This window comes from Bubalus kerabau, chromosome 1 (assembly GCF_029407905.1).
Source record: "Bubalus kerabau isolate K-KA32 ecotype Philippines breed swamp buffalo chromosome 1, PCC_UOA_SB_1v2, whole genome shotgun sequence".
Lineage (NCBI taxonomy): Eukaryota > Metazoa > Chordata > Mammalia > Artiodactyla > Bovidae > Bubalus > Bubalus kerabau.
In genome coordinates, this window is record NC_073624.1 from 23,248,421 (window position 1) to 24,401,853 (window position 1,153,433).

The following is a 1,153,433-nucleotide window of genomic DNA, read 5'->3' on the forward strand; positions in this document are numbered from 1 at the left end:
TTCTTCTTCACCCCTATCATGGAAGTGTTAGTCAGTCAGTCGTGTCTGACTCTGTGACCCCATGGACTGAGACCCACCAGGCTCCTCTGTCCATGGAATTCTGCAGCCGAGAATACTGGAGTGGGTTGCCGCTTCCTTCTCCAGGTGATTTTCTGGACCCAAGGATCAAACGTGGGTCTCTCTGCATTGCAGAGAGATTCTTTACTGTCCGACCTACCTTCATTTTTTTCTAAGGTTTTAGCCTACTTATAAAAATCTAATATTCTTCAGTGAAAGTGCCATTGCCTTTTCCGTATATAATATACACAAAATATTTACTGCTTTTGAATTTAAGGTGATTCTCCTTTCCTAACAACACTTCTAATTACTCTCTATTGACTATGAAGTAAGAATGAATGATGAAATATTATCTATCCCAAACATACATCAGTTCAGTTCACTTCAGTCGCTCAGTCGTGTCCAACTCTTTGCGACCCCAAGGACCGCAGCACGCCAGGTTTCCCTGTCCATCATCAACTCCCAGAGCTTACTCAAACTCATGTCCATCGAGTTGGTGATGCCATCCAACCATCTCATCTTCTGTTATCCCCTTCTCCTTCTGCCTTCGATATTTCCTGGCATCGGGGTCTTTTCAAATGAGTCAGCTCTTCCCATCAGGTGGCCAAAGTATTAGAGTTTCAGTTTCAGCATCAGTCCTTCCAATGAATATTCAGGACTGATTTTCTTTAGGATGGACTGGTTGGATATCCTTGAAGTCCAAGGGAATCTCAGGAGTCTTCTCCAACACCCCAGTTCAGAAGTATCAATTCTTCAGTGCTCAGCTTTCTTTATAGTCCAAATCTGACATCCATACATCCTCAGTGTGTAATTTAAAATTCAGAGTCATTACCATCCAAACAATGGATGTATGTGAAAAACACAATGCTTCATCATCCTGATCAATTGCACAATATTTTGTAAAATTATATTGCTTACCTGAAAAATCTTAGTTAATGGTAAAGTAAACACCATTTTCTTAAACACACACACAAATACACTTTTTGTGATAAGCTTTGGTGAAAAACTTTTCTAAGTAAACCTGTGGGTATTACTCAATGACGTACAGAATTAAGAAAGGAGTAGAAAGTATAAAATGTCACAGACTCCATCCACTCATTTTTTGCTAGAAGACACATGATGCCCATCTATTTCCTATCTTTCAGCCAGCACCCCAGCTGCCACAGAAACAACAGAAAGGCCTGTGTTAACTTTCTGTTTCCCCAAATCAGGATAAATGAGTGGACTGAAGGATAGATGACTTCAACTGTTGGGAAAAGCAAAAGAAATGGTTCCTCATGCAGTTTTTTAGGCCTCCAGATTGATATGATTAGAACCAGAAAGTAAAAGGCAAATAGCAAGAGAAAGGAGATGACAGTTTGCATGGCTTTTATATGGACCTTCGTACAGGGATCTTGGAATCCTTTGCCATTGAGCTGCATCTTCATGAGATGTTTCCACAGGGAAAAGATTGGTAGCAGAAAAGATATTAAGGACATAGTAAAGGGTGTGAGGTTTCCTAGAATGAGCAGGGTCACATGTGAAAGCCATAAAATATCCCTCAGTTTGGTCTTCCGTGTGAAGTTTCCTTCAAATTCACTTCTCTGCATAGTCCCACTTACACTTATAACTACAACTTGTAAAACCAAAATGAATGAAGTTCCCAGAAGCATCATGAGAACTACACTTTTAACTCTCCACTTCAGGTGAAGAAAAGTTAGGCTGGAGAAATTGGCTATCTTCAACAAATAAAATATACTGAGGCTAGTAGCAAGCCAGGTGCTATAATGATTGCTTATTGTCCAGGCAACATGAACAATAGTTCTTACTTTTAAACTATATAAAGCTGGATGAAGCAAAATATAATACCAATGTATTAACATTACACAGAGCAAAACAATTCTGGAGACTGCCATAGCAGTGACAATCGCATCAGTTGAGGAGATCTTTTGTCTCTTGACCCAAGCAATGCAGTTCACCAGGGCTATGAAGCCACTGGCAAAATTTCCCAGAACAAATTGTATTATTACTAGGATGGAAAAAACGGTTGATAGTAGAGTTATCATGTCTAGAAAAAAAAAGCCAAGTCTAATATCACTGTAGTGATTCCTTCAATATTCTGACCTTAAATTCTTTGGGCAGTTGATTTGGGGATGTGCAGTGAAGTTCTTGCTTCTTTTAACTTCTGTGACCAATGTCAAGCAGGAAAGTACCAGCATATGTAAATGAAAGAGCTCAGTCCTGTCTTGATGTAATAATTGCTATTACCTAACAGCTCATATTGACTTCTCTTCATGCACTCTGTGTCCTTGCACTCACATTTGTGGGATGGGTTATCTCTCACCTGATGTTGAAACAAAATAAGAATTCTCATTTGCCAGCATGCAAATAAAAACATATTGTGTTGCAACTTTTCCCTATTTAACCTCCCCATAATTTGTGTTCAACAAATTTAGTTGCTGGTGAGTAAAATTTTTAAACCCAATCACATGCCAAATTTACAAAGAAAGAATTCATGATTTTCTTATCAAAAACATTTCCTTGGGGACCCCAGGAAAACCAACACACAATAAAAATTGGTTGCTGATAACCAATACAAAAATAAGACCGGGAGCTGACTGTGACTCAGATAATGAATTCCTTATTGCCGAATTCAGACTTAATTTGAAGAAAGTAAGGAAAACCACTAGACCATTCAGGTATGATCTAAATCAAATCCCTTACAATTATACAGTGGAAGTGAGAATAGATTCAAGGGATTAGATCAGATGACAGAGTGCCTGAAGAACTATGGACGGAGGTTCATGCCATTGTACAGGAGGTAGTGATCAAGAAAAGAAATGCAAAAGAAAAGAAAAGAAATGCAAAAAGGCAAAATGGTTGTCTGAGGAGGCCTTAAAAATAACTGAGAAAAGAAAGGATGCAAAGAGAAAAATAGAAAAGGAAAAATATACCCATTTGAATGCAGAGTTCCGAAGAAAAGCAGGAGAGATAAGAAAGCTTTCCTCAGTGATCAATGCAAAGAAATAGAGGAAGACAATGGAATGGGAAAGACTAAAGATCACTTCAAGAGAACTAGAGATACCAAGAGAACATTTCATGCAAAGATGGGCACAATAAAGGATAGAAATGGTATGGACCTAACAGAAGCAGAAGATATTAAAAAGAGGTGGCAACAATACATAGAAGAACTATACAAAAAAAGATCTTCATGACCCAGATAACCATGATGGTGTGACCTGGAGCCAGACATCCTGGAATGTGAAGTCAAGGGGGTCTTAGGAAGCATCACTATGAACAAAACTAGTGGACGTGATGGAATTCCAGTGCAGCTATTTAAAATTCTAAAAGATGATGCTGTGAAAGTGCTGCAATCAATATGCCAGCAAATTTGGAAAACTCAGCAGTGGCCACAGGACCGGTAAAGGTCGGTTTTCATTTTGTTCCCAAAGAAAGGCAATGCCAAAGAATGCTCAAACTACTATAACTGCACTCATCTCACACGCTAGTAAAGTAATGCTCAAGATTCCCCAAGCCAGGCTTCAACAGTACGTGAACTGTGAACTTCCAGATGTTCAAGCTGGATTTAGAAAAGGCAGAGGAAACAGAGATCAAATTGTCAACATCCACTGGATCATCAAAAAAGCAGGAGAGTTCCAGAAAAACATCTACTTCTGCTTTATTGACTATGCCAAAGCCTTTGACTGTGTGGATCAAAATAAACTGTGGGAAATTCTTCAAGAGATGGCAATACCAGACCATCTGACCTGCCTCTTGAGAAATTTGTATACAGGTCAAGAAGCAACAGTTAGAACTGGACATGGAACAACAGACTGGTTCCAAATAGGTAAAGGAGTACGTCAAGGCTGTATCTGGTCACCCTGCTTATTTAACTTATATGCAGAGTACATCATGAGAAATTCTGGGCTGGATGAAGCACAAGCTGGAATCAAGATTGCCAAGAGAAATATCAGTAACCTCAGATATGCAGATGACACCACCCTTACAGCAGAAAGCAAAGAAGAATTAAGAACCTCTTGATGAAAGTGAAAGAGGAGAGTGAAAAAGTTGGCTTAAAGCTCAACATTAAGAAAACTAAGATCATGGCATCTGGCCCCATCAGTTCATCTCTAATAGACGGGGAAACAATGGAAACAGTGACAGACTTTATTTTGGGGTGCTCCAAAATCACTGCAGATGGTGACTGCAGCCATGAAATTAACAGACACTTGCTCCTTGAAAGAAAAGTTATGACCAACCTATTAAAAAACAGAGACATTACTTTGCTGACAAAGGCCCATCTAGTTAAAGCTATGGTTTTTCCAGTAATCATATATGGATGTGAGAGTTGGACTATAAAGAATGCTTTGAGCAAGCTCTGGAGTTTGGTTATGGACAGGGAAGCCTGGCATGCTGTAGTCCATGGGTTTGCAAAGAGTCGGACTTGACTGAGGGACTAAATGAACTGAGCTGCACTCCTGTACAATGTTATGAACCTCTGTTCATAGTTCTTCAGGCACTCTATCAGATCTAATCCCTTGAATCTATTTGTCACTTCACCTTTATAATCATAAGGGATATGATTTAGGTCATACTTGAATGGTCTAGTGGTTTTCCCTACTTTCTTCAATTTAAGTCTGAATTTGGCAATAAGGAGTTCATGATCTGAGCCACAGTCAGCTCCCAGTCTTGTTTTTGCTGACCATATAGAGCTTCTCCATCTTTGGCTGCAAAGAATATAATCAATATGATTTTGGTATTGATCATCTGGTGATGTCCATGTGTAGAGTTGTCTCTTGTGTTGTTGGAAGAGGGTGTTTGCTATGACCAATGGGTTCTCTTTGTAAAACTCTGTTAGCCTTTGCCCTGCTTCATTTTGTACTCCAAGTTCAAACTTGCCCATTACTCCAGGTATCTTTTGACTTCCTACTTTTGCATTCTAATCCCCTATGATGAAAAGAATATCTTTTTGGCATGTTAGTTCTAGAAGGTCTTGTAAGTCTTCATAGAACCATTCAACTTCAGCTTCTTCAGCATTAATGGTTGGGGCATAGACTTGGATTGCTCAGCTATTGAATGGTTTGCCTTGGAAACAAAGAGATCATTTTGTTGCTTTTGAGATTGCAGCCAAGTATGGCATTTCAGACTCTTCTGTTGACTATGAAGGGTACTTCATTTTTCCTAAGGAATTCTTACCCACATTAATAGATATAATGGTCATCTACATTAAATTCGCCCATTCTGGTCCATTTTCGTTCACTGATTTCTAAAATGTCGATGTTCACTCTTTCCATCTCCTGTTTGACCATTTGCAATTTACCTTGATTCATGGACCTAACATTCCAGGTTCCTATATAATCTTGTTCTTTACAGCAATGGACTTGAGTTTCATCACCAGACACATCCACAACTGGGCATTGTTTTCACTTTGGCTCATCCTCTTCATTCTTTCTGGAGCTATTTCTCCACTCTGGTAGCATACAGATGTGGAAAAAGCCCCACTGTAAATTACCCACAGTTGAATGAATTTGGCCACAGCCAAGCAAAAAAGGATGAAATCTGCTGATGAGATGTTCCCATTCTTGATCCACTTGCAGTTTACAGTTTAATGGTCCAGTGAGACCATTTCTCAGCACTCCTAACCCAAGTTGCCACTGCCAGAAAGAGACCTTAATTCCAATTGACATTTTGATGAAATTGTGATATTGTGCTTCACTGAAAACTTTATGATCAAACAGCTGCAGACTGAAATCCATTTATGATGCCTTCTTTAAAGTGTTCATCATAATTCCAGAAAGTACAGCCAAAATTCTGCTTTGATATAGTTTCAGATCTTCACTAAAAGAGTAGCTTATTCTACTTATATTGAAATTTCAGTGTTAAACCAAATAATTCTGTAACAGATACAAAGCTTCATGAATATCTTTCTTATGACTTACACTCAGTTACAATATAATTTCTACAGTAAACATTAATAACGTCCACTTATCCTTGACACCAGTGCAGTTTCCCATTTCTGAAAATGACTAAAACGGTGAAGTCAGTGTGTAAACACGCAAAAATGAGACAAACTGGTTTCCACTAATTTGTACTTTCGTCTCCTCTGAGCCACATGTGCTGAGTGCATGCTAAGTCACTTCAGTCATGTCCAACTCTTTGCAAACTAATGGACTGTAGCCCACCAAGTTCCTCTGTAAGTGGAATTCTCCAGGCAAGAATACTGGAGTAGGATGCCATGCTCTCTTCCAGGGGATCTTCCTGACCCAGAGACTGAATCCACGTCTTTATGTCTCCTCCATTGGCAGACGGGTTCTTTACCACTAGCACCACCTGGGAAGCCCTGTGAGCCACATATTTGAATGCAAATATTTTAGATTTTGAATAGGAATTGCTAGAAAAAATTATATGACTCAGCCTTTATTTGTCACTCATCAATAAGATCCTTCTACCTAAAAAAGTATTTTGTTGATTTAATTTCATTTATAGAAATAATGTGGTGGTTCAAACAGTAAAGAATCTACCTGCAATGCAGGAGACTTGGATTCAATTCCTGGGTTGGGAAGATCCCCTAGAGAAGGAAATGGCAACCCACTCCAATATTCTTGCTGGGAAGTCCCACTGACAGAGGAGGCTGGTGGGTTACAGTCCATGGGGTCACAAAGAGTCATACACAACTGAGTGACTAACACACACACACATAGAAATAATGTAAGGAAGTTATTTACAGTTCAAATTGCACACCCAAGTGCCAGGAAATATAGCTAGAAATATTAGTACAGAATATCATAGTAGTATCAAGTCAAAAACTGTAAGCAAGTTAGGCTGGAAATATACATTAGGAGGCTACAAGTACTATAGTACAGAGTCAGTTATGACTTTATGAAGATATGAAGCGTGAACTTGAATTCTTTGGAATTTGTGAAGAAATAGAAAAAAACTCAAGACTGATGTAAGTGTGTGTGCATATTATCAAAATGACATGAAGAAGATACATCATGCTTCTAAAGGGAGGAACTTCTTTCCTTTTACAGTAACTTGTTGCTATTTCAAGTGAAATGTGACTAAAGGCTCTCCCATTTCCATGTCCTCAATTCCATGTTCTTCTCTTATTTCTGGGCTAGAGAGTGAGCACATTTCCCAGCCTCCCTTACCTTTGGTTGTGGCAAGGTGATCAAAACCTGAACAATGTTATTTAAGTGAACATGTGCAGTATTTTAGGCCCTTCCCCAATACTCTCCTCAGGGACTGTCCTCCCTATGTTTTTTTCTCCCAGCTTTCTTGAATGGAGAAAACTCCACCCAATCGTCCAGATCCACATGTTAAATATGACCAACTTCTGATCAGCCTGATTCCTTGGATAACTACCTAGAGAAGTGTGCTCAGACATATAAGTACCCTTAAAGAACAATATTAAATGTACACTGAATTGGAGTCACTTTATGCTTTGGAACCTATTTGTCTACTCTAATGCAGAAACTGGAATTGAGATTGTGTAGATTTGTGTAGAAGCAATTAAATGTTGAGGAAACAAAACTAGAAAATCCATGTGACCTGCAGATTTTGTGAAGAGTTTCATTTTCATTGGTTTCCAGCTTTCATGTAGTTGTTTTTTATCCAAATAATCATTAGAATATCTTTCATATAAACTCTCCTGTAGACTGATTTTAAGTCCTGGAAAGTTAGCATAAAATAGGATAAGCATGATCCTCACATGATAAGGCTTATATTCCACTAAGCAGACAGATGATCAAAAATAGTAATTCAGATGTGGAAATGATTTACCTTAACATTTAGATCATGTTGTTACACTATCATAATACCAAGAATTAATAGAGTCATAGAAATTCAGTTGTTGAACAAGGTTATAAATTTATTTCCTATAGTGAAACTTGCTATCAATCCTGCTATATGTCAACACACTTTCTATTTCATCATTTTCCACAAGATTGTAATAAAACAGATCTTCAAGACATTTCCTATAATTATGACATAGACATCATAGACACCATTCTAATACATGCAGAAAGATCACTGAATTAAGCATCATAAATTTTTTTACTATTCTTACACTGAATGTATTTTTAAGATTGGGAAGACCTAAGTCTTTTGTCTGAAGTTTAAAATGAATTTTTAGGTAGCAAAATAGAGGAGAAGATTGACAATTCAGAGGCCCAATTTTGGTTTAGGGGAAAACTGAGCAATTAAAAAAAGATATTTATTTGGCTGCACTGGGTGTTAGTTGCAGCATGCGGGATCTTCAGATCTTCCTTGATCATGTGAAACCTTTAGTTGTGGTTTGAGTGCTCTTAGTTGTGGCAGGCTAGATGTAGTTCATTGACCAGAAATGGAACCCAGGCCCTCTGTTTTGGGATCACAGAGTCCTAGTCACTGGACCACTAGGGAAGTCCTGAAAACTGAACTTGAATTTGACACCAGATCTCAACTTGAAAAGAGGTCTTCTTAATTTGAAACTTCTAAGAAATAATTTTCCTAACTGCATGTGAAATATAGCAGCTATGAAGACATCATGATTATTTTTTCTTCTTCATCCTGACTGTAGTATTTGATTTTTTCTAAGTTTTTTTTTTTTAAGTTTACATAATTGTATTAGTTTTGCCAAATATCAAAATGAATCCGCCACAGGTATACATGTGTTCCCCACTAGTAAAAATCACATATTCTTAATACAGTTAATTATACACATATATAAACTTTAATCTAAAAATATTTGTTACATTTGAATTTTATTGCGGGCGTCTTTGCTAAGCACATTGTGATACTAATTTCAATGGAAAATAGCAATAATGTCCTGAGATAAGCTCAATTCTTAAAAAGATATAAATACAGATTATAAATACTTCATTTGAAGATAATAGCATAGAATATACATGTGAAATACACATTGCTTCATAACCCTGAAATTATACATCATTTTGTAAAATTAGATTGCTTATCTGAAAAATATTGGTTAGTGGTATCATAATCTTATCATCAGTTTTATAGCATTCATAAACACTCACATATATACTTTTCATCATAAGCTTGAGTAAAAGACTTTGCATGTTAACCTTTGGAAATTACTCAGTTATATTCACATTAGAAAAAGCAGCAGAAAGTATAAAATTTTACAAACACCATCAGCTTATTTTTTTGCTGGAAGACACATGATGTCCACCTATTTCTTTTCTCTCAGTCAGCACCTTAGCTGCCACAGAAATGACAGAAATGCCTTTGTTAACTTCCTGTTTCCCCAAATCAGGATACATGAGTGGTTTGAAGGACAGAGGAATCCAAGAGCCTCAAAGAACAAAAAGACAGTTTCCTTCTGCTGCCTTTTAAAACTCCAAATGGATCCCATTAGAGCCAGGAAATGAATGGCAAACAGCAAAAGAAAGGATATCAGAGTTTACATGGCTTTTATATGGACTTTGGTGCTAGAATCTGGAGATCCTTTACCACTGAGCTGCATCTTCTTGAGATGTTTCCACAGGGAAACAGTTAATAGCAGAAAACATGTCAGGGACATAGTAAAGCATATGAGATTTCCTAGCATAAGCAGAGTCACATGTGGAAGCCATAAACTGCCCCTCAATATGGTCTTCTGAGGAATGTTTCCTTTGTATTCATTTGTCTGGATAGCCTCATCATTGTATATCACTGCAACATGAAAAACCAAGGAGAATGAAGTTCCCAGAAGTATTATGTGCATGACACTTTTAACTCCACTTCAGGTGAATAAAAATTAGGCTGGAGAAATGGCTATCTTCAACAAGTAAAATATGCTGAGACTAGTAGCAAGCCAGGTGCTATAATGGCTGCTTACTATCCAGGCAATATGAACAATAATTCTTACTTTTAAACTATATAGAACTGGATTCAACACAACTAAGTACCAATTCATTAACATTACCCAGAGCAAAACAATTCTGCAGACTGCCAGAGCAGTGAGAATCCCATCAGCTGAGGAGATCTTTTGTCTCTTGACCCAATCAATGCAGTTCACCAGTGCTGTGAGGCCATGGGCAAAATTTCCTAGAACAAATTCTGTTAATACTAGGATGGAAAAAATGGTCCATAATAAAGTTATCATGTCTAGAAAAAAAGCCTATTCTAATATCACGGTTGTGATTCCTTCAAGTCTGACCTTAAATTCTTTGTGCAGCTGATTTCTGAATGCGCAGTGAAGTTCTCCTTTCTTTTAACTTCTGTGACCAATGTCAAGCAGGAAAATACTAGCATATGCTAATAGAAGAGCTCACCGCTATCTTGATGAAATAACTGCTATTCCCTAACAACTCAAATTGACTCCTCTTTATGCACTCTGTGTCCTTGCCATGGGATGGATTACTTCATAATTTTAATGGAGAAATTAAATGTCATTTGCCAGCATGGAAATAAGGACATATTGTGTTGCAACTTTTCCCTTTTTAACCTCTCCATAATTTGTACTTAACAAATTTAGTTGTTAGTGAGCAAAATTTTAAAAATCAACACATAGAATGTACAGAGAAAGCCTAAACTATTAGATGGAGCTCGATCATAACCTGGATCATCATTCCAATGGATTTTTTTTCTAATACTGGATTTATGTAGAAATAATTCAAGCTTTTCTTATCAAAACTATCAAAGATTTTCTTGGGGACCCCAAGAAGACCAAAACACCCTATAAGCTGGTTATATATAACTTTATTGCTTATAAGCCTATGAACACATTAACTCAACCAAATGCACATTCATCTCACTGATGAAATTATTTTCCTATAATTTCCAAAACTGAAGTGAGTCTTGGGGAGGTCACCTGGTTGTAATCTCTTTTCCAGTAGGCTTTTCCTTCCACCATTTAAAGCTGTCAAAAATAACTCTCATGCTTAGGTCTTTAATAAAGTTAACTATTTAATTTAGTTAATATTTAAATATTAATTTTTAAATAAAGTATTAATTTTGTCAATATTTCTTGGGCACTTCAAAAGAATATGTGTTTTCCATTGCACATTCAAAACTTTTCCATATATGAATATTCAGTCTTATTTTTCTCATTTAATTCATTTTTGACTGTTGAAATTTTTTTTTAAGAAGAACAGATGTTGAAATCAGGTATACTTTTGGATTCTCTTGTTTCATTTTTTATAGTAGAAGTTTTTAAGGAGAGGATCTTGGAACCAGACTGACAGGATGGAAAATCCAGATTTCCTGCTACCAATCTCTGATCTTTTACTCTGTTTTAAAACTACTGTCTGCTTCAGTATACTCCTCAGCAAAATGCAGATAATAATGATATCCTCTTCCAAAGATTGTTACTTATTCAGTTGATCCTGTGTCATTTGATACTTCACAGTTAACCTGTTAGAACTTCCACTTATGAGTTGAAGATAGCAAGTGCAAAAAGGCAAGATTTTCTCCTACAATGACCAGGATAAGGGGAATAAATTTCCAAATTACATTTTAAATTGATAAGAGAGCTGTTCAAGGAAAGAGGACAACTGAACTAAAATCTGGAGTGAGGAGACTCTTTCCAGGTCAAGAGATTATCTATATATTCAGGACAATCTCTATCAAATCCCACAAATCCTTGCAGAAAGCTGAAAAACTATTCTTAAAATGTATATGGAAATACAAAGCTCCCAGAAGAGACAAGGAAGTTTTTTTTTAAAAGGAACATAATTAGACGATTGCAGTTCCTGATATCAAAGCTAACCATTGCTGCTGCTAAGTTGCTTCAGTCGTGTCCGACTCTGTGCGACCCCATAGACGGCAGCCCATCAGGCTCCTCCGTCCCTGGGATTCTCCCCACTAAACGGCATCAATGAAAATAGAGTAGTACTTTCATGAAGACAGACATATATAATAGTTAAGCACAATTGAGAATCCATCTTAACATTTACATTCATGGGCAATTGATTTCAAAAAAGGTATCAAGGCAGTCAAGGGAGAAATAGCCTTTATTTTTCCAACAAATGAAGCTAGGACTTTATTAGATACCCACCTTCGTAAAGATGAATTTATACCATAATTTCTTACCACATAAAGATTAAGTCTAAATTGATCTTAGACCTAAGTACAAATGCTCAAACTACAAACTTTAACAAAAAAAAAAAAAAAAAAAAAAATGGCGGAGAACTTCTGCAAACTTGAGTTAGACCTTTTAGATATAACACCAAGAATATGACTCAGAAAATTCTAAACTAACCAATTAGAATGCACCAAAATTGAAAACACATTCCACATGATTACTGCTCCCTGATTGTCATACCCTATATAATTCCCTCCACCTCAGTGTGGTGGCTCAGATGGTAAAGAATCTCCCTGCAGTGTAGGAGACCCGGGTTCAATCCCTGGGTTGAGAGGATCCCTTGGAGAAGGAACTGGCAACTCATTCCAGTATTCTTGCCTGGAGAATCCCATGACAGAGGAGCCTGGTGGGATTGAGTTCATGGGATCACAAAAAGTGAGACTTAGTGACTAACATACACACACACACACAATGTGAAACAGACCTGCGACTTATAATTCTTGCCCCTTCAGTGTGACAAAGACCTTTTAAGCTGCAGTATTTGGCAAGAATGAAGGGATTTTTTCAGTTAAGTTCCATTCAGTCGCTCAGTCGTATCCGACTCTTTGCCACCCCATGTACTACAGCATGCCAGGCCTCCCTGTCCATCACCAACTCCCAGAGTTTACTCAAACTTATGTCCGTTGAGGTGGTGATGCCATCCAACCATCTCATCCTCTGTCGACCCCTTCTCCTCCTGCCTTCAATCTTTCCCAGCATCAGGGTCTTTTCCAATGAGTCAGATCTTCTCATCAGGTGGCCAACTACTGGAATTTCAGCGTCAACATCAGTCCTTCCAATGAATAATCAGGACTGATTTTCTTTAGGATGGACTGGTTGGTTCTCCTTGCAATCCAAGGGACTCTCAAGAATCTTCTCCAATACCACAGTTCAAAAGCATCAATTATTTGGTACTTAGTTTTCTTTATAGTCCAACTCTTACATCCATGGATGACTAGTGGAAAAACCATAGCCTTGACTAGACAGACCTTTGTTGGCAAAGTAATGTCTCTGCTTTTCAACATGCTTTTGAGGTTTGTCATAACTTTTCTTCCAAGGAGTAAGCGTCACCATCACTGCAGTCACCATCTGCAGTGATTTTGGAGCCCAGAAAAATAAAGTCTGACACTGTTTCCACTGTTTCTCTATTTGCCATGAAGTGATGGGAACAGATGCCATGATTTTAGTTTTCTGAGTGTTGAGCTTTAAGCCAACTTTTTCACTCTCCTCTTTCACTTTCATCAAGAGACTCTTTAGTTCTTCTTCACTTTCTGCCATAAGACTGGTGTCATCTGCATATCTGAGGTTATTGATATTTCTCCTGGCAATCTTGATTCCAGCTTGTGCTTCATCCAGGCCAGCATTTCTCATGATGTACTCTGCATATAAGTTAAATAAGCAGGGTGACAATATACAGCATTGACGTACTCCTTTTCCTATTTGGAACCAGTCTGTTGTTCCATGTCCAGTTCTAACTGTTGCTTCCTGACCTGCATACAGATTTCTCAAGAGGCAGGTCAGGTGGTCTGGTATTCCCATCTCTTGAAGAATTTTCCACAGTTTATTGTGATCCACACAGTCAAAGGCTTTGGCATAGTCAATAAAGCAGAAAAAGATGTTTTTCTGGAACTCTCTTGCTTTTCTGATAATCCAGTGGATGTTGGCAATTTGATCTCTGGTTCCTCTGCCTTTTCTAAAGCCAGCTTGAACATCTGAAAGTTCGCGGTTCACATATTGCTGAAGCCTGGCTTGGAGAGTTTTGAGCATTACTTTACTAGCATGTGAGATGAGTACAATTGTGTGGTAGTTTGAGCATTCTTTGGCATTGCCTTTTTGGGATTGAAATGAAAACTGACCTTTTCCAGTCCTTTGGCCACTGCTGAGTTTTCCAAATTTGCTGGCACATTATGTGCAGCACTTTCATAGCATCATCTTTCAGGATTTGAAATAGCTCAACTAGAATTTCATCACCTCCACTAGCTTTGTTCATAGTGATGCTTCCTAAGGACCCCTTGACTTCACATTCCAGGATGTCTGGCTGGAGGTCAGTGATCACACCATCGTGATTATCTGGGTCATAAAGATCTTTTTTGTACAGTTCTTCTGTGTATTCTTGCCAGCTCTTCTTAATATCATCTGCTTTTGTTAGGTCCATACCATTTCTATCCTTTATTGAGCCCATCTTTGCATGAAATATTCCCTTGGTATCTCTTTCTTGAAGAGATCTCTAGTCTTTCCCATTCTATTGTTTTCCTCTATTTCTTTGCATTGATCATTGAGGAAGGCTTTCTGATCTCTCCTTGCTATTCTTTGGAACTCTGCATCCAAACAGGAATATCTTTCCTTTTCTCCTTTGCTTTTCACTTCTCTTCTTTCCACAGCTATTTTTAAGGCCCCCTCAGACAGCCATTTTGCTTTTTTGTATTTCTTTTTCTTGGTGATGGTCTTGATTCTTGTTCCTGTACAGTGTCACAAACCTCCGTCCATAGTTCATCAGGCACTCTGTCTATCAGATCTAGTCCCTTATCTATAGCTCACTTCCACTGTATAATCATAAGGGATTTGATTTAGGTCATACCTGAATGGTCTAGTGATTTTCCCTACTTTCCTCAATTTAAGTCTGAATTTGGCAATAAGGAGTTCATGATCTGAGCCACAGTCAGTTCCTGGTTTTGTTTTGCTGACTGTATAGAGCTTCTCCATCTTTGGCTGCAAAAAATATAAGCAATCTGATTTCGGTGTTGGCCATCTGATGATGTCCATGTGTAAAGTCTTCTCTTGTGTTGTTGGAAGAGGGTATTTGTGCTGACCAGTGAGTTCTGGTCAACTGCTTGAACAGTTGGCAAAACTCTGTTAGCCTTTGCCCTGCCTCATTCTGTACTCCAAGACAAATTTTGCCTGTTACTCCAGGTGTTTCTTGACTTCCTACTTTTGCATTCCAGTCTCCTATAATGAGAAGGACATCTTTTTTGGGTGTTAGTTCTAAAAGGTCTTGTAGGTCTTCATAGAACCATTCAACTTCAGCTTTTTCAGTGTTACTCATCAGGGCATAGACTTGGATTACCGTGATATTGAATGGTTTGCCTTGGAAATGAACAGAGATCATTCTGTCATTTTTGAGATTGCATCCAAGTACTGCATTGCAGACTCTTTTGTTGACTACAATGGCTATTCCATCTCTCCTAAGGGATTCCTTCCCACAGTAGTAGATATAATGGTCATCTGAGTTAAATTCACCCATTCCAGTCCATTTTAGTTCGCTGATTCCTAGAATGTCAATGTTGACCCTTGCCATCTCCTGTTTGACCACTTCTAATTTGCCTTGATTCATGGACCTAACATTCCAGGTTCCTATGCAGTATTGCTCTTTACAGCATCGGACCTTGCTTCTATCACCAGTCCCATCCACAACTGGGTGTTGTTTTTGCTTTGGCTCCATCCCTTGATTCTTTCTGAAGTTATTTCTCCACTGATCTCCAGTAGCATATTGGGCACCTATTGACCTGAGGAGTTCATCTTTCAGTGTCCTATCTTTTTGCCTTTTCATACTGTTCATGGTTTACTCAACATAGTATAGAAAGTCCTAGCAATAGCAATTAGGCAAGATAAAAAATAAAAAGTGCCCATATTGAGAAGGAAGAAGCAAAACTGTCTTTATATGCAAATCACATGTTAAAAAAAAAAAAACCCTAAAAACTCCACACACGAAACAAAAACTGCTAGAACTAATAAATTCAGGAAACTTACAAGATATAAAATCAATATCCAAAATTCAGTTGCATTTCTATACATTAACAACGAAATATCAGAAAGACAGATTAGAAAAACAATCTCATTTATAACTGCATCAAAAGAATAAAACACCTCAGAATAAATTTAACTAATTAGGTGGAAGATCTGTGCACTGAAACCTGCAAGACATTCAAAGAAACTGAAAAAGGTGAAGAAAATAATAAGTAGAAAGCTATTCTATACTCATGGATTGGAAGAATTAATATTGTTAAAATATCAATACCACCCCGAGAGCTGTAGATTGAATGCAAGTTCCATAAAAATTATGAGTTTAATTAAAACATTAATTAAATTAATTTAGAAGTATTAAGTATTATAAATTTATAATTTAAAAATTATAATTTTATGTATTTTTCACATAAATAGAAAAACCTCAAAAGACCGTGGACAGCTAAAGTAATCTTGAGAAAGAACAAAGCTGGGAGCATCACACATTCTGGTTTCAAACTATAGTTCAAGCTTTAATAATCAGAACAGATGGTATTGGCATAAAAAACAGACACAGTTCAATGGAACAGAATAGAGAGCCCAGAAACAAACATAATTTGATGTTGCAGCTAATGATTTCCTTCTGTATGACATATATTTGATACTTGAATGTGCAGTCTTAATTCAGAAATTGCAGTTTTATTATGGGATCTAATCATTGGTATCAGTTATTACAATTTTTTTTCCTTTTAACGAGTTTACTACCTACATAACAGTAGTAACTAAACTTCAGTTCCTGATGTGACACCTGCAGAAAGACTAAACTCAATTTGTCAGCCTGCAAACGTGAGACTTTAATCGAGTTGTAATTTTTCTCTTGTGTTTAGGGTTGGATCATTTGATTCAATCCTTGCATTCTGAATGTATTTCTTACAAAATAGAACACTTACACTAGCAAATTCCTTAAAAAAAGGAGTTGAGAATTTGCCAATATGGTAATTTTCAGACCCATAATTACCAATTACCAATATGGTAAATTTGGTACCAATTGCCAATATGGTAAATTTCAGACCCAAAATTTACCAATATGGTAAATTTCAGACCCGTAATTACAGCTTACCTTTAAACTTTCAAGCTGCATTAAACTTAACAAGCCATTAAAAAGTACTAAACTTCCAGGCTTCCCTTATAGCTCAGTTGGTAAAGAATCTGCCTAAAATGCAGGAGACCCAGGTTTGATTCCTGGGTTGGGAAGATCCCCTGGAGAAGGAAATGGCAATCCACTCCAGCATTCTTGCCTGGAAAATCCCATGGACAGAGTAGCCTGGCAGGCTACAGTCCATGGGGTCGCAAGAGTCTGACAAGACTTGTCAACTGAACCACCACCAAATTGGCAATTTTAGGGTCAACAATAGGAATATAAGATTTAGAAAGGAAGGGCAAGTTAAAGGGTCAATGAAATATTGTCTTCAGAAATGGATTGATACATGTTGATAACTCACTTATATGTGCCTACTTGGCAACAAGTGTGGATCTGTCATTCAAGTCTAAGTATCAAGGGACAGAATAAAAACCACAGTCACGTAAAATATTGATCCTATCCCACTCTCCAGTCACTTTCACACGACAGAAATCTTTCAACAGCTCTACAGTATTAAGGATAGGAGTTGGCGCTTAGTAACTACTCTTTTTTTTGCCTGTGTGTGCTTAGTCACTCAGTCATGACTGCGACTCCATGGACTGTAGCCAGCCAGGCTCCTCTGTCCATGGGGATTCTCCAGGCAAGAATACTGGAGTGGATTGCCATGCCCTTCTCCAGGGGATCTTCCCAACCCAGGGATTGAAACCAGTTCTCCCACATGGCAGATTCTTTACCATCAGAGCCACCAGGGAATCCCTATTCCTTTCCAATTAGAACAGGAAATCTGTTACTTATGACAGCCATTGTAAGTAAACGGCTGCTATTTTCCTGGGGGTTTCCAATGGAAGACCTGGTTTTCATGGAATTAATCAAAGCTAGGGGTGAAGGGAGTGAAGAGCAGAATGGTAGAAGAGGATGAGTCCACATTGTTTTAGGTAGTTGGAAGAGGAAGATTCAGGGACTTAATGATTTGTGTGGCACTAATACCCACAAATTGTACTTCTATACCAAAAATTTACATCTTCTCTTGGTTCTGAATTGTCATTATCTTACACTTCTCTTCAGTCTCCAAATCAGTATTTCATAAATTGCTCTAAGTGAGCAGTAATCAGTTCCTTTAGGTGCTGTCTAGTTGATGGGTTGGTACTGGTCTAACAAAGCAGCAAAAGAAACTAGTTGGGGATACACAATTCAGCTTTACAAATTGCACAATGGCATGTTATTTGTACCAGTCTTATCATCAGTAGGCTGTACAAAAAAACAGAGGTCCTTCAGGATACATAAATTGTGCTTTGAACAGTTGCTACAATTATTCAGTGCAGGGTGAATCCTGAGATATTGAAAGAACGCTTTTCGGAACTAGACCATAATCTGAGTTATAATCAGTAACATGTCTGAATAAGTCACGAATGTAGAGGTTGTCTATGAGGAAAAATACAGTGCTTACTAGTTAAAATAGATCATAGAAGTTAATGAAATGGGCATCACTTAAACACCACAAGAATACGGACGATCCATTAAGATGTTACCTTACGGGTATTCGGGGCTTGGAAGTAATGTCAGTAACATTCTAAGCCTTCCCCGCCTAACCACATCAGGTGCCCATGAAGAAATGATAGAAGCCTTCATACCTAATCTGAACGTTTCATGGGTTTACATGAGGGAAAATTTGATATTTGCATGTAATATGTACCTCAAAAAATAATAATTAATCTGTGTTTGCTTTACATGTGTTAATTTCCGGCACTTGCAACTGAAATAGTCCTAATAGGAAATTCATTGCCTGAGATTGTGGCCCTTTAAGTTTTAATAGTATGTTGTGAATACAGAGACTCTGCCCTAACTGGCTTATTTAAAGAGATTAATGTTATGAAATCGAACGGGAACAGTCCAGAGCAGACTAACCCGAGTTTTAACGCGAGCGTTGGACGGGGCTCTAGGGCAAATTACAGAATTTTACTTAGTTTCCTTTCTTCATTTTAAAGTGAAACGAGTATCTGTAAGGCTGTTTGTAATTGCTATATAAAATAACTGTGTGGCATATATGTAAATAAGTAACCCGTTCCGGAACTACCAAGAGTTAAACTCTAAACGCTGAATGTCATTTTAAGCAGCAGACAGGAAGGGGAGGAGCGCCAGCCGCAGCCCCAGCCTCACCGCCGCTCGGAAAGAAGTGGCGTCTGCGTGAGGCGGGAGTGCTATCCCGGAGGCCGCTAAGCCCCCGGCCCCTCCAGGTCATCGCCATCAGTTGGGGGTCCGTGGGGTCTGCGGTCACCCTCGGTTCCAGGCACCGCACCGGGCTAGCGGCAACATCGCGTCCATGGCCACCACGGCAGCTCCGTCATCTTTGGCCCTCAGGGCCTCGAGCCCGGCCGCGACCCCCAGCTCGTACGGGGTCTTCTGCAAGGGGCTTTCCCGCACCCTGCTCGCCTTCTTCGAGCTGGCCTGGCAGCTGCGCATGAACTTCCCGTATTTCTACATCGCGGGCTCCGTAGTTCTCAACATCCGCTTACAGGTACATTTTTAGAGCCCTGGGGATGCCGCCGGCGTTCCGGGCCTGCATTATGGCCGACTCCCAGGAGGCGCCGCGGCACCGTGGAGCTTGGGGCGAGCAGTCCCGCTGTCTCGCGAGAGTGCTTGGTCTCCCTCCACCGCTGCGCTCTTTCCTCTCCGCCGTCTGCTCTCCTCCGATTCCCTGAACTGGCACCGAGACCTCCTGAGTGTCGGAAGAGGAAATACGCGATTCCGGGAACCGAGAACTTCGATTAAAACCCACTACAATATTTAAGAAGCTGTGCATCCTTAAAAACGGGACGAACAGGATGTATTATAACAAGGGAAGGCTGTCAGAACTTTCAGGACAGAAATGTACAAGCTCATGGCCCGTGTTCATAAATAGTAAATTTCGGGAAGATGAGACTGGATTATAAACAGGATAAGTCAGAAGCTGAAGATCTTAAGGATATGCAGTGGAAGGCAAACATCTCTTCATTCCACAAGAGAAAACTATGACGATCAGAAACTTTTAAGTGAAAAAAAAAAAAACAACGTTGTAAGAGGAACACATCTTTCAGATAACCAAACAGTGTAAAATACTGCAGGGTTTTGACCGAGGGTTGGAATGTAAGAAGGTGGACTCAATTTCAGTGTCTCTGTAAATTAGCATTGTGGTTCAGAATCTTGGAGCCAAAGAAAAGGAAATCCAATCATAGCACAAAGCTTGGTGGTTTATTGAATAACATTTAAATAATCATAATGTAAGTGCTGTTTATGGTTTTCATCTTTTTAAGAGAATGCTTAATTACGGTTACAGAGTTGAGTGTCAATATTATCAGCCTTGATGGCGTAAAAGTGCAGTTTACAAGGTAGGATGGCAGGGCGGGTGCCTGGAAAAGTAATGGTGTCTTTTAAAGTGGGAAGTTGACAGGTAGAGTCTGTTGTCGATGGGGAAAGAGGTCATTTTATTTTACTTAAAGAGTGATGATAAAGTTGCTAAAATATAACCATATAACAGAAGAAGGGAGAACAGCATGAGGTCAACAAGAAATGCCTAAAGATGATAGTTCAGGTGGAATGTCTTAGAAAGGAAAACGGATACATTGTCCTGTGTTTATAAATACAGGGTCAAGAGGTTTTTAGGTGTTAGAGAGTTTGGAGACGAATTAGAGGTCTGCATATTTTTTTTCTAATTAAGGAAGCAAAATTGAGGCAATTATGAGCCGCAGGAAAAATAAAAGTTTTCAGAAATTACACTGCATTAAGTCAACTGTGAATAATGTTAGTCATCATATAAAGTCAGTCATATTTATCTAAACACTGAATACAAATAATAACAAATTATTAGGTAAGCCTAGGATAATTGGAAAGGAGTATATATGTAATGGAGAATACATCAAGATCTGATACAGAAATGTCGGTTTAAAATAAAGCAGTATAACTTGTCACTTAGAAAGAAGTACAGTAACAAATAGCTGAAGAGTTAAAATTGGTAGTCTCTGGTGAAGGAAAATCAGGGATGGGCAGAGAAAAAGTGGAGAATTGCTGTTTTTTACTACTGGTCTAACAGTAACAGTGTTTTTTTCTTAGCCCTGTGTGTATATGTATATCAGACACACCTCTGTTAAAATACAAACTAATTTTGTGGTCCAGATGAGCCCAACAGTCTGCCTAAATCCCTGTTTTCTCAAACCTATTAAATGAGAATAAACATACCCAATGGATAGATCAGTCTGAGAGTTAAAAATAAGCCTGCCTTAGTGCTTGATATATACACAATAAAAGTGTTTGTTTTTATAGAATATCTCATTAACTTGTGAATAAACCTTAAAACTCTGGAGTGCTTGCTTTACCCGTGGAAGGTTTTAGTACTGAAAGATATTTGTAGATTACTGACAGTAAGGGTAGCGGGAAGCCCTTCCAGAAAGATACTGGTGAGACATTTGAGCAGAAAGGGACAGTCATTCGTCAAGGTAAAGATTGAAACTGTAATGTTCTGTATTCCACATTTCACTAATTGTGTCCAATAGGTGTACTCTAGAGTTGTAAAATAAGTGCCTCCTTCAGCAACATGTCTGGCTTTGAGTAATTGTTCTTCCTACCCTTCATTCCTTGTCTCCAGCTGAACTGGAGCACAACTTCCTCTCTCTTCTTACAGTTTCTTCTGCCTTCTGTACCTGTGGGGTTTTTGTTTGTTTGTTTGTTTGTTTTGTCTGTGGTTACTCTGTGTTTCAAGGCCAAACTTGGACATCACTTTTTCCACTAAGTTTTTCCCAAATGCTCCTAATCAGATTAGAGTTCATTTCTTTTAGTCCATCTAAAAGGCTGTGTTAGTATCAACCTATACCAGTATCATAGGCTTCTTTATTCATTCTTAATTGTGCATTAATTAGTGTATTTAGGTTTTTTTTTTTTAATATTCAAGAAGACAGACTTCCTATACTATAATCTCTTCCCTTGGTAATTATATGTTGCTATGAAAGTACAGGGACTAGAACATCCTAGTCTAAACTATGAGAAATGTAATTAGATCAATGAAATAATTCAGTAATGCCAATGAGCTGGCAAATGGTGGGCATCACTTTCATAGAGGCACTAATATCCCAGTTTGTAACACAAAAGAATGTGACTGCCATTAGCCCTGGGATGGTGACATACAGGAATACTCCACTTGGGTGGTTCATGAACATATGCTTTCCTCAGCCTTTTCTCTTCTGTTCGTCTTCTGCTACACTGAAGAAGGGCTTCCCAGGTGGTTCAGTGGTAAGGAATACGCCTGGCAATGGAGACACAGGTTCAATCCCTGGGACTGTCCCCTGAAAAAGGAAATGGCAACTCACTCCAGTATCCTTGCCTGGGAAATCCCATGGACAGAGGAGCCTGTCAGTAGCAAAAGTTGGACACAACTTAGTGACTAAACAACAACACTGAAGACAGTAAGGCGCTTGAGCAGATTTATTAGTATATCATCCAACTAGATTAGAAGCTCTGTGAGGGAAGATACTATATCCTATCAAATTTTACAGCCTATACTGTCAGCAGGTATAGAGTAGGAACTGAATGAAAGCTCTGTGATTTACCACTTATTCTTTTTTAAATTTATTTTTAATTAAAGGATATTTGCTTTACAGTACTGTATTGGTTTCCACCAAACATCAACATGAATCAGTCATAGGTCTCCACTTATTCTTAACAATTGCTTTTAAAATCAGATGTCTATTTTTCTTCCTACATATTACAGCTCAGTGAAGTTTCCCAAAGAAGGAAACAAGATTTTTGCCCTCACTGCTTCTTGTTAACCACTTACTATTCCACTTTACAAGTAATTTTATTCTTTCCGTTATCCATGAAGCCAAAGATTTTGTCTGTTGCTCTGTTTCCAGCCTAGAGCTTTGCCTAATGTGATATTAGGTAAATATTTTTGAATGAATGCCGTATTTGTTGATTTTCCTATACCTAGTCAGCAGTCAAAACAAGAAATGAGAATATATTTGTCCCTGATACTAAAGGCATCTACTTTATTGTCCATAAATCAAGTTTTTACAGGCCATGGTGAATATTAATTTGCCCAGAGAGCTCTCAAACTGGAAGAAGCAACAAGGTGGCATAATTCTGATCAAGAAAGGAAAAAACTTGTTTATGCAGTGTAGCTGAAAAAAATTCTAGGAAGTAGAGACTATTAAAATTTACCTATAAAGGGAGATACAATGATCATAGTAAACACATAACCCAAGTGATTACTTGGCAAAAAAACATAGCTTTGCTATCAATAGTTTTTAAAGTTATTAACATTTTTTAAAATTTTATTGAGCTTTTAATATCAGGAACTATGAAAACTTATTTACTTATATGGTCATAATCCTTGTGTGTACCCTATGAGGAAGATACTTTCACCATCATTTTTCAGATAAGGAAACTAGGATTTCATGAGGTTGAGTATGTTTCCAAGGTCATAGTAACTGGCCAAACCACAAGTGAATCTCAGGTTTATTCCTAAAGATACATTTGATAAGGAATTCAATTTTTTTTGACTATAGGTAATTCTGAATATAAGTAACTATAGGTAATTATTTTCATTGGAAAAGACCCTGATGCTGAGAAAGACTGAGAGCAGGAGTAGGGACAGCAGAGAATGAGGTGGTTGGATAGCATTACTGGCTCAGTGGACATGAGTTTGAGCAAACGGAGATTGTGAAAGATAGGGGAGCCTGGTGTGCTGCAGTCCATGGGGCGGCCAAGAGTTGGACATGACTTACTGACTGAAAAACAACAACAGCAATTCTGAATAATCCCATTGCTTTTCTCAGATTCTCAAACAAAAGTATTACCTATGTAATACTTTTTTAGGTAAGTCTTACCTATGTAATACTTCAGGACATCTTTTTTAAAATATAATTATTGAGGGCCTTTTGTATTAGAATATATTTAACATTATTTGAGAGCTTTCCTTGAGGCTCAGCTGGTAAAGAATCTGCCTGCAATGTGAGAGACATCGGTTCGATCCCCAGGTTGGGAAGATACCCTAGAGAAGGGGAAGGTTACCCACTCCAGTATTCTGGCCTGGATAATTCCATGGACTGTGTAGTTCATGGGGTCATAAAGAGTTGGACATGATTGAGCGACTTTCACTAACAATATTTGATTGGCTCAGATGGTAAAGAATATGCCTGCAATGTGGGAGACCCAGGTTCGATCCCTGCTCGGGAAGATCCCTTAGAGAAGGGAATGGCAACCCACTTCAGTATTCTTGCCTGGAAAAACGGGGTCACAAATAGTTGGACACAATTTAGCAACTGAACAGTAACAACAATTCTGAATAATCCAATTGCTTTTCTCAGATTCTCAAACAAAAGTATAACCCAAATATTATTTGAGGATATCTTTTTAAAATATAATTATTGAGGGTATTTTGTATTAGAATATATTTAACATTATTTGATAGGGCCTCCGTGCTGGCTCAGGTGTTAAAAAATCTGCCTGCAATGTGGGAGACCCGGGTTTGATCCCTGGGTCAGGAAAAATCCCCTAGAGAAGGAAATGGCAACCCACTCCAGTATTCTTGCCTGGGAAATCCCATGGAGAGAGGAGTCTGATGGGCTACAGTCCATGGGGTCACAAAGAGTCAGGCATGACTGAAGGACTAACACTTTGACTTTTTAACATTATTTGATTTGTAAATTCAAGTGTTTTATACTCTGATTCCTAAAGCCATTTGGCCTATTTGTGGAGAAGCGGGGGGAAGATGATGGAAGAGACAGAGGAAAGGACATTTCCCCTAGGATGGAAAGAAAACACTTTCCTTCCCATGATGTAGTAGAGAGCAGTTACAAACATAAATTTTGAAGCTGAATCATCAGTGTCCTAAGGAGACCTAACTAAATTTCCTGTTAAAATTTCTGCAGTCCTGTTTTAATGGGGACTTTTCCAGGTGCATCAGCAGTATTTGATAGAGTCAAGAAAAAAATAGGACTTACACATGGAGACATACAGGGATGGCAGAACAGAAAGCTTATGAGTATAGGAACAAAAGAAGGAGAGGGAAGTCCTAATGCCTGGAAGGTAGTCTGGGGAGTAGATTTGAAATGTTCCAAACAACTGGACCAAGAAAAAAACTGCAAGAACTGTCAGAATTTTCAACACTTGGGCTGGATTGAGCCACATCAAGTCTACTTTTTGAACTACCCTGAGTGTCAGAACTACCTGGAAATTTCAACAAGAGCCCTGGATGTTTCCCAGCAGGGTTTCTACCAGGTCAGGTCATGAATCTTTTCGCAGCTGAAGCCAACTCCTCCCCACTTCTGCTTCTCAGCATTGCTCTTAGAGGAGCTGAAAGGCCAAAGGACATTCCTGAGTGCCTACAACTAATGACGAAACAATAGAATTCTTAGTAAAGTACATCAGAGGGCACTCCTGCCAGTTTCTGTTCTAGTTAGGGATCTACAGTGAGCATTAGAAATTCCTGGTCATCCTTAAGGGCTTTCAAGCACCAAGTGGGTTTATTCACAGCAAGGTGGGTGAAGTGCCATCAATGAACAATAAGGAGGAATAGAGGCCTTCCATATATTGAGTGAGGGAGAGTGGATATACTTTTTCATGCAAATCAAAATAAGGAAAAAAAAATCATCACACCACCAAAAAGCAAAAACCACAAAGGAAATGCTGTACTATACTTAGAGCATCTGACTCTGAAATCATTGGCGCAGTAGTATAGATTGTGTCCAGCAGATAAAGAAACAAGATGTTTAAAAAAAAAGCTGTTTTTTAAAAGTCTATTTTAGCTTTTTAACTGATAAGAAAAAACATCTCAAACCGCAAAGAGGAATACAATTAATAGAAGCCTTAAAATTTAGAGGTTAAGCTAAATCTGTATAGAAGGAAAAGAAGATATTTTAGAACTCATTTAAACATGGGACTAAGAAATAGAGGTACTAATATACAAGTTAAGATAGTGTCTTAGTCTTCTGAAACAGAAAACTATGTATCTAGTTATCTATGTTGGTATCCCTCCAAAATTGAAAATAACCCATCTGTCACCTGTGCTTTTTTCCCTCCAAAAAATGTATATTGTCTAAATTGACCAAACCAACCACCTGATCCATTTTATAAATGAAGGTTTGTTACGGGCAATCCAGCCCAAAGCATAGATCTCTATATAGAGCACTAACCAAGGTCAAAGTGGGTGGACTGTGGAAGAATGGGTTTTTCAGGTGTCCCTCTGGCTTCTGTATTTCAGCTTGAAAGTTATAAAAGTCTCTGGCTCAGAGGACCTGAGGTTTAACCAACAGCAGTGGACAAAATACCTGAACAATCGAAATTCAGCATTCTGTATTAATCTGTGCAGATTTCTGCTGGGATCTCTCCTTTCAGTAAAGTTCAAGGCAGCACGGCTTGAACACTAAAATATCTTTACAGTTTAAGTTCTAGCCTGTTTTGACATTGGGGGCTTCCCTGGTAACTCAGCTGATAAAGAATCTGCCTGCAATGCAGGAGACCCCTGTTCAATTCCTGAGTCGGGGAGATCCTCTGGAGAAGGCATCGGCTACCCACTCCAGTATTCTTGGGCTTCCCTGGTGGCTCAGCTGGTAAAAAATCCACCTGCAGTGTGGGAGACCTGGGTTCGATCCCTGGGTTGGGAAGATCCACTGGAGAAGGGAATGGCTACCCACTTCAGTATTCTGGTCTGGAGAATTCCTGGACTGTATAGTCCATGGGGTGGCAAAGAGTCGGGACACCACTGAGCAACTTTCACTTTCACTTGACATCAGAAACAGCTTATTTGCAACACTCCTGATCTTAGGTGTGGGCAAACTGAAAAAACAAAGAAACAAACAAAATTCTCTACACCGAGACTATAAAAAGTTTATTTTGGAGGGAAGTGATCAGCAGGCAAACATTGACGATCGTTTTATTTTCCCAATAATTTGGTTCCAGTATAGAATCCAGCACTCTCCAGATTGCATGAGGCCAGCTATGAATGTGATACTAGCAGCTTTTCTTGGGTCAAGACTGGGGTCTCTAACACAGGCTGTGCTATGGTAAGGAGAGGCACAGAGTTGTGTTGTGTTTTGTTTTTAATTTTTTGGACTATAATTGGTTTACAGCATTGTGTTAGTTTCTGCTATACAACAAAGTTATATAGTCTCTCTTTTTAAAATTTCCTTCCCCTTTTTAGGTGTCCTTTCCTTCATTGATATATAGGTTGCCACAGAGCATTTACTAGAGTTCCCTGTGATATCCCATAGGTTCTTGTTATCTGTTTTATAAGTGTGTGTGTACTAGTCTCTCAGTCGTGTCTGACTCTTTGCGACCGCATGGACTGTAGCCCTCCAGGCTCTTCTGTCCTTGAAATTCCTCAAACAAGAATACTGGAGTGGGTTGCCATTCCCTTCTCCAGAGGATCTTTCCAACCCAGGGATGGAATCCAGGTCTCCTGCATTGCATGTGGATTCTTTTACCATCTGAACCATCAGGGAAGTCCATTTTATACATAACAGTGTGTATATGTGAATCCCAATCTTCCAGTACATCCCACCCTGCTTCCCCCCCACCCCTTGATATCCATTTGGTGTTCTCTACATTGAGAGGCACAGAGTTTAATCTCTAAATGCCAGTTTAATAGGGAGAAGACACAAAATACATTGGTAGCCACTGTCTGACCTATTCTCCAGGCTCCATCTTTTATAGTCATTTTTCTGTGTGCCTGTCTAGCCAAGGCTATGGTTTTTCCTGTGGTCATGTATGGATGTGAGAGTTGGACTGTGAAGAAGGCTGAGCGCCAAAGAATTGATGCTTTTGAACTGTGGTGTTGGAGAAGATTCTTGAGAGTCCCTTGGACTGCAAGGAGATCCAACCAGTCCATTCTGAAGGAGATCAGCCCTGGGATTTCTTTGGAGGGAATGATGCTGAAGCTGAAACTCCAGTACTTTGGCCACCTCATGCAAAGAGTTGACTCATTGGAAAAGACTCTGATGCTGGGAGGGATTGGGGGCAAGAGGACAAGGGGATGACAGAGGATGAGATGGCTGGATGGCATCACTGACTCGATGGACGTGAGTCTGAGTGAACTCCGGGAGTTGGTGAGGAACAGGGAGGCCTGGCGTGCTGCGATTCACGGGGTCACAAAGAGTCGGACACGACTGAGCGACTGATCTGATCTGATCTGATTATTTGAAATAGGTTCCTACTTCTTACAGCTTATCTCTCCAAGATTAGTACATGAGAAGGAAGGATTTAATCCTAATGAGACATTTGCTGCTAAATCGCCTCATAAGCATCAAGGGCTATGCATAGTTGCTTGAATCTATTTTTTAATCTTAGTCATTAAAGAAAAGTTTAGTAACACTGAAATGCAAATCTAAAAAACTAAAATTGTGCTTCTTGTAAGTACAAAGGAATTTTTAGCTTTTTTTACTGAAAGGGATTCTAAATCAAATTATCCTCCATATTGAATTTAAATATAACCAGTATAATTAGAATTTCACCTTTCCTAAAACAAGGTAATTCCAGTGACAATCATTAGGAAATTCAAGTTTTCTTTCACTTTTATTGAAATATTCTTGACATAGCACTCGATAAGTTTAAGGTATACATATAACAATCTAACTTACATATATTGCAAAATGATTACCACAATAAGTTTAGTTAACATCCATCATCTAGTAAGAATACAAAAAAAAAAAGAGATATTTTCTCCTGTGATAAGAACTTTTGTAATCTACTCTCTAAGCAGCTTTCAAATTTACCATGCAACAGTGTTAATTATAGTCATCATTTTATACATTACTTTGCTACCACTTATTTATCTTACAACTGGAAGTTTGTACGTTTTCACCATCTTAATCTACTTCACCCACCCAAGAAACTTCTTATATAGTGTCCAACATAATGAATACAGCTAAGAAATCTAAATCTTTATGCTGCTGCTGCTGCTGCTAAATTGCTTCAGTCTTGTCCGACTCTTTGCAACCCCATAGACGGCAGCCCACCAGGCTCCACCCTCCCTAGAATTCTCCAGGCAAGAACACTGGAGTGGGTTGCCATTTCCTTCTCCAGTGCATGAAAGTGAAAAAATAAAGTGAAGTCGTTCAGTCGTGTCCGACTCCTAGCAACCCCATGGACTGCAGCCTACCAGGCCCCTCCATCCATGGGATTTTCCAGGCAAGAGTACTGGAGTGGGTTGCCATTGCCTTCTCCGCTAAATCTTTATAGACCTGCATATACATGTATCATCATCTCCTCATCATCCTTAACATCAGAGCACACCATAGCTCAGTTCCCTGGAGTAAGGGTACACTTAACAAAGCCCTTACGCTTCTTACACTCTTCCTAGTGTCAGACCTGACCTACTGCTCCATCAAAATCAACTTATAACCACATATTTTCATATATTTCATAAATATTTTCAACATTTATTTTCTAGTTTGCTGGGTGAGTGTTTGTTTTTTTGCTTCTACCATTGAAAAATTATGGCAATTCTAGCAAAGATTTCTTCATTTTTTATGGTGTTTTTTTTGGGGGGTGGGGGGGAGGGGGAGCTTCCCAGGTGGCCCAGTGGTAAAGGATCTGGCAGCCAGTGCAGCAGATGCAGGAGACTTGGGTTCAATCCTTGAGTCAGGAAGACTCTATGGAGTAGGAAATGGCAGCCCACTCCAATATTCTTGCCTGGAAAATTCCGTGGACAGAGGAAACTGGTGGGTTATAGTCCATAGAGCCTCAAAGAGTCAGACACCACTGAGCAACTGAGCACCGCCACCAATGTCATTAGCAAGCACAAATTTGCCACATGCTGGTCTTAAGATGCACATACATTTTCAGCTGCTTTTATTTTATTTTAATTATTATAAACATCAACTCAGCACTACACATACACAACATACACACACACACACACCCATAAACATGTCCGAAAATTCTACAAATAGATGACATTCTCCTGTAAATTTCCCTTTCTGTTTTTACCCCTAGTGAATTGTTTTTGTTCTCTTTGACAAGCGACATTATTGTTCATACAATTCTTACACACACACACACACACACACCACACAAATTTGATATCAAAGTATGATTTTGATCCATGTAAAGTAGACAGAAAAATATTAAGTAGACATAAAAGTATCATTATACACTTAGGATAATTATACAGTCTCTTTTTATAGGTTCAGTTAATTTTTTTCTTATTCTACAAAGTACTGGCTAGTCTAGCTTGGATTCCTAATATTAGTCTGCTCCTTTTTCTAAAAGATATGTTGGCCAAGTCAGCTACGAAATGCCACTTGCCATCTATCTCCATAAGGATCAAATCATCTACTGTTGCAGCTGCTGATTTTCGAGATTGCCTAAAGGAGTTCAGGGTAGAGAACAGAAATAAGGTACTCTGAGCTCAGGGAAAAACTGGCAGAACAGGTCTTCAGATAGTTAGATATTTTCAGGAGACAACTTTATGAGAGCCTAGTTCTTGTATCTCCTCATATCTAAAAAACACTAAAATCCTTCATGGTGACGACTGCTCTTTGTGACTAGCAGAAACATTCTGCAAAAAAACCCTGCTTGATTGCATATATTCCCCCTTTACCAAAATCACCTCTACACTGACCTTCTCCCCTGCCGCTTTGGAGCAGTCTCTCAGAGCTACCTGAGGTGCTGAATCGAGGGCTACTGTCCTCATTTTGCCCTAAGAAAAACCTAACTTGCAAAATTCACACTGTGCATTTTTTTAAGTCGACAGCCATTTTAAGGTTCTGTGCTTTCAACATTTTTAGCCCTTCATTTATCTATTTTTTATAATTTAACTTCTTTATTTTTCATTTGGGGCTTTCTCGGTGTTCATTGCTGTGCAGGCTTTGCTCTAGATGCAGAGAGTGGGCTTCTCATTGTGGTGGCTTCCCTTGTTGCAGAACACGGGCTCTAGGGTGCACAGGGGTTCAGAAGTTGTGGCTTCCAGGCTCCAGAACACAGGCTCAGTAGTTGTGTGCAAGGGCCCAGTTGCTCCATGACATGTGGGACCTTCCCGTGTCAGGGACTGAACCCATGTCTCCTGCATTGGCAGGCAGACTCTCCACCACTGAGCCACCAGGGAAGCCCCCTTGATTTATTTATAGCTTAATATTATACAAATATTTAACCTGCTCTACCTTGCAAGGGATGGGCATGTCCAAATGGTTGTGTATTTGTCCTTATATATTCAGTGGTAAACATACACCAATTTTTTGATTAGTAGAACTGTTAAGATGACCATGGTGCTTGCTTTGTAAAAAATCAATTCACCTCTGTGAATAGGTTGTTAGTTTATAGGCCATTCTAGGGAAAGTTTCTGATGCTCAGTGGAATTTACCAATACAATATTGTAAAGTTAAAAAATAAAATAGAAAAAAATTTTTTTAAAAAAGGAATCCAGTGAGAAAAACAGAAGTTAAAAATGCATCTTTACTGTATCTTGATTAATTCAATGCTCTTGGAATATAGAAAATTCTGGATAAATCTATGAAGCTAAAGATTTCACTCTTTTTGGGTGGCAGTTAAGATACCACAGTAGTCCTAAGGCATTCTGTCTCAGCTTGCTAATTCCCAAAATTAGGATAAAGGAGTGGCTTGAAGGAAAAACAGTCGAAGTTAATACAACCACCAATTTGGCCAGACATCCCTGCAGTTTAAGGAAAACCCAAGCTGTTAATAGGATGGAAGAAACATGAATGACGAAGAGGAAGAGGAAAGACATCACCATTTTCATGGCTCTTTTATGGGCCTCTGTGCTGAGATCCTTTGAGCTGGAGTTGAGCTGCAAATTCTTGATGTGTCTCATCAAGGAGAGAACTAAGAGGAGCAGTGAGGTCAGGGACAGAAGAAAGGGGATTAAGTTGATGAAGTTAAAAACAATCAACTGGTGAAGATAATGAGTTTCACTTACATCTGAGGACCACGTTGAGTTTCTTGTGTATATTTTGTAGCTGTTAGTTGAGATATGACTAAATGTATATATTGATTCAGAATTCAAAAACAGTAAGGACAAAGACCCCAAGAGAAGCACCAGTACCACACTACGAATTTGCCACCACAGCCAAGTGAAGCAGGGGTGGGAGAAGTTGGCTACTTTAAAGAAGTAGAAAACACTTAGACAGGTGGCAAACCAGGTAGCTAGGTGATTGGACAATATCCAAAAAATACTAACAACTTTTGTTAGTTTATCAATGGCATATAAGTGTGGCCATAGTACCAATAAAAATGAGTCGCATAGTATTACCCAAAGTTGACTGATTCTGGAGATAGCCAGGCCTGTGAGGATGCAGTCAGCTGATGAGAGCTTTTGTCTCTTCACCAAGTCAATGCAGTTAACTAGTACAATGAACGCATTCCCCAACATTCCAATCAGGAATCCTCCTATTGTTGCTGCTAGAAAAGTATTTTCAATTCCAGATGGCATTTCTGTAGAAAGAATCCAGAAAGCTAATACTATTCTTCACTGATTTTTTTCTTGCTGTTGTTGCTGTCCAAGTGTTGTAGAACGATACCCAGTTTGATCTTTTTCAAAAATGCTTAATGAAACTCAGATACTATCGCTCATATCTTCATAAAGATCTTTCTCTTTTATTCCAGCCATAGTTCTGAAATTTATGCAAGGAGATCCACTCCCATAGCTCTAAATGGAAAACTTGAATTTTGCTTTCAATCAGGTACTGATTTCCAGATTAAGCAGTGAATGTGCCCACTCATCATTGGTGCTGGCATCAATTTTCTACTTGTGGAAACATCTGGAAAAGGAAAATCAGGGATGCAAACATGCAAATATGAGACAGATTTCTTTACACTCATTTGCACTTCCTTTCTCAACTCATGTTTCTCAGTTTTAACAGTAGTCTCAGAAAATAACCTCCGAAATAAAAGCATTGTTCATTGATTTCATTTAATAATATCCATAACATTTCAGATACTGTTACAGATGAAAGAAACATAATAAAGATAAGTAATATATAGGATATCACAGAGTTACGGAAGAAATAACTTTAAATAAACTATTACTGTTGTATATGACAAGAACTTGACCAAAACGCAGTTGTAACACCAAGAATGGTGTTACAAAATCTATAGTTGATAGTTAATTCTCGTTTCCTAAGGACAAAGACAACTGGCTTAGGGTTTGAAGCTATTTAAGGTTTCTTGAAGAAATAGATTAAAAGGGAAGTGATCTTTCAAATAATGTGCAAAGGTACCAAAATCACACCTCTATCTGAGCTCCTACTGTGAATTTTTGAACTTTGTTTACAAGGAGCTACTGCCTATTTGATTCTGAATTAGCTATCATCAACTGAGAGGAAAAAATACTAAGAAAAAAGCCAAAAAAAGCAAGTGATGGATGAATAGGAGATAGGTTCTTGCTGGGGTCCAGCCCCGGCTGATCCAGGGTATTCGAAGGAGAGACGGCGTAGGCGAGGGTCAGGAAACAACTGCTTAATTAAACGTTAATTAAGGATATAAAGAGTAATAGAATGAGGATAGCTCAGTAGGAAAATTCAGTGGAGAAAAGAGGCTGAGTAGCTTGGTTTATGCGGGAGACCAATAAAACTTCAAGACAAGAAGTTTGCACCACTTACGTAGGCCGCAGGCGTCCTTCCGTTCTCCCGAAGGAGAGGAGACACTGAGGCCTCCCCGGTCGGATCTTAGAAGCCCAGGCATAATTAGCAAGCATGGTGGGTTCCGCGTTCCAGATGGAGACTCAGTCAGAATTTGAGAGAGAGAGCGACATGGGGAGACCAAGTTTCGATGAACAAGGCCCACACTTTATTTTCCAAAGTAGTTTTTATACCTTAAATTATGCATAGAGGATAATGGGGGAAGGGGTAGAGTCATGCAGTAAGCCAGGCTTTCTTCCTGCAGACTTATCATATGCAAAAGTTTAGGTGATTTGCATCATCTTCTGGCCCAGAGGCCTGTTAACATTTTAAGACCCTTTCTTCAGAAAACTTATTTTTCTCTAAAGGTGATTAGTCAGGCGCCACCCTCCAAAAGCATTAAAGTTGCATTCCTATAGGGCAAAGGTGTGGTGGGCTGTAACAAGAAAAAGAATTAACTCAAGGGTCCCAGGTTACAAACATTAAAGCTACTACTTACACCAATTATATTAATCAATACACTGTCAGGGACACAGCAGGTAAGGGATATGGAAACTTAGCAGCAAACATTGGCCCAACAAGTGAAAATCCCTTCACCAATACAATTTCTAATCAATCTTTTAACTGCTCAAAGGAATCTGTGTTTAGGCAGTTTAGAACATCTCATGCCTTTCACAGTTGGGAGGCTCTGAGCAATCACATGTGGCCGGAAAAACCTATTCAGGCAGGCTAGAGGACTTCCAAAGGAGTTCGTAGGTTGAAACACTGTCACACCCAGGAATTATTAACTGGAGCTGTAAGCTAACTCTTTTTTCAGAGAGAGGTAGTGGGGGACAGCCCCCCGTAAAGTCAGAGGTGTAGGTGAAAGCACAAAGCAGAAAGTAGGCAGACTCTGGTTTTGGGGGTAGATGCTCAAGAATTTCCAGGGGGACTCCTGAGGCTCGATCCCGCCTTTGCGTATGCCGAGCCTCCTTCCTCATGACCTTTGCCACGGGAGGAGTTCCTCACGCTGGCTCCTGGCAGTGATAGACTTTCAGTTGAGCTATTCCAGACCCTGAAAGATGATGCTGTGGAAAGTGCTGCACTCAATATGCAATATGCACTCAGTATGCAATATGCCGGCTCCCGGCAGGTTCTCCTTTTCATTAATTCTGCTTTTGATAAAATTCTTCATCTCATAAAAAACTGATTTATAAGTAAACTGTATTTTCACTTCAACAAACAACTAACTCTAATACAATGGTTTACAACCTTGACTGTAAACTGGAGCCTCTCTCCCACTGCCCACCCCCAACTCATCCCTCTAGTTCATCACAGAACCCCGAGCCCATTGAGCCAACTGTGATTGTGGTTGAGAAACAACCTACTTCATGTCCATCTCATCCTCTCTGTGTGATGCAAGGCATTCGCCTGGGCTGAAACTACCTGTGGGAGTCCTCACAGACATTTCCCCACCAGCCAGTGTTGCCTCCGGACTGGCTGTTTTGGTTCTTATTATGATTTCAAGACCCACCTCAGTAGCAACCATCACAGATCCAGAGGGTACATGACACATCCAGGGCCATACAGTGAAGTCATGAGGAGAGAGGAAGAAAGCACCTGGGACTTGCCTTTCAAGGGTTGAGGGTAGGGTGCCTAGGGTTTCACAAGTTCACTCTTTAATGGTGAAATTAAAATGTAAGAGAGGGAATTAGGGCTCTTTAGGGGAGGAATGGAGTCCCTTGAGTGAATGGTCTGTTATCTGGTTTACCTGGCATTTTCTAAAGGGGAAACTTCATGGGCTGGGGGCAACCTGGCATCTTATCTAGGTGTTGATTAGTACTTATAGACAGCTGGCAATACGTCCTGTCAAGATGGAGGCCTTTAGGACCTCCTTGGTGGTCCAACAGTTTCACTGCCGAGGGAGTGGTTTCAATCCCTGGTTAGAGAACTAAGATCCCACAAACCACATAGCCCAGCCAATAAAAGTAAAAGACAGAGGTCCTAGAGATGGATGCCTCGGCAATCAAAAGCTTACTGTCAGGCACTTATATTATATGACCTTAGCCACCTTGGCAGTCACCTACACTCCATGATGAAAGGAACTATTTTCTGTCATCCACTGATATCTTTCCAATTCCTAGAATAAGGAGGGCCCGGCAAATAGAAGGCCCTCAATAACTATTTGTCAAGTGAATGAATGCTAACTCGGTTGGTATTCTTATTGAGAACACAGAAAAAGAGAAAATGAGTTAAGGCTTGATGGTGAAACTAGTATTAGAGCAAGAAAAGATGGAAACCCTTTAAAGCTAGAGACAGTTTTGTAACATATGAACTCATGAGAGATTTCTGTACTCACCTGAAATAACCAACACTGCTCTTTAGTCTTCTGGTTCAAATCAGAAGTCATACTGAATCATCAAGGTCATTGTACACATCTGGCAACCAAGATGTGGGAGTCTTTGAAAGAGAACTACTTTAAGCCCAAAGATTTGAAAATGGGTAGAAAACTCTAGATTTTGTGGCAGGGGAGCAAGAAGGCCTAGAGATCACTAATGTTTTCAGAAATGCTCTGACCTGGTATAGAAGGCTACCTGAGAAGCAGACTTCATTGATAGGTGTGGCTTAGCAGTGACAAAAAACAGATAGCAAATCAGCCAATAGGTGCTCAGTCATTAAAAAACACTTGAGTTCATAGTTATACGCTTTACACTAAAGGAGAAACTCAGTCTAAAGGATATAATAACAAATTTAAAATCACAAGTGCCATACGCTATAAGTTAAATTCAAAGTCCAAGGTAACAATCACAGTTTTAAAAAATCTACATAACTGCAGAACTATCTCAGTTCCTGGGGAACTGCCTTTATATCCTTTATTCTTACAATGATTGATTTATACATGCAAAAGAAAGTGCTATGGTATGTTTAAATGAAAAGCATATTGTTGCAAAAATTTTAGGTAGATAATGATTCATTAAATTTATGTATATGCTATAATAACAATCCAAACTAATCAGTCTAAACTTACCATAATGACTATAATTGAAGTCAGTAAATTTGTGAACATTGATTTTCTAATTGTCAATAGGAAGAATCACATTTCATCCAAGAAATAGTGAGAAACACATTGAGAGAAGCTAAAGCAGATGATATGAGGGAAGACCTGTAGGGAAGGTCCCGTGGCCGTCTGCTCAGTTATATTTCCCTTCCCTAAGCCCACACATTTAGATTTCCCAATAGTCTCAGACATGAGGCAGAATTAGAGGAGAATAAAGTTTATTAGAGTGGGAGATGCTGTTAGAACAGTGGGCCAGCTCAAGGAAGAACCAACAAAGAGTCCGACAGTTGCAAAGGGTTGGACACGCCTGAGTGACTGAACTGAATAGTCTCAGAGAAGCCAGCAAATGCTCCCCTAGTTGTGATGCTCTCTGATCCTGTTAATAGAAAGATGTCCCATTTATTTTCAAGCAAAGAAATAGCCTCCTAATTCTTTTTGAATCACAACTTAGAGCTTCCACACATTGACCTTAACAACAACTTCTTTTCTAGTCACTAAATGAAAGCACTAGCCTTTGTGTTTTTCAGGTAAAAGGGATCTTCAATGTTTCTTTGCCTTCAGTGTTTCTAGGACAAGAAGCAGTCAACTGGGACCAGGGCCACAGCTTGAAGGGACAAAGATTTAATCATTCATACCTGAAGGATATTTGCTCAGCTTAATCACTACTATGGTGCTTCCAAGGTGGCACAGTGGTAAAGAATCCACCTGCCAATGCAGAAGAATCAGGAGATGCAGGTTCAATCCCTGGGTTGGGAAGATCCCCTAGAAAAGGAAATGGCAACTCACTCCAGTATTCTTGTCTGAGAAATTCCATGGACAGAGGAACCTGGAGGGCTACAGCCCATAGTGTTGCAAAGAGTCAGACACAACTGAGCACAGGGCACAAGCACACAATCCCTGCTGTCTGTGAACATCTCTTGTTTCCTGGTACATTTTTGTTTCACTTAGAATTCTTTTCATTTTTGTAACTGAGGTTACAAAATTAGGTTTTGCTATTAGGTTTCTTTTCTCCCCAAAATCTTTTAAGGGCAAATATATCCCCTGATTCCTCCTCATGGCAAAACTAAGACAATCTAACTTAATAAATTCCCACACTGGTAACCATTAGTATCTCAAACTCAAAGTAAGAATGCTATGCTATGCTATGCTAAGTCACTTCAGTCGTGTCCGACTCTGTGCGACCCCATAGATGGCAGCCCACCAGGCTGCCCCATCCCTGGGATTCTCCAGGCAAGAACACTGGAGTGGGCTGCCATTTCCTTCTCCAATGCATGAAAGTGAAAAGTGAAAGTGAAGTCGCTCAGTCGTGTCCGACTCTTAGCGACCCCGTGGATTGCAGCCTAACAGGCTCCTCCATCCATGGGATTTTCCAAGCAAGAGTACTGGAGTGGGGTGCCATTGCTTTCTCCTCAAAGTAAGAATAGTTGTGCTTTTTTTTTTTTTTTTTTTTTTTTAGTTTTCTGAGGTTGCATTTATACTGGTGTCCAAGGAGATAAAAAAGGCTCCCCTACATATGTTCCTCGAATAAATCAAAAAAATCTTTCAAATCAATTTGTTTTTGTAATGATTGGTCTTAAGGTCCTTAATAGAACATAGATTACTCTAGACAACATATCCAGTGTCTTATATGACAGAATTGAGAATGACTGTGTGATAAGCAAGCACCTCTTCAAAGGATGTCAGGATCCTGCTAGGAGAAGCCACCTATTGAGAGAGAACAGATAAATGACATGAGACATTAGGAAATCTGCACACCTCTTTCTCAGACATCAGTGAAGTTATGTGTTTCTGTCTGATCTGCACATTCAGCAGGGTTCAAGAAAACATGCCCTGATGTGCTTGATTTATGTCTTATCAGATGGGCTGCCCAGGTGGTGCTAGTGGTGAAGAATCCACCTGCAATGCAGGAGACTTCAGATATTTAGTTGGATCACTGGGTGGGGAAGATCCCCTGGAGAAGAAAATGGCAATCCACTCCAGTATTCTTGCCTGGAGAATCCCCGTGGACAGAGGAGCCTGGAGGGCTACAGTCCATGGGGTTGCAAAGAGTCAGACATGACTAAAGCAACTAAAAATGAACTGACTTCAGCACTAGTCTTACAGATCAATGATAACACTCTTCCATCCATAAAAAGTTTATTTTTCCCCTCCTACAAGTTGCCTGAGTGAACAAACTGAAATGAAAATGATTACACCCAGATTCTTATAATGAACATTTATTTGGTGGATGAGAAAAGGGTGGTTAGTGAGAAATCAGTGTTAATCTCCCTCTTATCCCAACATTTTTTGTCCCAGGGTAGGTTATTATCTGGAGAAGGAAATGGCAACACAGTCCAGTATTCTTGCCTAGAGAGTCCCGTGAACAGAGGAGCCTGGTGGGCTGCTGTCCATAGGGTCGCACAGAGTCGGACATGATTGAAGCAACTTAGCAGCAGCAGCAGCAGGTTATTATCATTCAGTCTTTCTTCTCCAGATTGCATGGGACCAGCAACATACATATTGGGAGTGGCTGTTCTTGTATTGTGGCTTGTCTGCCACTTAGTCACCCACAGAGGCTCTTTTCACAGGGCTGCCAAGCTTGATCTCCTCTGCTATGCAAGTATACTGCTTATAATATCTATACATCAATTGTAATTACTCTAGCCTATGGCCTGGTCTTTTATTAGTCCTTTGGTATACTTCTTTTACAAAAATAGGGCTCTGTTCCTTATAATTCCATCTTCCTAAGGTTGCTGCAGAAGTATGGGCTTACTCCTAGTTAGACATTTACACTGAAGGTTCACTTATTAGAAGCAAAGTTTGCTTATTATTTTATATACTTTACCAAAGAGAAATTTAGTAACTAAAAAAAACAAAGGTAAAACTTAGATGTTACTTTTGGTTATTATCTTATAAAGAGTGCAAGATTATCTTTAAGTAGTTTATATGAAAGACTATCCAAGACAAAACAAACTCAACTAAATGTATTCAGCTTGATTTGTACATTACTTTTTACCAATCCAAGATAACTACAATGATAATCTTTGGTAAAATACTAAGTTAGTGTCCAAAACAATATATGTACATTTTATTTTGTAAAATGAAAGTTACTTTTTATAACAGACACTCTATTTTTTTTTAACTTTTTATTTTGTTAGAGTATAGTCTATTAATGTTGTGATAGTTTCAGGCAGACAGCAAAGTAACTCAGCCATACATATACATGTATCCATTTTCCCCCAAACTTTCCTCCTATCCAGTCCGCTATATAGCATTGAGCAAGACACTCTATTTCTTATCATTAAAACCATCATCAGAATCATTATTGTAACTGATACACAAAAGCACCACAGAGTCTAGGTGTGCTAGCCGTTTCGGTTCATTTCAGTTCAGTTCAGCTGCTCAGTCGTGTCCGACTCTTTGCAACCTCATGGACCTCAGCACGCCAGGCCTCCATGTCCATCACCAATTCCCAGAGCTTACTCAAATTCATGTCCATTGAGTCGGTGAGGCCATCCAACCATCTCATCCTCTGTCATCCCCTTCTCCTCCTGCCCTGAATCCTTCCCAGCATCAGGGTCTTTTCAAATGAGTCAACTCTTCACATCAGGTGGCCAAAATATTGGAATTTCAGCTTCAACATCAGTCCTTCCAAAGAACACTCAGGACTGATCTCCTTTAGGATGGACTGGTTGGATCTCCTTGCAGTCCTAGGGACTCTCAAGAGTCTTCTCCAACACCACAGTTCAAAAGCATCAATTATTAGGTGCTCAGCTTTCTTTATAGTCCAACTCTCACATCCATACATGACCACTGGAAAAACCATAGCCTTGACTAGATGGACCTTTTTTGGCAAAATAATGTCTCTGCTAGCAATGTCTCTGTTGGCAAAGTAATGTCTCTGTTTAGTTTCCTACATATGATGTTTGAGGGTGGACATAAATATTACTAATTCTAACATCATTCCTAGCTTCAGGGAACAGCCCTAAAGCAGTGCCCTTTCTTATGGCTTTATTAAGATTAACTTATAGGTCACATATTTATCACCATCTAATTGCAGCTTTTTGTTTCTTTACTCTAATACAATCTGAAGATTATATCAAAGGTAAACCTTAACAAGGATTATTTCTAATAATTTCCATTATATATACAAGTATAGGATCTGTGCAATATTAAAATTCATACCATCATTTTGAAATTTTATAGTAAACTTTCTTATCCTTAACCTTATTTACAATTTGTAGTCACCTTATATAAATTCAGATAATTTTAGTCAAAACAACACTATACACATGCATGACCACAATTTACACTAAACAGGTAATGTTCTAATAAAAAATTTCTGTGTCTTTACTATTGACCTGTTTCCACCTGTTTCTCTAAGAACTCCACTGATCAGATTACAAGAAAATGTATCTGCACAGACAAAAATATATTCTCAAACTGTAATTATGATATTTTTGTAAAAGCAGTAGGGTGATTTTGAATTAAGGATAATTCTTCCATATATGTTTACTTCTATTACATAACATGATAGAAATATTGACTTATACCACTCTGAAAATACATACCCCTTATTCTGGAATTCAGCAAAATTAGTAAGTGCCCAGATACATCATTTATGATTTGGGGTTTCAAATTAAGATTAATATTATAAGCATGTTTTGAGCTTCTACTTAAATATAATTTATTTTATTTTGTACTATGAATACAATTCTTTTTTCCAAGGGAAATAAAAGCAATTTATTTGGATAGATGTCAAAAAGACTTCTGATAAAATTTCACCCTCAATCCAGATATAACCATTAATAGGCTTGGTCTAGGAGAACACTTCTTTACTGTGATAAAAACTATTGAAACCTCAAGATGGAGATGCCTGGTAACCTTGCTGTTTTTCAGTAGTGTTCTTATAACACTGATTGATGTAGGCATAAAGGATAAGAAATATGGTAATTGATACAACATTGTAATATAAAAACAAATGAATATGGGAAAGGAAGAGGTCTTTTTCATGTTTTTGCAGATAACGTCTATATTGGCAGCAGCACTATGAATATCACTCTTATTCTGAAACATCTCATTCTTTTGTTATCAGTAAGACTCCCAATAACAATGCAAAGCCTTTTTTTTCTTTTTAAGACTTTTGAGCTATGAGGTTATGTTTTTCCCACCTATGACTTTAGCTGCTTAGTTAACTTTTCTATCAATATTTTATAGATCTTCTACTTAGTCAAGTTTAGGATTTATCTTAATTTCTAAAGAGTTACAAGCCTCTTCTCCCATATACAAGTTGAAATTACACACATCTTTTTCAGAAATCTAATTTAACTCTCTTTAAAAGAATATTTGAAACTTTTAAATATTGGTAACCAATGAACATGTGTGAATTATCATCAAAAGCTACCTGTTCTAGGGAAAATTTCAGTTATGCTCAACAATACCTAAAGGAACCCAAGAGGAAAAACAAAATAGTAGAAGTGAAAATTAACCCTCAAAATCTCCTCCTAAAGTTTTCATCTTTGAAAAGACTCTGAAAGTGTTTCTATAAAGCCAATGGATTTTGTCTTTTCAAGGAGCTTTTAAGATGCTTCAGTACCTTCAAGGCTATCTGTCTTAACTGGCTATTTCCCAGAATCAACATGAACGAGTGGCCTGAAGGAAAGACATATAGTGCTAACATGATGAACTTTGTGAACTTATTGTCCAAAAACCTATGAAACATCCAATTTGCCAATTGTGTAAAAAGAAAATGAACCATGATAAGGAGGAGGAATGATGTCACCATTTTCATGGCTCTTTTATGGGCCTTTGTGCTGAAGTCCCTGGAACCCATAAAATTGAGCTGCAAATTTCTGGTGTGTTTCACCAAGGACCAAAATAAAATAAACAATGAGAGCAGGGACAGAACAATAGGAATGAAATAGGAGAAACTAAGAAGACTCTCACTTTTAATATAATGAGTTTTACTTTCAACTAAAGTCCAATTGTCTTCATTTATTAAATTCCAGAAGAGATCATTAAATGTTTCTAGCAAAAGAATATCCAAAATCAGAAAGACCAAAGAAAATGCAAGCATCGCAAGAATGACTCTGTTCATTCTCCACTTCAGCCAGAAAAAAAGAGAATGGGAGAAATGAGCTATCTTAAGGAGATAGAAAATACTTAGACAGGTGACGAGCCAGGTAGTCAAATGATTAGATATTCTCCAAAGTAAAGTAATGGGTTTTGCTAGTTTAAAAATGGCAAATACCTGTGAATCTAGTCCCATCACAAGTGACTCCACAAAAAACACCAACAGTTGACTGATTCTGGAGATAGCCAAGCCAGTGAGAATGAAGTCAAATAAAGAGGTCTTTTGGTTCTTAACGCATTCAGAGCAGAGTACCAGTCCAATGAACACATTGCCTAGAATTCCGATTAAGAATTCCACTCCTGATAGTATCAGAAAGACTGTACTCAACCCAGGGAACATTTCCACTGGAAGAAATCCAGATTTCTAATACTACGTCTCAATGAAAAAATTAGAATGAGGCTACAGCAGAATAGGATCCATTTCTGATCCTTATCTTCAGTGCTTTTATTGCAGTTCCAGTCTGAAGAAGAATTCTTGCTGTTGGATACAGTCTCATACCTAGAAAAACCTTTCTGCTTTGATTGTAATGCCAATATCAATCCAGAAAGATTTGCTAAGTTTTACAGTCTTAAGTACTTTCATGGAAATGGTTTTATTTCTTTGAGAGAGCTACTAATTTTCAAGCCAAATAATTTGTGTGTCCATTTATCATGGGCAGAGACTGAAATTTTCCACTTGTGGTGGTGATGAAGATGTTAAAGGCAAATATGCATGCAAATATAGAGAGGTTCTTTTTCACTGACTGTACTTTCCTCCTCACCAGAAGTCCTATATACCATTTGGATCAAAATATCTTAGCTTGCTTTAGAAATAAGCTAAGTAATTTAGGTATTATTCAATGATTATATTTTATGAGTGCCTACTTTGTGTCAGAGTTTTTTCCAAATACAGAATAGATTAATACAAAAAAGAACAAAGAAAGCATTAGGAAATCTATAAAATAGTCAAAACACAAAGAAATAACAATATAGAAGTAAAAATAAAATGTAATGTGAACATGGAAAAGGTAACTACAAACATTATTGTCAGGAGAGAAAAGGAGGTGATATTTGCCTTGGATTTTTAAGATATTTAGAATTTCATGAGGAAACTGGCAAGTAATTTGGACTGGTTGAACAATTACAAAAAGACACCAAAACTCACACTTTTCTGAAATAAAAGTCTAACTGAAAGTTTACTTTTAGTAACATGCACAATTAAATAGTAGGCAGAGAACAGGTATAAAACTGTTTTAGTTTAAATAAGAAAATAATGAACAAATGTATCTGTTCTATATTCTAGGAACAATAATTTTGACCAAAGCCATTAATGCATTAGAATAAGCTTTACAACCTTTGTATCTTGGTGTGTTTGCAGGTATTCTATTGTTAGTATTAATTATTCAAGCATTTAAGTGTTGCGAGATAACATCCCCCCAGAATGAATAAAATCATTAAAAAATTCAACCTTTTCAATGCTGCTGTCACATGCCTCAGTTAAATTCTACTAATTTTTAAAGTGTATTTTTGAAGAACAATGATGTGTAATGAACTGTTGGTAAGTTATTTTGTACAAAAAATATTTTTATTTAGGACAAATATTTAAAATTATAAGAAGAAAGAAAGAATGGAAGAAAAGGGGAAGGAAAAAACAGGAAGGAAGAAGGGAAGGGAAAAAAAAGGAAGGAATTTATTGGCTAGAGCAAGAAATTTGATTCTGTTTTCAAGAGGAGAATGGTACATACAACTATTAATAAATTAATGTCTAGAGATAGAGAGAAATTCACAACAATGAGAAACATCCAGGAAGTAGAATCAGTAAGACTTGGTGATGGATTTGGGGGTTATAAAAAGGAAGAGAAACCAACAATGACAGCAAGCTTGTTTTGCACCTGAATGACCTGAGGGAATCGTTGGAGAAATAACAGGTTTAGGAGCCATTAGGGTAGAAAAACGGAGAAGGCAATGGCAACCCACTCCAGTACTCTTGCCTGGAAAATCCCATGGACGGAGGAGCCTGGTGGGCTGCAGTCCAAGGGGTCGCAAAGAGTCGGACACGACTGAGCGATTTCACTTTCATGCATTGGAGAAGGAAATGGCAACCCACTCCAGTGTTCTTGCCTGGGAAACGCCATGGACAGAGGAGCCTGGAAGGCTATGGTCCATAGGGTTACAAAGAATCAGATGTGATTGAGTGAGAACACACCCTTTAACCAACACTGTCCCCACTGAGATCAAAATTTATAATATGCCAAATAATGACCGTTCACTTTTATCTTTCTGCTCTCATATTGTTCCAGTGAACACAGAAACAGATACATTTTCAAAGGTAGTACTAATCATTTTACCTTTTATTTACCATTACCTAGCCTCATAAAAACCACTAAAATCAAAATCTATTCATTCATATCAGCAAATATTTATTGAATGCCTACTGTGTTCCTACCATGGAGAGGAAATGGTAACCCACTCCAGTATTCTTGCCTGGAGAATTTGCAGACAGTGGAGCCTGACGGGCTATGGTCCATTGAATCACAGAGTCAGACACGACTGAAGTGACTTAGCACACCCGTAACATGTGTTAAATGTTATGCTAAATCTGAGGCCTCTTTTCCTAACACTTTTATTTTGATTAGCTCTGTTTTTTTTGTTGTTTTTTTGTTTTTTGTTTTTTTTTTCAAAAAATTGCACATGTGGTATTTCTGGATCCTGGCATTTCCATAAAGGACTTGGTTTTACCTTCACACTAGAGTAATAGCATCGCTGACAACATAAAGGTCACAACTCTTTCTCTTTGGAGATCTGTAAATACTACTTCCTTGTCTTCTAACTGGAAACCATCCAGCTATCTTCCCTTGGTAGGCAACCTTTGTTTTCATCCAGAAGCATGTGTGGTTTTTCTCTTTATCTTTGGAACATAGTACATTTGCTAGGATGCATGAAAAAGTATGTTTATTTATTTTTTCAGTGTGCTTATCCAGGGCTCAATAGTCCTTTTGAATTGAAAATCAGTCTTTCTTTCCACTCAGGAATACTTTTTCTACTTCTTTGATTATCCTCTATCATTTATATTATCTCCATTTTGATCATTTCTTTTCATTCCCCACATCAGAATAAATGGCTAAGCTGAGGGATAAATAACCACCTAGCACAGCTATGTTCCTCTTGATTGCAAAGTAGCTAAAGATGTTAGAAAAATTTCCAAATAAAAGAAAAAGAAGAGAAAGCAATCAAAATGCTCATGGTCTCTCATTGGCCTCTGTCCTTTGAGCCAGATATCTGCTGTTTTCTCCACAGAGGGTTAACTGACAAGGAACACAAGATTTGAGAAATCCTAAGTGAATAGACTTCAGGTTAACAAGAATCTGATCAACAGAAAACTGGGTTTCACTCACAATGACCTTCCAATTAGAAGGTCATTTAAAAGGTGCAGTTAGAAGAGAATACAATTCTCTTGTATTTCATTTTGATGACAAATCAAAATGAGAATGGAGTAATCACAGTTCAAGCATACACCAAGGGTGTAAAATGACCATTGAGTATCTAGTCTCAGACACCTCTGTCTCACTGAAAACTGGAACTTTCTTTGAACTGTACCAGATCCAAGATTATCACCAGTGGTATTCAGAACACCTGCCAGCTACAACCTTATGGTCTCACCATTAATAAGGAATGTGCAAAAGATTCAGAATACTTTGGAAGTGGTTTATGAATTGAAGCAGTGTATATGTTTACCATGAGTTATTCAGATAAATATTTTCCAGCGTTTATCTGAGTTTAAGGAAATACATTGGAGAAGGCAATGGCACCCCACTCCAGTACTCTTGCCTGGAAAATCCCATGGATGGAGGAGCCTGGTAGGGTGCAGTCCATGGGGTCGCAAAGAGTCGGATACGACTGAGCAACTTCACTTTCACTTTTCACTTTCATGCATTGGAGAAGGAAATGGCAACCCACTCCAGTGTTCTTGCCTGGAGAATCCCAGGGACAGGGGAGCCTGGTGGGCTGCCATCTGTGGGGTCGCACAGAGTCGGACACGACTGAAGTGACTTAGCAGTAGCAGCAAGGAAATATATATTTATTTTGAAAATTTAGATCAAATGCCTACCAGGTACAAGGCACAGTACTGGGTGTGGTTCAAAGCCTCATATAAAGAAAACCATATTCTGTCAGTTCTAAGCATAATATTTCAGCCTGAAGTCCTGAAAATAATACTTAATCATTATTATCATTAAAATGCTTTCCCATGTGTAAAAGCAATATCTTAAGAGTATGAGAAAAAATTACTTTACATGATTAATTATAATGGTTGTCACATTTTAAAGCTTCTATCCAGTAATAGCTACAGGCAAATATCTCATATACCCTGTATGTGCATGCCACATAAGAAGAGGATGGGAACTATCTGCTCCCATAAAGCGTGTTAGTCACTCAGTTGTGTCCGACTCTTTACGGCCCCACGGACTCCGCAGTCCATGAAATTCTCTCCAGGCCAGAATACTGGAGTAGGTAGCTTTTCCCATCTCCAGAGAATCTTCCCAACCCAGGAATCAAACCCAGGTCTCCCACATTGCAGGTGGATTTTTTACCAGCTGAGCCACAAGAGAAGCCCAAGAATACTAGAGTGGATATCCTACCCCTTCTCCAGTGATCTTCCTGACCCAGGAATTGAACCGGGGTCTCCTGTATTGCAGGCAGATTCTTTACCAACTGAGATATCAGCTCCCATGAAAGGAGTATTTTATTGCTGAATTATAAGTGCATGAAGATCATAAAAAGTGGACTGACTTTTAGTTCATTGTATTACAGTTTTTAAATTCTCTAAAATCAGCCTTTTATTTTTTGTAGTAAGGACACTCAACTCTCATCCCTCCACACCCAATACTGTGATGCCCTCTACCTTAGGTCCTCCACAAAACTAAAGCTTATTTTATGTCTCCATTGTACATAGAGGCAGCAGTAAAGTATAGGAAAGTCATTAGGGTTGCTGATGTAATTTCACTGCATGATCTGAATAAAATTATCCCCCTGAAAGCAGTAAGAATACAAATAAGAGCTGACATCTACTGGGCTCTTGTTCTGTCTAATCACTGTCTTCACTGTTTAATTATTTTACTTGTCTCAGTTCAGTCGCTCAGTTGTGTCCGACTCTTTGCGACCCCATGAACCACAGAACACCAGGCATCCCTGTCCATCACCAACTCCCAGAGCCTATCCAAACTCATGTCCATTGAGTCGGTGATGCCATCCAACCATCTCATCCTCTGTCCTCCCCTTCTCCTCCTGCCCTGAATCTTGCCCAGCATCAGGGTCTTTTCAAATGAGTCAGCTCTTTGCCTCAGGTGGCCAAAGTATTGCAGTTTCAGCTTTAGCATCAGTCGTTTCAATGAACACTCAGGACTGATCTCCTTTAGGATGGATTGGTTGGATCTCCTTGCAGTCCAAGGGACTCTCAAGAATCTTCTCCAACACCACAGTTCAAAAGCATCAATTCTTTGGTGCTCAGCTTTTTTCACAGTCCAACTCTCACATCCATACATGACCACTGGAAAAACCATAGCCTTGACTAGACAGACCTATATTGGCAAAGTAATGTCTCTGCTTTTTAATATGCTGTCTAGATTGGTCCTAACTTTCCTTCCAAGGAGTAAGTGTCTTTTAATTTCATGACTGCAATCACCATCCGCAGTGATTTTGGAACCCCAAAAAATTAAGTCAGCCACTCTTGAGAGTCCCTTGGACTGCAAGGAGATCCAACCAGTCCATTCTGGAGGAGATCAGCCTTGGGATTTCTTTGGAAGGAATGATGCTAAAGCTGAAACTCCAGTACTTTGGCCACCTCATGCAAAGAGTTGACTCATTGGAAAAGACTCTGATGCTGGGAGGGATTGGGGGCAGGAGGAGAAGAGGATAACAGAGGATGAGATGGCTGGATGGCATCACTGACTCGATGGACATGAGTCTGAGTGAACTCTGGGAGTTGGCGATGGACAGGGAGGCCTGGCGTGCTGCGATTCATGGGGTCGCAAAGAGTTGGACTGAACTGAACTGAACTGAATGACTGAGCGACTGAACTGAACTGTTTCCACTGTTTTCTCATCTATTTCCCATGAAGTGATGGGACCAGATGCCATGAACTTAGCTTTCTGAATGTTGAACTTTAAGCCAACTTTTTCACTCTCCTCTTTCACTTTCATCAAGAGGCTTTTTAGTTGCTCTTCACTTTCTGCCATAAGGGTGGTGTCATCTGCATATCTGAGGTTATTGATATTTCTCCCAGCAACCTCGATTCCAGCTTGTGCTTCTTCAAGTCCAGTGTTTCTCATGATGTACTCTGCATATAAGTTGAATAAGCAGGGTGACAATATACAGCCTTGACGTACTCCTTTTCCTATTTGGAACCAGTCTGTTGTTCCATGTTCAGTTCTAGCTGTTGCTTCCTGACCTGCGTACAGGTTTCTCAAGAGGCAGGTCAGGTGGTCTGGTATTCCCATCTCTTTCAGAATTTTCCACAGTTTCTTGTGATCCACACAGTCAAAGGCTTTGGCATAGTCAATAAAGCAGAAATAGATGTTTTTCTGGAACTCTCTTGCTTTTTTTGATGATCCAGTGGATGTTGGCAATTTGATCTCTGGTTTCTCTGCCTTTTCTAAAACCAGCTTGAACATCTGGAAGTTCACGATTCACGTATTGCTGAAGCCTGACTTGGAGAATTTTGAGCATTAAAAAATGGCACTTAATTTGATGTGCTTTCCTGACTATTTACATATTAACAAAATAGGAGGTAAATTTAAATTTTTAAATTACAATCAGAAGCACATATAATGGAGAAAAAAGGCAGAGAAGTTGTAGCATACTAGGGAGATTGGTTTTAGGAGAAAGCAATTTGAATTCATGCTTTTTATAACAGCTCCTTACTACAACCCTACTTGTTCTAGGTGCTCAATTGTGTCCAACTCTTTGTGACCCCCATGGACTATAGCCTACCGGCTCCACACTTGATGGAAGCAAGAATACTGGAGTAAGTTACCATTCTCTTCTCCAGGGGATCTTCTCGACCCTGGGTTCAAACCCAGGTCTCATGCGTTGCAGATAGATTCTTTACCATCTAACCCAACTTAAGATAGTAAGTCAGGAGACAATGCTTTTTAAGCTACAAACCATAGTGATAAAGCGAATTGGAAGTGAGACAAAATTTGGAGGCAATAAAACAGACAAAGATGTAGTAAGGGCTGTGATTTAGCAAATGAAAAATGTAGAAAACCAGCTATAAGGAAAGCTGAGAAGCAACCTGATTTGTATTATAGAATATGATGAGGATGAAGGTGAGGTCAGAAACTGATTGGTTGAAAGACACATTGGGGTAATTTGATTTGGAAAGCCCCTTCAGGTTTCCACACAGCTGTGCAGCTAGCCCTCCCTTTGCAACCAGACTTTCCTTCTCTGGAGAGGTCACTTGTCAGGACTGGGGATTGGACACACTGTAGACAGAGAAAGAGTTCTGAAAACTGCAGATTCATTCAGTGTTAATGTCCTCAAAGCTGAAACAGAAATCTCTTTTCCTCCCAATCCCCCAAAATATTAGAGCCAGGTTATTCCCTCCAGACGGATTGGAAATGTCTTCTTTAGGGATCCTGAGTGGATGTTTTAAAATACCTAAAGATACTTTGTTTATATGCCAATGATAAGTTTCAAAATACAATTTTAAAAAAATACACACTACAGCAACAATCAAAACTATCAAAAATATCCAGGAATTGGTTAAGAATTTACAGAATTGATTTGTAACAATACTTTAAAAGTCTACATGTAGGGCAAGTTCTTAATTAATAAAATGACTTGCCTTGTTTCTTTTTAAAAAGACTAAACATTGTAAAGATGTTAGGCCAAAATCAATTGAGAAATATAATATCAATACATTGTTTTTATTAAAGATATTTTTAAATTATCATGATGTTCAACTGAAAAACTAAATAAGAGTAGCAGGAAAAAGTCTGAAACATAAAATCAATGGAAGCACAAATGCTATTTCACACACTGAAAGATGACAAGTATGCTGTAAACAGAAAAATTTGGCTTTGATAGAGTAAACCAACAATACAAGAATGGAAAGTACAGATGGAAGAATATGTAAGAACTTATATGATAAAAGTGAATTTCCTAGTCAGTAGGAAAAAGATAAATGATTAAGTAGAGTAACAAATGACCAGTCATGTACTCAAAATTGAAGTTAGATTGATACATATTTTTTGATTCGGGTATAATTGATCTATAATGTTGTGTTAGTTTCAGGTGTACAGCAAAGTGAATCTGTTATACATAAACATATATCCATAGATTGATATGTTTCTGTAACATAGAAGCTGTCCAATAGTAGGTTTTAAATTTCAAAGCAAACTATTCTAAAGCATACTGGAAGAAAAAATTAAATATATACAGATAAATTGCATGTAGATAAATTATGTACATATATTAAAAATATATAGATATCTTAGACCAGAAAGTCTTGTTACAAGCATGCAATCAAATCAGAAGCCATAGAGAAGAAAATTCATAGATCGAATACATAATCAAATTTTATTTTAAATGGCACTGAAACATGTATAATATCATATATGAAATGAATCGCCAGTCCAGGTTCAATGCATGATACAGGATGCTTGGGGCTGGTGCACTGGGATGACCCAGAGGGATGGTACGGGGAGGGAGGTGGGAGGGGGGTTCAGGATGGGGAACACGTGTATACCCGTGGCAGATTCATGTTGATGTATGGCAAAACCAATACAATATTGTAAAGTAATTAGCCTCCAATTAAAATAAATAAATTTATATTAAAAAAATAAAATAACAAAGCTAACATTTATTCAGCCTGCATTATATGCTGAGTATGATGTTATTTCATTTATTCTTCACACCAGTGTTATGTTATATATTCTATTATTTCCATTTTTCAAAAAAAGACACTGAGGTTCATCAAAGAAAGTGATCTGACCAAGGTCCTATAACCTTCAAGTGGTGCATGAAGCCAAATCCTACGCTGATTATTCCTAACTGGTCATCCATGGGTTCTCTAGCCAGGGACTGACAGTCGGACGCCCTCATTACTCCAAGATCAGGAGGTGGAGGGAAGTAATTTTTGACAACTTCAGAAGTGATAGGTTCTTCAGGCACAGGCAACTGAGGCTCAGGGATCTTCGATGGGAAGGGGAAACCCTGACATCCAGGTGACACAGGGTGCAGGCTAAAGTCTGAATGAAGTAGATCTGAAGTCTTCACTGGTGACAAGACCCTACACGATCTGCCTACCACCTGCACCCAGCCCCCTCATAGCTGGAAGATCTGCCCCATACTCACATTTTTATTGTTGCACTGCCCTCCAGCTGTTCCTCCAACACTCCAGGCTCCTCCAGCTTCACAGTCTTGAGGGACGGTCCCTCTGCCTGAAATCCACATGTTTCACTGCTAAGTACCACATGTCTTTCTACAAAAGTTCCCTGAGGCCTCCCATGTCTACCCAACCTGATCAACCATCTCCTCCTTCCCCAGTGTTTTTCCCTCCTTAGCACTTATTGCTATCAAACATAGATTAGATTGGTTTTGGTTTTGTCTGTTGTCCTTCTTGCCCCTAAAAGGCAAATCCCATGAGAGCAGGAGTTTTCTCTATTTTGCTCACTTCTGTATTCCTGTGCTGTGCTTAGTTGCTCATTCATGTCCAACTATTTGTGACCCTGTGGACTGTAGCCAGCCAGGCTCCTCTGTCCACGGGGATTCTTCAGGAAAGAATACTGAAGTGGGTTGCCATGACCTCCTCCAGGGGATCTTCCCAACCCAGAAATCGAACCAAGGTCTCCCATGTTGTAGGTGGATTCTTTACCAGCTGAGCCATAAGGGAAGCCCAAGAATACTGGAGTGGGTAGGCAATCCCTCTCCAACATAACTTCTAGACCCAGGAATTGAACTGGGGGGCTCCTGCATTGTTGGCAGATTCTTTACCATCTGAGCCACTAGGTCCTAACACTTAGAATATTCCTGAGAAATAAATTAATAACATGTTTTTTTTTAAAGGGGTCACTTCCCCAAACTGCAAATATTAGTGACTCTCTCTTTGAATTTTTTAAAAGTCTTGCATAAAAACCAACTGAGAAACAAGAAAACAAAAGGTGCTTAAAAAATTGTTTTTTATTTTATTCTTTGGCTGTGCCAGGTCTTGGTTGTGGCAGGTAAAAATCTTCACTGCAGCAGGATCTTTAGTTGCAGCATGCAGGGTCTTGAGTTGTGGCACGTGGGCAGGATCAGTTCTCTGACCAGTTATCAAACCGGGCTCCTGCACTGGGAGCTAGGAGTCATAGCCCCTTGGTCACCAGGGAAGTCCCTAAAAGCTACTTCTGATCAGACTAAGATGTCCAAAACATCCAGCCAATAATCACCAAAATGAGTAGAGGACCAATATAAGAAAAGCAGCTGAAACACGGATTTTGCCCACTTCAGGTACAGCTGAGTGTGAGGGTCCTAAATGAGGTCTGAAGGGGTGGAAGCTGTCTGTCACAAACACCCCTACAGCTCCCTTACAAACAGAGCCCTACAGTGAGCAGAAACTGCCAAAGTAATCAAAATTGAGCAGAATAGAGATTAAAACAGACAAAGAGAGACAATCCAGACAAAAATGTAGGATAAGAACATGGCCAGGAAATGTCACAAAACAAACCATTACAGTTTTTAAAATGATTTCTGTGTTAGATTTCAATACATGGTATTTAATGTTATTGACTGACTGATTTTGGCTGTGCTGGGTCTTCTTTTCTCTAGTTGCAGTGTGCGGGCACAAAACAAACCATTACAATTTTTAAAATGATTTCTCATTTATTTTATTTTTTTTTTAACTTTTATTTCTGTGTTAGATTTCAATACATGGTATTTAATGTTATTGACTGATCGATTTTGGCTGTGCTGGGTGTTCCTTTCTCTAGTTGCAGTGTGCGGGCACAAAACAAACCATTACAATTTTTAAAATGATTTCTGTGTTAGATTTCAATACATGGTATTTAATGTTATTGACTGATTGATTTTGGCTGTGCTGGGTCTTCTTTTCTCTAGTTGCAGTGTGCGGGCTTCTCTTGTTGCAGAGCACGGGCTCTAGGCTCCTGGGCTTCAGTAGGTGTGGCTTGTGGGCTCAACAGTTGCAGTTCCCAGGCTCTAGAGCGCAGGCTCAGTAGTTGTGGTTCACGAGCTTAGATGCTCCATGAAATGTGGGATTTTCCTGGACCAGGGATGGAACCCGTGTCTCCTTCATTGGCAGGCAGGTTCTTTACTACTGAGCCAACAGGGAAGCCTCTACAATTTTTAATAACATGAGAAGAGTTAAGCTTTGTGAAGATAGGAAAGTTGTCTATCTGACCCATGCTTCCCTATAAAAGTTTAAGTATAGGGATGGTATGGGGAGGGAGGAGGGTTCAGGGTGGGGAACACATGTATACCTGTGGCGGATTCATTTTGATATTTGGCAAAACTAATACAATTATGTAAAGTTTAAAAATAAAATTTTAAAAAAAGTTTAAGTATATATAAAAGTGATTTCATGTACCAATTTTTAACGCTAAAGAATGTAAGTCAAATCTCCTACAAAATTTTAATGAGGAAAAATGAGAACAATAAAAAGAATAACATCCCTAGGGATAATGAAAATACTTCAAAAAGATGAACACAGAAAAGATACAATAAAAAACAAAAACTCCAGAACCTTCTAATAGAAATGAGATAACAGGACTCAGGGAAGAATTAGAAATAAAAGAAAAAAAAATCAAACACTTCCTAGACAAAGTCTGAAATGGAAAGAAAATGAAAATAATGCATACGACAAAAGCTCCTAAAAGAAATAAGAGCTGAAAAGGAAAAAAAAAAAACTTAAAAGGAATGAAGAGATTAATTAATTAAAAAAGGGATTTTAGAGAAAGTAAAAATTATTGAGAACTAGCCAAAGAAGAGCCAACCTACAGTTACTAGGAGGCCTTAAAGAAGGAAAATACAGCAAGGTAATAGAATAAATTCTAAGAACACTAACTCAAGAAATGTTTCTGAAATTTCTTTTTAAAAGTTTTTTTTTAATTAAATTTATTTATTTTAATTAGAGGCTAATTACTTTACAATATTGTATTGGTTTTGCCATACATCAACATGAATCCGCCATGGGTGTACATGTGTCCCCAATCCTGAACTCCCCACCCACCTCCCTCCCCATACCATCCCTCTGGGTCATCCCAGTGCACCAGCCCCAAGCTTCCTGTATTGTGCATCGAACCTGGACTGGCAATTCGTTTCTTATATGATATTATACATGTTTCAATGCCATTCTCCCAAATCATCCCCCACCTCCCTCTCCTACAGAGTCCAAAAGACTGTTCTACACATCTGTGCCTCTTTTGCTGTCTCCCATATAGGGTTATCATTACCATCTTTCTAAATTCCATATATATGCATTAGTATACTGTATTGGTGTTTTTCTTTCTGGCTTACTTCACTCTGTATAATAGGCTCCGGTTTCATCCACCTCATTAGAACTGATTCAAATGTATTCTTTTTAATGGCTGAGTAATATTCCATTGTGTATATGTACCACGGCTTAAATTAGAAGTTGAAAGAACAAATTTGCCAACTGAGAATGCTGACCCAGAACAACTAACATGAAGCCATGTCTTAATATGATAATTGGACTTTAAATAAAAAGAGAAAATTCCTTGGACATCTATAAAAAACTGCTAATGACTTACAACAGGAATAAAAATAGATTATTCTAAGAGTTCTTCACAGTAACACTCTTTGATAAAAGAAAGTGGAGTAACCTATTAAAGATGTGGAGAGAAAGCAAGTGTGATGTTTCTATATGAAAAAATAACACTTCAGTAAAAGTGTATAAACAGTTGTTAACTAAGGGACTGTTATTCTTATGAGTCTTTCTTAAAAAATTTACTGGAGAATGAGTCTCAGACAACCAAAATGCCTAGGAAAAATCAATATAAATATTGGTAGAGCATAAAACATACAGTTACTTTTAGAACTAAAACAAATGAAAGTTAAAAGAGAGAAAATAATGGCTACATGATCTGACAATCCAGTTAAATGGGAAACCCAATTAAAAATAGGATAGGGAAATGGAGAGAGCATATGCAAAAAAATAAATAAATAAAATTTAATACTGTCCAGGTTCGATGCACGATACTGGATGCTTGGGGCTGGTGCACTGGGACGACCCAGAGGGATGGAATGGGGAGGGAGGAGGGAGGAGGGTTCAGGATGGGGAACACATGTAAACCTGTGGCGGATTCATTTTGATATTTGGCAAATCTAATACAGTTATGTAAAGTTTAAAAATAAAATAAAATTAAAAAAAAAAAAATTTAATACTGTCAAAAATTGTGCAGCTGGTGGTAGTATTAAAATTGTTATTCTGAGGCTGCTTATGTAATGTGACAATATTCATTATCCATGGTTTCCCTAACTTTTTTAGTAAGTCAAGAATTCATATATTCTCAGACATTATTTTTAAAAGACTCCCTTGCAAGGTAAAATTCATATGGTAACATCTAATGTTGTGTAATATTTCTTTGAGTAGAGAACAGAGCAATGACAAAAGAGTCGGAATGACTGAAATGTCCACCTCATTACTTATTTTAAAAGAACAGTCTTTGCTATCTGTTTTTTAATAGGCTCCAAAGACATCACAGTTGTCATATGATTTAATTTGAGGCCATTAACAATCTCAATATCTAGGACACTTAAGGCATGGGATCAGACATTCATTTCTCTTGGCCTTGGCTATTTGATAATCTTCCAAGGTGTAACGCCATCTTTCCCCAACAAGGAAAGGTCATGCTTTGGAACACTCTTGTTTCTCATGGCTGACTGACCATCGTTGGCAGAATGACTTTCCCCTGATCTGCTGTAACATTTAAGCAGGCATGTCCAAGCTTGAGAAACAACCATTACTTCTGTTCTCAATTCAATAGCAAGATTGAGCATTTCATTTAAGAGATTCCATCATTCAGGAAATTTATACTCTGAGATGTTGCTGCTGTTGTTCCATTGCTAAGTCATGCCTGACTCTTTTTTGACCCAATGGACAGTAGGCTGCCAGGCTCCTCTGTCTATGGGATTTCTCAGGCAAGAATACTGGAGTGAATTACCATTTCTTTCCCCAGGGGATCGTCCTGACCCAGGGATCGAACCCCCATCTCCTGAACTGTCAAGCAGATCCTTTACCACTGAGCCACTAGGGAAGCCCCAAAATCTAAGATATGAGTCTTTAAAAATTATTGTCCATGCCCTTCTCTTTATTGATTCTTTCCTATAAATTACTAGGAAATTAATCTCTTTAGGAAACTCTGTCAAGGCTTCAGTTCCCTTCCCAAATCTTCTGACAACACTCACTATCTTCTCAGGATTACTAAAAAAAATTGGTTAAGTGTCCTTTCAGGTTGTCATGTACCATCCTCTGATTATCACTAAAGGAAAAATGACTATTGCATTTTCACACTCATTTCTGTACATCTATTATGTGCTTGTTTCAGACCATTTTCCCCAAATTTTATGATCATTGTCTGCAAACAGCTGCAATTTTCTCTAGACCTATAATCTTAGATGTCTAGAGACTTTGCTGACTGTTAGATGTTAGAACAGAAAAAACATTCAGTGTTTTAACCAAGAGATGAGTGCACTAGAGTTCTCTCTTTAGTATTGTTAGGAGAGACAGAGTGTTGAAGATGCGGGCTCTCAATGCAGGTTATCTCAATTAACCATTGCAACATTTCCTTGAAGTCCACCTCCTACTCCTGATATCCACTCAACTTCAATACTGAGCCATTCTCACCTTCTTAACTGTCTCCTCTTGCATGTACTTTTAACTCTGAGGGTTTCCTTCTACTTCTCTCCATTAATCTACAGCTTATGCTACCTTCAGGAAGTCTTTATAAATTTCTAATTCTCAGTTAATAGTCTCAGCTAATGATCTCTGTTAATATTTTCAGTTAATGCTGTTAATATTATGAAATTATTTTTTTGAAAGTATTTTCTATCATTTCAGAGAATTTGGTTCAAAAGGAAATGTAAATATGTGTTCTATTTCATTTTCTTGATCAACTCTCATGACAAAGATATATATATATTTATATGGGCTTCCCTGGTAGCTCAGCTGGTAAAGAATCCGCTTGCAATGCAGAAGACCTGGTTCCACTCCTAGGTTGGGAAGTTCCCCTGGAGAAGGGATCAGCTACCCACTCCAGTATTCTTAGGCTTCCCTAGTGGCTCAGATGGTAAAGAATCTGCCTGCAATGCAGGATAACTGGGTTCAATCCCTGGGTTGGGATGATCCCCTGGAGGAGGGATGGCTACCCACTCCAATATTCTTGCCTAGAGACAAAGGAGCCTGGTGGGCTACAGTCCATGGGGTCGCAAAGAGTGGAACACAACTGAGTGACTAAGTATGTGTGTATATATATATATACACACACATATATATATAGCCACACCACTTGGCTTGTGGGATCTTAGTTCCCTAACTAGGGATAGAACCCAGGCCCCCTGCTGAGCCCTAACCACTGGTGTGTGTGTGTGTGTGTGCATGTGCACGCTCAGTCGCTCAATCATGTCCTACTCTTTGCAATCCCATAGACTGTAGCCTGCCAGGCTCCTCTGAATGTGGGATTCTCCAGGCAAGAACACTGGAGTGGGTTGCCATTTCCTTCTCCAGGAGATCTTCCCCATCTAGGGATTGAACCCGAGTCTCTTGCATCTCCTGCATTAGCAGGCGAGTTCTTTACTTCTAGGGCCACCTGGGTAGCCCCTCGCACCCCTAACCACTGGACCATGGGGGGCTTTCCTCATGACAATGATTTTCATGGTTACATTAAATGATTGAAGAGCAGCAAGATTGTTCTCAATGTTTTTATTACTTTAAAAAAACTTAAAGGAATTTATAAGCATATATATCTGTTCATTTTTTGTTATGTAACTGTTACTTCATGAGAAACACTGGGCTGGAAGAAGGACAAGCTGGAATCAAGATTGCCGAGAGAAATATCAATAACCTCAGATATGCAGATGACACCACCCTTATGGCAGAAAGTGAAGAGGAACTAGAAAGCCAGATCACAGCATCTGGTCCCATCACTTCATGGGAAATAGATGGGGAAACAGTGGAAACAGTGGCTGACTTTATTTTTGGGGGCTCCAAAATCACTGCAGATGTTGATTGCAGCCATGAAATTAAAAGACACTTACTCCTTGGAAGGAAAGTTATGACCAACCTAGATAGCATATTTAAAAGCAGAGACGTTACTTTGTCAACAAAGGTTAGTCTAGTCAAGGCTATGGTTTTTCCAGGGGTCATGTATGGATGTGAGAGTTGAACTGTGAAGAAAACTGAGTGCCGAAAAATTGATGCTTTTGAACTGTGGTGTCGAAGAAGACTCTTGAGAGTCCCTTGGACTGCAAGGAGATCCAACTAGTCCATTCTAAAGGAGGTCAGTCCTGGGTGTTCTTTGGAAGGACTGATGCTAAAGCTGAAACTCCAATACTTTGGCCACCTGTTGCTAAGAGTTGACTCATTGGAAAACACTCTGATGCTGGGAGGGATTGGGGGGAAGAGCAGAAGGGGATAACAGAGGATGAGATGGCTGGGTGGCATCACTGACTCGATGGACATGAGTTTGAGTGAACTCCGGGAGTTGGTGATGCACAGGGAGGCCTGGCATGCTGCAATTCATGGGGTAGCAAAGAGTCAGACATGACTGAGAGACTGAACTGAACTGTTACTTAGATATTTCTGCTTATACAGAATATTTTATTGTCAAAATAGTGATAGCTTAATGAAAATAAGTGGAATTTTCCTTTTTCTCTATGTTGTAGAGTAGTTTAAATAGCACAGTTGTCTATTCCTGTAGATTTAAAAGAACTAACATTTAAAATGATATTGAACTGTCCTTTTTTTAGTTAATTAATTAATTGGCTAATAATAATGATCAGCCAATTTAAAAAATATCTACTTTATTTATTGATTTAGCTGTGTCAAGGCTTAGCTGTGGCACATGGCATCTTCGTTGCATCATGCAGGATCTTTGTTGTGCTGAATGGTCTCTCTAGTTGTGTCCAGGCTCAGTAGTTCAAGGTGTGAGCTCAGGTGCCCTGCAGTATGTGCTATCCTAGTTTCACAACCAGAGATCAAACCCACGTCCTCTGCATTGAAAGGTGGGTTCCTACCACCAGATCACCAGAGAGTTCCTGAACTGTCCTTTTTTAACAGGGGTAACTTTTTAATACTTTTGGGGCTTCCCTGGTGTTTCAGATGGTAAAGAATCTGCCTGCAATGTGGGAGACCTGGGTTCGATCCCTAGGTTGGGAGGGTCTCCTTAAGGAGGGCATGCAACCCACTCCAGCATTCTTGCCTGGAGAATCCCCATAGACAGAGGAGCCTGGCAGGCTACAGTCCATAGGGTCACAAAGAGTTGGATATGACTAAGTATAGCAGAGCACAAAACTTTTTAATAACTTTCTCAATCTCATCTGTTGATATTGGTCTATTCATATAATCCTGACTTAATTGTATTCATTTATACTTATTGATAGTCTTTTTTATTCAGAATTTAAAATCAGTTGGCATAGAGTTGTACCATAAATTTTTAAACTGATTTCATTTAATCTTTCATGGGTTCTTTTATAATTGACTTAGCTTACTGTTTTGCTTATTTACTGCAAATAACAGTCTTGGATTCATATAAAATTCTGTTTTCATTCTAATTTTAGCTTTATATTTTTGTCTCTTCTATTGGGTTTATGTCTTTGTGTTCCCTTTTTCTGTTTTCTTGAATTTAATATTTATTTCACTTATTTCCCTAATATCTTGTTTAGTAGTAAAAGTATTGAATTCCATGAAGTTTTACAAATAAAATGTTGCTTGAATTTTTAACATGTAGGTTTTAGCTTAAAATTCTAGACTTATTCCTAACAGATTTCCCTTAAAATCAAGTAGGGAAGGGTTGTTCATGATAAAGGATATTAGTCAATACATTTCTAATGAAGAAAATGTAAAATCAAAAAAGGCAGATTTTCACTTAGAATAAAACTTGAAGGACTGTTTGGAAGTCTCAACAAAGATTAAAGAGCTTATGCTTCTCCAAGCAATTAATTGTTCTCTACTTTCCTTCAACCTTAAACCTCATCCTTGGTGGGAGGTTTACATACCTCCTCTTCTGGTGTGTTTTTTTGTTTTGTTTTATTTCATCTAGGGATACAGTTTCTGATATTTATTCTGTTGTGGTACATTGATAACTTCTATTCACTCTCATTTCTTACAAAGTTGGGAAAATTTCCTGAGTTGAATGACATTTTTACAATGGGGATAACAAAACCAGTATTTAAAAGGAAACCTGACATTGGGATTGTTGACATCATGTAGAAAGTAAACATTTGGATTTCATTGAGCATTTCCATCTATCTTCAAATCACGTACAATGATGAGACTCTGTCCTGGTATATCTCTACAATGTCACTAAGCCCATTCATGAACTTATCTGAAAAAGACTGACAAACCTCATGGATGGAGAAAAGAAAATCTGAGGAACATTCCTCCAGAGCCAGATTCATGCTAACTCCAACTCTGCTCACCATACTTCTATTAATGAATATTGAGTATGATTTTATTTTCTTACCTACTAGATGACACTAGATTTTGCATAAACTGTTACTTGAGTAATTCACTTTTAAATCTAATAAAGAACTTCACACACAGTTGATTGTATCTTTGAACTTGGAGTATTCCCAAACTTGATTTCAGTATCTACCAAATGTGATAGAACCCTCAGCTTTATGTCCTCAAATTAGTAAATACTCTAATTCTTCTCAAAATAGACATGTACTTCATTTAATTTTAGCAAGTATTAATAAGAACTTCTGGAAATTGTATTTGTTCTACCAGCTCTAACTAGAAAAGCTTACATTGTTCTCACTGCTAATGGCATAAAGCTAGAAGTATCTACATAAAGGCAGTTTGGAAAAAAATGACATGGAATATCTACTCTCTCTTCTACCTAACCCCCCACCCCCACCCCAGAACAGCTCACCAACCAAAGGGAAGCCTACCTTCGAGCAGGACCACTCCTTCCAAGCCCCTACTCAAGTTGGCTGCCACTTCCCTCTCATCCTTACCTCTGATTTTTTCCCACCAGAAAGTTCTACCAAAAGTCACCAATCAGGACTCATCTTGTCCCCTTTCCTTTCCAAATTGTTGTCTGAGGAACCCAGAAACAGTCATCCCAATACCATAAGGGTACCTGTTTTTCCCAGGAAACTACTCCTTTTCTCCCACGAAGCCCAGCTGGAACCATGTGCGTCATCAACTAGCTACATAGCTTTCCCACATTGCCAAATGTGGATACAGTCCCCATTCTGAAATAAATCCCTTATTATGCCAGGAAAAGAAACCAATCTGCCCAGTCACCCTGCAAGGGCACAGTTATCTGTAGAAAACTCCAATTATCAGGAAGCCTTCCTGTAACATTATCTGCAACCCATCAGAAAGTCCCAGACTTGTAAGCATTGCAAGGGACCTACCCATCCACACTGGTCAAGGGACCTGTTCTTTGGGATTTCCAGTTCGATATATATATATATGGCTTTCCCTCACATACCCCAAGCACACCATCATAAAATTTCACTAGGTGGCCAGAGCTTTAAATGAACCTGTTTCTGCCAGTACAGGAAACATAAGAGAGGCAGGTTCAATCCCTGGGTGAGGAAGATCCCCTGGAGGAGGGCATGGCAACCCACTCCAGTATTCTTGCCTGGAGAATCCCATGGACAGAGGAGTTTGGTGGGCTACAGTTCATAGGATCAAAAAGAGTCAGACATGACTGAAGTGACTGAGCACACACACAAAAATTGAACAATATAAATGCTACACTAGTTCTGAAATAAGTGGCAGGTGACAATATTGATGAATCTCATTCTAAAATAAAAGGACAAGCAGATAACTATTCAACATAATAGAATACTCAACTGAAAAGAAGAATGCAGATAATTTTTTTTTAATTTGGAAATACAGTACTTCTGAAATACAAGCAACAAGATAGTGAAGAGGAGAAAGGCCTGATTTAGATGATCAAATACAGGAATTTCTCCAAAATGCATAGGAAAATGCTAGATATAAGAGGAAAAACAAAACAAGGAGAATTGATTCCAGATAAAATATCAACAAATAAGACTCAGATAGAGAATGGGGAGATATAAGTGCAAGAATACTGCACGGAAAAAATACTTTGTTGGAGAACAAAATGAGAAAATAGACTCTAGTGTGGAAACTAATTGCAAAATAGAAGATTCATGACATGCAACTGAGGCTTTAAAGTGGGTATCAGACTATCTTGCTGGAGTACACAATTGCAACCACTAAATTATCAGGGGTAGGGGGTTAAAAATACTTTCTAGAAAAAATAAAACCTAACCAGAATCTTACAAAAGATCATAGAAAAGGGAAGTGGCTTGGAAGAACTCTTAGAGACATAAAATGACATGATCCATGACCCATTCTAGGAGCTATGTATTTATTCTTTTCTTCTGCAGGAGACCCTGGTTCGATTCCTGGGTCAGGAAGATCCACTGGAGAAGGGATAGGCTACCCACTCCAGTATTATTGGGCTTCCCTGTGGCTCAGCTGGTAAAGAATACATCTGCATTGCAGGAGACCTGGGTTCAATTCCTGGGTTGGGTAGATCCCCTAGAGAAGGGAAAGACAACCCACACTAGTATTCTAGACTGGAGAACTTCACGGACTGTATAATCCATGGGGTCGGAAAGAGTTGAACATGACTGAATGACTTTCACTCTTAGACTCTGTCCTAAAAACTCTATGGTGGATTTCCTATCTATATTTGTATTTAGTAAATACAACTTTCAAGAATTTTAATAAGAATAGAAAGCCTTAAGTTACATTTTTTTTTCTACAACATAAAGATTTCCCAATTAGAGCCAGGGAATCTTGGATGATGGTTGGGGCCTTGAGTAGGTTGAGGGCCACCCTTCTGCCATGCATGTGAGTCCAAGTATGAGTTTTCCAAGTATCTCTCAAAGTTAAACCAAAATGATCTCTATCATAAACATGTTTTGCTACATATCAGGTGGCACTAGTGGTACAGAACCCACTTGCCAATGTAGAAGACATAAGAGACGGGGATACATGAATGATGGTGCTTCAGCCATAAAAATAGCCAGAAGTATTGATCAGTTCCATTATGGGCAATAGGATCATTGCCAACACACACACACAAATACACATACATCTATACCCCATTCATGAGAAACACTGGGCTGGAAGAAGCACAAGCTGGAATCAAGATTGCTGGGAGAAATATCAATAATCTCAGATATGCAGATGACACCACCCTTGTGGCAGAAAGTGAAGAAGAACTAAAAAGTCTCTTGGTGAAAGTGAAAGAAAAGAGTGAAAAAATTGGCTTAAAGCTCAATGTTCAGAAAACTAATATCATGGCATCTGGTCCCATGACTTCATGGGAAATAGATGAGGAAACAGTGGAAACAGTGGCAGACTTTATTTTGGGGGGCTCCAAAATCACTGCAGGTGGTGACTGCAGCTATGAAATTAAAAGACGCTTACTCCTTGGAAGGAAAGTTATGGCCAACCTAGACAGCATATTAAAAAGTAGAGACATTACTTTGTCAACAAAGGTCCATCTAGTCAATGCTATGGTTTTTCTAGTAGTCATGTATGGATGTGAGAGTTGGACTATAAAGAAAGCTGAGCGCTGAAGAATTGATGCTTTTGAACTGTGGTGTTGGAGAAGACTCTTGAGAGTCCCTTGGACTGCAAGGAGATCCAACCAGTCCATCCTAAAGGAGATCAGTCCTGGGTATTTATTGGAAGGACTGATGTTGAAGCTGAAACTCCAATACTTTGGCCAACTGATGCAAAGAGCTGACTCATTGGAAAAGACCCTGAAGCTGGGAAAGATTCAGAGCAGGAGGAGAAGGGGATGACAGAGGATGAGATGGTTGGATGGCATCACTGACTCAATGAACATGGGTTTGGGTAAACTCCGGGAATTGGTGATGGACAGGGAGGCCTGTGTGCTGAGGTTCATGGGGTCGCAAAGAGTCGGACAAGACTGAGTGACTGAACTGAACTGTACTGAACTGAATATACCCCACACATATAAAAAACACTTTGGTAGAACAGAGAAACAGACCACTAAACAGACTGAAAATCACATGATGACAGAATAATTCTAATATCTGCTCTGATTGCTTGGATAGCCTTCCTTCAAAATCTTTGCCCAAGTCACATCCTGTACCTTTAAGAAATGACACACTGATAACACCTAACCTCTCAATCCTGTTGGGCTAAATCCCAACTCTAACCGTGTCTATACAGCGACAAGTTCTGCCCAGTGTGAAACTCAAAAGATAACATTGTTCTGGTCCCCTTTATAAAGGAAGCTGCCTGGTTTCTCCTAGCCCAGAACTGAGAACATTCCAGAGCTTCCTCCAAGATGCTGCTGATCCTGCTCTCAGTGACCTTGCTGGCCCTGAGCTCAGCTCAAAGCCTGTTTGATGGTAAGAGAAAGAAAGGGGAGAGTGCTGAGACTCTGCTTGGGGCTTAAAGGGATGGCACTGCAGTGAGGAAGATAGTAAGAGAGGACAAAAATGAAAGATGAGGTACAGAGTTCTTAAGGCAAGGATAAAGCCCTTCACATCCTCATTGACACCAAGGCCTCATACTTTATTTAAAGTGCAATTCCAACCCAATCCAGAATTTTAACCAGAGGAATGACAAGGTAAGTTTTTAACAAAGTTCTCTCTATGTGTTATGAAGGATGCATTGGAAAAAAAAGAAAGACTGGAACAGAGATGTTTCTTCGTGAAGATGTTATGGTAATCAAAGTAGGCAGTAGATGAGGGTGACCTTGCTAGGAGGTGCCAGATGGATGGAGGAGGTAAAGCCCATTCAGAGCTATTTCAGAGAAAGAGACTAGGATAATCTCTCTCTCTCTCTCTCTCTCTCTCTCTCTCTCTCTCTCTCTCTCTCTCTCTCTCCATGTAGATACAGAGATCCCAGGAACCAGTGGTCTCATTTTACCCCCATCCATATTTAATATTTCAGTACATTGTTCCCAATATGGGCAAGCTTGTATCCACTTGTTTACTGCTGGTTGCCCCACCTTGAGAAATATAAGTAAAGGATTTCATGAATGGATATCTTAGAATTCTCATAGGATATAAGTCAATATAAGTAAAGGATTTCATGAATTGAGAGGGCAGAAGTCCACTAAAATATGACATTAAAATATCCCAGCACTTCACCTAAATTAGCATTACGGTTTGAGGGATCCTAGGCTTCCCTTGTAGCTCAGTCAGTAAAAAGTCTGCCTGCAAGGCCGGAGACCCAGGTTCAGTTCCAGGCTCAGGAAGATTCCCCTGGAGAAGGAAATGGCAACCCACTCCAGTATTCCTGCCTGGAGAATCCCAAGGACAGAGGAGCCTGGCAGGCTATAGTCTATAGGGTTGCAAGAGTCAGACACAACAGAACAACTAAGCTACACACACACAGGGAGGACAAAACTGCCTTTTCTCTTAGAGTTTGTGATTGATCCTCAGCACAGGAGCAACCCTGCCATTGCTTCATGTCTTCCTCCCTTTGCAATAGCATCACAGACAGTGATGGACAAGTTAACTTCAGGGATATAGAGATGTAGTTGAAAAGTCCCATTCCCTGTACAACAGCTGCGAGCCCTGAACTTACTTTACACTTCATCTTCTGCTTCTTTCCCTAGAAGGCATCCCTGAAGACTTCCCTGCCCCATATATGGCAAGACTTGATTAATTCTCATTCAACCTTTTTTTTTCCATTAGCCGCTTTTCATTTTTCCGGTGTCCTACTGTCATCTTTGTCTTGTCAAGGACTGATTAATGCTAGAAACCCTTCCCAGGTGGCTCAGAGGCCAAGAATCTAGCTGCAACACAGGAGACGAGGGTTCAATCCCTTGGTTGGGAAGATTCTTTGGAGAAAGAACTCCATTCCATTCCATTCCATTGTTCCTGCCTGGGAAATCCCATGGACAGAAGAACCTAGCAGCCAAAAGTCCGTGGGGTTGCAAAAGACTCAGATACAATTAAACAACAACAGCAATTAGCTTGGATGACACAGGAGAATTCTGCCTATATACCCTCTGACCAGAAATGACTGTTTAGTACCAACCACTCAACTTGGTCCTTCTTCCCTAATATTCCTCTCTCTAAATATATGGTTTAAGAAGACATGTAAAGAAATGGAATCTGGGTCCCTTTGTCCCTGTAATTAATTTTGCTCACTGTTATTTAGTCACCCTTAGGCAAACCATTATTTATGTTTCTCTCTATCTCTCTTTATTGTTGCTTATCAGGTCTTAGAAGAAGTGAATTCCACATATGCATTCAACTGGCCAGACTTGAAGTCACAGATGTCAGTTCACATCACTGACCCAAAATATAACCAGCAACATAACTGACATTGATAATCCATTTGCTTTCTTTTGTCTTTGGAAGCATCCTCTGAGAATTCTAAGATATCCAATAACTTCATTTTTGCCAAATTGAGGACACCTGTTTGTCTCAAGAACACAAAATTACTATTCAATATCACTAGTATGTGGGTGAACAGGAACCCTGCAAAATGAAGCTGAGGGTAAGAGGGAAATTGGTAGTTCACAAGCAGGTCCTAGGAGAAAGGGAATGATAAGGTGACCAGAGATCAAAATAAGAGGGGTGCCTTCCATCACCAAGTTCTTCTATTCCTGTGCTGTATCCTACAGATGCAGAGAATCCAGACCAGGGCTCCCCTGAGCACTTTCAGAGATCTACTGAGGGACCTGAAACACCACCACCTGGAGCCCCTTCTAATGGTGAAAACCTAGAAGGTGAATCTCAGCTAGGTCCAGCCCCACAAGATGGTGAACCTCAGCAAGGACCACCCCCACAAGGTGATGGACCTCGGCAGAGACCACGTCCACAAGGTGATGGATCTCAGCAAAGACCACCTCCACGAGATGGTGAACCTCTGCAGAGACCACCCCCACCAAAGCAACGTTGTCATCACCATCCTCCCCCACTTTCTCCTGAAAGGCATCACAGACCACCACCCCTAAGACGTGGACCACAAAGATCTCCCCAAGGCCCACCAACCCAGTAATCTGGAATTCAATGACAGGTATGACTCAAGCTCACTTTCCATAAAGGTCCTAACCACTACAAGTTCCACACTTTATTATGTCATTGAACCAACTGAAAATATGTGGAAATTGCCTACTCCTGGATTCCAGTCCAAATATTTCTGTTCAGATATTCTGGAATAAAGTAGCAAGACTTTGTATTTATTACATGCTATCCGAGGTGATTCTGATTTTAAGAAAGATGGACCATAGATTGCCTTTTCCCTGATGACTACCTGTCGTAAAGTGGGTTGGTGATGAGAAAGTAGAGCTGTGTTCTCCCTTGTCCCCTCCTCTCCTCCTCCTCAGGCTCAATGACTTCCCTTCTCAAGTTTTCACCTGCCAGGCCTCCCAGGTCCCGTGTGCCTGATAAATGATACTTTAATTTTTATGCCTGTAATGTTACCCAGTTTTTAAAATATTGACTTTTGATTTAATATATGCTCAAAGTAAGAAAAAAAGAAAACAAGACAAAAGTATGAGGTTAATTCTTAACAGCATATTACATCCTACCTTCCCATTTCCTTCCCCAAAGGCCACCACAATTAGCTCCTTTGAACACCCCCTTGGGAATATCTAGACTTCCCAGGTAGCTCAAATGGTAAAGAATCTGGCTGCAATGTGGGAGACCTGGGTTCGATCTCTGAATCAGGAAGATCCCCTGGAGAAGGGCATAGCAACCCACTCCAGTATTCTTGGCTGGAGAATTCCATGGACAGCGGAGCCAGGTGGGCTACAGTCCATGGGGTTTCAAAGAGTCAGACACAACTGAGTGACTAAAACACACACACACAAACATATGCTATCTTTTCATTTTCAAATACTATACTATTTTATTTACATATCTATAAGTTCTTATTTCAAATAACATATTTTGGGGGATCTTTTATTTTTATTGAAACACAGTTGATGTACAATATTATACTAGTTTCAGATGTACTACTTAGTGATTCAACATTTATATGCATTATAAATTGATCACTACCAGAAGTCTAGTAAGCATTTGTTAAATAACTTATTTCTTAGAAAAATTCCATATCATTTTATAGAGCTATATGGATCTGTTTGCTCCTGGTTTTATTTTCATTTTAACTGTATTCTATTCCTTTGTCTGACTGTGCCATGATTTCTTTAACTAAAGCTCTATCAATGGACACTTAGGCTACCCTCAGTTTTTTGCTATTATAGGATATACTGCAGTAACCATCTTTGTAAATATAATGTATGTTTGAACATTATAAATAGCAGCCTAGAGACAAACAGCCTAAGAAAAAACTTTCTTCATCTTGCAAGCAACAATTTAGAACTCATTGTCTGTTACATGCATTCTAATCATAAACAAGAACATTTAGAAGATTACAGGACATGGAGGAAGAAGAGAAAGTGAGAAGTTGGGCTCTCATCAACTTCCTTTCAGTTACCAGCAGGGCTATGAACTCAGTTTCCAATACTCTCTGAACTTCCCTTTTTTTCATTTCAGAAAATATGAAGATATGTGTCCTTCAGAAAGCCATGGAAGAAGGCAGTCTATCTTCCATTTATCAATAAAACAATCAGCATCTAATTTCTAGGTGTCATGTCTCATTCTGGGTGTTTGTGAGTCTGAAATTTGAGGGCCGTGAACCCAGCATAGGAGCATCAAAGACCCGTTCTCATCGATAGGTCCGGATGGCTTCCTCTGGGGCCACCTTCCTAGGAAACATTTTCCCTTCATTCTTTGCTTGAGGACAGAAGTGTGTATCTCCTTTCAACCTGCTTTTGCCTCCTCCTTCCCCCTAGAACCATTACTCATAAGCCATATACCTCTTCCTCTCCCTCCATGGCTTCTACGGCATTAGGCCATATTTTATTTTCTTTACACTTTTAACTAAGACTCTAGTAATGTTAGGGAAATAAGGAAAATATTGCAAACGTAAGAAGTTGCACAGAATGGAAATTCTTAAAATTTCCGAAATAATTGATGCTATTGCTAGGGAAATGAGTGGTTCTAGGTCCTTACTCTCTGGAGTCTACTATATCCCACCTCCATATTTTTTTTAAACATTTCTCAGTTTTCTCCCTCCTTAGATCCCCGGCCTTTCTTTAACAAAACCTGAGTATATTTCATAAAGGAAGTGGTATGCTCCAAAGGAATTTGGAGTTCTTCAGACTTGAGTTTAAATCCTATCTCTTTATGTTAGCTCTGGACTCTTAGCAAGCTGCTTCAGGCTTCAGAGCCTTTGTTTATTCATCCATACAGTGAGGATAATAATAATATCTACCCTAGAGGATGAATATAATGAGTTAACATACATAAAGAAAACCATTTACATCAACAAGTTAACGTTATGGGGAGAAAGGATGTCCTTCTCTAGATTAAAAATGAAACAACTGAATGTGGGAAGGAGCCAGATTTTAAGGAGCCAAAAGCTTATATAATTTAGATTGCTCTCTGTAAGGTAAACAGTTGTTGTACAGTTGCTAAGCTGTATCTTACTCTATGAGACCCCATGGACTGTAGGACACCAGGCTTCTCTGTCCTCCACTATCTCCCAGAGTTTGCTCTAACTAATGTCCACTGAGTCAGTTTTGCTAGCCATTTCATCTTCTGAAACTCCCTTCTCCTTTTGCCTTCAATCTTTCCCAGCATCAGGATCTTTACCAATGTATTGGCTCTTCTCAACAGGTGGACAAAGTATTGGATCTTCAGCTTCAGCATCACTCCTTCCAATGCATAGTCAGGGTTGACTTCCTTTAGGATCCACTGGTTGATCTCCTTGCTGTCCAAAGGAATCTCAAGAGTCTTCTCCAGCACCACAATTTGAACATCAGTTCTCTGATGCTCAGTCTTCTTTATAGACCAACTCTCACATAATACATGACTAGTACAGTAAACAGGAAAACAGTACAAAATAATGAATACAAAATTCCCAGGCTTCTCCCAGGGCATTAAAAGAGGCCTGTGAAATAGGGGATCCCAAATTTTAAGTTGCATCAGCTTTGTAGAAAATGTAAATCTGACCAAATATAACACATAAACATTGTTCAAGTCCTCATTTAAATAAACCAGTATTTGTTGGACAAAAATGTACATTTTTCATATAGCCAGAATATTGTGAGTATAGACTAGTTTAGCTAGAAAACAAAGAAATTTAGTGAAAATTTAAGAAAAATACAAACTTTTTATTTCCCTTAACATAAAGTTGAGTTTCCATCTAGATTAGTTTACTAAAAAGACAAATAGAATTCCTATAATGTTAAGAGGTTCATTTTAACAGTTCTCAGGACTGTTAAGTGTTAGGTTTGAAACTATGGAAATTTGCAGTAGAAAGCTATATTTGTTAAGTTAAACAGAAAACAGGGCTAGTACACTCAAAATTATTATTTCTATGTTCGAAAAATATGTTATTTACTCATCAATCTTGTGAAGATTATCCATTTGATTTTGAACTCACAGTCATGTTATATTTGATGCAGCCAGTAAAAAAGCACTGTGCAGATTCTTCTAAAATTATGAACATAGCTAACAGTTGTTTGCCTAGGAAAATAACTTAAAAGTGCAAAAAAGACAAAACAAACAAAAAACAACGGAGCAGCAAAGGGTGATTTATACAAGTTCTTTTAATCTATCAAGGAATTTGCCCTTTTAACCTAATGATATTGGAATATTGGATATTGGAATGCTATCAGAATGTTAAGCCAGGAAGTTACAGGATCAGACTAGACATTAAAAAGATCATTAAGTTTTTAATTTAAATTTAGTACATTGGACACCTATATTTATTTATGTTTTTACCAATGCCCAAATAAAACTATAATAATGAAATTTTAAAGTAATTAATGGCCAAGGATAAGAAGAATGTGAGAGAAGATGACAGCAAACAAAAAAGATGAACAAAATTCTGGAATTGGAATGACTAGATGAAAGTTAACATGGAAGTGAGGAGAGCAGCGCAAATCAAAGTACTTCAGAACCCCTGAGATATTGCCTCTTTTAGAATATTGCATTTCCCTCTCCAGAAGTTCATGTTTATCCACATTTAGTGAAGAACTTGTATTTCTAGTTGTTTAATCCTATAAATTTTGATTTGTTCTTGTAAGTAAGGCTGTTCTCTCTTTCATTCTCTGTCCATTGAATCTCCTACTAATTTTGATACTTACAAAGTACATGGTGTGGGAAAGTCACTCAATCAGATTATGCCTTTATTCTTTCATCTAAACGTGAACATGATGCCAAAAATCAAAGGGCTCTTGTGAAAAGTTTCAGCTATATATATGAAGCACTTATGGCTCTGCTGGACACAAAGGAATGATCAATAGACATGTAGCTATACAGCTGTTCATGTAAAGAAGCCTAATGTGGGAAAAGGTTAACTTGTCAACCTGCATCTCTGATGCTGTTGAAAGGAGGAAGACATGAAGGGATGGCAGGGTTGCTCCTGTGCTGAAAATTAACCACAAACTCAAAAGAGAAGAGGTCCTTTTGTCCTCCCTATGATCCCTCAAACACTAATGGTTAAGTGCTGGAGCAGTTCAGTGTCATATTTTTGTGTCCTTCTGCCCTCTTTCTTCATGAAATATTTTACTTATATTAACATCCTCTCTCAGGGTAGTGGGACCAGAAGTAAATACATGGATACAATCTGGCCTATATTCGGCAGAGCACATAGAAATATTAAATGTGGGTGTGAGTAATATAAAACAAATGAGCCCCAGAATCTGTATATCTCCATGTAGAGAGAGAGGGGTTTATTACTGCAGTCTTTGTCTCTGAATTACCCCTGAGTGGCCATCCAGCCATTGATATCCCCTAACAAGGTCACTGCCTACTTTGATTACCATAAGTCTTCATGAGGGAACTTATCTGTCACAGTCAGAGAGGCTTTTGTAAAAACACAAATTTTACTTTGTCATACCTCTCAAATTGCACTTTAAATAAAATGTGAGGACTTGGTATCAATATAATGTTAAGGGCCCTATCTTTGTCTTAGGAACTCTGCAGATCATCTTTCCTCTCATTTATGTATGCCAGCAAATTTGGAAGACTCAGCAGTGACCACAGGACTGGAAAAGGTCAATTTTCATTCCAATCCCAAAGAAAGGCAATGCCAAAGAATGTTCAAACTACTGTACAATTGAACTCATCTCACATGGTAGTGAAGTAATGCTCAAAATTCTCCAAGCCAAGCTTCAATATTATGTGAACCATGAAATTCCAGATGTTCAAGTGGGATTTAGAAAAGGCAGAGGAACCAGAGATCAAAGGCCAACAACAGTTGGGTCATTGAAAAAGCAAGAGAGTTCCAGAAAAACATCTATTTCTGCTTCGCTGACTATACCAAAGCCTTTGACTGTGTGTATCACAACAAACTGTGGAATATTCTGAAAGAGATAGGAATACCAGACCACCTGACCTGCCGCCTGAGAAATCAGTATGCAGGTCAGAAGCAACAGATAGAACTGGACATGGTACAACAGACTAGTTCCAAATCGGGAAAGGTGAATGTCAAGGCTGTATATCGTCACCCTGCTTATTTAACTTATATGCAGAGTACATAATGCAAAATGCCAGGCTTGGTGAAACAAAATCTTGAATCAAGATTACTGGGAGAAATATCAATAACCTAAGATATGCTGATGACACCACCCTATAGCAGAAAGTGAAGAAGAACTACAAAACCTCTTGATGAAAGTGAAAAAGGAGAGTGAAAAATTTGGCTTAAAACTCAACATGCAGAAAATTAAGATAATGGCATCTGGGCCCATCACTTCATGCAAATAGATGGGGAAACAATGGAAATAGGGACAGATTTTATTTTCTGGGCTCGAAAATCACTGTAGATGGTGACTGCAGCCATGAAATTAAAAGACACTTGCTCCTTGGTAGAAAAGTTTTGACCAACCTAAACAGCATATTAAAAAGCAGAGACACTACTTTGCCAACAAAGGTCCATGTAGTCAAATCTATGGTTTTCCCAGTAGTCATGTATGGATGTGAGAGTTGAATGCTAAGGAAAGCTGAGCACCAAAGCACTGATGCTTTTGAACTGTGGTGTTGGAGAAACTCTTGAGAGCCCCTTGGACTGTTAAGAGATCAAATCTGTCAATCCTAAAGGAAATCATTCCTGAATATTCATTGGAAGGACTGATGCTGAAGCTGAAGCTCCAATATTTTGGCCACCTGATGTGAAGAACTGACTCATTGCAAAAGACCCTGATGCTGGGAAAGAATGAAAGCAAGGGGAGAAGGGGACAATGGAAGAAGAGATGGTTGGATGGCATCACTGACTCAGTGGACATGAGTTTGAACAAACTCCAGGAGTTAGTGAAGGACTGGGAAACCTGGCATGCTGCAGTCCATGGGGTGGCAGAGTTGGACACAACTGAGCAACTGAAATGAAGTGATGTCCCTTTACCAGCTTTCTCGCTGCAATGTGATCTCCCAAGTCCAAAACAGAGTCTCAGCATCATCCCCCTTCATTCTTAGCAGATAATGGGCCTTGAACTGAGCTAAGGGCCAGCAAGGCCTCTTAGAGCAGGACCAGCAGCTTCTTGGAGGATGCTCTGGAATGTTCTCAACTCTGTGCTGGGAGAAACCAGGCAGCCTCCTCTATAAAGGGAACAAGAACAATGGAATCTTTGAGTTCTATACTGAACAGTCCTCATCATGGGTTATAGTTGGGACTTAGCCCAGCAGGATGGAGTGGGTAGGCTCCGCCTAGTGTCTCATTTTGAAAATGTTCAGCGTGTGAGTTGTGCAAGGTTTTTAAAGGACCAGTGTCCAAGCAGTCAGCACAGATGCTAGAATTATTCTGTCATATTTGTATGTTCCGTGTGTTCCCTGAGACTCTTTCTCTGTCTCCCCTCTGTGTTTTTCATGTGTTTATGTGTGTATGTATGTTTATGTGTTGGCAGTGATCCTACAACCCAATGTGAAGTTGATCAATATCTCTGGCCATCATTATGACCAAACTCCCATCATTCATGGTATTTGGGTACCTATCTATATGATACATAGCAGAACATTCTGATGATGTAGAGATTATTTCATTTATCTTTGAAGTGTGTGTGGAAAACCCATGCTTGTGCACACATGGAAGGCAGAAGGTTGACCTTCAGTCAGCTCAGGCCGCCAGAGGTCATCTAAGATTCCTTGGTTCTAAAACCAATCCTTGGCATTGTTGAACAAAGATAACCTAAGACTTTCTATTCTTATTAATAGTCTTGGGATTTATAATATTAAGGAAAATAAAAATAGATACAAATACAACCATAGGATATTTAGAACAGAACAAGATGAATACACAGTTATTTGAATGTGTGTGCTGAGTCGCTCAGTTGTGTCCGATTCTTTGCAACGCCATGGACTGTATGTAGCTCACAAGGCTCCTCTCTCGATGGAGGTTCTCCAGGCAAGAATACTGGAGTGGGTTGTCATGCCTTCCTCCAGGGGATCTTCCCAAATCAGGGATTGAACCCAGGTCTCCTGCAGTGCAGGCTGATTCTTTACTATCTGAGCCTCCAGGGAAGCCCAGTTTTTTGGATAGTTCATATTATTTTATGTCTCTAATACTTTTTCCATGCTCTTTCCCTTTTTTTGAAATCTGGGAGGTTCTAATTGGCTTTATTTCTGCTAGGAAATATTTTTAACCTCCCCTGTCCTGGCCCCCGCTGATAATTTAGTGGCCACAATTATGATTCCAACAAAACAGCCTGATACTTCCTTCAAAACCTCAAATGCATTGTCTTGCTTGATGTGTTGTTTTCTGTCAGTCTGCATGTTAGAAAATATTTTTTCAGGTTGTTATTCAACACAGGGAAATCTCTCTATAATATTCTGACACTCATTTCTCCCCATTCTCCGTCTGAAGCTTTTTTGCTGCTATTTCCTGGTAAATCAATTCTTCTCCTGTTTATTAATTTTTTATGTGTAGCTGTTTTGCTATGCATTTGGGGCAAATTTTTACCTAATGACTTAATGAGGATCTATTCTATTCTTCACTATTCTTTTACATTTACTTCAAAAATTCAGCACAAGCTATTGTGTTTCCAAAATACTTTTAAATAAACTTTATTTTTTATCATTTATGTATTTTCCTGTATCAGATCTTAGTAGCAGCATGTGGGATCTAGTTCCCTGCTGAGGAACTGAACCTGGGCTCCCTGAATTGGGAGCTCGGAGTCTCAGCATCTGGACCACCTGAGAAGTCCCCCAGATATTTTTTGATTACCTGAAATCCACTTTTCAGTTGCTGGTTATTCTATAGTGTTTAGTATTTAACTTCTCATCCTGTTTTTTTCTTTTTTAATAATTAAGATTAGTTAATATGATCAGCTGGAAGTTATTTCAGAACTAGTATAGAGTTTATGTTCTTGTTCATATTTTGACTTTCAGTTCAGTTCAGTTCAGTCACTCAGTCGTGGCCGACTCTTTGCGACCCCATGAATCGCAGCACGCCAGGCCTCCCTGTCCATCACCAACTCCTGGAGTTCACTCAGACTCACATCCATCGAGTCAGTGATGCCATCCAGCCATCTCATCCTCTGTCATCCCCTTCTCCTGCTGCTGGTAATTTTGAGGGACTCAATTTTTCAGTTCACTTCAGTCACTCAGTCCTGTCTGACTCTTTGAGACCCTATGAACCACAGCATGCCAGGCCTCCATGCCCATCTCCAACTTCCAGAGTTCACCCAAACTCATGTCCATTGAGTCAGTGATGCCATCCAACCATCTCACCCTCTGTCGTCCCCTTCTCCTCCTGCTCTGAATCTTTCCCAGCATCAGGGTCTTTTCAAATGAGTCAGCTCTTTGCATCACGTGGCCAAAGTATTAGACTTTCAGCTTCAACATCAGTCCTTCCAATGAACACCCAGGACTGATCTCCTTAGGATGGATTGGTTGGATCTCCTTTCAGTCCAAGGGACTCTCAGGAGTCTTCTCCAACACCACAGTTCAAAAGCATCAATTCTTCAGTGCTCAGCTTTCTTTATAGTCCAACTCTCAAATCCTACTTGACTACTGGAAGAACCGTAGCCTTAACTAGATGGACCTTTGTTGGCAAAGTAATGTCTCTGCTTTTGAATATGCTATCTAGGTTGGTCATAACTTTCCTTCCAAGGAGTAAGCGTCTTTTAATTTCATGGCTACAGTCACCATTTGTAGTGATTTTGGAGCCCCCCAAAATAAAGTCAGCCACTGTTTCCACTGTTTTCCCATCTATTTATCATGAAATGATGGGACCGAATGCCATGATCTTAGTTTTCTGAATGTTGAGCTTTAAGCCAACTTTTTCACTCTCCTCTTTCACTTTCATCAAGAGGCTCTTCAGTTCTTCTTCACTTTCTGCCATAAGTGTGGTGTCATCTGCATATCTGAGGTTATTGATATTTCTCCCGGCAATCTTGATTCCAGCTTGTGCTTCTTCCAGCCCAGCGTTTCTCATGATGTACTCTGCATATAAGTTAAACAAGCAAGGTGACAATATACAGCCTTGATGTACTCCTTTCCCATTTGGAACCAGTCTGTTGTTACATGTCCAGTTCTAACTGTTGCTGCCTGACCTGCATATAGGTTTCTCAAGAGGCAGGTCAGGTGGTCTGGCATTCTCATCTCTTTTAGAATTCTCCACAGTTTATTGTGATCCACACAGTCAAAGGCTTTGGTATAATCAATAAAGCAGAAATAGATGTTTTTCTGGAACTCTCTTGCTTTTTTGATGACCCAACTGTTGTTGGCAATTTGATCTCTGGTTCCTCTGCCTTTTCTAAAACCAGCTTGAACATCTGGAAGTTCACTGTTCATGTAGTGCTGAAGTCTGGCTTGGAAAATTTTGAGCATTACTTTACTAGCATTTGAGATGAGTGCAATTGTGCGGTATTTTGAGCATTCTTTGGCATTGCCTTTCTTTGGGATTGGAATGAAAACTGACCTTTTCCAGTTCTGTGGCCACTGATGAGTTTTCCAAACTTGCTGGCATATTGAGTGCAGCACTTTCACAGCATCATCTTTCAGGATTTGAAATAGCTAAACTGGAATTCCATCATCTCCACTAGCTTTGTTCTTAGTGATACTTCCTAATGCCCACTTGACTTCACATTCCAGGATGTCTGGCTCTAGGTGAGTGATCACACCATCGTGATTATCTGGGTCGTGAAGCTCTTTTTTTGTACAGTTCTTCTGTGTATTCTTGCCACCTCTTCTTAATATCTTCAGCTTCTGTTAGATCCATACCATTTCTGTCCTTTATCGAGCCCATCTTTGCATGAAATGTTCCCTTGGTATGTCTAATTCTCTAATTTTCTTAAAGAGATCCCTAGTCTTTGCCAGTCTGTTGTTTTCCTCTATTTCTTTGCATTGGTTGCTAAGGAAGGCGTTCTTATCTCTCCTTGCTATTCTTTGGAACTCTGCGTTCAGATGCTTATATCTTTTCTTTTCTACTTTGCTTTTTACTTCTCTTCTTTTCACAGCTCAGGTCCCCTCAGACAGCCATTTTGCTTTTTTGCACTTCTTTTTCTTCGGGATGGCCTTGAATCTGGTCTCCTGTACAATGTCACGAACCTCCATCTATAGTTCATCAGGCACTCTATCAGATATAGTCTCTTAAATCTACTTCTCACTTCCACTGTATAATCATAAGGGATTTGGTTTGGGTCATCCCTGAATGCTCTAGTGGTTTTCTCCACTTTCTTCAATTTAAGTCTGAATTTGGCAATAAGTTCATGATCTGAGCCACAGTCAGCTCCTAGTCTTGTTTTTGCTGACTGTATAGAGCTTCTCCATCTTTGGCTACAAAGAATATAATCAATCTGATTTCAGTGTTGGCCATCTGGTGATGTCTATGTGTAAAGTCTTGTGTTGTTGGAAGAGGATGTTTGCTATGACCAGTGCATTTTCTTGACAAAGCTCTATTAGCCTTTGCCCTGCTTCATTCTGTACTCCAAGGCCAAATTTGCCTGTTACTCCAGGTGTTTCTTGACTTCTTACTTTTGCATTCTAATCCCCTATTTTGAAAAGGACATCTTTTTTGGATGTTAGTTTTAAAAGGTCTTGTAGGTCTTCATAGAACCATTCAACTTCAGCTTCTTTGCATTACTGGTCAGGGCATAGACTTGGATTGCTATGATATTGAATGGTTTGCCTTGGAAATGAACAGAAATCATTCTGTCGTTTTTGAGATTTCATCCAAGTACTGCATTTTGGACTCTTTTGTTGACTATGAGGGCTACTCCATTTCTTCCAAGAAATTCTTGCCCACAGTAGTAGATATAGTGGTCATCTGAGTTAAATTCACCCATTCCAGTCCATTTTCGTTCTCTGACTCCTAGAATGTCGACGTTCACCTCTTGCCATCTCCTGTTTGACCACTTCCAATTTGCCTTGATTCATGGACCTGACATTCCAGGTTCCTATGCAATATTGCTCTTTACAGCACTGGGCCTTGCTTCTATCACCAGTCCCATCCACAACTAGGTGTTGTTTTTTCCTTTGTCTCCATCCCTTCATTCTTTCTGGTGTCATTTCTCCACTGAGCTCCAGTTGCATATTGGGTACCTACCAACCTGGGGAGTTCATCTTTCAGTGTCCTATCTTTTTGCCTTTTCATACTGTTCATGGGGTTCTCAAGGCAAGAATACTGAAGTGGTTTGCCATTCCCTTCTCCAGTGGACCACATTCTGTCAGACCTCTCCACCATGACCCATCCATCTTGGGTGGCCCCATACAGCATGGCTTAATTTCATTGAGTTAGACAAGGCTGTGGTCCATGTGATCAGATTGACTAGTTTTCTGTGATTGTGGTTTCAGTTTGCCTGCCCTCTGATGCCCTCTATCAGTGCCTACTGACTTACTCAGATTTCTCTTACTTGGATGTAGGGTATCTCTTCACAGCTGCTCCAGCAAAGCGCAGCCAAAGCTCCTGACCTTGAAAGTGGGATAGCTCCTCTCGGCCACATTTTTAGGTAGGTTGATAAGAAGTCCAGGATCCCTGAGGAGAGAGGGGTCTGGGGTTTTAGAGGAGGAGATAGGAGTCTGGAATTCTCAAGGAGGGGGAAAGGACGAACTTTTTTTTTCTCTCCATTCCTTAGTCTTAGTCACATAAAACTTTTTCTTTCTTCTCTCTTCTTCTTTTTTAAGCCTGGAACTGATGATTACACAACAAGCAACTCAGTTTAAACTCTGTTTATAGGGATTATATAACAACAATGTATCCTGCTTGAGGACAGTTTCTCCTTCCTGAAAACCTTCTGACTGATCCTGAAATTCTTAGTGTATATTATGGGAGTATGTCTGGTACGATCTTTCTATTGTTAACTTCTAATCCTGTTATCCTAAAATAGAAATTGTGGGAGTGGGTCTGGTAAAATTTTTACAACCTTGAGACATTCTTTTGATTTATTGTAATAACCAATTAAAAAAAGTATATAACTCCCTTGCTTAGACTCATAAGGGGGCACTCTCCATCCGCCTTTTGATGTCTATGTCAAAAGCTTTCTCTGTCCCTTTTCTTACTTTAATAAAACTCTGCTACACAAAAGCTCTTGAGTGATCATGTCTGGTTCCAAAGCCAAAGCTTCTTCAGAGATCATGAATCCAACATTTTTTACTGTAAGCTATCATCTTGGGGGCTCATTCAGGATCTTCAGGACAGGACACTCAGAGCTCTAGACTCTCTGCTTTCTTAGTATACACATTTTCTGCTTTACTTTACTAACTCTTCAGTGTGCTTGTGTGAATGAATGACACACCCTGCATGAAGCAAGTTATGAGCCTTGCTCTGTGGTTTGCAGTGCCTCATAAGGACTGAAGGCAGCCCCCAAAAGGGGAACCTTTATGTCAGGGGTTTATACCGACCTGCCAATGCCAAGGACACCCAAGGTCCCTGTGAGCAAAGCGACCAGAAATGGGCAAAGCATGTGGGCTGAACTTTCCTTTCTTGGTCATCTTTTCCTGCTCTCTTTGACCATTTCATAATTCTGTGGGAATATAGAACTACCAACCTCATCTGTCAGATCATAGACTTTTAATGGACTCGTGATTCATGCTGTTACTATATACTTTTACTTAGACCCCAAGCTTGGTAGTTATGGAACCCAGACTTGCTAGGAGCATGTTTAGGAACTAACTGGAACTAGTGAGTCTTTGTCATAGCTGTTCATCCAGACTGGATGGAAGCTCTCCTAGAAAGCATGAGGTTTCTAAGAAAATACGTTTGAAATCCAGTTTGGGAGTACCATGGGCTTCTTCCTTTGGTAGCACTAGCTCTTAGTGTATTAGATAAAGCTCTGCAGTGGCTTACTGATGTGGCAGTGATTCATCACTTTTACTGCAGTCAGGACTGTACTCAGGAATGTGAACGGACACATGGAAGACGGATGCTTCCCCTAGTAGTACTAGCTTGGGAAACATTCAGTAAACTACTCTGCCAAATCAAACAAAGGTTGTGGTGGTATGGAAGTAGAAATCAATTCGGGATGCCATCAGGTCTACCCCAGGTGCATCTCCACACTGCCTCAGGTGGTAGAACCGGAAGGGACTAGTAAGGCGCTTGGGTCAGTAAGGGACTGACTAAGTCCAGCCAGGGAAGGGAAGCTTCAGTGGAAACTCTGTCTACACCCCCATCTAGAGCAGGGAGGGGCACCACCAATGGAAGGAAGCAAAGGCGCTGGTCGCCGCTTTTTTCTCTCTTACAGATGAGAGCTACTCAAAGTTCCAGACTCACACCCTTGGATTGTGTCCTGAAAAATGGATAAGTTTGACCCCCAGAGTTTAAAGAAGACATGCCTGAACTTTCTTTTGCAAATCTGCGTGGCCACATCATCCATTGGGAGGGCAGCAGACAATGGCCAATTGAAGGCTGTCTTAATTATGATACTGTTTTACAACTAGACTGGTTCTGAAGAAGACAAGGGAAATGGGTAGAAGTGCCATTTGCGTTACCCTTTTTTCTTCTGCAAGATATGCCTGACTTATGTCCTAAGGCTACAGATTTGGATGTAAAGACTTCAGATCCCTCCTGTCTTCTTACACTGCCTCTGCCTCTATATCCATGTCTCACAACTGGGCAAGCTGAAGGTCACGGAATCCCTCCAGGAAGGGGTGCTGCTGTCTCAATAGAAGTTCAAACAACCCCAGGTCCAATGCAGCCTCAGACTACTTTGGTGTCAATAGGAACTCAGACAGTCAAAGTAGAGGAGGTGCAGACAACCAAAAATAAGGATGAGACATAGGATGAGAAAGAGGATGAGGAAAAGCAGATTTCTCTAATCTATCCCTGGGAACATATGCGAAGGGTAGCCAGAAGGGCCACACAACTTACCACCTCTTCAGGAGACTCCCCCCAGGAAAAATAACTAATCCGTAAAAATCCATAAGCCCTTTTCTTACCTTCAGGTACAACAAATAAAGATAAATCTGGGAGACTATCTAGAGGATCCTGAAAAATACATAGACACCTTTACAGAACTAACTTTACTTTATGAGCTTACTTAGAGAGACTTAATGTATGTATGTATTGGGACACATGCTTACTCCTGACTCGAGAGCTCCAGTTTTGGGGGAATCTACTGCCTTTGGAGATGGATGGCTTGAGTGTGAGGCAAGGGGAAAGAGGGACCCTCCTCCCTACAGGGAGCCAAGCAGTTCCCATAGCAGAGCCAGATTGGGATTTTCACAAAGAGAAAGATAATTTTCATGAAGAGAAGACAGCATACATAAAGGACTTATTTTGGGATAAAGCATGGAGCTCTGGAAGAATAGAAAGTGTTTCAAAGGATGGAACATGGGGGAAATGGGAGAGGGATTAAGACATAATTTCAATATGTATTGAGATGAAGTTCTGTATCCAAAAGCCTTTAGAACTAACTTCTAGTAACCAGGTAATGCAGAGGATAGAGAGTATGAAGTGAAATAACCACATAGCTTTCCCATATTGCCAATGTGGATACAGCCCCCTTTCTAGAATACATCCATTTTGTGCCAGGAAAAGAAAGCAATCTGCTCAGTCACCTTGCAAGGGCACAGTTATCTGTAGAAAACCACAATTATCAGGAAGCCTTCCTGTAACGTTATCTGCAACCCATCAGAAAGTCCCAGACTTACATGCATAACAAGGGACCTACTCATCCCCACTGGTCAAGGGACCTGTTCTGTGGGATTTCCAGCTCACTACATACATGGCTTTCCCTCAGATACCCCAAGCACACCATCATAACATTTCCCTAGGTGGCCAGAGCGTTAAATGAACCTGTTTCTGCCAGTACAGGAAACATAAGAGATGTGGGTTCAATCCCTGGGTGAGGAAGATCCCCTGGAGGAGGGCATAGCAAACCACTCCAGTATTCTTGCCTGGAGAATCACATGGACAGAGGAGCTTGGCAAGCTACAGCCCATAGGGTCACAAAGAATCAGACACGACTGAAGTGACTGAGCACACACACACAAATTGAACAATTATATAAAGGCTACACTAGTTCTGAAATAAGTGGCAGCTGATTATATTGATGAATCTCATTCTAAAATAAAAGGACAAGCAGATAACTATTCAACATAATAGAAAACTGAAAAGAAGAATGCAGATAATTTTTAAAAATTTGGAAGCACAGTACTTGTGAAATAAAAGAAACATAATAGTGAAGAGGAGAAAGGCCTGATTCAGATGATCAAAGAAAGGAATTCCTCCAAAATGCATAGCAAAACAAGCTAGATAAGAGAGGGGGAAAAAAACAAAAGCAAACAGAGAATTCATTCCAGATAAAATATCAACAAATAAGGTCAGATAGAGAATGGGGAGATATGAGTATCAAAATATTGCACAGAAAATATGCTTTGTTGAAGAACAAAATGAGAAAACAAACTCTAGCGTAGAAACTAACTGAAAAATAGAAGATTCATGGCATGCAATTGAGGCTTTAAAGGGGCTATCAGACTATCTTATTGGAGTATGTGATTGCAGCCATTAAATTATCCAGGGGTGGGAGTTAAAAATACTTTCTAGAAAAAATAAAATCCAACCAGATTCTTAGAAAAGATTCTAGAAAAGAGGAGTGGCATGTTAGAATTTTTAGAGACATAAAATGACATGATCCATGCGTCATTCTAGGAACTATGTATTTATTCATTTCTTCTGTCCTAGAGTCTATGGTGGATTTCCTATCTACATTTGCATTTACTCTGGGACTTCCCTGGTGGCTTAGACGGTAAAGCGTCTGTCTACAATGTGGGAGACCTGGGTTCGATCCCTGAGTCGGGAAATCCCTTGGAGAAGGAAATGGCAATCCACTCCAGTACTATTGCCTGGAAAATCCCATGGACAGAGGAACCTGGTAGACTACAGTCCATGGGGTCGCAAAGAGTCAGACACAACTGAGCGACTTCACTTTCACTTTCCTTTCCTTTTCTCAATATCATATCTTGCAAGAATATTATTATGTATAGAAAGTGGTTCAGTTCAGTTCAGTTGCTCAGTCATGTCCGACTCTTTGAGACCCCATGAATCACAGCATGCCAGGCCTCCCTGCCCATGACCACCTCCCAGAGTTCACTCAAACTCATGTCCATCGAGTCGGTGATGCCAGCCAGCCATCTCATCCTCTGTCCTCCCCTTCTCCTCCTGCCCCCAATCCCTCCCAGCATCAGAGTCTTTTCCAATGAGTCAACTCTTCGCATCAGGTGGCCAAAGTATTGGAGTTTCACCTTTAGCATCAGTCCTTCTAAAGAACACCCAGGACTGATCTCCTTTAGAATGGATTTGTTGGATCTCCTTGCAAGGGACTCTCAAGACTCTTCTCCAGCACCACAGTTCAAAAGCATCAATTCTTCAGTGCTCAGCTTTCTTCACAGTCCAACTCTCACATCCATACATGACCACTGGAAAAACCATAGCCTTGACTACATGGACCTTTTTTGACAAAGTAACGTCTCTGCTTTTGAATATGCTATCTAGGTTGGTCATAACTTTACTTCCAAGGAGTAAGTGTCTTTTAATTTCATGGCTGCAATCACCATCTGCAGTGATTTTGGAACCCCCAAAAAATAAAGTCTGACACTGTTTCCACTGTTTCCCGATCTATTTCCCATGAAGTGATGGGACCAGATGCCGTGATCTTCATTTTCTGAATGTTGAGCTTTAAGCCAACTTTTTCACTATCCACTTTCATTTTCATCAAGAGGCTTTTTAGTTCCTCTTCCCTTTCTGCCATAAGGGTGGTGTCATCTGCATATCTGAGGTTATTGATATTTTTCCCAGCAATCTTGATTCCAGATAAAGTCTGACACTGTTTCCACTGTTTTTCCAGTGCTTCTTCCAGCCCAGTGTTTCTCATGATGTACTCTGCATATAAGTTAAATAAGCAGGGTGACAATATACAGCCTTGACATACTCCTTTTCCTATTTGGAACCAGTCTGTTGTTCTATGTCCAGTTCTACCTGTTGCTTCCTGACCTGCATAGAGGTTTCTGAAGAGGCAGGTCAGGTGGTCTGGTATTCCCATCTCTTTCAGAATTTTCCACAGTTTATTGTGATCCACACAGTCAAAGGCTTTGGCATAGTCAATAAAGCAGAAATAGATGTTTTTCTGGAACTCTGTTCCTTTTTCCATGATCCAGTGCATGTTGGCGATTTGATCTCTGGTTCCTCTGCCTTTCCTAAAACCAGCTTGAACATCTGGAAGTTCACGATTCATGTATTGCTGAAGCCTGGCTTGGAGAAAAGCAGTAGGTCACGTTTTTTTTTTACACCATAAAGATTTCCCAATTAGAACCAGGGACTCATGGATGATGGTTGGGGTCTTCAGTAGGTTGAGGGTCACCCTTCTGCCATCCATGTGTGCCCAAGTATGAGTTCTCCATGTATCTTTCAAAGTTAATCTGAGATGATTTCTATCATAAACATGTTTTGCTATGTATCATATACTAGGTATGGGGCTTCCCAGGTGGGGCTAGCGGTAAGGGACCCAGATGCAAATTTAGGAAGATTAAGAGACACAGGTAAACAAATAAATGATGGCATTTTGGCCACAAAAATGGCCAAAAATATTGATGAATTTCACTGTGGACAATAGAACCATTGCCAACACACACACAAATACACATACACATATACCCCATACATATGAACAACACTTTGGTAGGACAGAGAAACAGACCACTAAAAAGACTGAAAATCACATGGTGACAGGACAATTCTAATATCAGCTCTGATTGCTAGGATATTGTTCCTTCAAAATCTTTGCCCAAGTCACATCCTGTGCCTTTAAGAAATGACACCCTGATCACACCTAACCTCTCAGTCCTGTTGGGCTAAGTCCCAACTCTAACCGTGTCTATACAGTGACGAGTTCTGCCCCATGTGAAACTCAAAGATAACATTGTTCTGATCCCTTTATAAAGGAAGCTGCCTGGTTTCTTCTAGCCCAGAGCTGAGAACATTTTCAGAGCAGTTTCCGAGACCTCTGAGGGACCTGGAACACCACTTACAAGACCTCATCATAATGGTGCAGACCTAGATGGTGAACCTCAGCTAATTCCACCCGCACAAGATGGTGGACCTCAGCAAAGTCCACCCCCACGAGATGATGGACCTCAGCAAAGTCCACCCCCACGAGATGATGGACCTCAGCAGGGACCACCTCCACCGGATAGTGAACCTCCATAGAGTCCAGCCCGCCCCAGCACTGTCCTCATCACTATCCTCTCCCACCCCCTGCTGAGAGGCATCACAGACCACCACCCCCAAGGAATGATCCACAAAGACCTCCCCAAGGCCCACCATCCCAGGAATCTGGAAGTCAGTGAGTGGTATGACTCAAGCTCCCTCTCCAGCAAAGTCCTAACCCCTACAGTTCTCACCCTTTAGTGTGTCACTGAATCAGCAGAAAATATGTGGAAATTGCATAGTCTTGGGCCCTAGTTCTAAAGGTGTTTATTCAGATATTCTGAAATCAATAGCAATACCTTTTGTTTATTACATGCAATCCAAAGTGATTCTGATTTTAAGAAACACCGACCATAAACTCTCTTTTCCCTGATGACTACCTGTCATAAAGTGGGTTGGAAATAGAGCTGTGTTCTCCCTTGTCCTTTCCTCTCCACTTCCTGGGCTCAATGACTTCCCTTCTCAAGTTTCCACCTGACCAGGCTTTTCAGGCCACTTGTGCCTGACAAATGACACCTTAATTTTTATGCTTCTAATGTTAGCAAGTTTTTAAAATATTGACTTTGGAATTAATGTAAGCTCAAGATAAAAAACAGAAAAAAAGAAAACAAGAGAAAAGTATGAGGCTACTTCTTAATGGAATATCATATCTAGCCTTCCTACTTCCTTCCCCAACGGCCACCACAATTAGCTCCTTTGAACATATCCTTGGGAATACTTAAACCTCCTGGGTACCTCAAATGGTAAAGAATCGGCTTGCAATGTGGGAAACCTGGGTTCGATCCCTGGGTCAGGAAGACCCCCTGGAGAAGGGCATAGCAACCTACTCCACTCTTCTTGTCTGGAGAATTCCATGGTCAAGGTGCCTGGCAAGCTACAGACCATGGGGTCGCGAAGAGTCGGACACGATTGAGCGACTAACACAAACATATATAATCTTTTTCTTTGCAAATGATATAGTATTTTATATACAGATCTATAAGTTGCTTATTCCAAATAACATAATTTTGGGATCTTTATTTTTATTGAAATGCAGTTGATGTACAATATTATACTAGTTTCAGGTTTCTACTTAATGATTTGACATTTATATACATTACAACTGTATTTATATATATTATACTACATTTATATGCATTATAACTATTATATACATTTATATACATCATAGCTTATAATAATAAGTTATAATTATTATAAATTTATAACTAATAACTAATATAGCTAAAGTTATATTATAAACTTATAACTTCACTGTCAGAAGTCTAGTAAGCATTTGTCAAGTAACTTATATCTAAGAAATCTTCCATATCATTTCATAAAGCTATATTGATCTGTTTGCTCCTGGTTTTATTTGCATTTTAACTGTATTCTATTTCTTTGCCTGACTGTGCCTGTGTCAGTGGACACTTAGGCTGGCCTCAGGTTTTTGCTATTATAGGGTATACTGCAGTAACCATCTTTGTAAATATAATGTATGCTTGAACATTATATATTTATAATGAGATAAACAACATAAGAAAGTTCTATTTCATCTTGCAAGCAACAACTTAGAACTCACTGTGTTACATGCATAATAATCATAAACAAGAAGATTAGAAGGTCCAGGACAAGGAGGAAGAAGAGAAAGTGAGAGGCTGGGCTCTCATTGACTTCTTTCCAGTTACCAGCAGGGCTATGAAACCAGTTGCCAAAACTCTCTGAACTGCCTTTTTTGTTTTTTTCAGAAAATATGAATTTATGGGTCTTTCAAAAAGCCATGGAAGATGGCAATCTATCTTCCATTTACCAATAAAGCAATCAGCATCTAATTTATAAGTGTCATGTTTCATTCTGGATATTTTTGAATCTGAAATTTGAGGGCCATGAACCCAGCATAGGAGAATCCAAGGCCAGTTCTCATTGATATGTACAGATGGCTTCCTCTGGGGCCACCTTCCTGGGAAAGATTTTCCCTTTGTCCTTTGTTTGAGGACAGGAATGTGTATCTCTTTTCAACCTGATGCTGCCTCCTCCTTCACCCTGGATTCTTTATTCATAAGCCAGGCACTTGTTTTTCTCCTTCCCTGGTTTATATAGCACTAAGACTATGTTTTATTTTATTTTATTTTATACTTTTCACTAAGACTCTAGCAATGCTGAGAAATGAGGGAAAATATTGCAAATGTAAGAAGTTGCACAGGATGGAAATTCTTTAAATTTCCAAAATAATTGATGCTAGGGAAATGAACGCGGTTCTAAGTCCTTACTCTTAGAGTCCACCATATCCCAGCTACATATTTTTTTTAAACCTTTCTCCTTTTTCTCCCTCATTACATACCCTGCCTTTCTTTAACACAACCTGAGTGTATTTCATAAAGGAGGTGGTATGCTATATTTTAAACAGTAAGGAATTTGGAGTCCTTCAGACATGAGTTTAAATCCCATCTCTTTTTGTTAGCTCTGGACTCTTGGGAAGCTGCTTCAGGCCTCAAAACCTTTGTTTACTCATCCATACGGTGAGGATAATAATAATATCTACCCTAGAGCATGAAGAGTAATGAGTTAACATACCTAAAAACCATTTATATCAATAAGTTAATGTCATGGGGAAAAGGAGAACTTCCTTCTCTTTAGATTAAGAAATGAAACAAGTGAATGTGGGAAGGAGCCAAATTTTAAGGAGCAAAAATCTTATATAATATGGATTGCTCTCTTTAAGGTAAACAGTGTTGTTCAGTTTCTAAGTCATAAGTCATGTCTTACTCTTTGAGGACCCATGGACTGTAGCACATCAGGCTTCTCTGTCCTCCACTATCTCCCAGAGTTTGCTCTAATTCATGTCCATTGAGTCAGTTATGCTAACCATTTCATCTTCTGCCACCCCCTTCTTCTTTTGCCCTCAATCGTTCCCAGATTCAGGATCTTTACCAATGTGTCGGCTCTTCTCAATGGGTAACCAGAGTATTGGACCTTTACCTTCAGCATCAGTCCTTTCAATGAATATTCAAGGTTGATTTCCCTTAAGATTGACTGGTTCGATCTCCCTGCTGTCCAAGGGACTCTCAAGAGTCTTCTCCAGCACCACAATTGAAAGCATCAGTTCTCTGATGCCCAGCCTTCTTTATGGTCCAACTCGCACATCCATACATGACTAGTACGGTAAACAGGAAAACAGTACAAAGTGATGAATACAAAATTCCCAGTCTTCTCCCAGGGCCTTCAAAGAGGCCTGTGCAAATAGGGGATCCCAAATTTTAAGTTGCATCAGCTTTGTAGAAAATGTAAATCTGACCAAATGTAACAGGTAAATCTTGTTCAGGTCCTCAACAAGCATTTAAATAAACCAGCATTTGTTGCACAAAAATGTACAAACACTTTTTATTACAGTCAGGAAATTTTGAGCATAGACTAGATTTAGCTAGAAAACAAAGAAATTTCATGAAAATTTGAGAAAAATCCAAGCATTTTCTATCTTTTAACATAAACTTGAGTTTTTATTGAGATTTGTTTACTATAAAGACAAACAGATTTCCTAAAATGTTGAGAGGTTTATTTTAGCAATTCTCAGGACAGTTAAGTGGTAGGCTTGAGACTATAGGACTATATTTCTTAACTGTTAAATAGAAAACAGGGTTGATACATTTAAAATTGTTGTTCCTATACTTGAAAAATATGTTATGTATTCATCAATCTTATGAAAAGTACCCAACTGATTATGAATTCACACTCATGGTTTGTTTGATGGAGCAAGTAAAAAAGCACTGTGCAGATTCTTCTTCTAAAATTATGAACATAGCTAACTGTTGTTTGCCTAGGAAAATAAGTCAAAAGTGCAAAAAGACAAATAAATTTAAAAAAATAATGGAGCAGCAAAGGCTGATTTATATAAGTTCTTTTAATCTATCAAGGAATTTGTCTTTTTAACCTAAAGATATTGGAATGCTATCAGAATGTTAAGCCAGGAAATTACAGGATCAGACTGGACATTAAAAAGATAATTAAGTTTTCACTTGAAACGTAGTACATTGGAAACATATATTTATTTATGTTTTTACCAACATCCAAATAAAACTATAATAATGAAGTTTTAAAGTAATTAATGGCCAAGGATAAGAAAAATGTGAGAGGAAATGACAGCAAACAAGAAAGATGAAAAAATTCTGAAATTGGAATGACTAAATGAAAGTTAACAGAGGTAGTGATATGTGCAGAGGATGAAACCAGACATGGAAGTGAGAAGAGCAGTGCAAATCAAAGTACTTTCGAACTCCCGAGATATTGCCTCTTTTAGAATATTGCATTTTCCTCTCCAGAAGTTCACATTTATCCACATTTATTGCAAAACCTGCATTTCTAGTTCTTTGATCCTAGAATTTTTTATTTGTTCTTGTAAGTAAGGTTGTTCTCTCTTTCATTCTCTGTCCATTGAATCTCCTACTAATTTTGATACTTACAAAGTGTATGAATGTGGGAAAGACACTCAATCAGATTATGCCTTTATTCTTTCATCTGAAACGTGAATATGATGCCAAAAATCAAAGGGCTCTTGTGAAAAGTTTCAGCTATATATATGAAACACTTATGGCTCTGCTGGACACAAAGGAATGATCAATAGACATGTAGCTATACAGCTGTTCATGTAAAGAAGCTTAATATGGGGAAAAGGTAACTTGTCAACCAGCATCTCTGATACTGTTGCAAAGGGAGAAAGACATGAAGGAATGGCAGTGTGGCTCCTGTGCTGACGATCAACCACAAACTCAAAAGAGAAGAGGTCCTTTTGTCCTCCTTCAGTTCAGTTCAGTCTCTCAGTCGTGTCTGACTCTCTGTGACCCCATGAATCACAGCACACCAGGCCTCCCTGTCCATCACCAACTCCCGGAGTTCACTCAGACTCACGTCCATCGAGTCAGTGATGCCATCCAGCCATCTCATCCTCTGTTGTCCCCTTCTCCTCCTGTCCCCAATCCCTCCCAGCATCAGAGTCTTTTCCAATGAGTCAACTCTTCGCATGAGGTGGCCAAAGTACTGGAGTTTCAGCTTTAGCATCATTCCTTCCAAAGAAATCCCAGGGCTGATCTAGGATCCCTCAAACCCTAATGGTTAAGTGCTGGGGCAGTTCAGTGTCATTTTTTAGTGTCCTCTTGCCCTCTTTCTTCATGAAATATTTTACTTATATTAACATACTTTCTCAGGGTAGTGGGACCAGAAGTAAATATGTAGATACAATCTTGTCCATATTTGGCACATAGAAATATTAAACATGGGTGGGAATAAAATGAAAAAAACTGGGCTCTGGAATCTCTGTATCTCCATATATAGAGAGAGGGATTTATTTCCATAGTCTCTGTCACTGAAAGAGCCCTAAATGAGCATCGCCTCCTCCAGCCACTGGTATCCCCTAACAAGGCCACCCTCACCCACTGCCTATTTTGATTACCATCAGTCTTCATGAGGGAACTTCTCCATTCCTGTCTTGTCACTGTCAGAGAGGCTTTTATAGAAACACATTTACTTTGTCATTCCTCTGGTTATAGTAGTGTACTGGGCATAAATTGCATTGTAAATAAAATGTGAGGACTTGGTATGAACATCATGTTAAGGGCTTTATCCTTGTCCTAAGAAATCTGTAGCTCATCTTTCCTCTCATTTATGTATGCCAGCAAATTTAGAAAACTCAGCAGTGGCCACAGGGCTGGAAAAGGTCAGTTTTCATTCCAAGCCCAAAGAAAGACAATGCCAAAGAATGTTCAAACTACTACACAATTGCACTCATCTCACATGCTAGCAAAGTAATGCTCAAAATTCTCCAAGCCAGGCTTCAGCAGTATGTACACCATGAAATTCCAGATGTTCAAGCTGGATTTAGAAAAGGCAGAGGAACCAGAGATCAAAATGCCAACATCCCTGGATCATCAAAAAAGCAAGAGAGTTCCAGAAAAATATCTACCTCTGCCTCACTGACTAGGCCAAAACCTTTGACTGGTGGATCATAGCACACTGTAGAAAATTTTTAAGAGATGGGAATACCAGATATGTTACCTGCCTCCTGAGAAATCTGTATGGATGTTTAGAAGCAACAGTTAGAACTTGACATGGAACAACAGAGTGGTTACAAATTAGGAAAGCATTATGTCAGGGTAATACTTTGTCATCCTGCCTACTTAATTTCTATGAAAGTACATCATGTGAAATGCCGGGCTGGATGAAGCACAAGCTGGAATCAAGATTTCTGGGAGAAATATTAATAACCTCAGACATGCAGATGATACCACCCTGATGGCAGAAAGCAAAAAAGAACTGAAGAGCCTCTTGAAGAAAGTGAAAGAGGAGAGTAAAAACATTGCCTTAAAACTCAACATTCAGAAAACTAAGATTATGGCATCTAGTCCCATCCCTTCATGGCAAATAGATGTGGAAACAATGGAAACAGTGACAGACTTTATATTTGGGGGCTCCAAAATCACTGTAGATGGTGACTGCAGCCATGAAATTAAAAGACGCTTGCTCTTTGGAAGAAAACCTATAACCAACCTCGGCAGCATATTAGAAAGCAGAGACATTACTTTGCCAATGAAGGTCCATCTAGTCAAAGCTATGGTTTTTCCAGTAGTCATGTATGGATGTTAATGTTGGACTAAAAATGAAACTGATGTCAAAGAATTCATGTATTTGAACTGTGGTGTTGAAGAAGATGCTTGAGAGTCCCTTGGACTGCAAGGAAATCAGACCAGTCAACCCTAAAGGAAGTCAGTCTTGAATACTCATTGAAAGAACTGATGCTGAAGCTGAAACTCCAATACTTTGGTCACCTGATGCAAAGAACTGACTCACTGGAAAAGACCCTGATGCTGGGAAAGATTGAAGGCAGTAGGAGAAATAGCGGACAGAGAATGAGATGATTGGATGGCATCACCAACTCGATGGACATGAGTTTCAGCAAGCTCTGGAGGTTGGTGATGGAAGGGAAACCTGGTGTGCCGCAATCCGTGGAGTCTCAAAGGGTCGGACACTACTGACCAACTGAACTGAACTGATGACCCTTCTTTACCAGCTTCCACACTGCAATGTGATCTCCCAAGTCCCAAGCAGAGTCTCAGCATCCTCCTCCTTCATTCTTACCAGAAAATGGGCCTTGAACTGAGCTAAGGGCCAGCAAGGCCACTGAGAGCAGAACCAGCAGCTTCTTGGAGGATGCTCTGGAATGTTTTCAATTCTGTGCTGGGATAAATCAAGCAGCTTCCTTTACAAAGGGGACAAGAACAATAGAATCTTTGAGTCCTATACTGAACAGTCCTCATCACTGGATAGACATGGCTTATAGTTGGGACTTAGCCCAGCAGGATGGAGTGGATAGGCTCTGCCTAGTGTCTCATTTTGAAAAGGTTCAGCATGTGACTTGTGCAAGGTTTTTGAAGGAACATTGTCCAAGCAGTCAGCACAGATATTAGAATTATTGTCATATTTGTATGTTCTGTGTGTTCCCTGAAACTCTTTCTCTGTCTCCCCTCTGTGTTCTTCATGTGTTTATGTGTGTATGTATGTTTATGTGTTGGCAGTGATCCTACAACCCAATGTGAAGTTGATCAATATCTCTGGCTATTATTATGACAGAACTCCATCATTCATGGTATTTGGGTACCTATCTATATGATATGTAGCAGAACATTTTGATGATGTAGCAATTATTTATGTTTCTCTTTGAAGTGCGTGTGGAGAACCTATGCTTGTATGCACATGGAAGGCAGAAGATTGACATTCAGTCAGTTCAGGCCCCCAGAGGTCATCTAAGATTCCTTGGTTCTAAAACCGAAGCTTGTCATTGTTGAACAAAGATAACCTAAGACTTTCTATTCTTATTAGTATTCTTGGGATTTATAATATTTAGGAAAATAGCTACAAAAACAACTGTAGGGTTTATAGAACAGAACCAGATGAATCCATAGTTCTTTGAATGTGTGTGCTGATTCACTCAGTCGTGTCCGACTCTTTGCAACCCCATGGACTGTATGTAGCCCACCAGGCTCCTCTGTCCATGGAATTCTCCAGGCAAGAATACTAGAGTGGGTTGCCATTCCCTCCTCCAGGGGATCATCCCATACCAGGGATTGAACCCACGTCTCCTGTAGTGCAGGCTGATTCTTTACCATCTTAGTCTCCAGGAAAGCCCAGTTCTTTGGATAGTTCATATAATTTTATGTCTCTAAGACTTCTTCCATGTTCTTTCCCTTTTTTGAAATCTTCTGTAAGATTCTCTTTGGCTTTATTTCTGCTAGGAAATATTTTTAACCTCCCCCTGACCCTGGCCCCCACTGATAATTTAGTGCCACAAATATGCACCCAACACAACATCTGATATCTCTTCAAAAATCCCAAATGCATTGGCTTGATAAGCCCTTTTTCTGTCAGTTTGAATGTTGCCAAATCTTTTCAGGTCATTATTCAACACAGGGGAATTTTCTCTACAATATTCTGACACTCTTTTCTCCCCATTTTCTGTCGGAAATTTTTTTCCTGTTTTTCCTGGTAAATCAATTCTTTTTGTGTTTATTTTAATTCTTATATGTAGCTGTTTTGCTATGCCTTCAGGGAAATTTTTACTTAATGACTTAATTAGAGTTTATTCTATTCTTCACTAGGGTTTTTTACATTTATTTGAAAAATTCAGCTCAAGCTATTATGTTTCCAAAATATTTTTAAATAACATTTATTTTTTTTTATCATTTATTCATTTGGCTGTACCAGGTCTTAGTTGCAGCATGTGGAATCTAGTTCCCTATCCAGGGGGTCGAATCTGAGCCCCTAGCATTGGCAGCTCGGAGTCTCAGCCCCTGGACCACCAGGGAAGTTCTCCCAAATATTTTTTGATTACCTGCATTCCACTTCTCAGTTGCTTCTTATTCTACTGTACTTACTAGTTTTCTACTCATCCTTTTTTTTAATATAATTAAGATTAGTTAAGATAATCAGCTGGAAGTTATATCAGAACTAGTATAATGTTCTTGTTCATATTTTGACCGGGGCTAGTGTTAATGTTAGAATGGTATGCTTGGGGTTTCAGAAGGTGAAAGTGAAGGTGAAATTCGCTCAGCTGTGTCCAACTTTTTGTGACTCCATGGACTGTAGTCCATGGAATTCTCCAGGCCAGAATACTGGAGTGGGTAGCCTTTCCCTTCTTCAGTTGATCTTCCCAACTCAGGAATTGAACCAGGGTCTCCTGCACTGCAGGCAGATTCTTTACCAACTGAGCTAGAAGGAGGGCCACATAACTGGAAGTCCTAAACACAGTACCCTTGATCAGTGTGGAGGAGGGGCTCCTTGCTCTACATATGAGCATCTTCATCTGTGCCTTTGTGAAACTTGCAGATAATTAGCAAAGGAAGGCTTCCTGATATTTACAATGGGTTTTTCTACCTTGCCCTTGCAGAGTGACAGTGCAGATTGGTTTCTTTCCCTAGCATAATAAAGGATGTATTTCAGAAAGGGGACTGCATCTGCAGTTAAAGGAAAGCTATGTGGCTATGTTGTGAGGCAGAATGCTTCCAACTGAGTTTGGTGGGAGAAAAGGAGATAACAGGCCCCCTTTATTGTATTGGGATGACTGTTTCTGGTTTCCTCAGACAGTAATTTGGAAAGGAATGGGGAGAAGAACAGTCCTGACCAGGTGACATTTGGTAGACCTCCCAGTGGGAAAGGAGGGTCAGAGATAAGGAAGAGAGCAAAATTGCAGTCAACTTGAATGGGGGGTGGGAAGGAGCAGTCCTGCTTGAAGCCAGGCTTCCCTTTGTCTTTTGAGGACTGGAAAAGGGCAGGTGATTCTTCAAAATATCACTCAGTTCAGAACATTTTACTGACCTTCTACAATGTCAACAACACAGGGAAGAGATTAGTGTGCTGTGACAGAAAAAATATCAGCCTTGAAATCACCAAACACAACAAAAACAGATGAAATGGAAGAGACGAAAGAGAAGGCTGCCATGCAGGAAGGATGGGGAGGACTCAAAGAGCATGATTGCAGCAGAAGCTTGGGTACCTGAAAAGGAATGGAGGGAACCAAGCAATGCAGTTGCCTAATATGGACTCTTAATTTAACATGTCCCCAGGAGAATTCCTAATTTTTTTCCCTAAAACCTGCTCTTCTACAATCTTTTCTCAGTTAAAAAGAGCTGTTTCATCCATTTGTTTAAAACTTGGGGATTCATTCTTAACTATTCATCCCCAATACTTGCCAATCAGCAAGTCCACCTGGCTGGACCATCAAAATATAGTCCGAGTATGAGGCCATCCTTAATCTCCACCACAGGAATCTGGTGCAGAAAATGTTCCTTTCTCTCCTGGAGCGGTATAACAGTATCAAAGTTGGTCTCACTAGCATTCTTGCCCTCCACCTCATCCCATATAAGTTATCCACCCAACAACCAGAATGATCTTTGAAAAAAATGTAAACAAGATTATATCACATTCTTGCTTAAGATCCCCTAATTTTTCCCTTACATATGTACTCAGCTATACATTTCCTTGTAGCTCAGTTGGTAAAGAATCTGCCTGCAGTGCAGGAGACCCGGGTTCGATCCCTGAGTTAGGAAGATCCCCTGGAGGAGGAAATGGCAACCCACTCCAGTATCCTTGCCTGGAAAATCTCATGGACAGAGGAGCCTGGTGGTCTGCAGTCCATGTGGTTGCAAAGAGTCAGGCACAACTGAGCAACTAATACTTACTTATACGTTTCCTACCTCAGCTTTCAACAACTGTATTGATCTGTGACAGAAAAAGAAGCTCCAAAAGGGGCAGAATATGACTCTTGTTGCATTGAATCCTCCACCTCTAAAAAGTCCAGCTAACAGATTGGACGTGAGTCTGGGTGAACTCCAGGAGTTGGTGATGGACAGGGAGGCCTGGCATGCTGCGATTCATGGGGTCGCAAAGAGTCGGACACGACTGAGCAACTGAACTGAACTGAAATGAACAGATTTGAAAGAACTATCCTTGGTTGTTTCACAAAATACCAGCTTTTTATAGGTAAGTCAAATACCCATTGATTTTTGCAGAACTATTTCATTTTTCTGAGATATTTTGTATACTGCAAATAGCACTCTTTTTTTCCCACCAAGATCATTTTAGTTTCAAATGCAAGAAACCCAGCTACATTTACCTTTAGGAGAAAAGGAAATTTTAATATGAAAATAACAGGGACCTCAAATGAGTGGATCAGTGGCTCAAAAATGTTACCAAAAGCCTTCTATCCAAGGTTCTCCAAACTTGGACTTTGGACCAGTACTGGAGTACTGGTGTGTACTTTGTGTGTTAGGAACCACACTATACAGCAGTAGCTGAGTGGCGGGCAAGTGAGTAAAGCGTCATCCGTATTTACAGCAACTCCTCATTCCTCGCATTACCGCTTAAGCCTCATCTCCCATCAGATGGGCTGCAGCATTATATTCTCATAGGAGGGAGAACCCTACTGTGAAATGCAGATGGGAAGGCTCTAGATTGCATGTTCCTTATGAGAATCTAATGTCTGGTGATCTGAGGTGGACCTGAGGCAGTGATGCTGACACTGGGAAGTGACTGCCACTGTCTCCCATCATCCCCAGATGGGACTGTCCAGTCGCAGGAAAACAAACTTGGGGCCCTCACTGGTTCTGCAATATAGTGCATTGTATAATATTTTATTATATGTTAAAATGTAATAATAATAGAAATAAAGTGCACAATAAATGTAATGTGCCTGAATCATCCCCAGAACATCCCACCCCACACTGGGCTGTGGAAAAGATGTTTTCCAGGAAAACAATCCCTGGTGCCAAAAGGATTCTGGACTGCTGCTTTGATCAATTACTATCTTTTACTATGTGGCTGCCCATGGCTCCATACCTCTTCTTCTCATCTTAGGAACTCATTCCTCTATTTTCCTATGGAAATATTTCCTATGATTAAATCTCTCTCTCATTCTTTCTTTCACTTTCCACTGTATTTCCTAAGTATGCTCATACTCCTGTTTCTTATCTGTGCTGATGCTCATTAAGTGTAGGGGTTTGTGAAAGTCACTGATCTTATTATGCTCAGATTCCCTCATATGAAAAGTGAACATGATGCAAACAAATCAGGAGCGATTATGAAACTAAAGAGCTAATGAATTTTTAGGATTTGTGTCTGTGCTGGGCACAGAGGAATGATCATGGGCATTTAGTTATACAACAGCACATGTAAAAATTGTGTTATGTGACAAAGATGCAATTCAAGTCAAGGACAGAGATCGAGTTATTCCATAGAGTTTAAGAATGATTAACTATCCAATTATTTTTAAACACTAATTTTAGAGCATTACCACACAGCAATCACATTAAAAAGTTTTGAATGCATTAAAGACGTATATGTGATTTTTTTTGGCCTCAAAAAAAATGTGTATGTATTTATGCTGTTGAGGTGGATAAGTAGGAAGGTAATGTTTATAATAGTAAGGTGGAAGGTGAAGTAAGGACACTTAACGGTATAAGAGGAGAAAAAAGTCTGAAATAGTACACAAAATCCATAGACATAAAAGAAAAGATAAAGGTGCTTTAAAACTTTAAAGATTTTATAATAAAAAATACCCATGAATAAAATTAAAGACATTGAAGAAATTAGAAGCAAATATTTATCCAATATGTTGTACAAGGATTGATATCCATAATATACAATAAATCCACATGATAAGAAAATGTAAAAAATAGATAAAAATGAACGAATACAATTACAGACCATGCACTCAACCCTGCTACAGGAGACTGTCAGTGTGATTTTCAAAGGCATCCATGCCCTCAGATACTGTTTCAAGTCTAGAGCTCTATGTGTAGGAATGGGTTGACTAGGCTAGACTAGGCTGAGAAGCTAAAGGTAACAACTGTGATCATGCCTGGATCCATGCTGCTGTACTCTGTAGTCATCCCCACCACGGAAGCTATAGTACAACTCTATTTTTATTTGGCTACACTGTGCAGCATGCAGGATCTCAGTTCCCAGATCGGGGATGGAACCCATGCCCCCTGCACTAGGAGCCCAGTCTTAACCACTGGACAACCAGGAAAGTCCCTACTACAGCTATTTTTGAGAGAAGTTTATATTAATTGTTTACTAACTGCAGACATTTTGCCAGAATTTCATTTTTTGGTATGCGCTGGTTATATACAGGGCATTCTCCACAAAACACACAAGCATGAGATTAGAGTCTTTGGACATTGCTGGCACTACCATATAAACACTTCAATTTTCACTATATTTCACTGAACCTAAGGTGCTACAGATGATCAAATACACCAAGAAAGAAAAAGCTTAGCCTATTAAGACACTACACACTATCAGTTGTAGGATTCATCCTATTCCAGTTACCACTGAGTAGAACAAGTCAACCCAAAACTTAGTGACATAGAAGAGCTTTTTTTATTACATGCATGGGTTCTGTGGGTCAGAAATCAAAAAGGCCCAGAGGCACTGCTTCTCTCTGTTACACATTGATAGGACTTTAACTCCAACAGCTCGAAGGCTGGCACTGACACAACTACTGAGACAGAACTACCTGGGCCATCCTTACTCACACACCTAGAAATTTGAGCTGCTCCTTATGGGAACCTCCACTGAGTTCTCAGCCAGAGCACACACCAGTGGCCTCACTCTGTGGTCTCTTTTCTCAAGCCACTTTTGGCTTGCTCACAACATGCAGTCAGGTTTCTAAGAAAACAAACTGGGCTTGCATGGGATTTTTATGAGCTGGGCTCAAGAGTCACAAAACAGCAAGTCTAACATACTATGTTGGTCAAGGGACTTAAAAAGTTCCACTCAGTTTCAAAGGAAAGACACACACCACATCCCTAGAAAATAGAAATCCAAACCTCAGAGTGGGCAGTTGATTTTAAGACTTTCCTGGTGGCTCAGATGGTAAAACATCTGCCTACAGTGTGGGAGACCTGGGTTCAACCCCTGGGTCAGGAATATCCTCTGGAGAAGGAAATGGCAACCCACTGCAGTATTCTTGCCTGTAAAATCCCATGGACAGAGGAGCCTGGTAGTATATAACCTGATATAACCAAGACATGATAGTAGTTGAGGGTAATATGAATGTTCATAAGCAGAAGGAACAAAGTCTCTGTTCTGAAAGAAATTCCCTGTTCTGAAAGAAAGTCCATCTGGAGGAAAAGTGAGTCATTCATTAACCACCTGAACAAAATCCTTCTTTTAAGGATATCTGCTTCCTTGCTTTCTGCATGTCTTCATAAAACCAGGAGGGAGATATGTGTTACTTAGATCCCATAAAAAAGAAGTTGTAGTTGTATTTCTCTATGTTTCAGAGGCAGAGGAATGAATTTCCAGCCTCCATTATTTTGCTGACTCAAGTGAGCTGAGTCTGCAGACACTTGGACACAAAAATGTTGAGAACGTTTGTCATGGCCCTGATCACTGAGGAAGTGGCATCAGCTCTGGAGCCCAGAACCTGGGAAACACTCTCAGGCAAATGACTGAAAGCAGTGTAGGAGATATATAAATGCACACTTTGATAGACAACCCTTTGCCAGTCTTTCTCTCTGGGCTTTCTAAATTTTTAGAGTTATTAGGACTAAAAAATGAAAGCTTAGCCCAACTAAATGAGGCATCCACAACTGTATCCAACACTACTATGCCTCCCCAGAGAAATTCATATCATTGTGCTCAAATGAGTACATGCATGACCTTCATTCCTGTAGTGTTTGTAATACAATCAAAAAAATTAATTTATACAAACATCTTCATATGAAAGGGATAAGAATAAGACTAGAAACCTGTGTTAATTGCTGATATTAAAAACAAACGTAACTATATGGGAGAATAACTTTTTCTCAACTCACCTATTAAGATTACAGGAAAAATTCAGCAACTGAAAAGAGGAACGCAAATAGCCAAAAGGTTTCAAAACACAATATCTTGTGGTGAGATTGTTAAAAATCAACACAGCTAGTGAAAGGTTAAAAGACCCTAATCAAATAGTCAAATAAAATTACCCCAAAATGCATAGAAATAAAAGTACATATCAAAGTTAAAAATAGGGAGGATTAATTTAACAGAGAAAATATCAACACATAAGATTCAGATAAACAATGGAGAGAAATGAGTGTCAGAATATGTTAGACATTATTCCCTGTGTTAAAAAATAAGCAGATACCCAGAGGGATGGTATGGGGAGGGAGGTGGGAGGGGGGTTCAGGATGGGGAACATGTGTACACCTGTGGCGGATGCATGTTGATGTATGGCAAAACCAATACAATATTGTAAAGTAATAATAATAATAATAATTTTTTTTAATTTAAAAATGTGGAAAAAATAAATAAATAAACTAAATAGTGGTTCCAGCCAAAAAAATAAATAAATAATAAGCGGATAAAACATTTTGTACCATGGGAAATGAAGATAAAGGCAATGAAGCTTTGAAGGGACTGTCAGATTGCCTTTCTGGAGTGCATAACTGTGGCCATGAAATTATCAGTAGACTACTGATTTAAAATATTTAACTAGGTTAAAAATATTTCCTAGGAATACATAAAACAGAATCTCATAATCATTCTAGAAAAGGGATGCTACATGGGACAAGTCATAGAGATAAAAGATAACATCACTTATTCAAAGAAATATGTATTCATTTCATTCTGTCCTGGAAACCTCATTCTGGATTCTGTGTCCATCTTTCATATGACTAAATATCATACTCTTAAGAATATTCATAAGAATAGAAAATCTTAGGTCAGCTTGTAGGAAAATACCAAAACATTCCTATTAGAGCCAGAGAGACTTGGATGATGAATGGTGGCCTGAGCAGGCCAGGGGTCAACGTTTTGTCATATATGCTTGACCAAGCGTGAGTTTTCCACATAAAATTCAAAGATAAACAGAGATGACTTCTATCATCAAAATGTTTTGCTGTGTATCCTATTCACAGGTACACAAATACCATGAGAGATGGGATTTGGACCATAATGACCAGAGATATTGACCAAGTTCATTTGCAGGTACAGGATCATGGCCAACATACTCGCAAACACATGAAGAGCACATTAGAAGGACAGAGATACAGTCTCACCAAAAAGACTGAACATCAAATTATGACAGGCAATTCTAATATGGTCTAATAGGTACTGACTGCTTGGACATGCTCTTCAAAAAGATTTGCCCAAGTCACATGTTGTATCTTTTAGAACTGACACTCTACCCAAACTAAATGACACTCTAATAGCATTCTACCCACTCCATCCTGCTGGGATAAGATCCAACCATATTCGTATCGATTTGGTGATGAGGTCGGCCCACTATAGAACTCAAAGATACCATTGTTCTGGTCCCCTTTACAAAGAAAGCTGCCTGGTTCCTCCCTGCAGAGCTGAGAGCAAGTACAGAGCTTCCTCCGAAATGCTGCTGATCCTGCTCTCAGTGGCCTTGCTGGCCCTGAGCTCAGCTCAAGACCCAGTTTCTGGCAAAAATAAAGGGGGAGGGTTCTGAGCCTCTGCCTGGGGCTTGGGAGATCACACCACAGTAAGGAAGCTGGTAAAGAGGGGATGTAAATGAAAGGAAAGATGAGCTGCAGAATTCTCAAGACAAGGATAAGGCCCTTCACACCCTCATTGATGCTAAGGTCTCACATTTTACTTAAAGTGAAATTGAGGTGTATACAGAACTCTGAGCAAAGAATGAAAAAGCATATTGAGATTTTTAACAAAACCCTCTCTGGGTTATGAAGGATGCATTGCAAAATGGCAAGACTGGAACAGAGAAGTTCTTTCATGAAGATTTATGGTAATGGAAAGAGGCAGTGCATGAAGGTGGCCATGTGAGGGGTTGCCAGATGGATGGAGGAGGTGAAGCCCATTCAGAAATATTTCAGAGATGGACATGAGGATAATATTTCTCTCTCTCTACATGGAGATAAAGAGATTCCAGGACCCAGGGGTCTCATTTGACTCACACTCACATTTAATATATCTATGTGCTGTCCCCTGTCGGGTCAAGATTGTATTCACATGTTTATTCCTGGTTGCCCCCAACTTGAGAAAACATGCTAATATAAGTAAAGTATTTCATGAAGATAGAGAGCAGAAGGACATTAGAATATGACACTGAAATACCCCAGCACTTAAATTAGCATTAGGGTTCGACAGATCCTAGAGAGGACAAAAATGTCTTATGTCCTTTGAGTTTGTGATTGTCCTCAACACAGGAACCATCCTGCACCCCTTCACATCCTCTTCCCTTTACAACAGGATTGCACATTGGGGTTGAAAAGTTAATTTAGGGGATATACAGATTGTGGTTGGAAGTGTACCGTTCCTGGTAGACTAGTTGTTAGCCTTAATGGATTCGGAACTTCCTTGACACTTCAACTTCTGCTTGTTTCCTAGACAGAAACAGGGAAGAATTTCTCAGCAACATACCAGTTAAGGCTCAACTAACTGTCCATCAACTTTCTTTCCTATCTTTAGCAACTTCTCACTTCTCTGATTTTCTTCATCATCATTCTCTTATAAAGAATTAATTAGTGTTAAAACCCCTAAAGATATAGACAGTCCTTTGGGAACCATGATTCTGGGGACCATGAACAGGACCCTAACTTGAAAAACAAAGATGTCTACTGTGGATAACCAGAGAGTATGCTGCCTATTCCCTTGGGCCAGAAATGATTGCTGAAAGAGGACAGTATAGGGAAGTAATCTTAAGTCTGACATCTGCTTACCAAGAACCAAATCTTCAGCTGTTTCCATTTCCCCCGTTATTCCTCTCTCTAAATATGTGGTTTAGGAAAAATGCAAAGAAACTAGATCAGGTTCCATTTTCTCCGTTTTTCACTGTTCAATATGTCCCCCATACCTTATTAAATTTTGTAAAAGTTATTTAGTGACCGCATCGGGGCCATCACTTTGTCTCTCTCTCAACTACCAGGGCTCCACTTAGTCTTAGAGCCAGAGAGTTCCACATATGCATTCAGCCAGCCAGACTCAGAGTCACAATTGACAGGTTATTTCAGAGACGCAAACCATAACTGGCAACGTAACTGACATGCAAAATCCCTTTGCTTATCTTCTGTCCTTGGAGACATCCCCTGGTGATGCTAAGATATCCAGCATTTTCATTTTTTTTTTCCAAACTGAAGACACTCTTTTTCTCAAGAGCAAAGAACTAAGACTCAACATCACTAGTATATGGGTGAACAGAAGCACCACACAAGGAAGGAGGGAGTAGGAAGGAACTTGGGTAGTTAAGAGACAGGTTCTGGAGGAAAGGAGTCTGATAAGGTCATGAGAGATCAAAATGAGAGGGGAGCCTTCCATCACCTACTGCCTCTCTTCTTGTACCATATACTGCAGATGCAAACAACTCAAACTCAGTTGAGGACTTTCAAAGACCACCCCTACAAGGTGATGAAGCTGAGCAAGAAACACCCCTAGAAGATGGTAAACATCACCACATACTACCACCAAAGGAATGGTAAACCTCATCACAGACCACCCGCACAAGGTGATGAAGCTGAGCAAGAACCACCCACACAAGGTGATGACGATGAGCAAGGAACACCCCCAGAACATGGTAAACATCACCACAGACCACCACCAAAGGATGGTAAACCTCATCACAGACCACCCCCACAAGGTGATGAAGCTCAGCCAGGACAACCCCCACAAGATGGTGAGCCTGAACAGGTACCATCCTCACAAAATGGTGAACCTCAGCAGGGAAGACTCCCAGGTAGGGGTCTTCGTAATCGTCGTTCTTCCCCACCTCCTCCTGAGAGGAATCACGGACCACCCCCACAGGATGGTCAACGTCGACAGGGACCACCCCCACCAAGAAGTCCTCATAATCATCATTTTCCCCTGCCTCTCCTGGAAAGAATCAGGGACCACGCCCACAAGAAGATCAACCTCAACAGGGAACACCCCTAGAAGACAGTGAACAGCAACAGGGACCATCTTCACAAGAAGATCAACCTCAACAGGAACCATCCTCACAAGATGGTAAACCACAACAGGAACCCCACCCTACCCCACCCCCACATAAGATGGTGATCAACAACAGGGATCCACCTCACAAGATGGGGAACAACAGCAGGGACCATCCCCTCCAAGAAGGTCAACCTCAGCAGAGACCACCTCCACCAAGAGGTCCTCCTAATGGTTGTTCTCCTCCACTTCCTCCTGGGAGGAGTCAGATACCTCCACTCCCAGGGCATGGACCACAAAGACCTCCCCAAGGCTCACCACCCCAGTAATCTGGAATTCAGTGATAGATATGACTCAAGCTCATTCTCCATCAACAATGAGCTCTATATGTCTCAAACTTTGTGAGTCACTGAATCACCTGGAAACATGTTGAAATTTCATGGTGCTGAACCCTAGTTCTATAGATTCCTATTCAGATATATGCAAGAGGGCAGCAAGAGCTTTTACTTTTAATGAGCTCTCCAAGGTGATTCTGATTGTGAGAAACATGGACCATAAATTGTCTTTTCCCGGATGATCACACGCCCTAAATGGGCTGATAATGAGGAAGTAGAGCCACGTTCTTTCCTCTCCTCCTCCTCAGGCAAAATGACTACCCTTTTCAAGTTTCTACCCAACCAGGCCTCTCAGGTCCAGTGTCCCTGTAAATGATACTTTAACTTTATGCTGCTAAATTTATCTAGCTAAAATATTTCCTTTTAAATATCAAAATTTCCTTTAGTGTATGCTCAAGGTAAGAAAAAAAAAATGACTGAACAGCAAATCGTGAGGCTAATTCTTAAAGACATCCTACCATCCTACCTCCCCACTTTCTTCTCTAAAAGCCACAAGTATCCCTTTTCAACATGCTTTTGGAAACATTGATGACTACATAAACATAGGGAATGTTTTTTCACCCACAAATTATATTATACTTTACATGAAGATCCATAGACTGCTCATTTCAAATAACATCTTGTAAAACTTTCATACAGCTATAAGAATGTTTGATCCTCGTCTTGTTTTCTTTTTAATTTATACTCTACCATTCTCTGACTAGTGCCCTGATTTCTTTAACCAACTCTTTATCAATGGACATTTAGGCTGGTTTCAGTTTTTTACTAGTGAAAAATTGGTTGCAGTAACCATCTTTGTAAATATATATTTAAACACTTTACATAGCAACTAAGAGATAATAAACCTAAGAATAATTTTTTTTAACCTTTCAAGCAACATTTTAAAGTCCATTATTTGTTAGGTATATGAAAAGAGTAGACCAAAGAGATTTGGAAGGAAACAGGAGAGGGCAGAAGAAGAGAGGGGGAAATGTGGACTCTAAGCTACTTCCTTTCACTGCTTTCTGCAAGGATTATAAGCCACCTCTGCACCTTCTACCGCACAACTGCACTCATCTCACGTGCTAATAAAGTAATGCTCAAAATTCTTCAAGGCAGGCTTCAGTAATACGTGAACCGTGAACTTTCAGATGTTCAAGCTGGTTTTAGAAAACGCAGATGAACCAGAGATCAAATTGCCAACATCCACTTGGATCATGGAAAAGTAAGACAGCTCCAGAAAAACATATATTTCTGCTTTATTGACTATGCCAAAGCCTTTGACTGTGTGGATCACAAGAAACTATGGAAAATTCTGAAAGAGATGGGAATACCAGACCACCTGACCTGCCTCTTGAGAAACCTCTATGCAGGTCAGGAAGCAACAGTTAGAACTGGACATGGAACAACAGACTGGTTCCAAATAGGAAAAGGAGTACGTCAAGGCTGTATATTGTCACCCTGCTTATTTAACTTATATGCAGAGTATATCATGAGAAATGCTGGGCTGGAAGAAGCACAAGCTGGAATCAAGATTGCTGGGAGAAATATCAATAACCTCAGATATGCAGATGACACCACCCTTATGGTGTGAAGGGTGAAGTGAAGAGGAACTAAAAAGCCTCTTGATGAAAGTGAAAGAGGAGAGTGAAAATGTTGGCTTAAAGCTCAGCTTTCAGAAAACGAAGATCATGGCATCTGGTCCCATCACTTCATGGGAAATAGATGGGGAAACAGTGGAAACAGTGTCAGACTTTGTTTTTTTGGGCTCCAAAATCACTGCAGATGGTGATTGCAGCCATGAAATTAAAAGACGCTTACTCCTTGGAAAGAAAGTTAAGACCAACCTAGATAGCATATTGAAAAGCAGAGTTGATGTATGGCAAAACCAATACAATATTGTAAAGTAATTAGCCTCTAATTAAAATAAATAAATTTAAATTTAAAGAAAAAAAATGAAAAGCAGAGATATTACTTTGCCAACAAAGGTCCATCTAGTCAAGGCTATGGTTTTTCCAGTAGTCATGTATGGATGTGAGAGTTGGACTATAAAGAAAGCTGAGCACCGAAGAATTGATGCTTTTGAACTGTGGTGTTGGAGAAGACTCTTGAGAGTCCCTTGGACTGCAAGGAGATCCAACCAGTCCATTCTGAAGGAGATCAGTCCTGGGTGTTCTTTGGAAGGACTGATGCTGAAGCTGAAACTCCAATACTTTGGCCACCTCATGCGAAGAGTTGACTCATTGGAAAAGACTCTGATGCTGGGAGGGATTGGGGGCAGGAGGAGAAGGGGACAACAGAGGATGAGATGGCTGGACAGCATCACTGACTCGATGGACATGAGTCTGACTGAACTCCGGGAGCTGGTGATGGACAGGGAGGCCTGGCATGCTGTGATTCATGGGGTGGCAAAGAGTCAGACATGACTGAGCGACTGAACTGAACTGAACTGAATTGTGCACCTTCTATGAGCTTCTTTTATCTTTTTTTTTTTTTCCCAGAGCATTAGTATGAAGATACCAGTCCTTCAGAAAGCCATGACGTTGAAAGAAGTCAGTCTGTATTCAATTTACCAATAAAATAATCAGCATCCAATTTCTATTGAACATGTTGAAAAGGGATACTTGTGGCTTTTATGCATGTCAATTTCTAATGACATGAGATAATGTCATGTCTCATTCTGGGTGTTCATGAATCTGAAATTTGAGGGCCATGAACCCAGCATAGAAACATTCAGGACCCCTTCTTGTTGATGCTTCCATCAGGCTTCCTCCTGGACCACTTTCCTGGGAAACATTTTCTCCTTGTTCTTTGCTTGGGGGCAGAAAGATATCTCTTTTTTTTCTCCCTGCTATTGCATCCCCTCTACACTTCTCGCCCAGTTTCAGAAGCCAGCTTCATGTTCCTCTCCTTCCCTGATTTCTACCACACTAATACAATTTTTTTATTACTTTCACCCCTTTCACCAAGATTCTAATAATTTTAGGGAAATAAAGAAAGTATTGCAAATGTGAAGAAGTGGCACAATCTGAGGGAATCTTTATAACTTCCAAAATAACTGACACTGGTTTCTAGCAAAATAAATGTGGTTCTGGGTCCCTGCTCCCTCGAGCCCACTATGCCCCATTCATCCTTTTTTAAATAATTTCTCAGTTTTCTTCCTCCCTTAATGCCACACCTTTGTTTAACAAAATCTGAGTTAATTTCATAAAGGAGGTGGCATGCTATCTTCTAATTGGAGTCCTTCAGACATGAGTTTAATCTTATCTCTTGTGTTGGCTCTAGACTTCTAGTAAGCTACTGCTGCTGCTAAGTCGCTTCAGTTGTGTCTGACTCTGTGCGACCCCACAGATGGCAGCCCACCAGGCTCCGCCGTCCCTGGGATTCTCCAGGCAAGAACACTGGAGTGGGTTGCCATTTCCTTCTCCAATGCATGAAAGTGAAAAGTGAAAGTGAAGTTGCTCAGTAAGTGTCCGACGCTTCGTGACCCCATGGACTACAGCCTACCAGGCTCCTCCATCCATGGGATTTTCCAGGCAAGAGTACTGGAGTGGGTTTCTAGTAAGCTAGTTTAACTCAAAGCCCTAGTTTCCTCATCTGTATAATGAGGATAATATTAATACCTACCCTAGTGCATAAAGAGTAACAATTGTCATGCATAAAAACCTAGCAGAGATTGCCTTCACCATTTCCCAATAGTTATTATAGAGAACAGTACACATTAAATTGCAAGAAATTAAGAATTCCCCCAAATAAAACTGTTCAGAATGCTTTGTCAAAATATCAAATTACAACATTCTCTGACAATGCAGCTTCCAAATTTTAAAAAGAAGTGAAAAATTCACTCTGTCTATTTTTTGGTGGCACTTTCTGGTGTCTTTTCATTTGGAGGATACTGTTTCTGATACTGATTTTTGTCATGGTAACTTGATAACTTCCACTCAGCTCCATTTCTTGCAAAGCTGGGAAATGTTTTTTGGTTAAAAGACACTTTTAACAATGGGATAACAAAATCAGTATTTAAAAATAAACCTAAAGGACTTCCCTGGCAGCACAGTAGTTAAGACTCTTGTCCTTCCAATGCAGGGGATGTGAGTTCCATCCCTGGTCTCGGAACTAAGATCCCAAGTGCCTAATGGTGCTGACAAAGGAAAACAAACAAACAAACAAAAAATTTAACAACAGAAACACCTGACGTTGAGTTTGTTGACTTGAAATGAAAAACAGAAAGTTTGGATTCCATCAAGGGTTTCCCATACCTTGAACTCACATTGAGTTAATGAAAACCTCTCCAGGGATATCTCTAGCATGAAAAGGAGCCCATTCTTGAACATCTCTGGTGAAGATGGACAAACCTTATCCACTGGAAAGGGGAATCTGAGGAACATTCCTTCAGAGCCAGATTCATCCTGACTCCAGGTCTACTCACTATATTTCTGTTACTGAATACTGAATATGATTTTATTTTCTTACTTACCAGCACACATTGTTCACTCACACTGAACCAGCAGTTACCTGAAACAGATTTTGCTAAAATTTCATGAGTTACTGATGTTTAAATCTAATAGATAACTTCATATACAGTGGATTGCAGCTTTGAACTGAGAGTATTTCCAATCCTGATTTTGGTATCAACTAAAAGTAATAGAACATTTAGCCTCCTGTCTGCACAATGGTAACTATATTCTCTGTTTTTTCTCAAAATAGACATGCATTTCATTTATTTGGCAAGTTTTTTTTTATGTCTAATTTTAAAAAAATACATTTGGCAGTGAAGATGAGAGAATTCCAGCTATTTGAGCTATTTCAAATCCTAAAAGATGATGCTGTTAAAGTGCTACACTCAGTATGTTAGCAAATTTGGAAAACTCAGCAATGGCCACAGGACTGGAACAGGTCAGTTTTCATTCCAATCCCAAAGAAGGGCAACAACAAAGAATGTTCAAATTGTTGTGCAGTTGCACTCATTTCACATGCTAGCAAGGTTATGCTCAACATCCCTCAAGCTTGACTTCAGCAGTACGTGAACTGAGAACTTCCAGATTTACAAGCTGGTTCAACAAGGCAGAGGAACCAGAGATCAAATTACCAACATTCGTTGGATCATGGAGAAAGCAAGTGAGTTCCAGAAAAACATCCAGTTCTGTTTCATTGACTGCACTAAAGCCTTTGACTCTGGGTGCCACAATAAACTGTAGGGAATTCTTAAAGAGATGGGAGTACCAGACCACCTAACCTGTCTCCTAAGAAACCTGTATGCAGGTCAAGAAGCAACAGTTAGAATAAGACATGGGACAATGGACTGGTTTAAAATAGAGAAAGGATCATGACAAAGCTGTATAATGTCACCCTGCTTATTTAATTTCTATGCGAATATACATTATGGGAAATGGCTAGGCTGGATGTAGGACAAGCTGAAATCAATATTGCCAGGAGAAATATCAACAACCTCAGATATGCAGATGGTACCACTCTCATGGCAGAAAGTGAGAGGAACTATAAAGCGCCTCTTCATGTGGGTCAAAGAAGAGAGTGAAAAGGCTGGCTTGAAACTCAGCATTAAAAAAAACTGAGATCATGGCATCACATCCAATCAGTTCATGGCATCCTATCCCATCAGTTCATGGCAAATAGGAGGGGGAAAAGTGGAAGCAGTGACTGATTTTATTTTCTTGGCCTCCAAAATCACTGTGGACAGTAACTGCAGCCATGAAATTAAAAGACGCTTACTCTTTGGAAGGAAAGCTATGACAAACTTAGGCAGCATATTAAAATGGAGAGACATCACCTGCCAACAAACACTTATTGAAATGCCCACAATATTCCAGGTACTGAGAATACAAAGTCAGGACAGATGCAAAAACTCATGCACTTGAAAATTTCAGAGATGTTCTTTATCCTTCAGTAAGTAACCATGACATTTCTTCTCCTTTATGTTTCCCTACCTCTCCCGCTTAATCCTTGGAAGGAAAGCTATGACAACCCTAGACTGCATATTCAAAAGCAGAGACATCACTTTGCCAACAAAGGTCCGTATAGTCAAAGCTATGGATTTTCCAGCAGTCATATATGGGTATGAGAGTTAGACCATAAAGAAGGCTGAGTGCCAGAGAACTGATGCTTTCAAATTGTGGTGCTGGAGAAGACTCTTGAGAGTCCCTTGGACTACAAGAAGATCAAACCAGTCAATCCTAAAAGAAATCAACCCTGAATGTTCATTGGAAGGACTGATGCTAAAGTTCCAGTACTTTGGCCACCTGATGCAAAGAGCAGACTCATTGCAAAAGACCCTAATACTGAGAAAGAGTGAAGGCAAAAGGAGAAGGGAGTGGCAGAGGATGAGATAATTAGATAGCATCAGCAACTCAATGGACATGGATTTGAGCAAACTCCGGGAGATAGCGGAAGACAGAGAGGCCTGGCACGCTGCATTCCAGGGGTCTCACAGAATCAGTCACAACTTTGGGACTGAACAACAACAACCCTGAACTGACTAAAAGCAAATATAGTTAGAACAAGAGAAATTAAGTTGAACTAGAGAAAAAGAAAGTGAGAGCTTTCACAGGCTTGGGCTCATAGTCTTTGAGTTTCACACCCACCACAAAGTCAAAAAAAAAAAGTTAGCAGCAGCAGATGACAGAGATATAGAAGGGGCTAAGGGACCACAGAGCATTAAGATCTTCTTGCCATTGAATGGCAAGAAGGCCAGAAGGAGGAACATCTAAATTAAGACTGGAAGGATGGACAGAATTTTAACAACAAAACCCATGGAAAGAATTTCCTTGCAGAGAAGACACCATATATAAAGGACTTTGGTGGGGATAAAGCAAGGAGCTCTGGAAAAATAGAAAGTGTTTCAAACTGGGTAGAACATGGGGGAAATGGGGGAGGGATTGAGATATAATTCCAATATGTATTAAGCTGAAGTTCTATAACCAAAAGCCTTTAGAACTAACTTCTATTTACCAGGAAATGCAGGGGATAGAGAGTAAGAAGTCAAATGATACAGCCACTGTATCAGAATGGTGGACAGTCCTAAGAACATATGACCTACTTATATCTATAAGTTAACATCATTGAGAAAAAGAAGAGAGAATGTCCTTCTCTAGATTAAGAAATAAAACAACTGAAGGTGGGAATGAACTAGATTTTAATGAGCCAGAAGCTTATGTAGTTTGAATTGCTCCCTTTAAGGAAAATAGTACAAAATTCATGCGCTTTTCCCAGGGCCTTAGAAGGAGCCTGTGCAAGTGGGGAATCCCAAAACTTAAGGTGCATTAGCTTTGTAGAAAATGCAAATCTGACCAAATGTAACAGGTAAACCTTGTTTGGACTGTCATTTAAATAAACTAGCATTTGTTGGATGAAATGTACAAAGACTTTTGATACAGTCAGGAAATTTTGAGTATAGATTAGGTTTAGCTAGAAAACAAATTTTGGTGAAATTTTAAGAAAAATCTAAAATCTTTCTGTACATTAGTCTAGAACTGGAGTTTATAGATTTGTTTATTAAAAAGAACAAGAAGTTTTCCTATAATTTTAGCAGTTCTCAGGACAGTTAAGTGGTAGACTTGAAACCATAGACTTTTGTTGTAGGAAACTGTATTTATTACATTATTATAGTAGAAAACAGGGGGTTTGCTCTTAAAATTATTGTTCCTACAGCTTCCTTGGTGGCTCAGCTGGTAAAGAATCTTCCTGCAATGGAAGAGACCGTGGTTCGATCCCTGGGTTGGGAAGATCCACTGGAGAAGGAATAGGCTGCCCTCTCCAGTATTCTGGCCTGAAGAATCACAAGGACTGTATAGTCCATGGGGTCGCAGAGTCGGACACAGCTGAGAAATTTTCACTTCACTTATTCACAGTTGAAAAATAGGTTTTTTACCTACCAGTCTTGTGAAAATTAACCAACTGATTATGAATTCACAGTCATGTTTTCTTTGATGCACCTGGTAAAAAAGCACTGTTCAGATTCTTCTCCTAAAATTAAGAACACAGCTACCAGGCATCTGCCTTGGAAAGTAACTTGAAAAACCCCAAAAAAGGATAAAAAGGAGCAGCAGTGGGTGATTTATATTAGTTCTTTTAAACCCCATCAAGGAATTTGTCCTTTTAACCTAAAGATATGAGAATACAATCAGAATATTAAGCCAGGAAGTTACAGGATCAGACTGAACATTAAAAAGACCATTAATTTTTTAATTTAAATGTGGTACATTGGACACATGTGTTTATTTCTATTTTCCCCAATGTGTAAATAAAACTCTAATAATGAAATTTTTAAATAATTAATCCCCAAGGATAAGAACAGGAGAAGAGATGACAGAAAAAAATAAGAGTGAACAAAATCGTGGAATTAGAATGACTAGAAGAAAATTAACAGAGTTGATGAATTTGCAGTGGCTGAAACCAGACATGGAAGTGAGAATAGCAGTGCAAATCAACTTATCCCAGAATCCCTGAAATTTTGGCTTTTTTAGAATACTGTTTCCTTCTTCAGAAATTCATATTTATCCACATTTAGTGTAGAACGTGCATTTCTAGTTATTTAATCCTATGTATGCTCATTGTGACCCTATAACTGTAGCCTTCTTCTCTGTTCATGGGATTTTCCTGACAAGAATACTGGAATGGGTTGCCATTTCCTCCTCCAGGGAATCTTCCGCACCCAGGGATGGAACCTGTGTCTCCTGCATTGCAGGCAGATTCTTTACCACTGTGCCACCTGGGAAGCCCAAATATTATTATTTTTTATTTGATCCTAGAAATTTTAAGTTGTTCTTATGAATAAGTTTGTTCTTTGTCTCATTCTCTCTCTGTTTCCACTGAATTTCCTAATTATGCTGATACTTATAAAGTATATGGGCTTCTCTGGTGGCTCAGATGGTAAAGAATTTGCCTGCAAGTGGGCTTTATCCCAGGGATGCAAGGATTCTTCAATATCCGCAAATCAATCAATGTAATACACCACATTAACAAATTGAAAAATAAAAACCATATGATTATCTCAATAGATGCAGAGAAAGCCTTTGACAAAATTCAACATCCATTTATGATAAAAACTCTCCAGAAAGCAGGAATAGAAGGAACATACCTCAACATAATCAAAGCTATATATGACAAACCCACAGCAAACATTATCCTCAATGGTGAAAAATTGAAAGCATTTCCTCTAAAGTCAGGAACAAGACAAGGGTGCCCACTTTCACCATTACTATTCAACATAGTTTTGGAAGTTTTGGCCACAGCAATCAGAACAGAAAAAGAAATAAAAGGAATCCAAATTGGAAAAGAAGAAGTCAAGCTCTCACTGTTTGCAGATGACATGATCCTCTACATAGAAAACCCTAAAGACTCCACCAGAAAATTACTAGAACTAATCAATGACTATAGTAACGTTGCAGGATATAAAATCAACACACAGAAATCCCTTGCATTCCTATACACTAATAATGAGAAAACAGAAAGAGAAATTAAGGAAACAATTCCATTCACCATTGCAACGGAAAGAATAAAATACTTAGGAATATATCTACCTAAAGAATCTAAAGACCTATATATAGAAAACTATAAAACACTGGTGAAAGAAATCAAAGAGGACACTAACAGATGGAGAAATATACCATGTTCATGGATTGGAAGAATCAATGTAGTGAAAATGAGTATACTACCCAAAGCAATCTATAGATTCAATGCAATCCCTATCAAGCTACCAACAGCATTCTTCACAGAGCTAGAACAAATAATTTCACAATTTGTATGGAAAAACAAAAAACCTCGACTAGCCAAAGCGATCTTGAGAAAGAAGAATGGAACTGGAGGAATCAACCTACCTGACTTCAGGCTCTACTACAAAGCCACAGTTATCAAGACAGTATGGTACTGGCACAAAGACAGAAATATAGATCAATGGAACAAAATAGAAAGCCCAGAGATAAATCCACGCACATATGGACACCTTATCTTCGACAAAGGAGGCAAGAATATACAATGGATTAAAGACAATCTCTTTAACAAGTGGTGCTGGGAAATCTGGTCAACCACTTGTAAAAGAATGAAACTAGAACACTTTCTAACACCATACACAAAAATAAACTCAAAATGGATTAAAGATCTAAACGTAAGACCAGAAACTGTAAAACTCCTAGAGGAGAACATAGGCAAAACACTCTCTGACATACATCACAGCAGGATCCTCTATGACCCACCTCCCAGAATATTGGAAATAAAAGCAAAAATAAACAAATGGGACCTAATTAACCTTAAAAGCTTCTGCACATCAAAGGAAACTATTAGCAAGGTGAAAAGACAGCCTTCAGAATGGGAGAAGATAATAGCAAATGAAGCAACTGACAAACAACTAATCTCGAGAATATACAAGCAACTCCTACAGCTCAACTCCAGAAAAATAAATGACCCAATCAAAAAATGGGCCAAAGAACTAAATAGACATTTCTCCAAAGAAGACATCCAGATGGCTAACAAACACATGAAAAGATGCTCAACATCACTCATTATCAGAGAAATGCAAATCAAAACCACTATGAGGTACCATTTCACACCAGTCAGAATGGCTGCGATCCAAAAGTCTACAAGTAATAAATGCTGGAGAGAGTGTGGAGAAAAGGGAACCCTCTTACACTGTTGGTGGGAATGCAAACTAGTACAGCCACTATGGAGAACAGTGTGGAGATTCCTTAAAAAACTGGAAATAGAACTGCCTTATGACCCAGCAATCCCACTGCTGGGCATACACACTGAGGAAACCAGAAGGGAAAGAGACACGTGTACCCCAATGTTCATCGCAGCACTGTTTATAATAGCCAGGACATGGAAGCAACCTAGATGTCCATCAGCAGATGAATGGATAAGAAAGCTATGGTACATATACACAATGGAGTATTATTCAGCCTTTAAAAAGAATACATTTGAATCAGTTCTAATGAGGTGGATGAAACTGGAGCCTATTATACAGAGTGAAGTAAGCCAGAAAGAAAAACACCAATACAGTATACTAATGCATATATATGGAATTTAGAAAGATGGTAACAATAACCCTGTGTACGAGACAGCAAAAGAGACACTGATGTATAGAACAGTCTTATGGACTCTGTGGGAGAGGGAGAGGGTGGGAAGATTGGGGAGAATGGCATTGAAACATGTAAAATATCATGTATGAAATGAGTTGCCAGTCCAGGTTCGATGCACGATACTGGATGCTTGGGGCTGGTGCACTGGGACGACCCAGAGGGATGGAATGGGGAGGGAGGAGGGAGGAGGGTTCAGGATGGGGAACACATGTATACCTGTGGCGGATTAATTTTGATATTTGGCAAATCTAATACAGTTATGTAAAGTTTAAAAATAAAATAAAATTAAAAATAAAATAAAATAAAATAAAATAAGAAAAAAAAAAAAAGAACCAAGGAGAAAAAAAAAAAAAAAAAAGAATTTGCCTGCAATGCAGGAGACCAGTGTTTGATCCTTGGGTAGGGAAGATCCCCTGGAGAAAGGAATGGCAACCCACTCCAGTATTCTTGCCTGGAGAATTTCATGGACAGATGAGCCTGGCAGGCTATAGTCCATGGGGTCCCAAAGAGTCAGACATGATTGAGCGACTAACTTATTTATAAAGTATATGGATTTTGGAAAATCTCCAAATAACATTATGCTTTTACTCTCATCTGAAACATGAATACGATGCAGAAAATCAAAGGGCTGCTGCAAAGATTTTCAGCTAGTACATATAAAGCATTTATGGCTGTGCCGGACAAAGGAATGACCAATAGACATGTAGTTCTATAGCTGTCCATGTAAAGAAATTTAATATGTGATAAAGATGGCAAGCCAAATCAGTGAAGGAAATTGGGTTATTCAATAGAGTTTAGGCTTAATTAGCTCTCCAATTATTTTTTAAATACTAATTTTAGTGCTCTATCACATAGCAATCACAAGAATTAATTTAACACTCCAGTATTCCTGCCTAGAAAATTCCATGGACAGAGGAGGCTGACAGGCTACAGTCCATGGGGTTGCAAAGAGTCAGACACGACTGAGCGACTTTCACTTTGACTTTTTGCAGAGTTAAATGTCTTTTTTTTTTTTTTTTTGGCCTGGAAAAAGTGAGGTTCAGATGGGAAAGTGAAGAGAAAATAACTATAAAGGTGAGGTGGGGCAGTGAAATAGAGGCATTTATGTTAGTAAGATAGGAAAACCAGTCTGAAACAGCACACATAATGCACAGAAAAGATTGAAATATTAAATTACTTCAGTACTTAAAGTTTACAATACAAAAACACCATGAACAAAGTTAAAAGATATTCAAGATTTAGAAGAAAAATGTTTATAAAATATATATTATACAAGATTTATACCCACAATATATAAAGAAAATAAGCAATAATAAAACTACAAAATAACCAACATGAATATGGATAAGTATGAAATCAAATCAGACTCTGCAGCTGCTATAACAGGCTATCAGCAAGATTCCCAAAGATATCTGGGTTCCTGGTTATTGTATCAAGTCTACAGCTTTTGTCTGGAAATATACTGGATCAGGCTAGACTAGGATAAAAGGCTAAGGATAATAATTATGCTGGTGTCTAGGTATATGCTGCTTCATTCTTAGTCATGAGAACTATAAAACTATGAGATGGATGCTGGCCATGCTCATAAGAGGTATGGATGGCTTTAATCCACATTCGCCTCTACATTCATACAGCCATCTCAAGCTGACTTGTGAACTGGTGAATCTGGAGGAAGCAGTTCATTTTCCAGAGATTCTGACCCTCACATAGGTTCTTTTTCCATAACCATGAACACAGAGGAGAGGCTTTGGAGGGCTCTGAACATTGGACCTCCACTTTCCTGCATAATGGTGCTGATCCCTCCTTGAGGTATTCTGATGGTCTGCCCTCTCTATTCTTAGAAAATGTTCATCTGATATGATTCATCCACATTCTTTGGTTTATAGAATATACCATGCTACTTCCTTTATGAAATACACTCAGGTTTGTTAAAGAATGGTGAGTCATCTAAGGAGGGAGAAAATTGAGCAATAATATGATACTGTAGATCCTTGTTCATTATTGATTTTATATATAGTAGTGTGTATATGTTAATCCCAATCTCCTAATTTATCCCTTCACCCCAGCTTTCCCTTTCAGTAACCATATGTTTGTTTTCTAAGTCTAAATTTATTTCTGTTCTGTAAATAAATTCATTTGTATCATTTTTTCAGATTCCACATATAAATGATACCATACTTGTCTTTGTCTGACTTACTTACTTACTGTGTCATACTTACTTCAGTATGATAATTGCTAAGTTTATCTCTGTTGCTGTAAATGGCTTTCATTCTTCTTTATGGATGAGTGATATTCCATTGTTTGTAGGTACCACATCTTCTTTATCCATTCATCTATTGATGGACATTTAGGTTGCTTCCGTGTCTCGGCTATTGTAGATAGAGCAGCAGTGAACATTGGAGTACATGTATATTTTCAATTTCTAGATTGGGATGGCTGGATCATATTGTAGATTTTTAAGATTTTTAGATTTTTTTAAGAAACCCCATACTCTTCTCCATAGTAACCTTACCAGTTTTCATTCCCACTGGTAATGTAGGAGGGCTTCCTTCTTTTCAGACCCTCTCGAGCATTTATTATTTATAGACTTTTTGACGATGGCCATTCTGAATAGTGTGAGGTGATTCTTCACTGTGGTTTTGATTTGCATTTCTCTACTAATTAGTGATGTTGAGGTCAAGTTTTTCAGAGTATCTGGACCTCCCCTGAGTGAGGGAGACTCTTGCTAGCCTTTGGTATTGTAGGGATTTCCTCACCTTGTGCAAGTTCTCCACACTTGCAGTATTTTCCATGTTTGCTAAAATTACTATAATCTCAGAAAAGGTGTGAAAATAATAAAAACATTGCATTAGTGTTATAGAATCCAAGGAAGGAGACAAAGAGTGGTTTTCCATCACCTGGCAGCTGATTTGTGAATAAAGGTGTCAGAAGAAGGAAGGAGGCAAGAGCGGGAATTTAAAAGGAAATCTGGTACTGACCCTAAGCACAGAACAAAGGGAAATGTCTCCAAGGAAGGTGGCCCTAAGGAAGCCTGTTGGAATCATCAGTGAGAAGGGGTCTCAGATGCTCCCATGTTGGGTTCCTGGCCCTCAAATTTCACCCATGATGAGACATGACACTTAAAAATGGATGCTTATTATTTTATTGGTAAATTCAAGATAAACTGACTTATTCCAATGTCATGGATCTCTGAAGGACTAGTATCTTCTTATTCATTTTCTGAAAAAAAAAAAAAAAGGAAGTTCAGACAAGGTTGGCAGGGGATTTCTATGCCTGCTACTAATTGAAGGGAAGTGGGTGAGAATTCACAATATCTCCCTCTTGTTTTCCTCATTTCCTTTCTTTCCTAATTTCTTTTTGTTTATGATTTATATGTACCTAACAGACAGTGAGCTCTAAGTAAAATGAATAAAAAAAGATTGCTTGTAAAATGAATAAAGAAGATTCTTGCTTGCAAAATGAATAAAAACAGATTCTTCTAAGGTTATCTTTTGATGACTGTTGATCACGTTCAAATATGTATTTACAAAGACACTTTCTGCAATAGATCCTATAATAACAAAAAAATGAAACCAGCCTACATGTCCATTGATGGAGTTTTGTTAAAGTAATCATGGCATAGCCAGACAATAGATAGTATAGATTGGTAAAACAGAACACAACAAAAAAAACCAGAATCAAATAAATCCACATAGTTCTATGAACTAATATGGAAGTTTTTCAAAAAGTATGTTATTTGAACTGAGCAATATATAAATCTGTATATAAAAATATGATATCATTTGTGGATAAAAAAAGATCACATATATTTAAATAGACACAAATATTTTCAAAAGGATGTTCAAGAGAGTTAACTGTGGTGGCCTTTGGGAAAGGAACTGGGGAAGTAGGGTATCTATGCTTTTAAAAGATAACCTCATACTTTATGTTTAGTTTTTTTCTAAATTAAACATATGTAAGTAATATTTTTAAACTATGTAACATTTGGCAATAAAAATTTATAGTATCATTTAGCAGGTACACTGGATCTAACAGGTCTGGTCCGGTGGAAACTTGAGATGGGAAATATTTGAACCTGAGAAGGAGGACGGAAGAAGATCAAGAGAGAATCCAGATCTGCTTCCTCATTACTGAACAACTTTAAGATAAGCAATCATTATGGAAAAAGCAACTTGGGGTCCATGTTTTTCAAAATTGGATGCACCATGGCTATCTTGTTAAAAACACGAAGTCCTACTACCCTATTCCATATATCTGAACAGAAATCCCTAGAACTGGGATTCAGGACTATGCAGTTTCTATGTGGTTCCAGTTGGTTCAGTGACTCGTTAAAGTTTGAGACCTGTAAGGGTTAGGGCCCTTGATGGAGAGTAAGCTTGAATCATACCTGTCATTGAATTCCAGATGACTGGGGTAGTGGGCCTTGGGGAGGTCATTGTGATTCATGCCCTGGGAGTGGAGGTTCCTGATTCTTCTTAGGACAGGTGTTGGAGAAGAGCAGTGACCAAGACCTCTTTGTGGTAGTGGTCGCTGTTAAGGGTGACCATTTTGTGGGCATGGTCTCTGCTGAAAATCACCATCTGGTGGAAGTGGTCTCTGTTGAGGTTCAGCATCTTGTGGGGGTGGTTGCTGCTGAGGTTGACCTTCTTGTGGTTGTGGGTTCTCTGTTGAGGCTTACCATTACGATGGGGTCTAGATGGTAGTGCACCAGGTCCCCCAGAAGGTGGTCTCTGAAACTGTTCAAAAGAGCCCTAGTCTGGGTTCTCTACATCTGTAGAATACAGCACAGGAATGGAAGAACTTAATGTTGGAAGGTTCCCCTCTCATTTTGATCTCTGGTCACCTTATATAGTTTCTTTCTCCCAGGACCTGCTTTTGAACTACCAACTTCCCTTCTACCCTGTTTCATTTTGCATTATTCCTGTTCATCCATATACTAATGATATTGAATTGTAATTCTGTATTCTTGAGACAAACATGTGTCTTCAATTTCACAAAAAAAGGTGTTAGATATCTTAGAATTCTCAGAGGATGCCTCCAAATACATAAGAAGAGCAAAGGGATTATCCATGCAATTATGTTGTCATGTCAGTTATATTTTGGGTCACTGACATAATGTAAAAACTATGATTTCAAGTCTAGCCAGTTAAGTGCATATGTAGAACCATCTGCTCTTAGACCAGGTGAAGCAATAATAAGAGTGAGAGAAAGACAACATGAGGGTCCACACAGGAATCACTGAATGACCATAGGCATATTATATAACTACAGGGACACAGTTGAGTGGAGAAACATAAAGGAAAGGTACCCAAAGTCCATTTCCTTGCATTTTTCCTTAAACCATATATGCAGAAGACATAAGAGATGTGGGTTCAATCCCTGGGTTGGGAAGATCCCCTGGAGAAGGGAATAGCAATCCACTCCAGTATTCTTGACTGGAGAATCCCCATGGACAGAGGAGCCTGGTGGGCTGCATTCCATGGGGTCACAAAGATTCTGACATGACTGAAGCAAAATAGCACTGCAAAGACAGAAATATTGGGAAAGAAGAAAATAGTTGAAGGGTTGGTTGTCAGGAGTCATTTCTGCACAAAGGGAAATGGCAGCATACTCCTTTGTCATCCAAGATAGACATCTGGGCTATTCGAGTTAGGGCCATGCTCATAGTCCTGAGATCAAGATTGGGTAAACAGTTGCCTATGTCTTTAGGAGCTCAAACATTAATCAGTTCTTGATCAGAGACTAATGCTAGTAAGACACCAGAGAAATGAAAAGTTTTTAAGGTTAAAAAAAAAAGAATTGATTGAGGATTAATTGAATTTTATAATACATGCAGCTGAGAAACCTTCACTGTTGTCTTCTAGGAAAAGAAGCAGAAGATGAAAGACAAAGTAAGTACTAAATCCTTCAGGGCCAACAACTATTCTCCAGGAAAAAGGATGCTTCAAACACTCTTATATTCCCTAAGTTAACTTGTCAATCACTATCTGTGATGCTTTTGCAAAGGGAGGAAGACCTGAAGGGATGGCAGGGTTGCTCCTGTGCTGAGGATCAACCACAAACTCAAAAGAGGAGAGACCCTTTTATCCTCCCTAGGATCCCTCAAACCCTAATGCTAATTTAGGTTAAGTGCTGGGGCATTTCAGTGTCATGTTTTCATACATCTCTGCCTCTTACATCTTTTAACATGCTTTCTCAGGGTGGGGCAACAGGTAGTAAACTTGTGAATACAATCTTGACCATAGTGGACTCAGTGCATTGAAACAATGGATGTGGGTGGGAGTAAAATGAGAGCACTGGGCACTGAAATCTCTATATCTTCATGTGGAGAGAGAGGGATTTATTATGATAGTCTCTGTTTCCGCAATAGCCCTGAATGGGCTTCACCTCCTCCATCCATCTGGCATCCCCATCCATCTGGCACGGCCACCTTCATCCCCTGCCTACTTCAGTTACCATAACATCTTCCTGAGAGAACTTCTCTGTTTCAGTCTTGCCTTTTTGCAAAGCATCCTTCTTAGCACAGTCAGAAAGACTTTTGTAAAAATGTAAATTTTGCTTTGTCTTTACTCTGGTTTAAGTTGTGTATTGGGCTCAAATTGCACTTTAAATAAAATGTGAGGACTTGGCATCAATGAGGATGTGAATGGCCTTATCCTTGTCTTAAGAACTTTGAAGGTTCACCTTTCTTTTCACTTATTTCCCCTCCTTACCAAGCTTCCTCATTGCAGTGTCATCTCCCAATCCCAAGCAAAATCTCAGCAACCTTGCCCTTTATTCTTAGCAGAAATGGGGCCTTGAGTTGAGCTCAGTGGTAGCAAGCCCACTGAGAGCAGGATCAGCAGCATCTTGGAGGAAGCTCTGGCATATTCTCAGCCCTGTTCTGGAAGAAACCAAGCAACTTCCTTCATAAAGGGGAGCAGAACAATGTGAACCCTGAGTTCTATACTGAACAGTCCTAGTCACCAGGTTTTGTTGTTGTTCAGTTGCTCAGTTGTGTCCAACTCTTTGCCCACCCCATGGACTGCAGTATGCCAGGCTTCCTTGTCCTTCACCATTTCCCAGAGCTTGCTGAAACTCATGTGAGTTGAATCAGTGATGCCATCCAACCATCTTGTCCTCTGTCATCCCCTTCTCCTCCTGCCTTCAATCTTTCCCAGCATCAGGATCCTTTCTAGTGAATCAGCTCTTCACATCAGGTGGCCAAGGTCACCAGGTAGACACAGTTATAGTAGGGACTTATCCCAGCAGGATGGAGTGGGTAGGCTGTGCCTACTGTCTCATTTCCAAAAGATGCAGCATGCAACTTTGAGGGAACTATGTCTAAGCAGTCAGCACTGATACTAGGATTGTTCTGTCACATTTGATTTTCACTGGGTTCCCTGGGACTGTCTTACCATTTGTTCTTCTTATGTTTATGTGTCTGTTTTGGGGTTGACAGTGATCCTATAGCCCAAAGTGAAGTTGGTCAATGTCTCTGGCCATTAGTATGACCAAAGTCCATCATTCATGTATTTTGGGAACCTGATATATCATATGGTGCATAAGATGTATAGCAAAATAGTTTAATGATATAGAGATCATCTCTGTTTATCTTTGAAATGTACACATGGAAAGTAGAAGGTTGACCCTGTGTCTGCTCAGACTCAGGTTGTCTAAGATTTTTTGGTTCTAATAGAGAAGCTTGGTGTTGTTGAACAAATATGACCTAAGACTTTCTATTCTTATCAGTATTCTTGGGATTTATAGTATTTAGGGAAACAAAGGTAGACACAGAATCCACCATAGGCTATCTAGGACAGAACAAGATGAATACCTAGTCCCTTATATAATGCATGTTATTTTATGTTTTTTAAGACTTCTTCCATGCTCCTTCCCTTTTCTGAAATCTTCTATAAGAGTTTGTTTGGCTTCATTTCTGCTGCAAAATATTTTTAACCACCCTTTGACTCTGACCACCACTGACAGTAGCGGCAACAATTATGCTCTTTAACATGCAGTCTACTACTCCCTTCAAATCCTCAATTGCATTGTCTTGATCCTCTATTTTCCTGTCAGTATGTATGTTAAAAAAATGTTTTTTTCAGATTGTTATATAACACAGGGAATTTTCTGTAGAATATTTTGACACTCATTTGTCCCTATTTTCTGTCTGAAATTATTTGGTGATATTTTCTCTGCTTAATCAATGCTCCTTGTGTTTCTTTTAGCTTTTATATGTGGTGGTTTTGCTGTGCATTTGTGAGGAATATTTATCAGAGCACTAAATTAGGACCTATTCTAGCGTCTCTGGTTTGGTTCATTTTAATTTTAAAAATTTGGTGACAAAAATTTATTTGCAAAATTTTTTTTATTATCTGCATTCTGCTTTTCAGTTGCTTGCAAGTCTGTTATATTTAGCAGTTGTCTCTCCCTCCTTTTATTTGGTGACTGGAATTGTGAATATTATCAGTTGGAACTTATTTCAGAACTATTAATACTATATCTTATGTTCTTATTCAGATTTTGAGTGGGGCTAGTGGTAATTTTAGAATGGTGTACTTGGAATATCAGAAGGAGTGTCACATGGCTGGAAATCCTAAGAACAGTGCCTTTGACAAGTGTGGATAATCCAGTAGTTTCCTTTCCCTGCATATGAGTGTTCTGATCTTTCTGAAAGGTTGCAGATAATATTACTGGAAGGCCTCCTAATACAATGGATTTTTCTACAGATAAAAAACCCTTGTGCCCATGCGGGATGATTGCAGATTGTTTTCCTTCCCTGGCATAATAATGGATGTATTTGAGAAAAGGGACTGTATCTGCAGTTGGCAATGTAAGAAAGCTATGTGGCTGTGTGGTGAGGCAAATGGTTCCAGTTGAGCTTGGTGGAAGAAAGGGAGTAGTTTTAGGGATAAGCAGAGACCCCCCTTATGGTATTGGGGTGACTGTTTCTGGTTTTCTCAGACAATAATTTGAAAAGGAAAGTGGAGACAAACTAGTCCTCACTAGGTAGCTTTTGGTAGACCTTCCATCAAAGAAGATAAGGGTCAGAGATGAGAGGGAAGTGGCAGCCAACTTGAGTTGGGGGCTGTGAAGGGGCGGTCCTGTTGGAAGGCAGGCTTCCCTTCCACTTGGTGAGAACTGGAAAAGAGCAGGTGACTCTTCAAAATGTCACTCAGTTCAGAACCTTTCAATAACCTTTTCCAGTGTCAGCCACGCAGGTAAGAGATTAGTGTGCTGTGACAGGAAAAATATCAGCCCTGAACTCACCAAACAGAACAAAAACATAGGAAACGGAAGAGCTGAAAGAGAAGGCTGTCCATCAGGAAGGGCAAGGAAGAAGCAAAGAGCATGACTTCAGCAGAAGCTTAGATAATTGAAAAGGAACAGACGATCTCAAGCAATGGATTTGCCTCCTGATACAGATGCTTAACTTGACATGTGCAAGGAGAATTCCTAATTTCCTTCCCTGAAATCTGCAAACTTTTCTCAGTTAAAAACAGCTGTTTCACACCCCAAGACACATATTAACCAAATTAATGAAGAGCAAACTCAAATAATAAATATTAAAAGCAGCAAGGGAAAAACAACAAATAACTCACGAGGGGATTCCCATAAGGATAACAGCTGATCTCTAAATAGAAACGCTTCAAGCCAGAGGGGAATGGCAGGACATATTTAAAGTGATTAAAGAGAAAAACCTACAACCCAGATTACTGTATCCAGCAAGGATCTCATTCAAATATGAAGGAGAAATCAAAAGTTTTACAGACAAGCAAAAGCTCAGAGAATTCAGCACCATCAAACCAGCTCTTCAACATACACTAAAGGATCTTCTCTAGACAGGAAACACAGAAAAGGTTTATAAACTAGAAACCACCCCCCCACCCAAAACAACCACAACAACAACAACAAAGTAAATGGCAACAGGATCATACTTATCAATAATTACCTTAAATGTAAATGGGTTGAATGTCCCAACCAAAAGACAAAGACTGGCTGAATGGATACAAAAACAAGACCCTTATATATGCTGTCTACAAGAGACCCACCTCAAACCTAGGGACACATACAGACTGAAAGTGAAGGGCTGGAAAAAGATATTTCATGCAAATGGAGACCAAAAGAAAGCAGGAGTAGCAATACTCATATCAGATAAAATAGACTTTGAAATAAAGGCCATGAAAAGAGACAAAGAAGGACATTACATAATGGTCAAAGGATCAATCCAAGAAGATATAAGAATTATAAATATATATGCACCCAGCATAGGAGCACCACAATATGTAAGGCAAATGCTAACAAGTATGAAAGGGAAAATTAAGAGTAACACAATATTAGTGGGAGACTTTAATACCCCACTTAACACCTAGGGATAGATGAACTAAATAGAAAACTAGCAATGAAACACAAACTTTAAATGATACAATGAACCAGTTAGACCTAATTGATATTTATAGGACATTTCACCCTAAAACAATGAAAATCACCTTTTTCTCAAGAGCACATGTAACCTTCTCCAGGATAGATCACATCTTGGGCCTTGGTAAATCTAGCCTTGGTAAGTTAAAAAAAATTGAAATCATCTCAAGCATCTTTTCTGATCACAGTGTGATAAGATTAGATATCCACTACAGGAAGGACTGATGCTGAAGCTGAAACTCCAGTACTTTGGCCACCTCATGAGAAGAGTTGACTCATTGGAAAAGACCCTGATACTGGGAGAAATTGGGAGCAGGAGGAGAAGGGGACGACAGAGGATGAGATGGCTGGATGGCATCACCAACTCGATGGACATGAGTTTGAGTAAACTCCAGGAGTTGGTGATGGACAGGGAGGCCTGGCGTGCTGCGATTCATGGGGTCACAAAGAGTCAGACACAACTGAGCAACTGAACTGAACTGAACAGGAGAAAAACTAGTAAAATACAAACATATGGTGGCTAAACAACACACTTCTGAATAACCAACAAATCACAGAAGAAATCAAAATATGCATAGAAATGAATGAAAATGAAAACCCAAAATCTATGGGATTCAGTAAAAGCAATGCTAAGGGGAGGGTTCATAGCAATACAAGCCTACCTCAAGAAACAGGAGGGAAATCAAATAAATAACCTAACTCTACACAAAAGCAACTAGAAAAAGAATAAATCAAGCACCCCAGAGTTAGTAGAAGGAAAGAAATCATAAAAATTAGGGCAGAAATGAATGCAAAAGAAACAAAAGAGACCATAGCAAAAATCAACAAAGCCAAAAGCTTGGCTCTTTGAAAAGATAAATAAAATATACAAACCATTAGCCAGACTCATCAAAAAAAAGGGGGGGGGGGAGAAGAATCAAATTAACAAAATTAGAAATGAAAATGGAGAAATAACAACAGACAACACAGAAATACAAAGGATCATAAGAGACTACTATCAGCAACTATATGCCAATAAAATGGACAACTTGAAAGAAATGGACAAATTCTTAGAAAAGTATAACTTTCCAAAACTGCACCAGGGAGAAATAGAAAATCTTAATAGACCCATCACAAGCACGGAAATTGAAACTGTAATCAGGCACATGGAACCTTCTCCAGGATAGATCACATCCTGGGCCATAACTCTAGCCTTGGTAAATTCAAAGAAATTGAAATCATTCAAAGCATATTTTCTGACCACAATGCAGTAAGATTAGATGTCAATTACAGGAGAAAAACTATTAAAAATTCCAACATATTGAGGCTGAACAACACGCTGCTGAATAAACAACAAATCACAGAAGAAATCAAAAAAGAAATCAAAATTTGCATAGAAATGAATGAAAATTAAAACACAACAACCCAAAACCTGTGGGACACTGTAAAAGCAGTGATAAGGGGAAAGTTCATAGCAATACAGGCATACCTCAAGAAACAAGAAAAAAGTCAAATAAATAACCTAACTCTACACCTAAAGCAACTAGAAAAGGAAGAAATGAAGAACCCCAGGGTTAGTAGAAGGAAAGAAATCTTAAAAATTTTGGCAGAAATAAATGCAAAAGAAACAAAAGAGACCATAGCAAAAATCAACAAAGCCAAAAGCTGGTTCTTTGAGAGGATAAATAAAATTGACAAACCATTAGCCAGACTCATCAAGAAACAAAGGGAGAAAAATCAAATCAATAAAATTAAAAATGAAAATGGAGAGATCACAAGAGACAACACAGAAATACAAAGGATCATAAGAGACTACTATCAGCAATTATATGCCAATAAGATGGACAACGTGGAAGAAATGGACAAATTCTTAGAAAAGTACAATGTTCCAAAACTGGACCAGGAAGAAATATAAAATCTTAACAGACCCATCACAAGCACGGAAATTGAAACTGTAATCAGAAATCTTCCAGCAAACAAAAGCCCAGGTCTAGACGGCTTCACAGCTGAATTCTACCAAAAATTTAGAGAAGAGCTAACACCTATCCTACTCAAACTCTTCCAGAAAATTGCAGAGGAAGGTAAACTTGCAAACTCATTCTATGAGGCCACCATCACCCTAAAACCAAAACCTGACAAAAATGCCACAAAAAAAGAAAACTACAGGCCAATATCACTGATGAACATAGATGCAAAAATCCTTAAAATTCTAGCAATCAGAATCCAACAACACATTAAAAAGATCATACACCATGACCAAGTGGGCTTTATCCCAGGGATGCAAGGATTCTTCAATATCCGCAAATCAATCAATGTAATACACCACATTAACAAATTGAAAAATAAAAGCCATATGATTATCTCAATAGATGCAGAGAAAGCCTTTGACAAAATTCAACATCCATTTATGATAAAAACTCTCCAGAAAGCAGGAATAGAAGGAACATACCTCAACATAACAAAAGCTATACATGACAAACCCACAGCAAACATTATCCTCAATGGTGAAAAATTGAAAGCATTTCCCCTAAAGTCAGGAACAAGACAAGGGTGCCCACTTTCACCACTACTATTCACCATAGTTTTGGAAGTTTTGGCCACAGCAATCAGAGCAGAAAAAGAAATAAAAGCAATCCAGATTGGAAAAGAAGTAAAGCTCTCACTGTTTGCAGATGACATGATCCTCTACATAGAAAACCCTAAAGACTCCACCAGAAAATTACTAGAACTAATCAATGACTATAGTAAAGTTGCAGGATATAAAATCAACACACAGAAATCCCTTGCATTACTATACACTAATAATGAGAAAATAGAAATTAAGGAAACAATTCCATTCATTTTATTCAATGAAAAGAATAAAATACTTAGGAATATATCTACCTAAAGAAACTAAAGACCTATATATAGAAAACTATAAAACACTAGTCAAAGAAATCAAAGAGGACACTAATAGATGGAGAAATATACCATGTTCATAGATTGGAAGAATCAGTATAGTGAAAATGAGTATACTACCCAAAGCAATTTATAGATTCAATGCAATCCCTATCAAGCTACCAACGGTGTTCTTCACAGAGCTAGAACAAATAAGTTCACAATTTGTATGGAAATACAAAAAAAAACTCGAATAGCTAAAGCAATCTTGAGGAAGAAGAATGGAACTGGAGGATTCAACCTGCCTGACTTCAAGCTCTACTACAAAGCCACAGTCATCAAGACAGTATGGTACTGGCACAAAGACAGAAATATAGATCAATGGAACAAAATAGAAAGCCCAGAGATAAATCCACGCACATATGGACACCTTATCTTTGACAAAGGAGGCAAGAATATACAATGCATTAAAGACAATCCCTTTAACAAGTGGTGCTGGCAAAACTGGTCAACCACTTGTAAAAGAATGAAACTAGAACACTTTCTAACACCATACACAAAAATAAACTCAAAATGGATTAAAGATCTAAACGTAAGACCAGAAACTATAAAACTCCTAGAGGAGAACATAGGCAAAACACTCTCCGACATACATTACAGCAGGATCCTCTATGACCCACCTCCCAGAATATTGGAAATAAAAGCAAAAATAAACAAATGGGACCTAATTAAACTTAAAAGCTTCTGCACAACAAAGGAAACTATAAGCAAGCTGAAAAGACAGCCTTCAGAATGGGAGAAAATAATAGCAAATGAAGCAACTGACAAACAACTAATCTCAAAAATATACAAGCAACTCCTACAGCTCAATTCCAGAAAAATAAATGACCCAATCAAAAAATGGGCCAAAGAACTAAATAGACATTTCTCCAAAGAAGACATACAGATGGCTAACAAACACATGAAAAGATGCTCAACATCACTCATTATCAGAGAAATGCAAATCAAAACCACAATGAGGTACCATTTCATGCCAGTCAGAATGGCTGCGATCCAAAAGTCTACAAGCAATAAATGCTGGAGAGGGTGTGGATAAAAGGGAACCCTCTTACACTGTTGGTGGGAATGCAAACTAGTACAGCCACTATGGAGAACAGTGTGGAGATTCCTTAAAAAACTGGAAATAGAACTGCCTTATGACCCAGCAATCCCATTGCTGGGCATACACACTGAGGAAACCAGAATTGAAAGAGACAAGTGTACCCCAGTGTTCATCGCAGCACTGTTTATAATAGCCAGGACATGGAAGCAACCTAGAAGTCCATCAGCAGACGAATGGATAAGAAAGCTGTGGTACATATATACAATGGAGTATTACTCAGCCATTAAAAAGAATACATTTGAATCAGTTCTAATGAGGTGGGTGAAACTGGAGCCTATTATACAGAGTGAAGTAAGCCAGAAAGAAAAACACCAATACAGTATACTAATGCATATATATGGAATTTAGAAAGATGGTAATGATAACCCTGTATACGAGACAGCAAAAGAGACACTGATGTATAGAACAGTCTTTTGGACTCTGTGGGAGAGGGAGAGGGTGGGATGATTTGGGAGAATGGCATTGAAACATGTATAATATCATATATGAAATGAGTCGCCAGTCCAGGTCTGATGCACGATACTGGATGCTTGGGGCTGGTGCACTGGGACGACCCAGAGGGATGGTACAGGGAGGGAGGAGGGAGAAGCATTCAGGATGGGGAACACATGTATACCTGTGGCAGATTCATGTTGATATATGGCAAAACCAATACAATATTGTAAAGTTAAATATATAAAATAAAATAAAAAATAAATTTAAAAAAAATAAAGAAAAAAAAAGAGGAACCAGACATCAAATTGCCAATATCCGTTGGGTATCAGAAAAGCAAGAGTTCCAGAAGAATATCTATTTCTCCTTTATTGACGATGCCAAAGCCTTTGACTGTGTGGACCAGAACCAACTATGGAAAATTCTGAAAGAGATGGGAATACCAGACCATTTGACCTACCTCTTGAGAAACCTGTATGCAGGTCAGGAAGCAACAGTTAGAACTGGACATGAAACAACAGACTGGTTCCAAATCAGGAAAGGAGTACGACAAGGCTGTATATTGTCACCCTGCTTATTTAACTTATATGCAGAGTACATCATGAGAAATGCTGGGCTGGAGGAAGCACAAGCTGGAATCCAGATTGCCGGGAGAAATAGTGATAACCTCAGATATGCAGATAACACCACCCATATGGCAGAAAGTGAAAAAGAACTAAAGAGCCTCTTGATGAAAGTGAAAGAGGAGAGTGAAAAAGTTGGCTTAAAGCTCAACATTCAGAAAACTAAGATTGTGGCATCCGGTCCCATCAACTTCATGGCAAATAGAGGGGGAAACACTGGAAACAGTGGCAGACTTTATTTATTAGGGCTCCAAGATCACTGCAGATGATGATTGCAGCCATGAAATTAAAACACGGTTACTCCTTGAAAGAAAAGTTATGACCAAACTAGACAGCATATTAAAAAGCAGAGACATTACTTTGCCAACAAAGATCCATCTAGTCAAAGTTATGGTTTTTCCAGTAATCCTGTATGGATGTGAGAGTTGGATTCTAATGAAAGCTGAGCCCAGAAGAATTGATTCTTCTGAACTGTGGTGTTGGAGAAGACTCTAGAACGTCCCTTTGACTACAACCAGTCCATCCTTACGGAGATCAGTCCTGAATATACATTGGAAGGCCTAATGCTGAAGCTGAAACTCCAATACTCTGGCCACCTGATGCAAAGAACTGACTCATTTGAAAAGACCCTGATGCTGGGTAAGATTGAAGGCGGGAGGAGAACGGGACGACAGAGGTTGAGAAGGCTGGATAGCATCACCGACTCAGTGGACATGAGTTTGAGTAAACTCCGGCGTTAGTGAAGGACAGTGAGGCCTGCATGCTGCAGTCCTTGGGGTCACAAAGAGTCGGACATGACTGAGTGAGTGAACTTAACTACATAGGAATCACAAAAAGTACCATTTTGGATTAAAGAGGTAAATGTGATTTATTGCCTCAAAACAAATGTGTGTCTATATGATGTTGAAGTAGAGAAGCAGGAAGGGAATGTATGTAATAGTGGGATGGGGAATAGGGGTGTTTACGGTAGTAAGATAGGCAAAACAGTCTGAACCAGGACATAAAACACATAGATATAAAAGAAAAAAGAGGCTTAATTACATCAAAATTTGAAGTATTTATTAAAAAAACCCCAAAACAAGATTAAAAGACATTCATATTAGGAACTAGGAGAAAATATTTATAGAATATATCTCATGCACTGTGTCGATATCCATAATATATGATAAACCCAACAATAATAATACTTCAAAAAATATGAAAATGAATAAATATGATTACAAACCTGGCACACTAGCTGCTAGAAGAGACTGTCAGCAGGATTGCCAAACCAAATGGGTTTTTGATCATTGTTTCAAGTTTGTAGCTCTTTGTCTAGAAATGTGCTGAACCAGGCTAGACTAAGCTGAGAAGCTAAGGGTGAAAGCTGTGTTCATGCCTGGGTGTATGCTTCCTTACTCTGATGACTATCTTGAAAACTGTTAAACTATGAGATGGATGGTGGCCCTACTCATAGGAGTTGTGCACAGGTTTAATCTACATTGACCTCTACACTCACACAGCCATCTCAGCCTGACTCGTGTACTGCTGAAACCTGGGGGCAGCAATTCATACTCCAGGAAATCTGATCTTCACTTATTCAGATTCATCACCCAACAAGGAACACACTACAGAGGCTTTGGCGGGGTCTGATCATTGGACCTTTGCTGTCTTAAATGATAGTGATTATTGCTCTTTAGGTATTAATACTGTCTGCACTCTGTATTCTTGGAACAGTTTAGCCTCATATACTTTATTCAAAATGTATCTTTCTACCAGTCAGAGATAGATATGAACTCTAAGTACACACACACAAGGACACATAAAAAGGTCAATAATCATACAAAAGGAATTTAACTGTAGCTGATATCAGGAAGAGACACAATTAGATTAAGTATTTTTGTGCATATTAGAGTTATAAAAAGATAAAAGTAACATATCAAGGACTTGAGAGGATGTGAGCAAGCCAGTACTTTCATGAACTGCTCCTATTTCTTTAAATTATCATAGTTATCTTTGAGAGGTTAACACTTGCTACCTGCATACTTTTTGACCCAGAATTTAAATTTTGGTATACACTGGTTATATACAGAGTATTCTCCATAAAATACACAAAAATGGGACTTCCTTGGTGGCACAGTGGATAAGAATCTGCCTGCCAATGCAGGGGACACAGAGTCAATCTCTGGTCCAGGAAGTTCTCACATGGGGCGGAGCAACTAAATCTGTGTGCCACAATTACTGAGCCCCCATGTTGTAACTGCTGAAGCCTGTGCATCTAGAGCCTATGTTCTGCAACAAGAGAATCCACTGCAATGAGAAACCCGCACACTACAACGAAGAGTAGCCCCTGCTTGCTGCAGCTAGAGAAAGCCCACATACATCAAAGACTCAGTGCGGCCAAACATAAATAAATAATTTTTTTTTAAAGATAAGTCCACCTGGAGGAAAAGCGAGTCATTCATTAACCATTTCAACAAAATCCTTCTTTTAAGGATATCTGCTTCCTTCCTTCTTCCATGTCTTCATACAACTAGGAGGGAGATATGTGTTCCTTTAGATTCCATATAGAAGAAGTTATGGTTTTATCTCTCTTTGAATTCAGAGGAAGAGCCATTGAAAGTTTCAGACCCCCTTATGCTGCTGACATAGTGGTGAGCAGAATCTACAGACACTTGGACACAGAGATGGCGAGAAATGCCTTCTGCGGCTGTCATCGCTGGAGACCAGAACCTGGGAGACACTCTCAGGCAAAAGACTGAAAGCAGTGCAGGAGATTTACAAATACACATTTTGATAGACAATTTCTTGACCAGGCTTTCTCTCTGGGCTTTCTAAAGTTTAGAGTTATTTTGATTAAAGAATCAAAGTTTTGCCCAGCTAAAAGAGGCATCCACAATTTTAACCAACACTATGCCTCCCCAGAGAAATTTGTATCATTGTACTCAAAGTTGCAAAGACATGATCTTCATTGTCGTGGTGTTTGTACCAGCAACCAAAAAAAAAAAAAAGAAAATTTTTCTATAAAGCTTCTTTTTATGAAGCCTGAAGAATAAGATACTGGAAACTTGTGTGAATGTATTGCTGATTTTAAAGCAAACTAATGTATATGGGGAAAAAAATTTTTTTCAACTCACCTGTTAAGATCAGAGGAAAAGTTTATCAACTGTAAAGAGGAATGCAGGTAATCAAAAAAAAAAAAAAAGTTTGGAAACCCAATACCTCATTATGAAATTTTTAAATAAAAGTCAACAAATCTAGTGAAGAATAGGCCTTATTTAAACAATAACACAAAAATCCTCCAAAATGCATAACAAAAAATAAGCTACAAATGAAAGTTAAATACAGTGGCTGGATTAAGGAGCGAAAATATCAAAAAATAAGTTTCATGGAGACAGTGGGGAGAATGAGTGTCAGAATATTCTAGACAAAATTCCTTGTGTTTAAGAATAATCTGAGAAAACATGTTCTAACATGGAAACTCACTGAAAAATATAAGATCAAGGCAATGAAACCAAAGATTTGAAAGGAATATAAGACCGTCTTTTGGGAGTTCATAAGTGTGGCTATTAAATTATCAGTGGAAGACAGGGAGGTTAAAAGTATTTCATCACAGCAATAAGCCTAAAAGAATCTCACAAAGAATCTAGAAAAGAGAAGAAGTCCTAGAGATATAGAATAACATGCTCCATTCAAGGAGTGTATATTCATTCCTTCAGTCCTACAAGTCCTGTTGTAGATTTTGTGTCTACCTTTGCTTTTACTAACTATTGTAAGTCCTAAGATATTGATAAGAATAGAATATCTTAGGTTACCTTGTTGGACAACTCCAATAATTTCCTATCAGGGACCAGATAGACCTGGATGATATCTGGTGGCCTGAAAAGGCTGAGGGTCAGCCTTCTGCTGTCCACGTGTGCCCAAGGATGCTATCCACATATATTTCATAAATAACTTGAAATGATCTCTATCATCAAAATGTTTTGCAATGTATCATATACATAGGTAAACAAATACCAAAATGATGGAGTTTGGGTGATATGAAGGCCAGAGCTCACAGCCAAAACACACACAAATAACACTTGGAAGGACAAAGAAATGCATTCACCAAAAAGACTGAAAATCAAATGATGACAGAGCAGTTCTATATCTGTGCTGAATGCTTGGACATTCTCCCTCAAACTCTTTGCCCACATCACATGTTGTATCTTTTAGAAATGACACAATAATAACATTCTATCCATTCCATCCTGCTGGGATTAGTCCCGGCAATAACCCTGGCTAACCGGTGACAAGATCTGCCCAGTATAGAATTCAAAGATACCATTGTTATGATCCCTTTTATAAAGGAACCTGCCTGGCTTCTCCCAGTGCAGAGTTGAGAGCAAATCCAGAGCTTCTTCCAAGATGCTACTGATCCTGCTCTCAGTGGCCTTGCTGGCCCTGAGCTCAGTTCAAGGCTCAGATTCTGGTAAGAATAAAGGGGGAGGGTGCTGAGACTCTGTCTGGGGCTTGGGGGATCACACTGCAGTGAGAAAGCTTGTAAAGAGGAGAAATAAGTGAAAGATACGGCTGCAGTGTGCTTAAGACAAGAGGAAGGCCCTTCACCTCCTCTATGATGTGAAGGCCTCAAACTTAGTACAACTGGAAACCAGCACAGAATTTTTAACCAGAGGAATGGTAAATTAAGATTTATCTCTGTGCTATGAAGGATGCATTGTAAAAAGGCAAGACTGGAACAGACAAGTTCCCTCATGAAGATGCTATGATAATCAAAGTAGGCAGTGGATGAAAGTGGCCTTGCGAGGGGATGCCAGATGGATGGAGGAGGTGAAGCCCATTCAGAGATATTTCAGAGACAGAGATGAAAGTAATAAATCTCTGTGTCTACATAGAAATATGGGAATTCCAGGGCACAGTGGTCTCATTTTACTCCCACTAATATTTAATATTTCAGAATGTTGCGCCCAATATGGCAAGATTGTATCCACATGTTTACTCCTGGTCCTTCTACCTTGAGAAGCCATGTTAATATAAGTAAAGTATTCCATAAATTGAGGGCAGAAGGACACTAAAACATAACACTGAAATATTCCAGCACTTAACCTAAACTAGCATTAGTGTTTAAGGGATCCTAGGAAGGATAAAAAGGCCTCTTTTGAGTTCAAGGTTGATCCTCAGCACAGTAATAACCCTGCCATGCCTTCATGTCCTCTTCCTTTTGCAAAGGCATCACAGATGGTAGTTGAAAATTTATAATATCTTAGAGTATATAGAGTATGCCCTTTTCCTGTAGAACATTGTGAACCCTGCAGGATATAGGCTCATCTTATGCTTCTTTTCCTAGAAAGCAGCAGTGAAGAGTCTCGGAGAGCCGTATTAGGTAAGTCGCAATTAATCCTCCCTCATCTTTCTTTTTTTCATTAGCAACTTTTCAGTTCTCCGATGTCTTGTTATCATCATCTTGTGAAGAGTTATAATCAGTGATAGAAACACTAAAGATAAAGGCAGTCCTTTCTAACCTTGGTCTTGGGGACCATGAGCAACACTCTAACATGGTGTCTAGCCTGGACGACACTGGCTATGCTGCCTGTCCCCTCAGGCCAGAAATGATTGTTGAGAGAGGACAACAAAGGGAAGGAGTCACAATTCTGAGTCCTGCAGCCCACTGAGAGCCAACCCCTCCACTGACTGTTTCCTTCTTCCTCAGTATTCTTCTCTTTAAATGTGTGGTTTAGAAAAAATGCAAAGAAGCTAGGTCTGGTTCATTTTTCCTGTTTCTCTGCTCAGCTGTGTCACAGTACCTAATTAAAATTGTCAAGTTATTTAAAGATCCAGTGTAGGCCATCATGTTCTCTCTCTCTCTCTCTCTCTCCCCCCTATTATTGCTCCACCTGGTTTTAGAGCCAGAGGGTTCCATATACACTCTCCACAGGCCAGACTTGGAGTCACGTTGGCAGGTTATGTCAGTGACACAAAATATATCTGGAAGCATAACTGACATGATTAATCCCTTTGCTTTTCTTCTATCCTTGTAGATATTGTCTGCCAATTCTAAGATATCCATCACCTTTTTGCCAAATTGTTTTTCTCCAGAGCAAAGAACTAAGACTCAAAGTCACTAGTATGTGGGTGAACAGGAGTGCTGCAAAAACAAGTGAATAGGAAGGAAGCTGGTAGTTGAGAGATGGGTTTTGGAGAAAGGGACTGTCTGAAAAGTTTATGAGAGATCAAAATGAGAGGGGAGGCTTCCATCACCTAGTTCCTCTCTTTTTGTGCCATATCCTGTAGATAGAAGCAGCTCAGACTCAAGCTCAGATGAAGATTTTTTCATACGACATCATGGAAAACACAGAGAACGCAGAGGATCACCACCTTCTCCTAATGATGAAAACGAAGATGAGGAAGCTCCACCAGGGCCACCTCCACCAAGGCCACCTCCACCAAGTGATGAACCTCAGCCAAATCCACCCCCACCAGAGGAGCAACCTGAGCAGAGTCCAGATGAAGATTCACCATCCGAGTAATCTGAAAGTCATTAACAGGTATGACTCCAGCTCACTCTCCATCAAGGGCCCTAACCCTACAGATCTCACACTTTAGTAGTCACTGAATCAACAGAAAATATGTGAAAATTGCATAGTCCTGGACACAAGTTTTAAAGATTTCTATTCAGATAGTCTAAAAAAGGTAGCAAAACCTCATATTTATTACAAGCTACCCAAGGTGATTCCCATTTTGAGAAACAAGGATCATACATCGCCTTTTCCCCAATGACCACCTGTCCTAAAGTGGGCTGGTGATGAGGAAGTACAGCCACGTCCTCCCTTGTCCTTTTCTCTCCTACTCCTCTGGTTCAATGACCCTCTCTTCTCAAGTTGCCACCTGACAGGCTTCTCAGGTCCAGGGTCCCTACTAAATGATACTTTAATTTTATGTTGCTAAATTTATCTAGCTAAAATATTTCCTTTTCAATTAGTATATGGTCAAGGTAAAAAAAATAACTGAACAGAAAAGTATGAGGCTCACTCTTAAAGGCATCCACATCCTACCTTCCCACCCTTCCCCAAAGGCCACCACAGTTAACTCTTGAACTTCTTTTTGGAAACACTTACACCCTTTAAAACATAACTATACATTTTATCCACAAATGATGTCTTACTTTATGCAGATTAATAGGTTGCTTAGTTCAAATAACATAGTTGTTAAGAATATTCGTAACAGTTCATTGAGCTATATGCGTCCGTTTAATCCTCATTTTGTTTACTTTTTAATTTTGCTATTCCATTGTCTGGCTGTGCCATGATTTCTTTAACCAACCCTTTATCAATGGACATTTAGGCCAGTTTCAGCTTTTCACTAGTTAAAAATTGGTTGCAGTAACCATCTTTGTAAATACATATTTGAACACTTTAAATAGCAACCAAGAGATAAACAAGCTAAGAACAACCTTTTATCTTGAAAGCAAGATTTTAGACCACATTATCCATTTGGTACATAAAAATGACAAATCAAAAGAAATTTGTAAGGAAACAGGAAAGGGAAGAAGAAGAGAAGGGAAATGTGGGCTTTTGGCTACTTCCCTTCACTGTAACCTGCAAGGATTAGAAACCACCTGCCCACTTTGTGTCAATCTCTTCTTTTGCTTTTCAGAGCATGAGTATGAAGATAGCAGTCCTTCAGAAAGCCATGACATTGGAAGAAGGCACTCTGTCTTCAATTTACCAATAAAATAATCAGCATCCAGTTTCTAAGTGTCACGTCTCATTCTGGGTGTTTGTGAGTCTGAAATTTGAGGGCCATGAACATCCAAGACCAGTTCTCACTGAAGCTTCTAGCAGCATTCTTCCTGGACTGTCTTCTTAGAAAAAATTTTCCCTTTGTTCTTTGCTTGGGGACCGGAATGTGTATCTCCTTTCTGCCTCCTGTTGCCTCCCCCTTCCACCTGACACCTTTATTCAGAAGCCAGGTGCCTTTCCTGTCCTTCCCTGGTTTCTATTAGTACTAATGTGATGTTTTTATTATTTTCACACCTTTCTAATAATTTTAGGGAAATAAAGACAATATTTCAAATATGAAGAAGTGGCAAGAGCTGAGGGAAGCCTTAAAATTTCCAAAAGAATTGATCCTGGTTTCTAGTAAAATAAACGTGATTCTAGGTCCCTATTCCCTCAAGCCTATTACCACATCCCCCTCTTTTAAATCATTTCTCAGTTTTCTTTCTAGATCCTCCACCCTTCTATAACAAGATAAGAGTCAGTTTCATAAAGGAGATGACATGTTGTTTCTAAAAACAAGGAAAATTTGGGGTTCTTCAGACATGAGTTTATCTTATCTGCTTTTATTAGCTCTGGACTTTTAGAAAGCTACTTCAACTCTCAGAGCCTTAGTTTCCCTATCCATATAGTGAGGATCATATTAATACCTATCCTAGGGCATGAAAAGTAACAAATACCATACAAAAAAACTTAGCAGAGGAACTTCCCTGGTGGTCCAGTGGCTTAAACTTTAATCTCCTAATGCAGGGGACCTGGTTCAATCTGTGGTCAGAAAACTAAATCCCACATGCTGCAACTGTAGATTCCCATATGGCAACTAAGACATAGCACAGCCAAATAAATAAAAATAAATATTCACTTTTAAACACTGGCAAAGATTGCCTTCACCACTTCCTAATAATTATTATAGGGAAGGCTAGTACATGTGAAATTGTAAGAAATTAAATACTTCCCAAATTAAACTGTTCATATTGCTTTGTCAGAAGGTCAAATAACAATATTTTCTTTTTTTCTTTATTATTTTTTTATTTAAATTCATTTATTTTAATTGGAGGCTAATTACTTTACAATATTGTATTGGTTTTGCCGTATATCAACATGAATCCACCACAATATTTTCTGACAATGCCTCTTCCAAATTCAAAAACAATGAAAAATGCTTTGCTTTCTGGTAGCACTTTCTGGTGTCTTTTCATCTGTGTGATACTATTTCTGATACTGATTCTGTCATGGAACATTGATAACTTCCACTCACTTCCATTTCTTAAAAGTTGGAAAATATTCCTGGGTTAAAAGACACTCTTAAAATGAGCATTAACAAAATCAATATTTAAAAAGAAACCTGACATTGAGGCTGTTGACATCAAGTGAAAAAACGAATGTTTCGATTCCATCAAAGGCTCCCCTACCTTGAAATCACATAGAATGAGAATCTGTCTAGGATGGAAAGTGGCCCATTCATGAACATCTCTGGCAAAGACTGACAAATCTTACACACTAGAAAGAGGGGATCTCAGGAACATTCCTTCAGAGCCAGATTCATCCTAACTCCAGGTCTACTCGCTATACTTCTGTGAATGAATGCTGAGCATGATTTTATTTTTTACCTACAAGCTCAGACTATTATGCTGAACAGAAGTTAACTGAAACAAATATTTTACTTAAACTGCTTCTTGAGTTATTCATGTTTAAATGTAATATAGAACTTCTCATGGTGGATTGTAGCTTTGGACTGTATTTTCGATTCTGATTTTGGCATCTACTAAAAGTAATAGAACCTTAAGCTTTCTGTCGGCAAAATGATAAATACATTCTCTAATTTCAAAAAGCTAGAATGCATTTCATCATTTCATTTAAATATGGCAAATATTTTTTCCTATATTTAAAAAAAATTTTGTCTAAAAAAAAATACTGCACCCCTCAACGACAAACACACACACAAGGGTGAGGTATCCTCAGAGGCTGCAGCATAGGCACCAGTGGTCACAGCAGGCTTTGGAGGTGTGGCAGCTGTGGGGTCTGGTACCCCGAGACTCCCTCCTGGACCGCTGCTGCTGCAAAGTCGCTTCAGTCGTGTCCGACTCTGTGCGACCCCATAGATGGCAGCCTACCAGGCTCCTCCGTCCCTGGGATTCTCCAGACAAGAGTACTGGAGTGGGTTGCCATTTCCTTCTCCTGGAGCGCTAGAGGAGGCTTAAACATGGAGACTCCCATGGTGCCCCATCCTTAGGCCCCCTTTCAGTCCCACAGACGCACTTCAAGTGATGCCAGTTTGCAGCTGGACTGGGATTCTGCAGTGTGGGTCTCAGCAGGGCCAGCGTGTGCCTTTGCAGTCAAGGCCAGGAAACAGCTGCACTGCCTCTGAAACTATGACAGAGCCCACTTCGCTTCACCCACACACACACCGTGGGTGGGTCCACTGGCGGGACAGGCCCTGGGGCTGCTGGCGGAGAGTGCCAGGGTTTGAGTGGACACAGGCCTGCCCACACTCTGAGGAAGGGGTGGGAGACTGAGGGAAGGGGGAGTCCGCAGTCCACCTTCCATGCAACACCTCCAGGTGGGCAGGAGAGTCAAGGGACCCAAGGGCAGAAGAAGGAGAGCCATCTGCTTCCCCAGACATCCATCACTCCTGTGGGATGGCCTAAGCCCAGCCCCGGAGAGTACGACATCACCACATCCAGCACTTCTGCAAGTCTTAACAAGACCTTCATCAATTGCTTGTGTTCTACCCAGCTCTGACTTTCATGTAGTGTTCCTACTGAAAATGGCATAAAGCACAGAGAACTCAATTAATCCAGGTTAGAAGAAAATAATGTGGAAAATCTTCTCTCCTCACCCCCACAAGGCTCCAGCTGTGGACCTAACACTTGTAACACTGATCTGTGACAGAAAAAGAGGCTCCAATAGGGGTTGAAAATGATTTCTTGTTTCAGCCAGTCTTCCACCCTCAGCAAGACAAATTAGTAGGCTTTGACAGGACCCTCAGTTGTTTCACAAACTATGTGCTGCTTTCTTATTGAGGAAATTTCAAAACTCCGCTTTTTAGAAATGTTTCAAATGTGTTTCACAATTAGCACCCTTTTTACCACCAAGATAATTTTTGTTCCAAAGCCAAGAAACCCAACTAATTGGCTCATGTGGAAAAGAAACAAACAGAATATCAAATAAAAGGGACATCAAACATGAGTGAATTCAAAGGCTCAATATTTTCAAAGGCTTTAATCAGCCATGATTATTTTCATCTGAACCCCCCTCCCATATCCCTTCCCATCCCATCCCTCAGGGTTGTCCCAGTGACCAGGCCCTGAGCACCCTGTCTAATGCATCGAAGCTGGACAGATGATATATTTCACTTACGGTAATATACATGTTTCAGTGATATTCTCTCAAATTCATCCCACCCTCGTCTTCTCCCATGGAGTACAAAAGTCGGTTCTTTACATCTGTGTCTCTTTTGCTGTCTTGCATATAAGGACACATGTACACCCATGGCTGATTCATGTGAAAATATGGCAAAAATCACTACATATTGTAAAGTAACTAGCCTCCAAATAAAATAAATAAAAGGCTTTAAATAATCAGTCTTCCCATGTGACTTTAATTTTTCCACCAGGCATATTGACAGCTGAGCGTCATTCTCTCTCTGGCCCAGTCACTTCATTTTTCCTGGAGCTATTAGTAATTGCCCTCCACTCTTCCCCAGTAGCATATTGGACACCTTCTGACCCAGGTGCCTTATCTCCCATTGTCATATCTTTTTGTGTTTTCATACTGTCCATGGGGTTCTCCAAGCAAGAATACTGGAGTGGATTGCCTTTACCTTCTCCAGTGGACCACATTTTGTCAGAACTATTCCCTATGACCCATCTGTCTTGGGTGTCCCTGCTTGGCATGGCTCAAAATTTCATTGAGTTACGCAAGCCCTTTTGCCACAAGGCTGTGATGCATGAAGGGGATCAGCTGTGGGCAAGAATCCCTTAGAAGAAACAGAGTGGCCCTCAGAGTCAACAAACTCAGAAATGCAGTACTCCGGTGCAATGTCAAAAAGGACAGAATAGTCTTGGTTCATTTCCAAGGCAAACCATTCAACATCAAAGTAATCCAAGTATTTTCCCTAACCAAAGAAGCTGAAGTTGACTAGGTCAACAAAGACCTATAATACCTTCTAGAACTAACACCAAAAGAAAATGTCCTTTTCATCATCAGTTCAGTTCAGTTGCTCAGTTGTGTCTGACTCCGAGACCCCATGAATCACAGCACGCCAGGCCTCCCTGTCCATCACCAACTCCCAGAGTTCATTTAGACTCACGTCCATCGAGTCAGTGATGCCATCCAGCCATCTCATCCTCTGTTGTCCCCTTCTCCTTCTGCCCCCAATCCCTCCCAGCATCAGAGTCTTTTCCAATGAGTCAACTCTTCGCATGAGGTGGCCAAAGTACTGGAGTTTCAGCTTTAGCATCATTCCTTCCAAAGAAATCCCAGGGCTGATCTCCTTCAGAATGGACTGGTTGGATCTCCTTGCAGTCCAAGGGACTCTCAAGAGTCTTCTCCAACACCACAGTTCAAAAGCATCAATTCTTCGGTGCTCAGCCTTCTTCACAGTCCAACTCTCACATCCATACATGACCACAGGAAAAACAATAGCCTTGACTAGACGGACCTTTGTTGGCAAAGTAATGTCTCTGCTTTTGAATATGCTATCTAGGTTGGTTATAACTTTTCTTCCAAGGAGTAAGCATCTTTTAATTTCATGGCTGCAGTCTCCATCTGCAGTGATTTTGGAGCCCAGAAAAATAAAGTCTGACACTGTTTCCACTGTTTCCCCATCTATTTCCCATGAAGTGATGGGGCCGGATGCCATGATCTTCATTTTCTGAATGTTGAGCTTTAAGCCAACTTTTTCACTCTCCACTTTCACTTTCATCAAGAGGCTTTTTAGTTCCTCTTCACTTTCTGCCATAAGGGTGGTGTCATCTGCATATCTGAGGTTATTGAGATTTCTCCCAGCAATCTTGATTCCAGCTTGTGTTTCTTCCAGTCAAAGTAGGAAGTCAAGAGATACCTGGAATAACAGGAAAATTTCGCCTTGGAGTGCAAAATGAAGCAGGGTACAGGCCAACAGAGTTTTGTCAATAGAACACACTGGTCACAGCAAATACCCTCTTCCAACAACACAAGAGACAGCTCTACACATGGTCATCACCAAGTAGTCAATACCAAAATTAGATTGATTATGTTCTTGGCAGCTGAAGATTGAGAGCCTCTATACTGTCAGCAAAAACAAGACCAGGAGCTGACTGTGGCTCAGATCATGAACTCCTTATTGCAAAATTCAAGCTTAACTTGAAGAAAGTAGGGAAAACCACTAGGCCATTCAAGTATGATCTAAATCAAATCCCATATGATTATACAGTGGAAGTGGAAATTAGATTCCAGGGAGTTGGTCTGATAGATAAAGTGCCTGAAAAACTATGGACAGAGGTACATAACACTGTATAGGAGGCAATGACAAAACCATCTCAAAGAAAGGTTTTACAATGAAAAACACCATGAACAACGTTCAAAGATATTCAATATTTAGAAGAAAAAATTTATTAAATATATATCATACAGGACTGATTGATACCTACAATATATAAAGAAAACAAACAATAAAACTACAAAATAACCAACATGAATATAGATAAGTATGAAATCAGACCAGGCACTCTGACTGCTATAAGAGACTGCCAGGGTGATTCCCAAAGGTGTCTGGCTTCCTGGTCATTGTGTCAAGTCTGCAGCTTTGTTTGGAAATTTATTGAATCAGCCAAAACTAGGCTGAAAGGCTAAGGATAATAATTGTGCTGGTGTCTGGATGTATGCTTCTTTACTTGCAGTCCTTTTAAAAATTATAAAACTATGAGATGGATGGTGGTTCTGCTCTTAGGAGGTGTGCATGTCTTTAATCCACATTGGCCTCTACACGCACACAGCCATCTCAGCCTGACTTGTGAACTGCTGAAACCTGGAGCGAGCAGTTGATCTTTCAGAAATTCGGACCCTCATAGTTCAGGCTCTTCATCCATAACGAGGAATGAACTGGAGAGGCTGTGGGAGACTCCAAACATTGAACCTCCACTGTGGCGTGCTGATCGCTGCATGAGATATTCTGATGGTCTTCCATCTCTATTCTTAGAAAAGATTTGTCTGATATATCTTATTCAAATTCTTTGATTTATACAATACACCTTGGTACTTCTTTTATGAGATACACACAGATTTGTTAAAGAATGGTAGGGCATCTAGGGAGGGAAAAATTTGAGTAATAATTTTAAAAGGGAAATGGGATGCAGTGGGCTCAAAGATATGGGGACTTGGAAAAACATTCATTTTCTTAGCAAGAGGATCAGTTTAGAGTTTCTTTTTTGTTTGTTTTTCTTTAATTTTTATTTTATATTGACCTAAACCTGATTTCACTCTCCTCTCCTTTTTCACTCTCTTTCACTCTTTCACTAAAGACAGTGAAAAGGCTGGCCTAAAACTCATTATTCAGAAAACTAAGATCATCGTATCTGGTACCATCACTTCATGGCAAACAGATGGGGAAACAATGGAAACAGTAGGAGACTTTATTTTGGGGGCTCCCAAATCACTTCAGATGGTGACTGCAACCATGAAATTTAAAGATGCTTCCTCCTTGGAAGAAAAGCTATGACCAAACTAGACAGCATATTAAAAAGCAGAGACATTACTTTACCAACATTTCTCTGTCTAGTTGAATCTATGGTTTTTCCAGTAGCCATGTATGGATGTGATAGTTGGACTGTCTAGAAAGCTGAGCACCGAAGAAGTGATGCTTTTTAACTGTGGTATTGGAGAAGACTCTTGTACTGCAAGGTAATCCAAACAGTCAATCCTAAAGGAAATCAATCCTGAATATTCATTGGAAGGACTGATGCTAAAGCTGAAACTCCAATACTTTGGCCACCTGATGCAAAGAATGGACACATTGGAGAAGACCCTGATGCTGGGAAAGATTGAAGGCAGAAAGAGAAAGGAACAGAGGATGAGATGGTTGGATGGCATCACCAATGTGATGGACAAGAGTCTGACTAGGCAACCGGAGATGGTGATGCACAGGGAAGGCTGGTGCGCTATAGTCCATGGGGTCACAGAGAGTAGACACGACTGAGCACTTGAACGGAACTGGTAGTTGATTTACAATGCTCTGTCACTGTCATGTGTACAGCAATGCTATTCACATGTCAGTCAGTCAGTTCACTCACCCAGTCTTATCCAACTCGTGCAACCCCGTCAACTTGCATGAGTTGCATAAAGTTGCATGGACTTGCAAGACATGCATAAAGAAGCATGCCAGGCTTCTTTAGTTCCTCTTCACTTTCTGCCATAAAGGTGGTGTCATCTGCATATCTGAGGTTATTGAGATTTCTCCCGGCAATCTTGATTCCAGCTTGTGCTTCTTCCAGCCCAGCGTTTCTCATGATGTACTCTGCATATAAGTTGAATAAGCAGGGTGACAATATACAGCCTTGATGTACTCTTTTTCCTATTTGGAACCAGTCTGTTGTTCCATCTCCAGTTCTAACTGTTGCCTTCTGACCTACATACAGATTTCTCAAGAGGCAGATCAGGTGGTCTGATATTCCCATCTCTTTCAGAATATTCCAGTTTGTTGTGATCCACACAGTCAAAGGCTTTGGCATAGTCAATAAAACAGAAATAGACATTTTTCTGGAACTTTCTTGCTTTTTTAATGATCCAGCGGATGTTGGCAATTTAATCTCTTGTTCCTCTACCTTTTCTAAAACCAGCTTGAACATCTGGAAGTTCACAGTTCCTGTATTGTTGAAGTCTAGCTTGGAGAATTTTGAGCATTACTTTACTAACGTGTGAGATGAGTGCAATTGTGTGTTAGTTTGAGCATTCTTTGGCATTGCCTTTCTTAGGGATTGGAATGAAAACTGACCTTTTCCAGTCCTGTGTCCACTCCTGAGTTTTCTAAATTTTCTGGCATATTAAGTACCGCATTTTCACAGCATCATCTTTTAGGATTTTAAATAGCTCAACTGGAATCCCATCACCTCCACTAGCTTTGTTCATAGTGATGCTTTGAACACTTTGGATACGGGAATGACAAACCATTTCAGTATTCTTGCTTTGAGAACCCCATGAACAGTATGAAAAGTTATTTGCATATACATATACAAATATCTATTCCTTTTCAGATTCTTTTTTCATATAGATTATTGTATATTATTGAAACAAGTTCCCTGTAGGTCCTTATTGATTATCAATATTCTATATAGTATATATAGTAGTGGGAATATGTTAATCCCAATTTTGGCCCTGCTCATAGCCCTGCAATCCAGTTCGGGTAAAGGATTAACTTTATTTTTAGGAGCTCTAACATGAATCAGTTCATGACAAGACAATGATGTTAATAAGATGCCAGAGAAATGAAAAGTTGTTACCAGAAATAAAAGGGATTGATTTGATTAAGGATTAATTGTTGTACAATTGTGCAGTTGAAAAACTTTCATTCTTGTCTTCTAGGAAAAGAAGTGGCAGTTTAAGAAAAGAGCACCTTCTAAATCCTTCAGGGCTCACAGCCATTCTACAGGGAAAGAAACATTTTCAGCCACAACCTGTATGTTCTCTAAATTAACTTTTGAACCCAAATCTGTGATGCTGTTGCAAAGGGAGGAAGATATGAAGGGGTGGTAGAGCTGCTTCTCTTTTGAGGATCAATCCTTTGAGGATTCAGCTCTCTTGTCCTGCCTGCCTGCTGCTGCTGCTGCTAAGTCACTTCTGTCGTGTCCTACTCTGTGCGACCACACAGATAGCAGCCCAGGAGGCTCCCCCGTCCCTGGGATTCTCCAGGCAAGAACACTGGAGTGGGTTGCCATCTCCTTCTCCAATGTAGGAAAGTGAAAAGTGAGAGTGAAGTCGTGTCTGACTTTTAATGACCCCGTGGACTACAGCCTATACAGCTCCTCCATCCATGGGATTTTCCAGGCAAGGGTACTGGAATGGGTTGCCATTGCCTTCTCCACTTGTCCTGCCTAGGATCCCTCAAAACCTAAGGCTAATTTAGGTTAAGTGCTGGGGTATTTCAATGTCATATTGTAGTGTCCTTCTGTCCTCTTAATTCATGAAATACTTTACTTATATTAACATGGTTTCTCAAGGTTTCAGGACCAGGAGTGAACATGTGGATACGATCCTGCCCATATTGGGCACAGCACATAGAAATATTAAATGTGGGTGGGAGTAAAATGAGAGCACTGGGCCCTGGAATCTCTGCATCTCCATGCAGAGAGAGGGAGTCTCTCCCTCTGAGAAAGCTCTGAATGGGCTTCACTTCCTCCATCCATCTGGCATTCCCTGGCAAGGCCACCATTGTCCACCTCCTACCTCAGTTACCATAGCATCTTCATGAGGGAATTTTGCTATTCCAGTCTTGCCTTTTTGTAATTCATCCTTCATTACAGTCAGAATGACCTTTGTAAAAAACAGATTTTTCTTTGTCATTCCTCTGGTTAAAGTTCTGTATCAGGCTCAAACAGCACTTGAAATAAAATGATAGGCCTTGGCATCAGTGAGGATGTAAAGGGCCTTGTCCTTTTCTTAAGAACTTTGAAGTTCATCTTTCCTTTCATATATGTCTCCTCTTTACCAGCTTCCTGACTGAGGTGTGATCTTTCAAGTTAGAAGCAGAGTCTCAGCACTCTCTCCCTTTATTCTTACCAGAAACTGGGCCTTGAACTGAGCTCAGGACCAGCAAGGCCCTGAGTAGCATCTTAGAGGAAGCTCTGGAATGTTGTCAGCGCAGTGATGGGAGAAACCAGGCAGCTTCCTTAATAAAGGTGAGCCAAAACAATGGTATCTTTGAGTTCTATACTGAGCAGTCCTTGTCATCAGATAGACATGGTTATAGTTGGGAATTAGCTCAGCAGAATGGAATGAGTTGGATGTGCCTAGTGTCTTGTTTTCAAAAGGTGCAACATGCAACTGGGGAATTTGTATAGGATCAGTTTCCAAGCAGCCAGCACAGATACTAGAATTCTTTGTCATGTTTGATTTTCTGTCTGTTCCTTGACACTCTTTCTCTATCTTGCCCTTGTGTTCTTCATGTGTTTATGTGTGTGTTGACAGTGATTCTATAACCCAAAGTGAAGTTGGTCAATATCTTTGGCCATTATTATGACCAAAATCAATCATTCATGGTATTTGGAAACCTATGTACATGACACATAGCAGAACAGTTTGATGATGTAGAGATTATATTGGTTTATCTTTGAAGTGTGTGTGGAGAACCCATGCTTGTGCACACCTGGAAAGCAGAAGGTTGACCCTTAGTCAGCTCAGGCCCCCAGAAGTCATCTAAGATTTTTTCATTCTAATAAGGAAGCTTGTCATTGCTGAATAAAGAAGGCCTAAGACTTTCTATTATTATTATTATTATTGGGAATTATAATATTTAGAAAAACAAAGGGGTACACAGAATTCACCATAGGATATCTAGGACAGAACAAGATGAATATAATTCCTTGAATAGATCATGTTATTTTATGTGTCTAAGGCTTCCTCCAGGCCCTTTCCCTTTTCTGAAATCTCCCATAAAATTCTATTTGATTTAATTTCTGCTAGGAAATATTTTTACCACCCCCCTGACCCTGCCTGCCACTGGGAATTTAGTGACCACAATTATGCACTCCAATTATGACAGTCTGATTCTCTCTTCATATATACAGTGGACTATTCCTCAGCCATTAAAAATTATAAAATAATGCCATTAACAGCAACATGGATGGACCTAGAGAGTGTCGTAAGTGAAGTAAGTCAGAGAAGGAGAAATATTATATAACATCCCTTATTGTGTAATCTAAAAAGAAATGAAACAAATGAACTTGCAAAACAGAGAGACTCACAGGTTGAGTCCCCTGGTAGTTCACCTGAAACTACCACAGCATTTTAAAGCAGCTATACCCTAGGACAAAATAGAAAGTTTAAAGTCTGGGGGGAAAGCCTCAATTTCATTGCCTTGATCTTCTGTTTGCAATCAGTTTAGAACATGCTACAAAATATTTTCTTAGATTGTTATTTAACACAGGAAATTTTCTGTAGAATATTTTGATACTTATTTCTCCCCAATCTTTGTCTGAAATTTATTTGCTGATATTTTCTTGGCTTAAGTAATCCTCCCTGTTGTTTTTAACTTTTACAGGTGGTAGTTTTTCTATGCAATTTCGGGGAATATTTCTCTGATCACTTAATTAGGGCCTATGCTAGAATTCACTGGTCTTGTTGACTTTAATTTTTAAAATTTGGCCTTAAGGCACTGTATTTTCAAATTTTTTATATTACATACATTCTGATTTTCACATGCTTGTTATGCTGTTATATTTAGTAGTTCTCTGCTCATCCTTTAATTTGATGATTGAAATAGTTAATATCATCATCTGGAATTTATTTCAGAACTAGTATATTGTTTAATATAATTGTTCAGTTTTTGAGCAGTGTTGATGGTAATTTTTGCCAAGATCATGCCATATGGGTCCCATCACTTCATGGCAGATAGAAGGGAGAAAGTAGAAACTGTGACAGATTTTATTTTCTTGGGCTCCAGAATCACTGCAGATAGTGATTGCAGCCATTAAATTAAAAGACGCTCTTCTTTGGAAAGAAAGCTATGATAAACATAGACAGTGTATTAAAAAGTAGAAACATCACTTTGCTACTACAAAGTCCATAAAGTCAAAGCTGTGGCTTTTCCAGTAGTCAAATACAGATGCGAGAGTTGGACCATAAAGAAGGCTGAGGACTGAAGAACTGATGCTTTTAAATTGTGGTGTTGGTAACAAACACATGAAAAGATGCTCAACATCACTCATTATCAGAGAAATGCAAATCAAAACCACTATGAGGTACCATTTCATGCCAGTCAGAATGGCTGCGATCCAAAAGTCTACAAGCAATAAATGCTGGAGGGGGTGTGGAGAAAAGGGAACCCTCTTACACTGTTGGTGGGAATGCAAACTAGTATAGCCACTATGGAGAACAGTGTGGAGAGTCCTTAAAAAACTGGAAATAGAACTGCCTTATGACCCAGCAATCCCACTGCTGGGCATACACACTGAGGAAACCAGAATTGAAAGAGACACGTGTATCCCAATGTTCATCGCAGCACTGTTTATAATAGCCAGGACATGGAAGCAACCTAGATGTCCATCAGCAGATGAATGGATAAGAAAGCATTGGTACATATACACAATGGAGTATTACTCAGCCATTAAAAAGAATACATTTGAATCAGTTCTAATGAGGTGAATGAAATTGGAGCCCATTATACAGAGTGAAGTAAGCCAGAAAGAAAAACACCAATACAGTATACTAACGCATATATATGGAATTTAGAAAGACGGTAATGATAACCCTGTGTGCGAGAGAACAATTGAGACACAGATGTATAGAACAGTCTTGTGGACTCTGTGGGAGGGGGAGAGGGTGGGATGATTTGGGAGAATGGCATTGAAACATGTACAATATCATATAAGAAACGAATCGCCAGTCCAGGTTCGATACAGGATACAGGATGCTTGGGGTTGGTGCACTGGCATGACCCAGAGGGATGGTATGGGGAGGGAGGTGGGAGGGGGGTTCAGGATGGGGAACACGGGTACACCCGTGGCGGATTCATGTTGACGTTTGGCAAAACCAATACAATATTGTAAAGTAATTAGCCTCTAATTAAAATAAATAAATTTAAATTTAAAAAAATAAAAAATAAATAAATTGTGGTGTTGGAAAAGACCCTGGAGAGTCCCTTGGACTACAAAGAGATAAAACAATTCAATCTGAAAGGAAATCAACCCTGAATATTCATTGGAAGGACTGATGCTGCAGCTGAAGCTCCAATACGTTGGCCACCTGATGCAAGACCTGACTCATTGGAAAAGACTCTGATGCTGAGATTGAGAGCAGGAGAAGGGGCGACAAAAGATGAGATGGTTAGATAGCATCATCGACTCAGTGGACATTAATTTGAACAAATTCTGGGAGACAGTGAAGGACAGAGAAGCCTGGTGTGCTACAGCCCATAAAGAAGCAGAGAGTCAGACAGGACCTAGCAACTGAAAAAGAACAACAAAATAGTAATTTTAGAATGATGTCCTTGAATTATCACAAGGAGAGTCACATAGCCGGAAGTCCTAAAGACAGTGCCTTGGCCGATGTGAATGAGTGGGTCCCTTGCTCTGTATATGAGTGTCTGGGCCTTTCCAAAAGGTTGCAGATAATATTGCAGGAAGACTTTCTGATACAGTGAGTTTTTCTGTAGATAACTGTGCCTTTTTAGGGTGTCTGGGCACCCTGAAAAGATTGGTTTCTTTTCTTGGCATAATAATGGATGTATTCCAGAAAGGGGACTGTATCCACAGTTGGCAATGTGGGAAATTTGTACGGCTATGTGGTGAGGCAGAATGATTCCAGCTGGGCTTGGTGAAAGAGAAGGAGGTTTTAGTGATAAAAAGGTCCCCTCTCGGCACTGGGATGAATGTTTCTGGTTTCCTCAGACAATAATTTGGAAAGCAAAGTGGAGAACAGCCGTCACCAGGTGACTTTTGGAAGACCTTCCAATGACAAAGGAGAAGGTTCACAGATAAGGAGGAGAGGGAAGTGGCAGCAAACTTGAGCAGGGGCTGGGGAGGGGGCAGTCCTGCTGGAAGGCAGGCTTCCCTTTGGCTTGGTAAGGCCTGGAAATAGCAGGTGGCTCTTCAAAATATCACTCAGTTTAGAACCTTTCAATAACCTTTTCCAGTGTCCTCCATGCAGGTAAGATATTAGTGTGCTGTGACAGGAAAAATATCAGCCTTGAACTCACCAGTCAGAACAAAAACAGAGGAAATGGAAGAGCTGAAAGAGAAGGCTGTCTATCAGGAGGGGTGGAGAGGAAGCAAAGAGCATGACTGTAGCAGAAGCTTAGGTAACTGAAAAGGAACAGACTCTCAGCAATGCATGTGCCTCCTCATATGGATGCTTAATTTGACACATGCCAAAGAGAATTCCTAATCACCTTCCCTGAAAGCTGCTCTCCTGTAATCTTTTCTCAGTTAAAAACAGCTGTTTCAGAAAAAATAAATAACAAGCAGCTGTTTCATCCATTTGTTTAAAAAGTAACTGGGAATTCATTCTGGACCATGCATTCCCCATACTCCCCCATTAGCAAGTCCATCTGGCTGAACTATCACTATATACCCCAAATATGAGTCCATCCTTAATGTCTACCACAGGAATCTGGCGCAGGAGGTGATCGTTTCTCTCCTGGAGGAGTGTAACAGCCTTCCAGCCGTCTTCAGTAGCATTCTTGCCCTCTGCCACATCCGATATCAGTTTTCCACTCAACAACCAGAGTGCTCTTTGAAAAATGCAAATTAGATCATATCATTTTCTTGCTTAAGAACTCCCAACTTTTGCCCTTACAGGTGTCATCATGTATACTTTTCGCACCTTAACTTTCAACAGTGCTAATGTCTGTGACAGAAAAAGAGGCTCTAAAAGGGGCACAATATGGCAGTTGTTCCACCTAAGCCTCCAACCCTGGGAAGTCAAATTAACAGAATTTGACAGAATTACCCTTGGTTGTTTCACAAAACATGTGCTGCATTTTTTTTTTATTTATCTTTTATTGAAGGATAAATGCTTTCCAGAATTTTGCTGTTTTCTGTCAAGCCTCAACATGAATCAGCCATAGGTATACATCTATCCCCTCCCTTTTGAACCTCCATCTCCCTCCCCATTCCACCCTGCTACGTTGATACAGAGCCTCTGTGTGAGTTTCCTGAACCATACAGCAAATTCCATTTTGCTATCTATTTTACATATATTAATGCAAGTTGCATTGTTACTCTTTCAACACATCTCACCCTCTCCTCCCCTCTCCTCATGTCCATAAGTCTTTTCTCTATGTATGTTTCTCCATTGCTGTCCTGCAAATAAATTCTTCAGTACCATTTTTCTAGATTCCATATATATATATGCATTAGAATATGATATTTATCTTTCTCTTTCTGGCTTACATCACTCTATAATACATTCTAGGTTCATCCATCTCATCAGAACTGACTCAAATACATTCCTTTTTATGGCTGGGTAATATTCCATTGTGTATATGTACCTCTACTTCTTTATCCATTCATCTGTCGATGGACATCTAGGTTGCTTCCATTTTCTAGCTGTTGTAAATAGTGCTGCACGGAACAATGGAATACCTGCGTCTTTTTCAATTTTGGTTTCCTCTGGGTATTTGCCTAGGAGTGGGATTGCTAGATCATATGATGGTCTTATTCCTAGTTTTTTAAGGTCTCTCCATACCATCTTCCATAGTGGCTATATCCATTTACATTCCCACCAACAGTGCAAGATGGTTCCCTCTTCACACCCTTTTCAGCATTTGTTTGTAGACTTTTTGATGAGGGCCATTCTGACTGATGAGAGGTGATACCTCATTGTAGTTTTGATTTGCATTTCTCTAATAACAAGTGATGTTGAACATCTTTTCATGTGTTTGTTAGCCATCTGTATGTCTTCTTTGGAGAAATGTCTGTTAGGTCTTTTTCCCACTTTTTGATTGGGTTGCTTGTTTTTCTGGTTTGAGTTGTATGAGCTGCTTGTATATTTTGGAAATTAATCCTTGGGCAGTTGTTTCATTTGCTATTATTTTCTCCCACTCTGAGGATTGTCCTTTCACCTTGCTTTAGTTTCCTTTGCTGTGAAACTGCTTTTAAGTTTAATTAGGTTCCACTTGTTTATGTTTGTTTTTAAATTTCCTTTACAATAGGAGGTGGGTCATAGAGGAGCTTATTGTGATTTATGTCATCAAGTGTTCTATGTTTTCCACTAAAAGTTTCCTAGTTTCTTGTCTTGCATTTAGGTTTTTAATCCATTTTGGATTTATCTTTGTTTATGGTATTAGGAAGTGTTCTAATTTCATTCTTGAACATGTAGCTGTCTTGTCCAGTTTTCCCACACCATTTATTGAAGAGGCTGTCTTTGTCCCATTGTATATTCTTGTCTCCTTTGTCAAAAACAAGATAGCCGTGGGTGCATTGGTTTACTTCTGTGCTTTCTATCCTGTTCCATTGGTCTACATTTCTGTTTTTGTGCCAGTACCATACTGTCTTCATGACTGTAGCATTGTAGTATAATCTGAAGTCAGGAAGGTTGATTCCTCAAGCTCCTTTCTTCTTTCTCAAGACTACTTTGGCTATTTGGAGTCTTTTGTGTTTCTAAATTGTGAAATTTTTGTTCTAGTTCTGTGAGAAATGTCATTGGTGCTTTGTCAGGGATCACATTGAATTTGCATTTTGTAGTATAGTCATTTTCAGAATATTGCTTCTTCCTACCAAGGAACATGGAATATCTCACCTATTTATATCTTCTTTGATCTCTTTCACTCTTGTCTTATAATTTTCTGTGTACAGTTCTTTTGTCTCTTTAGGTAAGTTTATCCCTAGATATTTAATTATTTTGGTGCCACGGTGAAATGGGATTGATTTCTTAATTGCTCTTTCTGATTTTTTATTGTGAGTATATAGAAATGCAAGTGATTTTGGTGTATTGACTTTGTATCATGCAACTTTCCTAAATTTACTGATTAGCTCTTATAATTTTCTGATACTATCTTTAGGGTTTTCAATGTACAGTATCGTGTCATCTTCAAGTAGTGAGAGCTTTACATACAGTTTTCTGATATGGATTCCTTTTATTTCTTTTTCTTCTCTGTCTACTGTAGCTAGGACTTTCAGAACTATGTTGAATAATAGTCATGAAAGTGGACATGCTTTCAGTTTTTCACCATTAATCATAAATGGATACTGAATTTTGTCAACAGCTTTTTCTGCATCTATTAAGATTATCTTTCAATTTGTTAAAATGGGATATCACATTGATTGATCTGTTTATATTAAAGAATCCTTGCATCCCTGGATGCACCACTCGATCATGGTGTATGAGCTTTTTGATGTGTTGCTAAATTCTGTTTCCTAAAATTTTGTTAAGAAGTTTTGCATCTATGTTCATCAGTGATATTGGCCTGTAGTTTTTTTATGTGTTGTCTTTGTCTGGTTTTGGTCATGTGCTGCTTTTTTATTGAGGAAAGTCCAGTACTCTTTGTTTGTGACAGAAATATCTCACATTTTGTGTTTAGCAGTTGGCAGTCTTCTTTTCCATTGAGATTATTTTGGTTTCAAATGCAAGAAGCCCAACTAAAATTACCTGCATGAGAAAAGGAAAATGAAATATGAAAATAACAGGGACCTCAAATGAGTGGATTCAGTGGCTCAAAAATGTTATCCAAGGGCCTTAATCCATCTCTAGCTCTTCCTCTGTGGCTGCCAGTAGCTCTCTATCTCACTCCCTCATCTTAGGAACTCATTCAGATATTTTCCTGTGGATAAACTTTTGATCAAAGCTCTCATTCTCCCTTTCCCTTTCCGCTGTTTTGCTAAGTTTGCTGCTACTCATATATCCTAACTGTATTTTCTATCTATTTTAAAACTCATAAAGTGTAAGGATTTGTGAAAATCATTGATCATATTATAATCTGATTCCTTCTTATGAAAAGTGAGCATAATGCAAAGAAATTAAGGGGCTATTTTAAAGATCCATGAGCCAGTGAATATTTAGCATTTGGGGCTGTGCTGAGCACAGGGACTGATCAGAAGACATTCAGCTATAAAGTAGCACATGTAAAGAAATTTGATATGTGATGGAAATGGCAATTCACATCCCTGACAGAGAGTGGATTATTCAGTAGCATTTAAAGATAATTAGCTACCCAATTATTTTTAAATATTTTAGTCCTCTAGTATACTGGAATCACAAAAGTACCATTTTGAATGGATAAAAGAGATAACTGTGATTTATTGCCTCAAAACAAATGTGTACATATATGATGTTGAGGTAGAGTAGTAGGAAGGGAATGTATATAATAGTGGGATGGGGAATAGGAGTGTTTATGGTAGTAAGATAGTAAAACAATCAGAACTAGGACATAAAAGGCATAGACATAAAAGAAACAAGAGAGTTAAAGTCTTTATAACAAAAAACCCAAAAACAAAATTGAAAGACATTCACATTAGGAACCAGGAGCAAATATTTATAGAATATATGTCATGCACAGGATTATTATCCATAATATATGATAAACCCAACAATAATAAAACTTCAAAAATATGAAAATGAATAAATATGATTATAAAATATAGCACACTAGCTGCTAGAAGAGACTGTCAGCAGGATTGCCAAGGCAAATTAGTTTTTGATCATTGTTTCATGTTTATAGCTCCATGTCCAGAAATCTGCTGGGCCAGTTTAGATTAACCTGAGAAGCTAAAAGTGATAACTGTGTCCATGCCTAGGTGTATGCTGCCTTACTTGGTACTCATCTTGAAAACTAAAACTATGAAATGGATGGTGGCCCTGCTCATAGGAGGTCTGCATGGCTTTAATCCACATTGGCCTCTACACTCACACAGCCATCTCAGGCTGACTTGTGAACTGCTGAAACCTGGAGGCAGCAGTTCATCTTCCAGAAATTCTGGCCCTCACTGATTCAGATTCTTCATCCAACCAGGAACAAACTACACAAGCTTTGGATGGGCTCTGATCATTGGACCTTTGCTGTCCTAAATGACAGTGCTGATTGTTCCATTACGTATTAATACTGTCTGCACTCTGTATTCTTGGAACAGTTTGGCTTCATATAATTTACCCAAAAGGTGGTTTGAACTATCTTTCTACCAATCAGGGATAGATATGAACACTAAGTCCACACACACAAAGGACAGATAAAAGGACAATGATCATACAAAAGGAATTTAACTCTCACTGATATTAGGAAGAGACAGAATTAAAAAAAAAAAAAAGATTAAGTATCTTTGTATATAATTGAGTTACAAAAAGATAAAAGTAACATATCAAGGAATAGAGAGGAATAGACAGAAAACCAGTACCTCCATGAACTACTATTTCTTTACATTATTACAGCTATTTTTGAGAGGTTAACACTTGCTACTTGCATACATTTTGACCCAGAATTTCAGTTTTTGGTATACACTGGTTAAATACAGAGTATTCTCCATAAAATACACAAAAATGGGACTTCCTTGGCTGCACAGTAGATAAGAAACTGCCAATACAGGGGATACAGACTCGATCCCTGGTCCAAGAAGTTCCCACATGTGGCAGAGCAATGAAATCTATGACCCACAATTAGTGAGCCCATATGCTGTAACTCCTGAAGCCTGTGGATCTAGCGACTGTGTTCTGCAACAAGAAAATCTACTGCAGCGATAAGCCCATGCTCTGCAATGAAGAGTAGCCCCTGCTTGCTGCAGCTAGAGAAAGCCCACATGCATCAAAGACTCATTGCAACCAAAAATAAATAAATAATTTTGTTTTAAAGATAAGCCCAATGTTCATCGCAGCACTGTTTATAATAGCCAGGCCATGGAAGCAACCTAGATGTCCATCAGCAGATGAATGGATAGGAAAGCTGTGGTACATATACACAATGGAGTATTACTCAGCCATTAAAAAAAATACATTTGAATCCATTCTAATGAGGTGGATGACTGGAGCCTATTATACAGAGTGAAGTAAGCCAGAAAGAAAAACACCAATACAGTATGCTGGTGGGGTGCAGTCCATGGGGTCGCTGGGAGTCGGACATGACTGAGCGACTTCACTTTCACTTTTCACTTTCATGCACTGGAGAAGGAGATGGCAACCCACTCCAGTGTTCTTGCCTGGAGAATCCCAGGGATGGGGAGCCTGGTGGGCAGCCATTTATGGGGTCGCACAGAGTCGAACACGACTGGAGTGACTTAGCAATAGCAATGCATATATATGGAATTTAGAAAGATGGTAATTACAATCTTGTATGCAAGACAGCGAAAGAGACACAGATGTATAGAACAGTCTTTTGGACTCTGTGGGAGAGGGAGGGGGGAATGATTTGGGAGAATGGCATTAAAACATGTATAATATCATATAAGAAACGAATCGCCAGTCCAGGTTCAACACAGGATACAGGAAGCTTGGGGCTGGTGCACTTGGATGACTCAGAGGGATGGTATAGGGAGGGAGGTGGGAGGGGGGTTCAGGATGGGGAAAACATGTACACCCGTGGCGGATTCATGTTGATGTATGGCAAAACCAATACAATATTGTAAAGTAAAAAAAAAAAAAAGAAAGAAAGAAAGATAAGCCCATAGAGGAAAAGTGAGTCATTCATTAACCATTTAACAAAATTGTTCTTTTAAGGATATCTGCTTCCTTCCTTCTTCCATGTCTTAATACAACCAGGAGGGAGATAAGTGTTGCTTTAGATTCCATACAGAAGAGAATTCATATTTCTCTTTGAATTCAGAGGAAGAGCCATTTCTTCCTCTCAAAGTTTCAGAACCCCTTATGTTGATGACATAGTTGTGAGCAGAATCTGCAGATACTTGACACAGAGATGGCGAGAAATGCCTTCTGCGGCTGTCATCGCTGGAGACCAGAACCTGGGAGACACTCTCAGGCAAAAGACTGAAAGCAGTGCAGGAGGTTTACCAATATGCACTTTGATAGACAACCCTTTGACCACACTTTCTCTCTAAGCTTTCTAAAGTTTAGAGTTATTGTGACTAAAGAATCAAAGTTTTGCCCAGCTAAAAGAGGCATCCACAATTTTAACCAACACTATGCCTCCCCAGAGATATTCGTATCATTGTGCTCAAAGTAGCAAACACATGATCTTCATTGTCATCGTGTTTGTAACAGCAACCCAAAAAAACAATGAATTTGCTGTACAAGCATCTTTTTATGAAGGCAGAAGAATAAGATACTAGAAACCTGTGCGAATGTATTGCTGATTTTTAAAGCAAACTTATGTACATGGGGAAAATAATTTTTGTTTCCATTCACCTGGTAAGATAAGAAGAAAACCTCATCAAGTGTAAAGAGGAATGCAGGTAACCAAAAAAAAAAAAAGTTTGGAAATGCAATATCTCATTATGAAATTTCTAAATAAAAGTCATCAAAGCTAGTGAAGACTAGACCTTAATTAAACAACAACAAAAATACTCCAAAGTGCATAACAAGAGGAAGCTACTAATAAAAGTTAAATACAGCAGTGGATAAAGGAGAGAAAATATCAACAAATAAGTTTCATGTAGACAGGAGGGAGAGTGAGTGTCAGAATATTCTAGATAAAATTTCCTGTGTTTAAGAATAATCTGAGAAAACATTTTCTAACATGGAAATTCACAGAAAAATGTAAGATCAAGGCAATGAAACTGCATATTTGACAGGAATATAAGACCGTCTTTGGGAATTCATAAGTGTGGTTATGAAATTGTCAGTGGAAGATGGGAAGGATAAAATTATTTCCTAGCAGGAACAAATCAAATATTATCTCACAGATTCTAGAAAAGAACAGAAGAAATCTTAGAGACATAGAACAACATGACCCATTCAAGCAGTTTTGTATTTATTTTCCTCAGTCCTACAAGTCTTATAGATTCTGTGTCTACATTTCTTCTTATTAAATATTGTAAGTCCTAAGATATTGAAAAGAATAGAAAGTCTTAAGTTACCTTGTTGGACAACCCCAATACTTTCTTATTAGAGAACAGATAGACCTGGATGATATCTGGTGGCCTGAAAAGGCTGAGGGTCAGACTTCTGCCATCATGTGTGCCCAAGGATGTTATCCACATATATTTCATAAATAAATTGAAATGATCTCTATCATCAAAATGATTTGTAATGTATCATATACATAGGTAAACAAATACCATGAATGATGGAGTTTGGGCCACATACATCCCAGAGATCACAGCCAAAACACATACAAATGACACTCGGAAGGACAAAGAAATGCACTCACCAAAAAGACTGAAAATCAGATGACAGAGCAGCTCTAATATCTGTGCTGAATGCTTGGACATTCTCCCTCAAAAGCTTTGCCCACGTCACATGTTGTACCTTTTACAAATGACACACTAATAACATTCTATCCACTCCATCCTGATGGGATAAGTCCCAACTCTAACTGTGTCTATCTGGTGACAAGATCTGCCCAGTATAGAACTCAAAGAAATCATTGTTCTGGTCCCCTTTATAAAGGAAGCTCCCTTGTTCCTCCCAGGACAGAGCTGAGAGCAAATCCAGAGCTTCTTCCAAGATGCTGCTGATCCTGCTCTCAGTGGCCTTGCTGGCCCTGAGCTCAGCTCAAGACCTGGTTTCTGGTAAGAATAAGGGGGAGGGTGCTGAAACTCTGCTTGGGGCTTGGGGAATCACACTGCAGTGAGGAAGCTTGTAAAGAGGAGACATAAGCGAAAGATGTGGCTGCAGGCTGCTTAAAAGAAGAGGAAGGCCCTTCACCTCCTCTATGATGTGAAGGCCTCAAACTTGGTACCACTGGAAACCAGCACAGAATTTTTAAGCAGAGCGATGACAAATTGAGACTTTTCTCTGTGCTATGAAGGATGCGTTGCAAAAAGGCAAGACTGGAACAGACAAGTTCCCTCATGAAGATGCTATGATAATCAAAGTAGGCAGTGGATGAAGGTAGCCTTGCGAGGGGATGCCAGATGGATGGAGGAGGTGAAGCCCATTCAGAGCTATTTCGGAGACAGAGACAAGAGTAATAAATCTGTCTACCTAGAGATATAGAGATTCCAGGGCACAGTGGTCTCATTCTACTCCACCCACGGGTAATATTTCAGAATGTTTTGCCCAATATAGACATGATTATATCCACACCTTTACTCCTGGTCCTTTTACCTTGAGAAACCATGTTAATATAAGTGAAGTATTTCATAAATTACAAGGGCAAAAGGACACTAAAATATCACGCTGAAATTTCCAGCATTTAACCCAAACTAGCATGAGAGTTTGAGGAGTCCTAGGAAGGGCAAGAAGGTCTCTCCTCTTTTGAATGTGTGGTTGACTCTCAACACAGAAACAGGCCTGCCATGCCTTCATGTCTTCCTCCTTTTGCAACAGCATCAAGATGGCATCAAAACATTATAATATCTTAGAGTATATATAGAGTGCATCCCTTTTCCTGTAGAGCATTGTGAGCCCTGAAGGATATAGGCTCATTCTCTGCTTCTTTTCCTAGAAAGCAACAGTGAAGAGTCTCTGAGTACCATACTAGGTAAGTTGCAATTAATCCTCCATCATCTTTCTTTATATCATTGGCAACTTTTTGTTCTCTGGTGTCCTATTATCATCATTATTTTGTGAAGAGTTATAATCAGTGATAGAAACACTAAAGATAAAGGCAGTCCTTTCTAACCTTGGTTTTCAGGGCCATGAGCAAGGCCCTAACATGAATAACATGGTGTCTAGCCTGGATGACACTGGATATGCTCCCTGTTCCCTCAGGCCAGAAATGATTGTTGAGAGAGGACAACAAAGGGAAGGAGTCACAATTCTGACTCCTACAGCCCACTGAGAACCAACCCCTCCACTGACTGTTTCCTTCTTCCTCAGTATTCTTCTTTCAATATGTCGTCTAGCAAACCTGCAAAGAAGCCAGGTCTGGTTCATTTTTAGTCTGGTTTTCTGCTCAGCTGTGTCACAGTACCTAATTAAAATTTGCGAGTTATTTAGTGACCCCTGTGTGGGCCATCATGTTGTCTCTCTCTCTCTCTCTCCTTTTCCTAGTATTGCTCCACCTGGTTTTAGAGCCAGAGAGTTCGACATATACTCTCAATGGGCAAGGCTTGGGGTCATAGTTGGCAGGTTATGTCAGTGACCCAAAATATATCTGGCAAGCATAACTGACATGATTAATCCCTTTGCTTTTCTTCTGTCCTCGTAGACATATTCTGGGAATTCTAAGATATCCAGCACCTTCTTTTTTGCCAAATTGAAGATACTCTTTTTCTCAAGAGCATAGAGCTAAGACTCAGTTTCACTAGTATATGGGTACTGCAAAAAGACATGATAAGGAAGGACATTAGTAGTCGAGAGGAGTACAGCAGAAAGAAGAAGTGAGTAGGAAGAAAGCTAGTATTTGAGAGTTGGGTTCTGGAGGAAAGAACTTTCCAAAAGTTTATCCAAGATCAAAATGAGAGGGGAGCCTTCCATCACCTAGTTCTCTCTTTGAACCAACTCAGATTTAAACTCAGACAACGATATTCCCAAACCACCTCCTGGAGGACCTGGAGGGCCACCACCTAGACCCCCTCCTGATGATGAAGATGAAGGTGAGGAACCTCCACCAGGGCCACCTCCATCAGGACCACCTCCACAAGGGCCACCTCCACCAGAGGAGCAACCTGAGGAGAATCCAGATGAAGACTCACCATCCAAGTAATCTGAAAGTCATTGACAGGTATGACTCCAGCTCACTCTCCATCAAATGCCCTAACCCTAAAGGTCTCACACTTTAGTGAGTCACTGAGTCAACAGAAAATATGTGAAAATTGCATAGTCCTGGACACAGATCCTAAAGGTGTCTATTCAGATAGTCTGAAATAAGGGAGCAAAACATTATAATCATTACCAGCTATCCAAGGTGATTTCAATTTTGAGAAGCAAGGACCATAAATAGCCTTTTCTCCAATGATCACCTGTCCTAAAGTGGGTTGCTGATGAGGAAGTACACCATGTTCTCCCTTGTCCTCCTCTCTGCTCCTCCTCCAGCTCAATGACCTCTCTTCTCAAGTTTGCACCTGACCAGGCCTCTCAGTGGAGAAGGCAATGGCAACCCACTCCAGTACTCTTGCCTGAGAAATCCCATGGACAGAGGAGCCTGGTAGGCTACAGTCCATGGGGTCGCGAAGACTCGGACATGACTGAGCGACTTCACTTTCACTTTTCATTTTCATGCACTGGAGAAGGAAAATGGCAACCCACTCCAGTTTTCTTGCCTAGAGAATCCCAGGGATGGGGGAGCCTGGTGGGTTGCCATCTATGGGGTTGCACAGAGTCAGACACGAATGACATGCCTTAACAGCAGCAGCAACAGGCCTCTCAGGTCCACTGTCCTGACTAAACAATACTTTAATTTTATGTTGCTAAATTTATCTAGCTAAAATATTTCCTTTTCAATTAGTATATGGTCAAGGTAAAAAAATAACTGAACAGAAAAGTATGAGGCTAACTCTGAAAGGCATCCACATCCTACCTTCCCACTTCGTTTCCCAAAGGCCATCACAGTTAACTCTCAAACATCGTCTTGGAATCACTTACACCCTTTTACACATAATTATCTTTTTTTTTTCCTTTTTTTTATTTTATGTTTTAACTTTACAATATTGTATTGGTTTTGCTATATATAAATGATGTCATACTTTAAGCCATTTTATAGGTTGCTTATTTCAAATAACATAGTTCTTAAAAATAGCCATAACAGTTCACAAAGCTATATGGGTCCATTTAATCCTCATTTTGTTTAGTTTTAAATTTCTGAAATTCCATTGTCTGGCTGTGCCATGATTCCTTTAACCAATCCTGTATCAGTGGACATTTAGGCCAGTTTCAGCTTTTCGCTAGTTAAAAATTGGTTGCAGTAACCATCTTTGTAAACACATATTTGAACACTTTAAATAGCAACCAAAAGATAAACAACCTAAGAACAACCTTTTATATTGCAAGCAACAATTTAGAGCTTGCAATAAAACATTATTTATGAGGTGCACAAAAATGACAGATTAAAAGAAATTTGGAACGAAACAGAAGAGGGAGGAAGAGAAGGGAAATGTGGTCTCTTGGCTACTTCCCTTCACTGTTATCTGCAAGGATTAGAAACCACCTGCCCACTTTGTGTCAATCTCCTCTTTTGCTTTTCAGAACATGAGTGTGAACATACCAGTCCTTCAGAAAGCCATGACATTGGAAGAAGGCAGTCTGTCTTCAATTTACCAATAAAATAATCAGCATCCAGTTTCTAACTGTCACGTCTCATTCTGGGTGTTTGTGAGTCTGAAATTTGAGGGCCAGGAACCCAACCTAGGAACATCCAAGACTGGTTCTCACTGATGCTTCCAGCAGTGTTCCTCCTGGACTGAATTCTTAGAAGACATTTTCCCTTTGTTCTTTGCTTGGGGACCGGAATGTGTATCTCCTTTCTGCCTCCTGTTGCCTCCCCCTTCCACCTGACACCTTTATTCAGAAGCCAGGTGCCTTTCCTGTCCTTCCCTGGTTTCTATAGCACTAAAGCGATGTTTTTATTATTTTCACACCTTTCTAGTAATTTTAGGGAAATAAAGAAAATATTGCAAATGTGAAGAAGTGGCAAGAGCTGAGGGAATCCTTAAAATTTCTGAAAGAATTGATCCTGGTTTCAAGTAAAATGAATGTGATACTAGGTCCCTATTCCCTCAAGCTCATTACCATGGTCCCCCCTTTTAAATCATTTCTGTTTTCTTTCTAGATCCCCCACCTTTCTATAACAAAATGTGAGTCATTTTCATAAACGAGATGTCATGTTGTTTTTATAAAGCAAGGAAAACCCCATTTGGGGTTCTTCAGACATGAGTTTATCTTATCTGTTTTTATTAACTGGACTTTTAGCAAGCTACTTCAACTTTCAGAACCTTTGTTTCCCTATCCATATAACGAGGGTAGTATTAATACCTACCCTGGGACACGAAAAGTAACAAATACCATACACAAAAATCTAGCAGAAGAACTTCCCTGGTGGTCCAATATTTAAAACTCTAACCTCCCAAAGCAGGGGACCTGGTTCGATCCATGGTCAGAAAACTAGATCCCACATACTCAACTGTAGATCCCTATGCTGAAACTAAAACATAGCACAACCAAATAAACAAAAATACATATTCCTTTTAAACACTGGCATAGAATGCCTCCAACACTTCCTAATAATTATCATAGGGAAGACTAGTACATGTGAAACTATAGGAAATTAAATATTTCCCAAATTAAACTGTTCATATTGCTTTGTCAGAAGATCAGATTACAATATTTTCTTTTTTTTTTTTTGAATGTCCTTTAATTTTATTTTATTTTTTTTTAAACTTTACATAATTGTATTAGTTTTGCCAAATATCAAAATGAATCTGCCACAGGTATACATTCTGACAATGCCTCTTCTAAATTCAAAAAACAATGAAAAAGTATTGGTTTTTCAGTAGCACTTTCTGGTGTCTTTTCATCTGTGTGATACTCTTTCTGATACTGATTCTGTCATGGAACATTGATAACTTCCACTCACTTCCATTTCTTAAAAGTTGGAAAATATTCCTGGGTTAAAAGACACTCTTAAAATGAGCATTAACAAAATCAATATTTAAAAAGAAACCTGACGTTGAGGCTGTTGACGTCAAGTGAAAAAACAAATGTTTTGATTCCATCAAAGGCTCCCGTACCTTCAAATCACATAGAATGAGAATCTGTCTAGGATGGAAAGCAGCCCATTCATGAACATCTCTGGCAAAGACTGACAAATCTTACGCACTAGAAAGAGGGGATCTCAGGAACATTCCTTCAGAGCCAGATTCATCCTAACTCCAAGTCTACTCACTCTAATACTGTTAATGAATGCTGAGTATGATTTTATTTTCTTACCTACAAGCTCAGACTATTATGCTGAACAGAAGTTAACGGAAACAGATTTTATTTAAACTGCTTCTTGAATTATTCATCTTTAAATGTAATATAGAACTTCTCATGGTGGATTGTAGCTTTGGACTGTATTTTCGATTCTGATTTTGGCATCTACTAAAAGTAATAGAACCTTAAGCTTTCTGTCGGCAAGGTGTCCAATATGTTACTGGGAAAGAGTGGAGGGCAGTTACTAATAGCTCCAGGAAAAACCAAGTGACTGGACCAGAGAATGACACTCAGCTGTAGATATGTCTAGTGGAGAAAGTAATGTCACATGGGAAGACAAATTAAAGCCTTTTACAAATATGAGCCTTTGAATCCACTCATGTTTGATGTCCCTTTTTTTGAATATTCCATTTTTCCTTTTCCACATGAGCCAATTAGTTGGGTTTCTTGCCTTTGGAACCAAAATAATCTTGGTGGAAAAAAGGATGCTTAAAGTGGAACACATCTTAAACATTTCTAAGAAAGTAGAATTTTGAAGTTCCTTCAATAATTGAGCAGCACATGATTTGTGAAACAACAGAAGGTCCTGTCAAAACCTATAAATTTGACTTCCTGTGGCTGAAGACTGGCTGAAACAAGAATCACATTCAGCCTCTATTGGAGCCTCTTTTTCTGTTACAGATCAAAGTATTAGAGGTTTTAAGTCTTGGAGTACAAAATGAAGCAGAGCAAGGGCCAACACAGTTTTGTCAATAGAACACACTGGTCAGAGCACCCTCTTCCAGCAACACAGGAGACGACTCTACACATGGACATCACCACATATTTAATACCGAAATCAAATTGATTATGTTCTTTGCAGATGAGATTGAGAACCTCTATACTGTCAGCAAAAACAAGGCCAAGAGCTGACTGTGGCTTAGATCATGAACTCTTTATTGCAAAATTCAGGCTTAAATTGAAGAAAGGAGGGAAAACCAATAGGCCATTCAGATATGACCTAAATCAAATCCCATATGATTATATAGTAGAAATGACAATTAGATTCAAGGGATTTGGCCTGATAAAGTGCCTGAAGAACTATGGACCGAGGTATGTAACACTGTATATGAGGCAATGACAGAAACCATGCTAAAGAAAGGTTTTACAATGAAAAACCATCATGAACAAAGTTAAAAGATACTCAATATTTAGAAGAAAAATATTTATAAAATATATATCATACAGGACTGATACCCACAATATATAAAGAAAATAAACAATAAAACTACAAAATAACTAACATGAGTATGGATAAGTATGAAATCACACCAGGCACTCTGGCTGCTATAAGAGACTGCCAGGGTGATTCCCAAAGGTGTCTGGGTTCCTGGTCATTGTGTCAAGTCTGCAGCATGTCTTTAATCCACATTGGCCTCTACATTCACACAGCCATCTCAGCCTGACTTCTGAACTGCTGAAACCTGGAGGGAGCAATAGATCTTCCGGAAATTCTGACGCTCACAGTTCAGGCTCTTCATCCATAACCAGGAACACACTGGAGAGGCTGTGGGGACTCCAAACACTGAACCTCCACTGTGGAGTGTTGATCACTCCATGAGGTATTCTGACGGTCTTCCATCTCTATTCTTAGAAAAGATTTGTCCAATATGACTTACTCAAATTCCTTGATTTATACAATACACCATGGTACTTCTTTTATGAAATACAGGCAAGTTTGTTATAGAACGGTAGGGTATCTAGGGAGGGAAAAAATTGAGCAATAATTTAAAGGGAGAAATGGCTCAAACAAATGGGGACCTGGAAACACATTCATTTCTTAGCAAGAGGTTCAATTATTTTGGAGTTTCATTTTTATTTTTCTTTAATTTTTATTTTATATTGCACTATAGTTGATTTCAGTCTCCTCTCCTTTTTCACTCTCTTTCACTCTTTCACTGAGGAGATGGGAAAAGTTGGGAAAAACTCAATATTCAGAAAAATAAGATCATGGAATCTGGTACCATATCATCATGGCAAATAGGTGAGGAAACAATGGAAACGGTAAGATACTTTATTTGGGGGGGGGGCTTCAAAATCACTGCAGATGGTGACTGCAACCATGAAATTAAAAGATGCTTCCTCCTTGAAAGAAAGGCAATGACCAAACTAGACAGCATACTAAAAAGCAGAGACATTAGTTTACCCACAAAGGTCCATTTGGTAAAATCTATGGTTTTTCCAGTAGTAATGTATGGATGCGAGTGTTGGACTATAAAGAAAGCTGAGCACTGAAGAACTGATGCTTTTGAACTGTGGTGTTGGAGAAGATTCTTGAGAGTCCCTTGCACTGCAAGGATATCCAAACTGTCAATCCTAAAGGAAATCAGTCCTGAATATTCACTGGAAGGACTGATGTTGAAGCTGAAACTCCAATACTTTGGCCACCTGATGCAAAGAATGAACTCATTGGAAAAGACCCTGATGCTGGGAAAGATTGAAGGCAGGAGGTGAAGAGGATGACAGAGGATGAGATGGTTGGATGGCATCACCAACGCGATGGACATGAGTTTGAGTAGACTCCAGGAGATAGGGATAAACAGGGAAGCCTGGCGTGTCGCAGTCTATGGAATCACAAAGAGTCAGACACACTGATGGACTGAACTGAACTGATAGTTGATTACAATGCTTTGTCACTTTAATGTGTACAGCAATGTTATTCACATATACATACAGAAATGTCTATTCCTTTTCAGATTCTTTTCTCATATAGGTTATTGCAGATGATTGAATCAAGTTCCCTGTAGGTCCTTGTTGACTATCAATTTTCTGTATAGTATATATAGTAGTGTGTATATTGTTAATCCCAACATCCAATTTATACCTCCACTCCCAGCTTCCCCTCTCGGTAACCACAAGTTTGCTTTCTAAGTCTCTACATCTATTTCTGTTTTGTAAAAAGTTCATTTATATCATTTTTAAAATTCCACATATAAGTGATATCATGTGGTATTTGTCATTCTCCTTCTGACTTACTCAGTATGATAGTTGCTAGGTTCATCCCTGTATCTGCGAATGACATCTACTCTTTTTTATGCCTGAGTTATTCCACCATTAGAGGTACCACATCTTTATCCACTTATCTTTTAATGGATTCTTAGCCTGTTTCCATTTCCTGGGGATTGTAAATAGTGCTGCAGTGAACACTGGGGTGCATGTATATTTTTGAATTATGATTTTCTCCAGATGTGGGAGTGCTGGATCACATGGCAGCTCTGTTTTTAGTTTTTTAAGGAAGCTCTGCACTGTCATCCATAGTGGCCTTACCAGTTTGCATTCCCACCAGTGGTGTAGGAGGGTTCCCTGTTCTGCAAACCCTCTCCAGCATTTATTATTTGTAGACATTTTGATGATGGCCATTCGGGCTAATGTGAGGTGAACCTCACTGTTGTTTTGATTTGCATTTTTCTACTAATTAAAGGTGTTGAGAACAAACTTTAAAAGTATCCAGGCCTCCCCAGAGTGAGGTAGACTCTTGCTAGCTTCTCCAGCATTTACCGTTGGTATTTTAGGGATTTTCTCACTCTGCAGCTTCTTCACATTTGCAGTATTTTCCATGTTCACTATAATTACTGGAATCTCAGAAAGGTGTGAAAAATTTTCATTGTTTCTATAAAATCCAGGGAAGGAGAAAAACAGTGGAGGTATGTCACCTGACAACTGGTTTGTGAATAAAGGTGTCAGAAGAATGGAGAGGCAATAGCAGGTAGAAAAATAGAGATCTAGCCCTGCCGCCAGGCAAAGAACAAAGGGAAAATGTTTTCCAGGAAGGTGGCCACAGAGAAAGCCGGTGGGAAACATCAATGAGAAGGGGTCTTGGATGTTCCTATGCTGGGTTCATGGCCCTCAAATTTCAGATTGATCCAGAATGAGAAATGGCACTTAGAAACTGGATGCTGACATTTTACTAGTAAATTGAAGATATACTGACTTGCTTCAGTGTCCTAGCTTTCTGAAGGACTGGTATCTTCTTATTAATTTTCTGAAAAACAAAAAAGGAAGATCAGACAGAATTGGCAAAGGGTTTCTAATCCCTGCTCCTCACTGAAGGGACGTAGGTGAGAGCTCAATATTTCTCCTCCTCTTCTTCCTCATTCTTAATTTCTATAAGGTTTATATGTATCTAACAGATACCGGGTTCTAAATTCTTGCTTGTAAGATGAATAAAAAGATTCTTCTGAGATTATCTCTTGACTGTAATGTTCAAATATGTACTTACAAGGATGATACCTACCATATATCCTATATTAACACAAATGAAAAACCAGCTCATATATCCATTCATGGAGGTTGGTTAATCATGCCATAGCCAGACACTGGATATATACAATGGTAAAACAAAACAATACCACCACCAACAACAAATAAGATCAAATAGATCCATATAGATCTATGAGCTAAAATGGAAGTATTCAAAGAATTATGTTATTTGAAGTGAACAGCAAGAGATCTACATAGAAAAAATGTCATTTGTGCATTAAAAAGATTATATGTGTGTGTTTGTTGCTTAGTCAAATCTGACTCTTTGTGACCCCACAAACTGTGGTCTGCCAGGCTCCACTGTCCATGGGATATTTTTCCATCAAGAATATTGGGGTGGGTTGCCATTTCCTAATCCAGACGATCTTCCTGACCCAGGGATTGAACCCGCATTTCCTGTGTCTCCTCCATTGCAGGTGGATTCTTTACTGCTGAGCCACCTGGGAAGCCTGTTCTTGCATGTTAAGTTGCTTTGCTTATGTCAAACTCATTGAGAAACTTTGTACTATAGCCTGCTAGGCTCCTCTGTCCAGAGGATTCTCTAGGCAAGAATACTGTAGTGGGTTGCCATGCCCTCCTCCAGGGGATCATCCTGACCCAGGGATCGAACCTGCATCTCCTGCAACACCCACATCTCCTGCAACTCCCACATTGCAGGCAAATACTGCATCACTGAGCCACCAGGGAAGCACCATGTATATATATATTGCACTTCCCAGTGGCTCAGCACAAAGGCAAGTATGGAGAATGTAACATGGAAACAGACATTACCATGTCTGGCTTCCCTGATGGAGCAGATGGTAAAAATCTGCCTGCAATACAGGAGACCCACGTTCGATCCCTGATTAGGAAGATCTCCTGGAGAGAGGAATGCCCAACCATTCTACTATTCTTGCCTGGAGAATTCCACAATTCCACGGAGAGAGTAGCCTGGTGGACTACAGTCTATAGGGTTGCAAAGAGTCAGACATGACTGAACGACTAACACTTTCACTTCCATGTAAAATCGATAGCCAGTGGAAATTTGCTATATGACTCGGGGAACTCAAACCTGTGCTCAGTAACAACTCAAAGGGGTGCGATGGGGAGAGAGGTGGGAGGGATGTTCAAGTGGGAGGGCACATAGGTAAACCTATGACTGATTCATGTTGATGTCTGGGAGAAATCAACACAATACTGTAAAGCAATTATCCTTCACTTAAAAATTAGTTAACTGAAACAATCATCTTGCAAAGCAGAAAATGCCGGTTCAATCCTGAGTGGGAAGATCCCATAGAGACAGGCTTTCCTGGTTTCTCAAATGATAAAGAATCCACCTGCAATGCAGGAGACCTGGGTTCGATCCTTGAGTTGGGAAGATATCCTGGAGAAGGGCATGACAACCCACTCCAGTATTCTTCCTGGAGAATCCCCATGGACAGATCACCATGGGCTGTAGTCCACAGGGTCACAAAGAGTCGGACACGACTGAGCAACCAAGCAGATGTGCATGTGGAGAAAGAAATGGCTACCCACTCCAATATTCTTTCCTGGGAGATCTCAGGACAGGGAAGCCTGTGAGCTACAATCCATGGGGTTGCAAAGAGTCTGACACGACTTAGCGATTAAACAACAAGGCACAACTGCTTTCAAGAGGATGTCCAAAAGAGCTAACTGTGGTGGATCTGGGGTAAGGAACTGGAGAGGTAGGATATAATAAGCCTTTAAGAGTTAGTCTCATACTTTATGTTTAGTTTTTTCCTAACTTGAGCATATATAAGCAATATTTTTAAATTACACAACTTAGTAGTAAAATTTTTCAGTATCAATCATCGGGGACACTGGACCTGAGAGGACTAGTCAGGTGGAAACTTGAAATGGTAAATGAATGAACCTGAGGAGGAAGACAAGAAAGGACCACAAGGCACCACCACTCTATTTCCTCATTACCAAACAGCTTTAAGACAAGTAGTAATCATTAGGGGAAGGGCAATTCATGGTCCATGTCTCTCAAAATCAGAATCAACTTAGATACCTTGTTAAAAATACACAGCTGTTGTTCAGTTGCTCAGTTGTGTCCAACTATCTGTGACCCAATGGACTGCAGCATGCCAGGCTTTTCTGTCCTTCACTATCTCCAAGAGCATGCTCAAATTCATGGCCACTGAGTCACTGATGCCATCCAACAATCTCACCCTCTCTTATCCCCTTCTCCTCCTGCTTTAATCTTTCCCAGCAACAGGGTCTTTTCTAATGAATCTACCCTTCACATCAGCTGGCAAAAAAATTGGAGCTTCAACTTCAGCATCAGTCCTTCCAATGAATATTCAGGTTTGAGTCTGTAGGATTCATTGGGTTGATCACCTTGCACTCCAAGGGACTCTCAAGAGTCTTCTCTGACCTGACAGCTCAAAAGTATCAATTCTCGCCATTCAGCCTTCTTTATTTTCCAAATCTCACATGCATACATAACTACTGGAAAAGTCGTAGCTTTGACTAGACGAACCTTTGTCAGCAAATATATGTCCCTGCTTTTTAATATGCTGTCTAGATTTTTCATAGCTTTTCTTCCAAGGAGCAAGTATTTTTTAACTTCATGACTGCAGTCACAATCTTCAGTGATTTTGGAGCTGAGGAAAATGAAGTCTGTCACGGTTTCCATTATTTCCCCATCTATTTGCCATGAAGTGATGGGACCAGATGCCACGATCTTCATTGCATCATGGCTGTCTGAGGAGGCCTTGCAAACAGCTGAGAAAAGAAGAGAAGCAAAAGGCAAAGAAGAAAGGGAAAGATATACTGATGAATGCACAGTTCCAAAGAAGAGCAGGGAGAGATAAGAAAGCCTTCCTAAATGAACAATGCAAAGTAACAAAGGAAAACAATAAAATGGGAAAGACGAGATATCTTTTCAAGAAAATTAGGAGATACCAAGAGAACATTTCATGCAAAGATGGGCACAGTAAAGGACAGAAATGGTATGGACCTAACAGAAGCACAAGATATTAAGAAGAGATGACAAGAATACACAGAAGAACTATACAAAAAGATCTTCACAATACAAATAACCACAATGGTGTGATCCCTCACCTAGAGCCAGACATCATGGAGTGTGAAGTCAAGTGGGCCTTAGGAAGCGTCACTATGAACAAAGCTGGTGGAGGTGATTCAATTCCAGCTGAGCTATTTCATATTCTGCGGCACTCAATATGCCAGCAAAATTGTAAAACTCAGCAGTGGCCACAGGACGGGAAAATTCAGTTTTCATTCCAATTCCAAAGAAAGGCAATGCCAAAGGATGTTCAAACTAATGCACAATTGCACTCATCTCACACGCTAGCAAAGTAATGCTCAAATTTCTCCAAGCAAGGCATCAACAGTACATGAACCATGAAACTCCAGATGTTCATGCTGGATTTAGAAAAATAAAATAAATGGAAAAAAATTTAAAAATAAAATTAAAAAAAAATAAAAAGAAAAGGCAGAGGAACCAGAGATCAAATTACCAACATCCACTGGATCATAGAAAAGGCAAGAGACTTCAAAAAAAAAACTCTACTTTTGCTTCATTGACTATGCTAAAGCCTTTAACTGTGTGGGTCACAACAAACTGTGGAAAATTCTTCAAAAGATGGTAATTCCAGACCACCTACCCTGTCTCCTGAAAAATCTGTACTCACATCAAGAAGCAACAGTTAGAAACAGACATGGAACAATAGACTGGTTCCAACTCGGGAAAGGAATACATCAAGGCTGTATATTGTCACTCTGCTTGTTTAACTTCTGTGCAGAGTACATCATGTGCAATGACGTCCTGGATGAAGCACAAGCTGGAATCAACATTACCGGGAGAAATATCAATAACCTCAGATATGCAGATGACACCACCCTTATGGCAGAAAGTGAAGAGGTACTATGGAGCCTCTTAAAGGTGAAAAAGAAGAGTGAAAAACCTGGCCTAAAAATACATGGTATTGCTACTCTATACCAGATTTCTGAATAGAGATCTTTAGAACGGGATTCACTACTATGAAATGTCCACATGTTTCTAGTTGATTCAGTGATTCACTAATTAATTCACTAATCACTGAATCATTTTGATTCTCAAAAATGTTTGAGAACTGTAGGGATTACTGACCTTGAATTATGCCTGTTATTAAGTTTCCAGATTGCTGGGTTTGTGGGCCTTGTGGAGGTCTTTGTGAGCTATCCCCTGGGGATAGGGGTTGCTAATCCTTCCCAGCAGGAGGTGGGGGAGAATGTCGATTACGAGGACCTCTTGATGGGGGTGGTCCATGTTGAGGCTGATCTCCTTATGGAGGCGGTCTCTGCTGAGGTTCACCATCTAGGTTTTCACCACTGGGAGGGGATCCAGGTGGTGATGCTCCAGGTCCCTCAGGAGGTCTCTGAACCTGCTCTGAGGATCCCTGGTTTTGGTTTTCTACATGGCACAAGAATAGAAGAATTTAGTGATGGAAGACTCCCACCTCATTTTCATCTCTTACCAGAGATGACCTTATCAAATAGTCGCTTTCTCCCAGGACCTACTTCTCACCTATCAACTTCCCTCTTACCCTCAGCTTCATTTTGAAGTATTCCTATTCATCCATATACTGTGATATTGAATGTTAGTTCTTTGATCCTGAGACAAACATGTGTATTCAATTTGGCTAGGAAGATGGTGCTGTAAATATGAGAATTTTCAGAGGATGCCTCCAAAGACAGCAGAAAAGCAAAGGGATTGTCCATGTCAGTTATGTTGCCGGTTGTATTTGGTGTCACTGACATAACCTGAAAACTGTAACTCGAAGTCTCTCCAGTTGAGTGCATACATGGAACCCTCCTGCTCTAAGACCAAGCAATAATAAGAGAGAGAAGAAGATAAAGTGAAGGTTCACACAGGAGTCACTAAATAACTGTGGGTAATTTTAATTAAGTACAGAAACAAAGTTGCATAGAGAAACATAAAGAAAAGGGACCTAAAGCCCACCTCTTTGCTTTTCCCTTAAACCATATATTTAAAGAGATGAACAGTGAGGAAGTAGGAAAGAGTTAATAGTTGGTTCTCAGGAATCATTTCTGCACAAAGGGAAAAGGCAGCACATTTCTGTGTCACCCAAATTAGACATCTCTGTTACTAAGGTTTGGCTCCGCTCATAGCCCAGCAATCAAGGTTGGGTAAAGGATTACCTTTATCTTTAGGAGCTCTAACATGAATCAGTTCATGACAAGACAGTGATGTTAGTAAGATGCCAGAGATATGAAAAGTTGTAGCTCAAAATAAAAGGGATTGATTTGATTAAGGATTAATTATTTTACAATTTTGCAGTTGAAAAACCTCACTGTTGTCTTCTAGAAAAAGAAGTGGAAGTTGAAAAACAGAATACATTCTAAATCCTTCAGGGCTCACAACCATTCTACAGGGAAAGAAACATTTCCAGCCACAACCTGTATGTTCTGTAAGTTAACTTTTGAATCCCAATCTATGATGCTGTTGCAAAGGGAGGAAGACATGAAGGGGTGGCAGAGTTTCTTCTGTTTTGAGGATCAGTCTTTTGAGGATTCAGCTCTTTTGTCATGCTGAATTTAATACCTGAAACCCTAATGCTAATTTAGGTTAAGTGCTGGAGTATTTCAATGTCATATTGTACTGTCCTTCTGTCCTCTTAACTCATGAAATACTTTACTTATATTAACATGGTTTCTCAAGGTTGCAGGACCAGGAGTGAACATGTGGATACAATCTCGCCCATACTGGGCACAGCACACAGAAATATTAACTGTGGGTGGGAGTAAAACAAGAGCAGTGGGTCCTGGAATCTCTGTATCTCCATGCAGAGAGAGAGGGAGTCTCTCTCCCTGAGAAAGCTCTGAATGGGCTTCACTTCCTCCATCCATCTGGCATTCCCTAGCTAGGCCACTTGTCATCAACTGCCTACCTCAGTTACCATAGCATCTTCATGAGGGAATTTCTCTGTTCCAGTCTTGTCTTTTTGTAATTCATCTTCCATTTCACAGTCAGAGTGACTTTTCTAAAACCACAGACTTACTTTGTCATTCCTCTGGTTAAAGTTCTGTGTTGGGCTCAAACAGCACTTGAAATAAAATGTGAGGCCTTGGCATCAGTGAGGATGTAAAGGGGCTTGTCCTTGTCTTAAGAACTTTGAAGTTCACCTTTCCTTTCATATATGTCTCCTCTTTACCAGCTTCCTCACTGTAGTGTGATCTTTCAAGTTAGAAGCAGAGTCTCAGCACTCTCTCCCTTTATTCTTACCAGAAACTGGGCCTTGAACTGAGCTCAGGACCAGCAAGGCCACTGCGTAACATCTTGGAGGAAGTTCTGGAATGTTGTCAACTCTGTGATGGGGGAAACCAGGCAGCTTCCTTAATAAAGGTGACCAGAACAATGGTATCTTTGAGTTCTATACTGAGCAGCCCTTGTCACCAGATAGACATGGTTATAGTTGGGACTTAGCCCACAAAATGGAATGGGTTGGCTGTGCCTAGTGTCTTGTTTTCAAAAGATGCAACATGCAACTTGGGAAGCTTTTTATAGGCTCGGTTTCCAAGCATTCAGCATAGATACTAGAAGTCTTCTGTCATATTTGATTTTCTGTCTGTTCCTTGAGACTGTCTCTCTCGTGCCCTTGTGTTCTTCATGTGTTTATGTGTGTGTGTTGACAGTGATCCTATAACCCAAAGTGAAGTTGGTCAATATCTCTGGCAATTATTATGACCAAAATCCATCATTCATGGTATCTGGCTACCTTTATATATGACATGTAGCAGAACATTTTTATGATGTAGAGATTATCTCTACATCTCTTTAAAGTGTGTGTGGAGAACCCATGCTTGTGCACACATGCAGAAGGTTGACCCTCAGTCAGCTCGGGCCCCCAGAGGTCATATAAGATTTTTTGGTTCTAATAAGGAAGCTTGTCATTGTTGAACAAAGCTGGCCTAAAGCATTCATTATTATTATTATTATTACTAGGAGTTATAATATTTAGAAAATCAATGGGATACACAGTATCCACCATAGGATATCTAGGACAGAACAAGAAAAATATAGTTCCTTGAATAGATCATGTTTTTGATGTGTCTAAGCCTTCTTCCATGTCCTTTCCCTTTTCTGAAATCTCCCATAAAATTCCATTTGACTTTATATCTGCTAGGAAATATTTTTACCACCCCACCAACCCTGGCTGCCACTGGTAATTTAATGACCATGATTATGCACTCCAATTATGACAGTCTGATACTCTCTTCATATATAGAGTGAAATATTACTCAGCCATTAAAAATCATGAAATAATGCCATTGAGAGTAACATGGATGGACCGGGAGAGTGTCGTAAGTGAAGTCAGTCAGGGAAGGAGAAATACTCTATGACATCCCTTATTGTGGAATCTAAAAAGAAATGAAACAAATGAACTTACAAAACAGAGAGACTCACAGGCTGAGTTCACCCTTGCTGTTCACCTGAAACTACCACAACATTGTTAATCAGGGAGACAGGGATCAAGACCATCCCCAAGAAAAAGAAATGCAAAATACCAAAATGGCTGTCTGAGGAGGCCTTACAAATAGCTATGAAAAGAAGAGAAGTGAAATGCAAAGGAGTAAAGGAAAGATATACTCATTTGAATGCAACATTTCAAAGAATAGCAAGGAGAGATAAGAAAGCCTTCCTCAGTGATCAATGCAAAGAAATAGAGGAAAACAGTAGAATAAGAAAGACTAGAGATCTCTTCAAGAAAATTAGAGATACCAAGGGAACATTTCATGCAAAGATGGGCTCAGTATAGGACAGAAATGGTATGTTCCTAACAAAAGCAGAAGATATGAAGAAAAGGTGGCAAGAACACAAAGAAGAACTATACAAAAAAGATCGTCATGACCCAGATAATCATGATGGTGTGATCACTCACCTAGAGCCAGACATCCTGGAATGTGAAGTCAAGTGGGCCTTAGGAAGCATCACTACGAACAAAGCTACTGGAGGTGATGGAATTCCAGTTGAGCTATTTCAAATCCTGAAAGATGATACTGTGAAAGTGTTTCACTTAATATATGTTAGCAAATCTGGAAAACTCAGCAGTGGCCACAAAACTGGAAAAGGTCAGTTTTCATTCCAATCCCAAAGAAAGGCAATGCCAAAGAATGCTCAAACTACCCCACAATTGCACTCAGCTCACATGCTAGTAAAGTAATACTCAAAATTTTCCAAGCCAGTCTTCAGCAATACTTGAACCATGAACCTCCAGATGTTCAGGCTGGTTTTAGAAAAGGCAGAGGAACCAGAGATCAAATTGCCAACATCCACTGGATCATGGAAAAAGCAAGACAGTTCCAGAAAAACATCTATTTCTGCTTTATTGACTATGCCAAAGCCTTTGACTGTGTGGATCACAATTAACTGTGGAAAATTCTGAAAGAGATGGGAATACCAGACCACCTGACCTGCCTTTTGAGAAACCTATATGCAGGTCAGGAAGCAACAGTTAGAACTGGACATGGAACAACAGACTGGTTTCAAATAGGAAAAGGAGCACATCAAGGCTGTATATTGTCACCCTGCTTATTTAACTTATATGCAGAGTACATCATGAGAAACGTTGGGCTGGATGAAGCATAGGCTGGAATCAAGACTGCCGGGAGAAATATCAATAACCTCAGATATGCAGATGACACCACCCTTATGGCAGAAAGTGAAGAGGAACTCAAAAGCCTCTTGATGAAAGTGAAAGAGGAGAGTGAAAACAGTTGTCTTAAAGCTCAACATTCAGAAAACTAAGATCATGGCATCTGGTCCCATCACTTCATGGCAAATAGATGGGGAAACAGTGTCAGACTTTATTTTTTTGGGCTCCAAAATCACTGCAGATGGTGATTGCAGCCATGAAATTAAAAGATGCTTACTCCGTGGAAGGAACATTATGACAAATCTAGACAGCATATTAAAAACCAGAGACATTTCTTTGCCAAAAAAAGTCCATCTAGTCAAGGCTATGGTTTTTCCAGTGGTCATGTATGGATGTGAGAGTTGGACTATAAAGAAAGCTGAGCACCAAAGAATTGATACTTTTGAACTGTGGTGTTGGACAAGACTCCTGAGAATCCCTTGGACCGCAAGGAGATCCAACCAGTCCATCCTAAGGAGATCAGTCCTGGGTGTTCATTGGAAGGACTGATGTTGAAGCAGCAGAAATTCCAATGTTTTTGCCACCTGATACAAAGAGCTGACTCATCTGAAAGGACACTGATGTCGGGAAAGATTGAAGGCAAGGGGAGAAGGGGACGACAGAGGATGAGACGGTGGATGGCATCACCGACTCAATGGACATGAGTTTGGGTAAACTCCAGGAGTTGGTGATGGACAGAGAGGCCTGGTGTGCTGTGGTTCATGGGGTCGCAAGGAGTCGGACACGGGTGAGCAACTGAACTGAACTGAACCCCAATACAAAAAAAAAAGTTTAAATTTTGGAGGGAAAGAAGCCTCAATTGCATTGCCTGTATCTGCTATTTTCTTTTAACAGTGTAGATTTATTTTATTTTATTTTATTTTTTAACTTTACAATATTGCATTGGTTCTGCCATACATCAACATAAATCCGCCACAGGTATACACGGGCTCCCCATCCTGAACCCTCCTCCCTGCTCCCTCCCCATACCATCCCTCTGGGTCATCCCAGTGCACCAGCCCCAAGCATCCAGTATCGTGCATTGCTATTTTCTATCAATTTTCCATCAGTTTAGAAAATGTTACAAAATGTTTTCTCAGATTGTTACTTAACACAGGGAGTTTTCTGTAGATATTTTGGATACTCATTTCTTGCCATTCTCTGTCTAAAACTTATTTGTTGATATTTTCTTGGCTTCAGTAATCGTCCCCGTGTTTTTTTAACTTTTGTATCTTGGTAGTTTTGCTATGCAATTGCAGGGAATATTTCTCTGATCACTTAATTAGGGCCTATGCTAGAATTCACTAGTTTTGTTGACTTTAACTTTAAAAATTTGACCCCAATGTATTGTATTTCCAAATTTTTTATTCTACCTGCATTGTGATTTTCAGGTGCTTGTTATACTGTTATATTTAGTAGTTGTCTGCTCATCCTTTTATTTTTTATTGAAATATTTAATATCACCTTCTGGAGTTTATTTCAGAACTAGCATAGGGTTTATGTAATTGTTCAGTTTTTGACCACTGCTGATGATAATTTTTGCCAAGATCATGCCATATGGGTCCCATCACTTCATGGCAGATAGAAGGGAGAAAGTAGAAACTGACAGATTTTATTTTCTTGGGCTCCAGAATCACTGCAGACAGTGACTGCAGCCATTAAATTAAAAGATGCTCTTCCTTGGAAGAAAAGCTATGATAAACATACACAGTGTATTGAAAAGCAGAAACATCACTTTGCTGACAAAGTCTGTATAGTCAAAGCTGTGGCTTTTCCAGTAGTCATGTACAGATGTGAGAGTTGGACCGTAAAGAATTCTGAGCACCAAAGAACTGATGCTTTCAAATTCTGGTGCCGGAAAAAACTCTGGAGAGTCCCTTGGACTGCAAGGAGATCAAACAAGTCAATCAGAAAGAAATCAACCCTAAATATTCATTGGAAGGACTGATGCTGAAGCTGAAGCTCTAATACTTTGGCTACCTGATGCAAAGAGTCAACCCATTGGAAAAGACTCTATTGCTGGGAAAGATTGAGTGTAGGAGGAAAAGGGACAACAAAAGATGAGATGGTTAGATAGCATCATCAACTCAACAGACCTGAATTTGAGCAAACACTGGGAAATAGTGAAGGACAAAGGAGCCTGCTGTGCTACACTCCATGACGAAGGAGAGAGTCAGACAAGACCTAGAGACTGAAAAACAACAACAAAGTAGTAATTTTGGAACGATATTCTTGAGTTATCACAAGGAGAGTCACATAGCCGGAAGTCCTAAAGGCAGTGCCCTTGACTGATGTGAATGAGTGAGTCATTTGCTCTATATATGAATGTCTGGGCCTTTCCGAAAGATTGCAGATAATATGCAGTAAGGCTTTCTGATACAGTGAGTGTTTTAGTAGATAACTGTGCCTTTTCAGGGTGACTGGGCAGATTGGTTTCCTTTCTTGGCATAATAATAGATATATTCCAGAAAGGGGACTGTATCCACAGTTGGCAATGTGGGAAAGCTCCGTGGCTATATGGTGAGGCAGAAAGATTCCAGCTGGGCTTGGTGGGAGAGAAGTAGTTTTAGGGATAAAAAGACACCCTTTAGGCATTGGGATGAATGTTTCTGGTTTCCTCAGACGATAATTTGGAAAGCAAAGTGGAGACAAACAAGTCTTCACCAGGTGGCTTTTGGTAGACCTTCCAGCAACAGAGGAGAAGGGTCAGAGGCAAGGAGAAGGAAGTGGCAGCAAACTTGAGCAGGGGCTGGAGAGGGGGCAGTCCTGCTGGAAGGCAGGCTTCCCTTTGTCGTGGTGAGGACTGCAAAATAACAGGTGGCTCTTCAAAATATCACTCAGTTCAGAACCTTTCAATAACCTTCTCCAGTGTCGGCCACAAAGGTAAGAGATTAGTGTGCTGTGACAGGATAAATGTCAGCCCTGAACTCACCAGTCAGAACAAAACAGAGGAAATGGAAGAGCTGAAAGAGAAGGCTGTCCATCAGGAAGGGTGGGGAGGAAGCAAAGAGCATGACAGCAGCAGAAGCTTAGGTTACCCGAAAAGGAGCGGAAACTCTCAAGCAATGCACTTACCTCCTGATATGGATGCTTATCTTGACATGTGCCAAGGAGAATTCCTAATTTCCTTCCCTAAAACCTGCTCTCCTGCAAGCTTTCCTCAGTTAAAAACAGCTGTTTCAGAAAAATTAAAAAATAAAAAGCAGCTGTTTCATCCATTTGTTTAAAAATTGACTGGGGATTCATTCTGGACAACTCATACCCCATACTTCCCCATTAGCACGTCCATTTGCCTGGACCATCAAAATATACCCCAAATATGAATCCATCCATAATATCTACCACAGGAATCTGATGCAAGAGATGTTTCTTCCCTCCTAGAGGAGTGTAACAGCCTTCCAGCTGGTATCAGTAACATTCTTGCCTTCCACCACATCCCATATCAGTTCTCCACTCAACAATCAGAGTGACCTTGAAAAAATACAAATTAGATCATATCACTTTCTTGCTTAAGGACCATCAAGTTTTCCCCTTACAGGTGTAGTCAGGTATACATTTCATATCTTAACTTTCAATAGCCATATTGTCTATGACAGAAAAAGAGGCTCTAAAGGGGGCACAATACAACCATTGTTCCATCTAATCCTCCAACTCTGGGAAGTCTAATTAAGAGAATTTTGGGTGTTTCACAAAACAACTGTGCTTTTTTTTTTTTTTTATCTTTTATTGATGGATAATTGCTTTCCACAATTTTGCTGTTTTCTGTAAACTTCAACATGAATCTGCCATAGGTATACATATATTCCCTCTCTTTTGAACCTCTCTCCCATCTCCCTTCCCATCACACCCCTCTAGTTTGATACAGAGCCCTTGTTTGAGTTTCCTGAACCATACAGCAAATTCCCTTTGGCTATCTATTTTACATATGCTAACGTAAGTTTCCATGTTACTCTTTCCACACATCTCACCCTCCTCTCCCTTTTCCCCATGTCCATAAGTCTCTTCTTTATGTATGTTTTTCCAATGCTGTCCTGCAAATAAATTCTTCAGGACCATTTTTCTAGAGTCTGTATATATGCATTAGAATATGATATTTATCTTTCTCTTTCTGACTTACTTCACTCTGTATAATAGGTTCTAAGTTCATCCAACTCTTTAGAACTAACTCAAATACGTTCCTTTTTATGGCTAGGTAATATTCCATTGTGTATATGTACCTCTACTTCTTTATTCATTTTTCTGTCGGTGGATATCTAGGTTGCTTCCATGTTCTGCTACTAAGTCACTTTATTCATGTCCGACTCTGTGCAACCCCATAGACAGCAGCCCACCAGGCTCCCCCCCAACCCATACTGGAGTGGGTTTCCATTTCCTTCTCCATGTTCTAGCTGTTGTAAATAATGCTGCACTGAACAATGGGACCTATGTCTTTTCCAATTTTGGTTCCCTCTGGGTATTTGCTTAGGAGTGGGATTGCTAGGTCATCTGGTGGTTTTATTCCTAGCTTTTAAAGGATTCTCCATACCGTCTTCCATAGTGGCTGTATAAATTTACATTGCCATCAACAGTGCAAGAGCATTTCCTTTTGTCCACACCCTCTCCAGCATTTATTGTATGTAGACTTTTTGATGATGGCCATTCTGACCAATATGAGGTGATATCACATTTTGGCTTTGATTTGCATTTCTCTAATAATGAGTGATGTTGAGCATCTTTACATGGGTTTGTTAGCCATCTGTATGTCTTCTTTGGAGAAATATCTGTTTAGGTCTTTTTCCCGCTTTTTGATTGGGTTGTTTGTTTTCCTAGTATTGAATTGTATGAGCTGCTTGTATTTTTGGAAATTAATCCTTTGTTGTTTGTTTCATTTGCTATTCTTTTCTCCCATTCTGAGAGTTGTCTTTTCACCTTGCTTATAGTTTTCTTTGCTGTGCAAATGCTTTTAAGTTTAATTAGGTCCCACTTGTTTACATTAGTTTCTATTTCTGTTAGTCTAAGAGGTGGGTCATAGAGGATCTTGCTGTGATTTATGTAACTGAGTGTTCTGTCTATGTTTTCTGCTAAGAGTTTTATAGCTTCTGGTCTTACATTTAGGCCTTTAATCCATTTTGAACTTATCTTTGTGTATGGTGTTAGGAAGTGTTCTAATTTCATTCTTGAACATGCAGCTGTCCAGCTTTCCAGCACCATTTATTGAAGAGGCTATCTTTGCCCCATTGTATATTCTTGCCTCCTTTGTCAAAAATAAGGTACCCATAGTTGCATGGGTCTATTTCTGGCCTTTCTATCTTGTTCTATTGGTCTACATTGCTGTTTTTCAGCCACTATCATGCTGTCTGTCCACTGGAGAAGGGAATGGAAAACCACTTCAGTATTCTTGCCTTGAGAATTCCATGAATAGTATGAAAAGGAAAAATGATAGGATACTGAAAGAGGAACTCCCCAGGTCAGTAGGTGCCCATTATGCTACTGGAGATCAGTGGAGAAATAACTCCAGAACGAATGAAAGGATGGAGCCAAAGCAAAAAGAATACCCAGCTGTGGATGTGACTGGTGATAGAAGCAAGGTCCGATGCTGTAAAGAGCAATATTGCATAGGAACCTGGAATGTCAGGTCCATGAATCAAAGCAAATTGGAAGTGGTCAAACAAGAGATGGCAAGAGTGAATGTTGACATTCTAGGAATCAGCGAACTAAAATGGACTGGAATGGGTGAATTTAACTCAGATGACCATTATATCTACTACTGCAGGCAGGAATCCCTCAGAAGAAATGGAGTAGCCATCATGGTCAACAAAAGAGTCCAAAATGCAGTAATTGGATGCAATCTCAAAAACGACAGAGTGATCTCTGTTCATTTCCAAGGCAAACCATTCAATATCACAGTAATCCAAGTCTATGCCCCAACCAGTAACGCTGAAGAAGCTGACGTTGAACACTTCTATGAAGACCTACAAGACCTTTTAGAACTAACACCCAAAAAAGATGTCCTTTTCATTATAGGGGACTGGAATGCAAAAGTAGGAAGTCAAGAAACACCTGGAGTAACAGGCAAATTTGGCCTTGGAATATGGAATGAAGCAGGGCAAAGACTGATAGTGTTTTGCCAAGAAAATGCACTGGTCATAACAAACACCCTCTTCCAACAACACAAGAGAAGACTTTACACATGGACATCACCAGATAGTCAACACCGAAATCAGATTGATTATATTCTTTGCAGCCAAAGATGGAGAAGCTCTATACAGTCAACAAAAACAAGACCAGGAGTTGACTGTGGCTCAGATCATGAACTCCTTATTGCCAAATTCAGACTGAAATTGAAGAAAGTAGGAAAACCACTAGACCATTCAGGTATGACCTAAATCAAATCCCTTATGATTATACAGTGGAAGTGAGAAATAGATTTAAGGACCTAGATCTGATATATAGAGTGCCTGATGAGCTATGGAATGAAGTTCGTGACACTGTACAGGAGACCAGATTCAAGACCATTCCCATGGAAAAGAAAAGAAAAAAAGCAAAACGGCTGTCTGGGGAGGCCTTACAAATAGCTGTGAAAAGAAGAGAAGTGAAAAGCAAATGAGAAAAGGAAAGATATAAGGATCTGAATGCAGAGTTCCAAAGAATAGTGAGGAGAGATAAGAAAGCCTTCCTCAGTGATCAATGCAAAGAAATAGAGGAAAACAACAGAATGGGAAAGACTAGAGATCTCTTCAAGAAAATCAGAGATACCAAGGGAACATTTCATGCAAAGATGGGCTCGATAAAGGACAGAAGTGGTATAGACATAACAGAAGCAGAAGATATTAAGAAGAGATGGCAAGAATACACAGAACTGCACAAAAAAGATCTTCACAACCCAGATAATCATGATGGTGTGATCACTGACCTAGAGCCAGACATCCTGGAATGTGAAGTCAATGGGCCTTAGAAAGCATCACTACGAACAAAGCTAGTGGAGGTGATGGGATTCCAGTTGAGCTATTCCAAATCCTGAAAGATGATGCTGTGAAAGTGCTGCACTCAATATGCCAGCAAATTTGGACAACTCAGCAGTGGCCACAGGACTGGAAAAGGTCAGTTTTCATTCCAATCCCAAAGAAAGGCAATGCCAAAGAATGCTCAAACTACCCCACAATTGCATTCATCTCACATGCTAGTAAAGTAATGCTCAAAATTCTCCAAGCCAGGCTTCAGCAATATGTGAACCGTGAACTTCCAGATGTTCAAGCTGGTTTTAGAAAAGACAGAGGAACCAGAGATCAAATTGCCAACATCCGCTGGATCATGGAAAAAGCAAGAGTGTTCCAGAAAAACATCTATTTCTGCTTTATTGACTATACCAAAGCCTTTGACTGTGTGGATCACAATTAACTGTGGAAAATTCTCATGAGATGGGAATACCAGACCACCTGACCTGCCTCTTGAGAAATTTGTATGCAGGTCAGGAAGCAACAGTTAGAACTGGACATGGAACAACAGACTGGTTCCAAATAGGTAAAGGAGTACGTCAAGGCTCTATAATGTCACCCTGCTTATTTAACTTCTATGCAGAGTACATCATGAGAAACGCTGGACTGGAAGAAACACAAGCTGGAATCAAGATTGCCGGGAGAAATATCAATAACCTCAGATATGCAGATGACACCACACTTATGGCAGAAAGTGAAGAGGAACTAAAAAGCCTCTTGATGAAAGTGAAAGTGGAGAGTGGAAAAGTTGGCTTAAAGCTCAACATTCAGAAAATGAAGATCATGGCATCCGGTCCCATCACTTCATGGGAAATAGATGGGGAAACAGTGGAAACAGTGTCAGACTTTATTTTGGGGGGCTCCAAAATCACTGCAGATGGTGACTGCAGCCATGAAATTAAAAGCCGCTTGCTCCTTGGAAGGAAAGTTATGACCAACCTAGATAGCATATTCAAAAGCAGAGACATTACTTTGCCAACAAAGGTCCATCTAGTCAAGGCTATGGTTTTTCCTGTGGTCATGTATGGATGTGAGAGTTGGACTGTGAAGAAGGCTGAGCACCGAAGAATTGATGCTTTTGAACTGTGGTGTTGGAGAAGACTCTTGAGAGTCCCTTGGACTGCAAGGAGATCCGACCAGTCCATTCTGAAGGAGATCAGCCCTGGGATATCTTTGGAAGGAATGATGCTAAAGCTGAAATTCCAGTACTTTGGCCACCTCATGCGAAGAGTTGACTCATTGGAAAAGTCTCTGATGCTGGGAGGGATTGGGGGCAAGAGGAGAAGGGGACGACAGAGGATGAGATGGCTGGATGGCATCACTGACTCGATGGACATGAGTCTGAGTGAACTCCAGGGGTTGGTGATGGACAGGGAGGCCTGGCGTGCTGCGATTCATGGGGTCGCAAAGAGTTGGACATGACTGAGTGACTGAACTGAACTGAACTGAGGCTGTCCTGATGACTGTAGCTTTGTAGTAGAATCTACATTCAGGAAGGTTGATTCCTCCAGCTCCTTTCTTCTTTTCAAGACTGTTTTGGTTGGGGTCTTTTGTGTTTCCATATGAATTGTGAAATTTTTTGTTCTAGTTATGTGGGAAATGTCATTGTTAATATGATAGGGATCACATTGAATCTTTAGATTGCATTTTGTAATATAGTCATTTTAAAATATTGATTCCTCCTACCAGGAACATGGAATATATCTCCATTTGTTTATGTCTTCTTTGATTTCTTTCATTGGTGTCTTATAATGTTCTATGTACAGTTCTTTTGTCTCCTTAGGTAAGTTTATTCCTAGATATTTAACTATTTTGGTGCAATGGTGAATGGGATTTATTCCTTAATTGCTCTTTCTGATTTTGTTTTGTGAGTATATAGAAATGCAAGTGATTTTGGTGTATTGATTTTTTATCCTGCAAGTTTTCTAAATCACTGATTAGCTCTAGTAATTTTCTTTTATACTATCTTTAGGGTTTTCATTGTACAGTATCATGTCTTCTTCAGTGAGAGCTTTACTTCTTTTCCAATCCGTATTCCTTTTACTTATTTTTCTTCTCTGATTGCTGTAGTTAGGACTTCCAGAAATTTGTTGAATAATAGTGGTGAAAGTGGACATCCTTGTCTTGTTCCTGATATTAGGGGGGGGGATGCTTTCATTTTTTCACCATTGAAAATAATGTTTGAAGTAGGCTTATCATATATGGCCTTTGCCATGTTGAGGTAGGTTCCTTCTGTGCCAATTTTTTGAAGAGTTTTAATCATAAATGAGTGCTGAATTTTGTCAATGGCTTTTTCCGCATCTATTGAGACTATCATGTGGTTTTTTCTTTCAGTTTGTTAATATGGTGTATCACATTGATTGATTTGCATATTTTGAAGAATACTTACATCCCTGGAATAAATCCCACTTTATCCTGTTATATGAGCTTTTTGATGTGTTGCTGAATTCTGTTTTCTAAAATTTTGTTGAGGATTTTTGCATCTATGTTCATCAGTGATATTGGCCTGTAGTTTTCTTTTTATGTGTTGCCTTTGTCTGCTTTTGGTCATGTGTTACTTTTTTACTGAAAGTCCAGTATTCTTTGTTTGTGGCAGAAATATCTCACATTTTGTGTTTAGCAGTTAGCACTCTTTTTATCCACTGAGATCATTTTGGTTTCAAATACGAGAAACCCAACTAAAAGTACCTATAGGAGAAAAGGAAAATGGAATGTGAAAATAACAGGGACCTCAAATGAGTGGATTCAGTGGCTCAAAAATATTATCCAAAGAATTTAATCCATCTCCTATCTGGCTGCCAGTAGCTCTCTATCTCACCCCCCTCATCTTAGGAACTCATTCATATATTTTCCTGTGGGTAAACTTTTTATCATTGAAGCTTTCATTCTCCCTTTCCCTTTCCTCTGTTTTGCTAAGTTTGCTGCTACTCATATATCCTAACTGTATTTCCTATCTGTGCTAAAACTCATGAAGTGTAAGGATTTGTAAAAGTCACTGATCATATTATAATCTGATTCCTTCTTATGAAAAGTGAACATAATGCAAAGAAATTAAGGGGCTATTTTGAAGATTCATGAGCTAGTGAATACTTAACATTTGTGGCTGTGCTAGGCACAGAGGACTGATCAGAAGACATTCAGCTATAAAGCTGGACATGTAAAGAAATTTATTCTGTGATAAAGATGGCAATTCACATCCCTGACAGAGAGTGGATTTCAGTTCGGTTCAGTTCAGTCCCTTAGTTGTGTCCGACTCTTTGCGACCCCATGAATCGAAGCACGCCAGGCCTCCCTGTCCATCACCAACTCCCAAAGTTCACCCAGACTCACATCCATCGAGTCAGTGATGCCATCCAGCCATCTCATCCTCTGTCATCCCCTTCTCCTCCTGCCCCCAATCCCTCCCAGCATCAGAGTCTTTTCCAATGAGTCAACTCTTCACATGAGGTGGCCAAAGTACTGGAGTTTCAGCTTTAGCATCATTCCTTCCAAAGAAATCCCAGGGCTGATCTCCTTCAGAATGGACTGGTTGGATCTCTTTGCAGTCCAAGGGACTCTCAAGAGTCTTCTCCAACACCACAGTTCTAAAGCATCAATTCTTCGGCACTCAGCCTTCTTCACAGTCCAACTCTCACATCCATACATGACCACAGTTATTCAGTAGAATTTAAGGATAATTAGCTACCCAATTATTTTTAAACATTTTAGTCCTCTACTATATAAGAACCACAAAAATACCATTTTGAATGAATTAAAGAGGTAAATGTGATTTATTGCTTCAAAACAAATGTGTACATATATGATGTTGAGATAGAGAAGCAGGAAGGGAATTTATATAACAGAGGGATGGGGAGTAGGAGTGTTTCTGGTTGTAAGATAGGAAAAGCAGTCAGAACTAGGACATAATTGGCATAGACATAAAAGAAAAAAGAGGGTTAATTACATTAGGATTTAAAGTCTTGATAATAAAAAATCCAAAAACAAAATTAAAAGACATTCATATTAGTAACTAGGAGCAAATATTTATGGAATATATGTCGTGCACAGGATTATTATCCATAATATATGATAAACCCAACAATAATAAAACTTCAAAAATATGAAACTGAATAAATATGATTACAAATCTGGCACACTAGCTGCTGGAAGAGACTGTCAGCAGGATTGCCAAAGCAAATGGGTATTTGATCATTGTTTCAAGCGTATAGCTCCATTTCCAGAAATGTGCTGGACCAGGCTAGACTAAGCTGAGGAGCTAAGGGTGATAACTGTGTTCATGCCTAGGTATATGCTGCCTTACTCAGTACTTATCTTGAAAACCATAAAACTATGAGATGGATGGTGGCCTTGCTCATAGGAGGTGTGCGTGGCTTCAATCCACCTTAGCCTCTACACTCACACAGCCATCTCAGCCTGACTCGTGAACTGCTGAAACCTGGAGGCAGCAGTTCATCTTCCAGAAGTTCTGACCCTCACTGATTCAGATTCTTCATCCAACCAGGAACAAACTACACAAGCTTTGGATGGGCTCTGATCATTGGACCTTCGCTGTCCTAAGGATAGTGCTGAATGTTCCATTACGTATTAATACTGTCTATATTCTGTATTCCTGGAACAGTGTAGCCTCATATAATTTACCCATAATGTGGTTTGAACTATCTTTCTACCAGTCAGGGATAGATATGAACACTAAGTCCACACACACAAAGGACAGATAAAGGGACAATGATCATACAAAAGGAATTTAACTCTCACTGATATTAGGAAGAGACACATTAAGATTAAGTGTCTTTGTGTATAATTGAGTTACAAAAAGATAAAAGTAGCAGATATCAAGGAATAGAGAGGAATAGACAGCAAACCAGTACCTCCATGAACTACTATTTCTTTAAATTATTACAGCTACTATTGAGAGGTTAAAACTTGCTACCTGCATATATTTTGACCCAGAATTTCAGTTTTTGGTATACACTGGTTAAATACAGAGTATTCTCCATAAAATACACAAAAATGGGACTTTCTTGGCAGCACAGTGGATAAGAATCTGCCTGCAAGTGCAGATGATACAGAGTCAATCCCTGGTCCAAGAAGTTCCCACATGTGGCAGAGCAATGAAATCTATGCACCACAATTACTGAGCCCATATGCTGTAACTCCTGAAGCCTGTGGATCTAGAGCCTGTGTTCTGCAACGAGAGAATCCACTGCAGCAATAAGCCCATACTCTGCAACGAAGAGCAGCCCCTGCTTGCTGCAGCTAGAGGAAGCCCACATGCATCAAAGATTCATTACAGCCAAAAATAAATAATTTTTTTTTAAGGATAAGTCCACCTGGAGGAAAAGTGAGTCATTCATTAACCATTTCAAGAAAATCTTTCTTTAACGAAATCTGCTTCCTTCCTTCTTCCATGTCTTCATACAACCATGAGGGAGATACGTGTTGCTTTAGATTCCAGATAGAAGAAGTTATGGTTGCAATTCTCTTTTAATTCAGAGGAATAGCCATTGAAAGTTTCAGACCCCCTTATGTTGCTGACAAAGTGGTGAGCAGAATCTACAGACACTTGGACACAGACATGGTAATAAATGCCTTCTGTGGCTCTGATCAATGGAGCCCAGAACCTGGGAGACACTGCCAGGCAGAAAACTGAAAGCAGTGCAGAAGATTTACAAATTCACGCTTTGATAGACAACTCTTTGACCAGTATTTCTCTTTGGGCTTTCTAAAGTTTAGAGTTATTGTGATTAAAGAACCAATTTTTGCCCAGCTCAAAGAGGCATCTACAATTTTAACCAACACTATGCCTCCCCAGAGAAATTCATATCATTGTGCTCAAAGTAGCAAATACATGAACTTCATTGTCATGGTGTTTGTAACAGCAACCCTCAAAAAAGAATTTGCTATACAAATATCTTTGTATGAAGGCAGAAGAATAATATACTAGAAACCTATGTGAATATATTGCTGATTTTAAAGCAAACTTATGTACATGGGGAAAAGAATTTTTTTTCAAAACACCTGTTAAGATCAGAGAAAAACTTCAGCAACTTTAAGAGGAATGAAGGTAACCAAAAAAAACAAACAAACACAAACAGTTTGGAAACACAATACCTCATTAAGAAATTTGTAAATAAAAATCAACAAAGATAGTGAAGAACAGGCCTTAATTAAACAACAACAAAAATCCTCCAAAATGCATAACAAAAAATAAGCTACAAATAAAAGTTATATACAACAGATGGATTAAGGAGAGAAAATATCAACAAATAAGTTTTATGTAGATGGTGAGGAGAATGAGTGTCAGAATATTCTAGACAAAATTCCCTGTGTTTAAAAATAATCAGAGAAAACATTTTCTAACATGGAAACTAACTGAAAAATGTAAGATAGAGGCAATGAAACTGAAGATTTGAAAGGAATATAAGACCATCTTTTGGGAGTTCATAAGTGTGGCTATTAAATTATCAGAGGAAGACAGGGAGGTTAAAAATATTTCATCACAGAAATAAGCCAAAAAGAATCTCACAAAGAATATAGAAAAGAGAAGTCCTAGAGATATAGAATGGAGAAGGCAATGGCACCCCACTCCAGTACTCTTGCCTGGAAAATCCATGGACGGAGGAGCCTGGTAGGCTGCAGTCCATGGGGTTGCTAAGAGTCGGACACGACTGAGCGACTTCCCTTTCACTTTTCACTTTCATGAATTGGAGAAGGAAATGGCAACCCACTCCAGTGTTCTTGCCTGGAGAATCCCAGGGACAGGGGAGCCTGGTGGGCTGCCGTCTATGAGGTCGCACAGAGTCGGACACGACTGAAGCAACTTAGCAGCAGTAGCAGCAGCAGCAGAGATATAGAATAACATGCTGCATTCAAGGAGATGTATATTCATTTCCTTCAATCCTACAAGTCCTGTTGTAGATTTTGTGTCTACCTTTGCTTTTACTATTGTAAGTCCTAAGATATTGATAAGAATAGAATGTCTTAGATTACCTTGTTGGACAATTCCAATACTTTCCTATCAGAGACCAGATATATCCTGGTGATTTCTGGTGGCCTGAACAGGCTGAGGGTCAGCCTTCTGTCATCAATGTGTACCCGAGGATGTTATTTATCCACATATATTTCATAAATAAACCAAAATTATCTCCATCAACAAAATGTTTTGCAATGTATCATATACATAGGAAAACAAATATGAAAGATGGAGTTTGGGCCATATAAAAGCCAGAGATCACAGCCAAAACACACACAAATGACACTTGGAAGGACAAAGAAATAAATTCACCAAAAGGACTGAAAATCAAAAGATGACAGAGCAGTTCTATATCTGTGCTGAATGCTTGGACATTCTCCCTCAAAAGCTTTGCCCATATCACATGTTGTACCTTTTAGAAAGGACACACTGATAGCATTGTATCCGCTCCATCCTGCTGGGATAAGTTCCAACTACAACTGTGTCTATCCAGTGACAAGATCTGCCCCTTATAGCACTCAAAGACACCATTGTTTTGGTCCCCTTTATAAAGGAACCTGCCTGGCTTCTCCCAGCACAGACTTGAGAGCAAATCCAGAGCTTCTTCCAAGATGCTGCTGATCCTGCTCTCAGTGGCCTTGCTGGCCCTGAGCTCAGCTCAAGACCCAGTTTCTGGTAAGAATAAGGGAGAGGGTGCTGAGACTCTGCTTGGGGCTTGGAGGATCACACTGCAGTGAGGAAGCTTGTAAAGAAGAGACATAAGTGAAAGATGTGGCTGCAGGGCACTTAAGACAAGAGGAAGGCCCTTCATCTCCTCTACGATGTGAAGGCCTCAAACTTAGTACCACTGGAAACCAGCACAGAATTTTTAAGCAGAGGAATGACAAATTAAGACTTATCTCTGTGCTATGAAGGGTGTGCTACAAAAAGGCAAGACTGGAACAGACAAGTTCCCTCATGATGATGCGACAATAATCAAAGTAGGCAGTGGATGAAGGTGGCCTTGCGAGGGGATGCCAGATAGATGGAGGAGGTGAAGCCCATTCAGAGCTATTTTGGAGACAGAGATGAGAGTAATAAATCTCTCTGTGTCTACGTAGAGATATGGAAATTCCAGGGCACAGTGGTCTCATTCTACTCCACCCATGGTTAATATTTCAGAATGTTGTGCCCAATATGGACAAGATTATATCCACATGTTTATTCCTGGTCCTTTTACCTTGAGAAACCATGTTAATATAAGTAAAGTACTTCATGAATTAAGAGGGCAGAAGGACACTAAAACAAAACACTGAAATATTCCAGCTCTTAACCTAAATTAGCATTAGGGTTTGAGAGATACTAGGAAGGATGAAAAGGCCTCTTCTCTTTTGAGTTTGTGGTTGATCCTCAGCACAGAAACAACCTTGCCATGCCTTCATATTTTCGTTTGCAATGGCATCACAGATGGTAGTTGAAAAGCTATAATATCTTAGAGTATATACAAAGTGTGCCCTTTTCCTGTAGAACATTGTGAGCCCTGCAGGATATAGGCTCATCTTATGCTTCTTTTCCTAGAAAGCAGCAGTGAAGAGTCTCTGAGCACCATTTTAGGTAAGTCTCAATTAATCCTCCATCATCTTTCTTTATTTCATTAGCAACTTTTCAGTTCTCTGGTGTCCTGTTATCATCATTCTTTTTGAAGAGTTATAATCAGTGATAGAAACACTAAAGATAAAGGCAGTCCTTTCTAACCTTGGTCTTGGGGACCACGAGCAACCCTCTAACATGAATAACATGGTGTCTAGCCTGGACGACACTGGCTATGCTGCCTGTCCCCTCAGGCCAGAAATGATTGTTGAAAGAAGACAACAAAGGGAAGGAGTCACAATTCTGAGTCCTGCAGCCTACTGAGAGCCAACCGCTCTACTGACTGTTTCCTTCTTCCTCAGTATTCTTCTCTTTAAATGTGTGGTTTAGAAAAAATGCAAAGAAGCTAGGTCTGGTTCATTTTTCTTGTGCTTTTCTGCTCAGCTGTGTCACAGTACCTATTAAAATTTGCAATTATTTAGTGACCCCTGTGTGGGCTATCATGTGTTCTCTCTCTCTCTCTCTCTCTCTCTCTCTCTCTCTCCCCTAGTATTGATACACCTGGTTTTAGAGCCAGAGGGTTCCATATACACTCTCCATAGGCCAGACTTGGAGTCACATTTGGCAGGTTTTGTCAGGACCTAAAATATAACTGAAAGCATAACTGACAAGATTAATCCCTTTGCTTTTCTTCTGTCCTTGGAGACATCCTCTGGCAATTCTAAGATATCCAGCACCTTCTTTTTTTGCCAGATTGAAGACACTCTTTTTCTCAAGAGCAAAGAACGAAGACTCAGTATCACTAGTATGTGGGTAAACAGGAGTACTGCAAAAAGACGTGAGTAGGAACGAAGCTGGTAGTTGAGAGGTGGGTTCTGGAGGCAGGGACTGTCCAAAAAGTTTGTCAGAGATAAAAAGGAGAGGGGAGCTTTCCATCACCTGGTTCCTCTCTCTTTGTGCCATACCTTTCAGATGGAACCAACTCAGACTCAAGCTCAGACGAGGATTTTCCCAAACCACCTCCTGATGGACCCGGAGGACCATCTCCTGGAGGACCCGGAGGACCACCACCTGGAGGACCTGGAGAACCACCACCTAGTCCCCCTCCTAATGATGGAAATGAAGATGAGGTACCTCTACCAGGGCCACCTCCACCAGGGCCACCTCCACCAGGGACACCACCACCAGGGACACCGCCACCAGAGGAGGAACCTGAGCAGAGTCCAGACAAAGAGGCACCATCCAAGTAATCTGAAAGTCATTGACAGGTATGACTCCAGCTCCCTCTCCATCAAAGGCCCCTAATCCCTACAGGTATCCCATCTTAGTGAGTCACTGAATCAACAGAAAATATGTGAAAATCGCATAGTCCTGGACACAAGTTCTAAAGGTGTCTATTCAGATAGTTTGAAGTAAGGTAACAAAACCTTATAATTATTACAAGCTATCCATGGAGATTGAAATTTTGAGAAACAAGGACCATAAATCGCTTTTTCCCCAATGACCACCTGTACTAAAGTGGGCTGGTGATGACGAAGTACACCATGTTCTCCCTTGTCCTTTTCTCTCCTCCTCCTCCAGCTCAATGACCTCTTCTCTCAAGTTTCCACCTGACTAGGCCTCTCAGGTCCAGTGTCCCTACTAAATGATACTTTAATTTTAGGTTGCTAAATTTATATAGCTAAAATATTTTCTTTTGAATTAGTGTATGATCAAGGTTATAAAATAACTGAACAAAACCAATACAATATTGTAAAGTAATTAACCTCCAATTAAAATAAATAAATTTATATTTAAAAAAAAAAACTGAACAGAAAGGTATGAGGCTAAAAAGGCATCCACATTCTACCTTCCCACTTCCTTCCCCAAAGGCCACCACAATTAATTCTTGAACATCAACTGGAAACACACCTTTTTAAAATAAATTTATGTTTATCCACAAATGATGTCATACTTTATGGCAAATTTATAGGTTGCTCATTTCAAATAACATACTTCTTAAGATATAGGATGCTTGGGGCCAGTGCACTGGGATGACCCAGAGGGATGGTATGGGGAGGGAGGTGGGAGGGGGATTCAGGATGGGGAACACGTGTACACCCATGGCAGATTCATGCTGATGTATGGCAAAACCAATACAATATTGTAAAGTGATTAGCCTCCAATTAAAATAAATAAATTTATATTAAAAGAAAGAATATTATAAACAGTTCATAGAGCTATATGGGTCTGTTTAACCTGCATTTCATGTACTTTTTAATTTCTGCTATTCTATTGTCTGGCTGTGCCATGATTTCTTTAACCAATACTGTATCAATGAACATTTAGTCCAGTTTCAGTTTTTCACTAGTTAAAAACTGGTTGCAGTAACTATCTTTTTAAGTATATATTTTAACACTTTAAATAGCAACCAAAGGATAAACAACCTAAGAACAACCTTTTATATTGCAAGTAACAGTTTAGAGCATATTATCTATAAGGTGCATAAAAATGACAAATTGAAAGAAATTTTGAAGGAAACAGGAGAGGGAAGAGGAAAAGGAGAAATGTGGACTCTTAGCTACTTCCCTTCACTATTATCTGCAAGGATTAGAAACCACCTGCCCACCTTGTGTGAACCTCCTTTTTTGCTTTTCAGAATATGAGTATGAAGATACCAATCCTTCAGAAAGCCATTGGAAGAAGGCAGTCTGTCTTCAATTTACCAATAAAATAATCAGCATCCAGTTTTTAATTGTCACATCTCATTCTGGGTGTTTGTGAGTCTGAAATTTGAGGGCCATGAACCCAACCTAGGAATATCCAAGACCTGTTCTCACTGATGCTTCCAGCAGCCTTCCTCCAGGGACTCCCTTCTTAGAAGACATTTTCCCTGTGTTCTTTGCATGGGGACTGGAATGTGTATCTCCTTTCTACCTCCTGTTGCCTCTCCCTTCCACCTGACACCTTTTTCAGAAGCCAGGTACCTTTCCTGTCCTTCCTTGGTTTCTATAGCACTAAAGCAATGTTTTTATTATTTTCACACCTTTCTAGTAATTTTATGGAAATAAAGAAAATATTGCAAATGTGAAGAAGTGGCACAAGCTGAGGGAATCCTTAAAATTTCCAAAAGAATTGATCCTGGTTTCGAGTAAAATATATGTGATTCTAGGTCCCTATTCCCTCAATCCCATTACCATGTGCCCCCCACCACCACTTTTAAATCATCTCTGTTTTCTTTCTAGATCCTCCACCTTTCTATGACAAAATGTGAGTCAATTTCATAATGAGAAGGCATGTTGTTTCTAAAAAGCAAGGAAAATTTGGTGTTCTTCAGACATGAATTTAATCCGATCTCTTTTTGTTAGCTCTGGACTTTAAAAGCAAACTACTTCAACTCTCAGAACCTTAGTTTCCCTATCCATATAATGAGGATTATATTAATACCTACCTAGGATACAAAGAGCACCAAATATCATACTTAAAAAACTAGCAGAGAGACTTTCCTGGTGGCCCAGTGGCTAAAACTCTACCCTCCCAGTGTTGGGTTTGATCTCTGATTAGAAAACTAGATCCCATACTGCAACTATAGATACCCATATTGCAACTAAGACATAGCACAGCCAAATAAAAATGAATATTCTTTTTAAACACTAACAAAGATTGCCTTCACCACTTCTAATAATTATTATAGGGAAAGCTAGTACATGTGAAATTGTAAGAAATTAAGTATTCCCCAAATTAAACTGTTCAGATTGCTTTGTCAGATCAAATTACAATATTTTCTGACAATGCCTCTTGCAAATTCAAAAAAACATGAAAAATTCTTTGGTTTTTGGTAGCACGTTCTGGTGTCTTTTCATCTAAGTGATACCATTTCTGATACTGATTCTGTCATGGTACATTGATAACTTCCACTCACTTCCATTTCTTACAAAGTTGGAAAATATTATTGGGTTAAAAGACAATCTTACCATGAGCATAACAAAATCAATATTTAAAAAGAATTATCTCAATAGATGCAGAGAGAGCCTTTGACAAAATTCAACATCCATTTATGATTAAAAAAGAAAAACCCTCCAGAAAGCAGGCATGGAAAAAGCATACCTCAACATAATAAAAGCCATATATGATAAACCCACATCAAACATTATCCTTAGTAGTAAAAAATTGAAAGCATTTCCCCTAAAGTCAGGAACAAGACAAGGGTGACAACTCTCACCACTTCCACTCAACATAGTCTTGGAAGTTTTAGCCACAGCAATCAGAGAAGAAAAGGAAATAAAAGGAATCCAGATTGGAAAAGAAGAACTAAAACTCTCAATGATTGCAGATTACATGATCCTCTACATAGAAAACCCTAAAGACACCATTGGAAAATTACTACAGCTAATCAATGAATATAATAAAGTTGTAGGATATAAAATTAGCACAGAGAAATCCCATGTATTCCTATACACTAACAAGGAGAAAAGAGAAAGAGAAATTAAGGAAACAATTCCATTCACCATTGCAATGAAAAGAATGAAATACTTAGAAATATGTCTACCTAAAGAAACAAAAGACCTATATATAGAAAACTATAAAACACTGGTGAGAGAAATCAAAGAGGACACAAATAGATGGAGAAATATTCCATGTTCATGGATTGGAAGAATCAGTATAGTGAAAATGAGTATACTGCCCAAAGCAATCTATAGATTCAATGCAACATAAATCAAGCTACCAATGGTATTTTTCACAGAGCTATAACAAATAAGTTCACAATTTGTATGAAAATACAAAAAAAATCTTGAATAGCCAAAGCCATCTTGAAAAGAAGAATGGAACTGGAGGAATCAACCTGCCTGACTTCAGGCTCTGCTACAAAGCTACAGTCATCAAGACAGTATGGTACTGACACAAAGACAGAAACATAGATCAATGGAGCAAAATAGAAAGTCTAGAGATAAATCCACACACCTATGGACAACTTATCTTTGACAAAGGAGGCAAGAATATACAATGGAGAAAAGACAATCTCTTTAACAAGTGGTGCTGGGAAAACTGGTCAACCACTTGTAAAAGAATGAAACTAGAACACTTTCTAACACTATACACAAAAATTAAACTCAAAATGGATTAAAGATCTAAATGTAAAACCAGAAACTATTAATCTCCTAGAGTAAAACACAGGCAGAACACTCTCTGACATAAATCAAAGCAGGACCCTCTATGACACACCTCACAGAGTAATGGAAATAAAAGCAAAAATAAACAAATGGGAATTAATTAAACTTAAAAGCTTTTGCACAATGAAGAAAACTATAAGCAAGATGAAAAGACAACCTTCAGAATGGGAGAAAATAATAGCAAATGAAGCAACTGACACAGAATTAATCTCAAAAATATACAAGCAGCTTATGCAGCTCAATACCAGAAAAATAAATAACTCAATCAAAAAATGGCCTAAAGAATTAAACAGACATTTCTCCAAAGAAGATATACAGATGGCTATCAAACACGTGGAAAGATACTCAACATCACTCATAATCAGAGAAATGCAAATCAAAACCACAATGAGGTACCATTTTCCGCCAGTTAGAATGGCTGCTATCCAAAAGTCTACAAACAATTAATGCAGGAGAGGATACGGAGAAAAGGGAACCCTCTTACACTGTTGGTGGGAATGCAAACTAGTACAGCCACTATGGAGAACAGTGTGGAGATTCCTTAAAAAACTGGAAATAGAACTGCCTTATGACCCAGCAATCCCACTGCTGGACATACACACCGAGGAAACCAGAATTGAAAGAGACACATGTACCCCAATGTTCATCACAGCACTGTTTATAATAGCCAGGACATGGAAGCAACCTAGATGTCCATCAGCAGACGAATGGATAAGAAAGCTGTGGTACATATACACAATGGAGTATTACTCGGCCATTAAAAAGAATACATTTGAATCAGTTCTAATGAGGTGGATGAAATTGAAGCCTATTATACAGAGTGAAGTAAGCCAGAAAGAAAAACACCAATACAGTATACTAATGCATATATATGGAATTTAGAAAGATGGTAACAATAACCCTGTATGCGAGACAGCAAAAGAGACACAGATGTATAGAACAGTCTTTTGGACTCTGTGGGAGAGGGAGAGGGTGGGATGATTTGGGAGAATGGCATTGAAACATGTATAATATCATATATGAAATGAATCACCAGTCCAGGTTTGATGCAGGATACAGGATGCTTGGGGCTGGTGCACTGGGATGACACAGAGGGATGGTACGGGGAGGGAGTGGGAGGGGGGGGTTCAGGATGGGGAACACATGTACACCCGTGGCGGATTCATGTTGATGTATGGCAAAACCAATACAATATTGTAAAGTAATTAACCTCCAATTATATTTAAAAAACTGGAAATAGAACTGCCATATACCCAGCAATTCCACTGCTGGGCATACACACAGATGAAACCACAATTGAAAGAGACACATGTGCCCCAATGTTCATCGCAGCACTGTTTACAATAGTTAGGACATGGAAGCAGCCTAGACATCCATCAGCAGACGAATAGATAAGAAAGCTGTGGTACATATACACAATGGAATATTACTCAGCTATTAAAAAGAACACATTTGAATCAGTTCTAATGAGGTTGATGAAACTGGAACCTATTATACAGAGTGAAGGAAGTCAGAAAATATAACACTAATACAGTATATTATCACATACACGTGGAATTTAGAAAGATGGTAACAATGACCCTATATGCAAGACAGCAAAAGAGACAGAGATATAAAGAACAGACTGTTGGACTCTGTGGGAGAAGGTGAAGGTGGGATGATTTGAGAGAATAGCATTGAGACATGTATATTACCATACATGAAACAGATCATGAGTCCAGGTTCGATGCATCAGAAAGGGAGCTCAGGGCCAGTGCACTGAGATGACCCTCAGTGATGGGATGGGGAGGGAGGTGGGAGGGGTGTTCAGGATGGGGGACACATATACATCCATGGCTCAATCATGTATGTATGGCAAAAAGCACTATAATATTGTAATTAGCCTCCAAATTAAAAATAATTGATTAATTAAAGAAGAAAAAAAAAACTGACATTGAGGTTGTTGACATCAAGTGAAGAAAATAATGTTTGGATTCCATCAAGGGCTCCCCTACCTTTAAATCACATAGAATGAGAATCTATCTAGGATGGAAAGGAGCCTATTCATGAAAATCTCTTATGCACTAGAAAGAGGGGATCTCAGGAACATTCCTTCAGAGCCAGATTCATCCTAACTCCAAGTCTACTCACTCTAATACTGCTAATGAATGCTGAGTATGATTTTATTGTCTTACCTATGAGTTCAGACTATTATGCTGAACACAAGTTAACTGAAACAAACAGAATTTATTTAAACTCCTTTTTGAGTTATTCATGTTTAAATGTGATACAGAACTCACAGTGGATTGTAGCTTTGAACTGTATTTTCTATTCTGATTTTGGCATCTACTATGGATGGAGGTTCATGACATTGTACAGGAGACAGGGATCAAGACCATCCCCATGGAAAAGAAATGCAAAAAAACAAAATGGCTGCCTGGGGAGGCCTTACAAATAGCTGTGAAAAGAAGAGAAGCAAAAAGCAAAGGAGAAAAGGAAAGATATAAGCATCTGAATGCAGAGTTCCAAAGAATAGCAAGGAGAGATAAGAAAGCCTTCCCAGCAATCAATGCAAAGAAATAGAGGAAAACAACAGAATGGGAAAGACTAGAGATCTCTTCAAGAAAATCAGAGATACCAAGGGAATATTTCATGCAAAGATGGGCTCGATAAAGGATAGAAATGGTATAGACCTAACAGAAGTAGAAGATATTAAGAAGAGGTGTCAAGAATACACAGGAGAACTATACAAAAAAGAGCTTCATGACCCAGATAATCACGATGGTGTGATCACTGACCTAGAGCCAGACATACTGGAATGTGAAGGCAATGGGCCTTAGAAAGCATCACTACGAACAAAGCTAGTGGAGGTGATGGAATTCCAGTTGAGCTATTCCAAATCCTGAAAGATGATGCTGTGAAAGTGCTGCACTCAATATGCCAGCAAATTTGGAAAACTCAGCAGTGGCCACAGGACTAGAAAAGGTCAGTTTTCATTCCAATCCCAAAGAAAGGCAATGCCAAAGAATGCTCAGATTACTGCACAATTACACTCAGCTCACATGTTAGTAAAGTAATGCTCAAAATTCTCCAAGCCAGGCTTCAGCAATACATGAACTGTGAACTTCCAGATGTTCAAGCTGGTTTTAGAAAAGGCAGAGGAACCAGAGATCAAATTGTCAACATCTGCTGGATCATGGAAAAAGCAAAAGAGTTGTAGAAAAATATCTATTTCTGCTTTATTGACTATGCCAAAGCCTTTGACTATGTGGATCACAATAAACTGTGGAAAATTCTGAAAGAGATGGGAATATCAGACCACCTGACCTGCCTCTTGAGAAACCTATATGCAGGTCAGGAAGCAACAGTTAGAACTGGACATGGAACAACAGACTGGTTCCAAATAGGAAAAGGAGTACGTCAAGCCTGTATATTGTCACTTCATTTATTTAACTTCTATGCAGAGTACATCATGAGAAATGCTGGGCTGGAAGAAGCACAAGCTGGAATCAAGATTGCCGGGAGAAATATCAGTAACCTCAGATATGCAGATGACACCACCCTTATGGCAGAAAGTGAAGAGGAACTCAAAAGCCTCTTGATGAAGGTGAAAGACGAGAGTGAAAAAGTTGGCTTAAGGCTCAACATTCAGAAAACTAAGATCATGGCATCTGGTCCCATCACTTCATGGGAAATAGATGGGGAAACAGTTGAAACAGTGTCAGACTTTATTTTGGGGGGGCTCCAAAATCACTGCAGATGGTGACTGCAGCCATGAAATTAAAAGACGCTTACTCCTTGGAAGAAAAGTTATGACCAACCTAGATAGCATATTGAAAAGAAGAGACATTACTTTGCCAACAAATGTTTGTTTAGTCAAGGCTATGGTTTTTCCAGTAGTCATGTATGGATGTGAGGGTTGACTGTGAAGAAAGCTGAGCGCTGAAGAATTTGATGCTTTTGAACTGTGATGCTGGAGAAGACTTTTGAGAGTCCCTTGGACTGAAAGGAGACCCAACCAGTCCATCCTAAAGGAGATAAGTCCTGGGTGTTCACTGGAAGGACTGATGCTGAAGCTGAAACTCCAGTACTTTGGCCACCTCATGCGAAGAGTTGACTCATTGGAAAAGACTCTGATGCTGGGAGAGATTGGGGGCAAGAGGAGAAGGAGACGACAAAGGATGAGATGGTTGGATGGCATCACCAACTTGATGGACATGAGTCTGAGTGAACTCTGGGAGTTGGTGATGGACAGGGAGGCCTGGCATGTTGTGATTCATGGGGTCACAAAGAGTCACACACGACTGAGCAACTGAACTGAACTGAACTGAAAAGTAATAGAGGCACTTCATGAGATGCCAGTGCACAACTGGGCTGGGTTTCTGCAGTGTGGGTCTCAGTAGTGCCAGCGTGCATCTTTATTGTCAAGGCCAGGAAACAGTGTCCCTGTCTGAGGCTCTTCTGTCTGCAGAAGAGGTTGGGGGACTTTGAAAACTATGACAGAGCCCACTTTGCATCAACCCCACCCCCACTGGGTGTGGGTCATCTCGGGAAACAGGCACTGGGGCTGCTAGTGGAGAGTTTCAGGATTTGAGAGGACCCAGGCCAGCCCACACTCTGAGGAAGGGGTGGAAGACTGAGGGCAGGTGGAGTTCCACAGTCCACCTTCACACACCACCTCCAGGTGGCCAGGAGAATCAAGGGACCCAAGGGGCAGAAGAAGGAGAGCCACCTGCTTCCCCAGACATCCATCAGTCCCATGAGGCAGCCTAAGCCCAGCCCTGGAGAACACGACATCACCACATCCAGCACTTCTGCAAGTCTTAACAGACCTTCAACAATTGTGTGTGTTCGACCCAGCTCGGACTTCCATGTTGTGTTCCTGCTGAAAATGGCGTAAAGCAGAGAGAACCCAGTTAATCCAGGTTAGAAGAAAATAACGTGGAATGTCTCCTCTCCTCACCACCAGACAGCCTCCAGCCGTGGACCTAACACCTCTAATACTTTGATCTGTGACAGGAAAAGAGGCTCCAATAGAGGCTGAATGTGATTCTTGTTTCAGCCAGTCTTCCATTCTCAGGAAGTCAAATTAAGAGGTTTTGACAGGACCCTTGATTGTTTCACAAATTATGTGCTGCTCTCTTATTGAGGGAATTTCTTTTTTTTTTTTATTTTTAAACTTTACATAATTGTATTAGTTTTGCCAAATATCAAAATGAATCCGCCACAGGTATACATGTGTTCCCCATCCTGAACCCTCCTCCCTCCTCCCTCCCCATACCCTCCCTCTGGGTTGTCCCAGTGCACCAGCCCCAAGCATCCAGTATCGTGCATCGAACCTGGACTGGCAACTCATTTCATACATGATATTTTACATGTTTCAATGCCATTCTCCCAAATCTTCCCACCCTCTCCCTCTCCCACAGAGTCCATAAGACTGTTCTATACATCAGTGTCTCTTTTGCTGTCTTGTACACAGGGTTATTGTTACCATCTTTCTAAATTCCATATATATGCATTAGTATACTGTATTGGTGTTTTTCTTTCTGGCTTACTTCACTCTGTATAATAGGCTCCAGTTTCATCCACCTCATTAGAACTGATTCAAATGTATTCTTTTTAATGGCTGAGTAATACTCCATTGTGTATATGTACAATAGCTTTCTTATCCATTCATCTGCTGATGGACATCTAGGTTGCTTCCATGTCCTGGCTATTATAAACAGTGCTGTGGTAAACAGTGAGGGAATTTCAAAACTCCACTTTTTAGAAATGTTTTAAATGTGTTTCACAATTAGCACCCGTTCTCACCTAGTGCCGCCTAGAACTGGTGGAGGAGTCTTGCCTAAACTCAGAGCCGAACCATCTGGCCCACTTGGCTGCAGGTCAGACCACACGTCCTTCAACAGCCGTATCAGTGATAAAGCTGTAACGTTAACCTCCCTCTCTGGGACTCCTGCCTCCATTCATGCCAACAAGCTCAGGCTGAGTAACACGAGCGTTCTTTCCCAGGCTGCTGAAAGCCGCTCTCCTGAAGTTCCAGAATTGTCTTATTTGAATCACCTGCAAGATTGGCCATGCTGCTCTCCTGTCGGGGCTCAGCAGTGTGGCTGGCATTGCTGGTTGGAGAAGCGAGCCTGTGATGGATTTCCTATATGTGCCTGTTGCCTCACCCTGAAGCCTGGAGGTGTCTCTACAAGGTCTTCCCTGGAGAAGGCGTTTTGAAAACCTCCTCTCATCTACCAGTGGATCTCCAGAGAGGTAGACTGTGAAGTTATAGGAAGACGATCATGTTGCTGAACCCCTGAATCGTAGACCACTGCCTGGCATTGCTTCTCTATAGGGCATCCTAGAGGAGCTATTCCACGTTCAAGGTCAGGAAGGGCAGCGGTGAGGAGACACCCCTCATCCAAGGTAAGGAGAATTGGCTGTGCTCTGCTGGAGCAGCCATGAAGAGATAGATACCCCACACCCAAGGTAAGATAAACCCAAGTAAGATGGTAGCTGTTGCAAGAGGGCATCAGAGGGCAGACACACTGAAACCATACTCACAGAAAACTAGTCAATCTAATCACACTAGGACCACAGCCTTGTCTAACTCAATGAAACTAAGCCATGCCCGTGGGGTGACCCAAGATGGACAGACAGGTCATGGTGGAGAGATCTGACAGAATGTGGTCCACTGGAGAAGGGAATGGCAAACCATTTCAGTATTCTTGCCTTGAGAACCCCATGAACAGTATGAAAAGGAAAAATGATAGGATACTGAAAGAGGAACTCCCCAGGTCAGTAGGTGCCCAATATGCTACTGGAGATCAGTGGAGAAATAACTCCACAAAGAATGAAGGGATGGAGCCAAAGCAAAAGAATACCCAGCTGTGGATGTGACTGGTGATAGAAGCAAGGTCTGATGCTGTAAAGAGCAATATTGCATAGGAACCTGGAATGTCAGGCCCATGAATCAAAGCAAATTGGAAGTGGTCAAACAAGAGATGGCAAGAGTGAATGTTGACATTCTAGGAATCAGCAAACTAATATGGACTGGAATGGGTGAATTTAACTCAGATGACCATTATATCTACGACTGTGGGCAGGAATCCCTCAGAAGAAATGGAGTGGCCATCATGGTCAACAAAAGAGCCCAAAATGCAGTACTTGGATGCAATCTCAAAAACGACAGAGTGATCTCTGTTCATTTCCAAGGCAAACCATTCAATATCACAGTAATCCAAGTCTATGCCCCAACCAGTAACGCTGAAGAAGCTGAAGTTGAACGGTTCTACGAAGACCTACAAGACTTTTTAGAACTAACACCCCAAAAAGATGTCTTTTTCATTATAGGGGACTGGAATGCAAAAGTAGGAAATCAAGAAACACCTGGAGTAACAGGCAAATTTGGCCTTGGAATACGGAATGAAGCAGGGCAAAGACTAATAGAGTTTTGCCAAGAAAATGCACTGGTCATAACAAACACCCTCTTCCAACAACACAAGAGAAGACTCTATACATGGACATTACCAGATGGTCAACACCGAAATTAGATTGATGATATTCTTTGCAGCCAAAGATGGAGAAGCTGTATACAGTCAGCAAAAACAAGACCAGGAGCTGACTGTGGCTCAGACCATGAACTCCTTATTGCCAAATTCAGACTGAAATTGAAGAAAGTAGGGAAAACCACTAGACCATTCAGGTGTGACCTAAATCAAATCCCTTATGATTATACAGTGGAAGTGAGAAATAAATTTAAGGGCCTAGATCTGATAGATAGAGTGCCTGATGAGCTATGGAATGAGGTTCGTGACATTGTACAGGAGACAGGGATCAAGACCATCCCCATGGAAAAGAAATGCAAAAAAGCAAAATGGCTGTCTGGGGAGGCCTTACAAATAGCTGTGAAAAGAAGAGAAGTGAAAACCAAATGAGAAAAGGAAAGATATAAACATCTGAATGCCGAGTTCCAAAGAATAGCAAGAAGAGATAAGAAAGCCTTCCTCAGCCATAAATGCAAAGAAATAGAGGAAAACAACAGAATGGGAAAGACTAGAGATCTCTTCCAGAAAATCAGAGATACCAAAGGAACATTTCATGCAAAGATGGGCTCGATAAAGGACAGAAATGGTATGGACCTAATAGAAGCAGAAGATATTAAGAAGGGATGGCAAGAATACACAGAAGAACTGTACAAAAAAGATCTTCACGACCCAGATAATCATGATGGTGTGATCACTGACCTAGAGCCAGACATCCTGGAATGTGAAGTCAATGGGCCTTAGAAAGCATCACTATGAACAAAGCTAGTGGAGGTGATGGGATTCCAGTTGAGCTATTCCAAATCCTGAAAGATGATGCTGTGAAAGTGCTGCACGCAATATGCCAGCAAATTTGGAAAACTCAGCAGTGGCCACAGGACTGGAAAAGGTCAGTTTTCATTCCAATCCCAAAGAAAGGCAATGCCAAAGAATGCTCAAACTACCGCACAATTGCACTCATCTCACACGCTAGTAAAGTAATGCTTAAAATTCTCCAAGCCAGGCTTCAGCAATATGTGAACCGTGAACTTCCTGATGTTCAAGCTGGTTTTAGAAAAGGCAGAGGAACCAGAGATCAAATTGCCAACATCCGCTGGATCATGGAAAAAGCAAGAGAGTTCCAGAAAAACATCTATTTCTGCTTTATTGACTATGCCAAAGCCTTTGACTGTGTGCATCACAATAAACTGAAAAATTCTGAAAGAGATGGTAATACCAGACCACCTGATCTGCCTCTTGAGAAATTTGTATGCAGGTCAGGAAGCAACAGTTAGAACTGGACATGGAACAACAGACTGGTTCCAAATAGGAAAAGGAGTTCGTCAAGGCTGTATATTGTCACCCTGCTTATTTAACTTCTATGCAGAGTACATCATGAGAAACGCTGGACTGGAAGAAACACAAGCTGGAATCAAGATTGCCGGGAGAAATATCAATAACCTCAGATATGCAGATGTCACCACCCTTATGGCAGAAAGTGAAGAGGAACTCAAAAGCCTCTTGATGAAAGTGAAAGTGGAGAGTGAAAAAGTTGGCTTACGGCTCAACATTCAGAAAACGAAGATCATGGCATCCGGTCCCATCACTTCATGGAAATGGATGGGGAAACAGTGCCAGACTTTATTTTTCTGGGCTCCAAAATCACTGCAGATGGTGATTGCAGCCATGAAATTAAAAGACTCTTACTCCTTGGAAGGAAAGTTATGACCAACCTAGATAGCATATTCAAAAGCAGAGACATTACTTTGCCAACAAAGGTTTGTCTAGTCAAGGCTATGGTTTTTCCAGTGGTCATGTATGGATGTGAGAGTTGGACTGTGAAGAAGGCTGAGCACTGAAGAATTGATGCTTTTGAACTGTGGTGTTGGAGAAGACTCTTGAGAGTCCCTTGGACTTCAAGGAGATCCGACCAGTCCATTCTGAAGGAGATCAGCCCTGGGATTTCTTTGGAAGGAATGATGCTGAAGCTGAAACTCCAGTACTTTGGCCACCTCATGCTAAGAGTTGACTCATTGGAAAAGACTCTGATGCTGGGAGGGGTTGGGGGCAGGAGGAGAAGAGGACGACAGAGGATGAGATGGCTGGATGGCATCACTGAGTCGACGGACATGAGTCTGAGTGAACTCCGGGAGTTGGTGATGGACAGGGAGGCCTGGGGTGCTGCGGTCATGGGGTCGCAAAGAGTTGGACACAACTGAGCGACTGATCTGATCTGATCTGATCTTTTCCATCAAGATTATTTTGGTTCCAAAGGCAAGAAACCCAACTAATAAGCTCATGTAGAAAAGAAAAAATGGAATATCTGAAGAAAATGGACTTAAAACATGAGTGGATTCAAAGGCTCAATATTTTTACAAGGCTTTAATTAATCAGTCTTCCCATGTGACTTTACTTTCTCCACCAGACATATTGACAGCTGAGCATCATTCTCTCTCTGGCCCAGTCACTTCATTTTTCCTGGAGCTATTGGTAATTGCACTCCACTCATCCCCAGTAGCATATTGGACACCTTCCGACCCGGGGGCCTATCTTCCATTGTCATATCTCTTTGTGTTTTCATACTGTCCATGGATCTCTCCAAGCAAGAAATCTGAAGTGAGTTATCTTTTCCTTCTCCAGTGGACCACATATTGTTAGAACTCTTCCCTATGACCCATCTGCCTTGGGTGTCCCTGCATGGCATGGCTCATAACTTCATTGAGTTATGCAAGCCCCTTTGCCATGACAAAGCTGTGATCCATGAAAGGGATCAGCTGTGGATGTGTCTGGTAGTGAAAGTAAAGTCCAATGCAGTAAAGAATAATGCTGATATAAATCTAGAATGTTAGGTCTGTGAATCAAGGTAAATTGGACATTATCAAAAAAGAGATGGTAAAGCTGAAACTCCATTACTTTGGCCACCTCATGCGAAGAGTTGACTCATTGGAAAAGACTCTGATGCTGGGAGGGATTGGGGGCAGGAGGAGAAGGGGACAACAGAGGATGAGATGGCTGCATGGCATCACCGACTCGATGGAAATGAGTTTGAGTGAACTCTGGGAGTTGGTGATGGACAGGGAGGCCTGGCATGTTGTGATTCATGGGGTCACAAAGAGTTAGGCACAACTGAGCGACTGAACTGAACTGAACTGAAGACTGAACATAGACATCTTAGGAATCAGTGAACTAAACTGGACAGGAATGTGTGAATTTAATTCAGATGCTTATTACATCTACTACTGTATCATACGCTGGTGGCTCAGCTGCTAAAGAATCCACCTGCAATGTGCAAGACCTGGGTTCAATCCCTGGGTTTGGAAGATCTTCTGGAGAAGGGAAAGGCTTCTCTCTTTCACTCCCATATTCTGGCCTGGAGATTTTCATGGACTGTATATAGTGCATGGAATCACAAAGAGTTGGACACCTGAGCAACTTTCACTTCACATTATATCTACTACTATGGGCAAGAATCCCTTAGAATAAACGGTCAACAAAGAAGTCGGAAATACAGTACTTGGGTACAATGTCATAAAGGACAGAATAATCTGGTTCATTTCCAAGGCAAACCATGCAACATCACAATAATTCAAGTCTTTGCCCCAAAGAAGCTGAAGTTGACTAGTTCAATGAAGACCTATATGACCTTCTGCAACTAACACCCAAAAAAGATGTCCTTTTCATTATAGGGGATTAGAATTCAAAATTAGGAAGTCAAGAGATACCCAGAATAACTAAGGCAGGTTTGGTCTTGGAGTGCAAAATGAAGCAGGACAAGGGCTCACAGAGTTTTGTCAATAGAACACACTGGTCATAGCAAGCACCCTCTTCCAACAACACAAGAGACAACTCTACACATGCACATCACCAGATGGTAAATACCCAAATCAGATTGATTATGTTCTTTGCAGCCAAAGATTGAGATGCTCTATACATTCAACAAAAACAAGACCAGGAGCTGACTGGCTCAGATCATAAATTCTTTATTGCAAAATTCAGGCTTAAGTTGAAGAAAGAAAGGAAAACCACTAGGCCATTCAGGTAAGACCTAAATCAAATTCCATATGATTATACAGTGGAAGTGACAAGTAGATTCAAGGGATTAGGTCTGAGAGATAGAGTTGCTGAAGATCTATGGGCAGAGGAACATAACAAGAGGAGGTCATGACAAAAACCATCTCAAAGAAAGGTTTTACAATGAAAAAACACCATTAACAAAGTTAAAAGATATTCAAGATTTAGAAGAAAAATATTTATAACATATGTATCATACAGCATTGATACCCACAATATATAAAGAAAGCAAGCGTAAAACCACAAAATAACCAACATGAAATGGATAAGTATGAAATCAGACCAGGCACTCTGGCTGGTATAAGAAACTGCCAGGGTGATTCCCAAAGTTGTCTGGGTTTCTGGTCATTGTGTCAAGTCTGCAGCTCTGTCTGGAAATGTATTGGATCAGTCAAGACTAGGCTGAAGGCTAAGGACGATAATTGTGCTGGTGTCTGGGTATATGCTACTTTACTTATAGTCCTTTTGAAAACTATAAAACTATGAGATGGATGGTGGTTCTGCTCATAGGAGGTGTGTGGCTTTAATCCACATTGGCCTATACACTCACACAGCCATCTCAACCTGACTTGTGAACTGCTGAAATCTGGAGGGAGCAGTTGATCTTCCAGAAATTCTGACCCTCACAGTTCAGGCTCTTCATTCATAACCAGGAACACACTGGAGAGGCTCTGGAGACTCCAAATACTGAACCTCCCCTGTGGAGTGCTGATCACTCCATGAGGTATTCTGATGGTCTTCCATCTCTATTCTTAGAAAATTATTTGTCTGATATGATTTATCCAAATTCTTTGATTTATACAATATACCATGCTACTTCTTTTATGAGACACACTCAGGTTTGTTAAAGAATGGTAGGGCATCTAGGGAGGGAAAAAGTTGAGAAATAATTTTAAAAGGGAAATGGGATATAGTGGGTTCAAAGAATTGGGCACCTGGAAACACTTTCATTTTCTTAGCAAGTTCAGTTCAGTTCAGTCACTCAGTTGTGTCCAACTTTTTGTGACCCCATCGACTGCAGCACGCCAGGCTTCCCTGTCCATCACCATCTCCTGGAGCTCTTTCCTAGCAAGAGGATCAGTTAATTTGGAGCTTTACTTCCATTGGCTTTCCTTTAATTTTTATTTTATATCACAGTATAGTTGATTTAAAATGCTCTGTTACTTTCACTTGTACAGCAATGTTACTCACATATACATATGTGACTGAGCAAATGAGCGACCAAGCACATGTGCAGATGAAGAACAAAATGGCTACCTACTGCAGCATTCTTGCCCAGGAATCCCAAGGACAGAGAAGCCTGGTGGGCTACAGTCCACAGAGTTGCAAAGAGTCACATGTGACTTAGCAACTAAACAACAACAGCAAGGCACAAATCCTTTCAAGAGGATGTTCAAAAGATTAACTGTGGTGGATGTGGGATAAGAAACTGGAGAGGTAGGATATGATGGGCCATTAAGATTTAGCCTCATACTTTTTGTTTAGTTTTTTTTCTAACTTGAGAATATATAAGCAATATTTTAAGGCTACATGACTCAGCAGTAGAATTTTTTGGTATCATTCATCAGGGACACTGGATCTGAGATCTAGTCAGAAGGAAACTTGAAATGGGAAATCATTGAACCTGAATAGGAAGAGAAGAAAAGACCACAAGGCAACACCATTCTATTTCCTCATTACCAAACAGCTTTAAGACAAGTAGTAGTCATTAGGGAAAAGGCAGTTTATGGTCTATGTTTCTCAAAATCAGAATGACCTTGGAAAGCTTGTTAAAAATACATAGTTGTTGTTGTTGTTCAGTCTCTCAGTAGTGTCCAGTTATTTGGGAGCCCAGAGACTGCAGCACACCAGACTTTCCTGTCCTTCACCATCTCCCAGAGCTTGCTCAAACTCATGTCCATTGAGTCACTGATGCTATCCAACCATATCCCCCTCTGTTGGCCCCTTCATCCTCCTGTCTTCAATCTTTCCTAGCATCAGGGTCTCTTCTAATGAGTCTTCTCTTCACATCAGGTGGTCAAAGTATTGAAGCTTCAACTTCAGCATCAGTTTTTCCAGTGAATATTCAGGATTGATTTCCTTTAGGATTGATTGATTTGATCTCCACTCAGTCCAAGAGAGTCTCAGGTGTTCTCCAACATGACAGTTCAAATGCATCAATTCATCGGGGTTCAGCTTCTTTATGGTCCAAGTCTCACATGCATACACGACTACTGGAAAAGCCATAGCTTTGACTAGATGGACATTTGTCAGCAAAGTAATGTCCCTGCTTTTTAATGTGCTGTCTAGATTTGTCATAGCTTTTCTTCCAAGTAGAAAGCATCTTTTACCTTCATAACTGCAGTCACCATCTGCAGTGATTTTGGAGCCCAAGAAAATAAAGTCTGTCACTGTTTCCATTGTTCCCCCATCTATTGGCCATGAAGTGATGGGACCAGATGCCAGGATCTTCATTGCATCTTGGCTGTCTGAGGATGCCTTACAAATAGCTGAGAAAATAAGAGAAGTGAAAGGCAATGAAGAAAGGGAAAGATATACTCATCTGAATGCAGAGTTCCAAATAGTAGCAGAGAGAGATAAGAAAGCCTTCCTAAATGAACAATGCAAAGAAACAAGGAAAACAATAAAATGGGAAAGATGAGTGATCTCTTCAAGAAAATTAGAGATACCAAGGGAACATTTCATGCAAAGATGGGGACAATAAAGGACAAAAATGGTATGGACCTAACAGAACCACAAGGTATTAAGATGAGGTGGCAAGAATACACAGAAGAACTATACAAAAAGGGTCTTCATGACCCAGATAACCACAATGCTGTGATCACTCACATAGAGCCAGACATCATGGAGTGTGAAGTCAGGTGGGCCTTAGGAAGCATCACTATGAACAAAGCTAGTGGAGGTGATGGAATTCCAGCTGAGCTATTTCAAATCCTAAAAGATGAAGCTGTGAAAGTGCTGCATTCAATATGCCAGCAAATTTGGAAAACTCAGCAGTGGCCACAGGACTAGAAAAGGTCAGTTTTCATTCCAATCCCAAAGAAAGGCAATGCCAAAGAATGCTCAAACTACTGCACAATTGCACTCATCTCACACGCTAGCAAAGTAATGCTCAAAATTCTCCAAGCAAGGCTTCAGCATTATGTGAACTGAGAACTTCCAGATGTTCAAGCTGACTTTAAAAAAGCAGAGGAACCAGAGATCAAATTGCCAACATCCATTGGACTGTAGAAAAGACAAGAGAATTCCTCCAGAAAAACATCTAATTTTGCTTCATTGACTATGCTAAAGCCTTTGACTGTGGATGACAACAAACTGTGGAAAATTCTTCAAGAGATGGGAATACCAAACCACTTTACCTGTCTCCCTAGAAATCTGCACTCAGGTCAAGAAGCAATAGTTAGAACCAGACATGGAACAACAGACTGGTTCCAAATAGGGAAAGGAGTACATCAAGGCTGTATATTGTCTCCCTGCTCATTTAATTTCTGTGCAGAGTACATCATGAGAAATGATGTGCTAAATGAAACACAAGCTGGAATCAAAATTGCTGGGAAAAATATCAATAACCTCAGATATGCAAATGACACCACCCTTATGGCAGAAAGTGAATAGGAACTTAGGAGCCTCTTGATGAAGGTGAAAGATGAGAGAGAATAAGCTGGCTTAAAAAATACATGGTATTGCTATTTTCTTCCAGATTTCTGAATAGAAATCTTTAGAACTGGATTGAGGACTATGAAATGACAACATGCTTTCAGTTGATTCAGTGATTCACTAAAATGTTTGAGACCTGTATGGATTAGTGAGCTTGAATAATACCTGTTATTAAATTTCCAGATTGCTAGGTTTGTGGGCCTTGTGGAGGTCTTTGTGAGCTATCCCCTAGGGATAGGGGTCGCTAATCCTTCCCAGGAGGAGGTGGGGGAGAATGGCTATTATGAAGACAGCTGATGGGCGTGGTCCCTGCTGAGGTTCATCATCTGGTTGTGGTCCCTGCTGAGGCTGATCTCCTTGTGGAGGTGGTGTCTGCTGAGGTTCACCATCTAGGTTTTCACCACTAGGAGGAGATCCAGATGGTAATGCTCCAGGTCTCTCAGGAGGTCTCTGAAACTGCTCAGAGGATCCCTGGTTTTGGTTCTCTACATGGCACAAGAATAGAAGAATTTAGTGAGGGAAGGCTCCCACCTCATTTTCATCTCTTACCAGAGATGATCTTATCAGGTAGTCACTTTCTCCCTGGACCTGCTTCTCATCTGTCAACTTCCCTCTTACCTTCAGCTTCATTTTGTAGTGTTCCTGTTCATCCATTTACTGGTGATATTGAGTGTTAGTTCTTTGATCCTGAGACAAACATGTGTCTTCAATCTGGCCACAAAAAAGGTGCTGGATATTTTAGAATCATCAGAGGATGCCTCCAAAGACAGCAGAAAAGGAAAGGGATTATCCATGTCAGTTATCTTGCCAGTTGTATTTGGGGTCACTGAAATAACTTGAGGACTGTAATTCCAAATCTTCCCAGTTGACTGCATACGTGGAACCGTCCTGCTCTTTTTTTTTTTTTTTTTTTTTTGTCCTGCTCTAAGACCAAACAATAATAAGAGATAGAGGAAGATAAAGTGATGGCTCACACAGGAGTCACTAAATAACTGTGGGCAATTTTAATTAAGTACAGAAACAAAGTTGCATAGAGAAACATAAAGAAAAGGAACCTGAACTCCACCTCTTTGCTTTTTCCTTAAACCATATATTCAAAAAGATGAATAGTGAGGAAGTAGAAAATAGTTGATAGTTGGTTCTTAGGAAACATTATTGTTTCCCAAGGAAAAAGAAAACGCTACTATGTCATCCAAGATAGACATCTCTGTTATTAAAGTTTGGCCCTGCTCATAGCCCTGCGATTAAGGTTGGGTAAAGGATTAGGTTTATCTTTAGGAGCTCTAACATGAATCAGTTCATGACAAGACAGTGATGTTAGTAAGATGCCAGAGAAATGAAAAGTTGTCACTCAAAACAAAAGGGATTGATTTGATTAAGGATTAATTGTTGTACAATTATGCAGTTGAAAAACGTTCATTGCTGTCTTCTAGATAAAGACATGGAAATTGAAGAACAGAGTACTTTCTAAATCCTTCAGGGCTCACAGCTATTCCACAGGGAAAGGGACGTTTCCAGCCACAGCCTGTATTAGTCTCTAAATTAACTTTTGAATCCCAATCTGTGATGCTGTTGCAAAGGGAGGAAGACATGAAGGGGTGGCAGAGCTGCTTCTGTTTAGAGGATCAATCCTTTGAGGATTCAGCTCTCTGGTCCTGCCTAGGATCCCTCAAACTCTAACGCTAATTTAGGCTAAGTGCTGGGGTATTTCAATGTCATATTGTAGTGTCCTTCTGTTCTCTTAATTCATGAAATACTTTACTTATATTAACATGGTTTCTCAAGGTTGCAGGACCAGGACTTAACATGTGAATACAATCTTGCCCATATTGGGCACAGCACATAGAAATATTAAATGTGGGTGGGAGTAAAATGAGAGCACTGGGCCCTGGAATCTCTGCATCTCCATGTAGAGAGAGAGGTACTCTCTTGCTCTGAGAAAGCTCTGAATGGGCTTCACTTCCTCCATCCATCTGGCACTCACTAGCAAGGCCACTGTCATCCACTGCCTACCTCAGTTACCATAGCATCTTCATGAGGGAATTTCGTGTTCAAGTCTTGTCTTTTTGTAATTCATCCTTCATTACAGTCATAGTGACTTTTGTAAAAACACAAATTTTACTTTGCCATTCCTCTGGTTAAAGTTCTGTATTGGGCTCAAACAGCACTTGAAATAAAATGTGAGGCCTTGGCATCAGTGAGGAGGTAAAGGGGCTTGTCCTTGTCTTAAGAACTTTTTGAAGTTCATCTTTCCTTTCATATATGTCTCCTTTTTACCAGCTTCCTCACTGCAGTGTGATCTTTCAAGTCCAAAGCAGTATCTCAGCACCCTTTCCCTTTATTCTTACCAGAAACAGGGCCTTGAACTGAGTTCAGGGCCAGCAAGTCCACTGAGTAGCATCTTGGAGGAACCTCTGGAATGTTGTCAACTCAGTGATGGGAGAAACCAGACAGCTTCCTTAATAAAGGTGACCAGAACAATGGTATCTTTGAGTTCTATACTGAGCAGTCCTTGTCACTGGATAGACATGGTTATAGTTGGGACTTACCCCACAGAATGGAATGGGTTGTCTGTGCTTAGTGTCTTGTTTCCAAAAGATACAACATGCAACTTGGGAAAGTTTTTATAGAATCAGTTTCCAAGCAGTCAACACAGATACTAGAATTCTTCTGCCATATTTGATTTTCTGTCTGTTCTTTGAGACTCTTTCTCTGTCTTGCCATTTATTCTTTGTGTGTTTATGTGTGTGTGTTGACAGTGATCCTATAACCCAAAGTGAAGTTGGCCAATATCTCTGGCCATTATTATGATCGAACTCCATCATTCATGGAATTTGGGTGCCCATATCTATGACATGTAGCACAACATTTTGATGATGTAGTAATTATCTCTGCTTATCTTTGAAGTGTGTGTGGAGAACCCATGCTTGTGCACACATGGAAGGCAGAAGGTTGACCCTCAGTCAACTCAAGCCCTAAGAGGTCATCTAAGATTCTTTAGTTCTAATAGGGAACCTTGTCATTGTTGAACAAAGATGACCTAAGACTTTTTATTATTATTATTATTGAGATTTATAAAACTTAGAAAAACAAAGGATACACTGTATCCACCATAGGATATCTAGGACAGAACAGGATGAATATAGTTCCTTGAATAGATTATGTTATTTCATGTGTCTAAGGCTTCTTTCATGCCTTTTCTCTTTTCTGAAATCTCCTATAAAATATAATTTGACTTTATTTCTGCTAGGAAATATTTTTAACCACCCCCACAACCCTGGGTGCCACTGGGAATTTAGTGACCACAATTATGCAGTCCAATTATGACAGTCTGATATATATATATATCAGTGGATATATATATATACAGTGGAATATTATTCAGCCATTAAAAATTATGAAATAATGCCATTGACAGTAAGATGGATGGACCTCAGTTCAGTTCAGTCACTCAGTCATGTCCGATTCTTTGCGATCCCATGAGTCACAGCATGCCAGGCCTCCCTGTCCATCACCATCTCCCGTAGTTCACTCAGACTCTCGTCCATCGAGTCAGTGATGCCATCCAGCCATCTCATCCTCTGTCGTCCCCTTCTCCTCCTGCCCCCAATCCCTCCCAGCATCAGTCTTTTCCAATGAGTCAACTCTTCGCATGAGGTGGCCAAAGTACTGGAGTTTCAGCTTCAGCATCATTCCTTCCAAAGAAATCCCAGGGCTGATCTCCTTCAGAATGGACTGGTCGGATCTCCTTGCAGTCCAAGGGACTCTCAAGAGTCTTCTCCAACACCACAGTTCAAAAGCATCAATTCTTTGGCGCTCAGCCTTCTTCACAGTCCAACTCTCACATCCATACATGACCATTGGAAAAACCATAGCCTTGACTAGACGGACCTCTGTTGGCAAAGTAATGTCTCTGCTTTTGAATATGCTATCTAGGTTGGTCAAAACTTTCCTTCCAAGGAGTAAGCATCTTTTAATTTCATGGCTGCAGTCACCATCTGCAGTGATTTTGGAGCCCCCAAAAACAAAGTCTGACACTGTTTCCACTGTTTCCCCATCTATTTCCCATGAAGTGATGGGACCAGATGCCATAATCTTCGCTTTCTGAATGTTGAGCTTTAAGCCCACTTTTTCACTCTCCACTTTCACTTTCATCAAGAGGCTTTTGAGTTCCTCTTCACTTTCTGCCATAAGGGTGGTGTCATCTGCATATCTGAGGTTATTGATATTTCTCCCGGCAATCTTGATTCCAGCTTGTGCTTCTTCCAGCCCAGCATTTCTCATGATGTACTCTGCATAGAAGTTAAATAAGCAGGGTGACAATATACAGCCTTGACGTACTCCTTTTCCTATTTGGAACCAGTCTGTTGTTCCATGTCCAGTTCTGACTGTTGCTTCCTGACCTGCATACAGGTTTCTCAAGAGGCAGGTCAGGTGGTCTGGTATTCCCATCTCTCTCAGAATTTTCCACAGTTTATTGTGATCCTCACAGTCAAAAGCTTTGGCATAGTCAATACAGCAGAAATAGACATTTTTCTGGAACTCTCTTGTTTTTTTGATGATCCAGCAGATGTTGACAATTTGATCGCTGGTTCCTCTACCTTTCTAAAACCAGCTTGAACATGTGGAAGTTCACAGTTCATGTATTGCTGAAGCCTGGCTTGGAGAATTTTGAGCATTACTTTACTAGCGTGTGAGATGAGTGCAATTGTGTGGTAGTTTGAGCATTCTTTGGCAGTGGAAGCGAGAAATAGATTTAAGGGACTAGATCTGATAGAGTGCCTGATGAACTATGGACTGAGGTTCGTGACATTGTACAGGAGACAGGGATCAAGACCATCCCCATGGAAAAGAAATGCAAAAAAGCAAAATGGCTGTCTGGGGAGGCCTTACAAATAGCTGTGAAAAGAAGAGAATTGAAAAGCAAAGGAGAAAAAGAAAGATATAAGCATCTGAATGCAGAGTTCCAAAGAATAGCAAGAAGAGATAAGAAAGCCTTCCTCAGTGACCAATGCAAAGAAATAGAGGAAAACAACAGAATGGGAAAGACTAGAGATCTCTTCAAGAAAATTAGAGATACCAAGGGAACATTTCATGCAAAGATGGGCTCGATAAAGGACAGAAATGGTATGGACCTAACAGAAGCAGTAGATATTAAGAAGAGGTGTCAGGAATACACAGGAGAACTGTACAGAAAAGATCTTCACAACCAAGATACTCATGATGGTGTGATCGCTCACCTAGAGCCAGACATCCTGGAATGTAAAGTCAAGTGGGCCTTAGAAAGCATCACTATGAACAAAGCTAGTGGAGGTGATGGAATTCCAGTTGAGCTATTTCAAATCCTGAAAGATGATGCTGTGAAAGTGCTGCACTCAATATGCCAGCAAATTTGGAAAACTCAGCAGTGGCCACAGGACTGGAAAAAGTCAGTTTTCATTCCAATCCCAAAGAAAGACAATGCCAAAGAATGGATGGGCCTAGAGAGTGTCATAAGTTAAGTCAGTCAGGCAGAGAAAAAGAAATATATATGGCATCCTTACTGTGGAATCTAAAAAGAAATAATATAAATGAACTACAAAACAGAGAGACTGACAGGGTGAGTCCCTTCACTGTAGAAGGGAGAAAGTATAAACTGACATATTTTATTTCCTTGGGCTCCAGAATTACTGCAGCCAGTGACTGAAGCCATTACATTAAACGATGCTCTTCCTTGGAAAGAAAGCTATGGTAAACATAGTGTACTAAAAAACAGAAACATCACTTTGCTGTTAAAGCCCATACAGTCAAAGCTGTGGCTTTTCCAGTAGTCGTGTACAGATGTGAGAGTTGGACCATAATGAAGGCTGAACACCGAAGAACTGATGTTTTCAAATTGTGGTCCTAGAGAAGATTCTTGAGAGTCCCTTGGACTGCAAGATCAAAGCAGTCAATCCAAAAGGAAATCAACCCTGAACATTCATTGGAAGGGCTGATGCTGAAGCTCCAATACTTTGGCCACCTGATGCAAAGAGCCTATAAAAGACCCTGATGCTGGGAAATATTGATGGCAGGAGGAAAAGGGGATGACAGAATATGAGATGGTTAGATAGCATCATCGACTCAATGGACATTAAATTGAACAAACTCTGGGAGATAGTGAAGGACAGAAGAGTCTAATGTGCTACAGTCCATGAGGAAGCAGAGAGTCATACAGGACTTAGCGACTGAACAACAACAAAGTAGTAATTTTAGAATGATGTCCTTGAGTTATCAGAAGGAGTGTCACATAGCACTTGTATTAATAATTCTCTAAATATTATCATAGGGAGAATCCTAAAGACAGTGCCCTTGACCGATGTGAATGACTGAGTCCTTTGCTCTGTATATGAGGTCTGGGCCTTTCTGAAATTTTGTAGATAATATTGCAGGAAGGCTTATACAGTGGGTTTTTCTGTAGATAACTGTGCCTTTGCAGGGTGATTGGGCATATTGGTTTCCTTTCCTGGCATAATAAAGGATGTATTCCAGAAAGGGGAATTATAGTGAATTCTGGAATACAGTATTCCAGAACTGTATCCACAGTTGGCGATGTGGGAAAGCTGTGTGGCTATGTGGTGAGGCAGAATGGTTCCAGCTGGGCTTAGTGGGAGAAACAGAGTAGTTTAGGAATAAACAGGTCCCTTTTTGGTATTGAGGTGGCTCTTTCTGGTTTCCTGAGACAATAATTTGAAAAGAAAAGTGCAGAACAGTCCTCACCAGGTGGCTTTTTGTAGACCTTTCAGTGACAGAGGAGAAGGCTCAGAGATAAGGAGGAAAGGGAAGTGGCAGCCAACTTGAGTGGGGGCTGGGAAGGGGTGGTCTTGCTGGAATGCAGGCTTCCCTTCAGCTTGGTGAGGACTGGAAAAGGGCAGGTGATTCTTCAAAATATCACTCAATTCAGGACCTTTTACTAACCTTCTCCAATGGCTACGACACAGGAAAAAGATTAGTGTCCTGTGCCAAGAAAAATATCAGCCCTGAACTCACCAAACACAACAAAACAGAGAGGATAGAAGACCTGAAAGAGAAGGCTGTCCATCAGGAATGTTGGGGTGGAGGCAAAGAGCATGAGTGCAGCAGCAGTTTAGGTACCTGAAGAGGAAGCGAAGCTTTCAAGCTATGTCCTTGCCTCCTGATAAGGATGTTTAATTTAATATGTGCCAAAGAGAATTCCTGATTTCCTTCCCTAAAACCTGCTCTCCTTCAATATTTTCTAGTTAAAAACAGTTCTTTCATCCATTTGCTTAAAAATTGGGAGTCAATTTTTAAATTGGATTTAAATCCCAGCTGATCTCAGTAACATTCTTGCCCTCTGCCACATCCCGTATCAGTTCTCCACTCAACAACCAGGGTGATATTTGAAAAATATAAATTAGATTATATCACTTTCTTGCTTAAGATCCCCCAAGTTTTCCCCTTACAGGTGTAGTCAGGTATACATTTCATACCTCAGCTTCAACACCATATTGTCTGTGACAGAAAATAGAGGCTCCAAAAGTGGCAGAATATGACTCTTTTTGCATCTAATCCTCCAGCTCTGGGAAGTCAAGTTAACAAAGTTTGACAGAATATCCCTCAGTTGATTCACAAAATATGAGCTGATTTTTTATTGAGGGAAGTCTAATACTCTTTGTTTCTGGCATAAATACTTCATTTTGTGTTTAGCAATTAGAAATCTTTTTTTCAACTGAGATTATTTTGGCTCCAAATGCAAGAAACCCAACCAACATTACCTTTAGGAGTAAAGGAAACTGGAATATGAAAATAACAAGTATTCTAATTGTGTGTGGATTCAGTGGCTCAAAAATGTTATCAAAATGCTTTGATCCATCACTAACTCTTCCCATGAGGCTGCCTTTCCCATAGCTCCATATCTTATCCCCTCATCTTAGGAACTTATTCATATATTTTCCTATGGATAAATTTCTTATGATAAAAGCTTTCTCTCATTCTCTCTTTCCCTTTCCACTATATTTCCAAAGTATACTCATATTTCCTAACTATACTTCCTGTCTACACTGATACTGATGAAATATATAGTTTTGTGAACGGTCACTGATCATATTATGCCCTGATTCCTTCATATGGAAGGTGAACATAATGCAAACAAATCAAAGGGCTATTGTGAAGAATAATGAGCTAATGAATATTTAGCATTTGTGGCTATGCTGAGCATAGAGGAATGAGCAATAGATGTTTAACTATATAGCTGCTCATGTAAACAAGTTTATTATATGACAGAGATGGCAGCTCACGTCAATGACTAATACTGAGTTTATTCAATAGAATTTAAGAATAACCAGCTATTCAGTAATTTTTAAAGATGAATTTTAGAGCTCAGCCACACAGCAATCACACAAAAAGTTCTGAATGGATTAAAGAGATAAATGTGTTTTTTTGTCTGGAAACAAATGTGTGTGTATTTATGGTGCTGAGATGAGGAAGTAGGAAAGGAATGTCTATAATAGTAATGTGGGGAGGTGAAGTAGGGGAATTTATGGTAGTAAGATAGGGAAAACAGTCTGAACCAGGACACAAAACACATAGACATAAAGAAAAGATCAAGCTATTTAATTACCTCAAATTTTAAAGTCATTTTAATAAAAAAAACATGAACAAAATTTAAAAACACTCAAGGAATTAGAATCAAATAGTTATAAAATATGTGTGATGCATAGGATTGATATCCATAATATATGTGAATACCCAAGAATAAGAAAACTTCAAGAAAAAAACAATGTAAAAGTGAATAGATATGTTTACAGACCAGGTACTCTAGATGCTGTAAGAGACGTCAGTGTGATTCCCGGAGGCATCTGGGTTCTTAATCATTGTCTCAAGTCTACAGCTCTAGGTCCAGGAATGTGCTGGACCAGGCTAAAAGTAAGCTGAGTTGCTAAGGGTGATAACTGTGTTCATGCTTGGGTGTATGTCTCCTTACTCTGTAGTCATTTTGAAAACTATAAAACTATGAGATAGATGATGGTCCTGCCCATAGGAAGTGTTCAGTTCAGTTCAGTTCAGTCGCTCACTCATGTCCAACTCTTTACGACCCCATGAGTCACAGCACGCCAGGCCTCCCTGTCCATCACCAACTCCAAGAGTTCACTCAGACTCACGTCCATCGAGTCAATGATGCCATCCAGCCATCTCATCCTCTGTCGTCCCCTTTTCCTCCTGCCCCCAATCCCAGTGTACATGACTTTAATCCACATTGGCCTGTACACTCACACAGCCATCTCAGCCTGACTGAACTGCTGAACTTGGAGGCAGCAGTTTATTTTCCAGAAATTCTGACCCTCACTGATTCAGACTCATTTTCCATAACCAGTAACACACTAAATAAGCTTGGGGGGCTCTGAACATTGAACTTCCACTGTCCTGGATGATCTTGTGGATCCCTCCATGAGGTATTCTTTCGGTCTGCCCTCTGTATTCTTGGAACAGGTTAGTCTCATATGCTTTACCCAAAAGTGGCTAGAACCATCTTTCTACAGTCAGAGACAGATATGAGCACTAAGTTCACATACACAAAGGACACATAAAAGATCAATAATCTTTTTATTACAAAAAGAATTTGTACAAAAGGAATTTCACTCTCAGTGATATCAGGAAGATATACATTAAGGATCTTGTGTGTATTTGAGTTACAAAAAGATAAAAGGAGCAGATATCAAGGAATAGAGATATGTGAATAGACTAGTTCTGTGAACAGACTAGTATCTTCATGGACTGTTTCAATCTCTGTAAATTAATACAGTTTTTTTTGAGAGACGTTTATATTAACACTTGCTAACTGTGGACTTTTTGACCCAGAATTTCAGTTTTTTGTATACACTGATTATATATAAGGCATTCTCCATAAAATACACAAAAATGGAATTAGTGTACTTGGACATTGTTGTTACCACCATGTAATCACTTCTCATTCTCACTGCATTTCACTGAATCTAAGGTGCTGCTGCTGCTGCTGCTGCTAAGTCGCTTCAGTCGTGTCCGACTGTGTGCGACCCCATAGACGGCAGCCCACCAGGCTCCGCCGTCCATGGGATTTTCCAGGCAAGAGTACTGGAGTGGGGTGCCATTTCCTCCTCCAATGCATGAAAGTGAAAAGTGAAAGTGAAGTTGCTCAGTCGTGTCCGACTCTTCACGACCTCATGGACTGCAGCCTACCAGGCTCCTCCGTCCATGGGATTTTCCATGCAAGAGTACTGGAGTGGGGTGCCATTGCCTTCTCCGAATCTAAGGTGCTACAGATTATCAAATACACCAAGAAAGAAAATGCTTAGCCTATTAAGACACCACACATTATCAGTTGTAAGACTTCTGTTCCAGTTACCATGAGTAGAACAAACCAACACAATATTTGGTGACATAGAAGAGCCTTTTATTACATTCAACAGTTCCAAGGGTCAGAAATTCAAACACGACACAGTAGTATTGGCTTTTCTGTGTTCTAGATTGAAGGAATTCAAATACCAATAGCTCTAAGCCTGGCAATGACACAAAAACTGGAGATAAAACCACCTAGGCCTTCCTTACTTACAAACCTAGAAATTAGCACTTCTTTATATGGAAACCTCCACTGAGTTCTAAGTCAGAACACACACCAGTGGCCTCACTCTGTAGTCTGTATGCACAAGCCAGTTTTGGCTTCTTCACAGCTTGCAGCCAGGTTTCTAAGAGAACAAGCTAGAATTGCATGACATTTTTACGATGTAGGCTGAAAAGTCACAAAACATCACTTCTAACATACTCAGTTGGTCAAGGAAATTACAAAGTTCCACCCAGTTTCAAGGGATGGGCACACACCTCACCCCTTGAAAACAAAAGTCCAATTATAAGAAGACATTGTCCATCTTTAGAAAATATGATCAGCCACATCCTGTTTTCCAAGATGAGCATGGGAAAATGTGCATCTTGATATAAAGAAGACATGATAGAAGTTGAGAGAGTAATATGAATGTTCATAAGCAGAAGGGATAAAGTCCCTGTTCTGAAATAAAGTCCATCTTAAGGGAAAATGAGTCATTCGTTAACAACTTGAACAAAATTGTTCTTTTAAGCATAGCTGCTTCCTTCATTTTTGCATGTCTTCATTAAGCTAGGAGGGAGATATGTGTTGTTTTGGAGCCCATATAAAATAAATTCTGGTTATATTTCTCTATGAACTCAAAGGAAAAGCAAGTGAATTTTCAGATCCCCTTTATGTTGCTGACTCTGTGGTGAGCTGAATCTGCAGACAATTGGACACAGAGACAGTAAGAATGTATGTTGCTGCTCTGATCACTAAGGAAGTGACATCAGCTCTGGAGCCCAGAACCTGGGAAACACTCTCAGGCAAATGACCGGAAGTGGTGATAGTGATATACAAATTACATACTTTGATAGACAACTCTTTGACCAGTCTTTCCCCTTTGACTTTCTAAATTTTTAGGGTTATTGTGATCAAAGAGTCAAAGTTTAGCCCAACTTAAAGAGGCATCCACAATTTGAACCAACACTAATATGCCTCTGTGCTTCCCAGGTGCCTCAATGGTAAAGAACCTGCCCACCAAGCAGGAGACACGGGTTTGATCCCTGGGCCCAAAAGATCCCCTGGAAAATGAAATGGCAATCCACTCCAGTATGCTTGCCTGGGAAATGCAATGGACAGAGGAGCCTGGCAGGCTACAGTCCATGGGGCTGCAAAAGAGTCAGACACAACTTAGTAACTAAACAATAACAACAATCAAATATGTCTCCCCAGAGAAATTTGATCACTGTGCTCAAGAAGCAAAGGCATGATCTTCATTGCCACTGAATTTGAAAATGCAACCATTTTTTTTAATTTTATTTTATTTTTAAACTTTACAATATTGTATTAGTTTTGCCAAATATCGAAATGAATCCGCCACAGGTAGGAATTCTATACAAGCAATTTTGTATGAAAGGGATAAGAATAAGACTAGAAACTTCATGTGCTATTGTTGTTTTTTAGTCACTAAGTCATGTCGGACTCTTTATGACCACATGGACAGTAGCCCGCCAGGCTCCTCTGTCCATGGGATTTTCCAAGCAAGAATACTGGCGTGGGTAGCTATCTCCTCCAGGGGATCTTCCCGACCCAAGGATTGAACCGGTGTCTTCTGCATTAGGAGGTGGATTTTTTACTGATGAGCCACCAGTTTGCTAATTTTAAAACAAACATCTCCATGTGAAAAGAATTTTTTCTCAACTCACCTCTTAAGATCATAGAAAAAGCCAAGTAACTGAAAACAAGAATGCATGTATCTGAAAAAAGTATGGAAACAATACCTTATTGTGAAATTATTAAAATAAAGTCAACAAAAGTAGTGAAGGGTTGAATTTTGTTCTTGTTGTTTAGTCACTAAGTCCTGTCCAATAGACACTAATTCAGTTCAGTTCACTCACTTGTGTCCAGCTTTTTGTGACACCAGGGACTGCAGCACTCCAGGCTTCCCTGTCCATCACCAGCTCCCAGAGCTCGCTCAAACTCATGTACATTGAGTCAGTGATGCCATCCAACCATCTCATCTTCTATCATCCCCTTTTCCGCCTCCCTTCAAACTTTCCCAGCATCAGGGTCTTTTCTAAGGAGTCAGTTCTTCTTCTTCACTATGGTCAAATAGAAATTCTCCCAAACTGCATAGCAAAAAACAGAACACGTATCAAAGTTAAAATAAAAACAGGTTTGATTTAGCAAAGAAAATATAACAAATAAATTTCAGATACAGAATGGAGAAAATGAGTGTCTGAATATTCTTATAAAAATTTGCTGTTGATTAATAATCTGAGAAAATGTTTTCTATGTGAACCGTGAACTTCCTGATATTCAAGCTGGTTTTAGAAAAGGCAGAGGAACCAGAGATCAAATTGCCAGCATCTGCTGGACCATGGAAAAGGCAAGAGAGTTCCAGAAAAACATCTATTTCTGCTTTATTGACTATGCCAAAGCCTTTGACTGTGTGGATCACAATAAACTGTGGAAAATTCTGAAAGAGATGGGAATACCAGACCACCTGACCTGCCTCTTGAGAAATCTGTATGCAGGTCAGGAAGCAACAGTTAGAACTGGACATGGAACAACACACTGGTTCCAAATAGGAAAAGATCAAATACATCAAGGCTGTATATTGTCACCCTGCTTATTTAACTTCTATGCAGAGTACATCATGAGAAATGCTGGGCTGGAAGAAGCACAAGCTGGAATCAAGATTGCCAGGAGAAATATCAATAACCTCAGATATGCAGATGATACCACCCTTATGGCAGAAAGTGAAGAGGAACTCAAAAGCCTCTTGATGAAAGTGAAAGTGGAGAGTGAAAAAGTTGGCTTAAAGCTCAACATTCAGAAAACAAAGATCATGGCATCTGGTCCCACCACTTCATGGGAAATAGATGGGGAAACAGTGGAAACAGTGTCAGACTTTATTTTTCTGGGCTCCAAAATCACTGCAGATGGTGACTGCAGCCATGAAATTAAAAGACGCTTACTCCTTGGAAGGAAAGTTATGACCAACCTAGACAGCATGTTCAAAAGCAGAGACATTACTTTGCCAACAGAGGTCCATCTAGTCAAGGCTATGGTTTTTCCAATGGTCATGTATGGATGTGAGAGTTGGACTGTGAAGAAGGCTGAGCGCCGAAGAATTGATGCTTTTGAACTGTGGTGTTGGAGAAGACTCTTGAGAGTCCCTTGGACTGCAAGGAGATCCAACCAGTCCGTTCTGAAGGAGATCAGCCCTGGGAGTTCTTTGGAAGGAATGATGCTGAAGCTGAAACTCCAGTACTTTGGCCACTTCATGTGAAGAGTTGACTCATTGGAAAAGACTCTGATGCTGGGAGGGATTGGGGGCAGGAGGAGAAGGGTATGACAGAGGTTGAGATGGCTGGATGGCATCACTGACTCGATGGACGGGAGTCTGAGTGAACTCCGGGAGTTGGTGGTGGACAGGGAGGCCTGGCGTGCTGCGATTCATGGGGTTGCAAAGAGTCGGACACGACTGAGCGACTGAACTGAACTGAACTGAACTGAATGTAATTTTCCAAATTCAACTCAAAAAGCTTAGGAAAAGTTGAATAGAAAATAAACATGAGGAGGCGGTCCTAATATGGTGGAGGAATAGGACAGGGAGACTACTTTCTCCCCCACAAATTCATCAATAGAACATTTGAACGCTGAGTAAATTCCACGAAACAACTTCTGAATGCTGGCAGAGGACATTAGGCACCCAGAAAAGCAGCCCATTGTCTTTGAAAGGAGGTAGGAAAAAATATAAAAGATAAAAAGAGAGACAAAAGCGGTAGGGATGGAGATCTGTCCCGGGAAGGGAGTCTTAAAAAAAAGAGAAGTTTCCAAACACCGGGAAACACTCTCACTGGCGAGTCTGTGGCGAGCCTTGGAACCTCAGAGGGCAACATAACTGGGAGGAAAAATAAATAAATAATTAAAACCCACAGATTGCGTGCCTAAGTCAACTCCCAGAGGAGAAGCAGCACAGAGGCCCGCATCCACCACTAGCAAGCAGGGGCTGGGCAGGGAAGCCCAGGCTGCATTTCCAGTAAGGACCTGGCCTGAATGCCCCAGGGCAACCTGAGGGAACTAACTTGAGATAGCAAACCAGACTGTGAGATAGCTACCCCGTGAAAAGCCCTAACCTAAGACACTGCCAGGCCCGCTCACAGAACAAAGGACTTACTAGAGCTAGCCGGCTGCGGACAGGCCCATCCCCCCAGGAGACAGGCAGAGGAGGGCAGTCAGAAACGGAAAGGGGCAATCACAGCCCCAGAGAGGCATCATCTACCAAACTGCAAGCAGGCTTCATTGCTAACCAAGACTTCTTGGGATTCTGGACGGTCGACATCCACCTGAGAAGGTGCGCCAGTTGTACAACCAGAAAACCGAGCAGCAGGGACGGGGAAGATGATAAATCGCAATGACAGCGCTTGCCAAACTCCTGGTCACCTGAGCTGCTCGGACCTGGGAAGGGCACAAAACGCAGGCCCGAGTCTGCGCGTTTGTGGAGTACCCCAGTACCTGAACCTGAGCGGCTTAGACCTGGGAAGTGCAGGCAACCCAGGGCCAGCCTCAGACAGTTCACGGCAGAGCAACCTAGAGCCTAAGCAATGTAGACAGGGAAAGCACACACGCCATGAGCTGGGGCAAACCCAGTGTGGCCAAGACACTGGGAACACTCCCCACAGATGCCAGTGTCATTTGTTTGCTGCGTTCCTCCATCACCACAGTCCGACTGAACAGATCAGATCAGTCACTCAGTCGTGTCTGACTCTTTGCAACACCATGAATCGCAGCACGCCAGGCCTCCCTGTCCATCACCAACTCCCGGAGTTCACTCAGACTCCCGTCCATCGAGTCAGTGATGCCATCCAGCCATCTCAACCTCTGTCGTCCCCTTCTCCTCCTGCCACCAATCCCTCCCAGCATCAGAGTCTTTTCCAATGAGTCAACTCTTCGCATGAGGTGGCCAAAGTACTGGAGTTTCAGCTTCAGCATCATTCCTTCCAAAGAACTCCCAGGGCTGATCTCCTTCAGAACGGACTGGTTGGATCTCCTTGCAGTCCAAGGGACTCTCAAGAGTCTTCTCCAACACCACAGTTCAAAAGCATCAATTCTTTGGTGCTCAGCCTTCTTCACAGTCCAACTCTCACATCCATACATGACCATTGGAAAAACCGTAGCCTTGACTAGATGGACCTTTGTTGGCAAAGTAATGTCCCTGCTTTTGATTATGCTGTCTAGGTTGGTCATAACTTTCCTTCCAAGGAGTAAGTGTCTTTTAATTTCATGGCTGCAGTCACCATCTGCAGTGATTTTGGAGCCCAGAAAAATAAAGTCTGGCACTGTTTCCACTGTTTCCCCATCTATTTCCCATGAAGTGGTGGGACCAGATGCCATGATCTTTGTTTTCTGAATGTTGAGCTTTAAGCCAACTTTTTCACTCTCCACTTTCACTTTCATCAAGAGGCTTTTGAGTTCCTCTTCACTTTCTGCCATAAGGGTGGTATCATCTGCATATCTGAGGTTATTGATATTTCTCCCGGCAATCTTGATTCCAGCTTGTGTTTCTTCCAGTACAGCGTTTCTCATGATGTACTCTGCATAGAAGTTAAATAAGCAGGGTGACAACATACAGCCTTGACATACTCCTTTTCCTATTTGGAACCAGTCTGTTGTTCCATGTCCAGTTCTAACTGTTGCTTCCTGACCTGCATACAAATTTCTCAAGAGGCAGGTCAGGTGGTCTGGTATTCCCATCTCTTTCAGAATTTTCCACAGTTTATTGTGATCCACACAGTCAAAGGCTTTGGCATAGTCAATAAAGCAGAAATAGATGTTTTTCTGGAACTCTCTTGCTTTTTCCATGATTCAGCGGATGTTGGCAATTTGATGTCTGGTTCCTCTGCCTTTTCTAAAATCAGCTTGAACATCAGGAAGTTCAGAATGATCTCTGTTCATTTCCAAGACAAACCATTCAATATCACAGTAATCCAAGTCTATGCCCCAACCAGTAACGCTGAAGAAGCTAAAGTTGAACGGTTCTATGAAGACCTACAAGACGTTTTAGAACTAACACCCAAAAGAGATGTCCTTTTCATTATAGGGGACTGGAATGCAAAAGTAGGAAGTCAAGAAACACCTGGAGTAACAGGCAAATTTGGCCTTGGAATATGGAATGAAGCAGGGCAAAGACTGATAGAGTTTTGCCAAGAAAATGCACTGGTCATAACAAACACCCTCTTCCAACAACACAAGAGAAGACTCTATACATGGACATCACAAGATGGTCAACACCAAAATCAGATTGATTATATTCTTTGCAGCCAAAGATGGAGAAGCTCTATACAGTCAGCAAACACAAGACCAGGAGCTGACTGTGGCTCAGACCATGATCTCCTTATTGCCAAATTCAGACTTAAATTGAAGAAAGTAGGGAAAACCACTAGACCATTCAGGTATGACCTAAATCAAATCCCTTATGATTATACAGTGGAAGTGAGAAATAGATTTAAGGAACTAGATCTGATAGATAGAGTGCCTGATGAACCAACTGAACAAGTGAGCCTAAAAAAGTGTCCACCACCGCCCCCTTGTGTCAGGGCGGAATTTAGACACTGAAGAGACCAGCAAACAGAAGCTAAAACAGAGGGAACCACCTAGGAAGTGACAGGTGCAATAGATTAAAACCCTGTAGTTAGCATCAACTACATAGGAAGGGGCCTATAGGTCTTGAGAAGTATAAGCCGGATCAAGGAACTATCTGAAAATTAAATGACCCTACACTGTCCACAACAACACCAGAGAAAGTCCTAGATATATTTTTACTATTATCATTCTTTAAATTTTAAAAAAAAAATTTTTTTTTATTTTTAAGTACACTACTACTCCTTTCATTTTCATTTTTATAACCTACTAGTACTTTGCAAAAAAAAAAAGACCCTATTTTTTAAAGCAAACTTCATATATATATTTTCTAATTTTTGTGACTTTTTTTCTTTAATATTGTATTTTTGAGAATCCAACCTCTACTCTAGATTTTTTATCTTTGCTTTTTGGTATTTGTTATTAATTTTGTACCTTTAGGAACCCAATCTTTAGTACCCATTTTACTTCGGAGCGAGATTACTGGCTTGACTGCTCTCTCCCTCTTTGGACTCTCCTTTTTCTCCAGCAGGTCGCCTCTATGTCCTCCCTCCCCCTTCTCTTCTCTAGCCAACTCTGTGAATCTCTTTATATTTTCTGGACTGTGGAGAACACTTAGGGAACTGATTACTGGCTGGATCTGTCTCTCTCCTTTTGATTCCTCCCTTTATCGTCCTGGCCACATTTGTCTCCTTCCTCCTTCTTCTCTTCTCTGTATAACTACGTGAACATCTCTGAGTGGTCCAGACTGTGGAGAGCACATAAGGAAGTGATTACTGGCTAGCTTGCTCTTTCCTCTTTTGATTCCCCCTCTTCTCCTCCTGGTCAACTCTATCGCCCTCCTCCCTCTTCTATTCTCCATGTAACTCTGTGAACCTCTCTGGGTGTCCCTCACTGTGGAGAAACTTTTCATCTTTAATCTAGATGTTTTATCATTGATGCTGAATAGATGGAGAAGTCTTGAGGCTACTGCAAGAATAAGACTGAAAACCAGAGGCAGGAGGCTTAAGTCCAAATCCTGAGAACTCCTGGCTCCAGGGAACATTAATCAATAGTAGTTCATCAAACGCCTCCATACCTACACGGAAACCAAGCACCACCCAAGGGCCAACAGTTCCAGAGCAAGACATACCATGCAAATTCTCCAGCAACACAAGAACGTAGCCCTGAGTTTCAATATGCAGGCTGCCCAAAGTCACTCCAAACCCATTGAAATCTCATAACTAATTACTGGACACTTCATTGCACTCCAGAGAGAAGAAATTCAGCTTCACCCACCAGAACACCGACACAAGCTTCCTTAACCAGGAAACCTTGACATGCCACCTGCCCAACCCACCCACAGTGAGAAAACTCCACAATAAAGAGAACTCCACAAACTGCCAGAATACAGAAAGGCCACTCCAAACACAGCAATATAAACAAGATGAAGAGGCAGAGAAATACCCAGCAGGTAAAGGAACAGGATAAATGCCCACCAAACCAAACAAAACAGGAAGAGATAGGGAATCTACCTGATAAAGAATTTCAAATAATGATAGTGAAAATGATCCAAAATCTTGAAAACAAAATGGAGTTACAGATAAATAGCCTGGAGACAAGGATTGAGAAGATGCAAGAAAGGTTTAACAAGGACCTAGAAGAAATAAAAAAGTTAATATATAATGAATAATGCAATGAATGAGATCAAAAACACTCTGAAGGGAACCAACAGTAGAATAATGGAGGCAGAAGATAGGATAAGTGATGTAGAAGATAGAATGGTAGAAATAAATGAAACAGAGGGGGAAAAAAAGAAAAAGAAATTAAAAGAAATTAGGACAATCTCAGAGACCTCTGGCACAATGTTAAACGCCCCAACATTCTAATCATAGGAGTCCCAGAAAAAGAAGACAAAACAAAAGACCATGATAAAATACTTGAGGAAATAATAGTTGAAAACGGGGGAGGAAATAGTCACCCGAGTCCAAGAAACCCAGAGAGTCCCAAACAAGAAAAACCCAAGGAGAAACACCCCAAGACACATATTAATCAAATTAACAAAGATCAAACACAAAGAACAAATATTAAAAGAAACAAGGGAAAAACAACAAATAACACACAAGGGGATTCCCATAAGGATTACAGCTGATCTTTCAATAGAAACTCTTCAGGCCACGAGGGAATGGCAAGACATATTTAAAGTGATGAAAGAAAATAAACTACAGCCCAGATTACTGTACCCATCAAGGATCTCATTCAAATATGAAGGAGAAATCAAAAGCTTTACAGACAAGCAAAAGCTGAGAGAATTCAGCACCACCAAACCAGCTCTCCAACAAATTCTAAAGGATCTTCTCTAGACAGGAGACACAAAAACGGTGTATAAACTTGAACCCAAAACAATAAAGTAAATGGCAATGGGATCATACTTATCAATAATTACCTTAAACATAAATGGGTTGAATGCCCCAACCAAAAGACAAAGACTGGCTGAATGCATACAAAAACAAGACCCCTATATATGTTGTCTACAAGAGACCCACCTCAAAACAGAGGACACATACAGACTGAAAGCGAAAGGCTGGAAAAAGATATTCCATGCAAATAGAGATCAAAAGAAAGCAGGAGTAGCAATACTCATATCAGATAAAATAGACTTTAAAACAAAGGCTGTGGAAAGAGACAAAGAAGGACAATATATAATGATCAAAGCATCAATCCAAGAAGAAGATATAACAATTATAAATATATATGCACACAACATAGGAGCACCACAATATGTAAGACAAATGCTAACAAGTATGAAAGGGGAAGTTAACAATAACACAATAACAGTGAGAGACATTAATACCCCACTCACACCTATGGATAGATCAACTAAACAGAAAATTAACAAGGAAACACAAACTTTAAATGATACAATAGACCAGTTAGACCTAACTGATATCTATAGGACATTTCACCCCAAAACAATGAATTTCACCTTTTTCTCAAGCACACATGGAACCTTCTCCAGGATAGATCACATCCTGGGCCATAAATCTAGCCTTGGTAAATTCAAAAAATTTGAAATCATTCCAAGAATCTTTTCTGACCACAGTGCAGTAAGATTAGATGTCAATTACAGGAGAAAAACAATTAAAAATTCCAACATATGGAGGCTGAACAGCACACTGCTGAATAACCAACAAATCACAGAAGAAATCAAAATATGCATAGAAACGAATGAAAATTAAAACACAACAACCCAAAACCTATGCTGCTACTGCTGCCAAGCCACTTCAGTCATGTCCGACTCTGTGTGACCCCATAGACAGCAGCCCACCAGGCTCCCCCATCCCTGGGATTCTCCAGGCAAGAATACTGGAGTGGGTTGCCATTTCCTTCTCCAATGCATGAAAGTGAAAAGTGAAAGTGAAGTCACTCAGTTGTGTCCGACCCTCATCGACCCCATGGACTGCAGCCTACCAGGCTCCTCCGTCCATGGGATTTTCCAGGCAAGAGTACTGGAGTGGGATGCCATTGCCTTCTCCCCAAAACCTATGGGACACTGTAAAAGCAGTGATAAGGGGAAAGTTCATAGCAATACAGGCATACCTCAAGAAACAAGAAAAAAGTCAAATAAATAACCTAACTCTACACCTAAAGCAACTAGAAAAGGAAGAAATGTAGAACCCCAGGGTTAGTAGAAGGAAAGAAATCTTAAAAATTTTGGCAGAAATAAATGCAAAAGAAACAAAGAGACTATAGCAAAACTCAACAAAGCCAAAAGCTGGTTCTTTGAGAGGATAAATAAAATTGACAAACCATTAGCCAGACTCATCAAGAAACAAAGGGAGAAAAATCAAATCAATAAAATTAGAAATGAAAATGGAGACATCACAACAGACAACACACAAATACAAAGGATCATAAGAGACTACTATCAGCAATTATATACCAATAAAATGAACAACGTGGAAGAAATGAACAAATTCCTAGAAAAGTACAACTTTCCAAAACTGAGCCAGGAAGAAATAGAAAATCTTAACAGAGCCATCACAAGCATGGAAATTGAAACTGTAATCAGAATTCTTCCAGCAAACAAAAGCCCAGGTCCAGATGGCTTCACAGCTGAATTCTACCAAAAATTTAGAGAAGAGCTAACACCTATCCTACTCAAACTCTTCCAGAAAATTGCAGAGGAAGGTAAACTTCCAAACTCATTCTATGAGGCCACCATCACCCTAATACCAAAAGCTAACAAAGATGCCACAAAAAAAGAAAACTACAGGCCAATATCACTGATGAACATAGATGCAAAAATCTTTAACAAAATTCTAGCAATCAGAATCCAACAACACACTAAAAAGATCATACATCATGGCCAAGTGGGCTTTATCCCAGGGATGCAAGGATTCTTCAATATCCACAAATCAATCAATGTAATACACCACATTAACAAATTGAAAAATAAAAGCCATATGATTATCTCAATAGATGCAGAGAAAGCCTTTGACAAAATTCAACATCCATTTATGATTTAAAAAAATACCCTCCAGAAAGCAGGAATAAAAGGAATATACCTCAACATAATAAAAGCTATATATGACAAACCCACAGCAAACATTATCCTCAATGGTGAAATATTGAAAGCATTTCCCCTAAAGTCAGGAACAAGACAAGGGTGCCCATTTTCACCACTACTATTCAACATAGTTTTGGAAGTTTTGGCCACAGCAATCAGAGCAGAAAAAGAAATAAAAGGAATCCACATTGGAAAAGAAGAAGTAAAACTCCCACTCTCTGCAGATGACATGATCCTCTACATAGAAAACCCTAAAGACTCCACCAGAAAATTACTAGAGCTAATCAATGAATATAGTAAAGTTGATTGATATATATCAACTTTATATAGTGAAGTTGATTGATTTATATCCTTGAATCATATGGCAGGATATAAAATCAACACACAGAAATCCCTTGCATTCCTGTACACTAATAATGAGAAAACAGAAAGAGAAATTAAGGAAACAATTCCATTCACCATTGCAACGAAAAGAATAAAATACTTACGAATATATCTACCTATAGAAACAAAAGACCTATATAGAGAAAACTATAAAACACTGGTGAAAGAAATCAAAGAAGACACTAATAGATGGAGAAATATACAGTGTTCATGGATCAGAAGAATAAATATAGTGAAAATGAGTATACTACCCAAAGCAATCTATAGATTCAATGCAATCCCTATCAAGCTACCAACAGTATTTTTCACAGACCTAGAACATTTTTATAGAAATACAAAAAAAAAATCTTGAATAGCCAAAGCAATCTGGAGAAAGAAGAATGGAACTGGAGGAATCAACCTGCCTGACTTCAGGCTCTACTACAAAGCTATAGTCAATCAAGACAGTATGGTACTGACACAAAGACAGAAACATAGATCAATGGAGCAAAATAGAAAGCCTAGAGATAAATCCACACACCTATGGACACCTTATCTTTGACAAAGGAGGCAAGAATATACAATGGAGAAAAGACAATCTCTTTAACAAGCGGTGCTGGGAAAACTGGTCAAACACTTATAAAAGAATGAAACTAGAACACTTTCTAACACTATACACAAAAATAAACTCAAAATGGATTAAAGATCTAAATGTAAAACCAGAAACTATAAATCTCCTAGAGGAAAACATAGGCAGAACACTCTCTGACATAAATCACAGCAGGACCCTCTATGACTCACCTCCCAGAGTAATGGAAATAAAAGCAAAAATAAACAAATGGGAATTAATTAAAAGCTTTTGCACAAGGAAGAGAACTATAAGCAAGGTGAAAAGACAGCCTTCAGAATGGGAGAAAATAATAGCAAATGAAGCAACTGACAAAGAATTGATCTCAAAAATATACAAGCAACTCCTGCAGCTCAATTCCAGAAAAATAAACGACCCAATCAAAAACTGGGCCAAAGAACTAAACAGACATTTCTCCAAAGAAGAAATACAGATGGTTAACACATGAAAAGATGCTCAACATCATTCATTATCAGAGAAATGCAAATCAAAACCACAATGAGGTACCATTTCACACCTGTCAGAATGGCTGCTATCCAAAAGTCTAAGAACAATGAATGCTGGAGAGGGTGTGGAGAAAAGGGAACCATCTTACACTGTTGGTGGGAATGCAAATGCAGCAGCAGATGACATGTGATGTGGAGGATCTTGTCATATGCTTGTTGCCATCAGTTTTCTTTGCTGAGTTATATGCTATGGTTTTTGGTTCATTTTTAATCAAGTTGTTGTTTTATTATTGTTGAGCTTTAAGAATTCTTTGCATATTTTGGATAATGGTCTTTTATCAGATGTGTCTTTTGCAAATATTTCTCCCAATGTATGACTCCTCTTCCAACTCTCTTGACTGTCTTTTTTCAGGGCAAAAGTTTTTCATTTTAAAGAATCCAGCTTATTAGCTATTTTTTTCATGCATTTTATATTTGATGTGATATCTAAAAAGACATGCTTTACAAAAAAATTAAAATAGTCATCACTGGCAGATAGCCAGCATTCAAAATCCCCACCTCTTTGTAATCACCTTCTAGTGTAATCTCTTACTATATCACACCAGGATTAGCCTGTGTGACTAATAGAATATGGCAGAAATGGTAGTATGTCCCTCATAAGATTGAGCTATAAAGGACATTGTGGCTTCATCAGGGTCACTCTTTCTTGCCCTGTCTGTCCGTCTCTCTCTCTCTCTCTCATTAGTTGCTTTGGGAGAAGCCAGGAGCCTGAGCCCTGTAGAGAAGACCCATCCTTTACAAGTGAGTCCCTTGGAGGCTCCCTCATTTGGTTTCACAGAAGGGAAAGCACAAGAGGGGAAAAGAAGAAGAAATCTTGTACTTCCAGTACTTCCCACTTGACTTCTTTTCTTTTTCATTCCTTTTTTGTTGTTGTTGATGTTGTTGCACTGGGTCTTCATAGCAGCATGCAGGTTCTCTAGCTGTGGCATGGGCTTAGTTGCCCTGCCATATGTGGAATCTTAGTTCCCCAACCAAGTATTGAACCCACATTCCCTGCAATGGAATGTGGATTTTCCACCATTGAACCACCAGGGAAGTCCCCTACCTGACCGCTGATAACATCTTCACTATCCCCAAATTGTTTCTAACCTGGCCTGAGGTGGGGTGAATGACAAGGGTGGGTCTGCTTCCTCACAGTAAGCCCTGCACTAAGGTGTCAAGCTCCAGGTACTAAAGAGTCTTTGGGGTGGGGGTGTGTCTGTGTGTGTGTGTGTGTGTGTGTGTGTGTGTGTGTGTGCTCAGTTGTGTCTGATTCTTTGTGACCCCATGGACTATAAACCTCCAGGCTCTGCTGTCCATGGAATTTTTCAGGCAAGAATACTGGAGTGGCTTGCCATTTCCTCCTCCAGGGGATCTTCCTGATCCAAGGATAGAACCCACAGCTCCATTGGCTCCAGTGGCTCCCGTGGCTCCTGCATTGGCAGGCGGATTCTTTGCCACTGTGCCACCTGGGAAGACCAAAAGAGGCTTTGGTAGTGACTATTTTTAGAATGAGAAAGATTTCGTTTATAAGTGTATCCTATAATTGCCAAGGTAAACTCTACTCCATAACTAAAATCACCTGTTAATTACTTACAGTTCCTTCCTTGAAAACCTTTTTGTTTTCCTGGAGTTAATAATTATCTTTTTCTTCATTTGCTTGGTTTTCTTTAACATCTAAGTCTTCCTGCAACTGTCAACCGACCCATAAAAATCTCTCTCAACACAATTTTCCTCACCTTTAAACCTATCAGATAATTTGCTTTTGTCCTGGAAATTCCCTTTTCTCCTTCTTAAGTAGGATGATGTACATCCTGAGTTAAAGCCTTTCTCTTTTTCTTGGTTTTCTTCTTTGTTGGGTGAAATACATCCTACCATATCTTCTTACAAATGAGTGCATGACAAGCAAAGTATTTTGAGATTTTTATGTCTGAGAATGACTTTGCTCTAGCCTCATGCTCAATTCATAATCTGACTAGATATAAGATTCTAGGTTAAAATTATTTTTACTCAGAAGTTTTACAGGACAAATCCCTGAATTCCCACTGTTTTTCCACTATCATTCTGATTCTCAATTCTTTGCATATGACTGCTTTTCTCACTGAGAACTTCAGTATCATCTTTGTATCCCTAAAATTTAATTGGATATAAATTTGTTGATGTGGATATTTTTTCCATTTATTGTACAGGGCACTCAGTATTCCAAAATGGTCTCCTGTCCTGCGGTCTGCACTTCAGAAGGGGTCCCATGCGAACACCAAAACAAAGGCATTATTTTTTCCTTTCACTCTCATTAGAAAATATTTTTAAAGTTCAGAAAGTACATTTAAAAACAAGAATTGTGAGAGAGAGGCACAGATTGAACACGGGACCCCCAAGGCCTGAGTACACAGGATTGAGCATGTGTTAAAAGGTTCAGCATAAGTGCACATCTTCTGTCCTGATCTATCAGGCAACAACAACAGCAACAAAAACTATTTTTGCATAAACTTAGTGAAGTGAAGTCGCTCAGTCATGCCCGACTCTTTGCGACCCCATGGATAGTAGCCTGCACCAAGCTCCCCCGTCCATGGGATTTTCAAGGCAAGAGTACTGGAGTGAGTTGCCATTTCCTTCTCCAGGGAATCTTCCCAACCCAGGGATAGAACCCAGGTCTCTCACATTGTAGACAGACGCTTTACCATCTGAGCCACCAGGGAAGTCCTTAACTTCCCTGTGCATAAACTTAGTCACCTAAGTGACTAAGTGCATAAACTTAGTCACCTCAAATCAACCAAAAACACATCCAGGTGGACAGGTTCACCCACCCCACTACTGTAACTACATTCCCAGTCACCCCTGTGCTCAGTGGTATATTTAGGAGAGATGCTTAAAAGTTCCTGGAAATCCTTTTCCAGAACTGAGACAAGAGGAAGGGAAACTTGCCCAGCAAGTTCCCACAGGAGCTTAACCAGGTCAGTCCTGGGCCTGACTGGCCTCCAACCTGCTGTTCTGCAGACACCCTGCCCCAACCTCCCTGAGCTTGCAAGGACGACCCAAGATAATTCATGGCTCACTTGGTCTCTAGGCTTGGTCGAAAGGACAGTTTCCAAGGAACAGGCTTTGGGAGTCAGACAGCTTAGGAAACTCAACCTGAACCTAGGGTCTAACTTGCTTGTAACCTGTGAATATTCAGAGTTATGTATGCAGGCCTCCATTTGTATTCCTGCACTGGATTCTGCAATGTTAAGTGTAAGCCTGTGGATAATAATTGGACAGTTTCAGCATGGAGGAACATCCTTAAGTTCTTGAAAATGTATCAAACCACTTCACTTATCATTCCTTTCCCACTATATTCTATTTTCTCTGAACTTTGTGTTAGTTGAATTTTTTCTCACCTGTTGACCATGCCTTTGAATTTCTGTTCTATTTTAATGAAGAAGTTCCTTAACTTCATGTTCCATTTAACTTACCATCAACTGTATTTACAAGGGCCAATATTTCTTTTCATCTTCTAGTTGATTGTTTAATAGCATCGCAGTCTTGTTTCACGGAGAAGGCAATGGCAACCCACTCCAGAACTCTTGCCTGAAAAATCCCATGGATGGAGGGGCCTGGTGGGCTGCAGTTCATGGGGTCGCTAGGAGTCAGACACAACTGAGCAACTTCACTTTCACTTTTCACTTTCATGCATTGGAGAAGGAAATGGCAACCCACTCCAGTATTCTTGCCTGGAGAATCTCAGGGATGGGGGAGCCTGGTGGGCTGCCGTCTATGGGGTTGCACAGAGTCGGACATAACTGAAGCGACTTAGCAGCAGCAGCATTCTTATTTCAAGGATGCAATGTGTATTTTTGTCTCTCAGAATATATTAATTACAGTTTCTTAAAGGTTTCTTCTACTCCTCATGTTGTCTATTTCCTCTGAATTCTTTTACTCTTTCTTTACTTGAGCTTTATTTGATAGAGATTTTCCTCAGATGTCTGATGATTGTTTACTGTTCACATGTCAGAGTTAGATACTAAGAGGACCAGAAAACTCTATGTGCATGAAAAGAATTTTTGTAGAATCTTGTGCCTCACAGTAGGATGATTGAATGGCGTGATAGCTTGTTGAGACTTATTTCCAGGTGCTGTGTCTTAGATAGCCCTGAATCTTCAGAAGAATCTTCCGTCTCCTGTTTGGGAAGCATAATCCTCATACTGGCACTTTGGAGCTGACCAGAAGTTGGACACCCTCCATCTATTATAATTTGTATTTATTTGTAAAGGTTTTTTTTAATATGCTTAGTCACTCAGTCATGTCTGACTCTTTGTGACCCCATGAACAGTAGCCCACCAGGCTCCTCTATCCATGGGATTCTCCAGGCAAGAATACTGGAGTGGGTTGCCATTTCTTTCTCCATTTTTTGATGTAGACCATGTTTAAAGTCTTTATGGAGTTTGTTACAATATTGCTTCTGTTTTCTGTTTTGACTTTTTGGCCCTGAGGCATGTGGGATCTTTTCTCCCCAGCCAGGGATCAAACCCATACCCTGTGCATTGGAAAGTCAAGTCTTAACCACTGGACCACCAGGGACATCCCATCTCCATTTATTTTATAGGCTTTCATTGACTGTCCAGTTTTTAATAGAATCTCACTTGTATCTTCTAATGTAACAGTTGTCCTCAAGTCTAGTGCCTCTCTGATTCAGTTTTCCTATAGAATAAACCTACTCTCTCCACTGCAACAAGAGAGGATATGAACCTGTTTCCTACCACCTGTCTCCCCACCATCATCACTCCTCCTGTAATCTAATCTCACCAGGGTTCTGTAAGACCATCTGCTTACTTCTATTTGGTACCACTGTACCCACCCTCAGATGTGCACAGCTAGTGGAGTGTTACCTTTCTCCTTTCTGGTATATCACTAGCCAATTTGCCAGTTTCCCATCTGTGTGTATGTATGTATGTGTGTGTGTGTATATATATATATATATATATATATATATATATATATATATTTACAGTCTGAATATATTATGGCTTTTAATTATACTATATATTTTATCAAAGATGATATTGCATTTCTGTTTCTTTACCTGTTGTTTTTGTTTAGACTTTGAGGAAAAAAAAGGATAGGAAATGTTTTACTATTAACCGTTAAGTCACTCTCAGCTATATTTTAAGAAAGCAGTTAACCAATAGGCTAAGAAAGCAAAGCAAAATGGCTGCCTGCCAAAGATTTATAAACCAAGACTCCTGTTCCCATCCTTCCACTCAAACAGCTCACACCAGGGTAATGAATGACTTTCAAGTTGCTGAAGTCAATGGACATTTTTCAGTCATTATCTTAACTTGCTTCTCAGGATCAATAGGACATTTCATCCTATTTAAACACTCTTCCCTTTGGCTCCATGATGCTGTATATACCTGTTTCATATCTAACTCTCTGATTGCTCTTCTTACTTCTTTCATTTATCAAATATTTATCAAATATTTCTTGAGTCCCTCCTATATACCAGCTATTCCACCAGGAGTTTAGGATGTAATGATGAATACAAAATCCTGATTCCCACTATCTAGGATTTAAAGCCTTGCATGTGCTTTGCAGATGCATCTGCTTACATTTAGCCATGAAATTATGAAATTCCTCTAATTTTGTTTTAGATTATTTTCTCATTATGTACTATCATCTTAGAAATTTTCATCCTTTAAAAAAAACAGTGACAGGTATGTTAATCAACTTCATTGTGGTAATCATTTCACTATGCATGTGTATATCAAATCATCATACACTTTAATTCTATACAATATTTTTTATGGAACATTTTACAAACTTTTGTATCATTCTTGCCCAATGAATATGTTAAATTACACAGCAAAGGGAGGAATAAAGGTCATTAGTCAATTGACCTTGAAATAGAGATTTTCCTAGAGTATCCAGGTAGGGGCTCAGATGTGGAAGACAATGGACAGCATGGTAGGTGTTGGTGACTCTGTGATATATTATGAGAATCAGTCAACTTTTGCTGGCTTCAAAGACATAAGAGGGCTATGGGAAGTGGGAAAGGAAATTGATTCTTCCAGAAAGTATCCAGAAAGAAACTCACCCCTGCCAACATGTTGTCTTTTTTTTTAATATAAATTTATTTATTTTAATTGGAGGCTAATTATGATATTGTATTGGTTTTGCCATACATCAACATGAATCCGCCATGGGTGTACACATGTTTCCCATCCTGAACCCCCCTCCCACCTCGCTCCCCATACCATCCCTCTGGGTCATCCCAGTGCACCAGCCCCGAGCATCCTGTATCATGAAACTCAGTGAGATACCTTTCAGAATTGTGAGCTACAAAACTATAAAATAAGAGGTTTATATATTATTTTAATCTACTACGTTTGTGGTAATTTGTTATACTAGGAATAGAAACACCAATATATTTTCCACAGGCTCATTTCATACTTTGCTGTGGCTGGAAAGAGTCAGGGTCTGATTACAGAAGTCCCTTGGACAGCAAAAAGATCAAACCAGTCAATCCTAAAGGAAATCAGCCCTGAATATTCATTGGAAGGACTGACGCTGAAGTTGAAGCTCCAATACTTTGGCCACCTGATGTGAAGAGCTGACTCATTGGAAAAGACCTTAATGCTGGGAAAGATTGAGGATAGGCAGAGAAGGGGAAAACAGGGAATGAGATGATTGGATGACCTCATCGACTCAATGGACATGAGTTTGAGCAAACTGGGAGATAGTGAAGGACAGAAAATTCTGGCATGCTGCAGTCTATGGGGTTGCAAAGAGTTGGACATGACTCAGCAATTAAACAACATAAAGTATGTATCAGAGAGGAATAAAATGGCTATTGGTATGAAAACAAGGCAACTAAGCAATATGTTGCCTTGTAAAATAACCTCCCCCCTCAAAATTCAGTCAGTGCAGATGAACATGTATTGAGCCTGTTTTAAATGGGACATGTTTGAGAGATGCTTTTCTTCTGTCTGTGTATTGTCAATCCGTGCCACTCTGTTTATCCTCAAGTGGGTACATTCCGCATCTCACTAGTCTTTTATAATTATCCAAGCTCCTATGATGGAATGGAAGTCTTGTTCAAAGGCTCAGAACCTTCTTGGAAAATTGTGGTTAATAGAGCAACAGTCACAGGTATGAGAATCTGCTTCATTTTCTAAACTGAAAAACAAAACAAAAACAAAGAAACATGAGTTCCCAAGAGACAAGAACCTAGTGTTCAAAGATCAGGCTCATCTTTCCAATTTCCCACTGTGACCATGGGCATGTGACTTAATTTCTTAAAGGTGTAAATTCCTTATTCTCCCTCCTCTTCTTTGAGCCTTAAGCAATATACCTGCACACCATCCAGGTTTACATTTTACTACATGAAGAAAGCACTTTAGAAATTTCCCAAAAAGCCAGAAGAGAGGCAGAGTATTAAACAGGGACCTCCTAATTGAGAGCTTCTGGGTTTTATGACTTTTAATTGAGTTATGCTGCTGCTGCTGCTAAGTTGCTTCAGTTGTGTCCAACTCTGTGCGACCCCATGGACTGCAGCTTACCAGGCTCCTCCGTCCATTATATATATTTATAAATCAGAAAATCTGATGCCTTTTCCTCGGGCTGTGCCTTAAAAACATTCCATGGACTGGACTAGAATCCTTATATTAGAGAGACAGGAAATCTTGAAAAACTCAGAAGAGAGAACTTGTTTATCCTATGCCTATTCGATGACTGAAAATCCAGACAGTTAGACTTGGAAGGTAAACCTCAGAGAGGAAAAAAGCTGTCTTTCATCTCTGTATTAAAATTATAGCTGATCTCAACATCTTGAAAGTTTTAAATCGGAATCCTTTCCAAGTGGATTAATACCAGCATTGAAAATGGTATGAAATTCCTAATAAGGTATTGGAGACAAGAGAGAAGAAACTTACCAAAAAACACTGCATTGGACTTGTTCCTTCCCGTAGAGATACTGGGTCATCTGTAATTAAGAAATGGCTTTTATTCACTTCCAGTAAATATCATTCAGAGTGTATCTTTAATTCAGCTCACAGCCTCAAGTAGCCCCCTAGGAAATGTAGGACTCCACTGAGAATGGCAGCAAAACCTCCCTCCTCCTAACTACCGAGTCACTCTGCCATGCCTGAAGTCCTACCAGTGGAAATGAAGCACAACAGCACTTCATGAGAAAGATTTGGTTACAGGGCTGGTCTCCACTGACACTGGAAGAAGTCCCTGAGAGTCGCACATGACTGGTCATACCTTCATGTGAAGAACCATATTCTCTCTTCTCCCCCAAAAGTAGATTCAGCTAGTGAACATGGTGCCTGGCTGAGAACGGTGTAGACATGGTAAGAGTACCTACCCCAGTCCCACTTCTTGAGTCTGTCCTGGAGTGCCTCCCAAGAAAAAAATCCCTCAGAGACCAAGAAGAGCAAAAAAGAGAGGTCTTTGAACTTGCCTTATGCTTCAGTCACAGGCTCTTCAGAATAACCAGCAGTGACACCTTCTAGAAATAAAGGAGTAAATTTCCTGATTTAAAAGGTTAAAATCTCCATAGATTTACTCTTCCTATTAAAAACCAAAGCTTCTCAATATATACATGTATCAAATAATTGTTACACACCATAAACTTATAAAATATTTTATGGCAATTATATCAATAAAACTGGGGGGAAAACTATTAAAAAATAAATGTATTATAGGAAAAACAAAACTGCAAAGCTTATTGGTAATTGGCACAGTTAAAAGGATCTCTAGATAAACAGGTTAGAGGGTCCAATACATTAGCAGAAATGACCAAATAGATCTGGGCCATAAGACTGTTTCATACTCCTACAGTCAAACATGAGTGTTTTCCTAATATCCCATGGGATGGAGGTGGTGGTGGGGATGCAGGAGGGACAAAGAACTAACTCACATTAACTTTTCAATCAATTACTGGGTAGTTGGAGCATAGTACTCAGGTGGAACTCCATTTTGCAAATGAGGTATACTCTACAAGGAAGATAATTAGTAGAAAAGGAAGAATTTAAAGCCAGAAAACCAATCTTATTTAACTGGCCCTTTGAAAGTGAAAGTGAAAGTGAAGTCGCTCAGTCGTGTTCGACTCTTTGCGACCCCGTGGACTATTGCCCACCAGGCTCCTCTGTCCATGGGATTCTCCAGGCAAGAATACTGGAGTGGGTTGCCATTTCCTTCTGCAGGGGATCTTCCTGACCCAGGGATCAAACCCAGGTCTCCTGCATTGCAAGCAGACGCTTTAACCTCTGAGCCACCAGGGAAGCCCTTTGGCCTCCATTAAAATACAATTTCTAGATTCCTTCAACTAGTATCTAAAGTACACCGTATGCTTAGAGCTGTGTTGCAAAACAGTAGATCTCAATCAATGTTGGCTATTATTTAAGACATAAGAATCAGACTGTTTAGAAATTTACATTTGCAAGTAAGAACCAAGGGTCTTTCTTAGCAAAAATTGCAGGCATTCCCTCAGACTATTGGGGTTTGTTTGTAGGGGTAGAAAGCATTGAAATCTTACGAACTCTTGGCTGAGTGGCAGGCAGAAAATTGGAAAATAATGGTGGCTTAGGAGAGGGATGGACAGAGGTAGGAACACTGCTTAATTCCAAAAGCTTTTAAATCAAAAAGCTTCTGTTCAGTCTATATTTAAATAAGATTTACATTTAGTGTAATATTTACTTCAAAATTCTATATGAAATGAATTGTAATCAACTGGAAAGGAAAAGGAAATTGTTAACCCCTTTACTGATACCACTTCCATTGACCCTACAGAGACATGAAGTAGCTTGTCCTTTCTAGCGAATCCCAGAAAGTGGGTCCCAGAGTTCAGATCAGGACAGAACTTAGAGCTGGAGCTAGGTTGATATTCAACTGGTTTCAATTCCTGGAATTCTGTGAAATACTTCAGTTTTCCTCAAGTTTCAGTGAGTTTTTGACAAAATTTACTCCACCTCAGAGAACAAAGCCACAAAAATACCCCCAAATGTGTAAATCATGATAGCACATTCCTTTGCAAAGAGCTATAAACAAGGAAAGGGAGAGCAGGGACACATTTCTACATTTTTGAAGACAGGAATCCTCACTTGTGACCTGAGTGGCTTCTCCCTTAGAGCTGAGGGTGTTTAATTCCATATTAGCAGGCAATTCTAGGAAAACAGAATGGAGGATGGGTGTGGTCACAGGCTTATGCTGGGAATCAAGCACACTGGAAAAAAGCAGGCCTTCCCTCAATAATACAAAAGAGGGAGCCCACCAATCTCCACCCAGGCTTCCTGTGCCAGAACCCTCACTTACCAAAAGTCTGTGTGTTCTCCAAATACACTTCAGTGGTTGTTTCTGTATCTTCAGTGAAGTCATGGTGAGTGGTCAAGTCTGATAGGCCAGTGGTTGACTCTAAGCCAATGGTTGACTGTAGGTGAGTGGTTGACTCCAGATCAGTGGGGCTAGTAGTCAACTCTAGGCCAGAAGTTGACTGTGGGCCAGTGGTTGACTCCAGGTCAGTGGGGCTAGTGGTCGACCCCAGGCCAGTAGTTGACTGTAGGCCAGTGGTCGACTCCAGGTCAGTGGGGCCAGTAGTCAACTCTAGGCCAGAGGTTGACTCTAGGTCTGTGATTGACTCCAGGTTAGTGTGGCCAGTGGCTGACTCTAGGCCAGTGGTTGACTCCAGGTCAATGGGGCCAGTGGTTGACTGGAGGCCAGTGGTCAACTCCAAGTCAGTGGGGCCAGTGGTCAACTCTAGGCCAACTGTCAACTCCAGGTCAGTGGGGCCAGTGGTTGCCTCCAGGTCAATGGGGCCAGCTGTCGACTCTAAGCCAATTGTTGACTCGAGGCCTGTGGTTGACTCTAGGACAGTTGTCGACTCCAGGTCAGTGGGGACAGTGGTTGACTCCAGGTAAGTGGAGACAGTGGCTGGCTCTAGGCCACTGGTTGACTCGAGGCCAGTGTACTCTATGTCAATGGTTGACTCTAAGTCAGCAATGAATTCTTGAGGAGATAAGAAGAAAAAACAGCCCAAGTACTTTCTAGTGAGAATATTTCCACCATCTCCACACCCTTCCATTCATACCTAGATCTTTTTCCAGGAAAAACATAGAACAGAAAAGGGTATATTGAATCATACTGGTCTCCCCACAAGTTTCTCTTTTACCAAGTGCTAGAATGTTCAGAAGACTAACTACCAGGAATATGCTCATAGGCTACTACTCCTCCCTCTTTGAGGGGCTGGTTTAGGAAGGAGCATTTTATACTATGCCTCTAAATATTAATCAGTCAGACTGCAATGGAATAAAATTTCAAAAACTCTCCTATATAATTCTTTCAATTCCTAAAACAAAATTATCAGAGAGGGCAAGGAGCAAGGACAACTATTTCCAAGATGCAAAAGCACAGATGGATTTGACTCTAAAATAGGGCCTCCTACCATTTTCATTTAGCAGGCTATATTTAGTACTTCATTTTCCAGTCTGCCCCAGAGAATGCATAATCCAGTTATTCTGGAACTTGTGAACCATAAAAGCATCATAACCTGATGAACTTACAACCTGGGCCTGCTTGGGCTGGAATGAAAGACTGCAGTCCTCATGGCTGCCTAATCCAGCAGGTTGTGGGCAGCCTGCCAATGAGGCCAAAATCATGAACTCTAATTTAGTCATTTGCTTTATCATTCATTCATATGCAATAAAAAAAATCCAGACCCAGCAGTGGATAAATTGAGAGCTACAGGAGAAGAACTGGGAGAAAGTAGAGGGGGAAATCAGCACTTATATTAAAATGAATGAACACCCCTCCTCTTTTCTGTGTTTTTAAAAATTAATTTTAATTGAAGGATAACTGCTTTACAATGTTGTTTTGGCTTCTACCATACAACAACATGAATCAGTCATAAGTATACATGTCCCCTCCCGTTTGGAGCTCTCTCCCACCACCTCCCCCCACCCTATCTCATCCCTATAGGTTGTCACAGAGCAACACGTTGAACTCCCTGTATTTTCCACTAGCTATCTATGTTACATATGGTAATATATAGGTTTCAATGCTATTCTCGCAATTCATCCTATCCTCTCCTTTCCTCACTGTGTCCACAAATCTGTTCTCTATGTCTGCGTCTCTATTCCTGCCCTGCAAATAGGTTCATCAGCATCATCTTTCTAGATTTCATATATATGCATTAATATGCATTATTTGTTTTTCTCTTTCTGACTTACTTCACTCTGTATAACAGGCTCTATGTTCATCCACCTTACTGGAACTGACTCAAATGTGTTCCCTTTCATGGCTGTGTAATATTCCATTATATATATAGACCACAACTTCTTTATTCATTCGTCTGTTGATGGACATCTAGGTTGTTTTCATATCCGAGCTATTGCTAATAGTGGTGCAGGGAACATTGGGGTCATTATAAGTATAATGTCCCAGTCATTCTGGGACATGTGTTTTTTCAATTATGGTTTTCTCAAGTTTTATGCCCAGTAGTGTGATTGCTGGGTCATATGGTAGTTCCTAGGTTTTTTTTAAGAAATCTCCGTACTGTTCTCCATAGTGGCTGTGTCAATTTACATTCCCACCAATGGTGCAAGAGGGTTCCTTTAAATTTAAAAGCTTTTGCACAGCCAAGGAAAATATAAGCAAGAAGAAAAGATAGCCCACACAATGGGAGAAAATAATTGTAAATAGAATGACTGACAAAGATTCACCTCCAAAATATACAAGCAGCCCAGGTAGTTCAAGATCAGAGAAACAAACAACCTAAACAAAAAAATGGCCAGAAGACCTAAATAGACATTTCCCTAAAGAAGACATACAGATGGCCAAAAAACACGTGAAAAAATGCTCAATATCACTCATTATTAGAGAAATGCAAATCACATCTCTAATGAGGTATCACCTCACACTGGTTAGGAAGGCCATCATAAAAAAGAAAAATCTACAAACAAAAAAATTGTGAAGAGGATGATGAGAAAAGGGAACTCTCCTCTTGGGAAACTGAGTCCAGGAAGAAATGGAGTGGCCCTGATAGTCGACAAAAGAGACCAAAATGCAGTACATAGGTGCAATCTCAAAAACAACAGAATGATCTCAGTGCTTTTTCAAGGCAAACCATTCAGCATCACAGTAATCCAAATCTATGTCCCAACTACTAATGCCAAAGAAGATGAAGTGGACTGGTTCTATGAAGACCTACAAGATCTTCTAGAACTAACACCAAAAAAAAAAAAAGATACCCTTTTCATCATGGGGGATTGGAATGCAAAAGTAGGAAGTCAAGAGATACCTGGAATAACAGAGAAGTTTGGCCTTGGAGTACAGGGGCAGGGCTAACCGAGTTTGTCAATAGAACACGCTAGTTATAGCAAGCACCCTCTTCCAACAACACAAGAGAAGACTCTACACATGAACATCACCAGATAGCCAATACTGAAATCAAATTGATTATATTCTTTACAGCCAAAGATGGAGAAGCTTTATACAGTCAGCAAAAACAAGACCTGGAGCCGACTGTGGCTCAGATCATGAGCTCCTTATTGCAAAATTCAGACCTAAATTGAAGAAAGCAGGGAAAACCATTACACCATTCAGTGAAAGTGAAAGTCCGACTCTTTGCAACCCCATGGACTATACAGTCCATGGAATTCTCCAGGCCAGAATACTGGAGTGGGTAGCCTTTCCCTTCTCCAGGGTATCTTCCCAACCCATGTATAGAACCCAGGTCTCCTGCATTACAGGCGGATTCTTTAGCAGCTGAGCCTCAAGGGAAGCCCATGCCATTCAGGTATGACCTAAATCAAATCCTTTATTATTATAGTGGAAGTGATGAATAGATTCAAGGGATTAGATCTGATAGACAGATAGATCTGAAGAACTGTGGACAGAGGTTTGTAACACTGCACAAGAAGCAGTGACCAAAACCATCCTGAAGAAAAGGAAATGCAAGAAGGCATAGTAGTTGTCTGAGGAGGCTTCACAAATAGTTGGGGGGAAAAGAAAAATGAAAGGCAAGAGACAAAGGGAAAGATACATCCAACTGAATGCAGAGTTCCAGAGAATAGTAAGGTGAGATAAGAGAGCCTTCTTAAATTAACAATGCAAAGAAATAGAGGAAAACAATAGAATGGGAAAGACTAGAGATCTCTTCAAGAAAACTGGAACACCTCATGCAGGATGGGCACAATAAAGGACAGAAATGGTATGGACCTAACAGAAGCAGAAAATATTAAGAAGTGGCAAGAAAACACAGAAGAACTGTACAAAATAAGTCTTAATGACCCAGATAACCATGTTGGTGTGGTCACTCACCTACAGCTGAACATCCTACAGTGTGAAGTCAAGTGGACCTTAGGAAGCATTACTACAAACAAAGGTAGTGGAGGTGATGGAATTCCAGTTGAGCTATTTCAAATCTTAAAAGATGATGCTGTTAAAGTGCTGCATTTAATATGCCAGCAAATTTGGAAAACTCAGCAGTGGCCACAGGCCTGGAAAAAGTCAGCTTTCATTCAAATTCCAAAGAAGGGCAATGCCAAAGAATATTCAAACTATTGTACAATTGCACTCATTTCATATGCTAGCAAGAATACACTCAAAATTCTCAAGATAGGCTTCAGCAGTATGTGAATAAAAATTTCCAGATGGAAATCTGGGTTTAGAAAAGGCAGGAAAAAGAGATCAAATTGCCACCACTCACTGGATCTTGAAGAAAGCAAGGGAATTCCAGAAAAAATCTATGTCTGCTTCATTGACTATGCTAAAGCCTTTGATTGTGTGGATCACAACAAACTGTGAGAAATTCTTAAAGAGATGGGAATATCAGACCACCTTACTTGTCTCCTGAGAAGCCTGTATTTGGATCAAGAAATGGCAGTTAGAACCAGACATGGAGCAACGGACTTGGTTCAAAATTGAGAAAAGAATACGTCAAGGCTGTATACTGTAACCCTGCTTATTTAACTTCTATGCAGAGTACATCATGGGAAATGCCAAGCTGGATGAAGCACAAACTGGAATCAAGATTGTCAGGAGACATAGCAACAATTTCAGATATGCAGATGATACCACTCTAATGGCAGAAAGTGAAGAGAAACTAAAGAGCCTCTTGATGAGAGTGAAAGAGGAGAGTGAAAATGATGGCTTGAAACTCATTATCAAATAAACTAATATCATGGCACCTGGTCACATCACTTCATGACAAATAGAAAGGGAATAAGTGGAAACAGTGACAGATTTTATTTTCTTGGGCTCCAAAATCAATGTGGACAATGATTGCAGCCATGAAATTAAGACACTTGCTCCTTGAAAGGAGAGCTATGACAAACCTAGACAGTGTATTAAAAAACAGAGACATCACTTTGCCAACAAAAGTCCAGACAGTTAAGACTATGGTTTTTCCAGTAGTCATTACAGTTGTGAGAGTTGAACCATAAAGAAGGCTGAGCACCTAAGAACTGATGCTTTCAAATTGTGGTGCTGGAGAAGATTCTTGAGAGTCCCTTGTACTGCAAGGAAATCAAACCAGAAGGAAATGGCAATCCACTCCAGGACTATTGCCTGGAAAATCCCATGGACAGAGGAGCCTGGTAGGCTACAGTCCATGGGGTCGCAAAGAGTTGGACACGACTGAACGACTTCACTTCACTTCACTTCACTTCAATCCTAAAGGAAATCAACCCTGAGTATTCATTGAAAGGACTGATGCTGAAGCTGAAGCCCAAATACTTTGGCTACCTGATACAAAGAACTGACTCACTGGAAAAGACCTGATGCTGGGAAAGATTGAAGGCAAAAGGAGAAGGAGGCAAGAGAGGATGAGATGGTTAAATAGCATCACCAACTCAATGGATAGGAATTTGAGTGAACTCCCAGAGATAGTGAAGGACCCAGGGGAGCCTGGTGTGCTGCAGTCCATTGGGTCGCAAAGAGATTGGACACAATTGAGTGACTGAACAACAACAGGAAGGACTAAAAGAGAAAGAGCCTTGTGGGAAAAGCAGCCTGCCACTGGTTCTGGAGACACTGATTCTTTCCTCCCTCAAGCGGCACAAATTTCTGCTCCAGACCCACTGATTCCCACCACATGTGTCCCAGCCAGTGGCTAGAGCACTTTGAATCTTACTCTCCTGTAAAGTGAGAATATACCTGAGGACTTTTTAACCTGACCAAAATAAAGTCTCTTTTAGCACCTGACAGTGAAGGGAAACATAAGGAAACCCCAGGAGCCCTCTCATCATCAACCCTAATTCCATCTATCATTCAGGTAGCCTGACTATATGAGGCAGGTTCAAAACATAGCCTTAATCTTAGCCAAGCCACTCAAATTCCCCAAGGCCTCAGAGCTCAGCAGCCCATCCCCACCATGCTTTACAAGGCCTCTGTCTCTGTCACACACACACACACAAATACACTCACACACACAGTGAATGGATTTTAGCCCTCTTCTCCAAAAGATTCCCGATGTCCACTCACCCTGAAGCATTGCAGGGTAAGTCATAGCCAGAGCGAAGCAGGTGGAGAGGAGAAGGGCTTGCCGGAGCATGATGCTGGTGGTGCTGGGTGGAGAGCCCAGGAGACTGGCAGAGGTGGGGAGGCCAAGAGTGCTGGACTGCAACTCCACAGGGCATTTATACAACCTCAGGCCCAGATCTCTTGAGTCAGCATTCCCAGGGAGCTGGGGGAAGGGAAAAAAAAAAAAACTTCACTCACAGTTGAAGGATGAGATTGCCCTGGAGCAAAGGAGGGAAAAGGTAAGTGGAGGGGTGAGGGGCAGAAGGAGGAAGCAAGGAGTTTGGAGGAAACCATCAATGAGATCCTTGTTGATGACACTAGAGTCCTTTGCCCCATTTACCACCAGGGGCAGGGCTTCTTCTTCCACCAGATCGCAGACACTCCCCTCCTGACTCAGGACTGCAGGTGTATCCTATAGCATGCCTCAGCATGTGTCTTGTGCTCAGTCATGTCTGACTCTTTGTGACCCCATGGACTGTAACCTGCCAGGCTCTTCTGTCCATGGGGTTGCCATTTCCTTCTCCAAGGGATCTTCCCCACCCTGGGATCAAACCCACATTTCCTGTGTCTCCTGTACTACAGGCAGATTCCTTACCTGATGAGCCATCAGGGAAAGCTGTAGTTGGGAGCCTAATATTGCTTTACTGAGCCACTGAAATGCCACCGTTTGTCAGGCTGTGAAACTAAGAACCGTGGTGAGAGCCTGCTGGCTACTTTGGTGCTAATTGTCCAAGCCAGGCTTCAGCAATACATGAACCATGAACTTTCAGATGTTCAAGCTGCTTTTAGAAAAAGCAGAAGAACCAGAGATCAAATTGCCAACCTCCCCTGGATCATCGAAAAATCAAGACAGGTCCAGAAAAACATCTATTTCTGCTTTATTGACTATGCCAAAGCCCTTGACTGTGTGGATCACAATAAGCTATGGAAAATTCTGAAAGAGATGGGAATACCAGAGCACCTGACCTGCCTCTTGAGAAACCTATATGCAGGTCAGGAAGCAACAGTTAGGACTGGACATGGAACAACAGACTGGTTCCAAATAGGAAAAGGAGTATGACAAGGCTGTATATTGCCACCCTGGTTATTTAACTTATATGCAGAGTACATCATGAGAAACGCTGGGCTGGAAGAAGCACAAGCTGGAATCAAGATTGCCGGGAGAAATATCACTAACCTCAGATATGCAGATGACACCACTCTTATGGCAGAAAGTGAAGAGGAACTAAAAAGCCTCTTGATGAAAGTGAAAGAGGAGAGTGAAAAAGTGGGCTTAAAGCTCAACATTCAGAAAACAAAGATCATGGCATCCGGTCCCATCACTTCATGGCAAATAGATGCAGAATCAGTGGAAACAGTGGCTGACTTTATCTTTTTGGGCTCCAAAATCACTGCAGATGGTGATTGCAGCCATGAAATTAAAAGACACTTACTTCTTGTAAGGAAAGTTATGACCAACCTAGACAGCATATTAAAAAGCAGAGACATTACTTTGCCAACAAAGGTCCATCTAGTCAAGGCTATGGTTTTTCCAGTGGTCATGGATGGATGTGAGAGTTGGACCATGAAGAAAGCTGAGCTCCGAAGAATTGATGCTTTTGAACTGTGGTGTTGGAGAAGACTCTTGAGAGTCCCTTAGACTGCAAGAAGATCCAACTAGTCCATCCTAAAGGAAATCAGTCCTGGGTGTTCATTGGAAGGACTAATGCTGAGGCTGAAACTCCAGTACTTTGGCCACCTCATGCGAAGAGTTGACTCATTTGAAAAGACCATGATGCTGGGAGGGACTGGGGGCAGAAGGAGAAGGGGACGACAGAGGATGAGATGGCTGGATGGCATCACCGACTCTATGCACGTGAGTTTGGGTGAACTCTAGGAGTTGGTGATGGACAGGGAGGCCTGGCATGCTGCAATTCATGGGGTCGCAAAGAGTCGGACACGACTAATCAACTGAACTGAACTGAACTGAACTGAGAGCCCTGTGCTAACAGGCTCTAACTCCAGCAGATCCCCGCAAGAGAACCGTGATCAGAATGATAACTAGTGCAACTGTTATAATCACAGAAATACCTAAAATGGTAAGATTTCACATGTGCCACTCTCACTGGATATTCACCATGATTCACCATGCCAGAGTCACTCTTATTCTAATTTTTTTTTTTTTTCTGGTGAGGAACCTAGAGGCTGAAAGACTACATGACTCCAGATTTCACCTGAAGATACTCACACCCTTCGTCCATTCCTTGAACATGTGGGAGCTCTTAGCTGTGAGGACTGGCTCCTGCTAATGACCTTCCCAGTCCTCTAGGGGGCAGCATGAAGCTGGAAGGCGTCCTTGGCTGAGCACTGAACCCTCCTCAGTTCAGTTGCTCAGTTGTGTCTGACTCTTTGAGACCCCATGGACTGCAGCGCGCCAGGCCTCCCCGTCCATCACCAATTCCAAGAATTTGCTCAAACTCATGTAATTGAGTCAGTGATGCCATCCAACCATCTCATTCTCTGTTGTCCCCTTCTTCTGCCTTCAATCTTTCCCACCATCAGGGTCTTTTCAAATGAATCAGTTCTTCGCATCAGGTGGCCAAAATATTGGAGTTTCAGCTTCAACATTTGTCCTTCCAATGAATACTCAGGACTGATTTCCTTTAGGATGGACTGGTTGGATCTCCTTGCAGTCCAAAGGACTCTCAAGAGTCTTCTCCAACACCACAGTTGAAAAGCATCAATTCCTCAGCACTCAGCTTTCTTTATAGTCCAACTCTCACATCCATACACGACTACTGGAAAAACCATAGCCTTGACTAGAAGGACCTTTGTTGGCAAAGTAATGTCTCTGCTTTTTAATACGCCGTCTAGGCTGGTCATAACTTTCCTTCCAAGGAGTAAGCGTCTTTTAATTTCATAGCTGCAGTCACCATCTGCAGTGATTTTGGAGCCCAAAAAAATAAAGTCTGCCACTGTTTCCACTGTTTCCCCATCTATTTGCCGTATTTGCTAACCCTCCTGTTAGATACCAAACAGGCTGAGAAAACAGAAGTTTGTGAGGCAGGCTCACCTAAGTCGGCCTCTGCCCATTGAAGCCAGGACTGTAACCTGGAGAGGAGGTCTGTACAATTCCAGTCACAGGGTTATATCCTGTGAGACCTTTTGGTCTTTTTCTTTACTTAAAAGGTCACGGCTGATTCCTGCTCCTCAGAAACCACGGGGCTGACAATACTATTGAGAGAAACCTCTCAGTAATAGTAATAAGAGCTAATAGTTAAAAAGAACTTAACTGTTGGCGTAGGCATATGTTTCTTCATCCTAATGCCAAACCTAAGGTAATCTTATTATTCTCCTTTTCCAGATAAAGAAACCATGGCACAGAGAGGTTAAGGAACTTTTGAAAGTAAATGTTATAAAATCAGAAAGCAAACCTTTGGGCAGCCTGATGCTGGGGCCTCTGCTCTCAACCAACTCTTCCATTTGTGCCTCCAGCCCTGTTGTCTCCCTGAGCTCTTCCATTTGTGCCCCCAGCCCGGTTGTCTGGCTGGGCTCACTGGCAGTTTTGTCCTGGGAAATGTGGTACTGCACAGGCTCTACCTTCAAGGCAGAAGGAAAACAACACATTCTGCTTTTCTGGAAACTACATTTCCTTGGCAAGGCCTGTACAATGAAGTGTAACCAAACCCAATAGTCAGGAGCCTAAGAAGCAAGAAGCTCATGAAAAAACTTGCAGGCTAATGACACTAGCAAACAGTAGACTCAAATCGGACAATCATACAGCAAGTCACTGGCTGGTGGAAAAGGAAGGATTTCATCTGGGTCAGCACAATGTGAGAGTGTTTCCTACCCTAGAAAAGTGGAAGAATCGGCTTCCAAATGTGCAAAGTAGAATTTCTGGTCTCTTTAAGGAGCGCAGGACTTAGACCAGAGTCATCAGAAATGACCAACTTCTTCTAGAAGCTTCCTTTAGAAGCTTTGTTTCAAAACTCAAAAACCAAAAAATGTAGATACTGCTTTAGATGTTCTTCCAAAGCTCAGATGGTAAAGCATCTGCCTGCAATGCTGGAGACCCAGGTTCAGTCCCTGGGTCGGGAAGATCTCCTGGAGAAGGAAATGGCAACCCACTCCAGTATTCTTGCCTTCAAAATCTCATGGACGGAGGAGCCTGGTAGGCTACAGCCCATGGGGTCGCAAAGAGTCACACACAACTCAACAACTTGACTTTCCTTTCTTCTTTTTCCAAAGATCACGGTACAATTTTTATGTGCCTCAGTTTCAACCGGAGTTAGTGCAAGCAGAGCTTCCAGGTGACCACTGTATTGAAATATGGGAGCAAGTTGGTCTCCTTTCATGAAAATGTTTTATTCTTTCTCATCACTTGAATCTAGTTAGGTCATTAACACAATGGGTTCCAGAGACGTCTCTGCTAAGGTGGAGATGTAATAACATTGTCAGGTTATAATTATAGGGTCTTTTTATTGATATGGCATTGTAGGTCTGTTTTATAGTATTAAAATAATTTGGCTTTCTTAACTTTTTACATTGCTATCAACTGTTATAGAATCATATCATCTCAAAGCTTGAAGGTATATATTAAACTGTACCCAGCTCAATCAAATAGCCAATTCTTTTTTTAAAAGTGAGAATAACTTTTTCTTTAAATAACATCCCTAGTAATGGAGAACTCACTGCATTGAGAAGAACAGTTCATCTTTGGACAATTATTCCTCGCAGTGGAAAAAATGTGTCTTCTTGCAATTTCAACCTGTTTGCCCTAGTTTTATTCTTGGGGTGCATATATATATATATATATATATATATATATATATAATTAGACCCTTTTTTCCCTCTCTTCAGATATCCAAGGTGGCTATCATTTTACTTTCAAATTTCTTCACCATCCTAAAATATAATGGAAGTTTCTTACTATCTTATTCCCTCAAATTTCTCCAAAACCTAGCAAAGTGTCTGGCACATCAGAGGTGATAAAAATATTTATTAATAATTTAATGATAGATGACTCTTGGTCTTTAGTCTCTGGTCACATTAATCTGTGGTCTTCTGAAAAGGAAACACTATAATTGAAACAAGTTAACACAAATTTGATTTAATTAAAAAGAAGAAAAAACTTTCACTATCCTTCTTTCTAGAAAATTTGCACATTAAATGCCAAATTAAATGCTAAAATGTAAGCCTGGCAGGAAGTGTGGAAAGTTTCCTGAAAGCACAAAAGAAATGCAAAAGCTTTTGCATCTACTTTCTCCAGAATGAGATTAGTTTCTGGCAAGTGGGCTGAGCTGAGGATTGACATCCTTCAGACATGTCTCTATGTGCGCGTGCTTGTAAGTTGTTTCAGGCATGTCTGACTCTGTGCAACCCTATGGACTATAGCCCGTCAGGCTCCTCTGTCCATGGGATTCTCCAGGGAAGAGCGGGTTGCCATGCCCTCCACTAGCACCATCTCACCCTGGACAGATAGAAGCCCTGGAAGCACCTAGCAGCTGTGGAGCCAGCAGATTGGCCCAGGGCAAAGTGCTCCTTTCATTCTCCATTCCAAACTCCAACAGTCATTCTCCCCTTAAGGGGCAATTTCCAGAGAGCAAGACAAGTTTCTCCCTTGAGGATCTAGGTGTCCAGAATGACTACCTGACCTCACAGATTATATACCAATAAAGGTTAGCCTAGTCTTTTTAGGGCCAGTCAAGCATTTTTCCAGCATATGATCAGTGACCTAGCAATTACACTAAGTATCTTGAACAATTCAAAAGAAACCTCAAAATCGATTGTTTCTCAGAGGTTATAACCATGGAGTAAGTTTATTTATTTTTACATTTACATTACAAAGGCAGTTTATAACAAGATACTGAGACTCCCAACCCAGTGCTAGATATAGAAAAAAAGTTATTTACTTAAAAAAACATTTACAGAGTCGCTGAAATACCATGACTAAAGCAGAACAGGCACTAGACAAAAGGTCAAAACCACAGACTCTGGCGTCCAGCAGCCTGGACTCTATCCAATATATCCTGGCTCTGCCAGTAATAATTAAGCAACCACGGACAAGTTACTTAACTCATAGGAGCGCAGTTCTTTGTTTACATGAAGATAAAAATAGGTTTACTTTATTGGATTGCCATAAGGATTAAATTAATGTGTTCATGTAAAATGCCTAGAATAAGGAAAACCATAATGAAAATGAGCTATTATTAGGCGCTAAAAATTAGCTATTGTTAGGTGCTAAAAAAAAGGCTCAGGTCTCCAAAGAGTTGATAATATTGTTTTAAGGTGGAAATACAAAGAAGCATCATCCTGAAAAGTTCATGGGGAAGGTGGAACAAGTTAAAGAGTTAAGATTCACTCGAGTTTTTATTTACTTATTTTATATATATATATATATATATATATATTTTTTTTTTTTTTTTTTTTCCTGTCCTGGGTCTCCTTTGGCCTGCGGCCTTTCTCAAGTTGCAGATGTGAACAGGTGCCACTCTCTACTTGTGGTACACAGGTTTCTCACTGTGGTGGCCTCTCTTGTTGTGGAGCTCAAAGGCACACAGGCTCAGGAATTGTGGCACATGGGCCTGGTTTCTCCATGGCATGTGGCATCTTCCCAGACCAGGGATCAAACCTAATCCCTTTCATTGGCAGGTGGATTCTTAACCACTGGACCACCAGGGAAGTCCCACTTGAATTTAATATATCCCTGGGCTAATAGAAAGAAAGAAGGTAAACAGAAGGGACTCTAGGCAAAAGAAGTAATGCTGTATTGGAAGAGACAAAAAAGTGTACGAATAATAATGTTCAAGGTGTCATGTCATGAGAACGATAATCAATTTAGGAACATAGAGGAAATATATATTAATTGCTAGATTCTAAACCACTGAAAGCGGGTGCTGTCTTCATCAACTTTGCGTTGCCCACTCCTACAGAGTCTATGATAGTCACATAATGATTGCCAAATAAATTATTAGTTATCTGTATTGAACTATAACATGGGATAAGTGGGAAGGCATCATTATTCAAGCAACAAAATAGAGCTAAAAACTTGAGTTTTGGACTGTGAATCCAGGTCTTTGTGAGAACTCAGTCTTGTGCAAGTTACTTGAACCTTCAAAATGCAGGCGACAATAGTAATCATTTCACAAGGTCATTGTGAATATTAAATGTAATTTAATCCACTTACTCCATGGATTAAATGTAATTACTGTATAGTAAATGATCAATGATTGGCAGCTATCATTATTATGACTTGAAATGGGCCTTGAAGAATGAATTAAAAGTGCAAGAGTGGCTATTCTCATTCAAAAGAAGTTCCTGACTGGAGAACATAGTGAGAGCATGAGAGAAAAGAGGGTAGAAGGAGAGAAGGTTATTTAAAAAAAAACAGTCTGAAATGGCATTTGGGAACAGATCAAGAAACGGGTTGAGTCATTATTCTGCCAGCAGAATGGAGTCCTTAAGGTTGTTAAATCAAGGACTATTCTGGTAGAGTCATGCTTTAGACAGGCTAACCAAACCTGCACAGAAAGAAAACAGGTCAGCTATGACGCAGCACAAACAAGAACTGCTGCAAGTTAAAAAGCGTGGTGGCCTTAGGCATGAAAGGAAATACACAGATACCAGAGACATTACACAGAAAACTAGCCAATCTGATCACACAGACCACAGCCTTGTCTAACTCAATGAAGCTAATGCCATGTAAGGCCACCCAAGAAGGACGGGTCATGGTAGACAGGTCTGACAGAATGTGGTCCACTGGAGAAGGGAATGGCAAACCACTTCAGTGTTCTTGCCTTGAGAACCCCACGAACAGTATGAAAAGGCAAAATGATAGGATACTGAAAGTTTTCTCAAACTCATGTCCATTGAGTTGGTGATGCCATCCAACCATCTCATCTTCTCTCATCCCGTTCTCCTCCCACCTTCAGTCTTTCCCAGCATCAGGGTCTTTTCAAATGAGTCAGTTCATCGCATCAGGTGGCCAAAGTATTGGAGTTTCAGCTTCAGCATCAGTCCTGTGAGAGGTTGGAAAAGATAAATGAAAGAACTTCAGTTTCCCCTATCACATTTCGAGTTACATAAGGAAAAAGAAAGAAAAGGTTTGAGTGTGTTTTGCTGACCTCTCCAAGAGATGTAATACAAATTCACCATGGAATTTTATTCACCATTATTTTCCTTACAAATGATCCTCCTCTTAACCACAACAAATCTCATTTAGATAAAGTTGAATAGAGGTTAAAGGATCGATAAAGAATGAAAGAGCCCATATTTCACTGTAAGGTTTTATATAAGATGATGGATGTTCACTGAACTTACTGTGGTAATCATTTCATAATGCATGTTAAGTCAAATCATTGTGCTGTACACCTTAAATTTATACAGTGCTATATATCAATTATATCTCAATAAAACTATAGGAAAATAACATATTTATTCAAGTAAAATGAACACAGTACCTGATAAAAATGTCAAACAAGGTTTAAAATATAAAATTGAAATGGAAAATACCTCTGCTTCCTAACCCTGAAACCATGATTAACAGTTTCTTCTATTTCTTAAAAAAAATTCATTATTCTTACTGCTCAATACTCATGGAGGATTATAGTCCATTCACTTTATGAGATATTCTAAATTTTATTCTTAGATTCATACATTTAACAAGTATTTGAGTCTTACTTTATCCAGGCACTGCTTCACTGCTTAGTTTTGTTTTTTTTTTTTTAATAAAGTGGGAGGTTCTTTAAAGTCTACAGTGCCTTACAGTTTTCATAAGTTTAACACACGTAATTTCATATAATCCCATAATGACCCTTTTTCCCCCTCTAGCCCTTTATTTACCCTCTCCTCTTCCCTCTCCCCACTGGTAACCACTAGTTTGTTCTCTATATCTGGGAGTCTGCTTCTTTTTTGTTATATTCACAAGTTTGTTGTATTTTTTAGATACCATGTATAAGTGATATCCGGAGAAGGCAATGGCACCCCACTCCAGTACTCTTGCCTGGAAAATCCCATGGATGGAGGAGCCTAGAAGGCTGCAGTCCATGGGGTCGCTGAGGGTCGGACACGACTGAGCGACTTCACTTTCACTTTCATGCATTGGAGAAGGAAATGGCAACCCACTCCAGTGTTCTTGCCTGGAGAATCCCAGGGATGGGGAAGCCTGGTGGGCTGCCATCTATGGGGTCGCACAGAGTTGGACATGACTGAAGTGACTTAGCAATTAGCAATAAGTGATATCATACAGTATATGTCTTTTATAATTTATTTCACTTAAAGCATAATGCCCTCCAAGTTCATCCATGTTGCTGTAAATGGCAGAATTTCATTCTTTTATATGTCTGAGTAGTATTCCATGATGTGTGTGTGTGTGTGTGTGTGTGTGTGTGCGTGTGTACCACATCTTCTTTACACATTTCTCTGTTGCTTACATATTTTGGCAATTGTAAATAATGCTACTATGAACATTGGAGTGCATGCATCTTTTTGAATTAGTGCTTTTGTTTCTTTCAGATATACATCCAGGGGTGGAATTGCTATATCATACGGTAGTTCTATTTTCAATTTTTTGAGAAATCTGTATGCTGTTTTCCATAGTGGCTGCACCAAATTACATTCTCACCAACAGTGTAGGAGTGTTCCCTTTTCTCCTTAGCACCAGTTTTAACCATTTGAGCAAACTTTCTGATTAATAACCCAGCATACTCCCTATGCCTCCTGGAGTTCATTCATTTAACATATATTGATGAATCACCTTTTCTTTTTTTTTTTTTTAAGAATTTTTCACTATTGCAAGGGCTTGAAGCTATGTATACAAATGAAGTAAAAGATATAATATGACAAGAGCCTTAAGGAAGCATAGGGTATTCTGGTGATCCAGAGGAGATAGAGATTACACTCACTAATGATGGTTAAGTCAACAGTTGTTCAAAAGCTCAGCGAGTCAGGAAGTATGATAGACTCTAGTGATATAAAGACATAAAGACTGTCTCTGACTCTAAAGATATTCTTGGCTAGTTGTTCAGGAAGCTTTCATAAAGGAGGTTACATTTTAATTGGATCTTAGAAGGTGGAAAGATTTCATTGGGGGAAATGATGGGTAAAACAGGGAGGATTATCAGGAAGAAGAAATAATCCAACTAAATACACTTAGAGGCAAGATAGGAGAGCAGAGGAATATTCAGGGAGTAGCAATTAGGCTAATTTCTCTTACAGGGTGGTTGCAGAAAACATAAGGAATTTGAGACCATAGAATGGAATGCCTACCCTAGACCAAAGAGATCTGACTCATTGGTAGATAATAGCCTGTTAGTGAAGGGCATCCCTGGTGGCTTAGTGGTAAAGAATCCACCTGCAATGCAGGAAATGCATTGCTCAGTGGTAAAGAATCCACCTGCAATGCAGGAAATGCAGGTTCAATCTCTGGGGTCTGGAAGATTCCCTGGAGAAGGAAATGGCAACCCACTCCAGTATTCTTGCCTGGGAAATACCATGGACAGAGGAATCTGGCAGTCTACAGTCCATGGGGTTGCAAAGAGTCAGATGCAACCAAGCACGCATGCATGAAGGCTTGTTAGTAGATAATGCTGATCCAACTCATATTGTATGAAGACAATCAGAGAGAATTTTAAAGAAGAGAAGAGGTTGTTACAGTAACACAGTCAAGACGTTAAGTAAAAAGAATAGCATACAATCAGCAAATTAAATTTGTGTGGATGGCGTGGGAAATGAGGGTCCAGGGAGTGGGAAAACAACACCAAATTTTAAAGAGTAAATTATTCCAATGACATACACAGGCGGTCAAACCAGGAACCAATTTCTGAATGCTGTTAGGAAGAGAAGAGCTTGGGTGAGGAGAGAATTTTCAGCAGGGGGCAAGATCAGTTTGGCTAGTGGACGTTATTTTGCTTTAAGAGAATCTTCCTGGGAATATTCCATAAGCAGCAGAAACCATGAGGCTGAAGTCCATGAGATTTTGCTTTATGCGTAGTTATGTGTGATTCATTTGCTCTGAAGTGATGACTGTGACCAAAGAGTAGATATGATTCCGGGACAGATGGGGAAAGGCAGAAAGACTAGGAAGAAGCTTGGTATAGGAAGTTCTTTCATTTAGGACGACCAAGGAAAAGCCAGCAAAGGAGACAGAGAAGTAGAAAATCATAATGTTACGTGGACAACGAAAATGAGGAAGGAGAATACTTCAGGGTGTTAGTAAACAGCATCAGATGCAGCCAAGACAGGTCAAGAATAAAGAAAATTAAGGAAGTAAGCAGAGGAGAAAAACCAATCAAGAGACAATGAGCAGGGGGCGGTCCTAAGATGGAGGAGGAATAGGATGGAGAGACCACTTTCTCCCCCACAAATTCATCAACAGAACATTTGAACACTGAGCAAATTCCACAAAACAACTTCTGAATACTGGCAGAGGACATCAGGCACCCAGAAAGGCAGCCCATTGTCTTTGAAAGGAGGTAGGACAAAAGATAAAAAGAGAGACAAAAGAGGTAGGGCCAGAGATCCATCCCAGGAAGGGGGTCTTAAGAGAAGTTTCCAAACACCAGGAAACACTCTCACCAGCGGGTCTGTAGGGAATCTTGGAATCTCAGAGGACAACATAACCAGGAGGAAAAATAAATAAATAATTAATTAAAACCCACAGATTACATGCCTAACAGCAATTCCCAGCGCTTGCAGCCGCTACCAGCAAATGAGCGCTGAACAGGGAGGCATGGGCTGCATTGCTTAGGGCACACCTGGCCAGAGCGCCCTGAGGGCAATCAGGGAACTAACATAAGATAGCAACCCAAACTCTGGGATAGCCAGAGAAAGAGAGGGGAAAAAAAAGAGAGAGAGAGAGAGAGAGAGAACTATCCTGCAAAAAGCCCTAAACTGAGGTACTGCCAGGCCCGCTCACAGAACAAAGGACTGAGTGAACACCAGAGGAGAGCTAGCAGGCTGCGGGCTGGTCCATCCCCTGCCAGATAGAAGCAGGCAAGGTGGGGCGGGGCGGGGGGGGAGGTGGGCAGCCAGAGCTGGAAAGGGGCAATCTCGGCCCCAGAGAGACATCCTCTACCACACTGCAAACAGGCTCCATTGAGTTCTTGGGACTCTGGACAGTTGACATCCCCAGGAGGGTCACAGCCAGAGATCAGCTCCCCAGAAGAGACACATGGCACACCTGAGAAGACGCACCCATTGTACACCCAGAAAACTGAGCGGCTTGGACGGGGAACACGATAAGACACACCGCCCACCTGGGGGCAACTGCGCTCACCAAGCACCTGGTCACCTGAGCTGCTCAGACCTGGGAAGGGCACAAAACGCAGGCCCAACCAAGTCTGCACCTTTGGGGAGTACTCCAGAACCTGAACCTCAGCGGCTTAGACCTGGGAAGTGCATGCAACCCAGGCCCCGCCTCAGAGCAAACCTTGAGTCTGAGCAGTGTAGACCAGGAAAGCACACACGCCATGAGTGGGGCAAACCCAGTGCAGCTGAAACACTGCAGCACTCCCCACACATGCCAGTGATATTTGTTTGCAGTGTTCCTCCCTCCCCACAGCACGACTGAACAAGTGAGCCTAAATAAGTGACCACCTTCACCCCCCTTGTGTCAGGGCAGAAATTAAACAGTGAAGAGACCAGCAAACAGAAGAAGCTAAAATAAACAGAGGGAACCGCTTTGGAAGTGACAGGTGCAACAGATTAAAACCCTGTAGTTAGCACCAACTACAATGGAAGGGGCCTATAGATCCTGAGATGTATAAGCTGGATCAAGGAACTATCTGAAACTGAACTAACCCCACACTGTCCACAACAGCTCCAGAAAGATTCCTAGATATATTTTTACTATTATCACTTTTTTAATTTTAAAATTTTTTATTTTTAAGTCCTCTATTACCACTTTAATTTTCATTTTTATAATCGATTATCTTGCAAAAAGAAGCCCATATTTTTAAAGCAAACTTCATGTATATATATATTATAACATATATTATATTATATTATATATTATAATATAATATAATAATATTATTTGTTTATTATTATATTATAATAATAAATATTATTTATTATAATAATAAAGTAATATTATTATTTATTATAATAATAAAGTGTTATTATAATATTATTATAATAAATATTATTATTTATTATAATAATAATAAAGTTTTGCTTTGTTTTTTTAATATTGTATTTTTGAGAGTCTAACCTCTACTCTAGATTTTTAATTTTTGCTTTTTGGTATTTGTTATCAATTTTGTACCTTTAAGAACCCAATCTTCAGTATCCATTTTTACTTGGGAGCGAGATTACTGGCTTCACTGCTCTCTCCCGCTTTTGATTCTCCTTTTTCTCCACCATGTCACCTCTATCTCCTCCCTCCTCCTTCTCTTCTACACCTAACTCTATGAATCTCTTTGTGTGTTCTGGGCTGTGGAGAACACTTAGGGAACTGATAACTGGCTGGATCTTTCCCTCTTCTTTTGATTCTCCCTTTTCTCCTCCTGGTCACCTCTGTCTCCTTCCTCCTTCTTCTCTTCTCTGTGTAACTCCGTGAACATCTCTGAGGGATCCAGACTGTGGAGAGCACATAAGGAAGTGATTACTGGCTAGCTTGCTCTCTCCCCTTTTGATTCTCCCTCTTCTCCTCCTGTTCACTTCTATCTCCCTCCTCCCTCTTCTCTTCTCAATGTAACTCTGTGAACCTCTCCGGGTGTCCCTCACTGTGGAGAAACTTCTCATCATTAACATTGATGTTTTATCATCGGTGCTGTGTAGATGGAGAAGTCTTGAGGCTACTTTAAGAATAAGACTGAAATCCAGAATCAGGAGGCTTAAATTCAAAACCTTAGAACACCAAAGGAATCCTGACTCCAGGGAACATTAATCGATAAGAGCTCATCCAAAAGCCTCCATACCTACACAGAAACCAAGCACCACCCAAAAGCCAACAAGTTCCAGAGCAAGATATACCACGCAAATTCTCCAGCAACACAGGAACATAGCCCTGAGTTTCAATATACAGGCTGCCCAAAGTCACACCAAACCCACTGACATCTCAAAACTCACTAATGGACACATCATTGCACTCCAGAGAGAAGAAATCCAGCTCCACCCACCAGAACACTGACATAAGCTTCCCTTACCAGGAAATCTTGACAAGCCACCCTTCCAACCCCACTCACAGTGAGGAATCTCCACAATAAAGAGGAACCACAAACTGCCAGAATACGGAAGGGCCATGCCAAACACAGCAATCTAAACAAGATGAAAAGGCAGAGAAATATTCAGCAGGTAAAGGAACAGGATAAATGCCCACCAAACCAAACAAAAGAGGAAGAGATAGGGAAATCTACCTGAAAAAGAATTCAGAATAATGATAATGAAAATAATCCAAAATCTTAAAAACAAAAAAGAGTTACAGATAAATAGCCTAGAGACAAGGATTGAGGAGATGCAAGAAACCTAGAAGAAATAAAAAATACTCAATATACAATGAATAATGCAATAAATGAGATCAAAAACACTCTGGAGGGAACCAACAATAGAATAATGGAGGTAGAAGATAGGATAAGTGAGGTAGAAGATAGAATAGTAGAAATAAATGAAGCAAAAAAAAAAAAGAAAGAAAGAAAGAAATGAAGCAGAGAGGGGAAAAAAAAGAATTAAAAGAAATGAAGACAACCTCAGAAACCTCTGGGACAATGTTAAACACCCCAACATTCGAATCATAGGAGTCCCAGAAGAAGAAGACAAAAAGAAAGACCATGAGAAAATACTTGAGATAATAGTTGAAAACTTCCCTAAAATGGGGCAGGAAATAGTCACACAAGTCCAAGAAACCCAGAGTCCCAAACAGGATAAACCCAAGGCGAAACACCCAAAGACACATATTAATCAAATCAACAAAGATCAAATGCAAAGAACAATATTAAAAGCAAGAGAAAAACAACAAATAACACACAAGGGGACTCCCATAAGGATAACAGCTGATCCTTCAATAGAAACTCTTCAGGCCAATAGAGAATGGCAGGACATACTTAAAGTGATGAAAGAGAAAAACCTACAACCCAGATTACTATACCCAGAAAGGATCTCTTTCAAATATGAAGGAGAAATCAAAAGCTTTACAGACAAGCAAAAGCTGAGAGAATTCAGCACCACCAAACCAGCTCTCCAACAAATGCTAAAGGATCTTCTCTAGATAGGAAACACAGAAAGGGTATATAAACTCAAACCCAAAACAACAAAGTAAATGGCAATGGGATCATACTTACCAATAATTACCTTAAATGTAAATAGGTTGAATGCCCCAACCAAAAGACAAAGACTGGCTGAATGCATACAAAAACAAGACCCCTATATATGTTGTCTACAAGAGCCCCACCTGAAAACAAGGGACACATACAGACTAAAAGTGAAGGGCTGGAAAAAGATATTCCACACAAATAAAGACCAAAAGAAAGCAGAAGTAGCAATACTCATATCAGATAAAATAGACTTTAAAATAAAGGCTGTGAAAAGAGACAAAAGACACTACATAATGATCAAAGGATCAATCCAAGAAGAAGAGATAACAATTAAAAATATATATGCACCCAATATAGGAGCACCACAATATGTAAGGCAAATGCTAACAAGTATGAAAGGGGAAATTAATAATAACACAATAATGGTGGGAGACTTTAAATACCCCACTCACACCTATGGATAGATCAACTAAACAGAAAATTAACAAGGAAACACAAACTTTAAATGATACAATAGGCCAGTTAGACCTAATTGATATCAATAGGACATTTCACCCCAAAACAATGAATTTCACCTTTTTCTCAATTGCACACGGAACTTTCTCCAGGATAGATCACATCCTGGGCCATAAATCTAGCCTTGGTAAATTCAAAAAAAAAATGAAATCATCCCAAGCATCTTTTCCGATCACAATGCAGTAAGATTAGATTTCAATTACAGGAGAAAAACTATTAAAAATTCCAACATATGGAGTCTGAACAACACACTGCTGAATAAACAACAAATCACAGAAGAAATCAAAAAAGAAATCAAAATATGCATATAAACAAAGCAAAATGTAAACACAACAACCCAAAACCTATGGGACATTGTAAAAGCAGTGCTAAGGGGAAGGTTCATAGCAAACCAGGCTTACCTCAAGAAACAAGAAAAAAGTCAAATAAATGACCTAACTCTACACCTAAAGCAGCTAGAAAAGGAAAAAATGAAGAACCCCAGGGTTAGTAGAAGGAAAGGACTCTTAAAAATTAGGGCAGAAATAAATGCAAAAAAACAAAGAGACCATAGCAAAAATCAACAAAGCCAAAAGCTAGTTCTTTGAGAAGATGACTAAAATTGACAAACCATTAGCCAGACTCATCAAGAAACAAAGGGAGAAGAATCAAATCAACACAATTAGAAATGAAAATGGAGAAATCACAGGAGACAACACAGAAATACAAAGGATCATAAGAGACTACTATCAGCAATTATTTGCCAATAAAATGGACAACTTGGAAGAAATGGACAAATTCTTAGAAAAGTACAACTTTCCAAAACTGAACCAGGAAGAAATGGAAAATCTTAACAGACCCATCACAAGCAGGGAAATTGAAACTGTAATCAGAAATCTTCCAGCAAACAAAAGCCCAGGACCAGACGGCTTCACAGCTGAATTCTACCAAAAATTTAGAGAAGAACTAACACCTATCCTACTCAAACTCGTCCAGAAAATTGCAGAGGAAGGTAAACTTCCAAACTCATTCTATGAGGCCACTATCACCCTAATACCAAAGCCAGACAAAGATGCCACAAAAAAAAGAAAACCACAGGCCAATATCACTGATGAACATAGATGCAAAAATCCTTAACAAAATTCTAGCAAACAGAATCCAACAAAATATTAAAAAGATCATACATCATGACCAAGTGGGCTTTATCCCAGGGATGCAAGGATTCTTCAATATCTGCAAATCAACCAACTTAATACACCACATTAACAAACTGAAAGATAAAAACCATATGATTATCTCAATAGATGAAGCCTTTGAAAAAATTCAACATACATTTATGATTAAAAAAAAAAAACCTCCAGAAAGCAAGAATAGAAGGAACATCAGTTCAGTTCAGTTCAGTCACTCAGTCGTGCCCAGCTCTTTGCAACCCCATGAATCACAGCACACCAGGCCTCCCCATCCATCACCAACTCCCAGAGTTCACTCAAACTCATGTCCATTGAGTCAGTGATGCCATCCAGCCATCTCATCCTCCGTCGTCCCCTTTTCCTCCTGACCCCAATCCCTCCCAGCATCAGAGTCTTTTCCAATTTGTCAACTCTTCACACGAGGTGGCCAAAGTACTGGAGTTTCAGCTTTAGCATCATTCCTTCCAAAGAAATCCCAAGGCTGATCTCCTTCAGAATGGACTGGTTGGATCTCCTTGCAGTCCAAGTGATTCTCAAGAGTCTTCTCCAACACCACAGTTCAAAAGCATCAATTCTTCAGCACTCAGCCTTCTTCACAGTCCAACTCTCACATTCATACATGAAACTCAAAATGGATTAGAGATCTAAATGTAAGACCAGAAACTATAAAACTCCTAGAGGAAAACATAGGCAAAACACTCTCTGACATAAATCACAGCAGGATCCTCTATGATCCACCTCCCAGAATAATGGACATAAAAGCAAAATTAAACAAATGTTGGTGGATTCATGTTGATGTATGGCAAAACCAATACAATATTGTAAAGTAATTAGCCTCCAATTAAAATAAATAAATTTAAATTTAAAAAATAATAAAAAAATTTTTAAATGGGACCTAATTAAACTTAAAAGCTTTTGAACAATGAAGGAAACTAAGCAAGGTGAAGAGACAGCCTTCAGAATGGGAGAAAATAATAGCAAATGAAGCAACTGACAAAGAATTAATCTCAAAAATATACAAGCAACTCCTGCAGCTCAATTCCAGAAAAATAAACTACCCAATCAAAAACTGGGCCAACTGACTAAACAGACATTTCTCCAAAGAAGACATACAGATGGCTAACAAACACATAAAAAGATGCTCAACATCACTCATTATCAGAGAAATGCAAATCAAAACCACAATGAGGTACCATTTCACAACAGTCAGAATGGCTGCTATCCAAAAGTCTACGAACAATGAATGCTGGAGAGGGTGTGGAGAAAAGGGAACCCTCTTACACTGTTGGTAGGAATGCAAACTAGTACAGCCACTATGGAGAACAGTGTGGAGATTCCTTAAAAAACTGAAAATAGAATTGTCATATGTCCCAGCAATCCCACTGCTTGTCATACGCACCAAGGAAACCAGAATTGAAAGAGACACGTGTACCCCAATGTTCATCACAGCACTGTTTATAATAGCCAGGACATGGAAGCAACCTAGATGTCCATCGGCAGACGAATAGATAAGAAAGCTGTAGTACATACACACAATGGAATATTACTCAGCCATTAAAAAGAAAACATTTGAATCAGTTCTAATGAGGTGGATGAACTAGAGTCTATTATACAGAGTGAAGTAAGCCAGAAAGAAAAACATCAGTACACCATACTAACACATATATATAGAATTTAGGAAGATAGTAATGATAACCCTATATGCGAGACAGCGAAAGAGACACAGATGTATAGAACAGTCTTTTGGACTCTGTGGGAGAGGGCGAGGGTGGGATGATTTGGGAGAATGGCATTGAACCACGTATATTATCATATGTGAAACAGATCACCAGTCCAGATTTGATGCATGGGACAGGGTGCTCGGGGCTGGTGCACTGGAATGACCAAGAGTCATGGGATGGGGAGGGAGGTAAGAGAGGAGTTCAGGATGGGGAACACATGTACACCCATGGCTGATTCATGGCAATGTATGGCAAAACCACTACAATATTATAAATTAATTAGCCTCCAATTAAAATGAATAAATTTATATTTTAAAAAAGACACAATGAGCAGTTATTTGTGGGGGGAGCAATTATTTGGGGGTTTAGGTAAAAAGTATTGAAATCAAGACAACAAGCCCCAAAAGAAGGTGTTTATGCTAATCCCCATGTCACCAAACTGAGACTTAATTACAGTTTCAGTCCTTCTAGAAATGGAATCTTAAAGCAGTCAATCAGGGTTCTCTTGATGAGCACTATTCAGGTAATGTGCCTGTTAGACTCTTTGCCAGGACCTGAAGGAAAGCAACTTTGCCATAACCAACCTGCTTGGTTGGTTGGTTGGTTTTTTGCTTTGTATAACTTTCACGTTCCTGCTTGCTTCTGTGTTTGAGTTTTTCACTTAGTACATCTCCTGGGAATTCCTTTCTATCTGCTAGATTAGATGCATCCTGATTCACAAACTGTTGAATGAAGTCAATAAGATCTTTGAATTCACTCAGTTGAATTTTGTTTTTTAACAGTTGACAAGAGCATAGACAGAGGTAAGGGAGAGAAAAGAATAAGAGAATCAAGGTATTAGATGGTGAAAGTGTTGGGATAAATGACCACACAGAGTTGCAAAAAATATGTGTAATTACCTATTTACACTTCTGTTTTCTCCTATTGAAGTAAGCTGCTTTCAGGAAAGGACCAAGAGCTGTTCATGTCTGCACCCCGATTAGAGACTGCTTCTTATCACTAATATGCATTCTTCTATTTTCTCACAGAATCACAGAAGCTCTGATGCTTCACTGGGCATTTATGACAGCCCAACAGAAGACTGCACTTCCCAGAGGATATGAGCAGAAGTAATGTGTGAAACTTCTAGGTTTTGTTCTTAAAGGGAAGAGACATATCCTCATTTCCACTTGTCCCCTTTCTGCTGCATGGGATATAGGTATGGTGATGGCTCATCTTGAACCATCTGGATGAGGGCAACACCATAGGGATGGCAGAGAAGATACAAAGGAAAGATTCTGCATTCTTCTCAAAGTTGTAGAACGTGGCCATCATACCAGGTCCGAGAAATAAGCCCCTGTCCTGTTCAAGGCCCTGATGGTGTAGTGTGATGAGGGATACACTGTCATTGTACCCCAAGTAGCCCAGACTAATCCACATCCCAACACTCTGCATAGCTTCTACTGGTTGCTTCATAAAGATGGAAGGGAAGGAGGGAAAAGATGTCTAAGGAGACACTTTAGATGTTGGCAGGACTTTAGCAGGAAAAGGAAATGCTGCTTTGAGTTATGAACACACAGTTTGGTTCCTTGTGTCTCCATTTCTTTGTACAAAATCAGGTTATGAAAAAAAATCTCCAATTTGATCTTGCTTCAATTTGCTATTAATTTAGTGAAAAGTTTTCTTATTACAAGTCTAGTCTTAAAAGAGGCAAGGATTTGTTTCGATTTCTAGCCTTCTGTTCTGAGATGCATGAGATTTACAAATGTTTCAAAGGGCTTTCAAATCCAAATTCACTCTGATACCAATTCTGAGAGATTGGCAGAGTGCATATTAATATTTTTCTACAAGTGAGCCCCCAGCATATTGTTGCCTCCATAAATAGTTAAATATTGAGTGCTAGCCAAAGAGATAGAAATCCAAAATGGTTAATGACCTGCTCAAGGTCATAGCTCCTTAGCACAATGCCAAGTGGTAGAACCAAAACTTCTAAAAATCTTTTTAACAACTGCTTATCGATTTATTAAATAAAAGTCTTCCTATAAAACTCTTTTCACCTCTAATCATAACAGACTTAGTGGACAATAACCTCTGATGGCATAAACCATCTCACCCAGAATAAGGTTTCTCTTGAAACACTTTGAAGCATCCAATTCCTCATTCTTTCTGTTTGAAACCCAAAACATCTTGTGATTGGCATTTTGTTTCATCATCACTTCTGGGGAAGTACATACAAGCACATTTTCCTAATCTATTTTATACCTCAAATGGGAAATTGTGAGAGACAAGGAAAATTCTAATTCATTTCCAAGAAACTAAGATCAATACTTTCTCAACTTATCCCACTCTTTGCTTCTATGAAAAGCAGATCTTCCCATAAGAACAAACACCCTGTTCATCTTCAATCCCCATCTTTAGCTGGAAGCCCTACCATGAGCATGTAAGCTTGCAAGTTCTCTTGCTTAAAGCACAAAACCATATTTGATGGTTTAACTGATAATTTTTCTAAGAACTACAGGAAAAATCCATGGAATTTTAATCCTGGGAGCATTTCTAGAAGGAGAGCCAGATAGATATTTTGCCTTCCAGGCCTTTGTGGTTTATGATAACGATACCTCATTTGGATGGCCTCTTGCAGGCAGTTACTCAGTATCAATGATAAGGAAACACCGCTGTGTACTTTCCATCCTCCATGGCCAGGAAGAAGCCCCAGTATGCCCAGCAAGATCAATTCCTTTCTTTTATATCCTCAACCACGTTCTTCATATGGTGGGAGACCAATAAAATAAATACTCATTGAATCTATGAGCAAATAAATGAAGAAACTGACCTTTTCAAACCAACTTTGTTTACAGTCTCTGTCCTCAATTCAGGGGGCCGTTCTATGACAGCCATTCTGTGTGATCCAGCAATGGGTACTCCCAAACAAGAAAAGTACACATAACACAAGCCCAGAGATCCAGGAAGCCAGGAAAAAAGAACCCAGAAAATACGGACATGTATCCTGCTTTTCCATGCAAAAAAAAAAAAAAATACAGGTGGGTGATATGGATGGGGTGAGCAGCCTGAGATCAAACAGAATGTTAAATCACAATTCAAGCTGCGTTTTAGATGAAACCTGCAGGAATTGTGCCCTGCTTGTACTTCTGTTTTTAACTAGTTAGGGAAATTTAATGGAAAATGGAGCAGCATGGTGCCCCTAGGTCTCTGGCTAATGACTAAACATACTAGAGGTCTGTTTATGGAGGTTATTGTGTCCTAACCCCAGAAAAGCAAAAACAAGGCTGGAGTATTTTACCCTTTAATCAGCACAGATATTAATCCTAGCAGGCAGAATGTATGTTCATTTAGGCTTCCTAAATGCATTATGCCTAGAAATCAAAAAGGAAAACTACCCAAATTTCTGACCTGTGAATCAGTATTACATGGCAATACCAATAGTTCCTGCATTTATGTAGAATTTGACAAGTTACAAAACAGTTCCTAAACATCATCTTATTTGAGTCTAACAAGATCCTTGTGTTAGTTATTATTCCAATTTTACTGAGTATCTTCAGGACTTGATTCTGGTTCTTTAGAGGTAGGAAAAACAGGTTAATCCACACTTCCTTTTAAAGAACAGTTATTGGTTCCTTTGTTTGAGGCAATGCCAACTTCACACCCTAAAAAACAGCAACCTTAACCAAAATGACAGGGAGTGAAAAAGGAAAGTCCTTGAAGTCCTGATAAAGGCAGCTATCCAGGCAATTACTACATGAAATCAAACCATCTTGCAATTGTTATGGTGGGGGGAGGGGGACCGGAGACCAGGTAGGGGTCCCTGTCTGTAAAACCTCAGAAACCCAGAGAGTTTTAGGATAGAAATGAACTCAGCGATCATCTGGCCTAATACCTTCATTTTAGTGAGGAGAAAATGGAGATTCAGAAAGATTAGGTAAGATTATTTGGCTTCCAATGACAACACTGCCTTTTGGCAAATTCCTTAACATATCTCTGCCTCAGTTTTCCCAAAGGAATATGGGAATAACAATACCTACCTCCTAGGGTCGTGATAAGAATTAGGATACTTAGCAATATTGAATATTTAGGAAGTACTAAAAAATACCATACTGTAACCATCATCATATACCAAATGCACATAGAGAAGTGAGGGCTAAAATATGCCTCTAAATCCAGCATTCTTTCCACCACAGGACACTATCTAATTCCTCAGGAGGAGCTCTTCCACCCCCTACTGTGAGGCGCCAACAGCATTAAAAGTAAATTATTGTTTTCCACATCTAAATGCATGGTAGAAATTGGATACAGAGAGGGGATTCAGAGGCAATGGGCATGTAAGAAACTTGGTATTAGATAGACATCCACCATCAAAATCAGGTATCTGAAATCTGTATTTGGATGAGAGTTTCAGACAAAAGAGCTTCAGGAAAAGAAAAAAAAAAAAAAAAAACAAAAAAAACACATGGTAACCTCAGTAGTAACAGGATCAAGAAATATATGATTCTTCCTCCTCATTTCTAGTGGCTGTTTTCCCATTGTTCTGTATGTGAAGAGGAGGTGGGAGGGAGGGAGTGTTGTTGTTGTTGTTGTTGTTGTTGTTGTTTGAAAGTTATTGCAGACAAAAAATAAAATAAACTTACCAAGGGGATAGAGGGAAGGAAAGGAGGAACAGGCAGAGCAGGGTGGTTGTGGTTTAGTTGCTAAGTCATGTCTGACTGACTCTTTGCGACCCCATGGACTGTAGCCCACGCAGCTTCTCTGTCCATGGGTCTTCCCAGGCAAGAATACTGGAGTGGATTGCCATTTCCTTCTCCATGGGATTTTCCTGACCCTGGGATCGAACCTGCATTGCAGGCGGATTCTCTACCAAGAATCCGAGAATTCTCTACTGAGCCACCAAGAGAGCTTTAAAGGCAATGAAACCACTCTCTGATACTGTAATGGTGGACATGTGTCATAAATTTGTCCAAATTCATAGAAGGTACACCAAGCGTGAAACCTAATATAGACTATGGACTTTGGATGATGCTGTGTCAGAGTGTGAAAACTGTAAAGCATTTAAAGAATATTTCATTCAATAATTTTTTAATTTTAAGCAAACTTAGGTGTCTGAGTGCATGCTAAGTCACTTCAGTCATGTCCAACTCTTTTTGACCCTATGGACTGTAGCCCACCAGGCTCTTCTGTCCACAGAATTCTCCAAGCAAGAATACTGGAGTGGGTTGCCATTTCCTTCTCCATGGGATTTTCCCAACCCTGGGATCGAACCTGCATCTCCTGCATTGCAGGCTGATTCTCTACCAAGAATCCAAGAATTCTCTACTGAGCCACCAAGAGAGCTTTAAAGGCAATGAAACCACTCTATGATACTGTAATGGTGGACATGTGTCACCAGTTCAGTTCAGTTCAGTAGCTCAGTCATGTCCAACTCTTTGCGACCCCATGAATCGCAGCACACCAGGCCTCCCTGTCCATCACCAACTCCCGGAGTCCACTCAGACTCATGTCCATTGAGTCAGTGATGCCATCCAGCCATCTCATCCTGTCATCCCCTTCTCCTCCTGCCCCCAATCCCTCCCAGCATCAGAGTCTTTTCCAATGAGTCAACTCTTCGCCTGAGGTGGCCAAAGTACTGGAGTTTCAGCTTTAGCATCATTCCTTCCAAAGAAATCCCAGGGCTGATCTCCTTCAGAATGGACTGGTTGGATCTCCTTGCAGCCCAAGGGACTCGCAAGAGTCTTCTCCAACACCACAGTTCAAAAGCATCAAATTCTTCAGTGCTCAGCTTCCTTCACAGTCCAACTCTCACATCCATACATGACCACTGGAAAAACCATAGCCTTGACTAGACAGACCTTTGTTGGCAAAGTAATGTCTCTGCTTTTCAATATGCTATCTAGGTTGGTCATAACTTTCCTTCCAAGGAGTAAGCGTCTTTTAATTTCATGACTGCAGTCACCACCTGCAGTGATTTTGGAACCCAAAATAATAAAAGTCTGACACTGTTTCCATTCTTTCCCCATCTATTTGCCATGAAGTGATGGGACCAGATGCCATGATCTTCATTTTCTGAATGTTGAGCTTTAAGCCAACTTTTTCACTCTCCTCTTTCACTTTCATCAAGAGGCATAAATTTGTCCAAATTCATAGAATGTACACTAAGCCTGAAACCTAATATGGACTTTGGATGATGGTGTGTGTGAAAACTGTAAAGCATTTAAAGACTATTTCATTCAATAATTTTTTAATTTTAAGCAAACTTAGGTGTCTGAGTGCATGCTAAGTCACTTCAGTCATGTCCAACTCTTTTTGACCCTATGGACTGTAGCCCACCAGGCTCCTCTGTCCACAGAATTCTCCAAGCAAGAATACTGGAGTGGGTTGCCATGCCCTCCTCCCAGGGATCTTCCCAACCCAGGAATTGAACCTACATCTCTTATATCTCCTGCATTGGCAGGTGGATTCTTTACCACTACACCACCTGGGAGGCCCATGTCTGAGTATAGCACTGACTGATTCCATACCAAGGCCAAATGTCCATGAAATAATATAGGTAACAAAACACAGTTGTTTCACTCAAAAGGAGCCAATTAGACCCCTTACTAGAAAGAGTCTCACTAGAGGAGAAATCAGTCACAGCATTCCAGAAATACTCTGCTACAAATGCATATGGAATAGAGCCACAGAATGTTAGACTGTAAGAACCTAGAGAAGAAGGTCCATCTAAATATTCTCCTCTGTTCTCCAGAACTTAGCCCTATGCCTGGAACATAGTAAGTTTTAAAGCTTGATTAAAAAAAAAAAAAAAAAGGGAGAAACTCTCTGAGATAGAATATCCATGAGATTAGTATTGATGTGATCATAAGACCCCATTTATCCACTGTGGCATCAGGATCTCCTTTGATGAGATGGTCCATGAGAATGAAATCAGATTCTGGAGCCTGTTTATCTAGGTCCCAGGCACCCCCAGCTGCCCCACGAAGCACAGGGCCTTGGTTTCCACATTGCAGCCAAGCAGCCCTTCTCCATGAGACAACAGGATAAAGGACTGATTTTTCAGCTGTCCTCTGATTGGAAGCAGCAGTGTATCAGCAGGGCCCAAGCCCCAAGGGCACAATGCTATGGCTGTAATCCCACTAAAGCCCATAAAAAGAGTTTTAAAATCTTACTGGAAGTAGAGCAAGAGTCCCAGACCCCTGAAAACAGTATTCAAAAGAGGAATTTACTTTCCTATTTTTTTTTTTTTCTCTTCCTCATCCATTGGATTCCCAGGCAAGCTACTGCTTATCCTCCCACTCATATCAATCAGGGTTGCCTTTCCAATTGTACTCCTCACTGGAGTTAATTTAGGGCTATTCTGACTTTTTTTTGGATTTGTCAATAGGTTCTTTCCTGGACTCTTCACTCAACAGTTCAAATGACACTTTGGTGAACTCCCAACTGAAATCTTGTTCCCAAATGTCACTGAATTCTCCACCTATGTGTCTCAATCTGTGGGCACTGTCTCATGCAGAAGACATGAAATAAAAGGCAATCAAGTAAATACAAGCCAGAGACTGAGCATTTCAGCAAAATCTAGGGTAAGTCTTTCTCCCATAGCCCTCACTCTGAGACAGGAGCATAGGGCACATCCATGGCTTTCCACCATCTGGAAATTCCTCTAACTGTGCTGTAAGTCATTGGTCACAGGTGGACATTGAGTACTTGCATTTTTCATTTTCTTTAATTTTAATTAATTTATACAGTTAACTACTGCTCGTGACTATGGTACTAGACAGTTTATAGCCTTTGCTGCACTACTTGTGTGACAGAGAGAATTAATTCTCATTTAAGGAGCAAATGCCTTTTCCCTGCTACTTGTCCAGTCAAATTTCTCTTGTCAGGAATGGAAATTTCCTCAGGAAAAAAAAAAAAAAAAAAACAAATGAAATAGCTGAGAGGTTTGGACTTCACTAGCGCAAACAGCTGGACTACTCCCATAAGACCATTCTCATGGTCCAGCTCTATCCTCTGACCAAACTGATTGTCATTTTTATTGCCATATTTATTGTCCAAATTTATTCTTATTGCAATGTGTGCTCAGTTGTGTCCAATTCTTTGTGATCCCATGGACTGTAGCCTTCCAGGCTCCTCTGCACTCCACTTTCCAGTGGAGAAGAAGAATTGATAGATGAGCCACTAAAATTCATTGAAACAGTCACCAGAGGCTGAATGAGTAGGAATCATTAAGGGACTAAATCAAAGATTTCAAAGCACGTCAAGAACAACAAAAACTGTTGATCAAAAGAAAAACACACAACCTGAAAGTTGCAAGTTGAGGGGGTTTTTTTAACTTTTTATTTCATATTGGAGTATAGTTGTTTGGCTTCCCAGGTGGTATAGTGGTAAAGAATTCACCTGCCACTGCAAAAGACACAAGAGACACAAGTTCGGTCTCTGGGTCAGGAAGATCCCTGGAGTAGGAAATGGCACAACTGAGCACCCACAGTAATAGTTGATTAACCAATGTTGTATTACTTTCAGGTGTACAACAAAGCAATTCAGTTATACATATACACACATCTGTTCTTTTTTCAAATTCTTAGATTGTTACAGAATATTGAGCAGAGTTCTCTGTGCTAGGCAGTAAGTCTTTGTTGGTTATCTATTTTAAATATTTGGGGACCTTATTGAGGACTCTTGAGCCCAGGAGACAGCCTCTCAGATAACCCTGAGGAACTGCTCCAAAGAGGAAAGGGGGGAGTCAGGATATATATATTAATATTTTATGGAGGGAAAAAACTTGTAGTTGAACATCAAAAGAGTACTGCTAATCAAAAGAACAGACATCTCAAGTTAATGATTTTTGTTCTTTTCAACGTATGAGAAATGGCAAGGATCTGGGGTCATCCAAATTTTTCCTCAGATGTGCATCATAACCATCTAGGCCAATATCCAGGGCACAGAGTTCTTCCTATTTTCCTCCATCTTGAATTCCCCACAGGGTGCACTCTCCTGGGTGACTGCGGTGGCCGATGGCTTGATCCTGGTAAAACTAGAATGGCAGGCAATTTTCCTTTCTTTACAGAAGGCAAAAGGGGAAAGATTATTAGAATCATTAAATATAGCTGTCACTTTCAAATAATAATTACTAAGTACCTACTTACAAGTATTGAAAGTATTAAGTATAAGAAATATTAAGTACCTACTGGGAATTGAGTAGAAATAACCAGCTTAGTAATTCAATGGAAAGATTTGTAAGAAAGGCTAGTACAACGCATCAGAGATTAATCCAAATCATTATAACCAGGTCCTCTTACTTGAAATAATCAGAAATAAATAAAGCCAAAAGGACTCAGAAAGAAAATATCCACAGATAATGAAAAATATGAAATATATTTTGTAGCTTATAAAGTACACTCTAGAAACATATGAGTATTAGCAAATCCAGCTAGCTGTTAGTTATGTTTTGGCTTTAAAATTAGTTTTCTTCCATTGAGGACATAAATTCAGGGATGGGAAAGGTGAAGATGAGAGGAAGACTGGAATTCAATAAAATCTATTAGAAGGTAAGGAAGAGGTAAAAGGGAAAATCAGAGCTAAACTAGATCTCAGGGGCAAGGTGAGAGGATGAGAAGTTATTGCATTTGAAGAAACTCTGAGAAGTAACAGGATGAAGGAAATCTTCACATATCCTGTGCAAAGCAAGCCGGATGAGAAAGCTGAGGCACAAGAGAAGTTAAGTAACTTATCCAAAAACACAGAGCTATTTAATGTCAATTTCAAGAGCTAATGAAACATCCATAACAACCTTGCTGTGTATTATTTTGATATAATTTCAATCCTCTTGTTTATGACTTCTGTGGTTTCAATCCACTTGTTTATGGCAAAGATCAAAACAAGGAGTTGATTTTAGGAGTAAAGCTGTTTGGCTATAAGAATGAAGTAAGCTGTGTTAGGATGTCACCATCTCATCTATTCTTGATAAGCACTTGGTGCTCAGCTGCTGAGGGGCTGCCTTGGAGGCTTATCAATAAAAACATTTGTTGCTCATCACTAAGTCGTGTCCAAGTCTCTGCAACACCATGGACTGCAGCGCACCAGGCTTCCCTGTCCTTCACTGTTTCCAGAGTTTTCTCAAATTCATATCCATTGAGTCAGTGACATCATCCAACCATCTCATCCTTGGTCTCCCCCTTCTCTTCCTGCCTTCAATCTTTCCCAGCATCAGGGTCTTTCCCAATGAGTCAGCTCTTTGAATCAAGTGGCCAAAGTATTGGAGCTTCAGCTTTAGCATCAGTCTTTCTGATGAATATTTAGGGCTGATTTCTTTTAGGATTGACTGATTTGATCTCCTTGCAGTCCAGGGACTCTCAAGAGTCTCCTCCAGCACCACAGTTGGAAAGCATCGTTCTTTGATGCTCAGCCTTCTTTATGGTCCAACTCTCACGTCTCTGCATGACTACTGGAAAAACCATAGCTTTAACTATAACAGACATTTGTTGGCAAATGCTGTCACTGCTTTTTAATATGCTGTCTAGGTTTGTCATATAGCTTTTCTTCCAAGGAGCGTCTTTTAATTTCAAGGCTGTAGTCATCGTCCACAGTGATTTTGGAGCCCAAGAAAATAAAGTTTGTTACTATTTCCATTTTTTTCCTCATCTATTTGCCATGAAGTGATGGCACCAGATGCTATGATCTTAGTTTTTTGAATGTTGAGTTTTAAGCCAGCTTTTTCACTCTCCTCGACATATGAGGCAATTAAGTGGAGGAAACATTTAGGCTATAAATACCCAGAGTTTGTAAGGACTACGTGAGAGCTTCCTCTTGGCAAAGATACCCTTTGCTGATCTAGTCTCTAAAGACCTTAGTGCTTTAGCTCCTGTCTTGGTAAAGTCTACCCTCTCATTGGCAGTGGCCAAAGCCATGCAGCATTCTGAGAAAAAGCCCACCTTGGCCCCCAACACCAACACACCCTTGTTCCTGAGCAACTGCTCTAACAACATGGGAATTTTCATTCGAGTTTCACTACTGCTGGACAAACTCGATTGTGGTCAGTTAAGCCTACTCTCATAAAACATGTACACCTCATATGAATTTGAACTTTATTTCTATCACCTCCCTTTGCCTGGAAACAGCAGTGTAATTAATCTGCCATTTGTTTGGGGTATGTGATTTCTTTATTGGCTTATTGAGATGTTACTAAAACCAGGTAACCTATGGTCACACACCTGGTCTCAGGACTTTAAGCTCAGATTCTTGTCCTTTTTTAAATATTTATTTATTTTGGCTGCACCAGGCCTTTTTTGTAGCACATAGGATCCTCCTTGCTGCATATGAGACCATCTAGTTGTGGGACTCGGACTTCTTAGTTGTGGTGTGAATATGGGATCTAGTTCCCCAACCAGGGACTGAACCTCGGCCCCCTACATTGGGAGCACCGAACCTTATCCACTGGACCACCAGGGGAGTCCCAAGGCTCAGGTTCTTGATGTCTTCTCTCAGTAAGAATTCAGTGAGAGACAGAGTGATAGGGAAGAAGTGGATTTATTTAGAGAGAAACACACCCCTCACACAGAGTGTGGATCTATCTCAGAAAACAGGAGGCCCAGAAACATGGGATGGTTAGTTTTTATGGGCTGGGAAATTCCACAGGTTAATGAGTGGGAAGATTATCCCAACTATTTTGGGGAAGGAGTGGGGATTTCCAGGATTGAGCCACTGTCCACTTTTTGACCTTTTATGGTTGGCCTCAGAACTGTGAAGGTGGTGTCACTTCGCTTATGCTAATGTACTACAATGAGCATATCATGAAGCCCAAGATCCACTGAAAGTCAAATCTTCTGCCATCTTGGACCTAGTTGGTTCTTCCCAATTTTTGTCATGTCCTATGGCTATGTTATTCTTTTAAAGTTTGTACCCTGCCCCTTCCCTCCTGTTTCATTACCCTATGTGCTGTTGGTTTGTGAAATTGTTGTAATTCCTGCAGTGAACCTGTGTTCAATTAACTACTGGCAGAGAGCATTTCAGCCTGAGCATAATTTACTGTTCCCTGAAGCAAAATGAGTATCAATAGATAAGATTCATCAAAAACTGATTCACGACTTATAAACAAGACCTGAGCTTAGCTCACAACCTTCCAGCAATTTTTCTTTACCCCAAATTCTTCCGCCCAAGTACTAAGGGAACTTAATAATGAACTTTCAAGACAAAAAAAGGAGAGAGAAAAAAACTCACATAAATAAGCACATAGCCACGGTGATAAGAAGCAAGCCAAGGTCTTTGATCATTCTCCATTCTGTTTCCAAAAATACACCAGAGAGTAGGAGCCAGGAAAAGGAGTAGAACTGCCAGGACTGTGGGCTTAGTGCAGGGTCCTGGGCCAGGAAGGATGTCATCTTCCTAACTGAGCCCAGCCCACAAGGCCCAGGCTACACGCTGCAATGTTCCTATTCACTGAAAGTGAAACAAGCAAACTTGTGTGGAATAAGAAGAGGAAGAAGAAAAAAAGATAAGAGAGACTCCAGGAGAAGAGAACATCAGGGTCAAGTGAGAACTAGATGATTCCCTGAAAAAGCAACCAAGATTTAAAATGCATGTGACCTGAAACAGGAAAGCACATTTAAATAGCCAGAGCCTCTGAATGTTGTCAGCCACATGCACTACTCCTGAGTCACTGAGAAACAAACCTGGAACAGACAATGGAAAGCAGAGAAGACCATCCCCTGCTCCCACAGTTTATACCGTTCACTGCTCGTGCTGCAAGCCTCTTGGGAAAAATTGGTACCTCATTGTGATTTTCACTTCCCAGGTCTCACCTGCCAGGTTCTTTGCTCATGAACCTTGGCTCAGAAGTTCAGAAACCTCCACAAGGACTCCAAAAGAGATTCGCAGTTCTTCCTTTAGATTTTGCACAGCGACAGTACACCCACTTGTTCAGAGAATCTGGGCAGTCTGAGTGGCCCTGGCCTCCTTTTCCAACTATCTAACCAATCCCCTCAATTCGTCTCTCCCCTTGTTCCTTCAGCTGTTCCATTATTTTAATAATAAATTCATTGAGTGAGCATGATTCACCTTTATAATAAGGGGTAAATTATTTTCTAAAGAAAATATAAACACTGCCATCCTTTTTTACTTGTTCTGACATGCATATTAACTTGTTCAACAAATATATATTGAGTGTCAGATGTTGTTCTAGGTATAATAGTAGTAGAACATGAAATAGGCCTACTTCCTGGCATCATGGTGAAGAAAGACATCAATAAATGAATAAGTAAATATAAGTAAGCTAGATAGAATTAGTGGTATAGAAAAAATCAAGGAAGATTTATGGATAGTGCAGGTGTGGCAGGTCTGGGTATGTGAGTCAGTGGATATGCTATTTTGCATAAAGGCTCCGAGAAGGGCTGTCTGAGAAAGGCTTCAACAAAGTGCGGGAGGGAGACGTGTGCTCTCCGGAGAGGTTTCCAGGCTGCAGGAAGAGTAAATGCAAAGGCCCTGAGGTGACATGGGAATGGGCTTGGTTAATTTTCTTCATTCCAAGTTGCCTGGTCTTCTCCCAATATAGTATGAATAAAATTAAGAGCCACCACAGAGAAAGAAGAGTCAGACACAATCATTGTGGATAAAGGAAGCAGTTAAATGTTAACACAAAGGTCTAAGATCCAAAATGATAGACATCATGCATGCTAAGTCGCTTCAGTCGTATCTGACTCTGTGTGACCCCGTGGACTATAGCCCACCAGGCTCCTCTGTCCATGGGATTCTCCAGGCAAGAATACTGGAATGGATTGCCATGCCCTTCTCCAGGGGATCTTCCTGACCCAGGGATTGAACCCACGTCTGTTATGTCTCCTGCATTGGCAGGCAGGTTTTTTACCACTAGCGCCACATGGGAAGTCCTTCCTTGGTGAAAGGCCCTCAAGAGGAATCAAATATTCATACAGTTATTAACTAATTTATGTGGTAAGTATTTTTGAAGTAAGCTAAAGAAGAAGGCTGAGGTAAAGCTGGAGGAGAAACTAAATGGACTCGGGGAGCAGAGGGGAAAGAGAGGGAGCCAGGAGAAGGGAAGAGTTAGAAAGGGTAGTGAAAGAATCTCACCAGGGAGGCAATAAAAAACTGTTCAGTTCAGTTGCTCAGTAGTGTCCGACTCTTTGTGACCCCATGGACTGCTGCCCGCCAGGCTTCCCTGTCCATCACCAGAAACAAAGGTAAAAGGAAACAGGACAGAACCTGAAGAAGCCATGTTGCAGAAAGATTGGAGAAGGCTCAGCATATGCAGTGATGCTAAACTTATGCCAAGAATGTCATTATTCACAAAGATCCTGTCAGCCTCTCCTTTGTGGCAGGAATCATTGCCATCTGACATTTCAAGTACTGATTCCCACCTGGCTGGTCACTTGGTTTTGCTGGTAACACATTCCTTGGTTTAATAAATCTCCACACCTCTTCTAGTCAAAACAGTAATAACTAAACCATTAATATTGGCGATCCTCTATAGTTTGGTTCAATAACAAGTCCATCTTCACAAAGTAATAGTCATTCCCAAGTCTGGAAGCAGGGTGATATAACATGGAACAACAGACTGATTCAAAGTTGGGAAAGTGGGACATCAAGGCTGTATTTTGTCACCCTGCTTCTTTAACTTACATGCAGAGTACATCATGAGAAATGCTGGGCTGGAGGAAGGAAAAACTGGAATCAAGATTGCCAGGAGAAATCAATAACCTCAGATATGCAGATGACACCACCCTTATGGCAGAGAGCGAAGAAGAACTAAAGAGCCTCTTGATAAAGGTGAAAGAGGAGCGTGAAAAAGCTGGCTTAAAACTCAAAATTCAAAAAACAAAGATTGTGGCATCCGGTCCCATCATTTCATGGCAAATAGATGGGGAAATGATGGAAACAGTGAGAGACTTTATTTTGGGGGGCTCCAAAATCACTGCAGATGGTGACTGCAGCCATAAAATTAAAAGACAGTTGCCCCTTGGAAGAAAAGCTATGACAAACCTAGACAGTGTATTTAAAAGCAAAGACATTACTTTGCCAACAAAGGTCCATCTGGTCAAAGCTATGGTTTTTCCAGCAGTCATGTATGGATGTGAGCTGGACCATAAAGAAGGCTGGGTGCTGAAGAATTGATGCTTTTGAACTGTGATGTTGGAGAAGACTCTTAAGAGTCCCTTGGACTGCAAGGAGATCAAAGCAGTCAATCCTAAAGGAAATCAATCCTGAATATTCATTGGAAGGACTGATACTGAAGCTGAAACTCCAATACTCTGGCCACCTGATGCAAAGAACTGACTCATTAGAAAAGACCCTGATGGTGGGAAAGATTGAAGGCAGGAGGAGACAGGGATGACAGAGGATGAGATGGTTGGATGGCATCACCGACTTGATGGACATGAGTTTGAGCAAACTCCAGGAGAAGGTGAAGGACAGGGAAGCCTAGTGTGCTGCACTCAATGGGATCACAAAGAGTCAGACTAGGCTGTGTGACTGAACAACAGCATTTTTTTTCTCCAATAAATATTTATCAGGCACTTATGTGCAAACTTGAGAAGAAAAAGTAATCCCTCCTCTTACCCTCTCCCATCCTCACTGGTGAGGAAAACAGGGAAGGGAAGAGCATAGGATCCTAGGCTTTGATTTTGCAATCTAGTTTAGGAGGTAGATTCGTATCAAAGCAAGACAAGGAAAAAACAATGCTGAGAGTTCAGAAGGCAAGTGATTAGAATCAGGGTTTGAGAAATTTGTATTACTGACAGTAGCATTTGGTATGCATGTTGACAACTGGGAAATTAGGGGAGGTAAATAGCACTCTGAGGCTGAAGTTCATCCTGTGTTCATGTCAAACCACTAAGAAAAGACAAACAGGTAGCCTCTGGGTAAGAGGTGGTTGGCTGACCAGAGACACTTTATCTGAAGGGATATACTGGAAGGATAAGTCCTAACTCTTCCTTGAGGCCTTAGGACAGGAATTCTTTATGTAATTGCTCCCATTTATACAGAAAGGAAAAATTTTGTTCTGGTTCTTCTGTCCGTAATGTTGAAATGAGATTTCTATTATCACCACTGTCAGGTCCACCCCTCTCCCCACAAATTCTTGCTCATCCATCTTTTACTGAGTACCTAGTAATGCCTCACAGGCTGTTGAACAATGCTCAGAAAAAGAAGAAAATTGCTCAAGTTCTTCCTGTCAAGATTTCAGAGACTTATAAAAGAGAGGCCTAACAGAGAAATAATGGCACCTAGATACAGCTAGTGAGAATGCAGGTCTAAATAAAATCCAAGGAGATGGAGTGTAAAAGTTCAGTAACTGTGGCATTGGGGGAAGGAAGATCTTGAGAAGAGCCTGGTCTGAGACACTTCAGAGACAGGAGACTTGCCAGTAAGGGATAGAATAAGTGTTGAAGACTGATGGAGGGAACACATGAAACAGATTAAAAGCCCAGGGGGTTTAAAACAAAGTGGTGCTCTGCCTGTGTTTTCCTTAAGAGTTTAATGGTGTCCAGCCTTCCATTCAGGTCTTTAATCCATTTTGAGTTTATTTTTGTGTACATTGTTAGGGAATGTTCTAATTTCATTCTTTTACAGATAGTTGTCCAGTTTTCCCAGCACTATTTATTGAAGACGCTGTCTTTTCTCCATTATATATATTATAGATTAGGTGCCATACCTGTGTGGGTTTATCTCTGGGTTTAGTATCCTGTTTCATTGATCTATATTTCTGTTGTTGTGTCACTACCATTTTGTCTTGATTACTATAGCTTTGTAGTATAAAATCAGAAAGCCTGAATCCTCCAGCTCCATTTTTCTTTCTCAAGATTGCTTTCACTATTCAGGGTCTTTTGTGTTTCCATACAAATAGCAAAATTATTTTCTTCTAGTTCTGTAAAAAATGGCATTTGTTTGACCTGCCTTCTAGAGTCATGAAAATAAAAACAAAAATAAGCAAATAAGATCTACTGAAGTGAAGTAAAAGTCTCTCAGTCATGTCTGATTCTTCGCTAGTCCATGGAATTCTGCAGGCCAGAATACTGGAGATCTTCCCAACCCAGGAATTGAACCCAGGTCTCTCACATTGCAGGCAGATTCTTTACCAGCTGAGCCACAAGGGAAGCCCAAATAAGACCTAATTAAATTTAAAAGCTTTTGCACAACAAAGTAAACCATAAACAAGAAGAAAAGACAACCTCAAAATGGAGAAAATATTTGTAAAATGAAGCAACTGACAATGGATTAATTTCTAAAACATACAAGTAACCCATGGAGCTCAGTATTAAAAAAAAAAAAAAAAAAAAAAAAAAAATGAACAACCCAGCAAAGAGACAAAGGAGATCAAACCATTCAATCCTAAAGAAATCAACCCTGAATATTCATTGGAAGGACTGATGCTGAAACTGACTGAGACCCAAATGTTTGGCCACGTGATGCAAAGAGCCTACTCACTGGAAAGGCCCTGATGCTGGGAAAGATTGAGGGCAGGAGGAGAAGGGGATGACAGAGGGTGAGATGGTTGGATGGCATCACCGACTCAATAGACATGAGTTTGAGCAAACTCTGGGAGATGGTGAAGTACAGGGAAGCCTGACGTGCTGCATTCCATGGGGTCGCAAGCAGACACAACTGAGCAACCGAACTGAACTGAATCAAAAAAATGGGCAAAAGACCTAATAGACATTTCTCCAAAAAAGACATATGGATGACCAATAAACACATGAAAAGATATTCAGCAACACTAAATGTTAGAGAAATGCAAATCAAAACTACAACGAGGTATCACCTCACATGGTCAGAATGGCCATCATCAAAAAAAAAAAAAAATTTATCAAAAATAAATGCTGCAGAGGGTGTGGAGAAAAGGAAACCTTCATGCCCTGTTGCTGCTTCTGCTGCTGCGTCACTTCAGTCGTGTCTGACTAGCACAGGCATAGACGACAGCCCACCAGGCTCCACTATCCCTGGGATTCTCCAGGCAAGAACACTGGAGTGGGTTGTCATTTCCTTCTCCAATGCATGAAAGTGAAAAGTGAAAGTGAAATAGCTCAGTCGTGTCCAACTCTTCACGACCCCATGGACTGCAGCCTACCAGGCTCCTCTGTCCATGGGATTTTCCAGGCAACAATACTGGAGTGGGTTGCCATTGCCGTCTCTGAACATGCCCAGTTGATGGGAGTGTAAATTGAGAACACTATGGATAACAGTATGAAAGTTCCTTAAAAACTAAAAATGGAACTAACATATGACCCAGCAATCCCACTAATGGGCACATACCCAGAGAAAACCATAATTCAAAAAGATACATGTGCTCCAATGTTCATATAGCACTATTTACAATAGCCAGGACATGAATGTCCATCAAAAGAGAAATGGAGAAGGAGAAATCAAAAGCTTTTCAGACAAGCAAAAGCTGAGAGAATTCTGCACCACCAAACCAGCTCTCCAACAAATACTAAAGGATATTCTCTAGACAGGAAACACAAAAATTGTGTATAAATTCGAACCCAAAACAATAAAGTAAATGGCAATGGGGTCATACTTATCAGTAATTACCTTAAACGTAAATGGGTTGAATGCCCCAACCAAAAGACAAAGACTGGCTGAATGGATACAAAAACAAGACCCCTGCATATGTTGTCTACAAGAGACCCACCTCAAAACAGGGGACACATACAGACTGAAAGTGAAGGGCTGGAAAAAGATTTTCCATGCGAATAGGGACCAAAAGAAAGCAGGAGTAGCAATACTCATATCAGATAAAATAGACTTTAAAACAAAGACTGTGAAAAGAGACAAAGATGGTCACTACATAATGATCAAAGGATCAATCCAAGAAGAAGATATAACAATTATAAATATATATGCACCCAACACGGGAGCACCGCAGTATGTAAGACAAATGCTAACAAGTATGAAAGAAGAAATTAACAATAACACAATAATAGTGGGAGACTTTAATACCCCACTCACACCTATGGATAGATCAACTAAACAGAAAATTAACAAGGAAACACAAACTTTAAACGATACAATAGACCAGTTAGACCTAATTGATATCTATAGGACATTTCATCCCAAAACAATGAATTTCACCTTCTTCTCAAGCGCACATGGAACCTTCTCCAGGATAGATCACATCCTGGGCCATAAAGCTAGCCTTGGTAAATTCAAAAAAATAGAAATCATTCCAAGCATCTTTTCTGACCACAATGCAGTAAGATTAGATCTCAATTACAGGAGAAAAACTATTAAAAAATCCAACATATGGAGGCTGAACAACACGCTGCTGAATAACCAACAAATCACAGAAGAAATCAAAAAAGAAATCAAAATTTGCATAGAAACGAATGAAAATGAAAACACAACAACCCAAAACCTGTGGGACACGGTAAAAGCAGTCCTAAGGGGAAAGTTCATAGCAATACAGGCACACCTCAAGAAACAAGAAAAAAGTCAAATAAATAACCTAACTCTACACCTAAAGCAACTAGAAAAGGAAGAAATGAAGAACCCCAGGGTTAGCAGAAGGAAAGAAATCTTAAAAATTAGAGCAGAAATAAATGCAAAAGAAACAAAAGAGACCATAGCAAAAATCAACAAAACCAAAAGCTGGTTCTATGAAAGGATAAATAAAATTGACAAACCATTAGCCAGACTCATCAAGAAACAAAGGGAGAAAAATCAAATCAATAAAATTAGAAATGAAAATGGAGAGATCACAACAGACAACACAGAAATACAAAGGATCATAAGAGACTACTATCAACAATTATATGCCAATAAAATGGACAACGTGGAAGAAATGGACAAATTCTTAGAAAAGTACAACTTTCCAAAACTCGATCAGGAAGAAATAGAAAATCTTAACAGACCCATCACAAGCACGGAAATTGAAACTGTAATCAAAAATCTTCCAGCAAACAAAAGCCCAGGTCCAGACGGCTTCACAGCTGAATTCTACCAAAAATTTAGAGAAGAGCTAACACCTATCCTGCTCAAACTCTTCCAGAAAATTGCAGAGGATGGTAAACTTCCAAACTCATTCTATGAGGCCACCATCACCCTAATACCAAAACCTGACAAAGATCCCACAAAAAAAGAAAACTACAGGCCAATATCACTGATGAACATAGATGCAAAAATCCTTAACAAAATTCTAGCAATCAGAATCCAACAACACATTAAAAAGATCATACACCATGACCAAGTGGGCTTTATCCCAGGGATGCAAGGATTCTTCAATATCCGCAAATCAATCAATGTAATACACCACATTAACAAATTGAAAAATAAAAACCATATGATTATCTCAATAGATGCAGAGAAAGCCTTTGACAAAATTCAACATCCATTTATGATCAAAACTCTCCAGAAAGCAGGAATAGAAGGAACCTACCTCAACATAATCAAAGCTATATATGACAAACCCACAGCAAACATTATCCTCAATGGTGAAAAATTGAAAGCATTTCCTCTAAAGTCAGGAACAAGACAAGGGTGCCCACTTTCACCATTACTATTCAACATAGTTTTGGAAGTTTTGGCCACAGCAATCAGAGCAGAAAAAGAAATAAAAGGAATCCAAATTGGAAAAGAAGAAGTAAAGCTCTCACTGTTTGCAGATGACATGATCCTCTACATAGAAAACCCTAAAGACTCCACCAGAAAATTACTAGAACTAATCAATGACTATAGTAAAGTTGCAGGATATAAAATCAACACACAGAAATCCCTTGCATTCCTATACACTAATAATGAGAAAACAGAAAGAGAAATTAAGGAAACAATTCCATTCACCATTGCAACGGAAAGAATAAAATACTTAGGAATATATCTACCTAAAGAATCTAAAGACCTATATATAGAAAACTATAAAACACTGGTGAAAGAAATCAAAGAGGACACTAACAGATGGAGAAATATACCATGTTCATGGATTGGAAGAATCAATGTAGTGAAAATGAGTATACTACCCAAAGCAATCTATAGATTCAATGCAATCCCTATCAAGCTACCAACAGCATTCTTCACAGAGCTAGAACAAATAATTTCACAATTTGTATGGAAAAACAAAAAACCTCGAATAGCCAAAGCGATCTTGAGAAAGAAGAATGGAACTGGAGGAATCAACCTACCTGACTTCAGGCTCTACTACAAAGCCACAGTTATCAAGACAGTATGGTACTGGCACAAAGACAGAAATATAGATCAATGGAACAAAATAGAAAGCCCAGAGATAAATCCACGCACATATGGACACCTTATCTTCGACAAAGGAGGCAAGAATACACAATGGATTAAAGACAATCTCTTTAACAAGTGGTGCTGGGAACTCTGGTCAACCACTTGTAAAAGAATGAAACTAGAACACTTTCTAACACCATACACAAAAATAAACTCAAAATGGATTAAAGATCTAAACGTAAGACCAGAAACTATAAAACTCCTAGAGGAGAACATAGGCAAAACACTCTCTGACATACATCACAGCAGGATCCTCTATGACCCACCTCCCAGAATATTGGAAATAAAAGCAAAAATAAACAAATGGGACCTAATTAACCTTAAAAGCTTCTGCACATCAAAGGAAACTATTAGCAAGGTGAAAAGACAGCCTTCAGAATGGGAGAAGATAATAGCAAATGAAGCAACTGACAAACAACTAATCTCGAGAATATACAAGCAACTCCTACAGCTCAACTCCAGAAAAATAAATGACCCAATCAAAAAATGGGCCAAAGAACTAAATAGACATTTCTCCAAAGAAGACATAAAGATGGCTAACAAACACATGAAAAGATGCTCAACATCACTCATTATCAGAGAAATGCAAATCAAAACCACTATGAGGTACCATTTCACACCAGTCAGAATGGCTGCGATCCAAAAGTCTACAAGTAATAAATACTGGAGAGGGTGTGGAGAAAAGGGAACCCTCTTACACTGTTGGTGGGAATGCAAACTAGTGCAGCCACTATGGAGAACAGTGTGGAGATTCCTTAAAAAACTGGAAATAGACATGCCTTATGATCCAGCAATCCCACTGCTGGGCATACACACTGAGAAAACCAGAAGGGAAAGAGACACGAGTACCCCAATGTTCATCGCAGCACTGTTTATAATAGCCAGGACATGGAAGCAACCTAGATGTCCATCAGCAGATGAATGGATAAGAAAGCTGTGGTACATATACACAACGGAGTATTATTCAGCCATTAAAAAGAATACATTTGAATCAGTTCTAATGAGGTGGATGAAACTGGAGCCTATTATACAGAGTGAAGTAAGCCAGAAAGAAAAACACCAATACAGTATACTAACGCATATATATGGAATTTAGAAAGAGGGTAACAATAACCCTGTGTACGAGACAGCAAAAGAGACACTGATGTATAGAACAGTCTTATGGACTCTGTGGGAGAGGGAGAGGGTGGGAAGATTTGGGAGAATGGCATTGAAACATGTAAATATCATGTATGAAATGAGTTGCCAGTCCAGGTTCGATGCACGATACTGGATGCTTGGGGCTGGTGCACTGGGATGACCCAGAGGGATGGAATGGGGAGGGAGGAGGGAGGAGGGTTCAGGATGGGGAACACATGTATACCTGTGGCGGATTCATTTTGATATTTGGCAAATCTAATACAGTTATGTAAAGTTTAAAAATAAAATAAAATTAAAAAAAAAAAAAAAAAGAGAAATGGAAAAGAAGATGTGGTGCATATATACAATGGAATATTATTCAGCCATAAAAAGGGACAAAATGTCATTTGTAGAAACACGGATGGACCTAGAGACTGTCATACAGAGTGAAGAAAGTCAGAAAGAGAAAAACAAATATCATAAATTGATGTGTCTGTATGGAAACTAGAAAATGATATAGGTGATCCTATTTACAAAGCAGAAATATAGACACAACATAGAGAACAAATATATGTATAACAAAGGCAAATAGGGTGGTGAGAGGAAATGGGAGTTTGGAATTGACATATATACACTATTGATATATGTGTTCAGTTCAGTTCAGTCGCTTAGTCGTGTCCAACACTTTGCGACCCCATGAACCACAGCACACCAGGCCTCTCTGTCCATCACCAACACCCAGAGCCCACCCAAACTCCTGTCCATTGGGTCGGTGATGCCATCCAACCATCTCATCCTCTGTCGTCCCCTTCTCCTCCTGCCCGCAATCTTTCCCAACATCAGGGTTTTTTCCAATGAGTCAGCTCTTCCCATCAGGTGGCCAAGGTATTGGAGCTTCAGCTTCAACATCAGTCTTTCCAATGAACACCCAGGACTGATCTCCTTTAGGATGGACTGGTTGGATCTCCTTGCAGTCCAAGGGACTCGCAAGAGTCTTCTCCAACAACACAGTTCAAAAGCATCAATTTTTCAGCCCTCAGCCTTCTTTATAGTCCAACTCTCACATCCATACATGACCACTGGAAAAACCAAAGCGTTGACTAGACAGACCTTTGTTGGCAAAGTAATGTCTCTGCTTTTCAATATGCTATCTAGGTTGGTCACAACTTTCCTTCCAAGGAGTAAGCGTCTTTTAATTTCATGGCTGCAACCACCATCTGCAGTGATTTTGGATCCCAAAAAAGTAATTAGCCACTGTTTCCCCATCTATTTGCCATGAAGTGATGGGACCAGATGCCATGATCTTCGTTTTCTGAATGTTGAGCTTAAAGCCAACTTTTTCACTCTCCTCTTTCACTTTCATCAAGAGGCTCTTTAGTTCCTCTTCACTTTTAGCCATAAGGGTGGTGTCACCTGCATATCTGAGTTTATTGATATTTCTCCCAGCAATCTTGATTCCAGCTTGTGCTTCTTCCAGCCCAGCGTTTCTCATGATGTACTCTACATATAAGTTAAATAAGCAGGGTGACAATATACAGGCTTGACGCACTTCTTTTCCTATTTGGAACCAGTCTGTTGTTCCTTGTCCAGTTCTAACTGTTGCTTGCTGACCTGCATACAGGTTTCTCAAGGGGCAGGTCAAGTGGTCTGATGTTCCCATCTCTTTCAGAATTTTCCACAGTTTATTGTGATCCACACAGTCAAAGGTTTTGGCATAGTCAATAAAGCAGAAATAGATGTTTTTCTGGAACTCTCTTGCTTTTTCCATGATCCAGCAGATGTTGGCAATTTGATCTCTGGTTCCTCTGCCTTTTCTAAAAGCAGCTTGAACTCAGAAAGTTCACGGTTCACATATTGCTGAAGCCTGGCTTGGAGAATTTTGAGCATTACTTTACTAGCGTGTGAGATGAGTGCAATTGTGTGGTAGTTTGAGCATTCTTTGGCATTGCCTTTCTTTGGGATTGGAATGAAAACTGACCTTTTCCAGTCCTGTGGCCACTGCTGAGTTTTCCAAATTTGCTGGCATATTGAATGCAGCACTTTCACAGCATCATCTTTTAGGATTTGAATTAGCTCAATTGTTATTCCATCACCTCCTCTAGCTTTGTTCATAGTGATGCCTCCTATGGCCCACTTGAGTTCACATTCCAGGATGTCTGGCTCTAGGTGAGTGATCATACCATCATGATTATCTGGGTCGTGAAAATCTTTTTTGTACAGTTCTTTTGTGTATTCTTGGCACTTCTTAATATCTTCTGCTTCGGTTAGGTCCATACCATTTCTGTCCTCTATTGAGCGAGCCCATCTTTGCATGAAATGTTCCTTTGGTATCTCTAATTTTTCTTGATTACACATATTGATATATGTGTAAAAATAGGTAACTAAAGAGAACCTGCTGTATAGTACAGGGAACTCTGCTTAACACATTGTGGTGACCTGAATGGGAAGGAAAACCAAAAGGAAATGGATATGTGTATATGTATGGCTGATTCATTTTGCTGTTAGAAACTAACACAACATTGCAAAGCAATTATACTCCAATAAAAATTAATTTTTTTAAGAAAAGTAATGGGTTTGGTGAGTCAAGATCACACATTTCAACACTGGAGATTTACTGGGAAGCCAGAGAGAGATCAAGGGCCCTGAGAGTCCTATTAGGAAGCCTGGGTTCCACCCTGTAACTCAGTCAGCAAATACTCCTTATTTCAAATCCACAGGGTGACTTGCTGAAAATAGGAATTTCTGAGCCCTACTTCAGAGTGTCGAGCCAAGGAATCCACAGGCTGTTTTTAACAGCCTCCTCAAGTGATTCTTTTCTATACAAATTTTTCTAATATAATTTTGTTTATTTTCTTATTTATTTTTGCCTGTGCTGAGTCCGTATTACTGCACGGGCTTTTCTCTAGTTGTGGTATGCAGGCTTCTCATTGTGATGGCTTCTCTTGTTGGGGAGCATAGGCTCTAGGGCGCACAGACTTCAGTAGTTGCAGCTCCCGGGCTCTGGAGCTCAGGCTCAGTAGTTGTGTCTCATGGACTCAGTTGCTCCACGGCATGTGGGTTCTTCCTGGACCAGGAATTGAACCCGTGTCTCTTGCACTGGCAGGCAGATTCGTTATCACTGAGCCACTAGGGAAGCCCCTCCGCAGGTGATTCTTTAGTAAAGTTTGATAACAAAGGCTAGAGTAAGGGGATCTTTGAAAAAATTTAACCATGAGAGAAAAGTAAACAAATTGACATTTATAAACATTGTATATGTACATACTATATATGGGTGTATGTGTGTGTATTATAACTAACCTTTGTACTAGTTTAAAATTATTTTCCATGGGTGGGCATCTCATTTTCCCTATTAGCAGAGAAAGACCATACTTACCCCAACATGCACTATCAACTAATTACTCCTCCTCTGACCACAGCCAACAGTGCTTCAGGGTCTTAAAACACAGAGGCAGGAGTCCCCAAGCAGGGGAAAGGCTGCACCTAAGACCCAGGCTCATCCCGAGATCCACACTGGCTGCAGCATCTTCAGCACCACATCCAATGGTCCAGTGTTGAAAGGCTGCTACCTGATCTGCCATGAGTCTGATAAATCTAATCATGGCACTCCCCCTCCTTAATGGCTTTCTACTGTCCACAGGAATAAGGCCAAATGCCAGGGTAAAACATAAAAACCTGTCTCAGTCTATCCCTACCCACTTTTCCTAATTTATTTCTTACCAATATCATGGGTTCACTTGAGGGACCAACCACATGGAACCACTTATCATTCCCAAGTATGTGACGTATATTCCCATCTCTTTCTCTTTGCACATGGGGCTTCCCTGATGGCTCAGTGGTAAAGAATCTGCCTGCCAAGCAGGACAAGCGCAGGTTTGATCCCTGGGTTGGGAAGATCACCTGGAGAAGGAAATGTATTCCAATCCAGTATTTTGCCTGGGAAATCCCATGGACACAGGAGCCTGGTGGGCTGTAGTCCATGGGATCAGACATGACTTAGTGACTAAACAACAACAATCTTTGCACATGCTATATTTCCTGTGAGATACTGACTGTCCTGACTGCACACTAGTCTCTGCCTGGGAAACTCTTACTCATGCTTCAAGATACAGCTTAGATGTTATCTTCTCAGTGAAGTCTTCCTTGATTCCCTCTGAGAGAAATACTTAAGAACTGTGGTTTTTAAAAGCCCATAATGTAGAATTTACCATCTTAGGATTCCCTTGGTGGTCCAGTGGCTAAGACTCTGCACTCCCAACGCAGGGGGCCCAGGTTCGATCCCTGGTCCAGAAACTAGATCCCGCATGCCGCAACTAAGACTTGGCTCAGCCAAGTAAATAAAAATTACCATCTTATCCATTGTCTTTGTTTTTCAAGGAGTGCTTAATTACAAAGTAGATAACATATGTTTATCTAGCATGTGTGTTTATTGTGATCTTATTTGCATTTTCCAAAGATAATTCTTGTGGCAGTGCAAAGGATGGTTTGGAAAAAGAACCAGAGGAGCAGACTCTCTCATCTAGACATTAAAACAAGGACATTCACTGAGAAACACAGGGTGCACAGGGTCGGGGCTGGCGTTGGCGGACACACCGTGGGCTGATGGTGTCACTCTAAGACCCAGATCTTTTCTACCACCACCGGCTGCTTTCCCAGGTCTCTTGCCCTGGAAATGGCTGCCCTGGAATGGCTCTCAGAGCAATCATCTCTTTCCAGGGGCAATCACCGAGTGATTAGGACAGTTCTGGACTATGCCCGTTCCAGAGAAAGCAGAGGACTATATTGCTAAAAGGCATCTTAGAATCTAATCCAGGGCTTACTTGAGGAAATTTAGGTCCAGAGAAGTAGCAAATCACCCAAGGCGAAGACAGCTAATCACTGAAGTCAGGACTCAAACCTGTCCCAGGACTCTGGGGTTCCTAATCTGTCACACTGCAGAATAAAGACAGAACCAAAGCTCCAAGTCCCTGTTTCCCACTTCTGGTGCTTTTCTCTGAGTCACACCAAAATTCATTAACAGTGATGTGTGGAAGATCCCCTGTGGATCCTGCTGGGTGTGGTGCTATCACAATGGTTGAGGCCCCGCACCAAGCTGTGAAATGCACAAACGAAATACAGTTCTTCCCTATGGGCATCCACCCACATGGGCAGCTGTGGCAGGACTCCGCTTTGTTCTTTTCTGCATAACATGAGAAGAGGCCCAAAAATTTGTGGACAAGCCTTAGTGAGCGCACAGCACCAATAACGGTAGGAGAAAACAAGGTAGCAAGAGAAAAAAAAAATGAGTGTGTGATTTTCAGAGAGGCTGACTTGGAAAAAGGAAATTCAGTAGCAGACAAGTGTGATTATGATTTAATACCTTAAACAAAATAGATGTGGCCTTTCTGATGCAGAATTAGGTAGACAGCCAATGTGGAGTGTGAGATGCCATAGCCCTGACCAAAATCACATTCTTAACACAACTCCGAAGTTGCCAAAATTTACAAACATGATAGTTTTTTGTATGGTAAACCATTATCCTTAGAATCTCTGACCTTTCCTTTCCATCCCTATTAAATTGATGTGCTGCGTTAGTTAGTTCATTAATATTAATTATTGTTTTGCCTGGTAATAAGTGGATGCTGTGTGTTTAAGATAAATGACCATAAGTGCAAAGACTATTTTAAGCATTTTATCACAAACTTTATCTCCCTTGATTCTCAAATCAGCGCTTGTACATAGAATACATCTTTATTTTACGACGAGAAAACAAAGACTCAGAGAGGTTAAGGGGAAAACTGCAAGTTACACAGCCAGGAAATGGCAAAACTGTGAGTTTAATCTATGTCTTCTGATCTTTTTCTTTTAACTAAGTTTATTTTAATTTTTAACTGAAGGATAATTGCTTTACAGTATTGTGTTTGGTTTCTGCCAAACATCTACATGAATCAGCCATAGGTATACCTATGTCCCCTCCTTCTTGAACATCCTATTCTGGTCTCAAATACCATATTCTTTCCCCTATGTCTGCTCGGTGTACCAGTAGAACTCTCTAAAACAAACAGAGCTCACATCTCAAAAAAAGAGACGAATATAAGACATAATAGAGTAGGAGGTAAATAACAAATCCAGATTTAAAATACTTTTCAGAAAAAAACTTGCATCAGTAACTGCCTTAATGTGCCTGTGGATTAAGCACTATATCTAGGAAATCCAAACCCATGGCTCTATTTTCTAAAAAAAAAATATTAAAAAAAAAAAATGTATTAGTTTCAGGTGTACAACAGAGTGAATTATTTTTATTCATTGAGAAATGATCACCACTATGAGTCTAGTTAGCTCCTATCACCACACCACCCAAAGTTATTACCGTATTATTGACTATTCCCTATGCCATTCTTTGCATTCCTGTGATAGTTATCTTATAACTGGAAATGTGTACCTCTTAATCCCTTCACCTGTTTCATTCATTCCTCTCCCCTCTTCCCCCATGGTGACCATCTGTTTGTTCTCTATATCTTTGAGTCTCTTTCTGTTTTATTTCATTTGTTTATTTGTTTTGTTTTGTAGATTCCACATATAATTGAAATCATATTTCTCTGACTTGTTTCACTTAACATATATCCTCTAGGTTGATCCATATTGTTACAAATGGCAAGAATTTTTTTATGGCTGAGTAATAGTTATCTATCTATACATATTAATATAATAAGGCTTCCCGGGTGGCTCAATAGTAAAGAATTCACCTACCAATGCAGAAGACACGAGAGACGAGAGTTTGATCCCTGGGTGGGGAAGATCCCCTGGAGGAGGAAATGATAACCCACTCCAGTATTCTTGCCTGGAAAATTCCATAGACAGAGAGGACTGGCAGGCTACAGTTCGTGGGATTGCAAAGAGTCAGACATGACAGAGTGACTGAGTGCACGCACACACATGTATATGTATATATACCTATCTTTATCAATCTGTCAGTGGGCACTTCGGCTGCTTCCATATCTTGACTATTGTGAATGACGCTGCCATGAACATTGGACTGCATATATGTTTCTGAATTAGTCTTTTTGTTTCTTCCCAATAAATACCCAAAAGTGGAATTGCTGAATCATATGTAATTCTATTTACAGTTTTTTGAGGAAGCTCCACATCGTTTTCCGTAGTTGCTGCTGTGTTCACATTCCCACTAACAGTGCGCAAGGATTCCCTTTTCTCTACATCCTCAGCAACACTTGTTATTTTTTGTGTTTCCAATGATAGCCATTCTGACAGGTTTGAAGTCATGTCGCAGTTGTGACTTGCATTTTCCCGATGATTAGTAATGTTGAGCATATTTTCATGTGCTTGCTGACTGTGAATGAAGTGAAAGTCGCTCAGTTGTGTCCAACTCTTTGTAACCCCATGGACTCTACGGTCCATGGAATTCAGAATACTGAGGTGGGTAGCCTTTCTCTTCTTCAGGGGATCTTCCCAACCCAGGGATCAAACCCAGATCTCCTGCATTGCAGGTGGATTCTTTACCAGCTGAGCCACAACGGAAGCCCTGTTGACTGTGGCTCCATACATTATGATATACCACTCATCATTCATTGTTTCATAGGTATCTCCCAGGAAACACAGGCAGAGGTTTCTTTTTTTTTTTTTAATATTTAAATGACTTCAGCAGGTATGTTTCTCCAAATACTCAAAAATTCCATCCATCCTTTGCAAGTAGCCCTGCCTAAAACAAAACTGAAGATTTTCCGAATGAAACATGCTCAAATCCAAATCTTTTTTCCATTCTGTTGGTTTTCATACTAACTAGATAAACTTCAACTAAAAATGAAAGAAACAAAAAGCTTGGTTTGAACTCATTCTTTAGAAGAGAATGAGGTAATGCCCTGAGAATGACACACTTCGGATTCCATTGCCTGAAGGAAGCACAGCATCAACAGGACACTGTGTTAAAGTGCAGCGTCTGGTTCTGTGGGATTGGGATGGGGTCCGAGGCTCTGCATTGTAACAGAGCTTACATTTGGAGCAGCAAAACCCTGGAAAACCCCTGAGTGCTCAGAGTTACATATATTGACAAATGCTGGCTCCCCTCAGTTACCAATAAAATAAATTATTAATCAGACAGGGCTTCTCTGTTGGCTCAGTGACAAAGAATCTGCCTCCATTGTGAGAGACTCCGGTTTGATCCCTGGGTCAGGAAGATCCCCCGGAGAAGGGACTGGCAGCCCACTCCAGTATTCTTGCCCAGAAAATTCCTAGGACAGAGGAGCCTGGTGGGCTAAGTACATGGTGTCGCAAAGAGTCGGACACGACTGGGTGACTAACATGCAGCACAGCAGTTAATCAGGTAAAGTCAAGTTGCTTGCTCACCACCATAAAGGACATACATAACTACCTAGACTAAGTCCTAGTAGCAGCTCAAAGCCAGGGGCAAAGTCCAGATACTTATGACATTTTGAGGGTTTTGTTTAATGTGAGTCTTTCAATATCAAGACTTTTGAGCTATTCCAAATCCTGAAAGATGATGCTGTGAAAGTGCTGCACTCAATATGCCAGCAAATTTGGAAAACTCAACAATGGCCACAGGACTGGAAAAGGTCAGTTTTCATTCCAATCCCAAAGAAAGGCAATGCCAAAGAATGATCAAACTACCACACAATTGCACTCATCTCACATGCTAGTAAAGTCATGCTCAAAATTCTCCAAGCCAGGCTTCAGCAATATGTGAACCGTGAACTTCCTGATGTTCAAGCTGGTTTTAGAAAAGGCAGAGGAACCAGAGATCAAATTGCCAACATCCACTGGATCATGGAAAAAGCAAGAGAGTTCCAGAAAAACAACATTTCTGCTTTATTGACTATGCCAAAGCCTTTGACTGTGTGTATCACAATAAACTGTGGAGAATTCTGAAAGAGATGGGAATACCAGAACACCTGACCTGCCTCTTGAGAAACCTATATGCAGGTCAGGAAGCAACAGTTAGAACTGGACATGGAATAACAGACTGGTTCCAAATAGGAAAAGGAGTTCGTCAAGGCTGTATATTGTCACCCTGTTTATTTAACTTATATGCAGAGTACATCATGAGAAACGCTGGACTGGAAGAAACGCAAGCTGGAATCAAGATTGCCAGGAGAAATATCAAGAACCTCAGCTATGCAGATGACACCACCCTTATGGCAGAAAGTGAAGAGGAACTAAAAAGCCTCTTCATGAAAGTGAAAGTGGAGAGTGAAAAAGTTGGCTTAAAGCTCAACATTCAGAAAACAAAGATCATGGCATCTGGTCCCACCACTTCATGGGAAATAGATGGGGAAACAGTAGAAACAGTGCCAGACTTTATTTTTCTGGGCTCCAAAATCACTACAGATGGTGACTGCAGCCATGAAATTAAAAGACGCTTACTCCTTGGAAGGAAAGTTATGACCAACCTAGATAGCATATTCAAAAGCAGAGACATTACTTTGCCAACAGAGGTTCGTCTAGTCAAGGCTATGGTTTTTCCTGTGGTCATGTATGGATGTGAGAGTTGGACTGTGAAGAAGGCTGAGCGCCAAAGAATTGATGCTTTTGAACTGTGGTGTTGGAGAAGACTCTTGAGAGTCCCTTGGACTGCAAGGAGATCCAACCAGTCCATTCTGAAGGAGATGAGCCCTGGGATTTCTTTAGAAGGAATGATGCTAAAGCTGAAACTCCAGTATTTTGGCCACCTCGTGCGGAGTTGACTCATTGGTAAAGACTCTGATGCTGGGAGGGATTGGGGGCAGGAGGAGAAGGGGACAACAGAGGTTGAGATGGCTGATGGCATCACTGACTTGATGGACGTGAGTCTGAGTGAACTCTGGGAGCTGGTGATGGACAGGGAGGCCTGGTGTGCTGCGATTCATGGGGTCGCAAAGAGTCGGACATGACTGAGCGACTGATCTGATCTGATCTGATAACAGTTTGCAAAGATTATGAAATAGTAATAATTAAAGATTAGTGGACGGCAAAGATTTCCAGAGAGTCTTGGGGAGTAAACAGCTGTTTGATGCCACCTACTGGGAAGAAGTCTGATTTTGCAGGAGTTTCCTAGAACAGCAAAGACTTGGTGAAGACAATAATAAATAATACATAGTAAATAATACAAGGAGGAGAAGGGGACGACAGAGGATGAGATGGTTGGATGGCACCACTGACTCAATGGACATAAGTTTGAGTAAGCTCCGGGAGTTGGTGATGGACAGGGAGGCCTGGTGTGCTGCAAACCATGGAGTTGCAAAGAGTCAGACATTACTCAGCAACTGAACTGAACTGAACTGAACTGAAATAATACAAATATTAAAGCCTTATTAATAATAAACTGTGTGGGTATAAGTGGTTTTGGTTTCTAATAGAGATGTGCACTTGGCATATTATGATACACAGTATCCACAGTTTCCTGCAGGAGTCAGGCTGGGCCTAAAGAAAGCAGGGAGGAACTCCATGTATCAGAGAGAGCCACCTTCTGGCTCTTACGGATTTATAAAAACAATCTACGAGTGCAATGATTGATTTTAACAGAATGACTAGGCTGCCACCTATTGATATATTTTTAAACTTTTCAAATGTTTTACAGAAAGCGTACTTTCAGGTAAGACACGAATGTGTGTGTGCTCAGTCGTGTCCGACTCTTTGCGACTCCATGGACTGTAGCCCACCAGGCTACTCTGTCCATGGGATCTTCCAGGCAAGAATACCGGAGTGGGTTGCCATTTCCTACTCCAATCGTTGCCACTGCTGACCTGAATTAGCCCCAGTCGCCCCAGTGAAGGCGCAGGATGGTCAGCCCTCCACAATCTGCCCATGCCTTGGTTATTCACTCACTGTGAAGGACAACTGGCCTCTTGGACTTCAACAACAGAGTTGTTTGTTTGTTTGGAGTACAGTTGTTTTATAATGTTTGTGTTAGTTTCTGTTGTTCAGCAAAGTGAATCAGTTATACAAATACATATAAACAACAGAGTACTAATTAGGGGATCTGTTTGGCTGGAGTAACAAAGACTAAATTTAATGATGACTTAAACAAGGCTGATATTTCTCCCTCATAACAGTCCATGTTGTTTCCTCTGTGAAGTCAACCAGCCCTGGCCCAAACTCCCTCTGTATTTTCACTTTGTAATCCTCCACAAATAGTTTCCATTTCATGGTCCAAAATGCTGCTCCAGTTCCCGTCACTTTTCCATTCCAGTCGAAGGAGAAAGGCAGGGCTTCCTTTTGTGTGAATAAAATAAACTGTTCTAATTTTTAAATTCCAAATATCCAGGCTAGAAGTATTTCTTATCTATCCCTACTTCTTTTTCTTTGCCATGTAAAATATAGCTGTGGTCTCCATGAAACACTATAGGCAGACATGAATAGGTTTTAGCCATATGAAGAGTAATTCACATATAATCTGACTGTCCCAGTAATGTTTTGGGGAGAATAGGAGAATATAGAATTTCTGTGCTCTGATCAACTTTATGCATCAATTTTTAAATTAAATTAAATTTATTTTTGGCTACACTGGGTCTTCGTTGCCTTGCATGGGCTTTCTCTAGTTGCAGTGCTTTGCATGGGCTTTCTCTAGTTGCAATACTTTGCATGGGCTTTCTCTAGTTGCAGTGCTTTGCATGGGCTTTCTCTAGTTGCAATGCTTTGTGTGGGCTTTCTCTAGTTGCAGTGAGCGAGGACTACTCTATTGCAGTGTGTGGGCTTCTCTTGGTGAGGAGCACAGGCTATGGTGCATGGGCTTCAGTAGTTGCAACACAAGGACTCAGTAGTACTGGCACATGGGCTTCAGTAGTTGCAACACAAGGACTCAGTAGTACTGGCACATGGGCTTAGTTCTCCAAGGCATGTGGAATCTTCCTGGACCAGGAATCCAGCCCATGTCCCCTGCATTGGCAGGGAATTTTCATCTACTGTGCCACCAGGGAAGCCTGTATTCATCAATTTTTAAAGTCAAGTTTATTGAGTTCTAATATCTATACAGTAACATTTACCTTTTTAAAGTGTAGAGCTTGTTGAGTTTTGACACTTGAATACAGTTGCTTAATCACCATCACAATGAAGATATAGAAAAATTGGGTCACTCCAAAGAGTTTTCTTATCTTCAAAGTCAATCCCCGACCCCCCAGCACTATCCACTCCCAACTGCTGCTCCCATTAATCTGATTTCTTTTTTTATAGTTTTGCCTTTTCCAGAATGTCATAGGAATTGAAACACATCATACTTGGTTTCTGTGTCTGACTGTTTCCACTTAACGAAATGCTTTCAAGGTTTATTGGTGTTATTGCAGGGATCTGTAGTTGTTGCTTTTTATTACTGAGTAGTGAGCCACTGTATGGATGCACCACAATTTGTTTATCCTTTGATCAGTGGACAGACATTTAGATTGTTCTGGATTTGAGGTTATTATGAAAGAATCTGCTATAAACATTTTCATGGGGGCCTTGATGTATACCTATGTTTTATTTCCCTGGCAGTGGGGTTGACATGAACAGTTTTATGCTTAACTTCCTTTTTCTTTTTATTTATTTTTTTATTTTTGGCTGCACTGGGTCTTCATTGCGATGCGTGGGCTTCCCATTGTGGTGCCTTCTCTTTTGCAGAGCGCAGGCTTCAGTAGTTGAAACTCAAGCTCAGTAGTTAGAGCGCACAGGCTTAGTTGCTCCACAGTATGTGGAATCTTCCCAGACCAGGGATCAAACCCATGTCCCCTGCACTGGCAGGCGAATTCTCATCCACTGCCCACCAGGAAGGCCCTGTGCCTAACTTTTAAAGTAATAACAAAGCTGTTTTCCAGAGTAGCTCTCCCATTTCATATTCTGCCCAGAAACTCATAACAGCTCCAGTTTTCTCCACTTCCTCAACAGTGCTTGGTATTGTCCACTTAGTATTAGTCATTGTAGTGAGTGACTCATTTAGTGAGTATGTAATGGTATCTCCTTGGGGCTTTAACTTTTACTTCCTTGGTGACTAATAATGTTGAGTGTCTTTTTACGTACCTGTTTATCACCTTTATTCAAGTGTCTGCTCACATTTTTTGCCCATTTTTTAATTGGATTGTCTGTCTTAGTATTGAATTGTAACAGTTCTTCATATATTGTGGTTAGTATCCCTTTTTTTCATTTATGCTTTACAAATATATTCTCTCAGTCTCTAACTTATCTTTTAATTATCTCAACAATGAAAGATGTTTATATTGATGACGTCTAATTTATTTTATTATTTTTTTTTGTAGTTCATGTTTTTTGTATCCTATTTAAGAATTCAAAGAATGACTTAAATTCCTTGCACTTGTTGTTAAATAAAACAAAGCTATATTAACCAATATAGTATAATATTGACATAAATGTAAAAATATAGATCAAAGAAACAGAATAAAGTCCATTTGATGCTTGCTGTTATCACACCTAATACATTCATAATTGCTTAGACCTCATTAAGTAGTCAGTATTCACATTTCTCCCATTCTCTCAAAATATTTTTTCCACTGGTTTGTTTGAATTGTAATCAAAATAAGACCCTAACTTTGTAATGAACTGATATATCTCCTAAGAATTTGTATCTATACCCCCCTTTTCATCAGTTTTTTTCTTACTTCTTTATATCAATAGAAGAAACTGATTATTTGTCATATAGAATTCCCCCACAGTCTAGCTTTTGCTGAGTTGCATCCCTGCAGTGCCATTTAATGCATTCTTCTGTTCCATTTGCTGTGAACTGGTAGTTATATCCAGGGCCTTGATTAGATTCCAGGTGAATTTTGTTGCTGTTTTTCCACAAGACTATATCATAAGCAGCAGTGGGTTCTTGCTTCAGGAGGCACTTAATATCTGTTCTTCTCTGTTTCAATATTACCAGTCATTGAGAATCATAACACAGACCCTTAAGGGTGTACTCTCTTGCCCGTCCCTTCTTTGTGCCCACTCACCAGACTACCACACATTAATGAGCACCAGACATGTAGAAGGGAGTTGGAGACGTGAAAATAGGTAACACAGGGATTGGCCCTAAGAAGTTTGCGATCAGCTAGGGAGAAAACTAGGGTGGGAGACATAGGAGAGCTATTACAGTGCCACATAAGTATAGAAATTGAAGAATCTCAGTATAACTAGAAACCGTAGAGGGAGGGCGGTCTTTACCTTGCCACTTATTAGCACAAGAAAGCCTTCAAGTTATTTCACACTCCTGATGTTTTCCAATAAATTAATAGGGCGAAAGAGCACCAGGTGTGAGTGCTAGTTGCTCAGTCATGCCTGACTCTTTGCAACCCCATGGACAGTAGCCCGCCAGGCTCCTCTGTCCATGGAATTCTCCAGGCAAGATTACTGGAGTGGGTTGCCATTTCCTTCTTCAGGGGATCTTCCCGACCCAGGGATCCTGCATTGCAGGAGAGTCTTTACCATCTGATCCACCAGGGAAGACTACTTTAAGAGACATTTCTAAGTATAAAGACAGGTCAACTTAAAAAGTATCAGCAGATACATGCTTGACTTTATCTTATAATCTATAGACAATACATTAGAATATGTAATGAATCCATACACCTTTTCCTAAGGAATACCCAAGACAGAAGTAGCAATAAAGTTATAAATGACAGTCATCAATAAGATGAAATAACTTAGATGAAGCTTTTCTCTCTCGAAGAGATGGGGACTGGCAAGTGGTCAGGAAGGAAATACAATGTGCTTTTAACTTTGTATGAAAAATAATGTTCAGTTCCATGTTGCTGAACATGGTTCTGTTTTTGCCAAATAAATCCTCTACTTCAAATTACTGTTCAAATGCTTTATTAAAACTCCTCTTCTGGCCTTTGTTTTAGAATTTGTTACTTTTGTTGCCACCTCCTGATAGTTGTCCTCTGAAGCTTCTACTTTTTTCCCACTGTCCCCTGACACCTCGGTTGCCCTCGCGCTGTCCCCTGAAGCCTCCATTGCCTTCCTGCTGTCCTCGGAAGTTGTGATATCCTTCCTGTGGACCTTCTAGCTCTGGTTGCTCCGTGGCCACAGAAAGCTTCCAGTGCCGTGAATCATGCCACTTTTCCTGTACTTCTGTTACCGATGCAGTAGGGATAGCAAAGCAAATACTCTGCTTTCCTTTGAGAAAGACCATTCCCTTCACTTTGGAATCAATATCTTCACCCAGCTGCTCTTTAAGTTCTTTCCAAGCATAACTAATGCTTGGCATTTCAACTGAGCACCAAGTGAGCCATTAAAACATCTCCGCCCTATATAGTTTGGTTGCATATATGACTTAGTAGAAGAATATGAAGAAATGATAGAGGACTTCCCTGGTGGTATAGTGGGATGAGAATTCTCTGCCAATGCAGGGGACATGGGTTCGATCCCTAGTCCAGGAAGATTCCACATGCTGCTGAGCAACTGAAGCCCATGTGCCTAGAGCCCATGCTCTGCAACAAGAGAAGCCACTGCAATGAGAAGCAAAGAGTAGCCCCAGCTATCCACAACTAAAGAAAACCTACTCACAGCAACAAAGACCCAGCCCAAACAAAATAATAATAATTAACAAATAAATAAATTATATAAAAAAAGAAAAGATAGGAACAACAAACTTGATATTGTCAATAATCAACATTATTTTACCTCCTGTACCTGTCTTCTGCACCAACATCTAATGGAATCCTAGGTTATCTTAGCAGAATTACCATGTCTCTGTATAATGATTTCAGCTCTATTCTGCCCTGGTCAAGCTATTCCATGAGGAGCTATTCCACTTCGGGAGGGAGATATGTAAAGAATAATACAGTCTGAGGAGAGAAACCTTTGAAGAAAAGCTATGACAAACCTAGACAGCGTATTAAGAAACAGAAACATTACTTTGCCAACAAAGGTCCATCTAGTCAAAGCTATGTTTTTTCTAGTAGTCATCTATGGATATGAGAGTTGGACCATAAAGAACACTGAGCACTGAAGAAGTGATGCTTTTGAACTGTGGTGTTGGAGAAAACTCTTGAGAGTCCCTTGGACTGCAAGGAGATCCAACCAGTCAATCCTCAATAAAATCAGTTCTGAATATTCATTGGAAGGACTGATGCTGAAGCTGAAACCCCAATACTTTGGCCACCTGATGAGAAAAACTGACTCTTTGGAAAAGACCCTGATGGTGGGGAAAATTGAAGGCAGGAGGAGAAGGGGACGACAGAGGAGGAGATGGTTGAGTGGGATCATCTACTGGATGGACATGATTTTGCACAAGCTCTGGGAGTTGGTGGATGGACAGGGAGGCCTGGCGGGCTACAGTCCATGGGGTCACAGAGTCAGACACGACTGAGTGACTAACTGAACTGAACTGATACACCCAGGACTTACTTCTTTTATAACTAGAATTTCACACCTTTTGACCTGTTTTAACAATTTTACCCACCCCACTACCACCACCTGGCAACCACCAATGTGTTCTCTGTTTTTATGAGTTTCTGTTCTTAGATTCCATGTGTAAGTGAGACCATACAGTATTTGTTTCTGTCTGACTTACCTCACTTAGCATAGTGCCCTCAAGGTCCATCCAGCTATCAAAAATGGCAGCACTTCCTTCCCTACCTTCTTTCTTGACCACATGCACCCCTCCACTTCCCAGATCCTTAGAAGTCCTTCCCTTCCATCTCAAAACTTCCCCCAATGTTTGCCCATATTTTCCTTCCCTTTTATCTTTTTAAGAACATCTTCAACTGCTTCTGGCTCTTTCCTCTCTTCAGCCCTCCATAATCTGAGCTTTTCACATACTCCTATTCTATCAAAAATATTCTTCAGAAAGCTCACTCTTGACTTTCCTAATCATCAGGAAGTAATTCAGCCAATGTAGAATCTCTGTGGCCCTAGCAGCACAGGGAAAGGAACTGATGAATCCTGAGATGAAAGAAGGAAGAGACAGACAGAGGCCTGGTCCATGGTTTCCCAAGTAAAGTCCATGGGCCACTTGCATCAGAAACACCTGGGAACTGAGAAAAATGTATGGCCTTAGGGCCCACACCAGACCAGTGTATCTAGAATTTGGGATTCTTCCCAACCCAGGGATCAAACCCAGGTCTCCTGCATTGCAGGGAATTCTTTAGCAGCTGAGCTACCAGGGAAGCCCATAGAATTTGGGAACATTAATAAAATTTATTTTATTAAGTTTAATAAATTTATGTTACTAAATATAGTAAATTCCATTTCATTAAATTTATTAAATTTTATTTTATTAAATTTAATAAATTTTATTTATTAATATTAAATTTAATAATTTTATTTATTAAAGTAAAATCAGTATTTTAATCATGTATTTTTGTTGATATTTACATAGGAAATCTGAGAAGCACTGGACTACATCATGAAGATTTGGCCAGAGGGTGAACACTCCAAATGGCTTCACATCCACTTGCCATTTTATCATAGTTTGTTGTTGCTACTGTCTTTGGTTTGAATACTTCCTTGTTCGGGGCATGACAAGGTGTTCTAGGTTCATTTTGTACTTTCTCTACCCAGCCCAATTTGGCTAATACTTCAAGGAGTTCTGATGTCTTTTACTGGAAAATGGCTGTTAGAAGTGAATATCTGGACGTGAGATGAACTCTTTGCTATTGGGCTGTCACTGCTCTCAAGCTTTTTCAGTGTACAGAGCTAAGGAACACAAACAATACATGTATACACACAATCATACACGCGATTGCATTCATATCTATGCCTATACCTATCTAAACCAGTCAATCCTACAGGAAATCAACCCTCAATATTCATTGGAAGGACTGATGCTGAAGCTGAGGTTCTAATACTTAGGCCACCTAATGTGAAGAGCTGATTCACTGGAATAGACCCTGATGCTGGGAGAGATTCAAGGCAAAACTAGAAGGGTACAGCAGAGGATGAGGTGGTTGGATGGCATCACTGACTCAAAGGACATCAGTTTCAGCAAGCTCTGGGAGATAATGAAGAAGAGGGAAGCCTGGCATGCTACAGTCCATGGGGTCGCAACGAGTAAAACACGACTTAGAGACAGAACAACAATCTATCTATTAATATCATCCATCAATCTGTCTAATCTATCTGTCTATCACCTATCAGTCTCTATCATCTAACAGTCTCTATCATCTAACAATCTCTATCATCTATCTATCTATTTATGTATCTACATGCTAAAAACCACGAATTGACTGATGGGAAGACAAGAGAAAAGTTACAAGCACAGTGGAAATTACAAGTACACAGAGAGAGGAAACTAGAATGATCCCAGTTTCTTCTCTCTGTATACTTGTAATTTCCATCTGAGACACTGAAAAAACTGGCTTCTAGTATATTTACCTGTTCTACCAGTCCCAGTGTATGCAACTTTTCTCCCATTTTCCCTGCCAATCCCTCCTGCTCCAGCCCTGAACGCCCATTCCAAGCCATCCTCCCTTGGGGTGCCTTCCTTAACTTCCCTGGGTTTGGACACCTCACATTAGGCCACATTCTTGCTTGCACCCACATGCGCAGTCCTCACTGGGTTTAGGCTCGAAAACCCAACTGGGCCACTGAAATCCCCCCTCCTCGACCACATTGCAGATGGTTTAGGACTGAATTTTTTAGGAAGGGATGAGAAAGGAAGGTGAAGAGAAGTGGGAAGAAGGATAAAAGAAAGAAAGGAGCGGGGGAAGAAATAGGAAGGAGATGTACTACATTTAACAGGGAAGCAAAGTAGATAAGAGTGGGTTAGAGACAGCTCTAAGGAATCATACTCCAAGTCACAGATGGTGACAGCTTTACAGGAGTATGGCAGCAAGGGAGAAGAGTCAATGAGAGATATTTAGGAGGTAAAATGGACAGAACTGGACAATAGATTAAATACAAGGGGCAAGGAATATGAACCTCTCCCTTGAGAGGTTCATATTAAGGTTGATTCTGAGGTCTCTGACTTCATAATTATGTGGATAATGATGCCCTTGCTAGGAAGAAAGCTGGAAGAGGACCAAATTCTGCATATTGGCACAATTTGTACTTCTCTTTTATAGCATTGCTTCTAGATAATAGAAGTAATATACAATGTAAGCAAATAATATACAATAGAAGCATTGTACTTCTATTATAATTATATACGTGTAAAATTTTGAAATCAAGGCTTTTTAAAAATAATTTCTTTATTTTTGGCTGTGCTAGGCCTTCATTGCTATATGGTCTTTCTCTTCATTGCAATGCATGGGTCTCTTGCAGTGGCTTCTCTTGTTGCAGAGCACAGGCTCTTTGGCATGTGGGCTTCAGCAGTTGCAGCACATGGGCTTCAGTAGTTGGAATGAATGGACTCAATAGTTGAGGTTCCTGGGCTCTAGAGGACAGGCTCAATAATTGTGGCACACAGCCTTAATTGCTCCACAGCATGTGGGATCTTCCTGGATCAGGGATCGAACCCATGTCTCCTGCATTGGCAGGCAGATTCTTTACCATTGAGCCACCAGGGAAGCCCTGAAATCAAGGCTTTTCAAAGCTTAGCAAACTAAGGCCCACAGGTCAAATGGATCATGGCCCACAAGCTAACAAACACGGATATACAACAAAGACTGTATGAGATTTGCCAGTCTAAAATATTTACTCTGTGGCCCTTTGTAAAAAGAGTGTGTGGACCTTTGCTTTCATAATTCATCTTGCTTCATGAGATAATGAATACATGTTTATAAAAATAGGTTTTATACTTAAAACATTCTCCAAGGAATTTAAATTGTAAAGGAAAAATAATATATAAGAAAGCATAAATTTCATTTATAGAAAAAGAGAAAAATGCGTATTTTAAAACCGGATAAAATGGAGAACTTCCTGTCAATTTAGTCAGTCAATGAAAATTCATGGGGAAGGAGAATTTGTAAGAATTTGAAAGTTCTCCTTGTGTGGTCTAACTGAAAGAATTTAGGCAATCTTGAATTTTTGTGGCAGGATGAACATATTTTTTACTCTTGCAAAATTATACACTGTGAATAAGAAATCATATTCTCCTAAACATCAAGTTTTATTGCTCATGAACTCTCAGTTTCACCTTTACTTCCCTTTAACTAGCAAAAAATACTCTTTAAACTAAATGTTAGCCCAATAATGGCTCAACAATTTAGTAAATGTGAAGCCATGTTCCATTATCTTGCTAACGATTACAATTGCATTTATACAGAAAAATTATAATTTTTCCATGTAAGAACAATTGCTTCACCTCTTCTACAGACCCCCATCAGAGTTTACATTGTTTTAGAGATTACATGTTCTGTAATCTCTACTTAGAATTAAGGCTTGGATATTTTTGCAGTTGATTTCCTTCGATAATTAACTTCATTTTGTCTGGTTTTCTTAAGAGGCAGGTTTACAGGAATTGCCATGTAAATGAATATGCAAGTTGGTAACTAAGGATACTATGTTTTTACTAGGACAGCAGCCAAGTCCATCTGTGTACATACAGGTGGTTATAAGCCAAACATATCAGTCAGGGAGAAGGAAGTAAGAAAGAAAGAAAAGAGGTAGAAACCCCACCCTGTCCCCTCCATACAAGGAATTTGACTTTAGCACTCGGTTTAATGAAGGCTTCCTTTATAAGGCATTTCCTTACCCCTCTGTTGTCTGATTTAGAAGTTAGAATCAATTACTTCTTTTCTTATACACCATTACACCTAGTTCAAGTATCTATTCGAACAATTACAGACAATTGGCTTACATGTCCACTTCCGTCCGCCAGCCTGTAGGCTCCTTAGGGAAAGGACTGTACTTCAGCCTTGCCAAATTCAGTGCCAGCCACAGAGCATTTTCAACAAACCTTTGTAGATGAGTAAATGCACCCCAGTATCTTTGCCTAGAGAATTCCACCAACAGAGGAGCCTGGTGGGCTACAGTCCATGGGGTCGCAAAGAATCGAACATAACTGAAGCGACTTAGCACAGCTCAGACAGCACAACTTGCTCAATGCGGGCTTATCTGCTTTCTCATTTGCAGCCAAACTAAACCAGCCTGAACCCTGAGATCCTTGACTTCCCATGTGCCTTTTCTTGGGGTACCAGGGAATGCTCGTAATCCCCCATCATGCCTCTCTGCTCCCAAAAGAGTCCCTTTGCCTGGAGCATCCTGGCCTATCCTACCCACACCCACACAAATCAGCAAGAAAGAGTTCTAATGGATTTAGAGATCATGTGCTCCTACCCCTCCTGTCTATCCATAAAAATCCACTTCAAGCACCACTTCCTCCATAAAGACTTTGTGGTCACTGTGTCTCACAATACAGAAAGACACTTGGCACTTTGGAACTCCCCTATGGCAATCATTGCATGTGTTAGACTTATTCCTGGGCATGTTTTCACATCCACTACAGGGCCAGGTTGAAAACTATAAATTTTAAAATATTTTGGTGTCCTAAAAATTAAACAGTAACATCTGTAATTTCTACAATTAAAGCTTTTATGCTTTGGGAGGAAAGGACATCATTCTTCCGAACAAAACGAAAGTTTGTTTCTCTGCTCTTCAAGTTTCCCAAGTGTCAGCTTCGTGTGTGTAATGGGTATTTACTCAGTCAACCTTGATTCTCAAGAACACGGCAGCCTGTGAGCATTTTCAGGAAAGACAGCCCTACTCCTCTCAGTGAGCCTTCAAAGGGTAAGCAGGGGACCAACAGCACAGTAAATGTGTGACGAGATGACTAGAACTAGCATTTACTCAATGATGAGCAAGAAATAAGTTTAAACAGCCCCATCCAAATCTTTTTAGTGCCCCATGGAGACCACACAGCTCCCATAACACAGGAAACAGCGCAAATCTTGAGAAGCCAGCAGTACACAAAGCATAGCTTCCTATCTTTCCTCTCCCCACAGCTCAGTGCCCTTGGCAGGGAGCCACCTGCTTCCAGCTTTGTTTGGAAAAGGATTTATGGGACAGTGGCATTAACATCGTGCAGACTAATGCATCTTTGGATTTTTCTGGAGGCCACTGCTGTTTCTTCTGCTGGAGTCCACTTAGCAAATATCTTGGGAATGCAGTTTCTCTAATGTCTTAGAAGTTTCTCTACTTTTGATTCCTGAAGCATCACTTTCCACATCCTCAATCAGAAATCAGAAGGTACCTAGCCCATTTCCTGTGCTCAAGGCAGCACTAAGCACCAAGAGCTGTAGGCTCCTGGGCCGCTGCCAGGTTGGGGCTGGGCAGAGAGGATGCAGAGTAGAGTAGCACTAACTCTACCTAGTCTTTTAGATCAGTATTACCAGGACCAGACCAAAACACAGACCCATGTCTTCTCGGGTATCTTCTAGTTAATCCAGCCAACAGTTTTCAAAACACAATCTGTGGGGCTTCCCTGGTGACTCAGTGGTAAAGAATCCACCTGCCAATGCAGGAGACACAGGTTCAATCCCTGATCCGGGAAGGTCCCACGTTCTGCCGAGCAACTAAGCCTGTGCACCACAACTATGGAGCCTGTGTCCTAGAGCCCCATGCTCCACCAGAGAAGCCACCGCAGTGAGGAATCCACACACCGCAACTAGGGAGCAGCCCCTTTTCAACACAGCTAGAGAACAACCTGGACAGCAATGAAGACCCAGCTCAGCCAAAAATAAATAAATAAGCAAACACAATTATATATATATATATATATTTTTTTTTTTTAAAGTCCATGGCTGCCCTGAATTCCTGGAAGTTTTCTGAAGGATGGAGGTCTCTGAGAGATGCCTACAGAAAGGGTAGCGCCAGACAGGAGAGAGAATGGAGTGGGCAGAGCTTCAAACCACTGACTCACATCAACCCTTCTCTTGTGTATCTTACTTTATAAAATAGCTTTTAAATTTTATCTTTTATTATTAAAATTGCCCAAAATACATGAAAATAGGGAGAACCCAAAATACTACAGCTTTCAACAAAATAATGCCTTACTTGTTTCTTTTTCTTATAAGAATTTATGTGAAATAAGACTTCTGCTACTATTTTTTTTTTAAATACTGGATTAGATAACTCACTTCCAGTATAGATTATAGTTTGCTGGCTCCAATTGCTGCATCATGAATTTAATCTATTGAAAGGAAAGTGTCAGGTCTAGGTGCCAGTCTTCATATTTGCAGAGTTTCCATTGTTTTAAATATTTATTTATTTGGCTGTTTCAGGTCTTAGTTGTGGCACACAGGATCTTCGTTGCGTCATGTGGGATCTCTCTTGTGCACTGACTCTCTAGCTGCAGCACAGGCTTAGTTGCTTCACAGCTTGTGGGATCTTCCCAGATCAGGGATTGAACCTGTGTCCCCTGCATTATAAGATGGATTCTTAACCATTGGACCACTAGGGAAATCCCATGATTCCATTGTTTTTGACCCGAGGTAATTCTCCCTTCAAGATATTGCATTGGAAAAAAAAAAAAAAAGATATTGCATTGAGTTCCCACTACATTATTTTTTCACATTTAAAATCCTCCTCCTCATGGGATTTCCCTGGAAGTGTAGTGGTTAGTACTCTACTCTTTTCTTGCTGGGGGCCCTGGGTTTGATCCCTGATTAGGGAACTAAGATCCCAAAAGCTGCACAAGAAAACAACAACAAAAAAATGCCTCTCCTTCGAAATTCAGTGCTTTTTATTATGGTACTCAAGAGGATCTAACATCTTCCCCTCACAGTCTGTTACTTAGAGTGAATCACCCTCTGTGATGCCCTCATGTGGTCCCCTCTCAAGTTGACATGGCAAGCCAAATACAATGGAGCCTTGATAAGCTTGCATGTGGGACTTGTCCCTTTGGAATGCTCTTTGTTGAATCCAAGCCCTCATGCTGGGAGGAAGCTCAAGCAATCACATGAAGAGGCTGTTGGTGAAGAAGATTGAGACGCCTGACTGACAACATCAGCTGAGCAGAGCAACCAGCCAGCAACAAGCACTGACACCCAGCCACACAAGCAAGGCCAGTAGAACCTTCCAGCCACCCCAGGGCCCCAGTCAATGCTCACAGGACACAGAACTGCCTAGTCAACCTCTAGAATCATGTGAAGTAGTCAATTCCATGTGATATGAAGTCGTTGTGTTAAGCCACTACATTTTAAGATGTCATATCTTGCAGTGGTAGATAGTGAAAGTACATGGCTCCACTCTTCCTAGACCAAAAAAAAAAAACCACAAAAATTATCTTTCAGTTCAGTGTGTGTGGGTTTCGGTCATGTCCAACTCTGTGACCCCATGGACTGTAGCCTGCCAGACTCCTCTTTCCATGGAATTCTCCAGGCAAGAATACTGGAGTGGGTTGCCATTTACCACTCCAGTGGATCATCTCTACCCAGTGATCCAACCTGCATCTCCTGCTTCTCTTGCATCAGCAGATGGATTCTTTACTACTGAGACATAGCAAATACACAGTTTTTAAAATTTTTTAGCATCAGTTTATTTATTTGGCTGCTCTGGGTCTTAGTTGGGGCATGTGGGATCTTTGATCTTTGCTGTCACATGCAGTATCTTTAGTTGTGGTGTATGGGATCTAGATTCCTGACCAGGGCTTGAATCCAGGTCCCCTTCACGGAAAGGAGCATGGAGTCATAGCCACTGGACCAACAGGGAAGTCTCTCAATAAGCATATATTAAGCGTATGCACATAGCAGAAGCTAGCTGGATACTGGAACCACGATGGCAAAGAAGTCCATTCCTGTCCCAGGGATTCATTACCTGGTAGGAGAGACAGACATCTAAACAAATAAATACAGTGGAGAGTCACACATGCAATAGTAAATGTGTGTACAAGAAAGAGGACTAATAGGAAGGAGTAATTAACTATTGAGAAAGACTGCCAAGAAAAGTTTCTTAGAGGCAAAAACACCTCAACAGGGTTTATAAGGGTGAATTGGGAAAAAGCAGTTGGGGAATCATGAGAGCGTGATGCAGAAAAGGTAGTAATAGAACATGATGTGTGCAGACACCTGCAAAACCTGTCTCTACTGAAAGGACAAGGGAGGGAAAGGTGAACATGAGAATGTACAGAGGTGCACACAGAGGCCGGGTCACGGTAACCTAGGAGAGCTGCTCCATTCAACTCCAAGGGCAATGAGGAGAGTGAGGAAAGGAATTCCAGGCAGGGTCAGGCTGTTCTTTTTTTTTTTTTTGGCTGCAGTTGGTCTTCGTTGCTGTGCACAGGCTTTCCCTAGTTGTGGCAAGTGGGGCCCACTCTCTAGTTTCCAACTTCTCATTGAGGTGGTCTCTCTTGTTGTGGAACAAGGTTCTAGGTTTGTGGGTGTCAGTAGTTCTGGCACACAGGCTTAGTTGCTCCACACCACATGGAATCTTTCTGGACCAGGGATCAAACCAGTGTCCCCTGCATTGGCCAGTAGATTCTTAACCACTAGACCACCAGGGAAGTCCCTTAGCTCAGGTATTGAAAGATCGTATGGGCTGCTATTTGCAGGATAGATCTTCAGAAGCAAAACCGGAAACAACAGCACTTGTTAGAGGCTTGAAGTCGGGCAGTGAAAGTAGAACTGAGGGGAGAGAATGGATTTGAGGAATACTGAAAAGGGAAAAATTTGGGTAAAAAGAACAGTGAAAATAATTTTGTGTTTCACCATCCTCTTTTTCAGAGCTGGTGCACTAGGGCTGCAGACAAGTCTGGCATAGCTGGGAGAATGGCTTCTCACAAGAGGATTAAGCAAGTAAGTAAATATTTTGGAAGTGGCAGAGCAGTTTCTCACTGTTGCAGAAAGGCATTGTAAATGTGGAGAGAAGAAACTGCAATATTGGACTGGAATTTGGAGATATCAGTTTGAAGTCGTGGTTGTTTAAGGTTACATGATAGACGATGGGCTTCCCAGGTGGCGCTGTGGTAAAAAACCTGCCTGCCAATGCAGGAGACTTAAGAGACAGGGGTTCAATCCCTGGGATCGGAAGATCCACTGGAGAAGGAAATGGCAACCCATTTCAGTCTTCTTACCTGGAGAATCCTCTGGACAGAGGAGCCTGGCCAGCTATGACTGAAGTGACTTAGCACTCACACATGTACATGGTAGATGATAGATAGATAGATCCATAGATATGGAAATAGGTATGAAAAGCAAATACATACCTACATATCTACAAAAGGTAGAAAAGTTACATTTTCTAGTTGTGGGCACCAAAAGGGCTCAGAAGCAATGACAGCTGGTTGCACTGAAATCCCAGCATCAAAATCTGTTTCTGGATTCTTGGAAAAATGTCTGATTCCAGGGCTAGGGCAGGAAAAAACAAGATGAGTCTAGAAATACAGAAAGTAAAGAAGCATTCAGAGAACTGTGAGGACATACCCAAAGGACACAGGAGCCCGCTAAATGGGGCTTCCATTAGCCAGAGCTGGGATGATTTGAGCACCAAAATAAATAATGACACTGATTATAATCCATCGGTGAAAAAAAATCAAAATTCATGAGTTCATAATTATATAACTACATACATAAATAAATATTAGGGAAAAGAGAAAGCCTCTACATTATAGCAGAATGCCAACCAATAAATATAGACAGAATGATGGAATTAGAAAATCATGACTTGGCAGCCATCCAAGTTATTAGTTATCAGTAATAACTAATAGTAATAACATTATTCAGTTCAGTTCAGTTTAGTCACTCAGTCGTGTCCGACTCTTTGTGACCCCATGAATCACAGCACACCAGGCCTCCCTGTCCATCACCATCTCCTGGAGTTTACTCAGACTCACGTCCATCGAGTCGGTGATGCCATCCAGCCATCTCATCCTCTGTCGTCCCCTTCTCCTCCTGCCCCCAATCCCTCCCAGCATCAGAGTTTTTTTTTTCAATGAGTCAACTCTTCGCGTGAGGTGGCCAAAGTATTGGAGTTTCAGCTTTAGCATCATTCCTTCCAAAGAACACCCAGGGTTGATCTCCTGTAGAATGGACTGGTTGGATCTCCTTGCAGTCCAAGGGACTCTCAAGAGTCTTCTCCAACATCACAGTTCAAAAGCATCAATTCTTCGGCTCTCAGCTTTCTTCACAGTCCAACTCTCACATCCATACATGATCACTGGAAAAACCATAGCATTATTAGTTATTACTAATAAATAATTTAAGTAGAATCATCATTGGATGCTAAAATTTGCAGGGAACATTTGATAAGGATATGGACATAGTCTCAAGGCAGATCCCCAAATATTTATCTGATTATTTAAAAGTACAAAATACTTACTATTTAACTTGAAAATGAACAAAGTTAGCCGGCTCCATCTTAAGTGATAAAATACAACGTGACCAGGAACAGGATAAATTGACATTAAGTTACTTTTGATAAACTAGAAAACACAGCATTACTTCCAGGAAATTCCTGCCAAAAAATACATGACCCAAATCTAGTAATGAGAAATATCAGATCAACACGTGGTAAGGGACATTCTACAAAGTAATTATCCTGCTCTTTAAAAACTGTCAAAGTTGTGAAAAACAAGGAAAGAATGAGGAAATATTCCAGATTGAGGGAAACACTTGCTAAATACAACACATGATCCTGGGTTGGCTTCTGAAATTATAAATCACATTACTGAGATGATGTTGAAATTTGAATGAGGTCTACAGATCAGATGGCAGTATTACAGCAATATTTCCTGGTCTCGATGGTTTCATTCTGATTAAATAAGTGTCTTTGTTTTGAGGAAATACACACTGAAGTAATAAAGAGTGATGGGACATCATGTCTGCAGCTGCTCTCAACTGGCTCAGGAACAAAACAACAGTACTATGTATAAGTATACAGATGGAACAATAAGATACATGAGGTAAGGTGTAAATAATTGAAGAGTCTGGGAAAAAGGACATACGAAAGTTTTTGTGCTACTCTTGCAGTTGTTCTATAAACATGAAATTATTTTTAAACAAAAAAATATGTTTAATGTGTTAATATTCTAGAAAATGCAAACTCATCTAAAGTGACAGAAAGCAGAGATCACTGGTTGTCTGAGTGGGGAGGGACCGAGGAAGGAACCAGGATTACACAGGGACACAAGGAAACTTTGGTGGGTAATGGATATGTTCATTATCTTGATCGTGGTAATGACTTCCCTGGTGTATGTCAGAACTTACACTGCATCGTTAAAAACCTACTAATAAGTAAAATAGAAGAAATTATTTTAAAAATTCCTGATCCCTGTCTAGGGAATCAAACCAACTTTTTCTGGTCATGTGAGTCCATATTCCTGGAACACCTTATCCCAGGAAACTCCTCTATCTCATCCACTGTTCTGTAAGCAAGAAGATAGTGGACTTCCATCTCCTCCATTGACTCTTCCTTTACCAAAATCTGCTGTCTTTCATTGATTCAGCAAATCTTATTGTTGAATATTTTTAAGGAGTGACTTTTTTTTTGAAGTATAGCTGGTTTGCAATGTTGTGTTAATTTCTGCTGTATAGTAAAGTGATTCAGTTATACATATATATTATATATGTGTGTATATATATTCCTTTTAGTATTTTTATGGGCTTTTTTTCCTATTTCAAGCACTCCCTAATCATTATATTTTATTTTTTTAATATTTATTTATTTATTTACTTGGCTGCATCGGGTGTTAGTTGCTCTGCAGCATGTGTGATCTTAGTTCCCCTACCAAGGATCAAACCCATGTGCCTTGCATTGCAAGGTGGATTCTTAACCACTGGACCACCAGGGAAGTCCCCTTATCATTGAATTTAATTTAATTTTATTTTTTTTGATGACATACATTTTTTTTAATTTTATTTTATTTTTAAACTTTACATAATTGTATTAGTTTTGCCAAACATCAAAATGAATTTTAAAGTGTACTAACCTTTACCATTCATACAATGGAAGTATACAATCTTTTCTATTGCTATATTTATAATCATTTAAGATATTCATTTTTATGTTTCTGGCTTATTTTTACATAAGAATTGAAGGTCAGATATTTAAGTTTTCAGAGAATATATACTGTCAAGCAGAACTGTGTGATGTCTACCTCGGTGCAGTCAAGGGAGGAGAGGCAGGCAGGAGGGCAGCACAGGGAACGTGGTTGGATTCCAGGGTGGGGTTCCAGCCCTGGTGCCATCACTAACCAGCTGTCAGCTGTGGGCCAAGAATGCTTTGCCTCCACCTGAAAGTGACACAACACTGTATATCAACTATACTTCAATTAAAAAATGTTCACCATATAGCAAGATTCATCTTACCATTGATGACATCTTACAATTATAAGGGGCTTCCCACGTGGTGCTAGTGGTAAAGAACCTGCCAGGCTACAGGTAAAGAACCAGGTAAAGAACCTGGCAGGCTACAGTTCATAGGGTCACACAGAGTCGGATACGACTGAAGCAACTTAGCACACACATGTAAAATTATAAATGGCAACACTTTTTTTCTTAGTGGTGTTTAAACTGAAGGTATATCTTGAATGATTAAAAAAAGCAAGGGGAACTAGTCTGGATTAAAGGAAGTAAAAGAGAAATGACAACCTAAAAAAAAGAGAATGTTTTGCCTCATCTGTTTAGGTCTAGATGTCCCACATGTCAAAACAAGGGGTGGATTAAATGTCATATAATCCACCAGTAAAATGTTCTCCACCTTTAGATTATTTGAGGTGTGACCTCTAGATGGAACCCCTGAGCCCATGTCCATGCTGTTGCTTTATAAGGAGAGGCGGTGAGGCAGCAGGAAGCCCAAAAAGCATGGATGCAGATGATCCTGTGGTTGATGCAACATGCAGAAAGAATGCAAAGTTGTCCCCTGCAGACAACCATATTCTTGTGTCTTTAACATCTGGGCTGGGAAATTAGAGATCAGAGGGACTCAGGCCAAAGAGAAAGCCACAAATGTTTTTTGATTCTCCCCTTAACTAAACTCCAAGGCCCTTTGACACGAAGTATGCAAATCCTGTGTGATTTTCTGTGTTATCTGAAGTGAAACTTATTTTGAGTTTCACATGTTTTTAGCCAAATGTATTCAAATGAATATTATTTTTTAAAGAAGGGGAATGTACATCACTTATGTCAAAGGCATTCAAGGATGCTAAAGAGAAATGGTTTTTTTTAAATTTGAAAATAAAATTTCTATGAAATCGATCAAAATGGATGAGAATTTTAAAAAACATATCAAACTATAAGCAGATAGAAAAGATTTTATTTTTGTGGCATTTGTGTATGCTAATACAAAATGTTCTGTTCTATGTTCTGTTAACTCTTGAACACAGAAGCAACAAATGCTACAGGATAACTAATTCTTATTCAGTGTTTACAAGTTTCACATGTAAGAAGTGACATACTCTGTGCCCCTCAAATAATCCTTTTCTCTTATTGCTGACTTTTTCTGATGAATATTTTTCAAAACTCTTTCTAAACTGACTTCAGTGTCTCTATTGGGAGATATTCCCTTCCACTGTGCACCTTTAGCAGTCAGACACTCTGCCTTTGGGAAGAACATATCCAGACACTCAAAGATGATAAATGATAATGGTGGGATTCAGGCAGCATCATTCAGATTCAGCAAGAACTTAATGAGAAAATGGTATGTGGCAGAAATTTCAATTCCTTTATTTCTCATAACACCTTTGTTCATGGCAAATAGATGGGGAAACAATGGAAACAGTGAGAGACTTTATTTTGGGGGGCTCCAAAATCACTGCAGATGGTGACTGCAGCCATGAAATTAAAAGACGCTTGCTCCTTGAAAGAAAAGTTATGACCAACCTAGACAGCATATTAAAAAACAGAGACATTACTTTGCCAACAAAGGTCCGTCTAGTCAAAGCTATGGTTTTTCTAGTAGTCATGTATGGATGTGAGAGTTGGGCTATAAAGAAAGCTGAGCACCAAAGAATTGATGCTTTTGAACTGTGGTGTTGGAGAAGACTGTTGAGAGTACATTGGACTGCAAGGAGATGAAACCAATCAATCCTAAAGGAAATCAGTCCTGAATATTCATTGGAAGGACTGATGCTAAAGCTGAAACTCCAATACTTCGGCCACTTGATGCGAAGAGCTGACTCATTGGAAAAGACCCTAATGCTGGGAAAGATTGAAGGCAGGAGGACAAGGGGATGACAGAGGATGAGATGATTGGATGGCATCACCGACTTGATGGATATGAGTTTGAGCAAGCTTCAGGAGTTGGTGATGGACCGGGAAGCCTGGCTTCCTGCTGCAGTCCATGGGGTTGGGAAGAGTCGTCTGACACAACTGAGCGACTGAACTGAACTGAATATCTTTGTTGATTACCATTTTTAATGACATTTTATAGACTGTGAGACAGACACTTAGAGATGGTAGGTAATTTGTACTAATAACCAAAGTGGGAAAGCCAGAATTCATACCAATGTCTCTTGAGGTCAAACCCAGTGCTTCCCAATTCTCCAAGGTACAACTTATTACCTGAGTCTTAACAGAGAAGGCAAAACTCTCACAGCTGAGTAAGCATGAAGATATGGAAAGGTTTGGGCTTCCCTGGTGGCTCAGTGGTAAAAAATCCACCTGCCAATGCAGGAGATGTAGGTTCACTCCCTGGGTCAGGAAGATCCCCAGGAGAAGGAAATGGCAGCCCACTCCAGTAATCTTGCCTGGGAAGTCCCGCTGACAGAGGAGACTGGCAGGCTACACTCCGTAGGGTTGCAGAGAGTCAGACATGACTTAGCAACTGAGCATGCTCATACACGTGGAAGGGGTGTCTTCCCTCCTTGTTAGAGATACTCTTCCTTTTCATAATTATCATTCTTCTTTCACCAGCAAAGAGGAATATGTAGGGGACAGACCACATATAGGCACTTGTCATCAATAATGCAGAGCTATATAATGTCAACAGTCAGCGGCAGATGAGGAGACATCGTGTAAAAGCACTGACTGACAAATAGGAACACAAGGAAGGCACTACAGCTGCTGAAGGGTCACCTCCATCGTCCCCAACCCAAGGAAAACGTGTCTGTAGGACTTGGGCTGAAGCTCAACACAGTACCAGAGACCTGGTTTTCCTGTCACTGTTGTTGACAATGACGATGCTATAAAGGGATGGTGCAGACAGTGAATTCTCTGAGCAGCACAGAGAAGGATTTTCTCTAAGTGTTTTTCTTCTCACCCACAAACTAGTGCAGGACGTCCCACTCAGCCTATACTTAGGAAGGCAGCTAGACCTGACGTTTAGGGAGCTCTGCCTTCCCTCAGGAGGTTGAAGGAGGGGAACCTGAGTGCAGAGAGTACCATTTCCCTAAGGCCTCATAAAGTGGCCGTCTTCCTTACTTCCTGCAGTTCCTGGAACAAGACTGAAGGAATTGTGAGCTGTACTCATCAGCCCTCTAACTTTCATATCAAACTGAGCGCATTGTCCTTTAAGTAGAAATCTCTCACAAGATCTGGCTACTCAGTCCCTGTGAGTAGCCAGAAAGGTTGGTCCATACATCTAACCCAGAGGTAGAAGAGAGAGCTGGGCTGTTCCAATCCACTCCCCTAATGACTTCCCAGCCCCATTCAGTTCCGTGGGCAGCAGATAAGACAGAGGCTGTTAACCCAGGCTGCTGACCAAGTCTCTGCAGGTCCTTTTATCCTGGCAAGGCTGAACCAAAAGAGAAATTTTGTTGCAGTGTTTCCTTTCTTTCTCTGAAGCTATCTCTGCTCAGAGAGATGGGTGCAGCCTCCTGCTGCAGATGGCAGACCGCCCCCTCCCATGGTGTCTGGTCACTGCTTTTGTGCTGGCTCCGTGGGAGGAAATTCCTTCTTGACCTCAGCATTCCTTCCTGACAATTACCATATGCCTTTAGAGACCTGGGAAGCTTCACTCTGGTTTGCACTGTCCCTGTGGAGGCCATTCTTATCCAGAGCAGGACTGAAAGCTTGCTTTTTTCATTATAAGCTACCTTGTTTCTGTGAGATTCTGTAGAAGTGAAGAACTAATGCTAAGCCCCAATTCTTTGGCCACCAGAATGGAAGAGCCAACTCATTGAAAAAGACCCTGATGCTGGGAAAGATTGTGGTCAGAAGAAAAAGGGGCCGACAGAGGATGAGATTATTGGATGGCATCACTGACTCAATAGACACGAGTTTAAGCAAACTCCAGGAGACAGTGAAGGACAGAGAAGAGCGGCATGCAGCAGCTCATGGGGTCACAAAGAGTAGGATATGACTGAGCAACTGAACAACAACAAAACCGTGAATTGCACAAATTATTCCATCCATTAAAAAAAAAAAAAAAAAGATTTCATCTAAATCATTTAAAGCATGTTGCCTTGTTCCCAGATGACTCAGTGGCAAAGAATCTGCCTGCAGTGCAGAGACTCAAGAGATACGGGTTCGAGCCCTGGCTTGAGAAGATGCCCTGGAGGAGGGAATGGCAACCCACTTCAGCATTCTTGTGTGGGAAATCCCACATACAGAGGAGCCTGGTGGGCTACAGGCCGTGGGGTTGCAAAAGAGTCAGACACAACTGAGCAACCAAACATGCACGCACGCCTAGTTGCTGGCCTGTGATGACTGGCACAGGTAGCCAGGCTGAGTTTAATTAAAGGATTTTCCTGTCAACAACTGAGAGTAGCATTCTCATCTCTAACTCAGGAGAAGACTTTGATTAAAGTAGGAGACGGCCATTACCTCAGGGAGCAGGCCCTCCTCCTGTCTCTACCCCTAGAATCTCCACATGTCATCCTTACCCTACACTCCCCTGGGAAGAAGAGGGGACTGGAAGGAAATGCTATGTTGCCCAGGACCACCATCCGCACAAAGGCAGAGAAGACGTGCTCACAAAACAGTTACACAAGGCTTAAGTGGGTATTCTAAAAAGCAGTGAAATCTTTAGAAGTTAGTAAAGCAGTCTATTTTTTTTCCAATTTTACCTATTTACAAGGTTACCTGCAAGGTTTTGCTTGTTTCATTTTTGTTGAATTGTTTATTTTGTGACTAGGAAGACATGCATATAGTAAAAGGCTACATAGCAAAAGTAATCTTCCTCCCACAGGTCTGCCAGACTCCTGCCCCAGTTTCCTTGCCCTCCATGTGCTTAGTTGCCCGGTCATGTCCATCTCTTTTGCAACCCACCAGACTCCTTTAGTCCGTGAAATTTTCCAGGCAAAAATACTAGAGTGGATAGCCATTTCCTTCTCCAGGGCATCGTCCCAACCCAGGGATTCAACCCTCATCTCCTCCTTTGTAGAAGAGATGCCTCCTGTGTTGCAGGCAGATTCTTTACCGTTGAGCCACCAGGGAAGCCCAGTTCCCTTGTACATTCTTCCAGAGATATTTCCCTCAGTTATAGGCTGTATGTGTGTGCACTCATTGTTTATCTGAAATTCAAATTTAACTGAACATCTTGTATTTTATCTGGCAATCTCACACTGGGCATCTCTGCTTCTAGACCTTCTCTGGAACAGAACTAGAATATATATAATTTTAAAATTATAATATAATGCAGAAATATAACATGTAATATATTAATAGCATAATATATAATAAATAAATATACATATAAAGTATATTAACTCATGTTTATACACATATCTGTTATTTCTTTATTTTATCTATAATATATAGATAGAAATACATCTATTATTTCTATATTTATTATATAGCACATATAAATAATATAGGTTTATATTAACCCATTTATATAAATATCTATTATTATTTTTATATCTGTGTGAATATATATCTCATATATATCCAGTCCATCCTAAAGGAGATCAGTCCTGGGTGTTCATTGGAAGGACTGATGTTGAAGCTGCAACTCCAATACTTTGGCCACCTGATGCATAGAGCTGACTCATCTGAAAAGACCCTGATGCTGGGAAAGATTGAAGGCAGGAAGAGAAAGTGACAACAGAGGATGAGATGGTTGGATGGCATCACTGACTGGATGGACATGAGTTTGAGTAGACTCTGGGAGTTGGTGATGGACAGGGAGGCCTGGTTTGCTGTGGTCCATGGGATCACGAAGAGTCAGACACGACTGAAATGAACTGAACTGAACATGTCCATTGAGTTGGTGATGCCATCCAACCATCTCATCCTCTGTCATCCATCCCCTTCTCTTCCCACCTTCAATCTTTCCCAGCATCAGGGTCTTTTCAGATAAGTCCATTCTTCACATAAGGTGGCCAAAGTATCAGAGTTTCAGCTTCAACATCAGTCCTTCCAATGAACACTCAGGACTGATCTACTTTAGGATGGACTGGTTGGATCTCCTTGCTGTCCAAGGGATTCTCAAGAGTCTTCTCCTACACCACAATTCAAAAGCATCAATTCTTCAGCACTCAGCTTCCTTTATAGTCCAACTCTCACATCCATACATGACTACTGGAAAAACCATAGCTTTGATTAGATGGACCTTTGTTGGCAAAGTAATGTCTCTGCTTTTTAATATGCTGTCTAGGTTGGTCATAACTTTTCTTCTAAGGAGCAAGCATCTTTTAACTTCATGGTACTAGATTAGAGTCAGGGATATCATTTATATATGTGCTATATATATTTATAACAAATATAAATGTACATATCAAATATATGTTAAATATGAGTTCATAATGATATCCCTTACTCTAATCTAGTATCATAGGGGTACTTCTAGTGTCCCCCTTGCTTATCTGTGACTTCCTTATCAGACAGTGAAAAACCCAGCCCACTGTCTGCCATCCATTTACTCATGTGTCCATTATTAATACTTACTTTGCATGTAAAGCGGTTTCAGAATTGCTCACTCGTACCCCCATGAGAAACAGATTTACCACTTGGAGCACACTGTTTACACACAGCTCCTTTTGCCATCAACCTTACAATTCCCAGTCCAGACACCAGTTTCCAAAGTCACTTAGGTGACTCCTCCCCGATTCCCTTCACAGTTGTTATGTTACCCACTCATAATACAGTTGGATTCATACCTCAGTTAAAGTCTGCTTTCCATCCTGGGATCCGCAACATCCTGGTGGATTTTTTAATAATTGTATACATAAAGGTCACTGTTTGTTTTTGGAGCTTTAATATTTTTTAGATTTATTGTTTGTTTGGCTGCCCTGGATCTTAGTTGCAGCATGTGGCATCTTTGGTTGCAGCATGCAAACTCCCAGCTGCAGCCTGTGGGATTTGGTTCTCTGACCAGCCATTGAACCCGAGTCCCGGGCATTGGGGGAGTCTTAGCTACTGGACCACCAGGGAAGTCCCACGGTCACTCTTTGTGACATATAGTTCTATGGATATTAACAAATGCAAGGTCATTTATCCACCATCTTAGAATCGTATAGCATGGTTCCATCACCCTGAAAATTCTTCCATGAATTTTCTTTGTGGTCAATCCATGTTTTCTACCCTGTGGTGTTTTCTACCCTTAGAGTGTTGCCTTTAGAGTGTTACATAAATGGAATCATAAAACATGTAGCCTTTGGGATCTAGCTTTATTCACTTAGCAAAATGCATTTAAAATCTATCCATGTCAGTGTGTGAATCAATAAATAGCTCATTCTTCTTCATAGCTGAATAGTATTCCAGTATATAAAGGTACCACAACTTGACTATCCTTTCACCTTTTGAAGGTCATTTTGGTTGCTCCCTGGTTTGGGAGATTATAAATAAAAATGCCGTAAATATTTCCATACAGGTTTTTGTGCGAACGTAAATTTTCAGCCCCCTTGGGTAAATCTCTAGGAACGTGACTGCTGGGAGGTTGTGTGTGTTTGTCCCTGTTACAGTTACAAATGTGGCAGGACAGTCTGCACATGTAACGGTGAGAGCGTAACTCACCACTGAGGTGCAGGAGATAGCAGGTCTAGTAAGTTTGGAAAGTCCAGGCCTCAAAAGGCTCCCTTAAACAGAGGTGGGCAATGAGCAAGCGTTTTTGTTGAAGGGTCAAAAAGAGAATGTCCCAGTTGAGCATCAGCCTGTTGAAGACAATCCATAAACAGAGTCATGTGTCGTGAATCACAGTACCACTCTAGAAGAAATATAATGATTTAATTAGGTATTTTTAAAATATTATTTATTTTTTGTTTATTTCAACTGCTGTGCTGGGTCTTAGTTGAAACACACAGGATCTTTGATCTTCAGGGCAGCGTGCAGGATCTTCATTTGCAGCATGCAAACTCTTAGTTGCAGCATATGGGATCTAGTTCTAAGACCAGAGATGGAACCCATGTCCCCTGCATTGGGAGCTTGGAGTCTAATTTGATGTTATCTGTTCTAGTTCCCTTCACAAACCCCTGCCTCCTGATCAGTAGGGATTTACAGTTCAGCTTGCTCTGGTAACTTACACAATCTCTTTAGGAAAATTCTCAGTTATAAATAAGTCTGGGGAGAGGCATGAGGGGCCCTGGTCTCATGACATTCCTTAACATGTGCTGGCTGACATCAGCTCCTCTCCAGAGCATTGACCCTTCTCCCTCTGGTCACTGAGTTCCCTGAAGGGATCCGATGCTGAGCTCTATAGCTGGAGGACTTGTGACTCGTGTTCTTTGAGCTTGCTTGATTCTCTTGCACTGCGAGGGGACTTAGGGGAGTGCAGGGAAGTGAAACCTCAGGATCTCTGTCTGATCATGCTGGATCAACAGATCTGCTTGGACTAGAGATCTCTTCAAGAAAATTGGAGATACCAAGGGAACATTTCATGCAAAGATGGGCACAATAAAAGACAGAAATTGTATGGACCTAACAGAAGCAGAAGCCATTAAGAAGAGGTGGCAAGAATACACAGAACTATACAAAAAAGATCTTCACGACCTAGAAAACCATGATGGTGTGATTGCTCACCTAGAGCCAGACATCTTGGAGTGTGAAGTCAAGTGGACCTTAGGAAGCAGCACTATGAACAAAGCTAGTGGAGGTGATGAAATTCCAGCTGAGCTATTTCAACTCCTGAAAGATGATGCTGTGAAAGTGCTGCACTCAATATGCCAGCAAATTTGGAAAACTCAGCAGTGGCCACAGGACTGGAAAAGGTCTGTTTTCATTCTAATCCCAAAGAAAGGCAATGCCAAAGAATGCTCAAACTACCACACAATTGCACTCATTTCACATCCTAGTAAAGTAATGCTCAAAATTCTCCAAGCCAGGCTTCAACAGTACATGAACTGTGAATTTCCAGATGTTCAAGCTACTTTTAGAAAAGGCAGACAAACCAGATATCAAATTGCCAACATGTGTGGGATCATCAAAAAAGCAAGAGAGTTCCAGAAAAACATCTATTTCTGCTTTATTGACTATGCCAAAGCCTTTGACGGTGTGGATCACAACAAACTATGGAAAATTCTGAAAGAGATGGGAATACCAGACCACCTGACCTGCCTCCTGAGAAATCTGTATGCAGGTCAGGAATCAACAGTTAGAACTGGACATGGAACAACAGACTGGTTCCAAATTGGGGAAGGAGTACGTCAAGGCTGTATATTGTTACCCTGATCATTTAACTTATATGCAGGGTACATCATGCGAAATGCCAGGCTGGATGAAGCACAGGCTGGAATCAAGATATTGCTGGGAGAAATATCAATAACTTCAGATATGCAGATGACACAACCCTTATGGCAGAAGTTGAAGAAGAACTAAAAATCTCTTGATAAAAGTAAAAGAGGAGAGTAAAAAGGTTGGCTTAAAACTCAACATTCAGAAAACTAAGATCATGGCATCTGGTCCCACCACTTCATGGCAAATAGATGGGGAAAAAATGGAAACAGTGAGAGACTTTACTTCTTGGGGCTCCAAAATCACTGCAGATGGTGACTGCAGCCATGAAATTAAAAGATGCTTGCTCTTTGGAAGAAAAGCTATGAAAAATCTAGATAGCATATTGAAAAACAGAGACATTACTTTGCCAACAAAGGTCCGTCTAGTCAAAGCTATGTTTTTTTCCAGTAGTCATGTGTGGATGTGAGAGTTGGACCATAGAGAACACTGAGCATAGAAGAATTGATGCTTTTGAGCTGTGGTGTTGGAGAAGACCCTTTAGAGTCCCTTGGACTGCAAGGGGATCAAACCAGTCAATCCTGAAGGAAATCAGTCCTGAATATTCATTGCAAGGACTGATGCTGAAGATGAAACCCCAATACTTTGGCCACCTGATGCAAAGAACTGAATCATTGGAAAAGACTCTGATGCTGGGAAACATTGAAGGCAGGAGGAGAAATGGACAACAGAGGATGAGATGGCTGGATGGCATCACCGACTCAATGGACATGAGTTTGAATAAGCTCCGGAAGTTGGTGATGGAGAGGAAGCCTGGCAGGCTGCAGTCCATGGGGTCGCAAAGAGTCAAACATTAGAGAGCAACTGAACTGAACTGAATTGATTCTCTCTGCACTGTGTGGGGACTTCTGGGAGTGCAGTTAAGTGAAACCTCAGGATCTCTGTCTGATCATGCTGGATCAATAAATCTGCTTTGCATGGCTGCCCCTCAGTCCAGCACAAGGCAGCTTGGAAGGCAGTATTCTCAAACAGGAGGAGGTGAGGATGGGTAAGGTGAAATTGGCAAGGATGGAGATGGGAGGCTGGAGCCCACCCTACCCTTGGTGATATCATCCTAAGCTATTGCATCTCAGGTCTGTGGACTAAACCTAGGAGACAGCAAATCAAATCACAAGTGCTATACTCTCAGGCCCCTCCCTCCATCCTCTATGGGTCTTAGCATAATCCTTCAGGGTAAGAAAAGACCTGGCTTTCTCCCTTCCCATTCTTGCCAGACCACCCGTAGGTAAAGCTCAGTGGTCTATTCCAGGATAGGCAGTTACAGCTTCAAATGTCACACATGGAAGGCCCAGTGGAGTAGGATTTTTTGCTCTTGTGTTTATGAGGACTTCACAGCTGTGCTAAAAGCATATACACAGACATGATCAGACTACTAAACTCTCATCTCAGTATTTCCAACTCACAGGAGAACAGTGGTCAGGGAAAAAATTAAACATTTTAAAGGGAATTTCTCATCTGGCAGAATTCTATCACACAAAAAGTCCCTGAAGATGAGACTGCAATCAGAGTAAGATTCTGAGGGACACGTTTATTAACCAATCAAGGAAAGCTGTTCACTGACAGCAAATTAATTAAATCCTGTTTGTTTGTGGCAGCCAAAGAAATGTGTCCAGAGAAAATAAACTTCTTCAAGACTATTAGCCTTTTGGTGACAACCGTTGCTGGCAGAGCTGAGGGCATTGGGAGCAACATCGATCGTCAATTAAAAAAACAAGACAGATGATTGGAGTGGTTTTCCTTGGCTCTGGATGAGTCAACAGATGTTTCAAATGCTCCTCAGTTGTTTATTTGAGGAGTTGGTGCAGAAATTACTGAGACTCAGGCTCTGGGAATAGTCTGAGAGGAAAAAGGCCCTTCATCGTGCATAGAAATCAGCCAGGGGGACTTGTGAAAAACGTAGATTCTGATTCTGTGCATTTCAGATTCTGCTTTTCTAACAAGCTCCCTGGGATGTCAGTAGCGTTCTTCTACTGGACCATGTTTTAATGAGCAAAACTGGCGTGTATTTAGCAAGTGACAAGCTTTGCAACTTAAAGCTGTCACCTGTGGGTCGGGCTAAGAAATGCATAGGGTAGTGAAAATTAAACCTAATGCCTAAAGGTATTTTGTATAATGTTCTAATTCTCTTTTCTTTTTTAAAAAAGTAATTTTATTTATTTATCTATTTTTGGCTGTGCTCTGTCTTCGTGACTGCGAGGGCTTTTCTCTAATTGTGGCAAGCAGGGCTAGGCTTTAGTTACAGTGCATAGGCTTCTCATTGCGGGGCTTCTCTTATTGCAGAGTGCGGGCTCTGGGGCACACTGTCTTCCGTAGTTGCAGCACATGGGCTCAGCAGTTGCAGATCCCAGGCTCTAGAGCACAGGCTCAATAGCTGTGGCACACAGGCTCAGTTGCTCTGCAGCATGTGGGATCTTCCCAGATCAGGGATCGAACCCATGTCTCCTGCATGGGCAGGCAGATTCTTTACCACTGAGCCACCAGGGAAGCCTGTTTTCTCTTTTTTTTTCTAATAACTATGTATTTATTTATTGGCTGCACTGGGTCTTCATTGCTGCACGGGCTTTCTTTTGTATGGCAAGTGGGGACATGAGTTTGAGTAAGCTCCAGGAGTTGGTGATAGACAGGGAAGCCTGGTGTGCTGCAGTCCATGGGGCTTCAAAGAGTCAGACACGACTGAGCAACTGAACAGACTCTAGTTGCAGCGCGAAGGACTTCACTGCAGTGACTTCTCTTGTCACAGAGCACAGGCTCGAGGGCGACCGGGCTCCAGCAGTTGTGAGTGCATGAGCTTAGCTGCTCCATGGCATATGGGAATCTTTCAGGACCAGGGGTTGAACCCATTTCCCCTGCACTGGCAGGCAGATTGTTAACCACTAGACCACCAGGGAAGCCCTCTAACTTAATTTTCTTAATTGAAATATTGTTGACCACAGTATCACATTACTTTCAGGTATCGACATATTGATTTGACATTTAAACACATTATGAAATGATCACCACAATAATCCTAATAGTCATTTGTCACCTTACACAGCTATTATAATATTATTGACTATATTCCTTATCCTGTATATTACCTCCCTTGGACTCATTTATTTTATAACTGGAAGTTTCTGCCTCTTAATCCCCTCCACTTATCTCCCTACTCCCCTCCCCTCTGGCCACCACCAGCTTGTTCTCTGTATCTACAAATGTTTCTGTTTTGTCTGTGTGTTCATTTTTTTTATATTTTTAGTTTCCACATATAAATGAAATCATACAATATTTGTCTTTATCTGTCCAACTTACTTCACTTAACATAATATCCTCTAGATCTATCCATGTTGTCACAAATGGCATGATTTCATTCTTTTTGGGGCAGAGTAATATTATATATATCACATCTGCTTTATGTACTCATCCATCGATGATGCTTAGGTTGTTTGCCTTTCTTGGCGATTGTAAGTAATGCTGGGTTCTAACTTTAAATGATTGGAGATGATACGTTGTGTTGAGGTTTTAGCGGGATGGTACATAACACATCTTTTCCCTGTCTGAATTCAAAACTAATTGAGATATAAGGCATATAAAGATCAAAATATCCTGTTTAATACTGATAAAGTTACTTAGAGAGGTTGTCCTAAACATGGGCTTGCTAATATTCCTCTGAATTGAGTGAAATGAGTTAACTTTCTGAAATAACAAGCCAGACCCAAAGAGACAAAGCCTGGGACACAGACTCACTTCAGTAGCCAAGAACTGGTGTGAACACACACTCTCTGCCGACAGCACATCCCCAAAAGAGAAGGAGATGGGCTGAGTTCACACCCTCAGCCCCTGGGGGAGGAGCCAGTGGGGGCTTCGGAGAGAGACTGGGTGTGTGAAAGTTCCTCCACCTGGAGTGAGGAGAACCTGTGACCTGCTCAGTCCTTAGATGGCTTAAGGGGAAACTGGAAGAGGGGTGAGGAATTATAACACATTTGCAAGCACTAGGTAACTCCTGCATCTATTTATACTCTCAGCCCAAGGTTTTGCTAACATATCTATTACAAAGAGATCTATTTTCCAAAAAAAAAAAAAAAAATACAAAATAGAGCATGCATCCACATCCTGACACAAGACTGGGAAAGAAAGTTAATTAGACTTTCCAGCTTCTGGAGACCAAGATTCAGTTCAGTTCAGTTCAGTCTCTCAGTCGTGTCCGACTCTTTGCGACCCCATGAATCGCAGCACGCCAGGCCTCCCTGTCCATCACCTACTCCCGGATTTCACTCAGACTCACGTCCATTGAGTCAGTGATGCCATCCAGCCTTCCCATCCTCTTTCATCCCCTTCTCCTCCTGCCCCCAATCCCTCCCAGCATCAGAGTCTTTTCCAATGAGTCAACTCTTCGCATGAGGTGGCCAAAGTACTGGAGTTTCAGCTTTAGCATCATTCCTTCCAAAGAAATCCCAGGGCCAATCTCCTTCAGAATGGACTGGTTGGATCTCCTTGCAGTCCAAGGGACTCTCAAGAGTCCTCTCCAACACCACAGTTCAAAAGCATCAATTCTTCGGCACTCAGCCTTCTTCACAGTCCAACTCTCACATCCATACATGACCACAGGAAAAACCATAGCCTTGACTAGACGGACCGAAACACCCAAATGGAAGAAGAGTTTCCAAATACTAGAGAATCCAAAAAATTAAATTAAATTAAAACTGACCAGTGTCATTTACTCGTGGCCCCACTTGATCATTGATTCTCCATCTATGTATTAACTGTTCACCTGTACCTGTGATAACTCCATGCTCCTCCATGCTCTTGACTTTATAGTAGAGCTGGAGACCCTTTGCCCAGTCCATCTTTATGACCAGACTCAGGAGCCCCTCACTCTTTTTCACATCTTCCAGTGCCTCACCTGAGAGTGTTTTCCACTGTCTCTTTACCTGGAGAGAGCTATGTACACCCCTATCAAATTACCATGCATTTTGTTCCTCCAGGACAATTTGACTCACTGCATTCTAGAGGGTCTCCCATCTCTCCTTCGGCAGGTTCACTTTGATTGATAAGGTAGTTCACTGCATTTGAATAAGTCACTAAAGTAGTCTGGAGTTGACGAAGAAGTGACACTAAATTAACAAAGAAGTGACAGTAAATTGTTCTCTCTTTTTAAATATTTCTTTATTTGGCTGCCCCGGATCTCCATTGCAGCATGCAGGATCTTTAGTTGTAATGTACGAACTTTTAATTGCAGCACATGGGGTCTAGTTCCCTGACCAGAGATCGAACCCAGGCCCCATACATTGAAAACATGACGTCTTAGCCACTGAACCACCAGAGAAGTCCCAGTAAATTGTTCTTATATGTTCCCTTCAACTCTGGAATCCTGTGATTTGGTGATGGTGATTTTGAGTTCTTAAGAAAAAGCAGAGCTATTATTTTCATGATCTTAGCAACCTTTTTTTAATTATTTTAATCTAAATGATTGATAGATTATTTAATCTAAATCAAAACATCATGCAAAGTCTAGACACAGAAATCAGTGGGATAATAAATCAACTATTTAAAACTGAGAATTTGATGGGTGGTTTCTCTGTTTTGAGCTACAAGTGGCTTTGCTAAATGTGACAGCATTTACATCTACTTAATTTAGAGCTCCAGTAGTGGTTTACAAAAGGAGAACTTAAAGCAAGTCAACCATATAATTTTTTGTTAATTTGTATGCTGAATACCCATTTCTGTTCTAGTAGCATGCAGCTGGAGGGTTTTATAGGACAAAATGCTTTTATAGGACAAAAACAATTAATATGTGCTCACTGACATAATTTATCTGCAATCATTCCTCAATTACTGTATTTTATTTAAATTTGGAGAGTGTCCCCAAGGGTGTGATTTTTCATAAGACATTGGGGGACAGAGTCTTAGAATTAGCTGGAGTCCTAATGTCTAGCTTTGTGTTTGCTGCTTTTTTGCCATCCTCTGAGGGTTTCTTGGATTGCATGCCAATTGTATGCCTTTCCTTTCCAGTTATATTCATCTATTTAATTTGGTGGAACGCAGTTAGAGGTTTGGGTCATCCCTGGTGGCTCAGCAGGAAAGAATCTCCCTGCCTGTGCAGGAGACTCGGGTCCTGACCCTGGATCGGGAAGATCCCCTGGAAAAGGAAATGGCAACCCACTCCAGTATTCTCTATCCTAGGAAATCTCATGGACAGAGGAGCCTGGCAGGCTACAGTCCCTGAGATCACAGGGTCAGACACAGCAACTAAACAAGTTAGAGGTTTAACTCCAGAGATTGAGTTGGTGCAGCTAAATATATGAGTTCAGAAACAGGAAGTTGAAATCTTATTGCCAGATAACGTCTCCTTTCTTGGGGAAGTAAGAACAAAATTTACTTGCTGAAATTGTCAGCTCTGTGAGAAACCTGAAGATGATCTACCATTCCAGTATTTTTACAGATGATACTACAGGGCAAAGGAGTGATTTGGTTAACATTTCTCTGAGAAAGTTTCATAGGCAAAAGAACCAGAGAACTCAGGGGTATTTCTTGAAAAAAATAGTAGTTGAGCTTGGAAGTAGACAAGAATAACACTTCCATAAGATAAGTAAGAAGAGCAAAGATGAATTAAAGAAAATGATCTAGAAGATCTTCATGACCCAGATAATCACAATAGTGTGATCACTCACCTAGAGCCAGACATTCTGGAATGTGAAGTCAAGTGGGCCTTAGAAAGCATCACTATGAACAAAGCTAGCAGAAGTGACGGAATTCTAGTTGAGCTATTTCAAATCCTGAAAGATGATGCTGTGAAAGTGCTGCACTCAATATGCCAGCAAATTGGGAAAACTCAGCAGTGGCCACAGGACTAGAAAAGGTCAGTTTTCATTTCAATCCCAAAGAAAGGCAAGGCCAAAGAATGCTCAAACTGCCACACAATTGCACCCATTTCACACACTAGTAAAGTAATGCTCAAAATTCTCCAAGCCAGGCTTCAGTAATACCTGAACCGTGAACTTCATACGTTCAAGCTGCTTTTAGAAAAGGCAGAGGAACCAGAGATCAAATTGCCAACATCCACTGGATCATCAAAAAAGCAAGAGAGTTCCAGAAAAACATCAACTTCTGCTTTATTGACTATGCCAAAGCCTTTGACTGTGTGGAACACAATTAACTGTGGAAAATTCTGAAAGAGATAGGAATACCAGAGCACCTGACCTGCCTCTTAAGAAACCTATATGCAGGTCAGGAAGCAACAGTTAGAACTGGACATGGAACAGACTGGTTCCAAATAGGAAAAGGAGTACATCAAGGCTGTATACTGTCACCCTGCTTATTTAACTTATATGCAGAGTACATCATGAGAAACGCTGGGCTGGAAGAAGCACAAGCTGGAATCAAGATTGCTGGGAGAAATATCAATAACCTGATATGCAGATGACACCACCCTTATGGCAGAGGAACTCTTATGAAAGAGGAACTCAAAAGCCTCTTGGTGAAAGTGAAAGAGGAGAGTGAAAAAGTTGACTTAAAGCTCAACATTCAGAAAATGAAGATCATGGCATCTGGTCCCATCACTTCATGGGAAATAGATGGGGAAACAGTGTCAGACTTTATCTTGGGGGGCTCCAAAATCACTGCAGATGGTAATTGCAGCCATGAAATTAAAAGATGCATATTCCTTGGAAGGAAAGTTATGACCAATCTAGATAGCATATTAAAAAGCAGAGATATTATTTTGCCAACAAAGGTCCATTTAGTCAAGGCCATGGTTTTTCCTGTGGTCATGTATGGATGTGAAAGTTGGACTGTAAAGAAAGCTGAGCACCAAAGAACTGATGCTTTTGAACTGTGGTGCTGGAGAAGACTCTTGCGAGTCCCTTGGACTGCAAGGAGATCCAACCAGTCCATCCTAAAGGAGACTGGTCCTGGGTGTTTATTGGAAGGACTGATGCTGATGGTGAAACTCCAATACTTTGGCCACCTCATGCAAAGAGTTGACTAATTGGAAAAGACCCTGATGCTGGGAGGGATTGGAGGCAGGAGGAGAAGGGGACGACAGAGGATATGGCTGTATGGCATCACTGACTCAATGCACATGAGTTTGGGTGAACTCCAGGAGTTGGTGATAGCCAAGGAGGCCTGGCGTGCTGCAATTCATGGGGTCACAAAGAGTCGGACACGACTGAGCGGCTAAACTGAACTGAACTGACTGATCTAGAAGAAATGATAAATGTCAATTAATTCCAATACTTTAACAGATTAAGAAATGAGGTCAGAGGGGTTAAGTGCTTTACCCCAGGGTCACACAGAGAGTCAATGTCAAGAAAGTTCTTAGAACCCAGGGTATCTCTCTCATAGCACCTCATTTTATTCATTTTTCACTATGAAATTATCTCAAATAATCAGTTTTTGTCTAAAAAGAGAGGAATTAAGTATCTGTAGTATCTCAGAATGCATTAAAACATGAAGCAGATAGAGGATCCATTTTCTCTCTGATATAGTGATTTCCTGAAAATAATTGAGATAATTTTTTGGTTCAATTAAACTACCATGCACCTTTATGAGAAATGTATTAAGATAGGAGATAAAAGTGGTACCATAAAAATAAGAAAATGGCTCTGACCCCTCAAATGTTTATTCATTTACTCTTTGCTGCTGCTGCTGCTAAGTCACTTCAGTCGTGTCCAACTCTGTGCGACCCCATAGACGGCAGCCCACCAGGCTCCCCCGTCCCTGTGATTCTCCAGGCAAGAACACTGGAGTGGGTTGCCATTTCCTTCTCCAATGCATGAAAGTGAAAAGTGAAAATGAAGTCAGTCAGTCGTGTCCGACTCTTTGCAACCCCATGGACTGCAGCCCACCAGGCCCCTCTGTCCTTGGGATTTTCCAGGCAAGAGTACTGGAGTGGGTTGCCACTGCCTTCTCCATCCTTTGCTCTACTGACTGATAATTGTGAAAAATGACAAATAAGAAGTTTCAAATGTACTGAGGATTTAAGGGGAAAAAGAAATCAGATGTTAGATCCTGATGTTAAAATTATATTGTTAAAAACTTATACTCTTAATAAAGACTTAATCACTTGGAAAGAATGAAAAAGATTGAAAAATATTCTAATTAAAAATAAGTCTGTCTTACAGAATCTTTTAAGATAGATTAGCTTAATTGTGGTCAAATGAATTTATTTCTGCCCCAAAATGTTGATACAATGTGGTTTCATTTCGTGCCTGTACACAGTCTTTAGGTGGCGGAGCTTATCCATACACACACAGATCTTCCCCTATGGTTTTTCTTGAGAACTGTTTCAGCTTCCTGACAAGGCACTTTTCATGTCTTGCTTCACCCAACATTGCGACTTTAGATAATCATTAGTTAAATCATCATCTCACCAAAGCAGAACAGCGGACCCTAAGAAATGTGAGAATGAAAGACTAGGGTCTTAACATTTACAAATCTAAAACAAATCTACTGTATCCATTAAACAGTGTATCTTGCATTCACTCAACCAATCAACATTCACTGAGAAAACATTGGAGGTGAAAACATGGTAATAATAGAGCTAGAATCACTAAGAAATACAGAGAAACCAAAATAATAGGTTGTGATGTATCATGAGAAATATGGTCAGGGAATGTAAGTCTTTGTTGGAAGTCAGAGAATGCTTCTTATAGGAGCCAACAAAAGAATTAAACCTTCAGAACTTCCCTGCTGGTTCAGTGGTTAAGAATCCGCCTTGTAATGCTGAGATTCAGCCAGATTCTTGGTCAGAGACTTAAGTTCCCACATGCCCTGAAGCAACTGAGCCTGCCAGCCACAAATAGAGAGTCTGTGCGCCCCAAGAAAAAGATCCCAAGTGTCGCAACCAGGTCCCAATGCAGCCAAATAAATATTAAATATTTAAAATAGTAAAAATTAATTAAACCTTTAATTACGTTCTCCATCCACGTGACTTCCACTATCCAAAGGCTTCTTTTCACTAAACAAATATTTACATAGTAACTGTAGACACTATTGGGACCATTAAGAAAAGTGACTAATACAATTATGTAAAGTTTAAAAATAAAATAAAATTAAAAAAAAAAGGAAGGAAAGAAAAAAAAAAAGTGAAGAAAATAGGTGGCATGCTTTGAGTTTAGATTAAGAAGCATGTCTCAGAATGTAAACCTCTTTTCCTCATTCAGTATTTATTGTTTTACTTGACAGACTTTAAAGAGCAGATGAGAGTCATTGAATACTAGTAACTAATAAGTATATAAACACTTGAGAGTGCTGTTAAAGTGTTTAAAAGTCCTTAAGAGCCCTTACTAGGTCACACATGTCCTGAGTCATCTTATTTACCTTATGAATTCGCCTGGCAAACTTTGTTTTCATATGCAATGCAAAGGTGGGGTTCAGGTTAGTCTATGTGAAAACAATTACAAATGGATGACCCTGAATGCCTGAGGTTGTACTATTTTTTTTTCTTAATAAAGTTTAGTATCTTTTCTTCTTTTTGCTTCACTGGGTCTTTGTTGCAGCATGCAGGTTTTCTCTAGTTGTGGCTCTAGATTCTGTGTGCTTAGTTGTTCTGCAGCATGTGGGATCTTAGCTCCCCAACCAGTGATCAAACTCTCTTTCCCTGCATTGGAAGGTGGATTCTTAACCACTGGACCACTGGAGAAGTCCCCAAGGTTGTTTTTTTATATATATAATTTTATTTGTTTATTTTTATTTTGGCTGTGCTAGGTTGTTGTGGCTGTCAGGCTTTACTCTAGTTGTAGCCAATGGGGGCTACTCTTTAGTTGCAGTGCGCGGTCTTCTCTTTGTGGTGGCTTCTCTTGTTGTAGAGCACAGGCTCGAGGGCACATGGACTTCAGTAGTTGGGGCTTCCGGGCTCTAGAGCACAGGCTTAATAGTTGTGGTGTAGGGGCTTAGTTGTTGCACGGTATGTGGGAATCTTCCTGAATCAGGGATTCAACTGAGTCTCTGCATTGGCAGGCGGATTCTTTACCACTGAGCCAGCAGGGAAGTCCCCAAGGTTGTGCTCTGAATGGAAAAAGAATAACAGCATTAGGCATCCCATTTTGGGCCATATTTGTTCCCACATGCTGCACATTATAGAAAATGTATAGTTAGTCCAATTTTTTTTTATTTGCTTGGCCATAAATACTCTGATATTTGATTACTCAAAACACAGAATTTTCCCCCCCTTAGATTATGTTGGCAAGGGGTAGGGAAAATAAGTATTCCAAGTAAAAGGACCTGAAGAGAAACACCAAGTTATCAATAATAGTTGTCTTTGGATTGTGGGGCTATGGGTCATTTTATTCTGTTGTATATTTTTCTATATGCCCAAGTGCTCTATTGCAGAAGGAAATGGCAACCCACTCCAGTATTCTTGTCTGGAAAATCCCAAGGATAGAAGAGCCTAGTGGGCTACAGTCCATGGGTTTGCAAAGAGTTGGACACGACTGAGCAACTTTCACTCACTCAAATGCTCTATAATCAGCATAACTTGTGTAGAATCCAACTAAAATGGAGTCACTCATATCAGGAGCAAAATGAAGATAGTCAGTGCAGGCGCATAAAGGAAATTTAACCTAACCTTACAGGAATTCACAGCTCTTCTCAGAAATCAGCAGAGGACAGCAGCCAAGCCCCAAATGCTATCTCAGGACTTCCCTCTTCCCCTGACCCAAATAAAAACAGAGACCTCTAGGCAACCAACAAGCTGAAAAAGCCAAATAACTTCCGTATTTATCCCATAAAAATCCTGGTCTGTGAGCAACTCAGAATTTCTCCCATAGCCTTAAGTTTCCTAACTTGAAAGTCAAAAAGAGTACAATAAACTCATCTTTGTGCTTTGGTTTCTTCGGTATGCAGAGATTGGTTTTTGATACTTGCTTCTTTAAAAACTTGAAACTAAAATTATTAAAAGATCCTAACACTAGCCTAAACTCTGAGTAGTACCTTCAAAAGCATTAATACTTTTGTAAGAACAAACTCTTTTGTAAGCAGTTTGCTGTGGTCTGTATTTAATTTCGATCTCTTTATTAAGCTGGCTACAGTTAGCCCTGAATCAGAGTGCCCAAGGACCAGAAACCTGTCAGGAGACCAAGCAGCAAGAGTAAGTAGACACCAGTGAGGTGGACAGGGTTGTAGAGAACTAACAGTGGGTCTAGAAACTCAGTTAAACAGCAGTGGAAAGAGAAGTGGAAGCAGAGAGCAGCTGAATCATCATGATGTCAGGGCATTGCATGCAGAGCTACAGACAAGACGACAGGATGGATAGAGCCGCTTCTTATCAGAAGAGCTTTTTTAGTGCTCATCAAGACCTCTGTGTCTTGCTCCTCAGCCCTGTGGCTGACGAGATCTTGCTGTTCTTTCTCTGCTTTGCGTATGTTCCTATACTACAAACCATCAACTGAGACAACCTGAAGATGAAGCTGCTCCTTGCAACCTACAAGAAGCTAACTGGCATAGACAAATATTTAGGTTGTATCCACTGAACCAAGAAACAGACAGAGCTCTGTGGTAAACCGCCTAGAAGATAACCTTTCTGTTTAAAGTTATTTGCTTAGGGTTGAGTCCTAGAATAAAAACTGACAGGTCAGAGGGTAAAGAACTTTGTGAATACTGCCAAACAGCTTTTCATAAATTGCTTTAATTACTATGAGGGGTTTTTTTATATCTTTTAATTTCTCACATATGCATTTTCTGTTTCCCGTGTCTGGATGGCTGACACTCTGTTTTGGTCGACCCAACTTTCATTTGCATCATGATTCTTCCCTTACTTGACTCTACTATGTTTGGGGCAGAAGCTAAATTTTGATTTCCACTTTCCCTTGTTGATGTGAGAAATAAGTCTTCTAGTTCTTTCTCCAAATTCTGCCTCCTTGAACTGCTGTGAGATGCGGTAGTCATTATGAAAAACAGAAAGATAAAAGCCATATGCTAAGATGTATGAGCCAAAGGCTTATGCCTTGGACATTGGTGATGTTTGGAGCCAACGTATCAGCCCTGGACTGAGTCCCATGGGACATCTTTTTTTTTTTTAATTAATTAATTTATTTTTTACTTTACAATATTGTATTGGTTTTGCCATACATCAACATGCATCTGCCACGGGTGTACACGTGTTCCCCATCCTGAACCCCCGTCCCACCTCCCTCCCCATACCATCCCTCTGGGTCATCCCAGTGCATCAGCCCCAAGCTTCCTGTATCCTGCATGAATCGCCAGTCCAGGGACATCTTTTCTACCTGAATGAAACAGTTCTTTTATTTGTTAAGCCATTGTAGTAGGTTTTTCCGTTTCTTGTTGCTAAATGCAATTTTGACTATTATACACACTTTTCATGACTTCTATATTGCAGATGTCTATGGTTTGCTGCAAATATTTTCCCATTTGTTGTTTGTCCTTTAATTTGTTTTTGATTTTTTAATATACATATGGTTTTATGTTTGTGCTTAAATGTACCCATTTTTCTGTTATTTATTCAGTCAAAAAATTGAAAAATGTTGTAAACAATTTTGAAAGTTATTGAAGAAATAAACAACACATAGTCTGTCAACTGTGAGACAGAAGACAATGAAGAATAAAGACAGAACATATATATATATATAACTTAGTATCACAACATGTATATTAATAATAATGAAAATGGGTTCAATTTCTTAAACTTCCTTATTAAAAAACACTTTGTTCTCAAACTGGCTAAACACACACACCTATGCACACACACCCATGCACATACAATCATGCTGTTTATAAAATGTACTCAAACCAAAATGACTAAAAACTTTGAAAGCAAAAAGATATACAAGGATATACCAAGAAATTAAATTTAAAACAAGGATTAATCTTGGGCAAAATACAACCTAAGGTGAAAAATAATAAATAAGTTCAAAACAACCATTTTGATAAAAGTGCACCATGATATGTCATGTAATTTTATTCATAAACACTAGATAGTTATATACAGAGCAAAACACAATAGAAACACAAGAGGAAAATCACAGAAGCACAAATGCACTGGGACATTTCAGGTAAAATAAGCAATACATAAATATTAAGAGAGCTGAGTAATATAATTAGCATGTTTGATTTAATCAATGCTTACAAAATTATGTTTGCTCCAAAATAGTATGCCTTCTTTTTTAGTGTGCCTGAAGTATTTATAATCATTTAATATTTTGCCAGAAGATAGTTTGGAGAAATTATACGTTGAACAGATCATAACATGTTCTCTCAGCATAAAGCAAGAGAAATTGACTTTAAAATTTAAGTAAGTTCCATAAAATATCTTTTGAGTGAAAGAGGAAATTCACTGCATGCATATATCACATTTTGCTTATCCATTTATCAGTTGATGAATTTTGAGGTTGTTTCCATTTTGGGGCTTGAAAAAAATCATGTGTAACGCTGCTATGAACATTTGCATCAAGTTTGTGTGTGAACATGTGTTTTCAACTCTCTTGGGTACATACCCAGGATTGGAATTTCTGGTCATATGATAACTATATATTTAATTTTTCAAGGTACAGCCAAACAGTTTTCTAAAACAACTGCACCATTTTACATTCCAACCAGCAATGTATGAGGGTTCCAATGTCTCTACATCCTCCCCAACACTTGTTATTAAGCATCTTTTGATAATACAGTTATCCTAGGGGTGTGTGAGTAATACCTCATTATGTTTTTTATTTTCATTTCCTTGATGATACTGAGCTCTTTTTCTGTACTTATTGGTGATTTGTATATCTTTGAAGAAATATCTATTCAAACTTTGCTCATTTTTACTTGGATTATTTGCCTTTTATTACTAAGTTTTGAGGTTTTTATATACTTTGGTTACAACTTTCTTATTAGATTTGTAAATATGTTCTCCCATAATGTGGAGTTTTTTCACTTTCTTGCTAGTGTCCTCTGAAACAGAAAATGTTTTTTTTAATTTTATTTTATTGAACTATAGTTGATTTACAATGCTATGTTATTTTCTAAGGTAGAGCAAAATGATTCAGTTATACATACATAAACATTCTTTTTCCTATTCTTTTCCATTATGGTTTACCACAGGATATTGAAGATAGCTCCCTGTGCTCTACAGTAGGACCTTGATGTTTATCTGCACTATATATAACAGCATATATCTGCTAATCCCAAACTCCCAGTCTGTTCCTCCCCCACTGCCTTGACAATCCAAGTCTGTGCTCTAGGTCTGTGGGTCTGTTTCAGTTCAGACTTCATAGATAAGTCCCTTTGTGTATTATGCATTCTACTGCATTTATCAAATACACACGTGCATGTATGTGTGTGTATGAAAGTATCAGGCATAAGGTTAAGTCAAACACGTATATAACCTCTCTTTGCTTGCTGAGGCCAGTAGTGAAAATGAAAAAAAAAAAAAAAAATGACTCTTGGAGGTATATTAAGAGGGTTTGATTTGGTTTTGCTTTTGAGCGATCCCAGAATCAGGTTTATCTATGTGTATGGCTCTTTGAGGCTCATTTGATGCCAAGGAATAAAGGCAGATCTCTTCCATGAAGTTATGAAAACATGACACCTCCATGGGCAAAGAAAGGTGAGACTGGAGAGGGAAGATATTTAATACTAAACAACAGGGAAGGGCCAGTCAGTTACTGACTTAACAGTGAGGGTAATGTGTGGACCAGGCTTTGCTTGTGCCAATAACTGGACACCATCTGTTTGTATTGGTTTTGTTTTCCCTGCACCACCCTGGGTGATGCAGAGTTCAGCCGCTCACCATGTCCGCTTAGACTAAATATTTTTTTTACAACTTAGTGGAATTAAACTGGAGACTTAGAAGTCAGAGAATGTCACATTCTGTCATCTTGCCATCTGTCTTGCCTTCTGTCTCCTTCCATCTCCTCTTCTCATTAACTTCCCTGCGCCTTCACTGGTATAAAGTCCTCCCTTTGTCTTATATGTGCTAGTTTGGACACCAATATTTTTTATAGCATGGCCAGTTTAGGAGCCCAGTCCTCCCTTCCAGGACAATTTAAGCATTTTCTTCCAGTCAAATCCCTCTCCCAAAATGCCATTTTTGTGAATTCAAGTTGTCGTATCAGGGGCTTCCCAGGTGGTAAAAAACCTGCCTGCCAATGCAGAAGATGTAAGAGACACAGGTTCAAACCCTGTGTTGGGAAGATCCCCTGAAGGAGGGCCTGGCAACCCACTCCAGTATTCTTGACTGGAGAATCCCATGGACAGAGGTGTCTGGCGGGCTACAGTCCCTAGGGTTGCACAGAGTAGGACACGACTGAAGCCACTTAGCATGCAAAATTCTTTCATCACCTCACATAATTAACTGTGCATTGAATATATTTGTTCTTGTAGTAGGTTAATATTTTGATACTTAACTATGTGGGGTTTTTTTTTAATTCCTTTTACTTATCTCTTTTTCCCCCACCATTCAAGGAATGTTAGGATTTTTAGAGATACAGATACAGAGATGTTACAGAGAGAACAATTAAATCCTAAACAGTTAAGCTCCTGAAAGTAATTTGTAAAGTCTATAGCAGACAAAAAGTTCTTAAAAGCCATGTTCTAAATTACAGGAACTGTAATTGAGAGAAAAAATGGAGGTGTTTTTTTTTTTTTAATTCCCAAAGTCTGGCTTTAAATATCCAGAGTCAGTGCCTGGAGGATCAAGAACACGATATCTATACCATAACCACAGAGAGGAGGCTGCGATGTCAGAAGAGTCTGAAGGAGATAAGAGCTTGATCAGCAGACAGGAAAGTGAGGATTGTGGGGGATGTGCTGAGGGCTCATTTGTGGGGCCTCAGGCTGTTCGAATCCTTCCTCCAAGGTCAAGTCTTTGCAGAAAAGCAGAATAAGCTTAAATCAGTTTGAGGCATTCCAGAGCAAACAGAAACACTGCAAGGCTGCACAGACAACCTAAATGACTGTAAACCTCAGAGAGCAGCCTGAGTTTTCCTGAGCAGCAGAAGGACCAGTAGTGGTCAGGATAGGGGCATCAGGGCCCATGGAGTTCTCCCAGATTCTCCTACATCCACTGGGCATGATGCAGGAGCAGGAGCTGCAATTGCCAGGCTCCCTGAGAAGGCAGGTGTTAAACAGGATGCCGGACTAGGAAGAGGAAGACAGAATTTAGATGGAACAACTGGGAGCCGTGGCACCACTCAGCAGGAGCAGAAAGTAACACTCAAGCCTGGAAGGCATGAGTTACAGATGTCAGACAGACAGAGATACCCGTCGTGCAGACTCACACACCCGCCCTGATGCTACAAACACCCGCCCCGATGCTACAAACATCCCCCAAATAGAGGCCTGCCAGGAGTAAAAGAACTACAGCAGTAGGGTTGGAGGGTGCATTTGAATTACCCATAGGAAACTGAGTTTTTAACTGATTGTAAATTAAGTTGTCAGGATACAAATAGAGAAATCATTAAATTTTTAATAAAGCCATCTTCTGATAGTACAAAGTTTGTACTCCCAAATTACTCAGGAAAGTTACTTGGCAGTAGCCACTAAAATTAAAAATGCACAGACCCTTTGACCCAGCAACCCCAGTTTTAAGAATCTATCCTTTAGGGACTTCTCTGGTGGCCCAGTGGTTAAGAATCCACCTGTCAATGCAGGGGACATGGGTTCATTCAATCCCTGGTCCAGGAACTAGGGTCCCACATGCCATGGGGCCACTAAGCCCATGTGCCACAACTGCTGAGCCCACACTCTAGAGACTGCGAGCTGCAACTGTTGAACCCATGTGCCACAACTAGAGAAAGCCTGCATGTAGCATCATAGAGCCTGTGCACCGCAGCAAAGACCCAACACAGCCATAAAGAAAGAAAGAATCCGTCCTTGAGAAGTAAAAGAGCCGGGATTCAAAGGCATGTGTAAAAAGTCTTTATTTTGACAATATTTGAGGTGCCAAAACCCTGGAAATAGCATCAATATGTATCAGTAGAGGATGGGTGGATAAAGAACTGTGTATCTATTTCCTGAAATATTATGTTGAAATATTAATATGTTATTAAATGAAAAAAGTTGCAGTGTGAGTATATTATCTCATTTGTGTTAGCCAAAGAGAGAGAGGTCTTATATATGCTATTATAAAAATGTAAAAGAGACCCCAAAGTGTAGCCATTGGCTCTTTTATGGGTGTTGTTGTAAGGAGGAAAGAGCACTCATTTTTTATGCACTTCAGTATTGTTTGACTTGAAACAGAGAGAAGGCTCTGATTTTGTAATATGTTTCAAGTAATAAAATAGAAATGTGGGAAAAATGGATATGAGAAGGAAAAAAAATCCCTCAGCTTAACAGTTTCAAATGATCCCCTCAAAAGCTTCTGTTTAAGAAATGAATATGATTTTGAAAAATTAGATTTTCACTTCTCTCTTGTCTGTCTTCTCTTAACTCTGCAATAAACTATGGTGAAACGGTGTGGGGGATTCTTAAAATAAACCATTCACATTGGAGAATATACTGAAGAATGAAGGTTTGATGTTAACTGCTTCTGAGTCCTACTTTAAGGGCTGCTTTGCGTTTGGGGAGCTGACCCCCCCTTGCCCAGCTAACACCCCCTCACCTGCGAGCTTCTCTCCTCCCCCATTCTCTCCGCACCCTCTGTCCCAGGTCTTCCTGGTCCCACATTAACCACCTTCCATCTCCAGCCCTCCTTTCCTCTGACTTAACTTCTTTGATCTTTTTAAAAAATTTTTATTGGAGCATAGTTGATTTACAATGTTGTGTTATTTTCAGGTATACACTAAAGTAATCAGTTATACATATCCATATGTCCACTCTTTTTTTAGATTCTTTTCCCACATAGTTCATTACAGAGTATTGAGTAGAGTTCCCTGTGCTATACACTAAGTAGGTCCTTATTAGTTATCTGTTTTATATATAGTAGAGTGTATATGGAACTTCCCTGGTAGCTCAGTGGGTAAAGAATCTACCTGCAATGCAAGAGACCCCAGTTCGATTCCTGGGTCAGGAAGATCCCCTGGAGAAGAGATAGGCTACCCACTCCAGTATTCTTGGGCTTCTCTGGTGGCTCAGACAGTAAAGAATCCACCTGCAATGCAGGAGACATGGGTTTGATCCCTGGGTTAGGGTTTGATCCCCTGGAGGAGGGCATGGCAACCCACTCCAGTATTCTTGTCTGGAGAATCCCAAGGACAGAGGAGCCTGACAGGCTACAGTCCATGGGGTCACAAAGTGTTGGACACGACTAAGCACAGCACAGTCTGTACATGTCACTCCCAGTCTCCCAATTTATCCCTCCTCCCCTCACCCCCTGTAACCATAAGTTTGTTTTCTACATCTGTAACTTTACTTCTGTTTTGTAAGTAAGTTCATTTGTACCCTTTTTTTAGATTCCACATATAAACAATATGACGTTCATCTTTTTGTGTCTGACTTACTTCTCTCAGTATGACAATCTGTATGTCCATCCATGTTGCTGCAAATGGCATTATTTGTTCTTTTTTTGTGGCTGAGTACTATTTCTTTGTATATACATACCACATCTTCTTTGGAGGTTCCCAGGTGGCACAGTGGTTAAAAAAAAAAAAATCTGCCTGACAATGCAGGAGATGTAAAAGATGTGGGTTTGATCCCTGGATTGGGAACATCCCCTGGAGTAGGAAATGGTAACCCACTCCAGTATTCTTGCCTGGAAAATTCCATGGACAGAGGAGCCTGGCAGGCTACAGTCCATGGGATGGCAAAGACTAGGACACAACTTAGCAAATGAACACACGTACACTACATCTTCTTTATCCATTATGCTGTTGATGGACATCTGGGTTGCTTCTGCTGTCCTGGCATTGTAAATGGTGCTGCAATAAGCATTGGGGTGCATACATCTTTTTGAATTATGGTTTTCTCTGGGCATATGCTCAGGAGTGGGATTGCTGGATTATATAATAGGTCTATTTTTTAGCTTTTTAAGGAGCCTTCATACTGTTCTTAGTGGCTATACCGATTTACATCCCCACCAACAGTGCAGGGAGGTTCCTTTTTCTCCACACCCTCTTCAGCATTCATTGTACTTTTTTTTTTTTTTTTTTTTAATGGTGGCCACTCTGACCGGTGTGAGGTGATGCCTCATTGTACTTTTGATTTGCATTTCTGTGATAATGAGCCAGGTTGACCTAACTTATTTCCTCCCTGTTCATGGGGGCACCTGGAACCCATGCCAAGTAGCACACAAGCTTTTTTCATGAAAATCACTTCATCTTCAGAAATGGGATGAAGGAAGGGGGCAGGGTTGGATGGGCCACATCTAAGAACTGTTCAGGAGTGGAGGGTTCTGGGCTGTTAAAGATGGCCTGTTCAGTTCAGTTCAGTCGCTCAGTCATGTCCAACTCTTTGCCACCCCATGAACCACAGCATGCCAGGCCTCCCTGTCCATCACCAACTCCCGGAGTTCACCCAAACCCATGTCCATCGAGTCTGTGATGCCATCCAACCATCTCATCCTCTGTCGTGCCCTTCTCCTCCTACCCTCAATCCCTCCCAGGGTCAGGGTCTTTTCAAATGAGTCAAATCTTTGCATCAGGTGGCCAAAGTACTGGAGTTTCAGCTTCAACATCAGTCCTTCCAATGAACATCTCCTTTATGATGGACTGGTTGGATCTCCTTGCAGTCCAAGGGACTGGCAAGAGTCTTCTCCAACAACACAGTTCAAAAGCATCAATTCTTCCATGCTCAGCTTTCTTTATAGTCCAACTCTCACATCCATACATGACCACTGGAAAAATTATAGCCTTGACTAGACAGACCTTTGTTGGCAAAATAATGTCTCTGCTTTTTAATATGCTGTCTAGGTTGGTCATAACTTTCCTTCCAAGGAGTAAGCGTCTTTTAATTTCATGGCTGCAGTCACCATCTGCAGTGATTTTGGAGCCCCCCAAAGTAAAATCTGACACTGTTTCCACTGTTTCCCCATCTATTTCCCATGAAGTGATGGGACCAGATGCCATGATCTTCGTTTTCTGAATGTTGAGCTTCAAGCCAACTTTTTCACTCTCCTCTTTCACCTTCATAAAGAGGCTTTTTAGTTCCTCTTCACTTTCTGCCATAAGGGTGGTGTCATCTGCATATCTGAGCTTATTGATATTTCTCCCGGCAATCTTGATTCCAGCTTGTGTTTCTTCCAGTCCAGCGTTTCTCATGATGTACTCTGCATAGAAGTTAAATAAGCAGGGTGACAATATACAGCCTTGACGTACTCCTTTTCCTATTTGGAACCAGTCTGTTGTTCCTTGTCCAGTTCTGACTGTTGCTTCCTGACCTGCATGCAGGTTTCTCAAGAGGCAGGTCAGATGGTCTGGTATGCCCATCTCTTTCAGAATTTTCCACAGTTTCTTGTGATCCACACAGTCAAAGGCTTTGGCATAGTCAATAAAGCAGAAATAGATATTTTTCTGGAACTCTCTTGCTTTTTTGATGATCCAGCGGATGTTGGCAATTTGATCTCTGGTTCCTCTGCCTTTTCTAAAAGCAGCTTGAACATCAGGAAGTTCACGGTTCATGTACTGTTAAAGCCTGGCTTGGAGAATTTAAAGCATTACATTACTAGCATGTGAGATGAGTGCAGTTGTGCAGTAGTTTGAGCATTCTTTGGCATTGCCTTTCTTTGGGATTGGAATGAAAACTGACTTTTTCCAGTCCTGTGGCCACTGCTGAGTTTTCCAAATTTGCTGGCATATTGAATGCAGCACTTTCACAGCATCGTCTTTCAGGATCTGAAATAGCTCCACTGGAATTCCATCACCTCCACTATCTTTGTTCATAGTGATGCTTTCTAAGGCCCTCTTGACTTCACATTCCAGGATGTCTGGCTCTATGTGAGTGATCACACCATAATGATTATCTGGGTCGTGAAGATCTTTTTTGTACAGTTCTTCTGTATATTCTTGCCACCTCTTCTTAATATCTTCTGCTTCGGTTAGGTCCATACCATTTCTGTCCTTTATCGAGCCCATCTTTGCATAAAATGTTCCCTTGGTATTTCTAATTTTCTTGAAGAGATCTCTAGTCTTTCCCATTCTGTTGTTTTCCTCTATTTCTTTGCATTGATCGCTGAGGAAGGCTTTCTTATCTCTCCTTGCTATTCTTTGTAACTCTGCATTCAAATGGGTATATCCTTCCTTTTCTCCTTTGCTTTTTGCTTCCCTTCTTTTTACAGCTATTTGTAAGGCCTCCCCAGACAGCCATTTTGCTTTTTTGCATTTCTTTTCCATGGGGATGGTCTTGATCCCTGTCTCCTGTACAATGTCACGAACCTCCGTCCATAGTTCATCAGGCACTCTGTCTATCAGATCTGGTCCCTTGAATCTATTTCTCACTTCCACTGTATAATCATAAGGGATTTTGGAAGAGGGCCCGTAACTGCCAGTAATTTTAGCAAGGAAGGAGAGAAAAGGAAAACATGAACTAAAGCCTGAGAAAAGATCAGAATTGGGAGAAGAGGTGATAGAATGGTCTGTCAAGCTAAAGGGCAAAAGAAAAAAAAAAAAAAAAAAACAATAAACAGTGTATTAGGAAAGAGATTTGACGATTAATTTCTTCAACATGGTGTCTGCCTCTGGCCCTCCTCCACATAGTACACACCACTGAGATCAGAATATGTTCTTCAGTCTCAAAGTCATCAAGAGTAAACCCAGCTTCCTATATTGGAGGTTTTGGGGGTGGGAGTCTACCAGATAGAAATAAGTATATTTTCCACTTCATGATTTAATTTAGGGTTAAAGGCATAAAGTAAAAATGCATTTCTTAGACAAATACGTTTCCATATTCCAACAGTAATTCTTACCTACTTACTCAGAATATTTTTGGTGTGATGACATGAGACAGAAGAAGGGGGTCTCCCCTACACATGATTTTGTGCAACCAAATAGTCTAATAACCAGTGCATTTGTGCTCAGTCACGTCTGACTCTGCGACCCCACGAACAGTATCCCACCAAGTTCTGTCCATGGAATTTCCCAGGCAAGAATACAGGAGTGGGTTGCTATTTTATCCTCCAGGGGATTTTGCCCACCCAGGGATCAAACCTGAATCTCCTGTGTTGGCAGACAGGTTCTTTATCGCTGAGCCACTGGGGAAGCCCCTAATAACCGAGTAAGTAAATGTTTTCTGGACAAAATATTAGCAATTCTTAGGAAATCCTTGGCTTGAAGCGGGGCCAGATAAGAAGAGGCCTTGCAATCACTGGTGGACTCAGTACTAGGCTCCTCTTCCATGATGAAACCATCCCTGAAGGTGTTCAACTCCCTCCGAGAACGGATAACGCAAAACAAATGACCTATTTAATGCCTCAGCCTCTGAACCCTATCTTCTGCTCCGCATTCTGAAGCAGCCGAGAGGACCTGAACCAGACGATTCATGAGGAAGTAAGTAAACTAGCCCACACAGGACACTGCCCTCCTCATACAGAAGTGAGAGTAAGTTCAAAACTGGGTGGAAGTGTTTGCTGCAAAGGCCTTTGCTGCCCATGTTAAGCAACTCAGGCTCACACTCCCAGTGTCCTGGCAAGAAGCTCTCTCATAAGAGCGGGAAAAAGGCCAAAGCAGGACAAAACCTCCAAAACAGAAGCTCGGCAGCAAAACTGTGGGAGGGAGAGAAATGAGGCAATTGCCCTGGGCAAATGGGCAGGTGACTCAGCATGCCTGCAAGAGAGGAGTCGGAGGTTCCGGGGAAGTTAGGGCTCCTGTTCCCATGGGGCTGGTGGAGCGGAAAAGGGAGGGTTTCGTCCTCAAGGAAAACGCCGAGGTCCCAGGGTGCGAAGCTGAAAAGGGGGACGGACCTTCACCAAGGAATTTCTGGTTTCTCCGTCCATACCTAGGGTTAAACGCTGTGAAAAAGCAAATGTCCAGCAGGTGGCAGCACCAGATAACTGGAGTAAACACAGGCTGCAAAGCGAGGCCGACAGCTCCCTGGCACACTCTGCAGCGTACATTACTCCACTCTGTGACTTTCCTGGTGGGATTTCATTTAGTCATCAGCCCGTCGCTCCCTAAAAGGAAGAGCACTGAGTTCATTTGTGTGTTCCCAGCACCTATCACCGTGCCTGGCACATGCTTGGCTGTATCTGTAGATTGAATGAATCAATTAATCAATTGTTTCTTTTCCCACATATACAATTTTAAAATTCCCCTAAACTCAGTGGTAAAGAATCCGCCTGCCAAGCAGGAGACACAAGTTCAATCCTTGGGTCAGGAAGATCCCCTGGAGAAGGAAATGTATTCTTGCTTGGGAAATCCCATAAACAGAGGAGCCTGGTGGGCTACAGTCCACAGGATTGCAAAAGATTTGGACACGGCTGAGCGACTAAACAACAACAAAAACAAAAAAAACTAGAGAAAGGTCATCATTGGAAGTGATCCTATTCCCGTCTTATGACTACTGTCGTGTCGATTACAGATTTAATTAGTTTTAGCAATAGTGATAATAAAGCACCAGACTGGATTCATTCTCTATCCACCCTTCTGCCTACCTGCATTCTTTTTTTTTAATATAAATTTATTTATTTTAACTGGAGGTTAATTACTTTACAATATTGTATTGGTTTTGCCATACATCAACATGAATCCGCCACAGGTATACACATGCCTATCTGCATTCTTAGGTGATAGTCGTTCAGTCGTGTCAGACTCTGCAATCCCATGGACTATAGCCTGCCAGCCTCCTCTGTCCATGGAATTCTTCAGGCAAGAATACTGGAGTGGGTTGCCATTCTCTACTTAACTAATATATCCCTATCTTTCAGAGACTTTTTAAAAAATCATGGGTTTAAAAAAACAAGCAAACCCTGAGATTTATAAGGAAGGCAGTAATCATTCTCTGATTACGGTTCTGTTGTTGTTGTTTTTAACCAAGGACTCACTCATTCGCCAGCTATGCTTACTTTAAGTTTTACTCTTAAAAAACATTTCTTCCATTGGCCCTCTCCAAAATACATTACCGTGATGTGTGGCTTGTGCGTTTTTAGAATAGTTACTTACTAGTAATTTGAAGTAATAAAGATAAGGATTAAATAAAGTAATATGCGGGGTCTCCCTGATAGCTCAGCTTGTAAAGAATCTGCCTGCTGTGCAGAAGACCCCAGTTCAATTCCTGGGTGGGGAAGATCCCCTGAAGAAGAGATAGGCTACCCACTCCAGTATTCTTGGGCTTCTCTGGTGGCTCAGACAACAGTTAAGAATCCACCTGCAATGCAGGAGACCTGGGTTTGATCCCTGGGTCGGGAAGATCCCCTGGAGGAGGGCATGGCAGCCCACTCCAGTATTCTTTCCTGGAGAATCCCCATGGTCAGAGGAGCCTGGTGGGCTACAGCCCACAGGGTCACAAAGAGTCAGACATGATGAGCTACTTAGCTCAGCACAGCACAGACTAATGTGTAGTGAGAACCCACTGTGCACCAGGCCTTGTGCTGTACTGGTTTAGGGTGAAGACTGCCTATCACTCCTGACATAGAGTAAAAAAATCCTCACCCTTTGCCTAACCAGCTACACAAAACAGCCATGCTGGACACCAGAATAAGACCTTCCATATCTACCTATCTTTCCCTAAAAGCTAATGACAGGATCTTTGCTAATAAAACAGTGTCAGTCAACACAGTGAGTTGGAGTGTGAGGGATGTTTTATGAATAGCTGTGAGTTCTTTGAGGGCAAGAATGTCATGTTATATATTTTCATATCCCCAACACCTCACCCAGAGTCTGGAACACATTAAGGCCTCAATAAATATTTACTGAATGTGTGAAAACTATCAGGGTATTTCTCATTGAACAATGGTACTTGAGTCAGAGTCATGTTCTCAGCAGAAGAAAAAAAAATACTAGAGCAGATCATGGGAGCCATCACTCAGTAGACTCATAAAAATGGGCTTAGAACCAAAAAAGTCTGATAGCATCATGTGGAGACAATGACACCCTTGATTATCTCTCCCATCTCAGGAACTCCTATCCTCACCCTGTTCAACTTTGTTACACCTAATCATTTTGCTGTTGCTTTCACACCTTTATTATATATTAAATGCAACTTTCCTGAACTCAAGGAGTCCATATGAGTCCTTTCTATTCATAGGGGAAAGTTCTAAGTTAATATTACTCTCCCTAACTCTAAAAGAATATTATATCCTGAAAACAGTTATTTTAAATAGCGATGGTTCCCAGCTGTAGGCTTAATTCCTGTTCTCTTCCCATTCTGCTCATTCTCCGAAGGCACTCTCATCCACACCCATCATTTCTATACCAGTAACTCCTGATCTTCACCTGTAATTTAGGTTCGTCTCCTGAATTCCAAGTTCATACACACAGCTAATCACCTACTATAAACCTCGACCTCGATGTACCATAGCTACCTTAGATACATCATTTGTGTGTGTGTCTGTGTGTGTCTGTGTGTGTGTGTGTGTGTGTGTGTGTGTGTGGCTTAGTGGTGTCTGACTCTTTGTGATCCTATGGACTGTAGCCCACCAGGCTACTCTGTCCATGGAATTCTCCAGGCAAGAATATTGGAGTGGGTTGTCATTCTCCTCTCCAGGGAATCTTCCCAACCCAGGGATCAAATCCAGGTCTTCTGTATTTCTGGTGGATTCTTTACCATCTGAGCCACCAGGGAAGCCCTAAGTACATCATATTAAAGATCAATTTCAAGAACTTCTGGTTTAAAATGTAGATTGAGCATATCCATTTATTCTTTTTTCCAAAAACTATATTAAAATCATAGTAAAGAAATAAAAATGTGTGGACACTCTCCACCAACCCCATTCAACAAAGAAAATGGGAGAGAAGCATAGGAGTAGAGATTCCAACACAGTTCTGAAAGTCAGGAGGTGAATGAAGAGGGGTGAGCGATACTCAGAAGTTAGCTGCAGCCTAGAACACCGACAGCAAGACCACAGTCAATGGAGGAGTCCATCTGCCTGGAAAAACACTCTCAACTCACAGATTGCAAACTCTGTGGAGAAGGCAAGAGAATGAGACACAAGTGGAAAACAAACAAAAGTACTTCAGGATCTTCCAAAATATTAGGAGTGATGTTGCATCTATAAAGCAAAAGCAGGATAAAAGATGTGAGTGCTACAACTTCACATGTCTCCACCAACCTCCTACCTCAGTAAACACCACCATCATCCACCCAGTTTCCCAAAGCCAGAAAGTTGAAAGTGACCCTTAATTTTTCTCTTCTCCTTATGTCTCATCCAGTAAGCTAAGAGTTGATTCTGACTTCTCTTTCCCCACAGCCATAGTCTTTAATAGACTTTTATTATGTCTTCCCTGGATTGTCTCAATAGCTTTGTTACTGTCCCTTCTGACTCTAGGTTGAAGCCTTTTCAAGTAATTCCCTCAGATCTTCTAACTCCTAATCAACCAGCATCTGGAATACTGCCCTTCCATCACTGAGTGCTCAGTGGTTATCTTGAATAATATCTGACCATTTGTCTAGTCCCAGATTTTCACTACTTCATATCTTGTTCGCTGCATCCCACTCATAGGAACTTACTTTCAGTTCTGCCTCAAGACGCATCTCCTTTTTAAAACATGCTCTGTTCTCCCTCCCTGGAACCCCTGTTCTCTTTGCTGGCGTGGGAACTCCCTTAAGGCTCAACTTGAGTGTTACTTCCCCTAAGGAAGTTCCCTAACTTCCCTGGACTGGTGTGGGAATCCTGGCCCTTCTATGTCCTCTGTGTATCTCATCCACCTCCACTTACAGCATTTTTGTGTTAAATCATAATTGTATGTTTCCTGTCTCCCTGAGACCAGATGGAAGGCTCTTTGGGTCCCATGAATGAATGACAGCATCCATTCTGTGATAATGATCGTAATCACAGCAGAAGGAAACTCAAGAAACCCTCCATATAGTCCCCACCCTTGGGGTCATTGAGATATTATCACTTTCATTTAATTAGAGATTAAGTGAAGAAAGATGGCAACGCTAACCCTATATGCGAGACAGCAAAAGAGACACTGATGTATAGAACAGTCTTTTGGACTCTGTGGGAGAGGGAGAGGGTGGGATGATTTCGGAGAATGGCATTGAAACATGTATATTATCATATGTGAAACGAATCGCCAGTCCAGGTTCGATGCATGACACAGGATGCTCGGGACTGGTGCACTGGGATGACCCAGAGGGATGGGATGGGGAGGGAGGTGGGAGGGGGGGTTCAGGATGGGGAACATATGTACACCCGTGGCTGATTCATGTCAATGTATGGCAAAACCACTACAATATTGTAAAGTAGTTAGCCGCCAATCAAAATTAATTAATTTATATTTTAAAAAAGAGATTAAGTGATTTATTTATGGTTACAAAACTGGAGCATAGGGTTTGTATGTGTGATGGAAAAGAGGCAGGATGGGGAGAGCGTGGTGGTTATAACTAAAATCCTGGTTTCCCATCTTTTTAAAAAAGTTTCATTGGCATATAGTTGTCTTACACGTTGTGTTTAATTTCTGCTGTACAGCAAAGTGACTTAGTTACATATGGTAGTGGTTTAGTCACTAAGTCGTGTCTGACTCTTGTGACTCCATGGACTGTAGCCTGCCAGGCTCCTCTGTCCATGGTATTCTCCAGGCAAGAATACTCAGTTATTTTTATATATATATAAAACAAGCAATGCTCCCACAGGTTATCTCATTCATTTCTTCCCCTAATTCTCTCCCTTTAAAAAAAAAATATTTATCGTTTTGCTGTTCCAGGTCTTAGTTGTGATGTGCGGGACATATGATCTTCCTTACAGCATGTATGATCTGTAGTCGCAGCATGTGAACCCTCAGTTGCAGGACCTTTTAGCTGAGCATGTGGGATCTAGTTCCCTGATCAGGAATCAAACCCAGGCCCCACGCGTCAGGAGCTCAGAGTCTTAGCCACAGGACCACCAGGTAAGCTCCCCCTTTTTAACTTTTTAGATGAACCAAGTTGGGCTTTTGTCATTTACAAAATCCCAATTTAAATATTTTCTTTTCACCACAGGCTTCTCCTTCCCGTGAACACATAGGAAAGCATTTCACCAGTTACCAAACCATGTGGGTTCTACCTCTTCACCACCTCATTTTCTTCACCGAACTCAGGTCCTAGGTTTCCTTAACCCAGACTCCAGTCTCACCTCCTCTAAACATCCTCCAATTTCTGTCAAATAACTTTCTAGAAAAAAAGTTCTTCTTTTCCTTAACCCTCAGTGGCTTCCTAGGACTCAGAATAAAAACAAAGCTGCTCAAACAGACTCAACATGCTACGATTCTGCATTTGCTTTCTCTTTTGCTTCATCTCTCCTAACATACCCTTCAACCAAAGATGATCACTCACCCACCAGCGAAATATTTTCTGAACTTTCCTGCTTCTGTTCTTGTCATTTTCTCTCCACTCAGCAAAGATACAAATCCTACCCATTCTTCAAATGTCACCTTCTTCAGAAAGCCTAAAGCCTCTCAGACAGCAGAAAACTGCATTTCCTTGGCTTCTACAGTGCTTTAAACCTCTAGCAAAGCACGTTTGCTATGTGCTATAGTACATTCATACATATTATCTTCCCTGTCCTCAGGGAACTTTATAGCTTAAAAAAGAAAATAATATGGTTAACCATTTGGACTAAAGCTTTCCAGAATGTGCCATCCCAAAATGTGCCTCTTTGGCATATGGATTATTTTCAGCTAAATGCAATTGAAAACCAGCAGATGCAGGAGACTCTTGAGAGTCCCTTGGACAGCAAGGGGATCAAACCAGTCAGTCCTAAAGGAAATCAACCCTGAATATTCATTGGAAAGACTGATGCTGAAGCTGAAGCTCCAGTAAGTACTTTGGCCACCTGATGTGGAGAGCTGACTCATTGGAAAAGACCCTTATGTTGGGAAAGATTGAGGGCAAGAGGAGAAGGGGACAAGAGGATGAGATGGTTGGAAGGCATCACGGATTCAATGGACATGAGTTTGAGCAAGCTCCGTGAGACAGTGACGGACAGGGAAGACTGGCGTGCTGCAGCCCATGGGGTGGCAAAGTGTTGGACACGACAGAACGACTGAACAACAAGATGCAGGGAAAGCTCTTTACTTCCCCCAACTGCCCAGAAACAGAGTAAAAATTTCCCCTTTTGTAATGGAGATTTACATTTATAAAAGAAGTCTCCACTTAGAAAGGGGTCAGAGCAGCAAGAGAGCTACTCCCTAAGACAATTCACCACCTGGAAGCCTCTTATCTGCTTTACAGGAAAACCTCATAACCCACGTTTACCAGGCTTTCCTCTCCTCCCCTTTCTACAACTTGCCTCCTCCATCCAGAAGCTCAAAATCCCCTTTTCTTTGTTTACCCTAAGATGGTATATAAGCCTCAATCAGCCGGCCACTTCCTTGAGCTTTCATTTCTTTGGAAACTCATTGCATCTATACATAATGAAGTCTGGGTTTTTTTGTTGTTCTCTTATTAATCTATTTCTTATCAGTTTGATTGGAGAAGTGGGCAGCCAATGAACCTAGGGAGGGTAGAGAAAAAAGTTTCCCTCTCTTGCATTACTCAACATAGTCTTTCTGTACTACATACAAACAAACACCTGTGATGCTCTCGATATGACTTGGAGGTTTGGCCAGAGGGATTGTTTCTCCTCTCATTATTTAAAATCTTAGTTCAGTGTTGGAATCAATGCTTATTATGGAATCTGTGAAACAATGATTATGAAATTCCAGATAATTATAGCATTTTCTATTGTACTGTTCTCATGAATGTTTTCTGCACGAGAAGTCCCAATTTAAAATAAAGTCTAGAAGGAAACTGAATGTCTGAGCCTATCCTATTAAGGAAAAAAAAAAATTTGTCTGCTTGTCTTCTTCCTTGCTTTTTTTGTTTGTTTGTTTCTTCTTTCTTTCTAAGAGACAATCTACATGCAAGCTATGGCTCAGGTGTAATTATAAGTGCCAAATCGAAGTCAGCTCTTATTTACAAGTCCTTTGCCAAGTCAGCAGTCCATCTCCTCCTGTCTGATGTATGCAGGCTGCACCCAAACCAGTCTGAGTCATATTATTTGTTTGCCATGAAAATGGAGCATCTGATAGCATCTACTCCCTTTCTTGGTTCAGATCATGAATGTGGCTCCTCTCACCTCTCTAAGTCACCAGCTTTTGAGTATTTACAATCTGTGACAGTACAAAGAAATGGATTTTGAACTCTAAGCAGCCCATGGTAGAAGCAGGGAAGCCACAGCGGAAGCAAAACCAGAGTGGGTCCTGATAACAGTGAATTTTCTGTAAGTGGGAAGGAGTTATGAAAGGTGGCAGAGAGGAGTGACGATAGATGACTAAAAGCAAAGGAAGCTTGTAAAGAAAGCGGGACATTTGCTTATGGATGGACAGGAAGGAGAGAAAGCATCGTGCTCAACAGCCACTTAGAGAAGCATCTGTACGGGGATTAAAAAAGGGCTTTCTTCAAGTTGAGAAGAAATAAGGAAGTTATTCTCTTGAAAAGGTCGTGGTAATTTTAAAGCTGTGAGTGTGTGTATGCTCAGTTGTGTCTGACTCTTTTGTGACCCCCCCATGGACTGTAGCCCGTCCAGGCTCCTCAGTTCATGGAATTTTCCAGGCAAGAATACTGAAGTGAGTTGCCATTTCTTTCTCCATTTAAGGCTATGGGATGACATATTTAAATAGTTTGACTGGAATTTGGCTAAGTCCCTATCTGCATGCAATTCTATATAAACTGAGTTTTACAGAATCTTTGTTTCTGGGTGTTTACAGCCTGAATCTCGATCTCCATTTTTGCAGATGAGCTGTATTGAAAACATTGGTTTTCAGACTCTCTAATCCTGGTTTTTCAACCGGGCAGAGCCAATCAGCCAGCCCCGTTTTTGCTGGGTTAGCACAGTTAGTAAGAACCGAAGCCAACCTGATTAACTGGATGGGGACTCCTGCGCCTGGCTTGCTGAGGAAAGTAGGCAGATGTTGCTGATACAGAGTCGAAGAATCTGTGGGTAACTGATCCAACACAGAATCTAAGAGTCAGGATATTGGAGTCAAAGTTGCATCTGGTTTGTGGTCAAAACAGCAGGAATCTGAATCTCTGTAGTGCGGACTTTGAGCAAATCACTCAATTTCTTTATGATTCAGTTTCCTGTGACCTTGAACAAAACACTATTTCTCTCAGATTTGGCTTCCTGTGAAAAATCAGAATATGAAGTTGTTGTGAGGATTAAATGAGATCAAGTATGTGAAAGTGTTTTATAGTCTGCAAAGTGTTATATAAACATAAGGCATTATGAATTTGGGGTTACGGTCTTGAAAACATTATGATTAAGCAATGGTTTCTATGAGTTTCTGAAAGCAGGTGACTCATGCACATTGTGTGTGGAAAGGATGAGCCATTTACTAGCTCAACATTAATTCAAATGTTTATTAATGGCATACTAGGTGCCAAGAGTGCTTTAAGTGCTGGAGATATGCTGTGAAAAGAACAGGTAAAAATTCCTGTCCTCATGGGCAGGATGAATGATAAGCAGACTAGTAAAAACAGAGGAGGGCTGAAAAAATTCCTCGTGTAAAATCTGGGGATCCATTATTGTGAAGTTAATGTAGAATAGTTTTCAGTTGAAAATAAAAAGATAATGAGACAGGTAGTCCAGTGGCTAAGACTTTGGGCTCCCAATTCGAGAGAGCATAGGGGAGGGTGGGAGGAGGGTGGGTGGGCAGGGTACAATCCCTGTCAGGGATCTAGACCCCACAAGTTGTAACTAAGAGTTTGTATGCCATGACTAAAGATCCCATATGCTGCAACTAGCCCCAGTACAGTCAAATAAATAAAAATAAATATTAGAAAAAGATAATGAAATATCAATAGACAGAGAACTGAGGAAATCCCAACAGTCAGGAGGAGGTCACATCCAAACTCCTTTCACCTCCCTGCCCACAAGAACTTTAGCTGGTTAAGAACTGAGAACAAAGGCTGGGCAGAGGCTGGGAGTCAAGTGCTTTATAGCTGGCATTCATGTAAAGAGTTTAAGGGGATATGTCTTAGAGAAAAGTAACACAGGGAAGGGAAATAGGGAGGGCCGTGGTTGGTGAGAAAGAGGATGGTCAGGATGGCTCGCTGAGAAGGTAGCATCTGAGCAGAGGCCTAAAGGAGGGGAGAGAACCATCCACACAGACATCTGGGGCATCCCGTGCTCATAGGAAGGACAATGAATGGAAGACCCTGAGAGGGGAGTAGGCCTGCTATGCGTGAGAGACAGCAAGGTACCAGTGAGCTTGTAGTGAAGTGAGTGAGGGAGGGGAAGAGCAAGTAAAAGGCAGCATCGGAGGGAATGGGGCCACATATTGGGGGCTTGGAAAGATGCTGGATTTTACTTTGGTTGAGATGGTAAACCACTGAAAGATGTTGAGCAGAAGAGTAACATGATCTGAAGGTTCTGACAGGATCACCCAGGCCACCGTGTAGAATACTGATTACAGGGAACAAACGCAGAAGCAGAGAGACCAGAGGGAAACTATTGAAATAACCTGAGGAGAGATACAGTGACTTGGACCAGGGTGGAACCAGTGGTGGTCAGAAGTGGATGAACTTGGAATACATTTTGAAGGTAAGACCAACAGGATTTTCTGACAGATTGGATGTGGGTGTAAGAGAAAGGCAAACATGCAGAACAACTCTAAAGGTTTTAGCCTGAACAACCAGAAGGTCCAATTGACTTTTTACTGCCATGAGGGTGAGTAGGGGTGAGTGGGGTTGGTTTGAGAAGTCAAGGATCATTTTTCTGTTTCTCTTCTGATTCTGTTAAGTGTGGGAGTTCAAATTTAACGAGCAAGTGAAAATCACTCAGTCGTGTCCAACTGTTTGTGACCCCATGGACTGTAGCCTGCCAGGCTGCTCTGCCCATGGAATTCTCCAGGCAAGAATACTGGAGTGGGTAGCCGTTCTCTTCTCCGGGACATCTTCTCAACCCAGGGATCAACCCAGCTCTCCAGCATTGCAGGCAGATCTTTTACTGTCTGAGCCACTAGGGAATCCCAAGAATACTGGAGTGGGTGGCCTTATCCCTTCTCCAGGGGATCTTCCTGACTCAGGAATTAACCAGGGTCTCCTGCATTGTAGGTGGGTTCTTTACCAGCTGAGCTACCATGGGAAGCCCTGGTAAATGAGTAAAGGTGGAGAAAGAAAATAGCAAAGTTAAACAGAAATGGCATTCCAAGAGTAGGTTGAAGCTATAAGTGCAAAAATAGAAGGGTAGGGGATAGGTCTACCTAACAAGCTTTCTAGAAGCAAAGGGAGATAACTGGGTTGAAGAGTTGGGAGGAGCCAGGGAGTTGGGATAACACAGCAAAGACTTGCATCTTGCTATTGTAGGTGTCCATTACTGGGGCACAGGAGGGAGTGTCAGGTGAAAATTGGATGGTGGACCATAACATCTCATTAAGTCATAGGATGTGTGAGTGAAGAGCAAGCAAGAATTTCAGCAAAGACAACCCAGTGGTCTTGGGATGGGAGAGGAATTGACGGCATATCTTGAGAAGGCAATGGCAACCCACTCCAGTACTCCTGCCTGGAAAATCCCATGGATGAAGGAGCCTGGTGGGCTGCAGTCCATGGGGTCGCGAAGAGTCGGACATGACTGAGCGACTTCACTTTCACTTTTCACTTTCATGCATTGGAGAAGGAAATGGCAACCCACTCCAGTGTTCCTGCCTGGAGAATCCCAGGGATGGGGGAGCCTGGTGAGCTGCCATCTATGGGGTCGCACAGAGTTGGACACGACTGAAGCGACTTAGCAGCAGCAGCTTGAGGAAAAGGGTTCAGTTGAGAGCATGTCATCCATGTGGCATGAAAACCAATACATTTTTTAGGTGTTCTTCCTTTTGGCTCACTGACCCATCCAATCTACTTTTGAGTTCTGTAGGTTCTACTTCCAAAGTGTTTCTTGGATCTGTCCATTTCTACTGTTTTCCGCTGCTAATACTCTAGTCTAGGTGACTAAAATCTCTTCCCATTAATATCGAAACAGTCTCCTAAATGTTTCTCCGTGTTTATCCTTATCTCTTTGTAATCTATTCCCACATAGATGTAGGAGGGAGCTTATTAAAATGTCAATCAGCTCTTGATAGTTTCCTTAAAATTCCTCACTGACTCCCTATTGCCCTTAGAATAAATAATAGTGATAAAGATAGCACATCTATGATACATACTGGCCCTCCACTAAGGCCATTACATGTAGAAATTTGCTTAATATTCAACCCTATGAGGCAGGTACTATTATTATAATTTATATGTATCAAATGAGGAAGCTGAAGCACTGAAAGGTAATTTTTTCAAAAGGCACGCCCTAACCTGTTTTCCCAGAAAGCAGAGGCTGAAGTAAATGCATATGTCCCACAACTTAACTAGAGAGTGCACCCTCAGGAAGCAGGAGTGAAGTCGGGTCAGGAGGAAGTGATGGGGCCACTGCGTGGTATCCAGTCCCACTGATGGCTTGATCGTGCCTGAACAACTCTGAGAAGCTATGTGAGGGCATCCCTGGTGGTCCAGTGGTTAAGGCTTGTAGGGATGCAGGGAACATGGGTTCAATCCCTGGTCCAGGAAGATTCCACAAGCCAAGGAGCAATTAAGCCTATGTACCACAGCTACTACGAGCTATAACTACTGAAGCCCATGCACTCTAGAGCCAGAGCTCCGCAACAAAGTGTAGCCCCCACTTGCCGCAACTAGAGAAAGCCCGAGCACAGCAAAGAAGACCCAGTGTAGCCAAAATAAATAAAATAAAATAAAAGACATAGTTACTTGGCATAAGTTAAGGCAAAGTGGTTATCACAATAAATTTAGTTAAAATCCATTACCACACAGTTAGAATTTTTTTTCCTGTGATAAGAACTTTAAAGATTATTCTTTTAGGAAGCTTCAAATATGCAACATAGTATTGTTAACTATAGTCCCCCTGCCGTATGTTACATCTCCAGGATTTATTTATTTTATAACTCTAAGTTTTTACCTTTTAACTGAAACCATATAACTCAGATTGGGACGTGAACTCAAGCACTGGAACTTGAAGCCAGCCAAAACCCACACTGGGACTTCAACCTTTTAACTGAGATCACACTTGGTCTCAGGACTTAGTGAAGCTCAGGTTCTTGATACCTCGTGGCAGAAAGAATTCAGTGAGAAAGTGACAGGTAAGAAGTGGAGAAACACATTCCACAAAGAGAGTGTGGGCCATCTCAGAAGCTGAGAGTGGCACTAGGGTATGGGGTTGTCAGTTTTTATAGGGATGGGTAATTTCATAGGCTAATGAATAGGAGGGGTATTTCAGTGATTTTGGGGAAGGGGTAGGGATTTTCCGGTTTGGGGCCATCACCCACTTTTTGGTGGTTGGCCTAGGGACAGGCGAGCCTGGTGGGCTGCTGTCTATGGGGTCACACAGAGTCGGACACGACTGAAGTGACTTAGCAGCAGCAGCAGCTTGGGACTGTCATGGCACCTATTGGGGGTGTTACTTAGCTTGCTGATGTGTTCCAGTGAGCATGTAGGTCTAGTGGAAGTTGACTTGTCCACAGTCTTGAACCTAGTTGGTTCTTACCAGTTTATGTTATGTCATTCTTTTAAATGTTGCGCTTGCCCCCTTCCCTCCTCTTTCATAACCACCTGCACCCATTTTACCAACCCTTCTCACCTCCAGCCTCTGGCAACCACCAAAGTCTTCTGTCGATTTATGAGATCTTTTAAATATTTTTTAAAAATTTTAAGCTTTCATTTAAGTAAAATCATACAATATTTTAGTTGGCTAAAAGCTAAAAAGTCTTTGTTCAGTAGGTAACCTAACTTGTTCTACCTATCAGAAACACAATTTGGATCCAAATATTTTAGATAAACCAGTACGTTCTATATTATTTGTATCTAACTCACATATAAAATTTTTAAATAAATGCTATAAGATTCCTTTGTGCTGTGAGATTCATTCATTCGTCATATTATTCACTATAATGCTGTTTGTGTCTGTCTGAATGTTTATGTCTACATATGTATATTTTGTATATGTGATATTTTTCTACTTATGGATGGTATTGCCAAAATTCATAAAAGAACTCTGCTTTAATTGGTTTAAAAAGGAACACTGAAATAAGTATTCCTAAAACTGTCAGGAAAAGAGAAATTAACCCAAATTGGTTGACTTTTTTTTTTTTCCAAGTCCATTTGATCTCAGATAATGTATGGTAATAAGACTAGTTTAATATTGCTGGTTAAAGAAAAAAAAAGTTGTGTCCTGAAAGTTGTTGTCATTAAATATCATGCAGACATACAATTTTATTATATTTGGGTTTTTTAGTCCAATGAGAGTATGTTATCTCTACTAGCTGTTTAAAATTATAAATTTATTCTAAGGCATATGTTTAATCCTTAGTTTCTTTACTCTCATGACTTTTAATATTTTCCTAACACACATGTTATAAAATTCGTTAACAAGAAAACAACCTTAGATGAAATTTTCATGAACAATTCAAACATAATTGTTAGCAATATGTGTGTTAAATGGAAGTGAATAACAAGTTTTTACATGAGCCTTTCTGCTTAAGAATATTTTCCAAAATCTTTTGGGTATCTTAAAACTTTGAAGTTATACTCAGTTAAGTTAAATGATGTTCTTTGATTATCTAAAATCATTTCCAAATAAGATAAAATACCAAACCTTAATTTGCTAAACATTTAGTTTAATTTTATTTACTTTGGCCTCGTTATAGACCAACTTAAGATATTTGGGACTGTCAAAAAATATATTATTTTATCATATTGAAAAACTTTACTATGAAGAAACAGATGCCTCTAAAAATTATAAAATTGCTATATTCATAAATTTTCTAATTTAACACAGAATGCTAATATATACATACATATATAAAACGTGTGTGTGTTCACATGTGTTCACAATTGCTTACTTCCTTGCTTTCCCTGGAAATTAAGGTTACAAAGGGTTAAGAATTCTAATCAACATATGTAAATTAGCTATTAAGAATAATAAAAATGTAGGGAAAACTCCTGTGTGCAAAGTATGCAAGAAAAATAAAGCAGGATGTGAGACATGAAGGATGCTTTTTTAAGAAAAAGGACAGTAATTTTATCCTAAAGTATTAGTTTAAGGTTATTTAAAAGTTGTTTCAGATGAGAAAGAGGAAAATAAAGGGCAAAAACCTAGACAGATACATTAGTTGTTCAGTCATGTCAAACTTTATGACCCCATGAACCGTAGCCTGAGAGGCTGCTCTGTCCATGGAATTCTCCAGGCAAGAATACTGGAATGGGTTGCCATTCCCTTCTCCAGGGGATCTTCCTGACCTTAGAATTGAACCCAGATCTCCGCATTGCAGGCAGATTCTTTACCGTTTATAGGATGTTTAAAACGAAAGAGAAAGAAGGTCTTTTCTCATGTGGTCAAGCTGGCCAAAAGTATTCATCATAAGGTTTTAAAATGAATTTTAATATCAATAGTGTACTGATACAGAACTGGAGTTTGATTACTGGTCTGTTCTTAATATGATACTGTAACAAATTTTTCTTTACCTGTTGAGTGGTTCAGTGGTAAAAATAATCCACCTACCAATGCAGGAGACCAAGAAAAAGCCATGAAGCTTTCATGCTCCATCATTTCGCCTCACTTGGCAGCTCCCAGCCCCACTGACGGTGTGCTGCCATCTCCAGAGCCATTGTTCAGCCTGGGTCCCTCCCAAACTAACAAGGAAAGTGAGTGACATGAACATGCAAGAGGTGGCCACAGACTGTGGCCAGAAACACAGGACAAGGAACGACACAGGAACCTTCAGCTCGCCTTCAGAGGCTTTTTCTTTACAGTATTGTTTCATTTGGGCTTCCCTGGTGGCTCAGTGGTTAAGAATCTGCCTGCCAATGCAGGAGAAGTGGGTTCAATCCCTGGGTCAGGAAGATCCCCTGGAAAGGAAAGTGGCAGCCCACTCTGAATTTCCCATTCTTGCCTGGGAGAAATCCCATGGACAGAGGAGCCTGGAGGGCTCCAGTCCATGGGATCACATAAGAGTCAGACACACCCCTTAGTAACTAAACAACAATAATCTGCCTAGGAAACAAAGATTCTGTATCTGATCAAAATAATTTCCTGTGCTTTGTATTCTCTATATTATGTTTTTGATTACTTAAGAATACAGACTTCTAAATATTGGAAGTTCTAAGTTGTGTCTCTCTTTTTTAACAGTCATGTGACCTGTATTTGCCCTTGAATCTTTTATTGTCACTTTGGTTATCTTTTATTTTTAATATTATTTATTTCTTTGACTGCACCAGGTGTTAATTGTGACACTCAGGGTCTTTAGTTGCAGGATCTTTTTTTTTTCCTTTGTCAGTTGAGGCATGCGAGATCTAGTTCCCTGATCAGGGATCCAACACAGGCCCCCTGCATAGGAAGTGCAGGGTCTTAGCACTTAGGTCCAGTGGCCCAGGGGCTGGGGACCTCTGCTATAATGAGCTTTCATCAGATTTTTAACCATGGGCATTTTAAAGTTTGTCATTCACACACAAATAATGTCTTACACTTCTTCGTTCTGGAAGTGGTGGCAGTCAACTCAGGTGAAAATGCTTCACCTCAGGGAGATTCACAGAAAACAGCCTGACGAGTATTCTGGAGAGCAGGTTTCTGATAACATAAAAATCATGACACTGGACTGGGTAAATAAAAATTCAAAAAACTCTAATGGAGCCTTATGGTCAGGCCACCCAAGATGGCTGTTCTCTTGCTCTCTGTACATTCCCTGCTCCACCAGTATCTGCTTCACCTACACTCTTTGCACATAACTGACCTTAGTTCATACTTGCCCCAGGCCCCAGCTAGTGACTGTTCTTATCAAAGTGGTGGGGAGCGGGCTTGCCCATTTGCTGGTTTCCCTGGTAACTAATAAGCCAACCTGACATCATTTCCTCCTATATATGGCAATCTCTCCTTTCCCTGCCAGGAGCAAAGACCTCCACTATGTCCTGCCTGTCACCTGCCACACATGGTAGGGTCTTGCTCCAGGACCTTGCTTCAGGCATGTAACTTTCCACCATCCATTAAATCACTGATGTCTCTGTCACTAACACTGGTCTCTTTCTTCAGTCTTAAACCTGGGCAAGTACAGGCCTTGTAGGCCTATGGATTGCAGCCCAACAGAGAATCTGATGAATTTATAAAATCGCTAACCCCAAATCAAGCAAAGCAAGAGTAATTTCCTGGGGCTGAATGGACTGATAAGGATGATTATAATTTTTCCGACCTTTTTGTTTGAAACATCACTGGTTCTTTAATGTTTCATTATTCAGATTTAAGGAACCACTTTTCTTTTTTAAGCTATCTTTAACTCATAGAAATATGTTAAAGTATGCTATGTGAATAAAGATGAAATATTTACTTTTTTCTTTCTACCAGATCCTTCATGAATTTGGAAGCTCTTATTAAATATTCTCATTTTCATGATAATATAATTATTTGTTAAATAAAAATCTGATGTTCTGGTAAAGTAACTGGCTGTCCAGTGGTTAGGACCCCACAGCAGGGGCCATGGGTTTCATCCCTGACTGATCCCTGATCAGAGAATTGAGATACCAGGCAGCCAAAAAACCCAAAAAATCTGTTGTGTTTATTAATAGGACACAGTTTGAAACATTGGTTATATTACTAAGGCTTTCATTGGAATGGTGAATTTGAGAATGATGTGCATAAAATCAGATATGACCAGAAAGCTTCAAGAACTAAGGTTCACTGTAGGGAATCCAAGCTTACAATGCCCTTTTAGAATACTCACCTGGCTTATACGCTTCCTGGTCTTACAGGTAAGTGAGAAAGATTACTTCCTAATGGACAAAGGAGGCTTAAAATACCTGAGAAAGGAGGAATGCACCAAATCTATAGCTACTGAAGATGAAGACTGATGATAAATTCTTGGCTTCGCATCCTACCCTCACAAGGCATTTAAAAATCTAATCTGAGTTCCCTTATTTAAAGTTCCAGCAAAGCAGACTTAAGAGAGCCTAAATCACTTCAGTTCAGTCGCTCAGTCATGTTCAGCTGTTTACGACCCCATGGACTATAGTACTCCAGGCCTCCCTGTCCATTGCCAACTCCTGGAGTTTACTCAAACTCATGTCCATCAGGTCGGTGATGCCTTCCAACCATACCATCCTATGTCATCCCCTTCTCCTCCCGCCTTCAATCTTTCCATAAATCAGGGTTTTTTCCAATGAGTCAGTTCTTCACATCAGATGGCCAAAGTATTGGAGTTCCAGCTTCAGCATCAGTCCTTCCAATGAACACCCAGGACTGATCTCCTTTAGAATGGACTGGTTGGCTCTCCCTGCAGTCCAAGGGACTCTCAAGAGTCTTCTCCAACACCACAGTTCAAAAGCATCAATTCTTCGGTGCTCAGCTTTCTTTATAGTCCAACTCTCACATGCATACATGACCACTGGAAAAACCATAGCTTTGACTAGACAGACCTTTGTTGCCAAAGTAATGTCTCTGCTTTTTAATATGCTGTCTAGGTTGATCATCTTTTCTTCCAAGGAGCAAATGGCTTTTAATTTCATGGGTGCAATCACCATCTGCAGTGATTTTGGAGCCCAGAAAAATTAAGTTTGTCACTGTTTCCATTGTTTCCCCATCTATTTGCCATCAAGTGATGGGACCAGATGCCATGATCTTAGTTTTCTGAATGTTGAGCTTTAAGCCAAATTTTTCACTTTTCTCTTTCACTTCCAAAAGTGGCTCTTTAGTTCTTCCTCGCTTTCTGCCATAAGGGTGGTGTCATCTGCATATCTGAGGTTATTGATATTTCTCCCGGCACTCTTGATTCCAGCTTGTGCTTCATCCAACCTGGAATTTCCCATGATGTACTCTGCATATAAGTTAAATAAGTAGGGTGACAATATACAGCCTTGACATACTCCTTTCCTGGTTTGGAACCAGTCTGTTGTTCCATGTCCAGTTTTAACTGTTGCTTCCTGACCTGCATACAGATTTCTCAGGAGGCAGGTTAAGGTGGTCTGGTATTCCAGACCATTCCATCTCTTTTTTTTTTTTTAAACTTTACAATATTGTATTGGTTCTGCCATATATTGAAATGAATCCGCCACAGGCATACATGTGTTCCCCATCCTGAACCCTCCTCCCTCGTCCCTCCCCATACCATCCCTCTGGGTCGTCCCAGTGCACCAGCCACAAGCATCCAGTATCGCGCATCAAACCTGGACTGGCGACTCATTTCATATATGATATTATATATATTTCAATGCCATTCTCCCAAATCATCTCACCCTCTCCCTCTCCCACAGAGTCCAAAAGACTGTTCTATACATCTGTGTCTCTTTTGCTGTCTCGTATACAGGGTTATTGTTACCATCTTTCTAAATTCCATATTATATGTGTTAGTATACTGTATTGGTGTTTTTCTTTCTGGCTTACTTCACTCTGTATAATAGGCTCCAGTTTCATCCACCTCATTAGAACTGATTCAAATGTATTCTTTTTAATGGCTGAGTAATACTCCATTGTGTATATGTACCACTGCTTTCTTATCCATTCATCTGCTGATGGACATCTAGGTTGCTTCCATGTCCTGGCTATTATAAACAGTGCTGCGATGAACATTGGGGTACACGTGTCTCTTTCCCTTCTGGTTTCCTCAGTGTGTATGCCCAGCAGTGGGATTGCTGGATCATAAGGCAGTTCTATTTCCAGTTTTTTAAGGAATCTCCACATTGTTTTCCAGAGTGGCTATATTAGTTTGCATTCCCACCAACAGTGTAAGAGGGTTCTCTTTTCTCCACATCCTCTCCAGAATTTATTACTTCTAGACTTTTGGATCGCAGCCATTCTGACTGGCGTGAAATGGTACCTCATAGTGGTTTTGATTTGCATTTCTCTGATAATGAGTGATGTTGAGCATCTTTTCATGTGTTTGTTAGCCATCTGTATGTCTTCTTTGGAGAAATGTCTATTTAGTTCTTTGGCCCATTTTTTGATCTCTTGAAGAATGTTCCAGTTTGTGGTGATCCACATAGTCAAAGGCTTTGGCATAGTCAATAAAGCAGAAATAGATGTTTTTCTGGAACTCCCTCACTTTTTCAATGATCCATCAGATGTTGGCAATTTTGATCTCTGGTTCCTCTGTCTTTTCTAAAACCAGCTTGAACATCAGGAAGTTCACAGTTCACATATTGCTGAAGCCTGACTTGGAGAATTTTGAGCATTACTTTACTAGCATGTGAGATGAGTGCAATTGTGCGGGAGTTTGAGCATTCTTTGGCATTGCCTTTCTTTGGGATTGGAATGAAAACTGACCTTTTCCAGTCCTGTGGCCACTGCTGAGTTTTCCAAATTTGCTAGCATATTGAGTGCAACACTTTCACAGCATCATCTTTCAGGATTTGAAATAGCTCCACTGGAATTCCATCACCTCCTCTAGCTTTGTTCGTAGTGATGCTTTCTAAGGCCCACTTGACTTCACATTCCAGGATGTCTGGCTCTAGGTCAGTGATCACTCCATCCTGATTATCTGGGTCGTGAAGATCTTTTTTGTACAGTTATTCTGTGTATTCTTGCCACCTCTTCTTAATATCTTCTGCTTTGGTTAGGTCCATATAATTTCTGTCCTTTATCGAGCCCATCTTTGCATGAAATTTTCCCTTGGTATTTCTAATTTTCTTGAAGAGATCTCTAGTCTTTCCCATTCTGTTGTTTTCCTCTATTTCTTTGCATTGATCGCTGAGGAAGGCTTTCTTATCTCTCCTTGCTATTCTTTGGAACTCTGCATTCAGATGCTTATATCTTTCCTTTTCTCCTTTGCTTTTCACTTCTCTTCTTTTCACAGCTATTTGTAAGGCCTCCCCAGATAGCCATTTTGCTTTTTTGCATTTCTTTTCCATGGGGATGGTCTTGATCCCTATCTCCTGTACAATGTCACGAACCTCCGTCCATAGTTCATCAGGCACTGTGTCTATCAGATCTAGTCCCTTAAATCTATTTGTTACTTCCACTGTATAATCATAAGGGATTTGATTTTGGTCATACCTGAATGGTCTAGTGCTTTTCCCTACTTTCTTCAATTTAAGTCTGAATTTGGGAATAAGGAGTTCAATGTGTGAGCCACAGTCAGCTCCTGGTCTTGTTTTTGTTGACTGTATAGAGCTTCTCCATCTTTGGCTGCAAAGAATATAATCAATCTGATCTTGGTGTTGACCATCTGGTGATGCCATGTGTAGAGTCTTCTCTTGTGTTGTTGGAAGAGGGTGTTTGCTATGACCAGTGCGTTCTCTTGGCAAAACTCTATTAGTCTTTGCCCTGCTTCATTCCATATTCCAAGGCCAAATTTGCCTGTTACTCCAGGTGTTTCTTGACTTCTTACTTTTGCATTCCAGTCCCCTGTAATGAAAAGGACATCTTTTTTGGGTGTTAGTTCTAAAAGGTCTTGTAGGTCTTCATAGAACCATTGAACTTCAGCTTCTTCAGCATTACTGGTTGGGGCATAGACTTGGATTACTGTGATAGTGAATGGTGTGCCTTGGAAATGACCAGAGATCACTCTGTCGTTTTTGAGATTGCATCCAAGTACTGCATTACGGACTCTTTTGTTGACCATGATGGCTACTCCATTTCTTCTGAGGGATTCCTGCCCGCAGTAGTAGATACAATGGTCATCTGAGTTAAATTCACCCATTCCAGTCCATTTTAGTTTGCTGATTCCTAGAATGTCAACATTCACTCTTGCCATCTCTTGTTTGACCACTTCCAGTTTGCCTTGATTCATGGACCTGACATTCCAGGTTCCTATGCAATACTGCTCTTTACAGCATCGGACCTTGTTTCTATCACCAGTCACATCCACAGCTGGGTATTGTTTTTGCTTTGGCTCCATCCCTTCATTCTTTCTGGAGTTATTTCTCCACTGATCTCCAGTAGCATATTGGGCACCTACTGATCTGGGGGTTTCCTCTTTCAGTATCCTATCATTTTGCCTTTTCATACTGTTCATGGGGTTCTCAAGGCAAGAATACTGAAGTGGTTTGCCATTCCCTTCTCCAGTGGACCACATTCTGTCAGATCTCTCCACCACGACCCGCCCGTCTTGGGTTGCCCCACGGACATGGCTTAGTTTCATTGAGTTACATTAGAACTATCTAAAAGCAGACCTCCTTAACTGCCTCCTGAGAAACCTGTATGCAGGTCAAGAAGCAACAGTTAGAACTGGACATAGAACAACAGACTGGCTCATAACTGAGAAAGGAGTATGTCAAGGCTATATATTGTCACCTTGCTTATTTAACTTACATGCAGAGTACATCATGAGAAATGCCAGGTTGGGTGAATCACAAGCTGGAATCCAGATTGCCAGGAGAAATACTTGCAACCTCAGATACGCAGATGATACCACTTCAGTGGCAGAAATTGAGGAGGAACTAGAGCCTTTTGATGAAGGTGAAAGAGGAGAGTGAAAAAGCTGGCTTAAAATTCAACATTTAAAAAACTAAGATCATGGCAGCTAATCCCATCATTTCATGGCAGATGGATGGGAGAAAAGGGGAAACAGTGGCAGATGTTATTTTCTTGGGCTCCAAAATCACTGTGGATGGTTACTCCAGCCACAAAATTAAAAGACACCTACCCCTTGGAAGGAAAGCTATGACAAAACTAGACATCATGTTAAAAAACCTAGACAGAGTGTTAAAAAACAGAGACATCATTTTTCCAATAAATGTCTGTCTAGTCAAAGCTATGGTTTTTCCAGTAGTCATGTATGGATGTGAGAGTTGGACCATAAAGAAGGCTGAGCACCAAAGAACTGATGCTTTGTGTGCTGGAGAAGACTCTTGAGACTCACTTGGATAGCAAGAAAATCAAAGCAGTCGATCCTAAAGGAAATCAGTCCTGAATTTTCATTGGAAGAACTGATGCTGAATCTGAAGCTCCAACACTTTGGCCACCTGATACAAAGAGCCAACTAACTGGAAAAGACCCTGATGATGGGAAAGATTGAGAGCAGGAGAAGAAGAGGGCAACACAGGATGAGATGGTTGGATTGCATCACTGACTCAATGGACATGGGTTTGAGCAAACTCCCGGAGACAGTGAAGGACAGGGAAACCTGGAGTTCTGCAGCTCATGGGGTCACAAAGAGTGGGACACAACTTAGTGACTGAGCAACAATAATAAAAGGGCTCTGCAAGCTAACGTCAGACCCGTTCGTGCTTTGCTCTGAAAAAAATAACCATGACTGTGACATTGATATACATGCCATCACCAAAGACATTCGGACTGCAAACCAGGAAATTCGAAGTAAGATTGTGACAGTCATCCTCTCTCCATCATCTAACCATGCTTTGAGCCCACCATCCAGAAATAATTTTTACTTCTTTTCTAGTCCTCAAACCTGGGTTTATAATTTGCTCTACCCATGAAACTCTGAGTTTTTGTTTGTTTTGTTTTAATAGAAATGCCTTTTACTGGGTGTGCTCAGTCACTCAGTCATGTCTGACTCTTTGCAACCCCATGGACTGTAGCCTGCCAGGCTCCTCTGTACATGGAATTTTCCAGGCAAGAATACTGGAATGGGTCGCCATTTCCTTCTCCAGGGGAATCTTCCTAACCCAGGGCTTGAACGTGCATCTTCTGTATTGCAAGTGGATTCTTTACCACTAAGCCACCTGGGAAACCCCTTTTTTCCTGGGGAAGTGGGATTTTCAAATGGCAGATTGAAGGTTGGCAGAATATGCTGCCCCCAAATATGCCTCTTTAGCATATGAATTTTTTTGAGCTAAGAGAAGCAGAAGATATCAAGAAGAGGTGGCAAGAATACACAGAACTATACAAAAAAGATCATCATGACCCAGATAATCATGATGGTGTGATCACTCACCTAGAGCTATACATCCTAGAATGCAAAGTCAAGTGACCCTTAGGAAGCATCACTACAAACAAAATTAGTGGAGGAGATGGAATTCCAGTTGAGCCATTTCAACCCTAAAAGATGATGCTGTGAAAGTGCTACACTCAATATGCCAACAAATTTGGAAAACTCAGCAGTGGCCACAGGACTGGAAAAGGTCAGTTTGCATTCCAATCCCAAAGAAAGGCAATGCCAAAGAATGCTCAGACTACTGCACAATTGCATTCATCTCACACGCTAGGAAAATAATGCTCAAAATTCTCCAAGTTAGGCTTCAACAGTATGTGAACCGTGAACTTTCAGATGTTCAAGCTGGACTTAGAAAAGGCAGAGGAACCAGAGATCAAATTGCCAACCTCTGTTGGATCATCAAATAAGCAAGGGAGTTCCAGAAAAACATCTATTTCTGCTTTATTGACTATGTCAAGGCCTTTGACTGTGTAAATCACCACAAACTGGAACATTCTTCAAGAGACGGGAATACCAGACCACCTAACCTGCCTCCTGAGAAATCTGTATGCAGGTCAGGAAGCAACAGTTAGAACTGGACATGGAACAACAGACTGGTTCCAAATAGGAAAAGGAGTACGTCAAGGCTATATATTGTCACCCTACTTATTTAACTTATATGCAGAGTACATCAAGAGAAACGCTGGGCTTGAAGAAACACAAGCTGGAATCAAGATTGCCGGGAGAAATATCAATAACCTCAGATATGCAGATGACACCACCCTTATGGCAGAAAGCGAGGAAGAACTAAAGAGCCTCTTTTGGAAGTGAAAGAGGAAAGTGAAAAAATTGGCTTAAAGCACAACATTCAGAAAACTAAGATCATGGCATCTGGTCCCATCACTTGATGGCAAATAGATGGGGAAACAATGGAAACAGTGACAAACTTAATTTTTCTGGGCTCCAAAATCACTGCAGATGGTGATTGCACCCATGAAATTAAAAGCCATTTGCTCCTTGGAAGAAAAGATGATCAACCTAGACAGCATATTAAAAAGCAGAGACATTACTTTGGCAACAAAGGTCTGTCTAGTCAAAGCTATGGTTTTTCCAGTGGTCATGTATGCATGTGAGAGTTGGACTATAAAGAAAGCTGAGCACCGAAGAATTGATGCTTTTGAACTGTGGTGTTGGAGAAGACTCTTGAGAGTCCCTTGGACTGCAGAGAGAGCCAACCAGTCCATTCTAAAGGAGATCAGTCCTGGGTGTTCATTGGAAGGACTGATGCTGAAGCTGGAACTCCAATACTTTGGCCACCTGATGTGAAGAACTGACTCATTGGAAAAGACCCTGATGCTGGGAAAGACTGAAGTCAGGAGGAGAAGGGGGATGACAGAGCATGAGATGATTGGATGGCATCACCGACTGGATGGAGGTGAGTTAGAGTAAACTCCAGGAGTTGGTGATGGCCAGGGAGTCCTGGCATGCTGCAGTCCACGGGGTCGCAAAGATTTGGACATGACTGAGGGACTGAACTGAAAGGCAATTGAGAGCCAAAAATTGCCGAAAAAAACTCTTTACTTCCCCCTAACTGCCTAAAAATATAGTAAAATATCCCTTTTTGTGCTGGAAATTTACAGTTAAAAAGGAAATTTCCACTTGTAAAGGTCTCTCACCAGAGAAATAGCTGCACCCAGAGACAGTCTTATCACCTGAAGGACTAATTTGCATAAGGAATCAACCCTTAGTTATCTATGGTTCCTCCCTTCTCCTTTCCACAACCTGACTCCTCCACCCAGAAGCCGCAGCTCTTTTGTTGAGCTTGAAAGTGTTAGTCACTTAGTGGTGACTTTGCAACTCCATGGACTGTAGCCCGCCAGGCTACTCTATCCATGAAATTCTCCAGGCAAGAATACTTGAGCGGGTAGCCACTCCATTCTCTGGGGAATCTTCTTGACCAAGGGTCTCCTGCACTGCAGGCAGATTCTTTACTGTCTGAGCCACCAGGGAAGCCCTGCTGCTGCTGCTGCTGCTAAGTCACTTCAGTCGTGTCCGACTCTGTGCAACCCTATAGACGGCAGCCCACCAGGCTCCCCCGTCCCTGGGATTCTCCAGGCAAGAACACTGGAGTGGGTTGCCATTTCCTTCTCCAATGCATGAAAGCAAAAAGTGAAAGTGAAGTCACTCAGCCGTGTCCGATTCTTAGCAACCCCATGGACTGCAGCCTACCAGGCTCCTCCATCCATGGGATTTTCCAGGCAAGAGTACTGGAGTGGGGTGCCATTGCCTTCTCTGAGGGAAGCCCTAAGATTATATATAAGCCTTAATCTGACTGCCTCCTTGAGTTTTCATTTCCTTATAAATCTCTGTGTCTATGTGGGTGTGTGCATGCTAAGTCACTTCAGTTGTGTCAGACTCTGTGCAACCCTCTGGACTGCAGCCTGCCAGGGTTCTCGGTCCATGGGATTCTCCAGGCAAGAATACTGGAGTGGGTAGCCACTCCCTTCTTCAGGGGATCTTCCTGACCTAGAGATCAAACCTGCATTGGCAGGTGGGTTCTTTACCACTCGAGCCACCTGGGAAGTCACTATATGTCTATGTATATTAGCAAATCTGTGTTGTTGTTTTTTTTCTCTCTCTCTCTCTTTCCAAACTTGTTCTTATTAGTTTAATGGCAGTGGGGGAGGGAGGATGCCCAGCCAGTGAACCTAGGAAGGTAGAGGGAAAAAAATGTGTTTTCCTTCCCTTTGTAGGCAAAGCCCCTGGGGATGAATAAGACCAGAGAATCTGAAGGTAGCTCACAAGAACTGGCTGAGGCATATAGATAGTAAGTAATAAACCTGGGATTGAGGCTCTGGCTGCCTGGCCTCAAAGTCCATCCATTTCGTTGAACTTGAAATAATTTATTAAATTCTTTGGGGAACTTCCCTGGCAGTCCAGTGGTTAAAACTCTGTGCTTCCATCAAAAGGCGCACTGGTGTGATCCCTGGTCAGGGAACTAAGATCCCACATGCCAAGTGGTGTGGCCAAAACAAACTCGTTGCTAACTTGTTTTTTTGTCAGTCATTTCAGGAAGCCTGGGCTTCTCTGGTGGCTCAGATAGTAAAGAATCTGCCTGCAATATAGGAGACCCAGGTTCAATCCCTGGGTTGGGAGGATTTCCCTGGAGAAGGAAATGGCAACCCACTCGAGTATGCTTGCCTTAAATTCTGCGGACAGAGGAGCCTGGTAGGCTCAGTCCATGGGGTATTGGTTGCAAAGAGTCTGACACAACTGAGCAACTAACACTTTCAAATGTAACTTAGTACAAGTCAGCTATTGGAACCAATATTGCCTGAGAGCCTGCTATGTATCAGGCTTTAAGCTACACTGTGCCTGTTAGTCCTTGCAACAATGCCGCTGAGAAATCAGGAAGCCTCTTGGGCCTCCCAGATGGTGCTAGTGGTAAAGAAGCTGCCTGCCAATGCTGGAGACCAAGAGGCGTGGTTTCAATCCCCAAATTGGGAAGATCCTCTGAAGGAACAAACGGCAACCCACTGCAGTATTCTTGCTGGGAAAATCCATGGACAGAGGAGCCTGTGGGCTGCAGTCCACAGGGTCACTGAGAGTCGGACATGACTGAGCAACTGAGCACGCATGCAGTTGATACTCCAGAAAGCCTCTTGAGGAAAAGACAATGTCTATCTTATCTGCCATTATATCCTCAACAAGGAACTCAGTGCCTGACCTAAGGAGATGCCCAATAAATATTGTAGAATGAATGAATTAAAAAGGGTCCCTACATGAGAAATGGATTTTAATGGGCTATTGTCCATGCCATTATTCAAAATAAAAACACTATCGAGTTACTAAATGGACAAATGAGAAGTACTGGTAAGTGAAGGTAATAGACAGGAAGGCATAAAGCTTGCTAAATTGTTTTCCAACTCTAGGAGACTTGAACTATGGAGGACACCATTCAGGAAACAGGAAGGAAGCAAAATCAGGAATTCCTTAGGAAGTTCCAGAAGGGAAATATAAAGAATCTGACACACTGTATGACATACAGTAAGTTAGATAAAGATGGCTTTTGAAACTGTGAACCTATAAATGGGTTGCTGCTGCTGCTAAGTCACTTCAGTCGTGTCCGACCCTATGTGACCCCATAGACGGCAGCCCATCAGGCTCCCCCGTCCCTGGGATTCTCCAGGCAAGAACAAAAAGTCCTGTACAGTATTACACAAAAACGTGCTTCTTTACATCCACATGCAAATTTCTAGACAATGATTTGTCTCACATTTAGGAAGAAATCCAGAACTTCCACATGGGTAGGAAACACTGATTACAGCAACTACATATTATCTAGATGACATTCTCAGTTTGCAAATAAAGAAATCAACTCCCCCAAATGTTGTGGGACCTGTTGAACAGGCAGACAATAAACTAGGTGAAAAGAAGAACCAGAAGTCGGGTCTCTCAATTCCCAAGCCTGTATTCTTTGCTGTGCCTCAACGCCTCCCTGAAATTAAGTTAAACATCATGCAAAGGGAAAAAAAAAAAAAAAGCTTAATTTCTTGGAAAAACGAAGAAGAAATCCAAAAAGATTAATTACAAAGGTAAAAAGCAATAGAACCATTAGGCTGAAGGAACCCCGAGGTGCACCTAGTATTTCCCCAATTTCAAGAGAAACACCTCTAAATATTCCCAAATGTTTGTTTTCAAGGTGGTTAAGGACTGTGAAAGAAAGAAAAGTGAAGTTGCTCAGTCGTGTCCGACTCTTTGCTACCCCAGGGACTGCAGCCTACCACGCTCCTTGGTCCATGGGATTTTCCAGGCAAGAGTACTGGAGTGGGTTGCCATCTCCTTCTCCAAGGACTGTGAAGGAAAGGACCAAAAAAATCATTCATTCATCTGAGAAACAAAAAGAACTAAGTTACCTTTATTCAAAACATAAGTATGAACGAATATATATCAAAATCCACACACAAAAAAATTTTAAGACTAATAAAGGCATAAGGTGACAATCTGTCAAAGTCTAAGGCTTATCTATGACATGAAGTATAAGAGCAACACAGTGTGTTCATAAATACGAAGATAGCAAAGCATTTTAGACATGTGATCATCTTTCACAATGTGATCTCAAGGATAAAGTAAGTAAATGATATCCAGGCCCTCCAGTCCTCATGTTCAGCAATTAATCAACTTTTGCCCAGAAAATATCAGGCTATTTGAAGACCTAAATTCAAATCTTGCGTTTGCCACTAATTCTCGGACTTGGACAAGTCAACTTCTCTGGTTCTCAATTTTTTTGATCTTCAGAGTGGAAAATTTTTCAAACTTTTTTTTTTTTTTAACATAAAAAGGGTTTTATTTGCAGGAGAGCCGAACTTGAATCAAACAAGCCAAACCCCATGTGGTCATGTGACTCCTCCTCTTCCTCTGTTGCAGCGGGGCGGAGACTGCCAGGGCTCTGCCCGCGGACACGCTGGCCAGCTTGCCGATACCCTAGACAATGACGTCTTCAGTGTTCTTTCTGTTCAGCTCACTGATGACCTTGTTGAGCCAGTCATCATCTGCCTGGATGCACACGCTGTCCAGGATCTTTTCCATGTCCTTGGAGCTGGGGGAGGAATTGCCCCAGTGGGCGGCAAGCAGGTAGGGGGCCACGTTGCGCAGAGAAGCCTTGCACGTGCGACCTCTTCAGAGTAGGGGGCGGAAATCTCAAGCTATTTTCGATTTTTTTTAATTTAATCTTTTTGGCTACCACTCATAGTAAGATATGTTTCATATTATCTGCATGAATAAACGTATATGATTATAACTGAAACAAACTTTCCTGAAAGAATATCGACCCTATTCAACGCACCCTGGTATTTTCTATTCTATTAAACTAGGTCCTGTTTCTTTTTTAAGAAATGCAAGTTATGACCCATAAAATTGATTTCATGACCTATACGTGGGTCACAGCCTACAGTTTAAAAAACATTATGAAAAACATGAAAGTCACTAGAAGCTTTTTTATTCTAATAAACTGTCTGTGAGAACCACAGGACAACAGTAAAATCAATTTACTTGAATTTCTGTTTTCCCTCCCCACCCCCATGTTGAAGGTGATGATAGTTTCTAATGAAGAATTACTGGTGGGAAAAGGGAAGGAGAAGATCTGAGCATCCATGAAAGGAAATTCTGCCAATAAGTAATGTAACACTGACCCTAGAAAAAAAGACAGAAGACATTTATAACTAAATCAGAAAAGTTTTCAGTGATATTTGTAAAGACTTCCCATGATCTGTTTTCAGAGCTTCTTAAGAGAATGTTTAAGAGAAGGAAGAGGCTGAGGGGATAGGAAGGAGAAAGAAGAAGAAAAAGAAGAAAAGGATTAAAATGGGTAAATGCTCTGCGTTGGTGGATGTCTTAACCCCTCTGACCTTCATAGGTGCTAGGCTCAGCTCTCATGAGAAACGCTCTCTGTATGTGTGAACGAGGATCTTCTGAGTCATGTCAGTGGCCCCCACTGCTAGAACACTCTTTTTAAATCATTAATACAAATCTAATCATTATATTTCTGCTTAAAGTTCTTGAGGATATAACCTGCACCCTTCAGCATGGCACACAAGTCATTCATAATCTAATCACATCTGATCACATATCCCCCCTAACAGCTTCCCATCATCCCCGCCCCCCCTCCCCCAATATCATCAGTTACAGCAAGCCCTGGAGTTCTCCAAGATCCGTTATCATGCCTCTAATTGTTTCTTTCAACTCTTTCCTCTTTCTAGAATGCTTGTGAGAGCTTACCTCTCCAGGTCTTCAAGTCTCAGTGCACATGTCCTCTCTCCGTCATTGCCCACCTGGTCTGTTCTCTAACACTGTGCTTACCCCAATCGCAGATGCTAAGGCCATGTATTGCAATATGTTTATCTTCCCCCTAGACCATGATGTCCTTGAGAGCAGGGATCATGTTCGCCCTATTCAGGGGTGAACAGTGCCCAGCACGTAGTAGAAATTCCACAGGTATTTGTTAACTTAATGAATATGAATAATGAAGGACTTTCTTGTGTTCTACCTGTTTCAAATGCTGAGAATGAGTGAAAGTTCTGAAATTCAGTGATGATGCTTGCCAGTCAAGTGTAATCAGACTAAGGACATAATCCTTCAGGCTTCCAACAAAGCCTTAGCTAAATTTTTACGTAACAAGTAAAGTGTAAGCGATCTCTGGTTTAAAAAGATAATGATTAATCAGAATGGGAACATGAAAATTGAGAGAATGATGTCTTAAAACAGTCCCTCCAAAAAAGTTGGAAATTAAAAGTGGAAAGAAGTCAGAAAACCGCAGTGGAGAGTTACCAGAATTTAGAAAATTTACTATTTCAGCTATATCCCCTTTTTTAATGGTAAACATAAATTTTGCTAATGGTAAAAATCATACGTGTGAAAGAAAGCAAAACACCTCTAAAACTTCAGCTGTAATCCTACTTTGATTGTTAAAAGTGTACGATTTTACTAAGATGATAGATCCTTTGTGTGAGGAATAAGTAACGTGGGATCAGGATAATTAATTTTTAAATATGGTAAATAAAATAAGAGAGGATAAGTTAAAACCAACAAGGAAAAAATAAGAGGAACAAAGATAATGAGTGTTAGCCCAAGGAAGGAAAAGAGTAAAATATCTAAATATTAGAAAGTGAACAGGACTTGGCTGGTGGTCCAGTGGTTGGGAATCTGCCTGCCAGTCCTGGGGACATGGATTCAATCCCTGGTCCAGGAGGATCCCACATGCCACGGAGCAACTAAGCCTGTGCGCCACAACTTGCCAGATCTGTGCTCTAGAGCCTGTGCTCTGCAACAAGGGAAGCCACCACAATGAGAAGCCCAGGCACTTCAACAAAGAGTAGCCCCCTCTGGCCAAAACTAGAGAAAAGCCTGAGCACAGCAACGAAGACCCAGCTCAGCCAATACACAAATAAATAAAAAGCAGCCTTTAAAAAAAAGAAAAGAAAATGAACAGAAGTGAGCCCAACAAAAGTCCAAAATAAGGAATAAAAACAGATCATGATTCTAAAGCAGCCAGGCAGACCCTTCTGGAATTGAAGTCATCTTAGATCTGGTGTTTTAACAGGAAACACAAGACAGCTAGGAAGGAAAAAAACATGCTTCCACTAAATTGCTGATAAAATGCAGGTAAGGGACTATAAAAGCCCAGGGATGTGGCTTAAATCTCCTTGCCTCTGTGACACACAGGATATCTCAATTAGATGATGGTTTCATTTCCTAAAGAACAAAGGAACCGAATAAAGTAAATGCATTTATTGTTCATCAGAGAAAATAAAGAAGTCAGATGCCAGAAGTATTTCCCAGTGATTCAAATTCAAATTCTGATCCTTGGGGAACTCTTTGAAAAAAAAATCTATGAGCACATGAAAAAATACCAGTAAAATTACATGAATTCATGAGGATAATTCAAGATACTGATATGCTTACACTTTCATTTTTGGGGGGGTTTCATCCTAAAAATTACAGATGGCTATCTGTTAATGACTGATTTTGGAAATTGTTGACCTATATACCTTATCAAAAGCTCCTACAGTGAAAATGTACTACTTCATTACAATAGTAAGGAAGAAAAATCCCCTGACTTCCAAAAATTCTGAGTCGAATAACATCTAAAAATTTGGTTTATTTGATCTTTTGTGGTAGAAATATGAAAAATTTGATCCCATCAACTCAAATGATTACTCAGATAATCTCCAGGAAATCAGAAGAGCATCAAATCCAAACTCTTGAACTAGAACTTGGAGGACACCATGCCAACAGCCGCGATGGCTTTCATATGCTTCCTTCTGGGCGGAGGTGAACTTTAATGTTACTTGACAATAAGTAATCAAGTATGGTTAGGAGATTTTTAACTAATTTAGTTATTGACTGTATTATTACCAATTTCCTTGGCTCAAAAAACAGAAACCAACTCAACTTAGACCTTTTTTTTTTTAAGTGGGTTTATTTTTAAGCACAGAGAGAACTCATATAAATACTACTCAATCCAGCTCATGGGAGCTGAGGATAAGAACTGGTAAGCTGTCAGCCTGGAATTCATGCACTGTAGGTCCTGGAACCCCATGGCCACTCTTCTTTGCTTGTTTTTCGGAATATCTGCCCCCATGCTTATCTTTGCAGACCAGATCCCTTTACTTATTCAGTATTTCTGTTCTTCTATGATTTTGGCCGGCACATGGCTTTTTGTAGCCCATAGAACTGACCCTGAGGATGGTGCTACATAACAGATAGGTCCCTCAATTAACATAGACTCTGAGAGACCCAGTTCCATATTGGTTACAAGAAAACTACCTATTGTCTCAGCTTGGGTGAGGTATCCATACATCCCTCTTCCAGTCTGCTGTGGAAGAGGAACCAGCATGCATTGTATCCATGTGGCCACCTAGGTTCACCTCTTCCCCAGAGGCTTTTCTGGGGCTCATTTCCAAAGAAAGGGACTTTGTGCTAAAATGCACCCAAAATGTATGTATTGTGTTTTACTGTGCAACTTTGGATAAATCATTATATTTAGTAATGTGATGAACATGTTACTGTGTAGTTTTTCCCTGCCTCTCCCCACCTCGTCACCACATATCCCATTGTTCCTTGCTTTGACTGCCAAGAGCCCCAGCCCCAAACTTTTCCTCACAACTACAAAGCCATCTCCAAAAGCATCTGCTCTCTTTCTCCCTGTCCACAGTCTTATTCCTGTTTCAGCCTGCTCTTTCTTTGCTGAAAGACAGCTAATTCATACTAAAGTAGTTACTACTGATGAAGTAACTTTACAGCAAGCCATTCATCTTCTCACTGACTTCATTTACTTAATCTTTAAAAGTGACAGGGCTTGGACTGACTCTTAAGTAAATTTCTAGTATAATACAACTTTTTAACTTCCAAAGATTCCCCCCTACAAGCCTATTTGCATTTTTTAAAAGCATTCTAAATGGTAATAATAGTTAACATCCATTTAGTGTTTCTTATATGCCAGACACTTTTCTAAGAGCTTTACACACAGTAAGTACTTTAATCCCTGATAGGTCAGCTGGTAAAGAATCCACCTGCAATGCAGGAAACCTGGGTTCAATGGGAAGATCCCCTGGAGAAGGGAATAGCTACCCACTCCAGTGTTCTGGCCTGGAGTTCCATAGACTGTAGAGTCCATGGGGTGACAAAGGATCAGACATGACTGACTTTCACTTCACTTCACTTTACAATGACCCAGGTAGTTTGTTGTTGTTCAGTTACTAATTCATGTCTGATTCTTTGTGACCCCATGGACTGTAGCCTGCCAGGCCCCTCTGTCCATGGGATTTCCCAGGCAAGAATACTGGAGTAGTTTGCCATTTCCTTTTACAGGTGATCTTCCCAGACCAGGGATCAAACCTACGTCTCCTGCGTTGGCAGGCAGATTCTTTACCACTGAGCCACCAGGGAAGCCCACTCAAGTAAAAGAGTGTGTTAATTAAGAATATTTTAACAATGTAAGGGTAACAAATGAAAATTACATACCTTAAACAAAATTCTAGCTTATTTCCCTCTCACAAGCCAGTATGGGTCCTGATCTGTGGGTGGTTTTCTCCCATTTGGTTCAGGAAACCAAGCTTCCGTCTCCCCTTTCTCAGCTTTGCCATATCCTAGATCTCAGTTTTAGCTGCTTTCAGATGTAGAAGGAAAAAGTATGGACAAGCTACCCACATCTTAAAGTCTGGCCCAGAAGTGACATGCCTCACTCCCACTCATACTTTATTGGTGAGAATTAGCCTCAAGGCAACAGCAGAATGCAAAGGAGATTAAGAAATACTGTCTCAAATACGACAGTCATTTCTCAAAAACTCTTTTTCATCACTCCTAATCTACATATTTTTTTAACATATCTTTGATAGGAATGCATTATTCAATAGCTCAGCTGGTAAAGAATCCACCTGCAATGCAGGAGACCCCAGTTCAATTCCTTGGTTGGGAAGACCCGCTGGAGAAGGGATAGGTTACCTACTCCAGTATTCTTGGGCTTCCCTGTGGCTCAGCTGGTAAAGAATCTGCCTGGAGTGCGAGACTTGTGTTCGATCCCAGGGTTGGGAAGATCCCCTGGAGAAGAGAATGGCTGCCCACTCCAGTATTCTGGCCTGGAGAATTCCATGGACTGTTATAATCCATGGGGTCATGAAGAGTTGGACATGACTGAGTGACTTTCACTACGTTTAATTGGAAGCATTTTTTTCTATCTTAGTAATACATAAAATTGTGTATTTGACAACCAATAAAATCTTAAGTTAGATGAAATTCACTGTATAATGTGGAAGAGGGGGCTGATATTTTGGCTCTTCCTCAGTCTGCCATTCTTTTCACCAAATATTCATGTGCACCCATCTTGTTGAGTTTTAACAACTCAACATTTAAAAAACTAAGATCATGGCATCTGGTCCCATCACTTTATGGCAAGTAGAAGGAAAAAGTGGAAGCAGTGACAGATTTTAATTTCTTGGGCTCCAAAATCACTGTGGACGGTGACCGCAGCCATGAAATTAAAAGATGCTTGCTCCTTGGAAGGAAAGCCATAACAAACTTATGCATAAACCTCTGCATACTAAAAAGCTGAGACTACTTTGCTGGCAAAGGTCCTTATAGTCAAAGCTATGGTTTTTCCAGTAGTCATGTATGGATGTGAGAGTTGGACCATAAAAAGGCTGAGCACCAAAGAATTCATGCTTGCAAATTGTAGTGCTAGAGAAGACTCTTGAGAGTCCCTTGGACTGCAAGGAAATCAAACCAGTCAATCCTAAAGGAAATCAACCTTGGATATTCATTGTAAGGACTGTTGTTTAAGTTAAAACTCTAATACTTTGGCCACTTGATTGAAGAGCCGACTCACTGGAAAAGACCCTGAAAGTGGGAAAGTCTGAAGGTGAAAGGAGAAGGGGGCTGCAGAGGATAATATGAATAGATAGCATCACTGACTCAATGGACATGATTTTTGAGCAAACTCCAGGAGATAGTGAAGGACAGAGGAGCCTGGTGTACTGCAGTCCATGGGGTTGCAAAAAATTGGACACAACTTAGCAACTGAATAATATTTTTTCTTACCGCCACTGCTACCTAATGGTCTGGGTCACTGGGCCAAGCACTTCAGTTGTCTAAGGCTCAGCTTCCCCTGCTGTGAAGTGAGGGCTTTGGGCTGATTCTCAAAGTGCTGTCTCTAGATCAACAGCAGCAGCAGAACGGAAGAACTTGTTAAAAATACAGATTCTTAGGTCTCATCCCAGATTTACTGAGGCTCTGCCACCTGTGTTGTAACAAGCCCTCTGTCAGAGAAACCTGTAAAGTTTGAGAACCACTGAGAAAGCCACCAGTCAACTGATCTCTACGTTCCTTACAGCTGTAAACACCTTTTACATGCATGTGTGCTCAGTCATGTCCGACTCTTTGCAACCCCACGCACTGTAGTCTGCCAGGCTTCTCTGTCCATGGGATTTTCTAGGAAAGTATACTGGAGTGGGTTGCCATTTCCTTCTCCAGGGGATCTTCCCGACCTAGGGGATCGAACCCAAGTCCCTGTGTCTCCTGCATTGGTAGGAAGATTCTTTACCACTCCACCATCTAGGAAGCCCTCTAATTCTAAGTAAACACTCTAATTCTAAACAAAAGGGGAAAGACAGCTGGATTAACCTAGTTGCTGGCATGAAAGATGTTTTAAAAGATATTCAATAGGACAGAAAACGACTGTTTCGAATGATGCAGGTGTTGCTTAAACTATTCAGTTTTATGAGATGTGAGAACACCATGCACAGGTAAGGAGCTTTCCAACAATGAAATGAAATGAAATGAAGCAAAGTTAGAGACCACAGGTGGCCAGATGAGGACTGTCACAAATGCCCAGCAGTACTTTCCCTAGGAGAGTATATACATAAACACACACAGGCTCATGGCTCAGACTAGGTTAGAAGGGTTCCTCCCTTTCAGTGTTGAAGCTCTGCATTAAAAAACAAAACAAAACACTTAGTGAACTGCCTTATAAATGAGCTTCTTTACGTTAACCATGCTTATGTTTACAAAAAAATCTTCAAGGTTCATTGTAAATTTTAGTGGTGTCAGAGGGCTCAAAGCTTTTGAGCTATAATAGCAAAAAGCAAAGCAAAACAAACAAAAACACAAGCAAAGAAGCAAAATAAACAAGAAAACCAATCCCAGAATCAACTTCTCTCTGTCCGGCACTGTTGGAAGATGAACAAGACGGCAGAAATGAAAGAGCTCAGCTTACTTTCCATAGCATCCCCTTTTGGTCTTCCTTCTTTGTTTTCAGGGTGTGCTGTGCGTGCTCAGTCGCTCAGTGATGTCTGACTCTGCAACCTCATGGACTATAGCCTGCCAGGCAGGACCTGCTCTAATTTCTTTTCCTTATTGGTCATTAATGCCTATTAATTCATCGACCTAACACATAAGTATGAATAAACTTGATGATGTGCTGTGTCAACCAGGCATTTTCATTGTGTTTTTCATAATGAATTCTAGAATAAAAGGTTCTGTCATCCGTGAAGGTATCACCTAATCGGTAGGGAAATTTTTGAGTGGCTCAGAAAAGCCTCCAGGGTCAGTAAAGAGAGCTCTGAAAATCATCTTAGTATATTTGGAAGCAATGGTAGCAGGGGAGGTGGAGAAACAGGGGACGTGAAGAAGGGGAAGTGAGTAGCAGAGGAGATAGAGTAGGAAGGAAGGTGGAGTGGCGGAGCAGTCCAGGAGCCAGTGGTGAAATATTCATTTTATACTGGCCTCTTTGCTAAAGAACATTCTCCCACAGGAAGGAAAACCTGCAGGTTGATCAGGCAAGACCACCCGTATCAGTAGTTACGAAATCTATAAGGGGTCTCTTCCAAGACTGAAGACTTCTTTCCCCACAGGTGAGACCTTTCCCACCTACCTGCTTTTGTGCTCCATCTTTCTGTGCCTGAGTAGAGATCAGCTCCTCTCCCATCCCCCTAATCATAATCCATTTTCTGTCCCAGGAGCTGGGGCTACCGTGTTGAATGTGTTGGTTGGGCTCACGTAAGTGGTACCATGCAGACGGGGTGGATGGAGGGAGAAATCTAACCCATGCTTTCCTTACCAAACCCTGTGTTAGGGGAGGGGGTCCCTTTTTCTAATTCACACAAAGATACCCTATGAGCTAGCCACAGCCATGCCCCTGCATTCTGTTTTTGGGCATATATGACACTATAGTATTTTTAAAGAAGGTCCTCTTAACATAGTGCTTAGATTAAGCCAGGCTTCTCGCTCCTTCTGTTAAACATTCTGACAAGTGTCCGTGGCACATCCTTGCCAGCAGCTGGTAGAGGCCCTCCAGTATGTTCTGTTGTGTTATATGTGTATCAAGCACCCCCATTTGTTCCCAGACTGGTTTCTACTCATAGTACTTGTTGTTTTAATTATCTAAATTAATTAAATATTGAAAATACTGATGGCAGCATGAAAAAAAGAATTGTAGTTTCTGTGAAAACCAAGTTCGATACTTTGCAAAGATTGGAAAGAGGTGAGTATTACATGTTGATAGAGTTGTGAGGGGCAGCTATAAACAATTGCCAAAAGAAAAACACAAAGTTTACCATTTTAGGTTTGAATTACTTTATATGTGATCAGGAGTCCTCGATTCACTTGAGAGAAAGGCAAGCAAGAAATCACAAAACATGAAAGGTGGGCAGAGTTTATGAAAGAAAGGTATCACTGCAATCCTCAGACCCACATTAACAACAAAAAATAGTAAAACTTAAAAACTTTACCCCTATATCAGAAAACATATATTTATATTTTTTAAATTGAAGTGTAGTTGACTTACATTATTGTATTAATTTCAGGCATACAACAGTGATTCAGTATTTTTACAGTTTGTACTCCATTAAAAGATATTACAAGATAAAGATAAAAAATTCCCTGTGTTATACAATATATACTTGTAGCTTTTCTGTTTCATACATAGGTATTTTATGGTGTCATGTCTTATATTCAAGTCTTTAAACTATTTTGAGTTTATTTTTGTATATGGTGTGAGGGTTCTCACTTCGTTGATTTGCATGTAGCTGTCCAACTGTCCCAACACCACTTGGCTGAAGTGTATTGTATATTGTATATTCTTGCCTCTTTGTTGAAGATTAATCGACCTTAGGTGTGTGGGCTTATTTTCTGGCTATTATACTCCACTGATCCATATGTCTGTTTTTGTTGCCAGTACCACCCTATTCTGCTTACTGTAGCTTTGTAGTGTTGTCTGAAATCTGGGAGGGTTACGCCTCCTGCTCTGTTCTTTTTCCTCAGGATGGCTTTGGCAATTCCGGGTCTTTTATGATTCTATATAAAGTCTATGATTATTTGTTCTATTATGGGTAATTTGATAGGGATCTCATTAAATCTGTAGATTGCTTTGAGCAATATGTCCATTTTAAAAGTATTAATTCTTCCTGTCCAAGAGCATAGGATAGCTTTCCATTTCTTTGAATTATCTTCAGTCTCTTTTATTAATGTTTTGTAATTCTCAGCATGTAAGTCTTTCAACTTCTTAGTGTGGTTTATTCTTAAGTATTTTATTTTCTTTGATGTGATTTTAAAGGAGGTTATTTATTTACATTCCCTGATATCTCATTGTTAGCGTAGAGGAATGAAACCAGTTTCTGTATGTTATTGTTTTTTTTAATTTTGTTTATTATTTTTTAACACCAAAAACATTTTGAAGTGGGATATAGCCAGTCAACAATGTTGTGACGGTTCCACGCGAACAGCAAAGGCACTCAGCCATCTTTATGTTCATCTTGTATCCTGTTATCTTGGTGAATTTGTGTATCAGTTCTAGTGGTGGTTTTTACGTGGAGTCTTCAGAGCAGAGACCCTTAAGTTTGAACGCAGTTGGCTCTGATCCCTTCCCCTGTCCCCACACCTGGATCTTTGCCTGAGTGGGGCCCGTGTGGACTCTCAGCTCATGCTGGTCACGAACAGAGGTCCAGTGTACTGCCTGTGCGGGTGCCCATGGCTCTGCTCAGAGCAAGTCTCCTTTGTCTTTCACAGTCAATCGCTGCCCCAGCCTCCACCCTCCTGCCTGGTTGTAAAATCCCTCCACAGAGCTGGCCAGCCGGCATGGACCCTCAGCATGTACTGGGAGGTGAGCTGCAATGGAGCAGCCATCATCAGAGATCTGGGCTGCTGCTGAGGCCCTGCCTGAGTAAGAGACAACAGTGGGTGCCGCCACCCCACCTGGGCTCCTCCCCAGGGTGAGGTTACCTCTGTGTCCTACAGCTGAGTCTTCCCCCAGCGTCCTAGATCCAGTGCCATGCCATTACATGGAGTGAGTGGGAGCAGATGATTCGCTCAACCATGGCCAGGTGTGCTGATAGGGGTCATGGAAGCCCAGCAGCCACTGGAGCAGACCTCTCTCCTCCTGTTCTGGAGGCAAAGCCAGCGCGTGAGCACTCCTTGCAAGTGGAGTCCAGCCTTTTGTTAGTCTCAGAGTTCCTCCAGTCAGGAAAGTGGGCTGGTCTTCCCTGCCTAGGACCCCACGACTGTGGAGTCCAGTGTAGCTCAGACCTCTCCCTCCCCAGGGCATGTGTCCTCTTCCTCTCTGTCCCCCTCCCAGGGGCACAGGTTCTGACCTGGCAGCTTCTCTTCCTTTCCTACCCAGTTATGTGTGGATCTTTCTTACAGCCTTGTTGGCCCAGAAGTCTTTTTGCCAGTCTCTGGTTCGTTTTCAGTGAGAATTCTTCCATATGTAGATGAATTTTCAATGTGTTTCTGGGAGGAGGTGAGCTCCACCTCCTCCTACTTTGCCAGCTCAATCTGAAACCCCTATTTATGTGTTTTATTATTATTATTTTTGGCTGCATCACATGACTTGTAGGATCTTAGTTCCCCAACCAGGGATTGAACCAGCACCCTTGGCAGTGAAAGCACAGGGTCCCAACCACTGGACCACCAGGGAATTCTCATCTATTTATATATTTTCATGTAAAACACATGTTTAAGAAACCTGTGTTCTATTTTAATCAGTTTTTCTAATTAATCCAACATTAACCAATACCCTGTCCAGATCATGTCATGTAAGAAGGCTTCTCTAGAATTTTAGAGTTTAATGAGATTTGTGTATAGTAGCTCTTCCCCTGTGAGATGCCCTTCCATGAAACTTTAAGTATACTGTACTATGTCTTTGCTAACAATATTTTAAACCTTTTCAAAATTTTTAAAATTTGCTAACAGTGTTTTCAACAACACAGCAATTACTTATCACACGAGAAAAGATTCATCCTTGGGGCTTCCCAGGTGGCCCACTGGTTAAGACTCTGTGCTTCTACTGCAGGAGGCATGGGTTCGATATCTAATTGAGGAATTAAGATCCCACATACCATGGCACAGCCAAAAAATGAGAAGTCATCCTCAATAGCAGTCACATCTATACCAGTTTGAAATATAAAAAGTGTTCTTTTGAGTCTGAGTTTATGAAATATTACTTTACTATGGATTAGAACAAGACACGCATTCTATCTGGCAACCTCAAATCAATATTTGGCACCTCTCCTGGGAATTCTGTAAAAATTGCCCTTTATGTTCAAACTGACTAAAACACAGCTGGATATTACAAACTCAGAACTTTCTTAGGAAAGATGATTTAATGTGTGGTTAATTATTCATTAAGGGAGGAAGGAAGAAGACTGGAAAAGAAGTTTTGTTTCATTATTTCCCAACTATTTGGAATCAAAGAATCATGCAATTTGGAACTAAAGAGAAACTTAGAGGTCAGCAGGTTATGCTTCTGTCTCGTGGCAGAAATTTCTTCTTTAGATCAAATGGTCCCCATTATGTTTTATTACCATAAAAAATGAGGTGTGCCCCATATTGGAGAGAATTATGCTTCATTCTTGAACAACTCAATTTAGAAAATTCTTTCTTGCTATCAATTTTATGCTGTCATATTGTCACCTCTACTCTTAGATATTAGTTCTGAAATTTGCAGTTTGAACACTTTGATCCTTGCATATTTTGAGGAACTGGATATATTTATCCCGGAGAAATCAAAATGTGTGTGTATGTCCTAGGTGGATTGTGGGTAAGAGTAACCAGCTTTTTAGTACAGAGGAAAATGACCTATGTGTTAGTTTAAGAATTAAGCAATGTGGAGGCATGCCTTTGAAAGTAGTAAACTCATTTGTTGCAGAAGAGAGCAGTGATTATCTACTGGGAAATCTTCAGGATGGGATTCTTATATCAGATAGAAGGCCAAGGTAGGAAGCCTCTAAGATTCCTTCTAAAATTCCTTACTATACTTGACACTGTCCATAACTTTCTACTCCATAACATACTTGGTTCCTTCAAATATACATATATGTTATAGCTTCTAGATCTTTACACTATTCTACATTGATCTGCTGTGAAAGCATGTTGATGTAATAATATCCTTGAAATTTTGTATTCAAAATTAAAATTTATAATTGGCAAACATGCTGCTGAAATAGGTCATCAGGAAATGGCCTCCATTTGGTGACTTTGATACTGCTATTAAAAACCAATATTTGGGAATTCCCTAGTGGTTCAAGGGTTTGAATTGCACACTTTCACTGACAAGGACCTGGGTTCAATCCCTGTTTGGGGACCTAAGATTCCACAAGCCCTGCACCAGGGCACAATGCATATATGAAATACAATGTATATATGAAATACAGTGTTGCTAAAGAGCCTTGGAAGACAGTAATTCTACCTAAAATGGCCAGAATTTATCCTTAGAACTAGAATGACACTGACAAAATAATAATTGATTACTTTGTAGCCTATTTAAGGAAATCAGATCAGATCAGATCAGTCGCTCAGTTGTGTCCGACTCTTTGCGACCCCATGAATCGCAGCACGCCAGGCCTCTCTGTCCATCACCAACTCCCGGAGTTCACTCAGACTCATGTCCATTGAGTCAGTGATGCCATCCAGCCATCTCATCCTCTGTCGTCCCCTTCTCCTCCTGCCACCAATCCCTCCCAGCATCAGAGTCTTTTCCAATGAGTCAACTCTTCACATGAGGTGGCCAAAGTACTGGAGTTTCAGCTTTAGCATCATTCCTTCCAAAGAAATCCCAGGGCCGATCTCCTTCAGAATGGACTGGTTGGATCTCCTTGCAGTCCAAGGGACTCTCAAGAGTCTTCTCCAACACCACAGTTCAAAAGCATCAATTCTTCGGCGCTCAGCCTTCTTCACAGTCCAACTCTCACATCCATGCATGACCACAGGAAAAACCATAGCCTTGACTAGACGAACCTTTGTTGGCAAAGTAATGTCTCTGCTTTTGAATATGCTATCTAGGTTGGTCATAACTTTCCTTCCAAGGAGTAAATAAGAACCAAGAATCACTTATTTGTAATTCCAGAAAACCATGAAAAACTATTTTTTAAGACTAATTTGGTGGCAGAATCTGATATGAACTACTGGAGTCTACTTGATTATCTGTATTTATCCTATTTATTCTGAACATTCACATGTTTGACTGCTGAAGTATTTAGATGTTTGATTCAGAAGTATACTGTATTACCTTTCTAAATCCAAAAGATCTGAATTCAGAAACACATCTGGCCAAAGAATTTTGGCTTGGGGGCTACGAGCCTGTCATGTGTGACAGAAGATTGGTGGTGAGCATCTGTGTATTTGGGGTCACAAGAGTCGGACACAACTTAGCAACTAAACCACTGCCACCAGCATCTGTATATTAAAAAGAAAAAGGATGTGATTCTACTGGCAGGAGTGTGGCGCTCCACACATTCTGAAGAATCCAGCAGTACAAATAAAAGCAATTATATCCTGAGTAAACCATGTCATGCTGGGCTATCAAACAGTAATGGAAATCTTCAACACCCACTCCCCTACCCCTGCATACACACACAAATACAAAATAACTAGATAGAGACCAAACACATTACAAATCAAGGGGGGAAATGGAGAAAAAAAATACAATCATTGCAAAGATTTTAAAATGACATTTAATCACAGTAGGCTACCTTATGCTATGATGCTAAATCAGCTTGACTATCTCACTGACGTAACACAAATGAGATTGATTTTCTCTCTCTTACTGTATAGGAATCCAGATCGAAAGGAGACCCTGCTCTATAGTTACTGAAGGGCTCGGTGGATGAAGGTTTTGCCATGTGGCATGTGTTGTTGCAACAGGATAAAAGAACATGTGGAAAACTCTGACCCTTCCAGCTTTGGATGGAAGGTGATATGTCACTTGCATTCCTGTTGTTCAGGATTACTCACTTTGCCTCCCCAAACTTAAGTGTTCATATGGGTAAGCATAAGAAATGTTTGCCAATCATGACCATCTTTCCCATAAAAGGAAAAAAAAAAAAGAAACAGAAAAGGTGGGACAAATAGGAATTTAAAACAACATGGTACAAACAAGTTCAGAGAAATCTATAATTACAATACACAAATGGAGTATACTCATAAGTAAAAAAGTAGGGCTCCCCAGGTGGCACAGTGGTAAAGAATTCGCCTGCCAAGAGGAGACATAGGAGACTCAGGTTCAGTCTCTGGGTTGGGAAGATCCAGTGGAAGAGGAAATGGCAACCTACTCCGTATTCTTGCCTGGGAAATTTCATGGACAGAGGAGCCTAGCAGGCCACAGTCCATGGGGTCACAAAGGGTCAGACACGACTCAGTACGCCTACATAACCAAAAAAACAGGTAATGTCAGAAGGGATTGTTTTAAAAATCTGCTTATATGATGTTTAGAAGAGATCCATCAAAAATGTTAGAACAAATAAAGCCAAAATAAAAAGGCAAAAAAGGATAAAACAGGAAAATATTTAACAGATAGGGCTATATTTTTATTAGAAATATAAAGATTAAAAAATTATTCAGTTCAGTTCAGTTGCTCAGTCGTGTACAAGTCTTTGCAACCCCATGGACTGCAGCACACCAGGGGTCCCCTGTCAATCACCAACTCCCAGAGCTTGCTCAAACTCATGTCCATCCAGCCAGTGATGCCATGCAAACATCTCATCCTCTGTTGTCCCCTTCTCCTCCTGCCTTCAATCTTTCCCAGCATCAGAGTCTTTTCCAATGAGTCAGTTTTTCACATCAGGTGGCCAAAATATTGGAGCTTCAGCTTCAGCATCAGTTCTTCCAGTGAATATTCAGGACTGATTTCCTTTAGGATGGACTGGTTGGATCTCCTTGCAGTCCAAGGGACGGACTCTCAAGAGTCTTCTCCAACACCACAGTTCAAAAGCATCAGTTCTTCAGCATTCGGCTTTCTTTATAGTCCAACTCTCACATACATGACTACTGGAAAAACCATAGCCTTGACTAGACAGGCCTTTGTTGGCAAAGTAATGTCTCTGCTTTTTAATATGCTGTCATGGAGAAGGCAATGGCACCCTCCCTCCAGTACTGTTGCCTGGAAAATTCCATGGATGGAGGAGCCTGGTAGGCTGCAGTCCATGGGGTTGCTAAGAGTCGGACACGACTGAGCGACTTCACTTTCACTTTCCACTTTCATGCATTGGAGAAGGAAATGGCAACCCACTCCAGTGTTCTTGCCTGGAGAATCCCATGGATGGAGAAGCCTGGTAGGCGGAAGTCCATGGGGTCGCACAGAGTTGGATACGACTGAAGCAATTTAGCAGCAGCAGCAGCAGCAGGTTGGTCATAGCTTTTCTTCTAAGAAGCAAGCATCTTTTAATTTCATGGCTGCAATCACCATCTGCAGTGATTTTGGAGCCCCCCAAGATAAAGGCTGACACTGTTTCCACTGTTTCCCCATCTATTTGCCATGAAGTGATGGGACCAAATGCCATGATCTTAGTTTTCTTAATGTTCAGTTTTAAGCCAACTTTTTCACTCTCCTCTTTCACTTTCACTAAGAGGTTCTTTAGTTCTTCTTCGCTTTCTGCCATAAGGGTGGTGTCATCTGCATATCTGAGGTTATTGATATTTCTCCCAACAATCTAGATTCCAGCTTCTAGATTGTGCTTTGTCCAGCCGGCATTTCTCATGATGTACTCTGCATATAAGTTAAAAGCAGGGTGACAGTATACAGCCTTGATGTACTTCTTTCCCAATTTGGAACCAGTCTATTTTTCCATGTCCAGTTCTAACTGTTGCTTCTTGACCTGCATACAGATTTCTCAGGAGGCAGGTCAGGTGGTCTGGTATTCTCATATCTTTCAGAATTTTCCAGTTTGTTGTGATCCACACAGTCAAAGGCTTTGGCGTAGTCAATAAAGCAGAGGTAGATGTTTTTCTGGAACTCTCATGCTTTTTTGATGATCCAACAGATGTTGGCAATTTGATCTCTGGTTCCTCTGCCTTTTCTAAAACCAGCTTGAAGTTGGTTCATATACTGTTGAAGCCTAACTAGGAGAAATTTGAGCATTACTTTGCTAGCATGTGAGATGAGTGAGATTGTGCAGTAGTTTGAACATTCTTTGGCATTGCCTTTGGGATTGGAATGAAAACTGATCTTTTCCAGTCCTGTGGTGACTGCTGAGTTTTCCAAATTTGCTGGCATATTGAGTGCAGCACTTTCACAGCATCATCTTTTAGAATTTGAAATAGCTCAACTGGAATTCCATCACCTCTACTAGCTTTGTTCGTAGTGATGCTTCCTAAGGCCCACTTGACTTTGAGTTCCAGGATGTCTGTCTCTAGGTGAGTGATCACACCATCATGGTTTTCTGGGTCATGAAGATCCTTTTTTATATAGTTCTCCTGTGTATTCTTGCCACCTTTTCTTAATATCTTCTGCTTCTGTTAGGTCCTTTATTGTGCCCATCTTTGCATGAAATGTTCCATTGGTATCTCTAATTTTCTTGAAGAGATCTCTAGTCTTTCCCAATCTATTGTTTTCCTGTATTTCTTTGCACTGGTCACTGAGGAAAGCTTTCTTATCTCTCCTTGCTATTCTTTGGGACTCTGCTTTCAAATGGGTATATCTTTCCTTTATTCCTTTGCCTTTCGCTTCTCTTCTTTTCTCAGCTATTTGTAAGGGCTCCTCAGACAACCATTTTGCCTTTTTGCATTTCTTTTTCTCGGGGATGGTCTTGGTCACTGCCTCCTGTACAATGTCACAAACCTCTGGCCATAGTTCTCCAGGTACTCTATCAGATCTAATTCCTTAAATCTATTTGTCACTTCCACTGTATAATCTTAAGGAATTTGATTTAGGTCATACCTGAATGGTCTAGTGGTTTTCCCTACTTTTTTCAGTTTAAGTCTGAATTTGGCAAAGGAGTTCCTGATGTGAGCCACAGTCATCTCCTGGTCTTGTTTTTGCTGACTGTATAGAGCTCCTCCATCTTTGGCTGCAAAGAATATAATCAGTCTGATTTCGGTATTGACCATCTGGTGATGTTCAGAGTCTGGTCCATGTTTCGAGTCTTCTCTTGTGTTGTTAGAAGTGGGTATTTGCTATGATCAGTGCATTCTCTTGGCAAAAAATTATTAAGTATTAATATAAAGGGGGACACATAATAGTTTTTTAAAAGCCCAATTCTCTAGTAAGATATAAACATTCTAAACTTATGTGCACCTACTACAACAGTATCAAATTATAAAAGTAAAACTTGATAAGGTAAAGAGAGAATATGCCTCACAAAGCTTAAAGTAGTTACTACATGACTTTTTATAGAAAAAATTTGTAGTCCACTGTACCTGGACATAAATAATCTCAAGAAATTCCAAATATCAGCATCAAGCAATGACCATCTTTGAACTGGAATGCTATTAAGATATCAATAAAAAAATAAGTTTAAAAATTCCATGCTTTTGAAAAAATGAAAAAGAAACCACAGTTGAAAATAATGCACGTGTGAAAGGAGAAATGATAATGGAAATTTTAGACTACTCTGCAGTAAATGATAATGAAACTGTTATATATTAGAATTTGATAGATGGCCAAGGATGAGCAATTAGGACCTCAGTAAGGGCACTAATTACAGTGCTTTTAAACAGGCCAGACGTGTTTAAATCCGAGAGTTTAGATACTTGGGCGGAGACAGTCTAGTAGGTCACCTTGGGAAAACAATAGAGAACCATTCATTATGTTGAGAATAGGTAAGTAAAGAGGGGGCAGAAATCAAGCATTTATCAATCTTTTCCTACGTGATTATACCGGTAAGCAGTCAATGGTCAATCAGCTGGAAACACTGGTGCGGGTGGACAAGTTGAGGCTTGCAGAGAAATCCAAGAGATCAATCATATTCAGATGCCCAAGTGAGCCTCTGAAAGGGAGCTTGTGGAGCAATCTGTGAGCTGGTCATGGGATTCAAGAGCGAGGACTCACTGCATTCCCGTGGTGACCTCTGAACCTAACCATCACCACACTTGACTGCAACAAACCTCTGAAAGCTGTGACCATGACTTCCACTCTGTCTTCCAGTTTCCTGCAGGCATTCCTGCAGCCGACACTAATTCAGAACCAGAAGGGAAAGGGGATTCTGGAAAATAGCACCATTTAGAGTAGTCCACCGTTTCTTAATCTGGCAGCTGTGCATCTTCTTTCAACCACTTCTAAATATGGATAATAGCAAAATCATGTTTCCACTTAAGATGTAACTACCCTCACAGAACTGCAAAGGCACTTACCATCTCCCCCAGATGATCCACACATGAGATCCACTTTTCAGTGATAGTCCTACAGCAGGACCTCACTCATCCTTTAATATCCTGTAATTTAAATACTAAGGTGTTAAGTTAATATTGTATGTTAGATGGTGGATGAATGGGAGAGGAAAAAAGAAACAAACAAGCCGTGTGTGTGTTTGTGTTGCAGACACAGGCAACAGCTCCCCTCACCCCCACACATTCATATCAAAAAGAAAATACACTCAATACTACCATCCTCATTTCTGCAATTGGTCACCTGATCATAAATATTTGTAAATCTCCTTTCTCCACTATCCATTTAGTATTCTCTGCACTCAGGAAGCACCTCAGCTTTCCTGGGGCATCACCCAAATTTTAATTCCCAAAGGATCTGTAGCATTTGCAGTCCTGCTGTATTGGGTTGTTGTTTTCTATCAGGCTTCCCAGGTGCTCAGTGGTAAAGAATCTGCCAGCCAATGAGGAGACACAAGACACACAGGTTTGATCTCTGTATCAAGAAGATCCTCTGGAGGAGGAAATGTCAGCCCACTCCAGTATTCTTGCCTGAAGAATCCCATGGACAGAAGAGCCTGGTGGGCTATAGTCCATGGGGTTGCCAAGAGTCAGACAAGACCAAGAACACAGTTTTCTATCCATTTTTTCCATGGTGCATATGAATATGAAGAGGTATTCCCAGAGGATCCATTGTTACTCCACCTTGCTCCCATTGTGTGGTAGCAACCCAGTTTCCCCTTGAGGATCAGGATCAGTTACACTAGCTAATATATATTAAGCCCATTTTTTTTTCTCCTGCTGGTTGGTTCAGTGGCATGAAAACTGTTCAGGTTACAGTCTCAGCTTCCACTTTGGTAGAAGCATTGCCATGTCTATGGTGAAAACACACTTCCTTGGGAACTAAGACCTCTAAACCAACAGAGTACACCATTCAGAGGATAGGAAGCATCATTTTTACTAGTGGACCTCTGGAGTTCAGAATAAAGGCAACCAGTTCCATTTCTACCACTTGATTCTTGGAATGGAGAGAAGCAGCACAGGGTGGCTGCTTGCCCAGTGCATACACACTGGAAGAATTCACTCCACCCTTGCACAGTGGTGCCACCCAGCTGAACCACAACTGAGTCTTCAAAGGGCCATCTCACTATCCTAGCAAGCTAATTGCTTCAAAGTAGTGAGGAACATCACAGCTCAGTGGATTCCATAAGCTCAAGCCCATTGCTGTTGTTTGTGTGTGTGCTCAGTCAGTCGTGTCTGACTCTGCAACCTCATGGACTGTAGCCCATCAGCTTCCTCTATCCATGGGATTCTCCAGGCAAGAATACTGGAGTAGGTTGTCATTTCTTCCTCCAGGGGGATCTTCCTGACTCAGGGATCAAACCCGTGTCTCCTGGGTCTCCTGCATTGTAGGTGGATTCTTTACTGCTGAGCCATTGGGTTGATGTCATTTACTTGATACAGAATCAACTTCCTGTCCAGAAGTGATGCTGTATGGAATACTCTGAGGATGAAGAGGGCATTTTATAAGTCCACCATCAGTGATTTTTCTCAAAGCTTGGCTGACAAAAAAGGTAAGTCCATTTCCAGTTCTGACCACTGCAGGGGTGTTTTGTGACCACTATCCTTTAGAGCCACTCCAGAGTGGGGCAGTATGGCCACAGTTGTCCACTCTCAGCCGATGTCAGCATGTTGACTGAAAACCACCTGCAAGCAGGCCTGAACTTTGTCTTCGTTAGCATAGTGGACACAGAGAACTTCCAATGAGGCTGTAGGTGTGGGTTCAGAGACAGGAGGCAGTTTAACAGGAGTAGCTCAGGCAACTTCTTTGTGCCTTTAGGACCTGCTTGTGCCCAAACCTGTATATACTTCCACTCGCATTGGAGCACTGCTGTGTGTGCCCAGCCCAGTGGTTTCCTGGGTTTTGTCATGGGTCTTTCAAATTTCAGTGGGTCTTCTGGATCAAAGGGCTCAGGGGCAGAGGAGCACCCACACAGCATGGGTCTGTTGTCGAGTCTTCTTTTACACTGGGCCCCACTGAAAACAGGAAGCCAGTAGAAGTAATGCTTCTTCCTCTGGGGTGGGAAGGGTTAGATCCAGCAGCTTATTCTTCCCCTTAATAGAGATATCATGACCATGCCCCAGATCAGAGAGGGTAGTCACTAAGGCAGAAAGCCCCTAAGCTTTTGTGCAATTTATTTTCACCCTCTGGAAAGCTGCTACTTCCTGCTGATCAGGTCCAGTCCATATACTGTCACTGCCGTAACAAACGAAAGTGATACTTTGTGGAATGCAGAGGCAATCCATGTCTTTTCAAACTAAATGATGATACAGGGCTGTAGTGTTGATAAAGGCTTGAGACAGGGCAGTGAAGTGTATTGTCACCCCTACCAGGTGAAAGCTAACTATTCTTTGTCATCTTTACTATGAGACAGGGGATCTTCCTGACCCTGCATTGCAGGCAGACACTTTACCCTCTGAGCCACCAGGGAAGCACCCCCTTACTACGATAGGTAAGAGAAAAAGTATTCACCAGGTTAAGTGCTGCATAATGGGTACCAAGGATGGTACTTATGTGCTCCAAAAAAGAAACCTCATTTGCAAAAGCAGATACTTTTGGAATCATAACCTGATTAAGTTCACCATAACCCACCAGCATTCACAAAGACCTGTCTCTCATTCACAGGCCAATAGGTGAAATGAATGGGAACGTAGTAGAAATCATGACTTCTCCATCCTTTAAGACTTTTATTGTGGCCCCAATCTCTGTAATTCCTCCAAGAATGCTATTACCTTTAGTTTGTTATTTTGGCAAGAAAAAGTTATACTAGGAATATCTTTTTTCTGGCCTTTAGTTTTTATTTTTAACTGGAGGATAATTGCTTTATAATGTTGTGTTGTTTTCTGTATACACTTTCTGGTCTTTTTTTTTTTTATCATAAATCCCTCACTTCATAATTTGGGGAACAACATGGGGATCCTACCATTTGGTGAATATATAAATTCCAACTCTGTATTTCAGAACTGGGAAAATAATCATGGAGCGGGTTTGGGTATCTACCAAGACCACGACTCAAGCCAAAACTCCACTTATTGAATTTCTAGGACTCAGTGTTAACTCAGAGCCAGTGTGCAGTAACTGCCCCCAATTCTGGTTGTTTCTCCTTCCCTAATGCTCAAACATACTGGTAAGTGGCCACAAGTGCCTTCGGGGAACGGTAGGTAGAGGCTTATAGTACATATTTTGGGGCAGTGTAGTAGGTTTCTTTCTTAAGGAGAGCTGCTTCCCCTTAATTTACGGGGCTCTGTATCTACTCAGTCTGGACCAAATCAAGTCTGGGAATAAGCCAGGGATCCAGCACTGTCTGTTACTGGGACACAAATCACAATTTTTGACTCTAGACCTAGAGCTTTTTTTGTGTATACAAACCAAGTAAGACTTTATTAGGATGTCTATTTATTTCAGTCCAAGGGAGATCACAATAAATTAGCCAGTTACAAAGATCAAACCATTCTGATTACCAGTTTAGTTCTGCTGTCCATTATGACAACCATGTTCTCTTTTTTTCTGGTAGGTGACACCATCCTCGTGGCAGAAAGTGAAGAGGAACCAAAGAGCCTCTTGATGAAGTTGAAAGAGAAGAGTGAAAAAGCTGGTTTAAAACTCAACAACCAAAAAACAAAGATCATGGCATCCAGTCCCATCACTTCATGGCAAATAGATGGGGGAAAAATGGAAATAATGACAGATTTCATTTTCTTGGGCTCCAAAATCACTACAGGTGGTGACTATAGCCATGAAATTAAAAGATGCTTGCTCCTTGGTAGAAAAGCTATGACAAACCTAGATAGTGTATTAAAAAGCATAGACATCACTTTGCTGACAAAGGTCCGTCTAGTTAAAGCTATGGGTTTTCCAGTAGTCATGTATGGATGTGAGAGTTGAACCACAAAGAAAGCCAAGTGCCTAAGAATCGATGCTTTCAAACTGTGGTGCTGGAGAAGACTCTTGGACAGCAAGGACATCAAACCAGTCAATCCTAAAAGAAATCAACCCTGAATAGTCATTGGAAGGTTGCTGGAGCTGAAACTCCAATACTTAGGCCACCTGATGTGAAGAGCAGACTCACTGGAAAAGACCCTGATGCTGGGAAAGACTGAAGGCAGGAGAAGGGGATGACAGAGGATGAGATGGTTGGATGGCATCACCAATTCAATGGACATGAGTTTGAGCAAAATCTGGGAGACAGTGAAGGACAAGGAAGCCTCGTGTGCTGCAGTCCATGTGGTCACAAAGAGTCAGACAGGACTAAGCGACTGAACAACAACAACAAAGATAGTTAAGCCATGTGACTTAGCACCTGTCACTCCAGTATCCCACCATTGTCAGTGAATTCAATGGCTCACAGAGAAAGACTACTACAGAACTCCACAGGGATGCTGGTGTTTGCTTCAACAATGCACTACTTAAAGCCTCATGGAAGAGAGTGTCTTCTGAACCCTCCCAAATCATAATTAGGGGACAGTTGCACAGTTCTCACAAAACAAATCCACTCCAGCATTCTGATTCCTTATCTTTTGGATACCTTCCATCTATGCAGTGTGAAATGGATTTTTAAAAAGGTGATTTTCAGGTACTACTTGACGGAAAACAGTTTCATAGCTTGTGTGTGTGGGTGGAGTTTTGAGTAATATGGGACAAGGCCTGAGGATAGAAATGGGTAATGAACTAAGAGATCTGAGCAGAGATAGGCGATTCAGCAGTGATTATAGATGAACTATAGAAGTTAGGTGCTGAAAAAAGGGAAGTGGCAATAATCCAACCTGAAGAGTTACTACTTCTGGAAAGATTAAGAATCTGTGAAATGAAACAGATTTGGGAAGAGGCAATATTTATGGCATAAAAGAGAGTAGCATGTCAAAAATTATTTTGAGGTTCATTAACTTGGAGGTTGATAATATGGTGGCATTAGTAAGAGAGATGAGGACGCCATGGGGAGAAGGCATATGGAATACAATAGTTTGAAGGTTAGATGGGGAAAGACGTGACAGAGGACTGAAAAATGCTAAAAATATAAATGGCTGGACGGGCCTATGGGAAGCTGATCATTTTGCACAGTGATTTTGTTTTAAACAACTGAAAAAAAATTTATTATTTTTTGGCCAGATTGCATGGCATGTGGGATCTTAGTTCCCTAGCCTCCCTGCATTAGGAGCAGGGAGTCTCGACCACTGGACCACCAGGGAAATCCTTGGCAGGGACTCTTAAGGTTTAAAAACCATTGTCTTATTTGGATAAGCATAAACATTTCTCGTCTTCTTTCCCACCCTACTAGTTATGACAGAACCCTTTTAAAGAAGCATGCCCACTGGGTTAAGGAACGCTGGAGTGGCAGAGATTCGTGGATGGTGTTTCTTTTTGCAGTCTATGTTTTTAAAATGTTATTATTTTCTTTGTAAAAATATAACTATATTATGATAATGACTATGTTTTTAAACTAAGCACATCCACTTTCCACATGTTCTTAACTGTTCATTCTTCCCTACTATTCCGCTCTCCTCATCACTCTGGTAGGATAAAGATTAGACATTCAGGTTCCTCTTCCAGTTTGTATGTAGAAAGTCACAAGAGACTGTAATTAATTTCCTAATACCCCAAACAAATTACATAGTCTACATGCTGCTGCTGCTGCTGCTAAGTCGCTTCAGTCGTGTCCAACTCTGTGCGACCCCATAGACAGCAGCCCACCAGGCTCCGCTGTCCCTGGGATTCTCCAGGCAAGAACACTGGAGCGAGTATAGTCTACATAATTACCCCCCGCCCCCCCCAAAAAAAAATCAGAGAGATGAGAGAACAAAGAAACCTCAGTGAATTAAATTTCAGAAAATGACAGTTCTTCAAATGAAAGAAAAGATCCGCATTGGTTCTCACCATTGACTGAATTATAGACAAGAGGACCCCACCACAGATGATGGCAAGGAGAAATCAGCCTAACTTTTAACAAATTTTAATGGCTGAAAGCAAAACTATACTATCTCACAATTCTTTCCCACTGATTTTCATGAACCACTGGGATCGGACCACAGATAGAAGGACAGTGAAGAAGAGCTGAGAGACACTTTCAGAGACACATTGGACTTTCAGTTAAGACAGACTTACAGATGGTGGGAGAACTGAGAAAACTCATGGCACTCCAGGCCTTCAGCTAACAAAATTGAAGGTCAGGGCAGGAGAGAAGGGAGCACCTACTCCAAGGCTTGAAAGATAATGAAGACACCAAGCAAGGCGGAACAGCACTCAGGCAGTATCTAAGAAAAGTTCTGATCCTGCCTGAATCGAACTGCAAAATTACAACAAAGCCCACATCTGGCTCGATTATAAATTGTATTAACTCAGCTCCCGTTCTTATAGGAGAATGTGTGTGCCCCTTTGGGGTGGGGGGGAATATCATTTAATTCATTCTCTACTGTGTATTTTTACATAATGTATGTATTTTTATTTAAAATGTCCAGTAAAAAAATCAATACACACACACAAAAGTAAGAAAATGTAACCCATGGTCAAGAAAGGAAACCAATAGGAGTTAACCAAGAAAACATTGTATTTGAGAACTGTAACAGTGTAACAATGCTAAAGGACTTAAAAGTAGAACTCATGTATAATGATATGGGCAACTTCAGAGAAATGATGAAGAATATTAAAAAATGGAAATGCTAAAAATAAAAAAAAACAGTATCAGAAGTAAAGAACTAGATAGGTTTCATAGTAAGTTGGATGATACAGAGGAAAAAACTTAGAAAAGAGATAAATAGTCATAGAAAGCATCCAAATAGAAAGTTAAAGGGAAAAAAGAGTATTTAGGTTTCATTTTGATATTTGGCAAAACTAATACAATTATGTAAAGTTTAAAAATAAAATAAAATTAAAAAAAAAAGAGTGAAAAAAAAAGAAAGAGTATTTAGGTCTATGGAACAATGTCATATGGTCTAACACTTGCATCAGCTGGAGTAAAAAAAGAATAGGATAAAGAATGGACAGAATATTCAAAGAGCTAATACATGAGAATTTTCCAAAACTGATGAAAGATATCAACTTATAGGTCCAAGAATAATTGCCAACATCAAGAATAAAAAAAAAAAACCACCAACCCCCTATATATAGGCAAATCCTAGCCACAATTTTGAAAACCAAATTTATAGAGCACATCTTAAAGACAGCCAGAGAAAAAAAGACATTATGAACTGGGAGCTAAAATACGAACTACAAATGAATCTTAATCAAAAATAATGGAGACAGAGATGGAATGACATGTTTAAAGTGCCAAAAGGAAAAAAAAAACTGTCAACATAAAATTTTATATACAGTTGAAAATTATCCTTCAAAAATGAATGTGAGCTAAAGACATTCTGACAAAGCTGATAAGACTCTGTCTCCAATAAGAAATGCCAAAGAGGTTCTTGAGGACAAAAAGAAATAATACTAGATCTGCAAGAAGGAATAAGAAAGTACTGAAAAGGATAAATAGTTGGGCAGATCAAAAAGAGACACATATTTTAGTATCTTCATTATACACATATATTTACAATATTAAGAAAAAAGTATCAACCACTCCACAATGTATGATGGGTTTCATAATAGGTAGAAATAAAATATAGGACAATATCATAAAGGATGGGAGAATAATAATGAAATTATACTGTTGTAAGTTTTCTTATATATCTGTAAGTTAGAATATTATTTGAAGACAGACTGTGATAATTAAAGACACAAATTGTAATTTCTAGAGCAACCACTATATTCAGTATAGAAACAGAAACACTAGAAAGACCATCTAGGAATTTAAATGGAACATGAAAAAAATACCTTACTACCCCAAAGAAATCAGGAAACAAGGAATAGAGAAACACCTGACAAATGGGAACGAATGAACGAAAAGAACTTCCTTCAACCATAATTACTGAGTAGTTTGGAAATTAGTTTGTTACAGACTTGATAATGTTTTTCATGAATTCAACCTAAAACTGCAAAACAAAATACAGCTAGCTATATGTGAAGCTCATACTGCAGTTAAATTATTTTGACACAATTAACATTGTTTGAATCACAAATAATATCAAGCTGCTTTATACACTTCAGTTAAAACAAGTTTAAAAAAACTTAAAGAAGAAGCAAGATCTCCATTCTAACACATATTTGCAGCAGTTCTATTTTTCTGAGCTCAAACTACAGTTCCAACAGTGGTTTTGGATTTTGACGCAACTGAAAAAGACATTTTCGTATTTAAAATCCACTTCACTGTGCAATTGAGGCATTTCCACCTAATTTTCAATTGGAAATGATTAACCTGCAATGTAATGGCATACTAAAGGGGAAATATCAAGAGAATTTATAGAATTCCAGTAAAATTATATAACTGCCTTATAAGCAATAAATACGCTGAAGTAAAACCATATGCTCATGGATTGATGTATTTGGCAGTATCCTATCTGGGTGAAAAGATATTTTCAAATGAAATATGTAAAATCTCATGAGAGATCCACATTAACAGATAAACCTTTGCAATCAATTGTGATGATAGAGAACATTTACTTTAAACTGATGTTTAACTTAGTGAAATGTTATCCCCCTAGAAAAGAGTTCCATTCCTCTCATTGTTAGACTTGTATTACAACTCTTATTATTACACCTTATATTTTGTCAATAAAAAAACTGGGTATTTGTTTTCTCTATTGTCACATAAGTAACTACAAAATCTAAATTTTGTCTCTTGGGGCACAAAACCTAAAATATTTAATATCAGGAACTTTCTAGAAAGAGATCACCAGCCCCTGGATAAATGCAACATTTGCCACAGCAGCTACTGCAATATTTTGCTTTGGACCACACACACTTATTTAAACGACCACTTTTGTGAGTCACCTGGAGAAAGTTAGGAGAGAGAATAAAGTTGAGAGTTAATTCGGTCCTGAGGTTAAATAATTGTGGCTAACATTGAGCAGGTAAAATATGTAGCAAGCACTCAGATAATCACTTCGTATATATCTGCTCATTTAACACTCACAGGAATCTTAAGAGATAGGTACTATTCCGCACCCCCCAGCCCACCCTATCCCATTTTACCCAAGCTGAGAACGTGAGCTGCCAAAGATCATACTGGTAAGAAAGGGATGTAGAGGTTTATAGGACTTAACCCAGCAATGGGACATCAGAACCAATGCCAGCAACACCAGCCATGGGATCAAAGGCAGATACGTGTGTGTGGATTGGGACGCGGGGGGCGGGGGCAGCAGGTGGTTCAAGGCAGAGGAGTTGGTGTGGATGTGAGCCCTTCCGGGAAGAATAGGACTACCAGGTGACCAGGACTTCTGAGGTCCTCGGAGACTCATAAAATCCCATTATTCCCACCTTCCCAGAAACAGGGCTTTCCCATTCCAACCCCTTAAATAAATCCTGGTTCAGGGTGTTCTTCGAATGAGCGTGTAAAAAAGTCTGCACAAGATTTATCACGTGGAGAGATAAAGGGAAGTGGGTAGGAAAATGGGGAGGCTCTGGGAAATGAGTCGTGGTCTATATATTCATAATTTAATACACATCCATACGTTAAAGCCGAAAGTACTAACAGGATTTAGAATTTACATATAATTAATAACGTGTCCACTTCAGCGGTGGACGCTTCGGAGCATTTTCAGAGACTATAAACAACAATAAAAATAATAGAGTGATCAGACAACACGTACTCAAGGATAGAACCTTCAGCCCCACCGGCTTTAACCTCCTTTCACTTGTTTTCCCAGCCAAATATTCTTCCCACCCTCCCGGCAGGATCCCGGGGGTCGTCCCATCTGGCAGTGACGGCTTCTGAGAAGCGGTCCGGGGAGGGCTATTATCTCCAGGAACCCTTTCTGTCAACTTTGTACTCGAGTCCCCTTTGTCGGTTGGTAGCGGCCGCTATTGCTTTAAAAGGACAGCGGATTTCGAAAGACGGAGGAAGGGTGGCTGGGGGTGGTGGTGGTCAGGAAAAGGAACTCAACCGCCTTTGATAACTGCCCGGCAGCCTTCCCTTCTCCAGGACGCGTGCTCCGCCGGGCAGCGCCCGCATCCCCGGCCGGGCGGGTGCGCGCGCGCGCGCACCTAGCGTTTTCTGGGCGCCCACCTCGGCGGGGAATTGCCCCCCGCGGCCGGGCGGGCATCTGCGGGCAGCAGCTCCGCTTTGTCTCCGGCGGCGTCGCGCTCCGCCGCTCGCCCGCTCGCCCCTTTTCCCCGGTGCGGGCTGTAACCCGATCTCCCATTTCCTGGTGGATTCTCTTAAAGAGGCCGCGGTCTAGTAGCAGAACAAAGGCTATTGTTTTATTTCCTCCTTCGGGTTCCGCGTCCTTACCGGAATGTCCCTTCCTATATAATTATTTTCATTGCGTCTGCGCTCGGCTCGGGGTGGCGGGGGAGAGGGGGGCGGAGGAAAAATTAAAAAAAAAAAAAAGCCCTGTGCCTTTCAGTGTATCTAAGAGACGGAACTAGGGGAGGGGGAGGCGTTGATCCTGTCCGGAGGGTGCTGGGGCCCCGAGGCGCGAGCCCGGCGGCGGCCCAGCGGTGCTTAGCAGCCCCGCGCCCGGGCCCCGGGGGCCTCGCGCACCGTCCCCCGCCCCCCGACCGCCGCGCCGGCCTCTCCCCCCCTCCCCCGCGCGGCTTTTATTTCCCGATGCCGGGCTGTAACCCGAGCTTTTATTTCCTGGTGGCTCCTTTAAGAGGCAGAGCTCAGTGCTGGGAATTCACGTCAGTTTCTGCACTGAAACTCTCAAGATCAATGAGCAAAGAGCTTTCTCAGTTCTGCCTTTCAGTTTCTCTCTTCCAGGAAGGAAAACATTCGAGAGAGAGAGAGGGAGGGCGAGGGAGAGCGGCGGGAGGGCGGGGGGCGGGGGCGCCGGCCCGGGTGGGAGGAGAGAGCGGGGCAGGCCGGCCGGGGTAGCGCCCCGGGTCGCCGCGCCGCGACCTGCAGACCCCGCCGCCGCGCCGCCCGCTCCCACGCCCCCGCCACCCCGCGCGCGGCGACTCGGCCGGCGCCCGGCCCGCCCCGCCCCGCCCCGCGCGCTCGCGGCCCCCCGGGGCGGCCGCCGGGAGAGATGCTGCAAGAAACTTCTTAAATGACCGCGTCCGGCTGGCCGTGGAGCGTTTCTGGGTTGGGGAGAGGAAAGGAAAGTGGAAAAAAAACTGAGAACTTCCTGATCTCTCTCGCTGTGAGACATGTCTGAGACTCCTGCTCAGTGTAGCATTAAGGTAAAGATCTTCTCCCCCTCCCTCTCCGGGGTGGAAAGCCTTGAGCTGCACCGGCCCGGCTGATCGTGCCGGGCTCCTCCGATCCGAGGGGGCTGTTGCAGTCGCTCTGTTCGCAGGAAATTATTTGGGGCGCCGGGGAAGGAGATGCAGCTCTCGGCGGCGGCGTACCCTCTAGTATAACCTTGCTGCTTCCCCGCTCCCGCCGAGCCCCCTGTCGGCTCCTGCGCCCCCACCCCACCTCCTTTGCTTTATTGACAAGGAAATGCCGGTCACAGTCGGCCAGGAGGAACCCGAGTGGTCCTCAGGTCTGCAAAACACCCCGGTAATTAGTGCGCTTAAAAAAAAAAAAAAAACCTGCTCCCTGCTCCTACTCCCAACATGTGATCGAAATGTAACTTTTGTTCCCGAGGGGTGGTCTCCTTAGGAAAAAAAAAAAGTTCTCCGGCTCCATCGAGGTTGGAATCTTTTTTTTAAGGGTTCCGCGAGTCTGGTCAGACAGTCTCTCCCCCGCGCCCCCCGCCCCCCCCCATTGTAATTGTAAGCGCTTGTCGGACAGACGGTAGTGCTGTCAGCTTTTCCTGGGCATTGCACAATGAATTTCTTTCTTTTCTTTCTTTCTTTTTTTTTTTTTTTTAAACCAAGGTGAATAAAGTTGCTGAATGGTTATTTTACTCTCGTAGACATCTGAACGTTGAGCAATCCAAAAGTAGAAAACTCCTGTGATGCAGGGAGAATGATTGAAGTGACCAGGCAGAATGACCTTCCCACTTTGACAGTGCAGAGAGGGTAGCTAAGAGTAGAAATCTCCCGGTCTCTGGCCAAGGTTTGCAGTCTGGTAAATGCAGGATGGTGGAGGATGTTTGCAAACACAGTACTTATCTTCCAAGTAGTGGTGTGTGTGAGCATTTATGTACATGTCTGTATGTCTGTAAAGGCTAGTGGTGCTGCGGTTTGTTGCTTCTTAAAAGTTGTTGTAAAGTTTGCCACCGTGAGGAGGCACACTGATTTGTCCGTCTCCCCCAATTAATTTTCCCTTCCCTGCGTTCGGTGTGCACTTTGATTTCACTGTTCATCAAGGCTCAGATGGAAAAGCCTTCTTCAGTGAGAAGCTGAAGCTGCTGAAGTTTGTTTGTGGCTTGGCCCATTTAATATGTTCATTGAGGGGACCCTGCAGAGACAATGAACAAATAACCAGTTTTCTTCATCCGTGGGGCATTTTGGGAAACGTCTCTCCTGTTTTAACATGGCATTTACATAGGATCTGTTTAGAGGAAAACAGCATTTTCTCATATTTGCTCATTAGGGTTTCATAATTATACTCAGGTGTTAGTATTTCTTACCCGGCGCGATTTCTCAGGGGGTTTGAATTAGGGTTAATGTGAACTGAAAAGGTGGGTTGGGTTTGTTTTTGCCTCGCACAAAAAGCGCTTAGTGGAACTTTCGGGTTTCTGTGTAGATAATCTGGGGATAGCAGTATGTCTGCGGTGGAGAGGGTGTCAGAGTAAAGAATTTAGGTAGGTTGATACTTTAAAACCAATTTCTTTTGCTGAATAAATTCGATTCTATGAGTTCAGAAAAATCATTGGGTATGCCTAATCTATTTGATACTTAATAACACAGAGGTAACTAAATAATAGGATATTAAGTCTGTAAATTGTATTTAGCTCAACGACAATAAATCTGACCTCAGGAGAACTTGAACAACTATGGGAGAGTGATTTTGGAGTGGAGACAACGAAAAGCAAGCCGTTTTGTGGTTTGCTAGCTCTTCTAAAGAGACTGCATAAGCCCGCTCTTCTGAGGGGCTCGGGGCTGCAGGCAGAAATACCAATGAGGGGCTCATCTCATGGTACCTCAGTGGAAGACTACAGCAACTCTTTCCTTACACGCACGGAGGGAACCAATCCCAAACCCAGATAGTGCAGTTTCTTCACTGTGACCTAAAAATTGCAGCCACGGTTTGTGTTATCATTTTCTATCTTTTCGTTTACCCTCTGCATTCTTTTCGTAAAGCTTCTTTTCTTGACTTCTGTATTTCTCCGTAATTAGAACAGATCCAATGGTCTTCCCTAGTAGTGAAAGTATCACTTTTAATTTGGATTGTCCTTTATAGAACCGGTCTACGACTGCTTACTTGGACCATGCATATGTTTAAACGCACGCACGGGAAGTGCATTTTCTCATGGAGTTTGTTTAGTTTGCAGTGTTCCAGTAAGAAGCTCTGGAGATCAAGGACTGGGATTATTCTAGCTCATCTGAAAATGTTCTGGTGATTGTGTGCTGTGTTTCCCTGAGTCCCTGGGATGTGGTACAATGACTGCATGATAAAAAATGTTTGCCGGGAACCCACTAGTACAGCGATTTTTTTTTTTTTCTAGAGTCCAGTAAACAACAAAGTTTTCTGTGGAGCAGAGAATGAGTGTCAGGAGCTTTAAAGGATGAGCTCATGGCGCTGCTGTCCTGAGGACATGTGGCATGGAAAGCTCTCTGTGGAGAGTTTTCCCTCACCTCTCCTGTCTGCTCCTGAAATCTTTCTCCCTGGCTCGTATCCTCTACGAGCAGCTGGTCAGCAGGCGAGTAAATTCCTCAGCAGCTGGTGTGATGGAGCACAGAGGAGCCCGACCAGAGGCAGCCACAGGGGGAAGTACTCTGTTTACTTCTGAGCAGTGTCAGTTCTGCTAGAAAAAGAGTAGTGTATGATTTCGGTGGAATTTCCAGGGTGAAAGTTTCTGAATCAGTCACTGACACCTTTATATGTATCGCTTGCGTGGTGGTGGTTGCTGATGAGTGCCTGATACTGGCTCTCATGTTTCTTTTGCACTTTATAACCATCTTCCCGGCACCCTAGGGAAGTTATCAGACACATGTTTACAGCAGAAGACAGATGGACCAGCCCAGGGTCACCCAGACTAGGACTGCGCCCCTCTGTGTGTCTGCACTGGGCACTTTCATCATGAGAGATTAAATGCTTCCATTCCTGACCGTTTGGGGGCTTTTGTTTGTTTGGCTTTTTTTTTTTTTTTTTTTGGTCTTTCTGTGTGGCATAAGGGATTTTATTGCCCCACCAAGGATGGAACCCATGCCCCCTGCATTGGGAGTGTGGCGTCTTAACCACTGGACCACCAGGGAAATCCCTGGGGTTGTTTAAATGTAAGGACTAACTATATAAAAAGTCAACTGTTTTTTATCAGGGGATCGTGTCGCTGACTGCTAGGCATGGGAGAAAGGAAGAGGCTGTCTTTTCCATCATCAGTCTTCACCTTCAAGTCACCTGTTGAGTTCTAAGTTCAGCCAAGTTGTAGTGGAAACCAGTTATGACCCAGCAGACCCAGCCCTTTCGGGGAGGGCTTCCAGAATACGATAGAAAACAGTCAGATAACTTCCCTGGTCCCCTCCCTTTCTCTTCCCTCTGTATGGGCTGGCTTTCTTAGTGGAATGAATTCTCTTTTTTACTCTCTAGGAGACTCCCCTCTGGACCCGGAGCTCCTTGGGTTGAGTGGTGATTATCTTTTTGTGTCTGGTGCCCACCTTGGCATCTGGCTTAGATGTATGTGTCAGTCATGTTGGCTGACTTGCAGTGAGGCATGGAAGGTGGTCAAGGCCCCTTCTTCTCTGTCCTGTGTGCCCGGAGTGACTTAACGCTGCATCCACAAGCTGACATGAAGTGGTTGTAGGGTCACTCTGCTGACTCAGGGAGGCCTGGGGCACTCCCTAGGGTATTGGTCCAAAAATTATCATCAGTAGAATTTTGACCTTATAATTTTTCTTATTTTGGTGACATTTTCAAAAAGTGCTTTAGTGTCTAAAAAGCAAAAACATGGAGTTGAGTAAAAGATAAAGGGGCTTGAGGAATCACTGGAGAAGGTCCAGCTGAGGAGACTTCTAAAGTTTTCGCTGGGTTCTTTAGCAATTGAATTAATTAGAGACTTGGAGCTGGGAGGCTATAAAGATCACCTGGGCCAGCATCTTTTATGGCAAAGAGGTCCACATGGCTAAATGGTTTGCTTCAGCTGATATGTGTCCGAGGCAGAGCAATGCAGTCCTCTTGATTTTCATGCCCCTGCCCCGTACTGGCTGGGTTCACAGGTTCGTCCCTATAAAAGGCCAAAGAAATTCGATACAATAGGCTGTGCGCTCTCTGGCACTTCCTAACTTGGTCCATTTTAATCGCAAGCCAGCTGGTATGAGGGCATGGAGGTCTGTGCCAAGTAAGACGGTGTGTGTGGGAGCCCTGGGTCGAGAGGGTATATTGTTAGATGTGAGAAGAGGAAGGAGTAGGAGTGGGGGGTGAGGGAAGAAGGGCTCGATGGGCTTGTCTTTGCACCACCATCTACCACAATAACTTTTCTCTGTATTGTGGTGAAAAGCATGTAACATTAAGTTTACCCTCTAAACCATTGTTGAGGGTGCAGCTCAGTCATGTTAAGTCTCTTCCCATTGTTGTGCAACTGATCTCTAGAACTTTTCTGTCTTGCAACACTGAAACTCTATACCCGCTCAACACTAGTTTCCCCTCTCCCCTCCTCCCAGCCCTCAGTCACCACCTTCCTATTTTCTGTTTCTGTGATTTTTGTCTCCTTTAAATAGTTCATAGGAGAATTATACTGTACTTCACTTAGCAGAATGGCCTGGAGGCTTGTCCATATTGTAGCATGGGACAGGGTTTCCTTTTTTTCAAGGCTGTTTTACATTCCATTTTGGCTTCCCCGGTAGTTCAAATGGTAAAAAATCTGCCTGCAGTGCAGGAGACCTAGGTTCGATTCCTGTATCAGGAAGATCCCTTGGAGAAAGGCGTGGCAACCCACTTCAGTGTTCTTGCCTGGAGAATTAATTCCATGGACAGGAGCCTGGCAGGCTACAGTCCATGGGGTCGCAAAGAGTCCGACACGACTGAGCGACTGCCACACACAGCGTTCCGTTTTATATATATGCCATATTTTCTTTAATCCATTCATCTGTTGAAGGACATCTGTGTTACTTCCATCTCACGGCTGTTGTGAATGAGGCTGCGATAAACATGGGTGTACAAATGACTCTTTTGAGATTCCGCTCTGAGTTTTGGATATATCCCCAATGATGGAGTGCACTGGTACTTTTTTTTTTTTTTTTTACAGTATGTGAGAAGCTGGTACTTGTGTTTTGGGTTGAGGGCTCTGGGCCTCTTTGCTGGGCCTTTTCTGAGAAATCCTGGAGGGGAACCTTAGGCTCAAACATACACCTTAATTTATACATAGTGAGGCTCTGTGTTTCAAACAGCATCAGCTGAAAACATGGCAGCTAGTCGTAGAGAAATAGCTTACCTCTTTAGCATAGGTAAGTCGAGGGAAAAAACAGCCCAGTTTCTAGAATTTCCTAAGGAAGCTAGCACTAAAACAGATTCTGTGCAGCCAAGTTGACCTGCGTTTACTCACGCTGACGCAGGTTGGAGGCAGGTTGGGGACCAGCATCAAGAGCCTGTGCGCCTGTTATGGATATTGAAAAGTTGCTCTTTGGTGTGACACTCCCAGCAGAGTGAATCAGTGTCAAACGAAGCCCCCTGGGGCATGGGGTGTACAAACAACGTATTTGTGAATGCTACTTTAGGAAAAGCACTGGTGCTGATTTCCTGGCAGAGGCCCTCTCTGCCATATTTGTTATGAGACGTGTGTAAGAAACCAAGCTCTGTGTGGATTTATTGAATAGAATGAGTGTAAGTTGACGCGGGGTTCCCATGCCAGGAGGGACCCGTCATAAAGACCATTCGCTGCCAAACCTAGTATTTGGGGAGAGAAAGACTAAAGTTAGAATGGCAGCCTATTAAAAAACAAACACATTTTTGTTGATTTCGGAACATACAGAAACCAGCCTAATAAATGTGGCTTTCTGGGGGCGTCTCAGTCTGCGCCTCCATGAACAGGCAGAAATGACGTGTCCACACTGTCCTCTGATTAGAAATGACGGATGCTGTGTGCTCAAGACGGTGCCTTCTGCGTCAAAATAGTACCACCCATGTGTTATTTGCTCTGCTAATTTGCTTGATCAGTCTTTTCTTCTTAGTGAAAGTATACAGTTCAGCCTGGTCTGTGTTTGAGGCAGTGTCCCCAGTCTTTTTGGCACCAAGGACCAGCTTTGTGGAAGACACTTTTTCCGCAGATGGGGGATGGGTGCATGGTGGTGGTGGTGGGTGGTTTTGGGATGACTGAAGCACATTTCATTCACTGTGGACTTTATTATTGTTACATCAGCTCCACCACAGATCACCAGCATTAGATCCTGGACGTTGGGGACCCCTGGGCTAATGATCTGGAATTTGGGGAGTATGGGTGGAAAGGGCAACGAGGCATTAGTCTGTGTTTGTTAGGTATGAACCCCCTAGAAGCACAGACTGCTCACTCAGGTCTGTGGACTAAACTGTGGAACACCTGCATTTTGGGAGCTTTCTAAAGTCTCGATGGGCTTCTCTGGTGGCTCAGAGAGTAAAGAATCCACCTGCAGTACAGGAGATCCGGGTTCAATCCCTGAGTTGGGAAGATCCCCTGGAGAAGGGCATGGCAACCCACTCTAGTTTTCTTACCTGGAGAATTCCACGGACAGAGGAGCTGCTTGGGCTACAGTCCATGGGGTCGCAAAGAGTCAGACATGACTAAGCAACTAACACTCTCACTTTTCACTTTCTTTTTTAAAATTTTAATTGGAGGATAATTACTTTACAATGTTATAATGGTTTTTTATAATGGTTTTTGCCATACATTGGATGCATAGGCATATATATGTACCCTCCCTCCTGAACCCCCTTTCCCACCTCCCTCTCCACCCCATCATCCCTCCAGATCTTCTTGAGCTTTGGGTGCCCCGCTTCATACATCAAACTCCCACTGGCTATCTATTTTATGTATGGTCATGTGTATGGTTCAATGATATAAGTCTAGGTAATTAAAGGGGTTTGCGTGCTGCTCTGGAGGTCATCCATCCTGCATTTCTTCCTTCTCCTCGTCCTCCATCACTACTACCATCACTTATTAGATCCTGCTGTGTGCCAGTCCTCAGACTAAGTGTTTTATGTGCATTATCTTATTTCTTCTTCACAACTCCCTCTGGGAGGCAGATTTTCTCCCTATTTTACAGAAGAGGAGCCTGCAGCAGTTAAGCGATGTGTTGGCCTGCCATCTCCCAGGCTGTGCATGGAGAAGCTCAGGGCAGCATCTACCTTCCCTCCTGACCCCAGTCTCAAGGCCAGCCTCCTTTGTGAAGAAAGGTAGAGAACTGAGAGCGATGGGGTGATGGTGGCGCTTCCCACAGGCCAAGCTGAGAGGCGGGAATAGAGCTGGCAGGGAGGTCTCCTTCTGCTTGGGTGGGTGGTTCCTAACCATCCCTCTGGGGGCAAGGTAGCCAGATGGTCACTTTGCACACAGCACCCTCCCTGGAATGGATGTCCAGGTGTCCTGTTTCTACACCAGTCCCTGATGTTGTCTCGTGATGCTTTGTATTTGGGTGGGTTCATTTGGGCCCTTTTCATGTTTTTCTTAGAAACCTTTCCCCTCTCTACTTTCCCGTCTGTGTGTACTAAGTTGCTTCAGTCGTGTTTGACTCTCTGTGACCCCATGGACCATAGCCCTCCAGGCTCCTCTGTCCATGGGACTCTCCAGGCAAGAATACCAGAGTGAGTTGTCTTGCCCTCTTCCCGGGGATCTTCCTGACCCAGGGATCGAACCCGCATCTCTTAAGTCTCCTGCATTGGCAGGCAGGTTCTTTAGCATCATCTGGGAAGCCCGCAACATTCCCCCAGTAACTCCTTATGCCATTATCATGTGATCAGGTGGGTGACAGGCTGGGGTCATGGGAACCAGACACCTTGGTCATACCTTCCTCAGTCTCTCCTTCCACTGCTTTTTTTTTTTTCCAATTTAAAAATTTTTACACAGTTCATGAATGCAGTACGTTTTAGAGACCTTCCCTCTTAGTTTGCTGTACAAGGCAGGGAGCTCAAACCTGTGCTCTGTGACGACCTAGCGGAGTGAGATAAGGTGGAAGGTTCAAGAGGGAGGGGTCATATGTATGCCTGTGGCTGATTCATGTTGATGTGTGGCAGAAACCAATACAATATTGTAAAGCAATTATCCTCCAATTAAAAAATTTTTAAAAACCCATCCCTTTCGCTCATCTAAAGATACCGTGTGATTTCTTGGAATCTGTCTGATGTCGCTTCAGGGATTCCCTGATTTCCCCCACCACCAAAGGAATCGTCTTTTTTGTTTTCCTCTCTCCTGATAACCTGACGCCACTGCCCTTGTTCTGATTTCCTGAAGAGAGGCTGTGGGCCCTCTGACTTGATGCATTTCTGGATTTGAGCAGCTTTCACGAAGCCTGTCTTCAGAGCAGATGTAGCGAAGGAAGCAGACAGAGTACGGTGTGGAGGGAGTTGAGGGATTAAGAAACTCTAAGTCCCAGTTCTCATGAAACAGAGGAGGAAACTGAATCCTGCAGTATTTAGATGTGTGTGTGCGCTCAGTCGTGTCTGACTCTGTGACCCCGTGGACTGTAGCCTCCCAGGCTCCATGGGATTTTCCAGGCAAGAACGCTGGAGTGTGTTGCCATTTCTTGTAGCATTTCAGTAGTCTGCCTGAAATGGGTAGAGATGTGGTACATATTTACAATGGACTATTACTTAGCCATAAAAAGGAACAAAATTGGGTCATCTTTAGTGACGTGGATGGACCTAGAGTCTGTCAAACAGAGTGAAGTAAGTCAGAAAGAGGAAAACAAATATTGTATAGTAACATGTGCATGTGAAATCTTAAAAGCTGGTACAGATGAATCTATTTGCAGGGCAGGAATGCAGGTGCAGCCTTAGAAAACCAGTATGAACATGGTAGGGGATGAATAGGCAGGTTGGGATTGACATATATACACTACCATGTATAAAAGAGAGAGCTAGTGGGAACCTGCTATATAGCACAGGGAGCTCAGCTCAGTGCTCTGTGGTGACCAGCGGGGCGGAGGGGACTGGAATGGGGTGGCAGGGAGGTCCAAGAGGAAGCGGTGTATGTATACATACAGCTGATTCTCTTCTGTGTATGGCAGAAACTAACACAACACTATAAAGCAACTATACCCCAGTTTTAAAAAATGAAAAAAAAAATAACCTGCCTGAGATCACATTGCTCTTCGTAGCTGAGCCAGAATCAGTCAGGTGTTCATGATCCCAGGGCCATGTCCCACTGACACCAGGAAAAGTTGACAAAAAGCAGACAATAACTCAGCACAGCTTCGTCGTGGGGACTCCTGTCTAGAGAATGAAACCGGTTTGTCTGGCACCCCACAATGACTGATGGTATTAATGATCATCTTATGACCTCCGCGTTAAAGACAGTCTTTATGAGGTTTAGGAAGTGAGGAAATAGTGTGCATTTTGGAAAGCTAGCCAACGAACAGGGCTGGCATAGAAATAACGTTACCTTTTAAAAAGGCTACACTTCAGTTATCTGGACCAATGACTTACGAAAAATATTACTTTCCTCTCCAGTGAAGACAGGAAAGAGCTACCCAATAAATCTGCACGCTCAGCAGACTTTGTGTGTTCCCCGGGGGTGTTTTCCCTTTGTATGTAGGAGTCAGACACACGGAAAACGATCTGATTTCCTGAATGACCCGCAAAGGGCGTGCGGTCCTGCTGGTGTGAGCGCTGTGGGCGCCGGTGCATAGGGATGTGAGCGCCGTCATCGTAATCACCGCTGTTTCAGAGTTTGATTTGCATTTTATTCTGCCTGATAGCTGTTCATTGGTTCTTATCTGTAATGCCAATTTCCCTTAAGGAGATTGTAAGTTCTTGAGAAGAGGGGACCAGTCATTGCTGTACCATGAAGGGCTTCTAGGGGAAGGACAGACCCTGAAGTAGATAGACCTGAGTGTGAATCTTGCTTCTTAAACGTATTCATTAAAAAAAATTTTATGAGTATAATTGCTTTACAATGTTGTGTTGGTTTCTGCTGTACAATGGAGTCAGCTATTTGTATACATATATCCCCTCTGTTTTGAACCTCCCTCCCTCCTGAACCTCCCTCCTATCCCCTAACTTGTTCATCTTAAGCTTGAACCTGTTAAGTCAACTGAAGTGGTAATAAAAATATCTATCACAGGACTTCCCTGGCTGTCTAGTGCTTAAGACTTCATCTTCCAATGCAGGGGCTTGTGGGTTCGATCCCTGGTTGGGGAGCTAAGATCCCACGTGCCGCGGGGCCAAAAAAACAAAACATAAAACAGAAGCAGTAGTATAACAAATTCAATAACGAATTTAAAAAATGGACCAACTCAAAAAAACCTTTAAACAAACAAGCAGAAACAGCCCTTGAAGTCTGTTGGCAGTGCCTTAACATTGTTCAAAGCAAAGCAAAATGTAATTCTCTCTCTTTGTATATCCTCCCATCAGAGGAATCTAGAAGGGGTGAGAGATTTTCTAGTCCTGTAATTTTCCCAACATTACATCGTTGGGAAAACAGAGGCCAGAGACATCCTGGTATTGCTAGAGCACCCGTGGCTGGTTCTTGGCCCTGCCTGAACCTCCAGGCCTCTTAGGTTGGCTGACTCCCAGCCAGGGCTCTTGTCACTGTCCCTTTGAGCTTCTCCCAGGCTTGGGGTTACTCAGTCAGTGCTCAGCAAAGCTCCGATTTTTGACTCTCATTGAATACAAGCCTCAACAACAGAAGAGACGAGCCAACTGCAATTACATGGTCGAAACAGATGCCGCTTGCATCTTAAAATTGTGAGGGAATAGCTCGCATGGTTCTGAATAAGTTTCCAGAGATGAAAGGAAAAAACCCAAAGCCTGCAAATACTGTGCAGTGCCTCTGATGGGCATTATTACTCAGCCCTCAAGTATTCAAACCTATTAAAGGATCTGCTCGTTCATACAGTTACTTATTATTTGCAACCGGGACGAGACTCCGGAGGGAGCATCCATTCTTCAGTCTGCTTTTGTGTGGCAGGCAGCCCCGTGGCTGTCTGACCACAGAGCAGACACTGTTTGCAGTAGATGGTGAATTTTCTGGTTCCAAGAGTCTGGAGTAGATGGTTCTTCTTGGAGGTTTAAATGGGAGAATTTGAAGAAGCTAAATTTATAACTTTTGGGTATCAGGGAACCTTGATTTGTTGTAGAGGTTAAGGGAGGCTGGGGGTTGGGGGGGCTTCCCAGGTGGTGCTAGTGATAAAGAAAGTTCTCGCCAGTACAGGAGATGTAAGAGATGTGGGTTTGACCCCTGGGTCGGGAAGATCCCCTGGAGAAGGAAATGGCTACCCACTCCAGTATTCTTGCCTGGAGAATCCCATGAACAGAGGAGCCTGTCAGGCTACAGTCCATGAGGTCGCAAAGAGTCAGACACGACTGATGTGACTTAGCATGCATGCAGGGAGGCTGAAGTATTTGTTATCAGCAGCTGTGATTCCTTTTGCTGTGGACTTACAGTGCGTTCCTGAGTTTTCTGCTGTATATCCATGTTAAGTGAGAAGATGACATGCAGCCTGCAAAACCTCCCCTGCCCCGCCCCCGCCTTCGAAAAAAATTTATTTGGCTGCTCCAGGTCTTCGTTGTGGCATGTTAGACCTAGTTTCCTGACCAGAGATCAAACCTGGGTCCCCTGCTTTGGGAGAGTGGAGTCTTAACCACTGGACCACCAGGGAAGTCCCAAAATGGCCCTTTTTGAGGAATAGTGTAGAGAATGTTCGAGGCCTCCTGTGTTGACTCCTGGAAGCTGGTGTAGGCACTTTTAAGCTGTTGAGGACAGAGCTTAGGTCTGGAGAGAGACCAGGTTCCTCTGCCCTCACCCTGGAAAACACAAGTGAGTTGGTGATTTTCTGCTCAGCTGTCTGTGCACTCTCCAGTGGGTTATGGTGGGACCTGGTGACTTTATCTTTCTGAGGACTTTTCTGTATCATGAGGTCAGTAATCCCCGATTCTGTCATATCCCCTCTGCGAGGAAGCAACAGTCAAAGTTGAGATACTGACTCTCAAGTATTTCCGGAAAGAAGTGAGCTACAGATAGAAATCTGCATTGTAACTTAAAAGTTAGCCCCCCAAGAACAGCTTGTCAGTCTCTGAAGTCACCCATGTGGGTCTAGGTGTGCAGTGGTGGCCTCGCATGTACCTGCCAGACTCTAGAGTGCCAAGAACAGGCATCCCTGGGGTCCCTGTTGAAGATTCCAGGTCAAGAGAAAATTTGGAACCAGTATCATCCAAAGGCTCCTAATAGCCTAATAATTAGTACTTGGAGAAATAGATCTGCCACTGGTGTGGGCAAGAGGAGCTGTACCCGAGACTTGATGAAAGAGGAGCGAGTGTTTCCTGAGCACCTTTCTGGGCTTCTTTGGGGAGTTTGCGCAAGGGAAGGCAACGTTTTTTTTCCCACGTTACTTCCTTCCTTCATTGTTCTAGACCGTATATCTTTCCCAGACACTATCCTTGAACATCATATCAGCCTCCTGCCGGAGCAAACCACAGGGTAGCATCTCCTGACTCAGCCATCTGGTCCTGCTCTGTCTTCTCGTGTGCAGGCTTGTGATCACTGGCCGGGCACCCCCAGGGACAGAAGTGAGTTCTGTTTTCTTTGGGCCTCTGCGTGTGCGCTCGTGTCCAGCTTCCTGCCCCAGAGTGGGTACATCTGGTTTTGAGAAGTAGGCATGTGAAGGGATCCCAGGTGCATTTTGTAGTTACCGTATCCTCCTTTTGACTTAGGATCTGGGAGATTTTAAAAATCCAGGTCAGGAGTTCACTTGACTGGTGTTCTGCTTGGAGACAGTGGCTCTCCTAACAGTCCTGATAGTCATGGCCAGTGATGGGCAGGGACAGCAGGGTCCCCAGCAGGAACCCTTCAGGGTCACTCTCACTTCATGCCTCTTAATTTAGCCTGTCTCTGAGCCTCAGTGAACTGGGTGGGAGAGCCGTCATTTGGGGGTGAAATCTGTGTGACAAAGGGCCCCTGTCTGGGTGAGTTCCCCTCTTCTCCTGGATGTGGAGACCTGAATGACCTGATGTAGCTGACAACAGCTCAGATTCCCTGGCAGGCTGCCAGCTCCGTATTTGACTTTGTCCAGGGCTTCCCTTGTGGCTCAGCTGGTAAAGAATCCGCCTGCAATGCGGGAGACCTGAGTTCCATCCCTGGGTTGGGAAGATCCCCTGGAGAAGGGAAAGGCTACCCACTCCAGTGTTCTGGCCTGGAGAATTCCATGGGGTAGCAAAGAGTTGGACATGACTGAGCAGCTTTCACTTTCACATCCCCCTGGTCCTTCCTTGGGTCTGTTGACTTGAATGCTTTAGGCTGAGGTGGAAGAAGAGACCATACTTGTTGGGAAGGCAAAGAGTCTTTGCCCTGAGAACCAGGAAACAAAGGCTCGCCCTCTGAAGCTGGCATGCTGCTCTCTTGCGTCTCCGAGGCTCTGTGCTCCTGGCCAGGCTGTGTGAGCGGTGAGCGTGCTGCTCGGTGGCAGGAGTCCCCTGTGGGTCAGATGCAGTTTTTGAACACGATGGAATTCAGCGGGGAATGCTGGTGAGCCCAGAAAGACTGGAGTGATGATCCTCTAATCTTTTTCAGCATGCTGCAAGGGGATCTTTAACTTTGAGCCAGATGGGAGGGAGATGGGTGTTGGTTTACATCTCAAGTAGGGCACCTATTAGTACACCTGTCTATGTGCTCCCACCCTCCCTGGCACCTTGGCTCTTCTAAGCTCCCTATCCTAGAAAAATGCATAAAGAACCACTGACATTGATGGTAGGAGATTTATTTCTCCTTTTTGGGTACAGGGCTGCGGGCCTTGCTTGGAGACGGGTGGTACTTAAAAAGACTTAAAAATGCAAGAAGGAAAAAAGGCAGAAAGCCATGCAGACCCCACTGAAAGGCCCTGTTATTCCAGCAGAGGGAAGAGGTGGGCCTCCGGGCACCAGTCACTCTTAACCTGAGCTGGCTCTTCTGAGAATTCATCTGTCTTGAAAACCTTGGTAAAAATGGCCAAATGGAGCTTCTGTAAGGTAGGGGGAATGCCTGCGTGTGCTTTTGTGGTTAGCCATGGTGTTGAACAGTCCGGTTTAAGGGGAAAATGGTTCTGGGTACATTTCCATTTCAACTGTGGTCTTTAAAGGTTTACTGCGAAGGGGATGGGTGTGGGAGAATGTGAGTATAGTCTTCTGGCCTCTTGGTTAATTTTATCTAGGTTACAGGTGAGAAATGAGTTCACAACACCTCCTGTTTCTTATTTGGGTCTGTTTTAGGGGGAGTCTAGTTTGGGCAAACTGCTGAGTCTAGTTTGGGCAAATCTCCTTTTACCCAATGCACATATTTGTGGACTGCCAGCTTACATACCAAGTGGATTATAAGAAAAAATCCACTTCACAGCTCTGGCCCCTAGAGTGGTGTCTGTGATTCTTCTCAGGGTCTTGTAAGCCCTAAGTTTACCTCTTCTCTTCGTCCTACTGGGATCCCATGTGGGGCTGTGATGACAAGATTGTGCCGCATTGGGCAAGTTTTGACCACACACTTTTCCCAGGCACGGTGAGGCAAGTGTGGGTTCAGCTGGCTGCTCCTAGGCAGTTGATGGTACTTGGCATATCAAGGGTTTCTGTTATGCTGTTTGTCAGAAAGGTAATCTCTCAACTGGTCCGAGTGTCCCAGGGCACACGTGTTCGGCTTTGGGGGAAAAGTCACAATTTCAGGTTCACTCTTTGCTTGCATCTTGTGTACATTAATGGCCTCAGAGCTGAAGTGCATTGAACTATTGCTGCACTGTCCAAAGCCTGCAGCGCAGCTCCTTTGAGTCAGGGAAAGGTTTCTCTGTAAAGTTACTGAAGGCTCGAGCTTGAAAACCAACACTGGAGGTTAGAATCAGGGTGTTCTAGTGGGAACAGTGCAAGGGTAGCTGACACCAAGCCTTTCTGCACTATTTTTAATCCTAGTCGGGACTATATGGGATGGCTTGTGCCTTCTTGGATGTCATTCTGCTTTTATTCCAGGGGTTTCTTCTTGTGACTCTGTATATGTGTGTGTATTGCATGTGCATAGGATCATATGTCCCAGAAATTATGGCATAATCTGTTTTCCAGTTTATAGAGTGAAAGATTGCATGAATCCCAGCCTTGTGACAAAGAAATCTTATATGTAGATGTAAAATACTTCTCCTTGGAGGGCTGGCTTTCTGATGGGCTATAAACGGATTGTTAAACAGCAATGTGAGGGGTTGTTAACAAGCTGTTTCTGAGAGCATCACCCTGGTCTGGTCTGAAAAGGTAATGTGTACATATTGCAGCTATGAAACAGTTCGCCTGTGGTGCTTATATGTTGGTAGGGTGTGTGTCTGTGTATTTTCAGTGGTGAATGAACTGAAAAGATAATTTTTAAAATCAAGGTCCCAGGTGGCTCAGAAGGTAAAGAATCTGCCTGCAGTGCAGGAGATCTAGGTTTGATCCCTTTGTCGGGAAGATGATCTGGAGAAGGGAATAGCTACCCACTCCAGTATTCTTGCCTGGAGAATCCCATGGACAGAGGAGCCTAGCGGGCTACAGTCCATGGGGTCACAAAGATTCAGACACGACTGAGCAACTAACACTTTCACTTTCTTTCGTAGTTGATTTACAATACTGTGGTTTCAGGTGTATAGCAAGGTGATTTGGTTATACATGTATGTATGTGTGTACGTGTGTATATTCTTTTTTCTGATTCTTTTCCTTTATAGGTTATTAGAAGATACTGAATATAATTTCTTGTGCTATGCAGTAAATTCTTGTTGTTTATTTTATAATAATGTATATCTGTTAATCTCAGACTCCTAATTTATCCCTTTCCCCCTTTCCCCTTTGGGAATCATAAGTTTGTTTTCTGTCTGTGAGTCTGTTTTATAAATAGTTCATTTATATTTTTTTAGATTCCGCATATATGTGATGATGTCATATAATATTTATCTTTCTCTGTTTGACTTCACTTTTAGTATAATTTCTAGATCTGTTCATGTTGCTGCAAATGGCATTATTTCATTCTTTTTTATGGCCGAGTAGTATTCCATTGTACCACATCTTCTTTATCCATTCATCTGTTGATGGGCACATGTCTTGGCTGTTGTAAATAGTGCTGCTATACCACTGGGCTGCATATATCTTGACAAGATAATTTTAAATGTTTTTTTATTTGCTCCTATATCACTGTCCACTTTCTCCACTGGGATATGTTTTGGTTGTTGGTGTTTTAAGCTGGCTTAAATGAAGCGGTATTCGGTCAGTACAGTGTGTGAATCAACCAAACTTCAAAAAGCTTTAGTTAATGTTCATGGTAACACCCCGTGTGAATAATAGCTGTCTTAAGGTTTTAGAATCACCTCCCAATAAGCAAACTAACATCCATGTTCCAAGTTCAGCGAAGCAGAGTTCCTTGTATGTGTCAAATCTTATTTGAATTTCTTGTCACATTCACGTGACATAGCTGGAAATTGGTCCATGCCAATTTCTGCTACTATTGGATTTTAATGAGCACACTTGCTTGTTACTAGGTTGCCATGCTTCTACTGTGCTCACAGCTGCTGTGTTGAAAAACAGGTGTCTGTCATAATCCCCTGCCTGGATCAGTTTGCTAGTCTGGCAATGCCTTATTATTACTGTTTTTTATTTATTTATTTTTGTCTCACTTAGGTCAGAGGTGTTGATGAGCAGGACTAAGGAGAGAGAAGATGGTAACTTTTCTTGGTGGAGATTTCTGTTAAAAGAATCTAAGAATTGTAGCGTATAAAGATAGAGCTAAAGAAAACTGTTCAGGATTCGAATCACAGGGAGAAGAGCCAGGACGAGCATAGTAATAATAGTTCTGCCAAGTCACCTCTGTCTCATTCTTCAAAGGCCAGTGTGGCCACAAAGCCATCCAAGACATGGGGAGTGAGTGATGACTGTTCTACAGCCCATGGAGCGCTCACAGACTCACCCATAGTTGCTTCTCCACACTTCTGGATCCTCTGCGGTCCACACCCCATGTATCTCATGCTGTCCTTTCTTCTCCATCCTGACTAGCGCTGTCTTCCCTCTGGCCCTGGACTCTTCAGCTGTCTCCCATCTGGTCCTCCTACCTCCACTTCCTGCTCCTTCGAAACCAACCCAGAATAATTTTTTTTTGTTTATTTAGCTGCATCAGGTCATAGTTGCGACACATGGGATCATTGTTGTATTATGCAGGATTTTTCATTGCAGTGCATGTGCTTAGTTGCTCCACAGGCATGTGGGATCTTAGTTCCCCAACCAGGGATCAAACCCACGTCCCCTAGATTGCAAGCTGGATTATTAACCACTGGACCACCAGGGAAGTCCCTGAAATGATTCATTGTAGATAAGAAATTGATCACGTTCTTTCTGACACGGCAGTTCAAAATGAAACCCAGCTGTTTATCATGGCAGCGAGGCCTTGGACAGGCTGACTTTCTAGAATCATCTCCACTCCCCCCACCCCCATTCCACATTGTACTCCAACCAGTACCTGCCCTCCTCCCAAACCACATGATGAACGTTTATTATTATTATTATTATTATTTTAAATTTTTACAGTGCTGTGTTGCACACGATGAACTTTTATGCCTGGAGTCTTGCACCAGTCCTTCTGCTGCCTGGTAGCAACTTGTCATCTTAAGCGTTCCCTGGTGCTGTTGGGTACAGCATCCTTCAAAGTCACTGAACTTGTCTCATTACTGGCACTGGTCCTGTTATAGTTTAATTGTGTATCATCCTCTAGCTGAAGTGAAAACACACTGAGAGCAAGAGATTGATGAATGGATTCATTCTCTCTCCTCATTGTGCAGAGCCGTGCCTGGTATAGAGAAGATCCAGTGTCCTTTATTTGAATTGAGTTTTTTAAATCAGCAAGTATTTATTAAGCTTCTTTACGTGCTTGGTGGTTGTTAGGCTCTGTGCTACATACGAAAAGTATTAAGTTGAAACCCTTGCACAGTCAGCGTGCGTGTTAAGTCGCTTCAGTCATGGCTGACTCTTTGCAATCCCATGGACTGTAGCCCGCCAGGCTCCTTTCTGTGGAATTTTCCAGGCAAGAATACTGGAGTGGGTTGCCATTTCCTCCTCCAGGGGAACTTCCTGACCCAGGGATCCAAGCCACCTTTCCTGAGTTGGCAGGTGGGTTCTTTACCGCTGAGCCACCAGGGAAGCCCATAGGTCCACATGTTCCCAATGAATAGGCACATCTATGATACTGCTGAGGTCATGAAGGGTGTGCCTTTTCAGAACACTCGGCTCCTACAGCTCATACCTGGATGATGTGGTGTTGTCAAATTTCCTCCTGCCGTTGTCCCCCTGGTCTAGTGTCTCCACTGCCAAGACTATTGATGGAGAGGCTGTTCCCTTCTCGTCCACTTCCTCTCTCTTCCTTCCAGCCTTACCAGACCCAACAGTAAGCTTACTCTTCTGGGGACTTGGGAACCTGTGCTTAGCAGTGAGGAGAGCTGGGTTCTTGAGAATTAACGCAAACCATCTAGTCTTAGGATTCTCTGCCTTCTAGTCCTGGAAGGAATTATGGTCCTACTCTAGCAACCTGCTCAAGATGAACTTTCCAACTTCTGTGACTATCTTTAGGGCCATCAGTCATTGTTTTCACTTGAAGTTGCTTAAAAATTGACCTGCCCAGAGGAGGATTTCAGGACATGTTCCTTAGGGAGCTGTTGAAATAGAAACAGGAATGAAGTAACCAATGCCATGCAATTGTGTGGGTGAGGCATCCCCCTCCACCAGGAGTTATCATATTTTCCAAACCCTAAATTGTGACATGTGATCTGATAAAGGACTTCTCAGTGTTTTTCGTTTTATGTGGCAAGGCTTACAGATATTTTAACAGCTTAGCTCTTGTCGAAAAGAAAATCGCGTGAGATTAGGCCTGTTGAGGAACAGGCTTCCTGCCAGCTGGCCCACCAGTGTGGCCAAGGTGACACTTGGTGACCAAAGACACCGCGCTCTGTACTTCCTCCATCTCTACCACCCTTGGCTGGTGTCAAGAAGGACGAGTGAGTCTGTTTGTCTTTCTTCTGAATGAAATTTGCAAGGACACTTAAGCCTTCTGCTTTAGGGCAGAATCCGATCATGGGCTGCGATCAGGAAGATCTCTCCCGAGGTATCAGATTGCGTGCTTGCCCAGTCAGGTATGTTCCCTCCGTTCAACACTCACAGGAGTACAGGCTCCTCCCTGGCCATCTTCAGAGCAGGATGTTGGACTGCTTGGCCAGCAGCCTGATTCCTCTGGCAGGTCCTGCACTCTGAGATGGCAGGCAGTTGTCCGGGGTGCTCTTGAACTTGGCTTTTCTCCAGCCATGCTGGACAGACCTCAGGGCCATGTTTTCAGACCCCCACAACTCTTTGCAACTCTCACTTTGCAGGAGACTTTCTCTTAGGTGCTTAGCACTGTTCTAAGAGCTTTATTATTTTTTTTTAACTTTTTATTTTGTATCAGAGTATATATAGCTGATTAACAATGTTGTGATAGTTTCAGGTGGACAGCAAAGGAACTCAGTCACACGTTTACATACATGTGTCCATTCTCCCCTAGACTTTGTAGGGGATTTGAAATTGGGTCTAAGTGAATCCGCCTGCCAATGCAGGAGAACCTGGTTCAATCCCTAAGTCGGCAAGATCCTCTGGAGAAGGAAATGGCAAGCCGTTCTAGTATTCTTGCCTGGGAAATCTCATGGACAGAGGAGCCTGGTGGACTTTGGTCCAATGGGGTTGTAGAAGAGTCGGACGCAACTTGATGACTAAACAAAAACAGCTAAGTGTATACACACACACACTCATGCATGTACACAAACACATATACATACACATTCACCTTTAAAGAGTTTTGCCCCCCCCCCCCCCAAAAAAAAAAAAAAGGCAGAGGAGTTTTGCATAAATTCACTTTTCTTTTCCTGGGCTTTACTTGGGTTCCAACACCACATTCAACCCACATGCATTCCCAGAACATCAGAATGCTGTTCTCAGCTAATAGTCAAATTCTTTAAGACCTGCAGGAGCCAATCTCAAGTTTGTGTCATAAGTGACTTTGAAGTGTGATTGAAAAGAAGTTGGGGAGTAGGAAGAGATGGACTTTTTCTTTGCTCAGGCCATGGCTGTACAGTCTCTTACGAAATAGGATAATTATCCCCGGATTCCCAGGCTGGCCGGCCTGAGTCTTCTTCCTTAGCATCTCTATCTCCTGGGCCCAGTGTTTCCTTCTGTCTCTATTCTTAGCCGACTTAGCTTTCCCATTCAGTTCCCAGGTCCCTCCTCATCTTCCCCCAGTCTTTCTTCTCCCAGTAAAGTTATTTTGGGGAGCACTTCCCATGTTCTATTCAGATGTGAATCTTCTTTCTCTTTATTAAAATAAGATTTTCTTCTTCATTTCATCATGCATGCTTCTTCCCAGAATATAATAAACCCTTGCCCTCCAGCACATAATGTCTGGTTTGTGAACCTTTAAAACAGGGTGTGCTGGGAATTCTCTTCAGTAGTTAAGACTATCTGCTTCCACTGCAGGAGCATGGGTTCAATCCCTGGTTAGGGAACTAAGCTCTCGCATGCTGAGCTGTACAGCCAGAAAGTAAAAACAAAAGCAAAACACCAAGCAATAGGGTGTGCTGATGTGAATTCCCCCAAAACAGGTTTGCTCTATCCCAGGACCGGGCACTCAGATACCTTGGTGGCCACTTGCTCATCTTTGCAGTCTCTTACCCTTGTCTTTTTTCCTTTGATGATTCTGCCCCAATCACGTTCCTCCCCCAAATTACTATTTTATTTATTTATTTTATTTTTAAAAGTTGAGGTATCAGATCAGTCTCTCAGTCGTGTCCGACTCTTTGCTACCCCATGAATCGCAGCACGCCAGGCCTCCCTGTCCATCACCAACTCCCAGAGTTCACTCAGACTCACGTCCATCGAGTCGGTGATACCATCCAGCCATCTCATCCTCTGTCGTCCCCTTCTCCTCCTGCCCCCAATCCCTCCCAGCATAAGAGTCTTTTCCAATGAGTCAACTCTTTGCATGAGGTGGCCAAAGTACTGGAGTTGCAGCTTCAGCATCATTCCTTCCAAAGAAATCCCAGGGCTGATCTCCTTCAGAATGGACTGGTTGGATCTCCTTGCAGTCCAAGGGACTCGCAAGAGTCTTCTCCAACACCACAGTTCAAAAGCATCAATTCCTCGGCGCTCAGCCTTCTTCACAGTCCAACTCTCACATCCATACATGACCACAGGAAAAACCATAGCCTTGACTAGACGAACCTTTGTTCGCAAAGTAATGTCTCTGCTTTTGAATATGCTATCTAGGTTGGTCATAACTTTCCTTCCAAGGAGTAAGCGTCTTTTAATTTCATGGCTACAGTCACCATCTGTAGTGATTTTGGAGCCCAGAAAAATAAAGTCAGCCACTGTTTCCACTGTTTCCCCATCTATTTCCCATGAAGTGATGGGACCAGATGCCATGATCTTTGTTTTTTGAATGTTGAGCTTTAAGCCAACTTTTTCACTTTCCACTTTCACTTTCACCAAGAGGTTTTTAGTTCCTCTTCATTTTCTGCCATAAGGGTGGTGTCATCTGCATATCTGAGGTTATTGATATTTCTCCCGGCAATCTTGATTCCAGCTTGTGTTTCTTTCAGCCCAGCATTTCTCATGATGTACTCTGCATATAAGTTAAATAAACAGGGTGACAATATACATCCTTGACGAACTCCTTTTCCTATTTGGAACCAGTCTGTTGTTCCATGTTCAGTTCTAACTGTTGCTTCCTGACCTGCATACAGATTTCTCAAGAGGCAGATCAGGTGGTCTGTTGCTATATAATATAATAGTGTTGCAGATGTACAGTATAGCAATTCACACTTTTTAAAGGGTTATATTCCATTTATAGTTGATATAAAATATTGGCTGTATTCCCTGTGTTGTATATCCTTGTGATTTATTTTATACCTAATCGTTTGTGTCTCTGAACTTCTTACCTCTAGATTGCCCCTCCCCCTTTACTCTCTACACTGGCAGCCTCTAGTTTGTTCTCTGTCTCTGTGAGTCTGCTTCTTTTTTGTTACATTCACGAGTTGGTTGTATTTTTTAGATTGTGCACACAAGTGATATCATGCAGTATTTGTCTTTCTCTATCTGACTTATTCCACTTAGCATAATGTGCTCCAAATCCATCTGTGTTGTGCAGATGGCAAAATTTCAGTCTTGTTTTATGGCTGAGTAGTATTTCATTGTGGAGAAGGAAATGGCAACCCACTCCAGTATTCTTGCCTGGAGAATCCCAGGGACAGAGGAGCCTAGTGGGCTGCCGTCTATTGGGTCGCACAGAGTCGGACACGACTGAAGCAACTTAGCAGCAGCAGTATTTCATTGTATAGGAATTCTCCAGGCAAGAATACTAGAGTGGGCTGCCATTCCGTTCTCCAGATGATCTTCCCGACCCAGGGGTTGAACCTGGGTCTCCTGCATTGCAGGCAGATTCTTTACTGTCTGAGCCACTTTCAAATGACTATATATGAGCCACATCTTCTTTATACGTTCATCACACTTGGGTTGCTTCCAAATCTTGGCTATTGGAAGTGGGGTTGCTGTGAGCATTGGGGTGCATGTATCTTTTCAAATTCGTGTTTTCTTTATTTTTTTTTTTTTGGATATATATCCAGGAGTGGAATTGCTGGGTCATGTGGTAAGTTCTATTTCCAGTTTTTTGAGAAACCTCCATACTGTCTTCAGTACCTCAATTTACATTCCTCCCAACACTGTACAAGAGTTCCCTTTTCTCCATATTCCCACCGGCATTTATTATATATATTCTTTTTGATGATAGGCATTTTGACAGCTCTGAGCTGATAGCTCATTGTCCCAAATTACTGTTTTTATACTTGTTCAGCTTGGTTTGTTTATTTTGTAGTTTATTGCTTCCCTTTGTTCTTTAAGTTTTTCATATTCTTGGGGGTACAGTGATATTCCTTCCTGTTAGTGATTTTTATGCCAGTTTTCATTACCTAAATTTGCTAAATGGATTTAATAAGTGTTTGGTACTTATATCAAGCTTGCCTTTCAGAAATAAGGAAAGAAAAAGTAGATTTTTGGCAGCTTTCAGTATAGTGATAATTCCAGATTTATAATAACTGAGAAATAAATAGTTCATGTGATTCTCATAGAGTAGAAGCTTGAAAGTTATTCTTTTTGTAATTTATGTGGCTCTCATTCAGTTTGGGTAAGAAACAGAGTTTAACTGTAAGAGTTTTTCAAATAATGGCCTTAGAAATTATTATAATTACTGCTTTAATTTCAGCAACTAAGAATTAATTTCTGTATGTTAAAAGAGTTTTAATGTTGGTGAAATACTACTGTGGAGTATTAGCCTATTGGGAATTATAATTTTCTCATTTTATAGTAGAGCTTATACTGCATGATGTATTACATGTAAGTAGTGAAACTGCACTTCCTTAAATAGGCTTTCCTAGTCAGACTTTTACTGAAGTCACCATATTCTTTGATATTTCATTACTGCCCATTTGTAAGATTTTTTGGTACAAGAGTAGTTTCAACATACCCTGTTCTGGGAAAAAAGGGAAAGAGTTGAGGGAATTCTGTTTGCGTCATACCAACCAAAGAGCAGCCTCATTTTGGGAATAAAAGCAGAGAAGTTCTCACTCTTCTAAAAATAGTGGGGAGAAGATTAAGGGAGGTTTTAAGACCAGCAGAGCTATCGATACTGATTCCCTCTTTGTAAATGAGAAGTAAAGCTTGACTTGAGTTTGGTGGGGAGGTGAAATTTCCTTCCACCTAAAAGCATGACACTGCCGTAAGTATTACTCTTTGAAACTTGTCTTGTAGGGTTAAAAAATGTTCTTTTCAGGATTTTCATCATTTCTAAAAGCTACTGGAGTTTTATTTAAAACCATATATACTTTTTGGTGAGGGATAAGTGAGGAAGTGGGGCTTCCCTGGTGGCTCAGTGGTAAAGAATCCACCTACCAATTCAGGAGACCAATGGGTTCCATCGCTGGGTCAGGAAGATCCCCTGGAGAAGGAAATGGCAATCCACTCCAGTATTCTTGCCTTGAAAATTGCATGGACAGAGGAGCCAATGGGGTCGCAAAGAGTCGGACACGACTGAGCGCTCATGCACCAGAGAACTGGGGTCTGGCTCAGCACTGCTACATGTAGTCTGAGCATTAAGAGGGTGTCAGTCGGAAGCCTCGTTGCTTTGACTCTTTCGTTGCACCCAAGCTTGCTGTTCAGAGCTTGGGTCTCCTGTGTTGGTGATAAAGGATGGCAACAAGCAGTTTCGTGACATCTGTCTAGCAGTTCTGACTACGGAGCACTTGTAATTCAGAAGATAGTTGTTAGAGTTTAGACGCTTAGAGCTCCAGCTTTAAGGAGTTTCAGACAGGGCTCAAACTAGAACTCAGGTCTTCTGACTCCCTCCCAGTTTACTGATTTCCAACTTAGAAGTTGTTTTCATTTTAGGCGTGTTTTCTAAATAGCAGATCAGTTCAAGTCAAATCACTCTACTTAGTGGGAAGAAGATTTTTAACCAACCAAGTGAACAGAGTGAATACGTCTGCTTTTCAGTTGGGTGCTTTGGTCATGTGAAGAATACCACAAACTCGGAAGGTCTTCATTTTTTTAATTAAAAAAAAAAAATACCCAAAATGATTAGAACCAGTAGAGTGGGAAATAGACCTTATACATAACACACCATATCCTCCCCTGTTTGGTCACCTGCAGTCCCCTTAGATGTTTCAGGGCTCATTTTATTTATTTATTTTGACTGCCCTGGGTCTTTGTTGCTACATGTGGGCTTTCTCTAGATGTAGAGGGTGGAGGCTACTCTTCAGCTGTCGTGTGGGGGCTTCTCATTGTGGTGGCTTCTCTTGTTGCAGAGCACAGGCTCTAGGGCATGCAGGCTCCGTAGTTGTGACATCGGGCTTTAGTTGCTTCACAGCTTGTGGGATCTTCCCAGACCAGGGATCAAACCTGTGTCCCCTGCATTGGCAGGCCGGTTCTCAACCACAGAACCACCAGGGAAGTCCTCCGGAAGCCTCCTTTTAAGGTGAGAGGTTGTTTTTGGCCCTCCTGACCACCCTGTTTCCTTCAGCTTAAAAAAAAAAAAAATGTGATGGTAAGTTTTTAATTTTACAATGTACTTTGATGCTGAAGAGGAACCCATTCCCAGCCCAAACTGAATCGCCTCTGAGATCCTATTAAAACAGCGAATGCCCTGAACACCACTAGATGAAAATGCTTTTCTAGGATGAGCTCAAAGCATTTCATCCTCCAAGTAAAATCTATCTGCTCGCACTTAGATTGTTCAAAGGCAGATGGTAGGCAATTGAAACAGAGAGGCAAGCTGGCAAAAGGAAAAATAAAACCACAAATATCTGTACATGAAGGTGATATACGCCCTTGCCAGCCCCCCTCCTAACTTCGTTAACACAGCAGTGTAGCAATTAAGTAACACGGGAACTCAGACTCATATGGCTAATACAATTGTCCTCCGTTAATGGGGTGAAACAAAGCTTGCATATGATATACAGTGCTGTTCACCCAGAGGCAGACCTCAGGAGAGGAGCCCATAAAGGATGGTGCCCATACCTGATAGCCACCTTACTGCAGCCTCACTGACCGTCACCTCATGTCACTGGGGTCCCTGGTATGAAGTATTTGCTCTTTAGAGTTACCACGTCTTAAGGAAAAGGACCTCACTGTAATACTGAGCTTCAGATTGGAGTGAGGGAAGGAAGGTGCCCAGCAGATTCACCCAGAACATCGCAAGCCTGCACCCCAGTTTCCTTGTTTTTGTTTGGTCGCTAAGTCATGTCCTACTCTTCGCGACCCCATGAACTGCACACCAGACTTCTTTGTCCTTTACTCTCTCCTGGAGTTGCTTTGTGGGAAACTCCAAATTCACCCGGGATGCATTGCCGTTGCCATCTCACTGCCGGGGAAGGCCGCGTGATGATGAGAAAGTCCTTTGTGAAACCCTGGCGCTCCTCACTAACCTTGAACTTGAACATTCAGTGACAGAAGGGAAGGGCGAGTGTCTCAGCTGCTGGAGACAGTACTTGTGAGCGGCTCTCTTGTGGCCCATTTGTGTCCCCAGTGGTACCAGGCCTGAGTGCATGGGAATGAGACGGGTGGGCCAGGCCGTGATGGAACAGCACTTGAGGCAGGTGGGCGGGCTGAGTGAGGAAGGGGTGTGGGGGGCAGGATGCCAGAGGGGTTTCCTCTGCGAGAAACAGTCTGGGACGTCTGTGAGGAGAACTGGGCATCTCTGGGGAATAGTTGGAGGGAAGAGGTGATGGTGCTGAGCAGAATGAAAGAAAGGCTCTCTTAGTATCGAAGGAAACCACTGTGAGGACATTAAACTACAATTTCATTTAAGAAGTCAAGTGTTACAAATTTTTTCTTTTTTAAATTTTTAGTTGTGCTGGGTCTTCACTGTTACGTGTGGGCTTTCTCTAGTTGTGGCAAATTGGGGCTACTCTTCATTGTGGTGCTTGGGTTTCTCATTGTGGCGGCTTCTCTTGTTGCAGAGCGTGGACTTTAGAACACTCGGGCTTCAGTACTTGTGGTGTATGGGCTTAGTTGGCTCATGGCATGTGGGATCTTCCCAGACCAGGGATCGAACTTGTGTCCCTTGCATTGGCAAGTGGATTCCGAACTACTGGACCACCAGGGAAGTCCTGATTTTTTTTTTTTTTTTAATTTTTACTTTTTGCCCATGCCGCACAGCAGATCGGATCCTAGTTCCCCAACTAGGGAGTGAACTGGTGCCTCCTGCATTGAAAGTGCAGAGTCTTAACCACTGGAACTCCAGGGAAATCCCAAGACATTAAACCTTCTGCTGCCTAAGTAACTGATGGACCACTCAGAAGAGTTCCATATGGGAAAAGATAAGAAAGTGAAAGTTGCTCAGTTGTGTCCGACTCTTTGAGGCACCATGGACTATACAGTCCTTGGAATTCTCCAGGCCAGAATAATGGAGTATTTTTCCCTTCTCCAGGGGATCTTCTGCATTGTAGGTGGATTCTTTACCAGCTGAGCTACCAGGGAAAGGATAGCAAAATCAGGTCACAAACCTTCAACTTTTTAGTCCCACGGAGTTCACATGAGGAGCAGTGACATCGGAGAAAGGAACGCACCCCTTCACAAATCAGTGTTTTGTCCGCCAAGCCCTCCACGTCATACAGTTGTAGTTGTTCCAAACACGCTGCTTTATCTCTTACATAAGAGAGCTGCTCTCACTTTATTGCTGGATTCCATTTTCAGTTCTCTTTGTGCCTAATGGTCGCGCACGTGATTCTGGTTAGAAATTGCCAGCGAGGGTTGTTAGAATGACCTTTCCTCTCCCCCCAAGCCCAGTCAGAGCCGGGCCCCTGGTCTCCAAACCAGGGTTTGGCGGAGATTCACCACTCTCATGAGCGCAGCTCAGTGATAAAGCTCAGGAATGGCATGGCCGGATTGTGGAATTCGGTTGGAGCAGGTGTCCTTCTTATCCCTCCGCCAATGCGCACGTACCCCAGAGACTTTTTCTTTACTCAGAAAGAATGACGTCCCTGCCCCCTTCCTCTAAAAGGGACCGGGTAACAGTAACACATGTGTGACTGACACGTTTTACCTTTACCTTGGGGACAGAGAGCCCCCCTTCCCCCCGCCAGCCAACAATAAAGAATCCAGCCAACAATAAAGAGCCTGGGCTCGCGTGGCCAGATCGTTAGCTTCCTTCCTTTTCCGCCTAGATTTTTGGGAAGCCCTGGCTTGCTCACTGCATAGGCCCTGGGACATAGTGATGTAAAATGCCAGAGGATGTGCAAACAGGCGGCTGGAGGGAGAAGGAAAGCAGGAATTCTGGGCCAGAGAGTAGATGGCTGGCCGGTGGCCCAAGAAAGGAAACTCAGGCTTTTTAAAGTAAAAAAAAAAAGTATTCTTTCATGCATGTTTTTCATAGCATCATAGCTCCACGTTAGAGAATTCCAAGAGCGGTCGATCATAGCATGCCTGTCCTCAAGGGTTTACGATCTGAAGAGGTTTTTCGTGTCAGGAAGGTGCACAGAAAACAGAAAAGTGGAAGCACCCTTGGCTCGGTGCCATCTGTGCTTCTGCTAAAATCTGTCCTGTGGCTTCAGGCTTCGGGGATTTTGGGGGGTTTGTTTATGGTGTTTTCCCTTTGATGACTCGGTTGGTTGTGCAACCCCACATTTGGAAACAAACTGCTTCCTGCTCCTCTATTCTAGGAGAGCATGAACATCCATCTCCCAGCCTGATGATGGAGGCGCGGGCGAGGGAGGAAACAGCTCAGCCTCTGCTTTCTCACTGCTGTCCCATTCTCCAAGATCCAAGAACGGGACCCTGGAGCTAAGGAGGCTCCGGGGCCGTGTCCTCGCCTTGATGAGGGCCATAGGGAGCCTGGCCATGTTGTGATGGGAGATGCCACCATGCCAAGCTCAGTTGTGTCCGACTCTGTGTGACCCCATAGACTGTAGCTCCCAGGCTCCTCTGTCCATGGGATTTCCCAAGCAGGAATACTGGAGTGGGTTGCCATTTTCTTCTTCTCCAGGGGATCTTTCCGACCCAGGGACCAAACCCAGGTCAAACCCCTGCCTTGGCAGGCGGGGTCTTTACCCCTGAACCACCCTGGAACCCCTGTGATGAGAGTCACGGCCCTCCTGATTTTGGAGGGAAGCCGAAGCCCCGTCCGTCAACACTTACTGAAGGAGCACCTTCTGGGTTGTGCAGGTAAAGCCAGGCCCTCCTGTAGCTCCTGGGCAGGCCTCGCCTCTCCGTGTGCACAAGTTTGTTTATAGTTACAGACCAAGCTGTAGCCACAGAGGTGAGCCTGGTTCTCCACCCTACACAGGTTTATTACTACAAGGAACAGGAACATGGGAATGTTTTCTTAAGGTTTCCTGTTGCCCTAAAGTACCTGTAGCTTCAGGGTGTTTTTACCTTGATCTCAGAATTGCCCAGAGAGCATTCAGCCAGGAACCAGGTGGAGATGGCCATCTGTACTTGTGCTCCAGAGAGCGAAAAATAAAGCAAGCGATCCAACAACAACAACAAAAGCCCTTGCAAGTCCTTTAGTGATAGCGGTGTATATTTGAAAAGTATTCTGTGCCACTGAGCAGGGGCATCTGTACAGTTCAGTCCTTTGGAAAATGCACTTTCCCAAACTTTATAATATAGCCTTCTAAAAACAGCACATAGTGTACATGCGGAGGAAACCTGAATTTGAAGCCCAAACATGGGCTTCCCCTCCCTCCCTCAGAAAAAATTACCTAAAGAGGAGCTGCATGTACGTAGAAATTAATAAATGAAACAATTGCTGTTAAGTCGCTGAGTCATGTCCAACTCTTTTGGGACCCCATGGAACGTAGCCCACCAGGCTCCTCTGTCCCTGGAATTCTCCAGGCAAGAATACTGGAGTGGGTTGCCATTTCCTTCTTCAGGGGATCTTCCTGACCCAGGGATCAAACCCGAGTCTCCTGTATTGGCAGGAAGATCCTTTACTGCTGAGCCACCAGGGGAGCCCGAATGAAACTTGTAAAGAAAACGCTGCTAAAGGCGAGTTGAAGGTTCCTACGTCATTCCTTGCCCTGTGTTTCTGGCCACAGTCTGTGGTCACCTCTTGCTTGTTTGTGTCACTGACTTCCCTCATTAGTTTGAAGGGACCCATGCTGGGAGATGCCTCTGAAGGCAGATAGTCAGCTGGGTCTGGGAGCCGTCAAGTGAGGTGAAGTGATGGAGCTCACAAGCTTAATGCCTTTTTCTTGGTCTACGACATCTACCTGTGTTATATGACTGCCCTTGGACCCCACCCCCTCCTCTTTTCCGGAACTCACTTTACCCACACTGGCTCCCAAAGATTCTAGCAGATACCACTGTCTCCTCTCCCAGCCTTTGCACGTACCATTCAACTTCCAGAAACACCCCTCCCATCTTTCTTCTCCTGACTGCTATTCATCCTCAATTTCACCTCCAGGAGACTATTCCTAGCTCCCAGAGTCTGGATGAGATTTCCCACTCAGATACTCCAAGTGCACCCTTTATTATTATTTTTTGTAATTTATTTACTTTTGGTTGCGCTGGGTCTTTATTGCTGCTCACGGGCTTTCTCTAGTTGCTCAGAGTGGGGAGCGGCATGTGGGCTTCTCATTGCAGTGTCTTCTCTTGTTGCAGAGAACAGGATCTAGAGTGCACTGACTCCATAGTAGGACCTCACACGTTCTAGAGCATGGGCTTCAGTAGCTGTGGGGCTCCAGCTTAGTTGCTCCGTGGCATGTGAGATCTTCCTGGACCAGGGGCAGAACCTGTGTCCCCTGCATTGGCAGGTGGATTCTCAACCCCTGGACCACCAGGGAAGTCCAGTACATCCATTTTGAAACTTCCATCCCCTGCTCTTGGAATTGGCTATTTCTATCCATCACCTGACAATAAGCCCATTAAATCAGGGCTCACCCCGGTTTTGTGTCTGTGACCACAGCGTTGGCCATAGGAGGTGCTTGCCCACAAATAAATGACAGGATGTGTAGAAAACAGACCATGGTCTTTGATTCTCTGCGTAGCTCGGTGCCTGATGCTGTGTGCCCTGATCCTTCCTGTTGTCAGGCTCTGCAGGACTGTCTACCGAGTGGATCTGCAGCGTTGTCAGATGTAGTCAGGTTGTCACAAGTTTGCTTATGCAGAGGACATCATGGAGTTTTTTATTTTTAGTTGTGAATGCAGAATCTTGAGTTATGCATGAGCTGCAGTGTTTTTTTTGTTTGTTTGTTTGTTTGTTTTTAATGGACTTTCTGCTTACTGTGAAATCCAAACCCAATCATCTGAAGGAAGGTCTCCTTTATCATTTGGTCTTTTCTGCAAAGGCACTGCAGTTCTCTGGATGTTCCTGTAAGACAGGAAAAGCCCTCACAGATCAATTCTAGTTGCTGCCTCTGGAAAAGGAGAGGAAATAGATGGGTCTGGCTTTTCAAGAACTTTTCCTCTCTCTCCTCCTGCCCCTTCTCCTACATCACCACCTCCTCCTTCTTTTCCCTGTCTCTCTGCCAGTAATTACAAAGCTGAACCGAAGTCATGCTGAGAATCCAAATTCTTTCCTGGTTCTGAATAAGAGACTAGCACATGCATCCTGTTGCTTCAAAAATATACATACATATACACACGTGCACACACAGACATGCATACACATACGCATACACACACAGACACACACTACCTTTGGCCTAAAATGATGGCCCTATATGGAGACCTGTTTCTTGTTTCCTAAGCAGTTGGCCAGTTAATATGTTTATCTTAACCTTCCTTGGTTGGTATCTTGGGATGTAGCTGAAAGAACATGAGAGATGGGAGTCCAGCAACATGGATTAATTGGATAAATACTGAGCACCTAATGTGTGATGTTCAGGATACTGTTGGAATGTCCATAGTGAATAAGATAGGTCTCTGACTCAGCAGCTTGGCTGTGTAATGAAGTCAAGTTAGTGCCACTTTGTGACTTAGGGGACCAGTCATTTATCCTCTTTAATCTTCCTGTTTCTTCACTCTAGAAGGATAGTAGCACCTGCCTAGGATTGCTGTGAGGAGAGTTAACCTGCTTTATAGAGCTGCTAAGAGCATCTGCTATGTTAACATTTGTCACATCCCACCTGACAAACCCCTGTTCATCCTCCAGGTCTCTCAAGCCCTCCAATCTCCCCTGGCAGAGCTCTGTGCCCCAGCTCTCCCTGGTCTCTCCCGCAGGTGACTGTGGCATTTGGCCCCTCGATGTGGTGCCTGCACCTGGTCCAGACTCTTCTGGACGGACATCCATATTGTACCCATCTCTACAACCCAGGGCCATAGGGTGTCTAGCACACAGCACTTTAAATTTTTTATTTTATTGAAATATAGTTGATTTACAATATTATTTTCAGGTACACAGCAACGTGATGCAGTTCAGATCAGATCAGTCGCTCAGTCGTGTCTGACTCTTTGCGACCCCATGAATCACAGCACGCCAGGCCTCCCTATCCATCACCAACTCCCAGAGTTCACTGAGACTCACGTCCATCGAGTCAGTGATGCCATCCAGCCATCTCATCCTCTGTCGTCCCCTTCTCCTCTTGCCCCCAATCCCTCCCAGCATTAGAGTCTTTTCCAATGAGTCAACTCTTCGCATGAGGTGGCCAAAGTACTGGCGTTTCAGCTTTAGCATCATTCCTTCCAAAGAAATCCCAGGGCTGATCTCCCATTCATCCTTTTTAAGATTCTTTTCTCATAGGTTATCCCAGAATATTGAGTAGAGTTCCCTGTGCTATGCAGCAGGTCCTTGTTGGTTATCTGTATAGAGTAGTGTCTATATTATATGCATATATGTATGGTTTTTTATATGTATATATGTTATTTTTTGTATTCTTTTCCATGATGGTTTCTCACAGGATATTGAATATAGTTCCCTGTGCTATATATTAGGACCTTGTTGTTTATCCGTTCTATGTGTAACTTTGTATCTGCTAACCCTAAACTCCTAGTCCATCTCTTCCCAAATCCTCCCTGCCCCTTGGCAACCACAAGTCTGTTCTCTGTTTCGTAGATAAGTTCATTTGTGCCATATTTTAGATTCCACTTATAATTGATATCATATGGGATTTGTCTCCCGACTTACTTCACTTAGTATGACAATCTCTAGGTCCATCCATGTTGCTGCAAAAGGCATTACTTCATTCTTTTTTATGACTGAGTAATATTCCCTTATATGTTATTGCATCTTTATCCATTCATTTGTGGATGGATATTTAGATTGTTTCCATGTCTTGACTGTTGTAAACAGTAGACATAATACTCGATGCATGTTTGCTGCTGAATCAATTAAAGAATAAGGCTTATGAATGACCAAGTACCACAGATATTATCTAATGAATATAAGAACTTTGGGCAAGAAAAATAGAACAAAAAGACAGCGTGCTTGGAGGCCCTGGAGAATGAAGGAGAGCCTGGCCTTATTACAAAGGTTGTAAAAATGTGATGCTTTCTACCATAGATGCCAAGGTAAAGAACCCCCCTGAGATCTGGGAAGAAGTATACTGAGTGTTTAATCTGGAGGTGACCACACAGTTTCATTAGCTAGTGAGGCTCACAGATCTAGGTGGTTGGCAAGGTGAGGCTTATTTTGGTTTTTTTAGGCCATATTCTCCACAACTCACGGGCTGACCTTCTTCCTCCAGTTTCATCTCATCTCACAAGAAGAAATGCATTTCTCTTCTTGGAGTCACCTTTTTTCTGCTCTGACCCTGCCTCTTTTTTGCCGTTGTTGTCCAAGCTAGAGCATTCATTTGAGTTATTAACAACATTTGAGTTGAAAAGACAGTGTTCTTGTTCATTGTAGGATGTATGTGTGTGTGTGTAAGTGTGTAAAATCTTCACCGTGGCCTGATGTGTGGAAAATAAAGAATAAACACATTTGGGAGAAGATTATGCCTTTTTTTTTTTTTTAAGTCTTCATTGAATTGGGTACAATGCTGCTTTTGTTTTATATTTTGGTTTTTCGGCCCTGAGGCGTGTGGGATCTTAGGTCCCTGATGAGGGACTGAAATCTCACTCCCTGTATTGGAAGGTGAAGACTTAACTACTGGACTGCCAGGCAAATTCCAAAGATCACGTCTTGAAGGATTATTTTTTTGCCTTTTTACCCACCTCTCTGGGGCTGCCCAGGTGGTGCTTGTGCTAAAGAACCTGCCTGCCAGTGCAGGAGCTGGCCTGGAGGAGGGCCTGGCAATCCAGTGCAGTATTCTTGCTTAGAGAATCCATTGACAGAGGGGCCTGGCAGGCTACAGTCCACGGGGTCACACAAGAGTCGGACACAAATGAAGCGACTAAGCACGCACCCACCTCTCTGATCTCAGCATTGAAATGATAGTAAGGTCAGATGGTTGTGTGAAAGATCTTCTTTGCCAGGCTGCCGCAAAGTTCACTTAGGGAATGTTAAATGATCTTGATGTCTCTCCAGTCTATAAATAAATCCTTTTTTAAATGGGGCCATCACGGGATTTGACTGTATTTAGTTTTGTCATTCTCTCATTCTCTCCTCTCCTCTGGCACGTTTAGGAAGAATTTCCCTCATTGGTAACATTCAGTGATGTGTGTCTTCCATGGACCATTGTCTCTGAGGAACAGGCAGTTTCTTACTTTCAAGCGTGCTTGTTCTAGGGTCCATGGGAAGGGACCATGCTCCCACTGGGATTCATCATTATGACATCCTCTGGGTCTCACGCAGCTTCATACTACTCTTATTCTTGAGTTTACAGATCTCTTCTCATTGATTTCATTTTCATTTTGCATCACGATGTACTTGGACTAGTACTTGGCTGGGAATTGGGACGAGCTTTGGGTCAGAGACGCAACATTTCCGGTTGGTAATTTTCTCCTGTGTAAAGTTGAGACATCGAGCTTAATAGCTCCCTAACTTCAAGGGTGTTTTGACCTCTGAATACTCAAAGGATGGTATGGGATTTCTGTCTTTCATATCTTATGCTTTGGGGGAGCATTTTGTTCAGCCTGTGAGTTATTAAAAAAATGTGTGTTCTCATGAGAAAGGGAACTACACTGATCCTTTCAGGTGGTGGCCGCTAAAAATACAAACCCTACAGTTGTTGGGGGGCGGTCAGTGTATTTCAGCTCTATCGATAAAAATCTGGAAACCAAATTGCAAAGTTGATCCATGCCTATTATTTAACATCTTCAGTGTTTACTTTTTTCTCATTTCTAAGCAACTTCTGATGGTGGAGTGTTTTGCATCCTCTTTTTTTTTAAGATTTATTACTTTTTGACTGCAGTGGTGGTCTTCGATACTGCTTTCTCTAGTTGTGGCAAGCTGGGGCTGCTCTTTCTTGTGGTGTGCAGGCTTCTCTCATTGTAGAGCACAGACTCTAGGTGCTCAGGCTCAGTTAATTGTGGCACACAGGCTTAGTTGCTCTGTCGCACGTGGGATCTTCCTAGACCAGGGATCAAACTAGTGTCCCTTGCACTGCAAGGCGGAATCTTAATCACTGGACCACCAGGGAAGCCCCACATCCTCTGTTTTTGATTAAAAACCCCTCTGCCCCTTAGTGGTGATGCTATAGTCGCTTATCCCGAAAGGTCCGTATTTCCACGTCCAGCTGGGTCTGGGACTGCTGCAGGGCTCCTCGAATATAATGTGACTCAGCTGAACACATTGATTTCTCACAGCCAGGGATTAACTCCCTCTATCAAAGGGCCACGCAAGAGGAAGAACAGAGAGCATAGTATTAGTTAAAATGACGGACTGTCCTTATTTCATCTTCCGGCAGCAAAGCGATCTGCTGGGAAATTAATTAGAGCATTTCCCCAATGGTGTGATGATCCACTTCTCCTCCTGGCTATAATTTGAATGCTCCCGGGGTCTTCTAGACAGTCTTGCCTGTGTCGGGACTCAGGTGTTGAGTAGCCACCCTACCTCTCCATCATTCCCCATTTCCCTTGAAGTAGGAGAAGGCAGAGAGAGAGGTCAGTTCCTCCAAGGGACTCTCAGACCTTTTATTTCAGGCTTGTTGTTTAAGAAGGCTTTTCACGCCTCTGTGGGCTTCCCAGGTGGCTCAGTGGTAAAGAATCCACCTGTCAACGCAGTAGATGCAGGAGACTCAGGTTTGATCCCTGGATGGATAAGATCCCCTGGAGGAGGAAATGGCAACCCACTCTGGTATTCTTGCCTGGAAAATCCCATGGACAGAGGACCCTGGCGGGCTACAGCCCATGAGGTCACAAGAGTCAGACACGATTGGGCATTTACACACACACTGTGATGCTCCTTACTTTCTGCATCTTTCCTTCTGGATCTCAGGGTTGGCCAGGAAAATACGCTTCATCTTTAGTATCATATATAGGTGTTTAGGAAATTTCACGGTCCTCCAGTTGTGGTCTCTGCTTCCTGGTGGTACAGGAGCAAGCTGAACTTTTCTCTGGAAGCCTGCCAGGCCAGCTTCTCTTCTGCGCATCCCATTGAGTGTGGGCTTCATTGCTTTGTAATGTGGCCAGCATGCTCCCCACATGTGAAGCTGAGAGTGGTCTTTGTCAGGCTGAGGCAACTGTAAGCCACATGCATCTGGGTTCCAAAGCAGCTGAAGCGCCATCAAGTTGGTTGGGTTTCTTTTTCAGGTTAGTTTTTGTTTGACTCATATATTGAGGAGCAGACACAGATGCCCCCCACCCTTTTCTTTCTGTTACACTGTACTAGAGATTTGAGGTCTGTGGCCTTAGACAGTCGTTTCTCTACATAAAGTTAGCTATTAATGCTTTTCAGTGTTATGCCCCTTTCTGGTGGGTTTCTGGTATTTTTTTGTTTTGTTTCCACACATCATAAACTGCGAAGTCCAGTGACTTGCGTGGGATGATGCCAAAAAATCAAGGGGTAAGACTGAAGCTGGGAATGAAGTTCCTGACTGTAAGTATGATATTCATCGTCACCAGTGGCTAAAGGCTTCAGACCACAATTCAGTGAGCAAATCCGTACTATCTCTATCGCTCTCTCTCTCTCTCTCTCTCTCTATATATATATATGCATTTTGTCAATGCTAGGACTCTTATTTTTTGTTTTTTACTGTATTTATTTATTCATGGCTGCACGGAGTCTTTGGTGCTGCACTCAAGCTTTCCCTTACTGCAGTGAGGGGGACCACTCTGTAGCTGTGGTGTGCGGGCGTCTCATTGTGCCGGCTCCTCTTGTTGTGGAGCACCGGCTCAAGGTCACTCCGGCTTCAGTAGTTGCGTCACACAGGCTTAGTGGCCACGAGGCATGTGGGATCTTCTCTGACCAGGAGTTGAACCTGTGTCCCCTGCATTGGAAGGTGAGTTCTCAACCCCTGAACCACCAGGGAAGCCCAAAGGCTAGCACTTATATCAAGATTGTGCCTTGATTAGATTCAGTTTACTAGACATAAGCTCATGAAATTTGTTTGAATTTCTACCAGATCTTTTTCACTTCACATCTCACAGTTAACGCACAGGTGTAGCCACACTTTTCATACTGATGCCTCCCTTATAAATAAGACATGTAAATTATACTGCAATTAAAGTAAAATAAAAATGTAAAAGGAACTCTAACATTAAATGAAGTTTTTCTTCCTTTCTGGAGAAATTATTTCATTCACTATCTCCATTATTAATTCATTTATTGCTCCATTTTTAGCCATGATGCATATACCAGTAGACTGTGTGTATATGCAGTTGTGTGTTAGTCGCTCAGTTGTGTCCGACTCTTTGCAACTCCATGGACTACTGTAGCCCACCAGGCTCCTCTGTCCATGGAATTCTCCAGGCAAGAATACTGGAGTGGGTAGCCATTCCCTTCTCCAGTAGACTGTATCACTGTCTAATATCAGTTCAGTTCAGTTGCTCAGTCATGTCTGACTCTTTGCGACCCCTTGGACTGCAGCATGCCAGGCTTCCCTGTCCATCACCAACTCCTGGAGCTTACTCAAACTCACGTCCATCAAGTCAGTGATGCCATCCAATCATCTCATCCTCTGTCATCCCTTTCTCCTCCTGCCTTCAATCTTTCACAATAAGTCAGTTTTTTTGCATCAGGTGGCCAAAGTATTGGAGCTTCGGCATCAGTCCTTCCAGTGAATATTCAGGACTGATTTCCTTTAGAACTGACTAATTGTCTAATTTATAGGTAGGCTCCGACTACTAGGAATAGAAAAAAGAGAGTGGGCAACAACTTCCCCATCAGACTTCTTTTTAAGTCTGACTGTTCCTTTCTGTAACTCTCACGTCTCAAAGAACTGAGGGCAAACTATGAACCTGAGTTTAAAGTTTGTCTTCCTAGAAATGTCATCAGAACATAAACTCAGAAACAGACTGCCCACAGAAAAATTCCCTCAAGAATTGTTACTCTCTTCCCGATGTTACTTGTTTTCTTGTGGGGTTCCATACAATAGAAGGTACTTCATAAAGTTCCCTCCAAAATTTCCATGTTTAGTTCCTTTTGGAAGGAACTAAATAAATGCCTCTTGGAAGAGGTATTTCATTCATTACTTTGCAAACATGGGTATAAAGAAAGCCTGACCTTCCTAAACACTGTGTTGCAAAATGAATGGATAATTAATCCCTCAGATGTGTGTTGATACATGGACAGAGAATAAGGATGATCATTTGTTATGGACATGGACAATGGAGTCACAGTGGTTCAAGGAAGTTGGCCCTGTGTGTGAGAAATTTTAGCAACAGCATGACCAATTAATTTCACTTATTTTTCCTTATAGTATTTGCCCAAGATGAATGTAAATGTCATGAATGTATCTAAAAGTTCTTTCAATAACTTACAAAATAATTGTAAGTGACAAAATGGTATTTTTTCCCTTACTGGTAGATAAATCAGTGTGTCATAGATGAATTCTCATCTATGGCTTGCTTTGACTCATTGCTAATTGGATAAACTCAGTGAGCATCTACTTTTACTCCACTCTGAAAGCAATTTGTGGGTTTTCTCCTTTGATACTTCCCTGGTGGCTCAGACAGTAAAGCATCTGTCTGCAATGCGGGAGACCCGGGTTCGATCCCTGGGTTGGGAAGTATCCCCTGGAGAAGGAAATGGCAATCCACTCCAGTACTATTGCCTGGAAAATCCCATGGACAGAGGAGCCTTGTAGGCTACAGTCCATGGGGTCGCAAAGAGTCGGACATGACTGAGCGACTTCGCTTACTTCTCTACCCTAAGATCAAATAAGTATTTAGTTAAATATATGGAAAACTACCTGTTTCATCTTTTCAGTTAAGCTTAAGATTTTATTAGAGAAATTTTCTGAAGAAAAGAGAACAGTAGAATGAACTGTATATGCTCATTACTCATTTTCGGAGCTGATCAGTTCATGACTGATCTTGTTCTTTGTAGGTCCTATGGCCGCCCTTCTCACCTCTTTCCCACCCTGTTATTTTGGGATTATTATTGGATTATTTTCCCATCCTTCCCATGGTGTTACCTATGAATACTGACGTATGTGTCTTTAAAAGATTTTTTTTTTTTGAATACACAAAATGTCATTAGCACACCTAACAAAGCTAACAGTAATTCCTTCATGTTACCTAATTAAAACCTGAATTCAAATATGATAACCTAGTGTTTTAGGCACTAAGAACACAGCTTATAAAGGTAAAGCCTAGAAGGTTTTAATATACGTAAGCCAATGTTCTGGTGTGAGGAGACAGACACAAAAGGAGTAAAGCAAAACCAAGATCATTTCTGTGAATGCTGGGCAGCAGACACTGGGTAACAGAACAGCCCGGGTAGAGAGCAGGGCTGTTCCAGGTACGGTGGTCAGGGGAGCCCTGGGGAGGCATCCTAGGCACCAAGGCCCATGGGAGGCAGGAGCTGGGAGCAGCTTCCAGGGCAGACAGATGTGTCAGTTAGCATCATCCAACCAAGCAAACTTTTTCACCATTTACATTAGCTATAGTTATCATCTGTAATATGTAACTTTTCAGTGTTTCCCTTCTTGGCAAGGTCAGTAGAAAGAAGCATCCAGAGTACACTGATACTGAACTATTTTTAAAAAATAATTTTATTTATTTTTTGGCTGTGCTGGGCCTTCTTGCTGTAGTTACCGCGAGCGGGATCTCCTCTCTAGGTGCGCAGGCTTCTCTTGTTTTGGAGCATGCCCTCTAGGGTGAGCGGGCTTCAGTAGTTTCAACTCATGGGCTCAGTAGTTGTGGCCCCCAGGCTCTAGAGCACAGGCTCAGTAGTTGTGACTCCCGGACTTAGTTGCGCTGCAGCATGTGGGATCTTCCCAGACCAGGGGTCGAACCTGTGTCTCCTGCATTGGCAGGCAGATTCTTTAGCACTGAGCTACCAGGGATGCCCCTGATATTGAACTTTGTGATATTTTTTGGCTTATTTCTTTGTCAGTTATGCTTAATTGCCTCTGAACATTTCAGGGGGAAAAAATCGGAAAATTCAGGCTACTTAAAGACCTTTTAAAATACATAAGCTGCTAAGGGCTCGAATCCTTCTCTGTCTATAATAATAGAGCTCTAATTTCTGCAGGACAGTTTCCCTCTTGAGATTTTGGGCACTTCTTGATTCTGGGTAAATTAAAAGTGACTTTTTTTTTCCTGTAACTTTTTAATACTTCTTCTTCTCTGGGTAAAAACCAGGAAGTGGGAAATGAATGTGTAGAAGCCAACAATACACATACACAAGTGTATATTTTCATGAGCATATGAATAGATATGTGGGTAATTGGGAGAAGGGAATGGATGCAAAGGGAAGATGGTCTTTGTCAAATTTTATTTAAATGTAATAGCAAATTAGGGTACATTCTTGTCTTAATCTTTTCTGTAATAAAGATAAAATGGGGTATTATGTTCAAATGATTGAACAAAAGTGGATGATTCTAGCATTTTTCTTCTCAGTCATTAACAGAAGCATTTGAAAGAAGCATTCGTTACATACACACACACCGAGTTTGTCAGTCTTTCTTCAAACACAGCCAGCCACAGTCAGACTAAACATTGGTAGACATTTCATTTCGTCCACAGAGGAGATATTTGTTGATTCACATATTTTCTTTGTACAAGAACAGCTTCAAGGTTAGTATTCATCACTGAATGTAACCCAAAGTAAAATTCCATTGTGTCGTAAGACAACTTAAAATGTTATCTTTGATTTAATCTAGAAAGCTATATCATCTTCACTCCTAAAAAGGGTTCTGGTGTTTTAGGTTTAACCATTAGCTACATTAAAGTCTGTGGATAGTTTTGCAATGTATGAAATTACTACTTATTCCCACTTATCTTCTTCATCTGCTAAACATCAGTGCCCATGTATTCCCTCAGGGACTAACTATTGGATTTTTCTTCCCAGGAGCTGCGATACCCGTAGGTGGGTTAGAGAGGTTATGGTAGATTCAGTTCATCTTTATTTACTTAACCACTCTTTCAGGGCCTGAAGCTGTCAAAGGCAAACCAGAAAATTATTGTTTACATCTGTCAGGAATTCTCCATTTTCTCTTTTATGAACTTCATGCCCTTCAGAGATCATTCTGCACACCTCGATTGTCAGGAGAGGTCTGGGATGAATTTGGAGTGATACGAGATTGCATATCAGCAACTTGGCTGTGATTCTCAATGCTCTGTAGCATCTGTTTTCCTTAATATTTTAAGTTTGCTTAGCAAATTTCTTTTTTTTTTTTAATAAAAAATTGGGAAGACACATCTTTGGGAGTTCAACACTCAGTCAAGTTCATGGAGTGTGAGAAATCAACAGACTAAGTGAGCTAATGCAGATGAAGGACTTAGTACAGCTATAGCCTAAGTAGAGCTTCATGGGTATGAATGTGTTGTTGTTAAGTAGCCACCATTTGTTGTGTTCCCGCATTTGAGACCCTTTCAAACATTGTAGGGAAATAAAAACACATGAGCTGCAGTCTTTACCTCCAAGGAACTTGTAGCCTGATGGGGAGATGAGACATATGTAAGTTTCATCAAAAAGCATATGTAAGGAACATCAATTGCGAATGTGTGCTAGAGAGGTTTATTTATTTCTTTTTTTAAGTGTTTTTGGGACCATTTTAAAAGTCTTTATTGAATTTGTTACAATATTGCTTCTGCTTTTTTTTTTTTTTTTTTTTGGCCCTGGGGCATGTGGGATCTTAGCTTCCCTACAGGGATTGAACCCACATTCCCTGCATTGGAAGGCAAAGTCTTAACCACTGGACCACCAGGGAAGTCCTGCTAAAGGGATTTAAAAGAGGGAGAGAATTCATTGCAGTAGAACTAGAAGAATAATGACAACTGGCAACATTTATTGAGTGCTTACTGTGTATTCAGTACTGTTTGAGGATTTTAGAGGTGTTTACACGTCAGCCATGTGAGATGGACATTATGATTCCTACTTTACAGATGAGGAAACTGAGGCAAGGTTTGCTCACTGGCCCAGGGTCACAGGTCAAGGAGATGGTGGAGCCCCTATTAGATTCCGGGCTGCCTGACTCCAGAGCCATAGTCTCATCCATACCAGGTGGGCTAGGGACACCTGCTGCAGGGGGCACCTTGTGGGCAAAGGAAGAAGCTGGAGTAGATAGGGAAAGAGGGAAAGGTGAGGTTTCAGAGGCATATTTAAAAGGCCTTCAGTGCAAGTCAGAGGCATTTGGACTCCATGATAAAAAAGCAATGGAGAAACAGTGAGTGAACCAACAGGAATATGACATGGTAACCCAGCACCCTGGGAGGATGGCTCTCACAGTGAATGCTGGGTGTGCTGTAGGGCAACTATTATGGCTTGAGTCTTGTGACTGTCCAGGGCTTCCCTTGCAGCTCAGATGGTAAAGAATCCGCCTGCCATGTAGGAGGCCCAGGTTTGATCCCTGGGTTGGGAAGATCCCCTGGAGGGGAGGGCACGGCAACCCACTCCAGTATTCTTGCTAGGAGAATTCCATGGACAGAGAAGCCCAACAGGCTACAGTCCATAGGGTTGCAAAGGGTTGGACACGACTGAGTGACTAACACACACACTTGTGGCTGTCCAGGAGTTTACCTGATTTCCTGCTAGCCCTTTCTCCCTTGGCCTGGAGGGATCAATAACTACCAAATCTCTGTCGTCAGGGTATATGAGTTTGGTGTCCCACACATCTTTATAGCAGCTTGCCCATGGGCTAAGTGCTGGAAGGTAACCTGCCTTCTTAGCTGGCAGAAAGGAGAGCCCCAGATGATGTCACTACCCCTCTGAGATCCCTTGACTCTTCTCTGGATTTGGGGCCAAAAAATGCAAAACCACATTTCAGAGTAATCTTAGAAACTTGGGAGGAAGGTGGTGGCACATGGAGAACCTTCCAGAATAACTGTAGCCCCAGCTGCCCTTCCAGGCCTGACTCTGAGTCCCCAGGGCCCAGGTAGAAGAATCCTTTGTGATCCCCTGCTCAGGACTGCGTGTATTTAGAGATCAAGGTTATGGGGAGTAGCCACAGTTTTCTACTCTATGCTGATTAGATTCATCTAGAATCAAAATAAGGGTCAAAAATAAAGTATAAGTGGGGAATCACTTGAAGAAGACAGAGCTTCACTTTGGAGGATTTGGGGCTCCTGGAAGTGTGGGAAGAACTGGAAACAAAGGTTGCTTTCCCCATCTATAAATTTTTAGACCAAGAAAATATGTGATTAAGAAATGTTTTGGCAAGATCTCACCAAGATTATTTACTGGGAAGGAGGCCCAGGGCAGGAAAGGAAAGGCCCAGTCAGGTAGGAAAATGTAGGGTGTTTGCTGGGGGTGTGGAAGAACATTCTCAAGTGTGGAAGTAGCGTGAACATCCGTGTCTGGAGGGCGAGGAGTATCATAGTGCAGTTTTGTGCTATTGAACACTTCCCCCCAAAGCCAAAATAAACAGAGAAAGGGACCTGCTTGAAATGTGGGACTTGGAGAGCAGTGGTGGGAGTGGGGGATGGTTAAGCATGCTTTAGTGTTTAAAGGCACAGCGCTGAACATTTACATTACTGTTTTATTTTAAATCATGGTCTACCTCTCCAGGGCTTCCCTGGTAGCTCAGATGGTAAAGAGTCTGCCTGCAATGCCAGAGACCCAGGTTCAATCCCTGGGTTGGGAAGATGCCCTGGAGAAGGAAAAGGCAATCCACTCCAGTATTCTTGCCTGGGACATGCCATGGATGGAGGGTGCTGGCAGGCTGCAGTCCATGGGGTCGCAAAGAGTCGGACACGACTGAGCGACAGCACTACTGGCTCCTCCAGGAAGAAAACTGGATTGTTTGCCATTGTCCTGGCATGGGAGTGTCCACAGTTATGCTAACGGGCAAGTTTAGGTGAGCAGACAGGATTTGCCTTTCTGGTTCTAGTGTTTCGCTGCCTAGCTTTTTTATAAAAGAACAAAATCAACTACCAGCAACTAAAATTTCAGGTTAGGGGCTTGGTTGGAGGGAGTTTGGAGCAGCAGGCATTCTTTGCCATGTTTTGTGTGTGTGTAGACATTGAATGCATTTCACTGTCCTGGCTGACCACGTTTCCCCCTGGGGTGCATCCTCTCCAGAGTCCTTTGTCTCCCACTGGGAGACTTGCCTCCCTCCTCTGTGTTTCTCAGACCTCTGCTGCACCTTTTGTCCAGGGCATATGGTCCAGACCATCCCGAGAGCTTGGTCTGCTTAGTTTAACTTCTGGAAGAAGGTAGAACTGATTGATTTTCATGTGCTAATACAGAGATATTCTTGCCCAAAGCTCCCCATTCTCAGTGTCACAAGCATGAATTTATGATGCTATTTGGAAAGGGTCAGAATATTCAAAAATGAGATTGGTGCTGGTCTGTGAGTGCTATGTCATGCTGTGGTAACCCACGTGTATCCTGTGTTCTCCAGAGCTTGTATTCTTCCTTCCAGTGCCAAGAGGAAGAAGAAGGCTCCGAGGATTTACAGTGGGAAGTGTGGATGCAGATTTCTTGCCTTTTTTCAGTTGGTAACCTAGGCTGGGCTTACCCTAGCTGCCAGGGGTAAGCCAGGGGAAAGTGCAGAATGGGGCATGAGTTACCCTCTCTAAGCCCTCCTCACCTCCTTATAGGACACTTTGTAGTTTGCATAGATGCAGGTGCCATAATACGATATTCCTATAACTTAATTATTTTTTGTTTTGTTTTGCTAGTGGACTTCTATATAAAGAGTTAGGTTAATCATAGTCCTTACTTCGTGATATTTCCTAAATGCTTCCCTGGTGGCTGAGATGGTAGAGAATCTGCCTGCCATGCAGGAGACCCAGATTTGATCCCTGGGTTGGGAAGATTTCCTGGAGAAAGGAATGGCTTTCCACTCCAGCATTCTTGCCTGGAGAATCCCATAGAGAGGGGAGCTTGACAGACTATAATCGTGGGCTCACAAAGAGTCAGACACAACTGAGTGACTAACAACTTTCACACTTTCACTTCATTATATGTTATCTTTATTTAAATACATTTTGTAAAATAAATTTTTATTTAAATTAAAATAATAAGTAACCATAAACCGATCTCCTGAAACAAAAGCTGGGATCTTAAAACTAACCAACACGTGCTCACCAATATAGAAAATAAACTACTGGATACAGAGGGGAAAAGGAAGGGGGAGGGGGAAATAGGGGCATGGCATTAAGAGATACAAACTAGTGTGAAGCAAGTAGATAAGCAACAAAGATATTGGACAACACAGGGATTTATAGCCATTATTTTGTAATAACCTTAAATGGAGTATAATCTGTAAAAGTACTGAATCACTATGCTATACACCTGAAACTAATGTAATATTGTAAATTAAATATTTTTTAATTTAAAAAGACAAAAAATATAACCTACATGTGATTGGATGATGGTCCTCCCCACATCTTAGTCCCCTTCCTTCCCATCCCCAAAGTAACACGTCACCTGAATCCCGTGTGTGTCATCTCTGACTTTCCTTTCTGTGTTCTCTCTCACCTATAGGCGTCCTAAAAGGGACTCCATAAAACATACAAAAAGTATGTGTTGATACAGATGTGTATTTTAATTTTAGTTGTCTTTTAACACCGTATCAGGGTATCAGGCTGTGTATAGTCTTTGGGGTCTTTTTTACTTAACATTTTCACTGATGTTGTTCATCTGCATTGCTCCATGTCACCGTGCGTCATTGCTTTATCTGCTCTAGAATGTTCCCTTACATGGTACTACTCTGTTTAGTCATTCAACCTCCCGATGATGTGCCTGTAGATTGGTGCTAGGATTTTGATAATTGCAAACGTGTTTGCTCTAAGTATTCTCGTACATAGGATCAGTTATCTGTGTGCAGGGGATTGCTTTGTATATCTGACCTCCCTCATTGTTTTGGAAACCATCAGTTCTGTGAGCTGGGGGAACATTTAATGGAAGCAAAATCTCAGTGCTTTTTATTTCAGTTGGATGTGAAGAAGTAGCACATAAACTTCGTATGAGACTAGACACCATCCTGTTTATGCCTTATTCCTCCAACCATCTTCTCAGTCCCACCCGATGCTTGAAATGACTCTGGCGGCACCCAGCAGGCACTTTCCTTATATGTGGCTTCGACGCAGTCAGTGCTTGCTGACTTTGACTTATGTTTTAAACTCTTTGGTGGGAAAACCATGTCCCTCTGAGACCAGTCTCTTCTGGTCTACTCAGATCAGTTCTTTGCACTGTTTTATTTAGCACCTGCCACGAACCAGGCAGGCACCATCTCAGTAAGGCAGGGTTCTTGCCCTTAAAGAACTTCCTATCTTGTGGGGAGAGGATGTGTCCAAAGTGAGCATTTTAATGCATTAATGAGGTGTGCTGTAACACTTGGGTCATAGAGGAAGGGGGCTTACCTCTCCCTGGGAGAGAAGGCTTCTGGGGGTGGGAGGAGGAGAATGCATTGGATCTGATATTTGGAAAATGAGCCTGAGCTCCCAGGATAGACGGGGGAGGATGGGGTGGACTATTTTGGGGGAAGTTAGAGGCCTGGAGAGTCTGGCACACTTAGGCCCTGGCAAGTGGTTGGCTTTGACTGGAACTTGCACTTCGTTCAGTTAAGTGGAGGCCATGAGAGATCAAATGTGCGTGTGTTTTGGAAATGTCTTCAGTTTCCAGGGTTATGGATCAGGGATCCCTGGCTCCAGGATCTAACAGCTGATGGTCTTAGGTGGAGCTGATGTAATAATAATAGAAATAAGTTGTTGTTGTTGTTGTTGAGTTGCTAACTTGTGTCCAACTCTTTGTGACCCCACGGACTGCAAAACTCCAGGCTTCCCTGTCCTTCACCATCTCCTGGAGTTTGCTCAAACTCACATCCGCCGAGTCGGTGATGCTGTCCAACCATCTCATCCTCTGTCGTCCCCTTCTCCACCTGCCTTTTGTCTGTCCCAGCATCAGGGTCTTTTTCAATGAGTTGGCTCTTTGTGGTCAGGTGGTCAAAGTATTGGAGCTTCAGCATCAGTCCTTCCAATGACTATTCAGGGTTGATTACCTTAAGAATTGACTGGTTTGATCTCCTTGCAGTCCACGGAACAGTACACAATATATGTAATGTGCTTGAATCATCTGAAAACCATCGCCACCAAACTGCTCCCTGGCACCAAAAAGACTGTCCTAGGTAGACCAGAAAAGTCATTTCCAGTCACTTCCAAGCCCTGCCTCCCAGTCAGTTGGGTCTTTGGTCCTTAGTGATGTCCATTGTCGTTCCCTCATGGCACACCCAGTTGGCTAAGAGGGCAGGCCTAAATCTGCGCCCAGAGGAGGGGAATAATCCTGGTGACCTCTGTCCCACTCAGTCTGTTTGCCTGGACAGTGGAGTTCGCCCACCCCAGCATTCAGGACCAGAAGGGGTCACAGAGTAGTGTTTTCCTTTCCAAGATAACTCCATCAACACAGTACAGGTCACAAAGCCAGCTTCGTACTTCCTGTGTCTTTTCACCCCAGGACGTGCACTCTGCCCTGTCTGTGCCCCCAGCTGCTCTCACATACTTGCTTTCTAGTGATAAGCACTGGGCTTACTCACGGCCATCCCTGGCCATCTGTTCTTAGAGACTCTGGTGAGCAGAGGGAGCAGTGATTTTGGGGAAGAAAGAGTCCCACAGGGGGCTGATGGGTAGCAGAGGTCTCTTCTCGGAGAAAACAGCCAGTCCTCTACAACCAATTCTCCCTCTAACTAGAGAGATTATGCAGCTACAGTGCGCATATGTACACACCACACACATATACACACATACTTGGGGAGAGCAGATAGAGTTGTACCAAAGAAAATTTTTATTTGAATGGATGCTGGTAGAGAAACACTTTTTATTATGCGGCAGCATAATATAGTGTTATTTTGGATGATTTGGGGGGAAGTCTTTTTTTTTAAATATTGATTAAAAAATTATTTTTATTAATTTATTTGGCTGTACCAAGTCTTTGTTGCCACATGCGAGCTCTTACTTATGGCATGGGGGATCTAGTTTCCTGATCAGGAATCAAACCCAGTCCCCTGCATTGGAAGCGTGGAGTCTTAAGCTACTGGACCACCCAGGAAGTCCTTGGGGCATGTCTTTATTTTTTAGGTTTGCCTTATTAGAGATCTAATGTCTTGGTATCTTCTACTTACCTCGCACAGTGGTTAAAAAAATTTTTTAATTCAGTGGACCTGCCCACTGGGTTTGAATTCTGTCTCTGCCATGATTTAGTTCTGTGACTTTTGGTGTATTATTTAACCTCCGAGGCTCAGTTTGCTCAGTTGAAAATATGGGCCACTAATATATAGCTCCTGCCCGGGGTTATTGTGAGGGTTATGTGAGATGTAATGGATGCAAAATATATTACCGTGGTTTCTATATGAAATGATTTGAATTTTGAACCCACATGATGCTTTGGAAGACAGCTATGCTAAGCCCTATACCACCAACACCTCGGCTCGTATGTTGCTTTAATAAGAAGATTCAGTCCCTCCTTTAAGCTTTGCCAGTCAGATGGCCATCTTGAAACCAAGTGGACTGTCTTCTGTAATGCTGGATACAGTTTTGATATTAGTCAGTGCCAAGACTAAAAAGGAGGGTGATTATATACAGACCGGGTGCCCACATCTGCCTGATCGTGGCTCTCTCCCACTTTCAAAACAGTGCTTGGAAGGTCTCCTCCCATTAGGAACTTTCCCAGTGAAAACGCTTTTTCCACCTGGTTATTGTCTCCGTGTTTGTGACAGCCTTCTCTCTGCTTTCGTATATTTAGCTCTGCAAAGTCACAATCATTTATCCACATGTACTTAGCTGTGTGTTTGTCCCATCTCTCTCTCTAGAAGATATATTCTTGCTGGTCCAGGGAATAAGATGTTCTTTTCCCTCCAGGAAACAGTTGCCGTTGATGTTCATTTTGTGTCGTGTATCACTGTGCCTTTCTTCCCTTTGATCGCCATGTGATTAGAAAAATAAATGGGGGCACTGCCAGGTGGCTCAGTGGTAAAGATCCGCCTGCAATGCAGGAGACGCAGATTCGATTCCTGGGTCGGGAAGATCCCCTGGAAGAGGAAATGGCGACCTATTCTACTATTCTTGCCTGGGAAATCCCATGGACAGAGGAGCCTGGTGGGCTAAAGTCCGTGGGGTCACAAATAGTCGGACATAACTTAGCAATTCAGCAACAATGGCCCACCATGTGCGGCATCTGTAACTTTTGTATCCTCAATTTCATTGAAATCTGCCAAAAGATAAGGAAGACTGGCCCATTTGAGACATTTCGTTCCCTGGTGTTTTCCAACATGTCAAACTGATCTCTTGGCCTTTCTTTTCAGGATGTTGCCAAATCTAGCCCCAGTTCAAAGGAAATTACTGTGATTTGAACATATTCTAATAAATGGAAATGTAGATTTCTCAACCTAATGGGAGTTAAATATTGAAGTGGGGAATATGGACCAACAGGGTTACGACGATGTGGAGAAAGGGGGCCGAGGCACAGTGATGAGGGGAGGGAGGGAGCACAGCCCCCGGGGTCAGGTGCTGTGTGCTGTGTTTAGTCCCTCAGTCGTGTCTGACTCTGCTATGGACTGTAGCCCGCCAGGCTCCTCTGTCCCTGGAATTCTCCAGGCAAGAATCCTGGAGTGGATTGCCATGCCCTCCCCCAGGGGATCTTCCTAAACCAGGGATCGAACCCAGGCCTCTCACATTGCAGGCAGATTCTTTACCATCTGAGCCACCAGGGAAGCCCTCAGGGGTCATGGTTTCACACAGTTGGGCCTGTCTCATGGGGTGTTAGAATTCTTTCTGCCGGACGCTTTGTCCTGGGTTCTCTATGGTTTCAGAAGCATGATTTGTTTCGAGGCAGAGCTGGGACCAGACCCTGGGCTTCTGGAATCCTCCTCTAGGCCCACTTCTGTTAATTGACCCCCTTTCTCCCTTCCCCTGGGCGTTGGCAGACATGGGGAACCCCAGTAAGGATGTCAGCCGATGAATCTCAAACTGCCATAAGAACAGAAGTTTCTGTAAAAAACCTATATTTTGAAAATTGATTTATGATGTTTTACAATGTTTACATTGATTTACATATAAGTATTGTGTTAGGTGTACAGCCAAGTAATTCAGTCATATATCTGTGTGTATGTGTGTATTGTTTTTCAGATTCTTTTCCCTTATAGGTTATTATAAAATATTGAGTCTAGTTCCCTGTATTATACAATAGGTCCTTGTTTGTTGTCTTTTTTATATATACTATTTTATATCTAGTAGTGTGTATGGTGGCTCAGACAGTAAAGAATCCGCCTGCAATTCCGGAGACCTAGGTTCGATCCCTGGGTTGGGAAGGTCCCTGGAGGAGGGCACGGCCACCCACTCTGGTATTCTTGCCTAGAGAATCCTATGGACAGAGGAACCTGGTGGGCTACAGTCTGTGGGGTCACAAAGAGTCGGACACGACTGAGTGATAAGCACACACATGCACAGTGTGTATACGTTAATCCCGAACTCCTAATTTATCCTCCTTCCCACTTCCCCTTTGGTAACCAACCATAAGTTTGTTTTATATATCTGTGGATCTATTTCTATTTTGCATAGACGTTCATTTGTGAATATTTTTTTTAAAGATCCCATATGAAAACCCACTTTTAAATCCATTTCTTCAATAAAGGCACATGATAATAATATTTATAATCAGAAGAGGACAATAAAAAGTGCTTTTAAGAGATGAATAGAGGGAAGTCACAGCTTCTCTCCCTAGCCTTTTTTGCTCTGCATAGTGTGGCAGGGCAGGAAGTGTCGGGGTACAGCAGGACTGCCTGCCTGTGTCTCGCTCTGCTGCTTGGGGACCCCCTCTGGTCTCTGCTGAGACCCTCCCAGGACAGTTTTTTCTAAAAATAGCACCTACCCAGCCACCGCCACTCACTCTTTAGTTTCCCTTCCCTGCTTCATTTTTCTGTTTAGCACTTGTCACTCTCTGACTTTGATTCTTTTTTTCATTTTTAAAGTCTTCATTGAATTTGTTACAATACTGCTTCTGTTTTTTGTTTTGGTTTTTTGGCCGTGAGCCATGTGGAATCTTAGCTCCCTGACCAGGAATCAAACCCACACCTTCATCATTAGAAGGCGATGTCTGAAACACTAGAGCACCAGGGAAGTCCCAATTGTCATTTTTTACTTAATATTTTTTCCTTCCGCTAATACGTAAACTCCACAGGAAGAGGGATTCTCACTTCTTTTGTTCACTGCTGTATCTCCTGCACCCAGAGCAGTGTGCAGAACACAGTAAGCAAATATTTGTTGAAACAATGAACGTGTGAACTTTGGGCAGGAAGCTCAGCCTTCTGTGCCTTCGTTTTGTGAGTCAATGAGGAATCAAAAATAAAGCTACTTCTTCAAGTGCAATGAGCATTAAGGGATTTCATCCGTGTAAAATACTTAGAACCAGCCTGGCACAAACTAAATGCTCAATAAAGGGTCTCTGTTATTAAAATAATTGCTAAATATTTGACTTCTTCACATGAAGAAGTCTCTCCTGCAGGCAGAGTCTGTTTGTTTTGTTGTTGTTGTTACATTACTGCTGCTTTTCTTTTTTTTTTATTTTACTTTTTTTTTGGCCATGAGGCCATGTGGGATCCTAGCTCCCATACCAGGGATCGAACCTGCACCCCTGCTTTGGAAGTCGAAGTCTCAATCACTGGACCACCAATAAAGTCCCCCAGAGACTGTTTCTTTATGTCATCTTTTAATTCCCCGTAGTGATGTGGCAAACACCGTAATTGGTATTCAGTGTTTGTTAAATAGATAAATTGTAGAGAAATTGTAGGCCGTCCCTCTATTACATGTTAGTTTCATTTGAATAGGTTTCTTTGCGTTCTCCCCACCCCTCCCCCCACCTCTAGGTGTTGTGGTGAATCCATGTGGAAGGAATATGATTATGATCTGTCTTAGCTCATCCCTTAAGCAGTGGAGCCAGTAATTTATTTTTGTTGCCGTGACTTGGCTGAAATTTCTTGAGGACTGACAGCATTGACGGAAACTTGACGGGTGATGAATGTGACTCCAGCCTGTAAGATCCCCATCAGTTACTTGAGATCTCTCATTCATAGTGGTTCATAGAAATCTTTCCCTGCAAGGGGGGCTGTCCAGCAGAGGCTGTCGGCATTCGAATAGACAGAAACATAAAAGGGAAGGTTAGAAGAGAAACTAACTCCTCCTCCACTGTTTTCAAGAAACAGGTTAAAGTTTGTCAAAAAGATTCAGCTTTTAAACTTAAGCCAGTCATTTGAATTCCATGGGCCTCGTGGTTTTTCCAGTAAAATTAGAGAATAGGACTAGATGATCTCCAAGGAACCATCGTGCTTGTTCAATTTCCTGATTCTGTGCAAAATGTTTCAGAAGGCTCCAGGCTGGTTAAGAACTTAAGGTCAGAAGTTTAAATGAAGATCCTGATAAAATGGAAGGGATGGTCACTGTAGGAGCATCGAGCAAGTGGCGGACTGTGTCTTTTTGCAAGAGGAACTGGGAAATTATAGTATTTAACTAGAAAATGAATCAGAACCCACATCTTAACAGAAGGCTCTTCCTAGTTCCTGGTTTGGGTCTGTTTATTTGACGTGAACTAAGTTGCGTGTTGGCTATTCCTTCTGGACGACTGATTTGTGGGCCCTTCCCATAACTCAGTCCCCAGAGACCCCAATCATGCCCATAAGGTAATGCAATTTGGCAGGAGGATTTGGACCCAGACAAAATCTCTTGCCCAATTTGGTTTCCAGAAAGGCTGACTTACCTAATTTGAAAATAAATTGAAAACAAAACCTTTGGTTGTTACTTGTTTGGTGAAATGCCACAGAAAACTGTGGTTTTGTTTTTTTTTTTCCATACCCCATCACTGTGGAGAAGAGTTACCATTCGCTCCTAAATACCTTTATTTACTGTCCCTTAGTTCACGTTAAATAAACAGACCCAGTATGTGTTCTAATAAGCTACTGCAACTTAGTTCACGTTAAATAAACAGACCCAGTATGTGTTCTAATAAGCTAAATCATTATAGCAATGACATTAAATCACAGGACTGTGTGTGTGTGAATGTATTTTTGCCCGTATATGTATTTTTGTACCATGTGTATCTTCTGGCATTCCCAGTCTCCACATTAATACTAATTTTCTATTGTTGCATACTGCTGCTACTGCTGCTGAGTCACTTCAGTCGTGTCCGACTCTGTGTGACCCCATAGACGGCAGCCCACCAGGTTCCCCCGTCCCTGGGATCCTCCAGGCAAGAACACTGGAGTGGGTTGCCATTTCCTTCTCCAATGCATGAAAGTGAAAAGTGAAAGTAAAGTTGCTCAGTCATGTCTGACTCTTAGCGACCCCATGGACTGCAGCCTACCAGGCTCTCCAAAAACTTAGTGGTTTAAAACAACACACATTTATTGGGTTGGCTGAAGAGTTCTTTTGGTTTTCTCCATAAGATGGCTCTAGTAGAGCTTAGTTGTCTTTAACTTTATTCAGAACACTTTTGTTAGATTATATTGTGACAGCTGTCATATCAGAGTACATTATTAAAAAAAAACATCAAAATTGGCGAATTTTTGTTTAGCCATTTTAATACTAAGGATGGAATAAAACAACATTTTAGGCATATTATGCTTTGTTATTTCAAGAAAGGTAGAAACACAATTGAAATGCAAAAAAAGATTTGTGCTGTGTATGGAGAAGGTTCTGTGACTGATCAAACATGTCAAAAGTGGCTTGTGAAGTTTCATGCTTGAGATTTCTCATTGGGTGATGCTCCACAGTTGGGTAGACCAGTTTGGAGTTAACAGCGATCAAATTGAGGTATTAATTGGAAACAATTAATGTTATACCACTCAGGAGATAGTTGACATATTCAAAATAACCAAATCAAGCATTGAAAATCATTTGAACCATCTTGGTTATGTTAATCGCTTTGATATTTGGGTTCCACATAAGTTAAGCAAAAAAAAAAAAAAAGTCTTCATCTTATTGCCACATACAATTCTCTGCTTAAACCTAATGAAAATCTTCTCTTTTTAAAACAAATTGTGAAAAAAATAAATAAATAAAACAAATTGTGACAGGCATTGAAAAGTTGATATTGTACAATAATGTGAAATAGAAGTGATTGTGGGACAAGTAAAATGAATACCACCAACCATACTAAAGGCTGGTCTTCATCCAGAGAAGGTACTGTTGTGTATATGGTGGGATTGGATGAGAGCCCTCTATCATGAGCTCTTCCCAGAAAACGAAATAATTAATTCCAGCAAGTACGACTCCTAGTTAGACCAACTGAAAGCAGTATTTGACAAAAGCATCGGGACTTAGTCAACAGAAAATGCATAATCAATGCGTATGCATTGATGACCGAGCAAACACTATTACGGCTTGGCTGGGCAGTTCTGATTCATCCACCATATTTACCAAATATTGAACCTTTGGATTTCCATTTATTTCTGTCATTACAAAATTCTCTTATAATAGAAAAAACTTAAATTCTTTGGAAGACTATAAAAGACACTTGAAATAGTTCTTTGCTGTAAAAGATTACAGAAGATGGAATTATGAAGCTGCTTGAAAAATGGGCCAAGGTAGTGGAACAAAACAGTGAATACGTTATTCAAGGATGTTCTTGGTGAAAGTGAAAAAAAATATGTCTTTTATTTTTAAAAAATAAAAGCCAAAGGAACTTTTTGGCCAACCCAGTACTTCCACACAGTCTCTATGGGTCAGGGATCTCGATCATCTGTTTAGGGTCTCACAGGCTGCAATTCCTGTGTCAGCCAGGACTGTGGTCTCATCTGAGGCTTGACTAGGGAAGGATCCACTTCTGTTGGCAGACTAGGGCCTTGTGGTTCTAGGACATTGGGTGTCAGTTTCTTGTTAGCTGTTGGCTGGAGGTTGCCCTCAGCTCCTTATCATGTGGGCCTCCCAACACAGTCATCCCACACATGACAACTTTTTGTACCCTCAAAACTAGCAAGGGAGTTAATGTTTTCCTATAGTTCAAGTTTCATTATAGATGTAACCTCAGTTTCCCTTCTGTTATTCTTGTAAGGTAGGAGTAGGGAGAACCAGGAAGCTCTAAAAATTTGCAAACCAGCTACTGGTTGCATTGGAGTAAGAATACAATTTGAGTAATAACAAAAACTCACATTTGTGTGCATGTGTGCAAAGTTGCTTCAGTTGTGCCTGACTCTTTGTGACCCTATGGACTGTAGCCCTCCAGACTCCTCTGTCCATGGGGTTCTCCAGGCAGGAATACTGGAAAGGGTTGCCATGCCCTTCTCCAGGGCATCTTCCTGACCCAGGGATCAAACCTGTGTTACTATACACCAGATATGTACTTAGAGCTTTACCCCACTACAGGCTCATTTAGTTCTCAGCACGACCTTCTGAATAATGGGTTACTATTACTAAACTACTTAACAGGTGGAGAAATTGAGGGTTATGAGTTATATAACCTGCCCAAGATTCATAGACAGAGAGTGTCCAGGTGTGAATATAGGCAGATTACCGAAGCCACTAACATCCTACTCTGAAGATCTTTGAAATAAAAAGTGAAAGTCGCTCAATCATTTCCAACTCTTTGTGACCCCGTGGACTGTAGCCCACCAAGCTCCTCTGTCTATGGAATTCTCTAGGCAAGAATACTGGAGTGGGTTGCCATTTCCTTCTCCAGAGTATCTTCCCAACCCAGGGATTGAACCTGGGTCTCCTGCATTGCAGACAGGTTCTTTACTATTTGAGCCACCAGGAAAGCCCACTACTGAAGATCTTTACATTAGAATATAACGTAGAGAAACAGAATTCTTCCACTCCTTTATCAGATACTTACATCACTTCAGCATTGCAAAAGGATACTTGCAATAAGTTGTGTTGTTTCTTTTATTTATTTGTTTATTTTTGGCTGTGCTGGGTCTTTGTTGCTGCATGCAGGCTTTCTCTAGTTGTGCTGAACTGGCTTCTCATTCAGGTGACCTCATGTTGTAGAGCACAGGCTATAGAGTATATGAGCCTCAGTAGTTGTGGCACATCAGCTTAGTTATCCTGTGGCATGTGGAATCTTCCAAAGCAGGGATTGAACCCGTGTCCCCTGCATTGGCAGGTGGATTCTTAACCACTGGACTACCTTCTTTTAAAATAAAATGGAGGGACAGTGTTCTTTCTTTTCTACTTGAATGAGGCTTTCTCATTTTCCTGAAGGCATATGGGATGAATTGAAGGAAACCAGAGTTTAGTGGGATTTGCATGTTTTAATAACACTTTTCCTTCGTACACATCCACAAACCCAAACTTACAAACTCCTTGAAGTTGATAGGCTATAGCTTGTTAATATTAATTCATTGAAAACATTCATTTTAATTCAGCATTGTGCATTTTATTATTCCCTAAAACACCAATAATCTGGGAAAGACAGAATAAGTCTGTTTCTTCACCCTGTAAAACCATTTATGTAGATGGAGTTTGTTGAGAGATGGGAAGGATTTGATTGGAGTATTAGAAACTGAAATTTTAGAGTAAAAATATCTAGTTGTGTATATGTATTTCTTCTCTATTTCTGGAAACCTAGAGAGTTATCCTGCAAGATACTGTAAAAATCTATAAATACCAAGGGGAAATAAAGTACAGAGAAGATTTGTTGATTATTGAGTTTTTTCAGGAGTAACAGAATGGAACAGCTGCAGATAGAGGTCAAGAGGAGAGAAAAATGTCACACTAGGTCAGATCCAGCCGAAGGGTTGTGGCCACTCTCATGTCATATAGCATGCATTACATATTATTATTAAATATTATATATATGTTATATCTTATGTATATGTATATTTATGTTGTATGTTATGTTATATATATGTGTATATACATGTATATACACAATGTGTATCTGTATATATACTTGTATATGTGTATATATATGTTATGTATTATATATATTAGGTATATATGTTACCATCATATGGCAAACCTGAATGAACTTTTTGGCCAACCCAATATAGCGCTGCTGCTAAATCACTTCAGTTGTGTCCGACTCTGTGCGATCCTATAGATGGCAGCCCACCAGGCTCCTCCGTCTCTGGGATTGTCCAGGCAAGAATACTGGAGTGGGTTGCCATTTCCTTCTCCAGTGCATGCTAAGTCGCTTCAGTTGTGTCCGACTCTGTGCGACCCTATGGACAGCAGCCCACCAGGCTCCTCCATCCACAGGATTCTCTAGACAAGAATACTGGAGTTGCCATTTCCTTCTCCAACCCAATATAATAATAGTATATAATATATATAACCAATATAATATATAACAGTATATATATTTTATAGCATGTAGGATGCCAGAGTCCTTCAGCTGGAAGGACGTAGAGCATACCAGGTGCCCTGTCTTTACTTGCTGGTGGGGATGCAAAGGTATAAATGGACCAGGGTCAGCATCCAACTTCCTTCATTAAATGTCTTTGACGTTGCCTTCCCTGAACTTCTGTTTGAAAACTTCCTTAAACCGTCTGTTGTCCTTTCTCCTAGACTATGTTTGTATTTCTTTTTATAAACCTCAATCCAAGTCAGCCCAGTGCTGTAGTTATTTGGGTAGATGTCTCATTCTTCCTAGGATACTCTAAGCTCTTTTTAATCAACTTGGATGTTTTTCAGTATCTGCCGAACATGAGGCCTGGAACATTGGAGATGCTCAAAATCTACTGGTTGTATTGAGTGGAAGGTATTGAATACATTGCACGTACTCCCACTATGGAACTCAGACTTCCAGCCATTAGTTCTAAAACCTCATTATAAGGCTCTGAGGGGAATGCCCTCATTCCTGGAATTAGAGTTTGTGAACCAATTCAAATATACTGTATCTGCTACCCTTCATGTGCCTATACTTTTAAAATGTTAATTATTTTGACTTTCAGCCATTGTCTCTGCACCCCCCCATATGGTAAAATATATATAACATGAAATTTACCATTTTAACCATTTTTATGTGTACAATATAGCATCACTAGCTACATTCACATTGCTGTGCTATAGCCTCCACTATCCATCTCCAGAACTTTTTGATCTTCTCCAGTGAAACTCAGTACCAGTTAAAAAGAATGGCCCTTCCTTATATGCATACAATGGAAACTACTCAGCCATAAAAAAGAATGAAATAATTCCACTTGCAGCAAAATGGATTAGAGATCTATCATTCTAAGTGAAGTCAGAAAGAGGAGAGAGACAAAAACCATGACATCACTTATATGTGAAACCTAAAATATAACACAAATGAACTCATTTATGAAACTGAAACATACGGACATAGAAAACAAACTTATGATTACCAAAGTGGAAAGGGAGTCGAGAAGGGATAAATCAAGAGTTGGAGATTAGCAGATAGAAATTACTATATATAAAATAGATAAACAACAATGTTCTACTGTATAACACAGTGATGTATTCAGTATCCTACAATAAATCTCAATATTCAGTTCAATTCAGTTGCTCAGTCATGTCTGACTCTTTGCAACCCCATGGACTGCAGCATGCCAGGCTTCCCTGTCCATCACCAGGTCCCAGCGTTTACTCAAACTCATGTCCATTGAGTTGGTGATGCCATCCAACCATCTCATCCTCTGTCGTCCCCTTTTCCTCCTGCCTTCAATCTTTCCCAGCATCAGGGTCTTTTCAAATGAGTCAGTTCTTTGCACCAGGTGGCCAAAGTATTGGAGTTTCAGTTTTAGCATCAGTCCTTCCAATGAATGTTCAGGACTGATTTCCTTTAGGATTGACTGGTTTGATCTCCTTGCTGTCCAAGGGACTCTCAAAAGTCTTCTCCAACACCACAATTCAAAAGCATCAATTCTTCGGTGCTCAGCTTTCTTTTTAGTCCTACTCTCACATCCATACATGACTACTGGAAAAACCATAGCCTTGACTAGATGGACTTTGTTGGCAAAGTAATGTCTCTGCCTTTTAATATGCTGTCTAGGTTGGTCATACCTTTTCTTCCAAGGAGCAAGCATCTTTTAATTTCATGGCTGCAGTCACCATCTGCAGTGATTTTGGAGTCCCCCAAAATAGTCTCTCACTGTTTCCATTGTTTCCCCATCTATTTGCCATGAAGTGATGGGACCAGATGCCATGATTTTAGTTTTCTGAACGTTGAGCTTTAAGCCAACTTTTTTACTCTCCTCTTTCACTTTCATCAAGAGGCTCTTTAGTTCCTCTTCACTTTCTGCCATAAGGGTGGTATCATCTTCATATCTGAGGTTATTGATGTTTCTCCCGGCAATCTGGATTCCAGCTTGTGCTTCATCCAGCCCAGCATTTCTCATGATGTACTCTGCATATAAGTACATGATGTACTCTGCATATAAATCATAATGATAGGAATATGAAAAAGGATATATAGAAATAAATGAAAAAGTGAAAGTGTCAGTGGCTCAGTCATCTCCAACTCTTTGTGACCCCATGGACTATAGCCTGTTAGTCTCCTTTGTCCATGGAATTTCCCAGGCAGGAATACTGGAGTGGGTTGCCATGCCCTCCTCCGGGGATCTTCCCAACCCAGGGATCAACCCATTATATCACTTCCCAAGCCACTAACAGAAACTAATACAACATTATAAATCCACTATACTTCGGTAAGAAATAAAAAGAACATCCACTTCATCCCTCCTTCTCATCCCTTTTAACCACCGTTCCCCACTCCAGTACTCTTGCCTGGAAAATCCCATGGATAGAGGAGCCTGGTGGGCTGCAGTCCATGGGGTCGCTAGGAGTCAAACATGGCTGAGCGACTTCACTTGCGCTTTTCACTTTCATGCGTTGGAGAAGGAAATGGCAACCCACTCCAGTGTTCTTGCCTGGAGAGTCCCAGGGACAGGGGAGCCTGGTGGCCTCCCGTCTATGGGGTCACACACAGTCGGACACGACTGAAGTGACTTAGCAGCAGCAGCACCTCTGTTTTCTGTGGATTTGACTCTTGTAGGTTCCTCATGTAGTGGAATAATACAATATTTGTCCTTTTGTAACTGACTTATTTCACTTAGCGTTCAGGGTTCATCCATGTCACAGCTTGTACTGAATTTCATTCCTTTAAGTCAGCCAGTGTTTTTTTTTAAAAAATAATTATGTTTATTTATTTTTCCTGTGTTAGATCTTCGTTGCTTCGAGGCCTACTCACTAATTGTGTGCAGGCTTCTCACTGTGGTGGCTTCTCTCATTACAGAGCACGGGTTCTAGGACATGCGGGCTTCAGTAGCTGTGGCTCCTGGGCTTTAGACCACAGGCTCGGTATTTGTGGGGCACAGGACTTAGTTGCTCTGGGATCTTCCTGGACCAGGGTTCGAACCTGTGCCACCTGCATTGCCAGGCGGATTCTTTACCTCTGAGCCACCAGGGAAGTCCCAGCCATTGTCTTTTAAGACTCGAGAGTTTCAGTGTTTTTAGTTTTTGTAGCCAGAGGTGGGTTTTTCTTCCAGATCTATCCTTGGCCTGTTCCTGGAATGACTATTCCAAGGGCATGCCCTATTCTTCTTGAATGGTCTTTCTTCTGGGGAGCTGAGTAACAAAACTGAGGCAATAAATGTCAGAGCAACAAATGAGCACCTACTGTATGTCAGAGGCTCTATGTCTGACCAGAGATTGATGCTGCAGTCTTTTGAAGGAGAGAGCTGTATACTCTGCTAACTAGTGTCATGTGCTAAGTGCTAGAAAAAGGACCAGAAGGGATCCAATCATCTGCTGAGGACTGTGAGCAAAATTTAAGAAAGATTCAAAGAAAGGGTCATGTTTCAAATGCGCCTTGAAGGATGAATAGGTGTTCAAGACAGAGAAAAAAAAGGATGGCATTCCACGAATGGCCTGAACCATGGCGAGGTAAATACGTGGTTCATTGGAAGAATAGAAAAGGACTGTGGATGTAGAAAGCAGAGGAGGGTAGAGGGATGGTGGGGGGCTTAGAGGAGCTTGAACACCTTGCTGAGGAGTTCACTTTGGGGGAATGGGTCACTTGGTGGCTTCATGCAGTTAGACTGACCTGATTGGATCCTGGGTTGACAGGGTGGCAGATGGAACTGAGTAGGAGAGATGGGGATTGGAGAGCAGTGTGTACAGAGGAGAGGGGGAGTGAGGTGACAAGGTGGTTGCTACATTTCAGGCAAGGGATGCTGGTGGCCTGGACCGAGGCAGCTATGGACAAGAGTTTGCTCATGGTCAGTAGCGTTGGGTTGGGTTTGTTGACATCAGAGTTTGTTGGACCACCTCTGCCTAACCTTTTTTTTTTTTTTTTTTTTTTAACATTCTGAAATTCTTATCATTTCAGCTTCAATTTAGAGTTTTGTTTTTGTGAAATTTCCATTAGACTCTCATTGTAACCAGAGTGGCAAGAAGGGATTGATTTATAAAAGACAGCCGGATAGATTCCTACCTCCAGGCTTTCCACTCAGTAATGCACTTTTGGGAAGTAGTTTTTTTTTTCATGTATTATTAGTCTTTATTAATATGAATATATTATAAATACTATTTTAAAGTATTTTAAGATAGTATTTTACCACCCTGTAATTTATTTTTCCCCTTTTCCTTGTCCTGCCCACAATATGACAATGAAGACCAATAATTATTAAATCCATCTGTAGGGTAGATATATTTAACTCAAAATTCCAGTCTTTCCTAACCCCTACCCTAAGTTCTGAAAAAATTATCCACATTTGCTAACTCTATTTTCTCTGGGAAGGGGGTAGTTTTTAATAGTCTTCCACATGCTAAGTGATGTGGGATCTAACACCTAGAAAGAGACGATTGTTACGATTGAAATACACATAGAATAGTTGCAGTACAACCATAATTAGAACAAATCAGCCAGGGTACCTCGGGGGTTCTCTCTGCTCTCCCCGTGATCTCTTGGTAACTGGAGAACTCAGGCAAACTTTCTTGTGAGTGAGTAAACTGAAATTGTGAAGTGCGTGGGTGCTAAGTTGCTTCAGTCGTGTCCAACTCTTTGCAACCCTATGGACTGTAGCCCCCCAGGGTCTTCTGTCCATGAGATTCTCCAGGCGAGAATACTGGAGGGGGTTGCTATTTCCTCCTCCAGGGGATCTTCCCGACCCAGGGATCGAACCCACATCTCTTTTATCTCCTGCATTGACAGGTGGGTTCTTCACCACTAGCGGCACCTGGGGAGCCCTGTAACTTTGAAGAACAAAGCTCAAAAATTGTTGGCACAGCCATTAGAGCTTCTCTAGCGGTCCATAAAGAACTCAGGTCTTAGGAAGTGCTTTCATAGTCCACTTAACAGGAAAAGACAGTGTCCCTGCCCATAGGCAGTTTATATTCTAAGTCATAAAATGTTAGCAGTTATGCTGGAAAATTAGAAAAAAATGGAATTCAGTCAGTACTCTTAAAGAATGATGTGTCAGAAGGTCCCCAAACATTCACATACACAAAGGGAAAATACTACTCAGTACAAATATTGAAAGAAAATACCCAGAAGTCATTAGTCAACTAAAAGCTGATTGAGGAAAAAGTGCTGAAATATACTAAAAATAAGATGAGTTTCAAAGAAAATAACCCTTTTGCTAACCTTTGCATTAGTCAGTTCCTTATTAGAATATTCTTTCCCGTTTTAGTCACTGCTTTAAAAGTGTGTCTAAATATAGAAGATCAAGAGGAGTGGGATTAAAATAATTTAAGATGTAGGACATGACTTTTAAAAGAAAAGGTTAGAGAAATCTGGGGAATTAAAATGGGCTGACTTTGTTATCTTCAATATAAAAATAAAAAATAAAAAGACTATTTATGAGAAAGCCAGTGTGAATGATATCAAGAAGTTTAAACCACGCACTCTGCCCTGAGGAAGGTTTAATCCAGTGGCCAGGTTTTCACCATGCAGTTGACTAATCCAAACATTTTTTTTAGGTTCTGAAGAAGCACTCAGTGAAAGAAAATGCATGTTAAGTTTTGGGAGTTATTTTGAATGATCCACAGAGCCCAGCAGAATGCCTTGTAACCACCCAGTGCAAGGTGAGGGCTTTCCTTCCTGGAGGCTAAAAGGGCTGAGCCGGAGAGCTTCCTGAAGGGTTTGGACCACAGGATCTCGATTATGTAATCCCTTTCCATTTTAAGATTGAAAGGAAAGTTTAGCGAGAGATGGGTCATTGACTGTCCTGTGAGTATAAGAGTCAACACCCAAAATAAATGTATATTTCTAAGGCTTAAAAAAAAAAAAAAAAAAAAAAAAAAAAACTGTCTTGGTCATCCCAAAGGATATTCAGGTTCTCCTTCTGTAGTTTTTTGTTTTTTTTTTTTTTAATTTAATTTTTATTTTATATTGGAGTATAGTTGATTTACAGTGTTGGGTTAGCTTCAGATGTACAGCAAAGTGATTCAGTTATACATATATCCTCTCTTTTTCAGATTAGTTTCCCATGTAGGTTATAACAGAATATTGAGTAGAGTTCCTGGTGATATATAGTAGATCCTTGTTGATTATCTGTTTTATGTATATTTCATGTATATGTTAATCCTAAACTCCTAATTAACTCCCCCTACCTTTCTCCTTTAATAACCATTAATTTGTTTTCAAAGTCTAAGTCTGCTTCTGTTTTGTGAGTTCATTTGTTTCCTTCTGTAGTTTTTAATCTCACTTGATTGTGGCCTTCTTAACAATGATGACAACTTGCAAATATTTCTTTATTTCTCCTCTTATTCTTTTGTCTGTCTCGCCCTTACAGGATGAGTGCCATGAGGACAGGCACCCTGTCTGTTTTGCTCCTTACTATTTTTTCTGGCATCAGGCACAATGTCGACACATAATAGATACTCAAGAATAGTGGTTGACTAAAAGGGAAAAGAGCTTGAAAAAAATACGTGTATATGTGTAACTGAACCACTTCGTTGTACTGAAACTGTGCTGTACCTGAAACCAGTACAACATTGTGAATCAACTAGCTGACAGTATAAAATAAAATAAAAAAAGAATAGTGGTTGAATAAATGAACAAGTGGGAGCTCCCCGGGGAGAAGTAGGGGGACAAGGGAAGGAAAGTGCTACAGAGACCAGTCAGTGGGTCATGGTCTCCTGGAAGGGATGCTTACCTGGGGGTTAAGGGAAGGGAGAGGGGATGAAAGTAGAAGGAAGGAGAGTGAATTCACAAGGCCTTGTCTCCTGCTGTTGCCCCTGCATTAGGTAAGAATGAGAGTCATACGGTGTCATAAAAAGCAGGAGACAACATGGGCTAGTCCTCAGACACCAGATCTTGGAAGCAGTTCATGATGACATGGCACTGGATAAAGTTTGTTAATTTTTTTTGTTTTTTTTTTTAAACAGCCAAAGGCTCTGTAAAAACCTAGTTTTCCTGGTTTGTAAGTCACTTGAGAATTTATTTGTGTGTGTGTGTGTGTTTTAAGCATCTGACTCCTGTATTTATATTCTCTGTCCCTGGCCTTCAGATATTTTCTGAGTGACTCTAGATTAGATTATCTGCATGGAGCTAATGGAGCAATTTTGCGGCCAACTGCCTCTGTGCTTTGGGCTGTCCAACTCTTTTTGTCCTGAGTAGAGGAAAAAAAAAAATCTTGATTTAGTCTGGTCTGCTCTGTTTTAGTCTGACTTAAGGACATAAAGTCCCAGATCTTAGGATGCTTCACTCAAAACATTCACATATTAACAAAAGGGCAAAATAAAATAAGAACAAAAAAGCACCTCTTCCCAAACAAACAATCCCACCCGTACCCAAATAATTCACCTTTTACAAGCTGCCCTGTGCTGATGGAGCTTTCCAGGGAAATTTTTTTTTTTTTTTGGAACCACTGAGTTCCTTCCTAGCCAGAACAATATTCCGAGGACTACAGAGACAATTCTGACTCCACCATCCCACCACACTCTTGCCATCTCTGGATTCTATCATGAGAAGATTGGCTGGGAGCCCGTTCAGCTACCTGCATTTATCTGCTTAAAATTTTTTTACTTTATAGTTGATTTACAATATTGTGTTTCAGATATACAGCTTCAAATTCTTTTCCATTAAAGGATATCAGAGGATAGTGAATATCATTTCCTGTGCTATACAGCAGGACCTTGTTGTTTCAGTTAAGTTCAGTCGCTCAGTCGTGTCCGACTCTTTGCGACCCCGTGAACCGCAGCACGCCAGGCCTCCCTGTCAATCACCAGCTCCCGGAGTCCACCCAAACCCATGTCCATTGAATCGCTGATGCCATCCAACAGTCTCATTCTCGGTCATCCCCTTCTCCTCCTGCCCTCAATCTTTCCCAGCATTATGGTCTTTTCAAATGAGTCAGCTCTTTGCATCAGGTGGCCAAAGTATTGGAGTTTCAGCTTCAACATCAGTCCTTCCAAAGAACACCCAGGACTGATCTCCTTTAGGATGGCCTGGTTGGATCTCCTTGCAGTCCAAAGGACTCTCAAGAGTCTTCTCCAACACCACAATTCAAAAGCATCAATTCTTCAGCATTCAGCTTTCTTTATAGTCCAACTCTCACATCCATACATGGCCACTGGAAAAACCATAGCCTTGACTAGACAGACCTTTGTTGGCAAAGTAATGTCTCTGCTTTTTAATATGCTGTGTAGGTTGGTCATAACTTTCCAAGGAGTAAGCGTCTTTTAATTTCATGGCTGCCATCACCATCTGCAGTGATTTTGGAGCCCCCAGAAAATAAAGTCAGCCATTATTTCCACTGTTTCCCCATCTGTTTCCCATGAAGTGATGGGACCAGATGCCATGATCTTAGTTTTCTGAATGTTGAGCTTTAAGCCAACTTTTTCACTCTCCTCTTTCACTTTCATCAAGAGGCTTTTTAGTGCCTCTTCACTTTCTGCCATAAGGGTGGTGTCATCTGCATATCTGAGGTCATTGATATTTCTCCCTTGTTGTTTATCTATCTTATATATAGTTGTATGTATTTGTTGATTCCAAACTCCTAATTTATCCCTCTGCACCCCTTTTCCCTTTGGGAACTGTAAGTTTTCTATGTCTGTGCATGTGTTTCTGTTTTGTAAATAAATTGATGTGTTTTTTTTTTTTTTAGATTCCACATGTAAGTAATATATAATATCTGCCTTTCTCTGACTTACTTCACTTAGTCACTTAGTATAATGATAATCTCTAGGTATATCCTTGTTGCTGTTGCTATAAGTGGTAATATTTCATTCCTTTTTATGGGTGAATAATATTCCATTAAATATATATGTTTGTGTGTGTATAGAGAGAGATACACACACACACACACACACACACACACACACATATCATATATTCTTTACCCTTTCCTCCATCAATGGACACTTAGGTTACTTCCATATCATGACTATTGTAAATAGTGCTGCTGTGAACATTGGAGGGCAGGTATCTTTGTTAGAGTTTTCATCTTTTCCAGGTATATACCCGGGAGTGGGGTTGCTGGATCATATGGTAGCTCTATTTTTAGTTTTTTAAGGAACTTCCATACTCTTCTCCATAGTGACTGTGCCAATTTACCTTCCCACAAGTAGCGTAAAAGGGTTCCCTTTTCTCTACACCTTCCGAGCGTTTATTATTTGAAGACTTTTGGATGATGACCATTCTGAACCGTGTTAAGCGTTTTTAATAACCACAGAAGCACAGAGAAACGACAGTGAGAGACTTGAGCCTATGGATTTTTTCAGAATCATTTCAAGAAATTAGTATTGTGGCAGGGCTCCTGTGTTCTGGAGTTGTCTCTGAGCTTCTGTGGTTTTAAACACCCTTGAGGGTCTGTGGCTCAGAGGTCTCCTGCCAAGACCTCTTCAGCACAAGGATGGTAAGAAGCAAGTGTTCCTTCTACCGATGCGCCTGTGTCTGAGCCCTTGGAAGGAGAATAACAGCGCCTTTCATTCGTCAAGCTGCTTCTAAAATATTTGCCTTTGTTATCTGGTTCCATCCTGATAATAACCATGTGAGAAAAGCAGTGTGGTGTCCTTCTTGTCCTTGTCCACATGCGGGGAAGCTGATGCCCAGGGAGGTTAAGTCACCCTGTTTGGTAAAGGGCAGAGCGGGGAGCAGACTCGGTGTCTTTTGGCTGCAAGAGACACAGAGTCTGCAGTGCCAGGTGGGCTTTCGTGAAGCATCCCGAAAACAAACAGTGGGTAGAGAGCCTGATGCTGAGAACTTTAGCTGTTAGAGGCACGTGAACAGTCATTCTTCCTCATCAGTAAAATAGGGAATCCATGTCCTCTGGGCCTCGGTGGTGGTGGCCCACCTCCATAGGCACTCTTCTCTAATGACGTGAAGTTTAAGCGCTGGAGAAACAGCAGGGCCAACTGGACTGTCATTTGAGAGTGGGACAGATAAGAGAGTGAGTCTTAGGTGGACTGAACTCCGAGGAGTTCTTACATTGACAGGTGACAGGGCTGGCAGAGCCGCTGACGGCCTTACTTCCTGCCCCCCTAACTCTCCTTCGAGGCCCAGACAATTAGGAGCTGGGTGTTTGCTTGGACAACTGACTGCATCCAGGCTGTACCGCTTTGCTTTCTGATGGGGCACGTGTTTACCTTTCGAGTTCTATAAATGGAGTCGGGGGGTGACATCTAGTCTGCAGTGGACCTGGGGCCTGAAGTTGGGCTCTTTTGTTTGGGGAGCCCTCTGTTCTCTCGCGAACACTCTGTACAATCAGGTGGGCCCGCCCGCCAAGGGACCAACTCCCGTGTGTTTGAAAAGGAAGACAAACCTGTATGTTGGAGAAAGGGCCTATTGTTCCCAGGGAGTGCTGGTGGCCAGCTTCTCAGGCTCCTTTGGCTGGCTCTGAAGAGGGAGCTGAGGTCAGAATGCTAATCAGCGACTTGCGAGACACCAGCTCTCAGACCTCAGGGAACTGGCAAGAAAGTAAACAAAAGTGCTCCATTTCAGATTCCAGAAGAAGAGCCAGCAGGATCAGAGAGGTGGAGATGAGAAAAATGTGTGGCTGAAGAAACACAAAAGTTCTCACCCCCTGCTTCTCTGAAGCAAAAGAAAGAAAGCTTGCGGTGGAGAGGCTGGTTCTCCATTAGGGGACTTGCCGAGGTGGGCAGCTCACCCTCTGGGAGGTGGTCTCCTGAGCTCAGAGCGGGCGCGTACCTGTAGGGATTCCCCCTGTTCTGAACTACAGGATAGCCCCACCGGAGCTGGACACAGACTTCTTGATTCTAGTTGTGCCCTGCATTTCCAGTGACTCATTTTGTGCCCTCAGTTTCCCCCGCCCTAGTTCCAGGCTGAGGTTGAGAATTCTGTCCTCTTGAAGGAGCACTTTCTGCTATAAGTGAGACATCTGGGGGTGGTTGGAACTATGGTGTTGGTCCTAGGGGTGGGTCTGTGAAATGATCTCAGTTTGGGTTAGCCCTGATGGAGTTCCTTCTCTTAGTGTAGGGAGAGAACTCTTTTCCTCTCTCTGACTGCCCTTCAGCCTCCTACATGGAGATGTGTATATTCTAATCTGGACCTTTTCTTTAAATTGGGGTATGGTTAACTCACAATGCCCTGTTGGTTTCTGCTGTACAACGAAGTGACTCAGCCACACATACACATATATCCCCTCTGGGGCCTCCCTCCCACTGCTCATCCCACCCCTCATCCCACCCCTCTAGGTCATCTCGGAGCACCAAGCTGAGCTCCTTGTGCTATACAGCAGCTTCTACTAGCTGTGTATTTCACACATGGTCAGGTATATATGTCAATCCCAGTGTCCCAGTTCATCCCCCATCCTCTCCACACGTTCATTCTCTCTATTTCTGCCCTGCAAATAGGTTCATCTGTACCATTTTTCTAGATTGCACGTATATGTGTTAACATATATTTCTTTTTCTTTTTCTAACTTACTTCAATCTGTATGACAGACTCTAGGTCCATCCATGTCTCTACAAATTACCCAGTTAATTCCTTTTTATGGCTGAGTAATACTCCATTGAATATATGTACCACATCATCTTGATCCATTCACCTGTTGATAAACATCTAGGTAGCTTCCATGTCCTGGCTGTTGTAAAAGTGCTGCAGTAAACATTAGGGTGGACTTTTTCTTTTTTGATTCAGCGCCAGTTTACACAAACTCCAACTCCTCTCCATGGCAGGTGGCTAAAATGATCTATCCTTCAGTCCAGCTTGGTGGAAAGAGCTCTGGCCATGGAGTGGAGGAATCTGGGTCTAGAGCTTACCCTGTCAGTGACCTGAGTTGTCACTCAGCTGGTTATGTCACTTCACAGGGCCATATTCACCTGTTAATTGAGGCTGGACTAGATCATGACTAGGAGAATTTTAACCTCAGCCTTCTCTCCTTCTAAACTATAGCATATTAATTGGCCTTTGAACAGGATCTGTTCATAAGCGGCTTGAAGCCTATCCATTCCTCTCTAACACCTATATTTGTGATTCTCCCAGCCTGATTCCCTAGTCTGGCGAGTAGAGAAGTCATCTCCATCTGTAGGGAGCACACATCAAAAGCTCCACTTGCTCTCCAGGCTAACATTCGATTCCCACAGAGGAGAGCACGCACCACCACACACAACCTTGATCTCTAACCAAGACTGGAATAAGCCAGAGCTGGGATTCATCAGCTTCCCAGGTAGCTCAGCAGTAAAGAATCCACCGGCCAATGCAGGAGACATAGGTTCGATCCCAGGTCAGGAAAATCCCCTGGAGGAGGAAAGGGAAACCCACTCCAGTATCCTTGCCTGGGAAACCCCATCGGCAGAGGAACCTGGTGGGCTACAGTCCATGGGGTCCCCAGAGAGTCAGACACAACTTAGCGACTAAACAACAACAACGGGGCTTATGGGACTCGTGGGAGCAGCTTAAGTTCAGGGTTGTGGAGTCCTGATGAGAAAAATTAACAGTGTATGGACCAGGGATTGAAGACAAATAAAGCACTCCTACTGTTGGCTCTTTGGGGGAGTCCTGTTGCCTCCTAGGGGCTTCCCAGGTGGCACAGTGTTAAAGAATCTGCCTGCTAATGCAGGAGACTCCAGTTTGATCCCTGGGTCCAGAAGATCTCTTGGAGAAGGAAATGGCAACCCACTCCAGTATTCTTGCCTGGGAAATCCCATGGACAGAGGAGCCTGGTGGGTTTCAGTCCGTGGGGTCACAAACACAAGTGACTGACATGCACACAGGTTGCCTCCTACCTATTGATTAGACTAGGCTAGAAGCTGGATGGAAGATGAGAAATTTGTTTGGGGACTTGGCTAGACTCGCCATGGTGCCATAGTATGTTTCTTAAGGACACTTGAGGGGTGAGGTTCCACATTCCTGGGAGCTGTTTCCTCCTGGTTGCCCGTAATCTGAACATCTCAGAGGCCCTGGGCTCCCATCTGTCTTGTGTGTACCTCTTTCTACAAGCCTTGCTGTGTTACCCTTATTAACAGGATACCATTTGTGGTACACCACCATGTGGGATGGGCATTGTTTCATTCCAGGCTTCTAAAAAAATCACGCATGTGACTCTGCCTGGGTTCTGATGCCTCCAGCTAACTTTTGGAACTGTTCATGCCTTCTGTACAGCTGAAACCCAGCGCCACTCAGGCCGCTCTGCTATCCCACCGGTTTATTTTTGTTACCCTTGCCCCCGCCCACCTTGTTTTTCAGCCTTCAGTGAGTTTTTATTGAGTTATTCAGACATTCAGTCAGACTCTGTGGGGGAATAAAAAGATGTTGTAAGAAGCTGTCTCAGAAGTTCACAGACTTAAAATCCATTTGAGCAGCAAAGGGCTAAGCACATAAAGAGTCATCTAGAGTATCAGTCCATGGATGGAGGAGACAACGTGATTCGAGAAGGCATGAGTTGTGTTCAGGAGTGGTCAGGGGGCTGATCTTGCAAATGGCCTGAAGACTTGGTTTTTCTCCCTTTGTCTCAAATGTAATATTTGATATTATATATAAGAAGATATGTACATTACAGAGCATAGTGATAAAATGACCCCCCAGCCTTGCCACTGAGTTAGCTACCATTCTTTAATTTAGTGGATTTTAGTCCTTTGCCCTTTTTGAAAGTCTTTGTAGAACCCATATGACTTCATTGGAGATCTCATAATTTTCTGTGAAACATGAGAGTTCAGTTGCTCAGTTGTGTCCGACTCTTTATGACCCCATGAACCGCAGCACGCTAGGCCTCCCCGTCCATCACCAATTCCTGGAGTCCACCCAAACCCATGTCCATTGAGTTGGTGATGCCATCCAACCGTCTCATCCTCTGTTGTTCGTTTCTCCTCCTGCCCTCAATCTTTCCCAGCATCAGCGTCTTTTCAAATGAGTCAGCTCTTCGCATCAGGTGGCCAGAGTATTGGAGTTTCAGTATCTGAAGGCAATAAGGGCCTACGTGATGGTTAATATGTGTCAACTCGGCTGGGCCACACTGCTCAGATATATGGTCTACTGTTATTCTGGATGCTTCTGTGAAGATGTTTACAGATGAGATTAACATTTAATTTTTTAAAAAGCGGTCTTTATTTTTAGCCGCATTGGGCCTTCATTTCTGTGCACGGACTTTCTCTTGTTGCAGGGAGAGGGGACTACTCTCTGGTTGCATCGTTTGTGCTTCTCGTTGCTGGCTTCCCTCATTGCGGGGCACAGGCTCTAGGCTCACAGGCTCAGTAGTTGTGGCGCATGGGTTTAGTTGCCCCACGGCATGTGGGATCTTCCCATACCAGGGATTGAACCTGTGTCCCCTGCATTGGCAGGTGAATATTAACCACTGGGCCACCAGGGAAGTTCTAACATTTAACTTGGTGGACTTTGAGTAAAGCAGGTTGGCCTTCATAATGAGGGTGAGCCTTGTCCAATCAGTTGAAGATCTGAATAGAAGAAAAGACTGACCTCTCCCAAGGAGGGGATCAGCAGACAGCCTTCAAGCTTGAACGGCCCTCCCTGTAGATTTTGGAACTTGTTGGCCTCTGTAAACCTATGAACCAATACTCCTATGTATATACACACATGCCTTTGGTTTTGTTTCTCTGGAAAGCCCTGACTAATACAGCATGTCACGCTTCTCCACATGCCACATAGGCAGCCTTATAGAACTGACGTGCAGGGACTCCTTACGTCAGTAGGGCAGCGGTGTATTAATCACATGCTGGGAAAGCATTTGGCTGACTCTAGCCTAGGCCTGGAAGAAAAGCCCTTGGAGCAAAGGCAGCCCTCTTTTCTCCTCTCTAGCTCTCCTCCACCCCACCCCACACCCCGGCCTGGCTTATGAGATCTTAGTTCCCCAACCAGGGATTGAACCTGTGCCTTCTACAGCAGAAGCACAAAGTCATAACCACCGGATACACCAGGGAAGTCCCCTTTCTCATCTTTAGTGCTCTGTCCCCATCCAAAGTTCTCTAGCTTTCCCTGGTCATTCAGAAACCCTCTCCTACCCCCGACTCCCACCCCAAATACACCCATCCTTCGCAGCATGTATGCCCGACCACACCTGTGTGTCCTCGTACCTTCTGTGTGGAGTCTTGTTCTGCCTGTCACCAGGTTCATTTCTCCATCCTAATTGCGGAAGGAGCAGAAGTAACTCCATTTAAGTGTAGAAATCTTCTGATTTTTACTCTTAACTGTATAAAATACTGTTTTTTTTTGGGGGGGGGACTTTATTTTTTGCTGTATTTGCATAACTTTATTTTTTAAATTAATATTTTGGAGTACAGTTGATTTACAGTGTTTTGTTAGTTACAGGTGTACAGCAAAGTGAATCAGTTATACATATATCCACTCTACTTTAGGTTATTTTCCCATATAGGCTGTGTCACAGTGTTGAGCAGAGTTGCCTGTGCTATACAGTAGGTCCTTATTAGTTATCTGTTTTATATATAGTAGTGTGTATATGTCAGAAATAGTCTTTCTAAACTACCTCCCTTCTCTCAGTGTGGTGACCTAACTGGGTAGGACATCCAAAAAAGAGGGGATATATGTATACATACAGCTGATTCACTTTGTTGTACAATAGGAACTAACACAGCATTGTAAAGCAACTGTACTCTGATAAAAATTAATTAAAAAGTAAAACACTTCCCTTCGTTTTTCTTCATATATCCTGCTTCCCCCTCTTCTCGACTCTCGGGGAGATGCTGGGATGTGGAGATACTGTTTTTGACCCCAGATTCCTTTTCCGAGGGAGAGAGAATGTTCGTGGATGCCATTGTTTTCTGCAAGACATCAATGCTGCATCCTTGACTTTGCAGACATTTCTCCCTAAAGCATTTTCAACACACCTGTCATACGAGGTAACAATGGCTTCTGGGCCCTTTTAGGGGCTCGTTCGTAACTACTCAGAAATGAGTAAAAAAAAAAAAAAGAAGAATACTCATCTGAAGTCGTGATTTATATGTCATTTCCTTGTTTTCTTCAACATCATTATTTTTGAACCAGCAAGTATTCTGATCAACATTTTTTGAGGAAGAATTGTGCAGTATTTCCCAACCTCCTCTTCCCCCTCTCCCCCCCGGCCCGTGGGTGGAATTGCATCACTGAATCACTTTTCTCTATTTTTTTTTTTTTTTTTCCGCTTTCTGTCTCCTGTTTTGTCAAGGCTCCAGCAACCCCATTTGGTGTTTTTCAGTCCTGAAGTTTTATCGTGGCATCTGTGACTGTGTCAATTTCCCATCATTATTTCCCAGCCCATCAAGGAAGCCTCCTAGAAACAAAGCACTTTGGTTAATCCTCAGGTGAAAGTGTAAGCCTTAGTAAACAGGGACCCTCCTGTCTCACTTTTTTAGCAGCCCTAGAAGTCAGAGGATGGTGATCTTATCGGCTCTCGGCAAAGTGAAGTGCTCTCCTTTTATTTGCCTTTGCCTTATTCCCTGTTTCATCCACACATCTGTTTTCAGGGATAAAAATGCTATTTAAGCCATCCCACATGTGATCAGAGGTGTAGCATTTTAACCTGGTCTGAGACTTAAGATGAATGCCAGCTCTGCAAGTGGCTTGTGCAGAGTGAAGGGGCTGGACCCCAGTCTCAGTCCATCATTTCATAGAAGTGTGACCTCGGGACACCTCTCAGAGGTGCATCATGCCATCCTTGGTGGGGATGATGTGACTGGTTGTTCCATCTGTATCAGTCAGGGTTCTCCAGAGAAACAGAACCAATAGGGTGTATGTGTAAGTATGGAGAGAGAAAGACTGAGTTCTTTGGCCGATGAGGTTGTAGAGGCTGGCAAGTTGACTAGACTCAGGGACGAGTTGAGGTTGGCAATAAGGAGGATGAATTCCATCTTCCTGGAGGACCTCAGTCTGTTTGTTTGTTTTTTTCCCCGATTAAAAAAGATTTTGTTGGAGCTTATATAGAGGGCTCAGAGGTAAAGAATCCACCTACCAATGCAGGAGACACAGGTTCCATCCCTGGGTCGGGAAGATCCTCTGGAGAAGGAAATGGCAACCCACTCCAGTATTCTTGCCTGGAAAATCCCATGGACAGAGGAGCCTGGTGGGCTACAGTCCATGATGTTGCAAAAGAATCAGATACCACTTAGCAACTAAACAAGAACAAACATGGTTCATTTACAATGTTCTGTTAATTTCTGCTGTACAGCAAAGTGAATCAGCTATACATATAGCCTCTCTTTTTTTTAGATTCTCTTTTCATGTAGGTCCTTATAGAGTATTGAGTAGAGTTCCCTGTACTATACCATAGGTCCTAGTTTTTATTTTTTTGGTCCCACCATGTGGCATGTGGAATCTTAGTTCCCTGACCAGGGATCAAACCTGTGCCCGCTGCAGTGAAAGTGCCTAGTCTTAATGTCTAGATGGCCAGAAAATCCCGAGTCTCTTTTTAATCAAGGGCTTCAACTAATTGGAAGAGACCCACCCACATTGTAGATGATAATACGCTTTACTCAGAGTCCACTGATTTAAATGTTCGTCTCATCTAAATGTAACCTTCACAGCAACATCTGGACTGGTATTTGACCACATATCTGGGTTCCATGATTCAATCACGTCAACATGTAAAAATCACTCTCACACCAGCTCTCAGGGCTTTTTATGAGCATCAACTATGAATAGTCAGGAGCTGAAGGCATGGGAGGAGAAGGGGACAACAGAGGATGAGACGGTTGCATGGCATCACCGATGGGATGGGCATGGGTTTCAGTAGGCTCCAGGAGTTGGTGATGGACAGGGAAGCCTGGCGTGCTACAGTCCATGGGGTCACAAAGGTTCGGACACGACGGAGCAACTGAACAGAACTGAAGGCATGTGGGAAGGAGGCAGCCATCCTTTACTTCCTGAATTTTTCTTCTCTTCTCTCACTTTTACCTCTTCCCTCCTGTTTCCCACCTAGACCCTTCTTCTCCCACCCAGTCCATTTGAGATGGGAACACTTTTGAAGTGAGAGTAAAGGAAAGCAAGCCAGTATAGGATGAATTTATCGTGGAAAGAGAAGAGACCTTGAGGTCACACAGACTGGAAGTTAATCTTGCCTTTTTGTGATCAGGGGCAGATGGACAGGTGTCTCTGAGCTTCTGGTCACTTCTCTCTAAAATGAGGATAATATTTATTGGATACAATTCTTGTGGTAATTAAATGACCTAACAGGTCCTTGTGCATTTCCCTCACTTTCAAACGTTTGCCCATCTCTGAGTGTTTTTTCCTAGATTTAAAACATTACTCATTTTGAACTCCTTCAGGTCTCATATGCCTAGACTTTCCATTAAGGTCAGGTTAACTATTTTAAAATGATTGTAAATTATTGTTTCAGTGAAGCCTCCAATGAATGTTCTCATAGGCTAGTCTCCTTTGCTGTGTCTTAAATGTGCAAACCACGCTCTGACCGCAGGGCCTTAGCACTTGCGGTTTTCTCTACCTGTTGCCCTTCTCTGTGGCTCAGATGGTAAAGAATCTGCCTGTAATGCAGGAGACCTGGGTTCGAAATCTGGATCAGGAAGATCCCCTGGAGAAGGGAAATAGCAACCCACTCCAGTATTCTTAGCTGGAGAATCCCATGGACAGAGGAGCCTGGCGGGCTGCAGTCCAAGAGGCCACAGAGCGTCAGACACGACTGAGCGACTAACACTCCATGTAGCCCTTCTCTCAGGCCTTGACTTGGCCTATTCTTACACGTCTTTCAGGTATCTTCTCAAATGTCACCTCCTCAGAAAGGTGTTTCCTGAAATCACCTTATATAAAATAATACAATCTCTCACTTTTGTTTTACTTACTTTGCTTTTTTCTATCATAGTATTCTCTGAAATAAATATCTATTTTCTATCTACACCTGTCACTAGTGGACGGTCTCAACCTTGGATGTTCATTATAATCACCATGGGAGTTTTTTGTTTGTTCGTTTTTACAATCCTAACGCACTCCAGAACATTGGAATTAGAAACTCTGAGGGAGAGGCCCAGGCATCAGTATTTTCAGAAGCTTTCCAGGTGACTCCTGTATGCAGCCCCGTTAAGAACCAGGGCTCTGGTCTAGAGCCTTACTCCAGAGAACGAGAACTGCTGGCGTCAGCATCACCCAGAAGCTTATTAGAAATGCAGGTGCCTGACCCCACCCCAGACCTCCTGAGTCCAGTTCCACTGCTTGGCAAGATCCCTGAGTGATTCAGATGCCTTTGAAGTTGGAGATGCAGTGCCCTGGGATGTAAGTTAGTAGCCACATCTTGTGGCACTCTTAGTGCTCAAACAGTGCCGCGCACATAGTAGGCACTCGTGTGTGTACATGAGCCTGTGTGCTCAGTTGCTTTAGTTGTGTTGGATTCCTTGCAACCCCGTGGACTCTAGTTCATCAGGCTTCTCTGTTCATGGGATTCTCCAGGCAAGAATACTGGAGTGGGTTGCCATGCCCTCCTCCAGGGGATCTCCCTGACCCAGGGATTGAACCTGTGTCTCTTCTTACCTCTCCTGCACTGGCTGGAGAGTTCTTTACCACTGAGCCACCTGGGATGCCAAGTAGCACTCACTAAACACTTATTAAGCAGATGATGGATTAAAGTTAGAGATCAGAGGGAGAAGGAGGTGATAAGGGAGAGATAAGGGAAAGGGGACAGAGAAGGAGAGGGAAAGGAAGACAGAGAAGAAAGCCTTGCCCTGCCCATGTTCTCTGGGCACAAGAATGGGCGGGGCTGCTCTCTGCTCTCTCCTCCCAGTGAAAACCTCACAAGCCTCCTGCTTATCATCTCATAGGCTTGCCTCCAGCCTGCTCTACTTTTCAAGGTGATGGCTGACTAATCAAAGATATTGTGATAAGGAATTGCCAAACTGCCTGGCCCTGCTTCTTCTCCTCAAGCATAGATTTGATTAGGAGCCTGGTGAAACCAATTAACCAATTAAGTAATAATTCCTTAGGACTTTATGGACTATCTACCACATGTGTGGCTTAACGTGCCTTGGGAGGCTAAGAACCAAAGAGGGAAAAGACACAACTCCCAGTCCAGCAGGAGAGAGATGCGCGGAGGTGAATGATTATAATAGCCACTTGCTGTAAGGCACATGTATACATGTAGACAGACTATTGTGGAAGGTCAGGAGGAAATGATTATTTCAGTTTAGGGAATTGAAGCAGACTTCCTGGGAGGCTACAGAGGCCTCGTGCATGGACCACACAGCCAGACAGGTCACACATCTAGCTACACATGCCCTGCAAATGCCTAAATGAACTGTCTAAACAGTTAAGGGGCTTCCAGGTGGCTCAATGGTAAAGAATCCTCTTGCCAATGCAGGAGACTTGGGTTTGATCCCTGGGTCCTTGTTGCTTACTTCCCATGACTTAGCGACTTAACAACAACCAGCCCATCTAAGCTGTGTTCTTTATTGCCATGCCCTGCTGGCTCCTGACTCAGCACTCCCTCCCACTCCTGCCGATGAGTTGATCTTTTAAAGGAAGGTCAGACATTCTTCTCCTCATTTCTGGACAAAGGTTTGTTCTCTCTGATTATCATAAATTGGGGTTTTGTGAGAGCTGATTCTTTAACTTGGTCACAGTTAACCCAACATGACCTTTGGAAGTATTAAACTCTCTGAGTTCCTTAAAAAAAACTTGAAGTGTAAGAGGGGAAAACAAACTCAAATCTGAGAATTTCTCTCAGGTTTCCTTATTAGGTTTCTTCTAAAAATTAAATAGTCAGCAATTCTTTCTTCACATAAATGGGAGAGCCCTGGGAAGAATGGTGACCCTTGTCCTGGCTGTATCCAGCCTACCATCTTGGTTAAAGGGAATTTGTTCTCTGGGTCTGATTGCTGGGTAAGATTGAAGGCAAGAGGAGAAGGGGGCAACAGAGGATGAGGTGATTGGATGGCATCACCGACTCAATGGACTTGAGTTTGGGCAAATTCCAGGAGATAGTGAAGGACAGGGAACCTTGGCGTGTTGCAGTTCATGGGGTCGCAAAGAGTCGGACATGACTTAGCCACTGAATGACAACAGGGTCTCCTACTGAAAAGTTGAAGAAAGCAACAGCTTGCTCATTACCCTTATGTGTCAGAACATGCGGGCCCAGTTTGGTGGAGACTGGGGAGTTCAAGGCTGTGATCTGGTTACTGGCTTATGCCACCCAGACGAGTCGACCTGAACGAGTGGGCTGCATCCAGACTGCTTCCGTTTCTGCACTGGTGCTTCTATTAGTGTTGGGTGAAAGTTGGTCCATTTGGGGTTGAAACTGGTGGACGTGGGTGGAGCAGGACTGGTTTCGGTCTTTCATACTCTGATCTGGGTCTGCTCCAAAGAGGCTCAGAAAGACTCAGCATGCAGATCAGCTGCCCACCTACCCTCCACATCCCCTTTATCTGGCTGTGAAATAAAGGACCCAGTCAGGAGGGTCACACTTCTCCCTTCCAGCTCTAAAATTCTGGGATTTTTCTTTTACATGGTGAGTAGACTAACCATCAGAGCTGCTGGGTCAGGTTTTGCTTCTTTCTTCCTGTATTGAGTAATTCAGCACCTGTTGGCGTCGTCCAGTCCTGAGAACACCTTGGTGGCTTCAAAGCAGTGGTATGAAGTCTATAAAGAACCCTGTCTTATGCGTAGGTGCAGATTTTTATCTCTTATATCTAGAATAATTCTGTGGATTTTGATGAAAGGGCCGGCCTGGCTCAAAGCAGGCTCTCATCCGAGCAGCTGTTTCAGAAGGTGGCGTGGGCACTTCTGGCCTTCCGTGTACAGAGGTGAGAGCTTCCCTGGGCCTCAGGGAACAACCTTTGTTTTGCCTGTCATTGCTCTTCCCATCTCCTGCATGCTAATCATATTCTTCTGGTCCCAATACAGCAGCATCTTCTCAACTTCATTTTCTTCCTTTTCTCAAGATGCAGACACCCAGCTCTGCTTTGCTGAGAGAGGACAGACCTGGAGCCCAGGGTACCCTGTTTCCAGCCTTGGCAGTTGCTTCTGGTCTCTTGTCTCATCACTGGTTAGGACGAGTCAGCAGTGCTGAGTGACACACAGCTTGTCAAATATACCTGCTTCCTGCTGATCTCATGGCTCAGGAGGAGAGGCCATGCACGAGGATCAGACAGACAGGGGTGACAGGCAGGGGTGCTCTGAAATATTTCCTTTACCTAAAGAGAGCAACTGCCCTTTTGAGAAGGACGCAGTTGTTTTCCTCCTAGTATAATACTGTCATGCTGTGTGTGTGTGTGTTGAGTAAAGAGCATCCATCCATCTCTTGCTGTCGTGTCTGAGAACATACATAAAAAATGCAACCCTGTATGGCTGCAGGTTATCGCAGGACAGCTGTGGACACGTTCGAAGAAGTAGTGTCTTCTGGAGGTGGAAGGTGCTCAGTCACCTCCTACTCTTTGCAACCCCGTGGACTGTAGCCCACCAGGCTCCTCTGTCCATGGGATTCTCCAGGCAAGAATACTGGAGTGGGTAGCCATTTCCTTCTCCAGGGGATCTTCCCAACCTAGGGATCAAACCCAGGTCTCCTGCATTGCAGGCAGATTCTTTACTGTCTAAGCCACCAGGGCTCCTTTTGAAAAAACTTGGGGAAAGGCCACTTCTTAGAAGACACACTTGGGTACAGCTCTCCTGCTATAGTTTATTAGGTCATTGATGATCATTGGGGAGTTTGTGCCCAGCCAGACCATAGACCATGAGTGGCCCCAATATTCCCACCTGTCGTCCTGGTCGCTGTGGGGTCCTGTCCTGTAAGACTTAGCACCACTACCAGCTCTGTAGCTGACAGAGCCTGGACTGGCGGCCGAGGATGGACAGCCTGAAAGTGTACTTGTCTCCATTCCAACAGCCCTCATCTGCTGCACATGTCTCTCCAGCTGTGGAGCAAAGGAAAAACCAACAGACGGTGAACTTTTTATTTATTTGGCTGCATCGAGTCTTAATTGCAGCACTTGGGATCTTTCATTGTGACTCACAGGACTCTCGAGTTGTGGCACATGGGCTCAGTAGTTGTGGCAGGAGGGTTTGGTTGCCCCGAGGCATGTGGGTTCTTAGTTCCCCGACCAAAGACAGAACCTGCAGCCTGCATCACAAGCCGGATTCTTAACCACTGGACCACCAGGGCAGTCTCTGAAGGCCAACATTTTTAATGAGCTTCTTCTCTGAAACACCAGGGGAAAGTCAGACTTTGTATAAACCAGTGAGTGAGAGAATGAGGCCTGTAATCAAAGATATGAGATGGATGTGGGGAGTGACCGAAGTGAGCAGTACTTGGTGGGGGAGTTTGAGAAGCTGTTGCTGGAGCCACCGTCGCCGGTGGCATTGCCCCCTCCCCACACCCCGTGCACCCCCCTCTCTGTAGGTCAGTCACCGTTCGCACAGGTCGGAAGCCTCACTCACACCCTGCTTGGCCACACCCTGCTTCTATTGGCACAGCTACCCTGGCTTACTAGGTGGTTCACAGTGATTCTTTGACTGAAGTTCAAGTGCTCGGCAGGACTGGCTGCTCATCTTGTGAGGCCCAGGGCAAAAGGAACGTGCAAGGTCCCTTGTTCAGAAGTTCTAAAGGACTTCAGGATGGCCTCGGCAGACAGGCCCAGACACAGATCCTGTGGAACTGTACACAGGAAGCCAGCCTGGCACTTAAGATTGTAGCTTGGAATTAGCAGGGGTCGCTTTGAGGGGCTATCTGCCTCTCAAGTGCCATCACTGGGCCATCCCCACCCTGTGATTCAGAAAGAGTCATTCAGACAGGAACTGCCTGGGGTCTGGGCTCACGTCTCTTTTCCCTCCTAGTTGAGGCTGAGCAGGGTGCATTTGTCCAGTGTTTCGTCTAGCTTGGTAGGGCAGTCAGTGGGGTTTCTCTGGCATCTCCAGGCCTGGCAGTAGACCAAGTGAGCTCAAGGATGTTGAGGCTTCCTGGGGGCTGGCCACAGTGCCCTCCTGTCCGTGAGTCCATGGGGAGAGGGGACCCACTTTCCTGGAGTCTAGGATCCATTCGCTCCAGGTGGGAGGACTGCATTCAAATTAGGAGGCCCCGCCTGGGTCTCCAGTGTCACATGGATGTCTTTTGGTGGAGAAAATAGGGTCCTTGTTCCAAATTATTTTACAATCTCTCAGGCAAGGGAACGCATAGAAAAATCCCAACAATCTTGAGATCCATGAAACATAATGATCTTCTAGGCTTAGAATGTGCTGGAGACAACAAATGCTATGGACTGGGGAAGGAAGAGATTCCCCCCCCCCACCCCCCCACGGAGGACCAGCTTTTGTAGTATTTCCTGCACTGAGAGTACATCACTCACCAGGAAAGCAAGAAAGGAGCCAATGCCTAGTGATGAAGCAAGCCCATTTGCGTGTTTATAGGATGCTAATTGCTATTGCTAAGTCACTTCAGTCGTGTCCGACTCTGTGCGACCTCATAGACAGCAGCCCACCAGGCTTCCGCGTCCCTGGGATTCTCCAGACAAGAACGCTGGAGTGGGTTGCCATTTCCTTCTCCAATGCATGAAAGTGAAAAGTGAAAGTGAAGTCGCTCAGTCGTGTCCGACCCTCAGCAACCCCATGGACTGCAGCCTTCCAGGCTCCTCCATCCATGGGATTTTCCAGGCAAGAGTACTGGAGTGGGGTGCCATTGCCTTCTCCGATAGGATGCTAAATAAAGGTGAATTTCTCTCTGGTCAGTACCTGGAGGCCTTGGTGCTTCTTCCAGTGAGAGACTTGGGGTGCTGGGGCAGAGTTGCAGCGGGCAGCCTGGCTGGTGAGGCTTGGGGAAGAGAAAAGGCAAGTTGAGGCACTAAACCCAGCAGTGGTGGGCTGGGTAAGGGGACAGGAGCAGACACCAGGGAGTGGAAGATGGGGATTGAGACTGTAAACAGGTCTCTTCCTCCTTCCTCCCATCTGCTGGACCGTTCAGCTCCTTCCCTCCCTGAAATGGGAAGCAGCCGTGTGGTGACACCGAGGGCATGGCTTGGGCTGCGTGGGCATCCTGGCACACTTGCCTGCCCTGAGTCATCCGGGAAGTCAAGGCGCCTCTTCCGACCTCCTCTCCCCTCCGTGGCCTCAGGCTTCTGCTGTGCAGGAAATGCCTGTTCTCCCAGCAACCCGAAGCTGTGAACGAGATCTGCGGGCGTCTGGACAGATTGGGTAAAGGGGTGGGAGCTGATTTATTAGAGCGGATGGAAGGGAGAAGGGTAGACACCTGAGGATGCTATGAGGGGCTTCTGACCACGCTGTTAGCACATCCAGGTACGGCCTTCATCTTTAAAAGTCAAAAATAGCGATTAGCACAGTCATCTCCCAGATGCATTGGGAGCACTGTCTCTGACAGAGTTCTGTGTAGATATAAGTAAGGCTAACTTTTTTTTAAATTGAAGTATGGTTGATTTACAATGTTGTGTTAACTTCAGGTATACAGCAAAGTGATTCAATTATTTATATATATATTTATATGTAAATTTATATATATATAATACATATATATTTTACAGATTCTTTTTCAGGTTATTACAAGATATTACATCTAGTTCCCTGTACTGTACAATAGGTGTTTGGGATTAACAGTGGCTGACTTGGGTAGTAGAAAGAGCATAGTTTTGTCAGGCAGAGAAGATAGCTCTGTATTCAGATCTGTGGCACTTACTAACTTAAATTCTCTAAGCCTTGGTTTTCTCTATAAAATCAGGATAAAAAGTTTCTTGCCCAGTTGTTTTAGAATTAAGTGACTGTGTTCCTAAGGTGGCCAACAGAAGTTCCGGCACCCTAGAATATTTTTGTTCTCAGTTGTATCTGACTCTTTGTGACCCCATGAACTGCAGCATGCCAGGCTTCTCTGCTCTTCACTGTCTCCAGGAGTTTGCTCAGACTCACGTCCATTGGGTTGGTGATGCCATCCAACCATCTCGTCCACTGTTGCCCACCCCTGCCCCCCTGCTTCTCCTTCTGGAATATAGCAGGTGCCTAATTCACATCAGGTCTCTTGTTTCTCTTATGAGCATTGAAGACGCATGTATTCCGTTAGGTGAGGTTAAGTTAGAAAGGTAGGGAAAGCCAGTGTTGAAAATGGGACCTGTAGAGACATCACCACTTCTGAGCCTCTCTTGCTGTCATCAACATTGTCCATGACCTTGGCATTTTTAAGAGTTGTAATTTAAGAGATCACAGGCTACCTCTAGAAATTCTAGAATGTGAATTTCTAGAATGTGAATTATGCTTCTCTTTACTTGTCGGTGAGCTAAAACTATAAAGTTAGACTGGCCTGATGGTGTGTGATAATTAGGAGTGGGGTTCGGGGTGGTAAGGGCATGGAAAATCAGAGCCTGTAGATCATCCCTGTGTCTCATTTTAGCCGATAACAATTCTTTTCCCACCAAGTCTTCACCAGAACTGCTAACAAGGAGAAAAATTGACTGGTTTGAGGTTAGTCACCTTTCACTCTCCCCTGCTGATCCTCAGCAGAGGTGCTAATGAACAGTGAAATGGCCAAAAGGTGGGCTGCTCCAGGGCCCAGACACAAAAGGCTTTGGTCATCTACTCACTGGGTCATTGGTTTGCATCATTGAATTAACTCCTGGAGAAAAGGACAGAGAATGCCACCTGCCCTGTATCACTGGAAGCTAAATTAACACACTAAAGGCAAAGCTCTCAAGTTCCCTTTTCATCTAGTGGTAGATATGTCGGGTCACCGCTCACTGGTGGTGAGTTGCCATGAAGGAGTTAAACCATCCTAAGAATATCCAGGGATTCTCAACCCCTCCTCACTTCTTTATGTCACAGGATGAAATCAGAGAAACCGTATTGACTTTTCTGAAAATGATGACCATTAAGACTGCTCTCCCAAGCCCCAACTGCAGGCTGTGCCCTAAACTAAAAGAAATGGAGGACCCAAGTATTTTGACCTTTGCCCATTGCCTGGTGAAGCCACTGAGGGAGACGTGTTTTATTATCTGCTTTACTGTAGCCACTCAATGGAAATGCACTGTACCATCATGAGTGGCGTGGTGCTCAAGCTTTGCTATTCGTCACAGTCACCTAGTTGTTTTGCTCCGTCACTCAGTCGTGTCTGACTCTTTGTGACCCCATGAATTACAGCACGGCAGGCTTCCCTGTCCTTCATTATCTCCCTGAGTTTGCTCAAACTCGTGTCCATTGAGTCGGTGATGCCATGCGACCATCTCATCCTTTGTCGTCTATTTCTCTTCTGTTTTATTGAGTCTGCTTAGGATCAAGGATTTGCGAATCTAAAAAGTTCCCAGGTTCTGGGGACCAAACCTTGAGAACCTCAGGTTTCATGGATGAGAGGTGAGAAGGGAATTAGACACTTGGGTTTGACTACCCCCAGCCGCCCACTGCCCCCATCTCTCACCTGATGGTTGTGTGACTGAGTAGTTGGAGCTGACATATCCCTTGGTACCCACTTTCCCTCGTGTATGAAGTGGAAATACTGTTATCTCGTAGGCCTGAGTGTTAAATGAATTAACACATGGTAAGCCCTTAGCTTCCCTGGTGGCTCAGATGGTAAAGAGTCTGCCTGCAATGCAGGAGACCCAGGTTCAGTCCCTGGGTCAGAAAGATCCCCTGGAGAAGGAAATGGCAACCCATTCCGGTATTTCTGCCTGGGAAATCCCATGGACAGAGGAGCCTAGTGGGCTAGTCTATGGGGTTGCAAAGGATCAGATATGACATAATGACTCAACAACAAGCCCTTAGGCTATTACCTGCCATATGCAGTTCCAGGTCCTTATAACCATGCCCAGGGTTTACTGAGCACTTTCTGTATGCCAGAGACTGATTGAGTACTTTACAAGGATTATCCCGTTTAATACCCACAGTCTCTCCTCCCTTTTTCTCTTCCTGCTTCTCTTCTATTATCCTTTCCTTCCTACCTGCCTCCCATTCTCTTGCTGTCTGTAATCAACACTGTAACAACATTAATAAAATTCTCTCATTTGTCATCATCAGGTGTGACCTCCAAGAGTCTGGCTCTCTGAGGACTGCCCCCTTCTTCATGTTGATATTCCAGGGTGGTACTAGGCACAAGGAGGAGCTTGGTTTATTGCGCTAAATCCTATCATCCTTACAATCAAACAGGTTTTATCCATCAGGGTTCCCATCTGGTCCTTCATCCTGTCCTGCTTCTCCTTAACTGACACCTTGGTGAGTTTAGCCTCTGTCTCTTCTTCCTCCTAGTGCAGGCACCCACATGCCCAGGTAAGTTGGCATTGCCAACTGTCTACAAGGCTTTCTTGTCACTGGCTGCTGCCTGGAGTGAAATGAAAGGTTTTCACACAAGTCGTCCCTGGGACAAGGCAAGGTTCTTCCTGAGAACCTCCAGGAAGCCTGTGGGACTCCTGGGTGGGGAGGGAGGAGCCTACACTCCTGAGGGTTCCTGGAGTGAGCTGTGCGCCCTCACCCAGCGCCTCCAGCAGCCCCCGCCGCCCCACTCCTCACGTGTCAGCCCAACTCTGGGTCTTGTAGGGAAGTGTGTTGCCAGGTATGGCCCAGTTACAGTCGGTTTAAACCCACCCCTAAACTGGGACTGCCTCCAGATCGCAAGCAGGTCAGCTGCCCAGGTCTCCGGTTACTTGTGCGGCTCAGGTTTCCCTCAGACCGGTCCTGATGGGGGCCTGTTTGGCACAGTCAATGTGGTCAGGGCTGACGGCAAGGTTTAAGATTTCCACATGCAGCCTCCTTCGCAGGCAGCACCTAGAGAGTGTGTCCAGAGGCTTGGGAAGGGAGCTGCCTTCCATGCAAGGTGTGTTCACACACCTTCAGTATCTGGAGCCAATTTTGTGGATCTGTGCAGGTCAGCACTGCAGAAAGTTATCTCTAGGGAGAGTCTGTAAACCATGTCATGTTTCAAGGGTCTATTTTCTCATTGTCTTGCTTAACTTGACCCATGACTGGGTGTTCGGAAGCCTTGATTGAGAAGCTGCCGTGTGTCCAACTTTCCGTTACATATCCATGAGGATGGGTAGGAGGATATGGAGACTGACAAGAGCAGCCCTTCAGGAAGCCTTTTTGCTCTGTGTTATCAGCAGAGGGTTGAATTGCTATAAGAACAAGGAGTTGGGGGAAGAGGACCTGAGATATAATGATAAGCCTTAGAGAAGTAGGGAGAAAGTCTTAACTGTTTAGACAGTTCATTAAGGTATTCGTAGTGGAGTATAGGTTGACACAGGACCTGTCTGGTTGTGTGTTCTACACATGAGACCTTTTGCAGCCTCCTCTACTTTTTTTTTTTTAATCTCTCTCCATTTATTTATTTTTTAAAATTTTATTTTATAAATTGGAGTATAGCCGATTAACAATGTTGTGATAGTTTCAGCAAAGGGACTCAGCTATACATATGCAGTGGCAGATTTTATTTTCTTTGGCTCCAAAATTACTGTGGATGGTGACTGCAGCCATGGAATTAAGATACTTGCTCCTTGGAAGAAAAGCTGATAAACCTAGATAGTGTATTAAAAAGCAGAAACATCACTTTGCAAACAAAGGTCCGTAAAAATCAAAGCTATGGTTTTTCCAGTAGTCATGTACGGATGTGAGAGCTGGACAATAAAAAAGGGCTGAGCACTGAAGAATCGATGCTTACAAATTGTGGTGCTGGAGAAAACTCTTGAGAGTCCCATGGACAGCAGGGAGATCAAAGTAGTCAATCCTATTAAGGAAATCAACCCTGAATATTCATTGAAAGGACTGATGCTGAAGCTGAAGCTCCAATACTTTGGCCTATCTAGCAAAGAACTGCGGAGAAGGCAATGGCAGCCCACTCCAGTACTCTTGCCTGGAAAGTCCCATGGACGGAGGAGCCTGGTGGGCTGCAGTCCATGGGGTTGCGAAGAGTCGGACACGACCGAGCGAATTCCCTTTCACTTTTCACTTTAATGCATTGGAGAAGGAAATGGCAACCCATTCCAGTGTTCTTGCCTGGAGAATCCCAGGCATGGGGGAGCCTGATGGGCTGCCATCTATGGGGTCGTACAGAGTCGGACACAACTGAAGCAACTTAGCAGCAGCAGCAGCAAAGAACTGACTCATTGGAAAAGACCCTGATTCTGGAAAGGATTGAGGGCAGGAGGAAAGATGGCAGAGGATGAGATGGTTAGATATCATCACCAACTCAGTGGACATGCATGTGAGCAAACTCTGGGAGATAGTGAAGGACAGAGGATATTCTGGTGTGTGCAGTCCATGGGGTCACAGAGTCAGACACAACCTAGCAACCAAACAACAACAACATACATGTGTGTGTGTATCCATTCTCCCCCAAACTTCCCTGCTGTCGAGGCTGCCACGTGGCATTGAGCAGAGTTCCCTGTGCTCTACAGTAGATCCTTGTTGGTTGCTTCTCACACTGCTTTTGACTGGGTGCTTCGCCTTAGTGTGAATTTAGGTAAGAGGAGACCCCCCTTATCACATGACACCAAGGTTTCAGGTGGGGCTGCTCTAGTGTCCCACAGATGAGCTTTGTCCTCCTGCCCTGGGTTCTTCAACTTTCCATCTGGGAAGACTGGAGTCTTATGACCATGCATTTCTTCTATCTAAACTGGATACCACCTGCTTCCTGTCCACTCTGTCATCAGGTTTCTCCAGGATCCTTTCCTTTGCCTAGAATTGGCAGAGAGCTTTAAAGACTTCTGTTTCTTTTTCTTTAAAAAAAAAAAAAAAACAAAAACAAAACTCAATACCTAGTCTGGCACTAAAAACTTACATTTCCTGCTGTTATGTGTGGAATGGATTGGGCAGAATGGAATGGATTGGACAGAATTCCAGGTCTGAGTTGCAGGAAGATTCTTTTGTTTTGCATTGCACATTGCCTAACATGAGAGAAGCTACTGACAAGGACTTGGCAGTCCTGAAGGTTTGTTTGGAATGACATTTGCCTTAATAAGTTTTGTAATAGACAAGGATGGGATTTCCCTTTTACCTCCTTTTTCAACAAAGTTACATGCGTTAAAGGTCCATCTCAAAGGCAGTATGGTGGTGGTGGTTTAGTTGCTAAGTTGTGTCCGACTCTTGCGACCCCATGGACTGTAGTCTGCCAGGCTCCTCTGTCCATGGGATTCTCCAGGCAAGAATACTGGAGTGGTTTGCCATTTCCTTCTCCAGGGAATCTTCCCTACCCAGGAATTGAACCCGGGTCTCCTGCATTGCAGGCAGATTCTTTACCGACTGAGCTACAGTGGAAGCCCCAAAGATAGTATATATGTTTTTAAATTTCGGAATAGTGTTTCCCGGCTGAATTATGACTTCTTCCTCTTTGTCCCACAGGACTCGCAGATAACACTCTTTCACATTTGGTTCGCTGTGTCATTTTGAAGGTGTATTTCCTTCCCGTATGAGTCCCTTTGGCAGCCTCAAGGGCAGGCAGGAATCGAGTCTTGTCATTTCCACGTGTAAGTGTGGATCCACAGTGCCTTCCGTTGGCACACAGTATGTACCCAGGAAATGTTTATGGTCTCAACAAGTAGACTCGAGAGGAATGCACTCAAGAAACGATCAAATGAATGGATAACTTGGTTTCTGAGCATTCTTAAGGGCATTCCGGGTGGCTGAGGGGTGTGTTAGAAGAAGGGGTGTGAGCAGCTAGTGGGCCAAAAGGGGATCAGCCATATCCACAGCTCATAGTAGTTTCCTCTGGAAGCATTACCAGCTATTATGGGATGTTCAGTACCCTGGACCACAGTTGTCAAGTTGGGCACCCACTCGGGGTAGACACGATGAAAGCCACATCCTTCTTCATGTCTAAGTGGGGAGATAATGTAGAAACACAGAATAATTGAAAAGTATGAATCAGTTCAGGTTAGAGAGAGGAAGGCAAATGCCTCCTGTGTGCCAGATGTTGTGTAATTCTGAGGTGGGAGCCTTTCACACACACACACACACACACGTACACACTTTCATTTAATCTGCACAGCCTTCCAAGATGGGTGTCTTTATCTTCAGTTTACAGATAAGGAGGCTGAGATTCAGGGGCCAGGTCACTTGTGCCAGGTCTCACAGCTTGTAAATGTCAGTGCTGCTTGTAGGGAAGAGTCTTATGAGTAGAGGGCAGGCAGACAATGCATGAGCAGGGGGTGATGGACACCTGAGGAGGCAGCCTGTCCTGGCGAATAAACAAACACCACCTGCATGACAAGTTGTTGAACGTGGAGTTTGTCTGACTCTCCCAAGAGGGAGCCTGGTGGGCTTCTCTGGTGGCTCAGACGGTAAAGAATCTGCCTGCAATGTGGGAGACCTGGGTGCGGTCCCTGGGTTGGGAAGATTCCCCTGGAGAAGGGCATGGCAACCCACCCCAATATTCTTGCCTTGAGAAGCCCATGGAGAGAGAAACCTGGCGGGCTGCAGTCTACGGGGTCACAAAGGGTCAGACACAACTGGGCGACTAAACACAGCATAGCAGGGAGCCTAGTAGGGAGGGAATCTTGTATGACACAGATGTGCCCACATCCCATACACCCATCCTTTAGGGTCTTCTCCTCTTAAGGGCAGCATAGCTGGGGGCCTCTGCTCTATTTGTGGTGTCCATGTTCCCTTCTGTCATTTGACGTCACTGTGTTCCAGGTCCCCCTCATCCATGTCACTTGGGAGGAATAATAATTCTAAAAAATTAGAGAATAAGGAATAAAAAGAACTAAGAAAATACGGCCTCCAGCATATGTAGAGCTGGCTTTCCAGTTACAAGGCTTGATTAAAAGTGTGGGGAATGCATCTGATTTACAAGGTTATAAAAAGTGAAGAAATCTGAGTCTCGAAAGTTCTGTAGTGGCTGCATCACACGTGTGGGGAAGAAGCAGACCTGGTGGTCCACAGGTGTGTGCAGGAGCCCCAGGCGGGGGCCCCTCAGATGCTCCACGGGAGTGGACCCAGGTGGGAGAAACTGGCTCTGTTTCTAGTTATAAGACTTGGTGACCTGTAATGCGGTAAATGGCGCTTATGTAAAGAAATCTGTTGGCTGTGTATCCTTCTTCCAGCTGGACGTTTGTTCAACACAGAAGCAAACTTAGGATGGATTGTACACTAGCAAGCACTGGTGAGTCTCACAAGACGACAGTCTACATCTTAGAAAATGGGTTTCCTGTAGTTTGTGGTGATAGAGAAGATAGGGCTGGTCTTGAAGCTTCTTGAGATTGCCCTTCCAAGTTGCGATTATGACACTGCTTTTACTGTTAAAATTGGATCATAGGCACTTATACTGGAAGGAAATCTTTTAAACTTATTTATTGTTTGTTAAACATTCAAACCACTTTAACAGATTTATTTTCAATGGAGCCTTTTTCTGTAGTAACCAATACCTGCTCCTGACCTCTTCAGGTCATCAGCCCTATGCTCACATAGTCGTTCCATAGTTATTATTGATGTTTATTTACAATTTGATATGCCACTTTTAGCATTGTTTAATATCAAATTAACTGTAGGTAGTATTGTGTGTAGAGCTTTGTAGTTTACAAAACACTTGGCATATGTTATCTCTCTCTCTCTCTCTCGTTTTTTTACTCTGTGACATTCCATGGAACTGATTGGCAGCAGTTGAAGGTTCAGTTTCTAGACTGAGCTCTGCTTTAGGGTGAGAAACCATAGCAATCAACATGAACCAGCTTTAGCCGTATCTCTGTTTCCTGCTCAGGCAGGTAAGATCTGCTAAAGGAAGGAACAGTTGCCAAATAGCCAGGTGTGCCAGTTCGTGGTCTAGAAGGGGCAGCTGTTGGTTGAACTTTGCCCAGGTTTTATCTGATCTCGGGGTGTACTCCTGTGGGTGGGAGCATTAGGATCAAAAGACCTGTTCAAAGGCTTTGTTCTTTTAACCATATACTTTCTGCCATCTTGGAACAGGTGAGGGTTGAGTTGCAGAGTGGTAGGTATGGGTTCATGCCTAAAAAAATAGACTCTCCCAGGACCTAAGAGGGCTGCTCTGTGGAAATCTTTACTATGAATGAAAAGGAGGTGTGACAGGAGTAGTTAGTTTCCATTTCTGTTTGGTGAGATTGCTTCCAGTTTGAGGAGTCTCTCCTTAACCTTGAGGCAGTCTTAGTAGGACTGACTCATACCATGGGTTAGATATAGTGGCTTGGTTCATTCAGTCTTGACCTTGGTTAGATACCATTTTGAACTCTGGAAAGAACTGTGCCCTGGGCTACTGTTTCATTGGTTTTCCTCTCCACAAAGTAACTGATGTCTTTTAACAATTTTTGGTACTTTATACACCCGAAGTTGAAGGTCATCTCTTTCTTTTTAGTGAAAGGTATCCATTTTCCCCATGTTTTGCTGGATGTGAAGGTCAAGCCAGGAAGACTGGCTATCCGGGGCTCTATCCCTATGATTTTTTTTGCTGATTCACAAAGGCATTTAATTCCTCTCTCCCAACTTTGTCTAGATCTGAAAAGTAGAGAGGGGAATTCATGAACATTTTTGTCCCATGGGGGATTTTTCTGTGCAACTAAAAATCAGTGTTGATGCAACCACAGGACTTGCCGCTGGGGCGGGGAGGAGGGCAGCATTTTACTCTCTCTGGAAAGAAACCAAAGTAATGACAGAAATGGTGCACTTGACTCTGACCTTACTTTTGACAGTTTTTCCCTTTACCATCCTTCAAAATACACTCCACTCTCTCAGAGACCCGCAGCAGGCCTGTGGCCAAGTCTGTGGCCTACGCTTGCCTATGTAGGCCTCCGGGATTGTGGTGAGAAAACCCTATCCCTCTCTCGCTTCCTGATACCTTGGCACTTGGGAGGCGTCTGGAAGGAAAAGTGGTAGAAAAGCAGCCCAACCTGCTCGACAAGTCTTGTATAAACAGGGCAAGTCCAATAAGGCTCCTGGTCTGGAATTGCTCAACTCAAAGAGGCCAGTTGTACTGTGTACAAAGGTACAAGTCACCAAGGCCCCTGGGAGCTCTCAGGAGGCCTGCAGGCATGCAAGACCAGGAGTTCTGGGGACTGAGGGGCCGTCAGAACCCAGGTGGTGAGCTGAGCTCGTTGACGATGGACTCTTCGGTGAGGTGGCGTCAGTACCTGGACTGGCCGTGTGCCTGGGTGGACATTTGACAGTGTTCCTCCTGTCAAGTCCTCTGGACTTCATCCGGCAGGTGCAGCTCTTTCCACTCAGGAAGTTGGTGGGATTAGCAGGCTTGGTTCCATTTCCCTCTTTTGCTTTGGAAGGCTTGTCAGTCAGTGCATTAGAGAGGAAGTAGATGGAGAGGAAGCCTTTCTCAAGGGTCCTCAGTGGGCTACATTTGCCCTTTTCTAGAAGATTACTTTATATTTGAAACATGCTTCCAGGAGATTAGAGGATGGGAGGACGCCTTTCTCAAATATGAGTAGAGGGCAGCGTTAAGCCGTTCTTGTGAGGAGGGAAACCCGTTGACATGCCCCCTCCCCGTGGTGTAAGCCCCTCCTTGACTCACATCCTTACCACTCCATTCTAGGCTGAGTACCTCCCATGTACGTGGTGACCCAGAAAAGGGGAAAGTGAAGCTCCCTTTGGGGCATTGCTGTTTGTGATTAGAAAGCACTGCTCAGGAGAAATTAAATGAATGTGAAGTTTTGGGGGAGGGCATGGCAACCCACTCTAGTACTCTTGCCTGGAGAATCCCATGGACAGGATAGCCTGGCGGGCTGCAGTCCACAGGGCTGCAGAGTCAGACACGACTGAAGTGACGGCACACGACTCTCTTTCTGTGTTTCAGCAAGTATAAGCATGAAGTCCCCAAACCCGTTTTTGATCTTCAGGTGATTGATAAATGAAATGAAAATATATTCTCCTTATTCAGCATTGTATTCTCTGCTACTATCAGAGTACTTAAAGACAACAGAATTTTTTGTTTTTTCCCTTGAAAATACAACTAGATGCTTGAGTGCACAGGTGCTACTTAAGTGCATGTATTTATTATTTCTAATCAGATGGTTTTCTACTTGTGCACAATTATATGTATAAAGAATTTAGGATGTTTACAGAGAAAAAGGGCTATTTATTTCTCCATAATATTTCTATCTGACAGCAAGAGCTGGCTAAACTTTGAAATTCCCCACTGTTCTTAAGAGGGAACAGTTTTTTTTGTTTTGTTTTTCCTTTTTTCCTATCTTCTTGGCCAATAAGGAATAGCAAATTTCAGAAAAACATGGGACGGAACAGGAAGTGTTTAGAGGTTTAGTCATACTTGTTAGGTATGAAAAAGCCCCACTGCATTCTCATATTGTTTCTTTTATGGACTTAACACTTCCTACTTTGAGAATACCTTCCTCCCCCAGGGCTTGATGCTCTTTACAGTCATTAATCTTCATTCTGCTTCTTTTTGTAAAGACTCGAAATGTTAACTACCGCTTAGCTAGTGTCATACCAGCCAAAACATGCAGCTAAATGCATTTTATCTCTGTGGGTTCATTAGCTCAGTTGAGAATGTGGCCCTACTCAAGGCAGTTGAGGGGCCCATTTGTCCTGGTTTCTTTGGGACTTTCCTGGTTTTAGCCTTGAAATCCCAACATCCCAGGAATCAACTCAACCCCAGTAAACTATGGTCCGTCATCCAAGACCGTGACAATGAGGGTCACCCTAGGTAAAGAGGCATCCTTTAGCGGACTCCTTTAGAGGAGTCTGGTGGGCTACAGTCCATGGGATCGTGAAGAGTCAGTACAACTGTGACTGAGCACGCATGCACTGCACTGCTCACAGAGCACCCTCTAGGTCATTTCAGCACCTGGCCAGCTGTGTGCCTGCTCAATCGTGTCTGACTCTTGCGACCCCATCGACTCTAGCCTGCAAGGCTCCTCTGTCCATGGGAGTTCCCAGGCAAGAAAACTGGAGTAGATTGCCATTTCCTTCCCCAGGGGATCTTCCTGACCCAGGGATCGAATCTGCGTCTCCTGCACTGGCAGTCGGATTGTTTTTTGCTGAGCCAGCCACGTGGGAAGCTAGAGCAGTTGAGCACACACACCTTTAATGCCATGGCAATGGAATTAGGGAAATTTACAAGATATGTAGGGCTGTCTTTGTGTCTACAAGTTAAAAATTCATGTTTCTTGCTTGTGGATTTTTTGTTTTGTTTTCTGTCTACCCTTATTTCTTTTTATGACAGAATATGGTGAAAAACGAAAACAGGAACTGATCACTACCTGATTCCTGAAACAAGAAGTGTGATTGCAGAGACTTCTGTTGGTCTCAGATTTTTCCTCTGAAAAATGAGGATGCTGGTCTCGATTTCTAGGGTCCCTTTCTGCTCGTACTTATCGTGAGGAAAGAAGTAGGAAGTAGGAAGCCAGAGAGGCTAGAAAGAAAATGGACTCTGTCTCCTTCCCTAAGCTCTACTCACAAGGAGAACAGTTTCCTTTAAGTGTAAATCTCTCCAGATACGCAGGGCATCTTCATCCGTCATATCGCACCCCTTCTTCTTCATCTGTTGTTTGAATGTGCTGCATTTTCAGAGCTGGGGAAGGTGTGGGTGGCTGCCCTGGTTCTCTGGGGGTACCTGCCACGCAGTCATCCATTCCAAATTCCGCCTCTGGAGATCCTAAGGCAACCCTTGCTCTTAGCACACCTGACGCTGGGCCTAAATACATTATCCCCCTTGTCAGAATATGCTTTTTTCTGTTTAAGTTACCCAACTCCAGACTTGCAATCACCTTGGGAAACACTGAAACTTTAAAAACCTTCTAAACTATTTCAAACTATCTTCCCTGAGTCTATGGTACCACTTGTCGTTTTGCCAAAGATCCTTCCTCCTCATTTTGGTGGAGAAAAATGTAAAAGTGTGGCTTTAGAATCTGACCTGCTGCTGCTGCTGCTAAGTCACTTCAGTCATGTCCGACTCTGTGTGACCCCAGAGACGGCAGGCCACCAGGCTCCCCCGTCCCTGGGATTCTCCAGGCAAGAACACTGGAGTGGGTTGCCATTTCCTTCTCCAATGCAAGAAAGTGAAAAGTGAAAGTGAAGTTGCTCAGTCGCATCTGACTCTCAGCGACCCCATGGACTGCAGCCTACCAGGCTCCTCCGTCCATGCAATTTTCCAGGTAAGAGTACTGGAGTGGGGTGCCATTGCCTTCTCCAAGAATCTGACCTACCTTGATTCAAATTCTAGCCCCACTTGTTGTGTGATATTGGGAAAACCAGTTTAGCTCTGTGAGACTTGGTGTCTTTATTTCTGAAACAGAAATGTCTCATTGTTTTCGGTATTTGGCACATAGAAGGTGCTGAATATATTTGGTAGACCTCTTTATTTTCCTTTGGGCTTCTCTTGTGGCTCAGCTGGTAAAGAATCTGCCTGCAATGCAAGAGACCTGGGTTCAATTCCTGGGTTGGGAAGATCCCCTGGAGAAGGGAATGGCTCCCCACTCCAGTATTCTGGCCTGGAGAATTCCATGGGCTGTATAGTCCATGGGGTGGCAAAGAGCTGGACACGACTGGGCGACTTTCACGTTCACTTTATTTTCCTTTAGCCCTTCTTCCTGCGCCATGCTCCCTGGCACATCACTTTGTTTCCATTCTTTACCTTCTGTTTAATTTCAGAGGCTACAGAAAAGGTGTCTGTGACAGGTGAATGGATAGTGAGTGGCTGCTGATTAAGTACATCAGACTCTCCTCCTGACAATTCATACAGGGCTATGCTGCCCCCTGAATGTTTGTGTAACCAAGTGGGAAAGAAGTGTCATTAGCAAGAACCAGTTACCTCCATGCAGAGAATGAAGTGTGTTCGTTATTGGAGCAAGGCAGACATTCCCCATACCACCAGCCCCAAGCTCCATGATCCTGAAGTTGTTTAGTCACTCAATCATCCAGTCCGACTCTTTGTGACCCATGGACTGCAGCACGTAGTCCCTCTCTTCACCATCTCCTAGGGTTTGCTCAAGCTCATGTCCATTGAGTCGGTGATGCCATCCAACCATCTCATCCTCTGTTGTCCCCTTCTCCTCTTGCTTTCAATCTTTCCCAGCATCAAGATCTTTTCCAAAGAGTCAGCCCTTCACATCAGGTGGCCACAGTATTGGAGCTTCAGTTTCAGCATCAGTCCTTCCAATGAATATTCAGGACTAATTTCCTTTAGGATTGACTGCTTTGATCTCCTTGCTGTCCAAGGGACTCTCAAGAGTCTTCTCCAACACCACAGTTCAAAAGCATCAATTCTTTGTTGCTCAGCTTTCTTTATAGTCCAACTCTCACATCCATACATGACCACTGGAAAAACCGTAGCTTTGACTAGACAGACCTTTGTTGGCAAAGTAATGTCTCTGCTTTTTAATATGCTGTCTTGGTTTGTCATAGATTTTCTTCCAAGGAGCAAGTGTCTTTTAATTTTGTGGCTGCAGTCGCCATCTGCAGTGATTTTGGAGCCCCCCAAAATAAAGTCTGTCACTGTTTTCACTGTTCCCACATCTATTTGCCATGAAGTGATGGGACCAGATGCCATGATCTTTGTTTTCTGAATGTTGGGTTTTAAGCCAAATTTTTCACTCTCCTCTTTCACCTTCATCAAGAGGCTGTTTAATTCCTCTTCACTTTCTGCTGTTAGGGTAGTGTTGTCTGCATATCTGAGGTTATTGATATTTCTTCCCAAAATCTTGGTTCCAGGAAGAGTTGATCCATTAACCAGTACAAATGATGCTGAGAGGCAGCCCCCTGCACTGATCCTCGTGACAAACAGTGGGAAACCTCGTCTCAGTGACCTCTTGATGTTCTATCTGTAGCCATTCAAATGCTCATCCAAAGAAGCAGAGGCATGTTTTCTCTTTGGGCAGAGCATGGGTAACAGTGTTACAGAAAGTCCCTTGAGATCTCTCTACCCAATCTAGAGGGATGGAATGTCTGATCCTGCTGAGACATGCAGACCTAGCAGTGGCCATGTCTGCTTATTGCAGGATCTTTATAGGAATTGAGTCTTTTTTTTTTTTTTTTTTTCTGTTTTTATTTATTTGGCTGTACCAGGTCTTTAATTGTGTCACGTGGTGTCACGTGGGATCTGTTTGCTGACCAGGGATCAAACCTGGGCTCCTTGCATTTGGGAGGGGAGAGTCTTAGCCACTGGACCACCAGGGAAGTCCCAGGAATTGAGTCTTTTGATTTCCCCTATTTTTTTTTTCCTGCTTGAAAACAGATGATTTGCAAGGTACTTAAAAGTGACTTAAACTTGCTAATGGATAATAGTTTTGTTGGATTGGCCAAAATGTTTGAGTTTTTCCGTGAGGTCTTACAGAAATACATGACTGTTGTGTCTTTTATTACATGATTTTCTGTGTAATTATAAAATATTTTGAGCTTATTACAAATGAAACCACCAAACCATTTCAGAAACAACCATCTCTATAGTTGTGCCTATTTGTCAGTCCTGAAGATTTATACCACCACACAGACACATGTTTTTGTCATTGATATTTGTTAAGCTGTTTACGCACGAGGCCCTGTGCTGAGTTCTAGTGTATTAGCTCCTTCACAACCTTTTGCAATAGATAGAACCAGTGTTTCATTATCACTGGTTCATTACCAGTATCATTATCCCATTTTCAAGAAACTGAGGTATGGGGAGTTTAAAAACTTGTCCAGAGTCATGCACGAGCCAAGGTTCAAAACAAGTCTGAGTATCTCAAAGCTGTAAGCTCTTCACTACCACCCTCTACACTCAAAAATATTTTTAAAACTGAATGAAGAATTCTAAGAGAAAGGAAAGCATGGTCCTTAGATTTTAATGTCTTTTGTGATAACTATACGAAACCTGTTGTTTTTCAAATGTCACTGAAATGAAACTTGAAAGCCTCTACCTTTCATCTTCTACTTAGTAAGAATGAGTAAATGTCTTGCTAATTTATGGCACGTGTCTCGAAGGTGGCCCCCTTTAGTGACACCAGTTCCTGCTTCTGAGCCACCTCCTTCCTTCCAGTTCCTGTGTACCGGTATCTATCTGGTGTGTACTCCACCTGCCCCTCTCTAGGCATTTAAAAAAATTATTTGTTTGGCTATGCCAGGCCTTAGTTGCAGCATGTGGAATCTAATTCCCAACCAGGGATGGAATCTGGGTCCCCTGCATTGGGAGCACAGAATCTTAGCCACTGGACCACCAGGGAAATCCCATCTGTGGGCATATGTAGACCCAGCAACATTCACATTGAAACTTCTACTAAAAACCCTTCACTGCATCATTGGTGCACAGATCCGGGGTGGTTGACCTCAGATTGGAAAAGCCTCAGGCTTCTTGATACCCATGTGAGCCAGGGCTAAGGGAGATGGTCTTTGGTGAACTTCTTAGATCAGAGTTGGTGGGTCACCTAACATGCTTTCTGGAGTAGTAAGGGTGGGTTAAGGCCAGGAAAGGTTAGGCCCCATGTTAGCACCCAGTTATCCATGTCAGTGTGTCTCCTTCAAAAGAATTTCAAAAGTAGTCACTTATAAGACAGTACATTTCCTTGAGTTTTACACCCTTCCTTGGTGTCAAGGAAAAAAGGACCTAGGTTTTTCTGTCCTTAGGCTCTGGGTTCAAAGACCGGCTTGTAACTGATTAACATTATGCAAGTTATGCAGCATTGCTGAATGCTAATTGTTTAGTCTCTAAAATGGGAATTTAAATATCATGCTTATTTGATTGGTGGGACATTTAAGTGAAATGATGTATGTGTGTGTTACATAAGAGTTGATATTATAGTAAACAATACTTTCTTTTCCTTTTCTTTTAAATTATTTTTCCCCCTTTAGATGTTAAGCTCCTTAAAGATGATAGAATTTTTTTTTTCATCCTCATGTCCATATTCTCAGCAACGGAGGAGCCTGGTAGGCTGCAGTCCATGCTAAGGGTCGGACACGACTGAGCAACTTCACTTTCACTTTTCACTTTCCTGCATTGGAGAAGGAAATGGCAACCCACTCCAGTGTTCTTGCCTGGAGAATCCCAGGGACGGGGGAGCCTGGTGGGCTGCTGTCTGTGGGGTCGCACAGAGTTGGACATGACTGAAGTGACTCAGCAGCAGCAGCAATGCCAGACATGTACTTGATGAAGCAAAGAAAAATCTTTCAGGAAGGTCTTCAGATCATTTGCTCGTTCACTTACCAGTCACTAGCTGTGTGTCTACAGTGTATCAGGCGAATGCAGTCAACAGCAGAAACAAAGACTGTGTCCCCACTCTTGTAGTCTAGCTGGAAGAGAAACCTTACACAGTTATATAGTAATGAACAACTTTGATCCTTGAGGTGAGAGCTGAGTTTTGGACATTGCTGAAATCATTTGGCATCAAGTTCAATGAGTAAGGCTTCCAAGTTAAAATGGTTCTTGGTCAGATCCAAGACATAGTATGAAACTGTTACCTGTTGTTGCTTCTGAAACTCCCAAAGAGGTGTATTTAGGGTGTTCTTAAGGAATGATGGCATCATTGGAATAAGTATAGTGATAGTCGCTCAGTCGTGTTTGACTCTTTGCGACCCACCAGGCTCCTTTGTCCATGGAATTCTCTAGGCAAGAATACTGGACTGGGTTGCCATTCGCTTCTCCAGGGGATCTTCCTGACTCAGAGATTGAACCTGGGTCTCCTGCATTCAGGCAGATTCTTTACCATCTGAGCTACATTATCAAGTCTCTCTCTCTCTCTCTCAGCTGCAGGGTTGAAATAGGAACTTTTTTAGGAAAGGTGTAGCAGGAACGTGGAATGGCCTAGAATAAGGCCTAAGAACAAGTTACATTAACTGGATAAAAGGGCAGTGAGTGTGTCTCCTACAGAGAAGTAGCAGGAGAAGGGCAGCATTGGCAGCTTGTAGCAAGACTTTTGTGTAGACAGTTGAACTTAAAACTGTGTCCAAAAGTCACTGGATGGCCCCAGGAGAAAACACAGGACAAAAGATGAGTTTGTATTGGCATCAAGAAGTGCGCTGCATGAGACTGTCTAATGAGGCTCGTTCATTCATTCAGTAAATATGTAACGAGAGTTGTTGTGAGCCCAGAGGTGCCGCTCTGGGTACAGGATGGGCAGTGTCCCCTGCTCAGGCCAAGTTTGCTGCCAATGACAACCTTGCCTTCCAGGTGAGAGGGTGGTCCTGGGGCCCCCATATGTTTTGGGGAACTGAGAGACACGTGAAGGTGAGATAGACCTCCCAACCGTGGATGTGGACACAGAAAAATGGAAGTTGAAGCTCTAGCAAATGATTGACCTCAAAACAGGGAATTGGAAAGGAGGAGACCTAGATTCAAAGTCAAGGGCAAGGTCTGCTGAGGGCGTCAGGCAAATGTGGGTGGAAGAGACTTGGCTGGGACAAGGCAGGATAGGAAGTTCCAAAGGGGGACCATCCAGCTGAGCCCTGGATGGGGGAGGAGATGCTGGAAGCACCGAGCTGGGACGATGGAGTTAAAAATCTTGTTCAGTGGCTAAATTGCGTCCAATTCTTTGGAACAACCCAAAGAGTCCTAACCCAAGGACTACATCACACCAGGCTCCTTTGTGTTCCACTCTCTCCCAGAGTTTGCTCCAACTCCTGTCTGTTGAGTTGATGATGCCATCCAACCATCTCATGTTCTGCCACACCCTTCTCCTTTTGCCTTCAGTCTTTCTCAGCATCAGGGTCTTTTCCAGTGGGTTGACGCTTCATGTTAGGTGGCCGAAGTACCCACAGTCAGCTGTAAGAATTTTTCTAAACACCCTTATTGAACTAGAAAGTGTGTATCGACAGTGGTTTGAACAGAGTAGGATTTTTTTGTTTAGGTCATAGGATACTCGGGGCCAGGCAGAGATTCCCAGCTTATCAAAGTTTGTCCTGTAATCTGATGAATCACACTCCAGGCCAGCTTCTGGACATCAGACTGATGTAGTTTTCTAGTCTGAACTGAGGAAAATTCTACCTGTCCTTCTCTTCCCAACCATGTAATGCTTAATGTTTGTACATGAAAAGGGTATCATACAGTGAGACAGTGCATATGAATTTTTTTAAGCTCTGCTTGAAAGGAATGGGCAAGCCAATCAGCTTGAGTCTTTGGACCTTGGTCTGAAAGCTCTGAAAACCATTGCATAAGAATAATAAGGTTGGCATAGCCTTTTTACCTATTTTAACTCAATCGATTGACCCAGAACCTCACCAATCAGTGAGCAGAGTTGTCTCCATTTTATAGCTGAGGAAACTGAGATTCAAGTCTGCACTTCCCCACTTTTTGTACGTTTTCTGGGTTAAAAAAATTTTTTTTCTCATCTTTTTTTTTTTTTAATATTTATTTTATATTGGAATTTAGTTGGTTAATACTGTTGTGTTAGTTTCAGGTGTATAGCAAAATGATTCAGTTACACATATACATGTATCTGTTCTTTTTCAAATCCTTTTCCCACTTAGGTTACTACAGAATATTGAGCAGAGTTCCCTCTGCTATACAGCAGGTCCTTGTTGGTTATCTCTTTTAAATATAGCAATGGGTACATGTCCAGCCCTAACTCCCAATCTATCCCTCCCCCACACCCTTCCCCCCACCCCACCCCCAGTAACCATACATTCATTCTCTTAAGTCTGAGTCTGTTTCTTAGGTAAATTAATTTGTGTCATATTTTAGTTTCCACATATAAGTGGTATCATATGGTACTTGTCTTTCTCTTTCTAACTTAACATCACTTAGTATGATAATCTCTAGGTCTGTCTATGTTGCTGCAAATGTCATGACTTCATTCCTTCCAACGGCTGAGTAATAGTCCATTTTACCTAAGTACCACATTTTCTTTACCCGTAGTTGCCTATTTCATCTATAGCAATTAACTTAGGACCTCATCAACCAGTGAGCACTGTTGTCTCCATTTTGTAGTGGAGGAAACTGAGACTTGAGCCTGCACCTCCCCCATTTTTATAGTTTTTGTAGTTTTAGAGGGAGTAATCAGTGTGGAATATGGAGTATTTGTTCAGGGTTCTACTTATGTTGTTTTCTCCTCTTGTGAGTAGGGGAAAGGAGATAAGGATGGTTAACATTGTTAAAAGAATAAAGGCAAGTTGCATTAAAATTGTAAGATTAGTCTTAGAAAGAGGCTGAATCTGGTGGTGGGGGGAGGGGATATGCCTTATCAAAGGTCCTTATGAAACATTCTTCCTTTTAAGAAGGTCCTTCAGATGGAACATCAGTCATAGCCTAGGGAGCCTGTGTTCCTTTTCAACATCTGTTGTACCTGCTGTGTGGAGTCAGGTCAGGCATGTGAGGATGGGTCCAACCCAGACTTGCTCTCAAGGGGTGTTGAATCGTGTCTTTTACTCCATATGGAGCTTTCCTTCTGCTTCAATTCTGTTTTTTCCTAATTAGAAGTGTCTTTCCTCTGATGAAGGCAAAGTATCTTTTGAGAAGTTTAAACCTCTGTTTTTATGGGACAGAATTCTGGATGGTAGAAATAATTAGTATTAAACCATGTGCCCCAGAGCTGGCTTATATTTCTGGGCCTATCTTAAGGATTGTGGCCAAGTTCAGGAATGACCCACACGAGGAAAGGTTGCAATGCACAGTGACAGTTCATGCTGGGGAGGAGAGCTGAAACTCTGCAGTGTGGTGTCCTACGAGAACTCGTTTCTCAGCCCCCAGGGAAGTTGGTTAGGTACTCAAAGGGAGAAAGAGAAAGAGACATATTGATAGAGAAGAAGGCAAAAGACTTGACCTGATGGAAACTCAGCTCCTCTGTATTTTTGCTGAGTGCTGGGAGCGCATGGTCTCTGAGTACAGAAGCAAGAAGGACTTCTAGACCCTTCATCCTTCTCTATAGATGGCTGTCAGTCTGGAGAATTCTGATGACTGCTTCTTGCAAGTGGAGAAATGAAGGGAGAGGAACACGATCATCTGTGGCCATTGCCCGTCCAGAGTTGAGGATGCTTCTGAAAGGATGTGCAATCGCATCCTGCCTGCGCCTCCGCCCATCCCTGTCTGTGCTCACTGCCCCGGGACCTAGCCCTCAGTGTGCTGTGTGGTCACCAGCAGCTCCATGAGGCTGTGAGCACCGCAGGTGGCTCGTGCAGTAGAGAAACTGAATTCTTAACCTATTCAGTTTTAATTAATTTGAATTTTTAAATGTACTGGGTTCACTTATTAAAAATCTTTTAAAAGCTGTTTGGAACAGCATTGGGTATGCAAATTTACCTTTTCAGCTATAAATTCTGTGAACTTTGAAGACAGATCAAGTTTTTCCAGTGAAAATTTACTGAGAGATTTGAACTGGAAACTAGACAGTACATTTCAGGGACTTGGTATAAAAAAAAAAGTAGCATCTCAATAACTATATATTGATTATATGTTGAAAAAATAGTTTTGGCATGTTGGCTTAAATGTAATAAACTAATGTTAGTTTCTGCATCCACTAGAAAACATATGATTACACACGTGGCTTGCGTTATATTTCTGTCAGATGTGCTTGTCCGGATAATGCCTTATGGGAAGTGGGATCAAAACTTCCTAGGGGAAGTTGCTAGACTACAAAAGTTAGAGATATATTTTTTTTAATTGTCTTACTGTGGTCTTGTATGAGGATGGGTTTGTGACAGTTGAGGGTAAATTCATTGAGAAGATAGCTTTGCTTGTGTTCGTCAGAATGATTTTTAGATGCTTTTCGCCCAGTCAGAAACCACAGGTTCTCATGAGAACAAAGACATATATACTACATACTGTCTGGCTGATTCATTCACCTTTCCTTCAGGCAGGAATCTTGGTGATTGTCAGCATCGATTTGATTGGCTTGTGGCAAGGAATATAAAGTAGTACAACTAGAGAGAATTCCTTAGTGATAAAAGAAATATTAGCCCTTTCTAAGCTCTTGTTTCAACCCTACAAGGTGCAATTGATTTTTAGAGCCTGTAGTTTAGCTTTTTGGTTAAACTTTCCAGATCTTCCTATTGATAGATTTCAGTTGTTGGCATCTCCGTGTTGTAACTGTTGACACCATCCTGAGGCTTGGCTAGCAATGCTTTCATAGTGTAGCTTGCAAGGTGCTTCCTAAAGACGCAAAGAGAATCACTGCCCACCCCGGGACTTTGAACAGCTGAGTGAATTTCAGATGATAAAGCCGTCTTTATGCCACCATGCTATCATGTATGTTTTATAATTGTATTTTGCTTAAAGGAACAAGAGTTAAAATACTAATAACCTGAAGATGCTTGGAAACTGTTGAAAATTTTGTTTTATTGGCAAGGCTTCAGTTTCCAGTGGCTTCTTTGGAGTATGTTTGTATCAATGAATGAATGAATAAATCAGCCTGGTTCTTAAATGTGCTCCCATTCTGCTTAAGGGCCACTTTGTGCACAGACCTGACCGTGATGACCAAGAGTTTAAACAACACTATAGGCAGGAAGTTAACTCGGGAGAAAGATGACATCTTTGGGCTTAGGACACTGCTCCCTCCAGAGCAGTTACAGAATTCACTCAAGAACCTTGTCAACCCATCCACCTCAGTTCCTACACCTGTCAAGTAGGTTTTGTGCCTGTTCTGGTGACAGGACTCCTAGGGGTGTTAGGAGGACATTGCAGTATGTCATGGAAGGACTTTCCATGATCTTGGTGAAGAACTTAGCAGCCTCAACGTGTCTACTAGTTTCGGGTTCCAAGATTTCATGAAGAAGTCAGCTGCTTAGAAGTCAAGACCTTTCTCCAGAGTATAGTTAGTTGACGGTTCACGTGCAAAAGTAGACCCTATCACTAGTAGTAAGGCTGAAAGTGAAAGTCATAGTTGTTCAGTCATATCCAACTCTTTGTGACCCCAGGGACTGTAACCCGCCAGGCAGCTCTGTCCATGGGATTTCCCAGGCAAGAATACCAGAGTGGGCTGCCATTTCTTCTCCAAGGGATCTTCCCAACTCAGGAATCGAACCCACGTCTCCTGTGTCTCCTGCATTGGCAGGCGGATTCTTTACCGTCTGAACCACCAGGGTAGTAAGGTTACTTTGGGGATAAGCGGTGTCCCACTTGCCGTTTTCGAGGGGCATATGGGCAGCCCTGACAGCCATCGTGGGGCTCATCCACCTCACCTGGGGAAAAGAGGCTCCCCAGACTCCAAGGTGCTGGATGTGGGTTCATTCTTGAGCTGGAGAAAGGAGGTCTGGGGTCTGAGCATATGGAGACAGACAGACCCTTCTGGGTGGGAGAGGGGAGGGAGGGCAAGCTGGAAGTGGAGTGGGTCTTTGTGCCCTCTAACTTCTCCACCAATACGCTTCTGTTAAGTCCAGCTTCTGCTGAGAACAAGGGCTCCGGGTGGATCTCCAGAAAGTGAAGCCGAGCAGCTTCCCTGGGGGTGGGGCTGGGGGAACTCCAGAGGCAGTTGGGAGGGAAGAGGAACCGCTGTAGACACACCTGTCTGTGGCATCGGCTCCTATGTGGGTCAGGTCCTCATCAGGCAGGAACTTCCTGTATTACACTGATAATCTCTGTTTTATGGTTAAAGGCAGAACAATAGCAGTTTACTCAGCAGGGAAGGACAATTAGTAAATGGGTTAATGAGGTTTCTACAAAACTATTGCGAAAGATACTCATTTAGCCCTTGTCTGGATTTACTCATTTATTGATTGAAGATGCTGATTTTCAGCCTTACCTCTCTGCATATTGGAATCCCGCATAGATTTTGTGGTGAGGGGGGCAATTAAAGACAACCGTTGTATTTATTTTTATATTCTTTTCCATTACGGTTTGTCACAGGGTAGTGAATGAAGTCCCCTGTGCCATGCAGTGAGACATTGTTTATCCATCCTACATATATATAATAGTTTCTCTCTGATATAACGGACGCGGGAATTTCTTTTGCCTTAAAGTTTCTTCAGATGATTCTCATGTGCAGCCAGGATTCAGAATACCTGTGGTAAAATGTGTGTTTCCCAAAAGCTTAGATGATCGGGAGTCCTTGAAGTACGTGGAAACTTGAGCATATTTTTCATGTACTGTTGAGCACGATAGTCTTAGTGAAGGCACAGGATCTTATGTAAATGATTAATTAGTCTTAATAGGGCTGCAGGAGTCAGCACATGAGTTTATTATTTCAAGTCACTTTTATTCTGTTCATCACTGTTGTCATCACACGCATGCACACACCATCCTATATTTCACTCTCATTCTTAAGTCACTAAGTTTTTAGAGTGCTACTGGTACTAATGTTCAGAGAAGGCAATGGCACCCACTCCAGTACTCTCGCCTGGAGAATCCCATGGGCGGAGGAGCCTGGTGGGCTGCCGTCTATGGGGTTGCACAGAGTCGGACACGACTGAAGTGACTTAGCAGCAGCAGTACTAATGGTATTTTTCCTATTAGTACTCCTCCTCCTCAGTGGAACTTGTTTTTGATCATCAGTGGTCCAAAAATACAAAAAAAAAAAAAAACAAAAAACCAACCAAACTCCTAGAACTTTCTAACTGACCACAGTGAAAGGGAAGATGCCTTTTCTGAATCCCTGTAAGGAGTCATGTGTCTATAAAAATTAGGAAATTTCTATGGTTCCTGGCAAAGTATATGAGAAATTACTTGCCAAGATGGTCATGACTTCTGGAAAAATTTTTCTAAAAGAGGAAATGTAAGTGTGTGACTCTTAATTGCCATTTGGGGTTATCTCTAGGTTACTTCTGAGTTACAGAGGCTGCCGGGTGTCGGTGGGGAGGGATCAAATCTGCCCTGATTTCTCAGTCAGTCGTAGAGTGAGGTCATCGTCCATCCTCATTTGTGGTTTCAGTTAACTTAATTTTCCTTTCTATAACATGAAGTCAGGTTGAATTCTTAAGGCATCCATAAAAAGGTAGTGCTTTATTTAGGACTTCTCAAATTTCTCATTGTAATAATGGCTTGCATTTATAGAGAGCCTTCCTTTCAAGAAAGCATAATATTTCATAAGCTTCATCTCACTTATCCTTAAAAATAGCATTCTGTGATGGTAAAGGTTGGGAATTGTAATGCCTGTTTCCTTAGCATATAGTGAAACTTATTTCCTTTATGTTTCTTTTTTTTTTTTAATTGGACGATAATTGCTTTACAATATTGTGCTAGTTTCTGCTGTACAACAAAGTGAATCAGCTATATGTATACATGTATGCCCTCCCCCTTCAGCCTCTCTGCCACCCCACCTCCATCCCTCCCTTCCAGGTCACCACAAATCACCAAGCTGAGCTCCCTGTGCTGTACAGCAACTTTCTGCTAGTTATCTATTTTACATATGGTAATGTATATATGACAGTGCTATTCTCAATTTTTCTCACCCTCTCCTTCCCTCACCCCATGTCCACAAGTCCATTCGCTACATGTGCATCTCTATTCCTTCCCTGCAAATAGGTTCATCAGTGTCAATTTTCTAGATTTCATACATGTGCATTAATACACAGTATTTGTTTTTCTTTTCCTGACTTACTCTGTGTGACAGACTCTGGGTTCATCCACATCACTATAAATGACTCAGTTTCTTTCCTTTTTATGGCTGAGTAATATTCCACTGTGGGTTTCCCTGGTGGCTCAGATAGTGAAGAATCCACCTGCAATGCAGGAGACCCAGGTTCAACTCCTGGCTCGGGAAGATCCCTCGAAGAAGGTAATGGTTATTCACTCCAGGATTCTTGCCCAGTTATTTCTTTGGACAGAGAAGCCTGGCAAGCTACAGTCCATGGGGTCGCAGAGTCAGACTCCACTGAGTGACTAAAACTTTCACTTTTAAATATTCTGTTGTATGTATGTAACATGTTGTCTTTATCCATTCATCTGTAGATGGACATCTAGGTTGCTTCCATGTCCTAGCTATTGTAAATAGTGCTGCAGTGAACATCAGGGTGATGATTTTCTAAGGGTACATGCCCAGTAGTGGGATTGGTGGATCATATGATAGTTTTATGTTTGGTGTTTTAAGGAACCTCCATACTGTTCTCCACAGTGGCTATATCAGTTTACATTCCCACCAACAGTATAAGAGGGTTCCCTTTTCTCCAAGCATTTTATGTTGCTTTTTAAGTATAGTGTTCTTATAGGATTTTGTTGAAAATTCCTTTGGTAGTAAACATTTTCCAGACCTAAATCTTTTCCAGGCCTAATATGCACTTGTTACTCTAGGTGTAGTTTACAGACCTTTTTCTATTTCTTTCTCAGCCAGAAGCAACCCAGGAATTATCTGGTATATGTAGAGCAAGGGAAGTGTTCAACTTGCCCCTGGCAGTGGTTCTGACCCAGGCTTTTCCCTTCCTGATTGAGGTGTGGGGGTGGGTGAGTGTCTAGTTCGAATAAGAGTACTCCAGAGAAATGCTGAAGAAAGTCCCTCTAAGATAACAGTCCCAGTGAAGTCTGCAGGAAGTCCCGCAAGGTCCTAACTTGGAGCAGCCCATTTCCAATGAACTAGGCATGGGGCTGGGTGGGTGGGTGACTCCCGGTTCACTGGAAGTGGACTACATGTAGTTAGGACTTCAAGGGGCTTCCTGGGGCTGTTATTTTAGAAACTTTCTTCATATTTCTCTGGAATATCTTTACTTGAACTAGAATGAACATCCTGCCCTGGTAACCAATCTTTAAATCCTAATATTTCTCATTCAGGGCTTGCCAGGTGACTCAGTGGTAAAGAATCCCCCAGCCAATGCAGAAGACACAGGTTTGATCCCTGGGTTGGGAAGATCCCCCAGAGCAGGAAATGGCAACCCACTCCAGTATTCCTGCCTGGAGAATTGCATGGACAGTGGAGCCTGGTAGGCTACAGTCCATTGGGGTTGCAAAAGAGTCAGACACATCTTAGCGACTCACCAACAACAGTTTCTCAGTGTGTGGTCTATTTAAGCTGTCAAGATTTTGTGAAGATGTATCACAGAGCAAAAATATCTTTTCAATTATAAAGGAGATCTGAGTTGCCTCCCCCTCCAACCATCCCTAGCCACCAGCTGAGGGTGTGAGTTGCAGCCGAAACTTCTCTTTCTCTCTTACTTTTATTTTTTTTTTTTAACAAGACTTTCAGGTACAGTCATTCTGGAAAGAAATGAAGATGGGGGCTAAGCCTAGAGTGATGCAGTAACAGAAAGAAGAAAGCTGCTTGGGGTCGGGGAGAAGGTTTATGAGGCAGAAGAAGGCAGGTAGAGAGGGAGGGAGGAGCGAATGGTTAAGTACAGATTCAGAGCATCCCTCTGGAGCTGCCTCTCCTGCTTCTGCCTCTGATCTGCAGTCTCCACATGAGCCTGACCCTCATCCTTTCCTCCGCCTAGATCTTCAGGTCCCATGAGTCCCCTGGGACACTGTGAGTGCAGTAGGAGAGCAACTGTATGGCAGGTAGAACTGCCTGGAAGGTTTCTTTCCTTTAGGGGCAGATATTGAGAAGCTCTCTCTAATGGCGCCCTTGATACAACTAAATAGTAACACTCGCAGTTCATTACTTGTTAGCCCCAGGCAGGGACACTGCAGACTGGCTAATTTTAATCGCCAAAGCATTAGAGGAAAAAGCATAATGGAGTAGAAAGCAGCTAATCAAGAGCCGAACTTGGCCGCACTTGATTGCGCCCTGGATATAAGCTGCTTTTCATTTAAGTTCTTGTTGCTTCTGCTACTAGAATTAGTTAAGAAATCCTTTGTTACGGCCTCTTAGATGCACCCATCATTTGAAAGTGGACATTTAATTTCCAAATATATGGGAATTTAAAAAGTATCTTTGATATTAATTTCTCATTTAGATGCTTTCTTTTCTAAAATCACCCTCTGTGTTTCTTCAGTCTTTTAACTTTACTGAGGCTATCAATGCCTAAGTTAAAGCATTCTCTTGGTAAATGTCACATTGGGCTTGAAAATACAAGAGTTATTTTCAAATATCTTCTAATAGTGATTTCTAACATAATTCTGTAGTGAGAAGAGAACAGACTCTGTATGATTTCAATACGTGAAATTTTTGCACCTTGTTTTATGTCCCTGGATATGTTCCAGTGTCTCCTAGTTTATAGTCTATGGGAACTTGAATAGGATTTCTATCCTGTTATTGTGTGAACACTATATAAATTATGTTGAATTGGTTCATAGTGCTTTTCAGGTCTACTAATCCTTTGACTTTTCTGTCTCTTCATTCTGTTAATTTTTGAGAGTTTGATATTGAAACACCAACTAAAAGTCTTACTTAAAAAATAATTGTAATATGTAGTTGAACTAGGCTTCCCTGGTGGTTCAGTGGTAAACCTGCCTGCCAGTGCAAGAGACATAAGAAACACGAGTTTGATCCCTGGGTCAGGAAGATCCCCTGGAGAAGGAAAAGGCAACTCACTCCAATCTTCTTGCCTGGGCAATCCCATGGACAGAGCAGCCTGGCTGGCTACAGGCCACGGGATCCCAAAGTGACGGACACGACTCTGACTGAACACACACGCATAGACAAACACGACTCAGTAACTGAACACCCACATAGTTGAACTATATGTAACTTTGTTCTGTATTTTCCAAGTCTCCTGTAAATTTGTTATCATACTTTTAAAAAATTAAACAAAAACACTTTAAAAAATTAGGAAGAAAGGATTCGGTGACCCTGCTTTCAAAAGGTGTATCAAAAGCTTAGGGGCATCCATGGATAAATCCCACAGCCTGACTATTTTTCCCAGAGGCGACACTGGCTGTTTCTGTGTGAAGTCCCACCGCCTTTCTTACACCGGAGTGATGCACTATCAGTAGGTCATGCACTTCTGGGGTTTGCAGGATGCTGATGTGTGATGCTCACCTCATCTCCACCAGAGATGCCATCATCTGCATCCTGGCAGGGATTAGGGGTATAATCTGGGCCGTGGGGTGGCATGCATCTCATTTTCCCCATCGTGTCTTAGGCCTTAACCTTGCCTGCCTCGGCACTGGCTTCCAGCCAAAGGAGCTGAGCATCCTTCAAGCATAGGCCTCCCTGGAAACCACAACCTGGCATGAAAAGAAATCACAGCTTGAGAGTCTGCTTACTATTCATGTCAGAAATATTTCAGAAATTCAGAAGAAAAAAAAATTCATAGCATCTCAGGGTTGGAAAGGATCTTAATTAAGATGTTTTACAATTAGAACAATAAAGAAAGCTACTTGCGGATTTGGCTTTGGTGCTTGTCTTCAAAAGGGGTGCTCCAAGTTGTAGATACTAGTGCTTTTTTCTAATTGTGTAGAACCCTTGGATCGTGTGCAGGGCCCCGGGGTGGAGGGTGGGGGGCTAGTTGATAGAGAAGGGAATCTATCTCCTGGTCTTTTTTTTTTTTGGATCTGTTCTGCCCACAATGTAATGAATAAGCATTGACTTGCTGGGAGATATGAGAACATGTAGAAGCAGCATCTTGGAGTTTAGTTATAAGGCACCTTCAGGTTCTACTTTAGTTAATTCCCAGCCTAGGGACCCCTTTCAGAATCACCCTTCTGCCTCAGCTTAAATTGGCTTGTTGTTTAGTCTCTAAGTTACATCTGACTTTTTGGCAATGCTAAGGACTGTAGCCTACCTTCACTCTGTCTTACATGAGCCTTTATGTATTTTAAAACATCTGTGAGGATCTGTTCAATCTTTCTCCCCCGCAGGCCCCCACAGTGCCTCCATCCCTCCCTCATTTGCCAGAAGGAGAGGGTGAGTCTTCAGACCACTGGATCAGCCTTGCTGGATGGTGGCCATTGTGATGGGCTGCTGGACTCAGCACCTCCTCAGTACAGGGCTCAAGGCACCAATAGACCCCCGAATAGATGATGACCAGGCCTTTCCTCCCCACTGCTCCTGTTCATCTCACCTGCACATTTAGATTTGTCACTCCTGGTTATATGGAAAGGCATTGAGTAAGGGAAATGGTTTTTGTGTTGAAGAAAATGTTAGAGAAAAAGGAGCATAGAAATCCAGAAATAGAAAAAGGAGCATAAATATTCAGAAATCTCCTAAGATGAGCTTTCTGTACGAGGTGAAGTCCTTATAGGCACCAGTGATCTGTAACTTCCCTGACGGCCCTGCTGAGGGAGCCCTCCAGGTAAATTGCACCCCTGGGTGGATTTCAGGGGTCATGCCAGGGGGCTTCCTCATACGTTCTGTTTAGTACCCTTCCTTCAGCTAAAGGCACTTACTCCTTGCATCTGTGTTCCCAGTATGAGAAGCCACGGCTTAAGGAAGTCAGCCTCCTGGCTCAGAGGCTTCTGTGGGGTGACCCTCAGGGACCCCACTGGAATATTTGCAATGAAATATTCCAGAACTGCAGCTGTTCTTATAAGCTTGAACTTACCTCATGGGATTCCTCAGAACTTTTGAAGCCACTGTTGATGGACTGGCCCAACTTGCATATAATTTCTCATTTCTCCTCTTTTTACCAGCCATACCATCTCCTGAGCAGGTGCCTTGCAGAGATGGCCTACTCCCTGCCATCTTCAGATCAGGTTCTTCGTGTGGAATGGGGGTCATGAGACTTCCTTGCAGGGTTACTGTGAGTCTGAAATAAAATAGAGGGCTCGTGAGAAGCATATACCCAGCGCTCCCTTAATGCTACCAGCTTCCCTCCCTGGTTGTTGCAATGACTGTTTTTTTCCAACAAAGGTTGGAACATGTGTTCTGAGGAGTATATTTATGAGTGTGTATGTGCTCAGTCGCTGAGTCGTGTCTGACTCTTGCAACCCCATGGACCGTAGGCCACCAGGCTGTCCTGTCCATGGGATTTCCCAGGCAAGAATACGGGAGTGGGTTGCCATTTCCTTCTCCAAGGGATCTTCCTGACCCAGGAATCAAACCCATGTCTCCTGCTTGGCAGGTGGATTCTTTACCACTGTGCCACCTGGGAATCCCATATTTATATATGAGTACCTATATGTATTTATGGGTAAAGTGATACAGATGTTTTTAAATTAATTTTTATTAGAGTATAGTTGATTTACAATATTGTGTTAGTTTCTGTGGTATAGCAGAGTGAATCAGTTATACATATATCCCCTCTTTTTTAGATTTTATTCCCATATAGGTCATTACAGAGTATTGAATAGAGTTCTTTGTGCTATTTTGTAGGTTCTTTTTTTTTTTTTTTTTAGCATTTATTTATTTGGCTGCATCAGGTCTTGTTGTGGCACACAGGATCTTCAGTCTTCACTGTGGCATATGAGGCCCTTAGTTGCAACATGCAAACTCTTACCTGCAGCATGTTTGATCTAGCTCCCTGATCATGGGTCAAACTCAGGACCCAGGTCTTAGCTACTGGACCACCATGGAAGTCCCCAGTTGGTTCTTACTAGTTATCTGTTGTATATATAGTAGTGTATGTATGTCAATCCCAATCTCCCAATTTATCCTTTCCCTCCTTTCCCCCTTGATAACCATAAATTTATTCTCTACACCTGTGACACTATTTCTGTTCACTAAATAGGTTCATTTGTACCATTTTTTTAAGATCCCACATATAAGCAGTATCATAATATATTTGTATCTCTCCACCTGACTGAGTTTACTCAGAATGGCAAGCTCTAAGTCCATCCATGTTGCTGCAAATAGCATCATTTCATCCTTTTTTTTTATGGTGGCTGAGTAATATTCCACTGTATATGTATACCACATCTTTTCTATCCATTCCTCTGTCGATGGACGTTTGGGTTGCTTCCATGTCCTGGCCAGAAATTTTTAGTATTGGGGCCATCTTTGGAATTCCAGGATTTAATGGGGGCAGAATTCATAATGTCTGGTCCAGACCTCGGCTCATAGTGGATGCTTGGTAAATGCTGAACAATTTCATAACAGTCATAGGAAGAATGAACCCTTAATGACATTTTACAGTAGTGCTTGATTGCAGGGCCTGTTGCCAATGCTTCTATTTATTTATCCATTTGTGCACTGATAACTCAGTTCTGGGCAAAAGAAAGATTGAAGGTGCTTTGACTTAATTGTAGCTCTTAAATACAATACACTGTCTTCTGACTTTAGGATGTAATAGGTAGGCCAGGAAGAGGAGAAAATGGACTATTTCAGTTATAAGTATGTAGTTGTTGTTTAGTCGCTAAGTCATGTCCAACTCTTTGAGACCCCATGGACTGTAGGACACCAGGCTTCCCTGTCCTTGATTATCTCCCAGAGTTTGCTCAAACTCATGTTCATTGAGTCAGTGATGCTATCAAATCATCTCATCTTCTGTCACCCCCTTCTCCTCCTGCCTTCAATCTTTTCCAGCATCAAGGTCTTTTCCAGTGAATTGGCTCTTGGCATTAGGTAGCCAAAGTATTGGAGCTTCGGTATCAGACCTTCCAGTGAATATTTGGGGTTGATTTCCTTAAGGATTGACTGGCATGTAAGTACGTAGGAAACTACATAATTCACGTCCTGAATCCATCTTCTTCAGTGTCCAAAGGAAGAGCACTCCTTGGGGAGGTGAAGCTGGGCTCCTAGGAAGGACTCCACTTCAGTGGGTGTGTAGATGGTGGGGTGCACCCTCCCTTCCAGGACTGCATGGGCATCTGGAAGACCAAGCTAGGGGTGTAGCTCCAGAGACCAGGAGTGTAGTTCCTGCCCACCCTGTTTTCATGGAATATTGCCATTTTTCTTATTCATTTATTTGAATAAGATATTGGGTCATATATCTTTGAATAAGAATACCTTTGAATAAGGCATTGGGTCTTTGTTGCTGCATGCAGGCTTTCTCTAGTTGTGGTGAGCTGGGGCTACTCTATAACTATAGTGCTCAGGCTTCTCATTGCAGCGGCTTCTCTTGTTGCAGAGCACAGGCTCTAGGGTGAGCGGGCTTCAGTAGTTGTGGCACATGGGCTTAGTTATTCTATGGCACATGGGATCTTCCTGGACTAGGGATGAAATCCATGTTCCCTATATTGGCTGGTGGATTCTTAACCTCTGGACCACCAGGAAAGTCCTCCATTTTTCTTCTGGAAGTGACAGCAAGCATGTTAAAAGCTAAAGATCAATTGGGGTATAAAAATCTATTGTCTCAGCACCCAGAAAGGATGGTTCCCTCAGGAGATGAGCTGGACTCTTAAGAGGAAAGCTGACTCAGGCCACTTGTTGGGACATCTTCTGCAGCCTCTGTGGGTAGGAAAGATAGCACCACAACTTCACTGCTGTGATCTGATGGACCTGGTTTTCTCTTCCAAAATTCGTATTTGATTTCCTCAGATCCTAACATTACTCTCCTCACCCCAGATCCTAAAGTACACTGATTCTTTCTGGAAAGATATCAAAGATGCTGTGAGCTGTGACAGTGTATACATTTTAGCAAAGAGTGACGTTTACATCTTTTCTCAAGTTCTTTAAGTTGATCTTGCTAAATTTGGGGATGAACAAAATATTCAATGTAGTTTTTCAAGTGAAAGACGCTGGCATTCAAGAATGTGTTAGTTTAGGTTCTCATGTGTGCTATTTGCATCCCTGACACTAAAAACCTAGAAAACTGTGCAGCTCAAAATTCAGTCTTGTTCAGTTTTTTGGTGATGTGTTGCTTTTGCTTATTAATGAAAGCTTATTTAATGAAAACCTAAACCACCACTTTGAATTATTTTGCAGCCAGAAGAGTGTAGTTAAATGATTGTGTATGCAGACTTCAGTTTAGTTGTTGTTGTTTAGTCACTTAGTCATGTCGGACTCTTTGGGACCACATGGACTTTAGCCAGCCAGGCTCCTCTGTCCATGGGAATTCCTAAGCAAGGATACTGGAGTGGGTTGCAATAGTAAATCACACCGAATAGTTTTTCATAGGAGAGATTTCTTCTTTTAGTCTATAGAAGATGACCATAGTACAAGCCTCAGTTTTCCCAGGCAACTTTCCTCAAAGCCTGCAGGGTGGAAACGAGAGCCTTCCCTGGAAGTATTGAATGTTACCAGCATGACCACTGTGTCTTTGGTGCCTGTTGCTTTCTCTCTTGTCTGGGTTGCCAGTTTTCAGCACAGTAAAGGGACACCAAAAGTGGAACAGGACAAAAAGTGCACCTGTAGCATTTTTACCGTATTTCCTTGGGAAATGGTCAAGAGATACCACTGTTTCCATGACAGTCTTTGTCCTCAAGGCTTTACCTGGGCTTCAGAAACCTCCACTGGAGTAGTTCTGGCACTCAGTATGGGGGTTGTTTTTGGGAAAAGTTCCTAAATCAAGGGCATCGCAGCTCTATGGTCAAGGAATCTTTGAAATTGCCTCTAAAACATCTTTTTACAAGTACAGTTGTCCCTTGATATCTGTGGGAGTCTGGTTCCATGTCCCCTGAGGATACCAGAATCCGTGGATGCTTAAGGCCCTTACCAAAAAAGGCCGTAGTATTTGCATATAATCAATACACATCCTCCCGTATACCTTAAACCATCTCTTGATTGCTTATAACAGCAATACCTATACGATGTAAATTGTATGTAAATAGTTCCAGCACGTGGCAAATTCAAGTTGTGCATTTTGGAACTTCCCAAAATTTCTTTTTCCCCTCAAATGTTTTCTATCTGTGGTTGGTTGGGGGAAAATGGACTGTATAAGCAAACTTTGTTTCTGTTTTTCTTGATTCCAGAAATGCTTTATCTTTATTTCCAGAAGGTTCTTATTTAATGAGGAATAGGCTTTAAGCTCCTCAGGCCTGCAGCTTTTTCAAAGAGCCCATGGTATAAAAACAAATGCATGGATCCCTATGATTTCTAGAAGTGCTATATTAAATCACTTTGAAAAGGAAAGGGGTTTTTTTTTTGTGATAATAATATTCAGTTTTTAACTCTTGTAGTCTGTAAAATGCAGTCATAGAGAAGACATGGGAGCAGGAGAAACACCATTCTCCTAACTGAACCCGGAATACATGAGGTTGATTTACACTATTGTCACAGATTCTAAGCAGTCAGCTTAAAAATCAGCAGAATTATTACTTATTAGATGCATATCCAAACTACAGTGAGGTACTACCAAACCTTGGTCAGAATGGCCATCATTTAAAAAAATCTACAAATAACAAATGCGGGAAGGGATATGGAGAAAAAGGAACCCTCCTACACTGTTGATAGGAATGTAAATTGGTACAACCACTATGGAAAATGGTATGGAGAGTCCTTAAAAAAATAGAAAAGTTGCCATATGATCCAGCAGTCCCACTCTTGGGTACATATCCAGACAGAACTATAATTCGAAAAGATACATGCACCCCCTATGTTCACAGCAGCACTATTCACTATAGCCAAGACATGGGAACAACCTAAACGTCCATCGACAGATGAACGGATAAAGAAGATGTGGTGTGTCTATAAAATGGAATACTACTCAGCCATAAAAAAGAAAGAGATAATGCCATTTGCAACTACATGGAGGGATCTAGAGATTAACAAACTAAGTGAAGTAAGTCAGACAAAGACAAGTACCATATGTATCACTTATCTGTGGTATTCAAAATATGACACAACTGAATTTATCTGGAAGCAAGTTAGAACTGGACATGGAACAGCAGACTGGTTCCAAATAGGAAAAGGAGTACGTCAAGGCTGTATATTTTCACCCTGCTTATTTAACTTATATGCAGAGTACATCATGAGAAACGCTGGGCTGGAAGAAGCACAAGCTAGAATCAAGATTGCTGGGAGAAATATCAATAACCTCAGATATGCAGATGACACCACCCTTATGGCAGAAAGTGAAGAGGAACTAAAAAGCCTCTTGATGAAAGAGAAAGAGGAGAGTGAAAAAGTTGGCTTAAAGCTCAATATTCAAAAATCTAAGATCATGGCATCTGGTCCCATCACTTCATGGCAAATAGATTATTCAAAAATCTAAGATCATGGCATCTGGTCCCATCACTTCATGGCAAATAGATAGGGAAACAGTGGAAACAGTGGCTGACTTTATTTTTCTGGGCTCCAAAATCACTGCAGATGGTGACTGCAGCCATGAAATTAAAAGACGCTTACTCCTTGGAAAGAAAGTTATGACCAACCTAGATAGCATATTCAAAAGCAGAGACATTACTTTGCCAAGAAAGGTCCGTCTAGTCAAGGCTATGGTTTTTCCTGTGGTCATGTATGGATGTGAGAATTTGACTGTGAAGAAAGCTGAGCACCGAAGAATTGATGCTTTTGAACTGTGGTATTGGAGAAGACTCTTGCGAATCCCTTGGACTGCAAAGAGATCCAACCAGTCCATTCTAAAGGAGATCAGTCCTGGGTGTTCTTTGGAAGGACTGATGCTAAAGCTGAAACTCCCATACTTTGGCTACCTCATGCGAAGAGTTGACTCATTGGAAAAGACTCTGATGCTGGGAGGGATTGGGGGCAGGAGGAGAAGGGGACGACAGAGGATGAGATGGCTGGATGGCATCACTGACTCGATGGACATGAGTTTGGGTGAACTCTGGGAGTTGGTGATAGACAGGGAGGCCTGGCGTGCTGCAGTTCATGGGGTCGCAAAGAGTCGGACATGACTGAGCGACTGAACTGAACTGAAGTGATAGAAACAGACTCACAGTCATGGCAACAGACTTGTGGTTGCCAAGGGGAAGGTGGGGATGGGAAGGATGGATTGGGAGTTTGGGATTAGCAGATGCAAACTAGTATATAGACAATGGATAAACGACAGAATCCTACTGTATAGCACAGTATAGTTCAGTATCCTGTGATAAACTATAATGGAAAAGAATATGAAAAATGTGTGTGTGGGTGTGTACACACACCCACACACACACACATGTATACACACATATGTGTGTACATACATATATACATACATGCATATATGTACATATGTATATAAACGTGTGTACACATACATGTGTGTGTGTGTGTGTGTGTATGTTTAGTTGCTAAGTCATGACAGACATTTTTTGTGACCCCCTGGATGGTAGCCCGCCAGGCTTCTCTGTCCATGGGATTTCCCAGGCAAGAATAGTGGATCCCCTGTTTCAGGGGATTTTTTCAACCCAGAGATTGAACCTGTGTCTCCTGAGTTGGCAGGCAGATTCTTTACCACTGAGCCACCAGGGAAGCCCCGTGTGTGTGTGTGTGTGTGTGTGCATGTAACTTTGCTTTACAGCAGGAATTAATACAGCATTATAAATCAACTACACTTTAATAAAATAAAGCCTTAAAGCAACGAGCAGAATTAGATGGGCACCATGTGATCCTTTGCAGTCAGGGAGGAGTGAGGAAAGGGATGGATGGAACTCACTTTGGTTTCCGTAGCATGCCTGCTGCAACCCTAACTCCACATTCCATTTTTAAAAAAAATTTAAGCTTTCTATAATGGTGAGTAACATTTACATTTCATTCTTTGCCTAAAACTATTTCTAGCTTTATTTTCTCTTTCCAGAGCTTGGCACCACTCTTCCAACCCCCCCACCCCCACCCCCGAGGTATTACCGTCGGCCTTAGAAATGGCATTGCTCCCTTTTGTTCTGCCCGCTGGTTTGATAGGTTGTGTCTGCACATTTGAGAGCAGCATGTTTTCCTTTTTCAGCATCTAAACAATCCTGTAACTGCATCACAGCATTTTTAGTCACATCATTGACCTCCACCAGTGGTGAACCCCCCTCCAACACTTAAATGCATTAATATCACCGTCTGCAGCATTTTAATTTAATTAGAGCAGTGCTTATAATCCTCCTGAGGAAATGGTTATTCCCCTCTGTAATGTTAAAATAAAACACCTCTGCTTTTCATCCAACTGACAATTTGCTCTCGAGGTGAATGTACCGTAAACGGGTACTCGCCGTCCCTTCCTTGGGGTTGGGCCAGAGAAGCAGTTCTGAGAATGAAGAGGTTTCCTTTATTTGGAGAATGGGATGTTAGTCTCTTGACGTCTCTCTGCTTGGATGTCTCCATCAGAGATATTGGTGTTTGTTTCGTGTTTCTGACTTTTGACAGTCTGCTGATTGTGCCATGGTAGGTGGTAAGTGCCCTGCTGGAGTAATAGATTTAAAAATGAAGACCACGTCAGTCCCCCTAGAGATGAACAGAAAGAGAAACAAAGGAGATAAGTGTGTGGTATGGGATGCCCAAGTGAGTGTTTTGTCCTCCTTGGAAAGGAACCCATAGGCTGGACAGCATCCTTTCTGTGGTCCAATGAGTGTTGTCCTGGCTGCCGAACCCAGGGTCACAGTCGGTGTGTTACTGCCACTAGCAAATTGCTCAAGGCCCTAGAAGCACATTTTACTTATCCCCCTCAGAGTCAAGGTACCCATTCTTTTTTTTGTTACTGACAAACCTATTCATTAAATCTTTTAACAAGAACTTCCCAACCCAGACTTACTGTGTTGCCACATTGCTGAGTGGAAACCTGTATCAGAAGTGAGAAGCATTCAAGGTCCATGATACTCAGTCTCTGGCCTTCTTTTTTAATAATTTTATTTATTTATTGACTGTGCTGGGTCTTCGTTGCAGCATGGACGTTTCTCTAGTTGCAGCGAGCAGGGGCTACTCTCTAGTTTCAGTACGCAGGCTTCACAGTACAGTGGCTTCTCTTATGTGAAGCATAGGCTCAAGGGCGTGGGGGCTTCAGTAGTTCTGGCTCGAGAGCTCTGTAGTTGTGGTTCCTGGGCTCTGGAGCACAGGTTCAAGAGTTGTGGTGCTCTGGCTTAGCTGCTCCTTGGTATGTGGGATCTTCCCGAACCAGGGATCATATTTGTGTCTCCTGCACTGGCAAGCAGATTCTTTACTGCCGAACCACCAGGGAAGACCTGGCCTTCTTTTTATGAAACAGCAAGGTAGTCTTCTGGAATTGTTTGGATGTGGAGGGGAGGGCATGAAATCCCAGGGCAAGCCCTGAAGTGTGACATTCAGTGTCGCAGTAGACAGGGAACCACACACACGTAAACACACATAGGGCTGCCTTCGAAAATTATAGTAAAAAGAAGCTTGTCATTGAGTCACCAAGTCGTGTCTGACTCTTGCAACCCCATGGACTGTAGCCTGCTATGCTCCTCTGTCCATGGTATTCTCCAGGCAGAATACTGGAGTGGGTTGCCATTCCCTTCTCTAGGGGATCTTCTCCACCCAGGGATCGAACGCAGGTCTCCTGCACTGCAGGTGAATTCTTTACCACTGAGCCACCAGGGAAGCCCCCAAAGAAGGTACAACATGATAATTTACCAAGTCAGAATATATACATTTTAAAGGTGATACCTGGCTTGACTCTTTTTCTCAGCAGGCTGGTGATACATGTTCCCAAGAAATAAAGTAGAATCTGCTTGGAGAGCTGGGTTTCTCCCTCCTCATCATCCTAGATGGAGATGGTAAGGGGACTGAGGTGGCCTCTCACTCACGAAGACTAGTTATAGAATCTTGTCTTCCAGAGAAAGTCACCGTCTTACGAAATGACATCTTTTTTTCTTCTCGTACTCATGCCTTGCCATTTGAAAGGTCTCTGGTTGCACAGGGTTTTCTTCATCAACAGTTTCACTTCTGCAAAAACCCTAACAAAACAGAAAGCTATTTCTGGGAATAAAGTAACGGTAGATAAGATATCAAGGCGTATGTTGGGACTGGGGTGGGGTGAGGGGTTATTCAAGGGTTGAAGTGTATGAAGAATTTGTTAAACTAGAAAAAACAGACTCCACTTAAAATATTTTAAAAACCTAACTCACCTTGAAAAACCCCTCAACAGATTTCATATGTTTCCCATATGTGTGTTTATGTCTTTGCCTTTTTCACCTCAAAAACCCCAAACCAAACACCGAAAATATAACTCATCCCTAAGTTAGAGTTGCTCAGAATATGTGTGATGTTTGGTAAAGTTCAAGAAAAGTGAAGTTGAAGGTTTTGCCCCTGGGTGACCTTTCACAGGACACCTCAATCAATCTAGAAATGAAATCTAGGGTGTATGTGTCTTCCCTGAATTAAGAAATTCACCAGGAAACTTTAGGATGTGTGTTTAAGCAGAAATATTCCAAAGGCCCTAGTTGCCAGTTGAGGATGCCTCAGGGAAGGTATAGCGATTCCATTCGGAAATTACAAAAATATGTATATGTTCATTTAAAATCGAAACTTCCTACCACAACCGCCTAACTTTCCAGGTTATGAGAAGAGAAGCTTTAATTTGGTTACAGGGCTGGGGGACCCCCACGCTTCCCTTTGCATATTTTACGGACTATAAAATGTTAGAGAATGCTTTGTAAAACCTAAACACCCCCTTGGCCTTATTTTAATCTGTAATTTTTCTTTTGCTCTTGATTTTTGTTTTCACAATGGCATCTTGCCGATCTCCCCTATCCCCACCCCCAGCCTATTTTTGGACTGCGTGTGTCCCACTTTATTTTGCCCAGTTAAACCACAGAAACTAACGGAAGTTGTGTTTATGTATGGACTGCAAGTCAAACCAGTTGGTACACAGATCTAAGATGCAAATTGTACTACTCTCCCCAGTGAACAGCATAGTTAGTTTCTTGCCATTATTTGCCACATTTTAACTTAAAACTAATCCCTCCCAGCCCATGGCATTGTTTTAATCGATGTAGCAAACACTGCCCTTTTGAATTTAAACAGGGGAGGTGCTGACTTTCCCCTCCCCCTTTCCTTGTCCGTTGAGTAAGTACCTTCAATTAAACCGAACTTCCTTAAATGCAGAGGATTCTTTGAATGAGCTCTTGAAATGCTTCAGAAGGAAAGGGAATATTGATTCTAAGATGGAGCACGAGGGGAGGAAGGAGATAACTGGTTGATGTGGCAGATAATTCTCAGCTGTGAAGGAAAAAGTGAAACCCTGGAGATTTTTGGTGGTGATGGTTGTATAATGGGATAGGTAGGTGATAGACAAATATTGCTTGCAGATTTATTAACTGAAACCTCCAACTTATAAGCTATCACTTTGGGCTCACCTCTCATTGGATCTAAGTATGGAATCCTACTTTGATCAGAAGCTGGGGATATTGCCAGAGAAGAGAAAAATGGTTTTTAATGTATTGGTGACATAAATTATGTGACCGGGAAGAGTAATTTTTGAGAGAGGAGTCTTTAATGACATTCTCTTGGGATATATTGTTTCATCCCCTTCATCTTGCCTCCCCTCTTTACTGGAACAAACCACTAATACAAAGAAGAAAAAAAAAAAATGAACACCTATTGACCCCAGCGCACAGGAAAAGCCCTATCTTAAAGCTTCTCAGCATTTTGTTATAAATCCCGAGTGCTGGCGATCTGAAAGACAACTGCACAGAGAGGGGTCTCCTCTGAGAGGTGACCCGCACCCAGACGCCCCCACCCACCCCCTCGCGGCTGTCACCCCTCAGTTCCAGGCTTTCATTGTCTTTTCTCCCCTTCCCCTCTCTCTGCCTTTCTTTTTAACAGCAGGAACGAATTTCATACACACCCCCCGAGAGCCCGGTGCCCAGTTACGCTTCCTCGACGCCGCTTCATGTGCCAGTGCCCAGAGCGCTCAGGATGGAGGAAGACTCGATCCGCCTGCCCGCGCACCTGCGTGAGTGTTCGTGCGTCCTGGATGGATGGGGGATGGATGGAATGGGTGGACGGACAGACTGTCAAACAGAAGGGACGGACAGACTGTCAAACAGAAGGGTCAACCGCATGGGCTGAGGGAGGTAGGGCTGCAAGCCTGGGCAGGGGGCACACTCTGAGATGGTTTTCCTACAGTGTCCAGAAACTCTTTTGGCATCGTTCACCTCCCGCCGCCCCATCCCCCAAAATGGCTTTGAAAACTGTGCGATTCCGAGATTCCTGGGCGTTCCGTTGTTTCTCTGTGCATTGATTTCACCTCTGACTATGACAGGGGCACTACAGGTTCCACTGAATCTCCCAAGAGGCAAGGTGGACTCTGGGGGAGAGTCTGTCTTCCTAAAGTTCACACTTCCTCCCCTTCTGTGTCTTCATTGCCCCGAAATTTTGCAGGGCTTCTGTGCCAGTCTCCCTCCCCCTCTGCTTTTTGCTGGGTACTTGGATTGAACTTTCTTTGCAGGGCTGTCCCCTCCTCTTCCATGGTCGTCGCTCTGTTCCTTCCTCTTATGCCAACACAGGGCCTTTCTCCCTCCCCACCTGTCTTCTCCGCCTCTCTTGTACCTTCATTGCCTCTATGGCTCCCATTGTGGGTACTCAGTCGCTCAGTCATGTCCCACTCATTGCGAACCCATGGACTGTAGCTCTCCAGGTTCCTCTGTTCATGGGATTCTCCAGGCAAGGATACTGAAGTGGGTTGCCATTCCCTTCTCCGAGGGATCTTCCGGACCCAGGGATGGGACCTGCATCTCTTGCGTTGGCAGGCAGATTCTTCACCCGTGAGCCACCTGACACCTCCCATTATTTTGTAATAGTTCTACCTTTCTCTTCTGAGTTTCCTCTGCCCCTTCCTCTTCCACTTCCCCTGCCTGAATCCTCAGCTGCAGCTGGGCAGGGCATCAGGGGCCCCACACTTGGGCTGCTGGGGCCAGGCTCCAAAGCACCTGACACCTGTCCCTCTCTTTTTTGTCTCTCTTCTGAGCTGCCACTCAGCCCCGATGATCCAGGGTGCTGGGTGTGGCTGGGGAGAATGGATCACTTGATTTCCACCCTGGCTGCGGTGTCCAAGAAAATGCCGGGTGCTCTGGCTTGACTGTTACCCTCGGGACACAGGTTCAGATTATGGAGGACTCGGCAGGGGGAGGGAGTCACCTTGGCCCTTCCCTACTTGATCTCTCATGACTTGAATGGTTGTCTGGTTGTACCTGCCGTCTCTTTCTGCCACAGTCGTGCTCCCTGGGTTATTGTGCTCTTCATGGCTTATCCCTGCTGAGAAAGCCCAAGGCTGCCTACTAAGAGTGGGGAGCGAGAAGAGAAGATGCAGGCTTCTGTGTCCTCTGTCCGTGTCTACTCAGCAGATCTGATGACTGTGATGCTAGGAGGTACTGGGGGGTGTTACTGGCATATCCCTTCTCTTTCACAGTGAGGATGGTAGATGTAAACTTCAAGGGGTTTTGGAGCATCCTTCACCTCCTTCAGCCAGCCTGCCATGTCTATCAATGTTTACAAATCTGGTATACTGTGGTCAGCACCTTCCAGCCTCAGTCTACCATCTTCTCCACAATGAACTTGAAGGTGTCAGGGTCATGACTGTGGGCATGGTCGTCTGCAGTATACTGGAGCGTTGTGGTACCAGTGAGTGTTGTGAGCAGACAGACTGGGAAAGAGACCACAGCCAGGTGTGAGCCTTCTTTTCTCCAGAAGCTGCTCTGTGATTAGGACATTCACTTCAGGATGGAATAGAGTCAGGCCATTCAGACAAAGCATGCCTGCTACTAATCTCATTCATTTATTCATTCCACAAGCAGTTACTGATTACCTGCACTATGCCAGGCACTTTGAAGTAAATAGAGTAGACCCAACTCCTTGCCCTTGTGGAGCTTGGAGTCTCCATAAAGAGAGAAAAGGAAATAATAAACTCCTGTACCAAATAGGCTGAGGTTTCTTTCATGGCTTTTGAATTCTGTACTATGACACATTCACTCCCCCCGACCCCGCCCTGCATCCCAAGAAAGCCGTAACTCTTGGTTTGCCGCTGAATGACTTTCACATATGGAGGCTCTTTTACCCTAGCGCTGCCTCTCCATAAAAAGTTATCATGATAAAATGCACTAACAAACAATGAACCGGCGCTCAGATTTTAATCCTTAACTAGTTCTGCTGTTAGACGAGCTGTTTGACTGTGAGTCAGTCGTCATAACACACAGTTTTCCTACCATGCAAGATGGCAATTGGGCAGGAGAATGTTTAACAGCCCTCTTACCTTGAAAATATTATGACCTCACCTAAGACATCATTTTCCCTACTTGGATCTGTTTCTTCCATACAGACATTTTAATGTTTTTTCTTGAGTAGACAGTTTCCTCATTGAGTCACAGCTGTGCTGTTCACCACTGTTTGGCCAGGCCCTGCTATGTGCCTAGCACATAAGCATCATAGCTAATATTTATTTATTGGGATGACTCTGTAGCAGGCACTGTGTGAAGTCCTTGATGGAAATTATTTTATTTATTCTCCCAGCAATCCTTGTAGATATTTTTTCTATATCCACATCACACATAAGGAATTTAGGGTTTAAGAGAATGTGAGCAAACTAACAAGGTCACCCAGTCAGCGAGAGAGTCGGGGTTCAAACTCAGTTCTGTCTGACTGCAGAGCCTGTGTGTCTGTGTGTGTGCTCATGTCCACATGAGTCATGTCCAACTCTTCTGGAAACCATGGGCCATAGCTGGCCAGGCTCCTCTGTCCATGGGATTCTCCAGGCAAGAATACTGGAGTGTGTTGCCATTTCCTTCTCCAGGGGATCTTCCCAACCCAGGAATTGAACCCACGCCTCCCAAGTCTCTTGCATTGACAGGCAGATTCTTTACCACTGCGCCACCTGGGCTCTTATCTATCCTGCCACGATGTAAGTATATTTACTATGTACCTTTTGGATGGATGGATGAGTTCAGGGTTAACACTTAGCCAGTATTCACTGATGTGGCCAGAGGGCTGGTTTCTGGCTGGAATCTGTTCTAACTGGTGGATCAGTTGTCGAATAGTTTGCATTTCTTGCTTGGATAATGGATGGATGAGTAGATGGATGGTTGGCTGGATACCCACGTAGAGAATTATCCGATATAGAACTGTAGCAGGGCACTGCTAGCCTTAAAACATAGTCAGTCATTAGGTGATGGATTTAGGTTTCATGGTGATAGTTTTGTCTGAGTGCTACTCTCTGGGCAGCCTGACGTTAGGGCCCTCCTTGGCATCTGCATTGGCCCTCTCGTAACACCACTGGTTCCCACATCTGGAACGAATCCTCCAGTTCCCAGGCTCTTGCCATCTGTCCTCAGCTGGGACTTTCCACGAGAGGCTGAGCTGCCCGCCTCTCTCGTGAGTTCCAAAACTCAGCTGCCCGTTGTGCTGTTTGAGAAACATCTCCTGATGCTTCTAGGTTGGTTGCGGCTGGGCTGTACACTTGAGGATGCCTCCCAGCTGGGTTTCCAAGCTGAAAAGAAAATAAATCTTCTGACAAGGGAATTTGGTTATTGCTGTTCAAATCTGGGATTCCAGACAATTCCCAGTGGAATGCTCATGGAAAGTACGGGGAAGAATCCAAGAGCCAAGACAGCAGCGGGACATTTATGGTATTGCTAGTTCGAAAGCGTTTTTAGCTGCTTGTTTTAAAGAGACACTCACCAGCCTGGTATGCCTCCAGTGGCTTCTTTTCTCCCTTTATCCTCATTGATCTCCAGATAAATCCTCTCTCTCTTTTAACCCTTCCGTTTCCTCCTTTCTGAAATCGATATCTAGACTTTCCTGGTTAAAAGGGAAGGCGAGGATCGTAATATTCTTGTAAGGTTCTTGTATGGTGGGTTTCTCACCATTTTGTTCTGCAAACACAGGGCCAAATGGAAGACACAGTGTGACCAATTAGGAAGCTGTTAAGAAGTAGAAAGTAATGCCTTTTCCTCTTACTTGCCTGTGTTTAAAAAAAAAAAAAAAAACAGACAGTGATAAATAGGGCAACCTGTTAAATAGTGATTCTAGAGAACTTGATAGGGGCAGGCAGGGCAGTTTGGGCCCAGGAGAGGAGGGGAGCCCAGAGGAAAAGGGCTTGCCTGCCATCCTTGTCTGGCCTCCTGACCCCCACTCCCCACTCCCTTGCAGGAGTCCTCCAGCAGCTTCTTGGAACTTCCCTGCTGCACCAGGAAGCAAACACAAGTGTGTTTATTGAAAAGACAGAAAGATATTTTTTTCCCCTTCCTTCCGTCTAAGGTATTAAAAAAAAATTTTTTTTTAAGCTTGAGGCTAGAGGAGCTGAAGTGTGACAATTAGAGCAGGTAGACGAAAATGAAAAGTTCCATTCTTTAAAGGGGACATAATCCTTTAATGAGTCTGTGCTAAGTCCCTTCAGTCATGTCCAACTCTTTGCAACCCCATGGACGGTAAACTGCCAGGCTCCTCTGTCCATGAAATTCTCCAGGCAAGAATACTAGAATGGGTTGCCATTTCCTTCTCCAGGGGATCTTCCCAACCCAGGGATTGAACCCAAGTCTCTAATATCTCCTGCACTGCAGGTGGATTCTTTACCATTAGCACCACCTGGGAAGTCCCCAAACCTTTCATGATACCTTGAAAAAACTCATAGGACCATGGTGCCCCCGAGAGTGGCTGGACAAGGCCAGTTTTGATTCTCTGAGCAGTGAAGGGCCTCATTGGACCCTCATGGTGTGAAGGAGAGATTCTTTCTAGTTTGTCTGCCCAGGGGTCACTTTTTTTTTTTTCTAAATTCATGGGTGGTGGGTGGCAAGGAGGACAGCAGAGATACCTTATGGGCTGGTGCCAGCCCTGTGACATACTCAGCCTCAAATCACGATGTCCAGGGCCACCTAAGTGGTCACAAAGCATATATTTCAGATCTATGGGGCAGAATTGAAATCACTAAATGCCTTTACTTTATTAAATTCCTTTTCACATAATCATCTTGCATTTAGTTGACATGATCACCTCTAATCACAGGCTGAGGTGATGCCGTCTGCCTAGAGTCTCTGCCTTCCCTGGTGCCAATTTGCTCTTGTAAAATTCCTGTGGTTGATATTTAAAAATCAGAACCCAGGGCTCATTCATCACATTGAATCGGGTTATGGTGTATGATGTTGCAGGTTAATAAATAGCCGTAATAGCCACTCAGAGTTTTCTAGCATCAGAACACCAGAAATAGTCCCTTAGCTCTCTCCTTCCTATGCTTGTGAATCTTCCAGAACTCTTACATTAAGGCTCCTACTTGCGTGTGTTTAATAATTTAATTTAATGCCTTCCTATGGAAACGTTCCCTGGTTGCTCACCCTCTTTGGCAATTTTGCACTCTCAGCAGAGTGTTGGAGTGTCAGAGAGTCATGTGACATGCAGCACCCAGTTAGAGCCAGGGAGTGAAAGGAGATGCTGTGTCTCTCTTAGTTACTGAGTGGAGCAACCAACAATTTTATATACTTTCAAGCTCTTCCCTGTCCCAGAGAAGAGGCAAAAAATGAGAATTAAGTATAATCATAGTTAGCGTTTTACACTATTGTAAGTAACAAAACATGTTCGTATATATGGTCTCATTTAATCATGCAGCCCTCCTAGGTGTTATTAATCCTATTTTATTGATTAGATTACCGGGGCTCGGATAGTTTTACTGAATACGGCGCCTGAAGAATCTGATGTGATTTCTGTTCCCAAAGTCACCACTTAGCCTTTTGGGGAGAAAACATGATGACAGAGTGTCACAGACGTGAAAGCAGAGGCAATGCTGACCTTTGGTGTCTGGGCGGCTGTGGGTGTGGGGACTCGGGGCAGCGAGGGCTCTAGGAATGCACTAGCCCGTTCATTGGTGCTGATCCTCCAGCAGGCTGGCTTCTGGCAGGAACAGGCGCCTGTCCTGATGGATAATCATTTTGGTTTTTCTCACCCGTTTCTCCTGCTCCTCCCTCTTTACTGTCCTGTGAGCTGAGGTTAAAGACCAGTATCTCTCTTGCCACTAGAAGAACAGCGCTAGCCACAGAGGACTCACCCAAGTCCACAACTTCCCTGGCATTTCATCAGGAGTTACCTCTCGGGATCAGGGCTCACTGCTCTTTCTGAGTTTCTCAGTGAAAAAGCATAGCAATAGAAAAGACTTGGGCTGGGACAGACGCAAGAGACTGGCCTCCCAGGGCTGCCTCTGTTAGATGAGTTCCCCTCTCCAAGACTCAAATTGCATAACACACCTACTGATGAGGGTTTCTTTTTAAATCTTTATCCCTAAATACTTCTGTGTATTTTTCTAAGAACAAGGGTATTCTCTTACATAATCACAGTATGATTATCAAAATCCAGAAAATTTTTTGAAATATATTAATTTCAGATGTACAGGAATTCAATATATGTATATATTGTGAAATGATCATAATAATCTGAAAAGGGAACGTGTTAATTGCTCAGTCATGTCTGACTCTTTGTGACCCCATGGACTGTAACCCATCAGGCTCCTCTGTCCGTGGGATTCTCCAGGCAAGAGTACTGGAGTGGGTTGCCATGCCCTCCTCCAGGGGATCTTCCTAACCCAGGGATCGAATCTAGGTCTCCTGCATTGCAGACACTCTTTACCACTGAGCCACCAGTGAAGCCCATAATAAATCTAGTTAAGATCTGTTACCACATGTAGTTTCTCTTGTGATGAGAACTTTTAAGATCTGCTCTCTTAGCAACTTTTGTTTTTCAAGGGTTTAAAATATTTTTTTTTAATTGAAATAGAGTTGATGAGTGTTTCCTATACGTATCAGAGGTAGTTTGCGTGTAGCACCTAGCGCAGTGCCTGGCGAACAGTGACCACAAACTCACTGAGAGCTCTATTTCAGTTTTCACGGCTAGTGAATCGCCTGTTTAGGAGGGACATCCTCCCTTTCAAGGGCAGAGAGGAGCATGGATGTGCTTGCTTGCTTCATTAAAGAAAGGTCCTGGAGTTCTGCCTGCATGTTCTGAGGCTATTTCCCGAAGTCACAATGTAAATGAGGTCTATTTTCTAACCCGGTGATTCCTGGGAACTTGGTTCTGCCCTGGGGCACTCCACTCCAGGGCCTTGACCATTCCCACACCGCAAGTGTACTTCTGTCTGAAACTACTTTCTTTCCTTGCCTGGATCTGTCATCTTTTTCTTCAACCGTCCCCACTCTCCTCCCCAGACCCAGCAGATCCTCCCTGTCCTCAGCCAAATGTCAGGGCTCCCCAGATGCCTGTGGTGTGCTGTGACGTCACTGGCAGAGTTGAGGCAAGGACACAGAGAAGGATTTCCTTCTCAGTATCTCGACAAAGCAGTCGTGACTTCTAACAACGATGGCCAGCCACCGGCATTTTCTGTTGTGTTTCCCGCAAGCCTTCTTTGGGGGCCTTTACTTTCTAGTTTCAAATGCTTGAAGGCTTTCTGCTTTTCCAGCCTCGTGGGGTCCTGGGTAGCTACTTCAAAGAGCTCGAAGAGAAAAAACAGGCCACAACAGAACAGCCAGGATGCTTTTGGAAGGGAAATTTCCTTTTTGGGTTTGCTGTCTGCAAGAATTTCCGATGCAGGCAGACATTAATTCCTAGCTCCATGCTTCCTGATAAGGAAGCAACTTCAATAAATGCAGCTATTTATAGATGTCTTTTTTTAAAAAAAAGAAAAAAAATATATAACCAGAGGTCTATTGACCTTTTCTTTCGCTTCGCATTTCATGCCGTGCGCTCCGTGTACATTTAAGGCAGTTCCTCTGGCAAACGCTCCAACACAGTGGCTCTCTGGTCCTGCAAGGAATGGGGGAAGGGCTCTCACTGTCGTTGAAATTTTGAAGTAAACATCAGAAGCCTCTGGCTGTGGGTTGTCCTTACCTGATGCTGTGGGTTATTTACCATGAGAGAGATACAGAGATACCTGGCTCCATTCTACACCCAGTGTTGAATGTTTATGACAGATTAAGCGAGAGAGCCGTCTAAAAAGCAGAGCCGATGGGAACCAGTCTGTTCTATGAATAGACTTGAACAACAGGAAATAAGAAATGTTATTTCCATTTCTTCTATGTCCCTTCTCCCATCTCCCCTTGGATCTTCCCCACTATCTGTACCACTGTGATCTTTCTCTTGGTATTTTCGGGGGTTCTGCAGATTGACGGCTCCCTGTCCATCATCCTCACATCTGTCTACCTAACACTTGCTGGCTGGTCTGATAAAGATTCAACGTCACGTTGGCTCAGATGTGCTCGGCCTAGGTTCCTCCCCACCTCCTCTATGTTATCACAAAGCATATTGATTGGGCCAAGTCTGTACAAATGTAAGCAAGTTTCCATCATCAAGTAACAGGTATTTTTTTTTCCCCCATTTGCTTCATGCCTGAGTTCACAGAAGCTCAGACTCTTGGAGTTTCTTTCTTTCTTTGTTTTTGGCTGTGCCGGGTCTTTGTTGTGGTGCACGGGCTTCTCAACGCGGTGGCTTTTCTTGTTGCAGAGCATGGGCTCTAGGGGCACAGGCTTCAGTATCTTCTCGCACCAGGGATCAAATCTGTGTCTCCTGCATTGGCAGGCAGATTCTTGACTACTGAGCCACTAGGTAAGCCCCCGCTTGGAGTTTCTGACATGACTTTGTGTGGTTTATCTTTATGTATTTCCAGAGGTCAGTGTTACCAAGGACCATTGAGTGTTGCTGATTTCACTTGTTACCATCAGAGGATTCTGGTTCGGTAACCTGAAGCATCCATGTGTGTTTTTTTTTGGGGGGGAGGGGGGGCAGGGGCTGATTTTTCTGGTCTCTTCTGAAGGAAGATAGAGTAGGATTTGAGAGATTTAAGCAATCCCTGTCCCTAACCACATGCTGACTATAAATTCCCAAGAATAATTAGTCACCCCACCCCAATATTTACTGCTCCCAGCTTGGGTAGCTGGACTGAACCCCATTCTTCTGAAATTAGTCCTTGTTTCCTCTAGATCATAAATAGTTATTGTTCAGTCACTAAGTTGTGTCTGACTGTTTGCGACCCTATGGACTGCAGCACATCAGACTTTCCTGTCCTTCACTATATCCTGGCGTTTGCTTAAATCCATTGAGTTGGTGATGCCATCCAACCATCTCATCCTCTGCCGCCCCTTCTCCTTTTGCCTTCAGTCTTCCCTAGCATCAGAATCTTTTCCAATGAGTCGGCTCTTTGCATCAGCTGGCCACAGTATTGGAGCCTCAGCTTCAGTCCTTTCAAGATCATGCATAGAAATAGCCTCAAATGGGGCATTAAGATTTCAATCCTAGAAATGCAGACCACATGTGTGGATCCTGGATTAAGAGCTCTGGGTATGTGGTGGGTACAGATAGGATGCCTGCAAGGAAAATCCTCACCCATGCAGGGCTATGCAGAGAACATGTTGTTTGATCAGTTTCTGCTGGGGCTGGATTCTCTGAGCTGGAATAGGAGCTTTCACTATAATGGTTCACTTCAAACAAGAAGGGGAAGGTTTGCAAGGGGGTAGATAACAGTCACTTTTTAAAAAGAAAGATACCTAGGTAAGTGTTGGCAAACAGCATGCTCTTAAAAAATATTAGAGGGCTATCGGGTATTTATGTAGCTCTACTTGGCACCCCACGCCAGTACTCTTGCCTGGAAAATCCCATGGATGGAGGAGCCTGGTAGGCTGCAGTCCACGGGGTCGCTAAGAGTCGGACACGACTGAGCGACTTCAGTTTCACTTTTCACTTACATGCATTGGAGAAGGAAATGGCAACCCACTCCAGTGTTCTTGCCTGGAGAATCCCAGGGATGGGGGAGCCTGGTGGGCTGCCATCTATGGGGTCGCACAGAGTCGGACACGACTGAAATGACTTAGCAGCAACTTTATTTTGTTTCATTTGTTTATTTATTTGGCTGTGTCGGGTTTTGGTTGTGGCACTCAAGATCTTCATCGTGTCACGGGGGCTTCTCTAGTTGTGTGCTCTCTCTGGAGTACGTGGGCTCAGTAGTTGCGGCACTTGGGCTTTTCAGTGGCCCCCTGGCCTGTGGCATCTTAGTTCCCTGACCAGAGATCGAACCTGTGTCCCCTGCATCAGAAGATGGATTCTTAACCGCTGGACCCCCAGGGAAGTCCCTGTAGCTCCACTTTAGAAGTAACAGGGTTAGGGTTTACCCATTTGTTTTCCAAGAGTGGCTTACCTTTGCAAATCAGTTTCTTTTTTTGTCATCACCCCCCACCTTACAGTTTATAAATGCTTTGATTTTCATAGGAGCCATTCTGAGGTCGACTGTGTATGAGATACCACCTTAGGGAATCTGTTGCAATAGAGTGTGGAATGAGAAATCGTTGTCACTACTGCTTACTGAACACTTTCTCAGTGCCAGAAACTTTATGTATATTATTCTGAATAATCTCTAATACTGCATGGTAGATGTCTGTCTGGTTTGTGTCTGAGTGGTGCATCACTTGCTAGAGTTCACACAGAGAAAGTGGACAAGCCACAATGTGAATCCAGATCTGATTCCAAAACCCAGGCTTGTATTCACTTCACCATGTTGCTTCATAAAAAATACTAGGAACTGTTGAAAATCATTTCCCTCTAGCTGTTGGTTAGAAAGAGAAAATGCAGACTTACAGGTTGATTTTATTTTTTCTAATTTAGGCAAAACTTATATAAATTGCCAACAAGAAATCCCAAAGGAATAAAATCAGAGACAGACACTAAATCATCTTTTGAACTTAGAAGAAGATAAACTTTCAAATTCACCAGCCTCTTTGTAGACTGGTATCTGTAACTTATTTTCAGGTGTCAATAAAGGCTGGAGTGTTAAAAACAAAATGAAGTGAAAAGAGGTTCCTGTTGTTCACAATTTTCCATCTTTTTAAAAGTGATAATCTGCCTTGCAGATTATTGTTCAACAGTAGAAATGTTGATGGGCTTACGAATGAAAACATTTCACTTCCTAATGCTTTTCGTTAATCTCACACGCTTCTTCAGAAAAGTTGTCTGGCCTGTTATGTCTTGGGTTTTACCCTCATGACCTGCATTCCAGGAAGCTCTATTGCAGAGTCACAGAGCAGTGGACGCCCTTGACAGGGGTCAGCCCTCCCAGCGTTGGCCCAGTGTGGTCAGTAGTAGGTGGGGTTGTCTTTAACACTTCACTCTTCCTCCCAGGGTCATCATTTCCTCACCCTGTGTATGTAACATCCCTGGGTTCTTCCCAGCTTAACCACTTTTTTTTTGTTCTTTAATTCCAGAAGAGAAATACAAGGCGTATCAGCAGTGGCGCTTTATCTATAAAATGCTCATGATTATTCACTTGATTTCATGTGCTCAACATCACATTTTAGTGCAGATGGTGGTATTTTAATGACGCAGGAAATTGTCTTCGGCTTTGGCTGTGATGATTTTGTGAGGATGTTCTCCTGCAAAGAAATTTGGAAATTCAACTCCCCGACGCTGAAGGGTGCTTCCCCACGCTGCCCATGCTGAGATCAGTTGATGCTTTTGTGGGTTGGGAACCCGAGCCAGCTCGTGGGCTTTGCAGGTCTCCTGAAGGCTGCCTCAGCCACTTGCATCTTCCCTTGGTTCCCAGGACCTCAGAGTAGAACTACAGGCCCACTCCCCTGTCCTCCAACCACCCCCACCCCGACCCCATTCTGGCCTGAGAATCGGCTGTGAGCCTGGCTCTTGGCCCACTGCATTACACACAGGTGTGACTTCTGGTAATTACCTCCTTGACCCCAATTGCGTGATTTGTGGGAATCCCCTCAGCAGCTAGGGGCACGTCTGCCTTTCCTGTAACCTGTACAAATGATGGACTCGCTGTGCTCCCTCTCTCGGTGGCGTCCATTGGGTTTCAGGCTTTCCAGATTGGCCACGCTCCCCTTCTTCTGCTGGTCCCACTGCACATGCACAATTAATTCCACATTAATAGTGGGAGTGGGGAAGCCTAGTTGGCCAGGGAATGGAGGCTTTCAGCTTCTCCAGTGAAAGCTTTCATGCTGAGCTTTAATGTATATTTCTATTCACACAGCTCAGCAGAGAGAATCCGTGACACTTAGACCATCCCCTGAGTATGAAAGCTCACACCCAAGAAACTATTTCTAAATGGAACCCCTGTACCAGTTACTCGAATCCTCTGCTCATTGCCACAGGCTGTGAAAAGGGGGTGTAGGATGAGGGAGAAAAGAATCAGCGGTGCTGATTCGTGAACAAAGCTGACGAGGGGTTTTATTTTGCTTCCTTCAGTAGCTCTCGAGTCACCAACATTGAGAGCTCTTTGCAGGGAAACAAATATAAGCCGATGATCTGGTGCCAGCCCTCTTGGGGACATGAAACGACTCTTTCTCCTCACGAGCCTGACTTGAGGAAGCAACTGTGTGGCCAAGCAGGTTCGCAAACCTGTTGTTCTGATGATGAGCTGGAGGGTTCATCTGTCTTGGGCGTATTTTCCTGGTAGATGACAACCAAGGGGAAGGAGGATAAATTGCTTCTCTTTCTTTTTTCACTCTGATTCCTTGCACAGCGCTGTTCTCACAGCTCTGAACTCTCACGCTTACTCTTTTCACTTCTCCTGTGAAGTGGCCGTGAGGTTGGCTCGCGAAATCCCCACCCGGACAGACAGCAAGCTTATGTTCCCCTGTTTGCAGTTCCGCCCCGTGTGGTGGGGGCCACTTGCTGATCTTACAGTCTGGCTGTGATTCAACGGTTCACCCAGATATTTGGGGTTTACTTTTAGGAACACGAAGCTAGAAATTCCCTGAGAGAGAGACACCCCACTTGAGAGTCATGGGTTAATCTTCCTCGTGTTCTTTGAAGGTGCTGAGAGGAACTTCAGAGACCCACAGAAATCTGAACAGGTGTGAAATGTGTTTGGACTTTATAAAAGAAGAATTTTTTTTTTATCTTTTGATTCCTTAGCAAAGAAGAATTTCACTTCAGATAAATCCAAATGAGTGTGCATGTGTGTTTGAGTGTGTATAGGGGAGGATGGGGGGCTTCCCAGGTGGCACTGGTGGTAAAGAACTTGCCCGCCAATGCAGGAGACGTAAGAGACAGAGGTTCAATCCCTGTATTGGGAAGATCCCCTGGAGACGGGCATGGCAACCCACTCCAGTATTCTTGCCTGGAGAATCTCACAGACAGAGGAGCCTGACAGGCTACAGTCTATTGAGTTACAAAGAGTTGGACATGACTGAAGCAACTTAACACGCACACACTAAGGGGTGGGGGAGTTTGGTTGGAAACTGTCTCAAAGCTAATACTCCAGACATCTGCTTCTTGGAGCTTCTGTGATGACTCCTACCACTCAGAGGGATCCAGGGAATGAAATTAAACAAGTACAACTGGGCATTGTCGCGTTGGCATTGTACATTCAGCTGGGTAGCCATCTCTCATCTGCTGCTCCTTTGTTTGCTGAAGGAGTATTGAGATTCAGAAAGAGGCTGCCTTCTGCACTTATATTGTCCAGACAGCACTACTCTGACTCCAGAACTGAGGGCTTATCATTGTCTGTGAACAGGGCCCATGTTATGCTTTAGAAAGTGTGATCATCAGCTGCCGTGGGATAAGAGTGCCTCGAACTTGAATATCTCCCAAGATGAACTCCTGTGGTACCTGAAATTCTTCTAAGATATATTCCTTTGGATCAAGCATTTTTTCCACCTAGCTCCACTTTTTTTTTTTTTTTTTTAACTTATTTGGATACTTTGGGTCTCAGTTGTATCATGTGAGATCTTTCATTGTGGCATACAGACTCTCTAGCTGTGGACCACGGGTTTAGTTGTTCCCTGGCATGTGGGATCTTAGTTCCCTGACCAGGGATCAAACCCAAGTCCCCTGTATTGCAAGGTGGATTCCTAACCACTGGACCACCAGGGAAGTCCTGGTGGTCCACTTTTAAAAGTGAGTAATTGTGATAGCACATGATACGTTGGATTGAGGTAGTTGATACCTGACATCCTTGATGTCTTAATGAAAATTAGTTTAACAAATCTCTTGAATCTTTTAAATTAGACAATCCATGGTCAGATCCATGGTCAGCACAGAAGGTCAAAGTGAGGGATCTGAGTTGGAAATAAACCCCATGATTTTGCTGGGGGCTGGCTTTCCCCATGGAGGAGACTAAATAAGATTAGATGGAAAATCCAGATCCCTAGATTTAGACAAAACATTGTGAACCTGGATCTGTGAGACCAAGATGAATCATCTGATGCTTCTTATGTCTAGCTGTTGGTCTCAAGACGTTGCCTGAATCTTTATTAGCTGAACAATTTGAACCTCTCTAGCTCACTGTCGGCGTGAGAAGGTGTAAGTCATCTGCGTTTTCTTAAGAGGAGTAGTGAACTTGGAGATGTAAGTCTAGATCCTTAAGCCTTTCAACCATTCTTACCAGAGTGTCTCTGAGACTCTGGGATGACTAAACCATTGATTGCATATGTATAAGGAAGCTGTTAATCCAAGGCTGAAGTTGAAGGGCCAGGAACACCTTGGATTGTGTGGAAATTGAAGCAACTGGCCGAGCTGGGTGGCTTCTACGAGGAGTGGGCATTTGGCTTTGGGAGAAAGAGTCTTCAGAGCATTCCATATGGAGCAGTAACTTCATTTATTGAGTGCTTACGGTAGGCACTTTTCACATGTATTATATTATTTAATCCTCACAACAGACCTATGAACTGAGTTTTATTGCCCTCACTTTACTGATGAAAGGTCAGGTTTAAAGAGGTTACAGAACTTGGCCGAAGTTACAGAGCCGGTAGGTGGCCTAGCAGGTCAGACCCTTCTCTTTACACCTCTCCTCTCAGTCTGAGCCAAAGACTGAGTCCCTAGACCATTCTCTTAAAGAACTTGAAAAATGGTGTTGGATCCCCCTCTGTGATCCAACTGTGGTTAAAACCTCATAAATTTTAGAAAAACAGAATAACTCACTAAACTAGAATCGTAAATTCACTCCTCAGAAAACATCCACCGCAACCTCAAACCTCAGGGTTAATATATTCAGATTTCAGTGGGCTATAGGAGTCTTGCTAGTCCCTTAAATATCTCTCTGTTTCCTGGTAAATAATATCCCTTACCGATTCCTGGCACATGAATAGCGTAACCAGATCAGATCCTATGACTCTGCCATTCAAGTTCAGTCTGAAGTACAGAGTGAAAATCCAGGATTGCCTTAGTTCCTCCTCTGCTGTCTCTCTTTGTCCTGTCTCTTGTGATAGTTTGAAGTTCATTATCACTCCCTCGTTTTGTTCTTTAGGTCTCTGTGTCGTTTTCCTTTTCACAACTTTTTTCTTTTAATGAAATAATTTGAAATGGAAAATTAAAAACTTAACTGTGAGTCTGGCAGTTTTCTGTTAATGCCTCTGTACTAAGAAGCTTCATAAAATATTATATATTATTCTTCACTTCAGCCCAGCTGCTCTGGGTGCTTACCCACTGAGTCATTCACAGTATGTCTGAGAGATTAATTTTTATAAGGCTGTGGTTTGGGATCTTTTCTCCCCTTCCATGTTTTACTTTAAGTCCTCACCGGGAAAGTTTGTGTAGGAAAAAAAAAAAACCTACCACCCTTGATAAAAGGTCATTTGTCAATATACGTGCTTTAGGAACTGTAATTGGCTGTTTTATTTTTGTGTACCCTCTTGGTTTGAAATACTGCCATCTTTCTACCAGAACTCTAAAATGTGTGTGGGCTTGAGGACAAGAATGGGTGCTTTGTGTTGAAGTCTGTTGTGTGAAGTAGGTACATCTTCATAGATGATTTTCTTTCTTTTTTTTTTTTTTTTTTTTGAGTTTGCGCTTTTTGGAAGAAGTGGATTAAATACATAGTACATCAAATTCTACTTTAAATAATCCTGTGCAAACAGTGCAAACTCCGTTCCCTTTTCAGATTAGCCCCTTCCATTGATTCAAATAAAAATTGTGCAGGTGCAGAATTTAAAAAATTAAATAAATCAGTAAAGCTTACGGTGAAAAATAATCAGAGAGGGAGGAGGGAGGAGGGTTCAGGATGGGGAACACATGTAAACCTGTGGCGGATTCATTTTGATATTTGGCAAATCTAATACAGTTATGTAAAGTTTAAAAATAAAATAAAATTTAAAAAAAAAAAAAATAGCTAATATGTAAGATTCTATCAGGTTCAAAAGAGCAGGATTTGTGTGTGTGTGTATTTTCTTGCAGAAAATAAAAATCTATATTGTCAAGTCACAAAAAAAAAAAAAAAAAGAAAAATAATCAGAGATGCCTATTTCTTGATGAAAGTCACAGCCACGATTCCCTCTTGGAGAATTAAAGCTCCGGGTGTGACACAGGGTGGTGGGGTTACAGGGCTCAGGAGAAGGAGGAAGATGGGGTGCCAGGGTTCATTTCAGTGGGGTCCCCACCCCCTGGGGGAGAGCCACACTGTTTATTCCAGCAGCCCAGCCGCCGCCAGCCAGCCAGGGGTGTTTTCGGGACTCAGCTGCCAAAATTTCTTTAAGCAGCTCTGCTCAAAGGCATATGCTGGGCTCACTTCTGAGGGAAATTTCCTTTTTGGGGAAGTTGAAGCAAAGGAATTTCCTGTGTGGGCAGACAGAGCTTCCTGACTTGAAGGCTTCTTGGAAGGGAAACAGTTTCATAATGAAATGACAAATTAAAGACATACCAGCCGGGTTCACTTCAAAACAGCTATTGAGAGCGCAGGCAAAGCCCTATTATACTCCCTCACAGAACAAAAATAAATCCCATCCTGACAGGTTTCTGTATGCTGGATTATATCCGTCCCCCCACACCTTCCCTCACAGCCCTCAGCATCTCCCTTCCTCCCACCCCCGCCATTAGTCTCTATCTTTAACAGGCTCTGAGCAGCCAGCCAGGAGGCTGGGAGCATCGCTAGCCGCCTTGCTTTGTGGCTTCACCCAATCCTAACCAACATGGAGGCCTTATAGGTTCTGTGAGAGCCCCAGGCTGCCAAGAAATGACCCCTTTACTTCCCGCTTTGACACAAAGCGATAATTGAAAGGGTCTTCAACCATGGGGTTAAAAAACAAAAAAACAAAAATCATTTCCTCAGGCTGGCCTTTACAATCTTGTAGGCAGTAAATGTAAGTGTTCTTCTGGTCCTTGGAGCTGGGTCTCAAGTCTGGTTTGTTGAAGAAAATTAGGGTCTGTGTTGGGCAGATGATGTTCTTATAACCTGAACTTATAATTTCATGTAGTTAAATTATATAATTTTATGTATATGTATATATATGTTTATGTATAATTTTATGTAGTCAGCCAGCATTTTTTTTTTAATTGCCTTGAATATGCCTTATGCATTAAGTTTCTTCTTTGGTGGAACAGACTAGGAAAAGGAACAATGGCAGTATTATCTGAAGTCATTATTAATTGGTGGCCCAGAGGTTAAAGCGTCTGCCTGCAATGCGGGAGACCCGAGTTCAATCCCTGGGTCGGGAAGATCCCCTGGAGAAGGAAATGGCAACCCACTCCAGTATTCTTGCCTGGACAATCCCATGGAGAGAGGAGCCTGGTAGGCTACAGTCTACGGGGTCGACATAACTGAGCTACTTCACTTCACTTCTTCACTTTAATTAAGTAGAAAAGGTGCAGATTTTGGAATCACATATCAAGCACCAGCTCTAACAAGAGACAGCTAGCAGTTGGGATGAGTCCATTTAACTTCCTGGCCTCAGTTTCCTTATCTCTGAAGTGGGTACAGCAACACCCGTTTCACCTTGTTGTGAAGAAATTGAATTAGTCGCTCAGTTGTGTCCGACTCTTTGAGACCCCATGGAGCCCACCAGGCTCCTCTGTCCATGGAATTCTCCAGACAAGAATACTGGAATGGGTTGCCATGCCCTTCTCCAGGGGATCTTCCCAACCTGGAGATCAAACCCCCGTCTCCCACATTGCAGGCAGATTCTTTACCATCTGAGCCACCAAGGAAGCCCGTTGTGAAGAAATGAGGAATTGTGTTTTCAAAAACACTTCATACATTTATCTGAAGCCTTGGCCAAATATTAATAGCACTTATTCTTTAGTCACTATTGGGATCTTCAGGGATTGAAATACAATATTGGGTTGAAACAGCAGAACTGTAGAATTTGTAGGTCAGTTTGGCAGATGTTTACTAGAGGTCTTCCGTGTGTGCAGCATGCTTGGGCTCTGTGGGGAGGAATCAACAAAGTGTGAAGTGTAGAGAGGTCATGTGGTGTAGCAGAAAGAATCTTGAACTTGGGATCAGGAGGCCAAGGTTCAATCCTGGCTGCCACCCAGTGCTCGGTGTCTCAGGGTGAACTGTTTAACCTTTATGAGACTCCATTGCTCATCTCTAAACTTAGAGGAACTCAAACTCTATGACTTTAATAAGTTCTGTCTGCTCTGACATTGTCTGATCAATTTTAAGAGGCCCCTGCCTTTTGCTGATAGGATTTATTCTGGAGAGGAAGGAAGAAATACTCCCTGTATAACTGATGAAGAAACTTGCTCAAGAAGCTAGATAATTAGTGTATATAATGTAAACAAAAAAAACCTGGGGCATGCCAGATATGTCAGCAATAGCAATTCGTTTGTGTGTATGTAGGTAGGGGGGCAGTGTTTCTGAGTGAATAATGACTTGAAAATGACTAGGGTTGTGGGTTGAAGGTGGCTGTTTTCTTAAGAGAACTTGTCCCAGGATTTTGGTTTACCTTCTCCCAGCTGCTCTGGGGGATACTCGGCTTGTTTCCAAATGGTTGTTTGTTTAAGCCGTTCCCATTGTGGATATCCTTGTCCAAAGAGCCTTCCAGGATAGAGGGTGTGATGCTGACTGGTCCTGCCAATTAGGTTTTATGATGTGCTGATGTGTATTCATTTTAGGGCTGCCACGTTATTCTTCCTCTCATCTTACATTTGTATGAGTGAAGAACTATTACTGATTTTGCCTCAAAACAGTCTTTTCAGTACCTTTTTTTTTTTTAACTTTTTATTTTCTTTTGGGAGTATAGCCAATTCACAATGTTGTGATAGTTTCAGGTGGATAGCAAAGGAACTCAGCCATGCACATACATGTATCCATTCTCCCCTAAACTCTCCTCCCATCCAGGCTGCCACATAACACTGAGCAGAGTTCCCTGTGCTCTACAGTAGGTCCTTGCTGGTTATCCATTTTAAATACAGTGGTATGTACATGTCCATTCCAAACTCCCTAACCATCCCTTCTCTACATCCTTCCCCTCTGGCAATCATAGGTTTGTCCTCTAAGTCTGGGAATCTGTTTCTAGTTTGTAAATAAATTCATTTGTATGATTTCTTTTTAGATTCTGAATATAAGGGATGTAGTAGGAAATTTCTCCTTCTCTGTCTGAATTTTACACATTATGACAATCTCTAGGTTCCATGCATGTTGCTACAAACGGCATTCATTCTTTTTCGTGACTGAGTAATATTCCATCGCATGTATGTACCACATTTTTTTTTTATCCTTTCCTCTGTCAGGGGAAACTTGGGTTAATTCCATGTCTTGGCTTTTGTAAACAATGCTGCAGTGAGCATTGGGGTCAGCACTCATTTTTGATTTGACAAAACCAAGTGCTAGAAAAACTAGATACCATGCAGATGACAGTTGTAAAATGGTGACAAGTTGAGCCTTGAGTCAAAAGAGCTGATGTTTACTGAGTGTGTACTGTGTGTTACTGGAGCTTTAGTAAATCATCTCATTCCTGTTATTCTGCCAACAAGCCTGAGAGGTAGGTGATAATATGTTCATTTTATAGATTCAGAAACTAGGGCTTTGAAACGTTAGTAACTGGCTCCAGGATACAGAACTGGTTGGTGGTAGAGTCAGACTTTGAATGCAGATCTGTCTGCTCTTGAACTTGTGTTCTTCCATGCCGCCCATCTGTGTTGTCCATTGTTATGAAATTGACCTGAGTGCCTGGAAGTGGAGTCAAAACTGTATCAGGTACCTAAAACGAAACAAAATGAACCTCATAGTCAACATGCTCCTGAAAGGGCAGAAAAGCCTGCAGCTTTCCAGTGGTGGAAAATCATATACCTGGGCGTAAACCAAGCAAACAGAGCCCTGCCCCTTGCCTCTGGAAGATAACCTGTTTGAGTTCATCACAGGGCCAAACTGGTCTAGAACCTCATTGGCCAGTTCTGGTCACACCTTGAAAAGTAGATCAGAAGTCTGCTGACCATGTTTCAGGTGGTTAAGAACAATGCCCACTGACAGACTGCATCCTTTTCCTTGTGAAATTCCTTGGATATATTGTTTGTGGCTCTCTGGGCTTGTTCGGAAGAAAATTAAAATCTGGTTCTGTTCAAGAAACATTGATTTGAGCAAACACTGTGCTCAGTGCTAGGAATACAAAGATGAGCAAGGTAGGAACTTGGTCTAAGGGAGCAAAGACTTGGATAATGATTCAACAAAACCAGTAATTACTGAGCTCTTACTGTGCCAGTAAATGGTAATTATAAGAGACAAATAAATATCTAAAAAACTTCCATCCAAAGATGTGTTTTAAATCTCTACAGAAAAAACATTTTTTTTTGTCTTGATCCTGTTTGATTTTATTAACTTTACAAGTAAGCTTTTAATGTGCACTCTATAGTTTAAGCCCATTTTAATATTATTTTTACTTATTTGACTGTTGTGAAAATAGCTTTGGACTTTCTCCTCCTCATTCTCATTATTAATCTCACTTTTCTTCCCCCAAGAATATAAACTTTCAAAACAATTTTTCAATAAAGGCCACAATATTTTTAAAAAGTCACGTCTATTTAAAACACAGATAACATCCTAGAGAAAATCTGAGAGAAACATACGATTTTGACAGTATCTAATAATAAAAAGACAGTACTAAGCTGTTCTTTGGCAAATGTAGCAGAATACCACGTGTATGTCATTTTGAGTTCATATTAAGGGTAGACCTGGTGTCACTTCTGCAGAGAAATGTAATCGCTCATATTGATGTTTCATTGGCCTTCTAGCTGCCATGGTGTCTGGTTTTTTTTTTTGGTTTTTTTTTTTCCCCTTTAAATCCTTTTCTTCATTACTTCATTATTCCCCATTTGGTCTTAAGGTAGAAAAAAAGAAAGTACTGTTGAAATGCATGCATGCTCAATCGTGTCCAACTCTTTGCAATCCCATGGACTGTAGCCCGCCAGACTCCTCTGCCCTTGGGATTTTCTAAGCAAGAACACTGTTGAAATCCTCTGACCCAGTCTATACTTTAATGGGCTCCTGTGCTTTTCTGGTGGAGGAAGTAGGAGGGAAATGGAAGAGATGGATGATTATTTATTCTGTTTGGATGCGAGAAGCAGGGAGGCAGGGCCGGTTTAGAATAAGAGCTGGTGTGCACTCTTCTGCATCCTAGTCCCGTGGATGGGATGATTCCCTGGATGCTTTTCTTACCTGGCAGCATCGCAAGGGGAGAATCCATTAGGAGGAAGAACATATTAGTGGAGGAGCTGCAGGAGCTGAAGAGGTGGAACGGGGAGCAAGATGACTGACAGGTGGATGGAATTCAACATCCTTTCTGTTCAAAGTTTTTTCTAAAAAAGGAAGTTGCTAATTAATGAGTTTGAGTTATAGCTGTTATTTGGGGCTTCCCTGGTAGCTCAGTGGTAAAATAATCTGCCTGCCAATGCAGGAGACATGGGTTAGATCCCTGGGTTGGGAAGATCCCCTGGAGGAGGAAATGGCTACCCACTCCAGTATCCTTGTCTGGAGAATCCCATGGACAGAGGAGCCTAGCGGGCTACAGCCCATGGGGTTGCAAAAAAGTCGGACACAACTTAGCGATTAAACAATGCCGCATAGCTTCTGTTTAATGCTTCTTGCTTTTCAGATCAGCAGAATATCAGTGAGCAGCTGTGGGGAGGAAGAACTAAATTCGCTGGGTCTTGAGATCCCTAAGTGGACTGCCAGGCCTTGAATGTTGGCAATTGATAGTGTCTAACTGGTGGCTCCAATGGTAAAGAATCTGCCTGCAGTTCAGGAGACCCAGGTTCGATTCCTGGGTCAGGAAGATCCCCTGGAGAAGGGAATGGCCACCACTCCCGTATTCTTGCCTGGAGAATTCCACGGACAGAGGAGTCTGGCAGGCAGCAGTCCATGGAATCACAAAGAGTCAGACACAACTGAGCCACTAATGCTTCAGCAACCACTTACTTAACCATTTCACTGACCATCAAGGCCCCAAGGGCCGAGGCAGTGGCCTAGGTTCAATTCTGATTTCGCGGAGCAACAGAAGCCCCGCCTCCTTTGCTCTCCTCACCCAGCTGGAGTTGCCTCCGCTCATCATAAAGGAAACCAAAGAACTTTGTGTTCTTACGTGGTCCAGGCCCAGCTTGAAGCCTGAGCTCCTGAACATGAGCCTGGCAGTCCCAGCCTCCCTCCCTTCCGGGTCCCCTGTTAGAGGATCACAGGGAAGTCACATCTAGCTACTATCAACCAGATAGTCCACAGCCTACCTGCCAGAAACCTTAAGATTTAGGGGAAATTAAAATAGACTTTCTTCTAGAAAGATGGAGGTCTCGCACAAATGTAGCCTTTTTCACCACTACCGAAAGAAAACCTTTTTGATTTCTCTGAATAAAAAATAAATAATGGCTTGGTTCCACCTTCCTGGTTGAGCCAGGGCACTTGCGTGGGACCCAGAGCGATTCTGGCAGGCTTGAACTGATGACCAATGTCAAGTCTGTTTGTCTTCACATTAGAGACTTATTGTGACAATATTGCCATTGACCTGCCCCATCTAGGAAAGAACTCCAGTTTCTAAAAATGTAGAGATTAACCCCCAGTAATGCTTTAACAGTCCACAGCTCACAGTAATGAGCTAGTGTGTCAACAATATGTTGCCGATGATCAATAAGCGTTACCACCCTCCACATTTTACTCTGGTTCTTTGTGAAGTAGTGTAATAACTGAGTCAATCACTCCAACCTAGGGAGCAGTTGCTATGTGTGAACTTTGTTGTGTTAAAATCTTGAGACATCCTTTCTTTCCCTCTTTTCTTGTCTCTGACTATTTAGACTTCTAATGACATTTAAAAGTCAGTCTTCAAAAAACTTTAGAGCTAAATCCTAGCAGAGACAAATTTTAAACTGGTGGGACTAGAGAGGAGGATAGAGTAATCCTCCTGGGAGTCAAAATGAGACACTTGTGTGTCTGGACTGGTGGCAGGTTTGTATGTTACCACAGTGATCTCCGTGGTAACAGATCAACATGGCACCAGTGACAGCTCTATACTCAGAGCTTAAGGTTCCCATGAGAAAGTGGATCCTCACAGCAGATAGAGGGGAAGAAATCAAGAAATTAGGGGTGCACGGTCCCCTTCCTTGCAGAATTCTGAACATGCAGTTTCAGTTCAAATAACCACTGATACATCCTATTTAACCACTTGGGTTCCTCTGAGAAAGCTAAGATTCTTTCTAGAATGCATGGTGTTCTCTCGAATTCCAACTAAACCTGCATGAGGTTTAAACAGGCTTTCTTACTTAGCAAAGAATTATGTTGCCGTGGAACAAGAGTGTGATCTGGAGTTGGGAAGCCAGGCTTCCAGACCCAGCTGACTTGACCTGCAGGTCCTTACTTTATAGTTTCTTGGATTCCCACTAGTTCTAATCATCCAACTATACTGAAAAGCCCTAGAAAGATATACTGGCAGTCAAAAAAGCTGGTTAATATAATCGAGTGTATCATCCCCACCACCATCAAAGCTGTGAAGATGTGCCTGGAAACTTGGAAACACCAAGAAGTGGAAGGTGGGATTCACCTCTATTAAAGACTCATCTTTGAAACTAACAACTGCAATCTGCAGGCTGAGCAGCCACCAGAAGAGTTTATTTTTCTGGAACCTTGGTGGTGGAAGTGGTGGTTCAGTCACTAAGTTGTGTCCAACTCTTTGTAAGCCCGTGGACTGTAGCTTGCCAGGCTTCCCTGTCCTTCACTGTCTCCTGGAGTTTGCTCAAATTTGTGTCCATTGAGTCAGTGATGTTATCCAACCATCTCATCCTCTGTTTCCCCCCTTGCCCTCCTGCCCTCAGTCTTTCCCAACAGTTCATTTGAAGACAGAATCAGCAATCACACACTTATCTTAAACCACAAGAGAACCCTTAAACTTGTGAATTCAGAAGAACAATTATATAATTCAATGATTCCAAGAGCATCTTCCCTGGGGCCTTCAGAGGTGCCAGAGCAGCAAAGATAGTTTTCCTTGATCAGGTCTGTGCCCGTGGTTGGGCTTGGGTCCACTCTGAAGTGAGCTTCTTTGTGACCAAGACCGCAGAGAGATTGGGTGATGGTGTCTGCTGTATACACTTAAAGGGAACTAGTTTTTCCCCTAAAGAGAAATTTCTTTTCTAAGGAATTTATTCCTGGGACTATGGGGAAATTAAATCCACTGTGAGTCAAGGAATCAAGAGCATATTTCCTTTATAAGGCAGGTAATGAACTTGATATTAACCAAAGCAAACCGGCAGCTCCCTTCTACCACCAAGTCAGAATAGTTCTTTACCCGCACTTTGCAAGGTTACAAGGAACTAACTAATGATGGCAGCGCTCAGTTTAAACGTGCTCTCACTCTCTCTGGTCTGTCTTTAACTAACAAAAGTATAAAGTATTTTAGATTCATAATGTTGGAAGATTTGTTGATTACCTACATTGTAACTCTGCTTCCAGGATTGTTTTTAGGAAGGTCCATGGTCAGGATTTAAGTATAAAAATCTTCATCTAAATAATTTAGCTAGTCACTTCTTTGTCTTTAGTTTACTTTGTTGACATAATTTTAGTTCAGCACGTGCTAAAAGAGCCATGTGTGTGTATGTGTGTGTGAAGCGAAGTGAAAGTCGCTCAGTCGTGTCCGACTCTTTGCAACCCCGTGGACTATACACTCCATGGAATTCTCCAGGACAGGATACTGGAATGGGTAGCTTTTCCCTTCTCCAGGGGATTTTCCCAACCCAGGGATCAAACCCCGGTCTCTCGCATTGCAGGCGGATTCTTTACCAGCTGAACCACAAGGGAAGCCCAAGAATACTGGAGTGGGTAGCCTATCCTTTCTCCGGGGGATCTTCCTGACCCAGGAATTGAACCAGGGTCTCCTGCACTGCAGGTGGATTCTTTACCAACTGGGCTATCAGGGAAGATATATGTATATATGTGTGTTTATGTATGGATATGCATGAATATGTATATATGTATGTATATAAGTTATCAGCTTGATATCAGCTTGAGTATGGTCTGTTGATATCATGTATGAAATGAGTTGCCAGTCCAGGTTCGATGCACAATACTGGATGCTTGGGGCTGGTGCACTGGGACGACCCAGAGGGATGGAATGGGGAGGGAGGAGGGAGGAGGGTTCAGGATGGGGAACACATGTATACCTGTGGCAGATTCATTTTGATATTTGGCAAAACTAATACAATTATGTAAAGTTTAAAAATAAAATAAAATTAAAAAAAAAAAGAAAATGGAAGAATTTTTTTTACATATATATATATTCTTTTTAAAGTATTCTTTTCCATTATGGTTTACCCCAGGAGATTGGATATAGTTCCCTGTGCACTACAGTAGGATCTTCTTGTTTATCCATTCTAAATGGAATAGTTTGCATCTATCTGCCAACCCCAGATTCCCAATCCATCCCTCCCTCACCCCTACTTCACCTTGGCGGTAAGTCTGTTCTCTTATGTTTCTGTTTCATAGAGAGGTTCATTTGTGTCATATTTTAGATCCACATATAAGTGATATCATATAGCATTTGTCTTTTTCTGACTTACTTCATGTATGATAATCTCTCATTGCATCCATGTTGCTACAAATGACATTATTTCATTCTTTTTTATGACTGGGTAGTATTCAAAATTAGAAAAATTCTTGAAGTGGTATCAGAATGAACAAGATGGAGAGTTCGACTTTTAGAGCACAATTTATTATATCATTCCTATTCTAGAACATTAGCTGTCTCTGTTCAAATGTAAATATGCGTTGTTTTATTGATAGCTGATGGACAGGGAGGCCTGGCGTGCTGTGATTCATGGGGTTGCAAAGAGTCGGACACGACTGAGCGACTGAACTGAACTGATTTCATATTTTTGGTTGTGCTCAGAGATAATTGAGAGTCATGATCCATTTAAAGGAGATTTTCTACATGGATCTGTCCAGCTGATATTCAAAGCACCTTTCATAAGCTCTGACTGCTAGGGCTTTCGGAAGAAAAGGTTCTCATAGAAAAAGGAGGGCAGTTGAGTAAAACAGAGCATGTATTTATGAGAGCAAACTTCTTCCCCTCAAAAGAACAAATAAATAAACAAACCCCAGACCCCGTGATGAGGGCTGAGGTTATCCTGTGAATAAAATACAGGCACCCCTCTCTTTATTACTTATGAAAATGTCTTTCAGAAAGTTTGTGTTCACAAGTATTAACTGAGCATCTCACATGCCAGCACTGTGGAAAGCACGGTGAATGAGAGCAGATGGTTTTCCCTGTTAATTTGCGGAACTTATAATGTAGAGGGAAGACACCCACCCTACCAGATGCCAAAATAAGACATTCTTAACGCCCAGTGTTGTCTTTCTACGTTTATACACATTTCTGTTGTGGGAGCCACTGAAGAGCCTGAGGCACCTGAAAAAGCACCATACAAGCATCACATTTAAGCAATGGTCAGGGAACCACTTGTGGCAGGAGTCCCCTGCACTGAGCATTGTGGTCTTATCACGGCCATGTGTTATTGACTGCTTCATTGTGCTGAGCTGTTTCTTATAGTTCTTCAGGTCTGTCCCAGCTACTGTAATCTGTTTGTTTGTTTTAATCAATTCAGTTTTTTAGAAAAGTACAGTTCAGTCACTGAGTCGTGTCCGACTCTTTGCAACCCCATGGACTACAGCACGCCAGGCTTCTCTGTCCATCACCAACCCTCAGAGCCTGCTCAAACTCATGTCCATCGAGTCGGTGATGCCATCCAACCATCTCATCCTCTGTCGTCCCCTTCTCTGGCCTTCGATCTTTCCCAGCATCAGGGTCTTTTCCAGTGAGTCAGTTCTTTGCATCAGGTGGCCAAAGTATTGGAGCTTCAGCTTCAGCATCAGTCCTTCCAATGAACATTCAGGACTGATTTTCTTTAGAATTGACTGGTTTGATCATCTTGCGGTTTAAGGGACTCTCTCAAGAGTCTTCTCCAACACCACAGTTCAAAAGCATCAATTCTCTGGCAGTCAGCTTTCTTTATAGTCCAACTCTCACCTCCATACCTGACTACTGGAAAAAGCATAGCTTTGTTTTTGTTTTGTTTTTTTTTTATTTTATTTTATTTTTAAACTTTACAAAATTGTATTAGTTTTGCCAAATATCAAAATGAATCCACCACAGGTATAGCTTTGACTAGACAGACCTTTGTCGGCAAAGTAATGTCTTAGAAAATTTATTTATTTATCTATCTATTTATTTATTTATTTTTGGCCATGCTGGGTATTCACTGATGCTTGAACTTTTCCCTAGTTGGGTGAGCTGGGACTAATCTCTAGTTGCTGTGTGTGGGCTTCACAAAGCAGTGGCTTCTGTTGTGGAACATGGGCTCTTGGGCATGAGGACTTCGGTAGTTGCAGTGTGTGGATTCCCAGACTCTTGAGCACAGGCTCAGTAGTTGTTGCAGATGAGCTTAGTTGCTCCACTGCAATGTGGGCTTCTTGGACCAGGGATCAAACCCATCTTACTTGCATTGGCTGGCAGATTCTACCCCTGAGCCATTAGGAAAGCCCTAGTATGATCTGTTTGTTTGTTTGTTTTTAATTCATTTATTTTTTAATTGAAGGATAATTTCTTTACATAATTTTGTTGTTTTCTGTCAAACCTCAACATGAATCAGCCATAGGTATACATATGTCCCTTTCCTTTTGAACCTCCCTCCCATCTCCCTCCCCATCCCACCCCACTAGGTTGATACAGAGCCCCTGTATGAATTTCCTGAGCCAAACAGCAAAGTCCTGTTGGCTATCTAATTTACATATGGTAATGTAAGTTTCCACGTTACTCTTTCCATACATCTTACCGTCTCCGAGGTTCCTAGAGTTTGGGGAACTGTTTAATCCACTTTCTGTACCGTCAGCTGCAGTTCAGAGCTCCAGGCCTGCTACCTATGCTTGATGGGGATGCTGAAGCAGTACTGGGTCTGCAGACCATTTATCAGTGATGGAGTTGTCAGAGCTCAGAGTGTTTCCAAAGAGGGAGCTCAGGACCACACTGAAGAGGTAGTTATGGAGTTATGGAAATTGATCTCTTCTTTGAAAGTGACTCTCCAATGAGGTTAAGATGGCCCTGCCAGAACTAAGTCCTTCCATGGTGGTGGTTTAGTCACTAAGTCATGTTCAACTCTTTGCCACCCCATGGACTGTAGCCCACTGGGCTCCTCTGTCCATGGGATTCTCCAGGCAAGAATACTGGAGAGGGTTGCCATTTTCTCCTCTAGGAGATCTTCCTGACCCAAGGATTGAACCTGGACCTCCTGCATTGCAGGCAGATTCTTTACCGACTGAGCAAGTCACAGTGTGGGGACCTGACTTCTACCCCAGATTGAGCATTAAAAAGTTTTTTCTAACTGTTGAAGCCCATTTATTATACAATTTTTTATTGAGGTATAGTTGATATACAATATTATCGTTTCAGGTGTCTAACATAGTGATTGACAACTTGTAAAGCTTATATTCCATTTATAGTTTAAAAACATTGGCTATTATTTCATGCACTGTACAATATTTCCTTGTAGCTTTATTTTCCTTTTTAATTAAAACTTTGTATTTTTTATTGGGGTATAACCGATTAACAATATTGGGATAGTTTCAGGTGAACGGTGAAGGGACTCAGCCATTTATATACATGTATCAATTATTTTATGCATAGCAGTCTTTACCTCCTAATTCCTTACCCCTATTTTGACTTTCTCACTTTTCCTCTCCCCACTGGTAAGCATTAATTTGTTCTCTTTATGAGTGTATTTCTTTTCTTGTTATATTCACCAGTTTCACTTTTTTGACTCCACATATAAGTAATATCATACAGTGTCTGTCTTTGACTTTTTTCACTTAGCATAATACCATTCAAGTTCATCTGTGTTATTATGAATAGCAAACTTTCATTCTACTTTGTGGCTGTGTAGTGTTCCTGTGTGTGTGTGTGTCTGTGTATCACATCTTCTTAATACATTCGTCTGTTGATGGACACTTCCTTTGCTTCCATACCTTGGCGGTTGTAAATAGTGCTGCTGGGAGCATTGTGGTGCACGTAGCTTTTCATGTGAGTGTTTTCATTTTTTTTTTTCAAATATATATCCAGGGATTGCTGGGTCATATGGTTGTTCTATTTTTAGTTGTTTTTGGAAAACCTCCATACCGTTTTCCGAAAACCTCCATACCGTTTTCCATGGTAGCTGCACCAATTCACATTCCCACCAGCAGTTGTATAAGGTTCTGTTTTCTCCACATCCTCACCAATATTTGTTACTTGTGTTCTTTTTGATGATAGCCATTCTGAAGTATGAAATGATATCTTCTTGTTTGAGTTTACATTTCTCTGATGATTAATGATGTTGAGCATCTTTTTACATGATTGAGCACTAAGATTAAATAACTCACCAAAAACAAATACCTATATATGTACACAATTTAATACCTATGAACAAATACTTATTTCCAGTGTGTAATATATAGATATTTATTTATAGGTATTAAATAATATATATACTAGAAATAATAAAATGACAAAATACAAATTTGTGTTTTTTTTAAACTAGCAGGATTTTTTTTTTAATGTTAATTCTCAATTTAGATGGGGAGGAGGCTTCCCCGATAGCTCAGTTGGTAAGGAATCCGCCTGCAATGCAGAAGTGAAGTGAAAGTGAAGTCGCTCAGTCATGTCCGACTCTTTGCAACCCCGTGGACTGTAGCCTACAATGCTCCTCTGTCCATGGGATTTTCCATGCACGGGTACTGGAGTGGGTTGCCATTTCCTTCTCCAGAGGATCTTCCCAACCCAGGGATCAAACCTGGGTCTCCCGCATCATAGGCAGATGCTTTATCATCTGAGCCACCAGGGAAGTCCTGCAATGCAGAAGCAACGCAGAAGACCACGATTCAATTCCTGGGTCAGGAAGATCCACTGGAAAAGCAGAAGGTCCCTCACTCCAGTATTCTGGCCTAGAGAATTCCATGAATCATATAGTCCATGGGGCTGCGTAGAGTCGGACACGACTGAGCGACTTTCATTTTCACGTTCACTTGTGGGGAAGACAAGAGATGTTACTTGCACCTGACACAGCCGGTTACTCTAGACTTGCAGCAGCTCACACGCAAGAGACCTCCATATACACGTGGAAAAGAGGAAACACTAGCAGTGACATGAGAACAAAAATATAATTCAGGGAGCATAACCATTGTAGAAACACTTAGATCGTGTGCAGAAAGAACCTTCAAACAGCTTTATTCATTGGCTCAGGAATTCTTTTCAAAAAACCTGTCACTGGGAAACAATATCAGATACTGACAAAAAATTCTTACATGTGGATGAGCAGCACAGTAGGAGCCAACAACACTGGATTGCTTAAGGAAATTGGGGCCGGGCTTGAAGCTGGAAAATTACACAGCAGTTAAAAATCAGGTTTTTTAAATGCTCGTGTAATGTATTCGAAAAGGCAAGATACAGATCTCTCTCCTGAAAATAATCTCTCTCCCCTCATTTTTAAGCTATAAATAATAGACCAGAAGGAAATGCAGGGAAATAGTTACTTTAGGTGATTATCTCTGAGTGAAAGGATTGTGGAAATATTTTTTTTCTCCTTTATATTATAATTTTTTTCTAGCATAATTTTCTAGCATAATTTTTTTTCTAGCTGTCCATGGGGACCTGTGAAATAGTGGTCACTTCTGTCTCCAGCTTTGCACCGAGATTGTGTTGAAATGCAGATCTGGGCTTGTATTCTTCAGCATCCTTCTCAGGACTATCCTGCTGCATGCGGCATGAATGCAGCAGCCTGCAAAACCCTGTGGGCTCTGTCTGGGTCCCACTCCCTTGCCAAACAGGGCCTTTTCCCATTTCCTGTACGGGTCACATTCTCTCTCTTCTTCTTCTGGCGGCCCCTCTCTACACTGAGCCCTTACCCTGTGCCACCGCCTACCCCTAACTCAGCAAGATAAATGCAGTATCGTTCCAGTAGGTCCTTTAGTCTGGGGTTTCCAACCCCCGAGTACCATCCGTGGCCTGTTAGAAGCTGGGCTGCACAGCAGGAGATAAGCGGCGAATAACTGAGCACAGCTTTATACCTGCTCCCCATCACTTGAGTTACTGTGTGAGCTCCACCTCCTGTCAGATCAGCAGTGGAATTACTGATGCAGTAGAACCCTACTGTACTTAATTCATCACCAAACCATCCCTCCCCACCATCCTGGTCTGTGAAAAAACTACCTTCCACAAAAGCAGTCCCTGGTGGCAGAAAAGTTGGGGACCACTGCTTTAGGCCTCAGCTTAAGTCACTTACTCGGGCCGGGCTTCCCCAAGGACTCACCAGCACCCTCACTGTCCACTTCCAACATGCTCTCAGCTTCCCTGCTTAGAACACGGGTGCCCAGTCTGTCCTCCTCCCTGAACCACACAAGGTCCACAAGGGCTGGGACTATGCTGCCTGGGTTACCACTGCCTTCCCGCAACACAACAAGGGCTCAGCTCCCCAGGGATGCTTTCTGAGTACTGATTCGTGGCTGGATCGCCTGTGGTTGGACTGGGCCTTCTTTTCGCAGGAGGAGCCATGTCCAGTATAGGCAGAAGCCTTGGAGCCCTGCAGACCAGAATGTCACAGGGTCGCATTTTCCTCGCCCCTAAGAGGAGGATCTCGTGCCTGTCACTTGCAGGGCTTGTGAGCTTACCGGAGTCACCTCTAGTACATGTCAGGCACTCAGTAAGTGATCCTGTTTCCTGAGCAGCAGGCTTGGCACACCGCTCTTTCTGATATCACCTTGTCTATTATAAGTCACTTGAGAGATTTCCCCAAAAGAAACTCCCCCACCTCCGAAAATCAGGTCTGGTCAATGTTCCTCCTGAACCCTAAGGCCGTGTTAGGTTTCTGGCGGGCAACACAGTTTCCCATGTGTTGTTCAGTTGCTAAGTCATGGTCCGACGCTTTGCAACCCCATGGACTGTAGTCCGCCAGGCTCTTCTGTCCATAGGATTCTCCAGTCAAGAATACTAGAGTGGGTTGCCATTTCCTTCTTCGGGGGATCTTCTGGTCCAGGGGTCAAACCCAGGTCTCCTGCCTGGCAGGCGGATCCTTTACCACTGAGCCACCTGGGGAGCCTGTCCATGTGTATTTGGGCCGAATTGACAGAACCAGACTGAAGCTCTGAGTGATACCTGCGTGTCCACCTGCCACCTTCTCATGCATACAAATCACCCCTCGCTCAGCTTGCAACTGCTTGACACCAGCTTGGAAGAGGAGAAAGAGATCTCCCCTCCGGGACCCAAGAGCTCTTGTTTTATCCTTTCTGAAAATCACTCTTTCAAACACTGTTCAACCAGCCCTGTTGTGTCCACCTGGTTTGAATTGCACGGTATAAAAGCCAAGTTCTGTCTCTGAGATTGGAGCCCTCAATGTGGTTCATTTCAGGTAAAAGGTCTTAGAGGCTCAGCTGTGCACCTCTAGAGCTGTCCCTTATCGTAGTTTCCTGAACATTGCCAAACTGTCAGACCAGGGCTGGTATAGTTGGTTTATCTCCCAGACAACCAGAACCAGATTTATGTCGGAAGTAGATATTAGTGTGGTTTTCATCCTTCCTGTAGCTGGGCCCCAAATAGTTCAGAACTGGATCCAGTATTTTGCTCTGTTGGTGATACAGCTATTTGTTTTCACAGATTTGTGCTTTCAGCAAACCAGGAAACAGGTCTGTTGCCTCCTCTCTGTGTATCTGTACACACGCATCTCTGGTTGGTCCATGCCTGTTTTCCTGAAGAAGTCCTCCTCCAAAACTCAACTTTTTATCACCCAAGCAATAATTTGCTATTTCACAGCTTGTACTTTTCCTGGTTCTCGGAGGATCATTGCAACAAAAAGGCAGCACACAGGCCCTTCCCCAAAACTCAGGGCCAGATCTGCTGAGTTCCCATCTCAAAACCTTAAAATTCCTTTGACTTTTCCCGTGATGTGTGCTCATTTCAGATCTAAAACTGTACTTGAAAGCTAGTCTTGGTAATCATTCACATCAAGAAAGAAGTGAATTTCTCAGAAAAGAAATTGTGCTAAAAATAGTTCTTCCACAAAGGCCCACTTTCTTTTCTACCTGGGGAACCAAGACAGAGACTTTTCCAGGCTGGAAATGGCATAGTTCAAGTGATGCAACTATTTGGCCGCCTGCTGTTTTTCTCTTTTCTGCCAGAAGAAAAGCATATAATGTCATATTGAAGAATTGCCCCAGAGTTGGTAAAATAAGCACTGAGATAACCTTGAGTGCTTATTACTATGATACCCTGTAAACTTGGAGCCTTAGCGTGGTTCATGTCTCAGATTTTCCAGAGAGCCAGGTTTTTACTCAAAACCTGGTTGCAAGATTTCCCTGGTGGTCCATGGTTAAGAGTATGCCTTCCAATGCAGGGGGTCTTCCCTTGTGGCTCAGGTGGTAAAGAATCCACCTGTAGTGTGGGAGATCTGGGTTTGATCCCTGGGTTGGGAAGATCCCCTGGAGAAGGGAAAGGCTACCCACTCCAGTATTCTGGCCTAGAGAATTCCATGGACTGTATAGTCCATGGGGTCGCAAAAGTCAGACATGACTGAGCAACTTTCACTTTTTCCAATGCAAGGGATGCAGTTTCAATCCCTGGTCAGGGAACTAAGATCCCACATGCTGCAGAGCAACTAAGCCTGAGTGCTACAACTAAGACTGAGATAGCTAAATAAATGAATTAAAAAAAAAAAAAAAAAAAAACTGGTTGCATAGCAGTTCTCACTGTTACAGTTCAGCACATTATAAGAATCCTTTATGGGGGTAAAATGTATAAAGAGCATTGTGGAGGGTGACCTGTTTTCTTCTTCTGTGTTTGCCTAGTGTGCTGGATAATTAAATGAGTAGATAAAGTCTATATGAAGTAAAGTCTTATGTAATATCAAACAAAAAAAGTGATTTTTGGAAAGGTTTTGCCTAAGTGACTTTTTTCTGTGTTTATAACATTACGAATGTTCTGCCTTCAACCTTCTTGGCTCATGCTGCTGCTGCCAGATTCCTCAAAACAAAAGGGTTCATTAGGAATCACCCCGTATCTCTCTTCCTGGCACAGAGAAGGCTTTCAGTAAATACGTGCCCTGTGAATCAGCCAGTCGGTGAGTCATCGTTTATCACAGTCATTTAATGGAAGTGTAACTGTTATCTCCTATAATTTAATAGGATTTTGTTTTTTAACTTGGGATTTTTCTCTGTCACCAGGATGCCCGCTTTTGAGAAGAAGGAACATCTGGGTTTATGTCTGAGGTAGTTTTTAGGTTTAGTAACCTGTACCCTTTTTAAAAAAAAAAAAACATACTGGGACAATAGTAAGTATACAGCCAAACTCATTCCATAATTTCACTGTTAGAAGTGAATAACAACAACAACAAATGTTATGTATAACTTAATCAGAAAAATTTATTGGAAAGATAGGTAAATCGTTGACTCAACTGGAGAAAGGAAAAAAAAAAAAAAACGTGGCGGAGTCTGAGGTAGGCTGTGCAGCGAGGATCTCAGCCAGAATCATACCCCGGGGACAGTGCTCTTAGAATGCCACTGTGGCATGGCTGCCACTGGACATGCAGATTTCTGAGGCTGATGGTACCTCCATGAATACTTGCTCACCATCCTGGGGAATCAGTCACTCCCTTCAGATTCAAACAGCTGGGCGAGTACATCTGATTGGTCCAGGCTATGTTTCAGAGAACGGGTAAAAAAGCCCTGCCAATGTTGGGATTTCCCCAAGCAGAAGGGGTTTGTGGATGTTGAGCAGACAAAAGGATTCTAGTATAAGATTGTAAATTATTTCAAAGCAGTGGATTTTATGTCCTGTGGACACTATTCACAGCAGAGTTAAGGGGGTTCACATGTGTATTCCCCGGGTCAGCATACAGACTGTCAGTAGATTGTCTTCTCTGTTGGGGCTCCTCCACTCTCATGTATGAGGCGTTAGCAAATTAGACAGATCCCAACGAGCTTTTGTTTCCGTGTTCCCTGGTGTGCCGAGAAGCTGGCCTCTACCAGGAAACAAAGGCAAAGCCTGACTGCAAGACAGAAATAGAGACACAGACGCAGAGAACAAACATGTGGACACCTAGGGAGGAAGAGGAGGTGGGGTGAATTGGGAAATTGGGATTGACATATATACACTTATATTCATGCTATGTATAAAATAGATAACTAATGAGAACCTACTGTATAGCACAGGCAACTCTACTCCATGCTCTGTGGTGACCCAAATGGGGAGGAAATCCAAAAAGGAGGAGATATATGTATACATACAGCTGATCACTTTGCTGTACAGTAGAAACCAACACAACAGTGTAAAGCAACTATACTCGAAAAAAAAATTAAGAAAAAGATGGGCCTGGTGGTTTGACACAGGCAACTCTGTGGAAGTGTTTATTACACTTTTCTCAAAATGGCCTTTAATAATTTCTGATCCATACCAATGAGTCTGGAGCTGTGAAGGACTGCAAAGATGACATTTTTTCACCTTATCACCGAAGTCACAGATGTGTCTCCAGCATCCCAGGTAGAGCGAAACTTTCGCCTTCTACCTGGATGTGTTGAGCAAGGTGCACATTCCCCCCCTCTTTCCCATCCTATTCTTGGAGCTCTCTAGGTGGGATAAAGCTTTTTTGAAATTCTCTGTCCCTTCGCTCTTTGGTGCTAGTCTTGCAGGTGCTACTCTTTGCTAGTCTTTGGTGCTAGTCTTGTAGTCTTTTGTCATGTAGGACCAAATGGGGCATGTTCCATCTACATTAATTCTAGAAACAGACAAAATTTTAGAATCAGATGTGGATTCGATTCCTCTTTTTGCCATTTACCAGCTGGGTAAATTTTAGGCAAATATGTAACCTGATTTTTTCTTTCTTTTAAAAATGTTATTGAAGTATAGTTGATTCACAATGTTTTGGTTTCAGGGGCACAGCAAAGGGAGTCAGTTGTACATATACATATAATCATTCTTTTTCAGATTTTTTTTCTTATAGGTAATTACAGAATATTGAGTAGAATTCACTGTGCTATACCATAGGTCCTTGTTTGTTTTCTACTTTATGTATAGTAGTGTGTGTATGTTAAGCCCAAGATCCTAATTTATACTCCTCACCACATTTCCCCTTTGGAAACAAAAGCTTGCTTGCAAAATCTGTGAGCCTGTTTCTGTTTTGTAAATAAGTTAATTTATATCTTTTTTTATTTTTTTATATGGGGTCTTGGTGGTTCTTTTTTTAAAAATTAGATTCCACCTATGAGTGATATTATGTGGCAATTGCCTTTCTCTGACTTACTTCACTTAGTATGATGAAGTGAGGTCCATCCGTGTTGCTGCAAATGGCGTTATTTTGTTCCTTTTTATGGCTGAGTAATATTCCATTCTGGATATGTATCACATCTTCTTTATCCACTCCTCTGTTGCTGGACATGTAGTTTGCTTCCATGTCCTGGCTATTGTAAATAGTGCTGCAGTGAACATTGGAGCACATGTATCTTTTTGAATTATGGCTTTCTCTGGATATATGCCCAGGAGTGGGATCAGGAGCTCTGTTTTAGTATTTTAAGGAACGTCCATACTGTTTTCCGTACAGTTTCTTCAATAAGTGGCGCTGGGAAAACTGGATAGCTACATGTAAAAGAATTAAATTAGAACATACTTGCTCGAATACCATACACAAAATAAACTAAGAATGTAATCTTTTTTGAAATGTTGTTTCCTCCTTGGTAAAATAAGAAAATTAGTACCTACGGTTGCAGGGATTAAAATACAATAGAAAGGACCTTGCCCTGTGCCTGGTCTTTAGCAGATCTTTGATAGATGCTTAGCATGCTCCTTATTATTGGTCATATATTTGAAGATGATTCTCTTGACCCTTCAGGCCTGTTTTCTGTGTTAAACCTCTTTTCGTTTGAAATGAACCCTCCCAAGTAACCAACCATTCTTTCTGCCTCCCAAGCTCCCTTCAGTCCCTGTTCTCCCAGCTTTACTAATGTTTGTGTGACAGTGTGGTCTGCACTCTCTTTGGTTTAACGGAATGGGACTCTTACATCTTCTAGAAGTATTTTTCTTCCAGTAGGTGCAAACTAATTGTTGAATGAGTAAACATGCAATTATTTTATTAATGTGATGTAAAGTTAGATTAGCACTTTAGTATCTATGTTATACTCACATTGATCATTTTGATTTGACATATAGCCAAAGTCAGAATTCTCCTCTCTCAAGCTTTTATGGGCCTTTTCTTTTTCTTTTTTTTTTTAAAGTTAAATATTTGCTTTTACTTGTAATCCTATTAAATTTGATTTAAATTGGCTGAGGTAATTTTGATCTTATGTCTTCATCCCTGTCTAGAATTGCTTCTTTTTTGCTTTAGATGAGTATTCCCTGTAGGTCTTTATGTTAATTGTTTGGAAGCAAAAAAGATTGAATGGGATGCGATCAGTGAAAGAACACTGTGGCATGCTGCTGGAGACTGCCTTCCAGGTAGGCACTGACGATCTTTATCATTAACAAGCGTATTGTGGTTATGTAGTGTTTTATGGCATATACATCTCTTTATATACCCATGTACCATATATGCCATAAATGACACATTGTCATTTTTTCCAGCATGTCCAGTGGTACTACATTTCAGTTTAACCCATAAGAAAGTGTCAAGACAAACTGTCAGACTATTTGCTGAAGTCAAAATGTACTTTTTGGCGCTCCTGAAAAATCTTTCCCAAGTACCCCCATTTTTGCTCTGCTAATCTCATGGTGAACCTAAAACCTTATAGTTAGGCTTACAGAAAAAAATCTTGGGTCAGAGATAATAATCAGATGGCTAGTCAATTTATATACACTCTGTGCTTTCAGCAGAGAAAAAGAAGAATTGTAGTTTTGTGTGAGCAGAGTTTTTAAGCTGGAACAAGAGCTAGAACATATCTGAAATCCACTGAGAGGAAGTGTCTTGTACTCTTACTCGTGACCGTGTATATATTTGTGTTTTCTACCCCATTGAAAACTTGTGGGGTTTTATGTTTTATTTTTCATCTTAAAATGGACTCTGTGGAATGTTCAGTAATGTCATGAAAAAATGGACTTGAGGATCACTGGGAAAGGCTTGGGAACAATTCATTATGTAGATGTTTATGGTAACAGGTTCAGGAGGAGACAGCGTTTCTTGCTTAACGTGCTATTTCTCTCTTTTCAGAACATTCTCCAAAAATTAACTTGTAACTATGATATCAAAAGAATATGTCCCCTTACTGTATAGCTCAGGGAGCTCCACTCAATGCTCTGTGGTGACCTAAATAGGAAAAAAGTCAAAAAAGGGGAGGATATATGTATACATATAACTGGTTCACTGTGCTGTGAAGCAGAAACTAATACAACATTGTAAAACAACTATACTCCAATTCAATCTTAAAAAATCATCAATGTCCCACTGAGGCATATTATGAGATGTCTCACCCTCAGCCCCAAGAGAGGATTGGCACTGTGGGGCCCAAGGCCATCCACTTGACAGGGCGATAGTAGGAACTTGTAGGAGTAGATGGCCATATCTGTGATTTAACAGGAAGAACATAAGAGCAGGAAGAAGAAAACTTGAATTTTAATCCTGACTCTTCAGAGAATTAGCTCTGCGATATTTGTCCAACTCAGCTTTGCCTCTTTGTCTTAAGCAGGAATTTTTATCCCACAGAGTTGATTCAAATGAAACTTACAAAACTGTATTTCAAGTTGTAAAGCAAAATCAAATAGAAGCATTTTCAGCATTGTTTTAAATTATTTTCACATAGAATGACTAAATATCTGTTGGAAGAATGAAAAAAAAATGCCACCTTGGCTTGTATGTGTATTAAATGGTATATAGGATAACCTCAGGAGTACTGATACAAGAAATGGAATTAAAGTATTTCGCGTGTGTAAGAAAAATATGGGAAGTGTACATATATGTAAAATAAAAACTGCAAATCTATTGACTCACTGAAGAAGGAGATAGGAACTAGTTTTTAGGAGACTAAGGGTATGTCATTCTAAGGAGTTTAGATTTAACCCTGAAAGCCAGGGAATTTAAAGAGGGGAGAGGGACTACCCTGGTAGTCCAGTAGTTAAGACTCTGTGCTTCCAATGCAGGGGCGCAGGTTCAATCCCTGGTTGGGGAACTAAGATCCCACATCGCAGAATAAAGATTAAAATAAAGGAATGACTAGATTCATGTTTACAAGCTTTCCTAGGCAGTAACACAGAGGATGGAATGAGATAAGAAGCTATGTATATGAAATGAATTTGAGCCAGTTCTAGTGAGGCAGATGAACCTAGAAACTATTGTACAGTGTACAGTAAGTCAGAAAGACAAAATATTGTGTATTAATGTATATGTATGGAATCTAGAATAATGATGTTGACGAACCTATTTGCAGGGCAGGAATAGAGACACAGACGTAGAGAGCAGACCTAGGGACAGAGCAGGGGAAGGGTGGGACAAATTGAGAGAGTAACAGTGAAACATGTACACTACCATATGTAAAATAGATTGCTAGAGGAAAGCTGCTGTGTAACACAGGGAGCTCAACTCTGTGCTCTGATTACCTAGAGGGGTGGGATGGAGTAAAGGGTGGGAGGTTTAGGAGAGAGGGGGATATATGTATACTAATGGCTGATTCATGTTGTGGTATGGCAGAAACCAACACAGTGTGGTAAAGCAATTATCCTCCAATTAAAAAATTTTTTTTAAATAAAGTGCAAAAAAAAAAAAAAGATATATATGGGAAGAAAATGCAAGTCCAAACTGAAATAACATGGAGAAGGGGGGATGTTGTGAATGGGAAATACTCAAGTGATATTGTGTGTTCAATGAGGCAGGTTCGGAGACAGATCAGATGAGGAGGGTGAGGGAAAGAAGCTGAAAAGATGACTCTTTGGGGAGCCCATTATCTTGGGTGGCAAGATGTGAAGGAAGATGTTGCCAAGAGGGGCTCCCCAAGAGGTGGGAGGGAAATCACAGACCAATGCAAGAGAATTTCGGGAGGGAAAGAATAATCCCGCAGAGCCATATGCTATGGGGAAGTGTGGTGAAAGGAGGACTGAAGATGCCCTTGGCTTTTACAAGCAAGGAAGTCATCAGGGACCCAGGAAAAAAACAATTGTTGAGGTGAGGAGAGGTGGGTAGAAACCTTATTTCTGTGGTTAATGTGGATAAAAGTGATTATAGGTGTCTCTTTGATAGACTATGAGTTGGAATCCATAAGAGAGTAAGCCAGAGGGCAGCAGTGGTTGAAAAGAGTGTTTTGATTTTTTCTTTAAAAAAAAAAAAAAAAAAGTCTATGGGGGAGTATAGTTGATTTACACTGTTCTGTTAGTTTCAGGGGTACAGCAAGGTGAATCAGTTATATATATATTTATCTCCACTCTTTTTTAGATCCTTTCCCCATGTAAGTCATTGCAGAGTACAGAGTAGAGGTCCCTGTGCTGTGCGGCAGGTTCTCATTAGTTGTCTATTTTATATATAGTAGTGTGTATACGTCAGTCCCAACCTGCTAATTTATCCCTCTTCCCCCTGGGAACCATACATTTGTTTTCTACATCTGTAACACAATTTCTGTTTTCTAGATCCATTCATTTGTAGCGTTTCTTTTTAGATTCCACATATAAGCGATATGTGATATTTGTCTTTCTCTGTCTGACTTAGTTCACTCAGTATGATAATCTCTAGGCCTATCCATGTTGCTGCAGATGACATTATTTTGTTCTTTGTTATGGCTTGGTATATATATATGTATCCCAGCTTTTTAATCTCTTGATGGATAGGTTTCCATGTCCTGGCTGTTGTAAATAGTGCTGCATTGAACATGGGGGTGCATGTATCTTTTCGAATCACAGTTTTCTGTAGATAATATGCCCAGGAATGGGATTGCTGGATCATATGGTAGTTCTATTTTTAGTTTTTTGAAGAACCTCTGTGCTATTCTCCATAGCAGCTGTACCAATTTACAGTCCTACCAAAGGTGTAGGAGGGTTTCCTTAATGTTTTCTTTGTGTAACGGAAGATATTTGGCCATGAAGAATTGTTGGTGAGAGCTGAAAATATGGGAGAAATAGGAGGTGATTTACGGAACTGGGTCTTGCAGAAGTGGGAGAAAGGGCAAGATACAAATTAAAAATGGAGGTAGGTATTCTTTAGTGTTCAATAGGCGGAATAGCTATTCATTCCACTGGAACTAGAAGAAAAGCGGGTATAAATATAGGATAATTGTTTGAATGAGAGCAGGCTTAATAATTGATGGGAATTCCCCACAAAAATTCCTTTTTTTTTTTTTTCCTGAGAAGATTGGATGGAGGGGATGGTGGTGAAGGAGATGGGAGAGTGGCTGATGGTTCAAGGTCCTGGCATTGAGTCCCAGTGGGAGACCATGGCTTTGTATTGGTACCAGTCTGTCTGTCTGTGTGGTCTTCCCTGTGCTGTTCAACAGCATGGTGTCGGAGGGGAGGCAGGACATGGTGAGACCCAGGCTGTCAGTAAATACAGAGTAGCAGCCATAGGAGAGGCAGCAGTTAACAATACAGAGAAGTGAGGAAGTGAGCCGTGTGCTTTCCCAAGTAAATGGGTTCCAAGTGCAGAGAGCAGCAAAGGCCTTGGGGAGGGAATATGTTTGGTGTATTAAAAGGAGAGCAAGGAAACAGGTGTGTCTGAAGTGATGTGTGGCAGGTGAGGAACGGGAGTTTGGAAGGCAGGCTGGGAGGAGGGGGGTATGGGCAGACCCTCTGGGCCATTATAATGGGTTTGGCTTTTACTTTGCCAATGAGAATTTTAAGCAGAGGACTGGCATACAGTAAGTCCCTTATGAACCAACCTTCAAAGGTGTGAACTTTTGAAAATGGGAACATACGCTGTCATGCCTGGTCACGTGGATTAGTTCATGTGTCTGGGGTGCGTCGTCACACATGTGCATCCTCTACAAGTGCTTGTGCTTTTGTGTACTGTACAGGACTCTAGAGTACAGTAGTACAGTATCTTTTTTAAATTAATTTTTTTTTTTGGCTGTGTTAGGTCTTCGTTACTGTGCAGGCTTTCTCTAGTTGCAGTGAGCAGGGGCTGCTCCCTAGTTGCCGCGTGCAAGCCTCTCACTGTGATAGCAGAGCGGGAGCTCTAGGGTTCATGAGCTTTGGTATTTGTGGTACATGGACTTAGTTGCCCTTTGGTATATGGGGTCTTCCTGGACCAGGGACCGAACCTGTGTCCCCTGCATTGACAGGCGGATTCTTAACCACTGGACCACCGGGGAAGTCCAGTAGCATAGTATCCTTATTTCAAGTCCAGGATATCTGGAAGCAAGAATAAAAGCAGCAGTGATGTAACTTCTCAAGGTACTGAAAATGTTTTCTTTATTTTTTATTTGTTTTCTGTGTATTATTTGTGTGAAAGTATTGCAAACCTATTAGAGTACAGTACTGAATAACCGATTATGTTAGTTGGGGACCAAGGCTAACTTTGTGGAACTTACGAACATGTTCTCGCAATTGGAACTCATTCATATGTAGGAAAGAAAAGTGAAGTCGCTCAGTCGTGTCCGACTCTTTGCGACCCCATGGACTGTAGCCTACCAAGTTCCTCACCTCATGGGATTTTCCAGGCAAGCATACTGGAGTGGGTTGCCATTTCCTTCTCCAGGTGACCTTCCCGACTCAGGGATTGAACCTGGGTCTCCCGCATTGTAGGCAGACGCTTTATCGTCTGAGCCACCAGGGAAGTCCATTGGCAGGTCGGTATAAACCCCCAACAGGGTTTCTGCCGTTAGCCATATGAGGTCACCGTGGGACCGCAGAGCAGGGCTCCTCACTTACTTCATGCAGGGCGTGTCATTCATTCACACAAGCACACTGCAGAGTTAGTAAAGTACAGCAGAAAACGTGTTCACTAGGAGAACAAAGAACTAGAGCTCATTTGTAGGGGACTTACTGTATTCTGACTTAGATTTTTAAAGGGTGATTCCAGCTGCTGTGGGGATAAGAGGAAGATTGGAGTGTTGAAAACAGAGAGGCCCCTTAGGAGCTGGTGAACATTAAGTCTGGAAAGACATGATGGAAGGTCAGACCAAGCATGTTCTACCTCAGGGCCTTTGCACTTTCTGCTTTCTGTGTCTGGGCTGCTCTTCTCCCCCATAGTCCCATGGTCCACCCTCCCCACCTTCAGATGAGTGCTTAAATGTGAGGTCTTCATGCAGCCCTTACCCCTTCAACCCACATACGCAGTGCCACTCCACCATTGTAATTCAGGGCTAATGGCAACACTAATATTAGTTTTCCTTACTGTAGCTCCCATTTTGAAAAGGTGTGGTACATCAAGCTTCACATACCTTCCTCTGCAGAGTAGAAGAATGCCATGAAAGCATGGGGCTGGTTTCTTGGCTCCTCGTGTAGCAAACAGCCTTGCATTTGGCTGGCGCCAGTCTTTGCATCTTTTTTTAGCCCCGTCGCTCACACTCTTCACAATCTTCCAGCTTAAACTCTTGAGTAACTCTGGACATTGGAGTTAGCTGGGAACTTGAGAACCAGATGAAGGGTACTGCCAATAGCATGCCTTATGTGCTTGGCATCTAATTTTGGCACTTGTTTTAGCAGGTTTGATTGCATAATTCAGCCATTGGCTACAAAAAATGACCACATATCCAGGGGGAAAGGAGGATTTGGAAGCACAGGATTCAGAGGATATGCTGGGATTCTTGTTTTTTAAAATGTACCTGCATATCCAACACTCTTGGGATTATTCCAGATCTTACACATCAACCATCACTTCCTTTGGGGAATATGGTGTGCTGCTGTTATTCATGGTCCTTTCTACGAAGTCTCCGTTTTTATTATATCTTTTGTGCCTGAATCCCATGTTTTGCAATAGTTTCTCTCCTACAAAATCTGTATCAATTGAGTACAACTTAATTTGTTTTCCCACTTTTCCCTAATTAAAGATATGCTATATAAACTGCTATTTAGAACGTCTGATAAATATGAAATAACTGAAAATAGCACGTGTAATTGACACCATTCCAAAATAAAGCAACCAATTTTCAGATTTAGTCCTTATATTCTCATTGTGCATCAATAATAGGATTTCTGACATATATACATGTCAGATGTATACACACACACATACAGGGGAGATACTATTTTCATGATTTATTTTACTTTCGTTTAAATTTCACCTTTAAATACTGAGTTTAAGTATATGCTGGCCTTGTTTTCATATATTTGAAGTAAAGATAAATGGACAGCTTTAAAGGAGCACTGTATTGAACATGGCACAATATGTTAAACAATTAGATAATCTAAGGGATGGTATAACTCTGTATCCTTTTACACATTTAGTGGCACAAGGAAACCGTAGGGACAAGACAGCAATTGGAGAGGAAACCCATTCGGGACTGAAATGAGAGCCCTTGGTTGTGGACAGAATCTCCCCTTGACTTCAGAATCGAGACAGACTAAGAAGTCTGTCCGTATACAGAAACCACTGGATTCCTGGTTGGCAGGATGAACAGTGGCATCAGCAGAGATGATAAGAAATTGGCTCATGCCAGTTGGGGTTGTGGGGGCCAGTCTGAAGTAAACAGGGTGGGCAGGAAGCTGGAAATCAAGTTGAGTGTTGCGGCTGCAGGCCAGGAGCTGGAGATCAGAACCAGAGACTGGAAGCTGAGTCTAGAGGTGGAATGATTAATGCATTCTCTGAGAATCCTGTTTCCCAGATAAGTTCCTAGGATGCTTTCCTTAAACAGGGGAATTTCTATATATTTTTTTTATATTTATTTTTTTATTGTTTTTTTTTAATTATTTTATTTTTTAACTTGATTGTATTGGTTTTGCCATATATCAAAATGAATCCACCACAGGTATACATGTGTTCCCCATTCTGAACCCCACTCCCTCTTCCCTCCCCATACCATCCCTCCGGGTCGTCCCAGTGCACCAGCCCCAAGCATCCAATATTGTGGATTTCTGTATTTTTGAATGCACAAACATGATGTTTCTTGGGAACCCTCAGCTCATTTCTAGGGGAGAGATTTTTATGGTTGTTTGTTTTGGTTTTATTTCTTAAAAAATATTTATTTGTTTATTTGGTTGCATCAGGTCTTCATTGCGTCGTTTGGGTTCTTTCATTGAGGTGCATGGACTCTCTAGTTGTGGCACACGTGCACCAGAGCTGGGGCTCAGTAGTTAGAGCACATGGGCTTAGTTGCTCCGCAGCATGTGGAATCTTAGTTCCCCGACCAGGGATCAAACCCACGTCCCCTGCATTGCAAGGGAGATTCTTAACCACTGGACCACCACCTGAATATTTACATCACTAATAAGTACCTGCATAATTGATACTGTTGCCAGTACTCAGATTCTGAAATTACCAACGGAGGTTGCTGGAGGAGACCTTAAGTCCAGTTGTGATCCCCCAGACTCCAAAGAGTCTGAAAAGAGTAAGGGGGAGTATGTCCATGAGTCAAATTTAATATTCCACATGCCCCATGGTAATTCTATATTTGAGGACAATATTGTAAGGTTGGTTAAGCTAGGGAAGCCCGAGATCACTTGCTTTTGGCTGGAGTTACAGACGTGAGAGTAAATCAGTTATTCCTTGTAACTGTTTTTGAGGAAGAAAAATCTTTCAAAAACAGTGCCTGTAGCTACATTGTGCAGTACAGTTAGCCGCTGGCCACGTATGGCTGATGAGCACTTAAAACACAGCTAATCCTTCTTGAGCTCTGCTCTAAGTATAAATGTACCCCAGGCTTCAAAAACTCAGTATAAAAACCTTACAGATCTCATTACTCTTCAAACTGGTTACATGTTTAAATGATAATATTTTACATGTTGTTGTTGTTCAGTCGCTCAGTCGCATCCAACTCTTTGAGACCCCATGGACTGTAGCCCACCAGACTCCTCTGTCCACAGAATTTACCAAGCAAGAGTCTTGAGTAGTCTAGAGTAGGTTGTCATTTCCTGCACCAAGGGATCTTCTCAAGCGAGGGGTTGAACCCACATCTCCTGAATTAGCAGGCTGATTCTTTACCACTGAGCTACCTGGGAAGCCTATTTTACATATAGTTGGGTTAAATGAAATATTTTATTAAGGGTAATTTCAATTGTTTCTTATTCTTTTTACCTTGGGGACTAAAACAATGAAAATCACATGATCTGGTTCATGTTAGATTTCTATCAGAAGTGCTTGTCAACAGTGAGAGATTTCTGGGTGGTGAAAAGGCTGGGACAGGTTCTTTTTGCCCACAAACAAAGTAAGATCAGAGAAGTTATACCACTTGCTCAAGATCACACAGTGAGTTGGGAACTAAGCTAGGATTAAGCCAGTATGTTTTCTATTACCCAGAACAGCCTCAAGGATCACAGCGATTTGTTTTACTGGTAAAATGGCTGCTTTGAGTAAAAGCCAAGACTCTTGTGTATAGATTGCTAGCAGTTTTCTGAAGCACAGGCCCTCAGTTCTGTCCTCCAGTATCAAATACAACCAAAAACAAAGAGAAAAATAGAAAAGGAAAGAAAAAAGCTTCCTGTTAAAGGGCCTAGGGAGAAATCCCAGTTTTCCTTCTTGAGTAGATTTCTTTCACACCAGCATCCTGGAATGGAACATTAATTACTGAAGAAAACCGCAGTAAGAAAACACTGACCAGGAGTCCAGCCTTCATTCATCATGCTTTCCCCTTCAACACAGCAAGAGTCGTTTCAACAAATAGCCATTAAGAGATTAAGGCCGACCAGGAATAAAATGTTTTGGTCCCCAGGCAGCTCATTTGACCTCATTTTCTCAGAATTAGGGCCCCCAACGGTATGTGTTTAGCATGAGGCTATGTTAATTCTACATCGTGTTACTCCGAAAAGCTTTTAAATATATTTCTAAAAATACTGAACTAATAAGACTTTAATGTGGCTAATAATCTTAGTAATATCTTGCCCACAAATGGGGTCTTTTTTTCCCTCCATGGTGTGTAACCAAACCCAATAATTCTGTCATTTTAAAAAAATTGTAAAAAGTGATCTATGAAGTGCAGCAACATTATGGGCACTTGTGGATTGTCATTGGATGAAAGGAAGCTTAGCATCTTGTGTGGTTGGCCCTGCGTCCCTTCTCCCCAAAGCCATCGTCACTTCTCCTCTGATCATTTTGATTCTTCTGATTATCAACATTGTTATGTATGGAGTTTAAACAGGTAACAATTCTACAACGTTAGTTACAAAAACCTTCCATGCCCCTACTCTGTTGTTCCCACTCTTGATTTCCTGCTCATTGGAGGCAAACACTTGTAAAACTGGTTCTTTTGTCATTTACCTCCAATTCTTGAACCACCTGCCAGTGTTGCTATTTTTTCATTTTTCACCTCTAGACATTATCTCATGTTATCCCATCATGGAAGATGACTGTTTATCCTCTTGTCCTCGACTGCAGCCCCTACTATGGAAGCATCCCAATAATCAGTATTTAGTGTTTACATCTTGTGATTAGATAAAGTTATTTGCATCATATACTCTGGTGGCTCAGACAGTGAAGGATCTGCCTGCAATGCTAGGGGACCCAGGTTCGATCCCTGAGTCGGGAAGATCCACTGGAGAAGGGAATGGCTACCAACTCCAGGTTCTTGCCTGGAGAATCCCATGGGTAGAGGAACCTGGGAGACTGTATAGTCCATGGGGTCACAAAGAGTCAGACAGGACGCAGCTGAGCAACTAACACTTTCACTTTCATATACTCTATTAAGATGACTTTTCCTATAACTTTGTTTCCGCTGGGGTCAATAACTATGATGTACTTACCATTTTAATGTGCATAGTACTTAGTTTTTCATGTGCTTGTTGCTAATTCAGACTCAGCCTCACCTCCCTCTTGGTCATTCGGATGCGGTAGGTGTCACAAAACCTGAAACAGAGCCTCTCAGGGCCTTCCACCTGCTCTGATCTTGGCTTAACTTGGTGCCCAACAGCCATCTGGACCTTTCTTGCCTTTATCTCTTCTTTGAGTCTGATTCAGTTTCCTGAATGCCATGCTTTTCTCTGCGTTAGTTTATTCCCTATTTTAATAGAGAACCATTTCCAATAGCTTCCTGGAAGGGAGAGGGTAGCTAGTAAACTTTTTGAGACCTTGACTGTCTGAAAATATCTTTTTTCCCTATCCTTGATCATTTGAGTATACAGTTCCAGGCAGGAAATGATTTTTCCCCCAGAATTTTGAAGGCATCGCTCCATCGCGTATGGTCCAGTGGCGCTGTTGAGATGAGCATGCCATTCTGACTCTTAGTCCTTCATGTGTAACTATTTTTGTTTGCCTGTTTGTCCTCTGAGAAAATGTTTATCCTCCAGGTTGTAGGATTTCCCTGTCATGTTCCATGGTATTGGGTCTGTGTTAATTGTTTCATGTCGTTTCAATCTGCCTGTTCATTTCTTTCAATTCTGGGAAATTTCCTCTTCTGTTTTCTTTCCCTGGGACTCCCATTATTAGGGAATTGGTCCTGGAATTGTCTCACCTTTTTTGTTTTCCACCTACTTATATTTTGAGATCTTCTTTGAGAGATCTCTGCACTTTATTTCCTACTATTTCTATTCAATTTTTATTCCTGACATCTTATCTTTAATATACAACTGCACTTTTTTTGTCATTGTTCTGGACATGTTCCTCATTATAGCATTTTGTCTTTGTTTCAGAGTTACAATATCTTCTCTTATCAAAACATAATTATTCTACTCTTTTCCATCTTCCCTACATTGTCTCTGTTTTCTCCATATTGCCTTTTTCTGTTTCTTGGCTCATTGCTTTTGTTTTGCTGTCTGCCTTTTATGCTCAAACTTCTGGCGATCTCTGCTTATTTGCTCATGTTGTCTGCTTGTCTGCTCAGTTGGTAGCACACTGATTGGAAATTCTACATCCATGGTTGGGCTTGTCCATAAGAGTAACCAGCCTGGGCATTTCCTTGAGATACCTATAGTGTGAATATCTCCAGGTTTTGGCTGCTCAGATTCCCCAGAGATGAATGATGCCAAGTCCAGCTGCCAACATCCTTGGGAGTGTAGTCTCCCAGGTCGGGAGGTCTCAATGGTCAATGTACACACATTCTTTTAATTCTCCGTGTATAAATGTTCAGTTAATTCCACTTAGTCGTTAGGTGTCAACTCTTTTGGATGTATTGTACTTTACTGACTCTGGTGCATGAACTTGTAATCTCCTGCCAGGGTAGGGGAGGTGCAGTAATACGATGGTCCAGGATTTCAGATGTAACCCACGCCACTAGTTCCAGGGTGCTGCCGTCTACATCGAACTATTTCACAGCTTTCCCTTCTATGAGTGTATAATTCTGCCTTCCTGGCTCTTTAAAGTAAATTACCATTGGTTCATCTGCTGTCAAGTTTTTGGCTTGTTTTTCTTTTATTCTCCACCCTTTGCCCCGTAATTTCTTCCTCGCATCTCCTCTTCCTGGTGTCTTTGTCTTTGTGTCTTCTTAAAAATCTCTTTGCTGTTGTTTTAGAGGAGTCTGGGAAAAGAGAGTAGAGCTAAAATTAACTTCTTCAAACTCTGATAAACTCTGACAATCTCTCTGCCATAGGGAGATTGTCTAAAATATGTTTCTTATATATGTCAACCTAAACCTTCTCAGGAAGAAACTTCACTGTCAGTTGAAATTATTATTACTATCAATAATTTTTTTTAACCCTTGACAAGTTCAACTTGTATCACAAATGTTGCTTGTGTATAATTTTTGTAAGTTGCTCCTTAAGGGGCAGGTAGTTATCTCTTTGTGTTCCTATGTCCAGTGATGGAAACAAGTTGTTTCATCTCCTTTGTTATAAGAAATCAAAGGAATAATCTGACACTGTCCATTTCTTCCAGGTTGTCCACTTTATTGGCATATAGTTGCTCATAACAGTCTCTCATGATCCTTTGTATTTCTGCATTGTCTATTGTAACCTCTCCTTCATTTCTAGTTTTGTCGATTTGATTCTTCTTCCTTTTCCCTCTTGATGAGCCTGGCCAACGGTTTGTCAATTTTGTTCATTTTCTCAAAGAACCAGCTTTTAGTTTTGTTAATCTTTACTATTGTTTCCTTCATTTCTTTTTCATTTATTTCTGCTCTGATCTTTACAATTTCTTTCCTTCTACTAACTTTGGGGGTTTTTTGTTCTTCTTTTTCCAGTTGTTTTGGGTCTATAGTTTAAAGGAATAATTTAGATAAAATCCAGGTAGTTCAATTTTTTTGTCCTGTTTTTACACCAGCACCTTTTAATTCAATAAAGAAATCAACATGCAAATTAATAACAGACTAGTTAGCTTCTGTAAAGCTCTTAGTACCATGACTACCACATAGCACCATGTCAGTGTTCATTTCTACTGTTATTTTCACACTTGTTCATACTTCTGTGTTTCCCAGTACTTAAACCAAGGGTCCTCAGGTCCAGGTATACAAGAGAGTCACCTGATGAGCTTTTTAAAAAGATCCCATTTTCCACCTTGGACCTACTTGATTAGAATCTTTGGGTGTGGACTCCAAGCACATAACAAGTTAGAACTCCAGTTTTGGGGAGAAGAGATAAGTGAGACATTTCAAGGACCCCTTTGGAGGAAAGAAGACGTCAGTGCATCACTGATGGTACTTATCATGTGGAGGGTAGCTCAAGAGGATAGCGAAGGAGTCGGTTCTGAGAGCTGAGACGACGAACAAAGTACATATACAAAACAAATAAATATATTTTACATTTATATATTTTTAATATATATTTATACACACACACGTATATACGCACACATGAATACATGCACACGGAGCTTAGAAACTGAAGGTTGTGCTTGGCCCTCTTTCTGTTCATAGCATTTATTTATTTTTATTGGATTTTTGTGTGTTTTTTTGGGCTGCTCTATGTTTCATGAGGAATCTTAATTCCCCTACCAGGGATTGAACCCACACCCTCTTCAGTGGAAGTGCAGAGTGTTAACCACTGGACCATCAGGGAAGCCCCGGTACAGAACATTTAGATAATGTGTTGCTCTCTTTCTTTATGCCGTTTTGTCCCTTTGTTCAAATCAGGTTTTACCTGGAGAGAGTTAGAGAAGGTTCGTGTGGATAGGCATGCCTTTATTCCTGCTCTCACAGTGGCAGAAGTATTGGCCAGAGTCAGCTAAGCACTTACTTTAGACGAAATCCACACTCCTGAATGGGAGCCATGTGATTCTGATCGATTACATTTAAATTAATCCTTGTTCAGATTCAGGTCTCATCTGCTAATGGGGTTCAATTTTCATTCATCTACTATAAGACCAAATAACCCTTATTTGCAGCAAAGGGAGAGAATAGGAAGGAAATTAAAAAGCATTAGGTTTTATTTCCATATAAGTGACTCAGAAAGCTCTAAACAGTTATTTTATTTCAGAATTAATAGCAACCCTTTGTTTAACAAAAGCAGTTAATGTTGGAAAAATAATTTATAGAATAGGAAATAGAATGATAGAATTGTATGTTATATGATTATAGTATAATTGGTAGAAATCCTAATTGGTGGGGTTGGGGGATGCACTATTAAAGAATAACCAAGTTCACATCTGCTAATAATTCAGGCTGTAAAAAATTTTAACATTTGACTCTAAGGAATAATCCTTTAAAATCTATTTTTTTAAGTATTTTGAAATTCTGTATTCTAGTGTTGGAACAGTAGAGAATAATATCAGAGCTTTTGGTGGGTGAAATAATAATAGCAAACACTCCATGCTGGCTATGTGCCAGGCATTGCCCTGAGCATTGTATATCCACTTACTTGTTGGAACCTTTAATTTATTGAATTTTTTTAAGCTTTTAATTTTCTACTTGTGTTTAGCCAATTAACAATGTTATGATAGCTTCAGGTGAACAAAAAAGGGACTCAGCAATACATATACATGTATCTATTCTCCTCCAAACTTCCCTCCCATCCAGGCTGTCACATAACATTGAACAGAGTTCCATGTGCTATACAGAAGGTCCTTGTTGATTATCCATTTTAAATATAGCAGTGTGTACATGTCCATCCCAAACTCCGTAACTATCCCTTCCCCTTATCCTTCCCCCCTGGCAACCATAAGTTAGTTCTCAAGTCTGTGAGTCTCTTTCTTTTTGTAAATAAGTTCATTTGTATCATTTCATTTTTAGATTCCACATATAAGGGATGTCATATGATATTTCTCCTCTGCTTGACTTACTTCACTCAGTAAAACAATCTCTAGGTCCATTAGACACCAGTTTTCTGGACTTCCTTGGACTGCTCACTCTAGGTGCCTGGTCCAGAGGACATTATGCTCCAGGCTGGGCTGGGCAGGACTGTAGAAAGTGTTTTAGAAAAACTCAAAGGAAGCCAATGGATACCCACTCTTCCTTCTGCATGTCATCTCATAAAAACCAAGTTACTCTCTTAGGGGACTATTAGAACAGGTGACTTCAGAAAACTCGAGGACATTACTCAAGGTCACACAGATGGACAGTGGCAGCCAGGATTCAGTCCAAGTCGGATTCCAAAGCCAGCAGCATACCTCCCTGCCTCTGTTAATACCTTCTGCTCCAGTTTGCCTCTTGGAAGGTGGGAAGAAAGCCAGGGATGCATAGCTTCCTCAACTTGCAGTTTCCTTGTGCGGTGCTGTTTGACTCTTTGGTGGATTTCCCAGGTATCAACCTGGCTGCATGGTAAAGAAAGCCCAGGGAGGAAGGTACTATCCTCCTTTTGTGTCTATAAGAAATAACCCTCTTTTGCACCAGAGAACTGTGCCCACTACCTCTGGGTTTTTCCTTCTCCCCTTTTCTTCTTTATCAAAAAGATAAGACTGCTGAGATCATCCCAGAGAGATCTAGAATAAATACCATGAGAAAACGGTCCCCCTGGAAGGCGTCTTGTTCTCCCGCTGTTTGTAATTGTGAAAAGCTCAGCAACTGGGCAGCTGGATGGGGATAAATATAGCCCCACAGCACTGACGCCCGCTGAATCTTGCTTTCTTAGAAGCACAATGGGAGTCCACGGAAGTCCGGGGAAGGAGCAGTAAAGCCCAGTCAGTCAGTCAGCCTCCTTCCCTCCCTCCTCCCCTTTCTCTCTCTCCATCCTAGACCTCGGTGTGGGTGTGCTGGTAGAGGTAGCTCCAAGGTGCACTTAAAATAGCTGTGGGACCTGCGTGCTGGCTGAGCTCAAAGACAGGGGAGATGCTGCCTATAAAGCCAGCCCCTGTCTGACGCTCAGGACAATTTTGACCATTCTGGTCCAGGGACTCCGGGAGCACGTTCTTTTCTCTGCTGCGTGGGTACAAGCAAGTTTTATAATATGAGCTCTGGGTGTCTGGTGCTTCACTGATGCTTGCATGCTTAGATAGCTTATTCTAACCAGACTCAGCTGTCTAAAGCCTCAGAAATTAAAAATAGCCTCCCAGTGCTAGCTGTGGAATGAAAGGAGAGATACTCAGCAGAGAGGTCAGCGTTGCTCATGGCACCTGACTCTCATACCTGTGGATTTCATTGCACCTATGTGTTTAATCTCTCGAGATCATTTTGGCCTTATGCAAAACTGTTGCCCCTTTGTTGGGGCTATGCAGAATAAAACAGGCATCTCGGATTTGTGGGCATCAGTTTCATTAGGAGTCTGGATGTTGGCAGGAGAGAGCCATTATTTTCCTTGGTGGTTCCCAGAGACAAATGGTACCTTGTTATCTCCCCATGCAGATGTCAGTGGTATTGGCTATTGGTGCATACATTTATTTGTTTTCTCTCTCCCATTTGGGAGTAAATACTTCAAAGGAAAGAACCACACTGTCTATGTTCATTGTAACTGCCCACAAAACTTAATTAAGCATCTTACACATCTTAACATGTTTTGTGACCATTGAATGGACCAAGGCAATATATCACTAGTGTTCATGGCCCCCCTCTAGAAAATAGCATAAATACTATGTTATTTGCTTAACCTTCCATTGTTCGAGGTTCTGTGTTCATGAGTTGTAAATCAGCATGCGCACGTTTGTGTGTGTGTCATTGGATGCCGATTGCATTGATGCTATTTTTTTCTTTAATCTCTATGACTGCTTCCTTCAAATTGAACCTCAGAGTGTAATATTTGTAAAAACAAAGCAAGAGCAATTAAAGCAGAATATATTTAAAAGATAAATTTAAACATGAATAAAATTGGAGGGGACGACCCTGAAATTGATGTCCAAGAGCTCTGTCTGTCCGTTGGTGGACAGGGTGCCCCAGGGCATGGCCTGCCTTATGAAACTTCTTGCCTGCAATTCCCCGCCCTTGGAACTAGAGCCCTGATAGCAGCAGAACACCAGCTGTTCTGGCCCTGGTAGTGACTCATGGAGGAGGGACACTCTCCAGGGAAATCAGGCCACCACATGGGAAGTCTTGGTGCCAAAGTGGAACATCTTGAGTTACAGTTGGGAACCACTGCAGGTTATACAGAGTTGACTTCCTAAAGACATTCACTGAGTACAGTGCCTGGCCTATAGTGAGAACCCAATGATCACTGGCCAAGATGCAAAGAGGCCCCCACCCTTATCTGTTAGCTCAAATTCAGAAAGCCTAGGAAGATAACACAGTGAACTTGATCTAAGCGTCCACAGCAAATCCATCCTTTCAGCTGGTGATGCTCAGATGACCTTGACCACATTCTTCAGATTTTTTCCCCTTTGTCTCTGAATGAAGACTCCTCTTTACACAAATAAAATGCAGACATCCCAGCCTCCAGTTCAGCTACTGACCTGTATAGAAGGAAGACGTTGCGAATGAAACTCATACGAAAAGGACTAGTTGTGATACGTTGGAGGCAAGAGCGTAGATTGAGTTTGAGGCTTTTCTGCCCAGAGCATGAAGGAAAGGAGAAAAGCACATTGAATAAGTCATCTTCTCCTCTTCGGCCAAGATTGACATTCACCTGTTATGCTTCATCTTCACAGTGTTACATACCAGCCCCGTGACATTTGTCATTTTCCTTAGCCCTCACAACAACCCACAAGCTGGTTGGTGTTACCCATAGCCTACAGATGGGGAAACTGAGTCTTGGTGGACAGATAGATGACTCGTCTGAGGTCTTCGAGCTACTAAATAGCAGAGTGAGAATCTCAACCCATGTCTTCTCAACCCTGCCTGATGGGGTAGGAATAAAAGAGTGGAAGCAACTGACCAGCTCTCCCAGAGTGACCACAGGCATTAAAGGTCCAGGTTGTCTTAAAGGTGGCACAAATTCTTATCCATAACTTACCATTTTTTTCCCTGTATAATAAGAGAGTAAAGTCAGGTACATTTATTAATTTGTCTGACTCAGTAAATGCCATTTTTGGTACATCCCCTAATGAAGGGCTTCCCTGGTGGCTCAGCTGGTAAAGAATCCACTTCCAATGCGTGAGACCTGGGTTTGATCCCTGGGTTGGGAAGATCCCCTGGAGAAAGAAACAGCTACCCACTCCAGTATTCTGGCCTGGAGAATTCCATGGACTATATAGTCCATGGGGTCGCAAAGAGCTGGACACAACTAAGCGACTTTCACTAATGAAGCCAATAGGGATCCCATAAATAACCATTAGATTAAGAAAAATCTAATGGTTGCCCTTGGATTTGATCCCTAACATGGGATAACTGAGATGCATTGTGTGTAAGACATGGTGGAGGTGTCCACAGTCAAGGCTGATGGGGTTGGAGACCTGCAGTTAGACACATGTGGTGGGCTTACTCTGTTATAACAACTTTACCGACAGACCATACAGTTCACCTATTTAGAGTTCAATGGCTTTTAGTGTCAGAGAAGGCAATGGCACCCCACTCCAGTACTCTTGCCTGGAAAATCCCATGGATGGAGGAGCCTGATGGGCTGCAGTCCATGGGGTCGCTAAGAGTCAGACACGACTGAGCGACTTCACTTTCACTTTTCCCTGTCATGCATTGGAGAAGGAAATGGCAACCCACTCCAGTGTTCTTGCCTGGAGAATTCCAGGGGCGGGGGAGCCTGTTGAGCTGCCGTCTCTGGGGTCGCACAGAGTCGGACACGACTGAAGCGACTTAGCAGCAGCAGCAGCAGCAGCAGCAGGCTTTTAGTATATTCACAGAGTTGCATCACTTAGCACTGATACAGAGCACTAGCTCTGTATTGTCCGTGCCTGGAACCCACCAAGGACCCTGAGGCTGTGCATTGACAGGTTTTCTCTCTACAAGCTTCCTTCATCTCTTTCGTTTTAAGGAATTGAACAGCACTGTGGGATAATTCCTTAAAGGAGGGCTTTATCTCCTTCTTTTTAGGATATATTTATATATTTGTCTACGTCGGCTCTTAGTTGTGGCACGCAAGATCTTCGCAGCATCATGCGGAATCTTTCTCTGTGGTTCATGGGCTCTAGTTGTGGTGCAAAGGCTCAGTAGTTGCAGCGTGCAGGCTTAGTGCCGGCTTAGTTGCTCCACGGCCTGTGGGATCTTAATTTCCCAACCGGGGATCAAACCCATGTCCCCTGCATTGTAAGGTGAATGCTTATCCACTGGACCACCAGGGAAGTCCCTCCTCCTCCTCCTTGAGAAGCATTTAGACATCCTTTCTTCAGTGGAAGATCCTCTCTCTCCTATGAAAACCTGGACGTCATTCGTTGGTCTTCCACTGTGATGTTTCCAGCAAATCCAACTCGTGCTATACATAGGGCTGTTTTTGAGAGTTGGTTCATTCTTTCAGATACTAGTATTTTTAGTCATGCAAACCCCTAACTGTAGTCTAGGCACTGGAAATGTAGAAATGAAAGATTGTTCTGTTTCAGAAATTCAGTTTCCAGACCTCAGCTGTGCCCACAGAGCCAGGGAAATTGGGAAAGTTTCAGTATCAGACCATGGGAGGAAAGTTGGGACTGTCATTGGTGAGCGTGGTAGGCAAGCCAGCTGTTGGTAGTTGGGATCTGGGGTCTTGCGTTAACTTTGGAAACATGGCTCCAGAAGCAGATAGCAGTTAATGTGTATCCCTCACATTATATATTATATCCTTGGAGCTTATTTTGTACCTAATAGTATACTGCTACCCCTATATTACCCTGACCCCTTACAAGGTGTTTTCTTGGTTTGTTTTTTATAAAGGACAGGTTTGGGCCTGGAATCTGGGCAAGGCTGAACTTACAGAGAAAGGGGTTAAGTAAGCCCAGCAGGAAAGATTATAGGGTCATAAGGGCAGACCACCAGGCATCCCACTACAGCTAAAACCCAAGTAAAATAAATAGGGCTGATGTTACACACAGGAGAAAATGGACATCCCAAGACTGCATGACCTGAGGGAAAGGATTTCAGTTCTGTGGGTTTTATAGACTAAAATACAAGATTGCTCAAATGCTTATGATACAAGATAGCTTTGGAGAAGAAATGGCAACCCACTCCAGTACTCTTGCCTAGAGAATTCCGTGAACAGAGGAGCCTGGTGGGCTGCTGTCCATGGGGTTGCACAGAGTCAGACACGACTGAAGCAACTTAACATGCATGCATGCATGCATTGGAGAAGGAAATAGCAACCCACTCTAGTGTTCTTGCCTGGAGAATCCCAGGGACAGAGGAGCCTGGTGGGCTCTATGGGGTCGCACAGAGTCGGACACGACTGAAGTGACTTAGCAGCACCAGCAGCAAGATAGCTTTGTGTGGTCTGTTTATTTATTTATAGTAGAAACAAAAGAATATTCCCCTAGCTTTTCTTACCACACAAAAGAGTATCTTTACCCTTCAGACTATCTTTCTAACAAATACCTATCAACTGTTATGTGTTAGGCACAGTCCTTTGTACTGAGATTCCAAAAGCAAATAAGATGGTTCTTGCCCTCAAAGACCTTACCTCTGTGGAAGACAGATAACTAACCAGCAAATTAGAATATAGGGTGATCAGGGATGCAGTTCGTGTCATTGATTCACAGAGGAGAAGCAAGTGCCTTAGGGAAAGAGAATGTGTTTAAGGTGGAATCATGAAGGACTGGTTTCTCCAGGAGGCATGTTCAGATGTGAGAGTTGGACCGTAAAGATGCTTGAGCGCTGAAGAATTGATGCTTTTGAACTGTGGTGCTGAAGAAGACTCTTGAGAGTCCCTTGAACTATAAGGAGATCAAACCAGTCAATCCTAAAGGAAATCATTCCTGAATATTCATTGGAAGGACTGATGCTGAAGCTGAAGCTCCAGTACTTTGGCCACCTGATGTGAAGAACTGACTCATTGGAAAAGACCCTAATGCTGGGAAAGATTGAAGGCAGGAGGAGAAGGGGGCAGCAGAGGATGAGATGGCAGAGGATGGCATCACCAACTCCATAGACATGAGTTTGAGCAAACTCCGTGAGATAGTGAAGGACAGAGGAGGACTGCATGCAGCAGTCCATGGGGTCACAGAGAGTCAGGCACGACTTAGCAAGTGAATAACAGCAACAAATGAAGGAACATCAAGGTCAAGATGGGCCTGAGGAAGACAAAAAGAAATGATGCATGCTAGTAAAATAAAACTGGGAAGGTAGGCCGAAAGGGCCTGCTGTGCTTAGTGGAGGAATAAAGTTTTACCCTCAAACCTGTGGGTGTCCTTGAAGGAGTTTAGGCAAGGAATTGACATGCTCCTTTTTCGTATTTAGAAAAAATACCTTGGGAATTATGTGAAGAATGATGTATGGTAAGACAGGAGTCAGAAACACCAGTTAGGAGGGAAAATGATGCTGGTAATTCACAAGTACTGCCTATTGCAGCTTCCCAAACTGTGGACTCAGCTACAGAGAAGAATGACAGATGTGAAATAACTGGTTTGTGAGACACTCAGAAAAGTGTAGACTGAGGCCTTAGAAGTGGCGGGAGATAGGAAGGATTCTAAAATGAGGAAGTAAGTTCTATTAGGGCATAATTGGTAGCGCTTCCCAGGTGGCTCAATGGGTAAAGAACCTGCCTGCAAGTCAGGAGATGGAGGAGACGTGGGTTCAGTCCTTTTGTTGGGAAGATCCCATGGAGGAGGGCATGGCAACCTACTCCAGTATTCTTGCCTGGAGAATCCCAGGGACAGAGGAGCCTGGTGGGCTACAGTCCATAGGGTCGCTAAGAGTTGGACACGACTGGAGTGACTGAGCAGGCACAGGGCATATAGGTAAGGAAGTTGTAAAAGTGTTTGAAATCTAAATCACTTTGTAGCCATGCTAATTATCAGGACCAAAATTTTCTCCAAGTGAAATTTTGCTAAGTGCTTTGAAGTTGGTCCCTGCCACTGCTCCCCACCCCACCCCAAACAGTCTTCACTGCTACAAACTAAAATTCACATGTTACATAGCCATGGGAGTGATATTTACATTCTCACACATTTCAGATCTCGAGTCCATTTTGCAAGTTATTTATTTTCCTTTGAGATGGGAGTTAATTCAGTCATACTTTCTTCTGACAATAACTGCTTTTTTTTAATTTTTTTTTTTTTTTTTGCCCGAGGTAGCTTTCCCTCCAACCGTTTCTTGTTGTTCTTACCCAAGACCCAGTATCTGCCAAAACAAATGTATGTGAGTGATAAACGCTAAGAGGAATGTCTGTTGGACCACAGGAAATTTCCTGTTCAGGAAGAGATCTTGGGAACTTCCTGTGGAGGAGTGCATTGTGGGACTTTTGGCTGCAGGCCCTTGACCACAGCTGCAATTAACTAAAGGCAGGAGGGGGAAGGGAGAGGAAGAAGAGGAGACAGCTACCCACAGACATTTTTATCCATGTAGGTTGAGAAGAGAATGGGCTAATACAGCTTTAGAACTTGCCAAGAGCACTCCTTCATTGCCTCCCATCTTTCATGGCATTCCAGACACTTCCTTAGGGTTTTCCAAACAAGCAGTGTCCCATTGTCCATGTGTGTCCTTCTGCCCCCCACCCTATACTTGGTGAGCCTGCATGAAGCGCCTACCTCCTCGAGCACCCCCAACTAGTTGGAATCCACTCATCAGCCTCAGGGTTCCCTCATGACTACTGGTATCCAAGCCTTGGAGCGGGTAGTGTGTGTTCTTCCCAGATACAAAAGAGAGTAGACATTGGGGTGTTTGATTTATTTCTATTTGACTCAGAAAACATGAGCTGTTATGGATTATAATGGAAGACAAGAGTGATAAATCCAGCTGATAAGCGTGACCAAAACCAACAGGAGAACCTTGCATTTTGGTTGGTTCAATCAAGTATGAAGTTCTGAGGAATCCCTCATAGCCACGCTTCTCAGCCCCTGAGTGGTCTGCCCAATAGAGCTGGACATCACCCCCTGCCCCCACCCCAACCGGCCTGGAAACTTCAGAGGCACTTTGGCTAGGAGGTTGGTGGCAGACCTTGTCAAGGCCAGTAGGACCATGACTGGCTTTCCAAGCCCCAACTTAGGAAGGAAAAGTCCTTAAAAGGGAAAATCACTTTATCTCTCTGTGCAGTTTCTCTGTCTAACCTGGGGAATTAAAAAAAAAATTCCCCTCTCAGAATTGGGGTGAGAATTAAATCATGGACAGAAAAGTGCCAAATCCAAGGCAGAGGCTCAGAGAGTTAGATGGATTTTTCCCTCAAGTCTCTCATTGGTACAAATTGGAAGTCACTGAGGTGTGGTTCTGGCCTGAGTCAGAGGGAAGGCTTTGAGGCTCAGCTCCTGTGATTTGCATTGAAGGAAGTTTGTCCTAGAGCGTCTGTTTTGCATCCAGGTACCTGTTATTTCTTTACAGCCTCCACTCATCACTGTGGGGAGTCCATCTCTGAACGGCAGAGCTATGTTTGAGTTTCAGAACCAGTCACAGCCTGGTAGCAGCTTATGTCCTTGGGGAGTTTCAGCTGGGGTGGGGAGGGGAGGAGTGACCAGCTAAGGACTGACGAGTAGTCCACACCGTGTACTGGGTCACATAGCAGGACCTTGTCCTTTTGTGCATCACCTGCCTCACCGTCCACCCCTCTCCCTCTCCCCTGATGGGCAGAGCCCCTGTCCTCTCCAGGGCTGGTCCCTGAACAGGAATTCATTGCTGTATGCTACTCAGTGCCGTGTCCACATCACCTGCTAGAAAGTGACTTCCTAGGGACAGGGGCCACGTCTACCTCATGGTTTGTGCTCAATAAAAGCTTGGAAAGTGGAATCCACTTGATTTTAAGGGGAGGCTCCAGGGAGGCCTTCACGATGGGGCTGAAACAAAAGACACTCGTAATAATATCATATAGTCCCATAACAACCAGGCTGAACTCATTTGTTATCATTAAAAATATGTGTCTGTGTACTCTGTTGACTGTATTGTCCTCTTTTGTTATTTGACCTACAGGCTCCACTGCACATGTTTAGTCTCTGTTTTCATGGCCTCCTTTCTTCAAAAGTTGCATTTTCTTTTTTCTCCCTCTCTCTTGGGTGGGGGGATTCCCCTCTTTGTAGTCTAGAAACTTGAAACGAGGCCTGTTTTTGCAGCAGGTCAGTAAACAAAAGACAGTGGTATTGACCCTTGAAAGAATGAACCTGCGGAATTATCTTGAAACATGAGGTTCCAGTTTTAAAATTTTCTTCAAGGTTATGTGGCCAGAGGTTCACCAGAAAGAATTAAAAAGCCAGAGTATTGTGTGGCCAACATTGTCTGAGTGTGGAGTCTACCCCCAAGTAGTGTAAGTATCAATATGTGCTCAGTTGCTCAGTCATGTCCACCTCTTTGTGACCCCCTGGACTGTAGCCCGCCAGGCTCCTCTGTCCATGGGATTCCATGGCAAGAATACTGGAGTGGGTTGTCATGCCCTCCTCCAGGGGGTCTTCCCAACCTAAAGATCAAACCCATGTCTCTTGCATCTCATGCGTTGGCAAGCAGATTTTTATCCCCACCAGGGAAGCCCACAAGTATCAGTATATCATGGTTTTCAAAATAAAATTAAAAAATCCAGATGAGACAAAGAATTAGCTGTGTTCACTGAAAAGTTGTCCTCATCATGGGGGAACAAGTGATTTTGTTTTACGTTATTCTGAGGAGACTTCCCGCATGAGAATGGCAAGTATGTGAACAAAGAAACACGAATTCACTGGAAGAGAGCAAAATAGACCTCTCAATTGACCTTTCTTTCTAAAACTCTGACCTTGGCAAAGTTTTTTTTCCCCAAAGTTATCTGACTTCATTCAGGAGGCTGCTCTCTGGCTATGGCCTAGAGCATTCAGGCCAGTTTCCTATATTTTGAAGATATTCCTTACAGTTGGGAAAATAAAAGCTTGTTTAAGAAATCTTGATGCCGCCCCCCAAATATCCAGGTGTGTAATCAGAGCGCTCCCTTACCACAGCTGGTGCTCTGATTCATTCCGAGGGTCTTGACAGAGACTGGGAAACAGAATGGTCATCCCAGGGAGAGACCAAGCTATTCTTCAGGTAACACACTGTCATCCAGGCATTTGCTGTGGTGGAGATACTGTTATGATGAAGTGAAGAGGTGAAAGTCACTCAGTCGCGTCCGACTCGTTGCGACCACATGGACTATAGAGTCCATGGAATTCTCCAGGCCAGAATACTGGAGTGGGTAGCTGTTCCCTTCTCCAGGGGATCTTCCCAACCCAGGGGTTGAACCCAGGTCTCCCGCGCTGCAGACAGATTCTTTACCAGCTGAGCCACAGGGCTAGTCCTGTTTTACATTTATATGATACTTTTGTTCTTGTTCTTGTTTAGTCACCCAGTTGTGTTTGGCTGTTTTGTGACCCCATGGATTGGAATTTTTCAGGCAAGAATACTGGAGTGTGTTGCCATTTTCTTTCCCCAGGGTATCTTCCCAACCCAGGAATCAAACCCCCGTCTCCTGCCCGAGTCTCCTACATTGCAGGCCAATTCTTTACCACTGAACCACCTATGGCTTCCCAGGTGGTGCCAGTGGTAAAGAACCTGCCTGCCACTGCAGGTAGACATAAGAGATGTGGGTTCAGTCTCTGGTCAGGAGGATCCCTTGGAGGAGGGCACAGCAACCCACTCTAATATTCATGGCTGGAGAATCCCATGGACAGAGGAGCCTGGTGGGCAATAGTCCATAAGGTCACAGAGAGTCAAACATGACTGAAGCAACTTAGCACACAAGCATGAACCACCTGTAGTTCACCATGTGAATGTATGGATTAAACGATCTCATTTAATCATCACCATCCTCCCTTGTTGTACAGTTGGGGGAAACAGACTCGGAGGTTAAGGGTGGAGGTTGACCAGCAGACCCTTCACTCTCCTTAGGTCTTTTCTCTCCAAGTTCAGTGTGGTCAGGCCAAGAGGTGAAAATGAATATGCACCAGTTAGTACGCAACGTTCTAAAAAATTCCAGGCCAAAGGAGGTAAAAGGGCTTCTTCGTTCCCCTTCATTTCTTACCATGCTTTCTGCCCTTGCCCCTCAGCTCCTATTTAAACCCACCCCTGTCTGCCCACTCTGCCTTAGCCGCCTCTGCAGGTTCTGGTGGGGGTCGGGTAGGGGTGCTGAGGAGCTCTTTGTTTGTGCAGTAAGGGCTTCCTCACAGGAAATTTCCGGTGATGGAAACTCTGCGGAAACTTCCTGTTGGTGAGGATGCTGCAGAGGTCTGATAACACTAACCACTTAAACCTCCAAACTTCAGCTGCCCTGGAGGCTGGGAAGGTCCATCCCTGCTTTCTCAGAGTCTGAGAGGGCAAGAAAGTACAAGTGTACAGAAGCCTCAAGAGTCTCACTTGGGCAGCATTTTCTCGAAGCAAAAACTTGTGATCAGCAAGTTGTCCTAGAAGATCAGCCCTCACAGTTAAATGGACTACTTAGATTATTTCTTTAAAAAAAAAAAATATATATATATATATATATATATATATATATATATATATATTTGGATGCACTGGGTCCTAGTTCCAGCACATGGAAGCTAGTTCCCCGACCAGGGATGGAACCCTGGGCCCCCTGCATTGGGAGCAGAGTCTTAGCCACTGGACCACCAGGAAAGTCCCCTGATTAGATTTCTAAAGAGACTGGTGTCTGCAGGGACCTTCTGTCTGGAAGCATTGAGGGGGCTCTGAAACATGTCTTGAGGTTCCTCCTAATCATATTAAATCCAGTTCTTTCTCATCATGTTAAAATACATCCCTATGACTCTTCAATGTTATGGGTTCGTGAGTACTACAGACACTTCAGCCATCACATATAGACAGGGAATTGTAATTAATCCTTTTCATTGGTAGACACAGTTGACTATGTATGTGACGTGGTTCTCTTAACACCAAGTATAAATTATATTTGGTATGTACCACAGGACGACCAACCTTGAGCACCAAGTTCTCCAGCAGGCATTATGTTCATTTGACCTGCTCTGGACCTCTGCTGCTTTATATTGTTGTTTGTTATCATTTGGGCAAAGTTAATTATTCCTAACTCATCCCTTGGAGTAAAACTGAACTCTGAATATCTCCAGTGTTGAGAATTCTATAGGTTTCTGTAGGTGACTTTCATAGCCCAGCTCATTGTTTAAAAGCTTGGTCTCCTAATTAGGCTGAATTCACCCTGGTGACCTATAGCCTCATTACCACTTGCCCTGCCCTTGTCATATAATAAAAATAATTGACCCCCCTGTCCTCTTTCTAGCTATTCCCATTTGCTTAGACAGTTACTGGAAGAATGTCTCTTAATCACTTGACTTGCCCGAAGCCAAGTTCATTTCTCTACAAATTTCTTAATAGGTGTTATTTCCTGGTTAGGGGCTAGGTGGCCTTCCTTTCCAAAGTGTCCTAGATTCAGTGGAAGCTTCTATGAGTCCCAGCTCCCCAAACTTCTGCCACAAGCTGGGGGTCTTTCTTGCTTTCTTGATAGGAAATGATCATTCCAGCATCAGAATAAATCAATGAACTGGACTATTTATAGGTGGGGTTTTGTGGTTACATTCTTGCAAATTAGGGAAGCATGAAAAAAATTACAATTAGCCAGGAAGAAATTTGTTGGCTGATAAGAAGTCTGCCTGTTAGATTCCTAGAAGACAGAGACCATTGTTTATCTTTGTATACGTGATATTTTTCCATCTTGGCATATAGTCTTAGTACATGTTTGTTGAATCAATGAATCATAAAGGTAAAAAAGGAGCAAGGTTTTAGACAGTGTAAAATGCATAAAAGTTGTGAATGTTTTCGCCTTATTTTAAGGATCAGCTGTCCTCATGAATTGAGTATTGATTTTCAAAGTGGTAAATTATCATTGATGAATGATACTGCATATACTTAAAGGCGAAGAAAAACATTTTTTTAAAAATGCCTCAGAATAAGTTTTAAATATGGAAATGTAAAATAACGAATTAGTCTGGGCCACTTGGGAAAAAAGAAGGCCTGTTTGCAATATAACTTACTGTTGGTTTTATGTTTGAGTTCATATTGTAGACTGGGATTAACTGGAACAGGTTATAAATAGAGGCTGTCATTATAAACAATAATTAGCACAATTTGTCTACATAAGAATAATTGCCATTTTCAAAGTACTCTTACCTTAAAATAGATTGCAGTGATGTCATAATAGCTATAGACCAGACTAAGATATTATTATTATGTCATTCTGCTGCTGCTGCTGCTGCTGAGTCGCTGCAGTCGTGTCCGACTCTGTGCGACCCCATAGACGGCAGCCCACCAGGCTCCCCCGTCCCTGGGATTCTCCAGGCAAGAACACTAGAGTGGGTTGCCATTTCCTTCTCCAATGTGTGAAAGTGAAAAGTGAAAGTGAAGTCGCTCAGTCGTGTCCAACTCTTAGCGACCCCATGGACTGCAGCCCACCAGGCTTCATCAAAATTGTATTAAAGTACCATAAGACTGCTAGGTAGCCTTATATTTTCTGGAAGTCTAGTGTGTTAGAGGGACCACAAGCTTGGGATTCTCAGAACTAATTTTAGTTCTACCTTTGCTGTTCTAGTCATCCTTTCAACAGGTAATTTACTGGGTGAGTACCGTCTCCCATGAGGTGCTAGATGCGTATCAGTGACCTAAACAAATATGGCCCTTTCCTTCATGTTGCTCATAACAGTGTGTAGTGAGGGAGAGTCAGGCTTCCCCAAGAATGAACACCAGCATGTAGTCCATTTTCCGCAGAGTAATCTGCTGTAAAATAGAAACCAAATAGTGTCATTTCACAGCTACAGAACCTCCACTGGCTTCCAGTTACATTTAGAAACATTCTGAGCGTGAACCACCTGGCCCTGTATGATCGGGACCCGATAAACCCTGTAAACCTCTCCAGTCTCACCTCTCCTGTATCACCTTTTGTTTTGCTCAGTCCTCTCCAGACTTACTTGTCTTGCTTTTCTTAGACCACGTTGCCTGTGCTCTCCCACCTCAGAGCCTTTGCACTTGCCATCTGTCTGCCTATAAGGCAGTTCCTCCAGTTATTCCCATGGCACAGTCTTTGCTCAAATATCAACTCCTAGAGAAGCTTCTCTGACAGCTTTATCCAAAATGGTATCTGCCTTCACTCCCTGTCCTTTTTACCCTGTGCTGTTTTCCTGTGTAGCACTTTTCACCACTTGATTTGTCTTTTTTTTTTTTTTTAATTGGGTGGTGACTCTTTAAGTGTCTATTCTAAAAGGTGATTGGCAATTTGTGGCATCTGGCATTGTGCACAGATTGGGCTTGATGCCTTCTGGGATCAACTGGGGTCCAGTTGGATGGGAATCTGGCTGTCTCATGGGAGACTCCAGAAGTTTTGGGGCAAATGAGTTTGTCCCCAAAGAAGTCCTGTGGTCTCTGGCTTGTAAGGAGCCTGGCTGGGGAGGGGCTTGAGCTTGTAGAAGTCATTATGTGGATTCTCATTAAAATCCCCTGTGTTCTTACCTGTCCTCTCTCCTGGACCTTCTCATCCTCTGACTAAACCTGGTTCCAGCCAGCAAATGTTCTGTCATCTCCCCAAAGGAGCAGCTTCTGGATGGGGGGCAGGGTAATGGAGTACAGACACCCCCAGTGCCTCCCCTTGCCCTCCTGTCTTCAGAAGCACTTAGAACCTCTAGTGTCTGAGGTTTGGGGGGTTCTGCCAGGAAAACCAGCTTGTTTCTTGCTGTCATATCCCCCCACAGGCAGATAGGGTCAATTGTCCCGCTCCACTGAGTCAGATAGCAGTTGCGCTCAGTCACTCAGTCGCATCTGACTCTTTGTGACCCCATGGACTGTAGCCCACCAGGCTCCTCTGTCCTTGGGATTTTCCAGGCAAGAATACTGGAGTGGGTTCCCATTCCTACCCCAGGAGATACCAATTGTCCATCTGTTTTTCATGCTCTAAAATCTTGCGTGCCCCTCTTAATTGCCACTGCTGCATCTCCCCTTCTGTCTCTTCATGGGTTTGTACCTTTTTTATTCCTTCTCTATGGTTTAGTGAGACCTCAGACAGGGGCAGGGAGAGACATAGGTTTGACTCAGACAGATAGTTACACTCTGGGGTAAGTGTATCCATGCGGCCCTCCAGGCGGCTTCAAAAGCACAAAACATGCAAACTTGGCCTAGTCTCTCGCATACATTGAAGAGATTTAAAAGCTTAGCAGGAGTTAGTTGGGTCAAGAGGAGGCAAGATTATTTCTGGGAAGGAGAACAAGGTGTGTGAAAACTCTGAGCCCAGAAGAGGATATGGTCTTAAAGGAATAGAAAGATCAGCCAAATTCACATTTGGTGAATTTGCTGCAGGAAACCAGAGCAACATGTTATAGAACTGCAAGGGGCGAAGATGGTGAGGGAGAGTGAGGCAAAATCACATTAAGGATATTGGTCTTTGTCCTAAAAGCAATGAGCAACCATGACTGTTTCCGGAGTAACCTTGGACCTCACAAAATCTCAGTTCTTCTTTTGTAAACCAGACACTCTACCTCATAGAGTTATGAGCATGAAATGATATCGTCTATTAATATTTACTGTTCTGCTAAGGGGCTGCAATGATCTTTTGGGACAAGTAACTGTAGCCCCTCAGCAGAACAGTATAATCAAGATGTCAAGTTGGGGAACAGTCTTTGCAGTCAAGTTAAGTGAGAGGTATAAAGAAATAGTTGAAAGTCATGGTTCTGGGACCTAAAAGTCTAATGAAAGGAAGTTTCTGTTGTTCACACCTCAGATGAAAGTAGACTTGGAAGATGGTGGAAAGGTTAAAGGTTTGACAGTATTCCAGTCATTTTGTGGAACATGCTGCAGGAAGATTAAGAAGCTTACCAATTAAAGAGAAAGACAAATACCACCTATAGGTGGTATTTATCACAAATGAGCTTACCTACAAAACAGAAACAGACTCAGAGACATAGAAAACAGATTTGTGGTTGCCAAGGGGGCAGCAGTAGGGGAGGGATGGATTGGGAGCTTTGGATTAGCAGATACAAACTATTATATATAGGATGAATAAACAAGGTCTTACTGTATAGCACAGGGAACTATATTCAATATCCTATGATAATCCATAATGGAAAATAATATATACATATGTATAACTGAATCACTTTGCTGCACAGCAGAAACTAACAGAACATTGTAAATCAACTATATTTCAATAACATAAATTTTTTAACATAGAAACTTATCAGTTGGCAGTTGGGAATGATGAGGAAGCAGACACCAAAGAAAGATGGGTAGCTCTTTAGCCCTTTGTCCTATGTAATCAGTGTCGTTTGATAATGAAGCAGCCATTCTAGGTTTCCATGTGAAAAAGTTTCATGAGAAGGTGCTAAATGCTATAGACAATAGACAGTAAAAATATTAAAGAGGAGAGCTCCGGGAGCTTTTAAGCTTTAGTATATTTTCATTTGAATTGTAATATATTTGCTCCTGTACAGAATTGGTCATTGAGCTGCTCTATCAGCTCAGGGATAAATTGACAGGTTTTGGTTCTTTGAACTTCACAGTGTGCATACATGGTGTTCATCCTGCCAGCACCACAAGAAGCTGATGAGCTCAACTCTGTGAGCTCTTCATTTGAGCAGGGGAATCAGCCTTCATTCAAAACCAGACATTTCTTTCTTTTTTTTTTTTTTTAAGATTTTTTTTATTTTTTGATGTGGACCATTTTTAAAGCCTTTATTGAATTTGTTACAATATTGTTTCTGTTTTATAGTTTTTTGGTTTCTGGCTGTGAGGCACATGGGATCTTAGCTCCCTGACCAGGGATCGAACCCGCAACTGCCTACGTTGGAAGGTGAAGGCTTAACCACCAGACCACCAGGGAAGTCCCAAGACCTGACATTTCTGAATATGCCAAATATTCTTTAGAAGACAGCAGTGACTTTTATAGTCCCTTGGTGGTGTCCCTCCCCAGTCAAGTCAATACACGGGATTGTAACACAGGTGAATGGTCTCAGTCTCTTAGAATTCTTTCTGGGTTTTAAAGATGTAGGCAGAGTCTGAGGCCCACCAATGGCAAATCTCCAGGTAAGCTTAGGCTGTAAAGTTGTCTTTAAATAGTCTTGCAACTGCAGTAACTGTGTGGCTTTTTACAGCTCAGTACGAATTACTTGCAGTTGTAAATTGTAGTAGAAACAGGCATCTACTTAATTTTGATCTTAAAGAATTTCAAAGAAAATAAGTGCACGCTGGAGAGTAGGTGGATTTTGAGATCGCATGCTGAGCATCACTTTTTATGAAGCGCCTGCGGAAATGGGTAGTAGCAGGGAGAATTGGTAGAGTGAAGAAAAATCTAGATTCATAGGGGCTTTCAATGAACACGTGCGAGGCCAGGCTTCCGCGGCCAGGCTTCCGCTTAGGAAGCGGTGGCTCTGGCAAGGATCTTCAAGTGTGCAGGGCTCATTAGTCATGAGCAGGTGGGGCCCCAAGCTATTAGGGTAACAGCTGCACCGTGAAACCTCAGAAATGAAAGTTGGTTTTTTTTCATTTCTGAGCCTGTTGAAAGGTGGATGAGAGAGAAAAAATAGTAGTCACATAATAAAATCATATGTAAAGACTAACCAAATAACCCATTTCGGGTTTTAGTCACTGCCAGGCAGGAACACATATTTAAAGAGGGGGAGGCTTTACCTCCATGTATCTATGTAAACTAACCACCTTTCCAGGGAACCACGATGCACCTGGCCAGGGGTGTTTTTGTTACTAGGGTAATGGCTGTTTGATTGGACTCACAGATTTTATTTTCTTTTTGGAACAGAAGAATGGCAGGTGGTATCCAATCACCATTACTCTTGCCCCCAAGAAGTTTTGCAAAAGTAGGAGTTAACTTCCTGAACCAGAGGTACCTTAGCACATTCTGAAGTATTGGATTAGCCAAAAAACTCATTCAAGGGACTTGCCTGGTGGTCCAGTGGTTAAGACTCCACGTTCCCAATGCAAGGGGCCCGGGTTCAATCCCTGGTCAGGGAACTAGATCCCACATGTCGCAACAAGGACCTGATACAGCCAAATAAATAATTTTTTTCCCCTTTTTTAAAAGTTGGAGTTTTTCTGTAACATCTTACGAACTTTTTGGTCAACCCAATAATAGGAGCATATATTTTTCTCTTTCCAAGCCTGCAGTGGCCTTTCCTGATGATCATCAACAATACACCCACCCATAAATCAAGGAAAGGATTATGAAAGGAAAACATGAAATTCACTTGAAAAAGAACAGCTCTAAGCCTTTTCTAGAATTTTCAGACTAAACCCTTTTTTTTTTTTTTTGGTCATCAAAGTTCATTGTTTTCAAACATTTGTTAGCAAGAGTGGCATATGTAGTTCAGTCCAAAAATCTCAACTATGGGGTTGGGCCCCACAAACCACTGTTACTATGTAAGCAACTCTCGCTTTAACGTGAATTTTGTATTTTTCGCCACAGTTGTGGTCACACCACCTCCGTCCATCCACCCCCACCCCCGTTTCCCCCATGGGATGCAGTAAGAAGGAAAAAGTACCTGTTGTGGTATCCTAGAGAAATACACTGAAGGGGATGATAGCAGGCAACAAAGCACTAAGAGGAAAACAGTAGCTGAGAGTAGATGTGATGTTGTAACTTATAATAAGCAATAAGTATTTGGTCTCTATTTCTGGCGCAGGGTTCCTAAAACCCTTGGAATTTCCTAAGTACTGAGTGTGGTACAGGTGTCTTTTGTTGTTAATGAGGCGGCTTTTGGAGACACTTAAAGATTCAGGTTGACTGCCGGGGGAACCAGTCCTGTGATTATAGAGGGTATTCTCTATAGAGAGGCTGAAGGTTGAATCAGTAATCCATGGCCAGTGATTGAATCAATCATGCCTATTTAAGGAAGCCTCCATAAAAATCCAAGAGGACTGGGTTCAGAGAGGGTTCTGGGATGGTGACCATGTGGAGGTGCTGGGAGGGGGCATGGAGCTCCTGCCCTTTCCCCAGACTTTGCCCTCTTCACCTTTTCCATCTGGCTTTTCCTGAGTTACATCCTTTTATACTAAACCAGTGATCTAGTACGTAAAATCTTTGTTGAGTTCTGTGAGCCACTATAGCATGTGAATCAAACCCTAGGAAGGAGGAGGTGGTAGGACTTTCTGATTTATACTTCATTGGTTAGAAGCACAGCTGACAGTCTGGACTTGTGACCGGCGGCTTAAGTTGTGGGAGAGGCACAGTCCTGTAAGACTGAGCCCTCAACCTGTGGAACCTGATGTTCCCTCTGGGTAGATAGTATCAGACTTGCTGAATCCTAGGACACCATGCTGGTGTCCCAAGCACTGTTTGATTTTGTGTGGGAAGTGGCCCTGCCCTCCCCCTAAAGAACCCCATACATTAGAATTGAGTCAGGGAACCCAAGAGGGTACCTAGGAAATATAAAGGAGCCCTGGGAAGAGGAAGGATGGGTAGAGGAATGCGACTTTAGGGAATCATGGATACATGGATGACCTATTTGTAATGATAGAAGTGGGAGGAAGGGGGGCTGTAGGTAAAGGGATGCTGGGATATGTAATATTCAGCAAGGAGGAAGGAAAGAATAAAGAGGAGGAAAAAAGTACTGTGAAATGGGAGGGAAAAACACAAAAGGAATATAAGAAAGAATGCAAAGAGACATGAGGGACAAGGAGAAAAGATGTAAGAGGGGAGGAATGAAAATAAACAAGTACAGTGGGAGAAGTGTATACTCAACTATTGATTTTCTATTCTAAGAAGTGGAGAATGATACAGATAATCCAAAATAATGGGTCCTTTCCAAGCCATCAATATGTTTTGACCTAGTATGCATCTTTATAATGTCATTGTTTTGTTTTTAATTGTTTTTTTAATAAAACAGAGAAGCCACAGATGCATAGCTGATTGAGTAGCCCCAGCTCCTTATCTTCAATTTAGTTCCTTCCTGCATCTTCCTTTGGGTTGGGAGGAATCAATATCTACAGACGGCCGTTATTCTGTAAGGAAGCCAGATCCCCACCCACCCACCCACCATAAAGCCCTGATCTTGGTGGCTGCTTGGGATGGGTGGGGGTGGTTAGAGCGGTTGACTTCAAGATGTCTGTGAGCTGAGCCTGAGCCTGGCTGTGAACCCCAACCCCCTTTTCTCCTGAGTCCTTCAGGATTGTGATGTGCCAAAGTGAGACTTCGCAGAGGGGTTGAGAGGACCACCAGAGCACCATGTTTCAAATAGAAAACCCCTGAATGTAAACCCAAGAGGAAAAACACTTCGTTATTCCAGAAAAAGCCCAGAAAACTCATCATTCAAGTGCATCTGTGAAGACCTAGAAAGAGCTGAGCATAGGTGTGTGGGGGGTGGTGAGGGAGTGCAGGCATGAATATCTGTATCTCTGTCAGAGGCCCAGCAGCTCAGAACCAAGTACCCGTGTGCCATGATCCATGGTTTCTTTAAAAATTTAAGTGTAAGTTAGTATAAGACTTAGCCACTCTTGACCAAAAATACCTGTTGTGTCTTGAGGTTCTAGTTGGCAAGAGCCAATCTAAAACATGATGACTGTTACCATTAGCAGAATCCATGTGTCCGATTTTTACTCTTTCTGATGAGGATTAACCTCCAAATTAATCCTGAATTGGGTCCATCTTTAATAAAAAACCTACACCTTCTGGAAGACTCAAACTTACTATTTTCTTTTCCAGTGCTTTTATAACTTTAAGATAGGATTTCTGGGCTTAGATGGACATTCCTGGTCATCTGGTCTACCCCTGCTGGGGTTTTTTTGTTTGTTTGTTTTTTTCCACCTGTAGCTTCATTGAGTGGTGACCATCCACCTTCTGCTTAGAGACTTCAGAAGGTAGGATGTCCCACAGGCAGTCTTGTCATTTTGAAACACCACCATCTGTCAGAGAGTTCTTTAAACTCTTTGTCATGTGACATTTGTTAACACAAAATCTCATGTGTTACGTGAGTAGTACAGCAAATGATTGGTCCTCATGTGTTGTTTTTTTTCTTCACCAACTCTGATCATCGCCCAGATATTGTTTTTAACAGGATCTCAACCTCGACTGATCTTTTTCTGCTTTTACTTCACTCTCTGGTGGTATCTCGATTATGGGATTCATTTAGATTCTAACTAAAGAATGAGAAATCCTCTGTTACCATAAATATAACACTTGGCAGTCAATAGAAGAAGGAAAAATGATTTAGCAAAGACTTGTGACAATTCCAAGAAGCAGTGTCTTTTGGAACATTCCATGGTGACCCTGCCCCTGGAGTTATTTGCTTATCTGTCTGGTTTTGGAGTTTCCAGAAAAGACTTGCTGCCTTCAGAATACTTTCTGGCCCTCCCTTTAGTGCCTAAATGTCTACTCTTAGTATTTTACCCCTTGAACATGGATTTTTGTTTTAAAAAGCCCATAGACTGGGGAGATGGCTCATTAAGCGCTGGAGGGTCATTTCACAAGAACATTAATTATTTTTAGATCTCTTCCTGGAAGCATGTTTTAATTGATAGGGGATGTGTAGATCATTAGACACACATTTTGAGAAGGGGTGGTGGGAAGGGAGGAAAGAAGAAAGGCAACATTTCTGAGTGCCTGTTGGGGACCAAGCACTTTCACACATGTAATTTTCCCAGCAGTCCCTGTGAGTTGAATTCTACTTTTTGTTATTGTTGTTCAATTACTAAGTTGTGTCCAATTCTTTTGCCACCCCATGGACTGTAGCCCACCAGGCTCCTCTGTCCATGGGATTTCCCAGGCAAGAATACTGGAGTCAGTTGCCATTCTCTTGTCCAGGGGACCTTCCTGACCCCAGGATCGAACCTGGGTGTCCTGCATTGCAGGCAGATTCTTTACCATCTGAGCCACCATGGAAGCCCCCTATCTCCCTGAATTTGCTGAAGTTCATGTCCATTGAGTTGGTGATGCTACCTAACCATCTCATCTTCTGCTGCCCTTTTCTCCTTTTGCTTTCAATCTCTCCTAGCATCAGGGTCTTTTCCAATGAGCTGGCTCTTCGCATCGGCAGCAAAACAGAGTGTCCTGCTCAGGTCATGGGCTAGTCAGGGACAGGGCTGGGACTTAAACCAGAGCTGCATGATCTAAAGCCTGTGCTGCTGCTTATTCTGTGATATTAATACCTTGTGCTGTCATCAAAGGGAAAAGGGCGGAGATCTGGGGAGGTGAGATGGAGTTTGCCTCCTTCCGAATTTTGCATAAGGCTGACCTTGTCTGACAGCATCCCTGTGAAATCAGATGCACATGCATGGCAGTAAAAATGTCCGCATGCCTTGGCTTTACCTGAAATTTATGTACCACTGTAAAGCGTTTCATTTGGAGTGAGGTATTTGTTCATCAAGAACCTTTCTCCACATGATCAGGATGCTTTTTATCACTTCCTTGTTTATTCTCATAGCTGGTCCCCCCTGTTGGAGAAATGGACGGTATTCATACTCCTCGTGTGAACTGGCACAGATCTTGCCTGATTACCGGAAGGCTGGTGGTGATGATCCCTTCCGAGGTCCCCTCCACCTCTAATTTCTTGTGGCGTTTTGGCTATGTGCTGTCAGACTTGATCACAGTAAGCAGACTGCCTGTTTTCTACACTGGTCCCCTGAGGAAGGATATGGAAATGATTCTTAGGTACCTCCCTCATCAGTCACAGCCAGCAATGCAGCCAACCTGCTTTAACTCCCCTCCTGTTTCCCATACTCAATCAAGGACATTCACTGCTTGTCTGGGGTTCTTTCTGTCCCCTCTCTCAGGCACTTTTGGGGAGAGCTTTGGGATGGGAACACGGTCTCTGGTGAATTTCCCTGTTTCCCTGACACAGGCCACCATCAGACTTTGGGAGGCAGGTCTCTTCCACCCACCTCAGCATCCTTTCACGGCACCTACAAAACCACGGTTTCTCTTTTAAGTACACATCCCTAGGACTATAACAAAAGGCATCTGTGAGCCCGAGAGCAGCAGGGGAGGGTACCATGAGAAGGACTGAAGATTTAAAGGGTTTCATTTCTTCCTTGCTGCAGACCGTATTGTGTCTGAATGCAGTTTGGAATCTGCTTCTCCAGCACGAGGGAAATAGAAATGAGTCCTCAAGCTGCCCAGGGACCCCAGCTGGTCTTTATCCTTAGAGCTTAGCGACTTCCTGCCACGCGATTGAGCGGCAGAGCTCCCTGACATTCATGAGGCCCCAGGAAGCCCCGTGTGAATGTCCTCCCTTTGCCGAGCAGCTCCCCAGCCAGGCCAGGTCTTTCCAGCCAGAGCCCACAGCCACAGCTAAGCTGCCCTCCTGGGATGGCAGGATGCATTGTTTTAGAAGAGACACAGGAAATCAGAAATCTCTATCCTCCCCCAACTGGGGAGAATTGAATTCTACGGAGAAAGTGGCCAGTATTGAAAAAGAAAGCCTCCTCTCTTCCCTGCTTCTTTCCGCAGCCCACCCCCAGGTCACCCCACCCCACCGCCTTAGGGATGCTGCCTAGGGATGCTGCTCCTTGTGACTGTGGATTTGGCTGTGCTGCCAGGCTCTTGCTTTTTCAGTAGCAAAGTTAATATGGCCATGACTCAGAATGATGGGACCCCAGATGCTAAGGAAGTGAACTGACTTCTTTTCGGCTCACAGTGGACTCATAGCCAACAAAAGAGGTTTCATGTTCTAATGAAATGGCGCAGAAGCTCTGTCCTTGGTGGCAAGTGGTGTGTGGTATGGCTCTGATGCTCTCTCTCTCTCTCCTCCCTCCCTCCTTTCATCACCTCCTCCCTCTCTTTCTTCAAGTCAGAGCTGAGAACTCTAATTCCAGCCCAAATTCCTGTAAGCAAAGGGTCCTTCTGAACATGACCTTAAAAGAGTTCTTCTTTTAAGAATCCAAGTTGCATGTTGTTCCTTGGATGTAGGAAAGGCTGGAGAAATCTTCCACTCCATTTAAGGAGAGGCTGGATGCACGGTGGATAAGACCTCAGGCACAGGATGAACAACTTACAATTATATAACACCTTTCTTCCAGGGAGTACTGAGCACTTCCTTGTAAACCCTGCCCTGTTCTCACAAAGCATGAGTTATTTCCTAGAAGTGATTTAGTCTTTTTTGGAAAAAAGCATTGATTTCTTTCAACTATTATGAACCCAGTTACAGTAAAACCTTTATTATCTGATCTTCTGTGACTTTGTAAAGCTATTATTAACTGGCACGTTATGTATTTCACCAGTACAGTGACGACTGATGTTTTTAATAGTGACCTCGAACTTCTGTAATATCCTGCATTATCCACTCAGGAATCAAAGAAAAATGAAATTATCTTCACTAGAGTTTGTTATGTTGTATCTATTTTGTTTTATTTAAATCTTTTTTAAGGAAATTCAGGTCTACTATGACTTCCCAGAGTAGTACCAATTTTATTTCTTTTTAATAATTTTTAATGAAATACAGTTGCTTTACAGTGTTGTTAGTTTCTACTGTACAACAAAGTCAATCAGCTATACATACACATATATCCCCTCTTTTTTGAATTTCCTTCCCTTTTAGATCTCACTGCAGAGCACTGAGTGGAGTTCCCTGTGCTCTACAGTGGGTTCTCATTAGTTATCTACTGTATACATAGTATCAGTAGTGTATATATGTCAGTCCCAGTCTCCCAGTTCATCCCACGCCCCTTGGTGTCCATATGTTTGTTATCTATGTCTGTGTCTCTATTTCTGTTTTGCAAAAAAGATCATCTATATCATTTCTCTAGATTCCACGCCAATTTTAAACATTTTATCCTTTCCTGGCTTTGTAAACCAAACCTTGTTTAGAAAAGAGAGAGAGAGAGATTCCAGTATTTTGGATCCAAACTACAGATGATCACTCAAACCTGACCAGGAGACAAAATTTCTTTCTCAGAGCAGGTATATCTCACCACCGTGTGGACAGGGCATCGTAAACACTGCCCACAGTTCCTCTCTGAGATCTTAGCCCATCTCTGCTAGGTGTTCTGAGTCATGCCACGGTTTGACACCATCATTCAGAGACTGGCAATAGTTTAGTATCCACATCACGATAGCTCAGATCCATGGCCCTCCTTCTCTAGCTCTGCACCTCTCTCAGGCTTCACTGTGAGATCCGGTTTGTATCCTTTCCCCTGAAGGAAACCTTATATAGAAAGACAAATGCAAAAAACAATGTGGAGAGCTTAGGAAATTAGAATTCTACCAGCATCTTGGAAGGGGGTTAATAATGACAAAAGACACCTGAGGAGAAAGAGATGTGAGCAGAGTGCCCCTCCCCCACTGCCTCTGCCTTGCCTCCAGCCTGATGCCAGCTGCCACCAAGGTAGTCCTGGTACAGGGCAGGGGACCTTGGTGATGCTTCTGCAGGCTCAGCTCAGAAAACCGAGAGCTGGCGCCCAGCCAGAGCAAAGGGAGAAGGAAACAGAGGCCCTAAAGCAACAGAAAAGGACATGCCCAGCTCTCCTGAGGGCCAGCAGTTCATGCACTTGGCTGGAGAAGTCAAAGCATACCATGAACAGGGTATGTGCTTATCACTGCGTGTGTGCTAAGTCGCTTCAGTTGTGTCCAACTTTTTGAAACCCAATGGACCTAACCTGGCCAGGCTCCTCTGTCCATGGGATTCTCCAGGCACAAATACTGGAGAGGGTTGCCGTGTCCTCCTCCAGGGGGTCTATCCAACCCAGGGATCAAACCTATGTCTCTTTATGTCTCCTGCATTGGCAGGCAGACAGTTCTTGAATGCTGCCTATTGTAACGTTTAAGAACCTTCTTGTCCATTGTCTCGTGTGATCTCACAACAGCCCTGGGAGGCAGGCTTGATAGAAAGAGTCACTCCCATGTTACAGAGACAGAAACAGCCTCAAAGACAGTGATGCCTTAGCTCAGCCTTTGTCAAACAAGGCAGGTGACAACCAAGACCAATACACGAGGCTTTCGATTCCCTGGTGGCTCAGAGGGTAAAGCGTCTGCCTGCAATGACGGAGACCTGGGTTCAATCCCTGGGTCAGGAAGATCCCCTGGAGAAGAAAAAGGCAACCCACTCCAGTACTCTTGCCTGGAGAATCCCATGGACGGAGAAGCCTGGTAGGCTACAGTCCATAGGGTCACAAAGAGTCGGACACGACTGAGCGACTTCACTTTCACTTTCACTTTTCGGTTCATTATCCACAATCTCCTGATTGAATAGGGTCACCCTTTCAGGTGACTGGTCCCCCAGGGCCTGTTTATAAACAGGTGGATACATGTGGAGAGTACCTTTGAGGACACTGAGCCAGGGGACCACCTCTGCTTTCAGAGTTCAGAGTACTAGACAAATCCTTGACTGAGAGCCAGAGACCTTACTTCTTATCCTGGCTCTGCCTCAAACTAGTTGGGCAGCTTCGAGCAAGCAACCAGTTACCTCCCTCCCTTCTGGGTGCTCAGCTGGAAGTAAGAACAGTAATGTCTGTACCACTGACCCCTCTGGCTGTTGTGAAAGCTGCAACTTTTGAAAGCCCTTTGTTGCCAGAGGTCTCCATTTCCCATGACTTGATTCAAAGGAAAAGGGCATCCAGGTATAGGGTGTGGTGACTTAGATTTGAGAATTTTTTTGAACAGAATACAACATATTCATTTGACCAGAAGCAAGTAAAGGACCCGCCTGCCAATGCAGGAGGCACAAGAGACGCGGGTTCCAGAAGATCCGCTGGAGGAGGGCATGGCTACCCACTCCAGTATTCTTTCCTGGAGGATCCCATGGACACAGGAGCCTGGAGGGCTACAGTCCACGGGGTTGCAAAGAGTCATACACGTCTGAAGTGACTTAGCATAAGCATGGAGAACCATATGCTGGGTGTGGTAGAAATGCCTGGAACCCTCAGCCATCGTAGGATTCGAAACTCAAAAATGATGCAAAAGGCAGTTCCCTCCCAGTTTTTCTTTGTTCTGAGGATGACACCTCCGAGGATGACATGGCACATGTCTAATCCTTCCGGGGTTGGTAATTTATGAAAGACCTCACCAAGAAGTTGAGCCTTGAGAGATCTAAGTACATTTTGAAGAGTGCCTGGTTCACTGGACCAACAACAGAAGCAGCTGATCTCGGGCAGTGCGGGTGGCATGCACAAAGGCCAGAGAATGCTTTGCCTCTGGGAACAGCAAGCCTGTCCACACGACTGGAGCCAGGTCAGCCAGAGGGCGACATGGTGAGTTAGGCAGGCACTGAGGCGGCCCTGGGAAGCTTCTGAAAACATTTAAGCAAAACAGGAACACAGCTCCGTGTCTGACAGAGATCGCTGCCTGAGACTCAGTGCTCAGCTAAGTTTTATTGGATGGAGGGCACATCTCAAGGTGTGTGGAGACCAAAGGGGTGGGGAGTCCGAGCTTCTGCCTGGCCATCCCTCCAGGAGCCCACCCTCAGCCATCCTTGTCCGTTGAAGCCAAAGGATGGTGGGTGCCCAGGAGCCTGGAGCTCACTAAAAAAGGGTAGGAAGGAGCCGACCGAAGGGTCCACACCACAGTTGATAACTTGCTAGCTTTAAGTCACTTAGATTCAACCATCTCCTGCTTTTCCTGGATGTTTCTCTGAAGCAAATGGAAACTTCAGTCAGACACCAACTTCCTTCTATCCTTCCACTGGACTCACAGCCCGCCCAGAATTCAGGTGTTCAAAGTCCCAAGCCACAGATAGCATGTGCCATTAGGGGAGAGAGCAAGGGGTATACTCTCCAGGCTCTAGAACTGCCTGGTGATATGCTGTGAACTGGGGGTGTGGGAACATGAACTGTGGTGTCGGGCAGTCTGGGCTGTGAGTCCTGGTCTCAGCACTCAGTGGACGCAGCATCTCTAAGTCATGGAACCCCTTTGCCTGTGTTGGCACTTTCTCATCTGAAAAATAAATGAGAACAGTAGCATTCGCCTCCGAGTGCTGCAGGAGGATCCAACAGATAGAATATCCAAAGCACCAGGTATACAGTAAAATCTCAGTTTATGTTTTGCCTTTTCACATTGGAAGTTTTCAGTAATTAATCTCTTAGAAACAAACAAGAGAGCCTGCGTATGTGTGGTGCTCCTACTTCTGCTACATTGCTTTACGGAAGCTGAAGAAGTAGGAGTTCGTGATGAACATCTTCAGAAAGAAAATGTTTCTTAAATGCCAAGCAAGGAAAACTTAGGAAGAAGAGTCAGTGAATAAATCAATTGATTAGGATCCAAAAACTGACCTAATACTATGGTCCTAAGATCTCATCTCCAGCTCATTGCCTACCCAACCTATAGTAGGCTTTTCTAGCCAGAGAGACAGACCTCATAGGGTATATTCAATTTTAATGCATAAGTCATTATTACTGGTCAAAAAGCCTTCTTGTTCTTTCCGTGGCCGCAAAAAGCACACCTCAAGCCTGGCCCCATGCCAAGTCAAATGTGTGAACACAGCCAAAGTGGGTTCCGTGGAGGGGGCGGAAGGACCACCTCCAACACGAGTAGGCTTGTGTTTAGAGCTTATTGCATAGTGGGGAAGAAGGCACAGATGTGGATAACTCTTAATTTATCACAGCTTCTGCGAGTCCTGTATACATCTTCAGAGCATTCTGGAAGCAGAAAGGCGGGAGAGACATTTTTGGAAGAAGGTTTCAGGGAAAGAGTGATTTTAGTGCCAGGCCTTAAAAGAGGGGTGAGTTCCAGCAGGCAGTGCTGGAGGGAGACTGGGGTCCAGTCAGAAGCAGCAAGGTCATGCTGAGCAGAGGGGGAGTGGCTGGTCCAGGGCAGGTAGGAGGGAGAGTCAGGTGAAAGGTCTTGGACAGGGTCTGTGTTAGAGTATTCAATGCCCCTGTCAAGAGAGTGGTTTTATTCTGATATGTATTCAGTGCAGAGCCTTGAAGGTGTTTCATCAGAGGAGCAATGGGGATGGTACTTGAGGAGGTTTCTCTGGGAACACTGTATAGTCTCACTGTGTACTTGTGTTTTGGTTTTATACCAGTTGCAGTCTGGAGCTCGGTGTCTGTGAGCCTACAGTCTGCGTTTCCAGAAGAGACTGGGTTTTTGGTGTTTCCTCCCCTATCCCCAGTCAGCGCCTTCCTCTCTGATAATGCAGTTGATATGCAGTCAGGCCTACAATTCCCCTCCGTCCTCTCCTCATCCCCTCCCACTGTCTTTTCTCTTCCCCTCTCCCTCCTCCCCTCCCCCTCCTCCCCTTCCCCCTGTTCCTCTTCCTCCTCTCCTTGTCCTCCCCCTCCTCCCCTCTCCCCCTCCCCTCCTCCTCCCCTCTTCCTCCTCCCCCTCCCTCCTCCCTTTCCCCCTGTTCCCCCACCTCCCCTCTCTCCTTGTCCTCCCCCTCCTCCCCTGTGCCCCCTCCTTCCTCCCCCCAGCTTGACTGCACTCAGGCCCAGCTCACTGCTCCCTCCAGTCACCGTGCAGCAGGTCTCCCCTGGCTGCACACAGCACCCTTTCCCCCTGAGTCCAGCTCCTGTGCCCCGGCCTCCCCAGCTGGTTATCCTCTCCCTTCTCTGCTCTCAGCCCTCTTTCTCATGTTCATCTCATTCCCTTCCATCTTGAGAGAAACCTGCCTGGACTCAACATTGCTCTTCACTACCACCCCAGCTCTTTTTCTCTCCTCCCAGCCAAGTTTTTTAAAAGAATCCTTGACACACGCTTCCCATTTCCTCCCCTCCCGTGAATGCCTCCACCTTCTGTGAGCTGGTTTCTGTCCCCACAACGCCTCTGCTCTGGCTAGAACCCCCAGATGCTAAATTCACTGGACGGGCCTTGGCCCTTCTTATCTTGCCTCTCGTAGTGAGTCTCACTGCCTCCTGAGATTCCCTCTGTCTTGGTCTGCAAGGTACCACCCTCCCCTGCTGTGCCTTCCATTCCTTCAAGAATACACCTGGTTTTTTTTGTTTGTTTGTTTTTAAATTTGGCTATGTCAGGTGTTAGTCACAACATGTGAACTCTTCATTGCATCACACAGGATTTTTCATTGTGGCTTGAGGACTCTCTAGTTGCACCACGGCTCTAGTTCTAGCACGGCATGTGGGCTCCTAGTTCCCCGACCAGGGATTGAACCCACATCCCCTGCATTACAAGGCAGATTCTTAACCACTGGGTGGCCAGCAAAGTCCCAGGTATATGTTTTTAAAACATTTTGCTCCTTAAATGTTTTCCTTAAAACTCATCTACTCCAGTAGCTTCAAGAATCACCAGTGTGATGGTGACTTCCAAATATCTTTTGTATCTCACCAAGATTTTTCTCTTAAGTACCAGATGCATACCACCTGGGACTCAGTGCTAAAGAATCCACCTGCCAATGCAGGAGACATAAGAGATGTGGGTTTGATCCCTGGGTCGGGAAGACCCCCTTGGAAAGAAAATGGAGACCCATACCAGTATTCTTGCCTGGGAAATTCCACGAACAGAGGAGCCTGCCAGGCTATAGTCCATGGGAACACAAGTGACCGCACACACACAATGGGTGTGTGTGCACAGCTGTGTGGTGCTGGACCTCCCCATCTCCACCTTGCTAGCCTGCAGTCACCTCCGGTGAAACAGAATGACATATACTTTCTCCCCGTCAGTCCTCTGTGGACTGGGGTGGCCAGGCCCTGCTGTTTGGTGGCAGAAATCAGAAGCCTGGATTTTGCCGTTGCCGGCTTCCTCCACATTGAGTTCCTCTCCAAGTTCTGACAGTTCTGCCTCCATGACATCTTGAGCCCGTTCTTTCCTTCTCCATTCTTTCTGCTTTGGTTCAGGCTAATGATATCTGTCATCTCCATGTCTACAGCAGCCCTCAGACTGATCTGGTACCAGTCTGGCCCTGTTCTAATTCATCCTCCACTTGCAGCTGGAATGACCATTGGAAAACAAGATCTGATTGTGTTACTCCCTTGTTTAAAATCCTTCAATGACTCCAAGTAGCCTTAGGATAAAGTCTAAAGTCCTTAGTACAACAGACAGGCCCTTTCTAATAACGGCTAACATTTATCAAGTGCCTCATCATTGCCAGGCTCTGATCTAAGAGCCTGACACACGTCTCAGCATCCTGAGTGCTCACAGCGCCCCAGTGTGTCTTCTGTCACTGTCGCAGTTTTACAGTTGTGGAAACTGTGTGGTCTTACCTAAGATCACACAGTTAGTGAGGTGGGGAGCCAAGACTTAAATCCACACTATGATACACCGTCTTTTCTTCACAGGTCATAGCTTCTCATTCATTCAAAAATACTTACTGAGTGCCTGCAATGTGCCAGAAACCGCTTGACGCATCAGAGATAGAGTCAGAATCAGAACAGTTCTTTCACTGCCATCTTAAATTTTTATTTGTTTCTTTATTTTTGGTTATGCTGGGTCTTTGTTACTGTGCAGGCTTTCTCTAGTTGTGGTAAATGGGGGCTACTCTTTGTTGCAGTCCATGGGCTTCTTGTTGCAGTGGTTTCTCTTGTTGCAAAGTACGGACTCTAGGGCATGTGAACTTCAGTAGTGGTGGCTTGCGGGCTCTAGAACACAGACTCAGTAGTTGTGGCACACTGGCATAGCTGCCCCACGGCACCTGGGATCTTCCCAGACGGGGATGGAACCTGTGTCTCCTGCATTGGCAGGCAGATTCTTTACCACGGAGCCGTCAGGGAACCCTCCTCTCTGCTATCCTAGATTTGTGTAACTAATTATACTAAACATCAAAAGATGTTTACTCAGAAGTCTACCTCGAACTTGTAACAGGCTTTTTGCAAGCATATTCAGAGGTTGGATGTCAGCATGAAGTAACTTTAATGATAGTAATATTTGCTTCATTTAGATAGTTTGCAGAATATATAATTATATTTAAAGGATTTTAAAATGTGCATAGTCTTCAATCCATTGAACACCAAAAAGATAAATAATAAAGCAGAAGATACAAATTGTTTACATCTTAATGAATAAAATGAATAGTAAACAAGATAAATAGTAAAATATATAGATTTGATTGTGATAGATGCTAAGGAAAAAAAAGCAGGAAGGAGAATAAGGAGGCATCAGAGGACAGAGATTTGTAGTTTTATATGGAATGTCTGGGAAGGACTAGGAGAAAGTGAGGATGTCTGAGATCAGAATACTCCAGCTAAAGCAAAGCAAGTACAAAGGCCTCACATGAGGTAGAAATATGCCTGGTGTGTGAGGGGAGACACGGGTCAGGTGGCTCGAGCAGAATGAAGGAAGGGACAGGTAGGAGGAAGCAGGTTTGGACAGAGGTTAGATCAGGTGGGGCCCAAAGGTCATTTTAAGGACTTTGACCTTGACCGAGTGAGAGGGAGGCCCCTGGGGGATTTTGAACAGAGGAGTGACATGTTTTACATGGATCCTCTGGCTGATATATTGAGAATAGACTGTAGGGGAACAAGGGTGGAAGCTGGGCGACCAGTTCGGGACCAGCAGCAGTAATTCCAGGTGAGGTGATGGTGAGGGGGACTGAGTGGCAGAGCAGAGGTGACAGGAGTGGTCAGATTTTGGATGCATTTTGAAGGCAGAGCCAACAGCACTTGCTGCTGATTGAATGACTGCAAGGTGTGGGGCGCTGGCGTGGGAAGAGTGGACTTGGCATTTTCTGAGGAGGGAGAGACTGGAGACAGCAGGTCAGGACAGGAGACAGAGGAAGGGCAGTTTGGGATGCCCTAAGCCTAACGTGCCTGTTAGGCATCAACATGGAGTTGCTCTGTCAGTCTCTCTCCTCATTTATTTATTTTTTTTAATGTATTGCTTTTAAAATTTTACTTATTATTACTATTCTTATTATTATGGCCATGCTGTGCAGCTTGTGGGATCTTAGTTCCTCAACCAGGGATTGAACCCACACCCCCTGCTTTGGGAATGCAGAGTCTTAACCACTGGACCACCAGGGAAGTCCCTATTTTTTTTAAATATATTGTATATTAGTTTATTTGACTGCGCCGGGTCTTCTATCTTCTTTGCAGCACGTGGGATCTAGTTCCCTGACCAGGGATTGAACCCTGGGGCCTCTGCATTGGGAGCACGGAGTCTTAGCCACTGGACCAGTAGGGAACCCCTTCTCTCTCCTCCTTTAACACGTTCCATGTACATCTCATGTTTTGTCCCACTGAGCTACTCAATGGTTCCTAAATTGGCTTTGCTCTTTCATATGTCCAGATTTTTGTATCCACCTTAAAAAATTTCCTCTGCCAGGAAAGCAGTCACCCCTTCCTTCAGTTCACAAACTCTTCCCCCGTCCTGCACTAATGCATGGATTTGTCAGTGTCTCTTTACATTCCTTTCTTCCTACCAGCATCCCTGTGTCATTCACCTGGGTGTACCCTGCCCCTGACACGAGATGCGGTGCGTTGGGGGAGAAAGGGGCCCCTGGTTCTGTTAGATGTCTGGGTGAGTGGGAGAATAGGTGGACAGATGGACAGGAGAGCCCTCAGCACGGTTAGACCAACCGTGTTTTGGTGGTAATGATGGGAATTCCCCTGGAGCAGCGCCAGGTGACATGATCGCCCCAGACTGAAATGAAAGAAACAGCAGGTGTCAGGAAGTTTCTGTGTTCATGCTGCCGTCTGTGCTAGAACACTCCAGCGTGGGTCCCTCTTCCCCACACTCTCCCCACCGTCCTGCCCCCATCCTGGCCCCTGATTTTATTGATCACAAGCCTCAGTGAACGTACACCCTGTAGTTTATACATCCACATCTGCTGGGGAGATTTCTTTATGAAACCGTAAGAGTGTTTAACCTAACGACAGGATGTGAGCCTGCTTCCCCAAGCCCCGTCTGCTCTGCTAAAAAATAATAGGTCCTCATTCTTTGGGAAGCTGCCTCAGCCAGCCATTACTAACTTGGGCATCACTAATTCGGATGCCCATTCAGGCAAATGAGCAATGGCTGCAAAGTGCTTTTGTCCGTGACTTGCAAGCGGAGGGGAGAGCTGGGGGCGTGAAGTGAAGGGAAGGAGGTTAGATCGTTTTGAGCTTCATTTCATTTCCAGAAAGGACAGTCATCGCTTCCTGGAAGCAGCACTTGGCAACAGGCGTGGAGAATGGGAAAGATTTATTTCTCTTTGCCAGAGCTCAATAACTCAGCTCAAGGATCGCAAATCAATACATTGCTTGCAAAGTTTCCAGGGACTGCATTAAAAAAGCCATTTTTTTAAAAAAAAGATCATTCTACGGCAGCAGCCTCTGATGAGACCAGCCAGTCAGGGTTGGGTCTTCCAAAGCCACCAGACCCTAATGAGAAAGGAAGGCTTTTGAAAAACCAGGAAAGCGAAGTTTAGAGCTGACAGCAAACGGGCCACACTTGCAAGGGCTCCGACAGCCACACCCGGCTGCTCCGTGGGGCTCCTTCTCAGACGAGCAGCTGCGTCGCTCCCCCCGGGCTTCTGTGGGAAATATGTGACTAATGCATGGCTAGCTCCATCTTTCTTGGAGCTGGAATTGGTCACTGAGCAGAGGAAAGACTCACTCGGAGACACCATCACCATGATCTAGGGCTTCTGACATGTCTGGCCTGCAGGCTGAGTCACTCACAACTTGGTGACTTTTTAAAAATGCTGTAGTTTTTTGACATCTGGCAGTCTTGACTTTTTCGTGTGAGGAGGTGTGGAAAGACAGTGAAGAGGTCAGCTGTCTGTATTGTGGTCATCAAGGCTATTGTTTTCATCCCCATTAGAAAGTCCTTCCCTTTAGAAGTGTTATCTTCACTGGAATAGTTCCGTAGTCTTCTCCATAAGAGAAGCTGGGTGCCCCCTGCCTGGAGACCCAGTGCCCACTGAAGCTCAGAGACATTTGCTATTGTGTCTTCCATCCAGGTGCTGTGTCTGTGCTCCCTGCACTTGGGGCTGTCACCCCCTTTGGTGTGATCAGAGACCCCCCTCACATTTTTAATTCTAATTGGAATATAGTTGATTACAGTGTTATGTTAGTTTCTGCTGTACAGCAAAGTAAATCAGTTTTATATATATATGTGTGTGTGTGTGTATATATATATATATATATGTATATATCCACTCTCTTTTAGATTCTTTTCCCATATAGGTCATTACAGACTATTAAGTAGAGTTCCCTGTGCTATACAGTAGGTCCTTATTAGTTACCTACTTTATACACAGTAGTGTCTTTATGTCAATCCTGCTGCTGCTGCTAAGTCACTTCAGTCGTGTCCGACTCTGTGCAACAATCCTAGTCTCCCAATTTATCCCTCCCCTGCTCCTTACCCCCAGTAACCATAAGTGTGTTTTCTACTTCTGCAACTCTATTTCTGTTTTATAAATAAGCTCATTTATACCCCCTTTATTTTAGATTCCACATATAAGCAATATCATATATTTGTCTTTCTCGGTCTGACTTACTTCACTCAGTATGACAATCTCTAGGTCCGTCCATGTTGAAGCAAATGGCATTATTTCATTCTTTTTATGGCTGAGTAATATTCCACTGTATATATGTACCGCATCTTCTTTACCTGCTCTTCTGTTGATGGGCATTTAGGTTGCTTCCATGCCCTGACTGTTGTAAATAGTGCTGTGATGAACATTGGGGTACATGTATCTTTTTGAATTAATGGTTTTCTCCATATATATGCCCAGGACTAGAACTGTTGTATCATATGGTAGCTGTATTACTAGTTTTTTAAGGAACCTTCATACTGTTCTTCATAGTGGCAGTACCAATTTACATTCCCACCAACAGTGTAGGAGGGTTCCCTTTTCTCGACACCCTCTCCAGCATTTATTGTTTGTAGATTTTTTGATGATGGCAGATTTTTTGATGATGGCCATTCTGACTGGTGTGACATGATACCTCATTGTATTGATAGTTTTGATTTGCATTTCTCTAACAATTAGTGATGTTGAGCATCTTTTTCTGTGCTTTTTAGCCATCTGTATGAGAGACCCCTTAGATTATCACACTTACGCTTACTGCCATAAAACCCAGCAACAATTCACCAAGAGACACACAAAGGTTGGTGCCCTTTTTTTATGAGACACCAGAGGGACCCTGGCCTTGCCAATAGGAAGTGTCCTGAGATAGACTCTGGGGAGACAGCACTGGCAGCAGCACAGTTTTCAATCTCTTAGAACCCCTGGGAAAGAGCAGAGCAACTTAGTAGCAAAACTTCATACCCATGAGCAGTGACAAAACTAGGGGACAAGATATCCCCAAGGAACAATGGGACTTTTGGATGTTAGAACAGGAAAAGCACCCCAAATAGTGACTACTGCAAAGCATAGAGGGTCAGTATGAGAGGAACAGCTGAAAGTGGGAGTCCTTTTACTGATTTCAAGAGTGATGAGTACAAGTAGCCTGCAGAGAGGGGGCTTCCCTGATAGCTCAGCTGGTAAAGAATCAATCCACCTGCAATGCAGGAGACCCCAGTTCGATTCCTGGGTTGGGAAGATCTGCTGGAAAAGGATAGGCTATCCACTCCAGTATTCTTGTACTTCCCTGGTGGTTCAGCTGGCAAAGAATCTGTACACAATGCGGGAGACCTGGGTTTGATCCCCAGGTTGGGAAGATCCCCTGGAGAAGGGAACGGCTACCCACTCCAGTATTCTGGCCTGAAGAATTCCATGGACTGTATAGTTCATGGGATTGCAAAGAGTTGGATACAGCTGAGCAACTTTCACTTTCACAGCGTGCAAGGGAGGTCTAAAGCAGCAGTTCCCAACTCTTTTGGCACCTGGGACCAGTTTCATGGAAGACAATTTTTCCATGGATCTTGGTGGGAGGATGCAAGTGATGGGGAGCAGCTGTAAATACAGGTGAAGCTCTACTCACTCACCCGCTGCTCACCTCTTGCTGTGTGGCCCAGTTCCTAACAGGCCACAGACCGATGCTGGTCCATGGCCCGGGGGTTGGGGATCCCTGATCTAAAGGATCTAGAGCCTTCCAGCCACTGTGAACTCTGGAACTAACCAATCAGGTCCTCCTCTAGGATGGCCAAGTAGTGAGAAGCTGCCTGAAGTGAAATCAAGCTGAACAGGATAGGGACAACAGAGACTTACGGAGAAAAAACCCCATAAGGGAACAGAACCTGGAAATTTCAGCAGTCATATATTTGAACACAACATGAACGAAATGGCAGAGAAGTGAAAATGAAAGTGTTAGTCACTCAGTCATATCCAACTCTTTGAAACCCCATGGACTGTAGCCTGCCAGGCTCCTTTGTCCATGGAATTCTCCAGGCAAGAATACTGGGGTGGGTTGCCATTCCCTTCTCCAGGAGCTTTGTAAAGTTAGAACAACACTGTGTTCTAAAAGTTCAGGAAAATGAATTTCACATGGAAACAAGCAATTGCAAAGCAGTGAGGTCAAATCCTGTACAAAGTTTTTATATAAAAAGAAAATAAGGAGCAGACTACATTTCTAAAGAAAGCATGCCAAAAAGACATGGCTTTGGAACAATTCAGAACTGTGACCCAGGTCCAAATGAGCTGAAAGGCTTTAAGAAATGATATAAAACATGAGGGAGGGAGGAACCAACATAAATCAGAATTATGAAAACTTAGAAATTAGATGACAGAGATCAGGAAAGAATTTAAAATTTAAAAAAAAATGATGAGTAAACTAGTAAGACTAAAAGATGAATATATATAAAAGGTAATTTTTAAGAGAAAAATGAGAACATTTTTAAAGTAAAAAAAAAAAGAGGGATTTCCCTGGCAGTCCAGAGGTTAAGACTTCGCCTTCCAGTGCAGAGGCACGGGTTCAATCCCTGGTCAGGGTGCTAAGATCCCACATGCCTTGCAGCCAAAAAACCAAAAGGTAAAACAGAAGCAATATTGTAACAAATTCAATAAACACTTTTAAAATGGACCACATCAAAAAAAAATCTTAAAAAAAAAGATAAATTTCAAGAGAAAGTGGCATATGTTGAAGGGGGACAAAGGCATTTCAATATGTGGATAATAGGAACCTGTGAGGAAGGAAAACAGCAGTCTTGGGTCTGCATCACTCCCATCTCTGCCTCTGCACTCACGTAGCTATCTCTTCTTCCTTGTCTCTCCTCCATGTTCCCTCATGAGGACCCTTGTCCTTGGATTTAGTGTGTTAGTTGCTCAGTCATGTTCAACTCTTTATGACCCCATGGACTGTACTCCGCCAGGCTCCTCTGTCCATGGAATTCTCCAGGCAAGAATACTGGAGTAGGTAGCTTTCCCCTTCTCCAGGGGGTCTTCCCAGCCCGGGGATCAAACCCAGGTCTCCCGCATTGCAGGCAGATTTTTTACCAGCTGAGCCACAAGGGAAGCCCAAGAATACTGGAGTGGGTAGCCTATCCCTTTGCCGGTGGATCTTCCTGACCCAGGAATTGAACCGGGGTCTCCTGCATTGCAAGTGGATTCTTTGCCCACTGAGCTGTCAGGGAAACTCCCAGAGAGTCAGACGCCATAACCAAACCAGCGTGCGAGTCTTCCTCTCAGTGCCTCTAGCATCCTACTATCTGTGAGCTGCAGCAACTCCCACCAGCCCTAAAACTCGAGGGTTGCTCACGCTTCCCTTCTGACTCTTTTATCCAACTACCTCACAAAGCTAAGGTGTGAACCATTATATTGATTTGATGTGTTCCTTTTGCTTCCCCAATAGCTCAGTTGGTAAAGAATCCACCTGCAATGCAGGACACCTCTGTTTGATTCCTGGGTTGGGAAGATCCGCTAGAGAAGGGAAAGGCTACCCACCCCAGTATTCTGGCCTGGAAAATTTCATGGACTGTATAGTCATGGGGTCGCAAAGAGTCGGACACAACTGAGCGACTTTCACTTTTCACTTTTTTCCAGCAACCCCCTCCATAGAAGGCTCCATGCTTTTGTCCAAAGGGGTGAATAATATACAACTTAAGCTGGGATGACAGAACCAAAGAGAAAGATATTTTGTGGCCAGGGAGAGTCCCTCGGTGCCCCATTGTGCCATGAGCCAGCCATAGAGGGTCTACTTTGGCTCCCGGGCCTGCCCAGCCACCCCACCTCCCAGCATCTCAAGTCTTAGCCCAGCCCCGGGCCAGGTGTATAGCAGAAGGCACGTGTCATTGTCTCCGGCTGCATGTCTGCAGCTCTGTTGAAGGAGGTAAGGACTTGGTTTGGTTTTTAAATTTTTATGACTCTGTCTTAAGCCTGGAAATATTAGTAACGTTCACAGCTCTGACACTAGGGCATACAGCTGGTAAGAAAAAAAAGACAACTTTTTTTTTTCTGAAAAAATTTTTTCATTGAAATATAAAAGTGCTTTACAAGGTTGTATTAGTTTCTGCCGTACAACAACATGAATCAGCTATAAGTATACATATATCCCCCTCCTTTTGAGCCTCCCTCCCACCCCCACCATCCCACCCCTCTAGGGCATCACCGAGCGCCGAGCTGAGCTCCCTGTGCTGCACAGCAGCTTCCCACTAGCTGTCCATGGGACACATGCTGGAGTATATGTCAGTGCTCCTCTCTCAGTTTGTGTACTACAACATTTTAAGTGATTACATCTGTGAAAATAGATTCACATTTCCCCACAAATCCTCGAGGAAATGAAGGACCAATGGGATGAGGAGCGGAGTGAAATCTTGACGCACACGAACATGCACACTCACACAATTATCTTTAAACACAGGTTGCTTCTCCGGGTTTGATGGGGTTTTTGTTATGTGAGGCCTCCACAAAAACCCTTAAAGTGACTGCATCCTGCCTGTGTTCAGTCCGCCTGCCCCTTGTCTCGCTGAGTCAGCATCTGCTTGGGCAACCTCGGAAAACACTGAATGCCTCCCCAGGGAAGAGTCAGGGAAGAAGAGAAGGAAGACAGGGTCCGGGGAGTGTGGAATTCTCCGTCAAAGAAGACGTTTTCCGGTGAAGCGTGGTTTTGCCAAGTGTGTTAGGTTTCTTGAACCCCTGGTGCCATCTGCCTTTTGGACCCTGGACGTGTTTGCTGAGGACTGTGAAGTTAGCCGTGTGAAAGGTAAAGGCTTCCTAGGGTCTCCCCATCCACCCCGTCTTCACTCCATCCTCAGAAGATGCAGTGACCATATTGACTGAGAAAGGCATCCGGAAAAAGGCAGCCTGCTTTTTTATTTTTTTAACTTTTTATTTTGTACTGGGGTATAGCTGATCAACAATGTTGGGATAGTTTCAGGTGAACAGTGAAGGGATTCAGCCACACATATCCATGTATCCATTCTCTCCCAAATGGATACATGTATGTGTGTATATATTTATATGGCTGAATCTCCCCACTCCTTGGGGCAAGGCAGCCTGCTTTAAAATCCGGGAGAGAAGGGACCAGGCACAACTGAACCACACATGGGAGAGACCCCGGCTGCCAGTGACAGGGCTCATCAGCCCGTCCAGAGGGAGAGTGAGTTCTGCTCTGGTTACACTTTGCAAAGGAATGTTCTTCAGACCAGCAGGCACACAAGATGATCCTGTGTGGTTTAAGAGAAGAAGAGCAGAACAGATAAAGAAGATGTAGTACAATGAAATATTACTCAGCCATGAAAATGAATGAAGTTGTATCATTTGTAGAGATGTGGATGGACTTAGAGACTGTCACACACGGTGAAGTAAGTCAGAAAGAAAAAAACTAATACTGTATATTAATGCATATATGTGGAATCTAGAAAAATGGTACAGAGAGCTTGTTTGTAGGGCAGTAGTAGAGACACTACTTTGGCCACCTGATGCAGAGAGCTGACTCATTTGAAAAGACCCTGATGCTGGGAAAGATTGAGGGAAGGAGGAGAAGGGGACGACAGAGGATGAGATGGTTGGATGGCATCACCGACACAATGGACATGGGTTTGGGTGAACTCCAGGAGTTGGTGATGGACCGGGAGGCCTGGCGTGCTGTGGTTTATGGGGTCACAAAGAGTCGGACATGACTGAGCGACTGAACTGAACTGAATAGAGACACAGACATAGAAAACAGACATGTGGACATGGAGAGGTGGGGAGGAGAGATGAGATAAATTGGGAAAGAAGTGGTGGCGTATATATATGTGACCGTGTGTAAAATAGATAGTTGGTGGGAACCTGCTGTATAATACGGGGAGCTCAGCTTGGTGCTCTGTGATGACCTAGAGGGCTGATGGCATGATGGCAGGGGAGAGGGGAGATCCAAGAGGGAGGGATGTGTATGTACATACATAGAGTTGATTTGCTTCGTTGTACAGCAGAAACTAATACAATGTTGTAAAGCAACTATATACCCCAGTAAATTTCTTAAAAAGTGAGGGCACACAAAGGATATTCATTCTTCTGTATCCAGACACCCAGAGTGGATCGTCTGTGTTCCATGGCTCTTGCAAATCCAACGAGATCTTTAGGTCCTCTGCGCCCCATCCATTTCCACAGAGGAGTAAAAAACCTTGCACCAGCTTTCCCAACCCATTTTGATTTGCTTGCTAAATCTATTTGAGGAACGTTTCAACTCTCTTCATGTCTATTTTCCTACATATTTATTTCTTCTTAAAATTGGGCTTTTTGTGTGTGTGCATAAATATCAGTAGAGTTGAAAATAAAAATGTGTCTCTCCACCCAGCAATATGAGAAATTCTGCCCTTCATCGCCTCCTTCCTTTAGAAATTCATCTCAGTGGTCTCTTTCCATGCCAGCCCAGTTGCTTCAGCATTCATAAAGTTAAGATAATTTGCAGTGATTAACCTTCAACACTATGAATAAAAACTTGCAATATGTTAGCAATGAGTTCCAAAATACCTGAAGACAGGCCATGCCGTGTTTAAGGTCAGATATGTGCATTTCACAAGGAAATGACGTCCAAGTTGGCTTTCATCATTTCGTTGCCTGCCCCCACCCGCCCTCCCACCCTTTGCAGAGTGAGAGGAGGTCAGCCTGCCAGCCTCTCTCTTCTCTTCTCTTCTCCCCCAAAATATCAGGAGAGATGTGTGTGTTTCTCTCCTCAAACCTAACTTGGTTTTTGCATTATAACCCTAGTACATATCATCAGATCTCTTGGCATGTACAAGGCAAAAAAGTTCTCAACTGTTTGTCCAAGTGTCCATAGGTAAACTGGAGCTAGTCCACAAACTTTGAAATTGCAGGGGAATGTTTGTGTGCATGGGTCTATGCATTTTCAAAGATCGGTTGTTGTCATTCAGTCCCTCAGTCATGTCCGACTCTTTGCGACCCTATAGACTGTAGCCCACCAAGCTCCTCTGTCCATGGAATTCTCCAGGCAAGAATACTGGAGTGGGTTGCCATTTCCTTCTCCAGAAGATCTTCCCAACCCAAGGATCAAACCTATATCCTCTGCATTGACAGGCAGATTCTTTACCACTGAGCCACTGGGGAAGCCCAAAAAGGGTCAGTAGCGCTCACTGAATTCTCAAAGGGGTCCATTATCTTCCGGATCACTCTAGTCTGTCCTCTTCCCCTTCATCACAACACCATCCCCATTATCTCTTTTTTCAATGTAACTTTAGTTAAAATGTTGATATTTTGTTCATTATGAATTTTTTTTGCATTTATTGGGCAGGTCAAAAAATTCCTTCGGGTTTTTCCATAACATTGTACAGAAAAACCCAAAAGAACTTTTTGGCCAGCACAGTAGTTTGATTTTAAAATAACGCATTAAAACTATCATTATTGTTTGTGATTCCTGAGCTTTTGGGCACTGCCTTCAATTCTGCACCCGAAGTAAGCGCCTCACTTACCTCACCCTAATCACAGGCCTGAGTGGACTCTTACCCTGGCCTTTTTGCCTCCAGCCTCTCACCTGCTCCCTGCCTGTCTCTACATCTCCTCCTGAGCCGTCTTCCCGGCCTGCACACAGATGATGCCCACCCCTCATTAAAACCCCATGCTGGGCTCGTAGCTCCCACCAGACCCTTCACACGACTCACAAGAACCCTTGCTTCAGCTTCTGAGGCTCCAGTGAGCTTTAGAAAACATTTCAGTCTCCTGAACAGATGACAAAGCACAACAGATTTGCTTTGGGGTCTCTGCCCTACCCAGCTCCCCAGAATGCATTGAGCACTTTCCATGGACCAGGTATAGTGCAGAGTCCTTTTTAAAAATTATTTGTTTGTTTTATTTTTGGCTGTGCTGGGTCTTCGTTGCAGCACTCAGGCTTTCTCTAGTGCAGTGAGCAGAGGCTACTCTCCAGCTATAGGCTCGGGCTTCTCATTGCGGTGGCTTCTCTTGTTGCAGAGCATGGTCTCCAGGTCTCGGGGCTCAGTGGTTGCGGCTCACAGGCTACAGTGTGTGGCATCTTCCCAGGCCAGGGATCGAACCCGTGTCCCCTGCATTTCAGGTGGATTCTTCACCACTAGACCCCCAGGGGAAGTCCAGTGCAGAGCTTTTGTATGAGTTATCTTACTTCATATTTAATTTTGCCCAAGGAGGTAAATACTGTTCTTGGCCTCATTTTACTGCTGAGGAAATTGAGATCCAGAGACATAACTTATCCAAGGCTACTGAGCAGGTGGCAGAACCAGTCTTTGAACTCAGGACTATCTGACTCCAAAACCCAAGTTTTTAATCTAAAATATTCCATGCCTCTCACCACATTGGGCTTGCTGCCTAAAGGCAGAAATGTGGGGGAATCGTCGAACTCATGTTTGTAAGAATGAATAGCGGGCCCTGGGCCAGTTTTGCTGTCAATAGGTTTGCTGATAAAAAACCCCTCTGTGGCTAAAACTGAATGAAAGCCAGAAAAAATCCACAAAATGAAGTGTATAAGGAAAATTTTTTCCAGGGACTAGAGTGGGACTTTGGATCAAAACATGAACATGTAGTATTCTTGCTCTTGGGGGGTTTGGCTGAAAAGACACTGTTATAATCGTCCAACCTCCACTTGGAAACTGAGTGCTGAGATATAGGGTGACCCTGAGGACAAAAATAGGAAATGTTTGAGAACGTCCCATCCCCTAGTGATAGCATCTGTGTGCCAAGAGCAGTGATGAACAGATAGCCGCCCATCCAGGGTCAGGGGCAGACCCAGAGGAATGAGAACGCTGAAGTTGATCAGAGTCCATCCAGGACTGGGGTGGGGGCCGGGAGGGGTGGGGGCCAGAACTCGGCCTGCAGGGAAGGGAAAGGCATCAGAAAAGACCCCTGGGAAATGCTCTGGGAAGCAGCAGCTTAACAGGATCTGATGATAGTTTGTTTTATTTTGGAAGGTTTGTTTATCCTGAGGGAAACCCTGCCCCCTGTACCCCCTTAGCAGAGGTCAGAAAGGGCTCAGAGTTCTGGATCTGCAGCTAAGCCAGACCTGCCAGGAGTTGAGTTTATGGTTAATTATTCCTAATCCCCTTGCATTTTTACAGTGCATTTTAGCGTGCATTAGAATGCAAGGGGCTTTTGTATTCTTTATTTCCTTTGACGGAGAGGAAGCTCACTAGGCAGATATAGAAGACCAGGAACAATTCTGGTTCTGGGGCCCATTGTGACCTTGGGGAAGTAACTCAACCTCTCTGAGCTTCAGTGTCTTCTGCAGATGCAGTTGTGCCAACCTGAGCTCTTTCACAGAATAGTTGCTAGGATGGCATAGGTGTGGAAGTGTTACCCACCTGGGTTCTTGGCCTCCTTAATCAATAGAAATCAATCAGGGGCCAGATAGGAAATTCAGGCAGGCCTTTATCAGGGTCCCTGCTGCAGCAGCGGGGAGTGAGAACACATATGTTTCCTTTGCTTGCTTGCCAAGGAGGGGCGAACTGGTTCCTTATATGGGGTGAGGGTAAGGGTGTGTCCAGGGGTCGGGCCGGAAGGGTGGCTTAGGTGGTCTGCCCACCCCTTTGGTGGTGTTGAGTGCAGAGGGTATGTGCAGTATCCTGCTTTTGCTTCCAACACCCTGTTTTTGCTCCAGCTCTTCATAAGTGGCTGAAGTTGGGTTTTGGTCTTTTTGTATCTTGTCCTTAATTTTATTGCCCCAACCACGCATGCACACCATTCTTTTTAATCCCTTATTCTTTGTATTCTGTTGCTCATGGAGATTTGTCCAGGTACAAGCACTGCAGCAATGAGCCCCAGATCCCAACCTGTCTCAGAAGCATCTGGTAGTGGCAGTGAACCTCACAGATCACAAGTGTCCTACGTGGTGAGAAGGGTGTTAGGAGAGGGTGGCAGTGACAGGCTGCAGAGCTGTCCCATGGGTAGGTTACTAGTATTGGGGTTCTTTTGTCTTACAGTCTGGCATTACCAGGGGACCATTGTGTGCCAAGCCTGATGTGAGTATCACTGAGCAGTTGTCTTCAGCTACACGATTAGCGCTTTAACTTCCCAGAAGGTAAAAGTAGCAGTTGAAGGGCACTGGTATTTTGGACTCAAGTCTGACAGATGAGGAATTGGTTGGCCAAGTAGAAATGATGGGGAATTGTGGTGAGAATGAAAACGTCATCTTGGAATTGGGGAAGGGAATTAAAAGGCATGAGCAAATGTCTTCTCTTGACTAGAAGAAGACAAATGATTTCAGTTGAGGGGAAAAAGTACCTAAGGATCCGTGATCTGAAAGGAGGCAAAACCAAGTCTAAAGAACCAGGGTGCTCTTAAAAATGAAATTCTGGCGTATCAACTGCTCGGGGCATGAGAAGGAAGAAGACGATGAAAGAATCTGATGAAGCTGTTGAGGGGACGTTCTCTGATGAGCTCCCTTTTTAAACAGATCTTTTTAAATATAAAAGTAACACATGCTTAATAGGGAGAATTAGGGGGAAAAAAAGAATGAAAAGGAGACAGTAAACATCACCTGTCATTTGGTTGAGTGACGGTTGTTAATATTTTTATGTTGCATTATAATATTTTTCCATAAGTTGTTTGAGATTATAATACATATGTTCACATGTTATGTGGTGATTTTTCCATATGTATAGATACTTTTTATAAATATTATGTTATTGGCTGCATCATTTTCTACCAGAGATGATGTTTATAGATTCCTTAACTATTTCCTTATGGATGTTCCCAGTTTTTTAAACTATTAAAAATAATACTGCAGTGAACATCTTTGTGCATGAACAGTTTCTCTTTGTCTGAAATTATTTTCTTAAGGTAAATTCCCCAAAGTTAACACTTATAGGGCCCTTGAACTATCACCACATTATTTACCAGAAGGATCATGCCAATTTATCTTCCCACTATTTTCTGTGTACCAGTCTAATGAGCTCAGATTTTCTAAGAGGATGAAAGAACAACTTACTGGAAATAAAAAATTTTTTAATACAAAAAATGACATTTTGCCATCTGCAACAACATGGATAGACCCGGCAGGTATTTTGCTAAGTGAAATAAATCAGAAAGAGAAAGACAAATACTGTATAATATCACTTATATGTAGAATCTAAAAAGTACAACCTACTAGTGAGTATAACAAAAAAGCAATAGACACACAGGTGTAGAGAAGAAATCAGTGGTCACCAGTGGAGAGGATGGGGAGGGAGGGGAAAAGATAGGAGGAAGGGAACAAGAAGTACAAACTACTAAGTGTAAAATAAGCTACAAGGATATATTATACAACATAGAGAATATGGCCAATATGTTATAATAACTATATGTGGAGTATAATCTTTAAAGATTGTGAATTACTGTACGCTTATATAATAGCCTACATCAACTATACGTCAACAAAAAAAATTTTTGGACATATAATGGAGAGATTTTTATTTTTTTAAAACTTTATTTTGTATTTGAGTATGGCTGATTAACAATGTTGTGATAGTTTCACGTGAACAGCAAAGGGACTCAGCCATACATACACATGTATCATTCGCCCGCAAACTCCCCTCCTGTCCAGCCTGCCACACAACACTGAGCAGAGGCCCATGTGCCGTCCAGTAGGTCCTTGCCGGTTATCCATTTTAAACACAGCAGTGTGTACATGTCCATCCCAAACTCCCTAACTATCCCTTCTTCCGCCCCCTCCGGCAACCGTAAGCTTGTTCTCCAGGTCTGTGAGTCTCTTTCTGTTTTTTAAGTTCATTTGTAACCTTTCTTTTCAGATTTCACATATAAGGGATTTCATACGATATTTCTCTTAGAGATTTTTTTAGATCTAGAATGTTAAAGCTAAGCGAGCTAAAAACAATGGGAGATACTTAAGAAAATGGTATGTTTGGAGGGGCAGTAAGAGAACAAGCGTGGTCTCAGCACCTAGACTGAGTTGGTGGCAAAGAGAAAACAAAACTGGACAACTTCTCTCTTTCCTCCCCCTCTTCCATCAAGGAGGGTGATTGTCAGACTGAAACAGGTACTACAAACTGCCATAAGGGAATTGAAGCCCAAGGCAGATGAGTCGATTGTAGAAACGAATCTAAGTCATTCTAAATAGATTCAAGGCTCTTTTGGCCCAGACAGATGACATCCCAGAATAGAGAATTTACAAGGGTGAAAAGTCACTGATAGTGATCCCTAAGGTTTGCAGGAAATGAAAGAGATCCTAAAAGAGAGAATACGAACCACTGTTTACCCTACGCTCAGAAAAGGAGAAAAGGGAATACGTACAGACTAAAAATAGCTGACCTGATACAACTTACAGATGAAATTCAGGAGAGATTTTCAAATATGTATGTTATGAGCACTTAGGAAAAGTTATTCCTTAGGCCCCAATCACCTTCTCCCTTTTTTCATCTTAGTCAATAAAGGTGCTATAGATTTTGTAGTTATTGTATTTCTGGACATCAAGAAAGCATTTTATTTGAATTTTAGATGGTTCCTTTTATGGCTGAACTAGAAAGATGTATCTAAATACCGGAGTAGTTAGGGGGGTTGATCATTGAACACCTGCATGCAAATGGGGCCAGGGCTTCCCAGGGTGCACAGTGGTAAAGAATCCACCTGCCACGCAGGAGATGTGGGTTATATCCCTGGGTCAATAAGATCCCCTGGAGAAGGGAATAGCTACTCATTCCAGTATTTTTTCCTGGAGAATTCCACGGACAGAGGAGCCTATTGGGCTACAGTTCATGGCGTTGCAAAGACTCAGACGCAACTGAGTGCGGGCAAACACACACTCCAAATGGAGCCAATAACTTGATCAGTATCCATCTAAAAGGAGGTGGCTGGTTTGTCACCAGAAGGCTCTCTTCTCAGCCCTCAGCTAATCAGCACTTTGTCAGTAACCTGTTGAGGTAACAGATGCTTATCAAAGGCAAAGTTGACATGAAGCTGTGAAGTATAGATGATACTAGATATAGGTCGCAGGCTGGAATGGTGATGGAAAATGGCAAGGTAAAAATCTAATACTGGTTAATATACTTTCTTCACAGATGGGTTACAAACAGCAGCTATATATGTGCAGGATAGGGAGATTATAAAAATAATCATGGTGGTAACTATAAAATGCCCGCTCTATGCCAAATACTGTCCTTTGTATCTTCTATCATCATTGAATCATCTTACTCTATACTAGCTTTATGTCATCTGCACATTTGACAAACACATCATCTGTGATTCAGTGGCACTCGCTTGTCAGCTTGAGAGTTGTCCTCATTCTCCAGTTGAGGCAAGTGAGACACAGAGAGGTTAAGAAACTTGTCCGAGATCACACAGCAGGGACACGGAGTTTCCGAGCTGGTGCCCTGTGCCTACTTGCTTAAATACTGTGAAAGTTCACACAATCACTGAAACTTCTCTGTCTGTCTCTCTCTTTTTTTTTTTAATCCTGAATTTAATTTAACGTCCTGCCAAAACACCAAAATAACCTTAGAGAGGCAAGGAATTAATAAATAGGAACTTTGGGCTAGACCGACCGGGTTCAAATGTTGGCTCTTCCACTGGGTGTGTGACTTTGGCCAAGTCGCTTAACTTCCTAGTGTTCCAGTTTTCTCCTCTGTAAATAAGGATGGTGAATGTTTCTATTGTATAGCATCCCTGTGGGGATTACATGAGTTACAAACAGAAGACATTTAGAACAGCACCTGGCACACAATAAATGCTTCTAAGTGTCTGCTGTTCCAGACATCCCTGGGTATCCACGTGGCAGAGTGATTCCAGGACCGGCCCCCTGGCCCCCGCTAGATACGAAAATCCATAGATGCTCAAGCCCCTTACATAAAATCGCATAGTATTTGCATATAACCTACACATACCTTCCCATGTACTTTAAGTCATCTCTAGATAACTTTATAATTCCTCACACAATGTAAATGCTATGTAATCTGTTGTGACTACGATGTAAACGCAGTGTGAATAGTTGCCAGCACATAGCAAATTCGAGTTACGCCTTTGGGAGCTTTCCGAAAATTTTTTATTCTGAACAGTCTAAGGGGCCACTTGAGAATCCGTACGGTGGGGTGTTGAGTGGGTCTGATTTTCAGTCCCAGCCCCACCAGTTCCGTTTATCGTGTTATGCAGTTGTCTCCTCTACAAAATGAGAAGAATCATCATTGTAGTGAAGACTTGCATAAATGCTCAGTGTTCACTATTATGAATAAAAACATTGTCCAGAGACAGAGAGGTTCTAGTCCTGCCTCTGGCACTATGTTTAGGAATGGGAGCCACAGAGGATCTCAGGAGGAGGCAGGCAGGCTGGTGAGGCTCTGAAAAAGGCAGTACTGAACTTCTGTTTCAACCAGTGAAGGATGTTTAATCCATAGGCAAGATGACTAAGCAAGGAAGTGATAGCTGTCCTCACTGTCAAGGGTGACAGAATGATTCTTTGTCATCGGATCAAGTTATGAGACCCCATGGGAGGTTGGAAAGAGGGAACCTGGGGCAGCTTGAGGAGAGTTCAAACTCAACTTTTCCCAGCTTCAGTTTCCTCATGAGTCAGATGGGTGGGGGTTGTCTTCTGTCTTTTCTGCTTCTGTCCTCTAAGCCACTGATTCTGCAGCCAATTTCTGTGTATACAGAACATTTAGGATAAAGGCTGCTTCTGATGAATGTTTACTACAGCAAAAGAGCTTGAATTGAGTATTATGCAAACCAGCAAAATCCTCTAATGACTCTGAGCCCCTATTTCCTCATCTTTCAACTTGAAGTGAGACTGCAATGGGTTTCACAGGGCTTTTTGGAGAATAACCTGAGGTCATCCATGTGAAAGCACCTTCTTAAAATGTTATGTTTATTATTGGGTAATTATAACCCATTACCAGGTTATAAATTTTCATGAATTAGAATATAATAAAAACACTCATAAGCACCAACATCTATTTAAAGTAACTTAATCTGTTTTCCGTGATTCAGAGGAGCCTTCAGGAAGTTACAGTCTCTGGGTCATGGTCGTGAGCATGGAGCTGCTCTGTAGGAAAAGGTCCTGGCTGCTTAAGTTCTTTGGATTTTGGGATTCATATTAAGTGGAAGCATGTTGACCATATTAAACCCAAAAGGGAATAGAAGTCACATACTCTAAGCCCCTCATTTAACAGATGAAACCACTGAACCACAGAGAAACTGAGTGACTGGCCCAGAAACACATGTTACTTAATGGCAGATCTGGGAGTAAGATTCAGGTCCCTGACTCCCAGCACGCTTTCCATCATTAGTTTAAACACAACTAAGAAAGTCTGAAATGAGGCTAAGCATGTACTGATGAACGTGGCTGCTCCTTTGAACGTGGAATTGGAGAACTATCAGAAGGAAGTTTAAGGGTCTGGGTATGTCATTAAAGGGTACGGCCCCATGAACTTGACTTGACCCACTTGGGGGCAAAAAAAGGTGCGGTGGAATGCTTAGTAATTTTCTTAAGCATAGCAGTTCATTTCTTCTGTATAAAATCATTCTCAGCTACCCTCTGAAATTAAATGACATTCCAAATGCGGGTCTTAGGGTGGCTTTCTCAGGCTTGTTATGTACACAGGGAACAACAGGATGTAGGTACAGTATAATAATGGTCTCTGTCTTTTTTCTTTTCACTAATGATCATTAACATATATGTTCTCTAACTTAATTGTTTTTTTTTTTAATATTTATTTATTTATTTGGCTTTGCCGGGGTTTGGTTGTGGCATGCTGGCTCTAATTCCCTGACTAGGGATCAAACCCAGGCCCCCTGTATTGGGAGCTCACAGTCAGCTACTTGACCATCAGGGAAGTCCCTTTGTTAATGTTGCAAGTTAACGTTGCAAGAGATAAGTGTGAAACAAGTTGCATGTGACGCATTCCTCCCTGGTCTTGCCTGTGTGCTGTTACACTGCTGCTGCTGCTGCTGCGAAGTCGCTTCAGTCGTGTCCGACTCTGTGCGACCCCATAGACGGCAGCCCACCAGGCTCCCCCGTCCCTGGGATTCTCCAGGCAAGAACACTGGAGTGGGTTGCCATTTCCTTCTCCAATGCATGAAAGCGAAAAGTGAAAGTGAAGTCAGTCAGTCGTGTCCGACTCTTCGCGACCCCATGGACTGCAGCCCACCAGGCTCCTCCGTCCATGGGATTTTCCAGGCAAGAGTACTGGAGCGGCTGTCTATTCAGGATCAGTGTCTACGCAGCGAGTGCCTGTGAGCAAGTAGCTGGTGATGCAAAGCCTTCCTGGATGAGTTAAAAGCAGAGTCTCGCCTCCACCTCCTTACTCTTCCCTTGTATAAATGTATTTCTCCAGGGATCTACAGGATTTTGGGCTCTATTTTTAGTTCGTTGATAACTTGAGAAACCTCCCAGGATCAAAATCTTGAATAGGGAAGATTCGGTTCACTCAGTCTTTTCTGAATCCCTAATAGATGTTGAAAATGAATCTGAATGGGAAGTGCGTGGGTCAGAGAATGTGGTGCGGAAGAACACAGACTCAGAAACCAAAACAGCCTGGTTTCGAATCCCAGGTCCTTTTGTGACTCTGGTCGCATGCCTTTGGGCAAATCCCTTAAATGCACTGGGCCTCAGTTTCCTCACCCTGAAACCTTATCTCAGGGTTGCTGTGAGCATGCAGTCAAATCAACTGATACTCATAAAGTGCTCAAAATAGTGCTGGATGGTCAAAGTGTTTAAAAGATGACTCTGAGTCCAAGGCTATAACACACAAGCCTTAGGGTCTTGAGGTTTGAGCAAAGGGGGCTTGTTTTTCCTCAATTAGAGTAGCCAAGCACATCCTACACCAGGACTTTTTAAAGAACTAGCAGGAGGACTTGCCTGTGAACACCAGAGTTTGTTTGTTTTATTTTAAATGTGTTTCTTTTTGGTTGTGCTGGGTCTTCATTGCTGCACACAGGCTTTCTCTAGTTGCGGTGCATGGGCCTCTCATTGCGGTGGCTTCTCTTGTTGCAGAGCATGAGCTCTCGGGCGTTTGGGCTTCAGTAGCTGTGCACGGGCTTAGCTGTCCTGCGGCACTGTGGAATCTTCCCAGCCCACAGGGACTGAACCCGTGTCCCCCCGCATTGGCAGGTGGATTCTTAACCACTGGACCACCCTGGAAGTCCCGAACACCAGAGTTTATTATCAAGCCTCTTTCCAGCTCAGTGAATGTGTCCACATTCTCTCCTTGGAAGAGTGGTTGCGATTCTGATAAATGTGTAGCCTGGCCTCCAGCAGGTAGCTTGGTCTGTCGGGGTCACTTTTGTAAAACTGCTGGAATTGCCATGGTGTTTGCTGAACTGACTGGGACTCACCGGGTCCCCTGAGCCCACAAGCCCAGAGCCTTCAGTGGGTCCCCTGGCGAGGGGGTTTCCGCATTATGGTTTTGCTTTCTTCAGGGGCTGGGCTGTAGGAGAGATTAATGGGAAGTGAAAAGAGAAACAGTTGTTCTCAACCGGCAGGTCTGTTTGGAGTGTGTGACTCTTCTTGTATTTAGGGAAAAGATTACTCATGAGTATTTTCTTCCATAGAATATAAAGAACCTCAAATTACTACTTGCATCCCCCACCCCTTTCTCACCCGCCTCTCTTGTTTCAGTGTCTCCTCTGCAGAAACTTCAGCATTTTACTCTCGTTTCCCCTCCCGAGTGGGATTCGGTTCTGTATTTGCCTTGGCACTCGCACTTCCAATAAGCAGCCCCATCCTTTTTCCTGTTTCTGACCGAGCATCTTCTGCTCTGTGGTCCTCTCACCACCAGGCACTTCCTTCAGCCACGCTTGGCCGGTCCTCATATTTGTCCCCAAAGGGCTGGCTGTGCTCTCGCTGTTCATGGGAAGGAGAAGAAAAGTCCCTAATAACTAGTCACCCCGCTGTTCCTCTTCAGAGATGACACCATGACTGTGGAAGCCAACTCTTAAGGCCTTTCTTCACTGGTTCAGAAGTTGAGGTTTTGCTGAGCCTTTTTCATGCCCATCCCCACCTCTCTATGGTCCCAGATACGCATCTTTAAGGTCATTGGAAAGAGTTGGGGTACCTCCTATGTCCAAGAACCATTTTTTTTAACTTTTTAAACCATTTTTTAAACTTTTAAGAATACAGTTCTTAAAGATCACAGTTATCACTGAATATTGGCTATATTTCCCCATCTTGTACCAGACATCCTTGAGCCTGTACATCCTTCGTACCTCCCGCCTCACCCACCCCTGTGTTGTCCCCCTGCCACAAGTAACTACTAGTTTCTTCTCTATGCCTGTCAGTCTGCTTCTGTTTTGTTATATTCACTAGTTTATTTTTCAGATTCCACATATAAGTGATATCATACATTATTTGTCTTCCTCCAGTTTATTTCACTTAGCATAGGGCCCTCCAAGTCCATCCATGTCCAAGGACCATTTTTCATAGGCATTGCTTCTTGGCCCAGTCAAGAGTCCAAAACAAAACCCTGAATTCTTTAGTTGCTGTGTGTATTCTAAAGATCATAGAGCAGTAACATATTGCATGGTATTATTTTACAGTGCCCCTTTATTCCCCATGTGACAAAAAAATATTGTGAAACTTAAAAACCAAGAAAAAACCTCTATGATGCTGTATTAGTCACTCAGTCATGTCAGACTTTTTGTGACCCCGTGGACTGTAGCCCACCAGGCTCCTCTGTCCATGGAATTCTCCAGCCAAGAATACTGGAGTGGGTAGCCATTCCTTTGTCCAGGGGATCTTTCCCAGCCAGGGATCGAACCTGGGTCTTCTGCAAAGCAGGCAGATTCTTTGCCATCTGAGCCACCAGGGAAGCTCATCTCTAATTTCAGTGCCCATAGTTCTTTATCCGTGCCCAACACAGTGGACCAGTTTCAGAAGGACTCCCCCACACTTCAAGGGAACCAGCTGCCATTCCGTAAAACTAGACTTTGCAAAGGAGCCACCTGGAAGACAGAGCCACTGGTCCTGCCCAGACACCCTGGATCTTCTCAAGGGCACTGAGCTATTCCATTTCCTCATCTACCCAGGAGGAAAAGTAGCCCATCCAAATAGACCAGTTCTTGGTGATGCCTGACAGGTGAAAGGTCCTTCTTTCCAGGGTCAGACTGAAGGACGCTGTCAGAGCACACTCACAGAGTCCCCTTAGCAAGTTTAAGTAACCACCAGTAAATAACAGACTGAAGTTCCTCTTAGCAAACATTGATTCTGTTGTATTTGAGCTATTAGTTCATACAATATTTTAGAGAATAAAACACTCTTGAGCGTCTGGCTTTTAACCCATCAGTTCTCAAACAATTGGTTTCAGGATTTCTTTTGATCCTTTAAAATTATTGAAGACCCCCAAAAAGCTTTGCTCATGTGGCTTTTATCTATCTTATGTGTACTGTATTGGAAATTAAAACCAAAAATTTTTACTATTTGTTGTAATATATATCAAAATATGTGCCAACTCGCTAAAAAGTAATAAGCCAAGTATATGTTAACATAAATATGTATTTATGAATATGTTTTCCAAAACCAAAAAAAAATCAGTGAAAAAGTGGCATTGTCTTACATTTTTGCAAGTGTTTTTAACGTCTGGCTTCATTTAAAAAAAGGCTGGATTCTTGTGTCTGCTTTAATATCACATGCTGTGTAGCTGCTAGGAAATTCCACTGTGTGCTCATGAAAGATTGAGAATAGAACAACAACAACAGAAAAAACAAATAACCTCTTCATATTGTTACAAAGAGTTTTGGCTGAGATGGTCTTGGGAACCTGGAAGGGTACCTGGTGCACACTTTGAGAATTACTGTTCTCTAAACCACTCATATGATATGTCAAAGGTTTCCCACAACCACAGAATAAAATGAAAACACAGACTCACAGTCAGGCTTCCAGACAGAGATCCAGCCTGAGCCATCCTCTTGGGGGGCCGCCCTCCCTCCAACCCATTCCTGCTCCTACTCAGAGTTCAAGTGCCACCCCCACCAGGAAGTTGTAACATGAACAAGTACCTGTTATCCTTACCTTGCCCTCTCATTCCCAGAGGCTAGGCTGATAGTGTCCTCGAGACCAGTGAGTTGCTCTTTCTGGAAGAAGTTGCAGGGAACACTATATTATTTGGCATCTCTGGCAGGTCAAGCCCCACTCTGGAACATTCTCACTTCAAAAAGACACTGGGCTGCCATCAAATCAGTTCTGCGCATGGAATTCTCCAGGCAAGAATACTGGAGTGGGTTGTCATGTCATACTCCATGGGATCTTCCCGGCCCAGGGATCAAACCTAGGTCTTGCATTGCAGGCAGATTCTTTACCCTCTGAGCCACCACAGGGAAGCCCTGTGATTCTAGAGTTGCATCCAAAGCCCACTGACATTATTATGACTCCGCACCCCCTCAGTGCTTCAGGCCACTATAGAGCTGCCCCTTCAGGACCGACTGGGAATCCACATACCCCTGGAACTGCAGCTGGGCAAGGAAGAACAGGGCTGTGAGACCTATGGTTCCTTAGAGACACAAAAAGCAATTCTCTCCCCACACACACATTTTGCCTCTAAATAAAAAATTCATTTGATATCACACTTTGACACTCATGAAGCTAGAGTTCTACCTGAGATTCAGAGTTGAACCCTAAGGGCTCTTCAGACATGGAGACTCAGTTTTGTTAACCATTCAGAAATCTTTTCCCTTTATCTCGGCTGTCTAACTGATGAGATCTTTTTTCTCTCTTTTCTTTCTGCCTTGCTCTCTCTCCAACAGGCTTGCAGCCAATGTTCTGGAGCAGAGATGACGTAGCCCAGTGGCTCAAGTGGGCTGAAAACGAGTTTTCTCTAAGGCCGATTGACAGCAACACATTTGAGATGAACGGCAAGGCTCTCCTACTCCTGACCAAAGAGGACTTTCGCTACCGGTCTCCTCATTCAGGTGAGAGTCTGGACTCTGGACCTGGGCTCAGCCTGGGAAGTCTGGTCTCCAGCACTGGCCTTTGTCACCACTCACCCTCCCAGGAGATCTCCACATCAGGTCGCCGTGAATGCAAGGACAGTGACCCTGCTTAGTGGAGGGTGGATCCTGCTGATGAGGGCCAGTGTGAGGGGAGAAGAGGAAGGGTTTCCAGGTCCAGAAGAGACTTTTAGGGGAAGTGACCTAGTTCAGACCCACAGACCCTGGAACTTAAGGGATCCAAGTGTACCACCATAAAAGGAAGAAAATCTGTTCAAGAAGCCCTTTCTCTCCACCTTGCTTCTGATTCTGAAGTCTTTCAGAAGAGATGCAAACTGCTCAGTTAAAAACAAAGACAGGAGAGGGCAGGGAATGAGTGGTGCTGAGGCAGGAGGAGTAGAAGGGGACGGAGAGACAAGCGAATGGGTGAGAAGGGCTGGGGAAGGTGGAGATCCTTATAACTCAGACAACTTGAGACCTAAATTCAAAGGGCTTTAGGTGATTTCTTTTGGAAGTTGTGAATTTTTTGAAGTATGAATCTTATGTTGAATACTTTGTGTGTTGGTATTAGTCATTCAATCATGTCCAACTCTTTGCAACCACATGGACTATAGCCCGCCAGGCTCCTCTGTCCATGGGGTTCTTCAGGCAAGAATACTGGAGTGGGTTGCCATTACCTTCTCCAGGGGATCTTCCCAACCCAGGGATCAAACCTAGGTTTCCTGCATTGCCGGCACATTCTTCACCGTCTGAGCCACCAGGGAAACCCGAATAGTTTGTACAACTCTTGAAGGATACAGGTGACAGTTTCCTCTGGCTCATCTAACAAGAAAGATTTCTCGCAATAAGGGCTCCTAAAACTACATGTAAAAGTTTCCTTTAGTAAGAAGCTTTAGTACCTACAAAATGTATTGGTGATATGGATAAGAACTCAAACAGGCTTTCTAATTTCCTTTTTCACACTTGATGGGTTTTTTTTTCTTAAATTTTTTGTGATGTGGACCATTACCAAAGTCTTTATTGAATTTGTTACAATATTGCCTCTGTTTTATGTTTTGGCTGCAAGGTATGTGGGATCTCAGCTCCCCGACCAGGGATTGAACCCACTCCCCTTGTGCCGGAAGGTGAAGTCTTAACCTCTGAACCACCGAGGAAGTCCCCTTGATGGATTTTTAGAAGAGATTTGGGAACTCCATATGTCCAAGGGGAACCCTGGTCTCGGGTTTCTGCCTCTTGAGGACAGTTATTCGAGGACCCACGGGTCCTGCCTTGTCAAGTCTCCTTGCTGCCCCCACTTTGATGTCACTTGTCTGGCAGAGATCCTTTCTTCCTTGACTTAAGGGCAAAGGTCCCGCACAAGGTCTTGGCTTTGTCCCCAGCTGTGTTCACCCTTCTTTACTCCTGGAGGCCGGCCAGGAGTTAATAAACTAGCTAACCGTCCTGAGGAAACGGCCTGTCACACAGGGCAAGATAAGGATGTGTATAGAACTGTAGTGTCGCCCCAGCTTTTCCCAGTTGCAGCAGAACCGTTTAGAGGAGGAAATGATAAAAGGGAAGTTTCCCCCAGAAGTACAGATGTTCATGGAAACTTGAAAATGTCTACAGCTGAGAACCAGGGCACTGTGAAGGTTTTAGAAGGGACACAGACATACTTGAAACATTTCATCTTCCCTCATTGATTCTTTCTGTAGCCTCAGGATAAGAAAACTGTAAAACAACAATATAAACAAATAAAACCAACCTGAAAGGAACCTTGAGAGTTCCTTTTAATTTAATGCAAAAACACTTCGCTTTTCTGTTCCAGTGGAAACTCAGAGATTAGACTCAAAGGGGCAAAGTTACCCATCTGGAGGGAAAAGTACGCTAGCTCGTCAGTGTTCAGGAGAAGTCATTCATGTCGGGCAAAGAAAGGAAAACACAATGATGTGTTTTAAGTTGACTTGATTTAGACCTTGGGCACGCTTTCCTCTTTGTAAATCTGCCTCTGCCTCCCCTCATATCTCAGGTACGCCCTTTTTTATATTTTATTTTTTTAACTTTCTGTTTTGTGCTGGAGTGTAGCCAATTAACAGTGATAGAATAGTTTCAGGTGGACAGCAAAGAGGCTTAGTCATACATATACACATGTCCATTCTCCTCCAAACTCCCTTCTTATCCAGGCTGCCACAGAAACATTGTCAGGTGCTCCTTTTTGTTGCTGATTTTTTATTTCTCCAGTGACCTCTCAACTTGCCTTAAAGCTGGGACAGAGACATAGCAAACCTGTCAGTACATCCTTGCCGGTTTGTTGGGTCTTTGCACGGTGAGCCAGGTGGGAGGCTGGAAGTGAGCCCGCCACCCTGTTGAAGGCAGGATCACACTGAACCTGAAGGCAGAGGCAGCTGGGGAAGGAGAGAGCAGCATGAATGGGCCTCAGAAAAGGAGTGGAGCTGGTCTGGAACGTGAAGGATGGAACCACATGACGGGTCATTGGAGCAGCGTTAACTTAGTGGGTTTGGGTGGCCGTGAGGAATCCCACCTGGAGATGGAAGAGGCAGCCTTAGGCTGGTGCGCTAGTTGGGACATGGTTATCATAGCCACGGTTAAGAGGGAGCAGTAGAAATTCATTCTGTGAGTGTTCCCTGAGTAGCTCCATGCCAGAGGACAAGAGAGCTGGCTGAGGAAGTTAATGGAGAGAGAAGTGATTTCTAGCTGGGTTGTCAGATGAGGCTCAGTTGTGTGGTAGCCGAGCCAGACTTTGAAAGCTCTGAAAGGTGAGCAAGAAGTGGGGGGGAAACGTGTTGAAGAGGAAGTGAGGCCAGTTCATATGGAGGAGGACCTTGGAGACGAGTTTTCGTTTGAAACACTGTTCATCATTACTCATCACCCCTCACCCTTGTCTGCTTGCCTCTTCAAGTTCTGCTGCTTTCTCCAGGAACACTTTCCCTGACTCTCCCGTCCCCACATCCCTAGTTCCACCCCACCTTCCTTTCCTCCACGTCTCCCTGCCTCAGTCTGGGTGAGGTGCTGGTCCTCATGTTTTTTCCTTTTGGCTGCACCACATGTGGGATCTTACTTCCCTGACAATGAGTGAACCTGTTCCTCCTGCATTGGAAGCACTGAGTCTTAACAGCTGGATCACCAGGGAAGTCCTGTTGATCCTCTTTTCTGTTCAGTCGCTCAGTTGTGTCCAATTCTTTGTAATCCCATGGACCACAGCACGCCAGGCATCCCTGTCCTTCACCATCTCCCAGAGCTTGCTCAAACTCATGTTATCAAGTTGGTGATGCCATCCATCCATCTCTGTCATCCCTTTCTCCTCCTGCCTTCAGTCTTTCCCAGCATCAGGATCTTTTCTAATGAGTCAGTTCTTTGCATCAGGTGGTCAAGGTATTCGAGCTTTAGCATCAGTCCTTCCGATGAATATTCAGGACTGATTTCCTTTAGGATGGACTGGTTGGATCTTCTTGCAGTCCAAGGGACTCTCAAGTCTTCTCCAGCATCAAAATTCAAAAGCATCAATTCTTTGGCACTCAGCTTTCTTTATGGTCCAATTCTCACATGCATGACTACTGGAAAAATCATAGGTTTGACTAGATGGACCTTTGTCAGTAAAGTAATGTCTCTGCTTTTTAATATGCTGTCTAGGTTTGTCATAGCTTTTCTTCCAAGGAGCAAGTGTCTTTTGATTTCATGGCTGCAGTCACCATTTGCAGTGATTTTGAAGCCCCAAAAAATAAAGTCTGTCACTGTTTCAGTTGTTTCCTTATCTATTTGCCATGAAGTAATGGGACCAGATGCCATGATCTTCATTTTTTGAATGTTGAGTTTTAAGCCAGCTTTTTTACTCTCCTCTTTCACTTTCATCAAGAGGCTTTTTAGTTCCTCTTTGCTTTCTGCCATGAGGGTGGTGTCATCTGCATGTCTGAGTTTATTGATTTCTCCTGGCAATCTTGATTCCAGCCTGTGCTTCATCCAGCCTGGCATCTGGCATGATGTACTCTGCATATAAGTTAAATAAGCAGGGTGACAATATACAGCCTTGACGTACTCCTTTCCCAGTTTGGAACCAGTCTGTTGTTCCATGTCTGATTCTAACTGTTGCTTCTCCACCTGCATACAAGTTTCTCAGGAGGCAGGTAAGGTGGTCTGGTATTCCATCTCTTTAAGAAATTTCCAGTTTGTTTTATCTCAGAACATTTCCTAATTCTGTCATGGCCCCTGACATACATACACAGGGTTCACACTGTGATACATGAGATTGTTTTCTATTCCATATCCTCTCTCAGAGTAGAAAGTTCAGGCTGCGTCCTGTTTAGCTGCTGTGTCTCCAGTGTCTAGCACAGGGCATGACATCTGGTTGGCACTCAATAAATATTAGGTGAATTATGACCCAACCCAAGACTATCTTACAGCCAGTTAAGGAGTTTGGATGTTATTTTGCAAATAATAAGAAACCACTGAAAGGTTCTGATCAGGAGAAAGATATGATTGAAGCTCTCCCTTTGGTACAGTCAGTCCCCTACATACAAATGAGTTCTATTCTGAGAGCATGTTCGTTAAGTCCAGTTTGTGCATAAGTTCAACATACTTAGCCTCAGTACCTAACTAACACAATCTATTTAGTACTGTACTATAATAGGTTTATAATACTTTTCACACAAATAATACATTTAAAAAAGCAATAAGTAAAGCATTTTTTATCTTACACTATAGTACCTTGACAGAGAAGGCAATGGCACCCTACTCCAGTACTCTTGCCTGGAAAATCCCATGGACAGAGGAGCCTGGTGGGCTGCAGTCCATGGGGTCGCGAAGAGTCGGGCACGACTAAAGCGACTTAGCATCAGCAGCAGCAGCATAGTACCTTGGAAAGTATAGTAGTGTAGTCCAACAGCTGGCATACAGGGGCTGGCATCCAGTGAACAGGTAAGAGGAGGCAGTAGATGGTGGAACGGAAGGACCATCAGCAACGAGAGATGGAGGGCAAGCACATTCACGTCTTTGAAAGTTTGCAACTTGAAGGTTTGTATGTAGGGGACTTGCTCTCTAGACACTTGCCATCAGTGCATAGCGTAGATTCACTGGGTCACTAAAAGCAGGAAAACCAGGTGCAGTGCTCCTGCTAGAGTCCTAATTTGAGACCCTGAAGTCCAGGACGGAATCAGTGACACCAAAATAATATGCTTAAGGCATGAAATGGTTATCCTGGCATTTTGGCCAAGTGATGCCAGAACATTCAGGAAGATGTGCCCTTTTCTGCACAAGTCAGACAGAAGCCAGGCCAAGCTGGGAATAATAGATTTCAGAGCATCTCCCATTACATCGAGCTGAGACTAAAGATAAATCTATGTGGTAGGTAATTTAATTTTAAGGCAGCAACCAGAAAGCCATGGACAGAATATCAAGGTGATACCTGCCAGTAGGGGCTATCAGAAAACTTGCCACAGAACAGGAGTATTGTCAGAGGAATTGGAAGACAGAAATAAGAAGAAGATGAGCTGACCCTTCCCATGAGGTAGGTAGCCAGCCAGCAAGGTGATGAGGGCGTGATATACCTGCTCACCTTCTCCTTAGGTAGAGACAATGTATTAATAGAAAACCTTGTTTCTCTCTCATATGAAACGTTTGGCACTGCTTCTGTTGACCTCCACTTTGCTCTTGCCTTCAACATAGTTGATGTCACAAGGTCCAGATTCTACACATGTCTCTTCCACATAAATCATCACCTCATTTGCTCGTATCTTTCTTGTCCATAAAATGGAATTTTCACCCTGGGGATCCCAAACTCTCTTTATAGTTCAACCCAGCTTCAACCACTGAAAGTGTTAAGCTTTGAGTAAGCATTACGACTTCCCACCTATAGGCAGTAAATAGATACTTTAGTCTCCTTCATGACTGTATACCATGAAAAAACCTAGACTTTACCCAGTTTTTTCCTGTCTTTCTTTAATCTTTATTGCTGCCTAAGACAAAGCAGCAGCAGCTTCTCACTAGTCATAGTGTTGCTAGAATGAAATAAAAGGATCTGATGGGCCATCACCATGAATGGATGTTTATTTCCTCCCGGCCATGTTTCCTGCCTGGCCTCACCCAGAGTTATGTTTTCTGTACATAGAAATAACATTCCTTGACACAACTCATCCCATATGTAGACAGGAGAGAACAAGAGTTTGATGAATTATAATTAGTTGAACTATTAAGATACCTTCAGTCAAATACAGTAGCCTCCTTGAACCCCACATTCTCCAACCAATTAAACAAACTACATTTATGCTGTCCACTTTCAGGACAAAGGTCCTCCCTTTTCAACCACTAGACTGAAACAGGGAACATTCAGAATATAGTTTAAGATATCATCTCCAACAGAAGATGTCAAGGTTGAATATAAATGGTAGCTTTTCTTTGAAATAATCTCCTAATCAGGATAGAGCAGGATGACAAATTTATAATATTCACAAAGTTAAAGGAAATGTGTAAAAAAATCTCTATTTTATAAATCTCACCCAGACAGGATTTTTTTACCTAGTCCTTGGGCAACTGGGTAGTTATCACATTAAATGGTCTGGGATGATTCAATTCAAAGGAATTTCATTGAATTTTATGAATTTATTGAATGCCTTGAAATGAATAACTCCAGTTGTTACTTGACCTCTTTGAGACTCTGAGAAAACACATTAATCTGAAGGAACAGACAAGTTAGCATTGATATTAACACTCCGATTTAGAGTTATCCATTGCAAGATACTCAGGTGGGATGTATTTATGTATTCCTTATTTAAATGAACAAAATGTTATTAATTTAATTCATATTAGACTTTTTATCAATGCTTTTTAAAAAACAAGTGTTCAAAGTTCCTTCAGTTTTATTCAGCAAAAAATGTATTGGGGTTTTACTAAGTAAATGAGTTTTTAACATACTGGAGTGTGATGTTACAAAGTGTTTCTTCCTCTCCAGCCTACCAGAATCTTTTTCTTTGGAAATGTGCTTTGCTTGTGACTTTCAGATATATTAAATTTCTTTTAAAGGTTAAACTTAAATACTGGTCTGTATCTACATATGTTTCCTAGGAAACCAACCTGCCTATTAATCTCTATTAGGCAGTGGTAGGTGGTTTGCTGGCTTGAGTCCACTGGCTGCTTTAGTCTCAGCTCACTGGGTTTCAGGGCATGGGTAACAGAGGGGAATTTTAGCCCTAAAGTGTGGGAGTTCCAACAAACACGACCCTTGACTGAAGATACCCAGAGTTGCCTCTCTCTTCTCTTCCTGTGTCTTTGAGCAAAACAAGCCAAAAATATGTGTATTGCCCATCAGCAAAATGCTCAGATAAATCAATTACAGGAGAGTCACGGAATTTGTTAGCATTTTGCTTATCCCATTGGTGAAATGTTGGTGGTGACTGACTGATCGCTCTGCTATGCAGAGTCATATTTTAACATGTGAAACATCACAGTACTTCCTGTAACTGACAGTGCATACTTATGTCACAATATTTAGATTTTCTCACAAACTTATTCTTTGGTTTACCTTACTTTATCTTCTGTATACAGGTAAAGGCAGTTGTCTTTCTAGATGTCTTCCTGAGTGAGTCTCCTCTTAAATTTTCAGAGACTTCTCTGGTGGTTCAGTGGCTAAGACTCCATGCTCCCAATGCAGGGGGCCTAGGTTCAATCCTTGGCTGGAAACTAGATCCCACATGCTGCAACTAATTAAGATTTCACATACCACAACTAAAAATCCTCCATGCTGCAACTAAGACCTGGCTCAGCCAAATAAATAAATAAGTAAATAATTAAATATATATAAAATATTTATGTTAGATATATATTATATATATATAATATCCCAATTTTCCCACAACCTGCTCCCTTTTTTTCCCCAGGATCTCTGTGTCCAAGACATAGATATCAAATAAATTTCAAATATTTGTTCCTAAGTGAAAGAAGAATTTATTTTTATGGTCACAGAAAGCACTCTGTATTAAATTAAAAGATTTGTAATTCAATCAGGCTATAAAAATGGATTGAGTGGAATGCTTGGAAACGCAGATAGAGCAGAGCTGGAATGCTAAGCAGTCCCACGATGGGAATGTTCTTAGACCACCAGTGGGATCTCCCAGGCCTGTGTCTGAGTTGGTGTTTTCACTGTTGAATTTATGAAACTGAAGGGACTGAGGCCTCAGACGTCATTTTGAACCTGTCACGGGCGGGAAAGAGCAGCAGAGAGTTGAATAGTGTCCCTCCCACACCATATATGCTGTTATTTTTTTGTAACTGGTCAGAGGGAAACTAAAATCTCTGAATAAAAACAGAAGAGAGAGAAAAAAGAGAACGCTTTGCACATGTAAGAATGTGTTACTTCTGATTATCTTCGTAGGAGGATGTGTACATAGTAAATTGTCACTTCTGAAAAATGCCAGCTTTTAATAATGTGAAGATTCCGCTTTAAACCTACTGAACTCAAGAAGGTAAACGCCGTGAAACCCTACGGGGAGGGGCTCCGGGTACCCCTGTTGATGACACTCTGCATTGGTCTGATTCTTCTGGAGAATCAGCAGTGTATAATAACTTTAAAACTAATCGTTCCCTTTCACTGATAACACCATTTTAGGAAAAGAAAAATCCCATGGAAGCAATCCAATAGGAAGTCAAAAAAGATACCCTTAGTAATTCTATTCATGACGGTGAAGACTGGAAATGCCCATACCACCCCCAGTAGGGGACTGACTGGCTTTAAAAAAATATGGAGAATATAAAAATAGAGGAATACACTGTAGCTTTGCAGCCATTCATTGAGTCACTTCAGTAGATCATTACAGGCCTTGTGGATCATGTTCAGAACTTTAAATGTTATTTTAAAAACAGGTGGAAGCCATTCATGCTCTGAAGCAGAGACTGGCATGGTGAAACACAGAATTGAGAAGTGGGATGTAGAGCAGTCGGTAGACACAATGGCAAGTGACCGAAACTAAGACATCCAGCAGGGAAAAGCAAGGGATTCAAGGACTGTTTAGAAGGCAAAGTCTGTAAGTCTTGGTGATGTTGAATGAGAAGGAGAGAGTCAAGGATGAGTCCTGGTTTCTGACCCAGACAGCTGGGGATTTACTGCACTAGAAAGCACCGAGGGTTGTAAAGGCGTTTATGTCGAACACGTAAGACGTGTGGTGCCCGGGTGACAGGCAAGAGGACGTGTGTAGGAGGTAACCGAAGGTTCTGAAGGTGAGGAGGGGTGTCTGACTGGAGCAGATGTAGTGGAGACCAGCTGACGGCAGCCATGGAGGGGCTGAGATGACCCAGGAGAAAAGCGATGAGAGGCCTGGGAGCCTTAAAGGATGAGGAAGCAGCGAGAGCAGAAAACCAGGAGACGAGGCGTGTCTGAAGCTGTGGGGTGTTCTAAGCGAGGGGGAGACAGTGACGAGTGCTAATGATGTTGCTGAAAGGCAAGTACATCGCCCTTTGGCTTTGATGACCTGGAGGTGACCTCGGCAAGAGCACCGTTGTACCTTCCTCCCACCTTCCCCCATCCCACCCCTCTGGGTCATCACAGAGCACCAAGCTGCGCTTCCTGAGCTGTATGACAGGTTTCCACTAGCTAGCTATGTTACACCCGAGAAGGCAATGGCACCACCCCACTCCAGTATTCTTGCCTGGAGAATCCCAGGGACCGGGGAGCCTGGTGGGCTGCCGTCTGTGGGGTCGCGCAGAGTCAGACACAACCGAAGCGACTTAGCAGCAGCAGCAGCAGCTGTGTTACACATGGCAGTGCACGTACATCAGTCCCAATCTCCCAGTTCATCCCCTCCCCCACCCCATGTCCACATGTCCATTCCCTACATCTGCATCTCGATTCCTGCAAATAGGGAGGGGATATACGCCCATGGCTAGCTGATTCACTTCCTTGTACAGCAGAAACCAACACAACATTGTAAAGCAACTATACCTCAATTTAAAAAAAAGCACTTTAGAGAGGGTTGGAGTGGAGATCAGAGGGCCCAGAGGAGTGCACGGAGAGGGGCGTAGTGATAACAGAGTTGGACAGCTCTTCGGGAAGTTTGGCTGCAATGGGAAGAGAAACAGGGGCAGCACCTGGAGGGGAAGATGAGGACAGAGTAGGGTGTGTGTGTGTGCGCACGTGTGTGTATGTGTGTGTAGAAGACAGAAAACACTTGAAGCTGCTTAAATGCCAAAGGGAAGAGACGCATAGGAAGAAGTTGACGATATACTGCACACTAGGACAGGGAAAGAAACGGTGAACTAGAAATATGTGTGTGAAATTATGTCCACTGGAAAAAAAATTCCATTCTTATGACTTTATGAAACTTATGTGTGTCCTTGAAAGACAAAAAGTACTGAAGCAGAGCAGATAGTTTCCAGATTTTTTTGGAGACATGTCAGTTAATAATCATCATAATCACAAGGAATACCATCTCCTGAGCACACAAGAGAGCAGACCTGGGGCCAACGCTCATTCACATCATCTCATTTAATCCTCATAACAGCCCTGCCAAGTCTAGGCATTGTTCTCATCTGATACAAAAGAATATTTAAGCCTTGAACTAAGGCTCAAAGAGAAAAGGTAGTTTGCCTCAGGACATGCAGCTGATGAATAGAGGAACCGGGATTCAAACCTGGGACTCCCTTGCTCCAGAGCCCAAGCTCTTTCTTGTAAAAGTAAAGAAACTTAGGTAAGTTTAACCCTCTAAACAGCATCTTTATGTTCTTGGTCTTCAGACACTAGTAAAATTGCTAAGGCAACTTGCAGCAGTTTTGTTCACTCTCTCTACTGCTTGTTTCAAACAAATTACAAATAAAACAATAGAATTTAGGATTCTCGAAGTAGATGCCTAGGTTTTAACACCAAGGTCACTGATACAAAATTGTGTATGTGTTTAGTTTGTGGGTTTCTGTGTGTGTGTATGCATGTATCTAGGAGTATATCTAGGGTTTATAGGACCTGAAGTTATAACGTGAAGACACACAGTTCTAGGTTTCCTTTTTTAAACTTTTTATTTATTTATGGTGTGCCGGCTCTCCGTTGCTGTGCACGGGCCTTCTCTAGTTGTGACAAGTGAGGCTCCTCTCTAGTTGTAGTGTGCGGGCTTCTCATTGTGGTGGCTTCTCTTGTTGCAGAACACAGGCTGTAGGCCGTGTGGGTTTCAGTAGTTGTGGCGAAGGGGCTTAGTTGCCCCATGGGCATGGGGGCTCTTCCTGGACCAGGGATCAAACCCATGACCCCTGCATTGGCAGGTGGATCCTTAACCACTGAGCCTGGCAGGAAAGTCCCTTAGGTTTCCTTTCATGGGACTATGCAAACGAAGGCCCCTGAAACTCACTGGCTTCACAGCAAACCCACCTGTGCATGTGGATACGTGAACCATGTGTGTATGCCTGAAGATAGCGGGAGAAACCAACAAAAGCTATTGTCCCTTAAACAATAGCCTTGGTTTCATTGCTTAGTACAATGGAAGCATCTTTTAGGGTTAGTACTAGTTATGTCTTTTCTGGGAAGACAGGGAAGATTTATCAAGGATTGAACAGGCCAAGAGTTTCTTGAACAAGTGCCTTGAATTCAGGCCAGTGGTCATTCGCTTTGTTAGATATGTAGCACTATGGCTCATGGTCTTTATACAGCAGGCAAATAAATATAACTTCTTTTTAAATATCTTCTTTATTCCAGAGATCTTTTTGTTAATGTCACTTTTGAGATGTCATCTCCTGTGTGTATGAAGATTTTCAGAATGTAGCCAGAAAGCATACTGGCTGCTGGAGGAACTGGGGGCCAGTGAAGATGGAAAAGGATGGGGGGGCACCTTTATTTATTTAGGAAACGGTTGCAGACGGGACACACATGCTGTGCTGCTCCAAACGCCAAAAACTAGGAACCGAGGTACATGAGATTACAGAGGACGCCAGCTTCCAGCCCAACAGAAGAACCTTCTAGCGACTAGAGCTGTCCAAAAATGGTTTGCTTATGCTGTGGCTGGCTGCCCGTCATGGAAGTACTCAGCCAAAGCTACTTCTTGGCAGGGGGCTTTTGCTGAACACAAGTTCGAATCCATCTAAGAAACTTGTAGAATGCTAAGATTCCAAGTCATTATCGGCCACAAAATATTCCTGCCAGGCACACACAGCGACACACGCAGTGGGTTGGTTTTGCCCCCGAGTAGTGATGTTTGTGCTAAGCCAGCCACGTTCCCCAGCTGAGCTCCTGGTCGCCAAGGAAACATGTCTGTGGATGGACTGGTTCAGTACTCTGCGGTCTTAGAAATACGTGTTTCCCTAACCTGGGACCCTGGGCCCAGGCTCCCAGCCTTTAGCTGGCTGTCACAGGGGTCACTTCTGAATGCTGTCTTACCAGTTCTTGCAATTTAGGTAAGGAACTGGCCGAGCTCTGCCTGACCTCCTCTCCCCACTCACTCAGAGAGAAGCCTTCTCTGCCTGGCTCCCTTTGCCAATTTTGGGATGAAAGGCTGCAGAGAGGCAGCACAAGGGCCTGGGGAAGTACAGGGCAGAGCACAGGTTGGTCCCACTTAGCCCATCGAGCCAGGGTGAGGCATCCGGAGACACCAAGATGGGGGAATGACCTCAGTCCACCTTGCCCTTTCTGAAAGGGGAACATAAACATGACCATGACCCAGACACTCCTGCTTTGTTCTCCTTCAGGATCCACAGGTCTGTCCTAAACTTTTCAGTAATATCTGCAATAATAGTGGAGATAGTGGCGGTCACACAGCAACTGGTGTTTGCTGGGTTCTCGCTGTTTGTCAGATGCTGTGATGAGTGTATTACATGATTACCTCGTTGGCTCCTCATAGGCACCCTGAAAGGTAGTGGTGGTTGTTCAGCTGCTCAGTCATGTCCAACTCTTTGTGACCCCAGGATTGTAGCCTGCCAGGCTCCTCTGTCCATGGGATTTCTCAGGCAGGAACACTGGAGTGGGTTGCCATTTCCTTCTCCAGGGGCTTCCCTGGTGGCTCAGACAGTAACACATCTGCCTGCAATGTTCAGTCCCTAGGTCAGGAAGATCCTCTGGAGAAGGAAATGGCAACCCATTCCAGTACCCTTGCCTGGAAAATCCCATGGACGGAGGAGCCTTGTATGCTGCAGTCCATGGAGTCGCAGAGTTGGACACAACTGAGCGACTTCACTTTCCTTTCCTTTCTCCAGGGGATCTTCCCAACCCAGTGCTCGAACCCACGTCTCCTGCATCAGCAGGCAGGTTCTTTACCACTGAGCCACCTGGGAAGCCCTCCTGGGAGGAAGATGCTACTGTGCTGTGTTGTGCTTAGTCGCTCAGTTGTGTCTGACTCTTTGTGGCCCCATGGTCTGTAGCCTCCCCAGGGTCCTCTGTCCATGGACTTCTCCAGGCAAGAATATTGGAGTGGGTTGCTATTCCCTTCTCCAGGGGATCTTCCCAACCCAGGAATTGAACCCAGGTCTCCCACATTGTGGGCGGATTCTTAACTGAGCCACCAGGGAAGCCCAAGAATACTGGAGTGGGTAGCCTATCCCTTCTTCAGGGGATCTTCCTGACCCAGAAATTGAACCACCTCCTGCATTGGAGGTGGATTCTTTACTAGCTGAGCTATCAGGGAAGCCCAGATGCTGCTAATACTGCCGTTTTACAGATGAGGAACTGATGCCTGGAGAACTTAAAGGACATCCGCTTTGTTGACTCGCTTTCTCTGTACCCACAGAGAAAAGGAAAGAAAGTGATGGCCGCTCCCCACTCAGAGCCCTTGGAGTGACCTCCAAGGAGGGGCCAGGTGTCACGTGCACCCAGACCCTGCTGCTGGACATCCTCCTCTGAGGGGAACGTTTGCATTTGGCAGAAAGTTCAGAGACCTGCTCAAGGTCGCCTGGTGCAGTGAGGCTCGTCCCGCAGCCCAGGCCCCAGGGCCCTCCCCGCACACCAGCCTGCCTCCAAACCCGCAGAGTCCACCACCCTCACACACACCCAATCTGCATTTCCTGGCCTCCCCTTTCTAAACGGGCACATTAATTACTGCCCATTTTTCTTAGTAATCATCTGGAACACTTTTTTTTTTTTTTTCAGGGTTTTCATTTTCTCTCGGGCTACTACCGAAATAAAGCTTTGCTCAAACCCACGGGATAGAACACCAGCTATGCGAGGCCATGTAAATGGGAAAAGTTCAGGAAGACATTTACGCTAAACCCCAAGAAACAAAGTGTTGATTAGGGACTTATTTTTGTGAGCGATTAAAATATGAGTCATTAAAATAGGACGGTATTTCAGGCTCTGTATCCTCATCTCGTCAGCAACAGCATCACCATGACTACTGGGTCTGAATTAGATGAGCTCCAGAGCCTTTCCCAGCCGCTCACGGTTGTGTCATCATTCTCCCTTATACACACAACGCTCTCAAGTCTGGTTCAGAACACCTCTGCCGCTCCTCGCCCGTGTCAATAAAAGGAAAGACCCAGTGACATAAGGCCTTCCGTTCTTAAAGGCTTTTTGCTCTGTTTGATCACAGCCATAAAGAGTGTCAGTAAAAGTGTTGTTCAGTTGTATCCAACTCTTCTTGACCCCTTGGACTGTAACCCACCAGGCTCCTCTGTCCATGGGATTCTCCAGGCAAGAATACTGGAGTGGGCTGCCATGCCCTAACAGGGGCAGTAAGTTATATGAATGTAACGACCAAAATTCGAAGATAGAGGAAGAAACAAAAGTGAAACCCAAGGGAATCTCAGAGATCACTTAGGACGGGGTATTATGGAGCTTTATTTGGTACAGATAGAAAAGGTACAGAAGTTTGCAGAAACAAAGGAATTCATTTGGAGTGTTTCTCAGGTTCAGACTGAGTTGGAGGGGAAAAAAAATAAAAAGTTTAGCCATAGCCCAAAATATGCAGTTAAATTAAGTTGTTAATTAAAGTATCTGTTAAAAATGGCTAAAATTAGAGACAAAAAGCCCATTGTTTGGTACAATTGTTGACTGCGTATCTGTGTGTGGAAGGGCGTAGGGGGACAGTCAGAAAAGCCTGTGGTATTTTTAAGATTAATCACCCACGTCGAAGGGGTGTTGAGGCATCCACCTGCGTTTTTGAACTTGGAGCTAAGTCAAAGGGGAGGGACAAGATCAGAACAGCTTTTCTTTCTTTCTTTCCTTTTTTTTTTTTTTTTTTTTTTTTGCTAATTAACTACTCAGTGGACACTTCAAATACAAAATATATCAGCACAGAAGGCCCCCAGTTCAAACCAGCCCCTACCATCCTCTGTGAGAGGCTGACATCCAAAGATGATTTTTAGAGATGGTGGAACCTGGGAGCAATGCCTGTGTATATTTTTAGAAGGAAGCATAAGTTTTAGCTTCCCAGAATATGCTAGTTCATTATAGGGTATCTTTAATATTAATAGTTAGCACCTCTGATTGGACTTTTAAATTTTTTTTTTCCGTATTTATTCTTTTCCTGCCTGGGATTGGGGTGGATTAGAAAAAGGCACTTTTTTTTTTTTTTTTTGGGAAGATTTCTATGAAGAATCCATGAGTTGTCATTGAAACATTAAAACTTTTCATCCTTAATGACTTTATCTTCTTTGAATAATCTGAAATGGAAATAGATACAAAAAGGATTTTTTTTAAATAAAAGGAATAGCAATAAGTTGGGACAATTTAAGTTTCCAGTAAAGTCTGGTACATGCCTATGACAGGCTGTTATATTGCAGTTACTAAAGCAGTTGAATGATGTGGAGAGAAAAAGATACTCAACTATGATAAACTTGATTCTAATTCTATAACTATATCATATACTGTTATTGTTGTTCAGTCGCTCAGTTGTGTCGAACTCTTTGCAACCCCATGAACTGCAGCACACCAGGCTTCCCCATCCTTCACCATCTCCTGGAGTTTGCTCAAACTCAAACTCCTGTCCATTGAGTCAGTGATACCATCCCGCCATCTCATCCTGTCACCCCCTTCTCCTCCTGCCCTCAAACTTTCCCAGCATCAGGGTCTTTTCCATTGAGTCAGTTCTTCCCATCAGGTGGCCAAAGTATTGGAGCTTCAGCTTCAGCACCAGTCCCTCCAGTGAATATTCAGGTTTGATTTCCTTTAAGATTGACTGGTTTGATTTCCTTCCTGTCTAAGGGACTCTCAAGAGTCTTCTCCAGCACCACAGTTTGAAAGCATCAATTCTTCAGCAAAAACATACTATATATAGTATTAACAGGGTTCTTGTTTCTTAGGAATAGGATTATAGATGACTTTTGTTTTCTTTCTCCCTTCCTATTCCTTTTCTGTATTTGACTTTCATAATTAAAACAGTTTTTTAAAAGTCCCACACGGCTCTGACCTTCTGAGTATTAGTGCCACATCCTATCCCCTGTAAGCTCCTTGTGGACAGACCTACCTTCCTCAACACTTTGCCAGGCGCAGAGTCAGAGCTCAGCAAATAGTTGTTGAACGGAACACTCCCATTTCCCTGTTTCTCTCTCCTTTTTCTCTCCAGGTGATGTGCTCTATGAACTCCTTCAGCATATTCTGAAGCAGAGGAAACCTCGGATTCTTTTCTCACCGTTCTTCCACCCCGGAAACTCGATACATACGCAGCAGGAAGTCATCCTTCACCAGAACCATGAAGAAGGTACCCGGGAGGCGTCTCTCTCGTCCGAGATGTAGCCCAACCCCAAAGCTTCCGCTGTCTCTGTGTTCTTATTCACATGATTCATTTTTCATTTGACCAACATTTATTGAGTACTGACTGTGTTTGAGACCCTAGGGGAAATGCCAAGGTGAATAATCAGATCTCTCTTTGGTTCTCTGCAACTCCCAGTCTCATGGAGGAGATGAGATAGATACGCATGTCAATAACAAAGAATAGCTATAACAGGCACCCTAAAGAGACGATGGAAGGGGAGATGACAGCCAGTGCAGGCATCAGGTTCAGCGTCATGAAGGAGGTGACCTGCAGGACTCCTTGAAGGTCTGATAAGCAGGAATGAAGTGGGGGAATATTCCAGGAGGACCCAAAATGGAGTTAGAGAGCAATCTCTAACTGGAATTGAGAGCAATAGAATAGAGAGCAATCACATACCTTTGATGAAGAAAGATTTCAAACAGACCCCAAATAGGGAGAATAAACTAAGGAGAGCCCTGTGAGCCACCCCCCTGTCTCAACAGTGATCCACATTTTGCTGCTGTAGAACCAGTCCAAGGAGGTAAGATTAGAAGCAGGATGTGGAGGACTTTGATTTCTGGGCTGTGGAGCAAAGTAATGGGGAGTCATTGAAGATTTTGAGCAGAGGGTCACATATGCTGGGGGAAGAAAAGAGACCCAAACCCTGTGAACTCGATGGGGGTCCGGGGGGGGGGGTCTCGTCCTCATGCTCCAGAGGCAGCATCTTGCCATGTGTTCGGTGGGAGGACTTAGTTCAGACGTTCCAGGCAACGCTCTGCTCTGGCCAGTTACATGGTTCTTATCAAATTACTGGTAGAAAACAGAACAAAAGACCAGGATTGAATTGTGGCCCCGGACAGAGTTCCACAGCAGGTGTTTGGGGACAGAAATAGGGTGTAAAAAAATCTTCCTCTGCTCCCTGTTCTGTTAAACTGCAATGTATCAGGCCTCCTGGGAGCATTTCCTCCACATCTTTCTGCCTGAATTGGAAACCAAAGTAATTCTTTTAAATGTATCCTTCAGATTATGAGGGGCCTAAAACCCTGTGTTTTTTGTTTGTTTTTCTAGAGGCATTTCCTTAAACTGATGGAGCATCCCCCAGAGCAGCACTATTTTTGTTTCATTGTTGGCAAATTAAAAAATGAGAAGTTATGTGTTTTCTTAATTAACACTTCACAAAACAGAGCCTGGCTCCAGGCGACCTGACCGGCATCTCTTTCGTGTGCCAGGCATTTCACAGTGGGTTCCCTCGCCTCCGTGATGGAGAATAAACCTGTGCTTCTTGCAGGCTCCCTGCCTGTGCCTCTCAGCCTGTCTTCCCCCAGCGTTACCTTTGCTGAATTTAGCTGCTGCCTCTCAGTCCCAGTTTGGTTTCTCTGCTCTTTTACCCTTCCTGCCCTATACATTTGCATAGTAGCCAATAGCTACTCCAGAGAACAGGAGGTGCGTTTACTGAAGCTTGATATTAGGGCAAGAAGCAGAGTATGTAGGCTGCGTCTTCAGATACAAAATGTGTGTGATGGCTTGTTGCGGGTGGTGCGTGCCTGCTGAGTCACTTCAGTTGTGACCAATTCTTTGCGACCCCATGGACTATAGCCCACCAGGCTCCTCTGTCCATGGGGATTCTCCAGGCAAGAATACTGGAGTGGGTTGTCATGCCCTTCTCCAGGGGATCTTCCCAACCCAGGGATTGAACCCTCATCTCTCATGCCTCCTGCATTGCAGGCAGGTTCTTTACCATTAGTGCCACCTGGGAAATCCAGCTGGGGCCGGGGTTGTCTTATTTGTTTTCTCTTTGTCCTTTTGTCAGTTTTCTCTCTCTTTTTCTCATTATTTATAAAAAGGAAAATTCCTATTTGGAATTTCTCTTCCCCTTTTTATCCTCAGCTGTGATTGGTGGCCGATGGCCTCACCTCATGACAACTCCCCCCTCCCCTCAGCCTGACCTGACTTCTGAGCAGGTGTGTTTGTTGTTCTCATTGACAGGAGCCACTCAGTAGGGAATGCCAGCCCCTCTCCGAGCCCGTCTCCCACCAAGAAAATACAAATGCACTACCAAACATGCCCTAGTGAGCTATGCCCTCAAGTGCTGTGCTGTTGGCAGTAGTGAGCTCAGCAGGTAAAAAGATGGAGCTAAGGAGGCCAAGGTCAAGGGCTGATCAATCACCCTGTGGACCAGATAGCTCTGCTTCAGACCTGCCCTTAAAAGTAGCCCCTTCTCAGAGACGGTTCCTTCAAGCTGTTGGCCAAGAATCATGATCGTGCTACCTGCCCTGCTCCTCCACCTGCTCTCACATAAGCAGGTGGACACACAGAAAGGAGCCTAGGTCTCTGTCAGATGGGATCACGTGAGAAGAGCTGTACCAGCCACAAGGTGATATGAGGAGCCTGCCAGCCCCCAGAACTCCAGATGTATGGGTGGATTTGGTGACAAAAAGGGACCAACTGGAGAGGTGAATGGATGTGTACAAGGTCCCTACCTCCAACCACCTTTCCTTTCTTTTCCATCAAAAAATATATATATCCAGTTTAACATGAGTTGGCCCTAGGATCAATACTGTTATATCATGAATGAAAGAAAAACTGTTAGTTGCTCAGTCATATCTGACTCATTGCCACCCCCATAGACTGTAGCCCCCACCCCCAGGCTCCTCTGTCCAAAGAATTCTCCAGGCAAGACCACTGGAGTGGGTTGCCATTCCCTTCTCCAGGGGATCTTCCCGACCCAGGCATCGAAGCTGGGTCTTGCATATTGCAGGCAGACACTTTACCATCTGAGCCACCAGGGAAAACTGGTAACACATTAATATGGGCATGTGTTAACATACAGAAAGATCTGATCTTGGGGGGAGAAAGTTTGTAAAGTAAAATTATAAGCATCCAATATTACATCCCTAATGATTTGTGTTACATAATTGGGGTTACAGAACAACGTAAAAGTGTGTTGCTGTTGACTTGACACAGAGCTGAGAATGAAAGAACAGGACACTCCAGAGAGAATCAACTCAGCCCCTCAACAGGCTGGCACTGTGAGGCATGCAGAGACATGGAAACACAAAGCTTCATTCACTCCTCCACCCCACCTCCCCCAGTGTCTTCACCTCATCACTGCCATCGACTTGACCAATTCAGACATTCATGATTTCACAGCGGGAATTTACATCACAGGACAAGCGTATCTTGTTTATCCCAGCAACAGTTCCTTGCAGATACCCCAAGTGAATACATTACACTGCAATCTCGCCTTCTGTACCAGCATCCGCATGCAGTGCCAAGCCAGGAGGTCACTGTTAGCTCAGAGGCTCTGATGGGAGAGAAAGGTGACCTATGAATTCAGATCTTTCATTTTGTAAACATTCATTGTCTCTGCGATGTACACTGTTCTACAACTGTGTTATAACTTGGGCCTAAGCAGTACTCAGATTACCACCTTCATCTAGGAGAACCAGCATTCTTGTCTTCCCTTACTTAGTTACTGAGCTTCCCTGGTGGCTCAGATGGTTAAGAATCTGCCTGCAGTGTGGGAGACCCAGGTTCGATCCCTGGGTTGGGAAGATCCTCTGGAGAAGGGAATGACTCCAGTATTCTTGCCTGGAGAATCCCATAGACAGAGGAGCCTGGTGGGCTACAGTTCATGGAGGTCGCAATGAGTCAGGCATGACTGAGGGACTAACATTTTCACTCTTACATAGTTATGGAAGGGCTGGGGAAGGCACTGTTATATAACTAAGGTAACTATATAACTTTTCATCTGTACCCAGACACTTACGCCACTGAAATGGGACTCTAGACACATGGTCAGCTTAGAAATGATGTTTTAAAGAATGGGACCTGGCCATCAGGAAACCAGGTTCTAATCCTCTCTTCTGCTCTAACAGTCATAAGGGCTCAGTTTGTCATTTCTGTCTCCCTTAGTCACCCCAGTTACAAGACAGGAAATTCAACCAAATGTCTCAGATCTTAGAACTCGCAAGTCCTAAGGACTGAGTCTCCCTGGGTGATATGAAGTTGAATAAGACACATTCTCTACCTTCAGAGTCATGAGCGACTAAAATCCAGAAAAACACAACAATGTCCTGTCTGGTGATGCTCAGAAATGCTGAGCATCAATTCTCGTTTATCTCATCTTATCAAGAACTTTTGATAATATTACCATTCTTAGTAGTCAGACCAAGAGTAGCGTCATTCACTTGTTTCATGATGAAAACCTCATCTTAATTAGATTGCTTTTCTTTGGTGGGTGACCCATTTTATCTGCATGAGATGAGTTAGGTGTAAGTTAGCTAGCAATGTGGGGTATAGCTATGTGGGGTAAAGAACCTGCCTACCAATGCAGGAGATGCGAGTTCAGTCCCTGGGTTGGGAAGATCCCCTGGAGAAGGAAATGGCAACCCACTCCAATATTCTTGCCTGGAGAATCCTGTAGACAGAGGAGCCTGCCAGGCTACACTCTATGGGATCACAAGAGTGGGACACAACTGAGAGACTAAACAACAACAGATAGCTATGCTGGCAGGAGACTACATATTTCACCAAAACCAGGAGGCACAACGTCTTTAGAAATTTCAGACCCACAAACGGTCGTGATGATGGTTATTTAGTTGCTAAGTTATGTCCAACTCTTGGGACATCGTGGACTGTAGCCCGAAAGGCTCCTCTGACCCTAGGATTTTCCAAGCAAGAATACTGGAGTGGGTTGCCATTTCCTTCTCCAAGGAATCTTCCCTATCCAGGGATCAAACCTGGCTCTCCTGCACTGCAGGCAGATTCTTTACTGACTAAGCTACCAGGGAAGCCCCTACAAATGCTTATAAAAATACATTTATTTCGTTACAGTTATGATTAACTTTTGATACTTTGGGTTCTGAAAGCAGTGACTTTGGGCTCCGATGGAATATTTAAGGAGATAAGCTTTGTCCCAAAATATACACTGGATTGCCACTGGTCCTTTGGTATTAGAACTGCTTGAATGAGTGATTCCCTAAAAGCTCATTGAGTGATTAAAATATGCTTCTGATCCGGGCTGCTCTCTGAATGAGATCAGCTCTGCAGAGCCACCCATGTTGCACTGGACATGCGCAAGCTTCCAGGGAGGAAGAACAGGATCTATGTTTCTCAAATATGCCCATCTCACTACCTCTTTGGGGGACCCTCCTATAATGTCAACCCTTGAGTCCCACCGTCTCCTGTGCTCCCGTCTGAGAAACTGGGAGGTGATTTTTCATCACTTGAGTTTGAAACTGTTCGCACCTGCTTTGCTGTCACTGCTTTCTGCAGCAGTCAGCACGGTTCTAAGGTGAAAATTCTGCTCTGGGGCAGCTCCTTGCCACCAGGTGGATGTGGAAACTGGAAGTGAGGACGGGAAATTTTAGGTGTCAATGTGCTGCCATTCTCAGTTCTCCTTCCAGCTGGCCCATGGTCATGGCCCGGATAATAAAGAGAAATCATTTCTTTGTGTAGGATGGGGAGGGTGACTTGTATTCTGGGATAGACCACAGAAATTTTATTTACATGCCTGTTTTACTGAGGGAAACATTATCCCACTTCCCTCCCCTCGACCTCACCCATCAAATCCAGCTGCCCAAAGACTGCTTTGGAGGAAGGAATTCTTCTACAATTTTAATGAGATAATTAAAGGAGATGAGGTATATGAATCTACTTCATAATCCCAAAATAATAGTTAACATTTATTGGGTTCTCATTGTATGCCAGGTCCTTTTAAGCATGTAAGCTTTTCCATGTTTAAATCATTTAATCCTCACAACCACCCTATGAAGAGGGTAATATTATTTCCACTTTATAGATGAGACAGTCGAGGCTACCAGTGATAAAGTAGCCTGCCTCCAAATCACATAGCTACCAAGTGGCAAAGCTAGACTTAACCCCAGGCCCGCTTGGCTCCAGCACCTGTGTTCCTTTCACAGCAATATCGATGAGCTGACTGGAATAATGTTTTTATTAGTTTTTTGTGTATTTGCAAGTACCCTGAAAATAGCACAAATGATTAAACAATGAGTAGAAAAATTATGGAGATTAGGATGCCAAGACCGATTCTCTGAATGGGGTTCGAAAGACTGGCAGGTCCCAGCACTCCTGCTTATAATGTTCCTGTTTCACAATATAGATTTTCTCAGACTTAGGATGGGGGTACAGCCTGATAAATGCATCTTTAAGCTGAAAATATCCTAAGGTGAAAATGCATTTACTACTCCTAGCTTGTCAAACAGCATGGCTTAGCCTAGCCTATCTTAAACGTGCTGGGAACACTTACATTAGCCTGCAGTTGGGCAAAATCATCTAATGCAAAGTCTGTCTGATAATAAAGTGTTGAGACTTCCCTGGTGGTCCAGTGGTTAGGACTCGGTTCTTCCAATGCAGGGACCATGGGTTCAATCCCTGCTCAGGGAACTAAGATCACACATGGCATGCAGTGCAGCCAAAAGATTTAATGATGATGATAAAGTGTCGACTGTCTCATGTAATTTATTGAACACTGTACTGCAAGTGAAAATCAGAATGGTCGCCTGGGTGCAGGGTGGCATCAGTTGTTTACCCTCATGATCGCAAGGCTGACGAGAGCTGTTCTCACTGCCGCCACCCCACACCACAGGAGTATTCTCCTGTACATCACTAGCCCCAGAAAAAGACTGAAATTCAAAATTTTGAAGTGTCATTTCCACCTAGTGAGTATCACCGTCCCACCATTGTAAAGTCAAAAAATTGCTAAGTCAATCCATCATATGTCTGGGACCATCTATACTTGAAGCTGTCATTGTAAACCAAAAAAAGTCAGAGGTAACTTTGAGACCCTAGTGTATGTCTTCAGTTAATGATGTTAAAACCTCATACTAAATTGGACTGAATTAACCCATTTGGATCATTGACTGCCCCAGGATAAATGGACTTAACAGGACAAAAATCTCCCATAGACAGACACAGACAGGCAGACATAGATGTATCTATATATATATTTTTTTTTCCAATTCTTTTCCCTTATAGGTTATCACAAAATATTGATTACAGTTCCCTATGCTATTCCGATTCCAATTTTCTTAACCATTCCCTTTATTGCAACAACATGTACTTTGTGCAAACACCAAGTTTCTGCATCCAGACATAGGAAAGGCCTGTTCCCTGCCCACACCATTATCCTAGGACTTCCTCATGGGTTAACCAGGTGCCATCTATACCAGGACTTGTATGGGGAAATGCATTTAAAGTGCCAGCTTTAATCGAGAACACAGGCTGTTTTGAAAATAAGCGATCCTACTCTTTGTGTACCTCACACATGATAGGTTCCCCGCAAACCTTTGGAATCTTTCTATTAATCTGTCCGTCTCCTCTCACCCTCAGCTCTGACAGTCACCATTTTGTGCTACCCTTTCATCCCTGTGACTGTGGAATCGAGCAGAGGTAACAAGGTCCCACCAGGACTTTCTGCTGTCCCCGGTGTCAGAGCACCCAAGCACCAGTTTACACTTCCCTCTGCACTAAGCTTCATTCCTCTCTTCCTTACCCCGCTTTCCTCTCCAGGGCCACCTCTTCCTGCTTTGCCTCTTATGTGTCATAGCCCAGGGCAGCATGACCTTTCACCCCTGGCCCAGTCTCTGATGCAGAATGAGGTTGTGATGGGACCTCGTGGAGACCCTGGGTGGTGCACAGAACTGCTTTTCATCCATCTGTATCATCAGCCTCCTGCTGAGGGGGACCCATGCCCCTTCCCTGCCTCCTTTGTCCTCCAGGGGTGTGGAGGCTATCCTTAATCCAGAGGCTAACTTGCTATATTGAGCTAAATGTTTTAGGGTCCAGAGATCCGTAATACACAGGAATAATTCTCCCTAGGTAACCAGGAAGTATTCAGGAGATGTCCTCTTCAGTTCAGTTCAGTCACGCAGTCGTGTCTGACTCTTTGCGACCCTATGGACTGCAGCACACCAGGCCTCCCTGTCCATCACCAAATCCCAGAGTTTACTCAAACTCATGTCCATTGAGTCAGTGATGCCATCCAACCATCTCATCCTCTGTCGTCCCCTTCTCCTCCTGCCTTCAACCTTTCCCAGCATCAGGGTCTTTTCCAGTGAGTCAGCTCTTCCCATCAGGTGGCCAAAGTATTGGAGTTTCAGCTTCAACATCAGTCCCTTCTCTTACCCCTTGGGAAATGCCACCTGATTTCTTTGAGATAAGGGCTCAGAGGGCTTCCCAGGTGACGCTAGTGGTAAAGAAACTGCCTGCCAATGCAGGAGAGAGAAGAGACAAAGGTTCAGTCCCTGAGTTGGGAAAATCCCCAGGAGGAGGGCATGGCAGTCCACTCCAGTGTTCTTACCTGGAGAATCCCATGGACAGAGGAGCCTGGTGGGCTACAGTCCATGGGGTCGCAAAGAGTCAGACATGACTGAAGCAAGTTAGCAGGCACTCACACAAGGGAGCTAGCGGGGGACTGGGTTCACCTCCAGAGAAGGAAGTCCTCTGATGATGTCATCTTGCTCTTTCCCCTCTGACCCTAATGCTACCTTACCCCCTCCCTGTAAATGGCTCACAGTGTTTACCTCCAAATGGCCACTTGGCTCATCTGCAGCCTGATCGCTTGATTTCTCCATTCACTTCTCTTGTGGGGCTTTCTTGGGACTGAGGGAAACTCCTCTGCACCCCCTGCGAAGAGCAGAGCCAATGTCCAGCCAGGAACACAAAGCCTCCTCTATGGCTGATGTGGACTTGCACACACTGCACTGAACCACCAACAGCGGTGGCCCTTTGGAGACCATCTGCACACAGTGATGAAGATTAAGCCTCAGAGCCCTACACGTCCCCTGTTTTGTTTCTTTTTTAGTTTTTGGCCACACCACACAGCTTGTGTGATCTTAGTTCCCCGACCAGGGATCAAACCGGGCCCTCAGCAGTGAGAGCGCAGAGTCCTAACCACTGGACAGCCAGGAAATTCCCATGTTTAGTTTCTTTCAATCCTTTTCACCCAATGATTATAAAGTTCTAGACGCTTCCAGAGAATTTACTGTGTTTGACCTCGGACCTGTGTGAATCCTACACTCCAAGCTAGGGCAGTTTTCTTCTCGGGGCCTACAGGGGAATTCAGTGACCGCTGAATGTGACAGGGGAGTTGTGTGAGATGGGAACCCTGAAATGGGCAGGCACAGAGTTGGTGGGAAGTCTTAGCTGAACATCTTGGAAAGGCGATAGTGGAGATAGTCTCTAAGGCTGCCACACACTGGATGGCTTGAACAACAGAAGTGCGTTGCCTCATAGTTCTAGAGGCCAGAAGTCCAAGGGCAAGGTCTCAGCAGGATGGGTCCCTTCTGAAGCTGGGGGGATATCTGTGCTATGTCTCTCCCAGCATCTGGTGGTTTGCCAGCAATTTTTGGAGATCCTTGGTTTATGGGTCTTGCGTGGCTTACCTCCTGTGTCCCTTGACTCTTCATTCAGCACCTGTAGGCTTTTGTTGTTGTTTTGCCATGTCTGCCTTCTCCATGAGACTATGATACCCTTGAGAGCCAGGACCATGTTTCCTTACTCTTCATATACTGGGCATCTGAAAGACTACCACACATATGGTTGGCATCGCCGAAAGGTCTTTGCTGCAGTTCGTATCGTAAGGACTGTAACAAAACATACCTCTCTGGTCGTGCAGCGTGTGCATGTCTGTGTCCAGCCTCCCCGATTCAAGGGGGCAGCAGTCATGTCAGAATAGGGCCCCCTACTCCACTATGACCTTCTCTTACCTAAATACATCAGCAATGACCCTTTCCCCAAATAAGATCTCTTTCTGGAGTACTAGGGGGTGGTGACTTCAACACATGAATTTGGGGGTGGGGGAGCACAAATCAGCTCATAACAAAAGTGACAGAGCCTGACTATATGTATGAAATCTATTTTCAATTCCATCTCAAGACCTAGAGTCTTTAATTTTTGCGTAGGTCTTTATATCACACATGGTTTCTGCTACTCTTTTACAAAACAGCTGGGAAATGGTGTTTTCAGGGAGAAAAAAATCTGGATCCCAGTGTACTGAGGATGATGAGTGAGAGTTACCTGCTGGGTCTGTTGATTTGTATCTCCCTGACCAATGGCTCTTATTATCATCCATAGCCTTAGGGATAACACAACAGGGAGATGTGATCCTGGTGCAGGAGACATAAACTTGACCTTAGCCTCTTCTCTGCCCTGGAAATTTCCTAGTCAAAAACCAAGAGTTTAACCAAAGGCAGTTTTGCTTTGTTTTTAAGGTCTACTAGTTATTCATTCGGAGAAGGCAATGGCACCCCACTCCAGTACTCTTGCCTAGAAAATCCCATAGATGGAGGAGCCTGGTAGGCTGCAGTCCATGGGGTCGAGAAGAGTCAGACACAACTGAGTGACTTCACTTTCACTTTTCACTTTCATGCATTGGAGAAGGAAATGGCAACCCACTCCAGAGTTCTTGCCTGGAGAATCCCAGGGACGGGGGAGCCTGGTGGGCTGCCGTCTATGGGGTCGCACAGAGTCGGACACGACTGAAGTGACTTAGCAGCAGCAGCAGTTATTCATTACATAATGTGAATAAGTGGAAAGTGTTAGTCACTCAGTCACATCGGACTCTTTGGGACTGCATGGACTGTCCATGCAGTTCTCCAGGCAAGAATACCGGAGTGGGTAGGCATTTCCTTCTCCAGAGGATCTTCTCCACCCAGGGATGAAACCTGGGTCTCCTGCATTGCAGGCAGATTCTTTACCATCTGAGCCACCAAGGAAGCCCAGTGTGATTAAATGGGGTTGAATTTTGATGAATTTTAAGTAGAGAAACTTTACTAATAAATAAAAGGAAAGAGGATGAGAAAAGACATCAGACTTCTTTTTGTGACCATCATATTTAAGGTCCTACCTTACTGGGCTTTTTGGTAGTGAGAAGAAGGGGTTATTTGTGTCTAGAAGAGGTCTACAAGGAGAAAAGTTTGGGGTCAGAAAGGACTTTCCACCAGAAGGAGGTTCCCAACCAGTCCCAGCTACATTCCCTGCCCCACCGCACCCCACCCCCTTTCTAAATCCCAAGTGACCAATTGTATGTGGACTTTCCTCTCTCTTCCTTGTACATTTCCCTACTGTATCAAGACCTTCAGACCAAGGGCAATGTGGATAATTTCCCAGTTTTCCAGCTGGGCAGTTCACCAAGAACAAACCCAGACATCAAGGCCAGACCAAAAAAACATCTTCTTGTTTTAGACAGAAGACTCCTACATCTAGGGGATTTAATGCACCCACTGTCCGCTGAGTGCATTTCCTGTGTCCGGAGCTTCTCTGCCTGGCAGCTCTGGTCTCATAAGTTTCCATACCCTGCTGCCAACTTATAATAACAGAGGCAGCAGGGTAGCAACATCAGAGCCCTCTCCATACGTGGGCGCGTGCTTTTTGCAAAGTGAAACAAAGCTTGGAAGGGCTCATTGCAGACCTTTCAGCCTTGACAGTGCTTGTACCCAGACCACCAGGAGCCTGGAATTAAATACCCTCTGTTCCAGTTCTCCACAGTTAATGTTATCAACTTCATCAAGTACTTCCTCTTTCAGTGGTGTCTGCAGAGAAATAAATAAATCAAGCCCATCCAAGTCCTGTTTCTGCCCAGATCCTGAGTCAAAAGTAACATCAGAGTTGGATAAGCCAGAGCACTGTCTCCCTCCCTCATTGTTCCCAAAATCTGGGCAGGAACAGAGAGTGAAATCTCTCCAGGACATTACATCAGTTCCTCTTTTACCCTTGGCATGAAAAGTTCTTCCTCTCATAGTCCTCCCAGACTTCCTAAGGCTTGCCCCAAGTGCACACCCATCCACTGAGCCTTGACGCCTGGGACATCAAAGAAAACCTGCAGGTAACCAGGCTGCTGGCCAAAGCCTGTGTCCGTTTTGAAATTTGTAAGACAGGAAATGGATTCAGGAAATAGGATTTCTCGGTACATGGTCTTCATCATCCTTAAGTATTTTTAAACCTTAATAAGCTTTTAAGGAAAGGGAGACATTCTATAAATGGCATTTAGAATAAAATATATGAAACTTCAAAATGCAACTGTCTTAAATATTGCTTACAGTGATGATATTCTGTGACATGGACAAAAGAGAAATTCATTTTTGTGGATGCAGAATTGAGATCTTTATTAGCTATGAAAAGAAAAATTTGCCTCATCCCCAGATGATTGCAGGTCATTTCTGTCATACTAATAATTTCAGCCATTAAAGTTAACTCCCTGGGCTAATCAGTGTCCTGCAAGCTTTTGTCTGCACTGAGATTAAAGTGAGGAAGTTAGGACTTGTCATCCCAACCTGTACCCTTGCAAGGTTGATTAAGCACTTTAATTCCTTTATAAAATCATAACCACTGAGCCATCATATCACCTGAAAACTAATAGTTCCTCAGTATCATCAGCTGTTTTCTTAATGTCACATTTTTCCAGCTATTGCATAAATGTTTTTACAGTTGGTTTGAATCACAATCTAAGCAAGGATCAGTTTGTTCATTGCAAAGAGTTGACGTGTTTCTTGAGTCTCTTTCAATCTATAGGTCTCCATCCATATCTTTTCTTTTTTAATATTTTGTTTTTTATTATCTATTTATTTGGCAGCACTGGGTCTTAGCTGAGGCATGCACACTCTTTGGTTGCGGCATGTGGGGTCTAGTTCCCTGACCAGAGATCAAATTCAGGCCCCCTGCCTTGGGAGCAGAGAGTCTTAGCTACTGCACCACCAGGGAAGTCTGTCCTTATTTTTCTTGTGCACACGCTTGCACACTCTTTCTAGATGTTTAAAAAAGAAGTGAGCCATAGTTAGTATAACTTTCCCCCGTATATTTTCTCTCTGGTTGCTTTCAAATTTTTCTGTTTATTTTTGGTTTTCAGCAGTTTGTGTGCTTGGATGTGGCTTTCTTTGTATTTATCCTATTTGGAATTTGCTGAGCTTCTTGGATCTTTAAGTTTGTATATTGCTGCTGTTAACAAATTGAGGACAGTTTGGCCATTATTTCTTCTTCCTTTTTTTTTTTTTTTTTTTTTGCCTCATTCTTTGTTTTTCCTTGTTTGACAATGTTACACTGACTGTGCAGGAAAATCATCGTATTTTCTTAGATGAGCACATAAGTATTTAGGGTAGGATATCAGAATTTCTGGGGCTTCCCTGGTGGCTCAGTTGTAAAGAATCTGCCTGCCAATGCAGGAGACGTGGCTTCAATCCCTGGGTAGGGAAGATCCCCTGGAGAAAGAAATGGCAATCCACTCCAGTGTTCTTGCCTAGGAAATCCCATGGACAGAGGAGCCTGGCAGGCTACAGTCCATAGAGTCACAAGACTCAGACACAACTTAGCAACTAAACCACCACCATCAGAATCTCTAATTTGCTTTAAAATAATACAGTTTTTAAGAATGTGTTCAGTTCGGTTCAGTCGCTCAGTCGTGTCCAGCTCCTTGCGACCCCATAAATCTCAGCATGCCAGGCCTCCCTGTCCAATGTGTTGGTGGGAGGTAAAAACCCTCCTCCATAAAAAAAAAAAAAAAAAAAAAAAAAATTCTCACTTTCTTGAACTCCAATTACATCTCTTTTAGACCATTTCATACTGTTTCCACAGGTCACTGAAGATCTATTTCTTTGTCTTTAATCTTTATTGATCTGTTTTCATATTTGCTAACCCATCTCCCATCTGCTAAGTCTGTCCAGTCCAGTATTTCAAGTATGGTATTTTTCAGTTCAAAAACCTTTTTTGAGAGTTTCCTTTTCTCTTCTGATGATCTTCATCTGTTGTCAGTCATTACCACCATTATCTTTAAGTACTTGAACTTATTTATAATAGCTACTTTAAAGTTCTTATTTGTTCCTTCCAGTATCTAGATTATCTGAGTCTATTTCTATTGCCTGCTTTCCCTCTTGAATATGGGTCATATTTTTATGTTTCTTTACATGTCTAGGAAATCTTTAGTGGATACTTAATATTATAAATAACATGTTATAGAGACTCTGGATTATGTTATAGTCCCCTGAAGAGTGTTGATTTTTCTGCTAGCAGGCAGTTAAATAACTGGCTGATCACTTTGATTTTGTGGAGGCTAGATCTTATAATTGGCTAGGGAACATCTAGTTCAGTTTTACCTTTAGTCCTCAGGCAGATCCCTTTTTCCTAGAGCACTAGTCCTTACTCCAAAGGTATGACCATTCTGGGGTAATCAATACCCTGAGGTGTTTTCAGAGTCTTCCTTGATAGACCTCCAACTCTGAACTCTACCTCTAGTACTGTGACCAGCAGCTGAGATTCTGCTCATCTCTTTAAACCATACAGCTGTTCCCTTTCATTGAGCTCCTTGGAGTTTCCCTTGCACATTGCTGTTCAGGAGCACATGTTAAGGATTTGGGAGAATTTTATGTGCCCGTTAGTGGCTACTCCTTCTGAGGCTCCCTTCTTTATGGAAATTTTCTCAGGTTTTTTTTTTGTTGTTTTTTTTTTTTTTTTTCTCCTTCATACTCTACTCCCTGGCATCTCACGCAACTTTCTGTTCTTTTTCTAGCTGCCCCAGACTACATGGACTGGGGAGGTCACTCTGGGTGAAAAAGTGAAAGTCACTGAGTCATGTCCAATTCTTTGCGACCCCATAAAACTGTAGCCCACCAGGCTCCTCTGTCCATGGAATTCTCCAGGCCAGAATACTGCTGAGTGGGCAGCTATTCCCTTCTCCAGGGGATCTTCCCAACCCAGGGATAAACCCAGTTCTCTCACATTGCAGGCAGATTCTTTACTGTCTGGGTGAAAGCTGTATAAATTTGGATCTTGCTCTGGACAGTTCCTTTCTTGCAAGACTAAAATCCCCTCAATAACTTTTTTTTTGGCCACACCTCAAAGCATGTGGGATCTTAGTTCCCTGACCAGGGATTGAATCCATACCCCCTGCATTGGAAGCACAGAGTCTTAACCACTGAACCACCAAGGAAGTGTCTCAATAACTTTTATAAATACATTTTATCCAGACACACAGGAAAGTTAGTCTGCTACAAGTCACTCTGCCATTATTGAAACTGGAATCCTCTTTATGAGGAGAAAAATGATAGCATACTGTAGTACTTCACCGTACTTTACTTATCTAACCATAGAGTCTGGAGACTGGCCCTTAGCACAATATCAAGGTACTCCTCATTCCATTTTATAGCTGTGTATCCTTCATCATTTAGAGAGAGACTCTCATTTGTTAAATCAGTCTTCTATTGGTAGCTGTTCCAATGATTGTGTGGACGCTTAACCATGTCCAACTCTTTGTGACTTTATGGACTGTAGCCTGCCAGGCTTTTCTGCCCATGGGATTCTCCAGGGAAAAATATTGGAGTGGGTTGCCATTTCCTCCTCCAAGGGATCTTCCTGACCCAGGGATCAAACCTGCATTTCTGGCATCTCCTGCATTGCAGGCTGAACCACCACTGAACCACCTGGGAAGCCAATCCAATGATTAAGCACTTTTAAATTCATAGCAGCATGTTATATAGTGATTACAAAGTAAGCCCTTTGCTTTCAAGCAGATGATCATGAACAATATTCCTTTTGTTCACCATCTCATATGATTGGTGAGATCTAGTGGAGTCCCCATTTTCCTGTTGTCCCTGTGTTAAACTTTAGGAAACGACCACCTTTGACTCTTGTGTGCTAACCCTATCAGATTCCCAGATCCCCTTTATATGTTCTTCATATAGATACTGACATCATGGTGAAAGGAGATGACTTTGTCTTGCTTTACTTAGAACCATGGACAAGTCTTTGACCAGAACAAGGACCTGCAGGTATACACATGCTTTTGGTGGAACAGCTCTGGGGATAGATGTGGCCAGAGAAACCTCACTGAGTTGAGTGGGGGACTCTGGAGAAAGCTCTGTGTCTATAGGCAGATGTCTGCACTTCTGACCCTGTTAAGAACAGGGCCTCCTAAAGCCATGTGTTTGCTGGTCCCTCCCTCATCCCAGCCCATGGAGCTACTTCTGCCACTGAGCTGTGTACACTCCTGATGTTGTCTTTGCTCAAACATCTCCAGCTGGAGAGTTCAGGTGAGATAGGGTGGAGTCATTTATGGGTCCACTCTTCCTCTTTTACTCTACCTGTCTGACCATTTGTAGGGACTGTGCATTCAGAAACAACATGCTCCTAGATGTTCTTTAAAGTGCAAGACTGTCATTCTGTAAATCAGGCCCACTGTGCCTGCTCAGAGCAGGGTTTGATATGAACCCCTCCCACCCCCTGCCACCCCCTGCTGCCCCCAGTTTCTACATAGCAAAGAGGTAGATGCTCTAATGGGCATATAAGGCTATAGAATCTGACTGGAGTCTGTCTGTCTGGGTGACCTTGGGCAAGTTGCTTAACTTTTTATTTAAGAATATTTGTTTATTTGACCGTGTCAGTGTTAGTTGGGGCACACAAGATCTTCATTGCATCATGTGGGATCTTTTGCCATGGGCGCTCGGGCTCTCAACTTGTGGTCCATGGGCTATAGACCGTGCAGGCTTAGTTGCCTGGTGATATGTGGAATCACAGTTCCCTGACAGGGATCAAATCCTTCTCCCCTTCATTGCAAGGCAGATTCTTAACCACTGGACTACCAGGGAAGTCCCTGCTTAACTCTTTATGCCTCCATTTTTCTCTCCTGTTATAAACAGGAGTAACGGTAGCATCTTCTACTTGTGTGAAAGTATTAGGGGCTTCAGTTGTGTCCGATGCGTTGTGACTCCATGGACTGTAGTCCCCCAGGCTCCTCTAACCATGGAATTCTCCAGGAGAGAATACTGGAGTGGGTTGCCATTCCCTTCTGTAGGGGATCTTCCTGATCCAGGGGTCAAACCTGGGGTCTCTTGCATTGCAGGCAGATTCTTTACCATCTGAGTCACCAGGGTGTGTTGTAAATTTTAAACAATATAATCCAATCCATAGAATATACAGTAATTGCTTTGTTATTTTCATCATTAATATATTTTATCATTAATGGCAACAACTCCTGGAAGCAGAGAATATGAAAATTGGGTTATGAAAATGTAAGTCGGTGAAAGCCTCTCTCTTGAGACCCTCAAGGGCCCTGAAAAACCACACTAAAGAGTCAAGTAACAAAAAGATAAAGAATGAATAAGGAATGAGTGTGTGGCTTCCTTGTGTTTATAAGCCACGAATGGGTGATAAATGGAATACTTGTAGACATTCTTAGCTTCTCCAGGGGCAGGAAAAGAATTTCAAGTATGTGCAATTTAATTTTTTTCTAAGCGGGGAAAAAGACCCCACATCTGGGGGAAAAGGGTCTTCCTACACCTGCACGTGCTCCATGCTTGTCACCTTTAGGACTGCTGTGGGGTTCCCTCCCCCGAGCATCCATCGGGGTCTCTGACTGCCCTTCCCTCTGCCCCACAGATAACGGTGTCCAGAGGACCTCAAGGCCGTCGGCCGAGAACGTACACCAGAACCCTCCCACCATTGAACTGTTGCACCGTTCCAGGTCGCCCATCACAACAAACCACCGGCCTTCTCCCGACCCCGAGCAGCGGCCCCTCCGGTCCCCCCTGGACAACATGATCCGCCGCCTCTCCCCAGCCGAGAGGGCCCAGGGACCGAGGCTCCATCAGGAGAACAACCACCAGGAGCCCTACCCGCTGTCAGTGTCTCCCATGGAGAACAACCACTGCCCACCGTCATCCGAGCCCCACCCGAGGCCCTCCAGCCCCCGGCAGGAGGGCACGCGGGTCATCCAGCTGATGCCCAGCCCAATCATGCACCCTCTGATCCTGAACCCCCGACACTCCGTGGATTTCAAGCAGCCGCGGCTCTCCGAGGACGGGCTGCACCGGGAAGGGAAGCCCATCAACCTCTCGCATCGGGAGGACCTGGCCTACATGAACCACATCATGGTCTCCGTCTCACCGCCCGAGGAGCACGCCGTGCCCATCGGGAGGATAGCAGGTGGGTGAGCCCCCCGCCCTCCCGGGAGCCCCCACACCATCCCAATTAGGTGCCCTTCAGAGGCTCTGGGAGGCCAGGGGGAGGGAGGCTTTGCCAGCAGGAGACAAAATTCCCTAAATGGGCTAGTTAATGAGGCGCTGGGCTGCCGGAGTTAATGAGCCTCAGAAATGTGAAGAAACAAATGTCCTCCGACCAACTTACAAGGGGAGTCACATTAGGACTGTGGCTAAGCGAAAACATTTAAAATCAAAGGTTTATGAGCATGTTAATGGCTCTGTCCCGGAGTTTCCAGTGGCTAATTAATGAGCAGGCACAGCACAGAGGACCTCTGTCTCAGATTCAGGCCTGGATTTCCATCCTCTGGGCAGTAACTCCATGTGGCCTTCACCTTGGGAAGAGGCAGGAGAGAAAAGTAGGATTAGGGTGTTGTTCGGTCATTTGGACAGAGGAAGCCACGCCCGAATTCTTTTCCTTTGATGATGACAAGCCCAAATTTGTTTCCCTAAGATGAGAAACCAGTGAAAAAAATCACCATGTTGTATTTTTGCTCATGTGCCCGTAATTTACATGAAGTCATTCTCCAGAAGCTTTTATAATCCTCTCACCTCTTGGCAGAGTTAGGGGTTTTCCTAGAGCTTCTCTCTGGTCACGAGACACTTTTTGAGCACCTACTGTGTGCAGATAAATTCATTAGGACATAGAGGACACAGAGCTGATTAAATACAATTACTTCCTCGGGGATTTAAAATTTACTAGGAGAGACAGGTGTGAAAACCACTAAGGTATAAGACAGAAGGAGATAAGCCCTCTGCCCGCTTCAGTCAAACCACAAGCGTTTATTGAGTACCTGTTGTGTGGTGTGGATGCAATGCAGAGAGAAAGGTTTTTAGCATTTTATTTATTTGACTGCGCCAGATCTTAGTTATGGAATGCAAACTCTTAGTTGTGGCATGTGGGATCTGGTTCCCCCACCAGGGATGGAACCCAGGCCCCCTGCATTGGGAGTGTGGAATCCTAGCCACTGGATCACCAGAAAAGTCCCAATAAGGAGCATTTTGACTGGAGGAATTGAGGAAGGAAGATAGCTCGAAGTTGAAAGTGGTTATGGGTCCAGTAACGGGAGGACCGGCTTCCCTGGTGGCTCAGTGGTAAAGAATCTGCCTGACAGTGCTGGAGACGCAGGAGACGTGGGTTTGATCCCTAGGTCAGGAAGATTCCCCTGGAGGAGGAAATGGCAACCCACTCCAGTATTCTTGCATGGGAAATCCCATGGATAGAGGAGCCTGGCGGGCTACAGTCCAGGGGTTCGCAAAGAGTCAGACTCTTTAGACAGTTTAGCAACTAAAGAACAGTGCAAGAGAGACATGGAGGCAGGAGAGAGGTCAGACTGTTCAGGGAACCGTGAGGCATTCTCCTTCCTCCTTGAGCTGATGCTGTAGGACTGAGATCCAGCTGAACCACAGAAGGAAGCAGGGCTCACAACATCATGATAACATAGGTCCTAAGGCTACTTTACCTCTGTCTTGACTCGCTGTCTCTTTTTTATTGGAGTCATTTGTTTCTAAATTTTTCTCTGGCCCCAAGGGCACCTCTGGTATCACCTCAATTTTACCACTATAAATAAGTTACATCAAGAATGTTGAATCAAGAAAATCAAAGAGCTATGACTTACATGTTTTAAAAAGAAAAAAAAAAAACTATGAAAAGTGAAATGGTCTATGCTTGGAATGTGATTCAAAAGCATCCCACAGGGCTGGGAGTGAGGAATGCATAGTTGCGGTGGTTCATTTGCTAAGTCATGTCCAACTCTGCACTCCCATGGACCATAGCCCACCAGGCTCCTCTGTCTATGGGATTTCCCAGGCAGGAAAACTGGAGTGGGTTGCCATTTCCTTCTGTGGGTAAAATAAGGTTAGTTATGAGCCAAGGGCTATATGGCTGGGTATTGGATGCACAGAGATTTACATTAGTGTTCTGTCTACCTTTACATAAAGTTTTTTTAATGATGGAGAGAAAAAAAAAAACTGTGAAAAGAAAGAACAGGGGTTAATGTAGCTTTGCTTATTCTGCAAAGCATGTGCGTTTCCCATATAGTTGGAGGAAGAGGATGGGGTCAGTGTATTCCTGTGAATAATATAAATGACCTGTTTTGAGCTTTCCAGGCATCCCCTTCTTGTCTGGATCTGCCTTGTTTGTCTTTTTTTCTTGCATGGTCTGTACTGCAGTTCTGAACATTCTGAGGGTACTTGCTACTTGTTTCAGGACTGCTTTGCAAAAGGAGCTAGTCATTGCTGAATTCATTTTGTATGGAAGGGATCATTTACGGGGGAAACCATGGAGGAAACTGAGTGCAGACAAGTGGAGGCCACGTAGTGGCTGGACGATGTGGCTGCAGGACAGCCCTTGCTAGCATCCCCCCCACTTCCTAATCACATCTGTCTTGTCACCTCCTCTATAATGTTGTCTCCGCCACAGACTTCTTAGGAATCCAAGATAAGCCCCATGTGTCAAGTTAAATTGTTTCGACTTAGAGCTGTTTTTCCCTTGTTTAGTAGGTCTAGAAATTTTTTAATATGGCTGTCTTAAAAATTGTTCTACTCTGTTGGTATATTCCCAGATTTCATAATCTCCATATGTCCGTGTTCAGTAATATGACCAAATCCAGGATTAGCTAATATAATCAAAAGGCAGTGTTTCTGAAGGGTGAAACAAAAGGGAAATCTGTGGTCTAATATTTAGTCTTAATCCTGTGACCCTCTGAATAGAACCCATCATAATTCCAGGCTCCTGTTTTATTTGGGATCTCCCTGTCTCTCCACCCCATTTTGGTATCTTCTTGGACAACTCAGATCCTTGTGGAATTTATTCTTTTATTGGCAGTCGAATTCATTGGGTGATTCTTATGTTCAGTGTAAAGTCCTTTCATTACTGAACAGTCATAAAAGCCCTTCAGATCTCTATAAAGCAGCTTTTAGGTTAAAAAACTTAGCTCCTTATGCTTTTTTTATATTTATTTAAGTAGAAGATAATTACAATATTGTGATGGTTTTTGCCGTACATCAACATGAACTGGCCACAGGTATACATGTGTCCCCTCCATCCTGACCACCCCCCACTTCCCTCCCCACCCCATCCCTCTGGGTTGTCCCAGAGCACCAGCTTTGAGTGCCCTGCTTCATGCATCGAACTTGCACTGGCCATCTGAGCCGAGAGGGCACCCAAGGTGCTGCTTTGTCACAGTGACAGAGACTGTAGCTGGAGGATATGGGTAAGAACAGTACTTGTGACTGGGGATGAAAAGGTAAGGTCTTGTCCACTCAGTCCTGGGGATATATGCCTTTGGACACCTTCTGTGTGTATAGCGCCGCTCTGCGTTCATGAGGGTTGGGTGTTCGAGGAGATTGTGAGACACGATCTTTGTTGTGAAAGAGCTGAAGACAATTGACTACAACTGCAGCTCATGGTACCTTCCAGGGACTCCCATTAAATGCTGTAAGAGGTCAGAGCAGGGGCGTCAGGAAGCCTTCACGGGGGAGCTGGCTTTTGGCTGGGCTTAGATGAATGCTTAGAATATGAACAAGTAGAGATTAGAGGGAAAAAAAAGGTCATTCCAGATGGAGAAAACTCCAAAGCAAGATAAGCCCCAGTATATTTGTTCTAGGTTTCACATAGAAATGTAAACTCCAGAATCCAGGTTTGTTAAAAACTGAATTTTTCAATTCAGTTTTCTCATGTTTTAATCTCTCCAAAATAGGGACGCGTCGTACACTTAAGAGATTGCATGCAAGTTGTGATGGTTTGCTTAGGTATTTACCTGGTGGAAAAACTAAAATATTCAGTAAATATTCATCTAGGAGGTAGTTGACAGTTTAAATACAAACCACAAATTATATCCATTGAAATAGAACATGCAGCTTATTTTGAAAGGTGGTGTTTATTTTTTCAAAGAATAAGAAGGACTGTTACTGAGTTTAACAAGTTGGAATGGCTGGCATTTGTGGGATAGAATGAGAAGATTCCTGGATTCTGTTTAATTTATTTTTAATTAGGGGATAATTGCTTTACAGTGTTGCTTTGGTTTCTGCCATACAATAATGTGAATCAGCTATAAGTACACATATATCTCTCCCTCCTGGGTTGTTTTTTTTTTTTTTAAACTGAAGAGCCAGTGGTGTATGCGATGCTGAGCAAGTTGCTTCTTTCTGTGCTATTTTCTGTTATCTTCAGGAAAGGATTACTTGGGGGAGGTGAGAGCATCTGTCCACCTTCTAGCATTTTCCTAGCCCACCAAAGTTTTACTGGCCTGCGCCTCACTGATATGTTTCAGAGCCAAAGACGGGTACTGGCAGTAAGCACCATAAACTGAAGAAGGGTAACAAGGGTGATGCTGTGTTTTCAGTGTAATATTGGAAATCATTCTTACAACTCATTGACTTCAAAGCTAGAAGCATCTTTTACAGATTGAGAAACTGAGCTTCGGGCATGTCAAGCATTCAGCCTCGAGCTTCATCCAGTGTTCTTTCCAGCGCGTTTGTTTCCTTAGGCCCAGGGACTGGAAACGCTGGCCTATGGGCCAAGTTAGCCACCGCCTGTTTTTGTAAGTGAAGTTTCATTGGCACACGGCCACAGCCATTCACTTAGTATTGTCTGTGGCTGCTTTGGCGGGGTTGAGGAGGTACAGCTGACACAGGACGGCCCGCAAAGCCTGAACTATTATATTTACTGATGGGCCTTTTACAGAAAGAGTCTGCCGCTCCCTGTTCTGCGGCACTGTCTGCTTTGAAATCATAGGTATAACAGAGGATTCGGGGGGTAGAAAATGCCGTCGTTGCTCTCCAGGAATTACACCTCAAAGAATGAGGCATGCCCGAGACATGTGGAGGGAACAATGGCAAGCGATGTAAGGAGGGAGATAAGTCCTGATGGCGGGCTGATTGCTGAGCTGCCCAGAGTACTTACAATAACATCATTAACATAAAATACAGCTGAAGAATGGAAAGGGTCAGGCTGCCTACTTGAACTGTGTGGTTCAGATCATTCACTCATTCCGAAATTCTCCCGTCTCTCTCTGTGCCAGGCATTTTGCTCGGTGATACGGTGAAGCTTCTCTAAATCCCAAATGTGGTGTCTTCGCTGGCAGAAGGCAGTGTGCTTCTTACTTTATGCCATCAGACAAGCTAAGCGCCCCACTTTGGTTTTAACCATAGACACCTCAGTTTTAAAAGAAAAAAATTGAAGTCATGTTGCTTTCTTAAACTTCTACAATTCCACTAAAACCTGAGTTACCAGACTTCCTGTCTGCTTATCCCTTCCTTGGCCTTAATCCAAAAAGTCAGCTAAGGAAGCGAGATTCATTGGCAATGTGGTTGATAATCCATTCGAAGTCATTCATCTGTTCCACAAAATTGGGGACTGTAGAAGCCTGTACAGAGTTGGCTGTTCAAAGCCCATGGGCCATGCAAATAGAGAACATCTTGTCTTATGCTTACCTCACAAGTTTTGCTGTTGTTGTTCAGTTGTGTCTGACTCTTTGCGACCCCACGGACTGCAGCACACCAGACTTCCCTGTTCTTCACCATCTCCCTGAGTTTGCTCAGACACGTGTTCATTGAGTCGGTGATGACATCTCTCACTTTTCTCTGCAAACGTGAGCTTCTTCATGGTTTATGAGGATCTCACTGGTGAGTTGATTCTACTGCAGATAAAACAGAATTCTCCCCAACGCCACCCCCAGGCCCCGTGCACTTCACTTCCAACCCTCTGATAATGCTGGCCTGGCAATCTGAGATCCTCAAAGGATCTGAGAATATATGTATTCTCTCTCAAGGTTGTATTTTTAACAGAAACAAAAGGTTTCTCATCAAGGAGACATCGAATCTCCCATATTGTTTGCTTGTCACAGAGCACCATCCTCTTTTGATCTGGCTTTATTGGCTGGATGAGCTCTGTGAGCACAGACATTCAGAGCTCTGGAGCCTCTAATCATCTAGTCAGACATCAGATAAGCCCAAGACTCCAGGGACAGCACCTGGGGGCTCATCCTCAGAACTCACATGGACTTGTATTGCTTCAGGAGCAGCCCTGAAGAGAGAAAGACCTCCTAAAAGGCCAGTCTTAGTGGATTGTATCCAAGTGATGAGGGCAGCCCTTGTGGTAAGGTGTGGCAGTATGCACACACACATTTGTAGACACTGTGTTTGGAAAAAAGGACAGGGTCGTGGGATATCTCTGTAAACCAAGGGGCCTCGGGGATTTATTACCAGCTGGGAGAGCCATGTCCTCCCACACTGTCTCAGGCAGGTGACCCTCTGCTGACCCAGAGCCCTCTCTGGCTCCCGGCCCAGGGCCTTCATCCACGGCTGCTTCATATATGCTGCTCCTGGGGAAGAGCTTATAGCCTCTGAAATCAACACGTTTAGAATGTAGCCTTTGACTCCCAGGCTGAGGTACTTAAGATTGCTGAAACCCAGTTGCCTTATCCATAAAAATGCAGATACTAATACCCATTTCTGGGCACTTTTGAGCACTAGAGAAACACTATGCAAATATTAGCACAAACAGGTTAATTTTTACGAGTTAGTGTCCCTGCTCTGCTCAAGGGTTGAACAAGGGGAGGGCAGTGGGTACGGCGGCCTTGACCCAAACAAAGCCTTGTGTCTGAACGTTTGTTCCAAGTGATACTGGCCTCTGACATGCAGACCTTCAAAGAACCCTAGGTTCCTTGGAGACTGACTTCTTCCCTCCTGCTCACCTTTCCCGAGGCTTTGCCCACTGTATTTTGAGGAGACCCTTGGAGACTCTGGCAGACTCCACCCCAACAGGAGTCTCCCAAGTGTCCTGGCTTCACACACTCTATCTGAGTCACTGCACTTTCTTTTCATTGGGACCTCTAAGAAATCAGCCCTAAAAGAGAAGGAAGTTTCAGGATGGCCTTTTTAAAAAGATAACACAGTACCAGCACAGTAACAGGGTAGGAAATAAGAGAAGGGGCTTGAGGAGACTAGAGGTTCCAGTTTTTTTTAATGGCGTGCGTTTCTGGAACAGCATCCCTAGTCCCAGTGGTGCCTGGATGCAAATTCCCCGGCTGCCACCACATTTGAAGGAGGGGGACGGGTCTTACTGGGATCTGTCCGGGGGCTTGATCTCAGCTATAAGGCATGATTGCAGATTCCTGCCTTTCCCAGCGTTGCTCCACACCTGCCACCAACGGTGAGAAGGTTTAGCGGCGTTTGCAGCTGCGGTCCCTCTGCTTCGGTGAAGCCAGGAAGCACAGATTTGTGTTCTCTGCCTCGGCTTCTCCCCCTCCCGGCTGGCTGCTGTGCACATACAGCTTCTGTTTCCCTACGCCACAGCAGAGCACAAGCAGTTGCCTGCTGTAAACACACCTCTGCGTATCAGCACAGGGTTGGCTGCACTGGATTTATCAGCTTTCTGCTTCTAGGTAATGGCCCATCTAGAATCAAGGCAGAAAAAAAAAAAAAAAAAAATAGCTGCAGACAGCCACCCCCCTGCAATGGTGTAAAACCCATGCTTCTGTAAGCAGGGTTTCTCAAGCTGGGCACTCGCGGTATTTCAGCTAAATAATCCTTTGTTGGCGGAGGGATGGCATTCTTTTGTGCATTACAGTAAGTCCCCGACATACAAACCTTCGAAGTTGCAAGCTTTCAAAGATGCAAACGTGGAATCCCATGTCTAATCACTTAAGTTAGTTCACATGTCTGGCGTGTATTCTCTCAAGTGGTTGTGCTCTTGTATACTTTGCTGTACAGCACTGTACAGAGTACAATATAGTAAGTACTCTATATCGTTATGCAAGCCCGGGCTGTCCAGAAGCAAGCATAAAAGCAGTGGTGATGTAGCTGGTACTGCTGTATTTTTCAAGATACTGTGTGTGAGTACGCAGTCACTCAGTCATGTCTGACTCTCCTGTGACCCCATGGACTCTATAGCCCACCAGGCTCTTCTGTCCCTGGAATTTCTCAGCAAGAATACTGGAGTGGGTTGCCATTTCCCTCTCCAGGGGATCTTCCTGACCCAGGGATTGAAACCCATGTCTCCTGCATTGGCAGGCAGATTCTTTACCATTGCACCACCAGGGAAGCCTTCAAGGTACTCTACTGTAATATTAAAAATGTTCATATTTTTTATGTACTATTTGTGTGAAAAGTATTATAAACCTATTACAGTACAGTACTATACAGCCGATTGTGTTCACTGGGTACCTAGACTTTGTTGGACTTGTGAACAAGTTGGACTTAAACAAATGCACTCTTGGAATGGAACTCATTCATATATAGGAGACTTGCTATATATTGTATAAGCTCTTAAGCAGCATCCCAGGCCTCTGTCACAGCATCCTCCGTCCCAGATATAATGACCAAAATTGTCCCCAGACATTGTCAAATGCCTCCCCCACCGCCCCACCCCCCACAGCAGGCAAGATTGCCCCTAGTTTAGAACTACTGCTGTAAAGCAGAGAAGCAACTTTTTTGTTTTGCATGTTACCTACATGTTGCTTAATCTGAAATAAATTGGTTAGCTTTTCATAATGATTTGAAAGCAGTGAGACTGGGGCACTAGACCCCTCCTTGTTGGTGATTATACCCACAGAACTCCAGCTTACAGACCTTCATTTAAAATTCCATTTGGGCAGTTAAGACAACCTAAAATTGCTTTCTTAGACTCTTTCCTGAAATTTAAATTAACCACCATCATTAAACATTCCCTGGTCAATGACTTGCCCACTCAGATTTTTTGAACATCAGTTTTGTCTAGCATGGTGGGTTTTTTTTTTTTTTTTGGAAACCATGTTGGTTATGTGTGACCTGCCCATCTTTTTACAGTGTCTGCTCAATAAGCTTGTACAACAAGTCTCTGGTAAGAGACAGGCGTGGGAGGGAAAATATTTCTCCCTGACCACAGAAAGGGTTTTTCCTTTTTTTTTTCTTTTCTTTTTGACAATGCCTTTTAACTGTGGATACCCAGGGTACCTCACCCAGCAGGAAAGAGAACTCTCTTTCTGCAATTGGAAAATAACACTTCACTCCACTAAACCCTTTTATAAGCTTCCTCCCGTGGAAGATAGAATCAAAATCATGCCCATTTGTTTAAAGGGCCTTCCTTCTCAAGGCACGTGGGAATTTTAGTTTGAGACATGCACGTAAAAGTAATGAACACTTTGTGATATAAGATTATTTTTCACATGCCTAGTCAAGTGTTTTGTAATGTGATGAACCTTTGTTTTCAAAGCCTGATGCTTTTTATTATATAGTAGTGTTAAGCATTTTTATTAATGACCAAAGAACATTGTATCTGTGCAGACATGGATGGATTTTAACAAAACTGAAAAACAGCCGGTGGGCCATGGCAACAGCCTTCAGAGGACCCAGGGAACTAAAAAGAATCTGCCTTTTTATTTAACTGAAGTCTTAAAAATAACTCATTGGGCTTTGAATTTCAATTGTTTTTTTTTTTTAAAGGAAAAAAAAAACTGTCAGATAGTTATTTTTATCATCTGGCATAATTTTTAACTAAAGCAACAAAAGAATCAATAGTGTTATAAAAGCCACTTATACTGTGAGCTTGAACAACTGTTTTGTGCCACAAAATTCCTGTTGCTACCTCTGTTAGTGACCAAGTAATTCAGTGTCTTGAATGTCAACATATTTTTATTAGTTGGCTAAAGTTGACTTTGCTGGATTAAATGTCATTTAAAATGATCAATTGGCAGCTTGTTTGGGGCTCTTTCCACATTTATGAAAGGGAAAAGTTTGCAGGCTACAAATGGTCTTACAACTCGAGGTAAAGTCCATTCTCTGGGAAACCCTGCCTTCCAGGTACCAACCAAACACAGATCACATTCTAGACCTTTTTCAGTAAATGATCTACGGTGTGAAGTTCTCAGTTTGATGCCTCTGAAGAACCCAGTGTGGTAGGTACCCAGAACTGGTTAAGCCCTTACTTTGAGAAATGGTCTGGTTCTCACGTCACCATTTTATGAGAAATAGAATGTACAAGGCAGTAAAAGAGAAGCAGCAGAAACAATGAAAGTGAAAAATCCTTGAGCAGATGGTGTCAAGACAACACTCATCTTCCATTTTAGCTCCAGGAAGTTCTCGAGGTTGAGAGGACTGCCCATATATCGTGGGCAAAAAAAGTTCTATCAAACTGCTAAAGATAACCAAATCAATTTTTTTTTATTATTAAACTGTATTAAAAGGATTCACTCTAGAGAATCTTATACCCCATCCACAAGCATCCAAAAGGTGTCATCAAGCCTCTGGTGGTAAAAAAGATTGTAACCCTGTCAAGAAACACGGACAAGAAGCTCTTCACAAACTAACTTCGTTCCTCCTAGTGGAAGGGCATTTTTTATGATACTGTTTGGTTCTGTCAGATGGCTTCCACTTGGAAGAGATTGTCGGAAATTAAAACCCATCTGCTGTTTGACGGTAAGACACAAACTGGACAATTAAACCGCAATTCAGTTCTCTATTGGAGAAGGAAATGGCAACCCACTCCAGTACTCTTGCCTGGAGAATCCCATGGATGGAGGAGCCTGGTAGGCTACAGTCCATAGGGTCGCAGAGTCGGACATGACTGAGCAACTTCACTCCTCTATTTTTTTACCTGTAATAAAAATGATATAAGACGAGGAGGTGGCAGGGAGAATGACACTGCCTGCTTCACCACTTTGTCTGGAGTCGCCCTCTTACAAGTGCCTTAATAATGAGCTCGCTTATTCTCAATCTGGGATCATGTGGCACTCACCTCCCAAGGTACTTCCTCTTACTGGGACTGGTCCCCTTGCTGTCTCTCTGCTCCCCCTCTGGCAACCACGAGCACAGCGTCGGGCAGGGTTGGTAACAGATCGCTGGCCAGCTTTCATAAGCGTAGGGTTCAAACGCCAGAAATTCTCTAAGAAGGACACCACGGGTCCTTTGGTGAAACACAAGAAACCACATGTCAACTTAATTTTTTTTTTTAATGTGCACCATTTTTTAAATCTTTTTTGAATTTGTTACACAGTATTGCTCCTGTATTATGTTTTGAGTTTTTGGCTGCAAGCCATGTGGGATCTTAGCTTCCCTGATCAGGGAACGAAACGGCGCTCCCTGCAGTGGAAGGGGGCTGGGTCTTAACCACTGGACTGCCAGTCTCCACATTACAATTTAGACGCAGATCAATCGGAAAAAAAGGATACAGTAAGGGATACTAAAGATGTATGGTCAGACTTCCTGGCAGTCCAGTGGTTAAGACTCCATGCTTCCACTCAGGTGGCTCATGTTGGATCCCTGGTCAGGGAAGTTCCGCATGCCTCTCAGTGCACACCCCCCCCCCAAAAAAAAATAATAACTGAAAATGTAAAACTCTTAGAAGAAAACATAGGCAGCAGTATTTGTGACCATGGATTAGGCAACTATTTCTTAGATATGACATTTAAAGCATAAGTAACTGACGAAAAAATAGATTTTAAAAAAAAAATCTGGTCATTTTAATGGATGTCCAATTTAAGTTTCACAGTTGCTGCCTAAAAGATACTTCCCTGGTGGCTCAGCTGGTAAAGAATCTGCCTGCAATTCAGGAAGCCCAGTTCAATCCATGGGTGGGGAAGATCCCCTGGAGAAGGGAATGACAACCCCTCCAGTATTCTTGCCTGGAGAATCCCGTGGACAGAGGAGCCTGGCGGGCTACAGTCCATGGGGGTCACAGAGTCAGACACAACTGAGCGACTAACACTTTCACACTTTGCCCTCCTGGAAAATGCTGCACTGGGTGCAGTTCCTTCTGCTGTTCAGAGGGAAAGCTGGGTTTCACAAAGGACACACTCATCTTGCTTGGAAAAGTCCTAAGCTTGACTCATAGACACCTGTGAACCAACTTCTCTGAGAACAGAGTTCTCAGCAGGATGTGTGGCACAGACTGTGACCTGTGTCATAAGCTGTGCCTTTGAGCCGATGACCAAACCTTCTAAGCCCCAGCTTCCTCAGCCATGAAGTAGGAATAGCAAGAGCGCCGGCTGCACCGGGCGTCCTGAGGGTCAGAAGCAAGTGGCTGGAGGCATGCATGGCCCCATGCCTGCAAGCAGAGCCCAGCACGCACCATCTTCGTGACACTCCTTACTGTCTTCTTCACTCACATCATCGCTCATACAGTAGTCCCGGAAAGAGTCACTACCCTTTCATAAAGGAGGAACCTCAGGGAGATTTAAAACACTTGCTCAGTGCGACCTGACTCGATTCCTCCTGTAAACGTGTGCCCAAGGAGGGTGTGTTTTGTGCTCTGGGAGGTGAATGTGTTGGCTCTGAGATAGCCCAAGTCAAGATTAGATGTTCCCCTTGCTCGGGTGTGCCAGGCCTCACCTGGCATCAGGAAGTGGCTCCTGGCCATACAGAAGGCCCAGAGTTCAGATCCTCTTGTGACCTGAGGCACAAGAGGATTAGGAAGGAGGTGGCGCGCCAACTGAGGGTTAGAAATAACACTGATAAAGTGAAGAACATACGTACTGTGTCCAATAATTACTCATTTACGACCAGCCATGCTGGCCAGTGCTCCCCAAAACAACAGTGCACACCTGGGAACGTGAGTCTCTGACTCTCATCCCGAGGCTGGTCCTGCATCAGCTGGAGCCACAAAGTCCACATCTGTCCCCATGCACCTGTCAAAGCTGTGCCAGGGGAGCGGGCCACATCCCGTCTGGCACCAATCCAGTAAGCACTAGAACAAGGTCAAGGAGTGCCATCTGCCTCTTCTTATGGAATTTGCCAACCCATAGCCAAAAGGCAAGGCCTAGCCCAGCACCTGGCCTGTGCTAAGGAAGATGTGTTGCATGACCAAGTGATCCAACATCTGTTCCGCACATGGAGAAATGGATTTTCTTTTTTTTTTTTTTTTCCCTCCTGGGTTCCTTTCTACCCTGATTCCATTATAATAAAACGATTTTTAAAACTTCCAAAGTAGCTGTAAGGTGAATGTTTTCTTAAACCACATGAATCTTCCTTTCCCACAGCCAGCTTCAGTCATCATGTCTCCATCTGTTCACTGTCCCCCGCCACCAAAGGACCTTCCACCCCACCACTGACACCACACCACCCTCTCTGGAACACGAGGGCACTCTCTGCCCTTTTACCTGCCAGCCTGTCTTCAGCCCCTTTTCAAAACCGATTCATTTCCTGTTAGAGCTTGTTCTTTCCCTCCTGTGGGCTCTACTCCAGTTCAAATCATGGGTCATGACCATAGACCAGTCCTTTCCTCTTTCCGGGTTGCTGCGTCCTCATCTGAGGTTGCGGGGAGGGAGGGTCTGGGCCAGGATGGTCTCGAAGGCCCAGGTCAAAGGTCACCATCTCCCAGGTCTCTCTGTGCCTTGGTCTCCTCACTGTAAAAGTTTTGTTGTTTTTGTTTTGGCTTGCGGGATTGAACCCTGGCTCTCCTCAAGGAAAGCGCAGGGTCCTAACCACTGGACTGCCAAGGAATTCCCAAAACAAGGAGCTTGGACTCAATCCGAAGAAGGCAAAAGCGGTTCCTCGATTATTTTCTTGATTCTTGCTCTTCATACTTACAAGCAGCCTTGTCAACGGTGTTTTCTTGCCCTTTTCCTCTGTAGACTGTAGACTGCTTTGGGATTACGTCTATCAGTTGCTTTCTGACAGCCGGTACGAAAACTTCATCCGATGGGAGGACAAAGAATCCAAAATATTCCGGATAGTGGATCCCAATGGACTGGCTCGACTGTGGGGAAACCATAAGGTAAAAAGAGCATCAGACATTTGTCCCATAAACTAGGGCCCAAATCCAGTTTTTGTCCCTGGGTTGGAGGGTAATTGTCTGTCCTCTGCTTCCTAAGTCGGCCTGTAATTATTCAGTTTATTCCTCACTGGACAAACAATTAAGACAGTTGCAAAGGGAAGGAAGTAATTAAAGACGCCCCTTTCCATGTGCTCCTCGTGCCAGGCTACGGTTAACTCAGCATCTCCCGGTCTGATCGGCCTCGTGATGAGTAACCATTATTCCCTCACCACGGCCTGGCTCTGCTGCTGCCCACGCCAGCATTAAGAACTGGGGACCAGAGATGCACGGCAGCACTTTGTATCTCACGAGGGGCCTTTGGGAGATGCCGCTTCTGTTCCACTCCGTTAGACACTCCCATGGTCACAAAAGCCCAGTTCTACACAGAAAACGCTTATCCTCTGACTGTAAAACATCTTCCTGAAAAGCAAACCCTGCAAGAATTCTGACTGCCCCACAGCTTTTCCAGCTTGGGAAGAGGGAATAGAATTTAAAAGATTTAGTCTTTTATAGTTTAAAAAAAAATCATTAAAGTAGATGTACTTTACATAGTACTTTTACATAGATGTAAAAGATGGGTACAACAACCTCAACATCACGGATAGATGAATGGATAATGAAATCGAGCTATATACACACAATGGAGTATTATTACGCTTTTAAAAAAGATTTGGCTGCATGTGGCAACATGGATGAACCTTGAGGACAGGATGCTGAGTGAAATAACCCAGTTACAGAAAGACAAATACTGTCTGATTTCACTTAAATGAAGTTAGATCTAAAATAGACAAATTTCACTGAGTCTGGGAGTGGACTGGTGTTGCCAGGGGTTGGGAAGAGGGGGAGAAATGGGGAGTTACCAACCAGTGGACAGAAAGCTTCCGTTAATCAAGATGAGTAAGTTCTAGAGTCTGATGTACAACAGTGTACCTATAGTTAACACTGTATTAAGTGCTGTATTACCCACTTAAAACTTTAAGAGGATAGATCTCATGTTTGGTGTTCTTATCACAGTAAAATAAACAAAGAGTTCCCCTGTTTAAAAAAATTGAGATAAATCAGTATTCCTACTTTAAAAAGTCACCAAGATCTAGGCCTGGCCACAGGCAGCTAGACATGGGACAGAGCTAACAAGACACCATGAAGGCCCCACTCCAGATCAGCCAAAGGGGAGGGCCCAGGGGAGGCCCTCCCGAGCTCTGCCCCAGCTGCAGTTTCCCGGACGGCAGGCAGCCCGTGCTCTGGCCCCGCTAAGGAGAACCTGCCAGAGGCCATGACCAAATATGGCCAGGCCCCACGGACACCCTCCATCCCGTGAGTCACTGAGAAAAATCGCTCCACAGCTCCCACAGGGTGCCCTTGCCCCAGGGCTCGGAACCACTGTATTCTTGCTTCCACAACAGGAATTTAAACAAAAAAATCTCTTCCTTAAAATGACAAACGAGAAGCACAAGTTTGAGAAAGGTCACTTTTTTGTGTGTTGTTTTTTCTTTTTTATAAAGGGCAAAAGGAAGAGAAATTCTCTGTGGGTCAGAAGGTGAAGGATGACCCCAGATAGGGGGACCCGCAGGAAATTCCTCGGGCACAACAGAGCGCAGTCCTGGGAGAGGAAGTCGGGGAGGCCGAGGCGGGATGTGCTTTGTTGGCTGGACTCACCTTAGGAGAGACCTCGGCCAGGGACACGTGGGACAAAGCCCGGGGTGGGCCTGGCAGGGCCACGGGAGCACCCTGTGGAGCTGGATGTGAATAACTGCTCCAGTGCCTATTTCTGAGGTTCATTTCATTGTGTCTTTGTGCTTTTTTTCTCTCTCTCTCTCTTCCTCCTTTGAACAAACAGAACAGAACAAACATGACCTATGAGAAAATGTCCAGAGCTCTGCGCCACTACTACAAACTAAACATTATCAGGAAGGAGCCGGGACAAAGGCTTTTGTTCAGGTAGCACTTCCTTTTTCTCCTTTCCTTCTTCTGGGAGGATATTGTTTTCTTGCAATAAGACGGAGGAGAGAGACTCTTGAGGTCTCTACCTGCCTGTCTGATCCTCAAAGCTATCAGTTGCTGCTCACTGGAGACAAGGTTGCTGGTTGGTTAGAATTTAAGAAAAAAAAATTTTTTGTTTGCTTATGTCTGTCCTAGAAGAAAGCCAAAAGTAAATCAACACAGTCTGACTCACCTTTAAAATAATGCAGTGATCAAACAGTATTATCTGACATTTATATCCAGTATAGTTAAAGGGAGCAATCAGAGGAGCTAATGGCAAAGAAAGGGACTAAACAAACCTAGACCTCTAGGTTTCCAAACTGGACCGGTGTTTGTCATGACCTGTTAGTGAGTCATAAAACAGATTTAATGAATCTTTTTTTTTTTTTAATGAAATAGAACAGAACTGAATAGGAAAGGATAGAGTTGAAAATATCAGACTGTGCCATATGAATTAAGAGTGTGGATTCATGATGAAAATTATCTTTCTGGGGTAGTTGGGTGTGTGTGTGAGCACATGTGTGATGAGTCATAGTGTAAAATATATTTATTACAATGCATTGTAAATATCTGAAAGCTGCTGGACTAGACATTCCTCTTTCCAGAATCCCTCCCAGCTTACAAGTTCTAACCACTTAAGCTACCGCCATAGATTGTGATTCCCAGGGAATCACATCGAGGTAGAAGAGGAAGAAGAAGGTATCTAAGGGACCGATCAGGAGAGGTAGACATAGCCCTCTGACACTGGTGGTAATTGATGTGTTGAGACCACGTGAAGCTGAGGAGAAGGTGGGCCCCAGACCTTAGGTTCTGGGTTTTGGCAGGTGGGACAGAAGAAAGTTACAGATGGGGCTTGAGCTGTGGATTGAGGTAGAAAGAGACTGAATGACACTGTGTATGAGTGCACGAGCTCACTGGGATAATTATCCAAAAGAGCAGAGAGCCTGGTGAGTGCTGGAAAGGCATGGTAACCTAGGGGCAGTAAAAACAATTGTGATCTTCGAAAGAAACAGAGAAGGCTTTTCAAGAGCTGGAAACAGAATAAAATGCAAAAAAGACCCCTCCTTTCTCTGGCTCTGCTGATGCCTTCTCTTCATCCTCCACCCTAAACTCAGTCCTTAGCTTCTGTTCCTCCCACGCTATACTAGTTTCCGGGATGAATGGATCCCATGACACAGATGGGGCTCTCAAGCCTCTACATGCAGCTATAAAATCTCCCTGGAATTCTAAATCTTAACACATGATTGACCAGGGGATTTTTACAGAATCGAATTTATTTTGGAATTGAAATACTGAAACACTCCAATCAGTAACATTCGGGTAACAAAAGATGTATGAGTAAAGTCTCTGGTCAGTAAGTGATTAATGTTCAAGAGCTTCTTGTAAGAAAGATCCACTTAAATATCACGTTAGTATCTCAGACATGAAATGTTCAAGACCAGCCTTCTTCCCATACTGGACATCCCCCTACCCTCAGAATTCCTGTCACATCAGCAGTGGCATCACCATTGTTTAGGCAACCAACCTTTACACCAGAGTTATCTTTGAGCCTTCCTACATTCCAGTCACCCCTGTGCTGGACTGTCCACTGGCTCCATTCCTACTCCAGTCTGTGTTGCAGGGGCTAGAAGACTGGGAACCTCATTTCCTGAGATTTCTTACCACCAGGTTCCAGGTTAGAATCTACCAATGGCAAGTACTCCCATGAGACCTGGAAGATGAAAGCAAGGCAGACACATTATTATTGCTTCCCGGGCAGTGGAGGCTGATGTCTGTTCTTCACAATTGACACCTAGATTCAGCAATCTCTCCCTCTGGTCCATTCCCCTGCCACCTAGATTCTTAATACACATTGCCAGCTGCCCTCCAACACTAATATGTTTCCCTATGTTAGAAATGTAAATGACTTTAACATTTTAAATATACAAACCACCAAGTCTACCTCAAGTCTACTTCTCTTTATGAGGCCACCTTCAGTGGCTCAAACACAGCCAAATATCTTCTTCCATCATGTCTTGAGTTCCCTTGGCCCTATGCCACATCATGATTTACATTTTTAATAGCTGTACATGTGAACTCCTCCCCTCAAGTAGGTCATAAGCTCCTAGAAGGTAGAGGGTTACATTTTATAGCAGTTTTATATAACCTCAGGAGGCCTTCGATAATGTTTCTGGACAAGCCTGGTGGGAAGTATCAGAAACTTAAGATGGAAGAGCCATCCAAAGATAGGGTCAGACACAGCACATCTGAGGACTCAGCCTGGAGGGGATGATTAGTGACTTCAGATGTTGAGGGAGAAGTTTTAGCTACAGGATAAAAGCGGAAGACAGGCTGCGGATGCTACAGATCACGCTGCTTGAAAAGATGAGCAATAATGGGCAGAAAAGTAGTCAGAGGTGGAAGGCTCACAGGCTTCCAGTAGTGATTTCAACAAGACAGAAGGAAGAGCACTATTTGTGACAAGGGATTAGTCATTTTTGAGGAAATGAATGTCGAAAACCAAACTCACCCCAAAACGAAGGCTTCTCAGTATGGAACCAGGTATGTAACTGAGTAAAGTGTTCAATTGTAGGGACACTTGGAGATTTTTGGCTCTTTGATGGCGAGACTGAGCTCAGAGAATGAGTCAGCCTCAGACAGGGGAAGGAGTCAAGAGGGTTCCAAACAAAGGCAAAGCTAAAGGTTTGGAGGTCAGCATGAGCTGTGACTTGCATCAGAAAGAAAGACTGGCCAGACTGGAATAGAGTTCACACTCGTAAACAGTGGAACACAGGAGTTTCCTGGGTTGAGACGACAGAGAGGCCCAAGGAGCAGGCCAAAGAGTGAATCCTTGTCAAGTCATCATAGGCTTTTGAATGTGGAGTGAGGACAGAAAATGCCTGTTCTAAGACAGGTCATATGGTACCAGGCAGACTATAGGGGAAGGGAATGGTGTGTAGGCTGTGGAAAGGGCCTTCCTACCGTAAGGATGGAACTTTTGCACCCAGGCTCCCTTCCTGAACCATGGTCATGGTCAGAATGTGCCACGGATGTTAATTCCCTATGAACCCAGTGACCGAGAAGATGAGGCTTGCTGCAGGCACCCAGCTGCCAAGAAGACAGAATAAAGGGAGTGAATGGCTAGCATTTAGGGTGCATCAGTGATAACGCCAAAAAATGTCTTTCTCTTGGCCTTTCTAATTTCCATAAGCTCCATTGTCTGGCCCTGTTACCCATTCCATCCAGCGTTTAATTGTATCCTTCAAGTTAGATTCAAGTTTTGAATACCATCACTTGAGCTTATAGTCTGGGATGGAGATGGGTATATATCTCCCAGGGTCCTCTTGGATGGTCGTGCAGGAATGCACTGCCTGCTCCATCTTCTTCACCATCCTCCCAGCCTTTTTTATAGTTATTTTGCCAGCTTTCAAGCAGTGAGAGCCTGGGGTATCTTTTTCTAAGAAAATGCTAGGTTAGCATTAACGACCAGGTTCAGTAGCCCTCCAGCTACGTAAAGGTGACAGGCTCCTTTTTTTAAAGAGTTCAAGGTGAAGACAGCTTTAGGGAACTGTAACCTCTTCACGCCACCGTTTCCTCTTCCAAAGGTTTATGAAGACTCCAGATGAAATCATGAGTGGCCGAACAGACCGTCTGGAGCACCTTGAGTCCCAGGAGCTGGATGAACAAATATACCAAGAAGATGAGTGTTGAAGGAAGTGATTCCCGGCTTAGTGGGCCAGCAGCCAAGGGCACCCCCCTCCCTAGGATGGATGGGGCAAGATGAAGCAGAAAAGAAGAGACATGGATGTGGCAGTAACACTCCTCTCGCCCAGCGCGAGGGACCCCGCGGAGCACCTTAGACAAACCACTCAGCAAAGGCGGCGCTGGAATTCTGGCCGAGGGCACCAGCCTGGGACTCGCGTTCATGGTTCCTCCTCGATCGGAATCTCTTGTCTGTGATTCCTCCCTCTCCCCCTCCACCTGTTGTTAGTTTCATGGTGTTTTTGTTCTTTTTTTTAAAAAGACCATGCAGTTTGACTTTTCATCATTCATATAGGGGAAGACATCCGAGGCTGTTTTCCTATGGAAATACGTATCTATTATATATATATATATCTATTTTTTGCAAATCTCACAAAGTGCAGAAGCCCAGCTGGTCAGGAGAGAGAATATTTGCAAAAGGGTTCAGGTTCCTCTTGACCCTGCCATGTGGATCAGGTTTGTTCCCATTACTGTTGGGTTTTGGCTGGAAAAAAGAAAAAAAAAAAAAGATGCTCTTACAAAAGATAAAGTGAAAAGGAGAGCTCTCTTCTTCTCTCTCTGGCTCCCTTTCCTTCCTGGCCCCAGCTCTGTCCTCCCGCCTCACTGGCTGTTGAACTTCAGATGCCCTTTCAGCAGAGTTCAGCCTCTTGGAGAGTCTTGGGAATTTTCGGCACCTGTACATTGGAATATGTGGTCTGGGTGCTTTGCAGCTGGCACCACAGAAATCAAACCCACATCCCAACATCTGGCTTCCTGCCAGAGAGGCCCCAGAGATGCTGCTGTCCTCTGGAAAGATACATGTGAATCCAGCAGGCCACCCCAACCAGCTGTGAGGACCATGAGGCTTGGTGGTTCCCTGGAGCATAAGGCGTCCAGATTATCTGGAAGCCCCAGCATCATGGGATTAGTTTGCAAGTGCTGCAGAGCAAAAAAAAAAAAAAAAAAAAAAAAAAAAAAGACAGCACAAGTCTTATGGCCCAGAAACTAGATGACAAGTCTTTGGTGGTGGTGTGGATTATCCCAGAGCAGGCTACAGAGGGTCGTCTCTGCTCTATCCCAAAGGCCATCTTGCAGTCAGTTTCATATCCCCACTTAATATTTTTTTCCCCCAATTCCTAGCATTTTTTTTTTCAAGTTTCCTGGTCCCCGCGGGACACACGGCATTTGAGAGGGAGGATCCAGGAGTGTGTCGTCTCAGTTGTCAGCGGTGTTTGCCAAGCCTGGGCAGACGGGAAATTCCTCAGATTCCTCACTTTTTCCCTTTTTCCTTCTTCCCTTGCTGTGTTTCAAAATGGACTCGTGTGTGGCTCTTTTTCACCTCAAAGTAAGATCAGTCACATCTTATGAGGAAGGTGCCACCTCTTAGTACTTTTGATGATGATAACAGATATTTTTAGAAAGCTCTTGTTAGATTTTTTTTTTTCCCCTTTTCTAGCCACTTAAATCAATTCTTCCAATACAGGCTCGGAATCCAATATTAGGAGTACAGTCTTTTTGTACTGGGAAAGATTAGACCTGCCTTACAAAGCACCCCCTCCCGGTTTCTCTCCGCTTCTTCTACTCCGTTGGGCAAGCATCTCGTGGCCCCCAGGGTACGTGTCTGCACCGTCAACAGCTCTTGCAGATGAAGCCAGCAGACCTCCAGGCATGTCCTCAAGCCATTTCTGATGGAGTCAGGCAGGCTGGGGTTGTGGGCACGCAGGCAGGAGGAATTCTCCCATCCCCTCCTGTACCCCCCAGCCCTACCAACAAGGGCACCAGCCTGCAGGAAGTGGGAGGGGACAAACAGATTGACTATTGTTCAAGGACACTGGAAACGTACCTGCCTCTTATGCGACCACAGAGAGATGCATGGAGGTGGCCAGCCTCCTCCCACCATCGCACACTCCCCTCTAGTCCACCTTCTAGAATGCTGGGCCTGAAGTGAGGTCAAGGACCTCCAGTGTGGGCTCGAGGGTCCCCTGGTGAAGGAAGGGTTTGGGCTCAGTCTGCTCGAACGGGGATGAAACCCAGCGTGCTACAGATGTCTTTCAAGAGTGTCAGCAGCACACAGGGATAACCTTCCAGCCTGGAAGGTGACTGATGTTGGCTCTCAAACGGGAAGATTAAGCCAAATACCTGGGGCAGTCACTGAGTTGAAGGGCTGGAGAGAGAGGGTGGATCATCACTGCGGCTTTTTGTGTGATGTGACATCAGAGACCCGGATGTGTCGCTGCTCTTCCCTGAGATCAGAGCATCTCACTCTGTTCACCCAGGTGTAAGGACTCGGGCTCTTGTGGTCCAAGGAATCTTAACAGTTGAATTGTGGAGGGGAAATTCCCCTTTGCCCCTAGGGTTTCTGTATTTAAAGCAATATCCTCTAAGAGTCTGTAAGACATAGGCTGGCACCGTCAGCCACTTGGAGAAATAGAAGGTGTCAACTCCAATCCAGTCTTTATTGTCCATCCGGATATTACCGTTACTGGTTTTCTGTTCATTCCCTTAATGGCAGAGGTTCTTCTCATTGGTTCTTTGAGGGAATCTTTGAGTGATGCTGACAGTAGGGACACAGCATATCCACAGCAGACCCGAAAGATTGCAGGTTCAGTTTAGCCAGCTTGGGTGGAGCATCTGCTCGACCCTGAGTCCCAAGAGTCAGGCACCGTCCTTGCCCTCTGAGCGCACCTCCTTCCTGCAGAATATTTCCAGCATGAAATGTCTCACTTCAACACTAAGCACTAGAGGTGACGAAAATCTCACCTGGGACCAAATTAAGGGTACGTTCATGGTCGGAATAGTTGGCCTTTCCTTGCTGCCATCATGGGAGCGCTTGGCTTGCAACATGAGAAACTGGGAAAGGAAGATGCAGAACAGTGCTGCAGGAGCGACCTTATCCGCCAGCAGTGTCCAAGGCGGACATTCTCCCTTGGATCTTGAAATTCTCTAGCATCTTCTTTTCCCTACACCTTGAGGTAGCCAGGGTGTCTCCTTTCCATCAGAAGAAAGCAGTGGCAAGTGGCTGGACTGGCTCCAGGGGAGTAAAGTTATCTCTAAGATCTTTCTGTCCCCAGGTGACTTTGTCTTGCCTGAGGTAGCATCACGGATGCTCCGAATCCTTTGGCGGGTGGGCGTGGCCCCACGAGCAATGAGGAGTAACAACTAATGGATTACTCTCCTTTCAACAGTATGTTTAGAACCCTCTGCCCCATTATCTTCCTACACTGAACTTTGTCCAGATGAGAATGTAGATTTAGCTGAAACTTAAAGGCCATGACAGGATGTACCTAAATGCCTAAGTAACCACCACCTCCACCGTTCACTGCCTAGGGTCCAACATATGTTTGAAAAGTTAGCTCTCCTTTTGAAGAAGGGAAATCTGAGTATCAGGCCATGTGACTTGTCCCAGGAGCAGACGGCATGCCAGGGTCAGAATTAGGACTGGGATCCAGCCCCGGTCATCCCCCCATCTGACCCATTCCCACCCAGGAAGCTAAAGATAAAAATTTGGGGAAACACACAAAGAACAAAGGGCAGTTTCTTGGCCCAAGCATTCGGTGCTAGTTTTCACCCACTCAGCCTGTTCCTCTTCTGAGCAGTAATGAAGGGATTGATCCAAGGAGCCGTGGGGGGTGAGCCGAGGGCGGGGGTGGTAACAGTGGTCCCTGCAAACCACAGAAGACTAACCTTATACTCTTTTGGCCTCATCTGCATCAACACTAAACAACTCCCTGAATCTTTCGCACATGCCAAGTGGACACTTCACCATTTCTCTCTGTGACTGCAACCACCTGCAAATCAGACTGAATCTAGAATTTTTTTTTAATTTCTAATCTCTTGTTGTTTTATGAGGTGTGGGGTTTATAAGGGACTGAATCAAATGAATGTAACAAAAAAAAAAAAGAAAAAAAATGCCTTTTCTCAGGGCCAGTGAGTTGCAAATAATTTTTAAAGAAAAGCCTATAATTGCATCATCTCAATAAATTTTTTATAAAAAAAAATCTGAGTCTGTTTTTAATAATATGGAGTCAGACAGGCCACACTCAGTTATGGTGGAAAGCATGGTCCTGGTTTCTCACTGGCAGGAAGCCTCCATCACAGAGAAGTCTGCAGGCAATCTTTGAACAAGTGGCACCGGAAAGGTCAGAGCACATAGTTCAAATCTGAGTGCCTGCCACAGGTAGAGAAATCTTCCAGAAGGCATCCCAATCAGAGATGCCTGGGTGCTGTGCTGTGCCAAAGCTTTGTTAGTTTGCTGCAGACTGACTTGACTCCAGGAGTTAAAGATCCCTGGGTCCTCCCACAGTAGAAGTGCTCCCTCAATTGAAATCACGGGTGTACAAGTATAGGTGATGAGGTCAGGAATGTAGGGTAGAACCTGTGACTATACCCAGGGCAATAAAGACCTGGAAGCCCAACCATCACACAACTCAGAGCCACCCCCACACTCAGAAGGTCTCCACCACGCTGACCAGTGGAGCTGCCTGCCCACCAGTAGCTGTTTATGACCCCAACATCAGACATCCTGCAGTGGATCAGAACTATCTACCTGGCATCAGCGGTGGGTAGAAACTAAAAGAAAACAAAGCAATGAAAGCAATTTACATTGCTTATAAGCAACTTGGATGTAGGTTGCAGAAGCAGAAATTTAGAAATCAATGTTTGAGAACAACACTCTCAGAGAATGTTGTGAGGTTATTTTTGTATTTTAACTTGTCCTAGGTTATTCTATGACCCATGACCTGGAGGTCTTCTCAGGTGGCGCTAGTGGTGAAGAACCCACTTACCAATGCAGGAGACTTAAGGGACATGGGTTCCATCCCTGGGTTGGGAAGATCCCCTGGAGGAGGGCATAGCAACCCACTCCAATATTCTTGCCTGGAGAAACCCCATGGACAGAGGAGTCCATAGGGTCGCAGAGAGTCAGACAACTAAAGCTACTTAACATGCATGCACACCACAACTAAGACCCAGTGCAGCCAAATACACAAACATTTTAAAAATACAATAATAAGGGTCTGTGGGCTGCTGTCTATGGGGTCGCACAGAGTCGGACACGACTGAAGCAACTTAGCAGCAGCATGTATTTCCTAAGGTGGTAACAATGCATCCGAAGCTACTACTATCGCCAGTATCATATCCCTGAGAACTGCTAGAAATGGAAATGATGGTTCCTGTCCCATCAACTGAATCGAAAACTTTGGGAATAGGGCTTAGAAATCTTGTTTACAAAGCTGTCTGTGTGATCTGATGCACACTCAAGTCTGGGAGCCACGGCTTGCATCAATCTATTCATCATAGCATGAAAAAGAGCATGTGGCCAAGGAAAGTAAATACACACATTAATTGATGACAACTAATTGTCATGAATCATTCTCACAATAATGCTAGCTTTTTTCCCCAATACTATATATACACCTTCTGAGTGTGGGGGTGGCTCTGAGTTGTGTGTATATATAGTGTATATATGTGGAAGGAGGCGAAATGGACCAAAGTCCTCTTCCTGCTTCCTCCAAACCTTTTAGGACATCTGTGTGCTATAAAGATTAGCTGTTTCAAAGGGTGACTCGAACTACTGACCTCCACTTGCAAATTAGAGCACAGCAATTCATCCACTTCTATCCGCTATCTGCCTAACTAGCCTAGTCTAAAAAGAATCGTTCTCATGTACTGACTGCCCTTGGCTGGCTGTCTCTGGAATTGTTAAGCAGAGCCCAGGTGAGCACTTGGCCCGGGGTTTTTTACAAGAGACTCCAGAACCACTGGACCAGATCAGCGCTTCTCAAACCTAAAAATGCTTCAAATCACCTGGGGATCTGGATAAAAAGCAGATTTTTGTCAGTAACATCACCACCTTTAGAAGCAGGGGCAGAAGATCTACTCTGCTCCCCTACTCTGTGGGTGAGGCTGGAGATACAGCCTTTTTAACAGAAGATGCCCAGTAATTCTGATGAGGCTGATCCTTGAACCACACTTTGAGTAGCACGAGGCCAGCGATCTCCTGTCAAGCCCTGAGATTCTGACCTTCAAGCCACGCTGAGCTCGCCTCTCTCTCTCTCTGGTGTATCCTGTTGCCAATTCCTTCTCTAGAATCGTCCCCAGGGCCAGGCTTGCTCTTCAACAAAGTTTGCTTGCTCTCCTTTTAGAGCAGCCGCAAAAGTAAACACGGTGATCAAACATCTGCTGAGTAAAGGAATAACTACTCACGTCCTGGACCTTCACACAGATGTTCACAAGATGATTCATGGTCAGCATCATGGCAGGGAAGGAGAGAATTCCTGGCATCACTGCCTCTCTTTTAGCCTCTAGAAAGATCTTTTTTTTTTTTTTTCAAAAATAATAAGAGAGTTACCAATATAACACTAAAGCAATTTTCCTCCAATTATAAAACAACCACAAAAAAGGGTAGAGAGTTAGAGAGTTCATGTACATTCTTCACCCAGCTATCTCTAATGGTTACAACTTAGAAAGATCAATCCTGAGTAGTGTGAGCAGACGGAAAGCTGAGGAAGCCGTTCTTGTTCCACAAGACAACAGGACAGATGACAGATCTTCTATGGTGCTAACAGGGGACAGTCCCAGGCAGTGTCCTCAGGGTTGCCTCTTACATTCATCTTTTTTAAGGACCTCATTCCTGCTGGACTGATGAGGTAGATCTCTGCTAGTATAAACCATTGCATTCAGTTCAGTCACTCAGTCGTGTCCAACTCTTTGCAGTCCCATGAATCAAAACACGCCAGGCCTCCTCATCCATCACCAACTCCCGGAGTTCACCCAAACCCACGTCCATCGAGTCGGTGATGCCATCCAGCCATCTCATCCTCTGTCGTCCCCTTCTCCTCCTGCCCCCAATCCCTTCCAGCATCAGAGTCTTTTCCAATGAGTCAACTCTTCGCATGAGGTGGTCAAAGTACTGGAGTTTCAGCTTTAGCATCATTCCTTCCAAAGAAATCCCAGGACTGATCTCCTTCAGAATGGACTGGTTGGATCTTCTTGCAGTCCAAGGGACTCTCAAGAGTCTTCTCCAACACCACGGTTCAAAAGTATCTTTCTTCGGTGCTCAGCTTTCTTCACAGTCCAACTCTCACATCCATACATGACCACTGGAAAAACCATAGCCTTGACTAGATGGACCTTTATTGGCAAAATAATGTTTCTGCTTTTCAATATGCTATCTAGGTTGGCCATAACTTTCCTTCCAAGGAGTAGGCGTCTTTTAATTTCATGGATGAAGTCGCCATCTGCAGTTGTTTTGGAGCCCAAAAAATAAAGTCTGACACTGTTTCCACTGTTTCCCCATCTATTTCCCATGAAGTGATGGGACCAGATGCCATGATCTTAATTTTCTGAATGTTGAGCTTTAAGCCAACTTTTCCACTCTTTTCTTTCACTTTCATCAAGAGGCTTTTTAGTTCCTCTTCACTTTCTGCCATAAGGGTAGTGTCATCTGCATATCTGAGATGATTGATATTTCTCCCGGCAATCTTGATTCCAGCTTGTGCTTCTTCCAGCCCAGCGTTTCTCATGATGTACTCTGCATATAAGTTAAATAAGCAGGGTGACAATATACAGCCTTGACGTACTCCTTTTCCAATTTGGAACCAGTTTGTTGTTCCATCTCCAGTTCTAACTGTTGCTTCCTGGCCTGCATACAGGTTTCTCAAGAAGCAGGTCAAGTGGTCTGGTATTCCCATCTCTTTCAGAATTTTCCACAGTTTCTTGTGATCCACACAATCAAAGGCTTTGGCATAGTCAATAAAGCAGAAATAGATGTTTTTCTGGAACTCTCTTGCTTTTTCCATGATCCAGTGGATGTTGGCAATTTGATCTCTGGTTTCTCTGCCTTTTCTAAAACCAGCTTGAACATCTGGAAGTTCATGCATAAATTCTGCCAAATATTTATCAAGGTAATAGATGACCACTCTCTCTTTCCCCAAACCCTCTTAGCAACATTCTTCAAGAATCCTCCAAGAGTCTCCATGCCTGTCCCTTCAACTAGAGTTTGGCCATGAGATTCCATGTCAGATTACTTGAGTTGGTCTCTGCTTCCTGGGAGCACTAAGCACCCGCTCCTTGCTGACCCAATGGCAAGCGCTCTATGAGTGCAACTAGATGCCCGTCTGCCATGGACTGCTCACCACCCTGTCCTTACTAGGGCTCTCAGAGGGCAAGACGGTGTTTTATGCACTTTCATATGACCAGCCCCTCTTGTGCTGCCTGGCACGTCTTTTTCTGAATAAGTGCTTTGAATGAGAGTAGAGTGAGAATTCACTTGAGTTAGACAAAGATTTCTTGGATATTACACCAAAAACACAATCCATAAAAGAAAAAAATGCCAGGGGCCCAGTTTGTTCCCTGGTCGGACCTAGATCCCACATGCCACAGCTAAAGATCTTGCCTGCCTATTGCAATTAAAGCGCCCATACATGGCAATGAAGATCCTGCACAATGCAACTAAGTCCTGGCACAGCCAAATAAATGATTTTTTTTAAAAGATTAACATTTCCATTAAGATAACTATCATTTAAATTATAATTTTAAAAATAAATTATAATCCATTAACATTTCCCTTAAGATAATTATAATTTAAATTATCATTTTAAAAATTAAGTATAATTTTTTAAATTGTTGACAAATTGGACTTTATCAAAATTAAAATTTGCTCTTCAAAAGTCACCGTTAAATGAAAAGACAAGCTACAGACTGGGAGAAAACACTTCTCTTTTAGGTACAAAATAAATTAATCACGTGCACTGAACATACCGACATTTTTACTTTATCTAAAACTACCCTGAAAGATAGTTATCGTTCCATTCATAACAGGTAGTTTTAGTCACTCACACAGAAAAGACAGAGATATATTACATGTCTGCTGAAATGAAACCATCTTCCAAATGTGTTTTAAAATGATTTCTTCTGTCATGTTGGCAAAATACTTCGCACTGTTCAGTAATTCACATTCCCTCTTCCCTTTCCTTCTGCAAATCTCTGAAGTAGGCAGCCTCCTGGGAAGCATATTAAAGGGTTTTTAAATGAGTTCATTAATAAACAGCATTATTGGCTGAATCTTTGGCCTCAGAACTCAACCTATTGCAATTACAGGCAAAGAGATATATCCAGACAGTGGACCTTTGGGCTGGAGGAACAGCCTGCAAAGTCATCAAGGAATGATCTGCTGTGTCAGGAGCAGAACAGTGTTAGAGACAGGGCAAGATTAGTAAGGATGCTGATTTTGTCCACCTGAGGATCCTGTCAGCTTGAGCATCAATGTCCAACCTTCATTCTGCCAGTCACATCAGAGATCCCAGGTACAGACCTGAATTCATTGGTACCAAGTTTCTAATTCTGTATCCCTTACATAGTGAAAGTGAAAGTCACTCAGTGGCATCTGACTCTTTGTGACCCCATGGACTACACAGTCCAGAGAATTCTTCAGGCCAGAATACTGGAGTGGGTAGTCATTCCCTTCTCCAGGGGATCTTCCCAACCCAGGGATCAAAGCCAGGTCTCCTGCATTGCAGGTGGACTCTTTACCAGCTTAACCACAAGGGAAACCCAAGAATACTGGCATGGGAAGCCATTCCCTTCGCCAGCAGATCTTCGCAACTCAAGAACCGAACCAGGGTCTCCTGCACTGCAGGTGAATTCTTTACCACTGAACCACTGGGGATGCCCTTACATAGACTGGTTCCCAACACAGCAGTCATAGAGTGTTTAAACAAGAGCAGTCAAAACACCTGCCTCCTTGCTCCCCGACCTCAGACAGTTGGCTTAACCTCTCTCTGCCTCCATGTCTTCAAATATCAGCTCTGCTTTTTATCAGTTCTACATGTTAGGAATACCCAAATAGATAACCTTCTGAAAAAGTTTCTATTGGTTTCGTTTTATTTAGCTTGAGTTTGGACACCATGCACCAAGTACAACCCTGTTGCTCTACAGATGAGGGGTCAGAGCTTGGCCAGGTGAGGGGCAGCCTAAGCCACCCACACCCTGGGGGTGTGTGAGCCAGGGTCCCCAGCTCAGGATGCTCCCTGGACCACATTTTCAGCCTCAAAGAGCCCCTGAGCAGTCAATGAAATTAATCTGTTGCTCTGGACTCAAGGGAAACAATTGCCTTGATTCAGCTTTACTGAAGGTGTTTTGATCCAGTTTTGTCCCGGTTCGATAGCTTTAGGAAATGTGTAGGTTTTGGTCTATTTTAAATTGCTTTGTGAGGTTCTTTGGTTTTGTTTTCTCCTTCTTGTTAAGGAAGTCCCAGCTCAGCCCAGTGCACAAAACAATGTTATTTGGGTTCAGTCTGGGGACTGGGAAATGAGAACGACACCCCTGAAAAGAGCCCCGGACACAGGGAAGCCCTAGAAGTCTGGGCGTTTGGAAAACCGGAAGGTCCAGCTGTGAGACACCCTGACCGTCTTTGCCCATGGCTGGCCTCCTGCTTTTCTGGAGTCCATGCACATGACCAAGGGAGAATCTCTTCTTTCCAGAGATGTGTGGGGAAGCAGGAGGAACAGCTGCTGTACTGGGTTCTAATCCCATCTAACCACTGTCTCAAGCAATTCACTGAAGGCTTGAGCCTTTGTTTCCTGGAGGACTATTTTCATCAATGAACCACTGAAATGGTTCAATGAAGAACATGTGTAACAATCTGGCACATCCATGTTATTTCTTTTCCCTCTTTCCTGCCTGCCAAACTCCACCCCACCTCAATGTATATACACACTGCCCTGCCAGCACCTCGGTGGCTAAGTGGTTAAGAATCTGCCTGCCAATGCAGGAGTCATGGGTTCAATCCCTGGTTTGGGAAGATCCCCTGGAGAAGAAAATGGCAACCTACTCGGGTATTCTTGCTTGGGAAATCCCACGGATAGGGGAGCCCGGCAGGCTACAGCCCATGGGGTCTCAAAAAGTGAAACACAACTTAGTGACTGGACAACAACTGCCAGAATTACATTTCTATAGTTCTGATTTTATAGAACTCCACATGGGAAAATCAGCCAATGACAATTCCTGAGGGATATTAGACCTTTAGTTTCTAGTCAATTGAATTGTCCTGTCCCCTTCTCAAGGTACATATGGCCCTTAGTCAAAACCTTGAACAAAATGAGGTAGTTACCTTGCAATACAACCTGGGGAGTCCTAAAGGAGGAACCTCCCCCAGGATTAGAAATTTGCAAACTCATCCCCTCCCTGAGCCTCTTCCTCCTAGTAAAAGCCTGCAGCGGCCATTTGCATCCACTTGGAACTGGTTAGTCAAATCAGCAAATGAATGCAAACTCTCCAAGGAATTTGAAACCTGCTGTGGGCAATTCAGCTTAGAGTTCTTTCCTTTCCTTTCTCTAATAGCCCCTAACCCAGTTCCCTGCCTGAGGAAAACCCAGGAGAAAGGGAAAACTCCAGTGAGAGCTTTCTCCAAATCCACCTCCACCAACAGAAAGGTTTTCTATTGAAAGGGAAATTGGGTTTTGGATTAGGTGTAATCAGGGTTTTAGATGCTCAGATATAGCTCCCTTGTTGGGAAATGCCTAATTCTCTCCCTCTACTGCCAGTACAAACACCATGGTCATCATCAAATATTGCTTCGGGACCCATGGGCACCTGACCATCCTTGAGGACCATGGAGTCCTTTCCCATGAAGGGTGTGGACTGACTCATCCAATAGAAGTGTAGGAAGAGACGTGACTTTAGGGACTCCTGCACCTTGTCCTGCCTCTTGGCTAAGACATTTGCCATGAGGAACACCCAGTTCAATGGAAACAACATAAATGTCCATCAACAGTTGAATGGATAAAGATATGATATGTATGTACACACACACACACACACACACACGATGGAATATTACTCAGCCATAAAAAAGAATAAAATAATGCCATTTGCAACAATATGGATGAAACTAGAGATTATCATACCAAGCAAATTAAGTCAGAAAGGAAAAACAAATACCATATGATATCACTACATGTGGAATCTAAAATATGACACAAATGAACTTATCTATGAAACAGAAACAGATTCACAGACATTGAGAACAGCTTATAGTGGTCAAGAGGGGATAGAAAAGGATAGACTGGATGTCTGGGATTAGCAGGTCTTACATACAGAACAGATATTTCAGTCTGTATTACATATAGACTATTACATATAGAACAGATAAACAACATGGCCCTATTGTATAACACAGGGAACTGTGTTATATATCCTACAATAAACCATAATGGAAAAGAAAAAAAAAATAAACAAGGAGAAAAAAAGGACACCCAGTTCAGTTCTACGCTCACCTACAAAAACTTCTTCCATCTCAGACACTAAGGTGGCTTAACCAGTAGTCAAGCAGAAATTACACCAATGTGAAATAATTATATGGTGTCATGATGCAGCGGCTCCTTTAGTCTCCCTCCCTTTATAATTCTGGGTGCCAAGGTGCCAACCTTTGGGTGGCTCCAACTTGCTAAAGCACATCCCCTACTGGGAGTTCCATAGAGGAATCCTGTTCCTGGGAGACTGCTCAGGCCACAGCACAGTTCTAACAGGTCCAGCCCAACAGCCCCAGGCCAGTCAACCTCAAATTATTTTGAAACATTCCTGTCCTTTGTTTTTTGAACATTTTTTTTTTTTTTTTTTTTTTTTGAAGGAGCTCCAGGTGCCCCTGGTGATATGCAGCTTCTGAGATGGATCAGTAAGCCTCTTCAAATTAAGTAAGAGGAGAGTGGTCTGGAGAAAGAAACACAGGCTTTGGGATTAGCCAGAGCTGAGTTTGGAACCAGCTCTACCCACCCCTCTAGAAATAAAGCATTAGTCACTAAGTCATGTCTGACTCTTCTCTGATCCCATGGACTATAGCACATCAGGCTCCTCTGTCCATAGGATTGTCCAGGCAAGACTACAGGGATGAATAGGCATTTCCTTCTTCAGGGGATCTTGCCCACCCAGGGATCTAATCCAGGTGTCCCGCACTGCAGGCAGACTCTTAATCATCTGAACCACCAATGTGACCTCGCAAAAACTACTCATTCCTTTTAAGTAGCCACTTTCTTTCCTACAGTTCTGAACGGTTTCTTTGAAAAGTGGAGAAAATGTATGTAAATGCCTGGCATATTACAGTTCAGTTCAGTCGCTCAGTCGTGTCCGACTCTTTGCGACCCCATGAATCACAGCACGCCAGGCCTCCCTGTCCATCACTAACTCCCAGAGTTCACTCAGACTCACGTCCATCGAGTCAGTGATGCCATCCAGCCATCTCATCCTCTGTCATCCCCTTCTCCTCCTGCCCCCAATCCTTCCCAGCATCAGAGTCTTTTCCAATGAGTCAGCTCTTTACATGAGGTGGCCAAAATACTGGAGTTTCAGCTTTAGCATCATTCCTTCCAAAGAAATCCCAGGGCTGATCTCCTTCAGAATGGACCGGTTGAATCTCCTTGCAGTCCAAGGGACTCTCAAGAGTCTTCTCCAACACCACAGTTCAAAAGCATCAATTCTTCGGTGCTCAGCCTTCTTCACAGTCCAACTCTCACATGCATACATGACCACTGGAAAAAACATAGCCTTGACTAGACGGACTTTTGTTGGCAAAGTAATGTCTCTGCTTTTCAATATGCTATCTAGGTTGGTCATAACTTTCCTTACAAGGAGTAAGCGTCTTTTAATTTCATGGCTGCAGTCACCATCTGCAGTGATTTTGGAGCCCCAAAAAAATAAAGTCTGACAGTGTTTCCACTGTTTCCCCATCTATTTCCCATGAAGTGATGGGCCCGGATGCCATGATCTTCGTTTTCTGAATGTTGAGCTTTAAGCCAGCTTCTTCACTCTCCACTTTCACTTTCATCAAGAGGCTTTTGAGTTCCTCTTCACTTTCTGCCATAAGGGTGGTGTCATCTGCATATCTGAGGTGATTGATATTTCTCCCGGCAATCTTGATTCCAGCTTGTGTTTCTTCCAGCCCAGCGTTTCTCATGATGTACTCTGCATAGAAGTTAAATAAGCAGGGTGACAATATACAGCCTTGATGTACTCCTTTTCTTATTTGGAACCAGTCTGTTGTTCCATGTCCAGTTCTAACTGTTGCTTCCTGACCTGCATACAGGTTTCTCAAGAGGCAGGTCAGGTGGTCTGGTATTCCCATCTCTTTCAGAATTTTCCACAGTTTCTTGTGATCCACACAATCAAAGGCTTTGGCATAGTCAATAAAGCAGAAATAGATGTTTTTCTGGAACTCTCTTGCTTTTTCCATGATCCAGCAGATGCTGGCAATTTGATCTCTGGTTCCTCTGCCTTTTCTAAAACCAGCTTGAACATCTGGAAGTTCACAGTTCACATATTACTAAAGCCTGGCTTGAAGAATTTTGAGCATTACTTTACTAGCATGTGAGATGAGTGCAACTGTGTGGTACTTTGAGCATTCTTTGCCTTTGCCTTTCTTTGGGATTGGAATGTAAACTGACCTTTTCCAGTCCTGTGGCCACTGCTGAGTTTTCCCAATTTGGTGGCATATTGAGTGCAAGCACTTTCACAGCATCATCTTTCAGGATCTGAAATAGCTCAACTGGAATTCCATCACCTCCACTAGCTTTGTTCATAGTGATGCTTTCTAAGGCCCACTTGACTTCACATTCCAGGATGTCTGGCTCTAGGTCAGTGATCACACCATCGTGATTATCTGGGTCCTGAAGATCTTTTTTGTACAGTTCTTTTGTGTATTCTTGCCACCTCTTCTTAATATCTTCTGTTTCTGTTAGGTCCATACCATTTCTGTCCTTTATTGAGCACATCTTTGCATGAAATGTTCCCTTGGTATCTCTAATTTTCTTGAAGAGATCTCTAGTCTTTCCCATTCTGTTGTTTCCCTCTATTTCTTTGCATTGATCGCTGAGGAAGGCTTTCTTATCTCTTCTTGCTATTCTTTGGAACTCTGCATTCAGATGCTTACATATTTCCTTTTCTCCTTTGCTTTTCTCTTCTCTTCTTTTCACAGCTATTTGTAAGGCCTCCCCAGACAGCCATTTTGCTTTTTTACATTTCTTTTCCATGGGAATGGTCTTGATCCCCGTCTCCTGTACAATGTCACGAACCTCTGTCCATAGTTCATCAGGCACTCTGTCTAGTAGATCTAGTCCCTTAAATCTATTTCTCACTTCCACTGTATAATCATAAGGGATTTGATTTAGGTCATACCTGAATGGTCTAGTGGTTTTCCCTACTTTCTTCAATTTCAGTCTGAATTTGGCAATAAGGAGTTCATGATCTGAGCCACAGTCAGCTCCTGGTCTTGTTTTTGTTGACTGGATAGAGCTTCTCCATCTTCGGCTGCAAAGAATATAATCAATCTGATTTCGGTTTTGACCATCTGGTGATGTCCATGTGTAGAGTCTTCTCTTGTGTTGTTGGAAGAGGGTGTTTGCTATGACCAGTGCATTTCTTGGCAAAACTCTATTAGTCTTTGCCCTGCTTCATTCTGGCACATTACAGGTATTCAACAAATGATACAATTCTTCATGGATCCTCTCTCCAGAAAGTGGATGGATAAGCAGATATGGGATCTTCTATCCAAAGGCCTTATCTTCCATTCATCAAATCTTACCTAGCATCTCTCTTCACATTTTATTCTTTTTTCTATTCATTAGTCAAGGAAAAAAGATTATAAGAAATAACTTCAGTGTGGAGGCTGTTCTAAATCTATCTTTTTCCAAATGAACTGAACTCTTTCCCAATAAACAATGTATTAATATATGGTGGAGCTGAGAAGCATTCTAGATTCCCAAGTAAAAACTTCATGCTTACATTATACTTACAAGAAGTGTTTGCACATACTATAAATCCTTATAGTATAAAGGATTATAATAATCCTTTATAGTATACTATAAAACCCCATGAAAGGGACTTCCCTAGTGGTCTAGAGGTAAAGGCTCTGCACTCCCAGTACAGGGGCCCCAGGTTCGATCATTGGTCAGGGAACTAGATCCCACATGCCACAACTAAGAGTTTGCATGCTGCCACTAAAGATCTTGCATGCCACAAGGAAAACTGGAGATCCCACATGCTACAATGAATACCTGGCACAGCCAAATAAATAAAAATAAATATATATTTTAATGGCATGAAAAAAGAGACACAAGAAGGGGTGAAGTTACTTCGTAAAGTTCACATAGATAGAAGCAGGAGAGCTCGGTTTCAAACCAAGACCTTCCAATTCTCATTTGTTTTTTTCTCATGCTCTATCATGTTATCCAGGACAGGAAACTCTTCAAACCACTGTCAGTCTTTGACACAGATCCCTCTTGATCTGGCTATTACAGAAGAGAACTCTTAAAGGAGTGAACACAGGATAAGTAAGTCAAGCTGGTGGGAAGAGTTGGGCGTGGCCATGATGTAGAATTTGGAGTCCTGAGATCTAAGTGAAGGTGCCTCTGGTGTCCACTAAGGCAGCAAGGAATAGTAGAAGAGCACCAGATGTGGGGCAACAGAGAAAGGAAACGCATCTGAAAGAAACATGGGGAAATACTGGAAATAAACTTCTTGTAAGTCTTCATTTCACCCTGGGCCAGCCTCAGCTCTCTTTGGTACTATACTGACTTCACAGACTTCCATTTTTTTCCCATGGCCTTTTCTTGGGAAGGAGAGGGTGTGGTGAAGGGATTGAGGAGGAAAACTGGGGTGAACTCAGTAGGCAGAGGTGGAATATAGCCAGGAGCAGAGCTGTGTGCATTATCAGGGTAGGTAAAAAGGGCCAAAGCCCAAATCAAGAGTATAAGCATTGAGGGTATTTGAAGAGCCAGGAATAGCAAGCTAGATATGGGGTGGGAATGAGGATATACACAGAAGAAGCTTCTAAGAGTGAGGATGATCAAAACCATAAGTGTCAGAAGGTAATAAGAGAGGAGGGGTGTGTGTGTGTGTGTGCTTGTATGTACTCGCATGTGCTTGTGTGTGTGTGTGCGCATGTGTGTATGAACAAGTGATCATATTGCTATAGCAGTTTCAACCCCCACCACCCCACACACACTGGGCAATGTTTGTATGTCACTAAAAGTTCAGTTCGAGTCATAGGAATACAGAACATTAGAACTAGAAGGAATCTTACAGCATTTCATGTAAATTGGAGCTCAAAGGAATTAATGACTGACCTGAAGCCACACAGCTACCCAGTGGCATAGCTAGCACCCTTCTGTATGGTTCACTGGCTTTGGCACAAAGAGTAGGGAAAACACCTCGGCAAGGAATTAAAGGCAAAGAATAAAGAAAACAGTCCTCAGGAGTTACCAACCAACAGCATAAACACAAAGGCAAAAGAAAAGAGGAAAATATTCTGAAAAGCACACATTCAGATATGAAAAGTCCCATACTTAAGAAAATGATTTAGTCTTAGGAAAAACAGATCCTGAAAGCAAAAATGGCATACGATATAGTTCAGAAGGAAATGCAAAAAAAATAAATAAAAATATTAAGTTTATGGACAGTTTGATGCCAAAGTGTTATAATAAAGTGCATGCCATAAATATTTGATTTTGCATGAAGAAATACAGGCAACTGGTTTGTGTGGGAGGAAAGAGGCTTTATGTGTGATTTAAATTTAAAAAGAGGATGAATAAACCAAGTTTATTAGCTGAAAGCTTGCAATTGGGTGTTCCAATAGAGTGGCTTCCTGCAGGCTTCTCAGCAATTTATAAATGTATCTGGACAGTTTCAGAAACAAGAAGTCTACTGAAGCTATAAACTAGACCTTGGTTTTCACTCTTGTCCCAGAAATGATTAGGTAGACTAGTGCCTAAAATCTCAAAACTTTGAATGAACTGAAATTAGAGCAAAAGTTATAGTATCATAGTATGGGGTAACATACAAAAATGTAATACATATGACAAATATGGCAAGAATGATAGCAAGGAAGATGATAAATGGATCTATATGGTTACCAGGTTCTTATATTTTACATGAAGCAATATAACAGTAACTCTGGAATTCTAAACAGTTAAGAACATTATAACATCTAAACAATCATTTTAAAAATGAAAATAGGATAATAGATTAATTAAAATGAAATTGTTAAAAGTATACATTTAACCCAAAAGAAACCAGAAGAGATCGCAGCCAAACTAATACAGTTATGTAAAGTTTAAAAAATAAAATAAAATTAAAAAAAAGAAACCAGAAGAGAAACAATAGAACAGATGAGACAAATAGAAAACAAAGAATAGAATGTAGACAATCAAATTAATAAACACAATAAATGTGAAAAGACTAAACACTCCAGATAAAAGAGACTGCCAGAATGGCTAAAAAAGGCAAAATCCAAGTATATGATGTCTATAAGAAACACACTTTAAATATAAGGACAAAGGTAGACTAAAAATAAGTGGATAAGTGGGGGACTTTAACACTCCACATACACCAATGGACAGATCATCCAGACAGAAAATAAGGAAACACAAGCTTTAAATGATACAATAGAACAGATAGACTTAATTTATATTTATAAGACATCCCATCCAAAAGCAGAATATACTTTCTTCTCAAGTGCATAAGGAACATTCTCAAGGAAAGATCACATCTTGGATCACAAATCAAGCCTTAGCAAATTTTTAAAAATTGAAATCACATCAAGTATCTTTTCTGACCACAATGCTATGAGATTAGAAATCAATTACAGGAAAAAAAACTATTAAAAAACACAAACATATGGAGGCTAAACAATACACTACTAAATAACCAAGAGATTACTGAAGAAATCAAAGAACAAAGCAAAAAACACATACAAACAAATTACAATGAAAACACAATGACCCAAAACCTATGGGATGCAGCAAAAGCAGTTCTAAGGAGGATTTATAGCAATACAACCCTACCTCAAGAAACAATAAAAATCTAAAACAACCTAACCTTACATTTAAAGTAACTAGAGAAAGAAGAAAAAGCAAAACCCAAAGTTAACAGAAGGAAAGAAATCATAAAAATTAGAGCAAAAATAAATGATACAGAAATGAAAAAAAGAAACAGAAAAAAAAATCAATGACACTAAAAGCTGGTTCTTTGAGAAGATAAAAAAAAATTGATAAACCTTTAACTTATCAAGAGAAAAAAAGAGGATTCAAATCAATAAAATTAGAAATGAAAACAGACACTACAGAAATACTAAGGATCATAAGAGACTACTATAATCTACTATTTGCCAATAGAATGGACAACCTGGAAGAAACTGACAAATTCTTTAAAAGATACAATCTTCCAAGACTGAACCAGGAAGAAATCAAAAATATAAACAAATCACAAATACTGAAATTGAAACAGTGATTAAAAATCTTCCCACAAACAAAAATCCAGGACCAGATGGCTTCACAGGTGAATTCTACCAAACATTTAGAGAAGAGTAACACTCAGCCTTCTCAAATTCTTCCAAAAAATTGCAGAGGAAGGAACACTTACAAGCTCATACCAGGAAACCACCATCACCTTGGTATTAAAATCAGAAAAGATATCACACAAAAAAGAAAATTACAGAGCAGTATCATTGATGAATATAGACACCAAAATCCTCAACAAAATACTAACAAACAGAATCCAACAATACATAAAAAGGATGATTAAAATGATCACACATCATGAACAAGTGGTATTTATTCCAAGGATGCAAGGACTCTGATTCAATACATGCAAATCAATCAATGTGATACATCATATTAACAAACTAAAGAATAAAAACTGTATGATCATTTCAATAGACACAGGAAAAGCTTTGGACAAAATTTAACACCCGTTTATGATAAAAACTCCAGAAAGAGGACATAGAGAGAACCTATTGTTAGTTTTGTTTAGTTGCTAAGTTGTGCCCGACTCTTTTGTAACCCCATGGACTGTAGCATGCCAGGTTCCTATGTCCATGGGATTTCCAAGGCAAGAATACTGGAGTGACTTGCCAGTTCCTTCTCTAGTGGATCTTCCTGGCCCAAGGATAAAATCTGCATCTTCTGCATTGGCAGGTGGGTTCTTTACTACTGAGCCATCAGGGAAGCCCAGAGGGAACTTACTTCAACATAATAAAGGTTATATATGACAAACCCACAGCAAACATCTCTCTCAATGGTAAAAAAAAAAAAAAAAAAAAAAAAAAAAAAAAACTGAAAACATTTCCACTAAGATCAGGAAAAGACAAGGATGTCCACTTTTGCCATTTTTATTCAAGTTTTAAATAGTCCTAGCCACGGCAATCAGAGAAGAAAAAGAAACAAAAGAAATCCAAATTGAAAAATAAGTAAAACTGTCACTGTTCACAGATGACATGATACTATACATAGAGAATCCTAAAGACACCACCAGAAAACCACAGGGTCAATCAATGAATTTGGTAAAGCTGCAGGATACAATATTAATGCACAGAAATCTCTTGCATTCCCATACACTAACAATGAAAAATCAGAAAGAGAAATTAAGGAAACAATCCCATTTACCATTGCAACAAAAAGAATAAAATACCTAGGAATAAACCTACCTAAGGAAGCAAAAGATCTGTACTCAGAAAACTATAAGATAATGATAGAAGAAATCAAAGATGATACAAACAGATGGAGAGGTATACCATGTTCTTGGATTGGAAGAATCAATATTGTGAAAATAACTATATTACCCAAAGCAATCTACAGATTCAGTGCAACCTCTATCAAATTACCAATGGCACTTTTCACAGAATTAGAACAAAAATGTTTACAATTTGTATGGAAACACAAAAGACCCTGAACAATCAAAGCAACCTTAAGAAAACTGGAGCTGGAGGAATCCCGCTCCCTGACTGCAGGCTATACTACAAAGCTACAGTAATCAAGACAGTAAGTATTGGCACAAAAAGAGAAATATAGATCAATGGAATAGGATAGAAAACCTAGAGATAAGCTCAGGGTCACCTAATCTATGACAAAGGAGGCAAGAATATACAATGGAGAAAAGATAGTCTCTTCAATAAGTGGTACTGGAAAAACACAACATGTAAAAGAATGAAGTTAGAACATTCCCTAACACCATACACAAAAATAAACTCAAAATGGACTAACAATCTAAATGTAAGACCAGATACTACAAAACTTTTAGAGGAAAACATAGGCAGAATACTCTTTGACATAAATCACAGCAATATCTTTTTTTGACCCACCTCCTAGAGTAATGAAAATAAAAACAAAAATAAACAAATGGGACCAAATTAGACTTAAAACCTTTTGTATTGCAAAAACCATCACAATATTCTAAGGTAATTATCCTCCAATTAAAATAATTACTTAAAAATAAAAACTGAAAAAAAAAAAAAAAAAACCTTTTGCAGAGCAAAGAAAACTGTGAAAGTGAAGTCACTCAGTCGTGTCTGACTCTTTGTGACCCCTTGGACTGTAGCTCACCAGGCTCCTCCGTCTATGGGATTTTCCAGGCAAGAGTACTGGAGTGGGTTGCCATTTCCTTCTCCAAAGAAAACCATAAACAAGATGAAAAGACCATGCTCAGAATGGGAGAAAATATTTACAAATGAAGCAACCTAAAAGGAATTAATCTCCAAAATATACAAAGAGCTCATGCGGCTCAATATCAAAAACACAAAGAAGCCAATCAAAAAATGGATGGAAGATAGACATTTCTCCAAGGAAGACATATAGATGGCCAAGAGGCACATGAAAAGATGCTCAACATCACTAATTATTAGAAAAATGCAAATTAAAACTACAATGTGTCTACAAAAAAAATTACAATGTGATATCACCTCACACTGACCAGAAAGGCCATCATCAGAAAATCTACAAATAGTAAACATCAGAGAGGGTGTGGAGAAAAGGGTGTGCTCTTGATGGGAATGTAAATTAATACAGCCAGAATGGACAACAATATGGAGGTTCCTTAAAAAATTTAAAGCAAAACTACCATATGATCCTGCAATTCCACTACTGGCCATATACCTCAGAAAATCATAATTCACGAACATGCACCCTAAGGTTCATTGCAGTACTAATTACAACAGCCAAGTTATGGAAGCAACATAAAAGTCCATCAGTGGGTGAATGGATCAAGAAGATGCAGCACATATACACAATGGAATATTACTCAGCCATTAAAAGGAATGAAACTGAGTAGAGACATGGATGGACCTAGAGACCGTCATACACAGTGAAGTCAGAAAGAGAAAAAACAAATATCATATATTAATGCACATATGTGGAACCTAGAAAAATGGTACAGATAAGCTTATATGCAGGGCGGGAATAAAAATGCAGACATAGAGAACAGATGTGTGGACAGGGGAATGGAAGGTGGAATGGAATGAACTGGAAGATAGGGATTGACATATATACAGTACCACGTGTAAAACAGATAGCTAGTGGGAACCTGCTGTAGAGCATAGCGAGTTCAGTTTGGTGTTCTGTGGTAACCTAGATGAGTGGAATGGGGAAGATGGGAGGGAGGCCCAAAACAGAGGGGATATATTTATACACATAGCTGATTCACTTCACTGTATGGCAGAAACTAGCCCAATATTATAAATCAACTACACACCAATTTTCTTAAATACATAAAAAAATATGCTATACAAGCAGCAAGCATAGGAAGACAGAAGTGGCTATGTTAACAGAATACAAAGTAGACTATTACTGGTGATAAAATCAGAGCCTCTGGAAATAGACATTAGTTAGCTGACTATAGAACCTAAAGAGTGAAAAAATAAATTAAAAAAAAGTTAAAGGAAGGACAAGATACAGTATGTACAGCATTTCCCCTAATTGCCTCTGCTAAGCTGCTTCAGTCGTGTCCAACTCTTTGCAACTCCATGGACTACAGTCCCCCAAGCTCCTCTGTCCATGGGATTCTCCAGGCAAGAATACTGAAGTGGGTTGCTATGCCCTTCTCCAGGGGATCTTCCTGACCCAGTGATCGAACCCAGGTCTCCTATGCTGCCTGCATTTGCAGGTGGATTCTTTACCACTAGCACCACCTGGGAAGCATAAAATTGCCTCTAGTGTATCTTGAAAATAATTTAAGACAACATGGTTCAAGAACACTCAACTTCCTGAGTGCTCATTATGAAAAATGAAAGACTTTAATTAGAAAATAAACTCAGGAAACACTGAGCTGGGTAGACCCTCCAGCCTTAGGTACAATTCAAATGAATGAGGAATAATATATATTCATTAAACAAATGTTTTGTTAAGTTCCTGCCATGTGCCAGATACCGGGCTAAGCATTGGATGAAGAGCATAAACACAGTCCCTGCCCTCATGTTGGTAAAGCAGATAAACCAACAAGTCACTAAAGCAGCTATAAGTTGTGATCATTGTTATCAAGAAAATACTTATGATGCTGATATAGAGAACAACAGATAAGAGAGGAAACCTGCTTAAGATAGGTGGATCAGAGAAGGGCTTCAAAGGGGGTTGACATTTAGAAAAAGCCTGCACAGTGGGGTACAAAGGCATCCAGGGAGGAAAGGACTTCAGAGATTTTAAGTAACTGAGTCAGAGTGACTGAAGCCTTGAATAAGGGAGATAGGGAATCAACCTTATGGGAGAGTTCTGCCAAATATTTAAGGACAAATCTTACATAAAAGGAGCCACAAAGTAAAAAAGAAGTAATACCTTCCTAACTCAAAAGTTCAATATAACCTTGACATTAAAATCATATAAGAAAAAAAATAAGGATGACATAAAAATGGAAATCATGGAACAATCTCACTCATCAAGTAGATATTAAAAATTCTAAACCAAAGGACCTTCTTGGTGGTCCAGTGGCTAAAAATCTACCTTGCAATGTAGGGGATGTGGGTTCAATCCCTGGTCCAGGAACTAAGATCCCACATGCTAAGGAACAACTAAGCCCAACTACTGAGTCCAGGCTCTCTAGAAACCTCCTCACACCACAACTGGAGAGTCATGTGCCTCAACGAAAGATCCCGCAAAAAGCCATGAAGATCCCGCATGCTGCTACTAAGATCTGACTTGACCAAATAAATAATAAATATGTTTTTTAAAATCCCAGATTCAGCAAAATAATAAGACTTAGATAGGCCCTGGAAGGTATTATGAAACAGCCGGAAGCATTACACTTTGAACAGGGGCAAAACAATTCACAGTTGCTATTGACATCTGACTGGGATGCAAGCAAACTTACGATACGCAGGACTTATGGTCCCGAAGCCACCCAGCTTTCAGATTTATACTGCAAGAGAGAACTGGCTCCATGCAAATAGGTAGATTTTGCCTTTGAAACAGTAGCTTCTTTCCTATCCCTCAGCCCATGAGGTCACCTTGGGGGTAAAGTATTCACTAGCTGTAAAAATTCCTATAAAATCATGGTAATACCCAGTTCCTTTGGCTGCTGTGATATAACTAAAAGAAACAATGCATGTGCTAAGTCACTTCAATCATGTCCAGTTGGTTTGCAACCCTACGGACTATAGCCCACCAGGCTCCTCTGTCCAGGGGATGCTCCAGGCACGAATACTGAACTGGGTTTTCCATGCCCTCCTTCCAGGAGATCTTCATGACCCAGGGATTGAAAACACATCTCTTACACCTCTTGCATGGGCAGGCAGGTTCTTTACTACTAGTGCCACCTGGGAAGCCCAAAATAATGCATGGGAGATGTCCATTAGAGCATTTGGAAAAGAGCAGGAATTCAACCTTTTTGTTCTATCTGAAGAATGAAGGTTTTGGCCCTATGTTCTAGGATTGCTGAATTTTCAGGAGCACAGAGAGGGATGATTGAAACAGTGCTCCTGATGTAAAATCTCGATGAGGGTGGTGGTCCAGTGGTTAAGAATCCACCTGCCAATGCAGAGGACACAGGTTCAATTCCATCCAGGAAGACTCCTCAGACCACAGGGCAACTAAGCGTGTGCCACAACTACTGAGCCACACTCTAGAGCCCATGCTCTGCGACAAGAGAAGCCACTGCAACTAGAGAAAGCCTGTGTACAGCAATGAAGACCCAGCATAACAAAAAATAAAATAATTTTAAAAATAAAGCTTTAAAAAATCTCAGTGAGTGACACAAAGAGCAATAAATCAACCAGATTACAGAGCATACTTTGAGAGCAAAGTATCAGTTAAGAGATTAATTTTATTTATTCTCAGTTTGAATTGCCTTTGGTCAGTTTTTTTCTCACTTATAAACATTCTCTTTAATAAAACTTAGTCCCCAACAAATGATCTCATTAAATCCCTTCTCTTAATGACAGTAAAATTTACTAGATTGAATGTAGCAAATATAATAAACGTATTGCTTTTAAAGGACATCTCTGCCAATCCTTGGTCCACCTAAGTGAGTATCATTAAGTCCACACCAAAGCCATCTAACACTTAACATCTTGGGAGTTCAAAGTTCAGAGTCAGGTAGCATCCAAAAGACGAATCAAAAGGAGGAGCTCAGTCTGTTTCACTACTAGATAAAGCCCACTGACATTTTGTGAACCCTCCATGGCTAGTTCTGTCTGTTCACTGCTATAGTGAGGGGGAAATAATGGAATGATCTAGTAGCATCTGGCATAGCTAAGGCATTCATCATGCGAGTCCACTACTGGGACAAGGTATATATCATCTCTGAGAAAGCTATCACCCCATCTCTTCTTATAGCTCTTTCCACTATATTGCTGCTGCTGCTGCTGCTAAGTCACTTCAGTCGTGTCCCACTCTGTGTGACCCCATAGACAGCAGCCCACCAGGCTCCCCCATCCCTGGGATTCTCCAGGCAAGAACCCTGGAGTGGATTGCCATCTCCTTCTCCAGTGCATGAAAGTGAAAAGTGAACGTGAAGTCGCTCAGTCGTGTCTGACTCTTAGCGACCCCATGGACTGCAGACTACCAGGCTCCTCTGTCCATGGGATTTTCCAGGCAATTGGGCACTCTAAAATTGCATCAGTCAGAAATAAGACTATCTGTTTTAAAAAGCATCCAGAAACTAGATTCCAAACCACAAAACGCCCAAAATTAGCTTTGATAGTGATTGGCTGACTGACTACTTAAATTATACTGGTTTCCAATAAAGAATTTTTTTATTCTGACTTGTTATATAATTATTTATTCATGTCTTTAAAAATTGCTGCTGCTCACCACACTCCAAATTTCTTAAGCTCCAGGAAGGCGGGACCATAATTGACTCATGTTATCTATGCTTTATCGCTCTTGTATCTGGGAAATATTCTCAGAAAAAAGAATCAAGACCTAAATGTCCCTGTGGGAGTTCTGAAGAAGAAACTGGGGCAGAAAGGCTGATCTGGTCATCCAAAAAAAGAAATCCAAAAGAGGAGTGGCAAGCTGGGATCTGAACCAGGCAAATCAATAGCCAAGAACTGGGATGGAGGGAGTTGGGGAGAGGGGAAGAAACTCAAATGGGAAAGTGGAGTGGGGTTCCCAAAAGGTTCAGGCTCTTCCAACCACAAGATCACTGCTGTGGTCCTATTTCTAAGCCAGTCCTGTCTGGTTGGAGGAAGGGTATGGCCAGCAGTTTGAGGAAATGGGAAAATAAAATCAACTCCCATAAGTAAAGAGATCCCATTAGACACAAGATATCTCTTAATGAAACAATAAATAGACTGACAGTAAGTAGATTGGGCTTCCCTGGTGGCTCAGAGGTTAAAGCATCTGCCTGCAATGTGGGAGACCTGGGTTCGATCCCTGGGTTAGGAAGATCCCCTGGAGAAGAAAATGGCAACCCACTCCAGTATTCTTGCCTGGAGAATCCTATGGACGGAGGAGCCTGGTAGGCTGCAGTCCATGGGGTCGCAAAGAGTTGACACAACTGAGCGACTTCACTTACTTACTCACTTAAGTAGATTGAACAATAAATAGACTGAAAAGATCAAATGTAAACACATCGCTTTTAAAGATACTTTTGTCATTCCTTGATCCATCTAAGAGTTCCTTGGGCTTTCCATTGGTAAGATTCACCTGTGTGTTACCTAAGAGAAGCCAGAGAGTTGACAATGCCTTCTAAGTAATTCTGACCTTCTCCTGGTTGTATCCCATCCAGGCAAGCTGCCCAGCCACTCATTAGCCTGAATGGCTTGGTCAGGACTAGAGTCAGCCCTACTAGCTTGGTAGAACATATATCCCCACAGCCATCTTTGTTTCTCCCTGTTATAAACTGTATCCTTTCATCCCCCTTTAAAAACAGCTGGAGTAACAGGTATGGAATCCAGTTCAAGTGGCAATAAGCTATCCAGTTTTGAGACAACAGCCTGTGCATGGTATGGCCAGTCTCTCTGAAACTGACCTAGGGCTTGCACTATGAGTCACCCACTGGAATCTCCTTTCTCCTTGCTGCTCTACTTGTTCCTGGAGTCTGATTCCTTGCACCTTTCTTTGGGGTAACCCCCAGCCTCTACCAAACTTTACCCTTGCCAATGGGGCAAAATTCCCAGCCCCTAACTGTACACAGACTTATTGAAGATTCCATCCAAGCCCTCAGCTGAGACACTCCCCAGGCAGTAAAAAATAAACAAAGATAAAAGGAGCCATATCTAAATGCTACCCCTATGAAGTTCTCTGCAGTAATTTCATCTTCCAATAGGTATGCAAGGGCTTTGCTCCTTCACACAAATCACTGATTAAAGCTTAGCTGTCAGGGTAGCCAGTCCATTCTCACATTTACCTAAATATAAATCTGTAACAGAGGGATTTCTAGGAAGTAGGAGGTCAGAGAATGTGCTTTCTTCTAGAAACATATATTCCCTGGGTCAAACAGGAAAATAACTCAAGGAGAATATTCTTACCCTCTTCTCGAACTCATATTTGTAAAATTCCCTACTGGATTCACTGTAGCCCTAGTGAAACCCCAAACTAAAATTTTTAGCAAAATCCCCAAACTTATCCTATCTTCAATATTTTTAGAATTCAAAAAAAACCTAACAAGAAATAATTCATTTGTCAGGCATACTGTTGATATAAAGTGTAAAAAAAAAAAAAAAAGTTTCAGAAAACTGAAATTACAATTTTAAGTCCTGAATAACATATTTTCATCTTTGTTTTAATATACTTTATTTTTTAAGGGCCATTTTAGGTTCACAGCAAAACTTAGCAAAGGATAGATTTCTCATAAACTCCCTGCCTCTACACATCCACAGCCTCCCCATTAGCACTATCCCCCACCAGAGTGGTACATCTGTCACAACTGATGAATTTATACTGATACTTCATTATTACCCAAAGTTCATAGTTTACATTATGATTAACTCTTGGTGTATATTTTATGATTTTGGACAGATACATCAAGACATGTTTCTGCCATTATAATATCACACAGAATAGTTTCACTGTCCTAAAAATCTCTGTGTTCTGGCTATTCATCCTTTCCTCCCCTCAACCCCTGGCAACCACTGACCTTTTTACTGTCTCCACAGTTTTGTCTTTCCCATAATTTTATTGAATATATAGTTAGAATCATATAGTACCTAGCCTTTTCACTTGGCAATATGCATTATGTCCTTGAATTCCATGGACAGAGGAGCCTGGCAGGCTATAGTCCACAGGGCTACAAAGAGTTGGACAGGACTGAGTGACTAACGCTTTCCCTTCATGCCTTTTCATGGCTTGATAAATCATTTTCACTGCTGAATCTTATTCCATTGCCTGGATGAAAAGTTTTTATCCATTTACGTACTGGAGAATATCTTGGTGGCTTTCAAGCTTTGCCAATTATAAATAAAGCTGCTATAAACATCTGTGTGTGGAACATTTTTGTGTGGACATGTTTTCAATTCATTTGGGTAAATACCATAGAACATGATTGCTGGATCATATGGTAAGACAATGCAAAGTAGCTGTGCCATTTTGTATGTCCATGTTCCTTAGCAATGAATGAGAGTTCCTATTGTTCCAAGTCCTTGTCAACATTGTGTTGTTCAGTTCAGTTCAGTCACTCAGTCGTGTCCGACTCTCTGTGACCCCATGAATTGCAGCACACCAGGCCTCCCTGTCCATCACCAACTCCCAGAGTTCACTCAGACTCACGTCCATCGAGTCAGTGATGCCATCCAGCCATCTCATCCTCTGTCATCCCCTTCTCCTCTTGCCCCCAATCCCTCACAGCAGAGTCTTTTCCAATGAGTCAACTCTTCACATAAGGTAGCCAGAGTACTGGAGTTTCAGCTTTAGCATCAGTCCTTCCAAAGAACACCCAGGACTGATGTCCTTTAGAATGGACTGGTTAGGTCTCCTTGCAGTCCAAGGGACTCTCAAGAGTCTTCTCCAACACCACAGTTCAAAAGCATCAATTCTTCAGTGCTCAGCTTTCTTCACAGTCCAACTCTCACATCCATACATGACCACAGGAAAAACCATAGCCTTGACTAGATGGACCTTTGTTGGCAAAGTAATGTCTCCACTTTTCAATATGCTATCTAAGTTGGTCATAAGTTTCCTTCCAAGGAGTAAGCGTCTTTTAATTTCATGGCTGCAGTCACCATCTGCAGTGATTTTGGAGCCCCAAAAAATAAAGTCTGACACTGTTTCCACTGTTTCCCCATCTATTTCCCATGAAGTGATGGGGCCAGATGTCAAAATCTTCGTTTTCTGAATGTTGAGCTTTAAGCCAACTTTTCCACTCTCCTCTTTCACTTTCATTGTATTGTTAGTGGTCTGGATTTTGGCCATTTTAAAGAGTGTGTAGTGACACTTGGAGAAGGCAATGGCACCCCACTCCAGTCCTCTTGCCTGGAAAATCCCATGGAAGGAGGAACCTGGAAGGCTGCAGGCCATGGGGTCGCTAAGAGTCAGACACGACTGAGCGACTTCACTTTCACTTTTCACTTTCATGCATTGGAGAAGGAAATGGCAACCCATTCCAGTGTTCTTGCCTGGAGAATCCCAGGGACAGGGCAGCCTGGTGGGCTGCCGTCTCTGGGGTCGCACAGAGTCGGACACAACTGAAGTGACTTAGCAGACTTAGCAGCAGTAGTGATACTTCATTATTATCTTAATTCCCTAATGACATATGCTGTGGAGCATCTTTTCACATGCTTATCATCCGCATATGTTCTTTGGTGAGGTTTTGTTTGTGTGTTTTGGTTGCACCAGGCAGTTTGTGGAATTTCAGTTCCCTGACCAGGTATTGAACCCAGGCCCCTGGCAGTGAAAGTGTGGAGTTCTAACCACTGAAGCTGACTCATTTTTTAATGGAGCTAATTTCTTATTGTTGAGTTTTAATAGTTATTTGCATATTTGGGGAAACAGTCCTTTATCAGATATATCTTTTGCAAATGTTTTCTCCTGCTCTGTGGATTGTCTTTTTATTCTGTTGGCAGTGTCATTTGCAGAACGGAATTTAATTTTAAGGAATCCAACTGATCAATGCCCCCTTTCATGGACTGTGCTTTCGCTGTTGTGTCAAAAAACTCATCACCAAACCCAAGGTCATTCTGTGTTAGATTTCCTCCTGTGTCACCTTCTAGACATTTTATAGTTTTGTATCTACATTTAAATATGTGATCCATTTTGAGTTAATTTTTGTGAGGCATGTAAGGTCTAGGTTTAGGTGCTTTTTTTTTTTTTACATGAAGTTTCCAGCACCATTTGTTAAAAATATCTTTGCTCTATTACATTGCCTTTGCTCTTTTGTAATGATCAGTCAGCTATATTTGTGTAGTTCTTTTCTGGGCTCTCTGTTCTGACCTACTGGCCTATCTGTTCTTTTGCCAGAACCACACTGTCTTGATTACCATAGCTTTACAGTAAGTCTTAAATTGGGTGGTGTTGGTCCTCCAACTTTCCTCTTCAATATTGTGTTGTCTGGCTGACTTTTAAAATTTATTAAAGTCTTTTTTGGGGGGATGGAAGCTTTACCACTGTAATAGTTCCTCAGTTTATTAAACATTTATGTGTTTTAATTTTTTGCTGACCCAGGAACATGTGTGTTTATTCTTCCACCCACACATAAGACGACTCCAGATTACATTATACTTTGGTGATTGTGCTGTTTTCATAACTTCTACTCTGCTTCTCATCCCTTCAGTTTCCATCCAGCCTTTCTCCTTCATACCCAGTACCATCTAATTTTGTAGGAATAAATAGAGGTTTCCATAGGAACTATGGAAACTTTTACACTCAGGTTTAAGATAAATGGTCTGAGAGGTGCCGAGAGGAAGCTTGTGTTCCTTCTGTGGAGTGAGTGAGTCTCCTGCAGAAGCTCTAGATTTGGAAGCCTGATCTGGGCTGCCTCAGCACCCCAGATCCTTATCTCAGGGTGTGAGTCACTATTCGGATACAACTATAATAATGACAACCACAATTAGCAGGTAAATACAACCTCCATCTTTCTTTCGCAAAAACTCAATTCTGGGAGTTTTTCCTTATCCCTTCCCCTTTCCCTTACTTCACTTTTTATGAAAATAAGCAACTTAACCTCTCTCAGGAACTTTAAAATTATATAATAGATGCCACTATCAACAGTCCCCATAACCTGTGCCCGTCAGTGATACATTCCTCCCCAAAGCCTCCATCCAGACACCTGCAGATTACCTTTCAAATGTTTCTTTGCATCAAGAGATATGGGGAGGACTATAGCTTGGGAAGAATTACACAGTTCAGGGATTAGAACTGATCTAATGAAAGTGGATAAGACTAGTTTGCCTGGGGTCATTGAGTTGTAGCCAAGCCAGTTCAATGCGTCCAATTTCTAACTTATCACTTTTCACTCTTCATCAGGAGCAGGCACACTGGAGAGACAGCTGAACCACAAAGCCATTATTGTCCATTGTGATTAAAAGAAGTGTGGGATTCACTTTTCCTAACACAAGAGGGAAACCAAAGCTGATTCAACTGAGAGGAGGGCAAGAGGAGTCCCGGCCAGTGTCACCTCACCTGGAGAGGGACTCCAGGGAAGACTGGGGCTTCCATTGTATGGGGTTGGGGAAACACTAGAGGAACAGGGCTCTCATTGTTCCTCTTCCAGCACTGAACTACCAAAGATGAGAGTTTCCTTTCTACTTATTACCTATTTGGTCCAGAGTTGCTGGGGGAGGTAATCAGACCATATTGTCACATCCTGTGAACTCCCTGGAGAACTTAAGCAATAGTAAAGCATGTGGGATCCTTATCAACACTAACTCTCTTGGGTCCTCCTCTCCCATCTTTGTCACCTGGGCACAGCCACTCAACTTGGTTCAGCCATTCATTCACTGCTGCTGCTCTTTATTTCAAGTCCATTAGAAAGCTGCTTCTAGGAAGTACAAAATAACATAAAAACCTGTGTCAGCCTCCCAAGTTTCAAAGCACAACCTGGGGGTGGGGGGTGTTTAACATGAACTTGATCTCTTTGCAAATACCAGATCAACAGCAGTACACATTGATTCTGCAAACTTAAAACCATTATAAGAACCCTTGGTCTTCAGTCAACATTACTGTCCCTATTTTTAACTTTCCCCAGAAGCAAAAACACTAACTTTTTTCCCCTCTAGATTCTCTACATTCTTTTCCTTCATTAACGTCAAGTCAGGAGTTTTACTATTTTTCACATCAAAAAGGTGGCTTTACAAAATTTGTACAGATTTTAAGGATGTTAACAGAAAAAGCAAACAGAAATGGAAACATTACTTTAAAAAAAATGTATTCCTTCCCAAGAAGATCTGAACAGTGCAGGTAGTGGAAGAATATGGAGTTATTTCAAAATGTAGCATATTGGATTTAATCATTAATTATGAGCACCAATCCAGTGTGACAATAAAGTACCAGAACAACACAACAATAGATCCCAGTTACCAGTAAATAAAACACCGTGTACTTCAACAGGCTTCATTCTGAAAACATTCTCCTAAACCTCTTATAAACCTGATAATCACACTACTGTCGAGATAGGATTTTTTTTTTTTCCTAACTTTTCCCCCATACCACTTGGACTACCTCACATCTGGTCAATAAATCTAAAATTCAGAGACTTAAATCTTAATTTTCTAAAATAAAGTTTATAAAAAGGCATCCATCAAAAGTTCTTATAATAGACTAAGCAATCTTGAGAAAGAAGAATGGAACTGGAGGAATCAACCTGCCTGACTTCAGGCTCTACTACAAAGCCACAGTCATCAAGACAGTATGGTACTGGCACAAAGATAGAAACATAGATCAATGGAACAAAATAGAAAGCCCAGAGAGAAATCCACACACCTATGGACACCTTATCTTTGACAAAAGAGGCAAGAATATACAATGGAGAAAAGACAATCTCTTTAACAAGTGGTGCTGGGAAAACTGGTCAACCACTTGTAAAAGAATGAAACTAGAACACTTTCTAACACCATACACAAAAATAAACTCAAAATGGATTAAAGATCTAAACATAAGGCCAGAAAACTCCTTGAGGAAAGCATAGACAAAACACTCTCTGACATAAATTATAGCAGGATTCTCTATGACCCACCTCCCAGAATATTGGAAATAAAAGAAAAAATAAACAAATGGGACCTAATTAAACTTAAAAGCTTTTACACAACGAAGGAAACTATAAGCAAGATGAAAAGACATCCTTCAGAATGGGAGAAAATAATAGCAAATGAAGCAACTGACAAAGAATTAAGCTCCAAAATATACAAGCAGTTCATGCAACTCAATTCTAGAAAAATAAACTACTCAATCAAAAAATGGGCCAAAGAATTAAACAGACATTTCTCCAAAGAAGACATACAGATGGCTAACAAACACATGAAAAAATGTTCAACATCACTCATTACCAGAGAAATGCAAATCAAAACCACAATGAGGTACCATCTCACGCCGGTCAAATGGCTGCTATCATAAAGCCTATAAACAATAAATGCTGGAAAGGGTGCGGAGAAAAAGGAACCCTCTTACACTGTTGGTGGGAATGCAAACTAGTACAGCCACTATGGAGAACAGCGTGGAGATTCCTTTAAAAATTGGAAATATGACCATAAGACCCAACAATCCCACTGCTGTGCATACACACCGAGGAAATCAGAATTGAAAGAGACACGTGTACCCCAATGTTCATCACAGCACTGTTTATAATAGCCAGGACGTGGAAGCAACCTAGATGTCCATCAGCAGATGAATGGATAAGAAAGCTGTGGTACATATACACAATGGAGTATTACTCAGCCATTAAAAAGAATACATTTGAATCAGTTCTAATGAGGTGGATGAAACTGGAGCCTATTATACAGAGTGAAGTAAGCCAGAAAGAAAAACACCAATACAGTATACTAATGCATACATATGGAATTTAGAAAGATGATAATGATGACCCTATATGCAAGACAGCAAAAGAGACACAGCTGTAAAGAATAGACTGTTGGACTCTGTGGGAGAAGGCAAGGGTGGGATGATTTGAGAGAATAGCATTGAAACATGTATATTATCATATGTGAAACAGATAGCCAGTCCAGGTTCGATGCATGATGCAGGGTGCTCAGGGCTGGTGCATTTGGATGAACCTGAGGGATGGGATGGGGAGGGAAGTGGGAGGGAGGGTCAGGATGGGGAACACATGTACACCCATGGCTGATTCATGTGAATGTATGGCAAAACCCAACACAATATTGTAAAGTAATTAGCCTCCAATTAAAAAAAAATCAAAAAATAAAATTCATATAATAGGAATAGGTGGATACTCCCTTAACAACATTACATATTAATATATATATACACACACACACACACACACAAGCATTACATATATATAGAAAAAATGTAAACACATTATATACATAAATATTTATGTTTATATATTTTCAATGTGTACCGCTTTTGATTTGGTATTTGCAAAAAGATCAAGTTCATGTTAAAACTCCCCAGGTTGTGCTTCGACACTTGGGTGGCTGACACAGTCTCTAGTAAATTCATAAATAAGACAAGGCTGTCAACTATCACTATTTGTTCAATATCACTCTGTATTATTCAAATGATTTGGACAAAAAGAAAAAAATAGCAAGTGTATCCTTTGATGATACTATATTTTCTTGGAGAATGTACAAAAATTCACTAAAATTATAACAATAAGAAATTAAAGTTTTATACATATGTTTTCTACATAAGTTTTTAATATGCTGTCTAGGTTGGTTATAACTTTTCTTCCAATGATGCTACTGAGGGAATCCCCCTGAATTTCAAATACATAAAAATAATGTGTGTTCTTAGACAGGAAAACTCAGTATCATAAAGATGTCAGTTCTTCCTAAATTAATCTAAAATATATGTCATCCTCAAAGATCAACAGAATTTTTTTTTTTGAAGTAGGCAAAGTGATTCTAATGTTCATATGGGGAATAAACAGGCAAGACTTGCCAGGATAATTCTAGGGTAGAAAATAGTGAAAGAAATCTATTCTACCAATTTTTAGCTAATTAAAACATTGTGGGACTGGTACATAAATACATGAATAAAATAGCCTAGAAAATCAAGAAATTGACTCAAATTCATATAGGAATTTTGTATAAGATAAAGGTAGAATTTTAAATTTGTGAAGAGAAATTATTCAATAGTGTTAAGACAACCAAAAGAGAAAAAAGAAAACTGAGCTGTCGTCTCATAAAAAATTATACTTGTATTCCAAAATTAGTAAAATAAAAAATAAGTGACTCAAAGATCAAAATGTAAAAAGTTAAGCTTTAAAAGCATTAGAAGGAAACAGGAGGAAATTGTTTCCATAATCTTGAAGTGAGGAGAAGTCCTTTCTAATGCACCAAATGGTGTGAATCGTTTGTCCGTTATATCCATTATCCACTCCCCCATTTCTTTCCCAGAGAAGGCAATGGCAACCCACTCGAGTGTTCTTGTCTGGAGAATCCCAGGGATGGCGGAGCCTGGTGGGCTGCTGTCTATGGGGTCGCACAGAGTCGGACACAACTGAAGCGACTTAGCAGCAGCAGCAGCAGCATTTCTTTCCAGGTAAATACAACCCTAATTCTTCTCAGGATGGCAAGAGGCTCAACCTGCAAAGACAGGTCATGATGACAGTCCTGTCCTCCACTTTCCTGCCTCCTTTACAGCTATGGTGGCTGTGCGACTTGGCCTCAGCCATTAAGACTTTGCTGGAAATCTGCTGGGAAAAATTCTAACTTTTCCAAGAAAAATATTATAAAACATGTCAGTACCTATGTCCTTTGAAAAGCTAGTCCTAAAGAAATCCTCTTGGGGACAGAAGGGAAAGATCAAGAAAGTAAAATAAGAGACATTGGACCTGAAATGGCTGAACAGTAGAACAGTGCTAACAGCCACCTATCCCTAGACTTCTCACCATGAGACACACACACCCCTCCACACACACATATCCTAGTTACTTGAGCCACTGTGTTCAGACTTCCATTTCGTGTAGCTGTGTGATATTTGCAATCCTAACTGACACGCTAAGAATATCATGGAACTCAGAAACCGTAAAGTAAAGCCTGAACAATTTGACAACATTGAATAGACATTTTTCCAAAGAAGACATACAGATGGCCAATGGGCACATGAGAAGATGTTTAATACCACTAATCATCAGGGAAATGCAAATCAAAACCACAGTGAGATAATTACCTCACACCTGTCAGAATAGATAGTCTCAAAAAGACAAACAACAAGTGTTGGTGAGGGTCTGGAGAAAAAGGAACCCTGACACACTCTGGGAATGTGAATTGCTGCAGCAACTATGGAAAATGGTATGGAGGTTCCTCAAAAACTTTAAAATTAAACTATCATATGATCCAGCATATGGGGTTTTTATCCAAAGAAAGCAAAGCACTAATTAGAAAAGATATATGTACCCCTATGTTCGCTGCAGCATTATTTACAATAGCCATGATATGAGAGCAACTCAAATGCCCATCGAAAGATGAATGGATAAAGAAGATGCATGTGTGCATGATACACACAGCACAAATATTACTCAGCCATAAAAGCAAAATCCTGCCATTTGTGACAACATACCAGAACATAAAGTGTACTGTGCTAAGTGAAATGAGTTTAAGATAAATATCATTAAGATTTCACTTACATGTGGAATCTAGAAACAAAACAACGGAACAAATAGAACAGTCACAGAGCTATAGTTACAAAGAACAAATAGGTGGCTGCCAGAGTGGAGGTAGGTGGCAGGGTCGGGGGACAGGTAAGAAATTAAGAGATACAACGTTCCAGTAGCAAAATAAATGAGCTATGGGTAAGAAATGTACAGTCTGGGGACTACAGTCAAAAATTGTATAATATTTTGTATGGTGACATAACTAGACCTATACTAGACTTACTGTGTTAATAATTTTGAAAAGTATGGGAACACCAAATTATAAATTGTGTATAGGAACTAACATAGTGTTGTAGATCAACTATACTTCAAAAACAATAAAATAAACCAACCCACAGAAGCAGAGAACAGATTAATGGTTACCAGAAGCATGGGGTGGGGTAAAGGGAATTGGATGAAGGTTGTCTACAGATGAAAAAAATAAACAGTTTAACAGAAATAAATACTAGGGATGTACTGTATTCAACTGTTGTTTTTTATTAAGTTGTGTCTGACTCTTTGAGACCCCATGGAATATAGTTCACCAGGCTCCTCTGTCCACAGGATTTCCCAGGGAAGAACACTGGAGTGGGTTGCCATTCCCTTCTCCAGGGGATCTTCCTGACCCAGGGATTGAATCCACATCTCCTGCATGAGCAAGCAGGTTATCACTACCCCACCTTGGAAGCCCCTTTCTTCTTCTTGCTGCTGCTGCTAAGTCGCTTCAGTCGTGTCTGACTCTGTGCGACCCCATAGATGGCAGCCCACCAGGCTCCCCTGTCCCTGGGATTCTCCAGGCAAGAACACTGGTGTGGGTTGCCATTTCTTTCTCCAATTTCTTCTTGCAGGCTACCTTTACTTCCTAATTTCTCTAAATAATCAAGTACTACCTGTTATAAGGTATTATAAGTGTTTTAGCAAAATCATGGATCTATTTTAAGTGTTTCTTGTGTGCCATATAGAAAAACTATATTTGCCTTGCATTTTCCTTGGGAGTCTGAAGTAGTGACACAGTTTAGAGATACCTCCATGCATATTCTTTCTACACAAAGATGCATCATCTAAGAAGCATTATTTATAATAGCCAGGACACTGAAACAACTTAAATGTCCATCAACAGATGAATGGATAAAGAAGATACGGGACATATATACAATGGAGTACTACTCAGCCACAAAAGGGAACAAAACTGGGTCATTTTTAGAGATGTGGATGAACTAGAGTCTGTCATACAGAGTGAAGTAAGTCAGAAAGAGAAAAACAAATATTGCATATTAACTCATACATGTAGAATCTATAAAAATGGTACAGATGAACTTATTTGTAAGGCAAAAATGGAGACACAGACATACAGAATGGACAGGCAGACACAGAGGAAGAAGGTAAGGGTGGGGTGAATTCGGAAAGGAGCATTGGCGTAATTACACTGCCATGTGCAGGCTAGACAGCTAGCGGGAAGCTGCTCTACAGCACAGGGCACTCAGCTCGGTGCTCGGCATCGACCTAGAGAGGCAGGATGAGGGCTGAGGCGAGAGGGAGGGGATACATGTATTTGTTATTGTTGTTCAGTTGCTCAGCCGTGTCTGACTCTTTGCAACCCCATGGACTGCAACACGCCAGGCCTCCCTGTCCTTCACAGTCTCCTAGAGTTTGCTCAAGCTCATGTCCATTCAATCGGTGATGCCAGCCAACCATCTCATCCTCTGTCATCCCCTTTTTCTCCTGCCCTCTATTTTCCCCAGGATGGGGTCTTTTCCAACGAATTAGCTCTTTGCATTAGATAGCCAGATTATTGGAGCTTCAGCTTCAGCTTCAGTCCTTCCAATGAATATTCAGGGTTGATTTACTTTAGAATTGACTATTTTGATCTCCTTGCTGTCCAAGGGACTCTCAAGAGTCTTCTCCAGCACCACAGCTTGAAAGCATCAGTTCTTCGGTGCTCAGCTTTCTTTACCATCCAATTCTCACATCCATACATATAGCTGATTCACTTGGTTGTACAGCAGAAACTAACATAACATTGTAAAGCAATTATATTCCAATTGAAAAAAAAAATTTAAGAGACATTATGGTTGCATACGCCCTCACACGAGTGAATATATTTTATTCATTTGTAGCATTTGATTCATTTACAGAATCAGGTTCCACAGGCACAGACAGATACTGTTTCCATGGACTTTACCTGGACCATATCCAGATGTGTGGCTGAGCTCTGTACCACCTACATTCTTGTCATGTGGGCATGAAGCAGGCCCAGGACAATGAGAGACTGGCCTGCCTTTGTCCTCTTGCCTGTCTGTCACACCTCTAGAAGCAGTTATTCTCCCTCAGTCTCTGCCTCTCCTACATTTCTTCTTTCTCTCTCCACACATGCACCTTCCCCAGATGTTTATTCTTTAATCTATGTTCTCTCCAGCCCTATCTACTCTCTCCTCTCTTCCCTTACCACACCCACCTTCAAAAGCACTAGACAAAGACCCCAGGTAAGGGTGGGCAAGGCGGTGGGGGAAAGAGGAAAAGAGCCTCAATCAAAACAGGTTTACAGGGCTCTGGAACCTTCTCTCAGTACCTGTTTGGGGTAATTTTTTTTTTAAGGGAAATATAGGTGATTTACACTTTGTGCTACCTTTGGCTGCACAGCAAAGTGATTCAGTCATACATATATACACATTCTTTAATTAGTTTATTTTTGGCTGCACAGCCTTCGTTGCTGCACACGGGCTTTCTCTAACTGTGGCAAGCGGGGGTTATTCTTCCTTGTGGTGCACGGGTTTCTCGTTGTGGTGCCTTCTCTTGTTGCGGAGCATAGCCTCAGTAGATGCAGTACACGGGCTTGGTTGTTCCTCGGCATGTGGAATCTTCCTGTACCAGGGATTGAACACACATCCCTTGTGCTGGCAGGCAGACTCTCAACCACTGGACCACCAGGGAAGGTCATATACATTTTTTTATATTGTTTTCCATTATGGTTTCTCCCAGAAGATTGGATATAGTTCCCTGTGCCATATGTTAGGACCTTGTTGTTTATTCATTCTAAATGCAATAGTTTACATCTACTAATCCCAAATTCTCGATCCATGCCTTTCCCTCCCCTGATCCCACCTACCAAATAAAAGTCTGCCCTGTATCTATGAGTCTGTTTCTGTCTTGTAAATAGGTTCATTTAATAAAATAATGTCATTCGCAGCAACATGAACACAACTAGAGATTATCATACTAAGTGAAGTCAGAAAGAGAAAGACAAATACCATATGATATCACTTACATGTGGAATCTAAAATATGGGTGAGGTTTGTTTTGTTTTTTTTTTTTGGTATCACTCTGCTTTATTTTATTGGTGCTCTTAACTGACACTTTCTAATTTTCTTTTTTTTTTTTAATTGTGGTAAAATATACATAACATGAAATACACCATTTAGCCATTTTGAAGTGTACAGTTCAGTGGCATTAAGTATATTCAATGGTTATACAACCATCACCAACATCATCTCTGGAACTTTTTCATCATCTAAAAATGAAACTATACACCCATTAAAAATGAATTCCCCATACCTCACTCCCTGAACCTGGCAACTACCCTTTCTACTTTAAGTATCCATAAATTTGACTACAGTAGATATTTCATATAAGTGGAATCATACAGTAATTGTTCTATTTGTGTCTCATTTGTTTCATTTAACATAACATCTTCAAAGTTGATACATGTTTTACCATGCATCAGAACATCAGAATTCCTTTCCAAGGAATGTCAGAATTCCTTCTCAAGCCTCAACAGTATTCCATTGTTTGTACATACAGTATTTGCTTTATCCATTCATGTCTTAGTGGACCTGGGTTCTCAGCTATCAGTTTTTTCCCAAACAAAGTGAGGATTCCCTCCCTGCCCAGATCTTTCATTCCTGGCCCACAAACTCCCTGCTCAGGCACCTCAGGCACCGGGTCCTATACCCACCTCTCCCCTTTTGCTATACTCTCCCAAATGACAGCATCTATTTTCATGGTCTCAGATACCCTCTAGTGCTGATGGCTTCAGGCATATCCATCCAAACAGAACTTTTCAAAGAGCCCCCAAACTTCCACCCACCTTCACACCTCACAGCTCTCTTCATGCATGTCTCATCACGTATTCAAAACCAGATTTCCTGATTTTTCCTCACCCCTCCATCCTCAGGATAAAAGCAATCAGAGAACCCTTTTCTCAGTCAGCTAGGAGACTAGAGGTTTAGCCTTTGGAGAAACTGAAGCTTGCCACCTCTGGACACCAGTCACAGAGGAGGGCAAGTGTAAGATTCAGATCTGAAAATCAGGCAATTTTTTTTGGCTTGCACTGTGCAGCGTGTGGAATCTTAGTTCTCCCAACCAGGGATCAAACCCATGCCCCCTGCATTGCAAGCACAAAGGCTTAACCCCTGGACCACCAGGGAAGTCCTAAAAATAAGGTAATTAAGAGAAAATCTGCATGTGCTGTGGCAGGAAGCAGACCCAGCCCCTTCCCCCTGCCATGCTCCCAGAACAATAAGAGTCAAAGGTGTGTTTCCAGACAAGAGACTGGAATTTTCTTCCCTGGAGAAACTGAGCGGCCCCACAGAAATGATCTTCAGACACTGATACAGGACCAGTTCACTGTCTATTTCCTCTCCTGAGGGGCCTCCTAGTCACCAAGAACAAAGCCAGCCATGCACACAGAGCTTTAATCCATGCACTAGGGTCTCTCTCTTGAATGTCAACAAATAGCCAAGGGTCAACAGGCATTTAAGGAAAACAGTGATCACTGATACAATCTAGAAACTTAGAGAAAAACACTGAGAAAATGGCTAATTCAAGATGGTGTCTTCTGGGGGACACCACCAGGGGAGGGGACTGGCACTTACAGTCATACCTTTTTTTTTGAGTATTGATTTTTAAAAATATGTATATATGTGTACTTTAATAAAAATAAATTTTAAAAAGGAGTACCATCATCTACCAAGCTGTTCAAGAGTGGAGAAATCTAGAAACTATCTCTGATTCCTCTCTTTTTCTCCTCCCATAATATCTATTCTAAGACCCAACTACTTTCTCATCCTAAGTAGTTCCTGATCCATCTTTGCCACCATGATCCTCAAACAAGCTCCCAGGACCTGTCCCCAGTTACACACAGTCCCTTACTGGTCTCCTTTCCAATCCTGCCCCCAATTTATTCTCCTTTAGGGCATTAAAAGTGATATTTTTTTTAAAAGTCTTTATTAAGTTTGTTACAATATTGTTTCTATTTGCTGTTTTGGTTTTTTGACCAAGAGGCATGTGGGATCTCAGCTCCCCTACCAGGGATGGAAACTGCACCCCCTGCATTGGAAGGCAAAGTCTCAACCCCTGGACCACTAGGGAAGTTCCCAAAAGTGATCTTCTTAAAATTTTGGTCACTAGGGTCACATAAAACCCTACCCTCAGAATGGAATACAGATTGCAACAGTAACCCCAAGGCTGCTTGATCTGAACCCTGCCTGCCTCTTCAACCACAGCTGGCTTTGTTCACTCTCTTTCTTGGTCATTAGGCTTCAGTCTCACTATTTTCCTTTCCTTCAATACCTTTTAAAAGGCCAAAATCATTGCTGTTGTAGTCTTTGCATCTTCTCTTCCATATCCTTGGAGAGTTTTTGTCCTACTCTTTAGCTGGCTGCTCCCTTCCTGTCCTTCACATCTCAGTATAAAATATCACTTCCCCAGGGAGGCTTTCTCTGACCAAACTCTCAAAAATGAGTCACCTATACTATTCTCCCATTCACCCTCTTATTGCTTCCTTCATGACACTTTAAAATTGTTTTTATTTTTTATCTATCCATTTGCTTTATTTTTCTGCTCCCCTAGTAGAAAATTACCTCCATGAAGGCATGAACCATGCCCTACCTCTAGTATCTGCCCCAGCAGCTGTTTGAATCAATTATACCCCAAACTGAATGAAAATCTCAATGTGCATCTCTCCAGGCAGTTTTCCAGGTTGTGCTGCTCTTCAGAGCGAGTACAGCCAACTTAAAGGTTAAAGGAGTTAACAGACATTCCCCACTGTGTGAGCCTCATCCCCACTCCAAACTGCTAAGATAGTTCCCTATCTATATTGAAGGGAGCAGAGAACAGAAAAAAAACATACATAAAAATTGATTCGGGGGTAGGGAGATCACTACTTTTTTAATGGTTCAATAAATCTTTCTTAGATAATAGGGAAGAAATCCTATCTTGAAGAGCTTTGGGGCATGGGAGTCAAATGTCAGTTTTCATTTGAATTGTATTAGGATGGGTGACACGATGGCTTAGTATTTAATCGTCATGATGACTATTACAATTATAATAATGTGATTTTATTATTTATTAGGAGAACAGGTACCCAGACGATGAAAAGGGATAGACAGGTGAGAAACCCTCAGCTGTGCTCTTTGACATTTTCAGTTATGTCTAAACCATATCTTCATTTAAAAAGACCTGTAGATTGGACAGTGCTGGAGACAAAATGTTTGTACTTTGTCTGACTTGGAAAGAAATATCTACTTTGTTACCTTAAAGTTCAATCCATGTCATCCCTATAACCTATCTTGCCCAAAATCACAGTGACTTATTTCAGGCACTATTGAACACATACTTGAAAAGAAAAGAATATACTCAGCTGATGCTGAAATCTGAAATCACACAATCTTCTCTCCTACTTATTATGGGGCAGAAGCTGAAGTCCTATCTTGAGGGGAAAAGAAGGGTCAAATGATTCTTCAACATCCCTTCCAGCTCTAAGATTCCATAACTATATGGTTCATGATTAGCTGAAGGAAACTAGCTTAGAAGATTGGGTTGTAGTAAGCTGTGGAACTCTCATAAACCCAGTCATAATTACTGAGCTAATAAATCTATACATTTAGTATCCTAGAAGATGCTTACTCCTTGGAAGAAAAGTTATGACCAACCTAGATAGCATATTGAAAAGCAGAGACATTACTTTGACAACAAAGGTCCGTCTAGTCAAGGCTATGGTTTTTCCAGTGGTCATGTATGGATTTGAGAGTTGGACTGTTAAGAAAGCTGAGCACTGAAGAATTGATGCTTTTGAACTGTGGTGTTGGAGAAGACTCTTGAGAGTCCCTTGGACTGCAAGGAGATCCAACCAGTCCATTCTGAAGGAGATCAGCCCTGGGATTTCTTTGGAAGGAATGATGCTAAAGCTGAAACTCCAGTACTTTGGCCGCCTCATGCAAAGAGTTGACCCACTGGAAAAGACTCTGATGCTGGGAGAGATTGGGGGCAAGAGGAGAAGGGGACGACAGAGGATGAGATGGCTGGATGGCATCACTGACTGGATGGCCGTGAGCCTGAGTGAACTCCGGGAGTTGGTGATGGACAGGGAGGCCTGGCGTGCTGCAATTCATGGGGTTGCAAAGAGTCGGACATGACTGAGCGACTGAACTGAACTGATTCTAGAAAAAGGGAACGCCAGAGGAGCAAATATCAAATTTTGTATCAGCAGAAACCAGCAGGAATGAAATTCTACTCATTTGTTTATTAGGCAAAAATTCATTTAGCATTCACTATATAACTGGCACATCAGCCCCATCACTTCATGGCAAATAGATGGGGAAACAATGGAAACAATGACAGACTTTATTTTCTTGGACTCCAGAATCACTGCAGATGTGGTGACTACAGCCATGAAATTAAAAGACACTTGTTCCTTGGAAGGAAAGCTATGACAAACCTAGACAGCATAATAAAAAGCAGAGACATTACTTTGCCAACAAAGGTCCGTTTAGTCAAAGCTATGGTTTATTCAGTAGTCATGTATGGATGTGAAAGTTGGACCATAAAGAAGGCTGAGCACCAAAAAATTGATGCTTTTGAACTGTGGTGTTGGAGAAGACTCTTGAGAATCCCTTGGACCGAAAGGAGATCCAACCATTCCATCCTAAAGGAAATCAGTCCTGAATATTCATTGGAAGGACTGATGCTGAAGCTGAAGCTCCAATACTTTGGCCACCTGATGCAAAGAGCTGACTCTTTAGAAAAGACCCTGATGCTGCAAAAGATTGAAGGCGGAAGAGAAGGGGATGACAGAATATCAGATGGTTGGGGCATCACCAACTCAATGGACATGAGTTTCAGCAAGCTCCAGGAGATGGTGAAGGACAGGAAAGCCTGGCGTGCTTCAGTCCATGGGGTCACAAAGGGTTGGACATGACTGACTGAACAACAACAATATAACTGGCACAGTGCTTGAAATGAGGGACAGATACATTTTTTTTAAGTTGTTATGCTCAGAGACTAGTAGAGATAGACTAAAAATATGCAATTGTAGCACCGTCAGGTGAATGCTATTGTTGGAGTCAGAGCTGCAAAATTGTGTAAGAATCCAGAGTAATGAGTAGCTCTATTGAGAAAGAGAAGACTTTATCAAGGAGATGCTATTTGAGCTGGGCTTTGAAGGATGAGTAGAAGTTTTCTCATGATGAAGGGAAAGAGATTCCAAAAGGAAGGAATTGAGAACAAAAACTTAGAGGCATGAATCAGAAGGATAGGAAAAGAAAAAGGAAATATTTGAAGTAAAGCAGGGGGTATATAGGGATGAGAGACTAAAATCAATCCAAACATGGAACAGATCATCAAGGAGTTTTCATGTCACACTAAAAGATTGCATTTTCCCCCTACAAACACAGAGAAATTGACAATGATGCAACAATAGTAGGGGATTTTAACACCTCACTTGCATCAGTGGACAGATCATCCAGACAGAAAATCAATAAGTAGTCTTAAATGACATATTAAGAAAGCTGGACTTAATACATGTCTATAGAACAGCCCATCCATAAACAGCAGAATACACATTCATTTCAAGTTCACATGGAACACTCTTCAGGACAGATTATATGCTAGGCCACAAAACAAGCCTCAACAAATTAAGAAAATTAGAAATTATATCAAGCATTTTTCTAATCACAATAGAATGAAACTAGAAATCAGCTACAGAATAAACAGGAGAAGAACACACACGTGCAGACTAAACAGCATGATACTGAAAAAGAAAACAATGGGTCAATGAAGAAATCAAAGAGGAAATTAGAAAATACCTTGAGATAAATGAAAATAAAAACATAGTTTTTCAAAAACTATGGGATGCCATGAAAGCAGTTCTAAGAGGGAAGTTTGCAGCAATACAGGCCTTCCTTAAGAAAAAAGAAAAATCTCAAATAAGCAATCTAACCTACCATCTAAGGAATAAGAAAAGGAAGAACAAATAAAGCCCAACATCACCAAAAGAAAGGAAATAATAATTATCAGAGAGGAAAAAATAAAGACCAAGAAAATAATAGAAAAGATCAATGAAACCAAGAGTCCATTTTTTGAAAAAATAAATGAAATTGATATGTCTTTAGACAAGCTCATTAAGAAAAAATGGGAGAGGACCTAACCAAACTAAGAAATGAAAGAGGAGGAATTACAATCAATACCAAAAAAAAATCATAATACTATGAACAGTTATATTTCAACAAATTGGACAACCTAGAAGAAACAGATAAATTTCTAAAAACATACAGTGTTCCAAGACTGAATCAGGAAGAGAAATAAACAGTTTGAACAGACCAAGCATTAGTACTGAAATTGAATTAATAATCAAAAAACTCCCAGCAAACAAAAAGCCCTGGACTGGATGGTGTCATGATGGAATTCTAACAGACAGAAAAGGAAGAGCTATTATCTGTCCTTATCACACTATTCCAAAAAATTGAAGAGGGAGCACTTAAGACATTCATTCTAAAAGGTTGCCATTACCCTTTGTCTGGATACTAAAACCAAACAACACTATTTAAAAAAAAAAAGAAAGAAAATATACAGGCCAATATCACTGGTAAATTCAGATACTATTTATACCACGCCAGTATTCTTGCCTGAAGAGGATCCTGCCAGGATACAGTGCATGGGGTTGCAAAGAGTCAGACACGACTGAGTTACTAACTCTTTCACTAGGAAAACAGTTTTCTCAAAAAAACTAAAAATATAACTACCATATAATCCAACAATTCCACCCAGGGTATACATCCAAAGAAAATGAAAAACACCAATTTGAAAAGATACATGCACCCCAATATTCATAACAGCATTATTTAATGATAGACTAGATATGGAAGCAACCTAAGTGTCAATTAACAAGTGAGAGGATAAATAAGATGTGAGATATCCATATGTAAATATATAAATACATTTATTCATACTTACATATAAATGTAAATACATACAAACACATGAAGGTGAAAGTGAAAGTTGCTCAGTCACGTCTGACTCTTTGCAACCCCATGGACTATACAGTCCATGGAATTCTCCAGGCCAACACACTGGAGTGGGTAGCCATTTGCTTCTCCAGGGGATCTTCCCAACCCAGGGATTGAACCCAGGTCTCCCGCACTGAAGGCAGATTCTTTACCAGCTGAGCCACAAGGGAAGCCCATACATATAAACACATACATCCACAGAAAATGAAATATTACTCAGTCATTAAAAAGAATGAAATTTTGCCATTTGCAACCACATGGATGGACCCAGAGGGCATTATGCTCAGCAGAATAAGTCAAAGAAAGATAAATACTGTACATTATGAGTTATATGTGGAATCTAAAAAATAAAATGAATGAATGTAACAAAAACAGATTCACAAACATAGAGAACAAACTAGTAGTTACCAGCGGGGAGAGGGAAAGGGAGGGGCAAGATGGGGGAGGGAATTAAGAGATACAAACTAGTATGTGTAAAATAAACAAGTGGCAATATACTGTACAGCACAGGGAATACAGCCAATATGTTATAATAACTTTAAATGGAGTATAATCTATAAAAATATTGAATCACTATGGTATACACCTGAAATTAATTTAACATTAGAAATCAACTATGCTTCAATTTTTTGAAAAAGAAAAAAGGGCCTGCTTTAGCACATGACAATATGCTCAACTTCACATAATGAGAGAAATTCAAACTTCTGTAACTTGAAACTAAACTCACAATGAGTATCATTTCTCATCTATCAAGATGGCAAAAATTCAAATATTTGAGAACACACTCAGTTGGTGAGGCTATGGGAAAACAGACCTAGTATGCCACATTTTAAAAATAAAGGGAAAATAAAAATGAATATACATATTTGTTCATTTCTATAAAAAAGAAACACAAATATGAATCAGAAACAAATGCAAATGGTTACTAAAAAAGAATGGATGAGAATGAAGTAGAAAGGATAAGGAAAAGAGTGATAGGCACAGAGTTTTTTGTTTTGGGTTTTTTTTTTAAGTAAAACCTAAAATTGAATGCAAATGTCAAAAAGTAACCTTAGGAACAAGGAAAGGATGTTCTCCTCACCACTGTTTTTCATCATCATTCTGGAAGTTCTAGCTAAAGCAATAAGACAAGCAAAGAAGAGATGACGTATTTGAAAGGAAGAAATTAAACTGTCTTTGTTTACAGATAACAAGTCACCTATACAGAAAATCCAAAAAAATCAACAGAAGACTCCTGGAACTAACAAGTGATTATAGCAAGGTTGTGGGATACAAGGTTAACATGAAAAAGTCAATCACTTTTCTACATAAGAGCAATGAACAAGTGGAACTTGATATTAAAGATGCTTTACCATTCATAGTAACACCCTTCAAAAAAGAAATCTTAGTTAGATCAATGGAATAGAATAGTAAGCCCAGAAACTGACCCACATAATATAGTCAATTGATCTTTACAAAAAGCAAAGGAAAATCTGTCCAACTTGTTGAAATATAACTGTTCATGATATTCTTTTATGATTGTTTTGGTGTTGGTTGTAGTATCTACTTTTTCATTTCTTACTTTGGGTCATCTCTCAATTTTGTTGTTGTTGGAAAAAACTATTATCGTTTAACAAATGGTGCTGGAACAACTGAACATCCACGTGGGAAAAAATGAAAATCTACACATAAACCTTACACCCTTCATGAAACTCAAAATAGTTCACAGATGGAAATGTAAAATGCAAAACTATAAAACTCTTAAGAGATAACATGGGAGAAAAACTGGATGGCCTTTGGTGCTGTGTCTAAAAAGTCATCATCAAACCTAAGTCATGATCCATGAAAAAATGAATAAGCTGAACTTCATTAATATTAAAAAAAAATCTGCTCTGTGAAAGAATATGTCAAGAGAACGAGAAGATAAGTCACAGATAGGGAGAAAAAATTTGCAAAAGACACATTTAAAAAAAAAAGACAGTTATCCAAAACATACAAAGAACTTTTTAAAAATTCAATAGGAAAACAACTTGATTTTTAAATAGACAAAAGCTCTGAACAGACACCTCACCAAAGAAGATATACAGATGGCAAACAAGCATATGGAAAGATGTTCAACATCATATATCATGAGGGAACTGCATATTAAAATGATAGGGTACCAGTACACACATATTAGAAAAGTCAAAGTCCAAAACACTGATAACACAAAACACTGGCAAGGATGCAGAGCACTAGGAACATCCATTCACTGGTGGTGGGAATGCAAAATGGTACAAACACTTTGGAAGATAATTTAGCACTTTCTTACTAAACATAATCTTTATAAGGACAGGGATTAACAGAAGATGCTAAATGCTGAAACTATCAGCATATTCACATCATTTCAAAGCATTATCCATTGCTTACCAATTATGATTGCTTAATAATTATGAAGGCAGAGTTACTTTTGCAATTGAAGGTATGATTGATATTTTCTTTCTCTCCTCTAGGGCTTTCTTTCTCTAGGGTGCTAACCAAGATTATTATCTGTGGTGCCTTTGTATTGTATCTGTTTAGCTAAGGTGGTGTTCCATTTCTCAGAATTCCCTTCCTATACATCCTGGAGTAGAGCTGGCCATGAGAGAAACTGTCAGTGATTTAGAAGATGGACGTCAAGTGGCATAGTCAAAGAAATGTCAAGGGTTGAAATACTACTGGGTTAAGGGCCATTCAACCTGTCTGCTCCTCCTTCTAATCCTCAGTGCTTCCATTTCTAGGCTGTAAGGCCACTGATCTGGCTTAGGAAGAGAAGCTCAGAATTAGACTGGCTTTTAAAATTTTCCTCCTTAACTTCTCTCATCATATCACAGCTTGTCCTGAAAGCCATGAAAAGAAAGAAAAAAAAAAAAAAAAAACACTATTGGAAACGTCAACCTCACCCACAATGAGGGATCTGGGGATTACATAAAGCCCCTGCGTGTGTTGGCATAAAGGAAAAAGCTAATTTGAATATCTGTGACATCAATGGAACAGACACTAATTAGACAGATGGACGGTGGCATTTTTAGTATAACATGCCCTATAGGCCCCCAGAAAAATCGCTCAGCCCACCATGATGTTAGTGACTCATGGGTGTTAATAGTGACAGTTCATAACTCTGAGAATACAGCCAATTTATGCTTATCCACAAATAGATTATTACTTTGCCAAGTATTTGCACAGCAATCTGTTCCAGCCTAGGCTACCGTAGTCGGCCCCAGTTTGGGTGAAGTGAGGGCTTTATAAGGGAACATCAACAGCAGGGGCAGGAGAGGAATAGAGAGTGAAGGGTAAGGGGGTATTTTTACCTCAACATGTGTCTGACCATAGTCTAAGGTGACATATTAGTCCTCTGTGTCACCAGATATTTACTGAGTATTTAATATGCTTGGGATGCTGTGCAAGCCAGGAGGGACTCAAAGCTATAAAACAGGATTCCCTACTTCAGGGCTTACAGAAATACATGCATCAATATTCATCAAGATGCCAAGTGCGTGATGCAGCCAGTAAGTAGAAAACAGAGGAGATATTCCCTGTGCAGGTTTGACAGGTGAATCACAGGAATCAGGGAATTCTCCAGGGAGAAAGAAGAAAGCAAGAGGAGCAAAAAATACATATTCAGCATCTATCTGCTAACGATAGGGCTTCCCTGGTGGCTCAGTGGTAAAGAATCCACAGGAGACATGGGTTCAGTCCCTGGATGAGGAAGATCCCCTGGAGAAGGAAATGGCAATCCTCTTCAGTATTCTTGCCTGACAAATTACGTGGACACAGGAGCCTGGCGGGCTACAGTCCACGGGGTCACAAAGAGCTGGACATGACTGAGTGATTGGAGAAGGGAATGGCAAACCACTTCAGTATTCTTGCCTTGAGAACCCCATGAACAGTATGAAAAGGCAAAATAATAGGATACTGAAAGAGGAACTCCCCAGGTCAGTAGGTGCCCAATATGCTACTGGAGATCAGTGGAGAAATAACTCCAGAAAGAATGAAGGGATGGAGCCAAAGCAAAAACAATACACAGTTGTGGATGTGCTGGTGATAGAAGCAAGGTCCGATGCTGTAAAGAGCAATATTGCATAGGAACCTGGAATGTCAAGTCCGTTAATCAAGGCAAATTGGAAGTGGTCAGACAGGAGATGGCAAGAGTGAACGTCGACATTCTAGGAATCAGCAAACTCAAATGGACTGGAATGGGTGAATTTAACTTAGATGACCATTATCTACTACTGTAGGCAGGAATCCCTTAGAAGAAATGGAGTAGCAATCGTGGTCAACAAAAGATGCAATCTCAAAAATGACAGAACGATCTCTGTTCATTTCCAAGGCAAACCATTCAATATCACAGTAATCCATGTCTATGCCCCAACCAGTAACACTGAAGAAGCTGAAGTTGAACGGTTCTATGAAGACATCCAAGACCTTTTAGAACTAACACCCTAAAAAGACGTCCTTTTCATTATAAGGGACTGGAATGCAAAAGTAGGAAGTCAAGAAACACCTGGAGTAACAGGCAAATTTGGCCTTGGAATATGGAATGAAGCAGGGCAAAGATTAATAGAGTTTTGCCAAGAGAACACATTAGTCATAGCAAACACCCTCTTCCAACAACACAAGAGAAGACTTTACACATGGACATGGACTTTACACATGGCCAATACCGAAACCAGATTGATTATATTATTTGCAGCCAAAGATGGAGAAGCTCTATACAGTCAACAAAAACAAGACCGGGAGCTGACTGTGGCTCAGATCATGAACTCCTTATTGCCAAATTCAGACTTAAATTAAAGAAAGTAGGGAAAACCACTAGACCATTCAGGTATGACCTAAATCAAATCCCTTATGATTATACAGTGGAAGTGAGAAATAGATTTAAGGGACTAGATCTGATAGATAGAGTGCCTGATGAACTATGGACGGAGGTTCGTGACATTATATAGGAGACAGGGATCAAGACCATCCCCATGGAAAAGAAATGCAAAAAAGCAAAATGGCTGTCTGGGGAGGCCTTACAAATAGCTGTAAAAAGAAGAGAAGCTCCACTTTCATCCACCTCATTAGAACTGATTCAAATGTATTCTTTTTAATGGCTGAGTAATACTCCATTGTGTATATGTACCACAGTTTTCTTATCCATTCATCTGCTGATGGACATATAGGTTGCTTCCATGTCCTGGCTATTATACACAGTGCTGCGATGAACATTGAGGTACATGTGTCTCTTTCAATTCTGGTTTCCTCAGTATGTATGCCCAGCAGTGCGATTGCTGGATCATAAGGCAGTTCTATTTCCAGTTTTTTAAGGAATCTCCACACTGTTCTCCATAGTGGCTGTACTAGTTTGCATTCCCACCAAAACCAATACAATATTGTAAAGTTTAAAAATAAAATAAAATAAAAAAAAGAAGAGAAGCAAAAAGCAAAGGAGAAAAGGAAAGATATAAGCATCTGAATGCAGAGTTCCAAAGAATAGCAAGAAGAGATAAGAAAGCCTTCCTCAGCGATCAATGCAAAGAAATAGAGGAAAACAACAGAATGGGAAAGACTAGAGATCTCTTCAAGAAAATTAGAGATACCAAGGGAACATTTCATGCAAAGATGGGCTCAATAAAGGACAGAAATGGTATGGACCTAACAGAAGCAGAAGATATTAAGAAGAGGTGGCAAGAATACACAGAAGAACTATACAAAAAAGATCTTCACGACCAAGATAATCATGATGGTGTGATCACTGACCTAGAGCCAGACATCCTGGAACGTGAAGTCAAGTGGGCCTTAGAAAGCACCACTACGAACAAAGCTAGTGGAGGTGATGGAATTCCAGTTGAGCTATTGCAGATCCTGAAAGATGATGCTGTGAAAGTGCTGCACTCAATATGCCAGCAAGTTTGGAAAACTCAGCAGTGGCCACAGGACTGGAAAAGGTCAGTTTTCATTCCAAGCCCAAAGAAAGGCAAAGGCAAAGAATGCTCAAACTACCACACAATTGCACTCATCTCACATGCTAGTAAAGTAATGCTCAAAATTCTGCAAGCCAGGCTTCAGCAATACATGAACCGTGAACTTCCAGATGTTCAAACTGCTTTTAGAAAAGGCAGAGGAGCCAGAGATCAAATTGCCAACATCCACTGGATCATGGAAAAAACAAGCAAGTTCCAGAAAAACATCTACTTCTGCTTTATTGACTATGCCAAAGCCTTTGATTGTGTGGATCACAATAAACTGTGGAAAATTCTGAAAGAGATGGGAATACCAGATCACTTGACCTGCCTCTTGAGAAACCTGTATGCAGGTCAGGAAGCAACAGTTAGAACTGGACATGGAACAACAGACTGGTTCCAAATAGGAAAAGGAGTTCTTCAAGGCTGTATATTGTCACCCTGCTTATTTAACTTATATGCAGAGTACATCATGAGAAATGCTGGACTGGAAGAAGCACAAGCTGGAATCAAGATTGCCGGGAGAAATATCAATAACCTCAGATATGCAGATGACACCACCCTTATGGCAGAAAGTGAAGAGGAACTCAAAAGCCTCTTGATGAAAGTGAAAGTGGAGAGTGAAAAAGTTGGCTTAAAGCTCAACATTCAGAAAACAAAGATCATGGCATCTGGTCCCATCACTTCATGGGAAATAGATGGGGAAACAGTGAAACAGTGTCAGACTTTATTTTTGGGGGCTCCAAGATCACTGCAGATGGTGACTGCAGCCATGAAATTAAAAGACACTTACTCCTTGGAAGGAAAGTTATGACCAACCTAGATAGCATATTCAAAAGCAGAGACATTACTTTGCCAAGAAAGGTCCGTCTAGTCAAGGCTATGGTTTTTCCTGTGGTCATGTATGGATGTGAGAGTTGGACTGTGAAGAAGGCTGAGCACTGAAGAATTGATGCTTTTGAACTGTGGTGTTGGAGAAGACTCTGGAGAGTCCCTTGGACTGCAAGGAGATCCAACCAGTCCATTCTGAAGGAGATCAGCCCTGGGATTTCTTTGGAAGGAATGATGCTAAAGCTGAAACTCCAGTACTTTGGCCACCTCATGCGAAGGGTTGACTCATTGGAAAAGACTCTGATGCTGGGAGGGATTGGGGGCAGGAGGAGAAGGGGACGACAGAGGATGAGATGGCTGGATGGCATCACTGACTCGATGGACGTTAGTTTGAGTGAACTCCGGGAGTTGGTGATGGACAGGGAGGCCTCACGTGCTGCAGTTCATGGGGGTCACAAAGAGTCGGACACGACTGAGTGACTGAACTGAACTTAGTGACTGAGCAAACATGTGCTAATTTTACTATTAACAGCTACAGTTTGGGGGCATTTAATAAATGCCAGCTGCTTTATGTCTCCCTCATTTAGCTCTGCCACTATCCTGTGACAGTGGTGCTTATCCTCTGTGATAAGCAAACAAGTATGGTCTAAATGGGGGGCTTCCCTGATGACTCAGGTGATAAAGTATCCGCCTGCAAAGCAGGAGACCCAGGTTCAATCCCTGGGTTAGGAAGACCCCCTGGAGGAGGCAATGGCAACCCACTCCAGGATTCTTGCCTGGAGAATCCCATGGACAGAGGAGCCTGATGGGCTGCAGTCCATAGTGTCGCACAGAGTCAGACATGACTGAACAACTAAGCACACGCACTTGGTCTCAAATATTACTCCCTAAAGGTCACACAATCTGTGAACAACTGAGGAGAACTCACAAAGTTTGGCCTGACTCAGAGCGCACGCTCTGCTTCATGGTCTGGACTCACTCTCTTGGATCTTTCCACTCTAGCAATGTGTCATATATGTCAGGTGTAATCCTCACGGGCTCTACCTTCAAGGAGAAAGTCATGCACACAAGATGGTGGGGAACACGAAAACGCCACACCAAGGGTGACTGAATGCCCAAATGTGTGGAAGAGCTCATCTGCGCTGGCAGAGGAGAGCTTGGGGGTGATCATGGTACCATGGGGTGGAGATGCCGTTCTTAAAGCATCAGGTCCCTCAAGCTGCCTCCATGGAGCCTGGCAGGTGCTCTCAGACAAATTTCAGTTTAAAAAAAAATCATGAACTGCAAGAAGCACTCCTCAAAGAGTCTCTTTATCTGATGCTGCACAATGGGGCACCCTGATTACGCTGCAGTAGACACACAGCCTGTGGGTGGCCTGACCGGGCCAGGAGATTATTGACAGAAGACGTGGCTGCCATCCCCAAGGCTGAACCTCCCAGCTGAGTGATGGCAGCTCTCCAGGGACAGAGGACATGCCCTGTGACTACAATGGGCCTAACAAGTGTCAGTATTTGCAGAGGAACTCAAGGGACAACAGAGGAACAAAGTGAACCCAAAGATGGCTACTTCCCAGCCTTCACTTTGAAGTCTCTGCCCCAGGAAAGGAAGAACAATTTGGGGAAAGAGGTTTAACTCCTCAGTGAAAGGTGAATAATACGTGGCAGTAGTTCAGTAAAGTTTAGCATTTCTGTCTTAGGATAAGACAAATCATCTCCCTTCCCCCTCGACTATAATTTTCTTCTGTATAATTTTCTAGCAGTACTCAGTAGGTTTGAAAGTCACCAGCACATAGTCATTAGCTGTATAAACAAAAGCGGATCCAGAAGGAAGAGAACTGACCAATAAAAACCCCAGGGATATGAACACATAAGAGTGTGATGTGAAGATGAGCCCATAAACACAATGTGATCATGGACCTACATCAGGAACCAGGACTTCAGTCTCCAGGTATCCTGGGAGGCTCAAAGGGTCAGGAGTAGCAGGGAAATCCAGGAAGAAATCAAGTAAAAAATGGCTCTCACAGAACCCTTGTATCCTGTAGAACCCATTCTACACATAGATGGGGATGTCAACTGGTGCCACCACTATGGAGAACAGTATTGAGGATCTTTAAAAAACTAGATGACTACATGATCCAGTAAACTACCATATGTTTCAGCATACATTCAGAAAATATGAAAACTCTAGTCCAAAAAGATACAATAGTCCAAAAAGATACACCCCAATATTGACAGCAGCACTATTTACAATAGCCAAGCCATGGAAGCAACCTAAATGCCCATTGACAAATGAACAATTGGAAAAGTGTGGTATATATACACACAGGAATGTTGCTCAACCGTAAAAAGGAATGAAATAATGCCTTTTGCAGCAACATGGATGGACCTAGAGATTATTACAGTAAGTGAACTCAAAGATAAATATCATATGATCACTTATATGAGGAATCTAAAAAATAATACAAATGAACTTATTTACAAAACAAAAGCTGACTCATAGAAAACAAAAATAGATAAATTACTGGGGTGGGGGGAATCCTTCTTTTTTCTGAGACGCTCAATAGAAGAGGAAGCACAGTTCTTCTTGAGTGATTGGAAAGGCTCAGTTGAGGTGAGATTTGAGCTGGTCTTGAAAAGATTTGTAGAAGCAAAGAAGCTGCAGGAGATGCAGAACCTTAGGTTTTGATTTAAGGAAAATTTCTCTGGCATTTCCACAGAAAAGGATAAACTATTGGTTTGGCCAAAAGGTTCATTCAGGCCATTACCAATGTTTCTTCATACAAATGAACACCTTGAACAGGAAACAGAGATCAACCTCTGAGCCTTTAGAGTGGAAGCACTGATTCCAAGACTCTAGACTACCAGACAACTAACCCTAGGGAGTATCAAATATTGAGAACTCACACAAAGGAAACCACGTGAATACAAGACCTGGCATCACCCAACCACCAGTAGCACCCTGTGAGGGACGTTTCATCTAAACAACAAACAAAACAAAAATACAAACCCAATCATCAGCAGACAGGATTAGCACCTCACTCAGCCTTGTCCATCAGAGGAAAAAAAAAAAAAAAAACTCAGCACAAATCTCACCCTATACTAAACTTACACAAACCACTGGACCAACCTGAGGAAGGCAGAAGTCAAAAGGAAGACAGAATTCAAACTTGAAGCCTGGGAAAAGGAGACCTCAAACACAATAAGTTTTTAAAAAGTAATGAAAAGGCAGAGAATACTACACAAGAGAAGAAACAAACTAGAAACACAGAAGTCCAAATAAATGAACAGGAAATAGGGAAACTACCTGAAAAAGAATTCAGAATAATGATAGTAGAGACGATCAAAAAACCTTGAAAACAGAATGGAGAATATGCAAGAATCAGTTAACAAAGACCTAGGAGAATTAAAAAACACACATACAGAGACAAACAACACAATTACTGAAAATAAAAATACCCTAGAAGGAATCAATACAGAATATCTGAAGCAGAAGAACAAATCAGTGAGCTGGAAGATACACTGGTGGAAATAACTTCTGAAGAGCAGAATAAAGTAAAAAGAATGAAAAGAACTGAGGATAGTCTCAGAGACCCCTGGGACAATATCAAATGCACCAACATTTGAATTATAGAATTCCCAGGAAAAAAAGAGAAAAAAAAGGGGGTATGAGAAAATTTTTGAAGAGATTATAGTTGAAAATTTCCCCAACATGGAAAAGGAAATAGTCAATCAAGTCCAAGAGGAGCAAAGAGTCCCATACAGGATAAACCCAAGGAGAAACACGCCAAGACACATACTAATCAAAATAACAAAGACTAAACACAAAGAAAGAATATTAATATCAGAAAGGGAAAAGCAACAAGTAACATACAAGGGAAACCCCACACATTTAACAGCTCATCTTTCAACAGAAACTCTGCAAGCCAGAAGGGAATGGTAGGATGTATTTAAAGTACTGAAAGGGAAAAATCTACAACCAAGATTACTGTACCCAGCAAGGATCTCATTCAAAATTGATGGAGAAATAAAAAGCTTTTCAGACAAGCAAAAGTTAAGAGAATTCAGTACCATCAAACCAGCTTTACAAATGATAAAAGGACTTATATAGTCAAGAAATACAAGAGAAGAAAAAGATCTACAAAATCAACCCCAAACAATTAACAAAATGGCAAAAGGAACATACATGTGTATCAATAATTACCTTAAATGTAAACGGATTAAATGCTCCAATGAAAGATACAGACTGGCTGAATGGATACAAAAATAAGACCCATATATATGCTGTCTACAAGAAACCCACTTCACACCTAAAGACACATATAGACTGAAAGTGAAAGGATGGAAAAATATATTCCATGCAAATGGGAAGCAAAGGAAAGCTAGAGTAGCAATCCTTATATCAGACAAAATCAATCTTAAAATAAAGATTACAAGAGACAAAGAAGAACACTACACAATAATCAAAGGATCAGTCCAAGAGGAAGACATAACAATTGTAAATATCTAAGCACCCAAAATAGGAGCACCTCAATGCACAAGACAAACACTAACAGTCATAAAAGGAGAAATTGATAGTAATACAATAATAGTAGGAGACGTTAACACCCCACTGACACCAATGGACAAATCATCAAAACAGAAAATTAATAAGGAAACACAAGTCTTAAATGATATATTAGATGAGATGGATCTAATCAATATCTTCAGGACATTCCATCCAAATGATGAAGAATGAACCTTCTTCTCAAGTGCACATGGAATATTCTCCAGGATAGGTCTACCCACATCTTGGGTCACAAATCAAACCTCAGTAAATTTAAGAAAATTGAAATCATATCAAGCAAATTCTCCGACCACAACACTATGAGACTAGATATTAATTACAAGAAAAAATAACTGTAAAAAACACAAACACATGGAGATTAAACAATACATCTCTAAATAATCAACAGGTTACTGAAGAAATCAAAAGGGAAATCAAAAAATTTCCAGAAACAAATGACAATGAAAACATGACAACTCAAAAGCTATGGGATGCAGCAAAAGCAGTTCTAAGAGGGAAGTTTATAACAATACAATCCTGCCTCAAGAAACAAGAAAAATATCGAATAGACAACCTAACTTTACACCTAAAACAACTGGCAAAAGACCAAAAAAAAAAATTAGTGGAAGGAAAGAAATAATTAAATCAGAGCAGAAATAAATGAAAAAGAAATGAAAGAAACAATAGTAAAGATTAACAAAACTAAAAGCTGTTTCTTTTAGAAGATAAACAGAATTGACAAAACTTTAGCCTGACTTATCAAGAAAAAAAGAGATAAGAAATCAACAGAATTAAAAATGAAAAATGAGAGGTTACAATGGACAATGCAGAAATACAAAGGATTATAAGAGACTATTATGAACAACTACAGGGCAATAAAATGGATACCCTGGAAGAAATGGACAGATTCTTAGAAAAGTTCAATCTTCTAAGACTGTACCAGGAAGAAACAGAAATTATGAACAACCCAATTACAAGCACTGAAATTGAAGCTGTGATCAAAAATCTCCCAAAAAAACAAAAGCCCAGGACTAGATGGATTCACAGGAGAATTCTATCAAACATTTCTAGAAGAGCTAATGCCTATCCTTCTAAAACTCTTTCAAAAAATTGCAGAGGAAAGAACATTTCTAAACTCATTCTATGAGGCCACTATCACCCTGATATCAAAACCAGACAAAGACAACACAAAAAAAGAAAATGACAGGCCAACATCACTGATGAACATAGATGCAAAAATCCTCAACAAAATTTTAGCAAACAGAATTCAGCAACACATCAAAAAGCTCATACACCATGATCAAGTTGGGTTTATTCCAGGGATTCAAATTGCCAACATCTGCTGGATCATCGAAAATCAAGAGAGTTCCAGAAAAACATCTATTTCTGCTTTATGGACTATGCCAAAGCCTTTGACTGTGTGGATCACAAGAAACTGTGGAAAATTCTGAAAGAGATGGACATACCAGACCACCTGACCTGCCTCTTGAGAAATCTGTATGCAGGTCAGGAAGCAACAGTTAGAACTGGACATGGAACAACAGACTGGTTCCAAATAGGAAAAGGAGTACGTCAAGGCTGTATATTGTCACCCTGCTTATTTAACTTATCTGCAGAGTACATGAGAAACACTGGCTGGAAGAAGCACAAGCTGGAATCAAGATTGCTGGGAGAAATATCAATCACCTCAGATATGCAGATGACACCACCCATATGGCAGAAAGTGAAGAGGAACTAAAGAGCCTCTTGATGAAAGTGAAAGAGGAGAGTGAAAAAGTTGGCTTAAAGCGCAACATTCAGAAAACTAAGATCATGGCATCTGGTCCCATCAGTTCACTTCAGTTCAGTCGCTCAGTCTTGTCTGACTCTTTGTGACCCCATGAACTGCAGCATGCCAGGCCTCCCTGTCCATCACCAACTGCCGGAGTCTACCCAAACCATGTCCACTGAGTCAGTGATGCCATCCAATCATCTCATCCTCTGTCGTCCCCTTCTCCTCCTGCCCTCAATCTTTCCCAGCATCAGGGTCTTTTCAAATGAGTCAGCTCTTCGCATCAGGTGGCCAAAGTATTGGAGTTTCAGCTTCAACATCTGGTCCCATCGCTTCATGGCAAATAGATGGGGAAACAGTGAAAACGGTGGCTGACTATTTTTTGGGCTCTAAAAATCACTGCAGATGGTGATTACAGCCATGAAATTAAAAGACACTTACTCCTTGGAAGGAAAGTTATGATCAACCTAGACAGCATATTAAAAAGCAGAGACATTACTTTGCCAACAAAGGTCCATCTAGTCAAGGCTATAGTTTTTCCAGTGGTCATGTATGGATGTGAGAGTTGGACTGTGAAGAAAGCTGAGCACTGAAGAATTGATGCCTTTGAACTGTGGTGTTGGAGAAGACTCTTGAAAGTCCCTTGGACTGCAAGGAGATCCAACCAGTCCATCCTAAAGGAGATCAGTCCTGGGTGTTCATTGGAAGGACTGATACTGAAGCTGAAACTCCAATACTTTGGCCATCTGATGCGAAGAGCTGACTCACTAGAAAAGACCCTGATGCTGGGAAAGATTGAGGGCAGGAGGAGCAGGGGACAACAGAGGATGAGAAGGTTGGATGGCATCACCAACTCAATGCACATGAGTTTGGATAGGCTCCAGGAGTTGGTGATGGACAGGGAGGCCTGGCATGCTGCAGTTCATGGGGTCACCAAGAGTCAGACACGACTGAGCAAATTAACCAAACTGACTGAGAACATGGAAGCAACCTAGATGTCCATCAACAGATGAATGGATAAAGAAGTTTTTGTACATATACACAATGGAATATTCCTCAGCCATAAAAAGGAATGCATTTGAGTCAATCTAATGAGGTGGATGAACCTAGAGCCTATTATAAAGAGTGAAGTCAGAAAGAGAAAGATAAATATCATATTCTAATGCATATACACAGAATCTAGAGTTTATTTACAGGGCAGCAATGGAGAAACAGACATAGAGAATAGACTTATGGACATGTGGAGTGGGGAAGAGAGGCTGAGATGTATGGAAAGAGTAACATGGAAACTTACATTACTGTGTGTAAAATAGATCGCCAATGGGAATTTGCTGTATGGCTCATGAAACTCAAACAGTGGCTCTGGATCAACCTAGAGGGGTTGGATGGGGAGGGAGATGGGCAGGAGTTTCAAAAGGGAGGGGATATATGTACACCTATGGCTGATTCATGATGAGGTTTGACAGAAAACAACAAAATTCTGTATAGCAGTTATCCTTCAATTAAAAAATAAATTAATTAATTTTTTAAAAATTACTGAGGGGGTAAATTAGGAGTATGAGATTAACAGACATGCACCAACATATAAAATAAACAGCAAAGATTTGCTTTACAGCTCAGGCAACTATATTCAGTATCTTGTAATAACCTGTAATGAAAAAAAATCTGAAAAAAAGTATGTAAATATATACAACTGAATCACTTTATTTTACATTTGAAACACATTGTCAACCACCTCTACTTCAATAAAAATATTGGTCCTTATGTTTGATACGCAGGTCATGATTGATCTCAGCATGAGTTTTGGTGGAATGATGGGGTTCAGAAGACAGACTAAGGTGGAATAAAAGGCAGAGACCAAGAAGACAGGGAAGCTTTCAGAGGAGTTTGACCATGCTATCAAGGGAGGGTCGTGTATTTTTCCAAGATAGAAATTAGTTGAGTGTGATGAGCAGTTCAGGGGCACGATCCAGTGGGGAATGAGAATCGATTATGGGGTCAAGAAGCTAATGGATGGACACTAGTAGACATTATACAAAGAGAGCCTGGAACCATGCTCCTCAGCCAAAGTTTTCTCAAGAATCCACAATTGGAGAACCTCCCTGGTAGCTCAGGGATAAAGAATCCACCTGCCAATGCAGGGGACACGGCTTCCATCCCTGGTGTGGGAAGATCTCACATGCCATGGAGTGCCTAAGTCCGTTGCCACAACTACTGAGCTTGTGCTCTAGTGCCCAGGAACTGCAACTGTTGAAGCCCATGTACCCAGGGCCCATGTTTGGCAATAAATGAAGCCACTACAATGAGAAACCTATGCACCGCAACTAAAGAGTAGCCCCTACTCTCCACAACCAGAGAAAAAGCCCTCGTAGCAATGAAGCTCCAGCACAGCAAAAATATTAAAAAATTATTTTTTTAAAAAGAATCCATAAACAACTGATATTGTTTTCCTTGATCTCCCTTTTGACCTGCTCAAGGACAAGAGGCTCAGACTGGCCATCTTTTCTGGCTGCCAGCTAATGCGTTTACCCCCTCAAAAGTGCAGACAAGATCTACTGGGTACAGATCATCTACAGTGCTTCCTAACCTACTCCACCTGAAAACACATGAGGAGACACTTCACATATGAAATAACCAACATGCAAACTAAGTAAATGTTTTTGTTATTTTTTGAGAAAGGAAAGAAAGGCAGAGGATGCAAGAAGAAATGGTGACAATGGTGAAGCAAGATACAGAGAAGGCAGGAGACCAGGCCAGAGATGCCGTGAGGCTGCCTATACGGAGGAAAAAAGGTGCCTCTTGTTCTCCCCCTAAGGAAAGCCAGGGAGCATGCAAAACATGGTGGTGGGGAGTGGGTGTGGAAGGGGTGAGTAGAACAGAAAGTTAAAGGGTTATCTAAGGAGACATATCCTATGGCTTCCTTGTATGTGAAATCTAAAAAGAAATGATACAAATGTTACAAAATAGAAAAAGACTCACAGACTTAAAGAACCAATTTATGGTTGCCCTGTGGAAGGATAGGGGAAAGGGATGGTTAGGGAGTTTAGGACAGAAATGTACACACTGCTGTATTTAAAACGGATGACCACCAAGGCCCTACTATATACCACAGGGAACTCGGCTCAATGTTATTTGGCAGCCTGAATGGGAGGGGTGTTTGGGGGAGAATGTATACATTTATAAGTATAGTTGAGTCCCTTCGCTGTTCACTTGAAATTATTACATTATTAATCAGCGATGTGTGCTAAGTCACTTCAGTCCTTTCAAACTCTTTGGACTGTAGCCCACCAGGCTCCTCTGTCCATGGATTCTCCAGGCTATACTCCAATATAAAATAAGAAGTTTTTTTAAAAAAGTTAAAGGGCTATCTGCTAAGAATGAAGAGACCACATATGTAAGGGATAGTAGAAGTTTTAAATCATTGAAAAGAATGGGAGAAGGACATGAAAAAAGAAAGGAAAAGATTCCTGGGTATCCACAGTGACCCAGTTGAGGTTGAGACACAAATAACAGTTTGCCTGGCTCTGCGATTTCCTCCCACAAAGTGCTGAACTGCTCAGAGGTAGAGAGAAAGGGGGGGCACGTATTTTGTTGGGTGGGTGCAGGAGGCAAGGAAGTGGAGAAGAGAGAAGCTCAGATGACCACATGAAAAGGGAAGGGAAAGAGGCACAGAGGGTACCTATAGGGTGTCCTAGTTATAATCCACTTCTGCTGACTTATACAGAGAGGGATATACACAGCTCAAAAAAATCACCGAGTGGTGTCAAGAAATAGCCTCTAGTTGGTGTCCAGGAATGACTCTCCCCAATACACCATAGGCCTGGTCCATCAGATAGGCTGAGACTCCAACCCTAATCATTAAGCTTAAGCTCCAAGGTGCCCACCACAGCTGCCGTCTATAGAACCAAATGCCCCCAACAGCCTGTTCCAAGGAAAACCGAGACCCCTACTCAGCCCTCTCTGTATTAATATAACTCAGTTTTGAGTCAAAGTCTCTTACAGATGCATTAGGTTGGTGGAACTAAACCAAGTCTCTGCACCAGGAAGCAAGGGAGATTGAGGACTGAATTGTGTGTTGCACACAGGACTCGCGAGGTCTGTCCTTTCTAAGAAGACAGAGGTGCTCCTTCTTCCAGGGGACATGGCCCTGCCCCTGTGTCCGGCTTCCTGAGCAACGTTTAGATTGGGCTTCAGTCCACCCTTCACCCCTACCTCTTCAGGAGGCAGATTCCGTGCAGAGCAGAAAGGATACACCCTTTCTGGGGCTTACTGATCCAGGAGAAGTCTTACAGGAGTCAAAAGTGAGTCTCCACAAAGTCAAGAGTACATGTGTGATGGGAAAGAGACCATGGGCTGAGGTAGGGGGAGGTGGGCAGAGCAGTGGGTATCATGGTCACAGCATAAAACACAGAAGCAGGGGGTATTCAGTGTGGGAACAAGAAGTTCCTGTTGGACGTGGGTGAAGTACACGAGAGTTGAGGAAGCCTTGACCTCAAGGAAGCTGTTGGAGAGACAGAGCACCTCTGTGGATGTTAAAAACCAGCCTGAAGGAAGAATAGGGGAGTCAGATTCCACAGTCTCTGTGAGAAAATGACAGGGAGACAGGCTGATGGCAACCAGCAGTGACCTCAAAACAGGAGGGGCTTCCTGCAAGGACAGACGTTGCAGCAAGGAGCAGACAAACCACCACAACATCCCAGCTTTCCTCTCCTCGCCCCCTTAGGCCTTCATTTAAGCAAAGACTTCCAAGTCTTAGCTCTAGCAGCCATAACAAAACACCATAGATGGGGTGGCTTAAACAACAGAAATTGATCACTTACAGTTCTGGAGGTCTGGCTGCAGGTCCTAGAGGATGGACAGCACCGGCCTGGTCAGGCTCTGGAGAGAAGAGCTCTCTCTTTCCTGCCTCTGCCCCACTACCCCGTGGAGGGAGAACAGCAGGTTCTCAGGTGTTTCTCCTTATGAGGACGCTAATCCCCTCACAAAAGCCTCACCCTCCTGACCTCATTTAACCCTGATTGCCACCCAAAGCCCCACCTCCTAATATCACTGTATTGGGGCTTAGGATTTCAGAATATGAATTTGTGGGCCTCCCTGGTGGCTCAGTGGTAAAGAATCCGCCTGCCAATGGAGGAGATGAGGGTTTAATCCCTAGGTCAGGAAGATCCCCTGGAGAATAAAATGCAACCCACTCCAGTATTCTTGCCTGGAGAAGTCCATGGACAGAGGAGACTGGTGGGCTATAATCTATGGGGTCGTAAAAGAGTCAGACATGAGTTAGTAACTAAAAAACAACAATATCAGTTTGTAAGGGTCACAAGTTCCACTCCACTGTCTGTGAACAAAGTCCCTATTCTCATGGAGTTTACTTATGCAGGGGGGCAGACAATAAACAAAAAAACTGGAAAACTAACTGCCATATGACCCAGTAATCCCACTGCTGGGCATACACACCGAGGAAACCAGAACTGATAGACACACATGTACCCCAGTGTTCACTGCAGCACTGTTTACGATGGCCAGGACATGGAAGCGACCTAGATGTCCAGTGGCAGATCAACGGATAAGGAAGTTGTGGTACATATACAAATGGAACATAACTCAGCTATAAAAAAGAATACATTTGAGTCGGTTCTAATAAGGTGGGTGAAGCTGGAGCCCATTTTACAGACTGAAGTAAGTCAGAAAGAGCAACACCAATACAGTGTATTAATGTATATATATGGAATTTAGAAAGACAGTAATGACAACCCTATATGCAAGACAGCAAGAGAGACACAGATGTAAAGAACAGACTTTTGGACTATGTGGGAGAAGGTGAGGGTGGGATGATTTGAGAGAATAGCCTTGAAACATGTATGTTACCATATGTGAAATGGATGACCAGTGCACGTTCGATGCATGAACCAAGGCACACAAAGCCCGTGCTCTGGGAAAACCCAGAGGGGTGGGGTGGGGAGGGAGGTGGGAGGGAAGTTCAGGATGTTGGGGCACATGTACACCTGTGGCTGATTCATGTCAATGTATGGAATAACCACCACAATATTGTAAAGAAATTATCCTGTAATTAAAATAAATAAATACATTTTCTAAAATGAAATTTTAAATTAATAAATATATATATTATGTTAGGGTCACCAGTGCTATAAAAAAGTTAGTTTGGTGGGGAGAGGGGAAGCCAGGGTATTATAGTGTACAGAGCGGATATGGAAGAAGGGAGTGGGGCATCAAATATATGGTGCAAGGGTACCAAATGCAAAAGTCCTGAGACAAGACCAGGTTTGACTTGAGAAAATGGAGCAAAGAGATGGGGAAAGAGGACAGTGGTAGGGTTTACTGTAGTTGGAGTATAACAGGGGCGAGCCACAGAGGGACACTGTAAGGACTTCAGCTTTTCCTCTGAGTGAGGTGAAAGGCACCACAGGTTAATGAAGAGAAAAATGACACAACCCAGAAACCGGAGAATGGAAAATCTGCAGTGGAGAAAAGCTACACATGTGGTGTTGCAAGGAAGCAGGCGGGGTTGGGGGTAAGTGGAGAGTGGATTGAGGAGGCTGAGCACACAGAGGTGAGGGCTCACAGGGCCCTGTGGACTTAGAGATGGGGAGGATAGAGGTGGGAGGATGCCTGGGAGATCCAGGGTTAAAGGGGTGAGAGGTGGCACCAGGCCAAGATGCTTTGAGGCAGGATGGGGCCAGAGTAGCTGGGAGATACCAGGGTCTGCGGGCAGAGGGCAGAACAGACTGTCCTGTGGAGCTGGGTTCTGGGCAAAGGCTGTGGTAGATCATGGAAGCCACCAGGAGAAGTTCCCATGTGGCTCAGGACCTCTGGGGGGATGTGAGAGGTGGGGACACCTCCCAAAAGTGCAGCATGGTGCTCTGGGTTCCAGGAGGTCAAGAGACTGTCTGGCCAACATCTCTCTTGTGGTAAATGTGGGGAGGTGGGAAGTAGAAATAAAGGAAACCTGGAAAGCTGTCCAGCCCAGGAAAGTCCTCACCCTGGGATGACTGATGAGGAGGGAGGAAGAGCTTTGGGGAGAGAGATGCTGAGCCAGGAAGGGAAAAGGGAAGTGAAAGGCTGCAACCTGGGATACTTCCTCCTCCCGGCTTCACCCTCCCGATGACCTAGACCCGCCGAGGACTCACAGGGAGGAGGCCACAGATTGTGAAGGCAAAAAGCCAGCGTGGATCTGATCAAGAACCAAGCCTCCAGAACTTCATATGCAATTCGGCTGCTCCTTTGGCAAAAGGTCCCCTGTGCAGCTGTTCCACCCAGAGAGCCTCTGCCAGGTAAACTGCACGATGCCTCCCCACTGCCAGCCTGATGGCTACAGAATGTTGCTCCCGCTCCCAGCATTCCTAGCTCCAGGCAGGCTCTCTGGCCAGAGTTACAGTGGGCAGCAGGCGAGGGAGGGAGCCCAGGCTCAAGCAGGGAGCACTGGCCTGCTCTTCCTGGTTGAGGCGAGCCCCAAAACGCTCTCTGATCTGAGCCCTCTGCCAGTTCTGGAAGCGTTGGGCTTGTCACAACTCCAAAAAAGAGCAGGAGGCTACTTAGCTATAGATGAATAATAATTGGGCCTTTGTCTAACAGCGACTGTGCTGATGAATAATTAAACTTTTTATTACAATTGAGAAGCACTCTGCCCACATGGATGGTCCCGTGGGCTGTGCCAGGGGAAACGCAGGTGATGAAAGAGAACCTTCCAGGTTCTGGAGTCCCAGTCGTCATTGTTTAAGATGGTTGGGGTCTTCAGAAAAGTTATGCGTTAAGCAGACCCAAACCCTCTCTTCCTTTACACTTCTTTTCAGGATCTAATAAGATAAATCAGTTCGAGCAGAACATGGGCATGCAAAGGGCTGAAGTAGCTAGAAGTGAAAACCAGGAGGCAAGAGATAAATAGGCCATTAGCCATTAGCCAGACAAATATCCTTGAGTCATAGCCGATGATAAGGATGGTGATGATGATAAGAGGGCACAGCTGGCGTATAATGGGAGGCAAACTGACCTCAGGAGTCAGAACACCTAAGTTCAATAGCTTGCCTACTTCTCACCTGTGGCCTTGGGCAAACTCAACTCTGCAGACCTCCCTTTTCGAACCTATAAAATGGGGAAAATACTACTCGGTCCTTGTGATACCCTGAGGGCTTAACAAAGTAGTGTTAATGAGAGTATTTGGTGATTCTAAAGACAGCGAATGCAAGTAATTATAGCTTACAAATCAGAATTAAAGGCAACTGAGTCCAATCAGCTTGAGTTGTGATAGGCTGAGCAAATCAGGATTCAGAAATAGTGGAAAAGAAAATCTGTAGTATTTGGATTAGATATGAAATTACTGCAAAAATTCTATAGGGTTCAACTTAAATGCATTGAAAAAGGTAAATAAATCCCTCTAGTTGTTAAACAGCATTTCATCTTTCTCTAGTTTGTCAAGAGGATAGAATACTTAAAGAGGGACCAATAGATGTTAATTATTTTTATGGAACAGTGCCTACAGAATTCATATATCCACCAATATATTCACACAGTGGGAAGTAACCACGGGCAGGAGGAACTGTTTTTGTTAAATGTATAAAAACTGAACACTGACCATAGCTCATCTCCTTTAATGCTCATAACACAGAATGAAACTAAGGCTCAGAGGAGCTCAGGTAACAAGATCAAGGTCCCAAGGTTACCAATGCATAGACCCACAATTAGAAGTTTATTTCTCTCTTAAAAGCCATCAAAACATTCACTACACTATTCTTCATGATTCAGGTGGAGAGGCACCATTTACCATCACATGGTCTCTTTCCCTTATAATCTCCTGGGAGAGATGACAGTGCAACAGATGAATTCAGCAAGTATTTATTAAGTTCCTTTATTCAAAGTGCTGGGGAACCACTGATAAAGGAAAGAGATGAAACCCTGTTCTTGGGAGCAGCTATGAGGTGAGGACCAAGTGCGTGGTCTAGAGCCAGTGCTGAAGATCCTGAAAGCCCCTCATGACCCTTGGTGGTGAACCCTTACATTCTTACCATTAGTGTCCATGGATGCAGCTACCCCACCCCTACCCCCAGGATCCTCCACCAGACTGGAGCATCCAGAAGCTGGCTGACAGCAGGCAGACCAGCATGGAAATGCACAGAGCAGGGATCTGAAGTCCTGTTCTGGCTTCACCATTAGTTGATCTGTGAACTTCTGTCCACCTCTCATCCACTGAACCAGTTTCCTTGTTTGTAAATGTGAGTATTGTTGACTAGAGAGGGGCCGGTAAGACATAGTCCAAAAGGACTTGAACAATAATACTAAAAGTTCACTTGTATTCACTGGCAACCCACTCCAGTATTCTTGCCTGGGAAATCCCATGGACAGAGGAGCCTGGTGGGCTACAGTCTACAGGGCTGCAAGAGCCAAACATGACTTAGTGACTAAACCACCACCACCCATTATCCCTTTATGTTTCTGTTAATCAAACTCGGGATAGTTGGTTCTTAGCCATCTGTGGGGCTCCATCAAATACAAACTTTGAATATTCCAAACTGCTCCTATGTAGCAGGAGGAGTGTCTACCCCATAAGGAGTGGGTGCAGAAAGTGAAGGACCAGAAAAATGAGGCATCTTTTCAGGCCAGATCCTTCCTTCTGCCTCTTCTTGGGCCCAGATCTATGTAACATATGCTGGAAGTCTGGGTATCTGCAATTAACAAAGGGTCAAATGGGAAGAGAAGGAATTTCTAAAACTTTTGATAGAAATGCTGAGGTATAGACAATGGAATACTACTCAGCCATAAAAAGAATGAAATGATGCATTGGCAGCAACATGAATGCAAACAGATATGATTACATTAAGGGAAGTAAGTCAGAAAAAGACAAATACCATGTGATATCACTTATACATGGAATCTAAAATATGACACAAGTGTTTCTGTTTTGTAGATAGGTTCAGACTCATGGACATAGACATCAGACTTGTCGTTGCCAAGGGGAAGGAGGTTGAGGGAGGGATGGAGTAGGAAGTTGGGGTTAGCAGATGTAAGCTGGGTTCAGACTCATGGACATAGACATCAGACTTGTCGTTGCCAAGGGGAAGGAGGTTGAGGGAGGGATGGAGTAGGAAGTTGGGGTTAGCAGATGTAAGCTATTAGACATAGAATGGATACACAAGGTCCCACTGTATAGCATAGGGAACTATATTCAATATCCTATGGTAAACCATATGGAAAATAAAAATAATATAAAGAATAAAAAGAATAGCTAGTGGGAAGCTGCTATATAACACAGGAAGCTCAGTCTGGTGCTCTGTGATGACCTAGGGGGGTGGGATGGGGGAGGGGGGAAGGAGGCTCAAGAGGGAGGGGATATATGTAGACTTATGGCTCATTCACATTTTTGTATGGCAGAAACCAACACAACACTGTAACGCAATTATCCTCCAATTAAAAATAACTTATTAAAAAGTGCAAAAGGAAAAAAAACATAAAAAATATAAAGAAAGAATATATATATATGTAATTGAGTCATTTTACAGCAGAAATCAACACAACATTATAAATCAACTATTTTCCACTTAAAAAAAAAGATGTGCTGAAGTATTTAGCTACACTGGAACTTCCTTGATGTCAGGACCTGCCCTCCTATGACTGTGCCCTAACCACTGAGCTCCATGGCTTGGAAATGCTGCCTCATCTCACAGAACAACAGACCAGCTGCCCTCCCACCATCCAAATGGGCCTGGACATCTGGCCCATGTCGCTCCGAAGGGCCCCATCCTGAGCAACCCTCAAGTAAAATACTCCAATCTGCCATGTGGCCTTGGGCCAAGGCTGCATGCTCAACGGTTGGCCGCCAGCCGATGAGCTCCCCTCGATACAGGTCATGAAGAGTTGGCTGGTAGCTCAGTCCTTCTAACAACGAAATCAGATGTGACAGACAAGCAGTCAAATTTATTTGTGCAGCTCTCAACTCCTGTACTTAATCAGAAAGAAACAGAAACCAACCCTAAAAGGTGAACTTGGGGTTTTATGTAAACATGGCCTGCGCTGTTCTTGCTCTTTCCTTCTAAGCTGCCTCAAGTTATCTGAACAGAGAACTAGGCAATCTGCCCACAGGTCTCCAGGGATGAACCCGGATGAATGTCTGCTACCATTTTACTGAATTTGAAGTCTTCTCCTGAAATTCAAAAACATTTGCAGTTGGCTCATCCCATGCCTGGTCTTCCCTGGTGGCTCAGTGGTAAAGAAATGACTTGCAATGCAGGAGACACAGCTTCAATCCCCGGGTCAGGAAGATCCCCTGGAGTAGGAAATGGCAACCCACTGCAGTATTCTTGCCTGGGAAATCCCATGGACAGAGGAGCCTGGAGGGCTACAGTCCATGGGGTCACAAAAGAGTCTGGCACAACTTAAGGACTGAACAACATCTCATGCACATTGTCCCTAGAGCATCACAGTGGGAGACTGTGATACTCGTGTCCTCAGCCCCCATCCTGGTGCCAGTGGGAAGAAGGGAAAGGAGACGGGGCAGTGAGAACAGGGGAGAGGGTCCCTGCCATTCAGAGAATCTGTCCATCCCTGGAGCTAGACCTGCTCACACAACCTCCTCCAAACAGCAAACCTGAAACCACCTAGCACGTCATCACAAGAAGCCTCCTGGTGACCACTGCGTGAAGCAACGCCATGACTTCATAGGCATCCAATTATTTAAAACAAACTTCCTTATATTGACATGAAACCAGCTTCTCTAGTACTTTCTTTCATTGGTCCATTAGATATACCATATTTATATCAGACCTTCAGAAAATATAAGTGGTTAAAAGAAGAGGAACAGGGGCCTCGATGTTCCCTTGCAGATCCTCCTCCTAATCCATCCCCACAGAGGCATTGTAACTTCTTTCTTGAATTGTTTTGAAAAGTCAGGTCCTCAGATTCACATCTTGATCAGTTATAAAAGACTTTCCATTCAGGGCACTGTTTTTCCGGGCCCCTCATCTGTCTCCCTGGAAATCATGTAACCCTCCAATCACTGCAATGTCCAGCCCATGGACACTAGAGAATTCGAGGCAAAGCCCAACATTAGTGACTGTGAATATCAGAAACACAGTTGTGGCTGTTTCTTGATGCTTAATAGGGGCAAAATAAAACCCACAATGATAAACTTTCCATTTCCCAGTGGTGAGATCACGTGGTTCAATCCAGCAATGGCTTCTAGCTTTAACTTCTCTCCAAAATTATTTCTGCAAACATGTCAAGTCAGTTCAGTTCAACCACTCAGTCATCTCTGACTCTTTGCAACCCCACGGACTATAGCACACCAGGCTTCCCTGTCCATCACCAACTCCCAGAGCTTGCTCAAACTCATGTCCATCGAGTCAGTGATGCCATCCAACCATCTCATCCTCTGTCGTCTCCTCCTCCTCCTGCCTTCAATCTTTCCCAGCATCTGCAATCATGTCAAATGCTGCTCTAAATGATAGGGGTATACTCTATGGACCATCATCAGAAAAAAAAATCACCCCCTCTTCTCACAGTCATCTCCATCTGCCAGTATACTCCCTCACAGTGCGAAGGGAGATGGTAGAGAGCCAAATAGTGACTAGTTAATAATCCTGGGGACTTCCCTGGTGGTCCAGTAGTTAAGACTTTGCCTTCCAAAGCAAGGGGTACAGGTTCAAACCCTGGGTGGGAAGCTAAGATCCCATATGCCTCGTGGCCAAAAAACCAAAACATGAAACAGAAGCAACATTGTAATAAAAACTGTAAAAAAAAAAAAAAAAAAAAGGTCCACACACAAAAAAAGGAAAACCCTTTCACTCCACACATTTGCATGGAACAAACCTTTTGTTTTCAGAGCATTAAGTGGCTGAGAAAAAATATCTTATAAAATCATAACCCATACCCACATATTCTGGAAGCTCTGTGGTATCTTTCAAGTGGGAAAGGATTCCTTTATTGTTGATGTAGATGATATTTTTGGCTCATTTTATGTTATCCAATATTTCAATGTGGAGAGCAAAGTACAGACTGTAAGAAATCAAATATTATCTGTGTATCCAACACCTAGCTTTCATATTATTAGCAAGTTACCATATGTTGTTCGGGCTTTTCCTCTTCTTTTTGTAAAAGAAGAAAGCATCTAGGTACATGTAATGCTCTGTGAATGTTCTTCCCTGATCCTATGCACTTCCTTCCACTCCAGTAGGTAATCATTGGCCTGAGGTGAATGGTATCAGTCCCATAAAGACCTTTACAAAATACTTACTAAATATATTCATATATGGGAATGATGGGGGGCTTCCCTGGTGATCCAGTGGTTGGGAATCTGCCTTGCAATGGAGGGGACACTGGTTCGATTCCTGGTTCGGAAGATCCCATATGCTGAGGAGCAACTAAACCCTTGTGTGACGACTACTGAAGCCTGTGCAACCTAGAGCCCATGCTCCCCCACAAGTGAAGTCACTTCAGTGAGAAGCCCGTCCACTGCAACTAAAGAGTAGCCCCTGCTCACCAACCACAACTAAAGAAAGCTTCTGAAGCAACAGTCAGTGTAGCCAAAAATAAAAATAATAAATTTTAGAAAGAAATGATGGGATTCGGAGTGGATATTTTACATTTTTAGTAAAATTATATCATTCTGTATGTACTATTCTGTACTTGCTTTTTTCACTGCACATTATGCTTTTGAAATATATCCATAATGGTCCATGCAACTCTAAACCACATATCCCAACTGCTATTATTTCTATCTTTAAAAAGAAAATTTTCATTGACTTTGCCAGCCACTTGCTTCCCTGTCCTTTGCTCTCTTTACCCTTTTGGCAATAAAATTCCTTGAAAGTGTTGTCTACTCTCACTGACTCTAAGTTTTCTCTCGAACCCTTTCACTCCATTGCAGTCAGGCCTTTGACTCCCCTAGCAAGAAACCCTGGTGTTGACAGCTAAAAATCCTTCTCTCAAGAGTGGCTGCCCTGCTTCATGAGTGGCCAACAAGAAGCCTCTCATCTCAGCATCTGCTGGTAGCCCCACAGTTTAGAGGGACTCTCTTGGCTTCTCTGTCTGGAACTCTCGGACCTGGGGCCACACACCTCTGCAGGCTGGCTCACCTCAAGAGATCATCATTGCAGTTGGGCTGCCTCTGCTGCTGTGTGATTGTCCTAATAACACTGCACAAGTGAAGATGCCCAGTCTAGAAGTCCATCGTGATATCTTCCAAGGACTTGCAGAAACATTATGTTGAGTTTTCCCTTCCTTTGCGGACACTGTCTCCTGAGAGATGGACAAAGAGCCTCTCTCCAGGACTTCCTACCCTCAGTGGCCCTTGGCTTCCACTCAGCTGGCCAGCAAAGCCCCTAGCATCTAGAAGGCTAGAGGCCCACAGATGGGCCAAGAAGATTTTCCAGCCCATTTCTTCCATTCCTGAAAACATACTTCGTTGCAGTTTGCACTAAGGGTCTAGGAATGTGGGCTTAGATCCCCATCAGGGAGAGGACTTGGAGCTTGAGAAGGAGCAAGAATGAACCATTTTCAGAGAATCTTAACTGTGAAAGGACACCTTTCTCATCCATGCAGATGCTACCCGGACCTTATCTGTGCACCTCACTCATGGAGAAAGATAGAGTCATACACCAAGAAAGGCTTCCCTGGTGGCTCAGATGGTAAAGAATCTGCCTGCAATGCAGGAGACCCGGGTTCGATGCATGGATCAGGAAGATCCCCTGGAGAAGGGAATGGCAAACCCACTCCAGAATTCTTGCCTGGAGAATTCCATGGACAGAGGAGCCTGGCTGGATACAGTCCATGTGTTCTCAAAGAGTCGGACATGACTGAGTGACTAACACTGTATACCAGGAAGCCTAACTGTACTGATAAATTGCCTAGATGCACTAGCCAGATTCATGGTGCTGACAAGGCAGTTTCTTTCTTTTTCTTTTGTTCTGTTCAATTGCTTTGCATCTCAATTTATACTGAGATATGGGTAAATACGCCTGAGTTCCAAGAGTCCCAGTGTCCTGCTCAGGAAATGTTGTAGAAAAACAAAACAGACACTGTAAATATTCTCTCCAAAGCCCAGCACTGAGAAACAAATTACCTGTGCAGAGAAAACTGCAAATAGATGCTGCTTATCCTGTCAATATGTTTCCTAGACTGATTTTTGTTTTGCATTGTGCTTTTCATAAAATGCATCCTAAAAAGATTTTCACAATGAAGCATGTAAATGTCGTAAGGACTGCAGAGAGAGGAAAATAACAAGAGGTAGGGACAAAGAGAAAAATCTGAACCAAAGATTTTGGAAAGAAGGGTTATTGGGGACAAATAGAACATTTAAAAGTGGGTCCTATTTAATTAAATAATCAGAGGAGTAACTCAAGACAAGTAAACTGGCTTTCTTCTCCTTTCTGGACATTTCTTGTCTTGAGTTATTTCTCCCCTGGGTAAGACAGCCAGGGTTTGAGTCTTGGCTCCCTCACATTTATCTGTGACCTTGGGTGATTTATTTTACCTCTGTAAGATTCAGCCTCATTATCTATAAAATAAAAGATAATTACAGGGACGTCTCTAGTGATCCAGTGGTTAAGCCTTTGCCTTCCAATACAGAGGGTACAGGTTCCATCCCTGGATGGGGTGCTAAGATCTCACATGCCTTGCAGCCAAAAACCAAAACATAAAACAGAAGCAGTATTCTAACAAATTCAATAAAGACTTAAAAAAAAAAAAGGTAATTATAGCACCTATCTTTATAGTTAGTTATGAGCATTATACTGAATGAAGCACACCGCCTGGCACATCAAATGAATTCAGTTCATATCACTGGTAATAGTATTAATAGTCCCTTCATAAATTTCTCAGTACTCATTTCCTCCCATTTTAAACCTCCCTTGACCCCTCATCCACTCTGTCTACCTTCAGCCTCCCACCTCATCACTGCTTTCATTCCCATCTCTCTGAGCCAGGCTGACAAACTCCTTCACAATCTTTCCCAATCTCCCTTTCCAGCCACAGATACTTCCCTCACTCCGTAAACATCCTCCGTGCTGACCACACACTTCTTCCCAGACCTTGGTGATGACAGCCCTGTAGTGGTGCTCTGTCCTTACCTCCTTTGTGCTCTTTCCCTGGAATGCCCCTCTCCTCCTGCCGTCTGACCCAAGATGATCAGTCCTTTCTTCAAGGCTCCAGAACCCACCTCTGATACTGCACTTGTCTCTCTGTATTGCCAAGTTTTGTCTCTGAAATATACTTCTCACCCAAATTGTGAGCAGTAGATCACTATATATTGGGTTGGCCAAAAATTTCCTTCACATTTGTCCATAACATCTTATGGAAAAACCCAAACAAACTTTTTGCCCAACCCAATAGATCAAGATTGATAGACAGACAGACAGATGAGAGAGACAGATTGCTGTGTTAGTTGCTCAGTCACATCCAACTCTTTGCAACCCCATGGACTACAGCCTGCCAGGCTCCTCTGTCCACAGAATTTTCTCAGCAAGAATACTGCAGTGGGCTACCATTCCCTTCTCCAGGGGATCTTCTCACGCAGGGATCTAAGTGAGATCTCCTGCATTGCAGTCAGACTCTTTACCATCTAAGCCACCAGGGAAGCCCTAGAGACAGATTGACAGATGAAAAATAGATGATAAAGACAGATCAATAGAGAGATAGGAAGGTAGGCAGACAGATAACTACATTTATTAATCAAAGTATCTCCAATCAGTAAATACTTAGACATGCTAATAGGATGACTGGGTGAGCAGGCTATTTCTTCTGAGCCATTCCAGTCTTTCTAGGCCACTTGGAAGAACTTCCAGGGACACACAATCAATGCTGTCTTCTCTTGTTACTTACAAAACCATAGTATATAAGACCCTCAGATCATTCAAGCAAATGTTCCAGATTGGAAACACCAAGCCTGCATTTGATTCTCAAGTCAGGGTGAGTCTCTTCTGAAGAGGAAAAAGAGATGAGGAGTGAGATGCCACCAAGGGCCCAATTGCCCCCTGTGAGATCCTCTGGTGACTTAAAAAAGTATCCTGGAAAGAACTACATGGTACATGCCTCACCCACTCCGGACCATGACAAGATCAAGCTCTCAGCAGTCAGCGTGGCTCCATCCTAGGAGGGGCAACATGAGAGCAGAGATTTCCTGGGAGACCCTGGAGATTCTTTATCATCTCAATGCAGCTGTTGGGAACCCAGAAAGGATCCACAGCTGAAGCCACTGTCCCAGATCAACATGTCACATAGTCACTTAAACTAGAAACCTGATGGCCATCTGGATGCAATCTATTCATACTTTGTGAGGTTGTAAATATACAGTGAGTAGGAGTCCAGTAAAATCTTATCATAGTGTTGATGCCCGGATGCATGAAGAGTGCCCGTGATGGACGTTCCCTGATCTAGAGAAAGACACACTATCTACACAGTCCAGGGTCCCGGGTGAAAGGATGCCATTGGCTAGAAAAATGAGAGAGAGGAGAGATGCATTTTCCAAAGGAGAGAGAGGTGCATTTCCCAGTATATTTTTTGCCTTTTTTTTTTTTTTTGGTTGTTGACTTTGTTCTATCTTACTATAATTCAGTTCTATTGGTAGCAGAGTAGGACTTACACATGAAGGGAACAGTTTCCCTGACTTTTAGTAAAAGATAGGTTAAAACAATGGTCTCAGAGCTTCCCTGATAGCTCAGTGGTGAAGAATCTGACCGCCAGTGCAGAAGACATGGGTCCCCTCCCTGGTCCTAAAAGATCCCACAGGCTGCAGAAAACTAAGCCCGGACACCACAACTACTGAGCCTGTGCTCTAGAGCCTGGAAACCGCAGCTATCGAAGCCCACAAGCCTAGAGCCCATGCTTGAGAAGCCACCGCAATGAGAAGTCTGCACACCGCAACTAGAGAAAAGCCCACGTGGCAATGAAGACCCAGCACAGCCACAAATAAAATAACTAGTTAAATTATTGAAAGGAAAAAGAAAAAACAATGGTCCCTATGGCAGCCTCAGAAATAATGGATTAGCACGTGAAAAACCAGGAAAGGTAAGTGACCCTCCCAAGGTCACCTAGTTAGTGGCAGAGTGGGGACCAGAGTCCAGGTGTCCTGGCCACTCGCCACCAGCCCTCCTTCCTCTGACAAAATCCCTTCAAGGTCAGAGTCGGGAACCCAGGAATGGTGTCATGGGGTGGAGATGGGGCAGGTGGGGGATGGAGGCAGCAGAAAAGGCAGGGAAGGCGCCCGGAGAGCCAGTTCCAGCATGAACTCCAACAGTCTGGGCTCCAACATTCCAGCTCTGCTTCTTAGCGGCCGTGAGTGAGACGTTAGGCCCATTTATTTCATTTCCTGTGCCTCTATTTCCTTATCTGGAAAGTGGACGGATGATAATCTGGGTCACTCTAAGGTCTGGGGGACTCATTAAAGCTTTGAGAAGTGGGCCTGACAAACAGTGAGGATGGTGTTAAGTGTTATTATTCTGAAAGTGGTTTTACTCCTAGCCTTCTTCCAGTGGGGGAGAGACTGGCTTCCACCTGTTCCTTTCATCGTGGCCATGAATTTGCTCTGGCATCAGCACCCCCAGAGTGGAATCCTCTATTAACTTTCCCAGGCCCGTGACCCATCTCCGCTTGGGAAACTTCAGTGGCTGCTTGCTTACTTCTTCTTCTTTTTAATATTTATTTATTTGGCCATGTCAGGTCTTAGTTGGTGGCACACAGGGTTTTTGTTGTGGCTCACAGACTCTCAAGTTGTGGCTCAAGGGCTTAGCTGCCCTGCGGCATCAGTTGCCCCTACTTCCCCAACCAGGGATCAAACCCACGTCCACTGTGTTGCAAGGCAGATTCTTAACCACTGGACACCAGGGAAGTACCCCTACTACTTCTTTGGAGGTTCCCTTCCACTGCTGGGAAACAGCACCTATTAGAAAGATTCCTCTGTCATTGGAGTAACAGAGATCTGCCTGTCTCTAACTTCTCCAGGATGGTCTTCTTTCTTTTCTTTTCTTTTCTTTTCTTTAGCTTGTGGGATCTTAATTCCCTGACTACGGATTGAGCCAGGGCCCACAGCAGCAAAAAAGCAGAGCTGCCACTTTGATGACAAAGGTCAGTATAGTCAAAGCTATGGTTTTACCAGTAGTCATGTACAGATGTGAGGGACCGTAAAGAAAGCTGAGCACTGACAAACTGATGCTTTTGAACTGTGGTGCTGGTGAAGACTCTTGAGAGTCCTTTGGACAGCAAGGAGATTAAACTAGTCAATCGTAAAGGAAATCAACCCTGAATATTCATTGGAAGGACTGATGCTGAAGCTCCCGTACTTTGGCCGCCTGATGCAAGAGCTGACTCATTGGAAAAGACCCTAATGCTGGGAAAGACTGGAGGCAGGAGGAGAAGGGGACAACAGAGGATAAGAGAGCTGGATAGCATCACCGACTCAGTGGACATGGGTTTGAGAAAATCTGGGAGATAGTGAAGGGCAGGGAAGCCTGTCGAGCTGCAGTCCATGGGGTCACCAAGAGTCCAGCACGACTTTGCAACTGAACAACATCACAGCAGCAAAAGCTCTGAGTCCTAACCACTGGACCTCCAGAGAACTCCCCTCCCCGTTGGTCTATAGTCCTGCCTTGCTTCTCGTACTAAGGTAAACATTCTCCCCAGACACTTGGTGATGGGTTGGAAACATAAATTCAGACAGTAAATGTGGCATGTTTTCCTAATGAACCAAATTGAAACAAAGACTTAGTAGGAAGAGTAAGGGGGAGTTGGAATTTAAACTTGACCTTGAATGTCTTAATATTTTAAAAGATTTTCTAATTTAAAATGCTTTCCAAACAAGCATATTTTCATGGATAACTATAAAGTTCAAATCATTTCTTTATCAGAGATAACACAAAATTTTGCTTCCAACAGCTCTGCCCCGGGCCCCCAGGAGTATCTATTCACTTGCCTTTGACATTGGGAATTTCTAGATGGAAAAGCCTGAAACAGGCTGCTCTGCTGTGCAGCACTACAAAGAATGAGTCTAATTCCTCTCCCATGGGACCACTGGGTGAAGTTTTCATAAAATCTTACAGCTGGAAGGAGACTCAGAAGTTGTTTAAATGTATCTTTCTTCTGCAGCATGCCTGACAGATGGTCACCCAGCCTCTCCTGGAGCAGGCTCAGAGCAGAGACCACATGGTAAACGCTGCCATCCCACTGCCGGCCAGCTCGAAATGTTAGGATGTTCTTTTCTTAAGCCGAGCAACATGCCTGAAGGCCTGGGAATGAGGCAGACCTGAGCTGGGCTTCAGGATGAGTCACTTAACCTCACTGGGCCTCAGTTTCCTCAGCTGTAAAATGGGGTGAATGGTGTTGGTTACCTCACAGGGACACAGAATTGAAAATGCATTTAAATCAGTCTACATTCTGCTTGACACGTTGAAGGACTCAGTAAATGTGCACCATCACCACCAGCACCATCTCCCTAAGAGCTTCCACCAGCCAACATTCCAGAGCCCGCCTTGACAGCTTTGCTCCAAAACCATGTTTTAGACATTTGGTAACAGTTCATACACCTCAACTGTGCCTAAAAAGGCACTTGCCCTCAGTTAAATATACCTCCACCTTCCTCAACAAAGCAACATTCAGATGTTTCAGTTAATGTCTCTTTATCAGAAAGCCACTTGAATGAAACTAGAACACTTTCTAACACCATACACAAAAATAAACTCAAAATGGATTAAAGATCTCAACGTAAGACCAGAAACTATAAAACTCCTAGAGAAGAACATAGGCAAAACACTCTCCGACATACATCACAGCAGGATCCTCTATGACCCATCTCCCAGAATATTGGAAATAAAAGCAAAACTAAACAAATGGGACCTAATTAAAATTAAAAGCTTCTGCACAACAAAGGAAACTATAAGCAAGGTGAAAAGACAGCCTTCAGAATGGGAGAAAATAATAGCAAATGAAGCAACTAACAAAGAATTAATCTCAAAAATATACAAGCAACTCATGCAGCTCAATTCCAGAAAAATAAATGACCCAATCAAAAAATGGTCCAAAGAACTAAATAGACATTTCTCCAAAGAAGACATACAGATGGCTAACAAACACATGAAAAGATGCTCAACATCACTCATTATCAGAGAAATGCAAATCAAAACCACTATGAGGTACCATTTCACACCAGTCAGAATGGCTGCGGTCCAAAAGTCTACAAGCAATAAATGCTGGAGAGGGTGTGGAGAAAAGGGAACCCTCTTACACTGTTGGTAGGAATGCAAACTAGTACAGCCACTATGGAGAACAGTGTGGAGATTCCTTTAAAAACTGGAAATAGAACTGCTATATGACCCAGCAATCCCGCTGCTGGGCATACACACCGAGGAAACCAGAATTGAAAGAGACACATGTACCCCAATGTTCATCGCAGCACTGTTTATAATAGCCAGGACATGGAAGCAACCTAGATGTCCATCAGCAGACGAATGGATAAGAAAGCTGTGGTACATATACACAATGGAGTATTACTCAGCCATTAAAAAGAATACATTTGAATCCGTTCTAATGAGGTGAATTAAACTGGAGCCTATTATACAGAGTGAAGTAAGCCAGAAAGAAAAACACCAATACAGTATACTAACGCATATATATGGAATTTAGAAAGATGGTAACAATAACCCTGTATGCGAGACAGCAAAAGAGACACAGAAGTATAGAACAGTCTTTTGGAGTCTGTGGGAGAGGGAGAGGGTGGGATGATTTGGGAGAATGGCATTGAAACACATAGAATATCATATAAGAAATGAATCGCCAGTTCAGGTTCGATGCAGGATACAGGATGCTTGGTGCTGGTGCACTGGGATGACCCAGAGGGAGGGTATGGGGAGGAAGGTGGGAGGGGGGTTCAGGATGGGGAGCACATGTACACCCATGGAGGATTCATGTTGATGTATGGCAAAACCAATATGATATTTAAAAAAAAAAAAAAAAGCCACTTGAAAGTGTATTAAAAGATCCATATGGATGAACTAGAGAAACGGTTGAAGGTGAAAAGTGCCATGGGTGGGGAAAAAAAGTGAAACAGCAGACAAAGTAAAAGAGATGGGAAAATCGAGGATGGGTGGGGATGGCAGAGATGAAATTTAAAAATATGTGGTCAGGCATACACTGTGCTGTGCTAAGCTGCTTCACTTCGTGTCCTTCTCTTTGCAACCCCATAGACTGTAGCCTGCCAGGCTCCTCTGTCCATGGGATTCTCCAGGCAGGAATACTGGAGTGGGTTGCCATGTGCTCTTCACAGATAGCTAGTGGGAAGCTTCTGTATAGCACAGAGAGCTCAGCTTGATGCTCTGTGATGACCTACAGGGGTGGAATAGAGGGGTAAGAGAGAGGGGATATATGTATACATATAGCTGATGCATGCTGTGGTACAGGAGAAACTAACACAACATCGTGAAAGCAATTATACCCCAATAAATAAATAAATATGTGGTCAGGTAGCTCCAGAGCTCAAGAGACTGAGCTTTCTCATATCTGATTGGAGGACAGGGCTTGGATCAGAGTTGAGAGGGACATCCTGCTCCTCCTGGGAGCTGCATCTGAGCACAACACTGACCTGATTTACCCACCCTGCTGCAGCTGATAGCAGGAAGGGATGCAGCAGAGTCCAGCTGGGGCAGCCTAAGCCTCCTTGCTGTCCTGTTTCCAGCGTGTGGCTGCACAACGCCAGCCTTGGAGGAAAGGAGCAGAGGAGCAGGAGGCGGGGCACAGGCCTTCATCTTTACACCACACCTTGGCCCCTAAAAATCAGCCTGATGGGTGTGTCAGGCTCTCAGTCATCCAGTTAACGTCTCCTCTGGAAGGGAGGTGTGACCTGGGTGCTATGGATGGGATTGTGTCCCCCTAACATTCACAGTGAAGCTCCTACTGCCAGTGTGACTGTACTTGGAGATGGAGGTGGGTAAATGAGGTCACTGGGGAAGCGGGGGAGGGTATCTGATTGAAATGTTGTCCTTATAAGAAGAGGAGAGACACAAGAGTTCTCTGCCCTGTCCCTGAGTGCCTCCCCCCTATACATTGCAAAGAAAAGGTCCCAACAAGAGGGCAGCCATCTGCAAGCTAGGAAGAGAGCTCCCCCTGGAACCCAATCAGATCATACCTTGATCAAGGACTTCTAGCCTCCAGAAGTATAAGAAAATTAATTTCTGTTGCTTACGCCTCTCAGTCTGCAATATTTTGTTACAGCAGCTGGAGCTGACAGATACACACAGCAGAGCAGGTCCCCAAGAGAGTGATATTGTCAGTGGGAGCTTTTTCCTTTATGGGTGGAGACAGAACACGGGGAGAGAAGAGGTCCCCACTGGAAGCAGAGTTAAAATAATTCAGTGTTGTGATTATAAAAGGTAAGAATGGAGAATAAAGCAAAATTTAAATAGAATGTTAGTATGTCCCTAGCTATGTGCTAGATATGTCAATTTATTCTTGGAAAAGGAGAAAGTGAAAGAAAGCCTTAAACAGGTGAAACATAAAGAAAGAAAACATTCAGTTAGAAGTTAAGTACTCTTAGAAGGAAAAAATGTAGAAGCAGTGATAGATTTTATTTTCTTTGGCTCCAAAATCACCGTCATCAGGGACTGCAGCCATAAAATTAAAAGACGCTCCTTGGAAGGAAAGCTATGACTAATCTAGACAGTGTATTAAAAAGTAGAGACATTCACTTTGCCAACAAAGGTCGATATAGTCAAAGCTATGGTGTTTCCCAGGTGGCATTAGTGGTAAAGAACCTGCTCACCAATGGAGGAGACTTAAGAGATGTGGGTTCAATCCCTGGCTTGGGAAGACCTCCTGGAGAAGGGCATGACAACCCACTCAGTATTCTTGCCTGGAGAATCCCATGGACAGAGAAGCCTGGAAGGCTACAGTCCATCGGGTCTCAGAGAGTCAGACACAGCTGAAGTGATTTAGCACATACATGGTATTTCCAGTAATCATGTATGGATGTGAGAGTTGGACCATAAAGAAGGCTGAGAGCTGAAGAACTGATGCTTTTGAACTGTGGTGTTGGAGAAAACTCTTGAGGGGACAGCATGGAGATCAAACTAGTCAATCCTAATGGAAATCAATCCTGAATATTCATATTCAGGACTGTTGCTGAAGCTGAAGCTCCAATACTTTGGCCACTGCTTATAAAGAATTGACTCACTGGAAAAGACCCTGATGCTGGGAAAGACTGAAGGCAAAAGGAGAAGGGGACAGCAGAGAATGAGATGGTTAGATAGCATCACCAACTCAACAGACATGAATCTGAGCAAACTCCAGGAGACAGTGGAGGACAGAGGAGTTTGGTGGGCTACAGTCTAAGGGGTCCAAAGAGTCGGACACACTTAATACTGAACAGCAACCCTCTTTAAACCCATACTCAGATGATGTAAATCCTAATGGAAAGGTTTTGAGAAATATTTACTGATTGCCTGATGTATTCTTGGTGCTGAGCTAAGTGCAGAAGATACAATTAAAGAGTGGGATATACATACTGCTTTCCAGAAATTTCAGTTTTAAAATGCAAGTCTATCCTTCCATCCTCCCTCCCTCTCTCTCTTTCTCCATAATTTATCAAACATTTATTGAGCCAGACCTTGGCTGTACAGCACAAAAGGTATATAAAGGTAAGTTATTGGTCATACTCTTGAGGTATTCAAAGTCTCAAAACAAAACCAAGTTCAAAATAAAATCAGCCTGTGGAAGGGCCATTAGCTTTACAAAGATGAAAAAACTTAAAGATGATTTCAAATTCCTCAGGTGAAATCAGAGAAGAAGAAGAAGAACATTCTGGGCAGAGGAGATGGCTTGAGCTCCAGGTCAGAGAGACCTGGACACACAGGGGTCTTCTGAGAAGCCAAGTCCAGTCCTAGGGGTTCTGGGTGGGAGGGGCTGACCCCTCAGTGGAGGTTTCCTCTCTGCCTTCAAAACCCTTCTGAGATGTGATTTTTGCCTGGAATGACTAACCTGATAAAACATCCAGAAATAGCTATTCTGATAAAAATAGCCAACCCCCCTCCCTTCAACAGCTTCTCCAAAGCTGCTTTGGTGCCTCCATCCTCCACAAACCCCCACCCCTTCCCAAGTTCATGACTGATAGCCTAGGCAGAGAGGAGCCAAAAGGGAAAACAGCTTAGTTTCTCTGCTCTGCTTTTCATTCCCTTTATGATTATAGTGTTTCCAGACCTTTAAGCCACCTATTCCTGCTGCATCCCTAACAACTACTCATAAAGTTACCTCTTTAAAATGTTGGGCACTTAAATATATTTTTAAACTGATATTCAAAGCAAGTCCAAGAAGTATTATTCGTCTTTTACAAATGGGAAGGCTGAAGCTCACAAGATTCAATTCACTTGCCTAAGGTTATAAAAGTAGCTGCTGTTGGAAATTTAAAACCAAGTCCATCTGACTATATAGCTGTGGTTATCAAAGTGTGGTCTCTGGGCCAGTTGCACCTCCTGGGAACTCCTCGCAGACCTACTGAATCAGAAATGGTATTGGAGGTGAGGCGTAGCAGTCTGTATTCCACCAAGCCCATGAGGTGATGTTAATAACACTAATGACTGAGAACCTTTGCTTAAAGTGTATACTCTTATCCCATTGTACATTCCTACATTCCTACTATCCAAATGCAAAAAATCACCATGGGGGAGTCATCTAGAGAAATACATCATTTTCACTTCTCCACCGTGATGCTTCCAAGGAATTAAAGGTAACACTTCACTCTAGGGGCTTCCCAGGTGGCTCAGTGGTAAAGAATCTGCCTGAAGATGCAGGAGACACATGTTCTATCCCTGGGTCTGGAAGGTCGCCTGGAGGAGGAAAAGGCAACCCACTCCAGTATCTTTGCCTGGAAAATTCCATGGACAGAGGAACCTGGCAGGCTACAGTCCATGGGGTCACAAAGCAGTGGACACAACTTGGTGACTCAGCTTGCACACTGCACTCTGAACTCAAACACCATTCTCAGTTGGCTATCCCAGATTACTTACCAGAACAATCCGTCAACTGTTTAGGGTGGAAATCTGTGTTCCCATCCTGTAAGGAATTCCAGGACACTAGCATCTCAGCTTAGCTACTGAATCTAACCTGGTGTCAAGTTTCCTTTATTGGCACAACCCAACCCTCTGGAGACTAGCAGCTCATTCTGGGCACCACCCCAGAGGTGCTGCTCCAACTGCCCCCAGTCAATATTTACTGATTGAGTACTCCTCTGGGTGAGGTCCCTCACTAGGCTAGCACTTGAGATGCATTATCTCAATTAATTCTTACAACAGCCTAAGATGCAGATACTATCAGCCCCGTTTTAAAAATGAAGAAACAAAGACACAGAAAGATTAAGTAATTTTAAGAAGACTACCAGCTAACAAATTGTTACACTGAGACTCAAACTCAATATTTTGTTTAACTTTTTTATTTTGTATTGGGGTATAGACTATATAATCTAGACTACTAAAAGTCTCTTGGACAGCAAGGAGATCAAACCAGTCAATCTTAAGGGAGATCAACCCTGAATATTCACTGGAAGGACTAATGCTAAAGCTAAAGTTCCAGTATTTTGGTCATCTGATGCAAATAGCCAACTCATCAGAAAAGTCCTGATGCTGGGAAAGATCAGTGGCAGAAGAAGAGGGAGTCAGAGGATGAGATGGCTAGATGGCATCACCAACGCAATGAACATGAACTTGGGCAAACTCCAAGAGTTGGTGATGGACAAGGAGCCCTGCTGTGCTGCAGTCCATGGCATCACAAAGAGTTGGACATGACTGGGCGGCTGAACAACAACACAGCTGATTAACAATGTTGTAATAGTTTCAGGTGAACAGCAAAGGGACTCAGCCATACATATACGTGTATCCATTCCCCCCCAAACTCCCCTGCCATCCAGGCTGCCATAGAGCATTGAGCAGAGTTCCCTGTGCTCTACAGGAGGTCCTTGTTGGTTGTGCATTTTATAGATAGCAGTTCAAACCCAATTTTTGTCCCCCAAGCCCTACCACATTTCTAAAACAAGTCCTCTTTTTTGGTATGCTTCAGGCATAACCTCTACGTTTCAAGTTTCGAGTCCTCTTTGCAGCCAGGGGATCCAGTTTCCGGCTCAACCAGATTCTTCTCTTGGCAACATTTTTCCAGCTGCCTTTCATCATCCCCTCCCCACCTGAGTGACACTCCATCTGGACCTACTTCCTGCTCACCAGGCTTTCACCCCCTGGTCACTCACTTTGCCTTCCTTCAGGCCAGCTTAACCCCCTCTATGTGCTGCTCAGCATGGCATACATGCTAGCTTCTGCCAGTTCCCAGTTTCTAAGGCAATTTTTTTTCTTATCTTACCATCTCTGCTTTGACCAGACACTTGGTACCACTTCAAACATTGTCGCCTGTTGTCTGGCTGCCTCACAAGAAACTCTTGGCCCACTCTGAAGCCAGCTCTCTTGAAGCCACTGTCGCATTTAGCACCCTTAATATAGACGTTGTCTACCACAGAGTGGGGTGCGCTGTGAAGGCAGATGAGACTCTGGGAAGAGGCTGCTTCTCTGCTTGTGATTTCTAGCCTGGTGGTGGAACCAATGCTTCCCAGGAGGTGCAGTGGTAAAGAACCTGCCTGCCAATGCAGGAGACACAAGAGACATGGGTTCAGTCCCTGGGTTGAGAAGATTCCCCTGGAGGAGGAAATGGCAACCCACTCTAGTATTCTTGCCTGGAAAATTCCATGGGCAGAGGAGCCTGATGGGCTACAGTCCATGGGGTTGCAAAGAGTCAGACACAACTGAGTGCACACACATACACAGAGGAACAAATACTGATTGGTGATAGAAACTGAAATGCCAAAGAAAAAAATGTGGGGGGTGCAGAGGGGATCGCAACTCCTCAGACTTGGCCACTGAGAGTTCACTGTAGATGCCCAGTAAACCAACAAAGTTGGGGAGAAGCCCCTTGGAGGGTCCTTTCCTCCAAGAATGATTAGGGGATAGGCCAGCTCAACCTTACAGGCAACAGGAAACTCTGCCCACAAACAAAAGGAAAAAGGAAGCTTCCAGAGTCCTGTTCCAAGTAGCCTCCCTAGAAGGACTTTATCTTTGGGGAAAATTCTGCAGAAGGAAATCTGAACTGAAGTTGTGAGTTTCCTTTGTTAAGAAAAGCAAATAACATGAAAAGAGAGAGAAGCAACGAGACAAAAGATTGGTCATCACAGATACAGATCTAATCTCTGGGATAAAATATACTGGAAAGAATCTAGATTTAAATACACAGAGAGGGGAGGTGGGAGAGGCAGGCAGAGGGGTTGAGGTGGGCAGGAACAGGGCAACAAGAGCCAAGGCTCAAGACAGGATGGGCCTGAACTCCGAGAGGGGCCATGAGGGGTCCTGGCCAACCAGAGAGGACAGTACAGAGTTAGGCCTGCAAGGGCAGATTAACATCCTGTGGTATCAGGATAGTGTTTACTCAACCCATGGGCCATAGAGAGTTCTGGCTCCAAGTATCTAGGAAATGAGATCAAAACATAGTAATAACAGTCAACATTTTTAAACATATACTCAAAACTTCTTAAGCCTTTTGCATGTATTAACTCATTTAAACCTGGCATGAAATAGATATCATTATTGTCATTCCCCTTTATAAGACACAGAAACGTTGACTATCTCTCAAGTTCACAGTATGCAAGGCTCAGAAGCAGACGTGAATGCAGACCATCTGTTTTCAAGGTCCCTACTCTTGACCACCATAGTTGACAGCAAAGGAGTCCACAAAGTTAGGAAAGTCTATCATCTTCTCTCTGTTGAGAAGAATGCAGGCCACTCCTAGAATGCCACCAAGCTACAGCAGAAAAAACCTGAATTGGAATCCTAACTCTACAACTGGACCTTGGATCTTGAACCTTATAGGGTTATTTGAAGTATTAAATGAGATTAGGCATGTCAAACCAGTCAATCCAAAAGGAAATCAACCCTGAATACTCATTGGAAGGACTGAAGCTGAAGCTCCAATACTTTGGGCAACTGATGGGAAAAGCTTGACTCATTGGAAGACTCTGATGCTGGGAAAGATTGAAGGCAGGAGGAGAAGGGAGCAACAGAGGATGAGATGGTTGGATGGCATCAACGACTCAATGGACATAAGTTGAACAAGCTACAGGAGATGGTGAAGGACAGGGAAGTCTGGCATGCGGCAGTCCATTGGGTTGCAAAGAGTTGGATGTGACTGAGCAACTGAACAACAACAGCAACAAGGCATGTCTCTGGCACAGTAGATGTAGATGGGAGATGGCACAGTAGATGCCCAGTAAATCATTACACTAGCTCATATTCCTTGATGCTTCTCAGGGTCAGGCATTTTTTTTCAGGGGCTTAATACAATACATGTTTATTGCTCATAACAAAACTGAGAGGGTAACAGGCAGGAAGGCCAGGGGTCTCCAAAGGAAGGAAATAGCCTGCAAGTGTCAGACATATTTATCTCTCTTAAGCGGCAGGAGGAAACAAACTAGCTATATTTTTTCCTTCTCTATACAAATTTAAAAGGAGGTTTCTCTTAAAATTCTGTGTTGCCATAATGACACCTGGTTTCACCTAAAGTTAACTATTCTCTAACCTTGAGACAACCAATGCATTTTTCTTATGGAAATGTTTGTCTTAAGCTATGCTAATGTACTATACATTTACCCCAAACTCTGTCTTCAAGTCGGTTCCACCTCATGCCTCAGAACCTACTTGACAAACCAGTAGGTTATACTCAGTATTGTTCCCCTAATCTATGTAAACGAAACTATTTGTATGACAATCTGTCCTTCTACAAGATTCAAGTTAATCATTTTATGGCCCAGGATGAACCATTTGGTGCCAAGATTATCCCAAAATGCATCTTATGGGTGAGGGGCCTGGTGCCATTCTGAGTTTTAAGACATTCCTTTCTTTCATTAACAGACTGCTGCTGCTGCTGTCGTCTCTTCAGTCATGTCCGACTCTGTGCGACCCCCATAGACGGCAGCCCACCAGGCTCCCCCATCCCTGGGATTCTCCAGGCAAGAACACTGCAGTGGGTTGCCATGTCCTTCTCCAATGCAGGAAAGTGAAAAGTGAAAGTGAAGTCGCTCAGCCGTGTCTGACTCTTAGCAACCCCATGGACTGCAGCCTACCAGGCTCCTCCATCCATGAGATTTTCCAGGCAAGAGTACCAGATTGGGGTGCCACTGCCTTCTCCGTAACAGACTGCTAGTGACTATATAACATCCAGCTGAAGACTAGCAGGGGGGTACTCTTTCTGCCCCCTTCTGATGCCTATGTCAGAAGCTTTCTCTATCTCCTTTATACTTTAATAAAACTTTATTACACAAAAGCTCTGAGCAATCAAGCCTCGTCTCTGGCCCCAGATTGAATTCTTCTCCTCCGGAGGCCAAGAATCCCAGCATCTTTTCATTCAGCAACAATCTTTCAAAACCCAACATGGATTTTTCTGGGTAGGTAGCTTTCTAGATCACTCTCTTCTGATTAGTGACACAGGGATCCATATTGTTTCTGTCTTGCAAGAGAATGGTCTTCTGCAAAAACCCTCCATGGTTTCACAGTCCAGAAGGCAGCTGATTCAATTCTCATTTCTGTTTCAGGAAGGAACTGAAATCTCTTCTTTCTGATGAATTCAGGAGCCCTCAGAGCCTGTTGGGTTCTTGCATGTTTGTGGGTCAGGAATTCAGGAAGGGCTTGCCTGGGTTCCTCTCTGATGGAACCTAGATACTGTACACGCCGTCTGAATTGAATTAAATGTGTGTCGGGGGGTGGTGAGTTTTATACCTGCTACACTGCAGGGCATGAAAAATGGTTCTGTTCAGCATCTTGTGAAACTGCTCAACACCTCACACTAGTAATAGTTGCTGAGCCCCATACAGATGAGGCTGTCACGTCCATCCTCTTTTAGTCATACGTTAATGAATGAAAGAGGTTCAAAAGGTTACAGTCATAAAGCAGCTTTCTTTTTTCTCCCACTGTCCTCTATAAGTGGTTCTTTCTCTGGCATTAGCTGAGATTTCAGACAGATCTAAGAGCTCTCCTGTCGTTCCAAGGCACATGGGTCATTTTCAGTCACAAAACAGCCTCATTTCAGTATTTGAAATGTAGTATGGTAGTAATCACAATTCTGAACTTTTATCTAAATGAGTGCCTCTCTCTTTCCAGCAGGGCAGTATTTCAGGGCACTTAAGGTTTGCCTATAGACAGGGAGGGCTGTGGGGACATCTTTCTCCCTGTCTTAACCCCTCTTCCTGGGACCCTCTCCCACTCACCAGCTGCTACTTCTGACCCCTTCTGGTCAGAATCAAGGAGGATGGGAATTAGAGAAAAAGAGAATCTGTCTTGTATGGCTGGGACTAGTAAGGCCTGGACTCGGGGCCATGGGGCCTGGAACACTTGTGAAGTTAACCACTGTGTGTGAGGGGATACAGGTGGCTATGGGAACCCCCTACTCATTTACATTAACACCAGGGTGACCATATGGCCTGTGTGCATAGACAGTTCCAGTTTAAACCAGTTGCCCCAGCATACCTGTTAATGGCATCCCCTTTCTTTCTTTCTCAAAAGTGGCCCCATTTTGATAATCCACAAGGACCTACTGTATAGCACATGGAACCCTGCTCTATGTTATGTGGCAGCCTGGATGGGAGGGGAGTTTGGGGGAGAAAGGATACATGTATATGTATGGCTGAGTCCCTTTGCTGTTCACCTGAAACTATCACTACTTTGTCTGTTAAACAGCTATATCCCAATGCAAAATAAAAAGGTTGTTAAAAGAAAGAAAAAATAAATCTGTAGATTGTAAAAAAAAAATAATAATCAAAATGAAAAAAAAAGTGGTCCCATTTCAATGATAAGCTAAATAATCATCCTACTTAACATGGATGACCACATTTCACATTTCAACTTCCCCCTGACCTACTGGCTCCCAACAGTCCACTCTACTGGTCACTGCATCCTTCCAGTGAGTCCCCATGGATGAGGTCCTTTCAAGAAACCTCCAGGCAGGCTCACCATCCACATGGCTCACGTCTGGTGTCCACTGAAATGGATCCCCTTTTTCAGCTGGCCTAAGAAACGCAGCTCACAAGGACCACAGTCCCCTTGATCTGTTGCCATTTCTCTCCCTTCTCAGGACTATCTTTTCCCCTACATCTTCCCACTCCTCCTACTCTGGAGACTGTCCAGAACCACCCTGAAGCCCTTCCCACTTTGCCCTAAAGTGACAAGGGAGCTCCTATTTCTCACCCCTGTGGTGGGAGTGAGCCCAGCACTCCAACAGCTGCCCCCTAGAGGAACCCTCAATCCAAGCTCTCCATTTCTGCTCTTTTTAAAGGCTGCCAGTGCGTGACTATCAATGCTGTCAGACCTGGTTTTACCATTTCTCAGCATGTCTTGAATACTGATCCCACTTCATATTCTTTTATAACATGGTGTTACTTAGCACCTATTGTAATATTCTCAGACTTCAGGGACTCTGCCCATCTCCTAAGCAACAAGAAGAGTTGAATTTAACATCTAGTTACGTCTGATTTAATAAAGACGTGAGGGGAAAAGATACACCACCCAGGTCTCCTAAACTTTACAAAGAAGGTGATTCTTGTAGCAGGCTGTGGCCCAAAGCCAGGTCAGCTGCCAGAAATGCAATATGGACAATCCAAGGAAGGAGCAGAGCAAGTGCAGGGTCCCCACCACCAAGAAGAGGAGACAGATTCCATCAGGGCTTCAGTCACTGTCCTTAATTATTGAATTTTGCCCAAAAAGTTTGTTCAGGTTTGGCCATACATTGGAACAGAAAAACCCGAATGAACTTTTTGGCCAACCCAATACTTCTTGAAGATGCCAGTGCATGTAGAATCTGAAAACCTAAAGCAGGCCTCTGGCATTCCATGTCTGGAATAAAGGATCTGTGCAAATTCTGTCTCAGCTTTGAGTGGGTGAACAGAAAATCTGCCTTAACACTACCCCTGTAATTGGGGAGAGCTGGCCACATTGCTAACTGAGACATGCACAGAGGTGTCAACCTCACTGGTTCAGTTTTCAGACTTCTGTCCAATTCGAAGAGCAGAGAGTGAAGTAGAGGGAGGATTCCTCTTGTGTCTGCCGGGGGATCACAGTGGTACCCCTGAAAGCTGACAACAGAAATCTACAAGTGTGACCTTATAGAGGCATCCCTGAGCTGTCTCCATTTTCCTGGGAGTAACCCCAGAGGCCTTGTGGGTATGCCTGAGCCACAGGCTGGATCAGAGGCTTAGCCAGGAACAATTTGCAAGGCCTGACTTTTTGCCTCATCCTGATTGCTACACAACTTAAGCTCTGTAGAGCAGAGTGTCTTCAGAAACAAAGGAAAGCTTTTAGGATAATTCCACCTTTTCCCACAAGCCATGTTTTTATAGGAGGTTTTGTTTTTCTCCCAGCAGCAAGGTAAAGCAAGCAATTGAACCAACTTGTTCTTGGATCAATGACTCCATTGTGTGTCTCAGGGAGCCAAAGGGTTTTTTGTTGTTGGTTTTTTTTTCCTCCTCTCTTTCAGTGTTGGTTTGGAGCAGGAATTAAACTTGGCCATGGGGTATGAGGAAAAAGAACTAGAGAGACAAAGCTTCTCTTTCTTTGGTTGGGATTTGGATTTCTGTAAGAATCTATAGGTTTATTACTAAAATGGTTACTAAATATGTATTCACTTATACACATGTACTCTTTCAACCCTCCTTCCTGGTTCCCTCCCCTGACTCCTCACAGATGCACCAGCCGAGCTCTAGGACCCTAGAATACCCTTTATTAAGGTGCTAAAGTATTATGTGCCTGACATAGCTTGATCATCTTGCCAATAGAAACAGATGCAAGGTTACTGAGGTTCTGTCAAATGCTGGCAAAGAAAGGGAGATTCAAAAGTTCACATCAAACATGAACAAAGCTCCACATCAAAATTCTAGAATGTCCTGATCTACTTATGAACTGAGGAAGGAAATGGAGTTGTTCAGTTCACTGTTTCTTCTCTGTTCACAGACAATGTGGGTAGATTCTACTCGCAGCTCTGAGCTAGTTTGAGTAACTGGTATGAAGACAATTCAGTGTGAAAGTCTTTTAGCCAAATGGCACTGGGACAACTGGATGTCCACATGCAAAAGAATGAAGTTGGATCCTATATTAGTCAACTCTGGCCACCAGGACAAAATACCAAGACTGGGCGGCTTAAACAACAGAAATGTATTTTCTGTTCTGGAGGCAGAGAGTCCAAGATCAGGGTGCCATCATGGTCAAATTCTGGTAAGAGCTCTTTTTCTGACATGAAGAAGGCTGCTTTCTCACTGTGTCCTCACATAGTGAGTAAAGTGGGGAGAGAAAGGTATCTCTCTCTCCCTCTTCTTATAAGGCCATAGTCCTACTGGAGTAAGGCCCAACCCTTTTAACTTCATATCCTTAACTACCTCTTAAAGACCCTGTCTCCAGATTGGGGGTTACAGCTTCAACATTATGAATTAGGAGGTGGACACAGTTCAGTCCATTGCAACCCCTTCCTCACACTGTACACAAAAAATGAATTCAAAATAGATCAGAGGCCTAAATGTAAAAGCAAAACTATAAAACTTTCAGAAGAAAATATGGGAATAAATCTTTATGACCTCAACTTAGAAAAAAACTTAGAAATGACACCAAAAGGATAAGTGGCAGAAAAAAAAAGATAGATACATTGGACTCCATAAAAATTAAACACTTTTGAGCAATGGACACCATCAAAAAAAGTGGAAGAACACCCCACAAAAAGACAGACATTTGCAAATCATTTATCTGATAAGTGACTTTTATCTAGAAGACATAAGCTCTCACAACTCAATAATGAAAAGGCAAATAGCCCAATTAAAACATAGTCAAAGGCTCTAAATAGACATTTCTCCAAAGAAGATACAAAAATGGCCAAAAACCAGGTAAAAAAATGTTTCTTATCATAAAACATTTGGTTGGGTTCAGTTCAGTCGCTCAGTCGTGTCCGACTCTTTGTGACCCCATGAATCACAGCACGCCAGGCCTCCCTGTCCATCACCAACTCCCAGAGTTCATTCAAGCTCACGTCCATCAAGTTGGTGATGCCATCCAGCCATCTCATCCTCTGTCATCCCCTTCTCCTCCTGTCCCCAATTCCTCCCAGCATCAGGGTCTTTTCCAATGAGTCAGCTCTTCGCATGAGGTGGCCAAAGTATTGGAGTTTCAGCTTCAGCATCAGTCCTTCCAATGAACACCCAGGACTGATCTCCTTTAGGATGGACTGGTTGGATCTCCTTGCAGTCCAAGGGACTCTCAAGAGTCTTTGCCAGCACCACAGTTCAAAAGCATCAATTCTTCAGCACTCAGCTTTCTTCACAGTCCAGCTCTCACAACCATACATGACCACTGGAAAAACCATAGCCTTGACTAGATGGACCTTTGTTGGCAAAGTAATGTCTCTGCTTTATATGCCATCTAGGTTGGTAACAACTTTCCTTCCAAGGAGTAAGCGTCTTTTAATTTCATGGCTGCAGTCACCATCTGCAGTGATTTTGGAGCCCAAAAAAATAAAGTCAGCCACTGTTTCCCCATCCATTTCCCATGAAGTGATGGGACCAGATGCCATGATCTTTGTTTTCTGAATGTTGAGCTTTAAGTCAACTTTTCCACTCTCCTCTTTCACTTTCATCAAGAGGCTTTTGAGTTCTTCTTCACTTTCTGCCATAAGGGTGGTGTCATCTGCATATCTGAGGTTATTGATATTTCTCCTGGAAATCTTGATTCTAGCTTGTGCTTCTTCCATCCCAGTGTTTCTCATGATGTACTCTGCATAGAAGTTAAATAAGCAGGGTGACAATATACAGCCTTGACGTACGCCTTTTCCTATTTGGAACCAGTCTGTTGTTCCAGGTCCAGTTCTAATTCTTGCTTCCACCTGCATCAGATTTCTCAAGAGGCAGGTCAGGTGGTCTGGTATTCCCATCTCTTTCAGAATTTTCCACAGTTTATTGTGATCCACACAGTCAAAGGCTTTGGCATAGTCCATAAAGCAGAAATAGATGTTTTTCTGGAACTCTCTTACTTTTTTGATGATCCAGTGGATGTTGGCAATTTGATCTCTGGTTCCTCTGCCTTTTCTAAAACCAACTTGAACATCAGGAAGTTCACGGTTCACATATTGCTGAAGCCTGGCTTGGAGAATTTTGAGCATTACTTTACTAGCATGTGAGATGAGTGCAATCGTGCAGTAGTTTGAGCATTCTTTGCCATTGCCTTTCTTTGGGATTAGAATGAAAACTGACCTTTTCCAGTCCTGTGGCCACTGCTGAGTTTTCCAAATACTTTCACAGCATCGTCTTTCAGGATTTGAAATAGCTCAACTGGAATTCCATCACCTCCACTAGCTTTGTTCATAGTGATGCTTCCTAAGGCCCACTTGACTTCACATTCCAGGATGTCTGGCTCTAGGTCAGTGATCACACCATTGTGATTATCTGGGTTGTGAAGATCTTTTTTGTACAGTTCTTCTGTGTATTCTTGCCACCTCTTCTTAATATCTTCTGCTTCTTTTAGGTCCATACCATTTCTGTCCTTTATCGAGCCCATCTTTGCATGAAATGTTCCCTTGGTATCTCTAATTTTCTTGAAGAGATCTCTAGTCTTTCCCATTCTATTATTTTCCTCTATTTCTTTGCACTGATCACTGAGGAAGGCTTTCTTATCTCTCGTTGCTATTCTTTGGAACTCTGCATTCAAATGGGAATATCTTTCCTTTTCTCCTTAGGAAAATGCAAATCAAAACCACTATGAGATACCATTTCACACCCTAGGATCACTAAAATCAGAAAGATGGATAATAACAAGTGTTAGCAACCACATAGAGAAATTAGAACCTTCATACACGCCTGGCAGGGACATAAAATGGTGCAGTTACTTTAGAAAACTGTCAGCAGTTCCTCAAGGTTAAACATAGAGTTATCATAAGAACCAGAAATTTCACTCCTACCCAAGAGAAATGAAAACACACCTTCACACAAACATTTGTACACAATGTTCACAGCAGCATTAGTCTTACTATCCAAAAAGTGGGAACAATCCAAATATCCATCAACCAATGAATAAATAAAATGTAGTAAGTCTATACAATAGAGTATTATACGGCAATAAAAAGACTGAAATAAGGACACCTGCTACAACACAGAGGAAACGTGAAAACACACAGATTCAAAGAAGCCAGTCACAAAAGCTCCACATTGTGTTAACATGAGTTGATTTATATGGAATATCCAGAGTAGGCAAGTCTATAGAGACAGAAAGATTAGTGGGTTTCCTAGGGTGGCGTGAGCTAAAGATATATAGACACACCCAACTTGAAAAACTGCTTTACCTGAGATTTGAAACAAAATAAAAATTTAGGATAAAAATAGACGGGTTTGACACAACATATGGGATTTTACTCACTCTGGAAAAAGCATCAAAATATCTGAAAGCTAGAAAAATTGAATTAGGGAAAAATATTCTTAGGAAAATGAAACCAGAGTTCAGATTATGTTAAGCTGAACCAAAGAAGACACTGATCTTGTTTAAAGGGCTGAGAGCACAGGGACACAGATTTGACCAAGCTCTGAATGCCTCTCGTTAGGAAGGAAACGGAACCCACACAGTCATGCCTTCCTTCCCAGGAAATGACCTCATCTGTAACATATGACTATAAAGAAGAACAACACACTTTTTTTCCTGATAGTAAAAGTAAGGTATTTAAGATACCAGAAAAAGTACAGAGAGAAGAAAAAGATCATTTGATCCTATACTGGGCTTCCCTGGTGTCTCAGACAGTAAAGAATTTGCCCACAATGTGGGAGACCTGAGTTTGATCCCTGGGTTAGGAAGATCCCATGGAGAAGGGCATGGCAACCCACTCCAGTATTCTTGCCTGGAAAATCCCATGGACCGAGGAGCCTGGCAGGCTGTGGGGTCTCAAAGAGTCTCCTCCTATACTAGTATTTAGCAGAGTTCTTTCCTGTACATGTGGCTTTAGAGTCAAACTCATACACTACATAAAATGTTATATTCTTATTTTACATTTACTATCAACATTTCTAGGCTTCCCTGATGTATCAGTGGTAAAAGAATCTGCCTGTCAATGCAGTAGACATAGATTTGAACCCTGGGACAGGAAGATGCCCTGGAGAAGGAAATGGCAACCCACTGCAGTATTCTTGCCTGGAGAATCCCATGGACAAAGGAACACGGCAGCCTACAGTCCATGGGGTCACAAGAGTCAGACACAACTTAGCAACTAAACAACAATCAATATTTCCATCATTTAAAACTCACATAAGTATCACTTTCGACCAGAAGAATAAGCTGTCATTTATTTAACTAATTTCCTCATACGGAAATTATGAATTTCTCTTTTCAATCTTTTGCTATCATTAAAAACAAAATGAAGCAAAAGAAATTTTGAGCATAGGTTTAGGTCACATTTCAAATTATTTTCTGGGATATAAATAATTTTATAGTCAAAAGGTAGGAAACTGCTTAATGATTCTTGCAGTATTTATCAAAAGTGTAACATAAACTAATCTATAAACAGTGTTGACAAGCCCATCACATAGCATGAGGACTTTTAAAAGTAACTCCCTTTCCCTTTCTGGGAAAGAATTCTCATCACAGCATTGTTGATGATAATGAAAACTGGATGAATAATAAATACCCATCAAGAGTAGAAAAGTTCAATAGATCATGATGGGTTATTTTTCAATTAAAACTTGGTATTTTCAAAGAATATTAAACAGCAAAGCAAAGTGATTTCTACAAAAATTTTTAAATGAAATGACGTGTATGACAAACACCAAATTGCTGGTGAGTTCAGGTAACAAAAAACCACACCAGCAGTACCTACATCTGGTCTGTGGGATCACAGGTGACTTTGTTTTCTGTTTGCTCCTTTCTATATTTTCCAACTACCTAAACTGACAATGTGGACCATGTTTTAAAGTTCATTGCTTTAAAATACTAGCCTCATAAGTGAATTCCCATTCAGCGTGTATCTTGCAGAGAAAAGGTAAGAAAGGCCAAAAACATATGGGTACCAGTGAAAGTTGGGCTTCCCAGGTGGCTCAAGTTTAAAGAATCCAACTGCCAATGCAGGAGACACAGGTTTGATCTCTGGATCAGGAAGATCCCCTAGAGAAGGAAATGGCAACCCACTCCATTATTCTTTCCCAGGAAAACCATGGACAGAGGAGGCTGGCGGGCTATAGTACCTGAGTCACAGAAGAGTTGGACATGACGTGGCAACTAAACAGCAACCATTGAAAGTCAGGGGGAAAGGTCTTGCTGCTCTGGTTTCTAGCTCAGCTCCAGCCCTACTGCTTGCAGGGTGTGCTGTAGGTTGAGGCCTCATTTCCTCGCTGTTATAGGGAGCAATCTGATGGCCTCCGTGTGCTCTGTCCCCAAGCCTTTGTCCTTGAGCATGGCCCCCAACCCGGGACTGTACTGCAGCCATCTAATGAGCATTAAGCATTGATTGCACACAAGGCAAGCATCCAAGAGAGTTCCACATTTCTTGCCAAGCACAGAAGGAGACGGTGAACCTTAGGGTAACACATGCATTTGGGAATCTAAACACGATCCTGGCTTCAAGGAAACCTCTCAGCTTGGACAGAAAGCGAAATACACCCAATATCGCTGCCACTGTGTCTGTGAGTTTTCTAATACCATTCCCTCCAATGACCTCTGACTTGTCCAGCAGCCTCCTGGAGGTTAGAGAAAAGCTAAAATGAGAGGAAAGAGTTCCTCTGAAAAACAATAAAGTTGACAGAAAGTCCAGAGTCAGTGGTATAGTTGGGGCTTCCTGGCTTGTACACTGTTCCTAATGACTCATTAACTTTTCAGGCATTGACCACAAATTGAACTTCCCTGGACCTAGGGTTAGAATATTAGTAATGTATTCCTTAATGTATTTAGTTCCTTAACTGAAATGCTGGAATTCATTTATAATTAAGGAGGGAAAGTTATATTTGCCCTGGATGGGAAATCAGGCTGACCATCTTCTTTTCTTTCCAGGTTATCATCATCACATTTTTGGATGGTTTTTGCATATTTATCGCACACAGGCAGGCAGAAATCTCTTTTCAGCCAGCAAGGACTCTGGTGGGTCTGTTTAACAGACCTAGACCAGTGTACCAACCAGTTACAGCCTCAGGGAAACTACACAATAAACCACCCCAAAACTCAGTGGTTTCAAACAGCTAGGATTTAGTCTCCTACTCACGAGTCTGCAAGACTGATTACGGTTTGGCTAGTCCAGGCTGGGCTGGGCTGGGGGAACTTGCTTCGGGCAGCCATTCAGCAGCACTTGGCTCCAGACTACAGGCTGGGTTGAAGGCATTATATTTATTCTGGAGCCCAGGCTGATGGGGCAACAGCTGCCCGGAGGAAGTTCTCATGGTGGGTCACGGATGTACAAAAATTGCAGCCTGAATGTATGGGCTCTTCAAGCCTCTGTAATCCCCCATCCACTAATATTCCCTCTGGCCAAACCCAAAGTTAAGGGGCAGAACTGCAAACACCCTTGCTATGAGGCCATAGCAAGGGCATTGATGAATACTCTCTTTGAATGCTGTGAAGAATTGAGAACAGTAATTTGATTTTCCACAGCGGTGATTAAATCTCCTCATATCAACCACTTCTTCGTCCTCTGCCTACTGCTGGTTCTCTCTAGTTTCCCAGGCAATGTCTGCACCCCTGCCAACAGGTGCGCCAAACTGCCACGAGGTCAGGATTATCCACCCAAATGGAGGAGGTCCAACTTTTCTTTTGGACAGTTCCGCCCAATCTGCCACATGTCAAGCTATCTTCATGACTGGAAAGGGACACAGATACGCAAAATAACAGAGTAGAAAGAACTGAGAGCCAAAAAAAGAGTAAGGGGGAAAAGAAGATTCAGCCATCTGAACTAGAAATGAAGCTCAAATTAATCTCAACCAAGACATCCCAAGCAAAGGAGGGTTTCCTGGATCCCTTTTTCTGATTTTTGCTATTTTGTCAGAGAGGTAATAAATGTTCACTGTAGAAAAAAAAAAATCAGCTTGCCAAGCAGAAAACACATCATCCGTATTTCTATCACCACAGTTGTCCACTGCTCAATTTTCTCTTTGAACATGAAGTACAGAGGATCAGAAACCAAAGTAACTGCTGAAACAGCGTGGTGAAAATGTTAAGGCCTGAGGTCCAGACCACATGGACACAGCACCTCTTTTCAGCCCCCAAATACACATGCCTAGGTGAGTCCTCTCTTACAGATTTTTTTAAGGCTTATAGTATATGCATATATACTTTTGTCTTTGCAAAAATAGGATCATCTAATACATATAGTTTTAACCTGTTTCACATATCAGAATACTTTTTCATATCAACAAAGATGTATCTATATCATTTTATTTTTATTTAAGCATAGTTGATTTACAACGTTGTGTTAATATCTGCTATTGAGCAAAATGAGACCTATGTACACATTCTTTTTTATATTCTTTTCCATTATGGTTTTAAATGCTGCCTTATATTTCATGTGTGAATTACTATCAATTATCAAATCTCCATTGAAGGAAATTTAGGTTATTTCCAATTTTTCAGAATTACTTTCTGCATGTATTTTAACCCACATCATTTCATATATAAACTAAGGCATTTATTTTCATTTTCATATCTAAGCAATCTAAGAAGTGCCTTTATTGACAATAAATAGAAACCACCCTTGGGGGTGTTAGAATGTGGGCAGAAAGAAAGGAAACAGCGTGGTTGAGTGAGATTAGTCATTTTTGAAAGAGCATGTATGTGTATTTCACATATTGACTCCAATCCACTCAAAAGTTTAGAAGGCAGCTTAAGATTTGAATCAGCGTTAAGCACTCTTAAATTCAGATGTTCATTTGAGCCTCTCGGGTCTGCCAACCAGCTGGAAACAAAACAAGGGCAGCCTCCCTGTCTGCCTCCTGGCAATCCTGCCCTTGGAGTCATTTCTGGAAGGGCAAAGGAGTCCCACAGTCTCTTGTGCCACAGGGACAGAAACACCACCCAGCTCCTCAGCCCAGCTCCATCACCACAGCAGGCAGGGTAGGCCGGTCATTACTGCATTGGTCAGGAATCGCTCAAAGCCAGTATCAAGCTGGCCGACTATAAGCAAACTCAGGCATTCAAGGGAAGGCTTTGGAAGGAAATAAGCCAACAAAACAGCACCAGAGACTAAGGGAGCATTCCTTTTCCAGCTCTCTTCCCAAAGAGCTAGCAAGGTGACACAGTCTAAAGTGGGTATTGAGATTATTACCACTATGCCACAGAGTTTCAGGCATCAGAAGGTTTATTCTCTTCCTTCCACCCTGCTTTCCCCTAGAGTTTATTTTCACTCTTTCCCATGGTAAACCAAGATTGTCCAGCATGTTAATGTGGACAAATGTGTTTGTTCCAAAAATTGCAGTGCCATTCAGAAGCAAGAAAGAGCAACTCTCCCATTAGTCTTTTTTTGGGTTTTGTTTTGTTTGTTTTTTTGGGCATACTGCATGGCTTGTGGGATCTTAGTTCCCTGATCAGGGACTGAACCTGGGCCCTTGGCAGTCAAATTGCCAAGTCCTAATCACTGGACCATCAGGGAATTTCCTCATTAGTCTATTTTATAACCTTAGATCAATGCTGCGACCTTCTTATTTTGAAATGTGGGCTCAAAATAATACATTTATAGAACATTGGAGCATATGAGGTCCAAAGAGCTTTTATCCAATACACCCTTTTGGTGAGCAATAAAGGTCTCAGAGAGGGGAAAAGACCTTCCTACAATCCCACAAAGCTGGTGGCAGAGCCCAAGAGTCTCAGCCCCCAAGCACTCTGTCCAGACTCCAAACTAATGCTCTTGCCAATGCCCCACCATTGTAACAGCCTTTTTGCCTGAATGCCTCCCAGGTGTGTCATGAAGACAAATTACTCTCTGGCTGTATGGCTCTTAAATTGTTTGGATAAACACCGAGTGTCAGTGCGCCTGATGGGCCCTAGTGGGAACTAAAGCTGGGAAGAAATGAAGCCCACGTTGGCAAAAACCATGGACAGAACACTCACCCCAGAGCCCGAGCTCTCTAGACACCCAGCAGGTAAATGACAGAGAGTTAAATCTCATCTATCAGTTAGGCTAAAAGAACAGTTAATTTCACACTTATCCACTTTACAGAAATAGAACCCAAGCTACAAGGCAGAAAGAACAAAAGGAACAGACCAGATACAGAGATTTTTCAGAAATTTTAAGCTACGGAAGAACAAAAAAATTTTTCTTCAAAGAAAATTTGGGGGCAGGGGACTGAAATACATGCAAAGCTTATTTTTAGTGCCCTTTACAGATATAAAGTCATGCTGTTCGTTTAGGAACATAAAAATGCATTATGTATAACTTGTTTCACTCATAAAATTACCATGTTTTTGTATATTGATATATTTAGACTGAGAGAACTGAAAAAAAGTTTTTATCATTTCTTTCTTGGTTATTTTCTTGGGCAAAAGGGAGTTATGGGTTTTTTGGTTGTTTTTTTTAAGTCCTCAGTGGGAAAACTTTTCAGAGTTTTCAGAAACTTTTTACAATACTTACAGATTTTAGAGGATCTTTTAGTCCTTCCAAATCAACTAGTTCAAGTCTTTTAAGTGTTCAAGTTGTTGAATTCACATGTGTTCAACCACCAGTCTCTCTCCAGGCAAGAGGTTAGCACAACCTGGTTTAGTGATGGTAAACCATTGTGAAACTTTAAAAAGTCCATTTTATCAATAGAAGTCCCACAGATTTGGAATTCGCTTTGCCCTCCAAGGCAAATTTCTTCCCTTCTATCCACTGCAGCACTACCTAGAACACATTTCTAGAAATGAGCAGGAGAGACCATAAGTTTAGACCTGACAGAAGCACACATCCTCTGCTGCTGCTGCTGCTGCTGCTGCTGCTAAGTTGCTTCAGTCGTGTCCGACTCTGTGTGACCCCATAGACGGCAGCCCACCAGTCTCCCCCATCCCTGGGATTCTCCAGGCAAGAACACTGGAATGGGTTGCCATTTCCTTCTCCAATGCATGAAAGTGAAAAGTGAAAGTGAAGTCGCTCAGCCGTGTCCACTCTTAGCGACCCCACCAGGCTCCTCCGTCCATGGGATTTTCCAGGCAAGAGTACTGGAATGGGGTGCCACTGCTTTCTCCAACACATCCTCTGGAAGGTCTACAAATAGGTGCCTGTCCCTTACATCAACCACTATCAACGTTCTAAGACCTAGTTGTTACATTTGATGATCTGCAGTCATGTGTGTGATTATCTGATCAACTTCTGACTTCCTCGCTAGAGCATAGATGCCATCCTGGCAGGAACAAGACCTTCTTGCTGACTATTTTGTCCTCAACACCTATCAATGACAGGAGATGACAGCAGTAAATATGTGCTCACTACCTCTTTTTGACAGCTCTTATTACTAGGGTTTTCCTCTGTACATTGAACTCGTATTACTCTCCCTATATCTTCTACTCACTGGCTGGATTCTGCCCTTCTCATCCCTCCAGACTTCACAAGACACCACTTCAAATATGTAAAGACACGGGTCATTACCAACTCTTCTTTCCTCTAAGCTAAAGATCCTCAGTTTCTTCAGCAGGTCCCTATGTGACATGATATTTTAGATCCTTTGTTATCTAGTGGCTCAGATGGTAAAGAATCTGCCTGCAATGCGGGAGACCAAGGTTCAATCCCTGGGTCAGGAAGATCCCCTGGAGAAGGGAATGGCAGCCCACTCCAGTATTCCTGCCTGGAGAATACCATGGACAGAGGAGCCTGGCAGGCTATAGTCCATGGAGTCACAAAGAATCAAACACAACTAAGCAGTTACATTACTACTACTACTATCCTATCACTGCTCTGGTTGTACAGACCCACAGAGCACCCAGGGAAGGGGAGCAGTTATCAGGATAGAGGTTACTGACATATTAAATGCTCTCCTGTCAAAAATGATTTCAAGGTCCAGGACTAGGCTGGAACTGTGTGATCTTCTTCCCAAGAGAGCTGACTGGTGACCAAGACTGCTGGTTAACCCTCAATATATAATACATTCTTCTCTTTCTCTATGACAGTAGGGACTTCCCTGGTGGCTCAGATGGTAAAGTGTTTGCCTACAACGCAGGAGACCCAAGTTCGATCCCTGGGTCAGGAATCTTCCTCTGGAGCAGGAAATGGCACCCCACTCTAGTACTCTTGCCTGGAAAATCCCATGGACGGAGGAGCATGGTAGGCTACAGTCCATGGGGTCGCAAAGAGTCAGACACGACTGAGTGACTTCACTTTTTCTGTTTTTCTATGGCAGTAGAACCCCTGATTTTCAGCTGGACAAACAGCTGCCTACAGTAAAGGCTCTGTTCCTCAGCCTCTCATGCTGCTAAGTATTACCACATGAAAAAGTTCTTATCAATGGAGTGAGTAGGAATGTACTGGACAACCCTTAAGGACCTTCCCTAAGAGGTGGTATACACCTGTACCCTTAGTCCAGCTTCTTTACATTTCTTTTTTCCCTTTTCCTAGAATCTGAATGCCACCATCTTAGACTACAAGCCCAAGATCACACATGGCTGAGAAATAAGGTAAAGAGATCCTGGATCCCTGACACCTAGGAATGTCCTGTGTATGAAAGAGAAATAAACAGCTATTGTACTTAAACCAGTTACTCTGGGTTGTTTTTTTTTTTTTTTTGGTCACACACAGCCAGATCCTAATGGATAGTCTATTGCTTTGTCTTCAACCTTATTCAAGTAGTCTTGTTACTGAACCAAAACATAGTATAATTAGACTTGATCTTGCAAGCTGAGGACTCTCCCAGAACTTGTTACTTCCATGGGTGATGGTGGGTAGGGACACGTAGGGTATGACATGCTCTCTATGGCTTGACTGCAAAGAGGTTCCAAGAGCTGACTCTCTGCCCAGTTTAAAAAAAAAAAAAATGCAAAGTAAAAGAAAGGAAGAGGTGCAAGCATATGAAGAAGGCATAGATGATATTTATGCTTAAGAGGATTAAGCAAAAGAGGATATACTATTTTTCTTCTCCTTCCAAAGTTTTGCTATCTAATGGTTGGTTTCAAAGATTACTGAGTCAACAAGACAGCCCCCAGACAGAGAGGCTTACGTGGGGACTTAGCTGGTAGTCCAGTGGTTAAGACTTTACCTTCCAGTGCAGGTGGGGTGGGTTCAAGCCCTGCTTGGGAAACCAAGACCCCACATGCCTCGTAGCCAAAAGCCAAAACATAAAACAGAAGCAATATTGTAACAAATTCAATAAAGACTTTAAAAAATAGTCTACATTTAAAAAAAAAAAAAAAAAAACAGAGAGAGAGAGAGATGCTCACATGGAAACCACTGAGAAAATGAGCAGCAGAAACGCCATACCACCAGTGTGGCTAAGGCTGGAGCCAGTGCCATCTCAGAAGATGCCCCATCTTTGTGGGCAGAGGTGACTTGATGGGCTCCCAAAGACTGGAGTTTCAGCTTCCATGTGCCATTTCCTGACTTAACACCAGTTATCTGGTATTTCTTGCTAAAACTAAACTTTTATTACAAAACCATAACAATGGTCAAAGTATCAGTAAGATGCAAATTATGACAGATGCAAATTTTAAAATATTCGCAGCTATTATGCTTCCATTTAGAATACAGAAATTCACAAGAGATCATTGTTGCCCGCTAACATTAACAACAAGCTAGAGAAGCTACTAATCATAATTTTAAAATTCATCTGAATGCTGAGGACACAAGGAAATCTAAAGTAAATGATAAACAATTGTAGAAAGTGATAAACACTTCTTAGGAGAGACCATGGCTGTCTTCATCCCTGGCAGAGTGAAAAGGAGGAACAGACAGACAGACTGTTTGAAACCAGTCAAACTTCATAAACTTCTAACTCTGTGAGGACAAGCGTGACAGATTAGAATCCCAGTGAGCTCCGGCCACAGAGCAAGTTGACACCACCCACCTGTTCTCCACAGGCCTTCAGTGAGCGAAGGGCAGCAGGCAGAAAGCTGGAGGTGAGACACTACCCCTACTTCCTACCCCACCAAGATGCACAAAGCCCTTTCCTACGGCAAGGCAGCACCTGCTAAAGGCTGAGAGTGGGGCTGGAGAGCCAAGGGGAGGCACCTGAGGCACTTCACTAAGAACCCTGAGGGCAGCAACATTCCCAAGGCTAGAGAGTAGGAAGAGACCCCTCCCAATTTCTCCAGGCCTTCGCTGATTGTAAGCCAAAGTCCCTCAATGGCCAGGGATGGCAGGAGAGCAGAAAGAAATACCTCAGAGGCAGCTGAGTCTTTACCAACTCTACCTCAGCAGCCTTCCAGAGGCCGGGAAAGCATGGGAGAGCTGAGAGGAGCCCCTGCAAAATACTCTGGGACTTCACGGCCTACACTGCCAAAGGGACGGGGGCCAGGTAGAAAGAGATCTCCTTAGAAGCTGAAAGCCAGAGGAATAGAGAGCAAAGAAAACTCCAGACATGCAAAAAAGCTGGCAACTGGCTACGAAATATAAGAACAAGAGTCTACCAGTGTTTAGGTCCAAGCATCTCTGAAAGGAAAGGCCCGCTCCTGCTTTGACCCTGAAGGTAATGGTGAACTGAGTCTAACTTAAACTATGACAAAGTAACTAAAACTACAACCAAGACCAACCCAAGTTCAGCTACAGAGCAGACCAACTCAGCTCCTTTAGTGGTGTGACCTGCTGCCCCTGCCTCACAAAAAAAAAGAGAGAGAGAGTATATTTTTCTGGAGGTAACCATTAATAATTTTTATCCACTGCTCTTTGTGACACAAAGTCTAGCATACAATTAAGATTTATAAGACATGTGAGGAAACAAGAAAATGTGAACCATGGTTAAGAAAGGAAAGGGTGCATAGAAACAGACCCTGAGATGGATTTCCAGATATTGGAATGGTCAGACACAGACATCAAAAGAATTACAACAGAGATATTAAAGGATACTGCAGAAATGCTGGGCAACAAAAGTGAACAGCTAGGGAATTTCAGCAGAAAGATGAAAAATATTTTTGAAGACACAAGTGGAAAGGCTAGAAATAAGTAAATAAATATCAATATCTGAAATTAAGAATTCACTCAGTGGTCTTAAAAATAATTCCAGTATTGCTCAAATGGAAAGAATGTGCTGCTAAGGCAACAATGCATAAAACTGACTTGGGTCTTCCAGAAAGGAAATGTTTATAAATGCTTTGCCTCCATTCTTTTTTTTTTTATGGCAAACTGAAGCTGAGGAAAGTGCTAAGGTGTATCCCTAACTCAATCAGCCACTTAAGAAATGTTTGTTCTGGCAAGTTCTTGATGAAGTCAGAAAAAAACAAGAGTCTTACAGTAAACTATAGACAGAAGTAAAAATTATTGGAAATTTATTTTAAATGTTTGGTTTATTTTTATCGTGCTGCATGGCATATGGGATGTTAGTTCCCTGACCAGGGATCAAACCTGAGCCCCCTGCATTCGAAGTGTGAAGCCTTAACAACTGGACTGCCAAGGAAGTCCTAGAAACTTTTTTATATTAGGATATTCATGTACTGTGTTTCTTAAGGAAAATTTCAAATCCCATTAGCTGGCCAGGAATCATGTTTTTAGATGCTTAGATTAGATTACAAAGGAGAGCTGTGCACATTAACTCCTTATTCTTCTCTTCTCACTACCAAACGACACCCATCCAAACTGGGCAGGTTTTCTCCTCTTTGGCTGAATTAAGGGGTAGGAAGAGCAAGCAAGGGCTTCCCTGGTAACTCCGATGGCAGATAATCTGCCTTCAATGCAGGAGACCTGGGTTCAATCCCTGGGTGGGGAAGATCCCCTGTAGAAGGGGATGGCTACCCGTGCCTGTATTCTTGCCTGGAGAATCCCATAGACAGAGGAGCCTGGAGGGCTATAGTCCCTGGGGTCACAAAGGGCTGGACACGACTGAGCAACTAGCACTAAAAACAAGCAAAGCAACAGGCTTCCATGCATAAAAGCTAGTGACTGAGCAAAACCCCCAGGAGAATGACGACTGTCATCTCCTAGTTCAGGACTGCTTCCAAGCTGCCATGCTGACAGATGGAGCAACATGGATTTAGGGATTATTTATGCTGCTTCACCCACACTAACAGGAGAAATAACCACACAGGCCACATCCAAGAAGCTGTTGAGTTTGCAAGATCAATGTAATATCTCCTTTTAGCCATAATTTGAACACTTTCCCACGCAATCCACATCACTGACATCAATACGAAACTCCTCCAAAAGTCCATCCAGAGCTTCCCTTTCTCTAGAGTCACAAACAAGTCAACACTACAAGATCTTTAACTTCTTTTTTTTTTTAATCACATCTATCTCTCCAAGCATCTTGTTGAATACTATTGCCGATCAGGTCATGTTTGCCTCAGTTCAGTTCAGCCGCTCAGTAGTGTCCGACTCTTTGCGACCCTATGAATTGCAGCACGCCAGGCCTCCCTGTCCATCACCAACTCCCAGAGTTCACTCAGACTCACATCCATCGAGTCAGTGATGCCATCCAGCCATCTCGTCCTCTGTCGTCCCCTTCTCCTCCTGCCCCCAATCCCTCCCAGCATCACAGTCTTTTCCAATGAGTCAACTCTTCACATGAGGTGGCCAAAGTACTGGAGTTTCAGCTTTAGCATCATTCCTTCCAAAGAAATCCCAGGGCTGATCTCCTTCAGAATGGACTGGTTGGATCTCCTTGCAGTCCAAGGGACTCTCAGGAGTCTTCTCCAACACCACAGTTCAAAAGCATCAATTCTTTGGCACTCAGCCTTCTTCACAGTCCAACTCTCACATCCATACATGTTTGCCTAATTTCACTTATTTATTTTATTTGTGCCAAAAGCATAATATGTGAAATATTCCCATATATATTACCTAACCAAACAATTTAATACCACATACATCAAAGTTAAGACACCAAATCAATTATAAGATGCACCATTATCTTAGTACCATAACATCTACATAATGTATCAAGAACAGTCACATTCACACAGCCTCTTGTTATTTTGAAATCTACACTTTGCCTATTTCTCCTGCCTTAGGCTGCACTGTTTAGTGTGTAATAATGTAGTCATAGTGTAAATCTTACTGAAGAAACTTCAAATACCAATTGAATTCAACATTTATACTCCTGAGTGATCATAACCCACGTGAAGTGGAGATATCATGAAAAGCTGTGAACTAGCTCACACATGTAGACAACAATGACTGTGTTCTCATCGCTGCCTGGCAGTGTTTACAAGACATCATTGCATACGAAACACTTGCTGATTTCAGGGAGGTTAAGATGAGCAAATCAAATGCACATTTTAGAATCACTACAATATGAACAATAAATTTCCCTCCTGATCAGTACTAACCATCTGCCCTTATCTGTTATAAGCATCTTTCTATATGTTTCAAGTAGCTATGAAAAGGATCCTGCACTTGAATTTCCCTTTCTCTTCTGATCAGTATACACATTTAGAGTTCTATCCTTTAGTGGTGATATTTTAAAACAAAGAGTAAAATGTGTGTAGAAGACAGTTGGGAGGCATATACCCCAAAATATAAATAGTTATCTGTGGGTGGTTATCTATGAGTGGTGTGAAAATGAGTGATTTTTGTAGTCTTCTTTTGGCTTATTGTATTTAATAATTGTCTGTAAAAAAAAACTAATATTACCTGGGTAGTTTTTAAATTATCTGGTACATTTTTTAAACAATCTTTTGACTCAATGGAAAAGACATTGATTCTGGGAAAGATTGAGGGCAGAAGGAAAAGGGGGTGAAAGAGAATGTGATGGTTGGATGGCATCATTAACTCAATGGACATGAGTTTGAGCAAACTCCGGGAGACAGTGAAGGACAGGGTAGCTGGCATGCCGCAGTTCTTGGGGTCGCAAAGAGGCAGATATGACTTAGCAACGGAACAACAACAAAGGTGAACAAAGCCAAAGTCAAATGATAGCTGGGGAAAAAATGTCTGCAACACAGAACACGTAATATCCAACTGAATACAACAGAACTGACCATTCCCACAAGAGGAAATCCAAATGGCCAATGAACATATGAAAAGATGCCTGTCCTCACTGGCAGATAAGGAAAAGCAAATTAAAGCAATAAGGAGGGACTTCCCTGGTAGTCCAGTGGCTAAGCCTCCGCACTCCCAGTGCAGGGGGCCCGGGGTTCAATCCCTGGTCAAGGAAAAAGATCCCACATGCCACAACTAAGAATTTGCATGCTACAACTAAAGATCCCACATACTGCAACCAAGACCCAGCAAGCCAAATAAATTAATATTTGTTTCTAAAAAAGCAATAAGGAGATGCCATTTTTTCCTACCCCTCAGATTGACAAAAGAACATTTTTTTTTAACATTTTTAAACTCAAAACATATAGCATTCTGTGCTAGCAACCACTCTCACATGCTGCTATTAGAATGGGAATTGCTACACTTTTTGGAATGCTAGCTGGCAATGGCACCCCATCCAGTCCTCTTGCCTGGAAAATCCCCTGGGCGGAGGAGCCTGGTAGGCTGCAGTCCATGGGGTCGCTAAGAGTCAGACACGACTGAGCGACTTCACTTTCACTTTTCACTTTCACGAATTGGAGAAGGAAATGGCAACCCATTCCAGTGTTCTTGCCTGGAGAATCCCAGGGATGGGGGAGCTTGGTGGGCTGCCATCTCTGGGGTCGCACAGAGTCGGACACGACTGAAGTGACTTAGCAGCAGCAGCAGCAGCAGCTGGCAATAGCTACTGAAAATTCAAATACATATAACCTTTGACCCAGTGACCCCATTTCAAGGGATAGGTCCTATGGGGGTAGGGGGGGAAAGTACTAGTTCATAATGATATATTTAAAGAATAGTTACTGCTGCATCATTCCTAAAGGTGAAAATTGGAAACTTTCTGAATGTCTATCAAGGGGACATTAAGTGGATTTTGGTCCATCTATACCATGGATTACTGTGAAGCAATTAATAAGAATGACTTAACTATATTGATCTAGACAGATATCCACAGAAAATTGTCATGTGAGAAAAACAGGTTGCACAAAACTGTATACAGGGGGAGTCCAATTTTCAGGAGTCAAAATCACATCTACTTGCATTTACTTGGGAAAGATGTGAAAAGATACACAATAGGTCATTCTCCTTGTTTATCTTAGAGGAGCAAGAGGTGGGAATGGGAACGCAGGAATCATGAGAAAGATGTTTAATTTTTTGCCTTCTTTCTTCATATTATTTCACTTGTTATAGAGAACATATGTGAATTCTCTATTTTTGGAAATGGAATTTAATGAGAGATTTTTAAAATTGAAGAATGTGCGTCATGCATTCTTATCACTCTGGAACGACAAGATTAGGTCTCCCTCCAAGTGACAGAATGAATTCTTCCTCTGCCCAGATGATCACAGTCAGTGAGTCTCCTCAGGTAACCTGGTTCTCTGGTTGATCTTTTGATGCATGAATAGTTTTACACTTTTATTTATTGAAAAAAATAACGGTGGCCAATGAACATCTGAAAAGATGCTTGTCCTCACTGGCAGGTAAGTGAGGACAAGCAGGAAGTCACTCCATCATGAGGCTAACTGGACACAGCATCTCTGTCTAAATCACATCCCCCCATCACATGTACCCCAGTAGTTCCAGGAAGGGTGTTGTTCTGTGGCTCTGTGAGAAGGAATCCATGGCAAGAAATGAGGGGTGTTCCTGAAAGTGAACACGAGACTGAGATCTGACAACCATTCAAATAGGCTCTTTTGGGTTCCTCTCATTCCAGCCCCTCTCTCCTGTTTACACGGGCCACCGCTGCAGTCCAGTCAAATCCAACAGCTGTACCACCGATAAGGATTTACCACCGATAAGGATTTAAAGTGTCGCCCATGCTCCCTGGCTGTGCTTCCCCACAGCTCTTCTGAAGACACCAACAACTGCCATATACCCATCAATGAGGAAGGCCCTGACCGCCGTCACAACCATCCAGAGGAACCTGGCATCAAGAACCTAATTAAGAGATAATCCATCCATCCAGCAATCCCACTCCTGGGAATATATCCAGACAAAACTATAATTCAAAAAGATAAATGTACCCCATGCTTACAGCAGTATTATTCACAAAAGCAAAAGCATGGAAGCAACTTAAATATCCATCGAAAGATGAATGGATAAAGCAGATGCGGTGTGTGTGTGTGTGTATGTGTATATATACTACATATACACAATAGAATACATTAATACTCAGCCATAAATAGGAATAAAATAATGTCATTTGCAGCAACATGAATGCAACTAGAGATTATCATAGTAAATGAACTAATAAGTCAGATAGAGAAAGACAAATACCATATGATATCCTTCAGATGTGGAATCTAATATATTACACAAATGAATTTATTCAAGAAACAAAAACAGACTCATGGACACAGATAACAGACTTGTGGTTGCCAAGAGGGAAGGGGTTGGGGGAGAGATGGATTGGGAGCTTGGGATTAGCAGGGTGTAAACTATAACATATAGAATGGATAAACAACAGGGTCCTACAGGAAACTAAATGCAATATCCTGTGATAAACCATAACATAAAATATTATAAAAAGAATGTAATATGTGTATAACTGAATTACTTTGCTCTGTAACAGAAATTAACACAACACTGTAAACCAGTTACACTTCAATTTTTTAAAATTCCACACACACAAAAAAAGAGATAATCAATGAAGAGAAACTCGGATTGCTATCTGTCCAGCCTTTATGTGTTTAAAAAAAAAAAAAATGTGGGCTTAACAGTGGTCAAGTCTCTCTCAAAACTATGGAATCCTGTGGAAAAAACAGTGATATTCTTCTGCTTGTTCCTTTCCTAGGAGTAAGGAACCAAAATTACTCTCCTCTGTTTTTCAGTCATAAGCAAATCAAATGGCCTGAGACATTCTGATAGCAAACCAGGAAGAGGACCACTGCCAGATTCCTAGTTGATAAAGTCATCACCAGACACCATGCTGTGACTCCCATGCCTTCCATCTGGGGACAGACATCGAGAAGAGACAAGGTACAGACCTTTACTGGTCTCAGAATTGCCAGGTGCTAAAATACAGGCCTCTGCAGTTGAACAGTTCTATGAAGACCTACAAGACCTTCTAGAACTAACACTGAAAAAAGATGTCCTTTTCATTACAAGGGACTGGAATGCAAAAGTAGGAAGTCAAGAAACACCTGGAGTAACAGGCAAATTTGGCCATGGACTACAGAATGAAGCAGGGCAAAGAGTTTTGCCAAGAGAACACACTGGTCATACCAAACACCCTCTTCCAACAACAAGAGAAGACTCTACACATGGACATCACCAGATGGCCAACATCGAAATCAGATTGATTATATTCTTTGCAGCCAAAGATGGAGAAGCTCTATACAGTCAGCAAAAACAAAACCAGGAGCAGACTGTGGCTCAGATCATGAACTCCTTATTGCCAAATACAGACTTAAATTGAAGAAAGTAGGGAAAACCACTAAACCATTCAGGTACAACCTAAATCAAATCCCTTATGATTATACAGTGGAAGTGAGAAATAGATTTAAGAAACTAGATCTGATAGAGTGCTGATGAACTATGGACGGAGGTTTGTGACATTGTACAGGAGACAGGGATCAAGACCATCCCCAGGGAAAAGAAACACAAAAAAGCAAAATGGCTATCTGACAAGGCCTTACTTACAAATAGCTGTGAAAAGAAGAGAAGTGAAAAGCAAAGGAGAAAAGGAAAGATATACCCACTTGAATGCAGAGTTCTAAAGAACAGCAAGGAGAGATAAGAGAGCCTTCCTCAGTGATCAATGCAAAGAAATAGAGGGAAACAATAGAATCAGAAAGACTAGAGATCTCTTCAAGAACATTAGAGATACCAAGGGAACATTCCATGCAAAGATGGGCTCGATAAAGGATAGAAATGGTATGGACCTAACAGAAGCAGAAGATATTAAGAAGAGGTGGCAAGAATACACAGAAGAACTGTACAAAAAAGATCTTCACGACCCAAATAATCACAGTGGTGTGATCACTCACCTAGAGCCAGACATCCTGGAATGTGAAGTCAAGTGGGCCCTAGGAAGCATCACTATGTACAAAGCTAGTGGAGGTGATGGAATTCCAGTTGAGCTATTTCAAATCCTAAAACATGATGCTGTGAAAGTGCCACACTCAATAGCCAGCAAATTTGGAAAACTCAGCCATGGCCACAGGACTGGAAAAGGTTAGTTTTCATTCCAATCCCAAATAAAGGCAGTGCCAAAGAATGCTCAAACTACTGCACAATTGCACTCATCTCACATGATAGTAAAGTAATGCTCAAAATTCTCCAAGCCAGGCTTCAGCAATACGTGAACCGTGAACTTCCAGATGTTCAAGCTGGTTTTAGAAAAGGCAGAGGAACCAGAGATCAAACTGCCAACATCCGCTGGATCACCAAAAAAGCAAGAGAGTTGCAGAAAAACATCTATTTCTGCTTTATGGACTATGCCAAAGCCTTTGACTGTGTGGATCACAATAAACTGTGGAAAATTCTGAAAGAGATGGGAATACCAGACCACCTGACCTGCCTCTTGAGAAATCTGATGCAGGTGGAAGCAAGAGTTAGAACCGGACATGGAATAGCAGACTGGTTCCAAATAGGAAAAAGAGTACGTCAAGGCTGTATATTGTCACCCTGCTTATTTAACTTATATGCAGAGTACATCATGAGAAACGCTAGGCTGGATGAAGCACAGGCTGGAATCAAGATTGCCAGGAGAAATATCAATAACCTCAGATATGCAGATGACATCACCCTTATGGCAGAAAGCGAAGAAGAACTAAAAAGCCTCTTGATGAAAGTGAAAGTGGAGAGTGAAAAAGTTGGCTTAAAGCTCAACATTCAGAAAACGAAGATCATGACAACCAGTCCCATCACTTCATGGCAAATAGATGGCGAAACAGTGGAAACAGTGTCAGACTTTATTTTTGGGGCTCCAAAATCACTGCAGATGCTGATTGCATCCATGAAATTAAAAGACATTTACTCCTTGGAAGGAAAGTTATGACCAACCTAGATAGCATATTCAAAAGCAGAGACATTACTTTGCCAACAAAGGTCTGTCTAGTCAAGGCTATGGTTTTTCCAGTGGTCATGTATGTATGTAAGAGTTGGACTATAAGGAAGGCTGAGTGCTGAAGAATTGATGCTTTTGAACTGTGGTGTTGGAGAAGACTCTTGAGAGTCCCTTGGACTGCAAGGAGATCCAACCAGTCCATCCTAAAGGAGATTAGTCCTGGGTGTTCATTGGAAGGACTGATGTTGAAGCTGAAACTCCAATACTTTGGCCATCTGATGTGAAGAGCTGACTCATTTGAAAAGACCCTAATGCTGGGAAAGATTTGAGGGCAGGAGGAGAAGGGGACGACAGAGGATGAGATAGTTAGATGGCATCACCAACTCAATAGACATGAGTTTGGGTAGGCTCCGGGAGTTGGTGATGGATAGGGAGGCCTGGCATGCTGCGGTTCATGGGGTCGCAAAGAGTTGGACACAACTGAGCAACTGAACTGAACTGATAGGCCACCAAGACCCGGCTGGGAGACAAAGATCATCTGACACTAATTGTTCTTATATGCCTGATAGTTCAGGAAGATTGGGCTTCCCTGCTGACTCAGACAGTAAAGAATCTGCCTGCAACAAATTGAGACCTGGGTTCAATCCCTGGGTCGGAAAGATCCCCTAGAGGAGGAAAATATTATTGGAGAATACCTCCTTCCCTGCAAAGCTTCAGCAGCGCCTGTGAAATTGCTGTGTATACCAATTCTCTCCTCTGGGCAGTGTTTTCTGAAGAGAGCAACAGGAGTGTAGAGTCAACCCTGGTGTAAACCAGCCTCCAGAAACCACCCCACGCACCCCATCCTACCCCATGTTTTCTGACCTTAAACAAAAAAGTCAAAAGATCCCAGAGAACAGCAGGGTTCTAGAGCTGGGTTCACATATAGAGTAAACAACCTGGTTTGTGTCCTTAACATTCATTTCCCCTTCTGCCAACAGCCCCCAGTTTTTGTCTGAGGGCTCACCTCTCCTTCACTCTTAGTCAATTAAAGCACTGCAATCTCTGGCCACAGCGAGCATAAAATCCCACAGCACCCATGAGATGAAATGGGACTTTTGCTGGGATTCTGGAAAAGGGGGCATTCCCCCTGAGATTTGAGGGCAAGAAGACGTGAGGTCTGGAGCTGGGCGGCCAATATGTCCCTGAAATGAGAACCTCTGATGAAGGTGGGTAGAGTCAGGGTGCACACAGAGAGAGAGGGTATGGGATGACATTAGTGCAACAACAAGATGCCCCTGAAGCCAGGCATGGTCACATCAGTAATAAATTCCCTTTTTGCTTAAGCCATTTGGGGTACAGCTGTCTTTGTGTCTTGCAACAGATGCATCCTGGTTCACAAGACATGAAGTGCCAAAAGGCCTGGGTCAACACAAGGACAGCCACGTGACCCTTTTGTACCATTTGTTCCATTTTTTCCTGTGCATTGTGCTCATTATTCACACACCTGGGGAAGGTGTGACATTCTCACCTGGGAATGGGCTCCTTCAATTCTGGTTAAACCTGCTCTAGGAGACATTTATTTTCCTGAACAAGATATTCTGGTGGGAAGTCAAAAGCGTTGTTTACTGTCACTTTTATTTTATTCTTATTTAAGAGTAATTATGAAGCATCTCTCAATGTTCAGCCATCATTCCGTTGGTCCAGCCCCGGCAGGAGGTTTGCGCTCCCCAGTTGTAGAGCATTTTGCTGTGAGTCACCCACATTCTCCCACGGCCCCATGGTGACAAGGACACACACTGCACAACACTTTCCAAATCCTCCCCAGTCCTCCTGTGTGGTTTAATTAAATTGGCCACTCTACAGGAGCCATGTTTAGGAGACAGGATATTGAGAATTATAAACAAAAAAAGGGGGGGAAATACAGAAAGTAGCACTCTATTCTCTTGCTCCAGGCCCCAAGGCAGGATTTTCTTCCAAACTGGTGTTGCTCGATTAGGATAAATGAGGCATGAAGTTGTTAATGACGCCTCTCAAGTTACACTTGGCTATTGACAGAACTCTGTTCTTTTTTTTTTTTTCCCTCGATTGCCTGCCTTTTTATGGGCAAAGTTATAAACATCAAGTTGGGTCTTGAAGATGATCCGATTAAAAAAAATGTGTCCCTAAGCATTCACCTGACCAGGGCTCACAGGAGTTCCCATCCCAACCTATTGGCTAATACATGGCTGGCTTCTAAAAGGTCCCCCTCTCTCCTGGCCTTTCACTGGCTCGTTTCTTCTTACGATCCAGTCAGAGGAACTGAGAACTAACAGTGATTGGCCACACTGGTTTATTGTGCCAAGGTTCCTCTACCTCCAAGAAAAGGATTTTTGGAGGAGTGGGGTCTCAGTAAATAGGATAAATTAACTGCTATGTGAGTCGCCATTAATGTCAAACCAGATCATACCTCCTATTGGCACTAAACACCAAGGTGGCTTTTTCTTCACCTTTCTCCAATGGCAAAAGTCTAATAATATTCTGCAGGAAATTTCAGATCTAACATATCTAAACCCTCCCAAACTGATAAATATATTCCATTCTCTTGCCCTTCTCAAGGGAAGACCATCACAAGAGCCTAATGAGATCTCACAGACACTGCAGGATGGATGGTGAGGATGCCCAATGGGATGAAGTAAAGAGACCCCAGGTTCTTCCTCACCTGGTCCCAGTGTGTCCGACCAGCTTCAGCTCCAGAAGGACGTGCTCTAATGGGTCCAGCTCCCCTCTTCACCAGGAGGGAATGGAACCCCTGATGGCTTGCAGCTGAACCTGTGATACCCTCCAGGACAGCACATCAAAAGAATGAATCCAAATAACAATACAAAGGAAAGTAAAGAAATACCAACAAAAAAAAATCCAAGAAATTAAAGCCAGTGAGCATCAATACACAGAAAATTAAAACAAACTCCTTTTCAAACTCGGACAGATTCTACCAGGAAAACATGAAGTAAAGTGAAGAGTGTTAGTCACTCAGTTGTGTCTGACTCTTTGTGAGTCCATGAACATGTAACTCACCAGGCTTCTCTGTCCATGGAATTCTCCAGGCAAGAATACTGGAGTGGGTTGCCATACCCTTCTCCAGGGGATCTTCCCAACCCAAGGATCAAACCCAGGTTTGTTGCATTGCAGGTAAATTCTTTACCATCTGAGCCACCAGGGAAGCCCCAGTAAAATATATCTTCTCATTAAAAAAACAAAAATTAAGGGGATAAGAACTAAGATAGTCTCTTTAAACTCTGTAATCAGTTCAAGGACTCTGGCTCTATTTCTTGGTGATGTCTCTCAAAGTGTGTGCGTAATACATACAACACTGGCAGTACAAGCAAACAAGCTAAGGTGGAAATTGAGAACTCTGAGATCAGTCTGAGACAAAGGAATCTTATGTCATTTTTTCCTTTTTTGGAAAATTATAATTACATTAACAAAACACAGCAAAAGCATGAAAACCTATCAAAAGTATGAAAATCATAACATTATTAACAATCACAAATATTCTGGATTTCACACTCATGAAATTTACAATGCTTTTCATAATATTAAGTGCTTCCCTGGTGGCTCAGATGGTAAAGAACCTGCCTGCAATGTAGGAGATCTGGGTTCAATCCCTAGGTCAGGAAGATTCCCTGGAGAAGGAAATGGCAACCCACCCCAGTATTCTTGCCTGGAGAATTCCATGGACAGAGGAGCCTAGTGGGCTACAGTCCATGGGGTCCCAAAGAGTTGGACATGATTAAGCAACTAACACTTTCACTTTTGGCATCGTATTATAAGATTTATTTAATAGCTATCCAAAAGACATGTACTAACATCCCATTTTTGTTGAGAGGGAAACTAGGCATAAGAGGTTGCATGGCCAGTTCAAACCCAGGTATTTCTGACTCCAAAATTCATGGTCAGTTAGACAATTCTGACTCTTTTCAAAATATTCTAATCTGCTTGAGAAAAAACCCAGCCCCATCACTGACAGTCTCCTGAAGAAGGAAGAAGTCTTCTCCTACTTGGGACTCTTCAGGAAGGACCTCACCAACCATCACCAAGACCACACTGCCTGCAGTGCTATCAGCCCCATGTGCAGCTGTGGGAGGAATCCTGGTCTTGTCACCACCTTGAATACGTACATGCCCATAATCCTAACCCTCTGCATATGGTCCCTGCACTCCTCCATGAGTTCCCAACCAGCTGGCCTCTTCCATGGTATCCACCCCTTTCCCAAAGCATCTTTGTTACTCTCTAGTTGAGGAGAAATCACCTTGTTCCTGTTGTGGCTTGGTCTTCCTTATGTTGGGTTTCCTACCCTGATACTCTCAGATATCCTTGTGTTGGTGTGACAAGGTAGTAGCAACTCTAACCCAAACTAGCTGCCTCTACCTCCATCAAGTCTTCAATCCATCAGCAATATCCACCAAATCCTGACCTTCCCAAGGTACACCCTGGCTCAATCTGGGAGCTTGGTTAAAGTCATAGCTAGTTTCCTCCTTCCCTCCTTCCAACGGTTAAGCATATATTAGAATGTTTTAATAAAACAAATGAGAAATTACAGCCTTCTGATGACAGTTTAATTTTTAGAGAACTGTTTAATTTTATGAGAACACTGAGATGAAAATAAAATAAAAATATTTTAAATGAAAATGTAAATAAAAACAGTAAAGATGAGTAATAAAATAATAGATATCATCCTACCATCATGAAACAAAATATAACAAAAATAAAATTAAAATATCACATCAAAAGCAGTAATTAATTCTTTAAGACAAAGAGAAGGATACATTTCGGATAGAAGTAATGGTAAGTAATAAGCTTTTAGAACATTTGATAATCCAATTAATGAGAAGTGAATCATAAGAATAGAGAAAATATGTAAATTTCTTGCTGATTTGACAGAAAATACTACTATGAATGAAGATAACATAAAATTCATAACATACCAGGAAAATGAGGACATCAGTGTCATAGATTCAAAGAGCCTTTAAGATAGAAAATCAGAATAAAACCTCAAATGTCCTGAAATCTTACAGCTCCTCTATGAAAGAAACATGGTAGTGGTTTGCTTAGGTTTGACAATTCTAAACATTTTCTTGGCAATACTGCTCATGAAGCTAGAAAAACTTTTCTAAGCTCTCCACAATAAACATAAATATTTCATCAACTATACTAGGTAAATAACTGAATAATCTATTTTTTCTACAGAAAATATCACAAAACTACTGTCAGATAAAACCACAATCAAAAAGTATGTTGATTAAATAACTTTTAAAACAATGTTATAAAACTGTGTTTGGTACTTAGTTGACAAAAATATTATCATGATTTCTGTTCTCATTATAAATAATTATCACACCTAACTTTGCATTCTTTCAAAGAGGGCTTCAAAAATTATCAGAGCTTCAGCTCTATAAACCCTGGATTCACCCTCACAATGAGATCTTAGATTTGCCCCTTCCTCCCTCCTCACCACTGGAGAAGGTTCTTGAGAGTCCCTTGGACAGCAAGAAGATCAAATCAGTCAATCCTAAAGGAAATCAACCCTGAATATTCATTGGAGGGACTGATGCTGAGCTGAAGCTCCAATACTGTGGGCCACCTTCTGTGAACAGCCAACCCTCAAAAAAGACCCTGATGCTGGGAAAGACTGAGAGCAGAAGAAGAAGAGGGTGACAGAGGAAGAGATTGTTGGATGGCATCATCGACTCAATGGACATGAGTTTGAGCAAGTTCTGGGAGATGGTGAGGGACAGAGAGGCCTGGCATGCTGTGGTCTATGCGGTTGCAAAGAGTTGGACACAACTGAATGACTGAATAACAAAAACCCTCCTGAGCATAACTCAGGGCTGACCTTCTTCCAGACAGTGGCCATGACAGAACCAAAGCAGAATGAACTAAAATGCTACCAGGTGTGTTCTCCTTAAAAGTCAAAGTCAACAACAAAGTAAATGGTAACAGGATCATACTTATCAATAATTACCTTAAATGCAAATTGGTTAAATGCTCCAACCAAAAGACAAAGACTTGCAAAATGGTTACAAAAACAAGACCCCTACATATGCTATCTACAAGAGTCCCACCTCAAACCCAGGGACACAAACAGACTGAAAGTGAAGGGCTGGAAAAAGATATTTCATGCATGGAGACCAAAAGAAAGCAGGAGTGGCAATACTCATATCAAATAAAATAGACTTTGAAATAAAGACAGTGATAAGAGACAAAGAAGGACACTGAATAATGATCAAAGGATCAATCAAAGAAGATATAACAATTATAAATATATATGCACTCAACATAGGAGCATGAGAAATGCTAACAAGTATGAAAGGGAAAATTAACAGTAACACAATAATAGTGGAGGACTTTAATGTCCCACTCACACCTATGAATAGATTAGCAAAACAGTAAATTAGCAAGGAAATATAAGTTTTAAGTGAAACAATGGACAAGTTAGACCTAATTGATACCTATAGAGCATTTCACCCCAAAACAATGGATTTCACCTTTTTATCAAGTGCACACAGAACATTCTCCAGGATGGATCACATCCTGGGCCATAAATCTAGTCTTGGTAAATTTTTAAAAATTGAAATAATTTTAAGCATCTTTTCTGATCACAATGCATTAAGTTCAGTTCAGTTCAGTTCAGTTGCTCAGTCATGTCCGACTCTTTGCAACCCCATGAATTGCAGCATGCCAGGCCTCCCTGTCCATCACCAACTCCCAGAGTTCACTCAAACTAATGTCCATCGAGCCATCTCATCCTCTGTCGTCCCCTTCTTCTCCTGCCCCCAATTCCTCCCAGCATCAGGGTCTTTTCCAATAAGTCAACACTTCACATGAGGTGGCCAAAGTATTGGAGTTTCAGCTTCAGCATCAGTCCTTCCAATGAACACCCAGAATTGATCTTCTTTAGGATGGACTGGTTGGATCTCCTTGCAGTCCAAGGGACTCTCAAGAGTCTTCTCCAGCACCACAGTTCAAAAGCATCAATTCTTCAGTGCTCAGCTTTCTTCACAGTCCAACTTGCACATTCATTCATGACCACTGGAAAAACCATAGGCTTGACTAGACAGACCTTTGTTGGCAAAGTAATGTCTCTGCTTTTGAATATGCTATCTAGGTTGGTCATAACTTTCCTTCCAAGGAGTAAGCATCTTTTAATTTCATGGCTGCAATCACCATTTGCAGTGATTTTGGAGCCCAGAAAAATAAAGTCAGCCACTGTTTCCACTGTTTCCCTATCTATTTCCCATGAAGGGATGGGACCAGATGCCATGATCTTTGTTTTCTGAATGTTGAGCTTTAAGCCAACTTTTTCACTCTCCACTTTCACTTTCATCAAGAGGCTTTTTAGTTCCTCTTCACTTTCTGCCATAAGGGTGGTGTCATCTGCATATCTGAAGTTATTGATATTTCTCCCAGCACTCTTGATTCCAGCCTGTGCTCCTTCCAGCCCAGCGTTTCTCATGATGTACTCTGCATAGAAGTTAAATAAGCAGGGTGACAATATACAGCCTTGACGTACTCTTTTTCCTATTTGGAACCAGTCTGCTGTTCCATGTCCAGTTCTAACTCTTGCTTCCTGACCTGCATACAGGTTTCTCAAGAGGCAGGTCAGGTGGTCTGGTATTCCCATCTCTTTCAGAATTTTCCACAGTTTATTGTGACCCACCCAGTCAAAAGTTTTGGCATAGTCAATAAAGCAGAAACAGATGTTTTTCTGGAACTCTCTTGCTTTTTTGGTGATCCAGCAGATGTTGGCAATTTGGTCTCTGGTTCCTCTGCCTTTTCTAAAACCAGCTTGAACATCAGGAAGTTCATGGTTCACGTATTGCTGAAGCCTAGCTTGGAGAATTTTGAGCATTTCTTTACTAGCATGTGAGATGAGTGCAATTGTGCGGTAGTTTGAGCATTCTTTGCCATTGCCTTTCTTTAGGATTGGTATGAAAACTGACCTTTTCCAGTCCAGTGGCCATGGCTGAGTTTTCCAAATTTGCTGGCATATTGAGTGCAGCACTTTCACAGCATCATCTTTCAGGATTTGAAATAGCTCAACTGGAATTCCATCACCTCCACTAGCTTTGTTCATAGTGATGCTTCCTAAGGCCCACTTGACTTCACATTCCAGGATGTCTGGCTCTAGGTCAATGATCACACCATCGTGATTATCTAGGTAGTGAAGCTCTTCTTTGTACAGTTCTTCTGTGTATTCTTGCCACCTCCTCTTAATATCTTCCGCTTCTGTTAGGTCCATACCATTTCTATCCTTTATTGAGCCCATCTTTGCATGAAATGTTCCCTTGGTATCTCTAATGTTCTTGAAGAGATCTCTAGTCTTTCCCATTCTGTTGTTTTCCTCTATTTCTTTGCATTGATCGCTGAGCAAGGCTTTCTTATCTCTCCTTTCTATTCTTTGAAACTCTGCATTCAGATGCTTATATATTTCCTTTAATTACAGGGGGAAAAAGCTATTAAAAATACAAACATATGGAGGCTAAACAACACGCTTCTGAATAAACAACAAATCACAGAAGAAATCAAAAAGGAAATCAAAATATGCATAGAAACAAATGAAAATGGAAACACAACAACCCAAAACCTATGAGATTCAGTAAAAGCAGTGCTAAGAGGGAGGTGCATAGCAATACAAGCCTATCTCAAAAAACAAGAGAAACATCAAATAAACAACCTAACTTTACACCTAAACAACTAGAAAAAGAAAAGAAGAATCCAAAATTTAGTAGAAGGAAAAAAAATTGTAAAAATCAGAGCAGAAATAAATGGGGGAAAAATGAAGAAGACTATGGCAAAAATCAACAAAACTAAAAGCTGGTTCTTTGAGAAGATAAATAAAATAGACAAACTGTTAGCCAGACTCATCAAGAAAAAAAGGGAGAAGAATCAAATCAATAAAATTAGAAATTAAAATGGAGAAATCACAACAGACAACCCAAAACTACAAACGATCATAAGAGACTACTATGAGCAATTATATGTCAATAAAATGGACAACTTGGAAAAAATGGACATATTCTAAGAAAAGTATTGAACCAGGAAGAAATAGAAAATCTTAACAGACCCATCACAAGCACAGAAATCAAAGTAATCAAAAATCTTCCAACAAACAAAAGCCCAGGACCAGATGGCCTCACAGGTGAATTCTACCAAAAATTTAGAAAAGAGGAAGGTAAACTGCCTAACTCATTCTATGAGGCCACCATCACCCTAATACCAAAACCAGACAAAGATGCCACAAAAAAGAAAACTACAGGCCAATATCACTGGTGAATATAGGTACAAAAATATTCAACAAATTTCTAGCAAACAGAATCCAACAACATATTAAAAAGATCATACATCATGACTAAATGGACTGTATCCCAAGGATGCAAGGATTCTTCAATATTTGCAAATCAATCAATGTGATACACCATATTAATAAATTGAAAGATAAAAACCATATGATTATCTCAATAGATGCAGAGAAAACCTTTGACAGAATTCAACATCCAGCCTCCAAAAAGCAGGCATAGAAGGAACATACCTCAACATAGTAAAAGCTATATATGACAAACCCACAGCAAACATTTTGCTCAATGGCAAAAAATTGAAAGTATTTCCTCTAAAATCAGGAACAAGACAAGGGTGCCCACTCTCACCACTACTATTCAACATAGTTTTGGAAGTCCTAGCCACAGCAGTCAGAGAAGAAAAAGAAATAAAAGGAATCCAGATTGGAAAAGAAGAAATAAAACTCTCACTGTTTGCAGATGACATGATCCTCTACATAGAAAACCCTAAAGACACCACCAGAAAATTACTAGAGCTAATCAATGAATATAGTAAAGTTGCAGGATATAAAATTAATACACAGAAATCCCTTGCATTCCTATACACTAACAATGAGAAAACAGAAAGAGAAGTTAAGGAAACAATTCCATTCACCACTGCAATGAAAAGAATAAAATAGCAATAAATCTACCTAAAGAAAAAAAAAGACCTATATATAGAAAACTATAAAACACTGCTGAAAGAAATCGAAGATGACACAAATAGATGGAGAAATATACCATGTTCATGGATCAGAAGAATCAATATAGTGAAAATGAGTACACTACCCAAAGCAATCTATAGATTCAATGCAATCCCTATCAAGCTACCAATGGTAGTTTTCACAGAACTAGAACAAATAATTTCACAATTTGTATGGAAACACATAAAAACCTCAAAGAGCCAAAGCAATCTTGAGAAAAAAGAATGGAACTGGAGGAATAAACCTGCCTGATTTCAGACTATACTACAAAGCAACAGTCATCAAGACAGTATGGTACTGGCACAAAGACATAAATATAGATCAATGGAACAAAATAGAAAGCCCAGAGATAATTCCACACACCTATGGACACCTTATCTTTGACAAAGGAGGCACGAATATACAATGAAGAAAAGACAATCTTTTTAACAAGTGGTGCTGGGAAAACTGGTCAACCGCTTGTAAAAGAATGAAACTAGAATACTTTCTAACACCATACACAAAAAGAAACTCAAAATGGATTAAAGATCTAAATGTAAGACCAGAAACTATAAAACTCCTAAAGGAAAACATAGGCAAAACACTCCCTGCCATAAATCACAGTAGGATCCTCTATGACCCACCTCCCAGAGTAATGGAAATAAAAGAAAAAATAAACAAATGGGACCAAATTAAACTTAAAAGCTTTTGAACAATGAAGGAAATTATAAGCAAGGTGAAAAGACAGCCTTCAGAATGGGAGAAAATAAAAGCAAACAAAGCAACTGACAAAGAAATGATCTCAAAAATATACAAGCAGCTCATGCAGCTCAATTCCAGAAAAATAAACGACCCAATTAAAAAATGGGCCAAAGAACTAAACAGACATTTCTCCAAAGAAGACATACAGATGGCTAACAAACACATGAAAAGATGCTCAACATCACTCATTATCAGAGAAATGCAAATCAAAACCACAATGAGGTACCATCTCACACCAGTCAGAATGGCTGCCATTAAAAAGTCTACTAACAATAAATTCTGGAGAGGATGCAGAGAAAAGGGAACCCTCTTACATTGTTGGTGGGAATGCAAACACAGTACAGCCACTATGGAGAACAGTGTAGAGATTCCTTAAAAAACTGGAAATAGAACTGCCATATGACCCAGCAATCCCACTGCTGGGCATACACACCAAGAAAACTAGAATTGAAAGAGACCCCAATGTTCACTGCAGCACTGTTTACAATAGCTAGGATATGGAAGCAACCTAGATGTCCATTGGCAGATAAATGGATAAGGAAGTTGTGGTACATATACAAACGGAATATTACTCAGCTATAAAAAAGAGTGCATTTGAGTCAGTTCTAATGAGGTGGATGAAACTGGAGCCTAATACACAGAGTGAAGTAAGTCAATACAGTATGTTAACACATATATATGCAATTTAGAAAGACGGTAATGACAACCCTATATGCAAGACAGCAAGAGAGACATAGATGTAAAGAAGAGACTTTTGGACTATGTGGGAAGTGAGGTTGGGATGATTTGAGAGAATAGCATTGAAACATGTATATTATCTTATGTAAAACAGATGATCAAAGCAACTTCAATGCATGAAGCAGGGCACTCAAAGCCTGTGCTCTGAGACAACCCAAGAGGGATGGGTTGGGGAGGGTGGTGGGAGGGGAGTTCAGGATGGGGGGATACATGTATGCCCATGGCTGATTCATACTGATATACGGCAAAAACCACCACAATATTGTAAAATAATTAGCCTCCAATTAAAGTAAATAATAAAATTTTTTAAGTCAGACAAATTCATTTTTAAACAAGCAGAAAGCCTCATGAAAATGCAATAACCAACAAGACCTACTGCATACCACAGGAAACTCTGCTTAATGTTATATGGCAGGCTGGATGGGAGAGTAATTTGAGGGAGAATGGATACATGTATATATATGGATGGCTGAGTCCCTTTGCTGTCCACCTGAAATTATCACAACATTGTTAATCAGCTATACTCCAAGACAAAATAAGTTTTTAAAAAAAATGTAAGTAGTTTTTGAGAAAAAGAAAGGAAAAAGGAAATTCAGAAAACTGTTACTCAAAATTCCAGGGACTATTGTTTTCACCAAATCACCTATGACCTCCACACAGATAATAGCTAGAAAGGAAAACCAAAACCATTTTTAAAGCTATTTTGTTTTTTCAAAAGCAAATATTTCCCTGGCATAAGTTAGCAGAGTAAACAGACTTTTCCTACCCTGCCTGATGAAAACACAGGTGACTGGATTTACATACTTGAAGAAGACCTGGCAACCTTCTCACTCTAATTTCAAGAATATTATTTATTTGGACTGAAGTCTCCTTTCTAAGAAAAAGCTCTTTGTGTCTTGAATAAGCATGTGTTGATACATTAGACAAACCAAAACAAACTCAAGCTAAGACGTTGCACTACAGAAAGAGTTATCCTTTTATTTCATTATTTCCTTGATTCTTTCTTTGCTTGTGGTTATGTCTCAGGAACTATTTCATTAACATAAAAATGCAAAGCTTTACCAAAGAATGTAATTTTATAATTATTTCATTGATGTGTTTTTCACATCAATCAAATTCAAGCCTGCAAACACTGGTTGAGAGCCTTCTAGTGTGCTGGGCCCTAATGAATATAAAGATGAAGATTAATATGAGTTAAGGTGATAAATGCTGCTTTGGTGATAAGATCAAAATGTTGAGAGAACAGAGGAAGGAGCAATTAGTCTTGTGTGGCCCAACTGGGAAAAGAACAGTGGATTCAGAGTGAGGTTGGTGGCTTTCAAGAGCTCCAGGGAGCAGTCTCTGGGTGTTTTCTGGGACAGAATGGTGCTTGGGGGCAGGGCGCCCAGCGCTCACTGTTGCTTCAATCCAAGTATATCTCCTTCCATCTGGTTTCTGGGTTGGAAGTCTGCATTAGACTTCTCTGACAAAATGCTTGTCTTTTGAAAAGTAATTTTTTAAAACTACTAAAACAAGATGCCCTTTGATCTGAGCTTTCAAGGTTAAAGAATTTATCCAAATAGAGATGAAATGCAGTGGTTTCGGCTCCCTTCATATGTTCAAATTCCCAAGCCCAAGTATTTAACCCTAACCTTTCTCCTAGCTCTAATATCCCCCTTCTCCAGTCTACCCTCTATACTCTCTACCACATCCTAGAACTACCAATGGCTCCCCACTGCCTACCAGATAGTCTGGTCCCTGACATGGCCTATGATCTAAATGCCTTCCATCACCCATTTTCTTCACTTATCCAAAGATATTGTTGGAGACAGTTCTCCACAGGTCTTCCACATTTCTGTACTTTCTATAAATGGAGGCACTCACACATGTTGTCCCAGAGTATCTCTCCAAGAATATTTGTAAAGTGAGCAACCTTGGAAAACAGTGACAGTGAGTCTTCCCAGAGTGGAGGCAAAGTCTGCTTGCTTTCCAGTAAAGATAATATCTCCAGATGAATGACGAAGATGCAGTGCACATATACAATGAAATATTCAATTCAGTCAGTTCAGTCGCTCAGTCGTGTCTGACTCTTTGCGACCCCATGAATCGCAGCACGCCAGACCTCCCTGTCCATCACAAACTCCCGGAGTTCACCCAGACTCACGTCCATCGAGTCACCGATGCCATCCAGCCATCTCACTCTGTCGTCCCCTTCTCCTCCTGCCCCCAATCCCTCCCAGCATCACATTCTTTTCCAATGAGTCAACTCTTTGCATGAGGTGGCCAAAGTATTAGAGTTTCAGCTTTAGCATCAGTCCTTCCAAAGAACACCCAGGACTGATCTCCTTTAGAATGGACTGGTTGGATCTCCTTGCAGTCCAAGGGACTCTCAAGAGTCTTCTCCAACACCACAGTTCAAAAGCATCAATTCTTTGGCACTCAGTTTTCTTCACAGTCCAACTCTCACATCCATACATAACCACTGGAAAAACCATAGCCTTGACTAGATGGACCTTTGTTGGCAAAGTAGTGTCTCTGCTTACAATGAAATATTACTCAGCCATAAAAAAGGAATGAAATTGGGTCATCTGTAGAGACATGGACGGACCTAGAGTCTGTCATACAGAATGAAGTAAGTCAGAAAAAGAACAGCAAATACATTAATGCATGTATGTGGAATTTAGACAAATGATACAGATAAATCTGTTTCCAGGGCAAGAACAGACATGTCAACATACAGAACAGACATGTGGACACAGGAAGAAAGGAAGAGAGGATGGGATGAATTGGGAGAGTAGCACTGACATACACACAATACCATGTGTACAACAAAAAGCTAGTGGGAAGCTGCTGTGTAGCACAGGGAGCTCAGCCGGGTGCTCTGTGATGACCTACAGGGGTAGGAGGGAGGCCCAAGAGGGAGGGGATATATGTACACATACAGCTGATTCACTTCATTGTACATCAGAAACTAACACAACATCATAAAGCAACTATATCCCATTCAAAAAAACAAACAAAAAAAGATAGTATGTCCTTTCAGGACAAAGTTTGGGCAGGTTGGTTCTAGTCCATTATAAAAGACTTGGGTTTCCCAAGCTTGAGGTTCCTTGGCTGTGACACACACCCACTGGATACAGCATCCATGTGAGCCTAGAGGAAAGTGAAAAGCTGCCAACCACATGCCCAGAAGGATTGAGAGTTGGGCTATTCCTATCAGTAAGTCCACCCAATGACCACCAGAGCACATTGGTCTCCATTCGCATGAGATGACAGGTCTTCATGCAAACCTGCTAAACTCTCTCAGGTCTGTGTGTCTGGATTTGCAATTTCTTCTTCCCAGAACACACTGCTTATTCTGATTTCTTCACCGTTCCCATACCTCTTATTACCTGGGAAATTCCTAATATTTTTCAACACCTAGCCTAAATATCACCTCTTTTTTAATGCTTTTTCTAACCACCCTCACCCAGAAAAATCTCTTATTTACGCTTCCCTGGCACTCTATAATTCTATCAAGGCAATGAACACATTGTTTCATAATGACTCATGAATTTAAGGTCTTCCATAAACCAAGCTCTCCTGAGTAGAGAAGACAGAGATAAGCCTATCTTCTAAAAGATCATAAAAAGATGATTTTTTTATCTTTATGCAAATCTATTATTTTTATTAAAATATTTCAAGGACTTCCATTACTTAAGATTAAAAGCAAAAAACAAAATCCTTAACACATCTACAAAGCCCACAAAATCTAGTCACCTCCAGCCTTCAAACCCCACACCTTTGCCTCTGCCTGAAATCCCCTTGTTTCCCCATCCCCAGCCTTGTCTAATTACCTCATCCTTCAGATGAGCAGCAGCATGGCTTCCTCAGGTAAGTCTTCCTGCCACCCACCCCCAGCCTAGACCAAATCCCCCCTTTGCCCCCATTATAAGATCTCATGGTGCTGTGGACTTTTCATCACTGCACTTGGTGTAGCTAGTATTTCAGTTATTTGTTTGACCATTTTATTGTGATTCATCCTCTCTTGACCTGAAGATATGAGTTCATAAGGGCAGGAACCTTGCCTGATTTTGCCCACCATTGGATCTCTAGCACTTTTGGTATATTGTCTGTCACGTGATAGGACTCAACAAATACAGGGTGAGTGAATAAGTGAATGAGTGAATATAACAAGACATTCAATGTATGTGGGCTGGATTGAAGAATTCTAAGCAGAGGGGACAACAGAAAAGAAAAAGAAAAAAAAAAAAAAGAGGTGTACAGCCTGCAGGAAAAACTCTTTTTGAATAAAAAGAATAGCCAGGGAAACAAACCAAACTTTTCATAAATCCTCCATGGTTTTCATCTCAGTTTAGAATCTGAATTCTGAACAATCAACTCAGCAGACACTGGATTTCCAGGAGAGTTTAAGGATTTAATCTCATCATTTTGCAACTTCCGTCTCCAAGTATAGTTTATGTCTAATTCTTTAAACAAAATGAGATCTTCAAAGCCTGTCACTGTCATTATCTAATATTTATTTGGTTATTTACCACTTACAAAGCATATTCTCTTATGCTGCTATATTTTACACTAAACAACCCTAATAATTAAGATTAAAGTCATAGGCTCTGACTTTGATATCTTTATGGGATAATCTTTGGCTATATTTGTGTAATAACTATATGACAGGTAAGGCAGAAAAGAGGCCCCCCCACCACCAAAGGCAAGAAGAGCAGACAGCAGAGATACAGGGAGGAAGATCAGAAAACAAAGAATCGAAAGGGGACAGGATATAACATACAAGTCATGCAGGGGTGGTCTATGCAGTCGACTTACTGCTTGTGTCCCCTCTAAATCCTTAGGTCAAAATCCTAGCTCCCAACGTGAAAGTATTAGAAAGTGGAGTCTTTGGGAGATAATTAGCTCATGAGGGTGGCCCCTCATGATGAGGTTAGTGCCCTTACAAGAGAGATGCCCCTCCCTCCAGAGAGCTCTCTTGCCTTCTTTCTGCCTTTTGAGAGCACAGAGGAAAAACTCACAGTCTGGAACTCAGAACCACGCTCTCACTGGAACCCAATCAAGCTGGCAACCTGACTTTGGACTTCTAGTCTCCAGAACTGTGAGAAATAAGTGTTCATTGTTTAAGCCACCTGGTCTACAATAATTGATTATACCAGCCTGAACTAAGACAGCCCACAAAGTAGAGAAGAGGGGGTGGTGATCTTTGAAGTTGGCATCAGTAAGTTGTAGGGAGTGGAGACAAACAACTGTGTGGGATAAGAAATGAGTGAGCATCTTATTAAAGGGACAAGTCTTAGAGGGGCAAGTCCCTGTGGCAAGAAAGACATAGAGTCTATAGGGAGTTGATAGGGACAAGAACTTGTCAACAGGAACATAAAATATAGTTTAAGGTGGTGGTGGTGGTGTTTAGTTACTCATTCATGTATGACTCTTTGTGACCCCATGGACTGTGTAGCCCACCAGGCTCCTCTGTCCATGGGATTTGCCAGGCAAGAGTACTGGAGTGGATTGTCATTTCCTTCTCCAGGGGATCTTCCCAACCCAGGCATTGAACCGGGGTCTCCTGCATTAGAAGGCAGATTCTTTACTACTGAGCCACCAGGGAAGCCCATAGTTTTAGGTGTACATGCCATTAACAGATTTCTTATATGGGTAGATGGGGGTTGGAAGTTTTACTTAGAATTGTAAAATTCTAGAGATTAGGTAAAAGGTCACAGAAAATGGGAATTAGTTATTACTGTTTGTCTTTGGGATTCCATCAGTATCTGGGGATGAGTAGTTGGAGAAATGAGCAACCTGAGAGTGTGTAGGTGAGGATGGAGGTGGAGGGTTGAGGATACAACAGGATCTGAACAGGCTGGCAAGCTGTGAAGTAGACAATAAACGCTCTACTCATTTCACTGAGATACACGCCATCTCCTGATGCTCCCAGGAGCTCTGAGCTACTTGTGGGAGGCTTGAGGAGACCCCGGAGCCCGAGCTGCCAACAGAGGGCCCCCATGGTCCTGGTTGGCACGGAGGCAACCCTACTTCCCAAGTTGAGAGCCTCCAGCATGGCCAGCCCAGGGAACAGTATGACCTTCCAGCCCCTAGTAAACACCTGGATGTTCTCTTTGACTTTTCTCTCACTTTCCTCCCCACATCAGGTTGATTCTATGTTCTTACATCTCTCAAATCTACCCACCTCTAGCTATGCCCACAGCCTTAACACAGTTCAGGAAACCAGCCCTGAAGCAGGTTCAAACTTCCTCCCACCATCCACCTGGCTCCATTCCCATCTGTTTCTCATGCTGCAAAACTGCTCAAAGTCCCTTCTCTGATTACTCTTTGTGAGCTCCCTTTGACCCTCAGGATAAAGTCCAAAGTTCCTAGCATGTCTTCAATACCCCTAGTGAGCTGGCCTCTGGTCCCACCTCCAGGACTGGGTCCCTCACCGGCTTTTGCAGCCACACTGAACTACCTGAATCCCACCCAAGAGCCTTGCTATTTTTCACTCCTGGACTCGGAAAATGCTTCTTGCTTTCCCTGGAAATCCTCTTAACCTCACCTGCACTCCGTCCTGATTCCACCTGGTCAATTCCTACTCTTGACATCTCAGCTGTGATCTTCTCCACTTTACAAAATCACCCCAACACTCTAGGCTGCTTAAGTTGCCCTGTCTATATGCTCCCATAGCACCTTGTATTTGCCAAAATCAGAGCATATGATGCTCTATGTTGTCAGGTTGTTTTTTTTTTTAAGCTTATCCGTATCTCCATCTAAATCAGTGAATCTCTACTCTGCATGGTAGAATCACCTAGAGACCTTATTAAAAAAAAAACATGAATGCCAGTTAAACAAGAAACTCTTAAGGTGGATCTGGACATAGGTGTTTTGTTTTTGTTGTTCAGCCGCTAAGTCATGTCCGACTCTTTGCAACCCCATGGACTACAGCACACTAGGCTTCCCTGTCCTTCACTATCTCCCAGAGTGCTCAAACACATCTGATGAGTGGATGATGCCATCCAACCCCCTCATCCTCTGTCACCCTCTTCTTCTCCTGCCCTCAATCTTTCCCCACAACAGGATATTTTCCAATGAGTCAGCTCTTTGCATCAGGTGGCCAAAGTACTGGCCCTTCAGCATCTGTCCTTCCAATGAACATCCAGGGTGTTTTGTAAGTGTCCCCAAATAATTCTAATGGGTAGCACCCACCAGAATATCACACTCAGATGTGGGTAGCTAGGCACCACCTAGTAAACCATAATTCTTTGCTCTCAGAGAACATGCCAGATCAGTATCTGCTCCCCAGCGCCCAGCAGAGGAGACAACTCTCAGTGTTTGTCACCCAAACAAATCTTTGATCGCTCCATTTGGGTCTGCAGGGTGGAAGCTCTGCTGAGCTGGTGTGGAGAAGAAGAGGTAGGTCTGGGAGGATAACCTTCCCCTTCAAGATAGAGTGAGTTGGGGTGGAAATCAGTCTCTTCAGCTTGTTCTGGTACAAAATTACACTCATATACAAGTCTGTCCTATTAGGAAAGCATTGAGGTCAAACGGCAACATATTTCCCTGCACAGAGGAGACAGTACCCTTGGAAGGATGAGTTTACTTTTCAGAGCTCCTCATATGTCACTACCTCTCCAGAGAAAGCAGACAGATGTGTGAACTGAAGCTCCATGAGTGGCCCACACTGCCATCCTCTCTAGCACAACACAGAGCACAAATACACAGATGACTCACCAAGAATCCTCAGCCTCACAGCAGGGGACACAGACCCCCACTTTCCTGCCTCCCAGAGCAGGGCTTGCCCACTGTGCCATCCTGCCTCCCAGTGTAGATGGATACACATCTGCGGGGCAGGAATCTACCCAGAAAGGTGGCAGAGAGCCAGAGGAGGAAGAGGAGTTTGCACCTGAGTGACTCTTAATAAAAACAGGATCATGTTAGTTCCTCCTAAGGGAGGTAGCTGGAGATTTTATCAGGGAACCTATGGGTCGCGGTGGGAACGCTCTGGGATCCGTCTGTGTGAGCTTGAGAGCCCAGCGCTAGAGCGACCTGGTGAGGGATGGCGGCCACTGGGACTGTGGCCACCGCGGCCACGGGCAAACTCCTGGTCGTGCTGCTGCTCAGGCTCACGGCTCCCGCCGTGGTGCTGGCCAGCTACATTGAGTCACAGGAGGGCCTAGAGGAGCTATTCCACATTCAAGGTCAGGAGGAGCAGCGGTGAGGAGATACCCCTCGTCCAAGGTAAGGGGCAGTGGCTGCACTTTGCTGGAGCAGCCATGAAGAGATACCCCACGTCCAAGGTAAGAGAAACCCAAGTAAGACGGTAGATGTTGCAAGAGGGCATCAGAGGGCAGACACACTGAAACCATAATCACAGAAAACTAGTCAATCTAATCACACTAGGACCACAGCCTTCTCTAACTCAATGAAACTAAGCCATGCCCTGTGGGGCCACCCAAGACAGGCAGGTCATGGTGGAGAGGGCTGACAGAATGTGGTCCACTAGAGAGGGGAATGGCAAACCACTTCAGTATTCTTGCCTTGAGAACCCCATGAACAGTATGAAAAGGCAAAATAATAGGATACTGAAAGAGGAACTCCCCAGGTCAGTAGGTGCCCAATATGCTACTGGAGATCAGTGGAGAAATAACTCTAGAAAGAATGAAGGGATGGAGCCAAAGCAAAAACAACACCCAATTGTGGATGTGACTGGTGATAGAAACAAGGTCCGATGCTGTAAAGAGCAATATTGCATAGGAACCTGGAATGTCAGGTCCATGAATCAAGGCAAACTGGAAATGGTTAAACAGGAGATGGCAAGAGTGAACGTCGACATTCTAGGAATCAGAGAACTACAATGGACTGGAATGGGTGAATTTAACTCAGATCACCATTATATCTACTACTACGGGCAGAAATCTCTTAGAAGAAATGGAGTAGCCATCATGGTCAACAAAAGACCGAAATGCAGTACTTGGATGCAGTCTCACAAACGACAGAATGATCTCTGTTTGTTTCCAAGGCAAACCATTCAATATCACAGTAATCCAAGTCTATGCCCCAACCAGTAACGCTGAAGAAGCTGAAGTTGAACAGTTCTATGAAGACCTACGAGACCTTTTAGAACTAACATCCAAAAAAGATGTCCTTTTCATTATAGGGGACTGGAATGCAAAAGTAGGAAGTCAAGAAACACCTGAAATAACAGGCAAATTTGGCCTTGGAATACAGAATGAAGCAGGGCAAAGACTAATAGAGTTTTGCCAAGAAAATGCACTGGTATTAGCAAACACCCTCTTCCAACAACACAAGAGAAGACTCTACACATGGACATCACCAGATGGTCAACACCGAAATCAGATTGATTATATTCTTTGCACCCAAAGATGGAGAAGGTCTATACAGTCAACAAAAACAAGACCAGGAGCTGACTGTGGCTCAGATCATGAACTCCTTATTGCCAAATTCAGACTGAAATTGAAGAAAGTAGGGAAAACCACTAGACCATTCAGGTATGACCTAAATCAAATCCCTTATGATTATACAGTGGAAGTGAGAAATAGATTTAAGGGACTAGATCTAATAGATAGAGTGCCTAATGAACTATGGATGGAGGTTCGTGACATTGTACAGGAGACAGGGATCAAGACCATCCCCATGGAAAAGAAATGCAAAAAAAGCAAAATGGCTGTCTGGGGAGGTCTTACAAATAGCTGTGAAAAGAAGAGAAGTGAAAAGCAAAGGAGAAAAGGAAAGATGTAAGCATCTGAATGCAGAGTTCCAAAGAATAGCAAGAAGAGACAAGAAAGCCTTCCTCAGCGATCAATGCAAAGAAATAGAGGAAAACAACAGAATGGGAAAGACTAGAGATCTCTTCAAGAACATTAGAGATACCAAGGGAACATTTCATGCAAAGATGGGCTCAATAAAGGATAGAAATGGTATGGACCTAACAGAAGCAGAAGATATTAAGAGGAGGTGGCAAGAATAAACAGAAGAATTGTACAAAGAAGAGCTTCACTACCTAGATAATCACGATGGTGTGATCACTGACCTAGAGCCAGACATCCTGGAATGTGAAGTCAAGTGGGCCTTAGGAAGCATCACTATGAACAAAGCTAGTGGAGGTGATGGAATTCCAGTTGAGCTATTTCAAATCCTGAAAGATGATGCTGTGAAAGTGCTGCACTCAATATGCCAGCAAATTTGGAAAACTCAGCAGTGGCCACAGGACTGGAAAAGGTCCGTTTTCATTCCAATCCCAATGAAAGGCAATGGCAAAGAATGCTCAAACTACTGCACATTGCACTCATCTCACACGCTAGTAACGTAATGCTCAAAATTCTCCAAGCTAGGCTTCAGCAATACGTGAACCATGAACTTCCTGATGTTCAAGCTGGATTTCGAAAAGGCAGAGGAACCAGAGATCAAATTGCCAACATCTGCTGGATCATCAAAAAACAAGAGAGCTCCAGAAAAGCATCTATTTCTGCTTTATTGACTACATCAACGCCTTTGACTATGTGGATCACAATAAACTGTGGAAAATTCTGAAAGAGATGGGAATACCAGACCACCTGATCTGCCTCTTGAGAAATCTGTATGCAGGTCAGGAAGCAACAGTTAGAACTGGAGATGGAACAACAGACTGGTTCCAAATAGGAAAAGGAGTACATCAAGGCTGTATATTGTCACCCTATTTAACTTATATGCAGAGTACATCATGAGAAACACTGGGCTGGAAGAAGCACAAGCTGGAATCAAAATTGCCAGGAGAAATATCAATAACCTCAGATATGCAGATGACACCACCCTTATGGCAGAAAGTGAAGAGGAACTAAAAAGCCTCTTGATGAAAGTGGAAGTGGAGAGTGAAAAAGTTGGCTTAAAGCTCAACATTCAGAAAATGAAGATCATGGCATCTGGTCCCATCACTTCATGGAAAATGGATGGGGAAACAGTGGAAACAGTGTCAGACTTTATTTTTGGGGGGCTCCAAAATCACTGCAGATGGTGACGGCAGCCATCAAATTAAAAGACGCTTACTCCTTGGAAGAAAAGTTATGACCAACCTAGATAGCATATTGAAAAACAGAGACATTACTTTGCCAACAAAGGTCTATCTAGTCAAGGCTATGGTTTTTCCAGTGGTCATGTATGGATGTGAGAGTTTGACTGTGAAGAAGACTGAGCGCCAAAGAATTGATGCTTTTGAACTGTGGTGTTGGAGAAGACTCTTGAGAGCCCCTTGGACTGCAAGGAGACCCAACCAGTCCATTCTGAAGGAGATCAGCCCTGGGATTTCTTTGGAAGGAATGATGCTGAAGCTGAAACTCCAGTACTTTGGCCACCTCATGCGAAGAGTTGACTCATTGGAAAAGACTCTGATGCTGGGAGAGATTGGGAGCAGGAGGAGAAGGGGACGACAGAGGATGAGATGGCTGGATGGCATCACTGACTCAATGGACGTGAGTCTGAGTGAACTCCGGGAGTTGGTGATGGACAGGGAGACCTGGCATGCTGTGATTCATGGGGTTGCAAAGAGTCGGACACTGAACTGGACTGAACTGATGGTCCTAATTAACTTCCCAGGTGATGCTAATGGTAAAGAATCCGCCTGCCAATGCAGAAGATGTAAGAGATGTGGATTCAATCCCTGTGTCAGGAAGATCCCCTGGAGAAGGCATGACAACCTATTCCAATATTCTTGCCTGGAGAATCCCATGGACAGAGGAGCCTGGCTGACTACACTCCATGGCATCGCAAAGAGTCAGGCATGATGGAAGCAACTTAGCTCGCACACATGGTCCTAATTAATACTGGAAGATAAATGTCTGTTAACATCACACTGACTGGCCTCCCCCACACCACTCCCCCAGGGGGGCTCACAGTTAGAATCCCAGGGCTCCCTTCCCTGCCCAGTGGGTGTGACAGAGGCTGGGCAAGCAGGCAGGGCCAGGGCTGTATTGACTGCTAGATGCCTGTGGGGCAGGATGGCTTCGGCAAGGACACACTGAACTCGAATCCTGCCTGGCTCTGACCCTAAGCAGCTCTTGACCCTAAGCAGCTCTTGACCCTGAGCAAGTAAAGATCATGAGTCTAGACTATTTACCTCTTAACAATGTCAGGATTTATTGTTGTTGTCATTGCTGTTATTTTTGTTTTTACAAGGAACCCACTTTGCAGCTGCACTGAAAGCCCCTCAGCCCAAAAGGGCAACAATAAACAACAAAAATGGAGAAGAACCCAGTGACCCAGCAAAGCTGCAAGCGAAACCAAACACGGTGTCTCGCTGTGGTTTGTGGTGTTGAATGCTCTTCCTCTGCTGATCATGGGGAAGGAGGTCAATGACCCTCCAAGGACCATCCGTGCTCCCTTAAAAGTCTCACTCTGACCAGGTGGCCCTGGATTTGGCCACCCCCGGCTGATGCTGTGGCTCAGAATGCCTGGGACTTCAGGCAGGCATCCACACATTTCCTGCCTGCCTGTCCCCACACGCAATGGCTCCTGTGAAAGCGGAACCAAGGGCCATCCAGAATCCTTCCATAGCTGACGACAGTTGGGTTCCTGTTCTGAGCAGCCAGACCCTGAACGTTCTCTGCCACTTCTGTTCACAGTCAGCAGGGAAATGAGCGGACAGAGGGGTCCTTGAGCCACTGACCACCTCGGCCGTCAGGAAATAGAGACGGTGCTCCTTTAAGATGAAGGTGGTGGGCAGCCACCCTTCTTCCCTAAACACAGACTCGCCTTGTTCTTCCATTTCTGGCTCAGTGATAAAAACGTTAAATGTCATTTCCTGTATCAGTGGTTAACCACGAGATGCTGGATCAGAGATTTACCAGAAGTGCTGAAGTTAAGGAAAAAAAAAAAAAAAAGAAAACAACCCTGCTGTTTTCAATAACCCTTTCTTGCACCCTGTGGGAACTATTTAACCTTTCTGGTAGGTGGGAGGGGAGCGGGGGAAAGGAGCGGGTTGCTGGATTTGGCCTGAGCAATAAACTTTGGATTAGATTGGCCAAAGGCTTCCTCGTGCCACAGACAGGAAGTGGATGGAGGCATGATTTCACCGTTCTGCATTCCTCTCCAGAGAGTGAGTGTGTGTGCAGGGAAAGTGGGAGAAGACAGGAGGAACAGTCTTCCACGAGCATTCAGCGCCCACCTCTCTCTCAGGACATCCGTGGTCATTTGGTTTTATTCACCCGATGTTTTTGTGGAGGACTGCGGCTCTGGTTACCTGTTTCCCCAGCTTCCTGCAGCAGCACCCAGTGACAAGGAAGCATCCCAGTGTCCCGAGAGAGAGATACTCCCAGGACCAGGACGAGCAGCTCTGGTCTTAAGGATGGAGAGCCCAGCTTGATTCCATGCTGTGTCTTCTTGGATTTCTCCATCATCTTCTTCATTTGTGGGTTAGATCCCTGGGTCGGGAAGATCCCCTGGGGGAGGACATGGCAACCCACTCCAGTATTCTTGCCTGGAAAATCCCATGGGCAAAGAAGCCTGGCAGGCTACAGTCCCTGGGGTCGCAAAGAGTCAGACACAACTGAGCACAGTTTCTCCATTCAATGAATTAAGTGCTTGGAAAGTGCAGCAGGGGAGGTTTGGCTTGGCCCCATGAAGACATAGATGACTCACAGCTTTGCTCAAAGCCCCTCTACTCTGCTGGGCACTGTCTGCCCTGGGGTGACCTCCACAGGGAGAACACACAAAGCCCTCCTGGGCTCCTCCCTGCTGCCCCCCAAGCACCCCTCTAAGTCTGGGCAGAACACACTAAAGAGCTCACTTTGCTCCAGCAAAAGCGTTTCCTCCCCCAACGCCCTCTAGAAAGTTCTGCACACATACCAAGCAACCCCAGCGCTTCATGTCTATCTGGGGCAACCAACAGTCCAGCTCTGCCTGGGACTAAAGGGATTCAGAGGAGGCGGGGCTTTTGTTTTTAAAACTAGGAAAGTCCCTGGCAAACCTGAATGAGTTGCTCACCCCAAGAGAAGTGTACATGCATGCGTGCTAAGTCATTTCAGTCCTGAGACTCTTTGTGACCCTCTAGACCATAGCCCGCCAGGCTCCTCTGTCCATGGGATTCTCCAGGCAAGAATACTGGAGTGGGTTGCCATACCCTTCTCCAGGGGATCTTCCCGACCCAGGGATTGAACCCAGGTTTCTCATGTCTCCTGCACTGGCAGGCAGGTTCTTTACCACTAGTGCCACCTGAGACCGTGTGTGACAGGCAAATAGACATGCTGCTTCTAAGCTGAAACTGATAATTTAGAATGGGATCCAGCCAGGTCAAACGAAAAAGGGATGTCATGGCGGTATAAGAGTTCCTTGGGGAAAATGATTTTCACTGCTCCCCCACCACCCCCAGCACATTCAGCAGGTACTGGTGGAAATCTGAAATCAAAGTCAGAATTGGGAGGGAGGGCTTCCCTGGTGGTACAACTGTCAAGAATCTGCCTTGTAATGTATCCAGGAACATCCCACACGTCATGGGGCAACTGTGTCTGTATACCATAACTATTGAGCCCGTGTTTTAGAGCCTGGAAGTCGCAATTACTGAAGCCCAAACACCCTAGAGCCTGTGCTCCACGATAAGAGAAGCCACCGCAATGAGAAGTCCACTGTGCAACTAGAGAAAGCCTGCATGCAGCAATGAAGAATCAGCACAGCCAAAAGTAAGTAAAAACAAAATAAAAGAGTACATATATTTTTTAAAGTAAAAATTATACATTGGGCTTCCCTCCTGGTTTATCGGTTAAGAATCTGCCTGCCAATGCAGGGGACACAGGTTTGATCCCTGGTCCAGAAAGATCCTACATGCCAGTTAAGCCAATACATCACAACTACTGAGACCCAAGTACCTAGAAGCTGTGCTCTGTAAGAAGAGAAGCCATGGCAATGAGAAGCCCAAGCACCATGACTAGACAATGCCCGCTCACAGCAATGAAGACACAGCACAACCATAAATAATGTTTTCTTTTTAATTATATATTATTTATATATATTATTATATTAAAATTATATATGATTAAATATATACACACACACATACACATATATAAAGAACTGGAAGGGAAAAGATTCTGGAGGAAAATATATTCCACCAAAGTTCTTGGAAGTTGATGAAACTCAAACTCATTCTCCTTCTCATAATCTTGAGTGAAAGCACCCTCACCCCCAAGAAAGATACAAAACTCAAAGCACTGTCTCCTCAGCTGACCTCTGTCCCGACCCCCCTAAGTCCCCCCACCCTAGGCTTTCAACAAGCCCTGACTTTTCTCCCACCTTCTCTCTCTTCTCCCTCTTGCTGCTGCTACCTGAGCTCAGCTTCCAGTGTCCCTTGGCTACTGCCTCCATCTTCCTCAAGCTCCATTCCATCTGCTCCCTGACCTGTTCTACTTCCTCCTCTTTTCTAAATTTTTTTTCCACTGCACTTCACCTGTTTTTGAAGGGGTGGACTGTTCTAGGTCTTCTTTGCTACTCGCAGGCTATCTCTAGTTGCGAAAAGGAGCTTCTCATTGTAGAGGCTTCTCTTGTTATGGAGCATGGGCTCTAGGGTGTGAGGGTTCAGACACTGGGCCTCCCTGGCTCTAGAGCACAGGCTCAACAGTTGTGCTTCATGGGCTTAGCTGTCCCACAGCATGTAGGACCTTCCCAGACCCGGGATCAAATCCATATCTCCCGCATTGGCAGGCAGATTCTTGACCACTGAGCCACCAGGGAAGCTCTCCCCCTTTTTGTTAAAATTAAATTCGAGAAACATTTATTCAGTACCTAGATCAGGAATGATGCCATGGATGTCATTCTCTGGATTTCGTACGACTTTGGACATTTCTCACGGGTGACTTTCTAAATGATATCACCTGCGATGTCTTTTCTGCAGACTATCTCCCTGACATTTCCGGGCAAAGACAAGCCCTTCCCCCCAGCATGCTGATTAATTCATATTGCCCTTGAGCCCTCATCACATTGCTGTGATTACTGGTTTATATTGCCATCGCATCTACCAGCTGTGAACCCCTGGTGTCTTATTTATCTTGTTTCCCCAGAGTCAATCCCAGACCTTGATAGATTGTAGCCATTAAATAAGAACAGAAAATGAGGTGGTCAGAGTTAAGAAAGGAAAATATCATCTGGGTGCTTTGTATACTTAGATGGGTCTATGGCCACTTGAAAAGATAAAATCCAAAGGTTCTTGATCATGGTTAGATCAACCTGGTAAGTCTCTAGCGGAGACCAAAGGTCTCTCCCTACCTTCAGCCACATCCTAACCAATGGTTTTATAAACATCCTAGATGAAGGTATAAACGGCATTTGAAACAGATTAGCAGAAAAAACAACGCTGTAAGGGACCACTAATACATAGGATGTTAGAATAATGTTGCAAAATTATCTCAGCTTTGATCAATAGACCCAAACTAAGAAGATAAAAACTCACAGGAATAAAGGTAAATGGTACCCGCCCCCGTGGTGACCTTACGCACTAGTCGATGACGCAAATCTGGTTTAGCAGCAGCTCAGATGAAAAACTTCTAGCAGTTCTCACAGCCTTTGAGTGAGAAGAGAACCCAGCAACTCTCCAGTATGGAGACTCTCAAGTTCTGTTTTTGTTTTTTTTTTTAACAACAGAATATTGTAATCGATTAGAATTTCACAGAGGCCAAGGAAAGAAATGTTTCAAAGGTACTGCTCTGAGGAGGCATAGACAAGTAAGCCATCACTTCTCGCTTCCACCTTAGGAAGACCCCCTAAGGCATCTCCCCAAGATTCTAGGCTCCGCCAGCACTATTTCAAATAGCTGATCTGAATTGTCTCTTTGCTCAAAGGTGGAGTCTTGGTAAATTCTACTCAGCTAGCTAGCATCAGAACTCCTTCAATCCTTCACCCAGCTTTATATTTGCTTGCTTTTAGTTTTATCTATTGTTTGTGTCCCTCTCTGGCATTATACTATCCATTTGCCCGTTTGTTCATCATCTGCCCCCTCGCTGGAGGTCTGCCACCTGTTTTGCTTACTGGTGACCCCTGTGCACGGTACAGGTGGGAGGAAACACTTGTTGGGAAGATGAATGCAAGAGCAGGAGAAGAACCCAGATGCCTCGACTCCCACCCAGTACCACTCTCCCAGAGGTGTGTCCCAAAGAGCAACAACACAAGTCAAGGTCATTAGGCTGCGTAAGAAAGTGGTGTCCTCCCAATGTAAAAGTGGGCAGAGGACCTAAACAGTCATTTCTCCAAAGAAGATATACAGATGGCTAATAAACACATGAAAAGAAACTCAACATCACCCATTATTAGAGAAATGAAAAATTAAAACTACAATAAGGTATCAGCTCATACCAATCAAAATGGCCATCATCAAAAAATCTACAAACAACAAAGGCTGGAAAGGGTGTGGAGAAGAGGGAACCTTCTGTCACAGTTGGTTCAGTTCAGTTCAGTCACTCAGGCATGTCTGACTCTTTGGGACCCCATGGACTGCATCATGCCAGCCCTCCCTGTCCATCACCAACTCCTGGAGTTTACCCAAACTCATGTCCATTGAGTCAGTGATGCCATCCAACCATCTCATCCTCTGTCGTCCCCTTCTCCTCCTGCCTTCAATCTTTCCCAGCATTAAGGTCTTTTCAAATGAGTCAGCTCTTTGCATCAGGTGGCCAGGAGTTTCAGCTTCAACGTCAGTCCTTCCAATGAACATTCAGGACTGATCTCCTTTAGGATGGACTGGTTGGATCTCCTTGCAGTCCAAGGGACTCTCCAGAGTCTTCTCCAACATCACAGTTCAAAAGCATCAATTCTTCAGTGCTCAGCTTTCTTTATAGTCCAACTCTCACATGCATACATAACTACTGGAAAAACCATAGCCTTGACTAGACAGACTTTGTTGGCAGAGTAATGTCTCTGCTTTTCAATATGCTATCTAGGTTGGTCATAACTTTTCTCCTAAGGACTAAGTGTCTTTTTATTTCATGGCCGCAGTCACCATCTGCAGTGATTCTGGAGCTCAAAAAATAAAGTCTACCACTGTTTCCATTGTTTCCCTATCTATTTGCCATAAAGTGATGGGACCAGATGCCATCATCTTTGTTTTCTGAATGTTGAGCTTTAAGCCAACTTTTTCACTCTCCACTTTCACTTTCATCAAGAGGCTCTTTGGTTCTTCTTCACTTTCTGCCATAATGGTGGTGTCATCTGCATATCTGAGGTTATTGATATTTCTCCTGGCAATCTTGATTCCAGCTTGTGCTTCCCCCAGCCCAGCGTTTCTCATGATGTACTCTGCATATAAATTAAATAAGCAGGGTGACAACATACAGCCTTGACATACTCCTTTTCCTATTTGAAACCAGTCTGTTGTTCCATGACCAGTTCAAACTGTTGCTTCCTGACCTGCATACAGATTTCTCAAGAGGCAGGTCAGGTGGTCTGGTATTCCCATCTCTTTCAGAATTTTCCACAGTTTATTGTGATCCACACAGTCAAAGGCTTTGGCAGAGTCAATAAACCATAAATAGATGCACAGTTGGTAGGAATGTTAATTGATATAGCCACTATGGAGAACAGTATGGAGGTTCCTTAAAAAACTAGGAATAAAACTACTATATGACCCAGCAATCCCACTACTGGGCATATAACCCGAGGAAACCATCATTGACAAGGACACATGTTCCCCAATGTTCATTGAAGCACTACTTACAATAATCAGGACATGGAAGCAACCTAGATGTCCACTGAAAGATGAATGGATAAAGAAGTTGTGGTACATATACACAAAGGAATATTACTCAGCCATAAAAAGGAATGCATTTGAGTCAGTTCCAATTAGTTCCAATAGGCTGAGGTTGATGAATCTACAGCCTATTATACAGAGTGAAGTAAGTCAGAAAAATAATCATATATTTACTCATATATATGGAATCTAGAAAGACAGTACTGATAAATCTATCTGAAGGGAAGCAGTAGAGATGCAGATGTAGAGAACAGACTTGTCCTCTAGGGAGGGAAGGAGAGGGTGGGACAAATTGACAGAGTAGGACTGAAACATATATATTACCATGTGTAAAATAGATAGCCAGTAGAAATTTGCTGTATGACACAGGGAGCTCAATTCAGTGCTCATGACAACCTAGAGGGGTGAAATCGGGTGGGAGGGAGATTCAAGAGGAAGGAGACATATGTATACCTATGGCTGATTCATGTTGATGTATGGCAGAAACCCAACACAATATTACAAACCAGTTATCCTCCAATTAAAAATAAAATTTTTTTACAAAGAAGGTGATTGTCCTAAGTACAGAAGAAATGGCCTCCAATTAAAAATAATTTTTTTTTACAAAGGTGATTGTCCTAAGTATAGATGAAATAAGTACAGATGAAGCAATTATCCTCCAATTAAAAATAAAAATTTTTTACAAAGAAGGTGATTGTCCTAAGGTACAGATGAAATTGCACTCTTCATTGTTCAAGTCATATCAGCAATTGGGTATTAAGTTCTGAAAGTGCCATCAAAGAAAGAAGAAAGGAAAGCCAGTGTGGCAGGGCTGAGATATAAATAATATTTGAGAGGCCAACTTTGTGTCGGGCATATTACACATTCACGTGATTTACTCATCACAATTATGGTATAAAGTAATTATTATATTCCTTTTACGTCTGCAGAAATGGAGACTCAGAAAGCTGAAGTAATTTCTCCAAAGCAACACAGCTAAAGGCCCAGGATTAAACCCCTGGCAGGGCTTGTGTTTCTTCTGCTTCACCGAGATGCCCTGTGGAGGAGGTTCCCAAAAGGGCAAGCTGAGTGTGGAGGGTCTGGATACCATCACCAATGAGATCTCAGCCTGGAGAAGCCTCGGGATACTTGCTGGGCTGGGTGGGGCATGAGAAGATGATAGCAGCAACCAAAGAGAGGAGGGAAGTGCTGCAACTCAACGTCACCTGTCAGGGAAGGTGGAGAGGAGACCCTTGGGTGGGTAGGAAGTTGGTCCAAGTCACTCTAAGATCTGTGCATGTTGGTCTACCTGCTCCTTGTGGAGTGGAGACAGTGCCTTGCGCCCATTCCACACGTTCACACCATCTCTTCATCCCCCTATTTTACGTGCTGCTGCCTCTCAAAAGCTATGTGAGGGGTTTGTCTTCCTTGGAGAGTGAATACTACGCAGCAGCCATTTATAAGAACTGCCTGCAAGCTGTAGATGGAATTGTTTTTCACAGCTGCTTGGCTTCTATGGTTAAAGAAACAGCCCCAGGCAGAGCAGCTCACCCTGCAGTAAATAGGCACAGATCACAGTCTCAGACAGTGGGCACCAAGGGGCAAGGCTGGGGTCCAAGTCAGAGACCTGGGCACTGGGGTGGGAGGAGTTGGGCCACAGGACCCACTCCCCACAGGGCCAGCTTCTAATCCAGTGCTCCGCTCCAGGTTGTGGGCATAAACTCTTGATCTGGTCTAACACCCAAAAGCCAAGAGCTAGAGAGAGAATTCAGGATAAAATGGCCTTTACCCAGCTAGAAGTCTACTGAGACCCTTTACAGTTGGTCCTTGTCCCAAACCCACAAGAAAATCTGGCATGAATCTGAGTTTTCAGGGACATGAAGGTTACTGCAAAAATACTGGCTTAACTTGTTGATGAATATGTAATTGTGATGACTAAGAAATGGTTTTCTGCTCTAATTTGAAAAGATACGTGCACCCCAATGTTCACAGTAGCACTGTTCACAATAGCCAAGATAGGAAACAACCTGAATGTCCACTGACAGATGAATGGATAAAGAAGATGCGGTGCACATACACAATGGAATATTACTCAGCCATTAAAAAGAATGAAACAATGCCATTTGCCACAACATGGATGGACCTAGAGATTATCCTACTAAGTGAGGTAAGTCAGACAGAGTAAGACAAATACCATATGACACTTTTATATAGAATCTAAAATAGGACACAAATGAACTTATTTAAAAAAAAAAAAAAAAAAACAGAAACAGACTTTGAGACACAGAAAACAAACCTAGGATTACCAATAGGAAAGCGGGTAGGGAAAGGATATATTAGGAGTTTGGGATTAGCAGATACAAACTAATATATAGGATGGATAAACAATGAGGTCCTACTGCAGAGCACAGGGTACTACATTCAATATCCTACAATAAACATAATCTGGGACACAGTGGAGGACAGGGAAGACTGGCGTGCTGCAGTTCATGGAGTCGCAAAGAGTCAGACATGACTTAGCAACTGAACAAGAAACCAGACCAGAAAAGAATATGTACATGTATAATTGAGTCACTCTGCTAAACATCTGAAACTAACACAACATTGCAAATCAACTATACTTAATTATTCTTAAAAGGCTAGCTAACAGGAATGGTTTTCTGCTCTATGTCCTATGTCACCATCCTCCCACTTTCCCTGGCCCCTACCAAGGTACCTTTCTTGAGATCCCCAGGTTTCCAGCAACATACTTCTTGAATTACGCGTCCCTTGGCTGAACCCATCCAATAAGGACAGGGAAGGGCCAGATGGAGAATTCACAGGGAGAACTGATGCTGATGGGGAGGTGGGAAGACCTCAAACGTGAAGGCATTGCCCTGTCTAGAATGTGAGAGCCATGAGGGCCCTCCAGTCATCTGGTCCAGGGACTGGCAAATTTTCCCATGAAAGGCCTGAGAGTGAACACCCTGGACTTTGCAGGCCATGTGTGGCTCTGTCACAACCCCTCACCTGGCATTGAAATACGAGAGCATGCGCAGACAATACGTAGAGGAATGGACACGGCTGTGTCCTGTGTCTGGTTATGAGCACCTAATTTTGAATTTCAGATAATTTTCACATGTCATGAAAATGGTGGTCTTGGACTTCCCTGGGGGTCCAGCGGTTGAGAATTGACCTGCCAATGCAGGGAACACGGGTTCCGTCCCTGGTCTGAGAAGACTCCACACGCCATGGAGTAACGAAGCCCATGCACTGCAACTGCTGAAGCCCTCACACCCCAGAGCCCCGTGCGCCACAACAAGAGAAGCCACCACAATGAAAATCCAGTGAACCACAACGAGAGAGTAGCCCCTGCTCACTGTAACTAGGGAAAGCCTACTCACAGCAACAAAGACCCAGCACAGTCAAAAATAAATTAATTTTTAAAAAGAAAAATGTTGATCTTAATTTTTTTTTCAATTATTTAAAAATATAAAAGCCATTCGTAGTTCACAAAAACAGGCCACAGGTTGGATGGAGCCTGTGAGCCACAGTCGGCCAATCCCTGGCCTGGTCTAAGCCCTTCCTGAAACATGACTCAGGGCAGCATAAGATGGGAGTCCACACATGTGACTCTGGTGTGCTCTGGGCCCACAGAGAGAGGGGTCCTCTGCGCCCCCCTCCCTTGAACACCAAGTGCCTCTGCTGCAAGGGTGGCAGCCTAGGCCCCGCCTGTTGTCCCCTCTGGAAAGAACACCTGGACATGACACACTCCATGTCTGTCCCATTTCCATACCCCTTCACGGGACAATTTGGGCAGTCAATCCCCATTCCTGGACTCAAACAGAAGGTACACACGTGGGAGCTCAATGCGGTCATCTCCAAGCCGGCCTCCCTCCCACATCCCAGCCAGCTCGCTGCCTCTTGCTGTCCTGGGACGTTTTGGTCCTGGGACAGCCTGGCCCCCTAACCAGTTGGTCCTGCCCACTGCCCTCACCAGCCACCATGGCAGCCACTGGTTGTGAAGTCACCAAAGGATAATGACTTCTGGGCAGGATAAAATGCAAAACGGAAGCAGATGAACTGTCTATTTTCATGCAGATGAAGCCGTGGGAGGCTACGTGATTCATGTGTGGCATGCTTTCTGAAGAGCGCGTTTCTCTCATTTTCTGGAAGACAGAGAGTTGGCTTCCCCTGGGGTGACTGGTGAGAATGATGTTTGGGGTTTCCTCTTTTAAAGGGGGGATTTGATTTGGTTTTGGTTGACGTTGTTTGGTTGGTGTCTTAGTTTTTGTTGTGCTGTGATTTGTTTCCGAGAGGAGTTGGAGATAGAATATCAAGGGAGCATGTTGAGCCCATGGATGGTACCTTCTCTCTTCACACAGAGAAGGCCCAAGTGGCCCAAAGTCGTAGAGTCACATGTCTCGGGATCTGCCAAACACCAGATGCCTTAGTTAGGAAACTGGTAACACTTGACCATCAGGGTTTCATGTGAATGCCATTCAAAGATAAGAAGGAAAAGGGGAGAGTCCTGGAGTGGAGGCACGGTCTCATCCTTGCCGTCACATTAAAGAATGTGGCTACTCTCTCTAGTCATGCAGGAAACCATGGCCCAGAGCCTGATCACCATCCAGCCCAGAGAAGTATTCAGCACTGGTTCTCTCTGCTATTCTTTCCCAGGGCATCCAACACCCAGAGAGGGTAGAGACCTTCAATTAGATATGAGATCACTGGATCTTCTCAGGAGGACTTCCCAGGTAGCACGAGTGTAGTGGTAAAGAATCTGCCTGCCAGTGTAGGAGATGCAAGAGACGTGGCTTCGATCCCTGGATCAGGAAGAACCCCTGGAGTAGGAAATGGCAACCCACTCCAGTATTCCTGCCTGGGAAATCCCATGGACAGACGAGACTGGCTGTCTGGCTCGTCCATGGGTTTGCAAAGAGTCAGGCACCAACTGAGCACCAACACGCACGCACGCACACACACACACACAACCCCCAACCAGGGTCTAGCTCATTCCTCCACACAGATGCCTGAGAGTAAGGATACAACTAGGTCTCCCCCCGCCACATCAGAGCCCCATGGCTTATCCTCTGGGTAGGACACAGCCTGTGGTTAAGTTTCATGTCCCTTTGGCTCACATCCATCAGATCACATTCAGATTGATTCCATCTCCAGGCCGGTGACTAACATGAATACCACTCAACATCAATGTTGGAAAACTAGGTCCGTCCTGAGCAAAGCTGGTGAGTGGGTGCAGCCACCTTCAGTGAGTCTTCCCACCTCTTGCCCACAATTCCATGCCTATTCCTAACACTCTTCATTGTCTTAATACTGGCCTGGCCCTTCCAAAAGAAAACACTTCATCAAAAACCTTTCTAGTATATTCCCTCCCTTGTTGTTGTTCAGTCACTAAGTTGTGTCCAACTCTTTGCAACCTCATGGAGTGCAGCACGCCAGGCTCCTCTGTCCTCCACTATCTCCCAAGGTTTGCTCAGATTCATGTCCATTGAGTCAGAAGTGCCATCTAACCATCTCGTCTTCTTTATTCCCCCCCACCTCTTGCCACAAAACAAGGGCTGACAGCCATCGTTTCACAAAAGGGTAAAGAAACAAGGACCCCCTCTCACTAGACATATATTCCCTTTACTTCTTTTAATCTTATTTTATGTATTTATTTTTTTTTTTTTTTTTTTTTTTGCCACACCATGTGGCCTGTAGGATCTTAATTTCTCAACCAGGGATTGAACCCATGTCCCTTGCAGTGAAAGTACAGAGTCTTAGCCACTGGACCTCCAGGGAAATCCTCCTTTACTTCTTCAGACACAGTTCTCCCCTTTCTGTCCTGTGTTGCCCTGTCTACCACAGGGTTGAAGTTTTCCACCTGCCCTGAGTCCTTTATCACTATAGCTATTCTTTATCATTATCTCTATTGTATGTCCTGGATGTCATTTACTCCCCTGCTGCTGCTGCTAAGTCGCTTCAGTCATGTCCGACTCTGTGTGACCCTGGAGACAGCAGCCCACCAGGCTCCCCCGTCCCTGGGATTCTCCAGGCAAGAACACTGAAGTGGGTTGCCATTTCCTTCTCCAATGCATGAAAGTGAAAAGTGAAAGTGAAATCGCCCAGTCATGTCCAACTCCTAGTGACCCCATGGACTGCAGCCTACCAGGCTCCTCCGTCCATGGGATTTTCCAGGCAAGAGTACTGGAGTGGGGTGCCATTGCCTTCTCCGATTCACTCCCCTACCCTCTACCAAATCAGCTAAGGCAAGAAGGACAAACAAAAAGCACCAGAAACCACTACCATTTAAATAGCACTTTGTGATAACAGTAGCCTCCCAAAGCCCTTGATGAATTCTGATAACAATCCAATGCAGTAGATATACTCATTTTTACAGATGAAAACACAGAGGTTCAAAGACTTTATGGCTCATTCAGCTACTAAGTAGAAGAGCCAGAATGGTAATCTTTATTCATCAAACTCCAAGGGCAATGGCATAACCGGGGTACTCCCTAAGAAATCACCTAATGAGAATCTTCAGGAATATTTGCCTTTTAACAGCAGTGTCTTAAAACTAGAGCCTAACAATCCAGCCAACAACACTCAAAGGGGCCATCACCAGCCATGGCTGATGCAGTCATACAGACAACCCAGTGGGTCCTAAACATGGGATTCGCTTACTGGTAACACACCAACTAGATAGACAGTCACCAGTGCTGCTGACCATAAAAACCAACCATACAAGTAAACAGTAAGCCTCAATCCCATGGGTCTGGAGACTGAAAAGATGAGGCCTGCAAACCTAAATTCTGAATCAGAAATGGAGGCACAAACCCATATGCCAAAGTCTGGGCTTTCATCCACATCACTGAGGGAACCAGCATAGTAAGAGGTTCCCCAAGGTTGCCCAGCCTCTGGGACAGCAGTCAGGCTGTGAATTCTCAAGCCCTCTGTGGTCTGGGACCTGTGTTACAGAACCCAATTTCCAATTCATTTTGGATGAACCCAAAGTACAGATTTGCAGACCTTCCCATAAATGAAGAGTAAGAAGTGTGAAGTAAGTGCAGACCACCAGAGGACTCTGATATATCTTAGAAACTTTATCAGTAAAAAGGGGTCCGGGTACTACAGGAACTTTCTGGTGCTTCCACTGGAAGCAATTTAAAGGCCTCATTCACAACTGCATTATGACTCAATTCATGAGACTTGGGGAGTGATTAACTATCTTGTAGGGCTAATAATTGTTGAGCATTGTAGAGCTTAGACTGGGGAAGTAGGAAATTGAACAGCTATCAGAAAAGCTTGAAAGAGTGGATATGTATATATGTATAATTGATTCACTTTGCTATACACTTGAAACAAACAACATTGTAAATCAACCAGACTCCAATAAAAAAAATTTTTTTAAAGAAAAAACAAGCTTGAGGTATTTTCCCAGGTTTTTTTATATACAATAAAGCCCTGCAAAAGAGAAAGCTCAAGAAATCATCTGAGTGTAATGTGAAGTCAATCTTTCAGCTACTAAGAATACAAACCTTACTACCTAATGTGTGTGTATGGCCTTTGCTGAAGAACAGCCAGGGAGACTGTTGAAAAGCAGGTCATGAAAACATGGAGGCTGGACCAGCTGGGCTGGATTCAAAGGTGCAAAACAAAAGGTGAGCTGGGAACACCTACCTGCTCAAATGGAGTCAAGGAAACTACTTGGGACTGGGAGGCAAGGGAAGGGGTTCTGCAGAGCTTCCAGAAGGGGAGGAAATGAAGACTGAGTTCAGCTGGTGATGGGGAACAATGGGGAAAGGAAAACCAAGAAAGAGGCCAGGGTATGGTGATCAAGTGCCCTGAGAAGACATCCAGGAAAAGATAACTTCTGATGAGGAAAGGAGCCTAAGAGATAAGCCTGACTCCAGGGGGGAAGTTCTGTGTAGTGCATGAAAGAAGAGGAGGAACAGCTATTCAAAGAGATAGAAAAGCTTGGCCAACACACTGTGGATGGATCCCAAGTCCTGGAGGAATGGGCGGAAAAAAAGGAGACAGAAGAAAGTAACTTTAAAAGGAGCCTTTGGAGACTAATTATATTTTCAACCAAAGAGGACAGTGAATAATTCAAAGTAAAAGCATGAAATTATCACTAACAAGAAGGCAAGCATTACTGCTCAACAGACTCCAGGGAAAGAACGAGGCATGAGTTTGTGCAGGAAGTAGTCTGGGTATGACCTGTTTGGAGCAGATTATTCTCCAAATGGAGAAGAGAAGAACCAGATCCATGGGTTCCCTACCAGGCGGTTTAAAAGAGACTTTTATTTATAGTTTATAGTGGGAACTTTGCAAAGATTTGTAGGATCTGGAACTGATGATACATAATGATGCTTGTTAATTAAAGAAGCAATCGATCTGCTTCATGGATATGCATATCTCCCCCAAAAGAAATCTTTATAACCCCCAAAAGAAATATGAAAAAGAAAAGCCATATATAAAACATCACTCATTTTCTAAATGCCACAAGAGGAGTATGAGGGCCGGGAAGAAAGGAAGATTTCTACCAATTCCTCAGAAAAGAATGAAATGAGAGAGCTAAGAAAAGTTCCCCAACAAACCAAATAACCCCAACTGTAAGCGCATAGAATTGAAAGATATTTGTTTAAACACATTCTCCAGCAGTTGGCCACATGATTATCAAAACAGAAACTGAGCCAGGAGGGTTGACATTATTCATGTACAAAAAAGAAGAGAGGTGGTGACATGTAATGTAACTGACTCCGATTTTTATTTTGTGAAGGTAATAGCCAAAGTTTGCTAGTCAAAAACTAGAAGTCTGGCAGAGGCATAAAGAAGGGGGTAGATGCCTGATGGAACGAGAAGAGATTAAAAACAAAAGAGAAAAGATCAAGGGGAGGGCAGGCCTCTGATCTTTCCAGGCTGGCAGGGGTGGGTATGTTAGAAAATGACATGATATGAGGAAGTGCTCAAGGACAGTGGCCCTGAAACCAAGGGTTTTAAAGAGAAAACCAGACTCCCTCAAGTAGAAGCAATAAACAGAGAGGCCCGGATGAAGAAACTGGAGTAGAAATGATGAAATTTAAAGAACCACAGAGAGGTTTCTAGAGGAACTTGTACCAAGAACAAAATGAGGGAAAAGGAGAAAGATACAGCAAAAAATAAACTGCATATGAAATTTTAGAGTATGCTAGAAATGTAAGGGAAAAAAAGAATAATGGTAAAAAGAAGAGAGAGAAGTGGACAGATTTTAGTAGCATGATTGAAATGGATCATAAGGGGATCTTTATGAAATTGTTTCCAGGAGAAGAAAAGTATAGAAAGAAAAAGCAGTGCGCTCATTCCAGTATGCCAAGAATAATAAAGAAATGCATGAATCATCAGCCGACAACCCATAGCCAACAAGAACCACATTCAAGCTGTATATGGAGAGGCAGCTGGGCTCCCCAGCCTCCCCCTGACTCCTCAGGACCTGGGCTCCTCACTGGGGCCTCCCTGACCACCTGTTTTCAATGGCATGTGAGAAAAGGGTGAAAAGATGCATGAAATGAAACTCATTTCATCTTTGGTTCAGTTAAAATGTATAAAGCTATTAGTCACTCAGTCATGTCTGACTCCTGCAACCCCATGAACTGTAGCCCTTTAAGCTCCTCTGTCCACGGAATTCTCCAGGCAAGAATACTGGAGTCAGTAGCCATTTCCTTCTCCAGGGGATCTTTCCGACCCAGGGATCGAATCCAGGTCTCCAGCATTGCAGGCAGATTCTTCACCATCTGAACCACCAGGAAAGTCTAAAATGTATAAATAGAAGTCTATATAGTGCTTTATGTGTAGAAAAAACAAGAATAAATAAGAACCATGACTAGATATTCCGGAGAAGGCAATGGCACCCCACTCCAGTACTCTTGCTTGGAAAATCCCATGGACGGAGGAGCCTGTTAGGCTGCAATCCATGGGGTCGCTAAGAGTCGGACACAACTGAGCGACTTCACTTTGACTTTTCACTTTCATGCATTGGAGAAGGAAATGGCAACCCACTCCAGTGTTCTTGCCTGAAGAATCCCAGGGATGGGGGAGCCTGGTGGGCTGCTGTCTATGGGGTTGCACAGAGTCGGACACAACTGAAGTGACTTAGCATAGCATAGCATATGACTAGATGTTCAGACATAAATAGAAGCAGAAAGGAGAGGGTAGATATTTAAGATACAAATTGTGCCAGATAGGGTGGAGCAAAGTTCAAAGCCATGAAAATGAGGGACAGTGGGAAATATGATAGAACTGAAGGTGTGATGGTGGACAAGAGATCACCATATAGTCTTTTTAAAGAGAAACAAGATGGAAAAGGAAAAGTGATACAGAAAGGAGAAGTGATCAGAGAGCCCTAGAACCAGGCAAGTGTGGGCTCAGATGTGAGTCCCTGCCCTTACCCAGTTGGCTCTGGTGTGACCTTGAGGAAGGTCACCTATGGACCCTGACTCTCCAGTTCCTTGACTCTTCAAGAAACTAATAATGTTTAACTACAGAGTAACCTCTGTGTCACCATGACAGAGTAAGCTTATTGGGCTCACCCTCTCATCATAAACAATAAAACTGGACAAAATAGATTAAACGACTGTTTTCAGGTGCAAAACTATAGAGGGTAGAGGGATGGGAACATCCCTTGAGAGAAGAGAAACAGAAGAGGTGAAATCCACATGTAATGTAGTCTTTTGCCTGGGGGCTTTCCAAACCACAGCACAGGGAAGTAGAACTCAAACCAAGGTGGGAGGAAAAGGTGACCAAATGCTAAGGCAGTGAAGGGGCTGAAATTAGCAAGGAAGGTCTCAGAGGAGGAAGCTGCACAGAGAAAAAGAGCCTGAGTCTTTGACTTCAAACAGAGTTGCAAGTGTACAGAGTGAAATGCCAGAGCCTAGGAGAGAACAGGGCTTGAACAGAGATCCTGAGGTCACACGGTGGGGGAGACACTGATGTCCTTGGTGGGCATAAGCAAGAGAGTTCGATGAACACTCTGGTCATTCAACAGAGATCCAGGAAAGGTCACATCTTAGGAGCTGGGCCACCTGGACCTACTGTAACAAAGCCAAAAGCCAGCATTCAGCCCAGCAAGCTGACCCACCAAGAAATCAGCTGCTACCAAAATAAAGTCTTGAAAGGAAGACAATAAAGTCTAACAGAAAATTATTACATGTTTCAAAGAGGAAACAAAGCAGTCAAGAGATGATACAGATGGAATTAGGAGACAAAAACGTGAAAATGACTAGGATAAACATGTTCAGGAATTTCAAGGAAAAAAACAAAAGACATAAGGAATGAATAGATGGATAATCTTATTGGAGAATAGAAACTATGAAAAAGAACCAAATGGGAACTGTAAAATTCAAAAATACACAATAACTGCAATAACTCACAGGATGGGCTTAACAGCAGATTAGACACTGCAAAAGAAAAGATCAGTAAACTTGAAGATGGAATAATAGAAAGTATTCAAGTTGAAGCACACAGAAAAACAAGAACTGAAAAAAAGCATACAGCTTGAGTTATATGTGGTACAGTATTAATCAGTGCAACACACACACACACATACACATATACACACACCTGAAGTCTCAAAAGGGAAACAAAGAGGAACTGGGGCAGAATAAACATTTCACAAAAGGAATGACTTTGAAATGTGATGGAAAACACCAAGCCACAGATCCAAGAATCTTGATTTACATACAGCAAGACAAACTAAACTATACTAAGCTTAGTTTGTCGCATCTAAGTATGTCATAGTCAAATTGCTGGGAAACAAAGAGACAATCTTAAAAGCTTCCTGGAGACAGAAGGAAAAAAAACCTACCTTACTACAGGGGAACAATAATAAGAATTATTCACCAACTTCTCATCAGAATCTGTGCAAACCAGAAGACAGTGGAAGGACCCCTTAAAGCTCTGAGAGGGAAAGCCCTGCTAACCTGGAATTCTATATCTAGTGAAAACCTCTTCCAAAAATGAAGGCAAAATAAAGACATGTTCAGACAAACAAAAACTGAAAGAATTTATCACCAGCTGAACTGCACAATAAAAACTATAAAGTCCACCTGATGTGAAGAACTGATTCATTGGAAAAGATCCTGATGCTGGGAAACATTAAGGCAAAAGGAGAAAGGGCAGCAGAGGATGAGATGGTTGGATGGTATCACCAACCCAATGGACATGAATTTGAGCAAACTCTGGAAGATAGTGAAGAACAGAGGAGCCTGGCATGCTGCAGTCCATGAGGTCGCAAAGAGTTGGACACAACTTACTGACTGAACAACAACAAAGGAAGGGAATTCCCTGGTGGTCCACTGATTAGGACCTCAGTGCTTTCACTGCAAGGGCCCAGGTTTGATCCCTGGTTGAAGAACTCAGATCCTACAAGCCCTGCAGTGTGGCCAAAAAAAAAAAAAAAAAAACTCAAAAAACAAAAATCAAAAGATGTTACAGGGAATCTTTCCAGCCAAAGAGAAACGTTACCAAATAGAAACAGAATCTATAATACACATTCTACCAAAAAAAAAAAAAAAAGTGCTGAAAATGGTAAATATATGTGGTAGATATAACACGCCTTTTTTCTTTTTTTTTAATTTATTTAAAATACATTGACTGCTTAAAGCAAAAATAATAACAATGTGTTTCTGGGTTTATAATATATGTGGAAGAAAAAGGTATACTAACAACATCACAGAGGACGGGACGGGGGCAAATGGAAGCATACTGTCGGAAGGTTCTATTTCAGATGAAGTCTTATTAATCCACGTCAGACTATGATAAACTAAAGATGCACATTTTCAGCAACCACGTAAGTAAACAAAAATTGTAGCTAAATAGCTAACAGAGGCGATAAAATGGAATGCTAACAAACACTTCACTAATCCCAAAGAAAACAGGAGAGGGGAAAGGAACAAAATAGATGGATAAACTCAAGAATAAATGGCAACATGATAGAATTAGCCACAACCTAACTTACAGATGGACATCTCCAGATGGTCAACACCAAAATCAGATTTATTATATTCTTTGCAGCCAAAGATGGAGAAGCTCTATACAGTCAACAAAAACAAGACCAGGAGCTGACTGTGGCTCAGATCATGAACTCCTTATTGCCAAATTCAGACTGAAATTGAAGCAAGTAGGGAAAACCACTAGACCATTCAGGTATGACCTAAATCAAATCCCTTATGACTATACAGTGGAAGTGAGAAATAGATTTAAGGGCCTAGATCTGATAGATAGAGTGCCTGATGAACTATGGAATGAGGTTTGAGACATTGTACAGGAGACAGGGATCAAGACCATCCCCAGGGAAAAGAAATGCAAAAAAGCAAAATGTCTGGGAAGGCCTTACAAGTAGCTGTGAAAAGAAGAGAAGCGAAAAGCAAAGGAGAAAAGGAACGATATAAGCATCTGAATGCAGAGTTCCAAAGAATAGCAAGGAGAGATAAGAAAGCCTTCCTCAGCGATCAATGCAAAGAAATAGAGGGAAACAAGAGAATGGGAAAGACTAGAGATCTCTTCAAGAAAATTAGAGATACCAAGGGAATATTTCATGCAAAGATGGGCTGGATAAAGGACAGAAATGATATGGACCTAACAGAAGCAGAAGATATTAAGAAGAGGTGGCAAGAATACACAGAAGAACTGTACAAAAAAGATCTTCATGACCCAGATAATCACGACGGTGTCATCACTGACCTAGAGCCAGACATCCTGGAATATGAAGTCAAGTGGGCCTTAGAAAGCATCACTACAAACAAAGCTAGTGGAGGTGATGGAATTCCAGTTGAGCTATTTCAAATCCTGAAAGATGATGCTGTGAAAGTGCGGCACTCAATATGCCACCAAATTGGGAAAACTCAGCAGTGGCCACAGGACTGTAAAAGGTCAATTTTCATTCCAATCCCAAAGAAAGGCAATGCCAAAGAATGCTCAAACTACCACACAATTGCACTCATCTCACATGCTAGTAAAGTAATGCTCAAAATTCTCCAAGCCAGGCTTTAGCAATATGTGAACCGTGAACTTCCTGATGTTCAAGCTGGTTTTAGAAAAGGCAGAGGAACCAGAGATCAAATTGCCAATGTCCGCTGGATCATGGAAAAAGCAAGAGAGTTCCAGAAAAACATCTATTTCTGCTTTATTGACTATGCCAAAGCCTTTGACTCTGTAGATCACAATAAACTGTGGAAAATTCTTCAAGAGATGGGAATACCAGACCACCTGACCTGCCTCTTGAGAAACCTGTATACAGGTCAGGAAGCAACAGTTAGAACTGGACATGGAACAACAGACTGGTTCCAAATAGGAAAAGGAGTACATCAAGGCTATATATTGTCACCCTGCTTATTTAACTTATATGCAGAGTACATCATGAGAAACGCTGGACTGGAAGAAGCACAAGCTGGAATCAAGATTGCCGGGAGAAATATCAATAACCTCAGATATGCAGAGGACACCACCCTTATGGCAGAAAGTGAAGAGGAACTCAAAAGCCTCTTGATGAAAGTGAAAGAGGAGAGTGAAAAAGTTGGCTTAAAGCTCAACATTCAGAAAATGAAGATCATGGCATCTGGTCCCATCACTTTATGGAAAATGGATGGGGAAACAGTGGAAACAGTGGCAGACTTTATTTTTTTAGGCTCCAAAATCATTGCAGATGGTGACTGCAGCCATGAAATTAAAAGACACTTACTCCTTGGAAGGAAAGTTATGACCAACCTAGATAGCATATTCAAAAGCAGAGACATTACTTTGCCAACAAAGGTCCGTCTAGTCAAGGCTATGGTTTTTCCTGTGGTCATGTATGGATGTGAGAGTTGGACTGTGAAGAAGGCTGAGTGCCGAAGAATTGATGCCTTTGAACTGTGGTGTTGGAGAAGACTCTTGAGAGTCCCTTGGACTGCAAGGAGATCCAACCAGTCCATTCTGAAGGAGATCAGCCCTGGGATTTCTTTGGAAGGAATGATGCTGAAGCTGAAACGCCAGTACTTTGGCCACCTCTTGCGAAGAGTTGACTCATTGGAAAAGACTCTGATGCTGAGAGGGATTGGGGGCAGGAGGAGAAGGGGACGACAGAGGATGAGATGGCTGGATGGCATCACTGACTCGGTGGACGTGAGTCTGGGTGAACTCCAGGAGTTGGTGATGGATAGGGAGGCCTGGCATGCTGTGATTCATCGGGTCACAAAGAGTCGGACACAACTGAGCGACTGAACTGAACTGAACTAATTTACAGATCTGTTGTGAAAGTAAAATGGAAGCATGAACGTGGAACTCTGCATCAAGCTGACCTCAGAACAGATATGAGGTCTGCACAGAGGGTTCTAGGTGGAGGGAGGAGAGTAACAATTAAGGAAGTGGAAAAGTAAGCCTGGGGGGGCGGGGATGTGAAAACTCTAAAAGAGCAGGCTCTAAGTGGCTATGCAAGTTCCCGCACTGATTTTTCTGGACACGCACAGCCATGAGCGACTTACACGAATGGGGCCTGGAGCTGGTTGATTGAGTGCCATCTTCATGAATGTATGGGACAATGGCATGAACTTGGCTTAGGATCTACCCCCATGGGAGGGGAAGCTGAGCTGGTCTGCAAGGCCTGTACTGGAGAGGTACGGAAGGCAGGACATGAACAACCAAATCTGCTCAAATGAACAGCTGGTGGGACAAGAGCATCCTATTGAAGAAAAAAAGGAAAAGGCTCTCTTCACTGAGAGGATCACATAAAAAGATGGCAGAAGAGAACGAAGGCAGCAAATCTAGGAAAAATGATAAGCAAACAGGGACTTCCCTGGTGGTCCAGTGATTAAGACTTTGTCTTCAATGTAGGGGGCGAGGGTTCAATCCCTGGATAGGGAACAAAGATCCCACATGCCTTAAGGCCAAAACCCAAAACATAAAACAGAAGCAATATTGTAACCAATTCAATAAAGATGTTAAAAATGGCCCACCTCAAAAAAAAAAAAATCTTAAAAAGATAAGCAAACACATGATATAGGAAGCAGGTAAATGTAAAATTAGAATTCGACAAGGTACTTAATGGGCAAAAGAGAAATGAAAACAGGACTCTCGCGTGTAGACAAACCTCGGGTATTTAACTCAAGAAGACTCTAGAAGTGTAGACACAGCACCATCTCAACTAAATGTATTATCTCGTATTCGTAACTAGTCAGCAAAGAGATGTAGCCAAGTGTGATTCAGTGCAGGTCACGAATTTCCTGAGGACTTTCCGACACCGGGCTGTTCTGTGTCAGGAGCTGGGGGACCAAGATTACGGAGACCATATCTCTACCTTCACAAAATACCCAGCTCTCATGGGGGAAAGGCACACGGAAACCAGTCAAAAGTAGTGTGGCTTTGGTTCTTGTATCCCTCGGCCACTCACTGGCTGTGTGACTGTGGCCAAATGACTTAACCTCGGTTTTCTCATCTGTAAGATGGGGATAATAATTAGCAGCAGGCCAGACTATTATGAAGATCATTGTGAGCACGAGTGAGAGCGCGCCTAGCGCACTGGCTGGCCTAAAGTAACTCAACGACTTTCAACTTGACAGCAGGAGGCGTGTTTGAATGTGGGCAACAAGGAGAGCCCCTAATCCCCTCAATGTCCTAACTCCCCCAGGAGATGGTGTCCATCTATGCTGAGCCCATGACAAGCCCAGGAACAAGGTAAACGTTGAGAATCACTGTGAGCATCTCACTCAATTCAGTACTTACAAAGAATTTTCTGTATGCCAGGTTCATAAAAACACTATAGTTAGCATTATTGCAGCATAGTGATTGAAGAATGCATAAAATGTTGCTGCTAAGTCGCTTCAGTCGTGTCCGACTCTGTGTGACCCTTTAGACAGCAGCCCACCAGGCTCCCCCAATCCCTGGGATTCTCCAGGCAAGAACACTGGAGTGGGTTGCCATTTCCTTCAACAATGCATGAAAGTGAAAAGTGAAAGTGAAGTTGTTCAGTCGTGTACGACTCCCAGCGACCCAATAGACTGCAGCCTACCAGGCTCCTCCGTCCATGGGATTTTCCAGGCAAGAGTGCTGGAGTGGGGTGCCATTGCCTTCTCTCTGCATAAAATGTTAAGAGAGTACAAAAGAGACAGCTCCCGGCGCAGGGTCGGGTAAGACCCAAAGACCCTGGCTGTTAGCCAGGCAAACAAGGGTGAGAACAGGAAGGCAGGAACATGACTGTGTGCAAGGAACTACAACCCAAGCTTTAAATGGTTGGCAAATTGTGTGTCTGGTAGACAAGGGCAAATTCATGAAAACACACATGCCGAGAAACTCACCTAACCCTGGGGAAGGTGAGTGTACCTGAGGGTACGGACGGTGTGAAAGGGAGATTCAGGGTTTGCGCTGTGCTCCAGGTGGTCTGGGAAAGCAGGTCCCAAGCTGAATGTAATGAGAGCACAGCCGGCCTCAGCTAGCCCAGTTTCAAAAGAAATTCCTCAAAGGTAGGGTCCTGCCGCACTCAGCTTGGCTTCCCAGACACCCACCAGAGTCTGATCCACAGGAACCATTCGATTGAACAGGATCAAAATGAATCAACTTCCTTATCCAAACCTTTTGCATTTTAGACCTTATCTCCAACTCTGGGATTCATTCCATCACAGTTTTATTAAGCCACCTGATGGGTGCACCCTCAAGTGGGGAGGGAAGCAAATAATTACAATACAGTGAAACAAAGGTTATAATTCAAGTGCATGCAAAGTACTTTAGGAGATAGACAAAGAAGCAATTCACTGTCAGGGAAAGCCAGGAAGTTTTCACTATAGAAGGAATATTTGAACAGGGTTTTGAGGGAAACATAAGAGTCTGGTAGTCAGTGACCTGCAGCCTGAAGATGGGTAGAAGGAGGGAGTTGTGAGAGAAGAGCTGGAAGCATTCCAGGATGGATGATCAGTACTTCTACTCACTGGGGATTAGGTATAAAACGACAAAGAGAAGAGCCTAGAATAGCAGGTTTGCAACCTGGGCTGCACATTAGAAACACCTGGGAAGCCTATAACCATCAGATGCCCTAACCACCTTCCAAACCAATTAAATCAAGACCTCAGGCTGGCAGCCAGTCATAGGGGATTTTTTTTAAAGCTCCCAGAGTGATTCAGTGTGCTGCCAAGTTTCAGGACCACTAGTTCAGAAAGAAGAGAGAAAGATCTGCAGCCATCCCTGGAGATCAGGCTCTTGCCCCCGCAGTCCAGGCACACATGCCCCCATGGGAAAAACAGACCAGCCAAACCACAGCCAGGGGCTTCCTCCTGCTGCTCCTCTTCCCCCACCAGCTCTGAAAAAGTGGTTCTCAAAAGTGTGGTCCCCAGGCAGCCTCAGCCTCACAGGAGAACTTGGTAAAAATGCAAAGTTTCTGCCTGCCCCTGAGACCAAGGCCAACTAGAGCGAAAAGTGCGGCCCAGCAATCTGGCTTTCCAAGCCCCCCAGATGATTTTGCTGCCTGCTAAGGTGTGAGAACCACTGCTCTGGAACACTGATTCCTCCAAGTTGCAACCCAGCAGCATCTAGGTGTAGCTCTGAAAGTGTGGAGGTGGGAGAAACCCCAGGACCTGGTGGAATCTCTGCTTAATGAGCAGAGATGCTGGAAGCTGACCTGTGCCTGGAGTTGAAGGGGCCAGAGGGTGGATACAGCAGGCTGCTTTCTATCAGACCAGGAAAATGCTTTAGGGTAGGGAGGCATCAGAGAAGGCAATGGCACCCCACTCCAGTACTCTTGCCTGGAAAATCCCATGGACGGAGGAGCCTGGTAGGCTGCAGTCCATGGGGTCGCTGAGGGTTGGACACAACTGAGCAACTTCACTTTCACTTTTCACTTTCATGCATTGGAGAAGGAAATGGCACCCCACTCCAGAGTTCTTGCCTGGAGAATCCCAGGGATTGGGGGAGCCTGGTGGGCTGCTGTCTAAAGGGTCACACAGAGTCGGACACGACTGAAGCGACTTAGCAGCAGGGAGGCATGGGTTTTGCTTCTTTTCTCCTTTCAATACAAAGTGTCCCCTTGTAAGCCTGCCAGGCTCCTCTGTCCATGGGAATTTTCCAGGCAATAATATTGGAGTGGCTTGCCATGCCCTCCTCCAGGGGATCTTCCCAAATCAGTGTCAAACCCAGGTCTCCTACATTGCAGGCAGATTCTTTACCGTCTGAGCCACCAGGGAAGCCCCTTGTGAGCCAACCTTCAAGCTGTTTTAAATCAGGACTGACAGGAAAACCCATGATGTCCATGGGCCTGGATTTACCATATGCATTTTTCTTTTTGCAGAAAGGGGTCAGTTGGGGTGCTGGAGGGCTTCCCAGGTGGTGCTAGTGGTAAAGAACCTGCCTGCCAATGCAGGAGACATAAGAGATGCAGCTTAAATCCCTGGGTCAGGAAGATCCCTGGAGGAGGGCATGGCAACCCTCTCTAGTATTCTTGCCTGAAGAATTCCCCAGACAGAGGAGCCTTGCCGGCTATGGCCCATAGGGTCAAGAGTTGGACACGACTGAAGCAACTCAGCACAGGAGATACGGGAAAGCCTTAGTAGGGGGAGGGGTGGGAAGGAAAAGAGGGCGCTGCTAGTTCACAGCTTCTTCCCTGCCCTCACGGGTCCCAACCTGGCTGAGAATTCACAATTCTTGGGAGGAAAATAAAGGAAGCAACAAAGGAAATGAGCTTTCTGTATAGAAATGGAAATTGCCTTTCCCCTTAAGGTCAGACGGTCAGATGTGAAGGAGTACACCTTGCAGAATGACCCCGGGCTTTCTTGTTGCTGGAGCCAGTCGCTTCCTGAGTCCCCACTTAGGGGACTTCCTGAGTCCCCATTGGAGAAGTCAGCCAGTTGCTCACTTACTCCGTGAATTCAAAGAACACTAGTGGATTCTCGGCCACACAACAAAAGAGCGCTCTGGGGGGTCGGGGCGAGGGGGTGGGGGGGAATACCATCTCCTTTCAGTTCTACTGGCCCATGCTGAAATACTGGAACCACGTGTTTTGCCTTTTTTTTTTCCTGTTTCAGTAGATCAAATTCCCCAGACTGGGGAGGAAGAAAAGCTCATACACATTGTTAATTTGACAGCGAGTGTGTAGCGCCACCTGGTGACCACTACTTATCAGAACAGCTTTCTTCCCAGTTCTCTTGTTCATGTTTGTATCAGAGGCTCCAGTTTACAGACAGGTATACACGTTCAGATCTCATGGCTGGTCTACTTTCCCGTGGGAATTTCAACCTTAGCTGAACACCTCCTGTGTTTTCATAGGCACAATATAAATAAGCAGCAGAGCTTTTTTTCTCTCCCTTAAATAACCAAGCATTTTAAATCTCCTAAGGTAACAAAAAGCTGGAGCTCCAATACTTTGGCCACCTGATGCAAAGAGCCGACTCATCTGAAAAAAGCCTGATGCTGGGAAAGACTGAGGGCAAGAGGAGAAGGGAGTGACAGAGGATGAGATAGTTAGATAGCATCACTGACTCAGTGGACATGAGTTTGAGCAAACTGGGAAATAATGAAGGTCAGGGAAGTGTGGCATGCTGCTGTCTATAGAGTTGCAGAGTCGGACATGACTTAGCAACTCAACAAGAGCAAGGTACAAATTAACTGATTGACAAAAGAAAGTGAGAAAGCAGTTTCTGGCTGTTCCTATCAATCATGACAAATTGTCAGGGGTACTTTCTTACTATGATTCCTGTGGTCCCAGCAAAACGAAGAGCTGAAGTATCTTTGACACTATATATCCTGGTTTTCAAGTTTCCAAAGCAACATATTTTTTTTAATTGGGGCATAATTTACATACAACAGTGTTAGGTGTACAACATAACAATTTGATATTTGTATACACTGCGAAATGATCGCCACAGTAAGTCTAGTTTACATCCAGCACCAGACAGAGTGGCTTTCCAAGTGGCTCAGTGGTAAAGAATCCGCCTGCCAATGCAGGCGACACAGGTTCCATCCCTGGGTTGAGAAGATCCCCTGGAGAAGGAAATGGCAACCCACGCCAGTATTCTTGCCTGGAAAATCCCATGGACAGAGGAGCCTGCAGCCCATAGGGTCACAGAGTCGGACACGACTTGGTGTCTAACCACACATTGTACAGTGTTCTGGTGACCAAAGAACGATCTGGGGCTGAGACAGAAGGATGGTCTGCAGAGCTGCTGTAGGTAGTGGACCTTGCAGACAATGAGACACCAGGGGAAATCAGTCCTTGTCTGGGCTGCTGCTAACCTGCTGTGTGACCTTGGGCAGGAATACTTCATCTATTTGCAAACTTAGTGCTCCAGACATGTTACCCTCTTCACTGTTTTCCCATGATTCCAAAAGACGTTGCCTTCCAAAACGCAGCTCTAAAAGTAGCTAACAAATTCTCTATCTTTGGGAATCAGATGGATCCATGTCCACTGGAGCTTCTGAACATCATAGAGCAACCAGAGTTACTGCAATGACTTTACCTTCCAGACAGAAGCCGAGACACCATATCCCTCCTTATCCTGATCCTTGGTACATGTATGATTTCTATAAGGCTTTTAGAGTATCAAAACTAACTCACAGACCCTAGTTATGATGTTCCCAGGCCCTAAGGGCTGGGGAAGCCCAATGTGGGAACCAACATTTGGTTAATCATGAAAGCAACTCGAGCTCTTATGAACTAACACAAGAGAATAACGTAAGGCTGTGGTATGTGTGTACAGGTAGCATCTTGATTTAAGAAACGTCATTACAAGGAATTAACATTTAAGAAATGCCCGCTCTGTGCTAGTTCTCAATGCGGAATGCCCATTGGTCCCCACACTAACCTCTGAAGTAGCCATGCAGATGAGGAAATAAGCACAGAAAAGTCAAATAAATTGCCTGCACCACACAACTGGGATCAGAACCAGGTCTAATTTCAGAGCACACAATCGTTTAAAATAGCCAACTTGTAAAATAAAACACGGTAATTCTTGGAACCAATATCCCAACTTAAATCTCTTTGTTGAATGGATACCCTAGGCATTGCAAGTTCCCATCTTCTTCACATGGATCATTTTTGGTTTAGTGGTTATTGACAAACCTCTTGGATATTTATGCAATGTTAATTATTTTTTACTATCCAATCGTTTACTGTAGTAAAGCCAATTTCCTGACCTCCTGTCCTCTTATCTGAAAGCAAACTGTGAAGTGCTTCCATTCTACATCCTGCCAGTTTTTAGAGACTTGAGCTCATGTCTTATTTCAAGATATGAAAGCTCAGTTCTGGAATATTTTCTTCTATTATTCCTTTGATAATTTTTCTACCCGTTATCTCTGTTCTCTCTTTCTGAAATTCCTAACAGTTGAATATTGGACCACTTGAATAGATACTCTGGTTTCTTAACTTTTCTCTTTGTATTAGGGAATATGATTCAGCTAGGAGTAGAAGAATATCCAATTAAACAGTAAGTTAAATGAACTGGGTTTGTTTTCCCCACACAAGAGGTCAAGAGCTAGCTCGGCTGGTATTATTTCAGAGGCTCGAGAATGTCTGAGCAAGGATCTCTGGAACTCTCTTGGCCTCTTAATCACGGCTGCACAATAATTGCTGCAGCTCCAGCCATCACATCCACATTCATAAAGAATAAGGAGGAAGCAGAAAATGTTGCATCTGTAGCAGGAAAGTAAAGGTTTTCAGAAATCCCCTGCAGACTTCAACTTTTGACTCATTTACCAGACATGTGTCAAAAGTCAAATCTAATTATAGGATAGTCTAGAAAAGGAAGTTTAGTATCCCACCCCCAACAGTGAGGGTAGAAAAGAGATGGGGCAGCATGGTTTGTAAAGGAGAAATGCACCAACCAGGTGTCCCACTTTACAGTCTTTTCTTTTATACTACTTTATGCAAGAATTCTTCAATTTCACCTTCCAAACTGATTTTTTTTAATTTCTGCTCTAATCATTTTAGTTTCCAAGAGTTCCTTCTTATTTTCTAATACTCCTTTATTTTGTTGTTTTAATGGCATCCATTCTAATTTCATGGCTGCAATATTTTCACATCTCTCTACTTGTAATTTTTCTTTAAATGTTTTGCTTCTTCCTTACATTATTTTCTTTTTCTTCAAATTGATAGTTTACACACACACACACTTTGATCTCTTTCTTTCATGTTGGTGGTGTCTGATGACCCTTGGTTATTGGTTTATGCTCAAAAATGAAGTCACTCAGTCATGTTCGACTCTTTGCGACCTCATGGACTGTAGCCTACCAGGCTCCTCCCTCCATGGGATTCTCCAGGCAAGAGTACTGGAGTGGGTTGCCATTTTCCTTCTCCAGGGGATCTTCCCAACACAGGGATCAAACCCAGGTCTCCCGCATTCCAGACAGACGCTTTAACCTCTGAGCCACCAGGGAAGCCCCTTATGCTCAAAAATGAGACACAAAGAAGTTGTTTGGAGACGCTGTGTGATTAGATCAGTATTGTCACCTGACAGCTTGCAGAAATATCAGGTGTTGAGCCACTCTGTCATTAGAGGAGCACACACCTCTCCCAATTGTCATTCTGTGTGAGTATTTTCTCTGGGGCAATTAAATTTTTCCATTGACTTCCTCTGATCTTCTCTGACTTGATGGAGTTAAAGAACTGGGTCTGAGCAATGAGCCTGGAGCCATAGACAGAGAAGGGAGTCTCAGGGGGGCTCACCCTAGCATGTCCCAGAGCCAGAGACTCTGGTCAATTTCTCCTGAGAAAGAACTGTGTTCTACACTAATCAGGGACAGGTTGTCCCATATTGGTGTAGGTCAGAGGTATAACAGATCCTTAGAGAAACTTTTAAACCATCTCCCTATCCACAGTCCCATGAGGGGTCCCATGTGCCCCCTCCACTGTCATCCTGTCTTCAATTCTATACGTTTCCACGGTTCTAGCAAATGAATCTGCTGTTGATCAGTCTTCCTCTCCACAGGCACTTGAGTTTTATCCACCTCTTCTCAACTAAGCCAGTTGCCATCCTTCAAAACACTTTTCAATTCTCACATGCTATCATATCTCTCCCCTAATTCTTACCTCTCCTCCAATTCTCTCTGTCCTATGGATTTCTGCTCTTTATTCCTTCACTGTAATTTTGGATGGGGAGAGGGGAGGGAAGGTACAGCACAGAATATGTATGTATTTAATCTGCCATGCTTAACTGTAAGTGTGTGTGTGTGTGTGTGTGTGTGTGTGTGTATATAATCTCCAATTTCAAAGCACATTTCAAAAAAACCCCATATAGTTATTTATTATGAATGTGGCACCAGGCTTCTCTCATAGTAATAATATGTCTTAGCAAGTTTATAGGCTTATACCAGGTTGAAAAAGTTTGACAAATACTATTCTGAAAACCACATTTAGTTGGTAATCCCTATGGATTTCTCCAAAATAAATAATTTGTTGAAGAGGAAGAAGGTGAAACAAATTCAGATCGTGTTCATGTTCTGTAAGTCAAAAGTAGAGAGGGTTTTGAGAAGAAAACTCAGATCTTCCAATATTACAAGATCTGGAGGGCCAAGATAAAGTGAGCTGGTCTGGTATATCACCAAAATAGCTGAACACCTATTTTAAAAAAGATGATTTCCAGGGAAAACCAAACTGTGAAATTTTATGAAAAACCTCAAGATAATCAAACAAAAGAAAATCCATCTTCATATCTAGGAATAAACTTATCTAAGGAGACAAAAGAACTGTACACAGACAATTAACCAATGAAAGAAATCAAAGACAACATAAACAGAGAGTTATTCCAATAGGAATCAATATTGTGAAAATGCACCAAACACAGTCTACAGATTCAATGCAATCCCTATCAAATTACCAATGGCATCTTTCACAGAACTAGAACAAAAAATTTCACAATTCATATGGAAACACAAAAGACTCCAAATAGCCAAAGCAGTCTTGAGAAAGAAGAATGGAGCTGGAGAAATCAAGCTTCCTGACTTCAGATTATATTACAAAGCTACAGTCATCAAGACAGTATGGTACTGGCACAAAAACAGAAATATAAACCAATGGAACAAGATAGAAAGCCCAGAAATAAACCCATGCACCTATGGGTACCTTATTTTTTACAAAGGAGGCAAGAATATACAATAAGGCAAAGACAGCCTCTTCATTAAATGGTTCTGGGAAAACTGGACAGCTACATGTAAAAAAATGAAATTAGAACACTTCCTAACACCATACATAAAGATCAACTAAAAATGTATTAAAGACCTAAATGTAAGACCAGAAAATATAAAACTCTTAAAGGAAAACATAGCAGAACACTCGATAATGTAAATCAAAGCAAGATCCTCTATGACCCCTCCCCAGAGTAATGGAAATAAAAACAAAAGTAAACAAGTGGGACCTGATTAAACTTAAAAGTTTTTGCACAGCAAAGGAAACCATAAGCAAGGTGAAAAGACAACCCTCAGAATGGGAGAAAATAATAGTAAATGAAACAATTGACAAAAGATTAATTTCCAAAATATACAAGCAGTTCATACAACTCAATACCAGAAAAACAAACAACCCGATCAAAGAGTGGGGAAAAGACCTAAACAGACATTTCTCCAAAGAAGACATACAGATGGCTAACAAACACATGAAAAGATGCTCAACATCGCTCATTATTAGAGAAATGCAAATCAAAACTACAATGAAATAGCACCTCACACCAGTCAGAATGGCCATCATCAAAAAGTTTATAAACAATAAATGCTGGAGAGGGTGTGGAGAAAAAGCATCCCTCTTGCACTGTTGATAGGAATGTAAATTGATACAGCCACTATGGAAGACTGTATAGAGATTCCTTAAAACTGGGAATAAAACCACCTTATGACCCAGCAATCCCACTCCTAGGCATATACCCTGAGGAAACCAAAATTGAAAAAGACACATGTATCCCACTGTTCATTGCAGCACTATTTACAAAAGCTAGAACATGGAAGCAACTTAGATGTCCATCGACAGACAAATGGATAAAGAAGTTGTGGTACATATACACAATGGAATATTACTCAGCCATAAAAAGGAATGCATTTGAGTCAGTTCTAATGAGGTGGATGAACCTAGAGCCTATTATACAGAGTGAAGTAAGTCAGAAAGAGAAAGAAAAATATCGTATACTAACGCATATATACAGAATCTAGAAAAATGGTACTGAAGAATTTATTTGCAGGGCAGCAATGGAGAAACAGACATACAGAATAGACTTATGGACATGGGGAGACGGGAGGAGAGGGTGAGATGTATGGAGAGAGTAACATGGAAACTTACATTACCACATGTTAAATAGATCACCAACGGGAATTTGCTCTATGTCTCAGGAAACTCAAACAAGGGGCTCTGTATCAAACTAGAGGGGTGGGATGGGGAGGGAGATGGGAGGGAGGTGCAAAAGGGAGGGGATATATGTATACCTATGGCTGATTCATGTTGAGGTTTGACAGAAAACAACAAAATTCTGTAAAGCAATTATCCTTCAATTAAAAAATAATTTTTTTAAAAAAAGAAAATGCATTTTCAGAAGCTAAGAGACACAGAGGAAAAAAGAGCTAGCTGAACTATATGGAGAATATTGATGAACCAAGGACTCAGAATGGCTTGTGAAGCTCACCTTTTGATCTAACAAAACTAATTCTAGGGATCTGTTGTACGGAAACAGTTGCCCAAGTGTTCAGTTATGCTCATTCAAGTAAGTTTATTTTGAAGTATTTAAAATAATAACACAAAATGGAAACATCCTATAGATCCTTCAGTAAGGCCCATGAGACCCAGAAGTCCATGATATCTGATACCTGGGGAATGATACCTGAACCCTGAGTATAAACCAAAGGACTGTAAACCTGGGCCAAAGTTCAGCACCAGCAAGGTTTGTGGTGCAGCAGTGGGTGATGTCTTACTGGGTTGAGCAAGGCCCATTCAACAGCAGAGGTTTAAGACTGCTGGTGCTCAGTCTCTCCAACTCTCTGCCTGGCATCTGGAAACCACATTAACTTCTTAAAATTGAATAAATCCCTGGAATAGACCATGTGAGGAGCCAGGACTTCCTCCTCCACCCGGTGGTAAAGAGGAGGCTCTCCCTTCCCTGATGGGGTGATATCAAAAGAGGCAGGATTCTCACCGTTGCCCAAAGGTTATGAAACCACTTCCCCATGGTGTCTGTGGGAGCCACACAGAATCTCAAGGACCCATGAAAGTGTTAGTTGCTCAGTCGTGTCCAATTCAACTGTCTATGACCCCATGGACTGTAGCCCACCAGTCTCCTCTGTACATGGAATTCTCCAGACAAGAATACTGGAGCGTGTTGCTATTCCCTTCTCCAGGGGATCTTCCCAACTCAGAGATTAAACCTGGGTCTTCCACATTGCAGGCAGATTCTTTACCATCTGAGCCACCAGGGAAGCCCCCAAAGACCCATGGGATGATAATAAAAGATCTAATATTCATGTCATTGGGGTCCCAGAAAGAAAGAAGAAAGAAGGCAGAGCTAAAATAGTATTATCATAGAAAAAAAATGGTTGAAAACTTACCAAATTTGCCAAGACATAAAGCTAGTTTCAAAAAGTTGAGTGAAACTCAAATAGAATAAACCCAAAGATATCCACACCAAGGTATGGCACAGTTAAATTTCCCAAAACTGAAAACTAAGAAAATCTTGAAATCTTCCAGAGAAAAACAGGGACAAAACAGTTAATGACAGTAGACTTCATATCAGAAACCACGGATGCTAAAAGCAAGTGGCAAAATGTCCAAGTGCTAGGGAAAAAGTACCAGCAACCCAGAATCTTATACTTGGGTAAAAAAAAAACAATCCTTCCAAAAATAAAGGGAAATAAGATATTCTCAGATGAAAGAATACTAAAAGAATGTGTTACCAGGAAGCTAAGAGAATGTGTTAGCCTAAAAGAATGACTAAAGGAAGTTATCCAAATGGAAAGGAAATGATAAAAAAGAATCTTAGAACATCATGAAGCAAGGCAGAGCATACACAGTAAGCAAAAATATGGGCAAATACAGTAGACTTTCTTTCTCTGAGTTTTCAAAATTACATTTGATAACTGAAGCAAAATTGACTTACAACATTTAACACTGATGTAGTTCTCAATGGGCATGAGGAAATATTTACAATAAATATACTATGTAAATAGAGAAGTCAAAGAGGTGTAAACGGGGAAGATTTATATGCTTCACAATAACCGATAAGATAATAATAGCAGTTGACTATGATAATTATATAAATTACATATATATAATTTAATACATAGAGCAGCCACTAAAAAGGCTATACAAAGAGACATTTAAAAACACTATTGGTAAATCAAAATGTAAAAATGTTTAACCCAAAGGAAAGCAGGAAAATGTATAGAGAAATGAAACTCAAGAAACAGAAAACAAAAACCAAAATATCAAATCAAAATTGACAAACCTCTAGCAAAACTAACCAAGAAAAAGATGGAGAAAACATAAATTACCAATGAATGAAACAGGGGATGTCATTACAGACCCTGAAGACATCAAATGAAAATTGAAGGAATTCTACAAGCAACTCTACACACATAAATTTGAATATATTGATGAAATGGAGCAATTCCTATAAATAACTAAATAAAAAACTGCAATTCGCACAATATGAAATCGGTAATTTGAATAGCCTTGTGACTAATAAGAAAATTAAATTCATAATTTTAAAACTCACAAAGAAGAAATCTCCAGGCCCAAATGGTTTTACTAGACAATCTACCAAGTATTTAAAGAGTTAACACCAATTCTACATAATCTCTTCCAGAACAAAGAAAAGGAAACATTTCCCAATTCATTTGATTTATACCACAACCAAAGGCAGAAAAGCAGAAAACTATAGACCAACATCTTTCTTGAGTACAGAAGTCCTTAAAAAAAAAAAATCAGCAAATAGAATTCAACAATATACAAAAAGAATTATACACCATGAGCAAGCAGGGTTTATTCCAGGGATATAAGACTGTTTTAATATTTAAAAATCAATGAGTCAATATACAAAACAGAAAAACAAACAAAAATTATTAGAGATATTATTATAAATTTATAATTTATAAATTATTTATAAATTATAAATATTATCAAAAATATATTAACAAACTATAGAAGAAAAAAAAATCACATGATCACATCAACTGACTGTATCAATATCAATATCCTGACTATGATACTGTACTACAGTTTTTGAGTGATGTAACCATAGAGGAAAACCAGATAAAGGGTACACAGGATCTCTTTTTATTATTTCCTACAAGAATCTGTGAATTTACAATTACCTCAAAATAAAATGTTTAATTTTTAAAAACTCATGCATGACATAGCAAAAAACCCACACCACTTTATTTTCCATAAATCTGCAAGGTTCAGATGATGTAGCTGGCTCTGCTGATCTTGGTTGGCCTCACTGATGTGCATGGTTTTCAACTAACCTAGGCTGGGTTCCCCCTAAGTCAATCTGGGAGCTTGGTTCTGATCCATGTATCGCTCATCCTCAGCAGCCAGGCCTGGACATGTTCTCCCAGCTACTGCAGAGGTGCACGAGAAAGCACGTTCTAATGGATAAAGGCCTCTCAAGCCTGGACTTAGTCATGGCTTTTACATTATGATGGTTGAAGCAAGTAACATGACTTGAGTCCAGTGTCAAGGGACAGAGTAGTTTATTCTACTCATGGGAGGGTACTGGGAAGGTACAGGCATGGACACAGGGAGTAGTGAAAAGCTGGAGCAGTGACAGACTCTACCTCACCATCCCTGATCACCTCCAGGATTAAAAACACCTACTGCTATCTTCCTTCTCAGAGGCAGGCTGTGGTTATTCTCCACTGTTTCAAGGGTCATATAACAGGATCTGAGTGTCCCTTTGCCAAAGACAGGTCACAAGGGAAGAGAATATATGATGTTTAATAATTTCCTAGTGGCTCAGAAGTTAAAGCGTCTGCCCACAATGCGGGAGACCTGGGTTCAATCCCTGGATCAGGAATCCCCTGGAGAAGGAAATGGCAACCCACTCCAGTGTTCTTGCCTGGAGAATCCCATGGACGGGGGAGCCTGGTGGGCTATAGTCAACAGGGTCACAAAGAGTCGGACACGACTGAGCGACTTCACTTCACTTCACTTCAATAACTTCCTACACTGAGCCAAGCTCCCTCTAGACTGTCCCACTGCCCTTGTCTCCACCTTGCCCAACCCCGATCTAATCCTTATTCCATCTGTGCCCCATCACTGATTCTCTTCTCACCCCTTAATCTGGTAGATTGAAGTTCCTTTCCTGGCAATCACTAGACTATTTTTTTTTCTTTTAGAATCTCTGTCTAAAGTCATTAAGATCAGTCTTTTCTGGTCTCCATTTTCTCATCTGTAAAGAGGGAATAATAGCAGTACACACTGCTCCATCAGAGGGTCCCTGTGGGGATGAAACAATACAACTCACATAATGAGTTTACACTGCCTGGTACATAGTAATCTCTCAATAAATTGCATTGTGGTTTTTTTTTTTTTTTTTCTTTTCTTTCAATATAGAGGTGAGAGGCATTCCCAGTCTAACTACAGTTACAGGAGAGTCAGCATTCCAAGTTGGAATTCTGAACATATTTTCCCATAGAAACACTGTTCTACACTGTGATGGTATTCTACACCACCATTACCACTCCTAAGGATTCCACAACGCTGGTACTTCAGCTTACCCCTACAAGTTAAATGGGCTCTCCTGGACGGGTCTGGCAAAACTCACCACCATGAAGAATACTACTTCAAAAGAAAAACGTGAGTTCTAAATAAGTCCCTTACAAATGAACTTTTGAAGTAGAACCCACTCTTAAGTTTAGTGCTGGCTAGAATGTTGTGAAGCCAGATGCTTTAGAGACTATAGATGTATCAGGTTGATGAAGGGTAGATATTCTACAGACCTGACCTCTCTGAGCAAGAACCTTAGGGATGAGGCTAGATGGCAAAGACGCGCAGGGCCAACGGTAAGAAGCAAAATTGTGTAGTGAAGAAAACTAGGTTGATCTTGGGGGTGGGGGCAAGATAGGGGGATAACAGGTCACAAGTGATACCTGGGTATCCAGAGGCCGGGGACATGTCTTGGAAAGGAGGCTCAAAAACAGGGTCTTGAGGGCAATGCCAAAGGAGTAGGTACATACTTGTGGTGGGAGGCTGTGAAAAATGAAACATTTTAACCAGAAACTTATAGAAATATATCTGGAATCCAAACATAGCTAGATCCATCATTTGAAAATGAAATGGAGGGACTTCCCTGATGGTCCATCGCTTAGGATTCTGTGCTCCCACCGCCAGGAGCCCTGGGTTCCATCCTTGGTTGGGGAACTAAGACCCCACAAACTCTGAAGCTGTATGCAGCCAAAAAAAAAAAAAAAAAAGAAGAAGAAAAAGAAAGAAAAATGAAAATAGAGTGGAATGATCAGAAGAAATGTAAAAACTATAGCTCCAAGGCTAAGAGCCAAGAAGAGAGAGATTTGGGGCCTTTATGTGGAATGCTTGTAAGGTCTGAATCACACTATAACCGGATGTTAAAAGCTAAGCTGAGAGCTTTGGGATATAACTGAGACACTCAGGACACTCCACTCTAGAAAGCTCACATGAAGGTGACCTTCTGGGTACACAGAATAGCAATGAACAGAGGAGGAAAGGGAAGGAAAGAGATTCTGCAGAACTAGAGGAAGTAGGGAGAGGAGCTGGTTGTCTGTGGCGATACAGGCCCTACGCACCCTGGACTAGCAAAGCTAAGAATGAACCTGAGAGAGACCCAGGTCTCCCTGGGCAGTGCTGCGGTCCCTCTCAACCCTGCTGGACATCCTAAACCTCTACTGTGTCTGCAACTACATGTGGACCCTAAAATGGCACCAAGATCTTGAGTGATGCTGAGCATAGCTAGCGAACAGGGAACTTGGCGGATGTATCCTGTATTACTACTTACTTCGTTCCTGACAGTGGCTACCAAGCTTCCATCTGAATATCTTCACTGATGGAGACTCACCTCTCATAAGGTCCCCCTTTCCTTATTAAATGTCTGTCATTGTAAAGGGTTTTCTCCAAACAGCCAGACCAAATCTGCCCCCACCCTGGTCCTCCTCCTGTTCTCTGAAGCTAAGTAGCTAAATCCAATCCATCCTCCTCCTGAAAATCAGTTCCATTCCCTCCGATCTTCTCTCTTCTGAGAAATAGTCCACATTGCACAACCTTAATTACCAAGTCCAATGATCACGGCAGGATGGCCCATCTATGCAAAGCACCATGCACATGCTAAGTGGGATCCTAAAGTGAATAAATGATCTCCTTGTTCTTCAGGCAAACAGGGTGAAGACAGAGGCGTGGACAAGGGACCCTAATACAAAGAAGACTGATAAGTACTATAATCAATGTTCAAAACTTGCTATGGTGTAGCTAAGGGGAAAGAGGAGACCAATTCTATTCAGGAGCATCTAGAAAGGTTTCTAGGAAGAGATGGGATTTGAGTTGGAGTTTGAAAGACTTTGATGAGCAGGGGTGGGGAAGGGGTGGTGAGTGGAGAAAGCACACAATATGGACTTGACCCTGGTTCTTAACTTCCTATGTGACCTTGAGAATATTGAAAATGAGGGCACTGAATTCGCTGATCACTAAAGTCTAGTGATGGAGACCCAAAAGGGTATGAGTTTGAGCATTCCAGTTTAGGGAAGAGTCCGAAAGTGTTCTGAAGCCTCTTCTGTATCACGGGAGTGGTGGGTGTGTTTGGGCCAAGGGTACGGGGAGAGGAGGAGGAGAATTTATTCAATATTCTGCCTGTCACATGGGTGCAGCACCCAGCACCATTCTGCTCATGTCACTGGGGGAAACTGCCAATGCCCTTCTTAGAAAGGTGATGATACCACTACCACCAGCAGCAGCAACACTTCTTTGACAATTATTATTAGCCCAGATTTTAGAAGCGTTTTATATGTTTACACTGACATCCCATTGAATCCTCATGACAGCCCTAAGAGGTAGGTACCAATTATATTATTCCTGTTTTACAGATGGGAAAGTAGAGGCACAGAGAGGTTGGGTAACTCAGTCAAGGTCATAGAGCTAGTCTCATGGTAGAGCTGGGGTTTGAACTGCTGCTCTCTAGCTCCCTGCTTTACTTCCTCAGTAAAAAACACAAGGGCGGAAATGACCCCAACTCTCTAGGCGTGTTCTGCCTCCCCAAGAGGAGAGTATAAATGGCACCATAAGCCTCTCTGCACCCCCATTAATTCAGCCTAAGACAACACTGACTTTTTTGGAAGCCATACCATGCTGATGATTCACATTCATCGGGAAGTTGCCCAAAATCCCTAAAATGATTTTGATATGAACTGCTCTAAAGCCAGGTCAGTCTCATTCTGTTCACATGCAGTTGAGTAGTTAATCCTAAACGTTGCTTTAGGCTTTAATAAGCCGGACTACATTCTAACTCTAGGCTCATAGCTTGGCCCTACAGTAATTTTTAAAACATTCTATGTTATCCAATATAAATTCTCCCAATTTAGGGATAATGTAACAATAAGAGCTAACAGTTACTGGAGAACTGTCTTTGGGCCAGGCACCTTGATAAGTGTTTTTTCATGTAGTATCTTATGTAGTTATTTAGTCTTTACATGGAATCTATTATTATTGTTACTGTTTTTGTTATTATTCAAGCAAATAGAAAATCAAGGCTAGTGAAGTTAAGAAATCTGCTCAAGATCCAATTAGGAAGTGACAGACCCAAGGTTCATATTCCAGGACTGTCTGACCCTGGGGCTTGAATTCTTATTCATCCATGTGTTCCCTCACCTCTTTGTATCAACCATGTACTTGCCATTAGATAAGTCAATCATGAAAAATGTCAAACAGAATCAAGGCGAGAACTCAGAAATAAATTACATCCCTCCAGGCATACGTGAACCAATTTCTCATGGAGTTATAAACAACTAGAGATTGAAGCATTTTTTATATAATACTGAGAACCAGGGAAGCTGAGCGATTTGCCCACGCTCACACACCCAAGGCAATAAAGGAGATGGTGAAGTAAACAGTCCAGAGAATCCAGTGCTTCATTCCATCAACACACACTTTGAGTATAAAGGAAAAACCAGCTGAAAAGTTTTGCAATTACAGCATCATCTAAATTGCCATTTTCCAATTTGTTCACATTGATCTCATGAGATTTTTATCAAAAACCTTGCTGGAGTCAACGTTCACTTCATCAAAAGCACCCCCCTGATCTGGGGAGATGGGATTAAACTGTCCCAACCAACTCACAGTGAACACGTGGAACTCCCTCCTCTAAAGGTTCATAAATCGTCTGCCTGATAATTCAGTAGAGGATTTTGTGGAGAATTAACATCTGTGTGAGGTTTTGCAAGGCTGCCAAAGGCCTGACAACCATGCAAGTTATCCCCAGTCACCAAGCATCATCCAACAGTGTTACTGAGTCCAAGCTCGTACTGCTCGCCAAACTAAAACCATTTGGGTGTCGTTTCAGGGGCTCCAAAGAGCTCAAGTACCATAGTCATTCATGTCTCAGCACAGAGAAGAATCTATCAAGAGCAAAGAGATAGATAAGAAGTGATTTATTAGAACAGGACACTTGTGAGTCTTAAAAGCAGGCAGGCGAGGGGGCGCCCCACCCTGAGAACTTACTGGGCTTTATAATCAAAGGAAAAGTGGGGAGGGGGAGAAGAACTTCTTTGTCTTTCTTGAGTGGATGTCATGCTTCCATCATCACTTCCTCCTTCAGGTCTGGCAGGGGAGTTTTCTTGTCCCTACGTGGTCAGGCTAGATCCACCAATTATAGTCTTTTATGTGTGCAGAGAGCATGTCCTAGGGATTATTAATTTACTGAGCTCAATGGTCAGGATATGGGTCTCATGTCACCATCGCTTTATTGTGGGGGGGCATGTCTCATGCTTCTGTTGCATGTTTGTTTTTTTTTGGTTTTTTTTTTTTGCTAAGCAAGCCTGCTTGGTTTTGTGGTTAAGTAAATCTTTCTTGAGCAATCATTAACTTATAGGCAGTCTCCCATATTTTTTCCAGTTATTGATACAATCCCCTGGGGTTAACTATTTAATCACCTACTTTGTCCCTTCACTCTGTCCCTATCAAAATGACAAGTCAATAAATTGAGAGATGAGGTTTGTGGCAAGGAATAGTGATTTTCTTTGGAAATCCAGCAGACAGAGAAGATGGTGGACTAGTGTTCCAAAGAACCATTTTACTGCCTTCTTCTATACTAAAATGGGAGAGAAATGTGGCTGCTTGTTACAAGCTTCTTGGTGCAGGAATCCTTTGTTCTTGCAGCTGTCTGCATAGGTTTGATCACGATGTTCCTATAAACCTCCAACAGGACAAATGTTATTCTCTGTTCTGCAACTTTTTATCTCTATATGAATGGGAAAATGCTACCTCTTTAAAGGTCAGAGACCTGAGAATATGCTAACCTGTATATTTCGGGCTAAAGAGAACATTCTTTTAGGAAAGATTCAGAGCCAGCATGACCAAGCAAGGGAAAACCACACAGGGGTTAGAGCTAAAGGAACAGATGCAATATGGAGTCAGATCTGTTCTTCTCTGTTACAAATGGTGGTTCTGGGTCTTCCTACTGTGGGCCTGAGATCTACTTAAAGATACTCAACACATCTCTGTCATCTAAAGCTCCAACTTCTCTCTGTCATTCCCAAGTGAGACTGCTTTCCTTGGTACAGAAGACAGGAGTCAAATTGAATCAGAGTGGTTCTGTTTTCTTTCTGCCTTCTGTTGTTGTAACTGAATCTGAAAAACTCCTTGTTTCGTCATTTACATTTTCAAGAACCTCGGCTCAGTCTGACACTTAACTCCAGACCTATCTTTGCCTTTTGTCACAGTTCTTGTCAAAGACTGTCCCTGAACAAACTTTAGTCAGGTTCCTCTGAGCCCAGCTAGGTCCCATCATTGGGCACATTATCCAAGAGCCCAGTTTTGGCAAGAATCCTGCTAAGTTAGTTTAGCCAGAATCTCCCACCCTTGATATCTGATTAAGTTCTTCATCCTCGATCATTCCTCAGGTAACATCTGGTTACCCTGGCTTGCCTTCACCAAGAATCCTATCAGGTCATTTTAGCCAAAATCTCCCCTCACTCCTGATTCTTGCTTAGTAATTTGTCATCCTTGGCTATGAATTCCAACTTTTCCTTACTGTATTCGCAGCTAAGCCAAGGCTCTCTTCCCTATGCAAAGCCCCACTGAGGTAGCCCCTGTAACCCATCACCACAGTCCTGATCACAACAGTGACACAAGAGACAGAGTAAGGTTTCTTTACTATCTCCTCCAGACTTCTTTCATACATGTAATTTTTAAGCCCAAGAACTTCCTTTCAGCCTCAACTTCAAGTGTCTTTCTTCTTCAGAACACTCTCCCCTACCCCTCATTTAGTAAGAGGTGGGATCAGTATTCAACTGCAAACCACCTTTGGAGCCTCAGCCTTTTACTGCTATGCTATACTATACCTATATTATCTGCAAATGTATCAATAACTAAGGCATTGATTAAAACACAGCCCCTAACAGAATCTTGAGATTTCTACCCACCTCTCAGTCAGTTAAGCAGACAATCAAAGAATAGCCTGAAGGGAACGTGAAGGTCCAGAGATTTTGAGTAATTTAATCAGTGTTAGTAGATAATTTCTTTAAAGATAAAATCATGACTCTGGCAAAGACAAACCCAGTAAATGTGGTAAGGACAGACTTTTAATCAGTCATAGACTACGGCAGTAAAGAAACCAAAGTGAACTGAATTTGGATTTGTGCGTTTTGAAGGGAGAATGAGGGAATAGGGACAGGGTGGGGACTCGGTAGAGTCACAGGAGTGGTACATTACAGAAAATAGGAAGGGGAGGCTGGTCGGCATGTTAGGCTTCTCTCCTCCTACAGACACTGGGGAACAGGGACCCTACATTTAGGTGTTGGTTGGAACAAAGAGCAAATTATGTTCTCAGGTAGGCACTTGAAGGTGGGGGGTGGGGTGATGCGGGGGTGGGGTTGGGTCATCCTAGGGATGTAGCATGAGCTCTTAGTGTTGTGTGCACATCTTTAAAGGACTAGTCAACAAAGGCTCAGAATTTGATCAAGGCTAGAATCTTAGTCAACTCTCAGAACATGTGTCAAATATTTTACTTAACTCATTAATTAATAATAGAACCAATTAAAATGTTACAACCAATTCAAAGGAGAACTCACCGTACTGCACACTTATAGTCCAATAAGAAATACTGAAATGATTTTACCAATAGAGGCAAAACTGGAAAAACCAGTCCGTACCCATGGACTGGTTTTTCCCCACAATGATAAACAGTTGCATTCCACAAGAGACAATTTGCATTTTATGAAAGGAATTATTTGCATTAGTATCAAATAAATAAAACCAGAAATCAAAGAGGAGATGTAACAAGTGAAAACGCAGAAATACTAAGAATCATAAGAAACTACTATAAACAATTATATGCCAACAGATTAGATAACTAGAAGCTGCTGCTGCTACTGCTGCTGCTAAGTCGCTTTAGTTGCGTCCGACTCTGTGCGACCCCATAGACAGCAGCCCACCAGGCTCCCCCGTCCCTGGGATTCTCCAGGCAAGAACACTGGAGTGGGTTGCCATTTCCATCTCCAACGCATGAAAGGAAAAGTGAAAGTGAAGTCGTTCAGTCATGTCCAACTTTTACTGACCCATGGACTGCAGCCTACCAGGCTCCTCCATCCATGGGATTTTCCAGGCACGAGTACTGGAGTGGGGTGCCATTGACTTCTCCATAACCTAGAAGAAATAGATACATTTCCTAGAAACATACATCCTATCAATGTTGAATCATGAATAGAAAATTTGAATAGAATAATTACTAGCAAAGAAATTGAATCAGTAATAATAATAATAAAAAAAAAAACTCCCAACAAACAAAAATCCAGGAACAAAAATCTAGTCGGGGAACCAGATCCCACACGTGACAAATAAGAGTTCAAATGCTGCAACTTCAAATGCTGGAAGATTCTGCATGTTGCAGCTAAGACCTGGCACAGCCAAATAAATAAATGTTACATATAAATAAGCTGCTCATATTAAGAAAAAAAAAAAAAAGACCATGCTGGAGAGGATCTCCATTATCCTTGGGATTATGCCTTTTGCTTCCTTCATCCATCTTGAGGCTTCCCAAATTCTACTGACATACTGTACAAGCTGATAAGGAACTGGCAGCCTGCAGTGCAGTGAAGTGAAGTGAAGTTGCTCAGTCGTGTCCAACTCTTTGCAACCCTGTGGACTGTAGCCCGCCAGGCTCCTCTGTCCATGGGATTCTCCAGGCAAGAATACTGGAGTGGGTTGCCATTTCCTTCTCCAGGGGATCTTCCCGACCCAGGGATCAAACGCACGTCTCCTGCACTGCAGGCAGACGCTTAACCTCTGAGCCACCAGGGAATAAGCCTGTAGTAACAAACCCCAATAAGGATTCTGAACTCTTAAAATTAAAAAAATATGAGGACCCTCCCTGAAATGAGGAAATTCTTTAATTATGGCCCTTCATTTTGTCTTTGACCAAGGAATGAACAATACCCAAGGAGGTATAGTTCTTAGGTATTGTTCACCTGCATCTTGGGAGGTTTTACCAGGTAACTGTTTAACGGTCTCGCCAATGGAAAGGCAGTTCAGAGAATCAGGAAAATGTGAGTTTCCACATGAGGACGGACAGTGGGGAGAAACGGGTGGTACCTCTTATCTCCTGTGTAGTTCACTTTTCCCTAGCCTTCCATAATAAGCTTTTTAATGAAGTTATTTTGAAGCTTCAGAGCAGCTCTGTAGACCAATTTGGCAGACTTTATTTTTGGGGACTCTAAAATCATTGCAGATGGTGGCTGAAGCCATGAAATTAAAAGACGCTTACTCCTTGGAAGGGAAGTTATGACCAACCTAGACAGCATATTAAAAAGCAGAGACATTACATTGCCAACAAAGGTCCATATAGTCAAGGCTATGGATTTTCCAGTAGTCATCTACAGATGTGAGAGTTGGACTATAAAGAAAGCTGAGCGCCAAAGAATTGATGCTTTTGAACTGTGATGTTGGAGAAGATTCTTGAGAGTTCCTTGGACTGCAAGGAGATCCAACCAGTCCAGGAGATCAGTCCTGAGTGTTCATTGGAAGGACTGATGTTGAAGCTTAAACTCCAGTACTTTGGCCACCTGATGCAAAGAACTGACTCATTTGAAAAGATCCTGATGTTGGGAAAGATTGAAGGTGGGAGGAGAAGGGGACGACAGAGGATGAGATGGTTGGATGGCATCGCCAACTCAATGGACATGAGTTTGAGCAAGCTCCAGGAGTTGGTGATGGACAGGGAAGCCTGGCTTGCTGCAGTCCATGGGGTCACAAAGAGTCAGACACAACTGAGCAACTGAACTAAGAAGATGGCATGCTTGACTCTAGAATTTAAGAATCCAATGGAAACAGACTCCTTTAGAGAATGAGTTTGGGGTGGGGGTGTGGGAAGGGACAGTTAGGGAGTTTGGGAGGGACATGTACACACTGCTATATTTAAAATGGATAACCAACAAGGACCTACTGTATAGCACAGGGAATTCCACTCAATGTTACATGGTAGCCTGGATGGGAGGGGAGTTTAGGGGAGAATGGATACTTGTATATGTATGGGCGAGTCCCTTCACTGTCCACCTGAAACTATCCCAACGTTGTTAATCAGCTATACTCCAATACAAGGTAAAAAGTTAAAAAAAAAAAAAAAAAAAAAGAATTTAAGGATTCTGTGAGCTAAGTGTTTGGGTTGCTGCTGCTGCTGCTAAGTCGCTTCAGTCGTGTCCGACTCTGTGCGACCCCAGAGACAGCAGCCCACCAGGCTCCCCCATCCCTGGGATTCTCCAGGCAAGAACACTGGAGTGGGTTGCCATTTCCTTCTCCAATGCATGAAAGTGAAAATTGAAAGTGAAGTCACTCAGTCGTGTCCGACTCTTAGTGACCCCATGGACTGCAGCCAATCAGGCTCCTCTGTCCATGGGATTTTCCAGGCAAGAGTACTGGAGTGGGGTGCCATCACCTTCTCCCAGTGTTTGGGTTACTTGGAGCCAAAGGAAAACCTAAAAGGGTGCGAAGCTGGGTTGGGTACTTTATGTGTTCTACAGTGTACCTCGTTGCACAGAAGTTTCCCTGAGGTTGGCAGGTAACCTGTAGGTCTAACCTATTCCAAGACCAACTTGTCTCAACACTGGAGTTTTTGATTTAGGCAGCAATGGTTCACTTGTGCCCACCAATTATTGCAGCTTTTTGGCCTCTGAGACCCCCGCTAGCAATAGCATTTACATAAAACAAGACAAATGTGCACTTTGACATACCAGCAGCGCCCAAGAGATGCCACTGTGACCTGGCCCAGAGAAGGCCTGTGAACTACAACAATTTCCACAGAACCTTGACCAGGCAAAAGGACTGAACCAACAATGGGGATGTAACATGTGAAACTGCAGCCTGGGGGCTCTACATGGACAGAATCAAGGGTTGGGGTTTTTCCACTTAAAACCTGCAAATTGTCTGAAAGGCTAGCGGCTTAACTCAGTTGGCTGGGGGTAGAACGACTCACCAGCAGAAGCTGACCTCCTCCGTATGCCAAACAGATCAGGAGGGATGCAAAGAGAGAGGGATTGGACTTCTCTATTGGTTCAGTGGTCAAGACTTTACCTTACAATGCAGGGGGGTGCCGGTTCAATCTCTGGTCTGGGAACTAAAATCCCACATGCTTCAGAGCCCCCAAAATCAGAACATAAACAGCAGAAGCAATACTGTAACAATTCAATAAAGACTTAAAAAAAAAAAAAAAAGAACCAAGAGGGAAATTATCTACAGCCCTCAGAAAGACAGTGAGCTCAAAAAGGGTCTCACAGGTACCTCATCAGTGTTTTTCATTGTCCGTGAAGCCATCAGGAGTCTCCTTCATCCCTCTGCTGCCGTCACATCTGTTAAATAACAAAAAGTCAACTGTTAAGGCTCTAATTGGCTTTATTGGATGATTCACGAACCAGGCAGGATCCCATCTAGCAAGTAAAGAGGAACTCTATTGAGCTGCAGAAGAGGAAAGGTTTTCAAAAGGCAGCAAGGGAGCAGACAAAAGGAAATTATCAGCAAAGATGTATTGTTTTAGGCAAGGCCTCACTCCTGAGGGGAACAGAAGGGTCTATCTGCAAATTTCCCAAGACTGACCAGGAAATTCCAGCGTGGCTGGAATCACATTCCTCGGAAGGCTGAAATTATAATCAGCTTAGGCATCAAGTCCTGGTCTGCTGCCATGGGCCCAACACAAGTGACTCCATTTGGGGTCTGTTGTTTCCTTCTTAACAAGGGGCAGGGGTCACTTGGTCCACGTGACTGCAGGGGAGCATCCTGGTAGATGCATGACCGAGGGCAGCATGCAGAGAACGGGCCATGGCCACACAGCACCTCAAGGGCAGCAAAGTGATAGTGTCCCGGAAGGACGGACTTACACCAAGTTTTTAATTATGTATCACTGGATGACTGGATCATGGTGGTCTTTATTTTAGGTATGCTATTTTTTGTTTTACAAGTTTTCTACAACAAATGTGCATTTTTTTTTTTTATTTTTACAGTGTTGTGTTGGTTTCCGTCATACAACATCAATCAGCTCTAATTATACATATATCCTCTCCCTCTTGAGCCTCACGCTCTAATGTGTATTTTTAGAATCAGGAGAGAGTAGGTTTTGCTTCATCTGCTGCTGCTACTGCTAAGTCGCTTCAGTCGTGTCCGACTCTGTGTGACCCCACAGACGGCAGCCACCAGGCTCCCCCATCCCTGGGATTCTCCAGGCAAGAACACTGGAGTGGGTTGCCATTTCCTTCTCCAATGCATGAAAGTGAAAAGTGAAAGTGAAGTCGCTCAGTCGTGTCCGACTCTTAGCAACCCCATGGACTGCAGCCTAACAGGCTCCTCCATCCATGGGATTCTCCAGGCAAGAGTACTGGAGTGGGGTGCCATTGCTTTCTCCATTGCTTCGTCTATTAATATATAATATGTATTGAGCCCCATCTACTTTGTGCTAGTGTGTTGGGGGTGGGAGCCACAAAGCTGAATGATTAATGAACATTCTCTGTCTTCAGTGAGCCTGACTCCCGGTGTTCATACTTCCTTGTGTTCACACTTACCTGGTAAGACCTCTAAACGGTTTCTGTCACCAGTGTCCTTAAGTTATGTGGCTCTGAACTCCAATAACAACTGTCATCCCTACTATGTGATTTACTTATTGATTACAAGCATTTGTTGATTCTTAAATTATTTTGAATGAATATATCTTATCTTCCCAAAAAAAGACCAAGTTATTTAAAAAAAAAGTCAATATTTCTTTAACATCTCTCGAGTTGACTAGACAGGTATACATTATGGACAATAATATGAGTTTGCTGGTTAAAATTCACTTCAAATCACCAAAGGACTTTCCCATAACTGTGCATGCTTCCTTCATCTTTACATTTTGACTAGCCAGTGCTCATGGATTTCAGTCAAGAATCTGGATAGAGCACAAAATCCTATGTTTCTTTTTTCTTTTACATAGGAAATTCTGTCCCTAAACTGTGGCACGTGGCCTTTATCAGCTTTTGCGGCTTTCACTATGGCTGGCGTTGGATTCCGTTTTGGAAGTGTTTGCAGTGGTCCTATTCAAATACAATCTATGCTATGGTGTAAAGCCAAAAAGACTTAGCTTTGGATTTCAACTCAGCTGATGGGAGACCACTAGCAAGATACCTTAGCTCTCTGAGCCTCAGTTTCCTAGTATATAAAATGGTAACCCTGACACCTGCTTCTTGCCGTGAAGAATAAACACGTGTGACCATATCTGCCACAGAGGTGATCAGTAAACATTTGCTTAACTGACGAAGGCTTCCCAGGTGGCGTAGTTGGTAAAGAACGGCCTGCCAATGCAGGAGACTCAAGAAATGCGGGTTCAACCCCTGGGTCAGGAAGATCCCCTGGAAGAGGAAATGGCAACCCACTCCAGGATTCTTGCCTGGAGAATTCCATGGACAAGGAGCCTGGCGGGCTACAGTCCATGGGATGGTAAAGAGCTGGACACAAGTGAGCACACACACGGTTGATGCAACTTGATTGAAACTGATGAAAGGAAAAGGAAAGTCCTATGGGGGGAGGGCATCCACATAATTGTCCCCGTCCTAAAGGGCAGTGAGAGTCCTTAAGGAAAGTGCAGAACTCCTAGAGTCAAATTACTCGGGCAAAGGTCAGTCCCTCCTTCAGTTAAATAGCTGTGGGCAGGGCTTAACAAGGAAGTGACTCCCTTCCTAAGCCTCCCTGCAGCCTCAGTCCCAACCTGAACACACTATACTCCGGTGGCGTCTTAGGTCACAAGGGCCTTCTGAAATCAGGAGCCAAGAAGACTAGGCCACAGTTTCCTCTTAAGTTTCGTGGAGAGAGACTCGGGTATAGAAATATCCTTACAGCCACCTGACTCGAAGCAGGAGCAACCACTGACAGCTTGAAGACCAGGTAACACCAGGAGAGATTCAGCCTTCCCAGCAGGACATGGGGGAGGAGGCGGGGGAACTACAGCAGGTAGTTCACTACGTGCTCTAACTGGGGGCTGGTAAACCTAATGTTTACTGCGTTTGTTTAGGAGTTCTGATTCTGTAAGTCTCAGGAAGCAAAAGTAAGAATCTAAAACTAAAAGCTAAGTGTACAGTTTATTAGGGGTTTTCAGGAAAGGGAAAGAGAGACATTTAGGTTTCCCTTTCATTTCTCCTTTGCTCCAGAATGGCTGGGGGAGTTAAGAAAATATAACTGGCTGAATTGTTTTTAATATTATGCAGACCAGTCTCGCTGAGGATGTGACAGCATGACAGAAGCCCGTGGAAACACTAGGTCCCTCCTCCAGGGCACAAATGGGCTGAGGACAGGAGTCCCTGGCTTTGAGCCCAGAGCATCTCTGGGCACAAGGTCTAGTCCTCCTAGAGACTTCCTTCAGCACTGGGCTCAGGTGAAATGGGAATTCCCCCTCCCCTCTGGAAGGCTCCCTCCTGAGTTCCCTGCCCGCTCTGTTCTATAATCAGAGCCTCCTGAGTCTGTGTTTAATTCATGAGACCTGAGGTTCTCTCAGTTTAGCTTCTACTGTAGGACGGTAAGACATTTTACCTCATTTCACCCTTAGGATTAAAGACCGCGTCCTACTCAGAAATGACAAGTGGGGGAGAGATAAGGATCCCAGAAGGTCTGACGTTCAGAGAAGAAAGCGGAGGGGAGGCCTGTGAGAGGGCAGAGAGTGCGAAAGGAGAGGCGCGAGGCAACCAAACAAAACCCAGCTCATCAGGTGGTCTGCATACGTCCCTCTGGGATGAGCGTCCTCCCCACCTCCCACCACCCCCGCCTTACACTCAGGCCTTGCCTGTGTGTCCAGAGCGATGAAGTCACCTCTGTGGCTGAGTCTGTTGGGCCAAGGGGTGTTCCATGCCCCTCACACCCGGGAAAGGCCAGGGTAGAGTTCTGTCCAGCTTTCTGGGTCACAGCCTCTGTGCACAGGAATCACGGAGCACACGTGAGGGCTGTTTGCTCCACGACCTGCGACAGGAAGAGAAGCAAAATCTAAGCTTGACCAACAAATCCAGAGCTAGAAAAATCCCTACAGCGTATCCTGTGATCCTGGAGGTCAGCTGCAGCTCTGGGGTGCTCCCAGGGGACGAGCCACCACTGGGGACCAGAGGACTTCGACCACTTTTGGGGTTGTGGGGGGTGGAGGGGAGGAGAAGCAAGTCTCCAAGAAAGAAGAGAGACCAGGAAAAGATGCTGTGTAACCTAGCTTTAGGGAGTAGGTCTGCCAGAGTTTGTAGTAGATAAGGAAGAGGGTATATAAAGGAAGACAGGGTCAAAAGGGCAGGGCCACTGAGTCACTGAATTATAACAAGCCTCACAGAGAGCTTGTTATTCTGGAGCTATTCGTAATTTCCACTCCAGGCTCTGAACTTACATTCTGGGGCCCCACCCAGGCCTTCATTTCCATCAGCGTTACGTATAAAACTCATCTGTACGTTTCCATTAGGAGAAGCTTGACTTTAAATAGGAACAGCAAAGAGCAGAAGGGCTGCAATTTGCGATCAAGAAACTCAATCCTTTGCTTTAAAATAAGACTTCACTATCCATTTAACAGCTCTCCCTTCATTCTCAACGCAGATTAATAGGAAAAATACCCTACGCTTGTTAAGCGCATCCAACGTGTTTTAACTGATACTTCAACTCAGCTGCAGGCATTTGCCCAGCTCCTGGGGGCTGCAGGGCCCTCTGCTTCTCTTGCCCTTGGCCTGGCCTCTTGGTTGGGCCAAGCACTCAAATGCTTTCTAACCTAGAAAACCACAAAATCCTCTTCTTTCAAGTGGAAGGCCTGTGTTCTCCACCTTGACCTCAGGTCTTCCCCTCTTTTCAGATGTTGCTCCTGAATCAATAGTTAGCAAACTCTGGTTTCTTAAAGAAGTCAGGCCCTTTCTCTCTCCAACAGCAATGCTACTCCACACACACACACACACCCACACACACACACAATGTTAAAGTCTTCACAGTACTTTAGAAAGGTTTGGGTTTGGTTTTTTGTTTAACTTACCTGGTTTCTCCCGAGCATGGTATGCTGGCTGCAAATTCAAAGCCTTGCTTCCTAGAGGACCCAGGTGTATGTCCTGCCTAAGGCATCTAGAGCTGCCCAACTCAAAAGGAAGGTCCAAATTAAAACCCGCATACATGCTCTCCTGGGGCCTTCCAGCGCTGCCCTCCAGCCCCTTCTACACCTAGTCACTCCCCTGAATCTGGAACCACGGGTCACACTCTCTTCTCACTTTTTAACCACTCTTTCTCTGGCGAGAGGTCGCTCAGTCTCCACCTGGGTCCACTTTACTTGCTTCCAACAATCTCAGATCTCAATTATTATAAGCAGCACTTGTTAATCACGGAATTGCCAGATTTGCACAAAAATACAAGAGGCCCTGTTCGGTATGAATTTCTGATAAACAGCAGACATGCTTAGTGTAAGTATGTTCCACACAATATTTGGGACTACTCAAAAATTATTTGTTGTTTACCTGACATTCAGATTTGACTGCTGCTGCTAAGTCGCTTCAGTCGTGTCCGACTCTGTGAGACCTCATAGACAGCAGCCCACCAGGCTCCCCCGTCCCTGGGATTCTCCATGCAAGAACACTGGAGTGGGTTGCCATTTCCTTCTCCAATGCATGAAAGTGAAAAGTGAAAGTGAAAGTGAAGTCACTCAGTCGTGTCTGACTCTTAGCGACCCCATGGACTGCAGCCTACTAGGCTCCTCCGTCCATGGGATTTTCCAGGCAAGAGTACTGGAGTGGGGTGCCATCGCCTTCTCCTAGATGTCTCATATTTTATCTGGCAGCACTGTATCATTTTTCTTTCATTCTTCAAATATTTATCAAGAAGTTACCATGTGTCAGGCATTATGTGAGGTGCTGGGAAAGCCAGCCAAGTTTCAGGCTTCATAGCTTATGGTATGTATGCTTTACACACATACACACACACACACACTATATATATATAGTTTCCTATAGTCATATATAGGCTTCCCTGTTGTCTCAGACAGTAAAGAATCTGCCTTGCAGTGCAGGAGATCTGGGTTCAATCCCTGGGTTGGGAAGATGCCCTGGAGAAGGGAATGGCTACACACTCCAGTATTCTTGCCTGAAGAATTCAGTGGACAGAGGACCCTGACGGGCTGTAGTCCATGGGGTCACAAAGAGCTGGACACCACTGAGCGACTAACACTTTCACTTTTATGCACTATTTTAAGTGATTCACATGTGCCTGTTTTTTTTTTCTGTCCACATACCCATGTTTTATAGGTTTAAAAACAATTTTTTATTAAGGTACAGTTGATGTACAATATTATATAAGCTTCAGATGTATAACAATTATTCACAATTTTTAAAGGTTATACTCCATTTACAGTTATTATAAAATATTGGCTACTTTCCCTGTGCTGTACAATATATCCTTGTAGCTTATTTCTTTATACCCAATAGTCTGTACCTCTTAGTCCCCTACCGTTCTCTTACCCCTTCACCTTTTCCCTTCCCAACTGGTAACCACTAGTTTCTTCTCTGTATTTGTGAATCTGTTCCTTTATTGTTATACGTATTAGTTTGTTGCACTTTTTAAGAGTCTACATATAAATGACATCATACAGTATTTGTCTTTCTCTGCCTGGCTTATTTCACTTACTCGCCATGCTGTTGCAAATTTCATTCTCTTTGATGGCTTATGTAATAGTATCTCACTGCGTGGAGTGGGTGTGTACACATACATACCACATCTTTTTACCCGTTCATCTGTTGATGGACACTTCGGTTGTTACATATCTTGACAATTGTAAATATTGTTGCTATGAGCATTGTGGCGCGTGTGTCTTTTTGAATTAGTGTTTTTGGTTTTTTTCGGACAGATGCACAGAAATGAGATTGCTGGGTCGTATGGTACTTGTATTTTTTTGAGAAACAGCCATACTGTTTTCTGCAGTGGACACACCAATTTACATTCTCACCAGCAGTGTATCGGAGTTCCCTTTTCTTGATATCCTTGTCAGTGTTTGCTATTTGTAGACTTTTTGGTGAGAGCCACTCTGACAGGTGAGAGGTCATATCTCATTGTGGTTTTGATTTGCGTTTCTCTGATGATTAATGATACTTTTGATATAACTAATAAGTTTTATTTTATAATCACATTTAGCAATGTACCTAACAACTGGAGCACACATATTCTGATCAAGCACACATGAAGTCTTTTTGAGAACTGACCATACAATAGACCATCAAGCAACATTCAACAGAGTTCAAAAACTGCATCACATACAGGTCGTACTTTCTCACCATTAGAGTGGGTTGCCATTTCCTTCTCCAGGGGTCTTCCCAGCCCAGGGATCAAACCTGGGTCTCCAGCATTGCAGGCAGATTCTTAACCATCTGAGCCACCAGGGAAGCCTAAGTTAGAAATTAATAACAAAGTATAACTATGATAGAAAATACTTGAATAGAGAAGTAACCAAACAACTGATTAGGTAAAATTCTTCTTTATAGAACAATTCAGCTATTAGATGCAGAAGTAATAATAGAATTAGCTGTTATTTTCAATAATTAATAAGATATGAATGTAGGCAACTATGATTACTAACAATGTTGTCTCTTTTCCTGTACCCATTGGCCATCTGTATTTCTTCTTTGAAAAACTGTCTCTTCAGGTCTTCTGCCCATTTTTTAATTGGGTTGTTTGTTTTGGGTAGGGAAGTTTTCAGGTATTATGCCTTCAAATATGTTCTCAGCCCCTTTCTCACTCTCTTCTCCTTCTGGATCCCTAAAATGCAAATATTTGTGTGCTTTATGCTGTCCTAGAGGTCTCTTAAGCTCTTATTTCTTTTCATTCTTTTTTTTTCTATTCAGCATTAATGATTGCCACTACTCTGTCTTCCAGCTCACTAATCCATTCCTCTGTATCATCTAGTCTACTGTCAGTTCCTTCTAGTGTATTTTTCATTTCAGTTTTGTATTCTTAATCTCTGGTTGTTCTTTTATTTTCTCACTCTTTGTTAAAAGCCTCTAACTTCTCACTCTCCATTCATTCTCCTCCCCACTTCTTGCATCATCTTTATGGTCCCTACCCTGAACTCTTTCTTGAGTAGATTGCCTATCTCCACATCACTCAGTCCTTCTCCTGAGGCTTTATCTCATTCCTTTGTTTGAAACATGTTCCTCTGTTGCATCATTTTGCCTAACTTGTTCTTATTTCTATGTAGCCAGTAGGTTGGTTACATTTCCTGATCTTAGAGAAGTGGCTTTTTTGAAGGAAAAGTTCTCTGCATCCCAGAATTCACTTCCTTCTCATCACTATATGCTCCAAGGGTGCTCCCTGTGTGGTTGCATAGGTCCTTCTGCTGTGGTGGGCTGGCTACCATGGGCAGTCTGGTAGGCTTGGTTGGCCCCTGACCCAGTTGGATGTCAGGCCCTGCCTTGTGCGAAGGCTGCCAGCTGCTGGTTGGCAGGGTCAGGTCACAAGGTGTCTGACTCTAGAACCCCAGGGAGACCCATGGTTATTGATGAGTTAACTAGAGGATTGAGTTAGGGTTCAGGAGTCCCTGGGACTGTTGCCTTCCCATTGGTGGGTGAAATCACATCCTGGGGCTAGTGCCCGCTCACTGGTGGGTGGGGCCAGGTCTGAGGGTCCGGTTGCAGGGCCCAGGGACACAACCGAAATTCACCTATGGTCTGCTCTGTGCCCAGATTGTTCTAAGCCCCAGAATCCAGTCACAAGCAGCCTGCACTTGCCCCTATTTGCAGCTCTCTGTCCCTCCCCTCCTGTGTTTGCTCCAGTATCTTTGTTCAAGCTCCTAGCTCACTCTCTCGGTCTGGAGTTATCTATGTACACATCTCCTCATCTCTGCACATCTGAACTTGCAGAAAGAACCCTGGCTTTTCCATCTCTGGCTACCCCCTGCCTCCCAGCACAAAAAGAATTTGTTCAGTCGCTCAGTCATGTCCAACTCTTTGTGACTCCATGGACTGCAGAAAGCCAGGCTTCCCCGTCCTTCACCATCAGCCTGAGCTTGCTCAAACTGATGTCCATCAAGTCAGTGATGCCGTCCAACCATCTCATTGTCTGTCACCCCCATTCTCCTCCTGCCCTCAATCTTTCCCAGCATCAGTCAAGCTCTTCGAATCAGGTGGCCAAATTATTGGAGCTTCAGTTTTAGCATCAGTCCTTCCAGTGAATATTCAGGGTTGATTTTCTTTAGGATTTACTAGTTTGATCTCCTTGCAGTCCAAAGGACTCTCAAGAGTCTTCTCCAACACCACAAAGAGAATAGGTGTTCAGTAAATGCTTACTGACTTTCACCCCGTCTCCCCTTTCCTACCAAGAGTAGGTAGCTCCCAGGTGGAAGGACACGTGTGATTTTGTCATTGCAGCCCCACCATGTGCACTGCCAGCCCCTGTGACCTGGAAGAGATCCCCCTGGATGATGAGGACTCAGACAGCTTGGAGTTCAAAATTCTGGAGTTCTATGTCAAACACCACGTCTTCCAGAACACCTCTGCCGTCCTCTCACCGAAGCACCTGAGAACAAGGAGTCTGTCCCAGAAAGGGCCAGAGCGCTGGCCAGTGAATGAGGCATGGACGCAGGGGCCGTGGCCCTGCGTAAATTCTCAATCCAGCGAGAAGGCCATAAACCTCACCAAGAAAAAGTCATCTTGGAGGACCCTTTTCGGGGTAGCAGAGAAGGAGGAAGACTCACAGAGCTCGCCTCCGGAAATCTGTCCCCAGGTACAAAGGTTGGGGGTACCTCAGGCCCGTCCTCGGAGTCCGAAATGGCCAAGGTCCCGCTCCAGCGTGGACCAGCGCTTAGAACACAAAGGTAAGCTTTGGGGGACCAGCTGCACTTTCTCTCCCGCAGCCACTTCTTTCCCTTCTTTGTGTGCCTGGAGGTTCACCTCCTCCCACCCTGAGGTAGGGAACTCTTTGAACCTCAGCTTCCCAACCTATTAATACTCAATTCTTTTGTTGGTTTTTTTTTTTTTTAATTTTATTTACTTGTTATTTTTGGCTGTGCTGGGTCTTCATTTCTGTGCAGGCTTTTCTCTAGTTTTGGAGACCAGGAGCTACTCCCTAGCTGGGGTCTGTAGGCTTCTCATTGCCGTGATTTCTCCTGTCGCAGAGCACAGGCTCTGGGGCTCACAGGCTTCAGCAGTTGTAGCACATGGCCTCTATGGCACAGGCTCAATACTTGTGGTGCACGGGCTCAGTTGCTCCACGGCACGTGGGATCTTCCCAGATCAGGGATCAAATCTGTGTCTCTGAATTAGCAGGCATATTCTTTACCACTCTGGTTGTTCAGTCACTAAGTCATGTCTGACTCTTTGCAACCCCATGGACTGTAGCATTCGAGGCTTCCCTGTCTATAACCAACTCCCAGAGCATGCTCAAATTCATGTCCATCAAGTCGGTGACTCAGTGTCCATCACCGACTCGATGGACATGAGTTTAAACATGCTCTGGGAGTTGGTTATAGACAGGGAAGCCTGGAGTGCTACAGTCCATGGGGTCACAAAGAGTCAGACATGACGAACAACTGAACTGATCAGTGATGCTATCTAACCATCTCAATCCTCTGCTGCTCTCTTTTGATTTTGCCTTCAATCTCTCCCAGCATCAAGGTCTTTTCCAATGAGCTGGCTCTTTGCATCAGGTGGCCAAATTATTAAAGTTTCAGCTTCACCATCATTTCCAATGAATATTCAGGGTTGATTTCCTTTAGGATTGACTGGTTTGATCTCCTTGCAGTCCAAGGGACTCTCAGAGAGTCTTCTCCAATTCCACTGAGCCACCAGGGAAGCCCGATTCTCAATCCTAATTGTCCTACTTTCCTTAAGACTGAGCAGAAAGGAAAAGTTTGGTGGCAATGGGTGACGGGACTGGTTTTCTGGCTCCACCATCTATAGCTAAGCTTGCTGCCCAAATTCCTAATCCACTGTGCCAGAGACCAATACAAAGGGAAGATCCCCAGATCAGCTCAGGCTGTCCTTCCTGAGGGAAGTCAACTCCCATCTCTGAGCCTCTGCGTTTCCATCCGTAAATTGGCTTCTTGAAGGTGGATGGAAAGATCAGATAGCTATATACAGAAGTGATTTCAAAGTTCAAGCCACTCAAAAAACCAAGAAGCATTTTGACAAAATCTTCTTTCAGTGGGACAAAACACATTATATTGAACAGAACATTTTCATGCAAGGCTTTACCAGTGTTGCCCTTCATCCACAGACCTAGGCGTAAACATCTTCCCCTCCAACCATATCTTCTGCCTGATGCCCAGATTTTAAAAGAAACCTGCTCTCCTGCTGGGCTGATTGGCCTGTGTCAATAATTAGTCAACAGGTGGCAGTAATGTCTCAAGTTTTAAATGTTGTGACTGTCAGGCTTGTTGGAGAATCAGCACACACAATGACAGCTTTAGAGCACTCGCTGCGATCAAGGAAGCTTCCATTTCCCATTAGACTAGTAAACTTTAGGGAGGAGAATTTAAGGTTGGGATTATCTGAGGAAATCCTCCTCCCTCCAGGGGTTCTTCTGCTGGGGGTGGGATCTGAGGTCCACAGCAGACAGAACAGTTTGGCTTGCTTGCCTGTGTGTGTGTTGTTGTGTCCAACCCTTTGTGATTTCACAGACGTAGCCTGCCAGGCTCCTCTGTCCGTGGGATTTTTCCCGGCAGGAATACTGGAGTGGGTTGCCATTTCCTACACTCCAGGGGATCTCCCTGACCCAGGGATCGTACCCGGGTCTCTTGTGTCGCTTGCATTGGCAGGCATATTCTTTACCACTGAGCCACCTAGGAAGCCCCATAGAACAGTTTCAGTTTAGTTCAGTTCAGTCGCTCAGTCGTGTCCGACTCTTTGCGACCCCATGAATCGCAGCACGCCAGGCCTCCCTGTCCATCACCAACTCCCGGAGTTCACTCAGACTCACATCCATCGAGTCAGTGATGCCATCCAGCCATCTCATCCTCTGTTGTCCCCTTTTCCTCCTGCCCCCAATCCCTCCCAGCATCAGAGTCTTTTCCAATGAGTCAGCTCTTCGCATGAGGTGGCCAAAGTACTGGAGTTTCAGCTTTAGCATCATTCCTTCCAAAGAAATCCCAGGGCTGATCTTGCAGTCCAAGGGACTCTCAAGAGTCTTCTCCAACACCACAGTTCAAAAGTATCAATTCTTCAGCGCTCAGCTTTCTTTATAGTCCAACTCTCACATCCATACATAGAACAGTTTAGAGGCACATAAATAGGTTTTTCTGCTTGTCCCGTTCTTTGAAGTTTGCCAGGAAACAGAAGATTTTACAGACTTTAACTTTCGGCTTTCCTGAGGAAAACAATGTTCTGTATTTCAAGATTACCGAAGGGTCATTGGACCTTTGCTTATTTTCTAAATCTCCAGATCTCTGTGTAGACCTATAGATGTTCCTACAAAAGTGGAAATGGTTATCTCCTAAGGAGGCTTAGCTTGAATGATTCACTTAAGTTGATCCTCCCTCTCCCCTTTCTCTCTCTTTGCTTTCTTATTTAGGTAATTATGTGGGTAGTTAGCTGGTTCTATGCTGGGTGTGACCCAAGAGGGACTTGCCCTCTCTTTCTCTTTTGCCACATGTAAATCAGAATTCAGTAGTTGGTGTCCTCTGGGTTCTTTTAACTAAAGGTCACAATGTAGCTTGTGCTGCCATTTCAGACACGGGGCTGGACTAAGAACTATGAGATTATGTCCCAAGACCAAGGTCTAGTAGTGACAGGCCTTGGGACGTATAAAAACGAATGGCAATACCAATTTGAGAAACACCAACCCAGTTTTTCTGTGAGTCTGTTTTTTCTCCATGGCTGTGATCTGCTGTAACTTCACTGACATAGAGATTATTTTTCTCTCCTATAAAGGAAAACCACAGTTTGCAGTTCAGGCTTGATCTGCCAGTTCCCCAGTCTTTAAGGATTCCTTTCTGTTTTACCTTAGCTAATGGCTTCCAACCTCAACGTCACCTTCAACCCCAAGATGGCTGCTCAGATTCCAGCCATCACGTCTACATTCTAAGCAGGGAGAAAGAGGAGGCAAGGAGAAGGACAAAAGGTTATCTTCTTTCTAGATAATTCAGCTCCCTTTAGCGAGCTTTCTTAAAACTGTAGCCAACTTCTTACATCTCAGTGCCTACACCTTATAGCAAAAGAGGCTGAGAAATGTAGTTCTGTCAGCTTCCCCTGACATTTCAGGGGTCTGTTACTAAGGAAGATAAAGAAAAGGGATACTAGGTAGGAAATAGCAGACTCCCCTATATGGAATTCTCTCCCAAATGCCCTGTCCTTTCTCTTTCAAAGAAAAACCTCAAGCCAAATGCCTTCCCCACTCTCCTGCTCTCCTTAACTGCACAATGAGCCCCCAGAATAAACTCCAAAGGAAGGGCAGCCTTTCCATTTTCTCTCCACCCCCATCCAACGTTTCCTTGCCTATCAGATCAGACCAACTCTGACCAGAAGGAAATCTTTAAAAAAAAAAAAAAAAAAAAAGATATTAGAATGGAAATTTTCTTTTCTTTTTTTTTTTATTTTTTTTATTTTTTTGCCACACTGCAAGGCATGTGGGATCTTATAGTCCCCTGACCAGGGATTGAACCAGAACCTCCTGTGGTGGAAGCACAGAATCTTAACCACTGGACTGCCAGGGAAGTCCCTAGAATGGGAATGTTAACCAGATTAATTCATCTGAGTTTCAAAATGTGTTGGCTTATAGATTTTCCTGCACATATTTTGTCTGCATTCCTCCAATCCATAGAAACAGATACACAGGTTAGTCAGCTTGGGGACCACCTCTGTGTCCTCTACTGGTCTCGTGACCACGTGGTGGAGACTGGGAGATGGGGAGGGACAGCCATGAGGGCCTTCATCTGCCTCCTTTGAGGGCAAGGTGGGCAGAGTGTGACTCTTCCATGGAAAAGAACGTGCTGATCAGCCAACCAACTACACAAGGTTAGAGAGGCAAGGCGTGCAAACTTTCCTCTCCCAGCTCCCGCAGACACAAGGGAAGCCTCCCACTGGTTTGGGAATCCAGCGTCTTGCCACCTCCTTGCGTGGGTGGCTGGCATTCACAAGGAGGCTGGTTGGGCTGCAGTAAGGTGATTTAAAAGTGGAAAAGTATTTTTGGTTGGATTGTTGTTAAACGGAAAGGAAAAGCACTGATCCTCCACTCCTTGACCTCTCCAGTTCTTCTCTCTCTAATCCACTGCTGATCTGTTTTTGAATCCAATGGAGCACCATGATAAATGTGGCTTTTTAAGGAAGCCATTAGGCCTTCTTTTTAAAAGGAAGGCATTGTGGACAGAGCATCAGTGGCCTGTCAGTGAACACCCAGGAGGGTGATGGGAGAATCTGGGGAAGAGAACCAGACATCACCTGGCAGCTCCTCAGGAGGTCGCACCCAGCTCTTCACATGACACCCACGCCTTGCCTTGCTCATCTATCCTGATTGACAAAGTCTGGGAGTTCCTCTGAGCACGCTGACCTTCTGGCCCAAACCTGTTACTGTCAACAAGTCTTATGAATTAAATACTGTTGTTCTTAAACATTACATGATACGACTGTTCCATATCAAAGGCAGAGCTTGTACAAGCTTCTACGTGTTAAGAACGTAGTGACAGATTAACAATGAAATTTTACTTCCAAATAACTCAGCAATACTGCCTGCCCTCCTACCCTAACCCTGTCCTCCACTAGGGGCCAAGTTGACTTATCCTTCACAGGCCATGACGTTCAGGGGCCAGAGCCGTTTAAACCTTCATGTCCCCAGATGCTTTATTCTCCAGTTACGTGCGTAAACGCTTGACATAAGTCTTTTCTCGGATTGTAAATTCTTGAGGGTCATGGGTTAGATTTTATGCATCCTTGTTTACCTATCCACATTTTCTGCATGTTTCCCAGCTGGTGTGGAGGCGGGGAAGACGACACGTGACCATACCAGCAAGGGGAGTCCGTGTTTCCTTGATAATGGACTTGAGACAAGAATACAGCCCAAGAGAAGTGATATTTCTCTCTCCTCAGTGACCAGCCCCCAAAGGCTTGTCACACTGCTGAATGCCTTCCGAAGTGCATAGGGGCCAGCTCTCCGAGATATAAAGCATGCCCCAAAAAAGAATAAAAATAAAAGCGTAATGAGCGTTCCCACAAGCAAAGAACTAAGCACTGCCTTTTGTGCTGCAAAGGGGCAAGGGGACCCTAATTTTGCAAGACTTCCAAAAGAGGGTGCAGAGGGGTAATTGTTTCAAGGTGGCAATCATTCCTGTGTGCCCCTCCCCCGTCCCAGCCTCTGCCAGGCAACTGCCCAGGCTTTCTGAAGAATGCCACCACCCCCACAAACGCACACTCCTGATCGGCCCCAGGCCATTTCCTTTCCCTCTAGGCCCGGTGTTTTCATTTCGGGCAACCGTGCATACCGATGAGCCAGACAAAGTTCTGGGAAGGGCCTGTCAGCACCGTTTTGTCTTCTTTCAGCCGCGGACCCCAGAGTCGTTTCCATTGCCAACCGAGTCGCTGAAATCGTTTATTCCTGGCCGCCGCCAGAAGAGCTCCACAGCCAGGGAGGAGGCTTCAAGTCCAAAGGGGTTCCGGTATTGCAGGGTCTGCAAGGGCAGTCTGGAGCTGAAAGTACCAAGAAAGGTAAACTTCCCTTCTGAGCATTTGCCCCAGGGTGCGTGTTGGCCAAGCAGAGGTCCATGAGCACATATGCATTTATTCAGCTCAGGGCCCCGCCACTTAGGAATCTCTGCTGACCTGCACTCAGGGCACCACAACCACATGCTGGAGGCACTGACCTTTAGCTGGAGAACCCAGCCCAAGCCAAGGGGAGAGCGCCAGCAGAGGGAAGCAGCATGCCAAGCTTACTGCTAAGTCCAAAGAAAAGTCTCCTATTGAGGGGCAGGAGGAGGTACAAAGGGAGTGCTCAATCTTGTTCACAGTTGGGGGGGCAGCAGGGGAGAATACAGCATTAGATTTCACCATGTTAGCCATGGCCAAGGCCCGGTGTGCTCAAGCGAGTGCACAGGCTGTAGGTGGAACGTCCACCCAGGAGTTTACACTATTGCCTTGGGCTCCCGTGAAGAAGCAGGGGGCTTGTCAGGCACAAGCCTAGAGCCAAACATGAAGCAGACCTGAGAAGCAGTGATCCGGCTGGGTCGGTTGCCACCCAAACTGGATCAACAGCCAGGACTGTGGACCCCAACTGACCTGTAGAAATTCTAGATGTGAGGGAAAGGGAAAGTGAAGGTGTTAGTCATTAGTTGTGTACAACTCTTTGTGACTCCACGGACCGTACTCCTGCCAGGCTCCTGTGTCCATTGGGTTTCCCAGGCAAGAATACTGGAGTGGGTTGCCATGCCCTCCTCCAGGGGATCGTCCCGACCCAGGGATGGAACCCACGTCTCCTGCATTGGCAGGCAATTCTTTACGGTCTGAGCTACCAGGGAAGCCCAGAGTTGAGAGAAACAGGACCAAGTGCCCCGGAAGAGGAGTTCAGTCTGACATTCCCTCAATAATGACTGTCCAGCCTGTGGTTCTCTTTCTCAAACCCCAGTGGACGATGAGGGGCCCAGCTGGCTCTTGAGTTTGCAGCACATCGAGCCACAAGGCAGAAGATTCTCCAATCATGGTGGTGCCCTCCAACCCCAGAACCAGACTGGTAAGCGTGTCCACCCTTGCTGTGCTGCCAGGACCACAGACTACCAAAGGGGCTTAGAGTGAGGAGCTGGGAGAGCAGGGACCCCCAGAGAGCAAAAAAAAAGAAACCAAAGTGTTCATACTTTATTGCTATCTCATGTGTGTCTGGGCCACATAAAGTGACGACACCAAACCAAGCAAAAGCTCAGGCCCCCGTCCTCCAGGCACATGAGAAACTGGGATTGCGGCTGCAGCAACTTTCCCAGAAAGAGGCAACAGAGTCAGATATAAGCTACATATGGGCGGCGGAAGCATCCAGTCCTTCTTCTCCCAGGTGACTTGGGTCTCAGGCTTCCTACCTTACTGCCCTTCACGCAACCTCGTGGCATGACTTTCCTGGCCTCTCCTCCCCTTCTCCTCTGGGACACACATGAGGACTTCATGACTTCAGAGACTATGCCCCAAGGAAAACATGCTGTTCCCTCAGTAACAGGCTCGTCTCTGTTTGGATTCAACGCTATAGCAATGACTGTTTTCCTAATATTATTTCCCTGTTAGCACGTTTGGAGACAAGGGAAAGCAGACTCCACCTTCCCTGTTCCAACACACACAGCACATACCAACTGGAGCCATCTCTGTCTCCATCTGCCATGTTAGCCTTTGGGGTGGGAGAACTTATTCATTGTATTTACTTAGACTCTACCCTGTTGTAAAGACACAGCATACAAAGTACATGTTTTAGTTAGATAAGTCCAATTTGAAAGATAATGTTAAAAAAAAATGTAGGAAAATAGGTGGGTTTAGGAATGACTCTAATTCCCCAAATTCAGGAAGGCTGTACCTTCCTCTTAGGAGGCCACAGTTTGGCTCTGAGTTTTCTAGCAGTTAACACAAAGGATGAATATGATCAAATAGGGGTGTATGATGTCTACATGGGAAAAGACCACCTGCTCAGGAAAAACCTAAAGACCTGAGAGACATTTCTTCTAAGTATCGGGGAAAAAGGATAGTTAGGGAGTTTGGGAGGGACATGTACACACTGCTGTATTTAAAATGGATAACCAACAAGGACCTACTGTATAGCACAGGGAACTCTGCTCAATGTTATGTGGCAGCCTGGAACATAGGGGAGTTTAGGGGAGAATGGATACATGTATATGTATGACTGAGTTCCTTTACTCTCCACCTGAAACAATTACAAAGTTGTTAATCGGCGATACCCCAATACAAAATAAAAAGTTAAAAAAAATTTCTTCTAAGTATCATTAGAGATAAGCTCATGCATCTTCAACAGCATTCTTAGAGCAAATAAAGTGATGAGTTTCCTGGTGAGAATCAGGGGACTAGGGGAGGAAAGAAGGGAGAAAAGAAGGGCACGGAGGAGAGAATGTTCAGAATGCTTTGGGTGTCATCAGAAGAGGTGAAGTAAGATTTACTTTGCTGGAAGTTACAAAGTGCATGGTCTTCCTCACTCCCTAACCAGGCTACAAGCTTGTCCCTGGAAACGTACAAGATTTTTTTTTCTCTTGAAAGAAATAACTGTAATTTTCCCCTGACAGAAGAAGACCAAATAATAGCCAGAATTGTTGAGCTGCTGAAATATTCGGGGGAGCAGTTGGAAAGAGAGGTAGGGAGCGTCTTGAACTAATGGGTTTTCTTTCTGTGTCCCCGCCCTGTACTGGGGAATGGAACTGGACTGATGGTTGTACTCCTTTTTCAAAGTTCTGGTTTCCACTTAAGTCCTAAATTTTATTTCCCTTGGAGTCAAAACTCTTCATGCTGGCAGGGTCTCAAAAATGAATCACTTTGGAAAACATAAGTAAACCTTCTGGAGCCTCCTCGGAATTTTTGGAAAGGAAAAAAGTCACCAATAAATTAAAATTCGCTGAATAGAATTATGAATCTAGTTCCCCATGTAACTGATCCTCAGGGAAGTTTAGACTCTTGTGTTTGCCCTGCAGCCTGGATATCTGTGTCCCACAGCTGCTCCAAGTCTGGAGTGTTGTCTGAAATCTCCCCCTAGAATGGCCAGACTGTTCTTTCTCAGCAGTTCGGCCAGGGGACGGGTTAGCATTACCTGGAGAATGCTGGGTTTCAGGCCAGTTAGAAGTTGAGACTGGTTATTCCCATCAGGAACGTGCAAGGGTTACCTTCAGGTAAAGAGGTGGTGGACAGGCCCCGCTGTGGTCACGGCTTCTGAAGGCATCTCGTCTCTGTGTGTTACCCGTGGATGGCTATGAGGTCTCCTGCGTCTGGCCATCAGGAGCTGGCCTGGGGACACACTCACTTGTTTTGCAAGGATCCATGGGCAGGAAGTCAGGTCTGTGGAGCTCTGCAGGAGGGGTTAACAGCGCTAACTAGCCAGCCACCCACCTCAGTCCACCACAGCGTGCTCGGTGGCTCCTCGATGCCCTTGTCAGAGGTGTCCCAGAGGATGGTGACCAGGATGGGGGAGGAATATGCGATGGTGCAGAATGAGAAACATTGAGGAAACCAAGGTATCAGACCAAAGAAAACAGGAGGAAATAGGAGAGCTTTGGGGCCATAGTTGAGGGTGGTCAGGGGTGCAGAGGAAGCAGAAAACAGAACAGGGCATATGATGACCCTGTGTTTCTCCAGAACTAGCATCAATGGACAGGAGTACGGGGCAAGTCATTTCTCCCCGTTTGAAGGATGAACCTTGTAGCTTTTAAGGCTGTCCACTGAGACTTCTCTGGTGGTCTAGCTGTTAAGACTCCATGCTCCCAATGCAGGGGACATGGGTTCAATCCCTGGTCAGGGAACTGAGATCCCATATGCCGTGCAGCATGACCAAAAAAAAAAAAAAATGCCAAGGGAGTATTGTTTTTTTTCTAAGACCATGATACTCTAAAGGGAAGAAAGCTAAGAAATACAGCGTTCAAGAGAGGAGTATAAGGTAAAATCAATTGATAGAACAATGGAAGGGAATCAGTGGATTAGGTTTTGTTTTTCTTTTCACATGAACTCAGGTAACTCATGAAGGTTTCAGCATCCTGGACACATGCTAACATTTCAAGAGCATTTCCTCCATGTTGGGCACAAAGCCAAGTGTTTCAAAATTACCCTGGGTTTCCCTGGTAGCTCAGATGATAAAGAGTCTGCCTGCAGTGTGGGAGACCCAGGTTCAATCCTTGGGTTGAGAAGATCCCTTGGAGAAGGAAATGGCAACCCACTCTAGTATTCTTGCCTGGAAAATCGCATGGATGGAGGAATCTGGCAGGTTACAGTCCATCAGGTTGCAAAGAGTCAGCCACAACAGAGCGACTTCACTTTCACTTTTTTCATGGGGGCTGTTGCCCCAGTTTAGAGATGACATAACTGAAACTGAGAAGTTAAGTAATTTCTCCAAGATTGCACAGCTTATAATAAATGCAGCAGGGGTTTGAGCCAAAACAGCAATTTCCAGGTTGTGGATTCTGCCCATTACACAACCTCTGACAAAGCACCTTTCACTGGGTTGCAAGTGTCAGTGGACTCGGAGCCCCTTGAGTGAGGACGCATCTTAATCGTTCACGGTACCACCTGTCGTAAGCGCTAGGAAACATCTCTTGAATGTCCTGTGAACGGGCTGTTCAGTCTGTATTGGTTCCCATGGAAGGAAATCACAGAGAAAGTCCATGCCTGCCTGGTCCTGCGGGATATGGTCCCACATTTGAGATTACAATCCAGGGTTTTCCACTGGGTGTTTTAGTCGCCCAGTGTCCACCTGGAGAGTCTGCCTCCCCGGCCAAGGCTGATATATACTGTTTCTCCTCTCATACACAGTTGAAGAAAGACAAGGTTTTGATGACCTGCTTCCAGGATGCGTTATCCTATACTGTTGTCAAGACCATCACAGACCAGTTCCTAAGGGGCGTGGACACCAGGGGAGAATCAGAGGTCAAAGCTCAGAGCTTTAAAGCTGCTCTTGCAATAGATGTCATAGCCAAGCTCACGACCATCGACAACCACCCCATGAACAGGGTGCTGGGTTTTGGAACCAAGTACCTGAAAGAGAATTTCTCGCCCTGGATCCAGCAGCATGGTGGATGGGTAAGTGAATTCTATCTAAAAATGAAATCTTCCCAGAACTCAGGGGGCACGGCATGGAAAGGGGTTTTTTCCTGGGGGTTGTTTTTTTTAAGTGAAGGGAACCCATCTTTGAAGCGGTTCTCATGGGTTTAGGACATTTGAGTGGCAAGAGATTTACCCCATTAATGGGAACATATTTTTAGTTATTATCTTCATTATCAATAAATATTTACTGAGCTCCCAAAGGGTATGTGGGGTATGTGAGTGAGAGGAGAGGGACTGGTCAGACAGAACAGGAAATGAAGAGATGCTGAGATATAAAATGTTTGGATAGATACAATTTCTGTTTTCACAAATTTTGCAGGCAACGGAAGTCTGGCAGTGAGACTAGAAGAAGTTCCTTATTCTCTCAGGGGTGTGGGAATAATCTTTACACAGAGGTTCAGGGCTTATGACATTTTGTCATTGCTGTTGGGACCCAGACATTCCAACAGGGACATTTTGATACAAACTGAAGAGCAGTTTAATTTTCATCTATTTTTAAATTATCTGCTATCAGGCAAAACAGACATCTTTATCCTGATTCCTCAGCCCTTCCCGTACCCTTTTCCTCTGAGACTTCCTTAAAACTGTCCTGTTCAAATGGCCTCATAAGGGGAACCTTTTCAAACTGCTTTACCCCAGAGCTCTAAACCTCAGCAGGCTAGGACACTTTTGTCTGTTCCAGCCCTTCCGGAGGACATGCACTGCAATCATGAGTCCTCTTTCTACTAGGGTGGTCTAGCGGTCAGGAAAAGACCTGAGTCTGCTCTGGGCATGGCCAGCATGACCCCAGGGCCTCCAAACAGGCTTAGTCTCTTGGCTACCAGATGGGAAGTATAGTTGATCATGCCTGTGGGGCTGATGTGCCCACCACAATCACCAGTTGCTGCCCATTAAACTACCCAGACTTCTGTTCTTTCCTATTTTCCACCGTCACACCAGATATGATAGCCCTTAAGTGGCTAATCTGAGCTTCCCAGGTGGTGCTCGTGGTAAAAGAACCCGCCTGCCAATGCAGGAGACGCAGGTTCTACCCCTGGGTCAGGAAGATCCCCTGGGGAAGGAAATGGCAACCTACTCCAGTATTCTTGCATGGAAAATTCCAAGGACAGAAGAGCCAGGTGGGCCACAGTCCATTGGATTGCAAAGAGTCAGACATGACTGATGTGAGTGCAGCAGCAGGAAGTGGCTAATCTGAACAAGCTCTTGCTGCTGCTAAGTCGCTTCAGTCGTGTCCGACTCTGTGGGACCCCATAGACGGCAGCCCACCAGGCACCGCCGTCCCTGGGATTCTCCAGGCAAGAACACTGGAGTGGGTTGCCATTTCCTTCTCCAGTGCATGAAAGTGAAAAGTAAAAGTGAAGTCGCTCAGTCGTTTCCTACTCTTAGCGACCCCATGGTCTGCAGCCCACCAGGCTCCTCTGTCCATGGGATTTTCCAGGCAAGAGTACTGGAGTGGGGTGCCATTGCCAGTACTCCAAATTCAAGCTGCCTTAACTCATGGAGGAGGATAGATTCCTGAACATCACTTCAGATTTAACAGCTCTAAGGCCCATCAAGACCAGGGCCCCCTCAAGTCCTGCCCCAGAGCCCCTCCTGAGTACTCCAGCTCAGGACCCTTACCAGCCTCTGAGCCTTTACAACACTTCATATTTGCACTACAATTATATACAGGAAATTACCATCATTGTTGGTCTTCATAATATATTCTTCCAGAGGGACTGTAAGTATCAACTGGATTTACAACCCAGTTCTCAAAATCTAGTTAACTAATGTAACTGAAATGCCAAAAGTGTTCTATGAAAAATAGTGTTTCTATACCAAAAGTACAAACAACAAAAGAAAAAATAAAAGGGACTACGTCAAGATTAAAAACATTTCTGCTTCAAAGGATACCATCAAGAAGGTAAAGAGACAACCCACAGAATGGGAAAAAGTAGTTGCAAATTATATATCTGATAAGGGACTTGTATTCAGAATATGTAATAAATTCTTACAAGTCAACAATAAAAGGACAACACCCCCCACCAATTTTTCAAATGGGCAGTCAATTTGAACAGACATTTCCGGGACTTCCCTGGTGGTCCGGTGGTTAAGAACCACCTTGCAATGCAGAGGATGTGGGTTCGATCCCCGGTCAGGGAGCTAAGACCCCACAGGCTGTGGAGCAACTGCGCCCGCGCACCACAACTGCCGCGCCTGTGTGCTCCAGAGCGCGGGCCTCAACTAGAATCAGTGCAGTGCAGCAGAGGACTGTGCGTGACACAGTGAAGGTCCCCGTGCCACAGCCAAGGCCCAACACGGCCAAATGAATCAGTATTTTTAAAAAACAGACATTTCTCCAAAGAAGACATACAAATGGCCAATGAGCACATGAAAAGATGTTTGCTTGACATCTTCATTTCAACATTCAGTTCAGTTCAGTCGCTCAGTCGTGTCCGACTCTTTGCGACCCCACGAATCGCAGCACGCCAGGCCTCCCTGTCCATCACCAACTCCCGGAGTTCACTCAGACTCACGTCCATCGAGTCCGTGATGCCATCCAGCCATCTCATCCTCTGTCATCCCCTTCTCCTCCTGCCCCCAATCCCTCCCAGCATCAGAGTCTTTTCCAATGAGTCAACTCTTCGCATGAGGTGGCCAAAGGACTGGAGGTTCAACATTAGGAAAATGCAAATCAAAACCACAATGAGATACCATTTCACACCCACTAGCATGGCTAAAACAAAAAAGACAAGTGTTGGTGAGGATGTGGAGAATTTGAACCCTCATACATTGCTGGCTGGATTCCAAAATGGTCCGACCTCTTTGGGAGACAATTTGGCAGTTCCTCAAAATGTTAAATGTAGGATTACCAATTCCACTCTCTGTCTATACCCAGGAAAACAGAAAACAAGTGTTCATGTAAAAGCTTGTACGTGAATGTTCAGAGCAGTATTCATTATTTATAAAGGCCCTAAAGTAGAAACAACACAGAAATTTTTCCATGATGAATAATGAATGGAAAAACCAAATGTGAAATATCCATACAGTGGAGTAATATTCAGCCATAAAAAGGAATTAAGTATGGACAGATGGGTGAACCTTGAAAACATTATGCACAGTGAAAGAAGTCAGACAAAAAGGCCATAAATTGTATGATCCCATTTATATGAAATGTCCAGAATAGACAAATCCATAGAGGCAGTGACTTCCTAGGGCTTTGGGGAGAAAGAATGGTGTGTGACTGCTGATGGACACAGTTTCTTTCTGTAGTAACGAAAATGTTCTAAAATCAGAGCTGATGGTTGCACAACTCTGAACACACTAAGAGCCACTGAATTATATATTCTTAAAAGGGAGAATTTTATACTATATTTCATGAAATCTGTCATTAAAAATAGTGGTTGTAATTCTAATAAGCAAATAAAAAGAAAGAATAAGTTCTATTATTTTTTAATTTGGCTGCTAGTGCTAGAGAGAAAAACAATTCCAGTCAGAGAAAACAGATGGATTTTTGGGGGTAGAAATAATAAAGTGAATTTTCAAAGGCTTTAGAATTTTGTGGCCCTAGTTCTTTATCACATGTATTTTCAATTCAAAATTATTAGTTTACTTTTCCAGGTCATCATAAATCCCAATCTTAAGTCTTGGCCACAGTTAGGTTTAATTTGGAGCACAAAGCTAGAAATTAGGAGAGGGAAGGGAAAAAAAAAGGACTAATTTTTTCCAAAGTCAGAGACAGAGTTGCAAAACATAAAGGATGCTGCTGAAAAAATATTTATGAGTTGATATGACTATGGGAATATGGAGAAGATGTGGATTGACATGTGAGCTCAGTTTCACTGAACAGGAATGAGGGGACACTGGTGGCCAGCCTTCCATTGCCCCAGGGATTTCAGTGGCTCTCTGGAATGTCCCTGTAGTGTGTGGAAGGAGAAAAGCTATTCCTAGGCATACCATTTCCAGGAGCCTTGGAGTTCCTAAGTATTATATCTCAGCATTCCACGTCACACAGGAGTGCACCAAATCTTCCCAATGGAACCACAAGCCTATGAAGGCAGGGTTATGTATTTCATCCCCTTCTTTCTCTCTTGTGGTTTCCATTACTTTTACATAAGTCACAGATACTCAGCCAATACTTGGAGAGCAATGTGTGTGTTAGTTTCTTAGTCATGTCTGACTCTTTGGAGCCCACCAGGCTCCTCTGTCCATGGGATTCTCCAGGCAAGAATACTGGAGTAGGTTGCCATTCTCTTCTCCAGGGGATCTTCCTGACCCAAGGATAAACAGGTCTCTCACATTGGAGGCAGATTCTTTACCGTTTGAGCCACCAAGGAAGCCCTGGAGAGCAATAATTAATTAGTCAAATCAGTAAATAGTGACTCTATCCACAAAGCATGCCAAACAAGCCACAATTTGATTTTCATTTATTCCTTGGCCCTTTTTGCCTCACTTGAAGCACTATTCACATAGCTATCCTGAGGTCCTGCAACCTCACCCCTTCTACCACACCTTGAAAGGAGAGGTTAGCAACCTCCATAGTCATCAATCTTTTTGAATTTAAATACAACATCAAAGACTCTCCCCATCTAGACTCTTCCCATACTCAACCCTGAGTGTGTAATGTAAGTCCTTAGCTGGTGTTTTCCTTTCAGGCATACCAAGGATGCTAGTCACCTTTCCAAACCCTCCCCCAACTCTAACACGTCTCCACGCCTCGGGTCAGGCTTGGGATAAGAAAGCAGAGTTAACAGGCATATGTTTTCACTTCAATACTGAATCAAATTTGGAATTCTAAAAATCTATTTCTCTTTTTCCCCTTCTAGGAGAAAATACTTAGGATGCCACATGAAGAAGTAGACTGAAACATCAGAGGATTTGTAACCTGGAATACTCATGGTCCGGTTCTGGTCTTGTGTACATTGGTCTCAGCACAGACTACAGGAGAAAACACAAATGGAAAAGGTCGATGGAGCACCAAAGGCTGAAAAGCCATTACTCCTGCAAGTCAAGAGGCATCAGGAGAGACCTTGACTGTTTCCGGCTCCTAGGATGCAGAGCATAGCCTCCGGCATCCATGTTTTCAGGTTGTCCAGTGAGTATGCAAAACAGTCTAGGAAGACAAGTGATAACCTTCTGTTCAAATGCTTACAACAGAAACCATCACCCAACCTCTGCTGGCCACTTTAGGGAAAGTGCGTGCCACACACTTGTTGACCTCATGAAGGTGAAATGATAAATGGTGCATGTGCTTACTCTCTGGTTTCTAGTACTGTTTATTTTTCAAAGTTCACTTGAGATGGTCTGACCTTGTTTCAAGCCTGCCTTTAGGCTGATGTAGCTGTTCATGTTGGTAGACAGAGGTCAAAGAGACTCTCGAGTTTATGGCCAGCCTGGGGAGAGACTGCCTGATCTGCCTTTTTTGGCTCCCTTCTCTGGACAATTCTTTGGCAGTTCGAAAACCTTCTATTTGGCAGAAAACGATTATTTCTGTCACCCTCAACTATCTCAGTGACCTCATCTCTACTTCTAGAGGTTTCTAGAACTTTGTTATCTTGGGGGCTAGTGTAATGATTAGTGCTTGGTAAAATAAATGCATGGAAAGACAACTGTCAAAAGAGTATGTTTATGGTTAAAATAAACTGTAAGTAAAAGCATATGATTTCTGTGAGGATCATAAAAGTTAATTTATATCAAGTGCTTAGAAAAGTGCTTGTTATTTAATGCTGTGTTTATTTATGTCCACTACTGTGTGCTGCCCTCTGCTAAGCTGAAAATGTCTTCTCCTCTCAAAGCTGTCACTAATTGTTTTTCTGAAATTGACACTGTTCCAAGTGAGGTTTTTTAGTATGTGAAGTATGTTCCATAGTAGGTGTTTAAGGCAAAAAAACAATTTTTAAAAATACTATCAAATTATGGTCTTCCCTGGTGGCTCAAATAAAGAATCCACCTGCCAGTGCAGGAGATGCAGGTTCCATCCCTGGGTTGGGAAGATCCCCTGGAGAAGGGAATGGCAACCCGCTCCAGTATTCTTGCCTGGAGAATCCCATGGAGAGAGGAGCCTGGCGGGGTGCAGTCCACGGGGTCCCAAAGAGTCAGTGCTATCAAATTAGTCTTACAACAAATTTCTGCTCTCTAGTATCCAGCATGTAGCCTGATGTAAAACAAGAGTTTAATAGACCTTTGATGAACAAATAAATGAATGAGTTAATCAGACATTTTCATCTTCAAGGGAAAGCCAGAGCTATCTATTATGGCATGTTTCACTACTTTACCCTTCTGGATAAAAATGAGTTATTCTCTTTTATTTTCTTCCCCCACACTGAAACTCAGACATTTTAGGGAGAAAGGAGTTTCCCTTTACAGAGGGAGACACTAGAGATCACTTCCTCTTTATTCCAAACTATCTGCAGTCCCCCAAATGTATGACATAACCTCGTACCTCTGAGCCTCATAACAGCATTTTCTTCACTTGGACTGTTCTTGTTGGTCAGTCCTCTTTCCCGTTTCCCCTATTGCAACTCATTCCAGCCCATTTTTCCAAATTTGCGTCTTCATTTTCTCCAAGAAGCGTTTACTAATCTTCCCTGGGCCACCATTTGGAAAGGCCATTTGGATGCCTTTCCTCATAAAGATGTTCCATAACACCCTGTAGAGAGACATTATACCTAATATATTTTATACTCATAAAAATAAGTCTTTTGCACTGGATTATATAAAGTATTTTATAAACAAGTATTATGTCTGGGCTTCCCTGGTGGTTCAGTAGTAAAGAATCTGACTGCAATGCAAGACACCTGGGTTCAATCCCTGGGTCAGGAAGATCCTCGGGAGAAGGATGGCAACCCACTCCAGTATTCTTGCCTGTGAAATCCCATGGACACAGGAGCCTGGAGGGCTACAGTCCATGGGGTCGCAAGAGAGTCGGATGCAACTCAGGAACTAAACAACAAGTATTAGGTCTAATTTAACTTTGTAAAAGCTTGGCACATTTTCAGTGCACAATTGCACCCTAACCCTAGGCTCACTGCTATAACCTATAAATCAGTAAGGACAAAGCACGGCCGAAGGTATGTGTACTTTTAACAACCATTCCAAGTGTTCCAGTATCATCTGCAGCTTCAAGATAAGATGAAGTACTAGTAACTGAATTTAATCTCCCGCTAAAAACAACTGGAAGAACACATGGGATTTATGAAAGAACAGTTAACAACACATTGTGCATCAGGTAATAAAGGACTGGTCCCTGAGAGAGAAGAAAAAAAGTGAGCCCAATGACTGCCCTAAATTACTGCAGGTAAAGAGTTCCCAGGCCACGTTACAGAAAAGGGAGCCCTCACAGGGCTGAGCATTCTCCCTGGAGAGAGAAGGCAGAGCCTGGAACTGCAAAAAGGCCAAGGCAGCTCAAATTTGCAGGGCAAATAGACAGAAGAAAATGGCACACAAAGTTTTAGAGATCTGCAGACAGTTCCCCTTAAGTTTTCAGATGAATACTCATCAACACATGCGTGTGAAGAAGTTACCCAAGGCTTGGGAAAGAAATGCCTGAAAATATAAAGCCGAATACTCTCTTCCAGGCTCACACAGGGTTGGGAGCAGGGCCTATTTCCACTAACCAGAAAGGAAAAACCTCAAAATCCTCATGCCAATAGGCAGAGTATAAAGAAGAATTTTGCCTCAGTAGTGGGGAAAAAATTAGCCGTAGACTAAACATACTTATAGTTCTGTCCAACAAAAGCGAAGAGCAAGTACCAAAAGGATTAAGCTGTTATCATGTAATTTAGCTACGTTCCAGAACAAAGCTCAAGAATCCTCAAAGGATCACAAAAATATGCAACACCCAACAAGGTAACAATCACAATTTTTAGTATCTAATACAAAATGACAAGGCATGTAAAGAAGCAGGAAAATTAGACCCATATAATGAGGGGAAAGTTACACACACACACACACAAATGATACAGTTGATAGAATTATTAAAAGACATAAAAACCATCCTGATTGTGTTCTGTTTGTTCAACAAGCCAGAGGAAAGATAAATATGACTCAAATCAAACTCCTAGGGAAGAAATCTATAACTCCAAGATGAAAAATACATTGGATTGGATTAATAGCAGACTAGACACTGTAAAAGAATAGATAAGTAAACTTGAAGACAGAGCAATAGATTCAAAATAAAAAACAGAAATAAGAGTGGGGGCGGGCAGAGGGGGTAGGATAACAGAGCAACAGTGACTTGGGAAGTGATTTCTACCAGCCTAACAGACTGGTTCCAAATAGGAAAAGGAGTACGTCAAGGCAGTATATTGTCACCCTGCTTATTTAACTTATATGCAGAGTACATCATCAGAAACGCTGGGCTGGAACAAGCACAAGCTGGCATCAAGATTGCCGGGAGAAATATCAATCACCTCAGATATGCAGATGACACCACCCTTATGGCAGAAAGTGAAGAGGAACTCAAAAGCCTCTTGATGAAAGTGAAAGTGGAGAGTGAAAAAGTTGGCTTAAAGCTCAACATTCAGAAAACGAAGATCATGGCATCTGGTCCCATCACTTCATGGGAAATAGATGGGGAAACAGTGGAAACAGTGTCAGACTTTATTTTTTTGGGCTCCAAAATCACTGCAGATGGTGATTGCAGCCATGAAATTAAAAGACGCTTACTCCTTGGAAGGAAAGTTATGACCAACCTAGATAGCATATTGAAAAGCAGAGACATTGCTTTGATGACAAGGTCCATCTAGTCAAGGCTATGATTTTTCCAGTGGTCATGTATGGATGTGAGAGTTGGACTGTGAAGAAGGCTGAGCGCCGAAGAATTGATGCTTTTGAACTGTGGTGTTGGAGAAGACTCTTGAGAGTCCCTTGGACTGCAAGGAGATCCAACCAGTCCATTCTGAAGGAGATCAGTCCTGGGTGTTCTTTGGAAGGAATGATGCTAAAGCTGAAACTCCAGTACTTTGGCCACCTCATGCAAAGAGTTGACTCATTGGAAAAGACTGATGCTGGGAGGGATTGGGGGCAGGAGGAGAAGGGGACGAAGAGGATGAGATGCCTGGATGGCATCACTGACTCGATGGATGTGAGTTTGAGTGAACTCTGGGAATTGGTGATGCACAGGGAGGCCTGGCATGCTGCAATTCATGGGGTCACAAAGAGTCAGACACGACTGAGCGACTGCACTGAACTGAACAATTTGAAGATTTTCCAAATTTGAGGAAAACTATAAACCTACAGAGCCAAGAAACTCAATGAATGCCAAGCAACAACAACAACAACCCAAAAAATGTAGAAAACTACACTAAGGTACATCATAAACTGCTCAAAGCCAATGATGATGAAAAAAAAATCTTAAAAGTAGACAGAGAAAAAGGTACACTACCTACAGAGAAACAAGAATAAAAATGACAGCAAATTTTCTTGATAAACAATACAAGACTGAAGAAGATTAATAACTTTAAAGCCTGAAAAGAAAAAAGCAAACTTGTCAGCATAGAACTCTATACAATAAAAAGATGATTTTTTTTTAATTAAACATTTTTTAACAGGGCAACTTCATTAATTTAACAGCATCTACAAAAATCCTATAATTATTAGGGTGCTAAGTTGCTTCTGTCACGTCTGACTCTTTGCAACCCCATGTACTGTAGCCTACTAGGCTCCTCTGTCCTTGGGATTTTCCAGGCAAAAATACTGGAGTGGATTGCCATTTCCTTCTCCAAGGGATCTTCCAGACCCAGGGATTGAATCCACATCTCTTAGGTATCCTGCACTGGCAGGCAGGTTCTTTACCATTAGTGCCTCCTGGGAAGCCCAATTATTAGGATACTGATGGTAAAACACAGGTTGCTTCCCCTTAGGTCAGCAAAAAGATGACTGTAAAAAGGCAGAAGGAAAATTATATCAAATAGAAATCTGTATCTCAAAGAACAGTGGGCACTGGAAATGATAAATATGATAAAAATACTCTTATTTGAATCTCTTTAAAAGATAATGGACCATTTAAAGAAAAAATAAAAACAACATATTGTAGGATTTATAACATATGTAGAATAAAATGTGTGATAATAATAGTACAGGGATGTGGAGAGAGAAATGGAAATATAATTGCAAGATTCCATGCTCTACATGAAGCATATAATTTCATTTGAAAGTAGCCTGTGGTAAGTTTAAAATGTATACTGTACATCTAAAAACATCAGTAAAATATGCACATACATATACACTTACACAAGACTTAACAGTTCATAAACCGACAGATGACAAATCTAATTTACGGCAATTTTATTGTCCAGTAGTATTCTGGCTATGGAGAAGGAAATGGCTGCCCACTCTAGTTTTCTCACCTGGAGAATTCTATGGACAGATAAACCTGGCAGGTTATGATTCATGGGGTCGCAAAGAGTCGGACATGACTGAGTGACTGAAACACACATTCTGACTAAAGAATCTAGTGCTTTCTGCTGGGAGGCTATGGCTTGAGCCATTTGTTACTATTCCCATAGTAAAAAGAAAATTTAATAGTTGTAAGAGAAGAACTTGAGATCGTAAGGTTGCAGGTGGCAGCTCCCAGCAGACACTGCTTTGAGAATGGCTAGTAGCATCCCTGAGCCCGACACAGGTCACAAAATTCAAGTTCTCATCTCATCTCTCCATTCACATCCAAAACAGCCACCCAGCTCCACCCCGGATGCCTGAACCACAGCCACACCACTCTGATTTTCAAATGAATTCCCTTCCTTGATGGCAGATATACAATGCATGATGGACAGGCCACAAAATAGGCCACGCTAATCAGAATAAAGTTCAAGTTAAATCATGTATGAGCCAGAATGACTTTTCCATAACTCAACATGTGAAGATTTCTTCGATTGTTTCCCCATATGTTTGCAAATCTTTTGATATATCAGAATATTTGTCCCTCAGTGCTAGAATGGTTGCTACCTGCCCTGGGTCCATAACATCCCTCAGGGATAGGCCTCCTCTTTGATCATATATTTATATATAATTTATATAAATATATATATATATATATATAAATCTGCCCCAATAAATATACATATCTGCCTAGTTGTCCATGTTGGGGGAAAATTAATCAGAAACAGTGAAACCGCACAGAGGTATGCTAATGGATAAATATTTCATAAGCTATACATTTTACCAATTATGCTGAATTATAACACAAATATTGTATATGTGCTTTTAGCAGTAGACTTGCAGTGAAATATATCATGAGTAGTTATGATAATAATTTATAATTCTCTGTGACAACTTCACTAGAGAATTTTCTTACCATCCTAAACATTGAGGGCAACAGTACGTTTAGAAGTAATGTATGTTTAGAATGCAGTGTTAATGGAGAGACACACATTTGGTAAATAGTTCAATTAGATTAGTGGGATTGGTTTTACCAGCATGGTCCAGATTGTGGGTACAGCTGCCTACCGTTGCTGTTGTCTTCTCATCCTAGTGTGGGTCTGGGTTTGGGGGGAGGTCAGCAATCCTTACCATAGACCAGTTCAATGCAGAGGCCCTTCTTAAGAGAGAAACACAAATTCAAGAGACAATTTCCTGTAGTTTTGCTGTGCATGAGCTCGTTAAGAGCACCTGGTTAAACGTCCTTTTATCTGGGATAGACAAAGTCCTTTAAATGATGCCTTTTCCAGTATATATAATCTCCTGGCTGCAGGTCATGGGGCATCTGATCTTCATCCAAAGATAGAAGGCTGTGATAAGCTTCAGAAACAAACAAAGCATCCTTTAAATTATTCAGTTAAACTTTAAGATTATGTAACATAACAAGGAACTATCTGGGAGGTGAGTCTTAGACAGTAAATACAGACCTCAACTAACAAATTTTAGAACTTAGTATCTACAGAAACATAATCTTTCTCTCACTAAAAGGAAACCCGACTGCAAAATAAGTCCGGTTTCAATAAACTTGGCCTGTTTATTTATATAGCTGTAATTGATGACATTGGGTTTCATTGTTTTTTTTTTTTTTTTTTTTTTTAATTCGTTGTGCTGGAACTTTTCATAAGGAATCTCAGATTGAATCTTTAAAAGATCTCAAGGCCAGAAAAACGATGCCAATGGCTTGTCAGATTCTGCCTACAGATCTGGGTGAATTCCTCTCTTCTTGAGATCCTGAAAATATCTTGAGATTCCTGCACCATCAGGAAGGGACCTTCTTTTTCACCTGATAAGGCTGTTGGGAACATGCATACATATATGAATGTGCAGTCGCTCAGTTGGGTCCAACTCTTTACGACCCCATGGACAGTAGCCCACCAGGATCCTCTGTCTATGGAATTTCCCAGGCAAGAATAATAGAGTGAGTTTCCATTTTCTTCTCCAGGGGAACTTCCTGACCCAGGGACTGAACCCACATCTCCTGTGGCTTCTGCATTGGCAGGTGGATTCTTTATAACACCTGGGAAGCCCAAGTTTGGTTTCTAACTTCTAAAGGAATCAGGGAGAGAGAAAAGATAAATGTTTCCATCCTATTTATGAAAGTATAATTTACCAAGTCATTACAAGCCATAAATACTTTGAGGGGAAAGGTTCCTTGTATTTGGAAAACACAGATTAAAAGCCAGTAATATTTCAGACAAAACCCATAAAAATTATAACCGTATTCACTCGAGCATTTCAGTTCAATTCAGTTCAGTCGCTCGTTGTGTCCGACTCTTTACGACCCCATGAATCGCAGCACGCTAGGCCTCCCTGTCCATCACCAACTCCTGGAGTTCACTCAGACTCACGGCCATAGAGTCAGTGATGCCATCCAGCCATCTCATCCTCTGTCGTCCCCTTCTCCTCCTGCCCCCAATCCCTCCCAGCATCAGAGTCTTTTCCAATGAGTCAACTCTTGGCATGAGGTGGCCAAAGTACTGGAGTTTCAGCTTAAGCATCATTCCTTCCAAAGAAATCCCAGGGCTGATGTCCTTTAGAATGGACTGGTTGGATCTCCTTGCAGTCCAAGGGACTCTCAAGAGTCTTCTCCAACACCACAGTTCAAAAGCATCAGTTCTTCGGCACTCAGCCTTCTTCACAGTCTAACTCTCACATCCATACATGACTACTGGAAAAACCATAGCCTTGACTAGACATACCTTTGTTTGCAAAGTAATGTCTCTGCTTTTCAATATGCTATCTAGGTTGGTCATAACTTTTCTTCCAGCATTTAGTCTTATGTAATTAATCCTTTGTGTTACCAGTATTATGAAGCCACTGTATTTTGTCAGAATTCTTTCTTACCCAGTTCATTGGTATGTTCTAAATGTTATGAAAATCTATACTTGTCAAAAAGGCCTTTCTATGAATACGAAGATCATGGCATCCCATCCCATCACTTCATGGGAAATAGATGGGGAAACAGTGGAAACAGTGTCAGACTTTATTTTTCTGGGCTCCAAAATCACTACAGATGGTGACTGCAGCCATGAAATTAAAAGACGCTTACTCCTTGGAAGGAAAGTAATGACCAACCTAGATAGCATATTCAAAAGCAGAGACATCACTTTGCCAACAAAGGTTCGTGTAGTCAAGGCTATGGTTTTTCCTGTGGTCATGTATGGATGTGAGAGTTGGACTGTGAAGAAGGCTGAGCGCCGAAGAACTGATGCTTTTGAACTGTGGTGTTGGAGAAGACTCTTGAGAGTCCCTTTGGACTGCAAGGAGATCCAACCAGTCCATTCTAAAGGACATCAGCCCTGGGATTTCTTTGGAAGGAATGATGCTAAAGCTGAAACTCCAGTACTTTGGCCACCTCATGCCAAGAGTTGACTCATTGGAAAAGACTCTGATGCTGGGAGGGATTGGGGGCAGGAGGAGAAGGGGACGAAGAGGATGAGATGGCTGGATGGCATCACTGACTCTATGGCCGTGAGTCTGAGTGAACTCCAGGAGTTGGTGATGGACAGGGAGGCCTGGCGTGCTGCGATTCATGGGGTCGCAAAGAGTTGGACACGACTGAGCGACTGATCTGATCTGATCTGATGAATCTTCTTGAAGATGAAACATTTTCTTTTTGTAAAAGTACCAATAATAGCAAAACAACTCTATAAATGACAAGACTTTAAAAGACACCGTTTAACACACAATTACATTGTAATGGACAAAGAAACTCGGTTATTGATATGACAGATATTTTAATAACTAGAATTGTGACTGATAACATATACCAAAATATACCAGATTTTTAAAACTTCATACAATTTCTAAAATCTTTATATTAATGACATTTACCCATATAAGCTAAGAAAATTTATTACCAATCACTTGGCAATTTTGATATACCAAATAACCCTAACTATTTCAATCTCTCTGAGATGTTTTTTGTTTCCCCTGAAGCATTCTAAAGATAGCTGGGGATCAAATGCACTTCAATTAGAATTTGATATTTGGAAAGTTTGTCAGAAACATGAAAAAGTTTCAGAACACCTGGTCAAATCAGCTCACAGGTCACTGTGAAATGATACTTATTTACTTAACCAAAGTGACAATAATAGATTTTAAGAGCAAATTCAGAAAGTTACAACAAATTACTTAAGAAACTTTACAGTCTGTTATCAAAATCTGATCAATATTCCAATAAAATTGTGTTCCCTTAACAGAAAAACATAATTCAAGTTTTGTACTGCTTTACTATCAATCTTAATATTCAGTTAAAGTCATTCTAATCCTAGTCCTGATGACACATAGAATTCCTTTTAAAGATTCTTTTTCGTTTCTATAAAATCTACAACTTTCTGTATCAATATTAGTTTATCCCTTATTTCCTTTCCCATTTAGAAGTAACCAGCTTTAGGACAAAATTACTTTCTTTTCCCTTAAAAAAAATACATTCCAATTTCTTATAAATTCTTTTAATAAAAACACACCTCCAACTTTCCCTGCATACTGAAATGCTTTATTAGTTTAGTAGCTTTACATACACATATATTACAAATTTTAACCATCAAAGACCTTAATCTCTAGTGAAAACCACAAAGTAAGCAACTGTGAACATTCCAGCATTTCCTGATTGGCCAACTCATAAATATATTCTATAACCTCTAGAAACTAACCTCTAGAAACCAATCTCTAGAAACCTCTAGAAACTAACATCTTTTCCTGGCACAATTTCCTTCCTCATTGTGGCACCAGATATGTGTCTAACAAACACAAGCATCTTTAGTTTTTCTCTCACAAGAAGACAAAAGTAGGTAAACTTAGATTTATCTAACAATTAATGTTTCAGCATTTTACCTTATGTGAAATGACCTGGATATTCAATAAATTTCCATCACTTAAGTTTCAAGTTACCAAAACCTGGAGAGATGATTTTCAAGTAGATATTCCCAAATTAAATATTCACAAAGACTACCACTTCATATACTTTAAAGTTTCATCGTAACAACTTATTTTCCTTGCTGACAAATTTTGTAACAGGAATATTAAAATCTTACTGATGCTCAGTAAAACTAGGTACAGTAAAAATATTCTACTTAATGTCAATGAATCAAAAACATGTCTACATTAAATCAATAAATTTTAATACCAGAAATATTTAATACTAAATATTTCCCAGATCATGTGAATCTGAAATTCATTCGGGTGACTTTCTTTTATAATTCTGAGAATTTATGTATGTGCTTACTTTCCTTTAAGCCAATTAAACACAGGTCATTTACAAATTAATTTTGACAATATCAACCAGAGGTAAAAACATTGCATCCTTGTAACGTACACATGCATCCATCCATATAGACGTAGATCTCATAGTTTTCCTGAGAGAGTTAAAAATCCCTCTTTTTCCTTTTTTTCCCTTTAGTCTCAGGAATTGTGGATGTCAAAGTTTCTGAGAGTCCAATCAAAACGTTTATACCTCAAATGCACAGGGAGAGAAATGCAAGTTCCTCCTAGAAAACCTGCTTCCTCTATTTGCATTACAGAAAAACAAACGAACAAAAAAAACATTTTAGAATGTCAAAAGAGCTCCATCTTCATCATTTTTCTCTGGATTCTAAAGGGCTTTGTGGCCACATGGTATTATAGAGAAAAAACTATGGACCCCAACTGAGGGTGGTCTATTTTTGTAGGATGCATCATAAAGAGCTATTTTCAGGAAATGAATTTTTGTTTCTCAGGTCCACCAATCAAAACACTGCACCTTCTTTAATACAAATATACACTCACAATGCCCGCCCCCACCCCCAATATGTAAGCCAAACCAGTTCCAAAAGGCTCAAAGCCAAACCATTTTCAAAAGATTTAATTAGACACAACAGCATAAAAAGCCTATGCATAAGGAATTTCATCACATTTTCCTTCCCTTTTATAAAACAGTTCTAGTTGAAAGATGATGTTATAATTTAGAGAGCCATTAGCGTCCACTGTTCTCCATATCTCAAGGAGTAACCAGTCCAAGCAGTTTAAAAATTTTTTTCTTTCATGCAAGTATAGCTAAAGATCTCCCAGATCTACAAAATATACTGTAGGGGTCTACAAGATAAGAGCTTGGGTTACCCGTCATTAATGATCCATGGATGGTACTGTCAGATATCCACCAGTAAGTGCCAAAAGAAACACCAAGGCAATGAGGTCTCTCAGGATCACAGCTCCTTAGTTCAAGAGTGAGGAACCTCTTCCGCTGTTCTAGATGGTGATGTGTGGGTCCTCGTCCAAACCGGAGATCTCCAGGTACCACCCCAGGTGGTACACAAGGGTCAGAAAGACTCCTCAGTCCAAAAGGGAAAAGCCACTTAAAGCAGTGCTCCACTCACACAAAGCCAAATGACCAAGTCCCAAACACTAAAGAAAACTTCCGGTGAAGGCAACACAATAGGGAAGAAGACCCTGGTATCATCACACACAAGACTTCTGCTACTCACCAGACATTTCAACCACCTCCTTCAAATGCCATGTTTCCTTCACCACAAATATCAAGAGCGTGTGGGCCAATGACTCCCAGTCAGTGGCAAGCAACAAATGTGCTCAGGCAGCTGCTAGACAGAATCAGAACCAGCACAAACTAGGGTCTAAGGTGCCACATGAGACATACCCATGTGAGATGATGAGGCCCTACGTGGGTACAGAAACTGTTACCAAATCCAACTTGGGTCTGCTCATAAAGCCAACCTACGGACTCCAGGCTTTGGTATAGGAAAGTACAGCATTTATTTGCAGGGTACAAGCCAAAGGCAACAGAGGAAAGGAAAGATATGCCCATCTGAATGCAAAGTTTCAAAGAATAGCATGGAGAGATAAGAAAGCCTTTCTCAATGATCAATGCAAAGAGATAAAGGAAAACAATAAAATGGGAAAGGCTAGAGATCTCCTCAAGAAAATTAGAGATACCAAGGGAACATTTCATGCAAAAAATAAAGGACAGAAATGAAATGGACAGAGCAGAGGATACTAAGAAGAAGTGGCAAGAATACACAGAAGAACTATACAAAAAAGATCTTCATGACTGAGATAATCATGATGGTGTGATCACTCACACTCACCTAGAGCCAGACATCCTGTAATGTGAAGTCAAGTGGGCCTTAGAAAGCATCACTGCGAACAAAGCTAGTGGAGGTGATGGAATTCCAGTTGAGCTATTTCAAATCCTCAAAGATGATGCTGTGAAAGTGCTGCACTCAATATGCCAGCCAATTTGGAAAACTCAGCAGTGGCCACAGGACTGGAAAAGGTCAGTTTTCATTCCAATCCCAAAGAAAGGCAATGCCAAAGAATGCTCAAACTACTCCACAATTGCACTCATCTCACACGCTAATAAAGTAATGCTCAAAATTCTCCAAGCCAGGCTTCAGCAATACATGAACCATGGACTTTCAGATGTTCAAGCTGGTTTTAGAAAAGGCAGAGGAACCAGAGATCAAATTGCCAACATCTGCTGGATCATCGAAAAAGCGATAGAGTTTCAAAAAATAATCTATTTCTGCTTTATTGACTATGCCAAAGCCCTTTGACCGTGTGGATGACAATAAACTGTGGAAAATTCTGAAGGAGATGGGAATACCAGACCACCTGACCTGCCTCTTGAGAAACCTGTATGCAGGTCAGGAAGCAACAGTTAGAACTGGACATGGAAAAACAGACTGGTTCCAAATAGGAAAAGGAGTATGTCAAGGCTGCATAGTCACCCTGCTTACTTAACTTATATGCAGAGTGTATCACGAGAAATGCTCAGCTGAAGGAAGCAGAAACTGGAGTCAAGATTTCCAGGAGAAATATCAATAACCTCAGATATGCAGATGACACCACCCTTATGGCAGAAAGTGAAGAGGAATTAAAGGGCCTCTTGATGAAAGTGAAGGAGGAGAGTGAAAAAGTTGGCTTAAAGCTCAACATTCAGAAAACGAAGATCATGGCATCTGGTCCCATCACTTCATGGCAAATAGATGGGGAAACAGTGGAAAACAGTGGCTGACTTTATTTTGGGAGGCTCTAAATTCACTGCAGATGGTGACTGCAGCCATGAAATTAAAAGATGCTTACTCCTTGGAAGGAAAGTTATGACCAACCTAGACAGTCTATTAAAAAGCAGAGACATTACTTTGTCCACAAAGGCTATGGTTTTTCCAGTAGTCATGTATGGATGTGAGAGTTGGACTATAAAGAAAGATGAGCGCAGAAGAACTGATGCTTTTGAACTGTGGTGTTGGAGAAGACTCTTGAGAGTCCCTTGGACTGCAAGGAGATCCAGCCAGTCTATCCTAAAGGAAATCAGTCCTGGGTGTTCACTGGAAGGACTGATGTGGCAGCTGAAACTCCAATACTTTGGTCACCTGATGTGAAGAGCTGACTCATTGGAAAAGACCCTGATGCTGGGAAAGATTGAGGGCAGGAGGAGAAGGGGATGACGAAGGATGAGATGGTTGGATGGCATCACCGACTCGATAGACATGGGTTTGGGTAGACTCTGGCAGTTGGTGATGGACAGGGAGGCCTGGCGTCCTCTGGTTCATGGGGTTGCAAGAGTCAGACACAACTGAGCGACTGAACTTAACTCCTGTGATGTCAATCGTCCCTGGTTGATGAAACTCTCAGGGGAGGGAATTTATCATTTATGACAATTGTGCTCCTTTTAGATAATCTGTCTTTAGGTAGATAATGGGAATTCAGAGACAGCTTTTCTCTGCATTTGCTATTTTTTAAGGGCCTACTGATCAAAATAATCAAGATGCCAATGTGGCATATTTTGCAGTGGTATACTCTGCTACCCTTCAGTATCATCATATCCAATTGGGCTCTGAACCAGGAAAAGCAATGTTCATTTTTAAAGAGAATTTGGAGGAGGAGAAGGGGGTGGCTCAGAGCCTACATCAGGATGTCTTCCAGGAATTTACTAATAACAAGAGCATTCTGAAGCACAAACTGAAACTGAGCTGGAACCTGTGAGGCCCTCCTGTTTCTTGCCTGCAGAATAAGGCTTCAGTCTCCGAGATTTCTGAAGTTCCTGCTAATTAGGGAAGCGGGGGAATGTGGAAATAAAGGAAAAGCAGTCAAGCTAGAAAAGTAATGACAACAGCTCTGTGATAAAACAGCTCCTTCTCAAGGATATATATAACAATCTGATGCCTATCTCTGAGTTATTCCACAGAAACTAAATCCTTCCAACCAGGTAGACGATGGTGACTACATGCTGACCACAGGTGATATCACAAAGGTGATGACAGAGATTCCTGAAACACCACTGCTACATTACCACCAACCAATCAGAACAATTTGTAAGCCCTCCTCAGACAACCATTTTGCCTTTTCCCATTTCTTTTTCTTGGGGATGGTCTTGATCCCTGTCTCCTGTACAATGTCACAAAGCTCCATCCATAGTTCTTCAGACACTCTATCAAATCTAATCCCTTAAATCTATTTCTCACTTGCACTGTATAATCGTAAGGATTTGATTTAGGTCATACCTGAATGGTCTAGTGGTTTTCCCTACTTTCTTCAATTTAAGTCTGATTTTGGAAATAAGGAGTTCATGATCTGAGCTACAGTCAGCTCCTGGTCATTTTTGCTGACTCTATAGAGCTTCTCCATCTTTGGTTGCAAAGAATATAATCAATATGATTTCGGTGTTGACCATCTGGTGATGTCCATGTGTAGAGTCTTGCGTTGTTGGAAGAGGGTGTTGCTATGACCAGTGCATTCTCTTGGCAGTACTCTATTAGCCTTTGCCCTGCTTCATTCTGTACTGCAAGGCCAAATTTGCGTATTACTCCAGGTGTTTCTTGACTTCCTACTTTTACATGTCAGTCCCCTATAAAGAAAACGACATCTTTTTTAGGTGTTAGTTCTAGAAGGTCTTGTAGATTTTCATAGATCCATTCAACTTCAGCTTCTTCCGCATTATTGGTCGGGGCATAGACTTGGATTACTGTGATATTGAATGGTTTGCCTTGGAAATGAACAGAGATCATTCTACTGTTTTTGAGATTGCATTCAAGTACTTACTGCATTTCAGGCTCTTTTTGTTGACTATGACGACTACTCCATTTCTTCTAAGGGATTCTTGCCCACAGTAGTAGATACAATGGTCATCTGAGTTTTAAATTCACCCATTCCAGTCCATTTTAGTTTGTTGATTCCTAAAATGCTATTCACTCTTGCCATCTCCTGTTTGACCACTTCCAATTTACCTTGAATCATGGGCCTAGCATTCCAGGTTCCTATGCAATATTGCTCTTTATAGCATTGTATTTTACTTCCAGCACCAGTCACATCCACAACTGGGTGTTGTTTTTGCTTTGGCTCCATCTCTTCATTATTTCTGGAGTTATTTTCCCACTCATCTCCAGTAGCATATTGGGCACCTAAGTCCTGGGGAGTTCCTCTTTCAGTGTCACATCTTTTTGCCATTTCATACTGTTCATGGGGTTCTCGAGGCAAGAATGCTTAAGTGGTTTGCCACTCCCTTCTCCAGTGGACCACATTGTCAGAACTCTTCACGGTGACCCGTCCGTCTTGGGTGGCCCTACACGGACAGCATGGCTCAGTTTCACTGAGTTAGACAAGGCTGTGGTCCATGTGATCAGGCTGGTTAGTTTTCTGTGATTGTGGTTTTCAGTCTGTCTGCCCTCTGATGGAGAAGGTAAGAGGCTTAGGGAAGCTTCCTGATGGGAGAGACTGACTGAGGGGGAAACTGGTCTTGTTCTGATGGGTGGGGCCATGCTCAGTAAATCTTTAATCCAATTTTCTGATGATGGGTGGGGCCACAGACTGGAAAAGGTCAGTTTTCATTCCAATCCCAAAGAAAAACAATGCCAAAGAATGCTCAAACTACCACACAATTGCACTCATCTCATACGCTAGTAAAATAATGCTCAAAATTCTCCAAGCAAGCCTCAACAGTACGTCAACCATGAACTTCCAGATGTTCAAGCTGGTTTTAGAAAAGGCAGAGAAACCAGAGATCAAACTGCCCACATCCACTGGATCATCAAAAAAGCAAGAGAGTTCCAGAAAAACATATACTTTGGCTTTATTGACTATACCAAAGCCCTTGACTATGTGCTGCTGCTAAGTCACTTCAGTCGTGTCCGACTCTGTGCGACCCCACAGACGGCAGCCCACTAGGCTCCCCCGTCCCTGGGATTCTCCAGGCAAGAACACTGGAGTGGGTTGCAATTTCCTTCTCCAATGCATGAAAGTGAAAAGTGAAAGCGAAGTCGCTCAGTCATATCTGACTCTTAGCAACCCCATGGACTGCAGCCCACCTCCATCCACTGTGTGGATCACAACAAACTGTGGAAAATTCTTAGAGATGGGAATACCAGAGCACCTGACCTGCCTCTTGAGAAATCTGTATGCAGGTCATGAAGCAATTAGAACTAGACATGGAATAACAGACTGGTTCCAAATCGGCAAAAGAGTACGTCAAGGCTGTATATTGTCACCCTGCTTATTTTAACTTATATGCAGAGTACATCATGCAAAATGGCAGGCTGGATGAAGCACAAGCTGGAATCAAGATTGCTGGGAGAAATATCAATAACCTCAGACATGCAGATAACACCACCCTTACGACAGAAAGTGAAGAAAAACTAAAGAGCCTCTTGATGAAAGTGAAAGAGGAGGAAAGTGAAAAAGCTGGCTTAAAGCTCAACATTCAGAAAATTAAGACCACGGCATCCGGTCCCATCACTTTATGGCAAATAGATGGGGAAACAGTGGCTGACTTTATTTTCTTGGGCTCCAAAATCACTGCAGATGGTGACTTCAGCCATGAAATTAAAAGATGCTTGCTCCTTCGAAGAAAAGTTATGACCAACCTAGACAGCATATTAAAAAGCAGAGACATTACTTCATCAACAAAGGTCCATCTAGTCAAAGCTATGGTTTTTCCAGTAGTCATGTATGGTTGTGAGAGTTGGACTATAAAGAAAGCTGAGCATTGAAGATTGATGCTTTTGAACTGTGGTGTTGGATAAGACTCTTCAGAGTCCCTTGGACTGCAAGGAGATCCAACCAGTCCATCCTAAAGGAAATCAGTCCTGAATATTTATTGGAAGATGCTGAAGCTGAAACTCCAATACTTTTGCCACCTGATGCGAATAACTGCCTCATATGAAAAGAACTTGATGCTGGGAAAGATTAAAGGCAGGAGGAGAAGGGGATGACAGAGGATGAGATGGTTGGATGGCATCACCAACTCAATGGACATGAGTCTGAGTAAGCTCCAGGAGTGGGCGATGGGACAGGGAGGCCCGGCATGCTGCAGTCCAAGGGGTCGCAAAGAGCTGGACACGAGTGAGCGACTGAACTGAACTGAATCAGAACAAGGTCAAGTCCTTTGCAGTTCTTATCCCAAATGTGGCCTTTAAAAAACCTTCCCTGAAAGTCACAAGGGAGTTTGGATCTTTGAGCACAAACTTCCCATTCTTTTTGCTTGGCGCCCTGCAAATGAATGTGGTGCTTTCCTTTACCACAACCTGGTGTCAGTAGATTGGCTTTGCTGTGCAGAGGATAAGCCGACTCAAATCTTCCTTATTTTGTTCCCAATCACAGGTATTGTCAACACTGCACAAAGCAAAGCCTTGCTCAAACCTCTCTTCCAAAGTTGTATTTTATTTGAAATGCAAACAATAAAGGTGAGTTCTGTTGTGTCTGAAACACAGCATTCATTTATCATAGCAAAGCACAACCGTTTCAATTTCTTGCTGAAAAGAAATGACACTTTTATTTTCCACTGTTTTATTATAAAAATCAACATTTCATTTGTTACAACTCAACTTACTGTAATAATCAAAAGGGGGATTTATACAAGGTATTTTTTATACAGTTTAAAATTAAAGCACTTATTTTACAAAAAGGGGGAAGTGAATAGTGGACAAGGGCTGACCAAATGTTGGTCATTAAAATATAATTACATCCTTGCAAAGCACCATCGTACCAAAGTCCATGAACAAGAAACACCAGCTGACTTTAAGACAATGACGAAGATTAAAGCTTAAAAAATTTAAAAACACAGAGGATAAAACATCTGAAAGCAGCACCAGATCCTTCACTTGCAAATAAGGCTAGTCCAGCTTAAGCGTCTCAGTATCCTCTTTACTCTTATTAAAATGTTCTCAATTAATCCTAGATACTCAATTTCATGTAACCTTAGTTTAATCAGACTTGTTTTATTTTCTTTTTAATATTCTTACTTAGGCATTAGTATTTAGTGAGATATAATAGAGATCTCTCTCTCTCTCTCTCTCTCTCTATATATATATATATATATATATATATATATCTTTCTATGTATCTATACCCCTGCCCTGCTTATATGTGATTTTTAAAAAATTATTTCTTAAAGAATGGACAGTTAAGCAAAGCAGACTGTATAATTCTTTGGTGTTAACTTTTGGACAAACCCGAAGTAATGGGAAAATTAAAAGTTATTTCCACTTCTGAGTATAAGATATCACTTTCTTTATAATCGTATCTGCAAAGTCATGATGATTTTTTTTCAGCAGTAACTTAAGAATGGTTTAAGAATGGCTTATAAAAAAAGAAAAGGAACAATAAAGTTTACCTGAACTGAATATGGATGAGGTCAGTAATTTCATTCTAAATCATCTAGATTAACTGAAGAATCTTCCTCCCTCTCCATTCAGGTCTAGAATTACTTGAAAAAGATGCAGAATCCAGTCAAATATCTCAAGTATATGGATTCACAATTTTAAAATCATGTTATGCGTTAGGGTCCAAAATCCTTTAAAACTTTTCAGAATTTCAAAAGCTAAAGTTTGAGCCCACTGTAAAATGATGCAATTCCAGAAGTCAGAAACTATACATATGCTACAGTACTTTGTAAAATCATCTGTTATTTCTCTCGGTTCACTTTAGATGTGAAATAAGGAAAGGAGTACCAAACAAAATTAAATTTCTTGAGTTTAAGAATTCTGAGAATATGTATTAAACAGTGCTTGATTATGAACCTCTTTAAGACTTGGTCCACGTCTACACTTCCTCTGTAGTCTCATTTATTGATGCTCAAACATTTGACAGCCATCTGATAATCCCATATTCATATCCACGCTCCAGGCATACTACTCATGTCATTATTCAGAATGAAGTACTACACATATTGAAAGTATGACATACTTGGGAGGTATGAAAAGAGGCCAAGGTTTTTTTTTTTTTCCTGAATCTTGTTAGATGTGTAATAGTAATAACCATCATGCTGCTTTTATGACATGCAAAATCAATGAACTAACAAGTTTTCCCCTGCAAGAGATAAAGCAATTTTAAAAACTATACTTTTTAAGAATCTAGTCTAGGCACAAAACAACAGCAGCAGACCTATTGCAGAGAGCGAGGCTTGCTTGCTGAAGGCAGGCCTTTCCTGTACCAAAAATAGTCTCTACACTATGATTATTGATATCAGGCCACATAAATATACACAGTTCATTAACAGGTTAGATAAGACACAGCTACTAAACCTACTGGCAGTATTCATTAATGAGCCTTTATAGCAAAACAAAACAAAAAATTATCCTGCCAAACTGACTGCAATCTAATGCAGACAGTGGCTATTTCTATAGCTTAGTATCAAATGAGTTGGTCTTATACAAATTATTGACTTTGGAATATTTTAAAATGATGAACAAAGTCAATCCTCTGCTCAAAGCCCCATCCCAATTAATGGTCTATATTAGATAAAAATGTACTGTAAAGTCTTCATTTCTAAATATGAGTCCTTCAGAACAGCTGTTCTCAAACTTACTAAAGGGTCAGATATCTTTTGGTGGTACATCAGTATTTTTGTATTAAAATTAAAATAATAATAATTTTCTGCTAAACATGTAATATCTCACGATATGCTAGATTTACAGCAAGTGTCAGATGCATAATAAAATTCCCCAAAGAAAAATCAGTATTGAGAAAATTCTACGCCTTAATTGTTTTTTTGTTAATTGTGAATATTCCAATATCTGATATAAACAGCAAAATTCTTTGGGCCAGGGTTCAAAAAACCAAAGCTCTGCAGGAGCAAAGTTTAAGGTTATAAAAGTTTAGAAGTATAAAAGACCACTTCAGTGAAGAAAAGCTTACTGTAGTGCACAGAAAGTATGCTATGCTAAAGTTCAATTCTCAGGTCATTTTAATCACATCACTAAGTGGGCACACTTCAAGATACACAATCACGACAAATACTACTATATTTAAGGAACATAATTAAATTTTATTCATTGCCCCTCAGCTGGCTAATGCAATCTAGCAATAATCCAAATTCAAAATAATCCAAATTCAAAACTGTATTCTTTATCCCCCAATTTGTGCTCACATTAATTTTTTATCTTCCAATTAAAGATCTTGTGTTTAATAAACAAGATGGTCTACTTTAAAGCTTAACTGTCCATATAACCTGAGGACCAATAAATCCATCCTCAATTTTGACAATTCTCTCAAACTGTACCTTTCAAATATTCCCCAAAATGTTAAGACTCCATCTCAAACATTGAGAAAGAGGATTCTGAGACTAAGCTGAACTGCCTTCAAATAATTTCAAACAAATTGGCACACAAATTAGTATTTTGCAAGAAGAGGCCATTGCCATCGCAGTACAAGCACTTGAACTGAGATATAACAAGGCAGTATTCTTCTTAATTCATTATAGTGCAAGTTTCCACATGGGAAGCCCACCAGATAAAGATGCACATTAAAAAATGTAAACATCGAGAATTCTCATATTTTAATTGATACCCAGTTATTGCTAACCTTTCCATCTTCATGTGAGCATCAAGTGCCTCTGTGTGTCACAGAATGCAACTTCAATTTCCATTCTGTTAGAACTTGAGCACTTTGTTTCGTCAACAGGAAGAGTTAACGCTCGTCTGACTGAAATGCAAGACGCTGATGGATTACCATTTATTTATATGCAAAATCAAGTGCACTAGATTCATATAAGGTACCCCAATAACCGATGTGATATTCTGAAACCGCATTTTTAAATTCTTTAAAAAGATTACTTAGGTATTTTTAATTGCTTAAAAAGTTAGTTCACCTCCACCAAAATTATAAATCCTTTCTTCCATTGTTTTCTCTTGGGCCCTGAAATCTAGACAGGGTGGCCTCAGCAAAACAGAATTAAAAAAAAAAAAAAAAATCATCATTCATTAAGTAACTGACCAACATCTGTTAAGGTAAAAATACATTAGTATAAAAACACATTCAACTTGAGCAGAGAAATGCTGGAAACATGTGAAAAAGCAGGAAACTGACTTCTGGCAAGGTGGCAGAGCAGTGCCAGCATCGTTTCACGGGTCAGCCCTGACAGCTGAAGCAGCAGCAGCCCCAGTACCACACGGGACAGGCAGAGCACGGAAGAGCCTTCCGTTATCCCCCTCTACTCAAGTTCCAACAGCTGAAAAGTTCAGTTTTCCTTCTCATGTAAGCCATATCGTTAAATTTGTTAAATCACCTTAATCCATAATGGAGTAAGAGAGAAGACACGTAAAAATATATAAGAGGTGATTATAAAAGTAATTCATGGATAATTTGAAAACAATCTAATATTCACATTAGGTTAACAGAAAGATACTGTATTCAACTCACGCCACACATTAGAAAGAGGTTATGTGTGTAGAGATCATTCTGAGAAAAATCAGCCTAAAGAACATGAAAATGTCACCAACAACTAATAAAGGGAAAACCTAACGATAACAAAAAAAATCCTCTTTTAAAATAGATTGTCTCTAACCGGAACATATTTAAATGTTTTACTAGGAAAAAAAAATATATATAAATGATTTCATACTGTGATATTATTTATATGCTGAAAGTACTGCAAGGATATATGATTAATTTACAACAAAAACTTAATGGTTAAATTTGTAACTCTTAAACACTTTCTATATGTGCTGTAAAAAGACACTTATTGAGCAATAAAACAATCTTGGAATAAAGAGGAACAGTAACTTGTCTAACCTTTGATCCTTATGTGGACACAGCAGTCCAATTGAAGAGCTAAGCTGACTGGGGAATGGAGTTAGTAGAAATATTACAATGAAACTTTTATTTAGCAAATTCTATTTAATCAATCCCCAGATTTTATGGTGAATAAATTATGGTATCTTGGCAAAATATAATGCTGCTAAGGGAGGAAGCAAGGTGAAATCACCCAGGGAATTACTGACGTATGACAGAGGGGTGACTTTTACGATAGGGACAGAAGGCTTGCAAACAAAACGGCCCCATAGCATCTTACCAGACAGCTCATCTCTCCCACAACAGCAGCACCCCGAATGAATTTTTAGAAACATCTATCTTCCTCACTAAAATTATTGGACCCCTAGAGAAAACAAAGCCTTTTATCCAAAATTAGTATTTTTTTCTTTTGCCTTTCATTTCTTAAACTTGTTGGCATTCAAATGGTAGTTAACATGAAGGCCACTGGGCTCCTTCCGAGTATATATGGTTTGCTGCTGAGATGGACTTTAATTTCTTTGCTTTTTTTTTTTTTTAAATTTTTGGTATCAATAAAGCTCCAGACATTCCTGGTCAGTGATGCTGTTTTTTAAATTCCTGTTTCCTTTGTACTCAGTCACTTCACTGGGCTTAAGGCATGCTTTGTGTATTTAGTTTGCAAAAATAAAACTTTTAGTACAAATTTATTATTTATACAAATTTTTATGGCACAAGCAGCAAATCTGCTATTTTAAGAAAATATATAAATATCTTTTCCTTCTGTACAAATATCTCCAGTTTTCCCTACCCCATTTATAATTTTAACTGTACACGGTCTGCCTCATCCTTCAATAATAGCTCCCTCCCCCCCCTCCAGATCGCAGCCAAATTCGTATTTACACTTTTGTGTTGGAGGCAGTCAGAGGAGGAGGGCCCCTCCTCAGGAGGAGTCTGTACAGGGAGAGGGTGGCGGTGGGTAGAGGTGATGAGAGTAGCTCCTCTCCGTGTATGGAGAAGGCGGGCAGCTTTCATAGTTCTCTTCTGCTGACAAGTACTGGCTTCGGGGCGTGGGAGGTGGGGGCACAGGCTCTGAGTCATAGTTCAAGTCACTAGTGTAGCCCTTGGCCGTCACCACTGAGGTCATCCTTCGGCTAGGAGCATAGTCACTGTCACACACGTCTGTGCTGCAGGGCGTGGTGGGGGGCGCAAAGTGCCGGTAGCTGTACGGCCTGTAGCTGATACAGGGAAGAAAGCAGGAAAAGAGGAATTAGCTTTATAGAAGAGTGGTTTCTCTATCCAAATACAGAGGCATTAAATGTAAACCTGACTTGGAAGACAATCAACTATGACAATTTAAACTGGCACCAACCAAGAGGCAATTTTCAAAGGCAGGCTGAAGGAGGAAGACAGCATCATCCTGTGAATGATGAACTCATTCTAACCTCTGGATGTGTGCTTATGTATTTAAGTTGGGCTTCCCTGGTGGCTCCACAGTAAAGAATCCGCCTGCAACGCAGGAGATGCGAGTTCAATCCCTGGGTTGGGAAGATCCCCTGGAGGAGAAAACAGCAACCCACTCTAGTATTCCTGTGTGGGAAATCCCATGGACAGAGGAGCCTGGTGGACTACAGTCCATGGGATCATAAAGAGTCAGACTAGATTTAGTGACTAAAAAACATCATCTTTAAGTAACATTGTATCAATAAGAAGGAACTATCTAAAGATGTATTTAATGGTCATCTTTGGAAAAAATCTCTCATTTTGCATTTAGTCTGTATAGTGGACATCAATTTCTGCCTTTCCATGATCTGTGAGAATGTGTCTTTATGATTTTACATTACTCAAACATGTGAGCATTCCCCGAACATTCCTCAAATGCTCTATGATTTACCTGATGAATAATTTAATGATGACCGAAGACTTCATTACTCTCTTTACTTCATTCTCTCTTGTACAAATACTGTACAAGCCAGGCTGAATTTTGGTAGACAGCTTAAGGAACATATCTATCCCATTACTAATACTATCAGTACAGAGAAATTACCATGATTTGGGGGAAGAAGTGTCAATTTCCTATGCTGTACGTAGACAAGCATGTTGTCATAAGAGCGGCTCTAACTGACCACCAAAATGACAAATTCCAGGTATCCATACAGAACCAGTGAGTTTTATAAAACATATTTCAGAGACCTAATTTATTTCTGTATACCCTTTAAGCTATCTTTTCAAGCAATCTATAACTGTTAAGTTTGTAGTGTGGCTAACTAAAGAAAAAGGCACACTGGAAAGAGAAATGTACTAGTAAAATTAAGAGCTGACTTAAAAAGTGTTGATTTTTCCATCATTTCTTTTTTTTTTTAATTTTATTTTTAAACTTTACATAATTGTATTAGTTTTGCCAAATATCAAAATGAATCCGCCACAGGTATACATGTGTTCCCCATCCTGAACCCTCCTCCCTCCTCCCTCCCCATACCATCCCTCTGGGTCGTCCCAGTGCACCAGCCCCAAGCATCCAGTATCGTGCATCGAACCTGGACTGGCAACTCGTTTCATACATGATATTTTACATGTTTCAATGCCATTCTCCCAAATCTTCCCACCCTCTCCCTCTCCCACGGAGTCCATAAGACTGTTCTATACATCAGTGTCTCTTTTGCTGTCTCGTACACAGGGTTATTGTTACCATCTTTCTAAATTCCATAGATATGCGTTAGTATACTGTATTGGTGTTTTTCTTTCTGGCTTACTTCACTCTGTATAATAGGCTCCAGTTTCATCCACCTCATTAGAACTGATTCAAATGTATTCTTTTTAATGGCTGAGTAATACTCCATTGTGTATATGTACCATAGCTTATCCATCATTTCTACTATAACTTCTTATGCCATTTTATAGTCTAAGTATAGTAAAGTTGATCTTATTTCATATTTATCCCAATCAGGATTTATTTATATGCTTTCTCATCAAATAAAATGACTGCAACAGTGGGGCAAGAGCAAGTGTAAAACTGAAGCATAAAACATCTAACGATGCGCCAGGTAACACACCTCAGGATACATGCCACTTGAGGCAAGCCCTCCATATCAAAAGAAATGGCTATAAAAGACCAAAAGTTACATGACCTGCTAAGCAGGTTCTCAAGCACTTTTACTACCAGTATTGACATGATGTCACAGTATTTTTTAGGTCTTATCTTTCTGTCCAATCAGGTGGTGAGCCTTGGTGAAATTTCTTGGCTCAACATTTAAAAGGCCCAATACTTCCATTTCCACAGGAGAGGAGGAAAAAACAAAACACCAGAGGAGAGAAAGGAAACAGATTAACAAAATGTATTAAGTTTTGCAAACTTTCCCCCCACCCCCAAGAAAATTTAAATGAGAAAAGTTTCACTCTGAAGAAATAAACTGGGCTTAATTTGAGATGTGGGACAGTTAAATAAGAACTGTTTCTCAGAGACAGACAGACAGTCATAGAGAATGAACTTAGTGCAGCTGGCGGAGGTAGGGGCTGGAGAAACACAACACGGACCATGGGAGGAAGGTATAGATGGCGAGTTTGGGATGGACGTGGACACACCGATACATTTAAAATGGTTAACCAAGAACCTCCTGTATAGCCCAGGGAGCTCTGCTCAATGTTACGTGGCAGCCTGGATGGGAGGGAAGTTTGGGGGAGAATGGAAACAGGTGTCTGTATGGCCAAGTCACTCTGCTGTGTACCCAACACTATCACAGCGTAACTCTGTTAATCAGCTACAGTCCAATACAAAACAAAAAAGTTGTCATAAAAAAAGAACTGGTTTTGATGCAATTATGTCTACCTGAATCAAACTGTTTAATTTAAAGAAATTGTTTAAAAGTAAAATTTTAGCTCTTTTCCTTTTGTTTTTTTTTTTTTTTTCAATTTTCAGGTTTCTGCCTATTTTGACTTTTTAGAACAAACCTGGGGTAGGGAAAGCAGCACTTTAAGTAAAACATAAAATCAATCAGTTCAGAGTCAAACCTATCTTATCCATAAAGTGACATAAAGATTCTGAATGAGATACGGTATAGTTTCCACTTCATTTCTACACATCTATAAGGTTATATATATAACAGGGCAATCGACTGGAATGCCAGGAAACACCTTATTGAGAAGATAATGGGCACTTGAGTAATGCCAATAAACAAGGGCACTAAATGTCTGAAGAGAATGTAAGTTTTTGACTTTCTGTTGGCCTGTCCATAAGACAAAAGAGTAAGGATGACACACTAGGACTGAACCTGTTCACTCTGCTCCACAGTCATAAATGAGCACAAAGGCATAATATCTCCCCTTTTCTGGCTTACAAACACATTGCAGTTTATTTTAATGAGTCACGATTATTCCATGTAACTATATGAGAAACCTTTCACTCCAGATTGTAATAACAACATATGTAAGCAAGAGGTGAACTTAAGCTTCTTTCAGCTTCTCTCAAATTCTGTGCCCTTAATACTTCTGCTATTTTAGAGCTCTCCTAACTCTCCGGACCTTCATCTTATCCCAACATTCCACTGAGATGATCAATCAAACCTAACCTCAGCAGTAACATATTCTGAAATCAAGTTACTTTGGGGGTAACTTTTCCTTAGAATACTGCCAAAGCCTGGAGGCTCTATCTTAATACTACAAAAGCCAGCCACAAAAAAAATTGCGGCTCCTTTTAAAAAATGGAGTTCCCTGAAGGCCTAAACAGACATTTTTCCAAAGAGGAAATGCAGATGGCCAACAGGCACATGAAAAGATGCTTGATGTGGCTATTTATCAGCAAAGTGCAAATCAAAACCACAGTGAGTTATCACCTCACACCAGTCAGAACGACTATCACCAAAAAGAACACAAATAACAAGTGCTGGCAGGATGTGGAGAAAACGGAATCCTTTTACACTGTTAGTGGGAATGCAAACTGAGGTAGCCATTGCTTCTCAAAAAACTGAAGTAGAACTATCATATGACCTGACAGTTCCACTCTGGGGTATATATCCAGAAAACTGCAAACACTAATTTGAAAAGATACACACACCCCCAAATTTCCAGCAGTATTATTTACAATTGCCAAGATAGGGACACAGCCTAAGTGTCCATCAACACATGAATAAAGAAGACGTAGTGTGTGTATACACACACACACAGTGGACTACACTCAGCCATGAAAAAGAATGCAATTTTTCCATTTGCAACAACATGAGATGGACTTGGAGGATATACACTAAGTAAAATAACTCAGACAGAGAAAGATATATACTGTGTGATATCAATTATATGTGGAATCCAAAAAATACAAGAAACCAGTGAAAATAACACAAAAAGAAGCAGGCCCACAGGGATAGAGAACAAACTAGTGATCACCACTGGGAAGAGAGAAGTGGGAAGGAGAAATCAAAGGACAGGGGAATGAGGTATGAACTATTAGGTGTAAAATAAGCTACATGGATATACTGTACAACACAGAACTATAGCCAATATTCTGTAATAACTACAGATGGAACAAAACAACCTCTAAAAATTGTGAATCACTAAATTACACAACTGCAACTTACATAATATTGTGCATCAACGATATGTTAATTAAAGGAAGTCTAATGCCCTGAAAGAAAAGGGTTTGTGGTAGAGGCAACACCAGCATTACCCAGACAAGAAGCCTGTTCTCTCTACAAGATACCTGTTCTCTCTTGGTGGCCATCATCCACTTAGCCAGGGCCACAGCAAACTCAAAACTCAAACACTTCCTTCTAATAAACATGTGGACTGACACTGGAGGAGGATGTGTATTACCTGTAGGACCTGTGAGTGGAAGGGCTGTTAGAAGAATAACCGAATTCCATGGTGTAATGTGATCGCTCTGTGGCTGGGGATGGCGGAGGGTTCAAAATCTAAAAGGAAAGAAAACCAAATGATTGAAATAAGAATAGTCTATCCAGACAGAGACTATTAGCCTTTTCTCAACTTCTCTTCCTTCATCTCTGTTCATATTCTTCTTCACTTCCTCTTTTTCAAAGAATTAACCTAAAACAGTACTTTAGGACTATGGCTCTCCACCCCTCAAGACACAATTTCATTAGGTGTAAATAACACAAGGTGATGAGAAGGAAATCTGCAACCTACAAGTTACTGGTTTAACGTGTAGCACAACTGGGTTCTGATTTTTAAAACTATAAATGTTTAGAGAAAGATTCCTTACTTAGGAGAAATACCACATTCTTCCTTCTTTTGGGAGGTCACAGAATGATGGTACTTAGCCTCTCAGGAGGTACTATTCAACAGTTCTACTTTCACCTGGTATATGAAATTCATGTCTGATACTTTCAGATATGCTGGCTGCTACACAGTCATTAAGTTGAGCACATTCTAAGTGCTCACATGGTGGTGGTAAATCCTTTGGGCCTTGTATGTCTGAATTCTCTATTAAAACCTTTTATACCACCATCACTAAGTACCCATATTTAATAAATAAGTTAAACATCTAAGATCTTATTTATCTCAGCATTCAAAGTGAACAGAGGAAAACAGGCTACTTACTGCAGGGAAGTAAGTGCCTTTGGTGCTTGATGAACTACTTGACGATGCTCCTGTGACGTGGGCTCGGTCATAAGGGGGTCCACTGCTCCCCCCCATGATACTGAGGGAACTGATCATTGATTTACCACGAGACATTCCTAAAATGAAGGATAAATACTGAAGTTGAGTGCAATCTATAAAAGGCATGAAATAATTTTATTTAGTCCTAGAATTACAAATATCAATAGTCAAATAGCTCCATTTTCAAACAACGTATGCCCTCTTTTCCCAATAATAATTGAAAATACTTAATGGAAAAGGCAAACAAATGTTCTCTAGAAGTGGGGACTTCCATTGAGAGCTGGCCTATAACACAAGGCCAAGAATAGCTCCTGGCCCTTCCTACTCGCCAGGGTGGAAGCAGAGCTCTTCAAGACGAGAGGTTTTCAGTCTCTTAGAGGACCTGAGAAAAAAAGAACTGTGAAGAGCAGAAGTGCAAAGCAGGCTAGACAAAGCAATAGGTCTGCTCAAAAGAAAAGTAAACCCATTAAGAGCATAAATTCAATGTATGGGAAATTATTTCTTTATCTACTAGATGCAAATATTGTTGTAATCACAACCACAATGCTAAAGAAGAAATTCTATTTTTCACAAGTGACTTCCCAAATTCCACCTTTAACAAACTAGGTATGGCAACGGAATCTATTAACAATTTAAAAACCATCTATTTCCTTACAGCTAACAACCAGAGTAAGTTATTTTCACAGGGTTTTTGGCCTGGTATCTCTTTCTCCATATTCGTTACAAGAAAGGCTTCTTTTCATTAAGGGTACCAAAAGACATTGAAAAGAAAGCTGTACTTCCCTAGAGGAATGCAGTCTTCCCCAAGGACAGAACATCTGGCACCCTGGCCATGCTTGAATAAACCCTCCTCCCATTGTCTTCATCTAAGTTAGGAGAAAACGTAAGATGATGTATTCCTCCCTGCTATCAATCAGGCATTTCTAAATCTGCTGAAAAGGAAACCTCATCTGTTTTTTCGGGATTCTCTAATTCCTGGGCTCCGTAGTACAGGTCTCTTGGTAGTGAACCAAATGAACTATGGTTTATGATTCTTTTCAACAAATGGCCAGTTGATTAACTTTAGTAGAGCACATCTAGAAATGCAGAGTGCATGCGTGCTAAGTCACTTCAGTCTCTTTGTGACCCCATGGACTGTAGCCCACCAGGTTCCTCTGTCCATGGAATTTTCCAAGCAAGAATACTGGCGTGCATTGCCACGCTCTCCTCTAGATTGTCGCGACCCAGGGATCGAACCCCTATCTCCTGCATTGGCAGGCAGGTTCTTTACCACCAGCGCCACCTGGGAAACCCAGAAATGAAGTGTACATGCAATAAATGTATGATATATTAATATAAATGCTTGTATGTACATGTATTCGCTTTGTATCCTTTGCCAATTTCTATCAAACCATACCTAAGGTCTTCTGTGTAAAAAGAAGGTGCTAAAAGTAAGCGAACATTTGTCCTTGTAACTGTTTAAACCCAAAATAGTCTACAATGAAGTAGACTGTAGGCAGTATTCTGTTTCCATAATGGAAGCTTGGCAATCTTGCCAAGACTTGATTCTCAATGGGTCAGTCCTGGCTCACCTGGAAGAGATCCTGACAAAGAACTGGGGTGTGGCACGTAACCAAGGGGCACGGAAGCTGGTCCATGAACTACATAGTCGTTAGTCATGGTTTCCCCATCGCCCTTCATCCGTGGACACAACATCCTCTGGCAGATAAAGTATATGGTTCCAGACACAAAGATGGTAACAATTACTCCAATAACAGAACCCACTGTATTGGTGGCCTGTGGTGCTGGCTCCTCAGTTGGATCTAAAATGGGAATGCAGTACAGTTACATAATGGAAAAACAACTGCAGGTTCAAAACAGTAATGGAAAGAGGGTGTGCAAGCAGAATTTGAGCCTAACGAAGACGACTCACACACATTTTTCCTTTTTATGAATACATACACACCATGCCCCATGGATACGTAAACAGATAAATGTCACTGTTAGGAATCAAAACGAATGACTCCTAGGTGAAAAAAGACATAGGACAATACATTGGAAAGTATAACTGTAAATTGGTAACAAAAATGTTAAGTGAATTATAGATTAAAACACCATTAAGAAGTTTAAAAACACATATGTAGACAAAATCTATCCTACTTCATTCTGTATATCATAAAAATCAATATTATTTGGAAATGTCTAAGAAAATTTTAGGGTCAAACATTTTACCTGGAATGGTAAAGAAGCCAAAATCAGCTCTGAGCTTGATTTTAGATCTGAAAAGTGACATTTATGCCTGGTGAAGAGAAATTAGAAGCTACCGATGAGCATCAGCTCTCAGGCCCAATATGCTGCTGCCTTAAGGGTGAGTCTAGTTGCCTGAGGGCAAGGAACATAAGGTCTCTGGTACCAGAGTAGCTGAGGACTCAGAGAGAAAGCCGGAGCATGAGAGGACCATGTCAGCAACCTTCATGGGATCCCCGAGCTATCTGAGACTTTAAAACAGGGCACCAACATGAGAGATAGGGGAAAATATAGCAAAAGAGCTCATCAAATGCAGAATATTACTCTTCTATTGAGAAGGAAAATCCTTCCATTGTGAATAGTCAGACTGTATTTCACAACTGTGTATCTCTTAAAACTTTCCTTTTGTTCCACCTCACCTCAAAACCTCCCATCCACACAGCTAAACTCATCTTATGATTAAACCTAAGAATTGAAAGAAAACGACATCACCAAGTTATATACCATGGAGGGGCTGTGGGTACATATTATATCACCTATGGGCTCTGAGCCCATATGCAACCAGCCCATCTTTCTCATTCCCCACCTTCCCCCACTGCCACCCAGGGCCTTGGCATTCCTTCTAACGCCAACTTTCAAGAAAGAATAGTTTACACTCACTGTCTTCAATTTTTTGTCTCTGCGTCACATTTTAACTCACTGAAAGTAGACTTCTGTCCTTACTACCACAATGAAACTAGTCTGGTAAAGTTCTCCTATATGCCATAGTTAAAACACTCTCCATCTCACTGACAACTCTATACATTCAGTACTGCTGGCTACTGTTTTCTCAAAAATGTCTGATCCTTTCCCCTTCCAGGACACCATTCTCTTAGTTTTACCATCTCTGATTATTTGTTCTGTCTCCTCTCGTTGGCGTCATTCTCTCCCGTCTGCCTCAAGTACAGTGCTTCCTAGAGTTCTGTTTACCTCCTGCTATTTTCCTCCTCTGCCTCCTCTCCCTCAGAGATTTCACCTACTGCCTCAGCTGTAATTATCAAGAATAAACCGAAAAGCCCATCTCTCTCTCTTGAGCTACAGACCCACAGTTATTAACAGCTTTCTTAATAGCTTCAATGGGACACCCAAGGGGGCAGCTTCAAAGCCACGTAATCCAAACTGAACTCACAGTCACCACCATTTGTCAACATTTCCTGGATTCCAGGGACAAAGCAGATCATGAATAAATAATGGTGCCTGTGGCAAATTATAAGCATTTAAATTTATATAAAAAAATAATTAAAAACCTACATCAGCTGAACATGATATCCACAGTCATGATACACAATGATATTTTGGTTTTTAGTCTCTGCCATATAGTCTCATTTATGAGTGTAGTCATTCAATGAGGTTACCTGCTAATTCAACCTAAACTCATCACCTCTAAGCTAGGTTATGAAAACCTTTTCATTCTACGTCTGAAATAACTCTGAAATCTATCCGCTCCCTCCTCTCCACCAGTGCTGCTTCCCTTGATCTAGACACCCACCATATTCTCCTGAACTACAAGTCTCTGAAACATTTTAAAGGTACAGCCTGCAAGTTGGTAAAAACAATTTAATGTGTTGAAACCAGCATTCTGAAACAGAAAACTTCAGAATGCATTCCATACAATACAGGTAAATACTGTTGCATGACTCTCATTTCTTTACATGTACATCCACATCTTTGTATTCTTCTCCATGTGGTCAAAACATGTGAAAGCACCTAAGCTAACAGATTTCTTTGCCTATCATCTTATCACCTCCAATCCATCTACTTTACTACTTTCACAATTACACAGCCATGCCAGTCCTCCACTTCAGGCTTTTAATGGCTCTTCATCATTCTGGGGGCTTCTCTGGTGGCTCAGACGGTAAAGAATCTGCCTGCAATGCAGGACACCGAGGTTCAATCCCTGGGTTGGGAAGATCCCCTGGAGAAGGGAACAGCAACCCACTCCAGTATTCTTGCCTGGAGAATCCCATGGACAGAGGAGCCTGGCGGGCTACCATCCATGGGGTCGCAGAGAGTCGGACACGACTTGAGTGACTAACACAATAACAACAATGTTATTCTGGAATGCTGTCTACAGACTCTTTAGAGGAAAAGCAAAGTCCTTTGTGATCTCACCTTTACATATATCAGCTTCTGCCGACACACCTCAAGACAGCAGCCTATATTTCGGCAGTCCAATTTACAGGTAATTTCTCAAAAGTGCCCATTTCACCCTGGTTTTGGGCAGGACAAGAGAGTCCCTCTACCTAGAATGCAATCTCTCCACTCAACTGCATAAGTAATGCTATTCAATGATCAACACCCACCCAACCTTACCGCATTTTTCTAAGATATTTTCCTTGCTGAAGCCCATCTTCGTTTCTAAAGATCTGGCCATTCTCTTCTTTGTGCTACTCCTTGTACAGATCTCTATTACAGCACATTTATCATTACTCATCACACTCCTTTATCAATAACACCTACTCTGATTTAAGCTGTTTCATATACATTAAATCATTTAATCCTCTCACAATCACCATACTAAATATTATCTTCATGTTAAAGATGGAGAAATTGAGGTCTAACAAGAGCAAATAATTTACTGGTGGAGTTAGAATTCAAATCCATATCTGCCTGGCCTGAACATCCCTCTTCCGACCCTCCTCTGGCCACAGAGAACTCTTGAGGAACCTGGTACAGGCGTGATGTGCCCTTAGCACATAGCAAGTACTCAGCAAGGTCTGCTGAATAAACGGAAACAGATCCCAGTAGTCTCAGTGAGGATCCCACTTGAATTTTGTAAAAACATCACCTTGAAGTCTTTGTCACAATTTAAAGAGTTTTAAAATGAGTTCTGTCTAAATTCCACAAAATCAGTTTCGACAGGGGAGACCTGGCTTGCGCTGAATGCCATTTGTCAATACTTGACAAATGGAATATTTGTCAACTGGGGATACATTTCATGTTAGAACATTAGTCAGTAGTCGTGTACCTTGAAGAAACAACAGGCTATTTAGCCTAAGGTTTTTAGGCTCAGGAATATATATGTGGGGGCTCAAGTATTCTCAGGCTGTGTTTTAAGGAAGCTCTTAAAGTCACCGAGAGACTGGTAGAAAATTACACAAGAAAAAAAATGGGAAATTTTAAACATGTGTTAATGTGCAGAAGGGGCTTCCCAGGTAGCTCAGTGGTAAAGAACCCACCTGCCAATGCAGGAGATGCGGGTTCAGTTCTTGGGTTGGGAAGATGCCCTGGAGAAGGAAATGGCAACCCAATCCAGTATTCCTGCCAGGGAAAGCTCATGTAAAGAGGAGCCTGGTGGGCTACAGTCCATGGGGTTGCAAAAAAGTCAGATATGACTTAGTGACTAAACAACAAATGTTCAGAAATTCTTAAGTTTAGACCACTAATTTCCACATATTGAAACTGAGAATTTCCTAACCTTAGTTTTCACAAAACAATATTCCTTTATGATGCTTTGCTAAATGTTTCTGTGAAGGTTTTTGAACATAAGAAAACTACTATCTTTAAGAAATGATTAAATGTATATGTAAGAAATCTCAGGTACAAATAACTAATATCAATAACTTGCTTCTTAATAAGAAAGCACTGATTGTAAGTGAACCTCACACATAATGAAAAGGAAAAGAACATTAAAAATTCTCCCTTATCTACCTGCAATGTGGGAGACCTGGGTTCGATCCCTGGGTTGGGAAGATCTCCTGGAGAATACCCACTCCAGTATTCTGGCCTGAAGAATTCCATGGACTGTATAATCCACGGGGTCACCAAGAGTCGGGCATGACTGAGCAAGCTTCACTTTCACACTTTCAAGACTAATAGTTATTTTAAAAAAGAAAATTCTACCTTAAGAGTAATACAAGGTTTTCATCATACTTACAACAATCCAGTTCATCTGATTTGTCACTGCAATCCAAATTATGATCACATTTCTTGTGTTTTCCAATGCATTGACCATTGGCACAGCGGAACTGATCAATTAAACAGAGTACTGTGGGGGGAAAAAAATGTAAATAGTTTTCTTAGTTTTGCTATCGTGTAAAGCCTGGCAGAAGTCAAAGAGAGCATTCTGGGCACACATGAAAAATCAGACTTTTAGAGAAAACTTACAAATAGTTCTCTGGGGATTTCAACTGAGAGATAGAAAAGAGAAGAAAAAGCAATCTAGCAGGAAACTTCCTATTTTGTCCTTTATATTAAATTCCATCTTTCACTAACAATTCTGTTAAGGATTAAAAGAATTCTACATGCATTTCTAGACACTAAAGATTTCCAGAGAATATTTTTGTTGTGGTTGTTTTATATTCTGTTAAAAGTTAGTGGATGAGAAGCAAACATGAAATTACTTTATGTTGTTAATAAATGTGTCATGTGTGTGTGCTTAGTCATTCAGTCATGTCCAACTTTTTGCGACCCCATGGACTGTACCCCAGCATGCTCCTCTGTTCATGGAATTCTCCAGGCAAGAATACTGGAGTGGGTAGCTATTCCCTTCTCCAGGGGATCTTCCCGACCCAGGGATCAAACCCAAGTCTCCTGCATTGGCGGGTTCTTTACCGGCTGAGCTACCAGGGAAGCCCCATTCAGAGCTCACTGCAAACAAGGACCATTTTTACATACTGAAGGGCTAATCTTTTGGTGTCATTTCTCAACTGCAAAGCTAATTAATGTGTATAAATCTTACACACATTAAGCGAATTAAGACAATTTAGAACATGCTACTATGTTTAGAAATAATAAAGTCAAACCCACTTGAAAAACCCCAAATCTACCACTGAATGAGCCAAAGCAAAACTCTGAATTTCAAACAACTTAATGGAAAAAGGAAATCTGTAACCAGGCCTAGGAATCGCAGATACCTTCACAGTTCTTCTCATCTGACTTATCCTGGCAGTTCGCGTCTCCGTTGCACCGCAGAGCACCATCGATACACTGTCCACTGGCGCACTGGAACTGGGACTCTGAGCACACAGGACAATTGAGTTCATCACTGTGGTCTTCACATTCAGTAAACCCATCACACCGCCAAGCCACAGGGATACAGTCAATTTCTCCCGTGAAACAAGTAAACTGCTGAGGAGAACATGTTGGGGGTTCTTCAAATGAATAGGGGGAGGGGAACGAAAAACACAGTCATGTCACACAGAGGCACTGACATTTACACCTGAGTGAAGCCCATTTCATGATAACATATACAAAACACTTTATAACACATAGAATCTATAACTTATCTTACCGAATCGGAAAAGAGATATAATTTTTACACTACTTCACTGAGATTCATTAACTTACAAAACTATAAGGCAGAAAGAAGTTTTCTTATATAATTTAAGTAGGAGTACTGAATTTGCAATCTGTTATAATCTCACACATAACCCAGGAATTACCATTATAATCATCCACCTTCAAATATTTTAAAGTTATATTAGAATTCATAACTTTTCCAGCCCTGAGGTTCTCAAAGAATGATCTACGAACCCCTGGGGGTTCCTGACCTGCGACCTCTTTCCTGGAAACTGACAGACAGTATTTTACAGCAATACTAATATATCACTTGCCTTTCTCACTACACGTGCACTGATGCCAAGGAAGCTAAAACCCTTGGCACCTAAGCAGACTCGGGGCAAGGGCCCCAGACTGTACCAGTAGTCACCGCATTCTACATAGTCATATACCATACATACACTCGGCAGTGGGGGGTGGGGGTGGGGCAGTTTCATTCAAGAATGTTCTTGACGAATCAGTAAAAAATACTAATTACATTAAAACCAATTCTCTGAGTACACATCTCCTCAATACTGTTTGACAAAATGGAAAACATGTACAAAGCTCGGGCTGCATACCTCAACATGAAGGTTTCCAAAGCTAAAAACTTTGAGCTGTAAACGCAACCCAAAACGTGAGACCCTTTTAATGTGAAAGAACGAGTGGCAGATAAACTATTGATATTTGCACTTGGGTATTTTGTGGGAAGTTTTTAAAAAATGAACCAGTGATTTCAAACAATAGCAAACCACAACGTACTTGTGTGGCAAATTAGACAACACTGGAACTTTCTATCAGAAATTGTAATTTTAGAAGACCTGTATCCAACACTGTTAGCTTGACGGATTCCTAGTACTTAAATATTCTTATGATGAGATTGGTGGTAATATTAATGTGATTGTTTTGATACCGTATAATGAAGTGCATCAAAACCTGATGATCTGAGAATTTCTGAATGGAATTCTAGTATTTCCAAATGACCAAGATGCATAAGGTTACAAAGTAGTGCATGGATAAAATACCCATTCACGGTACAAAATAATTAATGGATTTCAATATGAGAGACTATAATAGTGAACTGATATGGTTTCAAGCTCCACAATGCAACTAACACTATAGAAAACTATCATATGTCAAGATTTGGTGTAGAATTCAATATGCATATACATAACTATTTGAAAAGGCTATTTAATTATAGCCCTCCAGTTTCCAACTACTTATCTTTGAGGTCAAAATTCTTCATACAGTTCAATGAAGCTACAATACTACAACAGACTGAATGCAGAAGTAGACAAGAGAATCCAGCTCAACACTCAAAAGATTTTTAAAAATGTAAAAACAATGCTATATTTCTCACTAAAATTATTTTGCTTTAGAAAATACCATCAATTTTCTTAAGAGTTTTAACTTGAGAACATATAATGCTTTATGAATATTTTTAACAAGTATTTTTTAAAGTTCTTGGTTTCAAATCCTACCACAGTAAACACAGATTAGATATACATAATCTACACAAACAAAAGCTCTCCTCAAAAATTTTTTAAAACGTAAAAATATGGTGAGACCAGTTTGAAAACACATTCAGACTGGCAGAAGTACAAAACGAGATGATGGGGAGGTAACACAGGCTCAAATGAAAACATATCTTGAGAAGGGCAAGCAGAGAAATTCAGATTGTGTATTTCATTTGCCTCCACTGTAAAATCTGAGCTTCCCAGGTGGAATTAGTGGTTAAGAACCTGTCTGCCAATGCAGGAGGCATAAGAGATGTAGGTCTGATCCCTGGATCAGTAAGTTCCCCTGGAGGAGGGCATGGCAACCCACTCCAGTATTCTTGCCTGGAGAATCCCAGACAGAGGAACCTAGCAGGCTACACAATTCATGGGGTCGCAAAGAGTCAGACATGACTGAGGCATGCATGCATGCATGTAAAATCTACATTAAATCACAAGAAAAATCTTGTATATAAATTCAAGATTTACTGAATTCACAATTCACTGCAGTTTCACTCTTAATAACAAAAACTGAAAACAATTAATATGTCCCTGAACACAAGAATAATAAAACTGTGGCTTATTTGTATTGATACAATGAAACACACTATACAGCAATAAAAAGAAAACCACAGACTGCGGCACTCCACTCACTATAAAGATGAATCTCAAAATATCACAGTAAGCAAGAGAATCCAGACATAAGAGTACATACATCATGATTCCTTATGTAAATTATGTTCAAAAATAAGTAAAGCTAAACCATGGAGATGAAAACTACTCCAGGAAGAGAACTGGCTGCCAAGACACAGGGAACTATTCTTAATGACAATACTGTATGTCTTGATCTGGGTGGGCTTCCCTGAGAGCTCAGTTGGTAGAGAATCCACCTGCAATGCAGGAGACCTTAATTTGATTCCTGGTTCGGGAAGATCCACTGGAGAAGGGATAGGTTAGCCGCTCCAGTATCCTGGCCTGGAGAATTCAATGGACTGTACAGTCCATGGAGTTGCAAAGAGTCAGACATGACTGAGTGACTTTCACTTTACTTCGCTTGAAACGGGTGCTGGTAACACCACTTTACACATCTGTTAAAGTACACTGACTATTCGGTTAATACATACGTTAAAAAAAATCACTAAATATGAAGAAAAAAAATACTGGTCTTTTAAAAGACATTTTCTAAATGAAAGGTGATATCATTGATTCAGTTTTATCTGTGTCTACATAAAGGCATATTTTTCTAAGATTTGCCTTACTGGAGCAATAATCTAGCATTCTGACATGGAAACACTTGCTTTTTTCTTTTTTTTTTTTTTTTCTTTTTTAAATTATGGCCCTGTGGCATCACATGGTAAAGAATCTGCCAGCAAGGCGGAAGACCCAGGTTCAATCCCTGGGTCAGGAAGATCCCCGGAGAAGGGAATGGCTACCCACTCCAGTATTCTTGCCTGGGAAATCCCATGGACAGAGGAGCCTGGTGGGCTACAGTCCTTGGGGTCAGAAAGAGTTGGACACAACTCAGCAACTAAAACACACTTTAAGCAACTAGATTCCGTTTTGGGGGCTTCCCTTATGGCTCAGCAGGTAAAGAATCTGCCTGCAATACAGGAGACCAGGGTTTGATCCCTGGATCAGGAAGATCCTCTGGAGGAGGAAATGGCTACCCACCCCAGTATTCTTGCTTGAAAAAAAATCTCATGGACGTGGAGCCTGGCAGGCTACAATCCAAAGGGTCATAAAGAGTTGAACACAACTGAGCAACTAAGCACACACAAAATACATGTAACAAGTTTACCATTTTAACCATTTTAAAATGTACAGATCACTGCATTAAATATATTTACATCATTGTGTAATACCTGCTATTCTAGGGACAGATACTTCAAGAACCAGAGCTTAACTTTCCCTGTGCACAAAGCTGATCTCCCCAACTAAACTGCATTCTCTGTGTCAAAGATCTTCACATCTCCTGGGTCCAGAGAGAGATCCTCATAGCTACTACTCACTACATGTTATTTTTTTTAAAAAACTTGAAAGTTAGAAGAATATTCTTATAATACCATCTTATCAATAATTTTTATATGTTGAGTGTAAACTCTTTCAATCTTTTTTTCAGAGATTTATATTTTATGTAGTTCTCATGACACAATAAAACACCATTTTAATATTTTTTTCCCATTTGAGCCAACTTTGGGCTACATTTTTACATCAGTTTACGATCATAATTTTTAACATCTACATAAGCTCAGTTATTTTATTAAATCATTTTCCTATCATTAGAAATTGTTTTTAAATTTCCGCCACTGTAGAAAACAGTCCTTTTCCTTTGGTTGAATTCAAATAGAATTATCACCAGCAGGAGAATTTCTGAATTAAGAGAATAAATATTATAATGCATTTGATGCTACCATACTTATATGCTTTGACAAAGGGATACACCTTTGTTGTGGTCCTATGAGTAACTGAACCAATTTTACTACAACATTACTACTATTCAGTTCAGTTCAGTTGCTCAGTCGTGTCTGACTCTTTGCAACCCCATGAATCGCAGCACGCCAGGCTTCCCTGTCCATCACCAACTCCCAGAGTTCACCCAAACCCATCAAGTCGGTGATGCCATCCAGGCATCTCATCCTCTGTCGTCCCCTTCTCCTCCTGCCCCCAATTCCTCTCAGCATCAGAGTATTTTCCAATGAGTCAACTCTTCGCATGAGGTGGCCAAAGTACTGGAGCCTCAGCTTCAGCATCATTCCTTCCAAATAACACCCAGGACTGATCTCCTTTAGAATGGACTGAGATTGGATCTCCTTGCAGTCCAAGGGACTCTCAAGAGTCTTCTCCAACACCACAGTTCAAAAGCATCAATTCTTCGGCGCTCAGCTTTCTTCACAGTCCAACTCTCACATCCATACATGACCACTGGAAAAACCATAGCCTTGACTAGACGGACCTTTGTTGGCAAAGTAATGTCTCTGCTTTTGAATATGCTATCTAGGTTGGTCATAACTTTCCTTCCAAGGAGTAAGCATCTTTTTATTTCATGGCTGCAGTCACCATCTGCAGTGATTTTGGAGCCCTCCAAAAATAAAGTTTGACACTGTTTCCACTGTTTCCCCATCTATTTGCCATGAAGTGATGGGACCAGATGCCATGATCTTAGTTTTCTGAATGTTGAGCTTTAAGCCAACTTTTTCACTCTCCTCTTTCACTTTCATCAAGAGGCTCTTTAGTTCCTCTTCACTTTCTGCCATAAAGGTGGTCATCTGCATATCTGAGGTGATTGATATTTCTCCTGGCAATCTTGATTCCAGCTTGTGCTTCTTCCAGCCCAATGTTTCTCATGATGTACTCTGAATAGAAGTTAAATAAGCAGGGTGACGATATACAGCCTTGACATACTTCTTTTCCTATTTGAAATCAGTCTGTTGTTCCATGTCCAGTTCTAACTGTTGCTTCCTGACCTGCATATAGGTTTCTCAAGAGGCAGGTCAGGTGGTCTGGTATTCCCATCTCTTTCAGAATTTTCCACAGTTTATTGTGATCCACATAGTCAAAGGCTTTGGCATAGTAAATAAAGCAGAAATAGATGTTTTTCTGGAACTCTCTTGCTTTTTCCATGATCCAGCAGATGTTGGCAATTTGATCTCTGGTTCCTCTGCCTTTTCTAAAACCAGCTTGAACATCAGGAAGTTCATGGTTCACGTATTGCTGAAGCCTGGCTTGGAGAATTTTGAGCATTACTTTACTAGCATGTGAGATGAGTGCAATTGTGCAGTAGTTTGGACATTCTTTGGCACTGCCTTTCTTTGGGATTGGAATGAAAACTGACCTTTTCCAGTCCTGTGGCCACTGCTGAGTTTTCCAAATTTGCTGGCATATTGAGTGCAGCACTTTCACAGCATCATCTTTCAGGATGTGAAATAGCTCAACTGGAATTCCATCATCTCCACTAGCTTTGTTCGCAGTGATGCTTTCTAAGGCCCACTTGACTTCACATTCCAGGATGTCTGGCTCTAGGTGAGTGATGATACCATCGTGATTATCTGGGTCATGAAGATCTTTTTTGTACAGTTCTTCTGTGTATTCTTGCCACCTCTTCTTAATATCTTCTGCTTCTGTTAGGTCCATACCATTTGTGTCCTTTATCGAGACCATCTTTGCATGAAATGTTACCTTGGTATCTCTAATTTTCTTGAAGAGATCTCTAGTCTTTCCCATTCTGTTGTTTTCCTCTATTTCTTTGCACTGATCGCTGAGGAAGGCTTTCTTATCTCTTCTTGCTATTCTTTGGAACTCTGCATTCAGATGCTTATATCTTTCCTTTTGTCCTTTGCTTCTCGCTTCTCTTCTTTTCACAGCTACTTGTAAGGCCTCCCCAGACAGCCATTTTGCTTTTTTGCACTTCTTTTCCATGGGGATGGTCTTGATCCCTGTCTCCTGTACAATGTCATGAACCTCCATCCACAGTTCATCAGGCACTCTATCTATCAGATCTAGTCCCTTAAATCTATTTCTCACTTCCTCTGTATAATCATAAGGGATTTGATTTAGGTCATACCTGAATGGTCTAGTGGTTTTCCCTACTTTCTTCAATTTCAGTCTGAATTTGGCAATAAGGAGCTCATAATCTGAGCCACAGTCAGCTCCCGGTCTTGTTTCTGCTGACTGTAGAGAGCTTCTCCATCTTTGGGTGCAAAGAATATAATCAATCTGATTCCGGTGTTGACCATCTGGTGATGTCCCTGTGTAAAGTCTTCTCTTGTGTTGTTGAAAGAGGGTGTTTGCTATGACCAGTGCGTTCTCTCGGCAAAACTCTATTAGCCTTTACCCTGCTTCATTCTGTATTCCAAGGCCAAATTTGCCTGTTACTCCAGGTGTTTCTTGACTTCCTACTTTTGCATTCCAGTCCCCTATAATGAAAAGGACATCTTTTTTGGGTGTTAGTTCTAAAAGGTCTTGGAGGTCTTCACAGAACCGTTCAACTTCAGCTTCTTTAGCATTACTGGTTGGGGCATAGACTTGGATTACTGTGATATTGAATGGTTTGCCTTGGAAATGAACAGAAATCATTCTGTTGTTTTTGAGATTGCATCCAAGTACTGCATTTTGGACTCTCTTGTTGACCATGATGGCTACTCCATTTCTTCTAAGTGATTCCTGCCCGCACTAGTAGATATAATGGTCATCTGAGTTAAATTCACCCATTCCAGTCCATTTTAGTTCACTGATCCCTAGAATGTCGACGTTCACTCTTTCCATCTCCTGTTTGACCACTTCCAATTTGCCTTGATTCATGGACCTGACATTCCAGGTTCCTATGCAATATTGCTCTTTACAGCATCGGACCTTGCTTCTATCACCAGTCACATCTACAACTGGGTGCTATTTTGCTTTGGCTCCATCCCTTCATTCTTTCTGGAATTATTTCTCCACTGATCTCCAATAGCATATTGGGCACCTAACGACCTGGGGAGATCATCTTTCAGTGTCCTATCTTTTTGCCTTTTCATACTGTTCATGGGGTTCTCAAGGCAAGAATACTGAAGTGGTTTGCCATTCCTCTCCAGTGGACCACATTCTGTCAGACCTCTCACCATAACCTGCCCGTCTTGGGTGGCCCCTGTGATACCTTAAAAATTTTTTTTTTCTTTTTTTATTGGCTAGATAAGTAAGAGAAACAGCAGGCAACTGCTGATAGATCCGAACAGAAGAGTGTTCTTTTCACTGGAGACATTCGCAACAATGACACATAAACTGACAGAATTCAGTAGATTAAGATTACAGGAGGTGGAATTAATTCTTGTTACCCTTTGAGGGAGCAAAAACTACTGTTATTAAGAAATACACTCCTTTACAGTTACGAGTTTCCCCCCAAAAGGGCTCTTCTGCCTTAGGCCCAGGGTCAGGTTACACCTATCTCTTGTCAAGATGAATTCTATCTTAGAATACCCCAAAGCCTACGATAGTGCAGATGTATGAAATACAAGGGACCAATCAAGTTAGGAGAAAGCAATTTCACTGTCAAAGAATGCTAGACTAAGTTTTGAACATGTGACTGGAATTACACTTTTAGAAGAAAATAACAACATATTTACCTCCACATAATAGCTCATCCTGAAGAAGAACCAAGTGCATGGGGCAAGAACACCTTGTAGTACCATCTCCCTTTACAAGACAGATATGTGAACAGCCACCATTATCCTGAGCACAAGGGTGCTGTCCTGCAAGAAAAGAGGAAAGAGAAGAGAATGAGAGAGAGAAAAAAGAAAGGGAAAAGAATAGCAAGGGAGGGAGGGAGTAAGAAAAGCCCAGCCAAAATCAATTATTTATGAGTTAACAAGAAAATCAAATTCAAAATTCCTTTGGACTTTATTTCCACTGAATATAATTACTCACACCATCTCTACACAATCTACAAGAAAACAAGGACAATTTAAGACACAAAGTATTTATATGTAGCCACTGTCTTTACATATTTATACATAAAATATTTTAAAGTATTTAAAGTAAGGTAATTGTACAGCTCATGTTAATTTTTGTAAGTAAGAAAAGCTGATTACTCAAAGTAAAAAAAATTGCTGGGGAGAATGCTGAAACCTGGATCTTATTCTGTTTAAAATATAAAAATTCTTCTAAAGATTTTTTAACTCAGAAATTCTATCTTTCTGAGAGACATGATGATTTTGCTCAAAAAGTGTATTCTAAGGAGGAATCTGCTAAAAATTAAGAGCTGTTAGAAGAAAAAACAAGTTCACATGAATTCAACCACTCAGAGACCATCAAAATTATTTGCTTGGTCAACCGCAAAAGAACTTGCAATGTTACAAACGTTTGATTTCTTCCTACTTGGGTTAACTAAATAAATACACTGTCAGGCACATTTCAAAGTCTGTCTCATAAGTTATATTTAATGAAATCATTGCTTTGACTTTTCTACTTAGCTCACGTCAAAAGCAACTTGACAGCTATCATCCCAGAATACCAACATCAAATGTGGCCACCCGTTTATTATCTGACTCTGTCAGTAACACATCAGTCCTGCTTCAGCGTGTGTTGACAAGATGGAGAGAGTCAGCTATGCACAAACGAGCAGAGGTGCACACTACAGAGATGTCCCAAAGCAGACATCAGTCCTCAGAGCAGAATCTACAACCTGTACAGCAGTGTTTCTCAACCTTTTAATTCCAAGACACTCTTGATAAACAATCTCCTTTTCTTTAATGTTTTTAGAAACTTTATTTGAAAAATAAAGTTTTTCTAAATATAAACCATATTTAAGTGTTGACCTATAAAAAAGATACTCCCCCTGAAATTCTGAAAACATCCATAGATTTTCTGCCATAAAAAGCTCATGTATGAACTGAACACTTAGCCATTACATCATCTCTACCTTATTTCTATTAAATACTCAGCATGAATTACACATCATAACATAGAATGACAATTCTAACTACTATATCTCAAATACCTCTGATTAACTCCTAAGTTCATAAACAGTGACAACACAATAGAGACTTGAACAAGCTATGGTGTTCTCATTCCTGTTTCCTTCTTAAATACTCCAATTTGACTGGAAAACATTGTGCTGAGAAGTTCAGGAGTGAATACTTCTCTCACTAGTCCTCCATTTTCACATCTGCATTCCTGATATAACTGTGTAAGACCTACAGTAGTGATTGCTGAGAGGGTACATCTGATGAGAGATATAACAGTATTATGTTAATAGAGTTAATAGTATTAATTGCTGTTAATGTTAACTTATTAATAATGTTGATACTAACTAAAATATTAATACTAACTCTAATATTAATACTATATTAATAGAGTTAATAGTATTATATGAACACATATTAACTAAGCCAAGATGACTAGTCATTTTTAAGTTTTCAGTAACTTATGGCCACTTTCCTAAGCTGTGAATTGAAAAACTTAACCAAAAGGGGAAAAAGCAAGCACTTATTAAGCATAGTCTTCTCTAAGTTTATACACTAATTTTTAGTTTGTTTTGTTTTTGCCAAAGAATAGGTTTATTTTCATAATAACTATATTCATCATTATATAAATGTTAACTTCTGCTTCTGTTGAAACCATGGGGATGTACGTGAAACAAAAGAAATATTAATACAGGCTTTACACCAGTATTCTTGAAACGTTGAAGGAGAGAAAGAGAAAACATGAAAAGCAAGTCCTTGCTGTTCCTGAGTGGGGAGCTTTTTGAAAATGAGACACACCATTTCTTTCTCTAACTCTTGTTTTATAGGGAAAACAAGTTTAATATGAAAAAATTTCCAGGCGAGTCTAAGGTTTTAAAGACATGAAGACTTTTTAAAAATGGCAAAACTAGAAGTGTATGAAAATCTTAAAATAGAAGACACACAACATCTTAATTTTTGTCCCTTCTAGTAACAAACATGAATCTTGGGACTAGCAATACACCATCAGCACTTACTATATTCCTGAAGATTCAGCTCCTTTACCGCGTGAATGTCACTAAGCTGGGCAATTCGAGCCTGGACTTTGGTTCTACCCTCTCGACCTGTCATGTCAATTTTTTCAATCATTTGCTGCTGCTTATCGATCCAGTACAGCCAGTTTTCAAACACCGTCAGTCCCACAGGCTGTAGAATGTTGGTGTCTTCTAATACTATTCGGTTGGCCCCTTGGAAAGGAGAATGTTCAACAGAAATGATTCATGTGGTCAAGTCATACATTCAACAGCTATTGACTGAAAACCCGTTAAGATTCTGGAAGTACTGAGAAGGAAAATATAAGCTCTCCAGCAGAAAACTTAAAAATCCTTCTCAGAAGAAAAGATATATACATACCAGATAACAGACTAGACATTTAAGTGCAATCAAGAGCAAATAAGTGTCCAATACACACTAAATACTGAGTTCACAGAAATGTAGAAAAGAACTTTAGAGCCATTTTCAAAAAAAATTTTTTAAACCAGTCCATTTTTTTCCAATTAAATCTTATGAGGATTTCTAATACATAAAACATACAAAACAGTGCTTCTCTATATGAAGCAGTGGTGGTGGGCAAAGCACTTTGTGTTGTTGGCCACCCACACCTGCTGAGCACACTCAAGGTATCTGTGGAGAACAACAGCCTCACTCACTCAGCCACTCAGAACACTGGAAAAGACTCATACATTACCTGGTTCAAGCTTCGCCTCAAAATAAGTATTTCTAAAATACCCCAGACACAAAGCCAGCCAGATTCTGGAAAGGCAACCAATTCTGTTACTGAACTATGAGAAAGTTTTTTCACACCATATGCTGAAATCTGTGCCCCACTCCTCACCACCCCAATTGCTTCGCCCTCATTCAAATAGAAAACATACATCCATTCGTTCCCTCTTCCTCCTAATCATCCTTCAAATATCTACAGAACTTTTCCCTGGTTCTTCATTGATGAGTTCAATCAAAGAAAGATACTAGCTTAATACTCTGGAAATATCAGGGGAAGTTCCAGGAAAGAGCCAAGCATAAAGCTAGGCTTAATCAATGGAGAAAGGTGGAGACATACATATGAGAAGGCACTAAGTCAACACTCAGATCCAAGGACAGTTAAATACAAGTCTACTTACGCGCCCTCCTAAAAATCTACTAAAATGACAGTGAACAATTAAGGCATAAGTAGGCATAAGGAAAAATAGGACATAAGAGTAGAAAAGCAATATAAAATTTACAAGCTGGATAAGAGACAAGCAACAGATCTAGAATATTAATTTCCTATGAACCTCTTTTCAAGTAGCTAGTAGAGGATGCAATCTCTCAGGGAAAAGGAATGAACCAAAGAAACAGAAACTAGGAAACAGCAGGTTCAGCACAAAGATGACTAGCAAGTATATCCCCAGGATAACAGTGAAAGGAGGCTGGCCTAGAGCAAGCCAATCCAGACTGACTGAAACAGAACGATAAAGAGCTATGTCTTCAGTGAAACAGAAAAAAAAAAAAAAAAAGAAGATGGACTGGTTGCTGCATCTGCATATACTGAAACAATATTTAAATTAGACAAGAATAATTTCAGAGAGGAAAAAAGCTGCAGAAAGAAAGGAAGGTGATGGCTATATTTCCATACCCATAAATAACAAATAATTATGAGCTTAAAATTATGATTTAATTTTTTAAAAAAAAAATCATAGTTTTAAAGTTGAATGGGATAATTTTTTAGCTGGGTGGATGATAGAAAAGTTCATATGGGTATTTTAGTGATACATGGTTTAAGACAACAAATCCTCATCTTCCACCAAAAAAAGTCAAATTGTGATGTCTAAAATTTAAACATCAAGAAGCAGCTGTTTTAAATCAGATATTTTAAAATGACTCTTGATTAAACCATCAGAGCCCTCTAAGAGTAGGACTAACAGGAGGAAGGAGCAGAGCAGTAAACTTGGATTTTATTACAGGTCAAGTGGAATCACTTGATTTCCACATTTACATGTATTATTTTAATAAAAATTAAAATTAAATTTAAAACAGCAGCAGCAAGAATCATTTAGGAAAAAAAAAAAAGATGAGTTGTTGGTCGTGTAAGGATGGCCTCAACTGAACAACTGGGGAAAATGAGGAGAGGTCAACAGTGTTGCTGGAGGATCCAAGATCTACTCTGAGAGCAGTTAAAAAACACTGGAACCAGCAATGAAAAAACATACTTATTCAACAGACTAAAGCATATACTAAATCTACTCCAGCATAAAAGACTCCAGGTAGAAAGATAACCCATGACAACAGTATAGGATTATCTGTGACTATATAAAAGGGGTTAAAAAAAAAAGAAGAAAACCCTACCAACATTAAATCAACCTTTTTCAGAAAACAGGAAAAAAGGAAATGTTTTTTTTTATGAGGCCAATGTAACCTTGATGGCAAAACCCCAACAAGTGCATTATATTAGTAAGAAAGGAAAATCATGGGGTAATCTTTCTCATGAACACAAATGTAAACATCTTAAACAAAAACCAAATCAAATTCAGCAATATAAAAAAAGGATAATGTATCAGACCAAGTTTGATTTATTCTACAAAACTAACAAGAGTTCAGTTCAGTCGCTCAGTTGTGTCCAACTCTTTGCGACCCCATGGACTACAGCATGTCAGGCTTCCCTCTCCATCACCAACTCCCAGAGCTTGCTCAAACTCATGTCCATAGAGTCAGGGATGCCATCCAACCATCTCATCCTCTGTCATCCCCTTCTCCTTTTGCCTTCAATCTTTCCAAGCATCAGGGTCTTTTCCAAAGAGTCAGCTCTTTGCATCAGGTGGCCAAATTATTGAAGTTTCAGCTTCAGCATCAGTCCTTCCAATGAATATTCAGGACTGATTTTCTTTAGGATGGACTGGTTGGATCTCCTTGCAGTCCAAGGGACTCTCCAGAGTCTTCTCCAATACTACAGTTCAAAAGTAGCAATTCTTCGGCGCTAATAGTTCAACTCTCACATCCATACATGACTACTGGAAAAATCATAGCTTTAACCAGAGTAAGTTGTCTAGGTTGGTCATAGCTTTTCTTCCAAGGAGTAAGCATCTTTCATGGCTGCAGTCACCACCTGCTGGGATTTTGGAGTCCAAGAAAATAGTCTGTCACTGTTTCCCCATGTATTTGCCATGAAATGATGGGACCAGATGCCATGATCTTAGTTTTCTGAATGTTGAGCTTTAAGCCAACTTTTTCACTCTCCTCTTTCACTTTCATCAAGAGGCTCTTCAGTTCCTCTTCACTTTCTGGCATAAGGGGTGTCATCTGCATCTTTGAGGCTATTGATATTTCTCCTGGCAATCTTGATTCCAGCCTGTGCTTCATCCAGCCTGGCATTTCACATGATGTACTCTGCATATAAATTAAATAAACAGGGTGACAATATACAGTCTTGACATACTCCTTTCCCAATTTGGAACCAGTCTGTTGTTCCATGTCCAGTTCTAACTGTTGCTTCTTGACCTGCATACAGATTTCTCAGGAGGCAGGTAAGTGGTCTGGTATTTCCATCTCTTGAAAAATTTTCCAGTTTGTTGTGATTCACAGTTACAGACTTTGGTGTAGTCAATAAAGCGATGTTTTTTTGGAACTCTCTTGAGTTTTTTTCTATGATCCAACAGATGTTGGCAATTTGATCTCTGGTTCCTCTGCCAAGAACAGAACTTCCTTAATCTGATTTTTAAAAGTTACCTACAGAAAAATCTTAGCAAAAACCTAATCATGAAGTATTGGATGCTTTCTCCTCAAATCATGGAAAGCAAATACAAAATGAAACAAAAATACCTAGGGATTCTATTATTTTGTTCAATATTGTATTGGAGGGGGGGCCAGGAAGTGATCCCCAGTCAATGTAGTAAGGCCACAAGGAAAAAAGGACTGAAAAAGAAAAAAACTTTCCTCATTTGTAGACAAATGATTCCATAACACAGAAAATTCTATTAATAATTTAGCAAGATGATTGGGAACAAACTCAATGCACTAGGGTAAGAGAGGAAAAGAAAAACTGTATTTCTGTATTCCAGCCACAGCCAGAAAATGAAATATTAAATATTTAGAATATTCTTTACCACTAGCATTCAAAAGCATTAAATGCCAAAGAATAACTCCAATGAAAGAGAGGCAACCTCGATAGAGAAAATTACAAAACACTAAGGGAAATTAAAGTTTTAAATATATGGCGGAATATACCATGTTCATGGTTTAGAAGACTAATATTATAAAGATAACAATTTTTCCTAGATTTGCTATCATCTTAAAGCAAGGCCACTCAGAATTCTACTAGGTGTTTTTGTTTTTGGTGGAAACTCAGAGGCTGATTCTAAAATGTATATGGAAATGCAAAGTGTCAACAACTGCCAAGGTAATCTTTGGTACGAAATATTAAGGTAATACTAATCAAGGTAAGAAATACTAAGGACATACACTGCTAGATAAATCTGCTATAAATTAAGACAATACAAAGACAAGGTGACCCAGGGAACATTAGGGTCCAGAAATAAACTCATACAAATATAATCACTTTATTTACAACAAAAGTAACAGGATGGTGGTACTGAATCAGTCACATGGAAAACAAAATTAAACCCCTGTCTCACATCATACACAAGAATAAATTCCAAAATGGATTAGAGATCTAAAATAAGACAAGTTAAACAAAAAAAATGTTAGGAAAAAACACAAGAAAATATCTTTGTAACTAAGCAGTAGGCAAAGATTTCTTAAACATAACATAAAAGGCACTAATTGTACAGGGAAAAATTAATAAGCTGTGCAACACTAAAAATATGACTTCTTTTCATCTAAAGACACCACTGGGAGAGTGAAAAGGTAAATCACAAGCAAAGATTTATATAAAACATATCTTTCTCTATAGAGGCAAGTATAAAGATGTACCAAAAATTATTACAGACGACTTTTAAATGGAAAGATACACCAGTCATAAATGAAAATATTGAATTCTTTGACCATAACAATTCTCCCTGAATATGTATGTAACTTAATAACACATTAATACACTGAATAAAGAATTTCTAGAAATCAGTAATATAAAAATGGGCAAAAGCTAAGAATTGCAATTCACAGAACAAACATGAGTGACCAATAAATTAATTTCAATATCAAATAGAAAAGTTTGTATTTTATTAATAATTAGATATACCTTTAAAACTATTGGATTGGCAAAAATTCAGAAGTCTAACAGTACCAAGTACTAAAGGAGAAACTCATATACTTCTGGAGGGGATTTTAAACTGATACAATCACTTTGAAGAGCAGTCTGAACAGATATATTCAAGTTGAATATATACATACCACATTACATGGCAATCCCACTACTAGGTTTAGACTACTGCTTTTAATGGCAAAAAATTGGAAACAGCAGTTTAGATAGCAGAATAGAAATAGAGAAACTACAGAATGATCATACAACAAAACCACTATTTAGCAAAATAACTAACATAGATTTGTGGATCAATAGGGATCATCTCAAAACTGATATATTTGAAAAAGGCAAGTGACAAAAGAATACATGAGACTATATTAAGTTTAAAAAGTAAAAAGGCTTAAATTTGTATCAGTATACACAGTAAGAAATACACACACACAGAGCAAACCATGCATGACAAAGAAACACATCAAAAGCTGCCTCTTAAGAAAAAGGAAGGAAAACAGAATTGGGGAAGGAGACGCAAGAGCTTCAAATTCTCCCTATGTCTTTTTTAAAGAGAGGAGGAAGGGAGGTTCAAAAGCAAATATGGCCAAACACTAAGATTTGACTAAGTTGGATGGCAGAAATTCTGTACTTTCTGTATGTTAGAACCATGTCATAATAAAGAGTGGAGAAACTAACAAAAAAAAAAATAGAAAAAAAGAAAGCTAATTCATTCAAGTATCAATAGTATCAGTAATGACAGTGTTTTGGATTTTCTTCTTTTTTATTTTCTAAACTGTCTAAAGAACATGCATCACCTCTATTTAAAAAAAAAAAAAATCCTAAAAGAAGAAAAAAGAGAAAAGGACAAGTAGGGGAAAAAAATCCACTGACTTATTAGTAAGGGCTAAAACATGTATATAAGTAACTATTAAACAAATGAGATGGGATATAAGAGACACAGGTGATCAGTTAAAGAAAGAATATACTGTGCAAGGTGTGTGCCTGACAGTTTGGAATCAAAGAAGACATAATGGAAGGGAGTCTTTTGAACCTGAAAAGAGAACCTGTTTAGTTTTTGAAAAATTACAAATACATTGCAATATATAAAACTTTAAATGATACAGAAATACTCTTAACATATTAGCATGCTAAACTTTTAAACCTTTCTCAAGATATATTTGCTTGCATATTTTTCAGGGAATACACAAACATACATGTTTATTAATAGTATATACATATATTATATGTGTAATGTGTGTGTATATATATATACATGTATGTCTCTCTGTGTATAGGATATATTGCATTTTTAGAGGCAATCTGCCAGTATATATAGTATATAGTGTGTGTGCATATGTGTGTGTGTGTGTGTGTATATACATATATAATATAGTTTTAAATTTTAAATAAAACTAAATCTTAATAACATTATTACACACTTAATTTTAAAAAATCATCCTTCTATGTCACTACACACCTCATCTATTGAATGACTAATATTTCACACACTTAATATACTCAGATGTATTTCTGTGTACATATTACAAAGAATGCTCAGCACATACCCCTGTACAACTGGTTCACTATGTCTGTAAAACCACTCTGTGAAACGGAAATTCACCAGCACATTTCCCTCTGAAAAGGTTCTACCAATTTCACTTCACAAAAGTATACGAGAGCTTTCCAGTTGTTACCTTTCTGGCCAATGCTGGGAATAATCAACTTTATATTTTATGGCTCTCCTATAGTGTATTATTTTAATTTCATTTCCTTGATCACCAGTAAGGCCACACAGAGTATTTGGACTTCAGAAACTGGGGGTATACGAACAACTGTGATTGTAAACAGAGGATCGCAGAGAAATGAAAAAGTACATTTGAAGATCAACAAATTATTTAATTTCATTAAAAGACATCAGGAATGTTAAGATCATTTGCATTTATTTATGATGAGTTTGTGAAAGACAAATACCAACTTAAGCATTCAACCAGACTTTTTTCTTTGGGTTATGAGACTACCCTGGAGGGTTTTTTCAGTATGGCAGTGACATAATTAGAAACCATGCTTTGGAAAATTAATTTAGGAACAGTGTGTAAACTTCCAGGGAGGAAAAATCAACAGGGAGGAGACTAATCATAGGCTAAAATTCAGGCCAGAGATGATGAGAAGAAAAGTAGAGTGGAAGATTAGAAAAAGAGAAGAGATGCATTAGAAACATACTATTTACAGAGCCCAAATCAAGAAAATTGGCAAGTTATTAGATAACAGATGGAGTAAGCATGTTGATGGTTAAAGAAAAAGTGCTTCCCAACCAACTTGCTGCTGACTACTCTTAGCGAATAAACTGTAAAGAAATGTGTACAACGGAAGGAAAATACAAATGCTATCAGTAAATCATCTCAATTATTGAAACAGAAATAATATTTCTTGGGTACCTGAAAGATCACTGCTTTCAATTCGTCGGAGATCTGAATCAGCCCAGAAGAGTTTGCCCAATCTGCTATCAAGAGCTAAAGCAACTGGTTTACTTAAACCACTGAAAAAGAGGACCTCTCGTTCTGTTCCATCTAAAGCAGCTCGTTCAATTTTGGGAGACCTTTCCTGAAGATTGGTAAAATACATATACCTGAAAAGAAAGCAGGAAACTCTAAGTTTACTAAAGTAAGAAACCACACAAAATGAGAATATTTCTGTTAAGACAAAAGGAAGCAGTCTTTTTTTTTTAAGGTTTTTAAGGTTTTAGAGTATTTTTTAAAGATCATGGAATACATTTCTTAATTTCAAAAATAGTAACAAAGGTTGCACAGAAGTTCTTAGGGAGTTAACTTTCAGGAATTAATAAAACAAAATGTTAGACACAGACACACTTATGCTTTTGGAATAATACGATAAATAAAAGATAATAGCAGTAATCAGATTTGGACACAAACTTTTAAATTTCTTTTCTAGTCCATTTCATAACTGAAAATAAGTCATATGTGAATTATTTCTTATATTTAACTTCTTCAGTTCATCTCTCTCCTGTAACTCTTCTGAAGTAAGCTACTTTCCTTGAATTCCTTATCATTCATTCATAGTCAATTAAGTACTATTAATTGAATGCAAAGCTCTGTATTAAAGACATACTAGTTCTTATCATAAAGGAACCTAAAGCCAAGAAAATATAAGCTTGAAAATAATCAAGTATAAGGTAAACTGGAAAGGACTAAAGAGGCACAGATATAGACTAATGGGCATCTAAGAGAGGAGGACGTCACATTTGGGGGAGGGGGGCACAGGGGAGATCAAGGGGAAATTATTGGAGGAAGACATAGTTCCAACAGTTCTGGAGGTATGGGTAGAAATGACAAATAAAGCAGCAGTGCCTAAGGAAAGACATTCTAGGCAGAAAAACAGAGAAAGCAAGAATATAAATGGGATAAATAGGAAGGCTGATGAGGGTTTCAGATTCCCCCTTGGTAACATACCCTTTTTCTGGGTTTACCACAATGGCTCGAGGTCTGTCTTGCTCGCCCTTTAGCACCACTCCAATTGATCTCCCATCTAATCTCGTTACATTAATGACATTGGTGGCCTCACAAGTCCAATAGATGTAGCGGCTATAAATATCAATGCTGAGGTCATAGGGCTGGATTTCTAGGTTCTGATTCGGAACTGAGCTCACAACCACAGTAAAGCCCTAAGGAGGGAAAAAGAAACATACACAGAACATAAGAGTCCAAGCCAGACAGCCCTGAGATTACTCACACTACTTACACGCATGTGGTCACACACCTGAGTGGAACTCTTACATACCAAGGGACATTTCTTAGTGAGCATTTCAAATGTCCCCTTGGTTATTATGACACAAAGCAGAAGAGAGACAGAGGCTGTTTTAGTTGCTCTAAGAACATGACAGTGCATTAATGAGACATGGGAGTGAGAAGGTGGCAGCTGCTTCCTATAAACTCAAGACAGCTGTGGCTAGAAGAACACTCTAGAAATAGCTCTAAAGCAGTGGTGCTCAACCAGGAGCAATTCTGCATTTGTAAGTACCCCTGGAGAAGAAAATGGCGACCCACTCCAGTATTCTTGTCTGGAGAATCCCATGGATGGAGGAGCCTGGCAGGCTACAGTCTAGTCTACAGGGTCGCAAGAGTCGGACACGACTTTGCAACTAAACCACCACCTACCTGGGACACTGGTCAATGTCTGGAGACATTTCTGACTGTTACACCTATGGGAGTATAACTGGCTTTTAAAGGGGCAGAGGCCAGTGCATGCGGGCCTAGTCAGTCATGTCCAACTCTTTGCAATCCTTTTGGACTATAGCCCGCCAGGCTTCTCAAGCCCATGGGATTTTTCAGGCAAGAATACTAGAATGGGTTGCTATTTTCCTCACCAGGGGATCTACCTGACCCAGGGATGGAATCTGTGTCTCCTGCACTGCGGGTGGATTCTTTACCTGCTGAGCCGTCAGGGAAGCCTTGCTAAACATTCTTTAGCCTTGCTAAAATGTGATGTATAGGTCAGACCTCCCCCACACAGAATTACCCAGCCAAAAATGTCAACAGTGTGTAAGTTGAGAATCTCTGCTCTAGAGACAACAGCAGTTAGTCAGGGCTACAAACCACATCTATCAGTCATGTCCTCTAATCCGCAAATCTACCCCCTCAAAACAATTAAAAAACAAAAAACAGGCACTGTTCATCTGTTTTATCTGAATAAATGGTATTTTATTTACTCAGCATCTCCAAGGTAACACTCCTTAATGAGGCTGTCTGATTTATTTGCTACGTCTTTGGCTATATAACAACAGTTAAAATTTCTATCAACTGGTTATCAGCCAATCAGTCCTGACCTACACAGTGTAAACTGCATCTGTAATATACAGCTATAACTATACCTTATCAGCAGACCTAAATACATTATCTCCTCGCTATTTTGTCAGATCAGATATTAAAAAAAAAAAACTAGCAATCTAATTTTCATACATTAAAAATCTAACAACATTAGTGCTACAAGGAAGATGACAAATAATTATTTATAGTGATCCCGGTGTAATACTGCTTGGACACAGAAAGAAAGCAAATTATGGACAGTGTTGTGTGACTCATGATTAGAATGTAAGCACAGATAAGATGTGTTGATAATATTTTCATTCCTATGCCACAGTCACCAAGTAATATTTACCAAAACAAAAACAAAACCAAAAACCATTAGATTAATAACAACATATCTTAGATGCTTTTAATTTTACTGAGATTGTGTTTTATGTTTCCCATTCTCTGAAACTTTTAAATAGTTACTAGTAAAAGAACTATTATTTATAGAGAACCTATTGTGTAATACATAATGGGCTATGTGCTTTATATTCCTTTCACCTAAAGATTCGTAAGAATCCTAGTAAGTGACAGAGCTGAGATTAGAACCAAGGGTCTATTTGCTTTCAAAGTTTCCAACACTCCATGTAAACGAAACAAAATATAGAATGGAACATAAATGGATATGGGTGTACTGACAAAGTCATTCTAATATATAAGCAGAAGTTATTTTAATACAATACCATCTTCATTTCAATAGCACTAGCAAACAACTGTTCACTCAAAGATCATGTAGGAGAGAAAAAATGCTACCAGGTTCAGAATTCCAGTTTTACACACACACACACACACACACACACACACACACACACAGAGTCATGATAGGATGGTTGGGTGGTCCAATAACTACACAGAAGAACTGGATTTTGAACTGAGCCCTGGATTACCTGGCTGCCATCTTCTTGAGCTTTTCGGATCATGTTTTGTCGTGAATCAATCCAATAGAGTTGCTTGTCCAGGGGGTCATAGTCAATGGCCCGGACATTCCGAAGGCTGTGGATAGGAAGGATGATGTCAGGGCTCTGCTGTTCATCAATCACCATGCGGTTGATGGCGCTCTTCTGACTGAAGAGCAGGAAAGTAGTTGGAGCTTAAAGAGAGAAAAAAGCAAATATGAAACAGTTATCCTAAGTCTCAGATCACTCAAAGATTTGATTGGCCTGTTGTCTGTATCTCATAAAAAAGAGATATGTATGTTGAAGACTTGTATGAGACAAAGCCCTTTGGATATGCCTTCAGAACTCTTAGAGGAAACACTGATCACACTCTGGTTACTAAACCAGTTATGAATTTATGCCATGACACAGCCAACTAGCCAGTTTTTCTCTGTCCGATGTCCACAGTGGCATTAGCACAGGACACCTGATTTCAATGAAGTGTTTGACAAACAAAATTCCCCTGTCTACCAAGTAAATAATCCTAACTCCTCCCTCATCTATTCTTGTGGGTGAAAGGAAGTCTGGGTCTCCATAGGTCAGAAAAGAGACTTCAAGAGTGTCTCAGTTCTCACATAATTTAGTCACTTGATCTTAACTACAGCCTTCAACCTCTTTGGATTGAAATTTACTCAACTAGAAGGTTATAGTTATGCTGTCCTGCTCACTGAGTTGCTATAAGACTTTTATAACATAAGTAAAAATTAAAAGGTAAGGTATTATGTCAATTGTACAATGTTGTTGTTGTTTAGTCACGAAGTCATGCCTCTTTTACAACCTCAAGGACTGTAGCCCGCCAGGCTCCTCTCCATGGGATTCTCCAGGCAAGAATACTGGAGTGGGTTGCAATTTCCTTCTCCAGGGGATCTTCCTCATCCAGGGATTGGACCCACATCTCCAGCATTGGCAGTAGGATTCTTTACTACTGAGCCACCAGGGAAGCCCCAATTGTACAATACCTGAACAAAAAAACTATAAGGCATTATATAAATGTCAAGTAAAAATAGCTATTGCTTCTTATTATCAGTAGTGGCAATAATAAATGTGGTGTTAGTAGGAATGAAACAAACCCTCATGGGTTGTAGAAATATAGGCTTTGTTTTACATTGTGGGGATGTAATGGTTGCAAGGAGAGAGAACCATTAAAAAAAAAAAAAAGTCACACACTAGTTGATGCCTGAAGTCTACAAAACAGGGAAATGCAGCCGAGACAACACTTCCCTGTCCCAGGGACTAGGCCTCTGATTACTATGCAGTCATCTTTAATGGAGGAGAGTATCCAGAAAAGAACACCATCTGACAAAGCTACCAAAACTTCAAAGTCTAACAGTCTTTTTAAAAATCTTCATTAAAAGAAATGTAAAAATCCCCAAATTATACTCTCTTCTCTTGTTGCTCAGTCATCACCTAAATCCAGCAGAATTTTGTCCTTATCAGGGATATAAACATAAATGGCCAAAACAGAACTCCTTGCTTTATCTCCCTCTAAACCCCATTCTTCACAGTGCCCTTACTTGTGGTTCCCTGGTTGATGTTACACCTACACCCAAATGTATATCAGCTTAAATCTTGAAGAAATCATTGCTTCTCACAAAGAAACTTGGTATTCACAACCCTGAAATTCTGCTTTAAGTTCCCCACTGGCTGAAAGTCCACACCTAGCTCAGAAGATTTAGAAAATATTTCAGTGACCCCACTGAACTCTCCATTGTGTAGAGTCCACAGCACACTGATTTAACAACTTTCAGCAATTTTAGTAGAACCAACACCTTAAGTAGTAAAAATACATGTCACAACAGAGTAGGTAACAAGTCTCCCATTTAAAAATAAAAATAAAAAAAAAGAATTATTTTTTGGCAGTACTACTTCCTTATAAATCAAGAAAATAGAAGGAAAAAAAAAAAAGGTCCTGAATAGTAAGCTTCCAACAAAATAGCATATTAAGACATACAATGAAACTCAGAAGACCCCATAGTTTTAGCTGCCAAATTTTCCTGCCTGGGAAATAATTAATCAAATATATATTAGGCTCCTAGTTATGTTTCACTTTGTACTGTTTTTTTCTTTCTTTGAGTCAAATTTTAATCTTTAATAAGCTTTCACGATTAGGTGGAACATAGATGATGACAAAGCCAAATATGGCTCCAAATAAATACTCATTTCAAAAAATTTATGGGTGACATTAATTACAGTTGGCTAAATAGTTCCAGGAGAAAGCTGACGTTTTGACTTATTTACAAAAGGGACAAAGGATATTCAGTTTTGCAAGCCTAAACCCATGCTAATTTATATCACCTCTAACCACCACTCCCTCGTCTCTTGCAGAAGGCTTTCAAAACGGTCCTGTCGGGCTGTCTCAGCTTTGCACTCCCACATGCAGAAGCTGGAGGAGAAGGTGTATGCAGGCAGGAGCTTTTCCGCTCTCCTCCGAAGACACAAGTGTTCGCCCAAAGCTTAAAGAAAGGTACCACTCTGATATAAGAACATTTTAAGTGACAAGCCCAAGCCCACCATGTTGGACTGTGCCATCTCTGAGCTGTGCCAAAGGCCTCGAGTAGGGACTGAAGTCCAGGCCACACCTGGGTAGCCAAGTCAAAGCACCTGTGCAGCTGCATGTGCCCAGAGAAAACACCTTTTCTCAATCTGCACAAAGCTGCCACAGAGGCTAACTGCTTCAGTACTGAACACAGGATTACACAATGTGGCCTCCTGCTTTCTCTCTGACTTAATCTCTTTGCACTCTGTTCCAGAGACACTGGCCCCCAGGTGTTTCTCCAACATGCCAGACATGCTCCCCGCAGGGCCTCTGTATTTGCTGTTCCCCTCTGCTTGATAGGTCTTCTCCCAGAGAGCCAGCACAGCTCATTTCCTCACCTCCCTCAGTTCCTGACACAGTGTCACTTTTATGCCAGGACTTCTCTCATGATCCTATTTAACATCAAGATCCTCCTATTCACCCTTTCCTGCTCATAATTTTCTCCATAACACTCATCTCCATCTACCTCATGATACAGTTTATTTATTTAGTTCATTATCTATCCCGATGGAACACAACCTCCACAAGGGCAGGGATGAATGTCTGTTTCATTCAGCAATACATTCTTCATTGGCTCATATAATGCCCAGTGTGGATTAGCTGTTCGGTAAATATTCACTGAAAGAATACATGAGTAAACAAATGAAGAAAAAGCATGAGATGACATCATTAAGGAGAGCCCTGTAGCCATGATTTTGAAAGGAAACAAAATTATTTCCAAGAACTGGGGGAAAAAAAAGAAACAAGCATTTACTAAGAACCTCCAGCATGCCACACATCATACCAAATGTCTTCTAGTCCCCCAAATTATTCCACTTTACAGGTGAGCAAACAATAGTTAACTAATTTTTAAAGAAAGGTTAAGAAATTGTTCCCAGGTCACAAAGCTGCTGAATGGAAAAGCACCTGTTTTTCCAAATCCTGTCTTGCTTCTTCATTCTTCTACTGAACAATGACTTCTTGAATGACTACTGTTTACCGAAAACTATTTTAGGCACCTTAGATATACATCAGTTAAAAAACAGGAAAAAAAAAATTGCTTCCTGGAGTTTACATTTCAATAAACAGACAGTAAGTAATAAACATAATAAAGATGCTATAGTATATAAGTAATGAGTTACACAGTATACTGGAGAGTGATTAAGAGTCATGGGAAAAAGAAGAATTGTAGGTAAGGGGCACTGGCAACGCGAGACAGGGTGGAAGGAGGACTTGCAACTTTAAATAGGGCAGATTAGGTCTCTCTGGGGAGGTCATGATTAAGTCAAGACATGGAGGTGAAGTATATGCATGCAAATATTTGCAGGAAAACATTCCAAGTAGAGGAACTACACAGTACCACAGTCCTGAAGTAGGGCGTAACTGGCACATGTGAAAACAGCACTGAGGCTAGTGTGGCTGCCATGGAGAGAAAGAGAGAACAGTAAAAGCTGAAGTCAGAGAAGCAAGGGAGTGGGGAGGCTGTGAAGGAACAGATCGTGCAGGAACTTGTAGGTCATTAGAAGAACGAGGTTTTCACTCCCCATGAAACAGATTTTGAGCAGAGAAAGGCCAAGATCTGCTTTAGCTTTTGAAACACAGGTCCAGGAGTAAACGACACAACGTTAGAAAACTTTCTGAGGGCAAGTACTTTGTGTTAAACTTCTCTTGTAATCTCCTTTGGGATTTAATACATCTCTGCGCAAATATTAAATAATACACGTTACAAAAAAAAATACATGGACAGGAAGCCTCTGGAAACACTGCTGATCATCTCAGAAACAGCCCAAGACAGACACTAGGGATACTCAGCAGTGATTTCTCATAACCTTCATTTACCAACTAGAACACACTGGTATAAACATCCCAAACAATGACCTCGAAAGGCCTTTCCATATTCTTCTATCTCCATCCTCCATCACTTCTTACCCCTATTTTCTCCTTCCAAAGTCAAACTGCTTTTAAAAAAAGTCTACATGACACACACACACTATTATCCCCTTTCTGTGCTCCATTCACTTGTTGATCTATTTCCATCTTTCACTGTTACTTTCCTGAAATTATGTTCTTTCAGGATTATTAACAACCATCTCACCCGAATATCCAGTGGATATTTTAGGCCTCACCTTATTCAACCTCTCAGCAGCAATCACAACACAGTCTTACTCTGGAACAATCTTTTCTCCTGCCTTCTGGGTCGTATCCTTTGGCCGCTCTGGCTGCTGCTCTACAATGTCTACTGAGAACTTCCCCTCAACAAGCAGAGCTCCTGAGGTTACCAGACCCTTTCTTTTCTCCAGACCAGGAACTGGCAAACTACGGCCCACAAGGTAAATCTGGCCTGCTGCCTGTTTTTATAAAAGTTTATCAGAAATGATCCAATTTTAAAAACACATCATCTGTGGCTGCTTTCACATCGCAGTGGACAGGGCTGAAGAGGTGTGTGAGAGACTACAGGCTTCATGAAGCCTACATATTCTCTCTGGCTCATTAAATAAGAAGTTTGCTGACCGCCAGGTATACACCTTCTCCCTAAATGCCCATTTTAAATACATGCTGGCATTTCTAAAATTTATGCCCCTAACTTCATTTCTTTTTCTCTGAGCTAGAGATTACTCTAATTACCTATTTAATGTTTCTATTTCCCATAGGAAAATCAATATAAACCTGACTAAAATTCATGTTGATGTATGGCAAAACAAATACAATATTGTAAAGTAATTAGCCTCCAATTAAAATAAATTTAAATTAAAAAAAAAAATCTGACTTGCTTTAGCAAAACACAAACTAATGTGTGACAGAGACTCCAAATCATTCAACTATAAACTGATGTTCTTCCTTTTTCAGAACTAAGCCTTGTGTGAGAACACACTAAATCCTTGCCTATGTGACCTCCTATACTTTCAGGCACAGAATAAAGTAATTTCAGTCATTCATTATATCCAATATCCTACAGCAATTGTTACCTTCTAACATAGTGAACCATACCTTACCTTTCTCCTACAAATCTACTTTTCCTGATCTAATTCTCTATTTCTTTATCATATCTATCAATTTCTAATTTGTTCTTATGTATCCAAAAGAACGTTCACATACATGTGAGTCATAAATCAGGATTCCCCAAGCCAACAATGTTTTGTTATACACTGTGTCCTGGTGTTCCAAGCAGAGTGTGTGTGTGTGTGTGTGTGCGCGCGCGCGTGTGTGTGTGTCTCTTTGTGCGTGTGAACCCAGATTCGTGGCTAGATGAGACGACCTGCTACCATTAGCTAGAATAAGGTGGCAACCACTCACTGCGTTCCGAGCCTGTGCTCTCTAGCTTGCCTCCCCATCTACTTACTATTGTTTCATACTGGCTACATTTACTCATAAGCCTGGCCTCTTGCACACTTACATTTTTCATCTTTCGCCTATTCTGCGAATTTCAAAGGACAAGGAGATTATATTTTGTAGAGTCTCTCTGTTGTACTATTTGTACTGTTCTTTCCTTCCTTCACCATGAATAAATATGAATTATGTCTAGCATACATGCATGTTCTCTCAAAGAAGCTATGCAAATTTTGCTATTCATATTTAATCCCAAGGATAAAATACTTACTTTTCCTATAATATCAATTTTTCCATAACATCAACCAGTTATCACTGAACAAAAGTAACAAAAACTTGCACTTTTTCACTTTTAGTCCTTCCCTTTTATACAAACAAATGATCAACTCTGGACTTTGACGACTTCTCCCTTTAGAAAGAATATGAACTACAGTGTTTTCACAAGTCTGCTGCCTTCTCTAACTTTAGTTTGCATTGAGGGGCAATGCAGCTTACCACTGCAAGTCCTGTTGTCAGCATTCAGAGAGTAGTGGGCAGGGCATCCACAAACGAAACCTCCAACTGGCACGGCCAAGCAGAGATGGGAGCAGTGCCCGTTGCTGGAAGCACACTCGTTCCATCCTGCCTGCCGTGAGGAGTGAAACACGAGGATGTCCATCACATAATCCAAGTGGCCTTGAATGATGGTGCGGTTTTGGCCACTGGTTTTGTTGGCACGCTCAATGCTGCGTCGGCTCCAGTCCGTCCAGTAGATGTAATCTTGGTACTGAGTTAAGCCAAAAGGATGAGGCAAGTCATCTGCTATAACTTCACGGTTGAGTCCTATTTTCAGAAAGGCAGCAGACAGGGGAGACGCAGAAAGATGTAATATATGAGAAAGTGAGAGTCTTGTTGGCAAAGAAAAAGAAAAGGTAACATTTAAAACATTATTTTTGTAAGCAATTTAAAGTAGAAAAATTCCTTCAGAAGCAATTCTTAAACCAGACAAGTCTTCTGAAATCAATCCATCTACAGTCTGACCCCACACCTCAAACCAATATTTTTTTGTTCTAAAACTCACTGAGTTTGTTTAAACTCATGTAGATGGCCTATTTCGACTGTGGTCTTATTTTCCCTCCATAAAGGTCTACAGTTCAACTCTTTTTCCTTTCATAAAAAGATGGAAATGTATATATTATATTTTACTGCTACAAAAAGTCACTTCAGAAATATCCAGGGAGTTATAAATTTTATTATAAGCCCAACAGTAATGAAATTTCCACATATTAAAGAGATATGAATACAAGTCCTTGGCCCACTATTAATGAATAGGATACAATGTGAGACAGAGGATGAACCTAGACATTCATATGAAGTTTTATGAACAGTATCATATCTAACCTATGGTAAACAGCAGCCACTGATTTTTGCACAGAAAGGATTATATATTCTCTTTCTGAACAAAACAGAAGAATACAGCTTACCAAGCATATTTGAAGACTCTATTAAGTTGGTGTCCAGATCTGTCCAATAAAGCCTCCTTTTAGCATAGTCAATGGTCAGGCCGTTTGCCCGCCCCACATTGGGAACCAGCGTAGTACGTTCACTTCCGTCCATGGCAGCTCTGTCTATCTTAGGTTTTCCACCCCATTCGGTCCAATACATAAATCTAAATTCAAACCAATGGATATTTAACATTTTACTTCTGATTATTTGGGAGAAACGATCATATTCATGTATAGTAACTAAGTAAATTTAAAGAAAATATACACTAAATCAAGGAAATTGGCAAAGCAAAATCAAAGCTATTAATTTTTTTCAATTACATTGGCAGTCTCAACTAAATATTTTTTCTCATATCCTAAAAAGGAAGTGAGTCAGCTTTCCTTAGTGTTTCCAATGAATCTGTTCCATCCAAAACCTAGGAATTGGAAACAAACCCATGGTTTCCTTATTGCAGCACTTGCATTTATAAAACTAATATCAAGAAGATAGCAAAGGATTAAAGTGCTAGTCTCAGAATTTGACTCACTTCAGAACAAAATACATGTATTTCTGAAGACAAGTTAATTCGAGTTTTAAATTTTTAAAACTTACTTTCTGATTTGTGTAAATCACTCTCAAAAACCAAGCTGCAGCAGTACATCAAAGGTACAACTTAACAACTGTGAACTGAGGTTTAAAAGGGAAGTTTGAAATGCATTTGGTCACACTGTCCAAGGTAACATACTACTGAATCACACACACCCCTTAGTGTGTCAGCTGAGCAATGAACACCACTACTACAGCCCCTGCGAATGTACTCTTTTGGGTTTTTCACGTTAACTGTAGAGCAACCGCACAGTACAGACTTCTGCAGATGAGGAGGACAAGGCCCTACAAGAAGTACAACTGATCTGTTGAATGTCTTCAGGCCAGTCATAGGGCAGAGCTAGAACTAGAAGGTAATTCTCAGCCAAATGTCTTTTGGGCTGAACCAGCAGTGCTAGTTTCAAGCTGCTTTGAATACTGGGTCTAGGAAAGTTCTCTGCATGCCAGGTCTCATCAACTACCCAAAGGAGACATTCATTCACCAGCCCATCGGCTGATGGTTGACTTGGTAGCAATGTATAAACACACTTTGCTGAAAACTCAAGTTGTCTTGGGCTTTGTTTGCATTTGTACTTGTCAGCTAACAGGCATAGTACATCCCAAAAGCCAAAGAGAAAACAACTGTGGGAGAAATGTCACAGCTGCCAGCAGCCACATAAACTAGAGTACTTTGTCCCAACTACTAAATTTATCTGTCTGGTAACTAATAGCTAGAGTAAAAATCACCATAAACCAATCACAACATGTCAGCACAGAAATGGTACCTTTGGTATGACTTTCTAACTACATGGCCAGCAAGCTAACCATGGAAGTGACTGATTCAGTGAAACAACTTTTCAATATGGCCATGGTCCAATGTGCTGGTATGTTTACAAGGTTAACTTCTGCTTTTTAAAATGGAGTTATTCTTCAAAATTCAGCTTTCTTACATGATGGATGTTTTCATTGTTGTTCAGTTGTCCAGTTGTGTCTGATTCTTTGCAACCCCATGGACTGCAGCACACCAGGCCTCCCAGTCCCTCACCATCTCCCACAGTTTGCCCAAGTTCATGTTCATTGCATCAGTGATGCCATCCAGCCATCTCATCCTCTGACACTCTCCTCTCCTTCTGCCCACAATCTTTCCCAGCATCAGGGACTTTTCCAATGAGCCGGCTGTTCGCATCAGGGGACCAAAATACTGGAGCTTCAGCTTCAGCATCAGTCCTTCCAATGAGATTTCAGGGTTGATTTCCCTTAAGATTGACTGGTTTGATCTCTTTGCTGTCCAAGGGACTTTCAGGAGTCTTCTCCAGCACCAGAGTTTGAAGGCATCAATTCTTTGGCATTCTGCCTTCTTCACAGTCCAGCTCTCATGACCATACGTGACCACTGGGAAGACTGTAGCCTTGACTATACAGATCTCTTTTTAAAACTTGTTAAATCATTTAAGATTAATCTATCCTTGAAAAACATGTCATGTTGTAAGTAAATTTATGAGAAAGTTCAGTTTAATATCAAAGTTTCTCCAAGTTTATAATAACTAATTATCCATTTTTGAATTAATGAACATTCTAAAGTAGAGCTTTATAATGTAGTTATTTCTTAGCACACATTATCTCAGTGGGTTTACTTTTACAGGTTTAGAATCTGGTATAACTTGGGAGAGAGTGCAAGCAAATCGATTTCATGACACCTTTCAAAAGGCTGTCTACTTAGCATATAAATACAATCATTAATATTTAACTAATAAACCATTTCACTAATTTTTATTCACCTAATACTAATAATGACAAAAGTAAAATTTAGTTAATTCTAAATCAGTGAAATCTCCACTAATGATTTTAAGATAAAACCTATCTATAATTTACCTGTCAGCTTCCTAATAAGCATGATTTAAAGACATCAAGAATACAATCCATAACTAGGCCATGCGCAATACAGTTGCAAAGAATTCATATGAAAAGCTGTTTACCCTTCAGCGGGGTCCAACGCAAGAGCTCTGGGACTATCTAGGTCTTTCCACACCAAAACTTGTCGGTGTTGCCCATCCAACTTTGACACCTCAATTCGATTGGTTCCCGTGTCTGCCCAGTACAAGTTCTTCCCAAGCCAGTCTACAGCCATGCCTTCCGGATAATCTAAGCCAAATTCTACCACGTGTTCCAGGGCACTGCCATTCATAAAGGCTCTGCTGATGGTCTGCAGAAATAAGATTAACAATATCACAGGGCTTAGGTACAAAACCCTAAGGTTTTAAGGGAAGATACAGAAAAGCCAAAGGCACAGTTTCTCAATACAATTCGCATATTTTATGAGCACCGTAAAAAAAAAAAAAAAAAAAATGACATCAACCTCCAACGAGCACAACTGCAACCTCAAGTTTTATTGTCAATTCAGGGAGAAATTTTTCAAAGTTTTAAGAACCAGAAATTTATTCTAGTAATATAGCGGAGTGACTATTCTTATAAAACTTATTATTAGTAATCAAGTGAAAAGATGTGACCAGAGTATTGTAGACTTTTAACTGGTAGTCAGTTTCCTGACTTCCAACCTGGTGGCTCAGATGGTAAAAAATCTGTCTGCATTGCAAGTGGCCCAAGTTCGCTCTCTGGGTTGGGAACACCCCCTGAAGAAGAGAACAGCAACTCACTCCAGTATTCCTGCCTGGAGAATTCCATGGACAGAGGAGCCTGGCAGGCCACAGTCTATGAGGTTGCAAAAAGTCAGACACAACTGAGCGACTAACAAACACACAGCTTCCTAAAGGTGCTTGAGAGTATGCAGTCATTGCATCAACTGAGGAAGAGCTCAACAACCTTATACCTTATAAAATGCATATGACACTACTCATATCATTACCATTGTGGCTATGAATCACCTAAAAATTAAAAGTCATAATTTAAGCTATTAATAATAGCTCCTACTTCATGGAAACTACCATCCTAAGTGCTTGGTGTACATATATTTTCTCATTTAATGCTCACAAAAGCCCTGCAAGATAGGCATTATTTCTGCTTTCAAGATGAGGAAACTCACAAGCCCACACAATAAAGCATTTATTTACTCGCTCATTTAACAGATTTTACTGACCACCATTACAGTCTAACTCTGGCTCTAATACAATTTTTGCATATTAGACAAAGTTTTACATAAGCTATGTAAAACAGGTCCAAAAGAATCTGGAAGAAGGAAGAATTATACTCCAGATTTTCTGGTCAAGAGCTCCTCCTTACTGACTCAGTAAGCTTGTCAATATTTATTCTAGGGATGGGAGGGGTGGGGGAGAGAAGGTATGCTATAACTCATTATTGGCATTTTCTACCTCAGTCAGGTGCCAAAAAAAATTTTTTTAATAAACTAAGAGTCAAGTCTCTATAAGCCATTTGTCAAGCATACAAGTGCTTCTTTTTTTTTGTTTTTGTTTTTTGTTTTTTGGTTTTTTTTTTACAAGTGCTTCTTACTCTCTAGCTGAGGAAAATGTCATTTATGTATTCAAATAGAATGAAGCAGAGGAAGATTATGTCTTGCAGATTTAGAATACTCAAACTATCTTGCACTAAAAACACTAGAGATACTTAACAAAATACTGAATGGGCCTTCTCCTTGGCTTCCTTTAAAATGTTAAGGGTTTTTTGTTGAACTCTTGCCTATTAAGTATGAAGGAAGCTGGTAACAGCAAGAAGACTCAGAAATTCTTGAAGCTCTCCCCATTAGTCCCCAGTTTTAATATTCCAATTCTCTGGCTAACCTTGAGTGATATGTCAGTCCAGTAAATCCGGTTGTCTGTCACGTCAAAATCCAAAGCAGAAGCTTCTTTGACACCAGTGAGTGGAATGGCCACGTTATTATTATTAGTTTCCAAAGAAATTCTCCTGATGTCAGCTCTTCGTGAAAACAGAAGGAAAGCCTCTGGGACAATGCAGGTCTTCATGTCACTGATGAGTTCAAAGCCAATGGGGCAGGCACAGCGAAGGCCCTGGGGTCTATAGAGGCAGAGATGGCTACATCCCCCATTATCCTCAGCGCAGGGGTTGGAACCTAAAATACAAATTCATTATAAAAGGACACACAATCGACATCATCAACACATTTTCAATTTAAATGACCAAGCATTTGTTTGACAAAGACATAGGATTATATTTGCTCCCAAATCTAGAGTTTCAATTCTAATCTCACAAACAAGCATTATGAGGATTAACAGGGAATAAACGACCAGGCACAGTGGTGCAGGCCTGCAGTCCCAGCTACACCAGAGGCTGAGCAGGATGGTTCCAGCCCAGGAGTTCTGACTGGAGCTACACTAGGCTGACTGGGTGTCTGACTAAGTTGGTGGCAGTATGGTGACTTCCCAGGAGCGGTGAATTGGCCCAAGCTGAAAATGGAGCAGGTCAGGAAGCAACAGTTAGAACTGGACATATGAACAACAGACTGGTTCCAAATAGGAAAAGGAGTACATCAAGGCTGTATATTGTCACCCTACTTACTTAACTTATATGCAGAGTACACCACGAGAAACGCTGGGCTGGAGGAAGCACAAGCTGGAATCAAGATTGCCAGGAGAAATATCAATAACCTCAGATATGCAGATGACACCACCCTTATGGCAGAAAGTAAAGAACTAAAGGGTCTCTTAATGAAAGTCAAAGAGGAGAGTGAAAAAGGTGGCTTAAAGCAATGGTATGGGGAGGGAGGAGGGATCAGGATGGGGAACACATGTATACCTGTGGTGGATTTATTTCGATATTTGGCAAAACCAATACAATATTGTAAAGTTTAAAAATAAAATTAAATTAAATTAAAAAAAAAAAGCCCAACATTCAGAAAACAAAGATTATGGCATCCGGTCCCATCACTTCATGCAATTAGATGGGGAAACAGTGGAAACAGTGTCAGACTTTATTTTTTTGGGCTCCAAAATCACTGCAGATGGTGACTGCAGCCATGAAATTAAAAGATGCTTACTCCTTGGAAGGAAAGTTATGACCAACCTAGACAGCATTTAAAAAGTAGAGACATCACTTTGCCAACAAAGGTCCGTCCAGTCAAGGTTATGGTTTTTCCAGTGGTCATGTATGGATGTGAGAGTGAGACTATAAAGAAAGCTGAGCACCGAAGAATTGATGCTTTTGAACTGTGGTGTTGGAGAAGACTCTTGAGAGTCCCTTGGACTGCAAGGAGATCCAACCAGTCCATCCTAAAGGAGATCAGTCCTGGGTGTTCATTGGAAGGACTGATGTTGCAAGCTGAAACTCCCAATACTTTGGCCACCTGATGAAAAGAGCTGACTCATTTGTAAAGACCCTGATGCTGGGAAAGATTGAGGGCAGGAGGAGAAGGGGACAACAGAGGATCAGATGGTTGAATGGCATCACCAACTCAATGGACATGGGTTTGGGTGGACTCTGGGAGTTGGTGATGGACAGGGAAGCCTGGCGTGCTGTGGTTCATGGGGTCGCAAAGAGTTGGACACGACTGAGCAACTGAACTGAACTGAAAACGGAGCAGGTCAACTCTTGTGCTGATCAACTGGGAATAAACGTATGACAAAATTATTTTCTGTGTACCCACAGGAGGCTTTAAGCAAACTGCATTATTCATACGATAGAAGTTCTTTTTCTGACAGTGTGTGGGTGTTAAGTTTAGCCCTTCAATTCAAACTGTGCGGCCAGCATTGAACCAACATTTAAAGGTCCATCCTTGCCAATCGATCCAATGACTTGTGTTCTCATTTGTCCCTGGGTAAACACTTAAAGAAACTTCTTGATTCAAAAATTAATCATGGATACCTAAATGGTACTCAGCACTGGGTCATCCACAAGTATCAGTGAACTTGGCAATATGCTGAAAACTGGTCTGGAGGTTTCAGGAACCAGAAGAAAGGGATTTGGAGTACTTCTTCCTGGGACGTTTATTTGGGTTTGACCGTGGGATGTGGAAGGAAGTTGACTGACATTAGCCTTGGAAAGAAGGTAATTGTCTAAAAACTGTTCACTGTCTTCCTTGACTTAGCCACTATGAAACACCATGTGATATGAAGTGAAAGCCAACAAATTTTTAAGAAAAATGTAAAATGCACTTGTACCACAAAGAATTTATTAACTTCGTGAGCTTCAACAAATTAAATAATCTCCTTAAAAGAGAAAAAAAAAAAAAAGGTCCATTTCTCATTACAGAAAGCTTAACAGATGATTTTTACATCCACTGAAAACATCAACAATTTACACTGCTGACTTTATAGGCTGCTAACTATATCTTTTCTCATTCCTGGTTCATCCTCTAAGAGAACTGTGAAATTACCTACCAATGACTCGATGAACATTTGTGGCCTTCAGGCCCATGAGGTCAGGGAGCTGATCTATGATGACTTCCCGCTCTGCGCTTCGTTTGTGTACTCTTTCAATGCTCCGCCTCTGCCAGTCAGTCCAGTAGACATAGTCACCCAACAAGGTAAACCCAAATATGTGGGGGATTTTGTCTTCCACGAGCACTCGTCTCCCAGTCCCATCGGTATTCATAACCTTCAAGTTTAAGTTTAAAGAGAAGGAAGAGGAAAAGATGTGTACTTATTCTTTATATATGTAAAAAATGACAAAAACCAACCATGCTTTTGTCAAAATCCAAGAGATCTTAGTTATTTCTATTACAATGCTTTCACAAAATGACAACATGCTGATTTAATAAGAATGATTTCAAAGACTCAATATAGGCTCATATTTAACTTCTATTTCTCCATTCTCTTATTAACCTTCCTTCTAGAAATTCTGACATTAGATTTAGTATGCATCTCCTATATTAAATGACCACACAGAAGTACAATATTGTCACCTTAAGTTTGCTTGTCCATCTGTCTTCAAATTAGTGTACCTTTGCAAACATTATACCAGTACATATTTTGTTTTATGACACATTTTATTTTATCCTGAGAGTTTTGCCTTTTTAATATCTAAGGAAACAGATTCAAATAAGGTCACACAGCTTGTAAACAGAATTGGTGTCTTTTTTAGGACTCCTCCTACTTAGTATATTTCTTATTTCACTGTTTGAAGATTTTTTTTTAAACTACACATAACAGGATTCTCAATAATCCCTCAGTCCTCTAAGGTTCTAATCACAAAACTGTCAGGTATTTGACACTCTAGATACTCTCTCCACAACTAAGTTTCAAATAACTAGGCCGTATCTACAGTAACATGATTAAATTCACCCTGACACTTTCATTACGCACAGAAGCAAATTCTCTAGAAGTGGCAAAGGCATCTAACCTGTCTCTGACACTGCAGAAACACATACTAATCTTCTGTTCTAAAACACAGGAAGTCTTCCGAAGCACCAACTTTCAAGTTCCCAAATGAGAACATTTCTACCATTTAAAGTGGTCTGGGGACCTCCCTGGCGGTCCTCTGGCTAAGATTGCAATCTCCCAAATAAAGGCAACCTGGGTTCAATCCCTGGTCAGGGAACTAAAAATCCCATTAGAAACAACTAAGACTCAGTGCAGCCAAATAAATAAATAAAAACTCAAAAAAAAAAAAAAAAAAAAAAAAGTAGTCTGGGTGCCAGGCAAATCAGCCTTCAGAAATGTCATTCTGTGGCTAAAAACCTGTACATACAAACATCTGCCACCCACTCACCTAAAAAGAAGTATCAGGTATAATCTTAGACAAGTACTAATTTTTTATCCATAAATTATATTCCATGTAAATCAATACTATGATGCCTAGATGGAATGACAAGCAAATACTATCTTTCTCTCTCCTCTCTAAAAATTTTAAAATACTTGCTGACCTTTCCAAAACAGCCAACTCTTTGAAACAAAATATTTAAAATCTGAGCAAAATTGTGCTATATTCTTATAACTTCAACTGCAAATATTGACTTATATCTGATGGAAGAGAGATTATATTAATTGTTTATATCTGATACAACAGGACTTCTATTAATCCAACTGAATAAATCTGTCTTTAAACAGAATGTTTCTAAAAGTAAAAAACATAGTTCAAAATAATTAATTACTACTCCAACCCCTAATATTAAACACTTTTTAAGGTTAATAATTTCTCCTTAATTTGAGACATGAGTTTAGTTTTTTTATATTCACATTTTCTTGCAACAGACCATTCCTGGATATATTTCATGATGTCTATGGCTTATCTTGAAGTTATTTTGATGTTTAATAAAAGTAAAATGACTAAGTGGTCACTTTTGATAATCTGTTTACTTATCTAACTAGAAAGTCATCTCAAGAATACCAGGAACCTAATTCATCTACTTCCTTATTACATTGCTTCATAGCTACGATTAGAGTCTCATGAAGAAGTCAATAAATATTTTTAAAACAATTTTTAAAAAGACAGCAGTTTTCTAAGACACTCAAGAAAGCTTCTTAAAAATGGAAATGAAAATGTATAGAACAGTTCTTATCCTCAGATCCTAGTTTGGCCGTGTGCATGAATAAAAATTATCCTTGCTCAAATTTTAAATTCATATAAAAATGCACACTGCAGTCTACTTTGGGAGAATGAATACATTCCTGATTCCCTCCTATAACCAGAGCTCCAAGAAAGAATTTCTGGCCCCATTTTACTACTTACTGCCTGGAAACTCTGATCAGGGTGAAAAATCTTTCCTATATAAGATCTAATTAAAAAAAAGACTGGCATTTTGAAGGAAGGCTTATGCGTGTGTATTTAAAAGAAGTATGTGTGAAATTTTATAGATTTTAATAAAGTATATTAGCATATTTTTTGTTGTCTTGTCACTAGTTTGTGTCCGACTCTTTGCGACCCTGCCAGGTTCCTCTGTTCATGGGATTATCCAGGCAAGAATACTGGAGTGGACTGCCATTTCCTTCTCCAGGGGATCTTCCAACGTTCAACAGGGGTCGAACCATGTCTCCTGCCATGGCAGGCGGATTCCTCACCACTGGGCCACCAGGGAAGCCTTATTAGGATATTAAAAAACATAATTTAGAATAGTCGATCTTGTAGGTAGGAAAAGCTTATTTTAAAACTTGGTCTTCTTGCTTTCATCATAATATGGAGATTCTCTCTTGACTCTGGTATCTTCCTCTACCCTCCTTGCAAGAATTTCCTCCCAATACTATTTCCTTCCTTACCAGTAGCTCCAATTTCTCCCTCTCCATAAGGTCCTTCTTTTTTGCCTTTAACACAACAGTTTCCACCATTGTAGAAAGATGTTTAAAAGCTGCAAGATTCCGTTTTTATTATTTGACAGTGATCTATAACTGCTGCCTCCACCTAACACCACTCAGTCCCTTCACTCCTACAACCGGCTGACAACCTGTGACTCAGACAAAGTAACTACTGAAAACGATCAATGACTACTTCCTTGTTTTTCTCAGCTTTTGTTAAGTTTGCCTCTTTTGACTCACTGAAACTCTACACCGGGTTTTCATGGCACGGATCTGATGTTACTTTTTCTATACAAAGACTGCTTTCTATTTCTTCATTTCACTGGTTCCTCTTTCCTTTTTCAAACCTGGCTGGGGATTTTCCAAGATTTCCTGAGTTGTTCTCTGTAAAACATCATTTAACAAGACAATCAAGTCTTATGCCTTTACTATTTATTACCTTCTGCAGAAAAATTACAAATATGGCAAGCTCTGGTCTAAGGTCGCATTAGCCTCTGCTGCAGTATTTCCCAAGGCATCTCCCAGAAAATGTACTGTTACCTCACCCAAAATGTCATATACGGAACAGGAAACCTATCTCCTCCATTAGGGGCAGGAGTTCATCATCCTATTAGACAGTATCTAACACAGACTGCTGAATAGTCTGTATTTTAGAACCCTAAAATAATAGTTTCTTGTAAGTGTACAGTACATTAAGACATGTTTGATTTGATTTTATTCCTAGACTCAGTATTGTCTTGCATCAGCTATTTTACTTTTAATAAATTAACACTAATTTTGCTGATTACTACGCTCAAATACTGGCCTTCCTGTTAAAATTTACTTGCTGATCTAAATGCATACACCAGTTGTCCAATACTGAACTCGTTTTTAAAAATAAAACCTAAATTTCTACTTCAAAAATGCTACAGGATTAACCAACTCTCTTTTTTCAGTTATGTGTCCTGCAACATTCCTGATGGTTCATTTTGATAAATTAACAATTTAAACACAAACAGCTGATTAAATATGAATTCAGATAACAGGCAAAGAATAAAACTGAAAATCACAGGGAGAAATATAACAAAGAAACAATTCCAAAAGATTCTCCTGGTTCACAAAACCCAGCATTTTCTCTTTAGCATTTACTCTTCATTCTTTTGCTCCCTAAAAATCTCTTATGGGGAAATTCACTGGTGATCCAATGGTTAGGACTCTGCTTCCACTTCAGGGGGCACAGGCTCGATATTTGGTTGGGAAACTAAGATCCCACATGTCTCATGACTCGGCCAAACGCAACAAAACAGAACATCTTTTATGATTATCTAACAATATTCTGGCAGAATTCAACAGATTTGGATTTTAAATATAAACCCTATCACTCATGAGGTAAAGCAATTTCTCATACAAAAAACAGGAGAACATATCATGCTAAATTATTTAATGAATAAAGACTGTTTACTTATTAGCACAGTATCAGATGTGTAGTAGATGTTTACTAAATGCTGTTTTTCCCCTTCATTGTTTTTAGTAAAATGCTTTAGTCCCTAAAAGTAAATAGCTACACTTAAATGACTACATTTAATTTAGCAAAATACAGCACTTCAAAATCAAAATAAATAAATATAAAAGCATATGTGGAAATAAAAGACCAAACCATCACACACTTTTTAAACAGAATAAAAGCAACACAGACCTTTCTGTATCCTGGCAACTAGTGGGAAACTGCAAGGCTGCAGCCTTATGCTCATTTCTAACGCCCATTTTTACTGTTTGCTTATGCCCACCACTTCATGGGAAATAGATGGGGAAACAGTGAAAACCGTGTCAGACTTTATTTTTCTGGGCTCCAAAATCACTACAGATGGTGACTGCAGCCATGAAATTAAAAGACGCTTACTCCTTGGAAGGAAAGTTATGACCAACCTAGATTGCATATTCAAAAGCAGAGACATTACTTTGCCAACAAAGGTTCGTTTAGTCAAGGCTATGGTTTTTCCTGTGGTCATGTATGGATGTGAGAGTTGGACTGTGAAGAAGGCTGAGCGCCGAAGAATTGATGCTTTTGAACTGTGGTGTTGGAGAAGACTCTTGAGAGTCCCTTGGACTGCAAGGAGATCCAACCAGTCCATTCTGAAGGAGATCAGCCCTGGGATTTCTTTGGAAGGAATGATGCTAAAGCTGAAACTCCAGTACTTGGGCCACCTCATGTGAAGAGTTGACTCACTGGAAAAGACTCTGATGCTGGGAGGGATTGGGGGCAGGAGGAGAAGGGGACGACAGAGGATGAGATGGCTGGATGGCATCACCGACTCAATGGACGTGAGTCTCAGTGAACTCTGGGAGTTGGTGTTGGACAGGGAGGCCTGGCGTGCTGCGATTCATGGGGTCGCAAAGAGTCGGACACGACTGAGCGACTGATCTGATCTGATCTATGCAACTTAGATGCACATTAACTAAAACAGTAAGCACAAAGGAGCAAACAGTTGGACAATTTAATTGGAATATACTTTTTTTTTTAACTTTACAATATTGTATTGGTTTTGCCATATATCAACATGAATCTGCCACAGGTATACATGTGTTTCCCATCCTGAACCCTCCTCCCTCCCCGTACCATCCCTCTGGGTCGTCCCAGTGCACCAGCCCCAAGCATCCAGTATCGTGCATCAAACCTGGACTTTCACTGTTCTATGAGACCCTCACTGCAATCCTCAAAATCAATGACCATACTTACTAAATGCAAATCACATGAAAAACATGATGAATGCTGAGAAGTTTACAACGGGGCCCCTTCTAGCTAAGGGTTACAATCCAATTGAGGAGGTAATCTACATTTATATTAAAACCACACACATACACCCTTCTCTGGTCTACAGCTGATCAGAAAACACTTGAGCAAGAAGTAGCAGTTCAAATCCACCTCCAAGAATTAGAAGAATTTTGACAAAGAAAAAAAGAAAATGATTTAAATGAATGAAAAAGGAATATTTAAATGAAAAAAAAAAAGTAACACAGTCCAGAATGTCTTGTTTGACTAAAAGAAATGCTTTGAGGTAAAAAGAATACATACAAAAGGGACTCAAAGAGACAGCTTCAGGCAGCTATCACCTGATAGCCAGGTATGAAATTCCAGATAAGAAAACTACAGAAAACAAGAAACTTATGAAAGCCACTTTAAGGAGAGTGACATAACACAGCTGTGTTTCAGGAAGACCTCATGTAGCGTATCACTGTGTCCTGACTGTGCTAAAGATAACTATCTCAAATGCAGAATTATGGTTAATAGGGCATTCCTAGTGGCTCAATAGTAAAGAATTTGCCTGCCAATGCAGGAGACAAGGGTTCAATCCCTGGTCCAGAATCCCACTTGCCACAGAGCAGCTAAGCCCATGCACCACAACTATGGAGCCTGTGCTCTAGAGCCCGGGAGCCACAACTACCGAGCCCATGCACCCCAACTACTGAAGCCGGTGCGCCCTAGAGCCCATGTTCCACAACGAGAGAAGGCACCACAATGAGAGGCCTGCACACCACAACTGGAGAGTAGTCCACGCTCATCACAACTAGAGAAAAGCCTGCACAGCCCCCGCCCCCAAAACTAAGTATTATAGTTAATAAAATATTTTCAATTTTCATGGGATGATAATGTGTCTGTGTGTGCGGGTCTGAATGTTTGCGATTCCATGGACTGTAGCCCACCAGGCTCCTCTGTCCATGGGATTTCCCAGGCAACGGAACTGGAATGGGTTGTCATTTCTTTCTCCAGGGGATCTTCCCCTCCCAGGGATCCAAACCCAAGTCTCCTGTATTGACAGGCAGATTATTTACCACCACGCCACCTAGGAAGCCACAGAATAATAGAGGTCCAAAAAATCCCTTTTCTGAAAGCCTTGGGGTTAATTAGCCCTGTTTCAGAATTCAGAATTTTTTCTTGAAATATAGAAAAGTTAACACAATGCACACAGCATATCACCTCTACCTGGGTCCAGGGCAACACTTCATTGCCAAGCATAATAATATTTTTGCTGAAAGACATACACATATTCCCACAAAGGAACATAAACAGAGACTACAATTGGTCTTACACTGCTTCAAGTCAGGGTCTTTACCAACTTAATTAACAAAAATAATTTTCAGTTTTGAGAGCTTTTTAGATTCCAGAATTGCACATAAGGACTGCAGGTTAGGAGTGCTTTGCTGACCTTTACTCTGATCCCCTGACAAAACTGAGGCTTAGATCAGTGTTAATGCTGCTCTAAGTGCAAGCAAGGGTCTCAGGAAAAAGAAAAAAACATGCAAAGGACATGCTTAAAAGTTAAAAGGTAAGGTAACTTTTAGCAACATCCGGCAAAACAACAACAAATGATAATCTTTAGAATAGCAAAGTCCAAGGACTCAAAAACAGTTCCCTAAAAGCCACAGCTAAGGATTCTATATAGCTTTAGCACATTAGAACATTAGTCCTTTCTAGCTAACTATTCCTTCTTCTCTCACTTGAAAGGCAAAACTAAAAATCTTTTGTTTTGGGTTTTTTTTGGGGGGGGGGGTAGTGGAGTAAATACAGTACTCACTTAAAGCTAGATGTAGCAGCTCTATTTCAAATTCAACAATGTAACTAAGATATGCTAAAGACACTTTCAATATAACTTTGTAAGCACACCTGTCCCCTTGACTACTCCCCTTAACTATCTTCCCATTCTTGACTGCTGTAGCTTTTTACAACTGAGTTGAGTCTAGAATAGTGCTGTCCGAACAAAGTATAATACAAGTCACAAATGTGAGTCCTGTGTAATTTAAATTTTTCTAGGAGCCAGAATTTTTTTAAGTTTAAAAAAATATATATTAATTTATTCAAGTATATCCAAAATATTTTTACTTCAAAATGTAATCTTTAGAACTTTTGCTGAGATTTTAATACTAATATTTACAGTCTTCTCAGTATGCATTTAACACTTTAAGCATCTCAATTCAGAGTAACCACACTGTAGGTGCTCTGTGGACATACATGGCCACTGACTCCCACAGTGGACTGTGCAGGATTAGAATTTAATGATGGTGACTATACAGCCCACAACAAAGTTAATTTATTCCTGTTTTAAATTGGACCTCCATCCCCTCTCAAACCTGCCTGCGACCTTCGACGCTGCCCTAGACTCTCAGGCTCGGTAGAACCACAAACAAATGTTTTCCATTTGAGCTTTCTTCCCTCCCCAGCTAAACTAAATTCTAATACAGGTTAAAATTACTTCAAAAAAATGGTTTCTCATGAGAAGAATGAACAAAACTCTACTTGTTTCATCTTTTATCACATTTTCAAGTTTACATTTCAAAGTACCAGCAGAGATTTGTTAAGAATAAGGACAAAGGCCTGATTTCATTTCTTTCTGGTTATTTCAAAACAGAAATATTAAAACCACATTTATTGATTACTGCAGATGGTGATTGCAGCCATGAAATAAAAAGATGCTTACTCCTTGGAAGGAAAGTTATGACCAACCTAGATAGCATATTCAAAAGCAGAGACATTACTTTGCCAACAAAGGTCCGTCTAGTCAAGGCTATGGTTTTTCCAGTGGTCATGTATGGATGTGAGAGCTGGACTGTGAAGAAAACTGAGTGCCAAAAAACTGATGCTTTTGAACTGTGGTGTTGGAGAAGACTCTTGAGAGTCCCTTGGACAGCAAGGAAATCCAATCAGTCCATCCTAAAGGAGATCAGTCCTGGGTGTTCATCGGAAGCACTGATGGTGAAGCTGAAACTCCAATACTCTGGCCACCTCATGCGAAGAGCTGACTCATTGGAAAAGACCCTGATGCTGGGAGGGATTGGGGGCAGGAGGAGAAGGGGACAACAGAGGATGAGATGGTTGGATGGCATCACCAACTCAATGGACATGGGTTTGGGTAGACTCCGGGAGTTGGGTGATGGACAGGGAGGCCTGGTGTGCTGCGGTTCATGGGGTCGCAAAGAGTCGGACATGACTGAGCGACTGAACTGAACTGAACCTGCCATTACATTTATATCTGCCATCTCCTTGGCTCTCCCCATCTCACTGGCTCTCACTAGGGAGAAGCTAGGTGGTTCCTGAGTATCTTTATTCCACTTTAATATTGGCCTGAAATTTTCCATAAGTAAAAAAAATTGAAAAAAAAAATGGAGGAAAGATAATAGTCCAAGGGCATGTGAATAATGATATAATAGTTATTAACAAATGCTGCTATCATTTTTGTTATTCATACAACGTAGGCAGCAATTTATAAGAACAGTCTGAAGAGATTAAGGGATCAAAAGTTTAAACAAAACGTGACTGTGAGACCTCGCACCTAAAGAACTCTGTATTTCTCTTTATACTGAGTCTAAGGATTACTTTGTGAAATCTGTTTCCTTCCATTACTTTTGCAGAGTTGACACTTCTTAGCAAATTGGCTTCTACCCTAAACATTTCTTTTATCAACCACACAATCTCTCTTCTAGGCAAAAGCAACACAGTAAAACAAGAACATGTTGCCTTGTCTCAAAGAAAATTACTATTACATTCTCATACCCAAGGAGTAACAGTTTTGGACAGGTTACTAGGTTTGTAAATACCATTTTAAGCCTCTTTATGTTTAAAATAACAACCCAAATCCTGGTAAAAGACTGCTTGTACACTGTGAACCCAGAACAAATGCACCATTTTAGCAGATTCCAAAAGATTACCCTTATGCTTTAAAAGTTGAGCCAACACTAATTAAATCTTCTGGCAACTCTTGAGGTTGTGCTTCATCGTATTACCTCAGAGTGGTTTAATTAAACTGAAATTAGGCTTCTGTCACTCCTAAAATCTACCTCCAAATCTGAACCAGAGTCTCCAGTGGTTTCAGCTGCTTCAACCACATTGTGGTACGGATTTAACATTCTGAGGCATTCCCAAATATTACAAACCACACTTAGAATATGGGCTACAACAAGAAACAGATGTGGGTTAACCAGAACATTATCTTCACAGATAGGAGGTAATGGCAAACCTTCTGTAGACATGACATCCGTTTTTGAGCAGTTTCGTCAGCTCATTAAATGTCAACACAGGATTACCCATCTTGGAATGCAGCCAGTCTGCTACCAAAGTTGCTGCTATGCAACTTCTCTTGACTAGACATGTCCGAGAAATAGATGACAACAGGACAATCAGGCACCCATCACGAAATGAACTGGGGGTACTATCACGTTCCAAAGGAAATTCAAACGAACCATTCCTCTTATAATAGCCCAGCCAATACTCAAAATTATCAGTGAATTATTAGTTTATATATTATGTATATAAACAATTATATACTACATAGATTAACATAATTAATATATATTAATATATAATTATATATATATGACAAATAGGTATCATTGGGGTTGATTCATACATTCCATAGGGTATAAAGTATAATTTCACAGAAATGGCATTTTTGAAAACAGAAAACAATATATATTGATGACAATAACATTTCAGTCACGCAGAATCTCACTGGAGTGAGAAGTAAAGAGAAACGCTTTGCACCCAGTAGGGGAAACAGGGGGATATTCTGCATCTGTTTAAGAGAGCAGTAAGAACAAATTCAGTGCTGCATTTAAAGACTTTAACCTACTTCAAGACATGTTAAGTCTGAGTAAATACAATTGATTTTCAATATGGAAAAAGAAAGTGTCACACTTGCACTAGGTAGTTTTATAGTATTTTTACAAGGAGTCATGCTTAGAATACCAAACATTTGCAGTTACTATGCTCTTTTACAGACAAGAGCTACAGATTGCTATTGTGATCGGAGCATTCTAAAACAAGAATTACTCAGCAAAACTATAAAATTGCGAACAGATTTTCAGCTGAAGGTATTGTTAAGATGAAAACCAAGACCACCTTAGTCAATTTACTCAACTGCTTCAGAGACACCTCTGAGAACCCCACTGTCCTGGAGCCTTCAATAAACCCTACTGGGAGAAACACCAGCATATTAACAAGTGAAAATTGATCCCTTTCCTCTCACTCAAGAACAACTTATGTACACTCCATTTGGAGTCTTAGTAGGGAAAAAAATTGTCTTAGTAATTAAGGCAAATTACTCCAGTACCAATGAGCATGCCTTATGTCGATTCTGGCTTTTAAATACTGCTACTGCTAAGTCACTTCAGTCGTGTCCGACTCTGTGCAACCCCACAGACAGCAGCCCACTAGGCTCCTCTGTCCCTGGAATTCTCCATGCAAGAATACTGAAGTGGGTTGCCATTTCCTTTTCCAATGCATGAAAGTGAAAAGTGAAAGTCAAGTCGCTCAGTCGTGCCCGACTCTTAGCGACCCCATGGACTGGAGTCTACCAGGCTCCTCCGTCCATGGGATTTTCCAGGCAAGAGTACTGGAGTTGGGTGCCATTAAAAAGAACCATGGCTCCTTGGCATGGGAAATAAGAGAAAGCTGGACTATACTGTTGTTTCAAAAAGTGAGTTTAAAATGATGGGGACTCCTTACAAAATTAAAGTCCCATATGATCCAGCAATCCTACTTCTGGTACAGATTGCAAAATGGGATCCCAAAGAGGTATCTGCACCTCATATTCATTGTGGTATGGTTATTCACAATAGCCCAGAGGTGGAACCAACTTAAATGCCCATCAACAGATGAATGGTTAGAGAAAATGTAGTATATGCATAAAATGGAATATTACTGAGCCTAAAAAAATGATGGGAATCTTATCACATGACACAAACATGGATGAACCTTGTGGACATTATGCTACATGAGATACAGCCAGTCACAAAAAGGTATCAATCAGTTCAGTTGCTCAGTCGTGTCCAACTCTTTGCGACCCCACGAACTGCAGCACGCCAGGCCTCCCTGTCCATCACCAACTCCTGGAGTTCACTCAAACTCACATTCGTTGAGTCGGTGATCCCATCCAGCCATCTCATCCTCTGTCATCCCCTTTTCCTCCTGCCCCCAATCCCTCCCAGCATCCGAGTCTTTTCCAATGAGTCAACTCTTCACATGAGGTGGCCAAAGTATTGGAGTTTCAGCTTTAGCATCATTCCTTCCAAAGAACACCCAGGGCTGATCTCCTTTAGAATGGACTGGTTGGGTCTCCTTGCAGTCCAAGGGACTCTCAAGAGTCTTCTCCAACACCACAGTTCAAAAGCATCAATTCTCTGGCGCTCAGCTTTCTTCCATGTGAGTCCAACTCTCGCATCCATACATAACCACTGGAAAAACCGTAGCCTTGACTAGATGGACCTTTGTTGGCAAAGTAATGTCTCTGCTTTTCAATATGCTATCTAGGTTGGTCATAACTTTCCTTCCAACTTCCACTTAGACGAGTTATCTAAAGTAATGAAATCCTGAGAATCAGAAAGTAAAATGGTGTTTGCCAGGAGTTGTTCAATAGGAATGGAGATTCAGTTTTGCAAGATAAGAAAGTTCGAGAGATCTTGAACAATAATGCACATATAATTAGCACCACTGTATGTTTTAAAATGGTTAAGGTGGTAGCTTTTATGTTGTGTTTTTCACCACAATTAAAAAAAAAAAAAAGGACACATGTGAAAAGAACATGGAATCACCTTGATGGTACTCCTATTGCCAATTCTGGGATAATCTTTGCAACAATATAATGATGACAATGGAATGTAACCTGTGGAATAAACTGAACATCCATGGGCTCATATATATAGAAATATGTATGTACAAATATACATGAATAACTGAATAAATAGGAAAGGGGACACCTCTTCCTTATGAGAGAATTCCAATTAATATAATAGGAATAATGGAAATGGTGTAAGTGTTCATTTCCTGGTGATCACTATTCTCTGAGTATATAAAACAAATCTGGGTGAAAGTTTTACTACTCTTGCCAATTTTTTGTTGAAGTCTGAAATTACTTCAAAAACAAACAGGCAGCAGAACTCAACACAAAAAATATTGTACAGGAAACCTGAATTCTATTGTTTTCTTTCTAAGTAGAAAGCTCTATGACCTTTGGCAAATAAAAGAAGCTAATCAGAAAGCACCAAGCACTGCTCCAGTTTAAGAAACAAAACCTGGGTTAGAGAAAATAAATGTTTGCTTGAGTATAGGGAAGTATCCAGAAACCACCTGATGATAATATCTAAACTGTCTGAACATGGCTTTTTCCCCCAAAGACAATGATACTCTGAAAACACATGAAATACCGTTTCCTTACTATCTGCAGACTAATGAAATCCACTGTAACCCAGAAGAGTTTGGGGTTTTCTCCCCCATATTTTAAGAACAACACTGTAACTAACACAAAAATAGTATTATAAATCTCAAGCAGACATAAAAACCAAGTCATAAATCAATCCAAAATCAAAAATGAATGAACAACAAAACTAAATAACTCTGAGCAAGGGCTAGATTAATAGCAAAGCCTCTAATTTCAGTCCTACTTACTAACTACAATCCTGGAAGATTTCAGAAGCTCAAAATAATAAATGAAATAACAAAACACTAGTCTACTGAAAATCTCAGCACAATAAAAGGGATTCTAACTTCTTCCCTGAGATTATTATTTCAGATCATATCTACCAAAAAAACAATCACAGTACAATGAATGAAGAGTCTGGGAACTCAGAGTTCAACCAAAAAATTAACAGGGCCTGCATTATAACATTCTTAACATTTAAAACTGAAAACTACATTTAAAGTGGGGGGCAGGGGGGAGACTGAAGGTGATCCTTTGCTCATTATGGATAACTTTAGGAATGACTATTACACAAATTCCTTAAATAGCTGGTGATAACTTAAGGTGAAAATGCTTGTCACACTGTTCAATGTTTTGCAAATTCCCTCCCAAGAAGTCCCAAAATTGTGGTCCTCGCTATTTATATGACTGTTTACCCTTTCAAAATCTAATAACAATAAAAATAAAATCTCTGTGACCCCTTTTAAAGTATATATAATAGCTTCCAAGCTACAGGGAAATAACCGCCTGAAAAATGTTTACATGGACTCAATTAACATCTACATATTTGGCAAGCTTCAAACAACAGCTTTCAACATTTATTTAAACCCATCACACATTAATAATGAAGTAGTCCGCACAGAGGTCAATGCAAAATCTAAATGAATAGCTTACCAGAAGTTAATATCAGTAAAACTGAGTTACAAAGATACTGAACCTCCAACACGCCAAGTTTTCCTTAGGTGAGAGGAATTACAGGCACAGTATATTAGGAAAAATTTAAAGGAAAAAAAAAAAAGTCATGTCATCTGTGATATACATTCCTTCTTAGCAATTCTCCCAAGCAAAATGCTTTATTTGTTCTTACCCTATGATATGCAATTAGTATAAAAAGCACCAGAAAATGTTAAAGCTGGAAGGAACGTCAAGATCATCAGCTTCAAATGATCTCAATGGTCAAAATACAAAGACCAGCAATTATGTGAATTATCTATAGTCACCCAGGTAAATGGCAAGATCATGTGAGAACTAGGTCCAATATCACAAAATGATTCAATAAAGATCTAGAGATTACCTCCATAAGAACTAAAAACTGTTATAAATTGTAAAGAGGTTGACCTCTCTTCTCAAGAAAGTGGGACACTGAAAGTCAGCACTCCTACTACAGGGGTAGAGAAATCAAAGGGACAAAACAGGCACTTGCCAAAATGGTAACTAAAAACAGCTCCCCACATATTAAACGGCTTAATACCAAAACATGAGATGAAAACGTGTAATACGATAATATTTAAAAAATGATACAAGTGCAAGTTCAAACTTGGTCACTAAAATGCTTTCTAAGTACCAACATGTATCAGATTATCCTAATTTACACAGATAAAATTATCCTAACTCCAAAGTGAGGTAAATGCATCTTGCCTGGTGAGACTCACGGGTCTGTTGCAGCAGTTCAGGAAAAGTATGATTACATCTATCATCAAGCAAGTTTCTCTCATCATAAATATGTGCAATAATTATTTTAGAGCCAAAGTAGAGTGGATAATGAGATGACAGAACTTATAATTGGATGATGTACTACTCTGACTACTACAGATTGTAGTAACAAGTTTAAAAATGTTGTTAGAAATGTACATCAACTTTCATATAGGTATGAAACAGGTAATTTTCATACAGAAGCTTAAAGATGTACAGAATCGTTAAGATACATCCCAAACAGAAGAAATATAATGGGAGAGCATCATGTTTACAACTCAATGAATACAGGCCCCAAATCCAGGTGTTCTGTTGAGCTAAGGAATCTAACAGTGGAATTTATCAGTATAATGTTGAGAATACATGGGGAAAAAATCTATATATTCACATACATATATACTATGGTAAAGTAGTAGGAATGGGCAAAGATTCAGATTATTTAAGTTCATTATCTTGAACCTTTTTCTAAAACTAGAAGTAAAATAAATTTTACAGATCAGTGTTATAAACTGGCAAAGATTTAAAAGGAACAACTTGTTGGTACTTGTCATATACTCAGGAGAGCTTTACCTAAACAGATGAGATGATTAACCCAGTAATGATTAGATTATTATAATTTCTTAAGGAACAATTAATCTAAGAAACAAACAATAAGGAAAACCATCATAAATGGTCCTTGTGTGTTTCAACAGACTTTCACAATACTCAGGCTAAAGATGCCAGACAAAGAAATTACTTTAAAAAGAAATCTGAATACTTGGGAAACAAATTTTTTTATAAGAGTACTGATTAAATAGAGGAAGTTGTCATGAGAGGAAAATGTAGCCCTGCAATTTCAGGCTTAAGACTATGAAACAGAACATTCACCAAAGGCCAAGTTTTCAGTACACATCCTACACAATAATACCCTCTTTATTCAAAAGTTCCTTGGTACTCAAGGTTCTAATAATCTCTGTTTCTCTTTCCCAACAGAATTGTGCCAGGCATAACTAGATTTTGGAGAAACTATCTATGGATGCTGTATTCTCTAAAATAGGGAAATTTATAATAAGAGATTTGAAAAAAAAATTCTACATGTCTTTGACATAGATCAGAAAACCTTTATCTCCACTAGCTCCTGCTGCATTTGTCAGCATAAGCTCTGAAATAAAAAGGGAAAAAAAAAAATAGCAAGTATATACTGAGAAAATAAATCATGAGAAAATCTCAGAGATTTTAATACTAAAATCGCTGATAGTATTATTATTTTCAATAAAACCAGTGATTGAAATCACATTAATAATGTCAAGTTAAACTGGTATGTAAAAATCATCCTCAAGAAAATACAAGCTAGCAGTATATTCTTAATTTTATATAAATATTTTAAACATAAATTTTCTGTGATATGTCTTCACTATTGGTAAGCAATACTGCAGGCCAGTAGTGCAACAAATGCTTAATGCTTTTGGCATTAGGTGGATCAAGAAACATGAGAATATTGTTAAGACACAATGTGCTTCTGCCTATTGTAAGGCCTTATAAAACAGAAATGAAGGCTTGCTTAATGTCACCTACCAGAAAAAAGAAACAACCTTTTTGGCTAATACTTTAGTATTTATTATCAGAAAGTATTTCAGTATTTATTATTCTAACACCTGAGTGGAGGGTAGAGGGGACCCCAGTGCAGACAAGTAAACTAGAAGCCTGTGTATAAAAGGTGATGAAATGATTTGAGCATAATGAAGAAACATAAACAAGTACCTACAGTTAAGTGGTCCCTATCAGTTCACAAATACGAAAATCAGACATACACTCACAGGAACATTCTTAAAGCACCAGTCAATACGATGATCGTCTTTTTTAAAAAAGAAAGGAAGAAAAAAAAAGACATCATTAGCACTTCACTATACAGCATTGCTCTCTGCAGAAGTTGGTTATAAATCTCAGGTAAACTTATTTCTTTTTTCTTGCAACTCTGGACAACAGAAATGAAGTCTGAAATCCAAAGCTCCCTATTAATTTTCTCTGGTTTCCCCCAATCCTCAGACCTAGCTCCCCAACATATCCAGCACCTGGTTACATCACCACTTACCAAAAGAAGTGAGTGAGAACCTGATCTAAGTAATCTCCACTGAGGGAGCAGAGAGCATAACTGAATGAATATTTTGAGCTCTTCCCATAAGATCCACACAAAACACAAGAGCTTACTATGCCTTACAGTGCTATGTGATCATTTACCAAACCCCTATTTTTAATTCCCAAATGTACTGGAAACATACAACCCAGGTAAACTTGAAGTCTTCCAGAAGAGAACAGGGCCACTACTACTGTAATTTAATATTTTCTTATAGTCCCAGGAAAAAGCACCTTTCATTCTTAGGCATGACAGAAGAAGCGGGGAAGCTTTCTAAAGAGAAGGGGACTAGCAAGGAGCATGTGACCTAGACTAGGTCAGATGAGCACTAAGGATAAGTTGATTACTTGCTAGCCAGCAAGTAATCTAAGAAAAGAGAGCATTTTTAAAATTATGTATCTTCCCAAAAGTTTTAGTCGACCTACTATCAAGTAAGACAAGATGAAAAGCTGGGGTCACAGCTGCTCGTATAATCACTACTTATCTCAGAGTAGGAACCTAACAGTTTTTCTTCCTCACTTATGCAAAACTCATTTAGATGGACAGCTGTGCTCTTTCCTTAGTTTGTCATATACCAGCAGTTTTAGATAACAGTATGCATCCCAGATGCATCTGTAAAAAAAAAAAAAATTTATACTGTAATTGTAATTAAAATTACAAATGCATTGAATGCTCAATTAGGGAAACTTCATCAGAATCTCCAGGGGAAAAAACAAGGGGAGGTCTTTGTGTGTATGATTTGGTAGAAGCAGATGTATCACCAACCCTAAACAATCTGTCAAAAAGAGAACAAAGAACAAATAGCAGTTGTGTTCCAATAAACCTGGAAGAAAGCTGAGTGCCAAAGAATTGATGCTTTTGAACTGTGGTGTTGGAGAAGACTCTTGAGAGTCCCTTGGACTGCAAGGAGATCCAACCAGTCCATCCTAAAGGAGATCACTCCTGGGTGTTCACTGGAAGGACTGATGCTGAGGCTGAAACTCCAGTACTTTGGCCACCTCATGCGAAGAGCTGACTCACTGGAAAAGACCCTGATGCTGGGAGGGCCTGGGGGCAGGAGGAGAAGGGGACGACAGAGGATGAGATGGTTGGTCGGCATCACTGACTCAACAGACATAAGTTTGAGTAAACTCTGCGAGATGGTGATGAACAGGGAGGCCTGGCATGCTGCAGTCCATGGGGTTTCACAAAGAGTCTGACACAACTGAACAACTGAACTGAACTGACTGAAACCTGGAAGAAGAGAAGCAGATCTGAAAGGAAAGTTTAAGGATGATGGTACAAGTCAAGGAAGAAAAAGGAAGCGAGAAAGCAAATGACATCACATATATTAATACATATACACAGCTCAAGAGGCCAAAATTAACCCTAATTTTTAGACCTACTGCACTTCCCACAAAATAAGAAAATAAACCCTGTAAAATATTCTATATTGTTATATGATATGTATGCATTTTTACTCTTAAACACTGTCATTCAGAACCTCCATAAATTCCCATTTTTCTACCTGAATCTCTTGACTTCTTGTGATTTCAAATAAATTTCTCTAAATAAAGTGACCTAACATAGCCTAGACAGCATATTCAAAGGCAGAGACATTACTTTGCCAACAAAGGTCCGTCTAGTCAAGGCTATGGTTTTTCCTGTGGTCATGTATGGATGTGAGAGTTGGACTGTGAAGAAGGCTGAGCGCCGAAGAATTGATGCTTTTGAACTGTGGTGTTGGAGAAGACTCTTGAGAGTCCCTTGGACTGCAAGGAGATCCAACCAGTTCATTCTGAAGGAGATCAGCCCTGGGATTTCTTTGGAAGGAATGATGCTAAAGCTGAAACTCCAGTACTTTGGCCACCTCATGCGAAGAGTTGACTCAATGGAAAAGACTCTGATGCTGGGAGGGATTGGGGGCAGGAGGAGAAGGGGACGACAGAGGATGAGATGGCTGGATGGCATCACTGACTCGATGGACGTGAGTCTGAGTGAACTCCGGGAGTTGGTGATGGACAGGGAGGCCTGGCGTGCTGCGATTCATGGGGTCGCAAAGAGTTGGACACGACTGAGCGACTGAACTGAACTGAAACAGTCATAATAAGCTAAGAAAGATAAGATCAAATAGGGAATTTTTAAAATCCCTATGAAATAAAAAATCACATTCTCTTCTGATGTAAACTATGTGCTCCTGCCTTATGTGCACACAGTCCTCTGGGATACATGGGCCAAAACTGTTTTTCTAAGAGTAGTAACACATATACACTCATGGAGAGTCCAGGGTGGATCAACAATTTGCAATTCGTGAACTGGAGGGGAATGGTGTGTAATCTGTACCCCAATGATGCTCATGGCCTGTCTGAAAAGTAAACTCACAACCTCTGTCTCAGCAGCACTGCACTCCAGCTGCTAAAAATACCAACACTAACGTGGATTTAGAGGGGGTGGGGGCAGTGAAACACTAACAACAGGGAAGACATTTGTATAGTCAAGTCTTTGCAAAGTTTTCTATTAATGGAAACCAGCTGCAAGAGCAGAAGAAGATGGTTTTCAGGACCAGTGGAATGGGTTTTTTTTTTTCCTATTCCAAGATTCCAACCTGAAACGAAGGCCCTTTATCTCATTATTCCCTGAGAGTCCCTGCCATCCCAAGAATTACCTTTCTAAAGTAACCGCTCTATAGCCCAAATTATCTATTACGAGATGCGTGCCGTGGCTTTGAAGAGCCATTCAAACCTACACCTTATATGAAATCATGTGTTCTCCAAAGAAATACTGTGATCAAAACTCTGTTTTAAGTATGTGACCCACAAGACCTCTAGCAGAGCCCAATTTAAAGTTGTAGAATTCAGACTTCACATTCATTATCAGGGATTTTCACCCTTGACAAAACAAAGTAATAAAATACTCACATATAGTGGCTGTTTCCACCATAATTCTATTCTGACTGCCCCAACGTAGTTCTATGATTTGTTAAATATTTTCCCTCAAGCCCTGGCTAATTAATTTTTCTCCCACATAGCTCATAAATCAATTTAAAAACTGTTTGCATGTAACCATCTTAATAGTTAATATATACCACCAACTTCCCCAACACCAACAAAGAGTATGCTTTGTTTTCCTGACAATACCTACCAGCTCTTCCAGTATCAAGCTTATTTAACATCTGATTTGCGCAAACTACCCCTAAGAAATTCAGGCAGTGGTTTTACCCATAATGAGAAAAATCATTCACATAAGCTTTTTAGACTAGAAACAGATGAACACCTATTTCTCATGTAAGTTTAACTCAGAAATCTTCTGGTGAGTTGGAAGAAAAGATGTTAATTCCTATAATCCTAAAGGTTGATTAAAATACAAGACACCTCTGGCAACCCATTGCAGAGACAAGAATATCTGCATCAGATCACCATCAACTCAAAAACCCTTATAAAAGTGGTTTTAAAGAGAAAAAGCAAGAAACAAACCTCAATTTTGTCTGTTTTGGCATCTCCCCAGTATATTTTGCCTTCATCATAATCCAAGGCTAAACCATTTGGCCAACCAAGAGAAGTGTTAACCAACACTACTCGATCAGAACCATCCAAAGCTGCTCGCTCAATTTTCGGGATTTCTCCCCAGTCAGTCCAATACATGTACCTACAGAAGTATACAGAGTATGAGCTAAAAACGGACAATAAACTGTAAATTTCAGATATCCTAAAGGTGAGATCCAACCCTTTTTTACACTGGTTACCAGTTAACATCTACAGAAGGAAAAACAAGATTTAAAACATACAAAGAGTCTAAGACATTTATAATTGCAGTGTATAAGCCTGTAAAAAATTTTTTCAGATCAAACAGTGTTTTCTAGGACTGATAATGAAAAATGCCTTCCAATAATGAGATTCTATGTTTAGGTTTTTTTGTGTTCATTACCAGGAACAATCTTCTCTCTCTTGCTAGCTTATCATCTCTGACAAAAAAAAGGTTATCCCAGTAGTAATATTCAGATGGAAAACCAATTTCCCCAAATAACTAACTCTTCTCGTAGCACTGATTCTTGTGGCTCCTGAGAGTTTAAGGGGCTCAAAGGCATTGGCACGCACTGAAGTGTAATAATCTGTCATTATGTTCACCCTCAGGATGAATCTCACATTAACAAATAACGTTGATGAGTATGTAGAAAGCTGTGTTTCCATGGATCATAGTCAGGGTGTAATAGCCCAAAAAAAAAAAAAAAAAAAAAAAAAGGGAAGACAGACCAGGCGTATAGCTGCACATCCTGACCAAGTTTTAGAAATCAGGCCTTTCATATATTTAGGGACATTTAAAAAGAAACATATTCTTTACCAAATCATCCTAGAAGTACTGAAAATGAGATTAAATTAAATTTTCTAGAGGAAGAGAAAGAGTTCTGAAAACAATTTCTCTCCATATTTTTCATGGTCATGATACAACCTTGGCAAAATCTTCAGCCAACACCCAAAGTCAGCAAGTATGGACTTAATTTAGAAAGAAAACGTATTCAAAACATTCAGGGAAAAAAACTAGCAATTCATTAACTTGAGGTTTTATTCCAATCACTGTATTCTAAAAATGCTCAGTCATTAAAGAACTATTTATTGGAAAGCAACATATACTTCATGTTGTTTTTGTCAATGTTTTGGGCACCTGCGGAAACAGAAACCCCTGGCAAAATTTTCTGTCAGTAGAGCCTCTTACCCAACCATAGGATCTAGCACAATAGCCCGGGGTTCCTCTAAGTCCTCTGAAATCAAGATCTTCCTCATGGTCCCATTGAGCCTTGTCACTTCTATCCGATCAGTGCCAGTGTCTGTCCAATAAAGATTTCGGGCAACCCAATCAACAGCAATACCATCAGGATGGGCAATTTGGGCAGTGACCACAAACTGACTGCCAGATCCATCTATGAAGGAGCGGCGTATGGCCCTCACTTCATCATCAGTCCAGTAGATATAGCCTTCCACGGGATCATAATCTATGGCAATGGCATGGCGGATGTCTTCTAACTGTAGAACAATGTCAGTGAAATCTGGTGTATCCAAAGAAATGCGTCTCAAGTCTGTCCTTCGGGCTAGAAGCAGTAATTCAGTGGCACCTAGAACAACAAAGGGAAAAACAATGAAGAAAAAATGGAAACCCACAGGCCAAATTTAGTCTCTAAATAAGGAACACAGAACTTTTTCAGAAACTGAAAAGCAATGAGTATAAAAGGATACTAGGGTCTATTTTGGGTAGAATAGAAAGTAATGCAGTAGAACAGGAAGAGCTGGACTAAAAGAGGTCATGCTCTGTAATGGCTGACCTCTCCAAAACAACGTCTGATTCTCTCTCTGGCTTCATTCATTATATAGGCCCTGGAATTAAGAACAGCCACTTAAAGGTCAAATGAATATAGCTAAGTAATGACTAAAAAGCTAAGTAGCTAAATATTAGAAGAAGTATAGGATATATGTCCTTTGTTCAAGAAAGATGTTTAAAAAGGTAAGGAATACAGGACAAGGATCTTTTGTTATTAATGAGAATGTTCTAAAATTGGATGGATTGTGATGATTGCACAACTCTGTAAATTGACTAAAAATCACTGAATTATACACTTGAAAAGGCTGAATTTTATGATATGTAAATTACCTCAGTAAAGTTGTTTTAACAAAAAGAACTATAGGGCAATGTCTGACAGAACTAAGGACAAAAGAGGCTACGGAGGAGGAAACAGTAGCAGAAGAGAGAGGGAATGTGAGGGGAGGTAACCAAATAAATGTGACCCAGTGGTTAAAGGTGAGACCTGTGTGTGTAACAGAACCGATTCAAGCAGTTACACAAAGTCAGGCAAAACACCTCATCTCTCTAAGCCTGATATCTTCATCGATATCTCATAGGGTTGCTGAGAAACTTAGAGGAAATAAATATAAAACTCAAAAATGTACCAAATACAAAAGTACTCAATAAATACTAGTTAATACATTATTTTCTAATAAACTCTTTAATTTTTATTTCACTGAGTTTTTAAAATCAGATTTATTTATGAAGTGTTTTAAAACCAAAGCAGCAATCAATAAAAATACAGCTCAGAATGAGAACATTAACTCAATCCTGTTTGTTTTGATTTTAAATGCTCAAGTCAACCACTAGCAAAAAATCATCTAACATTATATAAAAGCTAACAAAAAGAGAGCAAGCAAGTTGACATCTGGAAAACGATTCCCAATCAAAGAAATGAGTCTGAAAGAAAATACTGATATTAAACTTCAAGCATTAATCTGGAATTATACTAGAAAAAATTAAGGAGAGAAGCAGCTCTCAGCATCAGCTTTTTGACTCATGGATTAATTATAAATAAACCCTACCTTAGAGAGAATACAGCCCTAAATGCCACAGTGGGCACCAAGTAGGAATAACTTTATAAAATTCACTGCCTCCGCTAACTACCAAAAGGAGCCAGCCATAAACTCTTCAAACAAAGAAGTCTTAGAAAGTGAAGCTGTTAATTTGGCAAGGTGATCAAAACAAAAGTTAACTTAAGGCTGCTGCTGCTAAGTCGCTTCAGTCGTGTCCGACTCTGTGCGACCCCACAGACAGCAGCCCACCAGGCTCCCCCATCCCTGGGATTCTCCAAGCAAGAACACTGGAGTGGGTTGCCATTTCCTTCTCCAATGCATGAAAGTGAAAAGTGAAAGTGAAGTCGTGTCTGACTCTTAGCGACCCCATGGATTGCAGCCCACCAGGCTCCTCTGTCCATGGGATTTTCCAGGAAAGAGTATTGGAGTGGGGTGCCATTGCCTTCTCCAAACTTAAGGCTACTACATGCCAAATATATATCTGAAATTAAGATGCTCATTAAACAGGTACATTTGCACTGCTCTAAGGCTGTAAACAGACCACTATGGCTAAAATAAATCCACTGTTTTAAAGTCAGGTTACATTTTTTAACAAAAAAGCAACATTACATAAACCTTTTGTTTTAAATTGAAATCAAATTATTGTTTGCCATGGAAACGTGTCACAAGAATCAGCCAGTTTCACCTCTGACTAGGAGGTAATTTATCAATGCCAAGTCATGACAAATATCCTGTACACCAACTCAATCCCATCTCTCTGACTCCGTGATCCCCTTGCCAGAAACTCTACTGCTGCTGCTGCTAAGTTGCTTCAGTCGTGTTCGACTCTGTGCGACCCCATAGACGGAAGCCCATGTCCCTGGGATTCTCCAGGCAAGGAACTCTAACCCACTCCTAAATAAAGGCTTCTACTTTTCAGAGTTAGATAAAGAAGCCACTGCTACATACAACAATTTTCTTACCAGGTCTTGCTGGTGGCTAGAGAACCAGATGGTGATCCATAGGGTTAAGAATGAAGAACAACATTCTCTTTAAGAAGAAAAAGAGAACTGGCATTCTCCCAAACCAGAAGGACCTTGAAATGTCCTAAATCAGAACATTTCTCCAACATGCCCTCTCTACAGGGAACTGAGAGCAAGGAGAAAAGGCAGTGTGGTGGTTAAGTACATCAACAGGCTGCTTTGAGCAGAACAATAAGGAATTCTTTTCTTCTTCTGAAGGCACTTCTCTGTTGTTAAAAGGCAATTAAAAATATCATTCAATCATTTTTCAGAAAATGTATCTATCCCATGATAGTCTTTATAATTAAAAGTTTAATATTCATCTTTTCCTTGCAAAGGTTCTTTATTTACAAATGTTACCTGTTAAAAATATATTCTTTATGAGAATATTCATTTCCACAAGAAGCAACTGTGATATTCATGACTTTGAGATCTGACAGAGAAGAGAAATGGCACCTATTTTTTCCCCAAAAAATTGCATGTTAAAAATTCAGCTAAAATACTAAAATAATTGATAAAACAACATTCAAGAGATGCTATAAAATGCAAAACACTCCTATTAAATAAGCAACTGTGAGGACTGAGGGATTAAGTGACTAGTCTCCCAAAGCACTGTAACTTACAGAGCTTATTATAGAGAAATAAAATAACCATATAGAATCCCAACTGCTATCTAAAATTCTTCCTTCTTGGCAACCAACTTCTTACCATCTTTGCAGGTTTTTCCATTCTCCAGGAGTGTGACCCCAGTTGGACAAGCACACTGATAAAAAGGCTTGACTGGAGACATCAAACACAAGTGGGAACAACCACCATTATCAATTCCACATGGATTTGTAGCTGTCAAATATAAATCACACTGATTAATACCAATGATTATGGATGACCTCCCCCACTCTAGGTACACAAAGGTTAACGACCATAACATAAGCACCTCTGATAAACCAAATTATTACCAAATGTCATCTGGGTGCTTGACAACCAGACCATCTGCAAGGAAGGGAATTAAACAGTGAAAAATCTACTTAGCATTCTGTATCCAAAGAGGAATACACAAGAAGTAAAGCAGGCTGTCCCTGCCCCAAAAGAGCTTGCAATCTAGCCAGTAAGCCAAAATTCATGAACAGTAATGGAAAACAGTACAGAACAACGAAATTGAGATCTTGCCCATTCAGACTGTAAGTAAGTATAGAGTCAAATGGGAAATAAAACACTAACGGATTGAAGAACTGAAGAAAAGCTTCATAGTAGATACAGGCATGGCAGAAGCCTTGAAAGACAGGAAGGACAGATAGGAGGACATTCAAGTGTGGTAAAACCACACGAATGAAAGCTTGGAGGCTGTACACTGTGTGAAATAGGAAGGTGATCAGAGTAACTGAAGATTAAGATTTGACCAACAACAATAAAAGCTGAATGAGCACAGAGAAGGGAATGTCTGTGGTGGAGGCACGGAGAGTCAAGAAAAGCCACACTGTGGAAAAGATTTACATGGAAAAGGTAAGCATAATGGATTTTAAAAGGGGAAACTTAGAACCAGAGACTAATTAGAAAATCTGAAGAAACAATAGAAAAGGATGAATTTAAACAATATTCAGAGAAAAATCAACATGGAAACAAAAAATATGAAAGATAAAAGGCAGTATCACAGATAACTGCAAATTCTCAAACAAGTAACATAAAGGATCACCAGTGCCATTAAAAAGCCAACAATGAGAATAAGACATTTATACAAGTGACTAAACATTCTTTTTTTTTATTTTACAAAAGAGTAACACAAACATTTTAAAACATTTTTATGAACTCATGATCACTGGATTCCAATATGACACATTCAGTATTTGACTATCTCCCCTTAAATGGAAAGAGCTAATACAAAGTAATGCATAATCCAAAAGCCCTGCATTTTTGGCTCTGAAATACAATCTGAAATACACTCAGACACATGTCAGACATTTATTTACACACAAGTGCCAAACACTTAACATTCTCTTGCAAGAAACTGTTGTCAGCACAGTCCAAATCATTATAAAGGGTGACCAGAAACAGAAGAAAAAGGAGGGGGAGATATACACAGAAAAGGGATAAGCAAGTACTTTACTGAAGCAATCTGAGGTACTTAAATGAACCAGTCACATTAATAATTACATTAATTAATAATTAAGAGGTTTCCATTCGAGGAAAGTGTCTGTTTCTAAACATACAATGGACGAAATCACTCATTAGTGAGAAATAATATGAATACAAAATGTATTTGCACAGAATCTTAATATATGAGCTATCTCAATTTTTTTTTCCTCTCTCTTCTTTACCTTTATAACCCCAGACTAAAACAAAGGGCTGAGGTGGTCTGCAGCGACAGATACTAAGCTACAAATGGTTTAGACTATTGTCTACCTTGAATTTTGACATTTTCCCAATTTTTTATTCCTTCCCACTCGGAATACATCCTCTCTCCTCTTGCCCCCTCACTAAAGCCAGACATCAGAGTGCTACAAAGCTATTCCAACTTGCAATTTAAAAATCAAGATCACTTACCATTTGGCTGCCTCTGTTGGCTGAAGACATGTATATCCATGGGAGAGAAGATGTTAGAATGGATTTCACGCAGACCCTCGCCAGTGTACTTGTTGCAAGCCAAAATGGAATGTGTATTCCAGTCAGTCCAGTACAATGTGTCCTCAAATAACGTCAGGGCAAAAGGATGTGGAAGGGAACCTTTAACCACCGCCTGCCTAGTAACCCAAAGAGAAAAGCGCAAACATTTCTAAATTTTCTTTTTTAATCAAAACTTTATTGCTCCCACTGAAATGGTCTTGTAGTCCACATTAACACATACAAATCCTGGATAACACGTACCTTAAGGTCAAATATACCTATGAAAAATAGTCACAGAGTAAATTCAAATTTATTTGAGGTCATGGTGTGCAAATTCCCCAATCAAGAACAGTTTCTAGCTTGGCACCGGGTGCCAGGCGCACTGCAAGCAGACAAGTGAGCGCTAATGTACCAACACTGCTGTCGGTTCCCATCTCCCACCCTCCCACACGATTCATGTCATCAGAAGGAGGAAGGCCGGCAACATGAAAAATCCCAGGGTTTGAAGAAGTCACTGGGAAGTAGTTTTAATGAGCAGTAAGTTTCTCCCTTCTTGATGTGGAAGAACAAATAATCTGAGCCTGTTTCTTCGGTCACTTTTTATGGCTTTCATAAGTGAAGAGTAAAAACATGCACATTAAGCTAGAAAGGCATTCTGGGAGCATTCTCTCTGCAAAGCCCAGATTAGCTGCAGCAAATGATCATCTTAGCTGGCTTTCTGCTGTATGATTACTTCATCCCCACAAGCCAAGGGGCAAAGAGGAAGCCCAACCACTGGCTGAATGTGTTCAAGAGACAAAGCAGATCCCCAAATTCAGAAGCAATCCTAACTATATGGAAGGAGAGGTAGACAGCCTGACCAGTACTCAAGACACAGAACTGTGCAGTCTCATGGAGAGTTATGTAAATAAGAAAATTCTTGAATAATGAATAAATCACATTTAAGCCACAGTAATAAATTAAGAAAATAAATGCTTTGATATTTTCATAATACCAAATCTTAATATTTTCATAAATCACTCAGCGAGGAGAGAAAGAGGAAAATGTAAGCAATTAAAGAGAAATAAAGGATAACACACTCAAAGACAATCCAACTTTTCAGTCCGCAAGGTTATCTGATGATTTCTAATACCTAACAGACCACCTATACTAAATTAAAGAGCAGTAAGATCATTTTCATCTAAGCAGAATTACACGGAATGATTCTAGCCTAAAGTGTTTAAAATTTGAGCCAGATTTTTAAATAACTGAATTCAAGATTAGAATGACTAGTTTCACAAACTTTCTATTTTAAAACCTCACAACTATGCCACCCATCACAATTTTCTCTTCTCACTTTTCTTAACTCTCACTTCCCTAGCATATTACTTTCTCTCTTATTTCCCAATAACAACTGTCACAATGTCACAATGTCTACTTCTGAAGTGGACTTTCTTCCACTTTTTAAATTAACAGCTTTATAACATTTACGATTGTTACTATGTGAGTGATATCATAGTTCAAGTTCAAATTTAAATAGGCCTGCACCCCACTCCAGTACTCTTGCCTGGAAAATCCCATGGACGGAGGAGCCTGGTAGGCTGCAGTCCATGGGGTCGCTAAGAGTCAGACAGGACTGGGCGACTTCACTTTGACTTTTCACTTTCATGCATATCGGAGAAGGAAATGGCAACCCGCTCCAGTGTTCTTGCCTGGAGAATCCCAGGGACGGGAAGCCTGGTGGGCTGCCGTCTATGGGGTCGCACAGAGTCAGGCACGACTGAAGTGACTTAGCAGCAGCAGCATATTTTACACTTAAGTATCCCAAAATTCATTATGGTAAAACATAAACAGCTGCCAAGAAAGTAAAGTAACATGACTGAGAAATATAAGTAATACTAAAGATGAAATTACTTAGGCTTTCATTAGACATCTTAAAGTATCAGAAATTACATTATCAGTTCTTTGAAAGACTTTGGGGAGGAAAAAAAGTCTAAAGTCCTTTGTATATTATTAAATAAAAAGTTAAAATTCACTCTAATGAGCTTAACACAGAAGAATAAACAGATAGCAATAGCCAAAATCCCTCTCTAAAAGATATACGCATTTTACAACCTGACTGAAAGCATTGATGTACTGATAAGAAATGAGCCTGGCGTGCTGCAGTCTGCTGGGCTGTAAAGAGTTGGACTTGACCTGGCAACCAAACAACAAGAAATGAGACAGAACTGAGTTCAAATGTCCCCCTGCACTTACAATAACTTACTTCCACAAATTCTGTTTTCCTCACCTGTTATTAAAAGATGATAATCTAACCTGAGTTACTGTGAAGATTAAGTCATAATATATGAAAAAGCATTTAGGCAAAAAGCATTTAGGCATTATGCTTGGTACTTAATAAACATTTCATAAATGGCTCCTCAACTTTAGGATGTCTGTTTTCAGTATTTTAGTATTTCTGATTCAGGGATAATATTTTACAAGTTTAGTAAACATTTCATGTGCTAGTCAATAAAAAGCTTACTAGAGTCAAGTAAATACTAGACTTTGGCTTATTTATATTCCCAGGATCTCACACAATACAGTATGTATGAATTAGTTAGATTCATTAGTATTATTACATACTCAGTGAATGCCTGATAAAATGAAACATTTTAAATGAAATATGAAATTAACAAAAAGCACAGCTAAGATGGTTATCACTCATTGTCATATTCTTTGGTAATTTGTCTAGCCAATGGTGATCTGTTCCTCAAAGTACAGATTAGTGTACACTGTCTTCACCTGTCTTCTCTCTGGTTGGGACTACTCCCCTGGAAACTCAAGTGAAAAGAAGGAGTTGATCATGGACAGTGAGAGCAAATGTGGCAGGCAAGATTGAAGCCCAGTTCTTCAGTAGTATGCCTCAACTATAACGGGAATTAAAAAGTGGATCACTACAATGGGTACCAAAAGAAAGAAACCAAAACCCCAAGTGACATTATGCTTTAGTGCTGGCAACCTCTAAGCATCATCTCCTCCACCTGTCCATCATTTTCTTAAGAGTTCATTCTCGCCAGTATCCCAAGTACAGGTGTGCACTTGCTATCTAGTTCAGATTCCACGGCTGACAGGGGCCTCTTTCAAATTCTGCACCAACCAGACTTACCCTTTATAAGACACCTGTGCACTTGTATTCACTTTCTGTTTCTGGACCTCCTCCCAGAAAGTTGTCCTCTGCCCCTGACTCAGAACTCCCCATCTGTGTAGGAAACAAATCTACTTAATCACATCAAAGTACTACTATGATAAATTCTGACATCTGAACCTAACCTTAGAAGAGTTTCTCCACATCACAGTGAGGTTTTCTTAACACCTAAAAATATGACAACAGTGGTAGCAGTATATAGTGTTTGAAAAAAATCTCTACAAGTCTTTCACATGAAAACAGAACAACTAGGAAGGAAAACCAAAACCTCATGGACAACACTTACAACCAAGACAGGTAAGAAGGTATTACTTCAAAACCCTAGACACAGAAAGGAAAACTACCAACAGCTGTAAGATCTGATTAGCATCAGCACTTCTGCAGGAGGAATCAGAAGGAAAAAAATAGGGCATTTGGCAGATCCAGGCCCAGGAGAACAAACAGATAGCAATGGAAAGCTTCACAAACCAATCTGAGAGTAGCAGCTGACAAGGAATGGTTCTGGCCACTTGGAGAGTGAGTGAATACAAACACTGGATGGATGGTACGGAAGGGACTGGCATACTAACAAGGAACCCTCTCACTGGCCCAACAGAGCTCCCTTCCAGACAAAGGCCCAATCCGACCTACAGGGAACAGAAAGAAAGTGAGGATGACAGTGCAAGAGAAATAATGGAAAATAAGGTGCAGAAAAAAGTGGCAGAAGGAAACAGAGCTAGGAGTTCGCACAAAGCAAGCTGCCAACTTTTCAAACGCACACACTCAAGACTTCTGTGAAGTGAATGAAGTTATGATAAACTCTGCCTTCTTCAACAAGTTCCAGAAAAACAATTTCATGTGAAAATATAAAAATATATTAAGATCAAGCCCCATTTTAAAAGTTAGTTTTAAAGGCACTTCCCTGGAGGCCCAGTGGTTAAGACTCTGTACATCCAATGGAGGGGGCATGGGTTCAATCCCTGGTCAGGGAACTGACATCCCACAGGCCACAGATGTGGCCAAAGAAATAAAAAGTTAATATTAAAAACAAAAAAGAATAAAGAAAATAACATCCCTAAGGACAATACAAATACGCCAGAAAAACTGGCTCTAGAGCAAATAGTTTACAACCTATTACAAAATACTTTAAATGCTTTAAAGTAGTATACTAGTGATAAAAGAACAACAAAAATTTAAAATTTAAAACCTCAAACTGAGGTGAAAGAACTAATGAAAGTGTCAGAAGTCACTTCAATGAATTATCAACTAGAAATAACACAAGAGTGAATAAACGGAACCGATAAGGAAACAGAAACAGCTGGTGAAAATAAAGAATTTTTTCTTTTTTCGTGATTTTTTTCTGTTTTATTAAGAAATAATTAACATACTGGGTTGACTAAAAAGTTCATTTGGGTTTTTCTGCAAGATGTTAAAGAAAACATCTTACATATTATTATACATATTGTGTGTGTGTGCATATATGTATATAAAAGGCAAAGGTTGTTAAACTGGGTAAAACTAAACAAGATTCGACTGTATGCTGTCTACAAGAGGCACACATACCCAAAGACCCAAATTTACTGAAAGCCAACAGCAACCATAAGTGAGATGAAGTGGTCTATCAGACAAAACATACTTTCAGACAAAAAAATATTACTAGAGATAAAGCAGCACATTTTATAATGGCAGTCAAATCATCAAGAAGATATAGCTATTTTAAACATACACAAGTAAAAACAGCCCCAAACAAACAAAGCAAAACCTGACAGAACTGAAGGAAAAAATAAAACAGTAACAGTCTGAGATCTCAAAATCCTATTCTCATTAATAGGTAGGACAACTAGACAGAAAATCATCAAGGATATGGAACTTTGAATATTAGGACAAGTATCAATTAATTTTAAAAGACTGAAATCATACAAAGTATATTCTCTAAGATCCTGTTCAACGGCAAAAAAAAAAAAAAAAAAAAAAAAAAATCATCGCTTTCCCCCGAAGGTCAGGAACAAAGCAAGAATGTCTTCTATTCAGCAGAAGGTCTACTGAGTATTATGAAATAAGACTAAAGGCAACCAGATGGGAAGGGAAGAAATAAAACTGTCATTATTCACAGATGACATGATTCTGTATGCAGAGAACACTAAAGAATTTAAAAGAAAAAAAAAGCCTCAGACGTACATAATTCGACAAGGTTACAGCATACAAGATTAATATATAGAAATAAATTTCTACAGACTAGCAGTGAAAAATACAAAAAGTGATACAGCCAACTAATATTTAGCAAGGGAACCAAGAACAGCCAATGAAGAAAAAGCAGTTTCTTTAATAAATGGTGCTGAGAAAAACAGCAAAATTGTAATTTATTAAATAACTTGTTCCTAACACCATAAAAAATAACCAAATATTCGGAAGTGAATAAAAGAGTGTAAGACATCATACATAAAGTGGATCACAGATATAAATGTTAGGAATTAAAACAATAAAACTCTTAGAAAAGCATCTATCCTTGTGACTTTGGTTTAAGCAAAGATTTCTTAGTACTTCAAAAACACTTTTAACAACAACCAAGAAAAGCTAATAGATTGAACTTTTATTTCTAAGTAATATATCCAATGAAGAACTCATATCTAGAATACATAAAATTCTTACAGCTCAACAGTAAGAGAAATAAACGAATTTAACAGTGGGCAATTCACTTGAATAGTGTCTTAAATATTCAACTGAGCCTCACCTGAAGGAAGACTGAACTCAACTATATTCAAGAAGATTATAGGCAAAACAGATTGAAGGAAAGTTAATAATTTATCTTCTGGAATAGAGGCTAAAGAGAAGCATAAAGGAACCTAAGCCACACTGGCAAAATCTGGCATTACTTTCTCCAAAATCATCATTTTCTCCTGATTACATAAAGAGTACATGTATGTTCACTAGAAAAAAACTGGAAATAGAAATACAAAGTGTATCTTCCCATTCCTTGATTAGGTGCACATGTACAATGTGTACATGTATGTACACAAATACAAGCGACTTCCAAAGGTCAAGGCATGGAACACTGGTTTCTGTTATCAAGAGCTAAGGCACAACATGAAACCAACTAAGATAGAACAGGAAACCAACTAACCAACGGAATTTAGAATTAATAATTTGGTAGTAAAAATTCATTCGCTCTAATCACAGCCCCCAACAGGACGAAACGTAACAGCTGAGCCAAAGCAAGAGACAACTGAGGCACCTGCACCAAACACGAATAAAGTGCATTCGCCACCCATCAGGACTGAACTTCTTCACGGGATTATATGCAGCGGGCCCCATGCACCTTGTTGCATTAATGATGATTAATATGCCCTGAGGAAAAAATGGTTAATGTATGCATTCTGAAAGACTCCAATGCGTGCTGTCATCTTATTTAAACAACATCTGACTGTAACTTTTTATTTTTTTTTTTACAAAAAGTGAATTTCTGTAAATGCCCAGCATTTAGTGCATTATAATGACCTGTCTTCATTTCATAATGTATTGTAAAGATTTTAATATTATTAAATATTGGTTTCATATTAATTTTAGAGGCTATATAACACTGCACTGAATGTGCTATAATTAAAAAACCCATAGTGCCAACATTATATATTAAATAAAGCATCTTTAAACATAAACATATATTTTAAAAATTATATAATCATCAGTTGACAAAAATTTTTTGACCACAGTCTAGCAGAAACCTAACGGTATTTCTCCTGAGAACATGGTTCATTACCCACTGTATTTCAGTGTTCTGCTAACACCAAGAACTCTGCTGATACCATGATCCTGCTTATTCTCTGGCACCACTGAACTCATTCACAGCCAGCTTTAACTACACCTCTGATCTTTGCCTAACACGTTCAATCATGTCAACTTTGGTTGCCATAAGGTGCATGTCCTTTAGTGTCTGGTATATGCATGATTTCCCAGAGGTGCTAACAGAATCCAGATGAGGCCCATCTTCCACCCTACCCCACCTCCCTCTCACCAGCCTCACCTTCAGCCCTCCATCTCTAGAGTTGTGGTTACTACTGTTTATGTGGGTAAATTTCTTCAATTTGCTTCTGTGGGAAGCAGATTCTTCAGAAGCTCAGTAGATGACCAACCGTGCTGATCTGCCTGGGTCTGAGGGTGTTCCTGGAAACCAGGCAAACGGGGATGGCTGATCAGGAGCAGCTTGGACTGGGACATCCCTCAGTCTTGGAGAAATTCTTCAACATATCTGGTATGTGGTTGTTATCTCTGCCTAAGTCTCTAGCACTGATGCAAAATACCCCTATGTTTACAGTCCATGGCTTTAACAACCATTAACTTGGTAATGGCTATAAATCTAAGACTCCCTCTGAGACTACTCTGCTGAGCAGCAGGCTCATCCATCCAAAGCTCCCCAGACTTCATCATCACAGTTTTCCATTAGCAACTCAAATGCAAATGCAAACTTGTCCAAATTTGAATTCAATCTCACTCTCTTTCTACATTAAAAAAAAAAAAAAAAGAAGAAAGAAAAGAAAGGAAGGAAAAAGAATCTATCTTCCTTTCCTGAATCTTCTATCTCACTGAATGGCATTTCCATTGAATAAGCCATTCAAAGCAGAAACCTAGGAGCCATCATAAACACCATCAGGGAGCCACAAATGGTTTGACAGGATTGGGGCACAGCAGACAAGGGCAGAAGTGGTAAGAATATTGTCTAAAACAAGGTAAATAAATGAGATCATGTATATTACAGTGAAGAGATTGTACTTTTCTGGAGAATGATGATGACTAACTGCAAGACTTAAGGAAATGAAATCATTAGTCTTCATTCTCTACACAACTACCAAAGGTACTTCTAAAAGACAAATCCATCCAAGTCAATCTGCAACTTCAAAACCTCCAATGACTCAACACCTACAGGCTAAAATTCAAATGCCTCATTTTAGAATACTAGACCCTGTGCGATCTGGCTCTTAGCCAGTTCTCTACACTTGCCTCCAACCATCCCTCACATTTCCAACTGCAGTTGAATAGGAGGAACACTGACAAACCAAAGCGTTAATAACCTTCATAACTTTAATAACCATAACTTGAAAACCTGACTCTAGTCATCAGGAATTTAAAATTTTTCACAGAAAGAGCTTTTATATTTCTCCCAGTTTTTAAAGTTTATTATCTTTCTTCAGTATCTGTCAAGGCCAGTTAAAAGTGTGTGTTTATCCAAGATATCCAAGATACCTATGTCACAAAGTCAACTAACCATATACATGTAAACTACCTTCTGAACCCTATTCTGTTCCACTGACATCTATGCTCAGATTTAGTACCTCATTGTTTCAACTACTCTGGCTTTACAGGAAGCCCTGAAATCTAGTGCAAAGTCATAGTATCCAAAGTCCACGGTTTACCTTAAAGACCAGTCTTGGTGGTGATATACACATATACCTATCATTATACTACAAATTTTCTCACTGTCCTAAATTTAAATCCTCTGTGCCTACTCATGCCTTCACCCACCCTCTTTTCAGTCTCTTTTTAACTGAAATACTGATTTACAATATTCTGCTCGTTTCAGGTGTACTGCAAAGTGATTCAGTTATATATATATGTAACATATATGTATATATACTCTTTTCAAGATTCTTTCCCAATATAAGTTATTACAAAATATTGAATATAGTTCCCTGTGCTATACAGTAGGTCCTTGTTGGGTACCTATTTTATATATAGTAGTATGCATATTTTAACCCCAAACTCCTAATTTAATCCCTTCTCTTGCCCTTTCCCCTTTAGTAAATTTCTTTTCTATGTCTGTTTTAATCTCTAAGTTCCCTTATCATCTTTGCAGTTTATCTGTTCCAACAACCCCTGTTATTTGCCCTGTGTGTCTGAATCTGCTGATGCATACACATGGCGCAGTTCAATGTTTCCCTGTCCTCTACTTTCCCACACAATTCCTGCAAATAACAAGTCTGATCAGACTCCTAATGAATTGATCCTTTTGGCAAGATAAAAGGGGGTGACGCTCTTTTCTTCCATCAAATAGGGTCTGTTCTTTTCCTTGTGATGAAGCAGCCACTGATGTTCAATGCCTAGACTGAACAGTTCACTGGAAGTAATAAAATGCTGATATTCTAATTATTTCTCATTTACTAGCTGGAATAGCTTTTTTGTATCTACTAATTTGTTAGCTACTGGTAGATTCCTATAGAAAAGGGGAGATAAATTGCTGGATTCTTTCTCTTTATTACCAACATTCAAGCTAATGAACTGGTTGGTTCCCTTCATCCTCTGAAAGTAACTACTTCCTTTTCTTAAAATTAAAGAAAGACAGAAAATCAGTATGAACTTAAGGATTTAAACAAACCTGGTGGGTTTCAATCAATCTCTGACCAGAGAGAGACTTTTCAAGTTATTTCTCTGGGCTTTACGAAATGACTCTAGTAGCCTGTAACAGCTTCCATGCTATCCACTATGACATAACATCCCAGCTCAACTTGGGTATTTCCTGTAAGAGACTTAGGGTTACCCAAATCATACCTGATTTCTTTTAAGGTGGAACAGTTTTCCAAGAATACAGTCTGGGTGGGGTTTTTTTTCCCCCCCTAGTCCTCATCAGTGGTCATAAGAAATAAACATACATATTTGTATGTATTTTTATAACTTACAATAACTAATGAGCTCACACCAGTACTCTCAATTAAAACTCAGAATTATCAATTTCTCTTAAACTCCACAATACTACATCTATACATCTTTTCTTCCACACGGAGAGTTCTACATATTCACTGGCATTTGATTTAATATATCCAAAAATTACTCACTTATTTGATCCAAAACTAAAAATACTAATACCAATACACCAATGTAATTACCATAAAGAGTTAAACAAAATCTATGTATATAGTACCTGTACTTCTCACTCTGATTTTTTATTTTACTCCATTTTTTCTTTTTTAGCTATGCTGCAAAGCATGCAGGATCTTAGTTTCCCAACCAAGAATCAAACTCATGTCCCCTGCAGTAGAAGCCATGGCACCTTAACCACTAGATGGCCAGGGAAGTCCCTTCATTCCAATTTTTCAGAATGGTACTTTATTTACATTATCTAAACATACAGTCATTACATACCATACTCTCAATTTTAATCATCCTTTAATTTTCATACAAGTTAATTATATGTTTACTGCTCTTTACCAAGCCTTATTTTGTTATCTTGCTCATCACTGTGATTATCTAAAGCTCAGCCACTAGTCCATTTTCACAATGACTCAGGGAAATAGTATTTCTTGATTTCTTTCATGTTCATAGCAGTTCATCTATAGCTTTGTATAAGGAAAGTCAATTTTGCTGGGGGGAAAAATAATTGGTTCACACTCTCCCTGAGTATCTTTTAAAAATACTTCACTTAATTCTGACAAGGAGTGTTGCTGTGAGAAAGCCTAATGTGAATCTAATTTTCTTTTCCATTTGAAAAATTATTTATTTTACTATTAAAGGCCCAGAGAATATTTTCCTTTTTCTACAGAGTAACTTTACTAGAATATACCTTGGTGCTGTTTGCTTTAACTTGTATTACCAAGTACATAATGTTCTCTTATCAATCTGTAGATTCGAATCTCCTTTTAAGAAACTTTTCCTGAATTATAGTTTCTCATATTTGTTCTCTTACTTTCCTTAGGTTATCTTCCCAACAGGGTTTTTTATCTATGTGTTTTTCCTTCTTTGCCTATCTTTAATATTTGTCACTTTCTCTCAAATCCTTTTCATCTTTTTCCATTTCTTTTAGTCCTTAATTTTTCCCCCTTTACAACTTCAATTTAAAATCTTTTCGGTTTAGTCACTCTTGTGTCACTTCCAGTTTAGTTGGCTTTTCTGTAATTAGTTTTTTCTTTTACTTCTTTCCTCAGTTCTGGCATCTCATCTCTGAACTTTCTCATTCTAACTTATGTTGGTCTTTGATATGTAATATTGGTGTCTCAATTAGTGACAGTGCATTTTAAAGTGGAGGTTTGATCTATTCTGGGTTTCCCTGGTAGCACAGTTGGTAAAGAATCCACCTGCAATGCAGGAGACCCCGGTTCAATTCCTGGGTCGGGAAGATCTGCTGGAGAAGGCATAGGCTATCCATTCCAGTATTCTTTGGCTTCCCTGGTGGCTCAGCTGGTAAAGAATCCACCAGCAATGTGGGAGATCTGGGTTCAATCCCTGGGTTGGGAAGATTCCCTGGAGAAAGGAACTGCTACCTACTCCAGTATTCTGGCCTGGAGAATTCCATGGATTGTTTAGTCCATGGGGTCACAAAGAGTTGGACACGACTGAGAGCCTTTGGAACAACAGACTGGTTCCAAATAGGAAAAGGAGTACGTCAAGGCTGTATATTGTCACCCTGCTTAATTAACTTATTTGCAGAGTACATCATGAGAAACGCTGGGCTGGATGAAGCACAAGTTGGAATCAAGGTTGCTGGGAGAAGTATCAATAACCTCAGATATGCAGATGACACAACCCTTATGGCAGAAAGCAAAGAAGAACTGAAGAGCCTCTTGATGAAAGTGAAAGAGAAGAGTGAAAAAGTTGGCTTAAAACTCAACATTTAAAAACTAAGATCATGGCATCCAGTTCCATCACTGCATGGCAAAAAGATGGGGAAACAACGGAAACAGTGAGAGACTTTATTTTTTGGGGCTCCAAAATTACTGCATGGTGACTGCAGCCATGAAATTAAAAGATGCTTGCTTCTTGAAAGCAAAGTTATGACCAACCTAGACAGCATATTAAAAAGCAGAGACTTCCTTTGCCAATGAAGGTCCGTCTAGTCAAGGCTATGGTTTTTCCAGCAGTCATGTATGGATGTGAGAGTTGGACTATAAAGAAAGCTGAGCACCGAAGAACTGATGCTTTTGAACTGTGGTGTTGGAGAAGACTCTTGAGAGTCCCATGGACAGCAAGGAGATCCAACCAGTCAATCCTAAAGGAAATCAATCATTAATATTCATTAGAAGGACTGATGCTGAAGCTGAAGCTCCAATACTTAGGCCACCTGATGAAAAGAACGGACTCATTTGAAAAGACCCTGATGCTAGGAAAGATTGAAGGCAGGAGGAGAAGGGGACAACAGAGGATGAAATGTTTGGACTGCATCACAGACTCGACAGACATGAATTTGAGTAGGCTCCAGGAGTTGGTGATGGACAGGGAAGCCTGGCATGCTGCAGTCCATGGTGTCACAGAGCTGGACACAACTGAGCGACTAAACTGAACTGACTGAACTGAGCGTCTTTCACTTGATCTGTTCTATAATCATATTTTTCTGGGGCGTTTTCTACCTAAGGACATTATTCTGTTTTTCATTCTTTTCCCCCAGCTTTATCAGGTATAATCAACAAACAAATCTGAATGATAAACTGTATACAGTGATGATACACATATGCAAAATACTCATCCAGCTATTTACAGTATCTCACACACTGACTGGGGTTTCCTTTTTATGGTTTTTTTTAAAATGGGAACATCTATTTCCTCCAACTCCTTGACAGCCAGTTTTCTTTTGTTTCTATGAGTTTGTGACATTTTTTAAGATTCCTCATATATGTGACACATCCAATATTTGTCTTCCTTTATCTGGCTCATTTCACTGATCATTAGGGCCTCAGAGTCCATGCATGTAACCACAAACAGCAAGATGTCCTTCCTTCTCGTGGCTGAATATTCTACTGAATGTGTATATACCACATCTTCTTTATCCATTCATCCACTGACAGACATTTTGATTGTTTCATGTACTGGATACTGTGAATAATTCCACTATGAACATGGAAGTGCAGATATCGCCTCAAGATTGTTTTCATTTCCTCTGGATTAGAATTCCAGAAGTGGGATTACTACATCATATGGAGTAATATTTTTAATTTTTTGAGGAGGCACCATACTGTTTGCTTGAGGTTTCAAACACATGCTTACAAAATCATAACCAACACCAATGTCAAGGAGCTTGTCTCCTGTTTCTTCTCTAAAAAAATTTATAGTTTCAGGTCTTATACTGACATCTTTAATTCATTTTTTTTATTTTATTTTTAAACTTTACATAATTGTATTAGTTTTGCCAAATATCAAAATGAATCCACCACAGGTATACATGTGTTCCCCATCCTGAACCCTCCTCCCTCCTCCCTCCCCATTCCATCCCTCTGGGTCGTCCCAGTGCACCAGCCCCAAGCATCCAGTGTCGTGCATCGAACATGGACTGGCAACTCATTTCATATATGATATTTTACATGTTTCAATGCCATTCTCCCAAATCTTCCCACCCTCTCCCTCTCCCACGGAGTCCATAAGACTGTTCTATACATCAGTGTCTCTTTTGCTGTCTCGTACACAGGGTTATTGTTACCATCTTTCTAAATTCCATATATATGCGTTAGTATACTGTATTGGTGTTTTTCTTTCTGGCTTACTTCACTCTGTATAATAGGCTCCAGTTTCATCCACCTCATTAGAACTGATTCAAATGTATTCTTTTTAATGGCTGAGTAATACTCCATTGTGTATATGTACCACTGCTTTCTTATCCATTCGTCTGCTGATGGACATCTAGGTTGCTTCCATGTCCTGGCTATTATAAACAGTGCTGCGATGAACATTGGGGTACATGTGTCTTTTTCAATTCTGGTTTCCTCAGTGTGTATGCCCAGCAGTGGGATTGCTGGATCATAAGGCAGTTCTATTTCCAGTTTTTTAAGGAATCTCCACACTGTTCTCCATAGTGGCTGTACTAGTTTGCATTCCCACCAACAGTGTAAGAGGGTTCCCTTTACTCCACAGCCTCTCCAGCATTTATTACTTGTAGACTTTTGGATCGCAGCCATTCTGACTGGTGTGAAATGGTACCTCATAGTGGTTTTGATGTGCATTTCTCTGATAATGAGTGATGTTGAGCATCTTTTCATGTGTTTGTGAGCCATCTGTATGTCTTCTTTGGAGAAATGTCTATTTAGTTCTTTGGCCCATTTTTTGATTGGGTCATTTATTTTTCTGGAGTTGAGCTGTAGGAGTTGCTTGTATATTCGGAAAGAATAAAATACTTAGGAATATATCTACCTAAAGAAACTAAAGACCTATATATAGAAAACTATAAAACACTGGTGAAAGAAATCAAAGAGGACACTAACAGATGGAGAAACATACCATGTTCATGGGTTGGAAGAATCAATATAGTGAAAATGAGCATACTACCCAAAGCAATCTATAGATTCAATGCAATCCCTATCAAGCTACCAACAGCATTCTTCACAGAGCTAGAACAAATAATTTCACAATTTGTATGGAAATACAAAAAACCTCGAATAGCCAAAGTGATCTTGAGAAAGAAGAAGGGAACTGGAGGAATCAACCTACCTGACTTCAGGCTCTACTACAAAGCCACAGTTATCAAGACAGTATGGTACTGGCACAAAGACAGAAATATAGATCAATGGAACAAAATAGAAAGCCCAGAGATAAATCCACGCACATATGGACACCTTATCTTTGACAAAGGAGGCAAGAATATACAATGGATTAAAGACAATCTCTTTAACAAGTGGTGCTGGGAAATCTGGTCAACCACTTGTAAAAGAATGAAACTAGAACACTTTCTAACACCATACACAAAAGTAAACTCAAAATGGATTAAAGATCTAAACGTAAGACCAGAAACTATAAAACTCCTAGAGGAGAACATAGGCAAAACACTCTCTGACATACATCACAGCAGGATCCTCTATGACCCACCTCCCAGAATATTGGAAATAAAAGCAAAAATAAACAAATGGGACCTAATTAACCTTAAAAGCTTCTGCACATCAAAGGAAACTATTAGCAAGGTGAAAAAACAGCCTTCAGAATGGGAGAAGATAATAGCAAATGAAGCAACTGACAAACAACTAATCTCAAAAATATACAAGCAACTCCTACAGCCCAACTTTAATTCATTTTTAGTTGATTTTGTGTGTGGTATAAGACAGGGATCTAGTTTCATCCTTTCGGGTGTGGATATCCAGTTTTCTCACACTATTTGCTGAAGATACTACAGAAACTGTAACGAAGACATTAGTTTCCCCACTGAACATTCTTGGCTCCTCTGTCATAAACTGACTGACCAAATACGCATGGGTTTGTTTCTGGGCTCTCTATTCCATTCCACTGATCTAGTGTCTGTCTTTACGCCAATACCATACCACTTTGAGTAATACAGTTTGCAAATATAGTTTGAAGTTATAAAGTGTAATGCCTCCAGCTTTATTCTTTCTCAAGATTCCTTTAGCTAATTTGCGTTTTTTTGCAATTCCACACAAATTTTAGAATTGTTTGTTCTACTTCTGTGAAAAGTGCACTGGAACTCTGATTTGTGCACTGGACTGCACTACATTTGTAGATGGATTTCCATAGTATGGATGTTTTAACAAATTAATTTTTCTAATCTGTGAGCATGAAATATCTTTCAATTTATTTGTGTCTTCTTCAATACCTTTCATCAGCATCATAGTTCTGTGTATAGGTCTTTTACGTCTTTGGTTAAACTTATTAGGTATTTTTTTTTTTGTATGATACAATAAATAAGATTGTTTCCTTAATTTCTCTGACAGTTTGTTATTAACATACAGAAATATAGGTGATTTTTGTATATTGATTTTGTATCCAGCAATCTAACTGAATCTGTTTATTAGTTCAAACAGTTCTGTAGTGGCGTTTCCAGGATTTCCTATGTATAACATGAGACCATCTGCAAATAGTTTTACTTCTTCCTTTTTACTGAGATGCATTTTCCTTCTTTTCCTTGCCTAACTACTCTGGTTAGAACCTCTAGCACCGTGCTGATTAAAAATGGCAAGAGTAAACATCCTTATCTTGCTCTGACCTTAGATGAAAAACTTTCAGTTTTCCACTTTTGAATATATTTTTAGTTGTGGGTTTGTCATACATAGCTTTCACTGTTGAGGTATGTTCCCTCTATACCCACTCTTGAGAATTAATCATGAATGGATGTTGAATTTTATCAAATGCTTTTTCTGCACCTATTGAGATGATCACACAATTCTCATCCTTCATTTTGTTAATGTGCTGAATCACATTAATTTGCATATATTGAACAATCCTTGTACCCACTTGATTGTGGAGTATGATCCTTTTAATGTGCTGCTGAATTCAGTTTGCTAGTTCTGAGTTGAGAACTTCTGCAGCTATATTCATTAAGAATATTGGCCTGTAATTTTCTTTTCTTGTAGGTTTCTTGTTTGGTTTTGGTATCAAGATAATGCTAACCACATAAAATGAGTTTTTAAGAATTCCCTCCTCTTCTATTTTTCAGGAGACTTTAAGAAAGATTGGTACTAATTCTTTCTCAAATGTCTGGTACAATTTGCCAGTGAAGTCTTCTGGTCCTCTACTTTTGTTTTGGGGAGGTTTTTAATTACTAATTTAATCTCCTTATAAATAATTGGTTTGTTCAAATTTTCTATTTCTTCATGATTCAGTCATGATCTCTTTCTTCTAAGCTGTTCAATTTGATGGTATATATTGTTGACAGTAGTCTCTTATGATCCTTTGTATTTACAGTTGTAATGTCTCCTCTTTCTGATTTTATTTCAGTCTCCTCTCTTTCTTATTAAGTTGAACTAAAGGTTTGTATATTTTCTCTTCAAAAAACCAACTCTTGCTTTTTCAATGATCTTTCTGTATTTTTAATTTTTATTTCATTTATTTCCACTCTGATTTGTTATTCCCTTCTTTGTGGCAGCTGTGGGCTTAGTTTCTCCTTCTTTATCTAGCTCTTTGAGGTTTAACATTAGGTTGTTTATTTGAGACTTTTCTTGTTTCAAATGTAAGCATTTATCACTATGAACTTACCTCTTAGAAACCCTGTAAGTTTTGGTATGTTGTATTTCTATTTTCATTGGTCTCCAGATATTTTTTATTTTCCTTTGACAGCCTCCTTCAACCACAGGTTTTTCAGGAGAATCTTGTTTAATCCTCCATGTAATTTTGAATTTTCCAATTTTCTTTTGTTTTTAATTAAGGTATAATTGACATACAACATTAGTTTCAGGTTTACAACATAATAATTTGATACTTCTATATAATGTATAATGATTGCAACAAGTCTAGTTAACAACCACTGCATACCCTAACTTGAAAAGACACATGCATCCCTATGTTCACTCAACATAATTCACAACAGGAAATGAAAAGGAAACAACCCAAGTGTCACTGATGGTGGGATGGATAAAGAAGATATGCTATATATGTACAACAAAATATTAGTCAGCCATACAAAAGAATGAAATATTACTAGTTTTAACAATATGAATAGACTTTGAGGGCATCATGCTAAGCGAAATAAGACAGAGAAAGAGGAATACTGTATGATCTCACTTATATGTTGAATCTAAACAAACAAATGAACTAAAAACCAAGCTCACAGATAGAACAGATTGATGGTTGCCACAGGCAAGGTATGGGGGCTAGTGAAATGGCTAACAGGCGTCAAAAAGATACAAACTTCCAGGTATTAAAAAAAAAAAGTTAAGTCCTGAGAATGTAATCCACAGCACTGCAACTATAGTTAATAATACTATCTTACATATTTCAAAGTTCAGTTCAGATCAGTCACTCAGTCATGTCTGACTCTTTGTGACCCCATGAACCACAGCACGCCAGGCCTCCCTGTCCATCACCAACTCCCAGAGACCATCCAAACCCATTTCCATTGAGTCAGTGATGCAATCCAGCCATCTTATCCTCTGTCCTCCCCTTTTCCTCCTGCCCTCAATCTTTCCCAGCATCAGAGTCTTCTCCAATGAGTTAGCTCTTCGCATCAGGTGGCCAAAGTATTTGAGTTTCAGCTTCAACATCAGTCCTTCCAATGAATACCCAGGACCAATCTCCTTAGGATGGACTGGTTGGATCTCCTTGCAGTCCAAAGGACTCTCAAGAGTCTTCTCCAACACCACAGTTCAAAAGCATCAATTCTTCGGTACTCAGCTTTCTTTATAGTCCAACTCTCACATCCATATATGACCACTGGAAAAACCATAGCCTTGTAACATTTCAAAGTTACTAAAACAGTAAATCTTAAAGGTTCTCATCACAAGAAAAAAATAAAAATAGTGCAACTATATATGGCAACAGATGTTTTCACTTTGACAAATTCCTTCAATTATCTAAGGCTTTCTGTTTCTGCTGGGGTCTTAAAATGAGACCACTAGAAATCCAAATAATCTTCCAAACACAAGGACATCAAGTGTCTTTAAAAATATGAACACAACAACCTTGTAAATCAACTACTTTTGAATAAAAAACTTAAATAAAAAAAATCTGAACATGATCTGAGTGGGAATTCCATGTTTATATACTTTGTCTCTGTCTTCTGTGGATACCAGGATACAGCAAATATGCAGTAGGTTTTCTCCTGATCTAGAGGTCAGCAAACCAGAGTCCACTGGCTCAAAAATGTTTTATGGAACAAAACCATGCCCATTCCCTTAAGTATTCTATATAGCTTCTTTCACACCACAACAGCAGAGGTAAATAGTTGCAACAGAGATATGGCCCACAAAGCGTATAATGACTTGGCTCGTCACAGGAAAAATTGGCCAACCCTGTCCTGGTTTACAGGTTTATCAAATAAGCTTCCACAAACAGCACCTGGTGGGCTCTGTGGGCAATTCTGAAGGATGAGCTCTTTGTCGTACTAGGAGTCCAGCACATTACAGAATGTTTAGTATCCCTGGCCCGCCAGGGAACTAAAATGCTAGGAGTACTCCCAGTCTCTGTGTCAACCAAAATTCCCCACACATTTCCAAACACTCTGGAAGAGAGTGGAAGTACTATCCCTGATTGAGAACCACTGAAGAACTAAATTAGCTCAGAGTAAAGGAGGAGAAAATACAGTCCATAAATTCTAAATGCCACCAAGACAGATGAGAAATGTCATTACCTTTATAGAAAGCAAACTAAAAATCTATTCTTCTTCCCCTTTGACACTTAAGCCAAAAATATGTTAACAACTTCTTGATAAAATTAGGCTTTATAATTTGACTATCATGGGGCTGACTTAAAGTTTAAAAACATAAGGCAATCTTACCGATTTGTTCCATCCAGATTTGATCGGTGAATGAAATTAAGTTTTGCATCTGCCCAATAAAGCTTCCGTTCCTCATAATCCAAAGTTAGTCCATTTGGCCAGTAAATTTCAGTGTTTATTATGACGAAACGATCTGAACCATCCATTCCAGCACGTTCTATCTTTGGTACTTCTCCCCAGTCTGTCCAGTACATGAACCTAAAAAAAATATGAAAAATAAACCCATGACATAAGCAGGTTAACTACCAAGTATCTTACAATCATCACTACTGGATAAAGAAAGCTCTCTAAGAAACACTAAAACTGAAATTCCTAGAAATTGTTATTGAAATTTTAATCATCTATCTTTTTGCTTCCATGATGGTAATAACTGATTCAAGTCCAGCATCATCCACAACAAGAAAACCATGTGATCAAAGCTTTTAGGGAAAAAGGGTATTTACACTGTCTCGGTGTATCTCCCCATAAATTAACAATAATGTTAAGAGAAAATAAACTTGGTGGACAACACCTTACTCACATCATCCATCATCAGTTAAGGAAAATACTGGCAATATGTTGGGAAAAAATGTACCATTTTTTATGTTAAGTTCTCTTACACAGTATTTCTGTCCAAAAATGCATAACTTGAACAAAATTATAAAGGAAACAGACTACCAAATTAAAGAACATTCTAGAAAACAACTGCCTTTGAACATATCAATGTTAATAAAGTCAAAGAAAGGCAGATAAATTAATCTGGGTAAAAAGAGAAAAAAGAGACTACTGTAGTAACTACTGCATACAGTGTATCAAACTGGTTGATAGGTTGGGGAAACGGCTGCTGCTGCTAAGTCCCTTCAGTCGGGTCTGACTCTGTGCGACCCCAGAGACGGCAGCCCACCAGACTCCCCAGTCCCTGGGATTCTCCAGGCAAGAACACTGGAGTAGGTTGTCACTGCCTTCTCTGGGCAAACTGTTACAAAGATATTATTGGGTAACTTGGCAAAATCTGATGGTATGTCAAATTCTATAATAGAAATGTATTAATGTTAATTTACTAGGTATGATCATTTTACTGTGGTTTGGGTAAAGAGAATTTCATTGTGAGAATGCAAGACTTCCCAGTTTCCAAACAGTCTTATATGCAAGATAACCTTACTAAATACTTTTCTAAAAGAGACTGCTTAAGGTGATTATTATAACACAGTATTACACAATATTAGAGCTTTAAATACAGAACCATAATATATAACAATAGTAACAAAACGGAGAAGGAAAAACAAAGATTAGTACTGAAGCAAAGTTTCTGTATTTTACTGGAATTAAATTAGCATTAATCTGAAGTCCATTGTGATTAAAAATGATATTATAATCTCTTAATAAATACTAAGAAAATATCTAAAAAATTATAGCTAAAAATTGAACCAAGAAATTAAAATTATACCCTAGAAAACATCTGCTTAATGGAAGCAGTTAAGTTGAAGCAAAATAACAAAAAAGCAAGACATAAGGAAAACTTAAATTGAAGAAAGTAGGGAAAACAACTAGACCATTCAGGTATGACCTAAATCAAATCCCTTACGATTATACAGTGAAAGAAAGTGAAGCTGCTCAGTCGTGTCTGGCTCTTCGCAACCCCATGGACTGTATGTAGCCTACCAGGCTCCTCCGTCCACGGGATTTTCCAGGCAAGAGTACAGGAGTGGGGTGCCACTGCCTTCTCCAAAAATTCTCCTAGCCAGGCTTCAACATTACGTGAACTGTGAATTTCCAGGTGTTCAAGAAAAGGTGGTTTTAGAAAAGGCAGAGGTACCACAGATCAAATTGCCAACATCCATTGGATTATCGAAAAAGTACGAGTTCAAAAACAACATCTACTTCTATACTTTACTGACTAAGCCAAAGTTTTGACTGTGTGGATCACTACCAACTGTGGAAAATTCTGAAAGAGATGGGAATACCAGACCACCTGACCTGCCTCTTGAGAAATCTGAATGCAGGTTAGGAAGCAACAGTTAGAACTGGACATGGAACAACAGACTGGTTCCAAATAGGAAAAGGAGTAGTCAAGGCTGTATATTGTCACCCTGCTTATTTAACTTATATGCAGAGTACATCATGAGAAATGCTGGGCTGGAAGGAGCACAAGCTGGAATCAAGATTGCTGGGAGAAATATCAATAACCTCAGATATGCAGATGACACCACCCTTATGGCACAAAGTGAAGAGGAAATAAACAGCCTCTTGATGAAAATGAAAGAGGAGAGTGAAAAAGTTAGCTTAAAGCTCAACATTCAGAAAACGAAGATCATGGCATCTGGTCCCATCACTTCATGGCAAATAGATGGAGAAATAGTGGAAACAATGACAGACTTTATTTTGGGGGGCTCCAAAATCACTGCAGATAGTGACTACAGCCATGAAATTAAAAGACGCTTACTCCTTGGAAGGAAAGTTATGACCAACTTAGACAGCATACTAAAAAGCAGAGACATTACTTTGTCAACAAAGGTCCATCTAGTAGCAATGGCACCCCACTCCAGTACTCTTGCCTGGAAAATCCCACAGACAGAGGAGCCTGGTAGGCTCCAGTCCATGGGGTCGCTAAGAGTCGGGCACAACTGAGCAACTATACTTTCACTTTTCACTTTCATGCATTGAAGAAGGAAATGGCAACCCACTCCAGTATTCTTGCCTGGAGAATCCCAGAACGGAGGAGCCTGGTGGGCTACCGTCTATGGGGTCGCACAGAGTCGGACACGGCTGAAGCAACTCAGCAGCAGCAGTCAAGGCTATGGTTTTTCCAGTAGTCATGTATGGATATGAGAGTTGGACTATAAAGAAAGCTGAGCGCCGAAGAATTGATGCTTTTGAACTGTGGTGTCGGAGAAGACTCTTTAGAGTCCCTGGACTGCAAGGAGATCCAACCAGTCCATCCTAAAGGAGATCAGTCCTGGGTGTTCATTGGAAGGACTGATGTTGAAGCTGAAACTCCAATACTTTGGCCACCTGATGGGAAGAACTAACTCATTGGAAAAGACCCTAATGTTGGGAAAGACTGAAGGCAGAAGGAGAAGGGGACGAAAGAAGATGAGATGGTTGGATGGCATCACCTACTCAATGGACATGAGTATGAGTAAACTCTGGGAGTTGGTGATGGACAGGGAAGCCTGGTGTGCTGCAGTCCATGGGGTCGCAAAGAGTCAGACGTGACTGAACTGAAGGAAAACAAAATTACAGACATAACTACATTCAAGTAAATAACAACAATAAAATATAAATGGATTAAAGATTCCATTCAAAAAAATAATCATAGAGGGTAAAGCCAACAGGTATTTGGGAAGAAAAAAATGACAGGACTTGGCTTGAGGAGTGACGAAGAGCAGGAACTAAAGATAATTTCTAGGTCTCTTGTCAAAAAAGGGATGCCTTAAAAGAGGTAAATATTAATAAACATTAAAATAAATACACAGCTTTTAAAGTAAAAGATGTTCAGCCATATACCACCAAGCAGTATGATGTCATATTTGAGATATCACCATAACAGGAACGGTTCTTTTGAACTCTTCAATTATAAATCATATAATTTATTACTACAAGTACTTTAAGTGTGGAAAAGTTGGATTATAAAAGATAGTGTAGCGATGATGTAAAGCCGAGATTCCAGAGCTAGGGTGCTCAGGCCTGCCACTCCCAGACACATGATTTTGAGCAAGTTATTTCACCTTTCTGTCCCTCATATTCCTTATAACACAAGGATTAAAAACAGATGCATGTCAAATGGTTTCTGTCAGAATATATCAGTTAATATATGCAAAGCACTTAGAGGCTCTATCTATGCTCTGGCTATTGTTTTTTACATCATAAATCTCTTGTTCATGGTTTCACTTTTAGAATGAACGGCAAAGTTATTAACACAATCTTTATGCTATCTGGCCCCTACCCATCTCTTCAGCTTCAATTAACACCACTCTTCTCTTTATCACCTTGGGCTTCCCAGGTGATGTCATGGTAAAGAATACACCTGTCAATGCATGAGATGAAGAAGATGTGGGTTTGATCCCTGGATTGGAAAGATTCCCTGCAGTAGGAAATGGCAACCCACTCCAGTATTCTTGCCTGGAAAATTCTATTGACAGACGAGCATGGTGGGCTCTAGTCCATGAGGCTGCAGAGAGTCAGATACAACTGCGCATGCATGCGCGCGCGCGCACACACACACACCCTTATTTATTATATGCCGGGTACACATACACACACACACACACATACACACACACCCTTATTTATTATACACACACACACCCCCACACACCCTTATTTATTATACACACACACACCCCCACACACCCTTATTTATTATACACACACCCCCACACACCCTTATTTATTATATGCCAGGTCCCATACTCCCTGGCAGTACAGGGCTTTCCCTTTACCTATTATCTTCTCTTTCAGAGTTCAACTTAAATCAAGTTTTCTCTAACAGACCTTTAAATTACAAATTAGGTCATACAGTCCCATATAAGCTCTCAGAGTACTTCACATTCGTAGCATTACAAATATATCTGATCATTTGCTTAATGTTTATTACCTCTAACTTACACATTTATGTTTTTGGCAATTTCTGGATTAAGAAAAGGTTTTTTTAAGTAAATGAGGAAAAAATTTTCCATTTGCTGATTTGGTGAAGTATTCCTTTTGCAGAGGCATACAAATACATCTTTCTTAATAATGCTATTACATGAAAGAACTCTTGTCTACAACAGCCAGCAGAAAAGAAAACAACAGGTTCGAAGAATAAGCTGGCAGAGAAACTGACTAGAGATTTCCCATGATCACAGACTGAATCTGGTGGCAGTATTTCTTCACGTACTTTGACATGCTAATTTCATGTCTCAGGGCCAACTGTTCAAAGGTCATTCTATCAGTAAATATTTTAGTAATGTTCTAGCTAACAGCTCACCTCTGGTTTATATCTCATAAAATTAAACATAAAGCTAGAATGCAATTATCCTAAGAATTCAGATCTCTCACTGTAAGAGTTTTAAAAAGAAAGCAACCAGTCAATGACAAAATACTAAATCAACCCATGTATTATTTGTTCTTTTATTACTATACAATCCAGGTCCAAAGTTTTCCTATCCTAAATGTTTTTTCCTTCTTTAAACTGAAATATAACTGACACATAACATCATGTGAGTTTAAGATGTACAACATGTTGGTTTGATACTTATATACTGAAATATGACTACCATAGCATTAGCTGACACACTTACCACTTCACATGATTACTTTCTTTTCTTCAGTGGGAACAATCAAGATCTCGTTGTTTATAATATAGTATTGTTGACTATAATCACTAAATTGTGCATTCGATCTCAAGGACTTATTTATCTACTAGCTCTAGGTTTGTACCCTTAAACAACATATTCCCAGTTCCTCCAGCTCCCAGCTTCTGATAACCAGCCTACACTGTTTTCGTAAGTTTGGCTCTTTTGGATTCCACATGTAAGTGATACTATATAATATTTGTCTTTCTCTGACCAACTTATCTCACTTAGCATAATCCCCTCAAGGCCCACCTATGTTTCCACACATGGCAAATTATTTTTTCTCAACGGCTAATATTCCATTGTCCATATATACGGCAACTCCTTTATCCATTCATCTATTGAAGAACATGTAGGTTGTTTCTGTATCTTAGCTATTGCGAATAACTAACAATGAATATAGGAGTACATACATCTCTTCAATTCCTGTTTTCATTTCCTTTGGATATACAGCTGAGCTGTGAACAACAGAAATTGAAACTGCACAGGTCCACATACAAATTTTCTTTTCAACAATAAAATACTACAGTACCACACAATCCAGTCAATCTTAAGAGAAATCAATCATGAATACTTATTGGAAGGATCATCTGATGAGAACAGACAACTCATTGGAAAAGTCCCAGATGCTGAGAAAGATTGAGGGCAGAAGGAGAGGAGGGTGTCAGAGGATGAGATGGCTGGATGGCACCACCAATGCAATGGACATGAACTTGGGCAAATTTTGGGACCTGGTGAGGAACAGGGAGGCCTAGTGGGCTGCAGTCCATGGGGTCACAAAGCATCAGACACAAATGGGTGAGTGAACAGCAACAACAGTTGACAACCACACAACCCATGGCAGGTTAAATCCACAAATGTAGAACCTCAGATACAGAGCAATCATGTATATACAAAAGGAAGACTATAAGTTACAAGTGGATTTTCAACTGCACAGAGGGTCAGCACTCCTAAACCACGCTGTTCAAACTCAAGTATAGGACCTCCCTGGTGGTACAGTGGTAAGAATCCACCTGCCAACGCAGAAGTCAAGGGTTCGATCCTGGTCCAGGAAGACTGCACATGCCATGGACCAACCAAGCCCGTGCGCCACGACTGCTGAAGCCCAAGCACCCTACAGTCTGTACGCTGCAGCTACTGAGCTACTGAGCATGTGCACCTAGGGCCCATACTCCACAATAAAAGAAGCCACAGCAATGAGAACCCCGAACACCAAGAGGAAGAACAGCCCCCACTTGCCACAACTAGAGAAAGCCTGCATGCAGCAACAAACACCCATCACAATCAAGATAAATTAAAAATAATAATAAGCTCAACTGTATATCCAGAAGTGGAATTGCTGAACCATAAGGCAGTTGCATTTTTAATTTTTTAAAGACTTTCATACTGGTTTCCATAAGAACTAAACCAATTTACATGCCTAACAACAGTGTACAAGAATTCCCTTATCTCTACATCCTCGTCATCACTTATCTCTTGTCTTCTTGATAATAAACATTCTAACAGGTGAGAGGTGATATCTCATTGTGGTTTTGCCTTGCATTTCCCTAATGATTATCAATACGGAGCACCTTTTCATGTAGCTACTGGCCATTTAGGTTTATTTTCTTTTGAAAAGTATCTATTTAGTTCCTCTGCCCATTTTTTTTTAATGGATTGGTTTAAGTTGTATAAGTTCTTACTATATTTTGGATACTAACCGTTATCTAATATATGACTTACAAATATTTTCTCCCACTCTGTAGGGCTTGGCAGGGGGACTATTTCCTTTGCTGTGCAGAAACGCTCCAGTTGTTTGTGCTGATCTAATCTTTTTCACTTTTACCTGTGAGTTTTTTCACTGTTCTGGATCTTGATAAACAGTAGGAAAAAGAGGCAGGTGGGAAGATAAACTGAATATCTATGTTTATCTTTTCCCAATCAGCTAGTATCCCCATAAATTAAGTGCCTGGCTAAGAAGTAGTCTTATGTATATGGACAACAACATAAAAATGGCAAAATCATACAGAAGATTTCCTCCAAAAAAATCGAAATTTAAACTCTATCTGTACCAAAATACACAATTTCTCAAACTTTCTTTAATTCATCATTGTATATAGCATGTAACAACTCAGAAGCAGATTTACCATAAATGAAGCATAAGCAAAACTTCAGGATCCTTCACGTAGGTTCACTCCAGTACCTTGCCTTTAATTCTGCACAGGAAGTCATTGCTTTGCACGATTCCACCATAGATGAATTTGAGTTAAATAACATCACCCCACATACACACAACATGGTCAAATTTCAGTTATGGTAACCACAAATTTCACTACCAGCTCCACAAATCACCATGTAAATGACAGATGTGTTTCATGATCCGTCATCAATCACACTCCTCTTTCAAAGTCTATGACTGGTCTCCACTCAACTGTTATTCAGCTCACACACAGACCGCAAAGTGTATGCCCATGCTGCCTCTTTGTGCTGATAAAAGCTATGTGACATTCTATGAAAATGTATTATCAAAAGAAAATTGGCCAAGAAAGATGAAAGTGCAGCAAAGAAATGAAAAGTGATAAGTATAGGAGATGAAATCTGAACTGAATATAAATAGAGTTATAGAAGAAACAGTTGACTACGGGATGTTGACACCACTGTCATTCAAAATTCTAGATAGATACGCAGCTGGGAGAATTTAGTCAAAGCCAGCTTACCAACATAAATGAGCAAAGTGGTTGTGCCCAAAAGGATAAACACATCCCAGAGTGATGCCACCAAAAATAACTTCACACTGAAGGAACTCTCTCAGATAATTCACAACACTGAAAACACAATATTAAATATTAATTATTAATATTAAATATTTTGAAGGCTTGCTCCAAACACAGAGAGGAATATTACAATTCACCAGGGCACAGAAAAGATGCTTGCTCTGTATAGTAAGTTATACAGTGAGAAGAGAGCAGCATTCTCTGCTCAAACTATTTTTAATGATACTTCTAATATTTTATAGATGTAATATAAGTAAATACATACTAGTTTTACTGTTTTTCTACTTCTCTATACATTTACATCAGACAGTAATAATACTTAATATTTTGATGAAAAATTTTAAAGTCACGAAAGAACTGCAATTTATATACTAATTAGTAAGATTGCTTTATGTAGTTTGGGCTTTGCATGGAGTTCCCCCTTTTTGTTTTGTTTTTAATTACTTATTTTGGTCTTCCCTGCTATGTAGGCTTTTCTCTAGTTGTGGTGCACCAGCCTCTCATTGTTGTGGTTTCTCTTGTTACACAACACAGGATCTAGGGAACGAGAGCTTTAGTATCCACAGCACAAAGGCTCAGTAATTGTGGTTCCCGGGCTCTAGACCACAGGTTTACCTGTTCTGAGGCATGTGGCATCTTCCTGGACCAGGGATGGAACCCATGTCCCATCCAATGGCAGGTGGATTCTTTACCACTGAGACACCAGGGAAGCCCAGTGTTGCACACTTTAGCGTTTGTCTTCATAAGAAAAGTTTTTTAAATTAATCTTTGTTTCATTTTCATCAATTCAGTTCAACGCAGAATTAACACTGAGCACCTCAATTCAATTCAGTTCATTGCAGTCGCTCAGTCGTGTCCAACTCTTGGCTATCCCATGGACTGCAACACGCATGGACTGTCCATGGACTGTCCATCACCAACTCCTGGAGTTTACTCAAATTCATGTCCATTGAGTCAGTGATGCCATTCAACCACCTCATCCTCTGTCGTCCCATTCTCCTTCCGCCTTCCATCTTTCCCAGCATCAGAGTCTTTTCAAATGAGTCAGTTCTGCCCATCAGGTGGCCAAAGTATCAGAGTTTCACTTCCAACATCAGTCCTGCCAATAAATATTCAGGACTGATCTCCTTTAGGATGGACTGGTTGGATTTCCTTGCTGTCCAAGGGACTCTCAAGAGTCTTCTCCAACACCACAGTTCAAAAGCATCAATTCTTTGGCACTCAGCGTTCTTTATAGTCCAACTCTCATATCCATACATGACTACTGGAAAAACCATAGCCTTGACTAGACGGACCTCTGTTAGCAAAGTGATGTCTCTGCTTTTTAACATGCTGTCTAGGTTGGTCATAGAAATTTGGAAAACTCAGCAGTGGCCACAGGACTGGAAAAGGTCAGCTTTCATTCCAATCCCAAAGAAAGACAATGCCAAAGAACACTCAAACTACTGCACAATTGCATTCATCTCACACACTAGTAAAGGAATGCTCAAAATTCTCCAAGCCAGGCTTCAGCAATATGTGAACCGCGAACTTCCAGATGTTCAAGCTGGTTTTAGAAAAGGCAGAAGAACCAGAGATCAAATTGCCAACATCCGCTGGATCATGGAAAAAGCAAGAGGATTCCAGAAAAACATCTATTTCTGCTTTACTGACTATGTCAAAGCCTCTGACTGTGTGGATCACAATAAACTGTGGAAAATTCTGAAAGAGATGGGAATACCAGACCACCTGAGCTGCCTCTTGACAAACCTATATGCAGGTCAGGAAGCAACAGTCAGAACTGGACAAAGAACAACAGATTGGTTCCAAATAGGAAAAGGAGTAGTCAAGGCTGTATACTGTCACCCTGCTTATTTAACTTATATGCAGGGTACATCATGAGAAACGCTGGGCTGGAAGAAGCACAAGCTGGAATCAAGATTGCTGGGAGAAATATCAATAACCTCAGATATGCAGATGATAACACCCTTATGGCACAAAGTGAAGAGGAAATAAACAGCCTCTTGATGAAAATGAAAGAGGAGAGTGAAAAAGTTAGCTTAAAGCTCAACATTCAGAAAACGAAGATCATGGCATCTGGTCCCAACACTTCATGGGAAATAGATGGGGAAACACTGGAAACAGTGTCAGACTTTAATTTTGGGGGCTCCAAAATCACTGCAGATGGTGATTGCAGCCATGAAATTAAAAGACACTTACTCCTTGGAAGGAAAGTTATGACCAACCTAGATACCATATTGAAAAGCAGACACACTACTTTGCCAACAAAGGTCCGTCTAGTCAAGGTTATGGTTTTTCCAGTGGTCACGTATGGATGTGAGAGTTGGACTCTGAAGAAAGCTGAGCACTGAAGACTTGAAGCTTTTGAACTATGGTGCTGGAGAAGACTCTTGAGAGTCCCTTGGACTGCAAGGAGATCCAACCAGTCCATTCTAAAGGAGATCAGTCCTGGGTGTTCACTGAAAGGACCGATGCTAAAGCTGAAACTCCAGTACTTTGGCCAGCTCATGCGAAGAGTTGACTCATTGGAAAAGACTCTGATGCTGGGAGGGATTAGGGGCAGAAGGAGAAGGGGATGACAGGGGATGAGATGGCTGGATGGCATCACTGACTCGATGGACATGAGTTTGAGTAAACTCCGGGAGTTGGTGATGGACAGGGAGGCCTGGCGTGCTGTGATTCATGGGGTCGCAAAGAGTCAGATATGACTGAGCGACTGAACTGAACTGAGGTTGGTCATAACTTTCCTTTCAAGGAGTAAGCATCTTTTAATTTCATGGCTGCAGTCACCATCTGCAGTGATTTTGGAGCCCCTGAAAATAAAGTCTGACACTGTTTCCAGTGTTTACCCATCTATTTCCCATGAAGTGATGGGACCAGATGCCATGATCTTAGTTTTCTGAATGTTGAGCTTTAAGCCAACTTTTTCACTGTCATCAAGAGACTCTTTAGTTCTTCGATTTCTGCCATAAGGGTGGTGTTATCTGCGTATCTGAGGTTATTGATATTTCTCCAGGCAGTGTGTTTTTTTCCAGCTTGTGTTTCATCCATCCCAGCGTTTCTCATGATGTACTCTGCATATAAGTTAAATAAGCAGGGTGACAATATACAGCCTTAACTACCCCTTTTCCTATTTGGAACCAGTCTGTTGTTCCATGCCCAGTACTGACTGTTGCTTCCTGACCTGCATACAGATTTCTCAAGAGGCAGGTCAGGTGGTCTGGTATTCCCATCGCTTTCAAAATTTTCCATAGTTTGTGATGATCCACACAGCCAAACATTTTGGCATAGTCAATAAAGCAAAAATAGATGTTTTTTTGGACCTCTCGTGCTTTTTTGATAATCCGATGGATATTGGCAATTTGATCTCTGGTTCCTCTGCCTTGTCTAAAACCATCTTGAATATCTGGAAGTTCACAGTTCACATACTGCTGAAGCCTGGCTTGGAGACTTTTGAGCATTACTTTACTAGCATGTGAGATGAGTGCAACTGTGCAGTAGTTTGAGCATTCTTTGGCATTGCCTTTCTTTGGGATTGGAATGAAAACTGACCTTTTCCAGTCCTGTGGCCACTGCTGTGTTTTCCACATTTGCTGGCATATTGAGTGCAGCACTTTCACAGCATCTTTTAGGATTTGAAATAGCTCAACTGGAATTCCATCACCTCCACTAGCTCTGTTCGTAGTCATGCTTCGTAAGGCCCATCTGACTGCATTCCAGGATGTCTGGCTCTAGGTGAGTAATCACACCATTGTGATTAACTGGGTTGTGAAGATCTTTTTGGATAGTTGTTCTCTGTATTCTTGCCACCGCTGTCCTTTATTGAACCTAACTTTGCGTGAAATATTCCCTTGGTATCTCTGATTTTCTTGACAAGATCTCTAGTCTTTCCCATTCTATTGTTTTCCTCTATTTATTTGCACTGATCACTGAGGAAGGCTTTCTTATCACTCCTTGCTATTCTTTGGAACTCTGCATTCAAATGGGTATATCTTTCTTTCTTTCCTTTGCTTTTCGCTTCTCTTTTCACAGCTAAATGTAAGGCCTCCTCAGACAGCCATTTTGCTTTTTTGCATTTCTTTTTCTTGGGGATGGTCTTGATGGCCATCTCCTATTCAATGTCTCGAACCTCAGCCCATAGTTCATCAGGCACTCTGTCTATCAGATCTAGTCACTTAAATCTATTTCTCACTTCCACTGTATAATGGTTAAGGGATGAACACCTACCAAGTGACAAACATCCCTTGAGGGATGGTCCTAGCATTCAAGGAGTTCTCAGAATTGACAGTTTTCAAATATCCTAGGGCTTTAAGACAGGTAAGCGTGACCTCTCTGCTCTGACAGCAACAGAAGAGGGGCCACGAGGCCAATCAAGAGATAATGACACCTGAGCTGAGCCTTGAAGAAGCAGCAGGTTGGATTATAAGAAATTAGAAGGAAAAAACATTACAGTGAAGCACAAATTGTATGTGAAAGGAACTACATGCATTCCAATATTACTACAGCATAAAATGAAAAGTCTGAGGTCAGGGATGAAATCTACTCCAAGACCCTGAGCAAAGCAATAAATGAAAAAAACAAAGTATTACAAAAGCACTCTTTCCACTGCCATATAGATGCTATTTTATTGTGAACAGTATTATGGTTCCAATTAAACTGAGGCATTATTTTGAGACCAATCACTCAGAGTTTACAGAAAAATGAATTGCCTAGGTTAAATGTAAATATGACTTCATTAAAAACCAAACAATGTTTATTACCGCTTTCCAGGTGAAGAAACACACAAAAACTGGGAGACTAACAAAGCTTTCTCCAGCTAACATTACTGAATTCCTCCTACAAGGGAAGTCAATAAAAGAAATCATAGCGCCACCAATTTCCAAAGATACAGTAACACGAAATTTAAAATTTAGCTGCAAACTCAAACACAGAAGATCATCTAAGAAACTGTGCCTTCACCTGGTGGTGGTGGTGGTGTAGTCGTCAAGTTGTGTCTGACTCTTGCGACCTCATGGACTGTAGCCCACCAGGCTCCTCTGTCCTCCATGCATGGGATTTCCCAGGCAAGAATACTAGAGTGGGTTGCCATTTCATTCTCCAAGGGATCTTCCTGACCCAGGGATCAAACTGGGGTCTCCTGCATTGCAGGCAGATTCTTTACCAACTGAGCCACCAGGGAAGCCCCACCTTACATAAGACTGAATCTAAGGAGATGGCCAGACTTCTGTTTTGTTTGTTCATCAGGTGTCAGTACCAACTAATCATCAAAAATCTTCTATATGAATGTTCAGATCAATAAACATTCAAAGTGTTGAATAACTATTGAATTACACAGATTGCCCTGAATGAACTGTCTTTATTGTTGTTGTTCAGTAACCCAGTTGTGCCCGACTCTTTGTGACACCATGGACTGCGGCACACCAGGCTTCACCATCTCCCAGAGCTTGCTCATGCTCATATCCATTGAGTCGATGATACCATCCAACCATCTGTTGTCCCTCTCTGTTGTCCCCTTCTCTTCCTGCCTTCAATCTTTCCCAGCATCAAAGTCTTTTCAAATGAGTCGGCTCAATATCAGCTAGCCAAAGTATTGGAACTTCAGCATCAGTTCTTCCAATGAATATTCAGGATTGATTTGCTTTAGGATTGACTGGTTTGATCTCCTTGCAGTCCAAGCAACTTTCAAGAGTCTTCTCCAACACCACAGTTCAAAAGCATCAATTCTTCAGCACACAGCCTTCTTTATGGTCCAACTCTCACATCCATACATGACTACTGGAAAACCCATAGCTTTGACTAGATGGGCCTCTGTCAGCAAAGTAATGTCTCTACTTTTTAATATGCTGTCTTGGTTGGTCATAGCTTTTCTTCCAAGGAATAAGTGTCTTTTAATTTCATGGCTGCAGTCACCATTTGCAGTGATTTTGGAGCCCAAGAAAAGAAAGTCTGTCACTATTTCCAGTTTCCCCATCTATTTGTTATGAAGTGATGGGACTGGATGCCATGATCTTAGTTTTGTGAATGTTGAGTTTTAAGCCAGCTTTTTCACTCTCCTCTTTCACTTTCATCAAGAGTTCCTCCTCACTTTCTGCCATAAGGGTGGTGTCATCTGCATATCTGAGGCTATTGATATTTCTCCCGGCAATCTTGATTCCAGCTTGTGCTTCACCCAGCCCGTCATTTCTCATGATGTACTCTGCATATAAGTTAAATAAGCAGGGTGACAATATACAGCCTTAACATACTCCTTTCCCAATTTGGAACCAGTCCATTATTCCATGTCCAATTCTAACTGCTGCTTCATGATCTGCATACAGGATTCACAGGATGCAGGTAAGGTGGTCTGGTATTCCCATCTCTTTAAGAACTTTTCACAGTTTGTTGTGATCCACACAATCAAAGGCTTTAGCGTAGTCACCGAGGTAGAAGCTTTTCTGGAATTCTCTTGCTTTTTCTATGATCCAACAGATGTTAGCAATTTGATCTCTGGTTCCTCTGCCTTTTCTAAAACCAGCTTAAACATCTAGGAGTTCTTGGTTCACATAGTGTTGAAGCCTAGCTTGGAAAATTCTGAGTGTTATTTTGCTAGCATGTGAAATGAGTGTAATTGTGTGGTAGTCTGAACATTCTTTGGCATTGCCCTTCTTTGGGTTTGGAATAAAAACTGACCTTTACCAGTCCTGTGGCCACTGCTGAGTTTTCCAGATTTCCCAAGCAAGAATATTAGAGTGGGTTTCTATTTTCTTCTCCAGGGGAACTTGCCGACCCAGGAATTGAACCCATATCTCCTGCATTGGCAGGCAGATTCTTTACCACTGAGCCACCTGGGAAGCTCCCTGAACTGCCTACCTGTGTTGATGTTTGCACTGATGAAAAAGCAATGATGGGTAAAACTGCAGGGAGTGACAATCAACTGTATGAACAGTCACTGCATTTATTCTTCACCATATACAAAAGAAAAGCCAGTATCAATGAATACTGACATTGGTAAGGTAGAAAATTATTAATTTCATTAAGTCTTTACCTTTGACTCTGTATTTAATATTCTGTGTGACAAAATGCAATCTACAGAGAAAGGACTTCTGCTGTACATGAAAGCAGAATGGCTGTCTTGAGAAAAAGCACCTGGCCAACTGAGATAGATGTTTTCACAGAATGCAATTTCTCACTTTAAAAAAATTAATGACAAACCGTGATTAATAAAACTTAGGTATCAGGCAGATACTTTCGTGGAAATAGATGAAATGACCTTGTCACTTCAATTTGTTGCCAGTAACAAAATCTGAGCTTTCTGCATTCAATCTGTTGCAGTACATTATATATATCTGACAAAGGACTTGTATTTACAATGTAAGAAGAACCCCTAAAATTCAATAGAAGACAAACAACCAAATTAAAAACTGAGCAAAAGATCTGAACAGACAGATCGACAAGACATACAAATGGTAAAGAATCACACAAAAAAAGAGTCAACATAATTATTCATCTCAAAAATGAAAATTTAAACTCTAATGAGATATCACTATGTATCTATCAGGATGGATAAACTTAAAAAAAAAGTAGACAATACAAAGTAGTAGCAAATATACAGAGCAACTGAAACTCTCATACACTGCTAGTGTTAATGCAAAATGGTACATCTACTTTGGAAAACTGTTTGGCAGTTCCCTATATTAAGTAAACATTCCCATAAGATCCAGAAACCCCATTCCTCTTTTCAGATCAGATCAGATCACATCAGTCGCTCAGTCGTGTCCGACTCTTTGCGACCCCATGAATCGTAGCAAGCCACGCCACCCTGTCCAACACCAACTCCCGGAGTTCACTCAGACTCACGGCCATCCAGTCAGTGATGCCATCCAGCCATCTCATCCTCTGTCGTCCCCTTCTCCTCCTGCCCCCAATCCCTCCCAGCATCAGAGTCTTTTCCAATGAGTCAACTCTTTGCATGAGGTGGCCAAAGTACTGGAGTTTCAGCTTTAGCATCATTCCTTCCAAAGAAATCCCAGGGCTGATCTCCTTCAGAATGGACTGGTCGGATCTCCTTGCAGTCCAAGAGACTCTCAAGAGTCTTCTCCAACACCACAGTTCAAAAGCATCAATTCTTCGGCGCTCAGACTTCTTCACAATCCAACTCTCACATCCATACATGACCACAGGAAAAACCATAGCCTTGACTAGACGGACCTTTGTTGGCAAAGTAATGTCTCTGCTTTTGAATATGCTATCTAGGTTGGTCATTACTTTCCTTCCAAGGAGTAAGCGTCTTTTAATTTCATGGCTGCAGTCACCATCTGCAGTGACTTTGGAGCCCAGAAAAATAAAGTCTGACACTGTTTCCACTGTTTCCCCATGTATTTCCCATAAAGTGATGGGACCAGATGCCATGATTTTCGTTTTCTGAATGTTGAGCTTTCAGACAACTTTTTCACTCTCCACTTTCACTTTCATCAAGAGGCTCTTTAGTTCCTTTTCACTTTCTGCCATAAGGGTGGTGTCATCTGCATATCTGAGGTTATTGATATCTGTCCCAGCACTCTTGATTCCAGCTTGTGTTTCTTCCAGTCCAGCGCTTCCCATGATGTACTCTACATAGAAGTTAAATAAGCAGGGTGACAATATACAGCCTTGACGTACTCCTTTTCCTATTTGGAACCAGCCTGTTGTTCCATGTCCAGTTCTAACTGTTGCTTCCTGACCTGCAGACAAATTCCTCAAGAGGCAGATCAGGTGGTCTGGTATTCCCATCTCTTTCAGAATTTTCCACAGTTTATTGTGATCCACATAGTCAAAGGGCTTTGGCATAGTCAATAAAGCAGAAATAGATTATTTTTTGAAACTCTATTGCTTTTTCGATGATCCAGCAGATGTTGGCAATTTGATCTCCGGTTCCTCTGCCTTGTCTAAAACCAGCTTGAACATCTGGAAGTTCACAGTTCACATACTGTTGAAGCCTGGCTTGTAGACTTTTGAGCATTACTTTACTAGCATGTGAGATGAGTGCAATTGTGCGGTAGTTTGAGCATTCTTTGGCATTGCCTTTCTTTGGGATTGGAATGAAAACTGACCTTTTCCAGTCCTGTGGCCACTGCTGAGTTTTCCAAATTAGCTGGCATATTGAGTGCAGCACTTTCACAGCATCATCTTTCAGGATTTGGAATAGCTGAACTGGAATTCTATCACCTCTAGCTTTGTTCGTAGTGATGCTTTCTAAGGCCCACTTGACTTCACATTCCAGGATGTCTGGCTCTAGGTCAGTGATCACACCATCGTGATTATCTGGGTCATGAAGATCTTTTTTGTACAGTTCTTCTGTGTATTCTTGCCATCTCTTCTTAATATCTTCTGCTTCTGCTAGGTCCATACCATTTCTGTCCTTTATCAAGCCCATCTTTGCATGAAATGTTCCCTTGGTATCTCTGATTTTCTTGAAGAGATCTCTAGTCTTTCCTATTCTGTTGTTTTCCTCTATTTCTTTGCATTGATCGCTGAAGAAGGCTTTCTTATCTCTTCTTGCTATTCTTTGGAACTCTGCATTCAGATGTTTATATCTTTCCTTTTCTCCTTTGCTTTTTGCTTCTCTTCTTTTCACAGCTATTTGTAAGGCCTCCCCAAACAGTCATTTTGTTTTTTTGCATTTCTTTTCCATGGGGATGGTCTTGATCCCTGTCTCCTGTACAATGTCACAAACCTCATTCCATAGTTTATCATCGTTCATCAGTTCCTCTTTTCAAGGGAAATTAAATATAAGTGAAGTGAAGTTGCTCAGTCGTGCCCAACTCTTTGTGACTCCATGGATAGTAGCCTGTACCAAGCTCCTCCATCCATGGGATTTTCAAGGCAAGAGTACTGGAGTTGGTTGCCATTTCCTTCTCCAGGGAATCTTCCCCACCCAGGGATCGAACCCAGGTCTCTCACATTGTAGACAGACAATTACATATGTATTCACAAAAACATCTGTATGATAATATTTATAGCAAATGTATTCACAGTCAGCAAAAATTACAGAATGTTCTTCAAATGGGGATAGACAAACTGTGGCACATTCGAACAATGGAATACTCTATGAAAAAAACAAACAAACAAACACTGTAATAAAAATAAACTTAAAAAAGACATAAGGAAAACCATTTTAGCTGTTAGAAGTTAAAATAATGGTTATTTCTGGGGAAGGAATGGAACATGGCGGGGGGCTTCAAGAATGCTGGCATTGTACTATTTTTTAATCTATATGCTGCTCACTTTGGTGTGATCACATTTATAAACTTAATTTGCTCTCTTAATATGATGTGTACATTTTCTATATCTGTGTTATAATAAATGTTTACAGTTTTAGGGAAAAGAACCACCAACACACACAACAACATATATAAACTTCAAATGCTTTATAGTACGAGAGAGTAGCTGGAGTCAAACACTAGAAGATACATGATTCCATTTATATTACTTTCTGGAAAAAAACAAAACTGTGTAGAGTCAGAAAACAAATCAGTGGTTGCCTAGAGCTGCAGGTAGAGGAAAAGGTTGATGACAAAAAGGAAAAATGGGGGGAGTTCATGAATTACTCTCTATTTTAATTATGCCAATGATTACCCGAATGCGTGTGTGTGTGTGTGTGTGTGCGCGCTCAGTCCCTCAGCTGTGTCCGACTCTGAGACCCATGGACAGTAGCCCACCAGGTCCCTCTCTGTCCATGAAATTTTCCAGGCAAGAATACTGGAGTGGGTTGCCATTTCCTACTCCAGGGGATTGTCCCGACTGAGGGATGGAACCAGCATCTCTTGCATTGGCGGGGGGATTCTTTACCACTGCACCAATGGGGATCAACACTCAAATGTATATATTTGTCTAAATTTAGGAATGGCCACCAAAAAGCATAAATTTAATGTATACAAATTTTACTCTTTTTTAATAGGTAGAAGACTTCACTAAATACTTCACACAAGAAGATACATGAATGGCCAGCTGGCACATAAAAAGATGCTCAATCTCAATCATCACAGAAGTAGAATAAGATACCACTTCACACCCACTAAAATAGCTAACATTAAAAAGACCAATAATTTCAAGCGTTGGTAAGGATGGAGCAAATGAAACTCTCATACACAACTAGTATAAACTTGGAAAACTAGTTTGGCAGTTTCTTACAAAGTTAAATGCACACTTAACCCTATGAACTAGCAATTCTAGTTTTAGGTATTTACTCAAGAGAAATTAAAACATATACCACACAATGATCTCTACATATAAGTTCAGAGAAGTTTTATTCATAATAACCAAAAACTGGAAATAACACAAATGCCCATCAAGAGGATGATAAACCAACTCTGGCATATTCATACAATGGAATACTACTCAGCAATATAAAAGAATTACTCACATATTCAACAATAAGGATGTCTTTTTAAAATTATGGTAAACAAAAGAATTCAGTCTCAAGCAAGTACCTACACAAGGACTCCAATATATCAAGTTCTGGATTCAGCAAAACTAACCTACAGTGATAGAAGTTAGATCAGTACTTGTGGCAGTAGAAGTAGGAATTGACTGGAAACTGACTATGGCAGTTTTCTGGACTGATGTGATAAAACGGGTTTGTTGTATTTTTTTTTTAAGGGGGATAATGGTAGATACACACATATATCAAAACTCATCAAGCTTTAAATATTAAAATATATATATTTTACAGGTAAAGTTTATCTCAAAAAAGTTGCTTAAAACACAAATAGGAAACAGACTATTTTTTGAGTTACACAAAGATAACTTCTTCTCTATAGAAGCTTTTCCCAGCTTGTCTAGACAAAGCAGAGTTACTCTCTCATGTGTTCCTAGAGCTTGTTTTGCTATGTTAGAATATTAACACTTATCATGGTTTGTAGATAAACTATGAAGAACTCATAGTGGCAGACCATAAGCCATTTGCACACTACCAAAATGCAGACAGCAAGTAAGCACTATTGTCCTTTCTGTAGAATTTACAGAGGTCTCACAACTGTCACTAAGCTTGTCTAAAGAAGCACTAAATTTATAAGAACTCAGTGTCTAGTTTATGACGTAATAAAAAGTTGTCACAAATGAACTAGTCAGCTCAAGAAGAATTTTAGCAATAAATAAAATTATCTGCATGCCGCTGCTCATCAAAACTAATAAATAATACTTCCATTACTTAATACTAAGAAATATATCATGTCATGTTACTTTGCAGATCACCTTCATACAAAGGCTTCAACTGCAACAAATGAAACTGAGGCATTTGTCAGGTGAAAATTTGATAAAAATTTAGAATTTTTAAATGAAGCTTGCTGGTATTTTAATTTGTTCTAATGTTTCAAATTTGAAGTAATAAATTTCATCTATAAATACTAAACACTTCCATGTGTAATTTGATTAACTTTTAAATTAGAAACTCATTAAAAACTTAATAAAGAAAGGGAAAGAGGAAAAGGTGGCAGAAAAAGACAAACAATTTTATAAGTTACTAAGGTATTAATTTTTTTAATGTATTGAGCACCTATTAGGAGCTTATTGGCATCATGCCTGACATGGTAATACAAAAACAAGCAAGGCAAAACTACTGGTAAAATTATCCTTTTACAAAATCACTGATGATTACATTGAGGTCCTGGCTAGAAGGAAAAGCAATTAGAGAAAGAGAACGCACAGAACTTCTCAAATATTTCAAATGAGCACTGATGAAGATAAAAGTTGACGGATGGATCCATGTGGGAGAAGAAAGATAAAGGACAGGGTAGGCCGGCAGTCCATATTGGTGTCATTCAACAAATATGCAATATAAACAGAGATTAGGAGGCAACGTATCAACTTTAGATAAAGATGAAATAAGCACACTGACCTCACTGTTCTTCCTTCTATTAATATAGTCAAACAATCAGCCAAAAGAGTAACAAACAAACAACAAAAAGTGCAAAAATTAAGGAAGGGCTGGACTGAAAAAGCAAATAAAATAAAAAGTAGTTAACAGTCATTGAAGTTGAACTATAGTATTAACAAGGCAAAAGAAATAATTGAGTTGCATATGAAACCAAGTGAATTCCGAAGTGAACATAAGAGTCAGGCCACCTTTTAAGAACACAATGTAATAGATATATGGTAAAAATCTGACTATAAAGGGCCACAGGGGCCTCAAGAACATTCTCCTACTATAAAATCTGTTTTGAGAAAACTTCTAAAATCACATCCATAATTAATCAAACAGGGACTAAAGCCAGTGAAAAAAATTCTGACCTAATGAGAGTGGGAAAAAAAAGGCCATGTAGAATTCACACAGCCTTCCTCTTCTTCATCCCTGAAGCAGTTCTGTTATACTTTGTTTAGGTAGCTATCTCTTTTCAGTGAAATTTTTACAGCGAATATATAGTAACCAGATTAAAAAAAAAAAGATTCTATTACTGAGGCACAGGAAAGAACATGGGTTCTATTAAACATAATCCTTGCTCTGAAAATATATATGCATCATAATGGAATTCTGCATGTATAAACTGATTACCCTGGAGAAAAATGATCCTCAGGCACCTAGTCTGGCTGACAAATTTAAGAGTGAGTGGACACAATACAAAGAATATATTTAATTCAGAAATAACATCAATGTAACACTACTGGAAAATAAAGCTTATAAATCTGAATTAAATAACAGACCAAATCAATTTAATTCCCTACCCTTATCAAAGAAAATGTTAACTACAGGAATTCTACCAAACTGCTGTTATCCACATTCCTCTTTCTGAACAAAACAAGGTGATGCATTTTGAGCTCCTTTAAATATAATAAAAATGATACATTAACTTCTGGAATGTCACCCTCCTCCTTCTAGACACTCAGAAATATCCTGAAATGTCACCACACCTAAGTGAAAGCGTTTCATGAGTCCCTCAAGCACACCCTCCTCTGTACTCCTCCAGTGCTCTGTACATTTCAAACACATGATATTAGAATGGTTTTCACATTTCCTACCCCTCTATACTCCAGGGCTTTGTTTCATTCATAACTGTATCCCCTATCCTAAAACCATCTAATACAATGGCAAGCATACTTATATCAGCACTCAAATGTTTAATAATGGTCTGCACTCATCAGCTCTTGGACCATCTTGTATGTGGGTCTCATTAGAGATGATATTCTTGAAAAATACAGGTAAGCTTTTATTTTAATGAATACCATTATTCCTCTACTATGCTCCAGTAACAACAAGCTGTTTGTTATTCCTTGAATGTATAATGAATGGCATGACAGAAGTCTGGTACACAGCGTTCCTACTGACTAAAAGCTATTAGACATCTCCATACCTTGTCCCTCTTGCCAACAACTGCTCACCTAGAAAGCACAATCTGAAATAGTCTCCTGAGTAAAACTGATTACTCTCTCCACTGCACAGATTCCCAAAGCGACACCTACAAAGCTTTATTACACACATTATTTCCCTAAATTTAAAACTGCTACTGCTAAGTCACTTCAGTCGTGTCCGACTCTGTGCGACCCCATAGATGGCAGCCCATCAGGCTCCCCCATCCCTGGGATTCTCCAGGCAAGAACACTGGAGTGGGTTGCCATTTCCTTCTCCAATTTAAAACTAAAAAAAAATTTTTTTTAATTTAAAACTAGTTATACCTAATAAATCTATGTAATTAGTCTCGTCTCTGTGCACATTTTGTTACTAGGTCACCTCAGAGAATGTATTGGAATATCTCATTGCTAAAACCCAAAAACTATACATATAGCTTCACTGACTGCTTTTTTAATGGCCTGGTGAAGAGAACAAAGGTAAAATTATTTCAATCATGCCCTGTGAGGACTTCAACTACATGTCTGATGTACTACAGGAATCCCAAAATTAAGTTTCTGGGAGAATCTTGCCCTTGCCCTTGAGTGCTCAGTTACATTTCTAGCTCCCCTTACCTGCTTTTACTGAACTGCACTGTGCCCTGATGCTGGCAAACACTGAAGGCAGGAGGAGAAGGGGACGGACAACAGAGGGTGAGAGGGCTGGATGGCATCACCAACTCGATGGACATGAGTTTGAGCAAGCTCCGGGAGTTGGAGATGGACAGGGAAGCCTGGCGTGCTGCAGTCCATGGGGTCGCACAGAGTCAGACACGACTGAGGGACTGAACTGAACTGACCTACTTTTACTAAACTGCACTATTCACTGACGCTGCAGGACAAAGGCCAAACTAATGTGTCACTGGTGATACTACAAGGGTGTTGTTCACTACTTTATACAGCAGCTTCTTTATGAGGACTACTGGGGCAGAAACTGGTTTCAATAATATGAGTAAAGATGATTTCTCACTGAATGGTATTACTCTTATAATCAGTAGTCTATTCTTTAGATTGGCTTAGATAATTCCTAAGGCCTAGTTCACGTCCAAATTTTATATTTCTATTAAATTCTTCTTCCTTTATATCTATCATCACACTCCATTCATTCTTTCAACATTAGAAAGGAAAATAAATATAATATTCAAGGCATGGGACACATACAGACAAATCCTATGACCATTCACTTACAAAATGTGCTGTCATGGATAGTCAGCATCTAAACTACCCTCCTATGGCTGAAGAATCCTCACCTTATGAGGCAGAACCACTAACTGGAACTAAAGAAGCTGAAAACACCAGCTATTTGCCTTCCAAACCTTCCTTGCAATTGGGACAGGTGCATGACCCGTCAGGCAAACCAGGAGAGGAGGAGGCAACAGCTGCAGGAGCAGCAGGGACCACAGCCACCCATTCTGGTGAGGCTGTGGGTAAGAACAAAGACTAGTTAAATCCAGTTTAAGCTAACTCATTCAGCTAACTCATCCAGGGGCTTCCCTCCTACTTCAGTTGGTAAGAATCTGCCTGCAATGCAGTAGACCTGGGTTCGATTCCTGGGTCGGGAAGATCCCCTGGAGAAGGAAATGGCAACCCACTCCAGTATTCTTGCCTGGAGAATCCCATGGATAGAGGAGCCTGGCGGGCTACAGTCCATGAGGTCACAAGAGTCGGACACGACTGAGAGACTAAACCACCACCACCATCCTTCTTTTATCCCATTTCTCAAGGGAGCACTGGCATCGGTTTAAGGCGTACTTGTCGCCTCAGGTCAGAGACAGAGCACAAAGAGTGGTGAGTATGCCATCCAACAGCGGTACCTTCACCACACCAGGCATGCGCTATGATCTGTTACATAGCTCCTGGATGTGGATTCCAAGCCTGGTTCTACTATTTAGGAAATTCTATGAGTAACCCAGTATCTTCTTTAAAAATACTTTTTCTGTTTAAATTAGAGGAATCTTCCATCTGTACACTGAAACAACAGCTTAATGAAAACTGATGAAGCAGCAACAATCTGGAAAAGCCAACTTAATGTTAAAACATGATACGTATGTCACGAAACAATAAGGCATAAAACAAAATTTAACTCAACAGTTTGCTTTATCTACATGTTTATAACTTCAAAATACAATAATCACCAATATATAATGATCATGAGGTAATCAGTTCTTGAATATTCAGAAACTAGAATTGTACATTTAACAGTTCTTATATGTACATATACATGTAACGGTTATGCTATGGCCTGAATATCCCCCTACCCTCTACAACCATATGTTAAAATCCGAACTCTCAAGGTAACGGTTATTAGGAGGTATGGCCTCCGGGGTGGAGCCCTCATGAATGGAATTAATACTTTTATTTAAAAGGCCCCAGAAAGTTTCCTTACCCCCTCTACCATGTGCAGTCAGAGTAAAAAAAAAAGCCGACTAGGAAGCAGGCTCTCACCTGACCCCAAACCTGCCAATACCTTGATCTTGGACTTCCCAACCTCCAGAACTGTGAGAAATAAACTTCTGTTGTTTATAAGCCACCAGTTATGTATGGTACATTGTTACAGAAGCCCAAACATACTAATGCAAGTTATCTTGAACACCGTATTTCTTAGATTATGTACCCCCTTTCCCACACAGACACAACAGTAATAAAAATAACAGTAACAGGAATACCACTACCAACAACAGTAGCAGCAACAGCATGATATACCTAATGCATAAATTTTTTAACTCTGGTAGCATATGAGAATGATCTGAAAAATTCTATAAAAATATAGACTAACTTGGGTTCCTCCATCAGAGATTCTGATTAAACTGGTCTGAATTGGGGACCAGGCATCAATATTGTCTATAAGCTTCCAAAGCAATGTTAGTACACTCGGATAGGTTTAGAAACAGTAAAGAGGAATCTGGCTTTCCCATCTACCTGTTTATCCATAGAACTCTGCTCTCATACAGGTGGTGCTGATGTATTTAAATCATTAACCAGCTGACCCTAAATATTAGCTAATAACTAGCCCCAGATGGTACTCAACTCAAGCTGCGGAAGACTAATGAGAAACAAAGTACCAAATTCCTTCCCACACAATAGCCTTCCATGTTTCTTTCAAGCTTTATAATGTAAGAACTGGGATTTTGAAAGTTCACAATTACTGTTTAAATTGTACTAAGAATAAATATACAAATATCTGTGAGGATAAAAATAAGTTTTCAAGTTTCTTCTAAAACTTTTCAAGCTTTTGGTATCCAATTTTTATATACACTGGCAATTCTTCACTGGAGGTTTAAATTTGCTAATTCATTCAATATTACACATAACATGGTCTCCTTCTACTTATAAGATATGAAAAGTATGGAGGTTCCCAAAAAGTTTGTTAAAAGCAGAAAATAGAGCTACCATCTGATCCATTAATCCCATTCCTGGGCATACATCCAGAGAAAAACATGGTTTGAGAAGATACATGTGCCCCCAATGTTCATTCCAGCACTCATTACAACATCTAAGACATGGAAACAACCTAAACATCCACCAACAGAGGACTAGATAAAGAAGATTTGGTACATATATACAATGGAATACTACTCAGCCATAAGAAAGAATGAAATAATGCCCTTTGCAGCAACATAGAGGAAGATTATTATACTAAGTGAAGCAAGTCAGAGAAAGACAAATAGCATTATGCTATTGCTTACATGTGGAATCTAAAACTAAAAAATAATACAAATGAACTTATTCACAAAACAGAAACAGACAGACTTAAGAACAAACTATGCTTACCAGGGGAGAGAAACAGATTGGGACTTTGGGACAGACATGTACACACTGCTCTTCTTAAAGCAGATAACCAGCAAGGACCTACTGAATAGCACAGGAAACTCTGCTCAGTATTTTGTAATAACCTAAATGGGAAAAGAATTTCAAAAAGAACAGATACATGCATACATATAAATGAATCACTTTGCTACACACCTGAAACTAACACATTGTTAAATCAACTATGCTCTAATATAAAATAATTTTAAATAAATAAAAAATAAAAAGCCACCATGCCTTAAACAAAACTGCATTGTTCAAAAAACATTTTGTAATTCTGAATTTGATATGCCCCAAACTAGCCCCTTCTTTTAAGTATGTGTGGAGGCATCATTAAGATTCTTTGACTAAAAAAAAAAAAAAAAAAAAGATTCTTTGACTAAATCAGAAGTTTCTGCCCAAGAACCCAAGAATCAGAGTGAAACAGCATCTAGAAGATCTACAGTTGTCTGATACATGTCAGTTTTAGAACTACCTGGATACTACCTAGTGCTAAAAGTTACCTCCAATTTCACCTAAAGGTCAAGCAAGTCCACAGAATAAACATCGATAACCACCAAAAACACATCAGAAATACTTATCTAAAAAATAAAAATAAAAACCACCAGAAACATGTATTTTTAGATTTACTCTCCAATTATAAAAGGAACTAAGTAAAAAGATTATTATTTTCAGTTCAGTCATTCAGTCATGTCCGACTCTTTGTGACCCCATAAATCGCAGCACGCCAGGCCTCCCTGTCCATCACCAACTCCCGGAGTTCACTCAGACTCACGGCCATCCAGTCAGTGATGCCATCCAGCCATCTCATCCTCTGTCGTCCCCTTCTCCTCCTGCCCCCAATCCCTCCCAGCATCAGAGTCTTTTCCAATGAGTCAACTCTTTGCATGAGGTGGCCAAAGTACTGGAGTTTCAGCTTTAGCATCATTCCTTCCAAAGAAATCCCAGGGCTGATCTCCTTCAGAATGGACTGGTCGGATCTCCTTGCAGTCCAAGGGACTCTCAAGAGTCCTCTCCAACACCACAGTTCAAAAGCATCAATTCTTCGGCGCTCAGCCTTGTTCACAGTCCAACTCTCACATCCATACATGACCACTGGAAAAACCATAGCCTTGACTAGACGAACCTTTGTTGGCAAAGTAATGTCTCTGCTTTTGAATATGCTATCTAGGTTGGTCATAACTTTCCTTCCAAGGAGTAAGCGTCTTTTAATTTCATGGCTGCAATCACCATCTGCAGTGATTTTGGAGCCCCCAAAATTAAAGTCTGACACTGTTTCCACTGTTTCCCCATCTATTTCCCATGAAGTGTTGGGACCAGATGCCATGATCTTCGTTTTCCGAATGTTGAGCTTTAAGCCAACTTTTTCACTCTCCTCTTTCACTTTCATCAAGAGGCTTTTCAGTTCCTCTTCACATTCTGCCATAAGGGTGGTGTCATCTGCATATCTGAGGTTACTGATATTTCTCCCGGCAATCTTGATTCCAGCTTGTGCTTCTTCCAGCCCCGGGGTTTCTCATGATGTACTCTGCATATAAGTTAAACAAGCAGGGTGACAATATACAGCCTTGACATACTCCTTTTCCTATTTGGAACCAGTCTGATGTTCCATGTCCAGTTCGAACTGTTGCTTCCTGACCTGCATACAAATTTCTCAAGAGGCAGGTCAGGTGGTCTGGTATTCCCATTTATAAAGTATTGGGTGAAAAATTAATTTGTTAATAAACTCTACACAAATATTACTTAAGATGAACAATATGTTTGAGTAGGCTATTCATTAATCTACCAGAGGTGGAAAGCAGGTGAAACAGAAAAAGGGTAAAATCAACTGAAAGCTAACAGAATAAACTTTTTCCTTAAATGAAATAACTGAGAAAAGGAAAATGGCACTAGATTAGGAATTAATTTCTAATCCAAGTCTCAAATTTATTCAAATTAAAATCCTAATATGTATTTTAAAAGCTCTTGGTTGGAGCAGCTATTTATAGTCTCACTCTACTTCATATTCCCCAAAACAAAGAACTAATGTATGGTATAGAGGAGGCAACCAGTACAGGGAGCAAACTGCACTGGTAATTTTCTATTGCTTAGCTGATATAGTAGGCACAGTGTTCATTATGTTCTTCTTTTTATCTTCTCGTATACATGAAATGTAACTATGTGAATGGTATATGAGGTTGGTACAAACATAACTGCGGTTTCCGATCATGGATTTTAAACAATCATTACCAGGGTCAAACACATCTTTATTAACCAAAATAGGAATCATTAATATCAACACAATTTTGCCAATGATAAATAAGTTTGTTTATTCCTGCAGCATAAAAATTTGTGCTTTGGGAGTCAATGAACTCTTGGAAAGTATTTTCTGCCTCCTGCTGACTATGGAAGCATTTCCCCTGCAAAAAGCTGTCGACATGCTTGAAGTGGTAGTCAGTTGGCAAGAGGTCAGATGAATACTGCAGATAAGGCAAAACTTCGTAGCCCAATTCATTTAACTTCTGAAGCACTGGCTGTGTGACAATGCACTCAGGCGTTGTCAAGCATGCATGCACGTGCGTGCGCACACACACTCACTCACACACCCGGGTTGGTGGGGAGAGAAATGGTAGGAATACATTACTGTATGAAGAGATAATTAATGAACATGAAGATGATTCTGGATAATCTCTTTCGTGCTAAATACAAATGGAAAAAAACGGATTTGTAAAAGACAGGTCGTCGTAAAAAAATACATGGAAGAGTAAGGAAAACAGATGTCTACTTAACAGTTCTAAAAGAAAATAAAGGAAGAAAGGCAGTATTTGAAGAGAATTTTCTACAGCTAATGAAAGACATCAGCCCACAGAATCAAGAAACCCAACATATTCCAAGCAGCAAAATAAGATATAAAAATCTAGACAAACTATATGAAACTGTAGTCTGTAAGAACAACAGATTATTTTTTAAAAGAAAAACTACAGAAAGAGACACATGTACCCCAATGTTCATCACAGCACTATTTATAATAGCCAGGACATGGAAGCAACCTCGATGTCCATCAGCAGATGAATGGATAAGAAAGCAGTGGTACATATACACAATGGACTATTACTCAGCCATTAAAAAGAATACATTTGAATCAGTTCTAATGAGGTGGATGAAACTGGAGCCTATTATACAGAGTGAAGTAAGCCAGAAAGAAAAACACCAATACAGTATATTAACGCATATATATGGAATTTAGAAAGAAGGTAATGATAACCCAGTATGCGAGACAGCAAAAGAGACACAGATGTATAACAGTCTTTTGGACTCTGGGAGAGGGTGAGGGCAGGATGATATGGGAGAATGGCATTGAAACATGTATAATATCATATGTGAAATGAATCACCAGTCCAGGTTTGATGCATGATACAGGGTGCATGGGGCTGGTGCACTGGGATGACCCAGAGGGATGGGATGGGGAGAGAGGTGGGAGGGGGGTTCAGGATGGGGAACACGTGTACACCCGTGGCAGATTCAAGTCAATGTATGGCAAAATCAATACAATATTGTAAAGTAAAATAAATTAATTTAAATAAAGAAAAGAAAAACTACAGATTATTTCAACAATGAAGAATGCCAATAGACAGTAGAATGTTGCCATCAACATGGTTAAAAAAAAAAAAATCTATTGACTTGAAATGAGGGCATATCAGACAGACAAAACCTGAAGAAAGCCAGCCACCAACACATCCTTACTAATGTAAATTCTAAAGAGTCAGAAAAATTATCTCAACTGAAGGTCTAATGTGCAAGATGACATGATAAATCTAAATTTTAACAATGTCTAGTGAGTTATAAACATGGAAGCAGAACTTAAATGCACGGCAATGACATTATATAAGACAGGAAGGTAAAAACCAGAGGTCAAGTGTACTAAGAATTCATAAGTATACATGTGAATAATTCCCAGAGTATCTTCAAAAAGAACAGAATGCATACAATTAATTGGCACGAGAGTAGAGGGGGGAAACTGAATGACAAAATGTAAACAATACGAAAGAAGCCACAGAAGAACAGAAGAAGAAACAAATGGGCAGGACAAACAGAAAGCTCAAAATAAGATATGAGAAGTTAATCCAAATACACTATTAAGTATAATAAGCACAAATGGACTAAAAGCTTCAGTAGAAGACAAACTGTAATGAACTTAAAAATCAAACCACAAGCTACATAAAAAAGAAATACCAGGAAAACAAAAGCACAGAAAATTTAAAAACAGGGAACTATTTATCAGGCAAAATGAACTGAAAGAAACTGCGTGTGGTTAGTAAAACTAAACAAAATAGACCTTAAGTCAGAATGCATTAGTAATAAAGTCAGCCCCTAAATAATAGTATGTAGTATATAAGAAGATAATCCAACTACCTACACTTCAAAAAAGCCTCAAAGCACACTTTTAAAAAGCAAAATAGGCAGATGGATAGATAGAAATTGTCAGATCAAGATTTTTAACACATTTCTCTCAGCAACAGATAAATCAAACAATCATAAACCAATCAGACAATTTCAACTCAACACAACACACATGCTTGATTTAATGAATACACCCAGAACACTGCAGTCAAAAACTGTAGTACAATCTTTTCAAACACACATGGACTATTTTAAAAGTCTAACCACACACTGGGCCATAATGCAAATCTTAAATATTAGATGACTGATACACGTCACACATGATGACTGCAATGTAATTAAGCAAGAAATAATAACTAAAGGAAAAAATCCATATATGTCAGAAAATTAAAAATCACATTTCTAAAATAACAGAGCTCAAAGAAATAAATCTTAGTGGAAATTATGACAAGATACTAAATTATTAGATGCAGACAATAAAACCTATGAGGTACAGTAATACAGCACTCGTGTGTGCTCAGTTGCTCAGTTGTGTCCACTCTTTGTGACTTCATGGACTGTAGCCGTCAGGGTCCTCTGTCCATTGGATTATTCCAGCAAGAATGCTGGAGTAGGTCGCCGTTTCCTCCTCCAGAGGAGACAGGGATCGAACCCATGTCTCCTGCAACTCCTGCATTGGTAGGCAGATTCTTTACCACTGAGCCACCTAGGAAGCCTTAAGACAACACTTGAAGGTGTTTAAACTGGAAAAGCTGAAAAGTTAAAAAGAGCTAAGCCAAAGAAAGTGTAAGAAACATAAAGAAGGGAGAAGAAATCTTTAAAGTTTAAAAAAAAAAAAAAAGAAAAGCACCACAGAGAAAAGTGAAGGGGAAAAAAATGTGCTAAAAAAACAACTGTGTCAAGATAAAAGTTTTAAAAACCTGAATAGAGCCCACTAAAAGAGTGGTTCATCTTTTCCAGAGGGGGAGAAACAGGGAAAACAAAGCCCAAATATTTACTGGTAAATTCTATAAAAATTTGAAGGACCAAATAACTTAAAAATATGTCAGTGTACAGGAAACGAAGACACCTCAAAACAGCAGAATAAACAGTCTTCTCAAGCACATATGGAATATTCAAAGACATGAGCCATGCAACTAAAAAGAATTAAATTCATTCAAGTATATTCTCTGGCCACAAATACATAGAATTGATCTCGGTAAGAGAAAGATATCTAGATAAGCATTAAAATTTCAAAATTAACTAATATACTCTTCTGAACACATGTAGGCAGCAAATTATTAACCTTGTCTTTGGCCCTCAGCTACTGGCAGGTAATGTCTAAACTGCTGGACTGTCCTGCCTGGTAAGTGTGCTTTTGCTTATCTGGAGCCCTGGGCCAGCACAGACCGTCTATGTTAACAATGTGATTTATGGTGGGTGCTTTGGGCCACTCAATATCAGCTCACTCTCTTGGAGGGGCTGGAGGAGACTAAAAGGTCAATCAAGCAGGCACTCTGTCTGCCCCAATAAAAACTACACTATAGGCCTCAGGTGAGCTTCTCTCATTTGCATTACTCTGCATGAGGTCACATAACTCCACTGAGAGAAAACAACTGGAGGCTCTCTTCCCTTGGGTGACTTATTTGAATGCTTTCATTGAAATAAACCAGAACAGGCATATTACAATTTCAAGTGATTCTATGAGTTATTCTAATTCTCTAGTGAATAACTGAACCTAAGAGTAGTCTTGAGGACTCCAAATTTGCCTCTGGTATCAAAAGTGAGAGTGGTCTGGGGGACTTCCTCCAACTTCTCATAAGAATCAAAGGAAATTAGAAAATGTTTATAATTTAATGAAACCAGAAACACATCATATCAAAATAATATGGTGCAACTAAACACGTTCAAAGAAAAGTAAGATTAAATGCTTATATTATAAAAGAATAAAGTTTCTCAATCAATGACCTAGGCTTCCACCTTAAGGAACTAGAAAAAAATTAAAATTGAAGCATAAGAAAGGAAATAAAGATAACATAAATCAATGCAATTGAAAAGAGAAAAAAAAATCAATAAAACAAAAAACCAAGGCATTTGAAACTATCAGTAAACTTGATAAAACTTGAACTAACCAAGAAAAAAAAAGCCACATTCCTACTAATGTCAGGAACAAAGGAACTATACAACACACCAGATAAACATTAAACAGCTATCAGTTACAACTTAATTACCCCAAGTTTGACAAACTGAAGACACAAACTATGAAAGCTATGAACATTTAATATGTCTATTAAAGAAAAGAGCTTCACAATTTAAAGTCTTCCAGTAAAGAAAACTCAAGGACGGTCTAGATGGCTGAACTGGTGAATTCCATCAAAGATTTCAAGACTAAATACCAATTTGACACAAATTCGCCCCCAAAACAGGAGGGAAAAACAAATATCCAATGCATTTTATGAAGTCAGCATGACCCTGATCCCCAAATCTGAACATGACAAGAGGAAAAAAAACCTATAAACCAGAATCTGTCATGAAGACAAACACAAAAAGGCTCAACAAAATTTTAGCCAATCAACCTAATATATAAGAAGGGTCATCGTTGTTTAGTCACTAAGTTATGTCCAACTCTTTTGTGACCCCATAGACTGTAGCCTGCCAGGCTCCTTTGTCCATGGGACTTCCCAAGCAAGAATTCTGGAATGGGCTGCCATCTCCTCAAGGTGATCTTCCCAACCCAGGGATCAAACCTGCATGCCCTGCACTGGCAGATGTGTTCTTTACCACTGAGGCACCAAGGAAACCCCTATAAAAAGTTTCAAACCTCTAGACTCGGTATGTGAGATGAGCAAGATCTCATAATAGAAAGTTAATATAAAAATCAATTTATTTATACAAAAGCAATGAACAATTGGAAATTAAAATTTCTAAATAGTATCATTTACAGTAGAATCATAAAACATAAAATTTTTTGGTAAAAATGTAATAATGTGTATGACCTATGTGCTGAAAACTACAAAATAGGGATAAAAAAATCAAAGACCTAAATAAAGATAATCTATGTTCATGGATGGTGGTTAATATGTCAATTCTCCCAAAACGAATTGGGATTTACAATCAAAATTCCAACAAGATTTAATTAGAGTTTGACAAGCTGATACTAATATTCATTCAAAATATCAAAGATTAGAGTTGCCACAACAATTCTGAAAATGAAAACCATCTTGGAGAACTCATAATAACTGTTTTCAAGACTTACTATCTTGACTACAGTAGTCAAGAGAGCATGCTATTGACAAAACAATGGATGCAAAGATCAAATGAACAGAGTCCAGAAACAGATTCACATATCTGGTTTAAAGACAGTTTAATAGAAGACAGTCTTTTCAACAAATGATGCTAGAACAACTGGATATTCACATGCCGAAAGATGTACTTCAATCACACCACAAATTATACACAAATTTTAAGTCAAAATGGGTCATAGAGTTAAATGCAAAATCTAAGACTTCTAGAAGAAAACACAGGAGAAAACTGTTGTGACCCTAGATTAGGCAAAGGTTTCCAAGATTTAATGTCTGTGTGTGTGCACGTGTGTTTGCATGTGTGTGCTCAGTCATGTCCGACTCTTTGCAACCCCATGGACTAGAGCCTACTAAGCTCCTCTATCCAAGGGATTTCCCAGGCAAGAATACTGGAGTAGGTTGCCATTTCCTTAGTGATCAATGCAAACAAATAGAGGAAAACAATAGAATGGGAAAGACTAGAGATCTCTTCAAAAAATCAGAGATACCAAGGGAACATTTCATGCCAAGATGGGCACAACAAAGAACAGAAACGGTATGGACCTAACAGAAGCAGAAGATATTAAGAAGAGGTGGCAAGAATACACAGGAAAACTATACAAAAACGATCTTCATGACCCAGATAATCACGATGATATGATCACTCACCTAGAGCCAGACATCCTGGAGTACAAAGTTCAGTGGGCGCTAGGAAGCATCAATGCTAACAAAGCTAGTGGAGGTGATGGAATTCCAGCTAAGTTATTTCAAATTCTAAAAGATGATGCTCTTGGAGAAGGAAATGGCAACCCACTCCAGTGTTCTCGCCTGGAGAATCCCAGGGATGGGGGAGCCTGTTGGGCTGCTGTCTATGGGGTTGCACCGAGTCGGACATGACTGAAGCGACGCAGCAGCAGCAGCATGTGCTATTTTTCCTTTTATCTCAATTCCCCAGAGGAGTCATTTATGGCTCTTAACTGTAATTGTTTTAAATCGCTAATTAAAATTTAGAAAAAATGCCAAAAAATAAATAAATAAATAAAAGATGATGCTGTGAAATTGCTGCACTCAATATGCCAGCAAATTTGGAAAACTCAGCAGTGGCCACAGGACTAGAAAAGGTCAGTTTTCATTCCAATCCCAAAGAAAGGCAGTATAGAATGCTCAGCCTACCACACAATTGCACTCATCTCACATGCTAGTAAAGCAATGCTCAAAAATCTCCTTGTTATTCTTGCTAGCAAAGGTATACAAGTAACATTAAATATATAAAGACAAGCTCACCATCACTAGCTATTAGAGAAATACAAATTAAAACCACAATGAGATCACAATATACATATAAGAATAGCTCAGTTGGTAAAGAATCCACCCGCAATGCAGGAGATCCTGGTTCAATTCCTGGATCAGGAAGATCCTCTGGGGAAGGGATATGCTACCCACTCCAGCATTCTTGGGCTTCCCTTGTGGCTCAGCTGGTAAAGAATTCGCCTGCAATGTAGGAGACCTAGGTTCAATCCCTGGGCTGGGAAGACCCCCTGGAGAAGGGAAAGGCTGTCCACTCCAATATTATGGACTGGAGAATTCCATAGACTGTATAGTCCATGGGGTCACAAAGAGTCGGACACGACTGAGCGACTTTTACTTCACAAAGGAAACTGACATTACAAATGCCAATGAGGCTGCAGAACAACTGAAATTTTCAAAGACTGCTAGTGGGAATAAAATACAATATAACCACTTCAGGAAATTTTCAATTTCTTATGAAGTTATTTACAGTTACCACAGAATCCAACAATCTGACTTCTAGGCATTACCCAAGAGGAGGAAGAGACATGAAAACTAATGTTCACACAAAAACCTGTACATGAATGTTTACAATGGATTTGTAATTACCAAAACTGGAAACAACTCAAAAATCCCTGAACTAATTAATGGACAAACTAATAGATCAATATCACAGGATACCACTCAGCTACAACAAAAACAACAAAAACTATGGCTACTCACAACAACATAGATGAATCTCAAATGTATTATGCTGAGTCAAAGAAGCCAGTCTCAAAAATCTATATCGTTTCATTTACATCATTTCATTTACATGACAGTCTGGAAAAGATAGAATAATAGGAACAAAGAACAAATCAGTAATTACCAAGAGCTGAGGATGGGACAACAACATAAGTACAAAAAAGCATGTGGAAATGTGGGGGGGGGGGGGGGGGGCGGGGAGCAGGACAATGATAGAACAGTTCTACATCTTGACTGTTTGACTGTGGCGGTGATATGGCAAAGACTTTAAACTCTAGCCGGCTCCTGAGTCCTTTCTCAACTATGCCTATTAAGACTTATGTCTTTATGACTGATAAAGACTTCCATAAAATGCTAACACAGTTTCATGGCTGCATCCTTAGGATGCCCCAGCTCCTCTTAAAAGCACCTGCCTGAAAACACTCAAAGCTGCAAGAATTTACTGTTTGTTCCAGCAAACACCTGAGCTTCTTCTGTCTGGCAGGATGTGTGGGATGGGGAGAGCTTCTGATGGGCAACAGTTAACCAATCCAGGTAGTTTCACATAAACCAATAACAAAAAGCTCCTCTTCCAGTTTTTTGTTATTTATCACTTCCCTGACTCCAATGAATCCCCACTAATCCCTTCTCAATTGCATTATTCTTCCTTTAAAACCCCAAGTCACTGCTGTACAAATAAAAGTCCAGTTCCATTCACACTGCAGTCTCTTCCATAATGCAATAATAAATTACTGATTAAAATCTGTGCTTACATTTTAACCAGGGTCCAGCTTTGTTCATCTTGAACAGTACACAACTATATTCATTTGTTAAAATTCATAACACCATACAATAAATATGATAATTTTATTGTATGTAACATTATACCCCTATTAAAAAAAGAGAAACTTTTGTAAACAACAAAGAGCTTCTGAACCATCAGCAATAACGCTTTGTAAATGTGGTCCACAGACCAACAGCCTTAGCAAAATCTCAGGCTCCATACAAAACTACTAAATCAGAATTTGCGTTGTAATAAGAGAATGAAACCACAGTATTATCTTTCCTTATATATGTATTTTTGTGACATCAGAAAATACATAGTAAAACATAGTAATAGTAGTATACACAACTCTAAAAAACACTAAGCAATACTCCTAGGATAAATCTATAAAGCATTTGGCAAAATGCTCCTTGGTTAATTTGGAAAAACCACCCATTAAATTTCAATCATATTGTGACTATTTTCTGAACCCAAAATTATAGCTGACACAGTCCAACACCAAGATAAAATATTTTAAATCATTCTTCCCAAAAATGTGGTTAAGTATTCATGCCATTAGCCAAGCATAAAAATTATAAAGACACTCCAAGGTTTTAAAGAAATATTTCCCCAGTCATTTCATTCAATCAAACCCTTCCTTTCATCAAAAGAAAAAACTGAACCTAAGTTTTCCCAAATCTTTATATGCATGTTATAGTCATTTATCTCAGCCTCCCAGAATGACTAGGAAATGGCCATTCTACAGTCTTATCCACAAACTGTTTAACTGAAAATTACATACAAGTATTAGCTCCATTCAAACACCATTGCTGTTTCCCCCTGAGAATGAGAGAGAGAGAAGGAAGGAGCATATCACATATATTTAACAATAATTTATATAAAACTACAAATACTGCAACATACGATCGTAACTGTGATCAAGGGATTGTATTTGTATCAATACAAATCTCCAAGAGATCATTCAAGAATATGGCAATACTACTCGCCAACACTTAGGTCTGGATTTAGGACTCTCTAATTCTGTAAGATGTGAAAAATCCCACAATACGTATTGAGGCAAACACCTAAAATATTAGCTACAATATACTTTTCAACTACTCCCACCTTGATTATAAAAAACCATTCATTCTAGGAATGAAATTTCTGTTTTTGATTGCTCTGAGGCTAATGAACTAAACTCATATATGATGTATACTTGTATCGACATTAAGTTAAATGTGAGCTCATACTAATGCCTCCAATTCTAATCCATGACCACATGGATCACTGTACCCTCCTTCCCTTGCTTGTCTGTAACCTCCTACTCCAACACTGAGAAACCTTGTTCCCACCACCTACCACCTATCTTCCTGACTTGGTGAATTCTAGTATAGAATCAGAATTGTTAACTATTCCTCTGTGGGAAGAAACATATTGAACCTGAGGACACTACTTATGTGCAGTTCCTTTTGCCTTCAGTCTAACAGGTTCCAAGCATTTCCAAAGTTACTTAGGTGAGCCCCTTTCCTCCCCCATTCTATTCAGATTTTTTTCATACATTTCTAACAGAATTAGATTTGTTTGGCTCTATCTGCATTTTATCCTGGGATCCTCCAAACACCTACAAGGTTGTTTTTTTTTTTTAATTTGCATACATTAAGGTTCTCTTTCTGCTGTAGAGTTCTATGAGTTTTGACAAATTAACAGTGTGCTCTTTGATAATGCTTCTCATCTTCTATATACATACAACAGCTTACAATTTTACTACTTATTCTTCAGGCAAACACACAAATTTCCAGAGTCCTCTTTAATTCTACTAAACAAAATATAGAGTCTCCATATTGCAGGCTTATCTCCATCTATACACCACTGTTTTCACTCTAGGAGGAGACATTTCAGAAAACCTACTTTCAGACTACAAACAGTTGTCTGCTCATGATTAGGCTTCAAAGGAAAATGTTACCGAGTTGTAAGAAAACAGATTTCATATTCTATTTTACAACCAAGTTCTGAGGGTTTCACTTAAGCCTCTATCATTAATAGATTAATGAAAACTTTAAAAGACATTTATAGGGGAAGGAGGTAGGAGGGGGGTTCAGGATGGGGAACACGTGTACACCCGTGGCAGATGCATGTTGATGTATGGCAAAACCAATACAATACAGTAAAGTAAAAAAAATAATAATAATAATAAAAATAAAAGTTATGAATTCATTTTACTGCTTTCATTTCCACTTCGGTTTTCTTACATATAAACTGAGATGATATGAGTTCACTTCCTTAGTTCAGTCTCACCGTAAGGATTCTTAGAGTCAGTCTAGTCTAAAAAGTATGTTTACTGTAGACAAACAGTATGTAATAAAGAAAGTTATCAACAGACCCATTATCAATGGATTAGGAAACTAGAAAAAGACTAAGTAAGATCCATAAGTAAGATATAAAAGCATATAGGTTCTATTCCCTGGATGTCTGCCCCAATCCAAATTAAAATTCCTGAACATGTCTGAAACTCATCTATCAAAATTAAGACTCTAGATTATATTATGTAACATTCTTCTAGTTAATAAATACTGTATTACATAAGCTTTATGTATTTGGATTTTTAATACAAAAAAGCAAAGTCCTAACTTTCAATTTCTGGTACAGCATGTAAGAAGCTTAGAACTCATCACTCCATCCTAATGACAAACAAAAACCTGAACAAACTGAAAAAAATGTCAACAATTCTTAGATCCATCAGAGAACTGGGTTAGAGAACAAACTGCTGATCCAAAAATTGGAGAGACAAGCAGATACAGAGACTAATAACTTAGCAGGGCAGAAACCCGAAAGGAGAAACCTACGTGGGAACCAGAACCAGGGCAGTGGAATCTAAACTGTTAACTGATGAGTTGCTACAGGCTTGGTATAAACAAACCTCAAAAACTCCAGAGCGGCAGTCACGAGGTGAGCCTCACACTCTGGAGAGTCCTCCTCCAGCAACTCTGCCAGGCGCTCACTGTGAAGACCAAAGCAACCACCAAAGAAACTCTCACCCTTCCAGCAACGTCCAAGACAAAAATAATAACTTTTGAACTACATCAGTATTCTATTCTTCTTAACAAGGCCTGCCCTCAAGATCGAGAGACTATCCCAACCAATTGGGTGCTTCATCAGAGCCTTCCAGACCTGAGAGAAGGGAAAACCAAACTCAGCACCCTCTGCTGCTCCTAAGGGGATGAAAAACATCTAAGATGTATTTGTGGCACTACCAGCCCAGCAACTAAAAGACTCACTAAAAGACCGAGACCTACTCAGAACTATAGAACACATTCCCTCTCCTAACACTTCAACACATTCAGTTCAGTTCAGTCGCTCAGTCAAGTCCGATTCTGTAACCCCATGAATCACAGCACGCCAGGCTTCCCTGTCCAACACCAACTCCTGGAGTTTACCCAAACTCATGTCCATCCAGTCGGTGATGCCATCCAGCCATCTCATCCTCTGTCGTCCCCTTCTCCTCCTACCCCCAATCCCTCCCAGCATCAGAGTCTTTTCCAGTGAGTCAACTCTTCGCATGAGCTGGCCAAAGTACTGGAGTTTCAGCTTTAGCATCATTCCTTCCAAAGAAATCCCAGGGCTGATCTTCAGAATGGACTGGTTGGATCTCCTTGCAGTCCAAGGGACTCTCAAGAGGCTTCTCCAACACCACAGTTCAAAAGCATCAATTCTGCGGCACTCAGCTTTCTTCACAGTCCAACTCTCACATCCATACAGGACCACAGGAAAAGCCAGAGCCTTGACTAGACGGACATTTGTTGGCAAATTAATGTCTCTGCTTTTCAATATGCTATCTAGGTTGGTCATAACTTTCCTTCCAAGGAGCAAGCATCTTTTAATTTCAAGGCTGCAGTCACCATCTGCAGTGATTTTGGAGCCCAGAAAAATAAAATCTGACACTGTTTCCACTGTTTCCCCATCTATTTGCCATGAAGTGATGGGACCAGATGCCATGATCTTCGTTTTCCGAATGTTGAGTTTTAAGCCAACTTTTTCACTCTCCTCTTTCACTTTCATCAAGAGGCTTTTTAGTTCCTCTTCACCTTCTGCCATAAGGGTGGTGTCATCTGCATATCTGAGGTGATGGATATTTCTCCCGGCAATCTTGATTTCAGCTTGTGCTTCTTCCAGCCCAGCGTTTCTCATGATGTACTCTGCATATAAGTTAAATAAGCAGGGTGACAATATACAGCCTTGACGTACTCCTTTTCCTATTTGGAACCAATCTGTTGTTCTTTGTCCAGTTCTAACTGTTGCTTCCTGACCTGCATACAGATTTCTCAAGAGGCAGGTCAGGTGGTCTGGTATTCCCATCTCTTGAAGAATTTTCCACAGTTTATTGTGATCTACAGAGTCAAAGGCTTTGGCATAGTCAATAAAGCAGAAATAGATGCTTTTCTGGAACTCTCTTGCTTTTTTGATGATCCAGCAGATGTTAGCAATTTGGTCTCCGGTTCCTCTGCCTTTTCTAAAACCAGCTTGAACATCTGGAAGTTCACAGTTCACGTACTGCTGAAGCCTGGCTTGAAGAATTTTGAGCATTACTTTACTAGTGTGTGAGATGAGTGCAATTGTGCGGTAGTTTGAGCATTCTTTGGCATTGCCTTTCTTTGGGATTGGAATGAAAACTGACCTTTCCCAGTCCTGTGTCCACTGCTGAGTTTTCCAAATTGGCTGGCATATTGATTGCAGCACTTTTGCAGCATCATCTTTCAGGACTTGAAACAGCTCAACTGGAATTCCATCACCTCCACTAGCTTTGTTCGTAATGATGCTTTCTAAGGCCCACTTAACTTCACATTCCAGGATATCTGACTCTAGGTGAGTGATCACACCATGGTGGTTATCTGGGTCATGAAGATCTTTTTTGTACAGTTCTTCTGTGTATTCTTGCCATCTCTTCTTAATATCTTCTGCTTCTGTTAGGTCCATACCATTTCTGTCCTTTATCAAGCCCATCTTTGCATGAAATGTTCCCTTGGTATCTCTAATTTTCTTCAAGAGATCTCTAGTCTTTCCCATTCTGTTGTTTTCCTCCATTTCTTTGCACTGATTGCTGAGGAAGGCTTTCTTATCTCTTCTTGCTATTCTTTGGAACTCTGCATTCAGATGCTTATATCTTTCCTTTTCTCCTTTGCTTTTCGCTTCTCTTCTTTTCACAGCTATTTGTAAGGCCTCCCCACACAGCCATTTTGCTTTTTTGCATTTCTTTTCCATGGGGATGGCCTTGATCCCTGTCTCCTGTACAATGTCACAAACCTCCATCCATAGTTCATCAGGCACTCTATCAGATCTAGTCCCTTAAATCTATTTCTCACTTCCACTGTATAATCATAAGGGATTTGATTTAGGTCATACCTGAATGGTCTAGTGGTCTTCCCTACTTTCTTCAATTTTGGTCTGAATTTGGCAATAAGGAGCTCATGATCTGAGCCACAGTCAGCTCCTGGTCGTCTTTTTGTTGACTGTATCGAGCTTCTCCATCTTTGGCTGCAAAGAATATAATCAATCTGATTTTGGTGTTGACCATCTGGTGATGTCCATGTGTAGAGTCTTCTCTTGTGTTGTTGGAAGAGGGTGTTTGCTATGACCAGTGCATTTTCTTGGCAAAACTCGATTATGCCCTGCTTCATTCCATATTCCAAGGCCAAATTTGCCTGTTACTCCAGGTGTTTCTTGACTTCCTACTTTTGCATTCCAGTCCCCTATAATGAAAAGGACATCTTTTTTGGGTGTTAGTTCTAAAAGGTCTTGGAGGTCTTCATAGAACCGTTCAACTTCAGCTTCTTCAGAGTTACTGGTTGGGGCATAGACTTGGATTACTGTGATATTGAATGGGTTGCCTTGGAAACAAACAGAGATCATTCTGTCATTTTTGAGATTGCATCCAAGTACTGCATTTCAAACTCTTTTGTTGACCATGATGGCTACTCCATTTCTTCTGAGGGATTCCTGCCCGCACTAGTAGATATAATGGTCATCTGAGTTAAATTCACCCATTCCAGTCCATTGTAGTTCGCTGATTCCTAGAATGTCTACATTCACTCTTGCCATCTCTTGTTTGACCACTTCCAATTTGCCTTGATTCATGGACCTGACATTCCAGGTTCCTATGCAATATTGCTCTTTACAGCATCGGACCTTGCTTCTATCACCAGTCACATCCACAACTGGGTATTGTTTTTGCTTTAGCTCCATCCCTTCATTCTTTCTGGAGTTATTTCTCCACTGATTTCCAGTAGCATATTGGGCACCTACTGACCTGGGGAGTTCCTCTTTCAGTATCCTATCATTTTGTCTTTTCATACTGTTCATGGGGTTCTAGAGGCAAGAATACTGAAGTGGTTTGCCATTCCCTTCTCCAGTGGACCACATTCAACACATTACTAAATACTTATTTACTGCAGTTCTTTTTGCCCAGTATATAATGTTCAGTTTTCAACAAAAAAATTGTAAGTCTTACTAAAAGGGAAAAAAAGATTGAACAGACAAAGCAAGCATCAGAACCAGACTTAGATATGGCAGTAATGTTGGAATTATCAGACCAGGAATTAGAAACAACCATGAATAATATGCTAAGGACTCAAATGGGGGGAAAAAAAAAAAAAAAAGGCAGCATGCAAGAACAGACAGAATAACCAGAAAAATTCTAAGAAAGACGCAGAAAGAATCACTGGAGATCAAAAACACTGTAACAGAAACAAGTGTCTTCAATGGGCTCATTAGTAGACTGGACAGACCTGAAGAAAGAATCTCTGCATTTGTGAAATGTCCATACAGATTTCCAAGCTAAAAAGCAGAGAAAGAATAAAAAGACTGAGGGGGCTGGGGGGAATAGAATACAATATTCCAGAACTGTGGGACAACTACAAAAGGTGTATCATATGCAGGGCGTCCCTGGTGGCTCAGCTGGTAAAGAATCCACCTGCAATGCAGGAGACCTAGGTTCAACACCTGGGTTGGGAAGATCCCCTGGAGAGGGGAACAGCTTTTTGGGAACAGAATACTCCAATATTCTGGCCTGGAGAATTTCATGAACTGTATAGTCCATGGGGTCTCAAAGAGTCGGACGTGACTGGGTAAGTTTTGCCTTTCACTTTCATACCCATATGCATAACAGGAATTCTAGAAAGAAAAGAAGAAGAATCACTTGAAACATATTCTAATTTGAAGAAAATTCTACTAACTTAGAATTTTCCCAAATTAGTATCAGATACCAAACCACACACCCAAGAACCTCAGAGAAGAGCAAGCAGAAAAAATGAATTGAGAGGGAAAACCTACCAATCTAGAACTCTGTACCCTGCAAAATTATCCTTCAAAAGTAAAGGAGAAATAAAGACTTTCTCAGACAAACAAAACTTTAGGGGATTCATTATCTAGAGACCTACTTTGTAAGAAAAGACATTCTTTCAGAGAGAAGGAAAATGACACAGGTAAGAAACTCAGATCTATATCTTTAAAAAACGAAGCATATTAGAGAAGGAATAAATGAATATCAAAAAAACTTTTCTTTCTTTTTACTTATTCTTAATTGATCAAACAGCAATTTGTTCAAAACAACAACAGCAACAATGTATTTGTTAATTTTATGTGTGTGTGTGTGTGTGTGTATGTGTGTGTGAAACAAAGGACAGCAGTAATGTAAAGTACAGAAGGAAGGAATTAGGAATATTTGTCCCACTCAATTCTGCTGTGAACCTAAAACAGCTATAAAAACAAAGTCTATTTTTTTTTTTAAAAAGGCAAAGCTGTTTCTGCTTCAGTTTACTGTTCTATAAACCCTGGTACTCATTTTTAGTGTTAAGACTGGTACCAAATCTTGATTCTGTGCATTTTCCCAAAAGCAGCTAAATTATGTAACCAAAAGAAAGAATAAGAGAGAGAGATTAGAGAGATTAAATGTCATTCCTAAAATGTCTCCAGTCTATGCAGTGACCTTTCTGCAGAATGAGGCTCTCTGATGCGTCTTCTCCTCAATACAGTTTTTCCTGGGTTTCAGCCTCAGAATGTGCTTTATGAAACTTTGTCCTTCTCCAGGGAGTACAGGGAAAAAATGGCAATGGGCCCTAGCGAGCCAGGAAAGCAGCATTCATGGCACTTGAGGATGAAGCACTGAAGCTGATTCAAATGAATGGAAGCTACTGAGCCCTGTGCTCAAGACCCTTGCACAGATATGTGATGTTGGACAGCTACAACAGCTGATCTCGTCACCGGGAATTCCATTTCTGTAACCCAAACTCATCATTCAACATGAGCGGAGGAGAAAAATCCTTGCAGGAGAAGGGGAAGCAACCCACTGGTATTTTCCTCCAAAATCAAAGTATCCTCTCTATCCAAAGTAGATACAGAGGATTTACTACTCTGTATTTTGAGTTTGATTATCTAAGAGCATTATTTGGTCCAGGTGAGGGGACTAAGTTTGAGCTACAACATTTTAACACTGTTAAATGAGTATCAATTTACATCCCTTAGTATAAATGCAACACAAGACTAGTATGCTCTGCTTTCAAATATATGTAATCCAGACATGGCATAAATATACAATATCTCTATAAATATAACAGACTCTAGTATTCTAGGTACTGGAAGAAACTTAAGGCTTATTCTATGTATCAGAAATATTATGTAACTTAGAAAAATTCCAAGTAAAGTCTACAAAAGAAATTTAAAATTTACCCGTTTTAACTTTATGATTTTTCACATTAATTATATAGTATATAATTTAAAACAAAATTGAACCCTTTACAAGTTTGTTGTTTTTCAAGATGATTCTGACTTCAAAATTCCCAAAAACTTTACACAGCTAGAAGACAGCTGCCAACAGAAAGCATCATGGGGGTAACAAATGTCAAATAAGCCATCAAGAGTTGTATCTGCATTGGAGAGGTGAGGGAATGTCATTTCCAGGACTAAAATATGTAACATGAATACCAACTCTTGCTCTATTAAGCTGCATAAAACAATATGAAGAAATTAGGTTTATATAGTAAAGGGCACCTTCTAAAAGCTTGAATGTCATAGATACTAGATTTAATAAAGGCATTAGATTTAACAAAGAACAATATTTAGAGGCTACTTCTTCTAAGACAGTTACTCCTTAAAGAGGGGTGGGCACCAGCCAGTAAAAGAAAGGCATAAACTTTTTTTCTAAAGACCAGCTAGTAGAATGGAGAACATCAAGACTGCTAGCAGACTAGAGACTTCATGATGCAGAGAAAAAAGAAAATTCCTGAAGTAGAAGGAAAAAAACATTCTCCAGATTATCTGGAGGATATGATATAAACAGTTTCTATTATTAGAATGAATAATATTTAACACTGGGGCCTGAAAACCTCCACCCTTAACCCAGCTGCCTAAAAATTAGACTATTAGGTAAACTCCTGGACTACCTCATTTTATTTTGGACTCTTTCCAAAAATAAAAAATAATTGGGGTACACATATTAACTAGTCAGTTTGGTTTCGCTTGTTTCGTTTTTGTTTGGACAGTTAACTTGGCTTAGTAACCTAGGGTTACCTAAAAGCACTTAACAGTAAAGCTGCTAAATTTAACTAGCTGTGTAATATATTCTGCAAACACTTTTTTATCAGCATCATATTTAAAAGCCAAAAGGATATCTAAAGTATTCTCTAGGAAATATGTTAAGTGTTTGCTAAGTATCTCCCATGGCTTCGTAAAAGCCAAGTAACAGGCTCATTCATATAAGAGAAATCTTTCTTCAGCAACAATTATCACTAACTTTCCAATTATGTAGCCTATTTGGCCTCTTATTTTGGCTTATGGGTTCTATCTTGGCTTTGAATTAAGAGAATATAAACGTATTTACTTGACACTGAACAATTAAATACATGTGGTTACAACTCCACTTTGCAGTAGTATGGACATCTGCCATCCATCAAAAATCATGCAAACCAGTACTAGGTTGTTATTGTCACTAGTTTCCACACAAATGTACTTTAACTGCTGTATCTGGCATGATACCCATTTGCAATGCTTTCTGGAAAATAATTTTTAAATGGAGTGAAGGGCAGAAGACAGAGTTTAATTAGGAAATAACTAATGGAAGTAAACACTGACTTTTCAAGATACCAAAATTTCTTATGCCAATAAAATAAAAATATCTCAAATGTCAATCAGACTAGATAGCAGCCATTTTATACAAATTTATTACAATCCCAAGCATGTAACTTCTAAGATTATGTAAGGAAAAAACAATAAATTTTCCAAAATATTCACAAACTCCTAATCTAGCATGTATACTTAATCCGAATCCAGCTTCCTCTAACAAAAATACTTAGAAATGTTCACTTTCAATAAAGCTGAACAGAAGGGATAAATTTTCATCCTTTACAAGATGTAATTATATAAAAAGGTGGCTAATTAAGACAACATTTAGAATTGAGTCATAAAAACTAAGTGAACCAGATCTATATTAGGTCATAAATCACTCCATGATCCTTGAAGTTACTTATATAATCCTACCTATAATTAAAAGAAGTCATTAGCACAGGTATTACTAAGTATGAATAATGCCCAACTATCATGCACATATATTCCCAAGAACAAAAGGTAATATTTAAAAACATAAAAGTTAGAGTTTCTATTTCTGGTAGTTTATTAACAACATAACCAGAAAACCTTCCTTTTCCTAGAATCAGTGGCGAGCCTTTTGATTTATACATTGCTATGGTCTGAATGTTTATGTTTCTTCATAATTCCCATGTTGAAATCCTCAAAGATGATACTATTAGAATGTGGGGCCTCTGGGAGGTGCTTCGCTTTAAGGGCAGAGCGATCAGGAGTGGGATTAGTGCCTTATAAAAGAGAGATCCCCTAGGCTCTTCCACCACATGAGGACACGGAAGGAAGGTGCATGAACCAGGAGGAGGGCCCTCATCAGAAGAGGACCAAGCTGGCACCTTGACTTTGGACTTTCCAGCCTCCAGAACTATAAGCAGCAAAATCTCTGTTGTTATAAGCTACTCAGTCACTGAGTAGCTTATGGTGTGTTATAATTGGTCAAATGGACTTGATACATATATATGTGTGTATATAAAAAAAATTACATAAACACTACTTTAAATGTACAACTAAGGTATGAAAGCAGGGGAAATCAAATCTCTGAAGAGCCAAAAGTTAATACGGAAATAAAAAGAAGTACTTAGCAACTAAACAACAACAACAACAAAGCAGTACACGCTTGATGCTACGGCCACCCTGAAGGACATTCTCAACTCAGAAACTGCTGTCTCAACGGCAAAACAGGAAAATAAGGCCCTGACACACAAGAAGAAAGCACTGTGTTATAACTAAGATTTCTGCACAAAGCACAGACCTTCAGGGAACAATCAAGTACAGAAACCTGCCACTGGCAGAAGGAGGCAAAGAAATTTTCTGCCTTGGCCTAAGCTCTGAAAAGGTAGGAAAAACCACCAAAACCTGTAATCACAATGCCCTCACATAGGTTTAAGCGTCTGAATTTATTCTATCTACACTGTACGGGAACTCCTAACTCCAAAATTAAATATAAAAAATCATCTCTGCTTGAACTGGGTGGTAATACAAGTATATACGTACATCAAAACAGCACAGAAAACCTGTGCATTTTAGTACATCTAAGTTATACTTAAGTTTAAAAATAAAGTGATCTCTGGAAACACCTGTAGTGTGCATGGCAAAAACAAACCTCTCTCCGGAGGAAGAGAGGTTTGTTTTTCATGACCCTCTACCTGAAGCCACTCAGGAGTCACACAAACAACCCCTCTGAAGATCAACTCACAATTTATTTTATTTTATTTAACTTTTATTTGCATTTATTTTTTGTGGCATTTATTCCCGGGCCCTAAGTTTTTGTTTCTTCAGTTTCTTCTGGGATATCTTTTTCTTCTGTGCAACCTCCTCTTCTGGTTTAGGAACAATCTGTTCTTTTTCATCTCATCTCAATGTGGCAGGGAGAGCTCAGGTAGGGGTTGATCCGACCGTAAGCTCTGTAAGTCCTGCGCCGCATCTTGGGGGCTTTGTTCACTTGGATGTGCTCAATGACCAGAGAATCTACATCTAAGCCCTTAAGTTCAGCATTACTCTCTGCATTTTTGAGCATGCGTAGTAAAAATTCAGCACTCTTTTTGGGCCAAGGACCCTGCATCCAGCCCCACTGTTTGGCCTGTGCACACCTACCAACTCCACCGTTGTAACGACGGAATGGCACACACTGCTTCTTTAAAGTGACATCCTTCAGATACTTGTTGGCCTTCCGGATATGCATACCCTTTACGGCCTGGGCAGTTTCACGAGTGCTCTTAAAGTGAACACGAAGATTTGAACCTCTTGATTTGCATGATTTTGTAGGGTTTTCTGCGTCAAGTGAATAGCGCACCATTTTTAGGGGTCACCTCAGGCCGCTTACCGGAAAAGGAAGCCAACTCACAATTTAAAACTATGAAACACCTAAGGAAACAGTTCACCTTAAGAATCAGGAAATTTAACAAAGAACACAAGTGGATTTCTAAGAAATTCAGACAACTGAATAATCTGGATAGAGACTGTAACTATTTTAAATTACCAAAACACATAAAAGACTAAACCACATGGGACAGACGTCATAAAAAAGTAACAGACATCCTTAACAAAACAAGAAGTGATAATCAGTGGATGTTAAAATAATCAGTAGACAAGGAACTGGATATTGGCCTTGTACAAAAGGATCATTCCACAGATTACTTGAACGATGTAAAAGGAAAAGCTCAATATTATAATAAAAATACAAACTTTCATCATCTATTGAGCCATCTTAACATCCCTATAGGTAGAACAAAATACTATGCACTTTCTGATGTGATAACGTACTTAATACTACCTATGAAGCACTTGTGCCAAGACAATGAATTCGCTAACCAAGTCTCCTATCATAAACTTGAATTTTTACAAGAAACGTAAAGGAGTAAAAATAAATCAAACAGCCCAAGTATCTCTTAGAAAACCCCAAATCCGTAACATTCTACAAAACAACTACAGAACCTTCTCAATAAAAGCATGAGAAAAAAATAGATAGGGAGGGACTATTCCAGAGAAACTTAAGAGACATCATCAAGTGCAATCGGTGAACCTTGTTTTAAATCCTAATTCAAGTATACCAACTATAAAATAGCATTTATGAGGCTATGACAGATATCAGAATATGGACTGAGTCATCTATAATATTAAAGACTTGTTCATTTGGGGTGCGTGGAAGAAGATGGTATTGTGGTTAGGGAGGAAAATACCCACTTTTCAGAGTGAAATGTCACTGTGTGGATTTGCTTTAAAACACCTCAGCTAACAAAACAGGAGAGTAGCTGAATATGCTATAATCACACAATGGAATACTAGGCAGTCGCCAAAACAAACAACAAAAAAAACAAGGAAGATCTCTACGAAGTGATATGGAGTGATATTCAGAATACTGCTGCTGCTACTGCTGCCAAGTCGCTTCAGTCGTGTCCGACTCTGTGCGACCCCATAGATGGCAGCCCACCAGGCTCCTCCATCCCTAGGATTCTCCAGGCAAGAACATTCAAGTGGGTTGCCATTTCCTTCTCCAATGCGCGAAAGTGAAAAGTGAAAGTGAAGTCGCTCAGTCGTGTCCGACTCTTAGCGACCCCATGGACTGCCGCCTACCAGGCTCCTCCATCCATGGGCTTTTCCAGGCAACAGTACTGGAGTGGGGTGCCATTGCCTTCTCCGCTGTTAGTTAAAAAACAAAGTGCAGGAGAACATCTTTAGTAGGTTCCTCTTTCATGTAAAAAAAAAAAATATTAAAAAATTTATATGTATCAGCTCATCTGTACAAAAAGGAATTCAATTAAATAATAAAACTAGAAATAAATAATAATAAGATATCCTAGGGGGTAAATGGGGAGGGACAAGCTGGAAAGAAAGGGGAAATGGGACCATCGCAGAAGGATCAGGAGGAAGGATGCTACTGAGTTAAAGCTTTTTGTGTTATTTCTACCTCTAGGAAACATGGCAATTGCTTCACACAACCCAAAAATAAATTGATAATTAAAATCAACCAGGATACGAAGATATTCCAAACGGAACACAAACAGTAATATATTACAAATGCCACACTGCAACTGGTGGGAAGGAAAATTTACCTAAATACATTTGGAAGAGAGCATTCTGACTGACAGGATTTTCACAGTAGTGCATTCCAGACAAAAAATTTGTTTCTCACAAGAGTACAGGTTGGCAATTCTGAAATTTGTACACTAGGATTGAGGAAATAAAATACATTGTGGACAATGAGAACACCATTTCTCACTATCATAAACTGGAATAATAAAGAAAAGGTTTTGGGGAGAAAGGGGAGAAGACTGTAACATAATTTTGTAAGTGGTGGGTTGGAATTGGAGATAAACACAAGCTCATTTTTTTAATATGTGGATACAGATACACACACACGAACTAGGTGTATATATATATACAAACACACACACATGTACTTCCTACATGTATCTCTCAACTATTCACTGCAATGAAAATCCAGCGTGAACACACCCAGCTCCCAGATCTTAGCTCCTCAATACCATCTTCCAATAAAGGAGACAGAGCTCCTTGGAGAAGGGGTTGAGTCAAAGGATGAAGCAAAAGGACAGGATGAATGTGGAACATCTTGTGCTTTGCAGATAGTAAATAAGTGTTTAAAAATGATGAGGGCCTGTCAAAAGAACACAGGAGCAAACCTGAAGGAACTCCCAATGGCAAAATCTAGGACAACCTGAACAAGAAAAAGACAGTAATGGATTATAACTTATAGAATAAACAAATGCCCCTGAGTCCATATTCATATAAATTATTGGCTAAATGCCTAAGTAGGAAAGACAGGACAGTTCTTCCTTAAGGTAGAATTCTAACTAATAATGCATGTTTAAGAGGAACAATGGAACTGCAAATATCACCATTTGGCAGAAAACCACAGTATTAATTGTTGTAGGCAAAAACGAACAAAGGTTGCTTAAAAGTAATGTAAGAAGTGGACTTCTCACGTGGCTCAGTACTAAAGAATCCGTCTACCAACACAGGAGACTTTGGAGATGTGGGTTCGAGCTTATGTGGGTTCGATCTCTGGGTCAGGAAGATCCGTTGGAGGAGGAAATGACAACCCACTCCAGAATCCTTCCCTAGAAAATTCCACGTACAGGGGAGCCTGGCGGGCTACAGTTCATGGGGTCACAAAGAGTCAGACATGACTGAGGATGCAGGCTGTAGCTGTATGATAAGAAGCAAGATAGCTGCACAGTTTCAGGCAGTTATTACAAGAGGGGAAAATATAAACACACACACAAAACCTGGCAGAGAAAGCGATAACCAAGGGATCAAAGAATACATCACCAGTATCCACACCACACATCTGCTGATACGTTGCCCTGAGGGGAGAACGTCACGTGACCTCTGCTACGCCAAAAACCTATAACTGATCAAAGGAAAACCTCAGACAAATCCTAAATGAAGGACATTCTGCAAACTGATTGGCCTTGCTGCTGCTGCTGCTAAGTCACTTCAGTCATGTCCGACTCAGTGCGACCCCATGGACTGCAGCCTAACAGGCTTCTCCGTCCATGGGATTCTCCAGGCAAGAACACTGGAGTGGGTTGCCATTTTCTTCTCCAATGCATGAAAGTGGAAAGTGAAAGTGAAGTCACTCAGTAGTGTCTGACTCTTAGCGACCCCATGGACTGCAGCCTACCAGGCTTCTCCATCCATGGGATTCTCCGGGCAACAGTACTGGAGTGGGGTGCCATTACCTTCTCCCACTGATTGGCCTTAGTAACCTTCAAAAGGTCATGGTTATGAAGACAAAGACTGGTAAAATGTCCCAGATTAGAACAGACTAAGGAAATAACAACTAAATGCAACATGGAACCCTCGACCACAAAAAGGACCCTTGTGGGAAAATTAGAGAAACGCAAGTACGGTCTAGAGATCAGTTAACCATATTGTATCAACATTAATTTATTTCCTGATCTAGATAACTCTTCTATGATTACACAAAATATAATATTAAGGGAAGCAAGGTAAAGATTATGGGTTTCCTAAGTGGCTCAGGGATAAAGAATCCACCTGTCAATGCAGAAGCCACAGGAGATTCAAGTTTGATCCCTAGGTCAGGATGATCCCCTGGAGAAGAAATGACAACCCACTCCAGAACTCCTGCCAGGAAAATCCCAAGGACAGAGGAGCCTGGGAGGTTACAGCCCATGAAGGTCACAGAGAGTTAGACAAGACTGAAGGACTGTGCATGCAGGTAAAAGTTATACAAGAACTATCAACTATTTTTCTAACATTTTCTAAGTCTAATATTATTGATACAATATTTCTTCTTTTATGTAGGGTAACGATCTCATAGTAAGTTTTAAATGAAGGGCATAAAGAAATTCTACAAAAGCAAAACACAATCACTGATACTAAGCTGCAAAATTAGGCACAGCTGAACAAAGAATTATCTGGAAGGCAGGTGCAAAAAATAACCACAAGCCCAGAGAGATAAAGTCAGAGAAGATATGAAAGCAAGATTAAGGGGCATGGAGCATAAAATCAGGTGGTCCACATACATCAAACAGGAATTCCAGAGAAGACTAAAGAGAATAAAGGAAAAGAAAATGATGGATAACTTTCTAGAATAAAGAACAATGATGATTATATTCTAGAAACAAGGCTTCTAAGCAGGATAAATAAAACACAGCCACATCCGGACACAAAGTGAACAGAGCTGCAAAGTACCAAAAATTTAGGAATGCAGGGATTGCTTTTAAGAAACCAGAAAAAAATTAATTACAAAGCAACAATAATTAGAGAACAGACTTCTCACAGCAACAATTAAAAGTCATAATACCCTCGAAGGACTGAGTGAAAATAACAAATCACAGAGAATTCTATAATCAAATAATTATCTTTCCAAGAATGAGGACAAAATAAATATATTTGCAGACAAACTCCAGAAGCTTACCATTAACAGACTTCTGCTGAAATATTAAAGAACATACTGCAAGCAGAAGGAAGCTAAAACCAACTGGATTAAGTGGGATGCAAAAAAATAGTAAAATAAGAAATCAGTACAGTGAGTAAATCTAAAAACACAGAATTTATAAAATCCTCTTTTAAATAAAACCACCAGGTTGCATTTTTTAAGTAATTCAACGTGCAAAAAAAGAGGACCAAAAAAAAAACAAAAAACCATAGCTTCAGCAGAACACTTTTCATGGGGAAAAAAAAGGACCTAACGTGGAACTGGAAAATGTCAACCAAGAATCTGACTTTCTTTTATTTTACCCAAAGGACTAGGTTTGTTCAGCCAAAAAGTGAAGGTCATTTATCAAGAAGATCCTTAAAATTCCCTACCACTCCCAGGATTTAATTGGCAGAAAACAGGCTTCCCCAATTGATCAAGAGGACACCTTTCAAAATTGTACGTTATTGAGCATTCAGACAGAGCGAGAGCTTTCATACACAGAACCAGTGCTTCAGGATATGGAGCTTTACAGATAATCGGCTATCTGCTTCTATGCAAAAACTGTGGGAATGTATATGATCTTAGGGAAAGAATAAACGATATACTTTTAAACTTAAGAGTTATTAAGAAAGGAAAAGTGTGATCCAAGAGGTAGGAAAGCCAACAATATAAAAATCAGAAAATCTTGCAAAGAATAGCTGTCACATACTCCTCCTTCCAAAATCTTAAAGATTCAATAACACAAATATCAGGTGTGCTCAAACTAATTTGCTAAAATTTCTAAAGAGCCAATCACACTGAAATACAGCAAGGATATATAAGAACACTAAAATGCAGAGAACTCAGATAAAGGTATCCTATATTCATTACTCTCATAAAATATCATTCTTCTCTTTTGCTAGGATAAATCAAAACGTCAATGTGCAAGCAAGGACAGCTTTTATTTATTGATAAAAGGCAAAGAAAGCTATTAAGAGACTAGGCTACTTAGAGTCATTTAGTCATACTGCAAATACTCCCTTTTAATATTCCCTCAATTAAAGTAGGCCTGGAGACATACAACATAAAAATGGTAAACCACACAATCAAAACTCAATGAGATGTGATATGTATCACTAGATATAAAGGATTAAAAGCTGGATGACACTTGTAAGAGAAAAGATCGACACTAACATTTGAGAATACATACAATTAAATACACACATTTATTTATTTATTCTTAAAAAAAAATTTTACCTTCTATGGGCCTTGATTTCTATCCCAGAGGCTAGTAAAGTAAACCTATAATACAGGTTTCCTGGATTCGTGGCTTTCCAACACACTCTTTTTAGGTAATTTCAAAAACACCTATCTCCAAGCATATCTGAATATATATACCAAGCATATCTGAATATATATAACCTGCTTGAAAGTAATGGGCCACATTTTCCACTCTTCATACAAAATATATCCTTTGATATTTTAAAGTACTTTTCAGTTTACAAGTGGAACTGGAAAAAAGGTTTAAGCTAGTTTTAGAGGTGAAACAGCCTAAAAAAGGAGGCTGAATGTGACAGCATGTGCAATAACGGCAGTAGAAACAAAATCTAAAGAACCTGTTCTGAGAAACACAATTATTAAGTATAAAATATCTAAATTAGACTGAATGTGTAACTATAAAATACAGTTTTTAAAATGAGAGTACTTTCTTTAAATGTCTGGCTTTTAAAGCTTAAATAATGTCTTTAAAATGAGATAGAGTACTTTTTTTAAATGTCTGGCTTTTAAAGTTCAAAATTGAAAGGAACTCATTTTAGAAATGAGGAAACTGACATCCAAGAAAACAAAATAACTTGCTTGCTAATTAACAAAGCTAGATGTGACATGAAACATTCTCCAATGAGTGTATCTTTAAAATACAATTTTGAAAACTTCTAATGAAAGACTAAAAATCTTAACCATGTTTCAAATTAACATTTGCAATCAAAGCCATACTGATTTAGAATTCACAAGACCACACTAAAGTTTACATTGCTTAGAAAACAAATGTCCCTCACAAGAACAATTAATAGAGGATTATAAAAGAAATATTTACTGAAATTTTTACTTAATATCTACTATGTGGCAGCAACTATTTTAGTCATCTGGGATACACCAGTATAGAAAATACTTTTAAACATACTCAAGTTATGACAATTACACGTACTTAACTGACAAGGAAATTATAAATCATTCTCTTTCCACTGAACTAGTTCTGCAGCTCCTCAACATCTCTAAGATTAGAACAGTCGCTGTGGATCACATTCAGGAGCTCCACCATCAGGAGCAGCCACATAAGAATCACCTCTCACCATAAAGCAAGGATACTGCTTTCTGTAACTATGATTGTTCACTTCTGGAACTATTTCCATACATATGTTTTTCCCATTCCTTATCCAGAATTCTACACTGCCAGTCACTCAAAAGAAAGAAGAAAAAAAAAAATCTCAGGCTAATAGAAGCCAAATTTAGAGAGGGAAATAAAAATCTTCCTTCAGTCTAGGCTAAATGAACTGAGTGCACAAAGAACTCCATACATCCGAAAGCACACAGATGTCTGCACTAGTTCCCAGGGCTCAAACAATGCCAGTCATTCAAGAGCTTGCCTTTTACATAAGCTGATGTGAGAGCGCTCAGTCAGCTCTTCTGAACCTCATAACCCAGGATCCCGGAACTCTGATAAAGCCACCATTTTCCTCAGCTCTGTTTTCATATATTTTCTCTGGTAAGCAAACTTCATTTTTCCCCTAAAAAATAAATCTGGAAATCATCTCTCCTGTTTGCTATTAACTGATATAAGTGATATAATTTAATCCAAAATTACTCCTCCATTAAAACTAAAAGTGTTAACACAAATCTAAGATCAATACTGAAAAAACTATTTGAAAAAATATATTTTTAAATGCAGAAGTTTAAAATATAATTTTAAACATGCTTCATCATGCTAAGTATGAAATGACACCATTTGGCTGCATTCTATCTGCTTCCAGTTGCACAATGTAAAAAACAGCCATACGACACTAACTTTCCAAAAATTAAAAGAAACTTCTGGAGAACTGCTAAAGAGTTGAAAAAGTGAATTTACACATGCACACTCACACATATGCAACACTAACTACAGACATCAAAAATAATGAAAGGCATTTGACTGTTTGACCAAAACCCCATTTAGTCCTCAGGAAAAATATTTTTCAGTGAATGTCCCTCAGAAGCTTAAGTAACAGTACTGTCACCTTCAAAGTACATTACTATTGATTCTTTCAATAATATCCTGTACTTGCTAAGTCTGGCAAATTCAAGATTCAAACATTAGTAAATATTTAAGCCACAGAAATGCTAATGTACTTTTTCATCACATGGGAAACTTACTTCCTAAGACACTTATCAGACCTGCCAGCAAGAAGTAAAGCTCAAGTTTTAAGGGACAAAATGAGAATGACTCATTTAGTTATTAAATTATTAGATCCTGAATAGTGAAAAGAGTTGTCTATAAATTCACCTCCCTTCACTATGTACTATCCTTAAGAGATTTGTGGCTCTTATAATTTAACACTCTTTCCCTCTCCACATACACACTACATAATGCAAATAAACATGCTCTGAAGAAGAAAAAGTTCTAAGTTTTTTCTCCTTAAATAGTAAATCCTTAAAGATATTCCCCATCTCTCCCCAAGAACACAAAAAAGCAGAGCTCTGAACATACTAACCATTTAACAGATATTTGGGAAAATTTCCATCATCCTTAGAGTTATAAGACTGAATATACCACCAAGGAGAGGGGGAGAATTATTTATCTTTTCATCAAAGTATTACTTCCTAATAAGCATGGAAAGCAACAAAACCCTGTATGTTCTACAAAGCAGTAACCTCAGAGACATTTCAACACTCCCTGAGACTTAACAACAAACTGTGTTGGCAAAACAGATTCCATTTCTCAAAAACACCTTGAAAGTTTTCAAGAACCAGATTGTTCAATCAGGACAGTCTACCATACATTCAACATCTATGACCTTCTTGGAACACATAACCCTGTTTCCTACCACTAGAGTCAGTATAATATTTTCTGATGCTTTATTAAAAGAACATCTGACTTTAGCAGACACCTCTTAATGCTCCTCTAAAAATACGTTTTTATATATTATATAAAGTATATATATATATGCTTTCTAGAACTTCTCACTCTAAAATTTCACTCACTATTGCCCATGTTATCTTTTACAGTCAGACAAAGCTTTTCATTTTCCTGTAATATGGCATTGTCTTAAGACTTTGTCACCAAAAGGACCTGATATTGAGACAAAAGAGCATATATAAACTTTTCATTTTTTCCCAAATTTTAACTTATTACGTAATATTAATTCACTCCCTCCTATAAATGAGTTTTAAAGCGTTCCAATATATTTGAAAGTCAAAGAAGAAGAAGTACTAAAGGAGTTATTCTCAGGTATTTATCTTTAGGTTTTTACCAATTAATAGAAGTTCATTTCAGGTCCACATTTTATCTACACCTGGCCATGACAGACTCTGGCATGGCACTGTGTTCAACAGATACACAGCAAGGAATCGTACAGGCAGGACTGAAACATGGTAAGAGAGAAGCACCTGGGGACCAGTTCACATTCTATACAGTAAGATTTGCCCACAGTTTTAAGTTTCTCTTATTAGAAAATAAACTTTATGATAAATACATGTTTAGTGAACTAGATATGAGTTAACAACTTATATTTCGTTCAACACTGAAATACTAAAAAATCAGCTTAATAAAAAAACACTAGTATTACAAAATAATGGTGTATATAATAAAAGGTATAGGATTCAGAAGATTTGAGCTATCACATACCTATAATCTTGTTATCATTCCTTCTTCACTGCCTTCTAATTATTCTCTCATAACTATAAAATATGCAGAAGATAAAACAAGAACTATAAACATGGTTATCCCCTAAGTGATACTAGAAACACAAAACTATTTATAGACACACCTTACTTTAAGAACATGACCTAACTTCCCACATTCAAGTCTACTTGACAAAGAAGTCCAAAGAACCCAAAAGTGGGGTCTAGTGTTTCTTTTCTCTTGCAAGTGAGGGGTGTCTATGCTAATGGAAGAAAACAGCCAGGAGGAGATACAATAACCTTTGTACATTATGCAAAACTTACCCACTTGAAGGATCTAAGGCAATTGCTCTAGGTTGATCCAACTCTTGCCAAAATAAAACTTTTCGTAAAGATCCATCTAAATTAGAAACTTCAATACGATTAGTTTCAGAATCTGTCCAGTACAATTTTTCTCCAAGCCAATCACATGCCAGCCCATCAGGGGACAATAATCCAGAAACAACAACATTCTGTACACTCTCAGTTTTGTTGAACTCTATTCGTTTAATGGCTTCTTCGCTGACATCACTCCAGTATATCAAGCCATGACTAAACACAAAGTCCAACGCAGCTGCATCCTCCAAGCCTCCAACTACAATCGTAGCATTCTCTTTGCCATTTGCAGCATCAACCAATCGCAAGTCCCGTCTGTTTGCATAAAGCAACAAAGGGGCCGCTAGAACGAAAAGAGAAAAGTAAGTAAGTCAAAATGAACAAAATGTATTGATTCCCATAAACTGAGTTTCAAATCAGCGATGGTAAGCAAATGCTATCAAAGAGTAAATAAATGTATAGGAAAACTATCGAAATCTCTTCACAAACAAAGCATTACTTCTGCAGCATTTTAAATACAAAAGACTTTTAAGACAGGGAAATAAATTCTACCAGGACGGTCTTTTCTTATTAAAACAGTCTGTCAGATAAAATAAAAAAGCTTGATCATTTCAAGAATTTGACAAGGATATGGAGCCAGTGGACCACTCATACTTTATTGAGGCAGGGCCTGTAAAATGCTGCAGCATTTTTGGAAAGCAGTTTGGCAGTTTCTTAAAAGAGTAAATAAACAACCTACTATATGATCCAGCCATTCTATGTCTAGATATTTACTTCAGAGAAATAAAAGTGTAATGTCAGTACAAAGACCTATGTATAAAGTTCATAGCAGCTTACTTGTAATAACCCAAGCTGGAACCAACCCAAATGTCATCAACAGACTAATGGATGAATAAACTGTGATATATCCATACGATAAGAAGTAATGAACTATTGGGACTTCCCTGGCAGTTCAGTAATTAAGACTCTGAGCCTCCACTGAAGGGAGGCTGGGTTCAACCCCTGGTGGAAAAACTACTGATAAAACCCCAATGCCACAGAGCATAGCCCCCTCCTCTCCAAAAAAGTAATGAACTATCTGATCATGTAACTTGAGTGAATCTCAAAATAGTTATGTAGAATGAAAGAAGCCAGACAGAGAAAAGTATATAATGCATACTCCATTTATACAAAATTTTAGAAAACTGAGATTACTCTATTGTGACAAAAAGCAGTTCAGTGGTTATCTGGAGGTGGGGAGAGAAGGTGGAAAAGAAAAGGAAGGAGGAATGATAACGGGGCATGAGGAAACCTTTGTAGGTGATGACTATATTGTAGTGACTGATGATGGTTCCAGAAGTGTATACATATATCAAAATTTATTAAACTTTACTTATGTGTAATCTATTGTATTATCAAGTATACCTTAATAAAACTGTTCAGTCTGGCAGATATAGTTATTAATACAACTATTTTTTATTGCTTTATATTATTATTAGAATGATCTTCAAATAAGACTTAATACTAGAATTATACATAAAGCCTATCCTAGGAGACAGTATTTAACTCTGAGAAACCAGAAGCCATTAGGACTGAAGCAGTATAAATGGTATTTTTTTTTTACCCAAAATATTGGTTTGGGTTTTTTTTTTTAAAGCATTTATTCCAAGCTTCTGACATTTACTTTCCTGGTACCAATAGTTATTAAAGATCCAGAGCACCAATATTGAACAGAAATTTCTACAATAACAGACGTGTTCTCTCCACTGTGCGATACAATAGCCACTGGCCACATGTGGCTATTACAACTAAAAAATTAATTTTTTAAATTTTATTTAACCTCAATTCATTTAAATTTAAGTAGACAAGTGGTCAAATGGACAGCACAGATCTAGAGGCTAAGATGAAGAACACAAATGAGGCACCCAAACAAAAAGCCCAGGGTTAAGAAGTAAGAACCTACACGGTCTTCTCTCACAATACTCACTTAAGGCCTGCCATCCAGAGCTAAGACCAACTACCGCTGAAAACTAACCAAGCCCCATTTAAGAAATTAATCTTTGAAAAATTAAAGTGTTCAAAAAGAGTAAAGAAAAAAGTGATGTTTAAGCCAGTTTATGGGCTGTGTTGGCCAAACAGACTTATGAGGGCCACTATTTTCATCAGTAAGCACAACATGAACTTTCCTTCTAGCTAAGTCTAAATCCAACTTTCTTAGTTAAAAACAAATGGGCGAAAAAAAAACAAAAAAAAACAAATGGGCAGATAGCTTTTTCAAAAAGCGACAGCCCTTTCTACTTGTTTGTGTACCTACAGCTGCTATTGGCAAATTAGTAAATTTCCATCACAGATTCACTTTTGGCTCATTTCAGCCCTTAATACATCACACTATTTATCAGTCCGCATTGTGTTCACTGCACTATCTGAGTCCCTCATACTATGTGTCCATTATAAAAACCAGGAAAAAGATCATATTAGTCAAGGATATAATACTAAGTGCTGCATAAGGCTAAGAAATAGCCTAAAACATTTACAATTTAAAATGCAAGGGTGGTAATAATCCGATATTTATTGGGCACCTTTCTTTATGGTACTTTCCTTGGAAAACTATACAAAATCTGCATACGGCATTAAGGGGCAGCTAAATGTCTTTTATGACTTTCAAGTCAAACATTATCATTTCTACTAAACATCTGGTCTACAAAATCCAAAGAATCTTTCTGGTCATTCAAGGCCTCACAAGCCTTAAGAGTAACAAAAAAAAAAAAAAAAAAAGGAGGAGGAGGAGTGGACAAGTCAATTTAAGTTAGCAATATTGATTACAACTGAGGACTATGCATAAACCTATACACACTATTAAAAAGAAATCCCGGAGTTCATCCTGTCCAAACATCCTTCTGATACTTGAATACTTTCTACAATATTTTCACCAACATCTATTTAGGAATATATTAAATGGGATATCTAAAAGGTGTAATTTGATTTCCAATACTGTTTTAATCTACTAAAGAAATACACTGGATCCCCACACACTTTCCCTGAGTTGTAACCTATATGCCATGCATTCAATATTTTCATTCCAAGGAACGTATCTTCAGACTTCCTAATACCCAGACTTACTAACTCAAATAAGCACCACCGTATCTCTTTAGTGAACCCTCACAAGAGCTCAGAAATCCTTCTTTTCCTTTATTAACTTCCTACCAATCTTTCTCTAGTGCTATTCTAACCTTCTTCTGCTTTCCTGAAGACAAATTCCATGCTCTGAATCCTTCATCCCACATCATCTCACAAAGTAATCTCAGTGAAGCAGAAGTGAGGTAAATATTATACATCCCCAACATCTTAAACCTCTCAAAAATCTCTTTATATCCCATCCATCCTCCTCTATGTTGTCCTCAGTCTCAAATGACAAGCTTCCCTTCCTCCTTTCTCAGTCTATACCTATATTTGAAACTAAAAGGCAGGTTAAGCATGATCAGAAGAATTAACACTGTATTATAAGGAGAACATTCTACATAGGTGGGGCTACAGTCAACATTTTTTTTCCAACTGGAAATAGACCTTTTAGGAAGCTCAATGATCTCATCCTCTCATACACCCTCTTGTTTGAATGGTGTATATATATATTGGTCATTCTGTGAAATCTTATTTCTTTTGTATATAAAATAAGTTATATCATTTATATTCAACAAAATGCACATATACATATTTAAAGTGTACAGTTCAATAAACTTTAATAAATGTATGCAACTATGACAACCACTCCAATCAAGACACAGAATATATCTGTTACTCCCCAAGTTCTCTGTTCCTCTGCCATATATCCTGGTTACTCCTGGCCCCGGCAACCATTGATCTGCTTTCTGTTGCTACTGATTAGCTTTGCCTGTTATCTAGATTTCTGTGGAATCCTGTAGTGTGTACTCTTTTGTTGACATATTTTTGAGATTCATCCATTTTGTTTTATGTATCAACATTATTGTTGAGCAGAATTCCATTGTATGTATATACTAAAATTTGTTTATCCATTTTTCAGTGTGTAGAATTCAGACTGTTTACAGTTTTTAGCTATTATTAGTGAAGCTGCTATAACAATTCATGTACAAATTTTTGTGGAATCATACACTTTCATTTCTCTTGAATAAACAACTAGGAGTGGGACTGCTGGGTCACATAGGAAGTTCGTATGCTGATCAACATTTTTGAATGCTGCAAAAAAGTCAAGAATTAAGGACAGATAAGGCAAGTTGGATTTGGTTATGACAACTTGGAGAAAGCAGTTTCAGTTGAGTGATAGGTGGGAAGTTGGACTAAAGGAGTCAATAGCTAACAGATGGTTAAGTGAAGTGTACATCAATATTGTAACATTTTGTGGTTAATTATTCTCTTGGTGATAGAAAGGTTAGCTTTATTAAAAACAAAATGTTTTGATAGCAGGGACCTGGCAAGAACCATTGCAGATATAAGAAACAGGATGGTGAGATGGCCAACAAGAAGCTATTTGGGTAGAACTGAAACTCGGGCTGGAGATGACTTGAAAATCACTGGACTTGAGCTGCTTCTGATCAGGTAAACTCAGATAATCTTCTCTTCTATACTTCCGTACTTAAAAAACAAGCGTATGGACAAGAAAATTTTACAAGTTGGCCATCTCTCCCTGCCATAAAATTCAATTCATCACCTTTCTCCCACAGGAAACCCTCAAGAGTCAATGATAGCACAATTTTCCTAATTTCTCTGTGGTGTCATGGAGCCATCCTTGACACCTTCCTTTCCCCCTTCTCTCCGCCCCCCCCCACCCCATCTGCCAATTACAATCTTCTTGATTCTTCTTTAGCAGGTCCTTATCTCTGCCTCTTGTTTTGCACTTTTTAGACCACTACCCTACTCTAGCCCTTCATTACCCCATGCTAAACTACCTCAATAGTAAAAGATCTCAAAACTCTCTCCCTTCCCTTTTCTACTTCCTGTGTGTGTGTGTGTGTGTTAGTTGTTCAGTCGTGTCTGACTCTGTGTGACCCCACTGACTGGGTCCTGAGGGGTCCTGCCAGGATCCTCTATCCATAGCATTCTCCTGGCAGGAATACTAGAATGGGTTGCCATTCCCTTCTCCAGGGGATATTCCCAACCCAGGGACTGAACCTGAGTCTCCTGCATTGAAGGCAGATTCTTTACCATCTGAGTCACCAGGAAGCCTACTTCTCATACTTGTTATTTTATCTAATTCAAAAAGGTTTCTGATTTCCTTTGCCTAAAATTAAAAAGCCTCAATACCTCAGGGCTCCACTAGGTGACTTTTACCTACGACTCTACCTTACCCTCGGAGAAGGCGATGGCACCCCACTCCAGTACTCTTGCCTGGAAAACCCCATGGACAGAGGAGCCTGGTAGGCTGCAGTCCATGGGATCCCAAAGAGTCGGACACGACTGAGCGATTTCACTTTCACTTTTCACTTTCATGCATTGGAGAAGGAAATGGCAACCCACTCCAGTGTTCTTGCCTGGAGAATCCCAGGGACGGGGGAGCCTGGTGGGCTGCCGTCTATGGATGGGGTCGCACAGAGTCGGACACGACTGAAGCAACTTAGCAGCAGCAGCAGCCCAACTGACACACTGACTTGGTCTGACCAGTTTAGTCAGGCTTTTCTGTCTCCCACAGACCCCTAAACTTTGGCTAGCTCTAAGCTTAAGCAAGCCAATCCAGAACACCCTCTCTTTAAGCAAGCCAATACAGAATACCCTCTCTTAAGAACTCATTTGAAGTATCAGCTGACACCACACACACACACACACACACACCCCTCCTGTTAAAACTGCCCGGGTCATGTCATCCGCTAACCTCTAACCACTTGTCCCACTTACCCACAAAGATCCTGCTGGTACTATTCACTGAAAGCCCTTTTTGTGTTTGATTCTGAGATATCTGCATACCTTGTGGTCAGAGCAATCTCCTAATTGCAAAAGCCTTTTCAAATAAAATCTCTCCTTGCCAAGTAGGAATTTAGTTTTATTTGACATGTGTATAGTAACATGACTTGGATGAGGATTGGACCTCACCCGTGCCATCCCCACGTCAATAATCATATTTCAGGAGTCATTTCAACTCCTCTCCTGCTAAGAGATTCAGGTATCTTTCCCTGAGTTTAAATCCTGAACCAGTGCTACAGCCATCTTATCTACTACAACATGGTAAGAAGTTACTTTAATATTTTCCGGCAAAGAATTTTTTTGACTCTCTGACCTCAACACACCTCAACCACCACACCTCAACCATCACATTCTAACTCTCGAGTGGGAATATTCCCAGCTCTTCTGTGAGGCCTCTTTCCTGACTCCTACAGTGGAGATGACAGAAGGGAATTTCCTTGGCTCCTCACAAAGGAATATTCTTTACCAGCTCTTTTCAAGTCTCATGTCTGGTTTAACTATCTAACCCCATAGGTAATTCTCATTCCAATGAGCGCCCTTCCACCTCATCCAACACGCTGCACCATTATAGCACTAATCCAGTCCAGTATCTTCAAAACTGGCAAACTTTCACTACGGCAATTTAGAACTTCCTTATCCTCCTTGAGAAACAGGCTGGATCTCCCTAAAACCTCCCTTTTTCCATCATCCTCTCTCTTCCTTTTTACCACCCTCAAGCTTCCCTTCAGCTCCCCCTGAATCCTTAACTGTCCTCCTTTAATACCCCAATCTCCTCCACCCCTCTTATCCACTCTTCTCACGCCAACCCCTCAGCTCCCTGTAGTCACTATCACTTTAAGGCTCCCTTTAACCCACTAGGGACTCTTAGACCTGGAGTCAAAAATACAAATTGGAAATCGGCTAGATCTTTTATCCGCTCAAATGAGCTTCTGAGACACCCAGACAGCCTGTGGTCTCTCTTCCATCCCTCACCCAAAATGCAGTCCACAGTCTCCCTGAGATTACATGTCAGGGCAAAGAAAATCCAAAAGGTCTCCTCCACAAATCATGGTGGGAAGATGGTAGCCTTCATAGTGACTGAGTAGGTAACCTCAACCTGCCCTATCTGCCAGAAACACAATTAAAAATAAAGGAAGGAAGAGAACGAGCTCTTCTATACAAACCATCAGTGAGCTGAAACTTTAAACTGAAGCTGTAGTAAGCTCTCTGTTTAGGTGTTCCTATGTGTACATGTATATGCATGTTATATGTATATGTGTACGTATGTACATATATATGTACACACATATGTATATGTATCTATATGTGTGTATATATATGTATCTATATATAGAATGTCTATATATACATATATATATAAAAAATTACTTCCCTACCTTCAGTTGGTATTGCCAAGTTTAATTTTACATTATGAAATCCCTTAAAGGATTCTGAGTAGAACTGATGGTGGTGGTGGTGGCACAATTCTGTGAAAAGACTAAAAACTACTGAATTATACACTTGAATTGTATAATGTGACTAAAGCTGTTAAAATGAAAACAAAAAGTGCTCATAGAAGAGATTTCCAGAAATTAAGGAAATTAAAATTCTTAAACTTTCACAACTTTAATTATAGAAATTAACCCAAATGTTTTAAGAATCCAAGTTTAAAAACATTTAGGCAAATCTTTGGTATGTGAGACTAGTTTGATATCATAGGTTTAATAAAAACAGCTATGTCTTCTGAGTTACAGGCATTAAGTATAACACAAGAGTACATTTTTATTCTACTTGAAAACTCTCTTCCTAAACTTTTACAGGTTTATTGATAGAATAAACTAGCATTATATCTATATCTGTATTTAGCTAAGTTGAGTCATTATTCTGACAAACTGTATTTTGAAAGTAATTAAGTCTTGTAATAGGCCAACTTGAAGATCGTTTCCAAAATCTTTTAGCATAAGTCTAAGGCTTTAAGTTACTAAGTTAGTTCATGAATATTCATTAAATACCTAGGTCATTCCTGTGTAAGACAGAACACTGAGGCATAAGCATTTCAAGTTTATATAGGTTTCTGATTCTTATTTTCATGGCACCAAGATGCTATGTATATTTGAGTCTATTAATAAATATATTCATTTCTGCCACACTGAGAAGTTGTACTATTTGGAAGAATATGACTATAAGTTGTAAGTTGTAAGATATATACTCATAAGCTCCACCAGTCTACTACAAAATGCTGCTGCTGCTGCTGCTAAGTTGCTTCAGTCGTGTCCAACTCTGTGCAACCCCATAGACGGCGGCCCACGAGGCTCCCCCGTCCCTGGGATTCTCCAGGCAAGAACACTGGAGTAGGTTGCCATTTCCTTCTCCAATGCATGAAAGTGAAAAGTGAAAGTGAAGTCGCTCACTCGTGTCCGACTCTTAGCGACCCCATGGACTGCAGCCTACCAGGTTCCTCTGCCCATGGGATTTTCCAGGCAAGAGTACTGGAGTGGGTTGCCACTGCCTTCTCCGACTACAAAATGTTGGTGTATGACAATTCACAATTCTTTACCTCATAGTTTTCTCTGTAAAATAGAAGTTACTGTAATTACAAGTTACAATCTTCTATGTAAAGGAGACCCTAATAGGAGAAATGATGACAGAAAGGAACAACTCTGTATACAAGTTATGCAAGATGTTGCTTTCAAGGAAAAAGAAAACAGTACTAAAGTAAAATGACTAAATTTTAGAATTTAGTGTTTCAGAATGAGAAAAAGGAACATATATAGAACAAAACCTGAATAGAAACAGAAAAAGTTACAACAAATTCATGAAAAAAATAATTTTGTCATCAAAGCCAGCTAAGACTTGACAGGTTTATTTGTGAGATTTTCAGAAAATCCTTCACTATCAAATATTATATTTGTATAAAACTAAAATTTGATTTTCTACTAAAATGACAAAAACTTTTTGGGTTACTGATCTGCTCTTAAAGAGGTTATAAAAAGGTTTTTCTTTGCCTTCTGAATAACCAATCTCCCAGGAAGCCAAAAATTCGGTGTCTTTTCAGAATTTCCTGTACTTGGTCTTAATATTATCACATCTTACTATTTTAAAAAGTCTTCTCACTTTTGAAAGAGCTAAGGTTGCTTCCTGTGTTCACTTTCAAAAAAAATTTGTTTCTGACACTGATCCATGATCCTATTTAATAGAATGTTCAAATTTCCTGACAGTTTTTGACATTCTGTCTTTTCAAAATAAAATACTAAATGATGTGTTTTGCACCTATAACTCTTTAGAATTTCCTAAAGGGCCCCTGGAAGTTCACAAAGGATTAATCCTTTCACCTTGTAAAAAGAGAGGCATTAAAAATAACTAGTTTATTTGATCAATGTTTTGCTTCTAATGTTATGGGAAGCACAGTCAAATCAGAAGAGATGCTTACCCTCCCTAGATTAAATCTGCATGAGTAAAATGTCAATATGATTAAAAGTTGAATGAGGTTCCTGGAAATTTATCATTAGTCTCAGTGTCCACAACATGCTTCTACTGATCAAGAGACTGAGCGGTGCTTTCTCCAATATTACACAACAGTACAGTGTCAATTATAATTTTCATTACTCTTTTTTTTATGATTTTTTTTTAGTATTATCTTGGTCATAACTTCATTTCTTTAATTTGAATACAGTATATTCTTGGTAGACCAGTGAGGGTTCTCCATCAGGGATTCACACAACTTATTTATGGAATTTTATTAGACAGATGTTCAGGACTTACTCCAGACTTCACTAAAAAAATTTTACTTAATAACCCTGATATTACTCTTCATATGCTCTAACTATATGCTTCAAGATACATTATGTCTCAGGATTACTACATACCTTTAAGTCATCTTCTCTGCAAAGATTATATTCATTTATACACATGAATCAACGTAGTATCTACTTTTTAAAAATAAGATTAATCATTATGTTTACAGGTATTTTGCCTAAAACTTCTCTGAACTTATTTTGGTGTGCATGCCATAAAAACACCCAAACTTATTTATCAACTGCATTATTTTCTATAACAAACTCTCATCAGATCTTTCAGTTTTTAAATTACCCATAATAAACTATCACCACCACTTTAAGTCTTGTCATTACAGAGTGCTGAGTGTTGTTTTACTTTGATGTTTCTCTGAAAGCACCTGCAAATCAGCTACTGGCCAAGCATTTGTCTTCAACAACAAAACAAGTATTGCTGAAAGAGGAATGTATTCTTGGATACAAGCTTCTGATGGCATCACTTAAATAACTTTGAGACTATATTGAGTCAGGATTATGGATCCATGAGACTGCTAACCCAAGATCTAGCAAAACAAGAATTAATCACTCAGGACTGAATAAACTGACAAACAGTGACTGTGGGTTTTAAAATACTGCTGATGCTTTAATGTCCTATTCTCTAGATATAAGGAATTTGTTTCTTTTTTCTCTTAAGCTACCTGTAATTCAATGACAATGTAAGTAACCTACAATGCAAGTTTACTTCTGTAAACGAAAATAAGACATTTATCTTTCTCTCCATCATTCAAAAACAAAACTCAGGTATTAACTGAGTTTTCTTATTTTCATGGCAATATAGTTATTTGCATAAGTTCAATAAGAGTCTGTCTTCCAGGCTGGAAACATTATTATGCAACCAAGGCTTTGACTGGATGTCATATTTGAAAGTCATGTTCCTTTAATCTAATACCACCAGACACTTTTAAGGAGCTGTGGTTGATTTTATGGAGCAATGCTTACAGTCCTCTTGGGAAAACTAGATTGATACTTGGCTTACAGAGTTCTCAGACTTAAAGGTAAAGTAAGCAAAGTTAATTTCAGGCAGGAACCCCAGGATATTCTGGGGACTTGAAGAATTCACCCAAATCTGTAAGTACTGCAAGTGAAATCCAATGGTGAGTACCTGACTTGGCTTTCTTGGCCTCAAGAGGCTTTTAAAGTTCATTCCAAGATTCGTTATTAAAAAATCCCACTGAAGCAAACTTAAAATGCCTACACCTACATAAATAATCAGACCAAACTTACAATGACTTTAGCCTACCTTGTTGTGGACTGAATGTTTGTGCCCCTCAAAATTCACATGCTGAAACCCTACAAGTGAATGTTATCAGGAGGTAGGGCCTTGGGGAGGTCATAAGGGTGAAATCCTCATAAATGGGATCAGTACCCTTATAAGAGTCCAAGGAGAGCTCTCTTCTCTCTGCCCTGAGAAGATACAAAGTGAGGTCTTAGCTGTCTGCAACCTGAAGAGAGTCCTCACCAGAATCTGACCATACTGAGACCCTGCTGTTGGGCTATCAGCCTCCAGACTGTGATAAATGAAGTTCTGTTGTTTATAAGTCATCCAGTCTATATTTTGTTAGAGCAGCCTGAGTGGACTAAAACATATTCCTAAGACTGTTTTAAACAACAGTAGGACTGACCAAGTCCTCAAAATTGCCTTCACTTAGCCACTGACTTGGCTCGACCAAAAAGTCTAACTTTAGTCAGACTTTTCTCTTTCCTACAAGCCCCTAAAGTTTGGTTAGCCCTAAGTGTAAGCAAGCTTATGTTAGGTCCCCTATCAGCTCTTTCCAAGCCATCAACTGACTCTGACTGCAGGAAATTAGAAACTCCAGTTTCACTTTCCTGATCTTGAATCTGCTCACCATCACCTACTCAGCTCACACTCCTACCAAGTTCCTGCTAGACTGCTCACCCTTCTTCATAAAAATCTTTTTGTGTTTTATTTTGAAATGCCTGCAGATGGTACAGTCAGAGCATTCTCCATATTGCAATTATCTTTTTGAATAAAGTCTTTTCATACTCAAATCTGGATTGGCTTTTACTTATCAGTAATATGACAAACCACCTACATGCAAACTCCAAAATTTAGTTCAGTTCAGTTGCTCAGTCGTATCTGACTCTTTGCGATCCCACAGACCGCAGCCCGTCCAGCCTCCCTGTCCATCACCAACCACCGGAGTTTACTCAAATTCATGCCCGTTGAGTCGGTGACGCCATCCAACCATCTCAATCCCTGTCGTCCCCTTCTCCCGCCTTCAATCTTTCCCAGCATCAGGGTCTTTTTCAATTAGTCAGTTCTTCGTATCAGGTGGCCAAAGTATTGGAGTTTCAGCTTCAACACCAGTCCTTCCAATGAATATTCAGGACTGATTTCCTTTAGGACTGATTGACTAGATCTCCTTGCAGTCCAAGGGACTCTCACGAGTCTTCTCCAACACCATAGTTCAAAAGCATCAATTCTTCAGCGCTCAGCTCTCTTTATAGTCCAACTTTCACATCCATACATGACTACTGGAAAAACCATAGCTTTAACTAGACAGACTTTTGCTGGCAAAGTAATGTCTCTGCTTTTTAATATGCTATCTAGGTTAGTCATAACTTTCCTTCCAAGGAGCAAGTGTCTTTTAATTTCATGGCTGCAATCACCATTTGCAGTGATTCTGGAGCCCAAAATAAAGTCTGTCACTGTTTCCACTGTTTCCCCATCTATTTCCCATGAAGTGATGGGATCAGATGCCATGATCTTAAGTTTTCTGAATGTTGAGTTTTAAGCCAACTTTTTCACGCTCCTCTTTCACTTTCATCAAGAGGCTCTTTAGTTCTTCTTCACTTTCTGCCATAAGGGTGGTGTCATCTGCATATCTGAAGTTACTGATATTTCTCCCGGCAATCTTGATTCCAGCTTGTGCTTCTTCCAGCCCCGGGGTTTCTCATGATGTACTCTGCAGATAAGTTAAATAAGCAGGGCAACAATATACAGCCTTAACGTACTCCTTTCCCGATTAGAATGTCAAGGCTGTATATTGTCACCCTGCTTATTTAACTTATCTGCAGAGTACATCATGAAAAACCCCGGGGCTGGAAGAAGCACAAGCTGGAATCAAGATTGCCGGGAGAAATATCAATAACTTCAGATATGCAGATGACACCACCCTTATGGCAGAAAGCGAAAAAGAACTAAAGAGCCTCTTGACCTCCAAAATTACAATGATATTTATTTCCCCCTATCAAAAGTGATTGGTATCACTTTCAAAACCATATTAAGGTACAGGTGAATTTAGGTGCACACAGAAGGCACTGTGTGTAAAATTACTGTCCAGAGTACAAGCAATCTGGCCTTAGGTCAGTCATTCATCTTTCTAGTGTCAATTAGCAACTTAAAAATTCAATATTTTTTTGCCTAAAAGTATGATTTCACTTCACATCCCCAAGCTCCTGGCCCTTCCAAGCAAGGTATTACAGAAACAAAATTTAGCACTGAATTACTTACAGTTTTCACCAAACTGAGCCCAGGTACATTTCCGAGTTTTCCAATCTCTCATGTGAATGACTTAAACCTTTTGCGAGAAAAGTCACTACTGCCACAAATAACACTAACAGCTTGAGAAACAAAAGCAGCTACTAATAAAAACAAATAACAGTTTTCCTTATATTTATGATGAATTATGTTTTATATGAATAATCTCAAAGGCAAATACTCTATTCTTTAGGTTGCCTAGTCCAGGTATCTGACTAAATTTCCAAGTTATTCACAAGAAGCAGAATTCTATTCATTAAGGGGAGGCTCCTTTTACAAAACAAATATAAAGACTCTCTCATATAAAGCATGAAACATACAAGGCAGGAGCTCAGTATAGTATTTACCCACCCTACAGGGAGAAGTCCATCAATCGAATGATTTTAATTTATAAACAAATAATACAATGAAAAAATTTCAATTAGAAATACTTTGATTATTTTCTCCATAAATATGGGCAATTTTAAAATAAATATCATAATCAACTATTTATTCTTATTTATAATAATCACATAAAAGGTTCAAGTTGTAATCCCTTAAAAGGTAAAATAAATTTAAGTAGACAGAGGCCATGTTGTTTATATAAAATAAAATAGAAAATATCGAAGTATTTCATGTAGTTCTAGTTGCAGAATAATCAAGTTCAAAAATTACTGGCCTAAAACATGCCCAGAACATGTTTTGTCTTTCCTGAGCATTAATATTTCTTTTAAATTAGCCATCTTAACAAGAGTAACTCTTCACGCAAAATCTACTACTGACCATGCATTATGCTATCTATCCCTTTGCAAACAAACCATAAGTTCTCACAGAAATCTTGGAAGATACTATCCCCATCTAATAGTAGGCACCAAAGCTAAGAAACCTGTCCAAGGGTGCCATAAAGTGGTAGAAGACTTGAACTTGGTTTGTTAATAAAGCCTATAGCTTTCTGCTACAGTGTCCCTCCGTATAGTCTTCTCAGAATATGTTTGCATTAAAATTTCCATGATAAAAATCAATTTTCTCAGAGTAATTACCCATGGCCTAAACATAACTATAACCTGTGTTACTTATTTTTCCATTATGTTCAATTTATAAATTCACATAGAATATTTTCCATTTATATACTCCTTCAAAAAAACCTTCCTTGATACTCAAAAAAAGACTAACCTTTCTGATAGTCAAAGCATATACAACTAACTATACAGAAAAGTATTTCAGTTCAGCAAATGGAAAAATTTCAATTAAAGAAAAGAAAAATCCTCTGAAAAATTGAACCATGGGAAATTAGTTAGGCCTGATTAAAACAATGAGCTGAAACCCAAAAGTTTCATAACCAGTCAAATTATCTCCTAGCCAGATGAGCAAATCTAAAGCCAAGTAAGTAAGCAGGGATTAAAGTATCAAATTTAATTATATGAAACTGTCATCAAATATCAATTCACATGACTCACCCTAATGCTTAAAAGGCTACCTAGCTCAGGTTCTCTCTACATGTGTTCTTGGAACACAGGTTCAGCAGAATGTTACAAAATTACAGAATTCACCAAAAAAAGTTCATTGTTGAGTTTGGCAAACAGTAGATTTCAACAAAGTTAAAACTGGTCTCTACCCCATAACTTCTCAGAGCCCTTAGAGAACCTGCAAAAGAAGGATTCATTATCCTAATGAAGCTAATGAAGGTGTACAAAGAGTAAATGAACTATCCAAGGTCACACAGCTAGCAACTGGCAAACTTAGAATAAGAATCAAATTCTGATTCCCACTCCAAAATTCATTCTATCTTCCTAAGATCTCATTATACTGGATATTAAGCAATTTGCCAAGGACCACTCCTATAAAAATTTGAGATGGAAAACACTAGTGGCTTGTGCTGACAGTATTACCACCACCTCACCAAAACAAATTAACAACAACAAAAAAAGATAAGTAGCAAAGGATTCTTACAAAACAACAAAGTCTTCTCAAAATATGCTGGGACACAGTATTTAGAAAATTTACACACCTATGGTACTCCGAAACTTATCAGTTCAGTTCAGTCGCTCAGTCGTGTCTGACTCTTTGCGACCCCATGAATCGCAGCACACCAGACCTCCCTGTCCATCAACCGACTCCCGGAGTTCACTCAAACTCACGTCCATCAAGTCAGTGATGCCATCCAGCCATCTCATCCTCTGTCGTCCCCTTCTCCTGCCCCCAATCCCTCCCAGCATCAGAGTCTTTTCCAATGAGTCAACTCTTCGCATGAGGTGGCCAAAGTACTAGAGTTTCAGCTTTAGCATCATTCCTTCCAAAGAACACCCAGAACTGATCTCCTTTAGAATGGACTGGTTGGATCTCCTTGCAGTCCAAGGGACTCTCAAGAGTCTTCTCCAACATCACAGTTCAAAAGCATCAATTCTTCAGTGCTCAGTCCAACTCTCACATCCATACATGACTACTGGAAAAACCATAGCCTTGACTAGACGGACCTTTGTTGGCAAAGTAATATCTCTGCTTTTGAATATGCTATCTAGGTTGGTCGTAACTTTCCTTTTCTAGGAAATCAGAGCTATAATCTTTTCTAACCAGTAACTGGATGGAAGTTAAGGATGGCAACCTAGATGGTGAAGTCCATCAGAGCAGGGCCCATGTTGATTTTGCTCACCAATGTACCATCAGAGTCTGATACACAGTAGATATTCCATAGCTAATTGCTGAAAGAATGAACAATAAATCCATGCTCTAATATTAATCAGCTGTAAGATTTTGATCAAGTTATAATCTCTATGAATTTGAGTTTCCCCACTTGCAAATGAAGTGGTTAGACCAGAAGGATCAAAATCTTTAAGAACTTGTGAATCTCATAGAAACTAAATCTCAAATCCCTGGCATTTGAGGATATGTCCACCATCGAAAATTGTAACAAAAAAATAACATTTGCAAATCACTTTATATTCAGTATTTCATTTAATATGCCCAACAAATTTGCAAACTAGCTTGGTAATACTACCCACATTTTACAGATAAAGAAACTGGAGCCCAGAGAAACTAACTAGATCAGAATCATAAGGTTATTTGGTAGTGACACACAGACTTTAGGAGAAGGCGACGGCACCCGCTCCAGCACTCCTGCCTGGAGAATCCCAAGACGGAGGAGCCTGGTGGGCTGCAGGCCATGGGGTCGCTAAGAGTCGGACACGGCTGAGCGACTTCACTTTCACCTTTCACTTTCATGCACTGGAGAAGGAAATGGCAACCCACTCCAGTGTTCTTGCCTGGAGAATCTCAGGGAAAAGATTCCGCGTCTATGGGGTTGCACAGAGTCGAACATGACTGAAGCGACTTAGCAGCAGCAGCAGCATGGACTTTAAACTCAAGGTTTGGGTGCTGAAGTCCCCCAATCTTTCCATTACACCTTCTCCTCTGATGACAGAGATGAGGACACAGTCCAGATAATGACAGCATTTTTCCCGGCTTTCAGCTATTGATTTAACTGGGCCAAAGGTCTCCCAAACTCTCCCATCATCCCATCTTCCCAATGTTAAACCTCCAACTCTTCTGTGAAGAAAAGTGATCTTACTACAACAAAGTAATCACGTTTCTCCCTGGAGTTCAAGATTAACGAATAACACAATTTTAACAGAGAATGACATTATCAAGGAATGAGAAGACCCTAAATTATGAATAAAAATCTTTCATGGTAAAAAGAGTTTTAGTTCAAATATATACCCATGGTTAACTATGTTAAATTCAAAGGCCACCTTAAACCATGATTAGACTGTATTTAAATTAAGAGCTTCACTTTCAGAAATTCTATTGGTGGAAATGAGGCAATTTGAACTATTAACTTTTCTAGGTCTTCTTATATAATATCATACTTCATAATATTATTTCAAGTTTAACTTCTCTTAACTCCAATAATGAATAAACTCAATTCTGGGCTCAATCCTGGTGTTAAACAAGTGGCATTTACAACATAACCTTCTCTTCCAAGAAATACAATTGGGCAACCAGAAGCATCTGGGTAATGGAATGCAATTTCACCAAGGCTTTAACCCAACAGGGGACTCTATTTGTTAATTCTATTAACCTTCTGTCTTAAAATACATCCATATTATATGTCAAACAAAATTGTTTGTCACAACTATAGCAAAATCCTCTTCAATAGGGACTATATCATACTAAAATAAACATATACTTACTAGACCTCTCAAGTACATACCACTACATTCAATTCTCTGCCAAGAAAATAAAATAAGCACTAGCTTTCTAAAGTTTACACGTGGAAATAGTTTAGAATATGCTTACAGTGAGTTGTAATTAAGTATAAGTAGATAAAACAGGCAGACCTAATAATCCTGTTGCGGCTGCTGTTTAGTCACTTCAGTTGTGTCCCAGTTAAATCAACAGCTCTTTTGCGACCCCCGAGGACTGTAGCCTGCCAGACTCCTTGGTCCATGGGATTTCCCAGGCAAGAACACTGGAGTGGGTTGCCATTTCCTTCTCCAGGGGATCTCCCTGAATAATCCTGAAGTGTAACTACAGAAAAAAATTCCTCCTCCAAAACAATGTCAATCACACTCATCCAATAAACATATACTCAGAAATGGCATATCTGGCTCATTTATAACACAAGACTGTTACTACTGTGTTCTGGAAACTTCAGTAAGTGTGCACACTGAACATAAATTTAGCCTATTAAATTAACAGCTAAAAAATCTCCTCAGACCCAAGAGGCCTGAAAAGAACTGACCGCGACACAAGTGAGAATTGTTAACTGAAACCAAAGCTTCAAGTCATTCCATCAATTGGTACTTAAATTGCTCTGCTGGTAAATGCCCCATAGCATCAGTCATCACCACTTCACCGCTGATGTGAGAAGAGCTGTGGAAATCTCGCGGGCCAGTCAAAACCCTCAGTGAACTGTCACAAAATAAAAGTCGCAGGATATATGACAGCTTCGCAGGCCAATCGAAAAAACAAAACCTGGGACCATCGAATTTATGCGATTCTCGATTCTCGGGGCAGATTACCTAGAATAGCCTATGTTATTTACCAACGTGCCACGCAGTCTCCAGGGGAGCGCAGCAGATGATAACTTAGGTCCCAGGACAGGCTCCTCTCCACCAAGGATGACTTTCCTACTTGGTGCCAACTGTACACTTGCATGCTCCGAAAATAGGGGCAAGTCCTGAATGCCAGAGGTTGCAAGGGCAACGTTTCTATTTTATTACGGACTGGAGCCCAGGCGATTCCCCAAGGCTGAAAACACTCGACCTATAACCTCGGAGTCCCTTTCCAACTGTGCTCTCACCCACGATCATTACATCCTCCACGGAAACCAGTTATTAGTTGTTACAAGGCCTGGAAAAAATAGTAAGAGGGTTCTAAAAGTTCACGGGACCCACAGAGAAAAGGTGGTGGCTTGGAGGGAGAAATCCAAACGCTGAAGCATCTTGGGCTCCAACGTTTAGAGAGCCAAAATCCATACAAAGCCCCTCGTCCCCGGTGACTGCAGGCAGGGGACCCACCGATCTCCAGTCACTCGGACAGGATGGGTCTCCGGGGGCAGGTCACCCCGCCAGGCAGCCCGGACGAACGCTCTGTCCGGACGCGGTGGGCCAAGCGAGGCGGGGGCTGCAGCGTGGCCGGGCGGAGCGCGCAGCCCCTTCTCCCGGGCCCCTTGCTCCCTCCTTCCCCACGACCAGGCCTCTCCCGACTCCTCTTCCCCAGCTTCGCCTCCCCCCCTCCAATCTCCCCCGCAGACACAACAGACCGAGACCCCCTCCTTCCCCCCGCAAACCCCACCAACTTTCCCGTCCCCCCGCTTTCTCTCCCACCTCTCAGGAGCACGCAGAAACTGCAGGCCAGGAGGCTCCTCAGGACGGCCCCCATCTTCCCTTCTCGCGTTCGCTTCTCTCACCGGCGAGGGGCGGCCCGAAGAGGGGGAGGCGAGGAGCCGGGGCGGCCGCCGCAGCGGCAGGTCTGCACGCTCATGCTTCCCAGCTTTCCAGAGAGAGAAGAAAGAAAAGGGGGGCCCGTCAAGGCTCCGCGCGCGCCGCCGCCGCCGCCGCCCTCTCTACCGCGCCGCTCCGCCCGGAGCTCGCGCGACGCCAGCGTCTGCTTCCATCCCGCCGCCTCCTCCCCCGGCGCCCCGCTTCCCCCGCGCAGCTCCTCATTCAGCCTCTTCCTCTCACGCAGCGGCGCAGGGATACGCCTCCCGCCGTCACGGATCGCCGCCGAGGTCTCCCTGCGCGCGGGCGAGCCCTCCCCTCCCTCGGCGCCGCCTCCCGGGCAGGTTAGAAAAGGAGAGGAGGCCGTGCGCACAGCCTCGGCGAGGAGACCCCGGGAGATCTGCGGGGCCAGTAGAGGTGGGCTGGAGGGGAAAGGCCGCCCGGCGGCGCATTCCGAAGGGATTCTTTCCCGGGCCTGCCCCTTCAGCCCTCCCCGCGGAGGGCGTGAAGCAACCTCGAACAACATCGGGAGCCGGCGTGGTCGGGACTACTTTCTCCGGCTCGGCCGGGCAGCCGCCTGCGCCGCTCTTTGTGCGGCCGCCGCCGGCCGAGCCAGGTGGGGCTCCGGGTCCACGCCGGCTGCCACCTGGGCCGGGGCCGGGGCGGCAGGAGACGGCTGGCTGGGCCTGCAGAGTCGCAGGTCCACGCTCAGAGATTCACCTAGATCCCGATACGAGGCATAAGTTTAGTCCCAGGGTTGGAAATCTGTTTAAGCATCTTTTTTTTTTTTAAGGAAAATAACTAATATTGCTTCCATCGGCTTTCAACATGGATATGGTGATGGGTATTCAAACGCCAACAGAAAACTGAATTTTTTTACATTTTCTCCCGGTTTCCCAGAACTACAGACTGCCCCCCAAAATTAAGTCCGACAAGGACTAAAGGATCTCTAAACCGGCAGATAAAATTCCAAGATAAATGCGTCAGCACCTAACAGAGTAAAGGGACGGTGGGCAGAACGGTGCTAGGATTTTGCAAACTGCGTTTAGTGATGAATGTCTGGCATGTTTTGACGATCCGCTCTCAGATTGAGGAGGAAAAGATTCCTCGGAATCTCAGACTCGATTTTGCACAGCCTCTGGCCGGCTGCTCGCCGCCTTGCACTGGGCGTTCGGGAGTAACGGCCCAGAAGCCCTTGGAATCACGTGGCAACTTCGGGGTGGGGAGGGGGTAGGGTGAAGTTGGGATGGCACCACTGAGAGTTAACCTAAAGGAGCCATCAGCAGCATTCTACCCACCTGTCACTCACCCTTACCTGTGGGCAGGTGGCGCGGAGCTGGGGCTACTCCAGCAGTGGTACTCAATATCGTCGTAACACTGAAGTTCACCAAGTGCTGCTCACACTCAGATTTGACACTCATAACTACCCTGGGGTAAGACAGGTTGTGTCACTTGGCATCCTCATTGCATCAGAGGAGGAAAATGGGAACCTAGGGGATTCAATTATTTTCCCAAGGTCACTCACGTAGACCATAGCAAGTCCTAACCTAACCCAGGTCTTCCGACCACAGATGCTCTGCTACTTCCAGGAAATAGACACCGAGCCAAGGTGATGCGTGTCTGTAAGCGGATTGTTTAGCGAAATCAGTCGTGTCCTACTCTTTTGCGATCCCGGAGACTGTAGCCCGCCAGGCTTCTCTGTCCATGGGATTTCCAGGCAGGCTAGAAAGAGCCAAATCTCTCTCCTAAATGCACCTGTGAAAGTCTAGCCACCACTGATCTAAATTACCTTCTTCCATGAACCATGTCAGGATTCTGCAAGTTTTGTATTCTGTCATCCTCAAATCACTAAGAACCGGTTTTCAACAATAACTTAGAAAACATTACCTCGAAGCTATGAGGCTGTGGAGACACCATGATGTAGTCAGGAAGGTATGAGCTTTGGAATAAGACCAGAAGGATCCAACCCTTTCAGTCACTAGATGTGTAACTCTGGGCATACGATTTAAGCGCACTGCACCTCCGTTTTCTCATCTGTAACATGGAGATTTTAGTTTTCACGCTTGTGGTAGGAATTAAATTTAAAAATATATAGAAACTGGTCATTACGTAATAGGTGCTCAATAAATGACCATTTCCTTTCCCAACTCCCTCAAGGCAAATGGGACCCTGGTAACTAGGAATCCCTTAGACATCATGGAAGCAAAGAGAAAAAAAAATTCATGCTCAAAATGTTTAGTCCAGGATTATTTCTAGTTGGAGGTCGATAACTGCAAAGCTAATGAAAATTAATCTTCAGGACTCCCTTCCCACTTTCACAGGCCCCTGTGAAACACAATGTGTTCACATGGTCCTATTTGCAAAAGTAAGATAATTTTGTGTTCTTTTTCTGAAAACATCACTCAAAATTGTATAAATTTCAGGTTCACAAAACCTGGATCTGTTCCTATTTATAATAGAAAACTGGGTATAACGTAAGTCTCATTTAGACTATCAACCTTAGTAGGGAGTTGAGATATTTGTAGTCCTGGAAAATAATAATTTGGAGGGCTATAAAACTATTAGAAAAATGTTTACAGATCGTTAAGCTTGAAAACTTTTAAAAATGCTTTTTTTAAAAAATATTTATTCATTTGGCTGCACCGGGTCTTCGTACAGCTTGTAGGATCTTTAGTGTGGCATGGGAAGTCTTAGTTGTGGCATGTGGGATCTAGTTCCCGACTAGGGATTGAACTGGGGTCCCCTGCATTGAGATCACAGAATCCCAGCCACTGGACCACCAAGGAAATCCCAAAGGGCATATAGATTTTAATTGCTGCTGCTGCTGCTGCTAAGTCGCTTCAGTCGTGTCCAACTCTGTGCAACCCCATAGATGGCAGCCCACCAGGCTCTGCCATCCCTGGGATTCTCCAGGCAAGAACACTGGAGTGGGTTGCCATTTCCTTCTCCAGTAGATTTTAATTACAGCTATATAAAATATAAATATATACATACATGTTTAAACATAAACATATATATATTAATATCACATGTTTGAGAAAAGATGAAAACTAAATGCACTAAAACAGTGACTAGGATAGTGAAATAATAGGAAATTCACTTTAGTTTTCTGTTCTTAAATTTGCTTTAATGTATTATTTATTTTTTGCAATTTCTTTAAAGCTACTTAGGTGAAAATCTATAGCTTAAGTTCAGTCAGGTTGCTGGTCTTCTTAATAATTTGTTTCACGTGCATTCAACTGCCTATTAAAAATATTCAAGGCCAGTCTCATAAAGTGCTGGGCATGCAAAGATGGATTAATCATATAGTCCCTACTCTCTAGAAGCTTACAACCTGGTTTAAAAAATCCAATTAATGAAACAAAAATAAATAGTTAAAATTTTTAAATTTTAACTGTAGTGTGTGTTTGTACCATATCAACAAGGAACTCAAGTACACAGCACGTATGGCTAACTGAACAATTTAAAGAAGGGAAAATAACCCTGCAGTTGAGTCTTGAAATTTAAGTCAGAGTTTTGTCAAGCCATCACGACTGACAAGGAATTCCAAGCAGAAGGAGAGCAGGTGCAAAGGCACTGAATTATTAGAGAGAGAGCTTGGCATGTTGGGAATTTGAAAGTAGATCCATATATCTGAAGCCTAGGGCACTTTCAGAGAATATCAGGAAATGAGGCAAGACCGTTAAGTAGGTATTGGATAATAAAGAGCTTTTAAAGTCATGCTAAGAAGTTTAGATTTTCACCTCTTGACAGTGTGGATATTGAAGGATTTTTCTCATGGTGAGAATTGATTTGCATGTTAAATAATTCCTCTGGCAGCAGTGTGGGTAACAGAGGGGAGGCAAGGCAAAAAAAAAAAGTAGGAAGACCAGTGATGAAGTTATTTTTAGTCTATGAAAGAGATGGTCAGGACAGCAGCACTCGAGTTTGAAAAGGGGTGGTGGATTTCAGGAATATGAAATCAAAACTGCAGGACTTGTTGACCTATTAGATGTAAATTGAGAGAGACAGAAGTAGACTGGGATGAATTTCCAGGTTTCTAAATTATGCATCCCAGTGAATGGCAGTCTTATTTACTAAGAAAAGAAATGCATAAGGAGCATTTCAAGAGGGGCTGATGGTAAGTTCAACAATGGGCCTTTTATACTGGCGGTGTTTGTAAAACACCGAGCTGCAGCTATCCAGGAGAATATGTTGTTCTATTTTTCTTAAATTTTTATTGGAGTATAGTTGGTTTACATATAATGTGATGTTAGTTTCAGGTGTATAGCAAAGTCAATCAGTTATACATATATCTACTCTTTTTTTAGATTCTTTTCCCATATAGGCAATTACAGAGTATTGAGTAGCGTTCCCTGTGCCATACAGTAGGTTCTTATTAGTTATGTATTTTATATAGTAGTATGTATATGTCCATCCCAGTCTCCCAGTTTATCCCCCCCACATACCTCCTGGTAACCATAAGTTGGTTTCTACATCTATAGTTCTGTTTCTGTTTCTTTTTTTTTTTAATAGATTCCACATATAAGCCATCAGTTCAGTCGCTCAGTCATGCAATATCATATGATATTTGTCTTTGTCTGATTTAATTCACTCAGTATGACAATCCCTAGGTCCATCCATGTTGCTGCAAATGGCATTGTTTCATTCTTTTTTTAGGGCTTCCTAATAGTAAAGATAGTAAAGAATTTTCCTGCATTGCAGGAGACCTGAGTTCAATCCCTGGGTCGGGAAGATCCCCTGGAGAAGGGAATGGCAACCCACTCCAGTATTCTTGCCTGGAGAATTCCTGGAGAATTCCATGGAGCCTGGAGGGCTATAGTCTATGGGGTTGCAAAGTCGGCTGAGTAATATTCCACTGTATGTATGCACCACATCTTCTTTATCCACTGCCTTGTTGAACATATAGGTTGTTTCCATGTCTTGGCTATTGTAAATAGTGCTGCAGTAGATATTGGGGTGCCTGTATCTTTTCAAATTATGCTTTTCTCTGGATATATGTCCAGGAGTGGGATTGCTGGGTCATTTTGTAGCTCTATTTTTAGTTTTTTGAGGAACCTCCATACTGTTCTCCATAGTGGCTGCACTAATTTACATTCCTACCAACAGTACAGGAGGGTTCCTTTTTCTCCACGCCCTCCAGGAGAGCGTTTTGATATAGAAGTTTAGACTTTGGAGAGGAATGGAGAACACAGCTATCAATGGTGATGGTGGAGCATGTACACCATACAATCCAGGGGACATACTATAGAATATTAAATAGTAATCAAGAAGTTATTACTACAATTGTCTGGATAATGATTGTAAGACATCTTCAGGAAGGGAAATTCTTTTCCAGTTCAGGTGAAGTCACCTTGGGGTCAATTCATTGGCAGGCTGAGTGCAGAGATGATATAGTTGAAACCATAAACTTCCCTAAAGAGAGAATAGAACATTTAGTGTGACTAGAAAAGTAAATCTTGGCAGAACCATGGCAAATCTTGGAAGCTAAGCAGAGTTAGGCCTGGTTAGTACTTGGATGAGACAAGTACTAACAAGTACTTGTAAGTATTTGACAAGTAACAAGTTAGGCCTGGTTAGTACTTGGCAAGAGACAGAAAGAGGCAAGTGGAAAGCTGGTTGCAAGTGATGCCAGGATAAAAAGTGATTAACAATAGCAAACACAGTGGTGGTTTAGTCACCGAGTTGTGTCTGACTCTTGTGACTATAGTGGACTATACCCCACCAGGGTCTTCTGTCCATGGGATTGGGATTTTCCAGGCAGGAATACTGGAGTAGGTTGCCTTTTCCTTCTCCAGGGGATCTTCCTGACCCAGGGATTGAACCCTAGTCTGCACTGCAGGCAGGTTCTTTACCGACTGAGCCACCAGGGAAGCCCAGTTGGCCTTCTGTATTCTAGGTTCTGCATCCAGATTCAACCAACCCTGGAGAGGATGGTGAAGCAGAACGGGGGATGAGGAAGACTGACAATACTACATCACTTTATATAATGGACTTGAGCATACAAGGATTTTGGTATCCAGGGGGGTCCTAGAATCAACCCCTGCAGATACCAAGGGCCGACTGTAAAATTTACTGTGAAGTCTGCTAAGAGAGGCACTGAAAAGAGGTCATTGTGACTTATAACTTCCCCAAAGGCTGTTGATGGGAACATACATCATGTCACCATTTTAGGAAAGCAATCGAGAAGTAAAATATATACACCTTTAACACTCCAGTTCCACTTCTTGGAATTTATCAGCAGAAAGAAAAGATTATAGAGATACGCACAAATAGATATTTTTTATAATATTGTATGTAACAGAAAACAAAACAAACAAACAAAAAAACAAGCCCACAAAAGTGGCACTTTTATATGTTTCAACCTAGTCAAAAGAACCTGAATGCACTCCAACAGGGTATAGTTGAATCAACAACAGTATATCCTGGGACTTCCCTGATGGTACAGTGGTTTAAAATCTGCCTTGTAATGCAGGAGACATAGGTTTGATCCCTGGTCAGGGAACTAAGATCCCACATGCTGTGGGGCAACTAAGCCCATACACCATCACAACTACTAAGCCGGTATGTCACAACCAAGACCTGACTCAGCTAAACAAATTAATATTTTTTAAAAAGACAAAACAGTGTATCTTTAGTGTGGGATACTATACAACTGTCAAAAAGAATTCTGTAGATTTATATCTGTTGGTTTGTAAGTGTAGCTGTGACATATTACTAATTGAAGAGAGAGAATAGAAGATTCAGTGTGATGAGATTTATGTTCTGAAGAAAAGAAGGAATGAAGGGAAGAACAGGAAAGGAGAGAGAGAGAAATCCTATGTAATTGTATATGTGTTTGTTTTAGATATGGATGAACAAAGCAAAAAGTAAGGAGAAGTAACAATTTCTAAACATGAAATTGTTAAGAGTAGGCATTCCGAGGCATGTACTTAGTGAAGGTAATGGGAAACTTAATTCTATTTTAGACACTTCACTGTTTGAGATGCTAGGAGGACCATTACTTTTTTAAATTCCACTGCTTGGGTTGTTGTTGTTTTTTTTAATCACTAATAAACTTAAAGTGAACAAAATAGTCATTGATGACTTTACCCAAACCTATTTCAACCAAGTTATGAGAGCCAAAGGAAGAGTGCCATGAATTGGGAAACGAATGGGGAACAGGGAGAGAGGCCAGTGGTTTTCCCAGAATTTTGTTGTTAAAGGCAAGGGAGCAAATTGGGTGGCTAGAAAGGAATTTGGAGATGGAGCAACTGGGGAGCAGGGGTAGGGGTGGTTGACACTGTTAGGATTGATTGGCTACTTTGTTTTTAAGTTTGAGAGGAACAGGGTCACATTTATAACCTGAAGTGGGTGATTCAATAAAGAAGGAGGAAAAGAAAGAGTGAATCAGAGGCTTCCCAGAAGATCTGGAGCTTGACAGGGTGGGTGGCCCTGGGATGCAAGGAGGACCAGGAGGAGGATGGGGAAGAAGGAAAGGAAAAGGGGAGGGGTGGGGGAGGAGGAGAGGAAAGAGGAAGGAGAAGGGGGAAGATGGGAAGGGAAAGGGGAGGGAATGGGGAGGGGAGAGGAGAGAGGGAGGGGGAGGAGGAGGGAGGGAGGGGGAGGAGGAGGGAGGGAGGGGGAGGAGAAGAAGAAAGGGGAAGATGGGAAGGGAAAGAGGGGGAGGGGAAGGGAAGGGGGGAGGAGGGGGAGGAGGGAGGGGAGGGGAAAGGGGGCGGGTGGGGGGGTCCACTTCTGGGTAAAAGGAGAATCCAGGGTAGAATGTGTGTGCCTATCTAAGTCTGCTGAAACCCCAGCACCCTTCCTCCCATGCCCATTTTCTATAGACATCTTCCAAAGGCCCTCGGAGGGACCCTGGCAAAGATTTAACATGCTCACATGTTTTTACAAACTTTGCAAAGGTAAATATTTTTGCATCCATTTTTAAAAAAAGTTCTCCCTTCTCCAGATGTATCTGCTCAGGCACCACAAAACTTCATTCTTCCCCTAGTGGCTGTTAATAGGTTTAGGGGAGAGTGGAGACTGAGAGAAGTTGACATTTGTTTGCCTGTGTTTGCTTAACAAACAAAAAGCAAAGTTAATCTCTTCAGAGTGAAGTTAGAAAGAATATAGTGGGGACTTGAGGAAAGTAATGAAGATCTGGAAAGCTGCTGAAGGCGTGGATGAGGGTGCTGACCAAGAATTCCCCAAATCACAGAGGGTGCTGCTGCAACTGGTTACCATAAATTTTGTGGGTACCATGGTGAGTGGCCTTCTTCCTCTATTTTCCTGTCACTGAATGGAAATCATATTTGTTCCTAGCTACACAATGAGAGCATTGGGAGGGGAGGATACCTAAGAAGAATTCATGAGAATTTGAAAAGAATTATACTTTGTTTCTAGTAGTAGTTTTTCTTATTTCAAGATCAGCTATATAAACCCCCAATAAAACTAATAAAATTAAAACATGAACAGTAAATAAAGTACTTAGTCCCAGCAGAAGCAGACGACATCTGCAGTAGAGGGTACCCCTGCCATAGGGAACCAGAGTCAGAGCAAAGAAGAGGATATTCACGCAGGGATGGGGATAATGGTGAAGTTAGAATACTGGGTACATACAGAGGAATTGGGGCTCCCCAGGTGGTGCTACTGATAAAGATCCCGCCTTCCAAAGCAGGAGACATAAGAAACACAGGTTCAATCCCTGGGTCCGGAAGATTCCCTGGAGGAGGAAAAGGCAACCCACTCCAGTATTCTTACCTGGAGAATCCAATGGATAGAGGAGCCTGGCGGGCTACAGTCCATGGGGCTGCAGAGAGTCGGACATGACTGAAGTCACTTAGCACACGTGCACAGAGGAATTGACCAAGTAAATGCATTAAGGACAGTGGAAGCCACGTTTCTAACCACTGGAAAAGGAGTTGCAAACACAAGGGAGATGCATTGCTGCCAAAGTCAATGAACATGGTAGAGTAGTTCTCTTAGGTCCACTGAAAAAGCCTGGCAGAAACAGTTAGAAGCAACTTCATCAGAACTTTAGAAGGTCGTTAAGGGTTTACAGAAACAGAGCAAATGCTTAATTGGGAAAAGGGCCCCCGAAGCATGGTGTAGAGCAGTGGCATGTGTCGTGTTTTTCTTTGCCCTTGCCCAGCCTTTGGCAACCCACTCCAGTGTTCTTGCCTGGAAAATCCCACGGACAAGGGGCCTGGTGGGCTGCAGTCCGTGGGGTCGCTAGGAGTCGGACACGACTGAGTGACTTCACTTTCACTTTTCACTTTCATGCATTGGAGAAGGAAATGGCAACCCACGCCGGTGTTCTTGCCTGGAGAATCCCAGAGACGGGGGAGCCTGGTAGGCTGCCGTCTATGGGGTCACACAGAGTTGGACATGACTGAAGCGACTTAGCAGCAGCAGCAGCAGCCTTGCCTCCTTGGTGTAGCAGCATTCTAGAAATCAGCATCCAGTGTTCCCCGAATGGGTTCCTTGTTCTGAAGAGAGCACAGGGTACCTTGTGCCCAAGAAACTGTGTTTTTATGTTTTGACCTCTTTGGAGGCTCCCTGAAGGACTGAAGCAAAGGGCTTGCCTTTGCACCACCTAACTCAGGACCCTCTTAATGAAGAGACGTGGTTGTCTGGAGGAGATTCTTCAAAAACATGGAAAGACAGGACAAACCACAGACATGTAGAAACCTGGGAGGAAAAGCTGAGGATTGATATAGTTGGGGAATAATAGTTTGAAAAGCTCATGTATATTCAGAGGAGTCGGGAACACTATACACATGCTCAGGACATGTCCTCAGGAAAGACCTGGAAAGGCCACACAGTTTCACCTCTGGCTGACCTTCAGGCTTAGCACAAGCGAGACTGAAGGCTAAAGCCAAGTTACGAATGGCCTGGCTAAGCACTGAAGCATTGGCTGCAACACTCAGCCAATTTGCAAAGACCTGGAGAGGATTTATTTATTTATTTTGGCTCTAGGAGTTTAAGAAAGTCTGTTAACCCATCAGCTGACCACCAGGGTAAAGAAACAGAGACTTCAGGGACCCCGCAAGACAAAGAAAATAACCTTTTCAAAAGTAGTTTAGGAAAGTCACTCAACAAACAACTGCAACCCACAGCAAGCAACAACAACAAAACCTGGGAAGGAGGAGAATTTGATTTCCGGAGTAGCTGGGGGTGTCAGTCAAGCATGCTTCCTGTAGCAGGAGATTGAGTGACACATACTTATAGCCATCACAGCAGACCTGAGAGCGTGAGAGACTAGCAGAAATGAGCACACTTAGTGTCGAGATCTTGGCATCTAAATCACAATTTTCCTTTGAAAGGAACCAGAGCTTCCTAGAGAAATGGCTGATCTCACATTTGAGGCAGGGAAAGTGTGAGTCTGGAACATCTTGTTGGGACTGAAAGCAAGGAAGGGCTTAATGAATGATGTGAACATATCAAAAGGACAGGGATACCAGCTTGAAGAAACTCCCTCTGGCCGCATCAAGAACAATTCGAGCACTAGAATTTTAAATGACAGGGAAACTTCCCTGGTAGTCCAGTGAGTAATACTCTAAGCTTCCAATGCAGAGAACATGGGTTTGAGCCCTAGTTGGGGAACTAAGTTCCCACATGCTGCGTAGTATGTTAGTCATCCAGTCATGTCCAACTGTTTGTGAGCCCATGGACTGTAGCCCACCAGGCTCCTCTGTCCATGGGATTCTCCAGGCACACAGGTGTAGCTAAAATTTTTTTTTTTAATTTTTTAAAGGACAGGAAATATTATCACTCATTAAGAAAATAAGAAAATTTAAGAACAGACATAAATAAATGAATACAGCAATATTTGATGAAGAATGGGATGTTTACAGATTTCAAGAGAAAAAAGAATATATTCACAGAGAATATGCCTGGCAGAGACCACCTTAATCAAAGGATCAAAGGAAACATCATTAGAGGTGGGACAAATTGAAATCGTGAGCCACCGGACAGGATATAATGGGAAGAAAGCAGCATCACTTGTATGATATATCTGGGAAACACCAGTAAAGCTCCAAACTAAGGGACGAGTTACAAAAGAACTAACCCACCTTCTTCACAAGTCCCAAGGTCAAGAAAGTCAATGAAATTCCAGGGAATTATTCCAGGCTGAGGGAAACAGGAGAGACATGACAATTCAATGCCATGTGTGATTCTGAACTAGATCTTGTTGCTAGAAAAGATTTTATTGAGCCATTTGCTGAAACTTGTGTGGACGTGGAGAATTAGGCAGTAGTCCTGTTTTAAGTGGTAAAGATCCACCTACGAGGACTTCCCTGGTGGTCCAGGGAAGACTAAGACTTCACCTTCCAGTACAGAGGGTGTGGGTTTGATCCCTGGTTGGGGAGCTAAGATCCCGCATGTCTCACAACCAAAAAACCAAAATAGAAAACAGAAGCAATATTATAACAAATTCAATAAAGATTTTTAAAAAAAGAATCCACCTACCAATACAGGAGATGCTGGAGACTGGTTCAGTCCCTGGGTTGGGAAGACCCCCTGGAGGAGGAAATGGCAACCCACTCTAGTATTCTTGCCTAGGAAATCCCATAAACAGAGGAACCTGGTGAGTTACAGTCCATGGGGTCACAAAGGGCTGGACTCAATTGAGCAAACACACATGTATCAGCGTTAATTTTCTGGTTTTAATGGTTGCCTTGCACTTACGTAGGAGAGAGTCCTTATTTGCAGGAAATAACACGAAAAAGTATTCGGGGGTATTGGGGCATCAGACCCACACTTCCTTTCAAATGGTGAGGGATGAAATGTTCTTTGTATTGTGCTGTGTTGTATTAGTTGCTCAGTCACGTCTGACTCTTTGCGACCCCATGGACTATAGCCCGCCAGGCTCCTCTGTCTGTGGGATTCTCCAGGCAGGAACACTGGAGTGGGTAGCCTATCCTTTCTCCAGGAGATCTTCCTGACCCAGAAATCCAACTGGGGTCTTCTGCACTGCAGGTGGATTCTTTACCAGCTGAATTACCAGGGAAGCCCCTCTTTGTATTGTACTTAACTTTTATTTAAAACTTTTTGAATGTTTTGAAATAAAAGTACTTACACTATTTGAAAGATAAATGTGTTATAAATATAATGTGTCATAAATATAAGGTTTTATCATTTAAATCCAAAGAGCCCGTGAATATTTTTTAACGTGATGAGTAACTACCCCCTTTCTTTTCTCCTCATCCAAGATTACTGCAATTCATTTATGAGGCTGAATGGAATCTCAACATTTAAATGCCTAATCGCTTGCTTTCATCTCTGGCACAAGTGAACTGGATTTCCCCACACGTATGAGTCACCTGATAACAAATTTCCCAGCTTAAATAGCTTTAAAAGGGCGCTATTAGTTATGCAGCATTATGAACTGTGTCTCAGAGTCAAGGATTTATAGGAACAATGTGTTTTTAGCATTCATGTTCTTTCTCAACGTACGCATTTTTCTTTCATGCTGTAAAAAAGTTTTTCTGATGCTGAAAAGTGTTTTCTGCAACTATTTCAGAATGAAGCCCCTCTCCTTCTTCTGGCTCCCAGAAAAATCAGACAGCCTGATGTGTTTTTCGCTTTAATCTGAATTGTAGAACACTGCATTCTTGCAGTTTTCCCACAAACTGAAGTGAAAGAAATATGCACTTGCTATTTTGGGGGGCATATGTCTGGGTAAATAAAACATGCTCCCAACCTCCTCTCCGCCTTTGTGCCATTTCTGACAGTGAGAAGGGGGAAGAATTCTGTCTTCAGGGAAGGACACATTCTCCTTCACTGTTGTTAGAATCTATCCCCTTTGGAGGCATATCAACCAGCTTTTTGCCTTAGAGATAAAGAGAGAAAAATCAGGCTACCAAAATTTGCTCTATCTGAAAATGTTTCCCAAGATCAGTCCTTCTCAATGGCGAGGAAAGAAAATAGGTTCCACTCTCCCTCCCCCAAACTTTTAGCACTGCCTAGAGACATTGTAGGTTGTCAAAACTAAGGGTGGCAGATGCTACCGGCATTTCGTGGGTAGAAGCCAGGGATGTTGCTAAATATCTACGGTCACAGGACAGTCTCCACAACAAAGAATTGTTACTGCTGGCTTGAGAAACCCTGCCCAAAATGAATATAGAGAAGACACGGGAGGGACAAGATACCAACAAACACAAACACAAAACACAATTTAAAACTCATATTCAAAGTCTACCATATGACCCAGCAACCCCACTACTAGGCATATACCTGAGAAAACCACAATTCTAAAGGACACATGTACCCCATCGTTCATTGCAGCACTATTTACAATAGCCAGAACACGGAAGAAACCTACACGTCCATCGACAGATGAATGGATAAAGAAGATGTAGTGCATACATACAGTGGAATATTACTCAGCCATAAAAAGGAACGAATTAGAGTCAGTTCTAATGAAGTGGATGAACCTAGAGCCTGTTATACAGAGTGAAGTAAGTCAGAAAGAGAAAAACAACTATTGTATATTAACATGTATAAATGGAGTCTAGAAAATGGTATTGATGAACCTATTTGCAGGGAAGGAATAGAGACCCAGATATAGAGAAGGGACTTGCGGACACAGCTGGGGAGGGAGAGCATGGGACAAATGGAGAAAGTAGCATCAACGTATATATACTATCATTTGTAAAGTGGATACCTGGTGAGAAGTTGCTGTATAATACACAGAGCCCAGTTTGGTGCTCTGTGCTGACCTAGAGGAGTGGGATGGGAGAGAGGAGGGTGGCTCCAGAGAGAGGGGACCTATGTGTAACTATGGCTGATGCATGTTATTGTATGTCAGAAACCAATACAATATTGTAAAAATTTAAACAGCAAACAAAAAATACATATTCAAACTATGATTTGCACACAGATTTATAAAGACACAGATTTTTAGGGATTAAATTACTATTTTGTGACCTATCTGGATATAGCTAAGAGGCCATTAAAGCTAACTCTTTTGAGTTTTCCCATATATTTTTATCAATTCATTGGCCAAACATTTCTTGAGCATCTAGTGCACATCAGATACTAAGAACACAATGATGGATGAAGCTCTCTCTTTCCTGGAAAAGCTGAGAGATTTTAGTGGTTGAAATAAAACATTATAATACAAATGGCAAGATCCAAAAGGGCAAGTAACAGATTTATCAAGCATCTTCTCTAAGCCAACCACTTCCGCTTATCCTGAGTAATTCTCATATCCGCTCTCTCCAGGGAGTTTTATCCCCATCTCACAAGAAAGAGAGTGTGAGACTAATAGCAAGAGCTAACAAGTATGTGGCAGGTGCTGTTCTCTGTGTTTTTTTATGCATGAATTCACTTTATCCCCATGACTGCCCTACGATATAATTACTGATACTGTCATCCCCATTTTACATATGTGCATACTGAGAGACCAAGAGTTTGGTTCCAAGGTCCTGACACCAGGTCATTTGGCTCCAGAATCTATATAGCCACTTCTATATGTGGCTATACAGCCACATCTTTATAGCTATATATAATCTATAAAGCCACTCCAGAACCTGGAGTGGCTTTTCACAACCCACTCCAGAGTATCTCGTGTGCCTTGCCACAAAAGGTTCATCTGGGTGTAAAAGTCAGAGTGACGGAAAATGCAGTGCTCTCATCTGTTCCCCAGCATAAAATGCAATGCTCTCATCTGCTACCTAGCATCCCATACCCTCCCCTGTACTGGCAGAGCACCCAAGGTCATACAGGCTCACTGATGCTTGACTTTGCCTGGGGAAACCAAGGAGGACTTCTCGCTGGAGGTAGCATGTGAACCCATATTGGAAGTCAAGGAGGAAAGTCAGGGAGAGGGACAGCACGAGGACAGCGCAAGCCAGAAGAAACCAGGAGGGATTTCACTGTGTTTAGCAGTTGGTTGTGGTTGGAATGTAGTACATGGAGGAAGGACTAAAGAGAACCTGGAGAGGTAAATAGGGGCCAAGTCAAGAAATGAGGGACTTCCCTCACAGTCCAGCAGTTAAGACCCTGTGCTTCCACTGCAGGGGGCATGGGTTCGATCTGTGCTTGGGGAACTGATATTCCACATGCTGCACGGTGCAGCAAAAAAAAAAAAAAGTGAACTTTGTCCCATAGGCACAAGGGAATAATGAAAAGGCCATAAGCAGGGCGTGATCTGACTTGATGTCAACTTGATATCAACCCTTAGAATGGTATTTGGAGATCTAGAACAAATCTCTTCCATTCCTTTCTCTCCCCACACCCCACTCTTGCTCTCTCTCTTTTTTAATTGAAGTATGGTTGCTGTGGGCTTTCCAGGTGGTACTAGTTCTAAAGAACCTGTTGGCCAATGCAGGAGACATAAAGAAACGTGGGTTCAATCCCTAGGTCGGGAAGACTCCCTGGAGGAAGGCATGGCAACCCACTCCAGTATTCTTGCCTGGAGCATCCCATGGACAGAGGAACGTAATGGGCTATAGTCCACAGGGTCACAAAGAGTCATACACAACTGAAGTGACTTAGCATGCATAGTTGCTGTACAAATTTATACAAGTTACAGGTGTACAATATAGTGATTCACAATTTTTAAAGGTTACATTCTATTTGTGGTTATTATAAAATATTGGCTGTATTTCCTGAGTTGTACAAGATATCCTTGTAGTTTATTTCATACCTAAGTTTGCACCTCTAATTTACCTACCCCTATGCTGCACCTCCCTTTTTCCCTCTCCACACTGCTAACCACTAGTTTGTTCTCTATCTCTGAGTCTACTTCCTTTTTGTTACATTCACCAGTCTGTTGTATTTTTTATATTCCACATATAAGTGATATATACAGTATTCATCTTTCTCTGAGCTTTCACTTAGCATAACGCCCTCCAAGTCTACGTATGTTGCTGCAAATGGCAAAATTTCATTCTTTTTAATGGCTGAGTAGTATTTCATTGTCTATATATATCACATCTTTTTTTTTTAATTGAAGGATAATTGCTTTACAGAATTTTGTGGTTTTCTGTCATATATCAACAAGAATCATCCATAGGTACACCTGTGTCCCCTCCTTCCCAAGCCTCCCTCCCATCTCTCCCCACCCCTGCCCCATCCTTCTAGATTGTCACAGATCTTCATCCATTCTATATACCATATCTTTATCCATTCAACTGTTGATGGACACTTGGATTGCTTCCATATCTTGGCATTATAAATAGTGCTGCTATGAACATTGGGGTGCACAGATCTTTTTGAATTCCATTCTTGTTCTTTTTCATTGCACTTTACCAGGTTTGAATGTTTACGGTTGGAGGAAGAACAGAAAGAATCTGAACTGCCTCTTCTTCAGCAATTCTCCCCATCAACTCTCAACCCCTCTGAAGCCCGCTGACTTACAAGAGTTGCTGATGGTGACTCAGTGCTGGGGAACAGCAGGAAGCAAGGCGATGCAATTACAACCAAAATCACACTCTCAGGGTTGATGTGGTCGGACACATTGTGAGTATCATAGTAGTCCTATTAGTAATACTCGTATAGTGCTTTATAGCTTACCAAACCTTTTCATACACACTCTCTTGTTTGATCATCAAAACAAAACAAGGAGGTAGGTATTATCCCATTTCATAGATGTAGAAACTGAAGCTCACAGTGTCTGAGTAAGTGGAAACAATGAACTCCCAACTCCAGAATTCAAGACTTAAGCTCCCTCCCTGGCTTCCTGACTTTCCTTCCTTGTCTTTAACAATGTCTCTTTACGTGTGTGTTGATTTTCCCACTTGTGTGGGACAGCAAAAGCCAGGAATCTTGACTTCACTTTCTCTTCCCTGTGGAGGGTTATCCCACTTGGGCCCTGTTCTTGTGAATGCGGCCCTGTAAAGTGACAGTTCGGAGAAGGCAATGGCACACCACTCCAGTACTCTTATCTGGAAAGTCCCATGGGTGGAGAAGCCTGGTGGGCTGCAGTCCATGGGGTCACGAAGAGTCAGACAGGACTCAGAGACTTCCCTTTCACTTTTCACTTTCATGCATTGGAGAAGGAAATGGCAACCCACTCCAGTGTTCTTGCCTGGAGAATCCCAGGGACGGTGGAGCCTGGTGGGCTGCCGTCAATGGGGTCACACAGAGTCGGACACGACTGAAGCGACTTAGCAGCAGCAGCAGCAGCAAAATGACAGTCGCTCAGTCATGGCCAACTCTTTGTGACCCCATAGACCATAGCCTGCCAGGCTCCTCTGTCCATGGGATTCTCCAAGCAAGAATACTGGAGTGGGTAGCCATTCACTTCTCCAGGGGATCTTCCCAACCTAGGATTGAACCCAGGTCTCCTGCCTTGCAGGCAGATTCTCTACTGTCTGAGCCCCCATAAGATGTTCCCAAGTTTATCCTCTTGCCTTCAGTGACTGTTCCATCCTGATGGATCAAGTGTGAATTCCATTTTTTTTTTAAAGAACAAACTAACCAGTCAGAATGGCTGCGATCCAAAAGTCTACAAATAATAAATGCAGGAGAGGGTGTGGAGAAAAGGGAACCCTCTTACACTGTTGGTGGGAATGCAAACTAGTACAGCCACTATGGAGAACAGTGTGGAGATTCCTTAAAAAACTGGAAATAGAACTGCCTTATGATCCAGCAATCCCACTGCTGGGCATACACACTGAGGAAACCAGAATTGAAAGAGACACATGTACCCCAATGTTCATCGCAGCACTGTTTATAATAGCCAGGACATGGAAGCAACCTAGATGTCCATCAGCAGATGAATGGATAAGAAAGCTGTGGTACATATACACAATGGAATATTACTCAGCCATTAAAAAGAATACATTTGAATCAGTTCTAATGAGGTGGATGAAACTGGAGCCTATTATACAGAGTGAAGTAAGCCAGAAAGAAAAACACCAATACAGTATACTAATGCATATATATGGAATTTAGAAAGATGGTATCAATAAGCCTGTGTACGAGACAGCAAAAGAGACACTGATGTATAGAACAGTCTTATGGACTCTGTTGGAGAGGGAGAGGGTGGGAAGATTTGGGAGAATGGCATTGAAACATGTAAAATATCATGTATGAAACGAGTTGTCAGTCCAGGTTCCATGCACGATACTGGATGCTTGGGGCTAGTGCACTGGGACGACCCAGAGGGATGGTATGGGGAGGGAGGAGGGAGGAGGGTTCAGGATGGGGAACACATGTATACCTGTGGCGGATTCATTTTGATATTTGGCAAAACTAATACAATTATGTAAAGTTTAAAAATAAAATAAAATTAAAAAAAAGAACAAACTAAATCTTTAATGGATTTCAAATACAAAAAATTAAAGACATTTTACAAAAGTAATATAATATTGTTAACCATACTCTATGATTTTAATATTATTAACACAATATTTGAATTAATCATGAAAAGTAAAAAAGAGTTATCTTATTTAGGGGGAAAAATCTCCCTCAAATAATCCTGCCTCTTTTTATAACTTTGAGATCTTTACTTACTTACTTACTTAGTTACTTGAGGGCAAGGACTATAAAAAACTGAAGGTAAGTTTGATTTAAAAGCATTTGTTTTGTCTTCATTTTTTGTTTATAGTTTCATCACATATAAATGGAGAGTCTGAAGCTGTTCATTTTAATGCTGTCGTGTTTCTCTTATACTTGGTCAGAAAGTCTGAACTGATAACAAAACTCTGAGTGCCTCAGGGTAGTAGCTGATTATACTTACACAGACTGAGGGGTCTATTTGTAGACTCTAGGGTTTGTCTTTTTGCATAAAATAAATAACTGGGTCTTTGAGCTTGGTCTCATGACTTTTCAATATATCGAAATAATGGTATTTTACTAATTACTAGTATTTCAGTATTTAAATGTAGCTTTCCATACCAGAACAACAGCCTACCAAAAACTAGTATTAGAATCACTAATGCAACTCCTAGGGCATTCTGATGCAACCTGTTTAACTTCCAGGTGAGTTGCTGCTACTGCTGCTAAGTCACTTCAGTTGTGTCCGACTCTGTGCGACCCCATAGACGGCAGCCCACCAGGCTCCCCCATCCCTGGGATTCTCCAGGCAAGAACACTGCAGTGGGTTGCCATTTCCTTCTCCTGAATTCCTTTTCATGATCTTCTGCTTTCTAGCTCCCATCCTACTGTGAACACCCACCCTGGTTTGCCCAGAAAGGCACCAGGGACTTTCTGTGCTGAAACTGAGTTCTGGGGAAAGCCAGATGGCTGGTCACGCTCTAGCTCCTTCATCAGCTCCCTGATCTGCCACTCTCCACTCCAGCTTCAGAGAATCTCTGTGGCCAGCCTCTGCTGTCTTGGCTTTACTCCCTATCTTCAACAATGCTATCCTTTAGTCAGAAACACATCCCTCTACCTTTTGTTTTTCCTTAGCTACTTTCTACTTTTCCTTCAAGATTATGTTCTAAAGTATAAGTACAAGTTTCAAAATTGATGCTTTTGAACTGTGGTGTTAGAGAAGACTCTTGAGAGTCCCTTGGACTGCAAGAAGATCAAACCAGTCCATCCTAAAGGAAATCAGTCCTGAATATTCATTGGAAGGATTGATGCCGAAGCTGAAACTCCTATACTTTGGCCACCTGATGAGAAGAACTAACTCATTGGAAAAGACCCTGATGCTGGAAAAGATTGAAGGTGTGAGGAGAAGGGGACGACAGAGAATGAGATGGTTGGATGGCATCACCAACTTGATGGACATGAGCCTGAGCAAGCTCCAGGAGTTGGTGATGGAGAGGGAAGCCTGGTATGCTGAGGTCCACGGGGTCACAAAGAGTCAGACACGACTGAGAGACTGAACTGAACTAAACCAGTTTCTCCAGGAAATCTTCCTTGACTTAAATGTCTTTTCTTTGTCCTTCTACATCACCCCACCCAGACTTTTGTCATAGCATTTACATTTACTGTATTTAGGGACTTCCCTGGTGGTCTAGAGGCTAAGACTCCTCACTCCCAACGCAGGCGGCCTGGGTTCAATCCCTGGTCAGGAAACTAGATCCCACATGCAGCGCGGTGGAGCCAAAAAGAAAAAAAGAGTATGACTTTTGTCCCATAGGCACAAGGGAATCATTAAAAGGCTATAAGTGGGGTGTGATCTGACTTGGCAGATAGATAGTCAAGAAGTGGGCAGAGGCAAAGTCACAGGAGCCTTGACCTTCCATTCTCAGGAGTACAGACTTTCATGGTTTAGCAATGGAGACTCATTCACGGAACCGAGACACACATAACACAATCAGTGGGCTTTTCTCCCTGAACCCAAGAAGAGCCTGAGTAAGAATAAAGGAAACATGGGTAACCAGCCCAGCTGGAATAGAAACAAAGATGCTACATGGAAGACTTCCTAGTCTATCCGGAGTTCTGCACACCCTCCTCAGGGGCAGAAGCACCTCAGAGTGCATCTACCTGGGCCCACAGGTATACCTGGCTGGAGTGAGCAGTGAAGAACAAAGAGGGAAACATTTCCCGACAGGAAGATCTCAAATAGTTCAGTTGCAGAGGCATGCAGAAAGCAGATACTGTCTAAACAATTTCCTGGCACAGTGGTTCTCAAACTCCGAGCGTGCATCCGACTCACCTGCGGAGCTTGTTAACACAGAGATGGCTGAGCCCATCCCTGAAGATCCGGAGTGGGTGGGTCTGAGGTGTGGCCAGTGAATTTGCCCTTCTAAGTTCCCAGGAGGTGCTGCAAATCGAGGTCCACCGCCCTAGCATCCACTCCACATCTCTTTCCTCAACAGGCCTGTCCTTTCACAGAGGCTAGCAAGGTCTCCTGTGAGCCAAGACTTAACCTCTGTCTTTGCTAACAATCTCCATCATTTTCACCGACTCATTCTCCTCTCCACATTGTCAGATCTCTGCTATGGGGGTTGAGGGGGCAGGGGACAGACAAGAGCACCTCCCCTTAATAGCAGGGAAGGACAGTTACTCCTTGACTGTCACTCTATTTCTCTCTCTTTTCCTTGCAAACTTTTTTTTTTTTTGGCCATGCCACATGGCTTGCAGGACCTCAGCTCCCCGACCAAGGATTGAACCTGGACCATGGCAGTGAAAGTCAGAATCCTAACCACTTGGCCATGGGGAACTCTCTTTTGCAAACTTTTAAAATTGTTTACAGCAGCTATTTTTATTTCCTCACCCTTCATTCTCTTTTTAATGTCCTGTAATCTTTCTCCTACTCACATCCCCCGCTTTACTGATCATCAGGATTATTTGTGACTTTATGATCACCAGATTCAGTTGTTTTTCAAATGCGTTACATGATACAGATTTGATTTTATCGACCACTCCTCAGTATTTATAAGAAAAAGCTCTGTGTTTAGAACTTTCCCCATATGTCTCCACCCCTTCATTAACTCATGTTACTTCTGCCTACTAATACTACTTGCTTCCCTGAAATATAGGTTCAGTGGTAAAGCATCCACCTGCCAATGTAAGAGATGTGGGTTCGATCCCTGAGTCTGGAAGTTCACTTGGAACCCACTCTAGTATTCTCGCCTGGGGATCCCATGGACAGAGGAGCCTGGCGATGTTACGGTTCATGGGGTCTCAAAAGAGTGGAGACAACTTGTGACTAAACAACAAGAACAAGATACTTACCTGACATGGATGAATGCTCCTTGATAACAGAACCCCAATTGGGTTCAGGTGTCCAGATGAAAAAAGTTCCCCTATCTCCGGGGGATAAACCATGACTGAGCTAAGCCACCACATTAATTGCTTTGCCTACTACCAGTGATTAGTTGATCATTCTGCTCTGGCCAATGAAACAAAGGAGACGCCTGGTGCGGAACTCCTGGGAAATATTTTTTTTCTTAAAAAAAAAAAAAGGCACAAGGAGAGATTACTTTTCAATGAGGGTGTGATGGAGCTGCAGCAACCATTCTGTTACAATGAAGGGTTATATTCGAGGACAATAGCGAACACATGGAAGATGTGAAAGCAGAAAGTTGGAAAGCGTGTGGGTTATCAGCAACATCATTTTGCGAGTGAATTCACAAACCCCAGAATTATCTATCTCCAGACGTCTGTTATGAGAAATAATAAGCCCCTCTTTGGTCTGAGGAGTCATCTGGGGTCTTAGTAAAATGCACCTTCTGATTTAGTAGGACTTGGGCGGAGCCTAGCTTCTGCAGTTCCATTAAATGGCCAAGTGATGCCTCAGGACCACACTTTTGAGTGGCAAGGATCTAAGGTATTACTCTCAAGCATTCTGGTACTTGCCACATAATGCATCCTGATCTCTTAGAAAATCTGAGTGTTTGTTTACAAATGCAGTTGAAGTGCTCCTCACAGATTCATTACAAAAAAAAAAAAAAAAGCTTAAAGGCCCAAATCAAAGGAAAGGAAAAAAAAAGAATTTTGAAGGCCATAAGATCCAGGATATTTCAGGTCCTGGGTATATGTTAGTCAGACACAGATGATTGTATCATTGTATTTGGGGTGACCATGAATGAGGTTAAGGACTAATTTTTTTTCTCATTGCTTAGGCAGACTTCTGAGAAACATTTCGCTTCCTCTTTTCATATAGAGAAACCTAATTTCTCCGCGCTTCCCCCCCACCTCCACTGGAGTTAAAAATAGCATGGATCTATTTATTTTGTGCCAATTTCCCTTAGGATGTCTGCAGATGGTAGCAGATACTTCAAAGTCGATAAAGGAACCTCAGATTTTCACATTGGAGTGGGTGGAGAATGGAAGCCCTTGATCCCTATTAATTAATCTAGCTGGGTGCCACCATCGTTTTCACTGCTAAGAAATTTTTCTTTAATGAAAATATGTATATTTAAGTTTTAAGGGCAGTTTTGTATCTACAGTAAACTTACAGGCATTATGTATACTTCTCAGAAATGTATACTTCTCAGAACCAAGACACACAGGCCATTTAACAAGATACATTTAACATAAGAATAAATGAGACAAGCAGGAAAAATGAAAAGTACATCCATCTAGAACTGCAGAAAGGACTTCAAATCACCAGATTGCATGTTACTGCCAATTTTTTTTTTAGCATTAAAATAAAATACTTTTATTTATTTATTTATTTTTGGCCGTGCTGGGTCTTTGTTGCTGCAAAGGCCTTTCCCTAGTTATGAAGAGTGGAGGCTACTCTCTAGTTGCAGTTCACGGGTTTCTCTTTGCAGTGGCTTCTCTTCTTGTGGAGCACGGGCTTCAGGGCACTTGGGCTTCAGGAGTTGTGGCTCCCAGGTTCTAGAACACAGGCTCAATAGTTGTGGTGCATGGGCTTACTTGCTCCATGGAATGTGGCATCTTCCCAGATCAGGGATCGAACTTGTGTCTCCTGCATTGGCAGGAAGATTCTTTACCACCAAGCCACCAGGGAAGCCACCAATTCTTGATTAGTGATATTTGTGCAGTCAATTCATTTATTGATTCATTAAAATCTTAACTGAGCACCTATTCATACACAGAAACAGGTAATATGGATGAATACAAAAAAAAAAGTTTGAAGTCAATTACATTTAAAAGAAGTGTAGTGTAGTTGAAGACATTTGACATATACATAGGAAAAAACAATTAATAATTCATAATGGAAACAACCATATAAGACATTTTGAGAAGCAGTGTGCCATCTGAGTGATGAGGACACTCAGTGCTTGGAAATCAGAGGCATTAGCTCCTTCATGACTTCATGAAGTAGGTGAGATTCCTTCATAGGAAATAGAGGGGGAAATAGAGTTAGAAAATATCTAAGATTTCATCAACCAGTTCCCTGGAAGAAATCAAGATTGGAAGGTCAGTGTGATTGATCAGCATCTAGTAAAGATGAAAATGCACATCTCATAGGTACCGGTCAGTGTCTTGGCACAAAAAACGTGCCCTCAGCCTGGGTCTTTGCAGAGAGTTTAATAAAAGGACTATTTACAGGGACTTCTCTGGCGGTCCAGTGGTTACTTTGTGCTTCCACTGCAGGGGACATAGGTTCAATCCCTAGTCAGGGAACTAAGATCCTGCATGCTGCACTCAGTCAAAAAAAAAAAAAAATAGATTATTTACAGACATATGAATAGGGTTAATGGAAACTTTAAAAAGCAATAGTAGGGTAGTAACAGTGGGGAGTTTGGGGAAACTTCATTGCTGCCCTTAGGCCTGCAGGGACAAAGAAAGGAGTATCACCAGATCCAGACCCCAAGGGGCAGCAGCCTTGGGGAGCCTCAGGGAGGGGAATCCTGTCCATTTACAGACATCCAGCAGGAGGGGAGCCAGGAGGATAAATGCTCAGATCTCACTTTGCTCTTCACCCACCCTGCTTTCCTGATGATACTGCCCACTGGCCAAATGGCCAACAGGAAGCCAGAAAGGAAAGGGAATTCACTGGTGCAATCCATAGAGGTCAGCGCAAGTGGAAGAGAGAGTGGCTCTGAGGGGCAAATGGAAATACCATACACCATATGGGAAGTCTTTCAACATGTGTACAAAAGGACATGCACAGATATTGTCTTGCAGAATTGTTCACAATATATAGAGGGGAAACCTGAATGTTCATTAATAAATGGCCAAATAAATTGAGATGTTTTCATTGGCTAAAATATGATGAAGTCATTAAAATGAATGAACTATATATACATATATACAGGTAAATATGTATGTACAAGCTCATGTATGTGTATTGTAGAGAGATACATGCAGTATGATAGATAAACTGTGTCAGATCAGATCAGATAAGTCACTCAGTCGTGTCCGACTCTTTGCGACCCCATGAATTGCAGCACGCCAGGCCTCCCTGTCCATCACCAACTCCCGGAGTTCACTCAGACTCACGGCCATCGAGTCAGTGATGCCATCCAGCCATCTCATCCTCTGTCGTCCCCTTCTCCTCTTGCCCCCAATCCCTCCCAGCATCAGAGTCTTTTCCAATGAGTCAACTCTTCGCATGAGGTGGCCAAAGTACTGGAATTTCAGCTTTAGCATCATTCCTTCCAAAGAAATCCCAGGGCTGATCTCCTTCAGAATGGACTGGTTGGATCTCCTTGCAGTCCAAGGGACTCTCAAGAGTCTTCTTCAACACCACAGTTCAAAAGCATCAATTCTTCAGCGCTCAGCCTTCTTCACAGTCCAACTCTCACATCCATACATGACCACTGGAAAAACCATAGCCTTGACTAGACGGACCTTTGTTGGCAAAGTAATGTCTCTGCTTTTGAATATGCTATCTAGGTTGGTCATAACTTTCCTTCCAAGGAGTAAGTGTCTTTTAATTTCATGGCTGCAGTCACCATCTGCAGTGATTTTGGAGCCCAGAAAAATAAAGTCTGACACGGTTTCCACTGTTTCCCCATCTATTTCCCATGAAGTGATGGGACCAGATGCCATGATCTTCGTTTTCTGAATGTTGAGCTTTAAGCCAACTTTTTCACTCTCCTCTTTCACTCTCATCAAGAGGCTTTTGAGTTCCTCTTCACTTTCTGCCATAAGGGTGGTGTCATCTGCATATCTGAGGTTATTTGAATATCTTGATATTTCTCCCGGCAATCTTGATTCCAGATTGTGTTTCTTCCAGTCCAGCGTTTCTCATGATAACTGTATACAAATACTTATATTTGTAGAGAAGTAGAGAAGGCAATTAAAAGATGCTTACTCCTTGGAAGGAAAGTTATGACCAACTTAGATAGCATATTCAAAAGCAGAGACATTACTTTGCCAACAAAGGTCCGTCTAGTCAAGGCTATGGTTTTTCCTGTGGTCATGTATGGATGTGAGAGTTGGACTGTGAAGAAACCTGAGCACCGAAGAATTGATGCTTTTGAACTGTGGTGTTGGAGAAGACTCTTGAGAGTCCCTTGGACTGCAAAGAGATCCAACCAGTCCATTCTGAAGGAGATCAGCCCGGATTTCTTTGGAAGGAATGATGCTAAAGCTGAAATTCCAGTACTTTGGCCACCTCATGCGAAGAGTTGACTCATTGGAAAAGACTCTGATGCTGGGAGGGATTGGGGGCAGGAGGAGAAGGGGATGACAGAGGATGAGATGGCTGGATGGCATCACTGACTCGATGGACGTGAGTCTTGAGTGAACTCAGGGAGTTGGTGATGGACAGGGAGGCCTGGCATGCTGCGATTCATGGGGTCGCAAAGAGTCGGACACGACCGAGGACTGAACTGATTGATATGTAGTAGAAGATCTTCCCTGGTAGCTCAGTGGTAAAGAATCCACCTGCAATGCAGAAAACTCAGTTTCGATCCCTGGGTTGGGAAGATCCCCTGAAGAAGGAAATGGCAACCCACTCCAAAATTCTTGCCCAGGAAATCCCATGGACAAAGGAGACTGGCGGGGCTACAGTCAATGGGGTCACAAAACAGTCGGACACAACTTAGTGACTAACCAACAACAATATGTAATAGAAGTACAAAAACATGAGAAGAAGAATATGTTAAGTCAGAGAGACCAGAGTTGGTTTCCTTTGGTAGAGGAGGAAAAGGGAATGACACTGGGGATAGATGGAGTAAAGGACCTTCATCTATAGTTTTCACTTTAGAAAGATCCAAAGCAAATATGGGCAAATATGATAACTTCCAGGAAGAGCAGAGAGGAAAAAAAAAAAAAAAAAACAGAGAAATGAGACAGAGAATGATGGTGGATAATACTTAAAATGTAGATAGAATGATTACAAATGGCCCCTCTGGGGAGGTAAACATTGGAGGGGAGATGCAAATGAAGGGAAGGAAAAGCAGGCAAATACCCAGGGCAGGCGTGCTGCTGGCTGAGAGCACAGCAAGTCAAACCCTGAGGGGGCAATGGGTTTGGCCTGCTCAAGTTCTAGGCCAAGGTCAAATTTTTATAGTCACATTATTCATAACAGACAAAAGATGGAAACAACCCAAATGTTCATCAGCTGGCAAATGGTTAAACAAAATGTGGTCTATCTGTTTGTTGTTGTCATTGTTCAGTCGTTAAGTTGCATCTGATTCTTTGTGACCCCATGGATTGCAGCACGCCAGGCTCCCCTGTCATTCACTATCTCCCAGAGTTTGCTCAAATTCATGGTCTGTCCATAAATGAATATTATTCAACCATAAAAAGGAATAAAGTATTGATACATGCCACAACGTGGATAAATCTTGAAAACATACTAAATGGAAGAAGCCAGTCACAAAAGACTGTGCATCATATGATTCCATTCACATGAAATTTCCACAACAGGGAGATTTACAGAGATTGGAAGCAATTTAGTGACTGAGGAGACCCAGGTGGCACTAGTGATAAAGAACTGCCTGCCAATGCAGGAGATGTAAGAGACGTGGGCTCAATCCCTGGGTCAGGAAGATCCCCTGGAGAAGGAAATGGCAACCCATTCCAGTATTTTTGCCTGGAGAATCCCATAGACAGAGGAACCTGGCCAGCTATAGTCCATGGGGTCACAAAGAGTTGGGCAGGACTGAAGCAACTTAACACACAGAACAAGGCTGAGGGTGCCAGGGATATATGGAGGTGACAGCCAAAGGGCATGGGTTCAATCCAGTGATGATAAAAATGTTTAAAAATTGACAATGATGATGGTTGCACATATTTGTGAATACCTGAAAAACCATAGAATTATCAACATGAAATGGGTGTATTGTATAGCCTATGAAATATATATTAGAGTTGTTTTTAAAAGGGAGGGGAGAGATGTTAGAAAACAGAATTTTGAATTCATGAGTGACTAGTTACGGGGCTAGAGAAAAAGGAGACAGAAAATGCCTAATACCAATCCATAATGACAGGAAGAATGTGATAGAAATAGGGCATTGTGGAAACAGAGGGAAATAAAAAATGCAGTTAGGGAGAAGAGCTCTAACAAGGTTAAGGAAAAATATCAGCACACTCTTGTTTTTAGGTTGACTTGAATTTTCCTAGCTTCTTTCCCAGAAGCTCCCAGAAAATGTCTTTTTCATATATTTTTATACCGCATGGGCCTATGTTAAGTCATGGCCCTGGACCAAACATCAAATCAATCTAGGTGTGACTCAATTGCCCCACTTCCCTTTTTCAACTTAACAGAACCATCACTTGCTCCAGTTTTAGCTGAGAACATGGCCATTTCCCAGCTTCTCTTTCACCTGTGACTGAGTTCAGTAGGGAAAATGATGTTCTACAAGTTCTAGATCATCTCCTTAAGAACAAAAAAACCGCTGGCAGTGAACTCTCTCTGCTCTTCCTGCAGACTGGAACGTGGACATCAGCCTCCCCTGCAGTATACGGTAGTTTTATGGAGAAAGGGGAACATTTGAATGGAAAATCAAGTTGCTTTTCCAAAGAAGAATAGGGGATGGACACTAAGCCACCAAAAGCAGAAACTGTTTACTAAACCCTATATCAGGGTTTCTTACCTTCGGGGCTGTCGTCATTTGGGGCTAGATAATTGGGCTTCCCTGGTGGCTCAGCCGGTAAAGCGTCTGCCTGCAATGTGGGAGACCTGGGTTCTATCCCTGGATCAGGAAGATCCCCTGGAGGAGGAAATGGCAACCCACTCCAGTACTCTTGCCTGGAAAATTCCATGGATGGAGGAGCCTGGTAGGCTACAGGTTGCAAAGAGTTGGACACGACTGAGCAACTTCACTGGTTCACTGGAATTTTTTTTTAATTGGGTTATAGTTGCTTTACAATATCATGTCAGTTTCTGCTGTACAATGAAGTGACTCCACTATCAGTATACATATATCCCCTCCCTCTTGGACCTCCCTCCCACCTCCCCCATCCCACCTCCCCCATCCCACCCATCTAGGGTATCACAGAGCACCAAGCTGAGTTCCCTATGCTATACAGCAGCTTCCCACTAGCCACCTATTATTAATGCATGTTTGTGGAATCTAGAAAAATGGTTCAGATGAACATATTTCCAGGGCAGAAATAGAGAGACAGACATAAGAGAATGGACAGGTGGACACAAGGAGCAGGGAGGAGGGGTAGGATGAATTGGGAGATTGGGACTGATGTATATACACTACCCTGTGTAAAATGGAGAGTTCTTTATTGGGGCTCTTTATTGCCCCGTACATTGTAAAATGTGAGCTGTACCATTGGCCTCTACCCACAATATACTCTCCGGTTATGAAATAAAACGTGTCTCTAGATACTGCCAAATGTCCCCCGGGAAGGGGTGCGGGCAAAAATCTCCCCTGGTTGAGAATCACAACTCTAGAAAGAGTTTTGAAGCTGGCTTTTCTGCCTCTCATCTTTAGTCTTTTTCTTCCACAGCTGGAACATAAACATGTCATGCTTGGAAATGGTTTTTTTCTGTGTACTCATAGCGCAAAATCTAAACTTTCAAGCAAGGCCTACAAAAACGCTTCCCCCAAAACTACCTTGCTAATCTTATGTACAATTTTATTCCCACATACCCATTGCTCTGGGGCTTTCCAGGTGGCTCAGTGGTAAAGAATCTGCCTGCCAATTCAAGAGATGCAGGAGACCCCGGTTGGATCCCTGGGTGGGGAAGATCCCCTGGAGGAGGACATGGCAACCCACTCTAGTATTCTTGCCTGGGAAATCCCATGGACAGAGGAGCCTGGCAGGCTACAGTCCATGGGGTTGCAAAAGAGTTGGACACGACTTAGCAACTAAACAACACCACGCATTGCTCTAGTGATATTGAATTTTTCACTATTCTCAAAGTTGCCCTGCTTTCTCTTTCTTTTTTTCTTTTTTTAAACTCATATGCCTTTGTAGATCATATTCTTTCTGCCTAGAGTACCATTCTCCACTTTTCTCTTAGGGGAACTCCCCTATACTCTTCAAGACCCAACTTGAACATGCTTCCTGTGTTCAAAAAAAAGTCTTTAATTTTCTAAGAAAACTGTCTCTCTGCACAGCTTTGCTCCTCCCTCTAGGGTCATGTATGGCACAATTTGTTGTAATTGTTCATTCACTGTGTTTTTTTGATTTTGGGGGGTGGGGTTCTGGCCACACCACAAGGCATGCTGGATCTTAAGTTCCCCCAACAGGGCTTGAACCCGCGCCCCCTGCAGTGGAAGTGCTTTCTTAACTGCTGGCCCTCCAGGGAAGTCCCCATTCACTGTGTTTGAATCTCTGGTTCCTCACACAATGCCTGACACAGAGAAGGGGCTCCATCACTGCTTGGTAAATGGATTCACAAAGCGAGGAAAACCATCTCAGGTCCCTTTGGATTTCACGAATACAAACGGCAGCTCGGCAAGAGATCACTGGCTTTTAGGAACTCAGAGAGTTTACAACAGGAGTCTCTGCCACTGAACTGGAAAGCAGGTGGGAGGTGAACCTCGGGATGTGGAATTAAATACTTTCTGCCCTGCGCCTTGGTAGCCGATGGATCAGTGAGCAGGAAACGTGCAAGCAGGCATTTCCAGCTGCTGCTGCCAGGGAGATAGTGAACCATGTTCCCCAGTGAAGACCATGGTCTAGTTTGTTACGGGGGAATCTCTGTGAGACAAAACTGGGCACAGTGTGTGCATTCCAGAGCACAGGCTCAAACAAATCCATGTGTCCATTATCTTTTAAAGTCTTGATTTATTGATATTTTAATTATTTATTTGGCTGTGCTGGGTCTTAGTTGCGGTGTGTGGGATCTTTAGTTACATGCAGCATGTGGGATCTGGTTCCCTGACCAGGGATTGAACCCAGGCCCCCTGCATAGGGAGCATGGAGTCTTAGCCACTGGACCACCAAATCTTGATTTAAAGAATTTAACATATATGTTTTGGAGATAGGACAAGAGGAGTCCTACATCAGTATCTGAATCATAATTCTAGTGTCCATGTAGCTCTATAAGTCCAAGAGTGTGCCCTTTCACATACTCACAAGGCTGGTTTTAATTCTATCGCATCTCAGATCTGTCTCCACTATAGGAGAGGTTTCCTAGTAGAAGGTGCCCACAACAACCTAGAAACAGCCTCCAAACTGCCTTTGCTGCTTCTCATCACTAGCCTTCTCGCCAAGCTAGCAGAATAACATTCCCGTTAACACAAATATGCCATGTTTGGGAACTGCAGAGTCTGTTTAGGCTAACACAAACCGAAGTCGGGTCTGAGAATAATAAAAATGTCACAAGTGATTCACCAACTCTGGTGAGTTTTTTTAAAAACTAAAAATCTTCATTCCGTAGAACTTTACAGCACAACTCTCCACTTTATAACATGGATAAGCCAGATGGAAATTCACCAGCAAGAAGATGGAGAATGGGCAGGGGGTAGGAGAGTCGCTTGAGTTGGTGAGAGATAGGCAATCCCAGGGTCTCACTGTCACAGCTTGATTGTCCTGTCTAGTGGATCTCAACCTGTCTTTTGCATACTAGGATGCGCCTGCCCCCGTTGAATCAGAATCTCAGGGCATGGTGAGTACAGCCTCTGCTTAAATGTCTAATCATATAATATCCAGAGTCTGAAAAGTCTTCTGTTTCACAAGCAGAGTACTGTGAGAGTTCCACCAAGTCTATATGGGGCCAAGCAGGCGTTGACCCTCTGACCCCTGCCCTCTCTGATCCCCTAAGCTCACCAAAAAAATAAAAAGGATAGTGTTACCCAAGAAGTAGAAGGGATGCTGGGCAAGGGAAAAAAAAAAGTAAACTAATTACTAAGATGTTATAATTTTGCTACGGTGTAAAGTTCATAACACTGGGACCAAGCAGAAATTACTAGCTTCCTGAGTCCTGATGGCTCAGTGGCAAAGAATCCATCTGCCAATGCAAGAGATGGGGGTTGGATCCCTAGGACAGGAAGATCCTCTGCAGGAAGAAATGGCAACCCATTCCAGTACTCTTGCCTGGAGAATCCCATGGACAGAGGAGCCTGGGAGGCTACAGTCCAAAGGGCTGCAAAGAGTCGGGCACAACTTAGTGACTAAACAACAACAAGTCCTATTTTAAAATGGTTCCAAACTTGTATGGATTTGAGCTTGAACCTCAGAAGACAAAGCTGGGAAGCAGAATCTGATACAGGTAACAGCAAAAGGTGTGGGCTTATTTTCTTAACTTTGAGTGAAGGGCATAGAAATTGGTAGGGGAAATTCCCCCTTTTTTTCCTTTGTTATGGTTCTATCTTATAATGTTGGAAATTTGAAGGTAAACATTTATAACACCTCAAAAAAGGTTATACAAGTTCTAGTCAACTGGATTAAGGTGTGATTCATAATTTACATGTATAATTCTGTTTCTTAATCCAAAAAGGCATGATGTTTGTCAGCATTATAACTTAAAGCTTAAGAGAAGAAAGTGAATGCTGCTTTGGCTCCCTCCTGTTCCAGAGATACAGTGATGAAGGCGGTAAAGCTTCCTTTCGTGGCTGTGTATACGGGTGTGATGCAGAGGCGGTGCTGACACAGCCAGCAATGTCACTATGAATCTCCCTTGACCTGGGTTCCTGTCTGGATGCCACCTGGATGATATTTTAAAAAATTTTTATTTTTATTTATTTTATTATTATTGGCTGCAGTGGGTCTTTGTGGCTGCTCATGGGCTTTCTTTAGTTACAGTGCAAGGGTATCTCATTGTGGTGGCTTCTCTTATTGCAGCTCATGAGTTTAGGATCCCAAGGCACATGGGATCTTCCTGGACTGGGATCGAACCTAGATGCCCTGACTTGGCAGGCAGCTTCTTAACCACTGGACTATCAGGAAAGTCCGCACCCAAGTGGTCTTTAATGAAGAATGTCTAGGCTTTGTCTGTTAGGCAATGTGTCACGTGAGGAACCATGATTCTTACTCACGTATGCCCAAGCCCATTTTATGAGAGTCAAGAAAGGCAGAACAACAATCATAAATATAACAACAATAATGAATATAAACAGTAATGTGCCTTGGATTTAGTTGCACTATGGGGGCTGTTTGCTGAATATTTCACCTGCCATATTTCATCGAATCCCCACAATAACCCTGTGAAGCAAAAATTAGATCCAGGTCACTTGGCTGAACTGGGTATGTCTGAGTGAGGTCTTTCAAATGTATCTCTGAAACCAGGCTTTCCCACTTTTATCCATGGCCCCTTGAATTGGGGACCATAGCACTAGCTCCTTAAATGCCTCAACTCACCCCTGGGATCGATGCCTGACACCCTATCACCATATCTCCCTGTTGCCAATGGCTTCTTTGGCCTTCTTACAATCACCTGCCATTGCCTGCCCCACCCCAGCTCTGGCTGACTCTCAGATTCTGCAGGGACTTGGCTTATAGAAGTGAGAGTCCATCTATCTTTTCCCCTCAGGCTTATCTTTTCATCTTGCCATTTTCTCCAAAGCCTATGTCCTTAGTCATACATCTATACTGAGGTCAATGACCTCTGCCCGTTTCCCCTGGTGTGACTGATTTCTGGACTATCCCATGGTAGTTTACAAAAAGAGGTGTTTTATGAAAGAGATGACTTTTCAGATTCCAGGCACATGATTGTATATGTAAGCAGTAGTTACGTATGCTTTTGGCTTCCCTGGTGGCTCAGTGGTAAAGAAACTGCCTGCAATGCAGGAGACGCAAGTTCAATCCCTGGGTCAGGAAGATTCCCCTAGAAAAGGGAATGGCAACCCACTCCAGTATTCTTGCCTGGAAAATCCCATGGATAGAAAAGCCTGGTGGGCTATAGTACCTGGGGTCGCAATGAGTCAGACTCAACTGGGCGACTAACACACACACATACACATACATGCTTTCATGCTTGTTGTAGCAAATGCTTCTTCTCCCAAAAACGTAAATTATGGATCTTTGTCCTTTGGGAAGGTTAGATGCTTCTGTATTAAAAATATAAATGTGATGTTAAAAGTGTTTTAAAAGTAACTTCTGCATTTTTAAATTATGTTGTTATAATTATAACAACATTATAACCTCAGATATGCAGATGATACCACACTTACAGCAGAAAGTGAAGAAGAGCTAAAGAGCCTCTTGATGAAAGTGAAAGAGAAGAGTCAAAAAGTTGGCTTAAAATTTAACATTCAGAAAACTAAGATCATGGCATCTGGTCCAATCACTTCATGGCAAATGGATGGGGAAACAATGGAAACAGTGACATACTTTATTTTCTTGGGTTCCAAAATCACTGCAGTTGATGACTGCAGCCATGAAATTAAAAGATGCTTGCTCCTTGGAAGAAAAGCTATGATCAACCTAGACAGCAAATTAAAAAGCAGAGACATTACTTTGCCAACAAAGGTCTGTCTAGTCAAGGCTATGGTTTTTCCAGTAGTCATGAACATATGTGAGAATTGGACTATAAAGAAAGCTGAGAGCCGAAGAATAGATGCTTTTGAATTGTGGTGTTGAAGAAGACTCTTTAGAGTCTCTTGGACTGCAAGGAGATCCAACCAGTCCATTCTAAAGGAAATCAGTCTTGAATATTTATTGCAAGGACTGATGCTGAAGCTGAAACTGAAACTCCAGTACTTTGGCCACCTGACGTGAAGAGCCAAATCCCTGGAAAAGACCCTGATGCTAGGAAAGATTGAAGGCAGGAGAAGGGGATGGCAGAGGATGAGATGGTTGGATGGCATCACCAACTCGATGGACATGAGTTTGAGCAAGCTCCAGGAGTTGGTGATGGACAGGGAAGCCTGGCATGCTGTAGTCATGGGGTCACAAAGAGTCGGACACAACTGAATGACTGAACTGAATTATAACATGATATTTTTAGTTTCTTATATAAATTTGTAAAATACAGGTAAATGTAATGAAACAAAATCACCTGAAGTCTAATGACCCAAAGATGGATACTTACTGTTAAGTTTGGTGTATCTGGTAAATTGTCATAGACGGCAGCCCACCAGGCTCCCCAGTCCCTGGGATTCTCCAGGCAAGAACACTGGAGTGGGTTGCCATTTCCTTCTCCAATGCATGAAAGTGAAAAGTGAAAGTGAAGTTGCTCAGTCGTGTCCGACTCTTCGCAACCCCATGGACTGCAGCCTACCAGGCTCCTCCATCCATGGGATTTTCTAGGCAAAAGTACTGGAGTGAGGTGCCATTGCCTTCTCCGCTTTAAGCCTTTACACACCCATAAAACAACATATATACAAAATTGGGATTATACTTAATATAGTTTCATATTTCATTTAATATTTTCCTGCTAGCATTTACCCATGTCATTAACATTATCTTTCCCAGATTTCTTGAGGGACAATTAACAAATAAAATTATATTTAAAATGTCAATATGATGCTTTCACATAGATACATGTTGTAAAATTATCACTACAAACTGAGTTTCCCTGGTGGTCCAGTGGTTAAGAGTCCGCCTTACAATGCAGGGGACTCAGGTTCCATCCCTAGTCAGGGAACTAAAAATTCCACATGCCTCCGAATTACTAAGCCTGTGGGCTGCAATTAGTGAGCCCGTGACCACAACTGGAGGGTCCCCGCACTGCAAGGAAAGATCCCCTGTGCCGCAATTGAGACCCAATGTACACAAATAAATATTAAAAAAATATTACTACAATCAAGTTAGTTTACACATTCCCCACTTCACAGTTACCTTTTTGAATGTATGTGAGAATGCTTAAGACTCCCTGTCCTAGCAAATTTCAAGAGTACAAATTTAGTTGTAGCATACAGGATCTTCGATCTTCGTTGTGGCAGGCAGGTTCTTTCCTTGGGACATAGGATTTATTAGCTGTGGCATATTATGTCTATAGTTTCTTGACCAGGGATCCAACCCTGGCCCCCTGCTTTGGGAACAGAGTCTTAGCCACTGGACCACCAGGGAAGTCCCTAAGAGTACGAATATTATTAATCATAGTCACTATGCTACACATTGGATTTTCAGAATGTATCCATCTTGGATTTGACATTTGTTCCTCCCTTTCCCCACCCTCCAGCCCCAACCGGCTTTTTTGGTCACACCACTCAGCTTGCTCAGATCATCGTTTCTGGACCAGGGATCAAACCCATGCCCTGTGAAGTGGAATCATGGAGTCCACCACTGGATTGCCAGGGAATTCCCTGAAATTTGTACCCTTTGACCAACATCTCCCTGTTCCCCCAATGCCCCCAACTTCTGGCACTACCATTCTGCTCTGTTTCTATGAGTTCAACTCTGTTTTTTTAAGGGTCCATATATAAGTGATAGCATACTGTATTTGTCTTTCTCTCTCTGACTTATTTCACTAAGCACAATATGTTCCAGGTTCATCCATGCTGTTGCAGATAGCAGAATTTCCTTTTTTTCTAAGTCTATATAATATTTTATTATAGATGAATAGATAGATAGGTGTTAATAGATACCACTTGTTTTTCCATACATCTGTTGATGGACATTTAAGTTGTCTCCATATCTTGGCTTTTGGAAATAATGCTGTAATAAACATGGGGGTACAGATATCTCTTTAAGACCATGATTTCACTTCCTTTGGATGAAAACCTAGAAGCGGAATTGCTAGATCAAATGGTAGTTTTATTTTTAATTTTTTGAGAAACTTCCACACAAGTTTCCATTATGGCTGTACCAGTTTACATTCCTACCAACAGTGTACAAAGATTCCCTTTTCTCTGTACATCCTTACCAGCACCTATCACTTACTTTCCGATAATAAGCTCCCTAGCTGGGGTGGACTAATACTTCATTGCAGTTTTTACTTGCATTTCCCTAATTAGTGATACTGAACATATTTTCATGTGCCTGCTGACCATCTGTATATCTTCCTTGGAAAAATGTCTATTTAGGTTCTCTACCCATTTTTTAATCTGATTGCATATTTTTTAAATTTTGAGTTGTATGAGTTCTTTGACTATTTTGAATATTAACCCCTTATTGGATATATCATTTGTAAATATTATATTCCCATTCAGTAGACTGTCTTTTCATTTAGTTGATGATTTCCTTCTCTATGCAAAAGCATTTTTGGTTTGATGTAGTCCCACTTATTTATTTTTGCTTTTCTTGCCCTTGCCCGAGGAGACAGATCAAAAAAGATATTGCTGAGACTGATATCAAAGAGTTTACTGCCTGTGTTTTCTTCTAGGAGTTTTATGGCTTCACGTCTTAAATTTAAGTCCTTAAGCCATTTAGTGTTGATTTTCTTATACAGTGTAAGATGAGGGTCCAATTTCATTCTTTTGCATGTGGATATTCAATTTTTCCCAACACCATTTATTGAAGAGATAGACCTTTTTCCATTGTATGTTCTTGGCACCTTTGTGAAAATTAGTTATCTGTATCATTAAAATTCTTTGCATGTTCACTAACTATATAATACTCTACCTTATAAATATAGTATGTAGAATTATTAGATGAAAAAAAGGATAAGATAATCTAAAACAGTGGTTAACGGATATTTTGGTCTCAGGGTACCTTTGCACTCTTAACTATTGTCGATCTATAGAGATTTTTTTTATATTGGTTATAACTACCAATATTATATAGAAATTATATATTATAATATTATATTATATATTATATTATATTAGAAATTTTAATGAGAAATTAAAGATTTATTACTTCATTTAAAACTAACAACAAGGTCTTCCTGGGTGGTCCAGTGGTTAAGAATCCACCTGCCAGTGCAGCATGCACGGGCTCAATCCCTGGCCCGGGAAGATCCCACACGCTGAGGGGCAACTAAGCCCACGCACCACAACTAGTGTGGAACCCTGTACACCCTAGAGCCCAAGTTGTGCAATAAGAGAAGCCACTGCAATGAGAAGCCCCAGCACTGCGACTAGAGAAATCCCTCATGTAGCAGAGAGGACCCAGCAGAGCCGAAAGAAAACCTTACAATAAGACACCCATTCTTTTTGAACAAATGGATGAATCAGTGGAGGTACAGGTCAAGCATGCAAACTGCCTGCAAGGAACAAAAGAAATTTTTAAGTTTCTAGTGATCCTATTTACAAAGATGGAAAACGGAGGTGCAGGGAATTCCCCGGTGGTCCCAGTGGTTAGGACTCCGAGCTGCCAATGAAGAGGGCACCAGTTCAGTCCCTGGTCAGGGAACTAAGATCCTGGAAGTCGAATGGCGTGGCAAAAAGAAAAAAGAAGATGGAGGCACAGAGGTGTGGGGACGAGGCAGCCCTAATGGAGGCAGAGGTGGGACAGGTGGGGAGTCTGAGAGAGAGTTAGCCTGTCTTCCCACAGGACACAGAAAATTTTCAAGACTCCAGCCCACGGAGTGAAACTTCAAAGGCTTAAGCTACAGTCTTCCTTCTCAAACTTCTAAAATGCCTTATAAAATACTTCCTTTACAGAGTTTTAAATACCTGCTTTATGGGATTCTTTTACAAACATGAAGCCACTTATTCTCAAAACCCAACAATGAGATAGCCTAGACAGATAGGCATTCTCTCCCTATTCACAAGAAAAGCCCCGAGAGGTTACCTGACTCGGCTCAGGTCCCTGGGGTGTTTTGGGGGGAGGACTAGAGTCACCACCCACCCATCCGCCCTCCCCACCCCCTCATTGTTCACCTAGCCATGGTGCCCACTGATTTCGCAGAGTGAAATTGTTGGCTCATGAGTCTGGCTTCTAAATCTGCTACTTCTAAAAGTGAAGAAAAGGTATAAAAAGTACAAGTTATTCCCTAGGCTACTAGGCAAGTGTCTAGTTTTGATCTGGGGTGATCAGACCCCTCTCACCTTCTATTTTCTACTGAGAGACTGAACATACAAATAGACAATGGCCAAACGGTCTAAGACAATAGAACTCTGACTCACAACTTTTACCACAACTAGCTGGGAAAACCAAACCAGTCAGCTTCCAACTCAGGAGCCCCAGTGCCAACCTGAGAAAGCCAAAGATGCCCCCCAAACCAATCACACAGGATGCCCCACTTTTTTGGTAGCCCAAGTCCACCCTCCCCATGCCAGGGACCTCCAGCCAGGGCACCTCCAAAGCCTTGCCTTTTTCTCATTATGAAGCTTCCCCCCCTCTCTCTGCCCTGAGGCTCTGCCTAATGCAAGTGGCGGTGGCTGCCTCCCTCCCCACAGCAAGCTCCATATAAATAGCCTCTGTGCTCATTTGGCTCCTCAGCTTATTTCCACACCACCGAATGGGTAATGAAGGATGTTACAAAACCCAGTTATGAAAAAAGCATCAGTTCTTCAACATTTGTAAAGCACTTTACAGTCGTCTTAGTATGACTTACAAAAACCCTTTGTGAAGTCCTGCTAGCCCCATTTTAGAGCTGAGAAAATTGAGAAGGAACCAGAAGATTAAGCCCTTTGGCTGATTTGCTGGAGCTGGGATCAGAACAGAACACCCCCTCCCTCCCCACTCCCACTGTTGTTTGAGGTCTGTTGTTTATCCACCGAGCTCAGCCTGCACTTTGGGATCATTACCATTTTAAAGCATTTTACTCTGGGTTGAGTGAATATTAAGAAGCAGATCACATTTCAGCCTGGCAGGCGCTAAAGTATTGTTTTTAGTTTGTTTTTCTAAGTTTTAGTAGAGGCCATATGGGCTCCATTAACTTTACTATGTAGCACAATTTGGAAGATCGTTTCTTTTCCAAAATATTTTTCACCGTCATTTAGCATTTTAAAGTTCAGCACACACATCAACCCTTGATACTTGTTTTTCTCAAAGCTGTGCCCTTTTTCTCTCCCCGGCAAGGGGGCGGGGGGGGGGGGGGGGTGGGAGGAGCGAGGGAGGCCATAAATCCAGCCAAGGGTATATTGTGTTATTGCGGCTGGGTAGGGTGATGGAGGGGGGAGTGTAACCTGCCCTCGCAGGACAAAGTCCTCCAAATGCAAAGGCTTTCCTTTTTTAAAAAAGAGAGCAGCTTTTGGCTTCCCCCCTCCCCTGCCCCGCTTCAAGGCCAAAGATTGCTGATGATGTTGACTGAAGGAGATGAGAAGAAAGCCAAGATGCTCAGAAAACTGACTTGAGTTTCGAGAAGGCCTGCCTGGAAGGCAGGGGCAGGAGGGACTGGATAATTGTAGTTCCATGCCAGCTCCCCAAAATGCAACGGCCCCTGTTCCTCTTCACCTGGGGGCATCCAGAAAGGAGGCCGTGTGGAAGCAGTGTTGGGTCTGTATGCCGCCGCAGCTGGTGGGCCCAGCGAGGGACGCTGTAAGTGCTTTGCTATGGACACCGGCTGCGGCTGATACATTTTGCACCATGTATAGTTTCATTAGTGCTTCCCTGATAGCTCAGCTGGCAAAGAATCTGCCTGCAATGCAGGAGACCCTGGTTCGATTCCTGGGTCAGGAAGATCCAATGGAGAAGGGATAAGGCTACCCACTCCATTGTTCTTGGGCTTCTCTTGTGGCTCAGCTGGTAAAGAATCCACCTGCAATGCAGGAGATCTGGGTTCAATTCCTGGGTTGGGAACGCCCTGGAGAAGGGAAAGGCTACCCACCCCAGTATTCTGGCCTGGAGAATTCCATGGACTATACAGTCCATGGAGTCGCAAAGAGTCAAACACGACTGAGCCACTTTCACTTTTCACTTTCATAGTTTCATTAAATATTAAACAATGACATCATTTGTGGGCTAATGGTTCATCTGGAATCCTCTCGTTCAACCTATGCACCCTCATTGTCTCCCTAGCCACACCTTAGTTGCAGCGTGTGGGATCTAGTCCCCTGACCAGGTATCGAACCCAAGCCCCCTGCATTGGGAAGGTAGAGCCTTAACCATTGGACCACCAGGGAAGTCCCCTTCATTCCCTCACTTCTTATATGCTAGCTCCTACTTCTATTTTTTTATATCATCATTTTAGATTTCTTAGGTTTTGGGTTTTTTTAATTATTATTATGTATAAAAATGCATCAAGGGGATTCACTGGTGGTCTGGTGGTTAAGACTATGCTTCCACTGCAGGGGGTGCACGGCCCATCCCTG

At 41.5% G+C, this 1,153,433-nt stretch overlaps 8 protein-coding genes, 2 long non-coding RNA genes and 2 pseudogenes across 45 annotated transcripts; 4 read left to right on the forward strand and 8 right to left on the reverse strand.

Moving 5' to 3' along the window:
- Nucleotides 1-1,184: 1,184 nt before the first annotated feature.
- On the reverse strand, nt 1,185-2,102 carry LOC129641408 (taste receptor type 2 member 31-like). The gene has a single exon (XM_055566139.1). The coding sequence runs from the start codon at nt 2,100-2,102 to the stop codon at nt 1,185-1,187; it is 918 nt and encodes a 305-aa protein (XP_055422114.1).
- A 7,109-nt stretch (nt 2,103-9,211) lies between these two features.
- On the reverse strand, nt 9,212-10,126 carry LOC129636379 (taste receptor type 2 member 66-like; annotated as a pseudogene).
- Nucleotides 10,127-19,062: 8,936 nt separating this feature from the next.
- On the forward strand, nt 19,063-21,515 carry SMIM10L1 (small integral membrane protein 10 like 1). Its single transcript, XM_055570317.1, has one exon. The coding sequence runs from the start codon at nt 19,267-19,269 to the stop codon at nt 19,471-19,473; it is 207 nt and encodes a 68-aa protein (XP_055426292.1). The 5' UTR covers nt 19,063-19,266; the 3' UTR covers nt 19,474-21,515.
- Nucleotides 21,516-31,419: 9,904 nt separating this feature from the next.
- Nucleotides 31,420-32,358, reverse strand: LOC129644874 (taste receptor type 2 member 42-like). The gene has a single exon (XM_055570302.1). It carries the CDS (start codon nt 32,356-32,358, stop codon nt 31,420-31,422), a length of 939 nt encoding a protein of 312 aa, XP_055426277.1.
- A 9,744-nt stretch (nt 32,359-42,102) lies between these two features.
- On the reverse strand, nt 42,103-43,032 carry LOC129644885 (taste receptor type 2 member 42-like). Its single transcript, XM_055570309.1, has one exon. The coding sequence runs from the start codon at nt 43,030-43,032 to the stop codon at nt 42,103-42,105; it is 930 nt and encodes a 309-aa protein (XP_055426284.1).
- A 77,019-nt stretch (nt 43,033-120,051) lies between these two features.
- On the reverse strand, nt 120,052-126,558 carry LOC129641409 (uncharacterized). Its single transcript, XR_008709315.1, has 3 exons — nt 126,505-126,558; nt 121,308-121,584; nt 120,052-120,139 (listed from the first exon to the last, which is right to left on the reverse strand). It is a non-coding gene; the product is annotated as an uncharacterized LOC129641409 (long non-coding RNA).
- Nucleotides 126,559-153,587: 27,029 nt separating this feature from the next.
- On the forward strand, nt 153,588-167,911 carry PRB4 (proline rich protein BstNI subfamily 4). The gene is made up of 5 exons (XM_055566140.1): nt 153,588-153,814; nt 162,350-162,452; nt 163,331-163,366; nt 164,334-164,551; nt 166,012-167,911. Exons 1-4 carry the CDS (start codon nt 153,713-153,715, stop codon nt 164,531-164,533), a joined length of 441 nt encoding a protein of 146 aa, XP_055422115.1. The 5' UTR covers nt 153,588-153,712; the 3' UTR covers nt 164,534-164,551; nt 166,012-167,911.
- Nucleotides 167,912-418,071: 250,160 nt separating this feature from the next.
- On the forward strand, nt 418,072-707,987 carry ETV6 (ETS variant transcription factor 6). Of its 14 annotated transcripts, none has more exons than XM_055570329.1 (9): nt 418,129-418,252; nt 539,395-539,482; nt 541,533-541,662; nt 649,905-650,069; nt 666,536-666,670; nt 684,089-684,634; nt 698,238-698,380; nt 700,257-700,357; nt 703,984-707,987. In XM_055570329.1, the coding sequence occupies exons 2-9, from the start codon at nt 539,474-539,476 to the stop codon at nt 704,087-704,089; spliced, it is 1,335 nt and encodes a 444-aa protein (XP_055426304.1). In that variant the 5' UTR covers nt 418,129-418,252; nt 539,395-539,473; the 3' UTR covers nt 704,090-707,987. The 14 variants fall into 14 exon arrangements, with proteins under 14 accessions (XP_055426303.1, XP_055426302.1, XP_055426323.1 ...); XM_055570335.1 differs by having other exon boundaries at nt 541,536-541,662; XM_055570328.1 differs by lacking the exon at nt 539,395-539,482 and having other exon boundaries at nt 418,072-418,252; nt 541,536-541,662.
- LOC129645091 (uncharacterized) lies at nt 695,124-896,568 on the reverse strand. 5 transcript variants are annotated; one of them, XR_008711210.1, is made up of 9 exons: nt 895,707-896,275; nt 895,115-895,300; nt 891,611-891,678; nt 701,925-702,110; nt 700,076-700,242; nt 698,194-698,362; nt 697,764-698,009; nt 695,405-695,572; nt 695,124-695,263 (listed from the first exon to the last, which is right to left on the reverse strand). It is a non-coding gene; the product is annotated as an uncharacterized LOC129645091 (long non-coding RNA). The 5 variants fall into 5 exon arrangements; XR_008711204.1 differs by lacking the exons at nt 697,764-698,009; nt 895,707-896,275 and adding an exon at nt 896,334-896,568; XR_008711198.1 differs by lacking the exon at nt 697,764-698,009 and having other exon boundaries at nt 895,154-895,300; nt 895,707-896,261.
- On the forward strand, nt 891,958-917,659 carry BCL2L14 (BCL2 like 14). 10 transcript variants are annotated; one of them, XM_055570378.1, is made up of 9 exons: nt 891,960-892,260; nt 893,289-894,235; nt 894,894-895,052; nt 900,700-901,145; nt 906,799-906,963; nt 907,850-907,981; nt 909,519-909,586; nt 911,746-912,012; nt 916,842-917,659. In XM_055570378.1, the coding sequence occupies exons 4-9, from the start codon at nt 900,707-900,709 to the stop codon at nt 916,878-916,880; spliced, it is 1,110 nt and encodes a 369-aa protein (XP_055426353.1). In that variant the 5' UTR covers nt 891,960-892,260; nt 893,289-894,235; nt 894,894-895,052; nt 900,700-900,706; the 3' UTR covers nt 916,881-917,659. The 10 variants fall into 10 exon arrangements, with proteins under 10 accessions (XP_055426377.1, XP_055426353.1, XP_055426360.1 ...); XM_055570385.1 differs by lacking the exon at nt 894,894-895,052 and adding an exon at nt 898,472-898,596; XM_055570402.1 differs by lacking the exons at nt 894,894-895,052; nt 916,842-917,659 and adding an exon at nt 912,356-912,484 and having other exon boundaries at nt 891,958-892,260.
- A 17,532-nt stretch (nt 917,660-935,191) lies between these two features.
- LRP6 (LDL receptor related protein 6) lies at nt 935,192-1,113,300 on the reverse strand. 10 transcript variants are annotated; one of them, XM_055570411.1, is made up of 26 exons: nt 1,113,257-1,113,300; nt 1,112,629-1,112,794; nt 1,093,550-1,093,943; nt 1,042,726-1,042,833; nt 1,034,715-1,034,912; nt 1,018,577-1,018,669; nt 1,015,390-1,015,586; nt 1,013,560-1,013,691; nt 1,010,214-1,010,610; nt 1,008,977-1,009,148; nt 988,665-988,881; nt 986,112-986,401; nt 984,336-984,562; nt 981,775-981,959; nt 980,807-981,133; nt 974,422-974,624; nt 972,140-972,351; nt 971,108-971,298; nt 963,487-963,696; nt 961,133-961,258; nt 953,136-953,372; nt 952,157-952,267; nt 947,586-947,816; nt 945,955-946,091; nt 945,211-945,308; nt 935,192-940,646 (listed from the first exon to the last, which is right to left on the reverse strand). In XM_055570411.1, the coding sequence occupies exons 2-26, from the start codon at nt 1,112,681-1,112,683 to the stop codon at nt 940,352-940,354; spliced, it is 5,043 nt and encodes a 1,680-aa protein (XP_055426386.1). In that variant the 5' UTR covers nt 1,112,684-1,112,794; nt 1,113,257-1,113,300; the 3' UTR covers nt 935,192-940,351. The 10 variants fall into 10 exon arrangements, with proteins under 10 accessions (XP_055426386.1, XP_055426389.1, XP_055426388.1 ...); XM_055570414.1 differs by lacking the exon at nt 1,113,257-1,113,300 and having other exon boundaries at nt 953,136-953,237; nt 1,112,629-1,112,966; XM_055570413.1 differs by lacking the exons at nt 1,042,726-1,042,833; nt 1,113,257-1,113,300 and having other exon boundaries at nt 1,112,629-1,112,965.
- Nucleotides 1,083,163-1,085,118, reverse strand: LOC129645229 (60S ribosomal protein L17-like; annotated as a pseudogene).
- Nucleotides 1,113,301-1,153,433: the final 40,133 nt, after the last annotated feature.

Bases quoted from the DNA above. Each gene is read 5' to 3' on its own strand.
- LOC129641408 (XM_055566139.1), bottom strand. From the start codon at position 2,102: ATGATAACTCTACTATCAACCGTTTTTTCCATCCTAGTAATAATACAA.
- SMIM10L1 (XM_055570317.1), top strand. From the start codon at position 19,267: ATGGCCACCACGGCAGCTCCGTCATCTTTGGCCCTCAGGGCCTCGAGC.
- LOC129644874 (XM_055570302.1), bottom strand. From the start codon at position 32,358: ATGCCATCTGGAATTGAAAATACTTTTCTAGCAGCAACAATAGGAGGA.
- LOC129644885 (XM_055570309.1), bottom strand. From the start codon at position 43,032: ATGTTCCCTGGGTTGAGTACAGTCTTTCTGATACTATCAGGAGTGGAA.
- PRB4 (XM_055566140.1), top strand. From the start codon at position 153,713: ATGTTTCTGGTTTCCTCAGACAATAATTTGGAAAGCAAAGTGGAGAAC. The intron at 153,815-162,349 runs CAGATAAGGAGG...CCTTGTTCCTCC, and splicing joins ATGACAAAGGAGAAGGTTCA to CAGGACAGAGCTGAGAGCAA. The intron at 163,367-164,333 runs GTAAGTTGCAAT...GAACCAACTCAG, and splicing joins GTCTCTGAGTACCATACTAG to ATTTAAACTCAGACAACGAT.
- ETV6 (XM_055570327.1), top strand. From the start codon at position 418,220: ATGTCTGAGACTCCTGCTCAGTGTAGCATTAAG. The intron at 418,253-541,532 runs GTAAAGATCTTC...TCTTTTTAACAG, and splicing joins CTGCTCAGTGTAGCATTAAG to CAGGAACGAATTTCATACAC. The intron at 684,635-698,237 runs GTGGGTGAGCCC...TTTCCTCTGTAG, and splicing joins GCCCATCGGGAGGATAGCAG to ACTGTAGACTGCTTTGGGAT.
- BCL2L14 (XM_055570378.1), top strand. From the start codon at position 900,707: ATGTGCACTGCCAGCCCCTGTGACCTGGAAGAGATCCCCCTGGATGAT. The intron at 906,964-907,849 runs GTAAACTTCCCT...ATGACTGTCCAG, and splicing joins AGCTGAAAGTACCAAGAAAG to CCTGTGGTTCTCTTTCTCAA. The intron at 907,982-909,518 runs GTAAGCGTGTCC...TTCCCCTGACAG, and splicing joins CCAACCCCAGAACCAGACTG to AAGAAGACCAAATAATAGCC.
- LRP6 (XM_055570411.1), bottom strand. From the start codon at position 1,112,683: ATGGGGGCCGTCCTGAGGAGCCTCCTGGCCTGCAGTTTCTGCGTGCTC. The intron at 952,268-953,135 runs GTATCTGCGATT...TTCCCCCCACAG, and splicing joins AGATGAGAAGAACTGTGAAG to TACTCTGTTTAATTGATCAG. The intron at 945,309-945,954 runs GTAAGTAGCCTG...CTTTCCTTTTAG, and splicing joins AAGGCACTTACTTCCCTGCA to ATTTTGAACCCTCCGCCATC.